Genomic DNA, 1,153,433 nt, shown 5'->3' on the forward strand with positions numbered 1-1,153,433 from the left:
TGTGTCCCTAAGTCTGATAGACAAGGGGCATTAATGCCAGGCTTGGTGCTGGTCTCAAATTTGAGGAGACCCTAAGACATGACTGCCAGTGGGGCTTCTTTCTACAGTGGGTTTCTCTCCTCCTTGCTTTGGTTCATTCACTCACTCAGCAGGCAGAGAGAGAGAGAGAGAGAGAGAGAGAAAGAGAGAGAGAGGGAGAGAGGGTGGTGGTGGTATTGGAGAGGACAGGGCATAGAATCACAGACTCATAGGGCATGCAGAGGTTATTGCTCCTAATAATAATAATATAATAATAATAATTTATTATTTATCCCCCACCCATCTGGCTGGGTTTCCCCAGCCACTCTTGGCGGCTTCCAACAAAACACTAAAATACAATAACCTATTAAACATTAAAAGCTTCCCTAAACAGGACTGCCTTCAGATGTCTTCTAAAGGTTTGGTAGTTATTTTTCTCTTTGACATCTGGTGGGAGGGCGTTCCACAGGGCGGGTGCCACTACCGAGAAGCCCTCTGCCTGGTTCCCTGTAACTTGGCTTCTCGCAGCGAGGGAACCGCCAGAAGGCCCTCATCACTGGACCTCAGTGTCCGGGCAGAACGATGGGGGTGGAGACGCTCCTAAGCCAAGACTGCGCTGAACCTTTGACTATGTTGGGCATAGGGAATGTTGGCCCTCCAGATGTTCCTGAACTATAACTCCCTGGAGCATTTGGTCTGATGGCCAATGTAAGTTCTTATGTACAATACCTTCTTTTTCTAGTAATTCCTCCCTGAAGTGCCATGCTGGAAGTGGGGATAGTTTCCAATGCATTAAATATTGTCTATGGCTCCCCAGCTTCCCAATCGACCCTATGGCTGCGATGGTCACTGGGTCCTTTACTTTTTGCATCCCGTCACAATTGCTTTCAGGAAGGCTATGTTGTGTTGTCACCAATGTTAGAATCATGACTATATCTCACCCCAGGCCTGGATGGAGGAGTTTGCTTTTGCCATTGTGACGGACATAAATCTGGGTAGTCATTGCAATTCTGTAAAGTGCTTGGCTAAGAAAAGGAACTAGGTATAAATCAATAGCCATACCTTGATTCACAACTGGTCCTGTTCACCAAAACATGTCAGCATCTATTACATACAACTGAAGTCTGCATTAATAACAGAATACGTTAAGTCTACTGTCACCTTGACCCGCCTGATGCTATCCTGTTTGTCTTTCACCAGTCTGCATGTTGTCATCATCCAAGACGGACGCTGTTCAGAACAAGGACTGAATCTGCTTGTAAAAACTTTCTATCTGCAATGCAATTTTAATTCCAAAAGACCCCAGTCAACCACGGACCTTGAATTAGAGTCACTCGCTATTGGTTGCTCTGCACACAATAGAATCAGGATGCAGCATTTAGATTGGAAAGATTCAGTCTGTGATGCAAATGGGTCACAATTTTACCTCCAAGACATTCTATTCTCCATGGCAGAGAACCTGTGACCCTTCCTTCAGATATGACAGGAGTACAACTCCCATCATCTCTCATTATTGGCTTGCTAACTGAGGCTGCTGGGAATTAAAGTCCAAGAACACATGGAGGGCCATAGGTTCACCACCCCTGCTCTGTGGATATGTTGTTCTAATAGATACAGAGGCAGATTTCGGGGAGCATGACAGGTTCGGTTGCACCAGGCACAGAGCTGGGGATGACACAGCTATGACTTAGAATGGAGTGTGAGAGGTGGAGGAGTGCTGAATTTTGGCACCACACATGGTGCTGCTGGAATTAGAGACCCCAAGATCTGCCACTGATATGTACCACTAAGATAATGTGCAAATTGTATCTTTCTGTCAGGGACTGGACTGAGGAGGGATGATGGAGACCGCCCCACCTCCTTCCACACTTCCCAGAGAAGAGGGAGACAGTGCAGATTTACAACAGTGGTTTGCAGAAGGTCACAGTTCAGAGGCTGCAGAGGGGAGAAGTTGGGAAATATTGTGAGAGGAGCAGGAAGAAGAAGAAGCACCAGTGTCTTTAGAAAGTGTTCCAGACCCCCCCAGGACCCGGTGGTATTGAAAGTAGGAGAACAGAAAACTCAGAGACAGAAAGCACAGGTCAGTCAACATAGCGATGATGTATAATAGGAGAGACGGAGGAGTTGGGGCTTTACTCTGAGCAATGCCATTATCCAAGAGAGATGGCGCTTCTATGTCTCTCTCTGTGAATACTGAATAAAAGACACTGGTAAGAGCTTCCTGTCTTTCCATTACTGGCAGACTGCCGTGAGGGAGGGGGATCGGATTCCCTGAAGCCTGTCACTTTCTCAACAGGAAGCTGTAGCCAATTGTGACTCCCCAGTGATTATTGGTACATGCCCATTTTACATTTTAAGGCAGGGTTAAATTTAGGGTTGGACTCCAAATCCCATTAGCGCCAGCCAGCATGGACCATGATCAGGGAGTATATTGTTCTATATCACTTAATGCAGGCATAGGCAAACTCGGCCCTCCAGATGTTTTGGGACTATAACTCCCATCATCCCTAGCTAACAGGACCAGTGGTCGGGGATGATGGGAGTTGTAGTCTCAAAACATCTGGAGGGCCAAGTTTGCCTGTGCCTGACTTAACGTCAGAATAAGAGGGTGGCAGCTGTAGTGTGGCAACATTAAAATATAACATCAAAATATAGAACGTGAATAGGACATTTTAAGAGGTACACTTAACAGCACAATCCTATTTGTGTCCACCAAGAAGTAAATCTCACTGAGTTCACTAGGTCTTGGACAGGCATTTAGCTAAAAATGTGGTGGTGAAGGAATAACATGGCCTGTATGTGACTAATTAACATTTCATGCCTCTGTTGTCCTGTTCTATAGCTGCTGGCTCTCCCAGTTTTATCAGTGTATACAGTACAGATGTGCTACACGTTACACCAGTTGTGCTAAATATGCTCGATTCTGGCAGAGGGGCACCGCTTCCAACTGTGAGCTTAACAGATCTATATCACATAAGCTGTAGTTTTTGGAACAAGGTTTCCAGCTAACAGAACGTTCTCAAGGGACAAGAAATCGCACCTGGGACTTCTGGGGGAAATTTCATGTGCACTGCACAAAGCCTGGCTTAAAATATTTTACCTGAGTTTTCCATTGCAGTTACAATATTAAGTACATAAACATTACAAAGTTACACAACTTGGTTATGATTAACTGGTGCTGTGTCGAATGTTTGGGAGGTTTTCTATTTGAAAATTACCATCTGGAGGAGGCAAAAGTGGCCACGACCCCCTTTTCCACTCTTTCACACAATTTTTCCACACCTGCTCTGTCATTGTTTCCCTGATCTGGTGCTGTTTTGGAAATTGTGTGTGTGTGAGAGTGAGAGAAAGAGAAAGAGAGAGAGCGCGATATTTTTCACTGCACAAGCCCAACCAATCAAGGATCATGTCTTGAACATGATAACCTCAGTGGCATGTAGTCTGGAAGATCTGGCAATGTGATAAGGGAAACTGAAGCCCTTTGAATGTGGGGAGGCAAAGGGAACGTATCCCTACAGCTCAGGTCATCATATCAACAATCCCTGTCTTGCCACAGTGCGCCTATCTTTTAACCTGAACATCTAGGAATATGTGGTTTAATAACTCATCCAGTATTTGGAGACCTAAATAGCCCAATCAACAGTATCGGCTCATTTGCTGTGTACAGAATTGAGCAATTCTCAGCCTCATCATTGCTGCCGTATTTGGGAACACACGTCCACATTTTGTGTCTCCTTGGTATAATCCACTGGGAAGTTCTCCTGCACAATCCACACTGGAATGAATGGGTTCTGCATGGATGGAATGGTGATTCTGTTGTGCACCTTTCATTCATTTTAGTGGGACTTGCCAATGCATTGTGTCCCTAGTCGCCTGTGGATGTATATACTAATGAACAAAATATTGTGTGCAGTCCTTCATGCTACGTAAGATACTTCAGTGGAGAAATGTATTTCTGGAGCAACATCTGCAGATCTTTCTCAAAGCAGGAGAAGGGGGGTTTTGAGCAGTAAAATGCTGATCCCAGACAAAACCTTTTGGCCACAAACAGGCTGCTGTAATCTTTCGCTTTTGTTGTTGAATTTTCCTTCTAATGCAAAATGAAGGAGAGCTTGCCACTTTCCTCAAATTTCTCCCATGATTGAGAGATGAGTGAGCCCGGCAACTGCGATATCCGATGGCTTTGGCGATTCAAGGATATGATGACTGAGTAATAATGCCCAATTTTACACACTTCAGATCCATTAGTAGCAATTACCTTCCCCGAGGTGTTTTGAGTTAGTTTTAGTGCAGCATTCTTGCAGTTGGTGGATAATGAGAGTAATAATGTATACAGCATTTTCAAGTCGCTGTGTTTTTAGCTGCAATAATGCCATTAGGATGGCTATTTAACAAATGTGTTTCAGAGTCAAAGTTAAGATTTTTGTTAACAGCTCCCTCTCTCCCCTCCCTTCGCTGTCTCGCCATGTTGTTTCACAACAGCTAGATTTTCTTTTTAAAAAATAAAGTTTGCAGGTAGGGATCAGTGATTTTTACATTTTATTTTATTTGTCCCCATAGGACAAAAAATGAGCCCATTCTCCATCCGAGGGGTAGATTCTGCAGACAGGTGGTTGTGGTGAGTTTTTTCAACCCCCTGGAAACACCAACTGAATATATGTTTATACCGCTGAAACTAAAGTAACAAGCTAGGTAATCACCAGAGCAATTCTAGACTCAGCTGTGTTCAACTGCATAGTTCAACTAGTACTTATAGGATCCCAAATCGCAGTCTAAGAAACCTGGCACAGAGTAGCAGTTGTTGGAAGTGTGGGTCTGGGGAATGCAAATTACGATCACTGCTGATAAGTTCATAAAAAGAAGAAAGTAAGCTGAGGACCAAAGGATTGGCTCAAGAGTCCATCTAGTCCAGCGTTCTGTTTCCAGCAATGTCTCCCGCAATCAAGGCCTGAAGGAAACAGGGTCCTTTGTTGTTTGTCCCTAGCACCTAGTATTCAGCCTCTGATGTAGGGTGGTCACCTAAGCATCACCCAAGAGGAAATGCACCACTTTGAATGGTTCCCAGCAGTGAATCGGCAACTTGTTCTGAAATGGGCGTAATAGGCTCACACACCCATGTTGCTGTGAGCATCCTAGTTGCCATATTCTGTAACCTACTTCACAGAGTTGTTGTGAGACTTAAAAAGGCAGGGGGAGGCATGTCCTTAAAGCCTGACGTTCATACCTAGCATATCAAGACAGCCAGTGTAGCATAGTAGTGGTTAGTATGTTGCCTAAAGAGAGCCAGTTTCACTGGCCCAGCTTACCTCAGTGGGTTAATGTGATGATGAAATGGGGAGAGGAGATGCTATCCTGAGGGCCTTGGATGGATGGTCTGAAATAAACAATAACATAAGGAGGACTGTGCACACCTAGGCCTCAACTCCCCCCACCCTGAGACCTCCCACAGGAAGAAGGGAACACAGAGGTCCCACATCAGTCCCTGTGGTTCACTGCCACCACAAAACCCATGCTATAAATTTCTGCCGCAGGCGTACAGTTCTGTGGTGAGAGCTAGCATTCATTTTTATGAAGGAAACTTGGAACCAAGAGTCCCCCCTCATGTGCTAAATACCACCTTTCACCACAGGAGGGGGCATTCAGATATAATATATACTATGGGACTCTCATGTGGCGAACTTCTCTTGTAATTTTAGCACAAAAAACGAGGGTTCCTCCACACCAGAAAGGCCCTCCTACAAACACCAGCCTCATAGGTACAAGGCCAATGCTCATTAAACACACTGTGTGTGTGTGATTTAAACATGCTAATCCAAAAGTCTATGAAAGCATTTGCTGGCATGGTCTTTGAATCTGCTATGGACAGAAATGTGGGAGAGTTTGTTCACTCGGTGAAGAGGCTGATGCCTTGATTTTCCAATAGGGCTGAAGCCTTTCCTTGGTCACCTCAGGGAATCCACTTATAACTCTATTACCTGGCAAATTAGCGGAGTGATTCAGTCAGGTATATTTATCACGAAGAGAACTGTAGATAATTAATACACTGCATTGAATGCAAATTGCACCCACAGCACTTATCTCATTTTCAATTAGCACAAACGTTACAGCACTGCAGGCTTGTTATAGTTTTTTTTTTTTTAACCAGGAGCTGGGTAATTAATTTCTGTGAGCTACATATCAGACACCTGATAATGTCGTTTATTAATAAATGTCACCCCAGGTATCTGTTAGGAGAGGTAAATAAATTAAATGTTCAGTTGCCTGCCCTGCACAAATCTATTCTTACACCTCATTGCATCTTTCCCCCTGTTTGTTTATCAGGTGGAATGGCTGCAGAGATTATGGTTAAAAACAAAAGCGATATATGTGACCGATGATAATCCGTACGGTTGGTATTTTCCCTGGCAAATCCCAGTGCCTGTAGAGAATCATGTGTTGGACAGAATCCCAACAGGTAGAACTCCCCCTCCTGCCCCCGAAGGAGCGTAAGGTGATGAGGAAATCCTTCACCTGTTGAATTTCTGTTTGCTCGGCAGCTGTTAAATATACTCTACCAGTCTTTCCAAGACCAAATGACAGCTGTAGTAATTGTGCTGAAAATAGCAACTTTTCCAGAAAAATATAATATTTCCAGCCTTGGAACAGGGAGATAACTGGCAAAGGAATGTAAATACACACACCCTCCAGTTGTTCACCAATGGAGAAAGGGACAAATTCAGGGTGATTGTAGGTCCTACTTTGTGAGAAGAGTCCTCTTTTTGAAGTTGTCCTCTCTTTGAAGGGCTCTCTGACCCATGTCTGGTTTAAAGGCAAAGAACTGTGCAGGGAGAGCAGGAGCCCTGGAGTTGCCCATTGGCTGTGAGTGGCTGAACAGCACCCTCAGCTCAGCAGGTCATATAGTCTTCCCCACTTTGGTGAGTTGTGTTATATTTCTGTTTAAGCCAGTAATGCATGGTGGAGTGAGGCAGCAGCTCTCGCCTGACATCTGGTCCGTTGCAGCATTGCTGCTTACTGGGAGATAGAGAGGGATGGACAAGGCAGCAGCGAGGTCAGCACAGTGCAAATGTGCCAGCAGAGTCAACCCAATACTCTGATGCTTTTGCACCACACTGACCTTGCCCAGGAACATGGAGCAGATCACAAGCTTAACATGAGTCAATAGTGTGATGCAGCAGCAGCAGCAGCAAAAAACCAGAAGCATCAACAGAATATAGTGTCCAGATCAAGGAAAGTAATAGTACCACTCTATTCTGCCTTGGTCAGACCACACCTGGAATACTGTGTCCAATTCTGGGTGCCACAATTCAAGAAGGATGTTGATAAGCTGGAACGTGTGCAGAGGAGGGCAACCAAAATAATCAAGGGTCTGGAAACTAAGCCTTTTGAGGAGCACTTGAAGGAGCTGGGTATGTTTAGCCTGGAAAAAGAGGAGACTGAGAGGAGATATGATAGCCATCTTCAAATATCTTAAGGGCTGTCACATGGAGGAGGGAGCAGGCTTGTTTTCTCCTGCTCTGGAAGGTAGGACTCGAACCCATGGCTTCAAGTTGCAAGAAAGGAGATTCCGACTAAACATTCGGAAAAACTTCCTGATGATAAGAGCTGTTCAGCAGTGGAACAAACTCCCACAAGAGGTGTTGAACTCTCCTTCCTTGGAGGTTTATAAACAGAGGTTGGATGGCTGTCTGTCATGGATGCTTTAGCTGAGATCCCTGCATTGCAGGGGGTTGGACAAGATGACCCATGGGTTCCTTCCAGCTCTAAAATTTTATGATTCTATGCAGTGCTTTTTTCGGGGGGGGGGCGCAGGGATGCGCATACTCCTAAACATTTTGTGAATCTAAGTTTGGCCTCATTGAGGGGCAGTACTTCAATATGAGTAGGAAAATGAGAGTACCCCTAAACGTTTTTAATAGAAAAAAACACACACTGATTCTATGATTCTGTGATACAAACCTCATGGCCCGTGGCATCTTTTCCAGGAGAGGCTGTGTGGAAGAGAGCTTCCTCACTGCTTTCTATGATCCCTCTGCTTTCCTTGTGGCAAAGCTTCCTTGCAAAGGAAAGGTGTGGAGGAGACTGGCAGGGAAGTGAGCAAAAGCACGGCTCAACCAAACTGAGTGTTCCTATAAATGCTCCAAAACTCACTCAAGGTTTTTGAGCATTCAACAGCGATGCTCAAAAAGATGATTGGTTTTTAGAGTACACTGGAGGAGACTTACACATCATAAGTTGCTGTATGTATCTGAATCGCAGAGTCAGTTCCCTAAAAAGTGCAATGATCTCCATTGTGACATTCTGTTAAGCGTTTTTAATTATTTTTTTCAAGGAATTTGTGATACTCTGCTGCTTCAGAAGCCAGTCTATTATAGAGTAAATAAATACATCATGTAGGCAAGGAAGAGAATTGGATAGCTCTGGCAAAATGTAATTATTTCCCACCCTGTTTTCTGTGACCTCTGATACCCCCAGTGTGTTCTGGTAAATCATCCAGGAATTATGTGCAGCATACAGTGCTTGGTGGCAAACCCACTATTATATTAGCACCACATTTTAAAAGAACATTTGACTATTTATCATGAAAGAAAAATATGGATGTCACTAAACAACTTGAGTTATCTTTGCAGGCATTGGTTAAAGCATTCTACAGGTGCCTTCAGAAGGTGCAGTGAAAAAGAAAATAATGTATGTATTTACTGTGCACGAAACTGGTGCCTGCTTTTACTGTGTATAAATTAGCTTGCCAACCAACACAATGTCTTTGTGAGAGATATCATAAAACAGACAGAGCAATTAGTCCATTCACGATTTGTGGGGAAGTTCTTGAGGTCTTGTATTTCATTCACTACCAGGGGGCCTATCCATTTTGATAGTCCAAAAATAGGTAGTCCACTTGCACATCACTAAAGATAAAAGAAGAAACATGCCACTTGGACCCCTTCCAATTGGGATTCAGGTCCCATCATGGGGCTGAAACCGCCTTGGTCACGCTGGTTGATGATCTCTGATGGCCTAGGAAAAAGGTGAAAGCTGTTTCCTGGTTCTGCTGGATCCCTCACTGAGACAAGTGAAGTTACAGGGAACCAGGCAGAGGGCCTTCTTGGTATTCATGCCCGCTGTGTGGAACGCCCTTGCGTCAGATGTCAAAGAGATAAACAATTAAAAGACCTTCCGTAGATATCTGACGGCAGCCCTGGATCGGGAAGCTTTTGATGTTTGGTGTTGTATTTTGTTGGGAGCTGCCCAGAGTGTCAGGGGCAAACCAGTCAGATGGGTGAAGTTAAACAAACAAACAAATGAAGACCAAAGAGAACACCAGTTTGCATAAACATTTGCACACACCAATTTCTATGTATGTGTGAATATTGAGAAATCATAGAAACACAATACATCTCATTGTGATTGTGATCAGGTGACCTGGGTGCCTATACGGGGTTACCCTCTAGGTGCTAACTGTTGATGGACAATTTCAAGGCTCCTAAAGGTAGAGACCTTCTTGCCAGTGATGGCTCATTGGGACTGGTAGGGTGGAAAACAAGGAGGCCAACAGTAGGTGGAGCCAGAGCCAAGACAGATAGAGTCACCCTCTTCGTGGTCTAATTATGTGCGCCTTTTCCACGAGGCCTGGTGCATGCCAACAAGAGCCGGTTGTTATTCACCTTAACTGCTCAGTTTGCATTCCTCCTAACATACATATATGTATTTGCAAACCAGGAGCTGCAACTTTATGCATCTGATTAGATGGACCCACCTAGTCGGTCCAAGAAAGCTTACACCATAAAATAATTAGTCTTGAAGGTGCTACCAGAGTCTTCGTTGCTTTTGCTGGGAGAGATTAATATGGTCACCTTTCTGGCAAGAAAAACTGCTTATGTGCACATCAAGGAAGTTATGGTCCGCTGAGGAGTAAGGCATGGCCTGGTGAACATTTTTGAGGCCTTGGGAATCTGATAATGTTGCTTTTAAGTATAGGGCTTTCCTTACATAGATACAGGCAACACTCATGATGTGACTCGCTATTAGGTGGTGCAGGATTATTGCACGCCTCCCTGTAGGGCGTCCTACACGGCCTTCCACATCCTGCTCTCGCAACCTACAAGCTTAGCAAGGCCTGCTTGGCTCCGTATTTGGATATAGGATTTGCAGTTAAGTGCTTCTTTAGAAAGATAAAGTCATTGCTTGAAGGATCAGTTTAAAAAAATGCCTTAGTTGGATTAGTGATCTCTCTCCAGACAAGTCTGCATTCTCAAAGGCCAAATGGCTCGTGAGTATCGGTTAAGAGAGTCGTTTACTTTGTGAAGGATGGTGTGCAAAGCCAGCGTTTAAACGGCAACATGATATCCATGTTAAAAAGATTAGGAAACACGGGTTTTATACGGCTTTCCGCCCCCTCTTCCCTCTCAGGTATACTGGATTCTATGAGTTTGGAGCTCCCCGATGCATAATAGAAGTTATGTGAGTAGCCACAGGCAATTCTCTCTCTCTCCTAATTAGAGACTCGCTAGCAACTGCACATGATATAGGTCTATACCTAGGCTTCCTCCCTGGCACTAGGCCCAGCCATATTTGTATTGGCTCTACTCAAACCCACATTACCAGATCCCCTGCCAACAAGAAAATCTTCACAAGTCACCAAAGAGGCTGTTGCTGAGAAGATCCTTGAGGCTAGTCATGCTGTTGAGGGGTCAATACAATACAATACTGTACAGCCCTGGAACTTGGACATTTTGGCTCCCGAACGCTGCAAACCCAGAAGTGATTGCTCCAGTTTGTTAACGTTCTTTTGGAACCCGAATGTCTGATGGGGCTTCTGCTGCTTCTGATTGGCTGCAGGAGCTTCCTGCAGCCAATCAGAAGCCGCAATTTGGTTTTTGAACGTTTTGGAAGTTGAACGGACTTCTGGAATGGATTCCGTTCAACTTCCAAAGTACAACTGTACTCTACTTATGTATTGCATTTATATCCCCATCTTGCTTCCATCATGGAACTCAAGGTGGTGTGTATTATTGTAACCTATCTATCTATCTATTAAATTTGGATACCACCTTTCATTCAAAGCTCGCAGAACGGTGGTTTCCCATCCAAGCACTGATCACCTTGCTCAACTTCAGCAAGCTGGCCACCTCATATGCCTTTAGACCACCTCTGTTTTTAATATGTATTTTTAATTAATTTATTTTAAAAAGCATTTCCAAAAACCAATCATTAAAAAAATCAATTCTGGACAGTATAGAAAAACAACATAGAAACAACAAAACAGTATAATCAAAACAGTAAAAAAAAGTGTTATAAAGACAGATTGAAAACAGGAAAAAAACGGATTTTAGGAATAATACCATCTGGTCTTATGGGTCAGGTAAAGCCTAAGCAAAAGTATATATCATCACAAATTGTGTCAAGCAGCTAATAAGAGGTGCGGGGAAAATGGCAGAAAATGCCTGTTTGGGGGCTACTGCCCTGTGTTATTCTGTAGGGGTATGTTGCTGTGAGTAAAATTCCTTGACATGAGTGACCTTACAGGTCTATACTGGAGCAGGCAGGATTTCAGGTAATCTGCCCCCATGTTGTTCAAGGCTTTATATGTTATAACTAGACTGGGGATATACATTGATGAGCCTAGTCCAGGGATATTCAATGTGCTGCAGTCTGGTTATTTTGGGTTCCGACTTCAATCACAGAATTGTAGAGCTGGAAGGGACCCCAGGGGTCTTCCATATATACCCCAAGGAATATAGAGTAATAGAGTTGGAAGGAAGTCCCAGTTAGCATGGCAATCGTCAGGGAAGAAGGGTGTTCTAATAAAAACACACCTGGAAATCATCATCTTGGCTGGCCTTGGTCTAATCATTGATTGATTAATTGATGGGGTTTACAGAATGCCCTGTCTCAAGGGCTTGGGGTTGGTACCAGTATATCTGTTTGCCCACCCTATCCCTTCCTTCTTTCTGGATGCTGTAAACCAGTTACAGCACACGCACAGACTGTGCCTTTGGTAAATCTCCATTGACACAGAATTCTAAAGTTGAGAGAATGTTTCTCTCCTCATGATCTTGAGGATCTGATTTGGAGCATGGATGGCAAACTTGAGAGTGTTTTCCGGGTCACTCTTAAATATCATGGAGTATCTTTAAGCTGCCTTTTCCAATTATTTGTCTGCTTCATTGCATTTCTGGTCAGGTGTGTAGTAAGATTCTCCTTATCATGTTGCAGGACAGCACAGAGAGTAGATCGAGTAGTTGTTAGATCTCTAGTCCCTTAACCAGAGCTACATTTTCTAGAGTTCCCTTGAAAGATGGTTAAACCACCCTGGAAATAGTAGCAGCATGAGGCGAAGGGGGTTTCCTAGCCACTCTCAGCACCCTTAACAACTACAGTTCCCAGGATTGTTTGGAGGAATCCATGACTGTTTCAATTTGCAGGATACTGCTTTAAATGCATAGTACAGATGGGGCCTTGGAGTCAGAAGGAATCATGGAGGTCATCTAACACAACTTCCTCCTCAGTGCAAGGTTTGCAATGCAGGAGGCATCTACAGCACCACTGACAGATATCTGTCCAGACACTGTTCAGGAAGGCTATTTAAAACTGATCAGTTTATATAAAACTATATAGCCCTTTGCATTATTTCTGTAGTTATTGGTGTCACTTCCAATTCCCAAGTCAATGCATTTATCTTTTTAAAAAAATAATAATAATGCAAAACCAAATGAAACATTTCAAGTTTTTCCACTATCAACAGATCAGACGTCAGAAACAAGAGTGCTGTGCAATGCAACACAATTCAAAGAAAGTAAGTCCCTCAAAGCTCAACATAACTCTGTCCTTAGTTATCTGTGCATGGGATTGCAGTCTTAATTAGTGCACCTCTATATACTAAACTTCCTGCCAACCTAGCAGTTCAAAAGCACCTCAAAGTGCAAGTAGATAAATAGGTACCACTCCGGTGGGAAGGTAAACGGCGTTTCTGTGCGCTGCTCTGGTTCGCCAGAAGCTGTATGCTGGCTCCCTCGGCCTGTAAAGCGAGATGAGCACCGCAACCCCAGGGTCGGCCACGACTGGACCTAACGGTCAGGGGTCCCTTTACCTTTATATACTGAACTATCATATGCCTTTTTATGTAGAAGAAAGTCCCACTGTGTTACATGGGGCTTATTATAGCCAGGGAAATAGGCACAGGCTGCAGCTGGATAAACGTGGTAAGGCAAGAGGTAACATTTACATGCTTACTACTAAACTGATACAGAATCCAAGATGCTAAATGTTCCAGCGATGTAGGAAACAGCCATAGCAAATTATATCTTTTAGCACATGAAATCAATAGTCCATTGATCATGAATGTCCAAGGAGTTTACTTAAAATCCCGCTAAATCACTACAACAGAGGTGGTTTTTTTTTTGTTTTTTTTTAAGTAAGTCCCTGGTAAATGCTACAAGGACAATTGGCTTCAGTAATAAGAAGTTACCATATTAATGTTTTAGCTATTTATCTCAGTAAATTTTAGGAAGCATTCAAGGTTCTTTTCTTATATACAATCTTAAGAAGTGTTTTGTATTAAGGCAGAAAAGCACGAGAGGGAATTTGCATTAGCAAGTGATCGAAGCATAAAAATGAAAGGTTACCTGTTTGTTTGTCAACAGGATGAAATAAAGAATAGTAAAGGAAAAAAACCTTCCGAGACACCAGTCAAAGGCAATCAAATATGTATTTAATTAAAGCAAACATAAAAATTAAAGTTACATGTTGAATCAATAAACAGCACTTTTTTCTACATGCATTTTGAACAAGACAGATCAGAATCTTGCATGATGAAGACATAACGTGTCATAATAATTAGGAGCACAGACAAAGGAACAGCTAATCAACATGCAAATGTATGCAGTTCTGGCGATTCAGATGAGGCAGATTTCTACTTCTTTTTTTTTTTTTTTTGCTTGATTCATCTTCATTGCTAATCATCTGAAGGCTGCCAAATGTTCACTGACACTAATGTATTATAGGTCAAGAGAGGCAGGTCTTCACCTATTACCCCCACAAACAATATGCTTTCCTACCCTGTTTCCTCTTCAGGATTTTCAGCAATTACTGCCAGATGCAATCAGACTCCTTGAATAGGAGCAACTGGGGCTTGTTTGTGGCTTGGATTCATTAGAATCAGGAGGATGAAGAAAGGAATAAATTACTTAATTGCACAAAAAAGTTGCAGCCAAAGTGATGGCGAGAGAAGCTGATTGTGTGGATGTGTATGAGGCCACTCTTGGAATGGAGGATCTTAGAATAGCTGGTAGTTTGGCCCGGCAGATTCAGACAGACTTGGGTGTCCTCCAAAACAGATGGCTCCACATACCATCTATTCTTCCCTTTGTCAGGTTTTACCATTTATTTGATCTTGTTCATCTATGATGCTGGTTGTATTAGATGTAACTCAAATATGCATTCAGATCATACCCATTTACTCTTGCCTCCCAACTTTCTCCCTCTCTCCCTTTTTTCTTTTTGTCTTTTTTGATGAGATGATCAAGTTGAACAAAGCCCTTGTTGTCCTCTTCTTGAGCGGCGCCCAAAAGAAAGTGCTGTAGAATGGGGCTCTCGCAACCCTTACGCGCAGGCAGATTTACTCCTGGAGTTTAAGGATATGTTTCAATTTTTTCTTATATTATTATTATTATTATTATTTATTATTTATTATTCCTCAGCAGACATCATTTGGACGTGTTCGCAAATGGAGCAATGATCAAACAAAGCAAATAATTATTCCTACAGTTCCGGTGAACATGAAAATTTGCATCTGCCTAGGCAAAAATTGCTTTTCTCTCCCTTCTTCTAAGCAGACCCCTCCTCAAATATTCTCTTCAGGTTCCAGTCCATGTGCGATGCTTGCGGGTGGTCTTAAGATCTTAATAAAACACACACAGACAGGCTGCTCTGTGAAGTTATCTATCCTCGGGTATAATAAGCCTTTTTTTAAAAAAAGAGTGTAGTTACTGTTACAAAACTCCCCTTAGAACTAAGTGCTTAATTTCCCCTTTTCAAGAACGATCGGAACTTTATTTCAAAAACATCAACAGTCAGAGCAATGGCTGAAATCGCCATTTTGTTAATCGAAACAATACTTTGTCCTGCAGTGCCAAATGGAACAATGGGGTTTCAACTTTTGATTCCTGCGTCTGAAATGTATGTATATTGTTGGCAGGGTTGTTGTGGTTGGTGCTAGGCAGTGGGAGGTGAGGTCTCCTCTTATTTATTGATTGTCACCGTTAAATATCATTGCATCGGATGGTGTCCCTTTCTCTTGAGGGACATTGTGCTACTCTCAAATATTAGCTCAGTGGCAGTAGCCCATGTCGCTACTGAACTCGCCTCACATTTTGCGATATTTGCCTGAGATGATATGAAAGGGGAGAGGCCATGGCTGCAGTGGTAGTACATCTGCTTTGCAGGAAAATCATGGGTTCAATTCCCGACACCTCTGGTAAAAGGACAATGGAGCAGATGAGGTGGAAGACTTCTGTCCTGAGACCTTGAGAGGCCCTGCTAGTCAGCATAGACAAAGGGTGGGCAGAAGGGAAATGGGTACATCTCTGGGGGATACGAAGCTGACCAGCTAGTATTTCAAACTCCCAATTCTGTTCACAATGGCAATAACAAAAATGCCTCTCCCCACTCTAAAATATACTGCTAAAATGAAGGAAGGTGAATGGTGGATCGGGAGCAGATAGGAAGGGCTAAAAGTCTCATTCAGGTCTGGTCTTCAAAACAAGCTCATGGGCTCAGAATTCTGTCTTTTATAGCTGTTAAGAATTTCCCACCTGGCTCCACTTAGGGGATCTAAAGGCTCTTTCTAAAACAACAACAAAACTAAACAAAACCACAGGCAGTGGCACAATTGCTCATAGCAAAGAACTTGAAAGGACTTGATCATCTACACATCACACAATGGAAACAGAACATATGGACAATTGCTTTATCTGAGAAGCTAACTAAGAGAGTGAGTGCCCTGAACGATGCAACTGAGAATGTTGATTTTGTAGTACTCTGGCACCCTGCTATAAAGAATTCAAGTGAAAAACCAGAAGACTGGCACCCGCCAACTACACATATAGATTACTGGGAAAATTTGTAGTACGGGCAACCCCCTATTTAAACGCGCATTCAATGTGTGCACGACCGCGCACAGGCACGTCACTCCGAATCGGGAAGTGACCCTAAAAACACCACAAAAACGTTATGAAAAGGGGTGGAATGGGGCAGGGGTGGAAGGGTTTATTTGCAGGCCTTTTTGATGGTGTTCTTCTATGTGTGATTTCACTGACACGTGTGGTGCCTCGGAACATAACCCCGGCATAATTGGGGTGTGTGTGTGTGCCTGCATTAGTCTTCTGTCCTGAGGGAAGGTTAAAATCAATTGTTTTGATAGTGTTATGTGTATGCTTACATCTGTTTCTTGAAAATTAATAGCGTTTATTAAAAAAAAAAAAACAAAGCAAAGCACCTCCTGCAAGCCTGAAGTTCCCGGCCAGTTCTGGCCTGGAATATGCTGTGTTAGATGAACCAATAGCCTGACCTGATATAGCGCAGCTAACTATTTTTTTAGGCACAGCTAACAATCCCCATAGGTTCAGCTGGTCAAGTGATAATTGATTATTGTACAAGTAATAAACTGCATGAGTTTACCCTTCTGTATTCAAAAGCTCAGTGAACCAAAATTATTTGAATGTGGTGAAGTTGAAGGCCACATTTTTAGTACACATAGGTGCAGTGCTTGATTTTACTGGCTCATTGGAACAGACCAACCACTGTGCCGCTGGGTGGACATGAAGACAGTGACATGTTGTGAACGGAGTTTCTACCTTATAGGGGGATCAAGCTGAGTTTTACCGCAAGCTGCAATCTCAGATACTAGGTCAATCTTGGTTGTCTCTTGAGTGTAAATGCAAAAATTTGTTTGTTGTAAAGGTAAAGGTAAAGGTAAAGGGACCCCTGACAATTAAGTCCAGTCATGAATGACTCTGGGGTTGCAGTACTCATCTCACTTTAAAGGCCGAGGGAGCCAGTGTTTGTCTGCTTCCAGACAGTTTTTCCAGGTCATGTGGTCAGCATGACTAAGCCGCTTCTGGTGAAACCAGAGCAGCACACAGAAATGCTGTTTACCTTCCTGCTGGAGCGGTACCTATTTATCTACTCACACTGTGTGCTTTCAAACTGCGAGGCTGACAGGAGCTGGGACCGAACAACGGGGCTCACCCCGTTGCTGGGATTCAAACCGCTGACCTTTCGATTGGCAAGCCCAAGCGGCACAGTGGTTTAACTCACAGCACCACCCGCCTCCCTTGTTTGTTGTAGTGACATGTAAAGAGCCAAAATACAAAATTGGGTTTGAGGGTATAGATCTGTAAATTAATATACAAAGTGTGGAAATGAAAACATACAACTTTAACCTCTCCACAAAACTCAAAAACACAAGATGTTTAAAAAGCCTGAAGTACTAATTTTTAAAACATATTGGTATTTCAGATAATGTAAACATCTCATTTATTTGAGTTCTGTGGAGAGATTTGTATATTTTCATTTACGCACTTCGTTTATTAAATTACAGATCTATATGCTCAAATCCAATTTTGATTCTGTTGCTGAAATTGTTTTTTTGTGTTTTCTTGTTCTCTACCTATTGGACATGCAAGTGTGAAGTGTACTTTTTATGTGTGAAGAGACCTGGTGCCTCTTACAGTCATGAGGAATATATAAAGAATCCTAACCCTGGTCAGGGTTAATTTTTTAAAAGCCTGCACTAGAGCACAATCAGTTGCATCACACCCCCCAAAAGGAAATGCATCACTGAAAAGAAAGAGGATAACATAGGGTCATCCTGCTGCCGTTGGTCCAGTCCTGGATTAAACCCTGTGGAGGCCCCTAGGCAGTTGAAATCTTGTTGCCCCTCCCCTCCCATATTATCTCCTAATACATTTTTCTTTCAAGATCAAATCAATAATATTTTGATCCATTGTCGCAGGGCCCCTAAAAGATGTGGGGCCTATAAGCCAGTGCCTGTTCTGCCTACTTGGTAATCCGGCACTGACTTGGTCACTAAGAGAGAACCAAAGCCCCGTTAAACATATAGATGCATTGCTATATTTCAGTAACAAAGAGAGGTTATAAAGGTCACCCCTCTCCCTGTTGTGTGCTGCTGCTTGCGGCAAACAGCAGACATCACCTCACTCGTCTCTGAAGATTCCTCAGGAACTCAGGCTGATGGGTGAACTTGCTCACCAAAGCTGAGTCTATTACCTCCTTTGTTTTGGCATGTTTTATGTTTCCTGTTATCATGAATCTTCCCCATTTGCTGCATTTTCCTGTAGGTGTTTTGTCTTCCAGATGTCCAGTGGTTGACTATTTTGGTAACTGTTGAGTGTAATATAATATAACCTTTTCTTTTTCAAAAACTGTGATGGAAAACCCCACAGTGGGCAAAGAACATTTGTTCCGCAGGTCACACATTTAAAAACTTGCATTTTAGAACATTATCTTAAATATTATCTTAAATATCATAAAGTGACATTATTGCCTTGAGTAAGCAGAGTCCAATGTATCCAGTGCTGCTTCCAGTCGTGCAACTGGATTTCTCCTCCCTCTCCTCCCTCTTCTTCTGGGGGGTGTCCTCCAGAGCAGAGTTTGGTGGCCCAGTGTCCCTCCAAGTGTCCCTATTTTCTGGGGACAGTCCGGGATTTTCAGAAGCTGTCCCGGTTTCTGATTTGATCCTGGAATGTCCCGCTTTTCCTTAGAAGAAGAAGAGTTTGGATTTGATATCCCACTTTATTACTGTCCTAAGGAGTCTCAAAGTGGCTAACATTTTCCTTTCCCTTCCTCCCCCACAACAAACACTCTGTGAGGTGAGTGAGGCTGAGAGACTTCAGAGAAGTGTGACCAGCCCAAGGTCACCCAGCAGCTGCATGTGGAGGAGCGGAGACGCAAACCCGGTTCACCAGATTACGAGTCCACCGCTCTTAACCACTACACCACATTGGCTGGACATCCCTATTTTCATTGAAGAAATGTTGGAGGGTATGGAGTTATGTGACCCCCTGAGCTAAGGAGATAAGTAACTATACAACCTTTAGAAGACATCTGAAGGCAGCCCTGTATAAGGAAGTTTTAAAAAAATGTTTAATGTTTTATCATGTTTTTATATATGTTGGAAGCCACCCAGAGTGGCTGGGGCAACCCGGTCAGATGGGCAGGGAATGATGATGATGATGGAATAGGGTGTCCTTATTTTCATTGGAGGAATGTTGGCGGGTATGTGATGAGGGAGGAGCTGCAGAATGGGAAAGGAAGTCCTGCGGTTTGAGTCGAAGTCCACTTGCACCATGTTGGATGTAGCCCATGGTGAGTTTCTAAATAAAGGCGGACAGTGCACTTATCCACTCAGGTATATCCATCCAGGATCAGAATCACTACATTCTTTCTCCATGCAGTGGATGGAGGAAGGAAATGGTGACCTTGCTGGAGAAGGGATAGCTGCACTCTTGGAGGATTGCCCAAGTCAATTGGGATAAACTATGGTGTGTTTGTGTGTGTGTGTGTGTCTTACTGTAAGCTTTGCTTTTCTGGATTGTTAACATGTTGCCTTTAAGAGGAATCAAGTTGAATCCTGGGGAAAGCAGACCCCAGGACAGTTATGTTACGACCAAATGGCATGCCACCTTAATGGCATAATGGTGGTGGACTATGGGATCTCAAATTTCTGCTGTGCCCTGTGTGATGCTAAAATTCAGTGCCTCCCGCCTCTCGCACTACAGCATTGCTTTGGTGCCCCCTGAAGCACGGTGCCCAAGTCGACCACCCTTCAATCACCTCTGGCTCTGTCCTTGATTGGAAGTTTTCCTCAACATCTGCATCAAGACCCTTCTACCCTCCTCCACTTGCCGTGTGAATTCAGATCATTGTATTGCAATTCGCGCATTGCCAAACAAGCTCCCTGTCCAGTTCTGTGGGCAACTGCGAGGAGCAGTCAGTGTCCAGTGTCTCAAGTCCAAGTCAAGCAGGGAAGAAGCAGGACCCTGGACAGCTCCAAGGGTCCCTACTAAGGCAGCTTGAAGAGAAGTTGTCTCTGAAGGGAGCTAGAGCCAACTGAAGCTTTGTGCAGGTTCACCAGACCTTGTGCGTTATGCCCCGCCTCACTGGAGGAGCTGGCTGACTGGTTAAAGGGCCCCCACCTTATTTTGTAGCCTGTGTATTCTGTAAACCTGGGGAGACAGCAGTCCAGCAGGATACATCCTCTGAGTCAGAAGACGAAGGCAGGGCTGTGTCCTCTCACTGGAAGGGCCCTGAATAAAGTAGTGGCGGTTCTCTCCCTGACAATCTAGCCTGAACCTTGGCCACATCCAAGACCTCAGGTGCCACATTGCAAAGTCATGACAGCTCCCTTAATTTCAAAGGGACATTTTCTTGCATGCAAACCACAGGGGCAGGAGTTGTGTGAATGAAGTCTGTGCAGGCCTCTCCTGAGTTCTGGGATGTTTTCAACAAGGCATGTTTAGTTTTCTACATTTCCCTAATCTGGAGTATAACATGGGCAGGTAGACCCCCTGCATTCAAACCTACCCAGCTGGCAAAACAGATTCATAACAGCATGGGAATTGCGGCAGGAGTGACCTGCTTATCTTTGGTGATATTATGAGTACAAGTTGAGATGTACCCATCTATACTTAGTTTCCAGCACTCAGAAGGGAAATGATTGCCTAAACTGGGGAAGTGGGGAAATTTCCATTAACAAAATAATGGGTTGTGGGAGAAAACGTTGTCTTGATCCTCCACCAGAACCAACAAACAGCTTCACATTTCCAGTCCGTGCAATACGGTGAGGCCCCAAGTCTACATTTTGCTGCATTGCTTACACATGATGATAAAAATACAAGCTGGGAGATGGAACATATTCCACGACACACCTATGAAATTCTAGGAAGCCTGTCTTTATAAATAGCACTTGTTGTAGCTGATAGTATCATCATAATAAAACTGATGTTTCCACTGCTTATCTGGATTTTAAATGAAATGTAGACAAAGTGGTGGGTTGTTGTTTTATAACCCCCCATCAGATATCTTGTACATCAGATTTCAGGGAACTTGTCACTCTCCAGGTATCATTGTACTCTGATTCCCCTCAACGCCATCCAGGTCAGGAATGGTGAGAATTGTGGTCCTTGCTGCACATTAATATTTAAGGATAAGCCTGCAGAATTTGCACCCCACCGAGCTGAATATAGCCCACCAGCCATGCATTGTGGTCTGCAAGGCACTTGGCATCTTGGCAAGAAATTCCACCCTCAGCTGACAGGCTCCCCTTGGAACACCATGGCCCCATCGTTCCACTTACCTTGCATACACACACATACCTGCCCAAGCTCTTCTCCTCTTCCAGCTGTGCATGCCCACAAGAGTTCTAGGGTGACGACAGCATTACTTTTTATGTGCATAGGAAGATATATTTCCCTTCTTCATTTTGTTCCTTCCCAGTCTCAAATTAATTAAGCAGAAGAAATGGTATGTTTTGCCGTATTCCCTTTTCTTTTCAAATGAAACATTGCAAGAATTTATGATAGTGGATGGGTATAATTGAATGAGATTGATAGTGTATGTTGATGCTACACAAGCCTCCAACCTTAATCCCTATTAAAAATATCCATCTATAAGAACGCTTGTTGCTGAAGGCACAAAGCATGACTGAAAGAAAAATGAATAAATTATTTGCCTGTAGGGTAAGAAGGGAGAAAAGATGGGTCTAAGTGCAATATGTACAATGTTCAGAATTCTCCTATTTCTCCACCACCACTAGTAGCATGTCCCCACCCACAGCCACAGATTACCCTGAGGGGAATGTAATCCATGACAGAAAAAAAGGATGTGCTTCCTTGGCTTACAGCAGGGGTGCCCAAACTTTTTTCAAAGAGGGCCAGATTTGATGAAGTGAACATGCGTGAGGGCCGTCCAAAGTTGTTTGGCCATCCAAAGTTGGGATTTTACCCCAGGACATATACTGCCACAGGGGCCAGATCAAATCAACCGGTGGGCCCCCAAAATGGACTTTGGACATGCTTGGCTTACAGCATCCAAAAAGCCATTTTCTAAACCAGATTTCAGTTCTTATTTAAGTAGAAGTTTTACAGGGGTTTCCCTGTCCATGGGAAGCTTCTCTCTCCTCAGACCAGAGGAAGTGGGTGCCACTTTTAATAATAATAATAATAATAATAATAATAATAATAATAATAAATTTTACCTAATTTTACCTAATTTTACCTAATTTTACCTAAATTTTACCTAATTATTGGCTCCTCCCAGGAAGTGCAACACAAGCAGATTGCCTCTAGTGGTGTTTTGCTATTATTACACTATACAACCTTACTGGCTAACTGATTAGTCAGCTGACTCTGTGGAGCCATGTTGTGATAAGATCCTCCAACAACTGCACTTGTTTGGCAGACAAGGTGCCTTCTGAGAAAGCTTGGTCTCAATTACTAGCTGTGTGTTCTTTCCTGCTTCATCATACCCATGTTTTCCATCCCCTCTCTGAAAGACAATGCTTGTACCTAGGATGCCTTTCATCTCCCCCGAAAGAGCATTTTGTGACTGAGAGTGATAATGAGGCCTACCAAGTTTGTTGCTTTGTTCAAAGAAAGATGTCATCCAGTGCTTGTGGCTGGAGATGGTTGCTCAGGAAGGTTTCTAATTCAGGGGGTCTTAATTTTTGTAAAGCATGAATTACAAGATGTCAAAAGAATGATGCAAAGAGCATTTAATAATGCACATTCACAAAAGAAATGGTGTAACGACATTAATTAGGCAAGTCTTGCGTAAAGATGCAATGTAATTATATATTTGAGACAGTTAATTAGGGAGCTACTTGGAAATTTCAGTGAATATTAAGGTAATTATACATAAATACTATAACCATTAAGACTGCACCCATAATGAAAGCAATAACTAATTACATAAATAACAGCATACTTATGTTTTTACATTACCAACACCTAACAATGCTTCCTCTTTTCCTCTCTTCCCCTTACCACGTAAAGGACAAAACTTCTATTTCTATTTCAGATATTCTTGCAAATCGTTAGAGAAACAATGAACTTTCCTCTTTCTTTCCCCCCTCCTCGAGATACCCCAAACACCTGCAGCTGTGAACACCTCACTGCATAGAAGGAAACATACTCATTTGATAAATGGTGAGATTATCCTAAAAGCATTCATCGCGCAAGACACAGAGACCTCTTGTCCGCATAGGCGCCGACTCCATGGGGCTTGAGGGGGCTTGAGCCCCCTCAAAAATTTTTTTGGGGGGCTCAGCCCCCCCAATAATCTCGGGCGCCCTTGCCGCCGTCCCCCGCCTCCTCCCCACCTGCTCCCTCCCCAGCCAGCCAGCCAGCCGCGCGCCCTAGCTGGAGAGCCCCGGCCGTCCCCCGCGAGAACAGGGGAATCCCCGGGGGCGGGGGCTTCTGCCTCTAGCCCCTGGTTTCCCGCATATCAGCTGTTCCGGAGCTGATTAATAGGCAGCAGCACGCTCTCCCCTATTCGCTCACGAGGGGGCGCCGCCACTTTATTTGCATATTCATGAGCTTATTTGCATATTCATGAGCTTATTTACATTTCACGAGCTTTCCCGGCCCCCCCCAATATTTTTTATAAGTCCGCGTCCCTGCTTGTCCGCCTCCACATGCCCCTTCCACAGTTTAGTGGTCTACAGACCCTTATGCTAGTCTTAAGGTTGTGAAGTATGCAAGTGGCTGTTCTCTGTGAAGAACAAAGACTTCTTGTTAAGGCTAGAGAAGAGATGCCATCTTGGAGAACATTCCAGATTGATCTCCTGCTGCTTCCTGCCCTGTCCATACCCCTTCCTCTAATACAGGGGATGGAGAGCTTGTAGGGCCTAGATGTTGTTGGGCAATGACTTCCATCATCCCTGACCATTGGACATGCTGACTGGGACTGATGGGATTTGGAGTCCGACAGCACCAGGCGGGCCCCAGTAAAAATTGCCGAGCTTAGAGTTAAAAGTTTTTGTGTGGGTTTTTAAAAAACACCTGTGCTTCACTATGTTGTTTCTTCAGCTTAACCAGTAGTGCAATTTAGCTTTGAAAAAAAATCAGTATTGAAGAAACTTGAATGTTCTACCAAATGACAACAGAGATGCATATCTGGAGGGATTTAAGTTTTAAAATGAGTTAAGCCTATCGAAGTATGGTTTACTACAAACACTGAAACCTGGATATGGTATGTTTCATTTGCGAGCCATCAAAACAAAACAGAACAAAACCACCCACATTTTGTTCTTCAGACTGGCAATGTGAGACCACACTGAAGGGCCCAGAGACATGGAGCTATGGAGAAGCAACAACGCTGATTTAAAAAATGGGACTGTATCACACTGTGGGACTGCACCAATGGCTGAAGCCCTTGGGCTAGCTAGACAATGCCATGTACCTGTTTTACATTGATATAATTCCATTAAGTTCTGTGGAGTTACTTTTGATTTACACAGGGATATGCGAAGCTGAAAATTATGGCCATGCCCTTCAGGGGTGATGTATGGGCAATACTTAACAGTGTTCAGGGCTGTTATAAAGAAGTCCAAAGAGGAAAGCCATTCAGACAGGCAACATCCATGCGACGGAATTATTCAAGAGTTGCACCGTGGCTTTTACAATACAGTAAATCAGTTTTAGTCAGCAAGCTGAAGGAAAACAAACTTGGGCCTTTTATTATTTGATGGAGCAATTGATACAGAAGTCTGTGTAGGGAACGGGGACTAAGTTGCTACTTGAGCGCCCTTGAAGCCTGGACACAGTGGCACCCATATTATTTACTGTCTGGATTCAATAATTACCACAAGCAGCCATTGCTTTAGGACACAGGTAGCAAATGTGATACCCTCCAGATGCTGTTGGACTACAACTCCCATCAGCCCCAACCAGTGATCAGGGATGATGGGAGCTGTAGTCCAACAACATCTGAAGGACATTATGTTGGCTACTCCATTTTAGGAAGAATAGTACAAACTATGGGTTGCATTAGACTAAGCTATACAACCGCTGATTTCAGTGGGTCTATTCTGAGTATGACTTAGTTGAATACAACCCGTGAGTTTAGGTTTTAAAGCATTATCACCTCCACCACATTTCCCCTAACTGCTATAAACAGCCCTAGAGGCTGAAAATCTCATCTGCTGAAATAGGACTTTGTTGGATCCCATAAACCATGTTTTCCCCCCAGAGGGTAGGACTCGAACCAATGGATCCAAGTTACAAGAAAGGAGATTCTGACTAAACATCAGGAAGAACTTTCTGACAGTAAGAGCTGTTTGACAGTGGAATGGACTCCCTCGGGATGTTGTGGACTCTCCTTCACTGGAAGTTTTAAATCAGAGGTTGGATGGCCATCTGTCAGGGATGCTTTAAGTTGAGATTCCTGCATTGCAGGGGGTTTGGAGCAGATAACCTTCAGGGTCCCTTCAAACTTTACAGTTGTAAGATTTTATGAACCTATTATCAAACAACCCCCCTTAATGAGGCACCTCTGGTTATGATCTCATGTTGTATCCATTAACCATTTAAGGTTGATTCACACAACAGCTATTTGCACACAGCGTTTTTGCTGCTTTTGCAAACTCAGGTGTGCATCTGCCTCCCAGGGTTTCTAGGAGTAGGTTATAGCAATGCTCCAGCATTTCTGTTATCTGGCTTCTACCTTTCATGTACTTATTTTGAGATATCAAAACCATGTCAAAGTGATTCCTCTTTCCCTCCTTCATTTTCAGCTGATTTGAGAGAAACCTTCTTGATAAATCCATACTGGTGCAAGTGGACTATAATGATAAAAGAGTGATGATATCAGGGACTTATATAACTCCCCAAAAGGAGATCCCCATTGCCTACATGCCCTGCCTATGGACTTCTCAGAGGTATCTTGACAGTGGCTACTGGACTAAATGGACCTTTGGTCTAATCCAGCAGGGCTTTTCTCATGTTTATATAGCAAGAAGTGCCTCCGCATTGGCTGTTGTAGTTCTGTTGTACTGTCATCATAGGAACTAAGGAACTCAGCCTATAGATCTATCTAGGTTATTATTACCTATAGATTCTGGCAGAGACTCTCCAGGGTTTTCCTCCCAGCCCTGCCTGGAGATGCTCAGGATTGAATCTGGGACCAATGTTCGACCACTGAGCTACAATTTTTCATCACTTATTGGGCTCTGTAACAACTGTATTGAATTGGAGATTGAAGATGAGGATTGGTGAATTCCTAAGAATTTGTTTAATGTCTGAAAATTCACTGATTTCTGCAGTTTCTTAACAAGACCTAGCAATTCATTCTGCCAACAGAGGCCAGAGGCCTGTGAAGCAATCTATACGCAGCGGCTGATAATTGAGAGAATTCATAGCGGTGGATAACAATTGGTTTATTAGAGCTGACTGATTGACAGTCCTGTTGACAGCAACCTGAGCCAAAGGTTAACCAGACAGTACGACCTTTCTGAAGTGGGAGGGGATGTTCTTTCTGACCCTATAATATATACTAGTGGTTAATATATCATTAACCTCCAACATGATGATGATGGAATGAAGGCAAAATGAGTTTTATCTTCATATTTTATACTTTTAATGGCAATTAAAAATTGCACAACTGTTTTAGAACTTCTTGATATAATTATAGTTAGCAACCTAACTTAAACCTCCCTAGCAAATAATTGTTTAGGCCTTTGCTCTTCTTAATCTGGGCTGTGCAGCTGTATATTATCAGAATTTTCTTGCTAATACAGCTTTCTGATTTATCAACAAAAGAGCAGGTAAGGCTGTCGGTAAATAAAAATGAAGGGTGTTTCCATAATGGATTCCACCCCCGCCCATTGCTAAGAACAAAATAAATAATAGGTATTACAAAAGAATCATATCAGATTATTTTGTGGTTGGGTTGCAGGTTGTTTTTTTTTTAAGCCTAACTTTCTAAATAGTTTGGAGCCCATTCTTAGTTTCTGGAAATATTTCCCACATTTCAGTTAGTAGTCTTGCAGTGTAATAATTCCCCATAGAACTGTGCCAGCGGAGTGGGGAAATGTGAGCTATAATATGGTAGCACCAATTTGCGTATCAGTTTTGAGGGTTCAGCTGGATGGCCGTCTGTCATGGATGCTTTAGTGGAGATCCCAGCCTTGTAGGGGGTTGGACAAGATGACCCTCAGAATTGCTTCCAGCTCTCTGATTCTGTGTGAGACTAAAAACAGGTCCTCAACCACCCTCTAGGTCAGGGGTCAGCAACCTTTTTCATGGGCCGGTCCACCGTCCCTCAGACCATGTGGTGGGCCAGACTATATTTTGAAAAAAAATAAATGAACAAATTCCTGTGCCCCACAAATAACCCAGAGATGCAATTTAAATAAAAGGACACATTCTACTCATGTAAAAACACGCTGATTCCTGGACCATCTGCACGCCGGATTGAGAAGGTGATTGGGCCGCATCCAGCCCACAGGCCTTAGGTTGCCTACCCCTGCTCTAGGTATTTAGGATGGGATCAGTTACCCTTTTTTATTCCTTTATTGCAGCCCTCCCAGGTGCCATGCTCTTCAGATGTTTTGGGCTCCCAACTCCCACCTACCCCAACCAGCTTGGCCAATGGTTGATAGGAGGTGAAGTCTAGAAGCATCTGGAGATTGTCAGGTTGGGAAAAGCAGTCCCCCCCCTCTTTCTAAGTACACTTTGCCCCAGGTTGTTCCAAGACATTTGCAGCCTGAGGTGGAACAGAAATAAACACCCCGCCCTCCCCAGATCAAATTGCATAGCACCTAGAGAGCCAGCCAAGTTGTTTTGCCACCCGAGTCTGACAATCTCACCAGCTCTTCTCCTCTTCCTCCTCCTTCTCCTCCTCCTCCTCCTCCCTGGTAGTAAAAATATGAAGATAATGCACCCCACAAGAAATTATTTGCTGCTGTTTTGTTAATTTCTAACACTAATTCCAGATGCAGTTTGCCCCTACACTTGGATCATTTTTCTCCTCTGTGTTACTAAGGGCCCCCCCAGTCCTCCACAGCACATTTTGTGAGCATGCCAGGGGGAAGTGTCAGCAGGTGGGGGGAGGAGAAGGGAAGCCCTAAGTCCTACTGCATGATAATTATAATGATAATAATTTATTATTTATACCCCGCCCAACTGGCTGGGTTTCCCCAGCCACTCTGGGCGGCTTCCAACCGAATATTAAAAACAATACAGCGTCAGACATTAAAAACTTCCCTAAACAGGGCTGTCTTTTAAAAGTAAAATAGTTGTTTGTTGCCTTGACATCTGCTGGGAGGGCGTTCCACAGGGCAGGCGCCACCACTAAGAAGGCCCTCTGCCTGGTTCCCTGTAACCTCACTTCTCGCAGCGAGGGAACCGCCAGAAGGCCCTTGGAGCTGGACCTCAGTGTCTGGGCTGGATGATGGGGATGGAGACGCTCCTTCCATGAGTGGATTTCCATTGCACAAGTGGGCAATGGGGAAGGAGAGCAAGGAGAAGTCTTGTTGGATCTCACCCAGGAGCAGCCAGCATTGAGGGTTGCGTTGGATATTGTTCCTGCTAACCAGGCACTGGAAAAGTCAATCTGGTCATCCTGCTGGTGTGCCAGCACAGCTCTGACCTCGCTGTCATCCTGCCGCACCCCCTTAAGAACACAGGAATATGTCTTAATCCGAGTCAGACCAGCTACTGGCAGATGCTCTCCAGGGTTTCAGAAACACAATGTTTCTCCATTGTACCTGGAGTGGATAAGCCATTGGCCTGATCTATCAGGTGCTTCTTATGTTCTTCTATCCTTAGGTATTTGACTTTATGGTTGTGGGTTGTTTTTTTTTAATGTTCGCCACCTTGAAAGAATTACCGGCTGAAAGACAGGATGTAAGTATCTTAACAATTAAATGAAATATAAGTGCAAAGCAGCTGGAGCCATCCGCCTGTGATCTGCCTGTGCTTTTTCATGAATGAGGTTTTTGGAGTTTGGTGGCAGAAAGGGCTAATCGTTTTAAAGCAAAAGCTCCAGGCACAATTTCAGATCCGAATCCCCAGCGAAGACCAATTGCAGTGTGTGCTTCCTGAATGCTAGCAAGAGCACATTCCTTTTCATACACTGATCTTGTAAACAATGTTCAGATGAAAATATGCATTATATGGTATATTACTGAAAGCGTGCCATGGCTGATTTGTATGAATGGCTGTGTTGTATTTGTCCCCCCACAGAACTGTGAAATCTTTAATTATCTAAGTTCTAATTAAGCTTTTATAGCTTCTGAAAACACAAGCTCATTTTTGTGTGTGCTTGCTTCATGCTAAGGTTTCCCAATGCAGTTATCTCATAGGCAACAACATATTAGGCACATAAAGCAAGAATTCGTCGGTGGCTTTCCTTAATTTTTGTGGATCGTGCAGGGTTCTCTCTCTCCCCCAATTTCCTGGGACCTCAACAAACTCTGGTTGTCCTCCTTATGGTTCCTATCCTAAATTCATCTCTGCTGTGTGACTTCATGTAAATGACTGGAGCCAAAGAAAGGATGAATAAAGACTGGCTTATACTAAATTACCTGCCAAGGAAGAAGGTGTGGAGTGAAAGGGAATTATCTACAGTATTGTTTTTTTTCCTGGTGGGATTTTGGCTGGTGATGCTTGCAGAGGTCTACAGACAGATTTCTTGGACAGTGATACTATGGAACAGACTGGATGCTTTGCCAGTCAGAACCCAACCAAGAGTTAGCCACATTCTCTGAATGTTTTGAAAGAGCTGCACAATAAGGCCTTTGGCAGCTTGATGTTCAGATTGTTGCCTTTTGTAAAGGAAAATAAAACAGGCTCCTAAGAGCTCCCCTTCCTTTTGTATTGTAGCGATACAATTTTTGTATTTTCTGTTTTCTGATTAATTTGCTGCCATATTAGAAAGGGCAGTACCGCTGATACATTTCATTATCTGACCCTGGGGGTCCCTTCCATTCCCACAGTTCTTTGATACTATGATTTCATTTTGCTGACTGCACTTCTTGCTTTCCTGCTTTGCTTCTTGAATATTTTGTCAATGGTAGTTTTATCAATTCCTAATTATATGCTGCACTTTAGGTGTGTGCATTTCTATTATGGCACTGTAGTTTTCTCCTGTTCCACAGCATCTTCATCACTCCTCCGAACAGAGAGAGGCAGGTCCGGGAATGAGTAACCCGGCTTCGCGCTAGAATGATGACCCTAGGCAGATCCAAGGTGCTGGGTTGAATGCAAGAGATCTAGTAGATCAACAGTATCACCTGTCATCTAAAGCAGGGGTGGGTACCTGTGTCCTTCCAGATGCTGTTGAATAGCAGTTCCTGACATCTGCAACCATTGACCATGCTGGATGGGGCAGATGGGAGATGGAGTCCAAAAGCATCTGGCAGGAAACAGCTCCACTACTACTGTTCTAGAATTTAAACTACCTGCGATGAAAGAAGAATGGAGGATGAAATTGATGGACTATGCAGAATTAGATAAACTAACAGGAAGGATTCGAAACCTGCGGGATCAGAGATTCTCAGAAGACTGGAGTAAATTTATGGACTATTTGAAAAGTAATTGTGGTGGACAGATTTACGCTAGTAGGTTTGCAAGAAGTTTTGTAAGGTGAATTATTTGAAATATTGCAAAAAAGACAATGAGGATAATTATTAGTTCAAGATAATTAAAGGTAATATGAAATTAAGAAATTAAGAAATGTGTAAAAAGTGATAAGAACGGGAAATCATCAGAGGTGTTGACGGAAGTCCAAAAAATATTGTATAAGATGTGAAGTTCTGTTGTATGAATGTTAATTAATATGTTAAAAACTAATAAAAATGTGTATGTATGTGTATATGTGTGTGTGTGTGTGTGTGTGTGTATTATAATTTAAACTACCTGTTTCTGTCACAGAGGTGTTGCAAACAATGTTGCTGGCCTTTTGGATCAGGTAGAGAAGCTTTGCCAGAGCTCCACTGCTACATCGGAGCAGAGCTTTTTGCAAGAGCTCATTTTCTTTGCATGGCAATCAGTGTTAACGTGATTAACTCACATCAGACAAGCTTTGCAGTCTAAATAGAATGTCTACGATAAATTGTTTTTATTGATTAATTAAACTTCTGTTCTGCCCTTCAAATGAGGATCACAGGTTGGTTTACCGTATAAAGGCATATCATCATAACCAGTGAAACAATAACGCCACCCCCCGACATGTTGGAGGGGAACATTTTTGCCTGGCACCTAAAAGTATGTAACGAAGGCACCAGGTGTGCCTCCCTGGAGAGAGCATTCCACAAATGGGGATCCACCACAGAAAAGGCCTGTTCTCATGTTCATAGAATCACAGAATCGTAGAACTGTAGAGTTGGATGGTACGCCAAGGGTCATCCAGTCAAAGAGTCATCTATCATGGGGGGGGGGCACATGAAGAAGGGCCTCAGATGATGATCACAGAGCCTGGAACAGAACAGAATGCCGAGCCCTCTTTCCTTGAGGACATGAAAAGTGGGACCATGCTAGATGGCTGTGTCCCTTTGTCCTCCATGCCAGTCCCCTCCTTCTTGCATGTGGAGAACGAGACACGGGAGAACGTAAACACAAAGAGGACACTCCCTGCTTCAGAAGCGCCTCTTCTAACAAATACACAGCCATGTCAAGGACGTAACAGAATGATGAGCACCAGTGCTTACGGCCTTCTTTGTCTCCCTCTCACAACGGGAGTCATAGGAGGGATGAACATAGGGAGCTGCCTTATTTCAAGTCAGACTATTGGTTCATCGGCCTCGGTCCAGTATACCTGAAGGAGCGTCTCCACCCCCATCGTTCTGCCCAGACACTGAGGTCCAGCACCGAGGGCCTTCTGGCAGTTTCCTCACTGCGAGAAGCCAAGTTACAGGGAACCAGGTAGAGGGGCTTCTTGGTAGTGGCACCCGCCCTGTGGAACGCCCTCCCACCAGATGTCAAAGAGAACAACAACCACCAGAGTTTTAGAAGACATCTGAAGGCAGCCCTGTTTAGGGAAGCTTTTAATGTTTAACAGACCACTGTATTTTAATACTTTGTTGGAAGCCGCCCAGGGCGGCTGGGGAGACCCAGCCAGATGGGCGGGGTACGTATAAATAAATAAATAAATATATTATTATTATTATTATTATTATATTGTCCATACTGACTTGCAGCAGCTCACAAGGATTTCAGATAGAGGGCACTCTCAGTGCTATCTGAAGACGCCAAGGATTTAACCTGGGACCTGGGATGTTGTACCGCTGAGCCCCGCTGAATGTGGGGCTTCACCATTCAACCCACTTTTAGGAAGCTATATATAATTATTCTTGATTTTCGCATATTTTAATGTGCCGAAATATCAGAACACTTTTATTGGTTTTTACTTTTAGTAAGGGACTGTTAGATTGGATTGGGATGGAACCTAATTCAGCCTTCCAGTTGGTCCTAAACTGGCAGGCACAGAGCCTGTGATTTCCCTACAGAGTTTAAGATAAAGGAGGAGGAGGTGGTGGAGGAAGGCAATCGGATGAGTGTTGGAGCAGAGTTGGACAAGGCTATAGTTTGTCGCACGGATGCATGGAGGAACCGTATTGCTGGCAGGGCTCAATTTGTTGCGGTCTACAGCTGTCTGCCTCCTCCTGCCAAAGCCTGTGCTTTTACAATGGCATGTTCCTGTTTGTTTCTTTCTTTCCCCTCTTGCTGTGGAAAGCCCACACAAACAGGGAAAACTGGCAATATGGGGCGTAGGGGTTGTGAAGAGTCTCGGTGATTATTCACAAAGCATTCAGCCGAGCGAAATGTGTAAACAACACGCCAAAATAGATTCCCCGCTTTCCCTGTCATTTCCTTCAGATGGGTAATCTTGAACGTTTTAAATTTCTGCAAAAGTGGCCCTAAACAGCATTTTGCAGGTTTCATGGAAAGGTAAAGGAATCAAATTCCAGGTCTGCTTTTATGAGGGTATTTGACCAATAGCTGTTGACTTTAAAAATCTAGCAGGTTATGGGCCATGTTACCTTATCCACAAGGGAGGTTTTTTTCAATGGGGACTTCTCACATGTAGCTGATACCAGCGTTCAAAACTCCCCTTGTTCTAGGCGTGTTTTGCAACAAAGAATTTCATTAATGCGAGCAGTTTCTGAGCTCTGGGCACAGCACTGAGCCTAAGATTTCATATTAAAACTGCCACTGCTGGAAGAAAAGGAGGACCTTTTTCTGCCTCCCCACTTCCAGCCAGTGTGGTGTAGTGGTTAAGAGCGGTGGACTCATAATCTGGTGAACCGGGTTTGATTCCCCGCTCCTCCACATGCAGCTGCTGGGTGACCTTGGGCTAGTCACACTTCTTTGAAGTCTCTCAGCCTCACTCACCTCACAGAGTGTTCGTTGTGGGGGAGGAAGGAAAAGGAGAATGTTAGCTGCTTTGAGACTCCTTCGGGTAGTGATAAAGCGGGATATCAAATCCAAACTCCTCCTCCTCCTCCTCCTCCTCCTCCTCCTCCTCCTCCTCTTCTCTCTGAAGACTGGAGAATATGAGGGGGGTGGGAAGGGAAGTCTTCAGATAAGGACTAGACCATGTGAAAAATGAACATAAGATTTTAGCTGCAGTTCATTCATTTTCAGCTTTGTATTCTTGTTATAAAAAAGTGCACCTAGACACTCCACTGTGGTGCCCATAACCTAGGTTTAAGGTGCTATTTGGCTCCTAGCATTCATATCTCAGTTTCTAACACTGGCTGATACAGCCTGCCATTGGGGTCCCAACTGGAAAATGTCCACATCAGCAGTGCTGGGAGACTGAATATTATGAAGGTGATAACATACAAACTTCCCCCCAAAAAACCAAAAATAGAAACAAACCTGTAGCACATAATACAAAGCAGTGTATTAGAGAAACCCACACTTACCCATAATTTTTTTCTTAAGATACTTTAAATGCAAAAACTAGGCATGGATGAATCTGCCAATTTTGGTTTCTCACACTTTCTAATTTTTCCAGTCTGAAGTACAGTTCTCCACATTTCTGAATCAGTGTCTGGTTTTTTTTTAAAAAAAATTGTCTTGAAAATTCTCCAGCATTTCAATGCAATGTTCACCTATTGGACACTTTTTTTTTGCATGCAATTTTCCCTGATATATGGATTTTATACCCCTCCCCACCTATTGCAGAGTCTCTGCGATCTGTTTTAATTGCTTTAGTCTCTTTGACATTTCTGCACTCAAGTCTTGAAACACCTGTGTTTGCTTGTCCTTGTTTTTCACTTCTCTAAGGTTCCCAAAGCTTTGAAGATTTTGTCTTCAGTTTTGTAGCATTCAAGCAGACCCATTATACCTCTCAGGAATTCCACTGACAGTTTAGGGAGACCCTGGACCCTGCGCGCCTGTTCAAAAACATAGGCCGTAATAGGAGTTCCTAACTGTAGAATATTCAGCCATTCTGCCAAGAATTCAGGCATAGCTGTCTTTCCCTCCCATTCCATAATCCCACACCAGAAAATATTTCTATCCTCCTGATCTACTCCAGGTGCTATTTTTAGTGCCTCTAATTTAAGTTGGTTCCAGTTCCAGATTCATTAGCTGTTTTGTAACAGGCACCTCATAATTGCTGAGATTGTAGTTTCAATGGGCTCTAGAGCTGCACTCCAGTCCTTTGACAACACCTTGTGAAACTTATCAATGTAATGTCAGTCTCCTGATGTGTCGCTACATCGGATGGGTGGGGTATACATAAAAATGAATAAATAAATGAAAAACTTGCTGATTTCCCACTTTTCATCGCCTTGCCGCCATTGCGTGCCATGTTGATGCCACTGTTAGAACCTGAGAGCTCTGATTAACTCAGCCAATTATTAGGCTCACCTCGAAGTTTTGGAATGTTGCAGTATTTCACAACATTCATGAGGACATATTCTTTAGATTCATACTATGATTTCTTCAAAAAATTAATTCCCTGTCCCTGTCATCTAGCTAGTTTTGATTCCAATATAGGGAGAACTGAAGAATTATGCCTCCATTTTGCCTGCTGGCAAACCACTCCCCTGCTTCTTGTCTTTTCGATCAATAATGGGTTGTGGTTTTAGGACTTCGCATACCAAGTGGACCATAAGAAGCCACCAGCAGTTACTGCTTTTAATAAAATACTCGAGGTTCACTTTTCTAAGATACGTTGATTGTAGTTAAAGATTAATGTCAACTTTATCAGCACACTGAAGTGAAAATCTCAGTTATATAATTCCTTTTCAACTTTTTCAATTCATTATGAAATGAATAGCAGCAGAAGCATCATTCTAATGCCAGTTACCAAGGAAGCAAGACTATCACAATTAACACATTGTCTGTTGCACGCTAGATTCTGTCTTTATCTGTTGGTCAAATATAATTGGCCAGTAGATATTAAGTTTATGTATCTTCTAAACATGAGCAACAATCAGTTTTGGATTATTTTTTTCCAATGGTGCAAGATGTCTCTCAGTGTGGACAAAAATGTTAAAGAAGCAGTTCTATAATCCAGAACAGAGACGTTAATGAACATTTACCTGCAAGTAAGCCTCACTAAATGCAGAAGGGGTTAACCTTTGAGTAAAAAGCTGTAGGATTGCACTATTACCGTAATATCAATGAAATCTAAAAGCTAATCCATATTACATATCAATAGTCCACATACAACAATAATAAGCTGGATAGAAATTTACCCATGATAATAAATACATTAAAATATGCAAAGAACTAAACCTCTTTCTACTTTGGTACAGTAAACAATGCATATCTTAATTTTCATGTGCATATCCTATTTCTTTACATAATTTTGTCCCATCTATAGCTTGTCCGCAATTTCATAGCTAGTGTCTGCACTTCAAGCTTTTGCATATTTACGCATAGACATATACCCAGCTCCTCACATTTCAGCACGACAAGAATTCCTTACAGCTGTAGTAGATCTCTACTAGAGAGAAGGAAACAGCTTTCATTTGTAATGAGCAATGACTAATTTTTGTTTATGGGAAATGGGAGGCAGGAAGTAAGTATCAGAAGAGCCTAACATACTTCCACTTTGGAAGGACAAACATTTTTCATACAAGACAAGGGGAAGTTATATTAGCTGTTTCAGCCAAACGAAGATAGACTCAGGTTTTTAAAAAGTGATTCAGAATGAACTTAATTTTAACAATGAGTTCCGAGGGCAGTCATAGATTTATTATTTGGCTCACACTTAAACAGCTTCCGGTACCAGGCCGGTAAAGAAGCAAAGTACAACAAATGTCAAATAAATCTAAGTGGTTGGTTATTTATCTCAGTTCCTTACCTCAGAATTAGGGATACACCAATTTTACTTTTTCTGAACTCCCCCCGCCAACCTTAAGGTTACAAACTTTGGGTTGGGCATAGAAAATGAAGGCCTGTGCAGCTCAGGAGGTCAGTTGGAACTTCAAGCCCTGTCATTTCTCAAACAACCCCCATCCCACCCCACCACCCCTGTTTTCCTGACTCCTTCATGAGGGTAGGATTGCTGTTTTTGGTGGCAGTGAACTCTGCCACTGGTCCTAAATTAAGTGGACTTTGAGACAGATTGCCATCTGCTGGGAGGACTGCCTGTTCTGAATCTTCCAGTCTTCCCCACCATCACTATTCTTGAACATTTCCCCATTCTGCTTACTTCAGCAGATTTACTTAGTGATATCACCAAGATGGAGGGTGCATTTGTCTTTCACCAGAGGGATGTGGACATTGTTTCCAGATGGTCAGATCCTATCAGCTTGGTGGCATCTCTAGGATCTCCATGTGGCATAGTGGTTAAGAGCGGTAGACCTGTAATCTGGTGAACCAGGTTCACGTCTCTGCTCCTCCACATGCAGCTGCTGGGTGACCTTGGGCCAGTCACACTTCTTTGAAGTCTCTCACCCTCACTCAGCTCACAGATTGTTTGTTGTGGGGGAGGAAGGGAAAGGAGAATGTTAGCCGCTTTGAGACTCCATAGGGTAGTGATAAAGCAGGATATCAAATCCAAACTCCTCCTCCTCCTCCTCCGCTTCTTCTTCTTCTTCTTTTTCGGCGGATGGTTGTGTGGGTGGGCCCCGGACCGCCTCTGCAAACCAGCCTATTGCAGGTTGGATCATCCTCCTGCTGCCAAATTGGTCAAGGGCGGCAGGAATTAGAGGCCGTTCCCCTGGGGCGGGACCAACTGACCAATAGTGGCACTTGGCCCAGCACCGAGGGCAAAGATAAATTCCTGGCCTGCTGGGCCTTCAGCCACTCTCTTGCCACACTGGGGGAGCCTTAAATTTCAGAATCCATATCAGCAAAAAGGAAAGAACTCACTCTGAATCTCACTTACAGATGGTACCTAACACCACGGAAACTAGCGCTAATACGCCCAGGAACCTCACCAAAATGCTGGAGACGATGCACCTCCACAGGCACATACCTCCACATGTGGCAGGAATGTCCCAAAATCCTAATCTTCTGGACAGCAATCGTATAAGAAATATGCAAAATAACTAAACAAGTATTAGAAGTCATCCCAGAACTGGCCCTACTAAACATCTTCCAAGATAATAATGCCCACTCATACCATAAAGAGCTCATAACCCACCTACTCTCAGCAGCCAGAAACATCATAGCCAGACTCTGGAGAGACCTGTCAGGAGTAAGCATGGACCAATGGTGTCAAACAGTATGGGAAACAGCCTTATTAGAAAAACTAGCCAATAAACTGAAACTGACACGGGGACAAATAGAGGACGACGCCTTCACCCCGGTTTGGTTCCACTTTATCACTTACATAGCCTAACAAGACAACAAGAATCCGCCAAGAGCATAAGAATAAATCTGGCTAACCTGATTCAGAAATACACACTCATACCCCACTCACACACACACAAAAACAACTCTTACTACAGCCAACCAAAGATAACCAAACACACCATAAGTCACCCCCAACCTCTCTCACCACCAAGGAAATACAACAAGTGAATAGTAAGAGAAACCATACAAGTAATGCTGGCACAACCCCTCACAAACACTAAGTAGAATAATAGAAGCATAACCACCCCACCCCACCCCACTTGCCACTCCCCCTCCCCTCCCCTCCCTTTCTCCTCCTCCTCCTCTTCCTCTTCCTCCTCTTCTTCTTCTTCCTAATTGTTTAAACCAATTTATGAACCAAGAACCTGTACACTGACCACTAATAATGAAACATATTTTGTAGATATTTTCCCACATTTATTATGCTATTTTTGTGATATACAAATGACATGAGAAAACTTGGTATAATTGTTTGTATAACATTATTCTTGTTTATAAAACCAAATTAATAATAATAATAATAATAATAATAATAATAATAATAATAGTAATAAGGCTTAGGAGAAGGTAAGGCACCAGCAAGTTGTTCAGCTCAGTCGGTGCCCTTTGGCAGATGCATAAATGCACCACCCTCTCAGTCAAAAAAAGTCCATGTTTGTCTACTTTGGCAGGTGCCCTGCACGGTCTCGCATACCTTTAAGGGAATGGTTGAGCTCGCCAAAAACAACACGCGAAACATGGATGGAAACTTCAGGTGCTCGGATGCTTTATGGTCCATGGTGCTAGGAAGGAAGACCGAATCTGTAACTGTGATTGCGGCAGTTTATTTGTGCCCACGAGGATGGTTTTAAAAGTTAGGGTGAATGCTGAGAAAGCTTTGTTTTCATTATTCTACCTGCCTTGAATGGAGCACAGCATGACAAATTAATTCCTTTTTCTTTTTTAAAAAAGAAATTTTCGTGTGTGTGTGTGTGTGTGTGTGTCACTTACTGAGGCTGGCTAGATGTTCCAGTGCACTGTTTCCTGTTAATCTACTTTGATTCCTATCTTATGATTTAACGGAGTCATGTGCAAGTGAAACAAGTGTGTGTTTGATCTGCTAGGTTATACCTTAAGAGCGCACACACACACACACACACACACACACACACGGAAAGACTGATGAAGGTATCAGCTGGGTACTGCCTACAGTTATGTCAAACAAAGTAAGGCTGGAAGTGCCAACTTTCTTTTTGTGCTATGACACTGAGCACTGCCAAAAGATATTTAAAAAGCTTGCGTGAACTAGGTGATGGCAGCTATAACGGAGCTATTGCCAGGCTGCTGAAAAATGCTTCATTGGTGCTAAGTTTGTGTGTGTAGATAAATATATATAATTCCCCTATTTGTCTGGCCTTTTTAAAGCAACCAAGCCCACCCAAATAGGCTGTGATCGGATTGTGCTCCTACACCATTTGCTACCCCTACAGAGGCAGCAGCTTAGCAGAGGCAGCGGAGGGAGACAGTCTCAGGCAGCAGCTGATGATATAGAAGTCATATTTCTTTTGGATAGGACCCTAATCTGTTTCTCAACCCCCCCATCCCTCCCTCTTATGGGTCATGGTCAATCCAAGAAAACCTTAGACTAGCGGACGGCAAAACGGCAAACGTGCTTGTACACACACGACCAAAAAAAACCAAAAACCCACCCCAAAACAAAACCCACAGCTTTTCTGTGTTCTTTCCATGTTGGCTCCAAATGGACGTCTGCAGTATAGCCAGCTCCTACTAGCCCCTGCCAACCCTACATCTGCTCTCTAAAACCTCCAGCAAATAAGAATTACTGTGGGCTTGTTTAACCAACGCTTACAATATACACACTTTTCATTTTCATTCCCCCCCCCCTCCTGCCGCCTCTATATCTGCACGCCGGTGGCAAAGGTTTGGGAGATAATGGAGAATGATACCTATCAACTCCCCCCCTTTTTTGGTGTTGTGATGCAGGAAGAGGGGGGGGCAAGCGCAAGCTAGCCTTGTCTGCTGGCAAGTGAATCAGAGATATAAAATTTATTTCATTGTCCCAGGCTTTTGGGAAAGGGTCTGCACTGGGCTTGGTGGTTGGCTGTAGCTTTCCTCTTTTTTTTTTTTTTTTGGTAGTCTTCTGTTGAGTTCCCTCTTATTCAGCTGTCTGTTAAATAATTCATACACCTCATGAATGTCGTATTTCTAAGAGGCACTTTTTCCAGTTCGCTATCTTTTTGTTTTCTCGTCTAATCCAACCTTGTGCATTCTTCTTTTTCTTCTTTCTCTTCTTCTTCTTTTTTTTTTACAAAATAAACATAACAGGATAAGGGCATATTGCTTGCCTTGCATTCAGTATTAAATTATTTTCTTCCCCCATATATACGCTAGAATCAAAGAACGTTAATGGAAGATCTGGACTGTTGATCTTCCATTCGGCCTCTTCCCCAGCCAGGCAATCTTGAACAAAATAAAAATAAATCCTAATACTCTTACATTATTTGAGAACAACTAGCTTCAAGACGGCCCCCGTTCCCCAAGAAAAAAGCGTGTCTCAATGCTTATCTAAGACCCCCACCCCCACCTCACTGAGACGCTTAAAGAAGGGCTTTGGGTCTCTCTGGGGTCATTTGTGAAATGCGTGACTGGGAGATACAACACAGAGGAGAAATCAAATGTCCGTTCTTGGCATTGTGTCAGTTTTGCATTCGTACCACAGACCAATTATTTAAGGAAAAGCTGATTTAAGCTGCATGTGTAAAAAAAAAAAAGGGGGGGCGGGAAATAACCCTCTTTGAAAAACAGCAGACTCCAGTTGGGTGGCATTACTCCAAGCTGAGCTGATGTACACTGACCATACATGTCGGGCACATTTACTGAACAGCACTTCCTCCAAACTATGAAGTGAAGGACCCTGTGTGAGAGGCAGGGAAGGAAAGATTTCCCAGGGTGAGAGGCTGGGGGAAGAAAGGGATGCTCCCAGGTGAGAGCCGGGAGGGCTCACCTTTTTCTGTTTGGGACAAAAATTGAGATACACATGTGAGAGAAGACTTTGCATTCTTCTCTCTTTTTCTTAGTCTTTCTGTCTTCTTTTTGCATTTTTTAAAAAACAATTTTGTGCTTAGATTAGTCTCTTTTTTGTATTATGAAAAGTCATAATGAAATTTATTTGAAAACGAACAAACTATTGTTTTTTCAGGGTGCTGGGAATAGTAGCTCTGTGAGGGGGTTAACTACAGTCCCTAGGATTAAAGGTGCTTTAAACGTATGATGTGTATGCAGCCTTCTGCCAAGTTCCTGACCTCCCATTGATTAATGGATTTGTTAGTCTTGTATATTGCTTTATACTAAAAAAAATCTCAAAGTGATTTATATGTAACAAAAGATTATAAAACAATGAACAATCCCAGTGCAGTTACTCTTCTAAAACACACAGATTGGGTAACTGTAACATCAAAATAATTAAAGCAATTATCATTGACTGATAGGGCTGAGATTCCTTCCCCAAACACTTTGTTAGGAAACTGGTTCCTTTGGACTCTGTTTGACTTTCCTTTGAGTAGCCACATTTAGTGTATCCCAATTTTGGTTTGGGCTGCATTTAGACTCCTGCTCGAGGGAAAGTTGGAAGTGTGTGTATTTATTACTATGGCTCCTACTAGGACAACCAGCTATGAAGTCAAATGCTCCTCACACACTACAGAATATAAGGTGCTCAATCTACCACTGGGGGTGGGGGTGGGGGGTGGGAGCCAGGCACCTCTGTTTCACCTCAGGCCAAAGCCTTCACCAGGACTGCTCTGTGTCCTCTTCACGTACTTCTGCCTGGCTGGAATGTGTTCTTGAGCTGTGAAAATGCATCCTGCTTTTCTGGATGGAGAGGCAAGGATGTAGAAAATCTCTGTGGCCACAATATACTCTACTACACAAAGGTAAGAGTCCCATCCATTGCTCCGCTCACTATTGCCCGTGACTCTGCCCCCCATTTGTATGTGGCCCCCTGAAAGTTGCCGAACAGCAAATGTGGCCCCCAGGATGAAAAAGATTCCCTAGCTCTGGCCTAGTACTTACTTTTCAGCCTCATCCTGAAGAAGGAGAGAAAAAACCAACTCTTGGAACATACAAATTTGTGAACTTGTGCTGGTGAACAGGCACACACATACAGAGATTTCACACACCCACACCCACCCACACCCACCCACACTTCCCCCACTGCTCAGTCCCTCTCTTTAGATGATCCATACAGTAATTCACTCTGCCTTGGTCCCATCTCTCCCCACAGCGCCCCCCTTCCTGTTCCCCTGAATTCTACCTGGGGTCCATAATGATAACAGGAGCTGTTGCAGCCTTCATTTGGAAACAGCTGTGGTAAGACCGCTGGGAAGTCTAGTTTATTTGGGATGCACAAGCCCTGGGAAACTAGATATCTCTAGTAAGATAGGAGCTAGGACGACCAAGTTTCAAGGGAAATGGAAGGGGCAGTAATGGAGAAGCTCAAAGAAGGGGGCCCTCCCCTTCTAGGCCTCAGTTTCCCCAACATCCTCGCCAGAAGCCAAATGAGATGTCAGAATGGCAAGCCAATTTGAGCCTGATCTGAACCGAGCACCAATTAGCTCATTTTGGGCAAGCCAGCAGGCTCTGGGGAAGCTGTGGTCATCTGGGTCTTCCCAGATGTTCTAAGACAGACAGACAGCAGCTGAAGAATCCATATCTGAAACTGGTAGTCACTCTTTTGAAGCCTCTGCTGCAATTGCCAACAGCATTGTGCGAAATGAACATTTGTGTACATTGTGACCTGAATTTTCTTGGAAGGCAATCTTCTTTGGAAGGGGAGGGTGGTGAGGTGTTTACATTGGTCCATTATGTTCATCTTCTTAGCGTCACATTACTTTGTCCTAAACAACAATCAGGCGAACAAGAAGAGTCTGAAGGCTGCTGGCATTTGCCAACACAATGCAACCATGCATCACTATCACATCAGGAGAGAAATACATTTTAGTTTGCGTTTCAGTGCTGATGTACTTGTTTCACACTTCCGAAAACAATGCATGATCTGTAACACAGGTATCCTTCCAACTTTGCATCTTTTTGAATTTTGCAATGCAGTTTTCCTTTCCAACTCTCCCCCCTCAACATGTATACATTAGGAGAAAGCGGGCAAAGATACATTGTGTTAAAAAGACGTTGCTTGCAAACTGTGCCACTGTGAGAACAGGATGCTAAAACTAGATGGGCTATTGGCCTCATCCAGCAGGCACGTCTTTTGTTCTTTATAGCATATGCAACAAAAATTGCATACAAAAATGTGTCTCTTGGAAGAGATGAACCCTGAAATGCTGGCCGGTTTTCCCCACGAGGACTTAAAATTGTAAACCGATGCAGAATTGTGGTGAACGGAATTTAAGATTGGTGGGGTTGGGGGGGGGGACAGGGAGAAACGGGGAGAAACTGAAAGTCTCAGCCGTCCCTAATCTCAACGTGAATTCTTGGTTTTCCTTCTCTGAGCAGCTTGCGGATGCCATGCCTCCCCTTTGGCAAGGCAAATGGGTGCGTTGTGTGTGTCATGGAAATGCTGACAGACCTCCACTGTTACGGCACGAACGGCACCAGTGAAATAACAGTGGAACAGATGCTGCCACCATTGCCCCTGGTGGGGGAAACACGATGAAACAGAAGGGCATTAGAGTTGGTAGATGGCAAATTAATCCTATTGTACTAGCAGCTGCAACTAGCAAGACGTTAGCATTCGTGCTTCGGCTCTTCCAGCGCACCAGCTCTGGTAGAGATGGTTGGAAGAGATAAGACAATGAAAGGTCATCAGTTTCAATGGAATAATAATGATGGGGAGGAGGGGGGTGGGGTGGGGAGAGCCACATTCATGGACATGTTCTGTGAATGAGACCCTTTCTTTTTCAATAGATCAAGCCAAGCTGGGCTTCTTAACATGGGCTCAGAATTCTCAGGTATATGCCATTGCCTTATTGGTATGTGTGTGTGTATATATATATATATAACAAGGTTTTTTAAAAAGAAAAGAATTGCCGTCCTTCCTTGTTCTGGCAGCCCAGTGTTTAAACAGATCACAGCACCAGCTCTGATCCGATTGGCAAAAGAGAGAGAAAGAGAAGCCGTCACTCTCCTTGTTCATTTAGGGGAGAAAGAAGGAGCTTGTTCTCATGTTTCCCTAGAATATGGTGATTTTGGCAGTAGATCAGCCCAACAGAAATCTGGTCTTCTGGTTCCAAGCAGTACCTGATTTTCTTTTTCTCATTTTGGCGTGCCAGTGTGAAAACTTGTTGAAGGCGAATGTGCAAACAATGGCTGGTATATGCCAAAAGTTGGCATCCAACGGTTCTTAATGTCTGAATGAGAGCCGCCTCTTTCACCCCCCCTTCCTGAACGAGATATTCTGCCAAGAGAAGAAGGAGCTGCTTTAAGCATTTACAAATGGTAATGCACCAACAGCTGGTCTCAATCCAACTCAGCTATTGTTGGGATTTCCACCCTCCCACCCCCTTAAAAAAAAAAGACAGGCCAGAGTTTGAAATCTACTGCCAAAGTCCTGGGCAGAATTGGGTAACATTTTATTAGAGTAGGAAGGCTGGGAGAGAGAAAGTGGGAAAGCTGATCTTCTGTTTGCTTGTCACTTCAATGCCCAGCGCAAAGTGGTGCTCTTTTCATTTGTGGTGGAAGATGTTGGGCAAGATGTGATTGCTCATTCATTTCTAATTTTACTTGCATGCTGCTTCTGCACAAAAAGAATCAGGTTCAAAGAAAGCAAGAACACATCTCAAGATCAACTGTTGCAAAAATAATTTCATAATAATATAATAAAAAAACAGCAAGGTAACAGCAGATTTAACAACAGACCAAGGATGTTTCTGTACTATAAACAGAGCAAAGACTTCATTGACAATGTTACACCTCCTGGCCACAGCAGAACTAACCAGGGAGGGTGGCAATTTCACCTTGGTCCTAAAAACTCCCCTCACATGATGTTGCTGAGGTAAGCTTCATGATTGCTACCCCATGTTTAAAGATCCTGGTCTGTGCTGTTACCTACATTTTCCAATGGCAATGCATAACCACCTTATGAGGATTTGATTAGGTTTACATTTGTGGTAGCATGCACAGTGCTAGAAAAACAATGGTTCTGGATTGAACATTCAGAACTGGTGCAGCAAACCTTGGGACCTGGGAATAACGGAAAAATGAACATGTCATCTTAAATCACGGAGGAACCCACATGTAACAGGCTCATTTCCAACAACTTGGAAAACGTTTTCTCTTTCATCAGTCAGGAGGCATTAATCAGTTTCATTCAGACAGATATGAGACCTATACAAATTTTCTTTCAAACTTATAACAGCAGACCCAGGTCCGTAAATGGTACTTATAATGGCGGTCCCAATTTTGACCTAAACATTTAAAAAATAAAAAAACTGTAATCAGTAATGAAACACTCTTTCCTCCCCTATATTGGGAATCTGATGGATATTATACATTGCTATATATGGCTAGCTTACGGTGCACATGTTTTAGAAAGTTACTTGTTGTCTCCTTAGAAATAGAAGGCTTATTTTATTTTTTACAAAACAAAATGTCCAGTGCAAGTCTCTCAGAGACCCCAAACCTTGCCTGGCATGCCAGACAGCCACAGATGGCTTGATCTAATCACACATGCATGTGTGAACAACAATACCCATCATCCCACGCTTTCTGGGGCGGATGGGAGTTGTAGTTCAGCAACATCTGGAGAGGGGGAAAGGTTCCCCGACAACTACTCTCATGTTTTTTCTGACATCTCTCCTTTCCCAACATCTGCAGGTGCAAAAGGTTCCCCAACATCTAATGCTTTTCTGACAGCACACCTTCTGCCAGGGAACTCAGGTGATGGGACAGAAATGGAGCCAATGCAGAGATACAGAGAAGCAAAGGGGAACTATCAGCAGGCTTGGGGGGACTCCCAGAGAAGCAAATAAAAGTACCCTGAAGGAGCAGCCCAATCAAAAATAGCCCAATGAGAACAGAGCATGCTCAATAGCTAAGGAATGTTGAGTTTCAGCTTGAAATGGAAAAAAAGGAGGGGGGAATGAGGGAGCAGGAAGGATGGAATGGTCTGCTGGAGTTGGATATGAGCATCTATCTGTCTGCCCGGAACCCTGAATTCCTGTTAGGAGGTGAGAATGTACTGCAACATTTTGTTGTAGTTCCCACTTGTAGAATACAGAACCTTCAAGAATGGATTGCTTCTTTGATTTGATATTGAATAGTTCTTCCCCCCCTTTTTAAAAACTAAAAATTGTGCTGTAGCTGTCAACCAATCAACAGTAATATTGGCGGATGGATCAATGATTTAACTTATTTAAATACATTTTAATAGGTGTCAGTGCAGGTGCTCTTTTAGGTATGGTGTTCACAGACATGTTTTCTCTTCTAAATATTACAAAAGAACACTGCATTTGCTAAATGCGTTGCCTGAGTAAATATAGCCTCTTGACAATAATATTGTGGGCCATGATAAATGTATCCCAAGTAGTATCTCTAACTAAAATCTGAATTGGGTAAAAAAAATCTACATTTTAAAATATTTTAAATTCTTTCCTTCCACCCCCACAGAAACCTGAAAAGTTGCCTGGCCCTACTGCCTGGAAAATCCAAAATCTTATTTTTTATACAGGTATTAGTGGTATAGAAAATTGTCCTCTACCAGTTGCTAATTTGGATGACCATCCTTAAAAATAAAAGTAAAGTATATGGTAACACACAATGGGACTTACTCCTAAGTAAATGAGTATAATATTGCAGCTTAAATATTCTCTCTGATTCACTAGTTTAATGGCTCATCATATGATGTTTGCTGAGACATAGCCACAAAATTTACAGCTGTTTTCCCTGCCCACAATGTTTAAATACCAGTTTTTGCTTTTCAAATTGCTATTTTTAGACAAATATCAATATGACAAATTGCATTTATGTAGACTGCAAAGATGTTGTTTAGAAATTAGGTTTATCTGCATACACAGACAGGTACAATTATTAAAACCTCAGTCAAATTGATCTAAATAGTGCTTTCAGCCGGTTGTATTATCTGTTTTATATATTTCAGTTTCTGTATCTCCATGGATGCAATTGCCCGTACACCATATCACAGTACATCCTACAGAAAACCAATGAGATTTACTCTAGGGCAACAGTGTGGGAAATTATGAACTATCTGTGCAGAATTTTGTATGTATGAGACCCGTGGTTAAGAATAGAAGCTTTCTGAGGAAGGGCTTCTCTTGATCAGGGTTTGCAAAGTAGAAGTTCCTGGAAATCCCCTCGCCTATGACGTTTTGAACCTGGAGAAATCTAGGACGGATATCAATATACCATAGTTTGGAATGAATCAGTGCTTTGGGACAGATTTTGGGTGCTTATCACTGGAAACATTTCAGTGCAGGAGATCATTCAAGCAACGAAAGTTAAAAATGATTACATAACTTGGATCTACCTAAGATTCCAGTCCTTGGGTTGATTTGGAGCAGGTTGCATGAGGTATGTGTTACGCTGCAACATTTTCACATGTACACTTGGGAAATTACTAGTCATCCTATGGATTTATTTGTTAAAAATTCATAAAAATTAAAACACACTAACAGTTCTTATAAATGATAGCAATAATTCTATCCCAGCCAGATAGTAGTAGTAGTAGTAGTAGTAATAGTAGTAGTAGTAATAATAATAATAATAATAATAATAATAATAATAATAATAATATCAGGGCAACATCTGGTTAGATAAATCTTAGGCAATGTGGGGGTTTTGAAAAACCAATCCATCAATTAAATTTGCATGTATTTGTGGGAAAGCAATGTATCCATAACAAGAAGTATACCTTTCTGCTGCTTTTAAGATGATGTGGCTGTGTGTGTTATATTTGGAGGGGCAATTTTCCTGTGTCAGAGAGAAGGCTGTGGGCTGGTTGCAGCACAGCAAATGGGGCACTGCCCCACCAACCTCAGGCTGCCCTCAGCCAGCCTCACCTGCCTGCCTTCTTACTTGAGACTAGTCCAGAAGGTGGGCCTGGTTTCAGCTTCCTCCTCCTTCTCAGTCTCAGTGTTGCCCTTGTAGAGCACACTAGAGAGAAGGATGAGGACAAAACTATAGTTGGTAGGCTCCACCTGCCATTGGCTCTGGTTCTACCAATCATTAGGCTCCCTGCCTCCCACTCCACCAATCAGAACCAGTCCCAGTCACACCTGGCTTGTTGCATCCTCACGCAGGCAGGGCGTGGCTTTCTACGGGAGCTCTTGGTGGTGGATGCTGTTCCCTGCCCTGGACTGCTGCAGCCACAGGGGAGGTGACAATGTGTTTGGATGCCTGGTAAGAAAGTCAGGTTCATGGGCTCTTCTGATGTCCCCATGCATTTCATTAATATAATAGTTAAAACGTGGAAAATGTGGAATTTTCCTCACTCTTCCAAACAACTAGAACAACAACTTCTTCTTCACAGGAAATGTTTTACCCCTTTAAGGCAAAGGGGTGGCTACTGGCATCTACTGGCTAGAGTGCTGCCAAGTATTATTTTTAATTGTGTTTTCTAGTTTTAGATTCCTTTTTTTTAAAAAAAGGTTGTTATTAAATTTGTTTAATTATACATTATTGTGAGTCACCTTCTAAGAAAGCTGAAGCTGAGCATTGGAAGAGCCAGGGCAGGTCTCCCCACAGCACATGGTTTAACTATGGATCGTGTCGCCTCAGGAGAAGGTTGCCACCAACCCAGATGGCTTTAAAAGAGGGTTGAAGGAACTCATGGGGATGAAGGCTATGGATGGCTACTAGCCATTATGGATATCCTGTGCCTGCACAGTTGGAGGTGGCAATGTTTCTCAATGCTCACAGGAAGGGAGAGTGCTCTTGTGTTTGAATCCTGCTTGCAGGTTTCCTGCTGGGGCATCTGGCTGTGAGGACTGGATCCTGGACTAGATGGGACATTGCTGACCTGACCCAAAGGGCTCTTCTGGTGTTCTGGTGCTCTTATAAAAAACCTTGTTTTATAAAAGGTGAGGTGCGCACCTATGAAATCAACAAAAGAGAGTCCCTCTTTTAAGACAATGGTTGCAATCTGCAGTTTTTATATTTTTTTTTGCGTCCATAAATTTTTATTCATATTTGCAGATATATACAGAAAAAACATAAACAAAAAATCCACCACATACCTTATACAAATTATATCCACTTCACAAATCATAAATAAAATACATAACTGAGTTAGTCTCAACTGAGCCTTGGACTTCCCTCCACTCCTTTGGTAAGTATTGAATAAATTATATAGTCGCGTACTTTTTAACTCTTTTACATAGGCCTTTCCCGCTGTTAGAGTTATTTCAACCCCACCAGTGCCACCTGAAATTTAGTGCAATCTGCAGTTTTTAAAGCCATTGAAAACCCTAGGGTATTGTCTGAAGGCGCATGAGGATACCACCTTACTGGTGTAACTAAGCCAGTCTGAGTATAATCAGAGTCTAGATGGGTGACTGTCTGGGAATCACATTGTATACATTGCCTTGGGTTTCAAGAAGGAAAAAAGGCAGGACATAGAGGTAAGGAAATCAATAAGCTGTGGAATTTTTTTGCGGGGTGGGGATGTGTTGCCTAATTAACCGGTGACAACTTTTTAGTTGCTCAAGTGTCTTTGATCAATTAATCCATCATTAATTAATCCACATTTAATCCACAATTAATCCACATGCCATCATGTGCATGTTCACTCAGAAGCCTGACTGAGTTCCGTAGGACTTCCTTCCCAGTAAGAGTTGTAGGATTGCCCCCTTATGAATATAGGCAGTGGAACCCAACCCAACTCCCTCTTTACGTCGGGCTGTGGTGGTGGGGTTGTAATGAGTGCAGGTTTCTCTCCACTCTGCAGTGTTGGCTGAACCAGCTGGTTGCTAGATGTGGGAGTGGAGATGTGGGAGTGGAAAGCCCTAAGACTGGACTTTCAGAGGGGAGAGATGGGCTGAACGGGCCTGGGATTCCGAGCCAGTCTTGCTGCCATTGCGCAGCAGCATTGGGCCTCATCTGGCCCCAATCACTGCACCAGCCTGGAGCTGATGCAGATGTATGGCATGATCGTCTTTCCAACCCCCACTGCCTCTGTGAACGGTGGGGAGTCTCCATTTGCACAGGAACAAGCCCTGTTGGACTCAGTAGAGCTTCCTTCCAAGCAGGCATGTGTGGAGTTGCAACCCTAATGAAAATATGAATCGTTTCAATCACCTGTTTCAGAGGAGCTCTGCAGCATGAGCCATCTTTTTAAATTACTATTAAAGATAGAATTCAAGAGGAGGTCAGTCCCTCTGCATCAAGGACCATCTCTGGTTGTGCAGTTTGCCATTTATACATTAAAAAGAGAGAGAGATGCACTCAGGTTCTCTCTTGTACTCTAGCATACTTTGCACGTATTCTTTTGCCGATTCTAAATCTCCAGGAAATTGTGGAACTAAAAGGATGCTTTATAGCTAATATAATTACTGACGAAGTCTGTTTGTGACCAATGTACTGCAGAGTGAAACAGGAATAACTCTGAACGCCTTTGTTATTAGTATTACAGCTTTTGCATCCCCTTGCTTTCTTTTTCCTGAATGGAAACTAAGCAAACAGGCTCCCCAATACCCCCATTCCAGCCACAAAGATAAACAATAAAATCTGTTGATATGCATTATTTCAACTTGACATCTATGTCAAACATTTTTCCAAGGAGCATTGATTAATTTTAAAAAGTCAAGCGACATGGCGAAAAAGAAAAAGAGAGAGAACAAAGTTAGCCAAATTGTGATCTGTATATAATCTCTGCCAATCCCTGCCTGGCTCAGATACGTATTTGTATTTACAAGATGTTTGCGAAGAGTAGCACTCTGCCCGTCGGCTTGCAATCGTCCCTCACTCCCCCCCCTCGCCACTTCTTTAACAATCGTATGGCTTGATTCCATTTCCCAGATTTTCCCCTTCCAAGAGCTGCTATTTGATTTTTTTTTAAAAATGAAATAAATAAATGTTTGTCTCCATTTCCCTATTAATGGCCTCACTGTAATACAACCTGCTGCAGTTAGAAATGGCAAAACAGATGCCACAATGAAAATTCAAAGTGACGGACACTCAGCTTTGCCTGTAAAAGCTGCTCACAATTTAGAGAGCTGGAGTGGGCTTCTGGAGCTGGGAAGAGGCGCTCCAAAAGCGCCCATGAAAAGGCAAGGCAAAGCGGCTGGTTGTTAACTGGAGGGGCTGTGCTAGGAAAACTACCTTTGCCGGGATGATTCTCTGCCTTCTGAAGTTTGGCCCCAAATACAGGACCGTTTTCAACAGAAAGCTGCTCTTAGAGCTTTTTCCTTTTGGGCTCGTGCCCTTAGCTGGGGCTTCATGTTGCATTTTAAAATGGGTGTGCTTACCTCCCTGATAGGGATGGGCAAATCTGCAAGTTGGGTTTCTCATTTTTCTAGTCCGAAGTTCATTTCTCTGTTAAAAAAACTATTATTCGTAAGATTTGTATCCTGCTTTGACTTCCTATCTTGGGATCCTTAGGTAAATGTGTTTAAATATGGGCTCAGTTCACTGCAGTAACACAGTGTTCACAGTGACTCTGCAATTCAGGAAAAATCATGGGGGAAATGGGTGATCATCAGCCTCCCATTGCTTGTTATATCTGCTAAACATATCCATAGCTGGTAATACGGAAGCCCCGCTTAGACCTGCTGCGCTGATCATCTGGATTGCAGCCAGGACATTAAACACAAAGTGGGAGGAGGAAAATTGATTATTTTTTACCCAGAGATGGTGAAAGAGCTGGAACGCTGCTCTCCCTCCAAACCATAACAATCCTATTGCAACAGAAAATGAGCCGCACAAAAGACAGCATAAGACCACAGCTAAAACAGAAGTCAATTGCATAAGGAAACAGAGGGTTTAAAAAATTAAAAAAACCTGACTTTACCCCTCTCCAAAACAAAAGCAAAAGAAAGATTTATTAAAAGAAAGGAAGCTTATTGCCAGAAAAGCCTGTTATTTTAAGCAGCTGGAGATGGCAGTTCAGAACCAATAAGAAAAATCAAAATTTGCACCAATGGATTTCGAGGTGGAACGTGCTGTTGAGCATTATATGTGTTTGTGTTTCTTGAATCTTCCCCTTAGGATTTCTGACCAATAACTATTGTTGTTTTGTGGATCTCAGTTCGTCTTGACAAAAGAAGGAATTGTTAGAAGCAAAGTTTACCAACCTGTAATGGTCAATATTTTGTTGGAGTTGTACTTAAACTTTGTCCAGTGTGGTGTAGTGGTTAAGAGCGATAGTCTCGTAATTTGGGGAACTGGGTTCGCGTCTCCGCTCCTCCACATGCAGCTGCTGGGTGAACTTGGGCTAGTCACACTTCTTTGAAGTCTCTCAGCCCCACTCACCTCACAGAGTGTTTGTTGTGGGGGAGGAAGGGAAAGGAGAATGTTAGCCGCTTTGAGACTCCCGAAGGGGAGTGAAAGGCGGGATATCAAATCCAAACTCCTCCTCCTCCTCTTCTTCTTCTCCTGAATATCTATCTATCTATCTATCTATCTATCTATCTATCTATCTATCATCACCTATCACCTATGTACAAATTGCAGTCTGGTGGCCTTAGCACCTCTGAGGACACTTGACTAGGGATGTAGAGGATTCTGCCAAACAGAAATGGAAGTGGAAATTGCTGATGTTTGACTGTTTGCCCTATTTGTTTTAACAATTTGGTAAAAGAATAACCGGGGGGGGGGAGGGGGAGGAGTACTATTTGGTGAGAGAGTCCCAGCAGAGATTTAAAATCACAAAACATGCAGCAAAGCAAACTGTTGTTACTTTTAAAATAGGCCCTTATAAGTCACCCACGTCCCTTAGAGTAGAACAAGGCAACACATTTGGTAAGTTAAAACTGCTTTACCTACAAACACTTCAAAGTCAGATTCATGGTCTTTTCCACACAGCAGCAGCAGTAATAATAATAATAATAATAATAATAATAATAATAATAATAATAATAATACGAAAAGACAAGCAGCAAAACTTTGGTTAATTTCAAAGTGGTAAACATTTCTAAATTATTTGTATAGAAACACAAAGGTGGCTTGCTAAAGCCCCACAGTCTAATCTTGGAGCATCCGTCTTAGACACCTGTACTGGTCAGGTTAACATGGCGGAAGAAATGAGAGAACAAAGAATTTGGTAACACTTCCTTCCAAGGTGAGGGGGTGTGACCTAGCTAAGCCTGACAGGACACCTTACTCTATTGTCTTAACTCCTTCATGCATTAATTAGAGTTAAGCATGTTTGTCATATGAGGCTGGGTTTATCCCACAAAGAACAGAAACCAAGCAAGCAAATACAGTCAACATTCACTGTTGTTGCTGTTTTCAGTTTGCTAACGATATGTAATTGATTAAGCCCCCCCCCCCAGTGCATTGCATTTTCTTTGCACTGAACTGAATGGGGTGGAATAATGTAATTAAGTACATAAAGAACGGTGTAAAAACTTAACATAATGGACAGTTAGATGAATGGCACAGTTTTGTCAGAAGATGAACTGTAGCAGAACAGAAGCAGCACTGTATGTGACAAATATGAATACTGATGCTTTCTTCCATTTCTACTCATGACACCACTGCATTTCTTGACATCATTGAACAGGTTTCCTCAACCTCGGCCTTCCAGATGTTTTGAGACTACAGTTCCCATCATCCCTGACCACTGGTCCTGCTAGCTAGGGATCATGGGAGTTGTAGGCCAAAAACATCTGGAGAGCCAAGGTTGAGGAAGCCTGTCGTTGGATCTTAGCAGTGGCTGTGGTCATTTTAATCATTTGTTTCAAAAAACATAACATTCATTCTGTTACTTCATCTCACCATCCATTCCATACAGTCACTATAACCACTCACTACCTCAAGCATTATCTATATCATAGAATCATTGAACTGTAGAGTTGGAAGGGACTCCAAGGGTCATCTAATCCAACTCCTTGCAATGCAGGAATCTCAGCTAAAGCATCCATGACAGGTGGCCACCCAACCTCTGCTTTAAAAAACTCCAATGAAGGAGAGTCCACAACCTTCCAAGGAAGTCCTTTCCACTGTTGAACAGATCTTACCACCAGAAAGTTCTTCCTGATGTTTAGTCGGAATCTTCTTTATTGTAACTTGGAGCCATTGGTTTGGTTCCTATCCTTCAGAACAGGAGAAAACAAGCTTGCTCCATCTTCCATGTGACAGCCCTTTAGATATTTGAAGATGGTTATCATGTCTCCTCTTATCACAGCTAAACATACCCAACTCCCTCAATTGTTCCTCACAAGGCTTGGTTTCCACACCCTTGATCATCTTGGCTGCTCTCCTCTGTACACGTTCCAGCTTGTCAATAGCCTTCTTAAATTGTGGTGCCCAGAACAGGGCGCAGTACTTGAGGTGTGGTCTGACCAAGGCACAATGAAGTGGTGCTATTATTACCGTGGTCCCAGAGCGGCTCTCTTCTGCTCCCCTCTTCCCCTACACCACTGCCAATGCTATGACCTACATTTCATTGTTTTCATTCTTACTCATGGATGTAGGAGAGACTTCAAAAGCAACATTCTGAGCTTACCATTCAGTTGCTGGAAGGTCCAGCTCTGAGGGCCTTCTGGTGGTTCCCTCACTGCAAGAAGTGAGGTTACAGGGAACCAGGCAGATGGTCTCAGTAGTGGCGCCCGCCCTGTGGAACGGCTTCCCATCAGATGTCAAGGAAATAAACAACTATCTGACTTCAGATGTCTTCTAAATCTGAAGGCAGCCATGTTTAGGGAAGTTTTTAATGGTTGATGTCTGATGTTTTATCATGTTTTCAATATATTCTGTTGGAAGCTGCCCAGAGTGGCTGGGGAAACCCAGTCAGATGGGCAAGTTATAAATATATTATTATTATTATTATTACGAATAAGTTATGCTATTTCAGAATGCTCCTTTCTATGGTAACATTAGAACGTTCCTTTCAAAGTCTCTCCTGCATCCATAAGTAACATTCAAAACATCCCGTCCCCTTTCTGAGAGCTGCATCACTTTCATCTCAGCATCTCCAGTACACCCTTTGCAGACAGCTATACTGAAGATCTTAACCAGATAACAATAGTTTGTGTTTGTTTTGCTTAATTGCCTGAAAGTAGCACTGGCATCTCTGTGTCTGTAGAGCTTCAGGTCACTTTGGAAGAATATCTGATTGGTGCCTCAGAACTGAGAAATGTGCAAGCAGATAATGCAGAGGGCAATCCCACTTGTCTTCACAGAGCCAGGGCACATGTTGGAAGAAGTGACTCTGCGAATGACTTGCTTGCAATACAGAGACATCATCCCTCATATAAAACGCTGCTGGGGGGAAGCGGACGAACGGGCAGGCCAAGGTGGCAGATGGCTTTTAGGGGCCTGCTGCTTTCTGTTCTCCTACCTTTTTAGCATTTGTGCAATTGAAGGCTCTTAGTTACTGGGTTTTCATTATTATTTTCTGGGAACTGTTGCTGTCCATTGGCCCTACTGGGAGCTTTTGTTGTCATGAACAAATGCACCATATTTTCAGCGAGAGGCCATGACCGGCCATGCTGAGCTTTGCCTTCTTGGAGGAAGGCAGTACAAAGGAGGCCTCATCCAGAAAGGATCAGAGGAATTTACAGATAATAGCCATCATCGTGTCTCGGAAACATTTAGGCTCTAGTATTTAAATGAGCTGTAGTAAAAGGACCCTGTAGATCAGGAATGGAGCCACATCATTCCCATCTGGGCAAGCTTCCAGGAGGTCACATACCCATGATGGGCGGGGCCAGAAGCAAAAGTGGGTGGAGCATTAAATATCAACATTTGCTATTGCTAATCTATGTAAGAGGGGATCCATGCTACAGTCAAAAATGCTTGAAGCTGTAAATCAGTAGAAATGCTAGCTTTATTGATGAACTTCTGAGTCTGAAATAGGGATGGGCGAGTCTGCCATTTTTGGTCGTCCCCCCCCCCCCGTTTCTCATTTTTCCAATATTAAGTTAATTTCTCTGCATATCCACATTAGTTTAAGATTTTATTTTATTTTTAAAGAAATGAATCTCTATGAAACTTCAGGGGCATTTTAATGTGTTTTGGATTCCAATTGTTTCAAGGAATTTAATGCATTTCTATATGTTATTTTCACTAATATTCATTCATTCATTCATTTATTAAACTTTTTCTACACCTCTTTTTGCAAAAGTGTTTTTAAGAAGTGTACAATAACACTTCACAAAACTACGTAAGAAGAAAACCACACAACACGCTACAAGTTGATGCACATTTCCCCCAATATACACATTTATGTGTACTTTTTTGGTTGAAGTACTGCCTCACAAAATAGGAGGCATATGAATGTTAATGGGTAGCTGCGTTGTGGATCATGTATTGTTTTTGAAAGTGTTTATACATTTATTTGTATTAAACTTCAAATTGAGCAGAGTTTCTTCCTTCTCCCTACCTCAGGCAACAATATGTATTTGGATAGAGAACTCTGGGTACAGCAGATCTGGGAAAGTAGGAATATTTAATGGAAAATTCTCAATATCCTTCTCAAATTATACGTCTCAGGATTCTAGCATGTGTGCATGGGAGCCCCTGATGTTAATCCAGTATAAAACATATAGGTCTCATCCAACACTGCCGTTCCACTCACACGACAGATTTCTGCCTGTACAATGGAACTTCTGCCTCCCCTCCCCTCTGCGTCCTCAAAATCTGTTCCAAAGGGTTGGAGGATCCCCCAAGAGCAGATTTTTTTTTGGGGGGGGGGGTTTGCAAAGAGAAGGAACAGTCTTACAGGGTGAGTGGAACTGTGCTTGTGCAGTGTAGGAGACAAGCCTATACAGTGGTACCTTGGGTTACAGACACTTCAGGTTACAGACTCCGCTAACCCAGAAATAGTACCTCGGGTTAAGAACTTTGCTTCAGGATGAGAATAGAAATCGCACGCCGGCGGCGCAGTGGCAGCGGGAGGCCCCATTAGGTAAAGTGGTACCTCAGGTTAAGAACAGTTTCAGGTTAAGAACAGACCTCCAGAACAAATTAAGTTCTTAACCCGAGGTACCACTGTATGTTTATAGAGCAGGTATTCTCTTGTTTCTGCAATCTTATGATGGTAGATGCTATGCTGTGAGCACTCACCTCCTTCCATCAGGGCTTTGAATCAATCTGGCGATGAGAGCCGAACATCAAGCCCACCAATTGTCCCGTTGATGATACAACCTGTGCTTTTCTCAGTATAGCGGCTTACATTTATGGGATGTGTATTTAGCATTACCTCTAATATCATTGTCACCTTTACTATGGAATCCACATATATTTACATTCGCATGCTTCCATTGCCAAGCCTGGGCCTCTTTGTAATGAAAATCTATGCAGCGTTTGCACAAGCAGAGAAGCTTGCCATCTGATTTCCATTGTGTTTTGGCGCAAACTTTGATCTTCCGACTCTCAGATGCGAGAGTATGTTGATATTCTTTGGCTCATTTGATCTCATCCATGCATCTGGAATGAAGTCTCCTTCTCATATACATTCTTGAGACCAGGTTAGGCATTTATATGGAGAAAAAAATTCAGTTTGGGATTGTTAAGCCTCTTACATTTTTTTATCAGATTCCATGCAGCCAGGATACAAATTTATAGCATGGGTTGCTATTATTATTAATTTCCACCCCCCTCCCTTGTAGGGATTATAGCTGAGCAAGAAGCATGAATTTGATAATGGATTTTTCAGCTCTATTTTTCTGAGGTTGTTTTTATTTGAGTTTATGGATCACACGGTAGCTATAAAAAGTCATATTATATTTTCAAGGTCTGTTTCATTATTTATGATGTGCATGCAGAGTTGTCTAGCTAGCGCCTGGTGGATTGAACAAGAACTGAAAGAGACCTGGGGAGATGCACTTGAGGAGACCATCACCAGGACTGTAGATGAGAAGACACACACTTCCACAAGGATGTGGCAGCAAAGTGTTTTTGTTTAAACCAATAGATATAGGCAGACTATTTTATTTGCTGGCTTCTTGGTTCACATTATTTATTGACGAGTAGGGTTGCCATATTTCAAACAGTGAAAATCCGGACAGAAAAGTTGTTGAGCTTTTGGGGCTAAATTGCTAATAAAATTGCCAATTTTGAGCTATTTGTATGGACTGCCATACGCCCAGATTTTCCCAATTTCCACGTGGACACAGTATTCTGGACATATGGCAACCCACCTTGATGTGCATTTCAATCAGCTCAAACAACAACAGACAATCAACCAACAAAGTAACTAACCCTAACAGCAAAATTGGCTTGTAAGGGCAGGGTGGGGTGCAGTACTGGCTTCCGGGCAGGGGGGGTCACTGTTGCTTATCAAGAGGGAGAGGAAAGTTGAGAAGGAGGTTTGTACTGCACTAATTCCTACCACCTTGTCTCTCCCCCTCTCCCAGCCAGGAAGTGATCATAGAGACTCTCCTTCACCAGGAGAGCCTGAAAGGCAGCAATAGGACAATAATACAAGGCAAATGCCCATCTTGTCCAGCATCCTATTCTCGCAAGGATGGGAAACCTTCTGGTTCATATAAAGAGAGGTCTGGAGGGCCATATTTGGGCCCTGGGCCGGAGGTTCCCCATTCCTCAAGATTGGAAGTCTGGAAGTAGAGACACGATTCCACTTCTGGCAGTATTTCAATGGCTGGGTGCTGCTAAATCATGACTCTCTGGAAACACCCTGTTAATGACTCTGCCCTAGTTTGCCCTGAACTAATAGAAAACTAATTGGGGGCATTTGCTCTTTTCTGTTCAATGATGGCTTAGATAACCATCACTGAACCAACCAAGATAACCAAGAAGATGAGTGTTTAAAGGGTTTTGAAATTGCTCAAGAATTCAAGTTTTGCAGTTCTTTGAAAGAAGCAGCAAGCCTGTGTCAGTGTGTTGATTCCTTTCTTGTAAATGGAACCTTACACGGTTGATTCAGAAGTCCCACTGTATTCAGTGGAGCTTACTCCCAGGTAACTGGGTAAAGACTGTGCAGCCTTACACTGCAGTCCTCAGCATTTGTACTCAAAACTGAGTTCAACAAAATTGACTCTTTGGTATGTCTCTGATCGTTCTCACAGTTCCTCCTCCTCCTGCTATTATTATTATTATTATTATTATTATTATTATTATTATTACGCCTTTTCCCCTGACAGGGACTCAAGGCAGCTTATAGCTACAAATTAATTTCATTCCATTTATCTGTGGAAGGCATTGTACATGATCCTTTCCCTCACACATAGTATCTTTACAACAATCTGTTGAGGTAGGTTAGACAGAGAGGTTGTAATTGGCTCAAGGTGACAGATGTGTACAGTGGTACCTCGGGTTACATACGCTTCAGGTTACATACGCTTCAGGTTACATACGCTTCAGGTTACAGACTCCGCTAACCCAGAAATAGTGCTTCAGGTTAAGAACTTTGCTTCAGGATGAGAATACAAATTGGGCTCCGGCGGCGCAGCAGCGGTAGGAGGCCCCATTAGCTAGAGTGGTGCTTCAGGTTAAGAACAGTTTCAGGTTAAGAACGGACCTCTGGAACGAATTAAATACTTAACCTGAGGTACCACTGTATGTGTATATGCTATCTATGTGTGCCACGAGACCAAACACAGGAGAAGCTTCCTGATGTAGAATAGGTTGTCCCTATTTTCATTGGAGAAATGTTGGAGGGTATGAAAAGGCCATAGAATGTTAATCAGATAAAGGCCTGTTTTCGCCTGGCACCTAAAGGTATGTAATGAAGGAACCCGGCGAGCCTCCCTGGGGAGAGCATCCCACTCTTCAGCCCGTCTCTGCTGCACATTGATAGCACTTGTGTTCAAAATGTTGTCCACCCAGAGCCTAATGTATTAGCCGAACTAGTGAGAAGGCTGGACTGTATTCCATTGAAATTCACAGAGAGATAGGGGGTTCTTAACCACTTTCTGTGTAGAGCTTTTAAAAGTCAAAAATGTTATTTCTTTTCAAACTATGTGTACGAAGAGCATATAGCACCCGAGGGGATCCATTAATAAGCAAAGCAGCGGGGGCGGGGGCAGAGAAGAGATGGGCAGAATTTCACAGCATCCTTTGCAAGATTGTTTGTTGACGGAAACTCAGCTCCTTATTAAGAGCGTTCTAGCATAATTTGACTTTAAAAACAATTCCTCTTTCTCCCCTCAAAAGCCATGGTGTTTTTGCTGCTAGTCTTTCCAACATGTTTGTCTGATGGAAGAGTCCTAAGACGTTTGAGAATCGAAAGCAGGAGATTTTTTTTCTTTTCTTTACTTGACTTTAAAGTGAGTGCAAGAGCAAAGACTTAAGAGCTATTGATGCTTTTTTTTGTTTTGTTAAAAACAGGTCCCTGCATTTAAATTATAACTTAGGAGAAAGGGTGGGTTTTATACCACTGTTTTGATATGAAAACTGGACTCAAAATAATGTGCACTGGTATGGCTGCTCTCAACTGGTTGTTGACTGAAATAAATACTGGTATGACTGCCAACTTATGATTTTTAAAATTCACTTTTAACAAACTACAGTTCCCCAGATTCTTTGTGGGGTGGGGGGTGGGGAGCCATGGCTGTTAAAGTGGTATCACAGTGCTTTACATATATGGGGCAGATGTGGCCTTTTATTCTAGACATAATGGATTTATGAAGGTCCCCTTCATTATATGGCAATGTGTATTACCTCAGCGACTGCAAACTGTGGTAAGCCAGCTCTGGTTATGAACACACAATAACTAACCAAGTCAGCTGAAAAGTTTCAAGTTAGCAGGGATGCCAACTTGAATAAAATATTGGGTGTGTGTGTGGCCCAGGTAAGCCCCACCCTGCCTGATCACACGACATGGCACACCACATCATTGGAAAAGCAATGCCCATCAACTTTGGGGCCCCTGACCCCCTCAAATATTTTAGGGGGTAAAGGCTGCTCTGGTTCACCAGAAGCGGCTGAGTCATACTGGCCACATGACCTGGAAGCTGTCTGCGGACAAACGCCGGCTCCCTCGGCCTATAAAGCGAGATGAGCACCACAACCCCAGAGTTGTCTGCAACTGGACCTAACGCTCAGGGGTACCTTTACCTTTAAAGGGACCTGAACCCCTAGGAGTGGGCTCCTATGGTTGTAAACAAATTAATTGTAAAGAGAATACTTGTGTTGTTCTATTTTATTTTGTTTTTATCCCTCCTTGTGTGGAATTTCATCTTTGTTTCCTGGAATTTGAAGGTCTGTAGATTACCAATAAAGATGGAAAAGTGGAATGTACCTGAGTCAGCAAGCTGGACCTAATGGGCTTCTCTAATGGGTTTGAGGTACTGGGCCCATCAAGAGGAACTGGGAAAATCACATGTTGAACTTCTGGTATTGCTAAAATTCATCAAGTTGAGACAACCACCACTGAAGCTTTACCCAAGTAAAAAGCAGATACATGAAAAGCAGATACATGAACCTCTTCTTATTTCCCCAAAGATTTCCCCAAAGGTTTGATGAAGTCTTGACATAGTCTGCAAAGTGCTTCAGGTTGAAAATGTTTATTTCTGGCTGTGTCCCTTTTGTGGCCTTTTATTCTAGACATAATGGATTTATGAAGGTCCCCTTCATTATATGGCAATGTGTATTACCTCAGCGACTGCAAACTGTGGTAAGCCAGCTCTGGTTATGAACCATTATTCATTAGTCTGTCCCATATTGTTCCTGCAAAAAACTGCATTAACATTTGCATTTAGAAATTGTAGAGCAAAATCTGATGGATAACTATGTTCTGGTCCACACTTCAGTCCTGGTAGCTCAGATCCTGTCAGTTTGCTCTGAATTTCATAATTCCTCAAGCATCCTTAGCTAGGACTAACTGGAAAGCTAACCAACTCAACATAAGTCTTATTACTGGTCTGGAAAAGTAGCCTCTTTTTCTGAAACTTAGTTTGGTCTTTCCTTCTTTCGAATGCTTTCCCCTGTGAGCTGCCCGGACGGCACAGAAAGCAAAGCATATACAAACTTAGATATCTGTACCCAAGTGGAAATAATGTTTTATGAGAAGCAGAGGTAAATCAGTGCAGTTACTGGAGTAAATTGGCCTAGTATAATATAAACTCAGCTATTTATTTTATTTTATTTTGCATTTCTTTCATGCTGCCTTTTATTTGGGGAGGGGCAGTGGCGATCTTGTGAATGAAAAGATGCTTATATATGCAAGAGAGTGGGGGAAAGTGCTTTAGCTTTGTTTCAGTCTATCAAGGGAAAATAGGTACACACACACAAAAGTGCGTATTACCATATTGACCCTATTTATTTTCACAGCAGGTGCAAGATAGCTTGCACTATCAATGACCACTGGAAACAAAGACGGGCAGAAGTGTGAACTTGCTTTCACCTCTTATAATTCCACAGTGGTCTCAGAGGTTAATGCATAAAATAATTCAGGTCACCAAGACTTGAAACCACCAGACCATGGAAGCCTCCTTCAGAGCCAGTCAGGCCTAACGTGCAGTATTTTAGACTGCCTGCGTACTTGTGCCTGGATCAGATATTACTGGTTTTTCAGGAGATCACACGGCAGGGGAATAAATGGCACCTTGCCCAAAAGCACTTGGTGAACTTCATGGTGAGTAAACTGCAACCCTAACCTCTCTTCTGGCTTTCCCATTGGCAGCTTGCTAGTCAATGTGAATCACAGAATCATAGAGTTGACCAAGGGTCATCTAGTCCAACCCCCTGCAATGCAGGAATCTCAGCTAAAGCGTCCATGACAGATGGCCATCTGCTTAAAAACCTCCAAGGAAGGAGAGTCCACAACTTCCTGAGGGAGACTGTTCCACTGCCGAACAGCTCTGACTGTCAGAAACTTTTTCCTGATTAGTCGGAATCTCCTTTCTTGTAACTTGAAGCCATTGGTCTGAATCCTACCCTCCAGAGCAGGAGAAAGCAAGCATGCTCCCTCTTCCATGTGACAGCCCTTAAGATATTTGAAGATGGCTATCATATCTCCTCTCAGTCTCCTCTTCTTTTCCAGGCTCAACAGGCTAAACGTAACATCCTGTGAGGACAGAATACTGGAATAGATGGGCCTTTGCCTGATAGAGCAGGGCTATTCTTGTGTTGATTATTATTATTGTAATTATTGTTGTTGTTGTTATTTCTACTCCACCCATCTGACTGGGTTCCCCAGCCACTCTGGGTGGCTTACACATAAACACACTTGCCGTTTTAAGCTCCCTCCATCCCTCCCTTTCCTACATTTACACCCAACATTTCTACCAAGGATCTCAGAGTGGTGCACATCGTTCTTCTCCCCACTTTATCCGCACAACAACCCTGTGAGGTAGTGTAATGGGTTTGAGTTACTCGTGCGTAAACTGTCCCCGTTAGGGAGCTTAATTGCCTGGGTTAAACCGTCCTGACTGCACAGCCCATCTCAGCGTGGCTGCCTCAGTCGCTAGCATAATCTGTCTGTGGGTGTTTCTTAAACCTTTTCCAGCATAAAAGCTGTTTGACTCCCAGTCGTCTCCGCCTCTCACTGCGCGGTAGTCTTCTGCGCAGGGAGGGCGTGGGCAGTGGAGGACCAGTGCTCTCCTTACTGATGTCCAGGGAAGAATCCCGGAGCTCTGCCTCCGCTTCCCCCATATGCCCTCCTGGATCCCTGGTGTTAATCCGATTTCCTTCCCCCTCTACCAAGCTGCGTCTCCCCCTGGTGTTGGTACCTTCTCCTGCAGAATCGGGGAGCCTCTCCTTCTCCTTTCGCTCTGATGTCAGTTCCCTGACAGGTAGGTTAGGCTGAGAGTGAGTGACTGACCCAAGGCCACCCAGTCAGCTTCATGGCTGAGTGGGGATTCAGACCCTGGTCTCCCTGGTCCTAGTCCAATACACCAACCATTACACCACACCAATGGAACCGCCAGCTGTTTCAGCTAACCGTGCTGGCTGGGGCATGCCCTCCAATACGAAGTGGCCCCAAACTAGGATGCCATTTTCCAGGGCCACACTCCCACATGAGTCACGTGTCCTGTCTGAGACTGCAGCCCCCCCAAAGCACTTTTGTGCATTTTGGGGTGCTGCACAAGATTGCTGCTCCCCCAAGCACTTTTTTCAAGGCAAGAGTGTGGTCTGAAATCGTGTGATATATTGGTGGCCATTTTGGCCGCCATCTTCATGTGAGAAAAAAAATGGGGTGTCCCCCCCCAACACAGTTGACAGGTATGCCAGGGTTTGGGATGGCTGACCTACTTCATGAGCACCTTCCCCTGCCCCAGTGATTTTAGATTTCATTGTGAGTTTGGCTACTGGTGGCACGATCCAAGTCATGCTAACTCCCAGATGTTTCAAGCAGTTACTTATATCTCACCCACTGAAACCAGTAGGACTCCCAAGGGCTTCGCTTTGGCTGGGATGTACCCTGTTTTGTATTCTCTGCAAAGCTGTGCTGCAATATTGTCCTTTCAAATCAGCCATGCCACTTGCTCTGGGACATCCTTACAATGTCCTATGGAAGGACAAACATGCACAGATGTTCTCCACTCTATTCTTTCTCTATCTATCCTGCAGCACTCTTGCCCGATGTGCTCTGAAGCCAGTCACCCCTCCTTTAAAAGGTTTGGCTCAGGGCAAAGCGACAGCAGCTGTGAGGCAGGTGAAGGGTTAACCTAAAGCATGCAGCTGCTAATGTTAGTTTCGGAGGCAGACCCAAGTCTTCGGGGATAATCTATCCAGGCAAGATCTGACATGAGATGTGACATTTACTATCCAGCACAGCTAAGGCCGTCGGGGATGTTATCAGGAGTGACTGAAGACACCTCTTCTTGCCTCTCTTCCTTTATGCCTTCTGTAAATGAAGTTACTTCCTGGTTGTTTTCAAAGCATCCCCAACCATTGGCCCTGCTGGCTAGGGCACAGCATGGTGGGAATCGCAAAACATGCTAATGATTAAGTGGTATGTAAATGCTTATGGCGTGGGTGGCGCTGTGGTCTAAACCACTGAGCCTAGGGCTTGCTGATCAGAAGGTCGGCGGTTCGAATCCCCGCGACGGGGTGAGCTCCCGTTGCTCAGTCCCAGCTCCTGCCAACCTAGCAGTTCGAAAGCACGTCAAAGTGCAAGTAGATAAATAGGTACCACTCTGGTGGGAAGGTAAATGGCGTTTCCATGCGCTGCTCTGGTTTCTCCAGAAGCGGCTTAGTCATGCTGGCCACATGACCTGGAAAAACTGTGGACAAACGTCGGCTCCCTCGGCCAATAAAGCAAGATGAGTGCCGCAACCCCAGAGTTGTTCATGACTGGACTTAACCGTCAGGGGTCCTTTACCTTTACCTTTTAAAAATGCCTTAAATAAACAAATGAACGTCTGGAGGACCACAGGTTTCCTATCTGTGGGTTAGTGTGTACGATGGAGATGGGGAACTGGTGGCCTTTGAGATGTTGCTGGACCACAACTCCCAGCATTCGCTGCCCATTGGGTCATTCTGGCCTGTGGCTGATGGGAATTGGAATTCAACATCTCCTTGAGGGCCATAGGTTCTCCATCCCTGGTGTAGGACTCAAACTGAGGCGATTCAGATTCAGATCCCCACTTTGCCATGAAGCTCACTCGCTAACCTTGGGGCAGTGTTCCTCACTTTTGCCTGCATTGCAGGGTGGCTATGGGGATAGAAGGTGGGAAACTTTGAGCTCTTTAGAGGAAAGGTGGGCTATAACTGAGGGCTCCACATTTCTGATTGTCCTTTGCTTTTTTTAAGGCACAGTTCCAAGAGATGTTTCATTTGCCCCACCACTTTCCCCAGGAAAACTCACTGATTACCACTGAATTGGAACAAATGTCAATCTGCAGAAAACCTGATTGATGAGTGTTTTGATTCAGCAGGACGAAATAAAAACCTCTTGGACATGGAAAGGACAGGACAATTGTGGATGAGCCGGGAGAGAGCACCTCATCTGTTATGTATGCAGGAGGTCACTGCAGTCTGTGAGAGAGGGTCTCATTGAAGAACCAAAGATCTCAGAAGTTTGCTCTATGATAACTCAGAACAGGGTTTGGAATATTATGAAAATTATGAAAAAGAAAAGAAGAACATAGCTTTGAGTTCTGTGAAACAGCCCACTCCCTTCACTTTTTAGAAACGATGGAAAATACCTTTGTTCTGACAGTTTTCCCCAGCTGGATGAATGGGTCTCCCCAATAGGCATCCATTTGGTGGAAACTAAATTTTACTCATAGTGGACCCATTGAAATTAATGGACCTAACTTTGGACTATATGGAACTTGCCGAACTGACCAGAGAGAAGAGACGGTGGAAGAAGATTGGAAGAAGTTTAAAGAAAAAAATATGTTAATATTTAAATCTTAGAATACCTTTGGAAGTGGATATAGGCTGTAGGGTTAGAAGTAGAAGATAGTGTATTTTAAAATAGTATTATTTGTAAGTGATAAAATGTGAAGATTTTAATGGTAAAAGTATGTGTGATAAAGAAACTGTTAAAGATGAGGTAAAATGAAAATCAGATAGGGGGGACTTGGGGAAGTTCACCTAACAATGTTTAGAAAAAATAAGGATAAGAGAACAATTTGTTTGTATTGTTTGTTTTTCTGTTTGTGTTGTTTAGTTGTGTTATAAAATGAATAAATATTTTTTGGGAAAAAAATTAATGGACCTAACTTGGTCATGTTCATTAATTTCAGTGCGTCTGCTCTAAGTAAAACATAGTTTGATCCCACACATAATTTTGCACAACAAGATGAGTTCTGGGTGGAAGGTGAACTGCAGGGGAACAGAAGCACCGCTGTGTGTGATATACTGTATACAGGGCAGAATGGAAAACGTTGCTTTCTTACATCCCTTGCAGGCAATGTTGAATAAATGTGTCAGATGCCTGAATGAAATCCGTTTTTGGAGCCAAATTCCTTTAGTTTTGCATGGCATTCATTTGAGAGGACGGGGGAAGCTGCAAAGTTCTGGAGCAACCAAAGTTGGCTCGCTCTTCCTCCTGATGTGCCTCCTGCGAACTCCTAGAATTGAATTTGTGATGTTACAATAATTTATTTGCCAAGAGAGTGTGCTGAAATAAACAGAGGATTATTGTGACTCCCCTCCCCTTTTAAACCAAGCACACACACGCACACAGAGAGAAAGGAAACGAGGCTGTGAGAAAAGTGGGAAGAAAGCTTACATGCAAAAATTAACACCATCAGTAATTAGCAGAAATAATGAGGGAAGAGAAGGAAAAAGAGCAGGTCAAAGCACTTGCTGTGCAGTTTAAGAATATTTCCCTTCATGTGGCAGTGAGAGACATCTTCCACAGGCACAGTTAATAGGAAGAATCCTCAATGCACATCCTTGAAAATATAGAGCGTGCCACTGCTACCTTCAAGGGAAATTCAGTTGGTCCTCTAATCCAAAAGGTTATTGTATTTTGTCAGCGATTGGTGCTTTGCAACCACAGACAGTATCAGCACCCGAGTTAAACACCAGAGGGACACCAAAGGAAACATTTCCCTGGAACAGCCTTCCCCACACCTGGGGCCACCCAGATGTTTCGGATGAGAACTATCAGCCCCAGCCAACATGGCTAATGGTCAGAGGGATGGTGGGATTTGCACTCCAGCAGCATTTGAGTTGAAGAAGGCTATTCTAGAAGTCTGCAATAGAAACGAAACAGGGCAGTGGACAGTGGGTGGCAGAGGGGAGAGCACTTGCCTTATGCCCTAAGCTGGGCTTCCAGAAGCATCTGGCTATGCATTAGGAGAAATAGGAGAAAGCCTTTGGTCTGACCCAGTAGGATTCTTCTGATATACAGAATATTGCGTGATACATTTTTTTTGCTTCTAGTTTGAAGAACCAAAGAGCAGTCAACACAGTAGCCTTGCTGTATGATGGCAAAGAGAGTTGTAGGACTGGCTGGCTTGACCATCACTTGATCTATGGATGCGCCATCCAGACACACCGACTCCTGTCCCCAGTGTCTTTGTCGCCTCTGACACCTGTGTCACAGGCTGAGCATTGATTAATTGGGATCGCTGCCACAAAGAGGCGGAGAGTGCAGACTCAAATGGAGCCTAAATGGGGCCATGAAGTGAAAAAGAAAGGGCAGCCTTAGCATCCTCCAGAAAATCAGGTTTGTAAAAGTACACATGGACATAAAAAAAGATCTATGGGGCACCCTCCCCCACCAAACATCTTCATAAGGACTGCACATGTTAAGTAACCACAAAATGTTCCACTGGAAAAGAAAAGTGGGGAAAAGTGGTAGGCTGGATGGAACGGAATGGAGTCTCTGGGAGAGGTGCATGTCTGCCTGGCCAACCAGTTCCTTGAAGACCTTTTGTTGCTGGCCTCATTTGTAATGCTCCTACTTATTCTTACTGCCCCAAGGGAAAAGCAGCGGTGCACCTTCTTATCGGTGGCCCATTGGTTCTGAATGTCTGGCTAGGCCTTGCAGGTGTGTCAAGTTTTATCCAACGTATGCTGCCGTCTGCCAGTGATCTGGGGATGGTCCTAAAGAATCAATCGGTTATCAGGCCAAATGGCACGTTTTTCACCACCTTGCAAAAAGAAAAGGCTTTTTTTTTGGGGGGGGGTGTCACAGTTGTTTGAGGCTCCAACTGAAAGCTTTTCTCACTGCTTTCAAAGCACTGAAGCTGTGCTTGTCACCTCTCGCTGCAAATTTGGACGAAGCTAGCCATATGGCAAGTGGAAAGCAGTGCTGGGAAACCTTCCACACGTGATGCTTTTCTGCTAAATGAGGATTTCTTTCGAAGGTACTGATTTCACACACAAGTCTCTGGAGTAATGCGCAATGTTGTCAAGAAAGGCTGGCGATAGCTGCCAACAGCCTGTTCTGAATTCCCAGGAGACGCCTACCTCCACCTCCACCTTGGGGCTACCTGCCTATTTTTCATCCCTCTTTTTCACCCTCTCTTCAAGATGCCGTGCTGGCTGTGTCGAATCCTGAGCCGTCTTGTCAGCAACTGTTCCACCAGGCCGTTCCCCGCAGTGTGGTCTCTCTGGAATTTCCCCTGAATAGTGCTCCAATTTGCTCCTGGAAGCTTCCGATGAAATCTCCCCATTCTCGGAACTTTATTGTGTTCTTGTAAATAGCCTACTGGAGCCAAGATATCTTCCAGAGTGCGATTTTATGGTTGTATAAGCTCCAGTTGTCATTTATATCCGTTGTCTTATGTTACAATGGGAGCTTACCTTCTTGATAGCGAAGTCAAAAAGGATTCTTGAAATCTGCAAGCATTTCTCTGAGTGTGAACAACAAGGCTTGGCTTTATAAGTGCTTTTGTATTTTCACACTTACTCCGTGAGCAACAAGGCACCCAAACATGTTTGTAGAGGTTTAGAAAATTGCAAAAGGCATGGAGGAAAAAGGGAATTATTTCTCCGTCTCTTATTGTACTAAGAAGTCTTCCATTGAATTTGCTTGGATGTGGGAAGAATTGAAGAAGCTCTTCTTGCAGCAAAGAGTCCACTTGTGGAACTTGCTTCAACAAGATGCGCTGATGGCCCTAGATTAGGTGCCTTTCAAAAAGGATTCAACAAATCCTTGGAGAACAGGTCTATTGGTTAAGCAGCTAGAGGTCCAAAAGCAGTATTATTTGGAGATGGATGCTTCGTTTGATCCAGAGTCTCCTTTCATTTTCTGTTTCAGCAAGACCAAGGCTAGACTGGGTGGAAGCTGGCTCTTGGAGCTCACCAGCTCATGAAGATCCCACTGCTGATTACTTTCAGTACTGGGCAATGGGCTGTAGTTGGTGGTGAAACAAGGGTCAAACCATAGAGTTAGGCACTGGGCTGAGGGAATTGGGTGTCACAATTCCTGAGACGAGGTGTACAGGTGATGCCCCTGGTTGCCACAAGATGTACACGCTCAGGTGATGGGACCACCAGGAGGGTCTGGCCTGCATGTCTCAATGAATGGGCAGGCTGGGATGGGAGAAGGTGCTCCCTTAGGGCTTTGGGTCCCTTTTTATGTGAGTTGAAATATTTTGGGTTGGGATATTGTTGAGTGAAATTGGTTTATGTATGAGATCTAGTGGTCTTAGCAAACCACAAGCTCAACATGCGTCAGCAGTATGATGCAACAGCAAAAACAGCTAATACTTTTCTAGGTTGCATAGTCCAGATCAGGGGTCAGCAACCTTTTTCAGCTGTGGGCCGGTCCACTGTCCCTCAGACCATGTGGTGGGCCGGACTATATTTTGAAAAATATGTATGAACGAATTCCTATGCCCCACAAATAACCCAGAGATGCATTTTAAATAAAAGGACACATTCTACTCATGTAAAAACACGCCGATTCCCAGACTGTCTGCGGGCCGGATTTAGAAGGCAGTTGGGCCGGATCCGGCCCCTGGTCCTTAGGCTGCCTACCCCTGGTTCAGATCAAGGAAAGCAATAGTTCAGCTGTATTCTGCCTTGGTCCTGAACCAAGGCTTCAATTTACAAGAAAGGAGACTCCATCTAAACATCAGGAAGAACTTTCTGAGGGTATGAGCTGTTCAACAGTGGAACAGTCTTCCTCGGGAGATTGTGGACTCTCTTCCATTGGAGGTTTTTAAGCAGAGGTTGGATGGCCATCGGTCATGGATGCTTTAGATGAGATTCCTGCATTGCAGAGGATTGAATCCTTGGTCATCCAATTAGGACAGAGCTCTTCACTTTTGGGTCTCCAGACATTGCTGAATTATGGTCAAAATACCATCTCCTTTCTTATATACCAAACCAAACGCTGCATTCTGCAGAGAGGGCATTCTGCAGATACCGTCTTATCAGGAGATCTGTTTTGCATGATGTCGGAGTCGGGACATTTGTGTGGTGGCACCTACCCTGTGGAATTCCCTCCCACCACATCAGACAGTCACTTCTTCTATTGTCTTTTTGGCATATGTTGAACATTTCCCCCTTTCAACAGACCTCCTAATTGGTGCTTTTTAGGCTGGTTGGTATCTATGTTGGACTTGAAACAAGTTTTATATATGTGACTATTTAAAGTGGTTTGATAGTTTTGTTTTTAATATATGCAGTTGCCTGATATGGCATAGTGGAATCACTTTGAGATGCTTCATCGGAAGCAACACATAAATGATGTTGATAATAATAGTAATGATAATATCATTCCCATCCTCCTTGACCATTGGCTAAGCTGGCTGGGGACCCAAGGCTGAAGAAGGCTAATTTTAGGGCTTTATTTGTCAACAATACCACCTTGGAAGTGCTCTGGTTACAATTTTGTGTCTAAAGCAGTTTAGGGTTCCATGCCATATATGTGCAGATGAATTAAATCAGTAAGTGGTTAAGGGAAGGGGAGAGAAAAAGGGTTTAACTTTAATGAAGCTTTATAAGAAATATGTCAAGAGAGGTATATTTTCTTGGATGCAGGTGGATACACGTTTTGTTTCTAGACCAGACTTTTCTGACATGGTGCCCTCTGGTTGTTTTGGGCAGCAACACACACTGGCTGGTGCTGGTCTAGTCCTAGTTAAAAGAGAACAGTAGTGAAGGAGGAAGACAGGGGGAAGGGGCTGGAGGGGAATGAAACAGACTCAGTGAATAACATACTCAAGAGCTCTCCTGCACAATGAGATTAGCATGATGTGATCGTTTTGATGCCAAGGTGCTAACACAATAATACACGCTAGTTTGCCAACTTTTCAAATTGAATGTATTTGATTATTTGCTTTTAATTAGGGTGAGTTTTGGAGTATGTACAGGATTGTTAGAGATCCGTGCAAAGCCTCCTGCAGCAGGACGACGTATTCTCCACAAAGATGGTGCAGCATTGTTCTTTTTGAGCCGTGGAGAATGAGATTTAACAGCAATGCTAAACGTTTTAGCCCCTTCTCTCTTGTGCCTCCGTGTTTTGGCTGACTGGCAGAACCCCCAGCGGACGTGAGAAAATGACAGCAGAAACCTCTACTCGGAAGTAAGCCTTGCTGAGGTCGGTGGGAGTTAGAAGGGAGTTAGAAGTTATATGCTTACTCAATGAACTCAGTGGGGCTTGCTTGTGAGTAGACACACGGAGGATTGTGCTTTCAATCCCTGATCTTATCTGAAAGCCGAGGGCTCCATCACGAGCAAATTTGAACTCTAACTCTGGACTTCTTGAGCACAGAGTGGCTACTTTGGACTTATTCCCATCTTCTGAAATGAAATATTCAGAAGATACTTTAGTTTGAGCTCCCCTGTGTATGATGGATCCACTACTTGCTGTGCTCCATTTCCCTTCCTTTTAAACAGTGGTTGGAGGAAAGGTATTAGAGATAAGCAAGTCACTATCCTAGCCAAGCTCAGCCTGCTACAGGATTGTAACTTGGGGGTCAGATGCTAATGGAAGGCAAATGCCACAGTCCTGCTCAAGCAGTAGACCGTGAGCCTGGGAAACTCCAGTGTTTGTGCATACCTATAGGATAAGGTGCTGCTGGAGGCACCACAGCTTTAGAGCAGCATCTCCCAAAGCAGTGCCTTCTAGAGGTTTTGGACTACAACTCCCATTATCCTTGAGCATTGGCCATGTTGATGGGGGCTGATAGGACTTGTAGTCTAAACCATCTAAAGGGCACCAGGTTTAGGACAGCTGCTTTAGTGTCAAAGGCGGGTGGCGCTGTGGTCTAAACCACTGAGCCTCTTGGGCTTACCAATCAGAAGGTTGGCGGTTCGAATCCCTGCGACGGGGTGAGCTCCGTTGCTCTGTCCCTGCCAAGCTAGCAGTTCGAAAGCATATCAGTGCAAGTAGACAAATAGGTACCACTGTGGCAGGATGGTAAAAGGCGTTTCCATGCGCTCTGGTTTCCGTCACGATGTTCTCATGTGCCAGAAGTGGTTTCGTCATGCTGGCCACATGACCCGGAAAGCTGTCTATGGACAAACGCCTTCTCTCTCGGCCTGAAAGTGAGATGCGCACTGCAACCCCCTTGTCCCCTTTGACTGGACTTAACAGTCCAGGGGTCCTTTACCTTTTTTACCTTACCTTTACTGGCACAGTACATGCAGAAAATAGCAAATTCTATCTCTGCTGGGGTTTTTTTTAGAAGGATCAGATAGCAAGTGAAGCAGTGGCAAAAGTCCCTTGGAGACTATATAGCCCAGGATGTGGAGGTGTATGCCTTTGCAAGGTGTGGGTGCCCAGAACTGGTCTATCCTTGCTGTGAATGACTCTGCTTATGTGACATGGTGTTTTATGGAAGAAGTTGATGTAAGAACATGACAATACCCTGCTAGATCAGGCCAGCAGCTCAGCTAATTCAAAATGCTGCTGGTGACTACCACTGCCACCACTAGTAGCTATTGATAGTCTGATCCTCCAGATATTTGTCAAATCCTCTTTCAAACCATCCAAGTTGGGAGCCATCACTGCCTCCTGTGGAAGTGAGTTCCATCGTTTCAATTATACCCTGCATGAGGACGTTCTTCATCTTGTCTGCCCTCAGTCTTTCAGCACTTAGCTTCATTGGACATTTGGGTTTCAAATGGGGTTCACTCCAATAGGCAAAAGCCAAGCCCTTTTCTCATGTTGGGCTTAGTTCAAGATGGTACCATCTCAACAATAGTGGGCTTGGTGGAAGAATAGGGTCGTATTCAACAAACTCATTGTGTCCGCAGAAGCCAGCACAGGAATTCCCACCAGCGCAATGGGAATGTCACCCTGTTCTTCTCCCTTGCCAGATTTGCTCTGGAGGGGTGGAGGAAACCCCAGAACAGATTTAGAGGGGGAGGGGAGGGGAGGGGGAGAAGGTTCCATTGCTTAAGGAAAATCCTGGCACTGCTGGAACCTTAGCCATAGTGTTACCCTGAGTACAAGCCATAGTCTGAATTGGTATAAATTCAGATTGTTTTTTGAGGACCAACGGAAAGATATGCCTCATTAATTTATGAAAATTCCTTGTTGTAGTGACAAGATGGCTAGTAGCTTGGATATGGTGTGGGGATGCAAGGCCAGTCTGCAACAAGCCACATCCGATGCTACCTTTCCATTCACCTCCTGAGTCACTGGGGCAAGACAGGTTGAGCATATAATGCCAATTCTGGCTCAACTGCACTGGCTGCCAATTAGTTTCTGGGCCCAATTCAAAGTGTTTGTTTTGACCTATGAAGCCTTAAATGGCTCAGGACCACAATGCCTCAATGGCCGCCTCTCCCCATAGGAACCGACCCGAACCCTGCAATCATCCCCAGAGGCCCTTCATCATGTGCCTCCTCAGTGAGCGGTCCAGAGGGCGGCAACACAAGAGCGAGTCTTTTCTGTGGTGGCTCCCCATTTGTGGAATGCTCTCCCCAGCGAAGCTCACCTGGTGCCTTCATTACATATATCTAGGTGCCAGGCAAAAGCATTCCTATTTTCCCAGGGCTTTGGCTAATTAAATAATCTATGGCCTTTTAAACTGCGTGTAAGTTTTTTTTTTAAAAAAATGTTTTTGTTTGTTATTCTGGTATGATTTTTTTTTGTGTTTTCATATTGTAAATCGCCCTGTGATCTTCGTATGAAGGGCAGTATTTGTTGTTGTTTAGCCATTTAGCCGTGTCCGACTCTTTGTGACCCCATGGACCAGAGCACGCCAGGCACTCTATATGCCTGTTGTCTTTGTCCATGGAGTTTTCTTGGCAGGGATACTGGAGTGGCTTGCTGGTTCCTGCTCCAGGTGGATCACGTTTGGTCAAAACTCTCCACTATGACCTGTCCATCTTGGGTGGCCCTGCACGGCATAGCTCATATCTTCTCTGAGTTATTCAAGCCCCTTTGCCATGACAAGGCAGTGATCCATGAAGGAGGAAGGGCAGCATAGAAATTTAAATAATAATAATAATAATAATAATGAAAGAGAGGAACTTCAAGAGTTCCAGATAAATTTTCAATCTTCCCCTCCCTTTGGTCAAAGTATGCAGTGTAAAAGTGCGGTCTGCCATATAGTTGAAAGATCCTTAGGTTTTCAAAAATTAGATGGCCTCCAAATTAAGAAGCTTTATTAAGAAGGCCACAAGTTTCAAACCATCTGCTTTGCATGCAGAAGGTCTCAGGTTCGATCCTGGCATCTCCAGTTAGGGCTGGGAGAAGCCCTTGATTGAAACCTTGAAGAGCCTCTGCCAGCCAGTGTAGACAATTCTGAACTAGATGGACCACTGGCCTGACTGCATATAGCAGCTTCCTGTGTTCTCCATCATGGAATGGCAGAACAAGGTGTGTATTGCATCTGCACAAAACACAAAAGCAATGTTGTTTCTGGACTCAGAGCTTGCAATCGGAGGTAGATAGATGAAAACTGGTGGGCCACACCGCTGCTCTAATACAAACACATCATATCAGTACCCTTCCTTACCAATACTTGATGATAACTGTAACTTACATAGGGAGCAGACTTCCAAGTCAGACTATTGGTCCATCTAGCTGAGTATTATCCAGTGCCTAGCAGTGGCTATAAAAGATTTTAAACTGGGAGTCTTTACCAGACTCCCTGAGGACTGAACTCAGGATCCTTTGCATGCAGAGGAGGTGCTCTGTCACCAAGCGATCCCCGTTTACCTTATTGTAGGAACAGAGCGGTAATCAAAGAAAGCAAAAGGAGACAGCGAGAGAGTGAGCTGTACTAAATCAAATTAAACTGTATGCTATTTACTTTCTTGGTTCCTTTGCAGCTTCAAAGCACTTGGTTCTTCTGCACTCCCTCGAAATCAGGAGGGCGAGACGTACATACATTGTGTGCAACCGCACAGGCTTTTTTACCTACAGACTTTTTCAGATGGACATGTATATTTAAAATCCCCCACCCCCTTAAACAATAGAAAGAAACAAATGGTTGACAATAACAACGGCAGCAGCTCTCCAACAAAAGCATGCAATTATTACAATTATACTATCCTTGATTAGGCTCCCATGCATTGCATTTCAATGTAATTGATGTTGTAGGTTGACACATTGGACACCAAATATTCTCGCCTGTCCCTTCAGTCTTTTGTTTCAGAGCCTGATTTGCATTTTCTATGCTTTTAGTAATGAAGACTTAGCACTTTTCCTCCATTAGAAAGAGAGAGAGAGAGAGACATACACATACACACACACACAGGCACACATACACACACACGCACAATAATCTGCAACTCGGCACTTGTTTAAGGATTCTGACCCCCCAAAATACCACTTTGCTTCACACATTAGCTGCTTACAAAGAAGGGAGCTAATGTATCATCTAATTGGGCAAACCACTGCATCTGATTTCTCTCAATCAGACTATTAGCTTCGTAATTACCCATCTGCCTCATGTGGAAAAACGGCAAGGCGAACACCCAGCTAATAACATTCTCAAGAGCTCTCCAGCACAGTGAGATGAGCACAATGTTGCGAGATATGGTCCCTAACCATTTAAGTGCCAAGGAGGTCTCTCCGCGATGCAGGGGGAGTTTGCCAACCTTCCCAGTTTCAACGCGGTTAATTATTTGTCTTTAATTAGTCTGAGTTTTGCGGGTCTGTTTGGAGTTTTGTGCGTGCGTGTTTCGAGAAACAAATGACAGCGGCGGAAGCCCCTTAAGCATCCTAGCACCGCTTCCAATATCATGGACCCATGTTTGTAGCAGAAGACTGAAACCTCCCGAATAGCTAACATTTCTAGGCTTTTATTTGGTTTTTATATTTTGTCCTTATGTCTTAACTAAGAAGTTAATTGTGCCGGAACTTGGATGTTGCCATTCTATCAAGTTCCAGGTATGATGGAAGATGCATGGCTCATATTAAAAATAGCAGCCCCACCCTCCATTTCTCTATCATGTCGTCAGATGAAATGAGCCATGTGACACCAACATGCTGTAGGTTTCCCACATCCTCCCCCCCAATTAATTTCATTTGCTGCCACTTGTGGGGAAACACACAACATGATGTCTTAATTTGGTTTTATCATGTATTTCAGAGGAAAGAGGAGGCGCTGTAGCTCAGTAGGAAAGCACTTGCTTTTACAAGCTTCCAGGTTCAAGCCTCAGCGTCTCTTGGCAGGCTTGGAAAAAAGTCCTGTGTGAAGCTCTGGAGAACAAACCACTGTCAGTGTTAAAAATACTGGGACCAATGGCCTGACTTAAAAGAAGGCAGATTCCTGTGTTCTTAACATGCAGTTTTGCACTGAAGGTCACTTTCAACAGAATCCGGTGCCAAAGCTTGCCTTGAACCCTGCCATTTCAAACTGCAGGAGGTCCATATGACCGAATGCTTTCCCACAGTAACACACACACACACACACACACACACACACACACACACACACCTCCTTGCATCTACATATCCTGCTGCAGACTGGAGAGCAAAGGGGTGAACTGACTAAGTACGGAAAGCATCTAGGATGGATGGGTGGACCATGGAGAGCTCACTGTGGCTGTCAGGACCATGGAGAGCTCACTGTGGCAGGTGGTGGCAAGGGAACAAGTGTAGTGGCTGGTGTGTTGTTCCAGCAATAGTCTGGTGCAGTGTGGTCAACTGTGAGATTAAGTTCTCCCTCAATAAAGTGCATGTCTCTAGCTCTGTCTCCTCAGAGAAAGATGGCTTGGGCTTAAATGGGTACCTTCTCTGCTGGAGCTAGGAACATGCTAAGTCAGACCACTGGTCAAATTCACTCGGTGTTTTCCTGCATGAGTTGGCAAAGGCTCTCTAGGGTTTCAGATACTTGGAGATGCCCGGGATTGAATGTAGGCCTTTGTGTATGCAAAACATGCGCTCTACCTCTGATCGACAGTCACTGTTGGGTGTGGTGTGGCAGCAGAGGGGGTTCCCTCCTGATCTGGTGAGGCTCTCTGCTGTGGTAGCTCCTGATCATAGAAGCAAAGAATTGTAGAGATGGAAGGGACCACAAGGGTCATCTAGTCCAACCCCCTGCAATGCAGGAATCTTTTGCCCAAGTGGGGCTCAAACCCATGTCTCCGAGATTAAGAGCCTCATGCTCTCCCAGCTGAGCTATCCCAGTGTTTGCTGGTCACTCCTCTAACAGTGGACTGGGAGGGCAGGTTCTGAATATATGATGGAAGCATTTAAAAAATATTTGTCTACTGCCAAATGGTTCCTTATGGTTCCTCCTGTCACAACAGGTCCTATTGTACGCCAGTATTAATCCCATTTTACAGGTGGCAAAATGATACTTGTGCTTTTCTTCCAAGGCAGTAAGAACATTCTCTTTTAAAATAAATAAATAAACAAACTTTATTAAAGCATATATAAATAATGACACAAGATAGCAGAGATACATACATGCAATAAATACTCACATTATAATTATGCTTACTTAATATTTTACCAGATTAAAAAGCTATTATATCCCTCCACATTTATGTTGCATTCATTCTGCATGAATTCAGCAAGAGGGTTCCATTTATCTTTAAAACTGTCTCTTTCTTGTCTGCCTTCTCTCACTCTGCTCAATTCTGGAAGCTTGTACACATCCCTTTCTGTATCTTCCGCCCAGACAAGCAAGAGGCAGAGTTCAAGAATTCATTTTAGCCAAGCAAGTGTAAAAAAAGGTAAAGGGACCCCTGACCATTAGGTCCAGTCGTGACCGACTCTGGTGTTGCGGTGCTCATCTCGCTTTATTGGCCGAGGGAGCCAGTGTACAGCTTCCGGGTGGTGTGGCCAGCATGACTAAGCCGCTTCTGGCGAAGCAGAGCAGCGCACGGAAACGCCGTTTACCTTCCCGCTGGAGTGGTACCTATTTATCTACTTGCACTTTGACGTGCTTTCAAACTGCTAGGTTGGCAGGAGCAGGAACCAAGCAACGGGAGCTCACCCCGTCGTGGGGATTCGAACCGCCGACCTTCTGATCGGCAAGTCCTAGGCTCTGTGGTTTAACCCACAGCGCCACCCGCGTCCCCAGGCAAGTGTACTCAGGGTATAACACAGGACCACTAAGGAGTGTGGCCTGGGGTCAGAGGGGGTGTGGCCAGAGAGAAGAGGTGATGGCCAAATGGAGAGTCCTGGAAGGCTTCATAGAATCATAGAATCATAGAATCATAGAGTTGGAAGAGACCACAAGGGCCATCGAGTCCAACCCCCTGCCAAGCAGGAAACACCATCAGAGCACTCCTGACATATGGTTGTCAGGCCTCTGCTTAAAGACCTCCAAAGTAGGAGACTCCACCACACTCCTTGGCAGCAAATTCCACTGTCGAACAGCTCTTACTGTCAGGAAGTTCTTCCTAATGTTTAGGTGGAATCTTCTTTCTTGTAGTTTGGATCCATTGCTCCGTGTCCGCTTCTCCGGAGCAGCAGAAAACAACCTTTCTCCCTCCTCTTTGTGACATCCTTTTATATATTTGAACATGGCTATCATATCACCCCTTAACCTCCTCTTCTCCAGGCTAAACATGGACCCCAGACCTGATGTTCATCACCCAGCAATAGCAATGGATGAAGTGAAGAAGCTCAAGCCAGGAGCTTGTGTCATCAGCTCCCAAGGGGCCATCAATTAAGATGGGGGACACCTGGCTTGAGAGCAGTACATGTGAAAAGGATCTAGGAGTCTTGGTTGACCACAAACGTGACATGAGCCAACAGTGTGACGCGGCAGCTAAAAAAGCCAATGCAATTCTGGGCTGCATCAATAGGAGTATAGCATCTAGATCAAGGGAAGTAATAGTGCCACTGTATTCTGCTCTGGTCAGACCTCACCTGGAGTACTGTGTCCAGTTCTGGGCACCACAATTCAAGAGGGACACTGACAAACTGGAACGTGTCCAGAGGAGGGCAACCAAAATGGTCAAAGGCCTGGAAACGATGCCTTATGAGGAACGGCTAAGGGAGCTGGGCATGTTTAGCCTGGAGAAGAGGAGGTTAAGGGGTGATATGATAGCCATGTTCAAATATATAAAAGGATGTCATATAGAGGAGGGAGAAAGGTTGTTTTCTGCTGCTCCAGAGAAGCAGACATGGAGCAATGGATCCAAACTACAAGAAAGAAGATTCCACCTAAACATTCGGAAGAACTTCCTGACAGTAAGAGCTGTTCGACAGTGGAATTTGCTGCCAAGGAGTGTGGTGGAGTCTCCTACTTTGGAGGTCTTTAAGCAGAGGCTTGACAACCATATGTCAGGAGTGCTCTGATGGTGTTTCCTGCTTGGCAGGGGGTTGGACTCGATGGCCCTTGTGGTCTCTTCCAACTCTATGATTCTATGATTCTAACAAGCTGAGAGAACTCATGGAGCAGCTCTTCCCTCACCTTCCCAGCAAACCATGAGAGAAGGCTTGTGCTTCGGAAGCTGGCCTATTTTTCTTCTCTTGTATTAAATTATAAACTGCCCTGGCAGAAAGGCAGTGTATGAATGTGATAAGCATGACTTGTCATATCAATGCAGAGTCTTGCCTTCTGTGTTGTGGGCCCAACTCTGTGGAAGTCCTTCCCACAAGAAGTTACGCAGACACCGTCCAGACTGAGTTTCAGGTGCTTGTTCAAAAACTGTTTTACTTCTGGAAGTATTTGCACCCTGAATGCTCTCAGATGTTTTGCATTTTTCTCTTTTAGATTTTAAATTACTAAGGCATAAAATTCAGAGGGTTGGGCTAGCTCCAGAGAGACCCGATTTCAAATCCTTGCGCACTGTGACGCTCCTGAGTGACCTTGGGATTAACCTACTTCGCAGGGCTAGTGCGTGAGAGAGACTGAGGGGGGAGGGAGCCTATATATGCTCTTGTGCTCTTTTGAGGGAGGGTAGAAAATTGGTTTTATTCTTGCAAACCACTTAGAAGCTACCTTGGCAATTAGACAATACGCTGCTGCTTGATGATATGAATGAAACAAATAAAAGGAGATCACCCCTGAATACAACATAGTCGTATGTTGTATTTAGAAATCCGCTTCCCCTTTTAACCTCTGTTAGCAAAGTGTCTGGCACTCTCATAGCCAAGGCTGAATTTTTAGAATAATGAGCCTGTGTAAAATTGTGATTCCCATCTTCCTGTTATTCCTTGCAGCAGGGTCCGGGGTAAGGATGAGTACAGATTTAGTGTTAGCAGGCTGAAGCTCCAAACTTCGTGGAGAAATTAAAGTAGCTGGATTGAAAAGGACTTTAGAAACAGCAGTTTTGATAAACTGTCAATCTTTTTTTTTTTAAAGTGAGCAGAAGATTGCAAACGAGATTAGTGTGCTGCCTTGGGTGCTCTTGTTATCTGTTCCTTCACCAAAACCTTGGTACAGTCTTCATGAGCGTTATAGTATACCTGAAGGAGCGTCTCCACCCCCATCATTCTGCCCGGACACTGAGGTCCAGTGCCGAGGGCCTTCTGGCGGTTCCCTCACTGCGAGAAGCCAAGCTACAGGGAACCAGGCAGAGGGCCTTCTCGGTAGTGGCACCCGGCCTGTGGAACGCCCTTCCAGCAGATGTCAAAGCGATAAACAACTACCTGACATTCAGAAGACATCTTAAGGCAGCCCTGTTCAGGGAAGTTTTTAACGTGTGATATTTTACTGTATTTTTGGTTTTTATGGAAGCCGCCCAGAGTGGCTGGGGAGGCCCAGCCAGATGGGCGGGGTATAAATAATAAATTATTATTATTATTATTATTATTATTATTATTATTATTATTATTGATTCATAAGGGTTACACAGAACACAAGACCATAGACCCTGCCAAGAAGTTAATAATGTCAACTGAAGAAAGCCACAGGATGGCAAAATTATATAATCTAGAGCAAAAACTACTGTATGCCAGGTATGTACCTACACTATGAGGACAAACTGGTTTTAAATGTGTTTAATGGGCATCAGTTTCCATCAATGGTGACTAGACACAATGGCTATGTTCTCCCTACCCTGCCTTTGAATACCAGTTGCTGTAATACCACAGAGTGCTGTTGTGCTCAAGTCCTGCTTGCAGGCTTTCCAGAGGCACCCGGAAGGCCACTGTGAGAACAGGATGCTGGACTAGATTGACCTTTGACCTGATCCAGCAGGTTTCTTCTTGAGGTATCCTGGGATCGGCCATTTTGTGAAAATGCTGCTATTTACCTCATGGTTCCTAGAACAAGAGGCTCTCAAGCTATGGTCTGCAAGCTCCATGCAGGTGATCTGTGCAAACATTGCAGAATAGTTAAGAAAATCTGTGCTTGGTTCTCTTTCTATTCATTTGAATGTGGGGACGATGTATATACTTCTGTAACCCAAGAAAACCTTTAATACAAACATTTATTTTTTTTAAAAAAAATCTGTGCTTGGGCCTGCACATGGCTTATTTCCCCCCGACAACAGAGATCAGGGCTGTTTTGGTGAGGACTGAATAATCAAACGTGCTAACCACCCCTGTGTTTTCAGCCTGTGGATTTCATAATATAGTGTGAGTTTCCTGTTAAAGGAGCCCTTCTCAAAATTTATTATGAGGCATCTTGTTTTTGCTGGTTGAGAGATTGGATAACATTGGATAATGCAGATGTATTGGATTTAGAGGGATTTGACAATAGATTCGGATGGCATGCTTATTTGTGGTACGATAAGGTTAAAATGCATAGAGATTTTTTAAATCACACTATTAGGAAATCATTATACAAGGTTTGGAGTAGATACAAAACATTTTTTTTAATATATTTTTATTCATTTTCCAAACATTTTTATACAATCAATTCACATTTTATCAAACATTCATCAATTTTTTGACTTCCCTCAGTTTCTCTGCCAATCTTCCGTTTAAATTTATATTATTAATGCATTTCTAAACTTAATATTGCCTTTAAATATCACCTTTCCCTTCTTACTCTTTTTTAACAATATTTCTTAATTTTTCACCGAGTCTCTTGAAAACCAACAAGCGTTATCTGTACATCACATATGCTTTTCAGATATTCTGTAAATCTCCCCCAGTCCTCGATAAAATTTTGGTCTCTCTGATATCGAATCTTCCCTGTTACTTTGTCCAATTCTGCGTATTCAGTTAATTTCGTTCTCCATTCTTCCACCGTTGGAATTTCTTCCTGCTTCCATCTTTGCGCCAGAAGTATTCTCGCTGCTGTTACTGCGTATTGGAAAAGTTTACAATCTTTCTTATTAATTTCATTACCTACCAATCCTAGTAAGAAGGCCTCCGGTTTCTTAACAAACGTATATTTCAACATCTTTTTCAATTCATCATATATCATTTCCCAGAAGCCTTTCACCCTTTTACACTCCCACCACATATGATAGAAAGTTCCTTCTTTTTCTTTACATTTCCAACACTTATTGCATGTTTTATACATTTTAGCCAGTTTTACTGGCGTTATATACCATCTGTATACCATTTTCATTATGTTTTCCTTCAACGCAGTACAGGCCGTAAATTTTAACCTTTCATTCCATAATTTCATCCAATCATCATATTGTATATTATACCCAAAATCTCTGGCCCAATGTATCATTACCGATTTGACCTCTTTATCTTTTGTATGCCATTCCAGCAACATTTTATACATTTTTGACAATTTTTTATACTCGTTATTCAGTACCTCTGTTTGAAATTTTGATTCTTTTTCTTCATATCCACACTCTTTACAGTCTTTTAAAAACATTTCATTAACCTGATAATAATGCAACCAATCATAAACAAATTCTTTCACATCTTCATAAGATTTCATTTTCCATTTCCCCCCCTCTCTTACTATCAATTCTCCATATATTATACAAAACATTGTTAGAACGCAAAACTCCGTGGTGGCTTTCTCCATTGGAAGCCTTTGCAGTAAAAAAGAAAAACATGGGAAGTGAATGAGCAACATACAAATACCTGTTAATCGAAGTGGATAATAAACTAAAGGTAAAGCCATTTGAAGAACTGAGAGAAAAACTAACTGATTGGTTGCAGTATCACCAACTGCAGGATGTATTCAGAGAAGATAGCAAAAGAACCGGGTTTGGTAGCACAAAATCAGAAATAGAGACTGAATTGCTGAATAGTAAAAGGAAAATACTGTTGAAAATGTATAAACTATTACTGGAGTGGCACACAAAGGATGAGGAGGTAAAAAGTCTTATGATTAAATGGGCCCAGGATTTGGGACATAATATTGATTTTGAAAAATGGGAAAAATTATGGACCAAAACAATTAAATTTACAGTGTGTATGTCACTCAAAGAAAACTTATTGAAGATGACGCATCGATGGTACATGACACCGGCTAAACCTGCAAAAATGTATAGAAATCAAGATAAAAATTGTTGGAAATGTAAGGAGAAGGAGGGGAATTTCCTCCATATGTGGTGGACGTGTACTAGGGTGAAAACTTATTGGGACATAATTTACAATGAATTAAAAAAGATCTTTAAATATAATTTCTGTAAAAAACCAGAGTTATTTTTGCTAGGTCTATTTGGAGATGATTTTTTTTATAAAAAAAGATGTGAATCTTTTTATGTATGCCACAACGGCCACAAGGATACTTCTGGCTCAGAAATGGAAATCACAGGAAATTCCAACATTGGAAGAATGGCGGAGTAAGATGGTGTAATACGTTGAGTTAGCAAAGCTGATGGGGAAGATATGGAATCAGCGCGACGAACTGTTTCAAAAGGACTGGAGCAAATTTATATTATATATGAAAGAATATTGTAAACATCTGAAAATGTTTGTAGCTTTGAGTTGAAATGTTTTGTAATGACAATATAAGGAACTGATTTACATTTAACAAGGGGAAATATAAAAATAAGGAAGAAGGTAAAAAAGTGGTTATAGAAATTCTAAGATTAAAGTAAATATATATGGAAGTCAGGAAGAGCGAGGTTTGAGTTTATTGATGTATGGATGGATATTGTGATTACAAAATTGAAAATGTAATAAAAAATATTTTTTAAAAAATAAAATAATAATAAAGGAGCCCTTCTGAGAGGCCTGGCTTGGAGGGCTACAATGGTTTGGGTGGTGATGCCAGTATAGAATAAGAAAAAAAAAATATGTTAAAAAGTTTCCGAAAACCCCCTCCCAACAATTTTCAGGTGAGCCACTGTCCTAGAGCATCTTCTCACCAAAATTTGAAATGACAGCACTCAATGAGTGTTGTAGTACACTCTTTGTAAACCTGCTGCTCTCCTGATGTTTCGAACTACAATTCCCATGAGCCCCAGTGAGCATGGCCCAGTCCCAAGCACCCAGTTGGCAAAGGTAGTGTAGCACATGGACTCCAGGCAAGGTATGCAATTAGTTAACTTGTGCTCTGATATTGAATACATCTGCATGAAATTAAATCACAAGGATGTCAAGGAAACATGTTTGTGTTTGAATGCAGCACCCATTGGATGCTCTGATCCTTTTTTTATATATATCTCCCTGATGGGCTTCAGTTTCTTGCTCCTATTGTCCTGTTTCTCTCCTTGAGATGCCCCTGGCTTCTCCTTCAAATCACTGACTTGCACCTTATGCATGAACTCACTCAGAATTGATATATAGCGCTCCTTTCAGAGAAAACAAACAAGCATAACGTAAAACAAAGGCTGGAGCATGGAATGAAAGAAAGGATGAACGAAAAGGTGAATGAAAGGGCAAAAGGCAGTTTCAGTGGAGGAAGAATATAGCAAAATGAATTTTAATTGTGACCAATTAACCCTCCTCTGAACATATAAGAGAATTATAGTAATGTGCCTATACTTGTAAACTCCAACGGGTGGTTCTCACTCCTCCTCTAGATGACTCAATGCCATAACATGACACCTTAGAGATGTATTTTCTGTTTGGTTTATTTACTTAAAGTTCTCAATTTATTTTTTCATGGTGTGCTCTTTGGTGCATTAAATGGTTCCTGCGTATACTCTGATGCAACATAATGTTTTGGACTCTGTAAGACAGGGGTCCTCAAACTTTTTAAAGAGGGGGTCCGTTCACTGTCCCTCAGACACTGTTGGGGGCTGGACTAAAGAAGTGCCAGAAACATGCTCTTTCTCATGTATTTATTATTTTTTTTTAAAAAAAACCTTGCTTCAAAATAATACCCAGAACAGACATACAACAGGCGCTAACAGTAATAATATAAGTTACCTATACCTCACTTTTATACTTCATTTCTTCCGGGTTATTTTTGATGTTGTTGTTTCTCATGCATGTGACATTCTCTGTATTGGAGTTTATTTTAAAACTTGGGGAAGTTTGGGTGGAGAGCTTTATTTTGAAGATTACACTATTTACATGGAGATTCCCTTGTACAATAAACTGTGGTGATTCAGACTTCTCTTCTTGCTAATTCTCTTTGCATATGTTGCCTGTGTTTTTGGTGCTTCCCTAACTTTTAAGGTTGCCAAGGCCGCTGCATGGGACCTGCGTGCAACTTAAGGAGGCAATCGGCCGGCAAGGCGCTGCTCTGGTGGGCATGGAGCCAGCCTGAGGGGAAGAGAGGTGGGTAAGGGCTGGCATGGAAGGGGTTCCTTCACCACTGTCCTGCCCTCCATGTGGTGCCAGTATTGTGTAGTGGTTAAGAGCCATAGACTCGTAAACTGGTGAACCGGGTTCGCGTCTCCGCTCCTCCACTTGCAGCTGCTGGGTGACCTTGGACTAGTCACACTTCTCTCTGAAGTCTCTCAGCCCCACTCACCTCACAGAGTGTTTGTTGTGGGGGAGGAAGGGAAAGGAGAATGTTAGCCGCTTTGAGACTCCTTTGGGTAGTGATAAAGCGGGATATCAAATCCAAACTCCTCCTCCTCCTCCTCCTCCTCCTCCTCCTCTTCTTCTCCTCCTCCAGTGGCTTAAAGGGGCAGCACGCCGTTATCAAGCAGCCAGTGCTGGCGGTGGCAACCGCATTACCAGGGCTTTGTTACACGTGCATGCTTTTACCTCAGGGCTCCTCCCACCTGGCTGCTTCTAAGCCTTGGGCCTTGCAGGGGGTGGGGGTAGGGGTAGGGCTGGGTTCAGGACCCTGGCAGGACCCCTGCTGTAAGAGGTATGGTCAGGGAAAGGGGATTTCATACAGAAAGTGCTTCTTCTGTTGCAATGTTCAGTTATTAGGCTGGAACTGAACATATGATCCTGCTCTATTTCAAATGGGTTAGAGCCACTATAGCACAGTGGTTAAGAGACTAATGTTTGTGGCTCAACTCTCACCTCTGCTGTGAATTCAGAAGGTGTGAGCTGCCTGCTCTTAGCACAGTCTTCCCCAACTCCTGCTCTGTTTTGGCCCGTGTGAGCGGTAGTCTAGTAATCTGGTGAACCGGGTTCGCGTCTCCACTCCTCTACATGCAGCTGCTGGGTGACCTTGGGCTAGTCACACTTCTTTGAAGTCTCTCAGCCCCACTCACCTCACAGAGTGTTTGTTGTGGGGGAGGAAGGGAAAGGAGAATGTTAGCCGCTTTGAGACTCCTTAGGGTAGTGATAAAGCAGGATATCAAATCCAAACTCTTTTTCTTTTCTTATTCTTCAACATCCACCAGCCCTCTACAGAGCTATTTTTCTAGAATAAGAGCTGCAGGAACCTCACCATGAACACCACCCTTATTCTCTTATAATGGCAATGGCACCCACCTGAGAGGTGCAGGAACTGAGTTCTGGTGAGTTCCAGCTGAAAAAGAGAGAGCCCTGCACCTCTATCATGTTTTCTCATAGTCGCCTTTTCATAGTGTCCCGAATGTTGTGACCTTCCCCACAAGCAGTTGCTCCAACCAATGGATTGTTCTGGTTGCCCTTTTCTGAAACCTTTCCCAGCTCTACAATATCCCTTTTGAAGGCCAACAGAATGAGGTGAGCACTTCTGTTGGCAGAAGCTGGGGAGTGGGGAGCAGCTGCCTGCCTCTGAACCTCCTTCAGCCCTGCAATATCCTTTTTTGAGGTAAGGTGACCTCGACAGGAGCTGCAGAGAGCATTTTGAGTGTGGTGGTGCCTCAGATTTTCATGAAGGCATTACTATATTAGCCGTTTTAATTATTATTATTTTTATCCCTCTCCTAATGATCCCCAGCAAGGCATGTTCATCATTTCCACAGCTGCCGCATGCTAGGTCACTATGCACTACCACAGCACCAGCCATCTTTTCTTCATCACTTGCTGTCAGCTCAGGCTTCCATGAAACAAACTAGCCTTGAATTATTCTTCTTTTGTTGCACTTAAGTCACCAGAAGCAAGAACAAAATAAGGCTCTGACTCATCTCTCTCTCCTTTACCAGGTACGATGTGAGATCTTTTCAAAAATATAAAAGGATGAAGATGAAGATGAAGATAAACGAGATGGTTTCAGAAAAAAGGATGTTGAAATAACAATCGCGGGGCTCGAGGAAAAAAAACAAAGGTGGAAAAAGCTTCTAGAAGAGGGTGTCTGTTTTAAAAACATTACGGCTCATGATGTGATAAACATCATTCATAAGCAAACAGAACAGCTGCGAAACACAGTAAAATCACTTGAAAAGTTCATTGATTTTGCAGTAAAACTGTAAGTACTTCACTTTATAAAGCCTGTTCTGCTCATGCTCTCAAATCTTGTACTTGAGCTACAAGTGCATTCAGGTCAGGGTTGCATTAATTTTTTTTTTAAAAAAGGCACCAGAAGATAATAAAGCATGAGTAGAGAGATACTTTAATCATGAGCTACTTTAGAAACCAAAGCAAAACAAAATCATTTGGGTAGAAGATTATTAGAAGATGCTACTTCTTTGCTTACATTATTTCCCTTAGTTCTTTTTTTATTTTTAGGAATGCCCTCTCTTATATTTATAATTGTATTTTATGATTTCACTTACATGGTTGGGTGGGCTTTGACCCACCCCACCCCCACCTCCACTGCTGATTGTGGACAGTGTGTGTGAGCAAATTGAATCTGAATTCCTGGCTCAGTTTTATTTTCATGGAAATGTTATACCGACGTAGCTTAGCAAATGGTGTGGCTTTCTGCAAACGTCTGCTTTGGGTCTGCAGATATATTTAAAGTAAGTGAGCAGCTTTACGAAGGAGGCTCATGTGGGGATGTGGAACCCTGCTAGGCGCAGACTGCCTTGCAAAATCAAGACAGACTTTTTAAAAAAACGGGGAGGGGGGACCCCACTCATTACAAGCCAGTTAAAAGGCATAAGCACGTCTCCTGCATCAAAAAATCCAGATTGAGAGCAAGGAAAAAATCCAGATTGAGAGCTGTTTGTATGGGAGCATTTGCTTCATTTTTTTTTTTTAAAAATGCACATTTTTAAAAAGTGACCTGGGACTATTTTTATCTTTATGAATATTCATAGGAATACGATCACAAGAAATAATGGCATTCTTGCCCAAAATGCTTTTTATAAGAGTGCTTACTGACACCTTAAGTAGAAACACAGAGCAAAACTGTTCGCAGAAAGTGTTGAGCCAAAATTTATTGGAAGGCATTTCCCATACCCCAGAAACATTTCCCTGCTTTTTGTTACCCCCCCCCAAAAAAAGAGAGGCCACAGAATTGTATCAGAATATTCTCCACCATTTTGGGGGGTGGTGATAACCCCCCAAAACCATATCAACACAATGCCCCAGAAAGACACTAGCTCAAGGACTTTGTGGGGGATGAGTAACAGATGCTGATGTGATAAAATAATAATAATGGTATGAAGAAGAAGCAGGAGCAGGAGGAAGGCAGGAAGAAGGAAGGAAGAAGAAATAAGAAACTGTGCCAGGAAGCTCCCCCAAAACTTGCAGGTTTTCTCATCCCCCTGGAGGAATTTGATGAAATGGTAACCCCAATTTCTCTGCTCACTGCAAAAATCATGTGGGGAATCACGTGGTCGTTTGTACACAACTGTTACAAAAATAGTACAACCATCATCCATTTGGTTTGGCAACTTTATGTGCTGCTGGGAAACTCTTGGACAAACCTCTCTTGGAAGCTGCTTGGCCTAATGTAACAAGTGCATTTCTAAATTTCAACCTACCTAATCAGACAAAACCTAATCAGTCCAATGAAGTAACATGTGCAGAGTGGAAGGGCTCTCTAACAGTGCATTGCATGCAAAAATAACCCCAGGTGCCTCTATGTAAGCCTGGGGAAAATCTCTGTGTGAAGGCTGTGGGTCCTTGCTCCAGCAAGTGTGCTATAACATACAGTACAAATATACAAAGAGCCCTGCTGGATCCGACCAGAGACCTATCTACTCCAATGGAGGCCAACCTTTTTTTTGAGTGGACACATTTGGAATAATGAGAAAATGCCATGGGTGCCCATCACAAAATGGCTGCTGTGTAGACCTGGTACAACACAAGAGGGTTGTTGTGAGGATGTACAGCTACCTCTGACCATTAGGTCCAGTCGCGGACAACTCTGGGGTTATGCGCTCATCTTGCTCTATAGGCCGAGGGAGCTGGTGTTTGTCCTCAGACAGCATCTGGGTCATGTGGCCAGCAATGACTAAGTCGCTTCTGGTGAACCAGAGCAGTGCACGGAAATGCCATTTACCTTCCCACCGGAGTGGTACCTATTTATCTACTTGAACTTTGACGTGCTTTTGAATGGCTAGATGGGCAGGAGCTGGGACCGAATAACGGGAGCTCACCCCATTGCGGGGATTCGAACCACCAACCTTCTGATTGACAAGCCCTAGGCTTCAGAGCCAATGTGTTGTAGTGGTTAAGAGCGGTAGACTCGTAATCTGGTGAACTGGGTTCGCTTCCCCGCTCCTCCACATGCAGCTGCTGGGTGACCTTGGGCTAGTCACACTTCTTTGAAGTCTCTCAGCCCCACTCACCTCACAGAGTGTTTGTGGTGGGGAAGGAAGGAAAAGGAGAATGTTAGCCGCTTTGAGACTCCTTCAGGTAGTGATAAAGCAGGATATCAAATCCAAACTCCTCCTCCTCCTCTTCTTCTTCTTCTTCTTCTTCTTCTTCTTCTTCTGTGGTTTAGACATATGAGAGTGCTGGAGGTGAAATAGTTAAACAGGTTACCCAATCAGAACCCAGGGGGGTGGAGTCAGAGGGACTATAAAACCAGCTCTGGGCGGGGCGAAGAGGAGGAGTTCATTGGGAGTTGGGTGGTTGGTTGGAGTGGGAGTAAATTGGGATAGAGTCTGTGAGTAGCTTGAGTTAGTGTAGCAAAATAAGCTGAGTCAGGAACAGTTAGGAGCTAGGAAGACAAGTAAATATCTGAGAGGTGGTTTAGTAAGTGAGAGCAGATAGCGGAAGTTATAGGTCTGGATAGGCACCCCATGATTGTAATTGACTGAGACAGTTTATGAATCCGCACGCTTGTTAAACTGCAATAAATAAACAGAAGTTTATGTTCCAATTTAACCCTGACTGGACTCAGTATTGTACCAGGTAGGGCCTGGGTGGTGGCAGCGAGAAATAAAGTGGTGGCACAGGGATCAATAGACGGTGAAACGTCCGGGGACCCTGTGTGATCGCCACACCCTCTTCTGTTCAAAATGGAAGGGAAGGTGGTTGTTTACTTTTGGCATCCAATGAAATATGGACATGTCTGAGGATGCATGATCGAGGTAGGAGAGACTGAGCCAGTGCAGACAGAAGCTGAGCAGGAAGAGCAAATGGTTTCTTTGTGCATTGTGGTTTTTTGAGGGGCTAATTACTGAGGCCCTTTGAAGGTGGCCTCAGTAGGTATTGGTGGAAGCCACCTACAGGCAACATGTTGACAGCCGGTTATTCACTCCGTCTGTTCCACTATGGCCCCCAGTTGCTTCTGAGAAGTCCACAAGTGTTGATTAATTAACATGTTTATAACCCACCCTATGCCATGCAATTCAATTAAAATAGCAAGCAGCGCATAAAATAACAGCACACGCAATGATAAGGAATAAGCATAGTCTTCAAAAAAAAAAAAAACAAAAAAAACAACACACACAAAAAACAAGAGCTGGTCACAATATTAAGCACCATGCCCAACCTCAGCAAAAAGGCCAGGTGAATAACCAGACCTTCATCTGGAGATGGAACAAAGCCAGTGTTGGTGCCAGGCAGGCCTCATTCCATAAGATGCCATTCCATAAGCAGGGCACTAGAACAGAGAAGGCTGTCTCCATGGCGCAGCTCCCAAGGGGGGGACAGGGACGTTGTGCTTGAAGAAAATAGTCCCTTCACTCTGTTCCTCCACTCCACAGTAACTGGTACTCAGTGGCATATTGCCTCTGTTTGAATATGGAGGTTTGTACAAAATCTGCCCAATTACGTTTTAATAATAATAATAATAATAATAATAATAATAATAATAATAATATTTTTATAGCGCCCTATACCAGTGGGTCTCAGAGCGGTTCACAGAATAAAATCAAGATGTAAAACCACTAAATACCTAATAAAAATTAAAACAACAACTTATAATGTTGTATTTTAAATAGTTGGAACTGCCCATGGGGAAAGGTTGGTTATAAACTTTGATGATGATGGTGATGATGATGATATGGAAACTAAGAGAAAACTAAGGGAACTGCACAGCAAAACCACAGATACGTTTTTCCGGCCTTTCAATTTAACCTACAAAAGAGCAAACTGATTTCAGTTTGCTCATAGGCATATTGTATAACATGAACCAAATAAACAATAAACCAAAACAAAAGGTATTTTATATACTATAGAGAGAGAGAGAAGGGTGGGGAGAGAGAGGGAGAGATGCTTTATATTTGAAGCTTCAAATAAACTGTGCTGATATCACGTTGGAAAGCGATAGACACAAAGTGAAGTACTTTTTTTAAAAAAAATAAAAATGGATACCTCCTGGTAATGTTAGGGTTTCATCTTGGTTTGTCCTTCTTTTATATGGCCTTATTTACGACACTGCGCTGCCTGGTGCTCATGGTGTGATATCTCCTTCTCCACCACCACCCAGGGCAACAATGGTCCGAGACCCCGTACCAGCTGGCTGAACTGTGTTTTCTGGGAAGTCCTCTAGGATTGTCTTCTCCAATTTGTTTTGACTGTTTTTGCTGCTGGGCAGGCCTAGTGATGCGTTGAACTGATGCACCACCTTGAAGAATCTGCCCCCCTCCCCTTCCACCAGCCGCCTAATTAGTGCTTTTGTTGGCTATTCTTGTTTCACTGCACACTCCGCGTCTTTGACTGTGTCCTTTCCCCCTGTGCTCCCGTTTGATTCTTCGAACAGTCTGACGCTGTTCAGTCGGGTGTACTCAGCTGAACTACCATTCAGAGTTGCGCTGAGCAGTTTCTAAGCCTTATCAAGGTTTTCCAGAAGACAGGGCAGCTGTGATGGGGAAGGGCCGTAGCTCAGTGGCAGAGCACCTGCTTTACATCCAGAACGTCCCAGGTTCAGATCTTGGCCTCTCCAGGTAGGGCTGGGAGAGGACACTGCCAAAATTTCAGAGAGCCTCTGTCAATTAATGTAGATCAGGAATGGGAGACCTTTTGTCCTCCAGATGTTGCTGAACTACAATCCCTGTCAGCCTCAGCATGCATGCCCAATGGACAGCTGTGGTGGGAGTTGTAGTGGTAGTAGTAGTAGTAGTAGTAGTAGTAATAATAATAATAATAATAATAATAATAATAATAATAATAATTTATTATTTTTACCCCGCCTATCTGGCTGGACTTCCCCAGCCACTCTGGGTGGCTTCCAACAAAATATTAAAATACAGTAATGCATCAAACATTAAAAGCTTCCCTAAACAGGGCTGCCTTCAGATGTCTGGTAGTGTGGTGTAGTGGTTAAGAGCGGTAGTCACGTAATCTGGGAAACCGGGTTTGCGTCTCCGCTCCTCCACATGCAGCTGCTGGGTGACCTTGGGCCAGTCACACTTCTCTGAAGTCTCTCAGCCCCACTCACCTCACAGAGTGTTTGTTGTGGGGGAGGAAGGGAAAGGAGAATGTTAGCCGCTTTGAGACTCCTGAAGGGGAGTGAAAGGCGGGATATCAAATCCAAACTCTTCTTCTTCTTCTTCTTCTTTGACATTTGGTGGGAGGGCGTTCCACAGGGCGGGTGCCACTACTGAGAAGGCCCTCTGCCTGGTTCCCTGTAACTTGGCTTCTCACAGTGTGGGAACTGCCAGAAGGCCCTTGGCGCTGGACCTCAGTGTCCGGGTAGGACGATACCCAATACTCACAGGCAGTTCAGAAACACCTGGAGTTTTCCCAGATTTTATGTAGACAGTACCAAACTATTGGTGTGACTTTATATTGCTGCTGCTGGCAGTGTGGGTAGCTCAGTTGGTTAGGGTGTGGTGCCGATAACACCAAAGTTGCAGGTTCAATCCCTGCATGGGGCAGCTGCATATTCCTGCACTGCAGGGATCAGACCAGACAATCCTCAGGGTCCCTTCCAGCTCTACACTTCTATGATCCTTCTGTCTTGAGAGACAATGGAGTGTGCCTCTGGGGGTGAAGTCAAACCGCTGCGTTGGCAGCACTGAAGTGACCTTCAGCAGGATGCAAGCCTGCTAGGTATGCAGGCACCTTGTGTTTTGCTTAACTAGATGATCAGTGGTTTGCCTACGTGGTGGTGTTTATATTCTAGTGGCAGTGAGTTCCACGGATGCTGTGCAGATGGTAGCTGGTTTGCTGCAACAGCGGGCTCGCGTCCTGCTCCAGTAATGTGGACCCGGCATTCTGGGAGGAGAATTCCAAGAGAGGGAGCAATTTCCCCTGCGATCCTTCTTCTTAGGCTGATGATGAAGCCCAGAGGTGTGCATCTCTGTTCCCAAAAGGCAGAGTCCGTTTTCTCCCAAAGGGAGAAGGGACGAGGGAAGTCAGAGAGAAAGAGATGGAAAGACAATGTTCTGTGTATCACAAGTTTCCATGTTTGCCTCACCAGGAAGCGGGGGCATGGCAGGGAAGCTAGCAATTCTAAAGTAACAGGAATAGCTGTGAAAAGGTTGCACAAGTGTCTTCATGGTTCTTTGACCATGGGCTGTGAACAGGTGTCTTTGAGGTTCTTTGTAGCCAGGTAGTTGTTCCACGTTGTCAGTGTCAGGACGTTTTACCTGCAACTGTGTGTGCAGTCAGTGGTGTCAAGACTAAGGGAGATAGCTCAGAGCCAATGGATTCTGAGCTGTATCATTCTGGTATTGGAAGTTTGCTGTATATTTCTCAATAAAGTAGACAAGATTAAGTTACTCTGTTAGAATCTTGAGTAGGGTTTGTAAGTACTTGTATTGTAGTAAAAGGTAAAGGTAAAAGACCCCTGGACGGTTAAGTTCAGTCAAAGGCGATTGTATTGTAGTAGCCTGGAGAGGGCTGAAACAAGTTTTTGTTATATGTAGTTGTTGTCTTAAGTGGTCACCCTCAAGACCAGAGGAGCTGAAGTGCTTTGTATATAGTGACTGGTCCAACTTGCCTGACTGAGAGCCAGTGCGGTGTAGTGGTTAAGAGTGGTAGACTCGTAATCTGGTGAACTGGGTTTGCGTCTCCGCTCCTCCACATGCAGCTGCTGGGTGACCTTGGGCTAGTCACACTTCTCTGAAGTCTCTCAGCCCCACTCACCTCTCAGAGTGTTTGTTGTGGGGGAGGAAGGGAAAGGAGAATGTTAGCCGCTTTGAGACACCTTCGGGTAGTGATAAAGTGGGATATCAAATCCAAACGCTTCTTATGGTGTTTCAGTTTGGCGATTTCTTGGTGTGGTAGAAGTCCAGGAAGCAAACTGATTGTTGCTGGTGTGTAACCCAATCTCTTAGTTTTTTTTCAGAGACATGCTCAACTGGTTAAAATGTTGGGGTTTGCAGTGCGTGATATATGAGCATTATGGTCATGGTTCCTACTGTTTCTGTAAAAATGTGAGGGGGTGTTAGATATTCTTTCTCCGTGTGAGAATCATTTGTTCCAGAAACAGAGAACAGAGAAGAAGTTTCAAGAAGCAGCAGAAGGTTGAGATTGTTTTGTCTATGGAAGGATGTTTTCAGTGGGAACTGTTCTTTGAACATGCACAGTGTGGCAGGAAGTACTGATAACAATGGTTCTGTGTAACTTGTTGCAACTTGTTGCGAGTCTCTTGTTTGCGTCTTGCGGTGAGAGTCTTGTTGGATTCTTAGCATGCCTTGGCCACGGCAGTGGTGAATGTCTCTGTATATTTTCTACCAATATGCTTTTATGCCTGTCAAGTAAACACCTCTACACTTGACTGAATCTTTTATGTGTACCTTCAACCACAAAGACGCTTCCAAGGAAGAAGGTAACTTCTGAGTATGGATACTGGAACACACATGCAGAAAAAGTGATCCAGTCCTTCTAAATCATACTTCTGAGGTTGATGGATTGATCCAACAGCATATTCCTGCACTGCCTGGGCAGGGTTTATGGAGGTCCTGAGCTTCCCCAGACGACAAGACCCCCCTCTCCACCTCGCTGAAGTGGTCCAAAGGAAAGCAGAGCAATACGTTTGGCAGCAGCTTGACTGCAGGAGTTGGCGCCATTCAAACATCTTAGGGACCCCACTTTAGATTTGTGTAGGGTTTACTGCTTAGCTTTTTCTTCTCCCAGACCAGATCCAGGCGCTTTTGGAAGAAACTGATTTTCTGGATCCATTTCAACTGGATTTTAGGCCCAGTTTTGGCACAGAAACTGATTTGGTTGCCCTGTATGATGACCTCTGTTGAGAGAGAGTCAAGGGAAACATGTCCCTGTTAATTCTTCTCGGCCTCTCAGCAGCTTTTGATACCATCGGCCATGGTATCCTTCTGGAGTGACTGTCTGAACTAGGAGTGGGTGGCACCGCTTTGCGGTAGTTCCAGTCCTACTTGGATGGTCGTTCCCAGAGGGTGTTGCTTGGGGAATGCTTTTCAGCCCCATGGCACTATCAATTTGGGGTTCCACAGGGCTCAATCCTATCCCCTATGCTGTTTAGCATCTACCTGAAACCGCTGAGTGGGGTTATCTGGAGGTTTGGAATATGTTGTCAACAGTATGCTGTTAACACCCAGCTCTATTTCTTCTTTACATCTGCAAGTGAGGGAGTGGAAGTGCTGGACCAGTGTCTTGCCTTGGTAATGGACTGGATGAGAGCCAACAAACTGAAACTCAATCCAGATAAGACTGAGGCACTGTTAGTAGGTGGTTCCCTAGAACGGGTGGGTGGGAGATCACCTGCTCTTGATAGTGTTACAGTTCTTCTAAATGAGCAGGTTTGTAGCTTGGGGGAGTCCTGGATCCTTTGCTGTTGCACGAGGCTCAGGTGGTCTCAGTGGCCCGGAGTGCCTTCCATCAGCTTTGGCTGGTGGCCCAGCTACGCCCCTATCTGGACAGGGATAGCCTAACTACTGTGGCCTATATTCTGGTAACCTCAAGGTTAGATTACTGCAATGCGTTATACATAGGGCTGCCTCTGAAGATGGTTTGAAAACTGCACCTAGTGCAGAATTCAGCGGCCAGGTTGCTCACCCAAGCAAGATCATTTGAGCATATTACACTGATCCTGGCTGATTGAACTGGCTACCAATTAGTTTCCAGGCCCAATTCAAAGTGCTGGTTTTGACCTATAAAACCTTAAATGTGCCTAGACAGATATAGAGAGATACAGCAACACACCTTCCTGATAGCTATGTCTGAGCATGCTTATGTTTACATCCATCTATATGTAATGCATTTGTGTAGCATGCATGATGATTTGTGAACGTTTTTTGTTTTTTTAGCATAGTACTTATTTTAATCAGTGCTCTGACATTTTAAGTGCAAGGACAATAAGAATAATACAACATATGCCAGAAGCCAGGGAATTGTAATAGTAATTTTCATTTCAAAATCTGTATCATTAAGGAATTCTCCAAGATTACATTGCTAGAAGCCTGAGCTGGGGAGGTGGGGGAGGGGAAGAAATAAAAAAGAGCAACAGCTTTAAGCATTAATGTAGTTAATCCCACCATGTAGCACTTGGTCATAGGAAGGATTTGGAATTAAGACTCAAATGGTGATATTTCAAGGGAAGGTCAGTTAGAATGGATAATAATGCTTTGCATTTCCTCCCTCTAGTGTGTTCCCTTATGGGTCCAAGTAGTGCTGTGGAAATGTGAACAAATGAATGAAAATTTGCAGGACAATCTTGGTAGCTGCACCGTTTGAGGGCATCTATTTTACAGAGGACAAAACACACACATTTTGGGGTGCCATGTGAGATTGCATCTCCCCAAAAGTATTCAGGAAGAGACCTCTGTGCAAAATTGCGCAAGGTCACAGCAACCCAAATGGCCACCATGCTCTCATGGCGAAAAACGGGATTTCCCTGGACACTTGCAGGTATGGATTTGAGCACTCCAGCAGGAAAGTCTGCTTGGCTTTATTGGTACAACCAAACCAGTGTGACCTTGCTGCTGTAGACATTCCCCAGGGGCTGTTCCTGTAGTGCCAGTAGAGATGCTAGTCCCCTTTTTGTGGCCAGTTTTTGTTGTCGCCGTACCTTCCCTCCTGCCCTGCTAACTGACTGCTGCTGAACTCCAAAGATATACAGTGGTACCTCTGGTTACATACGCTTCAGGTTACATACACTTCAGGTTACAGACTCTGCTAACCCAGAACTAGTACCTTGGTTTAAGAACTTTACTTCAGGATGAGAACAGAGATCACATGGCAGCAGCAGGAGGCCCCATTAGCTAAAGTGGTACCTCAGGTTAAGAACAGTTTCAGGTTAAGAACGGACCTCCAGAACGAATTAAGTACGTAACCAGAGGTACCACTGTATATATATAATAAAAAAGTATTGAGCTTGTTGTGCCTAAGGTGCAAATCAAGCTGATAACTGTGCAATTCAAAGTGCCGAAAGCTGCCTCATGGCAGGGAAGGGGGAAAAAAATCTTTTCCATAAGTGGTGAAACAGACTAAAGAATATCACAGTCAGCTTCCCTTGTAGTCAATTGTAAGGAAGGAAAGGGAGGAAGTTTGTATTGTCATAGAATTTAATTGGATTAGACTCTTGGTTTCAGGTTGCACCTACAAAGACAGATCTGAGTTACTGCTAGGTTTTATAGATTAAAACATGGAGGATTAGGTATTATTTGCTCCTTGGTGCCAGCAGTCCTAGGAGCGACGTGGAATTGACACAGCACCTAAGAGAGACTAATCCAATTCAGTCTGCAGTTACTTCCTACGCTCCATCTGAAGATGGGGGCTATGTGTAGACTTTGCGGCTTCGACATCAAGGAAAACATGGGGAGGAAAGGATAGAAAGGAGGGTCATCTCCTCCTTCCATCTCTATTCTCCAGGAGGGCAGATGAGCAGTGAAGTGCGGTACAAACCTGAGGAATGTCAGGAAATGTTGTTTTCCCCAAGATGGCACCCACTATGGATGGAAGGATCTCTCCATTTCTCTCACTGTCTCATTTTTCCGATCGTAAATTTACTTCTCATTTCTGAAACCATTTCTTGATTTTTTAAAAATTATTTTAAAAAATGCATCGTGAAAATTCTTTTGCATTTTAGTGCGAATTTCCCCTACACATTTTTGTATGCCGTTCTGCATAATGTACACATTTTTGCAAGCAATGCCTCCCAATATAATGAAGTTTTATATCTAATTTTCACTAATATATTAATTTTTATGCACACATTCACCTAACGTAGGAATCTTTGTAAGTATATTTTTTTTAGAAAACCGTGTTGCAAAATTCAGGGAAGTGCAAATTTCAAAGGATAGCTGTCTTTCACTTCTCATATTTTTCCGGAAAGTGCAAATGTGACCAATTTGCCTTTCAATGAGAAAAGAGTTGAGTTTCTCTCCCATTCCTAGCAGCCACACTTTGAGATGGTTGGACAGTGTTCTCGAAGCTACTAAAATGAGTTTCACCAAACTGTGGGAGGCAGTGGAAGACAGGAGTGCCTGGAGTGCTCTGGTCCATGGGGTCACGAAGAGTCGGACACGACTAAACAACAAAGCACTGCACATCATGGTGGCTTTCTTCCCCTCTTCTTTTCTCCCCACATGCCTCCTTCTACCACTTATATATTTTACTTCTTTGCCTGAAGATCCTGGATTTCCCCCAATCTTTTTAAATAGCGGGTATGTTATGTACTGTGGACCCCTTTGAGAGCAGTTAGGCTGATGAGCAGGTTAAGAAATCATCAAAACAAAAACGTTGGTACATAATGGAAAACAACAAACAAGATTTAGGGAAAGGCACATGTGTGCATATTCTATCAGTCCTACCAAATACAGCTATGCCCGTGGAAAGGGACTTATGAAGAGCTCAATGAAACCTCTTCCTCACCTTCCATTTCTAGGACTGTAGGGCATGAGCAATCTGTTAGAATTCCTGCTCCATGATTGCAGTCATAGGATTGTTGTCTATCATATGATGGTATGTATTTTGACTCCACAGAGTGGGAAGTGACGGAGACAGGATGTTTGTATTACTGTGTTCCGTGAAGTGGGACTATTGTCCTTTGTTCTTTTTCTCTTTGCTGTCTGATGCTAGAGAGAGAGGGAGCCATGTTGCAGTGCTCCGTGTGTGTTTATATGTAAATAAAGTAGTTTAGCCAAGTGCTGAGTTGCTGAGGTCTGTTACGCAAGGTGTGCAAACTCTGCGGATCCCTAAGTGTGCCAGGGTCGGTTGGCATTGGTCATTGTGATCTTCGGGCTGAAGAAAGCTTTTGAAGCTCCCAAACGATCGACCAGGAGGGAGAGAACAGGCCGTCGGGCATGTGTCTCTGCCAGGGTCCTACTCGGGTGTAGGCTGAACTCCTGACACAATCACCGAGCTGGAGGTCTAGGGGAGAGACGGATCAGTGAATGGTTTTGCAAAAGGCATGTGCTAGGGGTCTATAGCAAATAATGCTGGCATGCTGTGGTGCACAAGTACTTGGGGAAGGGAAAAGGGCTCCATTGAACCTTAGGCCAGCCCCTCCCACAGTGATATGGAGGATCATGCCCAGTGCAAATTTTGAAAATTAAGCAAAATGTAGAACTTATGCAGCTGTAGTCTTTGCCGATCTAAATCAGTGATGGGGAACCTGTGGCCCTCCAGATGGACTACAGTTTTCATTCTCCTTGACCGATGGTCAACAACATCTGGAGGGCCCCAGGTTCCCCATCCAAATGGCTGTTTTCAGTGGAATAAAAATACTTTGCTGGAACAATATGGTACTTACAAAGGTAGGAGACAGAGAATCCGGCCACTTGAGTGCCCTCTCCTTGCCTGTCCTTCCATAAGTCTGGCCCAACATTGTTTCCGCTGTATATCTTACAACAAAAACATACTGTTCAAAGCAAAATGCTATTGAAATCGATTGCTAATTAAATTGACGTCTAAATTAATAAATCACAGCTATTCAGATCGTGTTCCTATGAATAATTTCAATTATGGTGAACATAATTATTAGATTTTGCATTTAATGAACCATATTGTTCAATGCTAGTCTTCTGACAATTGGGACTAATAGAATATGTTAACCTTTATTCTCCTCAGCTTGACACCACATTAGACCATGAATTAATATCTAAGCACTTAGGAGAGTTTCATAATTGAGTAGCCATTGTGCCTCCTTTGGCCTATGGGATGAGTTACGTTCTTCATTAAGTAGAAGCATTTGAAGTAAGCCATAGCAGCCCATACAATCAGAAGAGGGTTTCAGCGCCGGGTGTATCGTGGCTCTATGCAGCTACCTGGTCAGCTGATTTCTGTGTATTTTGCTGGGGCTGAGTTACACAAATCAAGTCATAGATAAAGACACAAAAATATAAGAAGCTCTTTAGAAGAATGATTGCCTCCTGTTGTACATGTCTTGTTAGATGTCACAAGTAGAGATGCAGCCAGACTTTGGCTCAGGTAGTTGCTGCTCACTTGGGATATGAACTCTGAGCTCACAATGTTTGGACATATCCTAAGCTACTGGTGCCCACGCTTTCTGGACTGGATCATGATCCAAGCCAGAGATCCATTTCCCAGTCTTGCCCTGCCTTATTCAGGCACCTCCTGCCTGCTTATATAGCCTGTCATGTCCTGGGGGCAACAGCCAAGATCTGAAAATCTCTGGGAGGCCAACACACCTCCAGTGTGGTGTAGTGGTTAAGAGTGTAGACTCGTAATCTGGTGAACCGGGTTTGCTTCCCCGCTCCTCCACATGCAGCTGCTGGGCGACCTTGGGCTAGTCACACTTCTCTGGAGTCTCTCAGTCCCACTCACCTCACAGAGTGTTTGTTGTGGGGGAGGAAGGGAAAGGAGAATGTTAGCCGCCTTGAGACTCCTTCGGGTAGTGATAAAGCGGGATATCAAATCCAAACTCTACTTCTTCTTCTTCCTGATGCCTTCAACTGTAAGCATGCCAGGACTTGTCAGTGCTTAGATGTATTGAACCTAGAAGTACATGGGCTGACCCTGGCCAGTTTTTTTTTTAAGTCCTCAGGTTTGCCAGGGAAACATGTTGATGGTAACACACGTCTATCAGGAAAACATGGCTTCCTCCAAACTAGCAGTCTACATGATCAGGCCCCAGGGCTAAGTAAGAACAGAAGGCAGCTAGCCTTAGACGAAAGCTGAAGGGCAGCAGGTCTGAGTATATCAGATAATGCATGCACCTAATCATTTCTAAATTTTTATTTATACATACTTGTAGTTGCTCTGCATTATTTTAAAATACTATCTTAGTTGTGCTCACATGTTTTGCATCCACAAGGCCCCAGGTTCTGGGAGAGACTTCGGCCTGCAAGCTTGGAATTTGTCTGACTCTGTATATGGCAACTTATTATGGCAATAACTGTATTACTTTAAATTGCCTCAAGTCATATGTGAAATGATAATGATGATATGCAACCAGGACAACTGAATCACCCATTTGAGAAAAATGTGATTAATAGGCTGGTTTCTAAATGTCTGCTGAACTTAAATGCTAATCCTTAAGGAAACTGAAAAATATTGCAAAGTATAATCAGAAATCTATTCTCAGAGAAAATTGTAGAGCAGATCCTTTCACCATAATCCACTTAAAAAGTGTTGCAAAATATATTGAACATTGTATTTCTTTTTTTTTTAAAAAAACCCTTTATATAAAGCATCTGACAGTTTTCACAACTCTCAGACAACCGTTATTGGGTTTTTTTGATGCAGTTATCAAGCCACTGCTGTATTTTTATTTTATTTTATTAACAACCAGGTTTTAAGCTCCTAATGAAATGAAACTATATAGGGTTCCACAAAAAATGCACCTAGGGCAGGGGTCAGCAAACTTTTTCAGCAGGGGGCTGGGCCACTGTCCCTCAGACCTTGTGGGGGGGCCTATCTATCTATCTATCTATCTATCTATCTATCTATTGGGGGATGAACAAATTCCTATGCCCCACAAATAACCCAGAGATGCAGTTTAAATAAAAGCACACATTCTACTCATGTCAAAACATGCTGATTCCCGGACCTTCTTCGGGCCGGATTTAGAAGTTGATTGGGCCAGATCCGGCCCCCGGGCCTTAGTTTGCCTACCTATGATCTAGGGAAAAGGTTATAGAACACACAGCAGCATTTCTTGTTTATTACACCCCAGTTGCCTCCTTGTGCAAGAACCATAATGAATAAAGTAAAAAAAAAAGCACCCCACAAAAATAACATTAATAAATCAAAATATTCTTAGCATGCTCCACTCTGAATTACTTCAAGAGCCTAGTATTTTATTGGGGGTGGAGTGCCGTCTAGATCTAAACCAAATTAAATGTGCGAGTCCATTCGATTAGGGAACATTCCAGTGCAAGAGGAGGTTTTCTCCACCTCAATTTTGGGAAGTTGCTCCCATTCTCTGGCACATGAGGAGCTGGCCAATGTTGAGACAGGTATGATGGCTTTGCTCCGCCCACTTTTTTGCCTCTGGTCCTGCCCCACACTCACCTTTAACCCCTGGAAGGCTGCTCATGAGGAGATGTGACTCTCAGGCTGAAAAATGCCCCCCGCTCCTGGGTTAGAGGAACAAGTGACAGTCACAGGTTCTCATGTCACTTTCTGTCACATTATTAGGTGAAACTTGGAAAGGGTGACTATATCAGATGTGTGTATGCAAATATCTGTATCATGCAAGTTACCTGTTGAGTCTACACTTGCCATCATGGTCTTTCCATTTTCAGTCCCAATGCTGTTTTCATCTTGTAACAAAAGTTGCCGTGCGTAGGGGGGAAAGCTCTGGTACACCCTATAAATATATGGACCCACCCTATTCCTGTGACTGTAGTTTGTTTTTAACTGTTTTTAATATTATCCTTTAGGTGTAACTCACCCAGGGACCTTATGGTGAATGGTGGGCAAATTATTATAATAATACTCGTGATGAAGTCATTGACATGGAAATGGGTTATTAACATATATTGTCAGAATCTACCTGCAACGATCTGCGAATGACAGGTGATAAACTGCAAGGTGTGTGGCAGAAAGAGCTGGGGATACTCTTCATGTGGATGGGGATGTTATATCACGATTGCAAGTTAGTTTAGTTTATTACAGTATATTTATATATCACTTCACCTATCCATAGGCATCACCCCAAAGCGATTTACAACCGAGTTTGTAACCTCTAAATCTCAAATTAAGCCCTAAAGCCACAGCGGTGGCAACTGAAGACTGAAATCGCAGAGCTTTGCATTTCTACACATATATACTTTTCGACATTTAAATTGCCCTAACCCTTATACCTTTTCGTTTTGCATTCTGTGCAGTTTTTGCCACAGAATTTCTGTATGCTTTGGGAAGTGTCAGGTACTAATTAGGCAGATATACACTATATTTATAAATTTCCAGGTGATGCATACTGCTAATTAGGAAGCAATATTTTGCAATAGAATATGCTGGCAGTTGAGAAATTCCTTTAGCTTCCTGTCCCATTTATCTTCAGGGCAGTAGCTCAGGGGTAGAAAGTTTGTGTTGCATGCGGAAGGTCTCAGGTTCAATCTATGGCATCTTCAGGTAGGGTTGGGCAGGACTCCAGCCTAAAATCCCGGAAAGCGACTGCCAGTCAGTGTAGACTGACTGGACCAATGTTCTGACTCACTATAAGGCCAGCTTCCTAATGTTCCTTGCTGCATTCACCTGCCTTCCACTGCCTCCTGCAAAAGTTCTTTAGGATTCTTCTTTGTAATATATTTACATCTCCCTGTGGTGTGGTGGTTAAGAGTGGTGGACTCGTAATCTGGTGAACTGGGTTCACTTCCCCGCTCCTCCACATGCAGCTGCTTGGTGACCTTAGGCTAGTCACACTTCTCTGAAGTCTCTCAGCCCCACTCACCTCACAGAGTGTTTGTTGTGGGGGAGGAAGGGAAAGGAGAATGTTAGCCGCTTTGAGACTCCTTAGGGTACTGATAAAGCGGGATATCAAATCCAAACTCTTCTTCTTCTTCTTCTTCTTCTTCTTCTTCTTCTTCTTCTTCTTCTTCTTCTTCTTCTTCTTCTCTACAGGTTATCTGTTTCTTTAGAGACTTTCCTTCATGCTACCATAGAAGAATGCTGACCTTTTTTTTTGAATTTTTTTTTATTAGTTTTCAGTTACAATAATAGCCTCATTATAGCAATGCCAAATTATAATACAATACTAATGCCAATAATTCAGATGCAAAATTATATAATTTAGGTGATCCCCTGCATGCTAGAATTGATGGTTTGCTTTATTTCTGCGTTCCAAACTCTTATTAATTTCAATTGCACTCCAGTCAAAATAACAATCCCTCATACAACAACTGCAATATTAACGACTTCCATTTGCATCAATACATTAAATGATTTATAAAGCTACAGGTGAAGCATTCAAACTATATCCTTGTTCTTCTGGGGTGTGGCAATTATTCTGTCCGTGATGCTTCTTCCTGTCCTTGTAAAATACAGTAAATAACCTGTTTTCGCCATTTTCCTCTCAGAAGAATGCTGACCTTGTGAAAAATTGACACAGTCAACCCTCCTTATCCGACCAGCCACCTATTTCTGAAAAAGCCATTCTGGAACTATAATTAAGTTCATTCAAGAAGCTATCGCCCATGTGAGCCAGGTACAAATGAGCCTGAGAGCCAACAGCTCAACACCACACATACAGTGGTACCTCGGGTTACATACGCTTCAGGTTACATACAGACTCCGCTAACCCAGAAATATTACCTTGGTTTAAGAACTTTGCTTCAGGATGAGAACAGAAATCGTGCTCTGGCGGCGTGGAGGCAGCAGGAGGCCCCATTAGCTAAAGTGGTGCTTCAAGTTAAGAACAGTTTCAGGTTAAGAACGGACCTCTGGAACGAATTAAGTACTTAACCTGAGGTACCACTGTACTCTTCTTTTACTTGAGCTCTGTCACCAATGTGAATGGCCCACACCTATGGATTTTAGGTGATGCCAGGAGATATAAGAACTCCTGACCTCACAGTGGCCAACCAGATGCCTGTGGGACACATGTAAGCAGGACCTGGGCACAATATCACTCCTCCTGCAGTTCCCAACAACTGGTGTGCAGAGCTTGGAGCCATCGATACTGTCTCCTCCATGAATGAGTGTGAGGTGAGAGACTCCATCAGGAAGACCTCCTTCCACCTGCCTTGCGCCACCCTCTAGTCTCTGCCTCTCACTTTGTATTGTATTATTTTATGTACTGTGGCTTGCCGTTGTTTTATTGATTATAGTTTAGAAATTATTTATTGTAACTGTTGAGTGGATTTCTGTTTAACTTTTATATGTTATTATTATTTAATACTATTCTAATGATGGTTGAATGTTACTTTTTGATGTAGGTTGCCTATTTAAAAGTTATGTTTTATTATCACATTTTTGTATTGCATTAGATTGTTAAAAGATGTTCATTTTTTGTTTCTTCAGCTTGTAAACCGCTTTGAGTATTGTAAGATAGAAAGATGGTATACAAATTAAAAATGATGATGAAGATGATGAATGTGTCTGATTTTCATTTAAGTCATCCAAGTCTATGGTCTGAGGCTCAACATATGGTCTGAAGCTCAACATCAAAAAAATGAAGATCATAGCCACTGGTCCCATCACCTCCTGGCAAATAGAATCATAGAATCATAGAATTGGAAGAGACCACAAGGGCCATCGAGTCCAACCCCCTGCCAAGCAGGAAACACCATCAGAGCACTCCTGACATATGGTTGCCAAGCCTCTGCTTAAAGACCTCCAAAGTAGGAGACTCCGCCACACTCCTTGGCAGCAAATTCCACTGTCGAACAGCTCTTACTGTCAGGAAGTTCTTCCTAATGTTTAGGTGGAATCTTCTTTCTTGTAGTTTGGATCCATTGCTCCGTGTCTGCTTCTCTGGAGCAGCAGAAAACAACCTTTCTCCCTCCTCTATATGACATCCTTTTATATATTTGAACATGGCTATCATATCACCCCTTAACCTCCTCTTCTCCAGGCTAAATAGAAGGGGAATAAATGGAGGCAGTGAGAGATTTTACTTTTTTGGGCTCCATGATCACTGCAGATGGTGACAGCAGTCACGAAATTAAAAGACGCCTGCTCCTTGGGAGAAAGGCGATGGCAAACCTAGACAGCATTTTAAAAAGCAGAGACATCACCTTGCCAACAAAGGTCCGTATTGTTAAAGCCATGGTTTTCCCAGTAGTGATGTGTGGAAGTGATAGCTGGACCATAAAGAAGGCTGATCGCCGAAGAATTGATGCTTTTGAATTATGGTGCTGGAGGAAACTCTTGAGAGTCCCATGGACTGCAAGAAGATCAAACCTATCCATTATGAAGGAAATCAGCCCTGAGTGCTCACTGGAAGGACAGATCGTGAAGTTGAGGCTCCAATACTTTGGCCACCTCATGAGAATAGAAGACTCCCTGGAAAAGACCCTGATGTTGGGAAAGATGGAGGGCACAAGGAGAAGGGGACGACAGAGGACGAGATGGTTGGACAGTGTTCTCGAAGCTACAAACATGAGCCTGACCAAGCTGCGGGAGGCAGTGGAAGACAGGAGAGCCTGGCGTGCTCTGGTCCATGGGGTCACGAAGAGTCGGACACGACTAAATGACTAAACAACTAAACAACAACAACATCCAAGTCGGTGACTATCACTGCCCCCATGGGAGAGAATTACGTAGTTTAGCTATGCATTGCCTGGAGATGTCTCATCTGTAATGCTTGAACTGTGGTGTTGGTTTCATACATGGCCATTTCTCTTGACCATCCATTGAAAATGGATGTATGAACAGACACTTAGAAAAAGCAGCAAGGGATAGCTGGGCAAAGGTTTCATGTCATGGGACAGAGAGTTCCATTCCATTTTCTTTTCTTTTTTCTTTCTTTTATTAAAGTTTCTTAAACAAGAAAAACTTTAAAATATATACAATACCGACTTACAAACATTCAAGAATGGTAGAGACTGTAAAGAGTATAAGTAGAAAAAAGGAGAAGAAAAAGAGATGAATGTGTGAATAGAAAAAAAACCATGATTATATCTAATGTGGGAATCAGCGAATAAAAGAAACTTCTGACTAAGACCATTGTACTGATTTACAATTAATCTATTATTTACGCAGTTACATAAAGTTGTTTTTCTTTGACTTAATTTGACATTTCCCAACAAATATTTTATATTGCATTCCATTTTATATTGAGTTCCATTCCATTTTCAGTGGAACCAAACGATATAAGAAAAGTTAGAGACTCTCCACCCAACTTTGAAGCATTTGAACTATAGCTTAGACCAGGGGTTGGAAACCCTTTTCAGCTTGAAGACCACATTTGCTGATAGGTGACCTTCCAGGGGTCACATGACAGTGGTGGGAGAGGCCAAAGGCAAAAGTGAGGAGTGCAATAAACGTGACTCTTACCTGTGTAGAGCAGAGCACATAACAGCCGTGCAAACCTACCGGCCATGCATACCTATCTCAGGCCTTCCATTTCCACAATTCTACAATTCAGCCAGCCAAAAGCACTCAAGGAGGGTGTGGTGCAAAGCAACTTTTAAATGCTATTATTTATTTATTTATTTATTTATTTATTTTCTATCCTGCCCTTCCTTCTGAAGGAGCCCAGGGGGCACACATAATCAAAACAATACAATTTAAAATATAAACAAAATCATAAAAAATAGAAACCTTTAAAAACATGCAAAAACAGTCACACATCGTTGCAGCTAATATTTTCAAGGATGCATTAGCAATGCAAAACATTCTCCATGGTTTTTTGGATTTTCTGAGCTGTGATTTTTCCTCACCTAAGTTGAGCATATACTCTCAGTGTATTATATTGCTCTGCCTATGTGTCAATTTTTTAAAAAATAAATGTCTATATGAGCCCCAGAAAAACAAGCATGTAAATACATCTATATGTATGAATATATCTATCTATGTATGCATACATATATATGTGTGTGTGTGTGCGAGCCTCTGTATGACTGAGTGCTGTGCATGCACACACACGCAAACACACACATAAATATACAATTTCCTCTTGCTGCAGGTTGTTGTCTTGCAAGGCTGACAGATCGTCCTTGTCATGTGACCTACTGTCTGATTTCCGACTCAAGCTTTTCATTTCCTAAATGATAATGGATAAAAGATAAAATCTGGCACACACAGGTAATCTTTGCCATCTTAATATTTGTTAAGCTTTTGTGATTTACTGAGACGTTAAAGTCATCGCAGGTCACACAAAACCTGCACATTGGATCTGCTTCATAAAACACTCTGAGTGAATCCTTCAGTCATTTATGTCACTGTCCTTAAACTAATGTAGCTAAATAACTATGTCTTCAATAATTTAGAAGTCTTTCCATTTATTTCTGATCCCGGCTATATAGGATGGGGCCATGGGCAGCTGGTCCTGGTGATTTGTGGGCGGCTGAAGAAGAAACCTAACATATTTCTTGCATAATATAGTCTTGATCCAGATTATGTTTGAATTGAAACATTTGTTCTGGGAATCCTAGGAACACATCTATATCCAAGGTGACCCACGTTTAATCACGGGGGCTCTTTGTGCGGCCCAACCCACACCTGAAGGAGGCTTTTGGAAAGCTTTTGTCCCTTTCCTGTTTGAGCACACTCACAAAAACAGACACACACAGACACATGCAATTCCAAAGGAGTCATGTGATCCAGACCATATGATCTGCAAGAGAATGTGTCAAAGGTGAAACCTAAGCCATGTGGGGGCCTTCAAATACTCCCACCGTTAGGAGAATCTATTGTTGCGACTTCTAGCTGTGAGATGTTCCAAGGCTCTTGGTGCAGCTCAGGTTTCACCTTTGCCAGCTTTTCTATACCCTGAGGATGTGATGAAGGGCAGGAAAAAAGCAATGATGATGGAAGCAATACTTCCAGCGAAGCTGGAGAGAAGGTAAGAAGAGCCTTCCGCAGAGATGTACCGATATCACTGTGTCTAGATCCTAACCGAGGAACAGTGGAGAATTTCTAGCAAGATACACTTAAAACAAATGAATGTAAGTGAGAGCCTATTTCTTGAAGTTCACAGAGGGCGTGGATATTGGGAGCTGAGACATATTGGTTGGAATAGTTATTTAATATTTTGCACTGACAAATAATCAAGAAATGGAGGAGGGAAATTTGACCACCACAATTCTGATCATCCAGTTCTTTTGATAGAAGACAATTATATTTCTCTCACGCTGACTGAAGTGTAGGTGGGTTCCCATGAGGCAAGACACAGTGATAACAGCAAGAACCTTTATTGAACTAACAGAACTGGACAGCAGGGGCAAAGCAACTGCTTATATACATTTCTGAAGGCCTGGGCCACTCCCACTCCTAACGCGATTGGCTGTCTAAACTTTCAAGCTGCGAATCATGACTCAGGGTTTAAGGGCCAATGGCAGAGGCCCAAATCCTGAAATGTTATGTCACTGGATATCATGTATTGAATCAGAACACAGGGGCTCAGAATCCTTAGTCCAGACTCATGCTCAGGCAAACACAGAGCACTGAATATTTAACGCCCACTATCTTTCTCTTTCTCCCTCATCCTGTTTAGTCTCCTATAGACAATGGGCAAGGAGCAACATTTATATTGGCTTGTGAAGATGGGAATTTTCACTGGTGGCACCAGTGTTGTGGAATACTCTCCCTGCTGAGAGAAGAGAGGACCCATCAGTATTGGCATTCTGCCGGCTCTTGAAGACAGTTCTTTAGACCAGTATTTCCTTGATCTCCTGATCTGAACAAACCTTCTTTAACCGCTGTTCAAAACTGTTACACTGTTTTAATGGGCTATTTTATTATACATTTTATCTATGGAGGTTTTGATGAAACGGTTTTACTATTTATGGGTAGCAATATATTTATAATTGGTTTTATACTTGTTATTTTGCTGTTTGCTTTTATTTTTTCGTGAAAGCCTTGGTATTTCTTTTTGAAATGAAAGTTAGTGTATTAATAATAATAATAATAATAATAATAATAATAATAATACTAATAATACTTTTTGTAATGCTGTTGTCTTACATAAACTTACATAAGGTTATGGTGCCTATGTGTCCTAGTATACAGAGGACAGCCCTCTTTTTGGTGCTGGAGGAGACTCTTGAGAGTCCCATGGACTGCAAGAAGATCAAACCTATCCATTCTTAAGGAAATTAGCCCTGAGTACTCACTGGAAGGACAGATCCTGAAGCTGAGGTTCCAATACTTTGGCCACCTCATGAGAAGAGAAGACTCCCTGGAAAAGACCCTGATGTTGGGAAAGACGGAGGGCACAAGGAGAAGGGGACGACAGAAGACGAGATGGTTGGACAGTGTTCTCGAAGCTACCAGCATGAGTTTGACCAAACTGTGGGAGGCAGTGGAAGACAGGAGTGCCTGGTGTGCTCTGGTCCATGGGGTCATGAAGAGTCGGACACAACTAAACAACAACGAAAGGAACAATCCTGCCTTTAAACTGACTGGTCCAAGTCCAGTGTAAAGATTAAGAATGGGGATCAAGGGCCTTGAAGTTTCCCATCAACAATCAAGGCCTAGACAGAAGACTGAGCAGGTAGTTGCAGAGTCATAGTTTCCCTCACTATGGTGAGATGTATTCATTTGCAGAAATGAAATGAATTTAAAATTAGAAACTGAGGGCAGATCCACGCACACTGAAAATACATGACACCTGCCAAGAATCCTTGGAAGTGTAGTTCCTCCCTCACAGAGTTGCAGTTACCATTACCCTTAACAAGCTACAGTTCCAAGCATTATTTGGGGGGAGTCATGTGCTTTAAGTGTGTGTTGGAGGTGCTATAAGTGTATGTTACAGATATTTTTTAAAGAGAAGCTAAAACAGGCAGACTGGCCCATCCCAACTGCATCTAGGAAGCCCTCCCTATCACCAGTTCCTGCCTCCCACCCCTTTTTGCAGAGTGGTCCAAAATTCAGAGTGAAGGGAAGAAGGAGCTCCGCTGTGTCAAGTCCTTCCAAGTTTTGTGAGACAAAACCTGAAAAGTTACCACCCCCAAATCCATTTATTTTATGTGCAATGCTGATCATTTCAACTCAGAAGTAAGTCCTGTTGAATGCAGTGGGGCTTATTCCCAGGTAAGTGAGGTTAGACTTGCAGTCTCTTTTATAGACTGACAGTCATAAACTGCACAATAAACAAAGTAGTAAATTCTCCCAGAATGCTCAGGAAAAATAAATGCATTTGAAGGTGAGCCTGGGGGGAACTTGCCATGACTAACAACCATGAAAGCCTATCTATTTGACCTGACTATATCTGTCCATTGATAAAAAATATTGTACAATGGTACCTCAGGTTAAGTACTTAATTCGTTCCGGAGGTCCGTACTTAACCTGAAACTGTTCTTAACCTGAAGCACCACTTTAGCTAATGGGGCCTCCTGCTGCTGTCCTGCTGCCAGAGCACGATTTCTGTTCTCATCATGAAGCAAAGTGCTTAACCTGAAGCACTATTTCTGGGTTAGCAGTGTCTGTAACCTGAAGCGTATGTAACCCGAGATACATACTTTGGAATGCTCTGCATATAATGTAGGCTGTACGGGTTCTGGCAACAAATTAGCACCGGATGAAGTTACACGCATCTAATATCCTGGATATGTGCATGGGCTGGTCATGGTTGCTTAGGAGTGGGGGGAAATGACAATCATTTTTCAGTTATTAATTAATTGAATTATATTCTACTTTTCCCTTCCAGAAAGGAGTTGCTGAAAGCAGCTTACAAATATAAATGCCACAATGATTGAATCTTTTAAACACAAAGAGCAATATGAATAGTCAAGTGTTCCAACACTTGTTAAGGATTTAGGTGCTAGCCGGATGTCCTGGAACTCTTGAAAGATAGCTGGCCGATGCTAATATGTGCCAGATATAGAGTCAGGACTTCCACACAATGATGGACCACATAGGAATGAGTCTACTGCCCAAGTATGAGGATAATGAACATATTGTCCAATTCATTTGGGTTTCGTATCTATAGATACCTTCCTGCTTCATTTAAAGCAATACATTTGCACAAAGACGTTTTCATTAAGCGTTCAAGTTCTTTGCTCCCTGTATTTGGTTGTAGGTTGTCAACGTTACTATTCATTTGTATTTCAGGTCTCCGAATAAGACATTATCCTCAGGGTTTTGAATTGCTTAGATGCCAGTCTGAAAACATCCGAGCTTGTACCTTCATATTCTATTGTCTTTGATGAGGGATTCTTTACAGCAAAATGCCTCTTCTCATTTGGAAGATATCTCCTTTGCTGACAAAACCTTGAGATGTGGTGATGATTAAGATACATAGCTGTGCTTTAACCCTGTAACTGCCAACCTTAAATAAAAAAATTCCTTCCAGTAGCACCTTAAAGACCAACTAAGTTAGTTCTTGGTATGAGCTTTCGTGTGCATGCACACTTCTTCAGATACACTGAAACAGAAGTTGCCAGACCCTTCTATATAGTGAGAAGGTGGGGAGGGGTATTACTCAGAAGGGTGGTGGGAATGACTATGGCAGACCAACACGGCTACCTATCTGTAACTGCCAACCTTTAAGTTGTCATTGACTATATCACAAAGTCAAAATAAAAAAATTCCTTCCAGTAGCACCTTAAAGACCAACTATGTTAGTTCTTGGTATGAGCTTTCGTGTGCATGCACACTTCTTCAGATATCTTCTTCAGGTATCTGAAGAAGTGTGCATGCACACGAAAGCTCATACCAAGAACTAACTTAGTTGGTCTTTAAGGTGCTACTGGAAGGAATTTTTTTATTTTGACTATGGCAGACCAACACGGCTACCTATCTGTAAATATATCACAAAGGTATCTGAAGACTTCCTCAGGTAAGTTTTCCTCCCACTGAGATGGTTGTTCTACATTTGGTCAGAAAATCACAACTGTGTATGCGTTCTTCCCAAGGGAAGCTGCCTCTTAGCCAACACAATCAGGTGCCAAGAATTAGCACTGCTGATAAGGTAGACCTGTGTACCAAGACCATTTAATATGCTCTTGAAACTTCAAAGCCCTCCCACGTGACTGCGATGTGTTTTGTGGTAGCCCTACCAAACATAAGGCATTTTGAATAAGACGTGACTGTGACCCTCTAGCACCACAGTTCTAAGTGAAGAACATCACCCTGAAGCAATAATGCATGCTGATCTCAATACTGAAATTCAGACTCTATTCACACTCCCCAAGACATGAAGAAAGGCGTTGCCATTATCTATTGGTAAACATGGGAGTTTTTGTTTCCCATGCCTCCCAGGTCAACTAATAAAACTGGAAGGCATAGAGAACTCTGAGTTCCATGCATCTGGATAACAATGAGATACCTGAGCATCCAAACCAGTTAAGGATGAGGCCCATAAAGCCTCTCCTATCTCTAGCAAGTCCTTCCAGTTGCTGCTTTCCCTATCCCCTATTGCAAGGGACTGGATGCTTTAGTTGTGTACATGGGTCAATTTTATGGCTACCCTGTGAGGTGACAAATAATGACTGTTCACACACTACTTTTCATGGGCACGTAGAGATTTGAACCTGGATTTTACGAGTCCTAGTCAGATTTTCTTCACTATAAGGCATGTAACATTGGATACACTCTAGATAACCTGACCCTGCTTTGCAGTGTTGACTGAAAAGCAAATATTTGTATGAAAAATACCACACCTCTTGCTAGGAAATATGACAGCATTGTGAATGGAGGCAGCAGTTAACCATGTGATAAAATGGTTTGCAGAGTGTGAGCTGAAGCCTAGGGCCACATTAAGGACCATGAAATGCAATATCGTTTTATGACAGGCCTAAGTATTTGAAATAACTTGTTACGGATCTCAATTTACTGAGACTAAGGAGAGTTTGGAGGAAAATAAAGCCAATTAACCAGGGAAATCTCAATAGCTGGGATGCTGGGAAACAACCCATTTCCAAATTCTGCTCTTTGCTGGGCGACTCTTAAGGCTCAGCGTAAACTGGCTGAGACACTTTACGACAATCTTCCTCCTGATTCCTCGAAAAAGATATTTCTCCACTTCCTCTGCTAAACATCCCTCTGAACTCTATTTAGTCTCAGTCAATTGAGGTTACAGCCACGTTGCTTCAGTTACTCAGCCCTGCCATTTAAAAGGGAGAGGAAAAAAGGACCCCAAAGGCACATTAGAGGGGAACAGAGTTGCCACATCTCTTTAAACATGCAGTTCCTTGCACATCTTTAGATCACAGTGAAAGATTAAATTGGTAGACGGCCAAATTATTTATTTAGAGTTATAGCCTGACCTGCTTGAATGGCGAAGGGCACATAAGGATAAAGGAGCTATCTCTTCCAAATGCGTGACAACAACCAACTGTGCTTAAAGTGACATCTAGTAGACCAGGGTGCACTCTGAAACTTTTGAATAAAGCAATAGGTCTACTTGCCAGCTACTTGACATATCCATAGTGGAAGTTCCCCTGGAAAACTAAGAATCCTTGGTTGAGAATCCTTATTGATTTTTTGTAAGGGCTTAGAGCAGGCACAGGCAACCTTGGCCCTCCAGATGTTTTGGGACTACAACTCCCATCACCCCTAGCTAACAGGACCAGTGGTCAGGGATGATGGGAATTGTAGTCCAAAAACATCTGGAGGGCCGAGGTTGCCTATGCCTCGCTTAGAGGCTGATGCAAACTATCTTGGTCTATTAGGAACATCAAACTACCTGGAATGTGACACCTGCATTACCTGGTAGTAATAATTTACACTAGCATCTGCATCAGGTAAACTGTTGTTGTTCCTTCTCTTTTTGTTGCTGTTATGTGTTATAATGCCTATGGAGGGGATGGGGAAAGGAAGAATCTGGCCCACCATCCCATCTTGGATCAAATTTAAGTTTCCTTCCTTTGACTCCAGTGTCTCTGGGCTTGCGTTATTATTATTAACAGCTCAAATATATATCTATATCTATCTATCTATCTATCTATCTATCTATCTATCTATCTATCTATCTATGTCTCAATATACTTCCTCTCATTTTCATTCGTTTCAGCATTGAAAGCAAAAGCAGGAGTTTCACTAACTAACCAGTTTCCCTGCAGATAGCTATCGTTATTAATGCCAGTGTGGTGTAGTGGTTAAGAGCGGTAGTCATGTAATCTGGGAAACCGGGTTCGTGTCTCCGCTCCTCCACATGCAGCTGCTGGGTGACCTTGGGCTAGTCACACTTCTTTGAAGTCTCTCAGCCCCACTCACCTCACAGAGTGTTTGTTGTGGGGGAGGAAGGGAAAGGAGAATGTTAGCCGCTTTGAGACTCCTGAAGGGGAGTGAAAGGCGGGATATCAAATCCAAACTCTTCTTCTTCTTCATTATATCCTTTTCTGAGAGATAGGAAGATTTCTGCCGGCTCAGACAGGGAGAAGTTTCATTTTCTTTACTGAGAAGCTCTGGAGTCAAGTGAGGATTCCCAGGTAAGATCCTCCCTCTATTGTGTGGGCAGTTAATCCCTCCCCTACCTGGCCTGGTCTCCTTGGCAACGCTTCCCCCAGGTGGGATTGGACAACTGACTGAGGTAGGCGGAGACCTCCAGGTATCCCACCTGAGGGAAGCCAAACCAAGCCTATGCTGTTGGAGCCGCTCCAGATCTAGGGGCTGCGCGGGTCCACGCAAAGGGCGCCCCCCGTTTTAAGCGGGGAGCGGTCATTATATCCTTTTCTGAGAGATAGGAAGATTTCTGCCGGCTCAGACAGGGAGAAGTTTCATTTTCTTTACTACTGACATCAAAATATTGAGTTGACAGAAAAACAGTTAACTAGGAACAGAGGTTAGTTATGTCACAAGACCGGCTCAAGCTTAAAGTGAGAGGGAATCTACTGTAATTCGCTTTTTGGTATTTTCTCTTAACATCTTCTGAGAGATAGAAGCAACAGTGAGCTTGCAGGCTGCATGTAAAAAGGCAGCAGGTTTGTAAACTACAAGAATCGTACTAAATTTGATTACTTAAACTAAGTAAAAAGGTACCATCGTAAGAATTAGTATGGTTTGCATTTTAATGCAAATTCACACTTCCCAAATGTGAACCAAAAGTGCTCTTCTTTGAAATTCAGAGTTCTCCAAATTTTGCAAAGCAATTTTCCAACTAAAGCATGCATTTGCAAATATGCACATAATAATGAAAAGCTGCTTTAAAATGCATATTCTAGGCAGAACTATGCACAAATTTGGCAAATTAGGAGAAATGTACATGGACATTAGCACAAATTTTAATGTAATTTTTTTTAAATGAAAACTTATGTGGAAATGGGTCAAACTGAATTTAGGATCGGAATGAGAAACAGGGAGAATCTGAGATTGACAGATTTGCCCTCCCTTAGTAAGAGTGCATTAAACAGGAATGTAGATGCTTCTGAGAAAGCAATTCCTCTATGGCAAGGATGTTCAAACTTCAATAGATATTAGGTTGGATCTGGAGCTGCCCTTCTGCATGCAGAAGGGCCTTTTATGACTTTGTGCAAAATCACTGCGTAAGAAGAGAGAACTGTGATTAAGACACGTGCTTGTTAGGTTTCTCATAGAATCATAGAGTTGGAAGAGACCACAAGGGCCATCGAGTCCAACCCCCTGCCAAGCAGGAAACACCATCAGAGCACTCCTGACATATGGTTGTCAAGCCTCTGCTTAAAGACCTCCAAAGTAGGAGACTCCACCACACTCCTTGGCAGCAAATTCCACTGTCAAACAGCTCTTACTGTCAGGAAGTTCTTCCTAATGTTTAGGTGGAATCTTCTTTCTTGTAGTTTGGATCCATTGCTCCGTGTCCGCTTCTCTGGAGCAGCAGAAAACAACCTTTCTCCCTCCTCTATATGACATCCTTTTATATATTTGAACATGGCTATCATATCACCCCTTATCCTCCTCTTCTCCAGACCAAACATGCCCAGCTCCCTTAGCCGTTCCTCATAAGGCATCGTTTCCAGGCCTTTGACCATTTTGGTTGCCCTCCTCTGGACACGTTCCAGTTTGTCAGTGTCCTTCTTGAACTGTGGTGCCCAGAACTGGACACAGTACTCCAGGTGAGGTCTGACCAGAGCAGAAAACAGTGGCACTATTACTTCCCTTGATCTAGATGCTATACTCCTATTGATGCAGCCCAGAATTGCATTGGCTTTTTTAGCTGCCGCGTCACACTGTTGGCTCATGTCAAGTTTGTGGTCAACCAAGACTCCTAGATCTTTTTCACATGTACTGCTCTCAAGCCAGGTGTCACCCATCTTGTACTTGTGCCTCTCATTTTTTTTGCCTAAGTGCAATACTTTATATTTCTCCCTGTTAAAGTTCATCTTGTTTGTTTTGGCCCAGTTCTCTAATCTGTCAAGGTCATTTTGAAGTGTGATCCTGTCCTCTGGGGTGTTAGCCACCCCTCCCAGTTTGGTGTCATCTGCAAATTTGATCAGGATGCCCTTGAGTCCATCATCCAAGTCGTTGATAAAGATGTTGTATAAGACCGGGCCCAAGGCAGAACCCTGTGGCACCCCACTAGTCACTCTTCTGTTATGCCACTGTGCAGTTCTTTGGAGTCACAAGACTCTGTTGACATTCCAGACTGTTGGAAGTCTCACGGGAGATGGGAGACGGATGTTGAAGTTACTGGTTTCCTGTTTCTTTGTTCTGTTGTTTTCTGTCTCTCACAGAGAGCAGACACATATTCTTTTCTGTCCCGCGTAGTGAGAAATAAAGCAGCAATGTAGCATATATTTCTGTCTCCTTCTGCTGTTGGCTGGGTACTCTGCGCAATGGAGAGCGTGCCTGAAGTCCCATTCAAAGGCTTAGGTCGTTAATCACTGTTGGAGGAGAGCCGGAGGAGTAGCCTTCACAGCTCGGTCGTACGGAGGCTCCGACAATGCTTCTGGTTTGTGCACTCCTTAGTGCAACCTCCCAAGGTGCATTTTAGCATGAAGTTATTGATTGATTGATTGATTGATTACATTGATATGCCACCTTTCCCCCAAGGAGCTCAAAGTGGCCTACATAGTTCTCCTCTGTCATTTAATCTCCACAACAACCTTTTGGGGCAGGTTAGGCTGAGAGTGAGTGGCAGGTCCAAGGTCACTCAGGACCTTCATGGCTGAGTGGGGATTTGAACCCTGGTCTACCACATCTTAGCCTAACACTGTAACCACTACACCACATGCTGCCTTCTGGATGCACATATAAAGGTTTAAAAGTCTTCTTTTGTGGGTGGGAATAAATAAGTTTTAATATTAAAGCTGTTGTGTTATCTGTCTGCTTCAACAGAACCATAGCCTTTATCAGTCATTGCTCATGGGAAGTGACAATGTGAAGACAAAGATATTGTGGGTCTAGTTTGACCCCATTGTTGGACAGCTCCTTCTGTCCCCAGGGCAAATAAATGCCTGTAGCAGGGAGTTTGGATATAGAACCTTCATGATCTAGAACCTTGCACAAGCAGGCTTCTAAAGGCTTTGGAAAGCCTACATGAGTACCATAGGCTCTGTGCTACAGATACTTCTTCTGACTGCATGGAAAGCCAGAAGGAACTATGCAATTGGGCTAGGACTAAAGCTACTTTACTGTTGTGAACCACCCTGAGAGCTATGGATGAAAGGCAGTATATAAATTTAATAATAATAATAATAATAATAATAATAATAATAATAATACTTGTGTTGACCCTTCATGTGAGCAATGACTGAACAGGGTTGCTGTGGCACAAGGAAATGAGGGGCACACATACAATGTGAGCATTTGCTCAGATTCTCTTGTTGTTTCATGGATCCCCTCATTTGCGTCTGAAGAATTATCTTTGAAAAAGATTATATTAAAGAGATTACGAACGGTACACAAATTCTGGAGGCAGGGGTAGGGGGGAAAGGAATTCAGAAGAAGAGATTTTCCAGTTAATCTGTCAAATCAAAACTGCTGGAAGACTGAGTAATATATGTTTAAGTGTTTTAAAGCAGTAATCTCCAAAGGGAGACGATTGAAAAATGTCTTTCAAATTATATACAACTTCAGCAAATTTAATAAGAGATGAGATTTAAGAAGATGCCGGATCCAGATTCCCTTGGGAAGGGTATCATGTGGGAGGGGCAATATTTATGCTGGAGCTTCTGTGATGGAGTTGCTCATTGATCCCAGGTTGTACACTGTCTGTCTATCATCTCTACATTGCTATTCTTTGTATTCTATGTCCAGTTTTATGCTTAGTTCTTCAGTGTTCCATTAGCATGCACAAGTTGCAAGGAAATGGAAATCTCTCTTGTTTTGAAACTACAGAAAAAGGAGCAGCTATGACCATCCCGTGAACCAAATCTAACACCATAAGAAACTCACAAAATAATTAATATGTGGAAAAAACACAATGGCTGGAACGTAATGACAATTTACTCTGGCAGTGGTGATGCTGTTCTTTAAGGGTCTATCCATTTCTCAGTTTAATGTGGATTGAGAACCACTCGTGCCTCCTTGTCAGCACAACATTCTCCTCCAACTGCTGCTGTCTCACTCTTTTCCCTCTGGTTGGCCACTGTGAGAACAGGATGATGGACTAGTTGGGCTATTGGCCTGATCTAGCAGGCTCTTCTTGTGTTCATAATAATAATAATAATAATAATAATAATAATAATAATAATAATAATAATTTATTATTTATACCCCACCCATCTGGCTGGGCTTCCCAAGCCACTCTGGGTGGCTTCCAAGAAAATACAGTGGTACCTTGGGTTACATATGCTTCAGGTTAAATACGCTTCAGGTTACAGTCTCCGCTAACCCAGAAATAATACCTCAGGTTAAGAACTTTGATTCAGGATGAGAACAGAAATCGTGCTCCAGCGGCGCGGCAGCAGCAGGAATCCCCATTAACTAAAGTGGTGCTTCAGGTTAAGAACAGTTTCAGGTTAAGAATGGACCTCTGGAACGAATTAAGTACTTAACCTGAGGTACCACTGTATTAAAATACAGTAATCCATCAAACATTAAAAGCTTCCCTAAACAGGGCTGCCTTCAGATGTCTTCTAAAAGTCTGGTAGTTGTTGTTCTCTTTGACATCTGGTGGGAGGGCGTTCCACAGGGCAGGCGCCACTACCGAGAAGGCCCTCTGCCTGGTTCCCTGTAACTTGGCTTCTTGCAGTGAGGGATCCGCCAGAAGGCCCTCGGCACTGGACCTCAGTGTCCGGGTAGAACCATAGCTGTCAAGTGTCCCTTATTTGAAGGGACAGTCCCTTATTCCAGCGCCATGTCCCACTGCTGTCCCTTATTGATGGATGTCCCTTAAATGATGTCCCTTAAATTTCAAAGGAAGCAGCTCCTCTCCTTCCCTCCCTGCTGGCCAGGGAGGAGGGAGGCTCCAACTGTCTTGTTTGACTGTGTTGCTCACCCAATAAGAAGTCTAAGAATGACTGGGGGGTGGAGCTTGCATGCCTTGTGTGTGGCTAGTTAATGCAAGCTGAGGAGGTTTTTGAATGCTGGATGCCATTTTGTTGCACGTACTGCCGCAAACTTTGCAGTGCAAAGCCAGGCTGGGGAGCCATCTTAAGTTGAGGCTGCATAGGCCTTGTGGTGCATGTGATTCAGATTCTATTCAGTTGAACCTCTGGTTACAATGTTGGTTGGACAGTGTTCTCGAAGCTACCAGCATGAGTTTGACCAGACTGCAGGAGGACAGGAAGACTAGAGTGCCTGGAACAGGTGAGGCTGCAGGTCCCTTATTTTCAAGGCTGCTTGTCCCTTATTTTCAAATCTGTAAGTTGACAGCTATGGGTAGAACGATGGGGATGGAGACACTTCTTCAGATATACTGAACCAAGGCCGTTTAGGGCTTTAAAGGTCATCACCAACACTTTGAATTGTGCTCAGAAACGTACTGGGAGCCAATGTAGGTTTTTCAAGACCGGTGTTATGTGGTCTTGGTGGCTGTTCCCAGTCACCAGTCTAGCTGCTGCATTCTGGATTAGTTGTAGTTTCTGGGTCACCTTCAAAGGTAGCCCCACATAAAGTGCATTGCAGTAGTCCAGGCAAGAGATAACCAGAGCACGCACCATTCTGGTGAGACAGTCCGCGGGCAGATAGAGTCTGAGCCTGTGTACCAGATGGATCTGGTAAACAGCTGCCCTGGACACAGAACTGACCTGTGCCTCCATGGGCAGCTGCAAATCCAAAATGACTCCCAGGCTGCGCACCTGGTCCTTCAGGGGCACAGTTACCCCATTCAGGACCAGGGAGTCCTCCACACCAGCCCGCCCCCTGTCCCCCAAGAACAGTACTTCTGTCTTGTCAGGATTCAACTTCAATCTGTTAGCCGCCATCCATCCACCAACTGCCTCCAGGCACTCACACAGGACCTTCACTGGTTCTGATTTGAAAGAGAGGTAGAGCTGGGTATCATCATTCTTAAATCTGGAGATTCCCTATGCAATTGGTATAGTTCTCCGATTCAAATTTAGCCAATCTCTTGATTTAGGGAAGCAAAACTGGATGACACCCAAGTCCAAATCTTTGGATGGCCTTTCCCAGCGGTTTCATGTAGGTGCTGAAAACATGGAGAACCAGATGGAATTCTGTAGTACTCCACATGCCAAAAATCACAAGGCAAAGTCCCCCAGCACCACCTGCTAAGAGCTAGTTTTCCAAAAGTCCCAGAGCTACTGCAAAACAGGACCTCCTAAACTCATCCTTGCAAGATGATGCCGAAACGTAAAGAATGGTAGATGATGTTGGAAATATATACACAATGTAATTCAGTAGATAGGAAGATAGAATAACTTGGTTGGATATGAACTCAGAAGAACGAGTATGTCCTGATCCACCTATAGGCTGCATCCACTCTGATGGCTGCATACCTAGCTAGATGAGGAACTCTAAGCATCATTTGTCCCCCTGATCCATCTTTTGGGGTTATGTGTACAGAGCTATTGCTATTTGGCAAGATCAAGGAATAGAGCTACTAAGCTCTTGTACTATTTTTAAAGAATGCTTGAGATATGTAGCCCCAGCAACTAGACTGGGGAGAGGAACAGGGTGCACAGTAGAGGCATGTGTGCAGAAACCTCCCTCTGTGTTCATATGGCCTTTAGTGGGATCAGTATGAATGAGTCACTCGAGCTCTGTTTAGCCTAGCGATCGTGCCTTTCTACCTATTAATAGTGCATTCTGTCTCCAAACAATTTCCTTGAATACAGTTCTTTAAATTCTTAACACTGTTAGATGATACGGGTCCTTGATAAAAAGGAAAACGCAACAACCGGGCACAGTATATACACAAGACATCACATATTAAATATTTTCATTATAAATTTGTTCCTAAGAAGTCAAACCCTAATCCAGTGTTTATTAAAACTGGACGGGATTTATTAAATTGATTCAAGTTTATCAAATATGAGCAGATCTTTACATATATTACCTTAATTCTCTTTCTAAATATTTGCAAAACGCCTTACAGCTCTTTGAAGGATTTTTGTTTTGTTTTGTTTTAAAATAAAAAAAATTGGGAGGGAAAGGTCCAGTGCCACAATGCTGAAGTTAACTGTGTTCATCAACAATATGCTGTTGTGCCTTTGGATGCTGGCAGAAACAGCAGGAATACAACATCCTCTCCAACAAAATGTGGTTGTGCCTGCTACCTATAGCACCACGGTTAAGACAGATTAGAAGGAACCCTCAGTACTCAAGGGTAGCTGTGAAAAGATCTGTTAGAAACAAGCAGGAATGTACCAAAGATGGGGGCGTGGGCATGACCACAGGAGATTTAACCTCCACACCAGATCTCCCAACCCACCCACCCTCTTTTTATGCTTTTTTTTAATGCTGTGGTCTAAACCACAGAGCCTAGGGCTGGCTGATCAGAAGGTTGGCAGTTTGAATCCCTGTGACAGGGTGAGCTCCCATTGCTCAGTCCCGCCTCCTGCCCACCTAGCAGTTTGAAAGCAGGTCAAAGTGCAAGTAGATAAATAGGTACTGCTCCGTCAGGAAGGTAAACGGCGTTTCTGTGCGCTGATCTGGTTTGCCAGAAGTGGCTTAGTCATGCTTGCCACATAACCGGAAGCTGTCTGCAGACAAACGCCGGCTCCCTTGGACTATAGAGCGAGATGAGCTCACAACCCCAGAGTCGTCCACGACTGGACCTAACAGTCAGGGGTACCTTTACCTATGACACAACCTTGCTATGGACAAATGTCTCTGCCATGTTGTTGGGGCAGAGTGGGAATTTTTCCACTTGGCGTACTGGCACCAACCATTTGGATTTCTCTTGCCTTGTAGCGATCGTCACAACTTTGTAAGGTTAGGCATTGGGTAAGCCTTTGTTTATTGGAGGGGAGGTTGTAGACTCTGCCTGCCCCTCCTCAATAAGGGTATCGTGTTAAAGGGATCCGGGGTTGTGGATCCTGTCCAATGCCCAGACGTGGGCTAAGACCATGCCATGACCCCAACAGGGACACCTTGTGGTGCCCCTATTTGAAGTAAGTCATAGGGTTCCTCCTATTGGTGGTTTACCCTTAGTTGGACTCCTTGCAGACGGGCGGGAGTCGAGATATAGCCTGGTTTTACCCAATGCCCAAACCAAACGGCTCACATCTGTAACCAATAAAGTTGTGGCCTTTATTATCCCATAAAGCAAGCTACTCATGTCCATGTGTTTATTAATCACTAGGGAACTGCAGAGCACAGAGCCTTGGCACACAATTTGGTTTTGGCAGGTTAGTTGCCAGATAGGCCATGACTGCCAGATAGGCTATGACTCAGGAAGAGGGAAAGGTCCTAGAAAGTGCCTAGCGGTGTTTGTTAAAGAGGGGTAGCAATTCTGCAAGTTCTTTCAGTGCCCTCAATGCAACCTATTAGAATTCCCTGGGAAGGGGATCAATTGTTAAACCACTCTGGGAGTTGTAGCCCTGGGAGGGGAACAAGGGTCTCCGAACAACTTCCAGCACCCTTAACAAAATACTTTCTGGGGGAAGCCATGACTGTTTAAAGTGGTATGATACTGAGTTAACTGCACAGTGCAGATGTGGACCAAGTCTATGAGGAGGGTGGGGGGAATCTGTAGCCAGCCAACATGGTTTGTTAGGACCAGACAAAATGTCACAAAATGGTGGCAAGTCTTTGGGTTCCCCAGAATACTTCATCGGGCAAGACGTTACATGAAGTTTGGAGCAGCTGTGGGTTCAAGAGGAGCAGCCAGGCTGGCGTGCTGCACGTAGTCGCCAGTATCTGCTGCCAGAGACAGCAGTCTCACTCTGCCTAATGGTAGGACCAGCCCTGGGCATGATGTGGCCAGTAGGTCAATTTGTTGGAATTGGCTTGCTTCCCGTTTTTGCAACTCTTGTAAGCGGTACTAAATGAGAATGACTTCAGCAATGAAGTTCCACCTCCCATAGCAATGGAAGCCCACAACTTCAAGGGCTTCCTAGATCTCCTTAGCACTGGAGAAGGTATTATGTTGAGCTTAATTCAATACTAAGTGAGAAATAAAAGAGATACATCCGTTTACCTGCTACTGATCGAGTCCATGCGTTTTTATCCTGTTAAACTCTTGAACCCTTCAATAATACAATGAAAATATGTTTTGATGGTTTGCTGAACATGACCTGGCACTTTTTGTGTCCACACACACACACACTGATTTCGATGGATCATTTTGGACTATGAAATGCAGCTTCATTAGTTGTCCTTGACACAATGGCACATTAATAGCAAAGCTTTTTGGTACCTGGGCTTAACCATGAGGGGGGGTGTATCTTAATAGATGGAAGGCTTTGTACTCATAAATTTGTAAGAGCTGCTTACATTATATTTTAAGGCAAAGCGTTGAGGATTCTCCACCTCCCTCTTTTCCCCCTTGTCACAAAAGTGATAAGTGTTTTTGCTCACCTCTAGCTACTTACAAGCCACTGAATATTATTTATTAATATTATATTATATTATTATATTATGTAATATATAATAGCACTTGTTGCATTCAGAAGTCATATTATATGCATTGTGCCTGATTAAAAAAGGAGTTGTTTTTTCTCTGTTGCTGCTATCTCTTGAGATGCTCTCAAAAAATGAGATGTTTTGACCCAAAGCACTTGCCTGAGAAAATAATGTTTTAAAATAATGCCTGGAAGTTTGCAAGTGGAAAGCAAATAGAACTGGATTTCCATCTCTTCTTGTCAGCTGGAAAGAGATGGGAAGAGAGAGCGGAAGAGACTTCTGTGTGGGCAGCAGGCAAAAGTTTTCCTTTAATTTTGAAGGTGATAAAGTCTGTACAGTAGAGAAAAGAGGATGTCCTCTATTCTAGCCAAGTGTGTTAGATTCCAACTCCTGCCATCCCTGACCACAGGCCACAAGATCTCAGAACCCAGGCAGGTTCATAGGAGGACATACAGTCTTTCAGATAGCCTAGACCTAAGCTGTGTAGAGCTTTATCGGTCATAAACAGGACTTTCAATTGTGCCTGGAAACAGTGGAGCTGTTCAAATAAGGGTGTCAAATAGTCCATATAAATAGAACTACTAGCATTACTAATGCCCTGTTTTGCTCCTGTGCTGTTGCATCCCCCTTGTTTGTTTCTTTTTGCTCTAGCATGCATCTTTTAGGATTCCACCGGATCCTGATTTAACCCATAATAGTTCACTAATAGGGCTCAGTGATTGAGCATCTGCTTTACCCTGAGTTCATTCTTTGGCATCTCAGATAGGGCTGGGAATATCTCCTGTCTGAAACCATGGGCAGCCATTGCCTGTCACCACTTATATAAAGTATGAGCACCAAGGCCCATGTTGAAGTAAGGTAGCGAAATCGCAGCTAAGAAACTCAAATCATATATATGACTGGCACCCTTCTTTGGAAATTAAGCCAATGCCCAGAATTTAACATTCAAAAACTTTACTTGCAGAAATTTATAGCTGTGGATGAATCAAAACGTAACATTTACAGTCACGAGCTTATGGGCACACAGTCTACTTCCAAACAACTGTATTTTCAAGTGCTCAGCACTTAATTGATACCATCTGTATCTCAATTAAGCCATGCCTTGCAGCTCCTATGAGAGATTTCCACTTTTACCTTCTCCTGCAGCTCTGTTCTCTTTCTTTCAAGAGAAGGACTCCAACACTCCATTCATCTTAGCAGTGTTCTCAGTGGATTCTAAAACACAGTAATCTTGCTTCACATAAAATGCAGCCTCTCCTTAACTAGATACCAATAATAATAATAATAATAATAATAATAATAATAATAATAATAATAATAAATTATTTATATCCCTCCTCCCCCAGCCAGAGCCAGGCTCAGAGCGGCTAACAACAATAAAAGTAACACAGTTTACATAAAATCACAATCAATTAATTGAAATACATTCTAAAATCAATCCATTCTAGAATCAATTCATTCTAAAATCAATTCAGAATCAAATTAATGGCAACCGTTGGGCTAGAGTTCTATGAGGATTACCAAAGGATGGGGTCAGACCGTGACTTGGCCAAAGGCCTGGTGGAACAGCTCTGTCTTGCAGGCCCTGTGGAAAGATGTCAGGTCCCACAGGGCCCTAGTCTCTTGTGACAGAGCGTTCCACCAGATCAGGGCCACAGCCAAAAAAGCCCTGGCTCTGGTTGAGGCCAGCCTAACCTCCCTGTGGCCCAGGACCTCCAATATGTTTTTGTTTGAAGACCGTAAGGTCCTCTGTGGGGCATACCAATGTTAGCCGATCACATGAGAACTACTAGAGAACTCTCTAGAATTCAGTTATCAATCAATCCAATTTAAGCACATAGTAATGCATACAAGCATATGCAATTTCGGTGAATTAAAGTCCTATACTTAACAGACCAGTGGTCCAACTGGGTATAAAGTTGGCTTCCTCTGTGCCATCATATTGTGCAGGTTCCTTGAAAACATAAAACAAAATCCTAAGCATGTTACTCAGAGATAAAGTCCCATTGTGTTTAGTGGAGATTCTTCCCAGAGATGCTCACATAGGATTGCAGCCTTAGTTTTCACCAACTCACCTTGCAAATCATAGCCAGTTTGCTTTTTTCCCTTCAGCTGTCAATTTTTCTTTTGCCATCAACATGAAGGGAAGGGAAGTTGACAAGGTGCCTTTTCCAGCACAAAGAGAAACTGAGAAAAGCTCATTCACGGTGCTATGAGAGTGAGAGGAGATGAAGAGCGAATGTAAACGCTGATTCTAGTGCTGGTACAAGGACTATCCACATTCAGGGGCAAAATATTGCAGTTGAGGAAATGCAATATTCCTGCAAGGGAAGGCAAAATGTCTAGATGCCCGGCAGGTAATAAATAACAAGTGAAGATCTCTTCCATTGTCAAACACCTATCTGAACAAGGCAATTTCGGACTGGAGATTTTGAGATGTGACATGTTAGGGAAGTAGAGGGGGTTTTCAAAAAAGAAGAACAAACGCATCAGTATTATTATTATTATTACTACTACTACTTTGTAATCACAATTTCAAAGCATTGATATGGATTTTCAATAGTCTCCAATCTGACTGGGTTCAAACAACTTTATATAAGGGCCTAAACTTAAGGAGTCCAAGCCTCCTCAATCACTTTGCCTGGCTGTACATCTTAATTTCCATTAAATAAAATAATGTGAGCAGAAAGGGTAGCTTAAGATAAATAATAAATGAACTGTTATAGTTTATTTGCTCTACAAATTCAGACCTGAGTGCCCATGCCATCAGCTCCTGAAAAAAACCCTTTTTGCTTTGAATTAGAAACGGTTTGAAGTTCTTGGCAGAAAGGGAGTATATTATTGATCAAATCAATTTATCAGTCACTACTGATCCCACTCTTTTCTGATGGTGCAATAAGATGCACTTTTCACTCCATGAAATGGACAGGGCAATGTCACCGTACAGTGATTTACCACACACAAATGTACAGGAGAACTGGAACTCTGCGGTGAAGAATACTTGGTTTGGACCTACAAGCCATGTTGCTCTGGAGTATCACAAATGAATTATAATAGCGTACCACGGGCAATGGGTTACGCTTATGGTGCCCACATCCCTATTTCCCTATTGTGAATTAACTGCAGTGAAAGCTAATGGCTTTCTTAATATTGCCTGTGCCCCAGTGTTCATACAGGTGGCCTCTAACCCCAAGGGCCATAAGCCATTCCAGGCAACCTCCCGAGGGCCACATTCCAATGGATGGAGCAATTTCATGTTACCTTAGCAAGTACAGTGGTACCTCGTGTTACAGACGCTTCAGGTTACAGACTCCGCTAGCCCAGAAATAGTACCTCGGGTTAAGAACTTTGCTTCAGGATGAGAACAGAAATTGTGCGGTGGCGGCGCAGCGGCAGCGGGAGGCCCCATTAGCTAAAGGGGTGCTTCAGGTTAAGAACAGTTTCAGGTTAAGAGCGGACCTCCGGAACAAATTAAGTACGTAACCAGAGGTACCACTGTAGGTTGGTTGCTCAGCACACCTTTCATCCAGACAAGCAAGAGACTGCATTAGAATTCAAGGACACATCCCAGCCAGGCCAGAAAACAAAAATTCAGGATATGAAGCTGGGCCAGTGAGGGCTATGATCTGGGAAGGGGCTGCAGCCTGGGTAGCGTGCTGAGGGCCAGGAAAAGAGGCATGGAGGGCTGCATCACCTGGTTTAGACCATGGACTTTCAAATTATTCCAGTTCTGGGCACCACAGTTCAAGAAGGACACTGACAAACTGGAACGTGTCCAGAGGAGGGCAACCAAAATGGTCAAAGGCCTGGAAACAATGCCTTATGAGGAACAGCTAAGGGAGCTGGGCATGATTAGCCTAGAGAAGAAGAGGTTAAGGGGTGATATGATAGCCATGTTCAAATATATAAAAGGATGTCACATAGAGGAGGGAGAAAGGTTGTTTTCTGCTGCTCCAGAGAAGCGGACATGGAGCAATGGATCCAAACTACAAGAAAGAAGATTCCACCTAAACATTAGGAAGAACTTCCTGACAGTAAGAGCTGTTTGACAGTGGAATTTGCTGCCAAGGAGTGTGGTGGAGTCTCCTACTTTGGAGGTCTTTAAGCAGAGGCTTGACAACCATATGTCAGGAGTGCTCTGATGGTGTTTCCTGCTTGGCAGCGGGTTGGACTTGATAGCCCTTGTGGTCTCTTCCAACTCTATGATTCTATGATTCTATGAAATGGTGCTGCATGGACTTCCCCGTAGACGCCAATGCATATTACTTCACTTCCTTACTCCAAAATGTGGGAAATCATCTCTGCTGCCCTTGGAGGCCCTCTTGTTGACTCCTCATTGAGAATCAGTATGAGGTGTAGTGGTTTGTCTGCCATACCAGGGCCCGGGAGACCAGGGTTCAAATCCTCCCACAGCCTGAGTGAGCATTGGGTCAGTCACTGCCTCTCGGCTTAACTTACCTCACAAGCTTGTTCTGAGGACTAAATGAGGAGACAAGGAACCCTATATGCCACTTTGAGCAACCTAGAGAAAAAGAGTGGGTTTTGAACACGCTGAAAGAATGATAATAAATCACAAAAATAAAATGATAATAAATCGTAGAAGGAAGTTTTTAGTGTTTGATGTCGCATTGTGTTTTTTGTAGTTTCTGTTGCCCAGAGTGGCTGAGGCAACCCTGTCAGATGGCTGGCATATAAATAATAAATTATTATTATTATTATTATTATTATTATTATTATTATTATTATGATGCCCTGTCCTGGCAGCACCTGTTATTGTTCCTCTCCCACAAAAGTCTCTCTGGATCCTGCCTAACAACAACGAAATCCCCACTGCAGCCACTGACATTGATAACAAGGCCTCTGAGTGCATTTTACCCCTGTATTGGAAAAAACCCAAGCCACCTCTTGACTATAAGAAGACAAGAGTTCGGCGCCCAGCTCCACGTGTATTCAAAACACCCCATAGATTCATCCAGTGAACCCACGTCTTGGGTTGGTTGGGGAACAATGCCTGCTTGTGTTTTTTTCAAGAGACAGCCCCAAAGTGTAGCATTGTACCACAAATAAAAGTGGTGCCACAATGCCTGTAAATCAGAGCTTTAAACTATGTTTCAATTATCCTTCTATTATCCAGCTGGTGTTTAAGCATGTTTATTATTCAAATCAGCAGAGAATGTGCGGCTGTTGTGTAAACAACTGTCAATTGCTGAAACAATGATTACAAGGCACCATCTCTTTCAGGTGTACTTAGAGGTACTTATACCTCAGCCACTTGTATTTAAATATCATGCAAACACAATGCTTGAGTGACTACTTTCGCTCCTGCTCCCAGTACCTCTTGCCAATTCTATTACATTAAGCAGGGAAACCTATTACATCTCTCCCCCCCCCATCGCTGCATTTAGATGCGGCCGTCCTCTGTTTTTAACCACTGTATCGCTAAGGCTCGAGTTAATATAATAGATGGACGAAGGGATGCGGCTGGAGGGGGTGGGGGGAGGAGTGGTTTACATACCGTATATTGCAAGTGCCCTGCTCCAGAAGGGGAAACCATTTTGCTTGCACATTATTTCAAGCATTTGAAAGCTTTTTGCTAAAAGACACACACAAAAAAGGGGGAAATGTGTTTTCTGAAAAGGGAATGGAAGATTCAGACACGGAGCTAATAGCTCTTCCGCACTCCCCAAATCATGTACTAATCTCAGGCCAGTGGCGCTTGGAACCTGGTTGCAGAAGCGGATGAGCAGCCTGATCGTGTGCATGTTTGCTGAAAAGCAAGTCCTGCTGGGATGCGCTGGGACTTATTGATCTATTGCTCTGGACCTCAAGCCCCCACCCCCAAAGTGGCAAGATGTTGTACAAATGCAAACGAAACATATGGCGAAAGTATACCCAATCCAAGCAACCCATCCCATCTAATATGAAATCGCAGAATTGCAAAATAGCTATCCGTTGTATGGGATGTGAGTTAGGAATGTTGATTAGCCTTGCATAAAGAAATAGAAAAAAGCACCAGTTAAACCACCCCTGTTGCTCGCCTAGGGTGTATACACTTCCCTACCGTCTCTCTGATGGGGTAGGGGCCAGGTTTCACCAAGAAGCTCTCACCCGGGGAGCAGCAGCACTCTTGTTTCTCCCTGCTGCCAACCAGACCCCAATGGTATGCATTTGGGGATTGGGGCCAGTGGATGCCTCTGCCATTGGTTGGCTGTATGTGTGGAAGGGGACTATAGCAATCAATGAGTGGTGATGGTTTCCAATTTTAAAGGAGGATAAGACAAATTCCTGGAAGATAAGGTTATAATAATAATTTATTATTTATACCCAGCCACTCTGGGCGGCTCCCAAAAGAATATTAAAAACCACAATAAAACACCCAACATTAAAAACTTCCCTAAACAGGGCTGCCTTCAGATGTCTTCTAAAAGTCTGATAGTTGTTTATTTCCTTGACATCTGATGGGAGGGCATTCCACAGGACGGGCGCCACTACCAAGAAAGCCCTCTGCCTGGTTCCTGTAACTTTGCAGTGAGGGAACTGCCAGAAGGCCCTTGGAGCTGGACCTCAGTGTCCAGGCTGAATGATGGGGGTGGAGACACTCCTTCAGGTATACTGGGCCAAGGCCGTTTAGGGCTTTAAAGGTCAGCACCAACACTTTGAATTGTGCTCGGAAACGTACTGGGAGCCAATGTTATGGGACCAGTGTTATGTGGTCTCGGCGGCCACTCCCAGTCACCAGTCTAGCTGCTGCATTCTGGATTAATTGTAGTTTCCGGGTCACCTTCAAAGGTAGCCCCACGTAGAGCACGTTGCAGTAGTCCAAGCGGGAGATAACTAGAGCATGCACCACTCTGGCAAGACAGTCCGCGGGCAGGTAGGATCTCAGTCTATGTGCCAGATGGAGCTGGTAGGCAGCTGCCCTGGACACAGAGTTGACCTATGCCTCCATGGACAGATGTGAGTCCAAATGACTCCCAGGCTGCGCACCTGGTCCTTCAGGGCACAGTTACCCCATTCAAGACCAGGGAGTCCTCCACACCTGCCCACACCCTGTCTCAATGGCCCTCTAGTCTCAATGGCCTTATGTTACTTCCAAGAGAGGGGTACCATGTCTCTGAATACCAATTGCAGAGGAACAGACAAAATATTTCTTAACTCTACAGTGGTACCTCTGGTTGAGAACGGGATCCGTTCTGGAGCCCTGTTCGCAACGTGAGCAGAACACAACCCACGTCAGTCTTTCTGCGCGTGCACGGGTCGCAATTTGCCGCTTCTGTGCGTTCGCATGATGTCATTTTGAGCATCTGCGCATGCGCAAGCAGCTAAACCCAGAAGTAACCCTTTCTGGTACTTCCGGGTCACCATGGGATGCAACCTGAAGAGATTTAACCTGAAGCAAACGTAACAAGAAGTATGACTGTACATTACAATAACCAGAGCCTTGAAGGGGTGAATCCTACAGTCCTGGCATGCAACACTCCCCTCCACTCTCCCATCCAGGATGGGGGCAAGATTCACAGCAGCAGACTCTCACCCTGGAGCATGAAAAAACCCCCACCCATTCTCCCTCTGCTAGTTGAATTCAGTTAAGCATTCTCCCCAGTGGGTTTCGGATAGGAGCCTTATATCCAACCGCCCTTGTGGGCCCCCGCACGCTGCACCTCTGTTTCTGCCCAAAAGTCCTACTCTGATGGCACCCCTGCTCCAATGAAAATGTGAGGGTCAATGCCTCTGAAATGAGAGATTATAAACCGGCTCACTATCCGGAGCCATTATGGGCAAGAATAGAATGAATGAGCTAAAGATGTCCAGTTGGGAGAGGACTGTGTTAGGTCCTGACTAACAAGGAACAACAAAAGGTTCATGTTACATGCATATAAAATACACGGAGTCGGAATTTAAAAGAAGTATGCAAAATAAATAATGGACCGTGCATTAAGGGGGGAGCTGGTACGGTAGTGTTTGTAAAACAACACTCTTTCCCCAGAAATTAATAGAGATGCTTTGACTGCTCCGTAGTCAACAGCGCTGGTCTAATTGGTGACCTTGGCAACAAAACCAGGTCATAGTGAGATCAAGCATATGTAGATCTTCTTGTACAAATATACATTAGAATAAGAATCTTTTGTAAGAGTCCGCTGTGTAAGGCTGAAGATGGATGCTCCCACGCAGACAGCTAACGTTTCTTAGAATTGTTTACCTGTTGGGGAAATGGAAAGGGATGTTTTCCAGAGCCAGGAAGGAAAGGATCTTTCGCAGATCCAAGAAATAAATTAGCGTTGTGTTTTGTTTTGTTCTAAAAGTCACCTAGCCGAGCATTTGCATGTGTGTGGCTTTATAGCGCAGTGTAATGGTTTACTTTGGGCTTCTGATGTGCCTGGCACATATATTTAAATGTAATTAAGTAATCAATGGTGTACATTGTCAAATGAATGTTTAGGCTGCTGAGGGATACATTTCCAGCATAGTCATGGCAGCTGCGCAGTCGTCACTTACTCACCCATTTCTCCACTTTCTCCCATATAATTATGACTCGAGTTATTTACATAGCGATATTTCTTTTTTCTTTTTTCTAAAAAACATCAAAATAAAAAGTACCTGGCAATGACTGGGTGCAGCTATGTAGTAATACCTAATACCGTTATGCCATCTAACACCTATGAACTGTTAATGGATTGCAAGGCTTTTTTTTATGCTGATGGGCCTATGCAGTTGTTTATGATGTTCTGGATCAGTGAGTCATTTTAATGGCTATTTTATATATCTTTTTAAAACATGATGCTTAGTTTTTTTACTGCCTACCTATTGCTGTTTGCTGCCTTGATGTTTTGTGAATTGGCGGCATAGAAGTACTTCAATGAATAAAGATATACTAGGAAGAGAATCCTAAATATATACAGTGGTGCCTCGCAAGACGAAAAGAATCCGTTCTGTGATTCTCTTCGTCTAGCGGTTTTTTCGTCTTGCGAAGCAAGCCCATTGAAGGATTAGAGGATTAGCGCTATTAGCGGCTTTTAGTGGCTTATCTGCTGATCGGATCAGCTGATAAGCGCCTTAGCGGCTTAGAAAAAGGGGGGGGGAGAAAAAAACCCAGTAGGAACTCGCAAGACATTTTTGTCTTGTGAAGCAAGCCCATAGGAGATTCGTTTTGCGAAGCACCTCCAAAACGGAAAACTCTTTCGTCTAGCGAGTTTTCCATCTTGCGAGGCATTCGTCTTGCGGGGCACCACTGTAATTTAGTTAAGGAGGTGGCAATCTTATGCATGCTCATTGGGACTGGGAGCCAGAATTCTTTCAGAATGCTAGGTGAGTTTACAAATGTGCTGGTATTATTCATTGATTTATTGGTTGCCATTGTATCCTGCTTCCCCCCCCCTAAAAACTCAAGGTGACACACATGGATCCCCCTCCTCATTTAATCCTCACAACAACCCCGTGAGGTAAGTTTGGCTGAGAGGCAGTGACTAGTCCAAGGTGCTGGTTCAGTGAGGTTCGTGGCCGAGCGAGGATTTGAACCCTGATCTCCCAGGTCTTAATTCCAACACTCTGCTACACCACACTGGTTGTCAATCTACTGAATCCTTCATTTTTCACCCGAATTATTCTCACGGACACCCTCATCTGCCTAGGCCTCGAGGTGAAGCACAGCAATCACATTCCCTGAATCTCATGTATCTGCTCAGATGTTCCTGCTGGTGAATGACAAAGACATAGCAAAAGGCCCAGAGTTCAGAGGATGAAGAAATTTCATGAAGATGTTCATTACAGGCGATACATTGCCACGGGCCAGAGTCTTCCATATTCCTGATGCCAGGTAGATGGCTGGTGATTAGGAAATGATCGCTCTTGTAAGGTTAATGTCTCCTTTGTTTCCCTTGCTCAAGTATTCCTTCTCCTTTTTTCGTTTTTTGGCATGGAAGTGTCAACAGGTGCGAGCAAGTCTATGGAGACGCAAAGTGCCAATGCTTCATTTCTGGCGGAGGACAGCCTCCATGCACAAGAGAGAGAAATTGCAGAGTTGTGCAGACTGCCCATCAATCCGCATTGTTGCCTGGCACCTATATATCATCCAACATGTGTGTAGGCATCATGCCATCTGAGCAGATGGTAAAGACTGGAAGCAGCCACGCTACTATGTACGGTAGGTGTGCTCAAGTAAAAATAAAAGTGTGGAAGGTGTGATTCCCATCCAAGAATGCTGCGCTTGTTCCCTTTCTCTGGGATTTTGATACCCAGAGTTAAGGGGATGGCTGTCTGTCTAGCTGAGCTCTCATCTGGCTTCTGCCCCCCCCCCTTTGCCTGAAAAGCTCCCACTTTAGTTCTAAGGCGCCGCTGGCCTAGCAGGTGAACTGGGGGAAGTCTTGGGAAGGGACAGCAAAATGCATGTTTTAAACAAGCCCTATCGCATCTGGCTTCCTCCCAGAAGACGTCGCCGATGAGATAAAACAAGCTTCCGTGCACTCATCTGAGATTTATGCAAAATTTGCAGCGAGCCGAAACATTTTTTCCTGTGGTTCTCGACCCCAAACTGAGTTTCAGACAAAACCTTTCAGGAGAAAAACAATTATTGGCAAACTGCTCTCCTTTGAGGAACAAAGGCATTGAAGAAATTGGCCTCTTTAATAAGCAAGGACACAATCCTCTTCCCATGGAGATCAATGGCAACATTTCTGTTGATTTCCAGAGTCAACACTGTGTTGCAAGCAGGCAACTGCACATTATAATACCCAGCCAGAGACTTGCACTTGCACTCTCAGTCTTTCTTGGGTAGGGCAAGCTCTGGATTTTAATCTGAAATGGTAAGAGACAGGGAGTCGTACGGCACAAGATCATGTTCTGAATATATGGGTAGACTTAGCAAAATCTGCATTGTTATTTTCAGAACCATGTTGAGTTCATCTAGGAAGTGTTTAGTGAAGTACCCCAGCCTAACACTACATGGCCCATGATGCATTGCAACTGTTACCAAAATATGCACAGAAAAGAACTCTTGTGCATCCCGAAAACTACATCCACATTCTGACCAGATAGAGGGTTGCTCACCTGTCAATCACATATCATTATCCTGTCAGGTGATGCTGCTCTGCCCTGCTCTTTGAACCTCTGGTTTTCAGAGCTTCAAGAAGCAGTGCAGGCTGTTTGAAAGCCCTTTTGCAAACAACTCCTTGCTGCTCTCGGAGCCCCCAGTTTTCAGATGTTCAAGGAGCAGCTATGGAAGTGCATGTTCAGATGATGGGTGGTGGGAGCACACCTTCCTTCAGCAAAGGAACACTCAAGAGCTCACTTCAAGCTCCTGGTTGTTCCTTTGAAGGCACTTGGTGGGTGTGGCTTGCTCAAAAATCCCTGGTGGGCCAAATGAACCAGATTTGGCCTGCAGGGAAGAGGTTCCACATGCCTGCCGTAGAAGGTGATAGATTCTCCTTTGTTCGAGGTTTCTGAGCAGATGACCACTAACCAGGGGCAAGGTACTAGGGAGTTCCCTGCTTTGGCAGGGAGTTGAATTAGATGACCTTGTATATCCCCTCCAACTGCATGGTACTATGATCACTTTGAGATTTCATTTCACAAGGAAAACCTGCTCTCATCATTTCAGCCTCTCCCCTACCATTTAGTTGGGGGAGTAGTGGGGCAAACCGACATTAAACAAGGGATAAAATGTTTTGTTTTGTTATTTTTAAAAGGCATTTAGTTCTGAACTCTTGCGTCTAAATCCATCTATCAGGGTATATTAAAGGCTGATGGGTTTTTTCACATTGAAGGCTCTCCATTTCAGAATAAGAATGTTGTAAAATAAGTGGAACATGTTCAGCAACTAGCTGGCATCTGGCAGGCTGATGCCCTGTAAATTGTGCTAATGAGATGCAAATAAATTCTGCAAATTAGCTACCGTTCTCATGCTCGTGATGTATTTCTGATGTGGCCCTTAGTGCTGAATGGGTTGCCCAACCCCATCTAATTAGCTGAAATCTTGCAATTTAATTATCAGTTATCAGAAAAGCAACATTCACTTCTGTAGCTTCACCCCCCTGGTGTATATATATATATATATATATATATATATATATATATATATGCTTTCGTAGATTTTCACGGGTACAGGAATGCAGGTTTTGGTGTCTTCGGGTGTCTTCCCGTGTAAGAGTCGGGGTGTCTGTGCGACGTTTCGACGAGGTCTCACTCGTCATCTTCAGGCTGGTGCTATCGGCTTCTTGTTACTGGAACAGAGCAGAGTCTGGTGTTTGAGTTCCTATAAATACTGTTGAGGGGTGTGGTGTATAGCCTCCAACGTTCTGGGCAGAGAGGAATAATCATGGAAGCCATCGAGATAGAGAAACACCCTCACAACATGAACAAGCGTGACGACACGTCCCGCCTGCCAGACATCTGGAAATTAGCCCTCCCCACAAAAACCGACACCAGAACCAGAGGCACACAGAACGCCGTCACCAATCAACCACACCAGACCCAAACCCAGACCCTCTCCACAGACATATTACAGACTCCATCCAGTAGCCAAACTATAGTGGCACCTCCGGATGCTGCACCCCCCTGCAATCCCTACACAGATCTGGCTGGCACAAGGCACAAAACCACAGCTCGCCCCTATACACGAAGCCAAGCCAGAGCACAACTAAATGCAGCACAGCCATCTTCTCAGAAAAACTCTTCACAAGCTCAAGAGGTCAAGACACGAAAGCTTTAGCAACTAATCTACACTTAATGACCCACCCAGTGGTATTCAGAATATCACTCATGAAATCACCCAAGATATCCCTCAAGTAATTAAGGAACAAAAGAAGAAAAGGCACCCTAATCTAGGAACTTCCTCTCTGCCCAGAACGTTGGAGGCTATACACCACACCCCTCAACAGTATTTATAGGAACTCAAACACCAGACTCTGCTCTGTTCCAGTAACAAGAAGCCGATAGCACCAGCCTGAAGATGACGAGTGAGACCTCGTCGAAACGTCGCACAGACACCCCGACTCTTACACGGGAAGACACCCGAAGACACCAAAACCTGCATATATATATATATATATATATATAACCAGTCTGCGCCTTCGTAAAATGTCTACTTGAATTTTAAAGGAGCCAATTACATGAATGTTTGCATGTAAAAATTATACCAACCTGGCAATTATGATGTGTGTGTGGAAGGGATGAAGATGTTGAATTGGATTCAGACCAAAATAGTTGCACTAAGTCCCGAGGAACTTTACATTGATTTTGGTAGGAGCTGAGTGCAACTAACTTAGTCTGAAATGAACCCCAGTGGGCAGCAGTCCTGGTCAACAATGTCCAGATTGGAGTGGGAAATCTCCATATGCATATAGAGCATGTGCAGAGCTTCTCCCCATAGGCATGGAAATATGTCATATTGCTGAGTTGCGTTTACACCTTAGCCAACTTTATTTCCCCCCATAATCTAGCACGTTGCTCCATTCAAGGCCTGGAATGCACTGAACCCTTTTATTCCCACTGCCTCTTCTTCTCTCCAGCAGCTGCTAGGGGCTACCCAGAGGAGGAGGCCAGCAGCAGCAGCAGCCATGGAGATGCCATGGATGCTCAGGACAACACTGGCTCCTCCTCCTCCCTGAGCCTGGTGGTGGCAGCACTGCAAGGGGAAATAAGGACATTCCAGGATCAAATCAGAAGCCGGGATAGCTTTTGCCATTCCCTGACTGTTCCTGGAAAATTGGGACACTTGGAGGGTATCTCCTAGTCTCCTCCCCTTTCCTTTCCTTGAGGATAATCTTAAAAGGGCAGCCCAGCATGCTTTCTCCAGGCTGATGGCCTGCATTGATGGGCCTGCGTGGGAAGCACAGGGGTCCCAGTGGTTCTTTCAGGATGCAGGTCATATATGAGTAAGTTTCTGGCTCAGGCTAAGTCGGGATTCTGGGGCCTTCGTCATATACCAGCATCTTTCCATATGAGCCTACCTGGACCCTGAAATCATCGTCTGAGGCCCTCCTTCGTGTACTTCTTCCTCGAGAGGTCCAGAGGGTGGCAACACAAGAACGGGCCTTCTCTGCAGTGGCTCCTTGTCTGAGGAATGCTCTCCCCAGGGAAGTCCGCCTGGTGGCTTCATTACACACCTTTAGGTGCCAGGCCAAACCACTCCATTTTAACCAGGCCTTGGGTTGACGCGATTTATATCCTATGCCCTTTTAAAATGTGTTTCTGTGTGGAGGGGGTTATTGGGTTGATGTTTTTATTTTTACTAGGTATTTTGTGGTTTCATATCTTGATTTTATTCTGTGAACTATAAATTCAATAAATCATCACCATCACCATCATCATCATCTGGCCAAACACTCCATAGCTGAGCTGGTGCTCAGGATGAAGGCTCTGACATGAAGATAGGTTCCTGAACCAGGGAAACTGTGATCTTGAGGGAAGTCAGCAGAGGTAGAGAGGGAAGAAAGAAATGAGGGGAGAATATGTGTTCATTTCAGTGACATGTACAATGGCTACGCGGTTACGTCATAGGCTTTTTGAAAAAAGTGGGAAGGGATTTGAAGGGAGAGAAGCAGCACCACGAAAATTTTTAGGGTACCAATTTCCCTGACATTACCCTTACATGACATTGTGATTGGGACATGAGAGCCATGGCAATGCAGCCACAGAACGCATTGGGCTCATTCACACAGTTCGAAAGTACTCTGCCCATTGTGGATATCAACAAAGTGGAATGTGTCCTGAGGAAGGCAGTGTAGGTGTTGAGCAGCCTGGAGGTCAAGTCCTATGAGGACAGCAGACTGAAGGAACTGGCTGTCTCTAGCCTGGAGAAGAGACCATTATAGATGATAAGATCACCATCTTCAAATATTTGAAGAGCCATCACATAGATTTGGTTTTCGTTGCTCTGGAAGTTAGGACTTGGACCAACGGGTTATAATGATAAGAAAGGTGATTTTTGGCTAAACATTAGGAGGAACTTCTTGATGGTGCAAATTGCTTGACAGTGGAACTGACTGGCTTGGAAGATGAGGGACTCTCTTCAATAGAGGATTTTAAAGCAGAGACTGTATCATTAATACTAATCTAGTTTAAGCAAATCGTTTCATTTTTGTCATTTTAATAAAAGGTATCCAATATACCACCTTGGCTGATGTGTGGTTTCAGCAGGAACTGTAATTCTGAGAATGTTTGTACTTATTTTGTTTTTCCTGATAGCAATTCCATAAACCTAATGCAAAGAAAGGGTAATTAAAGAGGCAGCCATCTTTTTCTTTCTTTTTCTTTTGGTCGAGTCATTCAACAAGTTCCCATATTTTTATTTGAGACTTCAGGCCTTTTCTATTCTTTCCCCCTTTCCCTTCCTGCCACCCCCTGCCCCAAATCACAGTACAAAGGGCATATCCATAAAAAATGATTAAAGAATGTTACACAATTATCACTTTGGGTATATAAAAAAGGAAGTCCTGTATACAGGAAGTCATTTACCAGGACAACACCTGTTGTCATGCCCATGTTTTTCAAATAAGGAGTTACTCATGTCTCTTGAGAAAGAATGTTTCCTATAACAATGGATGCCTTATTTCCTCCAGGAAATAGATACAGAAATAACCTTCCTCTAATGAAGTTAGGAAGTTCTTCCTGTGAAGAAGCAACAGTGCTCTCTCTATCTCAAAGGGGGATTACAGTTCCAGCTCTCATTCTGCATTTTCACACATTAAAATACATTCAGTTGTCAGTGGTGGCGCCAGATAATTTTTCCCGGGAGGCGGGAGGGCACAGAAGGGGCAATGTATTTCTGGATGGGTGGGTTGTGCCCCACATGTTAAGATATCTGAAAGAAAAATAACAGTATCTGCTAATGGTAGGAGGCAAGCAATGATGGGGCAAACATGGGGTTTTTTTGGGGGGGGGAGTGCTTGCCCCTCTGCACCACCATGCCAGCAGTAAGAAAAGTCTAGAAATCAGAGCAAACCACAGTTTGGTGCTGTTTGAAGAAAAGGTCTTCTGTTCACATGGTCTCTTCCCACCTCAAGGGTGTCCTTCCCTACAGAGGCCAGTCCTCTGTTTGAAGGACTGTCAGAAGGCAGTACTCTGTTTTGAAGAAGCCTTCCGCTTCAAGGGTTGTCAGGTCTCAGCCTAATTTAAGGATAAAGATCCATAAAAACGGACTTGATGGAGTTGCCCATCAAGAGTAAGCATCCATCTTGGGTTTTGCCTTGATCCTTGGTTCTGGTTTCTGGTGAGGCTGCTCCACGATCTGATTCCCAGCTCCTGGCTCCACCTTGACAGTTGTCTTCAACTCATCACTGATAGGGAACAGATGGCCCTTCTGATATAAAGCATGCATTGTTCAAATGAAGATCATTCAACTTATTTATAGCTCATTGTTTAGATCTTGTGTGCTAGCTAGCGAAAAGGTAAGCCTCTTGAGCATGGGTAGGCAAACCAAGGCCTGGGGGCCGGATCTGGCCCAATTGCCTTCTAAATCCGGCCCTCGGATGTTCCAGGAATCAGCGTGTTTTTACATGAGTAGAATGTGTCCTTCTATTTAAAATGCATCTCTGGGTTATTTGTGGGACATAGGAATGCGTTCATTCCCCCCTTCCAAAATATTGTCCGGCCCACCACAAGGTCTGAGGGACAGTGGACTGGCCCCCTGCTGAAAAGGTTTCCTGGCCCCTGCTCTTGAGGAAGAAGCACCTATTGTGTGAAACATACAGGTGGGGGAAGACCTCTCCCTGGTGTATCTGCAAACACCTTCAATGTCTTGAATAGTGCATGGGTAAGTCTTGTTGAGAGGATGCTTTTGGTTGATTGGAAAGCTCATGGTATTGCGCAAACATGCTTAGCACTCTTGCAGTTCAAAGCAAAACTGGGACACATGTCTTTACAGGAATCGTGGGGGATCTTTTTTTGCTTCGTGGACTATATTTTCTTTTGGCCACTCTCTAAGGGCCACATGCCATTCTGTCAATGACATCTTAGAGGAACTCACACATGCTAAGGTACATTTTTGGAAATGTGTTTAATCCTCAGTTGCAGATAGGAGACTGCCTGAACCCTTACACTCCAGCTTACTCACTGAGATAATCTGCAGGAGCACCACTGGTTGTTCCCCAAGCTGGCGAGGCTCATCTGACTTCAGCACTGCTCTTCTGATACAGATTCAGCAGCCCACCTCCATTGTTCAGCCCATACACTGAGATTTAGCTCTGAGGGCCTTCTGGCAGTTCCCTCGCTGCAAGATGGGAAACTACAGGGAACCAGGCAGAGGGCCTTCTCGGTAGTGGCACCCGCCCTGTGGAATACCCAAACAGATAAACAACTATTTGACTTTTACAAGACAACTGAAGGCAGCCCTGTTCAGGGAAGTTTCTAATGGCTGATGTTTAATTGTGTTTTTAATATTTTGTTGGGAGCAGAACAGAGTTGCTGGGGCAAGCCAGTCAGATGGGCAGCATATCAATAATATAATTATGGCATTATTGTTGTTGTTATTATTATTAACTTTCAAATATTTGCTAAAGACTTTTGTTGGCTGTCAGGTTTATGCCACCAGTTAGGAACAAACATTTTCTGTAATGGTCAGCTATTGACCTGTTGCAATTTTTGTATCATTCTTCTCTTTAGTGGTCTTAAACATTGGGGCATAGGAAGTTGCTTTATATTGAGTCCACCTACCTAAGTACTGTTTACACTGACTGGCAGAGGCTCTCCAAGGTGTCCAAAAGAGAGTCTCTCCCAGGCTTACCTGGAGATGCTGGAAATGAACTTGAGACTTTCTGCAATAAAGATAGATGCTCTACTATTGAGTTACAGCCCATCTCCTAAGCCACTATGAAGAAGAAGAAGAGTTTGGATTTGATATCCCGCTTTATGATGATCCGAAGGAGTCTCAAAGTGGCTAACATTCTCCTTTCCCTTCCTCCCCCACAACAAACACTCTGTGAGGTGAGTGGGGCTGAGAGACTTCAAAGGAGTGTGACTGGCCCAAGGTCACCCAGCAGCTGCATGTGGAGGAGCGGCGACGCGAACCCGGTTCCCCAGATTACGAGACTACCGCTCTTAACCACTAGACCACACTGGCTCTCTATGATTTTTTTTTTAAAATGGAATTGTGGTCTGCAAATACAACCAAACAAATGAAAGAAATAAAATAGGAAGGAAGGTCCAAGAGGAGAGATTCAGAGGCAATTCCCAACCAAACCTAAATGGATGGGTTAAAGGACAAGTAATATTATTAACTCAATTTTTTATGACCACTACTACTGTGATAGCATGGAATGCTTTCTGGAGACATACAAATGGCCAGGAGAAAACCACCCAGTCCACCAAAGGCCTGCATCTCTCGATGCTGGAGATACAAATCACTTTCTATGGCAGCTCACCGTCTTAAGCCCAATTATCTTTCCTGCGGCTCACTCCATCTCTCTCCGCTGCCCCAGCTCCCTCTTGAACTGATGTTCGTGGTTTACATCTATTACTGACTCTGGGACACACCCCTTTGCTGCATGACCTGACAGCCTCGCGGAAATATATTCTGCTTGGTTTCCCACCTCCGACATTGTATCACTTCTCCCTCTTCAATGTCAGCTGGGACAAGCTCTTGGTTTCGAGTTGTGGTGCGGAGGAGAGAAACACACAAAACAAAACCCTGTTCAGCAAGAAAATGTTCCTTGCAGGATCCTTTGGTGGCTCAGAATATGCTGCTGAGGCTATTGCACACCTACTATATATATATTTGTGTGTGTGTGCGCGTGCGTGCGTTTGTGTGTGTGTATATGTGTGTGTGTATAGTGTGGAAAAAGGAGGCGAGTCCTTAAGGCAGCAGTCAGAAGTCTTAACAACCATAAAAGTCTGCATGTAAAAACTGTAATGAGTGCCCTGCAGTTTGGGTGCAATGAAATGCAACTCAAAAGGGTAAGTAAATATTCTATCAGTTTATCTAAATCTGGACTGGATATAGGTAATATTGCTGTTTTGCCCTGTCCCATTTTATTATTCCATTTTTAAAAAAATATTAAAGCCCTTTCACTTTTTTCATTTTGGTACATGAAGTCATTTTTGTTGCATCTGTGCATGTACCTTTTCATTATTTATTATTACATTAACAGCCCAGCATTCTCCCAAAGAGCTCAAGGGGGCATACAGATACCTCCCCATTCTCTGTCTCATCTGCTTCTCCACTTTATTCAAATCCCCACCCAGCCATGAAGCTCACCAGGTGACTTTGAGCCAGTCCCTGCCTCTCGGCCTAACCGACCTCACAGGGATGTTGCGGACATGAAATGAGGAGGGGGAAAGAACAAACACTCAGACCTTGGGTTTCCTGGAGAAAAGGATGGGATATAAATGCAACAACCAACCAACCAACCAACCAACCAACCAACCAAACAAACGCTCTTGTCCAGGTCTCGCTCAGGTTTCTGTGGTGGCCAGGAGTGCATTTGCACAGTTAGGACCTGTCAGGGAACTGACATCAGAGCAGAGGGGGGAGGCGAGGCTTCCAGATTCTGCAGGAGAGGGAACGAGTAAGGATAGAGAGAGAACGTCATCTGGGGAAGGAAGTCCAGGTGACACCAGGAAGAAGGCAGAAGCAGAGAGCATCTCGGAGGGGAGGCTCCGAGACTCTTCCAGTGAAGTCAGTGAGGAGGGTGGAGGACCACCACTCGGCACGCCCACTCTGTGCAGAAGGCTTCCGCGCAGAGAGGCGAGGCGAAGGTTGTCCGTTAAGGAATTCTTATGCTGGAGGAAATTTAGGAGACGCCCACTCACGGATTCTGCTAGCGACTGAGCAGCAGCGCCAAGGCTGCTCAGTCAGGGAAAGACACAACCGCCCCTAAGCAGTTTGGAACAGCTGGAGGTTTACACACAAGCAACCCCAATTCCCGTGACAGGACCCATTTGGATTACTGAAATGCGTTCTGCATGGGGCTGCCTTGAAAAGTGCCCAGAAACTTCAACTGGCACAAAGACCTGCGGTCAGATTGCTGACTGGGGCTGGTTAAAGGGAGCTGGTTATAGAACTCCCTTATTAGAAGAGTTCCACTGTCTATAAAGCCCTACACGGCTTAGGTCCAAGCTACCTGAAAGATCGTTTTCCCTCATGTGAACCTGCCCGGGTTTTTAGATCTTCAGGGGAGGCCCTTCTCTTGGTTCCACCACCCTAACAGGTATACTTGGTGGGGATGTAGGTGAAGGCCTTCTCAGTGGCAGCTTCCAGACTCCCTCCCTGAGAAGCTAGACTGGCTCCTTCCCTGTTGTCCTTTTGTTGTCAGGTGAAGACCTTCTCATTCCAACAAGCTTTTGGGAACTGACTGCTTTTAATGACCGGGCTGTTGCCGTGCTGTTTTTATTGTAATTATTTTTATGTTCTAAATAGATTATATATATATATATATATGTATATAGTTTTAACTCTATTAATGTGTAATTGTTTTTGAATGGAACCCCCCCCCCACTATTTTTGTATCTGTAAGCTGCCTGAGTCCCATCAGGGAAAAATGTGGGGTATAAATAAATATATAATAATAACATAATAACCTATTAGTTATGAAATTAATTATAAAATGACCATTTATACAACTGCAGATAAACATATTGGGACCCTAATAGCCTACATTTTTCATAATGGGTGCAGGGGGAGGCTGGATGGAATCCTGTGTTTCTAGAGATTCTTTCTGTGAAGTTGTCTGATAAAAGACTTTAATTGAGATAATTTCAATATGCAAATATAGCCTGGGCCGTCACACAGTTCTAATGCTACGGCTGAAAGTACATATCCCAGCCTAACAGCTGTGCTTCTTCCATGCTTCCAGCTTCCTGCACAGGCAGCTTATCGCAAGCAATTATCTTACCCAAATAAAAATGGAAATGGAAAAGTTAAATAAATAACATAACATTTTGATGGAATCACTGTAATGTACTTCTTGGTTAACAGTACCCCTGACTTTTGGACGGATAGGTTTGTTAATGCACTTGTCCTTTCCTTCTGCATCAATCTCACTAAATCTTCACACACATTGCAATGATGGATGCCCAGCTGTCCCCTTCCTATCTTACAAATAAGCCCTTCAGAAAGCCAGAAGATCAGAAAAGGGATCTGAATCCTCCTCACTCGGCTTCCATCTGCTCCCACCTTTAAAATGCTTGGGAAATGTTTGAACCAGAACCAGTGTTAACGAAAACTAGATGGCACGCTTTGACTACAAGGACGAGCCATTTTACATGCTGTTGTCTTAGTTTACTGTTGCTTAGAAGAGAGGTGGGGAAGTCGTGGCTCCACAAGTGGTGTTGGGCTTCAGCTCCCATCAGCCCCAGCTGTAGTCCAAAAACATCTGGACTGGAGGGTAAGGAAGTAAGACAGGATCATTTTCCATTCTGCCCTGTATTTGAAGAAGAGAAGAAGAAGAGTTTGGATTTGATATCCCGCTTTATCACTACCCGAAGAAGTCTCAAAGCGGCTAACATTCTCCTTTCCCTTCCTTCCCCACAACAAACACTCTGTGGGGTGAGTGGGGCGGAGAGACTTCAGAGAAGTGTGACTGGCCCAAGGTCACCCAGCAGCTGCATGTGGAGGAGTGCAGACATGAACCCGGTTCCCCACATTACGAGACTACCGCTCTTAACCACTACACCACACTGGCTCTCGTGTCCATCATGCTCCAGTTCATCTTCCACCAAATTATGTAACTTACGTTATTTATGTAATTATGCTATTACATAAATGGTCATCACAATATCCCACCCCATTCAATTCCATGCAAAGGAAATAAAATGCAACGGAGGGGACAACACAATCAATTATGTATTGTTAGCAGACTGAAATCAGCAACAACTGAAGGTATTCATTGGATTGATTCCTCTCCCAGACATGGGACAAATAAGTGAACATTGGCAATCTGTTTCTCTCCAGCATGGATGTTCTCCCTGGTAAAAAACAAACTTGAACTGCTGCAGCCAATCAGAAGCTGCACTTTGGTTTCCGAATGTTTTGGAAGTCGAATGGACTTCCGGAATGGATTGTGTTCAACTTCCAAAGTATGATTGTATGACGCTCTCTCTCCCAACCCCCAGTTGCCTATCCTGAAAATATACAACTTATTGAGTTAGCAACAGCAAAGGACCCCAGCAGTAGCAAAACTTTTGTAATATTCACAATGCCCCTACTCTGTATGCTTACAGTGACTAAGTTTCATGTTCATCCATTTATTCAAAACCATCCAAAACAGAGGTTTAGTGTCAATCACATTTACAAACACAACTGTCTCGAATAATTAAAACAAACAAACAACCCCCCCCCTCTGAGTTAATTTCCCACTACACCCAGCCAGTAGGATTTATGCAAACTAACAGAAATCCTTTGCAGTGTAAGGTTTACACTTTCCAATATTTTGCCACACCATTTTTAGTAGGGTGAAAAAATGGAAACCAAGGGTCTTCAGTTTTGGACACCACTTTGTTGTGAACCTTGCACCAAATATCTAACCATTATCTATTACAAGAAGATAAGAAAAGCCCTGCTAGATCAGGACAGTTCCTGGCTGAGAAAAAGCCCAGGTCTGAAGTAAGCGCAAGGACAAAGCATGCCCAGCACCCGAGTAACCTGTTTGCTGATGTGGAACCTGCCCAATATTAGCCCAAACCAAAAGGCTTCCCACCCCTGTTTTAACAAATGAAAAAGTGGGATGTCTGGCAAATGAAGGAAGTGTGATAGTTGCCAGCTATGAGTAGGGCAAAGGTTTCACTCCTGGCTGAAGAGTTCCCTGAAAATCAAGAGGGTGTCTCTGTTTGCAGTCTACAATGAGGGTTGTGAAATTCAGGGGCATTTGGGCTCACTCTCTTGGCAGTGCCGCTCCAAGTTTCTTGCTACATATTGGTTACTGAATATGAGAGGTATTTCTGATGCACTCTTGTGCCATATTGCACACCCTTCTTCTGAGAGACGCATTCCCAAGAATGCCGTCTTGTGTGAGAGGAGCCTGTGGGGTCACATCACGCTCTGCGAGATCAGAGGCTGCCTTTTCTCCTCCCAGTTCAATGGAGCATCTTGAGCTGCGTGTCAACTTTGGCATGCAATCTACCCCATTAACAACTTCAGTAAAGGATCAAAGAGTCAAGTCAAAACTCTGAGGTGGCAGGTGGAGTGAGCACAATGATGGGAACGCAAAGGCACTCACCTGAGATATGGGAGCAATGGGACAAAAGAGAGGAGAGCAATGAACAGATTTAAACGCAGAAAGGGAACACAGAACGGAGCCCCCTTCCCTGCAAAAATAATTAATGAATGGAAGGAAAAGTCGAGGTGAAAGGATAAAAGATGGGAAATAAAAGAAAGAAGGTGGATAATATAACTGGAAAATGTATTTATGTGTGTGTATCTGGGGGGCTCAGATATACTAAGAATATGCATTTTTAAAAAGAACTTGGAGACAGAAGGAAAAGCCACAGGGAAGAAGATGTAATACAGGAGAGAAAAAATCCTTTGTGACTATATAATGGCTAGCATGAAGGGTTATTATTATTTTTAAAAAAATTCCGACCCTACCAACTCAGCTGTGACCATACCTAGGTGGAAGGTTTGAGACACTGTTGGGCAACATCCATGCTGCTTTTGTGTTCCTCTGAAGAGCTTCTTGTGTCCCTGACAACTTGTTCTAATTGCTTAAGTTCAAACACTTCTGATGTTCGATGTGGTTGTGAGCACTTTCGAAAAGGTGGCGGTGGCAAGGCCTTCTCTTTGTGATATCCATTGTCCTTCTGTTGTCAGAAAATGCTAAGGGATGTCTTTTGTATTGTGTGAGGAGAGATTGTCACAGTTTGACTGGAGCAATTTCTAAGCAGAAACAGCATCAGGACGTAGGGATGGAGGGGAAAGGATGATAATTGCAGAGTGGTTTCATTGGCTGTAACCTTTTGCATTGAAGAGAGTGGAAAGCCTGAGCGCGTTAAACCAACACTGTGTCTAATTTGGTACCCTGTCTCTGAATATTTCACCACAGAGATGAGCAACCTGTGGCCCTCTAGATCTTGTTGGACTCAAACTCCCATCAGCCCCAGACAGCATGGCCAACGAGCAGTCTGGCTCCCAGCCCAAACATGCAGACAGAGGTTCTTACTGCAGGAAAGAGATAATTATTTGAGCAAGTAATGGTATAGGTTCCACAGCAGACACGGTGCTCAGCAATGACAATTTAGGACAGGGGTCATCAAACATTTTCTGCAGGAGGCCGGTCCACTGCCCCTCAGACCTTGTGGGGGGCTGGACTATATTTTGAACCCCCCCAGCTCTCCCCTCCCTTCTCCATAGCACTGAACGAGCGCGGTGGCTGCTTACCTGTGTCTTGCGAGCGGCAGGGGCTGGCGGTGGCTGCTTAAAATGGTGCTCAGCCAACCACAGCTTAACAAAGCCCAGCCCCCTTCCTCCTCTAGGCAGGGCAGGGAGAAGCCAGGAGGAGGGAGGGGGCACCGCTGCGGTGTGTGTGAGGGAGAAGAGGGGAATGGCGCAGCCCAAATGATCAGAATCCCCATGCCGATCCACGTGGCGATTCTTGGACCATCCGTGGGCCGGATCCAGAAGGCAATTGGGCTGGATCCAGCCCCAGGTCCTTAGTTTGCCGACCCATGATTTAGGAGTTCAGGACCACGGCAAGAAGTGAACTAACTGGATGGAAGCAACAAAGATGTCCCAATAAGTTCCTCCACTCCTTCTGCCAAGCCTTTAAAGATGAGGCAGAGTGCAATCACTTGCCAGACTCTCTCGCCTTGCAGGAATGTTGAGACTGCAAGAGTGTACTTTGTGGCTGGGTAGGTCCACTCTCTAGGTGACAAAGATGCCACCTCCTGATCAGCCTTCTGCTCTCAACTAATTAAATCCCTTTCTGCTCTGTAGGAAGGTTGGACCGGAGGGCCAGCATCTCTTCCCTCCTTCCAAAGTGGTTGAAGTGGAATGGGGGGGGGGAATTCCCCCTCTTCTAAACCAGGTTTCCACAGTTCAGCACCCCTTCCATTTCCTCCTGCTCCTGCTCTTCCTCCTCTGTCAGTGCCTGCCCATCCAAGACTGATCTCAACTGTTTTGTGTAGCTCATGACAATAAAAAGAGCCTCCTAGATCTGTTTATTGGACCATCTAATCCAGCATCCTGTTTTCAGAGTGGCAAACAAGATGCCTATGGGATGCCTATACAGCGGTACCTCAGGTTACATATACTTCAGGTTACAGACTCCGCTAACCCAGAAATAGTACCTCAGGTTAAGAACTTTGCTTCAGAATGAGAACAGAAACCGTGCTCCGGCGGCGTGGCGGCAGCAGGAGGCCCCATTAGCTAAAGTGGTACCTCAGGTTAAGAACAGTTTCAAGTTAAGAACCGACCTCCAGAACGAATTAAGTTCTTAACCAGAGGTACCACTGCACTGCCCTTCACCCAAGGATCACAGGGCTGTTTACAATATAAAAACACCAGAAATACATACCATAGTAACAAACAAAACAATAGCTCCACAGTTTAAAAGGAGTGTTTTTGCCTGGAGCCTAAAGATATGAAACAAAAATGCCAGGTGAGTCTCCCAGGGCAGAGTATTCTACAAACAGGGACCCATGGCAGAAGAGGCCCTTTCTCGGGTTCACACCCTCCGTGATTGGAGGAGGCACACAAAGATGATTGCTGCATCCTGGTTGCTTCATATGGGGAGAGACACCCATCAAACCCCAGGGCCCAGGAATCCAGAAGATTTCTCGTAACAACAGTATTTCTGAGGGAGGAAGCCCTGCAGTAGAAGCAGGTTGAGGATCTCTGGAGGAATACAACTATTGCTAAACACATAGCATGAGAAGTCCCAGTTTCCAGACAAAATATACAGGGATCATAGTGCCCCTGCTGTAAACAGGTTCCGTTTGAATTGTGTGCCTCCATCACGTTCTCCATTCATACTCTCCTTCTGCATGGAGAACAGCAGGAAACATGGCAGTCCCAGCCCATGTTTTGTGTTTTCCTGCCTATATGCCGAGCACGGCGAGGGGAGGGTTTTGTACTGGAACAACAGCAAGGGGGAGGAAATGATGCTTCCCCCACCTTTCGCTTTCTCTGTGCACCAGCCACTTTCCCTCAAGGGTTTGGAGGCTGAGGGGAAGGGCCTCAGGTAACTCAGTGATAGAGTACAGTGGTACCTTGGGTTAAGAATTTAATTCATTCTGGAGGTCCATTCTTAACCTGAAACTGTTCGTAACAGGTACTATTTCTGGGTTAGGGGAGTCTGTAACCTGAAGCATCTGTAACCCGAGGTACCACTGTATCTGTTTTGTCTGCAAAACATCCCAAGTTCAGTCCCCGGCCAACCATATTTAAAGGGCCAGATTCCCTAGTTGTGCTCTAGCTACTGTCTGCAGCTTTCCCATCCCAACAGCCTCCCCTCAGAAATGACTCATCTTCTTTAAAATGGGAGACAGGCACCACTTATGCCAAGCAGAGGAACACCCCTTCAGGCTATGTGGGCAGCAATGGAGCAGGTGGGAGAGCTGGATGTCTTCTCACAGAAGAGTTCCTGTTTGTCCTTGTTCTTACCTGTTTGAACAGCTTCAGGAAACCTTTATTCTCCCAAAGGGATATTGTAGGCACCGTTTTGTCTATCTAGCTGTCTTTCATGCTCCAATTATTTCTTAAGCATGGTGATCACAAAAGAAGTTTCGTCCACAATGGCAAAAATGATTCTTAACTGAATGGACTATTGTAGGCTGCAAGGGTCAGGCAATGTCAAAAGATGGCTTCTTCGCCGATCCCTCCCTCTTCCAGTGCAAGACATGTGCAGAACCTCATCCTTCCCCTCAGCTAGCTTTTATCTTTGCCAATAAACCTTATAAATATATACAGACAAATTAAATGTTGGGTCTGTACCTGACAGTTATGCAGTAGACTAGGCACTGGAGGCAAAGTCAAATATCTGGATTGCTAGTTTCAGGTATAATAATAATAATAATAATAATAATAATAATAATAATAATATCCTACCCATCTGGCTGGGCTTCCCCAGCCACTCTGACCGGCTTACAGCACACATAAAATGTACAGTATCATGACTGTAGAACAATTATCACTAGCCACCAGCTTTTCACAATGCCATATCATTGTTTAAAAGCTCTGAATGCTCACAAGGAGTGGAAAAAGTGATTGGAAATAAAGGTGAGTCGAGCAGAGCCATCCAGGTTAGCTGCTTCCTAAAAACAGTGATGGCCAATCAGAGTTCCCTGCATTATGGCATCACGGGCAGCAAAGGAAGCCAATTCAGTGTGAAGATAATACCTATTCTGGAAACCAAAACGGCAACAATAGATGTTGTTTCCACTTTGTTCTGCATAATGTGTTTAGGACAGAGGTGGGGATAACTATTGTAAAACGAGAAGAGATAAGGTTTTACAGATATCAATATATGGGGAGCAGAACAGAGAGGAGATGCATAAGTAAATATACAATTGAGCCTGCTCTCACCTACTCATAAACCCCAAAGATACAAACAACAAGCTTTTCGTTCCACCTGTTGGCATATGTTGTAAAAAGGTACAACAAAGAGAACATCCATGGGGCTCCCTGACAGACTGCAGGAGTTGGCAGATGTTTTGCTAATTAAAAAGATTCAGTTAATGAAACGGCACCAACGGCAGACAAAGATGCAGAACTAGCACACACGTGCACACATGCTGTTAACCAGGCAGCACCTGCTTGCTAATTGTTTTAAAGCTGCTGTCAAAGTAAAGTCGAAAACAGAGGAGAGAGTGCAGGTTCTTCTTTCCTGAACAAGTGGAAGTCCCCGGGTATGGTCTGAAGGCATGTGAGGCCAGCACCTTTCTGAAGCTAAGCAGGTTTGGGGCTGGTCAGCGCCTGGATGGGGGACTGCCTAGGGACCACACCTACAACACTGCCTTCAGGGCTAGAACAGGCACCAAATTGGTGCTGCTCCCCTCTTGCTTGCCTTGCTGCTGACCTGGGCCCACTGGAGCCTCATATGGACTGCCGTCGCCTTTGCAAGTCTTCTGCAAGAGGCTCATGAGAACGTAAAAGTCCTGCTGGATTTGGCCAATGAACCATCTAGTCCAGGATCCGGTTCTCACAGTGGCCAACCAGATGCCTGTGGGAAACCCACAAGCAGGAACAGAGTGCAGTACAGTCATACCTCACGCTGCATCTGCTTCCGGTTACATGTTTTCGTGTTGCGTCCCGCGGCAGCCCGGAAATACTGGAATGGGTTACTTCCGGGTTTCGCCACTCGTGCATGCGCAGAAGCGCTAAATCGCGCTGCGTGCATGCGCAGACACAGTGCTTCGGCTTGAGAGCCGGGGTCCATTCTCAGAGCAATGCATTCTGGGTAGGGTGGTCAGAACTTTGCTTTGCCTTAGTGGCCACTTTCTCATAGAACAGCAGGGTGGAGAAGGAGAGTTGCCACCGCTGTGGTGGCAAAAAGAAAGAGAAAAAGAACCTGAGGAGACCCAAGGGACAGGCAGGAGGGAGAAGAATGAGGTGGTGGCAGTGCGTCCCCTTCTTCAGTCAATTCAGCCTCTTGCACTGGCCCTGTTGGATGGAAAAAAGGCTGGATAAAAACATAAGAAAAACAACAAATCAATAAGACTTCCAAACAACTCGTGGGAACCATATTTTACTTCAGGGAGTCTTCAGCTTTTTAATGTGGTCTATATTCTGGCATTTTTAGAACTCCTTTTACTCCCTGTAACAATTTGCATCTGATTTTGTGTTTCCACCGACCATGGCCACGTCTATACTTAGGAGTGAAGAATGATCTAGTTATAATGAGGCAAGCTCGCAGATCACAGAAGTGAGTGCTTGCATGGAGCTTGACCATCCAGCATCTGCCAGAGGATCTCTGCAGGCGATGCCCTTTCAGGGCTGAGTGATCATGCCACTCAGCAGCCAGAGGATTTGTATCGGGGCAGTGAGGCCAAAGGACTGAGGTCACATCCACCCCATACATGACTTCCTCCAAAGAATCTGAGGGTTCCTCCGCCAGCCCACATGATCCACCCCCCTTCTGATCTATCTGTCCATTCCCCAGTCTACTGGCCTCCTTCCCAGCCTCAGACACTTCTTGGGGTCCCATTTGCACTTCCCCCTCCCTCCAGGACCCTGCTTGGGGTCTCCCGTCACCTGATGTCATCATTTTGTCTGGGAGGGGTATGAGAGGTAAGAGAGATAAGAGAGTTCTGTTCTAATAGTTTACCTGCATTTCCCCCATTCCACCCAACAGCAGCCCCAAGGAGGTAGGAGACATTGAGGGGGTGAAGGGCTAAACCTCCTCAATCCCTGGCACTGATACATTTCGAGCACTTTCAGTCACTGTTGAAGTAAAAACAAGAAACACTGTGAGATCAAATCACAGATCTCTCGTGCAATGTGAGGTTTGTTCCTAACATGTCACAGGCTTGTTTCCTCTGCCACAAAGCCGAATATGTTCCCTCATAATTTGCCCTCAAGTTAAATATATATATAAAAATATACAACTATTTGGTAACTAGCTTGCTCCAATGCGTGTTTATCCTCTCTTGACAAGCTCTGATTACAAGGGAGGCCTTAAACCCCCTTATTATGTCTTTTCTCAGTCAGGCCCGTGAAACGTTAAAAAACCCTGCTATTGAATAAGCGTCTCACAAACGAGACATTAATCATGCCATTGTATAAACCAAGCACAGGGGAGGAAGAAATGAAAGTAAAATGCTGAAAACACAACCTTTACACTCTCGCGTACAACCATTTCTGATCACCGAAAGTGACGTTTAACTTCTCCGGCTGTCACTCCTTATTTTTGACAGGGGCTGTAAAACTCTTGCAGCGCTTTTAGAATTAAGGGTTGTTAACACCGAACTCTGCGTGCACAGGGAGCTTCCTAATCTTCTCTCTAGAACAGGAATCCCCAAATTCTGTTCTGTTTGAGAGGGAGCAACTCCCCTAAGTCAGCACATACGGGGTGTTTTCAGAACATTTGCTTATTTTATTTATTGCGCCCCTTTTTGCTCTGAATTTAATTCCCAAAACAACTCTCACTAACTGAGAGGCAGTGGCTGGACCACCATCACCCAGTGAGCTTCATGGCTGAGTAGGCGTTCGGATCCTGGTCTCCCTCAATGTTGGGCCCCCTCAGTGCTGAAGGAAGCTGAGCGTGGAGTCGGGCACAGCCCGGTTCAGTGGCTGACTCCTCCTGAGTGCAAGAGATGAAGCTGTGCTGTGCTGGGGTCCATGCTCTGCCTCCTCTTGATGACACACGCATCATGCATTGCACGCATGACATCACACACACACACATTGCACACCAGGCCCCCTCAATCTTAGGCACAAGACAGCACCTTTGCTACTAGAACAGGTCATTCAGTGTTGGAAGATTCAGGACAACCAAAAGGGGCACCTTGCACATGGTCAAACAATGGAACTCACTACTGCAAGTTGGAAGGATGGACATCCTCTTGGGTGTCTTAAAAGGGGGATTAGGCAAATTCATGATTAGATTATCAATGGCTGCAGGCAGTTCACGATGGCTGTGGACTACCTCCAGTATCAGATGCCATTATGCCTCTGAATACCAGTTGCATGGGAAGATGGATTTGAAGAGTGCTGTTGTTTCTGATAGGCATCTGCTGGGTCACTGTGAGGACAGACGCTGGATTAGATGGGCGTTTGGCCTGATCCAGCTGGGCTCTTCTTATGTTTGCCATATGTTACATTTTTACAGGCAAAAATCGGAAGTTTCTACTTACATGGATGCAGTGCATACATCACAGCTGTTGGAATGTCACCAGCCCCAATCATTTTTACACAAGGAAACACCAGAGCAGTTACTAGCCACAATCGTTTCTGCGGTCTAAGGCAGCAATGATCCCATACAATTGATGTTATGCTTTTAATATAACTCTTCAGCATGCCTTGCAAAGTTTGCATGCACTTAGTAACTGCGGATTGGTTTCCACTCCTGGTGGTGCTATCTTCTGCAGTGGCAGGTTCTGAAAGAGAAACTGACTATTCTGTATTATTGTGACTGTTGAGAATCAGATGCCGTCGGTGCAATTCTTTTACTGCCAGAGACATGAGAAAAAATATCAATAAGACTCACTTTGTCTCTTCTGTGCTGGATCATGAAGTTCAGATTCTTGGTCTTGTGGCTCCTCAGACTACAGTTGATATTTCCTCTTTCCCCTGAAATTGCCATGCTGGCTGGGGCTGATAGATGTCCAACAAGATCTGGATAGCCAAATGTCTGTAATGTTTTGTTTTGTTTTGTTTTGTTTGTACGTAACCTGCTCTGGAACCCATTGTTGAAGGTTTAGAATTTTTACCAATCAACTAAGGAAGAGCTAGATGGTGACTAAGCAAGGACAGGAGATAGCTGTGCAGCTTAGAGCAAAGTATCCTGTTAACACATGTAAATTTCATGGACATGTTTCATATATCTAACTCAAGGGCTTCCCAGCCTATTATCTACCCTCCTAAAGAAAATTAGATAGATAGGAGTGGAGTAAATGTTTGTGGAACTACGCTACTTCAGAATCTCCAAGGCAAAACAACAACAACAAAAAACAAAAAACCAAGTAAAAAGTCTGCTCTAGAACGCTAAGAGAGAACTGCAAGCTAGGAAAGAACTGCAAGCACAATGCTCTGTCAAAGAAACCTAAACTCCATCTTCACTCACAAATCATATGGGAAACAGGAATATAAACATGAAAAATAAATACAGTGGTACCTCAGTTTAAGAACAGTCCAGTTTAAGAACGATTCGGCTTACAAAAGCCACAAAACCGGAAATAGTGTCCTGATTTGAGAACTTTACCTCGGTCTAAGAATGGAATCCGAACGGTGGAAGGGCACCGGCGGTGGGAGGCCTCATTAGGGAAAGTGCACCTCGGTTTTGGTTTAAGAACGGACTTCCGGAACGGATTAAGTTTGTAAACCGAGGTACCACTGTAACTTTACCTAGTGCAAAGGGTCAAAGCTTCTAATGTGCTGCCAAAGCCAAGTCCTTTAGCAATGCATGGATATGCCTGGAGGCATAGCTAAGCAAAACTAACCAAGCTACCATGGCAGAAGAACCATGCTTATGTGGAAGAGAGATCTTTCAGCTCAGCCCTTCACAGCATGTGATCTACAAATGCAGCTGCAATACAAATATTGGTGTCTACCAGGTGCTGGAACTGGAATAAGGAACCTGGGGCTCTCCAGGTGGTGTTGGACCCCCATCTGCCCCAGCGAGGGGATTGAAAAATCTGTCACTTCCAGTCTCCCCAGTTTCTCATTTTTCCAGGCTGAATTTCTGGCACCATGTTACAGCATCAGTTGGCATGGGTTTTAAAAAAAATAAAAAAATTAAGAAAGTTCTCATGAAAAGGTGTGATCATTTTAGCATATATACAGATTTTTTTGTTGGCAATGTTGTATGAGAACTGGGGCCCCTGAGTTCTGAGTGGCTCCAAGACATGAAACTATTTCCTCTATGTGCAAGTCACTATGCTGCTCTTTCCTTGGGCCATACTGTAGATGTATTGTGGGGGGCAAATGTGTAGACGGTTCTGGTATGCAGAGAAAAGGTGAATTTGACAGCCCAAGATGGACCAATGATTGAGAACCCGCAAAACTGACTTAGTCTGATCTGTCCATCCTGGTGCACTGCCAAGCCATCTGCCCAGGCTTGGTATTCCAGAATCTCAATTCCACCCGTATTTCAGCTACAAAGGTACAATTAAAGTGGGAAACACAATATGCTTTGTAGTGTAATCCTGAACATTGTCTTTTGAACTATGCAATCAATTGTTTAATTAGCAACGTCAAATTCCTTTCAGCTGGACCAAAAACTAAGCCTCAGCGCTGAAACCCCTGAAAAATATCAAATGTTAACGTGAGTTTCTCTTGTGCTGTTTCTGTGTTCTTTGAAGGAGCAGCGCCTTTGTTCTAGAAAATAAAGCCATACACTCCATATACAACAACTGAAGTCTTGTATGCCCTACCTTTCAATGAGTAAACCTTGGAGAACAAAGCACAAACCCTTCGTCTTTCATCTGTCATGGGTTCTCAGAGAGAGACCAATGGCTGTCTTCTGTTTTTTTTCTTGAAAAATATTATTAAAGGCAGGCTTTCTGAAGGGTTGTTTCGAGCACATTCCAAGCAACATTTAAAAATTAGCAACTTTTAAATCTTTTAAAAATCCAGTGCATACTTTTCTTTTGGTGAAGCTAGGCCAGAGATGATAACTGTTGTGTAAAGAGGAAGTGTCTGTTAGTAGGATGCAGGGATGGGGAGAAATTCGGTTCACTTCACATTTTAATGTGAACCTACCTTATTTGCATCTCCTGAAACAATCAGCGACCAAAAACACAGCTATCCTTCAAAATTTGTATGTCTCCCAAACTGACAGTGCAGTTCCCCAAACAAAAAGTATACATGTATGGGCACAATAATGCATGTATTTTTGGGGTGTGGGTGTGTGGAAACCGCTACAGTATATTAAGCTAAACTGCGTTATAAAGGGGAGAAATGTGCCCTGAAATGCTAATTAATTTTTAGGAAGTCTTCTAAACAAATGCAAACTGATGCAGAAATGTGCCAATTGGATTTAAGATGGGGGGGGGGACACACACCATGAGGCACTAGGAGAAACCGAAATGGACAGATTTTTATAAATTTACTTATTTTAACAGCAGATTTATAAACTGCTCCACAGCCAAAAGCTACTGAAAGGTATACAAAAAGATAATTGGGCCTAAGTTGTTTAGGACTTTGTACACTAGCTCAAGAACCTTGAATCTGACGTGGCAGCAGAAGAAATGCCAGTACAGGCCTTTTAGCCCCAGCGTCATCTCTTGGCGGTTGTCTGTCCCCACCACCAGGCTGGCTGCTGCACTCTGCACTAGCAGAAGCTTCTGGAACAGACCCACAGCAGGTTGCAATATTCTCTGGACTTTCCCTGCCACTGTTTGCGTTTCTCAGCCTCCAGACGTTTTTTTCCTTTTTCTTTTGAGGGACGAGGAAGAGAACTTTTCTGATTTCAGATGAGAGATACTTCCCTTATCTCTCCCATTTAGCTTATTAGCTTTGGTCTTTGTTTATTCTAAAAACACAGCTCGCTCTTGTGTTGTTTGCAGATGTACAAAGAAAACAGCCAGCCAGCTGTAAGTTTCTTGAATGAGGCGGCCTGGCACCACAGCTTCAGAGCACACTGGGAAACCGCCGATACTAACAGCCCACATGACTGTGAGAAGAGTTTTGTTTCCCTGCATGCCTACTTAAGTTTAATCAGAAGTTCGTAGCTGTTGAGTGGCTGCCTCTGTTTTTCCTTGGGTTGAAAAATGTTTCTCACACCCCTCGCTCCCCCAGCACGGAGTTTATCTGCAAAATGTACTCGAAGCATATATAAATCTGTATCTAAATGTGCTCGGCTCCTTAAGAACTCCTCTTTTCCAGTTCTGCAAAAACCTCCGCCTCCCTCCTCGCCGCCTTCCCCTATACTGGTTTGGCAAATCCAACTGACCTTGGCATGTCTTCTTCCAACACTCGATATCAGGAAGCTTTATAAAACTCATATCTCAGAAGTGTCTGACATTACATTACAAGAGGATCTGTAAACCTCAGCAAGATGACAAATGTCTTTTTTAAACAACAGACCAAGACTTCATTTAAATTAGTAACATGGAGATTAGAGGAGCTCTCTCGGGCTGCGCGGCAGCCACGCCGGGACTCGAGAAATATCAGTCACATGAAAGCTGTTAAATCTGAGATGGAAAATAAATCAAGGAGCCTGTAAAAACTGTCAGCGGGTCAGGGAAGTTTATGAACTCTTGCTGTATCTCGTCGTAAATCATAAGAATAAGCTAAAACTGAGAAGAAAAATGTTCTCTTTTGTAATCTAATGCTGTCTGTTAAGGCAATAAAACTCAAATGAAATGCATGCATTGCAATTTTGAGTTGATACTTTACATTATTACCAAAGTGAAGGGAAGAGTCTCAAAGTTATAAAAGTGAGACGGATGAGAGGTGGGCCTCCAGCTTCCCAAGTCACCAGACCTGGGTCTTCATTAGCATATGCCCAGAAAAAGCCACGGTCATCCTCTACACGTCTCCACTCACCAGTCTCCTCAGCTGTTTCTCTTGATGCTATCCTTTGCTGCTGGGGCTAGCAGGGGAAGTAGAAGCACACCAAGCAGGTCACGTCCAGGCAATGTCAAGGCATATCCCTCTAAGCAGGTCAGGACCCTGGACAACTCCCAATGGGCCCTGCTTGCTGAGCTTTGGAAGGTGTTATCTCAGCCAAGACCTTCAGAAGCCTTGTGTAGGCTGACAGGGCCTATACAGCTCTCGGTCTTGTCTGCTTGAGGAGCCAGCTTTGCTGAAGTTAAAAGGCTCTGCTCAGTTATGTAGGCACTGTGGGAGTGATGGGGAGAATTCACCTCCATGTCTAAGGAAGGTGGGAGAGTTACATCCTGAGGCCTACAGAGGTGCTGGGAGCCCCCACAGAGCTGAGGTCTGTATTTTCTCTACATCTTGGTTTTCCTTAGGCTAATGCAAGGGGTGGGTTCAAGAGTCATGACAGGCACTGGGGCTGAGATGCTTCATCAGCCACACACATGGCTATGTCTGTCTTCACTGCAGAATATGTAGGGGAGCGATCCATGCCTGAACTGACATTTTCAGGAGATGAGTTTGAAGAGCTGAGAGAAATAGTGGTGACAAATAGGCCTTCTTGATAAATAAAAAAATGTACAAACCACCAGCTCCATACAGTAGCCACCTGGGAGTTCTTAAAGAAATTGAAGTCCTTTTATATATTTATTTTACAAGTTTATATACTACTTAATCAACAAAAAACTCCTAAGCTGTTTAACTTGAGATATAAAATATTCATTTAAAATGCTGATGAAATCTTCTAACAAAAGTATGTAACAGATCCCCATGATCAGCGGCCATAACTGAGAACAGATCTAACACCAGTTTTTTTTTTTTAAAAAAGGGATCTGGGTAGTTGCAGACTCATTAGCTTAATGTATGTTCCAAGATAACTGATGGAAGTCTATAATAAAAATAAAGCGACCAAGCATGTAAAAGAAGATGTTTTGCTGAAGAAGAACCGCAAAGGAGAGCACTGTCTATCTAACCTTTTAGAGTTCTTTGAAAATGCCAATAAGCAGGTGGATAGAAAAGATCCAGAAGACACTAACTATAAACTATGTACATACTATACATTTATAGCACATTCAAAACACATTTTTCCCCTCAAGGAATTCTGGGCACTTCTAGTTTTTTCAGGATTTCTGGGAACTGTAACGGTGAGTGCCTGGAATTCTTTGAGGGAAAGAATATGCTTAGAATGTGCTTTAAAGCTGTCGTGCATAGTTTCAAAAAGCTTTGTACATCAAATATATAAAAAACAGATATATTGTAGAGTAGTCAGTGGATAAGCGGACAGGTCCTCTTATGTCTCAGTAACTACTTGCAGTTTGTCATCTAGTGACAAAATGGAAGTGGGACTTCTTTGCAGTGGCAGCAGCCCTCTGGAACACTCTCCCCCATGCAAGATTTTCATTCACCCTGACCTTGTGACCTTAATTTTCTGTTTATATTCTAGCAGGGTGGGATCAAATGGGCTCTGATATCTATCTATCTATCTATCTATCTATCTATCTATCTATCTATCTATCTATCTAGATGGGCCATTGGCTCATCTTGTGCTTTTATGAGTACAGTACGATCACAACTTACACACGTTTAACATGTGTGATTTCAACCTTAGGCAGTTGAAGTCCAGTAGCTTGAAATCACACAAATTAAATGCATGGGTGGCAGAAAGCTATAAAACTATTTTTGCACAGGGATTTCCTAGAATAGAAAGAGGTTTTAAGCTCTCTACTTTGCTTACTGAGCTCTCAAGAGATCTTGCAAGAACTTGGATGGCCCCAAGAGATCTCACAAGAGCATCCTAGAGCCCGGTAAACAAAGATTTGCTTGGGGGGCAAGACCCACTCGGCGCATAGCTCCAGAATAGTAAGGGTGCCTGAGTGGGGATGGTTCAAGGTGGAGGTTTGATTATATACATTTTTTTTGCACATACACACTATCTTCAGAATGTAACCCTACACAAGATGTGATTGTACTGTCTTGGAAACCATCTTGGGCGAACGAGGAAGGCCACTTTGCAACTCCCTCATGGGGTAGGGCTTGATAACAAAGCTGAACCAAAGTGAAATAATTTCCCCTTCGTTTCTCTCAATGTAACCACGAAAATGTTCTCTCTTGCTCTGGAGGGTAGAACTCAAACCAATGGCTTCAAGTTACAATAAATAAGATTCCAACTAAACATCAGGAAGAACTTTCTGACAGTCAGAGCTGTTTGACAGTAGAATGGAGGTTTTTAAGCAGAGGTTGGAAGGACATCTGTCATGGATGCTTTAGCTGAGATTCCTGTATTGCAGGGGGTTGGAATAGATGACCACTGGAGTTCCAACACTAAAATTCTATGATTATATGACACAAAAGTGAAGTTTCTAAAATAATTCCTTTCTTACACATGCAGGTTTCACATACTTTCACACCTCCCACTATCCTCCTGATTATGCTAAATTTCTCTACGTGTGGGAAATGTTCTCTCCCCCCCCCCACTAAAAAAACCATGAAGACTTTTCACTTCAGAACAAGCTTCATGCCTGATTAATCTTCTATGCGAGTTGTCTGGTGAGTACTAATCGCTTATACTTCCTTCTGCAACTTGGAAAAACATGTTTTATACTTGCCCTCTAGACACAGACAGGACATCAGGATTAGAGAAAGGCTATGAAACAGCTCTTCATCAGTTTCTCCTCATTGTTACTCCGGTGCGACCTTCATGACATCACTTCCTCTTTGAGAGGGCCCGTGCAGGCAGGTGCACAGGTGCCTGAGCATTCTGTTTCCTCCAGTCTGCTCATCGCAAACGCTTCCACAACAAACCTAAACTGTTTTCAGAAATCAGACCCTTCAGCTTTTATGATACTGGCTCTCAAGCGAAACATTTAGCAGCCTGAAGCCTGCTACAGCCCCTGCTGCTTCCCGGGCTTTTCTCACTGAATGGACGGAAATGCTTTAAACAAGTTGTAATGATATTGAAGATGAATGGAGAGTATACAGCGTTTAAATCCCTGTCTGCAGTCCTTGTTACGGAACAGTGTGATCTCAACACATTCTTTGCTGATGAAACTGAAAGGGGGGATTTTGACATTTGTTAGCATAGCAGGGAGAAGAGCTGGTCTTTTTGCGGAGAGGAAACTGGGTGTAAGGTAGAAAATGGGACCCACCAAAATGAGTAAAGAGAAGGACAACATTTTACACCTTGGACTAATCTTTGAAAAATCCCAAACATGTCAAACTAGATTTGCTCATGTTTCTTCCCACATTTTCCTTGATCTTCATACTTTTATCATGTTTATCCCAGGCTCGGGTTGCCATATGTCTGGATTTTCCTGGACATATTTGGAATACTGCAGTTGGCAGCAGTGTCCGGGTGGAAATTGGTCTAATGTCTGGGGAAATCCAGACGTATGGCACCCCATGTTGGCAGCGCCGTTTTTGTCGTTTCCCCATAAAAATAGCTCAAAGCTCAGCAACTTTTCTGTCCGGATTTTCACTGTTTGAAATACGGCAATCCTATCCCAGACCCCCTCTTCCTTCCTCACTGTTTAGATTGGCAGCTCCTTGGGGCAGGGAACTGCTTCTGCCATAATTCAATATGCACTTCTCTCCCACAATAACTCTGTGAGGTAGTTTAGGCTGAGAGGCAGTTGCTGCCACAAGGTTACCATGCTGTTTACATGGGTAACAACTCCTGGGGGCCCTGGGAGCCTGGGCACCAACAAAAATTTCACTGTGCATACCCAGCCTCCACCCACCGCTTCAGGTCTTTGGTGCCATGGCAGCAACTGGGCCAAGGCCTCTGCCTCCGTTGTGGGACCTCTGTTGGGGCCTGCTGATGTCGCGGACGTGCACCCACACTGTGCCACCCGACCCCCGTCACCACTGTGAAAGTGGCACCGGAGAGCAGTGGTGGATGGGTGTGGGTGCAACATGATATCGTGACATCATGGTATGATGCGACGTTGTGACATCATGTGGCACACACAGGCTGAAATCAGCATCTCTGGCTGTTTAGGTTGTTGAAGAGAAAATGAATACAGCATGCAGTAGGCGAAAAAGAGCTTTCATAGAATCATAGAGTTGGAAGAGACCACAAGGGCCATCGAGTCCAACCCCCTGCCAAGCAGGAAACACCATCAGAGCACTCCTGACATATGGTTGTCAAGCCTCTGCTTAAAGACCTCCAAAGTAGGAGACTCCACCACACTCCTTGGCAGCAAATTCCACTGTCGAACAGCTCTTACTGTCAGGAAGTTCTTCCTAATGTTTAGGTGGAATCTTCTTTCTTGTAGTTTGGATCCATTGCTCCGTGTCCGCTTCTCTGGAGCAGCAGAAAACAACCTTTCTCCCTCCTCTATGTGACATCCTTTTATATATTTGAACATGGCTATCATATCACCCCTTAACCTCCTCTTCTCCAGGCTAAACATGCCCAGCTCCCTTAGCCATTCCTCATAAGGCATCGTTTCCAGGCCTTTGACCATTTTGGTTGCCCTCCTCTGGACAAGTTCCAGTTTGTCAGTGTCCTTCTTGAACTGTGGTGCACAGAACTGGACACAGTACTCCAGGTGAGGTCTGACCAGAGCAGAATACAGTGGCACTATTACTTCCCTTGATCTAGATGCTATACTCCTATTGATGCAGCCCAGAATTGCATTGGCTTTTTTAGCTGCCGCGTCACACTGTTTCAGCAATGTATAAGGGATAGGGTGAAAATAGGGGCTTTTTATCTGTAAAATGTAGTCAGATATGTATTCCCAGGTGTTCCCTTTGTTTTTCCAGCCACTCCGCTCGTGGGCCTCAAAAATAAAATGTTAACTGTCGATGGTGCATGCCTGTCCTTTTGGGTGATGCATGGAAGGGATTCTTTACGGCAACTTCCACCAACCTGGTGCCCTCAAAGCGCGGAGGGTCTTGTCTGTTTTAAGACATCTCTGGTTATGGATGTGCAGAACCAGCATGGGAGGGAAGATTCATCTAATCCTTATGAGTCCTCATGCTTCAGGGCGTAATAATGTGATCACCAGATGTGCCCAGAAGAAATGTTTCCCTTAGGAATAATAGAGCAAAATTAGGTGCTTTGTAGCAGCCTTTTTATGGATTTCTGTGATTCGCCCAGCCTTGGACGGTGCTGAAAGCAAAAGAACAGTGGCAGTTTAAGAGATGGCTTGCATCTGCACCCAGGAGCCGCTAAAGAGGGGATAGATTGTGGTCAGTGGCCAAGGCAGCAATTTTAGGGCACAGTTATGCACACACAGATCCCAGGGGTTTCTCAAATGGAAAGAGGGGGGGAAATGCTCAGAAATCAGAGGGAAATTTAAGACAAACATTTAAAGGCACATTGCACAAGAATGAGAGGAATTTATTATCTGTTTCAATGGATAATCCTTTCCCCAGTATGAATGCCAAAGGGAGGAAAATATTTATCTCAAGGAGAGTTTTCCCTCCCCATCAGACTCCCCCTGCTCAGTATGAGATCAGCTATTAGAGCCTTGCTGAAGTTGTTAAGCTATTTGGAGGTTGGATTAGTTTCCATATGAAGCAGGGCCTTCTCTGTAGTGGCCCCTCAGAATGTTCTGCCTGGCTTTCTTTCTCTGCATTACTGTTTCACAAATAGGTTATAGAAGAAGAAGAAGAGTTTGGATTTGATATCCCGCCTTTCACTCCCTTTTAAGGAGTCTCAAAGCGGCTAACATTCTCCTTTCCCTTCCTCCCCCACAACAAACACTCTGTGAGGTGAGTGGGTCTGGGAGACTTCAGAGAAGTGTGACTGGCCCAAGGTCACCCAGCAGCTGCATGTGGAGGAGTGGAGACGCGAACCTGGTTCACCAGATTACGAGACTACCACTCTTAACCACTACACCACAGTGCATATATACCAGGTGTCATGTGCATGGCCCAGAAAGGAGTGAGGAGTGCATTGGGAATTGGTGGGAGGGGTGGGTGGGATATGGCAATCTTAAGAGGATCAGATCGAGCCTGCTGGCCACCAACTACCATACCCTACTCTAGACAAAAATTAGGCTCTCACATTCATCTTTATAACACCGCAAGCTTCCCAGTAGATTTCCAGTTGCAAAGCATCTTCCTCCAATGTCAGAGGCAGGAATGCTTCTGAAATCCAGTTGCTGGGAAGTGCACGAGGGGACAGTGCCCATGCGCTCAGGTCTTGCTTGTGGGCTTCCCATAGTTGGCCCCGATGCAAACAGGGTGCAGGATGAGATGGGCCACTGGCCTGATCCAGCAGAGTTCCTATATTCTTATGCTCATCTCAGGCCTTAGAGAAAGCAGAGGCATAGTAGGAGCTGACATGGATGGAAAATGAGGAGCAAACAGTAGTGGAAAGACGCACACGGTATAAAACACCATGGTCATGGGAGAAAGTGGACAGATTACGGAATGCAATGAAAATGATAAGGAAAGCAAAGGCAAAAAATTAAAGGAACTGAGGATTGTGCAAGAGATTAAGGCATATAATAGGCCAATGTTCTGCAAGGACAGAAGGAGCATGAGGTCATTGAAGGAGGAGGAAGGCCGCTCAAGACACAACAGAGGTAACGTGCTGACACAGAAGATGTTTCTGAAACCTGCTTGTCCTGTGTTCTGTGCCTCAAGATGGTCACAAAAGGAAGACAGGGCAGATGCTGGAGACAGACGTACAGTTCCCCAGGGGCAAGGGGGCAGGGGGAGAGTGAAGCTAACACCAGACCACCTTACGACTTCCTAGAACTGGCAAGCAGCATCAGAGAATGGGATATGAATTGAGGAAAACAATGTCTTATCATTATGCCAGCTGAACTAAAAGGCGAAGCTGGGAAAATGCTTTCACTTCAGGCCATTGTTATTAAGCCAGTGAGCAGAGCACCCGGCTGCCTTGCTGGCAGCTAACTGGTGCACAAACTCAGCGGCCTTTTGCCAAATTGACGTGAACGAGAGGCTGCCGCTAACTTCTGGAAAATGCGGTGGTGGTGCGTCGATGTCTATAACGCATCATTTCCCGGCAATCCAGAAAAAAAGGAGGTGGAGGAACGACTCTGAAAGCAATTGCCGCTTAGGTGGAGATTTGTACACGGGCCATTTGTACACAGCTCTAAAATTATGGCATTGGGCATATTGTCACATGTGCAATCTCTCCTCAAGCCCTACCCGAGGTCACTAGTTCAGTGGCAAATTCAGAAGTGCAGGGGAGCCCATTAGTGGTGCACGTGTATTGCATGGAGAAAGTTCCTGGTTCCGTCCATGGCCTCTCCTGTTGAAAGAATCAGCTAAGAGGTAATAAGACAAGACCTCTAACTGAGATGCAGAACAGCCACTGTGGGTCAGAATACCTAATACGGGGCATGGCTGACAAAGTCTGATCTGGTATGAAGCAGCTTTCTACATATGTAGAAGGGAAGATTTAGTGTGCATTCTTTATATCTGTGCAAAGGAAAACGAAAGTCCTAAAACGTATCTTTCGCTCATTTTCTTCTTGAGGTTGTCCAAGGAAGATCACCTCCTGTGTTTGCCTTGATTTTGTGCTACCCACCCCAAATAGATTCAACCGTTTGATTAATGGCATTTTGTGTTTCAAGTTAGAAGTGTCAGCAAGACTTTTGTATGCTGGTATTATTCCCCTCTGGAACAATAGAGTTCAGTGAAGATGCAGGGATTTGTGCCAAGTGTTCTTGAGGACAGGAGGTCATGTGCCACTTTTCTGCTAGGATACAGAGAATATATATATATATATATATATATGCAGAGAGAGAGAGATTTTAGGGTGTTGGAGAAGTGAATGTGTTCTAATAATAAGCAGATCACATGGTGACTAAGTCACCTACAACAAGGCTTAGTTTGTGGAGGTGATTCGGAGTGCTAGGAATTAAGAACTTTTGTAAAAAAGAAAAGAAAAAAAGGAAGTCAGCAACACAATATAGGAACAGATAAAGGTAAATTCATATGCAACGAAGCAAGAATGTCTAAACCAGCATCACTCCAGAATTAGCCATACATTTGTGAGTCCCCTTTAAGCACCCTCTCATCAGGCCACCTAGACAGGCGTGTTCACATGTCCAGAGTCAATAATATCATTAGGCCAACTAGGCAGCCGCTTAGGGCACAGATGTTTGAGGGGCACAGTGTTATACAGATTAATTTTGATCATTTCTCATAAATTTCTGATAATATTTTATTTTTATATTTTGAATGAGGTCTCCCCCACCCCAAAGCTCAGACCTATAAAAACGTACAATGTTGCAAAAGAGACTAGTGAAAATAATAAAATAATAGTTGGCTTGGCAGTGATAAATAAAAAAATAGTTGGCTTGGCAGTGATATCATTTGAACACGCCCAAGCATCAGCACTTGACTTGAAGAAACTGGTGTCCAAAATTGCGAAGGAAAAGGCACACGTCGCAAAATTCGGATGTGCCTGGAATCAAAACTTTGAAGAGACTTGAAATTTTAACATCATAATTCACTAGATTATTCAAAATGAATTTTGTGCTGGAAAAAATTCTTTTCTATTTGAGAAAGATAATCAAAGATGGTTGCATTACTTATTCTTGCAATTTAAAATAAACGGAGCAGTTTCAAGTGTTGTGCTTGTCATTTTCCCTACAAGATGCCTGTTTTTGAAAACTGATGTTAGCAATTTGGCAGTGGGACTGGGGGGGGGCACGTAGTAAGTCTGCTCACCTTTTCCGGTGGGCGGTGTTGCAGCCAGGCATCCGGTGGGGGGTAGAGATTGACACCCCCTCGTGCCATCCCGGCCACATCACCAGCACTGGGTGGGGCCACACCCGGGGTGACCCTGCTGTCCAATCAGTGCCAGTAGGGGGCATGGCCACAGGAAATTTAAACTATGGCACGGCCAAGGAATGCTGCTCTCTTGCCCTTCGCTGGATCTTGCCCTTCCTTGCTGGATCCTATGTGGCGATCATCTTTTGCAGCCTTTGGATTAAGCCTTTTGGTTTTGCCTTGGATCGAGCAGCCCAGTGGATGGGGAGTTCCCTGCCTTCACAGCCTCGCCACTCACTCTCCTGCTTTTAGTATCCGGTCAGTTTCGGTGATATCGAGCTGCACTCATTTGGTGGTTGCTGCCAGTCAATGTAGGCATTATTGAGCATTTTGGCAGCAGGACAGGGAGAGGGCAAGTAGTAAGTAGTTTTCCTGGGGCACAAAATAGCCAGGCGCTGGCATTGCACACACCACATTAAATGAGTGTACAATCTGTGAACACCAGCAATTGAGCTGCACTCTCATGTATTTATTCACCTGTAACCTTCAGCGAGTGTACAGTCTGATGGGTAACAATGATAGACATAAGTACATGGAGCCAGCCAAAGGTGAGCTGAAACAATTCCATATCCACAAACCCTTTCTCAAACTGAATTGAAGCATTCCTTATATCTGTATACTAGTGATAAAGTGGTGGTAAACATCCCAGGTCAGAACGCTGTTACGCAAGCCGCTTGTGGAAGGCCGAAATTGGATTCTCCCCAAGTCCCTCAAAATTCTACAGGTATTTTACCAGAAGGCAACAGACCTTCATATGGGTTCTGTATTATCAAATTCACCTCGGAGTTTTCAGATTCATCTCAGGTAGGAAAAATGCCCTGGAAATTCTGTTCAAGGAGAAATTAGGTGTCACCTTTATTAAAGGACTACTTGATGATTTCTTTTAAAGATTCAGTTTTCATTTGAAATATCAACAACAGACTTATTTTGATGGGTGGGACCATGATTTTCACTGACTCTCCAGCACTTCATTTGGAAAAACTATTTTTATGTTTGTTGAAATTTCTTTAAGTGACTAGTGCTCACTTGTTCACTCTCTTTCCTTCGCACTGTAATACACACAGTGTTCTGTGTTCTTCAGCAACACTGCAAAATGTCACCATCTTGTGGAAGTCCTCTTTGAAAAACGTGTTCTATTTAAAAATCTGAAGCGATGGTTTGGTTTCCCTTTGGTACTACTCAGTACTCAGTACTGTCAGCTTGCATGATGATGGCGCTCAGGGCTCCAAGAGCTGCTGCCTCCCAATGTCTCATTGGTTGGCAGGGATAAATGATGTCAGGGGATATTAGGCAACCAATGAGGGACTGAGCTTGTAATATGAATTTGAGGCCTGGCCTCCTTATGTCACTGAGATGTGGTGGAGAGAAGATGAGAGTCAGTTCAGTGGTGGAGCTTGCAACCTCAGATTTCAGCGGCACCCTGTGTGACACCAAAATTTAGTGCCCCCTGCCTCTCACCTTCCATTTTACATCATAGTTGTGCTGCCTCCCGCAGCACACCTGAAGCTCACCTGTGTGCACCTTGGGTGAGAGATGGAGTGACTTGTTTGATGGTGTTATAGATTTTTTTTTATTTGGAGGAGGGGTCTTGCTTCAGGGTTGATTGATGTTTAATTAATAATAATAATAATAATAATAATAATAATAATAATAATAATAATTTATACCCTGCCCATCTGGTTGAGTCTCCCCAGCCACCTTGGGCAGCTTCCAAGAAAGTATTAAAATACAGTGGTCTGTTAAACTTTAAAAGCTTCCCTAAACGGGGCTGCCTTCAGATGTCTTCTAAAAATCTGGTAGTTGTTCTTCTCTTTGACATCTGGTGGGAGGGTGTTCCACAGGGCGGGTGCCACTACTGAGAAGGCCCTCTGCCTGGTTCCCTGTAACTTGGCTTCTCGCAGTGAGGGAACTGCCAGAAGGTCCTTGGCGCTGGACCTCAGTGTCCGGGCAGAAAGATGGGGGTGGAGACGCTTGATTACGACTGATCTGTTTTGCGTGACCAGGCAGTGACAGCCCCAGCTTCCAGGGATCATAAGTAAGGAATAAAGACTCTGACAAGGTGTTAGGGAATTAAAATTAGGCCACAACTTTATTAAACTTCCGAATGTAGGAAGACCTTGGCTTAGGCCTTGGACATGTACCCCTCCCAGCCCCCCAGCCGGGGGAACTGGGGAACATCAGGGTAAATGGGATATGGGGGTGCACTGTGAGGCGTAAGTGTACGCAGGCAGCCCAGCCCATATCCCCACACGCAGGGTAGTTCACTGACAACCTTTCGGTGTATGGCCAGTGACACCCTTTTGAGAGGGGACCCTGGTATCGCTGCCACAGGTGGATGAGTCACCATTTCACATCCACCCCCCATTACTGGGAAGAAAAGACTAAAGGATTCCACCCAAGGCCATAAACAACCAAAGTTGTGACAAATTGCTACGGGGAAGACAAAACCTGCCAATGCAGGAAAATTTCTTCCCGGTCCTTCAACAGCAACCAGTCAAAGACCTCAGCAGCACCCACTAAAAAGTAAGAAAAAGTTAACCTGCAAACAAGAAAACATTAAACTAAGTGAGGGGAGGGTGGGTGAATCTCCTGAGCTGACTGCCTGGTTACTGTCGGCTCCACTCCCTATATATAAATGGGACTGGCCCCACCTCCCAGAAATGAAACTTGACTACTGAGGCTGGGTGTGAACCTCCAAATAATAACACGGAGAGGCAGGCCTGCCCCTGTTTGCCATTAAGTTCCCTGGGAACTGTAGCGCCGCGTGTGATCCTGCAAAGGGCACCCACAATGTAAAGTGTGTGTGCTCGTTTTGTGATTCATACAGTTTCGATTCATTTATTGTATTTGTCATGCTATCATTTTCAATCCATTTATTATATTTATATATTTATTGTATCCCTCGCAATTAGGAAATATTGCTTTTATTTGTGAATGCTTTATTGCTGGTGTGAGCTGTTTTGACCTCCACTTGCAAAAGATCAAATCAAAATCAAATATGGGGGAAGACAGCAACTCAGGGAAGATGCAAGCAGGAGGTAATGCTAAAATGGCAACCCAATGTCACATGATTTCACTGCCAAGTGATACACTCCAAGTTCAGATGAATATAGATGAAAATGCTAAGTGAGGACCCAACGAAAATTGAAAAATGGGCCACAGGTTGTACAACTTGTCAAAAACAAACACTAAAGAAGGAAGTGGCTTCAAATACACTTTTCTGTGCAACATTGAGATGGAGTATTATTGCCACACTTCTGTTTTTGAGCAAAGTCTTATTTTCCCAAAACATTAACTGAACATTCAGTGCAGCCTGGCCAAGTTGTCTCACCTAGTTCCCTAGCAAAACAGACAGTACTGTGTCACTCTAAGGGGAAGGGAAGTTCCAGAACTAGGAATAAATTCAGTACATAACACCATGGCATTAAATAGGTACAGTTCGAGGGTATGGAACCCTCCCTTTACTTTAAAAAAAAAAGAAAGGAAAAGGGAGCAGGGATACAAAGCTTTCCTATAAAACCTTGCTGAATGAACAAAATAATAATAATAATAATAATAATAATAATAATAATAATAATATTTTATTTATATTCCGCCCTCCCCAGCCGAAGCTGGGCTCAGAGCAGCTAATAACAGTAAAATAATACAGTATTCTAAAATCAATTCATTATTTGGGAGGAATTCAGTTTATGAACCATAATGTTGCTCCCTTCCAAAAGCATTTCTAGTTAGTGGACTTTGCTGGAGACCACCTCAGCAGCCAGTCCAAATATATACAGGTCATTGCTTTGAAATTCTTCTCTTGTTATTTGCACAGGCGAGCAAAGGCCGCCTCTTTTTCGCTTCCCAGGAAATGCTAATTGCCCTGTGTAAAATACTCAACGGACTTCAAGGAAAACTATTCATAAATACCTCGAGCCTGATATAACGGAAGAGCTCTTGATTTCTAAACACCAGGCAACAACATACACCAATCCTCTTTATTTTCGCTATCCCAGTGTGCGTTTCTACATGACTTTATGGGCACAGCCTCTGAGGAAATATCCTCAGAAACTGTAAGCCACTAGAGGCCTCCTGATTACTTTAATTGATTTCATTTCCAGGAAGGCTGCTGTTTCCTAAAAAGTAGATCAGCCTAACAGAAGCAAACAGTTCACAGTCTGCAGTGCCAGGTTGACACAGAGCCCTGGAAGGATAGCTGAAACACGCTGCAGCTAAAATAAAAAGAACAGAAGAGCACTTGGAATTTCAGAGCTTCAGTTTCAAGGGGGGTGGTAAGGAGGAAGTCATGGTGAATTACTCCTTTGAATGTAGCCTGTATTTGTTTGCAGCCTGACAAAAGGAAGAAGCAATGGCTGCATTCCTATACACATATACCTGGGAGGAAGTGCTATTGAACTTAGTGGGGTTTACCTCTGCTTAGGACAAGTGGACTTTCGATTCCATATAATATCGGCAAAGGGCCAATATTCATATTAGTAATTTGAGGGCTAAAGACAATCCTAGCAAAAGACCATAAAACAGCCAATTAATTAGACTTTAAAGACATCAGTTTTTATAATTTTGTGTTATATCCTTTGCCAATCATAGCTCCATCATCATCATCATATTTGCAATGCAATCAGTGAACCCTTCCCTTCCTTGCAAATGTTACTGCTGCCTTTCCCTCTTGCCCTCTCCATCTAGGTTTAGCCCATACCACTACACAGAATTATGGTGCTGGAGGAGACTCTTGAGAATTCCATGGACTGCAAGAAGATCAAACCTCTCCATTCTTAAGGAAATCAGCCCTGAGTGCTCACTGGAAGGACAGATCCTGAAGCTGAGACTACAGTACTTTGGCCACCTCATGAGAAGAGAAGACTCCCTGGAAAAGACCCTGATGTTGGGAAAGATGGAGGGCACAAGGAGAAGGGGACGACAGAGGACAAGATGGATGGACAGTGTTCTCGAAGCTACCAGCATGAGTTTGACCAAACTGCGGGAGGCAGTGGAAGACAGAAGTGCCTGGCGTGCTCTGGTCCATGGGGTCACGAACAGTCGGACACGACTAAACGACTAAACAACAAGAACAACTATACAGAAAAAGTGGGATAACTGAGCAGAAGCCCATGCTCTTTCTTATTGAATTTGTTGCTCCTTGCACAGATGGAAACAGACTCAATAAACACATGTTTATTGCGTTTTAATCTTAGAAACTGTCCTAAGGGAAGATTATCATGGAGATGTTTGGGATGGTTAGATCTGTAATGTAACAAAGAATTTCTATCTGTGCTTTTCTTATAAGGATGCACTTTGATTCTTAAATCATCCACAACAATTTCCAGATGAAGAAAAGGTAAATAATGTGGACTTGATGTCCCTTCAAAGGTCAAGTGTGGATTTACACTGTTGATCCAGCGGTTAAACGGTTCAAAAATATCATCAGAAAATATGAATATCAAATCATCTATATATTGGCCATAAAACAGAATATATTCACTAAATGGATTATTATGAACAATGTGTTCTAAATCAAAATTTCTCATAAAGATGTTGGCCACACTGGGAGCACATTTCGAGCCCAAAGCTACACCTTGTTTTTGAATGAAGTACTTTGAACCAAACCTAAAGAAATTATTCGATGGAACTAAATCTAGAATCTCCATTAAAAAATGGTGGAGAAGACTGATTATGATCAACTAGCAATTCTTGGATTAGAGATTGTACTTGTCTTAGACTCTGTGAAAGGATTCTGTGGAACTGTAGCAACCCTGCATGTGGATTATTGGACTCTAAGAACAGACAGGTGGAATAGATACTTATACATGTATGGGCCTTATGCATGGACTGACTAGAGAATGAACTGATCCACTGGTTCTTCTGCTTTTTTCATTGAACTTTATGAGACTTCCATTGAAATCTACAATTTGATACAATGAATAGTATACCTTATTTATTCAAAAGAACAGCCGGTTACGTCTTGTGTGTTTACTGAGTATGTTTCACGTAACCGTAGGTTTGTTGTTGTTTTGCAGATGGAAACAGAAGCATTGTGCCAAAAGAGAACTGTCATTGGCAGTCATGAGCAGTAGTAGAAGGCTAGAAACCCCACACTAAGGCTTGCACTTGGAATTCCAGTAGCGGCTTAGGGGTGTGGCACAGTTGCAAGGAGTCCTCCAGAGGAGAAGCCAAAACATTTCTGTTTAGGCATAAATTTTCATTCAATTTCACTCGGTGTTGCTTTCTCTTGTTTTCTCCGTTTTCCTATTGTTGAGCCATTTATTTTCAAATATATTTCTTCACATTGCAATGAACGGGTAGTGCATCAGCTACTTTGGGTTGCATATACTTTTTGGAAGAAAAGTGCATTATAAATCCTTAACTACACCCCCCCCCCAGGGTGTTGGGAGGAGGAATCATATTGCAGACATAGAAAAAAAAAGGAATGCAAATTCACATTTTATATGTGCAAGGAAAGGAGGGTTTTAGAAAGGGCGTGGGGTGGGAATGGCCAAAAGCTTCTTAGCTTCCTGAGCAGCTGTGATGATTATTCCAACAGTGGTCAACTGGTAGATGACACAAAAGGAGAACGAACATTTCTTGACCTTTCCACGAGGCTGCATGGGCTATGGGAATAGGCTGCATGTGCAGCTCTTAGCTGGAATTGCTAGCCCAGAAATGGGAGAATATAGGAGTATCTTAAAAATTTCCCAGTGAAATGGGAGGCAAAGTAGTTGTCTCATCTTCAACTTATCCTTCCCATTTGCTGATCTTTCTGTATACCTTCCTCAGCTAAATGCAACAGGGATAACCTGCTCAGCAAAGTAAATGAACAGGTGCATACCGTTCAACATTTCTCTGATAAAATAGAGACATTATTATTATTATTATTATTATTATTATTATTATTATTATCCTGTCCATATGACTGGGTTGCCCCAGCCACTCTAGGCGACTTCCAACATACAGTGGTGCCTCGCAAGACGAAATTAATTCATTCCGCAAGTCTCTTCGTCTTGCGAGTTTTTTGTCTTGCGATGCACGGTTTCCCATAGGAATGCATTGAAAATCAATTAATGTGTTCCTAGGGAAACCACTTTCAGACCAGGTCCGGGGACAGTCTGTCCCCGGACCTCTTCTGAAGGCTGGGGGGGGGACAAGGGCTTTTCTTCCCACCCCCAGCACTTTAAAAAACCCCGGGACAGCGGAGGACTTCTCCGCTGTCCGGGCGATCTTAAAATGCTGGCGGGCGGCATTTTAAAATCGCCCCGGGACAGCGGAGGACTTCTCCGCTGTCCGGGGCAATTTAAAAGCCCCTGGGAAGGCAGGCAGGGGGGACAAAGACTTTCGCCCCCCCGCCCGCCTTCAGAAGGTGTTCCCGCCCCCCCGCCCGGCTTCGGAGCAGCGTTCCGAAGCCCGGAGGCGGGGGCAGGTGTTCCCGCCCCGCCGCCCGGCTACGGAGCATCGTTCCGAAGCCCGTCGGCGGCGGGAGGAGGCATTCCCGCCCCACCGCCCGGCTTCGGAGGAGGTCCGAGGACAGTGGGGAAGACGCGCTGCGCTTCCCCGCTGTCCCTGAGATTTCCCTATGGGCTGTCGTCTTGCGAAGCAAGCCCATAGGGAAATTCATTTTGCGAAGCGCCTCCAAAACGGAAAACCCTTTCGTCTAGCAGGTTTTCCGTCTTGCGAGGCGTTCGTCTTGCGAGGTACCACTGTATATAAAAACACAATAAAACTATAAAGGTCTGCCTTAGATGTTTTCTAGAGTTTGTATAGTTACTTATCTCATTGGTCACCTAACTCCATACCCTCCAATATTTCTCCAATGAAAATAGGGAAATTCTAAGGAAGAGCAGGACATTCTGGGATCAAACCAGAAACCGGGACGGCTTCTGCAAATTCAGGACTCTCCCTGGAAAATAGGGTCACTTGGAGGGTCTATAGGTGTGGTCTCTGGTGTTGTGCCCTGCCAGTCCTGCTCGTAATATATGGTGCTCTGCTCATGTGTATGGACATGGATCCAGCTTCTGGCATGCCCAGGTCACTTTTGAAGTATTGATGTTTGCAGGAGTGAATGATGAAATTCTGCTTGTGGCATGATAATCCACTTGCCTGGGAGCCCGGACCCCGCAGTCCCATCTGCACTATACCTTAAAAGCAACACCACACCATTGCAAGCAGTTGTGCCCCCCCCCGAATCCTGGGAATTGTAGTTTGCTAAGGGTGCTGAGAGTGGTTGGGAGAGCTCTGTTCCCCTCACAGTGCTACAGTGGGATTGAGAGCCAGTGTGGTGTAGTGGTTAAGAGCAGTGGACTCATAATCTGGTGAACCGGGTTCGCTTCCCTGATTCTCCACATGCAGCTGCTGGGTGACCACACACAACTGTGTGTGCAGTCAGTGGTGTCAAGACTAAGGGAGATAGCTCAGAGCCAGTGGATTCTGAGCTGTATCATTCTGGTACTGGAAGTTTGCTGTATATTTCTCAATAAAGTAGACAAGTATGAGTTACTCTGTTAGAATCTTGAGTAGGGTTTGTAAGTACTTGTATTGTAGTAAAAGGTAAAGGTAAAAGACCCCTGGACAGTTAAGTTCAATCAAAGGCAGTGTGGTGTAGTGGTTAAGAGCGGTAGTCACGTAATCTGGGTAACCGGGTTCGCGTCTCCGCTCCTCCACATGCAGCTGCTGGGTGACCTTGGGCCAGTCACACTTCTGTGAAGTCTCTCAGCCCCACTCACCCCACAGAGTGTTTGTTGTGGGGGAGGAAGGGAAAGGAGATTGTTAGCCGCTTTGAGACTCCTGAAGGGGAGTGAAAGGCGGGATATCAAATCCAAACTCTTCTTATTGTAGTAGCCTGGAGAGGGCTGAAACATGTTTTTGTTATATGTAGTTGTTGTCTTAAGTGGTCACCCTCAAGACCAGAGGAGCTGAAGTGCTTTGTATATAGTGACTGGTCCAACTTGCCTGACTGAGAGCTAGTGTGGTGTAGTGGTTAAGAGTGGTAGACTCGTAATCTGGTGAACCGGGTTTGCGTCTCCGCTCCTCCACATGCAGCTGCTGGGTGACCTTGGGCTAGTCACACTTCTCTGAAGTCTCTCAGCCCCACTCACCTCACAGAGTGTTTGTTGTCGGGGAGGAAGGGAAAGGAGATTGTTAGCCGCTTTGAGACTCCTTAGGGTAGTGATAAAGTGGGATATCAAATCCAAACTACTACTACTACTACTACTACTACTACTACTACTACTCTTCTTCTTCTTCTTCTTCTTCTTCTTCTTCTTCTTCTTCTTCTTCTTCTTCTTCTTCTTCTTCTCCTCCTCCTCCTCCTCCTCCTCCTCCTCCTCCTCCTCTCTGTGAGGGCAATAGGGGGTCTCCAAATCACTCTCAACACCCTTCATAAACTACAGTTCCCAGGATACTTTGTGGGGGGGACGACGTAACCCATGACTGTTTGAAGTGGTTTGATATTGCCTTAGATATATGTGCAGATGGGACCGGGGGCTGTTCAAACCTTTCCCCTGTCAAAATCACGAAGCACCCCATGGTTGTACAAGTGGGCCCTGTGCCTATCACTTTAAGGAAAGTTCTGGCAGGTCAGACGTTCCACTCTTGCCTCACTGAGCTCAGAAGTTCAACTTCTTTTTTATCCCCCCTCATCTCCTCCCCTCCTGTCCCTTTTTTGTTTAGTTCGACCTTGGTCACTGATGACAAGGCTGCTTTTCCTGCCAAACCAATCAATAAGCTAAACAGAGAGAAGATGAGTATTTAGAATATGGGAAGCCAAACTCAAACACAGATAGGTTATCAGCCTAGCCCAGAGCAGACTTCTAAGCAAATATTTCATTAACAAATTTTTCATGGCAACTTGCATGTAAAAAAAAAAAGAGGGAAAAAAGATGGCAACGACAGGCGAGAGGGAGAGAGAACAGCAAAAGGGATAAAGTGAAGGGGGGGGGGAGAGACACATGGCAGGAGGCTTAACTGTGGCACAGTTGTCTTTGGTTACAAGTACGACAGGCTTCTATATGCTGCGACTCTCTGGGCAAATGCTAAGCTATCAGGGTAGGAAGACTTTGTGCAAACAGAACGTTGAAAAACCCAGCTGGCTCCAGAAGCATCTTTCTTTGCGTTGCAGGCAAGGAAGGAAAGCAAAAGGGTTAACAGAAATGGTGCTGAATTGTCTTTCTGGGCCAGTTCTGAAGTTTGTGACCATTGAAACCTTGGGTGTCCAGCAAGACATTGTTGATGTCCTGACCGATTGTTATATTCTGTCGTGACTTGGTTGACGGTGATGTGCTATGTAGAACAGAAATCTACTGTGTCACTAGGCTGAGGAGTTGATTGTTATTTTTATCAGTGGTTGTCATAGTGATTTAAGGGACGCAGGTGGCACTGTGGGTTAAACCACAGAGCCTAGGGCTTGCCGATCAGAAGGTCAGCGGTTCGAATCCCCATGACGGGGTGAGCTCCCATTGCTCGGTCCCAGCTCCTGCCAACCTAGCAGTTCGAAAGCATGTCAAAGTGCAAGTAGATAAATAGGTACTGCTCCGGCGGGAAGGTAAATGGCGTTTCTGTGTGCTGCTCTGGTTTGCCAGAAGCGGCTTAGTCATGCTGGCCACATGACCTGGAAGCTGTACACCGGCTCCCTCGGCCTATAGAGCGAGATGAGCGCCGCAACCCCAGAATCGGTCACGACTGGACCTAATGGTCAGGGGTCCCTTTACCTTATCATAGTGATTTAATCCTACATTGCAGGGGGTTGGACTAGATAACCCTTGGGTACCTTCCAACTCTATGATTCTATAGTGTTTGCTGCATTATTAGGTGTTCTTTCATGCAATGTTGGAGGATAAGAGACGGGGTCTGAATGTGCTTACAAACAAGCCTACTGTACATTAGGGGAAACTGCCTTTGGAAAACTGTTGGAATGTGGCCCTCAGAAAGTTACCCAGTAGAGAATGTGGCCCTTAGGCTGAATAGGATTCTGCACCCCTGTCTTATAAGCTGCACATTGCACACCATACATCTTGGTGGGTCACCAGCAGGCCCATACACAAACTGTAATGGACAAAAATAGACAGGAAAGGCCCTAGGCATAAAATTAAGGCCTCTTTGAAATAAACATTAGAAAGATTTTTTCAGTAATGACTTTAAGATCAGATCATAAACATGCTCAGATCTCTAAGATCAGATCATAAACTTTGCCAATAATGCAAGTGTGGACCCACATACACACATCTGTGCACATGTGTAATTTACCAACACCCCACACAGAAATATTGTGTATGTATGTAGGTCAGGAAGCAATGAACTCTATATAAGACAAATAGATCCTTCTGGCTAAGGAAGACTCTGAATCGCCCTCCACCTTTTACTAAAATGAAACCAAAATCCAAATCCAGCATAAAGCATTACAGTTTTAAGTACTGAAAATATTTATTATTTTTATACCAGTAATCCAATAGCATAATCTCAAGAACATCAATGCTCTAGGAATGTCTAGAAACACAATGGATTTGCCTTTATTCCTTTATCCAGATGTTGCATAAAACGCTCTGGATACTAGGAATCTGCAAGGGAATTAAAGATTTATTTATTTTTAATACTTGAAAAAAACTTGAATTTCTAATAACCATGATCCTTTAAAATGTTTTAACTGCAGATGGGCCATTTTCATTTCCTTGACATTTCCTTTATCTTTTTTTTTATTTCCTCTTCCAAAACTTGAGATGAAGCAGTATCAACTGGTAGCTCTTGTGGAGCTGCAAAACTTTTACATTTTTCTCTAGCAGACTTATATGTGGTAATAAAATTAAGAGCTGACTGATACCATCTAATTCCACAGATTCAGATGCAGATTCCCTATGATCTCCATCTCTCTCTGTGGTTGTGTTTGGGTTCTTAGTCCTTGGGATGCTCATGAAACTATTTTGCATCTGTACTTTCATGCATTCATGTGGGGGTTAGATTTTCACCAAAATCCAGTATTTCAAGATTAGTTCCGATACAACCAGCAGACGAAGGCCTTTGAGAGATCCACTGGGTGCAGAATGGCACGTGAAACACAACCCATTGCTAGAGTACATTCTGTGCCGCCAAATTTTGTCCCAAAGATCTCAACAAAAGCTAGTGAGCTTCGAGATGACTCCTTCCCCTTCATAGCCTCACCTCAAATTCTGTATCTTGGTCACACTGGTGCATGTCGAAGAGACAGAACGCTGGTTCTATTCTAATACTGGTGCTGGTTTACAAGGACTCACTTGAAAGCTATAAACAAAATTCAGAAACACATAAAAATCCCAAAGCCTGGATTAGCAATGCTTTGCAAAGTACTAATATCTTGATCTCATCTTCCGTGTAACTAAAAGCAACAGATAACGGGGAAATGCTTTAAGGCATTTCTTTTCTTTGTTGATGCCCTTAGGGCTCAACTCTGAACTTTGTTAACAAAAAGGAATTGCCGGAGGCAAAATGGTAAATTCCTCTTGCTATGAGGACTGTAAAACTTGCACTTCCAATTGTTTCCTTTTTGCTGTGGCTGGGACATTGATCATCCCCACCGCAGGCATGTTTAGTTGCATTTTTTAAAAAACACACACCCAGGCATTACTAATACACATCTTCCCTTTAATTCATGCTACTTTGTGATGCAACAGGCAACTTGCTAAACATAGAGGACCACCATGATGGGCTGACATCTACCCCTACTACAAATCCAATGTGTGTATCTGCTTTACATTGATGCAGGTGACTGGTCCCTTTTAGACCAAACACGGACAATTCCAACCCACAGCGCACTAGACCCTCCAGCAAAGGTCTCTTCCAGCCCAAGAGATCTTTTCGACTGAAGATGCTGCAGACTGAACCTTTGACCTTCTTCACATGAAGCAAATTCAACAAATTAAAAGGAAAATATGGGAGGACTGGCTGAGAAGCAAGAGTGATGGAGAGAAGAGGTGGAAAGCATTCAGAATCTATATTAATAGATGCCCAAAGGTCATTTGACATGCCGCCGATTATATAATTCCCCATTGCCTGGATGGACAAGCTGAAAACTAATCAGGAGTTTAAAAAAGGACACATATGCGAGTTATTATAAACAGGTATAGAGGAGCACACAAAAGATTACCCAACAAAGTAAAGGGAGTATAAAAATGATAAGCTAAGCCAAGCTAGGAAACATGAGGAATTGAAAAGGAGATTGCACAGGAGGTTATGATAAATATTATTGGTCTTTTTCCCCCCTCCCCAAGCACAAAACAGGAGGAGAAGAGGTCAGTGTAGAGGATTGGGAGGCAACTAAGACATGGTCGAGATAATTTATCGGAAGAATAGGTAGGCATTGCGGAAAATATTAAAAGAATTTTGCGCTTTGGTGCTCTCTCCAAGAAGGAAGGTGGGGGACAGATGTTAGAGAAAAGCATACATTTCTCGAGGGAGGAAAAGGAAAGAAGCAGGCAGAAGGAACACAGGGATATGCCAAAAACGGTAATCAAGAAATTAAAATATCAGAGGATCTACTAATCTCATTAATCAGACTGGATGCAAAGTGGCCATTTAGGCTATAATTTTGTGCTCTCAGTAGACATGGGAATACAATATTTAGTACGCAACAGACACTTTCAAAAAATGTTATTCTTCCTACAATGCTTGTCTGTCTGTCTGTCTGTCCTATCTATCTATCTATCTATCATCTATCTATCATCTATCTATCTATCTATCTATCTATCTATCTATCATCTATCTATATCATCTATCATCTATCTATCTTTGTAAGTATAATTGGAAGGGAAATGTGCAAGCCTTTCCTACAGTTAAAAATAAAGTCAAATCCCTCATTCTACATCATGCTTGGCTACGTGGATAGTTTTGAAGCATGTTCTCCACTGAAATAAATGAGACCAGAGAAGGACAGAAAGAATACAGGCCTCCCACCAATGGGGAACACAAGATATAGCCACAGCGAGGATCCACATTTGAGATGCCAAGGAAACTACCATTTCACTACATAGAAAAGTCACCAGAGACGCATTGTATGCAGTGGGAATCAAACACACATTGGAAACTGAATGGGAGGAGTAAAAGCAGTAGAGACTTCACATTTAATGAAAGACACCAGCTGTATCATCAGAGAGGAGGCTGTGCCTAACAAGCTTGCAGGAACTTTTTTTTTTTTGCAAAGTTAAGTTAAAGGTTGAAAGGGGACAGCCATGGATATCATTTCTCTGGACGTTGAGAAACCTTTTGATTCGATATCAGACAAAAGATGACTTCCTAAGGTCAGCAGGGACGGTGCAGGGCTGATCTACCTCCGTAGATGTAAAGAACCAGCTTGGATATCAAAGCCATAAGGAATTCATCAACGGAGGCTGCGGGTCAAATGGAAGAGGGCTGAAGAGTGGTGTTAACATATGGATCCGTGTTGGGTTTGATTTTGTACGCTTTACATAGTCATGAAAGGCTTTGATGGAGAAGTGTGAGGGAATATACTGATGCTATAAAGCTTGCCGGGGTACAAAGGTGGATGAGCTAATAGAAAGGAAGTGGGAGTGGTAGAGGTCAGGCGGGGTCAAGGAACCAACCAACCCCAACTGTGCCAGTCAGTAGGGAAGGAAGAACCTGGAGATGATGTGATTCAAAGCGAAACCTTTGAAAAGGCTTTATGAAGGAAACTGTTCAGAGAATTCATATAGCACAATAACCGCCTCCTCCTCTTCCAGGCCTATCACCACTATCAGGCTTCTAGGAAAAGAGATCGCTTTCCATCAGAAGCATCATTGCAAACGTGAATCCTCATAAAAGGTGGACCTTCTCACTTTCCTTCTTTCCTAGCATTTTGGCTAGGACAATGAGGGCCATTTCAAAATAAGAGGAATGGCATGCCCATCTCCCAAATCCACCACTAAAGAGTTTTCATGTAAGGGAGAGGTTACATGTCTGGGGAAGGGCCACAGCTCAGTGGTAGTGCATTTGTCTTACACAGAAAAGGTCCCAAGTCCAATACCTAGCATCTCCAGGTAAGGTTGGAAAGAACTCCTGCCCCAAATCCTAAAGAGCTGCTGTCAGTCAATGTATATAATTCTGGGCTAGATGGGCCGATGATCTGACTAAGGCAGCTTCCTGTTCATATCTGTGACTATGGATGTTTAGAAAGGGACATTTTTAATGTTTGTATTAATATGCAAGTGGTTGTCTATAAGCACGGCTCCACACAAAGCAGCTTAACTTTTCAGAGTGGAATGTGTCCCAAATTTTTTGGTTTTTTAATTTCTCTGAAGGTACAATGAAGGTGCACGTAAATAGAATATCAAAATTTGACTCACTTTCATAAAGCAACAAAAACCAATGTAGAAAACGAAACAATCAAAGCCACTAGTTGGAAAATCGTCCACCTCATCTCCTAGATGGCCATCAAACTAAAAACATTTTGGCAAGTAAGCGAAAGGTTTAGTTGGAATTTAGTTGGTGGTTCTTCCTGGAGAAGGAGTTTCAAAAGGAGGGGTTGATGTCTATTATAACTACCTGTTAGAGTGGATTTTTGATTTCCACACCAGCCTGATAGATTTCATTATAAAGAAAATGTGTCATGTGTCATCAAGTATCCTAGTCCTTACTCAACTTCCTTGGTTACTGCTTGTGAGGGATTGAGTAAACACCAAGAGTCATTCCCGCATGCTTTCATTTGTCAACTTTAACTAAATGTTACTGGGGAGATGCAATTAAATAGGAGTACTATGCTGGTCGTAAAAAGGTCAGTCTCCTACTTAAGGAATCAGAATCACCTGCACCCCACTGACCTGCTAATTTACTTATTTCATTCTGAACAATCTTCCACAGATGTCAGCTTTGGAAGAGACTACATTCTCAAAGCAGCTAAAAAGACTGGCTTCTGTTCACTAGATATTTTCCCGAGATTTTATTGAAATGTTCAGGCTGTGATCTATATGGAGAAAGAAAACAACATAGGCATAATCTCAGCCTGAAAGCCATTTGACAATTCATCTTTACTTTTATTTAGAATCACAATACAAGTTGCATTGCTCCTTGGAGACGGAGGAATCAAACAGCTGTTACTGCTGTATGAAGAACAGTATAGGAATTTATTAGAATTTTATTGAAGCATCCCACTTAGCCATCCTCTATATCTTTTCAAGTCTGAAAACATAGGAAATTTTATCTCCTCCGTCTTTCCTGAAGTGCAGATTGGTTTAATGCTGTTAATGGAATTTCAGTGGAGACTAGATTCATTGGTTTCTTGAGCTGATTTTTACTAGCTTGGGATCACAACCATTCATTCAAGAAAAGGCTAAGGAGTAAACACTACACAAATCTGAAGTGGAGTCCCTAAGTTGGTTGGATGGCATCTTGTATGCCTCCTTCCAGCACCCCCTGCAGCCAAGCTGGTGCCAAAGGTACTGCTCTGCTTTCCTTTGGATCACATCAATGAGGCTGAGAGAGGGTTCTTGTCATCTGGGCAGTCCATGCACACTGTCCAGGCTTGTACCCCAAGGAGATCATTTTCACACTGCTAACATAGCAAAAACGAATAAACATGGGAGGCAGCAGAATTTTAAAAATTGTTTTTATTCAAGATTTTCTTGGGTTACAAAAGTACATACGGTATATCATCTCTATGTTCAGATCATAAAATCCTTTCTACAGATCAGTTCTATTCGATGTGAGACACTGATGTTGTATACAGTATAAGGTTGTTGCTGGTGGTCAACAAAAGAGGCTCAAAGATTCTCTCAAGGCAAATCTAAAAAAATGCAGTATAAACACCGACAACTGGGAAACATTGGTCTGTGAGTGATCCAATTGGAGAACAGCTTTTACCAAAGGTGTCATGGGTTTTGAAGATGCTCGAACTCAGGGCGAAACGTGCTAAGAGGAAGGCAAGCTTGGAAAACCCTCACCGTGATCAACTCCCGCCCAGAAACCTACGTCCCCACTGTGGAAGGATGTGTGGATCCAGAATTGGCCTCCACAGTTACTTACGGACTCACTTTTAAAACCGTGTTTATGGAAGACAATCTTACTCGGTTACAAGTGACTGCCAAAGAAGGGGAGGAGATGGAGGTAGTAAACTTTTATCCTTTTACATAGTGCATGTGTAGGATTTTGACTCAGAATCATGTGGGTAGGATCTCTTTCTATTCATTTATTAGTTTTCATTGGCAGTGAGAGAGGTTGTGGGGCCCAGGACATGGTTGGTTGCCTTCAGTTGACTGCAGTGAGTTTTGTTGGCATATGTGAGGGGAAGGGGTTGTTGGGTCAAGTTAGCCATATCAGTTTGTATGCTGTTGGTGAGTACTTGTTGTTGTCTTGTTGGGCTGTGTGTGTAATACAGGGGACCTGCACTGGGGTGAAGGCATCTTCTTTTATTTGGACCAAAATGTGGTCTAAACCTCCCTTTAAATCCTTCTCAGCCAAAAGAAGGGAACTCACTTTGAATCTTATCTATAGATGGTACCTAACACCACGGGCATTAGTGTTGAAACACCTAGGAACCTCACCAAAATGCTGGAGAGGTTTTACCTCTACACGCACATGCCTCCACATATGGTGGGATTGCCCCGAAATCCAGCCCTTTTGGACAGCAGTCCTACAAGAAATATGCAAAATAACTAAACAGGTATCAGAGCCTACCCCAGAACTGGCCCTATTGCATATCTTCCAAGACAATAACGTACACTCACATTACAAAGAGCTTGTAAGCCACTTACTCTCAGCAGTCAGAAGCATCATAGCCAGACACTGGAGCGACCTGTCCAAGGGCCTTATCAGTAGTGGCACCCGCCCTGTGGAATGCCCTCCCATCAAAGAAATAAACAACTATCTGACTTTTAGAAGACATCTGAAGGCAACCCTGTTTGGGGAGGTTTTTAATGTTTGGTGTTTTATTGTGTTTTTAATACTCTGTTGGGAGCCACCCAGAGTGGTTGGGGAAACCCAGCCAGATGGGCGGGTATAAATAATAAATGATGATGATGATGATGATGATGATGATGATGATGAACATGGACCACTGGTACCAAACTATATGGAAAACAGCCTTAGTAGAAAAGCTAACCAACAAACTGAAACTAGCATGGGGAGGCAGCAGTTATGAGTTACTGCAGCCATCAAATGATTGCTGGCCACTGCTGTTTCTCCTCCCTTTAAGCTGCCTGACTTACTGGCTGCCACTACTGTGTATCATATGCACCATAGTTTATGTGCTTGCATGAAGAAGTACTTCCTTTTATGTGTCCTGAATTTCTTACCATTCAGCTGTAGGTTCTAATATTATGGCTTCTCTAGAATAATGTAATATTATACTTCTCTAGAACCACTTTCGTTACACCATGCGTAATCTTGCACCTCTGTCATGTCTTCCCCTTATTCATCTACCCTGACAAACCTCGAATGTTGTGACCAAGAGCCTGTGGGATCAGGCAAATGGCCCATGTTCTCAGGTGCCAATCAGATGCTTGTGGGAAATGCTCAAGCAGGACCTGAGCATAAGAACACTCTCCCTTGCCGTTTTCAGGCCCAATGCACCGGTGGCGGGTCTTGGGGTCTCAAATTTCAGCGGCGCCCTGTGCGACACCAAAGTTCGGCACCCCCTGCCTCTCGCGCTCCATTGTAAATCATAGTTGCAGGCCCTCCAAGCGCCCCTCTTTTCCAACGACAGTCCCGGATTTACAGACGCTATCCCAGTTTCTGATTTGATCCTAGAATGCCCCACTTTTCCTTAGGCTGTCCCTATTTTCATTGGGGAAATGTTGGAGGGTATGGAGATAAGTAACTATACAACCTTTAGAAGACATCTGAAGGCAGCCCTTTAATGTTTCATTAAGTTTTTATATATGTTGGAAGCTGTCCATAGTGGCTGAAGCAACCCAGTCAGATGAGCGGGGTATTATTATTATTAATAATAATAATAATAATAATAATATGATGATGATGATGATGGAATAGGACGTCCCCATTTTCATCAGAGAAATGTTGGAGGGTATATGTAGTTGTAGCATCCCCAGTGGTGTCCCTAGGGCTCCAGTGTGACTGAACCGGTCGTGCTCCCCTAAATCTGCCTCTGAACATGCTAACCACTACACCACACAGTGTGCACCAATTGTGTTTTAAGTCTCCTGTTCTTAAGCTGCTCTTAGTGGGCTGGACCCTAGCAGTGCTTCAGTACCATTCCAAACACGTGGCATTATGAAACAGAAATAATAATAATAATAATAATAATAATAATAATAATAATCCAGACATGACCAGAGTTTTTCTGTAAATCAAATATTGAGCTGTGCAACATGCAAACACAAAGATGTCGGTGAAGCACCATTTTACCGGGGATCTGAATGAGAAAGACGTTGTTTGGTAGAGTGGATCTTATGAGCAAAATGGAAAATTGTGTCTGCGTGTGGAGTGGAAAGGATAAACACAGGAGGTGGAGCTAGATAAGGAAAAACGATTAAGTTCTTGCGTGAAAGTCGTTAAGCTGTTGTCTTAAGCTCACTTTATCAGAGTTATTGCTGCTTATTCATAATAGCGCTAAGCAACAGATGTTCACCTGGCCAAACAAGGCTCTTGAAAGGGAGAGAGAGAAAAAAGATCCATATGCTGTAGGGAGTGTGGCGTGATCAGATTCTTAGAAAGAAAGAAAGGTCCTTGTTTCCTTGTATTTGTCAAAGCTTAATCAAAGCAAGCTGGGGGGTTTAATGAAAGAAAGGGAAAGAGGGCAATGAAAAAGAGAAAAAGGCCCGACAATAAACAACTCAGAGTCAAAATGAAATAACAAATGGTTGGAAGAGATTCAAGGACCTTTCTTAAAGAACAGCAAAAAGCAAATGTAAGAGACTTACAAAAGACACTAATGAATGCTAAACACATCCACACACACATCCACACACACAAAAATAGTGCAAGGAATTGCGTCACTATCAGGGGATGTAACTGCATTGTAGGCAAGCTGGTGAAAGTGCCATCCATTTCCCCCAGGGAACTCTGGGAAGTGTAGTTCTGTTAATGGAACTAGTGATCTTTGCCCGAGAAGCCCCACTAGGCTGTTAGATCTACAATTTACACACATGCGCATTTCTTTGACCAGTCCCACAGCCTTTGCTCACTGTGACATTTCCCCCTGATATCCTACAGGTGCATACCTAGTGCATCTAGAGCTGCTAATCATTCTATCCATATTGTCTCCCAGTACCCCCCCCATTCCACCCCATCTCTGAGGCCTCCTTGGTATCCCCACCCCGCAATGTCCCATAATAAATTTATTTAGCAATATTTCTATCCCCCTTTAGAGCCCCGAGAGACTCTCAGAGCAGCTTGGCATAAGATTCTCACAGTAAAACAAAAATCACATTCAACTCTGATAAAAGGAACACAACACAATATCCGTATGGTGTCGGTATGATTCAGGGGCCATGAAATGCCCTCTTCATTGGCCCTTCATGGTGCTGCCTTTCAACAGGAGTGGGGAACATGCTAATGATAAATAGTAAACACTTTGCCTGAATTTAGCTACCCACTTACAACCTGATTTCCCCCATTACCTTTTCCTTCCCCACTAGTCTTTGGCCACATTCACACCCTCTATGATACCACTTTAGACAGTCAAGTCTTCCCTCAGAGAATTCTGAGAGCTTTTGCTTAGGGTGTTGAGAGTTGTTAGGAAATCCTTGTTCCACTTCCAGAGCTACAATTCCCAGAGTTTTCCATGAAGAAGGATTGATTGCTAAATCAGCCTAGGAATTATAGCTCCGGGAGGAAAACCGGGGTGTCCTAACAATTCTCAGTGCCCTTGAAGTGGTGCTATTGTGCTGGAAATGTCTGGTGTGAATGTGACCTTTGACAATCACACAACCAGTATTTTTCTTTCCTGCCTTGCCTATTTCTTCTGTCACAGACCGTGAGATTTCTCTGTTCTGTACAGTGCCAAAGAATACCCACAATGCTAATCGTAGGCACATCTATCAGGGAGTAAGTCCTATATTGTTCAATTCTGAGTAAACATGCCAAGCATATTAACATGTAGTAGCATTCATAGCAGCATGTTAGTAGTCATTATTTTGGTAGCCGTTACTAAGTAATCTTAAAATGGGATGGGAGGGGGGAGGCAGAAAGATGAGTGCAGTACAGGACAAATTAGGAATCTGCCTAAGGCTAGGGTTAAAACAGACACCGCCAGAGACCTTTAAGAACGGCATTCATGAGAAAAGAATAGAAATGAGCCAAGGAGAGCTGGGAACGTGTGGAAAACAGACAAAGGCAGCAAGAAGAGGAGTGAGACGATCTCACTCCCTCATTCCTTAGACAGGGCAGATGGCTGGAGGAAGCCCCTGAGACTTCCCTTCAGAAGAGATGGGATGTGTGTGGAAACTTTTGCTGGGCAACCCTGGCCAATCAGAAGAGTCCAAGCATCTTCTTTTTAAGGCTGAAGCCTTCCCAACTCAGGCTCTTAGGACTAGCACAGAATACCACCCTCCCTCCCATGGACTAATGTGCGATCAGCTTGTAGCCCTGAAAGTGGAGGTTAACAAAGAATGTTTCGGGTGCTCTGTGATTGGCCACTGGGTTATTTCTGTGGAGATGTTAAGGACACAGTGGTACCTTAGGTTAAGTACTTAATTTGTTCCGGAGGTCCGTTCTTAACCTGAAACTGTTCTTAACCTGAAGCACCACTTTAGCTAATGGGGCCTCCTGCTGCTACCGCGCCGCCGGAGCCCGATTTCTATTCTTATCCTGAAGCAAAGTTCTTAACCTGAAGCACTATTTCTGGGTTAGCGGAGTCTGTAACCTGAAGCATATGTAACCTGAAGCATATGTAACCCGAGGTACCACTGTAGTAGGGACGGATATATTGGATAAGTATTATCCTTCCTTCACTCACGCTAGTAAGTGATGTGGCAGAGGAGATTTCCCTCAACATAGCTGGAAGCTAGTTTGCAGATTCGTTTGAATTTCTTAGTTAAGATTATTTCCTGTTGTCCCCTTTAATCCCTCTTAAAAGAATAAAGACACAAGAGTCTTTCTGAGTAAAGTAACAAAAAGTTTGCTCACATTTCAGTTCACGATTTGGTCCCTGAAAGGCAGGCTTTACTTGGTAGTTACACAACAAAGTGTGAGTTCATCTCATATGGAGACTGAACTCATGTGCTGCTGGCTGAGAGCCAGCCGACAGCAAAAATTACATTAAGACAACAAAATGGCTGCAGGAGAGCAGCATGGCAGCAAAAGGGCAGCAACAAGAGATCGGCAAGTGAAGACTAGATTGAGAAAATGGCTGCATGACTCGGCTCTTTTATGGAGTCAGCCAGAGCCACGCCCATCTCCCAGATCACATGCAGGGGTAGAAAGTTCCAGACCAGTGGAACCTAGGGAAAAAAGGAATGTTGCATTTGACTGCACCAATAGATTACATCCCACAATTCCTCCCGCTACTCCACATTTCTCTTTACATTTGGGGCCTGGCTACATGTTATCTTGTCTCTTTGTCACTACTTTTGGGTATGTGGTGTGGGCAGGAAGAAAGATTCAAGCAGGCACCTCTAGTGAGCACTTTTTCAGCGAAGGGTACCTTCCATCATTGCCTGGCTTGTAGAAACTGCATTGGCAAGATGCTCTTGTGTCCTGGTGGATTCACTGTTCCCACCAGCCAACTAGGAAAGCTGGGGCAATAGGTGTCCCCCATCTCTATGGTGAGTTGTCCATTAAAGGTCAGTATCAGTCAACCAATGGGTGCTGGGCTTTGCCCCAGGTTTGTGCCACCGATGTAAGGAGATAGAGAGAACTTCCCTCTGCCATCTCCTTAAGTCAGATATGCAGATAGTAAGTTTCAGGTTATTGTTGGAATTGTTGTAGTTCCTTGATGGGATAGGTCAGGGATAGCCAAAGTGGTACTCTCCAGATCTTGTTGGGACTCCAGCTCCCACTGGTCTCAGCCAGCGTGGTCAGTAATCAGGAATGATGGGACCAGAAATATCTGGATGGCATCACATTGGCCAGCCTTGTGTTAGGTTAATAAAACCTGTGACCACAATAATACATATTCAAATAACATAGTGAGTACAAAAAGGGAGGCAACAATAATACTGCTCCCGTATTTTCATTCCAGGATGTGGGGGCACGTAGTAAGGAATGGACGAGTGAAATTGCAGATGGAAAACAAAGAGTTTAAGGAACAAGAAGGAAGAAATTGTATGGACTAGGCAAACGCTGACTTACATAGGTAGCAGGGTATCACACCATCTAACTGGGTAACCTATATTTGCTCAATGCATTCTTGAAAGAGGAGGTCAGGAAGACTATATTGTTGAGTTATTTCAGCTCTTGCTGAATTGTAGGAGAATTCCAGCACAACCCCATGCATGTCAACTTAGGTCTAAGTCTTGTGAAGTCCAATGGGACTTACGCCCAGGTATAGGACTGCAGTCTTTAAAAGAAAAACCGAAAAAAGAAATCTGGGACTAGCATAAAAGTGGTGTGCCAGAAGACTTCCATAATGTTTGAGCTTTCACTATGTAGTGCATTGTAGTCTTGACACCCAGAGTTTTGCATCAATTTGCCATCAACAGAATTAAAGAGTCATCATCCATACAAAGTTTTCCTGACCAAATAAGACATTAAATTCGAAGGTGATATGTGTCTTTTTAAAATAATAATAATACACAAGGCGAATATAGATAGAAAGCAATTTGAAGCATATTTGCAAGACAGATGTTATCCAGACTAAGAGAATCCCAGCATCAATCTAATACTTATCTCATGTACCAAAATATATTCTCTTAGCCTTAATAATGATATTGCGGTATTTATGTATATCCTGCATTACTTATAGCACAGAGTGGCATGGAGCATATTTCTGTGAGTGATAATCTTTTGCAAGACCCAGCACCAGGCAGAGGACAGAATGTAAGACATTGACAAGTTCAAATTTCAGCACAACTTCTCTATCTCCATCTTCATTTCTCATCTGAAAAACAGGATGAATGATTCCCTGCCTTGGCTCAGTGTTAGAATCAATGAGATTGTATAATAGTTTGCATAGCAGAAGGTATATCATGATGTACAGAAACATCATCACATTCAGAAGCAGAGAGTATAATCTGTCTGGGGCCAATGATCATTCCTTACAGGGCTCTGGAACTGTGCTACTCATTTTGTTTATTTATTTATTTCTAATATTTCAAATCTGCTCTTCAGCTGTAGCTCTCAGAATAGCTTAAAATAAACACATAAAATACAATGGTTTGGACCTTGACTTTGACGATGGTTTGAAACTCTGCTCAGGGAATGTTCCTGCAAGAGATGTCTTGATTAGATTCTCCCTTTTCATTGAAACATCTTTTGCTCTCCCAAAATTTGCTCTGGAGGCCTTCTGAAGCAGTGAGGGAAGTTGTAGGGAAGGGAGAACTTGGCAAAAATCACCTCCCACCTTCTGCCAGCAGGATCAAAAGCTTTCCAAGGATGGAAGAAACCCTTCCATTTGCAGAAGGCTAAGTTTCAATCCAAGTCAATAAAGTCAACATCATCCAAATCACAGCAGGCAGCTAAAACCACTATAAAAATCAATGTTATTCAGAGGCTAACTGCCCCCAAACCCTAAGAATCCTTGGTTAATTCAATTTTCATCTGCTCCTGAAAAGAAGATAGGGATGTTGCCAGGTTAACTCTGTGGCGAGAGAGTTCTACATGATACCCCAATGTGTAATTTGAAAGTCAGTGTTCTGTAGGTAACATGCAGCTCAGCTATAACATCACAACAAACAAACCACTCCCTACCAAGTTGATATTAGAATAATAAGCACATTTGTATACATATTCAGGACAAAATGATGCTAAGCTAATTCATCTCCAGAAGTTGGAGACAAATCACATGATATAACAATCACATCCTGTCTATGAACTCCAAGGGGCAGCTGGTTGGCAGATGAAGCCTAGTCTTATCTAAAGAGTAAAGATAATTTGCTCTTAAATTGCCAGTGTGGTGTAGTGGTTAAGAGCGGTAGTCACGTAATCTGGGAAACCGGGTTCGTGTCTCCGCTCCTCCACATGCAGCTGCTGGGTGACCTTGGACTAGTCACACTTCTCTGAAGTCTCTCAGCCCCACTCACCTCACAGAGTGTTTGTTGTGGGGGAGGAAGGGAAAGGAGAATGTTAGCCGCTTTGAGACTCCTGAAGGGGAGTGAAAGGCGGGATATCAAATCCAAACTCTTCTTCTTCTTCTTCTTCTTCTTATCCTATACCGAAGAGTCAATAGAACTGGTGGCCATCCAAAGGATGTCAAGCATGCCTAAAGCAAATCAGTGATGTTGTTAGGTAATTTTAGACTCTGGCTTTATATGTCTCATGGGGAGTGGGCTTCTTAAATTACTTCACTTGCTTCAAAATGCAGCAACCCAGGCCTGCTTTGTTTGGTGACCCTCTGGCTTATTCTGTTGACTGGGACACTGGCCTTTTGCCCCCAAGTCCTGCCCCGGTGATGCTACTGTTTCAAAGGACCTGAGTTGTGCTTCTGGGATGGTGATTGTGGAGCTGGTTCGTTGTGAGCATATCTCACTCAACATAGTTGCTTTGTTGAGCTATGGTGGCCTTGGCTCAGTGGTAGAGAACATGCATTGCATGCCAAAGGTCCCAGGTTCAATTCCCAGCATCTCCAAGTAGGACTGGAAGAGACCCTTGTCTGAAACCCTTCAGAGCCGCTGCTGGTCAATGTAGGTTTACACCACATATGGGGAACCTTTGGTTCTCAAGAAGCTGCTAAACGACAGCTCCCCTCATCATTGGCCATGCTTGGTGGGGCTGATGGGAGCTGAACTTCAGCAACTTCAGGGAGGGGAATGTCAAAGGTTCTCTACACCTGGTATAGAGAATACCAATATAAGGCAGCTTCCTACGTTCCTATAGCACTTGTTGTGAGGCCACCTTACAGTAAGCATAGCTTAGGTTACATATCTACTCAACCCACTTTCTCACTGTGCCTCTTTGGTAGTATGAATCAGGGCTGAAGCCTATTGGAACCAGACTATGTTCTTCTCAATAATACATCATTACATCTAAGTTTCTCTGGATTATACTTACTTGCATTGCTCCTTCTTCACTAGTAGATTGAGCCAGCAGTGAAGATTTGCACAAGAAGAAGAAGAAGAGTTTGGATTTTATATCCCGCTTTATCACAAAGGAGTCTCAAAGCGGCTAACATTCTCCTTTCCCTTCCTCCCCCACAAAAAAACACTCTGTGAGGTGCATGTGGAGGAGCAGAGACACGAACCCGGTTCCCCAGATTACGAAACTACCGCTCTTAACCACTACACCACACTGGCCCTCTCTACTCTACTCACAATGTTCAGTGTTGTGGATTAAGGGTACCTGGGTTTCTATAGTGTTGATGATATGACAAAAGAGAGTATTCCAGGGCTGGGGGTGGGGATCAATTTCCACTAAAAGAAGAAGCCATTTTTGTCCCAATGCTTTTGGAAGAAATTGAAATAATGTTCTTCTTGGCTATTTGTCTACCTGCCTCCCTGCCTAAATAGGACGCTATTATGGTAGTTGAGCAGACATAATGAAGGAAAGGAACAATTGTAAAAAGCAATAGAAAAAGTCATCTAGAGGCAAAAAACGGAGAGTCTTGTGACTCCTTAAAGATGAACAAGGGGAGTTTTCATTTCCTTCCATAACTAAGGGGTTACAGTGTGCAGCTTTTGAGATGATGGCATCTGGCTGCTTAGTTTTGCCAACCATGCAGACCAGTTGGCCATACGGAGAAAGGAAAATAAAGTCATCACACATTTTGATGGATCCAAACTCAAGGCTCATCACACAGACAAGAATTGTAAATATATTAGGTTTGGTATACAGGCAGGGGAATTATGGGTTTGGTAAAACCACTGTTTCCTTTTATGGCTAAAACCAATCACGAGAGCCTCTCCTATAGCTTCTTCTTTAAGTTGAGCCACAGAAATGGTGGCTGGCAGACAGCAAAGGGGAAGAGAGTGAAAGGATATAACAGGATGCTAAGTGAACAGGATGAGAGGCTTGACAAGTTGTCAGTTTCACTTGAGCAGGATGAAAAGGAAGTGCACAGACAACACCAGGCCTCACTCTTGACGTTTCTCAAGGCATGACAATCCCAGGCTCTGTGTCTGGGCATTTGTTATTCGGGCCCCCTCTCTGTTTTGAGGAGAGAGAGAGAGAGAGAGAGAGAGAGAGGGAGAGAGAGGGAGGAGGCTTGTTTTCTTAAGACTATTAAGACCTTCTAAGTACCACAATCGCCATCCTATGATTGAAAGTGACAAATGTAGGCAACCCTGCTTAAAAACTGCCACTTTGCATTAGCAGAAATATCAGCTCAAGTTTTGCAATATTTTATTGCTCTGGGTTCCTCCCCCCTCCCTGCTCCTTTCTGTCTAGATGCTGTTTTATGTAAGGATGACTGAGTTGATATCAGGGAGACTTAATCTCAGCCAGGAATCCCTCGTTCCCTCCGCCCCATTAGCTACTGTCTTAAAAATGCCAAACAAAACAGAACGTGACAGCAGTGTGGCAGCAGGCACAAGGGCCAAATATCCAAACAGCTGAGCCAGAGCTGTGTCCAGGAAACATGCTGCCCGTGTAAAGAGTTGAACATTAAAGATGCGCAGATGTGCGTATTGACTTAGATCTGAGCAGGCTGTCATTCGAGCTGGGCCTCAGACCTAGAAGCTTCTTGGTGCCAGCAAAAGTCAAATGGAAGAGGGGAAGTTTGCAGCATTAAGGAAGAGGCGTAGCCCAGGGGCAGAGTACATGCCTGGCAGGCTAAAGGTCATGGGTTCAATCCCTGGCAACTCCAGGTACGGTCAAGGAAAGATTGTTGTTGTTGTTGTTGTTTAGTCGTTTAGTCGTGTCCGACTCTTCGTGACCCCATGGACCAGAGCACGCCAGGCACTTCTGTCCTCCACTGCCTCCCGCAGTTTGATCAAACTCATGCTAGTAGCTTCAAGGACACCATCCAACCATCTCATTCTCTGTCGTCCCCTTCTCCTTGTGCCCTCCATCTTTCCCAACATCAGTGTCTTTTCCAGGGAGTCTTCTCTTCTCATGAGGTGGCCAAAGTATTGGAGCCTCAGCTTCACGATCTGTCCTTCCAGTGAGCGCTCAGGGCTGATTTCCTTCAGAATGGAGAGGTTTGATCTTCTTGCAGTCCATGGGACTCTCAAGAGTCTCCTCCAGCACCATAATTCAAAAGCATCAATTCTTCGGCGATCAGCCTTCTTTATGGTCCAGCTCTCACTTCCATACATCACTACTGGGAAAACCATGGCTTTTACTATACGGACCTTTGTTGGCAAGGTGATGTCTCTGCTTTTTAAGATGTTGTCTAGGTTTGCCATCGCCTTTATATGTGCTTGGAATCCTGGAGAGACACTGAAGTAGGTGGGTGAGTGATCTGTCTTAGTAAGGAGGCAGCTTCCTACAGGTTGTATCCAACTAGGCCATACCCAGAGCAAACCCATTGAAATTAATGTACACAGTGGCGTAGCGTGGGGGGTGCAAGGGGGGCAGGCCGCACCGGGCGCAACATCTGGGGGGGGCGCGCTCGCTGCCTCTGGAGTCGCCGAAGAGCCTCGGGCGCAGGCTGTAGCAGAGCCGCATGTCTCGCGGCGCCCGGCTGAAGGCGTCCGGCAGGCAGCGGCTCTCAGCGCTCGCCGCGGAGGACGCGCCAGGCAGCCCCTCCTCACAGCCCCGCCTCTGCCGGTGCTGCTGCAGCTGCTGGGCCGTTGCATTTTCCTCGCCTCTCTGCCCCCCTCCTCCTCCGGGCAAGCGGCGTCGTTTGGGCAGCAGCGCCAGCGGCAACTCGCAGGTTAGGGGGTAGGGGGGGCGCAAATTACATGCCTTGCCCCGGGTTAGGGGGTGCAAATTACTTGCGTTGCCCCGGGTGCTGACAACTCACGCTACGCCGCTGAATGTACATGACATAGGGTTGCCACTTGTCCTGTATAATACATTCTTGTCCTGTATTTCAATGTAAAATGACTCGTCCTGTATTGATACAGTTTTGTCCTGTATTTCTCTCTCTCTCTCTGCCAAGTTAGGGATCCTCTCCAGATGCATGTGTTTGAAAGGGTGTGTGAAAGATCATGCATTTAAGCTCTGGGTATCCAAGCACAGACAGATTTACAGGGGGGGTGTGTGTGTGTGCATGTGTGACAAATTCTAGAGGGGCCAGCCTGTTAGTCTGCAATAGGTTGTAATGGATTGCTCTGAAGTCATTTCAGCAACAGATGTGGAAAAAAATAATCATCCCTCAATCTCCCCTGCCTCACCCTCTCCTGTATTTTGCCAGAACAAAGGTGGCAACCCTAAGATTAAGTCTGTTGTTTCCAGTGGGTCTACTCTAGGTTTGACTTAGTTGGGTGCAACCTTACGTTCCTATGTACAGTGGTACCTCGGGTTACAGACGCTTCAGGTTACAGATTCCGCTAACCCAGAAATAGTACCTCGAGTTAAGAACTTTGCTTCAGGATGAGAACAGAAATCTCATGGTGGCAGTGGGAGGCCCCATTAGCTAAAGTGGTACCTCAGGTTAAGAACAGTTTCAGGTTAAGAACGGACCTCCGGAACGAATTAAGTACTTAACCCGAGGTACCACTGTAATATTAAGAACATAACAGCAGGCCTGTTGGATCAGGCCAAAGACCCACGTAGTCCAGTATCCTGTTCCTACCTGCAAGTAGGACCTGAGCCCAACAAAGTATTCATGACTAGGAGCCATTGTTAGCCTTATGCTCCATGAATTTGGCCACCACTACATCTTTTGATGGTTTAGCTGTGTGCCGTTCTTTGTTCTGAAACTTCCAGCCTTCAGCTTTGTTGGGTGGTCCTCTCTTTTAGTATTATGAGAGATTTTTTTTTTAAGTCTCTATCCACTTCTCCACACCATGCTTAATGTCATACAACAATAACATCCGGTTATTGGCCAGCTCCAAACCTGCTTATCTTCAGAGTTAACACTACAGCCCTTGCCTTCAGACTGCCCTCTGGTTTCTTATGTGCTCTAAGTAATAAAGATATCCCAACCTGCGCTCTACAAATCGAAGAGACCACAGCAGCCCTATTACTCATTGCCCTTTGAAAATTGGCGGCATTGTCGATGCAACCTGGATGAAGGAAATCAAAGGGAGAAGTCAAGGTACAATGAGATGCGTGGCTTGTCTTGTCTTATTTAGAAACCCTTCTCCTATTGTGCAGACAGAGTAAGGAATTTTTGCTTTCAAAACAAAGCTGAATTTGAAATCTTTGATCTTTCCTTTGTAGTCTCTGGTTTGCATAAAGGAAGGCCCAGATAAAGCCATGCCTGTAAAACAGGTTATTTATACGCCAGCTTGAGTATCCATTAAATCTTAAAGGCTTTATGAAACTGACTTTTCAATGCTCGTGGAAAAGAAGCTTTTCTTCTTTCTCACAGATCTTCCAGAGGGCCAGATGAACAAGTTGGCTGTGCGGCAAGCAGCATAAAGAGCAGCTGACATACATTTGCTAGCATCTGGGCAGGGCTTAGTCTTCTGTAGGCCTGATAGTGCTTTTAAAAAAATGCAGGAGAAATAAGAAATGCTCCTATATAGTCAGGATTTTTTTTTTAAAAAAGGAATGACAAAAACAGCCCCTTACAGAACATTTCTGACCTGAGCGATACCACCTTTAACGCATGGGAACATTTATGCTTGTGTGATCCCTGCATGACTAAATATTTTACTGTCCCTATTCTTGTTCTTTAATACTAATACTAATAATTTTATTATTTATACCCCACCCATCTAGCAGGGTTGGCTCAGCCACTTTGGGCGGCTTCCAACACATATAAAAACAGGGAGAAATAAATGGGTGAAGCTTTCTCTGGGATTAGATTTGGCCCCTTCATTTCCTGGCCCTGCTCCTGTGCCCTTTAACAGATGACGTTTTTCCACACTGCTGATCTACGTGCAAGGAAAAGTGATGCAGTCACTAGCAATGTGTCGCTATGGGCCAAATACGCAGAGGGACCCCTGAGCGTTCAACAGAGATTGGACTGCCCCCAGATCATTGCATCAGTGTGACTGTATATAGTCTCCTTTTGCCTTTTCTTGGGAACTGAGGGAATCAGGCAGTCACCCTGCTTATAACACCCTTCCAGCTTATCACAATACAGTGGTACCTCTGGTTAAGAACTTAATTCATTCCGGAGGTCTGTTCTTAACCTGAAACTGTTCTTAACCTGAAGCACCACTTTATTATTTTTTTAATGATATTTATTGAAAAAAGAACTTTAAAAAAAAATTACAAACAAATTACAAAGAAAAAAGACAAAACAGAAAAAGAAAAAGAAAAAAATAAAACCATCATTTTCAAATTCTCCACTTTCATTACCTTCTTTCTATGACCTCCTCCTCCTCCCTTTTCTTGTATCTTGATTAATAGTTGTCACAGCAAATCCTTTCCATAGTTCATAGTATTCTGTCATTACATTACCTTACTCTATTTTCATCTTATCTTATAAAAACCTTTAAGCTTAAGACTTAAATCTTATTTTTACCAAATTCTTATAACCATTACCTTTTTACCTAATTCTTTAAACATTTTTACAAAAGCCAAGTAATTTCATTTCAACATTTTTCTAACATTCATCAATTTTATAAGGCATTCCTAATGATAGAAAAAAGAAATAAACAATCCAATCTTCTTCCAGCGTCCCTTCCTCCTGGTCCCGGCTTTGTCAGTCCTTTTTATCCCATTAGTCTGGCACATTAACCTGGTGATCTTATATCCGAGGCCTTCAAGTCTCTTCCATGTCCCTTCCGCAGCTCTTCTTCATATTTTCCTTTCACTCGTGGGAACTCCAGCTTGGTAGTGTTTTTGACCCTTTTCAACCAATCAGCCCCTTTCCCATAGTCCAGACTAGACCCCATGTGGTATTTTAAGACATGTTTCAAATTCCCTCCAAAATTGGGAGCCCCCACAACTCCAAACATCTGACGGCCGATTGCCAGACTCGGAAAGTCCAAACATCTCTGCATAGGGGGGTCAGTCCAACCCCCCATTTCCAAATCAATCCAAACTTTATCTTTCCAAATCTGGTTTTTTCCAAGTTCATTTGTCCAATCCAAAGGCTCATTTTCCTGCAGGGCCAAAAGTTCCTCCCTTTCTGGCGCCCAAAATTCAGCAACATCCTCTTCTCTCAACTGTTCTGTCATGGCACACTCCTGTTTAAGTTCCTGAGTGGGCTCCACATAGTTTCCCACTACCTGTTCAAATGTTCTGGCCGCATTAGTCATCAAATCCGTCTTCTGACTTAACTGATCCAATAGGGCATTTATTTTACAGAAAGCACCCAACAGTGCTTCTGGAAACATTGTCCTGCAAGGTCACAAGTCCTTTCCCACGGTTGTAATCTGTAGCAGCTGCAAGCTCCCTAGAATTAGTTACAGTTTCACAGTCCCCCTCTAGGGGGGAAACTTCTGGTTGTTCTTTCTTTTAAGGACAATAGCAACAAAGTTTCTTTTTAAAAGATATTTTGTCAATATTTGTTCCTTTAAAATGCGAAAGGAAACAGTGGAATCACAATGTTACTCTTCTTTTAACTGTCTGTCAAAAATATTTGTCTCTGGTCAATGAGCTTCAAACGTCAATTCTGACACCCCGCTCCAGGATCAGGACGGTGGAAAGTTACTTTACTTTAAACTCACTTCTGCAGGTTTAAACAGTCCAAAAAAGATCCCCCTTCTTCTCCTGCTACCGAAGGGGGGTTCAACGATTTTAAATGGTGAAAACCAATCCTTTGAAAGTGATTTTCTAAGCTCTAGTTGACGTTGTCTTTGCTTTCTTCTGACTACAAGGAAACGGAAGGCTGACTTCCTGTTTAGACCTTCCCGTTTCAGTACCAAATTAAGGTAAATTTTTAAATCTAATTCCTTTCTAATCGCCAGTTCTTATTTGAAGTCCAATTGTTCAATGTTTAAGTACTCACGGGTGATTACTTTAGATGCCAAATTGTCCCAGGAAAAAGGCAGCGCTCTCCGGCAACGGCTATGCAGCTTCGCTCCACGGAAATAGCAGTTGACTCACAGCACCGCGCCACTTCCCCCTCTTCGCTTCGGAGCCCGTTAGTGGGTTCCTTTGCGGGTTGGGGGGCGCTAAAGGTGCCCGCCGAGTCCCATGGTCACAGGCTTCATCCACCTGTGATTTCTGAGAGGGTCCCCGCTTCGCCGCAGCGGAAAAGACCCGTTTCGCGCGGAGCTGGTCCCTCCGGTTCAGAGGGAGTCCGCCATTGCCAATGGCGCCACCCCGGAAGCCCTGAAGCACCACTTTAGCTAATGGGGCCTCCTGCTGCTGCTGCAGTGTGATTTCTGCTCTCATCCTGAGGTAAAGTTCTTAACCTGAGGTACTATTTCTGGGTTAGCGGCGTCTGTAACCCAAAGTGTCTGTAACCCGAGGTACCACTGTACCCATTTTTAGCCCTGTATTGTTCATGCCTGTTTTTAGAATCCTGCAAACAGTTTTGTGGCAGTTTTCCTGTCCCAGAAGCTGTGACACTTCCAGTCTAGGCTTTCATACCCTCCAATACGGCCGAAAACTGGGACGCCATCTTCCAGGGCCTCACTCTTGTGCGCATCATGTGACCCATGTAAGATCACACCCTGCCCCCACAAAGAAGCGCTGGCACCTTGAGCTGCTTGGAGAAAAAGGTGGGATATAAATGCAGTGAATAAACATTGTTTTGGTGGGTGTGAATTAGGTAGGCTCGCATTAGACTCCTAAGCAAAGCAAATTGCACCATCACCACCTCATGAACTGACCTTTGAAGGAGCAGGTATATAGCTTGGGGGTTATTCCTTGATCCTTTGCTGTCGCTTGAAGCTCAGGCAAATTTAGTGGCGTGGAGTGTCTTCCGTCAGCCTCAGCTGGTGCCCCAGGTATTAAGGATAGCTTAATTTCTGTCATCTATGCTCTGGTAATGTAGGTTACATTATTGCAACACATTAAAGGTAGGGCTGCCTCTGAAGGCAGTTCAGAAACTTTAGCTGGTGCAGAATTCGGTGGCCAGGTTGCTCACCAGGAGAAGATGGTTTGGGTATATTACATTGAACCTGGTCCAGCTGCACTGGCTGCCAATTAGTTTCTGGGCCCAATTCAAAGTGCTGGTTTTGACCTCAAGACCACAATACCCCAAGGACTTCCTCTTCCCAAATAAACTGCCCCCGACTCTGTGATCATCCTCTGAGGCTCTTCTTCATGTGCCTTCTCCATGAGAGGTCTGGAGGATAAACAACATGAGACAGGCCTTTTCTGCGGTGGATCCCCGTTTGTGGAATGCTTTCCCCAGAGAGGTTTGCCTGCCACTTTCATAATATATCTTTAGGCGCCTTTGGCCGATTGATATCCGCTGCCCTTTTAAAATGTGTTGTGGAATGGGGTATTCTTGTTTGGTTTTGGTTTTGTTCTTGTTTTTATTATGTTCTTTGTGGTTATATTCTGTATTCTATTCGGTGAACTAACAGAATAACTAACAGATCTTCAGATGAAGAGTGTTATACAAATTTAATATATAAATAAATAATGATGTTGAACAGTGAATGTTGTAGTCTTTTGTCTTCTTTAGTCATATCAGTCCTGCAACACCCTGAGTGTAAAAGGACCACCCGTCTAATTTTAAAATAGATATTTCATTCTAAATCTCTAAATCAAGGAAGGGCTGTATTGATAAGGCGTGTCAAATTTTTCAACTTTCATATTCAGAAAATGAGGGGTGCTAGAAATCCGTAACATGACTTGGGAACTTGAAAGATATTTTGGTGAAATTAATATAATTTTGTTTTGCTTGGTATGTAAAATGTGTGTAGAACTGCATAGTAATAATTAAGAATGATTACCAAGTACTTGCAGTTATATATGCATATTATTTCTATTATTTATTATTTTTGTTGTTATTTAGCGTAATGTTACTAGATATTTTTCAGTGGATCCAGGGACATTTTTCAGCTTCAATGGATTTTGTATGGGGACTGATTTGTAAATCCGGGGACTGTCCCCGGGAATCGGGGACGCCTGGTAACCTTAATTTAGCGTTTCCTGACATTTTCAGAAGGTAAGATTAAGATTCTTTGGCTCTCTGAGGGCAGTTTAATTAAGCATAGATTTACCAAGCTAAATGCCCAATCACAAAAATAATAACTGATTTGAATTCCTCACACCCAAAAACATATTTTATAGACCCCTCACTGAATAAATGTCCAAAAATTAAGTTTTATCCCCTAAGATCACAGTGTATTAAGCCTGACTCGGGCAGCACTTTTGCCTCAAAATGGAGCATTGGAAGGAGACAGTGTCTCTCCCCCCACCAATTATATTTGCTGGGCTAGGAGCCACGGACCCAGAATGCCCTCCGCTTCTCCTGTCACTTGGCCCAATGCGTTGTGCTCCATTTGCTTGTTCTGTAGCAACAGTTCCTTAGCAAACACCACTCTCAGTGTCCTGCTGCTATTTAATTGATGAGTCTGGTGCGCAAAGTTGTCTTGGCATAACAAAGCAGCATCTAAGTAGGGGGAGAGAAAGAGGGAGAAAAAAAAATAAACAGTCACATTCATTCCAGCTCATATCAAAACAGGGGGAAATAAATCTATGTTTCTCGCAGGAGGAAAGGGGGGGAATATATGGGGTGGGAGCAGAAAATGTAAATCATAGGAGGACATTGCATCTGGGGATAGTTTTGCGTTTGGATTTTGGTTTGAAAAAGAAAAGAAAATTAGAAGCGTTTGCCCAGTCTCCTAACGCAGATTGCAAGAGTTCTGTTGTCAAAAATTTGGCTGGTTTCATTGAATCAATATGTGTGCTCATGTTCAGGTGGCCGTGTGTCTGGCTTTATGTCCTCTCTGCTATGGTGAGATATACTGCATTTCTGTTTAAACACCCCCACTCTAAATTAACATCTATGCCTGCAAATTTTATGCAAGTCTATGCATTCTCGCTCTCTCTATTTGGCAATGCAAAAGTCACTACAGTGGTACCTCTGGATACGAACAGGAACCGTTCCGGAGCCCCATTCGCATCCTGAAGCAAACACAACCCGCGATTGTGTGTCTGTGCGTATGCAGGTCACAATTTGCCACTTCTGCACATGTGCATGGCGTCATTTTGACAGTCTGCACATGCGCGAGCGTCGAAACCCAGAAGTAATGCGTTCTGTTACTTCCGGGTCACCACGGAGCGCAACCTGAAAGCGCTCAACCTGAAGCAACTTCAGCCCAAGATATGACTGTACACCCAGCTCAGGGCCACACATATCAGTAGGGTGAGGTAGATGTCTTAACTAATGAATACTGGGAGTGGGGAGTGATGGCAATTTGTTGGAGGAGAGAACAGTGTGTGTTGCTTCGGCCTGCTGTGCACCACCTAACCTTACCTGTGGTGGCCGCCTTGCCTGTGGTGATGGATGCTGTCCCACCCCCAGTGCTGAAATAAGATGCAGTTGCCACACTCATCGGTTTCAGTTGTGTCCATTTGGGTGAGACTTGTTATTCCTAAATTTGCATGTGTACATCTAAATGAGGACATGCCAATATTATACAAATCTGTGTCCTCTTTTGGGATGATGGATTTCTTCTTCTTTTTGCCTTGGTAAGTTATCCAGTCTAACCAAGAAAGTCTGCTCACTTCTGTAGTTCTTTGCCTTATGCAACTCTTCCTTCAGTCCAGCCTGTCTCCTTGCAGAGTAATTTTTTCTACTCTTTCCTCTTGTCCAAAAGGCAGCTATTGGAGGGGGGCACTGAAAATGAATAAAGCAAAACTAGGGATGGAGCCAGATTTAAAAGCCCGACACTTGCCTCCTTTCAATTGGGGCGTATTAATAATAATAATAATAATAATAATAATAATAATAATAATAATTCATTATTTATACCCTGCACATCTGGCTGGGTTTCCCCAGCCACTCTGGGTGGCTCCCAACAGAATACTAAAAACACGATAAAACATCAAACATTAAACAGGGCTGCCATCAGACTCCCCATGAGTTCCTCAAAAACTCTTCCTTGGGAGAAACCACTCTGTAAGGGGTGTGCTCCCCCACTCAAGAAGAAACCACTCTCTCTCTCTCTGTGTGTGGGGGGGTGCGCCCCCCACTGAAGAAAGGAAAGGTTTGCATTTAAGGACATCATTAGGACAGGGTCAAAATCTACTGTCCCAGCTGAAATTAAGCTGTGGGGACCTAACCCAATGAAGCTGACTCTAGGTCCCCTCTTTGAATTGAATTTATCATGTGGGATCTGCAGCAAAATGCAGAGGGCTCTAATTCAGGATTTCAGCCAACCACGCCTTCCTTCCAGCATACTCCATTCCATTCCTCCAACTCGGTTTTCCTCCCCAACATTTCATCCGCATTTTCATAGAATCATAGAATCATAGAGTTGGAAGAGACCACAAGGGCCATTGAGTCCAACCCCCTGCCAAGCAGGAAACACCATCAGAGCACTCCTGACATATGGTTGTCAAGCCTCTGCTTAAAGACCTCCAAAGAAGCAGACTCCACCACACTTTTTTTGTGGTCACTGAGTATATCTTCTCTTCCTTTAGGGTTTTTCAGGGTGGGGGCTACTGCTGCAAACCTAGGTACTATTTTGGCTGCATAACGGTCCACACAGAGAATTTGTTTGCTATCAGTATATAGGATTAACATGGGAAATATAAATGAACCAGGATTATACTGAGTTTTTTGCAGTTCCACATTCCCTTGCAATGGACCCCTTGCGCACTCTTAGACTCCTTCACCAAGACATTTCTGCCTATGAGATTGCCAATGTCTGTGGCAAGAAGCAGACCTCTCCTCCAAAGCAGTGCCTAAGGACAGCAGGCCATTTCCTTTGTCCCATTAAACTCAAAGGGTAGCCATGGGCAACCGAGTCAGCCCTTATCTGCTTGGGTCCTCCCTGCTTTCCGTTTTTTGGTTGTGGCACAGTGGGTGGGTGGGTGGAATGCTGGGAATGATATCAACAACCAACTGGCAGTAACAACCCGGGCTATTGACGGCTTCTGCAGCAAAATGATTTCTTTTTTGTTCTGTCCTTGAGCTTTGAATGAACACATTCATCACTTGTGCATATAAAATGAATCTTCAGCTAAGTAAGTAAGGACCCTCAAAGGAGAATTTATACTTTAGAAACTAGGTTAATATTAAGTTAACAGCAGCAAAACAATGCACTTGAAAGTTCAGAACAGTCAGAGATAGTTACCATTCTTCATACATTCTTTTGTGCTTGCATTATGATACCGTATTGTTATATGAGTTTAGGGAAGTAGGCTGTAGGCTGAGATCCTTCTAATGCACGTGTTACCCTTCTAATTCCTGGATTCAGCACAGATACAATTGCTGGAATAGTCAGGCCAACCTTGTAATGGCCCGCTAAGTACATGCACACAAACTTTTTGTTTTTGTTTTCTGTATGCTGCCTTTCCACAGTTCAAATCATGCTCAAAGCAGCTAACAACATGAAAAAAATACATAACTACAACCAGTGGTTTTTTTTGCAACTGGAACACACCAGATTGGAGTTTAGGTATCTTTTAGGTGGGCACCATGGCAGGCTGGCACTCCCCCCCCCCCGCTTCTTGCCTTGATGTACTTCTGAGAAGCCCAAAATGAACATTTCAAGTCAAAACAGAAGCTAGCCAGCATGTGCAAGTCTACACTTTTTGTTAGTTCTATGACTCCACCTAGTTCCTAGCTGCTCCAAGCTGCGATTGGTCAAGCTATAGGGCAGGGCAAATTCGTATTTCCTTTTCTTCAATCCATCTCTCCAGCCAGGCCTCTACCGTTGCACGCACACACGTTTGCGCAAGGTCCCTTCCAAGCTGCCCTAGCTATCTGCCTGAATCTAAGAGAATGAAAAGGGAGGGGCACATTTATTTGACCTGCACTAGAACTAGGGGCATGGGCACGGGCATCTGTTCAGGGCTGCCCCAAGTCACCTGGGGACTTATTGTAAGAATTTCATGGTGAGTTCCAACACCTATTTTTCGTGCAAAAAAGCACTGACTGCAGCATAACAAAAGTAGTCACAAATAATAAATAGAATATTAAATAAATATTTAAAAGTACACAACCAAACTGAACAATTTCCACATAAATCACAAGATCTCTAATAAATAAATGAACTCTGCAAGAGGGGGGTTGCATCACTCTTTTTAGGCTAGCTTCCAAACAGACCTTCGCCATAGCTGGTGAACCAGATTGAGCTGGTAAAAGGTATTCCCATCCACAGAGGGTACTTGGCTCCAGGAATACGTAGGGCTTTCAGCCTTTGTTGGAAAGCTTTCAGATTTTAGGCTGCAATCCTATCAAAACAACTTCCTGTAAATGAACCCCATTGAATACAGTGGACTGTGCTTCCAAGAAAATGGCATAAGCTGGTGCCTTAAGCAGAAAAAAGTCCTGTGAAGAGCTAAAGAAATTAAGAAACTATTGGACAGTGAAAAGAAAACACTGGAGGTACAAATAAATGAGTATAATTCATTCATTTTAAAGAGGCAAAGATGATTCAAGTATCATCTGAAAACGTATTTGGAAACCATTATTACACACTGAATAGCATAAACCCAGCTTGTAAAATATGACATGTATTGTGAACCAGTGACCGAGAAGAATTTTTTTAACACTTCAACCTGCCTTTACAGTGAGACCAGATGGCTGCATGAACTGTAGCACTCTTAGGCACGATCGTCAAGACTAATGAAATAAGATTCACCCCCTTCTTTTGTTTGGTTTGTTGGCTTGGTGTTTTTTTAAGAGGGTTGTAAGCAATGACCACCAAGTCACAAGGGACTTTGTGGGCGGGTGTTAAGTGTGTTAGAGGTGCGCTTTGTCAGAAGGATGCAAGTCATTTTGGAAACATCCTCCACCCACAGCTTTGGAAATAGTTCCCAGTTTGTCCCAAAATTGGTTGTTTGTTTGTGACCCATGTTGGCTCTGATTCTGTGAGAGAAGCACGAACTGCTTGCTGTGCAAAGTTTTGATTTGTTTTTTAAAAGAAATCACATCTAAACTGATACTTGGGGGGGCCTCTCGCACTTTTGCTAGAATGTGCTTGTGTGGGTGTATCACATATATACAAATGCAACTTTGGACAGTGTTGAGAACACTTGCTGTGGGTGCAGAGAGACAAGGGAGATGTCTAATTGCAGTCACTACAGCTCCAAATCCAATGAACTTGACAACAGCATCAACAGCAACTGAGATATATTCAGGCCTTCGTTTTTGAAACCTGTATATCACATTTATGAGCTCTGGCTTTGATATAATGAGGCTTCCCTAGTCATCAGCTCAGTTTCTTGGGTGTTATAGAATGTTGGGTGTTATGAACATTCCAAATGCTGAGATTTGTTTGAAAAAAAACTGCTAACACACAAGGAGAGGGTGGGGCGGGCGGGCTGAATGTTGTTAGAGATAGGGTAGGCATTCATTCACATTTTAATGCATACCTGCCTAATTCACGTTTCTCTAACCAATATGCTAAAGCAGTTATACTTCACTGTTTGCAGTTCTGTGACTTTTGCAATGCAGACTCCCCCATCAAAAATCCATACAAAAAGTGTATATTAGCGGAAAGTGTTCACAAAATTTTTGTATTAGTGAAAATAATGTTCTAAGCACATTATATTAGGGGAAATTGTAAAAAATGCATACATCCGTGCAAAATTGCATACCACATTCATAGATTAGGTGAGATGCACACAAATATGCACACAACTGAGGAATTTTGGAGAACTCCGACATTTTGGTTGGCCTAGTAAAGGCATTGCCCTAATATGGATTTTGGATTTTTTTCCTTACAGCCCAATGTAGCTATCTTTACATTTTCTATGACCTGAAAAATCCACTGGGATCCTAAACTAAAGGAAGAGGATCTTATAGGGCTTTATTCTGAGGGGATCTCCAACTGCTAGGTTAAGTTATCCAATTTGGCTATCCAGTTACTATTTTTACATAGAGCACTGTCTAAAACCAATCTCTCCTTGTGTGAATATAAGGGTTACCTTTAGTTCTGTTCTCCATCTACCAAGAAATGTGTGTGTTTTGCCTAAGGACATGGGCATTTGCAGAGGAGAGGGCAAGGGGAACAGCTGCCCACCACGATGAACGACAATATGCAACCCCCCTTCCTTTTTTAAAGGAGGGTATGTTTCTAGCATTTGTAGAACCTGAGATGTGAGCCAAACTGTACAGGCACTATTCTTATCATTTCTGGCTGTGTGAGAAACTAGCCTGTGCCACACCCCCTCCAACCCCTGCTTTTCAGTTTCTTACATTGCCCTCTCTCCACTTCGGAAAATTCCCATGGACACCCATGCCTAAAAGATGGGAGGCAGAACTGCGTAAGCTAGTTTTTGTTGTATTTCTAAAAATGGCGGGTCTGCCATTATGTATTTCTCCTTTCCAGGGGGCTTTGGTGCGATCCACTACCCACATAGCCCCTCATGTGGATGTCTGAGTCCTCCTTGATGGAGGATCTTCAGACTTGTAGCAGATGCAGACATGGATGTCCTGAAAAATCCAATTCCCCACCCTCTCTTTTCCCCACTCCCTATTTTGTTTACCATCCAGCCCTTGGAGAACTTGAGAGGTTTCCTGATTGTGGGATTTTCCTTAAGGAGCATGTGGACTACCCTGTCCTTTTGAGCTGCTGCATTGCAGAAAAGAAGCAAGACTGATTAAAACAAAACTGATTCTGGAGGAAATGGGCACATGATGCCCTAATGGAAGTTTTCAGCTCAATTTAGCAATTCTTACAGAATGAATACTATCTTGTTGTTCAAGACCCCAGGCAACCAAATGAGTTATGGAGACAAATCCTTATGTGCGGAAATGAAGGATGACACAACACTGAATATATTAAGGAAGCCGCAGATAGCCCTTTTATCTCTTTCTATTCACAATACCATTCTCAGGAGCAAGGGATCACTTTTGTCTGGCAGGGCAGGTCAAAAAGTGGTCACCCCTCCACCAGCCACTTTTCACTGGTGGGCCTCTCTGTGTGCTCCAAATTGTCCCAAAGCTGTGCAGTCTTAATTTAAATTCAGCACCAAATGCATGCCCCACTGCTTTCAACAGGGATCAGATCCATTCAAGAGCTCTGATTGGCTTGCATTCAGGGCCAAATTTAGACTGGAAAATCCCAAATGCAATGGAACATTTAATCTTCCTTGGCAGCCTTCCACAGTTGACATGGTATGGCTTCATATGAATAACAGACATGGCCTGCCAAAAATTGGCCAGCCTGGTGGGTCTAATTTGGCCCATGGGCTAGAAGTTCCCCATCCCCTGCCATAAAAGGTAGCTTTTAAACCAGAGCTAGGGAATCTGTGGTCCTTTAGATGCCGTTGGACTCCAAATCCAACAACAAATCCAACTGACAACATAGTCAGGGTCAGAGTTGATGGGAGTCCAACAACATCTGAAGGGTCCTAGGTTTCCCAACCCTATTTTAAAGAATAGTTTTAATAATGTAAGAAGCATCTGCTGAATCAGGCCAATGACCCACCTAGTCTAGCATCCTGTTCTCACAGATGTCAACCAAATCACTATGGAAAACTCACAAGCAGGACCTCAGTGTAAGAGGACTCTGCCAATTAGTAATTACAAGCAACTGTCTCTCATCATGGAAGTAGCACATAACCTGTGATTTTGAGGAAGTAAAGAAGGCTAGGGAAATCTTTAATGCAGCCCACCCTACAGCTCAGAGGGACAGGAGAAATCCCAGAAGCATAATCATATCCCAGAGAGCATTACTTCCATTCTCAAACTGTATTTGATCGAGCAAAGAAGAACCTGTTCTATGTAGCTGATTGTAGTCTCTGGGAGCTCATGACCAGTACTTGTAAGCAGGAGCATTTGTGATGGCATTTTGAGGAGGAGGCCAAAGTGCTGCCCTATGGTGTACATAGAGCCAAGAGACAGGGAACAGCTACAGTGACCTGTACCACCTCTGCCATGTTTGTCTTCCTGCCTGAGAATGTGCAAAACTACTCCTGAACTAAGTGCAAGCTGGTTGCCTTGCTGAAAGAGAAGGTACAGCAACTATAGGCTTTTCCCACTTTTCCACATTTGAGTTACTGGGCAAAATGAGGAATTTATCAGTAGAGCAGAGTGGACTGTCCTGAAACAGGGACACAGCTGGGGTGCCCCTAGAGAGGAAGAAGAACCCCTGGAGGAATGGGGCACACAGAAGCAGGACTGTCAGGAACCACCACTGGAGCTGCAAAATCGATTCCATGCCCTCACCTCGGAAACCAATTCTGGACCATGGTCTCTGCTTCCTTGAGGAAGTTCTGGAAAAAGATGGGTTGCACCACACACTGGTTGGCAAGAATGTGTTTACTAAGAGTCTTGCAAACCTGATCAGGAGAGCTGTAAACTAGATCCTGTGGTGGAGAGAGACAACATTACAGATGACACAGGAACACCTGGTACTGGGGATACTTTATGTGCAAGAAACTGGAATGGCACTATAGAAACCTGCTAAAGCACAGGAAACTACAAATAGGAAGCAGCTCATGGAAATGACTTGTGGTTTTGGTTGTCTCTACACCAATGCACAGAGTATGGGAAGCAAGCAAGACGAATTTGAATGCTTAACACAGGTTGGCAATATGTCTAAGAAGGTTGCTTACCCATTTTTCTCAGAGCTAATCATGAAAATGGCAACCTATATTTCTGAATGAAAAAGTGAAGAATATCTCCAGTTATAATCCAGAAGAAAACTTTACCTCAAGTGTGAAAAGTTTGATACACTGCTAGGCCTTTCAGGGGCTTATAATATCTTCAGCTACTTGCTGTATGATCATGCGTCATGGTGGTGGTTATTTGTATATAGCTGTAATTTTACAGTTTTATTCTTGAGGTATATTATGCATCTTGTCACAAATTGTAGGTAAAAAGGTAATGGTAAAGGATCCCTGGATGGATAAGTCCAGTCAAAGGGGACTATCGGGTGCGGCACTCATCTCGCTTTAGGCCAAGGGAGCTGGTGTTTGTCCACAGACAGCTTTCCGGGTCATGTGGCTAACATGACTAAACCGCTTCTGGCACAATGGGACACAGTAACTGACACCAGAGTGCATGGAAATGTCGTTTACCTTCTCACTGCAGCGGTACCTATTTATCTAATTGCACTGGTATGCTTTCAAAGTGCTAGGTTGGCCTGGCAAGTCCAAAATGCTCAGTGGTTTAGACCACAGCACCACCCGTGTCCCTTTATTCTTGAGGCATATTCTGTATCTTGTCACAAATTGTATACCCCCCCCCCCCAACGAAGGAACCTCATTTGTAGGGCAGTCTAGAAATGAGACAAATAAATAAAAATAAAATAAATATCCCAAAGCAGATTCACATGCGCGCGTACACACACACAAATCCACAAGCAATTAGTATCTGAGCAGAAAAGTTCAGCTTTGCAAGCTAATATGTAAATTGTTTAAATTGATTTTCTTTGTGTATTTTGATGTGGTTGTTGCCTTCCCTGGGACCTGGCAGTGAAGGGTTGGTAAGAAATTGTGCCCAATAGAGCCATTGCTCCTACTTGTTTGAATATGTTAAGTACTTCATCTTACTAGCAGATATGGGAACTGGTAATAACATTTGCTCACAGCCAGTCGTATAGCAATATGTTATAACTGGGGTGGTGGTGGAGTGAACGGCCATTCCCACATTAGGCGACTGGATAGCAAGAATCTGGGAAACAGGCCATATGGCAAAACCAAGTGATATTATACAAGTGAGGGAAGGCAGACAACTTGATAAGCTATTCACTGAAAAGCGGAGCAGCTTTGTTATGTGTCAGTGTAACAAGACTCAAGAAAATGTCCAACCATATGCACTACCGGAAATGCTTTGAAGCGTAATAACTGGTACGTTTATCCTTAAAATTATACTTATGGGGTTTTTTCTGTTCTAAGATTGGCTTTTAATGTTGTTTGCTTGTTATGTGCATTTTCTCCATCTGAAAATAAAATGAAAACAAACCCTCTTTATAATAATATTCTGCACTGTCACCAATACATAATCTAGCAGGACTGGCATTGGGGGTTTGTATTAATGTTGTTTTTTTGTTATGTACATTTTTAATGTGAAGGAATTGAATTTAAAAAACAAGAAATCCAATAAATTGGTATCATCTGACCAGGGCTGGCATCAGGGGTCAGCACTGTTGACCTCACTCCTTTGCAAGGTCCACACCCTGGTCATCTCCTGGAACCTCCTCACTCTGCTGCAAGTCTTGTCTCTTCTGTCAGTTCTGTTCCCCCCCCTCTCCAAACATGGGGGGGGGCAAGAGTGGGGAGGAGATTGGACTGCTCTCCCCCATGACAGGTGTACAGATGGGCCCAAAAAGATACAGTGGTGCCCCGCAAGACGGAAAACTCGCTAGACGAAAGAGTTTTCCGTTTTGGAGGTGCTTCGCAAAACGAATTTCCTATGGGCTTGCTTCGCAAGACGACAATGTCTTGTGAGTTCCTGCTGGGTTTTTTTCCCTTTCCCCCCTTTTTCTAAGCCACTAAGCTGCTTATCAGCTGATCCGATCAGCAGATAAGCCGCTAAAAGCCGCTAATAGCACTAATAGCGCTAATCCGCTAATCCGTCAATGGGCTTGCTTCGCAAGACGAAAAAACCGCTAGACGAAGAGAGTCACAGAACGGATTCTTTTCGTCTTGCGAGGCACCACTGTATGACAATGGAATGGGTGGCAAAAGATAGTGGCACAGGTGTGAACTGTTCAGAGAGGAGGAGGTCCAAGGCCACCTCACAACCTGAAGGCAGCACTATAACTCATCCCTTATGAATGATGCTCCACTGCCCCATCTTTTCCTCCCTTGAGTTCCTCTGCTCCTTTTTTTCTTTTCTTTTCCACAGCAGGTAGAAAACATGATAATGATGGAATTTAACCAAGATTAGTCCATCATATGCTTCATTCAGTTTGGGGATTTGATAAAAGGTGAGAGAGGGAGGGAGAGAGGGAGACAGGGAGAGAGAGAGAGAATCAAACAGGCAAGATACCAGAGGTTTAAAAACCAATCAGCCACTGTTTATGTAAATGCCTTCCACAAAAATGTCAATGGGATTTATGGAACGGCAATATTGTGCTCACGTGCAGCGGAGAGAAATTGACACCAAACCGTTTTGCTAGTGCTGCGAAGAAGAAGCACACTTGATTTGTTGGGGGTTGTGCTGTTGTTGTTTATTAAGCTGACGCCACTGTCTCTTTGCTGGAAAAGCCCCGAGCCCCGAAAAGTAAGTAAGAAGGGGGATTTATTACTCGGTTCTGAAGAGCAATTTTGAAGTTTCGAAGAGAGGAAACTTGGGGTCCTCAGAGGATTAGAAAGCATTCAGAACCAGCTCAATACACTTTGCCACCAGAGGCAGCCTATCAGAGGCTATTATTATTAAGATTTATTTATTTAAAACCTTCTAAACCACCATCACTTTTATATGCCTGTTGTTTTTGTCCATGGAGTTTTCTTGGCAGGGATACTGGAGTGGCTGGCCGGTTCCTGCTCCAGGTGGATCTGAAGCTCAACATCAAAAAAACTAAGATCATGGCCACTGGTCCCATCACCTCCTGGCAAATAGAAGGGGAAGAAATGGAGCCAGTGAGAGATTTTACTTTCTTGGGCTCCATGATCACTGCAGATGGTGACAGCAGCCGCAAAATTCAAAGATCCCTGCATCTTGGGAGAAAAGCGACGACAAACCTAGACAGCATCTTAAAAAGCAGAGAAATCACCTTGCCGACAAAGGTCTGTATTACTAAAGCTATGGTTTTCCTAGTAGTGATGTATGGAAGTGAGAGCTGGACCATAAAGAAGGCTGATCACCGAAGAATTGATGCTTTTGAATTATGGTGCTGGAGGAGACTCTGGAGAGTCCCATGGACTGCAAGAAGATCAAACCTCTCCATTCGTAAGGAAATCAGCCCTGAGTGCTCACTGGAAGGACAGATCCTGAAGCTGAGGCTCCAATGCTTTGGCCACCTCATGAGAAGAGAAGACTCTCTGGAAAAGATGGAGGGCACAGGGAGAAGGGGACGACAGAGGACGAGATGGTTGGACAGTGTTCTCAAAGCTACCAGCATGAGTTTGACCAAACTGCAGGAGGCAGTGGAAGATAGGAGTGCCTGGTGTGCTCTGGGGTCATGAAGAGTCAGACACAACAACAAAACCACCATCTTAGGGTGATTTAAATATAAAATAATTAAAAATGGTTAAAAACACAAAAACAATACATCTGAAACAAAATTAAAAGTCAAACAAGTGAATACTCATGACAACGACCCCTTTTTCCAGTTGGGGAAGCCTGTTGGAACAAAAATGTCTTCAATTGTTTCCAGAAAGGGTAAATAGTGGGCACCTGTCATATCTTGACAGGCAGGCTGTGCCACAGAACAGGGGCAACCACACTAAAAGCCCTGCTCTGACTGACTGCAGAGTAGGCATTTGAGATCTTTGCAACTTGCAGGGGACGGGAGGAGTTTTACAAGGTGAGATTAGAACAAAGATGCAAATACCTGAATCAATCAATCAATTGAAGATAAGGAGATTTAAACACTAGGGGGGGGGAACAAGGTCAGAGATGTAAATAGGCCTGGCAAATCCATCTGGTTTCAGGACCCCCAGCTTTTCAATGGACCACTGGAGCTGTGTGTTGCTGTTTTAAGACAATAACAACTCCCACCACTGAAGGGTGAACCATTCTTAAGAAGGTCTACAAGACAATGCAAAGCAACACAGAGACTGAAGAGACTTGAAAGCTATTTACATAGGAGGAGGGATAGTTTTCTCTTTGTTTTCTTGCTTATATATAAGGTGTAACTATGTTCCTCTCCGTTCTTGTTCCATATGATGGGGTTTTCTATTATTTGATTACAAGAAGGGCAAAGATGTGTATTTAGCTTTGTGCCAAATGTAAGGAACAACACAAGGCCGACTCAGTTGTATGCTTTGTTTACAGCAGCTGCCAGTCTCCCAGAAGCTTGCAAGCAGGAATGAGAACAACAGCATTCCCTTCTTGATTGTCTCTGGGATTCAAACCTGTGAACATAGAATACCCTCCAACATGCTGAGTCCCCAAACCGGGACGGGTGGCTTCCCATCTGTTCTCCTGCACGAGTCCTGTGACTTACACAAGATCACAGAGTCTAAAATGCACACTGTTGGGGCCCCCGTGTTCTCATGGCACCCGAAACCACATGTTCTGGGGTGCCGTGTGAGATCCCAGCCCCCCAAAAGCACTTGTTGGGGCTAGATATTGGTGCAAAATTTCTCAAGATCACAGTGCCCCAAATGGCTGCCATGCTCTCACTGGGGGGTGGGGGTGGGATACCCTAGTGTCAGGCTTCGGGGGATCAGCTTCCTCTCCTGTGGCAGATCAAGTGAAAGGAAATTGTTACCAGTTAGTTTCTTTAATAAACACGGCGAGAGACAAAAGAAAGTGTCTATCTAGAATAGCGGTGCTCCCAATTAAAGCTCACTCGCCCTCCATCCCTATTAACCTACGCCACTCCTACGTCTTGTAATCTGAGCTTCTACCCTCTGCACTTTCTACCCTCTGAGACTTTCTGAGCTCTTCTTGACCTTGGGAAGGGCGGTGGAGGAATGCTGCCCACCGACTGTAAATCTGTTAACCCTCTCTCCACGTGTTTCTTCTTCTAGCTGTTCTCCATCCAGTATTTCCCAGCTTCTGCCTTCTGAAATATGCCCCTCTGCAAACCACTGTTCCAAATCTGCAATGTCCTCCTGTTCCTGGGAAGATCCAGGATCAGGGGGAGGGGGTGGCTTCCCACCATTCCTCCTCAATGCAGCCCCCCTACACATGGTCCCTAACACCTGGTTTCTTAAGGACACTTGTAGGCTATAACATAGGAGAGATTTCAGGAGGTGGAGATGGGATGCAGAGGAATTTGGGGTGGAGCCAAGAAAAGATGTCATAGGAGTGGCTTCTTAGGCTGGGTGGGGCTTATCACACCTGTCAATCAGGAGCAGCTGTTTCTGTGGCTTACCAAATGGGAGAGGTGAAGAGTGAAGCAGCAGGGAGGTTGGTGCATTTTGGGTCTGGCTAATTAGGCACACCCAGTGATTCATCTGTGCCGACCTCCCTGCCTCCTAGCCTCTCCCACTTTTGGTAAGTTGAAGTGACATCAATGCCAGGAGGCAAGCTCTGCCGTCCCTTCCTGCTGGCTGCTCCTGCTCCCAACTGTAGTGGCGGCTGGTGACTCTAAAACTGGGTTCCTTGTGTAGTTATAACTGGGAATTTCAAAGCGGGCTTCTTAGTTAACTTTGTTGGCTCACTGATATAGCAGTGGAAGGAGGAAGACACCTATGCATATTAAGCATAGGGAGGACACTACTGCCTACCAATGAGATCTGATGTTTCTGCACCACCCCTTTTCTCAATTCCCTGCTTCCATTGTGGAGTGGAGCTGGTCCAGAATTAGGACTTAAGAGGATGTGTCATCAAGCATAACAAAAGCTTCACCCTGATAATTTCTTACGGATCAGTCTGTTGCGACATATAATATTTGAGGCTGTCTCGAATGTCATTCCCGTTCCCCATTCAAACAAAGCACAGCGGCGCTTCCCCTCTGCCTGCAGTTTGTTCCAACGCAGCCACTAGTAGCTACATATTTCCTCTTTCGTGCCAGGCAGAGATGGCACAGAGGCTCTGTGTGCCTACATTGCCAGTTAGTTGTGGCACTCGGAGATTGGACGGTCGAATTGCACAGACAGGTTTATGTGCTGGGGAAGATCAATGGATACGAGAGGTTCATTGATGACAGATGGCTGGTTTCAGGCACTGAAGGAGTAACAGAGGAGGAGGAGAACCAGCTGTGAGCAAGTTGCAGGAGAAGTGCCTTGGATGAGTGTGCAGGGCAAGGGAAACGGCCGTGTTCCAGCAGAAGCAGGAGGATATTAACGGCAGCGGCTGGGTAATTGTGTGAAGGGGTAGTAAAGGAAGGACAAAGTGCAATAAAGGGAGGGAGGGAGGGAGAGAGAGGGCTGAGACATTTTCATCACCATTTTCAACTTTTTCTAACCACAGAATTCAGTAAACAGCATTGCATGTGATATATCCAAAAAAATGGGGCTCTGGCACGTTAGGCCAGAGAAGCGTTAGCAGCAGATGAATGGTCTAAATAGGAGAGTCCCTCTCTGCTCAGACCACCTCCCAATTGCCCTGTTCTAATGTTGCCACTTATAATAATAAATAAATAATAATATAATTTATATGCTGCCCATCTGATGGGGTTACCCCAGCCACTCTGGGCAGCTTCCAGCAAAATATTAAAAACACAATGAAATATCAACCATTAAAAAGTTCCCTGCACAGGGCTGCCTTCAGATGTCTTCTACAAATCATATAGCTATTTATCTCCTTGACACCTGACAGGAGGGTGTTTCACAGGGCGGGTGCCATTATTGAGAAGGCCCTCCACCTGGTTCTCTGTAGATTTACTTACTGTGGCAAGGGAACCGCCAGAAGGCCCTCGGAGCTGGACCTCAACGTCTGGGCTGAATGGCGGGGGTGGAGACGCTCCGTGTAACCAGGTGATTTGTTTACTTGCTCAGCTCACTGAGCAGGTGCAAACTCTTGATGAGCAACTCTAAGGCTCCTTCTCTCCTTTCTTATGGTTCTTTACCTTTAAACTGGACTTCAGCTGGGACAGCCAGTCAAAGTGAGGGCTATTTTCTATATATAAATAATAATAAATATATATGAGGACGCACAGTCATCTCACCCAACATTGCGTTAATAGAACTGGCCTCTGAATCTGTCCATCATGGCATATTTTGAAATCTAATCTTCAGAAGCACATTCATTGATTTGAAAGGTATAATAATAATAATAATAATAATAATAATAATAATAATAATAAATTTTATTTATATCCCACCCTCCCCAGCCAAAGCCGGGCTCAGGGCGGCTAACAGCCGAAAAAGCCCTGGCTCTAGCTGAGGCCAACCTAACTTCTCTGTGGCCTGGGACCTTTAAGATGTTTTTATTTGAAGACCGTAAGTTTCTCTGTGGGACATACCAGGAGAGGCGGTCCCGTAGGTACAAGGGTCCTAGGCCGTATAGGGCTTTAAAGGTTAAAACCAGCACCTTAAACCTGATCCTGTACTCCACTGGGAGCCATTGCAGCTGGTATAGCACCGGGTGAATGTGGTCTCGCAGCGAAGACCCTGTAAGGAGTCTCGCTGCAGCATTCTGCACCCGCTGGAGTTTCTGGGTCAGTCTCAAGGGCAGCCCCACGTAGAGCGAGTTACAATAATCCAGTCTGGAGGTGACCGTCGCGTGGATCACAGTGGCTAGGTCCGGGCGAGAGAGGTAAGGAGCCAACTGCTTAGCTTGGCGGAGATGGAAAAATGCCGCCTTTGTTATAGCTGCAATCTGCGCCTCCATGGAAAGGGAGGTGTCAAAGATTACACCCAAACTCTTAACGGACGGTGCTGGCACTAGTTGCACCCCCGCAAGAGATGGGAGTTGCCCCTCCAATCCCATATCGTCCCGTCCCAGCCACAGGACCACTGTCTTCGAAGGATTTAGCTTCAACCGGCTCCCACGTAACCAGCCACAGCTTCCAAACATCTGGTCAGTGTGTCTGGGGCCGAGTCAGGATGGCCATCCATCAACAGATAGAGTTGGGTGTCATCGGCATACTGATGGCAACCCAGCCCAAAACTCCGGACAAGCTGGGCGAGGGGGCACATAAAGATGTTGAAAAGCATCGGGGAGTGTATCGCACCCTGAGGTACTCCACACACCAAGGAGTGGTGCGATGACAATTCCCCCCCCAAGCACCACCCTCTGTCCCCGACCAGAGAGAAACGAGCGCAGCCATTGAAGGACTGTGCCCTGGATCCCTACGTCGGCAAGGCGGTGGTCCAGGAGTTCGTGATCGACCATGTCAAAAGCTGCTGACAGATCTAGAAGAATCAGCAACCCCGACCCGCCTCAATCCAGCTGTCTATGAAGATTATCTGTTAGGGCAACCAGAGCCGTCTCGGTCCCATGACCAGCGCGGAAGCCGGACTGGAATGGATCCAGAGCCGATGTTTCATCCAGAAACCTACCAAGCTGTTCAGCAACTGCTCTCTCAATCACCTTACCCAGGAACGGAAGATTTGAAACCGGGCGGTAATTGGATAGATCTAAAGGATCTCATGATGTTTTCTTTAAGAGCGGGCGCACCACTGCCTCCTTCAGTTCCCCTGGGAATGTCCCCGTGCCAAGGGACAAATTGATGATATCCCCCAGGGGGCCCCGCACCTTGTCTGGACACGCTCTAATCAGCCAAGACGGGCACGGGTCAAGAGGACAGGTGGTGGGCTTTCCAGCTTGGAGGAATCTGTCCACATCGGCTGGAGATATCCGGTCAAAGTGGTCCAATACTGGACCCGAGGACAGTCGAGGGGCCTCCAGTTCCTTTATTGTATCCAAATTGGCAGGGAGGTCATGGCGGAGCAACAATACCTTCTCCGCAAGAAGAACACAATAAGAGACTGCTAGCCCATCTAGTCCAGCATCCTGTTCTCACAGTGGCCAACCAGATGCCTGTGGGAAACCAGTAAGTAGGACCCAAGTACAAGAGCTCTCTTCCCTTTCAGCAAATGCTATTCAGAAATATTACTGGTTCCAGCCATGGATATAACCATCCTAACACTCAGTGCAGCTTATGACAAGTGTCAGTGTAATAAGGGAGAAAAGATGGGATACAAATGCAATAAATAAATAAATAAATAAATAAATAAATAAATAAATAAATGCAGCAAACAAACAAACCATTTAAACACATTACACACACACACACACACACACACACACACTATAAAAATGAATCAATGCAAGAAACCCCCTAAGATAGGAGTGGGAAATCTATGGCCTTCCAGAAGTTGCTGGACTACAAATTCCATCACCCCTGATAACTGGTCAGCATCAAGATCAACATAAGAAAAGAAAACAAAACAATACAAAAACACCATATGCCCTGGCCAGAACACAAAGAAATATGCTGCAATAATCTTGGTACATATTTGCATATGTGGTGGGGGTGTCTAGTGGTGCAAGAATGTTGGCAATGTATGCAGGGTGAAATTGCAGGAATTACAAGGCAATAAATGTCAATAAACTCGCAGCTAGTATTACTTACTTCATTAGCTGGGCCAAATAAAGGTCTGTTGCTCAGACCTGATCTTTTGGTGGCAGACTTGACGTTGCTAAACATCTGGGCCAGCGTCCTTTGAATTAAGTTGGCCAAGGAAATGGGCATAACTTTGGCCAACTCATGGTTTCTGTCAGAGAAATTAGAAATAATTCAAACAACGTTGCTTTTGATAAAACAGATTTATTAATAGAGGAGGTTCCAGACAATGTCTTCTGCAATCTCATGGATATAACTGGTAAAGTTATTTTGTTTCTTAGTTCAAAGCTGGTCAGATACGATTGAAATTTGGATTTTGAAATTTAATCCAATATGGAATTTTCTGAGTTTCAGCTCTCCCTGCCTCCCTTCGCATACACAGAGAGTTCTCCCAACATGCCCAGAATGAAAAGGAAAAGTTTGAGATTAGCGGACGCACAGGCTATGGATTTTTAATGAGCCTGTTGACAGGTTAAAATTCTTACAGAAGAGCCTATGATAGTTGGAATAAATGAAAGGCTGGGAAAGAGTCCAGGAATGATCGAAAACAAAAGCTTCACAGCCTTTGCCTGAAAATGAGAAGCTGCATAGTAATGCTTTCTAATATGCAAAAAGGTTCTCGTTCCCACAGACAGATTGACTGGTCTTGGGAGGATAGGGAAATAGTTTGGGGGAATCTGAGATGAGGACTTCGATGAGCAGCAGAGCAAAAATGAAGGTGGTCTGATTTAATCCAAACTTTAGAAAAGTAGCTTTGTTGCTGTTAGAAAAAAACAAAGCAGTTCCAAAAGACTAAGGGGGCAGATCTCTTATAGCCTCTTCCGCACCCAACTAGGTCCCTAATTTACAGGGAACAGACCTCTATTTGAAAAGCTGTCTGGTCCGAGTTCAGTTTAAAGATAAACAACTTTTAAGAAGCCAGAGAAGGGATGGGCTTTGAATTTCCCCATCAAAATCAGCCCTTGGACAGCAAACTGAGTAGGCACCCAGGCCCACAATGATGGAAGGCATTGCACCTCAATTTAAATTGCAGCAATTATTTCTTAATTTGCACTTACACACCGGCATGTGCAAATGCTATGCAGCTATGGATCCTCTTTCCTGGTGATTCATTTCCTCTTTCTTGGCAATGCTCACACAGAAGTGGGTAACTTCGTACGGGTGAGGTGGAGAAGGAGCGACGCCAAGGTGCTGGAGCAGAGATGTGTATGAGTTGCATGTCCTGCTCAGCACCTCCTAAGATGCTACTCCAGCTGTGGTGGTTGTCTTACCTGCAGTGAGGAATGTGCTCCCATCACCAGTGTTGAAATAACATTCAATGGCAGGTGTAGAGAGTAGTGAGCTCTATCAGACAGTAAAATGTCTTGGGGTGGCTGTCACCCAGCCCTGTCACGACCTGGAGAACATGTGGTCCTCCAGATGTTGGGGAACCACAACTCTTACCATTTTTACCAATTGCTGGTTAGGGCTGTTGAAAACTGGTGTCCAGTGACTTAGGGCCCTCGTATTTACAGGACCGCCTCTCCTGATATGCCCTGCAGAGGACCTTAAGGTCCATGAATAACCATAGTTTAGAGGTCCCAGGCCCTAAGGAAGTCAGATTATCCTCCACCAGGGCCAGGGCCTTCTCAGTGATGGCTCCAGCCTGGTGGAATGCTCTCTCCCATGAGAGCAGGCCCCTGCAGGATTTAACTTCCTTCAGCAGGGCCTGTAAGACAGAGCTATTCCGCCTGGCTTTCAATTTGACCTTAGCCTGATCTTTTATTCCCCTTCCTTTCCTCCCTCTCCCTTTTTTATGAAGATTACCCGCTCTGGGATCCCACAGCTAATTCTAACCTGGTCTCTTCGCTGGCCCAAATAGGACTAATTTAACCAGCTAGCCCTGGTGATCATCTAATGTTTATTAGATGGATTTCCCCCCTAAATTGATTTTTGAATTCTGAATTTATTGTTATTCACGTTTTATACTGTATTTTATGCTGTTTTTTTGTTGCATCAAATTTGTTGTTAGCTGCCCTGAGCCTGGTTTTCTGAACCGGGAAAGGCAGGGTATAAGTAAAAATTTATTATTATTCATTATTATAAGGAGGGCCATAGCTCCCCCCCCCCATCCCTGACCTTTATGTCTTGCTAGAAGTGCTTTTCAGTCATTTAAAATCCATGAACCATTTTGCCTCCCCCCAAAACTATATGCATTCAGTTTGTTAGGGCCTCTGAAGGTCCTTGCATGTGACCAGTTGAACTTCCTTCCCAATAAGTATGTTTAGGATTGCAGTCTTGAGGGTAAATTAGAATACTCTGTTTTCAAATATATGGAGTGGGGGAGGCGATGCCCCTGGAGCTGGAAGACAACAAGAAGCTCAGTAGTTGGGGACCACAAATGAAGACAGTGGTGTTGCGTCCAGGTCTTCCTTTCAGACTGCCCATAGGCATCTGCTTGGACACTGAGATAATAGGATGCCGTAGATGCCAGATTATATGGCCCTTTGATATGATCCAGCGGGACTTTTCTTATGTTCTTAGTCCTGAGGTGTCAAAATAAGTTAACAGGAGGGGTTCTGGCTTCTGCTGGTTGAGCATCTGCTCAGGGCCCTGATCCTAGTAGGAGAGAGCACTGATAAATAGCCTTCTTGACTTGCCCCTCTTCTTGGATACTGCCACCCGCTTGCTGGGTAACCTTTATATTTTATTAATTAATTATTTGATTGATATACAGTGGTGCCCCGCAAGATGAACACCTCGGAAGACGAAAAACTCGCTAGACGAAGGAGTTTTTCGTCTTCTTAGCCGCTTCGCAAGACGCATTTCCCTATGGGCTTGCTTCGCAAAACAAAGCTTGCCCCGCAAGCTCCGGGGATAGCGGGGAAGCGCAGCGCGCCTTCCCCTCTCTCCCCGGACCCCTTTTGAACCAAGGGGCGGCAACGGGGAGAAGCGATTCTCCCCGCTGCCCCTTCCCTTGCTTTAAACAGGTCCGGGGACAGAGGAGAAGGCACGCGGCGCTTCCCCTCTTTCCCCGCACGGTCTCCATAGGAACGCATTGATTGATTTTAAGTGCATTTCTATGGGAAACCGTGCTTCGCAAGACGAAAAACTTGCAAGAAAAAAAAACTTGCGGAACGAATTAATTTCGTCTTGCGAGGCACCACTGTACTGTCCTTTATGCAAAAAGCCTAGGATGATGTACAACGTTAAGAACATACAGTGGTACCTCGGGTTACAGACGCTTCAGGTTACAGACTCCGCTAACCCAGAAATAGTACCTCGGGTTAAGAACTTTGCTTCAGGATGAGAACAGAAATCGTGCTCTGGCAGCGCGGCAGCAGCAGGAGGCCCCATTAGCTAAAGTGGTGCTTCAGGTTAAGAACAGTTTCAGGTTAAGAATGGACCTCCGGAATGAATTAAGTTCTTAACCCGAGGTGCCACTGTAATTTACTTTCATTCTGGCCCAGACAACAGTGGTGATAACGAGGACCCACAGATGCTACTGCCTGCTTCCTCGTTGGCTCTGGTGGCAATGGTGGCCAAGAGGAAGACTCAACATGGGATGGGGGCCACATAGAGGGCGTCTTGACCCAGTGGTGGACTTTAGGCTCTCAATTTTCAGTGGGGCCTTGTGCAACGCTAACACACACACACACACACACACACACACACACACACACACTCCGCCTCTCACACACTGTCCTTCATCATTGTTGTGGCACTGGTGGCCCAGTGCAGCCGAACTGGTCACAACCCTAAAACCGCCTCTGCGTGACCAAGGGCCCTCCGAAATCTGGGGAGAGAAAATCCTGAGGGAGAGGTTAGAATGATAGACACTCTCTTTACATCAAAATCCTAAGATGAAACAATGGAAATGTGTTTGCCACTAGGACACGAGGCAGTTTGGGTCGGGGCTAAGTAAGGACAATCAATGTAAATGCCTGGATGTTGCTAGAGGTCTCTAGGGCAAACAAAGAGAAAGTAGACCAGGATTTTCTCTCCCCCCCCCCGCCCCCCGCAGATAACAGAAGCCAGTAAAATAGCCTGGAGCATTGATCTCTCTTTTTTTAATTACTCAGCTATTGATTGGGAAAGCGACTATGCAAAAGCAACGAAGACAAATGGGTTTCTAGGAGTAATGCAAGATTGCCATCTTCCATTGTTTGTCAAGCAGCTTCACATACATGATCTGAGGGTATTCAGGTCTGAAGTCTAGGAAATGAGCCAAGTGGGATCAATTAAGCTGAACTTCAGGGGTATTTAGGATACAGTGTCAGCATCTATCATGAGGACTGTAGCTCTTTTAGAAGAGACAACACTAACGCTCTTGTCTTGAAACTTGAAGAAGTGGGAAAACCTCCCCTCACCATGAATTTAAACCCAACATTGGATTGCATCATTTGAGTGTGTTTGTTGTACAGAAAACAAGTTTGTTATCTTTAAAAATATTATTATTATTATTATTCAAAATGGAAGTGTTGTTAGTCCTGAATGCTCATTCCCATCCCCCTCCTTTTTAGCATTTGCAAGCCATTGTGGTTTTTATTTTATGTAATAATTTAATCATACTTCATTTTATTTAAACATATCTTATGAGATAAAAATCAAATCAATATTTATCAGTTACACTTACAATAGCCTGTCTTTCTTTTTCAGGCTAAAAAAGAAGAAGAAATCACTGTGGGCTGTTTCCAGACTGTATTGTTTCCTTCATAAATTGCCAGCAAAGGGCTCTGAACTGGATCAGGACTCTCGTATGTTTGTGTGTTGGGGGGGGGGAGCACTTGCAGAGTATGGGCATCCTGCAATTTGAATAGGGGGGAAATCTTCCACCAAGGAGAGCTTTCTTTTCAGTGTAAACTACAGGTTCGGGGAGTCTTTAGTGATGAAGATAAAGCTCTACTCTGCAGACGGGATCCAGTGCCCCATTGGATTACGCCTGCTTTGTTTGCTTGGCCCTGCTTGCCAGTTTGTTTATGGGCACAATTCAAGATGTCAGTTTAGCCTTTGAACCCCTAAACAGCCTGGGACCTCGGTGTCTTGTGGGCCACCTTCTTCCACATATTCCTTCCTGCCTTGCTTGAGATTCGCTGGCCGTCTGATGTGCAGCAGGAAACGACAAGGTGACCTTCCACCTTGTGAAATTGCCTTCCAGGTGAGACAAGTCAAACCCCAGCATTGCCTGCTTGATTAAAACTTGGCCGCTCAATGTGGGTTCCCTCCCTCTCTCGTGATGTGCTTTATTATTCCTGCTCCCTGTTTGATCGCCATTTTATGATCGTTGGAGCTTGGTTTGTTGATGGTTGGAGCTTGGTTTGCTAATGCTGCTCTTCTGTGACTTTCGGGCGTGTGGGGAAGGGGGAACTGCAGGCTTGGGTACTGAACGTGACCCCCAGATCTTTCTATCTGGCCCTCAGGACTCTTCCCAGGCCACACCTCTCAATAGCCCAGCTGTGCACTCTTTGAATGTTTTTGCCTGGCCAGAATGTATCATTTAACTCTGATAATTATAATTTTTGTTCCTTGCCTAGATAGAGGCCAGAGAGAGACGCGTGAGTGTGTCTAGAATCAAGCCTCCTGAACAATTAACATCCTAGCTCCACCCACTTTTTCTTCTGGTCCCACCCACCACCATTTGATGCCCTGCCCACTTAAAAGTTGCCTGGAAGGGAATGTGGCTTTTGGACTGAGAAAGGTTCCACACCCCAGATAACTTTCTTATTGTAAGCTGCCTCGAGTTCAGTTTGAGAAAGGTGGTGTACAAGTTTTTATACATCAATCCATGCTTGTTCTCCTTTGACAGGCTTAGAGAACATACCAGTCAGAACAAAGACTTTATTGTCTCCCTATCACAAAGACAGAACAGCCACAGAAACTCCCGGCTCCTCCTGGCTCCAGCCATGTCTAGCGCCATCTAGCAACTAACCATTCAACAACACCATCTGCACGAACCTTCAACAACTTCTCCATCGCGACAATCCAGGATGATGCATACATTTAAGCCTCTCTGTACCATCCTAGATCTATAGTGCTGCCTGTTGAATGAAAGGGAAAGCTATGAAAGTTTTTTTTTAAAAAATGGCAAATTAGTGTTCTTTCCCACTTGCTCTTCACTGAAGACATGGTGGGTGGGTGGGTGGGTGGGGGATGCGTTTAGCAAGAAGCTTTATCTCCACTCCACATCTCTTTGTAAATAAATCAAGGTTTGCTGCAACCTTGTATAAGTGCCGAGGAACACTGAAAGTCCTAAATAGTGAAGTGCTTTGAATGGAGGCTCCTAATGGGAGGACTGGAATAATAAAATCGAGCTAATATTAATAAATGTAGAAGGCAAATGGAGCAAAATAAAAGAGTTTTTTTTATTTTACTTTTCTTCTGTGGCACAATCAATAACCTCTCCATAAAAGTAAGCCAAGACCTCCGTTGGAGAGCACCACAGTGGTATTTTTAATCTGCCTCGTTTCTGATCAATGTGTTTCCAAACAAATATTTGTAGCTATATGTAAAACTGTGATTTGAAAAGACTTGGTGGGGTAGTGGAGAATGGGAACAATGAATGTTGAACCATGCAGAAATGAATGACATGAATGTCTCTGCTCCTCTCAGAATGCCCTCACAAAGCAGTAGCTTAACTCTCCTTTATTTCAGTGGGTGTGCTGCGTTGGACCTATTTGTCTCTAATCCTCTCTGGGCTACATCGTTGGACTGGGTGATGTTTTTATTCTTCCATTTATGGTGTGGGTGGCTGGAGCACAGGAAGCCTCATGACACTGAACCAAAATGCACCATCACCAGCCCTCAAACTATGCCATCCTGTGGACAGTCCACTTTTCGTGCACACTTTTCAAAAAGCTTTTCATTTACCCCATCACTTCTGGCCCCCATTTCTTTGATGCTTCCATGCCTTCTAGGTCCTTCCTAATCAAAAGCGTGAGGACAGAGGGAAGGCAGGAAGTGCCCTCACATCTGAAGCCTCTCTGCCCTGAACTGTATTTAAGCCACGCTGGTTAGGCTCTGGATGGGGCCGGCCCATCCATGAGGCAAGGTGCAGCAATGGCCTCTGGAGGCAGGAACCACAGGGGCAACAGATCCAAGGGATGCATCGCCCACTGCCGCCGCCACTGCCACAGATGCAGCAACAGAGGCAGTGTGTTCCTCAGCAGTTGATCTGCTCTCCCCGATGCTGCCTCTACAGCTGCCTCTTGGTGAATAGGAGGGGCAGTTAGTCCCCTCCCACCCTCAGTCAGTAGAGCATGAGACTCTTAATTTCTTGGTCATGGGTTCAAGCCCCACGTTGGGCAAAATATTCCAAAACAAATACAATATAGTCATACCTCATGTTACGTCCGCTTCGTGTTACGTTCTTTCAGGTTACGTCCCATGGCGACCTGGAAGTACCAGGGTTACTTCTGGGTTTCGCCGCTAGTGCATGTGCAGAAGTGCAAAATGACATCACACGCATGTGCAGAAGTGGCGAATTGCAACCCGCGCATGCACAGATGTGCTGCTGCGGGTTGCACGCTTTTCATGTTGTGAACAGTCCTCCGGAATGGATCCCGTTTGAAACCAGAGGTACCACTGTACCTTGTTACGCAGATGCAATAGTTACAACATATAGAGCGCAACAGGCTGAATGGTAATGTTTGTAACAGATTTATTTACTGGTTACTTCCTAACATATGAATCAAGTCCAGGATGTACACCATATACAATCTTTAAGGTATATAACCTATTGAATTAAATCCAATGCATTGGGCAAAAGATTCCAGCATTGCAGGGGGTTGGCCTAGATGACCCTCGCGGTCTCTTCCAGCTCTACAATTCTATGATTCTATGTTCCCACTTCACTGGTGGGGTGAGGGGAGAACCATTTTGTGGTTTACCTCAGGTACCAAAATGTCTTCGGCCAGCCCTGTCTTTGTGGAAATGCAGAAAGACCAACACCAGCCCCTGGGACTTTGTCACCTTGCTAACTTTAGTTTTGCTTTGGGCTGTATTCAACTAACAAAGCTCTCACAGTGACTTGCGGTGGTGCAAGACAGCTTTCTCCCTTCCTCCGCATGTCTCCTGTGGCCCACCAAATTGGTTCGGCCGTGTGTGTCAGTCAGGAGAAACAAGTATTTTAGAATAAGGTACATATAGAAATGTGTCGGTTGAGGTAAATACAATGTGGATTCAAATAAACATGGCTTCCCCCCCAAAGGCACAGATTAACGTGGAAATAGGATGTGATGATAGAGTGCATGTCCATCGGACATGGACCGATCTGTGCATCCCTAACTGGACAACAAAAGTCTTTGGGTTTCAGTGAAGACTTCTGCTCATCATAATCACTCCTTCCTTTTCCTGCTCTAGAAAACGGGCCAACATCAAGGCTTCCTGTTTGCAAGAAGAAACACGGGAGACGCAAGTGTGCAGCATTGCACGGGCCAAAAGGTGTCGACAAAGTAATAAATGCAAATGCGTTTTACAAAGCCCTGAAATTAGTTGACCCAGAAATTGCTTCTCCCTTGACACAGACACAATACGTGCCGTGCACTTTTGTAATGTCACTACAATGAGCGTCGAGACCTCAGGCTGATACCGGGCGCCCGGGTGTTTATTGTTCTATTCAGTGGTGTTTCACACAGCTGTTTTTGTACCTGGGTAGCTTCTGCCACCAAAGAGGCTTTGGACTCCATATGATCATTTGAAATGTGCAACAACAGAGTAGCGAGGATCTGCAGACAAAACCATGAAAGCCCTGAATGGGAGATATTTCTCTCTCTCTCTAAATAGAAAGGAAAAAGAGGACACAGGGACAACATTTGATTTAATGTCGATTAAAAGGATTGCTTAGCAGGGTTCCCCCCCTCTTTTGAAACAGGCAGTGTTTAATGTTATCGGAAGCTGGGGGAAAATATTAAAAGTTCAGGTTGAATTTGCTTCCTCAGGAGTTTTATTTCTCAAATCAAAACACCTCTCTGGTTTGAAGTACCCAAACTCATCGCTGTGAAGAGGAATGTGCTGCCCATTCGTTTATTCCTTTTGGAGGAATCAAAGTAGCCCTGAGTGAGGCCGCAGGAGGGCAAATGAAACCTGCTGATTGTGCTGAATGTTAGCTGCGTGCTTCGAGAAAAATGGACTGGCCTCAGATAATATTGGGACGGGTCGCTGGATGATCTGGGTTCAGCTTACTTGATTCTATTTCTGGTGGTAATAATAATTTACACCTCTTTAGTAGTGATAAAGCGGGATATCAAATCCAAACGCTTCTTCTTCTTCTTTGGGTGAGAAAATCCTGACAATAGGCCGAGATCTACCTGAGCGCAGGCTGCGTCTTCCCAGAAGAGGGTAGGAGCTTGACAGTTCTTCATGCCTGACACTCTTCCATGTAACAACATAATTAAATGTTACCCCCAACTCAGCCCACTAATTTGGGATGAGATCTGGGCCAAGACAGGTAGAGCCCAGGGTGCATTGGCCTGATTGGGGAGACCTGGACCAGGGAAACTGATGGCCTTTAAAGATTATGTGGCCAAGGGTTTCACTTTTTGACAAGGGGATTTAAAAAAGGAGACCCCCTCAGTCCCCTCATATTTATGATAAGCCCACCTGCAACCTCAAAGCTATTTAAATTGGTCTGCCTGTAAAGATTAAATCTGATATTCAGCAGGCGTTTTCACAGCGCCCACTTAAAGTGACAAAAAACTCTGGGCCAAATATTGCAGCCCAGTGCTGAAAACGAGTTTCATAATATTTGCATGCCAAGAGTCACACAGTTAACTGGAAGAAGTTGCGCAATCAGATGTAATGATATCAGTGAGGGCAAGTGAGAGCAACTTAAAAGTGGAACAAGTGAGGGCAATATAGAAAAACAAGACATTTTCCCAGTGATTTACTAAAAAAAAGGTTATCCAAAAGAAGAAAACCCATGAGCGATTACCATTTTGATTTTAGATTTGTTCCCCATTGTCAAAACGTGCCATTTCCCATTCCACTGCTCTATTGGGTTCTCAATAAAAATGAAAAAGAAGGAAAACCTTGGGGGTAAAATGAAAGCCAAGAACTGTGTGGAATAGAAACAGAAGCTTTCTTGGGCTGCAGTGGCTGCGGTTGTATGAAAGTTTTATCTTGACAGCAGCTTCCGATATCAAAACCATTTTCAAAGTTGATTTTGATGTGAATCGCAGGAGGTGGGACTTCTGGGATTTGCATCCAAATAGGAACCCTGCAGACTTCTTCAACTTCTGGTGACAAAAGTGTGACATTTATGATTTGTGACTGTTATTCTGTGTGTTCTGGTTGCCAAAAAAAAAATCATGGATAAAAATGCAAACTTTCATTTTGCCACAACAAAACAACACATTTTGTTTTTGCTGTGTTTTTTTTTTTAAAGAGAGTAAAGGCTGGTGTTTCCATTCTGAACTTTCTAATCCTATAATACATAAGTATTAAAGTGATCAGTCTAGATTCCACACCTCCCACCCAATAAAAGCTCTAGCACATGCATATACCAAAGAAGTAATTCTCTATGCTGTGGTCAAGTTCTGCTCATTTTAACTGAACCCTACACAGGCCACATTGAAATACATGGAAAAAGTACAACAGAGCTCAGTGAAGTATGCCATGGTCCACAAATGCTACCAAGGTTGGGCCAATAAACATCTTCAGTGTTAAACAAAAGGACCTACCTTTTTTGCACTTGTCCATTGATGTTCAGGACACCGATTAGCCGCTTTGGCACCATTTCTACTCCTTCTCTTTCAAATCGATCTTCTGCTTTCCAGCAATGGGGATGTCATCATGTAGCTAGATTTTGCTGCACTGTTGTGGATAAAGTTAATGCAGAGTGAGAGTTTCAAAGCCTTCAAAGGCAGTGTTATCATTCTGCATTCGCTTTGTTTGCTCACAGCACTATCAACATGTGGCAAAATCTGACTGGTTACGTGATGCCAACACCGTTGCTAGAAAAGGCAGTGGTGGAACAAGCCGATCGGGCGCCTGGGGCAGGGCAGGACGCTCCGTAGAGCCTCCGAAGAGTAGAAGAAGAAGAGTTTGGATTTGATATCCCGCTTTATCACTACCTGAAGGAGTCTCAAAGCAGCTAACATTCTCCTTTCCCTTCCTCCCCCACAACAAACACTCTGTGAGGTGAGTGGGGCTGAGAGACTTCAGAGAAGTGTGACTGGCCCAAGGTCACCCAGCGGCTGAATGTGGAGGAGCGGACACGCGAACCCGGTTCACCACATTAGGAGTTTAACCGCTCTTTACCACTACACCAAACTGGCTCCTCACACTCAGACTTCCCACAGCTGAGGAGGAGGAGTGGATGAACCATTTGGGGCAGCGCAGAGCCTGCGGGCGCCCAAACCACCACGTCACTCCCAGGTGAGACGTGTGGCTCGAGTGAGCTGCAGGCCCTGCGGTGAGTGCTGCCCAGCATTTTGTCACCCCCCTTAGTGGTGACACCTGGGGCGGACAGCCCCCACCTCACCCCCTTCCTCTGCCCCTGAGAAAAGGGGAGGCCAGTTTAAAGAGTACCAAAGCTGAAGTCGCACAGGACAGCAAAGAGGTACAAAGGAATACTGCCTAGCTGTCCCATTTTAAGTGGGACAACCACGATCAATAAAAGCCTTCCCGGTTTCCGATCCCATTCCCGGGTGTCTCATTTTGTCTTCTGTGCTCTGGCTGTGCCAGAAGGCAGGACCAAAAGATGGGCATTCTTTTGGTTTCACGAAGGCCAAAAAACAGAAGCCCAAACCTGCCTTGCACCCACACGTCAGTACACTTCTTCCTCCTTTCATCGTGGCACTTCCAGAAGTTATATTCGGAACGGCCACTTTCCAAATACAAGGGCTTCCTGAATGTGTGAAAGCCTTCTGTCTTCAGTGCACCTAATTGAAATCTGCACGCAGATGATCCCAGATTCAGTTCCCAGCCTCTCCCCATAAAAATGTAGTGCCATGAGAGACCGCTGAAGGAGACTCTAGCAAGCAACTGCCAATCAGAGCAGACAGCATTGGGCTAGATAGGGTGGTGCCAAGCAGCCACTTCTTTACCAAGAAAAAATGGAGGCTTGTTAAATGGGGAGAACAACGTGGCTATAGGCACTCCCAAGATTAGGCCTACAGCCCTCATCATCTTCCATGAGAGCTTGTGGATCAGCTCCAGAACATCCCAGCCAGCTTGTACTTTGTGAGAAGCAGATGCAGATGGTGACTGGGAGCGGCCGCCGGGACCACATAACACCAGTCCTGAGAGATCTGCGTTGGCTCCCAGTACATTTCCGAGCACAATTCAAAATGTTGGTGCTGACCTTTAAAGCCCTAAACGGCCTCGGTCCTGTATACCTGAAGGAGAGTCTCCACCCCCATCTTTCTACCCGGACACTGAGATCCGGCACCGAGGGCCTTCTGGCAGTTCCCTCATTGTGAGAAGTGAGGTTATAGGGAACCAGGCACAGGGCCTTCTTGGTAGTGGCACCCACCCTGTGGAATGCCCTCCCATCAGATGTCGAGGAAATAAGCAGCTATCTTATTTTTAAAATGTTCCCTGTTTAGGGAAGTTTTTTAATATTTAATGCTGTATTGTTTTTAATACTTGATTGGGAGCCGCCCAGAGTGGCTGGGGAAACTCAGCCAGATGGGCGGGGTATAAATAATAAATTGTTGTTGTTGTTGTTATGCACTGTAGCCATATTTCTTCAATAGTGAGGGAAAGGTATTTTGTATGCCGGCTGTATTTTACCTCCACTGTTGGAGACAACTGGATACCAGTTGCTGGGGGTCCCCCAAAATGGCCAAGTGCTGTTGGGCTCAGTTCCTGTTTCCAGGCTTCCCATAGACATCTGGTTGGCCCTTGTGAGATCAGGATACTGGGCTACTTCACCGGTGACGATAAAGTGAGGAGGGGGAGAGCCATGGATACCACCTTGAAGAAGGTGGGCTATAAGTGCAATAAAGACTCTCCTCCCTGAAAGAGAGGGGAGTGGTTGTGGGCGGGAGCCCGAGCACCGCCCAGCAGGGGGCGTGGCCCCCTGCCTCCAGCTCACCTGGCTGGCGCTCACGCCCCCCGGTGGCCACCCAACCAGGTGCCGCGGAGGGGGCGTGTTCAGCAGCTGCAGCACCAGCCTCTCCCTGGCCTCATTCCTCGTCGTCGTCCCGTCGCGAGTCACCCACCCTCCACTCCCTTTTAGTTAGGGCTTAGGTCATTAGGTTGGTCGCCCTGGTTGCCCGGGGGGCCTGGTAGGAGTTTTTCCATTTGGCATTAGGCTTTTTGGTTTTTTCGCCTACCTCGTAGCAATCGTCACAACTTTTGTGGTATTGGTGGGTAGGTTAGGCATTGGAATAATGTGTTGTGGTGTGTCGAAGGGCTAGGTGTGGCCATCGCCTATGCCTTCAATTTTTAGGGGTATTCCGTTAAAGGAATCTGGGGGTCATGTATTCCGTCCGATGCCTGCCTGGCAGGAGGCCATGGCACGACCCACTGTAATTTTCTTATCCTCGCCTCCCCCCCTTCTTTCTCTGATCATTTCAAACTACAGGTTTTTCAAATTCAACAACATGTCTTTGGATGTGTGCATTTCGTAAAGTTCCCCACTCACTGTGCTAAACAGGAGGAAGAATCCTCTTTTTCCAGACCCTACCTGTCTCTAAGCTTTAATGCCGTACTGCAGATTAGAAAACAATTTCTAAAACATCTCAAGGATGTTTAGTAAGAAGGTGGGGATGGTAGCTTCTTCATTAGAATGACCCAGCAATGAATGCAGATTATATAAAGCAGCCTTATGCAACGTGGGGCTCTACAGCTGCTTTCGACTATAGCACTTCATTTCTGGGTAAGCACCTTGAGCAGGTCGTCCCCAATCATTTCAAGGAATTATTGGATGAGACTGATCTTCTGGATCCATTTCAACTGGTGTTTTAGCCAATGCCTTAAAGACCACCTTTTCCCAACTGAAATTGGCCAGAACCCTGAGATGGACACCTGAAAGCATTTTCTGTGTGCTACCCCATGCTCACATGTCCCTCTCTACCCTCCGTCTAAGAAAGCAAGATAATAGTTTTCAAGGTTGCATTCTAGCCAGTCAAAAACACATGAGCGGGGTGCAAAACAAGGCCCACGAAGGGCAGGTGGTCCGGGAAGAAGGGCTGTGGCCTGGGGAGAGCCCTGACAGCCAAACAGAGAGGTCCTAGGGATTGCATTTGGTCCTTTTGGTTTGAAGTTCCGCATTCTTGACTTACACATAAGGAATGAGTGCTTCTAATGGTTGGTGCTTGCCTGCTGTAACTTCCATGTCTTTGTATTAAAATTATTGGCCAAATTAACACCAGGGGAAGGGGCACCAATCTGAATAAAATATGAGGGTGGGGGCAGGTAAGCCCTGCCCTACATGACTGATCATATGACACAGTGGCAATGCCCATCAACTTTGGGGGCCCCGCCCCCTCAAATATCATAGTTGGCTTTTATGATCAGGGGCATCTTATAAGTGAATCTCAATGTTTCTGATCAGTTATTCTAACCAATTCAGTGACAAAATGTTATAGGTTTAAAAATCACACACACACACACACACACACACACACACACGTGGAATACGGGTGCCAAGCACAATTGCCACATAAAACATGAACCTGCTTTTGGTATTATTGAGATGGTAGGATACAAAGTTAGAAATCGGAGTGCGAACCATGGATCAATAAACAGAAATGATGGGAGAACTCCAGAACACTGCTATCTAAATTGAACTGTCCCACTTCATCGCAGAATTCTGTCTTGGGCCACATTCCTTTCAATAAGCAGGGACCCAGTTGCTTCCCTCCTCCGCCTCAAGTGCCCAGAAGTTTTCCTTTGTTTGATGGACCCTGGACTGAAGCCAGTTCCACCCAGCTCTGGGTTTCCACACCCTTGGGAGGGGTCACAGGTCAGTCTAGGGAAGTTGCGCTGTTGACGTGGAGTTAAATGAACAGGAAAGACATTAGCGTTTATATGATTTTGGCAATGCTTTCTATTTTCCCCATGCCAGTCTCCCCCTGCTCAGCTAGAGGAAGAAGAAAGAAGGGTGAGGTCAAGGATCAGTGCTGAGCATCAGACGGATTTAAAGTCTAAGGTGCTTCCAACATGACACATTATGTATACTCAAGCTCTGTGAGTATCGAGTGTGCTTCGAGAGAGACGGTTGTGGAATCAAGTTAGTCTTTTAAGGGAGAAAAGAAAAGCCAGATCTCTGTCGCGAAAATTACACGATACCCGGCCTAACCCATAACTACCACTTCTGCTGTCAGCTGCACAGCCACTTTAATCAGGAGGAGATGGAGAGAGGAGGATGAATGATAACTTCCTGTAGGCTTGCCAGACATCCTGTATTTTAACAGATGCTTCACATTTCACAACAGCGCTCAGCTCTCCATTAAGCTCCATTGAAGCTGCACTCCAGATCCCGACTGTCGTAGTGGACGGGCAGTACAGTTCCATACGATCAACATTTTGAGAGCTGGAGTGCGGCAGGTTGCAAAATGCATAGGCTCGCTGCACCCCTAAGAATGCAGCTCATCAAGGCCCACGGTGTTGCTAACATTTACTCTGAAAACAAAGTATTGTGGCACCTTAAGGACTACTAAATTCCTCATGGCACAAGCTTTCATGGACTTAAACCCATCACAAAAGCTTATGCCATGATAAATTTGAAGCCAATTGATTGTTTATCCTGCAAGAGACCAAGACAGCTATACATAACTGCCAGTACAAACAGTAAGTGTGTTAGATTTAATTCAAAACATCCAGAGGCCAAAGTTCCCCCACACTGTACAGTGGAACCTTGGTTGTCGAACGTAATCTGTTCTGGAAGACTGTTTGACTTCCGAAACGTTCGACAACCGAGGCTCAATGGACCGCTCAGCAAAATCCATTGAAAAAATGGAGAAACGCGTCTCAGAAGCTGTTTGACCTCCGAGGTGCATTCAAAAACAGAATTATTCACTTCCGGGTTGTCAGCGTTCAAAAGCCAAAACGTTCGACTTCTGAAGCATTTGACAGCCTAGGTCCCACTGTACTACAATTTGAGTCAAGCCCTGTACAGACAACATAGATGTAACAGTATTAAATGTTAATGTGTACCTTCACACAACAGCTAAGAGTTAAGGCTATGCTTACTATTGACACACGAGAAGAACATAAGAAGAGCTCTGCTGGATCAGGCCAACGGCTCATCTAGACCAGCTTCCTGCTCTCAAAGTTGCCAACCAGACAACTGTTCTGCATAACTGATCCCCATCATTGCTAACAGGATGAATGTCTGACCTAGCCCTAGCTAAACACAACTAGGCTCCTCGATTTCAGTGGCATGCCACTTGCTCATAGCCAAAAAAAGAGGAAGCAAATCGCAAAAAAGGAGCAGAAAAGAGGACACGGATTTGCATAAAAATTGCATGTGTTAATTTTTAAGTGTAGATGCGATCTGAGAAATAACTACTATAACTGAAGTAGAAATACCACCTATCTCATCATGGTGATGAAGACTGCTCATGAAGAGGTGGATTTAGGGGAGCACAACGGGTTCGTTTGCATTGGGTTCCAAGCCAAAAGGGCACCGCAAGGGACAGCACAACGATGTAGAATGGAAGGCAAGGTGTGTGTGTTTGCAGACGCCAAATTTTAGGGTCGCACACTGAAATGGAAAGCCCAAAGTCCATCACTGGCTGGGGTGACCTGTCTGCCCGCACAGCCTATTCTCCGGGTTCTGTTGACTGTTGATGGGCACCTTTGAGATGCCTCCTTGAGATGCCTCTCTGGACTTGAACTAGATAGCAAGAAGGCTGTCCGCCATTAAGTATGACACATGGCCACTCTGGCTGCTGTTTAGCTTTGTTATGTTAATGTAATTGCAATTACCATGTTTTTATGGCTTTGGTATCATATTGTTTTACATTCAGGTAGGTAGCCATGTTGGTCTGACGCAGTCAAAATAAATAGAAAAAATAAAAAAATTGTTCAGTAGCAAAAATTGTTCAGTAGTTAGTTGGTCTCTAAGGTGCTACTGAACAATTTTTTAAAATTATATTAATTATATTAATTATTTTATTATATTATATTATATTATATTATATTATATTATATTATATTATATTATATTATATTATATTATATTATATTATATTATATTAATATTGTTTTACAGATGCTGTGAATGACCTGCAGGGCCTGATGGCACTGGTAGATGGCTTGTAACTAAAAAAATATTAACTCAGACTAATTGAAGGACTGTCCTTCAGTTAAAATAGGTCTTTGAACAGAATAGGGGTGAGGAACCTTCACCTCTCAGGGTCCTCTGATGAATTTCATCCCTCCCTCTGGGGCTTCCTTTCTCCCACAGCTGTTTGGCAGGGAGCAGCTGAGAAGTTCCATCTTCTGGTCTTCTTCAAGAAGATCAAAGCAGAGGAGGAAATGTCTCAGCAGAGGGGTAAACTTGTGTTCCTTGCAAATATGCACAAAGCATCCATGCACTCCCAAATTGCATGCATGCAATGCTCAGAGTGCAGTTGCATTTTGAGATTTTGACCAGCCATGGAAGCAGGGCTCAACAGCTCAGCTGTGCATTGAGATCATGTGAATTCTTATGTTGGGATCAGTGGGTCATTTTGGCCTTTTGCACAGCCAAGACAGACAAAAGCTGAGATATGTAAGGAAGAACAGTTTTCTTTTTCAAATGAACTTGGTTAAAAGAAGTGTGAGAAGTAAATGGAAAACGAAACTTAAGTGTTAAAGATATATGCTTCTTTTTCTAGGGGAAATGCCTTTGAGTCTGATTGCGCGTATCAAGGGTCTGTGATTGTATGCTCACTTTGGTGTCTGACCCCACTCACTGCATGCCTCGTGGTCTTTTCATGGGGTCAATGCAGCTCCCAGCCTAAAAATTCAGTGATACCTCAGGTTAAGTACTTAATTCGTTCCGGAGGTCCGTACTTAACCTGAAACTGTTCTTAACCTGAAGCACCACTTTAGCTAATGAGGCCTCCTGCTGCTGCCGCGCTGACGGAGCACGATTTCTGTTCTCATCCTGAAGCAAAGTTCTTAACCCGAGGTACTATTTCTGGGTTAGCGGAGTCTGTAACCTGAAGCGTATGTAACCTGAAGCGTTATGTAACCTGAAGTACCACTGTATATAGAGAGAGGTTTGTCCTCTGAGAGCCCCTTAAATACAGGGCTAAACTCTGTAAGGTAAGGCACACATAGTCGTCTTGCACAAACCTTCCAGGTCCAAGAACTAGGAAGCAGCATCTCATATCAGTTAGGTCTAAGGCTATGCCTGCTGTTGAAGCTTTTCAGTAGCCATGACCATTCTTTCAGTAGTCACACTCACTTCTGCACAAACTCTTGGAAACATTACCCGTAAAAATGAGAGGCAGATTCCAGATGCGTCTTTTGTTCATGGGATCACAGGTTTCAAGCACTGGTGTGTGGGTGGATGTGTTTTAAAGTTTGCTTTCAATTCCTCTCCTCATCTTGCTTCTTAACAATAAATGGAAGCCAAGAGTAAACATGATTCTGTGCAACCCGTTTCCTGCAGTTGCTACTTCAACAGTCTTTCGAAGCTGGGAGGGGCAGAGAAAGAATAAAAGATTGCTCTGGTGTACATTTCATAATTCATTTCTGTTTTCAAAAGCTTTCCAATTAAGCTCCTTATGTTCCACAAAATAAATATATAAGTGCCGGACGTCTTCCCGGCAGCTGGCTCCAGAGTAAACTTGGAGCACCTGCTTTCTTTCCCTTTTGTTCAGGTTTTTATAAGTATTATTATTATCGCTAAATGTATGACACTCGACGGTAGATAAAGACAAAGAGTGACCATGGCTACGGAAGAGATTCAAAGGCAGCCTCTGCATCGCTGCGAAAGGACCTGACTGCGAGAGCCCAGACGCCGGAGCAGATCGGGAAGAGTTATGCACAATCATTTGGCATTAATTCCCATTGTCTTTTGAGCGACGGAGATGCTTGAATGTCGCTGGGAAATTCTGAAGGAATGGCATCGTCTGGGGTGCCACAATATTCCCTTCCTCTTCTTCTCCTTCTCCTCCTTTTCAAAGGAAGGGGGCATGTGCATTTTAAAGGGGTGGCCAAGGGCCCTCACAGTGCCATCGGTGTCCTTGAAAAAGCTGGCGGAGGAGCTGCAAGAGAGTTGAGCTCATTCTGGCCTCTTCCGCAGCTGGGTTGGTGGTTTTTTGTTTTTTTTTCATAGGGGGAAGGGAGAAGCGTTCTTGAGGTCTTGATTATTTTATTTGTAAATAACCATCTGCTTCTTTCTGATCAAGAGCCAGAGAGGCAAGGTAGGATCTCGGGGGATGGCAGTGATGATACGCCTCCCCCTCAGCTAGCAGGGGGTTCTGCACAAAAGGTAGCGTTAGGCTTGCTTGTGGCCCGCGATGAAAAAGAATAGACTTTCTTTAAAAATGTAAGTGATCTAATTTCATAAAGGGATGCAGGTGGCAGAAAGCATGGCAGAGAGGGGAGCGGGGAGAAACGAGCCATCAAAACCTTTCTCTGCTGTCCCTATTCCCATTCCCGACCTTTCGGCAGCGCTGTAATTTATTTATTTCATTGCCAATCTAAAAGACTGTTTCTCATTTGCGCACCGGCTACAGAAACATGTTTCACTGATGCCCGTGGTTTGAAAACACAGGGACATAGGAAGCTGCCTTAGACTGAATCAAAGCACTCGCCCGTCTCGCTCCGGGTCGTCTGCATTGACTGGTGGTTTTGGGAAGGGCATATTTCCCAGCTCTACTTGCAAATGCCAGGGATTGAACCCAGACCAGATGCTCTGCCATTGAGCTTCAGCCCTTCCCCAACTTATGTCCAGTTCTTCCCTTCCTTTCCACTATGAAGGGGTGTTTTTAAAGCAAAGGTGGCCAGTCCTATGGGCCTCCAAATATTGCTGGAGAAGAACTCCCCTCAGCCCTTGCTGGCTGGGACTGACAGAAAATGAAGACCAACAAGATCAGGAGGACCAAACACGTACCCTCCAAAATCCCTCAGATCCCTCAAAATCCCTTTCCTACCAGACGAAGGTTGAGTGCCGCCATGATGACGACACAAATGGGACACAGCACACACACCTTCCAGCGCCCTGAGAAAACCCCTTAATCCCAATATTATTTTATTTTATTCTTTGGTAGATTTACAAAGAGAAAATGCTCACCAATAAATAAATTTTAGAAAGGGGCAAGATTAGATGTGGACACACACTGCACACACACACACACACACGTTGTTGTTGTTGTTGTTGTTTAGTCGTGTAGTTGTGTCCGACTCTTCGTGACCCCCTGGACCAGAGCACGCCAGGCACTCCTGTCTTCCACTGCCTCCCGCAGTTTGGTCAAACTCATGCTGGTAGCTTCGAGAACACTGTCCAACCATCTCGTCCTCTGTCGTCCCCTTCTCCTTGTGCCCTCAATCTTTCCCAACATCAGGGTCTTTTCCAGGGAATCTTCTCTTCTCATGAGGTGGCCAAAGTATTGGAGCCTCAGCCTCAGGATCTGTCCTTCCAGTGAGCACTCAGGGCTGATTTCCTTAAGAATGGAGAAGTTTGATCTTCTTGCAGTCCATGGGACTCTCAAGAGTCTCCTCCAGCAACATAATTCAAAAGCGTAAATTCTTTGGCAATCAGCCTTCTTTATGGTCCAGCTCTCGCTTCCATACATTAGCCACTCCAATTTAAAACATGCTAGGGTTCTGTCCTTGAAATCTAACTGCCTACACACTGGGCCCCAGAGTCAAGGATGTTATGAACACATGGGGTGGTGTAACCATTTGCACACTTTCTGTGCAATTGGTTTGTTACTAGGCCAAGTTCTAGGTTGCGCTATAAAGCCCTTCACCGCTTTGGACCAGCTTTCTTGAAGGATTGCTTTGTCTGCTCAGCCGCTTCAGTCAGCTGAATTTCTGCTTTTACAAGCCCCATGTAATGCTTGTTTCCCCATCTACTGGATTAGGAGTTGAAATTTCAGTATGGCAGCACCAATGCTTCGGAATTCCCTGCCATTTGACATTAGAGAGTCCCCCTCACTATTACTCTTTTAGACCCCTGCTAAAAACTTTTACAGCATTTTAGCAAGCCTGTCCAGACACACAATGTACTTATGTTTCTTGTTTTTAATATCTGCTGATTTTATCAGTGTCTTAATTGTTTCATATTGTTTTATGTACACCACTTAGAGATCTTCTTTTTTAATTAAGTGGTGTGTGTGTGTATACAGATAAAATAAACATTTTACTGTTGAAAAGGCGCATTCTCTCTTCAATAGGAAGAAGTGTAGCAACTCAGTGGGAGCTTCTTACCTCCCCCCACAAAGCACCACTTGACAACTATGGGGATAGCAAGAGGCTAAGTTACAACTAGGTGACTGCAAACTTAGCTTTCCTCTGCATTTTCCAGGCACATGTTGCGCTTTAAAGCTCCATGTCTGAGCAGGTAAGCCCTTAGATGGCAAGTCACAACTGTTGTCTCCGAAACTGATGTTATTAAAGTTCTTGTACAGTTCTATTACTATCTAGAACCCACTGAAGTAATGGGCAACTGTTCCATATAGAGTAGTACCCCATCTGCTGTTGCAGGACTAGTATTCCCATCATCCCATGCTGGCTGGGACCAATGGGAATGGGAGTCCAACTATAGGAGGACTGTCAGTTCTAATCTAGGGCTAAATTCTCCCCCCTGTACTGTTTATAGGCTATATGTTCAGAGAGTGTGCAACAGCAAGAAGTACATCACAACAAGAAGAAGTGATGGCCACCAAGCTGGATGGCTTCTAAAAACGATGAGACCAATTCATGGAGGATAAGGCTGCCCAAGGCTACTGGCCACAGTGGCTATATTCTACTTCCATTGATGGCAACGCTATGCCTCTGTGTGTCAGTTGTTGGGAATCACAAGTGGGAAGAGTGCAGTTGCTCTCAGGGCCACTGACCTCACCCTGCAGACATTTCTTACGTTCTTAATGCGTGAGTTATCCTCTTTCATCCCCGTGCCATGGTCCACAATCCTGTGATAAATAAAAGCTTGTTCTTAGAGCCAGGGCGCATACATGATCAAGGGAATTTCTTAGTGAAATTGGTCACAAGGAGGGAAGAGGGGATGGGGAGAGACTGCATATCTGAATTAAGGGTGTGCATAGAAAAATAATTTGCTATGAAATCCACTTTGGTGGTTTGGATGCAAGACTGCTTCACTTCCAGCTGGTTTGGACAAGACTTGCTTCACTTCAGATCCGAGGAAGAGGCTCACCTTGGTTCATTTTCTAAAGCTTTGAACATCTCCCCTTTAACTATAATGGAGAAATTATCAAATGATTGTTTGCAGGTATGAAATTGCCCCCCCATTCAGAAAGATAAGTAAAGAGGATGATATTCAATACTAATTCTACACAGAGTAGACCCATTGAAATTAATGGGTATGACTAACTTAGGTTCTTTAACTCCAGAGGGTCTACCCTGAGTATGTCTTAGCTGAATACAACCCAGAGGTGGGTTGCTGGTTTTGTTTTGTTTGGGGGGCTTTTAAAGTTGTTTGTGTTGGGATCATGCCACCACTGCTTTGCCTCGCTCCTTTTTCATCCTGTATGGAGTACATGATACTTTATCAAAATATGAAAGAGTGTCAACAATAAACCTGCATGTTTGCCTGCTAAACACACTACAAAGAACAATATGCTTTCAGCAGATGCATTCTCTCCCTGCATCCCCAACCAAGATGTTTAAAAAATTATATAGCCAGGAAAATAAATAAGTAATAATGATAATGATAATAATAATAATAATGGTAACCAGAGATAAATTCAGTGTTTTTCCACTCTGGTGAGCACAACCTTTGCTTTTATTCTGGTGGAACCAGCTGCAGGTGCCTCAAGTCAGGCAGCTTCCTCTCTCTCCCTCCCTCCCTCCCTCTCTCTCTCTCTCTCTCTCTCTCTCTCTCCCTCTCCCTGCAATGTCATCCATGTTTACTTGCTGCAGTGGACTTTAGATTCTGTCCGGGTGCCAATCCATTGGGCCGCCAGGCACTGCAGCTGACAGTCAAATCTGTAATGCCGAATCCTTCTTCTGGAAAAAAAGGGCTAAAGAGGTTAATACACTCAAGTAAGGATAAACACACCAGCTGTTATAGTTTCTAATATTTAATGTCATTATCAAATAAAATAACTCCTAAGAAATTAAAAACAACAACAACATACACACATTTACATCCAGGTTTCCTCCAAATCACCTACCTTTGTTGGAAAAGCAGCAGTAATGATGTTAAAAGGCTTTGGTATGAAATAATAATAAAAAAATTCAAAAGGAGGCACTTAATTAGAGGGGTATTTACTTTGCTGCTGTGTTGATGTTATACAGGCAGGGCACAATCTACTGGGAAGTTTGCCGGCTCAAGCCTCATTGGAGTGCAGGGGAGCAGAAATAAGAGCCCTAGCCAGTTAAAAGGCAGAAAACTGTTAATTGTGTACTTGATTAGTATATTTAGGGCTCAGCTGAAACTGCTTGCAGTGTTTGCGCAAACACTCTCTGCGAGACTGAAAAACATGTCACCTCCCTTTGTGACGAGTCTTCAGGACTCCACATGAAAATCTACTCCTGTTTCCTTGCTGCCTCGTGCTCTCGCTCTCCATTAAGTAGAGCCAGCCGCATTAAGCCAATGGTTCATCTGGCCCACCATCCTGCTCCCACAATGGCCAACCAGATGTCTGTGGGGTGCACACAAGTAGGATCTCAATGCTACAGCACTTTGTCCACTTGTGATGCTGAGGAACGGGTATTCAGAGGCAGGAGGCAGGGCATAGGCAACATGGCGAGTTGCCATGGAGAAGCCTTGCATAGCTGTCAACTTTTCCCTTTTTAAAAGGGAAATTCCCTTATTCCGAATAGGATTCCTCGCAAGAAAAGGGAAAAGTTGACAGATATGCAGCCTTGTCATCCATGAATTTGTCTAAGACTCTTTTAACACCAGCCAAGTTAGTGGCCACCACCAATTCTTTAAAGCCATCCAAATTGGTGGCCACCACTGCCTGCTCTTCCAGCTATTCACTGCATGAAGAAGGACTTTCCTGAATCTTCCAACATTTTACTTCATTGGATGTCCACAAGTTTAGTGTTATGAGAGGGGAAGAGAACTTTTCCTCTCTCCGTTTCTGCATCCATACTTTTAAGAACTTCTGTCATGTCACCTTATACCTTTCCTCTAACCTAAGATGCTGCAAACAGAAGCATCCAGCCTCTACTTATTTTCTTCACGTTTATGGCTAATCTGCCATGAACTTCACTTCATGCCACAGCAATGAGGACCTATCAATTACCCAAGTGCTCCTGTAGGTGATGTCAACATCCCTGCTCTGGCATGAGTCCTGGAGCTGTGCTCCCCAGAACTCCCTTCCAGTACAGCACTGTCAGGAGTCGGGATCAGGAGTACGTCAGCAATGAAAACACCAGGGTCTGTGAAGTTAACTTTTTATTCAAAAAGCCAAAACAGCTTGGGTCTAGCGATCACAGCAACTTTTCCCAATAGGTCTTGCCCCAACAAGGCAATTGTGAGAACTGATGGTCCCCTCTTTCTCACCACTCTCTAAGGCTGCTCTCCTAGTTCCTTCCGAGGCTCCATTGTCTTGCCTCTCATTTCTCCACCCTCTACATTTCTCTGCATGTTCTGGGAGACCAGGGGGATGGGAGCTGGTTGCAGTGGGAGGGGGAGACCCCCTGGCTTCTTCAGCAGTCTGTCTCATCTTTGTCTCCTGGTCCTTGTCCTCTTCTGTCTGAGTCTAGAGAGTTCCTTTCCTCTTTCTGCTCACTAAACCCTGTTACCTCTTCAGCTCTCAACACCTCCTCCTCCCAGTCTTCTCCCTCTTCTCCCTCTAACCACTCATCGTCATCCCACCACCAATCCACTGGCTCTGAACCTTCTTCCCATGTGCTCCTCTGCATCCAGCCAGTCCATGACAACCACTGACTCTGTTCTGTAGGAACTCATTAGTTCCTTGCTCCTTAACCATTCCACATTCAGCATGCAGAGTGTTTAGTATTGTTACATTCCACCCTCAATCTCCACAGCAGTGTGAAATTCCAGGGGTCTAGGCACTTATCCAGGTTTTCCTTCAGAAATGAGGCACAGCGAAGACCGTGGTGCCTTTATGATATATGGTTTATTTACACATATATACAACTTGACCCAACAATGGAGGAGCTCCCAGCTTTACACTCAAAGAGGGTTCTGCTTCCTCCATTGCTGCAGCCTTAGAAACAAACAGAAATCAAGCAAGCTCCAAAACATAGCCTTGGCCCTCTTTCCAGCTTGCTGACTTTAACAGACTGAAACGATTTTCCTCCAGCTTGCATCAAGCAAAAAACTGTTAACCTGAAACTCTACTACTCGTCTTTTTTCCTTCTAGCTAACTCAGAGTTCAGGGTAGGGACCCACCTGTCTGCATCCAGCACAGAACGTTTGCCTAGTTGATGGCATTATTGACAGGTAATCAACCTGTCTGTGTTTGCTTAACAACTCGGCCATTATCAGGCTGGCCTGGACATGGGAAGCTGAGTTCAGCAATTAATAGTGTGCCTTCCAGTTTAACTCCCCAAGCATTGATTACATTATAACACTAAATCTAGAAATCATGAGTGCCCAACACCCACAAATTGGCACTCCAAACTCATAACAGTATACAGTGGTGCCCCGCAAGACGAAATTAATTCGTTCCGCAATTTTTGTTGCCTAGCGAATTTTTCGTCTTGCGAAGCACGAAATCCCATAGGAATGCATTGAAAATCAATTAATGCGTTCCTATGGTCAAAAAAAGTCCAAACAAAGCCAAATTTGGTACAACAACAGTTTATTAACTGCTCTTTAAAGTCACACATACTGTAAAGAGCAGTTCAAAAATTTAAGGGAAAATAAATTAACTTTATAAACAAAACATGTCTTTGTTTTTAGTCAAGGAAAAAAAGTCGCGAGACGTTTTCGTCTTGCGAAGCAAGCCCATAGGGGAAATTCGTCTTGCGAGGCAAATCGCGAACGGAAAAACCTTTCGTCTAGCGAGTTTTTTGTATTGCGAGGCATTCGTCTTGCGGGGCACCACTGTAATGGCATGCCTTACAATAACATACCATCTCATGTGATATGAACCCAAGGGTGCATTAGCAAAGTCACTTAAATAATGCCGATGGAATCCATAGATGAAAGAAATCCTGATAACACTTTACTGAGGGAGCTGAACAAAACAGTATATAATTTGAGGAGAAAGGAACAGAGTGGCTCTGCTTCCTTACTTCAGGTCTTCTACATAGCAGGGAGATATTCAACCAAAACATACAAGAGAAAACTCCCTCAGAACTACATGCCAATCAGAGCATGTGCTACCTCAGCAAATATCATGTCACTCTAGCTGGTTGCTAGGCAACAGCACCACCACTAAGGACAGAATTAACCCCTTAAATTACAAACAGAATGATCCCTGATGTTGCATTTCTAACAGGGTGGTGCATAGAGAAGGTGGTAAAATGCATGCAGGTCCTAGATGTAATGCTGGGTATTCTCAGTTAAAAGGGATATCAGACGTTAGTTCTAAGAAAGATTTGCACTATGACAAGCTACAGTGCATAGATGGACCAATGGTTTGACTAAATATAAAGTGGTTTCAAACTATTTATTTATTTAATTCCAGTTATGAAACATCTCGATGCTATTAGCAATAATAAACTGCGAGCAGCATTATCCGGCTGCCCAGTTTCAAGTGCATCTCTGCCCATATTTCTTTCCTGACAAAGATCGCCTGCCATGTCACCCTCCTTGGCTAAAACCAAGAATAAACTGATCATGTTATAAAGGCTGAAAATTGCACAGAGAGTTTCAATAGTGGATATTTCACACTCTGCAAACCACAGCCCACAATGAGCTCAGCTCCCAATTTATGGCTTATAATTAAAAGAGGACCTGTTCCTGGTGCTGTACTTAAAGGTCCATGACAAATTCTGTGATAAAACCTGCATTTTAGACTTCATAGCTCTTCCAATTAGAAACTCATTAGCTTGTAGCTTCCTCCTCTCCCCAGCTGTATTCATGCGTGTGTGTGTGTGTTTTAAAAAAAACCTGGACTGAGTTTGATCGAACTAATACTTCTTGGTTATTGTTCACACAGGAATAAAAACCCTCCAGCAAATCCAGCAACTGTTAGTCACAATGAAGTTCCAAAGGAAGCTTACGACATAGTACTTATCTTTGACTAATAGTCTAGCAAACTACATGTTGCACATTATGGAAAGTTTGGGGTCTAACAAAATGCTTGTTTTCTGTTTTCCACAAGACAGACAAAGGTAAACTCTGTTCTTAGGCCTTGAACTATGGAAGCAGAGCATAGTCATGGCTACTAAAATACATGGCTAGTAGCCTAGCTGTCTATGGTCTACCTCCACAGTTGGAAGCAGCAATACTTCTGAATACCAGCTTCAGGAAACCACAGGAGGGGAGGGTGCTCTCCTGTTTGGGTCCTGCTTGTGGATTTAACATGGACATCAGGTTGGCCACTGTGAGAGCAGGACAGTGAACTAGATGATTCAGCAGGCTCTGCTGTTCTTAAAAGGATGGTTCCTCTTTCTGCTGTGGACATTTCCCATTTCTATCCATTGTGCCTACTCAGGACATTTGACATGGCATGGAAGTTGATGGGAAACAGAGGTGGAAGGACAGTTGGACTTCCCAGATGATCATTAAGCCAAGAATCGGACCAGCCCACCCGCTCCAAATTAAGGCCACATTTGTACCATACAGTTAAAGCGTAATCATACAACTGTACACAATTCTGATCAGCCATGGCTCCCCACCATAGCAGCCAACTCCTAGGGGCTGTGAAGCTTCAGGGAATCCAATCCCCTTCCCTCATGGCAGGCTGCCAGCAATGGATAAACAAGAAGCTCTTACCGACATCTTTTGTTTAATATTCACAGAGAGAGGCTTGGAAAAGCTACGCTCGTAGTAATAGTGTTGCTCCACCCCTTTCCCTTCTCACTCATAATAATAATATTATAATAATTTATTATTTATACTCTGCCTATCTGGCTGGGTTTCCCCAGCCACTCTGGGCGGTTTCCAACAAAATGTTAAAATACAGTGGTCTGTTAAACATTAAAAGCGTCCCTAAACAGGACTGCCTTCAGGTGTCTTCTAAAAGACTGGTAGTTGTTCTCCTCTTTGACATCTGGTGGGAGGGCATTCCACAGGGCGGGTGCCACTACTGAGAAGGCCCTCTGCCTGGTTCCCTGTAACTTGGCTTCTTGCAGCGAGGGAGCCATCAGAAGGCCCTTGGTGCTGGACCTCAGTGTCCAAGCAGAATGATGGAGGTGGAGACAACATCAACAACACCACTCTCCTTATGGTGACTGCTTAGGCCTCTTTGCCTGTTTGCCTTTTGCTCTCCTACTTTCAATGCTTGCTGGGTTCTGGGAGAAGGGTCTGGAATGCTTTCTAGTGATAACTAAGCCAGCTGTTCCTGCTCTGCTCCTCCCCTCCTCTTCTCCCATTATTTCCTAGCTTTGTCCTTCTTCTGTCTCTGAACTGTGATGCTCTGCAAACCACCTTTGTAAATCTATACTGTCTCTCTCTTCTCTGGAAGGTACAGGAGGAGGGGGAGGTGGACTCCACCATTCCTCCTCAGACCAGTCCCTGACAGGGGCCAAGGACCCTTCGCCTCCCCCAATGAAATATTTGAGGGAGCTAGCCCCTCCCCCAAGTTGACAGGCATTGCCATTCAAATGGTGTGCATGTTCTGCATCTTGTGAGCGATTATGCGTGGCATGGCTTACCTGCAGCCCCATATTTTATTCAGGTTTTTACCCCTGCTCCCCTCAAAGATCCTGAGAACTCAATATTAATTGTGCTGAAAGTTGTTAGATGGTCCCTATTCCCCTCAGAGAGCTACCATTTCCAGAGTGATTTAAGCAAGCCATCTTTCTTCCCGGGAAACTCTGAGAATGGTAGTTCTCTGATGGGAACAGCAGTGCCCTATCAACTCTCAGCATCCTTAACAAACTACACCTCCCAGTATTTTTGGGGAGAAGCCATAGCTTTTTAAAGTGGTATGTAAATTAAGGTTACCAGACATCCCCGTTTCCCAGGGACAGTCCCCAGATTTACATATCAGTCCCCTGACAAAATCCATCTATTTAGTAGGAAGTTGAAAAGTGTCCCCGGATTCATTGAAAAACATCTGGTAACCTTAATGTAAATACTGTAAATATGTATGTATCTATTAAATTCATATATCACCCTTCAACTGAGGATCACAGGGCAATTTATAGTAATGGGGTAGATGCGGCCAAAATCTGGCTCACCAGTTGCATAAGATTTATATCACCCATGCTGTACATGATGAACTTCCATCAATGTCTCCCCTACAGAGGATATGTGCCATAGTTAAGTTTAAAATGTGGGGATACGTCTCCTTGGCATATTTTATTCACAGAGAGCCACCATTGGCCAACCTTTCTCATAAAGTGCTGAAATTTGCCCTTGAGGCATCAGATGGAGTAGTCAGATTGTCAAATAAGTCTGCTAATTGAAGTTAACACTGGCACAATATTTGCCTTCTAAAAATAAACACAACCAGGGAAGTTTGCAGGTTTACCACACACACTCTCTCTCTCACACACACACACACATACTTTGGCAGGCTTAGAAAGACTTCGTGGAAGTGCATGGTGTATTGGTGGGGGGGAAAGGCACTTTCGCTGGGGAACACAAAGACGTCTGGAAAAATAACCTCCTTCCAGTGGGAAACTAGAGGATTCCACCACAGTCACCAAAGCAACACTCTCCCATTGAGACTCATCAGAGAAGGGTGCTGCAGAGTGGAAGAGACACAAGCGACAAACCAACCAAAATGAGACAAAATTATTTGCATATTTGTATCTTGAGGGAGTCAGGGAGCAGCCGCAAGAAATCAGTAGTTCTTCTTGTGCTTTGTCCAATTAATCAGTAACTTTGTGGCAATGCTTGCATTCATGAAAACACATTGAATGGACATCACATGCATCGCTTAGAAAGAACGACTCATGTGACATTCCAGGTGGATTTGAAAAGATAAGGAACACAGCACTTTCCAAGCATGAATGAGATGCTTAGAAACTCCATGTAAGACGCATACACCGAAAGGGCCCAAGCAGGTGTACACGTTTATTTCCAATGTAATGTTTGCTCTCTTTTGGCATCCAAGTTTCATGCACTGAGGGGGAGAATGGGATGAGTCCCTCTTAGGCGTGGGGTGGCGGATATGATTCAGATTGCATTTAAAGGCAACCTTATAGAATTTGAACTTTCCAAAGCCGTACTTCCATAAGTCCCAGCCAACATGACCAATCGTCAGAGGTAATGGGAGCTGTAGCCCAAAATGTATGGACAGCACCATGTTGGCAAAGGCTGTAGATGATACAGAGGTGGACAAACCAATGGTCTGACTTGGTGTAGGCAGCTTCCTGTGCATCACCCTAAATTCATAGGGCTGTTGTGGTGAGAGAATGTTGAATAACCCCTGCAAGTTACTCCTTTCAAATGTGATAGATTTTCTCCTTCCTGATATGTACTATTGTGCCAGTGTCAATGGAGTCACTGAAGCCATAGCACAGAAACTTGCAGTAGCTAATGAAATTTCCTTGGAGAATTTCATACAAAGTACAATATTTATATTTAAAAATGTGGACAATTTGACATGAGCAAAATAGTACGGCAATACAGTGATGGATAGATAAATAGTCCCTAAAACATACACTCGGCACAATTCCTTTTTTTCTGGCCCTTGTCTCTGATAAATTTCCCTATCTTGTCCCTTATTTCCTCTTTTTTTTTGGCATTTTGGGCAGTAATGTTATCATGGCTGGACTTGAGGAGCAGACGTCCATGGCCCCACTCCACAGAATGAACAGGAGGGTCCCAAACACAGCAGGGTTGACTTACCACATTTTGAAGGGATACACATTACAGTGGTACCTCGGGTTACCTATGCTTCAGGTTACATACGCTTCAGGTTACAGACTCTGCTAACCCGCTTCAGGTTAAGAACTTTGCTTCAGGATGAGAACAGAAATCGGGCTCTGGCGGCACGGCAGCAGTGGGAGGCCTCATTAGCTAAAGTGGTGCTTCAGGTTAAGAACAGTTATAGGTTAAGTACAGACCTCCAGAACGAATTAAGTACTTAACTCGAGGTACCACTGTACTCTCTGAAGAGAAGCCCCACCTCCCCAAATTCCTTAAGTCCAGGGACTTAAAATAACCCAAACCAGATGCCTTCTTAGAACACCTTCCTAGTTTTGCCATTATTCAGGGTTCAACTCCTCCCGCAGCAGTTCTAGAAATGAAAATGCTGAAAGAGTTGAGTGGGTTGTCTTGCCTCTAGCGCAAGAACAGGGAGCTTGTGGGCTTCGACCTGTTGCTGAACTACAACCGCCATAATTCCTGACCTGCAACTCCCATAATTCCAGGCTGCTTGGAGCTGATGGGAGTTAGAGCTCAAAAACACCTGAAAACTACCTCTTATTGGTGTTACTTATTTCATTTATTTCATTTATGAATCACTTCCCATGAAGCATCTTGATGAGATTTATAGATTTAGATTTATAGATATAGATAAATCACATATATAAAAACAACAACAAAAAAACCACCACTGCATATATAAAAAGTAAAAAAAAAAAATGACAGATAATCATTCCAAATCCAATACAGATTTGGGGTTTTTAAAAAAAATCATTTTGGAAGCCTTGTTGAAAGAAGAAATTATTCAACAGTCTTCCAGAGACAACTGGAGGGAGGTCCAAAGGATAGCTGCTGCCACAACAGAGGCCTGATATTTTGCCATTGCCATTTATGCAGAATAGACCTCCTGAGAAGATGGTGGCTGTAGGAGCCAGTGCAGAGGTCAGCTGGGTATTGTCAGGGGCTGGACTGAGAAGGAATGGTGGGGACTGGGTCCCCCCCTTCCTGCACCTTCCCGAGAAGAGGACAGTATAGATTTAGAACAGTGGTTTGCAGAAAGTTCAGAGGCTGCAGAGGGGAGAAGCTGGGAAATAGTGGGAGAGGAGCAGGAGGGAGAAAAAGCACCAGGAGAGAAACAGTTAACAGACTCAGTGTCTCTAGAAAGCATTCCTGACCCACCCCCTCTCCTAGGACTAGGTGTGGCCTGAGAGTAGTAGAACAGTATACAGAAAACTCAGAGGCAGAAAGCACAGATCAGCTGGGACAGAGGTGACGTAGAATAGGAGGAACTGAGGGGGTGGGACTTTACTTGGAGCAAGGCCATTATCTAAGAGAGACCACATTCCTTCGTCTCTCTCTCTCTCTGAATATTGAATAAACTACTTAGTAAGAACTCTTCTTGTTTATCTGTTTCTTGGCATCCCACAGTGGGAGGGATAGGATTCCTTGAAGCCTTGAGAGGTATATCCGGGACACTGCTTTCTCCTGCCCTAAGTTAAAAATGTAGATAAATGCACACATGGTGAACACCAGGATAGGGCACAGACTAGCATTTTGCAACTGAAGTTGCTGAAATATACTTTGGATGGTTGATAACACCAGGGGCAGACTTTCAAATTGCAGTGGCACCCTATGCCAGGGCAAAATCCGGTGTGTGTGTGTCTTGCATTCTGTTCTGCTCAATTCACTACATCCTAGTTACAACATCCTGTGGAGCCCCCTCGGCTCAGCGTCTAGTGGGTGGAACCGGTCACGCTGCCCTAAACCTGTTGCTGATGACGTACTGTGAGACAAGGATGTCTCTTCCTCTGCCTTCCTGCCCCAATATGTCTTAATGTGACCAACAACATGTTATTATGTTTTAAACCAGTGTTCTGCAGAGTATTGCAGGGTAAATCAAAACAGCAGCCAGCAAGTGGTTAAGAGCAGTGCTATTTTTCCAGAAAAAAATGTGCCTGAGCTCACCATGAACGCCTCCCTAGTTCTCTTAGAATGGCAATGGTGCCCACCTGAGAGGTGCTGGAACTCAGTTCTGGTGAGTTCCAGATTTTAAAAAGCCCTGGTTAAGAACCACCAGCAACATGTAATGTTGGAAGGGTACGGCTCACAGAATGAACCGTGGTATGAAAATTACGGGTGTTGCAAGCCTGTCACTATTTTTGTCTGTAAAATGTTGGAAGTGGGAAAAATAACAGCTTTTCCTTCATGACTTATTGTTAAATAGCGGAGAACTTTATTAATAAAAGCGTTAATATGCCCTTGAGGCTTTTCTTTTCTTTCTCTTTTCTTTTCTTTTTTCTTTTTTGCAAGAGGGGGCTGGAGAACGTTTGTCAACTCTTACCTTTTTTGCGCAAAACTTTCTTGAATAGCTCATTTACAGAGAAAACACTTGGAGAGAATATTTGTAAACTCTTTTAATGGAGTAAAGCCATCAAAATGGAAAAATCCAACTTTTCCTTTCTTCTTTTCTCCAAGAGAGCCATTAAGTGTGATTAAACCTTCAAATGGAAGGAACAATGGCTGCAGCCCTGTATTTAGCAATTCCATGTCTTTAATGGCACAAAGATTTCTTTAAAAGCTTGGGCATGAAAGGAGGCCGAGCGCTACAGTATTTACCAAGGGGGAGACGGATCGCTCCCTCACAAATGGAGTGCGGCCCGGACATCGGGACAGCAACAAAAGCGGCAAGGACGGCTTCCTTGCATGGTGTCTCTGAAATAGAGCACTCGAAAGAGGCAGCAATTCTTGACTCAGCTTCGCCTTCCACAATGGGCATGATTACAGAGTAGGAGAGGCTTTCGGCAACGGCAAAACATCTCATTTATAATGGCATTGTAATTAGACAAGAGGTAGATTCCAAATCAAGGAGAGGGATGGATTCTGCCCACAGGATCTCGGAGGGGTGTGCAGATGTGGTGAATGAGAAGGCAAGGCAAGAAGAAGCACCAAGGGTGACTTGCCCGCCTTGGAAAGAGATGACAATCAGAGCTGGCGCACCCATGAGGCAAGGGGCGGTGACTGCCTCAGGTGGCAAAATCCAGCCTCCAAGGAATGCCACATCCTCGGCAGGCCCCCCTCCATGCTGTCTCTACAGTGGCTTCTTGGCAAATAGGCAACTCTTGTTTCCAATAAAGATGTTCCTGATGTAGATCTTCACTCAACCCTTCTTCCCTGGTGGTGGCAGGGGTGGGGCACGCCATTTTGTGATTCACCTAAGGTGCCAAAATGTCTTGGGCTGTCCTTGACGTCACACTTTTTTGGTCCTTCTGGGGTACCTACCCTGGTTCTAGTGCTACTGACTGTCAACACAAGAGCAGGGAACATAGGAAGCATCCTTATCCTGAGAATTTAGGAAGCTGCCTTATCCTGAGTCGGGCCATTTCTACACTGGCTGGAAGTGGCTCTCTCTAGGGTTTGGGGCTGGAGATATTTCCATTCTGACCAGGAGATGCTGGGGATTGAAGCTTTTGCATCCAAAGCTGATGCTCTACTACTGAGCTGTGACCCTTCCCATAAACCAGAAGGACCTCTGAGGAAGACCTATTTCATTTGAAAGGCATCAGGCATTGAAATATGATTTGGGGTGCTTTGTTTTTTTTATGACAAGTGAGATTCAGCATAACATCAGTGCAAGAAGTTTGGGAGCTGATGTTGGCGGCACCCCATTGTACAAGCAGCAGCACAAGAGGTAATGTAAAGCTTGACTGGTAGCTTCCACAACAACTTTTGCAGACCTCAGATTGGATGTGGGTGTTGCATTCCTTCTATGGAATGGCTGTTCCACAGAACAGGCTACCAAATAACCACCCAGTATTTTTTCAACATTTTTAGTCCTTAAGAGGCCACACTATTCTTTTTTTGAGTGTGGTGCGAAGCGTGTTCTCCCTAATATAGAGCACGTGTTGCGGTGGGGTCTAGCAGGCTACTCCACTGTTGCTGGGTGGCTCTGTTTGGATGGCCACAGGCGGTCATTGGGCAGTTGAGTTTCTGGGGAGATTTTCATGTTGCCAATTTGGGGGTGGGACACAAGGGTTTTAAATACAGGTCACGCAGCTTTGGACTTCCTCTTTTGCTGTGTGCACCAGATCACCCACCCACCTTCCCTGAACTGGGGGTTATTTCGCTTGACCTTGCTATGCCTGTCATGGGGTCGCCTGCTTTTGGGGCAGAGGCCTGGTAGGAATTTTGTCCATTTGGCTGATTGGCTGGTGCCATTTGGTTTTTGCCTACTGCATAGCAAATTGTCACAACTTGTAAGGTTGCGGTTAGGCATTGTTTATAAAAATTGGTTGGTGGAGGGGTAAGTGCCTGCCCCTCCAATGCTGGTGCTGCAAGGGAATTCCGTTAAAGGAATCCGGGGACTTGCCATGCCTTCATCCAAATCCCTGGCATCGGGTTTGGGCTGCGCAAGCCCCTGGGAGCATGCGGGGAGAGGTGAGGGTCTGTTGCCCAGCTTCATTGATCCCCAATATTGTTTTCCCTGACTGGCTTCCGCTGGAATCTGGAAGTCAGTTCTGTCCCTGGGGCATGGACAGATAGTCATAACCAATGCCTAAGCAACCACTCACGTTTGTGTATTTAAATAAAGTTGTGACCAAAATTATGCCAAAACCTTAAACAAAAATTTCTGTGTGAAGTGTGAGTTAATTTGGGGTGGCTTGGGGACCTTGACATGCAACAGATTGATTTCAGAACATCAGAATATGATATCCAGCTATTGTTACTCTCAAACTGTTTCTTCTTCAGATCCAAACTTATAGCTGGTCTTTTCCAGCTTGATTCCAGCTTGTTTCCAATGCTGTTGCGTTCATTCTGGAGTTTTAGCAAATTGCTGGTAATTTCTGCTTCCTACCACAATCCCAACTTAATTTTACTTCCAATTTTGAAACAGCAAAGTGTCATCGTTCTCTCAATTCAAACCAATATTTGTTGTGAACTAGTGTCTCTTTTCGCTACCTGCACAGTCTGTGTGGTTGGCATGACAAAGCAGTCTCACCTCAGCATCTTTTCATATGCTCAAATGTTGCTCGCTTTAACCTTTTTGGTACTGATGGAAATAAAAATGTCCCTTGTTTACTCTTGCTCAGGACAATTTTGTCTGGACTCTGACTCTTTGCCAAAGGGATGAATATATTTAAGAGTTTGAATCTGAAACCATGTAACAACCAATAACATTAGAATAATTGTTCATACCCATTTCTGTGAAGACCACATCTCCAAGAAGCACCTTGGTTGTGTACATGTGCAAATAAAATCAGAGATGATTTGAATAATTGTATATAGAAAGCAAAGAACAGTGGCTTTGTAACATGGGATCCATAATTTCAGTGCCAAAATCTGAACAGTAACTGGATCAGTTTGTCCATCGCTAACTTTGACACACAGCTTTGCTGAAAAGGATAACACACAAAACCAGTTTTGTTCCTGTTAATAACACACAAAGCACACTTGTTCATGTTAATGGGTGTTTACCAGGTATATTTTAAAGCACAGATGCCTTCTGTCGAGTTTGCATGTTGAAATGCGAGCTAATAAGGGTATAGTGCAAATGTAGAGAGCTATGATCTGAAATAAAAGCAAATTAAACTATTTTGCAGTGTTGTGGCCATTAATAATGGCTATAAGGCAGGAGAGACACTTATACCGGAGGAAGTATTGTAATTATAGTGCAAAAAGCAAGTCCTTATGGAAAATGAAATTATGAATTGAGCCTTACACCCTCATGCTCCTCGAATTTGTATCATTTTTCCCCGCTGATAGTTTGAGGCCATCAGTCTCTATGGATGAGGCCGGAGCCACTGGTTGTACAATGGCACACACATTAGCAAAACAGATTTGATGTGTTCTGATGCTTCCTTCTGCTAACCTGTGGTGACCAGAAGCCATTATTTCCACGGGACACAATGGGCACCCGAAGCATTAACTTCTACATTATTGGAAGAAAGCAAAATGCATTATCGTGTGACCTCTAAGGAGATAATGTGTGTTATTGCCGTGCGGAGGGAGAGGGGGAGGGAGAGAGAAATGAGTTTTCCATAAAACTGTTTATGTATATGACAGTGATCTTGGTAGTTGTTTGGTTTGACCCCAAAGAGGAATGAGTGGTTCAGAGATACGGTATTTAGGGAGGTGATAACAAGAGCAGTAGCGGAGGCATCTGTCTTGAATAAGTTGAGATGGCACATTGGCACGTGGGGGAAAAATGGGTAATGTGTGTCATTGGGTAAGAGAGACAAAGGATGCCCTGGTCAGATGGGTCTGGCAGGGCATAATGCGGAAAGCAGTGCACATGCCAGGGGAGGCTGACATTGCTACATTGGCTCAATTAATTAAATAAACACATCTGCAACTTGTCTTCCTGTGGACATTTTTGGGATTTTTCGTTTTGGTCAATTCACCTACACACACACCATGGAGAAAGGAAGTCATGTTGTTGTTGATGATGATGATACACACACACACACACACACACACACACATGGACATGGGTGGCGCTGTGGTCTAAATCACTGAGCCTCTTGGGCTTGCCGATCAAAAGGTCAGCAGTTCGAATCCCCACAACGTGGTGAGCTCCCATTGTTCTGTCCCAGCTCCTGCCAACCTAGCAGTTCAAAAGCATACCAATGCAAGTAGATAGACAGGTACCCCTGTGGCAGGAAGGTAAATTGTGTTTCCATGCACTTTGGTTTCCGTCACAGTGTTCCATTGTGCCAGAAGCAGTTTAGTCGTACTGGTCACATGACCCAGAAAGCTCTCTGCGGACAAACGCCGACTCCCTTGGCCTGAAAGTGAGATGAGTGCCGCAATTCCATAGTCGCCTTTGACTGGACTCAACCGTCCAGGGGTCCTTTACCCCCCCCTCTCTCCTTTTTGTGGGATGGGGTCTCAAGGCAGCTCCAACAATTAAAACAGCACAGATAAAATGCAAAATTCTGATTTACTTGGGAGCTTCATGGGATGTTCGGGTTTCAAATGGCTTTTGCTCAAATAGATGAAAACCCTTACTCATATTAGACAATGCTCAAGATTGCCCAATCTAGATATAGTGGGATTGGTGGAGAAATAGAGGAGAAAAAACCTTCTCCCTTTCTCCACAGCATATAAATACTAGACCTCTCTCCCACATTTCAACTCTATACACAAACCTTTGTGCTGCGGTTTTATGAGACAGAAAATGTCCTGATCTCTGCACGTATGTGTTGGAGAGTTCACGGTGAAGCACATGGAGAATACCAGTGCCACCTGGGAAGGAAGACACAATGAGCTGAGGCTTTCTGTTGCACCAACGTAATTGCTCTGTGGCTCAGATTTTAAGGCTTCAATCCATTTTTATCAGATACAGTGGCTTCAACAGAACTACTCACATGCGGTCACCCACTTGGCTACAAACCATCCAAGAAAGATACGCCTTCAAAAAAGGGAAGGAAATTGAGAGCCTCACGAAGACTTCCATACAAACAAACAATACGAAAAATACAATTCTCAAAGTATAAGAGAATTCTGGTTGCACACACACGCACACACACACACACACACACACGGTGTAGTATATAGAAAGCAATGAATATTGATTGGTGCGGAACAAACTAAACAAAACTGTATTGTACGAATGTTCAGGCAGATGGGCTCCTCCTGATGGGTTTCAGCAGGCCTTCCTCTTGTCCTAGAATATCTTATTCTCCTTGCTAAATGGTATTTAAGAGCATAAAATACTTTTTATGAAAATGCTTTTCAAGGCTAAATGACGTTGAAAGCCTTTTCTATAGTCCACATTGCTATTTAGGAGAGCATGTTATTTCTTTTTAATTTGCTCACTCATTCCTGAATAACTTTTCATAGGACTCCAGACACTGCAGTGTGACAGCTAAACCAAGGAGCATCGGATGCAATGGAATTGCTCTACAAGCAACCTTGCCAAAGGCCCTTTTTCGCTGCACAAAGCTGGCTCTATCTTTGTATATTGAGGGAGCTAAATCAATGTTAAATGCTTGGCTCTTTTTACAGGACAATGACCAGGACCTAAGCTGTGTCCTTCCTTTTTTGATTGACACTTGAAACGTTGAGTCGGAATCAGCCAGAGGCGCTGCTACAAGCCTGACGCCTCTGCTGGGGATAACAACTGGTGACATCTGCGGAAAGGCCGACAAAAGGCAGTTGAAAGCCGTGTTTGTTGCTTTCCCCTCTCAGATCTCCTCGCTTTCATGGAGCTCCTTCCTAGCTTTAATATTATGATTCAGCACCTGGCTCTTTTGAACCTTGCTTTAAACTTCAAAAGACGAGGTGGTATTAACAAACATGAAACGGAAAAGTGGCGGTAGTTTGATTTACTGTTGTCGTCTTATCAAGGGGTTTTTTTGTCACCAGCTGCCACTTCCTGTCATCTTTGGAACCATTATCATTTCTCTAAAATCTAAAAGACTCCACTTAATAACAGCTTTGAATGCAGGCAGGATCAGTAACGTAGATGGTGCTGGGGACGAAGGGACCGTCAAGTGAATAGAAAGCTGTTACCATTTTGGGGTTTTTTAAGGAACAAAACAAAAACAAAACAAAAAAAACCCCCAAGCACAAATAATAATAATAAAAAGCCGTAGTACTATTTGTAGTGACCTTGATTACGGCATTAAGCAAATCAAACCCAGGTCTATTGTTCTATCAGTCTCTCATTGTGTGAATTCTGTTTTGCATTTTCCTTGAGACCTTTAGCTTTTTGTTCTAATAAAGGCTAAAGAATTGCAAGGTACAAAATAAGTATAATGCTTTCAGAAGGACTAACTTGTCGCAATTGATCAAGAGGAGGAGACACATCTTAGGGTAAATGTAGGGCAAATCTTAGGAACATAGGCAGGTATCATATACTGAGTCAGGCCACTTGTGTGTCTGGCACAGTATTGTCTACATCTGTGGTTCCCACCATGGGGCACATGCCCTACAGGGGGCAATTTGATTTTTTTTGGGGGGGGCAATGATTCTTCAACATCTACTCTATTCCAAACTTAAAAATGGAAGGCGTAATGCTGGTGGTCAACAAAAGAGGTTTAAAGACTCTCTCAAAGCAAATCTAAAAAAATGTAGTATAAACACCGACAACTGGGAAACACTGGCCTGCGAGCGCTCCAGTCGGAGAACAGCCTTTACCAAAGGTGTCATGGCCTTTGAAAACACTCAAACTCAGGACGAAATGGAGAAATGTGCTAAGAGGAAGCCATGCCTGGCAAACCCTCACTGTGATCAACTCCCACCTGGAAATCAATGTCCCCACTGTGGAAGGACATGTGGATCCAGTATTGGCCTCCACAGTCATTTATGGACACACTGTTAATACTGTGTTTATGGAGACAATCTTACTCGGCTATGAGTGATTGCAGCAGCAGCAGCAGAAGAAGAAGAAGAAGAAGAAGAAGAAGAACAACAACAACAACAACAACAACAAGAAGACGACGACAAATCCCAACATGGGGCACCCCCCCCATGGGGCACCCCCCCCACAGGGGGGCAATTCTATTTTTACGGGGGGGGGGGCAATTCAAGACTGAGTTAGACCAAATTAATGGTATTCCTCCATGTGAATAGGAGGCTCCCTCGGCCAATAAAGCGAGATGAGCGCCGCAACCCCAGAATCGGCCACGACTGGACCTAATGGTCAGAGGTCCCTTTACCTTTACGTGAATAGGAGTTCACCTCTTGAATAATAAGAATTATATGTCTGGGTGGGGGAGCACCAGGATTTTAGAGATGCTTAGGTGGGCCATGGCCTGTCACGGTCCGGTTTACGGGTGGTCAAAGTCCCAGCTGAGGACGTCGGGACCAGGGGCAAGATGGCGGGGTGGGAGCAGGAACAGGAGTCTGGAAGCCAGGAGTCTGGAAGCCAAGGGTCCGAGGGTCAGAGAGCCAGGAGTCAAGAAGCCAAGGGTCTGAGGATCAGGAAGCAAGGAATCAAGAAACCAAATGTAGCAAGGCAGGAAGCGTGTTGCTGTGGCAAAGAGCCAAAGGGAAGTGTTGACCTTATATCCCTTCCCGGTTCTTGCCACCAGGTGCTGTGAGTTACCAATCGGCCTCACCTGTGCAACAAACTTAGGAAAGCCCCAGTCCTGCGAAGCCCTACTGGCACTCCTGACATGGCCACAAAAAGGTTGGGAACCATTGGTCTACATGGACTGGCAACAGCTAGATTGCAGCGCCACCTCAAGATGCTGGGGATTGAACCTGGAACCTCCTGCATGCAAAGCAGAATTTCTACCACTGAGCTACAGTTCCTTCACCATTGCAATCCTAAGGACTGCTTCATCTAGCACTCTTGGCAGCACACCAGAAGTGAGGTCACAGGAGCACTTTGACATCATTTCCCCTAGAAAAGGAAAAGGAAAAGGAAAACACTTCCCATAAGGAACAGCTAGCTAGAGGGAAATTTATAGGAAATTATACAGGCCAATTTCAGAAGCGAATTTAAGAGTGATAACTTTAATGGAAGCTAAAAGGGAAGCTGTATGTATACACTATTTCCAGTGACGAGGCCCTTGCTCCTTCCCCTTTTTATAACTTCCTATGCCTTTTAGTCAAATGGGTTCCACAAGTTTTTGAAACGGGATGAAAACCTGCTAAACTTAAAATAAAAAAAATCCTTCCATTAGCACCTTAAAGACCAACTAAGTTAGTTCTTGGTATGAGCTTTCGTGTGCATGCACACTTCTTCAGATACACTGAAACAGAAGTTGCCAGATCCTTCTATATAGTGAGAAGGTGGGGAGGGGTGTTACTCATCCCTTGCCTTTTCCTGGAAGACCTATTGCAGTCGTTAAGAGTCGTCAACAGGCTCATCTCAGCTATCTGCCAATCTCCCATTCCCACCACCCTTCTGAGTAACACCCCTCCCCACCTTCTCGCTATATAGAAGGATCTGGCAACTTCTGTTTCAGTGTATCTGAAGAAGTGTGCATGCACACGAAAGCTCATACCAAGAACTAACTTAGTTGGTCTTTAAGGTGCTACTGGAAGGAATTTTTTTATTTTGACTATGGCAGACCAACACGGCTACCTACCTGTAACTGCTAAACTTAGTCACTGGAGCTATTAATTAGGGACAGGGTGTGCACTGTGAACAATGATTTCTATGTGACTTTCAGCACTCATCTGTACCCATCTCCAGCCCTTCAGATAGACTGGGTGTAAACCATATAAGATTTTATAGAGCACTTTAAATTGTGCCAGGAAACAGACCAGTAGGCAGTGGAGCTGTTGTAACAAGGGAGTCATGCATATATTCTCCTTATAACCAGCCCCAGTCAACTATCTGGTTAGAGCTCTTCGGGCCAGTTGAAGTTTCCTACAACTTTTCAGAGTGCGTTACAGTAATCCAAACAGTATGTAAGTAAAGCATGCATGTAACTGTGGCCGGATCAGACATCTCCAGGAATGGTCACTATGGCATTAACTCTGCATTTTTATGCTGCTTTATAAATCACTTAGAGACTGTTTTTCTAATAGGCAAGTAATCAGTCAATCAATATAAAAATAATACCTCCTGTGAGCTCAACATTGCGTGGCGAATTCCCCTCTCCCCCCAGTAGGAATAAAGACACATGACACTGTTATTTTCGGTTAATGGGCTAAAATTGGCCACAACTTTATTGGTTACAGGTGGTGAGCAGTATTGGCTTAGGCATTGGTCCTAACTGACTATCCGGCTTCAGCCTGTTTGCATGAAGACTGGGAAGGGTTAACATCAGCAGGGGGAGTCCTGCTGATGCACTTCAACTAGGAACTCCCCCGGGGTCACCGCTCGGGGGGGGGGGTGCCTTAGGCCCTCACCTCCATAGGCTTCGGACAGGGCCACGCCCCCTGGAATCCTTTATCGGACTACCCTTCAATATGTGGGGGAGGTGATGGCGCTTCCTCCCCCCCCCTTCCATCTACATAACAATACCCATACCAATGCCTAACCACCAATGCCGAGGAAGTTGTGACGATTTGCTACGAGGTAGGCGAAAAACCAAGTGGGTGGTGCCAATTTGCCAAGTGGAAAAAATTCCTACCAGGCCCCTTAACGGCAACCAACCGAGGTCCATAGCAAGGTCAGAAGGAAAACCTTGAAGGGTGGGTGGGCAGGAAACCGGAGCAGCTGAGCGGCAAAAGAGGGAGATCCCCGGCCGCGCCTGCATTAAATAACGCAGGCCACACCCTCTGGGCCAGCCGATTGGCTGGCCAGGGGATGACGCAGCCGAGGAGTCCCCTAATCGCACGGAGTCTGAGAGCCAGCCCCCACGCGTAGGGGCGTGAAGCCCGCAACACCACCACCTCCCTAGGTTGGAAATGGCTTTCTGAAGCTCTCTTGACTTACACCATGGCCCTATCTGTATTCCACATTTAAAGAGGAACTGATTGTTAAACCAATCTGAGAACCCTGCGAGAGGAATAGGGGCCTCTTAACAACTCTCAGCACCTTCCCAGGATTCTCTGGGGGAAGCCACAACTGTTTAAAGTGGTATGATATACTGCTTTAAATGTATAGTGCTGATGGGGCCCCTGTCTTCTTCAGTATTCTGGGCAGTTCCAAGCGCCTGTCATTCTTGAAGCAATTAAAGTGATTACAGACTGCAACCTCAGTCTGCCCCGTCTTCTGGGCCAGATTTCCAAGATACACAACAATTCTTTGTGTGTGTGTGTGTGTGTGTGTAATTGTTAGTATTGCTCACCTTTCTACCTTACACGGGGATCCGTGTCTAAAAAAGAAACAAGGTAGGGTGGGGTGGAGGAATCCTTGCCTAGATAAAAGATGTATACATTATTTTATTCTGAACTTTGGCAAGTGCCCCTGTGCAATCACCACAGTCCATGATCTGAAATTTGGGATTGTGATGAGACAGATTGAATCTGGAGATTATGCAAAGCTACTCTCCCTAAAGTGACTGCAGGAGAACTTCCCATCCAGCTTTCTCAATGCCAAGGCTAAACTTCTGACTGGTGGGCTTGGAAGAGGGTGAGAAATTGACCACGATTAGCCAAGCCTGAAATTGAAAGGAGTGTGGGATCCCCCATCTCTTTTTCTCAGGAGTGGCCTCTTAATGATAGGGAATTCCTCCCATGAACACATCATGTGGACACAACCTTTGGCATTTTAAATGGCACTGCTTGCTTCTCCTCTTTAGTGTACTGTGTGGATGGAGTGCTTTCATCTGCATCCCTCTAGCTTTTAAAAGCTGGACAAACAATTCAATTGCCACTGCCATTTTGTTCTCTTGAATGATGCGGCATTTTACCACCTTATACAACGAAACACCTATCTCTTGATTTCTTTCTTTTTGAAGGGGGGGGGAGTTGTAATACATGGGACAAAAAAGCTGTTCCACTGCAAGACTAGCCCCCATCTCTGCTTGACTTGGACATGTCAATTGTTCAGAAAACTGGATAAGTATGATAAATAAGAACTCACAACTATATTAAGAACACAGTAGGAGCTCTGCTGGATCAGGCCAATGGCCCATCTAGTCCAACATCCTGTTTTCACATCCTACAAAGCGTTTTTTCCTTCATGGAGAGCACGTGTTGCAGTGGGGTCTAGCAAGACATCCCACTGTTGCTGGGCGGGTAACTAGTTGGCCACCATTGCGATTGGGATCCTCTTTGTTGTTGGGGAGAATTTAATGTTGCTATTTTGTGATTGACAGCCAAGAAGAGTTATATTCCCTGGTCGCAGCGTTGAGCTTCCTCTTTTCGCTGCGTGCATCGGATCACCCGCCCACTCTCCCTATATTTAGGGTTGTTTGCATTGACCTTGTGATGCCTGTCATGGGATCGTCTGCTTTTGGGGCAGGGGTCTGTTAGGAATTTTGTCCATTTGGCTGATTGGCTGGTGCCATTTGGTTTTTGCCTACTGTGTAGCAAATTGTCACAACTTGTAAGGTTGCAGTTCGGCATTGGTTTTATGAATTGGTTGGTGGAGGAGCATGGATTGGCTGTGCCTGCCCCTCCAATGCTGCTGCTGCAAGGGTATTCCGTTAAAGGAATCCAGGGGCTCGCCATGCTTTTGTCCAAACCCCTGTCAAGGGGCTAGGGCCACGCAAGAGCCCCTGGGAGCATTTGGGGAGAGGTGAGGGCATGGTACCCAGCTCCATTTTCTCCCCAAATTGTTTTTCCTTTCGTAGGCATGCGGATGTTAGTCTGTCCCCGGGCAGGGACAGATAGTAGCAACCAATGCCTAAGCAACCACTCACATTTTTTTGTATTTTAATAAAGCTTTGGCCAAAATTATGCCAAAAACCTTAAACAGAAATTCTGTGTGAATTGTGTTTTATTGGGATGGCTTGGGGACCTCAACACGCAACTCAGATGCTTGTAGGAAACCTGCAAACAGGACCCAGGCACAAGATCACTCTCCCCTCCTGTGGTCTCCATGGAGGAAGAGCATGGCCATCGTGGCTAATAGACATCCTTATCCTCCATTAATTTGTCTAATCCTCTTTTAACCATGATGGAGCATGATACAAGGTCTCTGTTACAACTTTTTGAAATTCACAAAGCCATTGCCACAGGTTATTTTACCCTCATTGGGACCTAAGATAAATTGACCTATAATTATGGTTCTTGCGGAAAATAGATTCATGTAAACAGGTGATGATTCCAAAACCGCCATATGACATAAGAATAATTGCAAATATTATCATATTTGAATGGGCCCTTTATTAATACTAAATACAAAGTGAAGCACAGGTTAAAGCAGTAATGTAGTGCACACAAACATTTTTTTTTTTGGGGGGGAGCATGTTTACCCCCTAGGCTTTAAAGGGAGAGACTTCAATCTATTCCGAAGACACTAAGCCCCCAATGTCCAATCCGGGGGCTGCTGATGGGCAGTAGGTTACTGGAGCCTTGTGAGCAAGCCATGAAGCTGTTGGTGGGTAGATTTTGGTGGATGATAACAGTGAAATGATAGCGAAATCTCAAGCAAAAGCAGGAGGATATCTAGGTCATGGATAGGATGGGATTTTGGGGGGGGGTCCTCTCCAACCAACCCTGCATTGGATCCTACTCCCCTTTCATGACAAGAAAATAAGTTAGGAAGACCCCCTTCCCCAAGGAATACAGGGAAAGGAGGGAAAACGTGTCTGTGAAGTACTTCAGCAGCCCTGGCGGCCATATTACCCATGTAACGAGGCCAAAAGGAAGCTTGAAAAGCTGGTTGAAGCTGACAGGCTGGGTTACATTTCTCAAAAGGAGGTTAATCAAGGATATAGCCAGGATCCAACTGCTTTGAGGCAGGCTTACCAGCAGGAGGCTGATTCAGGCCAGATCCAACCTCTTCGAGGCTGGCTACAGGAAAAGAATAAACGGCAGAGCGTGATCAGTCAACCCAGCTGCAGAACTGGCTGTGGGATTGTGAAGTGGTGCTCTGTCTTGCCTGCTCCATCTCTCTCTCTTTTTTGGAAGCGACGCGCGAAAGGGTTTAGGCAATGATTTCCATGCATATGTGTAGGAAAGTAGGGAAACGACTGACTACTAAGCGATAATTATTGACTATTACAGCCACACTGATCACATCCTTGAACCTCTAGCAGGCCGATAATGTGTGGTTTGTTTGCTGCAAGCTCCCAGCAGATACATACAGGATACAAACACACACACACACACACACACACACACAGATATACTTCTTGTTAAAATGATTTGCTTAAACAAATGCCACTTGTGCTTATCCCAAGCTCCTCTTCCACAACTTCTCCCCTCAGAAAGAGATCCAAAATGGCTCAAAGTCATCTACTGATATTGGCAGTAATTCCCAAAGTGTGCAGCTAAGTACAGTCTGAGGGAGGCCACCAGATGGTTTGGAAAGAACAAAGCAACCGTCTTGGTATGCGCGCACTGCTCAGTGCCAATTGTGCATGTGTGGATCATTGCATTATATTGTTTAGACACTAGGTGGCACTGGACTTAGTTGTATCCAGGAGGAGTCAGGAGTTTCCCGTTACTGTTCTGTTTTAGTTCAAGAGAGACAATAAAGTTCTTGTTTGGCTTATTCTTTGCAAAACACTCATGAGATCCAATAATCAGCTGAGAAGATCTGCAAGAAAGTGCTTTGTTTTGAGGCTTAGTGAGACCCAACAATTGCATTTTAACATAACGTAACAAAGTAATGGGGATGCGGGTGGTGCTGTGGGTTAAACCACAGAGCCTAGGATTTGCCGATTGGAAGGTTGGCGGTTCGAATCCCCACGACGGGGTGAGCTCCCATTGCTCGGTCCCTGCTCCTGCCAACCTAGCAGTTCAAAAGCATGCCAAAAAGTGCAAGTAGATAAATAGGTACCGTTCTGGTGGGAAGGTAAATGGCATTTCCGTGTGCTGCTCTGGTTTGCCAGAAGCGGCTTAGTCATGCTGGCCACATGACCTGGAAGCTGTACGCCGGCTCCCTCGGCCAATAAAGCGAGATGAGCACCACAACCCCAGAGTCGGCCACGACTGGACCTAATGGTCAGGGGTCCCTTTTTCTTTATAACAAAGTAATGAGGCCCTCTGCAGACTGATCCACTGGCCTTGTATTGATTTATTTGCAATGACATCAGCTCAAAGTAGGAAGTAAGAAATATTAGGACTTCCTTGACACAATTTGTGGTGTAGCTGACGTAGGGAGATCCCAGAAAACATTTGCACTACCCAGAAAGTGTGATCCCATCCCTGAGCTCTGCTTGATTAGATTCATAGAATCATCGAATTCTATAGTTGGAAGTGACTCTGAAGATTATCTAGCCCAACTCCCTACAATGCAGGAATATGCAGCTGTTCCTTACTGGAATCAAACCTTGGCGTTATCAGCACCACACTCTAACAAGCTGAGCTACCAGCCTAGTCCTAGAGAAAGGGGAGCACAGCTGTCCCATGAGTAGGATACCATCCCATTACTCTGTACACATTGCTGTTGTTTGCGTCAAGTATGCCTTCAACTTTTCATCAAGATAAGATAGAGGGGGAAAGGAAGACCTCTGCTTTGAGTACTGGCAGACACTTGGGCAGGCTGTAAGTTTCTGCTTCAAATAATTGGTAGCTCTGAAACAATAACACCGAAATTCTGCTCAGCCAACAGGCACATCAGCTTCTGTTTATTTCACTTTCACGATTGATTCAAGTCACAAGATTGATGGGTGCTTTACCTGATTTGGAAGAGAGGTGTTGAAAGGTGTTCAGAATCTGTCCATTTCATAATAATAATAATAATAAATTTTTATTTATATCCCGCCCTCCCCAGCCGAAGCCGGGCTCAGGGCGGCTAACAACACTAAAAAAGTGCAACAATATAAAACATCATAAGAATTAATTAAAATCAAAATTAATGGCAACCATAAACTAAGTATTGTAAAGATTGCTGAAGGAGGGAGTCAGGCTGTGCCCTAACCAAAGGCCTGGTGGAACAGCTCTGTCTTGCAGGCCCTGCGGAAAGATGTCAAGTCCTGCAGGGCCCTTGTCTCTTGTGACAGAGCGTTCCACCAGGTTGGAGCCGCAGCCGAAAAAGCCCTGGCTCTAGTTGAGGCCAGCCTAACCTCTCTGTGGCCTGGGACCTTCAAGATGTTTTTATTAGAGGACCGTAAGTTCCTCTGTGGGGCATACCAGGAGAGGCGGTCCCGTAGATACGAGGGTCCTAGGCCGTATAGGGCTTTAAAGGTTAAAACCAGCACCTTAAACCTGATCCTGTACTCCACTGGGAGCCAGTGCAGCTGGTATAGCACCGGATGAATGTGATCCCGCAGCGAAGACCCCGTAAGGAGTCTCGCTGCGGCATTCTGCACCCGCTGGAGTTTCTGGGTCAGTCTCAAGGGCAGCCCCACGTAGAGCGAGTTACAATAATCCAGTCTGGAGGTGACCGTCGCGTGGATCACAGTGGCTAGGTCAGGGCGAGAGAGGTAAGGGGCCAACTGCTTAGCTTGGCGGAGATGAAAAAATGCCGCCTTTGTTATAGCTGCAATCTGCGCCTCCATAGAGAGGGAGGTATCGAAGATTACACCCAAACTCTTAACGGACGGTGCTGGCACTAATTGCACCCCCGCAAGAGATGGGAGTTGCCCCCTCAATCCCATATCGTCTCGTCCCAGCCAGAGGACCTCTGTCTTCGAAGGATTTAACTTCAACCGGCTCCCACGTAACCATCCAGCCACAGCTTCCAAGCATCTGATCAGTGTGTCTGGGGCCGAGTCAGGATGGCCATCCATCAACAGATAGAGTTGGGTGTCATCGGCATACTGATGGCAGCCCAGCCCAAAACTCCGGACAAGCTGGGCGAGGGGGCGCATAAAGATGTTAAAAAGCATCGGGGAGAGAATCGCACCCTGAGGCACTCCACACACCAAGGAGTGGCGGGGTGACAGTTCCCCCCCAAGCGCCACCCTCTGTCCCCGACCAGAGAGAAACGAGCGCAGCCATTGAAGGACTGCGCCCTGGATCCCCACGTCGGCGAGGCGGTGGTCCAAAAGTTCGTGATCGACCATGTCGAAAGCTGCTGACAGATCTAGAAGAATCAGCAGCCCCGACCCGCCTCGATCCAGCTGTCTACGGAGATCATCTGTTAGGGCGACCAGAGCCGTCTCGGTCCCATGACCAGCGCGGAAGCCGGACTGGAATGGATCCAGAGCCGATGTTTCATCCAGAAACCTACCAAGCTGTTCAGCGACCGCTCTCTCAATCACCTTGCCCAGGAATGGAAGATTCGAAACTGGGCGGTAATTGGATAGATCTAAGGGATCTAATGATGTTTTCTTTAAGAGCGGACGCACCACTGCCTCCTTCAGTTCCCCTGGGAATGTCCCGGTGCCAAGGGACAAATTGATGATATCCCCCAGGGGGGCCCGCACCTCGTCTGGACATGCTCTAATCAGCCAAGACGGGCACGGGTCGAGAGGACAAGTGGTGGGCTTTCCAGCTCGGAGGAGTCTGTCCACATCGGCTGGGGATATCCGGTCAAAGTGGTCCAATACTGGACCCGAGGACAGTCGAGGGGCCTCCAGTTCTTTTATTGTATCCAAATTGGCAGGGAGGTCATGGCGGAGCGACAGGACCTTCTCCGCAAAAAAGCTCGCAAATGCCTCACAGCTATGTGTCGAATTGTTATTTAAATTTGGCTGTCCTTCGAGGGACGTTAAAGACCGAATTATACTAAATAATTGTGCCGGGCGAGAGCTAGCGGATGCAATGGAGGCCGAGAAGTAGGACTTCTTGGCGGCCTTCACTGCCATCTCGTAGGTTTTCATAAAAACCCTATAAGATGTTCTTGAGGCTCCGTCACGGGCACCCCGCCATACTCGCTCTAGCCGTCTGAGGTCCCGCTTCATTTTCCGGAGCTCCTCAGTAAACCAGGGAGCCCGGTTTCTGCGGGGTCGCAGAGGGCGCTTAGGTGCGATCTCATTGATGGCTGCCAGGAGCTGGGTATTCCAGCCCTCAACAAGCTCAGTCAATGAGTCGCCAGGGGGAGAAAGGTCCCGCAAGGCTTGACGGAATCTATCAGGGTCCATCAGCCTCCGCGGGCGAGCCCAAATCGGCTCACCACCTAAGCAGGGTGGGGGTGGAACATCAATCCTGGCTTTCAGAGCATAGTGATCCGACCATGGCACCTTCATCGAAGGAGACAGGATCACATCTATACCGACGCCAAAGATCAGATCCAGCGTGTGGCCTGCTTGATGTGTGGGGCCCGAAACAAACTGGGAGAGCCCTAGTGTCGCCATGGAAGACACCAGGTCCAGAGCCTGTGAGGAGGGAGTGGCATCGGCATGGATGTTGAAGTCCCCCAATACCAATAGGTTAGGGAACTCCAAGGCCCAGCCGGCCACCGCCTCCAGCAGGCCTGACAGGGTGGCTGCTGGTGCGCTAGGTGGCCGGTACACCAGCCACCTCGGAGCCCCACACTAGGCCAACACATTCAATGCCGGGGATCGATGGCGGTGGTAGAGCCCTGAAAGAACAATCTTCCCGGATTAATAATGCCACCCCTCCCCCCCGGCCCACAGTCCGTGACTGGTGGAGGACGGAGAAACCCGGGGGCGCCATCTCTCGTAAGGTAACAGTTACCCCTTCGCGCACCCAGGTCTCCGTCACACAAGCCAAGTCGACCCCCTGCGAGATGATGAAATCTCGCAGGGTGGCGGTTTTGTTGCCTATAGACCTGGCATTGCACAACACCAGTGACGGAGGTGAGTAATCCTTTCTCACCCTACCCTCGTCTCTCGGGATGGGGCGCAGATTGGAAGGGGTACGAGCATATCCGTATCTCGATCCCCTTCGCCTATGCCATCTGCCCCCACCGCCATACCTCCCTCGCCCCTCCACAGTAGGAATCCCAGGCCTCATACTCGCCTCCATTTACAAAGTATAAAAGCAAACAAACAAACAAACAGAAAAAAAGAAAAAAAACAATTACACCAAAGCAAAACCAATCCCCACCCCACTCAACAAACCGTCCCACCCCAACCCAAAATAAAACAAAACAAGTAAGAATACATGGATAAAAAACCACCGTTTCTGGTGGTACAACAAAGTAAAAAATAAAAACACTTTTAAAACACTTTAAAATATATAACACGATTAAACATTTGCTGCCACAGCAGCAGTGTCCTTCGAGTTGTGATGGTGGTGAGTCTGGGGCCCGCCCCCAGGCCCAAGGTGGAGAATGGGCTTGCAGGGGGAGCGGTCCTCCCCAAGACTCACCGGCAGAGCGGCAGCAGCGATGTCCCGAGGCCTCCTTGGGGCCTTATATGCTGAGGTGGAGTCTGGGGCCCACTCCCAGGCCCAAGGTGGAGAATGGGCTTGCAGGGGGAGCGGTCCTCCCCAAGACTCACCGGCAGAGCGGCAGCAGCGATGTCCCGAGGCCTCCTTGGGGCCTTATATGCTGAGGTGGAGTCTGGGGCCCGCCCCCAGGCCCAAGGTGGAGAATGGGCTTGCAGGGGGAGCGGTCCTCCCCAAGACTCACCGGCAGAGCGGCAGCAGCATTCTGCATATGCTCTCCCAGGGCAAATGAAGAGGAAGAAATATCAGGGAAGGGTGAGTGGTTGCTACATCATCATTCCGTACCTAAAGGAAGGAGATCACAGAGAAATTCCTCCCGGACTTCAGTTATGTACAGATAGTTTTAGAACCTGGTCTTAATGGTCCTGTGGAGGGGAATACTCCTTAAATGGCTGTGTGTATATTAAACCACTTCAAAGGGTCTTATGCCCCCTTTTTAGATGGTGATGGGCATTACTTTACTTTAAGATGTGGTCTGGATACATACCATATATTTAAAGCACATTACTTTTCCCAAAAGACCCTAGGAACTGTAGTTTGTTAAGGGTGCTGGGAACTGTAGCTTTGTGAAGGGTTAGCTGCAGGTCCAGGGATTCCTTGGTGCTGGTGGGGAGCTACATGTTTGAAATGTACTTTGAATGTATAGTTTCTATGGAGCTGAGGTGATCCAGTTCTGCTGTGCTCAGGGGCTCTCCTGCTCCTCCTGCTGTGTGGTGCCATGGACTCTTGCCCCAAAGTCCTGCCCTGACGCCACCCTTGGCTTCAAAGGCCATTTCCCCGAGTCTCTTAATAGTTCACAAAACAGGCTCCTTGTCAGGACACGACAGTGCAGTTATTTGATGGATGCAAAAACGCCCCTTTTTCGTGGAAAGCCACTGAGAGGCCTCCAGCTATAACCAAGAGCATGCCACACACCCATCGATTACAGCAAGCCCTGTAATAAGCCGCATTTGCTGAAGGATGTTCACATCTGAAGGGCTTACAGCTTTCTTGAAGCCCCCTCACCCCAGCCGATCACCATGCGGGGGTGTGCCTTTGAAGCAGCCCCCCTCACAGAATATGCATTGCATCAAGCAAGAGCAAGGCGGGGGGAATCAAAAACACCACCGCACAAAAACTCCATTTGCAGAAATCATTTCTCCTGCAGCCTGACAAGTCACTTTGTATTGGCGTTGGTGCTGTTTATCCAGCTTCCTATGGATTTTCCTCTCCTCCCTCCTTGTTAAATGCTGACAAAATCAATGGTTGAGAGGCCAGGCCATTCCCGATCCCTAGCCTTTTGTTTTCTGTTGCTTTGGGTGGACTTAACAAAAAATAATTGACAAGTTCATCAACACACTAATATATATATATATATATATAGAGAGAGAGAGAGAGAGAGAGTTACAAAAGAAAAAAGCAGGCAGTTCTTTCATGCACCAAAGGTGCATTTAATATCTCCTTTATTTACTGCTCTTCAGGCTTGTGTCTCCAGTCATGCTATGATTGTTCCATATCGTGATTCCTGCTTAAATAATTGGGAAACCTCTTACTGATGGGTGTTGCATTTGCCTTTAGTTAGATGAAGCATCAGGTTCTGAATCAAACATACTGACTTCCTCTTCACATACAAGATGGGAAACAAGACATAGCTGAGGTGTAGAGCATCTACTCTGCGTGTCAAAGGTCCCGGGTGTCTCCAGGCTAGGACAACAACTTTGTGAAGCAGGTTAGGCTGTGTCAAAGTCAAACATGGCTGTGTTGAGATTTGAACCCTGGTCTCCCAGGTTCTGCTCCATCTCTGCGACCATTAGAGTCTAACCACTACACCACACTAGAATATGTGATTTATCACACATATATCCAAGGGCTGTGAGTATTATGGTGCTAAGAATCTCACAACTCAGAAATTACACCATGTCTGGGTTTGAACTCTGGACTCCCAGGTCCTAGTCTGTCACTGTAACCACTGAATACCCCTGGTGTATGTGGTATATCACACCTATGTCCAATGGTTGTGAATACTATTGCAGAGCCAACACCTCAGAAATTCCACCATGCCCCTTGCCTCAGCCCTCAGCCCTCAACCCATTCAATCAGGCAACAATTACGAGACTACCAACAGAGATGAAAACTGCAGGAAACCTTTGCAGCAAAACATAATACGTCGGTGACGAATGGACACAAAGCTCTGGAGAACCCCCAGTTCCTGTCACTAAACTGCCCTATAGCAAATGTCAAGCACCTTCTATTCCAAAACAAACCCAGCCTAAATTCCTTTCACCAAAGTAGGATGACTCATGGCAAGTTATTACGGCAGCCCGCTTGGAGCACCTCCTAGGATGTCGGCTTCATTAAAAAAATATTCCATATATTTTAAAAAGAAAAAGAAAAGAAAAGAAAAGGAAGCCCATTATAGGCAGGCCCTTTGACAGACAGGAGATTAGCTCAGTCATAACAACAAACCTGCCTGGATCAAATCCAACACCCAGATCTGTTCCAGTATTGTGGGTTTAACAGCAGCCATCCAGATACCTGCAGAAGCTCACAAGCTGTTTGTTATGGTCACAGCTATCCCCTATGGTTTCTTTCGAAACCTGGTACTCAAAGGCAACACTAACTCAGGACAAGGTACCATTTTGTTACTTGGGGCCAGGAAGGGGTAGAGGACATCTGGCCTCAGAGCTGAATGCAGACCTCCAGGCCTCTCTACGTGGCCCTAGAAGTCTCACTGGGCCACACCCCTTCTCCAGCCACACCCCTCACCTGCCCTCCTTTGCACCCCACATGCTTTTGACTGGTTGTCGTTCACGTGTCCTTGACTTCTAATAACGTTCCTTGCTTATATGGATGGAAGATAGTGAGAGGGTCTAGGAGAAAAATAGCCTACCATACAAAGGCAAAATGTATATTCATTGTTCCAATACTTTTGCCTCTAGTTCTGCCTACCACTCGCATGTGGCCCTTGGAAGATTGCTCGGAAGGTAATGTGGTCCTCAGGCTGGAAGATGTTCCTCACCCTTGCATTAGGCAGCTGTTGCCCATAGGTGAGGAGCAGTGATGAGGTTCTGAGGGACAGAGCTATGTATGCCACATGGCCTGCCCTGCACCCCCTAAGATGTCTCTCATACAATATTCTACTGTCACTCCAGTCAACTTCTCTATGTGAAATGGGAGGAGCATCACCACCTGCAGCTGCTCACAGACCTAGACTGTAAACCTAAACATACTTAGTAAGGGGGCAAAACCCAAAGCAGGGCTTATTTCTGAATGTCACCAGTGTCAAAGCAATGATTCTTCAACATCAACTTTGTTAGACTGGTCATGTGGTTTGGATGCCTGATTATTAAGCAACTACAGTGGACACTCGGGTTGCAAACGTGATCCCTGTGGGAGGCACGTTCGCAACCTGCAGCATTTGCAATCCGCAGTGCCGCGTCTGCGCACACGTGGGTCGCGAGTCAACACTTCTGCACATGTGCAAAGCGCGATTTGATGCTTCTGTGCATGCACGAGCGCCGAAACCCAGAAGTAACCCGTTCCAGTACTTCCGGGTTCAACACGGTGTGCAACCCAACAATGCACAACCCGAAGTGTCTGTAACCTGAGGTATGACTGTACTCTAATCCCAATTTAAGAATGGGAAGCGTAATGCTGGTGGTCAACAAAAGAGGGTTAAAAATGCTCTCAAGGCAAAGCTTTAAAAATGCAGCGTGAGCCCAGAAAACTGGGAAACACTGGCCTGCAAGCGCTCCAATTGGAGAACAGCCTTTACCAAAGGTGTCATGAACTTTGAAGAAGCCCGAACTCAGGATGAAAGGGAGAAACCTGCCAAGAGGAAGGTACGTTTGGCAAATCCTCAATGTGATCAACTCCTGCCTGGAAACCTATGTCCCCACTGTGGAAGGATGCGTTTATCCAGTATTGGCCTCCACAGTCACTTATGGACACACCATTAAGACTGCGTTCATGGAAGACAATCTTACTCGGCCACGAAGAAGAAGATTTCTGAGTAGACTGCTTAGCGTTGTGCTGCTAATGATGAAGAATTCATCTAGTCATGTTTCAGATCTAATCTTGAGTTCGTCATCATGTCTTGATGATAGACAAACCCCGTCTTCCATAAATTGGTATGTGTTTGTGAAGATTTCTGTTCCTCTCTATTCCAAAGGATCTGAAGGAGTAACAAAGACATAAGTACCTAAGGCCAATGGCCCAGCTTGACCAACGTCTTGTTCTTACAGTGGTCCTCCAGAGGTCTGTGGGAAGCCTGAAACCAGGGTCTGAGTACAAGAGCACTCTCAAACCAGCCATTACATAAAACCAATGTATGTCAAAACATATGAAGGTTCTATATACTTGCTTGGCCATTCAGTAAAAGCAAGACTATCTGCTAATTTTTTACTTTTTGAATGTTGTCTAGATTTCTACAACTGATTTAGGGTGTTTTTGCACTGCTGAATCAGGAAATGGCATCCATTTCTCTCCATCAGGTCAGGTTTACTGTAAACTGAATGGTGGGCATTGAAGGTAAGTACACGTAAATTACATGTTGCTTCACCATTTTTCAAACTTCAGGGCTTGAACTTCCGTTTCTTGGAATTCCTGGAATGCTCAGCGGCAGGGAGGTCTCTCTTCAGAGTCCAACAGTAGTCAGCCATCATGACTGCGTCCCAGCGACCCTGATACCTGGTCTCCATCTCTTTCATGTCCTGATGGAATCTCTCCCCCTGCTCATCACTCATTGAACCCAGGTTCTCAGGAAACTGGTCCATATGTGAAAATAGGTAGTGCATCTTGACGCTCATGTTGCAGCCCAGGCTTCTGAAAGCAGTCAGCATGTTGTTGACAAGTTCTGCGTAGTTTCTGGCCTTATTGTTGCCAAGAAAGCTCTTCACTACCAGAACAAATGCCTTCCACACTTCCAGTTACACTTCGTTCATTGAGTTTCCGAACTCTGGATCTCTGATGAGCTGACGGATCTGAGGACCGTCAAAGATGCCAGCTTTCAACTTCTCCATGGTCAATCCTGGAAAAGCCTGGCACAAGTAAGTGAAGCAGTCACCATCCTTGTCCAGAGCCTTGGTGAACTGCTTGATTAAGCTGAGCTTGATGTGCAGCGGTGGGAAGAGTATTCTGTCTCTGTCCACCAGAGGGTCGTTGATGACGTTCGTTTTTTTGCAAGGCACCAATTCCTCCTGCACAGGCCAGTCCTTCTTCGTGTAATGCTGAGCACGGTCCCTACTATCCCACATGCACAGAAAACATGGGTACTTGGTGAAGCCAGACTGTTGTCCCAACAAAAAGTTCACCATCTTCAGGTCAACACAAATAAACCACTTATGCTGATCATAACCAATTTTCTCCAGCACATACTTCACCGCTTCATGACCGAACCCAAAGGGTGACCGAACCCAAAGGGTGCTCATCAATGGTTCCTCTTCATCCTGGAGAAGAGTGACTAGTGGGGTGCCACAGGGTTCTGTCTTGGGCCCGGTCTTATTCAACATCTTTATCAACGACTTGGATGATGGACTCAAGGGCATCCTGATCAAATTTGCAGATGACACCAAACTGGGAGGGGTGGCTAACACCCCAGAGGACAGGATCACACTTCAAAACGACCTTGACAGATTAGAGAACTGGGCCAAAACAAGCAAGATGAATTTTAACAGGGAGAAATGTAAAGTATTGCACTTGGGCAAAAGAAATAAGAGGCACAAATACAAGATGGGTGACACCTGGCTTGAGAGCAGTACATGTGAAAAGGATCTAGGAGTCTTGGTTGACCACAAACTTGACATGAGCCAACAGTGTGACGGGGCAGCTAAAAAAGCCAATGCAATTCTGGGCCTCATCAATAGGAGTAGAGCATCTAGATCAAGGGAAGTAATAGTGCCACTGTATTCTGCTCTGGTCAGACCTCACCTGGAGTACTGTGTCCAGTTCTGGGCACCACAGTTCAAGAAGGACACTGACAAACTGGAACGTGTCCAGAGGAGGGCAACCAAAATGGTCAAAGGCCTGGAAACGATGCCTTATGAGGAATGGCTAAGGGAGCTGGGCATGTTTAGCCTGGAGAAGAGAAGGTTAAGGGGTGATATGATAGCCATGTTCAAATATATAAAAGGATGTCATATAGAGGAGAGAGAAAGGTTGTTTTCTGCTGCTCCAGAGAAGCGGACACGGAGCAATGGATCCAAACTACAAGAAAGAAGATTCCACCTAAACATTAGGAAGAACTTCCTGACAGTAAGAGCTGTTTGACAGTGGAATTTGCTGCCAAGGAGTGTGGTGGAGTCTCCTGTTTTGGAGGTCTTTAAGCAGAGGCTTGACAACCATATGTCAGGAGTGCTCTGATGGTGTTTCCTGCTTGGCAGGGGGTTGGACTCGATGGCCCTTGTGGTCTCTTCCAACTCTATGATTCTATGATTCTATGATTCATAGTTCTCCTTCAGTGTACTCGAGTGAGCCAGGGGTATAGAGGCAAACTGGTTGCCATTGTGTAGCAGAACACATTTCAGTGATCGCTTGCTGCTGTCAATGAACAGTCTCCAATCTTTGGGTTCGTACTGTGCCCCATTAACTTAGTTTTGATCCCCCAACTTTATGCTTTACCGCACCATAATCACCCAGAACTATCGGACCTGAATATTTCTTGTCATTAAAATAATCATTTCCAATCAAAACAATTATTCGACATGGCATTTTACCCCCACCAACTTCTTCTAAAATGCTCCACACAAGTGTACATGTGAACAAAAATGTAAAAAAAATGACATGTGGCCATAGCTCAAAAACTTGACCTGATTGAGCAAAACCAATGTGATTTTTGGATTCAGCGCATCAGATATGTCCTAAATCAACTGAAAAAAACGCAGACAACAAATTTGTTGTTGACCAGTGTAATATTTAGATATAAGGGAATGTCCAGGACACAGAACTTACACTTCAATCTGTTGAACAGACATATAATGTTTATTGCACACTTGCTAACATCTGGATCCATTAATAGTAAAAAGGTAAAGGGACCCCTGACCATTAGGTCCAGTCGCAGATGACTCTGGGGTTGCAGCACTCATCTCACTTTATTGGCCAAGGGAGCATAGCTGTCAACTTTTCCCTTTTCTTGCGAGGAATCCTATTTATAATGAGGGAATTCCCCTTAAAAAAAGGAAAACGTTGACAGCTATGCAAGGGAACCGGCGTACAGCTTCCAGGTCATGTGGCCAGCATGACTAAGCCACTTCTGGCGAACCAGAGCAGCACACGGAAACGCCATTCACCTTCCCGCCAGAGTGGTACCTATTTATTTACTTGCGCTTCGTGCTTTTGAACTGCTAGGTTGGCAGGAGCTGGGACCGAGCAACCAGAGCTCACCCCGTCATGGGGATTCAAACAGCCGACCTTCTGATTGGCAAGCCCTAGGCTCTGTGGTTTAACCCACAGCGCCACCCACGTCCCTCCATTAATAGTGGGTGTGCTGAAATGATTATTTGGTATTCACCGACAGAGGTGCCCAATGGAAGTTTGGTCCCTCCTCACTTTTGGAACAACAGTATCTCCACCTGCATCCTGCCAATGCAACACCACAAAGTATTTTTAAGAGCCCCATTCACTTTCAAATGCAGTTTTAACATGACGTGGAATGAAGCTGTTATGTGAAGAGCAAAAATCCCAACATTCACATGGTGGCCAGAACTTCTCATATCATAGAATCATAGAATCATAGAGTTGGAAGAGACCACAAGGGCCATCGAGTCCAACCCCCTGCCAAGCAGGAAACACCATCAGAGCACTCCGTATATGCTTCCATAGACCCCAGCTGCTATCTAATTTCGAAAAACAAGTACACCAAGCTCCCTCTGTTAAGAACTGTCCTCTAATGAAGTCTTTGCCTGGCCTCCTTTTTGCATTCATTTCCCTCCAAACTGTCAGTCAACGTCAGAAAGGATGTATGAATCAAAACTCCTCTTCTGATGGAATTATAGAAACTTGCAGGGGGGAGGGAGGGAAACCCCCACAGGTGAAATTGTGTCAAATGCAGGTTTAACTACATAAATCCTCCTCCCACCCTCCACTCTTCCTTTTAAATTGAGACATCTGTCTAATCTTGCTACTTTTGGGTAAATGAATATAGGCACCACTGAAGCTTATCTGAGCCCGATGTTAAAGAAAGAAACATTTCAATGGGCATATTTGCACCTGTCAGCATTTACTCTGGAGTTCATTCTCCTATATTAATGCAACTGACATCAAAATGCTTCAAATGAATGTTAATGTCAACTCTACTACAACACTCATTCTTGCCCGTTTTGAAATGGGGATTCTGTCCTTGAACCCAATTGCATGCGGAAATGGTACCAAAGGCTGATAAGATTTGGCAAGCTTGCGCCAGCAATGAGTAGGAAGATGGTCACTTAAGAAGAAGAGGAGTTTGGATTTGATATCCCGCTTTATCACTACCCTAAGGAGTCTCAAAGCGGCTAACATTCTCCTTTCCCTTCCTCCCCCACAACAAACACTCTGTGAGGTGAGTGAGGCTGAGAGACTTCAGAGAAGTGTGACTAGTCCAAGGTCACCCAGCAGCTGCATGTGGAGGAGCAGAGACGTGAACCCAGTTCACCAGACTACGAGTCTACCGCTTTTAACCACCACACCACACTGGCTCTCTTAAGAATAGCACTCCTGAGAAAGGTCCATCTAAGTCCAGCATATTGCAACCATTATTAGTGGAGATAGAACACAACTAGTGTGTCTCGGAGCCCTTGATAGCCTTTTACTTCAAGAAATGGTCTAATCCTCTTCTAAAGCCATCCGAGTTGGTTCCTACCTCTGCCTCCTGTGGGAACAAGGAACAGATTCTCCCCTCAACTATGAGCCCTGTGTCCATTGAGGGACCCTGCCTATTCAAGGGTCTATGGACATGAGCAGGTTTCAGTGGAGGTTGACCCATTAAGGAGAAATGGGGCACTGCCCCCCATCAACCTCCGTCTGACCTCAGCCAAACCCCACCTGCCTGCCTTCTTACCTACCACCAGTTAGGGGGCAGCTCTGGTTATCATTGGCTGTGGCTCCACCTATCACCGGTCACCTTGCCTTTCACCCCACCATTCCCAATCGGCTCCAGCCACCAATGACTGACTCTTTCAACGTTGCGATGAACTTCCATATGGAAAGGGGCTACCAGGCAAAAGTGGGGGGGGGGACCCCATCCCATCTTCTGCACACATTCATAAAAAACATAGAATCATAGAAATAACAACAGCAGCAACAACAACAACAACAACAAACAGTTAATTAAAATACAGCTTAAAATACAGCTTCTTAAGACGGGGCCTTTAATGTTAGAGGGAAGTCTCAACTCTAGTATGAGTTCAAACCCTACTTAAAGGCCACATTCCCAATATATATTTAACACGCTATTAAATTGCAATGGAATTTCCAGAGCTGGTGTTTGCATAGTCCCCTGTGAAGAGGGATTGACTGTTAAACCACTCTGCAGATTGTAGCTCTGTGAGGAAAATAAGAATAAGAAAAATTTATACCCCACCCATCTGGCTGGGTTTCCCCAGCCACTCTGGGCAGCTTCCAAGAAAATATTAAAATACAGTAGTCTGTCAAACATTAAAAGCTTCCCTAAACAGGGCTGCCTTCAGACGTCTTCTAAAAGTCTGGTAGTTCTTGTTCTCTTTGACATCTGAAGGGAGGGTGTTCCACAGGGCAGGTGCCACTACTGAGAAGGCCTCTGCCTGGTTCCCTGTAACTTGGCATCTCGCAGTGTGGGAACCGCCAGAAGGCCCTCAGCGCTGGACCTCAGTGTCCAGGTAGAACGATGGGGGTGGAGACGCTCCTTCAGGTATACTGGACTGAGGCTGTTTAGGACTTTAAAGGTCAGCACCAACACTTTGAATTGTGCTCGGAAACGTACTGGGAGCCAATGTAGGTTTTTCAAGAATAGGGGTCCTCTCGTGACTCTCAGCACCCTGAACAAACTACAGCTCCCAGAATCCTTTGTGGGAAGCCATCGCTGTTTAAAGTGGTATGCTTTAAAGGCAGGGTGTGCAAGCGGCCAAAGACATCTCAACCTTGACTTTCTGTTTTCCTTTCACAAACCCTTCGTTCCTCTCAAAACACTCCTCCCCCCCCTCCACAGACATGCACTCATGAGTGCTCCCACATGAGTCGCAGTTATCAGAATAATAATTAACAGGCTCTCATTAATTTGGGATCAAACAATGGCCCCTAATGAAGGCGAGCACAGCCAATGTGCTCCCTCGAAGGGAGGCTCGAGCTCTCCTTACACCTGGTGGCACATAGTCCACTGCAGCCCACGAGGCGTCGAACTGACCGTAAAGGTCTGTCTAACATTGAGTCAAGGACAGTTAATGGATGCTGGAGCACAAACAAGAGTGCTCCAAGCATGTCAGTCAAGACTAACCTGAGGCGAAAACATCAAAATGCAGGTTTGGAGTTTTGACATTCCTGCAGGCTCTGTACGCCTCGCCAGCGAATTTTTTAAAGTCAATATCCCCCTTCTGCTTGTGAACACTTTCTATCTGATGAGTAGGGGTAATGGGGACCTGATTGAACTGTGACTATAGTCAGACTTAAAAAGACAGCTTTGAATGTGTGTGTGTGTGTGTGTGTGTGTGTGTGTGTGTGGCTCCCCCTTCTCACCCCCTTTCCAAAGGTCTGTGATAACAATAAAGAGAGTTTACACAGATTATCACAGGCTGTGTCTTTAGACTTCAAGGTTATATGATTAGGAAATTAGAAATGAGATGAGATTAGAAAAACCACAGAACAGGGCTTCCCTCCCTCCCTCCCCATCCCCTGTTGTTATTTTATTTTTTTAACAAAAGGAAAGCTTTTCACAAATTATCTGTGTACTGAATTTACACAGAATCTGATAGATAAATCTTCTAATATTTGGAAATGGATAAATGTGGTAATGTAAATAGGAGGAACCAGCTTTAGAGCTTGTGGCTGGCAGAAGTTCAGGAAACATATTAAGTATTCTAATTCGCTTAAAGCTTACTTATAAAAACATGCATACTGTGATCTAATAAAATGTAATGATTCATACGCAGAACAGTAGTGAACAATAATAATTGCTCTCGATGAACGTACTCAGACTGTTATACAGTAGACTCGCTTTGCTTCCAATTTCAGATTAAATTATTGCCTTGCTCGCTCGCTTTGGCCCGGCGGATTGCAGCAATTAGAGCAAAAATGTATATTGCACAAACAATGGTGGAGGGGGTGCAAGTAACAACCCTACAGAGAAAAACATTTTAAAGAGCTCTTTGGTGAGTTTAGAATAGCCATAGAAGATCATAGCTTACGGTTTTGCCTCAAGGTTTTCCCTTCCCCTTAACCCAGAATATAATGTGGTCTCTTTGTTTGGTACAAGTCTTGAATTAATGGCAGGCCTTAAATAAATAAACAGGTGCATATTCTCCAACATTTCTCTGATGAAAATAAGGAAGTCCCATTCCATACTGATAATTTTACTATTTATACCCCACACATCTTATTGGGTTGCCCCAGCCACTCTGGGCAGCTTCCAACATATGTACTAGAAAACCATAATAAAACATTAAACATTTTTTAAAAAAACTTCTCTATACAGTGGTACCTCGGGTTAAGTACTTAATTCGTTCCAGAGGTCCGTTCTTAACCTGAAACTATTCTTAACCTGAAGCACCACTTTAGTTAATGGGGCCTCCTGCTGCCACCGCGCCACCGCCGCATGATTTCTGTTCTCATCCTGAAGCAAAGTTCTTAACCCGAGGTACTATTTCTGGGTTAGCAGAGTCTGTAACCTGAAGCGTATGTAACTAGAAGCGTATGTAACCCGAGGTACCACTGTACAGGATTGTCTTCAGTCAATACCCTCCAACATTTCTCCAATGAAAATAGGGACATCCTAAAGAAAAGTGGGACTTTCCGGTATCAAATCAGAAACCGGGACGGCTTCTCTAAATCAGAAACAGAACAGAATGGACTTAAAGAATGAACAAATGCAGAAGTAGCAGGACCAGAACCAAACTTTCTGTCCACCCCTAATATTTTCACATGTCCAGTTCACACATGAATGAGCTCACATGATCTCTCATTCCTGAACTATTCAGCACTTGATAACTTGCAGTTAGTTGTATGTGTCAACAGCCTCCATTTAAAAGTACTGTACAGTGGTGCCTCACAAGACGAAAAGAATCCGTTCTGTGATTCTCTTCGTCTAGCGGTTTTTTTCGTCTTGCGAAGCAAGACCATTGACGGATTAGCGGATTAGCGCTATTAGTGGCTTTTAGCGACTTATCTGCTGATCGGATCAGCTGATAAGCGGCTTAGCGGCTTAGAAAAGGGGGGGGGAGAAAAAACCAGCAGGAACTCGCAAGACATTGTCGTCTTGCGAAGCAAGCCCATAGGAAATTCGTTTTGCGAAGCACCTCCAAAACGGAAAACTCTTTCGTCTAGCGAGTTTTCCGTCTTGCGAGGCATTCGTCTTGCGGGGCACCACTGTATTTGTGATTATGTGAAACACCAAGGCACAGTCCATGATGTCTTCTGTCCACATAGGCCAGTAATTTTACTAATTCCCCCTCATCAGCTGAAGGATTTCTTTTTGCACTATGGGACTTCCCCTCATCTCATCTGCACATGTGCCCCACACCCTCCCCAAATCTTCTTTAGAGGCTTGGGGGAACACCTAGAACACATATAGTAGGTGCATGGACGATTAAATGTATTGTTGCACAAGCAGAAATTCTTGCACTGGCAAAATGTTCTCCTTAGAGCAATGTTGAGTTCGACCCATACAAATTATGCAGCTGTACTGAACTGCTCTCTCTTTCTCTCTCTCCCACCCTTGTAGGAAATAACCTGATAGGATTGCGAAGTATTCTCCTGTGTGATTCTTCACAGTGCCTCCCCCTTTGAGGGAAGTTGCCGCACAAGGCCAAGCAGTTAGGAAATTAAACAAATCTCCATCACCATCTATTATAGCCATACCTTTGGCTCTTAACATAAAGTAATGATCTTATGTCAATGTCATGAAAACGCCAAAGAGATGAGGCCGTATTAAGATGTCATTATGATGGCAAAATGATGGCAATTCCAGCCTGTAGGGACTGTGTGATGAGACCAGCAAAAACAAACTCAATGCAAATCTATCAGAGCACATTATCATGTCAAGAGAAGGGGGCCCTAATAGGCCTTTTTCTTACTCCACGAGGAGCAATATTAATTGCTGCCTTCGGGAAAACAACCACCACAATAATGTATCAAAGCAACAACCCAAATAATGTCAATAAGCATTAGCTTCCTACCAACTCATTTCCCCCCATTTGACAATACTGTTGCGTGCCACCCCAATCTCTGAGAGGTGAAAGATTCCAGGGGTTTCAGGAGCTTACCCAGGGTTCGTGTTTCCTTTGGGGATGAGGCACAGCTGAGACTGTGGTGTCTTTATGATATATGGTTTATTTACACATATATACAATCTGAGCTTACAGTGAAGGGGTTCACAGCATTAACACCCTAAATGGGTCCTGTTTCTCCCATGGTTGCAGTCTTGAATTCCCACATGGTGTTCTGACTCTCTTTTCAGCTTTCTGCTTTTCTTCTAGGTCACATCACTGCCCCTTTCAGTAATAATAATAATAATAATAATAATAATAATAATAATAAAATAATAATAATAATAATAATAATAATAATAATAATAATAATAATAAAAATTTACAGTGGTACCTTGGGTTACAGATGCTTCAGGTTATAGATGCTTCAGGTAACCCAGAAATAGTACCTCGGGTTAAGAACTTTGCTTCAGGATGAGAACAGAAATTGTGCTTAGGCGGTGTGGCGTCAGTGAGAGGCCCCATTAGCTAAAGTGGTACCTCCGGTTAAGAACAGTTTCAGGTTAAGAAAGGACCTCCAGGACAAATTAAGTTCTTAACCAGAGGTACCACTGTATTACTTATACCCTACCCATTTGGCTGGGTTTCCCCACCCACTCTGGGTGGCTCCCAACAAAATATTAAAAACACAATAAAACATCAAATATTAAAAACTTCCCTAAACAGTGCTGCCTTCAGATGTCTTCTAAAAGCCAGATAGTTGTTTATGTCCTTGACATCTGATGGTAAGGTGTTCCACAGGGTGGGTGCCGCTACCGAGGAGGCCCTCTGCCTTTGTCCTAGCTATTTCTGAGTTGATGGAGGGCCCCAATCCATTTGCCATATCGCACATAGCCCCCTTCCTTTGTTCTGTTAATGGCCCATCACCCAGGGAATCACCTCAACACAGACCTGGCTTATAGTTTAACACCTGCTGAATCCAGGGGTTAGAAAGATCTCACATACGGCCTACTTCCCCCCAAACTCACAACAATACACTTTTTAATAGGTGCATTCTACACCCACCATAGATGCTTACACTGAGTCCACTTGTGCAACATGGTGGCACTCGAACTCCCGGTAACCATCTCTCATCCAACTTACCACCATCTTGCTCCAGAGGTAGTCAGCCCAGATAGTATCTCTGTGTATTGCTTACCTGAGTGAAAGGCTAAAGAAGACTGTGCCTCTAACCCAGAAGATCACTTTTCGTCCCTTTCCTCATTTGTTGATAGTCCAAGGGGGTTACGCTCCCAGCCTCCTTTAAATGGGAAGAAGTCCTGGGACTGGCTGATGCATCTGGAAGATCTGTTCCAGTGAACCAAGTACCATTTTTATCACCCATTTCAATATGAATCCAAGACACATCTAGCATGGCTTTCCCATGATGATGATGATTATTATTATTATTATTAGAGTTTATATATTGCCCTGTACCCGGAGGTCTCAAGGCAGTTCACAGAAAAGATCACAACATATATACAGTGGTATCTCGGGTTAAGTACTTAATTCGTTCCGGAGGTCTGTACTTAACCTGAAACTGTTCTTAACCTGAAGCACCATTTCGGCTAATGGGGCCTCCCTCTGTCGCCGCGCCGCTGGAGCACAATTTCTGTTCTCGTCCTGAAGCACTATTTCTGGATTAGTTGAGGCTGTAACCTGAAGCGTATGTAACCTGAAGTGTATGTAACCCGAGGTACCACTGTAATCAGAATAAAAACAACAACCCAGTAACACCCCCCAGAAAAAGCCACATTTTAAAAGGGTACAGGATGTCGAACAGATCAACCAATGGCCTGGTTAAAAAGGAACGTTTTTGCCTGGTGCCTAAAGGTGTGTAATGAAGGCACCAGGCAAACTTCCCTGGGGAGAGCATTCCACAGATGGAGAGCCACTGCAGAGAAGGCCCTGTTCTCGTGTTGCCACTCTCTGGACCTCTTGAGGAGGAGGCACACAAAGGAGGACCTCAGAAGATGATCTCAGGATCCAGGTAGGTTCATATGGGAAAAGGTCTTGAGGTATTGGGGTCCTGAACTGTTTCAAATTGGTTGAATCAGGATGTTGTAAGTAATGATCTTTCCAAATGTCAAGTAAATTAGAGCAGGGCTTTGAGGCAAAAGTAGGATCAATGGCCAACTTTATTTATTTTATCAATTTCTCAAGCATACTACACAAAATACTGCTAGAGTGGTACGACAAGCAAAAGGCACATTGGCAGAAGGAGGAGGCAGGTTCATGGTTTGCAGGGACATAGTTCATGGTTCATGCCCACCAGATGTTGCTGGATTCCAACTCCCATCAGCCCCAGCCAGGGATGATGGGAATTGGGTGTCCAGGAACAACGTCCAGAGGGCAATGAACCTGCCCTGTGGAACACCCTCCCACCAGATGTCAAAGGGAACAGCAACTACCAGACTTTTAGAAGACATCTGAAGGAAGGCCTGTTCAGGGAAGCTTTTAATGTTTGATGCATTACTGTATTTTAATATTTTGTTGGAAGCTACCCAGAGTGGCTGGGGAAGCCCAGCCAGATGGGTGGGGTATAAATAAATAAATGAAAATTATTATTATTATTATTATTATTATTATTATTATTATTATTCCTGCTCCTCTCCAAGTATATGCTACAACTTCCTGTTTCCAGGACTCTGGCCAATGAGAAGAAACAAACCAGTCAAGAGAAAACTGTTGAGAAAATTGTTGCCAGCGCATGTTGAGAAGGGCTGTAACTCTCTATGAGAACCTATTCTTTGCATGCAAAAGATCTCCTGTTTAATTCCTGGAAACTGCAGGTATGGTTGGGAAAGACTTTGGAAATCCACCGTGGGAAGATCGCAATGGTCCAACTGGGTATAAAGTGGTTCCATATGTAACATGTGGAAAGTGACATTTCAAATATTGCCAACCAAGTTTGATTATTTTTTTTAGTGAAGCACCTACTCCTCACCCCAAACACCTTTTTTCAAAAATAAATAAATAAATAAAAACAACCTATGCTTAGCTTATAAAGATAATTGTGTACAGCCTCTGAGTCCATTACCAGTATATTAATGGTTGGCTTGAACTTTGGAAGCCCTCAGCTCAGCCGTGGAGCCTGAATTCCCAGATGGTCATTAACTGTCTAATGAAAGACCACCATATCTCTCATAATTACTTAACATCTTGTCCATAAAAACACATTACACAAAGTGGGTTTTTTAATATTTAGATCTAAATTACATTAAGTAAATGTTAGTCTTGGTAAATAAATTTGAGAGTGGAAAGGACTGTCTGGAATTTTCCTTAAAAGAAAAAAAAATCATTTTTCACTCTCCTTCCTAGCAGCATTGACAAACAAACCCATACTGTACAGATCATTTGTAAAAGTGACATTTCAAATATGAGTGATTCATTTAAACTCCATGTTGCTATTAAACAAAGGCATTTAAGCTCTGGAAGTAGCAAGCTTTTTAATAATAATAATAATAATACCAACTTCTTCAATTAAAAAGATTATCATAAATGGGTTGGGGGAACATTGATTTACCCATGTTGACATTGGTTGACCTATGCAATAAGGGCAAGAGAGAAAATAGGTTGAATCCAGATCATCGTTGTTATCAATCATATTAATACAGTGGTACCTTGGGTTACATACGCTTCAGGTTACATACGCTTCAGGTTACAGGCTCGCTAACCCAGAAATAGTACCTCAGGTTAAGAACTTTGCTTCAGGATGAGAACAGAAATCGTGCTCCGGCAGCACAGCAGCAGTGGGAGGCCCCATTAGCTAAAGTGGTGCTTCAGGTTAAGAACAGTTTCAGGTTAAGAACGAACCTCCGGAACAAATTAAGTACTTAACCCGAGGTACCACTGTATTGCTATCTCTATATCTACCAGTTAAGAATGGGTTGCCACAACATGCTTGAATTCTGGTGAAAGTCAACATACAAATGTGAATGTTAGCTCTTTTCAAAATTTGGAATGGTTAAGTGAATAGGAGATATGTACCATCAGTTTATGACTGATGTATAGTGTAAAAACCTAAGAAAGTTCTGAGAAGCTGTCGGAAGGGAGGGGAGAGAGAAAACTGGATGGGTGGGCCGAGTGGAATGGAGTATCCTGGAAAAGGGCACATCTGGCTGGCTGGAACCCTCAACCACTCCAGACTTTCAAAGTTGGGTTGTATAGTTCAATAACAGTTTTCAGATGGTGCAATGCCATTCAACTTTACCCACTTGGCACAAATACAGGCAGTGGCCTTGAGTGGAAAAGGTTTATATCCTATTCCCAATCTGCTTGAGCCAGTACGTTCCTCCTGATTGCCTGCTTATTAAATTCCCGTCAGCCTTAACAACAGGATACAGCTCCACCCAACCTATTTTAATAGGCCTCCAATTACTTGATTAAGTTTTGAGGGAGGCAGGAGGGAAATGTGACTGGATTTACTACTCTAAACACCTGATTTCATTAATAAACGAGGTCTCCTGGGTGTCCCCTGAATCTGCCTTGGAAAAAGGCCCATTTGCTGCCATAAGATTTCTTTATTTACTCACCTAAAAGAGACTTCACAGTTGCCACAATCAGTCTGAACTAGGAGCACTGAGAGAGGTAAAGCAAATTAAATGTCTGGACGTGCCATTGAAAATACCCTCCCTATGTTTCAGTGGATCTGCTAGTAATTTCCCATTCAACGGGATGCAGTTGCAATCCAAATCCAAATCTGGAAAACATTCAAAGTGCTAGTCTCATGTGTGTCAATGGGAGACACACAACTTTCACCAGACTGAGCCCCAGAAATTGACAGGTCCATTTTATATGGGTGTTTTCTTTGCTTGCTTTTTCCTAGCCCACTTTTCCTCCAAGAAGGTCACTGAGGAACATAGCTCTCCCTCTCTCCATATTATCCCTACAACAACCCTGTGAGGTATGTTATGTGGAGAGCTAGTAACATGCCCAAGGTTACCCAGTGAGCTTCGCGGCTGAGTGGGGATTTTACTCTCAAACAGAAAACCTCAGTCATTGTCTTACACTATTCTCTAAGCAGAAATGTTGAGGCTTTGAATAACGATATTACCTTAAAAACCTAATTCATATATCTGATAATATTTCCGGTACACTACATGTTTGGAAATATTTTTGGCAATTCCTATGCAATTTAACCTTCACAGATATGGAGGACTTGGCACTTATTTGGGAAGAGGTCTGTAGTTCGGTGGTAGAGAATCTGCTTTCCATGCAGAACATTCCTCATTCAAACTCCAGCATCTCTAAGAAGAGCTGAGAGTGAAGAAAAAGAAGAGGAGGAGGGGGAGTTTGGATTTGATATCCTGCTTTATCACTACCTGAAGGAGTCTCAAAGCAGCTAACATTCTCCCTTCCCTTCCTCCCCCACAACAAACACTCTGTGAGGTGAGTGGGGCTGAGAGACTTCAGAGAAGTGTGACTAGCCCAAGGTCACCCAGCAGCTGCAGGTGGAGGAGCGGAGACGCGAACCCGGTACACCAGATTACGAGTTTGCCACTCTTAACCACTACACCACACTGGCTATATGTTGGAGGTACTGAGTTAGATCAGCCAATGGTCTGACTTGTTATAAGGGCAACTGAAAACAGTTACAGTGCTGCGATGTAAATCTATAAGGGCATTAAAAATACATTTATTTGCAGCTCTTGAAATGGTTTGCGCTTTGCCTTCAGGAGGCAAAAATGACTATTCACTCTTTTCTTTACTTTTGAGTAAAACAACATAAAGAAGAAGAAAAAGAGGTTAACTCCAGACTTTGATCACTCCATCAGACTTTTATTAAAACTATTTTGAGTTGGACACAAATGTAGTGTCGGATAGAGTGGGGAGATAAGTGTATCTCCTGAATAGCTTTAGCATCCGAAGTGGGTGAGAGAGTCCGCAGAGTACTTCCACCGATGAATTTTTCGCATCTCGAAGATTTGCCGCTTACGGCTGATAACCCTTTTCCGGCTTGAAGGGTCAAAAGGTGAAAATGATTGAGGTACCTTTTGCTATGAATATTTTACAAGCTGCCTATCCCCTTTTCACTGAGATCTCGGTGCTGACTGAGGGCTTCTTCAGGATGAGTCCTTAGTTGACTGATGAATACAAAACACCTTTCGAACAAAAGGCATTCAAGATTAGCGGAAGACAAGACAGCCTACTTTAGTTTCTGTGTGCAGTACCTGGAGTATCAATGGAGATTAACACAGAGAGAGACGCACACACACAACACTGAGTGACGGGCAACTGAAATGCGGAATACCACAATATATTGTTCCCTATTGATGGAGGAAATAATGGGAAAGTTAGCAAGTCACGGTAATGTCACAAGCAAATGATGAACTTTGAAGAACTGAAGGACCAAAAAGTAACATGAAACAAGAAGTAAATTGAAGATAATATTTAGTTACAGCACCGTTCTCAAATTGTCCTGAAACACATCCTCTGGCCTTTGAGGCTGCATGGTTTTTAAAATGAAGACAATGGGAAGGAACCAGTGGCTGAAACAATATAGCCATTTTATTTTACGATGGCCAGTAATGTGAACTTCTTGGAAGACATCTTCTTTCAGCACTTGAGTGCAATGGAGCACATTCAGCGGCTATGAATCAAAATGATCTTCGTGCCGACCTGTCTTTGGACCCTATCCTGCAAGGCGCTGGCAGGAGTCAGAAATACACAGTGCTCCCCTTTGATGTGCTGATCATAGCAGGCAAAGAAGACAGACTTTCTCAGACCTATCCTGGGAATGTGTCATGGGGGGGGGGGAGTTCTCCGAAAGGCAAAATAATAATAATACATTTTTCTAAAAGGCCTAGAAATATTATACAGTAATTAGTTTCGCTTTGTTTTAATCTTTAAGTACAAATTATAGATAATTGTTTCTTAAGCAAGGAGCAAGTTTGGCTAGCTCTTCACCTTACACGTTCTAGAAATACGGCAGAAAAAATTATTATCCATCCCCACTCAATCCCTACCACTACAAATGTCTTGTTGCCTAGAATGTCACAGTTTCTGGGACACTTCCCTAAATTCTGTCAAACCATTGTTATTTCTAAATACTGTCACAAGTGGTGGTTGTTGGTTGTTGTTTTTTAAGTACAGCAATATTTATTTCAGTCATTTTCTGAAGTGCCGACAAATATCCCTTCTAAAGATAGGGAAATCAGGTTATAAAATGATTTGCTCAAGGTCACTTCAGGGGAATGGTGGTGGGTTCCAGGTCTTATGCAATGAGCAAGCTTTGTTAACTTTCCAACGCATTCCAGACATGTGGCATTTATTCTCTCTCTCTGTCTCCCCCACCCCCAATGCCTTGCTGCCTAGACTGTCCAATTTCAGGAGTATTCTTTAAATTCTGTCAAAGCGTCACAGAGGAACATAAGAAGCTGCCTTATACCATAATGAGTACCATAATGGAAAACCTCTTCAACTATACCCAGGTCTTTCAACTATTCCTCATCCCGGTTTCCCTCCTCTGCACATGTTCTGGTTTTCCAAAATGCCATTCTTAATATGTGGCACCCAGAACCACTCACAGTAGACCTGATTGGAGAACAGCCTCTCCCAAAGGCATCATGGACTTTGAAGAATCACGACCTCAAGACAAAAGGGAGAAATGAGCTAAGAGGAAGGCACACTTGGCCAAATCCTCACCGTGATCAACTCCCATCCGGAAACCTATGTCCCCACTGTGGAAGGATGTGTGGATCCAGAATTGGCCTCCACCGTCACCTACAGACACACTTTTAAGACCATATTCATGGGAGACAATCTTCCTTGCCTATGAGTGATCGCCAAAGAAGAAGAGACCTGATGTGGTTGGGCTCATGCAGGATGGGGGGGGGGGGAGCCAGTTCACAATGGATCTGGAGACAATGGATCTAGGCTGTTAATGCAGCCTAAAATTGCATTTGCTTTTTAAAACAGCCTTATTGCACTGCTCTCTCTTGATCAGCTCAGACACCCAGTGGTGGTGGACCCTGGGTTTCCAAATTCCAGTGGTGCCCTGTGCAACTCCAAAATTCAGTGCCACCCAGCCTGTTGTTCATCATTGTTGCAGTGCCCCCTGTGGCACCCTCTTGGCTCGGTGCCCAGTGCAGGCGAAACAGTTGCACTCCCCTAAACCCTCCTCTGCACCTAGGTCCTTCTCCCATGCACCCTGAAAGGGCATCGCAAGGGCATCAGTAAGTTCTGCTGTGTGCCAGCTGTTCCATTTCTACCTCTCACTATGCCAGAGTCCTAACTCTGTGCCCATTGTACCTTCACAACAGCTCTACAAGGCAGATCCAAGCCCAGGGTCACTACTGCACTTTGGGAATGAGCAGAAATGTGAACCTGGGTCTCCCCAGAAGTAGCTCTCTCTGTGAGGCTAAGGGATAAAACTAGCTGTCACGGTCACTTACAGGGAGGCAGAGAGGGTGATGCAGCAGGTAAGCTGAGGCTGTGTAGATTTACTGGTGAATCCAGCATACCTGCGGCAGACCCTCCAAGTGTCCCTATTTTCCAGGGACAGTCCCAGATTTACAGAAGCTGTCTCTGTTTCTGATTTGATCCTGGAATGCCCCACTTTTCTTTAGGACGTCCCTATTTTCACTGGAGAAATGTTGAAGTGTATGGAGCTATCCAACCCTGAGCCAAGGAAATAAGTAACTATACAACCTTTAGAAGACACCTGAAGGCAGCCCTGTATGGAGTTGTTTTTTTCTTAATGTTTAATGTTTCATTATGTATTTATGTATGCTGGAAGCTGCCCAGAGCAGCTGGGGCAACCCAATCAGATGCAAGGGGTATAAATGATATTACTACTACTTCTACTACTACTACAACTGCATAGGACTTTGCTATTTTCATCAGAGGAATGCTGGAGGGTATGCTGCTGGTCTGCCCACACAGCCCTCTTCCCACCCACCCCCCATCTGCTATTAGCCATGCCTGCTGGGGCAGATGGGAGCTGAAGTTCAGCATCACGGTGTGGTACGCTGCTTTGGCATCAGCTGATAGGAAGTGCCTACAGAGGGTAGTATCCCAAGATATTATGGGCTGTCCCATGAATCTGCTGGATGAAATAGCGGAAGAACATTGCCTCAAGAGAGTGAGGAATATTCTCAGGGATGATTCACACCCTGGCCGGCACTTTCTTGATCTCCTACCCTCAGGCAGAAGATATAGAAGCATGCTTCTATCCATGGGCTGTTAGGCTGCTGAATGAAAAGATAAGAACAGGGCAACTGACTTTCGGGTTTGGTGGGTGTGCATCAGTAAACGAGGGGAAATAAGACTAAGAGAGCTGAGTGGGGGGTGCTTGTGTAATCTCACTGTATACAAGTTGTACAAGTGACTATAAAGTATTTCAATATATTAAAAAAAAATCCAGTGGGCCAAAGGTTCGCCTCACCAGATTTAGAGAGTAGCTGGGTGTGTTGCAAAACAGAGTGCCAGTGAGACCCCAGCTCCTAGGCAGCTTAAGCCATGGCACAGGTCTGTCTGCCCCAAGTCTTTGAAGGACCCAGCAGTGCCTTCCTGAGCAAAATGTGCAGCTAAGGGTTGAAAAACTCTTCCCGTGAACAGGGCCCAAGTTGATCGATGACACTTTTCTTTTTGTTTATGCACTTCGCTTAGCAGAACAGATGCTCCTTCTTGAGCCAAAGGAAGCTTCCAGAATGGCCTGCTGAGCTGCGTAAAGGTAAAGCGTGTTGCAGCCGAGCCATCCTGCTGTGACCAAAGACTGGTTCGCTGTCGATAGTCCTGCGCCTGAAGGATGGTCCCCTGGCCAGATGGAGGTGGAGGTTGTCTTCCATGAGTCATTCCGAGCTCCCCTTCCTCTCAGTGCTGAGAAGGCTTTCAACTTGCATTTACACTTGAAAGGCTGCTCAGCAGGTGATTTACCTGACAAATTACCCTTCTGAAGTGACAAGGTAAGCTGAAAGAAGCTCTTCTCTTCTCCTCCCTTCCCAAGTTTTAATATTAAAGGGTTTCAAAAATTAAAGACGTCTGAGGAGTAAAATGTAAACGCTATCGGATTTTGCTCCTCAACACACTTTTGTCTCCTCCTTCCTATTGCATCCTCCCCCCCCCCAAAGTAGAGCTATGTGTCGTTTTGTAAAGTTGAGCGAATTAAAGTCTAAGCACCACTTTGTAATTACACAGAGGCAATTCATTGGGGATTATTGCTCCGAGCAGACTAGAGGGAAAGGAAGGGAAGGTTGCTTGACAACATATTGTCAGATTTCTGTTCGGCCAGGCCTCTGAGGGGACCTCCTTAGAGGAAGAGGTGTGGGACTAGGGACAGAGAATAAATTGGTATCTATCTAAAGCAAAACATTAACAAATAATAGAATTGTAGAGTTGGGAGGGATCCCCAGGGGTCTTGCAATACAAGAATCACAGCTCATTTGTACTTCCTGAAACAGCATACTCAGATTGGTGGGCGGGGCGAACCTGTGGCCTGCCAGGTGTTGCTGAACTGCAGCTACCATCGTCTTTGGCCTTTGGCCATGCAGAGCCCAACAAGATCTGGAAAGCTAAAGGTAAGCCCCCCCCCCACGGCAATATGGGAACCTGAACTAAGCTACACTTTGAAATTCATACTCCTCTGAATTTTGTAGTGCCACAATCCGACTCCAAGAGCCATAAAACTCATAACTGGCAAAATTGCATGAAATTCATGATTGGCAAAATTGTGTACAAAAATGTATTTGCTAAGAGAAAGGCTGAAAGAATTCATGTGGGCTTTTAAAAAAAGAAGAAACTGATGTGGAAACTGTTATTGACAAATTCGTCCATCCTGACATAGTGCTTAATGGAGAACCTTGGCACAGCTGGGGACGTGGAAAAATCCACTATAAGCATAGGTAAAGGTAAAGGGACCCCTGACCATTAGGTCCAGTTGTGGCCAACTCTGGGGTTGTAGCGCTCATCTCGCTTTATTGGCCGAGGGAGCTGGCGTACAGCTTCTGGGTCAAGTGGCCAGCATGACTAAGCCGCTTCTGGCGAACCAGAGCAGCGTATGGAAACGCCGTTTACCTTCCCGCCGGAGCGGTATCTATTTATCTACTTGCACTTTGACATGCTTTTGAACGTGGGCAGGAGCAGGGACCGAGCAACGGGAGCTCACCCCCGTCATGGGGATTCAAACCGCCGACCTTCTGATCGGCAAGTCCTAGGCTCTGTGGTTTAACCCACAGCGCCACCCGCATCCCACTATAATCATAAGGCAGTCCAAATTATCTAGCTCCATGGACATGGACATCTCTGCCTGGAGAGGTGCTGCCAATCAGAGCAGACAGTATTGAGCTGGATGGCCCAATGATCTGCCTTGTTATAAGGCGTGTGTTCAGGAGCATTGTGGGAAATTACAATGGTTGGCATCTTCTAGAACACTTGCCTGGCTTGATGTGTGTGGTGGGGGCAAAGCTGGCGGCAGCAGCAGGCCGGGCCATGACATGGAGGCCCTAGCATCTGCCTGAATTTCCCCAGTGCTGACAACAATCCTGCTTGGATGCTAAGAGAATGGCTGCATCAGAGCCCAAGAATTCATAAATGGAGCTAGTCAGTGTGTGTGTTTGTGTGTGTGTCAGAGCAAGAGGAATTGTTTAGCTATTAAACATGAAGGCTATTGAGGCCACCAATTTCTTAATAAAAAAAGGTGATGCGGTAAACAGAAATTAATGACAAATAATCCACTATAAAACAATTTCGCCCTATCCAGGTTTCAGAGTTTATTGAGCTGTAAGTAGATAAACATATCGGCTACAAACCATTCGCTGGCCAGTCTCTGCCCCCATCATTAACAGATAAGAGAAAAGATGGGGAATCTGTGACTTAATGCAGGATATGTATCTCGTGCCATCAGATTACATCAGGTTCATCAAGTCATGCTTATATAACTTGATTTTAATTTATGGGTTTTATGGCTGGCAGTTTTCCGAGATTATGGTTTGATTGAACGTCTGTTGAATGTCTGTAAAGTATCTGTTTGTTTGCAAATGGGCTCTAATGGATTACCCTGCTTGAGTCTTCCTTCACGAAGCTGTTCACCTTTGCATGGTGTAGTAGACAAGCCACATCTTGCTTAGATTGCACACAGCACCAGTTATAATAACAATATGTCAAAGGCTACAGCGTGAACATGCTCTCAGAATGTTTTCCCTGAATATCAGCAGTAACTATTGATTTCAGCATCTTAGAGGTATCTATCCTGGACCGGTAATTTTCTGGCTTTTATTTTCTCGATATCACTTCCATCTTTTATTTTCATTTCCCCACCCCCTCCTTCCAAGGTTACATTATTATTTTTTTATAATCATGTTTATTAAAATTTCCAATAATAACAGAATAAGAAAAATAAAAAAGATAAAGAAAAGAAAGTAAAAGAGAAGCAAATTTAGACCCTTCTTTTCATAGCCTTCTTTCTGGGACTTCCTCCTTCCCCTCCCGACTGTATTCCCCTTTCCCTAAGTTGGTTCCACAAGCTCTCATTCCCAAATTAAACCTAATACATTTTACTCATAAGCCAATTTAAATTTACACAATCTTAACAACATTCCTCATCTTAAAATAGAGCACAATTTTCCCCCCAAGATCAGTTCTCATTTCCTTCCACGAGTTCCCCCTTTCTTAAAAAAAATAAAACAAAAACATGTAAGATCAAAGTTATAAAAGATATAAGATAGAAAATATAGGAAAGTTCAAAAAGTTGATTACATAGCCTTTGGATTCTAAGATTCCCCCTCCCTTCCCCGGTTTAGATTCCCCATGTCCATCTGTCTGTATGTTGTCGGCCTGGAGGTCTTAAGTCCACAGCCAAAATTTGTCTCAATCTATCTTGCCGGTTTTCTTTAGATTTAGTTGTTTTGGTAGTTTTTAACTTCAAAAATCCAGTCTAATAGAGGCCTTTGGTTTTCCTTGATCATTTGTTGCTCCTCCCGTTGTTCTTTCCGTGTCGTAGTTAGTCCTTTGCTCTTTTATTTCTTACTTTCTCAGGTTTCTGTCTTGTTCAGCTGTTAAAACATTCTTGTTCCAAGATTTAGTGTCTCTACAGAGGTTTGTTATTCAGGGACAGAGACTTACGTCCAGTTCCTTTCTTGCTTCAATAGAAGATTCTATTGTATTATGGTCACCTCTGTAGACAAAATAGTATTTCAGTTTTACAGCTTTCCCAGGAGATAAGACCTGTGCACATCCCAGAGTAGTTTTCCACATACGACACTTGTAATGTCCCGAAACACCTCTAGGGGGATTGCAATAACTTTGTATCCTCTAATCCAAAAGTCAATTTGTTGTTTCTTTTTCCCCGACAGTTTATGTCCATATTTATATCAAATTGTAACAAAATTGACCAGCAAAAAACTTGTAACCAAATCCTCTTTATATTCTCTAGCTTTGGCAGCTCCTTTGACAGCTGTCAAATTCTCCATCTCTCTTCGCCAGGCTCTCCGAATCGCCCCGGTTCCCGGGGGGGGGGGTTGCCTTTTTCCTCTCACCCTCCACTCTTCTCCTCCAGCACAATTCTTGTAATTCACATCGTGGAGTTAATCATTTTTGTCATCAATAAACTTCTGAATCGATCTTGGTTTCCCAGTCCTTGTTTTAGCATGTTTACAGTCAGGGGGGGGGGACTGACTTCCTTTTTGGATCCCCCCCGCTCGTGCTGAATCCGAAAAAAAATTCCTTTTTTTTCTCCTTTTGTACCCGGTTACCCGGTTACCCAGTTACTCACGGGTTATCGCCAAATGTCCAAATTTCCAAAGGAAGAAGCCAGCGCTCTCCGTCGAATGGCATGCGGCTGCGCTCGGCAGGGGAAGCGGAGGACTCAAAGCACCACGCCACTCCCCGGCACCCGATCCGTAGCCTTCACAAGTCGGGAGGGCGCTAACGGTGCCAGCCGAGTCACCATGTCCACGGGCTCCGTGCCCGTGGTTTTTAAGGGTCCCCGCGTCGCCGGCGCGGTAGGACCCAGCCCCTGCCGAGCCGACTCCCTCCGGAGCTCGGAGGGAGTCTGCCATTCGGCGATGGCGCCAACCCGGAAGGTTACATTAGAGAGCCTGTGTGATGTAGAATAGATGCTGTGTTTGATTGAGATCTGGGTTGAAATCTCTGCTGAGCCATGAGAAAGCATTGTGTTTAAACACCCACAGTTAGTGCCTGGACTCACCATTTCCATGGTGGAGATGCTGGGGAAATATTGGGGTTCAATGCCTAAACAAATGTCCTGTTTGATTGCCCAGTTGGAGTCTGGATTTTATTGGCCATCCGGACTGAACTCACAGGTTATTGGGTATTAATATTTCCCCAACATACTTACTACTGTACTTATTTTAGTTTATACAACAGCACAAGTACATTGAGACAATTACTCATGTACATGTTTAACTTTCTCCTTTTTTAAAAAATAAAAATGTACACATTTTAAGTATGGCTGCTTCCATACTGAAGGTATATTCCTGAGGTCACAGATGCTAGCCAGTCAGCACTCTCTGCTGCTGAATTTTCTCATAGGAACACTTGAAATTGCCTTACACTGAGTCAAACCTTTGGTCAATCTAGCTCAATATTGCCTACACAGGCTGACAGAAGCTCAGGCAGGAGCCATTATCAGCTCAGCTTGGAAATGCTGAAGAAATGTTCTGCCATTGAGCTATAGGCAGCCCTGTATAAGGAAGCTTTTAATGTTTGGCGTCTGACTGTGTCTGATGTTTTCATTTGTTGGAAGCCGCCCAGAGTGGCTGGGGCAACCCTGCCAGATGAGTGGCATACAAATAATACCAAACGGTATTATGGCATGTTTGGCAAATCCTCACCGTGATCAACTCCTGCCCGAAAACCTATGTCCCCACTGTGGAAGGACATGGGGATCCAGAATTGGCCTCCACAGTCACTTACGGACACACTGTTAAGACTGTGTTCATGGAAGACAATCTTACTTAGCCATGAGTGATCGCCAAAGAAGAAGCTATAAATAATAAATCATATGATTATCAAGAGATACATTGGGACCTTGGTTGTTGAGCGTAATCCATTGAGGGAAACCGTTCGACTTCTGAAACATCCAACAACCGAGGCGGGAAGGTTGGTCGGCAAAGTGAATGGAGAAAAAAGAAGGAAACGCAGCAGACTTCCGTGGCGTGTTCAAAAAATGGAAGCAATTACTTCCGGGTTTTCTGCATTCGGCTTCTGAAATGTTCAGTTTCCGAGACGCTCAAAAACCGAGGTACCACTGTACAATGAATATTTTACAGCTCTGTTCTGGAGGAGTGCACTTGGATTCTCCACACAGACAACAACCCAATTTTGTTATGCCAAACGGAAAGGAGAGCAGAGCTTTATTCTGGTCTTATCACCATCCTTTGCAGTCAACAGCTTTTCAAATTAAAATCACTGTTGTACTTAGGAAACCTATGAAGGAACACATGTACTGGGTGTCTAAATTAGAGAGATTGATTGAGGGGGAGCAAGGGTGAAGGCACATGGGTCCGATCTTGAAACAATCTGCAGAAGTTGCGGAGCTGTGTAGCAGTCAGGTGCAATTGGTGCCAAAGAAATAAACTTGACTCGTTTATATTTATGAAACAGGCATCGTGACCAGCGGGAGATTATGCATTCATCATCTGAGATGCGTATTGGGAAATCGTACTTAAGAATTCTTTTCACGCTCACTCAATAATGAATAGGATGCGCCATAAGATGACACTGCCGACTCTGGAGTAGTCCTACCTGCTTCGGCAAACTTCCTCTGGAGTAAGCGGGTCAAGGATCTGCCCCCTAAATTGCGAAAGGGACTAACCTCCAGGTCACCGATGGAGGGAAAACTCTCAGAGTGTTTAAAGTGAGTCTGTTTTTATTATAATTAAGGTATTAGAGCATAAACAGAGAAATGTACTTCGAGGACTCGTGGCAGGTAATTGCCACTGTTTGAAGCACTTGTTTCACACCCACCAATTATGTTCCCTGGCCTATTAGAATTCCTTCCAGAGTGCCTTGAACGCTCTGAAGAAGGAGATTTCAACAATTGGCTGCTTCTACTTACCTAGCTGCTCCCCGCTATGCCTTCACGTATCCTACGGGATGTGGGCTTTTCAGTGAAGAAATTTCAGTGTCAATTAATCATATCAGTTTTTGCCCATTTCCTGAATGATTAAATCTGCAGAAACCTGCATACTGGAAAAGGAATCATTTGATAGCTCAATGGCAGAGCATTGTTTCTGCAGACAGGAGGTCCCAGGGTTCGAGCCCCAAGATCTCCAGGTGGGGCTGGGCATACCCTGAGTCTGGAACCGGAGAACAGGGAACTGGGTCAAGCCAGCAGGCTAAACCCCTCAACTCCGCTCCCCCTGGGAGTTGACATTGACAGGTGGGCAGAATTACTCACCAGTCAATCGCCTGATGCTGTAATGTCTCTGGCTAGCGTGGGGTTTTGTGTCCCATGTTAGCTGTGCTTCCAAAAGGGATATGGGTTAGGGATCTGTTGGTGCTCCACTGCAAGACAACCTTGGTTTGTCTGTTTCTTTGGTTTATTTATTTGCACACTGCATTTCCCCAGAATTGTGCCCAGAAAAGTGCCTCGGAACATAGGAAAGGAACAATCAGTGTAACAATTCAAAACATTACAGTGGTACTTTGGGTTAAGAACTTAATTCGTTCTGGAGGTTTGTTCTTAACCTGAAACTGTTGTTAACCTGAGGTACCACTTTAGCTAATGGGGCCTCCTGTTGCTGCCACACCGCCACTGCACGATTTCTGTTCTCATCCTGAAGCAAAGTTGTTAACCTGAGGTACTATTTCTGGGTTAGCGGAGTCTGTAATCTGAAGTTTCTGTAACATGAGGTACCTCTGTATTTGAAACAATTGCAAATAATCATCATAGCAATATGTACAAAAAATCATCAGAATAGCCAACATTGTGTAAAATAATACAAATAAGCCAGCAGAATTCAATAATGGAAAATAAACAGAAGAGAAAACTGATACCACTGTAAAACCAGAAGAAGAACATATGGAATGTCACCCTGTTCTAGATGATGCATCTGTATCCATGGTTTGGTTCTAAGTCTCAGTGCAGGACCCAACTAAGTACTGGACACAGGTGACACTGTGGTCTATACCACGGAGCCTCTTGGGCTTGTCGATCAGAAGGTCGGTGGTTCGAATCCCTGGGATGGGCTCCTGTTGCTCTGTCCCAGCTCCTGCCAACCTAGTGGTTTGAAAGCATACAAGTGCAAGTAGATAAATAGGCACCACTGTGGCAGGAAGGTAAACGGCATTTATGTGCACTCTGGTTTCTGTCACGGTGTTCCATTGTGCCAGAAGTGGTTTAGTCATGCCTGGCCGCATGACCTGGAGAGCTGTCCGTGGACAAACGACGGCTTCCTCGGCCTGAAAGTGAGATAAGTGCCGCAACCCGATAGTCGTCTTTGACTGGACTTAACCATCCAGGGGTCCTTTAACTTTACCTTTACCTTACCCAACTAACTGCTTCCACAAGTGCAAAATTTTCCATTTGAACACTAGAGGAAGCACTTCATTGACTTCCAAGCACTTCCAAGACTGCCCTGTGTCTTGGAACCAAACAGCTGAGTACAGGTGTATCATCTGGAACAGAGTGGTGAATTAAAACTGCTTGCAAAACGTGTATATTATGACAATGTACATGAAAATGTTCATTAATTTTCACAAGGACTTAAAAACCAAAACAAAACTGATGCTGATGCAGAAATATAGTGAACTGGAGGTTGGGAAAAATTAAGAAGCTGGATTTGTTCAGCCCTACAGTGTTGTCTGAGCAGCTTACAAATAAGAAAAGGATTCAGTAATAGTCACAGAACAAACTCCATCGTAAAAATTTGGAAAAATATATTTTGGCAGCAGAGGGCAAAATTGGAAAGAGAAAAGCATCAGTCAAAGAATGCAAAAAAATAAAAAAAATTAATTCTAACGTTTAGTGGATTCAAAAAGTTCACAATTTAAATAGCCTTGGGAAATAAAATAAAAAGGGTTCATCTGACAATGGAAATATATTTTGAAAGGGCACCAGGCAAGCCTCTCTGGGGAAGGCATTCCAGAACTGGGGTACTGTGGGTGTATTTGTACCCCAGACCTCGAAGACAACTAGGAGTGGAGTCAGCCAAAGGAAGGCAGAAGTGAAAAGGAAGTACCAGTAGGCGACTGCTTAGGCTGAGTTGCTATACAGTGGTGCCCCGCAAGACGAATGCCTCGCAAGACGAAAAACTCGCTAGACGAAAGGGTTTTGTGTTTTTTGAGCTGCTTCGCAAGACGAATTTCCCTATGGGCTTGCTTCGCAAGACGAAAACGTCTTGCAAGTTTGTTTCCTTTTTCTTAACACCGTTAATACAGTTGCAACTTGACTTCGAGGAGCAGCTCATAGAACGTGGTGTGGTAGCCTTTTTTGAGGTTTTTGGTGATTTTTGAAGCTTTTCCAAAACTTTTCCGACACCGTGCTTCGCAAGACGAAAAATTCGCTAGACGAAAAAACTCACGGAACGAATTAATTTCGTCTTGCGAGGCACCACTGTATCACAGACATAGGCAAACTCAGCCCTCTAGATGTTTTTGGCCTACAACTCCCATGATCCCTAGTTAACAGGACCAGTGGTCAGGGATGATGGGAATTGTAGTCCCAAAACGTCTGGAGGGCCGAGTTTGCCTATGCCTGCTCTATCATATTAGGCTACCTTGCTATTTTAAAAACAGTGTTTTGTGTTTTACTTCTGTCTTTATTAGGTGGTGCAACAGGTGCCATCACCAAGAAGTGGGGTTATTGGTTTGTGGTGTATATTATTATTATTATTATTATTATTATTATTATTATTCTCTATCTTGTATTTTTATGTTGTGAACCAGCCTGAAACCTTTCTCTCTTGCATCACCATCAAACATGCAGCCAAAGGCGCAAAAAGCCAGCTCCAAATCCACTCTCAGAAACAGTGGATCAAACGACGACCATACCACTCTAAATGCGAAATGAAGAAAGGTCCTATGTGCTGTGGGAAGACATATTCTCTTTTGTTTTCACGTTGCATGTGAAGTATTTCCTTTTGTCTCTTTTTGTATTCATATTCCGTAAACTATGTTCTAGGTCCTCCTCTTTGCCAATCAGTTTACCACAAGTGTTATTGTGTGAAGCTGCCTCTGATGTGTTGAAGATGAGTTGCTGTTCAGCGGAAGGTACATTTGTGGCCTAAGAACCATGCACCAAGGTTGTCTAATAGTCAACTGAAAGGCACTGAGAGCCGGGTCATGATTTCAGCCTTTGCGGGTGGAAAATGTTGTTTTTCAAAAACAACAACAAAAACAACAACAGTAACACAAAATGGATTAAGTTAAATTCCCTTGCACACTTTCCTGGTTTGAAAAAAAAAGATAGAGGTTTCAGACCAATTGTTTGCCCAGGCAGGTACATACTTTTAAAGTATGTACGGGAAAACATTTAATTACAAAGTATTTTAAAACAGTTAAAAATATGTAAAAGCCAATAATGCCATTAACTCTGGTTTACTGAACTGGCCAATGATCTCCACACAAGGTTCTTCCTCCTCAGTTAATCCCCACAACAAGCTTGTGAAGTAGCTAAGGCTGAGGCAATGACTGACACAAGGTCAACCAGTGAGCTTCATGGTGGAGTGAGGATTTGAATCTGGGCCTCCCAGGTCCTAGTCTGACACACTAACCACTACACCCCACTGCTTCTATAGTTGCTAAACATGTCACTGGGAAGCATGTCCAAAATCGATGAGAGAGAGAGAGAGAGAGAGAGAGAGAAAGTGATTTTCATTGGGACTACAGCATTTAAAGACAAATGTTCTGATCTTTCTTTTCCAGAAAGAATCACACACACAAAAAATCAGACTTCAAAATTTGTGATGAAATTTAATGCTGCAGAAATCTTTGGCGGGAAAACAAAGATCTGGATCATATGTGCAATCTTTCCTCCATTCCATGAAATGAAACAGGATTTATTTGAAACCAGTCTGAATAAATTGCAAATTTTATAAGAGCACTGAATTCCCTATAAAATATTACTGTTTCACAAAGCTTCACTAACACAGGCTTCCTCCATGTGCTGAAGACGTCCTTCTTTTCCTGGGCTTTTGACAGTTAAGGTATTTTGTTTTGTTGAATCCACAGTTGGAATGTTCTTTCTTGTTTTTACAATTGTATATTGTATTGTTGTAAAGTGCGTAGGGACCTTGTGGTGAATGATAGGTAAGAAATAAATAGCTAAACTAACATAAACTCAAGGAAGGTAACGACGGTATTGGTGCCTTAGCAAATCTGGGTGAAAAAGTGTTCATGGTCTGTAGTAAGAAACCATGTTTAATCAAGTAGATGCTCCTTTGGTCAACAGTGTCTTGGCTTTTTAGAACATTTGCTTCCTACACATTACAAATCTTCCTTTCAGATGCCATAAAAAATATTCTCCTACCAGTGTCCAGCAATAAATTGGGCATGATCTCTGGATTCAACACCTTTAACCAGTAATTTTTAGGTGGCAAGCAAATGAATCTGTCTAATGGGAACCAGAAATGATAATGACTTTCTACCGGCCCAACTAAGGTGTGACATGACCATGGCCTCCCACAGCAGATCTGAATCAAAGCTGGCATATCTTTATTCGAAATTTTCCTTGCTATTTTTGCACGGTTAGTGTTTTATAGAGTGGAAAGCAATTAGTTTTATAACAGGGGAATAGGTTCAAACCCTGTTTAAAAGTCAATGAGTGCCTAATTGTTCCGTTGCTTGGAAATAACACCCAATCATTGCTGTTTATGAATCTTGCCGTTTTGACGAAAGCCTACAGTCAAGAACCTTTCCACCCCATGAACCGTCTTGCCTATCGCTTTTTGCATCAAAGAAAACTTTTGCACAAGTGCTGCATGCAATTAAAGGTGAGTCTCCTGTTGTTGCAGAACCTGCAGTGTAGGAAATGGCAGAGATGAAGGGAAATCCCGCTAGGTTCAAGATTTTTAAAGGAAACAATCTCATTTGTCCCTCCCAGACTAATACACATATCAGCATGTAAGTTATCCATTGAATTTTGCTCTCCTCCAAATTGTGCAATACAGTTTTCCGTTCAAAAAAGTACTAACTTGCATAAGTCATTGGGCATTTTAGGATGAATACATCAAGAAATACATATATAGAGATAAAATATGCATTTAAATACATATTTAAATGTGATTTTTCTTTGGCTTAAAAAAAACCACTACTAATTTGTGCAGAAACAGGATGGAAGGGACTTACGAATGAACACATACAGAATTGACACAGCTTGGAAATAGATTGCTCTGTCTATCACTAGACAAAAAACTGGGTTTTTTTTTAAAATGAGCATTCCTCACAGAGGGACAACACTCAAAAAAGCCCAAAATAGACATGCAGAGTTAGGCCCACACATGTTGCAGAATGAACTGGGAATGGAGCAACAGAGTGGTGAGGGGGGAAGAAGAAGAAGAAGAAGAAGAAGAAGAAGAAGAAGAAGAAGAAGAAGGGGAGCTTGGATTTGATATCCTGCTTTATCACTACCCTAAGGAGTCTCACCCCTTCATGGATCACTGCCTTGCCATGGTGAAGGGGCTTGAATAACTCAGAGAAGCTATGAACTATGCCAAGCAGGGCACCCAAGATGAACAGGTCATAGTGGAGAGTTTTGACCAAACGTGATCCACCTGGAGGAGGAACCGGCAAGCCACTCCAGTATCCCTGCCAAGAAAACTCCATGGACAAAGACAACAGGCATATAAAAGTTATGACACTGGAAGATGAGCCCCTCATTGCCAACAAAGGTCCGTATAGTAAAAGCTATGGTTTCCCCAGTAGTGATGTATGGAAGTGAGAGCTGGACCATAAAGAAGGCTGATCGCCGAAGAATTGATGCTTTTGAATTATGGTGTTGGATGAGACTCTTGAGAGTCCCATGAACTGCAAGAAGATCAAACCTATCCATTCTGAAGGAAATCAGCCCTGAGTGCTCACTGGAAGGACAGATCCTGAAGCTGGGGCTCCAATATTTGGCCACCTCATGAGAAGAGAAGACTCCCTGGAAAAGACCCTGATGTTGGGAAAGATGGAGGGCACAAGGAGAAGGGGATGAGAAGATGGTTGGATAGTGTTCTCGAAGCTACCAGCATGAGTATGACCAAACGGCGGGAGGCAGTGGAAGACAGAAGTGCCTGGCGTGCTCTGGTCCATGGGGTCATGAAGAGTTGGACACGACTAAACGACTAAACAACAACAACAAAGGAGTCTCAAAGCAGCTAACAATTTACTTTCCCTTCCTCCCCCACAACAAACACTCTGTGAGGTGAGTGGGGCTGAGACTTCAGAGAAGTGTGACTAGCCCAAGGTCACCCAACAGCTGCATGTGGAGGAGCAGAGAGGCAAACCCGGTTCCCCAGATTACGAGTCCACCGCTCTGAACCACTACACCACACTGGCTCTCAGGGAGAATGATGCACACTCATTCAGACTGCAGGTGGGAGCGCATTGTTTTTCAATGATCCTAAAATTTTGCTGTATCCAAAAACCTACCACTCCAGGGGAAAGAGCTGGGCTCGAACCTTTGTCACTGACATTCTAGCTTTCTGTTTTCAAAGAGTTGGGTGTGTATTTGTGTTTAAGGTGGAGAAGCATTCAAGGAAAAGAAAAGATGCTCATCTGTAGTGTGAAGCAGTACAGACCATTTAATCCCTCTACTTAGTTCTCCTGCAGGTGCAGATCTTAAGGCCTCTTGTTCAAATGTCTATCATGCCTGGTTTTACTCCAGTTCATAATCAATGTTGGAGCAAGTGCCGCAACAGCAAATTGGACGAGGTGTGTGATAAGTCTGTGTTTTACCACTGGCTGCTGGACCAAGAAGTTACACATTTGCTGCATCACATGGCTGGGTACATTTTCATCCTGTGATTAGCTGTATGAAGAAAGTTTCTTATCTTATTGCAAGCTGAAAAGCAATCTGACAGCATGGCAGATCCATCAGATGACAGTGTGACTTTGCGGCCAGCTGTGCTTCATGGTGAACTCTCTGGCTTGGGTGCATCAGCGCATATTCTTGACTAAACCACAGAAGACCAAGAACAAATCTTCATATATATTTTTTTTCAGCTGTCGGTGTTTTAAGACAGAAATCTGGTGACGGTTAAAAACCGCCCTGTTCTAAATCTCCCAGCAGCAGGGATTCAAAGGGAAAGTTGTGTCCCTCCTTCTCTTTACAGAAACAAAGAATGAATGTCAGCCAACAAACAGGAAAATCAAATTTTCTTTTCTTCTTGTCTTATTTCTCCTGCCCCCCACTTTTGAACAAAGAGATGTCTCTGCTTATCTCCTTTTATTCTTGCCGAATGAAGAAACAGAAAAAAAGCAAAACAACTAAAAAAAATATATATACAACCAGGAATGGGGAGGGGGGAAAAAATCAAACGGGCAACAAATAATTTTACCATTACCAGGTAATATGCGTTAATTGCTCAGTTTATATACTCTGAATGACATACCATTAGAGACTGTGTATGCATTGTAACTAGAGCATTAATAAATTTAAAATGTGCCTATTAGGATGACAGCTTTGGAGGTGCAAAGGAATAACAGTTATCACTTGGCAGAAGCAGAACTCACCCCATCTGCCGAGACTTTGCATACATTTTCAGCTTCCTGAGCAATGATTAGGGCTGTCAGAACCTCTTTAACCTTCTAACTGCTGGTCCCAACTGGCCTTAATTAGAGACTAATGAATTCAGAAGATGCAGGCCGTGAGGAAAACTGCCTTGACAGTTTGTGTACAAATTAAGCACCAATTACTTCATGCATCTTTTGCATTGCTGATACAAGTCTCTGTTATTATTTTTTGAATATGGTCATTTTAGCATAAACCGAGAACTTTGCTAATGTATTTTGTCATTTTTATGGCTCATCATAAGGAAGAGGGGGGAGAGGGGGGAAATACCGGGAGGGTCATGAATATGTGAAATAAGCTACTGCAGATGATAAAAGAAATTCATTTCCCCTTAGGGAATTATCATCCAGTCTTCTCCCCCACCCACCCCCTCCGCCTTCCTTCTTTCCTGTTTTTAAAGGGGGGGGAGACACCCCACCCAGATATATTATTATTATTGTGATTAGGTGCATAATGATCACAGTGTAAGAAGCAGACAGCATCGTGCACTCTGAATATTTTTATTAGCACTGTAAAGGCTGCTATGAACATAGGAAGGAAAACAAACAAAAGGGGGGGAAATGGGAGGGGCTGGTCGAAAACTTTTTTCCACCCAGCTGCATGTATCTTTGGTCCTCTTGTTTGTGCTATAGCTGGCAATATAGACCTTGCAGTAGCTCTTTGATTCTCAGTCATGGGGCTCTTACACCATAAGGCCTCTCTCTCTCTGCCCAAGGGCATCATTAAGCCGAGCCTCTCTCCCAGCTGATTGGACGGGTGGGATGAGAATGCCACCAGTTTCTCAAGGTCCATTCCAAAGTAGTGGGTGCTTTTTGGACTGATTACCCTGAAGGGGGAGAACGTTATCGCCTACTTATGCTCAATCCATCCATGCAACTTTGACTGATCCTCTAAAGGGAGGGCTGACACACATCCAGATTTTCCTGGACGTTACCAAGATTTCAAAGTCGGAATTGACATCCGGGAGGGAGGGGAGATTTCCAAAAGGTGGAGCTTTGTCCTGGATCTTAGGCAGCCCTATCTAAAAGGGTCTTAGCATCTTAGCATTGTGGAGTGGGAAGGGTCACCCAATCCAACTCTTTGCAATGCAGGAATCTTTTGCCTAACGTGACCCTGAGATTAAGGGGATCATGGTTGATGAGGCACCTCAGGCCTGGGGAGAAATGTGGTTCTCCAAGGCTTTTTAGTTCATCCTTGGGACTTTTCCAACATCACAGCCACTGCTCCCCAGCCACTGGGCCTGCTTTGGAGAAAGGCAAGTGTTCCAGATCTAGAAACCATTACAACATCTCCCAACAAGATGTAGTGATAGTATTGGATGATGTTCCAAGAGGATTAGACACATTCCTGGAGGATAAGGCTATCAATGGCTACTGACCATAAGGATTATGTTCTACCTCCACTGTCCGAGGCAGGAGTTGTCCGAATACCATAGAGAAGAGAGTGCTGTGATGCTTGGATCCTGTTTGCAGGCTTCCTACAGGCATCTGCTTGGCCATTGTGAGAACAGGATGATGGCCTTGATGGGCCATTGGGCTGATTCAGCCAGCTCTTCTTATGTTTTTATGTTTTCCCTCCTCCCTCAGGGTCAGCCCAAGACATTTTGCCAGCTGAGGCACAAGACAAGATGTCCCGCCCATTCCATGCACAGAACACAACTGGCCTGACAGTCAAATCTCACTTCAACACAGGTGATTGGGTAGTGTTCACCATACACCTGGAGTAATTTGGACGGTGTGAGACAGGCAAGCTGGCACATAAAACACTGTCCTAACAGAGAGCAATGGCAGGAGGCGGTTACCAGCTTTAACTACCCGCCTCTTCACCTGGCAGAGGTGACCCTCCATTCCCTCCAATTTCCTTTTTCAATCACCTGGGAAGTGTTGTAAGAGGAACAACAACTCATCATTGGTTCTTTTTGATATGCTTCTTTAGAAATCAGCTCAAGATGGAGAGACTTCCTGCTAGATAAGCCATAAGGTAGCGATCTCTCTGGAACCATCTGCAGCAACTGAGTCCATTCTCTACGCCCACCTTGAAAATTATGGCAGACCTATGCTAGCGCACAGGACATCCTTTTGCAAGACTACCATAGTATTAGATCACCCACTATTGCATATATTAATATTGAGCAACTTGAAGCCATAGGATGAATAAAAACTGACTCCTCTTGGAATAAAAATGGCCCAGACCCATAAATGTTATTTCAAAGCTTTGCTCACAGAATTTGTTTCAAACAGATACAAAAACAGGTAACGATACATCCAAACAGTTGTATAATATCATGTGTATGCTCAGCACAGGTTCATCGTCTTACAAATTTGAAAAAACTCCAAACAGACCTAAAACCAAAGGTCTGTCTCTCCCCACAGCCTCCATTAGCCTGGAGCTGTTTTCACTCCAGGAGAGAGCTCATTAGCACACCTTTGACTTGGATGGCTTTCAGAGAAAGACTCAGTGGCAACTCCCTTCAAAATGGAGATTTGCAACTGAATACCTCTCACGTGATCTAAAGTTAAACACCATGTGAGAGCTAGCAGATAACATCCTCAGCTAATTATCAACCCATTTACTGTAGGTGCTCAGAGAGCTCTTCTTAGCCTCAATGGAATTTCCCCAGTTAGCAATACACATATAGGCATATACTGGGTTATTCTCCATTTCAGTGTCCAAATAAACAATTATACTTAACCCCTGCAGTTAAACCAAGACTTACTAGTCCCAACTAAGCTCTGCTTGGAGTAAACCCATTGAAGTTACTGGACCAAAGTGAGTGATGTTCCTTCATTTCAATGATTCTACTCTGAGTATGATTAACTTTGGATCCAGCCCCAACTTGAACAAACTACACAAGTATAGCCTATTCCTGCTTCTAAGGGTCACACACAAAAGCTGCTAAAGAAAGACATCACATTTACAAAATGTTTTATTAGGTTTCGAATGCCACCCATCCTTTTTAAAGCATCCACAGAGAGAGAATTCTGGTTCGTTCAGAGCAGTTGCTGCAATTCCATTCTTTCATACAAGCTGCAAGTGTCTTCTTTACTCTTCTAGATATTCAATTTAATTTTCTTGGGCCAATGACTGTACCAAGAGGGAGGCAACTGGGGAAGGTTCTTGTTTCTATTTGTTATTATAGTCGCACAACTTTCCCCGTAATGAAAATTAATTTAAAAACAAAAGATTAAGGGGCGGGAAAATCAAATGAATCTATTTTACAGCATTTTCTTTAGCTTAATAGCATCAGAAAAGGACTCTCCAGAAAGTGTTAGAGAAGCCAGAGGGAGGGAAGGAAAAAGATCCCTGTAAAGACCAAACCCAGAACCCAAACTACTTTCTGAAGCTAGGGGGGGGGGTGAAGCATCAATACCAGTGCTAATTCTCCGAGGTCAGTGTTGCGGAATCTGAAAATGAGTCCAGGCTCTGCTGGTGGCAAGTCAGGGAGCATTATGTGGCCAGCAGCTGTGGATGTTAAATTTTAGTTAATTAAATCCTAATTAATGCCTTGCATTCAAGCCCATCTTTGTGCTCGTAATGTCACAGGTGACCTCTTGGATCAACCCTTGTCTCAGGCCTGATCTTTCTTTGCACTGCTCCCACGTGCATTTTATCCAACTATTTTTAAACATCTCTAATGATGATGACTCAACTACCTCACTCAGCACTGTAAGCAGTTATTTCCCCTGCCTAATTGCCCTGATCGTTAAGCGCTGATTTCTTACGGCTTACCTAGAGGGTTGTGGGGGTTTTTTTTAATGTTTAATTTTGGACTAATGCAAATCATCCTCATAAACTGCAGTTACAACCTTGTTCTTTCCACTTCTCCCAAACTGTCTGTATATTGATAGCCAGTTTTCTTCCCTAAAGCCAACTTAATTAAACTTAAATTACTGTTTGGGCCATAATAGCAATTACTGTTTCTGCAAAATCCACTGTTGTCCAGTGGATAGTGTACCAGACTTGTCTAATGGAGATCTGGAGAATCATAACTCATGTCCCAATCTCCATCCATGAAATGGGCATTTTAGTAACCTGCACCATAATAATAATAATAATAATAATAATAATAATAATAATAATAATTTATTATTTATACCCCGCCCATCTGGCTGAGTTTCCCCAGCCACTCTGGGCGACTCCCAATCAGTGTTAAAAACAGTACAGCGTTACATATTAAAAACTTCCCTGAACAGGGCTGCCTTAAGATGTCTTCTGAATGTCAGGTAATTATTTATCTCTTTGACATCTGATGGGAGGGCATTCCACAGGGCGGGCGCCACTACCGAGAAGGCCCTTTGTCTAGTTCCCTGTAGCCTCACTTCTCGCAATGAGGGAACCGCCAGAAGGCCCTCGGCGCTGGATCTCAGTGTCCGGGCTGAACGATGGGGGTGGAGACGCTCCTTCAGGTATAAGTCTTTGGGGAAGGTGGGTGACTTAGAGACAGTAACATATGCACTAAGGGCTGGTTTCATATGTCTATCACTACAGTCAGACCTTTTAAGTTTGGTTGTTACCGGTGAACAGGGACTTCTTGGTGGGACCTACCTGCTGCTTACCTGCTGTTTAACCTGCTGCAGGCTTAATCAGTTTTATCTTTGGCACTTAGAATCATAGATTTGTAGAGTTAGAAGGGACCCTGAGAATCATCTAGTCCAGGGGTCAGCAAACTTTTTCAGCAGGGGGCCGGTCCACTGTCCCTCAGGCCTTGTGGAGGGCCGGACTATATTTTGGGAAAAATAAATAAATGAACAAATTCCTATGCCCCCAAAATAACCCAGAGATGCATTTTAAATAAAAGGACACATTCTACTCATGTAAAAACACGCTGATTCCCAGACCGTCTGTGGGCCAATTTTAGAAGGTGATTGGGCTGGATCTGGCCCCCAGGCCTTAGTTTGCCTACCCATGATCCAACTCCCTGCAGTGCAGGAATATGCAGTTGCTCCATATGGGGATCAAACCTGCAACCTTGGCATTATCAGCACCACAATCTGCTTTTATAGTTTTATATTATTGATTTATTTTCTGGTAGGTAATTTTAATTTGCCTTTATTCTGGTTGTATGTTGACTTGAAAACTTGGTTAGAGGGTGGCGGGAAAATGCCTAATATGAACGATTGAGTGAGTAAGTGAAAAAAGGAATGAATGAAGATCTCAGCTGCAACACTTCCCCCAGAATTCAGCACATTTAAATGATAAGTAGTGATCTACTTTCTTACATACCTGTGTTCAGTTGAGGGTCTTTCAAGAGATGAATATGCACTTCTGACAGGTTACAGCACTTCCAGTGTTCTCCAGGAGAGGAGAATATTCTCTAAACTGAAGAGTAACTTCATAGTAGTGCATTTACCACACAAAAAACAAATTGGGGGGGGGATAATAGTTGCACTGAATATTCATTCACATTTGAATGTTATTTGCTGCCCATTTGTTCCCCCTCCCTTCCTAGTTGAAGTCCCCTGAGCTCCCCCACTTCTAAAAAATACTTCAAGTCTGCTGTCTCCCACTTATGCGCAGATAGTGCCATCTTGGTCACTGGAAAATAGCACTCACAGCTTAACCATGGTTTACTTAGTGTTCCAACAAGAAGTACATTTTAAAGAGTCAAGAAAGAGAAATTATTTCAGAAAAACATATAAAATAAAGATATTTTGGGAATGTGTGGTCTTTTTTAACCTTTTGATTTTTGTTGCTTTATCTACTGGAGACCTAGATTGGTTTTCAAATCTAGGGAGAAATTCTAGGAGGGAGGGGGAGGATTTCATTAGCACTGCTAGTGGGAAGCTAGCACCTAAGTAAAAGGGGTGTCTATTGTCCGTGGGGCATGGGTGGCACTGTGGGTTAAACCACAGAGCCTAGGACTTGCCGATCAGAAGGTCGGCGGTTTGAATCCCCGCAACAGGGTGAGCTCCTGTTGCTCGGTCCCTGCTCCTGCCAACCTAGCAGTTCGAAAGCATATCAAGTGCAAGTAGATAAATAGGTATCGCTCCAGCGGGAAGGTAAACGGCGTTTCTGTGCGCTGCTCTGGTTCTCCAGAAGCGGCTTAGTCATGCTGGCCACATGACCCGGAAGCTGTACGCCGGCTCCCTCGGCCAATAAAGCGAGATGAGTGCCGCAACCCCAGAATCGGTCACGACTGGACCTAATGGTCAGGGTCCCTTTACCTTTACCTATTGTCCTTGATATGCTAACTTTCAGTGTGCAGGGTGTTTTTGGCTAAGGAAGCATTCACACATGAAATCCTGCCTCTTTGAAGTCTGAAGTGCTCTGGTCCAGGGAGGAATGTAACATATGTGTGTGCAGTTTGATTTTGTGAATGTGTGGTTTGTTTGTTTGTTTGTTTGTTTGTTTGTTTGCTTGCTTGCTTGCTTGCTTGCTTGTTTTTGCATGTTTGAATTGGCAGCCCTGTGTCTTTATGGTTGGGTTGCATAAAACCACACGCTGGAATCTTAAGGACTTTGTAGAGTGCATGGCAGCCTCTGTTTGCCCTTACTATACGGACGATGCAATGCAGGAATCCTTTGCCGAAGGTGAGACTTGAACCCACAACCCTGATGTGTGCTAAGAAACTAACTTGTGCAGTTCTGTACTTCAACAGGGCTCTGGATTCTCACACAAACCCTCCTTGCGTAATCAGCCACGAATTTTACTGATGTCAGCTGCCTTGGAATTTTTATTTCATTTTAAGGAAAGGAAAGGTATAAATGTAACAAAATAAATAAAATATATTATGGATAGAATAAAGAGAGAGATATATAATTCTTGAAAGGGATGAGGATTAAAAAAAAATACTTCTCAAAGTTGAAGGCCTCGGTTTATGCAGGAATACTCAAGTATGCTAAAAGGATTGGGTTGAAAGAAGGCCACTCCAACACAATTTCAATGAATAAAATTTCAAATAAAAACCCTTATGTGATTCACGCTTGCACAGAATTCCCGATCAATGGTTGGCTGGCTGACGAGTGCTTAAATACAAAGCTGGTGCTATCATTTGCTCCAACTCAGACCACTATGTGCCATATTCAAGCGCTGTTGCTTAAGTAACCAAAATTGTAACACCCGCACATAAGAACTGATGCCTCTCTCTCTTGCAGAAGTACGGGAAAAAAATATTAAGCTGGCACAAACTCTAACAAGCTTGAGTTTGCTTTTTCCCTCCTCCCTCCTCCTCCTCCTTTCTTTGTGTGCAGCAACTTTTAGATTGGGAATCTGAGGGCATGGACTGTTCTCGCCTACTGATCTCCTGCCCACCCCACACTCTGATAAAAATCTGGGTTTAAAAAAAAATCCAAGCTTTGAAATAAATAAATAAAACACCACCCAGAACAGTTAAACAGCACCTCTGTATCATTTCAGGGGCTGCTTCAAAAAAACAAAAACAAAAAAAACACACCCCAGCATTAATGGAGCTCCTTCCTTACTTTATGAGGATAAAACTGGCTGAGGGCTTCGAATCTCCTCTCTGCTTTCAAGCTTTAGTTTTCCATCTGCTAGGACCATTCAGTTAATCTATCCCACCAGGCCAGCTAGAAAGGAGGGGGAGAGGGGGGGTGAATTAAATAAACAGCAAATTAGAAATCATAGGGCAGTTAGTAGCCCTTCTCTCCTATGTCAGATATTTATATTTAACTGCTTTGCATGGCAGCCGATCAGCTCTTTGAGAAAAGAAAGCCCCAACATACTCTACATATAAAAATTTAAAACCACATTGATAACCCATCTGGCATACTCCTAATTATGAATCTCATAGTAGACTAATATTCCCATCAGAAGCAATGCAGTAAATATAACAAGAGGGATGTGATTATTAATTTCATTCCCGCTTTGTCTCTTGAAAGAAGGAGCCATTGGTGTGTTTTCCCACACACAAAAACCCACATAAGACACTTTGCAATAGACTTTTTTTAAAAAAAATAAAATAAATAAATAAAAAGCAGAGGAATGGCATGCTTCTGATTTTAAGAAGAAATTTGCTCTGGTATGAACAACTTAATAAGAGCGTTAAAAAAGCATTGGCATGCTAACTTAATTTCCCCATCTCTCAGTGGAGACCTGCCTTGCCTAATCCTGATTCCAAAGAATACAGCTGTCCTGTAAAATGAACAAGAAATTAAAATTTAAAACCACACACACAGGCACACGCACTTAGTTAGTTATGTGGGAACAGCAAGTGAGGCAGAGCTGGAGTTATCAGCTTTTCTTTGGCTGGGCTCCCAAGCCTTTCCCAGCTGCACGACAGGCAGAAGTTTAACAGGTCCAGCTTTCCCTATCACTCTGTCTCCATAATAGGCAAAGCTGCATCTGATGAATTTCTATCTGCCACGCTGCTGTAAAAAATATCCTTATTGAAAATCTCCCAGGGTGAGCGAAGAAAAAGAAACTCTCAGGGGAGAACTGGGAGCGTCAATCCCCTTTTTGTGAGAGACAAGGTTAAGATCTACTTCTGATAGAGGGCTTTGTGTCCCCCCCCTTCTCTTTCTCTTTTCTCTTTTCTCATTTTTATTTAAATTAGTTTCTTTTTAAATTTTATGTTGAAAAGTTTATATATATATATAAAAATTAAAGTATACAGTACCTGTCAGCGTAAAAGAGCTACAATCCCCAGAGATCCAAGGAAAGAGGGGTTGACTGTTAAACCATGATTAGAACTATAGTTTTGTTGAAGGAAATAGGGGTCACCTAACAAGTCTCTGCACTGTTAAGAAACTATATTTCCATTCATTGAGGGAGGTCATGACTGTTTAAAGTAGTATGATACTGGACTACTGCAATGCACTCTACGCAGGGCTATGGTGACCCAGAAGCTACAACTAATCCAGAATGTGGCAACTAGACTGGTGACTGGGAGCGGCCGCCAAGACCATATAACACCGGTCCTGAAAGACCTACATTGGCTCCCAGTATGTTTCCGAGCACAATTCAAAGTGTTGGTGCTGACCTTGAAAGTCCTAAACAGTCTTGGCTCAGTATACCTGAAGGAGTGTCTCCACCCCCATCATTCAGCCCAGACACTGAGGTGCAGCACTGAGGGCCTTCTGGCAGCTCCCTCACTGCAAGATGTGAGGTTACAGGGAACCAGGCAGAGGACCTTCTTGGTAGTGGCACCAGCCCTGTGGAACACCCTCCCATCAGATGTCAAAGAAATAAACAACTATCTGACTTTTAGAAGACATCTGAAGGCAGTCCTACTTAGAGAAGTTTTTAATGTTTGATGCTTTATCGTGTTTTTAATATTCTGTTGGGAGCTGCCCAGAGTGGCTGGGGAAACCGTAGGAGTATGTATGGATGTATGGATGGATGGATGGATGGATAAATACTGCTTTAAGTGCATATTGGGCAAGTGTAGATGGGGCAATAGAGAACACATAGATTGAGCCCTCCATAGGTAGCTCATGAGCTGCATCAGAACTGCTCAGCCTCTTCAATCAGACCACAGAAATTTAACTAGTCCTTCTCTGATCAATTGATACTGCATTTCCCTCTTATCTCTATTACTACATATGGTCAGGGGCACCCGGGGGTTGTTCCAGGATTTGGGGCAGGCATGCGGTGGTGTCACATGTCCTCCTGTGGGTTTCCTGTCCCTCCTATTCTTTTACACAGGAGCAGTGGCTCCTTTCCATTTAGGAATCCTTACCTTGGACCTTCCTGGCATTATCAGGCACTGTCCCACAACTCTGAGCCCTGGTATCAATTATGCTGGCACTGAGGGGTGGAGGAGAAGCTAACATGTGAATACAAACATACCTGGTTCCTACTTCCTGAAACAATTCATGATTTGAAACACAGCTACCCTTTGAAAATTGCATTTCTCTGAATTTTGCAATGCAATCCTGCAACCAAAATGCACACGCTGAGGGAACTGTGCATAAAATCACATATGTCTGAGAAAGTAACAGAGGGGGAAATGCTCCTTATTAGAGGAAACTACTTGGGGAAATATGAATATTAGGGGAAATTGCATACAAAATACGTATATAATCAGATTACTTTGCACTAAGATGCTGAGGAATTTTCATGAGCACTTTACAAAAAGATTGCAAATTGGTGTGGGAATGTGGTTAGCGCACGACTGGAAAAATGGGAAACAGGGAGAAAATGAAATTGATGGGTTTGTCCATCCCTCTTGGCATGCTAGTACTTAATTTGTTCTGGAGGTCCGTTCTTAACCTGAAACTGTTCTTAACCTGAGGTACCACTTTAGCTAATGGGGCCTCCCGCTGATGCCGTGCTGCCGGTGTGCAATTTCTGTTCTCATCCTGAGGTGAAGTTCTTAACCCAAGGTACTACTTCCGGGTTAGCGGAGTCTGTAACACGAAGTATTTGTAACCCGAGGTGTTTGTAACCTGGGGTACCACTGTATCAGCTGCCACATTTTGTCATTACACTCTGTGCATGCCCTGTTGTAATAATGAAACATGCCAGCCAGGATTGGATCACTGAAAGCCCCTGAGCAGGGAATCATTATAGGGAGCTGTGGAATACAGAAAGGAGAAACTACAGATTGCTTCCCACATTCCAGGACGAAGCCATTGGAAATAGATTCCAGGCTTCAAATTGGCTCCAGGGTGGGATAGTGGTTGGAGTCTTGGACAAGGACCTGGGACCCCAAGGTTCAAGTCATCACTTGGTCATGAAACTCACTGGGTGGGCCAGTCCCTGCTTCTCAGCCTAACCTACCTCAACAGAGTTGTGGTGGGAATTGAGGAGAGAACCATGTGTGTCACCATGAGTTCCTTGGAGAAAAATGGTAGGCCCTAAATTCAAAAAACCCTGCAAAAATAAGATCTCACTTTTTACTATCTAACATGAGATTGTGTACCCACGGACCTGTCATTTCCTTCTCTCTCCTGCCCCTCCAAATCTTGCTATCTACCTCTGCTCTCCCCGCCACCCCCTTGTTCCTCTCTAAATTTGAGAGCTCAACAGACTGAGCTTCCCAATATTGATTACCAGCTTTAAGAAATCTTTTCAGTTCAGTCGTAGGCTTATCTGCTTTCGTTGTCACATGCTTAGGGATGATGGCATCAATACAGATTATGCCCCCGTCTCTGTGTCCTATAAATCTGCAAGTTTCCTCGGCTTCAACCTTAGTACATCCTAAAACCGTCTTAACAAGTTCAGCCGGGAAGCGCGAAAGGTTCAGCATGTGCTAAACAGTTATAATTTAGAGATGTGCAATTGGTGGGAGATGACATAAATCCAAGAGGGCTTTAGTGGGGCTCTTGCTCAGACATCTGCTCCCAGCAAGGGCATCTAGGGATCTGGTATATATTCCTGAGCCCCCACCGCACACTCCTTGAGGATCATCGTCAGGCACTTTGCAACAAATAAAAACGCAAAACACTGTGACAGCCCAGCAAGTCAGGAAATATTAAGGCACTTGTGCTCATCTTTCTGCATCTCCGAGCACAGAGCCCAAAGACAATTTGCCAAAGGGATGGAGATTTCCCCCTCCCACTCTCCCTCTTATCCAATAAAAGAACTGCTGAGAAACACTCCATTAATCAATCCCTAATCCCATGCAATGTGTTGCAATGTAAGTCGTGGATCATTCTGAGCCATCCAGCTCAACTTGCAGTGATCTGCGGTTGTGCGGCAAGACCCTCAAGCTGACCCCCCATTAGGGTAAATAAATTCACACAGACACGGATATTTTGTTTAAGGTTTTGGGGCAAAAATTTGGCCACAAATTTATTGATTACAGGAATGAGAGCGGTATTGGCTGAGGCACTGGCAAAACTATATCTGCCCCCTTTGCAGCCCAAAGCAGGAGCCAAACACATGTTGAGCTGCCGCTTTTATACTTTCCTCCACTATCACCCTTTGACATGATTGGGCAATAGCCCTGGGTGATTATGGTGCCACCCCGGCGTGAGAGCGATAGCTCCACCCACGCCAGGGTGGGGGGAACCAGGTTGAGAGCCTGCCCGCAACCAGGACCGTCTATTAAGATGATCCCATCTGTCTGAACTTGACTCATCTCACACGCAAGTCCCTATGAATTAGCCCAGAACTGAGCTCAATCCTCAGCTCTAGTACATAGAATCATAGAAGTGCAGGATTGAAAGGAACCCAAAGCATCATCTACACCACCTTCAATGCAGGAATCACAGGGAATGAATCCTTGGCAGCTGGCCATCCAACCTCTGCTTAAAAACCTACACTGAGAGTCCACCGCCTTCCAAGAGAGTCCATTCCCCTACCGAACAGCTCTTACTGTCAGACAGTTTTTCCTAATGTTTAGTTGGAATCTCCTTTCTTGTAATTTAAATCCATTGGTTCAGATCCTACCCTTTGGAGCAGCAGAAAACAAGCTTGCTCCATCTTCCATGTGACAGCCCTTTAGATATTTGAAGATGGCTGTCACATCACCTCTCATTCTTCTCTCCTCCAGGCTAAACTTACCCAACTCCCCCAACCGTTCCTCATAAGGCTTGGTTTCCAGACCCTTGATCATCTTGGTCACTCTCCTCTGCCCACTTTCCAGCTTGTCAACATCAAAGTAGGAAATGATTATTCTACAGTAATTTCCTTCATGGCATTCTACCTCTTCCTAGCTCTCATGGACATACAGTCTCCGATGTGCTAGTCAGTCTCCAATGAAACTTGGGACTAGAGCAAAATCTTTTGTAGTGTTACGCAATAAGAGAAAGGATTGTACATACCTCTGATGGCCGACCTGATTTCTTTGTCTTGAGTTCTGTTCTATAAAGAGTTCCCTAAAGCTTATGTCTTCCATTCAAGGATCTGTTTCAGATCCTGAAGCTTTCTTGCACTATTGGAATTTACCACAACCAGGTGTGTTCTGGTCATTTTCAGAGCCAGGAATACCTTTAGCAATGTTGTGAAATGCACAAAACAGGCATAACGGGTCTCTTGTGTGCATCCCTAAAGCCTTCCAAGCTGGAGCCCTTGCAATCCTGACAAATTCCTTGGTATTGGCATGGTCCCATCAGGAACGGAAACAAATCTGCTTCCAGATTCAACAGTGAACTCAAGTGGTGGGTGTCGATGGCAGCGAAACCAAAATGGGGCCAATAAGAAACAAGAGAGATATATCAGCATGCTCATGGGGAACCCAGTGTTTGTAAAAGTCCATAAAATCTTGAAAATCTAGTGAGGCAAATCCCCCTCCCAAACATCCCAATGAGAATAGAGTAGCTGTGGAATGTTTAGTATCAGATAGAAAAGAAAAATAGAAAACTGAAGGCAGATGGTGAGGGGATGTAATGGAATATTCTGAGGAAGGGCATGACTTGATGGTTGGTTGGCTGGCTGAAACTCTGAACTGGAACACTCCTGTTAGGAAGTGAAATGTAAAGGTAAAGGTAAAGTACCCTAGATGGTTAAGTCCTGTCAAATTCAACTATGGGGTGCAGCACTCATATCCACTTTCAGGCCAAGGGAGCCGGCGTTTGTCTGCAGACAGCTTTCCGGGTCATGTGACCAGCATGACTAAACTACTTCTGGTGCAACGGAACACTGTGACAGAAACCAGAGTGCATGGAAACACTGTTTACCTTTCCGCCACAGCAGTACTTATTTATCTACTTGCACTGGTGTGTTTTCAGACTGCTACGTTGGCAGAGGCTGGGAGAGACCAACGGGAGTTCACCCCATTGCGGGGATTCAAACCGCTGACCTTCCAATCGGCAAGCCCAAGAGGCTCAGTGGTTTAGACCACAGCACCACCTGCATCCCTTTAACTAGCCATAACAGTCTTATAAGAACAGACTAGTAACAGCTGGAGTTTGTTGGTAAGATCTAGAACAATAATGCACTTTGGCAAAGTGTTCTCTCTCTCTCTCTCTCTCTCTGTATGTGTGTGTGTGTGTCTTTCTTGCCAATCTTCTCTGAGAAATTCCACCCCAGCCCCCTCTCCCATTTTCTACTTTTCTTTGTACAGGCACTTTGCTAGAAAGAACATATTCACCCCCCCCCATAATGGTTAATTAAAGAAAACTAACACAAATAATCACTTTCTGGTACTTGAAAATATTCTAATTTTTTAATGGAGAAAATGCATTCTTAAATTAAAAATGCATAATAAGTCATGCCAATAATAAGAATAAAGTGGGATTCGGGGTGGATGAATGTAGGTTTGTAAGTAAAATGCATTTGCTGGATATAAAAGCAGCCTTCAGTGCCTAAGATTCAGGGTGGAGGGAGGGGGAGCAAGCCTCATAATGCCTATAAATTGTCCATAATTGTATGGATTTTAAATATAAAAGTTGGCAGTGGCAAAAGCTAAAAGCCATTAGGAGAGGTACTATTGTGCGATGCATCAGTAGGAACAACTCATGATCTTAAAGTGGGAGGGGGGACACCAAAGATGAGTTTTCTAAAATTTTGATAACTACACTTGAGCCATGTCTTAATGTTTACTACAATGCTAGCATTGTTCACAAATGACATGGCCTAATGCATAGATGAATTCTGTTTGAAAAGAGCTACTAATTAACATGAATAGTCTTCTCCTCTGAAGGTCGCCTGATGCAAAGTTCATTTTTCAACCGAGCATCGCTAAAGTAGTCACCCTCGATAACAGCCATTAGATTAAGAGACTTAGGTCTGTTCTCAGCCTGACATTGGGTCACAGTTTTCAAAGGAAGTCTCTCTTCCATGCCAAAAAGCCCTTAAAAATAATACCGGAACACAAAGAGAGCTGATGTAATTACACTGTAAATATTTCTGTACTTATTGTGTTAATGAATTCCATTATCTCCAGAAATACAAAACAAAAAAAGAGAGAGGAAATCACTCAAGTATTTATTTCCTATGAATTTTTATCCCAATCCCCCACTTCTGCTAAAAACTTTTCCTTTTCTCTATCCAAAATGGAAATTATTGTGGTTTTTGTTGTTGTTCTAGAGACACTCTTACAGCCATTCATATCAGAGAATAGGCTGCAGTTTTCTTTGCTGATGGGCGCTAATTTCTTTAGACAAAGTTTAACTGCAGCTACAAGCCACAACTTCAAAAGCCAGTTAATGACATTTTAGTAAAAGTAACTCAACCTTGTTTGTAACTATTTTGAAGTAGCTGTGTAATTTCCAGTACTCCCCCCCCCGCCTTTTCTATTTGCCACACCCACCATCAGGATCGAAAATTAAAACATTTATTTAAGAAAGATAAATAGTCAAAGCCAAGTAGTTTACTAGAGTTTGGAAATGTGAGTCAGGCTGGACATTAAATAATTCCAAACTCAGTTTACCCTGAGATCTGTCTGCACTAACCCTAACCTTAAATAGAACCTAGGCTGCATTCAGATGTGAGGAATGTTGCATCAGTTTCCCTGATTATAATGCTAATGCTTCTGTCCTGTTTTCTAGTGGTCCTTTCACACTGCAGTACCTGTTGCATTATGAAACTATGGCTTATTGACCGAGATACAGGCATGCCATGCTAAATTTCATTCACATCAGTGGGCATGGTGTGACACAGCAACAAAGGTCATTGGACGTCACTGTGGCGCTGTGGTCTAAACCACTGAGCCTCTTGGGCTTGCTGATCAGAAGGTTGGCGGTTCGAATCCCTGCGACGGGGTGAGCTCCCATTACTCTGTCCCAGCTTCTGCCAACCTAGCCGTTTGAAAGCACACCAGTGCAAGTGGATAAATAGGCACCACTGTGGCAGGAAGGTAAACGCCGGATTCCTCGGCCTGAAAGCGAGGTGAGCGCTGCACCTCATACAGTAGTTGCCTTTGACTGGACTTTACCATCCAGGGATCCTTCACCTTTTTTTATATACCTTACCCACCCTTTCCATGTGTGCTTCTGTTTCCCCATGATTCACTAGTGAAGATGGCAGGAAAGGACTGCACACAGCCTTAAAATTTGTCAGTTTACTTCTGAGATTTTCTTGGTTAACTGGGTGGCAAACAGATCTTTTTTCCTGGAAGCAATTAACACAGAAATGAGCACTAAACTTTCACCAGATTTCACTATGTTGGGAACGAAGGGCTTGAAAACACTCCTGCTTGTCCCATCCCTAGAAAGCATGGGTCCCTAGAAAGCATGGGTCCAATAAGTTTTCTGCTTGCCCCATGCTGTCTGGGTGTCCTGCCACTTTCCCTGGGAAAACCCGCTGTTTACAGCTGAATCGGAATAAATGCCAATCCGCAGAAATACTGATTGACATTGGTTACAATTCAGCAGCAAATAGCAGGTTATCCTGGGGGGAAGCAGCAGGTCAAGTGAAGTGTAGACGAGCCCTAACAGTTAGGGAAACATCAGGGAAACAGAATAAACGGGTGTGTGGATGCCACCCTGTGTGTAACACTTCTCCCAGTCCAGTTTAAGGATCACAAACTGAAGACTAGGTCCCCCCCCCCCATGTTGCTAATCAAAATCCCTTTCTTTAATGCAACTGTACAGTTTAATATCAATAAGCCTCTCAGCACTATTTAAGCAGCAGAAAGGCTACAGTTCCATCTCAATGGCTTGTGGAAGAGGATGGCATAGATGGGAAGAGAGTAGGATGGCCTTCAGGGGTGGGGAAGCAAGTCAAGGTGGCGCTGTGGTCTAACCACTGAGCCTCTTAGGCTTGCCGATCAGAAGGTCAGCGGTTCGAATCCCCACGACGGGGTGAGCTCCCGTTGCTCTGTCCCAGCTCCTGCCAACCTAGCAGTTCGAAAGCACATCAAAGTGCAAGTAGATAAATAGGTACTGCTCCGGAGGGAAGGTAAACAGCGTTTCTGTGTGCTGCTCTGGTTTCGCCCGAAGTGGCTTAGTCATGCTGGCCACATGACCCGGAAAAACTGTCTGTGGACAAATGCCGCCCCCCTTGGCCTGTAAAGCGAGATGAGCGCCACAACCCCAGAGTCGTCTGCAACTGGACTTAACTGTCAGGGGTCTTTTACCTTTACCTTTTACACTTTCCAAACCAAAACACAGCCTTCCTTTGAAATTAACACTTATCCAAACTTTGCAATGCAGTTCTCCATAGATTAGAGTAAAATACATCTATTGGTGAAAACATAATACCCAAAATGTGCTTTAATGTTGTGCAAAAAAAATGCACATTGGGCAAAATTGCATACAATGATGTAGGCGAAATTCACACTGAAATGCTGATGGATTTTTATGAAGATTTTTTTTTTTTAATTCACAGGCTGATGTGGAAATGTGGAGAAGACTGGAAAAACAGAAATCTGAAACAGACAGATTTGCCCCTCCCCAGATTACAGCTCATGGTTTGCTGGGATCAAGGCCAATTAAGAGCCTTGGTTCAGAAGTAACACTGAGCCAAACCATGGTTTAGTTTCCAATAGAGCAAAAGCAGCAGGACTTGCTCATTTGTGATAAACCATGGTTTGACTTAACGTTATTTGAAAACTGGGTCATTGCTGCTGAATATAGATAAATATATCTTGTTTGCCCTCCTAACTCTTTCTCCCATCTGATAGTGTAGGCAGTGGGAAGCATCTCAAAGAGATAAAATGCGCCTAACACTCAACATACAAAGTTCACTCAACATACAAAGAAGAAAATAAATCAGGAGCTTTTCACACACAGCATCACAAGTCTGCTCTTCTCTGACATTCTTACTGATACAAGAGGGTTTGTTTTTATACCATCAGCCTCTATTTTAATGAGGCACAGCAAAGTGGGTTCAGAAGAATGAAACAAAAGAATGGGGGGCTGGGAGACCCAACCAAAATCTTATACATGAACCTTTGGCACTGTTTAGGAATCCTTATGCTTTTATGATGAAGTGAAGCATCAAATTGGGCCTGCGATGAAGAAAAAGCAGCTGGTCTATAGTTATTACACAAAATGTTGTCCTTTTAAAAAAATAAAGGGCAAAATCTTTCAGAACTAAAGTTCTGAGCTGTACTGGGTGGATGCTTCTCCTGTTCAAAAGGAAGTCCTATACAGAGAAAGCAAGTTTTACATTGGTGTTTAAAACACGCACCAGAGTAGGCTTATTTTTGTTCCATTTGATAAAAGAAGAGAGAGATTTCCTACCCATGTTTACTCATAAGTAAGCCCCACTGCATTTGATATATTTTATTCCGGAGAAAGGGTATACAGGACTGAGCTTAAAAGATTGTGTCAACTAGCCCACAGGTGTTAAAATGGGTAGAATCTTAGGAAGTTACTTTATAGATCTGGTGGGTCCCAATCAGCTACCAGGTTAAGTTCCAGTTGTTGGTATACAATGTTGTATACAGCTGGGGACCAGGATAACTGAAAGATCATCTCAATATTTATATCGTACACCAGGGCTTTTTTTCCAGCCAGAGCTTACAGGAGCTCAGCTCCATCACCTCTCAGGTGGGAGCCATTGCCATTCTAGGAGAACAAGTGAGAAGTTCATGGTGAGCTTCAGCACCTCTTTTTCAAGAAAAATAGAACTGCTGTACACCTAATAAATCACTGCACTCTGCAAGAGAGAGACTTATCAGGAGGTCCATTTTGATGATGTTGGAATTGAGCGTTCAGCATGGCACTACCTACCCTTCAGAATGCCACCACCCGATACCCATCCATCAGGTGCCATCTCAATTGCCTATTCAGTGTCTGTTGAAGACCTTCCTTTTTCAACCAGACTTTTAGGTGGAGGTCTTTATCCTAATTTCTACCTGCATTGAATTTCAAATTGTTTTACCTATGCAATTGCCTTCTCTTGTTTTTAACTGCTGGTGTTTTTCACCACTTTAAGATGTTTTATGGGAAGGTAAAGGTAACTGACCACGAGGTCCAGTTGTGACTGACTCTGGGGTTGCGGCACTCATCTTGCTTTATTGGTCAAGGGAGCTGGCGTACAGCTTCCGGGTCATGTGGCAAACCAGAGCAGCGCATGGAAATGCTGTTTACCTTCCCACCAGAGTGGTACCTATTTATCTACTTGCACTTTGTGCTTTCAAACTGCTAGGTTGGCAGGAGCAGGGACCAAGAAACGGGAGCTCACCCCGTCACAGGGATTTGAACCACCAACCTTCTGATCGGCAAGTCCTAGGCTCTGTGGCCACGTGATCCATAAATGGAACAAAATGAATAAATAGCATAAGCTTTATTCGGGAAACATTCCTAACCTTACACTAAGATTAATAAGGAAAATAAACAATAAATGACCTTATCTTCCAGAAGCCCAGTCTACTTGACATGGCAGACATGCAACATAATGTCTTTGCTGTTGTGTTTTTCTTTATATTAATCATTGAGAACCAATTTTGACTTCTCCAAATGCCCATTTCCACACTCCTATAGAAACTACCGGCCTCTCTTATCACCAGCCGGTGCTTCTGAACCATGTCCGTTGCTTATTCCTTTGTAAAAGAAATCAGGTTTTCTTTAATATTTGATATGAAGCAAAAGAATGTCCGCAGGTCAAAGCAGGATTGATTTGAAGGAGTTAGATTTTAAAATCCCATTAAACAGCAGGACAAAGGATAGCACATTATTAAAATAAAAATGCTTTAAAAATGAAAAGTATTATGCCACACAGTAGAAAGATCAGATTTTTATTAATGCAAGTTTTAAATGCTGATTAATCCTCTTGAGAATCAGTTTCCAAAAGCTTTGGCTAGCAGTCAAGTCTCTTTCAAAGGGGCACATCACTTCCATTATTCTGAATATTAATTGAGGGATATTATAACTAAGAATACTGAGCAAGATTTAAAACATGATTACAGCTGTCGTTGCTTGTATCTAAACAAGTCATTGGAAATTGGAGGGGGGGGTCAGAACTGTTGTTTCATGGAGAATAAGACTTTCAAAGGGCACTAGTCATGATGGCTATGCATTGCCTCCAGGACCAGAGAAAATATGCCTCTGAATCCCAGTGGCTGGGGGGGGGGGAAAGGGATGAGTGCTACTGTGGTCATGCTCTGCTTACGGGCTTCCTATTGGCATCTGGTGGACCACTGTAAGAACAGGACGCTGGAATAGATGGGCTCTTCTTATGGTAACTGAACAGATACGCTTATCTCCACATGCCCCCATGACCACTTTGGGGAAATGGTTCCAAGCACCTCTCATTCGATCTGCCAACCTCTCTATTCTCAGGGATCATTCGATTTTTGCAGACAGTGGACCAGGACTGCATCAATAGGAGTATAGCATCTAGATCAAGGGAAGTAATAGTGCCACTGTATTCTGCTCTGGTCAGACCTCACCTGGAGTACTGTGTCCAGTTCTGGGCACCACAGTTCAAGAAGGACACTGACAAACTGGAACGTGTCCAGAGGAGGGCAACCAAAATGGTCAAAGGCCTGGAAACGATGCCTTATGAGGAACGGCTAAGGGAGCTGGGCATGTTTAGCCTGGAGAAGAGGAGGTTAAGGGGTGATATGATAGCCATGTTCAAATATATAAAAGGATGTCATATAGAGGAGGGAGAAAGGTTGTTTTCTGCTGCTCCAGAGAAGCGGACACGGAGCAATGGATCCAAACTACAAGAAAGAAGATTCCACCTAAACATTAGGAAGAACTTCCTGACAGTAAGAGCTGTTCGACAGTGGAATTTGCTGCCAAGGAGTGTGGTGGAGTCTCCTACTTTGGAGGTCTTTAAGCAGAGGCTTGACAACCATATGTCAGGAGTGCTCTGATGGTGTTTCCTGCTTGGCAGGGGGTTGGACTCGATGGCCCTTGTGGTCTCTTCCAACTCTATGATTCTAGGATTCTAGGATTCTGTTGCCCCTGTTGTCAACTACCATGATAACGTCTAGCAATAACAGGATCATGATTTTGAAGCAGCTGCAATGTGGATCATTCCAACTACCAGCCAGCCGACTACTGGCTTGGGTCAAACAGTTTGAGCTAGTGATTACCATGCACACTTCAATGACACTGATTATAGGTTTATCTCGGTCTTGCTTTGGCTCTGAAATGGCTTAAGCTCCCCACATGGATGAGTTTTGCTGGGTGAAGACCAGTCGGCTAATTCTCCTGGGCATCCCAGTGGTCTTTGATACAGTTGACCACAGCCACAGCCTTGAATAGGCTTTCTGCTTTGATTTCCAGAAGATGTAATGAATGTTGGACTGTACTGAATCAGACCACTGATCCAGCTAGCTCAAGACTTACCCTCTTGCTATCCCCCAAGGAAAACCACTCTTTACTGCTCAATCAGAGCAAACAGCAATTTGAGTTTTCTCTGGATTGCTGTTTGCTCTGATTTAAGCTAAAGAACAGATTTTCCCTGGAAAACTGCTCAGACTCATGTCTAGAAAGCATGGGTCAAGCAGGAAACCACTTGGACCCATGCTTTCTAGGTACGAAACAAGCAGAAGTGTGTGTGAGCCCTCAGTATTGTCCACACTGACTGGCAGCAGCTCTCCAGAGTTTCCGAAAGGGAAAAATGCCCAGCTCTAAGCTATACGCATGCTTGGGCATGCCAAGCTGTCAAAAGGCAGCCAGGGATCTTGAGTTCCCCCATGGTCTTTAATTGAATGCAAAGTCTCCTGGCCAAGTGAAGCTGTAATTTGTGAGGTGAGGATGGAGTTTGAATTTGGGTGAACTTGGAAATGAACTGAGACCTGGAAGGAAATGGTTCCACTTCTTACCGAGTCAGGCCAATGCTTGCCCTTCTCTACTTGTTACATGGGTCATGGGGACATAGACAGCAGCCTTATATTGAGAGAGAAGGTCAGTGGAAGGTGGTCCATTAGGGCACATGAGGCAGTCAGCTCCCACCTTCCTGCCTCCTTACTTACAGGCAGTTCTGCTTCCATTCTCTCGGCACTGCCCTTGTAGAACTGAGCAAGGAGGAGGATGTGCGCAAGAATCACCTGGCTCCACCTCCCATTGGCTTCAGCTCCACCTATCACTAACTTCCCTGCTCTCCCGCCTCCAGTTCCAAAGAGCACCTGCCACCATTGGCCAGACCATTGGTCCATCTAACTAAGTATTTTCCACACTGACTGGTGGCAACTCTCTAGGATTCTGGGCTCTTCCAACCCTCCATGGAGACACCAGGGGATGAACCTGGAACATGAGTTGCTGCCCTTTTAAGAGTGTAGAATGCTGCTCCTTTGGTTCCAACTTCTCCTGCTGATTAGGCCCGCTGCATTATGAAAAGGCCGTATTAAAAATGTATAGTCCTTGTTTTACTCGCCGCGTTTGTCAGCCACCGAAGAGGGACTCTTACGTAACATTAAAAAAAGGGGATCCAGTCCTAATGATGAAAAAGAAATAATAAAAAAGGATAATGGTGCAATCATAACATCTCTCAGAGTTTGTACATCTCAGTTGCCGTTTGGCACGAGGCGTGGCTTCTCCTTGCCAAGCTGGCACCGAACCGCAATATGTTCACGAGAAAAGGGAGGGCATGGTTTAAGAGGGGGGGTAGGGAGCTAGAAGTGTTATCCATACACTGTCTAATTATACAACCTTACTGTCCCAGAATGCGATTTCTCAAACCATTTCTGACATATGGGAAGAGGGGAGAACAGCTGGTCATTAAGGTTTTCTCAAGACTATTTAGCAACACACTTGAATGTAATTAAAGTGCAACATTAAATACTGCACTTGCGCACAATGTATTTTTAATCTTTATGGTGTGCTGTAAAAGGAAATATATGCAAAGCACTGAAGTTTCTCACTTCATCCTCTTCGCTGTTAAAAGAGAGGCAGCGATTCCCCTTCCTACACTTTTTTGGATTGCCTCAAGGATGATTGGACACTTTTGTTTTGCCTGGCAATCTGCAAATCCCAGTACAAGCAGCAGAAAATGGCTCTGGCCTTACATGGGTGGACTGGATGTTTTTACACTGAAACCTGGTTTAAACGACAATTGCCACATGTTGGTTTTTTTTTTTCTTTTTAACCTTTTATTTCATGTCCTTCCATATTACACTAAGAAAGCCGAACGAGCTCAAATGATGTGATCTTGAACAAATGAGTTATTCCTGCACACATCTCAACAATAAGAAGACCCTCAAATACCCACCTCCAATGAATCACACCACAGATTACAGGTGGGCACACTGTGGCTCTCTGCCTAGTTTTATGTAGCCCTTAACTGAATTTCAAAAACCCTTTGCGAGCAATAAGAGTCTGCCAAGAGTCCTCTTTCCCTTGCCCAGCAGCTTACTGAGCAGGGAAGAATAGGGGCAACAAAGCATGTAGCAGAAAGAGAGTGCTGCTGGCTTCTGCCCTGCTCACAGTCAATATGTTGTTCCCAACAGATAACCACCAAGGGCAAGTAACCCTCTGCAGAAAAGAACTTGCATATACCCAGTGCTTTTTCGGGGGGGGGGGTGGATACACATCCCCCTAAACATTTTTCTAATGGGAGAAGAAACTGCTGCTACCCCCGATGGCAGCCTCTTTTCCTGTCACCGTGTTTCCTGAGTCTCAGACGGAAGCAAGCGTTTAATATGTGAAGGAGGAGTTGGAATCTAGCATGGTGATTGGTCAGTTTTGTTGTTACCACCTGCAATGGCGTCTTCATTTCCTTTACCGGCGTAATTGCATGTTCTTTGTACTTTTGTCCATTTACTGTATTTATTTCTCCCTGATTTGAACTATAAAATGGTGGTTTTCTTGAGTCAAAAGGAGAGTACCCTTAAGCATTTTTTAAGATAAAAAGCACTGCATATATCCCATATATCCATCGCATCCTGGTCACTGTCCCTTCGAGCTTTTGCCGTCGGGACGGAGATACAGGACGATGAAGACAAGAACGAGCCGTCTTAAGAACAGCTTCTTCTCCAGAGCGATCTCGGCCCTGAATGGGAAGCCCGGACTTTGAAAGTCATCGAATCTCCCTTGCTGTATTATACTGTATTGTTTAATTAGTGTTTTTATGGAGCAGTCAAGTAATTTCGTTGTCCCCAAAGGGGGCAATGACAATAAAGATATTATTATTATTATTATTATTATTACCACTGGACTACTGCAATGCACTCTATGTGGGGCTTATCTTTCACTTGACCCACAAACTGGAGCTAGTGCTCTAGGCTGCAGGTGGTTGCCATTGGGACTAAGCCCCTTCCGGCATGCAACATCTTTGCTTAGAGATCTGCACTGGTTGGGATTTGTTGCCGGGCCAAATTCAAGGTGTTAATATTGGTATATAAAGCCCAGAACAGCTTGGGGCTGGTTTACTTGTGGGATCACCTTGCCCCTAAAGTGCCCACTTTACCAGTTGGATCTGCGTAACTGGCAGTGCTACGAGTGCTGCATAATCCTCATTCTGAACTTCTAAGAAATCGCTCTCTCAGTTTGGCAGCACCTATGTTTGGGAACTCTCTGTGGACATCAGGCAGGCCTCTCGGTCGCACCCTTTCCAATGCCTGCTTTAAACATTTTTCTTCAGGCAAGCCTTTGTTTAGACGCTGACGTGCATTTTAATCTGCTTTCAGCTTTCTGGTGATTTTAATTATTTAACTATATATTTTAATTTGTTGAATTCCACTCAGATTTATTTTTTGTCCCCATCCTCCATTTCCTCTGTGTCAAATTATCCATTGTAAGCTTTTATCAGGCAGGGACCTGTTCTTCTGGAAAGTACCAAGCATATCACTGGCATATTCCAAAGAATTAAATACTAATAATTTGTGGGCATTGACATGCCATGTGTCTAGGAATGATTCTAAAGTGGAACCTTGGGCTATGTACCGTCCTCCTTATGCAGACTTTGGGTAACGAGCTCCGCTAACCCGGAAGTAGATGCTCCCGGTTGTGAACTTTCCCTCGGGACGTGAGCGGAAGTCGCGTGGCAGCGGCGCGGCGACGATAGGAGGCCCCATTAGTGAAAGCGCGCCTCATGTTAAGAATGGTTTCAGGTTACAAATGGACCTCTGGAATGAATTAAGTTCATAACCGGAGGTACCAGTGTAGTTTATTGTGCTTTATTCTGCAAACAGTCCAGACATGTTAACGCAGGAGCTTCAGTTGGTGCAACAACTGCATCTGTTCCTGGATCAGGATGGTTTGGCTACAGTAGTCCAGGCATTGGTAATCTTCAGTTTGGATTACAGCAGGCCTGGGTAGCTCAGCTGGTTAGAGCATGGTGCTGATAACGCCAGGGTTGCAAGTTTGATCCCCGTTTTTAGTTATAAGACCTAGTATGTAAGTGGCCTCCCTAACCCTTTCCACCGGCTCATATAAGACCAGCACAAACAGTTAGAATCATAGAATCATAGAGTTGGAAGAGACCACAAGGGCCATCGAGTCCAACCCCCTGCCAAGCCTGGGGAGCACTCAATGTTTCCATCCCCTATAGTTATAATTGGTGGGTTGCCGTCTGGTTTTATTCTGCTCCAAATTTGATTTTAAGCTGTATTTTAATCGATTGTTTATGTCTTTAATGTATCACACTTTGATGTTAGCTGCCCTGAGCCCACTCCTGGCCAAGGAGGACACGGTATAATAATAATAATAATAATAATAATAATAATAATAATAATAATAATTATTATTATTATTATTATTATTATTATTATTATTATTATTATTAGACAGCTGCATATTCCTGCATTGCAGGGGATTGCAGTGGCGTAGCATGGGTTGTCAGCACCCGGGGCAAGGCAAGTAATTTGCGCCCCCTAACCCGTGGATTTGCGCCCCCTAACCCATGGATTTGCGCCCCCTAACCCTAACCCCCAGATGTTGCGCCCGGTGCGGCCGGCCCCCCTGCACCCCCCACGCTACGCCACTGGGGGATTGAGCTAGATGATCATCAGGATCCCTTCCAAATCTACAATTCTATTATTATGTCAGTTCACTCTTGGTGTGGTTTCCCTCAGGTTTGGTTCAGAAGCTGCAGCTAGTGTATAGGTGCCCTATCAACAGTACATGGTACTTATACTGAAAGAGCAGCATTGGCTGCCAATAAGGTCTTGTTATTGGCATGTAAAAAAAGCCCTGAACAACCTGGGACCAGGCTACCTCCTGGAATGACTTGCCTTATCCCTTCCCAGTTAGTAGAGACACGCTTTCTAGTGCCACAGACTCGTGAGGTTCACCTTACATCCATGAAGAGCAGGGCCTTTAGCGTAGTGGCACCCGCCTTTTAAAATGCACTTCAAATAAACATCAGGCAGGAGGCTACAGTATTGGTGTTGGCATTTATGTGCCTGTTTAAATCTCATCTGTTTCCTGAGACTTTTCCTGGGGGGTGATCTAGCTTTGCTGATGTTTTAAGCTGATCCACCGATCTGTGATGTATTTTGTGTTTGTGTTAACAAATGCAGTTTTATTGTTGATTGTATGCTGTTCACCACCATGATATTGAGATATATATATATATATATATATATTTGCTTTCGTAGATTTTCACGGGTACAGGAATGCAGGTTTTGGTGTCTTCGGGTGTCTTCCCGTGTAAGAGTCGGGGTGTCTGGGCGACGTTTCGACGAGGTCTCACTCGTCATCTTCAGGCTGGTGCTTTCGGCTTCTTGTTACTGGAACAGAGCAGAATCTGGTGTTTGAGTTCCTATAAATACTGTTGAGGGGTGTGGTGTATAGCCTCCAACGTTCTGGGCAGAGAGGAAGTTCCTAGATTAGTGTGCCTTTTCTTCTTTTGTTCCTTAATTACTTGAGGGATATCTTGAGTGATTTCATGAGTGATATTCTGAATACCACTGGGTGGGTCATTAAGTGTAGATTAGTTGCTAAAGCTTTCGTGTCTTGACCTCTTGAGCTTGTGAAGAGTTTTTCTGAGAAAGCCATCTTCTCAGAAAAACTCAGCACAGCCATCTTCTCAGAAAAACTCTTCACAAGCTCAAGAGGTCAAGACACGAAAGCTTTAGCAACTAATCTACACTTAATGACCCACCCAGTGGTATTCAGAATATCACTCATGAAATCACTCAAGATATCCCTCAAGTAATTAAGGAACAAAAGAAGAAAAGGCACACTAATCTAGGAACTTCCTCTCTGCCCAGAACGTTGGAGGCTATACACCACACCCCTCAACAGTATTTATAGGAACTCAAACACCAGATTCTGCTCTGTTCCAGTAACAAGAAGCCGAAAGCACCAGCCTGAAGATGACGAGTGAGACCTCGTCGAAACGTCGCCCAGACACCCCGACTCTTACACGGGAAGACACCCGAAGACACCAAAACCTGCATATAAAACCTGCATTCCTGTACCCGTGAAAATCTACGAAAGCATATATATATATATATATAAAAATGTTGGCAATACAGAGATTTTTGCAAATAAATAAAAGGCATCTCCAGTTTGCTCCAGTTTGGATATGCAGTTTTCTCCTTTGAGGTCTGTCACTTGGGCAAGCCATTCATGGACTAATGGCATAACCTTTGATTCCAATTACTCAGCAGCATCATTGAGCAGATGGTGCTGCCCTCATAATTCAGCCATGGAGTCTTGATTGCTAGGGATGGGGAAGGCATTTGGATCAGTTCGCAAAAGAAGACACGAACTGAAAGGCAGATATCCTCTGAATAGCACATTTCTCCGAATTTTGTGGTGCAGTTCTCCAACCTAGAAACGTGTACCAAAAATGTGTGTATTAGAGGAAGGTATACATGGGTAAAATTGTGTGCTAAAATGGGTATTATTAGGGGAAAGTACAATAAATTTGCATGAGAGCGATTTATTATTCATTCATTCATTTATCATTTTTTACGTGTGTCTCAAGGCAATTTACCAACATGCTATGAGAACAGTACAAAACAACCAAAGATAGGAGTTTTGTACTTTTTCTGAATCTAAGGCAGATACATCTTTTCATCCAGCTTTTAAATTTGCAAACATGTTTTGACTGTAAACTGATCTAAACTTAAGAATGAAAAAATGAGAAATGATAGACGATAGGTAGATAAGATTAGATAGATGATAGATAGATAGATAGATGATAGAGACTTTATACTGCCACTCTAAAGGTGGTCTCTCCAGTCTACCCCTTGCATTGTCACTAACTCCTTCATTTTTCTCTTCTGTTCATCGTTTCTATTAAAATTCTATCCCTGGTCCCATCCAGATGTTGTGGACTACAACTCCCATCACCCCATGACCCTCCTCTATGAAATTGTTTGTTCATCTGCATGGTGGGACAAAACAGAAGGCAGCTGGGACTAATTTATCTGCAGCTACCACAAAAGACAGGTGTATAGGACAAGTAACGGCTTTTAGGACTCTGGGCGGCTGGATAGCCAAGTCAATCTGACCATTTTCCGTAGTTGCATCATATTGCACTACATAAATGCTGCTTTGCTCACTGCTTCTGTATCGCTGGGGGCTTGGCATCCAGTGATAAAAAAGATGGGCAGAAATCCTGGCTGATTGTCCATCCAAGAGTGACACATTGTTTGTTGGGTTTGAGAGAAAATCTTGGGAGCAATCTCTCTCTAATTGGTTCCTTCCTAAGCACATGCAAGAGCCGATTTTTGCCCATGAATCCAGTTTCTGGACCAAAGGAAAGAACAGCCTTAAACCGATCCAAGCTAGAAAATGTCTATAATTATGATGAACACAGGCTGCATAGCATGTTCATTTCTGCAAATTATACCGTTCTGATCCTCACCTCTTCCTTGAGTGGCTAATTCCTTTTGTAACTTCGTCACAGCATAGAATTTCACAGGTTTAGCAATTTCAAGTAAATTAAAGGTAAAGGGATAGTTATTTATCTCTCCCATTTAAACTAGCCAAATATAACATGTAAATGAAATGAAAGCAGGCCGTATGATACTAATGCGAGCAGCTCGTTCACTACCCTACACACTCACACACCATATTTAGTGAAACAGACTAATGAAGACTCTGCTAATTTCTCCAAAGTGGAACAAAACATATCGGGTAAATAGCCACCGCAACATTTTCTTCCGTTGTTATCCAACACTGCGTCTAAAGCAACAGCTGCAGAAGGCTATTCATATGAAATATTTCCCCTTGTGTTTAGACTACTAGGAAACTACGACAATCATGTAAAAATGGCCTTGTCCTCGTGAAGGCAAAATGAATCATTTACCCACCCATTCAGCAGCGTCGGTCAGGAATCTATCTGCTCATCCACCCAGAACAGGGTTATTACACACATTTTAGTAAGACTAATGTTCTCAAACCAGCATCTCAGATTGTGGGGATCCTACAGGCCACTGCCCACATTCCTTGTTTCATTAAAACATTTGTAATCTGCCTTTCTATCTAAAAGACTCTCAGGGTGGGAAGCAACAATTCACCACAGAGCCAATGTGGCATACTTCTCCTTTACATTTGCAGGTGAGGCAGTGGAAGTGCTGGTCTTGCCTCAGAAATGGACTGGATGAGAGCCAGCAAATGGAAGCTCAAGCCTGATAGAATTGAGTTACAGATAGGTAGCCGTGTTGGTCTGCCATAGTCAAAATAAAAAAATTCCTTCCAGTAGCACCTTAAAGACCAACTTAGTTAGTTCTTGGTATGAGCTTTCGTGTGCATGCACACTTCTTCAGATACACTGAAACAGAAGTTGCCAGATCCTTCTATATAGTGAGAAGGTGGGGAGGGGTATTACTCAGAAGGGTGTGGGAATGGGAGATTGGCAGATAGCTGAGATGAGCCTGTTGACGACACTTAACGACTGTAATAGGTCTTACAGGAAAAGGCAAGGGGTGAGAAGGTGAAAAATGGCTTAGTCATGTATAATGGGATAAGAATCCAATGTCTTTGTTCAAACCAGGTCTCTCCATGGTTTTGAGTTTGGTAATGAGTTGCAATTCAGCAGCTTCTCTTTCCAGTCTATTTCTGAAATTCCTTTGTAGTAAAACAGCTACTTTGAGATCTTGTATAGAATGTCCTGGGAGATTGAAGTGTTCTCCTACTGGTTTCTCTGTTTTGTGATTCTTGATGTCAGATTTATGTCCATTTATTCTTTGGCGTAAGGTTTGGCCTGTTTGTCCAATATAGAGAGCTGAAGGACACTGTTGGCATTTGATGGCATACACAATGTTAGACGATGAGCAATTGAATAGTCCCGAGATGGTATGTGTGATGTTGTTGGGGCCAGTAATGGTGTTGTCCGGGTGTATGTGGCAGCAAAGTTGGCATCTGGGTTTATTGCAGGCTCTGGTGCAATAAATATGACATAATAGGCATCACTGAAACCTGGTGGGATAAGTCCCACGATTGTAATGTAATAATGGAGGGATACAATCTATTTCAGAGAAACAGACCAGACAAGAAAGGAGGAGGAGTGGCGTTATATGTCAGGGATGTGTATACCTGTGAAGAGATCCAAGATTTAGAACCTCAAAACCAAAGTGAGAACATTTGGGTCAAAATTAAAGGAGAGAAGAATAACAGGGACCTCATTGTGGGAGTTTACTATAGATCCCCAAGCCAAACGGAGGACATAGATGATGCCTTCCTGGAACAGATGGCCAAGCATGCAAAAGGAAGGGAGATAGTAGTAATGGGGGACTTCAATTACCCGGATATTTGTTGGATGTCAAACTCAGCCAAGAGCTTAAGGTCAAACAGATTCCTCACTGGCCTTGCAGACAACTTCATTGTCCAGATCTATAGTAAACTATTTTTCCCTCTCTCCCTGGGCCGCGTCGTTCAACTGGGAGGACAGATGAGATGACAATTTGTGCATTTAGTTGCTTCAATTTCCTGCCGAGAGCCTCGTAGTCTCTTTTGATCTTCTGGAGGCTATTGCTTGCAGTGTCATTGGTTCCCACATGAACCAAGAGGAAGGGGTATTCGTCAGTGGGTTTTATGATTCCTTGCAGTCGTTCAGTTACATCTTGGATCTTAGCCCCGGGGAGACAGCACACTTCCCGAGACATCTTGTCCGGCCCACAGATCACTGCTTCTGTTCCCCTCAGTAGGGAATCCCCTATCACCACTACACGCCTCCTCTTAGGTTTGGTCGGGGTTCTTCCGTGAGCTGTCCATTCCAAGGTCGCCTGCAGATTCCCTGAGGACTGACTTTGCTGCTCGTCTTCATATACCTGATCGACTGTAATGAGGGAGAGATCCTCAAATGGAGTCTGCTCTTCGTCTTCCATGCTAGGGGAGAGGACCTCAAAGCGATTGTGTATTTCTAAACAATCAGAGCGAACCCTGGGCCTCCTACTTCTTTGAGTCACGTTTCTCCATATATCTGGCTCCTGTGTTGGTGAACTAGCCTCCTTCTCAGGGGAGTCCCCTGTCTCCTCCTTGGTGGAGACGGTGTGCTCTGTTGCTTCCAAGAAGAGCTCCAGCTCTCTAATTCTTTGGAGCGTAGCTACACGTTCCTCCAGTTGCTGGACTTTGTCTTTTAAGAGGGCAATCAACATGCAATTGCTGCAGGTAAAGCTGCCTGCAACCTTTGGCAAGATGGCAAACATTGCGCAGGAACCACAGGCGACTGCAGCTGTTCCCTCCCCCTCCATCCTGAGAACGTGTCGTTGGGGGTGAATACAGCGGTCCTCCATCATAAAAAGCGTGAAGACAGGACAAATAACTCCCCCCACAAGAAAAAAACCTAGGTCTCCCCCAACAAACGTTTGAGACTAGCTCCCCTAAATCTAAAAGATGGATCAAACTGTGCTGCCCTGCAAGCTCTGATAAGCTCCTCCCACAGCTAATCCCCTGCCTCAACAGAAACCCTGCCCCCTCTGACCTTTGCACAGGGAGAACAGCTAATCAGCCACAAAGAAACACACACACAGAAGAAAACCTTTTTTGCTCCTTCTTCAACTGCTGCCCTGCTAAGTCAAAATTTGAAAAATTTGTTTTTTGCTATTTCTGCTGGCTAGTCTTGATTTATTTGACTTCAAGTTGTTGAAAATAAAGAAGATACAAAATAAAGTAATCTGACTGTTGGGGGAAAAATACTAAGTAACTAGAATCCCTCTAGAGGGGGTTCTGAGACATTACAATGGCTGCAGATGGAAAAATACAGGCTGAATTGGATAGAATGTTCTTTCTCTTGGGAAAGTTGCAAGATCAGAGTAAAGCTTTGGCTACAGACGTAACGACCTTGAACTTTGAAGTAAATAAACTTGTGGATTGTGCCAAGGACTTGACTCAAGAAAATTCTGCAGCTAAACAGGAGGAGAAATGTGTTGATTTGGAGGAGTGGGAAAGAGGAGCTGAAACGCCGCAGATGAAAAAAGACAACCAGAGGCATGAAAGAATGGATTATAAAAAAAACAAGACCTGGATGAAGAGAATTTGGTTTGAATTTGAGAATGGAGATTGGAGAGATCTTCCTATGGGGAGATTGGAAGACTTGTGGATTACAAACTTGATTAAGACGAAAGTGGGAGCTCTTGGGACATTTGGGACATTTGGACTTAAAAGGAACAAGAATTATGATTTGGGCTCCGACTTTGAATATGGAGGTCTGGTTGGAAGAAACATAAACCCTATTGGGACAGAGCTTCTCCGAGACTTGAAGTCCAACACAAAGGACTACCAACAAAACCGGCAGAGAGGGACTAAGATTTGAGGGCCTCGGATGTGAGAAATCCAGGCTGAGAACTGATAGACTGATGGATATTCTTTGGGGATCGAAACCGGGAAAGGGGGGGGTGAGAGTTTTGGAATCCAAAGGGTGTATAATTATATCATGTTCCATGTTATTTTTGTTTCTTTCTCTTTAATTAATTTAAAAATAGGGAAATTTGTGGAAGGGAAGGTGGGTCGACCTTAGAAAAGGATGTAAATGATGAGCATTGTGGTTTAATTGAGGTTTATAAGTTAAATTTGGTTAATTAAGAAGAATTAAGTAAAATACTAATAAGGTAATAGTTGGAGACAAGAACTTGCTGAGTTAACTATTGGAATTAGGATGCAAGAAGGGGAGGTGTGGGGAAGTTAGGGAAAGTGGTTAAGAAAAAAAGGATTTGAAATTATGCATGTTTGTCTTTGTGTTTGTGTGTTTGTGTTATGTATTGTGTATGTCTATTTAAATTGTGAAAACCCAATAAAATTTTTTATAAAACAATAAATGAAAAAAAAAAGATTTCAGCAAGGCATTCGACAAGGTGCCTCATGATATTCTTGTAAAGAAGCTGGTAAAATGTGGTCTTGACTATGCTACCACTCAGTGGATTTGTAACTGGCTGACTGACCGAACCCAAAGGGTGCTCATGAATGGTTCCTCTTCATCCTGGAGAAGAGTGACTAGTGGGGTGCCACAGGGTTCTGTCTTGGGCCTGGTCTTATTCAACATCTTTATCAACGACTTGGATGATGGACTCAAGGGCATCCTGATCAAATTTGCAGATGACACCAAACTGGGAGGGGTGGCTAACACCCCAGAGGACAGGATCACACTTCAAAATGACCTTGACAGATTAGAGAACTGGGCCAAAACAAACAAGATGAACTTTAACAGGGAGAAATGTAAAGGATTGCACTTGGGCAAAAAAAATGAGAGACACAAATACAAGATGGGTGACACCTGGCTTGAGAGCAGTACATGTGAAAAGGATCTAGGAGTCTTGGTTGACCACAAACTTGACATGAGCCAACTGTGTGACGCGGCAGCTTAAAAAGCCAATGCAATTCTGGGCTGCATCAGTAGGAGTATAGCATCTAGATCAAGGGAAGTAATAGTGCCACTGTATTCTGCTCTGGTCAGACCTCACCTGGAGTACTGTGTCCAGTTCTGGGCACCACAGTTCAAGAAGGACACTGACAAACTGGAACGTGTCCAGAGGAGGGCAACCAAAATGGTCAAAGGCCTGGAAACGATGCCTTATGAGGAACAGCTAAGGGAGCTGGGCATGTTTAGCCTGGAGAAGAGGAGGTTAAGGGGTGATATGATAGCCATGTTCAAATATATAAAAGGATGTCATATAGAGGAGGGAGAAAGGTTGTTTTCTGCTGCTCCAGAGAAGCGGACACGGAGCAATGGATCCAAACTACAAGAAAGAAGATTCCACCTAAACATTAGGAAGAACTTCCTGACAGTAAGAGCTGTTCGACAGTGGAATTTGCTGCCAAGGAGTGTGGTGGAGTCTCCTACTTTGGAGGTCTTTAAGCAGAGGCTTGACAACCATATGTCAGGAGTGCTCTGATGGTCTTTCCTGCTTGGCAGGGGGTTGGACTCGATGGCCCTTGTGGTCTCTTCCAACTCTATGAATCTATGATTATACGATTCTTTGTTATTCGTTGGTGGGAAGTCTCTGTAGGCAGCAAGGTTTTGTCCATGAAAAGAGCCATGGTCTCAGCTGGTAGAGCATGAAACTCTGAATCACAGGACTATGGGATCAAGCCCCACGTTGGGCAAAAGCAGGGACATTTTTCATGAAACTCAGTTCCGGCACCTCTCAGCTGGGCGCCTTTGCCATTCTAAGAGAACAAGAGAGGTGTTCATCGTAAGTTCCAGCTACTCTTTTTCTTGAAAAATAGCACTGGGCAAAAGATTCCTGCATTACAGGGTTTAGGACAAGATCTTCCTCATGGTCCCTTCCAACTCTATGATTCTTTGATTGTTGAACTAGAGACCTGGAAGGAACCAAAGAACATTGTCGAATTCCCTAATCGAGGAAGTGATCTCATCCGTTCCTCATCTCTCTAAAGCTGCTCAGTCTCTAATACGTTTCTGCATGGTTTCAGCTTATTTGGGTAGAATAATTTTTAAAGTTGTTTTTTTAAAGAAACAACAAAAAACTTCATCTCAAATGAGCTGAATCATGCATAAGTGTACCAGCGACTGTGCAACTGTAGAGGAATGAGAATAGATGAGATCACTTCCTTAAACTTGCAGAACAGCAAGTTCATACCCCATGGGAAACAAAACAGAAGCATCCTCATTCAGAAGTGGGGAAACACGCAAAGGGCGGTAGCAGGCAACTTGCCCTTAAAATCAGTGGAGTTGTTTGAAAGCGCTTATCAGAAATGCAAGCTAAGCTTTGATATCTTTCTTTGCAATTGCTGAAGCTCTGTCTTCAGTATTTTCAACTTGTACCACAAATGTATATGTCTGTATAAAAGCAGGATTGCACCCACCCACTTCCCCCATTTGCTGAGGCCCCATTTGCACTATACATTTAAAGCAGTATTTCATACTACTTGAAACCATCATGAATCCTGCGAAGAGTGTAGTTTGCTAAAGGTGCTGAGAGTTGCTAGGAGGCTCCTATTCCCCTCACAGAACTATAATTCTCAGAATGGTCTATCCCTCTTCCCAGGGAACTCTAGGAACTGTAGTTCCATGAGGGGAATAGAGGTCTTCTAGAAACTTTAAACATCCGTAAGAAACTACACTTCCCGTGCCTGGAAAGATCAGAGGGAAAGGTAAGTGTGGATAAGCCGTAATTCAAACCACTGGATGTATCTACCAATAGACCCTGAATGCTGTTTGTGCTGACTGGTAAGAAGAGAGATTAGGGAAGCCAGCAAACCCATCTCCGTCTCTCTGGCCACCTTAAGGCCTATGAGTTTCATCAGGACTGAGAAGAAGAGAGAACTATCAGGTTACTGACTAACTAGAGCTCCCTGTTCAAGGGGTGTTGCCACAAATTACTTCTTGCATGTGTGTGTGGTTTTGCTCTGTTGCATCTTAGGCCCAGGCTCTTCAAAGGAACGTATTCTCCCATACAATCTCGCCCTCTCAAGGCATGTTAAGTGATGATGTGGGAGAGGGCCTTTTCAGTGGCTGCTCCCAGACCAGACTTTGAAACTCCCTTCCTAGAGAGGCTAGACTGGATCCCTCCTTGTTGTCCTTCTGCTGGCAGGTGAAGACTGTTCTGTTGTGACAGGCTTTGGGGAACTGACTGTTTTTAAGGAAAGGGCTTTTAAATAGTGTTGTGCTGTTTTGAATACCTGTACTTTTAATACAGTGGTACCTCAGGTTACAGACACTTCAGGTTACAGATGCTTCAGGTTACAGACTCCACTAACCCAGAAATATTACCTCGGGTTAAGAACTTTGCTTCAGGATGAGAACAGAAATTGCATGGCGGCGGCGGCGTGGCAGCGGCGGGAGGCCCCGTTAGCTAAAGTGGTACCACAGGTTAAGAACAGTTTCAGGTTAAGAACAGACCTCCATAATGAATTAAGTTCTTAACCCGAGGTACCACTGTACATTTGTGTGTGTTTTTAATATTGTTCTGATTCTATTATAGTTTAATTACTTTTTAACAATTCTCTTCATCCACAGGACTTAAGGAGGGAATACATAGTTCTCCTCTCCATTATATCCTCACAACAATCCTGTAAAGTAGGGCCAGATTGAGAAAAGAGTGAGAGGTCCAGTGTCATCTGGTGAGCTTCAAAGCTGAGTGAGGATTTGAACTTGGATCTCCCTGGTCCCAGTCTGACATGCTGTACTGCTACAGTGCACTGAAGTAAAGGGGGGGCGGTAAAGGACCCCTGGACGGTTAAGTTCAGTCAAAGGCGACTATGGGGTGTGACGCTCATCTCGCTTTTAGGGCGAGGGAGCCGGCGTTTGTTCACAGGCAGCTTTCTGGCGCATGTGGCCTGCATGATTAAACCATTTCTGGTGCAATGGAACACCATGACAGAAACCAGAGCACACAGAAACACTGTTTACCTGCCCACCACAGTAGTACCTATTTATCTACTTCCACTGGTGTGCTTTTGAACTGCTAGGTTGGCATAGTATAGTATCGTATACCTCTGGGTATGGGGCCGTAGATAAATTCAATAAATAAATAAATAAATAAATAAATAAACAATAGTAGCTTTAATACTCTTTTTTTTTTTTTCATGTGGACTGAGACACTGAGGTAAAACTTGCCATGAAAGATTTGCCCAGCTTTACCATTGTCTGGCCAGAGTGAGAAGAAGCCCAGTCACGCTCATCCCTAATGCTAGTCTACTTAAGTATTTAGAAGAAAATTATTCTAAAAGGGGAATACAGACACTGAGGGTCAACTTGCACTAGCAAGTCAGCGCATCTATGGCAACACCCTCTTCAGAATACTCAACCAGAAGGACAATCTGTGAAAAGAGAAATGATACAAAGGACAGGTGCATGGAGGAAGATGAGGAACCTGGGAGTGTAGCGGGCAGAGGTGGTCAAGTTCGTGAATCCGGGGTTCAGGCAACACAGACTCAGGGTGAAGTGGGCCTTGACAGCAATTTGGAGCCGTCTCCTCCATGAATTTGTCCAATCCTCTTTTAAAACCATCCAAGTTGGTGGCCATCACTGCCTCCTGTTGGAGAAAGTTCCAGAGTTGAACTATGGGCTGCTTTGTCCTGATTAGAGAGAAAATATTCAAAGAGATAATCTCCACCCTAAGATGTCTGTATGGAACATTGTGGTTTACATAAGGACAGCAAAATGTAGCCAAATTAAGAGTGCAGAAAAACAATGCCGAAGAAACTGTTACGGTGAATTTTATTATGTTTTTATATGTACTGGAAGCCTCCCAGAGTGGCCGGGGAAACCCAGCCAGATGGGTGGGGTATAAGTAGTATAACATTATTAATATTATTAAAATTATGAACCACTTAACACCTAGCTGGAAAAGCTTGTTGACAGTCTCTGATTTGACTTTCATTTGGAATGCACAGATTATATTTTATTGTATATTGACTCTATGACGTGAACTGCTTGGATAGTTCTGTGAGAAAAGCAACATATAAAGTCCTAATAAGAATACCTTATATCTGTGCTTGTTTCAGTTGCATGTGCTCAAACTTAATTACAAGTTGCAGTAAGTCCTGTTTCAGGAATAGCTATAGTACTGTATAGCATTGTTCCTGTTAGTCACTGGATCTAACCCAGGGAGCCAAATCTTCATAAGATAACAACAAGCTTCATTGTGGCGGCAGCAGCCCTCTGAAACTCCTTCCTGTTACATATCAGACAGGCATCATCACTATGGTCTTTTTGAAAACCTTTATTTGTTAAAAAATAAACCTTTTAATTTGATTTTTTTTTATCCTAGTCTGTGCCTGCATTGGCTTTGAAATCATCTTTATGCATGCTTTTATTGCATATGTGCAAATTTTATTGCAAATCGCTTTGGGATATTTTGTGGGAAGTGATCCATAAGTGAAACAGACACCCCAGCACCGTCTTCCTAGGCATTTATTTGCATTGCTTAAAAAAAGAGAATAAGATAATGTTGCAATGAACCACGTAATATGTGCAAAAATGCATATATTAGGGTAAAATGTGCATTAAAATGCATATATTAGAGGAAATAGCATACAAAAAGCATTACATTAGGAAAAATTGCTTTGTAAACATGTGCGTATTAGGTACAATTGCATACGAAAATGTTTATATTAGGAGAAATTCACACTATAATGCTAATGAATGTTCATGAGAATTTTACATTATTGTTACAGACTGATGTGGCAATGTGGAGAACTGAAGACTGGAAAAATTAGAAACTGAGGACACATTTGCCCATCCCTACTGAGGTAGAGTGCCCAAGGGCTTTACGGAAAAGAAGAGACTTGAGTGAAGCAAGAGCATAACTCAGATACCCTGAGAGGCAGCTCCAAGCATCCAGTATCCATCCAGTATAAGTGAAACTGCTGTTTCAGTTTCATTCCCCCTTCAGCTGTGTTACTTGCATTACAGCCTCAACTCGACTTGGAATACAAATAGCCAAGTTAGTAATGAAGGCATGAATTTGGAATTATGTAAATATGTATCAAACAGCACTGTACACATGCCACTTTTGCAAACATTATGCAAATGTTTGTTTTCCTCTCATTGCAGTAATTTCTCTAGGTTGTATACAACTACTAGTACGATTTTAAACTGAATTGTTCAGTGCCAGCGTTGTGGCAGATCACAGGTTCGGAGGAGCACTTAGTATCGGTGGGGTCATGTAAGAGTCACAATGCCCTAACAAAGGCAGAAATTGCTGCCCCTGCTTACAGGGTATATTGCCCTCAGCTATGGAGTCCAAAATACATGTGGATGTGCTTCAACTATGAAGGAGGTGCATACATAAACAGGGCCTGTGACAATTATGGGATGCTGTTTTGGGAGATCCACCTCCTTTTCAGAATTTATACTGTTCTGTTCCATTGGAACAGCTTTACGTGTTTTATAATTGCAATCATTTTATATTTTTCATGATACAGTGGTACCTCAGGTTAAGTACTTAATTCGTTCCGGAGGTCCATACTTAACCTGAAACTGTTCTTAACCTGAAGCACCACTTTAGCTAATGGGGCCTCCTGCTGCTGCTGCGCCGCCAGAGCAGATTTCTGTTCTCATCCTGAAGCAAAGTTCTTAATCTGAGGTAATATTTCTGGGTTAGCAGAGTATGTAACCTGAAGCGTATGTAACCTGAAGCGTATGTAACCCGAGGTACCACTGTACTATACTTTTGAAACAGCCTTGAGACCGTACGGTAAAGGGCAGATAAGAACGGTTATAAACAAACACCACTTTCCCCCTCTAAAATTTACGTGAACGGCAATCTCAGGGCTGTCAGGGAGTAGAGAGGTCACAGAATTGCAACAGGTGATTGGACTAACAACAGAGGCACCAACTAGCAAGGGAGCAAGCCTCTCACTTTGCATAGGAAGACTGGGGCACAGCAGTAAACCAGAGTGGGAGCAAAGCGTGAAGCTGTTTGGCTCCACTTTCAGCCTAGCCTAGTTGACAACACTATGAAGCACAGGTGCATGTTTGCCAGAGGCCCCAGTATAGTTGCAAAGTTTTCCGGGAAGAGGGAATAATAATAATTCTGGGAATTGTAGCTCTGTGAGGGGGATAAGGACCCCCAACAAATCTGATCTCCCTTAACAAACTCCCAGAATGCTTTGAAGGAAGCTGTAACTGTTTAAAGTGGTGTGGTGCTGCTTCATGTAGGGTGTGGATGTGCTCTAAATCAAATGCCTGTCTGCTTGGTTTCTGTACATAAAATGGAGTGGGAAGCCATCTTGTCCACCTCAGGCAGCAAAACATCTTGAGCTGGTCCTATTTACAGTAGTACCTCTGGTTAAGAATTTAATTTGTTCCAGAGGTCCGTTCTTAACCTGAAACTGTTCTTAACCTGAGGTACCACTTTAGCTAATTGGGCCTCCCGCTGCCGCCACGCAATTTCTGTTCTCATCCTGAAGCAAAGTTCTTAACCCAAGGTACTACTTTCTGGCTAGCGGAGTCTATAACCCAAAGTGTTTGTAACCTGACGTACCACTGTACAGATTTGCTTGTTTTGCCTACACAGAACTGCTATTTCCATGAGTAGGGAATCGGTGATATTTATGGTGGCTTTAAGATCTCAGAAATTCTCTGTTTGTAGCATGGAATACATACATCACACCCCCAAGTGGGGGGGGGGAATGGCAAGGAGCCAAGCTATTTCCACTACATTTCAGAAAGGTAAAATGCTGTTGTTTCAAAACAAAACAACAATCTAAGCTGCTCCGCAGAAAGATGCAGTTATGCCTGATGGGAAAATGCTATAGTGTTTGTACAGTGTTTAACCTCTCACTCAAAGCCTTACATCCTCAATGTAACAGCGTGCACACTGGGCTTGAAGTACACATATCTTTTTATGCACTCTATTACCTCATGGGCTATTTTGCTTGTGGGTAATGAATGCTTGTGTTAACAGAACACCATGCTGATGCATTTTTTCCTGCCATTGTATGTAACATATTTTCTAATTCTTCTGCTCTATTCAGCATTTGACCCCAACGATAGGGGATTATGGTATTAACTCTCTACACAGCACACATTCTTTACAGACTTTCACTAAATACTGTAAGCCTGCTGCAGAGCGGAATAAAAGTGAAAGCAGACCGTCTGGTCTTAAGCTGTGCACACAGAGGGTCGTGATCCAATTGGAAGAGAAGCAGAATTTTAAAAAGAAAGAGGTTTGACAAAATTTTAATCCTTGTCATTTTCATTTCTCTTACCCTGTGGATTTGGGTGATTTTATTTACACTGTCAGCTTGAGCCTAGGGATTGGAAATCAGGCTTTTATGGAGATTATTAAAAGTACATACAGTACACTAAAGGTTGGACCACTGGTATATGCTACTAAAAATATGAATATGGAATCACTCAATGTTAGACGCTGAAAACAGAGCAGAGGTTTTTTTTAAGGGTTTTGTTTTGTTGGGGTTTTTTGGTAGCCTATCTTGAAAGGCTTGTGGTAATTGACCATTTTGTGATAAAGGCCTTTATCCCCGAGGATCTTTTTGGGATGGCTTGTGTCTTTTAGGTACAACTTTGATCATGGCCAGCTGAATAAGCTATGATCTTTGCGATGGTCGGGAATGACTCAGCAGTAGGGCTGTTCATTTCTATTTCTGGCAGGGCAGAAATAGTGTGTCAGGCCGAGACTCGACAGGTGTGGTTTCTGCCACAAGGGAGATGGTGGTGGATACAACGTCGCCTGTTGGATTTTTGTCAGTCCTTCAGCTGTTTAACCTGTTGTTGGCCGCCCTGATGGATGACCTCTGCCAGGAGAAAGACAAAAGGAAGTGTGAGCCAGCCCTCGAACCCCTTTGAGGCTTTTGATACCATCAACCATGATATCCTTCTGAATCAATTTTGTGTGCTGAAAACGGGGAGCAAAGTGATATCTACTGGCAGGGATGGTTCCACAGGGTTGTCACGCAGGACTTCAGCCCAGCCCCTTGGCATTTGTGCTACGGCTTCCGCTACCACGCTTTTAAAATTATCTATATGAAGCAACTGGGTGAGACCATCCAGGGATTTGGAGATGGATGCTGTCAGTACGCTAATGACACCCAATTCTATTTTTCCTTCTCAGTCAGGTGAATCCGTGGACCAGACAGTGTATGGAACTGGTAATGGGCTGGCTGAGTGTCAATAGTCAATAGTCAATAATCTGAAGCTCAATCCTGACAAGAGTACAGTGTCCCCCAGGTAAGTGGACAAATAATTGCAGCCTAAGGCACTGATTGAAACTAACCAATCTTACATTACATTAAACCACGTTGATGGACACAGAGGAAATATAATAATAATAATAATAATAATAATAATAATAATAATAATAATAATTTATTATTATACTCCGCCCCCATCCGGCTGGGTTTACCCAGCCACTCTGGGCAGCTTCCAACAAAAGATTAAAAATACATTAAAACATCAGTCATTAAAAACTTCCCTAAACAGGGCTGCCTTCAGAAGTCTTCTAAATGTCAGATTGTTGTTTATTTCCTTTACATCTGATGGGAGGGCATTGCACAGGGTGGGCGCCACTACCGAGAAGGCCCTTTGCCTGGTTCCCTGTAACTTTGCTTCTTGCAGTGAAGGAACCACCAGAAGGCCCTCAGAGCTGGACCTCAGCGTCTGGGTTGGACAATGGGGGTTGAGACGCTCCTTCAGGTATAGCAATCTGTCCAGAATCTGGCATTCATCTTGAGACTTTTCCATCCATTTTATTAAGAACGAAGAAACATAATTTTAGTCTTTCATATTCCTGCACCCGGTTTGAAGTCACTTTCCCCATACACCTATCCTGCCTTGTTTTCCTCACTGAGACACAATCTACATATAATATCACTTGGATGTGCAAAGAAAGCAATTTTTTCAGCACAAGGCGGGCAGGCAGACAAGTGACTTGGACCTATGGGCTGTATTCAACCAACCCCTCTCATCAGCATGAGGATGTTTGCTTGCACAATGGAACTTTTTTGTTCCTTTCCCTCTCGTGTGTACCCCACACCCTCCCCAAATCTGCTCCAGAGGGTTGGGGGAACCCCTTAAACAGATGTGGAGGACGCGGGAGGGAGGAGAGGGAGGCGTTCTGTTGTGCAAGTGTAAATCCTGCCGATGGAACTCATTCGTTGGATACCACCCTATGCTTCCCTCAGAGATAACCACATGCCACATATATGAGCACAGAGGGTTTTTCATTTATTTATTTTTAATGCATTGCTTGTGGGAGAACGAGAAGAAAGGGGTGAAGCATGGCAAATAAGCACTGCAAGTGAATCCATCATGCTGTACCACCTGGCTGCTGTGTGATGCAGACACAGCTAAACACCAGTAGCATATACATGAGGTACAGGGTGGAAATCTGCCCAGCTGTGTACAAGCACTTTCTACTCGCCAGTCCTCAGCTAAGATGTCTAAATTGGCATCTCATAAGAGCTAAGGATGAGACTATTGTCCTTAATATGGGATTCCCTGATTGCGGGGCTCATCCTTCATGGTGCTGAGTGCTTTCACCTCCCATAGACTTTACAGGGAATCTTTCCCTCCAATTCCTATGCTTGTCATCCCACAGGATTGAACCTTTTGTCCTTAATACTATCTCATTCCCATTATGCCTCTATTTTGCCCACAGATAATCCCCTGGCATTATTCTCATTACACCACTTTGCCGTTCCCATTATGCTCTTTATTACTGATCTGCCCATCTTTTCTATTTAATTTCCTTGTTGTTGTTGTTTTAAAAGTATATGAATTTTAATAAACATTTCTGCTGCTGCTTAATGTCAATTCTTGCAAGCTTCTACAACATGCCCTTCTCAGACTTGGAGCCATCTGCTATTACTTTCTTTTGCCCGTGAATCCTTAATATAAAAATAACTGGCATAACCAGGAGAGCAATTGTTGTTTTTATTTATTTGCCACCTATACTCTGTTCTCCTGTCATAAATCACACCCAAAGAGGCTTGCAAAATGCCAAAGCGACAATCAATGGAAGGACTGGGAAATAAAAAAGTGATTTTTTAAAATACGCTTAAAGATTTTTAGAGCCCACTCTAATTGTGATAGTAATTTGTTTCAAGCTGTCTTTAATGCTATATTTTTTATGGCTGTAATGTGCCCACAGACTGTCAAATGAAGGGTGGGTAATAGTAATAACAATAATAATAACAATAACAATAATAATGCAAGATGGGAATAAAGTAGACTTTAATTGTAGAAATGTGTAAAAATACCAGTACACGTTAGAAACTAGGTTTGAGCTAGTAGGTTTACTGAACCCTTCTAAATACAGGAAGAGAGGAGACCTGGCGATCTCTCCAGGAAGGGCTTTGCAAAGTTTTGGTGCTTTCATCACCACCAAAAAGGCCCTGTCTCTTGTAGGTGATCATTATCTCGCACGACAGGACAAAGAGCATGGCTTCTGAAACTGATTTTACAGTAGGGGCTAGTGAATCAGTCTGTTCTGTTCCTCCCTGATTAAACTGTAATTTTCTTTTTAGAAAACCATCTAAAATACATATTTAAATGTGTTGGGGTTTTTTTCTCTCCAAAACTTGCATTTAAATCCATATTTTGGTAGGTTTAAATTGCCAAAAATTGCATCACAACATTTAGAGAAATGTGAAATCCAGGGGGCAGATAAGTTCCAATCTACACAACAGTTCAAGAAGTGCAGTTTCATGCAGGAATTCACAGAGATGAGATTTCTCAGGAATCCCTTTCTCAGGCCCCATCTGCACTATGCATTAAATGCAGTATCAAACCACTTCAACTAAGCATTCATGTCTCCCCCCCATAGAATCCTGGGTGTTTGTTAAGGGTGCTGGGAGTTGATAGGAGACCCCTAATCCTCTCACAGAAACAACAACCCTTCCTAGGAACTCTGGGAATTTGAGCACTGTGAAGGTTCCATATGAACCTACCCAGACCCTGAGATCATCATCTGAGGTCCTTCTTCATGTGCCTCCTCCATGAGAAGTCCAGAGGGTGGCAACATGAGAACGGGCATTTTCTGCTCTCCCTAGGGAGGTCCACCCGGTGCCAGGCGAAAACATTCCTCTTTAACCAGGCCTTTGGCTGAGTGACATCCAACGCCCTTTGCTTTTGTTTTTATTATGTATTTTGTGGTTTTATATTGTGGTTTTAGGTTGTAACCACCCTGAGACCTGCGGGTATAGGGTGGTATTCAAACTGAATAAATACCAGTAATAAAAATATTTGGAGGAAGCACAACTGATTAAAGCGGTGCGATACATTCACAGTGCAGATGCATCGTTAGAGGTAAGACATGTTGATATAGGAGAAGATGACCCTTGAGGTAGGAAGATACAGGTTTTGGTATGAGTGATGTCCCTTTGGAAATTCTGGCATACTCTGCCAGGAGGCAGCATGCAGCTCAGCAGACAGTACTTCTGTATTGCCCCACAGGAAAGCTAGAGAAGGGGGCTGAGCTGCGCTACTCTGCATAATGCAACACTATGCTGACACTCTTACACAAGGACCACTTTGTTGAACATATTGGTAGCAACATTTCGGCATCTCAGCTACATGCTGGAAAGGATTTGAGAGGGGAAATTCTCAGGCAAGATCTGCTAAATAACATGTGTTCACAAATCATAGGACGCTTCCTTATAATGAGTTAGACTGTTGGTTCATCTATCTTCCCTGAAAAGACTGGCAGCGATTCTCTAGGGTCCAGCACAGGCTCAGCATCTTGCAAAATATGAAATAATCCAAACAGACCTAGAAGTAAAGTTCTCTCTCTCTCTCTGCACAGAGAGAGTCTCCAGGCTGTCTCCCTTCAGGAGAGCTTCATTTATATCTTCACTTCTTGGGGTTTGGAAGACAAAGACTCAAAGGCAACTCTCTTCAAAATGGAGATTTTGCAACCCAATACCTCTCACATGATCTCAGGTTACAACACTTACATGCATGTTAGCTACCAGAGAAACAACAATCAGTTAATCATTAACTCTGCAAGAGCTCAGAGTTCTCTTCTTGGCTTTAATATACCCCTATTTGGGGGCGACAGGACCCATGTTAAACCCTTTTCAACATACCTTCAGCCATTTCTCATTTCTGTGTCAATTAAACCATTATACTTAACATTCAAGCAGGGATCTTTCCCAGCCTTATCTTGAGATGCCTGGGATTGAACCTGAAGACTTTGACATGAAAAAACATGTCATTTGTCACTACATTACACCCCTTCCCCAAGAAAAAAAACGTATCACGGGGAAGCTTTTTTGCTACCACTGTGTGTGTTGGGACAGCAGAGGGGGCATGTGAACCTCCAGATGTTGTTGGAGGGTCTCAGTTGGCAAGGCAAATGGCAGGAATGATGGGACTTGTAGTTCGGCAACATTTGGATGGTCATAGCTCTGGATGTTCTGCAGAATAATAGATCTGCACAAACCTTCCTACTGCTCACACATTTTCTCAATTTCACCATTCTTTTTCCAGTCCCATAATGGAAGGACCACCTTTCTGCCACAGGCTGCCATGAAGGCAGCTTGTGTGTAGAAGCTGGAATGGATTTTAACACTTTTTGGCATCCATGTCACGAGCCCATATGGGCCATTGCTTGCAAAATGTTGCTTTTTTCATACCAGGAGAGGAAGGGATCTATTTGACTTCTTTGGTACTGTTTGTAATTGCCAGAGTCCCACCCCACCCCCAATAATGGTGCATATTATCTCATTTGTTTTGAAGCAGAGGTAATATCCAAGTCTTAAGCCTTAAGAAACTTTAGCTTGGTTCTCCTTAATACTCAAACTGAAATTTCTCTCTCTCTTACTCTGTCTCTGTCTTTCTCTCTCTGTGTGTATAAAGCCAATTCATAAAATTAAACTCCACTTTCCAAACATCCTGCCCCACTTTAGTGTGACCAACATACATAATCTAAAGCCTAGCTATGCAGATAGGAGCTGGCTGGATCCGCAATGGTTCCTACTGAGTTCTTTGGAACCAAGTAAGCATGCTATAATTGACAGGAGTTCTTGGTAAGAGACAAGATCTGCTTCCTTGGGTTCACCAGTCTCCCATATGGTCATCATTCACCTATGGAGATAGTAAAATTCTATAGGTTCCAGGGTATGGTGTGAAGGTAGATGAGTCCTCTGGGTTCTCACCAGGGTCCAAACCAACTCTCAGCTCATCCACAAAAGTCTCACAAGTGAGAGAAGTTCCTGGAAACAGCAGACATCGCCCTAGCCCCTCACTCTAGACTTGCTTTTTATGGGGCAGCCCCAAGGTGGATGGTGCTTCCTCAGGCTGCCCACAGCTGTGTCTCATTCAGCTGTACTCATCACACCCAGTACAGCAGGTTTGTTGAGTTTCGGGGGGGGGGGTGTTCCAATGGATGGGGAAAGGGGCCCTTGCCACTCACATCTCTTTCTTCACCTTCTGTCCTCCTCCTCAAACTGCTTTTTTAAATTTTCCTGGCCTTGGAACATTTCTCAGGGCCAAAGAGCAAACTAGAAATGTGTGATATAGATCAAGGCTTGAAAACCTCAGCCCTAAGGGCTGAGAGCCAGTATGGTGTAGTGGTTAAGAGCAATAGACTCGTAATCTGGTGAACTGGGTTTGATTCCCCGCTCCTCCACATGCAGCTGCTGGGTGACCTTGGGCCAGTCACACTTCTCTCTGAAGTCTCTCAGCCTCACTCCCCTCACAGAGTGTTTGTTGTGGGGGAGGAAGGGAAAGGAGAATGTTAGCCGCTTTGAGACTCCTTCGGGTAGTGATAAAGCGGGATATCAAATCCAAGCTCTTCTTCTTCTCTTATCTGTGCAGGCCCTCGGGACTCTCCCCTGGTCCTTTCCCCTCTCCTCAGGCCTGCTCTGTGCCCTCCTTATATGCTTTAGCTTGACTGGAATGTGTCCTTGAGCGGTGATAGCACCTTTGGTCTCCCAGATGAAGGATGGAGAGAGGTGTGTAGAAACCTCTGCTTCTCCTCTGCCTGGAATGCGACCTGCTATACCAATGTAAGCATCACAGCTGTTGCTCCACCCACTTTGGCCTCTGGCCCCACCCACTACCAGCATGCAGCCCACAAAGGTCTGCCCCTCGAGGGAGTGCACCCCTTGGGCTGAAGAAGCTTCCCCACCCCTGACATAGATAGATAGATAGATAGATAGATAGATAGATAGATAGATAGACAGACAGACAGACAGACAGACAGACAGACAGACAGACAGACAAGACAGAAGCATCCCACTTCAAATGCCAAACTATTTAAGACTTTGCAGGACACCGCCAGGAAGTTGAATTGCTGTTCCCTAAGAAAGCTGTGTGGCAGAAAAGACACTTTAAACATATGGAGTGCTTTCTTCTTCTTCTTTTTCCAAGCTCACATTTGATCATTTCTATTGTTGGGTACAATGATAACACGGAGCTTTTCGCTGTTCCATGGGAGTCCGCGTGGCGCTGGAACTGGCACTCAGTGGCCGTGTGTGTTCTGCTTTTCCCATTTCCATGGAAATGGGCGAGCAAGAGCAGAGATAGCAGTTTGAAAGCTTAAAACAATATTTTACCCCCAAGATAGCAGTGATGACGATAACTATGACAAAACTGGCATGTGGAATGTGAAGCGTTTCAAGAGCACCAATTCATTAAGGTGTTGTTGTGTTTTTTTTAATGAACATAAGATTGTACTCATTTTTCATAAAACCATTATGAAGCAAGCTGAGGTATTTTAGGGGGTGGGGGGTTATTGGGTTGCTGTTTTTATTTTCATTATGTATTTTGTGGTTTTATGTTTTGATTTTATTCTGTGAACCGCCCTGAGACCTCCTGGTACAGGGCCATACATAAATTATGTAAACAACAACAACAACAAAAATGTGGGTGCCCTGCTGCCAGAGCATCAGACGTTGGCAGAGGAGGGTCAAAAACACCCAGCCTCTTACTCCCAAGGAGTTGCTGCCTCCTAGTAAACTATTTGCTCTGCTGCTAAGGAAGGAAGGACCAGCTAGTTCACACCAGCTGCCTCTCCTCTCTTGTGATCATCTTCTATGGGCAAGGGGATTAAGGGTTGCTGCTAGTGGGTCATTGCCAGTGGAGAAAACAACAAAGGGCTTTTTACCCTTTGGGTTATCCCATGGGTAGGCAACTAAGGCCCCGGGGCCGGATCAGGCCCAATCGACTTCTAAATCCGGCCCACGGATGGTCTGGGAATCAGTTTATTTTTACATGAGTAGAATGTGTGCTTTTATTTAAAATGCATCTCCGGGTTATTTGTGGGGCATAGGAATTTGTTCATTATTTTTTTCAAAATATAGTCCGGCCCCCTACAAGGTCGGACTCCTGCTGAAAAAGTTTGCTGACCCCTGTGTTATCCCAAGGATGCTATCCTCTTTAGTACTTGTGATTTGAGTTGGTTTGTCATGTGAGAGTGAGCTGTTCCTAGGTAAGAGTCGGGAGCACCCAGTGGTTGGGACTGGGTCTACACTAATGCCCCTTTTGTCTCTGGCCCCACCCACCACAGACTTGCATTCCCTGAAAGACTGCCCAGAAGGAAAAAGGTTTAAGGATAGCCCCACAATGCTACTTTTCGCCAGTCAAAAAGAAAACAAAAAACGCCACACCAGGCCTTTGCTGTCTGCATGTGGCATCCAATCTCACCACCCAAATTTAACATGCACAAGCCTTGAAAGCCAAGAGTACAACATCTGGTTTCTAATGGTTTCCTGTTGCAAACAGCCACTTCAGGTTTCTCTTCAGATGCTCAGACAGCTTTCTGTCTGTAATATGTTTCTCTTCAGCACCAGAGAGAGAGAGGAAAAAAACAACCCTCATAATATTTTTTACCTGGTGAACATCCAACTTGATGAAAGAAGCAGTAAAAACAAACAGGTTGTACTGGTTGTGGCCAATGCTACGTTTGTGTGATCTGCTACTACTGGAAAATTTCAGGCTCAGATAAAAATCATTGGGAATTTCTCTCTCTTTCTCTCCCTTTGCTTTTGAAACGAGGCCTGTTGTAAAGGAAACCTGCAATCATGAGATAGTATGAACGAAAAATAAATATTTCACATGTTTTCATGTGAATCCAAAGGAGCACAAAGTCACCTGCTGAAGCTTTTAACTGTATCATCATTGGAACTGGCTATTTTACTTGTGGTTTTATTTCGACTTGAGAGGGAGAGGTTGGAGGGGCCATTTAGTTATATAATGCATTATTTTCCAGTATGTTTTTGAAGGTGTTCAGAGATTTGACGATGGGGATAATGACAACTACTAGTAATCGTGGCCTTGGCTGCCACTCATAAAGAAGGGCCGTATTGTAGCTCAGGGGTAGTTCATACGCCTTGCATGAGGAAGGCTCAATCCCTGGTGTCTTCAGCAAAGTCCATGGCCTGAAACCCTGGAGAGCAACTGTCAGTCAGTGCCAAACAAATTGTATTACAGTGGTACCTCGGGTTACAGATGCTTCAGGTTACAGACGCTTCAGGTTACAGACTCTGCTAATCCAGAAATAGTACCTCAGGTTAAGAACTTTGCTTCAAGATGAGAACAGAAATTGTGCGGTGGTGGCGCAGCGGCCGTGGGAGGCCCCATTAACTCAAGTGGTACCTCAGGTTAAGAACAGTTTCAGGTTAAGAACGGAACTCCAGAACGAATTAAGTTCTTAACCCGAGGTACCACTGTATTACTATTACTATTGTTGAATTTATTAGTCCCTTTCTCTTGCCAAAGGCAACTCAGAAAGACCTACAGCCAAAAATAAACAAACAAAAACCCTCACAGATACAAAAAAACAACCCCACACCACATTAAAATAATGCATTAAAAATACATTAAAAACATTCCACCCACTCTAAGAGGCCGCAGATAGTTAAAAGACCTGGTTAAAAAGGAAAGCTTTTGCCTGGTGCCTAAACGGTGCCAGGTGAGCCTCCCTGGGGGAGACCATTCCACAAAAGGGGAGCCATCACAGAAAAGGACCATTTTTGTGTTACCACTAAATGTTGGGCTAGATGGATTCGTGGTTTGACACCATAAATGGCAGATTCCTACGTTCTTACTAAAATATTGCCAATGAATATAACATAGGCAAAGAAGATATTGTTTTCAGTCTAAGTGTAGACAGTGGGGAAGAGACAAGCCTGTGGTTAGGTGACCAAAAGTATTATTTATTAGTAGTATTTATGTATTACATTTATACCCCACCTTTCCTCCAATGAGCTCAAGGGGGAATACATACATTTCTCCCTCTCCATAATATAAACATTTTCAGTCTGCTTGTGGGATGTTTTAGTATTCCGTTGGGTGCTGTTGTTTAGTCGTTTAGTCATGTCCAACTCTTCGTGACCCCATGGACCAGAGCACGTCAGGCACTCCTGTCTTCCACTGCCTCCTGCAGTTTGGTCAAACTCATGCTGGTAGCTTCGAGAACACTGTCCAACCATCTCGTCCAGTTGGGTAGAATTCCTCCTGCAGGCTTCCTTTTTTAATATCTCTACAAGAAATGTGGTTTGACTCCAGGCTGCCAGTAATTTGTGGGAGGTAATCAGCCACAAGCTATAAATTAAAGTTTGTGCTCTGGTGCAATTAATCCACTTTTAATTTTTTTAAAAAAGACTTTTGCAGTTAGGAAAGTGACAGGGAAGTGTACTAAATGTTGGAATTCTGCCTGGGTCAGAGGAATGTGCCACAGCATAGGCACCGGCAGATATTCCTGTCGACCTCCCCGCGTCTCCACTCTGCTGATAAGCAGGCGAGGTCCCGGCGATTCATCTCAGATGTGTGAGAGGAACACACCGTTCATCGTCTCTCCCCTTTGGTGTCCCCCAGGAGGGGAAAGAAGCAGACAGAAAACTATTTACATCCTTTATTTCTGTCTCTCATATCAGTACAGAGAAACACGTCTGCACTCGACAACAGCAAGAAGAAACTCCACCCATGTACTTCCAGTACAGGTCATATGACACACACACTGAGCTAACATCTGGTGCTCAGTACAGAATGGACTGCCCCTTTGTTTCCATGGCAACAGTCACAAACATCCTGTCTGGCTTTCCAGCCACAAGCAGCTGACTGAGCTGCTGGAGCCTTTGCTTGCTGCAGCACTGGTGCTTTATGGTAACATACTCCCCCTAAAGTATCAATGCGTGCTGCGAGCAAAGTGTCATCCAGAGAAGAAAACAAACAGTTGTTATACTTATAACATTCCCCTGTTGTTTCAGTTCCACCCTTGGAACTACCCGCCACTGGTTTAACCAATGTACCTCTCTGGTTGTGTGACTTCACATTACCTTGGTTAACAACTCTCTGTTGTGCCTTTGTCTCTGACTCAGACACAGCTTCAATCTGTCCTTGATCGTTTACAACAGCAACATATGCAAGGTTAGCAAACTCCTTTGAATACCTCTTGGGTGGTATACCCTTTGTTGCTCTCTCAGACCTTCGTAAGAGTTGCTGCTCTTCTCTGCTTTCTGGTTCAGCCTCTGAACTCTCTGGAGAACCAGTATTAAGCTTAATCAGTGGTTCATCCTCCTCTTCTGAGGGTCTAGTCATTATTTGAGATTTCCTCTCAATGACTGTGACAACTGAGCTGTCTGAGCTATCGCTGTCATCATCATCAGTACCACTGAACTCACTAAGATCAAACTCATCATCATCATCATCAGAATCATCTGTGGAAAATGTGTGAACAATCACTCTCTCCCGTTCAGGAGCACTCTCTAGAAACTTTGTGAGAATCACCTGACCAGATTCAGACAAAATTACTCTGTAGAGACCTTTTTCATAACCCACAAAGATGCCTCTGGCATTCTTTACCCCACTTGGATCTTCTGTTCTCACATGAGACCCGAAAACCTTAAAATAGGCAACAGAAGGTTTTCTATTAAACAGCTTCTCAAAAGGAGAACATCCCAACTCTGTTGAGACTTTTCTCAACCACACATGAAGATAGGACGCTAAAGATTCGGCCCAATAATCATGTGGTAAATGTGAACTTAGCAATTGCGCATGCATCCCCTTTTGCAATTCTTTGTTCACCCTAACACAGACACATTTCTTCCATGCTTCTTCGGAAGTAGCAAGTTTGTGCTTTATCCCTTTCTCATCCAGGAACCTCTGGAAATCCTGTAAAAGAAAAACTGGCTTGTCATCTGTGAAAAGACAATCAATGTTAGCATCATGCATACTTTTAACCTTGTCACAAAACTCCTGAAACTTTTCTAAAGTTTCCTGCGGTTTCTTCATCAAGTAAACCCAAGAATAATTTGTGTAACAGTCAACACACACAAGGTAATATTTTGCACCGCCTCTAGATGGTTCTAGTGGACCAATCACATCAGCATACACCCGCTGAAAAGCTCTGTGGACCTTCTTGGCCACCTTCTTGGTGCTCACACTGGTCACACCTGCAAGAGAAATTTCGTTAGAATCAGAAGTATTACATTTCATGTAATCACTTTGATCAAAAGTCAACAAATACAGTCCATCTTTCTCTTTGGCAGTAAGAAACAGTTCTCCACCTTTGTAGATCTTGCATCTTTTAGCATCATAGTACAGTTTTAGTCCCTTCTTTGCAATCTGCGAAGCACTCAGCAGACTAAATTTCAGTTCTGGAACCAGGTAAACATCGCTTATAGTCAAGTTCAGACTCTCAAGATACACAGTTCCAATTCCGGTCGCTTCCAGTTCTTGACCGTTGGCTTGTTTCACAGTGAAGCTTTGCTTCCTCAACGTCGAAAACAGTTCTCTGTGTGGGCAGAGATGCTTCGTGGCGCCGGTATCGATTATGAATGCGTTCCCAACATCTGGCGTGGTTCCTTTCGCCATCATTGCCTTTGCAGGTTTCACCTGGCACTTGGTACGGCTTTTGCTTGACCCCTCAGGCTTCGTAGAGCTGTTCTTGGCTCCTTCTGACTGTCGCGGCTTCTTACAGTTACGCTGTAGATGCCCAGTCTGTCCACAATTGTAGCATCGGACGGCACTCAATGCTATGGCATCACCAGCAGTGGGAAGATTTGAACTCTGTTCTTGCCTCCCTCTGTCTTTCACTTCCAGTGCAGCAAGTCTGTCGTGTTCGTTCAGGACGACGGCACACACTCTTTCCGCGGTTAGATCCTGAGCAGGTAGCGAACCAAGCTGACTGGCAACAACCTTGTAGGTGCGATTAAGGCTGTTTATCATCATGAAGCAAAACACTTCCTCCTGTAGACGGAAATTGCGTTCCACCATCTGTTGACGCAGAAACTTCATCTCTGTCAGGTGCGCTTGAACATCTCCATCAGGCGCTAATCTCAGATTGGTCAACTTCTCAAAATACAGCAACGCTGAAGAGCCGGCATCTCTCTGATGCGTTGTACGCAGCGCGTTCCAAACCTCTTGCGCAAATTCCAAATGCTGTATATGCACAAGCTGCTCATCTGAGACACACAGAATTATAGCAGTCCTAGCCTTCACATTCTGTGACACCCAAGCACGCGTTGGTGCTGCAGGGATGGGATTCTCAATCACCCCAAACAGTCTCTGATTTTGCAGCAGGGCCTTCATCTTTACAGACCAAGATGAATAATTGTCATTGGTCAGGAGGGGTGGAGAATGCAAGCCTCCCCCCTTCTTGGCATCCATTTTGAGTCCTTGCATTGACTCTAAAACACAAGCCTCTAAAATCCAATAGCTGGCTTGTTTACTCTCTTGACACCTGGCAACTCTGACACTGGCTGCGTTGGAAAGTCCCTTCCAGCAGTTCGTGAGGACCTAGTCATAACAAACTTTGTTTTCGCCTCTCTGAGGCATAGACTGACTGTCCAGCCCTCTCGAGTAACTTTCCATTTCTCCTCTCTGAGGCACAGCCTTCACAAGGACGTTGCCTAGCAACAGCGCATTCCTTTCCTCGGACAGGAAACCACAAAAATGCCCGGAATGCAGGCCTCTTCTAAGTTGGAGCTGCTTTCCCACACTCGCTCTCCGTGAAGCAGAGAATGAATCATTCTGCATTCACACTTCTAAGCCCTTAAAAGTCTCATACCTTGAGCATCGGCTTGGCTGTCAGCTTCTTCTGGTCAGCTTCTGGCTGCAGAGAATCAGCCTCTCAAATCAGGCTTCCATGGAGCAGAGGAGGACAATACACCAGCCTCTCATCCAGATGTCCGATGGACAGCAACCATCCTCTGCTACCACTGTTGGAATTCTGCCTGGGTCAGAGGAATGTGCCACAGCGTAGGCACCGGCAGATATTCCTGTCGACCTCCCCGCGTCTCCACTCTGCTGATAAGCAGGCGAGGTCCCGGCGATTCATCTCAGATGTGTGAGAGGAACACACCGTTCATCGTCTCTCCCCTTTGGTGTCCCCCAGGAGGGGAAAGAAGCAGACAGAAAACTATTTACATCCTTTATTTCTGTCTCTCATATCAGTACAGAGAAACACGTCTGCACTCGACAACAGCAAGAAGAAACTCCACCCATGTACTTCCAGTACAGGTCATATGACACACACACTGAGCTAACATCTGGTGCTCAGTACAGAATGGACTGCCCCTTTGTTTCCATGGCAACAGTCACAAACATCCTGTCTGGCTTTCCAGCCACAAGCAGCTGACTGAGCTGCTGGAGCCTTTGCTTGCTGCAGCACTGGTGCTTTATGGTAACACTAAATGCACTAAACTGTAAGAGAGAATGATCCATTGTGGGGAAGATGTATACCCTCCACACAAACAAACCAGGATGCATGTTAATTTCCTCTGAGCAAACATAATAAATAATCCTAGTATGGTAAGTGGAGGATTTGATCTTGCATGGTTCCAGTTGCTGCTGCTTCATGAGCAGCTTCCCTGCATGGGACCCCCAGAGCTCAATGGGACTTATTCCATGTATGCATATGTAGGCTTGCACCCTTACTCTCCACTGAGTTCAGTGAGACTTATGCACAGCTAAGTGTATATGGCAGGGATGACTACCTTGTGGGCCATGGGCCTGGTATTGTCCCTAAGAATTTTGTGGTACCCACAAAGACATCCCTCAAATATTTTACAGCAGCAACTACAGTATGAGGCTTTTTCTATTTTTCCTCCATGCCTCCCCCACCTTCCATGTTATTTCCAATATCCCCCCAAAGTAGTACTTTTCTGTTATTTGGGGGGCATTATGATTGTGGTTCCCCTCCCCAAATCAGTGTGCATCACACAGACACCCCAAATTGGCTGAGTTTTGGCACTTCCGTGTTCAGGCAGCTTCAGGATTCCTCGTGAACACTCCTTGCTTGTCTTTAGCAATTTCCATGGCTACCACTTACAATACTTAGTAGTTGGCTGCTATGTTTCAGCTATTAAAGAGAGTCAATCTTGAACGAGAGCTGCCGCAAACATTTCGCATTGCGTTGCAGCATTACTGGAACACAAATCTGAATGTGGAGGGAAAATGGGGTGCATTAAGTTGACTTTTGTATTCAGAAGGTTCCCAGAACTCTCATGAACATGCTTCAATAAAGTTTTGGTCATGAGTTCTTCCAGTCGATTGCTTTTTTCCGGAGGGATTCAGTCGTATACTGGCAAATTCAGGAGGCACAATGAAGCCACTTTCCTAAAAGACTGGGTTTTTTTGCACTACAGGAAGTGATGGAGAATTGTGCTGGAAAGTGTGAGATACCAGTGGAATGACGACCAAGGACGGTGGTGGACTCCTCTTCACTGGAGGTTTTTAAAATGGAGTTTGGATGTCCATCTGTCAGGGATTCTTTAGCTGTGATTTCTCCCTTGCAGGGGGTCAGACCAATGACTCTTGAGTCCTCATTCAACTCTACAATTCTAGAATTCTGTGAACACTTCCTTTGACTCAACGTTGTCTAACCTCCTTGCCAGCAAATCCAAATGCATGGTAATTAAATGGCCAGTGTCGTCTAATCTCCTTGCAAACAAATCAGGATGAATGCTCAAGAAACAGTTCATCTGGAAGCATTCTAAGAGTCGGCGAAGTGCTAAATCTTCAAGATGTTCATATCTCTTCAACACTGGACTTCCCTGCACACCCCTGCCTGAAAATGGTTTTTTGTTTGCCCTTGAATGCGTGTAAGTGTGTTTGCCTTTCCTATGCTGCTCTCTGTTTCCATATCTGATATCCTGTTTGCAAGCTTCCCACAGGCCACTGTGAGAACAGAAGGCTGGAGTAGTTGGACCATTGGCCTGATCCAACTAATTCCCAAAGGGAGTCCATGGCATAATCCTTCGTGAATATTGTCTACTTATCTGATGCACTACATATAATCCTCAGTTGCACAGGGACAGTTTGTCTGGAGAGATTTTTTGGGGGGAAAATAAGTACAAAATCAGGATGAATCGTATGCCCATGGACACCCAGCCTAATTTTGCACTTCTTTTGCTATGTTTCCATGTTCCCACAGCCTCTGTTTCATTTGACATCCAGCCTGATGAAGAAGTCAGGAGTTTGCAGTTATTTTTGTGACATTTTGTTTGGTACTAATAAAGGTGTTGCACAGGTGGGAATTGCTGAAGTTTTCTCTCTCCCTTATGGCTCAACATGGCTTGCTTTGCGTTTTCTCTTCCCGAAGGCAGTATTTTCTGTCTTCTCTATAAAAGTGATTGTTACCACTATATGTAATGCCTAATTACAATAATCACTTAGCTGTGATTATTAATAAAATTCTGTATATTTTACTTATTTATAAGTCCCACTGCCTTCAACTCTTAATTGTGAGAATATGCTCTGATGATAACTGTATCATTTTGTGTGTGTGTGTAGATTTGTAAGCAGTGAATTCTGAGCAAGAATGGGCAAATCTATCTGTTTTGACCTCTCTCCTTTTTCAGACTTAACTTCAGTTCTCCACATTTCCACATCACTTTATAAATTAAAAAATCTTGAAAATTCATCAGTATTTTTGTGTGCATTTATCTCAAGGCATCCATTTTCATATGCATTTTTGCCTATTACATGTCTTTTTTTGCAAATCAATTTCCCCTAATAGAATGCATTTCCGTATGTTATTTTCACAAATATATGGTGTTTTATTCGCACCTTACCTAGTACATCAGGATTTGCCTGAAGAATCGCATTGCAAAATTTGGATAAAGCACATTTTGAAGGACAGCTGTGTTTTGATTCGTGCAACGTTTCAGAAAGTACAAACTGGGCAGGTTTGCCTTCAGCTGTGAACTGAATGGAATTTCTGCCCCATTCCTAGCTCTGCCTATTGTTCTTCCTGCCTCCAACTACCGTTGGCCGCCCTACCCTGTACCCCACCAGCCACAGTAGATGCCAGCCGCCACTGCATGGAAGCTGCATTTGTAAGCCATGAGTTCAGAGGGAAATGAAATGCAAAAAGTACAGACAGTCACAATTCAATTAGAACAAGCATCTATGCACAACAAACACAGCGGCATCGCTTGTCCCTTAAATGCAATAGACATGGGAGAGACTCCACCATCAAATGCACATCCTCCATGCTAAAATAAAGCGTTCAGTGCTCTTCTGGGGACAGCAGTGTAAATGAGAGCGAGCGTCTTAAAGGACAAGCCTAGTCCGTCAGCCTGTGCTGCCATCAACATGATTTCCTATTCCCTGGGGGCAGTTTCACACCACCATCAGCATAACTCTAACTAGTGCCACAGCAAGCCACTCAGACAGCAATAAAGACATTCGAGCAGCCAGCAAAACACTCCGTTGCTTCGACAGGAAAAGTACATTATAAAACCCGGCATCTGTGTCTTGCAGCTGCCAAGTATCCTCCATGTGTTGTTACAGCTGTTGACTCTATTGCGGAGGAAGGCAGAACAGAAGGATGGGAAAGAAGGAGCATTAAGAATATTCCTCTCCTGGACAAGGCTGCCAAGCAGGTAGCTGGAAGCCGTGCCTGAACAAGCCTGGCCTCTCCTAGACACACAAGATCTTCGCTGCTCTCTCTTCGCCGCAGAAAGGTTAGAGGCCATGGCACTTACGAAGGCAGATACTTCGCAGCTAAGCCCAAGTGCAGGATCTGCCCAAAGCAGCAGAAAGCGCAATGATTCATAGCTGTCTGATTTTATTCTCAATCAAGCTGGAAGTGGGGAAGAAGCATTGCTTATGTGGTCAAATGAGAGGGAATAACAGAGTAACATGAAAAAAAGGGGGGAAGAACAGGGCACAATAGAACAGTTTTAAATGGGAATATTTTGAGATTTCATGTTGAATATATGACTAGACAGTGGGTTAGACACACTTGGAGTGTGAGTATGACTTGGTTGGATATCACATGGGGTGAGGGAGAAATTCAATTTTGTTCACATTTTTATTATTATAATCACTGGTTTATTAATTGCCTTCTAATATATGTATAAGGTAGTTAAAAACAGTTAAAAACACATCATCAACAACTACTACTGTGCATTTAAAATAAACATTTAATCTACAACGTTAAAAACACGTTACAGAACATCAAAGATAAAAACATAACAATAATAATAACATACTGACCGCCAGCCAATAATATAACAGTGATCATAATAACAGTTCACACTAGTGCAGAAATATTTCAGGGGGTAGTGGAGTTATTCTCTTGCAGTAAAAAGAATCAGAGTCTTGCGGCATCTTGAAGGCAAATTCATGTATTATGTGGCATAAGCCCACTTGGTCAGCTGCCTGAAGCGATATAATTGTTGTTGTTACACAAATGTATAGACCAGAGTGGTGCACAAGTTAAAACAGAATGAAAAGCAAAGACGCAAGCTATCAAAACAATAAAATCAATTCAAAAAGCCCTAAAGGATTATAAAAGAGAAAATTGCAAGGTTGGTGCTGAAAGGCAACGAGATGCACAAATTACAGCCAGCGATATTTAAAGCTTAACTATATGTTAAATAGGAACACCTTTAACTTCTTAAACTAGTGGGTTGGTGTTAATTGCTGAGATTATTGTGTTACCAAAAATGTAGCAGGTATGGGGAGATTGCTTGCAAGAATGTTTCTATAGGCAAAATTAAAACTGTGTATATTAGGATAAACACACAGTAAAACGCTAATGAATTTTCATGATGTACCCCCTGAACCCCTGCAGACTGATGTAGAACTCTGGTAAACTGAAGAGTTTGGATTTGATATCCCGCTTTATCACTACCGAAGGAGTCTCAAAGCAGCTAACATTCTCCTTTCCCTTCCTCCCCAACAACAAACACTCTGTGAGGTGAGTGGGGCTGAGAGACTTCAAAGAAGTGTCACTAGCCCAAGGTCATCCAGCAGCTGCATGTGGAGGAGCGGAGACACGAACCTGGTTCACCAGATTACGAGACTACCGCTCTTAACCACTACACCACACTGGCTCTTAAGACTGGAATGATTAGCAACTGAGAGAATGAGAAACTGACAGACTCATCCATTCCTCCTTGGGAATAATTCCCATTGCATTCAGTGGTCCTTATCTCTGACTGGTCCCATCTCTGCATTACAAAGATGTCTGCAAACATGACGTGAAGGCTGGCAAGATCAACCCTGCCTTGTGTGAATCCCTTGCAGACGACTGCAGTGCCTGGAGACAGACAGTCAGGTCGTGTATCCACAGCAAGGACCAGAAGAGGAATGATCGCTGGAAGGAGCGCAGAGAGAAGAAAAGCCACGGTGCATTTGCAGTAGCACAACCGGACACTTTCATCTGGCCCAGCTGTGGCAAAACATGTCTCTCCTGTATCGGTCTCTACAGCCATAGCAGGTGCTGTAACTCTCCAATAGTTTGACTTCACCTCAAAGGCGCACTCCTCTATTGTCTCCCAAGACAGCAGATGCCAACAATATCTCTGAGAAGCCATGCATGGTGTTGCACTGCACACCCGCTTAAGACAATGGGACAAATGAATAGCAACAACTACTTTAAGTCCTGTGGTTTCAACAGGACTTGGGGCCCAAAGAGATGCTACAAACAAAGCTAACGCAGTGTTGTGTCTGGAGTGTCATATCAGCACTGAGGAGATCCATGGTCAAGTCTTTCAGCCAAGATGCTCACTTTGGTGCCAGTTGCTGTCTCTCAGCCCAACCAACATCATTGGCTTGGTAGAGGGTAGACCACACCTGCCTCTTGATCTACTGGAAGGAAAGGTGGCCTATAAACAGTAGCAGGTGGTGGGATGGGGTGGCACCACTCAATTGTGTTGTTGCTGTTTACCAGAAGGTAGAGGGGAGGAGTGAGTCAGCGACATGGGTGACGCAGTGCAAACACACTGGCAAAGCCAATCTGGCATTCCTGCTGCTGCATTTGCACCACACCAACATCACCCCTGCCTCGCTCCCCACCCTCTACTTCTCATTAAGCAGCAACTATGCAACCAACCAGAGGTCAGATGAGCAGTGGTACCCCACAATGGCCGTTACTGGTTATACATGTAATAATTAATAGTCCGGTCCTTGGTTGCTGGCTTCAGGCCATAAATACAGTCTTGGAGTGAACTGAGACGTGTGTGTGTGTGTGTGTGTGTGTGTGTGTGTGTGTGTGCAATGTCCACAAGTATGTGGTGAGCTTTGACTGAGTGGCCTATTGTGTTATAAGGAATCACAGCCTAACCCTGGCATCTCTCCTAAAGGGTCTTTGGGGACTGGGAAATGTTTCATTGTGCTAGTCTTAAACTCAAAACATAAATGAGCCAGTTACATTTTATTCAGTGTTAAGAGTCTCCCTGTTTTCTGAAAAGAATTGGGGTTTTTTTTTTAAAGCTAGTGACATCTGTAGATTGAGATGCATGAAGACAGCAGGATTTCAATGCATCTATATCAGAGCAAGAGGTGAGCATCTCCTAAATGTCTGAGTTAATGCCGTAAAATTAAATGGAGGAAAAAATCTTTTCCCCCAGCAAGGCTTGGATCATAAAGAGGATTTGTGGTGCATATCTAATTGTAGGCAAAAAGTAAGGGCTGAAGTTGTAACCACGAGCACTGGAATAAAAAACATGGCTTCCCTTGCCAAATTCCATTATAGGACTTCTGAAAAATGGTGTTGCGACACTTGTAACTTGTCGTAAAAGAAGCTGAGCACCAGGCAGCCATATAGGCCCTGGCAAAGGTGCCTTTCTTTCCTTCTGCTAAACACACCCCCTGCATAGAAGTTCTGCTTCTCATATTATGTAAGTTCCCTGCATCCTTCTGCTTGTGGGTGAGTAAATACCAGTCTTCTGTTACATGATGAGGAAATGGTCAGCCATAGCTGCCTCCATGTCTAATGGGGAATGGGCCCAAGTGGTTGGACCACTCCTATGTGGGTAGCAGCATCCAGCAAAGGCACTCTGATGAGCCTTGGGCAGCCCCCAGTGAAGGCCTGGGATGTGCTATTTTAATTTTCCACACAGCATTGCTCCAAGGTGCTACGGGAAAATAAAATGGTGACTTCTGTGGTACTTAATGTGGGCGACAGGGTGGATCCATCATCTGTGGAGTGCTGGGAGCAGGAAGAAGAAGAAAAGGAAGAGTTTGGACTTGATACCCCACCTTTCACTCCCCTTAAGGAGTCTCAAAGCGGCTAACAATCTCCTTTCCCTTCCTCCCCCACAACAAACACTCTGTGCGGTGAGTGGGGCTGAGAGACTTCAGAGAAGTGTGACTGGCCCAAGGTCACCCAGCAGCTGCATGTGGAGGAGCGGGGAAGCAAACTCGGTTCACCAGATTATGAGTCCACCGCTCTGAACCACTACACCACGCTGGCAGGCAGATGCAGCTTCCCAAAGATGACATGTCTGACACCAGACTTGTAGCTACTACATCTTGAACTGTAAATCCAAACTCTCATTCCCATGGTGCCATGGTAGTTGCTGAAACACTACTTTCCCATAGTCTCTTTAATAATGTGGTGGAGTCCATCTCCTTCTGCAGCTATCGGGCCTAGATTGCTAGCATATTTGAAGGCACATGATGCTGAAGCAAATATGGGTCTGGTCAGGGCCTGGATGGGAGGAGAACCTAGGAGAGGAGGGGATTTAGGGAGCTGTGGGGAGTCTCAGCAACTGCCTCATGGGGGCAAGACCTGCCGGAAATGTGTTGCTCTGCTCATTAGGCCTGACACTCCTGTGCAGATCCTCAAGAGTTAACTCCAACTTGCATGGTGTGATTTACTGCTGGCTCACTCCTGTCAGAAGCCAACCACATGGGAAGACCGCAAGCAGGACGCGAGCGCAACCGTACTCTCCCCAGCTGTGATTCCCAGCAAACGGTGTGGAGATTCACACTGGCGGAGAGAAACCATAGGGGAGGAAGCCTTTACATAGACCCAGAGTAGCAGGGGAACAAGCAGGCCACTTGGGAGTAAATCCAATGCAGCAGCCTTTTCAGTCTGGTGCAAAGCCTCCGCTTCTGCACTTATTGGCTTCCTACTCCCCTTTCTGCTGTGGGTGGGTGCTTAGTTTATGCCACTGCTTCCCTGTTGAACTTCTTCATTTGGCTACAACGTGGCTTACATTGCCTCAGGGCTCTGTTTCCTTGTTTTTCCATGTAGGCCCATTTTCACCGAAAGTATATCTAGTATACTTGCCCAAATCTCTGCAGCAATTACTGGGATGACTGGTCCCAGCCAGAAATCCACCTGTATTAGGCTTGCCATATTTCAAACAGTGAAAATCCAGCAAATTCGCAAAAAAAGCTATTTTTAAGGGAAATTGCAGAAAACGGCACCGACACAGGTTGCTGTACATCCGGATTTTCCAGGACATTTTTTTTTTTTTTTTTTTTTTTGCGATTCCCGCCTGGACACTGCTGCCAGCAGCAGCATTCCAGATATGTCCAAGAAATTCCAGATGTATGGCAACTCTGACCTCTATGTTATGTGTAGCTCTGAAAGCTGTCTAGAGTAAAATATTTTTGAAAGCAGAAGTATAAATTCAATAATAAATCAACATGTAAAGCATTGGGCCTGTGGCAAGGTTGTTCTTGCTAACTTCTTCACTCATTTATCATTTTACATATTTTTTTGTCTTTTATTGATAGGCAATAGGACTATGTTTATTGAATTGCACTTCTAGGAAGGACCATAGCTGTCAACCTTTCCCTTTTCTTGCGAGGAATCCTATTCGGAAAAAGGGAATTTCCCTTTTAAAAAGGGAAACGTTGACAGCTATGGACTAAGGCGTTGTGTGCAGGGTGGTTGGAGGAAGCCAAGGAGCACGGACGGAAGGGGAAACTGTTGGATTTGTGGAAAACTTTTTAATAACAAAAAAAAAAAAGACTGGGGAATTCATTTTATTTCGGCAACATCATTTCTGCAAAAAAAGAGAGGTATTCAAGAACATGAAGGGGCACTGACATTTTGTTAATAGGGTGACCATGCAGATTTTATGAGCTATGAAGCATATTCGAGAAGTCTGTTTGACGTAATCTCTGGAGAAAGATAAATTTGTTGCTCCCGAACTACTAAGACAACTGTTCTCAATATCTGAAGTGCCAGGAACATGGAGAGTATGTGGTGCCTAGCACACAGTGGACTGCAAGCAGATAGGCATGCATGCAATATACCGCTGCTTGATACTCAGAGTTCCCACAGCCCAGTCCACTGGCAAAAACAGTAGCTCAATGGCAGAGCACCTGATTTGCATGAAGAAGGTTCCAGGTTCAATCCCTGCCATCACCAGGTAGGGCCTGGAAGCAGTGCTGTCTGAAACCCTGGAGATGCACTGCCAGTGTAAACAATACACTGAGGATTCAGTGGTCTAAATGTGGTAGCTTCTTTTGATCCTAAACACACAATTCCTCTCCCTGGCTGATTTTCTAACCCCCCCCCCACTAAATTCCCTAGCTGATGCAACACTGGCATACAAGGATTGCTTGGGTAATGCGGACATCCCTCTTATTGATAATACCAGCAATGTTTGCAGTTGTACATGGCATTGGCCCCCAGCAATGGGGCTCTTCTTCTTTCTTTTGTTTGGCGATCACTCGTAGCCAAGTAAAATAGTCTTCCATGAACACGGTCTTAACAGTGAGTCCGTAAGTGAATGTGGAGGCCAATTCTGGATCCACACGTCCTTCCACAGTGGGGACATAGGTTTCCGGGTAGAAGTTGATCATGGTGTGGATTTGCCAAGCGTGCCTTCCTCTTAGCATGTTTCTCCCTTGCGCCCTGCGTTTGAGTGTCTTCGAATTCGATGACACCTTTGGTAAAGGCTGTTTTCCAGTTAGAGTGCTCGCAGGCCAGTGTTTCCCAGTTGTCTGTGTTTATACTACTTTTTTAAGATTTGCCTTGAAAGAGTCTTTAAACCTCTTTTGTTGACCACCAGCATTACGCTTTCCATTTTTAAGTTCGGAATAAGAGTAGTTGCTTTGGAAGACGATAAACAGGCATCCGCACAAGAAGACAAGTCCAACGAAATTGATATTAAAGAATCATTGCTTCAACACTGGTGTTCTTTGCTTCTTCCAGTACACTGGCATTAGTTTGCCTGTCTTCCCAAGTGACATTTTTCGGAGACACCCTAAACACAGCAAATTGCACCAAGAAATGGCAAAGTCTTGTGAGAGATGCACATTAAAAGCCACTTAATGCACAACAGGTATCCTTTAACAGACTTTAGCCACCTGGTGCTTGCTCAGTCAATGGTGGTAAAAAAAAGTTGATGATCTCCCATTCACTTCTAACACAGTCTAACTATTATTATTTAGAATCATAGAATCATAGAGTTGGAAGAGACCACAAGGGCCATCGAGTCCAACCCCCTGCCAAGCAGGAAACACCATCAGAGCACTCCTGACATATGGCTGTCAAGCCTCTGCTTAAAGACCTCCAAAGTAGGAGACTCCACCACACTCCTTGGCAGCAAATTCCACTGTCGAACAGCTCTTACTGTCAGGAAGTTCTTCCTAATGTTTAGGTGGAATCTTCTTTCTTGTAGTTTGGATCCATTGCTCCGTGTCCGCTTCTCTGGAGCAGCAGAAAACAACCTTTCTCCCTCCTCTATGTGAATTTCTATGTAATTTCTATTTCTATTTACAGAAATTAATATGCTGCCTTTCTTCAGTGAAAGTCAAGGCAATGTACCTAGAGCTCTCTGACAGTCTCTCTTCCAAACACTGATCAACTTTGGTGATTGTGCTGCATCATATCTCTTTGGACCACTGCCTGGGAAGAGTAACCTAGGGAGCTTCATTGAACATACTTTTAAAGAACTCTTATGCCATCTTAACAGTCATGGATTCCTCCAAAGAATATTGGGAACTGTAATTTGTTAGGCTAGTGGGAACTGTAGTTCTGTGTGGGGTCTCCTAAGAACTCTTAGGACCCTTCCCAAATGACAGCTCCCAAGAAGACACCACACAGAGCTCCAGCTCAAAGCATCCTTAAGAAATTACGGTTCCCAGGATTCTTTGAGGAAAGCCATGACTGTCAAAAGTGGTATAACAGTGTGTCAAATATATGGCGACGTCTTCTTTAGTGACAGTGGATATATACTCATTGTACTTAGTATTTAGGTTTAGGGTCATGCATTTCGGAAATGAGCTTCACAGAACTGGGAAAATAACAGCCAGTGTGGTGTAGTGGTTAAGAGCGGTGGACTCGTAATCTGGTGAACCGGGTTTGCATCTCCGCTCCTCCACATGCAGTCTCCTCACTCCACAAGGCTGAGTGACCTTGGGCCAGTCACACTTCTCTAAAGTCTCTCAGCCCCACTCACCTCACAGAGTGTTTGTTGTGGGGGAGGAAGGGAAAGGAGAATGTTAGCCGCTTTGAGACTCCTTCGGGTAGTGATAAAGTGGGATATCAAATCCAAAATCTTCTTCTTCTACTTCATGATTATTTTTTTCTTTTGCAAATATTCCTATACCACCAACATAAAAAAGGAAGGTGGTGAACAGCATAAAATCACCAATAAAATCACATCCATTAAATAAAATAAGAAATCAATGTCCACTCCTGCCTGATACCACTGCTCCCCACCCCTATAGCTAAACTAATAAGCCAGCAAAGGTTACTAGCCTGCAAAAAGTATTATTAGCCTGGGATCAAAGGGCATGTGGCTGTTGCATCCTTATCACGCTGCCTTCCCCAAGCTGCTGGGGAATCAGATCAGATCCCAGCTTCACAAAGCAGTGCAGGGCTGGCTCGGGGAGGGTGGTGGGAACGGCGTGCCCCCCAGAAAACTGTACCCGAGGCGATTGCCCCCCAGCCCCCTCCCCACGCTACACCCCTGGAGTACCAGCTGCTGGAAACCAAAGGAGGCAAGAGTGCTTGGATTCTGCTTCTGGGTTTCTTCTGGTTGGCCACTGTGAGAACAGGATGCTGGACTAGATATGGGCCATTGGCCTGATCCAGCACGCTCTTCTTATAATTATTCCTCACACAACAAATACTGCGTCTGTGAGCAGCAAGTGAGCAGCGGGAGAAGCCAGTGGAAAAGCAGCCCAATGTTCTGAAGATGTTTTTAGCGTCTTTATTCCAGCGAAGTCTACTTGTCTGGAGTAAATGGGAAGCCAGACCTTGTGCATTTGTGGCCACAACTACTTTCTTCAGTTTAAAGCCAAGTTCACGAAGGAGCATTGATTTCTTTCTGAGGATCCACAAGGAGTGTTCCTTAAGACCAGGGGTCAGCAACCTAAGGCCCATGGGCCAGAATCAGCCCTCGGAGGTCGTTTGATCGGCCCACGAGCAGCCCCCAAACTGAGCTACCCACTCTCACGCTGCACTAAACCAGCACAGCGCAGCGTGGGGACTCACTTCCGTGGCGCCGAAAATTGCATCTACGCATGTGCAGATGCCGAAAATCACGGGTGCTCGTGATCTGGCCCACGGAGGGATCTCTGCGGGACCGATCCGGCCCAGGCAAGATAAACCTTGCTGACCCCTGCTTAAGACCATCCTTTGAAGCAAAGGAATGTTATGTATTCCATCAAGCCTTCCAGTATTAGGGCATTAAAAAAAAAGTGTTTAGTGATTGAAAGCAAGTACATTAGCTTTTTGACAAAGAAGCTTATGATGACAGTCCTCCATAATAGCTTTTCTATTACTGTAGATCACAATGCTTAAGGTTTGTTTTTTATTAATGCAAATGATATGAATCCCGAATATCAACAGGTCATAGCAAATAGCTTTCCACAGCGTTTGGACACTGAAACAGTTGTAATATATTTTTCTCTCCTGTTTTCATGTAATACTGCTGTAAGACCACAAGAGGAGAGCAATTTTTAATTCACACTTGTGGGTGTTCAAAATCCACTTTAAAAAATAAACACCCCCCCAAAAAAAAATCCCTTTCCCGTTTTAATTTGGTTTCTTTCCTCGGAGATGCCAAGACGTAGACTGTCGTGACAGATGGGTTGAGATCGGAGAGATATGGTACACAACATTTCAGAAGCAGCAAATCACTGCTTCATAATACCTTCTAAATATGCCCACAGACTGCCTGTGATGCTGAATAAAGGCAAACTTATAGAGAATATGGGCAAAACTTTGCTATGTTTCTCCCCCTCAAAAAAATCAGAGGTGGGGGTGGGTGGCGGGATGGTGACACAAACAGATCCACTCAGTGTGATCAAGGATTCATGCAAATGTCTACTGAACATTTTTGGTACAGGAGTGAAAACCCTCTTCCTCTCACCATTGTGAGGTAAGTGGTAAAGAAGGCTAATGTGTGGATGTGACCATTTAGGATGAAGGCAGTGGAGTGACAAATAACACTTTGGAGGTCCCAAGCCAGAAGGTGGTTAGATTGGTCTCAACTAGGGCCAGGGCCTTTTCAGTACTGGCCCCAACTTGGTGGAACAAGAGACAATGGCCCTGCGGGACTTGACATCTTTCCACAGGGCCTGCAAGACAGAGCTGTTCCGCCTGGCCTTTGGTTTGGACTCAGTCTGACCCTTATGTCTTCCCTCCCCTTACGGTTTTGATATATGGGCTACTATTAAAATGAGGCTGCATTTTAAATTGTATTTTAAACCATATTTTAATAAACTGGTTCTCTCCCCCCCATTATGTTTTCTTGTAATTTTATTGCTGTTAGCCTCTCTGAGCCTGGCTCTGGCCGGGGAGGGCGGGGTATAAATAAAAATTTATTATTATATTATTATTATAACTGACAATTAAATGTCATGATGGCTAGTGTCTTTTGAGGCTGGTTGGTGTGGCAAAGGCAGGGAGATCAAGTGGAGCCAATGACAGGCAAAGCCAACTAAGTCTGGTTTTATTCCCGTCGCCTCCCCTGCTAAGTTCTACAAGGAGAATACAACAGAGGAGGTCTCCACTAACAGGTAGTGACACTTTATGGAGTCATTGTAAGTCAGAAAGCAGGAAAGTTGGGGGCTGGCTGACTGCAGAATGAGATGGGCAGGGCAGGGCCCCATTTGCTCAGGTGGACCAGCCACCACCAATTCAATTTTGTGGGTCTTTTCCATTCAACAAATCAATCAAATTTAAAGTACCAAACAGCTTGCCTCTCAGCCCACCTGGCTCTCTGCACTTTTTAACCAGGCAGAGGGCCTTCTCGGTAGTGGCACCCGCCCTGTGGAACGCCCTCCCACCAGATGTCAAAGAGAAAAACAACTACCAGACTTTTAGAAGACATCTGAAGGCAGCCCTGCTTAGGGAAGCTTTTAATGTTCGATGGACTACTGTATTTTAATATTTTGTTGGAAGGCACCCAGAGTGGCTGGGGAAACCCAGCCAGATGGGCGGGGTATAAAATTATTATTATTATTATTATTATTATTATTATTATTATTATTATTAACTTGCTTGGTGAATATGCCCCTCCCTATTGGCGGGGGGAGGGGGAGATGCCTGACCCCTTGAGATGTCCATGGAGGGAGCCATTTTTCTCTGCACAATGCCATAGAAATGATATATCATTCACCATCACATACCATCCATGTCCAGGGAGAGGCATTTTTACCTGCCAAAATTTCAAAGCATGCAGCAACCAGGCAGGCTTGCAGCCAAGTCATGCAGCACTTTTTAAATAATAATAATAATAATAATAATAATAATAATAATATTCTCTCCTCCTTCTCTCCTCCAGATCCCTGGCCAACTGCGCTGCCGAGGGCAGCCCCAGCTCGCTTAAATGCCCAGGGAGCGGACCTGAGGGAAGAATGCATCCCTGAGGTGTAGTTCCCAAGCCCTGGCCTCCAGGTCGCCGCAGATTGGGCAATTTAAACTGGTGGTGCCCTCAATGCTACATGATGGCTGAGAGAGAGCGGAAACAGCCGCGGGGCAAAGGAAAGTGTGTGTGTGTGTGTGTGTGTGTGTGTGAGAGAGAGAGAGAGAGAGAGAGAGAGAGAGAGAGAGAGAACTGTGTGTATATATAACTCATACTTCATGTGTGTGTGTGTCACACACTTTTAAGGTACCACAAGCCCCCCAAACAGCGGTGGATCATATGCCCATGCTGCCCAGGGCGGGCACCCTTCCGAGGAGGGCATGGCGTGCTCCTAAGAGAGGGCATGGTACGGAGGGTGCCCTCCCAGGTGTGGGATAGCCGCTCGGGTGCCCGGAGTGGCACGCACGCCCTGCAGCCGGGCAGAGCAAGCTGCCCACCACGGACATTCAGCCCGCTGCCCACCCGCAACTCCCAAGTCTCCTCCAAGCAGTCAAAATGAAGGGGGAAGTGGGGAATGCTACCAGCAAAGCGGCACAGTTCCCCCCCCCTTACCCCTACGGCTCGGGGTAGGCTTGGGAGTTGCAGGCAGACGGCGCGCCAAATGTCACCCGCCTCCGTGAGGGCACCCGTGGCTGTCTGCCCCCCCTGCCCCCAAAGCCTCAAGTTAGGAATGTGCAGTGGGGGAATACTTTGAGAAATGTTGTCAGTTTTCCCTGGAAATGCCTCAGATGCTTCGCTGGCGTAAGAACTGTGCTTAAAATGTTGCTTTGGGTGAGATCTGATAACAACCTGGCATATGCAGATGACAAGCCCGGCTCCTCCTCCTCCCATTCAGAAATGCCACTAGCCTTGTTGAAATTCTTCCCATCCCTCCAAAATTTCTCTAGAGTGGCTGTCCCTCGCTTTAGAGGCCTGGTGTGACCCCCGAGCAAATCCCACCCCCACCCCCCGCCCAAAGAGCAGCAGCAAAAATAAAATAAAAATAAAGTCAAGGCAGAACTTAGTGCCATAATGGGGAGGCCACTTGCCCCCTTCCCATCGGATTGATAAGTTTCATGAGCAGAGGGTAGCCAGCAATCCTCTCCACACAGATAAACTGAGAAGATAAACTTGTGTGCTGTGTGTGTGAGTTGGCCGCACTTACCCCAACACACACAGCCCTGGTGGCTTGGCCCAAGGTGAAAGTTTAGCCACAGACATCCTCCATCATTTTATTTTTTACTTTTGCACTGAGTGAAATTGCAGTGGTCGGTGCCACCTAAAATTGTGCAGTGGAATGGCTAGAGTGTCGGAATAAGACCTAGGAGACCAGGGTTCAAACGCCCACTCATCCAGGAAGTTCGCTGGGTGACCTTGGGCCAGGCATAGTCACACAGCCTAACTTACCTCACAGGGTTGTTGTGGGGATTAAATAAGGAGGGGGAGAACCATGTGCGTTGATGTGGCATTTGCCCATTCGTTTAGAGCCTGTCTGTACAGGGGGAAATGAAAGAGTTAAAAATGTAGACCAATAGGAAAGCTGGAGGCGGAGCCTACATGTGTATAATAGGGCTTAGCCCGAGGTTTGTTAGAGTTGTTGGTGGGTTGGTTTTAGTGGGTTGGCTGGTTGGGAAAGGCAGTTGGAGAAGCAGTTGGCAGGCAGTTGGAAATAGAGAGACAGGGCAGTGGGTTATTGAGTGAGGAGAGGTAGAAGAGATAGAGAGAGGAAAATAAGACTAAGAAAGTAAAGAGTAACAATGATTGGAATGCCGGGAAAGTTTGTGTCTGAAATAAAATACACTCTTCTTTATTAATCGAGAACCTGACTGAGGCTGAAGTGATTTTACCAGTGAGGACCTGGTTGGTGGCAGCGGATTAGTGGTGTACGGTCAATAGTCCGTGAGACGACCGGGGGCTCTGTACGAACACCACAGTCACCTTGATTAAAAACCCATTAATCGCTAGTTAAGAAAGTCAAAGCCTATGCATATTAGTTTGCACAAGTTTGCATTTCCCGGTATCATTCTCGGGAGGAAGGAGTTTAAGCTTTCCAGCCTTTATTATTGGGCTCCAAAGAAACAGTTCTAGAGTTGAGCCAGGTGTTGAAAGGCACACATACACCCTTGCGTGGTTCTGTCATATTCTTTGGCCATGTGAGAAAATGACCCCCACCGCTGCCATGCTCCCTTTTGGAGTCCATTCAGCTGTCAAATCAATTCCTTTCTCTGCTTTCGTATTGTTAGCCAAGAAGATGAGGATTCCCTCACAATGTAGCTTTTTAAAGTCTGGTCGCTGATTGAGCTTTCATCAAATAAGAGGCCCGAAGAGAGTTAAGAGTTAGATGTTTCGGGGCTTCTCAGGAGAAAGAAAAGGAGGGTGAAGAGAAAGCTGTGGACGGCAGTTACAAAGGTAAAGGTTAACTCCTCTTTTTTTTTTTTTTTTTTTTTTGGTAATTCACTTTGTTTCCCTATCTAAAACTTCATGTGAAAAACAGGTACATCAAGTAACTGTTTTCAATACACATTTTCCCTTGCAAAACTTAAGTTTCTGGCAAAAACACATTTCTCAGTTTGCTTCATGGTCACATCCACACTGTCCATTTAAAGCACTTGCCCAAGGAATCCGGGGAACTATAGTATGCTAAGGGTGCTGGGAATGGCAGCCCCGTTTGGGGTAGTGTACAGTGTTGTAGATACTGGCCTGCAGAATACACTCTCATTGGCATAACTAACCAATGGAGAGACCAGGGTGTTTTTCTTTTCTCAAGACTTAAGCCTGAATCAGCAGGAACCAACTGGGGAAGAGCCACAGCTTAGTGGCAGATCATCTGCTTTGCCTGCCCAAGGTCCCAGGTTCATCTCCAGCTAGGCCTGGGAGAGTCAGGGTAGACAGTGCTAAACTTGGTGGATCATTCTGGTCTGGCTTGCTATAAGGCAACCCCGGATGTTCCTAGACAGAATCCAGCAGAGCTCATGAGATTTTGTAATTAATATTAAATTTCCATGTTCCAACTCTTGTGATTTATTTGTTGCATTTGTATCCCATTTTTCCTCCAAGATGCACAAGGCGGTGAGCAAAAGATGATCCCATTTATACAAAAACCTGCTCTGTAAAGCAAGTTGGATGGAGAGATGCAACATAACCCACAGCCACCCCGGGATTGTTGCGGTGGAGCACAGCAGGAATTTGAACCTGGGTTCAATGTGAATATTTAGGTGGATTTGAAAACATTCCTGTTCACCCAGGCATTTGATGGCTGAAAGATCTTGTTACTGGCAACCTTGAAATTATTTAGTGGTGAGGATATTTGATCGTTCCTAAAAGTTTTTACAATCTTTGTATTGTTTTTCTTGTTTGCTGCCCTATCTCTTTATCTGCTTTTTTTCTGTCCGCTATGACATGCTGTCCTCTACAGATCTGACCACCATTATCCCCCCCCCTTGTTTGCGAATCACCAAGGCTAAGAAACCAGTCCTGTTGAGGTCAACAGATTTCCTTATTATCAAAAAGGAACATAAAGAAGAAATATTAGAGTAAATGATGCTCTGGATCCTGACAAGCTTGACAATGCCTGTCTTTTGACATTTTATTTTTATAGGTCTCTTAATGGTCCCATTGGGCTCTTGATGCTCTTTGCTTCTTCATATATATATATTACGGCAACACACACACACACACACACACACACACACACTTGATTAATATTTTATGGCTACCTGGGTTGCCAGCAGCTCTCATAAATTTCATGGAGGGCTATTTCTGAGGGATATTAATGTGAGAAATCCCTGTTGTTGAGGAACTGTATCAATCACTTAAACATCAATACCTACATGCCAAAAGATGTATCACTACAGCATCTTTAAAGAGTCCTTTACAACTCACGTCTTCCAAGTGCCACTTAGGCTATTGATGAATGATCTTTGAGGTGATCCTTCTCCTTGACCAGCATGGGTTAATATCCATATGAACATTTCTGCATCAACATCCTGAAAGAGACCACCAAGCTGAATGCAGCTCCCCAGTTATGCATAGGGTGAGGTCTGCCAGATGTCTGACATACCCCACCTGCAGCAGCAGACAAGCTGGTTGGGGTGGAGGTGCTTCTCTGACCTCCTGGCAACCCTGCTATGTTTGTTGTTGTTGTTGTTGTTTAGTCATTTAGTCAGGTCCGACTCTTCCTGACCCCATGGACCAGAGCACGCCAGGCACTCCTGTCTTCCACTGCCTCCTGCAGTTTGGTCAAACTGATGCCGGTAGCTTCGAGAACACTGCCCAACCATCTCGTCCTCTGTCGTCCCCTTCTCCTTGTGCCCTCAATCTTTCCCAACATCAGGGTCTTTTCCAGGGAGTCTTCTCTTCTCATGAGGTGGCCAAAGTATTGGACCTTCAGCTTCAGGATCTGTCCTTCCTGTTTACTCCCAGGTAAAGTATAGGGTTGCAGCCTTAGAAATGCAGTCTTGAGGGAAAATAGATTTTGGAATGCATGTTTGGGGAGAAACACATGATCAAAATACTATTATTTTTTAAATGCAGATTTTGCTGGAGGCAGTGGAAGACAGGAGTGCCTGGCGTGCTCTGGTCCTTGGGGTCACGAAGAGTCAGACATGACTAAACGACTAAACAACAACAAAAAGGTGGAAACAGGACAGAAGAGGCTTGTAGGAAATGTCCGCCCCTACATAGTTCACAAGTTGTGCAGGCGCACTGGCTAATGATAATTTCCAGTCGACAACGATGTTGAAAGGCAACCAAATTTCAAATTTCCCTCTCCCTCCATTTTGTCTTCATGGAGCTTTGAGCTTGTGAAAGACGCAAACCAAACTGGGGAGCGAAGATGCAGTGCTTGCTTCTCTGGGGAATTTACCTCAGCGGAAGCAACTAGGGAATTCACAGTTCTCCAATCTGCTGCACCAGCACCGGCTGAGTTGAGCTGAGGAGGAAAAAGGGAAGAGGGGTTCTGTCTCCAAACTATTTCAGTCCTGGCCACCATTCACTTTTGCTGAGCATGCCAAATATGATGGCTGATTGAATCCCTTGGAAGTTACATTGGAGACCACCAAAGACTTGATGAACATCAAATAGCAATTAGGCTGTGAACCTTTGGTTACACTCAAGCTGAGCTGAATTTCAGCCAAAAAACTGAAGGATGGGAAGCTATACGTCCCATTACCCATCTCTGGAGTCATTCAGTTTCCCAAGACAGAGCGCGGGTCTTCTCCACCAAGAGCTAATCATTAGCTCAGTGAGATTCCTTCTGGGATGATAACATAGACAAGTGGTCTTGCAAGTAGTCTCCTTTTTATCCAGTTGCTTATATTGTGGAAGTCTAAAATAATTAGTCTGCTGTAATGAGAGACCTGTCCCTCTTTTTCTCCTTTTTACAATCTTACGTTCACTTCTCCACATTTCCACATCAGTTTGCATTTAAAATCTTCTTAAAAATTCATCAGCAATTTAGCTAAGTATTTTTTGTGTGTGTGCAAGCACTATCTTTCTATTATAATGTATTTTAATAAGCTAGTTTCACATAAGCTAGTTGCACATTTTATCCTAGCATATGCTGCCCATTACATGACTGCGTTGCAAAATATGATGGATATGTTTCAGTTCATGTAATGATTCAGGAAGCGTGGATTTGGTAGGTTCGCCTTCAAATGCAAACAAGAATGAATTTCTCCCCAATTCCTGTCTGCCTGCAACACAGAATACTGCCCAAACTCCCTTCAACTATAATTGCCCTGAGATCATTGGATGAATTTCTGGCCCTTCTGTCGATAACTAAATTCACGCTTAAATTTCACTTCCCAAGATTCATTACTTGAAGGTGTGACTGTTTAAAGTGGTATGGCACACTGCTTTAAAACTATACATTGGTACCTCAGGTTAAGTACTTAATTGGTTCTGGAGGTCTGTTCTTAACCTGAAACTGTTCTTAACCTGAAGCACCACTTTAGCTAATGGAGCCTCCTGCTGCTGCCGCGCCACCGGAGCCCGATTTCTGTTCTTATCCTGAAGCAAAGTTCTTAACCTGAAGCACTATTTCTGGGCTAGCGGAGTGTGTAACCTGAAGCGTATGTAACCTGAAGCGTATGTAACCTGAGGTACCACTGTAGTGTGAATGGGGCCTAGAAAACTAGCAGTCTAGAGCTTGACCTCAGTTTACCTCTCTATGCAGTGTAGTGTTGCCCAGTCAGAAACATCCCAGAAGCTGAGATTTCATGGCCCAAACCTGAGACCTAGGGGTAGCTGCTGGTGATGTTACAGGGGTGGGCTGGAGATGGCAGTTATATAAGAGAGGAAGGCAGGACATACATACATACACACACACACACACACACTTAAAGGGACTATGAAATAATTTAAATTTGGCTCCTGCTGAACCAGAGCTTGCAAGCTGTGTGCGCAATTCTAAAATAATAAAATATTAAGAGTACGCCAGGGGATTCAAGCCCTCCCACTGCCGGCTGGAGGGAACCAGGCAAATCTGGGGACTTCAGGTCAGCCCTGGAGGTCTGGAAACCCAAATCCAGAGGGCACTTCCCCCCGTGTAAAGGAACATTCGATCACGAAAGCTCTTGCAATCTAAAGGAGGCTTGGGCCAGGTTTGCCACCTCTGTAAGAACAGAGCCACTGTTTACACATAACCAGAGCTGCTTCTTTTTTTCCACCTGGAGCTCACCAGAACTTAGGTCCGGCACCTCTCATATGGGCACCATTGCCGTTCTAAGAGAACAAAGGAGGTGTTCATGGTGAGTTCTGGAACCTCTTTTTCTAGAAAAATAGCACTGCACATAACTACCATGACCACAACAGTAATATATACTTCAGTGCAGCAGGGACATGGGTGGTGCTGTGGTCTAAACCACTGAGCCTCTTGGCCTTGCTGATTGGAAGGTCACTGGTTCGAATCCCTGCGACAGAGTGAGCTCCCGCTGCTCTGTCCCAGTTCCTGCCAAACTAGCAGTTCGAAAGCATGCCAGTGCAAGTAGAGAAATAGGTACCACTGTGGCGGGAAGGTAAACGGTTTTTCTGTGTGCTCTGGTTTCCGTCACAGTGTTGCGTTGCACCAGTAGTGGTCTAGTCATGCTGGCCACATGCGCCAGAAAGCTGTCTGTGGACAAACGCCGGCTCCCTCGGCCTGAAAGTGAGATGAGTGGTGCAACCCCATTGTTGCCTTTGACTGGGCTTAACCATCCAGGGGTCCTTTACACACACACCCCTTTATTCCAGTGCAATATAGCAGTACAGCATGTCAGACTGGGACCAGGGAGATCCAAGTTCTAATCCCCACTCAGCCATGAATCTCACTGGATGACACTGGACCTCTCACTCTTTTCTCAACCTGGCCTTCTTCACAGGATTGTTGTGAGGATATAATGGAGAAGAGAACTATGTATCCCTCCCTTAAGCCCTGTGGATGAAAGGTGGGGTAATATACACAACAGAAGCAGTAGTTACAGAAGTAAAATTGCATCCCATGCTCTTGGCTACATGTCTGATTGAGTCCCTTTGGAATTTAATACCCACCGTTATGCAATGCGCAGCTGATCTACATGACATTTCACCTACCCTTTTCCTCCACATGTGCCCAGGCAGCTCAACAAACACAAACGAATTGCAAGCTTTCCTGAACATTTTTCCCGATGATTTCTTTCTGTCTTCGTTTCGTTTTAATGCAAGGGCACGAATCCTAGTTTATGTCATAATAGATGGACAACAATAGTGCAGTTTAATGAAAATAAAACGCTAAACAGTGCTACATGTTGACAGTGTCATGATGGATATAATTTGGAGTGTTTTCGATGGTGTGGATCTTTGAAAAATATCTGGCAAGCGAGCAAAGTGACAAATGTATTTAAGGATCTATGCCATTCAAATGATACCACCACATGTCTGCTTTGGAATTTTCCCTATTAAATGTGGGGGATATGGGCAGGAAAGCACTTGCATATTGTGTTCTTTAAACAACAACAAAAAGTGTTTGCATTGTACAGGGGGATGTCTGTCAATAGCACCCAACATTCAACATCCTCAAAGATATGGCTTTGTAAAGTGCACAGATTGGGCGGCGGGCGGGGGGGGGGAGGAGGGAGGGAGTTGATGGCAGAATGCATCGCTAATGCATCTATGAATCTCTCTTCTAAAAAAAATAATTACCCTATTTCCATACTACAGAGCGACGTGCTTCTGCTCCCCAGCAAAAGTCGTATGCATTTAGCGGTGCTAGGGGGCAATTTCTGATCGCAGCTACCATGATGTAGAAGAAGTCACTCTGCCGATTTCCATGGCTCCGTTCCAGCTTGACATTCACTCCCCAGCAAATCAGAATCCACAAAATAACATGGCTGTTGACTCTTTTCCCTTTCTCTCTGTCACCATAAGCGACCTCCTTGGCTGGTTTTTTAAAATTATTTTTTTCAAATGTTTTCCTGTTCTCCAAGTCCATCTGCTTTAAAAAGTATCCCATCTGAATGGTGACGGAATCATTAGCCACCCTTTTTTTTCCCACCATAAAGAAAGGCGCAGTCCCTCTGTTCTTTAAATTCTTTTTTTTTTTACCCAGTTCAGAAGCTCGCTGGATGCACTAATCTTGCTGAACACTTCAGTTTAGATGGTGTATCAATGAGGCATTCAAACCCAGCAGTTTATACACAAAAAAATTCTGTCTGCTTTGTAAAAGATTATCCTTTTATAAACACTCCACGGAAAACATAAAAGCAAATAGGGGACAGCGCATAGGACAGGAAAGATGTTAGCAGGGAGATTAATGCTGAATGGGTCGAAATGAATGGTGCTTACCCAAACGAGGTCCAGATACTTTGGCTGCAATGAAACATAAATAATGGGAATGACACATCGTTTATTCGGGATAATGAGTTGATCCGAAGTAGGGGCCTAGAACAAGAGATTAAAGATTAAATATCCATCTCCTGATGAATATCAGTAGCAAACTTTAACCTTTTCCTTCCAAAAGCACAATTTCTTTGAACAAATCATGTCAGCACAACACAATGAAGAAATGCACTGAAGCCAACTTAAATAGCCTTCCGACTTTAGTCAGGAGGTGTGGGGGTTAGTGGAAAACGCATCCAGCATTTTCTCTCTTGTTTTAAGAAAAGGATCGCTAAATATGTAGCTATCAACACTTTTGTGAGTGTGCAGAGCTTTCAGAATAATTGCGAAGGAGCCCAAGATAGGGCTTGGTGCATGGGGGGGTTTTTTTCTTTGTGTGAAGGGGTGGGAGAGGAAGACGAAAAGAAGGGGAGAAGAAATTTGGCTTTGCTGCGTTGCTAGTCTGCTAGAATATAATTGCCGAAAGAATTTACCCACTCGGAACATATACTTTGGTCGAGATACAATAACCCCAAGCAGCCTGCTGGAAATAAAAGCTACACAGCACATATCACATGCTAAATCGGAGTCTTGCATTCAAGGAGGGCTTGGAAGATGTCGCAGGCCTCAGATAACAGGGGTGGGAAACGCGGCGTGACAGGGGCAGGCACAGTCTGCTGGGGATAGGGAACGGGCTGCATCAAAACGCTGGCAGTCTTTCCAGACTGGTCAATTAGTGGTCCATCTTGCTCAAGATGCTGTAATGCAACTGAGGCAGAAGACACAGAGGACAAGTGGGAATCTGGATAACGGTGGCTTGCCCAGAACTTGGAACACAGCAGCTGCTGAATCTAGTCAGCCAGCCAAGACTAGCCTTGTGGTTTCGTTGCTTATGGCTGCCTCTTGAAACAATGATTTTTAATAATAATGATGATGGTGATGAAAGCGGGTGGTGGAGGAGGAATATTCTTTCCAAATCACATTCAGCAAACAAGAAGACCACAGCGGGGTGAATCACGTCAGGAAACTTTTCACCTGCTCAGTGGGAAGGAGCTGGATGTGTGTCTAAGCGGCGCTGTTAGATCGTGCACGGTGAATTTGGCCAAACCCACATGCATGGGCAGTTGGCAGGAAAAGACAGGATTTGCTTGGTAAATATTAGTTTGCAAAAACTCTTATTCCAGGGTGGCAGGCATGGATTTCTAAGGCGGCAAAAGGGATGGCCGTGGTTTATTTCTTTGTTTACTAGTTGCTCCACACTTATAGGAATGATACGGCTGTTAATTAAAAATAATTTAGTCGGTCAATTGTATGAGCTTTGGCTCAGTCAACGAATTGCTTAAAATGGCACAAAGTTGCATAAAACTGGTAAGAGCCAGTTTTATGGTGCAGTGATAACATTTGACACCTGGGGCCAGGAAAGACTAGAGACACATCCATGCTCGGTCATGAAAGTCAGGCCTTGGACCAGTCACTTTGTCTCAGCATAACCCCTCTCATAAGCCTGTTGTGAAGCTAAAGGAGCAATTCAGACTCCCCACCCCAGAATTTGGTGGGGCTTCCAGGGAGGTGGGACCACTGCTGCAACCCAGAGGCATAGGAAGGTAAGGTGGTACCCGGTGCGGAAAATTTCTTGTCACCCCCCCACACATTGATTTTTTAATATATATTTTTGCCTGCAAAAATGGTTTTACGTTATTTCATATTTTCTTACAAAGGAATGTGGATTCTGGGCCTCTGATAACAAGTAGGTGACTATGGACAGATACTTAAATCTACAGGATGGATTGTGTTTTGGCTTGTGTTATTTTATTTATGTTTATTTTTTATTTATTTAATAAAATTTATTTTAAAAAACCTGCAAAGTGGTTTACCGAAACAAAACAAAAAAAACAAAAAACACCACAGTAAAATCAAGAAAAATTAACAATCCTACTTTAAAACATACAAAAACTAAAATATTAAGATTAAAATTACTTCAACTTCCTAAGCATCTAGGTATGCTTGCCTAAAGAAGAATGCTTTTATCAGGTGCCCGAAAAGAGTCTAGCAAAGGCACGTGCTTTGTTGCAACAGGTGGGGAGTTCCAAAGTGCAGGTGCTGTCACAGTAAACAATGCAGTACAGATATTACGTGGAACCTGTACTAGTGCTTGAAACTACTGAAGGGGAGGTTTTATTTATCGTGATTTCACCATGCTCTGTATTATCTAATCTACTCGGCCTAGTCTCATTTTCTTCACATAGGCCGACTTTCCAGGACCCGGGAAGCCCAGCGGAGGGTAAGGCAGTAGGGTGGTTCATAAAAAAAAATTAAAATAAAAAAGCCTGCTTCAAAGGTCTTATCTTGCTAAACTAGGGATTATATAGCTATATCTGAAATTTCTTGCATATCAGTTAATATCTTGACCCTGCTCCACTGAATTGAAATTTTGGCCTTCACTACATAGGGAAACGGCCAAGTAAACAGCTACAGTGGTACCTCGGGTTAAGTACTTAATTCGTTCCGGAGGTCCGTTCTTAACCTGAAACTGTTCTTAACCTGATCAGAGTTTGCAGGGCAGCGGCGCAGGGCAGTTATATCCATCTTTTAGATTTAGGGGAGCTAGTCTCAAACGTTTGTTGGCGGAGACCTAGGTTTTTTTGTGGGGGAAGTTATTTGTCCTGTCTTCAAGCTTTTTATGATGGAGGACCTCTGTAGCCACCCCCAACGACACGATCTCAAGATGGAAGGGGAGGGAACAGCTGCAGTCGCCTGCGATTCCTGCGCAATGTTTGCCATCTTGCCAAAGGTTGCAGGCAGCTTTACCTGCAGCAATTGCATGTTGATTGCCCTTTTAAAAGACAAAGTCCAGCAACTGGAGGAACGTGTAGCTACGCTCCAAAGAATTAGAGAGCTGGAGCTCTTCTTGGAAGCAACAGAGCACACTGTCCCCACCAAGGAGGAGAAAGGGGGCTCCCCTGAGAAGGAGGCTAGTTCACCAACACAGGAGCCAGATATATGGAGAAACATGACTCAAAGAAGTAGGAGGCCCAGGGTTCACTCTGATTGTTTAGAAATACACAATCGCTTTGAGGTCCTCTCCCCTAGCATGGAAGACGAAGAGCAGACTCCATTTGAGGATCTCTCCCTTATTACAGTCGATCAGGTATATGAAGACGAGCAGCAAAGTCAGTCCTCAGGGAATGTGCAGGCGACCTTGGAACGGACAGCTCACGGAAGAACCCCGACCAAACCCAAGAGGAGGCGTGTAGTGGTGATAGGGGATTCCCTACTGAGGGGAACAGAAGCAGTGATCTGTGGGCCTGACAAGATGTCTCGGGAAGTGTGCTGTCTCCCCGGGGCTAAGATCCAAGATGTAACTGAACGACTGCAAGGAATCATAAAACCCACTGACAAATACCCCTTCCTCTTGGTTCATGTGGGAACCAATGACACTGCAAGCAATAGCCTCCAGAAGATCAAAAGAGACTACGAGGCTCTCGGCAGGAAATTGAAGCAACTAAATGCACAAATTGTCATCTCGTCTGTCCTCCCAGTTGAACGACGTGGCCCAGGGAGAGAGGGGAAAATAGTGGAAGTGAACAGCTGGCTTCGCAAATGGTGTAAACAGGAACGGCTTGGATCCTTAGATCACGGACTGCAGTTTCTTGAAGATGGACTTCTGGCAAGCGATGGGCTGCACCTCACAACGGTTGGGAGGAATGTTTTTGCCAAAAATCTCAGAAACCTCATCAGGAGGGCTTTAAACTGACTAATGTGGGGGAGGGAGACAGTGCTTCTGAAGGTAGGAGTCTATCAATTGATGAAGATGATCATCCAAATGTCATAGACCAAATGGAGCAAACAGCACGCAGGCCTAGTGGTGGGAGGAAAAATCCTTAAATAAGAGACACGGGGGAATGATTAATGGACTTCAGTGTCTGTACACTAATGCACAAAGCATGGGAAATAAACAAGATGAGCTTGAGCTCTTGGTACAGCAAACTAAATATGACATAATAGGCATCACTGAAACCTGGTGGGATAAGTCCCACGATTGGAATGTAATAATGGGGGGATACAATCTATTTCAGAGAAACAGACCAGACAAGAAAGGAGGAGGAGTGGCGTTATATGTCAGGGATGTGTATACCTGTGAAGAGATCCAAGATTTAGAACCTCAAAGCCAAAGTGAGAGCATTTGGGTCAAAATTAAGGGAGAGAAGAATAACAGAGACCTCATTGTGGGAGTTTACTATAGATCCCCAAGCCAAACGGAGGACATAGATGATGCCTTCCTGGAACAGATGGCCAAGCATGCAAAAGGAAGGGAGATAGTAGTAATGGGGGACTTCAACTACCCGGATATTTGTTGGACGTCAAACTCAGCCAAGAGCATAAGGTCAAACAGATTCCTCACTGGCCTTGCAGACAACTTCATTGTCCAGAAAGTGGGAGAAGCAACAAGAGGAACAGCCATTTTAGATCTGGTCCTAACCAATGTTGATGACCTGGTTAGTGGGGTAGATGTGGATGGATCATTAGGCGCAAGTGATCATGCTCTTCTGAAGTTTACAATACAGCGGAAAGGAGCAGCCAAGCATACTAGGACTCAATTTCTTGACTTTAAGAAAGCTGACTTCATAAAACTTAGGGAAGTGCTGGGTGAGATCCCATGGACAGCAATACTAAAAGGAAAGGGAGTTCATGATGGCTGGGAGTTTGTTAAGAGGGAGATAGTAAAAGCACAATGTCAGGCAATACCAATGAGACGGAAACATGGAAGGTGCCTAAAGAAGCCAGGGTGGCTATCTAAAGAACTTTTAACTGAATTAAGATTAAAAAAGGATGTGTACAAAAAATGGAAAAGGGGGGAAACCACCTAAGAGGAATTCAAACAAATAGCCAGCACGTGTAGACACAAAGTCAGAAAAGCTAAAGCACAGAATGAACTCAGGCTGGCTAGAGAGGTTAAAAGCAACAAAAAAGGCTTTTATGGGTATGTTCGTAGCAAAAGGAAGAACTAAGAAACAGTGGGGTCACTCAGAGGAGAAGATGGTGAAATGCAAACAGGAGACACAGAAAGGGCTGAACTCCTCAATGCCTTCTTTGCCTCAGTCTTCTCCGATAAAGAAAACAATGCCCGACCTGAAGAATTTGGAGCAAATGATTCAGCAAAGGAAACACAGCCCAGAATAACTAAGGAGATAGTACAAGAATATTTGGCTAGTTTAGATGTATTCAAGTCTCCAGGGCCAGATGAACTGCATCCAAGAGTATTAAAAGAACTGGCAGATGTGATCTCAGAACCACTGGCAGTCATCTTTGAGAATTCCTGGAGAACAGGCGAAGTCCCGGCAGACTGGAGGAGGGCAAATGTTGTCCCTATTTTCAAAAAGGGGGAAAGAGAGGACCCAAATAATTACCGCCCAGTCAGTCTGACATCAATAGCAGGGAAGATTCTGGAGCAGATCATTAAGCAAACAGTCTGTGAGCACCTAGAAAGGAATGCTGTGATCACCAATAGTCAGCATGGATTTCTGAAAAATAAGTCATGTCAGACTAACCTGATCTCGTTTTTTGACAGAATTACAAGCCTGGTAGATGAAGGGAACGCAGTGGATGGAGCCTACCTTGATTTCAGCAAGGCATTTGACAAGGTACCCCATGATATTCTTGTAAAGAAGCTGGTAAAATGCGGTCTTGACTATGCTACCACTCAGTGGATTTGTAACTGGCTGACTGACCGAACCCAAAGGGTGCTCATCAATGGTTCCTCTTCATCCTGGAGAAGAGTGACTAGTGGGGTGCCACAGGGTTCTGTCTTGGGCCCGGTCTTATTCAACATCTTTATCAACGACTTGGATGATGGACTCAAGGGCATCCTGATCAAATTTGCAGATGACACCAAACTGGGAGGGGTGGCTAACACCCCAGAGGACAGGATCACACTTCAAAACGACCTTGACAGATTAGAGAACTGGGCAAAAACAAACAAGATGAATTTTAACAGGGAGAAATGTAAAGTATTGCACTTGGGCAAAAAAAATGAGAGGCACAAATACAAGATGGGTGACACCTGGCTTGAGAGCAGTACATGTGAAAAGGATCTAGGAGTCTTGGTTGACTACAAACTTGACATGAGCCAACAGTGTGACGCGGCAGCTAAAAAAGCCAATGCAATTCTGGGCTGCATCAATAGGAGTATAGCATCTAGATCAAGGGAAGTAATAGTGCCACTGTATTCTGCTCTGGTCAGACCTCACCTGGAGTACTGTGTCCAGTTCTGGGCACCACAATTCAAGAAGGACACTGACAAACTGGAACGTGTCCAGAGGAGGGCAACCAAAATGGTCAAAGGCCTGGAAACAATGCCTTATGAGGAACGGCTAAGGGAGCTGGGCATGTTTAGCCTGGAGAAGAGGAGGTTAAGGGGTGATATGATAGCCATGTTCAAATATATAAAAGGATGTCACATAGAGGAGGGAGAAAGGTTGTTTTCTGCTGCTCCAGAGAAGCGGACACGGAGCAATGGATCCAAACTACAAGAAAGAAGATTCCACCTAAACATTAGGAAGAACTTCCTGACAGTAAGAGCTGTTCGACAGTGGAATTTGCTACCAAGGAGTGTGGTGGAGTCTCCTACTTTGGAGGTCTTTAAGCAGAGGCTTGACAACCATATGTCAGGAGTGCTCTGATGGTGTTTCCTGCTTGGCAGGGGGTTGGACTCGATGGCCCTTGTGGTCTCTTCCAACTCTATGATTCTATGATTCTATGATTCTATGAAGCACCACATTAGCTAATGGGACCTCCCGCTGCTGCTACGCGATTTCTGTTCTCATCCTGAAGCAAAGTTCTTAACCCAAGGTACTATTTCTGGGTTAGAAGAGTCTGTAACCTGAAGCGTATGTAACCTGAAGCGTCTGTAACCCGAGGTACCACTGTATTTTCATGGAGGAGGGTCAAGATATTAACTGATATGCATGCAATTTCAGATATAGCTATATAATCCCTAGTGTACTAAGATGCCTTTGGAGCAGGCATTTAAAATAATAATAATAATAATAATAATAATAATAATAATAATAATAATAATAATGAACCGCCCTTGTAGGGCAGTAATTGTTCCTTTATAATTTGTCACACCCCCTCCATGATGGTACCTGGGGCAGCCTCCTCCCCCCGCCTCCCCTTTCCTATTCCCCTGCTGCAACCTCAGCCCCACCACATATGACAACTGGAGCAGAAGATGCAACAGACAGCAAGATCGCTGGCGCCACGATCAACCCTGAATCACACGTGGTTCATGATGCTGGTTCAGTGCTGTGCCCTCCCGCCACCAGAAAGCCCCGTTATGGATCTCAAGGTTCTGGCAAAAAAGAAAAAAAGGAGATCTCACAAGCCTGGTGTCGGCAAGGGAGCTGAGGCACTAGTGATCTTTGCAAGATTGGCTTGAGGCTGAAGATCGGACTGTGATCAGACTGAGTGTGGGGGCAAGGAGAGAATGTTGGGAGGACAAGGGACAAGACTCAAAGAGAAAATAGGCACAGAAAGCTGAATAAGTTTATACTTGGCAATAATTCATGTTAGTACAAAGGACAGCATCTTAAAAAGCAGAGACATCACCTTGCCAACAAAGGTCTGTATTGTTAAAGCTATGGTTTTCCCAGTAGTGATGTATGGAAGTGAGAGCTGGACCATCAAGAAGGCTGATTGCCGAAGAATTGATGCTTTTGAATTATGGTGCTGGAGGAGACTCTTGAGAGTCCCATGGACTGCAAGAAGATCAAACCTCTCCATTCTGAAGGAAATCAGCCCTGAGCGCTCACTGGAAGGACAGATCGTGAAGCTGAGGCTGCAATACTTTGGCCACCTCATGAGAAGAGAAGACTCCCTGGAAAAGACCCTGATATTGGGAAAGATGGAGGGCACAAGGAGAAGGGGACGACAGAGGACGAGATGGCTGGACAGTGTTCTCGAAGCTACCAACATGAGTTTGACCAAACTGTGGGAGGCAGTGGAAGACAGGAGTGCCTAGCGTGCTCTGGTCCATGGGGTCACGAAGAGTCGGACACAACTAAACAACAACAACAAAGGACCAAAGGAGGCTGCCTTCTACTGAGTCAGACCACTGGTCCAACTAGCAGTATATAAATGTAATTAATTAACTAAAACAACAACAACAGCTTGATATTGTCCATACTGACTGGCAGCAGCTCCCCAGGATTTCTGGAAAGTGTCTCTCCTAGCCCCATCAGGAGATGCTGGGGATTGAACCAGGGACCTTCTGCATGCAAAGCAGATGCTCTGCCACTGAGCTACAGCCCTTCCCTGACAGTAAGACTGGGTCTGAGATGTCTAATCAACTCTCTGTTTGCATTCTCCAACCCAGACTGCAGTCCATAAAGGAGTGCAGCGTGGATCATTTCAAAATCCTCCAGCCTACCAAATGTGAATTTGGATTCTGAGATTAGGCCTCGGCATCTGAAATGTGACGAAACTTGAGTGCTTTACACTTCCATGGCAACTGCCAAATCCTGTCAAACATCAACATCTATCAAGGCAAAATATCAAATCCTCAAGATGGGGTTGAAGCATCACTCCTAGCGATTTAAACATTATTTGTAAACATACTTTTCAACAACGGGCTGTTGTTACCTAATTCATTTCTCTTCTATTGCCATTATTAAAAAAATCTTCATAAAACAAATGCCAAAGGAGTTTCCTTTCCGCTTTTCTTTTTTAATGCATTTAAGTCTCCACTGATGAAAGGCTTTGAAGTCCTCACACAGCGGGTTACAAGTATTTTGATACTTCCTCATTAGGGATGGAACAGGAGCCAAAACAAGCCAGCAGGTGCCAATTTTACCCATGACAAATTAAGGCACACGACTGGAAACGGGTGGGCACTTCCTTGTGCCTAATGACCGTTTCCTCCCTGGTCCATATTAACAGGAAGTAGTTGAGATAGGGGGGAAGGCTTTCCTTGAGGACCTGAATTACCAAAAGCTCTGGAGTCGCTACTTCTTGCAAACAAAAACTTGGACGCCGTCTCCGACCCTGTGATTTCGACCTCATTTACGATGACTTCTTTCACCCGCACTGACGGCAGGATGAACAGGATGTTATGATTTATTTAACACTTCGGGCAGGCAGGAGGACAAGGTGGATGGTGCCCTTAGATGTAGTCTTTGCATAATTGATGCCTGCAAGGGCTTAATTTTTCCTCAGGGAAACCTTTTGACGGCAGGACTGCTTTGTAGCATGTTTAAGTGACACAGATTAAGTTGGACCGTTTGCCACAAAATAATAACATGCCGTACAAGAATGCAACCAAATTTCTGCCCAGCTTGCTTCTGTGAAACATGCCCTCCAACATTTCTCTGATGGAAATAGGGACATCCTAAATAACAACAAAGAACAAGAACACAGTGGCACCTCAGAAGTCAAACACCTTGCGAGTCGAACATTTTGGCTCCCAAACACGGCAAACCCAGAAGTGAGTGTTCTGGTTTGCAAACATTCTTTGGAACCCGAACGTCCAACGCAGGTTCTGCAGATTCTGATTGGCTGCCAGATCTTCCTGCACCCAATCAAAAGCTGTGCCTTGGTTTCCGAACGTTTTGGAAGTCAAATGGACTTCCGGAACGGATTCCGTTCAACTTCTGAGGTACGACTGCAATAACTTTACTATTTATACGCCTCCGATCTGACTGGGTTGCCCCAGCCACTCTGGGTGGCTTCCAACATATACCGTATTTTTCCGTGTATAAGACTCCCCCCGTGTATAAGATGACACCTTTTTTAAAAAACCCAAAATTAAGAAATTAAGTTGTTTAGCTTTTTGGGGGGTGGGGGAGGTCACTTCCGCCAATCGCTCACCCACCTGCCTGCCACTGCCAATCATTTGCTGATCACACAGTGGCTGCAGCCGCCAATTGTCTCCCTGCTCACTGCCACCAACAGTCCACCCACCCACTTGCCGCAGGTGCCAATCACCTGCCCAATTGCCACAGCCAATCGCCAGCAGGCCTTGCCGCAGCCACCAATCATCTGCCCACTCACAGCTGCCAATCTCCGGCATGCTGCTGCCATTAATCGCATGTCCCCTCTCTGCATTCACTATCCGTGTATAAGACGACACCCAATTTTTGCCTAATTTCTTTTAGCAAAAAGCATCGTCTTATACAAGGAAAAATACGGTATAAAAACGTAATAAAATATTAAATGTTTTTAAAAACCTCCCTATACAATGCTGCCCTCAGATGGCTTGGGGTCAGATAACTCCATACCCTCCAACATTTCTCCAATGAAAACAGGGACCTCCTAAGAAAAAGTGGGGCATTCCAAGATCAAATCAGAAACCAGGATGTCTTTTGTAAATCTGGGACTGTCCCTAGAAAATGGGGAAACTTGGAGAGTCTGTGGGAAGTGTTCTACGTCAAATGAGGAGTGCCGGTGCGTTTGAAGGCTTTCCTTCCCAACAACGGTCAAAATTAGTCCTGTTCAATGTCATCGACATAAAGCGTGCTGCATTTAGCCTTACGGAGATTGTTAAGAGCTTAAGCCCAAAGAAAGTCAGCTCATACAACACACCACATGACTCCTGGAAGGCCAATAAAGAGCCTGGAATGAGCCAATAAGAAACATGTCAGGAATCATGACCGGAATGAGCAGCAGTGCAAGAAATGTTATGTCCAATTGACTGCAAAGGGGTTGTTGTTGTTGTTGTTTAGTCGTTTAGTCGTGTCCGACTCTTCGTGACCCCATGGACCAGAGCACGCCAGGCACTTCTGTCCTCCACTGCCTCCCGCAGTTTGATCAAACTCATGCTGGTAGCTTCAAGAACACCATCCAACCATCTCATTCTCTGTCGTCCCCTTCTCCTTGTGCCCTCCATCTTTCCCAACATCAGGGTCTTTTCCAGGGAGTCTTCTCTTCTCATGAGGTGGCCAAAGTATTGGAGCCTCAGCTTCACGATCTGTCCTTCCAGTGAGCGCTCAGGGCTGATTTCCTTCAGAATGGAGAGGTTTGATCTTGCAGTCCATGGGACTCTCAAGAGTCTCCTCCAGCACCATAATTCAAAAGCATCAATTCTTCGGCGATCAGCCTTCTTTATGGTCCAGCTCTCACTTCCATACATCACTACTGGGAAAACCATGGCTTTTACTATACGGACCTTTGTTGGCAAGGTGATGTCTCTGCCTTTTAAGATGTTGTCTAGGTTTGCCATCGCTTTTCTCCCAAGGATCAGGCGTCTTTTAATTTCGTGACTGCTGTCACCATCTGCACTGATCATGGAGCCCAAGAAGGTAAAATCTCTCACTGCCTCCATTTCTTCCCCTTCTATTTGCCAGGAGGTGATGGGCCCAGTGGCCATGATCTTCGTTTTTTTGATGTTGAGCTTCAGACCATATTTTGCGCTCTCCTCTTTCACCCTCATTAAAAGGTTCTTTAATTCCTCTTCACTTTCTGCCATCAAGGTTGTGTCATCTGCATATCTGAGGTTGTTGATATTTCTTCCGGCAATCTTAATTCCGGTTTGGGATTCATCCAGCCCAGCCTTTCGCATGATGAATTCTGCATATAAGTTAAATAAGCAGGAAGACAATATACAGCCTTGCCTTACTCCTTTCCCAATTTGGAACCAATCAGTTGTTCCATATCCAGTTCTAACTGTAGCTTCTTGTCCCACATAGAGATTTCTCAGGAGACAGATGAGGTGATCAGGCACTCCCATTTCTTTAAGAACTTGCCATAGTTTGCCGTGGTCAACACAGTCAAAGGCTTTTGCATAGTCAATGAAGCAGAAGTAGATGTCTTTCTGGAACTCTCTAGCTTTCTCCATAATCCAGCGCATGTTTGTCCATGGAGTTTTCTTGGCAGGGATACTGGAGTGGCTTGCCGGTTCCTACTCCAGGTGTAAAAGGGGTATAGATGCTTAATAATGCTGAATGTCTCTGAGCTTCTCGATGTTCTGTGTAACCCTTCCTTATACAATGGTACCTTGGTTTACGAACTTAATCCGTTCTGGAAGTCCGTTCTTAAACCAAAGCGTTCTTAAACCAAGGTGTGCTTTCCCATAGCAGCGGGAGACTCAATTTGCAAATTCACTCAACAGGAAGCGAAACATGTTCTTATTCCAAGGCAAAGTTCACAAACCAAAACACCTACTTCCAGGTTTGCAGCGTTCTTAATCCAAGTTGTTCATAAACTAAGCTGTTCTTAAATCCAAGGTACCACTCTACTGAAAGAAGGGCAGTCTTTCAGAACTTTTAAAATATATATACACCTTCATGCAAATTAATTGAAACAAACAATGTAGTTTATTGTACAAAACTCACATATACATGTACAAAACTCACATACAGTGGTACCTCTGGTTACATACTTAATTTGTTCCAGAGGTCCGTTCTTAACCTGAAAGTGTTCTTAACCTGAAGCACCTCCTGCTGCTGCCGTGCCACCGCCACACGATTTCTGTTCTCATCCTGAAGCAAAGTTCTTAAGGTATTATTTCTGGGTTAGCAGATTCTGTAACCTGAAGCATATGTATCCTGAAGCGTATGTAACCCGAGGTACCACTGTATACGTACTTTACATCCGCTATTTTTAAGCAGCATTTGAACATGGTTTGGCATGGAGTCTACTAATTTTGGACAGTCACTCTTGATTTTCGGATCCCTGTACCACAGTTGAATCAGCGCCCGAATGAGCTTCTCCATAGTCATACAGTCTACAGCACAGAGGCAACTTTTGCATACAGCCCACAAATTCTCAATGGGATTTACATGCAGGGAATTCTCTGGCCAATCAAGTACCTGCATTTGCTGCTCTGTCATGAATTTGTTCAGCACTTTCGATGTGTGACAGGGGGCTAGGTCCTGCTGCAATATCCCAGTACCGTCAGGATACCTCTTTTCCAGTTCTGGAATAACTCTCTTTCATAGAACCTCAATATATTGTGGTGAGCGCATCATTCCTTCTATTGGCTGCAGGCTTCCAACACCATAATGATCAACTGACTTTTCGTGTTTGTTTTGAGTACAGGATTACGAGTAAGATAGAAAACATGCTTGGTTTCAATTAATTTGCATACCTTGCCAACAAAGGTCTGTATAGTTAAAGCTATGGTTTTCCCAGCAGTGATGTATGGAAGTGAGAGCTGGACCATCAAGAAGGCTGATTGCTGAAGAATTGACGCTTTTGAATTATGGTGCTGGAGGAGACTCTTGAGAGTCCCATGGACTGCAAGAAGATCAAGCCTATCCATTCTTAAGGAAATCAGTGCTCACTGGAAGGACAGATCATGAAGCTGGGGCTCCAATACTTTGGCCACCTCATGAGAAGAGAAGACTCCCTGGAAAATACCCTGATGTTGGGAAAGATGGAGGGCACAAGGAGAAGGGGACGACAGAGGACGAGATGGTTGGACAGTGTTTTTGAAGCTAGCAGCATGAGTTTGACCAAACTGCGGGAGGCAGTTGAAGACAGGAGTGCCTGGTGTGCTCTGGTCCATGGGGTCACAAAGAGTCGGACACGACTAAACGACTGAACAACAACAACAATAATGTTGCAGCTACTAATGCCTCAGTGAACTCTTGCCTCCAAGACACGAAAATTTCATGTCCGTTTCATGCCAGACACCGAAAGCCTGGGTAACTTTAACAAGCATCACCTAGAGCAATTCTTGCTCACGTGGGCAACACATTTCATTCTTCATCAACCAGGAAATACAGATTTATTTTTTTACTTTGTTTTTGTTTCGTATAATAGGATGCTAGTCAAGACTATTGGTCCAGCTAGCTAAGAACCAGCTGGCTCTCCGGTTTGGCTGGATATGCCGAAGACTGAAACTGGGACCATCTGCATGCAAAGTATCTCACATCCAAAACCCTAGACCAGAAGTTGGGAGCCTGTGGCTCTGCAGATGGTCGCCTACAACTCCCATCAGCCCCAACCAGTAAGGCTAATGGTCAGGGATGATGGGAATTGTAGTCCAACATCTGGAAGGCCATAAATTCATCACTTCTGCCTTACACTAACAAGCTTGGCACTTTAGCATATGTAGTGCATGTAGTGCATAACGAAGGCTGATCGCTGAAGAACTGATGAAAATTATGGTGAATTATTTTGAATTATGGTGCTGGAGGAGACTCTTGAGAGTCCCATGGACTGCAAGAAGATCAAACCTATCCATTCTTAAGGAAATCAGCCCTGAGTGCTCACTGCAAGGACAGATTGTGAAGCTGAGGCTCCAATACTTTGGCCACCTCATGAGAAAAGAAGACTCCCTGGAAAAGACCCTGATGCTGGGAAAGATGGAGGGCACAAGGAGAAGAGGACGACAGAGGACGAGATGGTTGGACAGTGTTCTCAAAGCTACAAACATGAGTCTGACCAAACTGTGGCAGGCAGTGGAAGACAGAAGTGCCTGGTGTGCTCTGGTCCATGGGGTCACGAAGAGTCGGACACGACTAAACGACTAAACAACAAAAGTGCATATTACCTTAACAATCCTTATGCCAACCCTGCAAGTAAGATAAAAATATTAACTCCCTACTGCATATGAATCTCTCTCTCTCTCTCTCTCTCTCTCTCTCTCTCTCTCTCTCTCTGTGTGTGTGTGTGTGTGTGTGTGTTCTAGGCTATACTTCAGTGGTGATGTTCACCTCACATTTAAGAAACAAAGTTATTTCAATTTTTTTCCGCAAGCTGCATTGAAGCCTTAATATTATTATTTCCATGTGCAATGTGTTAAATGTTGCAAAACTATCAATTCTGTCAAAACCTATCTGAAAGAAAACAAGAGACCCTGCAATCTTAACATCCAAACTGACTGGTGATTATCGGGAATTAAATGTGCAGGAATTCTAAATCTGAGATGTCTAGATGACTTTTGTTTTTCCATAATTGTACGAGGTTTCTACATAGTATTTAAGAATCAATTATATTGCAATTGATGCAATTAACGCTAATAATCCAGTAAAAGTCAGTCGGAGGTCTATTCAAGACAGTAGAAAAGAAGGACTATATGGGTGTTATTAACCTATGCTGAATTTTACCAGACATTTCCTTTCTCGCATAATAAATATACAGTAGTTAGCAAGGCTGTCATTATAATTTTGCAGGGACAATGGCTCATCGTGCTCTTTCCTATGGCGTCCTTAACTAATTCAACATACAGCATGTAAGCAAGATGAATCCTTTTTTAACTGTACTCCGAATCATGTATTACCCATCTATCATTCACTGGATGGACCTCGGTTATTAACATCTATGTTTTCAGAGATGTTAAAGGACAACAGTTGCCAACACACCTTCCCATTCCCATTTCCCTTTTGTGTTCTTGGTTGCTACATGCACTTGTTAATAAATCCCCCTCTTTGGATAAGGTTGTAATGTATTATCACTTTGCTGTTGCAGCTACACTTGACAGTAGCGGCTGGATCCATGAAAATCTGGCTTCTGCTTTGGATATAGCACTGCCATAGGCCTCGTTGCCCTCAGCAGCTATCTGCTTACATCTTCATCACAACTGTGTCCACACCCTCCAAGTGCCTCTATATATTTTTTCAGGGACACTCCCAGAATTACACAAACCATCCCCACTTCGGATTTGAACCCGGAATGTCCCTATTTCCACTGCTACTGCCGCCGCCACTGCAGTCCAGAAGGAGGATGAGCCGGCAAGTCGTCCTGAGTGGTGGTGGCAGTAGCAGCTGTGAGATAATATCCCATGGCCTCTCATTGCCGGCCTCCATCCTTGAGCAACTTGTAGCTGCTGCTGGAGAGTGGGTAAGGAGGAAGAGGAGGAGGAGGAGAGGCTACCACCACTCAGGCCAAGCCCCATGTGACCTGATGGCTCTGAAGTGATAGGCCGAGGACAGGGCTGCCCTGGGTAGAAAAGAAAGGGGGAGCAGGTTAGAGCACAAGGATTTTTGATGTTGTTGGCTTTTAAATGCTTTGTGTGTCTGCGTCTAATATAGACCCTTTCCGAAATTTATTTATTGGTGTGGGGTTTTTTTGTTCTTTTTGTAAATCTATGAAAGAATAAAATAAAATAAAATTGGGATTAAGGGGTTTTCTCGGGACGGTGTATGCTGTGTCCCGCTGCCATAGTAGTGGCGGCACTCGCCTTTCTTCTGATAGAAAATGCTCTTCATGGGAAGGCAAAAAAAGGGGGGACCGAGGAGGGTCAGTTGGGGGGTGAGTGAGAAAAGTTCCTGGTTTAATGTGAGGAATGTTGTAGGGTATGTGTCCCACCTTTTCCTCCAAGCAGCTCAGCTAGTATAGGTTTATTATTATGTCTGCACAACAGCCTGAGTGGTAGATTACGCTGAAGGATAGTTGCTTACTTAGACGAAGGCTGCTGCATTAGCTTTATGGCATTGGATTAAGATTTAATTATGAAAACCCACTGAAATTAGTGGGCTTCCCTGGCCAGGGAGGGCTATAAAAGGCTTCCTGTTTGGGTGGAAACTTTGCCTGAGTCTTGATGATTTCCCTGGCTTGTTGGGTGTGTTTCTCAGCTCTGGTTCCTGGCTTGGTTGTTCACCTCTGACACCATGGTGCAGCTACTGGTTCCTAAAGCTCAGTCCTTACACTCTCTCTCTCTTTCTGTGACACACACAACACAGACAGACAAACAAACAACACCACCCAAACCAATGAAAGAAGCAACAGAATCCCACTTTTGGGGCAATCTTGACCTCAGCAAGTGAAAACCAGTGTGGTTACCATGTCAAACTATGGCCTTGGGAGACCTGGCTTCAAATCCCCACTCAGCCACAAAGCTCTCTGGACCAACGTGGGCCAGTCGTGGTCACCCAGCCCAACCTACCCCCCGCAGGACTGTCGTGATGATAAAACAGAGAAGGGTGGGGCCATGTACACCACATGGAGCTCCTTGGAGGAAAAGCAGGTCATACAAGTAATAAATAAAGAATCGTAATTGAGGTGACAATGTGATGGAGCAACAACAAAAGCCAAACCCTGGTGTCCTGAATATCAGAATCGTGGAATTGTAGCATTGGAAAGGACCCTGAGGATAGCACAGGTCCTGATCCTAAACTTTTCAGTGTTGAATAAACAGGCATTTCTTATAGAACAGGAGATGGACAACCCAGCAGATTTTGAGTCAATGGACTTACCGTAAACTTAGAGAGCAACTGCCTGTTCTGTTGTTGATATTATATTAGACCTGAGGTTTAGCCTAGCTTAGAATTCTCAAGTGTGAATATGAGTCTGTTTCTGTATCTACAACTAATGGTAGGACACACTTTGCACTTACTTTGCACTATTATAAGTGTGAAGCAGAGAGAGCCAGCGCCAGGGCACATGCTACATTTGCTGTGCCAAAAATGCCTGGCCGTAACGCAGATACTTATTTACAGTGAAGTTATGACCTTACAATTTGATTCGCCGTGCCCATGCTAGACAATTTTATTCATTTATTTGCAGTCCACTTCACCACAAAAAAAGAATACTCAAGCAGGTTACCATAAAATACGATTTAAAAATATACAAGAGATTGCAAAGTCAGTACACAAAGATCATAAAACCAGTCCAACAATTATATACTTATTATTAGTGCTTTTCAATTTTTAAGAAAGAAAGGTACTGGTTCTCACCATGAAGTTGTTACAGTACGTGCCGCACACTTTTAACATTTGGAGAGGGGTGGGGGGAGGTGTACCCTTGAGGAGCCCCAGGGGGAAAAAACCACAGGACTTATTTTTTCTTACAGGACAGCCTCTCCTGGTATGTCCCGCAGAGGACCCTAAGGTCCATGAATAATAATAGCTAGAAGAAGAAGAAGAAGAAGAAGAAGAAGAAGAAGAAGAAGAGGAGGAGGAGTAGTTTGGATTTGATATCCCGCCTTTCACTCCCCTTCAGGAGTCTCAAAGCGGCTAACAATCTCCTTTCCCTTCCTCCCCCACAACAAACACTCTGTGAGGCGAGTGGGGCTGAGAGACTTCAAAGAAGTGTGACTGGCCCAAGGTCACCCAGCAGCTGCATGTGGAGGAGCGGAGACACGAACCCGGTTTCCCAGATTACGTGACTACCGCTCTTAACCACTACACCACACTGGCTCTCAAGGTCTTGGCTCTAAGGAAGGTCTTGGGCTCTAAGGAAGCCAGACTATCCTCCACCAGGGCCAGGGCTTTTTCGGTGATGGCTCCAACCTGGTGGAATGCTCTGTCCCACGAGACTAGGGCCCTGCAGGACTTGATCTCCTTCCGCAGGGCCTGTAAGACAGAGCTATTCCACCTGGCCTTCAATTTGAATTAGCCTGATCCTCTATCCCCTTTTCCCCTTTCCTCTTCTATGAAGAAACCCTTTCTGGGACCCCACATTTTAATTCTTCCCTAGTCTCTTTGCTGGCCCCAGTAGGACCAACTTGGCCAGTTAGCCCAGGTGATCATTTGATGTCTACTGAGTGGGGTTCCCCTCCCCCCCCAAAATGACCCCTGAATTTTTTAATTTTATTGAAATTGATGCTGCATTTTATGTTGTATTTTATGCTGTTTTATGCTGTTTTTGAGTCACATTTTAATCAATGTTTTATATTTGCTGTTAGCCGCCCTGAGCCCAGTTTTCAATCCAGGAAGTTTGGGGTATAAATAAAACTATTATTATTATTATTATTATTATTATTATTATTATTATTAAAATGGCTGTGTCACACTTCCAGGGAAATTTTCTTAAACAAAAATGGGAACTGACTAAGCATCAGAACACTAGGCGCTTGTCTGATCTCGATGCAGTAACCGACTTGCCTTGAGAAGGCCTTGAGACTGATTGCCTCTTGAGAGGGCATGTGGAGCTACATAACATCGTGGTGGAACTACACTCCCAAAACAGCTCCATGCATTATAACCATGGGGCAGGTCACTCGCTACACAGAGACTCCCTAAGGTGAACATAAAGTCTGCTCTGCACCCAGGACTCAGAGTATCTCACCACACTACAAGGTTGAAGTGGGTTCAGAATCATTCCCGCTCCTCAGGAAACACTGAGAGATGCACTTCAATCAAGTGGAGTTAAGGTAACTCTTAACAGAAAGTTCTTGACACATTCAACAATGGCAGTCCCCAGAATTTGGGGGGCAGGGGATGAAGCTGTAACAGAGAAGTGTGCAGAGTCTTCAGAGAATTGCTTTGAAAGTTTAACTTGTTGGTCTCTGCAAAGCTACAATTCCCAAAATTCTTACAGTAGGCAGATGATATGAAAGGATGATCATGAGCCAAATTCGTGGCTATGAATGTACAGAGGGGCAGGGCAGGATCATGCCCTCTAGCCCTGTTTACTGACCTCTGTGCATTCATCCAAAACTGTAAATTGGCTCCACACTTCCATTTGTACCGTCATCTGTGTTTGAGCCCTAAGTATGCACAACCTCAGGCAAGGCTCAGTTTTCCTTCTTGTACCTCCCAATTTTGCCCTTCTAAGTTAGAAACTCACCCACGGTACCTAGATGTGCTCCTGAAACGATGGTAAACAGTGTCAAAAATGAGAGACTGTTCAAGAGCAACGTTCCAGCCATTGAAACTTCCCAAACACCCCCTCGTAATTTCATAACCCCGGTTCCTTCACAAGCCACAAATAGGCTTTTACAGAGGTAATTAAGTTACGCTCCACCAGCAGAATGCAAATGAAATAATAAATCAGAACCGTAAGCATCTAGAAATTGTTCTTGGATTTCATGGAAAAATCAGTATTACCTTATCTCTGTGATTTTATTTTTTAAAAAACAGACGCACAAACCCTTTAGGTTACCGCTTTTGGGCGCACTTATGAAAAACAACTAAATATAGCATTAGATGGGAGGGTTGAAAAGCAGGGGAGGTAGGAGCTGATCTCCTGCTGCCGTTACGTCACTCATTATATTATTATTATTATGTGCATTGCCCTCTTGCAACTATATCTGAACACCATTTGAAAATGACACAGATTAATAATAGCAGCTCCGTTTCTTTGATGTCCATATAGGCAATCAGTGATTCCTTCTAGGAAATCTGAAGGGGTGAAATGTCTCTCCCTCTCTTTTAACCAGAAAGGTAGCACAATTAGGCACTAACAACTAGTACTCATGCTGCCATCATGTTGGGTTCAGGATTCCAGAAATCCAGTCACACCCCCTCCCAGGTAAAAGGTAAAGGATCCTGGGACAATTAAGTCCAATCAAGGGTGACATGCCATCACACCCACCCCAGTTAGCATTCTGTGCTCACTGAGCAGGCTCAGCCTTCCTTAGGTTATTTTGAAGAGGTTTGTTGCCCTTAGGGTTTTCCGTTTTTCTCAAACTTTGGGGTCCCCAGAGGCATGCTGATATACACCTCTCTTGTGAAAATATGTTGCCTGCATTGGCTCAGTCAGGTTCCACACTAAGAGAATGAATCGGCTACTACTGTGTTTGTTTGTTTATTGCAAAAGATTTATATACTGCTTGTGTGTAAAACAACAACAGCAACAACCTCAACACAGTTTACTACTAAATGTTTAGTCGTTTAGTCGTGTCCTACTCTTCGTGACCCCATGGACCAGAGCACGCCAGGCACTCCTGTCTTCCACTGCCTCCCGCAGTTTGGTCAAACTCATGATCGTAGCTTCGAGAACACTGTCCAACCATCTCGTCCTCTGTCGTCCCCTTCTCCTTGTGCCCCCAATCTTTCCCAACATCAGGATCTTTTCCAGGGAGTCTTCTCTTCTCATGAGGTGGCCAAAGTATTACTACTACTACTACCACTACTCATCATCATCATCATCATCATCATCATCATTTTATTTATACCCCATCCATCTGGCTTGGTTGCCCCAGCCACACTGGTTTGCCTCAGACACAAAGAGAATAATACTTTTGGACTTTTCTCCAGGTAGCAAAGTGTCTTTGAACTGCAGTGCCATGCTATATACATGAACAAGAAAGATAAAGGAAAAGAAACCAATGTCTTACCAGTTTGGGCGAGCTTTCACAACATAAAGAGGAGCAGCTTTTATTATTAAATATATGTCTTTCTTTCTATGGTAGGGGAGGAAAACCACAGTGGAAAATGAGCTGGAAAATGGGCTTTTCATCTGGCTCTCAGGACACTCCTGAAGCCACACACTAATTCTGTCTCTGTTCTACACTCTCCTAGCTAGAACACATTATTGAACCCTGATAATGCCTCTTGGCTGCCTGGGTCAAAATAGGGGTTTGTGTAAACTCTATTTGTAAGCTCTAACTTTTGTGTCTCTGGAATATAGCCTATTGTACAAAGGTAAAATTTCCATGCATTATTCTTCCCACTTTTCCTTCTGGCTCCACCCACCCCTACAAGGGAATATGTCTCTCAGGAGGAAAAGGTGTCCCAACCCCTGGTTTAGGGAAATAGCACAGTAACAACCAGAACTTCTTGAGGGTGCAGACTTTTCAATGCAACCATTATGGGTGCCTCCTTTCCTCAGCTTCTAAGGGCTGAATATGAGGAAGCAGGCAGTGCAGTAGAAGACATCAGACCAGCAATGAAGGCCTGACTCCATTGAGGAACGGTTCAGATGTGCTGAGACCACAAAGTTTCTACTATAAACCTGGAGGTCACAGACTCCATCCCACTGTCTCAAACACACGTGTGTACGCTTGCCCCACCTGGGAGCTGGGAATCGCGGTGGTCTACCTTTTTACGGTTATTTTAGGACAAACAAGTAAATGGCAGAAGAGCAATTTGCAAAATTAAAAGTGATTTGCAAATGATTGATGACAACAGTTAAGGAAACGATGGAGCAATGGAACTGATTGAGCCTTGACATACCGCCGAGTGACTTAAAGTGAAATATCACAACTATTAGGCCGTAACAGGAGAGTTCAAGATTAAGCTGAGGTTTGAAGGCATGTCACAGAGTTGACATGCAAAGACTGCCGGGCTTGGGTGGTCACTGCTCTTACTAAAACCGGCTGCGGGCCAATCCTTGGAGTGTCACTTACATCAGCTCCAAAGTAATCTGCTATCCTGCCCTTCAAGCCACAGATAAGATGTCACCATCAGTTAATAGGAAGTGGCAAGAAGGAATAACAATAGATTGGGTGGGGAGGGGGGTTTAAATGTACCTTTTTTTTCTCCCTTGACAGCCATGCTGCTAGCTATGGCCTTTCAACAACATCCCCTCATTTCTCCACAAAATTGTTTACGTGCTGACTGGCTCAGATATGGTGAAAATAGCTAGTGGTTTGTGCCTAAAATAATAATAATTACCCTTGAACAGAAAATAACTTTTGTCTAAAAAGACTTCAAGATGACTCCATGGAGTCCGGCTGCACCTTGTCCCATAATAACATGAAAATAATCTGATGGCTGGATCAGGCCAAAGGTCTCTCTAGGCCATCATCCTGTTCTCACAGGGTTGGCATGCAGAACCCCTCCTGCCCATTAACAACAGTAGTAGTAGTAGTAGTAGTAATTATTAGTATTAGTAGTATTATTTTATTATTTGTACCCCACCCATAGAACTGGGTTGCCCCAGCCACTCTGGGCAGTTTCCAACCAATTGCGAAACCACACATCATACATTAAAAACTTCCCTATACAGTCGTATCTCGGAAGTCGAACATAATCCATTCCAGAAGTCTTTTGGACTTCTGAAATGTCCGAAAACCAAAACACAGCTTCTGATTGGCTGCAGGAAGCTCCTGCAGCCAATCAGAGGCCGCGGAAGCCCCATCAGACATTCACCTTCCATAACAACATTCGCAAACCGGAACACTCGCTTCCGGTTTTCAATCGTTCGGGAACCGGAACGTTCAACTCCCAAGGCGTTCTGGAGCCGAGGTACGACTGCACAGGGATGCCTTCAGGTGTCTTCTAAAAGTTGTATAGTTCTTTATCTCCTTGACGTCTGATAGGAGGGCGTTCCACAGGATGGGTGCCACTACGGAGAAGGCCTCTACCTGATTCTCTGTAACTTCACTTCTCACAGTCAGGGAACCGCCAGAAGGCCATCAGAGGAGGACCTCAGTGTCCAGGCTGAATGACGGGGATGGAGACACTCCTTCAGGTATACTGGGCCAAAGCTGTTTAGGGCTTTACAGGTCAGTACTAACACTTTGAATTGTGCTCAGAAACATACTGGGAGCCAGTGTAGTTCCTTATGAGCAGTGTTATATGGTGCCGGTAGCCGTTCCCAGTCACCAGTCTGGCAGCCGCATTCTGGATTAGTTTTAGTTTCTGAGTCACCATCTAAGGGAGCCAGCCCCATGTAGTGGCTTCGGTTTCTTTCAGTTTCTTGAAATAAATAAAAAAAAATTAAAAATTGTCCAGTAGCATCTTAGAGACCAACTAAATTTGTTCTGGGTATAAGCTTTTGTGTGCATGCACACTTCTTCAGATACACTGAAACAGTTTCTCGTTCTTTCATTCTTAAGTTCAGTTCTCCTCATTTCCATATCAGTTAAAAAATCCTTTAAAAATCCATATCCTAAAAATAAAAAAGGCCTATTGACAATTCATCAGCTTTTTGCTGCAACTTTCTCCTAACATACACATATTTGCATGCAATTTTATCTAATATGATGCATTTGTGTGTGTCATAGTCACACTTTATCTCAGTACAGTGGTACCTCGGGTTAAGTACTTAATTTGTTCCGGAGGTCTGTTCTTAACCTGAAACTGTTCTTTACCTGAAGCACCACTTTAGCTAATGGGGCCTCCTGCTGCTGCCGCACTGCGGGAGCACAATTTCTGTTCTCATCCCGAAGCAAAGTTCTTAACCCGAGGTACTATTTCTGGGTTAGCAGAGTCTGTAACCTGAAGCATATGTAACCTGAAGCATATGTAACCCAAGGTACCACTATATAGGCATTTTCATATGCCGGTACTTTATTTGGCTGGAGAATTGCATTTCAAAGGATGGCTGTGTTTCGGTTTTGTGTCTTGTTTTGGACAGTTAAAATCAAGTAGGTTTGCCTATAAAAGCAAACTGAATGGACTTTATGCCCCATCCCTAACGGCTTCCCTCACACATGCAGCTAGCTGCACACTCCCAGTGGTATACAAAGGGGACATTACTGAATTTGGCGTAAAGCATTTGAATAGTTTGTCCATTTTAGTCTTGTCTGTTTTGCTGAGGCTTCACGAAGACTGGGGGTGGGTTGGTTGTGGGGAGGCAATGAAACAGAAGTGGCCCATAGGTTTTAGACAAAGTGGTTGAGAGCCCTTAAAAATAATTATTAGAAACCACAACCAAAGTAATATATAACACAACCATTCTTGACTGCTTATATTAAAGAAGACGCTATCAACCAAGAATCTAAAAACAGGGAAATTAGCATCATGTCAAAGTATGAATGCCTAATTAAAAGTACTTGGATGAAAGAGAATAAAGTTCAAATCAAGGTTACAAAGGGAAGTGATTGAGGAAAGCTGTCATTTTTTGCTCGCAATGCGGAGCTGTTTTAGTGACACCGTTTCCTCTGAATCAGAACCTCACAATGAAAAATTACACTGCCGGGGTTAATAAAGAGGGTGCACATTTGCTAATGCGAACATCTCAATTAAAATGAAAATGCCTAACGTCTTGCTCCAAGGTGAAATGAATGAAAGGAAAATAAACAAACTCTCAAATCGCTGATAATTTATGGGCCAAATTCAGTCCCGCCGTTCCAAGCACAGTGTCTGTTTTAGATCTTCCCCCAGGGAAATCTCACTTTCTTCCTGGGAAGGGCAGTTAGAAATTCCAGACCGAGATCCACAGAAGCGTTGCCAGAAAGGCTGTGTGAAAGAAAGAAAGAAAGAAAGAAAGAAAGAAAGAACGAAAGAAGACAATATGGGAAGGAATCGTGGTTCTAAGTGTATGACTATTGCTAGAAACTTCCCTCTACAGGCTTAGATTCTATCCAAGCACAGGAACGGAACATCTTCACCAAAAGAAATGGTTTCCTATCTTACCCTAAAAAAATGCCTTCCTAATATACTAGCATTACCTTTGATGAATAGCCAATGTGGTGCCACCCAAATGTTACTGAACTACAACTCCCATCAGCCTCAGCAAATACAACCAATGAGAATCATAGACCAGCAACATTTCGAGGGGGGCATGTTGGCTACCCCTGGATTAAAGCATCTATACATTAGCAGATAACGTTTGGTTAGAACCTTCCCTTAGCCCAGATTATAGAAACCGGGGGTGGGGGTGGGGGACTGGATCTGCAACAAAACATTGCAGCGTGGAGAGTTTCTGGCCAGCCAGCAGTGCCTCCTCTAGAATATCCCGTTTTATTAGCCCTGACTTTTTTTTCTGCTACACACACTGGCCATTCCACAGCCACTGAGCACGCGCACTTCTCGTTTGCCTACTTGGAAGTGGCTAAATTGGCTACTTCTGGTGGCTAAATACTTTCTGTACTCTTGAAAACCTTGGGTTTCCCTTGATCCATGTGCTCTTTTCCTTTTATTTCTCAGTAGCTCCTTTTTGGCTATGGCCCTATCAGCACGCACCAGAGAGAATAATTATATGTAAAAGGAGGGCAGTAGAGTATGCAAAAAAGGAGAGCATTTTGAGAAGAAAAAGTGGCGATGAAATAGTTAAACAAAGCCGGCCTCCCCATTCCAAGGAAGCTCCTTTTCATTCATATATATATATATATATATATATATATATATATATATATATATTCATTCGTCGTGGCTCCTTTAAATGCATTTCAGTGTAAAAGTACAGTTTGCCTCTTATTTAGGCCTGGCTTAATTCTGTTACTGGAAAACAGAAACAAAATGGCCGCTGCAGCAGCAAGGTCCCTTCCCGGACCTGGATTCCTCCTTCACTCAGCCAGTGGAAGTGCGCCCCCTGCTGGCCCATGTGGCTAATCTTAAAGAGACAGGACACATTATATTACACAAGGGATGTACTGTAATCGATTTTAACACAGGAGTAAAATCCTGTGCGGCCCACCAAATTGGGCATGGCCAGGCATTGCAAGTTCCTGCTCCCAGTAGTAATTGCATAGTCTCTCTCTCTCTCTCTCTTTCTCTCTCTCTCTCTATATATATATATGTATATATGTATATATGTATATATGTATATATATATATATCTCGAGTAGGAAAAAAGTTTGACTTCTCTTGCATCCTCTCTGGACATACCGTATTTTTCGCTCTATAACACACACCCGACCATAACACGCATGTAGTTTTTAGAGGAGGAAAATCCGTAGGCATGCCACCCGTAGGCATTCCCTCCATAACACGCACAGACATTTCCCCTTACTTTTTAGGAGGAAAAAAGTGAGTGTTATGGTGCAAAAAATACGGTAATTAAAAACTGATAGGAAAGGGAGAGGAAAGTGGAAGCAACTACTTTGCCCCTAAGGCCATATCAGTATAACAATACAGTCCAGTGAGGGAGCATCCCCCAATCCCCAACTGACCACATGAGATAAGCTAAAAGGGGGAGGGAGTTTTATTCAGGCCTTGTGAGCTACCAGTGATAAAGAGTGGAATATCTGGTGCAAAAGATGGTGCTGAAAGCATTGTTTGCTGCATCCCCTTCAGCATCAGGCGGGCAGGAGCCTTTTATAAACAAGCCTGCTTCAAACTCTACTGCCCTCTGCATCCTCTATTCAAAACAGAAACTTTGTACAAACAAATAAAATAATACCAAACAAAAACAGAGAAGCCTAACAATAAAAGTACTTGTCACTGTATCATACAAGGAAACACCAAGCAGAGAGAACAAAAACTGTAAGTTTGCTTCTTCTTTTTTTAAAGGTCCCTGGTGTGTTTTACGTGCAGCAACAAAATATTTAGAAAAATATTTAGAGGTAGATGCCTTCTTCTAATCTGAAAGTTTTAAACAGCCTAGAATGCACCCAACTGTCCTAAGAATTTCTGTAATAATAATAATAATAATAATAATAATAATAATAATAATAATATGGGTGGCTTCCATAGAAACCAAAAATACAGTAAATAACTCATGTCCTTATATGGGGTTCGGTAAAAATCTGATGTGTATCACTATAAAAGGAGCAATATATAAGGACATGAGTTATCGATTCTATGTCTCCAGATTCACAGGGACATTTACGTTGACAATAGGATTTTTTAATTAATTTATTTTTTTAATGTACCAAATGCAATGTTTTTGAATAGAGAGCGCAGGGAACCATCTGCAGAGAGGAGCTTGCCCTTAACTGTGCAGTGATCCCCTGTAACGTGAAACCAGTAAGCCAATGGGGAAGTGATGTAGGAAAGGGCAGCAGGCAGAGCCATGGTCTCACTCACCACCCAAGGTGTGAGGGCAATGCCCAGAGAGGGATACCTTCATACAGAGAAGGGTCCTCAAAAGCTTCACACTAGTCAATCTGAGATGTTGTGGGATATTGTTTTGGTTTCTCTTTCTGAAGGGCGAGGGACTGAATCAGCGTCTGAGTTATATACTCAAAGTGTGTTGGGCAATAACACTGCTTTCTATGTGCTTCGTAGGCCTCTTCCTCCTCTTTCATTTCTGAATAATAATAATAATAATAATAATAATAATAATTTATTTATACCCCTCCCTCCCTGGCCAGGGAGGGTGGCTCAGGGTGGCTAACACCAAATATGAATTACATTCAAACGTAATAGAAAACAACAACAACCAAACAAACAGTTAATTAAATACAGCTTAAAATTCTATATTTACAGCTTAAAATTTCTCTCATTCTTTCCTCCATCAGCCTCATGGTCCTCAGGTTTTGCAGGCCTGCTCTTCAGAGCAGCCACTTAAGCTGAAAGACAAAGTGCATCACCAATGAACACGGAGAAAAGATGGATTTGCATACAATTTTTTATATATACGTTTTATTGGTTTTTGCACATGTTTTCCAAACATAACATCCCATCTTATACAATATAACAAACCTTTGGCTATCACAGCCTAGGACTTCCGTCAATCTCGACTAATGGTTTTCTAACTTTCTTTCTGATTTTGCATTTTATTTTAATAGTTATTGCTATAAAATCGAAATCCTAAATAAACTCCTTCTTAGTCCTTTTTCGCAATAATTCATATAGTTCTCCTTACAAAACTTCTTGCAACCCTACAAGCGATGTCAGTTGATTACAATTGTCTTTCAAATATATCATAAATGTCTTCCAATCTTTCAGGAAAATCTGGTCTTCCTGGTTCTGAATTTTTCCAGTTAATTTTTCCAACTCGGCATAGTCCATCAGTTACATCTGCCACTCTTCTTTTGTTGGTAGTTCTTCTTGCTTCCATCGCTGGGCTAATAGTATTCTTGCTGCAGTTGTAGCATATAAAAACATTTTTTTATCATGCTTGTAAATCTCTGTGCCTACTATACCAAGTAAAAGGGCTTCTGGGGTTTTTTTTGCAAATGTATATTTCAACATTTTTAAAATCTCATTGTAAATCATTTCCCAGAAATCCTTTACTTTCTTGCATTCCCACCACATATGATAAAAAGGTACCTTCTTTTACCTTACATTCCCAGCATTTGTTATTTGTCTTGTACATTTTAGCTAATTTCGCTGGTGTTATATACCATCTGTACATCATTTTCATTATATTTCCCTTTAAAGCGGGATTTGCATACAATTTGTATATGCCATTTCACATAAATAGCTGCAAACTGAGAGATAACCGCTGTAATCTAAATAGTAATAGTAATAGATAACCACTGTAATCTAAATAGTAATACAGCTCTTTATGGGTGATGTCAAAGTCTCTGCTCTCTCTTCTTACAGTTCTGAAATAGAGGACTGTCCTCTGATAGCTCTTCAAGTAGAGGACACCTTCAAATAGAGGCCTGTCCTCTGTTAGTCCTTCAAATAAAGGACTAACCTCTGTCAAGCCTTCATGTACAGAATGCCTTGAAACAGAGGATTGCTCTCTGAAAGCCCTTCAAACACAGAACTGTCCTCTGACAACCTGGCAAAGTAAAGTAGCACACATGGCCAGCCCTAGTCCTCTGTAGTATCATTGTTTCTCTTTCCGATCACCATAGCCTGGTTGTACAGTGGTACCTCAGGTTAAGTACTTAATTTGTTACGGAGGTCCGTACTTAACCTGAAACTGTTCTTAACCTGAAGCACCACTTTAGCTAATGGGGCCTCCTGCTGCCGCTGCGCCACCAGAGCACAATTTCTGTTCTTATCCTGAAGCAAAGTTCTTAACCCGAAGTACTATTTCTGGGTTAACGGAGTCTGTAACCTGAAGCGTATGTAACCCAAGGTACCACTGTACTGTATTTCTAGACTCCTTCAAGGTACAAATGCTGTGTGTGTGTTTTAAAAAAAGAAATGCACACCCAATTTATCTTCCTACACTCCTAGCTCTCCAGATTGGAAGAAAATGCTTCCATTGTGAGCAAGGGGGTGTGAAATGAGACGCGTTGCTAAGCCAATGCTTGGAGGTTTGGCGAACCTAACGGCCACCAGTCACCTCCGTCATTCTTTTCCCACGAAGAGCCCGAACCTTTAGGAAAGCAACTTGATGTGTTAAGGAACTATTAATTGGCTGACAGTTAATTATTGACAGATTTGGACGACTTTATCTCTCAATCAAAAGCTGGAGCTGGACCAAACAGTAGGCAATTTACAGCCAGGAAAGTCAACCTACCCACGTGCCCCTCTCTCTATTTTTTTTAGCCTGAGTTACAAGGCTTCTGTTCCTTTGCCCACCTTCTGCTGCAAACCCGCCAACTCTCTCACACACACTTGCACGGCCTGGTATATTTCTCTGAGGCGGAACCAAGCAGAGTGTCAGACCTTCCGCTGCCATAGAGAGCATCCGAACCCCGACAACAATTGGTGTGCAAAAGGCTCCGTTGCAGGCAATCCCCTCAGATGAAAGGGGAAAACATTACCAAGAAGGGAAAAGAAAGCAAACAGCCAATTCTCTCCGAAGGAGAGTCCCTGATCTCTTGGCAAACTCCAGGCCGCGTCAAGGTGGCTACCCTGCTTAACCCCACTTGGCAAGGAGCAGGAATTACCAAGGGGAGAATCCATCTGGAGCTGCCTGAGATAAGAGGTGTCCAGTGTTAATAAACAGGCTTCCTCTACACCTCAGCAGGTCCTTCCTTTTCTAAACAGTCCTCCTTTAATGTTGTAAAATGTTTTTTTCCATCTATTCAACAATCATGCCTTTGGTGGTAGAAGAGGAGGAAGGAGGGGGTTTGGACAAGGAGCGGGGAATATTTAAAAGAGCAGTGTGTGAGCCTCATCTGCACTATACATGTAAAGCAGAACTTTAAAACAGTCCTGGTTCCCCACAGATAATCCTGAGAGTTCTCAGGAGACCCCTCTTCCCCTCACAAGGCTACAGACCCCAGAGCCCTTCTTCCCAGGGAACTCTGGAAATTGTAGTTCTGTGAGGGGAACAGGAGTCTCCTAACAACTTTCAGCACCCTTAACAAATGCAGTTCCCAAGATTCTTTGCAGGAAGCCACGACTGTTTCAAGCCCTATCCATATTTAAAGCCACTCAAATAGTTATGGGAACTGTGGTTTGTAAAGGGTGCTGAGAACTGTAGCTCTGTGAGGGCTCCCTTGGCAACTCCCAGCACTCTTAACAAACTATGGTCCCCAAGATTCTTTGGCAGGAAGCCATGGCTGTTGAACTTTTATAAAGGTAAAGGGACCCCTGACCATTAGGTCCAGTCGTGGCCGACTCTGGGGTTGCAGCGCTCCTCTTGCTCTATAGGCCGAGGGAGCCGGCATACAGCTTCCGGGTCATGTGGAAAGCATGACTAAACCACTTCTGGCGAACCAGAGCGGCACACGGAAACGCTGTTTACCTTCCCGCCAAAGCGGTACCTATTTATCTACTTGCACTTCATGCTTTCAAACTGCTAGGTTGGCAGGAGCAGGAATTGCGCAAGGGCAGCTCACCCCGTCACGGGGATTCGATCCCGTCACAGGGATCAGCCAACCTTCTGGTCGGCAAGTCCTAGGCTCTGTGGTTTAACCCACAGCACCACCCGCGTCCCTGTTGAACTTTTATAAGAGTGTTTTAACTATATGGTGTGGACTTGACCCATGTTTCCAAAGCTGGTGTTTGCCTGCTGGTTCTTTCCAAATACATTTCCGTTCTCCTCACCATGCTGATGTGTGTGACCTCCTCCACCGTCCACCTCAGTTCTCACTGCCACCCAACACCCAGTGAGGCAAGAAAGGAATCCGAGAAGCACTGTCAACTCTTCGTGCAATATGTGGAAGGACGTACATTTCACGTCCCACCAAAGGGACGCAGCATCCAGCTTCGCTTAATGAATGAGCGAGGTGCCCTTGAAGGTTGCATGTGCCCAACTGAAAGGTCAAGGGACATCTTCAAAACAAAATATTGATTAAAGCAAGTTAAATGTTTTGACTCGAAGGAGACACGAAGGATTAAAAGGAGAAGGAGAAGCCCGAAATGAAGCTGCCCAGATAAGAAAGGGACAGGAAAGGGGGGAGGAATCCACCCACAGACACAAAGGAAATGGTAGAAAACATATCTGAATCAGCTAGTCATCTACTAACAAGCTGTAAAGATTTCCAATGACAAGTTGTCACATTAGTTTAGTGAAACTGAAGCAACACTTATCCCTTTTCCTGTGCTTAATCTCTCCCTGCGGTCCACAGAAACATGCTACTGCGTTTAATAGGATTAGGAGAGTTCACTTTCCCTTCTCCTGAGCTCTTGCCTCTCTTCAACCGCCTCCCCTCCTGCTTTCCATTGGTAATTGTATTTTCACCAGAGCAAGAGTCTTGAATTAAACTGCCTCCTGATAAGCCCCTCCTCTAATTAATCTGTTTCAAGATGCATGCATCCACCTGTAAATTTCTGGGAGGGGAACAATAAAAAAACCAGATATTTATTTGTAAAAAAATAAATCCACAACTTTGGGAGCACAGGAGTTTTACAATCAAGACTAGGTTACATGAAAAGTCACCTGCCCCTGTAGAGATCTGGTAGATCATACAGCAAAATTTCACTCAAGACCCTACAGAATTTCACAGGGTGGTAACCTGAAAATTGAGATTTTCTGCCATTGCCCAAACACAGTGGAATGTATTTCCCCCTGCCATACATAAAGCATCATCTATCATTTGCTTTAGATGTCCTGTGAATATATTGTGGTTGTTTTGTTTTTCTCACCCATGAGATTGAACCTGGCTATTTCTCAATTCCTGTTTTTACCTGTTCCTGTTTTTACCTGGGTTTTCTTTTAAATAATTCTGTTTTACTATTTTTATTACAGTTTTACTGTGTTTACATTATTTTTGTTTTTGTTTTTTTTAATGATATTTATTAAAGTTTCAAAAAAGATTACAAAAAGAAAAAGAAAGAAAAAGAAAAAAGAAAATACAAAATACAGAAAAGTAAAAACAGTTAAAAACAAATCAATCGACTGGTTTCTCTTCAGATCGTATATACTTTGGCTTCTCTTCAGATCGTATAAATCTTTCGCCTTTTACATTATTTTTGTATACTCACTTAGGGATGTGTGTGTGTGTCAAGAAATGCTTTTAAATAAATAAAGATCTATCCACATGTATTTTTTCAACATTAAGGCTGATGATTTGTGCTTGATTCATCATTTGCCTTTTAACTAAATTAAGTACAGTCGTATCTCATGTTACGTTTGCTTCAGGTTGAACGTTTTCAGGTTGCGTCCTGCGTCGGCCCGGAAGTACCGGAAAGGGTTACTTCCGGGTTTTGCCACTTGTGCATGCGCAGATGTGCAAAATGACATCACGCGCATGCGCAGAAGCAGCAAATCGCAACCCGTGCATGCGCAGGCGCAGGTTGCGTTTTGCTCATGTTGCGAATGGGGCTCCGGAACGGATCCCGTTCACAACCAGAGGTACCACTGTAGTCTGTTAAATTTTAACCAACGGCACATGACCAGGAAAACATGTCATTTGCGTAAAGTAGTGTATCATGGCTGGGGCTGAAGGGAGTGGTAGTCCAAAATGTCCAGAATGTGCCAGGTGGCAAAGGTTAGCTTATTGCAACATGTGAACCCATGATCTCATAGCTAACTCCTAGGTGCCACTCCATAACTGCTTGGACCCATGTGTATGGATTACTCATGGCTTGCATTCACACACACAGCTCAACCCAGCATTGTTGATCATCAGCCACTCAAGAAATCTGGGGAATGGTGGCGATACCAAACTTAACTGTGTGATCTGAGGCTGTAGGTTATCTTCCTTTGTAGGTGGCGAGCTTTCATGGGACTACTGAATCCATCCTTTGTGTCCACCTCATGGCAGCCCAACCTTATCTTGCCCAGGGCAACCCAAAGCGACTTACAACCAACAAACCAATGAAATAATAATTGCCAGATAGATACATTAAAACCAAGAGGGAAGAAAAATACATTAAAGGCATCCCACCTACTTCTAAAAGACCACAAATAATTAAAGGCCAAAGGCCTAGTTAAAGAAGAAAGTTTTCACCTAAAGACATTTACTGAAGGCGCCAAGCGAGCCTCCCTGAGGAGAACATTCATAAGGGTGCCATATTTCAAAAAGTAAAAACCAGAACACCCAAAAAGTTGTTTTTTTTCTAGAAAACCGCTGAAATTATTGAGCTGGTTGAGCAGTCCCAGAAAAGACCCGTTCTCGTGTCGCAGCCTCCAGGCTTCTCACAGAAAAGATTATGACCACAGGGTCCAAGTCAGTTCATACAGGGAATTGGCAGTCCTGGAGGTATCGCAGTCCTGAGCCATTTAAGGCTTTATAGGTTAAAACCAGCACTTTGAATTAGGGCACAGAAACTAATTGGCAGCCAGTGCGGTGGGACCAAGCTGGGTGTTATATGCTCAAACCGGTGTCTATTGCCATCACAGAAGAAGACAGCCATTTTGCAACCACATTGCCTCTCGCTCCCTTTTGCCTGTTTCCCCTCTCTTTCCCTCCAATGAGAAACAAGGCCAGATGCAGGATAGCATTCAATTCAAGAGGCCTCCTTTCTAAGTGGCAGGCAGGCTTCCATTATACCTCACCGGTTGTGGCGTTTGCCCTCCTAGGTGTGTGACATCATACTGGGTTCATAAGGAAAGGGTTAATTAATTGTAAAATGACTAACCAATGGGAACCCAAGGGGAGGAGTTAGAGTTAGAGGGGTTGAGAAGTTAGTCTGGAGTTAGAGAAGAAACGGAGAGTGAGAGAATCTGTTAAGATGAGTCAGTCAAACAGTTGAGATAATCAGTCAGAAGGTATTAGGAAGGTATAGGCCGGTAAAGACACTAAAGTTAAGAAAATTGCAATAATATTATCTGAGAAACCATAAACTTGTTAATGCTTATAAAATAAACTTGTTTATTTGGTTCAATTTTAATAACAGTCTGGACTCAGTGTGTACCTGAGAGTAACGGGTTGGTGGCAGCGGGGAAGCGACCACAGTGGTGGCACAGGGATCAATAGACCGTCAAACATCCGGGGACCCTGTGTGATCGCCACACCTCTGTGATGGCCCTGTCCAGGCCACCTCTTCTGTGCTCAGACATTGCAGTGGTGGTGATGGTGGGGCATTGCTGCAGAGAGGTCGCTCCCAGTCCATTGCAAAAGCACGGCAATTTGAAAGCTTCTCCAGAGTGTCCTTGAAAGGCTGGGCGGCTGAGCAGGGGTAGCAGCCACACAAGGAAGGAATTCAAGTGTCTCTCAGCTGCTCAAGCTTCCACGTACACTTCGGCACCCTCATACCTCAGCCCCTGTTAGCACTCCAAGCAATAAGAGGAGACAAAACATGTCATCTCTATGCAGTCTGAGTAGGTGTTTTGAGACGAAACTTCTCTTTGGCTCCCTGGCTGCAGTTGTCCTTTTGCGTTGCAGCGGTCTGTTTTCCAAGGATCCAACCCCCAAGGGCAAGGCTGGGTGATTCTGTCAATTTTGCTTTTCTTTCAGTTTCTCATTTCCCCAATGTTAAATTCAGTTCCCCACATTAGTTTGAGGGGTAGGGGTGGGGAATTCAGATCCCCGTGAAAATTCATCAGTGCTTTAGCACAAATTTCTCATACACATTTTGGTAATAATAATAAATAATAATAATAATAATACCACCGCCTATCTGGCTGGGTTTCCCCAGCTACTCTGGGCGGCTTCCAACAAAATATTAAAATACAATAATTCATCAAATATTAAAAGCTTCCCTAAACATGCAAAATTGCATGGTATGCAATTTTCTCCGATATAATCCATTTCTGCATGCTCTTTTCATGAACATATGTGTTTATATGCACATTTTACCCAACTGTATGTATTTCTGTACACATGACTTGGCTGGAGAACTGACTTGCAGAATTCATTTCAAAGGGCAGCTGTGTTTCCGTTTGCACGGTGTTTCATAATGTGCGAATTAGGTCAGTTCGCCTTTAAATGCGAACTGGATCAAATTTCTCCCCCATACCTTCGGCAGGGAAGCATTTATGTTAATGGTAATGAATAACATATACCTGAGCAACATAATTATTCATTAGACTGTTATGATATACCATTTCCCACCTGTTTTAACACAGGCTTCAGGGGACAATGAATCTGGAATAAGCTTATGTTCCTGTCTATTTGCAGAAATAGGCCTCTCATACTTAAAACAAACAAAAAAATAAAGTGTCCTGGATTTTGCTTCAGGATACTTACATACAGGATGGTGAACCCTCAGTTCAGAGAGGCCTGATCCAGTTCCCCCTAAGCATTTTTTTCTGCACCCCTCCCCATGAGTCAACCAATTTTGGTAGCAATGACAAAAATTAATATAACATTACATATACACATAGTACTGTGTTGAGTAGAGCAATCCACTTGCATCTTGGTCAGTAGATTGCTCATTTGATGAGCGGAGAGGGTGTGATAACCCTCTCCTCTGTTGATCTGCATAGATCAGCTGAGAAGGGGGCGGCTCTCTGCCTGGGGGTGGGCCTGCCTTTGCATATGTGTTTGTGTGCACATATGTGTTTGTGCACACATGCATGCATGAGTATCTGCAAAATGAGGCCTGCTTCATAAACCACCATAGGCTAAAAGAGTGACAGTCCAGAAAGTTGGAGTCAGTTGAGTGACACCATATTGTCCTGCAGTGACCGTGCAGTGTGGCACTTTCCGGATATACTGGTGCCTGTGTTTACTTCTGATTCAGCCTGTGAAGTCAAGAAACTGGACAGATTTGAGCCGTAACATCAAATCACAGCTTCAAATCCATCATCCTATGAAGACAATTGATTGCCATAAAAACCAAAGAGGTCCAAAGAGGAAAAGAGGTGGGGAGGTTAACATTTTTCCTTTGGTCTGTTTTTGCAATCTAAATTGGCTCTGACCCACCCACAAGTGGTGTTGTTAGTTAGTTAGTTAGTTAGTTAGTTAGTTAGTTAGTTAGTTAGTTGGTTGTTGTATTAAATTTATATAGCCATTTGATTTCTCACAAAATGATTGGGTTGAATAAAACCTGCACATTTTGTCTCCTAACTTTTCCTCCTATGAAGGATAAGGGAATGGGGGAAGAACTTGATTTAGTCAACTTTGCCTGTCGTTGTTGGGCTGTTCTTTTCTCCAGCTCCACCTAGTGGTGGCCTCCCAGTCTTCTTCCCTACCAGTTACAACACATGCTAAGAAGTACCGCCCGGTGGGTTTCAGGTTATGAGGTCACACGGGGTTCCATTTTATCTCCCATGCTTTTCAAACATCTTCATGAAACTGCTGAGTGAGATTATTCAGAGGCTTGGGGTGAGTTGCCATTAGTACACTGATGATGCCAAGTTCTCAATTTCCTCAGATTCGAGTCTGAAAGAGGAAGTTCTGATGAGTAATGGACTGTATAAAGGCCAATAACCTGAAGCTCAGTTCAGAAAAGGTGGTGGTTCTGGGTGCCCAAGCAGGAAATATTAAATATATAATAATTAATATTTTTATTTCTGGTGTATTTTATTAATTTTATATGTAAGCAGCCCCAAGAGTTTTAGCTGAAGGGTGGCAAACATTTTTTTCCTAAATAAGTAATAGAAAGTGAAAGGTGCTTCATTGTAATGAGAGACAGGAACTGCTTAACTGTGTATGTGTGTGTGTTTAATTTAGAAGATCTAAAGTCTTAGTACTATGTTGGTTCCCCCAGAACTTTGGAAAATTTACTAAGAATTTGATTATTTATTCTATGGAACTCGAGAGAGTTATGCTAAAGCCCCTCAAATGACTTACCCTCAAGTAATTTTATTGAAGTTACTGATACTACTCTAGAAGAAATAAATATGACACTTGCAGGCTGAACCCATTCTGGATGACACTCTAAACAAACTTACCTTGTTTAAACCTTTACTTTCAAAATGGTTGGAAACCAACAGTGCCTTCAGGACTCGAAAACCTTGCCCAGGTATCCTAGCATGCTGCTCAGTAGTTGCCCGTTGCACAAAGTTATTTTAAATCATTTATTCAATGAGCTGGCAGCTTGCCATTCCTAAACAGCATCTTTCTGTACCATGTGAAACCCAATTGGCAGGGAAATTTAGTGTGTGGCGGACAACTGCGTACGTACTGTACCTGCTGCAATTCTTTTCAAGAAGTAATGTGGGATTCAATACAGCACAACCTTGCTTTAAATACTTTATTTTATTTAGAAGGCAATCTCTCAACTGAATTATGGCTAGCTTGGGGAAAGCCTAGGCAGATAGACAGACTTTCAGACCGTTGCTAGTTTGGGGTGGACTTCAATAGATAAAGGTAAAGGGACCCCTGACAGTTAAGTCCATTCACGAACAACTCTGAGGTTGCAGCACTCATCTCGCTTTACAAGCCAAGGGAGCCGGCGTTTGTACACTTCCGCAGACAGTTTTTCTGGGTCATGTGGCAAGCATGACTAAGCCAGAGTAGCATACGGAAATGCCATTTACCTTCCTGCCTGAGTGGTACCTATTTATCTACTTGCACTGTGTGCTTTCGAACTGCTGGAAGGGAGCAGCTGGGACCAAACAATGGGAGCTCACCCCGTTGTGGGGCCTCAAACCGCTGACCTTCCAATCGGCAAGTGCAAGTGGCAGTGGTTTTAAACCACAGCACCACCCACGTCCCATAACATACCTGCAATTTCAGATTGTTCAGTTGAAGTTTATTTGGCACTCTTGCACAACAATCCCATCCCTAAAATCAGACTTTTTCAGTAAGAACTGTAACAGGGAAATGCACTGTAAAGTGTAAGTTAACAATTGCTTGATAACAACGTTGTATAACCTCACCTGAAACAAGTCTGAATGAATACTCAGTAAAAAGCTGGCATCGTCTAACCTCCCCACAAACTTTGTGCAGAGAAATCAATATCTGGAAATGACAATAGAGAGATAGAGAGACAGAGTCCACCAGACCCAAGTTTAAATCTGTTGTAAAGAGGCATTTCAATAATGGCTTCTGGGAAAGAACATCTGCTACCACAGAATATTCAGCAATACCATATTTGCCTCTTTCTAACATGATGAAGAGAACAGAACACTTGGCCAAATGATGCACAACAGAGTGCCAGTCAATACCCGTAACCATTGCATTTCTCCGGAGAATCTACCTTTCTATGAATGACAGCCTTCAGATTGTGTTGTGCTGCCTTGCTACAGCAGACAAAGCAGATCCCCTCCGAATCTATTAGGAAATCAGGTCTCTCCTCCACCCTCAGAAAAATCAGGGTCAACGGGTGGAGGGAGAGAGAAGTGTGTGGGATTAAATCCGACCGAGAAGCTGAGTCCTGCTACTTATGTTATTAATATGGCACAAATCACACTAGAAATATCTCCACAGAGAGCGTTTTTAAGGCAGGGAGCAGGTATACCAGTAAAAGATGTTTGGGTCACAAGTCAATTGCACCCCATATTTAAGTTCCTTGGGCTCATATTGAGGATCACAGTAAAGGTATATTTGTGAAATCTTAGATTTGCTTCCTGGAGGCACCAGCTATACAATTTCTTCTTCCTTCCTCTCCTCCTCTTCTTTGACATAGTTCACACTTTGATACACGAGATAATCAGCAAGTAGAATCAAGAAAGTAGAATCAAGTAGATCAAGAAGTCTCTTGAGGGAAGATTGACATTATTTTCAAATGTGGGGGAAGGGGACAGGCGTAGGGTAGCCACCAGCACATTGTCGCCGCCGCCACCCAGGAAATAAATAGGCAAAAGAGAGAGCAGAAGAGGGTGCCAATTTATATTCCATTTGCATATGCGAATCTATATGCAGAGGTGCACATTTGGAAATAACTTATCATTTCAGTACAAATTCAGTGCAGTTCACCATAATGGGAAGAGTGTGTCCAGGTGACTTGTGCGTCTTTTCAGTCTGCTGTCCAGTGCTATCTGCAGATGGGCAATTAATTTCAAGTCATATTTGAGAAGCCAACTTATAAGGGTTATTGTTCTGGGTTTTCTTGTTTGTAACTGGTTTTTATTGCTTTACTGGTGTTTTGGCCATTTTGACCAGCATGTGTTCTGAGCTGAAGGTCCTAAAGAGTAGTATACAAGCTTTTAAAATAATAATAAAAGAATAAGAATCTCAAGACCCCTGCTCTTACTTCTTGGGGTTCGTTGACTTTAGACTTGATCCAGACTGACCATCGGTGGTAGACGGGAACCCCTCTTCAGTCAAGCAAAGCTAAAACGTTGCAGTCCTCCCTATTTCAAAGTTTTTTTCTGTTTCAGACTTGCTAGTTCATAGAATCATAGAATTGTGGAGTTGGAAGGGACCCCAAGGATCATCTAGTCCAGCCCCCTGAAATGCAGGAATATGCAGTTGCCCCATATGGGGATCGAACCTGCAACCTTGGCATTACCAGCCCTATGCTCCAACCAACTGAGCTATCCAGTCATTCCACTTTTGGTTCAATTCCCAGATGGGCCCATTCTCCTATAGCAGCGGTTCTCAACCTGTGGGTCCCCAGATGTTGTTGGACTACAACTCCTATCATCCCTGAGCTCTGGCCTCGCTAGCTAGGGGTGATGGGAGTTGTAGTTCAACAACATCTGGGGACCCACAGGTTGAGAAAGGCTGTCCTATAGGGACCATACACAGGAACACAAGACAAGCTGTGCTGGGTTAGGCCAATGGCCCATCTACTCCAGCCTTCTGTTCTCACAGTGGCCAGTGCAACAGCACTCAGCCTACATGATTTCCAGCAATGGGTATTCATTCAGAGGCATAGGGTCTCTGACAGTGGAGGTAGGACATAGTCATCATGTCTAGTAGCTTTTAGGGAAACTCAGTGCTAGAGCACATCCCCCCCCCCACTACAGAATGTAGGCTCAGTCTTTAGCATCTCCAGTTAAAAGGATCAGGGTACCAGAGGATGTGAAAGACCTCTGCCTGAGACCCTGGATAGCTGTCTCCAGGTATTTACTAGATGGGCAGTCTGACTTGACATGTGGAAGCTTCCTATGTTCCTTATAATTGTCATAGAGAAGCCAAAGAGCCAAAGGGCCAAAGATTACCCCCCATACTTCTCTATCAGAACTCTCCTCAACCTGCACTGCCTCCCCAACCACACCTGCTCTCCCCAGACCACATCTTTCTCTCTTTCTCTCACCAACCCCTCTTTGAGAGTGCAAATGGTGTGTGACCACCCCCATGCCACACATGTCCGCGTGGGACTCTTCACTAGGCAGAAAAGAAAACTGAAGTAATTCATTCACAGAACATTAGAAAGCGAAAGCTGGTCTCAGGTACCAACAGAGAGCGAGCTATTTGCAATGTTCTCTCTAAGCTGTATATCCAAAGCAAAGCCTAAAATTAGTGTAATAGTCATTCTTTCTGCACCTACCAAAAGGCTCATGGCAAACCGTAGTTCTGAAAAGGGGTTAGCAGCAATCCCAACGAGAAATTTCTTCGCACCTTTACAAAAATCTAGTTTCTTGGATTCTTTGGGGGAAATCACAACAGCAAAATTGGTTTACAGGTAAAATGCTATTGGTAAAATCTCTACTAGATTATGTGTTAGCCTGCTGGGCAGTACCAATATCTAGTCAGCTTAGTGCCTTTCATATACAGTACAGTAAAATTGTGAACTTTTAACAACTTCCAAGGTAAGCATCATTTAAAGTTCCTCTACAGGTAGTTTTCCTTTTAGGAAGTCTTTTTTTATTCTTCCTTATTCCAGGTGATAATGAAACATGAGAAATAATTTCAATAGAGAAATCAAGTTCAGCTTTATTATTCCAATTCCAAAAGCTTTTCCAGATATGCACTCTGAGGTTCACAATCAGATGGAATAATGAACTAGATGCAGATCAGGTTCAAGCGTTTTTTAACAAATGACATTGAATGCAAAAGTTTGCAAATCATAGATTTGAGGGGTGGTTTTTTTTAAAAAAAAAATCCTTAGGATGCAGCACTTCTGTCCCAGTTCCCAGGCAATATTACCATATTAGAAATAGTATCTATTCATTTCCTGGCCTTTTCCACAGAAGATCCATTTTTTTCTTTTTTAAAAAGGCATTGCTTTTTCTGTATGTAGATAGACCTTTTCTTTTGGTAAAATAAACCGAGATCATTGAGTGTCCTTAATGCCACACAAACACTTGGCGGGCCATCATCCCTCTCAGGAAGCTTCTCCCCCCCCCCCAAAAAAAAAATTGAATTTCTCCAAAAAGAAAAAGATCACGAAGCTGATGAAACAGGAGCAGAAGGGAGATGGATAAAGATGGGCCAAGTGCAGAACTCTTCAGAATACACGGTGTCCTTCTGGGATTCACTCTTTATCGGCTTGAGTGAAATGACTAGATTCTTTCTCAGCAACATCATCTCTCCATGTGGTTGCCACCATCTGTTAATGTCTTGATTTTTGGAAAGTTTGGTTGCCTGAGGCGAAGCCAGTACTGGCGATATCTCGGGTACCAGTCAATTGTGAATTGCTGTTGCATTGTCATGCTCATAAATATTTTTCTCCTTCCACATACACGACCCCACCCAAAGGGCAATGTGTGGCAGGGGGACAAGACCTAGGTTCAAACTGCACTTCAACCAAGGATGTTCTTTGCCATTCATCCCTTAACCAGCCCTCCTTCCTCTCCCCACCCAGCACAGCTCCTGCACCTTTAAAAACTACACAGCAGGCAGAAATCCAACAAATCCAGCCCAAAGTAAAGAATTTCCTAGCAAAGATAGAAAAAAGCCGCACCTGTTGAATGTCAATCAATCATCCCCTGCCATGGGACTGAGTGGGAGAGGTGGTCACTCCAGCATGACCTTGGACAACTCATTCTTTCTCAGTTTTCCCCATCTGTAAAATGGGCAGTACTAATAAACTTAAGTTTGTTGAAGGATCATGGGATAATTATTACTGGGGACCAGATAATGCCCAGAACGATGACTGTGGGGTGGGGGGATATCTTTTCCCCTGTTGTTTAAAAAGGAACAATTGCTACAGAAGTAGAAATGTTGCAATTTTGTCCCATAGGAATGAGAAGTGGGCAACTGCGTCCGGAAGACAAGTGGAGAATTTGCACGGATTTATGTTGCTGTTTTTTAAGTGCGCGCGCGTGGGTATCTTATTTACCGGCTATTGTAAGTTATTGTGGTTTTATTCGGTGGGGAAACGACAGGAGTTTGGGGGTGGGGAGGGGAGGGGGGGTCCGAGGAGAAGCAGGGCAAACTTTTGGTGCGCGGCGCGCAGCGCGGAGGAGCCGAACTTGGCTCGGGAGAAGCGCTCGTTTTATTTCTGTTTAGACTGGAGCCGTCGGTTAAACAAACAGCGCACTTCAGAGGGGTCACAGCAAAGCAGCCGGGTTCCCGTCAGGGAATTCCTCCTCGCAGCTGCCGCTTTTGCATCGCTTCGCCGCGTGGTCTCCATAATTCCGCCGAGGGGGCGAGGGATGCCCCGAGCCGGTCCTCGGTGGGGCAACCGTCGAGTTTGAGGCGGGGGTGGAGGGAGAGAAAAAGAGGGGGAAAGGAAAATAAACTCTGACAGGCTGCGCGTTAAAGCAGGACTGATCGCTTCTCAGTTTGACACAAAGGCCATCAAGCAGCCGCGGGAGTTGGCGCTGACTTTTATGTTGTTTTACAAATAGGATATCTTAAAAAAAAAAATAAACCATCGGGGGTGGGGGTGGCGAGGGGAGACAAAGGGAGCACCTCGAAGCCGTCGCAAGTTATAAAACCGGCGAGGCGCTCATGGGGTCTCCATTACCTGGAGCCACAAGTCCAGGAAGAACTCGAGAGCCGAAGGTAAGGGAATTTCATTTCATTTATTTATTTATTTTAAAGCGGAGAAGCAGAAGTTGCCCTGAGAAGAACTGGCTGCTCGGAGTTCAAGGACTCGGGCCTGTTTTTCCCACCGCAGTTTTATGGTTATGACAGGCTCTCCAAGAGGCACTAAAAACGGTAGTTTCCTCTTTTCTGCAGAAGATAAGGAGACGGGAGGGGCGCGCGGGAGACGCCTCGATGGAAAGAAAAAAAGGGCGCCTTTGCTTCTCCTTCCGCAACCGAGAGGGTTTTCTCCCCCTCGCCTCCTGACTCTTCTGCCTCACCTAACAGATTAGGAAACAGATGGGAGAGTCGCATCAGATATTCAGGAGTTTTTCTCCAGGGAGAAGGGGAGAGAGAGAGAGAGAGAGAGAGAGAGAGAGAGAGAGAGAGAGAGAGAGAGAGATTTGAACAAGTAGATGCAAAGGGCTTTGGGGGGGGGAGGTGGGGAGGAGGACACTTTCCGGGTTTCACTCCAGCTGCAACCCCTGCGTCCCAGATCGAGGTTGTTGTGTGAAATCTTGGGGAAAGAGGGGGGTTAGCCCCCTGGATGAAGGGCCGCGAAATGATAGCCCCCCCGCCCCAGTGGACTACAGCCCAGAAGTCCGCAGTAGGAAGGAAGGAAGGGGGCGTGGACCGTTTCTAAGGGAGAGTTTTTCTTTCTCGCTCACCCCCGCCTCCAAATTTCGCTTCCCTCCCGAATTAAGTGCAGGGGACCCCGGGCGATGGGGCCACGACCCAGCCAGTCCTCCTCCCCGAGAGGGTTGCCTTCAAGAACGACTATTGCACCCCCCCCCCCAAACCCGGCTCTACAGTTTTCTCAAGCGAGAGATGTAGAACAACACAATCTCTCCCTTCTTTCCCCGTCACGCAGTTGCTCTCTGTCCTTTTTCCTTCGCTCGTGTTCTCTCCTTGTTTATTTCTTTTTTTAAAAAAATGTGTTCTCAGATTCGAGTTTCTAATAAGTTTTGGGGGTGTTGCTGCTGTTTTGAATTGTTCCCCCGCTGTTTTCTTTGGGAACCCGTCTCTTATCCACAGCAGTTTTCCAGTTTTTCTGGAGTTGGAATGAGAGAGAGGAAGGGATGGAGAAGGGAATGTTGCACGTGCACGAGAGAGCATATATGCAGAATAAACCCCATGCGCCCTAAAGAAATCCCAGAATTAAAAGTTAGAAAGCGACCAGAAAGAGAGCGCCAAAATCCTCGCAGGCTGCGATCCATTCAAGCAGACTCGGATCTGTGGGCGCGCCAGATTCCTGCGTGTTCTCTGTGTGTGTGTTTTAAAAAAAAGATTACCTGTGCATCGGCATGGGGTTTTTTTCCCGGTTGCCGTAACTAATGCAGACAAGATTAGGATTTTAAAATTATGTGTTTAAAATATTTTGCACAGATACCTGTCCGAAAGAAAGGCAGGGGTGGGATTTTATTATTTTCCCGCGTATAAGATAAGCAGCGCGCCGTCTTTTCTCAAAGCGGTTTAACTTGCCTGCTCTGATTTATTTATTTTTTAATATCCCGATAAAGTTAATTTTTTTGCTTTCCTTGTGGTACCAGGAATAGACATACCTTTAGTATTAATGGTAGTAGCAACAACAATAAGGCAACCTTTGGAAGAGGGAGCTGAATGAGTTGAATAAACTATCAAGAAAAGTGTGGTTTGAGTTCGCGGTGGACATACAGATCGTAAATCTGAACTACCGATAGGAGTTTTCAAACAAACTCGGTGATCTGATTGTGTTCCAGAGTTATTGGAAAGAGTTAGTGGTCTCCACCCCACCCCACCTTCCAGTGACTTAAAGCAGGATTTAATTTAAAGCTCTTGAGTTCATGACCTACACATCATGGATACAGTGAGGCTGATCCGAACTTTGGGTGAACGCTTTTTGTTGCGTCTGCACTAAGGAGCCTCTTCACGACCAACAGAAGATTGTATAGCTACAAGACAGGTTAGGAGCAACCGCCAGGTTTACTTCAAGGCTCCAACGCGACTTCCCTTTCCACTTATTTTGTTGTATCACTCCTGGGAGCGGGAGAGAGAGAGAAACATCGATGAACTTCTTTAAATCAGGAGAAAGTGAATTCGTATTGAAGGCTTTGAAGAGGTTTGCAAAAGTGGGAAAAAGGGAGGGTTGTCCAATTGTTTTAAGTTAGTCACTTGCGCCTTCTGAGTTTTTACGCAGTGCATAGGTTGCTGACACTGGTTTTTGTCTAGATCTAAAGGGCTGTGTGTGTGTGTGTGTGTGTGTGTGTGTGTGAGAGAGAGAGAGAGAGAGAGAGTTTATATATACCGTGATTAAAACTGACCTTTTGATGCCCCTACTTCTATAGTTTTAAGAGTCTGTCAAAGACCGAGAACCATTTCCTGGCCATTGACAACCGTGATTGCCTGGAATGGATGGAATGAGGGCACCTTGGCTTCGTTCAGTGCAGCTTATCCAATGCCACCACCCCCTCCCTCTCTCCCCGTGCCTAAGCAATCACACACAGTCCAACCCACCACCAACTAAACCGAAGTACTGGCAGTGGAAGGAAAGCTTTACTTTTAACGATTTCGCCTTAGCTGTTTTTGCATCGGGCTGTCCACCTACCACAGAGTTGCTCAAAAGGCGACGAAAGCCCCACCAACTTGAAATCTTAACGAGGCTGTAAAGTTTCTTGGGGGGGGGGGTGGTATCCTCGCCACACGTTGACATGCCCCCTTTCCGCTACGCGAGCGCGTCTTTACGCGCGCACCTGCTTTCTGTGCGCGGATGGATGGTTTAATTGTAATTAGTCCGCAATCCTGAGCACTCTTACGTGGGAATGCCCTACAACCCTGCGTGGGACTCCGAGGACTAGCGTCGGGTGCGGGGCTACACCGATTGCACTCCCTACACACCCCGGTTATCTCTGACCACCAGCTATAGAAACGCGCGTGGATATTTATTTCCTCCCACCCACCTCTTCCTTTTGAGTCAGGCGCACCTTTCCACGTTCCTCTCTGCAATGTTGTAGCCATACCCCAAACTAAACTGAACAACCAAAGCCAGTTACGTTCAGTAACTGATCTCCGCACCCGGCAAGGCTGAACTCCGCGCCGGGCACAGACGGCTCGTCCCATGCGCCCTCCTCCAAATTTGGGACGAAAGTCTCCTTCCCATCAGCGACGATGGGGGCCAAGGGGTGGAGAAAGGGGACGGCGAGGTGGGGGCAGCAAGTGGGGGAGACCGATCCCATCCTGTTCCTCCTCCTCCTCCTCCTCCTCCCCCCCAGCATCCCCCCCCCCACGTCTCGCTCTCTTTCCTCCCAAGTTCTCCGCTCGCTATCCCCCTTGAATCCGAAGGAGCCTCCCGATTGGGCGCTGGGCCTGGCGCACGTCACTCAAAGCGTGACGTGTAGTCTTCCTGTTTCCTTCAGCTGTGTCTTAAAGTAAATCTTGTTGTGGTGCGGAGCCCTCAGCTGAGCGAGGCTGCTCTGCTGCCTGCAGAAATAAGAGACAATTGCAGGCTGGGAGAGGAGAGCGGCGCAGAAGAGCAGGGTGCTCCTCCTCCCTCCCTCTCTCTCTGTTCTCCCTCTTGCTTTCTCTCTCTCTCTCTTTCTCTCCTGCACCCTCGCTCATTCTCTCGCTCTCTTTCACACACGCACACTCACACGCATCTACATACACCCTGGCACGCTCACTCTCACCCTCCCTGGGCCAATTACAATATTCATCAGCGGCAAGATAGCAAGGCTGTGTATTTGTGCGGAGCGTGTGCGCGTTCCCTTCTTGCTCGCTCACTCGCTCGCTCTCCGTCTCTCTCTCTCTCTTTCTCTCCTTCTATCTAACCGGCAGGGGGAAAAGAGAGAGAGAGAGAGAGAGAGAGGAGGGGGGGGGCTCAGTTTCATCGCCTTTGCAACTGAGTAAGTATCTGTCTCCCTTCACTTCTTTTCTCTCTTTTTAAATTGGGGGGGGGGGTGGCGGGTAAGAGAGATGGTCTTCTTCGACGCTGGCACGGGCTTGCTCCAAATGCTGGATCAAGTTGTTGGGGGCAGGGGGTGGAGTGCGGTTATTTATTTATTTATCCTTAGGGGAACCTCCCCCCAAAAAACCCCCAGTATGAGGTTAATGACGTTAGAGACTAATAAAACCACACTGATAACGGGGTTTGTTTTTTTTGCTTTTGCTATGCCCCAAACTCTAAAAGCTTCAGTACAGTCATCGCAATAGTTTGCCCAGTTGGAAAGGATAAGGTTTGATGTTGGAAATGTCTCTTCCCCCCCCCCCCTTTCCTGATTGTCTCTCTTCCGTTCTTTCTCCTCTCGACTTTTTTTATCGATGTTTCGTATAAAGGTTTTTTTTTTTTTTAAAAAAAAAGGTTGGGAGTGGGGAATGATTCGGCTTTGTATGAGTGTCTTTCCTGAGGCTGGCTTGCTTCCTTCTTCCACTCCCCCCCCCCCATCGCCCCGCCACCCCTTTCTCTCTCTCCAACTCCTGGTCTGGTCTTTCTTCTTTGTCTTGTTTATTAATCGCTGCCTTTCTTTTTGTCTCCTTCGATTTGCTTATCATTTGCATGCCCCTGACTTCTCATATCTCCCACCCCCACCTGCTGTATTTATAAATACGCGGAGAGAGGATTTGAGCAGGAGGGGTGGGGTGGGGGGGAAATGTATGGGTGTTTGAATACTTCTTTTTTGCGGGGGAGGGAGGACTGAGAAGGACGGGCTGGTGGACGGGAAAGGATGAGCTGGAAGGTTGCTTTAAAAAAACAAACAAACCAAAAACCCAGGGGTCAGGTTTTTAGGGCTAGGTTGCAGTCAGACTCACTTTTCCCTGGAGCTCCCGGATGGGCGTTTTAAGTTAGTTCCGAGGAAATCTATGAAAGGGCTTAATGGGTGGTGGGAAGTTTGATGGGGAGGAGATCCAGAAACGATCAGCGGCACGGTTGCGATCTCCTCCGTGTCTGCTCAAGAGTTCTTGCCTTGCTTGGTTTCTTTTCTCCCTTTCTCTCTCTCGGTGCTGCAAGTTGATCGGCTTGCCTTTGCCCTGCGCGCGTGTGACTTTTCTTTTCGAAAGAACGCTTCATTCTCGAGGAAGAATCTCGCCTCTCCGGAGCGCGCTTTCGCTCTTCCTCTCTCCACTCCCGGCCGGCTTCCTCTAGAGGCGTCGCTCCGCAGCACTTGAGCCGAAGTGCTTCCAAACTCGCGGATCGCGGCGGACTGGGGTTTTTTTTTGGGGGGGGTGCGCGCGCGCGATTTGGAGAGGTGGGGGTGCGGAAGGAGGAGAAATCTTTGCCCCCGTAACGGGACACTTTTCCCTTCCTCGTTTTTTTATTTATTCTTAGCTAGTTGGTGGGATTAGCTTCACTTGGCGCACAAACTCAATATGGCAAAGCTCCTCTACCCCTACCGCACCCCCTTCCCCCCTGCCGTGGTAGCGAAGATCTGGCTACAAACGGTGCCTGTCGGACGACTGTGCAAGTGTGTGCCTGGGTAGGGGGTGTGTGCGCGCGCGTAGGGGGGTACACGTGTATGTCTGGGTGCTTAAGTTTCAGCGTGCGCAAATAAAGGGGAAAGAGGCAAAGAGTTGCAAAGAAAAGTGCCCTCCAGCATGGGAGGCCGTGTCTTAAGAAGAAATAATGCCCGGCAGGTGGAGGGGGCGAGGGGGTTGTCTGGAGATCTGGAGACGGGGACGGGGGGAGCGAAGCGAGTCCCCAGTTGCAAAGCAGCGACCGAGCAGCAGTTTTGGCTCGCAAGCGGTTGTAACAGCCCCCGGTGGCCTCTTCTAACAAGGGCGGGCTGGCGGCGGCGGGAGAGGCTGCTGGTGCGCTTCTCTTTCTTTGCCTCCGCTTTGGCAAAGCTCTTGAAATTGTCCAAGGGGCGCTTCGCTCCAAGTGCGCATGGGCAGTGCCAGACAGGTGTGTTGTGTCAAGAAAGACAGGTGCAAGTTTCTCTCTCCCTCTCCCCCTCTGTTGATCCTCAGCACAACGACTGTTGATGAATTTATGGCGCTTTGTTAGGAGATGGGTCTCGCTGGGTAAGGGAGGGCGGGGGGAGAGAGAGAGAGAGAGAGAGACTTGGACCTCTCCTGACACGCTTGGAGGAGCATGGAAGGGGGAAAGTTGGCATTTGTTTTCATGAACTGGCAGGCTGATGCCATGCCTCTCATCTGCCTGGTTACTTGGAGATTTTATGAGATCACTTGATGGTGCTCCCCGTGGAAACAGAAAGGTCTTCAGTTAGGGAAAGTGCTTGTGAACAGTTTGATCCTGCACATGTCTATTCAGGAATAAATCCCAGTGTTTTCAGTGGGGCTTACTTCCAGGTAAGTGCGTGTAGGATTACGGCCTAAGGCGGCCTCCTTGGTCAGACAGAACCCTTCTAACATATATAGGGAACTCGTAAGTTCCCTAACAACCCATTTCTGGCAACGTTTGCTCAGAAATTAGCCCCACGAAAGTCAGTGAGGCTTACTTGAAAAGCAACTGAATAACTCCCTTTTAAACTACATGGGGCTCACTTCTGAGTGAACACGTTTAAGATTTGGCGGTAGGTCTCAAATCTTGAGGATACCTTTCCCATCTCCATCTGAGGACAGATTAGGTGTCGTTTGAGTCCAGAGCATGGATAAGGAAGGATTGAGCAGGCTTAGAATTCAAATAAAATAGATGGAAGGTAGTTTGAGTATTGGAAGAAGAATTGTGAACAGGCTATTGGATATTACTTTCTAGTACATCAAGTATGAAATGCCGCATATTTGACTTTTATCATTCCTCCCCTAATCTTCCCACAAATGCATGCCTCCAAAGCTGTAGGTTTGTAGCCTGCATTTGAATATACACGTACAAAGGATGGAAGTCTGTATGCATCCATTTGAGAGCCTGTAATTTCTTCCAAGTTAATGTTGTCTGCTAGGTTAGCGGAGGGCCACGTGGAATGAACTGTTAGATTAAAAATGGAGCACATTGTTTGGTCTTGTTTCCATTGCCTTGACAGGTCTGACCACTTTTGAAATGGATCTAGTTGCATTTGTATGTGTCTTTGATTATCATTTCTTTTGCTTAATCTGCTACCATGTATTTCATAGTTTACAACCCTGCAATGCCCTTGTCATTACCCATTTCACCTGCTTTTCCTTCCAAAGCTCATCTCTGGCAAATATAAAAGTTGCCATTTGAGTCCAACTATTGGAAGAACTTGAACTTTTTAAAATGTTGCTCGTAAGCCCATGTGCTTCACAGATTGCTGACAATGGAGATTGCAGACCACACATTCAAAGCAATAATCTAATACAAAACTTTGAACTGCAGTTCAAAATTGAAAGAAGGCCTCTCTGTCACCATTGGGGATTTATTTTAATGATCAGCTCAAAATTAAATTTCGTATATTTCAGATGGTTGGATATTGCTATTGGTGCTTTTTTTTTGCAGCACACTTTCCAAATGCACGAAAGTGTCAGGTGATGGATAACTTAATTGTGCTCTGTTACAAAAGCCTTGAGTGATTTTTTTCTGAGTATGTTTTGTGGGTGATTTGATTCAGTGTTCTGATTGGAGGTTCTATACCTTGATATAACTAAGAAAATCTGGGGTGAAACTACGGTAGGAATAAATGTGCAAGTTTTGATTTCGCTGGTGTGCTCTTTTTTTCTAGTGATTCTTTGAAGCACTGGCTTGTATGGAGAATATGCTGGCATGGCTTTGCCTTTTGTATATTGCTTACCCAAATAGTTTATTCATACGGAGTAACCTTTAGATGCATTTGTATAGGATGGCTCCCACCCTCCCCCCTCAAAAAAGATTTCTAACGCCAACAAAGCAATAAGATAGCAACTCCTTTTCGTCATCAGGACACTTTGTACTTTCTATATTATGTAGGAGTGAGAATGCTAAGCACCTCACAGCAGCTTCTTAATACCTTGCCAGATTGGTCCCCATGTGCCCATGATGCTACACAGTAGTTTCCCTTCCTTCCTTTAACTAAAGATGGGTCCTTAATTTGGTCCTTAATTATAATTTTTTTAACATAATGCCTTAATTTAAATGAAGCAGAAAAGAAGTAATTGATGCTAGAAATAACTATTACTTGTACTTCTAAATTCCTTCACAACATTTTAAAAAGATGGAGTATTGGACAGGAATGTGTCATCTATCTTACAAGTACTGAAAACATTGCCATTGGAAAAATGTTAATGTTGTATATCTCCCCCACCACCACCACCACCTTTTGTACTTCTCAGAAGTACAGTAAGGTGACTTAAAGTGGATCTGTACAATATAATGTTCTGTCGACATTTAACAACTTGCGTGTACCGCTTTCATTGTCTTACGCTCCTTAAACTATTATACCTAAACCCAGTGCAGTAAGGACACTTTCACTATCACATATTTCCCCCTTCAAAACATTTTTTTAGTTACATATGGAATATAATATTTATGGACCGTGGAAGAGAGACAATAACTGAGTTCTGTAAAAAGAACATACAGTTTCAAACTTTGCAGAATGATTTTTTTTCCTTTCAAATTTCTCATTCTCCAGTCTTCACCATCGGCAGCTTTGATTGAGAAACCGCACCAGATAATTCTGCGCTTCTTAAAGCAATTGATTTCTTTTACCAAAGTAAAAATGTTGTTCAACTTTTAGCTGTATCTGCTATTTAAATCATTCCCTTTCCCCCAAATCAATCCACTTTAGCCATATGGGAAAGCAGTTTAGTCTACACTATCTAAGGCGATTACTTTGCAGACAAGTCCATCGACGTTTCTATTTGAGCCATTCTAAACATTTCTGGATTGCACATCTAAGCAAGCTAATGTTTAGGGCTAAGGACTGGGATGCCTTAAGGTTGTATAGTCGACATGGTTTTGGAAAAAAAAAATGTGTTGCACCTTGTGGGCACCTAATCCTCTCCACGGGGTTTTTGTAAACTAAACGCCATGCATTTGCTACACTACACATAATTTCCCAGTATAGCATATTTGAGTGTTTGAGATGATGGTGAAGTGCAGGAGAGGACAGATTATAGATCAGCAAGGTGTGCGCTGCAGCCTGGGACCTCGCTAGAAGAGAACTAAGTCCGGTTTATGATACAGGCCATGGAATTGAGAAAAGGCGCTCTTTGCTTTCCATCTGTGAAAAACAGAGCTCACAATCAAGCCCTACATAATTTGAAGGTTCAGATAACAGAAGCCACACCAGGTCACCAGGTGAAGGGTCACTTGTAATGTATATTGAATTCAAAGTATCGTACTAAGCAACAGCATCTGTGTACATTGCAATCAAATTTAGGATTTCACTGATTTCTAGAATTTCATTGATCGTATATTCCAGAACAGAAATCTGTGAAAATCAAAGCAGTTTCCTTCCTCCCCTTAAAAATGAGAAAGGAGTACAGTCTATAAGTTGACCATCAGTTTGTCCTTCCATATATATATATATATATATATATATATATATATATATGCATGCACATCTTAATAGGAAAGACTTCATCATATCAAATGTGTGCGCTCTTGCTGACTCAGAATCTCACATTCTGCTGTATGCGGTATTCTGTTTCTCTCAGGATGTCAGTTCATGTTGGCATATTTTTTTTTTTGAAACCAAGAGGTTGAGCCACTGGCATTCTTTGGCTGCAGGAAAACACATCTCTCGTCATTTGGGCTGAAAGTTCAAAGCCGGAAATTCTGCTGTCTAAAAGCAGTTGTAGTAAGAGATGGCATCAGCTCAGAGGGTCAATGGGAGCAGAGGGCTAGAGCCCCAGGGAGAGTGGAGGGGGGCTTTGAGGAGAGGACTAATTGTGTCATTCATGAGCAGTCGCTCCTCAGGCTTGCTGTCTATTGAGCCAATGTGGTCTTCCCTTCTGGTGGCAGAACCGTAGGACAGAGCACTAGTCAGTACGCATACAAGAGACGAAAATGGATAGTGGATTCGTGACAGTGACCTTATGATAGCATTTCCTCGGTCAGTGCCATACACATGCACCAGGCCTGTCTGTCTGCTGGCCTCTCTCACACACGCAAATTATCATAGGATGCTGCAGTATACCAATTCAGACCATCGATTCATGGTCTGAATTATCTCCACACGCTAGTAATGGCTGCCCAGGGTTTCAGGCTGCCCTTCTCAGCGCTACCTGGAAACGCCATGGATCGAACCTGGAACCTTTGGCATGCAAAACGTGTCCTCTGCTGCCATGGAACCATGCCTCATCCCCTTGTCCTTGGCAGCAGTGCCGCGAGAAGGAAAAGAAGCGAAGGAAAGCTGGTTCTTCAAAAGGCGTATGTGTGGAGCCCTGTGGTTGGGTTTGTGGGTCAGTAGGAATGGACAGGAATTAAAATATACAAAGTGAAGAAAGACAGAAACCCTCAAATGGCTGCCAAATGGTTTGATTTCAGAGTCAAATGCCACTGCTTTACAGGCGAAGGTAACTACTCTCCCCCCCTCCTGTTGCTGCTACCTTAAGTGAAAACACTTGCAGCAATGTTGCAAATGCTCAGCCCCATTTTACACCTCATAGTATATTCCCTATAGTGAAACCTCTCTTTCATTACAGTGAAGCTCATGTTGATGAAGCACTTGGAGGATAGTCAGCAGCAGCCAGGCATTTTTTATCTGCTGATGCAAATGAGCTGCGGATCCAGTCCCTTCAAAGGACTTTTTCAGCGCTGCACATTTTTGCCCTTTACCTTCATGGAAGTGGTCATTCAGTTCTGCTTAACCTAAGGAGCAAAGGAGGTGTTGAGTTGTTCAGCTGAATCCCCCCCCCCATTAGAATAAACAGAATAGTGAATAAATGAGAGAGGGAGAAATGACACTTGCCAACTCCACAAAAGATTTGATAAGACCATTGCCACTATTATTCCCTGACTTATACCAATTCACAGCGAACTTCCTACATAGAAATAATAACTCTATGTAAACAAGCCTCCTGATTGATACTGATTATCCCAAGCTAAGCTTTGCTTCTTAGGCCTTCAGATAAATCCAGTTCTACCATGCCATCAAATATTAATTTATTTTCACTCATTGGAGAGAGAGAGAAAGAAAAAGAAAAAGAGACACTACTTTTTACTTTTGTTGTATATAAAATGATTGTGGAAAAATAGACTTATTGGTTTACATTCATCCAGCTATGCCAGGTCAATTGTTTATTTAGTTGTTATTATTATTATTATTATTATTATTATTATTATTATTATTACTACTACTACTACTATTACTACTACTACTACTACTACTACTACAGTATTTTGCATCCCTTGTGTGTGTATGTTTAAGTAGAATTTTTGACTAAAATACTAACAATTGTGATTGATTCTAGCTTCACAATTTATCTGAAAGAGAGTCTATATACCATTATCCTCTTTTGGGTGCAAAATGCAAGGAATGCAGACGAGCATCCTGCAGCTCGCGTGAAAGCAAAAATCTTTTAAAGAGTTCTTTTAGTAGGTGCAGAATATTTGGGTTGGGGGCACAGCCTTCAGATGATTAAAAACAAGAGCCATGGTTTTCATTCTTTCAAAAAGATTTTTCATTTTGCTGCTGCTGCTGCTGCTGCACTTACAAGCACTGTCTACACACTTGATTGTACAGATTATTTCATGCTGAAATTATGCTTATTTGCATGGGTAGTCATTCTTTAAAAACTAGCCACAGATGCAGTCCTAGGGAGCACGTAGATGTTTTTACAGGTGAACCGAAACAGATGGGAGCAGCTCCAAAAAGTCTGCGTGCTGCCTTTGGCAAGAGACCCTGTTATTGTGAAGATTGTGCTCTGTTAAGCAAACGTGAAGTTTAATATTAGATAAACACAGTATGGGGGGTGGGGGGGTGGGAATTAATTTTAACTTGGTATAGCTTTCAACATGAAGGCACCGGAAGAAGTCTGTAATGCCTCACATGCAATGTGAGTTTAGCATCACTAGTTAATGTCAAGAGGCATATATATATATATATATATATATATATATATATATATAGCAAGGAAATGTGTTATCTGTCTTCTTTTTTATTCTGTATTCCTAGGAAACAATGGTGGTTCCTATAAAAGAGAAGATATCTTCCTTTCTCATGCTGTTGATTGATGTTGTTTTCTTTCATGTCTCCATATTTTTCTTTCAGTCTTCCTCTCTCTCTGTGTGTGTGTGTTACAGGAAATAAGGTTCTGTGTATGCAAAATGTTGTATGTAAGAATGATTTCACTAGGCACCTGAGATATTATCTTTGGAAGCTGTTCTAAAGGACAGTGTCACAGTGCTGAAAATGCCCTGTTTCTGCTTATGCAAACACCTTGGTGCCATATATCATAGTTTATGAAATGTGAAAATATTCCAGTCATCAAAGGTGACAGGTTCTTTCCCCCTCCCCATTTAGAACAACACATTGGGATGTTTTTTAAAATGACACAATTTTGGTAACTTGTATAGACTAGGAAATATAGTAACCATTTTCTTTATATTAGTAATAGATCTATTTTTTTTTTAAAAAAGAACATTAAAAGCAAAATGTATTTCTCCCCTAAATTGTAGTTCCTATAACCATTTCTGAAATTTTGTGCAACCCAATCACTGTTTACATGCATCAAAATCCTCGTAAAAAAAAATAAATTCCAGTTTTTACTTTAGCCTGAAAACTGCTTTCACCTTCTTGCAATGAAATTGATTTTTCTTTAGTTCAAATTTGATATGGCTGTCTTGTTTAACAATAAGACCTACTTTCATCTTCTTTTGTAACATGTATCTCAATACCCTAAATTTAATCAATTGGTTGTCAGAGCCTGTGTTCTTCTAATCTACTGTTTCTTCTGAAGATAAACAGTATCATTTTAGGCATTTGTGCAAGAGAATCCTATATTACTGGTGCTTAAGCAGTCCCCCCCATCCCTCTCTTTCTCTCTCTCTCTTTTAAAAAAATCTTAATCCATCTTAAACCAGTGGAGCAGAAATATTTAAAATGTTTCATTTCAAGCAGAGTGCATAATAAATTGCAATAATTGTAATGTGCCATAAATCCCAGAGCCTATGCATTTTGCATTTGATTCAGGATTGAGGTCAGGAAATTTGGAGAAATTTAAAGAAAATGATTCATCAGTCCTTTTGTTCTGTTGGCCAGGGTCCCAGGATTCTTGAGCTGTGCCCAGCTGACAAGCTTTTGAAGATGGCACAATAACAGTCCAGTGATGCCTGACCATGACAGCACAGCCCTCTTAAGCAGGCAAACCAAGAGAAGAAGAGTTGACATTGGAGTGAAAAGGACGGTAGGGACAGCATCTGCATTTTTTGCAAAGGCGAGAGCGTCGTTTTTTAGTGCCATGAATCCCCAAGGTTCAGAGCAGGATGTTGAGTATTCAGTGGTGCAGCATGCAGATGGGGAGAAGTCAAATGTGCTCCGCAAGCTGCTGAAGAGGGCGAACTCCTACGAAGATGCCATGATGCCTTTTCCAGGAGCAACCATAATTTCCCAGCTGTTGAAAAATAACATGAACAAAAATGGTGGCACGGAGCCCAGTTTTCAAGCCAGTGGTCTCTCCAGCACAGGCTCAGAAGTGCATCAGGAGGATGTGTGCAGCAACTCTTCAAGAGACAGCCCCCAAGAGTGTCTTTCCCCTTTTGGCAGGCCTACCATGAGCCAGTTTGATATGGATCGGTTATGCGATGAGCACCTGAGAGCTAAGCGTGCCCGGGTTGAGAATATCATTCGGGGGATGAGCCATTCCCCCAGCGTGGCATTACGGGGCAATGAAAACGAAAGAGAGATGGCTCCGCAGTCCGTGAGTCCCCGGGAAAGTTACCGGGAGAATAAACGCAAGCAAAAGCTGCCTCAGCAGCAGCAGCAGAGCTTCCAGCAGCTGGTTTCGGCTCGGAAAGAACAGAAGCGAGAGGAGCGCAGACAGCTGAAACAGCAGCTGGAGGACATGCAGAAACAGCTGCGCCAGCTGCAGGAGAAGTTCTACCAAATCTATGACAGCACAGATTCGGAAAACGATGAAGACGCCGGCAACCTGTCCGAAGACAGCCTGCGCTCGGAAATGCTGGACGCCCGGGCCAGAGATTCGGTGGGCAGGTCAGATCATGAGATGTGCGAGCTGGACCCGGGGCAATTCATCGACCGCGCCCGAGCCCTGATCAGGGAGCAAGAGATAGCAGACAACAAGCCCAGAAAGGAAGGCCCCAAAGAGAAAGAACACGGGCCGCACTCTTTCCACCCGGAAGGCAAGCACCTGGCCGAGACCCTCAAGCAGGAGCTGAACACTGCCATGTCTCAGGTGGTGGACACTGTGGTCAAGGTTTTCTCATCCAAGCCCGCCCGCCAACTTCCTCAGGTCTTCCCGCCTCTCCAGATCCCCCAGGCCAGATTTGCTGTGAATGGGGAGAACCACAACTTCCACACAGCCAACCAGCGCCTCCAGTGCTTTGGTGATGTCATCATTCCAAATCCGCTAGACACCTTTGGCAATGTGCCACTGCCTAATTCCACAGACCAAACGGAAGCGCTGCCCCTAGTTGTCCGCAAGAATTCATCGGACCAGTCGGCCTCTGCCCCTCCTCCCGGCAGCCACCACCCAGCTCTCCATCAATCTCCACTGGCAGCTACCGCAGGCTTCACTTCCTCCTCTTTCCGCCACCCCTTCCCGCTACCCCTTATGGCCTACCCATTTCAGAATCCCTTAGGCGCTCCTTCTGCCTCCTTTCCAGGGAAAGACAGAGCTTCCCCAGAATCCTTAGATTTAACAAGGGAGACCACAAGTCTGAGGACCAAGATGTCATCGCACCACATGAACCACCACCCTTGCTCACCAGCACACCCTCCCAGCTCCGCTGAAAGCCTCTCTATATCTCTCATCAAGTCCGAGTGTGGTGACCTACAAGATATTTCCGAAATCTCACCTTACTCGGGGAGTGCGATATCCTTTACAATGCAAAGCCCACATTTTGCATGATGGGGTTTCTTTCGTTTGGTGGTAAGGGGTTAACTGATGGGCGGGAACAAGGGAAATGCCATGTGCATAAGGCCCTAAATTTCTCACAAAGTGGAGGAAAGGTAAACTATGCTTGTTCCGTTGTGGATCAATTCTGCGCAGTTCCTCACTGGCACAGTTTTAGGAGATAATTTCAATACAGGTGTGGGGAACCTCCAGATGGTACTGAACTACGACTCCCATCAGCCTCAGCTTGCCCGGTCAGGGATGATGGGAACTGTAGTTCAGGAGAATCTGGAGTCTCAAGGGTTCCCCATGCCTGATTTAAATGGGTTGTCTTCTAATGTTTGTCCATTAATCCTGATAGAAAATGATAGATTTCTGGATGTGAACATCTTGGTAATGTATATTGGGGGAGAAACCTCGTTATAACTATAACTGAAGCCATTAAAAAGATCCAAGTTTGGGAGAGAGAGGGCAAGTAGCCCCACTTCCCATTCTTCAATTCCTGACCTGTCAAACTGTACACATGATATCTGAGGCAGATCATAGGCAACTTTAAAAAAAGCAATTTTGAAGGCACTCCCAACCATAGCATTTCGGGCCTAAATTTGACATCTGCATAAGGGAACAAATGCAGGTGGCAGGTGGGGAGGGAGTCGCATTATTAGCCCATGACGAAGCAGAGCATCTACTTGGCTGTGATGTTCAAGCCAGCTTCATTGCTGTCTTTCCCCAATCTGACAGAACTCAGAAGGCAGCAAGGGGCTTTTATCACTTTCACGGGTAGAAGTTTCCCCTCGCGTGAATTCGACTGCTGTCAAAGGGAGGCAAGTTTTCCTGCTGAATAAGCCCAAACTTTTGGTACCCATGTCAGCTGCCTTGTCCAGCAGTGTGGAGCTTTTATTTGCGAGTGGTTCTATAGATATCTAAGTAACCCCTGCGCTAGTTAAAAAGTCGTCACCAAAGGCAGTGATGAGCCGGTAGGGAATTTTCCATAAGACCTGCTACTGTATTGTCCTGTTACCTTACTTTTGCTTTATCTTAAAAATTCAATAAATAAATAATTAAACAATAGCCACCCCCTTACAATCTAGTTCTGGAAGGGTTGTTTTTCCAGTTCCCTTCCTTTCCTATGCCTGCATCAAAATATCCTAGCCACACTGACAGGGATGTTCCTTCTCAAACTGTTTCCAAAGCTCCAGTGTTCACTAGCAGACAAATAACGTCGCTTATGTGTTTATTTTGTTGGCTGGAGTTCTGCAGGCATAGATATGTCATCCCACCCTATACATACTTACCTGGGAGCAGGCCCCATCCAACACAACAAACCTTTCTTCTGAGCAGAAATGTGTAGGATTGCGCTGAGAGGGATGGAGTTTCTTTTCCGGGTAAAACTTCCACATTAAAGCCGAAACGATATTTCCCAATTTCGGGAGGGGAAAAAACCTGGGGAAATTTTCAAATTTGGATGCCAAAACAAGAAAGAAAGAAACAGAAAGAAATTGACTTGTGATACTCAAAACCAGAAGGCTTCTGAGAATCTGATGTGGGGTGGGGGAAAATAATTTCAGATCAAATCCAAACGTCTTATTTTCTTAAGCAATCCTAGTGAGCCTGCATGTTAACAGTACCTTTGCTGCATCTCTCCCAAAGGACAAGTGATGCATTTGTAGATCTCCTAACTTATTTTCTCAAGTGGGTAAACAAAGCAAGCACAAAAGAAGATAGAGATACAGGTACTGCTGTATTTAAGCTAAATCAAGTCCTTCCCCGCCCCCCTTTCCTTCTGATCGGAGTCCCGTTCTCGGCTCTTGTGCAGCTGCCGGGTATGCATGGTTAACCTCTGCTCAGCCATACACAGAAATCTTTTGTCCTAACATACAAAAAGCAAATCATTTGGCAAAGCTTGAGAGTATAATTAGATATAAGACTTCAGCTGGATTAATCTTTTAGGGCATGTCTTCTTCTTTTCCTCCATCCTTAAAAGAAAGAAGAAAGAATCCCCCACAATTTCGAAGCCTTAAATAATATTTAGTTGAGGGGAATGACACTGTTTTCTCTCTTTCCTTTTTAATCTAAGAAAGATGATTATATTTTCATAATGGCTTTCAGTCACTGGCCTACCAATCCTATGCATGTTCACTTAGAAGGAAGATATTTCGAGTTCACTGGGATTTGCTTTCCAGGAACTATGCTAGGATTGTGACTCTGGTTCTATTTAGTTTTTTTATAAAATTGCCCAGTCCCTACCATCAAATGTCTACCTCAGGGTATATAGGGATGTCTTCAGATAAACTGAAATGGGCCATTTTATTGAAGGCCACATAAAATCTGCCCTGTCTTCAACAGAGGACTTGAAATAAAGGCTAAACTGATCATCTGAAATTAGATAGTCCATTGCAGAATACGGCTGACCTAAGTAGGCTTAGCTTCACCTACTTGGAAAGGAAGCTGTTGTAAATAGATAACTGTCTTCACCCTTGTGCAATCATAGCAGTACTGGTATGGTTACTGTCAATTGTCCAAGATGGTGGTGGGATCTGCTGAAAGTCTATACATGTTTTTCTTAAATATACACAAGGTGTTTTTTTATAATTATTATTGCAGAATCATTTGCTTCAGCCAGAATAATTCCAAACGTATTTTGCTTCCAAATTGGTTTAAGCGAAAGTTTTAATGGTCATGAAGAAAATGCTTTTACAATGCTTTGTTCTAGGCAATTGATAGGAGGGATTGAGATCCTGTCCCTACAAACCCTTTCACAAGCCCCACTCACTTAATGTTTCTTCAGCATTGTAGGATTTGGTCTGTGGAAGCTTTCGGCATTAGTGCACTGGCTAAGACTGAACTTTGGATGGCAGTTAAGTGTCTTTGAATGTTATTCTTGGGTAGAGGGGTACGAAGATTGAGCTGGGCTTATTCTGCATTAAGCCTCAAGGGATATGAAGAGAACTGGACTGGGAGTTTCTGATGTTAATTGTGGAGATGGAATAGGAATGTTTAGAATGGCCTTGCCCAACCTGGTGGTTGAGTGAACTGTATAGCCCATGCACTGTTCACACAACACGTTTCCCTGCATTGCTAGTAATAGGGACCCATTCACGGGAGTCATTCTGCTCTGGGAATCAGCCATACATTCCACTGGGAATCAGTGGAAAGAGCCACTGTAGGGAAGGAAGTGAACAGAACCTGAGTGGAAAGAGGGTCTTAGTGGAAAAGAAACCCAGAACACAAGGAGTGATGGATTCACTTCCAACCTCTTTCGGCTGGCTGTTGTAAAATTGTAAAGCAAACATAGCAGGAGCCCATGAAGCAGGTGTCAGAAATAAGCAATAAAATCAAAACTGTGAAAATACAGCCAACTGTGGCCCACCAGTCATCTCTGTTCGGCCCTTGAAAAAACCAGGCCACACCCACAACCAGGCCACACCCCTTACCAGGTGATTCCACATCTCCTTAAGTGCTTTTGCCTGGCTGGGATGTGTTGAGCTGTGATAATGTCTCTGGCTTGCCTGGATGGAGAAGTGTGTGAGGAAAACCCACCTTCTCTGCTGTGAGCGTGCCCCAGTCCTGCCATGCCCATGGCAGCAGTGGTGTGTGCCCATGACAGAGGAGGCAGGGACATGGTTGCTGCGGGGGCATGACAGTGGCAGTGCGTGGTGCACCCCTCAGGCCCAGGTCTGCCACCTGAGGTGGCTGCCCCACATCACCCCATGGGCCCTGCATGTGAGAATGTAGAAACCTCTGTCTTTTGGATAGACTGCTGTACAAGGTAAGAGTCGCATCCTTTGCCATGCCAGCTTTTCTTTCTGGAAGGAAAGTTTCCCACCCATGGTCTAAAATATATAAACTATTAATACAGCATTCTGTGACTCTGCCTTGATGCAGTTCTCCTCATAGTTACTGAAGGTATCTCTTTAATTTACGACTACCAGTTGCTTTCAGTGAGACTCTCCTGATATATGTAGCCCCTTAATTGCTTTCTTCATATTTCTGGAACTACCATTGTGTGTGATTTTTGTTTGTTTTAATCTTTCCTCCTTTCCTGTTATTATTATCATTATTATTATTTATTCCTACGTTTGTATAGTGCTTCCAAGCATTCAGATCACTTCACGTGTATCTTCTAGTTGCAGTCCTCACAACAGCCCTGTGAATTAAGCTAGTATTATTGTTCTCAAACCCGTAAAATGGGGGGTGAGGCAGAGACTTGCCTAAACCCAACTAGCAAGATCACAGGCAGATGCAAACTGAGATCTTCCTGATTCATAGCTTCTCTTATCCACTGTGCTCTGGACAATCTTGACTAGGTTCTTTGCCCTTCTCACATTTTCATAGCTTGGAACTTTTGGAGAAATTGAGATCTTCAGACCCCCTTCCCCACTGACACTGTTACAGCTTGGGGAGTTAATTTGTGAAATCAGATTTTAACTGGGGCTTATCCTTTTCTCCATTGATTGCATCTTTTCTTAGACATCCCAGAAAAAGTCCCATTCACATGATACATCTGGGGATATATCAGATTTGAATCTCTGAAGAGAGTCTGCATGCAGGCAAGCTGTGCAAGCATAAGCTCTGGCCATACATTAAATTCTGTTTCCTCCACCCCATCCCATCCGTGTGCTCATATCCTCAGATATCCTCTATGGACAGCCATAAAGATTGCTTGACTACCCTGCTGCTATTCCAGTCCTAAAGATGTTACTCAAAATGCAGGGGACTTTGTGCACTTGGCTATGAAACTGCAAAGCTTTCATCATAATATTCACCTGGGTCTGGATACCTTCCTCTTTTTGCTGCCTGCCTGGGTCTGCCAGTACGGGGTATTTGACACCTAGTACACCCAACATGCAGCTGATGGACCATATTCATCATGGCAGGTCACCAACAGTGTAGGCCTGCTTGGTGGCTACTGCCTCTGTCAGCCTGACGGCCTCCATGCATTATGGACTACAATTCCCATCAGCCCCAGCTAGCACATCCAATGGGAGCTTGGCAAAGTGTTTCTACTTTCTGTGGTCCCCAGTGGAGGATTCAGTTGGAGCTGCTTACATGGGACTCCCAGTTTCCTCCTGTCCAGGTGCTGATCTTCCCCACTTCACCATGATCACAGGAATTAGCATCACCCAGACCATTAATTTGGCCTGTATGTAAGAGGCATGCCAATCAAACAAACAAACAAAAATGTCAGACGCAGCCCACAGCCCTTGTTCAGTAGAAAATCTTGCACACACACACACACACACCCTGTTGGTGCTGGCTGCAAGTATATTTCAAAAGCTATTGTATTTCCACTGGGGGCCACCACTACATCTAGAATTTGCTGCTCTTCTTATTTTCTCACAGCTGCCTGTTTGTCTATGTTATCTGGAATCCATCGTAGGCAAAACCAAACGGGGGAGAGAGAGAGAGGCATGTGAAGGTCTGTTTGTTCTCGACCAGGTTTTTGTTTTTGTTCCTCTTTATTTCACATGGCTGAATATTCCGATATAAAGAATCTTAAGAGCAGCCGTTCTTCTTCCCTTTGGAACAGAAAGCAACATCTGTTTCCTTGGAGAATCCATCCAGGATAAGAGCACAAGCCTTGCAGATAAGAGCCAAGTTCAGGTTTTGGTAGCGAAAGCCCTTCCTGGTATTTTTGTTTTGTTTTTGCTTTAGTTCCCAAATACATCTCGCTCTTCCCGTAAAAGGCGTCTAACCATTATCCTCCTTGTTTGAGGGCGAAAGGAGAGAGTTAATGTTTGTATGCTGCATTAAACAAGATGAGAAGATGCACCTGCAGCCAGAGTTCCTGCCTTGTTCGCGAATGTATTGTATATCTTTGCAAACTAAATACGTTTAATCAAATATTTTTTCAAGTTTTTATTCAAATTGCAAAAGAAACAGACAGCCAATTGTTTTGCTGCCTGATCTTCCTTGTCAGGCCACCCTCTTTGCATCTCAAGAAAAATAGCCTTGTGCAGCCTCGGGCTATTTGCATAGAGAATATTGAAACACAACATTAGATTGTGGGTTTGGTTTGGTTTTGTTTCTTGTTGTAATGCATGAAGATTATCTTCCCAGGTGAAGGCTGTAATCTTTTTCTCTTCAGAAGGGTTGTCTTCTATAAAATTCACAAGGAGAGGGGGGGGGACTTTTTTTGAAGTAAGACAGACAGTTCTTGTCCAAGCTGTGCAAGGATGCAGTATGGACAAACAATGCTTTATGAATGACAGCATTTTGAGTTATTTTCTCTGGCCAAAGTAAAAACACTTGCAGCAAATTCAAGCCTTCTCTCTCTCTCTCTCTCTCTCTCTCTCTCTCTCTCTCTCTCTCTCACACACACACACACACACACACACACACACAGCTGTTTGATTAAACTGGGGGTAGCTTGAGTTCAATATGGTGTCGCATTATTAAACCCAATAAATATATGCAGCACAATTTCTATTAATCTGGGGATATATGACTGAAAGCAGGAAAGGTGTGTTGGAAGCACCAATCTGCCCATAAGATATATATTCTTTTCATTTGGCAGATACCCTGGGTTATGGTACCGAAAAAACAAAACAAAACCACACAAGAGGCCATAAGAGGATTTCAAAGAGGAAGGGATAAAAATAAAGGCATCTTCATATAATAATTCTGACAATGATGCTTCCAGACCTGATACAATCCAGATGCCAGTCCCCTCTGCTCCCCAGCTCCCCAAAAAGTTTCTCAAATCAAGAGCAACAATCCATATTGTATACCTACAAGGAAAACATGAGCTGGAAAACTGCATACAACAATGCGTCTCTTCCTTTATCGTCTCTCCACTTCCTGCTCCTTACATCTCCTCTTCTGCTGTTGTGTTAAGCAGGCTGCGTTGTGCTTTGTAAATAGATAACACTCGGATTCTCACGTTGTTTGAACACTGTTTTAGGTTCAGCTGCAGTACACAGTTTCTCTGATCTTTTATGTTCCTGAGCAGATGTCTTTCATTAATTTATGGATTTATCATCTTTCCTTTTCTTTTTGCCCCCCCTCCCTCTCTTCTCTCTCTTTCTCTCTCTCTCTCTCTTTTACACCTGGCAGCTGGCTCAAGTTTCAGCAGTTATTGTCTATTTTGCATTACACATAGAACTGAATGTCATCTGTCTTCACAAAGCTATGGCAAAGAGTACGGAGGCAAGCCACATCAGCTGCTGGGGCAGAGCCTGTTTGCGTGTCTCCTCCTCCTCCTCCTCCTCCTCCCCCCCTCTTCTACCTCCCCCTCCCCTTTTTACCTCCTTAATATTTATTTGTGCTCATTTTCTTTCCTGGCCTTGAATGGAGATTAGCTCGTGTTCAGTACAGCTGTATGTTTACTGAATCTATTCCATCATGAGTCATTGTGCGTGTGTAAGTATCCTGGAAACAGCCAGTGCTTTCTTGGAAGAACAGTTGCTTTTCAACACAAGCACTTAAAAAGAAAATTAACCAATTGGTCAGCTCAGATTTAGCAAGGGGGTCATCTCACTACTGGCCCTTTTAGCGTTCCATTGGCTCTTTTTTTAATAGTCACTATTAGGGATGCTTTTTAGCAATAATCTAATCTGTTTGAAACAAAATAGAAACGGTGTATGAGGACTGTATTGTGAACGACAGGCAAGGTTTAGGGGAACAGAAGAAAGGGGCTTCTGGAAATTTACGTTTGAAATAATCAAGCCATATGTGTAAATGGATATTTCTGCCTTGTAAGTACTGAGATGTGGAGGTGGTCTTGTGAACATGTGTTGCGTGTCGAGTTCAAATATACCCTCCCAAGGCAGAATGAAGTGCACTACCTGACCTTGCGTAACTCATCATCTCTCTGCCTAACCTACCTTATATGTTCGTTGTTGAAGATAAAATAGGGAGAGGACTGATGCCCCATTGTGAACTCCTTGGGAGAAGTGCAGCACACAAACCTAATAAAAAATAATAATGCAATAAGCATGATTATAATTGGGGTCCTTTCCTAGCAGTGCTTTTCTAAAATAGAATGAGAGCTCTGCTTTTTCTTGTGTCACTTGTTTCAATGGGACCTGCCTAGGAGAAGTTCCCAAGAAATTGTGTCTTGGGTTAACTGCTTTGGAATTATCCATTACTTAGAGCTTTAATACATTTTTTTTAAAAAAATATATGTTGATGTGTGTGTGTGTGTGTGTGTGTGTGTGTGCAGGCTTCCTCAGGACAATTGCATAATGAAACAGATTTCTATCGGAGAAGTTTTGACTTGTCTGAAACTCTTATTGCTAAGCAATAGGTGACAGCTTGCTACTATTATTTCACTTATGCATTTTGACAGATGGCGGTTCCTAGCGCAATGCTCTTTTAGACTTCTCTATCAGTCTAATGGAGGTAGCTGTAGGTTCTTTCAACTCTTCTCTTGGCACAAGAAGTATGTCAGTCATAAATTATCTTCTTTGTAATCATTAAACATCTGAAGCTAAAAACAAAAAAAAATCTAGTTCAGCCAAGCATGTTGCAGTGCGTGTCACATAAAATTAAGAGCTTTAAACCACAATATTTTCTATATATCCTTTTAGAATTAAAACAAAGCTTTTTTTTTTTTGGCAACATCTTGTGCTTTTAAATAATAATAAACCTTCCTCCATTCTCCTGCGCATCCAGGAGTAAAATTTTAAAATCTACTGTTAGATGCAAGGGCTCTATTTAAAAAGAGGCTTATTAAAAAAAACCCCAAACCATAAACCCTCCAAGAGCAGTATATAATGTGTGTTGTATCACTGAACCTCATGTGTCTTGTCTCCCCATTATGCTGTTAGGAGAAGGTGCTTCAGTTTCTAGATCACGTTGAACTTGTTTGACCTTTCTCTGCCATAACGCATGTTATATTTAATAAGTGACATTTGTGTGCATGTGTGTGTGGTGATTGTCTTTAAAGGAAACAGCCCTCCAAGAAGCTACTGGGAGCATTCTTAATTGACCTTGTGGGGGCCACATTGATTTTGTCACGTGCATCTTCATTTCTGATAAATTATAAAGCCATTAATTTGCAGAGGAAATGGCAGGGCCAGCCTGCCGCACAGATGTGACCAAAACTGTCCTAGCAAACAGTACACAAAAGAGTGCCAAGAAGCCCCGAGAAGGAGGGGTGGCGAAAAAACCCATCCCGAAAGCCTAGATTGTTATGCTTAGTTTCACATTCCCTTGGGAATGCTTTTGGTTATTTCTGTTTACAGGCCTGAAAGGTAATGATGTTTGAAGAATAAATAGGTATCCTTGCAGGGTAAGCAGCCATGGGTCAATCGGCAGTTTTCCACTTCTCGATATTTGCTGGCCCCCAAACACATTTCTGTGCACCTTTAAGGAAAGCTCTTATTTATTTCTAATTGGGAGAAGGGTTCTCTAAACCTTTCCCTGCCCCATTCTCGAGGAGCTAGAGCATCAGAGATATTGGAAAACATGGTGTATACCCAGCGAAAACATTTCTATTTTTACTCTTAGCATAATTTGATGTGAGTGATGTGGTACTCAGGGAAGAAGAATGCATCAAAAGGCAACTGCAAAAATGGAGAGGGGAGTCGTCTTCTTGGAAACACATGCATTGTGTGTTTGTTTCCTTAGCAACAGGTGAGCGCACACCTGGCGTTCAACCTTGCACCCACAAAATTTCCGCCACCATCTCCTAAGAAACAAATGAGGCCCAGTTCAAGATTTGCATGGAAGTAAGTTCTACAAGAATGGTTCCCAAGAAAGCATGTAGGTTTTCTCCCATTCCAGTTTTGACCCTTCTGAGGTGTGTTGCAAATTGAACGTTAATTTGTCGGTCAGTTCCAGGTACGACTCTTCTCCCAAAAGGTCTTATCAGTTTCCAAGCAAAGCGTTTTTCCTTAACTAATTTCATCCTACATGCAGGAAGGTCTGTCTCCCAACCACTTGAAAAAGGCCAAGCTGATGTTTTTTTATACACGCTACCCAAGTTCCAACATGCTGAAAACGTACTTTTCAGATGTAAAGGTAGGAAAAATCCTTTTATTCATTTATTTTTATTTCCTCTTGCTTTTGGTTGCATGTTTTAACCCCCTGAATGCTTTTTTATTAATTTAAATTTGATTTCGCTAATAATATATCTTGGCAAACTGTTGTTATATTTTTTTGCTACTGTTATTATTTTGCTGCTAAGTCATTCTTAAGGTCTGTGTTTATGCTCTCCCTGTTCTCTTTATCTCCTTTACCCTGTTGACATTAAAAAAAACCAAAACCTGTAAATTTGTAATTTTTTTAAGCACCATTGGACAGCACGCTTTTTGCATCCGTGAAATGTCTACTGGTGGCATTAGCCTACTATACAAGAGCATTTTGAAAGTGCTCCTTTAATTGTTCCATTGCAGCCGGGTTCCTCCTATTCCGCTTAGATTAGTGCCCGCTGTAGAGACCCATTTTTCTTTCCGTCAAAAAAGAAAAGCGGGGGAAAAAGAAATACTACATTGAAATTCTCCGTGCAGTAGCTGCTTAAAAACAAAAGTGATGATTGTCTCTTATTTACAACTTAATTTGTTGTTGATGCAGAGTACACTGAGCATAAGGAGGATGAATAAACTGACAGATTCAGGCCACATTATTCAAATGAGGATATGAAAGCTGTCGACGTACAGCTGCATCCTCCCCTCATTTTACAGAATATTAGGACCTCCTGGTTTGTTTTTTTTTTAAGTAATTGTTCTTTCACATCAACTTGATTTTTTTGTGTTATAATCATCTACTTTTTTGTGGGGGGAGAAACAAGTTTGGGTTCCAATTATTATAATGATACACATGGTATCATTTTGTAAGCCTTTAAAAATAAACATCACATTAGTTTAAATTTGCCGTGTTAAAATTCTTCTCTTCTTGCCTTTTCGCTCCCCCCACCCCCCCCAGATTCTACAAAAACTTTAGCCATGATCACCACCTCTCCTCCACTATGGCAAATTTGCCTTCTGTGCTTCAGGGATGTTCTTAAACGGGCCTCCTGTGAAACTGGCCTGCTGTTCACTTAAAAAAAAAAAAAACCCCAAAAAGAAAAAGCTGGGTTTTTGTATTTTGTTAACTACCTTTCACTTTTTGCTTACATTTTTTTTTTAAAAAAGAAACTTGGTCTATCTTGTTTAGTTAATTGGCTTCTATTTAATCAATTTAAGAATTGGGGTGTTTTGAATTGCACACCCTTCCTCCCATTGGTTGCAGCATTTTACTTAGAAATATTTGTGCTTTGTGGGCTGATTTTAATGGGTTCTTCTTTCATTTTTCTTTTTGCATGGCATCCATGTATACGTACATTCAACATATTCTGCCCTGCTAGAGTTTCGGGCCAAACTGGTTTTCTAGGCTGTTTCTTACTTCTGCTTTTTAAAAAAATTTAAGAAGTGCTTTGAAAACCATTTTGTCCAGAAAGTCAAGTAGGGTGTTGGCGAAGAAAACTGAATGTGTGTATTGCTGTTAACGACTGCTCTGTCATAGGCTTTTGCTTTAATAATAATAATAATAATAATAATAATAATAATAATGCGTCATCCATACAGTGCCTATGCCTGGTTAATAACCTGCCATGACTCATCCAATGGGCCAATGAAAATGCTTCTGTGGCAGTATTACCTGCAATGCAACAATGTAAAGAATTCTTGCTCTGGAGACGTTGGAGCCATTGGTGCAGCTTGACCGCAGAATGGCTCGAGGGAATCCTCCTAAAGGCTCTCTCTGATGTTCTCTCTGCTCCAGAGTTTCCCAAACTTGGGTCTCTGGCTGTTTTTGGACTACAACTCCCATCGTCCCTAGCTAGCAGGACCAGTGATCGGGGATGATGGGAATTGTAGTCCAAAAAGAGCTAGAGGCCGAAGTTTGAGAAGCCCTGCTTTGGTGGATGCCGATGTAGGCAGCCCTACAGAAAAGAAAAAAGTCTCGCTAGTATGTAGTGCCTGTTGTCTTTTTTCAGCATGTGACAGCCGAAGTCGGTCTTCTTGCGATGTTGCCGAGTGATATGAAATATTTTGATGTTATGCCACCTTATATTTATATAGCATCATTCATCCAGAAGAAGCCCAAAGTGCTTTACAAACAGCCAATATAGGGATCATTCACCCACCACTGAAAGGCAGCCACTTCCGTGGTGGAAGGCAACAGCCATTCGGGGTCAGCAACACCACACACCAGTAGATGTAAATATTAGATACATTCCTCTTTTCTTGGGGGAGCGGGGTTGGAGGGTGGGTTTCCACGTTTAATATTTTTGGAATGTTTTATTTCATGGTGGGTAAAGTCAGCCTCTCCTTTAACCTGCTCTGTAAATTTGGTTGGGCTGAATGTGTGATCCGGGCTGGGTTAATGTTTATTTTAGGCAAGCTGCGAAGTAGACGCTTGTGGGAATTGTGCACATAATTTTCTCTCTCTCTTTTTGCATTGAGCTCCTTTTTTTAAAAAAAAATAATGTCAGGAGATGGGAAAGGGTTACTTATCTCAAGAAAGGAGATTGGTGTCTTCAGTCTTAGCCAGACAGAATGCTGGTACAGTAGTCTGGTGGAATAAGACCCATACTACTGCTTGCTGAAAATAGGGTGTAAGAAGGCAGTACCCAACCCGGTTCCTTCCAGATGTTGTGGGCTGCAATCCTTTCATTCCTGACCGTTGACCAGGCTGAATGGGTCTTTCTGATGAGTCTAGAACATTTGGAGGCATCAGGTTGGGGAAGGCTAGTGAAAAATATTGACCATTGGCCTTTCTCAGTCAGGCTTGTTCACGTAGACTAGCAACAACACTAGACGCTCATCACAGTCCTTCTGCCTGATGTTCTTCAAATGGCTATTCCAGGAATTGAACCTACTGTGGGCTAGCCATTCAAAGGTGTCATGCACAGGTCAGGAAAATGTGGGTGGGAATGAGGAGAGGCGCTCTGTGGGGAGGGGGGAGGCCTGCAGGCTCCTTATGAGTAGATTCTTTCCATGCGCATGGAGGTAGTTTTATTTATAAAAGAAGAGAAAGGCCCTGTGATAATGGCATGCTTTGGGAGGCATGTTTACTTTCATCTGGAATTGCAAAGGGGCATGGTGTCACCCATAAACTTGTGTCTGGACAGTTGACCCAACTTACTTTAAACCAGTTCTTTTATTTTTTTAAAAAAAATCAGTGTATCCTCCATCTGAAGTCACCTTTTTATAGTATTTAATCAGCCAAACCATGCTAGGCAACAGTAATTCAAAATCAGCTTGGCTAACCTTTAGTGTCAAACTTTTGGTTGGTATTCAACCAACTCTTACTCAGAGTGGGTCCAGTGCTATTAACGAACATGGCTATTAGCCTCAATAGATCTACTCTAAGACATAGATGAACACCACCCTTTAAAAAAGAAAGCTTTAAAAAGATTGCGAACAAACTTTAAACAAACAAACAACCTCTCACAATTTTCACAAGTTCATGCCAGCAGATACAGAACATGTATGAATCACTACTTCAGCAAAACATTATAGATCATAATATGCCAGTCTTACCAGATATCCCTGCTGGAACAATAGGTTGGGGTTTTAGTCCCACTGAACTCCTTGGTGTAAATGATCAATAAATTGACTTCCTAAGTATTTGCTATGTACACAGGCCGCTAGTTAAGACAGGTGAAAGAGAAACCCAATGCAACTTAATGCATGAATTTACATAATGCATTATAGCCAAAAAATCTAGACACAATTAGACTAACATGAGATACCCTGGTCTAACTTAGCTGCATGAGAATGTTGCCCGTACTCTTAAAGACCAAAACCAATGGGTTCAGGCGTGCCAACTTAGCCCCGTGACTGTGTGTGTCTGGGGCCATGGGTGCCATGCCAATGCTCATGGCCCTGGCACTGAAATTTGTGGGTGCTTGGGCACCCAGGGCCTCAGGGAGTTGGCACCTATGGTAGGTTTGATAGTGTAGCTATTCATGTTTCTAGATAAGAAAGAGGTCTTGAAGAAATTTCTGGGTCAGATGCTTTTAGTTAATGTGAAGGAAGAACCAATGGAAGGACTTCATAATGTACGGTGGCAGAATAGGAACTCTTTCTGTTGTATTAGCAGTGCCTATAAAAAACCTCAAGGAACATTCTTTACACTAATGCAATCAGGGAAGAAAGGATGGATGGAGCCCATCCTCCAGGGTCCTTCTTTCCACCACAACCCCATGTGCCCCATTAAAAATCCATTCCAAAAAATCAAGAGATCATTCAGAGTGGCCTCCAGTGCGGCATGTGAATCTATAGTTGGAACAGAATCCCTGGAAAACACACAAGGGCTCTTTGGAACCCAGCCCATGCACTGCAATCTATCCTAATACGTTGTACAATAAATATACAAAGTCCAGTTTAGTGCTCTGTGCTGGTCTTGTATGCAAAGGAGCTTACTCCCCCCCCCCCGAAAAAAAAGCCAATTTAACCAATTTGAAAAGAATAAAATATTTTTCATACACAGATAAGCCCCAAAAATCTTTCGTTTGTAAATAAATCCAAACCGATTTCTGTGGATCAATCTTGCTTACTTAGTTTATTTGAAATTGTCCCATTGATTTTTTTTTTATTTTTCCAATCGCTTATGCATGAATCACCGTACCCAAATTTCACCCTTGATTTTTCTGCTGCTTTACTTAAGGAGCTGCCATTTGTGAGGCTGTATAAGATGCAACCATCTTATAATTTTGTCCCTAAACTGGGGGAAAGGGGAAATCTCCTGAGTCGGTATTGTGGGAACAAAAAAGGATTCTCCTTGTATCATCTTCGTTCGCTCCACTTGATGCCGATTTTAATGTATAAGCTAATAATTCTAAGACTACTAAATACAACAGATTCAGTGTCATTTTAGCTTTGAAGAACAGGCGCTTCCAGGCTTTTCAACCCAGCAGTGTTAAATGATGTATCTCATTCCCTACACCCCTTGAGTCAACTGCTGCTTAGCCAGATTAAGGTGTCAGATTGATTTGTTTTATACATCTTTTGACCATGCTCATTGAATATTTAGGAAGTTTCTTCAGCCCATATTGAGGCTGAGGTATCCCGTGGGAAGCATTAATCAAAGTCACAGAGACTCTTACACTGTGGAAACACAGACTCTTTATTGTAGCGATTAGTTTTTGCAGTAACACATTAACACACTACAGAGCTTTTCTTTTATAGAACAATTGATCCTTTTCTTGTACTCCACTAGAGAAGGGCGGGGGGGAATAATTAACTCTTTAAAGTTTAGCAATTTTAAAAAGACTGATTTATCTACACCAGAATGTTGAGGCGAGAGAGGGCATTTGTCTCTGTGTTTGTGTGTGTGTTGCGCACACATTCGTATGTATGCACAATTAACTCACTCTCCGAATGTTTCTATACTATTCGAGCTGATTAGTTTTGTTCCTTAAGCGCTTATGTCTGTAATTTTTGCATGTCTTACTTTTTTTTTGTCCACTCTAAAAACTTTCTCTGATGTTTCCATGCTGCAGCAATAAGCATCAAATCTCTCTTTCTGTCCTATTGCTAAATAATGACATGCGCACCTACTTTTTGTTGTTGTTGTCCACATTAGGTCATTCATGACCATTCTAGAAAAAGAATCCCCTTTCTATTTTCCTCCCCTTCTACCGTACTCTTGCCCATATGAGACAATGCCTTGTAACAATACAGAGGCCTAATCTCCATGTCAAAGCAATTTTCATTCCCCAGTGCACACCCTGCTATCATTTTGTAATGTTTTGTTTCTTATTCTAAAAGAATTAAAAAGGAACAGTAAGCCGTCACGGGGGCCTGTAGTCCTTATCTCAGTGTCTGGAAATTTGGACAGTGTATTTTACTGCTGAGATAAAATGGAAAGAACTCCAAGTTCAGCAAATCGTAATGGGTTTAAGTTCTATTGAAATCGGTAACCAGAAGATCAGATAACGGGGGTCCTTCAGTTGTCTTTTTAATCAGGTTCCCCGCAAGGGCTGAATAGAGACAGAGCAGACACACAGAGTGAAAATATAATTCTTGGATAGGTTAAGTACATGTTTGAACTCTTGCAAGCAGAAGCGATTTGATGATGACTTAATCATTTTCTGGTCAATTATCTGTAAGGACCCTTGCAACTGCATGGCAATTATGATGCAAGTTGGCCTTTTGGGAGAAACACCAGTCTCCCTGCTTCTGTTTCCTTGTTACTTAGATTCCCTGCCATAAATTTTCATTCGTTTATTATCTTTGCTAGCATGGAAACAACTTTCTGTGTAGTAATTACAGCCCCAATGCACACTTTAGCTGTCATCTTGTTGGAGGCCTGGATGTTCTCATGGCCAGCATTTGATAAGTGTTCTTTGTTGATTTTTGATTAATGCACATCTCTTTCTGGGGGCCGGGGGAAGTGAATGCCTGTGATGACAAAAGGCAGGGGGTAGTATATCAGCCTGCCAGATATATAGCTATGGATTTATTGGTTTTAACTTGGCAAGTTAAGTTGCATCTGTCCTTTAAACGTAGGAAGGGCTGTCAATAAGAAGGGATCAGCTGCAACGCAGTTTAGGTGACATCTTCAGTTCAAAGGTCAGAGGAACAGTAAGGAAACTTGTCCTGAGAGACGTGGGCACTTTTAACCTTGACCTTCTGACTTCTAATAAAGGGATCCAGTGCATTTTCCTCCATCTTACGGATGAGCTGGAAAACTTTAAATTTGCTGGATGGAATGCCTAGGGATTAAAGGAGAATTTGCGGATTTTGATACTCAGGATATGATAAGCATCTACAAGTCACATGCAAATTTATAAATTTATTTTTTGCAAAGTGAGAGCAACCCTATAGGAAGGCCCCATTTTTGTTTAGAGTGTGTGCAATAAAGAGAGAGGGGAATTCTTTTTAGCTTGACATAGAACGAGAAAGGAATTTTGCATCAGATCTATGTGACACACTGAAATGTAACCAACCTCAAGTTACTTATGTCCGTTACACCACCTGCCCATAAATATTTTCTAAATTGATTTCACACTTTTATTTGTGGGGAATAACTGCTACATAACAGGAAACACATTGCAACCCCACCCATCTTATATGTGGCTCCATAAATAATTGCCTTCAATGGGCAAGACATAGTCACATTTTACTGTTTTGGCCACTCATCTCTTATATTGGACAAAATACATCAGCACAAACCTGGAAAGTCCTGGACATCTCCTCCTGTAAGAGCCTAGAAGTTTGCTAGTGGTGACTCGAAATTTGAAAGTGCTTTCTATGTATGATACATAACTTGATAGAACAGCAGTGCTCTTTAGCAACCTTAGGAACGAGATCCAATCCTTTCCGATTTAAAAAATTGGTGCAGCATTTTTCTATCATTTGACTCGACCACTCAAGCCTCTTTACCCCTTGGGTTTAAAAAAGGCTTTTGAAGCTTGGCTACGGGGTGGGTGGAAGAGAAGGGGTGGATGTAAGAAAGGATGTTGTGAAATGGGGAGAAAAGAGAGAACGTGTCAACGCTCTAATCCTTCTTGCTCTTCTGATTTCCACAGTTCAACAGATGTATTACCTCTCAGCTCATCAAGTGGTTTAGCAATTTCCGTGAGTTCTACTACATTCAGATGGAGAAGTACGCACGCCAAGCCATCAACGACGGGGTAACAAGCACTGAAGAGCTGTCCATAACCAGAGACTGTGAGCTGTACAGAGCCCTCAACATGCACTACAATAAGGCAAATGACTTTGAGGTACGCTGTGACATTTCTGGGTTTCTTCCTCTTCTATGCATGCATATAATTGAAATTTTCTTTTCCCCCTCCCTTTTTTATGCATTTTCACTTATTTTGGAAACTGTTTCTTTTACAGTGCCCACCTTGCGAATGATGTTAATGTGTTTTGTTCTATGTTTTGTTAAAAAGGGAAGAAGGTCATTTTTGCCTGCCTTAGCAGAAAGCAGGAAACTTTTCTGTCTCGATAGCAGAGCGCTGCATTTGGGTTGCTTGCGTTTCAGCTACATTTTTGAGAGCTATTTTCTTGAAAAAGCCACCCTACTCGAGATCTTTTGACTGTAGTTAATCGTTTTGCAACCCGGACAGAAAATGCAGCTCGCGAGCGAAACAAAAACAAACAAAAGCACGACTTAGTTGTGTCTCGGTTCCATTGAAATCAACGGGGACTAGGCCTATCTAAATGTCTCTGGATTATACCCCGTGGATTGGCAGCTTTGATTGAAACTCTTCCTTACAGGCCAACAATGAGCGGGTATGAGCCAATCACCGAGGCCTTGGCTCAGCAAGCGATTGTTGCTAACCTGCTGACCTTCCGTAAGCCCCACGGTGGCAAATTCCTTCGTGCTGATGATAAGCATTTTGCACTGTCAGATGCAGGGATGAGGCGAGAGGGGCTTCTGGGAGTTGTCACTCTGTGGCATTGAAGCCTTGTGGCAGTGCGTTGGTATTATCTGCTCAAAGGATGGGCCACATTGTTTGGTATAAGCTGCACAGTGGCGTGGTCAAAAGGGGTGGCAAGGGCTATGGAAGTAGTACTGCGCTAGGTACAAAAACGTGCTCTGAAGCATTTCTAAAGTGATTGCCATCACCATCATCACCACATCTAAGTGATTCAGTTGGAAAGGGACGCAGAAGGTTAGGATGCAGATTTCACTTCTACTCTTACTCATTCACCAGAGCTTTTTATTTCAGTATGTGTTGCCAAAACAAAACAGCCATGGCCCACCAGGCTTATTCTTTATCAAATGTGTGCCCTACCTTGCGGTGGTGGCTAGTGAAGATCCCTCTAGATCAGGGTTTCCCAAACTCGGGTCTCCAGTTGTTTTCGGACTACAACTCCCACCATTCCTAGCTAGCAAGACCAGTGGTCAGGGATGATTGGAATTGTAGTCCAAAAGCAGCTGGAGACCCAAGTTTGGGAAACCCTGTTCTAGATGCTGCTGGACTGTAGCTCCAATTGTCCCTGGCCTTTTATGGGCCATGCTGACTGGGGCTGATGGGAGTTGGAGTCCAGCAACCTCTGGTGGGCCAATGACTACACTACTCTTGGATGGAGCTTCTTCTGAAGAAACCAAGAACAAAAACAAAAGGAAAGTGCATTTGACACCCTCCTAATAACAATTTAGCAGAAGATGAATAAGGGTTATATGTACAATTTCACAATATGAGCCTCTTCTCATAAATCACGTCTCTGTCTGAAAATGTAAAAGCATTAATATGCATTTATATATTGTGTTGCCCTCTTTCTGTCTTTGAGCTACCCATGTGAGTCTTTCTATGTTGCACAGTTTAAAGCATGGAGGAAATGGCTTTTAATTGGGGCAGCCTGAGGCTGCAACATAACACCTATGGTATATTGTTCCCAGTAGTTTGCAATTATCTGATCTGGAGATTGCAGCATAAGTTTTGCCCCCCAATAAGTTAATTTCTTATAACACAGAACCCCTTTCACTTGTGTTCAAATGCATGGCTATGAAATTCCTAATTCATACAAATAGCTGGATGGCAGCTTTAAGACTTCTATCCACAACTCCACGCACTAGGCTGAAAACCTGGACCTGAACAGGCCATTACTGCATATCGTTTAATCTGAAGGTATGCATTCTTGCCTGATCAGCGGCCAGCCCAGGTGACTAGCACTGAAGCAAAAATGACATGTACTGTGGTGTTGAAATTGGATCTGAAGTCCTTGAGCAAATGGAGCATTTTCCATATTTAGCATCATCAGAGTTCCTCCCCTTCATACTTTTATTGCTGATCCTTTAATATAATTGAAGCCTGATATGCCTTTCATCTTAAATAATTTAAATGGATTTTCCTAAACCTTTTCTGCTCGCTTCCTCTTACGGAGTTAACATTCATAACGTATTGAAGAAATGGGGATAAAATCTCATAGAAAAGAAGGGACTCTGGGCGAATTATGGAACCTGTTTTCCTTAAGATCTATTACTCAACATACACCTGCCAGAGCCACAGCACACATGGTGCAAGCGGCATCCCTGTGGACAACACACATGCTTTTTAGACTCATGAATGTCCTTCAGCAGTTCATACGAAACACATCCTCAACCCACTGTGGAGCTGCTAGGGCCTGCCTTTGCTCTAACATACGAGCTGGCTTTTCTGACTTCCTTTCACAATGCCTTGGAGCCGCCAGCAGCTGTTAACAGAACTCAAATAAGATCCTTAACAATCCTCATGCCTCCTTACTTTAGATTTGTCACAATCGCCTCAGGCTCATAGCCAGAGGTAGCTGAAACACCTTGCAGAAGGATTTGGTGACTGAACGAGTAATCTCTCTCTGTTTGCGAGAAGCGTACCAATTTGTTTCTGTGTTTCTGTCATTGGAGGTCAGTTGAAATTGTGAACACATTAGGCTCAGCTGCAACACAAAACTGAACCAAATCATCTTCAGTAGTAAGCAAAACTTACATTCTGATGAATTAAAGATACGCGTGCTGGGGAAGGAGGATTTTCATATGTCCATCCTTGCGCGTTACTGTTTTCACAAATGGTAACTTATAGAGCATCCTACTCCACCGTAATTCATTTATGTTTTCAGCACACATTAAATAGAAGCTCTCCCTCCTAAATAAGCAAAACAAAAAACACCTCAGCGGCTATGTGTGCTGTTTGTGTAATCTCTAGTATGTTTTAAACTCAAGTATCTAAAGACTGCAATTCTAGACACACTTAGAACAAAGCTCCATTGAACTTGCAAGTAGACATCTAGATATGCACTCCAAATGCGATAGAAACATACTTATCCTGGATGGTTTGCAGAGAATATATTAAAGGGATTTCCTGCTTGGCAGGGGGTTGGACTCGATGGCCCTTGTGGTCTCTTCCAACTCTATGATTCTATGATTCTAGAACATGAAAGAGACAGCAGCTTTCTATGGGTTTCTTACATAAGTCACACACACACACATATTATTTGGTTTTAATATTTAATTGTTAGGGTGGATTTAGTTAGCTCTTTGTTCTCCCACCGGCTTTCCCCCAGTTATCTAGTGGTAGTAGCAATGGACCAGTTCCAGTTTATCTTCAACTTCCTTGCCCACCTAAAGATTAGGTAGGCTAGCATATCCAACTTGTGAATGGCCACTGAACATTTTGGGATTTTGCAGAAATCTAATTGCTTGTACGCTGTGAGTGGCAGATCAATTCAACCTAGATGAGGAGCACTTGTTCATATTACACTTTGTTCCGATTGCACTTAGATACAGCTTTCCCCATTGCATTTCATACTTGGGCAAATTTATCTGAGGAGAAAAGAAGTGATTGTGAAATGTACTGGTGGGATTCAACCGAGTTGTTATGTGCATGGAATGAGGTCCACTTGTGAATGAGACCTTTCCCGCTTTGTTCCCCATACCCTTTAAATCTGCTGCAGAGGTTGGGGTGTAAGAGGGGGAAGTCCCATTGCACAAGCAGATCTCATTCTGTGCTGGCATACCCCACTTAGCACTATGTTGAATTCCACCCTATGTACCTGTGTAAATTGCTGTTTCCCCCCTTTAAAACATACAGAATTGGCATTTGGGAAGCAAATTAGCTGCACACCCCCTATCAACATGCATTCCACGCCAGTTGTGGTTCACTGTGAGCTCCTAGATATAAAATAGATACATTGCATAAATACTCATGCATGGATGTGCCTACTTTGCAACTAAAAGTAGCTTTGGGAAGTTGATTTGCATTTGAGAACGGGCATTGAAAACAAGAGTTAAACTCTCCATCCTGCCTTACAAAAATCAGGGCCTTCTGCAGCTGCTTTGAGGAGATAGGAGGAAGGTGTCTGGAAATCCAGTAGCAGAACTCCCATGTCATGTGGCCCTCAGTTATCACGTGCCGTGAGAAGCGTGTAGTTATGCCCATGGTGGGATACAGGAACGAGACTCATGGACTTCCCCTTATGCATATGTTCTGTGTAAATTGGACTTGCTCATGGCAGTCAACCAGCCCTTTTCCATGGTGTGGACCACATCTTCAGAGCCAACCTGCATAGGCACTCTTGCCTGTATACCTGCTTAAAGGCTATACATGCAGTATGGAAGATAAGCCAAAGGCTGACTCATACACCATACAGAGTGTGGAACCTACATATCTGGTACACATGTTGCTGCCTTGTTGTATTTAATTGTTTTGTGGATTAAACGGTATTGGGGATCAACCTGCTAAATGCTATAGCGAACACTATGCTTACAGTAAAGGAAAACAGGTGTGTGAGGAGAGGGGCCATCCCCAGTAGCCCTTCACCCAGACATCGATGCATACAGTGCTCTGCAAACATTTGAAGGAAGGGAACCTTTGCAATCTGGAACCCTGGTTGCTCAAGGTTCCAGATCATGTTCTATATCCCTATAGATGCCTGTTCAGATTTGGCGTGGCCCCACTTCCCCACTTGTGCATGTATTAACTGTATGTAAAACCCCTGAACAAGGCTTGCAGTGTTAATTTTATGGAGAGAGACAGCTGAAAGGTCTCATGAGACATGCTGGAGTATCCTTGGAGCCAAAAGGTAGGCAGCTAAGGATGCTAGTTGTGCAAGCAGCACCTTGTTGCAGTGACTGCCAGTGTGTGCAGGTATTCCTTGCAAAGTCTACCCTCCCCTATTCAATGGAAGTGTCTGCTACATGAGCCCCTAGAAGCTGACAGTTGCATTGAAGCGAGTGGTGGAAGGCTTTCAATGGAGGGGCTTCCTGGTACACTGCTGCACACATGGTGTTTGAAATTAGAAATAAATATATACAATAAGAATGCACGAAATAAAAAGTGGACAGTATAGCCAGTAATATATGCACCTGTTTTATGAGCATGTTTGTTTATAATATGGACATTCGTAGTAGATTTGAATACAATAAATTGTGATATACTTTCATAAATAGTGTTTCAGTCACTGTAATTTCTGACAAGTGGGTAGTCTCTGTTTGCCTTTCATAAGCAATTACTTAGAAATTTAAGCTGAAAAGTCCCTGTGTCATGTGATGGGGAAGAGGTTCACCCCCCTCCGAAAAAAGGGAACTTAAGGAGGAGGTTGAAAGAGGGCCACTCTTTCCCACTTCATTTTCTAGTTGTGTGTGTTTTCCAATGTTCAGATTAGAAGCTGAAAAGGAAGTTGAATGGCCAAGAGAGGAGAAGAGAAATGGGAGCAATATTGGATGCCCAGGCAGGAAAATGGAATAACTAGGGGAGAACCAGAGAGAGAAAAAGTGAGATCTGTAGGGGATGAGGAAAAAGAAATAGAGTGTGTGCGCGCGCACACACACACACACAGATTGGCTGCAGTAAAACAGAGTCTCTTGAAATTGTGTGGTTTTTTCATCCTCCCAATATCACATAACAGAAACATCTGTATCCATTGACTGAAATGAAAAAAAAACCTCATGACTGGTGTTTTCCAGCACTGCCATGACTCAAAAACATGAATACAAGGCATGTATCCTCATAACTTTTACAAGGGTTACTCTGAAAACTACCACCAAATCATTGGTTACCTCTGCATCCAGAGGTGTCCTGTAATTTCTTGGTGCTTTGGTTTTCATCATATGTAAATTTTGTGAAGATCCGTGACAATCTTTGCCTGTAACTTCATCAGTGTTTTTGTAATGCTGGCAAGCACCAGCTCTGTAACTTTTACTGTGGACTGTACCAACACAGACCTTCAGAGCCGACAGGAAAGCCCAGTGTGCGTGCGCTTGCTCTCTGCGTCAGGAAGGGGTGTGTCTGTGTAGAATTACCAAAGGGAGGGGGAAGAGAAGGAAGAGGGTGTGGCACCCTCTCAAAACTTCAAATCTGTCGTGGGCCCCCAAAGGTTGGAAACTTTGGTATAAAGGAATAGATGTAACATTGTGGGCTGGTCATTGTCTAACCAACTACAGTGCGCTATTATTTCTCGGATCTCTCACAATTCTATAATCTTTCAAGTGTATCATTTTCTAAAGTCATGTCTATCGATGCTGATTTAAAATCTTCAAACACGCTCCCCTAATACAATACATGTAACTTAGCATTAACTAAAATGCCAAACTGCTGATTGTTCTACCCATTATATAATGTACGTACTATTTTGCTTTAAGTCTGAAAGTTAACAACAATCCACATACAGACTGCAGAGCATTTCATGCCCCCCTGGCTTTTAGTTTGCTTGGCTAAAGCCTCAGACATATCCCTGTGAAATATGTAAGCGACTTTCACCCTAATGAAACAACGGGTCAAAATTAGCTGAATTTGATTAATTGGTTGTGGTTCTGACTTTCTAACATCCATGGCATGTTTACCAGCAATACTGTTGCAAACATTCTGGAATCAGACTTCAAAAACTATGTAGCACTGTGCATTTAACCTTTGGTACCACCTAGGCTGAGTGCCTGTGCCTTAAAGGATGCCTTAAACCTAGGCTTCACATTTTGAGTGAGAAAGTTCTAACAGGCTACCAGGGCTAAAAATATTATTTTAAAGTATGCAACAAAAAAAGCGGGAGGCATCAGTTTTAAAGAAGTTTGATGCGGCTGTAACAATGATAGGACATTAGTTTGCACTTTGCAATCAGAGTAATAGGACTTCATTTGCACTTTGTTATATATTGAAAATGCCTGGCTACATGTATTCTTCAGACATTTGATAGCAGTCTTAGTTACACGTGCACATTTTTTATTATTATTATTATTATTATTATTATTATTATTATTATTATTATTTCATAATAAGCTCTAATTCCTCTGATGTGCAACAGAAGAATTTGAAACTTAAACATTGGGGTTTGAAAATAATTAAAATATTCCTGCTGGGCTGATTAATTATATCCAAAATCAATGAATGGAAAGATTGCAGAATGGGATTCGTGGCAGAACTTTGTTCCTCTATTTTCCATCAAAAATATAGAGACGTTGTAGCTATCTCGTTGCATCTTAAACAATGTTGATTTTTATTTCTTTAAAAAGTATGAAAACATCCTTCAGGAAGACAGTTTCCCTCAGCTCAGCCAGTATATCTCATTTTATTAAATTCAGTTGCAAAAGTTATGCAAGCATAAAGTGGCGCTGTAACAGGATTGTAAATGCCACTTTTAATTGTCAATGAACCTTGTGTGGACCCCTAATAATAATTATACATTCAATTGTTGTTTCTGGTTCAGCTGAGGAAGTTCTTCCTCAAACAGTATTTAATCAGCTGAACCAGGCATGGCAGTTGAGGGTATATGTAGTTTTTGAGTCAGGAAACTCTCATTTTGTTATTTATCCCCCTTGGATTCAAGGTGTTTGCTGCTACAATGAGATAGGCCTGAAATGATGTGCGGGCTATTTGATTTAATGTCATTAGATTTTCTAGCTCCCTCTGACTATTTTCCCCCATTGGGTTACATTTAAGCACAGCAAGATCAAGTTTTTAAACCTCCTTACTCAACAGCTCTATTAGTTATAATGTACCGTGACCTCTCTCAACATTCTTAAAGAAAAAGATACAGTGTAATGTCACTTTACTTTGCTTATTGTTCTTTGTTGAGGTGAACAAAGCATTTTCTACAGTGGTTATAGCACATAATTATACAGCTTTCAATAGTGGTGTCTTGGCACATATCAAAGTTCAGAAGAGCCTTTAGGAGAGAAAAAAAAGATGTTTTGTGGCAGCCTAGTGAGGGTCTCATCTTTCCTTCAGAAAATAGTTCAAGGCTCTTCTGTCAGGCTTCCTTACTTAGAGCTTTTTCCCCTCCTGCTTCATAAAGTTTAAAGGGGATTCAGTGGAGGTTCTGTGATCTGTTTCCTTTGAAAGATTGTTCCTTTGCACAGAGAGGTCCTTTGACTTCAAGAGTTCACAGATTCATGTCTTTAGGTATCATATGTCTGACCTTATCAGTTACTCTATTTAATGTCGGAGAAAAAGTCTCAAACTCTTTTGTGTTTGTCTGTTTTTCTGCCTCTGTGAAGTGATTTGGCGGAGAGAAGGGGTGGGGGAGAGAGAGAAGGGACCATCCTTTTTAACGCACCACGGCGAGGACGTTTTTTCCTGACTCCAACCTACCCTGTGGCTTTTTTGGCGGGGAAGACGGGGCGCAATTGCCCTTGCCTGCTTTGTGTGTGTGGATAATAGAGCGATACGAGGCCAAGCTTGCGCACACTATATCTAGCTAGGAATCGTCTGCTTTCCTAGCCACCCACCCCTAGATGCAATCTATTGCCTTATTTCTGGTGGCTGCTGCTTTAGCTTTCCAACAGGCTGGGCCATTTAGCAAACACAGAGAGCGAAACGGCTGGAGTTGCTGGGCCAGCAGTAGGCTTTCCCTTTGCTTCGACCTGCCCCAAAGGCTTTGATAATTAATTGTCCTTCAGAGATGAGGAAAGTTCAGAGACAGTGTGTGCAGCAACGTCTATTGTCTGACCTTCAGTTCTCCTCCGTTCGGCTCTTTTCCCTCTCCCCTTCACACCACAAAGGGTTATCAATGGGAGCAGAGAGCAGCCGCTCCTTCTAAGGTCCGCAGGTGGCGGCTGTGGCGCTCTGACAAGAGCCCGGTCATTGTGCTTCCGCCGCCGGCGGATGAAATGGGCTCGGAAAAGTTCTGACAAGCCTTTTCAGAACCCTTTCTCTCTCTCTTCTTTAATGCCATATACATTCTAGCAGAGCTGTTCTGCTAATTCTTTGGGAAATTTAATAGGGTTTCTCCCCACCTCCCTTTCCCCACCCGCCTGCCTGCCTGTCAAAGTGCATGAAAAAAGTTATCATTATGCACATCAGCTGAAATCTTGTATGGCGGCCTAGGCTAACCTGGAGCCCTCTAGGTGTGCTCGGACTACAACTCCCATCAGGCACAGCGGGAGCTGTAGTCCAACAACATCTAGAAGGCATCAGGTTGTTGTAGACTGGTATAGCCATTTAATGCAGGTGGGATTGCTGCTGAATTCAGCATGGCTCCCTTCTGAGCAAGCTTGCATAGATTTGCACCGCGACTTTCATTTTTTAGCCACACACAATTTTAAGAAGGAAGACTGCTATGGATCCATATGCAGAAAACGTGGGTTCATTAGCTGGGTGCGGGAGGAATTGCTAGGTACTTGAACAGCTCAGGGCACATGCATGGAAGTTGTGTATGCTAATTTAGGCACAGATTTAGGTCTCTGGGCAAATTAAGATGGTGGGTGGTGCCTCAACGGCACTGTGCTTTGCTCACAGGTCTGTTGGGCGTTGTTTCTTGGGAAAAAAAAATAAGTTGGGAAGAAAAGGGTAGAATAGACAGGAGACATGGGACTCAGTGCAAAAGGTCCTGTGGAACACCCTCCCATCCTATGTGAAAGAGATAAAGAACTATACAACTTTCAGAAGACAACTGAAGGCAGCCCTGTATTGGGAAGTTTTTAAATTTTATTATGTTTTTATGCATGTTGGAAGCCATTCAGGGTGGCAGGGGTATAAATAAGATGATGATTAGGGCTCAGGGGACCCTGATCCGCCCTGCCCGCCAATAATGCCCCCGTCATTAGGTTGAAGTAAGGGTTGCAGTTACCTATGGGGGGGAAAACTTTTAAGACCCTGCACTGACAAATACGAGAATATTTCCAGTTTAAATTCATTTTTATCTCCACCAGCCAGCAATACACGAAGGGGAAATGTTTAAGGAAAATACTGACGGAATAGTATTGAAAATGTCTAGTTTTTTAAAATAATAATAAAATGTTTGTTTCTGTCTGTGGCAAACCATTGTCCTATATTAAAGATATGTGCACACGCGCACACAGAGAACATCTTTTGCTACCCTTTCAAAATTTGAGTATCCTCAAAATTCTTCAGGTATTTCACCTGAGGAAGAACTCATCATTCAGTGGTGCAACATCTGTTTTGCATGCAGAATGTTCAATCCACAGCATCTGCAGGTAGGGCCAGCAAAGTCACCAGTCTGAAGAACTGGAGAATTGTTGCCGGTCGGTGTCAGCAATACTGAGCTAGATGGACTAATGGCCTGACCCGATATAAAGCAGCATCCTATTTCCCTAGCTCTGAATTCATCACAAATTTGCTTTTGTGAACCTGTAAATGTTATGGTCCTCCATTGAGTTGGCTAGTTGGGAATGTTAAGTGCCTTGGTCAAACCTCATGACCAAGCTAACTTGCACGGAGATGGTGAGTGAAGATGGAAAATCATTTGCTCAATCCATTGCTGTTGTAAATAACTAAACAAATATGGCCTGTCAGTTTTTGGTGACAAAATAGCTAAAGCTATGTTAACTCTGGTATTTCATTAAGGCAGGGAATGCAGTGTGGTTCTCACTAGATGGTGTTGGACTACAACTCCCATCTGCCCCAGCCACTAGTCGAGGATGATGGGAATTGTAGTTCAACATCTAGAGGGAACTACACTGGCTGCCGCTGCCTTAATGATATGGTTTACATAGCTTTATGGTAAATGGTGTGCCACTTCAGGCTCCCTGAGAAATGTGTGCCTAATTAAAATTGTAATAGCCTAATAATATCTATCAAAGAGCAAAGAGGCTGGCGTTTGCCGAGCAGATTATTAATATTGTTTTACCGTCTGTGATTAATTTAGAATCCTCTGTGGCATAATTATTAGGCTCTGTAAAACAAAATGATATACATGTTCTGTTGTTTTCCCTAATGATATAGTAAGCAAAGATTTAGTTAGAAGATGTAGGGAAAGTACACAGAACAGAGCATTGCCTATTTTAATCAAAGTTACAATATAAGGGTGTTCAATACAAAGAAACCGAGGTGGTAGGGAGGGAATATGGCACTAAATTATCTACCGTACAATCTCTCCATTAATTTAATTAACTTTGTATGTCTGTAGAGTTCTAAACACTTGGTTGAAGCTCACATAATCATAATATAAGTGAAGCAGCTGTGAAAAATGTCACTCCCCACATATGTAATCCTCTATTCACTTCCTCAGAAGTAAACTCCATTTAACTCAATGACAATTTTCCTCTGACTAGGATTGTACTGTAAGTAAACCTGGGTTACTCAGGTCCTTGTTATATAATGATTAACTTTCTTATGCAAAAACCTTTTGAAACAAGTTTGTATTATTATCATCATCATCATAATCACCAGTATTATTATTATTATTTTAAAAACAACACCGTAGCAAACTCTCTAACATTTCTCTGATGAAAATAGGGGCATTTTTTTATTATTATTATTATTATTATTATTATTATTATTATTATTATTATACCCCACCCATCTGTCTGGGTTGCCCCAGCCCCTCTGAGTGGCTTCCAACGTATATAAAAATATTGAACATTTAAAAAATCTCCCTATATAGGGCTGCTTTCAGATGTCTTCTAAAGGTTGTATAGTTACTCATCTCCTTTGCTTCGTGGGTCACATAACTCCATACCTTCCAACATTTATCCAATGTAAATAGGGACACGCTAAGGGAAAGCGGGACATTCCAGGATCAAATCAGAAACTGGGATGGCTTTTGTAAATCTAGGACTGTCCCTGGAAAATAGGGACACTTGGAGGGTCTGCTGTAGGTGAAGCAGACACAGCTTACGCAATTAAGGGATCATAAAAATTTAAAGTTAATCTGATGAATTTTTCATTAGACCCAGATGAAAAGGGCCATGTTGAAGCAAACAGCTTCGCTTGGAGTCTCTCCTAGAAGATGCCGACTTGCAGTACTTAACGAACACAAGCAGGTTCTTATTTATTGATTCCCAGTTGTGTAGATAGAGACTGCCACAGCAAACAGTTTGGGAGACAGGGACCATAGGCTGTGCCTCAAGTTAGCACCGGGAGAAAAACTGCTTGCATATTCATAAAGCTGTTGGGATTTCCTTTCTTAGTGCAGAACAGTACCTTGGGAGGAGCTGCTAATAAGTTGTATATTTATAGTAAAGCACTGGAAGTGTTCTGCTCTGTGTAAATACAATGTGCTTCAGATATATTATCCCAGTAGTCATTGAATCAGTGCTGCAGATATTATCCCTACATTACAGATTGGGCTTCGGTGGTGGCTTGCCTCAGGTTCTCCAGTGGTTTATAGAGCTACAATCCCACAAACTCTTAAACTGGGGCAGAAGTACCATTGAAAAACAAAGGGACTTGACTTCTCCGTAAACATGGGACTGCACTGCGAATAACAAGAGATTTGGACTTTGAAACCCTCTAGTCATACTCTTAGCTACTATTACAGTTTTTTGTTGTTGTTTAGTCGTTTAGTCGTGTCCGACTCTTCGTGACCCCATGGACCAGAGCATGCCAGGCACTCCTGTCTTCCACTGCCTCCCGCAGTTTGGTCAAACTCATGTTTGTAGCTTCAAGAACACTGTCCAACCAACTCTTGAAGTAAGAGACAATAGTGATGGGATGGGGAGAGAGAACATTTTGCACATCCAGTCAATATTAGGCACTTTAATTAATTGTACTTCTCACCAGCCATTCAATGAACAGTCCCAAACAGGTTACCAGAAATGTCCCAATTAAAACAAGCGCAATTTACATTGGAACCAGAAACTGAAACCACCAAACAATGGGCGGCAATGAAACAAAACAGTAGCACCGAGGAGCAGTATAGAGCAATGAGGAGGAAGAAAGACATTCTTTGCTGCAGCTCAGTCGGTAGAGCCTAAAATCGTAGAATCATAACATGACACCCTTAATCTCAGTCATGGGTTTGAGCCCTACACTGGACAAAAGTTTCCTGGATTGCAGGGGGTTGTTCTCGTTGGCTCTTGTAGTCCCTTCCAACTCTGCAATTCTATGATTTTATGACTGTGGTTAAATCATTCTTTACTGAAATCAGTGGCCTTGAAAATGTCTTGCTGTGGATGGCTCATGCCCACGTTAAATATATTGAAGTCACAATTTCACAACGTGTACTGAATGGTTGCCATATTTAATGTGCAATCTGGCTTGCATTCCCCTCCCCTGATAATTTCTGAAGAGGAGATAGATAGATAGATAGATAGATAGATAGATAGATAGATAGAGGTATAATTCTTATTTAAATCAATCATTTGAAGATCATTTGAGCAGCTGCAGTCTATAGTGGGTCTTTGATATGTGTTGGACATAGTGGTTATTACCAATACTTTACCCCCCTTTCTTCTTCCCTTCTTCGCCTCTTCTTGCAAAAAGGAGTTTGCCAGACACTGTGGAGCGTTGCTGACATTTCACTTTGCATGCAATGAGGGCAAGGGGAATTAAGAAATTAAGGGGAATTAAGAGGCGGAAGGGGGAGAAACTGCACAGCTAGTTGTGCCGGCTTTGCCCTGCTGAAGATTTCTTTTGCTTGCCTTCTGCATTATGCTCCTGACTTCTTCCAAACTGCCTGGTGGCGGCGACAATAGTGAGGAATGGTTATTCCACCCCCCACTCCCCCATGTGTGTACTAGATGCCTCTAAAGACTCTTATTTATTCCCTCCCATGTCACCTTGTGTACAGTCTGGCCTGTGACACTTATGGTGATTATGTCATTATTTTGCTCTGGGGGCTTTGGCACATCTGCAGAGCTGATGCACATCTTCTTTGTTACACTGGCAAACGTCCCATATTGCAAATGCTTCATTAGCCTTCCTGCCTGCCTGCCTTGCCAGACAAGAATGCCCAAACCCAGGCTTCTTTTCGCTGTGTTCTTTTGTGTACTGTGATGAGCCTTTATTCATCTTCCCAGTTCTTCTCTGTTTTTCCTGAACTCCAGATGTCCTGAGCTCAAGTCTCCCTTAAAAGGATTGTAAGGCAAAGTGGAAGAGGCGGAGCGGATTGTTAACCTCTTCTGACTCAGCCGGAGCTCTCTGCGTCTCCCCACCTTCTACTTTCTTCTTCTTCTGTGTTTTTGGGGTGTGTGCTTTTTTGAGAAAGGAGTGTGCTTCAGTGTGCCTTTATTCACTGAATTTTGCAGCCACCGCTTCCTTGAAAAAAAAATCTAAATTTTCATTTTAAAAACAGGCAAGTTTCTAGTTCTCATGAATGTGGTGGGGAGGTAGGGACTCAGTATGGACTCTTTCTACTAAGTCAGGGATCCCCAAACTTTTTCAGCAGGGGGCTGGTCCCCTGTCCCTCAGACCTTGTGGGGGGCTGGACTATATTTTTTGCGGGGGGGGGGGATGAATGAATTCTTATGCCCCACAAATAACCCAGAGATGCACTTTAAATAAACGGACACATTCTACTCATGTAAAAACACGCTGATTCCCAGACTGTCCACAGGCCGGATTTAGAAGGCAATTGGGCTGGATCCGGCCCCCAGGCCTTAGTTTGCCTACCCATGGACTAAGTGCTTTGAAGCTGAATAGTGTCTGATTAGTGCTTATTACAGGGCAATGGGGGAGGGCTTTAATCATGGCAGGTTGCAATGCTGTTGTGTCCCCATGTATCTGGAGCTGTACAAATGAGATATGAAGAGTGGCAGGTGTCAACGATGCGTGTGAACACAGAAAGCGTGGCTCAAATTGCACTCCCTGTGTTCACACACATACAATTACTGAGGCTTCTAGACTGCCCAGTAAACTCTAGTTCCTTCTCTCACTGCTCCTGCCCGTCTAGTGAAGTCTGAACCACCCTGCTACTACTTAGGGCTTGAATGATAGAGTAGACCCATCCATTAATATTACATCCATGAACAGCATCTTCCCAGTTTTTGTTCCTCTGGCTTCCTCTTCCTGCTCACAAGGATCTTTACCTTTTTGCCCCTTACCTTCTTAGCTCCAAGCAGGGAAAGAAGTGGAAGGAAACACCCAATTTGGGTGGGGGGCGTTGTATGAAAATAAATATGGAAGTAAATCTATGCATGTTTTAATCACTAATTACAATTGACAATTTTTAAATTATAGAATGTGTGGTTTTTTGGCCACAAAATTATATCTGCTCTCCTCTTTATTTTGGTGCTTAGATAATCACTTCCCTGGTTTTATTTTTAAGTACTGGCTTTTGAAAGCATATTTTCCAGTATCTGTTTATTTTTATTATATATAATGCACCACACACACACACACACACACACACACACACACACTGTTTTCATATTTTGCTGATAATGTTTTCTAAAGTGCTGCTTATTGTGAGCAGCATTTTTTTAAATAAAAAATGCTATTCATGCAGTTGCTGATCTGTAAAACTGCAATGTGCTTCTACTTCATTTAAGATTCTAGATATTTGCAGTGTTCCACAGTGTATGAAAATTCAATTCTCATCCTATTTGTATGAACAGGCTGGGGAACATGCTCAACTGTTTACTTCTTGAGTGCTAGCATTCTCTACCCATTAGAGTGGTTGGGGCACCACCATGCTTGTAGCACACCACCCCCCTTGAGTTCTTGAACATTTGAGCCACAAAACTATTCTGGTGGCTGACTGATTTGCAATGAAGCTGTGATCCTGCCACTGCTAACCACACTTGTTGATTCATATAAACCAAATACACAGTTAACATTAAAATGCAATGTTTTCCCCAAGTTGTTTGTTGTACTACAGCTGTAAACTGATTAAAAGAATTGTAGTGAGCTAATGAAACCCATTTTAATGAATTAAATTTGCATGTGATGCAGCAATAGTCTTCAAGAAAAGCAGCACCATTACTTGGGGTTTTTTTAGATGGCATTTTAGAAGAGGCATTCTCTCCTGTTTGAGAGTGAAATGGGAATTTCTCTTCCCAAATTGTGCCTGGTGCTTGCAGTATGCAGAAGCCCTTGTTTTAACTAATTATTTTTAATATATGTGTCACCTAGTTAATCGGGAACACCTTTTTAGTTGATTAAAAAAAAGGATTTTAAACAATTATTCTAATGAATTAATCCATTGTGATCGTGTAGCCTAAGTGTCTTCAGTGAAGAGCCAGTATGTATTTGAACAGGGTTTTTTTTTTACATTTAAAAATGTTATCTGCATTTTAAAGTTTTTGAGAATTTTTCTGAATAAACCGCAACCCATCTAAGATTATTTGCATTTAAACGCTTTAATCCCTTACACAGCAGGGTCCCAGTATAGCTAATTTCTGTGATCAAAACAGCAGACTAAATGATTCAGGTTACAGTCTAATTTTGCTGCTACTGTGTGGTTTCAGTGGCAATTATTTCTCCCAAGCGTTGGGTTCACAAGGCCTGGAAGTGTTGAGCTTCTCAGTGCTCCTATAAATGGGATTAAATCATTGTAGACTGAAGTAGTTTGTTCTAAATAAATAGGTTATGGACTGAGCTGGTAGAAGAGTAAACATTCAACTTAATCCTTGCCCTCCCCCCCTTCTTTTGCTGGTGTTTTTACGAACTGATTCAAACAGGAAATCTATGAAAACTCAATATTAGTATAATGCTGATAAGATCTGGCATATGGTATTTTAAATTGTGAGATCTGTTGGGATTAGAAAATAAGAGTTCTATAAAAGATACTTCTTAGCATGGGTTATCATGCCAGACAAAACTTGAAAGAGAAGTTCAGTCCAGTGGATGATTTGGGACTTTGCTCTGGAGTTGAAAACTACTGGCTACAGATGGTCTTGTGCAAATTATTCTTCCCTTCTTACGTAATGAATAAAATAAAATAAGCCTGGGTGCTTTTTACAGCCACTGCAAACAACTCAGTGAGTAGAATATTAAGATGTAACACGTCTGGAAACATATCATAACATGTATTTCTGAATGATTGATTCTAACTCAAAATAGCTACCAGAACCCCAAAGCACCTTCTACATTGCACCGTGTGAAGAAACATCTTTGTGCAGAAGAGCGCCTAATCTAGTCTGAAGTGGTACAACCTAGAAACATTAGTGAGAATTAGGTATTAAATTAGGCTCAGAGTTTCAGGGAAAGCCTACAAAGTGTGCAAGTCCTTTCTTCTAGTACTCTTGCATCTGGTTGGTTGGTAATGGCTTGGTTTACACATAAAGCTAAACCATGATTCATTAAACTATGGTCTAGTGTTATGTGTGAAACCTCCCAACTTAACTATGGGTAACGATAGCTTGTTAACCATAGTAAAGGTCTATAGTTTGGGTATAAAACTTGAGATGCAGGATGAGACCTAATGACTATAAATTGCAAGGAAGCAGCTTTTGACTAAATATTAGGAGAAACTATCTAGCAACATAAGGGACGCGGGTGGCGCTGTGGGTTAAACCACAGAGTCTAGGGCTTGCCGATCAGAAGGTCGGCGGTTCAAATCCCCACGATGGGGTGAGCTTCCGTTGCTCATTCCCTGCTCCTGCCAACCAACAGTTCGAAAGCACGTCAAAGTGCAAGTAGATAAATAGATACCGCTCCGGCGGGAAGGTAAACGGCGTTTCCGTGCACTGCTCTGGTTTGCCAGAAGAGGCTTAGTCATGCTGGCCACATGACCCGGAAGCTGTACGCTGGCTCCCTCGGCCAATAAAGTGAGATGAGCACCGCAACCCCAGAGTCGGCCACAACTGGACCTAATGGTCAGGGGTCCCTTTACCTTTACTATCTAGCAACAGGAACTGCTTGATAGTGGAAGACTACGTTAGGAGGTGATGGGCTCTTTTTAAGAAGGGACTGGGCAGCTATCTGCCAGGCTTGGGATAGCTGTACCATGCAATCAGTGGCTGCTAACCACTATATTCTACCTCCACGGTTGGAGTTGGCATGCTTCTGAAAACCAGTTGCTAGAAACCAAAGAAGAGAGGCCAGGTCCTGCTTGCGGACTTCCCACAGGCATCTGGTTGGCCACTGTGAGCAAAAGGACGCTGGACTAGGTGGGCCATTGACCTGATCCAGCATTATTTTGCCAGGCTTCCACTGAGCAGTGGGTTGGATTTCGATCGTCTACAATGTTCCTTCCAACTTTGTGATTCAATAACAATGACCCACTTGCAGTTTAGCTTTTAAGTTGGGGCGTTTCGGTCTAGGTCTTAGGAGGTATTTGGCAGAAGATTAGTGAAAGAGCGAGGGTCGATTGTCAAGGGATTTTATCTGTTTCCCCAGGCCATATTGTAAAGCAGAAATCTGGAACAAAAACCAGGGGAACAGGGGTTACCACTGTGGAAATACATCTACGGTGCTTTGGATTTACTTGCTAACTGTAATGTACCGTGTTGCCATATGGGGCACGTAAAGAATACTTCTGCAGATAAAAAGCTTTATTAAAGTTCATAAACATAATCTACTGTAATGCACCATATCCACTTTCACTGTGGGCTTATCTTTTCTGATCGTATCGGGCACTCGCAGACCCTGCCTTTCTCTGTGGGCCAAGTGGCTTTTCTGTTGTGAGAGAAGAGACAGACCCCACAAAAGCAGAATGATCAAGGAACATGCCCGAGTCACGCCACAATGATAATACTAATAATGAATTTATTATTTATACCCAGTCCATCTGGCTGGGTTGCTCCAGCCACTCTGGGCAGCTTCCAACACAAGCAAAAAACATAATATAACATCAAATATTAAAAAATTCCCAATACAGGGCTGCCTTCAGATGTCTTCTAAAAGTTGTGTAGTTCTTTATCTCCTTGACATCTGATGGGAGGGTGTTCCACAGGGAGGGTGCCACTGCCGAGAAGGCCCTCTGCCTGGTTCCCTGAAACTGCACTTCTTGCAGTAGTTCAGTATTGTCTCCACTGACCGGTATCATTCTCAAGGATGGAAAAGCTTTGTCTAGGATCCTCTCCCTGCTGCACCTCTCTTCTGATTTGACTGTGGGCCTGCACTGGTTACCTGCGGGGCCAAGCTGCACATCCTTGTGCATCCGGAAAGCACCTCCACCCATCACAAAGTGTGAAGAGAGACCCACACTCACCAGCCAGGGACACATTCTTTTCATACTTATTAAAATGCCAAGAATTGCTGGCCATTGACCAGCACCGATATTAGAACAGTCAACCGGAACTGGCTACAGCTGCTGTAAATGGTGGATAGAAAAATTCCAGCGAGGCAGGTATGGGAGATAAGAACTGATGGGTTAGAAGCTGTAAGAGCAGGGAACAGGGTAGCTAATCCTTTTAAGGGCGGAAACCCCAACCTTAATAGTTGTTAGGAGATCATTGACAGTTACTACAGTTTTCTCCCAGTTGCTGCTGTAAGTTTTCAGCACCTTATTCCTCTCTCCTGTCCCCACCCATGATGAATATTGTCTCAGGAATGCTGAGTGGGTGGCCAATATTCTCATCCCCATATTGCAAATGGCTGATAAATAATGGCTTGCCTAAGGCTACCCAGTGAGTTACTAGCTCAGCTGAGTTGTTAACTAGAGACTTCCCGCTCATAAGGTATTCTCTTAACGGCAATGTTCCACCATATATATATATATATATATATATATATATATATATATATATGCTTTCGTAGATTTTCACGGGTACAGGAATGCAGGTTTTGGTGTCTTCGGGTGTCTTCCCGTGTAAGAGTCGGGGTGTCTGTGCGACGTTTCGACGAGGTCTCACTCGTCATCTTCAGGCTGGTGCTTTCGGCTTCTTGTTACTGGAACAGAGCAGAATCTGGTGTTTGAGTTTCTATAAATACTGTTGAGGGGTGTGGTGTATAGCCTCCAACGTTCTGGGCAGAGAGGAAGTTCCTAGATTAGTGTGCCTTTTCTTCTTTTGTTCCTTAATTACTTGAGGGATATCTTGAGTGATTTCATGAGTGATATTCTGAATACCACTGGGTGGGTCATTAAGTGTAGATTAGTTGCTAAAGCTTTTGTGTCTTGACCTCTTCACAAGCTCATGAAATCACTCAAGATATCCCTCAAGTAATTAAGGAACAAAAGAAGAAAAGGCACACTAATCTAGGAACTTCCTCTCTGCCCAGAACGTTGGAGGCTATACACCACACCCCTCAACAGTATTTATAGAAACTCAAACACCAGATTCTGCTCTGTTCCAGTAACAAGAAGCCGAAAGCACCAGCCTGAAGATGACGAGTGAGACCTCGTCGAAACGTCGCACAGACACCCCGACTCTTACACGGGAAGACACCCGAAGACACCAAAACCTGCATATATATATATATATATATATATATATATATATATATATATATATATATATATATGCATATGCTTTTCTTTCCTTCTTTTTCCTTTTGCTAAACTCACGATGGTCTTCCATTGCTGTTTCTCCCTGTCATTTTATTTACCCACTTCAAGATCCTAGTCTTTACATGTCAATACCCTTCATCCTTGCTCTGTTATGCCTTGGGACACATCCTCCCCCAGGCTTGTAGTCTAATTCCCTCTCTTTTCCACATAAGAATAGTCAGCTGGATCTAGTTGGTAGCCTATCCAGTCCAGCATCTTGTTCTACAGTGACCAGCCAGATGCTTATGGGAAGCCTCTCTCCCCACTTGTTATCCCCATCAAGTGGTATTTAAAGGCTTTCTGCCTCCAACAGTGAAGGCAGAACACAACTGTCAAGAGTTAGTAACTATGGATAGCCTTCTCCGCCATGAATTTGTCTAACCCTCTTTTAAAGCTGTTCAGGTTGGTGGCCATATCTTCCCAGAAGCCATTTCTTCTGTAAAACTTTCCTGTACCACTATAGGTTCATGTTCAGTTCCAGGGATAAGGAAGCTCAGGCCTGGGAGAGGGGATGCTCTTTAGGCCACACCCCCTCTCCCTAAGCCACACCCCTCACCAGCCCAAATTGAGCAATTTTGCCAAGATGGAGTGTGTCCTTGAACTCTGTTGATAAAATTGCTTGCCTGGATTGGAGGATAAAGAGGGCTGTGTGTAGAAACAAGTGTGCTGTAAAAAAGCCAAATTCACATTTATTGTGCTGCCGACTTATGCCTCTTGGCCCATCCACCACCATTGACATGGGCTCCTAGAACGTTGCTCTGAAAGGAAGGTGACCCTTAGGTGAAAATGGCTCCTCATCCCTGTTCTACCGTTTTCCATTTTTATTTCTTTTAAATTAATCTTCTTGTCCTGCTTACTCACCTCGTCTTTACCATCCTATTTAGAATTTAAGGTTTCAAGATAAGAATGGATTTCTCTTCCCAGGGCATATCCACAACATTTGGCACATTGTTAAAACTTTAGTAGAGGTAATACAGTGGTACCTCAGGTTAAGTACTTAATTCATTCCGGAGGTCTGTACCGAACCTGAAACTGTTCTTAACCTGAAGCACCACTTTAGCTAACGGGGCCTCCTGCTGCTGCCACACCACCAGAGCACAATTTCTCTTCTCATCCTGAAGCAAAGTTCTTAAACTGAAGCACTATTTCTGGGTTAGCGGAGTCTGTAACCTGAAGCGTATGTAACCTGAAGCGTATGTAACCCGAGGTACCACTGTAGTAGTATCTCTCTCACTCACTCCCTTTCTCTCTTTTAAAAAGGGACAAAGCTGGCCCCAGGCCAGTCTGGTGTCCTCTGCATCTCATAAACACAATTGCATCGTGAGTAGGTGGCAAAAAAATTTCCCTGGCCTTTGCAAAACAGTTGTGATAACCTAATGAATAATTTGTTCCAGGTGGAACCCTCTTTTGTCTGTGGAAATGTGGGGGGAACATATGCTGCTGGAAGACCAGCCAAACCTATAGAAGTTTTGCGACAATCAGTGAAGCAGCGCACAAGATGTGCGAAAACGCTCCGACTCTTAAAGGCTTCTAAATAGGATTACTCAATCTTAATCCTACCCAGATCACACTTCATACCTTTTAAAAAGCTTTATATGTCGATACTTTTTGAAACGCTTACAGGCAACAAAAAACCACTCACTACAGCAAATTCTTTCCCTCTTTCACCATGGATTTGGGGTTTTTCTTTTTCTTTTTCTTACTTTCCTCTCCTACCTGTACTAGCTGGGATTCAGTTTTTGCTCGCTACAGGTGATCAAGGGGAGTTGATGTCAGAACTAAGGGAGGCGAAGGCGGGAACTAACAAGCAACAAACTATTGTATGTTCTGGCTACTTTCTGACATTTATTCCCTCTGCAGGGGGAAGCAGTAATGCTTCTGAATACCAGTGGCTGGAAATCTCAGGAAGGGAGAGCGCTCTTGTGTTTGGGTGCTGCTTGAGGGCATCTGGTTGGGGTGCTAGACTGTAGGAACAGGGTGGTAGACTAGATGGGCCATTAGCAATTCTTATCTTCTTAGATGATTTGTAAAATGAAAGAAAAGGCACTTGCACAACCCCCCCGGCCACCTCAAAAGTAAGGCAAGCACAACGAAAACCCTACACGCCACCTTTGAGGGCTTCACCCATTATTCCCTGATTTATTTACTTGGTAAATGTATGGACTGTTTGATAAACAAAAAAAGAAAATCTCTTAAAGCAGTGCGCACATAAAATTATAGATAGATAGCTAATCTTTGATGATTTTTGACTGCAGCTTTTTCTCTCATTAATTTAGAAAATGGAGAATTCTCTCTCTCTCTCTGTGTGTGTGTGTGTGTGTGTGTGTGTGTGTGTGTGTGTGTGTGTCCAGTATAGCCCTGCTTATTTCACACACATTCCTCCCCTCATACGATGATGGGAAGGAGCTGGGTGTATGTTGACTACCTCAAGGCCTTCAAACTACATGAAAAAGTTTTGCTCTCATGTTTTATTTGAATTTAAAAAGAAGCCCCCAAGGCAGCAAGCTTTATCACAGGGACAGAGGGGGAGTGGAGAATACCCTGCAGTAAGGAAATCAGCTTGGGGGCAGCTTTGACTGGGAGGATCACCAGAAGGGAAAGGTGTCAACAGCCGCTTCCATTTGCAGTCTTTTGAGGCCGCTTTTCATTTTTAAACTAGAGAAAGGATACATGCCGTTATATACCATGTCTTCCTGGGCTCTCTGAATGTTCATACTGGATTGTGGAGTAGAACATTCTCATCAGAGCTTTCTCTTGCTTTATTTTTAATCTGTAATGTTTCTAATACCCCCTCCTTTACCCCCCTTTTTATCCAAATTGTGGGGCTCCATATTCCCTCGGAGCTGCTTTACCTTGGAACGCCACCTTCCCTTTCTGCTTGATCTCACACTTTTTTTCCTGCTGCAGAAGTTCCAAGTCAGCTGCCCCTAATGTACCCTTATCTGCGTTAAGAGAAAGCACTATTGCAGCATCCAAGGAGAAGACTGCCAGCCTGCCCTCCCCGCTACCTGTTTACTTCCCGTTGACATGACCTTGTGCGGTTCAGCTCTGCAACGTGAGCAGCTTTCACCAACCAGAGACCTCTGATCTCCAATCCACAAGAGATCTGAGCTTTTCTGTTTGGCAGGACAGTATGTTGCCCACCAGGTGAACATGAATAAAGATGGACCCGTAAACTCTCTGCTGTTAAAAACAAAACGAAAAAGAGGTCTCCTGTTAAAGCGATAAAATCTCAAACCCTGAGCTCTTGAAATTGGTTTGTTGAGAATTGTGATTTGAGAGCAAGTGTGAGAAGCTTCCCAGGCTAACAATTCTACTTTTATATAAAACTGCTAAGCAAACGAATCGTGGCCAGTCTTATCATATTTAAAGTATGTTTGTCCAGCTTTGTAGTAGGAACAAGCAGACTGTTTGAAGGCCACATAGCTTTCAAACCTTGGTTGCGACACGTTAGCCCCATTTTGAAACCATCTTTATCTGGCCGAGAAAACTAAAATCTGTTTGACCAACTAGCTCTCGGGCCAGTTTATCTTGTAATATGCCTTTAGCTCACAGAGCTTATTGATTTCCTTAAATTAATGTTTACAGAATGCTGCTGAATTTTACTCAATGGGACATTGTTCTTTTGAAGCTTTGTAAAATATGAGACAGAGTGTTATTGCTCTTAGTTCTTGTGCTAAGACTGATGAAACATTCCGGGTTTGTTTTTTCAAAGAAAGGCTAGCCTTGAACTATAGCTGTTTCCTACAAGTGTGTTTACCCTGGGTACATTTGTAAGGCAGCACAGCATTAGGCTACACAGTTGTATACTTTGCTTAGTTTTGCTGTTTCTAGAGATTTTCTAACACAGCTCTAAAAATGCTAAAACAAATCATGGTTTGTCAACATGAGCCTTGAGCTTGCACACTTTCTTTGGCAGGTGAGAGTATGAAATTTTAAGCTTCTCAGTGATATCTGGTGTTAGTAAAAATCAACGGACTTAAATTCATTTGTTTGTTACTCTGAATATGAATGGATATCACTCTCTAATCCTGATCTGTTGTAAACCACAGTTCCCAGTTTCATCCCAACTCAGGAAAGTGTGGTTTCCACAAACCATAAGAGCTTAAGACAGTTTCTGTGAGATAAACTGAAAGGCCCATTTAGTCCAGCATTCTGTTTCTAACAGTGGGTAACCAACTAGCCTCCAGAAGCCCACAAGTTGAGAAGTCCACAAGTTGGATAACAAAGCAGGAACCTTATATGTGAAGGGGAGACGGGCGTGCATGTTTGAGGGTTGTGCACAAAACAACAAACTATTTAACATTTCTGCTTCCTCTTGCATAATGTGTTGATCTCATGATGAAACTTTGTGGTGTTCAGGTGTAGGTACCAAAGATTGTGATAGCAAGACCTATTCAATCAGTTGGGCTTCTAGGTGAACAGTTTATATTATCAGCACAATGGACAAATCCTTTTCTAGACTGTGATAGAGAACGGTTGAATTTCCATGACAGAAATCTTTTTACATGCCATGAACAGTGCTAAACTGAACCCTTCTCCCTGATATGTTTTGGATTTTAAGGGATTTTGTTTTGTTTGTTTTTTTCAAATACAGAGGAATATTTACATTCTGCCAATGTCAATGTTTGTGGTTTGAAATTATTTTGTCCAGCTGCAAGGAGAAACCTCTGGCTCTCCTGATGTTGTTGAACTCCACCTCCCATCAGCTCCAGTTAGGGATGATGGGAGTTGTAATCCAGCAACATCCAGAAGGCCATGGGTTCCCCATCCCTGCTATACAGGGAAGGCACTTTAACTTGATGTTGCTAATGAAATCAACTGGTCCTTTGATGCAGGCCTTGCGAACATCCCTGGATGCTCTACCTCAAAAAAAGATAGTTTATTTCTGGTTAAAAGTATACAAAGATGCAGCTGAAATGATCACGGCCGGTTATTTAGGGAGACTAATTTAAAATGTTGATTGGTTTAGGGGGTTGGTTTTTTAAAGTATAGAATGAAGCAATTGCTTCAGATGAGAAGAAAACGAGATGTAGGCTAAATATTAGGAAGAGCATGTATTTCACTGTCTCGCTGAAACCAACAGGGCTTACAAGCTCTTAACAGTTCAGCTTGGTTTAGCAGAGGAACAAATCGTCTAGAAAGGGGGTAGAATTTCCTTTCCAGAAGGTTGTCACAATAAGGCTTGACGTGCATCTGTGCAGGTTTCTTTTTAAGTAAAGTATGTTCTGCCTCAGGGCAGAGGGTTAGACAAGGTAATCCACTGATTCCTTTCCAACTCTGTGATAATATGGGGAAAACAGAGAAATTCTTTAAAAGATTTCTCAGATGGCCATCCGTCATGAGGGCTGCATTCATTGAGGAGCAACCTGCCTAGGACCATATGCTGGGAGCCAGAGGGAGTCAAAGTCAGTGGGAGGTGGGTGTAGGGAGAGCTGAAACTGAATGGGCCACCCTTTGTCTCTCTCTCTCTGCCACCCCATTCTCCATTTTCCCATACTTGCCACCTGCACGATATTAGACTGAAGGCTGCATCCTTGGGCTGCAGGTTGCCTGCCTCCATTCTATATGCTGCTGAGGCAGAGAACTGGGTTTTATTTTAAGAGTCAATTTTACATTTGACACTTAAGTTTTGAACGTCTGCTCAGTTTAGAACAACTGAGCTAAAGGAGTTTGGGGTGAGGGAGCAACTAAACTATTTTTAGTTTGCATCACGCTCTGTCTCCAAGGATCTCAGGAAGCTCTTGTGGGGTTTCTCCTACTGTATCTTCACAACAGCTTTGTGAAGCAGACTTGGTTAAGAAATGGCCACTTGGTCATGCAGCCTCATGTGTAGGGATTTGAACCTAGGTCTCCTTAGACCAAATCCACTACAGTGGTACCTCGGGTTAAGTACTTAATTCGTTCCGGGGGTCCATTCTTAACCTGAAACTGTTCTTAACCTGAAGCACCACTTTAGCTAATGGGGCCTCCTGCTGCTGCCGCGCCGCCGGAGCACGGTTTCTATTCTCAACCTGAAGCAAAGTTCTTAACCTGAAGCACTATTTCTGGGTTAGCAGAGTCTGTAACCTGAAGCGTATGTAACCTGAGGTACGACTGTACAGCATGCTGGATCTCTGAAATAATTGAAATACATTCTGTGGGCTGCTACTGGATCATTTTAGCTGGAAATGCCAGACATGGAACCTGGGGCCTTCTGCTATTGGCTATAGCCCTTCAACTGAGGCTCTTCCTCTATTCTTTCCATCTTTGCCAGTGACAAATCTTGTACAGCAAGTGGGATGCTTTGAGCCGATAATGAAGTTATCTTCTCTGCACTTTGGAGAAATGGAAGCATTAGGTCTGTGCAAATAAGGAGATGTGCAGCAAGGAAGAAAGCACTTCTTCATACATATGGACTTATTCCAACAGGAAGCGTTGATGGCCACCAACATGGATGGCTTTCAAAAAAGATTAGACAAATTCATGGAGGAGGATAAGTGGCTATGAGTCATGATAGCTATGTTCTACCTCCATAGTCAGAAGCAGAAACGCTTCTGGATACCACCCGATGGAGATGGCAGGAGGAAAGAGTGCTCTTGTGCTCAGCTTTTACTTAAGGGTTTCCCCCGGGCATCCGGTTGCCCACTGTGAGAACAGGATACTGGACTAGATGGGCCATTGGCCGGATCCTGCAGGCTCCTCTTAAGAAACGATGTTAGGTCATGAGAAAGGATAGAACAATGAGCGCAACGAGTGCGAATGCTGAAAAGTAAATGACTATTTCTAAAGGGGGAACTATATTTGAATTGTCCAAATCGGGGGTACAGCAGGAATGAAAATGGCTTCAGCTCAGGCCTATGAGATGGGTTCTAAGAGCCTATTTCTCCACTGTGCAATGGAGTTTTGCCCAAGGTGGCATGTTCATCTCATCTTGCTGCTTGAAAGGGACCACCATGTAGGATTCTTCCGCCAAACTTTTTTTTTTTTTTTTTTTAAACCTTGCTGGATTTATGGTAGCCGCAGAATGCATCCCATAATGATGGATCCCTTAAGATTTCAGTCCTTCTGAGGGGATTCCTCTGGAACGCGATTGCAAATAACTGCTTGCATTTAGTTTTTGAAGTGCCGATAAATGGGAATTCCTTTTACGTGGGGCTATGTGGTCACACTGTTTCTTTAAAGCCACGCGGTTCAGCGGGGCAATGAAGAGATTATCTGATAACTGAAGTTCAGGGATTTCAATTCAGTTATTTCTGCTGTGCAGATTTTGTAGTGCCTAAGTGCACACGCATTCAGGAGAGACCATTCACCGCCCCCATCCCTTCGGATAGGAATCCATTACCACTTCAGCGGTAAGAAGGAGGGGGGCACAAGACAAGCCACTTTGAAGCTGAACCGCAGACCAATTAAACTGGCAAACTTGATTTTAAGCTCACCTAATCCCATGCATGGCCTAAATCATCTTAAATCGGAAGACTTTGATTTAGCGGGTTTCTGAATCAGGCTGTTAGGCTTCCAGTTGCATGTAAGAGAGGGCATAGCTCCCCAGGATGTTATGAGCAGAGAAAAATCTCCCCCTTTTCTTGACAATACGCTTGGAAGAAGAAAAGGGGTCCCTCCTCCTGCCTCTTTACCTAACACTCGGGGTTGCTTAAGCTTCCAAGTTTATCTGTTTTAAGTCCACTCTGTCTGTAGTGCAAGTCCCCAGCTTGTGTCACTGCTGTCGGGAGATAGATCTCTCTCCTTGATCAATATTTGCTCAACAAACAGCAGGGATAGGAGAGTTTGTTTAGAAGAATCATGTGCACACAAGGGTGAATGAATGCTCGGTAAAAAGTACTTCAGCTGTTTGCCTCTTTTCCTCGTGCCTCCCCCCCCCACCAAACACACGGTCTTCTCTCTTCATTTCATACCACCCCAGTGTGACTTCACTAAGGTGGTTGGTACTAAAACAGTTTTAATAACCCTCACTGGAGAGGAGCCTGCGTATAATGGCTTGCGTTGAGAAGAGTAGCCAAGAGACTGAGCTATAAACAGGGAAGCTCCCAGTTTGAATCCTGCCTCGGTCATAAAGGGCAGATTCACAGCACATTCAACACACATTTAAAACACACGGCTTTCCCCCCCCCCCAAGGAATCCTGGGAACTGTAGTTCCCCCCTCACAATTACCAGCACCCTCAACAAACCACATTTCACAGAGTTATTTGTGGGAAGCCATGCGCTTTTAAATGTATAGTGTGGATCTGCCCCAAGTCACTAGGCCCTTCTGTATGCTTCTCTCTCTTTTCAGCCGCAGCCCGAGAGACTTACCTCACAGGGTTGTTGTGTCAAGATTACAACTAGATGGTGCCTGGGAAGCACTTTTGATACTTGGAAGTGCTCAGCAGATATTCGGTTATTTTATTATTCATTTGTTTTGAGAACATCAACACTTACCTCTGTCACCCCTTGATGTGCAGATTTTTGGGTTTAATAATACTGACTTATCCTACATGGTTCTCGCTAAGATTTACTGGGACATGGTAGTTTAAAAATACTTTATACATGTTAAATTATTATTCTTAAAAATTAAGTATTTATATTTGAAGGAATGCCCGTTTCCCAGTATTCAAATTTCACTTTCTGGAAACCAGCAACTCATGATGCCTGGCTAAAATAAAATAATGTCTAATTTGTTATTATTTATGGTGAGGCCAACCATGTTCATGTATGTGGAGGCTGTGTATGAAATTGTGCTGGTCATATCTCTGCAGGGTGTCTTAAATGACCTTGCAAATATATAGAGATATAGTCTGGGTTTTGTCCTTTAGAAAAAGATTCTCCAAGGACTCCCATTGATACCTCACACAAACCTTTCTAAAGGACCGGGTGTGTTACTAAGGGAAATGGCTTCCCTAGTTGTGGACCTGGCTTAAACCTTTCCAGCCCCAACATGGCACCTAGACACATGTGCTTCTATGCAAACAGAGGTCACTTCCCAGTAAATGCATTTAAAATGAAGGTGCAACTCCCCTAAATACAGCTGTATCTAATTGCACTATATTTCTTCCATTTTTAAAATAAATTCATTTGCGAAAACACTCTCACACATTCCGAATTAATACTGTGAAACTCAGCCACTCCAACAGGAAAACATTGACACCCCCCCCCCCCAAAGGGACTTGCTTCTAAATAAACATATATAGGATTGGACTGTTAGGCTACAATCCTGTACCTCTCACCTGGGAAGGAAGCCTGGGTGGGACTTGCATTTGAGAAGATTTATGTAGCCTTAGACTGTGAAATGTTGCCTATTTTAGAAAATAAACAAATAAACCGCTTAAATTAAAGAAAGCCAGCCCTCTAAACAGCATACATAAAAACCACATTACCTAGATCTTTTTAAATCTAAAGAGCTGCACTCAAAAGTTAAGGACGGAAAAGAGCAGCTCTTTATTATCTACTCCAAAACAATTGAAGTGGCCACATGCAATTAGCTTTAAGGCATCCAAGTCTAGTTTTGCGTTTGTGTGTGTGTGTGCTTTTTTATTTTGTGAATCAGAGTTGTAAAAGCCATCTGAAATATTCATGCAGAATTGTCTGAGAAGCAGTTTCTGTTTTATTTACTGCACACTAGAACAGCCACAGTGGATTAGTTTGACAATACCCGTAACAAAAGCACAACAGCTGATGCGTGTGATGTTAGGAGGTGACAAAACAGTTAAAGTATGCTGCTGGCTACAGGCAAGCAGTCAGCAGATGCAGACAAAAGGGTTTGTGACAAGAATAACTCTCTCTCCAAGGCGAGCAGTCAAGAGTATCCAAAATACCAATACCCTTTTCTCCTTGACATTGTCTTCTTACAGTCAGCATTTTATTGCCCTTTTATAGTCAAAAAAACAAAATGCAGTTCCCCAGGAGATCAGTTTTGACATGACGACGATCTTCATATCACCCTGACTTTTCCTTTCTTCTGGGTTTAATGACAATTAAATCTAGAGGGCAGCGCTAGTGGTGGTGGTGGTGAGTTTGAAAGTGCAGTGGGAAGGTCTCCTGCTCAAGCAGTCCTCAGAATGCACAGGCACTGCACAATGGCACACTTTCTGTTCCTTTCAGCAGAGGCTGCACACCACAACTTGTCCATAAAAGAGTGACATGTGGGTTTAAAAGAAAAATTGTGGGGGGAAGCATGGTAATAATCTTAAGGAGGCAAGCTCCACCGTTTAGGTGATAAAGCGTGTTAACTTCGTGAAACAAGTTCATTCTCCATAAAATCACAAAATTGCAAGCATCTTGGGGCACCAGTGAAAAGACAATAAAGGCATGAGTGCCTAAAAATAGGCACAGCATCAGCCCCCTTTCACAAAAAGGAAAAGCTTTGTTTGACAGTGAAAAAGTTTTAAGGGACTGAGTAATGATTCCCTGTACAAGCTGATGTTTCTTTCAGGAGAGTGTGAAAAATCAGTTTCCAGAAGGGGGAAAGAAGTGGGGAGCCGGGTGGAGAGGAGAGAGGAGGAAGGAAGGAAGGAAGGAAAGAAAGAAAGAAAGAAAGAAAGAAAGAAAGAAAGAGAAAGAAAGAGAAGACGAGGCTGTCTTCCCTCTAACCTTTGTAATTCCCCTTCTATTCTCTATGACATTCATTCAGCTGCCAAGCATGTTTGGCAAAGGCTTGAGCCAGCCAGCACACTTCCAGTGACCGCTAACCTTGGTATGTCCTGACACTTATGATGAGTATCTGCAGGACACAGAAGGCAGGCAGGCTGCTATGTCAGGCTTTTATTATGTACTGCAGAGGCTGGGGACAGTCAGTTTAATAAAACAAATCATCCTTGAAGGTAAAGCAACTGGGAAGAGGAGAAGGAGGGGGGCAGAGGGGGAGGAGGGGGGAGAAAGTCTTTGCTGCACAGGCAAAAAATAAAAATAAAGAAATAACAAGAAAACAACTGTTGGCAGTGAAGGCTCAGTGCCAGCCTGCGGAACATCATAAGCACACACACACCCCAAACTCTCACCCTGTGTGCCCTAATTTCAAGTAGGAGACACTGTTTATTTTTTGGCAAACCAGGGAAATGTAACCCTTTGCTGCTTGATTCATGTGGGTTCCCCATGTTGAGTATGATGTCAGTGAAATTCTGTGCCAGTCTACACTCTTTGTTCCAAACCTGGTGACTTAAAACGGAAATTCTACTTCAGTTCGATAAATTTAGCAGCGCAGCCACTGGATAAGTGTCTGAGCACATCAAATTGTTGAAGTGAAACCCTTTTTTCCCTCTGGGAAAAAAAAAGGCATTCAGCACATATTTGAAAACTTTTCCTTACAGCGGCTCCAAAGCCCTGTGAGGTTTAAGAGACAGATTGGCTCGAAAAGTTACATTTTGTTAGGAAAAGAAGAACAAGGTAGCTTCAGGCTGATTCATGCAACTAGTTTTAGGAAAAGTGAAAATTACACATTTTCATGATTTTTGACGTTTCTTTATCATTTTTATTTGGCAGCTTATATTCCGCTTCTCTTCGTGAAGCAAAGTCAAAGCAGCTCACACACTATAATATATAAAAACCAGTGTAATATCATATACATGTCTGATACTGTTTTGTTTTTGGTGAGAATGCTTAACACAATGTGATGAGCGGGTCTTGTGAAGCCTCTGGCAAAGTGTTCAGGGAGACAACCTATGACAGTTTCAAATAGTGCAATGAATTTTATACAGGATGTGGCAAGTCAGATTTTGGAGAGACTCTCATATCTTAAAGCCTAGTTGATAACTTTATAAGAAAGTAAAGGTAATGGTAAAGGGACCCCTGACCATTAGGTCCAGTCATGGCCGACTCTGGGGTTGCGGCGCTCATCTCGCTTGATTGGCCGAGGAAGCCGGCGTACAGCTTCCAGGTCATGTGGCCAGCATGACTAAGCCGCTTCTGGCGAACCAGAGCAGCGCAAGGAAACACCGTTTACCTTCCCTCTGCAGTGGTACCTATTTATCTACTTGCACTTTGACGTGCTTTTGAACTGCTAGGTTGGCAGGAGCAGGAACTGAGCAACGGGAGCTCACCCCGTCGTGGGTATTCGAACTGCCGACCTTCTGATCGGGAGAGTCCTAGGCTCTGTGGTTTAACCCACAGCGCCACCCTCGTCCCTTTTATAAGAAAGTAAGAAACGCTTTACTCCTGTTTGTTTGGTTCCATGTAAGGTTGGAAAAAGAAGCTCCATAGCTCATTGGTGGAACATCTGCTTTATATGCAGAAGGTCCCAGGATCAATCCTCAGCCTCTGGACTGCGAGATACTCCTCCCTGCAGTCCTAGGAGAGTGGACAATATGAAGCAATATGAACCGCTGGCCTGACTCAAGAGAAGGCAGCTTTCTAAATTCCTACTCTACCCCCAATTATTAGCAAGTGTTTTCACTCATTTGTTTCAATTGGTTTGCTCTCTGATTGCCTCCATTCGCCCTTCTTGAGGTATGCCATAAGATGACTGACAAGTAGGGATTAAGAGAGCCAGTTTCTCTGCCTTGTAGCAGTGGAGTAGACTGTGTGACACGTAGTCTGAGAGCCCTAGTATTCCATATCAAAATGGTAGAGTCAGATGGGCTTCTTATCCAGCTGCCGATGCAAGCAAGTAGCCTAACCAATAGCCTTATAGGAAATGGCAGGTTCCCATTGTACAGCAAACGGTATATCCAGACTGTGCAATGGAATACAGCTACTCCAAGTATTATTAAGCATTTCTATAGAACACGTGTGTGTTCAAAGCACTTCACTTGCATTATCTTGTTGTAAGCTTGCCTGTAACCCTATAATGTTGATTAGCACTGCTATCTCCATGTTGGCGATTAGGTGGTCTAAGGAAGTGAGAGAGTGTTTCTACCCCACCTTTCCTTGTAGAAGCAAAGGGCAGCCTAACAATAGAAAAATAAAACAGCAATATCAGTATTTATAGTTTAAAAAACATATCAAATCCTATGGTGCTATCTTGCAGCAACAGAGCACTATACCAGAATTGCACTCAGTCCAAAGGTCTGGGTAAATAGAAATGTCAGCTGCCTACCCACAATACTGTACCAGCGCTCATGTCAGGGTGTACCTCTACATTGATTCTGCACATGGAAGGCTAGTTATGCATATGAATCTGGCTTCCTGGATTGTGTTTCCATGGCTGGTTGACATTTCCACCCAAACCATCTATGTGGGTTTTTTTTTTGGATGGCGGAGGGAAAAATAACACTCAGCATTTAAATAATGCTCATGAGATGTGATGAGGAACTGGTGGGCCTCCAGATTTGGTTGGACTTCAACAGCCAGCATGAACCATGGTCAGGGACGATGGGACGTCATCCAATGATATGCAGAAGGCCACAGATTTCCCCTTAAGAGGGTTCAAAGCACTTCATTTTATGAGATGTAATTCCTGTAATAAATGAGCAAGTAAGCAGGGCCTTTACCAGGCAACCCATCTCTTCCCTCCTGGTTAGAAAATAGTGCATCTTAAGTGGGACTTGGGTGATTTGTAAGACTGGATGATAAGCAATTGCTGAACCAGCTCATAGGATCACAGATAACCATTACCGGTATGCACTGACCAGGATGTTCCGTCTTTCACTTATTCAACACTCCCTAAATAATCAGTAGTTTTTCACCAGTACTTTCACTGCTGGTTTCTCTGCCATGTTGTAGACATATATAGCCATTTGTCCCTGGGATCTGCTGGTTACGTGGAGCAATGTGAGGCTTCTTTTCTGAGACAACCGTGTCTAAGTCTGAAGTCCACCACCTAGCTCCCCCCCCCTCAGCATTGTCTTTCCTCCTGGCGAATGTCAAGTATTATTACTTGATTGACTGCAGCCACCTGATGCTAGGAAAATGTTCTGGGTTCATACTAGGGATTGTTGTTGAGTCTATAAAAAGAAATCTGGACGGGGGTCTTATTTGTCACTGAGGCATTGTTTCTGCAGATGTTTCTGCTGGAGAGATGTTCAATCAGTTAGGTGTAAAGACGTACTTAGTAGGTCATCATCACTTAGGGTCAGGCAAAAGCTACCCCCAGACACACGCAATTAGCACAGCTGACTGCTTAATTGCCCACTTGGAGAGAAAAAATATCTATCTAGCCACCCATCCATTTAAACAATTAGATGCTTTGCCTCAGAATGTGCAGTTGTCTTAAGAAAATATTGTACTCTTTGTGATTGGGAATGGGGGGGGTCAGCTACGACTAAGGTGGGAGGAGTGCTTAATTTCAAAAGATAGTCTCTCAGGCTCAAAGCAAGCCTGGGAGCTGCATCTCCTGACCTGGAAATTTTGACATACTGGTTGTGGTTAGTCAGTGGTGAGGGAAAGGCATTCTGCATAGGCCCAGAAGCTCTTTTTTGTTAAAAAGAAATAGCAAAATCCATCTAATTCACATGGTATGGAAAACAGGTCGCAGAGCTTAGCTCTGCTGAGCCCTGGCTCAAGCTAAACCCTGGCTATTAGGATAATATGCAACACAAAGGAATAAGCTAAGGCTCCCTGGCATGAAGAAGCAAGCTGGATGGACAATAAAAATAGACCAGGTCTGGAATGGCTGGAGACTGTTGTAAACCTTTGGAAACATAGGGTAGGCAGCCACTTGTTTTGCATATGTTTCCTCAGAATGAAGGAGGGGAATTTGTAAGGAACTCAGCATTTGGTGTATTTACCTATAAAAGCTGTTACTGTTTGATATTTTCTCAAGCTATTTGAAGTCCCAAGGTACCTCCCTATCTCCCATATATGCATCATATTTTTCAGTCAACTCTGACGTTGTCCTTTCTGCTTTTTATCTGATTTTATTTACAGCAGGAGTGGGGAATAGTTTTCAGCCCCAGGACCATATTCCCTATGGGGCACCCTTCCACTGGCAGGCAGGGCGAAAGGCAAAAGTGGGGGCAGCAATGAATGTAAATTTTATCTTTGCACAGTAGGTTAGTTTTACACACACACACACACACACACACACACACACACCCCTACCTCTCTGTCTTCCATCCAGGCAAGCAGGAGGCGTTACCAGAGTTCAAGGACACTTTCTACCCAGGCAAAAGTACTCAGGGAACATCTGAAGCAAGGCCAGGGAGAGTGAGTGTGTGGCTGGGGAGAATCTCGTGAGGCTTGGAGGGTCACATTTGGCCCCAGACCTGTTCTTTTTACAGCACTGTGTTGTTCTTTTAGAGAGGAAGCAACTCAAGCTGCATAGATGAATCTAAAACTGGGAGTCCCGTAGCAGTCATGAAATCGGGCATCTGATTCTTTCGTGTCGTATGAGTTACTTTGAATTTCATCTGGAGCTTGAAGCTCTTCATCTGTTTCATAGAGAAGCTGTAGGAGCTCTTAATCATCTGCTATAATTGAATAATTTGGGGTCATCTCCAAACCTGGCTACCTTACTGTTCACCTCTCATCAAGTTAACAGTGAGAGTCCGCAGACCCTTGAAGGGCCCTGCTGTTTACACTTCACATAGCATCCATTTATTCCTGCCCTCTGTTTCCTACTGTTCTAGCTGTTCCTGTAAGCAGCAGTGGCCAGCATGCAGGGGAGAGGCGGTGCTTACCTGACCTCCTGACAGCTGAGCTGCTGCTGCTTACCAGGAGGGAGAGGAGCAAGGCGGCAGGGAGGCTGGCACAGTGAAAACCCTCCAGCAGAGTCAATCCAGCCCTGCTGTCAGTGCGTTTGCATCATGCTGACCTCCCCACTGCCTTAGCTCTCCCTTTCTCCCTCCTGGCAAGCACTAGTGACTTGGCTTTTAGGAATTAAAGTGAGCATTGCCACCCACAACACCTTCCACTATAGACTTTATGTAGCCCTGTACCCAATCACTATCACATTTGTTGGTTTGTCACATCCTCTGAATGACCTCTAGTAAACTATTCCTGGCATTGTTTGAATGGATTAATGAATAAAATCTGAATTTTAAATTTGCTTACAAAAATGGTGTGTGTGCACTGAAATATCAAAGTTCTTTAGGAACATTTGGGCAAGTGTTATTTGGCTCTGCAACCTTTGTCACTTCTCTTTCCCATTGTTCCCCTCCAACACGTTCAGTGAAAGTTATTGCAAAGAATCCATTCAGCTTTTCTTCCTTTAGAGCTCTCTCTCTTTTTTTTACACACACATTTGTTCTGTAGGAGTTTTCCTTTGAAATGCCCTGAGACCTGTAGGTTTGGATGCTATGTAAATTCAACAAACAAATTAAATAGGAGTTCCACATATGCTCTGGAATGATGTCCCGCCTCTGTGATACGGGTTTGCTTGTTCATCTGCTTGTCTAGCATGGCCTTCTCCAAGCTACCATATGCTTCAGACTGCGATTCACATCAGCCCAAGCCTTTAGGGCCAGTGGGTTGATGAGAGTTGTAGTCTAGCAACTGCTGGATGGGCACAGGTTGTGGAAGGCTACTGGCAAAGGACTGGGTGCAACAAAGAGCTGTAAGACTCATCACCACACCACAATCCCTGCCAATCAAGACTAGACATTGATGGGCTGGCTTAGTGTAAGGCGGTTTCATACCGCATATGGGGAAGCACCATCACAGCTCAGTGCTAGAGCATCTACTATACCTTGCGTGCAGAAGGTGCCAAGTTCAATCTCTGTTATCTCCAGTTAGAAAATAACCCTGCCTGAAAACCTAGAGAACCACTACCAGTTTGTGTCACCAGTGTTCTTCAACCCTAGGTCCCTGCCCTGATGTTGTTAGACAACATCATCCCATCATCCATGACCATTGACTAGATTGGCTAGGGATTGTGGGAGTTGTAGACCATCAGTATCTGAGGACCCAAGGTTGAAAATCACTGGTGTAGACAACATTGAACTAGATAGACCAACGGTCCAGCTCCGTATAAGGCAGCTTCTTGGAACTGGGATGGGGAATTTGTGACCTCCATATGTTCGACTCCATCTCCCACCAGCCGCAGCCAGAATGGCCAGTAGTTAGGGGTCATGGGAGTTGTAGTTCATCCACATTTGGAGACCACATCTTCTCCATCCCTGCCATAGTAAGTTCCCTTGCCTTTTTATGCCACCCTTGACTCCATTTCTTTTTTTATGAGGGCACTTAAGTTCTCTTTTCTAATCTGTAGCACAACTCTGAAGGGGGAAATGTCTGTTGTTTTTGAATACTTAACCAAACCTACAGAAAAATATTTGACTTTATTTATCAAATATTTGTTATCTTTCCATAACATTTGGCAAATACCTCCCACCCTCCCCTAACTCCCAGCCCTCCATAATCAGATTTGGACAATAACAAGAGCTGTCGTTTTCAAGGGAAGGATTCCTAGAACTATACAGCCTCTGATTATGGACCCCTACAAACACCAGCACCAAATAGTTAGTGCATTTAGTGTTTATATGACTAAAGAGTCAAACACAGCGGTGTGTTGTCGAACTATTTTTCCCTAGAAAAGACGGACATTTTTTTCAATCCTGAATATTGAATGCCCCCCCCCCCCCGTCTCTCTTTGCATATCACGCCTTCAGTATTATGAGTCAATATGCCATTTGCAAATGACACTCAGTGTTTGGGTCCAAATTCCACCCTCTAGCGCATGCAAGCGACTCCCACTGACTTCAGCAGCAGCTGATCACATGTCTGCCTCATGGCAAAACCTGGCTCCTAGATCACTGCTGTGTCATCTGCTACAACGGGCGAGAAAGCTTTCAGTGCTTTGTTACAGGAGGAGACGTTTAAGGTCTTCTGTATGAAGTGTGAAGAAGGTGGATGAACAACTCCTTTAAGAGCAGCTGGGAGGAGAGGGTTTTATTAGCCGGATCTGAAATTACAGATAGTCAGTGGTCCATGCCTTCAGGAAAGTTGTTTGAATGGGATATGCCCCAAAATGCATAGAACAATGCTTGAGCTGAACATAAAAAGTTGGCTTAATCAGGTCAAACTATCCATGTGGCTCATCGACCAGATGACACACCGGCCTGGCAATTGTTTATGCCCCCACCAACCACGCAAGATCTCACCAATTTTGACTAAAGGAAATAAATCTAGATTAGACCCTGATCTAGGGTGGACACAGAGAGGTTTAAGCACCCTAATGAGGATGCAAGTTGTCCCCTCCCAGATGTGTCATCTGCTGAGCAGGGAGGGACAGTACAGTGGTGCCTTGGGGTAAGTACTTAATTCATTCCGGAGGTCCGTTCTTAACCTGAAACTGTTCTTAACCTGAAGCACCACTTTAGCTAATGGGGCCTCCTGCTGCCGCCGCAGCATGATTTCTGCTCTCATCCTGAAGCAAAGTTCTTAACCCAAGGTACTATTTTGGGATAGCGGAGTCTGTAACCTGAAGTGTCTGTAACCTGAAGCGTATGTAACCCGAGGTACCACTGTAATCTCCTTCCTCAGCTCTTTTGCACAGACTATCATCAGAGGAGGGGCGGGGGGCGGGAGCTGTGTGCCTTTGGCCACTCCCACTGCTGGCATGTGCAGTCCCAGGTCTTCAGAATCTCTGCTGACAAGGGTTGGATTGTGAGGGGCCACCCGCATGGGATGGGCATGACAAAGTGGGCTTGAATCTGCAATAAATAATACTGTAAGAGTTTCCTGCGGGGAGTAAGCTCCATGCAACTTGCTTGGCTGCATAGATTCAACTTGCAAAACAAATGAATGAAAAGGAGGTGATTTAGAGGAAGTTGCCTTCATGACAAGGGCACTTGTCTCCAACCCACAGTTGCAGAAGATGCTGGAAGCTGCCCGTCCATGTGCAATGATTTCCAATATGCCAGATAGACTGGGTTGCCATTTAGAAACCTAATGGGTCAGAAAGAACCTGGGTCCCTGGTCACAACACAGACACACACCAAAAGCATAAGGGTGTGTTTTTATCTGAACACTCATGTTGAAGGGGGCTTGTAATGTCTGAGTGCAAGGAAATGTTATGGGAGCACAACAAACAAAGCACCTTCTCAGCCAGGCCATTTGAAGGGGGCTTTACTAGGTGCTCCTAGATACCCTTACTTCTTTGCTGGGCTTTCAGAACTAGCTGGGACCAGAATAATAATAACAATATTTATTTATTTGTACCCATCTGACTACGTTGCCCTAGCCATTCTGGGCAGCTTCCAAATAATATATAGAAAAACAATCACAACAGAGCATCACACATTAAAAGAGTCCCGATACATGGCTGCCTTCAGACGTCTATGGAAGGTCGTATAATTATTTATCTCTCTGCCATCTGATGGGAGGGCGTTCCAGAGGGCAAATAATAATAAAAATATTAATAGAGTATGCTGGAATTAAGAGGCAATGTTCTTTTCAGCACATGCTAAATTCTCAGAGAATAGAGGAAGAAACACATCAATATTTGGGCAAAAAGCCCCTGCAGATCTTCAATAGCTGTGTATTATTGCTCTTTGTATTTTTTATTTTTTTTACTCTTTCCATTGCCTTCCTCTGCTAATTATATCTTATAAATCCAGCACCCACTAAACCCAGATGTTCATATTTTAATACCTACATTCTGTGGTTCAACTTTGCAAAGCTAGCTAACACATGTTTTAAAAGTTATTACTATTGTACTATATATAACAGCCTTGCCTAAGAGAATAGAGGCCTGCCGCATTTAGAAAATGCAGGTGCTATGTAAGCTCCCTTTTGAAAGCAAGAACTTAGCTCAGTTTCCTTTGAAGACCCAGAGACTTGAAACTGAAAACTTTTATTAATGCCATTGTCTCCTTGTATCAGCAGGTTCCAGAGAGATTCCTGGAAGTGGCTCAGATCACATTACGAGAGTTTTTCAATGCCATTATCGCAGGCAAAGATGTTGATCCTTCCTGGAAGAAGGCCATATACAAGGTCATCTGTAAGCTGGACAGTGAAGTTCCTGAGATTTTCAAATCCCCAAACTGCCTCCAAGAGCTTCTCCATGAGTAGAGATTTCAACCACTATTTATGAATGTATAAAAAATTAGCAGACCCCATTTTTGATGCCCATGTTGTGCATGTGAGTGTGTGTGTGTGTACGTGTGTCTATATTAATTTCATTCATATATATATATATATATATATATATATATATATATATATGGAATCAGATAAGAATCCACCATGAGTATTTTTATTTGATAAGTAACAAGTTGATAATTATTTTAACTCCAAGTTTTGTTTTACTTTTGCCCATGATTTTTAATATTTGGAAGGGGAAACAATTGGGTTACTTTTCTTTTTCAGGGAGAAGAATGTTTTGAAGTGTGTGCAAGCCTGTTTTAGTAAGTTTAGGGCATTACATTTTGCTACAAAGTGGCATTTTGTCTTAGACAAATGTCGCATCGCAATCCTACAATGATGTTTTCTTCGTTTGTACGAAGCTCGCGGCTCTAGGGAGGCATTTTACAAGCGTAGAGCTTTCTAAATTTTAGCTCAACTGTTCATTGAAGGCGGTAGATTTTTTGTGTTATAGTTTAGAAGACATATAAACAACCATTTCAGTTACTTAGACGTCAAAAGCAGTATCTATCCACACCAGTCTTCATGCTTTTCTCTTACAAGAACAACATATGCCCCCCCAAATCATTTTGCCCCATTTTCCAGTGCCCCTAGATGCTGCTGTAGCCATGTGCATCTTCTGCCACATACCCTATTGCAATGTTCTTCAACCTTCTGTCCCCAGATAGTGTAAGGTCATAAAACCATAGAATTGGAAGGGACAACATTCATCATTGGACAACAGTTCTCATCAGCCACAGCCATTAGCCAATGGTTAGGGAAGATGGGAGTTGTAGTCCAACAACATCTGGAGACTCAAGATTGAAGAAAACTGCTCTACTGCAGTGATTTCCCCACCTTGCCCATCCCTTCAGTAAGGTTGGGAATGGCGATGAAGAGTTTCTGTGAACCCACTGTAGGCCTGAAAAGGCTCGATTTTGGATTGGACCAAGATTCCAGCAAGGTTCGGGTCCAAACAGATTAGGGAGATGGAGCTAGAACCCCAAATTCCAGTGCCGAGAGTTTCGCTCACTTTTGGGCTTTGCTCCCACCACTGTTCACCTAAATCTTGCCGCCGCCACCACCCAACTGCATTTCAAACAAAGCAATACTGCACAAAACATAAAGTAAATTAAAGCAAGGGGTTTTGGTGTTATCGAAGAGGCTATACACAGCATTCTAGGAGCGATTTTAAGTGTCATAATAATACTGTCAGCTTATAAAAGCAGTAGTATTTCACTCTCCGTAGAGTAAAAAACAAAAACAAACTCTTGCATGGCTCTCAGCCATAGCTGAGCATTTTTAAGTCCCATTATTTCACCAGTAAATATTGTGGTAACTCTCTCCTGTGGGAATCGGTGTGCCTTTAAGGTTACAATCCTATGCACACATACTCGGGGAGGTATGTGCCATGGAACCTAGAACTTACTTCTGAATAGATGTTGTTAGGATTAATCCGCTTTTTTAAGGTGTCCTTTCCCTTTACCACACTGAACAGTCAGGTTTCCCCCACATCCTGGGAGCCATCTTTATCAAAATACGTTCCCCTGTCCCAACCAGACCCTCGAGTGGTGTATATATTTGATATTTCACATTTTTACCTGAAAAGCAATGTTTGAAATTACCCTTTCATCTGAGAAACACTGTAACATACCTTTGCTTTATTCTAAAAATTAATTGCTGAAGAAGCAGAAAAAAGAAAAATGTAAAGCAAAGCAAAAAGCTACGTCAAAGTCCAAGACAGATTGTATTTTTCTGGCTGGGGTTGATGGGAGCTGGCATGTGGAGGGCACCAGATCAGAGAAAGCTGGCACAGAGACATTTAAGACATTTTTTGTTTAAAGGAATAAACACAGCACAATACACAGAGAGAACACAACTCTAGCAAAAATGGGCTATTCCAAGTTTCATTGAACCCAGCAGGAACTTAAGTGGTTAACGGTGCTTTCTCACTTCCTTGGGGTTGAGCAGGCTTCAGTGCCTCTGGGTTTGTAGCCTGTAAATCATGGAGAAACTTTATCCCTGTCTTTTGGGCTAGGGAAGCAGAAGCTAGCCACTTTTATTATTTCCTCAATCGTAAGTGATTCATTAACACGGAAGTAAACCTGATCAAACCACTTCTCTTCTACAACAAAAGTAAGCGGCATAAAATAAAAAAGAGCGTAGTGCTTACCAGAATGGGGCTTACCAGTGCTTTTCTGTCACTTCTCATCAAGAGAACTTTCCCCTTTTTAAAGCCACCTTGCGTTGAAGAGCCACATGGATCAATTCGAGTCCTGGCTGCAGACAAATATGATTTCAGCAAGTACCCAAGGCCAAACAAGACATGATTCTTCCTTGTAATGTCAAATGGAAATGGCCACCATATACACATTCCTGCCCCTCTGTAACATCTACTGTACATCGCTGTATGCAGCCCATAATGTTCTATGCTTGTCCACCTGCATGGTGCAGGAAGATACCACAATAGCCAATTGTGATGAAGTTCTGCTTTATGTTGTTGCTGTGAGGAGATAGACACATGGCGGCCATTTTCAGCGCCGAGTGGATAAAAAATTATGGGTCTGAATATAAGCCGTCCCCAAATCTAGCCACTCCCTATATGGATTTGTTAAATCAAGGTATCTCTAGCTATAAGAGCACAATCGTAGACTGTATTCAGGTTTTATACAAGCCAGATTTTGAGGAGGGGCAGGAGAGTGTGGCCTATATTCAGACCAGTACAGCACTTAGTAGATCTAGTTGGCCCTGATTTTTGACATTTACTGAAACAGAATTCATATTTTAAAGCAGCCGCAGATGGAATTTCTCCACAAGGTGACCAAAATAAGTTTACCTTAGAGTGGAAAATTAGTAATAGGAGTTGAATGAATACAACTGCAGTGAATTGATAAAATAACCAGCTTTTTTCTTAAAAGCTCGCTGTTAGTTTTAAATGCTTTCTTCAGTGGTCTCCCTTTTTCTTTGGGCATTTTTGCAAAGGTGTAGTGTCTAGTAATGTTTTCTTATATTCTATGGCACTATGTATTTGTCGTTTCTCTGTTGTCTTTTGTACAGATGCAGTAAGAATTTATTGTTACCTGGGCTAGCAGTTTTCCTTATACACCCCTTACTGGCAATTTGATACAGATTTGATACCAGTTAGCCAAGGTATCTTTTTTTATAGCTTAGCAATTTAATTTTTTTTAAAGGACGCTACCTTTTACTCCATTTCTTGAACTTTGCTGTTTTTTTCTTATTAAACAATTGTCTTTTGAGTTTGAAGAGTGAAAGTTTACCCCATGCAACATTATATATATTTTGAAAAAGCTGACCTAGTCATTGCAAAGATGCTTCATTTACAAATACTGCTCGAAGAGACAGAAATGGATGAAAGTAGTTGTCGGTGAAAAGCCTTAAAAACCTGCTGATTAAAAACAAACAAACTAGGACACCAGGACCACAATCTAGCGACCCTCTTCCAGATGCAATAACAGAATTTATCCATGCTGAGTACCCATTTTCTTGGTGCAAGACTTTTGCACAATAATACAAGCAAATACATTCAGGCAACATACACTACAAGCAAAGCCCAATGCGTCTTTTCATATGTAACATCCCTGGCCCAGTAAACCATGGTTTTTTAAACTAGGAGCATGGCTCTCCCCTTGCATGTCATCCTTAGCACTTCAATCCTGGTTTGTTTAAAATCTAGTTCCCAATCGTATTCAAACTTGGGAGCTGTGATACCAGTTTATTAACCAGGATCTTAAACTGCAGTTTGATCCACATTCAAGAACCCGGCTAGTAACCTGACATCAAACCACAGTTCCCTGTTTTGGACATGAGCCATAGTTTATACAGACCAGGATATAAGTGCCAAGCAGGTACACAAAGAGAGGAAGCAAGGGCAGAGCTTTCTGGATTGGCACTTGTTCCTAACTTCATAAACTATGGTCTATTGAATGTCTGAACTGCGCCTAATTGTACATAAGCTTCTTTTTTTCACTCGCCACTCTGTGGGTTGCAGCCCCTGCTGTTATTTTCAGATGTGAATTGTGTCTATGCAGTGTAGGTGATTTAGCCAATACCATGGGATAAAGGACCACCAATTAGTTGTAGTACGCTTTGCACTCAAAGCAAGCCATGCTGCTTCCAGACTTCCTCTAAAGTACTTAGTACATTTTTGCTTTTTGCATACGTACAGTTGACAGCATAATTGCCACTCTTTTAATTTGTGCACAATGGGCAGAGCATTAGGACATTTGTATATGTCGGATTTTGCTGACGATCTCCTGCATCCCCACGTTCAGGATATTTGTTCCTGTTCCAAGCACTGCTGGCCTAGATGTGCTTAGTGCTACTGCCATGCCCAAATAATGACTGCAGCTCTAGATTTCTGCACTAGCAAGTACCTCTTGCTTGAAGTACTTACTGCTGCGCTTTCTGCCCTGCTGTGCCATTGCTGCTCAGAACATCTCAATATGCTTCTTCATTGAGTAGTGGGACTATTCCATTTCTGATTTAGGACACATTTCTGCTGAAGCTTTCTGGAAATGTAGAGGAGGCCTTCAAGAGCTATCCCCCCCCCTTATGCTATCACAAGAACAATTTACCATTGGGCTGTGCATATACTTAAATTTATTAATTAGGGAGGGGACCCATTTTTGTAGCGATCGCTTACATACAGAGTCTGCTGTTTGATTGGCCAGTTTCACATGTAGTGCTAAGCTAAACCATGGCTAAGTGTGAACGTGCAAGTGAGGAAAAAGCATAGTCTCTTCACGCCTCTCCTGGTCCTGCTACTGTCATGTTATGACATGGTTTAGTTTTGTGTTATGTCTGAACTCAGGCTAATGGTTTGTCTTGCTCCAGACAAACCACAAGCTGTAGCCATGGTTTGTTCTTGGCTTACGGAGGGAGACTCAGCTTTAGACATAACGTTGAACCAAACCATGTTTTAGTTCTGGGTAGTGCAGGATTGAAGCAGCCACACTTTACATCTGAGTCACACTTTACATCTGAGTACTGACACAATTATTCATTTTTGCTAAGCTATGTTTTGCCATTGCATTATGTGTGAACTCAGCCACCTTGAAACATAAAAAAACCCCAACTACCATACTAAAGCCATACTTCACATATAATATATATTAGATGCACTTCTAGAAATATTTTCCTTATACGTGTTTTTGTTTTCACTGTTAATTGTTAGCATTACTGGTTTTGTGCGATTATCACTACTATAATTATTATTGACTGAAAATGTGATTATTTGAATTTGGTTGAACACTACAGCTTGGGGCATTATTTTATTTATTTATTTATACGTAGCATACATCAAATCACTAGTGAATGACACACAAGAATGCTAAGGAAGGAAATACAGGCAAGTCTTGATCTGATACATTGACATATACAATTCAACTAGATTTATGGTGACTTCATTGCATTATATAGCCATATTGCCTTTGTGCCTTCCAAGGCACATAAAATAAAATAGAAAGCATCAATCTTTGCTGTACTTCAAGTAGTCTTCATCATCATTGCTCTTTAGTATTCCCCATATATATATATATATATATATATATATATATATATATTATCTGACCCTGATCCTACAGATGTCCATTCCCATGGAAGTCTTTTGTGCAGAAGGGGTTTCCCCCTACTGTGCTGCCCATTACAATCCCATTATGAAGAAAGCAAGAATGCTAAGCCTAAAAAAACACACATAGGATTGCAGTTGAGGCAGCTGCCTCTGCCATGCCCCAAATAATGGTTTTGTAGGTGAGCTACTCCTTCTCCAGATATACAGGGTATAGTAGTACTGGCTGGAATATATTCCTGGGGAGCAGACCTGAGTGAAGACCATCACTCACCCCAAAGTCGGTTAAGCTAAGCTTACCAGGGGGGACAGTCCCCGGATTTACAAATCAGTCCCCTGACAAAATCCATCTATTTAGTAGGAAGTTGAAAAGTGTCCCCGGATTTTATTGAAAAAAATCTGGCAACCTTAGGTTAAGTGGCCATGCCCAACCAACCAAGCAACCAATATCCCACCAATAAAAACTGGGAGAATTCAGTTCCCAGTTGCAGGAGAGACATTGCCTTTGCAACCTCTGCAAAACCGACGTGAGCTTGTAGTGCAGATGTGCTTTTGCCATTACGATGTGTCTTTTGCGGCAGCTTTGCCTAGCGATAGCAGTTGCTGGTGTCGTATTGCCATAGCTGTCAACTTTTCCCTTTTTTTAAGGGAAATTCCCTTGTTCTGAATAGGATTCCTCACAAGAAAAGGGAAAAGTTGACAGCTATGCATATTGCTGACCCCGCGCTTCTGAGCCTAGGATGTCAGCAAACTCCCACAGGCGTGGCATGAAGCAGGGCCCACAATAATTACACACACACACCCCTCTCTCACACAGACACCAGCTGCCCTGCTCTTTCTGAGCAAAACTGTGCATCGGATTGGGTCATCAGGCTGCTTTTGTTGTGGTAAAGAAAGGTTTACATGGGGAAAGGAGTTCAAAAATAGCTGAGATCCCACACTGGCCCTTCCACCTCCCCGATCTGACTAGACAAAGGTGAGGTTATAGTGAGTGCCTAGACCTTACATTCACCAGCAGAAGGATTAGGGAACAACAACACGACAAAAATCCTTCAAATCACCAGTTTTTCCTCCCCTTCACAAGTACAGCTGTTCTTGTGCCTTCTGTGGCTTAACAATTTTCATCTTTTTGAACCTTTTCCTGCCCCTTTCCTCACAGCCGCAATAAGCTAGGTTCTTTTCTCCCACCCTCTCCCACCCCGTTTTTTCAGCTGTTTGACATGATGTTGATAGCTATGCATATTTTGTGTCTTTTTAAAGAAAAAAAAATTAAAAAGCAGGAGACTAAGTTTTTGAAGAAGAGAATTTTTAGAACAGTTTGATAATGCAAATTATTTTTTTCTCAGTCCTTTGGGCGGCATTCAATTTTGGAAAAACAACAACAAAATCTTGTAGAAAGCCAACTTTTTTGTAATAGTGGTGCAGATCTTGTGTTTTCTTAGCCTAATAAAAAGTAGTATAGAAGCAATATTTCATACGTAATATATATATGTGTATACATATACATACATATATACCCACATATACATACGATAATATATATATATAGATATATATATATGTATATAAGCTTATACACACACAATATGCGTGTGAAGTGAAAAGCTTACCTTTTTCCAATGTAGATTAAGAACCTATTTTAGACATTTATTATGTTTTGTGAGAAGAATGTTCTATTTGAAACTATGAAACATTTAATTCTTACTGTATCTCTGGTTGTGTAATGGGAGCGCTTCCCATTAAATGGTTTTTAAAAAGTGAAAGATATTAGAATGTAGTAATTATTTAATGAAGTGTTCGCCCATATAATCCTGAGGTTTGCTTTTGTGCCTCTGAGTATTATTTAATTTAAAGTGTTTTAAGTTTGCAGAATCGTTGTTACTGTACCAGGTATGTGGGTGAACATCTATAGCTGAGGGGAACTTTTATAAAGCAATGTATATATTCAGCTTGACGGTTTTTCTCAAATAAAAGGCACATGATTTTAATAACTACACTCTGAGAACATCTGTTAAATTTATAAGAAACGCTGCAGTAACTGTATAGATAGTTGAAAGCATTCTTTAAAACCCAGCTCAATACTTTTTAAAAGAGCGCTCTCTCTCTCTCTCTCTCTCTCTCTCTCTCTCTCATCATGTGTCCAGGACATGAGTGATTCAGTTTCTGTAAAATTACTGAATTTCCCCCCCTTCCCATGTGCACAAAATAATTTATTGGCAAAGGGTTCCCTCCCTCCAGGTTAATAGTAACTAAGAAATAAAAGTGAAGATTTTGTGGCTTTAAATATAGGACTTTCACCAGCAGAACAGAAAGATATAAATATATATAAATATATATAAATAAATAAATATAAATATATATAAGAAGTGGTTTGCAAACCCCCTCAAATGAGCATTGTACATGAAAATGAATCAAAAATTAAAAAAATAAATCCTCCTCTATTTGTCATGTGTATTATATAGTAATTATTGATGTTCTAGTGCAAAGACTTCTTTTGGGTATCTCTTCTGTGTTTTGACATTTTTTGATAAGCATTGTTTTCAAAAAGCTCCCCTTTCAAGAATGTAACTGATTTATATGAGTAAGCAGTTACTGTATTGCACTTAAATGTTCTGTTGAAGGAAATGCAATTTTTGTTTTTCTGTGGAACTGTTGGTTGTAAAAAAAAAAAACACAAAAACAAAAAAAAACCATTGAAAATGCTCATATTTTCAGCTGGGATTAAAAAAAAAGCTGGTGTTTAACTTTTGTGTCTTCTTAGGAATAGGTCTGTTTCGAAGTAGGAAAGGTGGTGATTTCAGGCATCTTTCTTGTTTTCCTTTTGCCATCTGAGACCCTCAGTTTATGCTCTCAGCTGTCATCAGAAATATTAAAAATTGTACAAGATATATACAGTCAAATCTGGATGAGACTCAACCTTGAATTCTAGCCCGAGTATGTATGGCCTGGACTTTCACAAGGCATTAATAACAGTATAACACTGGTAGGTCAGACTTTCTTCAGCCTGGGGTCATTCAGGTACAGATGGACTTCAGTTCCCATCAGCCCCACCAATGGCTAGAAATGATGGGATTTGTAATCCAGTTGCACTTGGAGGGCCCCAAATTGAGGTATGCTGCTGTAGGTTTTGACGCACACACAACCACACGTTCGTTTAGTGAGAAGATATTTGGCCATATAGATCTGAACAAAAGACTCAGAGAAATATATTTATTTATCTGGAAGAATCAAAGGTTAAGGCATAAAATTCTCTTGTCCCAGCTACTTCTCATATGTATATAGTTAGGAAAGTGACAAAAACACTGCCTTTATATTATTTAGCAATATGTTGTAAATAGCATTATTAAACTTTTTTTGTAATAAAGACCCTTTAATTTGAACTTAGTACAATAACTGAATTAATAAAGTCAATTTTTGAATTTTTTTTAAATTTTTTTTTTTAGCTAGAGGCAATTTCAACTGTGGAATTTTCTTTTTGTTTGTTTGTTGATGTTGTTGTCTATTGTTCTGAAGACTTTGCATAATTTATTGGTTTAATTTATCCTAATTTATTTGATGGTGTACAATTTTGTATTGCCAAGGATGTACTGTAATATTAATTGATGATGTGATAAAACATGAAGACTCCCCTGTCTGTATGGAGGGAAAAAAAGGTGCAGTAGACAATTGATTTTGGGGGGCGGGGAATTACAATTCTAGCTTGGCAGCTACTAAATTGAAAAGAAATCAGGAAAAAAATGTTTTTTGGGGTTGGGGGGGTTGGGGTGGGGAGGGAGGGAATCTTATTTTGTGTGTTTTCAGCTTTTGTATACTCTCCAGACCTTTACCTTTTTGCTTTGTACCACTTAAAGGATACAGTAGTTCAATTGCCTTGTGTGCCTTCCATCTTCTCTGAACTGAATGTATGTGCAGTATATATGCAAGCTTGTGCAAAATAAAATATAAATTACAAGCTCATTGCCATGGTTTATATTTCTTTCTAAAAAAGCCTCTCCTCTGGTGCGCCAAAGGCTGAATGGCAAGGTATTCTACAGAACACACACAGCACACTTTTTTTTTCCTGTTGGGGAATCAAAATAGTCCCCCAACATGTCGTTGAGAAGCTTCAGAAACCAGGAGGGTTAGTGGCGATAGGGAAGGGGAAAGTTTGCAACTATCTTACTTTTAAAAGACATCTGAAGGCAGCCCTATTCAGGGAAGTTTTTAATGTTTAATGATGTATTGCGTTTCGGTTGGGAGCTGTCCAGAGTGGCTGGGGAAACCTAGCCAGATGGGCGGGGTATAAATAATAATGTTGTTGTTGTTTAGTCGTTTAGTCGTGTCCGACTCTTCGTGACCCCATGGACTAGAGCACGCCAGGCACTCCTGTCTTCCACTGCCTCCCGCAGTTTGGTCAGACTCATGTTTGTGGCTTCGAGAACACCATCCAACCATCTCGTCCTCTGTTGTCCCCTTCTCCTTGTGCCCTCAATCTTTCCCAACATCAGGGTCTTTTCCAGGGAGTCTTCTCTTCTCATAAGGTGGCCAAAGTATTGGAGTCTCAGCTTCAGGATCTGTCCTTCCAGTGAGTACTCAGGACTGATTCCCTTCAGAATGGAGAGGTTTGATCTTCTTGCAGTCCATGGGACTCTCGAGAGTCTCCTCCAGCACCATAATTCAAAAGCATCAATTCTTCGGCGATCAGCCTTCTTTATGGTCCAGCTCTCACTTCCATACATCACTACTGGGAAAACCATGGCTTTAACTATACGGACCTTATAAATTATTATTATTATTATTATTATTATTATTATTATTATTATTTATTATTATTATTATTATATTCCCTGGACTGTTCAAACCTGTTCAGTCTTGTAGGAGGCTCTGGCTTTCTTCATTCTAACTCTGTCACTACCCATCAGCACTGACTTCATATTCATTATCTCAATAATCCTTATGAACTATCCTGTATGGTGGATCAGTGTTACTATTCTCCTTACTGCAGATTTGGAGCTGGGGGCACAGGTTGCAGTCTCAGAGAATAGTCACTTGCCTGAGAGATTAAAATAGTCGATATTATAATACATTTATACAAATCTATCGTCCCACCAGTTTTGGATTTGTGTACGATTAATTTTTTCAATGTGTTTTGGTGTTGTGTAGTTGCGCCATCGAATAAAGCCGGACGTTGGAAGATCCAGGACAGGCAAACTAAAATACTTCTTCATGTAGCACATAGTTAAACTACAGTGGTACCTCAGGTTAAGGTCTGTTCTTAACCTGAAACTGTTCTTAACCTGAAGCACCACTTTAGCTAATGGGGCCTCCCGCTGCCGCCGCGCCGCTGGAGCACAATTTCTGTTCTCATCCTGAAGCAAAGTTCTTAACCTGAGGTACTATTTCTGGGTTGGCGGAGTCTGTAACCTGAAGCGTCTGTAACCCGAGGTACCACTGTATTGAATTTGCTACCTGAAGCTGGTACAGACATGGATGGATTTAAAAGGGGTTAGACACAATCATGAAGGGTAACGTTATCTATCAGTAGCCACTAGCCATTATGACTGTGTAGCACACAGCATGTGTCCAGTATGAGAGGCAATCTCCCTCTCAATACCAGTTGCTGGGATCCTGCTGGTTGGCCACTGTGAGAGCCAGGATGCTTTTTCTAAATAGGCCTTTGGTCTGATTCAGCCACACAGTTTTTATTTCGCATATCAAGACGTTGCACCACAACACAAGGGAACAATAATTGCTATGCAAATGTTCAGAGTCCCAGTCGTAGGGCATATATTCCTGAAATCTCCCCATACTCCTGATTCATGTAGTATAGAGTCCAAAGTGTATGTGTGGGGAAGGGTATTATTTCTGGGTGTAGCAAAGAGAGATATCATCACACAGAGAGCTTCCTGTGTACTTTGCCAATTTTAATTTATTTTTAAGCAACACAGGCTTCAGCCCCATAGAGTTGGCATGCTTGTTAAGCAATACAGTCATACCTTGGAAGTCGAACGGAATCCATTCCGGAAGTCCATTAGACTTCCAAAACATTTGAAAACCAAAACACGGATTCTGATTGGCTGCAGGAAGCACCTGCAGCCAATCAGAAGCCGCAGACATTTGGCTTCCAAAAATAGTTTGCAAATTGGAACAGTCACTTCTGAGTTTGCGACGTTGGGGAGCCAGAACATTCCGGAACTAAGCTGTTCAACTTCCAAGGTACGACTGTATATTTTTATACAACTGCTCATAGATCTCAACAGTCTTCAGATTTTAAAGGCAACAAAATGTAATGCACACTTCACTAAAAGGTAGAGAGAACACTCCCAAATAACCAGAAAACACAGGAAGCAGAAATCACCTTTGGTTTTTGATGTGCAACCATAATAAACAGGGTAAGCTTTTTTTATATCTGGGGAGACACCAAGGATGGCATGAACTTCCCTTGGAACAGAATTCTGTAGTGTGGGGGCTGAAACAGAGGAGGCCCTGCTCATGGCAGAAACCAGCTTGTCCTTCCTCGTAAGCTGGAGGGGCGGTTGAAACTCATCGGAAGATCTCAAACGCTGGGAAGGCTCTTAAGCACTTTCCATAACACTTTAGACTCCTCGAAGCATTTTCCATCTCCCATCTGCCGTGCGGATTACCATTTGGACAGCGCGGCTGCTATACAGCTTGCGTGCGTTGCCATCAATGCGCAGAGCGAGTGCCTGAAAGGGCTGTGGGGAGGAGACCAAGTGGGGACACTCCTAGTCAAACGGCACACTTCAGATTAGACTTTAGCCCAGATACGTATCCAGACGGCTTGCTCCGAACCGTTAAATGCGACTCGAGGATAGCTCCATTTGTGCTGCCTATTAATTTCGGGAAAGGCAAGCTTGTCCTCAGAAAACATTTACGCTGAAAGAGAGAGCCCTTAATAAAGAGCGGCTGCTCAGTCCAATGCAAATGCCCTGTTTTCCTTTGTAATAGGCACACCAGACAGGCAGCTGGGGGAGGCGACAAGGGAGAGCACTTGATGGGGAAAATCTTGTGGCAACACTGGCCAGTTTCATTATGTCCACTGCCAGACTATGAAACAACTCTCGGGGCCTGAAATCCTATTGCCTATTAAAACTGGGCATGACAGCTCTTTTTTATGCTTCACCAACCAGAGATGGAGCCAGATCCTGGGGGAAATAAGGAAAAATATTTATTACAAGTGTTTAACACCTTTTAGTACAAAACAGCCCTAGTCATCGGCAATTTGTGCCAGCACGATATAAAACCAAAGGGAATCTTTCATAAATCGAATAAACGTCTGGAAGAAGAGAGGGGAGACCTGTCCCCCCTCAAATCCAAAACCTACCAGTCCTGAGATATTTGGGTTCCTTCTCTCACTCTCAGATTTATTTAGAATTGCAAACGGTGTTGCCTGCAAGGCTCAGAATAGGTTAAGGAATGCTTGGGAGAGACGTTTTCCTATTTCTGAAGGTAGGCTTCAAAGGTTCTTCAGCAGTTCCAGTCCATTTCTGAGCCTAATTTGAAGTGTTAGTTTTGTTTTTTAGTTAGGTTGCCTGAAATACCATTTTCTCCCACAACTTGAACTTTAAGATCTTAATTAGAGTCCCTGTGTATCCTGACCAAATGAAGTGAGGCAAGTAACCATGGAGGAGAGGGACTTTTCAGTACTGGCACCAACTAGTTATGGAACTACCTAGACAGGTTTGCCTGGTGCCATCTGTGTGACCTTTTGAGTGCCTGGTGAAGATATCATCATTCACCCAGGCTAACTCCTGCAAGCCACCTCTTATACTTTATTTCTTTGATTGGGAGCCTGTACAGATGTCTGAGATGAGTTTGTCTTCCCTGGGGCAGTTCGGTCCTCAGTACTCCAGTTCACAGCCACATGATGGCTTAGCAAAACTGAGCCAGTGGGGAAATTGTGGTTGCGTTGTTCCTCCCCTGGTCGTCCTCCTACCATGCTACCCAGAGCTAAGACATGGTTTCGCATAGCATGTTGTCCAAAGTCAGGATCGTGGTTTGCCTTGCTTCCAGCAAACCAAGGTTTCTTCTTGGTTCATCGCTTGTGGGAGAAACAAACCAGAAGTCTGGGTTTGCATGCAGTGCTAAGCCAAACCATGGCTTAGCCTTAGTAGCGAGGCAGCAGTAGGAATGGGCAGGGGGAGGAAAGCAGCCATAATTTCTGCTCTGGTACCCACAGGCTTGCTCACTCTCTCTAAGCCATGGTTTGACTCTGCGTTACGTGTGGCTAACAGCATCCTGCAGAGCAGCTAAGGACCTTTTTCTTCTTACTGCACATCACACGATGTATATGTATTTTTAATTATTTTAATTATTTGGCACCCATTGCACACAAAGTGTGTGTTGCGCCCTGCAGAGCAAGGAAGAAATAGACTAGGAAGCAAGCAACACAGAAAAAGAGTCTCCCAATCACAAGAGCACGAAGGTCATAATGGCTCATCACAGAGATTAATGGTTCCTCCTACTTCTCCCCCAGCTTCTGCTAGGTGGCTTCAATGTCAAAAGAGTATCTTCAGGGAGATGAGGGGGAATCATGCGAGCAAAGCTTTTTGCTGCCATACATGGCCGTGGATGGGCATTGCTTTACCCTCACTAAGGCCCAAGCTAGATGTGACTTTAAATGCCCAGATTTTCCAACAAAAGCAAATAGCATCTGCCTGGAAGGGTGATAATGATGATAAGGAAATTCCTTCTCATTCTGTTGAAATGAGGGGAAACGTACCTCTGAAGTTAGTATTTGTTTTTCTTTTTGGGGGGAGGGGAATCCTCTAAATATAAAACAACTACACAAAATAAAAGCTTTGCCAGTTAGGGTTGCCATATTTTGAAGAACAAAAAAGGGGACGCATTTGGTGACTTCTACTTTTAACTATGAATCGCTATGATGACTCCACCCATGAAAAAGAGGACGTGTCCTGGAAAAAGAGGACATATGTCAACCTTATCTTGCATTGCACCCTCACTTATGCTCAGGTCAGGTTGTTCATCGAAAAGCCTAATTATATGCAAAAATATAATTTTATATAGTAGTAACACATGATACATAAATTGCATAGTATTAATGCATAGTTTTTTTTAATGCCACTGTATGTTCTGCTGTACCTGTCTGGTTATGTGCTGGTTACTTTAGGAAATTTTGAATGTCTACATGTGTAATATTACATATATAATAATGCAAAAATAGTTCATATTCTTAGTGGAACTGGTAAAACAACAACAACAACAACAACAACAACAACAACAACAACCCTTCTCATCATGATCAAGGAGTCAGATGGAAATCTGAAAATATCTGTGCAGAGCAGCTCAAAATCAAAATTTGCAGAAAACCTTCTCACTGTTTGTTTGTTTGTAAAAATATTTACATACCACTATATCACAAAAATATATCCAAGCAGTTCAACAATAAAAACAAAACAAAACCATACAATAAAAGCATAAAAGGCTAAAAACCAGTTTTTCAAAAAGTTGAAAACACCCTAACCACCTTGTTAGTGACTGATTCTTCATGGCAAAAATGTTGTGAGAATTACTAGCTCCAATTTCCCCCCAAGGACACGCAAGAGGATGATTTATGCTTATGGTGAATGATTCAGAGAGCCCACCACCCGCAAACTTTGTTCCAAATGTGCAAAGAAAAAGAATAATTTCACCGTGATGCAAAATATCCCAGTAGCTGAAAATAATTTTTTTAAGCCCTAATATTTTGCTTTGGACGCTTGTTGCAAACAAACTGGTTGTGGATACAACCAATAAAAGTGTGTCTTACATAATATTCTTTTGTCCTTCGTGTCCCAAAGGCAGGCGTTTTGTGAAAAGGCCCTGGTGTTAGTAAGCAGGACTGGCAAAACCCTTGTCTGAATCCCTGGGGAGTTGCTGGCAGTCAGGCTAGACCAAGCTTTTCACTGAAACAAAGGACAAGATGGCACTACCACCCTTCGTTTCATGTAGAGAAGCTGATGGGGCTGGAAGTTTGATCTCACATTGACGATGAAAATGCGGCAGCATCGGAAAGCTGCAGCCTGGTTTAGAGCGGGTAGCAGTGGCCCTGTGGCACTCGCAACTTTGCTCTCCAATAAAAGAGATTGGCCTCAGGAGAAATGGGGGCAGGGACTGGAGCAATTGCCTCAGAGTGGACCAATCCGGTACCCTTCAGATGCTCCTGGACTTCAAATCCCAGCCATGGGCCATGCTGGCTGGGGCTGATGGCATTTGCGATCTCACAACTTCTTGAGGGTGCTGCATTGAGTACCCTGGACCAGACAGTATTAAGTTTTGATAGTCCAATTGCCGGGCACAGTATAAGAGTCAGTGTGGTGTAGGTATTAAGAGCGTCGGGCTGGGATGTGCGAGACCAGGGTTCAAATCCCCACTCAGCCATGAAGCTCACTGGGTAACCAGTCACTTGAACAAACCAGAGCTTGTTCAAGTAGGAGTCTAACCTACCTCATAGGTTGTGGGGATTAAATAAGGAGTGTGGGTGAGAACCATGTACACCACCTTGAACCCCTTGGAGGAAGAGGCAGCAAATAAAGAATAAATAAATAGTAAGGCCACTTCATGTGTTCATGTAGAAGGAGGGTTTCCTATCCAGATCACGAAGCTGGGACACCTTCCTCTGTTTCCCCCTCAATGCGCAATAATGGTACAAGTGTACGGTCTGCCCATTTATTTGTCTTGTGCATAATCGAGGTGACCCATGTCTGCCCTCACCAGGTGTAGGAAGTTTGGGAAATGCCTGCTCTGGAAAGAGCTGGGAATTCAGAGAATCGTAGAGTTGGAAGGGATCCTGAGGGTTATCTAGTCCAACCCCCTGCAATGCAGGAATCTCAACTAAATCATCCATGACAGATGGCCGTCCAACCTCTGCTTAAAAACCTCTAGTGAAGAAGAGTCCAGATCCTATGCACAAGATATAGAGGACACCTTCCAGGGCTGACGGGACACCTTTCCCCCCAGCCCATGTGGAGCTACGAACTAGTAATTTCCACATGATCACAAGCATGTATAGCAAGGGGACTGATTTCACAGCACGGCATGGCAGAAGAACTACATGGTGCTTCGTCTCCAGTCACTCTCGCCTGCCACTTCACATCCTTGGACTTGGGACAATGAGAACATGGTCCAGAACTTCCAGGAATTGTGTTAGGACCAGAGCAGCAGTTTCTCCGGACACAGTACTTCATACCAGCATGGTTAGAGATGGGGTGAGGTGGAAGGATGAGTATAATAATTTTGTAATGGTAATGCAGCAAATCAGGACAGCAGTTACCAGAAACATGTCCCATCCGCCCAATGTAAATTAGCTCCCAAGTGTTGCTAATGGTTTGCCATTCAACATTAGGAGGAACCTTTGGAGGGGAAGAGCTGTTTGACAGTGGAACGGACTCCTTTAGAGGCGGTGATCTCTCCTTCCTTGGAGGTTTTTAAGCAGACGTTGGAGGCATCTGTCAAGGATGCTTTAGTTGAGATTCCTGCATTGCAAGACTAGATGAACCTCAAGGTCCCTTCCAGCTCTACAGTCCTACGGTTTTGAACGCCTTAGTGTATGTCCCACTGGCTCCAATGGAATTTGTCTCCAGGTATGTGGAAGGTAAGGCTCCCAGTCGTAATTGGAAAGAGCCATAGCTGAGCTCTGCATGCAAAATCTCTCAGGTTCAGACCTCAGCATCTCCAGGGTTCAGCTGTAACCCTGTAGAACCACTGTCAGTCAGTGTCGACAGTACTAAGCTAGGTGTAACAAGGGTATGACTCAGTATAAGGTAGTTTCCTATGTACCTCTGTGTACCAGTTGCTGGGGATCATGAATGGGTGAGGGCTACTGAATGCAGATCTTGCTCGTAGGCAAGATCCTTCTGGTTGGAGGATGCTAGACTAGGTAGAGCTTTGGTCTGACCCAGCAGAGTTCTGTCGTTCTAATGTATGTCAGACTGCTGTTAAAAATGCCCTTCCTCCCATCACATGGGGTTAAACCCAGGTTTGGCTTGGTGAGGACACTTGGCTCGTGCGTTTGTCACATTCACATATTACATTTTTAGATGCACTTTAAAAACATTCAAGCCGTGTGTAGCAGGGTTCTCTCCATCTTCACTCTGGTATCCCTAAAGAGGAAAAAAAGAAACAGATTTCAGTTAATAATGAAAATGTGTGAGAAATAGAGCAAACCACTGATGTGTAGACTGATAAAATAGTTATCTGCACATAGAAGTAAGCACCCAGATCTAGAGAGCAGGTTTCTTTCCATTGAATAACGCTTGACGCAGTGCTGACTTCCTTTAAAGATGAAGCGCTTGTGTAACCGAACGAGGAATAATAAGGGAAGGGGGAGGAGGTGGGAGAGGGCATTGCCTTTATCAGAAGAAAATTATCCCAATTTCTAATGCTGCTGGCGGGAAAAAATGTTAAAGTTATTGCCACACAAAGAACCTCTTGAACTGCTCCGGCTTCCAAAATTTCTACTGCACTCTCTGCGATTACTTGTGTATGGCAGAAGCAGCATCTTTGTATTATATGAACAGTCTGCTTCATAATCAAATACCATCTGTCGGTACATCTGAACTTGTTTTCAACATCTGTGCGTTCTGGTCTTAACAAAGCTTTAAAAACTAATTCAAAAACTTTCACAGATCACTGGCTAAATATGTACATTTACCATCTTTCGTATTGCTTTAAAATATTTCTTTGCCTTCCCTGCACGCCCGCTGGCTGGGAAACGCGGAAGATGCCTGCCTCTTAGAGGCTTTATTAAGCTTATTTTCTAACGGCCTTGGGTAGCCAAGTGCAGAGAGGGACTCTTGCTCAGGCACCGAAAGGACCCATCACATCCTTTCTTGGTGCCAATAGCAGTCCCTTTCTGCCAATGAGAAACCTGAAAGTTGATCAGCTACCATACCCCAATTACTCAAAATGACACTACAGATAAAACGGCAACCAAGGGGAGAATCAACTCTATGGCTTATATGCTGCTAAAGTGCGTCTGAACAAATGGCGAAGTAAAATCATGAGAGCTCTCCGGAGGATTGGGGGAACGTTGTTACTTTGCACATGCTTCAGAAATGTGAAGTACATCTTTACCGAACTTCGGGCCAACCCACCAGCAGATGTTGACCGGTTTTGCTTATGTATACATCAGTTGCAGAACACTAAAACAGAGATTAGAAATTTTAATTTAGTCAAGGCAGTTGGGCTAAAATGATGGCTTTTGTTGAAACCATTAAATAGAGCTGCCTAATGAAGTACAGTACGGAGCTGGCAGAGGCATTCCTGATGGGAACACGCCTGTCGTTTCCAAATGGCAGCCTTGGAAAAGGGAGAAGGAGGAAGTGTCAGAGTCTTTAGCTGAAGTGGATCAGCGTGGCAGCCCTTGTAAAAGCCGCGTCCGATTTCATGTTGGAGGGCAGGGCGGCACTTGGACGCCATTACCCTGACATTTTAACCATTAGCTGGAAATGTGCCGTCGTGAGGCGTGTGTGTTTTCCCCCCTTCCCCCACCCCCCTTGCCAATCTCCACCCTATATTTCTTATTCCTATTTGTTAGGAAAGGGAGGTGATACAGAAGGTGATGAAACAGCCATAAATTCGTTCTTTCAAAGGTCATTTGGGTTCAGAGCCTAAAGATTGAATATGGCCAATTTCTTAGGCATAAGGAAGGCGGTGGGGGGCGAGGAGGGGGTCATCCCCACTGATGGGTTCAGTGACTGATTTCCCTACACAACAGCATCGGCCATTTAGTTTGGAATAGCTATTACCAGTTCCTTGCCCATTATTCCTCCACTTCTTAGGGTCAGTACATAGAGTTGAGAAAAATATCGCCTTGACGGCAATAAAACACACATTAAGATTACCGGGTGTTCAGCAATTGGAAGGTGCCTTCGTTATTAAGGATATCTAAGTTTAATATCTCTATTGATATATCTGAGGAAGTTCTTTTGACACATTTCAGTTCATCTCATAGTGGTCAAAAGAAGGATACGCGCACGGTGTCGTTGCGGCTTCTAGAATCGGTCTTTTATTGGCCTTTTGGACCATTTAATAATGTGTGTGCTGACACAATCTAGCAGAGCCCATAAAATTTCACATGGATGTTTCTCAGAATCCATGTGTCTAATAATCCATGTGATGTGCTTCTGTTATGTGATTCTTCTGCTGAGGGCTTGCCCTGCACCATGAATGAGCAACCTATGGCCCTCCAAATATTGGTGGACCCCAGGTCATCATTGTATGGGGTGATGGGAAGTGTGGTCCCAAAACCTCTGGAGGACCATGGTTTCACCACTCCTGTCCTTGATCAAATGGCAGCAGACATACGCATCGTTCTTGGATTCTGCCCTGGGCCCATTGTTATTTAATGTCTTTAGAAATGACAGGGGAATTGAGGGGATGCTCATCTTTTGGGAAGGTAGATGTTTTAAATAAATGCATACAAAGGGGATAATTACAGCCCAGTCTGGGACACAGCCTTAGGGTGTTAGAGATCTCCGTCTTCATGGACGGAGATACAGAGGTACCTTGGGTTAAGAACTTAATTCATTCTGGAGGTCCATTCTTAACCTGGAACTGTTTGTAACCTGAGTTACCACTTTAGCTACTGGGGCCTCCCGCTGCCACCGCGCCGCTGCCACACGATTTCTGTTCTCATCCTGAAGCAAAGTTCTTAACCCAAGGTACTATTTCTGGGTTAGCGGAGTCTGTAACCTGAAGCATCTGTAAGCTGAAGCGTCTGTAACCCGAGGTGCCACTGTAGAGTTTTATGAGTGGAGCAGGACGTTCACTCACAGAAGTCAGCTTGTTGCAATGGTATAACAGGCTGCAGCTGCCCATTACTGCTGCCAATGGTCTGACAGCAGCGAGGGCAAAGATGAGACTTTCTGGGGGCATGTCATTGTGGATCAGGGCAATCTGAGTAGATCTCTCTTTCTCCCCCCCCCCCCTTCTCTCTGTGTAAGTGTGTCACCCCTGGAGTTGGCATACACATTTTCTTTCCCATTGGGACCAGTGGGAATATTTTTTTTAATTAAAAAAAAAACCCAGAAAAGGAAGGACGGAGGGAAACACAGCCCTGCTGCCACCTTCTGCTCTGCTGGCACAAGGCCAGCAGGCCTTTACAATTGAAGATTTGTCTGCCACAACCACTCCCTCCTCTGACCTGTTAGGGTTGCTGTGCCAGATATAAAGATGGTAGGAATGAAAGGTCAGCATTTTTCAGACAGTCTTACTTCTGCACGTGTTCACCCAGAAGTCTATTTCCACATTAAGGTGCACCAAAAAAATGCATTAATCTTTATTAAAATAGGGATTGTTTTCAACACATTTCCCCTCAAAATACACATTTCTAAACACATTTTCTCTCAGTCAATGCATTTTTAAACACACATTGGCCTGTGGGTATCTTTGAGCCAAAAACTACATGGCACAACCGTTTGGACTATTGGCATACAGAGTATGCAGAGTGCGGCTTGTGAATTTGGCTAGACTTTACCTGTTGAGAGTCCCACGGACTGCAAGAAGATCAAATCTATCCATTCTGAAATCAGCCCTGAGTGCTTCGTTGGAAGGACAGATCGTGAAGCTGAGGCTCTAATACTTTGGCCACCTCCTGAGAAGAGAAGACTCCCTGGAAAAGACCCTGATGTTGGGAAAGATTGAGGGCACAAGGAGAAGGAGATGACAGAGGATGAGATGGTTGGATAGTGTTCTCGAAGCTACCAGCATGAGTTTGACCAAACTGCAGGAGGCAGTGGAAGACAGGAGGGCCTGGCATGCTCTGGTCCATGGGGTCACGAAGAATTGGACACGGCCAAACAACTAAACAACAACAATTATCTGTTGCAACAGATGTTTGTAGAGTAAGAAAATAAGTTGTTTATTACAGTAAGTACACGACATGGGCAGAAGTGCTACTATTTCTAATTTCTATTTCATGTAGCTAATGTAGAGACGACAAAGGCAGCCTTACTTGCTCCTTTGTTCTCAGAGGGCAGATCCAAGGTGAGCTCTGAGAGTGAAGTGCAAGGAAGAGACACAAGTAGTAGAGAGAATGCAGCCTAAGACATATCAATAAAAACTTCAGAGGATAGAGAGGTTGGCCCAGAGATCAAAGGTTCACCATAACTTCACAACACTCAGAAAAGTGTGAAACACAATAGATAGTTATGTTTTGATCTTCATATCAGTCTGGGAGTTGCAGATCAGTTCAGTAAGTAAAGGGAGAGAGTCTTGCAGCAGAGCACTTGATTTAACTCTGCCAGTGACTCCTGTTAGAGCTTTAAAGCTCTCAACGGCCTTGGCCCAGTATACCTGAAGGAGCATCTCCATCCCCATCGTTCAGCCTGGACACTGAGGTCCAGCACTGAGGGCCTTCTGGCAATTCCTTCCCTGCGAGAAGTGAAGTGAGGTTACAGGGAATCAGGCAGAGGGCCTTCTTGGTGGTTGCACCCACCCTGTGGAACACCCTCCCATCGGATATCAAGGAAATAAACAACTATCTGACTTTTAGAAGACATCTGAAGGCAGCCCTGTTTAAGGAAGTTTTTAATGTTTGATGTTTTATCGTGTCTGGGGAAACCCAGCCAGATGGGCAGGGTATAAATAAGTTGTTGTTGTTGTTGTTGCTGCTGCTGCTGCTGCTGTTAGTCTTCTTCTTCTTCTTCTTCTTCTTCTTCTTCTTCTTCTTCTTCTTCTTCTTCTTCTTCTTCTGCGATCACTCATACCCCAGTAAGCTTGTCTTCCATAAACACGGTTTTAACAATGAGTCCGTAAGTGACTGTGGAAGCCAATTCTGGATCCACATGTCCTTCCACAGTGGAGACATAGGCTTCTGGGCAGGAGCTGATCAGGGTGAGGGTTTGCCAAACATGCCTTCCTCTTAGCACGTTTCATCCTTGCATCCTGAGCACTCCTCACCTCCATGGAGGCACCTGAGGCCAGACCAGATTGTGACCCCCATCTCTGCCCCCATCTCCAAGGACATGGCGACAGTTGTGCCACTACAAGCAGACATAACCTACTCTCAGGAGTGTCCGCCCGATTGCCCAGTCCCATGGCTCAGGACGACAACCGTGTGAATGATTGTGCCTGCCCCACTCTACCAAAGGGAAGCTCAGCGGGGGTGTCAAGTGTTGGGACAAAGTTTTAGCTTATCCCTAGCCATTTACCTCAGAGCTCTGCTATGAACCTTGGAATCGGGTAACCTGTGGCCTGATCTATCATTGGGCATTGCAGTAAATTTTGGAATAAGGCCTTGGGCAACAGCCAAGCTGTGAATTTGAGTGGGGGGCTGGACCATTCCAATATAGCAGCACCTTATTTCTGTTGGCTTGGTTTTAGGCTCCATATTTCCCCCCCCCAAAAAAAAAAAAATCCCTTCAGGAATGTGAAATAAAAGAGAGTGTTCTGTCCCTTCTGACTGTGTGTCTCACCATCTGACAACCACTTGTGTTGTTAGTTTGTTTGGTACAGAAGGAGCCAGCATAGACAGAGGCTTCTTGTTTCGCTCACTCTGTGACTGGTATCTACCACAAGGCCCGGTGCTAAGAAACACATCCATGTGACGGTGGTGTGTGAGAGACAGGACTTCGTTCTCGCCATGTGCACAGAGGTTAAATCAATGTAAACAACGGTTTTTTTATATGCATCTTTAACGAATCTAGAAGCAGAGCCTTTCAGGAAATCCGATACTTGTGAAATTAATGCAATAATTGAGGGCCCCTTTTCCTTGCTGCTGAGAGACCTTTTGATGCTGCAATACTCCTTTGGTGATCTTTTAAAACACCACCAACGCCAGAAAGCAGTTTCCCTCCCTGCCACAACGCCCATACAAGCCAGGCCACAATATTCTACGAAGGGGGGGAAAGGAGAGAGGCACGGCAGAAAGGCACCCCCTTCTGAAATAATGATTAAAAAACTATCAAGCACAGTCAAACTATGAGGGCCACTGCTGAAGTATCTCATGTAGGACTAGAATGAGGTGTTGTCAGGAAAGGCAGCAAATAGACATTTAATATAAATTCTGTTGCAAACCTATACTTATTTACCTAAGAGTAAGCCCCAATGAATCAGTACGCTTACTTCTGAGTAGGCATGAGCAAAGCATAGAGGCTCTGTTAGCGTTTGGGGAATTTATGGGAGCTTTTTTAAAAAAAGAGGAAAACATATTATTATTATTGTTGTTATTGTTAACATTTCTGAGTCCAGGCATACCTTTTCACCTCCCATGACTTTCCATCTAGACCTGCATCCCCAATATATTTAGATATCATTTGATTGTTTATAAGATTAAGTAAGAAATCTTTTCAGAGCAGACCTTGTAGTATTTTATTTGAATTTAATCCACTGAATCCTGGATTTAACTTGTAACTGGGCTTCTATAAAGCCTACTATGGCAAAATATCAGATTTCATCATAGTATTATCATTATTTGTGTCCACATATTCTTTGATTTATAGCCCTACAAAATAAACTTACACCTATCAGTACAGATCAAGCAAATACACACAGAGAGACACACAAAATCACCATCCTAGGGATATTAGTATTCATGCTCCTAATTTATTAAATTTAAATGCTTACTTAAGAGTAAATAAAAGTCATATATTTTGCTTGGTCTGCTGCTATTTGTTTCGTTGAAGGCACATCCCTCCATTCGGCCTGTCATATAACAAAGATGCATAAACGGCAGACTCAGAATTAGAGATGGAAGCTTGAAAAAATGTAAGATTAATTATTTCACTGCTGGTAGTATTTTCTAAACTTGCAGTTGTATAATGTGATATTTCTAATGGGAATATTTTAACATTTATACAAGATGCACAGACAGGGTTGTGGTTCTCTTCATTAGAGCAGAAGACTTGTACATTCACACAGCACTTTGTTTGGAAGCATTGATGTTGGCATGGGATCTGATCCACCTCCAGTCGGTTGTGATGCATGTGATTTGGAATCGACAGCCATCCATCAAGTTCACTAGGGCTCCAAAGAGCATCACAGTGTAGCTCTTCAGCCACAGACACCTCCCTTGCTGTTTAAGAGCATATTTGTATGTCTGTGCATATGGTTGTTTTTCCTCTCCCCGCCCCACTCCTCCCTATTTGCTTTTGCTTCATGTGTTTTAGACTGTAAGTCTGAAGGCAGGGAGACAGGGACTGTCTCCCTTACAATCTGCCTCAGTTGCAGAGATCTTCTGATGGTGAAGGTTTAGCGACCCTCCTCCATGATTGAAGAAAGACACAAAATGGATGCCACATCTAAAAGGAGCAGAAAATCACACCTCCCAAGTGCACTGGGGAAAAGGGACACCCTGTTTTTTCTGTGTGAGATTTTGAGTGCCACAATCTCGCGTGCTCTCATGCCTTGCTCTCAACCCAGCGGGGGAGGCGGCGGCGTTTTCAGGATGAGAGTGAGGTGCAGGTCTCGTGACTCACCCAGGAGTGCATCTCAGAAGACGTGTGTCCCAGTTTGGAGCTTGAAAAAGTTGGATGTATGGAAAAGGGGATCAAAAATATCACGGTTGTGAGCCCCCCCCCCATCAATTGGGGATGGGGGAGAAAGGAACTTTACATCAGCCACCGCTGAGCTTGGCCACAGAGAGGAACCCTGACATGCCCTTTGCATTCTGCAATACCAAAGACCTTGAGCCTCAAGATTCCATCCTCAAGACATATATATACACATATACATATACATATACATACACAAACACACACACACACACACACAAACACACACAAACACACACACACACATTCTCTCTTTAATTCTTGTACAGTGACACTCACTCTCCTTTCAGCCCTTCATTCAAGAGTCCTCAGTTTCTCCATCTGCACAACAGAATGACAATTTTCTTCCTCCGTAAAGGCTCCTTGTGCGACTGCCGAATATTCTCATCCAAAAATACCCCCTTGGCTTTCATCCTAGGCACACCAGCCCCCACCCACCAGGCTTCCGACTGTCGCAACAACCGTACTGCTATCAAGTGTAATTTGAGCGCCACTTGCCTCCAATTCCCCAGTATTTAATTTTTCATAGCGTTCTCAAAACCTTTCACATATTTGTTTTGATTTATTCAATATTGATCCCTTCTCTGACTTTCGACGAGCTATCACCTTCCCCGCCTGTTCTCAAATAAACTGCCAGGCCAGCAGTTTGCGATTTTGTCATAATACATGTGTTTAGATCTCTGAGTGGCTGTCACAAGCTTCTGGATCTCGCAAATGTCACACTCTCTCTTTTTTATTCACACATTTTATTCATACTATGTGATGGCTGTGGAAAGCAAGAGCCCTTTTCTTGTGAAGAGAGACTTAATCCTTCGTTGCAACCGCTTAGTAGCGGTGCTGACTACAGCATCGTGTTATTATTATTATTGCCTTATGGAGGGGGAGCAGGGTGGGTGGTGGGTGGGGGTGACTTTGAGATTGGAATGACTCCTACTGTTAAAGGCTAAAATCATAGAATCATAGAAGAGTTGGAAGAGACCACAAGGGCCATCGAGTCCAACCCCCTGCCAAGCAGGAAGCACCATCAGAGCACTCCTGACATATGGTTGTCAAGCCTCTGCTTAAAGACCTCCAAAGTAGGAGACTCCACCACACTCCTTGGCAGCAAATTCCACTGTCGAACAGCTCTTACTGTCAGGAAGTTTTCCCTAATGTTTAGGTGGAATCTTCTTTCTTGTAGTTTGGATCCGTTGCTCCGTGTCCGCTTCTCTGGAGCAGCAGAAAACAACCTTTCTCCCTCCTCTATATGACATCCTTTTATATATTTGAACATAGCTATCATATCACCCCTTAACCTCCTCTTCTCCAGGCTAAACATGCCCAGCTCCCTTAGCCGTTCCCCATAAGGCATCGTTTCCAGGCCTTTGACCATTTTGGTTGCCCTCCTCTGGACACGTTCCAGTTTGTCAGTGTCCTTCTTGAACTGTGGTGCCCAGAACTGGACACAGTACTCCAGGTGAGGTCTGACCAGAGCAGAATACAGTGGCACTATTACTTCCCTTGATCTAGATGCTATACTCCTATTGATGCAGCCCAGAATTGCATTGGCTTTTTTAGCTGCCGCGTCACACTGTTGGCTCATGTCAAGTTTGTGGTCAACCAAGACTCCTAGATCCTTTTCACATGTACTGCTCTCAAGCCAGGTGTCACCCATCTTGTATTTGTGCCTCTCATTTTTTTTGCCCAAGTGCAATACTTTACATTTATCCCTGTTAAAGTTCATCTTGTTTGTTTTGGCCCAATTCTCTAATCTGTCAAGGTCGTTTTGAAGTGTGATCCTGTCCTCTGGGGTGTTAGCCACCCCTCCCAGTTTGGTGTCATCTGCAAATTTGATCAGGATGCCCTTGAGTCCATCATCCAAGTTGTTGATAAAGATGTTGAATAAGACCGGGCCCAAGACAGAACCCTGTGGCACCCCACTAGTCACTCTTCTCCAGGATGAAGAGGAACCATTGATGAGATAATTTGGGTTTGTTCCCAAAAGAAGCTCAACAATTTTGGTGGGTTTCCAAAAAAACAAAACCCTCAATAATTTTGCAGGTGTCAGGAATTTCGAAATATGGCAACGCTATGTATCACAGGGCTTTGAGAAGGCACCCTTCTTGACTGCATGCCTGGTGCAACCGCACTACCCTAATTCCGCCTCTGCAGTTGTCACAGCGTCTGACCAGATGCCTGTTGGAAACCTGCAAGCTGGGCATGAGCGCAACAGCACTCTGCCCACTTGCAGTTCCCACCAACTGGTATTCAAAGGCATGGTGCCTCTGGCAGAGGAGGGAGAGTGGCTACTGGATGCTGGCTGGTGGCTAGTAGCAAGTGGACGTTGATAGCCTCAACCCCCATGATTTTGTCCAGTCCTCTTTTAAAGCCATCACTGCCTTCGGTGGGAGCAAGTTCCATAGTTTAACTATGCACGGCTTGCAGAAGAATTTCCTTTTTCTCTGCTCTGAATCTTTTGACATTCAGCTTCATTTCATGTCCATGAAGCAAAGCAAGTTAGCTTATACGTGTGTGTGTGTGTGTGTGTGTGTGTGTGTGTGTGTGTGTCTATGATAGGGTGAACGCATTGCCGCAAGTGAACAAAATGTGCTGAGAAATGGGTCAAAAACAAGTTGGCCAAATCCCATACAGGGGTACCTCGGGTTACATACGCTGCAGGTTACATACGCTTCAGGTTACACACTCCACTAACCCAGAAATAGTGCTTCAGGTTAAGATCAGAAATCGTGCTCCGGTGGCGCGGCAGCAGCGGGAGGCCCCATTAGCTAAAGTGGTGCTTCAGGTTAAGAACAGTTTCAGGTTAAGAACAGACCTCCAGAACGAATTAAGTACTTAACCCAAGGTACCATTGTATTAGAAGTGTTCATCACTCTGGCCTGTGCAGATGCAAATAGGGGAAAAAAGAAAAGGAATAAAAATATTGCTAGTATTCATTGAATAAGATCCTGATGAGCATAAATGGCCATGACACAAACAATGCATTCTTGATTCGCAAGGAAGAGAATTTCACTGGCTTTCTGTCTTAATTCTTCACTTTGAAAATATGCCCTTGTGTTGAAAGGGATGGCAGTGCAGTCCTGGACCTGCCTGCTCATAAGTACGTCTTAGTCAAGTCCTTGCAGGCAAGTGAGTATAGGAATGCAACCCTACAGGGAATCCTTCTGACCATCGCAGGATTGAGAGTTGCATTATTATGGATGGTTCCGCATGGATTTGTTGAAAGGGGATTTAACGAACATTCAGATGCACTGCCATTTTTGGTTGCTGTTGCATCAGGTCCGGCAGGGTTGCTGAAGAACTGCTCAGCGTAAACACCTCCTGAGGAACCGTTCCAGAGGGCAATGCCAACCTGGGACAGCTGCTGATTATGAACGATGCCGTCGAGTGCCTGGTGCCCCTTCCTGCCACTCCCCCTTCTTCAACCCCAGTGAAAGAACTCTGAAAAGACGAGGCGCTGGGGTTCAGCCAACAAGAACTAGAGATCTTGCAGCTGGTAGCAGCACCTGGGCCTTGTTGCACTCCAGCCAAAACAACTCCCTCTCTCCTGCTTTCAGGAGTGCCACCCTTGCTCGGCTCATGGGTGAGAGGGAGACAGAGACGGTGCATAATTTCATCATCGGGGCCGCAGGCCAAGAGCGGCAGAAGATCCAAAACCGAGCATTTTGCAGTCTCCAAGTGAAGACTGATCTTAACGATGCCACTGTTTGCAGGCAGTGGTGCAGTTGGGTCATTTTGGAGTCTGGATGGACTTGCAGTCTTACGGGTGTCCTCCTTCCTCAGATGGGAATGTGCATTTCTTCCCTTGCTTCAAGGCTGATTGATTGACAGATTGGTTGGATTCCATTAAAGAATTGCTTCCGGTACATTAAAGGTAAAAGTAAAGGTAAATGACCTCTGGATGGTTAAGTCTAGTCAAAGGTGACTATGGAGTTGCAGCACTCGTCTCGTTTTCTGGCTGAGGGAGCCAGCGTTTGTCCACAAACAGCTTTCCAGGTCATGTGGCCAGCATGACTAAACTGTTTCTGGTGCAATGGAACACTGTGATGGAAACCAGAGCATACGGAAACACCGTTTACCTTTCTGCCACAGAGGTACCTATTTATCTAATTGAACTGGTGTGCTTTTGAACTGCTAGGTTGGCAGGAGCTGGGATAAAGCCACGGGAGCTCACCCTGTTGCATGGATTTGAACCGCCAACCTTCTGATCAGCAAGCCCAAGAGGCTCAGTGGTTTAGACCACAGCACCACCCGCGTCCCCTGTACATTAAAGCCACTGCATGGTAAAGACATCGACAATGAAAACGATTCCATGTATAAAAGCAACCTTCTATGTAAAAGACAAATTTCAGATCTGATACAGAAACAGATTAGAAAATTTCCTGCTTATTTAGTTGAACCAGGCTCTGGAATTCTGCTCCAGAGGCTTACCCTGACTGTAACATTGTGTGCAGACAACTGTCCACAAAGGACCAGGTAAAGGAACACTTAAGTTACAGCAAGTTTAAAAGGCCTATATCCTGAACTGGACCTTGTCGGCTACTGTTGCTGATGTGGACACCTGGCGCCATGCCATTTTGATATAATTTCTGCACAAATGTATAAACACCATGTGACAAACAATTATGGGGCCAGTAAGAATATTTTCTGTTGTAACGAAATGATACCGTCTTGTTTCCTTTATTTGTTTTTTTTAACCTTTATTTGTTTTTTTTAACTAATTATATAAAACTTGAAATTTAGGAAGAGGGTTGTATTTAGAGACCCTGAAATGTAGTTTACTTAGCTCATGTGTAAATCTGCCCCCCTGTCCGTGTTGAGGTGCACACAGTTAACTGAGCAATGCCCACAATAAGTCTTTGCTGCTGCCCAGCTAAATCTATGCCACAATAAATCACTGAGTTCTTTTTAAATAAAAAATATTTTGTAGAGGTCTCAGCCAATCGGAAGCGTTTGTAAAATCGCTGGTTTTCATTACATTTGTGAAATGATCCAGATATGAAATATTTCGTGCTGAGATGCAGCAGGTCAAAATAAGGAGTTTTTATCATTTCCACAAGTTATTTGGGTCCCATCTCATCCATTTTATTAACCAGTAGTGAAGCAAAAATACAGCTTCTGATGAATGAAACATCTGGGTTGGCTTAATGTAATAAATCAATGACAGAAGGACATTGTATATTTGAGTTAGAATGTGCCACACAATTTTAAACATGTCGTTTCCTTGTTTAGAGATTTGTTTTTTAATTTGAAAGTGTTTTAATCCTCCGTGTCAGCTGTTCCTGGTGGGTGATGACATATCTAATGTGTGTGAAACATACTGGTGATATATAGTGTGTTGGAATCAAATGTCATAAGCATAAATATTTAAGCAATAAGACATGACAGGTAGAGCATTTCTTGGCCATTACAGCACACTTCGGATGCTGTTACGATGAGGCATCCATCCAAGGGCCAAGTTACTTTAACCAGCCTAGCAGCATAATTGCCTGGTGAATGCACTTCATGAACTGGCTTATTATGAACATACTTTCTTCCCATTGATGAGTCCTCCACTCCCAAGCTACAGGGTCACCATTTCTTTCCACTTTTGCTATGTTCCTGCCCAATTTCCAGCTGCTTGGCTCATTTGAATTATCCACATAGCTGGATTATCCCCTTAGACAAAGCATTCCTTGGCTTCAAGGACCAGAGATTCTCAAGCTATGTTGTTCTGAGCTCTTATTAAATTGAGTTTCAAGCCCACTCTAAGTGAAGTATGAAACCAATGTACACTTTCCCAAAAGGCATATCTCACAGTTCCTCCAACACACACACACGCAAACACCATTATCCTCACAGAAACTTCCCTCTTTCTCTTAGAGTGGCAATGGCGCCCACCTGAGAGGTGCTAGAACTGAGTTCTGGCGAGTTCCCCCTGAAAAGAAGCCCTGGTGATGATGGTGTGGTATTTACATGTGTATGACGTGTCTCCAACCAAGTTCTGTTGGCAGGCTAAACGAATTTTAAATTACAAAATACAATTCATAATAAAACGCCAAAACCAGGCAAAATAAATCAGAATAGCAAAAAGCTAGAGACTTGCGCATGTGTTTTGTGAGGAAGGGAAGCCTCAGGTATACGCAGACTCCCTCACAGGATCGCAGGGAGCAAGGGGGGGCCTTGTCAGCACCCAGTCCAACTGCCTACTTAGTGCAGGAAATCCTCAACTTGTGTTCCTAATGTTCAGACGAAATCTACTCTCCTGTAACTTAAGCCCATTTGATCAAATCCTGCTCTCTGGGACAGCAGAAAACATATATATTCTCTCTTCTGTCTGCCAGTCCTTCCGATATTTTAAGCCTTTTACCATGTCCCCTTTCAGCTTTCTTGTCTTCCGGCAAAAAACAAACCCCACCCTTTCATCCTATCCCGATAGGACTTGTTTCCCCCTCCTCTGAACCTGTTCCAGTTTTTCTACATCCTCCTCAAAGTGTGTCACCCAGAATTGGACCCTCTCATCCTGAGTCTTATGGAGTTAAACACATGTTTGCGGCCAACTACCTACAGTATGTGGAGCATCCTCCTCTACCAAGCTGAATATCCTTTTGAGTTCATTTCAGCCCCTCTCCCTTTCCCCTCTTTATAGGCCCTGGCATCGCTTCAGCACATTCTGAATTAAGTGGATGCAGAGAAACATGGTGACGAGAAGCTGGTAAATTCCTCCAGCTGGACCCAGCACGTGAACAGGATTCAAGATACAAAGCATTAAAAGCAGCCACTTATCTTCCTGTAGAATTGCCCTCTGCTACTTATCGCCCTTTTCAATTGCTCTGCTTTTATTAGGAGACTGCCTGCATCCAGGACTCGTCGTGTAGCATCTCAGCAATCTGGGTTGCGCTTCTCCAATGTATACTGACTGCTGGAGAGATGTTTAACACTGTGGTCCATCTATCGGTCAACCCTTTTTCAATGAACAATGGGCAAAGAAAACTTCATTCAGGTTCTTCCCACTGGATCTTGTCTCCAGGAGATCATGCGTGGGTATGGAAAGGGCCTCAAAGGTCATGCAAGAAATCTGCTGGTCCAGTATTCCTGATGATGATATTATATTATTATTATTATTATTATTATTATTATTATTATTTAAATACCACCCTATACCTGGGGTCTCAGGGCAGTTCACAGAATAAAATCAAGATATAAAACCACAAAACACATAATAAAAATAAAAACAACAACCCAGTAGCCCACCAGCACACAAAAAACACCAGATTTTAAAAGGGTGTAGGGTGTCAATCAGATCAACCAAAGGCCTGGTTAAAAAGGAGCATTTTTGCCTGGCGCCTAAAGGTGTGTAATGAAGGCACCAGGCAGACCTCCTTGGGGAGAGCATTCCACAAACGGGGAGCCATTGCAGAGAAGGCCCGTTCTCATGTTGCCACTCTCTGGACCTCTTGAGGAGGAGGCACACAAAGGAGGACCTCAGAAGATGATCTCAGGGCCTGTGTAGGTTCAGATGGAAAGAGGCGGTCCTTAAGGTATTGCGGTCCTGAGGCAGCCCTCCGGCTCTCCTTTAAAATATCTATTTTATTTATAAACTACACTTTCACATGAAATATTTCAAGGCACTATACAGCCTAAAAACGAACAAATTCAGTAAACGTGAGTAAAAGCCAGCTGGCAAAGAAACTCACATACAAAAGGCCTGTCTGAATAGTACAGAAGACATCCAAAGATGAGCAAGGATTGTTCCTGCCGAACCTCTATTGGCAAGGAGTTCCACAACACATTTACCTCCAGCCTCCCAATTCTGCCTTTTCTGTGCGACAGCTCATAACATTAGGAAGTTCCTCCTCATGTTTAGGCGAAGTCCGCTCTCCTTGCAATTCCCGATTGATTCTAGTCCTGCCCTCCGGAGCGACAGAGAAGACATCCGCTCCGTCTTCTTGAATTTCACATCCAGAAGCAATTGTAAAGGAGGTGCCGATGCAGACCATTGATGAAAGCAGGGGACCCAGAACTGGAATCTATAATCTGCTTTAGGGCCCCTCCATCCCCATGGAAGCTAAATATCCATTTCACTATCTCGCTGCTCCTTACATAACAGCCCATCGAGAGACAGATAAGTGCCAAGAAGGAAGAGATGGCCGCAAAGTTTTTTTTTGGCGACCGTTGCTTAACACTGTAAGAATTAAATATTAATGGAAGTATGCTCCTTTCATTTTGCAAGCAATTTAATTCAATTAAAAATAAATGGCTCTTCGTGGCTCACTGGATATACTGATATTCCTCCCCGCGCTTAACTTTGCTTCAGTTGCATTTAACTACAAAGTGTCATCGCATAAATATAGCCGCCGGCTAATACCCATAACTCTTTCGCGTCCCCAGTGGCACACTCTCTCTCACCCTCCTCAAATCGACAAGACCACGCTGGGGGAATATCAGCCGCGTGGCTTTGACCTGTGGCGGCTGCCATTCGCGCCCAGTGTGTTAGCTCTGATACCTTGCACTGGGGTCTAGTTTCCCGGGAAGGAAGCCGATTATTGAAAGAGTCCAGCATGCTTCTCAATCTCCTAGCACACAGGGATCTTGCGGAGTAATGCAGTCTTGGAGCTTTCAGAGCAGATCATGTAGAACTATGATTTTACTGCACAGATAAGAGCTGTTTTAGATGCCCTTTGAGGCTGCATCTTTCTGCTATCCAGGCTTTAACACCGAACACGGCTTTTGAGTCTATGATTTTGTCGCAAAACCAGGCACTCTTTGAATCATGGAACTGTAATAAGAATAAGAATAAGAATACAGTGGTACCTCGGGTTAAGAACTTAATTCATTCCAGAGGTCCATTCTTAATCTGAAACTGTTCTTAACCTGAGGTACCACTTTAGCTAATGGGGCCTCCCGCTGCCGCCGCACCACCAGAGCACAATTACTGTTCTCATCCTGAAGCAAAGTTCTTAACCCAAGGTACTATTTCTGGGTTAGCGGAGTCTGTAACCTGAAGCGTCTTTAACCTGGGGGGGGGTATACTGGGCCGATGCCATTTAGGGCTTTTCAAGGTCAACACCAACACTTTGAATTGTGCTCCAATTGTAGAGTTGGAAGGGACCCAAGGGCCATCTAGTCCCCTTAGGGCAGGAATCACAACTAAAGAATTCCTGGGTGCAGCATGTTCCTGCAAATTTGTGCAGCCCCTGCACATGGCCGCCCATCCTGGGTGCTGGTGCAGCATCCATGTCACACTATCCCCATGCTGACCCCATCATCTGCCACTGCTGTCACCTCCATAGGTTTGGGAGCCTCTCAAGGCTGTCAGAGCTTGGAGCTGCACCCCACAGTCCAGCCATAATTGATCTGCTGGGCAGAAGGTTCTAGCTTTCACTCTGAACATCCCTAGCTAAAAGAGGACGAAAATAGGAAAATGGTGATGGGACGGTGCTAAATCTCTAGACAATTATGGGGTGGGCCCCACAACCCTATGGTGCATGCAAGAACAGTCCAAAGGTGATGGGAAACTTTGGGCCCTAAAGAGAGAGAACTTCAATATCAGAGAGGGAGACTCCATATTGGATGCCCCCTCTTTGTCACTGCAACCCTGTCGGTGTCAGAAATCTAATATATGTCGGGCCAAGAACAGGATGTGCCAGAGGTGGCTTGGAGAAAGAGGGTGCCAGGGAAAAGCCTGGCTCCCAAAAAACCCACTACCTTCTCAGACCCCTAAAACTCCCAATAAAAGATAATCACCAAGTGCTAAAATGATTTCCCTCCAATTTTTACCAGGGGGGAGAGACATTTACCAGGGGGAAGAGACATTATTTTTGGCTGTCTTTTTTAAAGAGCCGGGACAGAGGGGCGCAAGAATTTAGTAAAGGTAAAGGTACCCCTGCCCGTACGGGCCAGTCGTGACCGACTCTAGGGTTGCGCGCTCATCTCGCTCAAGAGACCGGCGCCGTCCGAAGACTTCCGGGTCACGTGGCCAGCGTGACAAAGCTGCAATTGGTGAGCCAGCACCAGTGATGCACACGGAAACACTGTTTACCTTCCCGCTATACAGCGGTACCTATTTATCTACTTGCACTTAGGGGTGCTTTCGAACTGCTAGGTGGGCGGGAGCTGGGACCGAACGACGGGAGCTCACCCCGCCACGGGGGTTCAAACCACCGAGCTTACAATCAGCAAGTCCTAGGCACTGAGGTTTTACCCACAGCGCCACCCGCATCCCCTAGCGCCACCTGCGTCCCCTTTTTTAAAGAGCTGGGACAGAGGGGCGCAATAATTTAGTACCTCTTATTATTAAAGGCTGGAGGAGGATTAAAACTTTTCTTCAACATTATTTTCAGTTTCAACCTGGTGATATGCCATCAATAAGCAGAGGCTTTTTTTAAATTATTAACTTGCACATAACATTGAAAAGGTAATCATGTCCTTGTTGAGGATGTAAATATTTCCTCACTGCCATGATGATGAGCAATCTGTGGCACTGAGAGATCTTGGTAGAAGCCTGGTGCAAGGCGGGAGCTGGAAGGAAGGACTGCAGCCTGTAGTGGCTGTTGGAGCTGAAAAAGGTAAAGGTAAAGGTACCCCTGCCCATACGGGACAGTCTTGACAGACTCTAGGGTTGTGCGCTCATCTCACTCTATAGGCCGGGAGCCAGCGCTGTCCGCAGACACTTGCGGGTCATGTGGCCAGCGTGACAAGCTGCATTTGGCGAGCCAGCGCAGCACACGGAATGCTGTTTACCTTCCCACTGGTAAGCGGTCCCTATTTATCTACTTGCACCTGGAGGTGCTTTCAAACTGCTAGGTTGGCAGGCACTGGGGCCGAACGACAGGAGCGCACCCCACCGCGGGGATTCGAACCGCCGACCATGCGATCGGCAAGTCCTAGGCGCTGAGGTTTTACCCACAGCGCCACCCGCGTCCCTGGCTGTTGGAGCTAGTGGCCACTAAAGGTGTTGAGAGGCTTCTGTGTGCAACAGATCTCATTAAGAAGAAAAGTGGGCAGTGATAGAATAAGTTGTTCCTATGGAAATTGCCTCTACTTAAAAAAGAGAGCCCTGTTGTAGATTCCATAGGAAGCACTCTTACAATGAGGCAGACTACTGGTCCCTCTAGCTCAGCCTTGCATACCCTCCAATGCCTCAACGGCAAATTCCAGGACGCAGTCTTCTGGGATGCCATCTTTTCATTTCTTCTTGTGAGAGAACGGCAGCCATTTTGGACACTGTGATCTTGCACAATTCCACACTACAATTCCCTCTCAAAGGTGCTTTTACAGGCATGGTGCCCAAAAAAACAGCTCATGAGATTGTGGCCCTGAAAATAATGGTTTCTGGGGGGTTGGGGGATGAAATCACGTGAGATCACGACATCCAAAATGGCTGCCGTTCTCACAAGAAAAAATGGGTTGTCCCAATTATTCCAGGATGCTTGTGGAGTATGCCATTGTCTACACTGACTGGCAGCTCTCCAGAGTTTTAGGAAAGGGGTCTGTCCCTGCCGTACCTGGAGATGCTCTGGAACATTCTTCAAGCCAAGAAGATGTCCCACCAATGAGCTGCAGCCATTCCCTCATGAAATAGGGCAATCCTGATCGCATACGTCTGGGACTCATGCGATGTTCATGAAGTCTGGCCATATATTTCCTTGCCAGATAGGAGTGGATTTTAGATTGGAAGTTTCCTCTGTTATGTTTGGGTTAGCAATTACCAAGGATGAAAGCCAAGATTTATTAAAGGCAGCATATAGTGAAGAGTTTTGCGGGCTGTGTTGAGCTCTTTATGCCGCAGTGTCAACAAGGGCTGTGTAAGGCAGCTAAATGATTAAAAGATGAGCAATCTGATCACTGCTAGGTGAGAGATGCCTTTTTACCTAAAGGCTCACGTGTTTGGAGACTTCCCAGCTTGTTTTAATCTCTCCAAGCAAATGAGAGCCCTCAAGGCTCATTAGGGCTATTTACACAGTTCTTAACTGGAAAAAATTAGATCTACACAAAAAAATGAATAAATAAGTAAACTAATGTGAAATATGAATTAGCTAATCATGTTTGAAATGGAGTTCCAAGTCGGAGAGATGACAGGCTGCAAAAACTCCAAGCAGCTGAGACCATTTCTTTGACTTGACTTTCCCCTTGCTTATTATCCCGGAGGCCGAAGTGGGGAGGAACGGAAACAAAGAAAGGGGTGGTTATACTCAGGGCTTGGAAAAGGGCTGGGACAAGGGGTGGACATGGAAGGAAGCCCCAAGGCCTGAGCCCAAGTTGGTACCTCAGAAATAGGACCGTTCGCCAGTTAAAAAATGGCATGGAAACGGAGGACATGCAAGCTGCCTTCTCTCCATTCATTGAATAATCACCAGGTTGAGATGGTTCTGCTGGAGCACAGAAATGGTGCGGAATGTAGAATCAGATGCAAAATTCACCTTTCTGATATGATAAAGAGAGGATGGATGAATCCAGATAAATTTCAGATGTACTTATTCATGGGTCAGTTTCCTCCTCTTTCCACATGGAACAGATAATTCCTTCTTGTTACTCCATTCAAAAAAATTCATTTAAATGCACATTTCATCACAAAACACATATTTAGATGCATATTTCGTCTCCAGATGTTGCTCAATCGCCATTCTCCTCAGTTCTGGCAAGCTAATGGCCAGGGATGATGTAAATTGTATTTCAGCTGTTGTGGCTGGGGAAACCAAGTCAGATGGCCAGCATATTGTTATTGTTATTGATGTTATTTATTCAGCAACATCTGGAGGGACAATGTTTTCTCACAACTGGCCCAGGAGTAGTTATTTGTTTTATTTAACACTATTTATATCCTGCTTAATCATTAAAAAACTTTTGTTTACATAAAACCGTATAGATAGAATCTTCTTTTTTAAAAAAAATGCCAATAAAAGCAAATGTTAAAAACATGCAGTGTAACACCCCTACACACACAAATACCAAATTGGCACAAAACTTAAATAAAACCAGAAATTTTGAAACCAGTATGCACCATAAAATCACATGCTAAAAATGATATGTTTGGGAAGGTTTGCCTAAACAGCAACACCAAAAAACGGTTTTTATCAGGTCCTGGCATACACAGGTAGGGAGTTCCAGAGATTAGTCACTGCCACTCTGAAGGATCGATTGCTTGCAAGTGCAGAACATGTGGTACTTGTGGAAGAGTCAGTTCCACAGATCCAGGTGGTCGAATAGGCAGGTATGGGGTAAGTAGTTTTCCCTTACAACAAACTCATATGACTGAAATATGTTGATTGCAGACGTTGTGTGCCACAAATACAGCAATCATAGAATCATGGAGTTGGAAGTTACCATGAGGATCAGTATACCTGAAGGAGTGTATCCACCCCCATCGTTCAGCCCAGAAACTGAGGTCCAGCTCTGAGGGCCTTCTGGTGGTTCCCTGACTGCGAGGTTGCAGGAAACCAGGCAGAGGGCCTTCTCAGTAGTGGCACCCGCCCTGTGGAACGCCCTCCCATCCAATGCCAAGGAAACAAACAACTACAGTGGTACCTCGGGTTAAGTACTTAATTCGTTCCAGAGGTCCGTACTTAACCTAAAACTGTTCTTAACCTGAAGCACCATTTTAGCTAATGGGGCCTCCTGCTGCTGCCGCGCCGCCGGAGCACAATTTCTGTTCTCACCCTGAAGCAAAGTTCTTAACCCGAGATAATATTTCTGGGTTAGCGGACTCTGTAACCTGAAGCGTATGTAACCTGAAGTGTATGTAACCCGAGGGCTGCCTTCAAATGTCTTCTAAAAGTTGGCAGGGGGTTGGACTCGATGGCCCTTGTGGTCTCTTCCAACTCTATGATTCTATGATTCTATGAAAAGTCAAGTACAGTCATACTTCATGTTACATTCGCTTCATGTGACGTTCTTTCAGGTTACGTCCCGCCATAGCTGTCAAGTGTCCCTTATTTGAAGGGTACCGCTGTACTTGACTTTTAGAAGACATCTGAAGGCAGCCCTGTTTAGGGACGTTTTTAATGTTTGATGTTTTAATCACATTTTCAGTATTCTGTTGGGAGTCACCCAGAGTGGCTGGGGAAACTGAGCCAGATGAGCGGGCAGTAGGTAGGTAGGTAGGTAGGTAAATAAATAAATAAATAAATAAATAAATAAATACTATTACTATTACTATTACTATTACTATTACTATTACGTAGTCCAACTCCCTGGAATGCTGGAAAAAATTACCCAACATGGGGCTCAAAACCGTGACCCTGTGATTAAGAGTGTCATGCTCTATCAACTAAGCTAGATGAGGCTTATTAATTTCTTCTCCTCACATCCCTCCTCCTCCTCCTCCTCTCTCTCTCTCTCTCTCTCTCCCCCCCCCACCTTGTGGTGTGTCCTTCTTTAGGGTCACCGCTCTCCTCCCCCTAAGAGCTGGTTGTGGAACCATGTGCTGTTCAAAGTCCTTTTGTCAGAAGCCATCTACTCTTAGGGCGGCCTAGTGAAAGAGTGGCGGCTTGAGGCGTTTTCCCTGCATGTTATGGCTGCGAGCTCAACCCTCTGCCTCCAAATGGTACCAGGGGGATCCAGGACCCTCACCAGAAGAAGGTATATCCTGAGGCCTCCTCGTATTTTAAAGAGCTTTCATTAAAAAATATTTGCAAATTTTCAGTGTCATTAGTATAATAAGATACAAATATCGCAACATAATGCAAGCATTAACTATGAAACATGCCCCGGGGCGTTACCACCTGGGGCTGTGATCTGTGCATCTCTCTGACGCGGAAAGCAAAGCTGGCCCACATCCGCATTTCGATGAGAAGCCTCAAAGCAAAACGGAAGGGCTGCGGGGAGCGATGCTGGCCGTTTAGTTGGTGACACTTTTTTTTTGAGATGTTTATTTCTGACCCATTTGACGTTAATGCGACGCCAGAGATGCCTTTTGGCACAGCTCCGCTTCTGCTAATGATCCCAGAAGCCTCCATGCTGGAAAATTAAGGATACCCATCATGTCTGCGCTTCCTTGCAAAGTATCTCCAGCTTACTTCAATTCCCCTTTGTTGTTTTTTTAAACAGCGCTTCCAGGCTGAGCCTTTCAGATTTTAGCAACAGCTGAAGAGGGGGGGGGGCAGAGAAGATTTGGGGAGGTGACACATGATTCCCCGGCAAGGTTTCCAGACCCTTTGCAGCTGGAGTTTGCACGCCGCTTTCAGAGCCCATCTTTGACGGAAGGAAAGAGTCAAACTAAAGAAGTCGCAAATAAGATTAAAGGGAGGGGAAGCTGTGCGTCTTAAGCACATTTATTGTGGATACTACTTATACCTCACAAGAACTGTCAAAATATTATCAACACAGATGAACAGCCGCTTGAAGCTAGTGTTGTGCCAAACCCTGAATGGTTGTGGGTTGTTCGTTTTTTGCAAATGCATTTGTAAATATATTTGCTTCGTACATCAGGGATAGACCTTTTTTCTGCTTCTTTCACAGGGTCGCCTCAGTTCAGGGATATTGTAGAGTTGGAAAAGGTTCAGAAAAGGGGCAGCTCAAATGATGAAGGGGATGGGGCATCTCCCCTATGAAGAAATCTTGCAGCATTTAGGACTTTTCGGTTTAGAGAAAAGGTGGGTAACTTCACTTCTCCTTCTGCTCTGACCATAAGGTCAAAATGAGGCACCATGATATTAATCACGCAGGACGACATGTTTGTTTCCCTTGGTTATGACTCAGTCACTGATGAATGCCCCTAGAAATGTTTTTAGAATTTGCACTTCTTGAGTTTTATCTTATTTTCATCTTTGTTTAAGCTGCTTTGATGGCCTGAAGCTGTGAAGCATTTTATAAAATTGTAAGAGAAATAAATAACATTCAGACCATTTAAATGTTCAGTGCAATGTCACTTTAAGCAAAGGGGTTATGGTGCCTTTCACAAACATAGCCAGTACAGAGGCTTTTTTTTTTTTTTTTTTGGTAAAAAGTAGGGCTGTAATCGCATCCCCTTCAAAAAGTTTAGTCTGTGCTTCCTGGTTCTCCCAGTCCCATCTCTAGTGTCCACATGCTCAGCACAATGCACAAAGAGGACATCTCCCTTTTATGTATGTTGACACTTCATAATGTAGATCGTGTGTGTAGAGCATGATAACTTTTGAAAATCCTGTACTCATTTTTCCAATATATGGGGGTGAGGCAGAATACCTCAGGTCACTGAGACATCAATGCTGCTGTTGGAGAGACTCGACCAAATATTTAAATTATACACAGTTGTGTGACACATGGTTAATTTGTGTCTTGGAGACATTGTTGTGGACTTTAAAAAATGTTTATTGTAGTAGAAGGAAAAAAGATATATACAAATGCTTTTAAAATAGGCTGGTCGGAGTTGAGGGCCAAAACATCTCGAGGGCACCAGCTGGCAAAGCCTCTGCAATGGTCTTTCATCTGCACATAAATCACACTGAAATATGTGTTTCAGTGCACAGCTGCAAGCATGCACTCTCAAAACACACATTTATAAAGTGTTCTGTGGTGTTTAAACTGCCATAATCTGTGTTGCAAGATTCGCAGATGTGTGAAATCCAGCAGGGTTAAGCTGCTGTCCGCACATTAGTCCATCTTGAAATTCACGAAGACTGAATTCCTCAAGCATCCTCAAGAAAGGGTCAACACTCGGAGATCTTTCCTGAAGACGACAGCGTTACAAGACCCAGGTACAGACGAGTCAATCCTCTTAAGAGTGTAAGAATCAAAGTCTCTATCAGACCCTTGAGGAAATTGCCCGTGTACCTTGACAACAGGGCCATGTGTCACATAGGTAAACAGTCAATGTTTCAAGTCCTCTTCTTCCTGGATACCGCCAAGCAACATTGCAGGGGCTAGTCTTGAACGAAATAATAGGTACTTCAGAGCAGCGTTCGCAAGAGATGACACACTAGAAACCATCTAGAGATCTCGCGCAAAGTAAGATGGAGCCTTCTAAACACGTCACCTTTCCTTGTGTTTGCTGCCAAAGGTAAGAGTCTCAGGTTCAGTTGTTAAGCAGGAGGAAGAGAATGAACGATAAGATCCCAGTGTCAGCCTTGACAAAGCACCTGTTAAAAATTGCAGATAACGGCCACTTCTGCCTGTTCTCCTTTGCTGCCCTTTATACAGGGAACTAGATTCCCCTCAGCATCTACAAGACTTCCTCATTGTCCTTGCCAGCCTCTGCACAACATTAACTCTGCCTTTGCAAAGCTCCCTCTGAAAAAGCTTGGCGAGACTCGTGCTGTTGGCACACAAAGATCATTGTCTTCAAGTAAGCAATGTTTGCGTACTTGTGCTACGCCATCTGTGCGGTTTTTGACATATAGACAATACTTAGGCCCAGTCCCTAAAGGGATCATTGGGATGCAGCTATTATTTCCATGCTGGCGGCAGTGCCAGGAAAACACAGCAACTGCCCTCCTGACATAAAATACCACAAGATGAGAGGAAGGGAGGTGGGAGCTGGAAGGCTGCAGTTTAAGTACCTGCCAGGTTGTTGGAAAGGGTCTAAGAGGCCTGCTGTACCGCACAGTGGGGCCTCTGTGCAGATCCAGCCTGGACCAGACATCAGACTAACTCCATAGTCCGCTCAACATACCTGAGGGACTAGCATCCTTGCAAGACTCAATTAGCATGGTGCTGGAGAACTGCTGGCCTTGCCACCCTCCAGTCACATTCTGCTGGGAGGAGCAGATAACCCAGCTATGCCTCTGCTTCAGATGTTCTTGGGTCCTTCCATTTGATTAAGTTTTCCGAACCACAGAATCTGATCTCACTTACAATGCCTGTCCATTTTTGTTATGCTGCAAGTTGTCAGAGAGAGATGCTGGGGATTATAGCAAAGAGAGGGGGGAGCGGGTGGTTCTGTGGTCTAAACCACTGAGCCTCTTGGGCTTGCTGATCGGAGGGTTGGCGGTTCGAATCCGCGCAACAGGGTGAGCTCCCGTTGCTCTGTCCCAGCTTCTGCCAACCTAGCAGTTGAAAAGCACACCAGTGCAAGTAGATAAATAGGTACCACTGTGGCAGGATGGTAAACAGCATTTCTGTGGGCTCTGGTTTCTGTCACAGTGTCCCGTTTTGCCAGAAGCGGTTTAGTCATGCTGGCCACATGACCCGGAAAGCTGTCTGTGGACAAACGCTGGCTCCCTCAGCCTGAAGCGAGATGAGAGCCACAACCCCAGAGTCGCCTTTGACTGGACTTAACCATCCAGGGATCCTTTACCTTTTTTACCATTTATAGCAAGGAGGGAGTCTGTAAGATTGTTTCCACTTCTCATATCACTAGGAAACACCCTGTCTCGGGCTTCTTTCCTACCCAGAGCTTGGTGGTTTTTAAAGGAGAGGGAAGTGGGAATGTCTCTACCCAGGATTGCCTATGGCAACTTGAAAACATGCAGTATTTCCCATTGCACACATGTTCTTGATGGGGACCATGATTGGGTTAGCTTGGTGTGTGGTTTTATACTGCAGGGTCTTCCTTTGTGTAAGCCGATGAGGCACGTTGAAAATGAGCATACATGTGGTAACCTCCAGACTATAGAGACAGTACTGAAGAAAGTCTCAATGTTGTCACTATTGCTACTTCACACACTATGCCGAGCCTTAACAGGCTCCCCTGTGTGGCTGATAATGGCAGCCTACTGTGGATTAACCACAGAAGATATGGAAAAGGGGACTGCTCCAATCTCCAGCTAACACAGCGTTTTATGCCACTGTTGACGGGTGCGGCACTGCAAACCAGCATGGCAATAGAAATGCTCCAAAACACAATCCACATTACAAAATAAAACAAAGAGGATCACTAATAACGTGGCAGAGCAGATTTAGGGGAATATGAACAGTTCAGAAACGTTGGGCGTGGAGTGTTGGGGCATCACAACTCTGCTTTTGAATGAGGAGTAAGAGGCTGAGGGCACTGAATTTTGGCCTCACACAGGACACCACTGAAATTTGAGACCCTCAGATCTGCCACTGAACATGGTCATGCACTTCTACCTACAAACCATCTCTCTCTCTCTCTCTCTCTCTCTCTCTCTCTCTCTCAGAAAGAGAGACCAAAATAAAATAGGTAGATACACGAAAGAGAACAAATGTGGAAGGATCTAAGCCACTGAACTTGATGCTACAGTTAAACCGTTAGGCTGCCTCCAAGTTGGCGCTCTTTTCGGGGGCAATGCAGTCGTATACCAGCAAATCCAAGAAGTGCAACTGAAGCTCTTGTGCAATAAACCCCCTTCCCCCCAAAGCCTGGGCTTTTTGCAATAAGGGGGAGAGATGGGGGGAGATTGCTCTGCGCTATGTCATCTAACCTCTCCACAAACCAATGGGAATGACTGCTCAATAAATAGTTGGCATCGTCTAATCTCCCTGCAAACAAATCAGGGTGGGTGCTCAACAAACAGGTCACCTGAAAGTGAATTTGTGTCTGTGTGTTTGCGTAAAATCCTAAGAGTGTCAAGTAAGTGGCAAATGGGGCATATGCAAAACATTTCTCCCCGGTTGTGTGAATATTTCCCCAACCTGCTGCTAATATACCAAGGATAGATATCCTTCCTTTAAAAACTAGCTGTGCATACAAGGCAAATTTATCTTTAAAATATCATCTCTGTGCCTCTTATACCTCGTTCATTGGGGAGAAGCCACACTGGGGCTACTCGGGGGGTGGGGAGGGATATTAAGTGCTGACATTTACCAGGTGGCAACAAGGTCACGTCGGGTATTTTGTACCAAGTGTGTGCATGTAATTATCAGGTAGAATTACAGGTAACAGAGGCTCAGCACATTTCAAGGGGCTATTATGAAGTAGCTCTCTTGCTTACCTTAGCACTCCCCTCTTAAAGCAGATAAGGGCCAGGGGGAATTTTGTGCATATGAAAAATATGTGTGCCAATAGGTGCAAACATTGGCCTCAGGGCAAACAAAATAACAGATACAGGAACAGTTTGTGTACTGAACAAAACAGTGCTCGCTACTTGCTACTGTACATCTACCAAAATTTAAGGCCAGAGGAAAATAATATACTGTACCTTAGATGTCCCAAAGCAGTAGGAGATAGCTTCTCCTGTGCATTCATTCCTGGGCCCTGCCATCTACTTTTCATCCATCCTTGCCGTGTAACTTACCAGGTGGGCATATGACGGAGGATTTGGACAAATCCTCAGGCAAATTGAGCCGTTTTCCAAAGTGGTTCTGAACCACCCCTAGTACCTGGAGCCCTGATCAATTACAGCAGGTTGTGGATGGGGTGGGTGATAGTGCTTGGGGATGGGGGACGACAACGACAGGCATCAGAAAGCACAGCTGCCTTATCTCCTGCTGTATGGAGAGATTTAAAGGACTATGGAAATTCTCTTTGAATCTGGCAACCCTACTAACATCTAAAATCCACTAGAAGAAATAGTCTGAGGGGTTTTTTCCCCCTTTTTTAAAAAAAGGAAACTTGCAACCAAACCAGATTTTCTTTTCTGATGTCAGCCAATCAATCCGTATCTTCTTAAAACCTCAAAGGATTTCTGCTTTCAGCTGCTGAAAGGAGGAAAGAAATCTGCCCATTTTCTAGGTTCTTTTCTTCTGCGCCTAGAAGAGAGTCCGACAGAAGTTACTTAAATCAATAAGAAGCTTCGCTTGGGATTAGAGTATCAGGGAGTAGATCTGACAAGAGTGGAGTTAAATTACATTTCAAAACGGCGTTTAAAATAGAACAATCACCCTTTCTGAGTCTTGGGTGCCTGGATTTTAGCTTGTTTGGTTTCCTTTAAAGCGCAAAACCTTCCCGTCGCTGAAGAGTTGCCGTCTTAAGTGTAAATCCAATCTAAGCATCTTCTGGCAGAGAAGAAAAGCCTCCCCCACCCCCCCAAAAAATCTCAATTTGCACTTGAAGCTTTAAAAGAAGCACAGCGGGCCAACTTTGCACCCATATTTTTGCATTTCCCTGGCTAATAATGGGTAATGAAAATCAGATGACTCACTGCCACCTAGTGGTTTCTGGAAAGAGTGCATCAAGCTCTAGGGGATGATATTCAGAGTGTATTCCATAGAAATCTCCGTCATTTTCCGTAACTCTGAAAAGCACACAATTATCAAATGTAGCCTTTCCCGACACAGGATGATGAGCATCCAGGCACCTTGTGTAGCTTAATGTGAGGCACATATATTGCATGCAGAAAGTCCACAGGCTGCTTGGGCTAAAAACTAAAGAAGAATGGCAACTTAAACTGATGGAATATGCACAGCTTGCGGACCTAACATATAGAATAAGAGAACAAGAAGAACATAGATTTAAAGACTAGTAAATGGCCATTGAATAAATGGAGGAAAATTGTGTATATTTGAAAACGTGGCCAGTATTAAGATAAATTCAACAGTGTAAATACGTTTTGATGAATGTAATAATGGAATGCTGAATGATTTAGTTTATATAAAATATGCAGGGATTTATGCCATGCAAAATGAACCATGGAAAGAGAAGAAGGGAAGTCACTGATATTTTAAGGTTGTTTAAATGAATATTCTAAAATGTACAACAGAAAATTTAATAAAAATTATAGGGTGGGGGGAACCATCTCCTGTCTGAAAGCCACTGCCAGTCAGCAAAGACCAGGGATGGCTAAATGTTTTCGATGTTAGGGCCAGATTCACAGTCAGCCAACCCTTTGAGGGCCACATGAAAGTGGTGAGCACGACCACTGTATATGCATACACGCACACATACAATTAAAAAAAATTAGTTTATTTTGCGATACATAATAAACAAAAACTGTTACAAACATCTTGGCTGTCTTTGGATTATTCACAAGAGCATACAAGGTCTTGAGAATGAAAGTAAAATATCATACAAAGAGCATACAATAATACCCTCTAATCCAGGAGATCTCGCCAAAGTCCACCATGCGATTGTGGGAGAGCCCTTGCCTGTTCTTCCTGCCTCATATAAGATATAAACGTTTGTCACGCCATATAGAAAGAAGTGGGGGTTTTCCTTCCTTCTGCCACTTGCATTTGGCATGTTCGTTTTTCTGCTAGTGCTGCTGAGCAGAACCTTTGGTACCACAGTTCCATTGTTGGAATTTCCCATGCTTCCAGGAAGAAATATGTTTGCAGCCCTGCTGATCCAAAATAATCACAGGACAAAATTTGGAGTGGCGTTCCAGCACATACTGCTTTCCATGGGAGAATCATGGGGGAACCGAAGCGAACATGAGCATAAAGGAGACATATCTGGCGACGTCTGTGGTTGTCTCACAACATGCCCACTGGTAGGAAAGAAATTTAGAATGGTCATATACCAATCCAAAAGCAACCATTCCATAATGCAACAGGTAAAAAAAAGGTAAAGGACCCCTGACCGTTAAGTCCAGTCATGAATGACTCTGGGGTTGCCGCACTCATCTCGCTTTACTGGCCAAGGGAGCCGACGTTTGTCTGTAGACAGTTTTTCCGGGTCATGTGGCCAGCATGACTAAGCCAGAGCAGCACACAGAAACACCGTTTACCTTCCCACCAGAGTGGTACCTATTTATCTACTTGCACTTGTTTTCGAACTGCTAGGTTGGCAGGAGCTGGGACCACACAACGGGAGCTCACCCCGTCGTGGGGATGCAACAGGTAATGCAATGTAAAAGGAGCACCAGGAACTGGGAGAGAAATGCTAGCATCATAACCAGGAAAACTAATGCAGTAATCCCCACGTCTGAATTCACCTTCAGATTCAACGGCCTCTCCAGATGGCTTCTGTGAGTGGAACAGGATGGGCATCTTATCCTTCACCTTAGACAGCAATGTATCAGGCCATCCTGGAATGGACATTTCTGCCCCAATCTCATCTGATACAAGAAGGAAAGCAACCGCCACTTTCACAATGTATTGGCCAAACAAGACATCAAACTCATCTCCCATGGAACTTACATGCAGCCTGCCCCACTTGAAACTGCTTCCAGTGGCTTCCAGTCAATCAATCCGTGGCCCGTTTGAGAATGGGCACACCCTGTGCAGCCATTTGGCACAAACCTACACAAGATGTGAAAAATCTGCAACCTTTAGGGATAGAAGTCACCCAAGAATGTCACCTCACCGAAATATTTTTGAGATGATGTTGTTATGATTATGAGCAGGTGGGCCATGATTATTCAAGAGAAGGAGGTTAAATCAGGAATGAGAAGCACGTATAGGAAGGACAGCTGGGTGCTTTAACTATAAGGTTCCTCCTTGATCTCATTTAGCAACCATGCTGTCTGTTATTATAAAGCTCTAATGCCAAATCTTGAGGATCCAGCCTCATATTACACTCTGTGAGATCAGTTTCAATCTCACTTATGTTATCTGAACTCTGCAGGATTTACATATTTATTCATCCATTTATTGCCTGCTGCCCATCCTCAACAGTACACAGGGGTGTTGTTGTTGTTTTACAATATTGTTTATTTTTGTGTTTTCATATTGCAAACTGCCTTGTGGTCCTCGGATGAAGGGTGGCATAGAAATTTAATAAATAATAATAAACAATTCCTCAAATTCCCAGCAGTGTTTTTGAAGGCAAAGCTGCGTCAAGCCCAAACTTTTTCCGCCTCCCCCAACTCTGATTTCAGGAGGATGCTCTCTCATAGTATAAAAATGTGCTGGGGCTTGGGTGTGCAAAGCCAGGTTTACTGGCACCAGTTCTGTTGTCGCCACCTCCTCAGCTTAGCAAATGCCGGCCAAGAAAATCCCACGAAACAAGAGTGTGTTAGTTCAGGGAACAGCCGCAAACCCAAAGTACAGAGAAAGAACGTGAGGAACCGTGGACCCTCCAGATGTTACTGGACTTGCGACATCCATCAGCCTCAGCAGGCATAGCCAATGGCCAGCGAGTCACAGTTCAGACACACCAGGTGGGCCAAAGTTTCCCCACACCTGGCATACAAGAAGTGGTCATAGTCGTGAACTTAGTTGGCTTCAGTTTGTTCTGTGATGCTTCCCCAGTGGAACCACATCACTGAGGTCCAGAGGGGTTTTGTTGCAACAAAAGCAGGACCAACATTTGTGGCATAAAGTTACTGGATTTCAGCACAAAGTTACAAGGCATGTACTGATGGGATATACATGTATATATTGGGAGAAATTCACACTAAAATGCAGGTGAATTTTCATGAGAATACACACACACACACACAGCCCACAGCTTAAAGGTAAAGGTAAAGGGACCCCTGATCATTAGGTCCAGTCGTGACCGAATCTGGGATTGCAGCTTTATTGGCCGAGGGAGCCGGCATACAGCTTCCGGGTCGTGTGGCCTGCATGACTAAGCCGCTTCTGGTGAACCAGAGCAGCACACGGAAACGCCGTTTACCTTCCCGCTGGAGTGGTACCTATTTATCTACTTGCACTTTGATGTGCTTTCGAACTGCTAGGTGGGCAGGAGCAGGGACCAACAACAGGAGCTCACCCCGTTGCAGGGATTCGAACCGCCAACCTTCTGATCGGCAAGCCTTAGGCTCTGTGGTTTAACCCACAGTGCCACCCGCGTCCCACAGCCCACAGCTTATGCACATTTAATTTGTGTACATTCAGCTTTAGGTGCGTGACAAAAATTTAAAAAGTGAGTAGGGTTCCAGGATAAATGACTTTGGCAAACCCACCCGCCATTGAACCCAGTGGATTTTGACTATACACAATTTTGGCTTCAGGCACATTTCCATGTAAGTTTGCAGGCTTAGTGTATATGGAAATATGAAGGACTGAACTTAGGAGTGGAAAAATGAGAAACTGAGAACTGAAATGGACAGATTCGCCCTTCCCTAGTTAAGAGACACATGCTGCTACATGCAGCTGGTTGGCTCAAGCTGCAAATTCAGATCATTTGTGTCATTTTGGAGGTGCAGGTTGAGGAAGTACAGAGCTGGAAGGATGGAAAGAAGGAGCTTGAAGGAGCAGGAGACAGTTAAGCGTACTCTCTGGGATGTGTAGGATAGAGCATGAAAGATCTGCAGATGTTTTAAGGGAACTTTACTGCATGGGATTTGGAAAACTAAATTCCAAGGATTGCAAATGCGTCAGGAAAGACATAGAGCTGCTCCTGAATTCTTTACAGATCACTTTCTGACAAAGAAACAGATTTACAAGCCCTTTCCACATTATGGTTTTAGTTATGGGGACAATCTATGGGGGAAGTCACTCCCCATGGCTGCAAAGAGAGTTGGATGTGGTCCTTCCAATCCATTCTCAGCAAAAAAAAGAAGTTACAAGTCATTTGCTCTTCTCATGATGAGTTGGGAGGAGACATTATTAGAGACAGAAAGTGCTGAGTACAGAACCATTTTTTTCTTCCTTCTGCTCTCCTTTTATCTGATCATCTTCTCATGTTTTTTCCACTCTCTCCCTCTTCTTCCTTCATCCTATAGTGGTGGCTGTGAATGCTAATGAGATGATAAATGGGCCAACCCCAGGCAATCATTTTCGGGTAATTAGTTCAACTACTGAACTTTGAAGAGTCATTTGCTTCCAGCCAGGAAACTTGGGTGGTTAGTTACCTGGTTTCTTGTGATTCTTCAGTGAAGGTGTGGTTTTCTTAAGCACAGGTGTTTCACTTTGCCTTGTGGGCATGTTTTGGTCAGAAGGTGAGGGTATTAATTTTGGGGGTTGGGGAGACATCCAGGATATTCAACTGAACAAAGCCTTTGTCTTGCAACTTTCCTCACTTTTTTTTTTAAAGTTCCTCTACTTAAACCAGACATCAGAACAAAATACATGTAAACTACAAGTTATTTAGCCATCTAAAATAGATGGTCATTCTTAGCAAATTGTAGTTACTCTAAAATGGTAGGTCAGTGCTAAGAATCAGCAGCTGGTAGTCCGCAGGCCAATGCCAGACACTAAAGAGTGTGGCCTAATTGTCTTTCTTTATTTTTCTTATCTATCTATCTATCTGTCTATCTATCCATCATCATCATCATCATCATCATCATTTATATCCCACCTTTCAAGGGGCATAAATAGTTATCCTTGCCATTTTATCACAACAATCCTGTGAGGTAGCTTAGTCTAAGAGGCAATGACTGGCCCAAGGTCACCTAATGGCTGAGTGGGGTTTTGAACCCTGGTCCTATTCAGACATTTTAACCATGGCCCCCCCACTGTCTCTCTTTGCTCCTTCCTGCCTATCACAGGAAATGGCCCATGCAGGCCGGATTGATGAATTTTGGCATCTGAGGCAAATCACAAAACACCCACCAGAAGAAGGGTGAATGAAGATCTGCCTCAGGAACGGGGGCTGGGGATGAGGGAAATATCCTACACTGGGATCTGCTACCCCTGTTGATCCTGCCCCCTGAGGCAGTTGCCTCACCTTGTCTCATGGGTGAGCTGTCCCTGTTCTTATGTAGGAGTGAGGGACAAGAGCTCTGAGAAAGATTTCCTTGAAGCAAACAAAAAAGAGGGTGGCGGTGAAAATAAGCATAGACAGAAAAGAGAAATGGCGGCACAGAGGAAGGACATGGTGTGGTGGTGGGGCTTGCTAATGACTCAAGGTGCTCTAGTGGGTCGTGGGTATCTTGTGGGTAAGCTGTTGGCCTCAAATAAGAAACGAGGTCTACATCAGGGGTTGCCATCTTTTCGGGTCAGCGGACACATATGGAATTTTGAGGAGGTGCCGTGTGGGCCTTGGTCACAAAATGGCTGCTGTGGGGTGCGTAGCACTGCAGAAAATGACTGCCACAAGGGACATGGCAGAACAAAATGGCTGCCATGGTGTTTGTGGCATAACGCAGAAAGGCATCAATAAATCAGCCACCAAGGGCAGGGCTATTCTCTAACTCTTCAATGGTACTCCCCACTTCCAAGCATTTGCTATCTGAGGAAGGGCCTCACTCTGTTTAATGAAAGGGACTGATTTTCACTGAGATAATGACCACGGAGGGAAAAACCACCCCACCCCACTAATAATAGGAAGTGCAGGTTTCCCCACAGTGAGGCCACAGTGAGAACAGACTGCCATTGGCCCAATCTTATTTTATTATGTGCTTCCTAATGACACATCTAGTATCACATCTAGGGATCGACAAATCAATCAATTTCAGTTCATCTCAGTTTTTCATTTTTCCAGTCTCAAATTCATTCATTTCTGCGTTTTTGTGCACACTTTCCCATAATATATGCCTTTTTTTTATTAAAAACAAACAAACAAATTTCCTTCCCACTGGAGAACTGCATCGCAAAATTCAGAGAAATGTGTGTTTCAAAGGAGAATTGGCATTTCGCTTTGTGTCTTGATACAAGAAGTGCGAATGAGGGTGGTTCACGTAAAAATGTGATTGAAATGTGAACTGAACTAATTTCTCCACTATCCCTCGGCACATCTAGTTTGATTCAGAGCTTCTGCCAATTCTCTCCCTTTTATGCACCTCAGCTACTGATTCAGATGCATGAGCCAAGAGGTTGCCAAATGGGAATGTGCAGCTGAGGTACAGGAAGATGAAATTCTGCCAACGCTACCGTTGTGCTCACATTGGAGAAGAAAGGACTAAAAGATCCCTTCCTTGTGTCTTGGCTTGCGCAAAAGAGAGACGGTGGACATGGCCAATGCCGAGGAGCCTTCAGCTCTCACTTGATTCAAAATATGGCCTTTAATATTGATTGATTGATTGATTGATTGATTGATAATTCCCTTTACACCCTGACCTCCGTCCTAAAGGAGCCCATCAGTTCCCCACAGCTGCAACAAACCAAACTCTGGCGTGTACACGAATTTGCAAAAGGAAAACAATTAAACGGGAACAATAAAAAATGTTGTCTGAACAGCTCGTTTCTATATGACAAATGTGCGCTAAAGACTGCTTCCGCAGAAAAACCTGGACGTCGTCCAATTTGAAAGAACGAATGAAAAAGAGAGAAACGCACACCAAATAAGTGAGTTAAGTGTGACCCACCGCATATTATAAATAACTCATAGGAGGAGAACGTTTTAAATCAAATATCTGAACTAATATTTTGCAAGCCATATGATAAAATATTTTTGCTCAAGCCATCTGTTCAGCAATTTGGACAAAAGTAATAATCAGCCCTACAGCTTTCATCTCCTCAACCGCTGGTGTAGAATCTGCATGTGGAGAGATGACCTTTCCTTCTCCGTAGACCCTATGCACACCTATCCACTATGTTGGGCATGGCATAAAGAAATAGGAACTTATGCTTTCTCTCGGGTTCTCTCTGCACAGGTGAACTAAATATGCGTGTACTTGTTTTATATCTTCTACTAAGGTCGGAATGAAATGGGACGCAGGACCACAGAGCCTAGGACCTGCCGATCAGAAGGCCGGCAGTTTGAATCCCCGCAATGGGGTGAGCTCCCATTGCTCGGTCCCTGCTCCTGCCAACCTAGCAGTTGGAAAGCACATCAAAGTGCAAGTAGATAAATAGGTACCGCTCCAGCGGGAAGGTAAACAGCATTTCCGTGCGCTGCTCTGGTTCGCCAGAAGCGGCTTAGTCATGCTGGCCACATGACTCGGAAGCTGTACACCGGCTCCCTCGGCCAATAAAGCGAGATGAGCGCCGCAACCCCAGAGTCGGTCACGACTGGACCTAATGGTCAGGGGTCCCTTTACCTTTACCTTAAGGTCAGAATGAGATATGATGTCAGAACACCTGTGGCCCCATGCTTTTTGAGAAACAGGGCAGGGCAGCTTGGATTGGTGCTGAAGAGATAGGGATTTAACTAGGATGACCACATGCCCTGCTTTACAGTGGAGTGTCCTCTATTTGAAAGGTTGTTATAGGACAGACCTCTATTTGAAGGACTGTCTGGTTCAAGTCTAATTTAAAGATGCAGAACTGTAAGAAAGAAGAGCAGGGGCCTGTTAGCAGACTGAGCAGGTGCACTGATCCTGGCCAGATCCTTGTTCCCCCTTATGGTGAGGGGTTTTGTTTTTCTATATGGTTTTTCATATTTTTGCATCAATACAAATAAAGTAGCACATGCAAATCATGAGGTCCTCTTTTTTGGTGATTCCCTAAGTTACATGCAGCTACATTAGTAGTGAAATAATGATTTGAATGTGCTATAAACATGCAAACCAGATGGTGCCAGAGAGCAGCAAATTTTTATACAAAATTTTCCATACGGGTTTTAAAAATTTCGTTATAACTTCTGACTTATTTATAGCATGTGGTTTTCTGTTGTTGTTTTTTGCTGCGTGTAGATCCTTCCTAGGTTGAATTCCTCTGTCTGACCACTGTGGAAACAGAATTATGGACTTGATGGGTCTTTGGCTTGATACAGCGGGGCTCTTCTTATATAAGGGGGACAGGAGGGGGGCAGGTGTGGAGGACCCCCTGGTCCTGAATGGGGTAACTGTGCCCCTGAAGGACCAGGTGCACAGCCTGGGAGTCATTTTGGACTCACAGCTGTCCATGGAAGTGCAGGTTAATTCTGAGTCCAGGGCAGCTGTTTACCAGCTGCATCTGGTACACAGGCTGAGACCCTACCTGCCTGCGGACTGTCTTGCCAGAGTGGTGCATGCTCTAGTTATCTCTCGCTTGGACTACTACAATGCACTCTATGTGGGGCTACCTTTGAAGGTGACCCGCAAACTACAACTAATCCAGAATGCAGCAGCTAGAGTGGTGACTGGGAGCAGCCACCAAGACCACATAACCTACCAGTACGTTTCCGAGCACAATTCAAAGTGTTAGTACTGACCTTTAAAGCCCTAAACAGCCTTGGTCCAGTATACCTGAAGGAGTGTCTCCACCCCCATTGTTCTGCCCAGACACTGAGGTCCAGCGCTGAGGGCCTTCTAGCGGTTCCCTCACTGCGAGAAGCCAAGACCAGGCAGAGGGCCTTCTCGGTAGTGGCACCCACCCTGTGGAACGCCCTCCCACCAGATGTCAAAGAGAAAAACAACTACTTGACTTTTAGAAGACATCTGAAGGCAGCCCTGTTTAGGGAAGCTTTTAATATTTAATAGACTATTGTATTTTAATATTTTGTTGGAAGCTGCCCAGAGTGGCTGGGGAAACCTAACCAGATGGGCAGGGTATAAATAATTATTATTATATTATATCATATTATATTATATTATATTATATTATATTATATTATATTATATTATATTATATTATATTATATTGCACAGTACCAATCGTGCTAGAAATAATTAAGTATGGGCCTGTAAGATAATAAATATGGCATGCAATTTATCCCAGGAGATCCCTTCATAATGTTACATCCTAATGCTGAGGATGGACATCAGTCTCTGCGGTTCTGCAGACATCTGAAGTCCAGTTACTGGACCGCCAAATAGATGAGATTTTGAGGATTGATTTCCTCATGTCAGATTTTAGGAATGATAATTTTCTGGAGGAATTCTATGCAGTTGGGACTATTTGGATTTGCTTGATGTCCTTGCCACTCAGATCCTCTCAATTCATTTTGGCTCCGGCTTAAAGAAGACACTTCATTGAGTAACATACCAGCTGCTCAAAGAACTTCTGTTGACCTGAGCACAACCACTATCGATCCCATAGCAGGTCACTTTTGGTATTGGGTCAGAAGGTCACTTTAGATGGCCACATGGACACTGAGCGATGCCATCATTGCTCTAGACTCTCGGTGCATAAAGAAGAGATCAGCAGCAGAGGAGTTGCCCATGCTACTAGTTTCGCACGATAACCTTGCTTGTCACATTAATATCTCACCCAGGGAATCTAACCCACAGCAGACCCTCGCACCACAATTGAATTAGCATTGGGCTTGGTCCAAAAGCCGTATGTGGATTCCCTCCCCCTCCCCCACCTTCTGGACCTCCGGCTACCGCATGAGCCACATTGACACCAATACCCACAATCAATTTGTTAATAAGGATCGTGGGGAGATTCTGCAGATGGGAAGAGCGAAGGGGGAGAAAGGAGATCATTATTTTTAATTTAAATAAATCAATGTGTTAATAAGAGATGTGAAACATGATGGGTGGAGGAGGAAGAGGAGGAGGAGGAGGGCAAATGGGAACAGCCTCCTCTCGCTTTGACAGTTGTTCGATGTGTTTCAAACCTAAAAAGATTCTCTACTCCTACCCTTTTTAGTAATAGCAAATAACTAATTATATACTCCTGAGTTTTAGGGGCATGGGCAGTGCTTTCTTTCTTTAACACAAATTAGAGAATAGGGAGGCTTGATTCCCAGAAGGGTTTATTTTCAAGCCGTCTCTGTTCTAATACACATCTAAGAGGACAGAGGAAATATCTTTTATCGTTCAAATCTCCCTGAAATTTAAGAGCAGCTGGGGATTAAAAAAAAAAATACAGATATGATTCATTAAATTCATCTCATTCCAAAGACACCTTCCTGCCAGTTTATCTTTGTAACTACAGTCATCTCTCCAGAAGAGCACCATTTCCTGAATGTTGTCAACCTGAACAGTTGTGTGTGTGTGTGTGTGTGTGTGTGTGTGTGTGTAAGGGACAGCACTTAGTCTATTTTCCCCCCTTCAAAATACAGAACCCCAATCTTTATTCCTCCCCTTTGCTCCTAGCGTGCTCATTTGTAGAACTAATTATTCAAATTAATAGGAACCAAGGAAGTTACCTTATACTGAGTCAGACCACTAGTCTATTGAACTAGTATTGTCTGCACTGACTGGTAGGTTTCAGACGGGTGACATTCCCAGCCCTATCTGGAGACGCTGGGAACTGAACCGGAGGCCTTCTGCATCCAAAGCAGCTGTTCCACCACTGAGCTAGGACCCCTTCCCAATTAAAAAGAACAGAAGAGAAATAGCAATTGGGCTGCTATTTCTCTTTTCCTTTGCAATCAAAAGCATAGCACTTCCTATAGGCCCTACTGGGTGCTAAGATCCACAGAGGGGACCCTCTTCAGCTCACTCAGAAGTTGGGGTGGCGGGGAGAGGGCATTCTCTGTGGCGTTGCAGAATTCCCTCCCTATAGAAGTGCGTCTGGCTGCTTCACTATACAGCTTTCACACCTGAAATGTGTGCTTCCAAGACCCACCCCATTCTTGTAATAATTTTTAACTGATTTTAATTCTGAATTTTATATTGCTGCAACCCCTCTCTGGGACCAGGCAGATGATAAATTTTTCATGAAGAAAAAGAAAAGAGGAAGAGGAAGAGGAAAAGGAGGAGGAGGAGGAGGAGGAGGAGGAGGAGGAAGAAGAAGAAGAAGAAGAGACAGTGGACTCTCCTTCCTTGGAGGTTTTTTAGCAGAGGTTGGATGGCCATCTGTCATTGGATGCTTTAGCTGAGATTGGTCTAGATGGTCCTTGGGATTCCTTCAAACTCTACAATTCTATGATTCAAGAAGAAGAAGAAAGAAGAAGAAGAAGCTCTCAATTCCTTGTATGCCCATGTTAGCAGAGACCACAGGGAAACTGCCCCGGGATCTTTCATACTTTTGAGTTCTGTGATCTCTCCCTACATACCCACACACGCACACCCCTCACACACAATATTTCCCATCGTGAAGGGCATGTAGAAAAACATTAAAATATGAATTTCTAGTGAGATTCACCTCCCTCAAGCATATGCTATAAGAAACTTGTTAGTCTGCAAAATGCCACCAGATTCTTTGTTGTTTTAACAAGATGATGTTGCCAGCCAGCCCAACCATAAAGGCAAACCAGGCAGCTACTTCAGATGCCAAAATTCCAGAGGAGACTGCCTGGGCTTTGTAAATGCCTTGACGGAAAGAGATGGCGCCTGTTCTTTTGGGAATATCCACTTTGCTTACGACTGCGAATAATAATCCGGAGGGGGTTGTATTTAGTTCGGATTAACGAACAGGGAGCACAACAGACTAATAGGTAAGACATACTGAGCATAAACAGTAAAATGAGAAAAGCATATCCTGGTCAGCTCCTGACCGTTATGTGCTATTGCTGTGGCACAACGAGATAAGCCAAACTATGACTTACTGAGATTGTGATTTTCCCATAATTATACACTATTTGTAAATTAAGTAGTGTATAAATCTTCCTAAATAAATAAAACAGAACTGCAGCCCACAGCAAGTGGAAGTTCAACTTTCACAGCCACAAGTTTGTCTCAGTATGACCTTCGGCAGAATCATTTGCCCCAATCCCGGTAGGGGTCATTTGTCCTAGGGAACAGGCATCCCTAAATCGGATTAGGAATCCTGCGCTCGATGGTGTGCTAAGCATACGGTCCCTCTTCTCTCCACCCAAATCCAGCTGCAGCAGAAGTGGATGCAAAACTGAACTAGAAAATCAGCAATTCTTCCATTCTGCTGTTCATTGGAAGGTGGTGAATTTAGTCCTCCCTGTCCCTGCCTCTGCCATTCCTTGCTAAACAGTTAATCTGCACATTTGCTGCTTTTCTAACTGGGATGCAGCCCACAGAACATTAATAACTTACTTTTTTAAGTATTATTATTATTATTAAGCATATTAAATTGGTTAATCTGTGTGATAATGTTCGCAGTGTGGCTTCTGTCTTTGAGGGAAGCCCATTGTTACAGCACCTGACCCTGCCACCTTGTAACCTAAGTGATCAGATTATTTCATTCACCTCTAAATACATATGTACCCTACGCATCCGTATAATATAACTCTGCAAAAAGCATTCAGAATCCTCAAGTTTTAAGTGCTCGATTGTGTGAGAAACCCTCGGGGTCAGGTCCTGTAATTCTATATGAAATAGATTATTAAACATTACATGGGTATCAGGTGCTCTTTGTTCCACAAAGCACTTTAAAAATGTATTACCCATTGAACTTAATTATTGGTGGGGAAAGTCATTTCCACCATCCTGTTAACTAAAACACATACATTGAAATGATTGGCTGCTTGTACGAATCCCCATTATAAAGCCCAGACCAAATCCTTTTGCTTAAAAAATTCAGGGCGGGGGGGGGGAGCGAGGGGGAGAGGAAAAAGAAGGCTAGAGCTTATACCATAAGCACGTTGATAAAAATTTATATATAAGATCGGTTTCGTCCTGAACTGCAAATACCAATCTCCATCTAAAACTGCCTGATTCTAAAATATACTCAGAGCTTGTTCTAATCACAGGATACATATTCTGAATAAAACAGCCCCTCTATCAGCAGCTAAGTCTCTCTAAGTCATCGTTTTCAATGTGTCCGTTTTTTAAAAAAAATTTAATTAATTCCTTTTCAGAAATATTCTCATCTTCTACTAAAAGGAGGGAGGGGGGGAGCATTTTGATGTTGAGTGACAGGATTATGAAGTGACCCTTCAGGTCAGAAGGAGACTTTTTCCTTTTCTCATCAAGGAAATCAATTTCTAAGTCTGAGTCTCTTAAAATAATATATTCTTGTGGCACGCATGCAGCTTCTTTCTCTCCCCCCCCACCCCCTTCCCTGATCTGCTATGAAAAGAATAAGAGGTAAAGAGGATCAGGGGTGGTGCTAGAATATTATAATCTGCCACACTCACACATCAGTCTTTCACTAAGTAATTCCAGATAAATTGAGGATTTACATATTTAAGATTAAATGGGGGGGGGGAGAGAAGCCAAGCATAAATAGAGGACCATGAAGAACCAACTGGAGACGTTAACTCCTAAAACTTATTATATATATATATATTTTAAAAAACCACACACACATACATATCTATTATTACCCTCTGAATGCAATGTTTACGAGGAATCCGGCAGGGTAATCTCGATCAGATCAACGAAGCACAAACAGAGATGCCTCAGGCTTCCACTGCCTCACCTCCTCCCTGCCAGGCCTTCCAGTACTCAGAAATACCAATTACCATGACAGGAAACAGTTAAATGCCTCCAAAGGCTCATACAGGCAGCAGATGGAAAACAGGAGGAAACCAGCTGGAAGTGTGTTTCCCTTAGAACTGATTTTCAACAGCCCGTGCACAAATAACGTCTCACTAATACAGAGATAAAAATAAAACATAAATATTGAAAAGGTGACTGGTCAAAGCAACAAGATGGCACTCGAGAGAGAGAGGTAGCGGCTCCCAATTCCTTTGCCCTCAGAGGCCACCACACTCCTACAAGTGCTTCAGAGAAATCGCACACCTACGCACAAAGCTCCGCTGATGTGACTTTTAATCTCGCAGCTATGGATTCTGGCTAGAACTTGGGGTCATGATCTCTTAAGTCTCAGAGGCTTCCCTCTTTCGTTGCTCATCCCTTACGCCGCTGGGTATTGCCCTCACCTTCCTGAGTTTGAAATAACCCATCTTGGGCTCCATCTTGGACTCCAACTCCAACCAGCCGAATCCAGCATGCCCAATGGTCAGAGAAGTCATAAGTCAGAAGACCCCTTCTGAATCAGGCCAACTGCTCATCTCGTCTAGCATCGTCTTCTCTCCACAGCCAACCAGATGCCTATGGGAAACCCCATAGGTAAGGAGCACTCTCCCCATTTGTGATTCTTAGTCACTGGTTATCAGGAGTGGACAGCCTCTGATATATAGGAAGCCGGTGTAAGCTTTTCAACACTGGGGTTATGTGTTGGCAATAACTGGTAGGGGTGCCAGTATGGCATGCCCTCATATCACCATCATACTTATGCCACACAAAGCCATTTTTACTGTGGTTATACGCAATCCCAGTTTCAGCGCTGTTTGCTCCTGTGGACATTTCAGGGCGGACATACCACTCTTTTTATGCCCCGTAACTTCCTGAAATCCTGTAACTTCTTACTGCGCCATACTTTCTGGTTTATTTTTGGTCCTACTTTGGTTGTGCTATAATACCAGAGTGCCCCTCCAGGTGACAGTAGTGCAACAACATTGGAGAAGCATTGCAGAACATCAAAGGAAGCAGAATGATGTGCAGGTGGTCGAGTATAAATCCCCAACTAATGCGCTACAGTGGTACCTCTGGTTGAGAACGGGATCAGTTCCGGAGGCCCGTTTGCAACATGAAAAGGCCTGGAAATGATGCCTTATGAGGAACGGCTAAGGGAGCTGGGCATGTTTAGCCTGGAGAAGAGGAGGTTAAGGGGTGATATGATAGCCATGTTCAAATATATAAAAGGATGTCACATAGAGGAGGGAGAAAGGTTGTTTTCTGCTGCTCCAGAGAAGCGGACATGGAGCAATGGATCCAAACTACAAGAAAGAAGATTCTACCTAAACATTAGGAAGAACTTCCTGACAGTAAGAGCTGTTCGACAGTGGAATTTGCTGCCAAGGAGTGTGGTAGAGTCTTCTACTTTGGAGGTCTTTAAGCAGAGGCTTGACAACCATATGTCAGGAGTGCTCTGATGGTGTTTCCTGCTTGGCAGGGGGTTGGACTTGATAGCCCTTGTGGTCTCTTCCAACTCTATGATTCTATGATTCTATGAAAAGAACGCAACACACAGTGGCCTGTTTGCGCACGCACGGGTTGCGATTCACCACTTCTGCGCATGCGGGTGATGTCATTTTGTGCGTCTGTGCATGCGTGAGTGGTGAAACCCAGAAGGAACTTCTGGGTCGCCGTGGGATGTAACCTGAAAAAACGTAACATGAAGCAGACGTAACATGAGATATGACTGTATTATTGCATCAATGGCATGTTGCCAAATATATCAAGGAAAAGTTGCAGAATTACACACACACACCATTTTGAAGAGGCCAAAGGAAGAAAACTACTAACTTGTTATTGAAATTGTAGTTACAAAGACACGCTTACCATAATTATTGCAGTAATCCTTTTAGAAGTGTAACACAAAATAAGTGGGGCCATACTTTTCATTAGCCAACTCATTGAGGAGTCAATTGCTGATTGTTGTTTACTAGTGTTAGCACGAGTCATTTACTGTTTAATAAACAAAATTATCTCATTTCATAGTCTCTCTCTCTCCCCCTTTTCACAGGACAGATTGTGGATAACTCTAATCTGAAAAGCAAAGCTCTGAGAGTGTATAACGGGTCTGAGCAGAAGCTACCTGGATCTACTGGGAGTAGGTTCCTTAGCATTTGATCTGCCAGGGTTTCACAACGGCAACAACAAAAAGGCACTTCCCTCTCCACTTAAATTAGGCTGGTGAAGTGAAGAAAGTATGGGGAATGGAATTTGTGTGGGGAATGGAATTTGTGTGTAAAAGGACTGCGAAATTAGTACTACTGGTAATAAGAACAAATTCTTAGCACACAGAAATACACACAGAGGCCCCCTCCTCTTCAGCTGTATCTGTGTGTCTTCTGCACTTGGCAGCAGGTGGTATATCTCAGGGGCCATAGTTTAAAAAACAGCCACAACTAGATCCAACAAGCTTGAAGTGTGCCCACCCTTGGCGTAGCTTATGAGCATGCAGAACTTCCAAGTGTCCCTATTTTCCAGGGACGTCCCTGATTTAGAGAAGCCAACCTGGTTTCTGGTTTGATCCCGGAATGTCCCACTTTTCCTTAGGATGGCCCTATTTTCATTGGAGAAATGTTGGAGGGTATGGAGTTATGTGACCCCCCCCCAAACTGTCTGAAGGCAATCCTATATAGGGAAGGTTGCTTTTTTAATGTTTAATGTTTTTTTATTATGTTTTTATATATGTTGGAAGCCGCCCAGAGTGGCTGGGGCAACCCAATAGGATGGGTGGGGTATAAATAGTAAAATTACCGTATTTTTTGCTCCATAAGATGCACCTGACCATTAGACACACCTAGTTTTTAGAAGGGGAATGCAAGAAAAAAATTTTTTTAAAAAAAAGGGGGAGCGCTGAGCAGAGCCTGTCTGCATCCCAGGTTCTGCTCAGTGCTCCCTTTCATGAGCCGCGTGGAGCGTGTGTGCAGTGCTTGCAGGCTCGTGAAAGGGAGTGTGGCTCTTGGGGGCTGCCCTCTGTCCCTTCCCCCACCTCTCGCAAAAGCCCCCACCTTGTAGAAAGCCTGCAGGAGCCGCGCACCCTTTAAAGAGCGCACGGCTCCTGTGGGCTTTTCTATAAGGAGGGAGAAGGGACTGACGCGGCCAGTCAGTCCCTTCTCCCTCCATGGGGAAAAGCCCCCAAGAGCTCTTTAACAGGTGCGCGGCTCCTGCAGGCTTTTTTATGAGGTGGGGGAATTCCCCCACCTCCCGCAAAAGCTGTGCAGCACTCCTTCTAGCTGTTCTGGCTTTGGGATAGCCCCACGAAGCCTCCGCAGTGCACGGGGATGAAGGCTCCCCGTGCCCTGCGGAGGTTTCGCACGAAGCTAGAACAGCTAGAGGGAGCGCTGCGCAGCTCTCCCTCTAGCTGTTCTGGCTTCTGGGATAGCCGTGCAGCCTGCATTCACTCCACAAGACACACACACATTTCCTCTTACTTTTTAGGAGGGAAAAAGTGTGTCTTATAGAATGAAAAATACGGTATCATTATGGAATGGGGCGCCCCTATTTTCGTCAGCTAAATGTTGGAGAGTATGAGCATGTTTCATTACAGACGTACAGAATTGATGAGGTTGTTTTACATTACATCTTTTTGGGGGCTTTTTTTTCTTCCCCTTTTTGCATCTCATCACCACTGTGTGATTAGCTGGGCCTCAAATGAAAGACGAGGAGCTTGTGGCACGTTTGGCAGGGCTTCACTTGCTTTTGTCACAACATAAAGCTGCATTTGAAACACTATTTGATGTATTTCATTTCCTTGTTAAAGAAAGACAAGAAAATGAAAGGAAGAGGTGTTTCCTCTGATGTTTCTTCACCTCCCTGAATGAATCGGGCCTTTATTTTGTTTTTTATTGTGCGGCTGTATTTATTTCTGCCACCTTCAAATGCATATTATTTTAGAGATCTGATACCATCTACTGTTATTGCAGGCTTTTCACGTCTTCCACTTATCAAACGGCAACAGTCATATACATGTCAAGGTTCACACAGGCACCGCGTCAGTCAAGAAAAAGCCCCTCTCCTCTCTCTCCCACCTCAGTATCTATATCTCCACACCCAATAGCTGGCTGAAATTTATAGTTGATCTAGGAGGTTTACCCTCATTGACTGTCCAGAGATCCACAGTCTATCTGCTCATATACCTGCCATTATCTTTTTACTGGGCTTCCTTCTCTAATTTATTCTGGTCACAGAAGCACAGGGACTTCTGTCGCCAGTAATGCCTGGCAAACTCTCCTCTGTGATTCTTGATCAATTTTATGTCCATGTTCGATCTGTATGAATGAATGAGGGTTTTTCACTGAACGATTAAAGATGGAAGCTCTTTCTACTGAACTTGTTAGTGATTCAGTAACGAAGTATCCCTAAGGAATGGGGAAGAATTTCAATTTAGTTTTCCATTTTAACCTACTCAATCTGCACTTCCCGAAACAATATGTGAACAGAAACACAGTCATTCTCCTTTGAATATTGACATGCAGTTCTCTAGCAAATTAATTTGTACAAAAATGCATATATTGGGGTGGGGATAGAAAAATGCATTATATCATATAAATTGGCTTCTCAAGAATTATTTATATTAGGCATCATCACACTCCCAAGGCAGTTTGGGAATTGTGGTTGGCAAGAACAGCTTCTTGGGGGCTACGCTTTCTGATGAGACCTTGTAAGATAAGTAGCAACTCCCACCTGAAAATTTCAGGACCGCAAGCCTTTGTCCCACAACACTTCACTTCATCCTGCTCCCATGTTTCTATCTGTGCAAGGGTAGAAGGTAGAGAGTGCAGCAATTCAAGCAAGAAATTATATTAAATTATACCAAATATTATAAGACATAGAGGTTGTTAAGAACAAACCATTAATAAACTTTTTGAACAGGTTCAGTGCAGCTGTTGCACTTAAAAAAAAAATAATCCTGACATTTTCAGAATTTGTCTCCTTCCAGCCATTGCAGGTAATGACACTCCCCCACATCCCCTGTTGTGGTATTTTTAGACTAACTTAAACTTATTGGGAAACGCCCACTCAGCTTTCCAAATACTGAAGGCTTGCGGGAAAGAACTTTTGGCAGGAGCAGAAGGGGTAGGAGAAACTTTATCATCTGTAGCCAAGGATAGGGAAGCAAGAAGAAGCCCAAATCTCTGCTCAACAAATATCCAGCATAGGAAGGCACTAAGGAGATTGTATCTAACCAAATTTATTCAGAGTGAGCCTGTTGAAACTCATGCCCATTAATTTAATAAAGTCTACTCTGAGTATGGCATGTATTGGACCCAACCCTACGCACAGAATCTCACTTCTGAGATCACAGCTTCCAAAGAGCATGGCAGAGGCTTTGACACGTAGCAGCAAAGCATTACGACATTAGACGTTCCCTCTGCCATTGCCAGTTCTGGAGCCTACTGTGTCTCATTACTTAACCAAATATGGAGACCAGTAATGCATGTAAAAGCGGATAAAAGAATATCAGCTGGATGGAAAGTTTTAATATTGTTGCATGCCAACCCAATCTCTGAGCAGTGCGAGATTCCAGGGGTTCCAGGCGCTAACCCAGGGCTTGAGTTTCCTTTTGGAAAATGAAGCACAGCAGAGACTGTGGTATCTTTAGGATATGCGGTATAGGTTTATTTACACATATGAGCCTATGAGGGAGGTGTTCACAGCATTAAAGGGTCTTGTTTCTGCCATAGCATCAGCCTTACATTCAAGCAGAAATCAGTCATCTCTCTCTCTCTCCCTTTGCAGCCTGCAATCTTTTTGTATTCAGCTTCTAGCTCGCATAACTCCTTCCCTAACCTCTCGACTCTAAACAGTTGCTTTATCTGCTGAGGGAGGGGGTCCCCATCCATTTACCATCTCACACCAATCCCCCTTGCGCCTTTGTACTCTTAATGGCCCATCACCCAGGCGATCACCTCAACACAGGGAGCTAGCCTGGCTTAATTAGCTTTTAACACTCGCCAAATCCAGGGAGTAGAAGCCTGTCACCCACAAACTCATAAAAAATATGTTTTATGTGCGACATTTATAAATAAATTAGTTGTTCAAAAGGGATGTGTAACCTGTTGGATTATTTTCAACTTGGTTGGTTATTTTTATTTGTAGGCTGCTTTGTGTTTTATAGGATAGTTTTAATTTTTTTATTGTTCACACATGTATTATCTTGTTTATTCAGGTGTGGGATTTTATTGTACCTGTATCTTTTTTTCTTTCTTTCTTGTACAGTGCTTGGGTATTTTTGTTTGAAGATGGTTCATGCAAGAGAGAGAGAAAAAGAAAGAAAGAAAGAAAGAAAGAAAGAAAGAAAGAAAGAAAGAAAGGAAGGAAGGAAGGAAGGAAGGAAGGAAGGAAGGAAGAAAGAAAGAAAGAAAGAAAGAAAGAAAGAAAGAAAGAAAGAAAGAAAGAAAGAAAGCGATGGGTGAATGGGTGAATGGGTGGAGAGCCAATAATGCAAAAAAAAGAAAAGGATAAAGCTCAATCAAAGACCAGGAGTAGAGAAAAGGAGACGGTTGCACTTACTCTCAGAACTTCCTTCGCCTCCTCGGAGAGACTGGACTCTCACTGTTCCTTCATATATTCAAAGCTTCATTTGCATTTGCACTCAGAATTGCCTTTTCTTTTAGCTCCAGACTTCTAACATCCGAGAACATTTAAAATGCATTTTAGTTTTTGTTTTCACCAGTTACAGCTCTTAAAGATTTCCTTATTTTTCCCTCAGAGCTCATTCTCTCACATTAGCAATTAAAACGTGCCAGTACCTTTTAAATCTTCTCCATAATATGTTGTTACTGCTGCATGCCTCGTGCAATATACAGGCAGGCACATCTCGTCCCCTTTTATGCAGCAAGCCTAAGTGATCGAGAGATGTTAGCAATCAGTCTGAATTATTATGAACCTATATTAAAAGCCTGGTTCTCATAAGCAGTTAGCAATGTGTTTTCTGAAATCTCCCGCAAACCCACAGTCCAGATCTTCTTCTTATTCTCTCCCCACCCCCCAATAAATATTTTAATGGGGGCGTGGAATGTGCTTAGTAAACAAATCTTACATGTTTTCTGCTTTGCGGTTCTCCCTCCTCAAATGGCACCTTCCCAGGAGAGTGGCTGCTTAAAAAAACAAATCTAATAGTAAGTCTTGTTTTCCGTAGAAAATCTCCAGATAAGCACAAGGTGAAACATGTTTTATTTTAATCAAAAGCCAGTTCTTAACATTCTTTAACATTGGTATTCTTCTTTTTAAACTGAGAGAGATTCTGCAAACTTCTGAATTCAAAAAGCCTGAAGCATCACTTGGGATCTTTTTGTGGGTGAATTTATAAACGCAACATTCTCCTCAGCTGTGATTTCCAGCAAATGCATACTGATGCCACAGTGAAGGTGGGAGAATATAGGCCTCATGGCTAGTAACCCTGATAGCCATACGCCAATCTAATCCAACATCCTGTTAGCCAACTAAATGATCATGGGAAGCCCACAAGCCATACCCAAGAACAACATTTCTAATTCCCAGCCACTGATATTCAGCAACAAAAATTGTCTTATATCTTTATCTGTGCATTTAAAAGAATTCCTACATGTTCCTGAGGTGTTTTGTGTTCTCTCTGCTTTGCATTCCTATCCACTCTCTATTCACTGTAGCAGGGAATCTAAATACAGCTACAATGTTTTCCTCTTTTGGACAAAGTAGATGAAATTAACAGGCACAAGAGATCCTCCACAGTAGACTAGGCCTGCCAGACTGCAGACAATTACAGTATGTCCAAGGCTTTTTGCAGAAAGAAAGGGGATTCAGTTTCCTCCATCATACATATTCCGGCAGTACATTTGTTAGGCTGATTAAAACTCCAAAGTTCATATTAGTTTCATATTGTTTAAGGGTAGCAGGGACTTGTCTCCTGCTGTTTCTTACTTTAAAATAAGGTGGTCAAGTGGTATATATTGTTACTTGTGAATAATTTATAAAAAGGCAAGAAGGCAAGCTCAATATAAGACATGGTCGTATGCTGGCAATTTTACCAGAGCTGGGCTAGGAAGCCCGTGGACCACCAAATGCTGCTGAACTACAGCTCCCAGCATTCCTGACCATTGACCTTGCTAACTTGGGCCAGTGGAAGTTGGAGTCCAACAACATCTGGAGGACCATAGGTTTCCCAGCCCCTTGCACTAGAGAAAAACTTTGATTTTCAACATCGTTTAAGGGTGAATTGTGAGCATTTTGAAATTATTGAAGGTTCAGTTGATTCTTGTGCAGAGAATTATGCAAGGGCTATTCTTTGACTGTGCATGGAATCAAGCACTGTTGTGCCAGTTTGGTTGAAAGCAAAAAGCCCAGGACACAAATAATAACTGAATAATAATTTTATTATTTGTACCCCAGCCATCCGATTGGGCTGTCCCAGCCACTCTGGGCAGCTAAAATAATTGAGAAGATCCATTTGGGGTTGTCAAATTTTGGTATCACTTAAGGCACCATACCACTCAAGATTACCAGGATCCACCCCTGTTTCTGCTCTCTCGTTCTTCCATAACTCCCACACTCCCAAGGAACCATTCCCAAGAGCTACTTTATACACTAAGCCTGCAACTTACATGCATTTGACTTGTGTGCATTCAGTTTTACGTGCATGGCAAAAAAAATAACAAAAATTACACCGGGGTGGAAAGGGAGCGGGGTTCTGGGAGAAATTACTTTGGCAATCCCTCCCACCATTGAACCCAGTGGGTTTTGACTATACAGTGGTACCTCGGGTTAAGTACTTAATTTGTTCTGGAGGTCAGTTCTTAACCTGAAACTGTTCTTGAAGCACTACTTTAGCTAATGGGGCCTCCTGCTGCCGCCGTGCCGCCGGAGCCCGATTTCTGTTCTTATCCTGAAGCATAGTTCTTAACCTGAAGCACTACTTCTGGGTTAGCGGAGTGTGTAACCTGAAGCGTATGTAACCTGAGGTACCACTGTACACAATTATGGCTCTAGACGTGATCTCCGGAATGTAATGCCCACATAAGTTGCAGGTTTCCTGTATAGCGCTATCATCTTTGTGTAATTTATTGCCCTCAATAAGAATGACTGAAATCTATAAACCTCCAGTGTAAAATTCTGCTGTGGCTTCTTCTGGTTGCTTTGAAGAGTGTGTGTTGCATCACTGGGGCTTTCTTCGAGAGAAGCTGAAGGTAAACTTCACTTATGCCTGACCTCCTTGGCCTTCGCAGCTGGAATGTGTTGGGAATCACTTCTGGCACAGAAAAGGTTAATTGTCTCCTGCTGTGAGGTAGAAGCTGAGCAAAGGATGCCACATTTGGTCAGAATTAGAGTAAATGAGGTTTCCTTTATACCGCTGCTTATTCTCAACATGTTGAAAGGGCATTAGTTCACAGTCACTTTTGCTGGAATTATCAAATCTGCTCAGGAAGCTTCATTAGGATATTAAACAAGACTTAATAAGTGAAAGTGATTTGCATTGCTGATAATCGCGCGCATTAATCAAGGCAGCTTCTGTCCTTCTCCCTCCTCGCGCGGCAATATGCTTCATGCTCTATTGTAAAGCCTCTTTAATTCTGCGTGGCGTCTTAAAAAGGGAAGCGTTTTGTTTTTAGAAAGCCATTTTTATAATGATTTACTTAGCAAAGATCATTATAAATAATGTCCAACTCACTCCTTAGCTTTGCCCATCAATATAATTAATATTGTGTGGGGTTTGTGTCCAGAATATGGACCAGATGTGCTTCCATTTATCAGACGTAGATTGCACTTACTTTAATAAATTCAGACGGAGGAACTTTGGAAGCCAAATGATGACATCTCACACTTTAATCTGAAGTCAAAATGTTAAATTAAAGTACAGATATTTTACGTAGGCTTTGCTGCAATATGTTTTGTCTCACCTCAGTATAAACAGAGAAAGCTAAAGCATGCAGCTAATAACTTCTTGAAATCATTTCAACCATTATTAAATGATGTTGCTTGTGTGGTCATTCCATGGGTTATCTAACCACAAGGCTTTGTTCCATTACTCCTGTACAAAGCGCCTTATATTTCTTATGGCATACACAACAATCTTCCGAGGTGGGCTAGCCTGAGAGATATGGACTTGCGTTCATGGGATCACCTAGGAAATTATATGGGTGGGGCTGAGGTTTTGCTTTGTAAAAACCTTGCAACCTAATGGGCTTTTCCAAATAAACACAAGAGTCCATGTCTGCAAATCTTTAAGAAATGTGTACAAGGTGTCGAGGTCCCCTTTTTGAAGATGGGGACAACATTTGCCCAATTTCAATCTGTAGGGCCCTCACCTGTTCTCCAAAAACAGAGGCTCTGAGATTACATCCAACCATAGCTGTCAACCTTTCCCTTTTCTTGCAAGGAATCCTATTCGGAATAAGGGAATTTCCCTTAAAAAACGGGAAACATTGACAGCTATGCATCCAACTCCCAATATTCCTGACTGTTGCCTATGCTGGCTGGAGATGATGAGATTTGGAGTACAGTAACATCTAGATTGCCCCTGGTTCCCCACTCTTGACCTAGTGGGTGGTCATGTGGTCCAATCACAATCCAGTTATTCTGCTTGGAAAGCTGGCTCCTCTCCGTTATTGTCCAATTAGCTCCCTTTGCGCCCTCCAAACAGGGTATGATCAATCATAGCGAATAAACTCTGGCCCATTGCCCATGGGCTGCTCTTGAAATTGCCCTATACAGTAAACTGACTGGTAATTCCTATAATGATGTGCCAATGGCATTGGGTTGCTGGGTGCCTTGCAGGGAGCCCTTGTACAACGTGTCAGTGTCTGTCATGTCATCATGTCATATCACATTTTGTGTGACATAGCCTTTGGAATTGCATCATTTGAGGTTCATCACCTCCCCCCACCCTCCATCCCCCTTTCTCTAGTGGTCATTGAAGGGTGTTCAGAACAATGCTATCTTTGTCAATAGTTTAGGAGTGAGAACACTCCTCTTGCATTTCCAGGAGAAATCCCTAGGTCAAGGAGACAGTATTCTTCAGTATCATCTATGTAGGCAAGGGGAGCATTAAAAGAAAATATGGACAGGATCTTATCCTTTTATTTCTTGTTATGCAAACAGTTTTCTTGCCCTTACTTGTCTTATCTCCCACTTGTAATAGAGTTTTGCTGGAGTGTTATTCTGGAGGGTGCACTGTGTAAGAGAAAAATATATATATTTGTGGGGGGTAAATAGTTATTTGTTCTATTGTTACTTGATGTATTGCATTCATCAACCTTTGCAATAACAATTACTGACCCAAAAATAACAAATATCTGTACTGCTGAATACATATTTATTATTCTGTACCTAGGTATTATACTTGAAAAGAAATAAAAAATATGCAAAAAATAAAGTATGGACAGATCCACACAACTCAAGCATTTAGTGTCCAACACACATTCAATGTACAAGAGTTTCCCCACAGAATCCTGGGATCTCTGGCTTGTTTAGGGTCCTGTGAATTGTAGCTTTGTGAGTGGGAAACTGAAATTCCCAGGATTCTGTGGGGGGGTGCTTTAAATGTATGGTCTTCTTGGGATTCAAGTAGTACTGCCAGACTACTGTGGGATCAGCATCAGTTGCAGAATCAGGAGGTGAAGAGAAGTGGTTGTCACTTCACAAGTACCTGCCAATCAGTGCTGTGTACAGCTGGCCATCACCATTCCAAACTAACTGTTTGGAAATCTCTGCAGAGATTTATGTTTATGCAGCCAGCAAGATACAAAAAAAGTGTTGGTGCATTTGGAGAGCAAATCAACTCTTCTTTCGATGTCTCTCAGTAAGCAGTCTTCATTTAGCATCCAGCTACAATTCTAGACAATTTGGGTACATCTCAAAAGCACTACTAGAATGTTCCAGCCATCCCTGACTGAAAGCCAACCTAACATTCGACCACATGTAAACACAAAGCTCAAAAGGTCGCTGAACGGAACACCTTCTATTCTGAAACACTTGATCCAGCACATCAAGGGAAATCGCCAGCCAAATTAGTTCTGTGCTGGGGCATTTAGAAAAGCAGCAGTACAGACTCAACATTCATTTGTTTGAGGTTTCCTGCTCACAACTACAATGTCTCCTCCCTCTCCTACAAAAAGAAGTACTCGTCATTCAAAGCTTCTTCTTTTTTTTGAAAAACTCCTCTTTTTTGTTAAAATTCTTCAAATACTTTCCTCTTAAATGAATGCATGAAATGATGGCCTTCCAACATTTCCCCTTTGCCTATGAATCCGAACGATAGGAACCAGGTGCTAAGGCTGAGAGGACATTGTTCCACCAGCAACATCTGGCTCTTTAGGAGGCCATAGGAGAATCTTCAAAGATGCATCTCTGCCTCTCGCATGGTTGGGCTGCCCATTGCCTGTCGCTTTCTCTTCTTGGATGTAATTTTCCCTTTGATTCACCTATAATTCTGAAGGAACTGATGCATTTGTATCCATTTTGAATGCCGTTCTATACAAACGCTCCATTTGATCTCAAGGCAGATCTTTCTCTTTTTTTATTTCCTCTTATATGATCTCAGTGTTAATTTAGGCTTTGGCTCGGGAACTGCACAGATCCACCCTGGGTGATATTATGCATAGACTACCATTTCTTTATCCTGACCTAAAATCACAGCCATGCATTCACCTTGACAAAACTCTTAACGTTTGTTAAGAATTAATAGCTTCTCTTCCAGTGTGTTTCGCAAATCAAGTACAAGTTAAGCTGCAAAACTTTATCATTTCCACAATCACACATTGCAGGTGTCGTGGGTCTGGAATATTATTGTGGACTGGAGTGGAGAACAAACAGCAGAACCTTGACTTCATGGAATATTGCATTGTGATTTGGTATGCCCCCAGTAGAGCTTTGCACCTGTCAGGAAATACAAGATTTTCATATATATATATATTCATATATTTTTATCTATATCTATATCTATATCTATATCTATATCTATATCTATATCTATATCTATATCTATATCTATATCTATATCTATATCTATCTATATCTATCTATCTATCTATCTATCTATCTATCTATCTAATGCTTTTCTTTATCTGAACATTTAAAGTTGTTCCAAAGGGGCATGCAGAAGTGTAAAAATATAGACTTGCTTGTGAATATGTTGTTAGTCCACCCACCGGTATAATCTGCTCTAGCCCTTGCTGTTGGCTTCTGCCAGTCTTGGTGAAGACATACAGGGATTGGAAGGTGTTTAAAGGATACTTGCAAAATCATATTGAAAAATCAGAACTCCTATTAAAATAAACAAGTTCCGTTTTAAATACTGAAATACTAAATAAGATGGATAACAATGTGTAATAGAAAAAGAAGCATGAAATTAGGTCAAAGGTGTGTGAAAGAAAGTAATAGAAGTGGAAAGAAATTGCAATAGAGCAGATTGGAAGTCTAACACAAAGATGGGGTGAGGGGTAGTGGATGGTGATGGGGAAAAGAATTATCTGTGGGACTGAATGTAGGTATGTTTGAATATTTTTAAGGATTGTATGAAATGTATGTTTGTATGCATGTAAAAAAAAGGGGGAGTGAAGTCAAACCAGTGACGAGTTACAGTGCCTGCTGTGGCTGTAGAGACCGATACAGGAGAGACATGTTTTGCTGCAGCTGGGGCAGATGAAAGCATCCAGTTGTGCTACTGCACAGCAGTCATTCCTCCTCTGGTCATTGCTGTGGATACTTGACCTGACTGTCTGTCTCCAGGCACTGTAATTGTCCACATGGCAGGGTTGATATTCCCAGCCTTCTGGCACATCTGCAGCCATCTTTGTAACACAGAGTTGGTCTGCCAATGGGCTTAGTGCCTGAAACAAGCTCCCCACAGAGCTCTGAAGGAGCATATCCATCTCCATCATTCAGCCCGGACACTGAGATCCAACTCCGAGGGCCTTCTGGTGGCTCCCTCACTGCGAGAAGTGAAGCTACAGGGAACCATGTAGAGGGCCTTCTTGGTGGTGGCACCTGCCCGCCCTGTGGAACGCCCTCCCATCCGATGTCAAGGAAATAAACAACTACCTGACTTTTAGAAGACATCTGAAGGCAGCCCTGTTTAGGGAAGTTTTTAATGACTGCTGTTTTAGTGATGATGATGATGATGATGATGATTATTATTATTATTATGTTAGGAGCACCCAGAGTGGCTGGGGAAACCCAGCCAGATGGGTGGGGTATAAATTTGTTGTTGTTGTTGTTTACTTGGGGATCCTGTTCCTGCCATCATCCAACCTCAGATATAGAGGCTGACATTAGAGGGAAGCTACTTGGGGGGGGGGTAGATCAGCAATTTCACATTAGAGTTAAGAACTCTCAGATGGATGCCGTCCAGACCCGGTGATTGCCAGTTTTTATTTTGTTAATAAAGTCTTAGAGCTTCATGTTTTGTCACCATCATTTGCCTTGGTTGCTCAGACTCCCTTTCTGTGAAAGTTCAGGCATAGAGATTTCCCATATATCTTCCACTAGGATGACAGATGTGAAAAATTCATTCCACTTCTCTGCAATCTCCTTATCTTCCTTTATCACACCATTGGCTCCCTTGTCATCCAAAGGCCCAACCGTCTCCCTACCTGGTCTCCTGGTTCTAATATATTTAAATTTTGTTGTTGGTCTTCATGTTTTTAGCAATGTGCTCCTCACACTGTTTTTTAGCATCCCTTATTTTGCCTTTCTTTTACCAATGTGTGTGTTCCTTTTCGTTCTCCTCTTTTGCACAAGACTTCCATTTTCTAAAGGAAGCCTTCTTGTCACTAATAGCTTCTTTGACCTGGAGGTAGCTTTATTGAGCTGCAGTACACACTCTTGATGAACGTCTGATATTGTGGTTTTAAACAACTCTCAAGCATTCGGAACATAGGTGACCTTCTTGATTTTTGCTTTCCAGCCTCCTCAACCAGGGGAGCACCCATGGGGCCATGGAAAATCGTGTCCTCCCTAAAAGAGGGCACGTGTTGTGGTGAGACCTGGAGACTGACCTCCTGGTTGTGGGTGGGTCTATTGGTTAACCACAACACCCGATTGGTAGATCCCTCATTGCCGGGTTTAATCTGGCCAATGGGGTGCAGTCTAAAAGGATCAAGGGACCCATATAAACCCATGCACATGTCCCAGAGCTCCCTCTTTTGGCTCGTGCACTGGAACACCCGCCCACCTCTCCCTACTTTTAGGGCATTGTGCAATTGACCTTGCTATGCCGTCATGTGTCGTTGGGACAGGGGCACGGCAGGAATTTTCCCCACTTGGCTGATTGGCTGTGGCCATTTGGGTTTTGCCTGCCGCATAGCAATTCGTCACAACTTGTAAGGTTGCGGATAGGCACTGGTGCAGGTGATAGGGATGGGAGAACAGTATCGCCATCCCTGTGTGAAGGGTATTCCGTTAAAGGAATCCAGGGACTCAACTTGGTTTGGTCAACCACCGAAAGGGAGTTGTACCCATGCCTGAGTCCAGGGGAGCATCTGGGGAGTGAACAGAGTCTGTTCCCAGGCTTTTTATCTGCCTCAGGTGTTCACCCTTGGCTGACCTATGATAGAGCTGTGGGTCAGCACTACCTGCAAGGGTGTGGGGAGCTAGTCAAATCAGAGCCTATGCAACCACTCACTTTTCTGTAATCAATAAAGTTGTGGCCTAAATTCTGCCAAAAACCCAAACTATAATTTCAGTCAAATGTGTCTTTATTTAGGGGGGAGGTCTCTGAGTTTGAACACACAACTAGCAGTGCTTTTTAAACACTGGAAACAAAGTTTAATGTTGCTGTTTTTTTAAAAAAAATCAACGAGTGGAAATACAAAAATATTCCATCATTATAATAATAAATACATTGCTTCTACAAAGCGCTCAAGATAGACACTTCCAATTTCTTCTAATTCCACCATTATCATCTAATTCTTCTATTTTATCACAAGAATATAATATCAATTCCTATCCCTGAAATTCCTAACTTTTCCTTGATCTGTTAAACCACAGGATCCCAGCTACCTTCCATATCCTCCTCCTGTGTTTTCATCATCACTGATAGTTTAATTATCCCCGACTGCTTCCGTAACTGTCGGATCTGCTCTCTTTAGCAGTCCTCCCTCCTCGACATTTAAATGGTTCTTCTAGCTGCCTCAGTAAGCAATGGCTGCAGTGTAGGCACCATCCTGGTAACTTTACCCAGAAGGTCTCACTCTGAGGAGGCCTTGGCCCTTACATACATACAGATATGCTTCGTTTTATTTGTATGTTGCTTTTCCGTAGTTCAAACCTTGCTCAAGGCGGCTTAAAACACATTTATCAGTTCCATATGATGTGAGACATTAGTGTTGTATACAGAATAAGGTTGGGGAAGAAGAAAAGAGGGGAGGGAGAAGTGGTAAATTTATTTTCCTATACTTAGTGTGTACAGTGGTACCTCTGGTTGCGAATGGGATCCATTCCAGAGGCCCGTTCGCAACGTGAAAAGCCCGCAACCTGAAGCGCCATATCTGTGCAGCTGCGCAGCACAATTTGGTGCTTGTGCACATGCGCAAAGCGCGATTTAGCACTACTGCGCATGCACGAGCAACAAAACCCGGAAGTAACCCTTTCCAGTACTTCCGGGTCACCATGGGATGCAACCTGAAAAAACGTAACATGAAGCAAATGTAACATGAGGTATGACTGTATGTGGGATTTTTATGTCAGCGTCATTTGGGTAGGTTCTTTTTCAACCTGAGAAAAGAGATAATGCACATACTTTTGTAAACCAAGAAAATCTTTAATAAAAAATAAAAATTAAAGGAAAAAAACCACATAATTAACTATCTACAATATATTATAGGGGGAAATCAGAGATATTCAGGCCAAGTTGGGCTGCTTTGTACCTTTTTGTTAAGAATGATCATTATATAAAATTTAAAAATGCACTTATGCTAAAGCAGTGTTTATAGTTATATACCTATACAAAACCCTTCAAAACTACCGATTAAAATTCTGATGAAGGAAAGTGGAAAGACAAGCAAATGCCATATTATACTTTTAATTTATAGTTTGAAATAACTTCTGACCAATTGAATTGGTTCTTTAAGTAAGCAACAGCACAATGTCCTGAAAGATCTGGATACCACCGTATGCTGAAACGCAGAACAGAGTCTGTCTTTTGCTTAAAACAAATGCAAAATTCTAATTTTCAAAAGTATTGACGGAGCGTCCTTAATCCATTGAGATATTGAAAGCAAGTCCTTGGATTTCCATATCTTTTACTTTAAAAAAAAGAAAGAAAGAAAGGTTGTATACCTTTTCATGCAGCTGGACTGACAACTCAAATCATAGCCACTTGGTAGAACATGAATAAGACCAAGAGACAAATCCGTCCCCCAAATTAAGGTTTCGCTTCCCCAGAGAAACACTAATGCAAGGCTACACATTGTGGCCCTAAGTGAAATAGGTGCTGTGCTCTTCTTGATAGGCTCTATTAGAAGTCAGTCGCTGATCATTTATGTATACATGGGAGTGGGGTTCCATTTCTTGTCTCCCTGAGTCAGGGAGAAAATACAAGGAAGCAAATGGGACTAGAGAACAACTGCTTCCAGGCAGAGCAGCAGAGCTCCCTCCTCTTTCGTTTGCATCAAAGGAAGCCCCCTACCATTCAACACCTTGAGCCCACTCAGGGTGACAGTAAAGTACAGCAGATATTTCCGCCCACTTGACCCAGCCTCGTGTGATTTCAAGGAACAGGTCTCCGGGGGGGGGGTGTAAATGTTGCGGGCGTGAAATTCAGACCGCCACCCGTCATTGAAGATACCGAAAGCAAAAACTTGCAGTCACTGAATCACTGGCTGATGTTGACAGACAGAGAAGAGCAAAGCCTGGGCATCCAGGACCACAGAGTCGTGTCTCAGAGGCCATCTAGTTCTCGGTGAAGGATCTGCGATGCAGGACACAACAACATCCACCCTCTGCTTGCTGTGGAGAATAGGCCACCTTCTCCTGGGGCAGCCTGCGCCATTCTTGAGCAGCTCTTAGGAAGAATCTCCTAAGGTTTAGCTGAAATCTGCCTCCATGCAATTTCCCGGAGGTTCTCATCCTGCCCTCCAGCGCAACAGAAAACAAGTACGCTTCATCTTCTGCATGACGGCTCTTCGGATATTCAAAGACCATGAACATGCCTCCCCTTAACGTTCTCTGGATGAAACACCCGCCACTCTTTCGACTGATCCTCATAGGACTTGCTTGGGGCAGAGGGCGAGGAAAAAGAGGTATACTGCAATCCTTTCAGAACACAGAGGATCATAGCTATTCATTTGTACATATTTATGCAGGTAATCCCATAAACCAAAGGCTCAACAACCAGCTAAAACCTCTTCACATGCTGGGCTTCTCAGGTAGACTGGGGTGGGGGCAAGAGTCTTGATTACCTATTTCCTCCCAAGGTAAGCGGAAGTGACCAAGATAAGCCTGCAGGATAACTTACTCTATGGTATTAACCTCTTCATGCATTGATTAGATACGATGGTTATATGAGGCTGGTCATCCCACACTTTGCATCCTGAGAGCATCTCAGATGTCTTATATTTTTATTTTTAAAGACTTTAAAGACATGCCCCACCACTGTCATACATGGATGTTCTTTACAACACCCCTGTGAGGTAGAGTTGCTGGGTGCTTATGATGGCCCAAGAACACCAAGTAAAATTTATGCTCTGAACCTGCTCATAATAATAATAATAATAATAATAATAATAATAATAATAATAATAATAATTTATTATTTATACCCCGCCCATCTGGCTGAGTTTCCCCAGCCACTCTGGGCGGCTCCCAATCAGTGTTAAAAACAGTACAGCGTTACATATTAAAAACTTCCCTGAACAGGGCTGCCTTAAGATGTCTTCTGAATGTCAGGTAATTATCTCTTTGACATCTGATTTGTCGAATCATCAACTCACTACCCTAACGAGTTTTGAAGAGGTGGACTATCTAAGCCATTTGCAACTGACAGGGTATTGTTTTTAATATTAGAGTCAAAAAGCTATGGCGCATTCTGAGGCCTTATGGTCTAAAATCTTAACTTATACATTTTTATTTTAAAAAAGTATGTAACTTTCTCCAAGAAAATTGGCCTGTCGATCCCCCCCCCTTTTCTTTTCAACACACAGATACGGGCACTAGCTGGGTGCACTCTTAATGTTTTCAGCTCACAACTCTGCCATTTTGATGGCTTTCTGTTCCTCCACCACCCCCGCCTGCAATCCTCTGCCTGCATTTCATATTGTTTTCAAAGGGTCTTTTTCTACAGCTTCTTGTCACGCCTGCACCCACTGATTCCTGGACTGCCTCCACAGACGGTGGCAGGTCCTCTTCTCTTCAATCACTTTTGTATGCCATGTACGTGCCTGAATTTCAGCAGTGGTAGACTTATGAAGTCAGGGGACAGTATTCTTTTATTAACTGCTGATAATATTTCCTTTGTCTCCTGTGTTCCTTCCCTCAGAAAAAAAAGCACCTGGGATAAGATAACAGCAATTAGAATTCATTTTCTCTTCATTTAACTTGATATTCTATATAATTTCTTTCTGACACATTCAGTCTCTCTAAGTAGCTTGAGATTAGAAGGGCTACAATGACCTGTGACACATCTACAAAATACCCAGGAGTAATTCTTGGTGTTAACCTTCAATAAACGGATGGATTATATTATAAATAATAAGATAGCTAAATATAGGCACAGCCTATGAATTAAACATGGCCCCAACTTTGCATGATGCTAATTTATTCTGGCACATCTTGATCCTTGTGAGGCAGCTGTGTCCTTCTCAATGTTTTTTAATTGTCCAGTAGTTGTCCTTTATCATCTAGCTGCTGCCTGCTGTACAATGTACAGTAAATCTGTTGCCAACCCCTTTACATCATATATGATCAGAGAGGTAGGCTCAGCTTCCGGTACAACTATGGAAAAATCAGGGAAGAATACAGCTACAATAAATTGGTTGCTGTCTCTAAGATACCCTATTAACAATATAATGCTTAGGCAGAAACAGCATGTAGAATGCTGGCCACAAAACAAACATATTCCTGTGCTTCTGCTAAAACAATAAGTATTTTGGCACCTTCAAGATGTAAGAATGCATCCAACAAAGCGGTCCTTTTCGCACAAGGACTTCTACTTACACTATGGACCTTCCCCTCCCTCTTCTCCTCTGAGTGCCCCCCCCAAAAAAATCTGAGAGTTCATCCACTTCTCCAATTTAGATTTGGGGACATCCATGGGGCATATGGGGAAAGGAGAGGATTGAGAAATTGCATTACGAAAGTCCTTGCATGAACAGGCCAACTTTGTTGGATACAGCCATAACAGATTTCCTAAGGAATAAGTATTTGTGGCCTAGAGTCAACTTCATCAGATCCATGAAGTGTAATCCTAAGTAGGCAGGTATACATATGGGTGTAAAAGGGAAAACGTGTCAACGAAACGATTGATTTAGAGATTAAATGCACACACAAAGTGTTTCTTCACAACGGTTATCAGAGATAACACCAGTTGTTGTTTTTTTCTGGGGGGACACAGGGCGACACATATCCCTAAACATTTTGTGAATCTAAGTTTGGCCTCATTGAGGGGCAGTGTTTCAATACTCATGAGTAGGAAAATGAGAGTATCCCTAAATATTTTTTAAGGAAAAAAAGCACTGGATAACACCATCAGCATCACTGAGTAAATCCACATTTCTTGTGGGGGCAAGAAACCATTGACTTAGACCCCCCAAAATGGAAGTGAACTTCCTGATATGCTGAAATTCAAAAGTTTCATGCTAGAGATTCCCTATGAAGTTCCCTTTCTTCAAGGTTGGTCACTTTAAGGTAAGTAATGGAGAGAGTCCTGCTGTTTTCTTGATATTGCTATTTCAGATATGTGTCCAATGATACTTTTGGATAGAGACCATCCTGTTTTTCCTGCACAAAACACAGAAGCACCAGATTGAGCACAAAATCACTCTGAAAAGTTTCACTAAGCAACAGTGGAATAATGAAATGGTGGTGGTGAAGTAGTGGTTCTTCACCAGCATCACAGTCACAGCTTGGCTCTGTCATGAACTCTCACCTGTGCTTTATGATATTTGCTGCAAGTATTCCACTACCTGTGTTCTGGTCTATGTACCTGACGGCTTCCAAACTCCCAAGTAACCAAATAGTTCTCACTGTTGCTTGCTGGGAAGGAGAGGGGATGGAGTAAGGAGGTTGGTAAGGTGCAAAAGCAGCAGCAGGAGCAGAAGATTGGCTCTTCTGGTGTGTTAGCACTGTGCTGACCTCCAGTAAGCAACACCAATGCACCTGCTGGACAGGTAGCATAGTGACTCTGCCCCACCTTGACAATCTACCACTTCCTAACCATCCAGCTAAGCAGCAATGACGCTTGTGTTTTGCGAGGGTGGCTCCATCCCAACATACATGCCCATTACGGCTTGTGTATGTGGTTGGACTTCCCCTGCAATCAGCTCCAGCCAGCAAGAACAATGGTTAGGGATGATGAGCATTGTAGTCCCATCACAACTGGAGGACCACAGGTTCCCTATCCATGTATCCCAGAATGCTTTTCTGTGGAACAAATTTACACATTTAATTCCTAGTGCTGAATAGCTAACCATTGAGTAATCAGGTGGTGATACATTTTGTGAACCTTTGATGCATGCAAGCCATCCCATCATGTTAGGAGAACGGAAGTCTGAAGAATAACAAACATCAGCCCAGTGGGGCATCTAGGAACGATCAACATACTCCCTATATCTTTAATCTGCTGCTCTTTGAAGACCCCACCTCAACAACCATGCCTCATCCACTTCTTATTTACTCAATTGGCAATCTGAAAAATTCTACATAGACCCACATTTCCTTTAAAACAGAAACCAAAAAAAAGGGAGAGCAAGGAACCAACAGTATATGAAACAATAAATACTGTACCTGCAATTGTATGTTTAATTCATAGAGCAAATTACCAGAGATTACTTGTGCAAGTAGCTACAGTGTCCTTAAAAATATTCTTTAACTGAGAAGTTTTCCGACCTTTGGAGGAAATGCTTGCTTCTAGCTATGAGTAGAAAGCGATTTCCTTCTTTCTCTGTTGTGTTAAGAATCTTTTCTTCTTATAAAGAAGGCACCACAGTGGTTTATAACTGCCATGAAAGCCTGACAGCCTTTTGAGGTTAAGCTACTCAGCAATTCAACTTTTACTACAGAAACTTTGAAATTCAAAAAAGAAAAAAAATAATGTAAGTTTTTGAAGGACATGTGTTGCTGTAGGTGATCCTCTTAATTAAAAGTGATTGCCTGCTAGGAAATCATGCTTTTAAAAGTTTCATGAATTTATTAGAACCCTGAAGGTATCTTTGTATGCATAGGACTTTACATGGCGTTTATGCAATTTTTTTTTGTTTCAGATCTGTTTAAAGCCTCACCAACACTCCCTGAGCAGGGAACAGCTCTGCTGGCGTTTGTATGTATTTTTGGCTAATTGAATTATGTGAAAATACATACTAATGAAGCTTTACTAGTGATGTTTGCCGAGGAGAGCATACGACTCATTTCTTCTAAATTAGGGGATCTCTCCCCTTCCTTCCCTCCTCCCTTTTTAGTAATGAATTAACATTTTTGATAGGCAGATTCCTGCCGAGTTTTGTGACACAGATGACAATTTGTTTTGAAGCATTACACAAGAAAAATTCTTGGGTATATATGCGTGCTGAATTTAAACACACATACGTAATGTATGCAAATATTTAAGCAACAAACAAATGAGGTATAATCTGACAAAGGTTAGTCATGATAGGCAGCAGGATCCTGTGCACGTTTACTCAGAAGTAAGTTCCACATAGTCCAATGTGACTAAGTATAGGAGGGCAACCTCAGGTGCAGTCCTGTGAACATACAGTGGTACCTCGGGTTACATACGCTTCAAGTTATATACGCTTCAGGTTACAGACTACACTAACCCAGAAATAGTACCTCGGGTTAAGAACATTGCTTCAGGATGAGAACAGAAATCATGCTCTGGCGGTGCAGCGGCAGCAGGAGACCCCATTAGCTAAAGTGGTGCTTCAGGTTAAGAAAAGTTTCAGGTTAAGAATGGACCTCCAGAATGAATTAAGTTCAGTGGTACCTCAGGTTACATACACTTCAGGTTACATACACTTCAGGTTACAGACTCTGCTAACCCAGAAATAGTCCGTTTGAAGGACTGTCTGGTCCAGGTCTGGTTTAAAGATAAATAACTATAAGAAGGGAGAGCAGGAGCCTTAAAATTGCACACCAGGAGGTTGCACATGGACAGCCGACTGGTCACAGTACTGCTTCCCACTAGGGAATGCATTGCATGTATTGTAGTCAATGCATTGCATTATACAATGTATTCAGTATACAGTGGTACCTTGGGTTACATACGCTTCAGGTTACATACGCTTCAGGTTACAGACTCTGCTAACCCAGAAATAGTGCTTCAGGTTAAGAACTTTGCTTCAGGATGAGAACAGAAATTGTGCTCCGGCGGCGCAGCAGCAGCAGGAGGCCCCATTAGCTAAAGTGGTGCTTCAAGTTAGGAACTTTGCTTCAGGATGAGAACAGAAATCATGTTCTGGCAGCGCGGCAGCAGCAGGCAGGAGGCCCCATTAGCTAAAGTGGTGCTTCAGGTTAAGAACAGTTTCAGGTTAAGTACTGACCTCCGGAACGAATTAAGTACTTAACCTGAGGTACCACTGTACTTGGAAGGAAGACTCACTCAACAGAGTGAATATATATATTCATGCGGAGGCAAATCCCATATATATATGGGTCATGAACATCCTACTAAATTTATGGGGCACAGCATAGTCTTTTTTAATTGTTGCATTTAAATCCCACCTTTTTTCTCCAAGGAGCTGAAGGTGGTGTTCATGGTTCTCTCCCTCTTCATTTGATCCTCACAACAACGCTGTGAGCTAGCTTAGGCTGAGAGGCAGGGACTGGTCCGTGGTCACCCAGTGTGCTTCATGATGGTGTGGGGATTTGAACCCTGGTCTCTCAGGTCCTCGTTCGGTACTCTAACCAGTGTGCCACACTGGCTGGTGACTTAGCTCCATTCTAATCCAGTGAGGATTAGCAGCGACCCTAATTTATTATAGATTTATAATGCGCCACATCAAACCTCGCCATCTGAAACCCTGGAGACCCACTGCCAGCCAGTGATAGCAATACCGCATTAGCTGGGCCAGCGGTTTGATTCCTATGCTCCCAAGTTGCTTAGGTTGTAATTATTGATGTGGTGTGTTTTAAAACTATAACAGATTGTGGGCACAATTCAACAGAAGAAAAACCCCTCACTTGTGCCCAGTGAAAAAGCAATAGGATGAGACTTTGGCATGACTATGTGGCATCCCATAAATTTAACCGGGATGTGCATACTGATGCACCTAGCTCAGTATTGTCTACACTGGTTTTCATTGGCTCTCCAGGGGACTGTCCTAGCTGGAAATGTTGAAGATTGAACGTGGGACTTTTCTTCATGAAAAGTTCTCTACCATTGAGTCACAGAGTTTCAAAGCTTTGCATCAAACCATGTATCCTATGAGAAGGGAAATCTGTCTTTTGATACTGCCAAACATGAAGGCAAGAATGGGGAACCTCCATACTGCCAAACATGAAGGCAAGAATGGGGAACCTCCAGTCCATAGGCCAATCTTTGACTGCCATGGGGTCCAATTTTATCCACAAGCCATCTCCCCAAAACTATGCCTACCTGGGTGATGTCAGCTGATGGGTGTTGGGTGGGGTTCAATCCTCCTGGGTGATGCTTTGCCATGGTGTTCCCTGTGGAGAACTTGCTAGAGAAGCAGTTGTTGTTGTTTAGTCGTTTAGTCGTGTCCGACTCTTCGCGACCCCATGGACCAGAGCACGCCAGGCACTTCTGTCTTCCACTGTCTCCCGCAGTTTGGTCAGACTCATGTTTGTAGCTTTGAGAACACTGTCCAACCATCTGGTCCTCTGTCGTCCCCATCTCCTTGTGCCCTCCATCTTTCCCAGCATCAGGGTCTTTTCCAGGGAGTCTTCTCTTCTCATGAGGTGGCCAAAGTATTGGAGCCTCAGCTTCATGATCTGTCCTTCCAGTGAGCACTCAGGGCTAATTTCCTTAAGAATGGGTGCGTTTGATCTTCTTGCAGTCCATGGGATTCTCAAGGGTCTCCTCCAGCACCATAATTCAAAAGCATCAATTCTTCGGCGATCAGCCTTCTTTATGGTCCAGCAGACCCTGCAGAGAAGCAAACCCTGTAGTAAAGAGGACTGAACTCTCCACACATCAGCTGCACTAAGCAAGCAGACCTCTCCCCATACTCTGCAGGTTGATGTCGACAAATTGGTCAGGTGGATGGGCCTGCTGTCCCGCCCACTTGTCAGTCACATGGTGACATCTTGACATACAGTATAAGGATCTCACCAGCTGAGCCAAAAAGTTTCTCCACTCCTGCATTGAAGAGTTGAGTGAAAACTGGCCACTAAGAGGATATAGACTCAAACTGCAGAGAGCTAACATTCAGCCTGGCTCAACAACCTTCCAGCTGAACTTTAATCTTCCTGTTGATTCAGATCTGACTTTTATCAGGTCACATACCCAGAATCAGGACTTGATAGCTGCAGGAAAGCTTGTGTAGGCTCACGGCCTCTTTGAGTCTGAGGTCACCCCACTGCCAAGCACATACTACTGCAAATGTTTACATGCCACAGCAGTCCCCGCAGCATGCCAGACTGCCAATCAGCCACCATTGCAGAGATTCAGATAGGAAGGTTGTCAAGTAGTTGGAAATGGTCCTAAGAAAGATAGAAATAGAAAAGATAGAAGGCAGCCACTTCTGCCCTCACCCAGGTTTGCATAACATTGGCAGGTGCTGATTTCTATGTATAGGTGCCAAATACTATCATTTAAATAGGGTTCATTTACATTTGTGAATACTAGGGTGTTATACAAAGGGGTATTACTAGCTAGTTACACCAAAAATAAAATACAATTTTACTACAACAAACACCCATCACACAAAGCAATCAAATAAAACACATTTCAAAATAATTCAAACCACAGAGCCACTAACTGACCCAAACTTAAACGTTTGGACGAATAAACAGGTTTCAGCAATACAGTGGTACCTTGGGTTAATTACTTAATTCGTTCTGGAGGTCCGTACTTAACCTGAAACTGTTCTTAACCTGAAACACCACTTTAGCTAACGGGGCCTCCTGCTGCTGCTGCGCCGCCGGAGCACAATTTCTGTTCTCATCCTGAAGCAAAGTTCTTAACCTGAAGCACTATTTCTGGGTTAGCAGAGTCTGTAACCTGAAGCGTATGTAACCTGAAGCGTATGTAACCCAAGGTACCACTGTATACTGAATACATTGTATAATGCAATGCATTGACTACAATACATGCAATGCATTCCCTAGTGGGAAGCAGTACTGTGACCAGTCGGCTGTCCATGTGCAACCTCCTGGTGTGCAATTTTAAGGCTCCTGCTCTCCCTTCTTATAGTCATTTATCTTTAAACCAGACCTGGACCAGACAGTCCTTCAAACGGGGGGCTGTTCTCTGCAATGCGAGGTGCCAATGGATTTTAAAAGCCTGGGAACAATAAACGGTATTCATAACCAAGGGGCCACCTCCAAAACAGCCCTGTCACCCACCCACAACACTTGACTTTACATGGGCATGTGGAGCAGGGCCTCTGAAGGTGATCTTAGCATTTGGGTAGGTATATATGTGGGAGAAGGTGCTATTTTGGGTAGTCCAAGTGGCAAGCTTTTCCCATGACATGTGACTTGAAGCAGAGAGGAGATATTAATCAGTCCCCGTTGTTCATTATCTGAGAAAACTTTCAATGACTGCAAAATGCTTATGCTTTAGTCGTTTTTCTGTCCCCACAGCAAGGAACAGCTCTCTTAAAAGCCACCCAGCAAATGCTCCACAAAGTCAAAATTTGAAACGAGGCCCCACTTCTGTTTGGCCAGAGTCCAGATGCTACATTCAAGGATTAAGCGGTGGAACGATTCAACAAGTGCATCTCCTTGAACGAGGCGAGAAGTGTCCAAAGGATGACAAGCACATTGTCATGCATTGCGCAAACACCATGTTAAAGGAAACCTTGAAATCAAAACAAAGATTCACTTCTCGTCAACAGGAGATTGCTTAACCTTTGTTATTGTTCAGCTTGTCATATCTATGCCATATCGGAGTATCCACTCGCTACCATCTTGTAGCCTGCACTGCAAGTCAAGGCTAACTCAATGACAGGCTTCCCTGGCACAGCTACATATTCAGAAACTCTCACATGCTGTTTCAGTGCCCCTCACCCTTCTCAGGGTCTCAGTGCCTGGCCTCCCTACCAAATGCTAAGAAACCTCGTTGAGATGCAGGCAATGTCTCCAAGCTCCCATTATGTGTTTTCAGCTCCAAGCTCTGAAAAAGTATTGATAAGGGGCAGCAAATGAAAGAGAGAAGTCACAAGATGCTGGAGAGGGTTAACTCTGCCTGTGAGTCTTCTTTATTAGTCAGTTTAAAACAACACAACCCATTTCGGAGAGGCACAATTGAGGGCTTCACGCTTCGTGTTGATCCTTGATTGTTTTGATCACTTCTTTTTTCTTCAGTGGGAGAGCAAGAGAGAGAGAAAGAGAGAGAAAGATTATGTCTTTTATTTCTGCAGAACTCCAATAATTCACATTTGCTCAGATTCTCTAGTCTCACCAAAATGGTCAGACTATGGTTACAATCACAGCTATTGTAACATTTCACCCTGAATTATATATTTGTTGAGGGAGGCAGCGGGCTTTCTGGCCAAGCCGTTTCCACACTGTCAAGCGTTCCCCTTTATCAAAACAGAGAAAATGTCTGCTTTGATAAAGGGGGATCTCTTGACAATATGGTAAATGGCAATCTAGCAAAACAAAACAATAGTACTCAGAAAGCGCACTGGATTCTTGACAGCCCTTTCTATAACTAGGCGCATGTTTGCTATTAATCCCTAAGAAGTCAGCTTTGGCTCTCTGTTCCTAAAAGTCCTAAAACTGAAGTCACATCCATTTAAAGCACAATGATCCCACTTTAAACAGCCATAGCTTTCTCCCACAGAATGCTGGCAATAGTAGTTTCTAAAAAGTGCTGAGTGTTGTTGGGAGGCACTGATTCCCCTCAGCAGAACTTCACCCTGTCACCTCAGAGTTTGCAGCTACTGTGTCTAAGATATTTTGCTGGGGCACTCCATCTTCCAAAGAGCACCCTGCCCCGCTAGGTGGTCAGAAGACAGACCTTCTGGGTGCTACCTCTCTTTCTCAATTTTTGCAGAATAGCAGCTATTCCTGCCAATTCATAGAGTTAAAGAACCCACATTTGAGTATTATGGGTTCCCAAGGAACACTGGTGTAACGCTGACATATTCATGGCAAATACATACTGTACTTTTCCGTGTATTTGAGGGGAGGGGAATCGTTCACCCGCCTGGCCAGCGCTGCCAATAGCACACGTACCAGAAGCCAAAAATCGCCTGCCCAATTGCCACAACAACAGCCAATCAACAGCACCCCTCGCCGCAGCTACCAATCACCAGAAAAATTGCCGCTGACAATATCCTACTCACGGCAGCAACCAATCACCTGTCCCTACTCTGAACTACCCATGTATAAGACAACCCCAATTTTTGACATTATTTTAATGGAAGAAAACATAGCCTTACACATGGAAAAGTACGGTAAATCATAGAACTGCACCCAATATGCTTAGGAGTTCTGTAAAACAGGGATCAATAAAACAAGGGCAATCCTAGGTATAATCTATTCAGAAGTAAGTCCCACTAAGCCAAATGGGCTTTCTTTCCATGTACAAAGGTACAGGATTACAGCCTTAAGTGTCATTTCTGAAGATGCAGGTAATTTGAATCCATATAACCTCAAACAGGTGTGTGCCCCCCCTTTTGTTGTTTAGTTAGCAAAGCTGGAAGATAAAGCAAATGATGCTAGTGATATTTGTCACTCTGCCTGGAACATAACTGGTCTGCTCTTCAGATCTCCTCCAGTTGAAATGCCCACTAAAACCTTCTGAAATAATGCATGATGTAGCCAGTAGATGTCAGTAAGTGATAATGAAAAACGGATTACATTAAACTCAACCAAAGTATTGCCACAAGTTTCATTTCAAGTATGTACTGCCTGGCTGCAAACCAGTAACCATAACTCTGTGGCACTTTCTGAAGGGCCCAAAATGTCCAAAATGTTTCTTTTCTACATTAATAGACGTGGAACTTTTTTTTAAAAAATCTGTGTTTGCCTGAAATACACAATTTCCCAGATTCTGTCAGCAATGACTGTGGTGAACAATTCCGCAAGGAAGAAGACGCCATGGTGGTATCTGACAAAATTGTATTTCTAACGTGTCCATTTTTCAATCCTCCCTCCAAGCATCTGAATGTCTGAATAATCCACATTGGTGCCATCGAGACTCAACTCCAGCCTTGAGGGAGCAAAAGTGTGTGGACCCCTCCTGTGTCAGAGAGCCTTGGTGGTCTTACCTGGTAACAGTGGGCAGCCTCTGAGCAGTGTCAGGTCACCCAGTATAGCAGCCATTTTGTAAGCTCTATATGACTTGCTCTATATGAAGGCTGCATGGTAAATGCACTGATTGTCTTCACCGCTTGGATGTTTTCATGCCCAGTGCAAATGTCAGAGGCAGTTGGGACACATGGCAAATGCACTAGGTAAAATAAACAAGGTCTGGTGCACACCACAATCTGAATTATGGGTGTTACTGTTTATCCATGGATTATGGGAAGGGTGATAGTTTGCATGCAGACTGCCCATGACTGAGTCACTATCATTTCCAATTAAAAGGTTCAGGTAGCAGGCAACAGGCAACAGGCCAGCTTGGGACCCTAGAGAGCCACGGCTAGTCAGAGGAGACAATATTGGGTTAGATGGACAAGTAGTTTCACCTGGTCACCTTCTTGTGGATAAACATCCTTTAAAGTAGACTGTGTGGTTCTGAGTTCTACAATCACTGCAACACCACAAGCTCCCAGTTTTGCTTTGTTTTTAAATACCCCAAAATTTGCACTATAGTGAGCAAATTGGGACCAAACCTATTAAACAGATATTGCTTTCACAAAGTACATGGCTGAAGGATGTGGGCAAATTGTAATATGCTGCTCCTGAATGTGCTCACTGAGAAGTAAGGTCACTTCCAGATAGGGGTGGGTGAATCTGTCAATTTTGGTTTCTCGCAGTCTTTCATTTTTCCAGTCTTCAGTTCACTTCTGCTTATCTCCGTGTCAGTTTGTGACTTTTCTATTTTTTTAAAATCCATCAGCATTTTAGTGTATGCTTTTCCTGATGACCTCCTGTGTTGTGGGTGGGTTGGATTGGTTAGCCACAACACCCGATTTGGTAGGTCCCTTGATGTTGGGTTCAATCTGGCCAATGGGGCACAGTCTAAACGGATCGAGGGACCTATATATACCCATGCACGTGACCCAGAGCTTCCACATTTGGAGCATTCGGAACACCTGCCCGCCTCTCCCTAATTTTAGGGCATTGTGCAATTGACCTTGCTATGCCGTTGTGCGTCGTCTGTCTTTGGGACAGGGGCACAGCAGGAATTTCCCCACTTGGCTAATTGGCTGTGGTCATTTGGGTTTCGCCTGCCATGTAAGGTTGAAGATAGGGATGGGAGAGCAGTCTTGCCATCCCTATGTGAAGGGTATTCCGTTAAAGGAATCCATGGACTCAACTGGTTTGCTTAACCCCCGAGAGGGGGTTGTGCCCATGCCTGAGTCCAGGGGGGCATCTGGGTGGTGAACATAGTCTGTTCCTGGCTTTTCGGCTACCCAGGTGTTCACCCTTGGCTGACCTATGCTGGTGCCCTGGGTCAACGCTGCCTGCAAGGGTGCAGGGAGCTAGTCGAACCAGAGCCTATGCAACCACTCACCTTCTGTAATCAATAAAGTTGTGGCCTAAATTCTGCCAATAACCAAAACTAAAATTTGAGTCAAGTGTGAATTTATTTAGGGGGGAGGTCTCTGGGTCTGAACATGCAATACCTATTTCCAGATAAACTCTTTGTTGAGTGTTTATCCTAATCTGTTTGCACAATGTTCGCGGGGAGGTTATACAACATCAATTGCTGTCTGTGGTGCATTTCTTCTGCTTGGTTTGCAAGGCAGTTAGATAACATCAGGTCATGCAATTGTTAGCTTCACTTTCCAAGTCATTGACCTGTCACTTTCCTTACTGCAAACAATCCAATTTGGGGGCCAGAGCCTAAACTACCAGAATGCCATTGAAAAACACCTGCAAAGTATCAGGAGTCCAGAAGCGCACTAAGCTCCAGTGAGTTCAAAGGGACTCATTTGCTAGTACAAGCAATTGCAGCTTTACCTACTTTGGGGGTGAGGGGAGCGTGGAATGGCAAACCAATGAGGCAGTGCAATCGCAATTAGCCATATGGATAACACACATACACACACACTCCATGTTAATTCCATTTCCTGCACCTAGAAGAAAGGAATGAAGAAGCTCTTTCTTCTATAACACAGTTATTTTTCAGGATATATTACTGGGTTTTTGTTTCCAGCCACGTATTTCATAACTATTTCCAGCATCTCTTACCAGCTCATCCCCATGTCATGTGCCTTCTCCTTCTCCAAGCAGGAAATGGCCTCTGCCCCTCAGCGGGAAGACGGCTCACTCCATCCGGCTTCTCTTTCCACATGGAAAGCCCAGCACAGTTATAAGAATTCCATTCAAGAGAAAACAGTTCTCTCTCTCTCTCTCTGTTGCTAATTCCTGTTTTTCTCATTCTCTCTTGTGATGTGTAAGTAGGAAGTTCTCTCAGGGGACACTAGAACTGTGCTATACTCAGTTGTAAGTACAACAATTGTAAGTGCTACATAACTTTGATGGGTTGCCACCATCACATCTTGGCGTCAGCAACTTGGCTAGCAGTTCTGCTGGGGACCATCTTAGAAATCTTAACCTTTATCATATTTGAGATAATCTTGAAGGCTGAAAACATGTGTTGTAGAGAAAGCAGATGAAAGGCCTGCTCAAATTGTTACTGTTGCTACCTGGCAATAGTAAATGCACAACAGCCAATTGTAGCTATGGAGACTTCCTTCCTCTCAGGGCCTTCTCAAGACATTTTGCTGCCTGGGGCAAAGGACAAGATGGCGCCCCCTCAACACTCCAAATGCAGAAGCTGACTGGACTGGCAGCTGCATTTTACTTCAGCACTAAGAACACTAAGCTCATTGATGGGGTATATGACAGGCCTGTGGCACACATAGCTCTGAATTCCAAGAGAGAGAAATGGTTGTGTGTGTATGTGCGTTTGTATTGGGATGGCCGCCACTGCTGCCCTCAATCATCTGCTGCCTAGGGTGACTGTCTCACTTTGCCTAATGGTAGGGCCGGCTGGGGTTGGGGGCATCAGAATGCAATCAAAGCCAACAAATGCTTGGAACCCAGAAGCTTGAGACAAAACAGGGTCAATTATTTACCAAGGCTAGGTACAGAAGACAGCAACCGTTTCAGGTAAACAGAGACAGCTAGAGCCTATGAGTTTGTGGATAATAGTATCAAACAGAGGATGATGGCGATGGCAATGCCTATTCTTCTTCTGCGCAACACAGAGGTCACTTTCTTCCCTCCCATCAAAGCATTTTTGCTGTTATTTTTGTTCTGAGATAGCTTGAGTTCCCAAGTCGAAAAGTGGCGCACTTATTCATTTGGCAGGCTTAAGGAACAAAGAACCATCATCTGGTGATCAACAGGAAGAGGAGTGCTCTTGCTATTCTGATATCATCTGCCGGTGTTATTGTTGCTGCTGCTCCAAGTAATAGGATTCTGGAAGCAAGACCATAAATCTTCCATGCTTTGCATTGTCTCATGCTCAGTTGAAGGCCCTTGTTGCTGATTGAGTCATGCATTTTTCATTCGCCTGGCTAACTAACACGCCTCAAGTGAAACAGACAGAAAAGTGCTGAAACTCCACCTCATCTTCTCCTTTCCTTTCGCCTGTGAGCTACAAATAATAAAAAAGAGAGACTCTGTGCTCAGGAAGTGCCGTTGATTGAAAACGTTTTTTGGGGTTTTTTTAAAGTTCAAGAATAATTTTGGTTCAAGAATAATTTCCCTTTTCAGAAAATGGAAAGGTGTTGAGTGCTCTCTACTGGAGGGGGCGGCTCATGTGGAGAAGCCTCTGGGGCTGTTGAAATAAATGAGGCAAAGTCAAGTAGCAAAGCTACATGCTTGAGTTAAGTCCTTAGCTGTTAGCCCTGACTGGCATTAAGTCTCTTGTATTCTTCTAAAGCGGGACGCGGGTGGCGCTGTGGGTTAAACCACAGAGCCTAGGACTTGCCAATCAGAAGGTCAGCAGTTCGAATCCCCGCAACTGGGTGAGTTCCCATTGCTCAGTCCCTGCTCCTGCCAACCTAGCAGTTTGAAAGCATGTCAAAGTGCAAGTAGATAAATAGGTACCACTCCGGCGGGAAGGTAAACGGCTTTTCCGTGTACTGCTCTGGTTCACCAGAAGCGCTTTAGTCATGCTGGCCACATGACCCAGAAGCTGTACGCCGGCTCCCTTGGCCAATAAAGCGAGATGAGCGCCGCAACCCCAGAGTCGGTCACGACTAGACCTAATAGTCAGGGGTTCCTTTACCTTTACTTTATTCTTCTAAAGCAGGTAAGGGGAACTTGAGGCAACTCCAGGTGTCGCTAGACTTCCACTTCCATCAGCCCCAGCCAGCATGGCCAATGGTCAGGGATGATGGGAGATGTAGTCTAGCAGCATGTGGAGGGCCACGCATTAGTCACCCCGTTCAAAATAAAGCCTGCTAAACTGCTACAAAACCCCTAGTGTGCCCCATTCTTGTTGCCGGCATCCGTCTGTTTTGGGAGACAATGGAGGAGTGTGTCTTTGGGAGTGAAGTCAAACTGTTGGTATGTTGCAGAGCCTGCTGTGGCTGTAGAGACTGATATGGGAGAGACATGTTTTGTTGCAGCTGAGGCATATGATGTCATTTGGTTGTGCTGCTGCAGATGCACCATGGTGTTTCTTCTCTTTGCGCTCCACCATTCTTGTTTTCCGATGTATTCAGTCAGGTGTTGAAGGGTACAGATTAGCGGTCAGCACCTTGTGATTCCCAGTAGCTGGCATTCTGAGGCTTACTGCCTCTGACAGTGGAAGGAGGACATAGCCATCTTGGCTGGTAGCCATGCATAGCTTTAGCCTCCACGAATTTCACTTAACCCTATTCAAAGCCATCCAAGCTGGTGGCCATCCCTGCCTCTCATGGGAGCAAATTCCAGAGTTTCGCCATGAGATGAAAGAAGAAGTGTCTCCTTGTGTCCTGAATCAGCTTCAACAAATAGCCACTGTCAGGAGTTCAGCCTTGAGTAGGACCCTGGCAGAGACACATGCCCGACTGGCATGTTCTCTCCCTCCTAGTCAATCGTTCAGGAGCTTTAAAAGCTTTCTTCAGCCCGAACATCACAGTGACCGATGCCAACCGACACTGGCACACTTAGGGATCCGCAGAGTTTGCGCACCTTGCAACTCAGCATTTTGGCTAATCTACTTTATTTACATATAAACATACACGGAGCACTGCAACATGGCTCCCTCTCTCTCTAGCATCAGACAGCAAAGAGAAAAAGAACAAAGGACAATAGTCCCACTTCACAGAACACAGTAACACAAACATTGTGTTTCCGTCACTTCCCACACTGTGGAGTCAAAACATATCATGTCATGTGAAAGACAACAATCCTATGACTGCAATCATAGAGCAGGAATTCTAACAGCCATGGGTTCTAGTCGCATAAGAGAGGGAGTAAAAACTTGCCCTCCACATCATGCATAACATGAAGAAAGGGTGCAGCATTTGATACTTCCCATTTAGAGAAAGAGGTTACATGACAGATATAAAATTATGGACAGCATGGAGAAAGTGGGTAGAGAAATGTGTTTCTGCCTCATAGGGCTAGAACTCACTCAAGATTCAGGGCATGTAAAATTATTTCATGTAGTTCATAGTAGCTACTTCCACAGGAAGCAGTGATGTTCAGCAACTTGGGTGGCTTCGAAAGAGGACTGGACAAATTCATAGCTACCAATGGGTACCAATAGCCACAGTGGCTATTCTCTGCTTTCACAGTTGGAGGCTCTAGTACTTCTGAACACCAGTTGCTAGAAACCTCAAGAGGGGAGAGTGCTCTCATGCTCAGTGTCAGGGACGGGCTGGAGGAAAAGCAGTGGTGGGAGGTGCCAGCTGGAAAACCCCCAGAGGAGGAAGGCTCAGAGCCAGGGGGTTGGTGGTGGTACCCTGAGGAGAAGTCAGAGAGAGAAGATTGGGAGGAGGGACTGGATGCTGAAGGGGCAACAGGGTTTAGTGAGCAGAAAGAGCCTGTGACAGAGAGCAGTTCAGACTCCACAGCTATAGCGAGGGGGGTGCTGAAGGATCCAGGGAGTCTTCCTCTCCTGCTGCAACAAGCTCCCCTCCACCTTGGTTTCCAAGAACGGGCAGAATAATGAGGAGAGCAGAACAAAGGCCAGAGGTGCTCAGACTCAGTGTGAGACTGCCTGGGAAACATTTGGGAGAGGAGGAGTCTTAGAAGGGGTGGAAGGAAGGGACCTTCAGTCCTGGCAACTGCTCCACAGGGGCAAGACCAGTGCTATTTTTCTAGAAAAAGAGGTGTTCTCTTATAAAGGCAATGGCACCCACCTGAGAGGTACCAGAACTGAGTTCTGACGAGTTCCAACTAGAAAAAAAAGCCCCAGGGAAGACCTACTGGGAGGAGTTTCTGGGTTGCATGCCATTTCCTAGAATAAAGAGTTAACTTTATTTGGACCTCTGCTCCTTTTGTGCTGACCTCCCTCTGACTCCAGCCCTGACACTTTGGTCATGGCTGAGTGTTTCCCACAGGGATATAGGCAGCCACTGTGAGGAGAGCATTGGCTGGACTGGATGGGCCATTGACCTGACCCATCAGCCTCATCTTGCATTTTCATATTCTTACACTTCTTTTTCTTTCATGGCTGCCCCTGCATTCCCTATTTATTATTTATTTATCCCTTCCGCTTAACATCCTGCCTCGTGCTTCAAAAGGCCTCGGGCCTGCAATGTCCTCCGTCACCTGCTTGAGTTTCAAGCTGCAGGATATACAGCTTGGCAAGCGCATAACCTGATGAGCCTTGTTCCTATTGAGATTTCCTCATCACTATTAATTTCTCCCCTGCTCCTGACAGATTTGGGAGCCACTTATTGAAATTCTTCCTTCTCCCGCCTTAGCGGAATCCAGCTCAGCCACTGTCAAATCTGCCAACAGACGCAGCAATGCTGCCGTGATAAAATAGGTCCAATTCTCTCCCAATCTTACTTTCCTGGGGAAGAACAGAACTCATTAAATAATTATCAACTGTGACAAGAAAGTCGCCGGCCAAACACTTGCCACTAATCTAGGCATGACAGCAGGACTATACCTTTCAAAGTGGTAATTAGCTAGATTAACAACAACATAAGTACCAGACAATGACATGGAAAGGACTGTCCCTAAAGGAGAGATTCATTATACATAGGGTTTAGTGTTTGCATGACTTATGAATGGTATTTTGCATCACACAATGGCACGCTGTCTTCTTCTTCTCCCCGCTCCATTTCGGCAAAGGAAGAAGGGAAGGAAGCATAGGTATAGGTGAGGCTGAGCGTCATAAGAAGAGACTCTGGTTCATCCGACCTATGATGGGGACAAATGGCCATCGCTGATCACAGAAACACATACAGTCCCGTGCAAAAAAAATGCACCGCTATTTCCAGAATTAGAATCATAGAATCATAGAATCATAGAGTTGGAATAGACCACAAGGGCCATCGAGTCCAACCCCCTGCCAAGCAGGAAACACCATCAGAGCACTCCTGACATATGGTTGTCAAGCCTCTGCTTAAAGACCTCCAAAGAAGGAGACTCCACCACACTCCTTGGCAGCAAATTCCACTGTCAAACAGCTCTTACTGTCAGGAAGTTCTTCCTGATGTTTAGGTGGAATCTTCTTTCTTGTAATTTGGATCCATTGCTCCGTGTCCGCTTCTCTGGAGCAGCAGAAAACAACCTTTCTCCCTCCTCTATGTGACATCCTTTTATATATTTGAACATGGCTATCATATCACCCCTTAACCTCCTCTTCTCCAGGCTAAACATGCCCAGCTCCCTTAGCCGTTCCTCATAAGGCATCGTTTCCAGGCCTTTGACCATTTTGGTTGCCCTCCTCTGGACACGTTCCAGTTTGTCAGTGTCCTTCTTGAATTGTGGTGCCCAGAACTGGACACAGTACTCCAGGTGAGGTCTGACCAGAGCAGAATACAGTGGCACTATTACTTCCCTTGATCTAGATGCTATACTCCTATTGATGTAGCCCAGAATTGCATTGGCTTTTTTAGCTGCTGCGTCACACTGTTGGCTCATGTCAAGTTTGTGATCAACCAAGACTCCTAGATCCTTTTCACATGTACTGCTCTCAAGCCAGGTGTCACCCATCTTGTATTTGTGCCTCTCATTTTTTTTTCTGCCCAAGTGCAATACTTTACATTTCTCCCTGTTAAAGTTCATATTGTTTGTTTTGGCCCAGTTCTCTAATCTGTCAAGGTCGTTTTGAAGTGTGATCCTGTCCTCTGGGGTGTTAGCCACCCCTCCCAGTTTGGTGTCATCTGCAAATTTGATCAGGATGCCCTTGAGTCCATCATCCAAGTCGTTGATAAAGATGTTGAATAAGACCGGGCCCAAGACAGAACCCTGTGGCACCCCACTAGTCACTCTTCTCCAGGATGAAGAGGAACCATTGATGAGCACTCTTTGGGTTCGGTCAGTCAGCCAGTTACAAATCCACTGAGTGGTAGCATAGTCAAGACCGCATTTTACCAGCTTCTTTACAAGAATATCATGGGGCACCTTGTCAAATGCCTTGCTGAAATCAAGGTAGGCTACATCCACTGCGTTCCCTTCATCTACCAGGCTTGTAATTCTGTCAAAAAACGAGATCAGGTTAGTCTGACATGACTTAGTTTTCAGAAATCCATGCTGACTATTGGTGATCACAGCATTCCTTTCTAGGTGCTCACAGACTGTTTGCTTAATGATCTGCTCCAGAATCTTCCCTGGTATTGATGTCAGACTGACTAGGCGATAATTATTTGGGTCCTCTCTTTTCCCCTTTTTGAAAATAGGGACAACATATGCCCTCCTCCAGTCTGCCGGGGCTTCGCCTGTTCTCCAGGAATTCTCAAAGATGACTGCCAGTGGTTCTGAGATCACATCTGCCAGTTCTTTTAATACTCTTGGATGCAGTTCATCTGGCCCTGGAGACTTGAATACATCTAAACTAGCCAAGTATTCTTGTACTATCTCTTTAGTTATTCTGGGCTGTGTTTCCTCTGCTGAATCATTTGCTCCAAATTCTTCAGGTCGGGCATTGTTTTCTTTATCGGAGAAGACTGAGGCAAAGAAGGCATTGAGGAGTTCAGCCCTTTCTGTGTCCCCTGTTTGCATTTCACCATCTTCTCCTCTGAGTGACCCCACTGTTTCTTTGTTTTTCCTTTTGCTACGGACATACCCATAAGGCCTTTTTTGTTTCTTTTAACCTCTCTAGCAAGCCTGAGTTCATTCTGTGCTTTAGCTTTTCTGATTTTGTGTCTACATGTGCTGGCTATTTGTTTGAATTCCTCTTTGGTGGTTTCCCCCCCCCCCCTTTTCTATTTTTTGTACACATCCTTTTTTAATCTTAACTCAGTTAAAAGTTCTTTAGATAGCCACCCTGGCTTCTTTAGGCACCTTCCATGTTTCCGTCTCGTTGGTATTGCCTGAAGTTGTGCTTTTACTATCTCCCTCTTAACAAACTCCCAGCCATCATGAACTCCCTTTCCTTTTAGTATTACTGTCCATGGGATCTCACCCAGCACTTCCCTAAGTTTTATGAAGTCGGCTTTCTTAAAGTCAAGAAATTGAGTCTTAGTATGCTTGGCTGCTCCTTTCCGCTGTATAGTAAACTTCAGAAGAGCATGATCACTCGCGCCTAATGATCCTTCCACTTCTACCCCACTAACCAGGTCATCAACATTGGTTAGGACCAGATCTAAAATGGCTGTTCCTCTTGTTGCTTCTCCCACTTTCTGGACAATGAAGTTGTCTGCAAGGCCAGTGAGGAATCTGTTTGACCTTATGCTCTTGGCTGAGTTTGATATCCAACAAATATCCAGGTAATTGAAGTCCCCCATTACTATTATCTCCCTTCCTTTTGCATGCTTGGCCATCTGTTCCAGGAAGGCGTCATCTATGTCTTCCGTTTGGCTTGGGGATCTATGGTAAACTCCCACAATGAGGTCTCTGTTATTCTTCTCTCCTTTTATTTTGACCCAAATGCTCTCACTTTGGCTTTGAGGTTCTAAATCTTGGATCTCTTCACAGGTATACACATCCCTGACATATAACGCCACTCCTCCTCCTTTCTTGTCTGGTCTGTTTCTCTGAAATAGATTGTATCCCTCTATTATTACATTCCAATCGTGGGACTTATCCCACCAGGTTTCAGTGATGCCTATTATGTCATATTTAGTTTGCGGTACTAAGAGCTCAAGCTCATCTTGTTTATTTCCCATGCTTTGCGCATTAGTGTACAGACATTGAAGTCCATTAATCATTCCCCCGTGTCTCTTATGTTAGGATTTTTTCCTCCCACCACTAGACCTGCATGCTGTTTGCTCCATTTGGTCTATGACATTTGGATGATCATCTTCATCAATTGATAGACTCCTACCTTCAGGAGCACTGTCGCCCTCCCCCACATTAGTCAGTTTAAAGCCCTCCTGATGAGGTTTCTGAGATTTTTGGCTAAAACATTCCTCCCAACCGTTGTGAGGTGCAGCCCATCGCTTGCCAGAAGTCCATCTTCAAGAAGCTGCAGTCCGTGATCTAAGAATCCAAACCTGTTTACACCATTTGCGAAGCCAGCTGTTCACTTCCACTATTTTTCCCTCTCTCCCTGGGCCACGTCGTTCAACTGGGAGGACAGATGAGATGACAATTTGTGCATTTAATTGCTTCAATTTCCTGCCGAGAGCCTCGTAGTCTCTTTTGATCTTCTGGAGGCTATTGCTTGCAGTGGCATTGGTTCCCACATGAACCAAGAGGAAGGGGTATTTGTCAGTGGGTTTTATGATTCCTTGCAGTCGTTCAGTTACATCTTGGATCTTAGCCCCGGGGAGACAGGCCCACAGATCACTGCTTCTGTTCCCCTCAGTAGGGAATCCCCTATCACCACTACATGCCTCCTCTTAGGTTTGGTTGGGGTTCTTCCGTGAGCTGTCCGTTCCAAGGTCGCCTGCGCATTCCCTGAGGACTGACTTTGCTGCTCATCTTCATATACCTGATCGACTGTAATGAGGGAGAGATCCTCAAATGGAGTCTGCTCTTCATCTTCCATGCTAGGGGAGAGGACCTCAAAGCAATTGTGTATTTCTAAACAATCAGAGCGAACCCTGGGCCTCCTACTTCTTTGAGTCACGTTTCTCCATATATCTGGCACCTGTGTTGGTGAACTAGCCTCCTTCTCAGGGGTGTCCCCTGTCTCCTCCTTGGTGGAGATGGTGTTCTCTGTTGCTTCCAAGAAGAGCTCCAGCTCTCTAATTCTTTGGAGCATAGCTACACGTTCCTCCAGTTGCTGGACTTTGTCTTCTAAGAGGGCAATCAACATACAATTGCTGCAGGTAAAGCTGCCTGCAACCTTTGCAGGCAACCAAGATGGCAAACATTGCGCAGGAACCGCAGGCGACTGCAGCTGTTCCCTCACTCACCATCTTGAAAACGTGTTGTTGGGGGTGGCTACAGTGGTCCTCCATCTTAAAAAGCATGAAGACAGGACAAATAACCCCCCAAAAAAAAACCTAGGTCTCCCCCAACAAACGTTTGAGACTAGCTCCCCTAAATCTAAAAGATGGATCAAACTGCGTGCGCCGCTGCCCTGCAAGCTCTGATAAGCTCCTCCCACAGCTAATCACCTGACTCAACAGAAACCCTGCCCCCTCTGACCTTTGCACAGGGAGAGCAGCTAATCAGCCACAAAGAAACACACACACAAGAAAACTATTTTGCTCCTTCTTCAGCTGCTGCCCTGCAAGCTCTGAATTAATTAGTGCAGCAACAAGGGGTTAGACCAAAAACAATGCACCTCTAGAGAAAGCTGGCCAAAGTCCAGAAAAGTGAATGAAGCTATGGTGCTTATTGCCAGCTGAAGTCCCAGCATAATAATTCATATGGTATTTGCTTTCAGCTTGCAGAGGACAAATGTCTATATTATAGGGGTTTGTTTGTGTCCATTCCCTAATGACTCAAGTGGGGTTCGGGGTGGTGGGGTCCCCCATGAAATGAAGCTGAACTTTGACAATTCCAAAAAACTGCAAACACCAGAATGCCAGCTTGCCAGAATGTCAGAGTGCCAAAGCCAGTGTGGTGTAGTGGTTAAGAGCGGTGGACTCGTAATCTGGTGAACCGGGTTCGCGTCCCCACTCCTGCAAGGAACCAAATGTTTTTAAGTGTTTTTGTTGTTTATAATAGAAGAAGAGGTGTAGCTCATTGGTGCAGCATATCTTTTGCATGCAGAAGCTTCCAGATGTGATTCCTGGCATCTCTATAGACCAAAAGTCTGCCTCCATATAAGACAGCTTCCTATGTCCCTGTAGTGATTAAAATTTGCTAAGGCAATCAGGAACCAAGTAAAAGGGGTTTGGGAGCTGAATTTGGCTCGTGTGTCTCTGAGACCTGTCCCAATATATTTTGCTGCTTGAGGCAACAAGATGGCGCATCCGTTCAGTGATAAGTGGAATGGCAGATAAATCTTACTTCAACACTGGTGATGGAATAATGTTCTCTGTTTCACCTGAGGGCAGCAAGCTAGCCTAGCAGTTGCAAGGCAGGTGTTACCTGTAGGGCCAACAGCTTTAACCAAGGTAAAATTTTGGTGGCCCAGGAGGAACAGTTAGGGGATTGCCACTGCTGCCCCCAGCATTTGACATGTGAGATAGCTGCCTCAGATAGGGCTGGTCTAGAGGTCTATCTGCAAGTTACATGTAAATAGTCATGTCTACTTATAATATGGTTACCAGATATTTTTTTCAGTGAATCCAGGGACACTTTGTATGTGTGTGTTTTGAATCTGAGTAGCAACAGGGAGTCAGTAGTGGGGATGGTGAGGCAAAAGACCCAGGGCCCAAGCACACACGCATATTGTATAAAGGTGCAAAGCCCTTCTTTCGCACCCTGTGAAACATAAATGCACAGTTTTTTTAAAAAACTGGGCAACAGTGTGCCACCTACCCGTGACTCCCAAACCTTCCCTGATCTCCTTCCCCCTTCCCCCTTTGTTTTGACAGATCAGCGGAGGCTCGGGAGTCACGGGCGGGCAGCCGTTGCTCAGTTTTTTTAAAAAACTCTGCACATTTATGTTTCACTGGGTGTGAAAGAAGGGCTTTGCACCTTGCCTGGCAGAGAAACCGCACACCTTGAGCCCCTCCTGGGCAACGCCCGTGACTCCTGAGCCTCCCCCGATCTGTCAAAACAAAGGGGGAAGGGGGCAGGAGATCTGTACCACCAGACGTCCCTGGTTCACCTTTGGCAGTGGCGGCAGCAGTGATCAGCAAGCAGATCCTGAAGCCAGCTAGAGCCAATTGCGCTACCAGGCTAGCTCCAGGCTGCTGAGGCTGCCACTGCCACCTTTCCTGGGGACAGATTTGCAAATCTGGGGACTGTCCCCAGGAACCGGGGACGTCTGGTAACCCCAGCTCAAATGCTGAAGTCCCCTTGAGCCCTGCCTCCCCCCCCCCACCTCCCAGGATCCGAGCAATACCTCTGACATCACTCAGGCTATTCACAAAATGAAAATGAAGCGCTGCATAAATATTTGCCTAACTGGAAGAAGCCAGGGGAGTGGGTTGTTTGGAGTGTTTGCGCAAATCCAAGTGGAGATGCATGAGCCGGCGAGATGGCCAAAAGATGTATACAGTTTATCGCACAGCCCTGTTATTTATCACATGATAATCGCAAGCAAATATTTGGTATGGGGATATAGATGCACACATGCACACAGATCCGGACGGAGCCAAAGTTTTCCTGGCGCACGGAGTCCTCGCCGCCTGCGCTGCAAATTGTGAGTCTGCGGCTGCACTTGTTCCAGAATTGCTTCTCAGCTGCCAGCCCACTGAAGCGCCTCCGGCTTCGGCCTCATCCTTTGTTTGCTTGCCCATTAAAGTTCTTATCCCGCACTCCGTTTTGGCAGAAGATCCCATCATCTCTGCCTTGTGCTGGCCTAGGCCTTTCTCCTGCCTCGCTTTCTATTAACCTACAGCAACAATGGCCAGGAGTAAACTGGAGCAGCTGGTTACAGATTCCCACTATCTGACTGTGAAACAGCTGCTTTGCAGAAGGACCACACTGCAAAATGTATACTGTGGAGCTGGGTCATATTTTAAGCCAACAGAGAACAAGAGAATGAAGAGAATGCTCCTTGTGCCTATTTGATGGCTGGGGCAGGGGGAGGAAAATCTGAGTTGCATACATCACTCTTCCTGGGTGCCATGCCCAAGCATCGCCTTCCAGGTATGGCCTTGGCATTATATCATGCCATTATCTATCTCTGCACCGGCGTCCATTGGCCCTCTTTCATCAGTCCGTAAAAAAAAAAAAATGCTTTCTGGATTTTCAGTCAAAATTAATATTTGTCACTTGGCTATTTTTGGCAAGGCATTTAATAGAAATGGCAAGCACGGGAACCAGATTTGAGCCTGTGAACATTTACACTCAAATAACTTCATTTAGATGAGTGGGAGCAAAATGAGAACGATTCGGAGCACTGTGGCTGCTCTTGTATCTTTGAAATGTTTCAGCACAACCTTCGTCTTTCATCCCTTAAGAATTATGCCCCATCTTGCCAGCACATTTTACGTTCCAGAGTGCCCAATAGGCAATGGAACTGGAGCGTACAAGGAAGGACTAGCTGATCAAAACTAGCCTTAAATAAATAATAAAATCAATAGAAGTGCAGCTCTGATGAAAACCTCTGGCTGAATGCAGAGGAGTGGTGAATGTACAGGCTGTGGAACCCGCAAGGGAAGAAGGCTCAGAGCCAGGGGGTTGGTGGTGAGACAACAATGAGAGGTCAGATGGAGAAGAGGTAGAAGATTGGGAGGAGGAAGTGTCGGAAGCTGAAGAGGTAACAGAGCTTAGTGAGAAGGAAGAGTCTGTGACAGAGAGGAGTCCAGAAACAGAGGCAGAAGTGGAAGCAGGAGGGAGGCGAAGAAGCAGAGATGAGCCAGGCTGCTGAAGAAGACAGGGGGTCTCCCTCTCCTGCTGTGACCAGCTCCCATCCCCCTGGTCTCCCAGAATCCGAACAAGTACTAAGGTAAAGGTAAAGGGACCCCTGACCGTTAGGTCCACTCGTGAATGATTCTGGGGTTGCTGCGCTCATCTCGCTTTACTGGGAGCCGGCGTGCAGCTTCCGGGTCATGTGGCCAGCATGATTAAGCCGCTTCTGGCAAACCAGAGCAGCGCACGGAAATGCTGTTTACCTTCCCACCGGAGCGGTACCTATTTATCTACTTGCACTTTGACGTGCTTTCGAACTGCTAGGTTGGCAGAAGCAGGGACCGAGCAACGGGAGCTCACCCCGTTGCGGGGATTCAAACCGCCAACCTTCTGATCGGCAAGCCCTAGGCTCTGTGGTTTAGACCACAGCGCCACCCGCATGCTGAAGAGGTACTAAGAGGGCAGAACAAAGACAGACAAGTCAGAGAACCTGGATGAGGAACTTTAGAGAGCAGTGGGAAAGCGAGAACCTTCAGTCCTCACAACTGCCTCATTGGGGCAAGGCCTACTGGGAAGAGTTGCTGTGTTCATTAGGCCTCTCCTTCTAGGGTGTCTTGTTGCTTTGAATAAAGAACTAACCTCGCTGAAGCCATCTGAGTTCATGCTGACCTGCTCCAGGCACTCTATCCTGACAGGGGTCCCTGTGTAGGAATTTGCAAGCCAGTGAAGAAGAGATCACTTGAGATTCCATTAAATCCCTTCAAACCAGTTTGGCAGTGCTCCTTTATCCTGTATATTGGCATCGCTCAAAACAGAAAGGTAAAATAAATGGGTGCCTTCCCCTTTTCTGCAAATGCAAAAGAAAAGGAAAAGAATATTTCTCGATTTCCTTCCTCGGTAACATTACTTAAAAGCATTACTTACAATTAAAATCTTTAATTAAAATCCTTTCACCAGTTGGGATTCAACTAATGAGTCCTGTCAGTGGAAGCTCAGCAGAAGGACTTCCACTTGCACAATGGGGCTTCTTCCCCCCTCCTCCCCCCATGTGCCCCCAAAATTTGCTCAGTGGGGTTCAAGAGAAACCCCAGATCAGCATGCAGAGGAGGAGAGGAGATTATTCCATCTGGCAAGCTGAAATGCTTGCCCTGACAAGACAATTGCCTTGCACAATTGCCTTGCCATAATGCTGAATTCTTTGCATACCCTTTGTGTACATTTCAGGCTATTGTTACCAAATGTATGAGTATGGAGTTTCCACTGAAATTATGGAGTTAGTAGCACATTCCTTCCAAAATTGATTTTGCTTACTCACAGGATGACTTCATGCCAAGCAAGTATTTGATTAAAACTGTATTTAGTCCTCCTAGAAATGAATTATAGAAATAAAAGGCTGGAAGCCTTTCAGTTCACATTTAAAAGCAAACCTACCAAACAACGCACTTTTCAAAACAATGCAAGAACTGAAATTTGCTCTTCTCTAAATTTTGCACTGTGGTTGTTCTGTCTAGTAATGTGTACAAAAGTGCATACACAAGGGTAAAGTGAGCATAAAAACACACGTATTAATGAAAACAGCATAGACAAATAATTTATATCTCTGAAATTTGCTCTGCACATATGTGTATATTAGGTAAAATTGCATACAAACAGGTATATTGCAAGAAATTCACACTAAAATGCTGGCGAATTTTCATGAGGATTTTAAAAAACATAATTATAATAGTAACCAGAATGTGTGCTGAAATTGATCAGGAATGTCCTTCAAAGCTGCAAGGATGCTGTTTGCCCAAAGTTGGAAAGATGACAAGGTCCCCACCAGAGTGGACTGGCAGACTAAATTATTGGACTATGCAGAGATGACAAGAATGATTGGGAAAATCAGAAACCAGAAGGATCAAAACTTCAACAAAGAATGGGAGAATGTTATATTATATTTGACTGACCACTGTAAACGCTTGAACTCTTCGGCAGGTCTTAAATAACTCTTGTAACGTTACAGAGACCTTGGATATAATGGAGGACTGAAAAATTAGGAGGGTTTATAGTATGCAGTTGAAAAGGTTAACTGAAGAACCCACAGAAGTGAGGAGGGAAGTCTAGAGATTCGGAAGAATCTTGTGCAATTTTTATTATTTGTGATTTTGTGTGTGAATGAATTTGTAAAATCAAATAAAAATCAGAGACAGAGACAGAGACAGAGGCAGAGAAGGGTTTTTCCTCTCATTTTCACAATGCTAGAATTCCTGGACATCCAATGAAGCTGAATGCTAGAAGGTCCATGCTGGTAGGAATCTCCTGAATACCATTTGCTAGAGAGAGGGCTCTTGTGTTTAGCTCCTGCTGGAGGGTTTCCCACAAGGGCTGGATCTAGACACATCTATCTACGGGATAGTATCTATGGGACCGCCTCTCCTGGTATGCCCCGCAGAGGACCTTAAGGTCCATGAATAACCATAGTTTAGAGGTCCCAGACCCTAAGGAAGTCAGACTATCCTCCACCAGGGCCAGGGCCTTTTCAGTGATGGCTCCGACCTGGTGGAATGCTCTGTCCCATGAGACTAGGGCCCTTCAGAATCTAACCTCCTTCCATCGGGCCTGTAAGACAGAGCTATTCCGCCTGGCCTTTAATTTGAATTCAGCCTGATCCTTTATTTCCCTTCCCTTCCTTCCCCCTCTGATCACCTGCTCTGAGACCCCACAGCTAATTCTCCCCTGGCCTCCTCGCTGGCCCAAGTAGGACCAATTCAGCCAGCTAGCCCTGGGGATTATCTAATTAATTCTTGAATTTGATTGTTATTCATGTTTTTATACTGTATTTTATGCTGCTTTTATAATTAAGTGTTTTAAAGTGTTTTAAATTTGTTGTTAGCCTCCCTGAGCCCAGTTTTTGAACTGGGAAGGGTGGGGTATAAATGAATTTTAATTTTAATTTTAATTTTAATTTTAATTTTAATCAAAAATGTGATTCAGTTAAACACATTGTAAACTTCATAAGGGGAAATCCCATTGGCGAAAGTAGGGACTCCACAGCACCATCTGGTGTCACAGTGTTATGATGCATATAAAGCACTTATTTTTGACTAATGCAGCCGAGTCCAAGATTGGCCACTGTGAGAAGAGGAAGTTGGACTAGATGAGCCACCGGCCTGATCCAGCAGGCTCCTCTCATTTGCTTGTGTGCAACATATCTTGTGAACCGCCCTGAGATCCTGTGATGAAGGGCAGTATTATTATTGTTGTTGATGTTGTTTAGTCATTTAGTCATGTCCGACTCTTCGTGACCCCATGGACCAGAGCACACTAGGCACTCCTGTCTTCCACTGCCTCCCACAGTTTGGTCAGACTCATGCTGGTAGATTCGAGAACACTGTCCAACCATCTCGTCCTCTGTCGTCCCCTTCTCCTTGTGCCCTCCATCTTTCCCAACATCAGGGTCTTTTCCAGGGAGTCTTCTCTTCTCATGAGGTGGCCAAAGTATTGAAGCCTCAGCTTTACGATCTGTCCTTCCAGTGAGCACTCAGGGCTGATTTCCTTAAGAATGGATAGGTTTGATCTTCTTGCAGTCCATGGGACTTTCAAGAGTCTCCTCCAGCACCTTAATTCAAAAGCATCAATTCTTTATGGTCCAGCTTTCACTTCCATACATCACTACTGGGAAAACCATAGCTTTAGCTATATGGACCTTTGTTGGGAAGGTGATGTCTCTGCTTTTTAAGATGCTGTCTAGGTTTGTCATTGCTTTCCTCCCAAGAAGCAGGCGTCTTTTAATTTTGTGACTGCTGTCACCATCTGCAGTGATCATGGAGCCCAAGAAAGTAAAATTTCTCACTGCCTCCATTTCTTCCCCATCTATTTGCCAGGAGGTGATGGGACCAGTGGCCATGATCTTTGTTTTTTTGCTGTTGAGCTTCAGACCATATTTTGCACTCTACTCTTTCACCCTCATTAAAGGGTTCTTTAATTCCTCCTCACTTTCTGCCATCAAGGTTGTGTCATCTGCATATCTGAGGTTGTTGATATTTCTTCTAGCAATCTTAATTCCGGCTTGGGATTCATCCAGCCCAACCTTTCGCATGATGAATTCTGCATATAAGTTAAATAAGCAGGGAGACAATATACAGCCTTGTCGTACTCCTTTCCCAATTTTGAACTAATCATTTTTGAACCTATTTTTTTTTTTATTATTATTATTATTATTATTATTATTATTATTGGTAGAAGAGTTGCCCAAAATCCAAAGCCAGAGGAACAAAGGAACTTAATGTGCCCATCTGAATTCTAGCACTTAACTTTCTGCTTCCATAGTTTGGATTCAGATAAAGTGGATGTCTCATCGCCAACAGTTTGACAATGTCCACTAAACAATAATCAGAGAAGTAGCACTTACTTGTAGCCAGGATGATCCTGCAATGTTAGCAATCACAACCACCCTGCTGAACAAAGAGGAGCATTCATGTTAAGTACCTTCATCATGCCCTGCTGGATTAATCACTTAAAAAACTCTTCAGCCATTGCTCGAGTGAAAACGACATAGCAGAGTCATTGATCAGACACAGGAGAGCCAGGGTTTATTCAAATAAATGAATGTGATGCAAACCACATTGTCGTCCATTGGCTCTATTGTGTGGGAGATTTCCAGCAAATATAGGAAAGTACTCTGTGCTGCTTAACTGTACACATTCCATCATTAAAATCATACGGTTTTAGGCAAAATGATTGTTGGCATCCCTCTCTCTTGGGAGACAATGGAGGTGTCCACCTTTGGTGGTCAAGTCAAATTGTTGGAAGGTTACAACATCTGCTGTAGAGACTGATACAGGAGAGACATCGATGTTTATAACCCAAATGACTTCCAATTGTGTTTTAAGGTTCTGCCTTATCTAATTTCATTCTCTCTAATGTGTTTCTTATTATAGTCTGCTGTTTTCTTACACTTCAAACCCCGCTGGGGTCTTTGCATATGGGAAATAACTAGTCTAGAAAGGGGTTTTCTCAGGATGGTGGAGGGTGTATGTTCTGCTGGAGTGGGGGGCAAAAAAAATGGGGGCCGAGGAGGGTCAGTTGTGGGAGGAGTAAGAAATATCCCTATTTTTATGTGAGGAATGTTGGAGGGTATGGGATGATGGACTAGATAAGACTTTGGCCTGTTCCAGAAGAGCTTCTTCTCATGTTCTAAGATTTTGGAATAAGGGCTCTATGACCTGCCCACACCCGTAAGACCATGTAAGGCATTCCACAGATATGCTGAACTTTGGAACCTATGTGCTGGGATTCCCAGCACCTCCCCCGCCCCCAATTTGTCATCTTAAAGGCAGGGGAACCTGGTGAGTGAGCCAAGGCCACCTCACTGAGCTTGTGGCGACACTGATAAATATTCAAGCTCATGTCTTTCAAATGTTATTGTGATTCACCTTCCCCTCCTTCCTTCCCCTGCTCCAGTCATCTTGCTGGCTCAGAATTTTCTACTTTTGTCTCAAACCTCAGCTGCCTTCGGTTTATTGCAGATGACTGCTATTGTCTTTGTCTCTGTCTATCCGCTTCGCTGTGTCTCATTTTCCTAAAGTACCTGGCACCCACTTTCCCGTAACGTTGTTCCTTTGTTTCAGGAAAAGCATAATTTCAGGAGACAGCAGAAATACCGTTCCAAAGGCCAGGGGGTGACATCCTTTCTCACCTGATCTTTATTCATATCTGGGTTTAATTGCATTCTTTTTTATTTTCCATTTCTCAAGCACCTTGCACCTCCCTTCCTCCCTGACAGGAAGATGCATTTTGTTTCTCATAAAAATTGCTTTCCTGCAGCTTTTCCATTCTTCAGAAATGTAAGGACCTTCTGGCATCTGGTGGCGTTTCGCGTGCATTGAAACACACACACACACACACCCCAGCTTGTTGCTTGTATAAGTTACAACATTCTTCTCTTTCTTAAGCTGTGCCGCCCTTACAACCTGGTGTGTGTGTGTATATGCATGTGTGACGTTCATTTGCACTACACACACACACACACCAGATTGTAAGGGCTGCACAGCTTAAGACAAGAATGTCAAAAGTCCCATCCTGCCATTCATTTGCACTTTCATCTGATATTTTCTGTTCCACTGAAATTGGTTCATTTTGCACCAGTGTTCCTTCCTTTCGTTATCTGCAGATGCACATTTTGCATATACATTTTAATGTAATTTTTAAATGTACTTTTTACAAAGACATGCATGCGTCAGCCACCAACAGATACTTACCTTCCCTGTGTGTTTCCTTTGAAAGTTTATGGATTTCCAGAGGGGAAGCCCTGTTAGTCTTTTGCAGCAAGAGGAATTAAGAATCTTGTGGCATTTAAAAGATGAAGTTAATGAAGTGGCTAATGGCCCATCATAAAGCCATCTCTGGCTGCAATCCTCAGGATTTCTACAGTGGTACCTCTAGTTGCGGACACGATCCGTTCTGGGGTGCCGTTCGCACCCCGAAAAGTCTGTAACTAGAGTGGCACTTTTGTGCAAGCACGGAGCTTTATAGAGCACTTCTGCGCATGTGCAAAGCACGCAGAACGCTTCCAGGTTTGCCACATTCGCAAGCTGAAAAGACACAACATGAACCTAATGCAACACAAGGTATGACTGTACTCAGAAATAAGCGCTACAGAATTCAATTGAGATTACTCCCAAGTAAGTGTGCTGAACTCTTCTTGCCAGTTATTATTGCAACCTATCTCACCCATCTTAAAAAACAGAGCCATCACCTTGCCAACAAAGGCCCATATAGTTAAAGCCATGGTTTTCCCAGTAGTGATGTATGGAACTGAGAGCTGGACCATAAAGAAGGCTGATCGCCGAAGAACTGATGCTTTTGAATTATGGTGCTGGAGGAGACTCTTTTTTTTAAAAGATATTTATTGAAGCTTTACAAATTATATCAAACAAAACAATACACACCAACACAAACAAAAAAGAACAAGTATAATTTCAAAACCTTATTTTCTTAAAACTTACTTCACCGACCTCCTCATACCTCCCCTTTCTGCATTCCCATTTCAGATATTTGGTTCAGCAAATCCTCACCCTTAATTTTATCTAATTGTCAGCCTTTCTTTTCTTTTAACTTAATCTTTTCAGCTGTACTCCATTTGATTTCTAAAGCCACATCATTCTAACACACATTAATTTTACAATGTTTCTTAAGATAGTTCTTAAATTTCTTCCAATCTTCTTCCGCTGTCTCTTTTCCCTGGTCCCGTATTCTGCCAGTCATTTCTGCCAATCCCATGTAGTCAATCACCTTCATCTGCCATTCTTCCAAGGTGGGTAGGTCTTGTGTCTTCCAATACTTTGCGATGAGTATTCTTGTTGCTGTTGTAGCATACATAAAGAATGTTCTGTCTTTCTTTGGCACCAATTGGCCGACAATGCCCAGGAGAAGACTTAAGAGTCCCATGGACTGCAAGAAGATCAAACCGATCCATTCTTAAGGAAATCAGCCCTGAGTGCTCACTGGAAGGACAGACCCTGAAGCTGAGGCTCCAATACTTTAGCCACCTCATGAGAAGAGAAGACTCCCTGGAAAAGACCCTGATGCTGGGAAAGATTGGGGGCACAAGAAGAAGGGGATGATAGAGGACGAGATGGCTGGACAGTGTTCTCGAAGCTACCAGCATGAGTTTGACCAAACTGCGGGAGGCAGTGGAAGACAGGAGTGCCTGGCGTGCTCTGGTCCATGGGGTCACGAAGAGTCGGACACGACTAAATGACTAAAGAAGAAGAGAATCTCACCCACTTAACCACATATATGTTCTTTTTTTAAAAAAAAAATGCAACATATTATTTCATAAATGCATATCTTGCTATCATGATTTTATAGTTCAGCATAAACTTAATCCTGTCTCTTTCCCTCACTCAGGTAACAGAGAAAGATATTTTGCTCTTTGTGTCCTGGATTGAGTGAATTCCTATGGGCATTTTCAACATTTCACAGGCACTCTGTGTAATGCACTTATATGAGTCCTTTCTGCAATGCAACACTTTATTTCACAGATGTACATTTTATACAAACAATGTGTCCGCAATTGCTAAAAACTAACACTCAAACTAATTTAAGTTTTAGATGTTTGTAGTAGACATGATTTTGCATTTGTTAGCCTGAAATCCTCAAACTTTTCCTGAGGAGCACTGATAAATACCACTTTTATCAGGGGAAGTAGCAACACATATGCAAATAAAATACATTGCAAAGCAATGCTGTATCTATTTACATATTAACTATGCATTAAGAGGGGGGAAACTTTCAACTAAAGCAAAAAAGCATTCATAGCAAGAGCCCCTGCTGTTGTGGTGGTGGTCGGGTCAAATGGGCAGGTAGAAGGAAATCCACTTCCTAGTTTTCAGTGTATCCCTCCAATACGCTAATGAGAAAAACCTGCTTTGACTTCATCCAATCCGAATGAGACTGTGAGAGTTGTAAAGATGCTCAGAGAGCTGGTGCTAGTCAATACTGGGTTAGGCAAGATCCGACTCAGGATAACGCAGCACTGTATATTCCAATGTATTGAGTGTTAATATCGCATGCTCAGGTATTCGGTGAGCGTAACGGTTCACATCTGCACTAACAGGCCAATGAAATAAGTCCCCAGTTTAAAACTCACCTGTCATGATTTTTCAAGATGGCCTTGGGCAAGCTGGTATCTCTTCATTTCAGCAACCCATCTGTAATGTGAGGATAATACTATGGGCCTCCAAAGAAGGCTTGTTAGCGCAAAGAGAACTTAAGAGGATGCAAGTGAGATACTATGAACACTTCAAAGCACCATATAAATGCCAAGTCTTACTTTATTACTGTCTTTCTTTGTCAAGAATGGGTAAGCCTCAGGTCTAGGGACCAAATGCAAGCCTTTCTGTTTAGCCCTGGTAACACCTCTTACCAGTCCAGTTTCTGCATGCCCCCACTGCCTGTTTGTGGTTTTGCATGGCTGGAATTTGTCCTTGAACTCTGACCATGCTTCTGGTTTGCCTCCATGGAGGACAGAGGGGTGTGTGCAAGTGTGGCTAGAAAATAGCCTACTGTACAAAGGTAAAACTCAACACTTGTTGATCACCTCTCTTTTGCCTCTGGCCTCACCCAACACTGGCATATGCCCAGAAGGGAAAGCAGCACTCAGGCTGGAAAAAGGTTCCTCTCTCCTGGTTACCAGAATGTGGTGTTCCATTTAAGCCTTGGTTTAAAACCTATACCAAGTGTAAGTGGGCCTAGTAAGCAGGTTAACTGCACATTCACCCAGAATCTGTTACATGAAAATGCCTCCCGATTTCCTTGCTAGTGCAGAAGCTCCAGAAATTGTTGAACGGAAGTTCAACAAAAAAATGTAACCTACTGAACAAGCAAATTTCTATTTTAAGGTCAAAATATTGTGTCAAAACGCAGAGAAAAATAGGGTCGGGGAAATGAGGAGAGAGGGATAGAGAATAGCATTTATTTTATTTTTATTTTTTAAAAAAGAATGAAATACTGTAACCAATTGACTTCTCTGCGGTCAAGGCATTCACGCTGATTTGGTTCCTAATAATCTTCTAGTATGTATTGTGCTCTGTTTTATGTGCACTTATGCTAGTTAAGAGGTGGAGTACAGTGGCACCAGCTTTCTATTATGGTTTGACGGGGAAGGTGTATGAATTTGTAATGTAAACAAGAGCATAAATCTCCCTATCCACCGAATATTTAAACAAAAAGATGGCAGCTTTTTTGGCTGGTACTTACTCATAGTCCCACAAATGTTTGCTAAGGTTGTTTAAAAAAAAAAAAATCAAAACACACACACAACAGCATGAAAAGGAATCATGGATGAACAAAACCAGCTGTGATCTAACAGCTGCCCCCTTTAGGAGACCACTCAGGAAAGTGCCAAACATCACTGGTGTGGTGGCTTTGAAAAACCAACAGCTTGTTTTTCAAATGGGTCTGTCCTTGACTAAGACAAAGAGCTGTGTTTAAGGAGTGGCATATTAACCATGACCTCATTCATATCCTTTCAAACCTTTTCTGAAGAACAGCCATATGTGGTGCTAAGTAAAAGCTCTTTGGAGGTATTATGTACTAAGCTTGGATCCTAGAACAATAGGCAGGTAGGATCCTAGAATGCAACAACTGATTGGCTTGCAGGAGAAGACTAATCAGACTCCAGGAGGAAGTTAATCAGCCTATTAGGCTGGTAGGATCGTAGAATGCAACAACTGATTGGCCTGCAGGAGAAGACCAATCAGGCTGCAGGAGGGAAGCAGAATCAGCCAATCAGACGGGACTCATTGTGTAAATAATTAATATAAAGGCCTGAGGTTTGGGGGGGGGGATTCAATCACTGTTTTACAAGCGGCAATAAAGATCATGAAATCACTGCAAGACTCTGAGTAGATTTCAGAGTATCCCACCATTCCGTGCCGTATTCAGATCTATTATAGGGTTTAACAAAAACAAACAGGACCTTTCAGTTGCAGGGTGTGCGGGGGGAAATGTATTACATGAGGACAGTAATAGCAAGAGGTGAGTTGTTTTTATTCTGTTAACTTGATGCCCATGGCATTCCACTCCACAACACGGCAACTTTTGTCATGAACATCCGAGAAAACTCAGATCGTTACGGATAACTAGCGAGTTTGCCACCCAATGGCGGAAATGCATCTAGAAAAGTGGCTGCAAAAGATGGGACACAGCTGAGTGAGCTGAATGCTTATCCCAACTTCCATGTTTCCAGGTGGCTTGACCTCACCTCTCCCCGCCCCCCAAGCATTGGTGCACTTAAATCCATTGCAAGTCATGCGCTTAAGAAAGCCTAAGTGCATAGGGTTGCATGGCAAGACTGCAGTCTTATGCATGTTTTAGGACTAAGTCCCATAGTGCCTGGATCTCAAACTGTGCTGTGCTTTCTGCCTTAGATAGAGCCTTCAAGCTTTCAAATATTACCTGGATTTCTATTTCCCCTTGCCACCAGCTCAAGTTCCTCCCAGACTCTATTTCTTCACCCTTATGCATCCAGTATTTATTCTTTCCTCAGATCCCTGCTTTCCAGTGCTCCACCCACTCTCTTTCTATATCTAGAATATTTTATTCATTTGCAGTAAAACAGCATTGCTCAGTTTCAACACCACCTGCAGTGTTACATCTTTCTATTTATCACATTTAACAAGAAAAATTGAGCAGTGACACTGTCAAATAACTGAACCACCTACTACATTCCCTCAGTCACCCTGACTCTCGGCTAGGCCTGCTTCACACCCATCCAGCACATGCCTTTAGACTCTTTGCCACTTTGCTTCCCGGCCTCCTGTGATTTCCACTCACTCAGCTTCTCAGTCTCTACTGATCTAGCTCCTCCCAGTCCTGGGTCCCTGTGGGCTGACCTATTGCATTCTTCCCAGAAGTTGGACCTTTGTTCTCTCACCCACAGCAGTTGGAATGTTTGGGAGTGGGAAACTTCCATAGCCTTCTTTCGACATGCTCCCTGCCGCATGCAGTGAATGTGTGATGGGAGATCAGGATTGTGCCCGCTGGCCATGCACACTGGTGTTGGCATATCCACTGGTCACAGCCTGTACATTTGGAGTAGCACGGAAGGGGAGCTAGGCTTGCACATTTGTTCACAGAATTTTTCCATGCAAGCAGGGTGTCTCAGCTAAATGCTGCCAGAGGCTTCGCTGCCACCAGAACCCTTAGCAGACTACATAGTTGACAGAACAGCGCGACAGCTGTGGCCTTGCCACGCACACCTTCTATAGGGATGTGGCGTTAGAAGCAAAAGGTGACAAGTGTGACAATATTGGTTTGAATTCCTGCTTCCGCTTGCATGCTCATATGCAGATGAGATGCAGATTTTGCTATTCTTACGAGACTGTTTTCATAGGTTGGTGTTCCGAGAAATCCTTGTGGGCAGCAAGCAAGGCAGGTTACACATATCACGAGCAAATAATATATTTAATTCTAATGAGCTATAAACGCAGCTAATTGTAGCAGATTGGAGCCCCTTTGTTCATCTCGTCTTTTTAGCAAGGTCACATTACTTAGCCCTGCTTATCCACGGCATGGTCCCAATTTCAAATTTATGTCTCTGTCAATTAAAGTCACTGATAGTTTATCAAACTGATGGCCCGGACAATTTGACACGAGTAATATCATTAGTGGTGTTTAAGTTGGTTTAATAGCATTAATGGAAATAGTAAACGTTAACAGAAAAGCAGAATGACCCAATATCTCCCTTCATGCACAAGGTGTTTTTGTTGTTCTACTGTTCTGCTAATGCAGCTTGACAAATCTAATTTGTTTTGGGGGAAAGCCCTACAGACCCAGATGGCAGGGCAAGAGTGAGACCTCCACGTATTTCTCTACCCCCTAGAAATCAGTGCAATCTAGGAAGTTGAATGCCTCATCCCTTGTAGTGATTGCCAGTCACAGGCAAGTGTATCCCAGTACTCAGAAATCCCATTAAATTCAATGGGAACTAGTCAGGAGTGGTTCATGGAGCAGAGCCAACCTCTGGACACTGGTGTCACTGCAGCTCCTCTGAACAGGGATGGAGTAAGGTACAGTGGAGGTGGCCTTGGGGCAGTACCAGTGGGAGTGATAAGAGTGGCTCTGCCAACCCCAAGTTTGCTGTTGCCTGACCCCAACCCCGTCTAGGTAAGTTGCATTGAAGTCAGTGTTGGGGAGGTGGCTCTCCCTCACCACACCAAGAGGAACTGGAGCCAGTCCTAGTTAAGCATGCCTTAAGACTGCAGTCTTGCCACCCAGCCCTATGCGCCTAAGGTCCCTTAAGGCCACAAATTATAATGGATTCAAGTCGGCAAAGGATTGCACTGTTAAATTTCTCTGTCTGTAGGTGCTTTCAAGTCTGGTATGGGCCCACATGAAAGGGATGCGGGTGGCGCTGTGGTCTAAACCACAGAGCCTAGGGTTTGCCAATCAGGTCAGCGGTTCGAATCCCTGCAATGGGGTGAGCTCCTGTTGCTCAGTCCCTGCTCCTGCCAACATAGCAGTTTGAAAGCACATAAAAGTGCAGGTAGATAAATAGGTACTGCTCCGGCAGGAAGGTAAACACCGTTTCCATGCGCTGCACTGGTTCATCAGAAGTGGTTTAGTCATGCTGGCCACATGACCCGGAAGCTGTACACCAGCTCCCTCGGCCAGTAAAGTGAGATGAGCGCCGCAACCCCAGAGTCGTCTGTGACTGGACCTAATGGTCAGGGGTCCGTTTACCTTTACCTTTACGGGCCCAAATATGGCCCTGTCCCTCACTTTTCCTTAAAATAAATTGCACTTAATGTTTTAGCAGGACTGCATGCTGTAACAGTGAACAGCCAAAGTACTCTGCACATGGCGGGCCATGTTGTATTTTTCCCTTCATGGTGCACATTGCACCATGATTCAGGCAACCCGGGTTTGCCACATACACATCACAACCAGGGCCAAGAATGAGGGGGGAAAGCCTGTGGCTGCAGGTGGGATGTTTCCGTGAATTGGCCCATTGTGACACTTCAGAGAAGCTGGAACAGTTTCCGTCTTCATTTAGACTTGCTCTGACAAAGTTTGCGAACCTTCCTTCTGCATTAATGAAAGGAAGATGAGTCAATGATTTTGAGCTGTGCCCTTAGTGTGTCATACTTCAGCAGTACTTATTTAGCAAATCTTTCTTCTCATGCCTCCAGGCTACAGACTGCAGGTGTAGAATGCCCTCTGCTTACAGCCATGAAGGGTTTCTAACATGTTAAGATTTTTTTCTGTGATTCATGTTTCACATTTACCTCCTGGGAATTATATCATTAAAAAAACCAAAAACCTTCAGCTTGATTAAAATCTTAGGTTCTAAAAAGCATGTCCACATTGGAGTTTCAGGGCCTTAGCATATAATAAGAAATTGCAGATGCAATACTAGTAAAATGTATTGTGCTGAATGCGTTTTGGCTTGTGAAACCTTCAGATATTTGTTGGAATCAAACTCCCAGTGCACCCAATGGTCAGGGGTGATGGAAGTTGTAGTCCGCGGACACTTGGCAGTAGCCAGAAATGACTACATCTTTGATAACCTCTTGTGTCTCGAGTCTCCTCTGCCTTGTGGGATCTCTTTGGGAAAAGAAAAAGCTAAGGAGTAAACCGTACAAACAAATCCAGAGTGGAGTCCCTAAGTCAGTTAGATGATGCCTTGTACGCCTCCTTCCAGCAACTCCTGCAGCCAGGTTGGTGTCAAATGTATTGCTCTGCTTATCTTTGGATCACATCAAGGAGGTCGAGGGGGGCGAGTCTTGTCATCTGGGCAGCCCAGGACCTCCATACACACAACCCTGGCTTGCGCCCTGGGGAGGTCACTTCAGTGTTGCCAATGCAGCGGTTTGGCTTCACCTTCGGAGGTGCACTCCATTGTCTCTGGAGACAGATGGATGGAAACAACATTCCCCATGGGGTGCCCTTGTTTCTGGGTAAAACATGCTTAGGACTGGAATTTAAAGACCTTTCATTTGGTACCACATAGCTGTGGGGAGAGGTTTTTAGTTTTAGCCAGGGCTTTTTTTCCCCCAGCTGGGGAGCTCAACTCTCAGGTGGGTGCCATTGCTAGTCTAAGAGAAGTAGTTCAGAGTGAGCTCCTCCGGCACCTCTTTTTCTAGCAAAACAGCACTGGTTTTAGCTTTTAGAATGGTTGTGTGCTAAAAGAATTCTTTCAGCCCAAAAATGGAAACAAGAGGAAGTACTAACGAAAGAAGAGTGGCAGATGAATATGATGGACTTTGCACAACTGGCGAAGCTGACAGGAAATATCTGAAACCAGCATGATCATGTATTCCAAAAGGACTGGAGTAAATTTATACGATACAGTGGTACCTCGGGTTACATACGCTTCAGGTTACATACGCTTCAGATTACAGACTCCGCTAAGCCAGAAATAGTACCTCGGGTTAAGAACTTTGCTTCAGGATGAGAACAGAAATCGCGCTCCGGCGGCAGCAGCAGGAGACCCCATTAGCTAAAGTGGTGCTTCAGGTTAAGAACAGTTTCAAGTTAAGAATGGACCTCTGAAATGAATTAAGTACTTAACCTGAGGTACCACTGTATATGCATAACTAGTTTGCAGGGTGCTTAATTCATTCTGGAGGTCCGTACTTAACCTGAAACTGTTCTTAACCTGAAGCACCACTTTAGCTAATGGGGCCGCCTGCTGCGCGATTTCTATTCTCATCCTGAAGCAAAGTTCTTAACCTGAAGCACCATTTCTGGGTTAGCGGAGTCTGTAACCTGAAGCGTATGTAACCTGAGGTACCACTGTATTTGAAAGATTATTGTAAGCAATTAACATCACTAGCAGGGTTGACCAAATACTTGCAATGGGAAACTTTCTACCTTTCTACCTTTATTTAAATTTTGAGTCATTTTGTAAGGAGCGTAATTAGAATTGGAAAACGTGCCATGATATAAAGGTTAACTTTGACAGCCATGAGGCAACTTAAAAAAAGAGAGAAGAGCTCTTAACCCCTCAACGTCAAATGAAAGACCGTGAGAAGTGGGGGTAGCAGAAGGGAAAGCCTCCAGCTCCAGGGCCCGCCACCCCTCACCTCCGGGGCGCGTACCCGGGGTGCCGCGCGGGCAGGCGGGCCCGCGTTGCCTCTAGGACCCAGCGGGCTCCCGGCGCGCTTTTCCCAGGGAGCCGGCCGCGGCCGCCACTGCTGCTGCTGCTCCGGCTGCCCATGCCCATGTATGTGCTGCGAGCTCTGGCTGGCCGGGGCCGGGCGCTGCGGGTGGCTGCTGCTGCTGCTGCGCGCCATTAATAGCCACGGCACAGGCCTCCGCCGCCACGACGGGGCTTGTGCCAAGAAGGAGGCGGCAGCGGCAGCGGCAGCGCCTGGCAGAGAGGAGCCATGAGCTCGGCGAGGAGTTCCGAGTCTCCGGCGCTGGAGCGTTTCCAGAGCCCGGGCAAAGGCCGGGGGCTGCGGGCGCTTCGCCGCTTCGCCGCCGGGGAGCTGCTCTTCTCGTGCCCGGCCTACACGTGCGTGCTGACCGTCAACGAGAGGGGCAACCACTGCGAGTGCTGCTTCGCCAGGTACCGCCCGGCCGGCCGGCCTGCCTGCCTATACTGCCTGCCCGGCCGCTGCCCTTCGGCGCTCGCCCGTCCCCTGCCGGCGGAAGGGAGGAGGCCGAGCGGGAGGCACGAGAAGCGAATTCCCCGCGGGTCCTAGCACCGGCGGCCCAGGGCGCGCTTCTCTGCGGAAGGGAAGGCCCTTCCCGGGCGGCTGCTGGGAGGAAGAGGGGCCGGGGCTCCTCCGGCCTGCCTGCCTGCCTGCTACCTGGGCCCTCTCTCACATCCAACAGCCTCCTGCCTCAGCCCCCCATGGGGGGCCCTCTTCCGCACCCCGAGACGTCATTCTGACTGCTGCCTGGCTTTGCCGGTAGCCTGAGAGGCAGCAAACCCACAGGTGGAGAAGGATCTCGTCTTCCTGTCTCGGAAGCCACTGCGCCTGTTGGATTTCTGGCTGCCCTTCATCTGTCTCCCAGGGGACTCGAAAGTGGGGTGGGTGGGTGGGTGGGTGGGATTAGAAGAGGCTTTACACGTGTCCAGGGGGTGTCGATGCTCAATAGCTGGACCCAGGGCTAAAAATGAGGTCCAGGACAAAGCTGTGATTCAAAGGAAGCCATGCTTATCCTCAACTGTCCTTCAGAAAGAGCAGGCATCCTCCTTTCTTTGTAGTTTGAGCCGTCAGCTAAAATTTGCAACATCTCTGGACAGTAAAGGAGTAGAGAAAGGATTATCGGGCAGTAGCGCATTTAATCTGGTAAAGTTAGTTGAATTAAGATATTTCCACGCAGTTAGCCTGAGCTTAGTTAGATTTAGGTAGGCCTGACTAAGCCCACTGAAATCAAGCAGTTTAGGGACATCTTGCTCTGCGTATGTTCAGGCGGTTGGTTGCTTCTTAAAACCAATTACGTTCCTTCTTGGCACTGTTAAACTGGCATAAAAAGATGTGGTCTCCTCCAGTGCGATTTATAATTGGCATGGAATATTGTGCAAGTTATCTCTTCCTTGTTAAGAAAAGCAAAACTGAGGCTGAGTTCGGATGGCCCGTGAAGGCTTGAGATCTGTACATGCTATACCTTTAAAGCACATTCGAAACACATTTCTTTCCTCAAAGAGTTCTGGGCACTGTAGTTCATTAGAAGTTGCTGGGAATTGTAACTCTGTGAGGGGCAAACTACAATGTCCAGAATTCTTTGAGAGAAAGAATGCATTTCAAATGTGTTTTAAAAGATATAATGTGTACACAGCCATGGTTTGTGTTACCTCAGAACACAAGGTGCCTACAAGATGCTGTTTGCGACTGACATACCAGGATCTGAAACCACAATTTGGAAGCTTGTTTGCAGATGAGTTTGTGCTAACTGTGGTTCGTGATTATGACTGAATTCATAGAAAAGTAGCAAACCATAGTTGGGGCCATTGGTCCACTTTATGAAATGGCAGTTACATTATGGGAATGAAGTTTTATTTTCCTTGAGAGGCTATCGCACTGTGGGTATGGGACTGAACGTGGAGCTGAGCGAGGAAGGAAAAAGATAGCGAAGAAACACCTCTAAGCATGATTTGTCTGCTATATGTCTCAAAAGATCAAACCATGTTTTGGGTTCTTATCTATAGTTAGCACAAGCCATGGTTTCGTATTACATCTGAATCTAGACTGAGCCTGACCCTAGAGGTGGCTGGTGTATAGAAAGAATAGGCAGTAATCTTGGCAGGCAGAAATACCGCAGTCATCTCATGCAAGCTTACAGCTGTCATGGAATCATGTTGGAGTTTCAAGACCTACAGTTTCAAACAGGTGTATCTCTAAGAGAGATTGCTTGCAGAGGCCTCAATATATTTCATCAGAGTCCTTTGGGTTCTGATACGCTGTAGAGTCTCCTGCAAGCATATTGTGGCACTGTAACTCTTCAAGATCGTTTTACCCCTGGCACTTTATATTACAGTTGTAGTAATAATAAGAACCCACAAACACCCAAGTATGCATTGCAGCAGGCAGACTAGAAGACCCCCGAGGTCCCTTCCAACTCTGCAATTCTATGAGTCTATGGCTCAGTGTCCTGAGGATCCCTAATCATTTAGTGTTAAAGGTAATATCAGAGTTGTGTTATAATGTCCACTTTATAGAGGTCAGAATTAGGAACATCATATTTCATTTTAGAGAGTCTGATACTCAGGTCTTCTGATGGGTCATGTAAGCTCAAATGGAGTACAATTCTATGCTCAGGCACCCTAAACTTGGCACCAAGAAAACAGATTCTGCCATCTGTATAAATTATGCAAAAAAGAGAGAGAAGAAAGCACAATTCTGCCCTTTTCCATAGAATTGTAGAGTTGGAAGGGCCATGGAGTTCAACCCCCTGCAATGCAGAAATCTTTTCCCCAATGTGGGACTCAAACCTCTCATGCTCTACCAACTGAGCTATCCTAAATTCACTCTTTTTTTGTTTTGTTACTTTGCACAAATCATTCTGGTTTTGCCAATCATGGGGTGGATGAAGACACGTGCCAGCTCCAATTCAGCCACATCTCTAGCTTCTCAGATTTCATCAGTGATTGCTCACATGCTTTCAGGAGCAACCGTGTCACCATAAGAGCTGCAAACTTGATTCATTTCATATACCAACTTCATGCCCTCCACCCAAATCATCGAATCTTAGAGTTGGAAGGGACCCTGAGGATCATGTAGCGCAACCTCCTGCAATGCAGGAATATGGAGCAATTCAGGAGTTTGTAGCTGTCCCATACCTATTTATCTATCGGGGGAAATCTTTAGCTTTCCTTCCAAATTGTGCTTAAGAGCTCCCTGAATGAGGGCCCGTTAATCCAGTCTCTTACAGCATTAACATGCTCCTAGGTGGAATTCCCTGTGCCTATGGTTTTGCTATCACTGAGAAAAACTATGCTAATTGGATGCAATGTTTGTAATATTTGTCATGGAATGGTATCATGACTGTTGTCATAAAATGGTAGATTTACAGTGGTGCCTCACAAGACGAAAATAATCCGTTCCACGAGTCTGTTCGTCTAGCGGTTTTTTCGTCTTGCGAAGCAACCCTATTAGCGGATTAGCGCTATTAGTGGTTTAGCGGCTATTAAAGGCTTAGCGGCTTAGCGGCTAAAAGGCTATTAGCGGTTTAGCGGCTTAGAAAAGGGGGGGGAGCGAAAAAAAATCGGTACACTCGCAAGACGTTTTCGTCTTGCAAAGCAAGCCCATAGGGAAAATCGTCTTGCGAAGCAGCTCAAAAACGGAAAACCCTTTCGTCTAGCGGGTTTTCCGTCTTGCGAGGCATTCGTCTTGCGGGGCACCACTGTATCTTTTCCATCTAGGGTAGCGGTTAAATGGTAACAAAATATATGACTTAAAACAAATGTTGCTCCCAATAAACATGCATTCTCTGGAGGGGTTAACTGTATCAAAAGTATACACATAGTATCCTCAAAAGTATTTTGTTAAGCTATTGTTATGGGACACATAATGTGATATTTTATTATACAGCATCTTAGTTATAAAATACTTGAAATGGCTGGGTACTGTACCAAAATAACACCAGTCCTGCCCTCAATATGAGAGTTTTGCAGACACAGTATAAATAGAAAAAGAACCACGGACGAAAAATAATAATAAAAATAATAAAATATTCATATACTGTATAAACTTGTTATTTTGACCCCTAAACATTTTAGGTATTATTATTCTTTGTTGGATTGTAGCCAAATAAAGTTTACTCAGAGTAGAGGCATGTTAATGAACTTAAGTTACTCATGCCCATTGTTTTCACTGGGTCTTCTCAGACTAGGACTAGTGTCGGCTGCATTTTCTTGCTATAAATAATGTACAAATTGTGAGGTATTTGCTGGAGAATTATCAGTTTGACTCATTAAGTCTATAAGAACATATATGCTTCATTTAACCGCCAATTTTCAATGTAAGAGGTGGGGAGGGATTGGCCTTAGAGCTCTTGATGAAAAGAACATCATGAGCTTTTCTCTCATGTTGTAATTATTTGATGGTTTTAATAATAATGTAACATAAAAGGTAAAGGTAAAGGGACCCCTGCCATTAGGTCCAGTCGCAGATGACTCTGGGGTTGTGGCGCTTATCTTGCTTTATTGGCCAAGGGAGCCGGCGTACAGCTTCCGGGTCATGTGGCCAGCATGACTAAGCCGCTTCTGGTGTACCAGAGCAGTGCATGGAAACGCTGTTTACCTTCTTGCCGGAGCGGTACCTATTTATCTACCTGCACTTTGTGCTTTTGAACTGCTAGGTTGGCAGGAGCAGGAACCGAACAATGGAAGCGCACCCCCTCGTGGGGATTCAAACCACCAACCTTCTGATCGGCAAGCCCTAGGCTCTGTTGTTTAACCCACAGCACCACCCGCATCCCTTATAATAATTTTACATACCCCTCCCCAAAAAAACCAAGTAATATTGTTAGAAAGTTCCCCAAGAGGCAAGAAATTCCAGGGCTTGTGCTTACCTGGGTTTAGCTTTCTTTGGAGAAGAGAACACTGGGGACTTCTGATGGTTTTCTAACATCTTCTAATAATTCTAAGATCTACCGTATTTTTCGCTCTATAACACGCACCTGACCATAACACGCACATCGTTTTTAGAGGAGGAAAACAAGGGAAAAAATATTCTGAATGAAACAGTGGACGTATCATTTTTGTGCTTCATGCTGTGGCCACAGACATGTGATCTGATGGTGAATTTGGGGTGACCCAATGCAAAAATCCTGAGAATCCCTGTGGATCCATGCTTTGTAACCACGTTTTTGCACCATTGCAGCCCCAGGCAACAGTGGGTGCGTGATTTTTTTTAGGGGGGACAGGCTGTAGCCATGGACATGCTATGTGCTCAGATGGTGAATTTTGGCTGACCCAATGCAAAGATCCTGAGGATCCATGTGGATCCATGCTTTGTAACCACGTTTTTGCACCATTGCAGCCCCAGGCAACAATGGGTGTGTGATTTTGGGGGGGCAGGCTGTAGCCATGGACATGCTGTGTGCTCTGATGGTGAATTTGGGGTGACCCAATGCAAAGATCCTGAGGATCCATGTGGATCCATGCTTTGTAACCACATTTTAAGTGGGGAGGGAAGGAAAAACACAGAAGGCTAAGAATGCAGGAGAGGGCTATAACGTGAGGAAAGGAAGGCAAAAGTTTCCCCCCACCCACCCACACAAGCCAGCCACTGTTTAAGGATTTCATCCTTTTAAATGGAAGAAAGCATATTTGAATGCTGTGTGTCTCCAAAAACAAAAAGCAGGAAGTCAAATCAGAATTTTAAGCCGAACCTGTAATCTCTCTTCCCTTCACAAACATTGTTCCCTCCGGAGCAGGGAGAGGATAGAAGGACGGACGCTCTGCTTTCCCCTCTACTTGCCTGGAGGGGAGGGGCTTCCCCTGCTCTTTGTTCCGTTTGAGCAAACACAGCAACGAAACAGAGAGGGCGGGCAGTAAGACCCTGAGGCAGAATGCAGGAAAGCAACAGCTTTCTCTCTCACGGAGCTCCCTTCTCCCTGAAGCGCGGTTTGATTTTTGCCTTATTTTTCGGCTCCAGAGACCACACATTCGCTGCATAACACGCACAGACATTTCCCCTTCCTTTTTAGGAGAAAAAATCTGCGTGTTATAGAGCGAAAAATACGGTAATAATTCTATTACCAGCATAAGGAAGTAGTAGAGCATAGTTAGCTAGTAGAGCATAGGCAGTAATATCCCTGAAAATCAATTGCTGGCAATCCCAAATGGGGAGAGTGCTCTTCCTCCATGGACTTTCTATGGGCATCTTGTTGGCCACCTCTAGAGCAAGCCTTTGGCCTGATGCAACAGGCTCTTCTTGTGTTTACAAAATGGCACACTCTCTCTAGGCAGTGTACAGAAAAACACACACCTTAAACTCACCAGTAAAACCAGATGTTAAAAACAAGTTGGCCTACAAATTTTTTAAAATTGAATTAAAATTTACATTATATTAAAATACATGTCATGGGTAGGCTTGTTGAAAGAGAAAGTATGATCAAGATACCTGCCAAACCTTGATGGCTTTGTCATTCACAACTTTCCAGCAGAACTATTAAGAAATCTTATTAATACAGTTGTACCTTGGAAGTCAAATGGAATCCATTTTGGAAGTCCGTTAGACTTCCAAAACGTTCAAAAATCAAAGCGCGGCTTCTGATTGGCTGCAGGAAGCTCCTGCAGGAAGCTCCTGCAGCCAATCAGAAGCCACTGAAGCCCTGTCGGACCTTCAGCTTCCAAAAAGAGTTTGCAAACCAGAACAGTCACATCCGAGGTTGCGACGTTCGGGAGCCAAAACGTTCAGGAACTAAGCTGTTCGAAAACCAAGGTATGACTGTACCCTACTGTGAAATCCCAGACTGTGCTCAGACACTGCTTTTAAGGCAAACTCATAGCGATAGTCCGACCTGCAGTAGCCTAACAGCTGCCTTGCTACAATATCTTAAGTTTAAGTTGAGATGCTTGTGGACAGCGGGAGCGTTGTTTTGTAAATATATCTGGGAGGTTGCTTGGCTGTGACCATAGGGAGATCCCTCTGACGGCACTCAGGTGTAATGTGTTGCATTGCAGTATATAGCACAGTAGGTTTGCTGCAATGCAGCGTGCTCTGGAACTAAGCTCGAGAACTTCCTCCTGCAGCCACTGTGTAGAGGTGTCCCAAAGGGAGATGACGTTTATATGTTTTTTTAAAAAAGCTTCACAGTTTATCCATTGTATAGAAACCTGTGCTCAGAAAGAGGGCCGCTAATTTAGTGCCTTGGTTGCAGAAAACTCAGCATGTTAAATAACTTTCTCTAGCATTTACGGCTTCAGGGACTGGGGTTGTTACAATTGTTTTCTTTTATGTAAGCACGCCCCAGTGTTAAATAGACACACAAAAAAGGGAGCCTTTGAGCTTCTCCGCAAATTAGCAGATTAAACAAAGTATATTACTTTTATTTGCCAAGAAGCAAATTATATCATCGTGCCTGTTAGATTCAGTCATTTGCAGTGTGCACAATGCAATTAAAGTGATAACTGTGAGCTCCAGGGATCGCTCTTTCTTTTTATATGATAGCTTGACAAACCCATGCTCGAAGAGGAGAGGAAAAGGCTGGAGCACAGAACCACTTTTTCATGTTTAGAAGTGAATATAATTGAATCCTCTCCCCTGGTTTACAGGATAATTCCTCTCTCCAGCCCACCCCCCAGTTTAAGAACAGTTATAAGACGCCATCTGAGATCTTGCATGATAGCTCAGTTGGTAGAGCATGAGACTCTTAGCCTCAGGGTCATGGGTTCGAATACCATGTTGAGCAAAAGATTCCTGCATTGCAGGGGGTTGGACTAGATGACCCTTGGGTCCCTTTCAACTCTACAATTCTATGATTCAGTGACCATATGGGTCCCATGCCTATTGACCAGGTCAGCTTCTGCATGCTGGAATGCTAATGGCCATAGTATTTTTATTAAATGATTGTCACCGGAGAGGCATGACAATTGTGTGCGTTGTCTCTTTTTAAGGAAAGAAGGCTTGTCCAGGTGTGGAAGATGCAAGCAGGCTTTTTACTGCAACGTAGAATGCCAGGTGAGTGTCACAGGAACCATGATGGGCAAAAAAGGGCATTGCTTCTATTTTATTCCAAATGTTTTCATATTCAAAAAAATATGTCCAGGGCAGTTTACAACAGGTACCGTATTTTTCGCTCTATAGGACGCACCAGACCACAAGACGCACCTAGTTTTTGGAGGAGGAAAACAAGAAAAAAAATATTCTGAATCTCAGAAGCCAGAACAGCAAGAGGGATCGCTGCGCAGTGAAAGCAGCAATCCCTCTTTCTGTTCTGGCTTCTGGGATAGCTGCACAGCCTGCATTCGCTCCATAAGACGCATACACATTTCCCCCTTAGGAGGGAAAAAGTGAGTCTTATAGAGCAAAAAATACAGTAAATAGCAAGGATTTATGGATTCAAGTGGGTTCTTAGCTGAGAGAGGAAAGGAGTTTGCTGCTGAGGGTCGGTGCCACTGTGGAATCATAGCCGTGGCCTGAATAATTCTAGGAATTTTGAAATTGCCATAATGAGTCACAGAGGATCATCTGTGCTGGGTCATAGTATCGCTGAACCATTAGATTAGTAGACTGCTACATGGCCCTAATTGCTTCAGAAGCTTCTGCCTGCTTTAAACATACCAGATGGCTTAACGTTATTTCACTAAGCTGGTGACGAAGCTTGTGCCTAGCTGAGCAATCAGAAATAAAGGCTGGATTTAGCTTTTGCGGGGAAGGGAAGGAATCTGTTTACAAATGTACAGTCACCGCTGCTGCTAATAATAATAATAGCGTGCTTAGAAACCAACTGTGCTTTCACTTGGTTAGTCATATGCATTCATTACAGGGGCAAAGGAAGCTGCAAGTAGACCCATTTAGAGTAATTAACAGTTACTGGGGGTAAAACTTTAATGCACAAAAGCAAAGGCCTCTAACCTTATTTAGTGTTTCTTTCCCTTGCTACTCTGGCACTTACCCACCTAGGATCATTAATAAAAACCCCAGGGTTGCATTTGCTATTTCTGAAGTGTGTGTTTGGTGCTCTAGTCCTCTGAGTTAATTCAGGGGTGAGGACCCTTTTTTCAGATCAAGGGATATACTTTCTATGGAAACATCTGGTGGGTAGGGAGGGCGTGCAAGCAGCGGGCAGGGCAAGAGGCAAAAGAGGGCCAAACAATGGATGTAAATGCTACTTTTGCACAGTAAACTTCTTTGTCTACATGCTCTCACACACCTCTACTCTCCATCTAGGCAAGCAAGCGGCATTATCTCAGATCAAGGACACATTCAAGCCTAGCGAAAACACTTCATTTTACTTTTTCTTTGTACGGTAGTCTAGGTTCTGCACACGCCCCTCTCTATCCTTCATCCAGACAAGCAAGAGTGATTCTCAAGTTTTCAAGGACACATTCCGGGCGAAAACACTGAAGGAGGTTGTGAGGCAAGGCCGGCGAGGGGCGTGGCCTGGGGTAGAGGGCGTGGCTCAGGAGGGCGGAGTCCCAGGAGCTGGATTAAGATTCCTGTGAGGCCACATTGGAGCCTCAAACTTGAGGCTCTCCACCCCTGAGCAAACCCACACAGCCATTTTTGAGGTTAGAAACATCACCAGTGTAAATTGGTTGTTGGAAGGTGTCGCTATATGAAAAGGTTACGCAGGTGACTTGATAGTGCTCTATCTACCTCAGAAAGGGTTGTCATGTGAACAGTTAGTCATATTTATTTTTGCCAACTCTTCCCCCCCCCCCCATATTATGGCACCGAATTGAATATTTATGACTAATGCAGCATTTTCATCCTGTCTTTTTGGTGCAAAAATGGCAGGTGGCGTCGTCTTTAAAATTACCCATTTGAAACAAAACAAAGAGCTGAAATCATATTCTGTGCTCAGAATATATCCCCCTCCCCCACCCCTTTTTCTGCTGCTGTTTTCCCCACTGTAGATACATTGGCCTTGACATACATATTTGCCCCTTTGCTTTCGATGCAGGAATATGCATTTTGACTGATTTTAACAGCCTCTTCATGGATCAGGTGGGAACTGAAACCCTATTTCCAAGTCCTGCCACGATAGTCAGAATCAGCTAGTTTTAGCAAAGCAGGCATGCTCCTCTCTCCTTAATTTTGTGTGTGTGTGTGTGTGTGTGTGTGTCCCCTGAATGTGTTGCCCATCATTTTCACTAGCTGATCCAAATAATTATTCCTTTTAAGAGAATTGGAGGAGAATGGGAGAGAGGAAGCTGATACTCAGGAATGGAGAAAGAACTTCTTATCCACCGGCCAGATGTGGCCCTCCAGGTCATTCCTTCTGGCCCTCAGGACTTGCCCTAGCTAGGAAATGTGTGGCTATCCCCAATGCTGTGAACTCCCATCAGCTCCAGCCAACATGGCCCAGTGGTCAGAGATGATGGGAGTTGGAGTTCTGGGCCACACATTCCCAAACCCCGAATTACAGATTGTCCTACGTTCCTGCGCTTGCCTGCTCAAGGTGAGCGCTTCCCATGGCGCCTGCAAGGCAGTTGTAACAAAGAAGCCTTCCAAGAATGAAGGGTTCTTCTATCAGGCCCTCTGGACATTAAAAAGTTGCAGGAGAGTTGGGATTTTTATTCAGGTGTTAAGATGTGCAATTATATAATGATTTCATAAAGCCCTTCCTTCGGGTCATCATGTGTGATGTAATGCTTTATTCAATAGGACTTCAAGAGACTTGATCTTTATATTTTGAACATACCGGTATTGATCATGCCTTTTTCATCACACTGTATGAAATGCTTACGGGGTTTTTTTGCTCCTCACTTGGTAGAATGCTTCTCTCCAGCATTTGGGGGCTTCTTCCAAAGTACTGTAAGAACATTGCCAACACCGAATTCTTTTTCAAAGTTACCTTCAAGCATTGTGTTCCTTAGAACCTAGTCTCTGCTGACTGTACGTGCTGCACAGACAATCTATCACATTTTCATCTTTATCTTCTTCAAAGACTTTGGGTGGCGGGGGTTTTTTTTAGGTTTTTTTTTTTTAGTGGCTCAGCAATTTTGTCTTGCAGCCGAGAAGGGCATTGGGGCCTTGATATTGAACTTGTAGGACTCTGTTGTATAGCAAATGTTTCCCTTTCGTACCTCCATGAAAATGCATGCTCTTTGCTTTGGTTTTCTTCACATTACACAGACAACCCTTACATTTTCTCTAAACTAAAACGTCCCAAATGCTGCAACTTTCCCCATCCCCTTGATCATTTTGGTTGAGCTTTCTTTTCTTTTGTTTGGATCGTGGTGGTCTTGATAGGAGAACTAGCTTGATAGCTAGTTGGTTCCATTCTGCCTTTCACAATTGGCGGATCAATCTGGCTAATAACCCCAATTGAATTCAGATAACATGCACAGCTATTTATCTAAAATAGTAACAATAATTTTTGGGTCAAAGGAGCATTAGACGTAGTGCAGTCTTCTTTTTATTCCACCTCAGAAACTGGCTGTTAACAGCACTGTAGATAAGTACTTTGAGAGGGCAGCATTTTACAAGTGTAGCTATGATGAACTAAGTCTTGGGGACACAGGCTGCTTTTTCCTACTATAAAACACCTCTATTCAATTCTTAATAAGTTGAGGTCAGCTAATTATAGTGGATGCAGCCCTTTATTTGTCTTTTTTCTCTTTCAATGTTTGAAGAAGCTCTCAAAAGAAAAGGGAAAATAATGGGAAAGGGGGTGGGAGGTTCCCCCCTTCTTTTCCAACCGTTTTGTGCTTCCACGAATATGCCTGTTAACTTCCTCAAGAGGCCACCTTGACAGATAATGTGGGTAGTTTTGGTTCTTTGTTTTTAAAGAGAATCAAAATATTCAGAAGTGATAATAGAAGCATTCAGTGAATTTGTTTCCTGGCATAGTCATTTACTAAAATGCTTGTGCCTTTGTGTGGCAAATAAAAAGACCCCAGGGTATGACTTACCTTTAAAAATATATATACACAAGTAAATAGGTAAAGGGACCCTTGACCATTAGGTCCAGTCGCGGACGACTCTGGGGTTGTGGCGCTCATCTCACTTTACTGGCTGAGGGAGCCAGCGTACAGTTTCCGGGTCATGTGACCAGCATGACTAAGCCGCTTCTGGTGAATCAGAGCAGCGCACAGAAACGCCGTTGACCTTCCCGCCGGAGCGGCACCTACTTGCACTTTGTGCTTTCGAACTGCTAGGTTGGCAGGAGCTGGGACCGAGCAACGGGAGCTCACCCCGTTGCGGGGATTCGAACCACCGACCTTCTGATCGGCAAGCCTTAGGCTCTGTGGTTTAACCCACATGTATTAAATCCTCATAATATTGATAGACCCTGTAGGAAAGCTTTTAAATGACAGGCCAATCCTGTAGATCAGGGATGTCAAACCTGTAGATGCTGTTGCGCCTCAACTCCCATCAGCCTCAGCAAGCTTGGTAGGGAGGTTTAAAGCAGGTTTTCCAACTATGCAAACTCCTTTTCAGACACACACCCCCGACAAAAAAGCTCCAAATGAACACAAAGCCTGCTTAGCTCCTTGCTTATACAGTGGTACTTCGGTTTTTGAACGTAATACGTTCCAGAAGACCGTTCGGGTTCCGAAACATTTGAAAACCGAGGTGCAAAGGGCAGCCTGCAGTTTCAATGGAGAAAACTGGAAAAAAAATGCAGCAGGAGCCATTCGATTTCTCATGCACATTCAAAAATGGAAGCATTTACTTCCAGGTTTTCGGCTTCTGAAAACCGCAATTTTTGGCTTCCAAGATGCTTGAAAACCAAGGTACCACTGCATTAGTGATGGTTTCTCCATAGCAGTGAGCAGTTCTTATCTACTATACACAGATAATTCACTTATGAATCTGCCTTAGGCATGCACACACACTCAGAGTACTTTGTGTATTTGCAAGGATGTGACAAAGCATTACCTGCCTGGAGATGACGGTGAAGAAGAGGTTCTGCTCAAAAAGGCGGTTTGTTTAAATATGGTTTGGGCAGTTTAAGTATTGAAGCAGAGCACATTATATAATTTGTGTGCATGGTGTCCCTCAGGTATCTGATCTACCTTCCCTATTTTCCAATGGCACATTTTTCAACTGCACAGTTTCCCCTCAACACTACATTTTGCATCCAGTTGCGTAAAAAACCTTGCCAGCAAGCATGGCTGACGGCCAAGGATGATGGGAGTTGTAGTTGTAGTTTTAACACTGATTGGGAGCCGCCCAGAGTGGCTGGGGAAACTCAGCCAGATGGGCGGGGTATAAATAATAATAAATTATTATTATTATTATTATTATTATTATTATTATTATTATTATAGTTCAACAGTGTTGCACGGCCCCAGATTCCCCACCCCTGCTGTAGGTTCAGTTGTGGTGAATAAGTAAGGGCGCATTCAGGTGTGGGGAATCTTGCACTAGTTTTCCTGACTGTAATGCTGGTTCTTTGGTTCCTTTTCTGATGTTCCTTTCGTGCTGTCGAAACAGCTGTGCTATGTGGCTTTTTGACTGATTTGCTATATTTCATCCACACCAGTGAGTGTGATGTGTCACAACAACGAATGGACAGCGTCACTACTCCCCCACTCTTTCCGCACATCTGTGCTTCTGTTCCCTTATGACTCACCCATGAAAATGGCAAAAAAAGGAACTGTTTGCTGGTATACAGCCCCAAATTTACTCCCATGAGTTTTCCAGGTTAAGGGGACAGCAAACTGGGTTTTTTCTGGATTCAAATAACACAGGAATGAGTGCTGAACATGCATTATATTCCATTGGTTTTCTGTGTCGTGTGAAAGCTCATGTGGAAACCAACTCTTAGGGAAACTTTGGGGGGGGGTGGAATAATACAGTGTGAACAAACCTTTCAGAAAGGTGAGAATCACACTTTTCTGTATACATGGCATTCTTCTTATCCACAGGGCTGCAAAGCTAGGGTGCCAACCTACTTTTGAAGAACTAAACAGACAGAAATAAGGAGAATGGCAATCAGAAATGTAAATTCACCTTCCCTCCCCTGGGCCACTATTCTGCTTTTTATATAATGTCAAGGGTTGATTGAGTCTAATTTTTCACACTTGAGAGCACCAGTTTTATGAATAGTGTCCTTGGCTCTGTTATGTGGAATCAAGGATGTTAGGCTCTCCAAATGTGTTTTGGCACCAGTCCAATTTGTGAAAAGAACAATACGAAAATTACATGAGTTTTTTATTCTCTTTTTTAAAAGTGAGAATTTCGCTCGTTCTTTCTAGAAATCTTCCCCTGCCCCTTTGACCTCTCCCCCTTGACTTACTACCTCCATGTAGACATGCCTAGAACACATAGGCTAGCTTTGAGGCCATCTGTGGGAGATTCACCGCCCCAGCCCCACAGATTCATTCGAAGTATTGGCTTCCGGGGACTTTTGTTATTGCATTAGAATACTATAGGCTTCTGGCACATCCGTAGCCGATGGAAACCATTTTGAAGAACCCACTGGAGGTAGCTCATGCTTCCGCTTTGATTTTTATAAAAGCAGGTGCCCTAGCAAACTTGCTTTTCCAGACATTTTCTCATTCTGTCCTTAAATCAGAGAGAAATATTGTCTGCATAGTCCCCACCCCCACCCCCTTGAACCTACAGTGTCGTTAATACAGCACTGGGGAGTTGGCTAGAACAATGCTGCCCGCTACCAGTCAAACGGCTTAGAAAAATTGTGGGAAAGAATGTTAAACGCGGTCCTGCTGTGATCACTAAAAAGGCCGCTGTCACAGTGTTTCCGTGCCAGGTATTACTCAGACACTGCTCCCCTCTTCTGCAATATTCCTGGCTTTTATCTTGTTTTGCACAATTCAGCCATATCTTGTCCCTTTAACCACCTTACTAGTTCACATAACTCAGTCGGATTCTGCCTGAGGAAAAATTTTAATTAACTACGCTTAAAGAATCAAAGGGTCAGGACGGAACATTGGAAGGACATATTGGCATTGTCAGTTTTGTATCTTCCTTAACATTTCTTTCTTTTTCTTTTTTCTTTTTTCGGCGGTACAAACCCAAGTGCGGAATGTGGCATTCTACCCCTTGTGTACCAAAAAGTTAATTGTTTAGTGAAGAATCTAAGCTGCTATTTGACAACTTCCTTTCTGGTCAAGTGTCAGATATTGTGACCATGAAATAAAGCCCTTTTCAGTCACACACACACACACAGAGAGAGAGAGAGAGAGAGAGAGAGAGAGAGAGAGAGAGAGAGCTTTATTATGATTGCTTATTTGGCAAATATAAGTGGAGATTTCTGGGAAATATTTCCCACACAATCAGGTTTCTGAATGGTCACCATCCATTTGCTGGTGGGAAACTGAATGCTGGACTTCACGTAGGCCTTTGGCCTAGTCCAAAAAAGGCTCTTCTTTGGCTCTTATGCTTATTTCTTGACAACTCTTGGTACTTCCAAAATTTGCCCATTTAATTTTTGTGTTTGTTATGTCCATAATACTCTAGGTATAAAGAACTTAATCCAGTGACTTCAACCAAGTCATTGTCATTAGATAGCTCAGTTTGACTGTTGTGGCCTACCCAATAGATACATGTGCTTAGATAGCATTTATTTCAGAAGGACAAGCTCTTAGGACGCTGCCTTATATTGAGCCAGGCCATTGATACATCCAGGTCAGTATTATCTACACTGGGTTGCAGTAGCACTTTAGGGTTTCAGACAGGGGTATTTTCCAGCCCTGCCTGGAGATGCCAAGGTTTGAACCCGACACCTTTGAATGCAGAGTATTTGCCCTGTGGTTGAACTGCAGCATCTCCCCGTTCCCAGGTCCTTGACTAAGGGATGAGCTGCAGCTGCAGGACAGTTGCATTTGTTTTGCATTCTCATTCAGAAGAAAAATGCTAGGTCATCTATAGGTCTCATTGAGTATTTTGTCAGGAGTGTCTATCCTTGGAGAGTTAGTTAGTGGGTGGGTCATGAAATGGAAGCAGAGGCTGTAGAGGATGCGGGGGGCGGGGGGACAAGCAGAGAGCATGCCGAGAGTCCTCTGCACTTTGGCAAGAGATGGGAATGTGGGGAGGCTGAACGGTTTGAGTAGGTAGTGAATCTGACTTGCCCAGGCTCCAGGCCAGCTGGCAGCCAAATCCGCAACACTGCTCTCGATCTGTGACCTTGTAACTAGTAGTGATGGCCACCAACTTAAATGACTTTAAAAGAGGATTGGTCCGATTCATGAAGTATAAAGCTATCAACAGCTACCGGACATGATGGCCATGTTCAGGGTATGCCTCTGAATACCAGTCGCTGGGAATCACAGGCAGGGAGAGGACTCTTGCTTTCATGTCCTGCTTGAAGGGGTGATATGATAGCCATGTTCCAATATATAAAAGGATGTCACATAGAGGAGGGAGAAAGGTTGTTTTCTGCTGCTCCAGAGAAGCGGACACGGAGCAATGGATCCAAACTACAAGAAAGAAGATTCCACCTAAACATTAGGAAGAACTTCCTGACAGTAAGAGCTGTTTGACAGTGGAATTTGCTGCCAAGGAGTGTGGTGGAGTCTCCTACTTTGGAGGTCTTTAAGCAGAGGCTTGACAACCATATGTCAGGAGTGCTCTGATGGTGTTTCCTGCTTGGCAGGGGGTTGAACTCGATGGCCCTTGTGGTCTATTCCAACTCTATGATTCTATGAAGACTTCTCATAAGCCATACAATTCCAGCAAGGTGCTGGAACTGATGAGCCTTAGGCCTGATCTGGTAAGGCTTTCCCTGCGTTCTTAACTAGTCTAGGGTGTGACTTTTATAATATATCGTTTTGGAGCATGTTAAAAACAACCTCATGAAATAGCTCTTTTATCTTCCAATTGGTTCCATCCTTAGCTGACTTTAGCAAGTGTCCTAGAGGAAACACATTTCATTTGACCTCCAGGCCCAGGTGGGGCGCAGGGCATCCTCTTCTCATTTGCAAAGCACAAATCTGCAGTGTTGATTTCTTTTTTAAAAATGCCTGTTTAATCTTCCAGAAACAAGACTGGCCCCTGCACAAGCTGGAATGCTCGGCCATGTGTGTGTTTGGGCAGAACTGGAATCCCTCGGAGACTGTGAGACTCACTGCAAGGATTATTGCCAAACAGGTGAGCAGGACCCAAAGACTTCGGCCAGATTTCTGTTTTGTTTTGTTTGGAGATGGAAAGAGCCAGGGAAGTGACTGTGTGCTCCAGTAGCCTCCGGTGCAAAGTCGCTTCACAACATCTTGTTTGTGTATATGCTGGCAGTTGCTCCTAACATGAGTAGTTGAAGCATCTGCAGTGTTTGTGCTTAAGAACCTCTTGAAGTACTGTGCTCTTGAACCTTTCCCATCTATTAAGTCACCTCCCTCGTTCTTCATTGAATTTCTCCGTCAAACATGCTTTGCACAAAGTCTTTGGAAAGCAAAGCCTTACAAATGTAATAGCACCTTTTATTCCCAATGTCCTCGGGCACAAGACTCGACTGCAAGCAGTTCACACAGTGTTTTTGCATTGCATAACGTTGATGTGAAGCTCAATGAAACAGGGTATATTGGGGGAACTGCACAAACCTCTGTTTCAGATGTTCATTATGGCCGTGTTGCCGTGAATTCCAAATTCTTCTGTCTGTTTTGGCCAGATTCTCCACAGTCCAGCTGTCTGGAGGCTGGTGGTTCCTTCACATATGACATTATATACAGGTGGGCTTCTTGGCAGCTTGACCAGGGCAGTCCTGTTCCCCAGGTTGAAGACTCAACCAGATGCTCCTCTCACTAGGAAATGAAGCCTCTGTGGCAATATGTCCTTCCCAGATGGAAAGGAGACCTTTCAGGGAAGAACGGACCACTTGTACTTAAAAACAGGGAAGGATGCAGAGGAACTGCAAAACCTTAAAGACTGCCTCTCCCCATATAAACCAACCTGGACTCTGTGATCATTCTCTAAATCCCTTCTTTGTGTGCCTCTTCCACAAGAGGTCAGGAGGGCTGCAACACAAGAACAGGCCTTTTCTGCAGTGGCTCCTCATTTGTGGAATGTTCTTCCCAGGGAGGTCCGTCTGATGCCTTCATTATACATCTTTAGGTGCCTTAAAATGTTCCTCTTCTCCCAGTCCCTTGGCTGACGAATATTCTACAGCTTTTTAACTGTGTTGGGGGTGGGTATTCATCTTCTTTTTAAACTATTTATTTTGTGCTGTTATCTTGTGAACTGCCCTGAAGTAGAACCAGAATCTTTGGACGCATATAAATTTAATAATTAATAGATAAAATCCATAGAATCACAATGTTGGAAGGGACCTTTGAAGGCCATCTGTGTGAACTCACTGCTCCATGTCGGATCTGCAATCAACTGCAGCATCACTGGCAGACATTCCGTTCCAATCAATATCTTTTCCCAAGGAACTCTGGGAGTTGTAGTTTGTGGGAAACAGGGGTCTCCTAATGGCTCTCACCATCCTTAACAAAGTACAGTTCCCAGGATCCTCTGGGGGAGCCGTGGCTGCTAAAGTGTGGTATAGTAGTGCTTTAAATGTTCAATATGGATGTGGCCCAGGTCTCTTATAAGTAGGAAGCCCTCTAAGCTGGAGGGAAATCTGACCCTATTTATGGAGGCTCCTCCCAAGGCAAAATGTGGTTTTCTGAAGCATGTTCTCTCTCACTCATAGAGTGTTCGCAGGGAAACAAAGTGGGACCAGTAAGTTTCAAGGTCACAGCTTTGTATGTTGTCATAACGCTCCCAACTTCTCTCCCCCTCTGTAATAATGATTTAAAAAAATCAAACCTCCTAAACAATGGCCTTTGAAGAAATTCTGTACATTTTGAGAACTGCTTCTGTGATAAGGGTGACCCAGATGCAGTGGGGGGGAGAGGACTCTGAAGGCATGCTGGGATGGTAGCTTGCCTGACTCCCCCTGTGCTTCTTTCCTTTCCCTTCCTTTCTTTTTAATTTTTTTTTAAACACACTCTAGTGGTGATCCACAAACAAAATTAGATGTTTAATGATGAAAAGTCATTGGAATAAATTTGTGCTTTTATAGCTTGCAGGGAAGTGGGAGGGAGCCCTACATGCCATATGAAAGCTAAATATGCAAACCATAGTCCCTGAACCTCAGCTGCTGGGCCACCTGCAAACCCATATTTAATGGCCAAGATTACAAAGAAGTGGCCTTAGGCCAACGCTGGAGTGTTGCTTTTGAACTCTGTCAACATTGAGATTATTCACTTTCCTCAAAGCAAAGACTGCCTTCTAATAGCTTGCTGCTGTTAGTTGCTTTCTGCAAATCTGCAGCTAAAAGAAATTACGATTTTTGTTTAAAAATAATAATTAAGAAATACTTGTTCTGTTTGTGCAGGCATTTTCACAGGAGTTTTGGGACATAGTGGCCTAGGGTGTCAGCAGATTTAAACCAGAGTGCAGTTTGTTGACTCATCTGGCCAGTGTGTGTGTGTGTGTGTGTGTGTGTGTGTGTGTGTGTGTGTGTGTTAGAAAGGACAGTTGTGAATAAGCTGATGGAATGTGTGTGGGATTTTTTGAAAATGTCACTTTTCTTTTCTTCATTACTAGAAAACACACCCTGGAAGGACTGAGTCAGAAAAACTCCTTTCTATAACAGAGTTTGAATCCCGTAAGTATAGAAAAACGGAAGACTCCAAGGGTTATTCCATAGGGGGTTCAGAAAGCATTTTGTAGCTGTTCAACAAAACCTGCCTGTGTTTACAAGTCTCTCTCTCTCTCTCTCTGTCTCTTCCTGTAGTATTGAGAATGATATTTATTCATCGCTCTTTAGAAAAAGTCTCAAAGTGACTAACAGTACATCAAAAATACAATGCAATAGGCAAAAACAATAAAAAACAGACACAATACAGTACCAAAAGGTTACATTATCACTTCTGTTATGAATTATCATTATTTATCTTGAATACAGTGAGTTTTCGTGGAAAAGTCACAGGCTATATATACCCTCTTTGGCCTCTCTGTTTGCATTTTGCCTCTATAGCTTTGCATATACTAATTATAGCACAATACACAAACATTTTACACACGTGCATTTCTAGATCTACCTCAACAAGGTGTCCTATTCTCCTCACCCCCCACCCTGCTGCCACCGCCAATGATTCTGTTGTTCCCCTTAACTTGGGATAAAAGTGAATTGAAATTCTGGTCCATTGATTACACTTCTGTCTTGTCAAAACAGCCTTCCTGGCAACTTGGGTGACTTTGGTGGATTGTAATGTGAAATTTTAAAACAGCCAGCATTGTTACCAGGGGGCATCTAGTCAGCGATGGCACAGTTGCTTGATAGTGACAGTGTCTTTGGGGCTAATTGCAGGACCCTCCAGTGTTGAGTTGCATATCTGTCACTGCCAGTCAAATCTGACATGTCCTCGGCGGTTGCCGCATCCCAAATGCTCCAAAGGTGATCTAAGGAGGAGTGAAGGCCTGTGTGTGTGTGTGTGTGTGTGTGTGTGTGAACTTATTTCCCCCGCTCAAGGCAGAGCTCAAAACTGAGCCGCTATTAAGAAGGCTAAGCAAACTGGAATTCCCTGCCAAGCATTCGTAGTGTTGCTCTCTTACTCGGTGCTGACAATAAGTGAGCACAACCATGCACATATTCGAGAACAATAATGTCTTAGATTTGCCTTCTGCTCAGTCGGAGCACCTTGAGATGCGGTCATGAAATGCAGCTATCTCTGGGAAGAAATGTACAACTTTTGTGCATTTGACAAGAATACCACTACATTATATTTATTGCATTTTTAGGAAGACCATTTTTTAAAAAAAACCCACCAACCTTCTGGCTTTAGCATATTAGGTTGTTTAATGTGTTGCTTTTTCAGGCAGCTTGATGCTGAATTGAGCAGAAGTGGGCTGCAAGATCGCATTTTTATGCTGTATGTGGGGGAGGGAGAAGAGTTTGGATTTGATATCCCGCTTTATCACTACCCGAAGGAGTCTCAAAGCGGCTAACATTCTCCTTTCCCTTCCTCCCCCACAACAAACACTCTGTGAGGTGAGTGGGGCTGAGAGACTTCAGAGAAGTGTGACTAGCCCAAGGTCACCCAGCAGCTGCATGTGGAGGAGCAGGGAATCGAACCCGGTTCACCAGATTACAAGTCCACCGCTCTTAACAACTACACCACACTGGATCTTCTCCCCCCCGGCCCCCCCTCCTGCCACACTCACTCTAGGATCTCTATCATTTACTGAAGTCTGGCATGGCATTTATCAATATTTTATTTTCGATTGATTGTTTTTTTAACCAGAGTAAAAACCCAGTTTTGATGTCCTGTGAGGAACTGTTCTTTCCACACAGGAAGACCTTTCATTAGGTGTCATTTAATTCAGTGGGTTCAGTGGCTTACTTGAGCATTCGTTAGTGGTGCATTGACAAATACACAAAAAGATTACACAGTGCGTTTCATAAGCCAATATTATTCCCAGCTAATATATGGGTAGAAATGTGCCAGCTGTTAGATGCTTCCTGGCATTGTTCCCTTCCACAAGGCCTACAAGGAGGAAAATGATACTCCCTGCAGTTCAAAGAAGAGTTCTTGTGACTGATTCTCTTTTCTTCGAGGGCGTCCTGTCTTGAAGCAGATTTCGCTGCACTTCACTGCAAGTAAATTGGTCTTTGTATTGAAAAGGGATTTCTTTTCCTTTGCAGATCTCGATAAGCTCGACAATGAAAAGAGAGAGTTGATTCAGAATGACATCTCGGCTCTCCATCACTTTTATTCAAAGCATATAGAATACCCTGACAATGCAGCTCTTGTGGTCCTTTTTGGTCAAGTAAGATGGATTTTAAAAAGGGGGTAGGGGGTTAGGCTGGATCCAAATGGCACCTTTGGGAGCATGTGATCTTGCACTGAACCAGAAGTACAGGAAGTAAGGTTGAAAAAGAAGCTTAGAATTGTGTGCAATTTTGTGTGATAAATCTCACATTTTGGGCCTTGCCAACCCCACAAAACTCTGTCAGATGGGGCAGGAGGAATGGACTTTGCTTCAAAATTGTTTAAGGGTGTTGCATGCACTAAATTGAATCATCCCCAAAAACCCTCTATTAGAAGCCTCCTAGTGGTTCTGGAAACCAAAGCCTTGGCAAATAATTTTATGCATGTTTGCATATTACATTTCTTCAGTATTTGTCCCAAAAATGTAAAGTGTGGAAGTAATCTATGCAGTTCTCATTTTCCCCCCTTTTGATATAGCCTAGTACTCAGTCCCATTTTCTTTAGCTTTTACCCTTTTAATTTATTGTTGACTTTCTTTAAAAAAGAAACAATAATATGTATCATAGAGTAGATATACAAAATGCAGACCAATACATAAACATACTGAGCACATATTGTAAACATAAACACTATATATTAGGAAATGATTTTTTTTACAAACATCGAGATAGTAATGTTTGATGTTAGTACATGACATGAATGCTGTTGTATACACATTTTAAAAGATGCTGCTGTCTAAATGATGTAATGGAAGGTACGGCTTGGAGCTGAATGTCATTTTGAGACTAAGAATAACACACTCAGCTGCCTTTTCGCCCCACCTGGTTCCAGGATGCTGACACACTTTGCTGCAGCTCAGCCCGGCTGCCGCATCCTTAATCTTCCACTATAAAACTAAATTGCAGGCAAACTCTGACCTCCCTTCTTGTAAAGCTAGTCGCTCAGCAGCAAGACTTGATTAAGAATAAGCAGCATTCTAATCAGATTAATCAGGATGGTGCAGACAAATATGGTCACTTAGGCATGCGATGCTCAACAAGCCAGCGGGTTTTTAATTTCTCTCCGTCTTTCGCTTTCTCTCTCAGGTGAACTGTAACGGCTTCACAATTGAAGATGAAGAACTTTCACACTTGGGATCAGCGATATTCCCTGAGTAAGTGTTTTAGATGCAGTATCTCCCCCAGGGAGGGAAACACACACACACCATTTCTAAGATCTATCAATTAGTTTCCAACAACAACAACAAAATCCCCCAGTGCTGTAAGATATTTGCAAAGCTGAGCAAGGCATTCCTTTCTTAACTCTTGGAGTCCTGCACACGGCTCCCTTCCTCTTTGTGTTCAACATCTGTGCCTGTCTTATGAACCAGGTCCTCACCGTATACCAGGTCTGAGTGGTCCAGGATCTCAAAGGGCCAATACTCGGGCCAATATGGTAGTTCCCTTGAAACTGTTGAGATTTTAAGGTGCTTCGCTGTGGCTATGCTGCAAGCAGCTGTTCCTAGGACTTCACTATTAGAGGTAAATTCTATAAGCTGATAAGACATTTTGTTGTCTTTGAGCTTCATGAACTCGCAACTTTGCCCTGATCATACAGTTGTAATAATAAACTTCATAAAGAGACTTTTGAGCTGCTTTGCACATAACGTGAAATCAAATACAGGCTTGCTGCAAACGCACAGGTTTCCAGAGAGGCGTTTGCGGCTGCTGAGCTACTGCTCTGTTCCTGCTGCTGTTGCACTGCTGTGAGCTAAGTCATGGTTTGCCTTAGTGAGCCATCCAAACCCAAGCTCATGGTTTGTTTCACTCCAAGCAAACCATGGGCTTTAACCAAGGTTTGTCTGGAGGAGACGAGCCTCCACAATGTTAAGCCAAACTGTGGCTTGCTTTCCATGAGTGTAATAGCAGGAGGACTATGGGGAGGACTGCAGGTGCAATCCATTCCCCAGGAGCCCTTGCACTTGCACATCTGCGCTGAGCCATGGTTTGGTTTGGTGTTATGCGCAAACCAGCCCATTCAACACAGGTAATTGTCACAAGTCCTGCTGTATACAGTGCTCTTCCTTGTGGTCTTTAATATTGCTGCTCATGGAACAAATGGATGCCCTTTTGTTTTTGTCAGTGTGGCGCTCATGAACCACAGTTGTTGCCCCAACGTGATTGTCACCTACAAAGGGACGGTGGCTGAAGTCAGAGCTGTGCAGGAGATAGAAGCTGGCGATGAGGTAACTGTGCAGTGAATGCCTGCTTTCAAGGGATGGGGAGGGACTGGTTTGTAAAACACAGGGCCTGCCGTGCACCTGCGGTGTGTCTTTCCACCTGTGTGGTAAACTCATCCTCCACACCCAGTTTGAGGATTCTCCCCTTCATTTCCAAATCCAGTTACGACGATGTGGTCTTTAAACTGTGGGAGCCAGCACCTCCCCGCTCGAAACGGTGACTTCTTTCTCTGACAGAAACCACACCTGACGTTTAAAGGAGGTCTTCTGTCCAAAATGGCAGCCCCCTAATGAGGTCTCCCTTACCTCTCCCCACAAGTATTAGACTTAACCCATGTTTCTTAAGCATGTTGTTTAACCATGTCGTCGTCCTCTGTCTGAGGAATGGGGATTGCATGTAAAATAGGACAGTGCGAAAGGTTAACACAGGCCTGCTGTTTTTCAGCAACAGAGTCACAGGTATTTTCCCCCCTTGGACTCAGGTTTGAAGAGGTCACTTAAATAGGCCAAGGGTAGCTTCAGATACTGCCTGCAACATGTCAGGCCGGTCTGTTTCATAACCTAACCTGCTCCATTAGTCCACCACACACCCTTCCCCACAGATCCATGCTCACCTGATGTTCCTACGAGGGGCCAGGACATCGTTTACTTTTGCTGCATTCCAGAAATCCCAGTTGTGGGATTATTCAGGAAAATATTTACATGTTCCATTTGAATGCCTTATACTTATTCATTTATGTAAAATAAAGACGATTAAACGGAATAACAGCAGTGCCAACGGAAAGAGTGTGTGTTAACAAGTTGGTAGAATATTCCTAATCAAGGGAGTATTGAACTCCTGGAAAAGGTTCTCTGCCATTCAATTAGCGCAGAAGCGCAACAGATTTGTCCTCTGTGGCGTGGCCTGTGCCTCCACCTTCTGGCTCAATGTGGATACTGCATGGGAAACCTGTCAAGATTTCCGTGTGTCTGCGTGTGTGTTTAGATTGGCTCCCATATTTTCTGCCTGGAGAAAAGCAATTGAGATGCACTCACTGTAGGATAAAAACAAGCAACTGCAAACTAAAATCAACTTGCCCTGGGCATGTTGAGAGAAGGTGAAGGACACACATGCACACAAACAAGAGCAGGCTCGATGGAAAACCATGTGTTGGCGCTGGAGCAGATATGTGTTTAGTTTTCCTTGTAGCCTTTTAATTGCATTATATTTTGGGTGAGAAATTTTAAGATCAGCATTTGAAACTTTCTGTCTTATTTTATAACCGGAAGAAAATTCTTTGAGTTTGCGTGTATTTGTGTATTTGGAGTTCTGTTTTCTGCGTCTGCTTTTGCTTCTTCTTCTGGGCAGATAAGATACTTTACTAGCCAAAGCTAACTGAGTGGCTGTTTACTTTTTTGCATCCACAAAGAGGCTTAGAATAAATGTGTCTCTGCCTATATGCCCTTCTGTGTTCAGACTTGCAGCAAAATTCAAAATCCAACAAAAACAAATCTCAAGATTCCGGCCATGATATAGAACCCTGAGGTCATCCAGTCCAACCCCCCTGCAGTGCAGGAATCTCAACTAAAGCATCCATGGCAGATGGCCAGCCAACCTCTGCTTAAAGTACACCACCTTCCAAAGGAGTCTATTCTCCATCTATTAACAAGAGTATTGGTGGTATCGAACAAAACTGATCTGCTGATGCACAAAATTTTGGTTGTGCAGTGGAACTTCCCCTTCCCTCCCCTCCTTTTGGGAGATGGTGGGTCTGGCTCCCCACAAGGTCTGAGGGACGGTGGACTGGCCCTATCCTGACCCCTGGCTTGGAACCTTCTCCAGGGAACATCAGGAACATCAGGTTCCCAACTGCAGGAAGGCCTCTGAGCTGGATGCAGTTAGGCTCCCTCTTCAGAGAGTTAGAAGTGGAGCAGGCATGGACAGGGATGTTGTGTGTGCACCTCCCCACTTTAAGCTGACACGTGTTCAGCCATTGAAACCTTCAGATTCTATCAGTAGTAAACAAACTGAACTTGGGCTGTATTTTCCTGGGACTTAGCCCTGAAACCTGGCGCATTGTGCAAATGCAGCAAGTTTCTGGCCACTCACTGCAACTACTATGTAGATCAGTGTATGTTTATGTATAACCTGTAGCATTTTAATACCTATCTGCTGTTATTATATTACCCGTCTGTCTTTTCCAGATTTTTACCAGTTACATTGACCTGCTATATCCCACAGAAGATAGGAATGATCGATTAAGAGATTCCTATTTCTTCACTTGCGATTGCAGAGAGTGCATTACTAAAAAAAAGGTGATTGTATTTAATAGAGTGCACACGCTTTATTTATTATTAAGATTTATAGCTCGACTTTATAGCAAAGGCAAAGCATTTTTTTTTTGTTTGGGTTCTTTACCTCATCGTCATTTATTACCATCTAATATCTATATTGTGCCTGTAATATGAGGCCTTAAAGCAGATCTGTGACATGGCGTACCTCCTGCTTCCAATTCCCATTGGTGCAGCTGTGTCTGGCTTATTCAAAGTCAGCCATTTAGACTGCGGGAGTAGTGGGCTCCACATTAGTTACTCCCGTTGGGCTCCAGCTCCAGCCATCTCTGACTACTGACCATGTTCCCTGGGGCTGGTGGGAAGAGGAACCCAAGAACCATCAAGTTGGTTACTCTTTGTCAGAGCTGGTTCAGCTGCACATCAGCGCAGAGACTCAGAGGTGAGCAGCAGAGTTGATTCTCTATTCAGGGAAACAGAGTACAGACAGAGAAACCTACGGTCAAGACTGGCCCCCAGTAAATCAGTTGTCTGAATTGACAATCTGGGCCTCCCATTTCTCCCTGAGTCTCCCCTCTGTCTGGCTGTTTTCCCAGCAGACTTAAACTCCCCCTGTGCTCTTTGCTCTGCTACATTCAAGGCCCTCCATGCCCTTGGAGACAAGGGAGGAGGAGGGATGAATATAGTAGGACTGCTGCAATCTATTGCAGCCTCACCTCCTCCCCAGCTGCCTGTCCTATGTCTGCAGTGCTTTCCGTCTCCTCTTCCTCTCTCACTGAAGCCTGTTGCTTGTTCTATGAGTATAGGGCAGTATACAAATTTAATGCATAAGCATCAACATCCAACCCTTCTGGTCTTCCCCCTTCATCCTCTGACCTGTTTTCAGTGTCCCACCGCCACCCCCCAGGCTTCGAGCCTTCCTCTTCTGAGGCTTCCCGAGGGAGTTCTCCATCTGAAGCCTCCCACCACTCCTCATCGTCCAGCCAGTCGCTGACACCCTTGCAGTAGGGCTGTGGCTGAGCGCAGCCTTACCCCCTGTTCCCCCCATATAGCTTTCCCACAGTCTCTCCCTCTCTCCAGAGAGCAGTTGCAGAATTTGGGATGATCAAGACATTAACCTGAGAAATTTGGGGGAGGGTGTGTGTATTAAGGGAACATGTCCCAGAAAGCAACTTGCTGGGGGAGGGGGAATAGCCACCATGTTAGCTCCCCAGAAGGTGGGTCACCGGGAGGGATGTTGCCGCTGTGCAAATGCACCAACGGAGCCAATCTGGTGTTCCTGCTGGTGCATTCGCACTGCACCAACCTCTTCCCCCACCTTGGCCTCCCCATACAAGCAGCAGCAGCCCACCCGCCAGGAATTCAGCACAGTGGCTCTGCCCACTTCTGACAGGCAGCATTTCAGTCTTGTGCCATCCAGGGTCCAAAGCAGCCCCTTTAGTATGTGGCATCTTCAGGCAGTGCTTAAAAAGGCTCCTGCTTAAAGCCCTAGAATGTCGTTGGGTAGAGAATACTGACTCCGTATAATGGAGCTTCCTATCCACCTAACAGCGTGTGGAAGACATGGGTAGGCAACAGGGTGGACTGAAACTCTCATCATCCTTGACCAATTTGGCCATGCTGGCTGATGAGAGTTAGAGTCCACCAACACCAGAGAGCCATCCATTGGCTACCCCAGGAGATAATCAGTCAGGGACCCATGCAGATGCTACAGCTCTACCCTCGTGTCCTCTGTGAGAAACCCTGGTTAAATTTTATCATGGTTTTAAGTTCTCTTCTTTTAACAGATCCCTATAATCTCTCTCTCTTTCTCTCTCTCTCTCTCGCTGTGTGTGTTTTGCACAGCTATTGTTGGTTTCTGTGTGGATCTGCTTTTTGTCTCGGAGCTGGGGGAGGCCTTGTAACTCTCTTGCAACTCTTCCCTCAGGACAAAGATAAACTGGAAATCCGCAAGCTGAACGAGCCTCCATCAGCAGAAGCCGTGCGAGATATGATCAAATATGCCAGAAATGTGATTGAGGAATTCAGGAGGGCCAAACACTACAAATATATCCTTTGGTGTTCTCTTTCTCACTCGCTCTCTTTCTTATCTGTGCTCTCTGTTTAAGCTGAACTTTAGATTCAATTGAGCAGCCTCATTTTGTTGAGGCATGTCCAAAAATGCAATTCCCCAGCGTCAGGCTGCTGTATTCCTCTCTCATCTCCCCCCACCCCACCCCTTGCTTCGTTTCTCAAGCCCAGAGTTTCTTTTCCAGCAAGTAGGTTTGGTTTCCCTTAGAGCTGAGCTTGGCTGCAGTAAAGCAAGGTAAAAAGTGATTTGCAACTGCTCTAGAGTGTAATTTTTTTGACCAACAATGCAAGAAAGCTCTTTAGTCTAACACAGTAGGTGTGTGCGAGACCCTCCACTGATTTAACATGTATTTGGTGTTATTTTACATAATTTTGGGGTGATTCCAGGTGGGTAATGCAATCCTAGCCCAGCCCAAGGATGGTCAAAGCAACAGAGTCACCACCACAAATGGAGCCCCATTGCTTCCTTGCTAGTCAGGGTCGACAGTGTAGAGGGGTTTCCTCTCTAGTAGCTGAACTGGTACAGGATCCAACAAATTTCAGGGTCCTATCCTGGCAGTGGGACGCGGGTAGCGCTGTGGGTTAAACCACAGAGCCTAGGACTTGCCGATCAGAAGGTCAGCGGTTCGAATCCCCGCGATGGAGTGAGCTCCCATTGCTTGGTCCTTTCTCCTGCCAACCTAGCAGTTCGAAAGCACCTCAAAGTGCAAGTCAATAAATAGGTACCGCTCCAGTGGGAAGGTAAACGGTGTTTCCGTGTGCTGCTCTGGTTCATCAGAAGCGGCTTAGTCATGCTGGCCACGTGACCCGGAAGCTGTACGCCAGCTCCCTCGGCCAATAAAGCGAGATGAGCACCGCAACCCCAGAGTCGGTCACGACTGGACCTAATGGTCAGGGGTCCCTTTACCTTTATCCTGGCAGTAGCTTTGTGCTGGAGGTCAGGCCTCCAGTGCAGTGGAGCCCCCTCATTGGAAATCTGTGGGCCTGGGCTTGGAAATGGGTCCATTTTTCATTCTCACTCCCAAGCTCCATATCTGATGCTTCAGAGGGGCATGCAATCCAGTGCAGAGCACGCTGAATACTGCCACCCAACAGTGCCTCTGTCTCGATGGGCTTACATTTCCTCTTGTTTGCCTGCATTGGCTTATCACTGATCCCAGACAGGGGTTCGAAACCTTCCTGGGAGCTGATGAAAATGCTAGAGAGAGACTAAGACTGATAATATTTTTTCCCAATTCCATTGACAGTCTTAGACAGCAGTTTCATGTACATTTTACAACATCATGTGGGAGAAGATGGAATTATGTGCACCTTCAAATGCCTGGGTATAAGAGTCCTGACCGTTGAGCTATCTGAGCTCAGGACCTCCTCCCAAGATAGCTAACAACAATGTTCAGATGCAGTTTGCCTCTGAATGCCATCTGCTAGGAACAAATACTTGAAGGGCTGTCATGGCAAAGATGGGGCAGGCTTATCTTCTGATGCTCCTAGAGAGCCGTGGAAATGGCAAGGAAACAGGTTTTTTAAGCTAAACCTCAGGAGAAAAGTCTATGCAACAGAGGAACAAACTGCCTCCAGATACACTGGGTTTTCTCTGTCTAATCAGAGGCCCAGGAATGTCTTTCTTGCATCCTGCATTGCACTTCTGGAGTGGAGCAGGGACTTGGACCACATGAGCTCTGAAGTCCCTTCCAACTTGTGTGTTTCTACAACGGAGCAGGGCTATACGTTTCTGTATGGAACGCTTGTGATTTTGCTTAAGAAGACTTGGCTTTTAAGGAACAGGTGTTCAGCTGTGTAGCCCTGGAGTCATAACCGGGCAGTCGTTCCCCGCTTACTTTCTGTGCTCCTTAACTTTTGGCTTACCCCCAAGTGAACTGCTCGAGGTTTGCGAGCTTAGCTTGGACAAGATGGGCGCTGTGTTTGTCGAGAGCAATGTTTACATGCTGCACATGATGTACCAGGCTATGGGAGTCTGTCTGTACATGCAAGACTGGGAGGGTGCTTTGCGCTACGGGCAGAAGATTATCAAACCATACAGGTAGCGTTCCTGAATTTTTCTGTGTAATTTGTATGAAGTGTCTCTAAAGAAACACACCCACCCAAACACACCTTCACCTTCCAATTCAATGAACTGATCTCATTAATGACTGTTTCTGTGTGAGCCAAGCCTAGCAGGTAGAAGCAAAACAAGATAATTATGTGCTTGTTATCCCAAGAAACCAACTCCTGAATTATTTACATATTTCGGAAGCGGGGGCTGTCAGCTGATTGAAGAATACTTAGTTGGTTGTGTGAGGTTTAATGTTATTTAAATCTCCATATGAATGAAATGGTAGCTTTGAGGGGGGAAGGGAAGCATTTTGTTGTAACTGAATGGGAGAAGGAACATACAAGTATGTGTTGCAACGGGCATAATCTTGGAGATATTCCTTCCTGTGTGATGGGAAGTGGGAAATCCCCTTAGAATTTTTCTAAAACAGTCCTTGCCAGGTGCAATTTTTATATGAAACATGGTTAGCACTTTTTAAAAGTAGGTTGTCTGGTGATTCAGGAGAATCACCCTAGTTGATAAAATGTCCCCCCCCCCAACAAGGTTAGATTTGATCTACCAAGAGAAATCACTCAGTGGAGGAGGGGTTAAATCTGCATGACAATTTTTATTTAAATACATATCTTTGAACATATTTTATCCAAAATATATGCATATTGGTACTTGATTTCTGCTGGAAAAGGAGAAAAATTGGAGAAGTGCAAAAACTGTACGTTCGTCTAGGAATTGTAAGTGGCTTAGAAACTACAATGAATCCAGAATAGGGTTGCTAGATTAGTGACTTGGAGCAGCTGCCGGGACCATATAACACCAGTCCTAAAAGATCAACACTGGCTCCCAGTTCGTTTCTGAGCACAAATCCAACTGTTGGTGTTGGCCTTCAAAGTCCTAAATGGCTAAACCAAGAAAACTTTAATAAAAAATATTTTTTTAAAAAAAAACCTAAATGGCTTTGTCTCTGTATACCTGAAGCAGCATCTCCACCCTCATCATTCAGCCTGGACACTGAGATCCAGCTCCGAGGGCCTTCTGGCAGTTCCCTCCTTGCGAGAAGTGAAGTTACAGGGAAACAACCAGAGGGCCTTCTCGGTAGTGGCACCCGCCCACCCATCAGATATCAAGGAAATCAATAATTATGACTTTTTGTAGACATTTGAAGGCAGCCCTGTATCGGGAAGCTGTTAATGTTTGAGGTTCTGTTGTGTTCTTTTATATACTGTTGGAAGCATTGCCCTGCAGCCCATGCAGAGAGGAGCACTACCAGCAGCATGTTAAGCCCAGAGACTGTGGTATGGCACACCCTACTGTTGTGTGTGAGCCAGTCACAAGGCTGCTCAACGAATTATCTCGGGGCATAATTTTCTCTCCAGCTGTGGAGTGTAAACGAACATCTCCCTTTGAATCAGATGCCAGTATGAAGTCATAGATCAGCTGGTGGGGAGCGGTGACTGGGAAAACACAATGGCACATTCTTCCCCCAGAGCCTGAATCAGATTTATCACCCCGGTGATTTGCCTAAGTTTTTTGTTTTTTTTGGTGGGGGGACTTGGAGACTGATCTTCTAAGCTGGTTTAGGCTGGCTGCGCAACCAGCGGCATGCTGACATTGCAACTGCGAGATTGCTCTCGGGTTGCCCCTCTGCTCACCTGATCTCTGGTCTAAGTGTGTAGTTTGCCCTGAAAAAGTATGAGCCTCATTTGACCAAAGTCCATTTCATAAGACGATCACAAATTGACCGTGTGTGTATATGTTGGCAACAGCCGGAATGCGTTGGCAAAAAGAAAGAAAAGTGGAGCGCACCAATAATTCCTTCCATTGAAGAGTAAAAGGAAGGGCAAGGTGTGTGTCTTGGCCTGCCGAGCTGTTGCAAACAAATTTTGTAGAACTGAGGTTTCAAGTTCTGGTGAAAGCAGATGTTGTTCCTGTTTTTCTTTTTTTGCAGTAAACATTATCCTTTATATTCCCTCAATGTGGCCTCCATGTGGCTGAAACTGGGGAGACTTTACATGGGCCTGGAAAACAGACCTGCTGGCGTTAAGGCTCTCAAGAAGGTATCCTCACCCACACACACACACCCAGCCCCTTAGATGCTCTTATGACATGCATATAAACGTTTCGCTTGGGTAGAAATTCTGAACTGCCTTTGCATAGCTATAGTACTTAATTTTCCAGCCACCTTCTTCAGCTTCCTGAATTGGCAAAATGAAAGTCCTCCTCCCATTCCAAAATGATTATTTTAGAACTCAAATTTATGGATCGTACTTTTGCTCCTACCTTTGATGCCCCGAATCTCCTTCAATTAAGGTGGCAGCAACCAGCAGTTCAATTTAATTGGTACACACGGTTTTCCCAACAGGATCCGTCACTGAAAAGTCACTCTCAGTTTCTGTGGTTTTGTGTACAATCAAGAGCTGTTCAGAAACTGAATGTTCTTGGCTCTGATGGAAGCTGGCATATGGCACAAAGCAGATTGCATTTCAGTAGCTATCTTGAATGTTAGTGCATATGGTAGTCAAAATATTTTTTCCCCTGTAGCTGGAAAACCGTGTTAGGTGGGGTGGGGGTGCAGGCAGTGTATTGATCGGTTGTGGAGGGCTTTGGTTTGGCCTCCCCTTCCTCACCTTCACCTTGCAAGGACTTTGCTGTGGAGCCCTCTCTATACTGACAGACATGTGAGCATTAGCTGGTAGGGCATCCCTAAGGCAGTGGTTTTCAAACTTCTTGAATTCACGGCTCCCTTGACCAGCTACATTCTTTCTGTGGCACCCCTGTGGGGCTCAGGAGCCCAGTTCTGTCACCCCTTTCCTGCAGAGCTGGCAGCCTCTCACCCTTTTTGAACACCCTTGTGGAGTGTTCCCTCAGCCTCCTCTCATCTCCCCTCTCCTTGGGAGTCCTCTGGACAGCTGTTGCCACCACCCTTGGCTGCCCCTCCCTGCCCCATAGAGAGGTGCCTCCTCACACTGCCCCACAGGGGCCTGGGACTTCTCTGTCCATTCCCAAAAGCAAGGGCTGGTTGGCTGGGCTTCCTTGCCCGCTTGCTTGCTTGCTTGCTTTCTCTGAGGCTGCCTCGGCTTCTGGCAACCAGTACCCCCTGGCCAACCCCAGAGGCACCATTCGCCTGGGGAGCTTGTAGCCAGGGATGCCGCAACAAACAGCTGTGCAAGCCTTTGGGAGGCAGAGACACAAGAGGGCATCAGAGGAGGGAGGGAAGGAAAGAGGGACAGAGACCAGTGTTGCCCACAACACCCCTGACCATCATTCAAGGCAGCCCAGGGTGCCTTGAAACTGGTTGAAAACCACAGCCCTAAAGCAAAGATGGAAAAAACAGCTGGATTTTCTACATCGACCTAGAAATGGTGTTATTGAGCTTCGCCAGTGACTCCTAGGCTTGCTGTGTACAGCTTCCTTAATTTTTTAGTTACCTTAATTCAGTAAGGTAGGGATGGCTAAAGCATGCTTCTTCTGCACAGGTGTGCACCATCAAAAGGAGGATTCAGGTGGACCTTTTTAAAATAGCATGTAAAGTATTAATTTACAGTGCAATCCTGTACATATCTATGTAGAAGTAAATCCCATTAAGTTCATTAGAACTACTCTAGGTAAGTGGGTACAGGCAACGACCCATTTGCACGGGGGTTCTGTTCTTGATCCCCATGCACATTGACGGAGCACGCATAAGCCTGCTCCATTCCGTTTTGCCTCACTCCACCCCCTTTTCCAGCCACTTCCGGGTTGCCGTGATGCATGCAGTCGCAGTTGCATGTCAGTTGGTCGTTGCCTGTATAGGGTTGCAGCCTTGGCTACAAATTTTATTTTGCAGATGAAGACCAAAGTAGTGCAACACAGGCTTGAAATGCAGATCCCAAGAAGTTGCCTCAGTGCCAGTGGTTCCAGGCAACTTGGCAACTAAGCTTCAACTTTTATCTGCAGCATCTGAATGCTGTGGCTGTTGCGTCATAAACTTGGGGGGAAATTGGTTACAGGAGGACTAGCAAGGGGCGACGTTGGAGCTGTTCTAGTCAGAGTAGCAGATACATGGAGGGTTGTGGTCATCCCGGTTAATGGCTAAAGCATCAACCTCTCCCATTGACCATCCAGACTCCATCTTGCTTTCAAGTACAAGCAGGCCCAATTTCTGCTCGAAGCAGCTCTGTCTGAGAGTCATCTTCTGGTTAAGTTTAGAACAGAAAGGCAGATACAATGTCGTTTAACTTTTTGCTTGTCTGTGCCTTTCAAAAGAGTTTGGAGATCTCTTAGGATCAAAAGGTGCTGTGTATATAATAAGGTTTGATTCTTTACAATCAAATGGGCTGTTTTCAGTTGGGTACATTTAAGGGGACAAAAACCAGTCAGAGGTTTCTGACTCTTTGGAATCCCTGACGAGAACATTTCATAAACCAAGGCTGTCTGAATCAATTGTATTTTTTCTCTCCCTCTTTCGCAGGCAATTGCCATCATGGAGATAGCACATGGGAAAGATCATCCATACGTTATAGAGATCAAAAAGGAATTAGAGGCCCACTGAGTCTTTGAATCTATGCAATCCTTCAACCTTTCTTTAAAAGCCTTGCTATGGAAACTTCAGGAGTGCTTTGAAAATTGACATGGGATGAAAGCTTTTCTGTAAAATAATTGGAATGACAAACATGTGGTGCACCCGGGCCTTACCTCTTGCATTCTCTGAGGTTGATGTGAAATATCTTGAGCCTTGATGAATTAATTTTGAATGCTTTTCCCCCACTAAGGAAATGCCACGGTTTCATACAGCTAATGCCTTTGATTGATCATGTGCAGAGATGACCAATTCTTTTCTCTACAGATTTTAATGTACTATGTATCTTAGCCATGCAAAGCAATTAATTAAAATGGGACAGCCTTGCTTGAGCCGGCTTGATTGCTTTCCTTCTTATTGTGACATGAACTTTGTCTTTCAAAAAATGCATTGCAGGCACATTCATTGTAGCTGCAACATTTGTCGTAGCTGCAATATTTGCACTCCAAAATTTTGCTACAAACTTAGCTCTTGCATATATTGACTCGTTATTCATTTCTAACACTGTGTGTCCACGCTTAGGATAACAATGTCAACATGGATAATGGAAACATACTGTTCCCTGCAAATTGTGTATGGATGTATTAGCACAAGTTTCTGGGGTCTTACGTATCTTCAGGAATAAGGAGAGATGTAGGGTTGACTTTACTATTGTTCTTTGGTAAGAACTGGATGCCGTATCACCCAAGAAACTGGTTCCAGTCAATTAGCTTTGCAGCCCAATCTTACAGAATCTTAGCAGCTCCAAAACAATAGGAGAGGAAGATTCCAAAAGGCAGGACTAGAACCAAAGAGTGGAAAATACAGGGAAGCCAATTTGAGCTAAACATTAGGAGAAACTTCTTAAGAACGTAAGAGTCCTGTTCCATCAGGTCAGTGGTCCATCTAGTCTAGCACACTTTTCTCACAGTGGTCAGCCAGATGCCTTTGCAAAGTATGCAAGTAAAACCTGACCTCAACAGCATTCTCCCCAGCTGCAGTTTCCAGCAACTGGTAGTTAGAAGCAGAGAGAAAAGAGAGCAGCTCAGCAGTAGAGCAGATTATTATTATTATTATATTTTATTTTGCTGGAGATATTTAGGCAGAGGCTGAGAAAGCAGTCTGTCATGGATGCTGTCATTTCATCCTCCATTGTTGATCCTGCACTGAGTAGGAGCTTGGATGAAATAAAAGGTCCCTTCCACCTCTGTGATTCTCCATGTGTGTAGAAATTTTCTTTTTCCAGTGTTGCATATTAATCTCTTCTAGTTTCATAGAAGTTCCCTCCATTTAAAACCTGAAACCTTCTGTACTTGGCGATGTTTTCAGAGCAGTTATCTTAAGTGGAACTTACCTGAAAGGATGTGCTTCTATGGAATCTGGATAAACTATAAATGAATGAATGAATGCCAGCAGCATAAATTCTCAGTGAAATCCTGTGCACGTCTACCTCAAAGTAAGTCCCACTCCTTTCAGTGGGGCATATGCCCAGGTGCATGTGCTCAGGATTTCAGCTTTGCTGTTTATGTCTGTTGTGTAGTGGCTATGGATAGGCATGAGGCTCTGTATTTCCCCCTCCTCCCTTAAGAAGGCATTCCTCTTCTGCAGAAAGCAAGCATTATGATGGCGTGCATCAAGATACACCTTAAGGTGCACATGTTTGCCCAGGGCCCTCCACTGAGCAGCTGAAGCTCCACATACAGGATGTGTGTGGAACGGGTCCGTGTGGAAGTTAAATGTTTAGATCTGCCCTATTTGTGCTCCTGAGTAGCAGTATTTAGTGCACAGAGGCAGCACCGACCAACTGCATGCCGTGGACAGAAGTACTGCCCAGGCTTTCCCTCCTCTCTGAAGGTACTGCCATAAACTCTCACACTTCCAAAATATAAGGACGAACAGTTGGAAGCTAACACTTCACAAGTCCATAGAAGGCCCTGAAGCACATGTTTTACAGGAAATGAAATTAGTCAATGAAACATAATTTCCAAGCAGATGGGCCATGTCTTGATACTTTCCGATAGCAGAGTTTTAATCAAATGCTTGCTATGGCTGGGATGCAGCAGTTGATGAAAATCTTTCTGTGAATCGGATTGCTGCTAGCGGATGGGACAGTGTTACCAAACTCCAAACCAAGGGTGCGAACAGTGCAATTCTAAAATGGAAGGCAATTGGAACTAACTCGAGTAATGGCTGTACCTTAGGCACACATGCAAAGGAAAAGCAATAGGATCATCTATTTACTTGCTACCCTTTGCTATCTCATCACATCAAGATGTCTGCTAGATAAGAGATAACTGCTAGATAATTGCTATCAGGGATCAATATACACACTGCTGGATGGCACAGTTAGAGGAGGGTGTCTTTTTATTTTGGACTCTGTTTACAGCCTTGTGATGCTCCTGGGATACTTTGAGACTAGTCACTACTACCATTGTGTGTGAACTGGGAAATAGCATGTGAGCTAAGGACTGTGTGCAGGTCACACAAAATGAAGTTGCAAAGGCACTTTACGTCTTTTAATATTGTAGTAGATAAGCTTAGCAGCCATGGGCTCTTCCCCTACCCATCCTCTGAACATACATCCTACAAACATACAAGCATCACTTACCTCCCAGCATGCAAATTTATTGTGCAAAATTCACTGCACTCATTTATCATCCTGCAAGCACTGTGGCATTGCGATGTAACCTGGGTAATATTGCCTAATCCAGGGGTCAGCAAACTTTTTCAGCAGGGGGCTGGTCCACTGTCCCTCAGACCTTGTGGGGGCCGGACTATATCTTGAAAAAAATAAATAATGAATGAATTCCTATGCCCCACAAATAACCCAGATATGCATTTTAAATAAAAGGACACATTCTACTCATGTAAAAACTGTTGGGATACTGCCAGGGAGACAAAGTCCATCATGGCCCCCAAGGCGGCTGCCGGACGATCCATCGATCTCCCGTACAGTATCAGCAATTAGCGACACGAGTTTCCAGAAATAGCTTGCCACATTCCAGAGCTCATGCACACTCTATCAGCAGATAATTCACAGCAGAAGTTGCACGCAGGAGAGCATTATTTACAAGTTTTATTCAGCGTTGATCAGAACAAAGAAAAACATGACTGCCTGCTTCAGTGTCTCCAGACACAGAGAGAGAACGAAAGCAATAGGAAACATAAACATCCTGTGAACAGGAAATGTGCAGACTCTGTGACTCACAAAGCCTGCTCCCTTTTAAGGTGGAACGGAAATATCCTAACAAAAACATGCTGATTCCCAGACCGTCCGCGGGCCGAATTGAGAAGGTGATTGGGCCCGATCCGGCCCCCAGGCCTTAGTTTGCCTACCCATGGCCTATTCCATCAAGAATGTTGGGAGATACATGGTCTTGCTTTGCACCAAAGTATCAGACCAGGCATTTAAATTGAGATCATTTCCCGTCACTGAGAAAATGCTGTAACACATCCCTTCTTTCACAGGTGCCTAGCAACCCTCCCATTTTTTGCAGTCATATATTATGTTGGCTGGTAGAGATTGACACAGTCCTACTCTATAATGAGGGAAGTTACAATGTTCGATAAATATATCCCATCCGCTGTCTTCAAATCAATAAGATGACCACTAGAATTTTGAGGGCAGAAAGTTTTATTGCATAATATGAAGGCTAAGCATAGTCTCTTACAAAACAAAAGCTTGAGGCAAAACTTTCTTTCGCTGCAAAAGGCAGGTATTTACACAAAGGTAGTGTAAGGAGTAAAAAAAAATATTGCAATTATTAATGCTGAAGAAAACTTTATAAAAACAGGAAGGAAAAGGAAAAAAAGTGCAAAAATACTGTCAAAAGTCAATCGGTTCCATACAAAACAAAACCGACAAGCATAAGCTTATGTTCTGATATGAATATACATTAGGGTACAAAATAGCATGCATGCATAGATTTCTTTTATTTAAAAACAGACTTTCAATAGTACAAAAAGGTGTCTGGCAGTCATACCGGATTAATGGAGATAAAAATAGTTGAACTCAATTGTTTACAAAATTTATACATACAGAAGAACGTAAGTCTTTCTCATAATGGCTCTGGACTCAACAAAGAAAATCCCTGGTGATACACAAAAATACTGCAGTAAAACTAGACTAACAACAATCCAGTGATGTAAAATTGATTTAGTGTGTTAGTCTGTATAACACAAGTCAGATATGATTATACAGGTGCAATACAGAAATAATGCACATGCAACCGTTCTGTAAAACAGATACTCCTGTTTACACAAAGAGAGAGAACGTTCCCATCAGAGGTGATCCCAACAGGCTAATTTTAGTTCCTTGCAGCTTCTATTTTTTTATTATTAATGCCTTTAAAGGCAGCAGCAGATAGCAGCAGAAAAACAAGAGTTTTAGAAGAACAGGGGCTGCGATGAATTAATTTCCAGGCGTTATGTTTTGGGGGAAGGGGGAATTTAGATTCTGAAACTGTTAATGGAACCAGGGTTCATAAAAAGTGTTTCTTATTTTATCTTCTGTGCGTGCCCTACCATGGCATTTAAGCCACTTTGCAAAAATCTGCAGCATACAACTATAAAAACATCTGTAAGGCAGGCAACAAAAGTGGTTAAATACAGATAGGTAAGCCATGACCAGTCTAACAAATTCAACCAACTGACATTAGTCCTCTTCAGGTGTTATTGCCCTCAGATGCAACATAGGTAGAGAGGAGTTGCAGAGACATGGCCTAAGCCAGGGGTCAGCAAACTTTTTCAGCAGGGGGGCAGTCCACTGTCCCTCAGACCTTGTGGGGGGCCAGACTATATTTTTTTTGGGGGGGGGAATATGAACAAACTCCTATGCCCCACAAATAACCCAGAGATGCATTTTAAATAAAAGGACACATTCTACTCATGTAAAAACATGCTGATTCCTGGACTGTCCACGGGCTGGACTGAGAAGGCGATTGGGCCAGATCTGGCCCCTGGGCCTTAGTTTGCCTTCTCCTGGGGCTGTGAAACACCTCCCAGCACCTTGTGTGATCTTCCAAGGTTCTCAAATGCTCTCGGAGCCTCTGCAGATACACAAGGCTCCATGATGCAGAAGTTCACATAAAGCTAGGATGTACAAGGGAGATTTCACCTAGTACCGGAAGATAGCAATGATGATGCCTGGAATATGTCCCTGAGCAGTGCTTCCGTAATCTGGGGACAACCAGATAAAAAGGCCCCCATCTACAATAGCTACCCATTCAACATTAGAAAGCAGGAATGTTCATAAAATAGGAACCAAATATCTATGTTTCTGAGAAGGTTCATATGGAAGAAGAATGTTCTTACAGTGCACCTAGTGGAGGAAGCCAGAGGAGGCCTTTTCAGGAAGATTTTAAACTGTGAGGAGATCCATATAAACGAAAGCAATGCTTCAATAATTTAGGGCTTAAGAGGCCATCACCAGCACTTTGCTTTGGGCCAGGAAAACAACATAGGTGTTTCAGCATCAGCATCATAAGCTCACTATGGTTTTGCTCGACATCTGGACTAGCTGTAATCCCCAATAATAATAGGACAGGTGTGACAGTCGTGACCTAGATATCACTAAAGCAAGAATCATCATGGCCAGTTTGGATTTGCCCAGGGAAGGGCATAAAACTACTGCTGCCATCTTACACACGCTTAAACTGTCAACAAGATTCTCCTAAATCTTTAATAAAAATACATTTTAAAAAACCCAAGACTCTCCTAAAAGTTAACGAAGTATTGGTCATCCAACAAAGCCAGAAAGGTCATGGAGTTTGGGTGCACAGGTCAAATGTCAGGTAGGGCAATTTAGTAAAGCATTAATTTTCTGCAGAAATGGGGTTCCTATAAACATCACTTTTCTTTGTATGCAGATACCTGGTTAATGACAGTTTATATTAATCTCCCAAGTTAAATGAACCTTTGGGACACAACCCAGCTTCCTCAACAAATCTTGCTCACAGGACCCATTCTTGAATAGGCATGTGGTTTTTCAACTAACTTTATCTGGATTACGGACTACTGAGCAGAGACTTGTATTAATAAAAGAAAAAAAGCCAAAGGGCTGCATAATAAAACTATGGCAAAGTAATGGAAAGCAACTCTCTTAAAAGTCCTGCTCTCATTTATTCTGGGGCAAATTCATTCCCAAACTTGAATGCGATCCGAAAAGGAACTTGGGTTTTAAGAAAGCACTTCATTGAAATCACAACCTTAAGTTTTACTTTTGTCAAGTGACCCTACTAAAACCGGGGGGTGGGGGGTGGGGACGGACGACACCAGTATTGATATACTGGTGAGTGTTATAATTAAGGGTAGAGAGGAATAACTGAAGTTATGCAAGGATCTCTTGTTTTGAGTAAGATGTTAAGAAAGTTGTCAAGGTCAAATCTACTGTGAAAAATCACACTAAATTTAACAGGCGTTTTAATTAAAAAAGAAGGAAAGTCACTTTGAACACCATCAGCCATTTTAGGAATAGCATGAAAATTGTTGCTTATTATGTTAGCAACTATTTGGCTCGCTGGTGAGCATTGTTCGCTCATTGCAGAAGGCTTTCCCTTGTAATTTTGTGTGCAAGATGTGTGCACTGTGACAAAAAGCCTTGGCGGCTTTGCATCGACTTCTCCCTTTTAGCATCCATTATGCCTGCTTATTAAATATGGCTCTTTTTTTGTTTGTGCACTTCCAGAAAAGCCAAGAATATACCCATTCCAACCCAGATCTCGTCGTAATCAGACCTCAGAGTGGTTGATTTCCCCCATCTTACTCCCTACCTGTCAGGCCAAATGGAGCAATGGGACTTGACAGCTCTGGGTTCAAACTTAATTCATCATTAGGAAATTATTCAAAAAGCTATAATGAGATAACTAATTTAATACACTTTGCTTCAAGGTTTATTCCTTGGCCGGCTTCCCAGATACAAAGCGTCTCTGTGCAATTATCATGCAGATGCCACTAAAAGACTTTAAATGGTTGCAGCTAATTTAACAAGAGATATGTTGGCATCGGCAAGGAGATGCTGGACTGAAAATTGGAGTTAACTAAGGAAGCAGCAGAATTTCTAAAGGTGCATCAGCAAGAGGCTTTCCCTGTGCTTTCTTCACTTAATCATTTTGGGGGCAACATGGAGTATCTCAATGTGGTCTACCATTTCATTAGGAGGTATAAAGTCTGATTGATTTGTCAATTAAAAACATCACTTTCAGGGAGAAATCCTAAGCTCCCAAGAAGGGCAGTTGGGAGTCCCACTGGAAACTGTGCCTCTCTGCAATCTGAAATGGAAGTCTGTGGCTACAGGCCTCCTGGCACTGAATGAATGTCATTGGTGGCACTGAAATGTCATTGGTGTCTCAAGGGTGAAAGGGTTAAAAAGAAGGTCACATCAGTGGCAGATCCGGATCTAGTAGATTCTAAGCCCCATCACTGCCAAAACTGGCCCCCAGAATTGGAGCATGGGGGAAGGGAGAGAGACTACACGAATGGAGTTATTTTCACTCCCACTGGATTTCCATGGGATTAAAATAACAAAAACCTTTCATTTCTTCCAATGGAAGAGGAAAAGCCTAACAAATAAAAAGTGGGTGGGGGAGAACAATGGAACTCCCTCCATGATGTATTCCTCCACCTCCCTCCATAGATTTGCTCTAAAGGTCAAAGTGTGCAGCTTGATTATGTACCAGTACTTATAAAAGGGTACAGATAGGAAGCCATCACCATCTTAAAATACACATTTCTCCTTTTCTCTTACACAGAAGAGAATGCCTGTTCTAAGATGAGCTCTGCTATGATGTTTGTGTCCATTACCTAAACATAAAGGGAACTCATTTCTAATGCTCTTTGCTTCAGAAATTGAGGGCTGGCTTCAGCTAATCAGCGGTTCTCAACCTGTGGATCCCCAGATGTTGTTGGAGTACAACTCCCATCTTCCCTGACCACTGGTCATGCTGGCTAGGAATGATGGGAGTTGTAGTCCAACAACATCTGGGTACCCACAGGTTGAGAAACACTGAGCTAAGTAGAACCCAGCACAATGAGTTCTGTAGTGCAATTGGACTCCCTGCCCCCCCATTCCTTGTCCTCCCCACACAACACCCCTCATGCCTTCCCACATCTGCTTGGGAAGACTGGGAGAAGCCCCAGTGCTGGCAGAGGAGAAGGGAGATTTAATACAGTAATGTCTGAACTGACGGAACTGTCACCTTTGCACAACATCGAGTTCCACCCAGTGTTTTTTATTCACACTCAACAAATGAAATTAAAATGCATACGACTGATTAGATGAATAAAAACTGGGATTTGTCCCTGCTTTCTTTTGTTATATCCGATGTTGCTCTTGGGGAACAAGGTACCAGCTGCCTGCCAACCGCAGCAATAGCTGCTTAAGCACTATTGCCTGAAATTGACGGCATGCAAAGAAACAAACAAACAGAAGGCCAAAGAACCACGGACAGAACATCATAGATGCATCACTGAAGGAGGGCCATGCACAGCTTAGAAGTGGAAAGCACCCTCTTCCTGCAAACAATTGCATGGCCAATCATCAGGTTTCCCAGTTGAATGGCCATCGGACAGCCACTGCCAGTCTAGACTAGGAGGGCACAGGTCTGACTCAAAATACAAGGCGGCTCCTGATGTTCGAAAGTATTTCTTTACCATAAAAATGTACTCTATGAATCAGAGAGTGGATATTTATGGTACCCACGAGGTCTGTTGAAATGAGTGGGAGCTGTGAAATCTCATGGGCCTGCACAGAAGAACTTCCCAGTGGCTGGTTCCCTGAACAAGGCCTGAGCAGGCTTCCAACTTTCTTTTGTACTAGAACTCTGATATCCACTAAGGGGAGAAAAAAAAGTGGGAAGACAAAGACTAAGAATTAAAGAGAAGGGAGCCTCTGAGAATGTGCTCAGCCAAGGAATTCGTGATCATTACCAGAATTAAATCCACATACTGTTTTCACAGAAAATCAGTTCTGGTTTCAATCCCAAATGTTCCATAAACTCACTGATAGGGCTGGGGTGGGGGTGGGTTTTGCCCTGTCTGCATTTTTTTAAGCAAACAAACCCCATTCTCATTTTCCGGGGACAAAGGCATGGAATGGAAAATCATCACTCTTCAGGTTTTGCACTTTCCCAAATTTTGCTACACGCTAAAGTACCAAAAATTTGTCTGTTTAAAAAAAAGAAATCTGCATTTTACAGTAAAATACATTTAGAAACCCGTACATTTCTTCTGCGATGAGATATGCAGTTAAATACACATTTAGAATATGTATTTAGATTTGTATTTAAATACGAGTTTTCGTACAGAGTTTTACTTTTCTAAAAAAAATAAAAAATAAAAATCAGATTTAATGTGAAAACAAGGTGGAATGTGACTGATAGCCAAAACATGTGACAAACTGACACACAACCAGAAACAGGGCCAGGTGATCCATTTCTACTCACAAGATCCTTTGCTCAGTCAAGTGAAATCGTTTTCCTGAGCCAGGATTCAATACCATTTATGGGAGAAAAAGGAAGCGAAGTGCATCTGGGGTGTTAGAGGATAATGTCAATGACAGATTCTATTTGAACCATTTGAGCTTTTTTTGTGTGGCTACACATACAGAAGTATTGCTTTCAACCATCACCAAGACATTATGAGCATTCCTGCCCAATGCTGCTCACCTGGATGTTAAGAGCTGACTGGAAAATCAGGCTGTTTCCCTGTAAAAAGCTGCATGCATCATCACACAGAGCAACATCTGTTTTAGGCGCATCTGATATGTGTGCGACTGCACACACACACATCACACTGAACGCAGAAGAGACTCGAAAACATCACAATAATGTCACAAAAGAGGGCAGAATAAGGTGGGGGCTGAATGGGGTGTTTGCAGCCTTTTCAATGGTGTTTCAAAATACATGATTTCATTTATATGTGCGGTGCGTTGGAATGTAACCCCTGCGTAAATTGGGAGTTGCCTGTATAGAAAAAGATACTTGCTTTTAGATTCGGACAAAATCCATTATTTTTTAATGTGAGTCACCTCTTCTATGCCCTGAAAATAGGTTGCATCCCTCCAAATTGAAGAATAAAAACAGCCTACCAGGTCGTACAGAAACGCAAAAGTCGAGAGAACGCTGTCAGATAGGAACTGTCAGGTTGTAAAAAGAAGGTCAGCCATATGAAATGTGTTTCCATAATTCCAAAGTCATAACGTGTTTCACAAATTAAGAACATTCACACATCATTGCGAGGAAAAATAATAATAATAAATTATCTCGTATAAAATAATTTGTAGGAAGAACAAGGTCTCCCTACTGTCAATTTTGCGTATTTGTCACAAAATACTGCCAAAAGAACACGCCCCCCCCCCACAACAACATGGAGGGAGGGATTCTCAGCCAGATCCAGAAGGCTGCATGTATGGGAAAACAGCTGGGTCTCTTCTGAGGCTGTTAAATGAGTCTAGAGTTTTGAAGGAAGAGGATGAGGACTTGATAGACAAATTTATACTGAGCGATGGTTTGGATCATGAACATCCTTTGCTCCCTCAGGTGTTGCAGCATCACTGGAACATCCACTCTCTGCAAAATCGAAGGAATATAAATATGTAAAAATAGGTACATGTGCAAATATAAATATGTAAAAAAAAAATGTGACGTGGGGGAAACCGTGAAGCTGGCCATTGCTTCCCTCATGATTCCTGCCGCCCCTGTTGCTCCGTACATTAAAATAGCAAATGTTAATAACATGTTAAAGGTAAGTAAAAGATGTATCCGTTTTAGAACCCTAAAGCAGCAGAGGTTGCCAGGACATCACCCTGTTTGCTTCTACATAGTTCCATCCTTATTTCAGACATCGTGATATATCAGTATAGAGCTATGTTTAGCTGGTGATAGATCATGATGTTGAAAACCAGACATCGCCCAGCCCTTCTCAGTAGCTATCAAAAGTGGTACAGTGAACAAAATTGCAGAAAAGAGAGTGGAGATAGATAATATGGCAAAATTAGAGCAAACTGCAGATGGAGCGGCCATTAAAAGCATTTATTATCGTCTTCATATGAGAAAAAGAGAACAGTAATGACTTCCTAGAAAAGAGGTTGGGAAATCAAAGGACATCTGTCACTGAGCAACAGCCAGCTCTTTCTTCCAGGCCGCAAGCTCCTCACCTGAGAGAATTGCTCGCTCTGCATCAATGGCTCAACAGTCTCCCCTCACTCACCTAGTCACTACAGTCATTAGGGGATTGGCGAATCTCTTGACCCACCAGCCAGGCTTTTCCCACCTTTGTAGAACTAGTATACTTCTCACCTCATCACTTTATCTCACCAATGGCCTTCTTCAACTCTGCCATTACCTTTTTGACTGGAAGAGTCACCCTGTTAGAATTTCACTCCTCTGTTGCTGGATGTGTGATTGTTACATCACATGTCAGTGTTTACTTTCTAGGCTTGGAAAGTGTGAGAACGGAAGTCAGTCTTATCTCTCTTCCGCTGTACTGTACTATTGTACTTTTCTTTCTCTCTCTCTCTTGGAGAAGAAGTGAGAGAACGCCATGATTGCTTTGTCCTGTATATAAGGTAAAGGTAAAGGGACCCCTGACCATTAGGCCCAGTTGTGGCCGACTCTGGGGTTGCGGCGCTCATCTCGCTTTACTGGCCAAGGGAGCCGGCTTCTGGGTCATGTGGCCAGCATGACTAAGCCGCTTCTGGCGAACCAGAGCAGCACAGAGAGACGCCGTTTACCTTCCCGCCAGAGCGGTACCTATTTATCTACTTGCACTTTGACACGTTTTCAAACTGCTAGGTTGGCAGGAGCAGGGACTGAGCAACGGGAGCTCACTCCGTCATGGGGATTCGAACCACCGACCTTCTGATCTGCAAGTCCTAGGCTCGGTGGTAAACCCACAGTGCCCCCTGCATCCCTTGTCTTGTATATTTTGCTTAATAAATCACTTAGAATGCTACACTCATGCTCCACGGTTGTTTCTGCTATACTCTGCTAATTGAGTGTGCACATGTCTTCAGACATGTGTCGCTGGTGCGCAATGGGACTGATTTGTGATCGTCCCGGGCTGCGCTTCATAAGGAAGACGCCCAGAGAGGTCTGTCTCATTCCGGGGGCTGCGTGTGCCCCCCAGGCGTGTTCCGACAACCCTGAGAACAAATGCCTTCTGTCCTTTCCCTCTAAACTAACCTCAGGATTTCACACCACTTTCATTCACCAAACCACATTCCTTTCCAGTGTACAGACAACCTCATTTCTGAAACTTCCCTTTCCACACAAAAAGCGGCTTTCCCAAGCTGGTTCCCTACAGATGTTTGCGGATTGCAGACTCCCACCAGCCCCAGCCGGCTTGGAGTTTGTGATCCAAAACATCTGGAGGAAAGCAGGTTGGGGAAGACTGGCACAGACCATGCCAATGTGGCAAGAGCCTCTTTAGCTCCCTTGCCACGGAAATAAGAGGACTTTGTTTTGATTTCATGCAGGCCGCTCTGGGAGCATTTCTGGCTGAAGAGCGAGGTACAAATGCTCTAAATAAATAATTGCATCTTGCATCACAGGGCTTCTTCAAAAGATGCACTTTGGGAAGTTCTCAAGCTGGTAGTAATCTCCGCTTCTCATGCATTCCTCTCCCTCGCCGTGAGGAGAAAGACCATACAGAGAGCCCTTCTTGATTAGGCCAAAGGCCCATCAAGACCAGCAGTGACCAACCAGATGCCTATGGAAATCTGCAAGTAGGATTCTGAGGCAACAGCACTCTCCCCGTCTGTGATTCCTAGCAACCAATATTCAGAGGCATCGTGCCTGTACAATGGAAGGGGAACACAACCATCGTGGCCAGTAGCCACTCAGCCTTATCTTCCATGAATTAATCATCTGGCCTGTACTAGATTTTGGGGGGTCAGCAGTTCCCCAGCTACCCAAATAAGCTGATGAAACCAGCATTATACTGAGGCAGACAGCTGGCTAGAACTGTCTGTTGCTCTCCAAAGGCCTCAGGCAGAGATCGTGCCCAGCACTGCCACCATGACCTGGTGTTTCAGCTACAGTGAAATCACAACAGACTAGGACAAGAAAGAGCGTATTCTTAGCGGCTGCACCCAGATTATGGAACACCTTGCCCTGTGAAGGTTGCTAGCTCCTTCCCTCACTCATTTTTGCCAGTAATATTGATTTGTACAGCTTTTATATAAGTTTGTATGTATCGTTCATGAGCTATATATTTACAATAAAGCAAAAGCATTGTACGGTTGAATATTGTTCTGGTATTTATCATTCCAAGGCATTGCAAACAAGAGACCCTCTTTCTATAAACTTACTTGGTTCTTCTGTAACATGTTTGGTCATTATTACGATGGTTTGCATTTTAATCAAGCTAATCTGCCAATCCTGGGGTGCCATTCTATTTCCAGTTCTTTGCAATACTTATTTTTGCAGCTGTCAATAACTGAAAGCCTTTTTATTCTAGCAGGCATTTATTTTATGAGGCAGACAATGTACAATCAATCAATCAATGTTTATTATGGCGAATGGTCAGCAATAGAGGCAGACAATGTTCTTAGGGTGTTTTGTTTAAACCGCCACCTGGTCTCTCGGTTTCTCTGGAATTGTTTTGTATTGTTTTCATGAATGGCAATTTTTCATGTAGTTAGCTGCCCTGAGTAGTGTCTTTTAGGTTAGGAGGCTGGGATATAAAAAATTAAATAAAGGAAAATTTAAATAAAGGAGATCTTGTTACATGGGCTAATGTACTAATGAGGGCAATTATTATTATTTTTTTTAAAAAAATAGTACAGTCCAGTTCATGTATTACTTTCTCCCTGAAAAGAATGAGAGTGGGGTACACATACCCAAGTCTAGAACCAGGTAGACAGCACCAACCAGAATGCAAAGCCCGAATAGGACCACATTGACCAGGTTTCCTGATGGAGCAATCCATTTGAGGCACCTCATTCAGGCAGATGCAGGTTAAGAATGCTCTCTATTCTGAAATTTGCTATACTTGCACACTCTTACTAAAGAATGCTGCTGTGCAGAATCTGATAAACAGCTCATGATCTAATTGCTTTGCTAAGCCAGTTAGAACTTAGCTTTGCCTAGGCATGGGGGCAGGGAATGCAGACCAGTTGGGACTTGCACAGCCCAACCCAATAACTGAGCATCTGCCCTATTTCTCTTTCCCCTGCTACCTGATGCAAAAACAAATCAGTTGCTACATCCTTGTTTTCCAAGTCAAGCTTCCTTAATGTTTAGTGATCTGGGAGAAATATTTTATACGTCATGGCATACTTATTGCAACTCTCTAAATGAAAACATTTTCTTTTTTGCACTCAGTATTGCAAAAATGTGTTTTTCATTTTGCCAGCCCATATCCGATTACCTTGGTTGGCCATTTTGTTCCTGAAAAAAGTACCTTAAAGGGGGTGGGTAGGTGGGTGGGTGTGTAGAGGAAGCAGCACTAAGAGCGCAGTTCTTACTTGAAAGAAAGGAATGAACCTTGCTTACCAGTCTTAGGGTCAGGTTATAAAACCTATCTAAAGGGAATCACATAATAATTTGGAAAGGTGTTGTGAACGGACGTTTTGCTTACCTTAAGCTTTGCAAAGAACTGTCAACAGACTACTTCTTGCACCGCTCCATTTTTTCACAACACCTGACAACCACTTTGGGCATCTGCTGAAGCAATTTGCAAAAGCTTCCGCCAGGCTTTTGGGTGTTTGTTGAGACTTAACCTGGTTAACCCTCTGGAATTTGTGGACCTCCTCCCCACATACTTTCACGTTTTGCAGCAGGGCTTGCAGGAACACACCTGTATTTAAGCAAGAAGAGGCCCGCCTTCTGAAAGACACGTTTGCTCACCTCGTTGTGCTCCAAGCAGCCAATCATGAGCTCCGTCAAAATGACGACCCCCGTCCTCCCCACGCCGGCGCTGCAGTGAACAACAATTGGGGGGTTGCAGTTGTTGCTGCTGTCCAGGACACTGTTGGTGTGGCGTCGCACAGATTGGATCTCTTCCAAATAGGCTGCGTGGCGGGAATAAAACGGAAATCACATTCCTGAAATGCTACCCAGCTTCACATAAAAAGAGGACGAATGCATGGAGGAGCAAGCTTCCTTTTAAATTATAATAATTTACCATTCTTAGAAGACACTAATTATTTGGCCTCTGGACAGCAAACAGCACCGAGTTAAGCAAGAAGCAGCAGGGTGTCAATTACTACTTGGGACTTCGGTCCTTTAAATTAAACAGCTCTTTTTTAAAAAAGAAAAAATAACACACACTCTTTCCCCCTCTGCAAATCCCCAAGTCCCTTAAGCAGATGACTGTAGACATTACTTACAGCAATTCCTGCTATTAACAGGCTGGGATCAGAACAGCAGCAAGGTCCCCTTGAAACAAATGCCTGTCAGAGCCAGTATCTAATGGGCAGGGAGCATCCATCTGGCCCTCTCCTTACCTTGCAGAATGTCTCTGAATTTCAAACATGCCTGCTGACTCTCTCTCAAGCAGGCCTGTTTCATGCACAAATTTTCCTACACAGAGAAAGCCCCGTGTAGGGTAACAAAGAAGGAAAGAAAACAGTTGCCTTGCGTGGTAACAGATAGTCCTCTTAACACGGGTTATATGTCACTGAAAGTCGCCCCCAAAAAACCCCTCCTTAGTTAAGTAGACATAGGAAAGGTGTGTGGTGAGCTTACCAGCTTCACGGCTAATACTATCACCCTCCACAAGTGGCAGCCTGGAGATGGAATCTGCAGTACAAGTGGCTCCCTGCTGTAGTCATCCTTCAATTTGTGGAAGCTAACCAGGGTGTGAGTGTGTGTGACAGAGCTAGCATGCTCAGCCCCATTAATCCCACCACTAACTCACATGCTTACTAAACACAGACGTATTTAGGAGTGAAGAGGGCTACTGTCTTTAACAAAACCTAAAGGCTCTGTGGTCTACATGAACCCAACCTTTAAAGAAGAGACATGTTGCGTTGGGCCATAGGCTTCCAAGGTTCATCAGCTAAGAGCAGGGCCTCTATAGTGGTGGCACCTGCCCCTTGGAACGCACTCCCAACGAACATCAGGCGGTTACCTACAGTATTAGCATTCATGGGCCTGCTCATTTATCTGTCACCCATGTTTTCCCTTATGGGGGCTCTGCCTATGTTTATGTATTAACATGATCTACTCATTTGTGATGCATTGTGTGCTTGTTTCACGAACGTAATTTTGCTGTCGTTTTCATGCTGTTCGTCGTCACTATCGTTTCCCCCCAAATTCTGATGATTTTCAAAGTTTGCAAATAAATGCAGGGGTGCCATCAGAGTCTTTGTTGTAACGACATAAGGAAAAGACATTTGTGCAACCATCACACATTTTTAATTTTATTTTAAGGATTTAGGCAAAGTCTGAGTGCTGGCATAATCTAGTTTCTTTTCTTCTTAAAATGAGCAACAGCTCTTGGGCATGATGATTCCCATCTATGTTAGCTGGTAATCCTGGAGATGCCAGGGAATCAATCTGGGGTCTTCTGCATGCAAAGCACATCCTCTTCAACTGAGCAATGGCCTCCTCCTCTGCTCAATAAACACTTTACTCGCAAGGCCACCTTAAGCATGGGGCAATGGGCCATCATCTCAATCCCCATTCCATGGAGTGATCTGCAAGCCGCTTCTGCTGCCATAAACTCCAGGAATTTCACACAGCCTCTAGGCTGGCACATGGGGATATGCAACCCCCAGATTAGACTCAGCTGACTCCAGCTGCTGATCCCTAGCATTCATGCTTTTCTCCTGCCCTAGTAGTGTCAAGGGAAACGAGGCAAAACCCTGGCAAAGTGGAACTCCTACACAAGGCCTAGACACAATTCCACAACAAAGCTATTGACACAGTCGAGAAAATATTTCCCTCCCTTTTTGTTATTAATAGTTTTTCACATATTCTTTTTAACATACAGTTCCAATTTCGGTCCCTCTCCCCAGCCTGCACACATCCAAATATAATAATAACCAGGCAGAGGGCCTTCTCAGTAGTGGTGCCCGCCCTGTGGAACGCCCTCCCATCAGATGTTGAGGAAATAAACAACTATCTGACTTTCAGAAGACAGCCCTGCTTAGGGAAGTTTTTAATGTTTGATATTTTATCATATTATTATTATTATTCTGTTGGAAGCCACTCAGAGTGGGTGGGATATAAATAAATTATTATATTATTAATCTTCCCTACAACTAAAGCTCAACAAATAAACGTCAGTATCATTATATGGCATATATAAATATATATATATATATATATACATATATGCAGGTTTTGGTGTCTTCGGGTGTCTTCCCGTGTAAGAGTCGGGGTGTCTGTGCGACGTTTCGACGAGGTCTCACTCGTCATCTTCAGGCTGGTGCTTTCGGCTTCTTGTTACTGGAACAGAGCAGAATCTGGTGTTTGAGTTCCTATAAATACTGTGGAGGGGTGTGGTGTATAGCCTCCAACGTTCTGGGCAGAGAGGAAAAAACCGACACCAGAACCAGAGGCACACAGAACGCCGTCACCAATCAACCACACCAGACCCAAACCCAGACCCTCTCCACAGACATATTACAGACTCCATCCAGTAGCCAAACTATAGTGGCACCTCCGGATGCTGCACCCCCCTGCAATCCCTACACAGATCTGGCTGGCACAAGGCACAAAACCACAGCTCGCCCCTATACACGAAGCCAAGCCAGAGCACAACTAAATGCAGCACAGCCATCTTCTCAGAAAAACTCTTCACAAGCTCAAGAGGTCAAGACACAAAAGCTTTAGCAACTTATCTACACTTAATGACCCACCCAGTGGTATTCAGAATATCACTCATGAAATCACTCAAGATATCCCTCAAGTAATTAAGGAACAAAAGAAGAAAAGGCACACTAATCTAGGAACTTCCTCTCTGCCCAGAACGTTGGAGGCTATACACCACACCCCTCCACAGTATTTATAGGAACTCAAACACCAGATTCTGCTCTGTTCCAGTAACAAGAAGCCGAAAGCACCAGCCTGAAGATGACGAGTGAGACCTCGTCGAAACGTCGCACAGACACCCCGACTCTTACACGGGAAGACACCCGAAGACACCAAAACCTGCATTCCTGTACCCGTGAAAATCTACGAAAGCAAATATACATATATATATATATAAACACACACAGACAGACACACACCATATATATGTATATATATGTGTGCACATATGTGTGTGTGCATCAGCAAATAGTTCTAAGGACCCACTCCAATATTTAATTCAACTTCACTGATGTCCTCACTCAAAACAAAAAGAAAGCACCCACATTTCACACACACACACACACACACACACACACACAACTTACAGAGAAAGCCTTGTTCTTCTGGGCAACCGTGATCCGGCCAGTCGGTGTACTGCAAATGCCACACCGTTTTCTCCTGCCCTAGCAGAAGGTGCTTGACCTTGAGACCCGTCGTGGCATAGCAACCCGAATCGGTGCGGAATTTGGTGGTCACCTTGAACTTCCCGTAAGTGGCTGAGCTGTGCTTGGAGCCGAGTTTCGGCCAGTAGCGATGGCTCTTGGCTCTTCCTCTTTCCTGTCCCACAGCAAAAGGAAGGAGAAGCAAAAAATCAGCACAGTCCTGTTCTTACAGCCACAAACCACAGTGAACAATGGGTATGCCTAAAAATCAAGTACAGTGCCAGTGTGGTTTAAAGCAAGGGTGGGAAAACTTCAGGAACGCAGGCTAGTTGTGGCCCTCCAGGCCTCAAAACTCTACCTAGGCCTCACCCATCTCTAGCCTTTCATCACCCCCCAGGTGTTTTGCCTGGCTGGAATGTGTCCTTGAAAGTTTTGGCTCAGCAGTCTCCAGTTGCTGATCCCTAGCATAAATGCTTTCCTCCTACCCCAGAAGCTGCTGTAGGGTCAGGGGAAACTGGGCAAAACCCTGGCAAAGTGTAACTTCTACGCAAACTGACCCCTTCTCCCTCAGGGCGCCATGATAAAGCTGGCGCCACCAACCAGTGAAGACTTCACAGCTACAGAACAAGTGAAGTCAAGCACAGTATTACATACCCTTAGGCACACCTGTATGGACTGTACATGCCGCAAGCAAAATCTGAAGACCCATGTAAAGGAATTAAGAGAATGGCTCGAAATAATTGTTCACAGTCCCAAAATGTATGTTGAAACTAATAACGGCACAACAACATGCAGCCTCAAACGATGCTGTGTGCTCCAGACAAAGCATTTCTAGTGTGTGTTTACAGCACTGCACAGAAAATATCACAGATGCGCTTCGTTGTGGGGGATAACAACAAACCCAAAGTTCAAGCAACCACCTCAGGGCATCATGTTAGAGTTTCCCAGAAAATAGCCGAGTGAGGACATCAGAGGAAAATGGGGAGCGGGCAAGGGACTGATCCTATTTGACTGTTTCCCCATGACCATCTCCCTTGCCTCCGTGCATCCTGGGGGTCCAGGAGTGCCCTCTTATCACGGAGTGTGCATTCATACTGCAATTACTGTCTGCAAATTTCCACCGTCTCAGGACAGTGGAGATTCCTCGTTGTTTCCAAGCTTCATAAAAGCCGTAATATGAATGTATGCATATAATCAGAGTTCAGGTCATAAGACAACCCCGTTGCCTGCCGCCGCTTAGAAAGAGGCTTTCTCTGTGGTCAGATTACTCTGTAACTGTGCATTTAATGGACTCTTGCTCCCCCTTCTGAACAGCTGATAGTGCTAAATGTTTAAAATGGGGGAAATCGGGCCACACTATTTAAACAGAACAGCTGTTCCTGTGTGCCTGTAAAGGCAGCAGAGTTCTGAACAGGACGCAGGGCTGGTTACTTGTGTGTGCCAGGTTAATAGCACAACATACAGTTGTGGGATTACAACAGAAATAACTGTTTTGCTTGGCATGGGAATAAAGGCGACTTTCTCTCTCTCTTTTTACTGAATGCTTTAACTGGAACAACAACTTCTGATGTATTCGCAGCTGATAAGGATGCTAGTAATGCAGAGGTGGCCTTGGATGGGTTGAGAATATCATTCTTCTCAAATAAGGGCAGCTTTGTGTTCTCAGAATCCACTGCTTTGTTTGGCATGCAGCAATCTTCTAATGGAGCTAAACTTCCATCATTACACTGTGCGGCCAGCTAGACTGATACAAACAAGGTTGTAAGGGGTTGAGTCATCCCAGGCAAAGGTTCAAAGAAAGTTTGAAAAACAAAACAGCAAACAGGAGAGGACCGGCAGAGAGAAGCAGATTGTCATGGAGAGCACTTCCTAAATCTTCAAAACATGCACGCAACTATTTGAACCTCCCCTAGCGTACACAAGATAAAACATGGTCCAATCTCAAGAGTGGCTCTCGCTCTTATCCTCTAGCACAGGACAAGCGGATCAAAGGGTAGAGAGCAAGCCCACAGAGGCCCAAGGAATGCGTGCTCTCAGGTCTGAACTAGGACTGGGTGGGGAAGAGAAAATGCAAGCAAACAAAACATCTCTGAATGTACTGCCTATATCTGCAGTGTTGGTCGACTTGAGGTCGGTGGCAGGCCCACTTGGATGAATGCCATTCCAAGAGGTTTTCTGAGGGGACAGCTCATTACCACCAGGACTTTGTGGCCGTGATGGTGCAGTGAGCAACTCCCCACCCCCCAGTGGTGGACTCTGGGGCCTCAAATTTCAGTGGCACCCTGTGCAACGTCAAATTCTCCCCCAACTTCCAATCTACACCACAGTTGTGGTGCCCCTGCAGCATGCCAAGGCTTCACTCCCAGTGCCACCAAACCGGTCATGCTCCCCTAAATCCACCTCTGCCCCTCTTCTCCCCCACTTCCAGGCCTGAAGATGGGCCACCAAATTGTGCTGTTCCATCCAAGTATCAGATGCTAGTAACTAAAATGGGGAATGTGTATCACCATCATATTGTGAACCTCACCACACCTTCTGATTGGACACATTTTATAAAAGATATAACGCTGGGACAGACGGAAATCTGCCTTTGTCCACATTCATGTCATATATAAACTGCTATGACAGCAACAGTCATGGCTTCCCCCAAAGTTTGTTAAGGCTGCTGAGAGTTGTTAGGAGGCCCCTATACACCTTACAGAGGTACAATTTGCAGAGTTCCCTGTGAAGAGGACTCTGTAGATTTGTTAGCATGCATACCTCCTCCGCTGTCACCATGGCTATCACATTCACCCCTTCTTCCCACACCATTTGCCAGAAATCATGGCATGTTTGTGGCAAAGGTCCTTGTGTGGCTATGTAGTGCCATTCTTCTCCGCCCACTGTAACCTGAGGTAGAGAGAGAGAAAGAAAGAACAATAGATTACTATAAAATTCATGCCACAGTTGAGCATCTTCACCTCTCTCTTTTTGCATAGCAACTGTGCATAGTTAGAGAAGGGCCTTAGCTCACTGGTAGAGCTTCCGCTTTGCACGCATGAAGTCCAAGGTTCAATCCTTGAATCCCTGACATCCTCAGGTTGGGCTGGTTCAAGACCCTGGAAAATAGCTGCCAGGACACTGGTAAACCTTACTGATGGACCAACGGTCTGACTCAGTACCAGACACCTTCCTATGCTCTTCGTCATGAGCTCATAAAGGTTCATGCTTAACAGCCAGCTTAACCCACTCATCTATCCTTGCTGCTGTTACAGCAACATGGAATTTTCTTACATGCACAAAACATGACCCTCTATTTATATTTTGGCTTTAGGACCTGGTTGGCTTAGCTTCAGAAGGCAATGTTGGAAACAAGGAAGCAACAGAAAATGGCCAGGGCTATGGGGGAAAAACAACAGTCAATGCAGCGTTCAGAATCCCTTTCCATCCCTCCTTTTTCCAGATGAAATACCCGAAAAAACACCCATTCTACAAATTTGTAGGGTGGCGGGGTAGAGGGGAGAAACCTGAATCAGAAGAAGCAGGTCTGCCTCTGGCACATGATGATGACGACGACGATGATAACAACAACAACAACAACAATTTATATGCCGCTCACCCAACTGAGTTGCCCCAGACACTCCGGAGCACTCTGGAAGGCTTCCAACAAATTGAAACATTAAACACAGTAAAACATCCCACATTAACAACTTCCCTATACAGGGCTGCCTTCTAAAAGTCAGATAGTTGTTTATTGCCTTGACATCTGGTGGGAGGGAGTTCCACAGGGTGGGCACCAAGAGAGCTGCCAGAAGGTCATTGGAACTGGACCTTAGTGTCTGGGATGAATGATGGGGGTAGAGACGCTCCTTCAGGTATACAGGGCCAAAGCCATTTAGCGCCATCCCAAGATTCAAGGCCTACATAAACATGCTCCTATCATTATATGGTGTTTGTGTGTGAGAGAGATAGACATGTTTATTTCATCTGAGGTGAGAAACACCAAAGGCTGTTGAAAAACTAGTTAAGAATGATCCCAACAATTTCAGTGAGATTCAGAATCTGGACATAGGAATGTAAGTAGAGCCTTCCTTGACCAGGCCAAAGGCCTGTCTAGTCTAACATCCTGTTCTCATTGTGGACAACCAGATGCCTATGGGAAGCCCACATGCAGGAACTGAGTCCAATGACACTTTCTCCACTTGCAATTTCCAGCAACTGGTATCCAGAAGCATAGCGTGTCTATATTCCAGCAGCTCAAAAGTAAAGAGAAAGTTGTTTGCTGATGTGGAGATATGAGCGCACCCACTGAAAACAGATTTCTTCTTTTTTTTAGCATACACAGACTGAAGGCATGTTAATCTTGACAGCCAGGATCAAAGCAAAAAGGGAAAGGCAGACAGACAACCCTACGGAAGATTGCAAGCTTGGGTCTAGCAGCGTAGGAGTCTGGGGCAAGATCTTATCGTCATGCTACGGGAGTTTTGCTCTGACTGCTCCGCCGTGTCCAACCGCCCAGCCTGCTGGCACAAGGCATGGAGAAAAAACCCACAAATAGTCCAGAGGGAGTGCACAGCCTGGAACGCGGCAGCACTCTGCGGATATTAAAAATTGATAACTGGGTGAAAAACACTTGCTGCGTGGCAGAGGTAAAAATCTGCAGATGCAATTTCACCTTCTGAGCAAAAGAACATCTGCTTGGCTTCTGCAACAGCCCCTTGGAAGAGGGGGAGGGGGGAAGTGCTGGCAACACACAGGGTTGTATACTACTAAGCATCAGCACATGTCGCTACATGCGCTACAGAACAATGTGGGTACGTCCGAGGCTGACACACAAGATGAAATATGAACTCTTAAAGCTGGCTGGGGAGAATTCTTTCTGGGCCCCTGCCACCTGATGGAGCAAAATTATGCTCTCCGAAATGATTTGTCCTCCCCCCACCTCAAATGGATGGGGGGGCGGGAATTCAGATTCCGTAATCAGTCATCCAAGCTGAGGTAGGTTGTGCCAAAAACACACAGTATCTGCTACCCACCAGATCTTTTGGCAGAAATCTGACAGGGTTCTGGTTTTAGAGAGGTGTTTTGACTCAACAAGGGCTTAGCGTTGTAAATTTATGACCAAACCAAGCTTGGAACTTGGTACGGGTGTCTTGCAGCCAAGATATGCTCATAATTTAATACTGTTTTGACCAACGCAGAAAATGTTCATAAAAGCAGATCCGTTCAAGTTTTGTCAAATCACCCTTGACCATTCGGCCTGCTGACCGAGGCTGGTGAGAGTTAAGAGTCCCAACAGCATCTGCAGGGCCGCAGATTCCTCACTCCTGATGCAAAGAGCAAAGAGGTTTGCTTCCAGAGCCACTCTCCTATAGGCCGTACAATTAAAGCGTATTTAAAGCACATTTCCGTCTCCCCTAAGAATTCTAGGAAGTGGAGTTTATCCCTCACAGAGCTACAACTCACAGCAAATTAACCAATTGTAGTTCTCAGGTTTCTTTGATAAATGTACGGTGTGTACGGTAAAAGTAAAGGAAGCGGGTGGCACTGTGGTCTAAACCACTGAGTCTTTGGGCTTGCCGATCAGAAGGTTGGTGGTTCGAATCCGTGTGATGGGGTGGGCTCCCGTTGCTCTGTCCCAGCTTCTGCCAACCTAGCAGTTTGAAAGCATACCAGTGCAAGTAGATGGTGTGTACACAGGCACAGTGGTTAAGAGTCCTGGATGTGGACAGGAGAGACCCAGATGCAAATCCCCACACAGCCATCAAGTCTACTGTATAACCGTGGGCCAGACACTCCCTCTCTTCTTAACCTACCTTGCAGGGTAATTAGGATAAAACAGAAGGGAGAAGGGTCACGAATGCCACCCAAATCTACCTTCCTTTCACTGATTGTTCAGCTTTTCCAAATTCAGGGTACAGAATGTAGGGACGGCATAGGGCCAGGGTCTGAGAAGCAGCAGAGTTCAAAGCAAGGTTCAGCAACGGACTGAGGATGGCACAGATTTTCCTTTGCAGACAGCACCTAGGCTAGAACCCGGGGTGCCTTACTGGGCTCTAGGCAAAAGTCTTTACAGAACCTGCAGCACTCGCACAGCTTCCCAGCCTGTTTTTAACTTTTGTTCCAAGACACTCAGAGTAACAGGAATGAATAACTGATAATACCTGCACTGGTGGAATCTGGGCAACACGCAAATCTATTTGTACCAGGCATCTTTGTGCGTGCTCTGAGTGAATTGCGAAAATCACAATCCACACTGAGGTCCCCCCCCCCCCGACTCACAAAGTGTCCCCAAGGAAGCCTGCTGTCTTCGCTTACAAAAGAGGGACATAACAACATGATCCTACTTACGTTTGCTCAGGGCCACTGGGAGGCTGCCATTCAGAAGAACATCATGGCAAGCTGGAGATCAACCTGGCCCTATTCCCTGGTCACGGAGGGAGAAGCTGCACTTGGCTTTAGCTGACAGTTGCCCCAGGACTGCACAGCTGAAGGGCAGCACACCCTTGCCCCTGGCTTTGACCTTGGGACTCAAGGATCCTGGATCCAGGAAGAACAGTATGGCAATGGGAGACTAATGTGGCCGCATTCATCAGCCAAAGAACAGAGCTTGCTTCTCCCTACCTTCCCTGCCAGAAATAACACTGGTGAACTGGTGCTCCGAGTTTGCTTTTTTCCTCCTCCCTCCCAAGTCCCTTTTCCCTTTGTGCTGTTGCCTCTACATTGTAAGCCTGAGGGAAGGGACTGCCTTATTAATGATTGCTTTCAGTTGCTTTGTGCGGCTGAAGAGAAGGGTAAAAAGAAAAGAAAAAAGAAAAAAAAGCCTTGTGTCAGCCCAAGCCGAGTCACGGAATAAGGTTATTGTGAGGACGAAGAAAGGTTAAGGCGGGAGAGGCACTATTCATGTTTAAAAAATGTTTAACAAATTATAATTATTACAATCCTGTGATGACAGGCATGGATTGTATATAGGTTAATTGAGGCTGACAAGAGTGTCTGGGACTGGCCAGCCTGGTAAGTTCACATCCCAGCACAGTTCACATCTGAACTCTGGCCTCCCAAGTTCAAGCCCAGCCTTCCTACCCACAAAGGCAGTTTCTTTCCGTCCCCCCCAGTCTTTACCTTTATGTGTGAGGCATTGATGTAGCCCGTGTTGTTTTCTTTGGTTGGGACGAGCTCCACGCGGTTCTCCTCATACGGAATAACTTCTCGGACACGGTTACGCTCGGAGTTCTCTGGAAGCGTCGCTGTGGTAAAGACCCCGTCTGCCTTCCTCTTTGGAATCTGCTCATATTCAGTGAACACCATCCCCTCTTCTAGTTTCCTCCTCAGGATTTTGCACTATTTTCAATTTAAAACAAAACAAAACAAAAACACAAAAGAGGGAGTTCTATTCAAAAGTGATTCCTCATATAAAATACAGCCAAACCTCGGGTTACAGATGCTTCAGGTTGCGCGTTTTCAGGTTGCGCACTGTGCCAAACCCGGAAGTACCAGAACGGGTTACTTCTGGGTTTCGGCGCTTGCGCATGTGCAGAAGCACTAAATCATGCTTTGCGCATGCACAGAAGCGCTGAATCGCAACCCGAGTGTGCTCAGACGCGGCGCTGCGGGTTGCGAACGCTGTGGGTTGAGAACATGCCTCCCGCACAGATCACTTTCGCAACCCAAGCGTCTACTGTGCTGCAGTTGCTTGCCTTTCAATGATGAGATAAATCATCCAAGGAGCCCCCCCCCCCAAATAATGCTAAGGGTCATCTATTTCCTCCATCTTGCCTGCATTAAACTCTCTACCAGAGTTACGTTCTCTACAGGGTGGGGTGGGGAGGTATTTTACAGATGACATCATAATCCAAAACTCCTGATAATCTATCCCACCTGTTTCACATAGAAGACAGTTGGAAAGAAGTAGACACTGGAGGCCAAAGGACCATTCAAAGAACGAAGAGGTGAAATAAATAATCACCCCATCCCCAATTACTTTCTCTGACTGTAACATGGGGGAGGAGTGGAACCATTTAAAAAACCCTTTCATTTCCCCGGGGATGAAAAGAAAATTGCATGGTCCACCAGATCAAAATCTGGTGAGAGGTCTAGGAAGACCAGCAGGGCCTAACTGGCTGCGTTGATCTTTAGATGGAAATAGTCTGCAAAGGCTAGAGTCTCAGTCTTACAATGTAAGGACCTTTGGTCATGGAAACAGCCTCGATGAACACCACTATACATTTCAAGCACGTCCGATATCAGCGTGATCACACACAAATGTGCCACACCTGGAAGTGACTCAAAAATGTCACAGAAAAGAGGGGAACAGGGCGGAGCAGGGTGTTTTCAGGTTTTTCCAATTGTGTTTCAAATATACGCAATTTCACTTGAACACGCGGTGCCTGGGAACATAACCCCTGCATAAATTAGGAGTTGCCTGTTTAAATTTCAAGGGAAATGATAGCGCTGAGTGAAAGTCTGTGAAACCATGGTGCACATTTGCACACATGGGTGCGTCCATACTGTGTAAGTGAGAAAACAAAACCACTAACCCACTAACAAGCACTGTGGGTGTGCTGATAACAGCTGCCTAAGTCAGTCCGCATTTATTTTACTTTTATCCTACAGAAACATGCTTATGGAACAACAAATGTCTACAGGTGTGTACATTTCGTTTCCAATACCCTTCGGTGCTTATGGAGACTTCTGTGGGCAGAATACTCTTCTGTTGTGAGGCAGAGGTTTTGCACAAGGGCTCATGGCTGAGGTGAGATTTGCATGAGCCAGATCTGGCCCCAATTACATGCATCCTCATGTTACACCAGCAGTCTTATGCATAGTCGTGATTTCTGCAGCCGTGTGCTAACCGGGGCATTGCAATACATCACCTGGTTTTTAATACTTCAGAAGCCGTTGCTGACAGAAACCAAAATGGCGGCCCTTTGTTTTGCTAGTCCTATTCTTACCCGCTCATCCATTGGCACCTTGACTGCTTCATCCTGGCTGTCCTCAGGCACTGGAACTCGAGCGACTGAGAGACCGTTGAGCGCTGCCAACATCAAGGGCCTCTTCTGGGCCTCCAGGCCTGCCATCTTCTGTTTCTCTAGATACTTTTGGCAAGAAAAGGCATGCTTTCATCTCGGGGTGATTAGAAATAATGCCAGCAGAATGTTGGAATGCCTTTTTAATCTCCCACAAAATCTACAACTCCGGCCGAGGAGTGCAGATGACGGCCATTAGCAGAGCAAATCCAAATGCGTCTCCTAAACTTCCTATTATTTCCCCGGGGGGCCTGTTCCTACATGAGTGCAGAGCTTTAATTTCAAAGGAACAGTCCCACGATACAGGGGACCTGCTATCAAAAACAGGCGTCTCTCTCTCTCTCCCTCCCGCCCCCCTTGCGTGCTGTGCGTGTGTGTGTGTGTAAACGCTAGGCACAGAGTGAGCCGCGTCAAGCAAGCCAAACAAACCACAAAGATGATACATAAGCCCAGACTGGTGGCGGATTTTTAAACAGCATTGTTACATTGAAATTAGTACAATGGGCTCTGTTGAGCGTAAAGTGAATAAATACGGATCCAACACCCACCCCAACTCCAATTCAAGAAAAGGCCAATTGGAAATGCTCCGTTGCCACCAGGTAGAGGTGTTGTGGAAGGGAGCAAAATTGTGACATGTAAAACGAGAACGTTTCAAAGCTCTAAAATGAGTTAAATTATTCTTTTGTTTGTGCGTTTTCCCCTGCCTCTAAATTTACTTCCAAATGTGGGCTCAACATTCAGAAGCACCATCAATTCTCCTAAAACTATGGGCAAACAAAGCACTTTCTTGACCTACATTGTAATTGCTGTGTTTTAAACAGGACTGTTTTACTGCATATTTTAATTATGGTTTTTTTATAATAAAAAAACCAACACGCTTGTGCAATTGGTTTTTATACTTGTAAACCACTTAGAAGCTGGTTTCAGCATTTAGCAGCTTATTAATTTATTATTCTTAAGAAAAATAACAAATTGTTAATTTTCACTGCCTTCCCTCTGAATGGACTCTTCTGTGACCTTTTGAATGGCAAGGGTCACTGCCAATTGGGGAGCACCTAGTGGTGGCTCCACCCATAGTGTGTCCTCTGCCAATCACAGCCCCTTAGATGGTTGATATTGGGGGAAGGCGCTCTTCTCGGCTCTGCAATCGCTCAGTGGGGCTAAGGAATAGCTGCAAGCCAAATCCAGGTGTTTCCAGGAAAGCTGCTCTTACGGCACTCCCCAAGCCTTATCGCCTCATCATCCTCTGTAGTTGGCAGGAGCATATAACTTGGGTGTTTCCAGAACTGTAAGAGGCAATGCATTTCTGTCTAGTTGCTTCTGGCTGACCTGGAAACTGCATAAACTAAGGAATTATGCTCTTGGGAGTGGCTGTGGAAGAAAAGCTTGCCCTAAAATGAATTAATATTCTTCAGTGTGAGTAGCTTTTGATTGTGAGGGGGAAGAGAGAGAGATTGGAAGTGAGATAATGACTTCAGCTATGTTGTATTTTTGTCTGCACAGTGGTGCCTCGCAAGACGAAAAGAATCCGTTCCGCGAGTCTCTTCGTCTTGCGGTTTTTTCGTCTTGCGAAGCAAGCCCATTAGCGGCTTAGCGGGCTTAGCGGATCAGCTGATAAGCGGCTTAGAGGATCAGCTGTTAAGCGGCTTAGCGGATCAGCTGATAAGCGGCTTAGCGGCTTGGGGAAAAGGGGGGGGGAGGAAAAAAACCCCGCTGGAACTCGCAAGACATTTTCGTCTTGCGAAGCAAGCCCATAGGAAATTCGTTTTGCGAAGCACCTCCAAAACGGAAAACCCTTTCGTCTAGCGGGTTTTCCGTCTTGCGAGGCACCACTGTACTTGATGAAAGAGTCCAGGTCTCCTTCTGCTCCAGCCTCTCATTCAGGACAATGGAGTGTGTTAGGTTGAAATAAATAGGAGTTAAAAAGTTATTCAGGGTGGTTGAATCTTTGTTTGCAAAGCCTCCTTACAAAATTACTTGTTCTGCCATTAACTGTATTTGACAGAGGCTGAGTTCAGATGTAAACTGAGCCCATGGTTTGTTTTAATAGCTAGTTTTATACTTCTTTCAATGAACCATCATTTAAACTAACTATAGTTTGTCCTTTTTTGATACAATGGTAAGTTCTGGTCAGTGAAAAACTGTAAAGATGCTTCTATTTCCTCCTTGCAGTTGTGTATAGAGAAGAGAGGATAGGAGGAACATGCAAGCCCAAGGTCCACGTCTGCTCATTCACATAATACTGAACTATGGTTTAGCATCACTCCAGAAACAGGACCAGTGGCTTGGAGCCGACAAACCTGGATCAAGAACCACAGTTTGAAGCTGGTTTGCAAACAAATAATTTGTGCTAATTCTGGTTTGTTGTTGAATTCACAGACTACTGACAAACCACAGCTAGGACCTCAAGAGGTTTCTGCACCATGGAGCTGGGAGTTAACTGATGAAACTGAGTTCTGGGTGGGTGGGAAATGAAAAGCATGCAAGCTCCATGGTGAAAAGCAACCAAGCAGCTCCAAACCATGGCTGCCTATTGTATATTTGGAACCTCAAACTATGGTGTAGCTTAATTATGGCTGGCACGCTGGCACAGTGCCTGAACCTGAGTCATTACACGTGAAGCTCTTATACCTTAGAGGCATGATTAGGAGCTCTGAACCCAGCATGGCAGAACAACAAGAAAAAGGTATGCAACAGAGTCAAATGCCGTGAACAGCACTTCGAGAATCTCAGCACCATTCTTTAAATTAAGTTTCTAGCCAGTATGATTACAATCTCAACTTTTACGAAAGCTAAATTCTTGATCTGACTTCTTGACAGCCAACATGATTAAAGAACGGCGTTGACTTTACCTCTCCTTTTAAGACTGTCTAGCTCAGTGTTTCCCAAACTTGGGTCCCCAGCTGTTTTTGGACTACAATTCCCATCATCCCTGACCACTGGTCCTGCTAGCTAGGGATGATGGGAGTTGTAGTCCAAAACCAGCTGGAGACCCAAGTTTGGGAAACACTGGTCTAGTTTTTCAATGGCTCTGCAATATTTTTTTTTTGAAAAAAAATCTATTGTAGCAGTTCAGTTCAGAGATTCCACCCCACCCCACCTGTGTGCTAATTGAAAATATGCTTACCCTCATCTCTCTTTCTATGATACTGTCTTCAATCGAAAACATTTCCGACACAGGCCTCTCCTTCACTGGCTCTTTCTTGACTCTTTCCTTTACACTTGTGAGGTCCGGTTCGGAGATGGATGGGCCGAGCGAGGACCCATTGACGGACGCCTGATCAGTCCGAGATATGCTGATGGCTTTCGCAGGACCCGGCCTGACAGCCCTGGCTCGAGAGGCAGCCAGCAAAACGTTCGCCTGCTCATTGCTCAGGGCTCCGTTGCTGACGCTTTTCCTGGGGCCCGGATACTCAGGGGGAGGTTTGTTTGGTATCCTAGCCAAGGCGGCCTGCAGCTGAGTGCTGTACTCCACGTTTTCATGGAGCGCCGCCATGGAAGGCACCGATTCCGAAGCTTCTTCGTCCTCTTCGCTTTCGCTGCTGTGTATCAGCATTGTGGCGTCCGAGAAGGTCTTCTTGTGGTGGTAGTGGGGGAGCTGCTGGACCTCGTGAGCCCGGGGCACCACTTCCTCCTGCTGCACCTGCTCACGCAACGTGTTCCTGCGCGGCAAGGGGGCGTTGAGGCTCTTCAAAGCCATCGCTTCTATGCCGCGCACCATGTTGCTGATCACTTCCAAGCTGTGGCGCTTGTTGACGGCCGCGTGGTGCTTGACCGCCATAAGGGGCTCACTAACTTCCTGGAGAGACTGATGAACCACCGGAGAGCTGTCCTCTTGGAAAGTCTTTACCAGGAGCTGCACCTTGCGAGTGACCAGATCGGGGCTGCTGCCGCTGACATACTTGTGGCGGTGACTCGCGAGGTCGGGTGTGCTGGTCGCAGGACGGGGGCGCGGATACGGCGGCGGGGGCCTGAAAAGGTAGTTCTTTAATATGTGCGCTGTGCCGCACCTCTGGTTGTTGGGGACTTGCATGTTGGCCAGTTCCGGGGTGCTGACGGTGTGGGAAATGGAACTGGCCGCTGCTTTCGTCTGCGCAGCGTTGATGGGGTTCACTTGCTCAGATGGCGCGGCGTGTTTTTTGTAAGTGCCCTGAGGCCCGTACGTAATGGCGTAAGGAGGCCTCTCCCGGATCTCCGGTTGACTGTACACAAGGTCTTTGGGTTGGCTGTACGCATGGGTGTTCCCAATGTTGAGGTTCCTCAAGGACTGGCTCTGGCTGTCCGGGTGGACAACCCCCCTCTTCATCTGCCTCATGACCGTCTCGTAGTCTGGCGTCGGCCTATAGGAAGGCACGATGATCGCGCTGTGCCTATGGCTGGGGATGTAGTCCGCTCTCATTATGTCGCTCCCAGGGATGCTGAGGTTGGAGGACACCGGAGAAGCCTGGATGAAGTTCTGCGAGTGGTTGAGAGAGTTCATGCTCTGGGCGCTGCACACGCTGCCATTGGGAACATTGCCGTTCAAGTAGCTGAAGTCCATCGCGCACCTGTCCAAGCTGCTCTGAGATCTACAGTAAAACATATCTTCGTTTCCGTGAAAAATGCTGTCTGTGGGCAGGAGAAAGTGAGAAACGAACAAGAAACATCATGAGCAAACAGGCTAAGGACAGTGGAGTAAGAGATGAGAATGTAAGGCGGGGTTTTTGGTAGCCTGCAAACAGGAATGCAATTCCCAGCAAGTGGTATTCAGAGGCATATTGGGTCTGACAGTGGAGGCAGAACATTGCCATCATGGCAAGTAGGAGAGGTAAAGGTAAAGGGACCCCTGACTCTGGGGTTGCGGCGCTCATCTCGCTTTATTGGCCGAGGGAGCCGGAGTTTGTCCGCAGACAGCTTCCGGGTCATGTGGCCAGCATGACTAAGCCGCTTCTGGCGAACCAGAGCAGTACACGGAAACACTGTTTACCTTCCCGCCAGAGCGGTACCTATTTATCTACTTGCAATTTGTGCTTTCGAACTGCTAGGTTGGCAGGAGCAGGGACCGAACAATGGGAGCTCACCCCGTGGCGGGGATTCGAACCGCCAACCTTCTGATCAGCAAGTCCTAGGCTCTGTGGTTTAACCCACAGCGCCACCTGCGTCCCTTAAGTAGGAGAGAGGGCCTTCCAAAACTCTGATGACGACATCGCCTTCATGCCTGCACAAACAGGGTCTCCCCACTGCTAGCTATGGAAGGGGAAAGGAGCCCAAGGCACGCGTGGGGCCGGCCATAGTCAGGAAGAATGTGACCAGCAGGGATAGAGCTACGAATCACTTCCTCTTCCATTAAGAAAATGCCAGTGCTGTCACAAGCCAGCACACTCTTGCAGGCAAATGACTCCTCATGTGCACACGGATTGCCTATCCCTGCAAAACACCGGGAGACATCCCTCCCAACACAGGAGACTTTCTATAGGCACATCTCCCCAGATGTGTGAAGCAAACTGTCTCACCTCCACCACTACCACCACCTTGTTCATGTAAACAGGAAGCCTGCTTGCTGATCTTAACGCACATGGTGCTGGCACTTAGCCATATTACTGTAATACTGAGTGTAGTGAAATTTGTTGGTGGGGAGAGGATGCAAAACAGAACAAACACTCTTTTCTGAAATCAGCAAAACAGTGGGGTAGAATTAGAAGCTCTCGGCCTCTAGACTAGAGCAGGCAGAAATGACAGTGCAGAAATAGTAATGATCGGGAATGGTCTCTCGCCTAATCCACCCTCTCCTGTCAGACCCCTGCCATTTAAAAATATACTTTCTCTCTCTCTCTCTCTCTCTCTCTCTCTCTCTCTTTGCAGCTTTGGATTTGGACACAATGAGAGAAGTGGGGCCGGGCGGGGGGAGAAATACACTTCTATTTGAAAGGTGTGGTATTTTTTCCCCTGACCATTAAGCCAAAGCTTGGTGAGACAGCACATACTGCTTAAACAGGGGGCCATTTCAGCACAGTAGCCAAGAGTATTGAACTACTAACCAGGAGGTCTCTGTTTTCAATCTCACACCTGCCACAAGCCAAGTTGTTGGCCTTTGAACAGACATGGGGAACTTTTGGCCCTCCAGATGTTGCTGAACTACAACTCCCATCAGCCCCTGGGAGCATGGCTGATGGCCAGGGATGGCAGGGGATGTAGTTTGGAGCAATATTTGGAGAGCCAAGGGTTCTCCACACCAGCCTTATGGCAAGGCACTGTCTCTTGTCCTCATCTCTTTCTTGCAGATGTGTCCTGCCCTGCAGTTTTATTACGCAGGTAAGTGAGATCAACGGCCTCGGTCCAGTATACCTGAAGGAGCGTCTCCACCCCCATCGTTCTGCCCGGACACTGAGGTCCAGCGCCAAGGGCCTTCTGGCGGTTCCCTCATTGCGAGAAGCAAAGCTACAGAGAACCAGGCAGAGGGCCTTCTCGGTAGTGGCGCCTGCCCTGTGGAACGCCCTTCCAGCAGATGTCAAAGCGATAAACAACTACCTGACATTCAGAAGACATCTTAAGGCAGCCCTATTCAGGGAAGTTTTTAACGTGTGATATTTTACTGTATTTTTGGTTTTAATGGAAGCCATCCAGAGTAGCTGGGGAGGCCCAGCCAGATGGGCGGGGTATAAATAAATTATTATTATTATTATTATTAAGTTTGTGAAGTGTTTTGAAAAATCTAGGCAGGCTATACGTGAACAAGTGGGATCTGTAACAAAATGTTGCAGCGTGGAATGCTTCTGTTTAAGGTTCCAGACACTCTTCCCCCCCTTCCACGTTCCATTCCTTCTTCTCTCTACTCCCAGCAGCAGCCTGTCAGCATGACCAGCGCTTGACGACTTAATAGCCCTACCAATGTATTATTTACTATTGCTGTTGTTGTTTTTAGTCATAATATTTGTGATAAATACCTTGTGAATTGTGAGTTTCCGTGTAGTGCTCTCCACACTGGAGGTGCATAGGTGGCATAATAAATGGGTGTTGCCTTGGCTAAAATGCAAAAAGAAAAGAAAATTGCAATTTGACACAGAGTTATAGGAAACAGTCCTCTCATGAATCAGAATTCTTGGTCCAGCTAGGTCAATATTGTCTACACTGACTGGTAGCGGCTTCCCAGGTTTCAGGCAGGGATACTCTCCAAGCCATACCTGGAGCTGCCAGTGTTTGTACCTGGGGCATAGCTCAACCACTGAGCTATGGCCCTTCCCCAAATATTCACATCCCCCCCCCCAAACAAAACATTTAATGACAAGAGTCTTGTACTGACTTTTCAAGTACTCTTTCCACAAAACACTGCTATGCTATAACTATACTATAGATCAGGCGCAGGCAAACTCGGCCCCCCAGATGTTTTTGGGACTACAACTCCCATCATCCCTGACCACTGGTCCTGTTAGTTAGGGATGATGGGAGTTGTAGTCCCAAAACATCTGGAGGGCCGAGTTTGCCTATGCCTGCTATAGATTTCTGTAGTTATAAAAAGAGCTCTAGATTTCTCTCCCCCCCCCCTTCCTTGGTGCTTGTTGTTTAGCTTGTCACTTATCCCAAGATATTTACCAAGGATGATCGACTCCAGGTGGGCCGCCGCCTAATAGGAGGAGGGGAATTTGATTGTCTGTGGGAGGGAAAAAAATGAAGGGGGAATTATTTAAATAAATGTCATTTTGAATAAGAATGTACACATCATACTGTTAACGTCTGGTGTTTCGTATGTGTGGTATTGGGGAGAATCTGGAAAGAGGGACCACAGAAATATGTCCTATGACAGGAACTCTGAATAAATGATATTGGCAAAATACCAGCTAGGTGAAAGGCTTAAATGAGAGGCCTTTGGGTAAGCCAGTGGTAAGCTTAGGATATGTAAAAAAAAAAAAAATTATCCTGAAAATGCAAGGAGGGGAGGAGTGAAAGGGAAAGAACTAAAGCAATTTGAGAAATGAGGACTGGGAACACGAGACAGTTCAACGTGGTTTAGGCAAGGAAGAAAACAAGAATCTGGGAGCAAGCAAGTCACTCAAGAGGCAGTGCACACACACAAGCCAAGAGAGGAAATATTAAATAAGTGCTGGGCATGATGCTAGAATAGCAGGATGCATGGCGGGAAAACTTAAGGAGAAATTATGATAGAATGGAGGAAGAGAGCAAATGAAAGAAAAAAGCATTCACAAGACAGAGCAGGAGTAAAGTGCTTACGTGTAGAGAAGAAAGGCGGAATTTCTCCTCTTACAGTTTCTGATCTGGTGAACGACGTTATGTGCAATTAGAAAATAAGACAGACAAGAAGAAATGCGAACAACAGAGCCATTTTCAAAAAAGCACAGACTAGAGGGGGGGAAAGGTTTTCGGCTAGGAATCACAGGCCTCAAATAGTCTTCTAAGAGAATGATTAAACCCATGTCTTATTTTATTGATTTTTGAAGGCATCGCCCATGCCTTAGGCAAGGCTGCAAAGGCAGTCAGCCACAACCAAAATGGAAATACAGCATAAAACACAACAAAACTAGAAAAAGATGAGAGATACAAAATAATATAACCTGGCAACCGAAGCAGAAGCAGGGCAAAGCCATCTTGCAGCCACCATGAACATTTATAAATGGGAATAGAAGGGGCATGGAACGGCAGCCCAGAGAACATTCTCTGTGGCAACTCCTAAATTGTGGAACTCCCTTGTCACAGAGGCCCATCTAGCAACATCGTTATATGGAGTCCATTGGCTGGCACCTTCTTTGTCTATTTTAGGCAAGAGGCCTAAACATTTTCCTTTTCGCTTGGGCTTTTCGGTCCTTAGCATGAAGGCTTTTAAAGTATTTGTGCCCTCCTTTGGTGATGCATGATCTGCTAGACCTGTCTTTTAGGTTTTCATTTATAGGGTTTATTGCAAAAGGTGTTACTATTTCTGCTGAGTTTGCACATTGCTCTGAGTTATTTTTATAAGTACAGTGGTACCTCGGGTTAAGAACTTAATTCGTTCTGGAGGTCTGTTCTTAATCTGAAACTGGTCTTAACCTGAAGCACCACTTTAGCTAATGAGGCCCCCCACTGTCGCCACTGCACAATTTCTGTTCTCATCCTGAAGCAAAGTTCTTAACCCGAGGTGATATTTCTGGGTTAGCGTATGTAACCTGAAGCGAGGTACCACTGTAACTAAATAATAATAGCAATAATAATAGCTTAGTTTGGTTTTATAAACTGTTTTCCTTCCTTTAACTGTATGATTGTATGGCTACAAACAACCCTGGGTGACACTTGGAGATCTGCACATTGTCACAATGCATTCCTAATTATAAGATTATAATTATATTTTCTTTCTTATATTATAATTACAAGATTATTGTATAATCTTAGAAGGTCGGATAATCTTAGTAGGGGCGTGGCTGTGACAACCACAAAGGGGTCCCTGCACTTCTGAGTATGCCACTAGACCACTGGCAGCCTGTGCTACTGCCCACTTCTGGCCGGACGTTCATCTATCAGAGGTGATTTGGCTGCATCTGATATGGCAGATCCTGCACCTAGGAGAGGGTTGGTCTCCACAGCTTCCCAAGGTCCTTTTTAATTCTCCCATTGCAACCAGTGTGTTTCGGATTGCAGCTACCCTTTCATCCTAAATTGAGCCTCTAAGTTTACAATCGAGAAAGCAAGCATCATTTATGCAAGCCTTATCTTGGATTTCTGAACTAGAGAAATGTTTCCCTTTGCTGTGTTTCTGCAGGTGAGGGTGAGGGAGAAGGCAGGTGGGGAACAAATAATAAAAATGGCCTCCAAAAGCCTAAACCGAAAAGAGGTCGCTTCACATTTCACGAGCAGAAGCCAGAACTGGAAAAGGGGAAAGTACTCACTCTGTGCAGATGTTGTTTTGCTTGTAAAACTTGTGCTTTGCAGCAAACAGCCGTGAAATATACTTGGCATTTTCAAGGTCGTCCTTTAAAAAGTTGAAAGGGTGGAGGGGGCAGGGAGGCAAGGGAATGCAGGAAAAACACTTAATTACACTGTGACTAGCATAGCAAAGGGTTATGTAACGGTGAACGCGCTCCTCTGAAATATTCAGTAGGAATATGCTTTGCTCAGAAACACACATGCACAAATGCCAGCATCCAAGTCCCCATATCATAGGGATACTGGTGCTAATTCAATAGAGATGCTAATGCAAACTAGTCACACCATTGGGGACCAGAGGAGAGAAGTCCAATGGCGAAATGGTGCTATGACAAGTGTCAAACCTAAGGCTTCAAGCCCTGTTTCCTGGAAGCATCTGGCTTGGCATGGTGCAAAGCAAGAGGCTGAGCTACAGCCACCAATGGTTTGATCCAGCAAGGCTTTTCTCGTGAGAAATCAAATGGAGTTTCTTTTAAAAGACCAATATCTGATTTAAAAGGTAAAGGTACCCCTGACCATTAGGTCCAGTCGCGGATGACTCTGGGGTTGCGCGCTCAACTCGCTCTATAGGCCGAGGGAGCCGGCGTTTGTGGCCAGCATGACTAAGCCGCTTCTGGCGAACCAGGGCAGCGCAGGGAAATTCTGTTTACCTTCCTGCTGGAGTGGTACCTATTTATCTACTTGCACTTGACGTGGTTTTGAACTGCTAGGTGGGCAGGAGCTGGGACCAAACAACGGGAGCTCACCCCATTGCGGGGATTCAAACCGCCGACCTTCTGATCGGCAAGCCCTAGGCTCTGTGGTTTAGACCACAGTGCCATCCGCGTCCTTAATATGTGATTTACAGGAGGTTAAAGAGAAGCATCAGGGTACAGCAATGAAGCCCATCCTATGACGTTCCCAAGGCATTTGGCTGCCCACTGGTAAAAATAACATTAAAAAATGGGCTAGATGGATTCTGGACTCAGCCTGCAAGGCAGTTCTTTTGCTGCTACAAAACTGGGTAATACTGGTGGCTAACAATTAGGGCTGTGTACAGCTCCCCTGACCCAATCCAGAACCCTGGATTATTATTATAATTTATTAAAATTTGTTTACCGTCCTTCATCCGACAATCACAAGGCAGTTTCCAATATGAAAACACAATAATACAAACCATAAAGGTAAAGGTAAAGGTACCCCTGCCCGAACGGGCCAGTCTTGACAGACTCTGGGGTTTGTGCGCCCATCTCACATCTATTGGCCGGGGGCCAGCGCTGTCCGCAGACACTTCCGGGTCACGTGGCCAGCGTGACAACGCTGCTCTGGCGAGCCAGAGCCGCACACGGAACGCCGTTTACCTTCCCGCTGGTAAGCGGTACCTATTTATCTACTTGCCCCCGGGGGTGCTTTCGAACTGCTAGGTGGGCAGGCGCTGGGACCGAGCAGCGGGAGCGCACCCCGCCGCGGGGATTCGAACCGCCGACCTTTCGATCGGCAAGCCCTAGGCGCTGAGGCTTTAGCCCACAGCGCCACCCGCGTCATAATCACAAATAATCACAATCACAAATAAAAACAACCTCCCTTGCCCCCCAGTTTAAAAGGCCATAGATCCAAGTTGAACCACCTTGGTTTGGCCCCGAATCAATCCATGGCTGGAGCTCATGTTCAATTATGGTTGGGAGGAGGGGTGGAGGAAGAAGCAGAGACTCCCTCCGAACAGAGAGCAGGAAGGTTCAAGCCTGCTGGGTGCTTCTTTGCACTCACCTTCCGTATGGGAAAGATACTTGCAAAAGTAGCGCAGCCTGCAGGATCAAATCCTCTACTCATCAGCTGGTGAGCAGAGAATTCAATCTGTTTCGCCGACACGTTCCCTTTTGAGAACACACCAGCGAAGCAGACCCCTGAAGTTTTGCCATCTGGTGTTCTGCTTCCTGACAGCCTCGGATCCCCCTGGGCAGCCTGACTTGATCCAAGGCTGTCTCAACCTAACTTTGCCCAAGCCCTGTGCCGGCCAGGCTTGAGCTGAATCCAGTGCCCAGCCCTACTAACAACCTCAGTTATCATTCACTGCAATCCCTTTCCAAGCTCCCGGGGTGGGGTTGATCTCACGGAAGTTAAAATAGCACCCTGGGAAATCATCTGTAAGAATCCATCACACTTAAAATGTATACAATGAAGATCCTGTGGTTGGAAGGGGGGGGGGGAAATAACCCTTAAGGCTGATCTTTTAATGCTTTGCTTACGGTATGAAAGAGCACAGTTTCTTCTTTGTTGAGCAGTTCCACAGCAATGGAAGACTTGTTGTGTGTTATATTCCCGATATCATTCCACCTGCAGAGAAGCAAGTTTGCTGAAACAGACATGCCACTGCCAAACAGCCAGAGTTGTCAAGATTCTTTCAGTACAAGGAGAATGTTCAGTAACTGTTTGGCTCAATCAAGCCTCTCCCTGCTTTTAGCCTGTGAAAATTATTATCAATGACCTGGCTGCATGTACAGAGTAATCACCTAAGAAGCAAATGTAAATGCGTCTTTGCCTCCAACCAAATCATGTTAATGGTTCTGCAGATGGGAAAGCTATGCAGCCAGTGTGGTAAAGTGTTTAGCATGTGGGATGAGGACCTTAGCAGACCAGGGTTCAAGTCCTCATCAGCCACGAAGCTTCCTTTGTAACCCTGACCTGACTACTTCATAGGAGAGCGAGAATCACCTGTACTCCCTTGAACTCTTTGGAGGAAACATAGTATATAAATGCAACAATGAATACAGTGGTGCCCCGCAAGACGAATGCCTCGCAAGACGAAAAACTCGCTAGACGAAAGGGTTTTGCGGTTTTTGAGCTGCTTCGCAAGACGAATTTCCCTATGGGCTTGCTTTGCAAGACGAAAACGTCTTGCGTTTTTTGCAAGTTTTTTTCCTTTTTCTTAACACCGTTAATACAGTTGCGACTTGACTTCGAGGAGCAACTCATAGAATGTGGTGTGGTAGCCTTTTTTGAGGTTTTTGGTGATTTTTGAAGCTTTTCCAAAACTTTTCCGACACCGTGCTTCGCAAGACGAAAAATTCGCTAGACGAAAAACTCATGGAACGAATTAATTTCGTCTTGCGAGGCACCACTGTAAATAGATAAAATAAAACACCTTGTTTTAGGAGGGGAAACAGCTGAAACACAAACAGATGTGTTGCGTTTATCACTTTGAAAAAAATTAATAACCTCCTTTTTTGTGCAAACTCATGGCCTATAACGAAATACAAACAGGGCTGTATCCAACCCTGCTGTTCTGCTAGAGCAGCGAATTAGTCCCACTTAGAGCAAAAAAGAAATATGAGCAGCTCTCAGCCATCACCAAAGGTTTTCCCATATATATTTCAAGGTAACAAAAAAGAACATATAGAAGGAGCTAGTTGGTGTCATCAAAGGAGGACATTCCATAATATCTGTGCCACAACTGAAATGGCCCTATGCTGGACCTCAGTTTATGAAGGCTCCAGAACAGAACCTCAAACTAGGTTTGGGAGCCTCTGGAACAGTGTGGGAGGTAGTACTGGGAACAGGAGCCAGGCAGAGGAACTGGCAAAAGAAATCCTCCCTCTCCATTTCAGTGGAATCTCTTTTGTCAGTGGGATCCCATCATTGGATTAAACTGAATAAAACTGGGTTGGATCCGGTTTTCACCCATCCAGCCAAGTTGATGGAAATCAAGCTAGCTTTGGATCAGTCAGACACAAAGCTTCCTGATCATGTTTTTACCTGTAGATCACTGTGGGCCTTCCCATTCTGTTCTTGACAAAAATCCCCATGCAGTAGATTCCAAGGTGCATGTCATTTCCTTGATTGTCCTACATGAATAATAATAAAAAATGTAAATGTTCAAATTTTAATTATACCAAACCTTGAAATCAGCAGCAATCACAATATAAAGAAAAAAAGGAGAGGAAAACCCAACCCCCAACAAAATCTTATTTCTTATCTAGATGCCTTTTGCATCAGATATTTCGGGCTGAACAAACTTCCCATGAGAAGATCTGCCCCGCTGACGGAATGGACATATATCGCGTATCAAGACTGAATCCACAAGGCCGCTTGCTCCTTTCATATAAAATATTCCAAAGAAATATCACCAGAGGTACAATGGAGCAATATCAGAAGCAAGGACCTCACTGTGCCTCAGGACAAAGCACAATTTGAATAACTTCTAATTGCGTTTTTCTCTGGATCCACCAAAGAAGTGTGGAGTTAGCTCTTAGAGCAATGCTTACTGCGCCCTCTCCAATTTGTGTTTATCTCACTTTGGTGCTTACCAAACACTACAAAAGAGAATGGATTAGAGAATTGATTTGCCGCAGCACAGAACTTTAAACCTTTGATTTCTGTCAGTTGTCCAAAAGGCTTGACATGGAATGCTGCATCAATTTCTGGTTTCCGGTGCAAAAATCAGTAACTTTGATGCAGGCTGTCACAAGATTCAGAACACAAGAGAGGAGCCAAATTGTTTGTTTCCTTCTGTCCCTTCGGGCGAAACAGACAGTTGTCCAGATTCTTCAAATCAGCTGAAGCTGAGACAAGGGCAGATCTTCAGCTGAGATGTGCCTTAGGGTAGAAATCAGATTGCCCCTGGCAGATAAAGCTACAGAATACCTCCACAAACAATGAATGGGTGGGGGGTGGAGCGGGTGGAGGCTGACTTTGAAAGCTAAAAACTGCAATGTTTTGACTTATTCTGCAAGCTGGTTGCAAGCTGTTCAGGACGTTTCATATTTTCCTAATACAATAAAAGGCCTCAGTTGGAAATTAAGTCGGAGTTCCTTACCTTCACAGGGAAACTTTCCTGCCCAAACCCATCTAGTCGTTCTACTTCACTGATGTATAGGAATTCCGCATCCGCTGCAGAGATGCCACTGTAAATCGAGTTAAGAGAAAGATGGGTCAGGATTGCCTAGAGGACCAAAGATTCTAGGTTGAACCCTTGGAATTTGCTAACTTAGAATTATATAGAGGTATTCAACATGTAGAAGGCTAGTTTTGTGTCCTCCATATGCTCTTGAACTACCTTGCCCATCATCCCTGACCATCTGCCATGCTGGGCGGGGTGGGATCCGATGAGAGCTGGAGTCCAGCGACATCAGGAGAATGAAGAAGAAGTTTGGATTTGATATCCCACTTTATCACTACCCGAAGGAGTCTCAAAGCGGCTAACAATCTCCTTTTCCCTTTCTCCCCCACAACAAACACTCTGTGAGGTGAGTGTGGCTGAGAGACTTCAGAGAAGTGTGACTAGCCCAAGGTCACCCAGCTGCTGCATGTGGAGGAGCGGGGAATCAAACCCAGTTCACCAGATTACGAGTCCACTGCTCTTAACCACTACACCACACTGACTCTCACGCTGAATGGTACATTGGGTGCCCTTGATCTAGGACAACGATAACATTCAAAGGCCAAAATAGTTTGGGCAACCCTCCTGTCCCCCAAACTTAAAGCTAGGCTATCCAGATCTCATCAAAAACAGTCTGAAGCTGAAAATGAGCAAAGCCAAAGGAAATTTTATAGTCATGCAAAAATGCTACCACCCAGTCACTATCTGTTGCTAGTATTGGCTTCTGACTGGAATTAAGCTATTCTCTCTCAATCTCAGCGCCCGCTGTCAGTAATAATAATAATAATAATAATAATAATAATAATAATAATAATAATAAATTTTTTTATTTATACCCCACGCTTCCCGGTTCAGAAAACCGGGCTCAGGGCGGCTAACAACAAATTTAAAACACTTAATTGATGCAACAAAAAACAGCAGAAAATACGGTATAAAACGTTAATATCAATAAATTCAGAATTCAAAAATCAATTTAGGGGCGAAATCCATCCAATAAACATTAGATGATCAGCAGGGCTAGCTGGCTAAATTAGTCCTATTTGGGCCAGCGAGGAGATCAGGGGAGAATTAGCTGTGGGATCCCAGAGTGGGTAATCTTCATAAAAAGGGGAGGGAAGGAAGGGGAATAAAAGATCAAGCTAAGTTCAAATTGAAAGCCAGGGGGAACAGCTCTGTCTTACAGGCCCTGTGGAAGGAAGTTAAATCCTTCCCCAGCCTTCACTACAGGCACAAGTGCATTCCAATGCGTGTGCAGCATCACGGTGCTCAAAAATAATTAGCAAGGACTATTTCCTGTATGTAATCATCAAATCATGCTTCCCCACCCACCTGACAGTGGCCACCCAAATGCTTCTGGGAAACTTACAAGGCACTCTTGAAAGCAACAGCGTTTCCTCTGTTGATTATCCCTAGCATCTCCTCATCAGAAGTCCACTGCCTTTGAACTTGCCAGGGCCATTTTGTTTCCCTAAGAGATGTCATTCCCTAAGAGATGTCATTCCAGACCATATCAAAGCCACTGATGAAAGCAGAAACACAGGTTGCAGGAAATAGCACCGCAGGCTAAACCTACTAGAGAAACAGTTGATAGCGAAGGAAGGCATGCTGCCTTCTCTGAGCAACACACTGGCATTTTGGGGTCTCACCTGTGTTTTGTGTGCACCTTGGCTACTTTGTCAGTCAGCTCCTTCAGGGTGGCTTCGTCTTGGATCCAGTCCTAGAGAGACAGAAATAAAACAATGATCAAGAAGTTGGAGCAACTTCCCTAGAGGCAAAGGTTGCCATAGTCAGTGCTTTATTCATTTAGGAAAAAAAGTGAGTACGTGGTAACATGACATAAGTGTGTACAGTTATGCATTGTGTAAAGAAAGTGGGCAAAGGCATTGTCTTCCCTCTCGTATAGAAATATAATGTTATAGATTTGGGTGGACCACCACCATCCCGAACCCTAGAAACCCTGCATTCTGAGGTGGTAGAGTCCTTACAGGACTACAACATCATTCTCTTGTAGATGAAAGCTCAACTTGGAAGCTGCCCAGCACGCAGCCTACAAACCATCTGGTATAACAGAAACTACTGAGCAAAAGAAAGAAAAAAGTGCTTACAGAGCAAACACTTTCATAGAACCCATCCAAGCAAACCATTCGTTTTGCAAGAAAGGGTACAGGTAATTAAACTGACCCATTAAGAACACAGGAAGCTGCCTTATAGCAAGGCACACAATTCCATGCTCTCCCAGGTTTCAGATATGCCTCTTTCCTAGTTCTATTTGGAAACACTGGAAATGGAACCTGGGACTTAAGAGCATAACAAGAGCCCTGCTGGATCAGGCCAAAGACCCCTCTAGTCTAACGTCCTGTTCTCACAGTGGCCAACCAGGAAGCTATGGGAAGCCCAAGCTTAGGACATGAGCACAGCAGTAATATTTCCACTTGGGATTCCTAGCATACTGCCTCTGACAGAGGAGGGAGAACACAACCATTGTGGCTAGTAGCTTATCCTTCTTTTGCATGCAAACCTATCTTTACCACTGAGCCTCAGATCTTCATCAGAGAGGGGGATTCCTCTCCAATATAGACACAATCTCCCTTTCAAATGAAATATACCCTAGGGGTATTCTATTGCACAGAAAAACATAAAATAATATTGAGGGGGAAACAGCTTATTAGCTCCAAAAGGGAATCGCTAAGAAACTCTAAGGAAAATAATGCAGGAAAGAAGAGCTATGTTTATTTCTGCGACGTACTTAGGGTTTTGAGATCAAAAGCTTTGCTGCCGGTTCTGTTTTTTAAAAATATGCAATCCAATACATTTGTGATCTCAACAGTTAGGGGGAGAAAGATGTCTACATTGTAAACACGGTTTGCGTGTGGCACGGGTTATCTTTTAAAATCATCCGGTGCAATAGTACAAAATGGAATCTGCTCATAATTTCAAAGTTGAAAAGAAAAAGAAAAAAAGCCATCAAACTCTGAGTGATTATTTTGGAATGCCTCAAGGCTGTGTGTATGTATACTTAACCAAACTGCCTTAGTCCTTGCTCACTGGGGGCCTCCCCGTAATATTTGTTCCTGACACTGAAAAATGTGAAAGCGGTAGCGTGCTAATGAAAAATGGCATGCTACGTGCCTGTACACAGCTGCACACCTGCAAGGCGTTCTATGTACATAACTTTGTTCTTTTCACTGCTGAAGAAATGCCATTTGACACATATTGTAGCTGCACAAGATCAAACGCAGTCCGAAGGCAGCAACCTTTCACCGGTTCTCAAGTTTGCTATTCCCCCTCCCCCTCCCCACTCGCAAGAAACACCTCACCCGCCAGCAAAGTCTTTGGTCCATTGACTATGCCGTTAATAAGGGCTTACTATTAGCCAATTAAGTAAACTATCCCATGCGGACATCTAACTCTTTCCAGTGGGTGGACACCGTTAAAAAGCCAGGCAGGATGAAGGTACCAATTACAGCGTCGAGTTTGGATGTGGGAAACCTTCCTTCAAATATCCAGTTAGCTATTACATTGAACGACAGATTACACATGCTCATAGCACTATTTTAGCTTCCCAGTACTCCCACAAAGTAGACTTATGTATGCGTAACTCAGAGTAATGAGATGAAGCTCCCTGTCAAGTGTGTGAACAAAAGAAGGGCCCTGCAGGATCAGGCCAAAGGCCCATCTAGTACAAAATGCTGTTTCCACAGTGGTCAGTCAGATGCATATGGAAGGCTGACAAGCAGGACATGAGCACAACATCGTTCTCCTGATCGTGAGCCCCAGCAACTGTTACCTATGAGGCACACTGCGTCTGATACTGGAGGTAATAGAACCATTAGCAGCTACTGACAACCTTATCCTTCATGAATTTGTCTAATCCCCCTTTAAAGTTGGCCATTGGTACGTCCCGGGGAAGCAGATTTCTAGATCCATTTCAATTGGGGTTTAGGCCCAGTTTTGGCACATAAACTGCTTTGGTTGCCCTATATGATGACCTCTCTTGAGGGAGAGACAAGGGAAACATGTCCCTGTTAATTCTTCTTGGCCTCTCAGTGGCTTTCGATACCATCAACCATGGTATCCTTCTGGAGCAACTGTCCGAACTAGGGGTGGGTGGCACCGCTTTGTGGTGGTTCCAGTCCTACTTGGATTGTTGTTCCCAGAGGGTTTTGCTTGGGAATGCCTTTTAGCCCCATGGCACTGTCAATTTGGTGTTCCGCAGGGCTCAATCCTATCCCCCATGTTGTTTAACATCTACATGAAACTGCTGGGTGGGGTTATTCGGAGGTTCGGGGTACGTTGTCAGCAGTATGCTGATGGCACTCAGTTCTATTTCTACTTTACATCTGCAGGTGAGGCAGTGGAAGTACTGGACCAGTGTCTTGTCTCAGTAATGGACTGGATGAGAGCCAACAAACTGAAACTCAATCCAGATAAGACTGAAGCACTAGGGTGGCTCCCTAGACTGGATGGGTGGGAGATTGCCTGCTCTTGATGGGGTTACACTTCCTCTGAAGGAGCAGGTTTGTAGCTTGCGGGTACTCCTAGATCAGGGGTCAGCAAACTTACCGCGCCTTGGGCCGGTGTCTCCAGCGCCGAGCGCGCAGCAGGCCGGAGGCTGGGGGAGCGTGTGCCCATGCGCGTGCGCACACGCTATTTCCGCTGCACTTCTGGGTCGGAGGAACACCGGAAATAGCTTGTGCGCATGTGCATCCTCCGACCTGGATGTACACTGGAAATAACAAGCTATTTCCGGCACTCCTCCGACCCGGAAGTGGGCAGCCACGCAGCGCAGCGCTGGTAAGAGCGGGCGGCGGGGGTCGCCAAGGGCCAGATAAATGAGTCCATCAGCCCTTATCTGGCCTGCAGGCCTTAGTTTGAGGACCCCTGTCCTAGATCCTTTGCTGTCGCTCCAGTATATGAAGTGAAAGGTCAGTTTTTGCTCCTTCTCAGTTGTGTCCCGGGAAGGTCCACTTGACCAGGGAGGAGGCAGTGACTGGTGTACGTGTGCGGGCATGGCTTAGGAGGTAGGGTTTCTGGAAGGGATGGGGTTTTTAGGCTTTTGTGGGAAGTGGCCATCAATATATAGCAAGCCCTCAACTTAGATGGATCTAAGTTGGATGGATCTTAGATGGATCCAGGGATCGCACCTAAAGACAAAATTGTATATAGTAAAAAAAAAAAAAATGGGTGCAACAGTGGGTGGGATTGCCAAAGTCTTTCCCTCCAGATGCCAGCCCCATTTCCATTTTTATTTAATTTGCCAAGTGTGTAAAGTTGAATGCGCACAAATTAAACGTGCGTCAATTGCGAGCTTACTATATTCCAAGGTAGGAAGAGACAACAAGCACTTTACTCCACGGACTTCTTGAAATTTGCTGAAGGTCACGGTGGATCACTTAACGAGCAGAGCTTAGGTGGCCATTTGTCATGTCAGCTTTAGTTGAAATTCCTGCCTTGCTGGTGGTTGCATTAGATAGCCGTCAGGTTCCCTTCCAACTTTACAATTCTATTATTCTATGAAGCAGGAAAAGCCTACATGCAAAAGGTGAAATGAAAGATCAAGGTTTATGAACTCACCATAGGAAACAATACATATTCCCGGAGAAAATCATGAGATGCAAATTGATGGAAGTCTCCAAAATCAGCTGGAGAGGAAAGAGGGAGAGAAAATTAACCCGCAAACCACATTAGCTCAGCGCTCCCTGCACATGAAACTCTGAATCTTGAACAGATACAAAAATGTTTAACATGCAGCGAACTGGGATGTCCAATGCAAATATGAGAGCATGGTGTCAAATCTGTGACTTAGAGGGGAAAATCCCTACCAAAGGAAAGACCTTTTCTCACCAAAGGATATTTTATTCTTTTAGTAAAAAACCACCCTTATTTAACTTAAACACAAATTGCTTGATTCCTCCCAATTAAACACTGCCATGGAATCCATTTGGATGAAAAAGAGTTTAAAACTATTTTAAACAAACTAAAACAAAACATGCATACATGCACACAGGACCAAAAATGTTCTGATTTCATCACTTATATTTCTAAAATGTTGCAAAAAGGAACAGCTTGGGTGTGTTTCCCAATTAGGATGATGTCATCCTCTTGATCACAGATCAACAGATCACAGATTTGAGGTAAGGTTTATGGATTATTTTTATACCTGGCTTCCATTTTCATGAGTGTACCTCCCTCACCTCTCTTTCTCTTACCATCACACATACACACAGAGAGACACCCCCATATTTGTGACCCACCAAGCCAAACACAGTTAATCAGGAGCTTGATAATCTTCCAGATCATTATGTCTTAGAACACATACTATAAATGGGGCTTGCTAAACCACTTGCAGGTTGATGAGACAAATATGATGGTCTGTGTTCAGCTTATGACAAATCTCTTCAGGTCACTATGATATTATGCAAGCCCTCTCTTGCCCTACTCTGAAAAATGGGACGCGGGTGGTGCTGTGGTCTAAATCACTGAGCCTCTTGGCCTTGCCGATCAGAAGGCCAGTGGTTCAAATCCATGTGATGGGATGAGCTCCAATTGCTCTGTCCCAGCTTCTGCCAACCTAGCAGTCTGAATGCATAACAGTGCAAGTAAATAAATAGGTACTGCTGTGGTGGGAAGGTAAATGGCGTTTCTCTGCGCTCTGACACTTGTTACGGTGTTCCGTTGCGCCAGAAGCAGTTTAGTCATGCTGAGCACATGACCTGGAAAGCTGTCTGTGGACAAGCACTAGCTCCCTCTGCCTGAAAGTGAGATGAGCGCCGCAACCCCATGGTTGCCTTTGACTGGACTTAACTGTCCAGGGGTCATTTACCTTTACCCTTTAACTACTCTGAAAAACAATTAAGTTTTCTGAGCATTTCTGTTGAGAAGCCGGCAATGGAAGATTCAGTGCCTATCCTTTTCTAAGGAGGAGATATTTAGTTGTTGGTCTTAATAAGTTCCTTCGCAAAATGGGGACAGACAATTCAAGTGGCTGTGGAAAAGAGAACATGCATTTTTAGACTTCTTCCTTTTTTGAAGTCTCCAACCCTCCTAGGCGAGATGGATGAAAATCCTGCCCGTAAGTCAAAGTTGCAAGGTGAACTCTAGCAGAAATGTTTTTTCTGTAACATCTCGAAGGTTGCAGAATTCTTTTTCTCATTATTTCTAGCAGTTTTGATATCTTTTTAGGAACTTGTGCACAAACTTTTCTTCCAGTCATGAGGCACTGTAGGGCACTGGATTTTAAATTCTGGTTGTGGGTTGCTCTACATATGTGCTTACTCCATTAGGGATGGGAGTGACTGACGGCTTTTTATGTATTCAGCACATAACATCATGCAAATAACTGTATTCATTTTTCAGATGTTTTGGAATCGGGAGAATGAGGGTAGAAGTATTTCCTGAAGGCTATAATACTGTCTGTAAAAGACTCTCCCACCTACCCCGCTTCATTTTAACAGAGAGAAATATTGCCCAAGAGCTCTTGCTTTGTTTTATTTGAATCAGATCAAACACTGCTGAAAAGGTTCTCAAGATGCTGGAAATTCCCCTCGTAAATTACACTAGTCAAATATTCTTGCAAAGCCTTCAAGACAATTTCATATGATTACTGGGTGCCAAAAATGCTGTTTCATTTCATTTCACATTATAAATGTGTGTTTACTTCTAAACTAGAGAACATAAGCAGATAAGAAACTGTGCATGTAACTCTTTTTATTTTTTAAAAAAGATGCACACAAACTTTTTAAAACACACACACACACACATCTAAATGAAGCAGGGGGGAAACCTGTAGGAATTCCCTATGTCACTTTTCAATCAAGGACAATGGGGGGGACAGGGGAAAACTGTAACTGATTGTATGCTTGTTCCTATATTTTAATTTTTTTAAAAAAAAGGTTATGCAGAAAATGAACAATGTGAGCACATAAGGCTTTCTGAATGCCTACAACACTGGAACAATAAAATGCATTCTATCTCAGTCCACAGTAAAGCTTTTGGAGCTATGCCCTGAGAAAAAACTGGCTTAGTTTGGCTGTAATGAGAAACAATGATTTTCTATTATGAGAATGAGCTGTGGTGAACCTTAGTCTCGTGCAGTCATCCTCGCATCTCCTCCCTTCCATTTCTGATTTTTAAACTAACCACAGTTTCCAATTATGTCCTAACTGTGGCTTGTTCAGATGATGATTAATGAGAACAAGTCAGAATCTGGAACCACTTTGATCCTGGTTGGCTATCATTAAAATCACAGATTAAACAAACCAGTTTCCAGAGTCAGACATCTTGGGGAACTCTGGTTAGTTTAAAACAGGGGTGCCTAACCTGTGGTCCTCCAGATGTTGCTGGACTCTAACACCCATCAGCCTCAGCCAACAGGGTCAATAGCCAGGAATGATGGGGTTTCTAATCTAACAACATCTGAAGGGCCACAACTTGGCCAATCATCGTGTAAAACTACTACTCTCCATCCCTGGGTTATGAAACAGAAAAGGGAAAAGAGGAAGCAGTACACTCATTCATTTAGTGGGAAACCATGGTTTACCCACTAAAAGAACTAGACTACTGTTAGCTAGTCACAATCTATAACAGTAGCTGCAGGGTAGAGGGGGTGGATAAGGCCCAAGGGACTTGTTTATCCGGCCGCAGAGACCCCCGCCACCGCCCGCTCTTACTGGCACGGCACAGCGCAGGGACCCACTTCTGGGTCAGAGGAGCACCAGAAATAGCTTGTGTGCATGCGCATGGGCCTCATCCGACCCAGATGTGCACAGGAAATAGCGTTTGCATGTGTGTACGGGTGCGTGCTCCCCTGCCCTCCAGCCCACCGTGCGATCATCGCTCAAGACAGTGGCCCGAGGCAAGGAAAGCTTGGAGACCCCTGGCCTAAGAGCATCAGATGAGGAAGCAAGAGTTAAGGGTTCAAGGCCTGTTCCTAACATGATTTCCCCCTCTGTTTCAACATTTGTTCACTCTCAATATTTCCAGTGTAACTTCCAGCTAATCGGGATGGGCAGCTACATAATGAGAAAGAGAGAGAGACAGACAGACAGACAGACAGACAGACAGAGAAATACAGTGGCTAGAATGTTAAACTGCTCTTTCTAATTTAAATTATGTGTTTCAATCTCATGCAATAGTCCTGGGAATCTCCACCATAGGAAATGTAGCGAAATAAATTTCTAACACTTACAGTTATGCCAGGAATTATTTCTTGGGGGCTGAATTCCATACATATACTATTTCCAAATTATAAAGTGGCACTTTTAAAAATGTCAGTCAGTGGCTGTCATCTGAAATATTTTGAATCAAGCCAGCTACCACGCTGAGCAGGTTGCCACATCTAGTCTACAGTAACTGGAACTTATTCCTGTGGCAGTCAAATAAACAGATAATAAGAGAAAGAGTGAGCAGGTGAGTTTGCCGTACCTTGAACCGCCAAGGCAGCTAACTTGATCCCATGTTCCCGTGAAGATCGCAATCGTCCATCAAGAACATCTTTTTTTACCTGTAGGTAATACTGATACCTGTAAACAGGAGATACAGCAAAATGAAACCAACAGTACCTACGTCTGGGATTCCCCTCACCCCACCCCGAAAGAACAAAGAGATTGCTGGGCAATTACATTTATACCCAGACATTCTACATGGTTTGTTGTGCATTTGAACCAGAGGGCGAGTGCTTCAGCATGGAAGAGAAATACCTATTCTAAATTCCAGGATTCTCAACTGCATGCAGAGCCTACATAGCAGACTCCATGTTTCTGCAAGCTCCCTTGTGGTCAACGGGACTTACTCTTGCCTTTTCCTGCTGTGATATATCAAAATCCAACCAACACAGTGCTCCTCCAGATACAGTCATACCTCGGGTTGAAGCAGCTTCGGGTTGAGCGTTTTCGGATTGCGCTTCGCAGCGACCCGGAAGTTACAGAACGCGTTCCTTCCGGGTTTCGCCACTCACGCATGCACAGATGCTCAAAATGACGTCATGTGCATGCGCGGAAGTGGCGAATTGCGACCCGCGCATGCACAGACGCGGGTTGCGTTCTGCTCTGGATGCAAACGGGGCTGCGGAACGGATCCCATTCGCATCCAGAGGTATCACTGTAGTCTGCTTAATAAGCATTCATCCTGATTTGCTTTCACAAAGGCTTGTGTGGAGGTTGTGCCCACTGTTCACTGAGCATTCATTCTAATACATGTGCATGGGAGTTATATAACAATGAGCATTCATCATTCTCCTCCCTGCTCTGTGTTTACAGCGGTACCTTGGTTCTCAAACTTAATCCGTTCCGGAAGTCGGCAAACCTAAAATTTCCAGTGTGTGCTTGAATCCGTCCCTGAAAATACTGACAGTCTGGAGGCTGCTAATAATAATGATCTATAAAGATGTATTGTAAGAAATCAATGGAACTCTCTAATACGTTTTCAAAACAGTTCCTGTAGCATTTCTGCAAGATGTTAGCTATGAGTCTGGAGCATCTGAAAAATGCCTGCTGAAAAACATTTGTTTATTGATAGGCAAAGCTCTTCTTCTCATTCTCCAGGGCCACGGAAAGATAGAGATTCAGAGGCTGGCCGCTAGACAGCACCAAAGGTCCGACCAAGCCTGAATTCTCCAGCTTGCTGCACAGTTGTGACATTATAATTAAGAATGCACTTCGGAGCCTGGCTGAGCACTGGAAAAGGCCAGGGAGTTTCGCTAGATGCTAAATTTCTGAAGGCCTGTGGGGTTTGTCTAAATTAGGTTGCTTGGAAAGAAAAATAAGCCTGGAGTATGTGAACAGAAGACCTTCCGTTAGCAAAGGGAGCAGAGTTTTCCCTGTTTTGACTGTACATATAATCGCTGCAAGGCTGCCAATCTCATTTCAACGGGTATGCAGGGGAGTGGAAAACAAGTCCAGGCAAAGATGGAACTACAAGATGGTTGTTTCCCTTCAGCAGAAAACGTGAGTTGTAACCTTACGCACCATCAGATGCATATCACGGCATTTACAATAACAGACTAGAGTTGCACTTGGGGAGTAGAACAGGGCAAAAGTTTTAGCCCATCCAAGTGAGAGCAGCAAAGCGGAACCACCTCTTTCTGTCTGAAGCCCTAATAAAAAAATTCCTTCCAGTAGCACCTTAAAGACCAACTAAGTTAGTTCTTGGTATGAGCTTTCGTGTGCATGCACACTTCTTCAGATACACTGAAACAGAAGTTGCCAGATCCTTCTATATAGTGAGAAGGTGGGGAGGGGTATTACTCAGAAGGGTGGTGGGAATGGGAGATTGGCAGATAGCTGAGATGAGCCTGTTGACGACTCTTAACGACTGTAATAGGTCTTACAGGAAAAGGCAAGGGGTGAGAAGGTGAGAAATGGCTTAGTCATGTATAATGAGATAAGAATCCAATGTCTCTGTTCAGACCAGGTCTGAAGCCCTGTCACATTTTTTTAACCTCATTACTGTACCATGGAACACATATTTAAACAGCAGCAGCATCCATTAAGCAGTGACGCTTGAAATGTTGTTCAGTTATTTTTAAGCAAACCGACCAGCGTAACTCTGTTGCCCTGTTCTGTTCATAGACCATGTCCATGTGACTAATACATGAAAGGGGTTAGAGCAGGCATCCTTAACCTCGGCTCTCTAGATGTTTTTGGCCTACAACTCCCATGATCCCTAGCTAGCAGGACCAGTGGTCAGCGATGATGGGAATTGTAGTCTCAAAACATCTGGAGGGCCGAGGTTGAGGAAGCCTAGGTTAGGTCAATCTAGAACAGCCTTTCTCACCTCTGGATGTTGGACTACAACTCCCATCATAACTAGCTAGCAGGACCAGTGGTCAGGGATGATGGGAATTGTAGTCTCAAAACATCTGGAGGGCCTAGGCTGAGGAAGCCTAGGTTAGAGTCATTCTAGAACAGCCTTTCTCACCCCTGGACTACAACACCAACACCATCTGGGGACCCAAGGTTGAGAAAGGCTGCTCTAGAATGCCATGATTGTGGGGTTGTTGTTGTTTTTTTAAAAAAAGAAGCTCGGGCATCAGAGATGGGCCTTGCTGGGCCTCTTTAACTCCACTTTTTAGCTATTCTCAAGGAAGTATGAAGTAAAAAAGCTGAATGCATCTGCAGAAACAAACACCATACAGAAACACTCAGTGAAAGATCTTGGTTTGTTGACATAAGATGGGTGAAACAAAATGGCCTGCACTAATTTCTGTCTCATACCACGGGCTGCATGCTGTTTTTTCACCTGTAAGAACTATAACTGCCAACTGATCGATTGAGCAAGTACAAATTGGGTCAAGCGCAAGCGCAGATCAATGCGATCAAGTATCAGGTGCTCACACCATTCTATCAGGAGTTGTGTACCACACAATGTGGGAAATTGGGCCTTTCGTGTGGTGGTACCTGCCCTCTAGAACTCCCTTCCATCAGTATATGGTCTTTTCAGTGCCTGCTGAAGATGTTCCTCTTTCAAAAGGTCTTCCAAAAATCTTTATCTATGTGCTGTTGCAAACTTCTTTTTCATAATGGTTTATAACTGTTTTTATATATGCAATTGTTTTATCCGTTTGCAACTGTTATATATATGCTTCAGGATGTCTCATGGGAAGTGATTCATAAGTGAGAAGTTTCTAGTGTTTAAACTGATTAAGTTTAGGTACATCTTCATAACATCAAAGTCTCACCAATAATGTATTTTTATTAAGTATATTTTATTTAGATCATTGATATATCAACAATTATTCCAACTAATAGCCTTAAATGAATAACATTACAATCAACTAAAAATAGCATAGGGTTTACCCTGCTACTGAACTTATTATTCCAGAACATCTAAACAAAAACAAAACAAAAAAAACCACACCCCACAATCGCTCTATAAATTTATTGGGTTGATTTACACATATTCTGTTATAGTAGGTATCGTCACTATGGCCCAGATCTTTTTGATTCATTCAAACTCTGTAGCAGGTATGTTCTTATTCTAGTTCTTTACAATCACTACGTTTGCAGCAGTGGTAAGCTTAGTTTCCACTTCTTGATCATTTCTGAGGAAACAGATTTTACGGTAAATAAATATATTTTTAAGATACTAAAGGAAGTGTGTGGAGTAAAGAAACCAATATGTCTTGAGGGGAAAGGCCATTACCTTGCTATAGTAATACGCAAGGATGGAAACAGTTGTCGTCGTCCCTCACAAATAATAATAATAATAATAATAATAATAATAAACACCTGTATGCTTTTAACTTTTAGCTCAATCCATTAAAATTAGCCTCTGCTGAATAATCAATGGAAGCTTTTGTTGATCAAACAACCATTCCAGCTGTCTAAACCTTGCAGCCTTACTGTGACTGTAGGGTGTTTCATCAGCGCAATCAATTCCATTTGCAAAATGGACCTTTCCTCCCCCTCTCCCTGTGTGCACCTCCTGCCTCCCCCAAACCTGCTCTGGAAGGTTGGGGAAAACCCCAGAAAAGATTTAGGGTTTAGGGTGGGAGGAAGAGGGGGTGGGGATTTCTGTTGCACTCGTGCAAATCCTTGCACTGATGGAGCTTGTTTCTTTTCACTACACTGGATGCAACCCACTGTCTAGATACTGGATGTCTCCAAGCTATACTTTCAATTGGGTGTATTTGAAAAAATTAAAGGAACGTGCTTAATAGCAGCTTCTAATATGAAACACGCACCTTGGTTGCCAGCAAGGTACAACTCCTTTTAAATTCCTCTCTATTACGTAATTACTGGATGGACCGGTAGCCTGTTAATTAAACAGCCTAGACCTGTTCCCATCTTCCTGGTAATTTCTCAGGGATTTGAATGGTTTTTATTTTATTTTTTAAAATGAAAACGATGCCGAAGAAATATTGATTCGGTGAATCATAGAACTAATGAACATTTTCTTAAAATGTAGCAAGTTTGGGATGACAGGCATCCCAGTCCCTAGCAGCTTAAAGAGAGCAGTGAATTGCGAAACAGGAACTGGAGTAGGCTGATATGTGTGTTATAAGAGAGGCAGCGTGCTGCAGCAGCGAGAGTGATGGGCTAATACCAGTCCAGAGAGACCCAGGTTCAAATCTCCAGGAAGCCACAAAGCCTGCTGGCTAATCTTGGGTTGCGGACTTGCCCTCTGGGTGGAGAACCATATATGCTTCCCTGAAGCTGTTAAGGCAAAGGGACCCCTGACCATTAGATCCAGTCGTGGCCGACTCTGGGGGTGTGGCGCTCATCTCACTTTATTGGCCGAGGGAGCCGGCGTACAGCTTCCAGGTCGTGTGGCCAGCATGACTAAGCAGCTTCTGGTGAACCAGAGCAGCACACGGAAATGCCGTTTATACCTTCCCGCCGGAGCAGTACCTATTTATCTACTTGCACTTAGACGTGCTTTCGAACTGCTAGGTTGGCAGGAGCAGGGACCAAGCAACGGGACCTCCCCCCGTCACGGGGATTCGAACCGCCGACCTTCTGATCGGCAAGTCCTAGGCTCTGTGGTTTAACCCACAATGCCACACCCACATCCCTAAGAGATGCGGATCCCTAAGGGATTCTCTTAGGGATCCCTAAGAGATCCCTAAGAGATGTTAAGAGATAGGCAGGATAAAACAATAATTGATAAACGGATCAGGTTTAAGGCAGTACCATGGGGGTCTTGGAAAGTGAAACTGATGGATGTGCTCTCGCTTCTACCTGTTTGGCCTACTTCTCACCAAGATAGTAATCCTGAGTCTGCAGACCAGTTCAAAGGACTGTCCATCATGCCAACTGGCAGCAGGGTTTCAGAGATCATCCACTACACATCTTATGGTGTGAAATGGTTGGGGCAATATGTTTTTCGCACCATACCTTCGAGATTTCCTCTCTTCTTTGATTCCGGGCTCGTTTTCTCCTTTCCTACGTTATGGGGGAGGGCGCAGGGTAAGGGTTGGGGACCTGCCATCACCACCTGGGAATTAATGTTCTCCCACAAATCTTACTCATTTTTGTCCTCAACAGATTTCAGGTTTTGGATGTACTAAAATAACCATTTTTTATTAATATTTTTTGAATTGGTTAGTCGCTTGACTTGCCTGGGGCAACCTGAAGTGCCTTGCAAACAAACAAAGAGAAAGACAAGAAAGCCCCCATATAGATACATTAAAACCAAGACAAAAAAGACACTTAAAATAAATGTATTAAGATTAAACCTTTGGGGTGTTTTTTTTAAAGGGGGCAGTAATATAGCCTGTGCTTTTGCAACAAAATGGAAGGCATGTCTCAACCCAGTCCTTAGTGCCTGCCCTTGAACTCTTGAATTAATTAAAGCAAATTACAGGGAGACAAAGTACAATGCATAAGCACACCAAACTCCCTTCACAACCACCTATTAATCAGGGTTAATCCAAAATACCAGGAGATTCAGGACAGTACCAGAAATATGCAGGCTTTGGGTTGTTGGGATTTTTTCCCCCAAACATCATACACACATTTCTGGAATAGCCTCCAATTCTTTACTCCCTTTTCAAAGACATTCTTGAGCATACCTCAGCTGAACTAGGACCATAAATTGTAGCAAATCCAAAACAAGGTGACAGCAATTAAAAAAAAAAAAGCACAGAGGCCCAATGGGATTAACCCAATTTGTCAAGCTTGGAAAGGAACAAGGAAAAGACAATTTAAAAAGAGAAAAGGCAGCTGAAATGAGCAGGGCAGGAAGCAAGCAAGAGGGTGGGGGAAAGAGCATGCTTTCCTTTCCATTTTTTTTTTTAAAAAAGTCCCAGCTGAACACCATGTGCTTCTTATAATTAGAGTGCTGAACAGTTTGCACTGGGCATTGGCTAAGTCAGTGCCTGCCACTCGAAATAATGGGCTGGAATTCTCAGCACCCTGCTTTCCCCTGCCGTGAACACTCTTCCCAGGGTTTTGACTCTTGATCTTTTATTTGTGTTATTATTATTTTTTATTAAGAATTTAAACAAAACATATTTTCTTAATACATATCATCCTTGATTCCCCCCCCATTTTCCCCTTCCCCCCATAAAATAACCCACCCTCCCCCCCAGACTTCCCTCAGCTCCAATCTCTGGTTTCTCTACAGATGCTATTCTCTGCATGTTACATAATTGTATAAATCCTTCATTTGTCTGACTGATTATTGTCAATAAAAAAATTGTGAGTGTTTATTCAAAACCTGCCAAGGAGTCCAGTTCACTTTGTTGTTTCTTTAAGTGCTTTGCAAAAGGTTCCCATTCATCTTTAAAGTCACAGCTATCCTTGTCCCATAGTTTATGAGTCAATTTTGCCTGTTCTGCATAGTCCATCAGTTTCTCTTGTCATAGGTCTTTAGTCGGGGTTTCCTCGTTCTTCCATATTTCTGTTATTTTTAATACAGGAAGAGCCCTGCTGGACCCAGCATGCTGTTCTCAAGGTGACCAACCAGCTGCCTACAAAAAGCCAAGAACATCACCCTCCCCACTTCAGATCCCCAGCAGCAACTGGTATAAACAGGCATAGCTGTGCAGTGAACATAATTACCGGTATATCGCTCTCACAACTAGTTGCCATTGACAGCTTTATCATTCATACATAGCAGCTAAAGGGGGCCCAAGAATTATTTAAGAAAGAAAGGTCAATTTAGCACTACAAGGCAATGTTTTATATGGGGAACTTGAATTGATTCACATGATGGGGGGTCAGGCTATCCCACAGACAACTTCCACGCATGCTAAGGAACACAGCTCACCATAATAGAGTTTAATTGTGCCAAGCAACACCAACTGAATCATCCCCAAATATGCTTCTGCTTGCTCTGAAAGGGACATGCCACTAACATTACAATGTGAGGGAAAGAAGCTTGGGTTACACACTGAAGCAATGTGAGTCAACAGTTTGAAGATTCCTCTGGTATTCAGCCAGGTTAATAGCCAAGTCAGACGATGAGATTCATGCTAAAAGAATCTTAAGGATATGGCGAAGCCAAATGTTAAAAATGAGATGCACTGCAAAGTCTTGTAAAGGAACCATCCTTGGTGGATCGTTCCTTTATATTTATAATTTACTTGTTACCCATGGAGTAACTTACTGCAATCCTTTTGTTCTTTTCCACATTTCAAATATGTGGTCCAGAACAAGTGTGATGCTGAAAACCATGGCATGCCTGATTATTATTCCCATTTTACAGGTCAGGATTTGTTTCAAATATTTCTAAGCTGTCTTTCACGGCCTTCCCAAGACAACTTGCGTTAATAGCAAATGCACAATTTTAACCATAACACTGGAACATATGATTCAATTTATTTTTTTTTAAAAGAGTCAGCTTAAATAAGCCCAATGCAATAAAATTCAATAGCTACCAATAAAAACCCCAGGAGGAGAATGTGCAGTAAAACCTTCAAGTAAAAACCAGGGGAAAGAAATGAGTTTTTAAAACTTTCCTAAAAGACCTGAGCTTAGGCAGCCCATCATATATATCTTAGAAGGGAACTCCACCACTGAAAAGGCCCAATCTCCAATGTATTCCTCATCTCTCATGATGTGATTCCCTGCCTCCTTTCAAAGTTTGGACCAAACCTCTGTTGGCTGTTTTGCATGCACTGGGAAACTATGAGATGCACGATCCTTGCAAAAGTGAAGTGGAATAGCTTTGATTCTGCTTTGGTTCCTTGTATGTAAGGGGAAACCCACCCTCATTTTGAAAGTTCACATAAAACAACAAACGATGGTTTGCCTTGAATGAAGAAAATAGACAGAAGAGAGAAGAGAGGGTAAAAGGAGGAGAAAATGTGAGCCTGAGAGAGATTCTCACAGTGAAGCAACACATTATCTTCCAGGTTGTAAGCAGTTTGTATAGAAATTGGCATGATGATAAGCCTCTTTTAAAGTCACTCTTACTTGGAGGCAAGTCTCACTGTACTGAACATGACTTATTCCTAAGTAGGTACGGTGGTACCTCGGGTTACAGACACTTCAGGTTACAGACTCTTCTAACCCAGAAATAGTACCTCGGGTTAAGAACTTTGCTTCAGGATGAGAACAGAAATCGTGCTCCGGTGGCGTGGCAGCAGCAGGAGGCCCCATTAGCTAAAGTGGTGCTTCAGGTTAAGAACAGTTTCAGGTTAAGAATGGACCTCCAGAACGAATTAAGTTCTTAACCTGAGGTGCCACTGTATGCATGGGCTTCAGCTGTATTTATGTAGAGATGCCCTTTGCAATCCCAAGCCAATGTGGGTCACCTCTCAAGAGGGGTTATGTAAAAGTGACATCCTCGCGCCCAGGTATGTGTTTACAGCTCACTACAGCGCTAAGCTCTGCAAAAACGCCACAGGTCTGGGCAAGCGAATGGAATTCTTTTGTGACTTGTAGGCTCAACAGTGTTGTTAACTAAATCCCAACTTCAGAATCACCTGTGCAACAGGATTGTTTTCAAATTATACATTCGGTTACCCTCCGTCGACCCAATTGCCTTCGGGGTTGGGTACGCTGGCAATGGAGTCTGCAGGCACTGGGGTGTGGTGTGTCATGACCCCGCTAGCACTGTGGGAACTGTAGTTCTGGGAGGGGAACCGGAGCCTCCTAAGAATTCTTGATGGCCTTAACAAACTACAGTTCCCAGGATTCCTTTGGGAAGACGTGACTGTTGAAGTGATGTCACAGTGCTTTCAAGGTACAGTGCGGACGTAGCTTAAAAGTAAACTTGGAAGAAATTCTCCTTCCTTCCACGTGCAACAGGGCAGGGGGGGAGAGCATATGAATGCAATGCTTTGCCTGGGTGTGCATGTAGCACCTGTTGCTTAAGGTTCTGTGCAAACCAGCGACATTGTTATCCGACCTGGGCAAAGACTGAGCAAGTCCTTTTACTGTCAGAGTCAAATGTACACTGGCATTGGGTCTCCTCACTGGTGTAGCTTGATGGTCACACTGAAATGCTGCTGTGCCGATAGAGGCTGTGGAGAGATTGAACATCTCATGAAATTTTGAGGATATATTTATATTTCCCTTCAAATTATTCATCAGCCACTCTCCAGTGAATTATTTGAACGCCCTAGTAGAACAAAGCTGCATTCATTTACATTAGTTACCCATTCACTGACCTCTCACAGTGCATAAATTCCTCACTGTTAACTACATGGGGGTGGGAGAAAGAGTGGGGGGGGAGTTAATCATATTCGGATAATTATCTTTCCCCTCCTTGCACAAGTGGGAACTACCATTTATTTTTCTGCGCAGAAGCATCTGCAGATATGCTTTTCCTATTTTCATTTGAGGAAAAATTACATCCTCATTACAGAGAAATCTACAAATTGTAAAACCCAAAAGGTCAGGGCCACTTTAGTTATTTCAAACAAGTCATGCTGAAAATGCCTCGTACAATTAGTCAGTAAGTTGTCTCGTTTTAATTATTGCTTTCATTTTTTCCCGTAACAAAGAGGGTTAATTGAACTCCGCAAGCACTAAGATGCAAGAAAGGCGCAAAGGAAATTGTGTCACACTTTTCAACTCCCATCTTCTTTCAGGCTCGTTTGCATATTACAATGGTTATGCAAATGCAGCTAATTACATTAAGCTCTCCCTCAACAGTTTATACAAGGTGTGGCCAGCTCTTGAGTTCATGGGAATGACTCTGCAGCCCCGACGGAAACCCGGGGTCCGTACTTTGTTGCAGAACACAATTCTCTAATGGATCATCAACCTCTAAATTCAAACTGATGCTGTCTAAACAGTAATGGATTTACAATTCTGGGGCTTAGGCAGCATAGGAGTCATCACTGGGATGGAATGGTGGCCGAGGTATGCAATACGTGGTTCCAATTTAAATATAACGCAGCCGAGAGGGGGTAGTTCTCAGATACAAGAGTGAACTTCAAGATGCAAAGGGTGCTAAGTGGGGTATGAATGCAAAGAATAAGGTTCCCACGTACAATGGGACTCCCCACCCCTGTGTGCCCCCTAAACCTGTTCTGGGTTTTCTCCCCAACCCTCCAGAGGCAATTTCAGGGGCATATGGGCAGAGGAGTGGGGGAGAAAGTCCTATTGCACAAGTGGACCTCGTTCACGCACACAACAACTTAGTTAAGAACATATGAAACGCCTGCTGGATCAGGCCATCTAGGCTAGCATCCTGTACTCACAGTGGCCAACCAGTAGCCCAAACAGCCTGACCAAATAAAGCAAGCGTGAATTTTTTCTCCAGCAGGGGAAGGGTTAAGTGGCCTATAAATTATTAAATTAAATTAATAAAACATATAAATAAGTATTACCCTATCTTTACATACCGCTACCACCTGATACAGGGAAGGGCTATAGCTCAGTGGTGGAACACCTGCCTTGCATCCAGGGCCAACCCAAGACCTGAGGCGAACAACAAAATGGCGTCCCCACCCCACCAGGGAAGAAAAAGCGAGTGAAGATGTACACCAGGAACAAAGGGTGGGGAGAAATCAAATCAACCTCACATGACGGTTGAAGGCTGCCCTGGGGTGAAAGAGGCCTGCTCTGAATCTGGGTGCAGACTCCAGAGAGCAGGCACCACCATTTTCTCCCTAAGGATGGGCCAACACTGCCTCCGAGGGGCTGCTGCAGACGTGGCATTGTGGGGGCTGTCGAGGAGGTGGAAGATCCAGCCTCGAAAGAGCATGCTGCATTATTATCTTGGGAGATGTTTAGTAAGGCCAATTCTGGGGTGATTTCTAATACTTGCTTGGTTATTTTACTTATTTCTTGTATGGTTGTTGTCCAGAATTGTTGGATTTGGGGGCACTCCCAGCACAGGTGGAAGTATGTGCCTGTGGAGATGCACCCTCTCCAGCATTTTGGTGAGGTTCCTGGGTGTATTATCGCTAGTTTTCCTGGTGTTAGGTACCACCTGTAGGTGAGTTTCAGAGTGAGTTCTTTTCTTTTTGTTGATATGGATTTAAAGGGGGTTTAGACCACAATTTGGTCCATTGAGTGGGGTTAATCTCATAGCCTATGTCATCCTCCCATTGTTTTTTGAGTGCATCTAGGGAGTTCATGGGGAAAAATATGAGAGAGAAACTATGCACACACTTTTGTAAATCAAGAAAATCAATAATAAAAAATGAAAGAGAAGAAGAAGAGTTTGGATTTGATATCCCACTTTATCACTACCCGAAGGGGTCTCAAAGCTGCTAACATTCTCCTTTCCCTTCCTCCCCCACAACAAACACTCTGTGAGGTGAGTGGGGCTGAGAGACTTCAAAGAAGTGTGACTAGCCCAAGGTCAGCCAGCAGCTGCATGTGGAGGAGCAGAGACACAAACCCGGTTCACCAGATTACAAGTCTACCGCTCTTAACCACTACACCACACTGGCTCTCAGCATGCTGCAGCTGCTGCCACAGCAGCAGCGAGCAATGCATTCCTTGGAGGCTGGGTCTGCTGCCTCTCTGGATGCTGCTGTCTGAGGTGGTTGCCTCACCTTGCCACATGGGTTGGCCGGTCCTGATCCTTGGCATCTCCAGGTAGGGCTGGGAGAGACCCCGTCTCAAATCCTGGAGAGCCATTACCTGTCAGAGTAGACAACACTGAACTTGATGGACTTGATGGTCTGACTCAGTATAAGGTAGCTTCCAGTGGAACTATGAATACCAACACCTAGTCTGGTTACATTTGGGCAGGGCCACCTGGTGGAGGCATAATTCAACCCATAATCTGGCACATGAAAAGGTCAAAAGGCCTGCTTGCTTCTCGTGAGCAGCGAGGTGTTTTTGAACGTTTGCAAGCAGAAACCTTCCCCAGCAGGAACCAGGGGAACCAGTGAGCAAGGGCAAAGAATTGCTTGTGCTGAGATTGCAAGCGGGTAGCAAGGAAATGGATTTAAGCAGTCCAACCCCACCAGCAGCATGAGATGCTTAGGTGATGTCACTGTTTGGGCAGAACACTATGAATCATCTTTGTTGCTATATTTATAAAAAGATGCAAAGGGGCACCCTCCTTCTGCAGTGCCAACACACTTCAGCACATCATGGTCTCAACATGCCCAGGACCAAACCCTTCCCAGTGGATTAGCAGATTTCCCCTCCTCCTTGTTGGTGGTTCCTGGTGGTTTCTGCCAGGCAGAGAAAGAGGGATGACCTATCTGCTACAAAGTGATAAACTACTACTAGCAGTGATAAACTACTAAGCTGTACTAAGGTCTTCAAGACTGCTGCGAACACAAAATGTGGTGGTTGATTTGGGGAGATGGCCAAGGCTTACTTACCTAGGAGTAAGTCCCAACCAATTCAACAGGACTTACTTCCAAGTAGCCATGGGTAGGACTGCACTGTAAATGATCAACTTGTCGTGTGAATTCAGGATCTTTGTTCTTGCAGGCAAATTTCAGAAACTTCCCCATTGTCAACTATTTCTATTTCTATGGTCTGATTCAGATGCAAAGCTAAAATGGAGCTTGGCGCTACATGAGTGAACCTGCTTAAACTTCATGCTCACGTTTCCCCCTTTTTCAGCGCATGCCAGAGGAGGAGATGGGGAAAATCTGCTTCAAGTGCAAATTGTGGTTAATTTAAACCATGTTGTACTGAATCAAACCATAGTTCCTGATGCTGGATTTTTCCAATAAACCAAAGGTTAAATACCGTATTTTTCGCCCTATAGGACGTACTTTTCCCCCTCCAAAAATGAAGGGGAAATGTGTGTGCGTCCTATGGGGCGAATGCAGGCTTTCGCTGAAGCCTGGAGAGCGAGGGGGGTCGGTACGCACCGACCACTCTCACTCTCCAGGCTTCAGGAAGCTATCCGCTAGCCGTGATGCACCCAGATGCTTGGGGAGTGCTGAGCTCAACACGCCCCAAGCTTCGGGCTTCACGCAGCGCTCCGCTAGCCGTGGGAGAGCTGTGCGACTTCGTGCAGCTCTCCCACGGCTGGCGGATAGCAGCCTGTTCTGTGGGCTGGGGTCGGGGGAAGCTCGGGCTTCCCCCGTTCCAGCCCCGCACCTGGGGGGGAAATATTTTTTTCCCCTTTATTTCCCCCCCAAAAAACTAGGTGCGTCCTATGGGGCGAAAAATACCGTAATTACTGTTCCTGGTTTGGATATAATAACAAACCTCAGTCGCTTTAAACCCAATACAGTGGTACCTCGGGTTAAGTACTTAATTCGTTCCGGAGGTCTGTTCTTCACCTGAAACTGTTCTTAACCTGAAGCACCACTTTAGCTAATGGGGCCTCCTGCTGCCGCCGCGCTGCCGGAGCCCAATTTCTGTTCTCATCCTGAAGCAAAGTTCTTAACCCGAGGTACTATTTCTGGGTTAGTGGAGTCTGTAACCTGAAGCGTATGTAACCTGAAGCGTATGTAACCCGAGGTACCACTGTAGTGGGTACGGTATTTCCAATTTCTTCTTATGGTGCACACCTGAAGAAGGGACAGGTAAAGTGCTTGCTCTTAAGACACAAGCAGGCTCATTCATTTTAGCTGCCAAATGTACAAGTTGGTCTCTGTGCTTCTACTGAATAGGGTTGTCAACTTTACTAAAACCATGTTTAAAGTTACAATATGCATTTTAATTGGAAACTCACAACCATCTTATGGAAAAGTGTGCTTTGAGGTACAACTCAAATGGAAACTTGCTAATCAGGCATCAAACTCTTTTGTTCCTATTCCTGGGCAATCCCACCCCCTCCTCCCGTAAAATGTACAAATAGAAATACATTTTAGAAAGCAAGAAAAAATATACTTAAATCTGAGCTTCTTCTTGATACTACCACACCTAATTTTAGATCATGCCAAAGCACCGTAATGTTTTTTTCCCTTTCCAGTTCACATTGTAATACTTTTTTTTTTTTTTTAAGGGACTGGGAAAGCAGCAGCAGTTCTGTAGCTGAGAGCCAAAGGAAAAACAGCCCTGTCATTTCCAATATAAATACAGCACATTGCTGAAAGGGCTCAAATGATAAGCAGCTTTCCGGTCTTCCTTGCGTCCTCAAACGAGGTTTGCTCTGATCACTGACTCAGTTGCGTTCCCATGAAGTGCAGAGGAAGGAAACCAGAATACCATGAATTCAGGAAGCTTCTTTTTTCTTACTCTTGTTCAACCAACTAACTAGCCACACTGGGTATGGCTCACATCTCCTGGTGGCAATCAATGAGAGCGAACAGATTTCAGCAAGTTAGATTACAGCGAACTGGCAGTAAAAGGCGCCTGCGGTATGCCCACATTCTAAACGTCCCAAGCCTTGCCCCACCCCTCGTTCATCCTAAAATTAACCGTTAAGTTTTGAGGGTGCTGGGTGCCCATCTTAACACCTGAGAGGGACTGTAGCGAAGGAAATGGTCTTTCAGATATTTGAAGCCTATGCAAGAGAACTGAATCAGCCTCCACAGCATTAAATAATTAAACAAATAGTCCAGTAGCACCTTAGAGACCAACTAAGTTTGTTCTAGGTATAAGCTTTTGTGTGCATGCACACTTCTTCACGAAAACTTATACCTAGAACAAACTTAGTTGGTCTCTAAGGTGCTTTATTTATTTATTTATTTCGACTGCGTGCTACCTACCTAAATCTAGCATTAAATAACGTCAGTTTTGCTTATGGGTACAGGCTGCATCAGTGTAGAAATCAATCAAAGGTTCTCAGACTGCCCATTCCATGGACTCCCCAAGTATTACAAAGGACGAGTTCACACATGTATATTTGGGCCGCTCTGACTTTGCAACGCCATTGCGCAGGTGAAACAGGCAATTGTTTCATACCAAAAACTTTCAGCGAACCTATGTGTACAACCATGAGTCACCGAGAGATATGTCAATGCATACAGTGGTGCCCCGCAAGACGAATGCCTCGCAAGACGGAAAACTCGCTAGATGAAAGAGTTTTCCGTTTTGGAGGTGCTTCGCAAAACGAATCTCCTATGGGCTTGCTTCGCAAGACGAAAATGTCTTCCGAGTTCCTGCTAGTTTTTTTTTCCTTTCCCCCCTTTTTCTAAGCCGCTAAGTCGCTTATCAGCTGATCCGATAAACTGATAAGCCACTAAAAGCCGCTAATAGCGCTAATCCGTCCATGGGCTTGCTTCGCAAGACGAAAAAACCGCTAGACGAAGAGAATCACAGAACGGATTCTTTTCGTCTTGCGAGGCACCACTGTATTACACGTGTGCCTGCTGCCTCAATGATATAAAGCTGCCATCAGAATAATCTGAACACCCCCTAGTCCCGCCCAGGAGAAATGCATTATTCTACAGCAGAAAAGCACATTATACAATCCTATACACGTCGATTTAGAAGTAAGGCCTGTTGCGTCCAATGGGGCTTAATCCCTAGCTGTAAAACTGTTTAGAATTGTGGTCTTTAAGAAGGAAGTTCTAAGCAAACCATCTTGCTTCAAGCGTTTTGATCTTACCACAAAATGTTTTGTTTGCCTCTAAGGTTTTAGTTTCATTTGGCAGAGCCATGCTATATCACTTGCTCCACGTGCCAATAGAAGCCACGAGCCTTTTACACACCCCTTGGCTACACTTTTCAAAGTTCATTCATTTACGAGTCCACTTTATTCTCAAGACGTTTGAAGTACAGTACTAAAGTACTGCTGTTTCCCATGTCGTTCTGAGTGTGTTTGTTGGGGGAAGGAACCCTCAACCTTTCTAAAAATTATTTTAAAATATTTCTTCTTTAGACATGTTTTTTAACAGTTAACGTTTAAAGCGCCAAGATGTGTATATTATTTTTAAAGTTGTTCCCCCCCCCCGAGCAGCCCAGTCTCAATCAAATGTAAAGCAATCACACAAAGCAAGCCGCTCATTCAGGCCATACATACAGACTTGATCTGGAAGGTTTCTGACATAAATGGCATTAACAAAAAAACTGTCAATGTAAGCGGTGAAGAAACTGCATTTATTTAACCCAAAATCTAGGAGGAGTGGGGGATAGGCCAAATCAAACCACAGTTATGAGCTAATCTGAATCTACCCAATCCAGAATCCTCATTCTGACATTAGCCAAATAGGGAAATGTAGATTGGGGAGACAGGTAATTGAAAGTGACTCAGTTGCAGCATCATGTATAATGTTCAGCTGGGACCTGGACAAAGGAACTTTAAGTTAAATAATAAAATACCAAACTCTCCTAACCTTGCACCAGAGTTTGGAGAATCCACCTGCCCAGCCCTTTGTTTCAAATTAACTGCAGCCAAGGTTAACCTCAGTTTGTTCCCACCAACAGTCTCCCCCAAACAGTACCCTTGTTGTGGGTGGACCAGGTGTAGACCATTCAGCCCCTTGAATGGGTGACCATTGGAAGTCCTGCTAGAGAGTAGGACATGACTCGCTGAAGCCCATGCATACAGTGGTACCTCAGGTTAAGAACTTAATTTGTTCTGGAGGTCTGTTCTTAACCTGAAGCTGTTCTTAACCTGAAGCACCACTTTAACTAATGGGGCCTCCTGCTGCCGCTGCGCGGCTGCTGCACGATTTCTGTTCTCATCCTGAAGCAAAGTTCTTAACCCGAGGTACTATTTCTGGGTTAGCGGAGTCTGTAACCTGAAGTGTCTGTAACCTGAAGCGTCTGTAACCCGAGGTACCACTGTACTAATTACCAACATGAAATTGCTCTAATATCTACAGACAGTAAGTTGCAGCTAGATATGTCTGACTTTTCCAAGTTAGGAAATACACATTTCAAATGTTTTCAAATACTGTATGAATATTCTGCCTTCATCTCCCTGACCTACACAGTCTCTCTCTCTCTCCCCCCCCCCCCAATTTTCAAGGCTGAGAGCCTAGCAAAGCCTCAATATGGTCTTGAGATATTTGCCGCAAAGAGTTCAGGCTTCAATACTCAACACAATGGGAACAAGCTCTCCATTCACTGGTGGGAGTCAGCAGGGAGAAGGGTTTGCCATCCTCAGCAAATTATTTTTATAAACAGCGAATTAAAACCATGAAAGCACTCTCATTCCAAAGCCCACAGGAGAAAGTTCTGACCCCTCTAGAAGAATCCCGTGGAATGAAAACAAAGAATCCAAGAACATTAAACTCAACACATGACCATACAAAAACACCCACGATGAAAAAGTCACATAACTTTCAAAAGGTGCCTGGCCTAATCTATTCTGTTCCAGGTTTCGCAACAGGTCTGCAACATTTTACTGATAATATTGAAGGAAAGCACGGCTATTAAAAGTGTGCCAAAATTTGGCCCCCTTTGCAAGATACCTGCAGCCATGCAAGACCTATTTTCCTATGGTGTGCATTGTGAGCATGAATTCTGCAGCCATGTGCATGAGACCAGTGTGGGTACTTGGGGTGAAAAAAAATTGGGAGGGGGATCCACACCCCGGAGCAAAATAATCTGATCAGCAGCCCCCGGTTCAAAGGCAGACTGGTACAGTAGGATACCCAAACTAATCAAGGTAACGAAAAGTGCACTGTTTAGAAACAATAGTTACCTGACCAGAGGATTAATATTTGCACTAAAAATTGCAAAATGGAGGGAAGGCACTTAAAAACAATGTTCTCACACTGCCAACAGTTATAAACATGCAAAAAGAGTTTATTGCAAAGACAGACTGAAATGTTTGAGGAAACTATGAGTGCCTTTTTCCTTGCTGGGAAACAATGGGTGCAGGGAGAGATGGAGGCACAACTGTTTTTTCTTCTTGATTTATAATTCCCCTTGCCATCACAAAACAGATTTTCATCCTGCATCATTTTCCAGGAAAGTTAGAATCACAGGATGAGAAGAACAGGCTGGTAGATAAACAATGACAGAACACTGCTCACATTACGAGTTCCTCACTTTATCTTACTTTGCTTTGGATGCCGAGTCAGAGAAAAAAAGATGTATCTGGGAAAATTGATCCTGGTTAGAATCACGAACTATGAGCCTGGCATGGAAAAGGCAGACAAAATGGAATCCACAAAGACAGATGAGTGAAATTAGTGCAACTCAGTTGGACTTCAAAATACCGCATGATAAGCCAACTTGCTGCCTCTGAATAAACATCTAGTTGCCACTGTGTTTTTGATGTGGGGTCCTTTTGTAAATGTGACCTTCAGTATTTCATACAGATAATTATTTATGGTGTTTTTCTTTCCTCTCAAGCCCTGGAAAATGTCACACCGGTTAGGGAATGGACCTGGTATAAGGAGCCGAGTTCCTGTGGCATTGGACATCTTAAAGGCCCACAGCAGGCTTAAGGATGATTCACATAACCAACCCATGTGAGAAAGGATGCGTGAGGGGGCTCAACCATGCTACAGCCACACCGTTTTAACGTTACTCCTGATTTGTTTCTGTGAAGATGTAACACTACTGCAAAGTTAAAGCAACCCGTAAACGGAGGGGGGAATTCACACCGGAAAACACATGGAAGGTCTGCACCAGGCCTTAAAATTTACTGAAAATGTAAAAAACAAACAACACTGTACTTGTTGAGCTCTGTAGCCTGCTTTCATATTACACTAATTTCAACGCATGTGAATAGGCCTTGGCACATTACAGTTCAATGAGCCTGAGGAGATTCAAATGCCACTCATGTCCTTTCAGGAAGAAGTACAAAACCTGTGTCTATCTAGAAACACTAAAATGGCAGCTCGGGATTTCTGCTGGAATCGTCCACAGTGACCTAGACTGGAGAAAATCTAGAGCCACTGCTGAACTCAACGAGGCATGTTTCTGAGACGACACGAATACGATTGCAGCGTAAGTCAGGTAACACAGCCATATGGTGGATTTTGTCTGTGCAGCTAGAGAGCCGTGTAAACATGGCCGTTTGATCTGCAAGTATTATAAACGGGGATCTATATCAGCAGCAAGGGATGCATTACACTTGAAGAGCCGACTTAAATTAGCAATCCATGCAAATATCTGTCCTTCAGAGGGCCATAAAGACTGCTTTATACCAGGTAACTATTCAAATTGCAGGTGCTTCAGCTACACCAGGCAAGTACTGTACTTCCACCTGCAGACGGCTGGCAATACAGAGAACAGCTGGATGGCCACAAATTTGCTGTTTAACGGGTCTGTAATTAAAGTACCGACTTTTTTTGGGGGGGGGAGAGGAATTGCTCACATTCCTGCCTGATGTTGCTTAAGGCTCCTTATTTATTTATTTAATGTCATTTGTGAATTGCCATGTATGAAGCACTTTGAAGCAATCTTACAATACAATAAAACCACATATAAAACAACTGCATGCATGAAAACAGTCAAAACAATGTTGAATCCAATGCAGACACAGCACTCAGCTACATTGGCAAAGAAAATGAGCCTTATGTGCGTTGTTTATGCTTTCTAACACTGTGACACCAGATGGCACTGCGGAGTTCTGTTTTTGCTTACCCCCTCCCCCGCTGAAAGTCAGCCTAAAATTGCCTCCATATGTAAATCTTATGCAAATTTATGCTACGGACAGGTCCCCAGAGTTTTTTCAGTACAGTGGTACCTCTGGATGCGAACGGGATCCGTTCAGGAGCCCCATTCGCAACATGAGCAGAACGCAACCCGCGTCTGCGCGTGACGTCATTCTGAGCGTCTGCACATGCACGAGCGACAAAACCTGGAAGTAAATTTTAATGTTCTGTTGGAAGCTGCCCAGAGTGGCTGGGGAAACCCAGCCAGATGGGTGGGGTACAAATAAATTATTATTATTATTATTACCCGTTACTTCCGGGGCGCCGCGGGACGCAACCTGAAAAGATTCAACCTGAAGCAAACATAACAAGAGGTATGACTGTACCTAGCAACTCTTCCTGAGATACCCTCCCTGCAAACCATGGTCTCAAAATCGGGAGCAAATGTTAAATTCAGCAGTGGTCAACAGTGCTTACGTCACCTTGTGGTAGGTGAGCCATTGCTGCTGGGTGACCCAGGCAGCAGCCAAGTCAGGATAGTACCACTGCACCAGCGCAGTCAATTTGGCATCACCCCGTTTGGCACCTCACCCCACCTGGTAAGCAGCAGCGACTCACCTGCCAGGAGGCCAGGTAAGCCCCTCCACCCCATTGAGCCGTCTGCTATTGGTGACACCTGCAGCAAGGCAGCGGTCTTAACTACGAAAAGTATATAATGAAACAGAGCTTTGGGTACCTTGTGACTTCTTGCTGTAGTCTGGCAACGCTGGGCACGTAGAACATGACCCCAAAGAACAGCAAAGGCTCGCTGGCAAACTTGTCCAGCTGCTTTTTCAGCGGTTTCTCCAATTCCACCCATCGCACTTGCTGGCTCTTGCTGTGAAACCAAAGGCCAAAATAGTGTGTCTGGAGAGGGGAAGGAAGAGTTTGAAAGCAGTTTATTCGCTGGGCAAGTTTACAAAGAGCAAAAACCCTCTCCCGTTTCCTTCCTCCCATAAATTAAAATCTATGTGTATTAACAGTTACCAAATAATAATAGGTTTCATTTTTAGGAACCTAAGAAGTTACCTCAGACCAAGTCAGAGCTGCAGAACTATCCAGAGCCGCTGGTACAATGTCTGGCATTGAAACCCCAGGGGGACAATTCTCAGCCCTACCTTAAGATGCCAATGATTGAACCAGAGGCCTTCCACATGCAAGGTAAATGCACTACTGCTAAGCTACTGCTTCATTCTTCCATCCTATACTAAATGGCAAAGTATAGGAGTTAGTTCTCCAACTCTGGCCATCCAAGCTTGGGGAATAATTAATGTGACTTTTCACAGTAGCTTAGTGGTGGAATTTCACATGGCATCTGGGCTTGTGAATGGGTTCAAGACATTCTGGGATTCTGGCACCAACATACACCTTGCACTTATGATTTATGATCAAACAAAGAGTAGGAAACAACTGAATTTTTGCCAGTCCTGAGATCAGAATAAATGTAACACTTCCTCATCCTTTGATTAGTCCTAAGGGATCAGGAATAAGGAATTCAAAGTGTTGGTGCTGACTTTTAAAGCCCTAAATGGCCTCGGTCCTGTATACTTGAAGGAGTGTCTCCACCCCCATCATCCAGCCCAGACACTGAGGTCCGGCGCTGAGGGCCTTCTGGTGGTTCCCTCACTGCGAGAAGCAAAGTTACAGAGAACCAGGCAGAGGGCCTTCTCAGTAGTGGCGCCTGCCCTGCCTCCCAGCAGATGTCAAGGCAATAAACAACTATTTTACTTTTAAAAGACAACTGAAGGCAGCCCTGTTTAGGGATGTTTTTAATTTCTGATGCTGTATTGTTTTTAATATTTGGTTGGAAGCCGCCCAGAGTGACTGGGGAAACCCAGCCAGATGGGTGGGGTATAAATAAGAAATTATTATGATTATTATTATATTGCGCCTCTCTCAAACGCAAGTTTCCTCACTCCCTGCGCCCTCCCAAATGGCTTGATATTATAATTGGTTAAAGGAAGAACTATACAGTGGTGCCCCGCAAGACGAATGCCTCACAAGACGGAAAACTCGCTAGACGAAAGAGTTTTCCGTTTTGGAGGTGCTTCGCAAAACGAATCTCCTATGGACTTGCTTCGCAAGACGAAAATGTCTTCCGAGTTCCTGCGGGGTTTTTTTCCCCTCCTCCCCCCCTTTTCTAAGCCGCTAAGCCGCTTATCAGCTGATATGATAAGCCGTTAAAAGCCGCTAATAGCGCTAATCCACTAATCCGTCAATGGGCTTGCTTCGCAAGACGAAAAAACCGCTAGACGAAGAGAATCACAGAACGGATTCTTTTCGTCTTGCGAGGCACCACTGTAACTCAGAATTAGAGAAAATGCTTTGCATGCAGAAGCTCCCAGATGGGGGAGAACTCTACTGGAGACCCTGTAGGGATAGATGAACAAATAGTCTGACTTCATATAAAGACAACTCCCTGAATCACTACGGACATCAACCATGGTTAGCTCTAGTCAGAGCGAGCTCATGAACCAAGGTTTGAAGCCAATTTCAGATCCTGGGTTAGGAACAAAATAACTGCGTGGTTTGTTTCGTTCCTCTGTGTTGTCAGAGCAAGCACCCATTTGTCAGATTTCAGTGTGGATTAAAGTGCAGGCTGGTTCAAGTGACTTGCAGTCTGCCAAGACATTTTATGGGCTCCACATGCAGAAGTTGACTGGCCTGGACGAGTACTCTTACTTCAGCACTGGCTATGGAATAGGATAGCATCCATCAGTATATACTTGATGGCAGCAGGCTAGTTGACCAGCCTGTGACACACACACTGCTTTGCTCTTCAGTGGGCAGGGAATGGTGTGGAAGCTCAGGAGGAAGGCCTGTAGGGGTTGTCATCACTGCCCCACCCCGCAACTCCTGCTGCCTGAGGCCTAATATTTGGGCCGGCCCTGCTGTTTGCTGGTCCTGCCATGAGCTTTGGAAGCCGCAAGGCAGGTAGAGGCAGAAGGCGGATTCACTGCACTGTCTGAACAAGCAAGTCAACCTCTTTCACTGCCTCTTCTCCAGGTATGGGAAGGACATTTTACAGTCTTGTAACTCCAGTACAGACATACAGAAAATAAAGCTAAGTGTCTGTGGAGCAGAGGGATCAATGTTACCGTCTATGACATCCCGGTTGCTTTAAATATCCTTTCACGACCCTTGAAATCAACCAAAGACACGCTTCACTCTCAAAATATAACACTGAACGCAAAGCAAGAAAAAGCAACAACGGAATCAGAGTGATGACCATTATTTCACGTATCAGCATGAATTTGGGTTTCCAGCACTGGTTGTGTTAAAATGAGTGTCTCATGAGTCCAAGCAGTGGGTGTGGTTTAAACTTACATCATTTTGAGGCAATACAGTAGAACAGTACAGCAATTAAAAGCAGCTTCTAACAGAAGCAAGCTTCCAGTGGGATTTAAAAATAAATAAATAGATGTACTACAGTCAGGAAAAGAGGAATAATTCTTCAGAATAGATTCCAGAAACAATGTTATTTATTTATTTATTTTAAAAGGATTATCTGAAGCTCGTCCAACATTCCAAGCAAAAAAAAATGAGCGAGTGCAAATTTCTCTCCTTGGTGCCTGGCAAGCAAGTGCCGGTTTGCACAGAAAGCTGCCCACTGCGTACAGCTCAAGACAGTTATGTGATGACTGGACCAGAGTGAGTGGGGGAGGAACTGGCCTCGATGGAATGCAGCAGGAGCAGGAATGATTTATCCTGCATTAAAAGCACATTGCTTCACTAGCTGAACAATCAGGTTGCATTCGCGAGTTGTGAATTTTGTCAGTAAAATATGGGGGTGGGAAGGGTGCCTTGTAACTATTTTCCAGTGAAATATAGTGGTACCTTGGTTCGAAAACTTAATCCGTTCCAGAAGTCTGTTCAACTCCAGAAATCATTTGAAAACCAAGGCACGGCTTCTGATTGGCTGCAGGAGCTTCCTGCACGCAAGCGGAAGCCACATTGGAGGTTCGGCTTCCGAAAAACACTGGCAAACCGGAACACATACTTCCAGGTTTGTGGTGTTTGGGAGCCGATTTGTTCGGCCACTAAGCTGTTCAAGAACCAAGGTACCACTGTACAGAAATATTCACGGGAGTGGAACTCTGAACATGTTTGATGCCCTGCCTCAAGAGGAAACATTAACACGAAAAGGAGCCTTTTCGCTTATGGAGAAACAGAATGAAGTTCTCTTTCAGGCCACTTAAGAGAGTTAGGACCTGACAGGAAATATCACTGAATCACCATCCAAACCGTAGGTAATGGACTTTTATGTAAGCAGGGTATGTTTGCCAAAGTTCCACTCAGTGATAAGATCAGGCCAGTTCCAAGAATAACATGACTCTAATAAACAGATTCCAAATGACAAACAGCTCGAGCTAAAAATATGCCAAATTGCAGGCGGCAGATGGTCTTTTCCTGGGTTACCCTCACCTCTCGCAATTCCAGCCTCTGAGCCACGGCCTCCAGACATTCCTGCCCGGTGCTCTCCACAGAGAGCGTGCACTCAATTACGTTGTTGTCCAACAAGCGGATCCGTGTCATAAAGCAGTTCTTGCTCCGGACATTGTAGCGCCTGGTCCTTCGCAATTTCAACCCAAACGGCATGGCTGCTGGGGCTTCGCCTTCTCACGCTTTAGATCTTCTTAGCAAGAGAGACTTGAATATCGCTGCTCCAGTGGCTGCTCTTCTCCTCCAGGTTTGGGAAAGGTTGCCCATGCCAAAGGCAGATCCCTGCTGGGGGAAAACACACACACATAAATGGAGAAATGAGGTTTATTTGCTTAAGGTTAAGTGGGGCAGAACATTTGCCTTTATGCCAGTAACGGTCATCGCCTTGCAAGAACAGTTAAAACCAGCTTCCTCCCACCCAGACAGAATTATCTTCATGGCCATCGCTGATTTATTAATCACCTTCCAAGCCACCATCTCAAGGCAATTTACATATAATTAAGAACAATTAAACTTGACACAAGCCAGGAATGACAACTTGCTTTGAAGGAGCATGCTCTGTCCCACATGCGCAAACACAACATTCTCCGCAGTAATGGCATTGCAAAGATACACTGTCCTATTTTAACTCTCTGACCGCATCCACACATCATGTTAAGCCGCAAACCAGGGGTCACCAAACTTCTTAGGCTCATGGGCACTTGGGGATTTTGGAACAAGGGCCATGGGCATCACACTCTGTTGTTTTTCTCCCACTTCTCCAAATTAGCCTCCATCCCCAACAGAAAGTGTACACACACACACTTTGCATTGCCAAGCAATGCGGTTCAATGTCGGATCCAGTAGACTTAATCGGAGTCTTGCAAAGCAGGCAGAGAGCTGAAGTAGTAAACAAGAGAAGGAGTAAACGAGACATCACACTTCCTTCTTCTGTTCTATGAATAAAATTGTCACCACCCTCACCGCCTCATGAGTAAGGGGGCAATGGGGGCAGGGGTATGGATGCCAGGGGAAGACCACATGGACATTATTCGACCCACATGCACCTTGTTGGTGACTCCTGCCATAGACCAGACCATGGCCTACTGGGAACAAGCAACATGGTAGTACATGCTGCTGAATTGCTCCCATGTCGCCCTGCCCTTCCATGAGCCAGAAGAAACAAAACACTTTTTCCCTAGAAACTGTGCGGTGCGGATAGAGAGCCACTTTGGACACACAGGTTCCCCACTCCCCTTCTCCTGAGTGCCTCCTCTACTGCCTTTTTAGTACATACTAAATATGTTCCTCTTTCAACAAGCCTTCTAAAAGTATTTATCCCGGTTGGCCTCTGTGCTGGATCTGAATTGATTTTATGTGTGTGTTGCTTTTTTAAAACAGATTTTAAATTTAGGGGGTTATGGTTATACAGCGGACCCTCGGGTTGCGAAAGTGATCCGTGCGGGATGCAAGTTCACAACCTGCAGCGTTCGCAACCCGCGCCTGTGCATGGGCGGGTTGCGATTCGGTGCTCCTGCACATGCGCAAAGAGCGATTTAGCGCTTCTGCGCATGCACGACTGCCAAAACCTGGAAGTAACCTGTTCTGGTACTTCCGGGTTTTGGCGGTCCATAACCCAAAAAAACGGCACCTGAAGCGGCTGTAACTGTATATGTGTATGTGTGCGCGCGCAATTGTTTTTAACTGTTCTATATATGTAATTTTTACATATGTCACTATATTGTAAATCACTTCAAGATGCCTCAAGGGAAGTGATTCATAAATGAAATTATTATTAATACTAATGGTTATAATAATAATTCTCTCCTTCTTTCCCCCATGACTGTAAACCATGAGTGAGGAACCTGTGGCTCTCTAGCTCTGGTTGAATTCCAACTCCCATCAGTCCCATTGGTCAGGGGTTATTTATTTATTCCCTGCCCTTCATCCCAAGGTCCCTAAGAATGATGGTAGCTGGAGTCTAACAACACCTGAAAGGACACAGGTTTCCCATCCCTAGTGCAAACCATGGTTTAGAGCTACATGTACAGTGGTACCTCGGGTTACATACGCTTCAGGTTACATACGCTTCAGGTTACAGACTCTGCTAACCCAGAAATAGTACCTCAGGTTAAGAACTTTGCTTCAGGATGAGAACAGAAATCGTGCTCCAGCGGCGTGGCAGCAGTGGGAGGCCCCATTAGCTAAAGTGGTGCTTCAGGTTAAGAACAGTTTCAGGTTAAGAACAGATCTCCAGAACGAATTAAGTACTTAACTCGAGGTACCACTGTACAGCAAATGCTAACCCTGTTCCCTCGTAAACCTGAACTGGAAAACATGGCTCCAAGACTAGCAACAGCCATGGTTTGCATCTAACTCTAAACCATGATTAACTCTGACATGAAAGGAATTCACTCTGAAGCAGAGAGCAAAAATTGTATTTGCTCCCAAGGACAACTCGTAATTTGCCACCATGGCTTATGAAAAGCCAAGATGTTGTGTTGGATTAAAAGGCATTCCAAGTATTAAATAAGAATTAAGTTTCTTGGAGGAATAAAACCTCAAGTTTCATATGCCTATAGCTAACGAACATTCTGCACTATGCCCAAGACAATAGCTTGATATGAAGTAGTGGGAAGAATGAAAGGAAACTCAACAAAGGTCACAGAGGATAGGGCTATGTTGTGCCTGAGCTCTGCTTTTGTGGACTTTATCTAAACTTATTGTTTAATTAAAATACATTTCCATTCACTAGAACAGTCACACCCTTAGACTAAATTAACTATTTGATACTTTTCTATTAAGATAAATAAATATAACTTCCATTCTTTTCGGCATTCAGAACTCGGCTGGAAGAGAAAGAAGGAAAACGCAAACTGCAAACACTCTATACAAAATGTAGAAAGAAAATGGATAAATGAAGGCTGCAATCCTATATATCCATATACCTGGGAGTAAGACTCATTGAACTCAATGGGGCTTACCTTCAAGTAGACATGTATAAAATTGCATGGTCAACACTGAGCAAGGAGGAGTCAAGATATCATTTTGCTCCTATTCGGAACTACAAATTCTTAAAAATAAAGAAAGGGGCACTTTTCCTCCTTTGTTCTCTTATGGAATTAAACTCATGTAGCTTATTTATCAGAGAAACCATGAGACATAGTAAACTAGTATTCCAAGAACTTGTTTGATTTCTTGCCATGGAATGTGCTTTACAACTTGTAACACAAAGCAAGTACAATTCGATATAAAGGTTTCTTTTCAAAAAATAAAAAAAATAAGTACATAAATTTATCTTAAACAGGCCTGCCCAAATGCTTTGTGCATCTGTTCACAGTGAAGGCACAAGATGCTATTTTAAAAATGCCGTGAGAAACATTCCCGTGAAACAAGCTGTGCTTGTACAGGATGGAATGTAATACTGATTTTGGTCACCTCCATCAAATAAAACACCCTTCAGATGGTGCCAATCTGTACCTTTAGATCCTGCAAGGGGGAGTGATTTAAAGGGAAAGTGTTGTAAGCATTTTAGACATGCCTTGACTCAGTTACCATATTTTCCGCTCTATAAGACGCACCAGACCACAAGACGCACCTAGTTTTTGGAAGAGGAAAACAAGAAAAAAAATCTTCTGAATCTTAGAAGCCAGAACAGCAAGAGGGATCAATCCGCTGCACAGTGAAAGCAGCAATCCCTCTTGCTGTTCTGGCTTCTGGGATAGCTGCGCAGCCTGCATTCACTCCATAAGACGCACACATATTTCCCCTTACTTTTTAGGAGGGAAAAAGTGAATCTTATAGAGCAAAAAATACAGTACTTTCCCACTCCTAGATCAGGGGTGGGAAGGTTGATCAAGATCCACAGGAGCTAGGAAAGCAGGTAGATCTGTGGGTGCTTTGCAGTGGTCGGGAGAGTAAGTATCTGACTCGCAATTCCTCCGCAAAATCTCTCTCTCCTGTAAACAAAGCTGATGAAAAGAAAGAAAACTTAGCAGGAAACCTGGAATGATCTTTTCGTGTGAAAGGACTGCAAGCTCAGTTCTGTTGAGGACAGAGAAATCCCTGAGCTGAATGTGTGCTCATACACTCCCTACACCTAAAATCTATGTGGACGCCTGCTCTCTTCAGCCACTATCATGCAGCTGACTTTGACTAGTGGACCCTGAGGTTCTACTAAAACAGGGCTGGGAAATATGTGGTCCTCCAAATGTTGCTATACAGTGGTGCCTCGCAAGACGAAAAGAATCCGTTCTGTGATTCTCTTCATCTAGCGGTTTTTTCGTCTTGCGAAGCAAGCCCATTGACGGATTAGCGGATTAGCGCTATTAGCGGCTTTTAGCGGCTTATCTGCTGATCGGATCAGCTGATAAGCGGCTTAGCAGCTTAGAAAAAGGGGGGAGGAAAAAAAACCAGCAGGAACTCGCAAGACATTGTCGTCTTGCGAAGCAAGCCCATAGGAAATTCGTTTTGCGAAGCACCTCCAAAACGGAAAGCTCTTTCGTCTAGCATGTTTTCCGTCTTGCGAGGCATTCGTCTTGCGGGGCACCACTGTACAGTCGTACCTTGGATCCCGAATGCCTTGTGACTCGAACATTTTGGCTCCCGAACGCCGCAAACCCAGAAGTGAGTGTTCCGGTTTGCGAATGTTCTTTGGAACCCGAACGTCCAACGCAGCCTCCAATTGTGTGCAGGAAGCTCCTGCAGCCAATCGGAAGCCGTACCTTGGTTGTTGAATGTTTTTGGAAGTCGAATGGACTTCTGGAATGTATTCTGTTCAACAACCAAGGTACGACCGTACTACAAACCTCCCATCATTCCTGGCTGGGGCTGATAAGAGTTGGGAATCCAAAACTGGAGGGCAAAAGGTTTCCGACTCCTGTACTGAAAGAACAAAGTAGATCTTACAGGCCTAAAAAGTTGAGAGTAAAGTCTCCTTAGGAGAATTTTTAAAAAACCTTTCTGGGAACAGTTCCTGAAAGGCAAGTCAGAACCACAAAGCATGCAAAGCTGAAAACTTTCCTTGCTTTAAATTTGAATAGCGTACGAACTCCTTGGTACATGGTGGCATCGGTTAAAGTTTCATTACCAAACGGTTCCCATGGTGTCTGACTTGCTGCTATCTCAGACCCACATTCTGGATGTAGCAGCTACTAAAATAGTAATGGAAAGCCAGGATTTGGAAGCTGCCTCAAATAAACTTAAAGTAGCTAACATGCACCAGGTAGTTTGCCTGTATTGATTCTCCAGGTGATTCCCTGGCATGCTCTGCCTGCATAAGTTTTGTTTGATCTTATCTTGCACTATCTGAAGGAAATGGTAATATAAGACTGACTGACTAGAACAGTAAACCACTCCACGCTGCAATGTTATCTTGCAATTGTATCATAACTTAGCTGGCATGCCAGTCTTGGAGAAGGCTGGCTTATGAATTCCTTGGTGTGCAGTGGCAACCTGTTTAAAGTTTCTTTTGCATAGCACAGAATAACAGCAAACAAGTCTCACTAAACTCAGCAAGGTGTATTCCCCTATAAATCTGCACTAGGAGGGCAGCTTTGGTAATGCCTTCCATTGTTTCCAGCAGGACTTTGGGTGATTAATTTTCCGTCGTTCAGGTCAACATGTTAAATGGAAGAATAGCCGGCCCAAAAATGGAAGCAAGAAGAATTACCAATGGTGGAAGAATGGAGGATGAAATTAATGGACTACGCAGAACTTGACAAACTAACAGGAAGGATCCGAAACCGGCGGGACCAGAAGTTCACCGAAGGCTGGAGTAAATTTACGGACTATTTGAAGAGTATTTGTGATGACCAGACGATGTTTGTAGGTTTGCAAGAAGTTCTGTGGGGAGTATTAATGGAAATATTGTTAAAACGGAAAAGGAGAGAAGACAGGATATGAGATATAAAGACAGTATTAAGTTAGGAAATGCATAAGAAGTGATGTAAGATGGAGGATTATCAGAGGTGCTGATGGAAGTTCAGTAAGATTGTATTTGTGATAATTTTGTGTGGTACGTTTTATAATTTTGTATGTTAAAAATTAATTTAAAAAATTAAAAAATAAATGAATGGAAGAATAGCCTACGATTATTCCCATCAACCTCCTTTATGTCACAGGCTTATGGCAGCATAGCGTGCCAGGCTGCAAAACACACACGCAAGTTCATCTTAGATACAGACATGCATACATGTTAATATATACTCTTTCCCTTTAAAAAACAAAATATTACTAACAGCCTCTGGAATTCTTCCAGCATTCCGTATATTACAGAACTACAGCACACCTATCTGAACTATGCAGTTCTGGGCATGGCATGGATAAGGGGATAATTAGCACAACTTGCTTGATGAGGTGCAAGCCTGCACTTTTAAGAGAGGGCATTAAAGAAGTGCCAAATTCCAGAGACAGGTCTCATCTGGAAAGATTTGCTTACTTACCTGCTGTTGAATATGTAGCTCCAAGAATAAAAGCAGGTTTTTAAGAGGAACAGTTTTTCAGCTAGCTAGCAGCTTCTAGAGCTTCCCATTTCAAGTTACGGTCGATTTAGCCAGTATTTTTTACCACATACACAAGGCTATGTCCAGCTGTCTGGTCTCAAGTGCTCCAGCAGGGTCCACTGTGGGGAAATTATAATGGCAGGTAGCTCCCAGATCCAGCTGCCACCACCAGATAAGCCCACAGCTGGGGAAGGGACCAGCCAGGCAACAGGATCCCTGGCTACTAGCCATAATGGCTACGCTTTGCCTCCACGGCTGGAAGCAGTAATGCTTTTCTGAATCCCAGTTGTTGGAAACCACTATCCCAATTCAATTCAGGACTTCCCACAGTTTGGGGAGGGGAATGTTAGGAGTTTCAAACTCAGATCTTGTTCAGTTACACATACTTTGGTCCTACCTAAGCCTTTCTTTCTAGTGGAAAGCAGGAAAGATGCTCTCAAATTGCCACAGCTGGCTGTGGCATTCCTTTTTAATGTTGTTGTTTTTTCCTGGCACTTCTCGCTTGTGCTGCTGTAAAAAAGGCTTCCCTCTTGGAAATATCCCTAGTATATTCATTCATTTCAGGAATGCTTTGTTCCTCGTGGTTCCACCCCCAGGGCTGTGGGGAGACAGAGATTATGGAACTCTTAATCAGTACTGAACAGTTAACCATTAAGTCAGCACCCTGGGCTACATGGGCTGCCCAGCAAAAGTTAAGGAACCTCCTCGTCTGAGAGCTGCTTCACGTTTTATTCAGCATTTGGGTTTGCAGTGGGAACACTGTTGACGACACACCTGTTTCCTTTGGCATGGAAAGGGATGTGTGCCATTAAACATCCATTCATCTGGCTGCCCTAATCAGAAAAAGAAATCTTCACGGTCAGAGTACACAGGGATGAAAGATACGTTACCTGTCACAACAGCCACATAAAATGTGGGCTGGAGCTGTTTTGCAATGAAACGGTCTCTGTTTCTTTGTTTGTTTATAAGATTTCTTGATACCCACCCTTCACCATAAGGTCCCAGGTCAGGTTACAGCAGTATACTCATACAATTTAAAAGAATTGACGCAGTAAAGGAGTTTATACGCAGCTGTTAAAAACAAGTAAAACAATTTCAAACGGATAGGTGTAGAAAGCAAAGTTCCCCCAAGGATCAGTACTGGGACCTGCACTTTTTAATTTGTTCAGAAATGACCAGGAGTCAGGGGTGAGCAGTTCGGTGGCCAATTTCCTGACGACACTAAATCATTCAAGTTCGCTGAAACACAAAGGGATTGTGCTGCAAACAGACATCCCCAAACTGAGTTGTGAAACGGCAAATGCAGTTAAATACAAACAAATGTAAAAATGATGCCTCTCAGGTCAAAAAATCTTAACTTCACATATACACTCATGGGGTCTGAACTGGCAGTGACTGAGCAGGAGTGAGACTTGGGGGTAGATGGTAGACAGCTCAATGAAGATGTTGAGCCTGTCTGCACAGCCGCTGTGAAAAAGGCTGGTTTTATGCAAGGGATCATTAGGAAACGAATTGAAAATAAAGCTACTGATATCATAATGCCATTCTAGAATTTTGTGGCACAATTTCATTTGGAATACTGTGTACAGTTTCCATTGGCTCACCTCAAAAAAGGATATTGTAGAGTTGGAAACGGTTCAGAAAAGCACAACCAAAATGATCAAGGGGAAGAAGGACTTCCCTATGAGGAAAGACTGTAGAATTTGGGACTTTATTGTTTTGGGGAAAGGAGAGTTAAGAGGTAACATGATAGAAGTTCATGCAGTTATGCAAGGCATGAAGCAAGTGGATAGAGAAAAGCTTTTTCTCCCCTTGTCATCACACTAGACCTCGTGGATGTCCAATGAAGCTAAATGTTGGAACATTAAGGACAGATAGAAGATTCTTAGTCACAGAGCACATTGTTAAACTATGGAACTCACTCCAACAGGAGGCAGTGTTGGCAAACCGACTTGGATATAAATTTGTGGAGGATAACACTATCAATAGCTACTACCCACAATGGCTATGCTCTGCCTCCACCAGTCAGAGGCAATAACGTTTCTTAATACCAGTCTCTATAACCACAGGAGAGAAGAGTGCTCTTGAGCTTGCGGGTTTCCCACAGGTTTAGGCACTGTGATAATACAATGCTGGAATAGATGGGACACCGGCTTGATCCAACAGACTCTTATGTTCTTTTGAGTTTCATAATTTAGGGGCTGACACAAAGCCCTCTCCCAGACCATCATTCCCCACACTTCTGAGGGTGATGGAACTACCAAGAGATCAATGCAAGTAGATTAAACTGTTCTACTTTAACTAGTGTGTAGGGATGCATAACAGGGTCATGTCTCAGGCCATATTTTTAGCAGAAACTTAAACCTAGTTTACAAGGAATTCCCACACCGTAGGGAACTATCATTCTGCAAAGGATTTCTAACGAAGAATTCTTATTCCTTCACAAAACAATTGCCAGGGTCATTAGGTAGAAGGATATAGCTGTTAAAGTTCTATAAAGCTGATATAATTTTGCAGTATAGATCTGCCCCTAAGCTAATGTAGGTCACTAGAGTGGCATCATCAAGATTTTCCTTGCTGCTTTTTCCTCCCAGAAAGGGAAATGGGTGGGGGCAGAATTAAAAGTAGGTCAAAGAGAGAAGTTGAAAACTACAGAAGGAAGTAGAGGGGTGTACGGAAAGAGAAAAGATATACAGTACAGAAATTAACGGTTGGTCTCCTCTTGCAAATTGGAATTAACAAGTCCTGGGTCTGGAAAAGATCGACTGGAAAAGTATGCCATATATCTTATCAGTCCTAAAGTTCAAACATCAATTTAAAACTCATCATTTTGACTATGGTAAGCAACTCTGTTGTGAACCAAGCCTTAGACATCTTTGTGGGATAACTTCCCAGTGCATCTGATATATGCATAGTGCAATCCTTGGCTACTCAGAAGGAATCCCAATTGACTCCAGTAGGACTTACAGCCAGCTAAATGTACGTACAGTGTAGGATTGCAACCTTACCAACAGGAGAGGAACACTTGAATTCTTTCTTTGCCAAGAAAGTTGGAAGCATATTATCTCCAGTTAAAATTACAGTGTGAGTGAAGTAATGATAACAGTACAGGGTGGCGAACCTTTGGCCCTCCAGATACAATTGGGACTACAACTCCTATCATCCCATGCTGGCTGCGGCTGATAGGAGTTGTGAGTCCAGCAACATATGCAGGACCGCAGCGCAGCCACCCTCCGATTTCTAGAATATTCCCCAGCCTATACACTTACACTGAGGCCTAGCTTGGTTTCAGGCCTCAGAACCACTGTGTAACTTGCAGGTAGCTTCTGCCCCTTTCAGAGCACTGAATAAGGGCAACACTGAATAGAGGATTTTTGTGTGTGTTTTAATTGCTTTAATTGCTTCAAAAGCTGGGACAGGAGAAGCTGCATTTCTACTTGCTTCTCTGTCTCTTGAAGGGCAGAAGTCCATTCCCTTTTCAGAACATGCCTCTCTCCTCCGCTCCCCCAGTTTGTAATTAAATCCTGACCAGTATAAATCTCATAGAAAGCAACCACTAAAACCTTTTCCAAATAACTTCGCTTGCATGCCTGCATGGAATGGCATTCTTAGCATTAATTCACAGTAAGCCTTGATATAAATCACACAGAGCTAACAGCTTATGAATAAGTGTGCTTGTTTCAAAGGCAAACCACACTGCCACCTCCTTTGAAAAGCAAAAGCAACAGTTCAGAAGTGAGCTAATGGCCTTCTCTCCCCGCCTCGGCCCCCCCAAAAGTATTATAGCATTCTTTTTTTTCAATGCATAATGTGTGGGCTTAACTAGCCTGATACAACTAGTATCCTTACAACGAAGATTTATTGCTGGAATAAGAAGGGCAGGGGGCAATCCTTATTTGAAATTACTGCCTGCTGCCAGCGAGCTGGAATGCCTTAGAAAGGGACCCCTTAGTGTTAACACTTCACCCCAATTTGTTGCATGCTTTTTCTCTGAGGAGCTCAAGATGGGGTACATAGCTTCCCCCCCCTCCTTCATTTGCCACAACTACCCTGTGAAGTAAGGTTAGGCTGAGAGGCAGCGACTGGCCAAAGTCACCCACTGAGATGCATGGCTGAGTGGGGATTTGAACCCGGGTCTCCTATGTCCCAGCCTGACACTGTAACCCAGGTTAGTCCATGCGGTCCTCAAGGCCATTTTTGGTGACCCTTGGCTACATTTGAAAACACAACCACTGCATCCCTCACCCTGCCTTCCCCAAAACGGCTAAGTGAACCCCAAAGCCTAGTTAGCCCTTTCCCAGCTTTGGGAAGGAGTGAAGAGGGCTCTAGGACCTGCCAGAGCCTTGCACATCCTTCCCAAAGCCCAATGCCTCACTTAGGTGGGTAGCATGAGGACTGGGGGGGGGGGCGCACATCAAATTTTGGCCTTGCTCCCTCCCTCTGCATGACAAGGCAGTGCATGGCCCACAGTTTCTGTGTCGAAGTACTCTTGCGGCCCACTTGGCGTGAGAAGTTGGACCACCCTGCTCTAACCACTACACCGCACTGCATTTGGATGCCGTAATAATCATATTTGAAAACGAGGTGGGAATTTATGAATACACCGGCTATAAAAATAGAAATTAACAACCGCTTGTGAAGAGGGCAGAAAACTACGTGAAAGAACAGCAAGGGTTCTTTCAGGGAGATGGTCACAATTTATATGAATGACTCAAATAACAGACTTGGGGGGGGGGGCAGGTCTATGATTGTACATCTCAGTGCTGTAAAAGCTTCCAGGGAAAGCGATGCTATTCAGTGAACACATGCGACTCCATGAGGCAACGGAAAACTGCATGGAAACAGCATCCCACACATATGTATTGGGAGGCATGAGGCAAGGGGGATGAAGGGGGAACCCCAGCTTCAGAAACTAGCCCACACACTTGGCACAGCTGCCCAAGGAGGAGGAGGAATAGTTGTCTTGGTTGAGGAACCCTTTCATCAAACAGCAAATTAAATCTGCCAAGTGCTTACAAGAGCACAGTGTCTGTATTTTTGGCACTCTCTTTGCGAATTTCGAAGAAGTGGCTGAAATTTAAAAGCTCCTTTCAGTCACTTACATGGGCCAAATGTAATTGATCGGTAGTCCAGATTTATTTACCTATATCCCTCAAAGAACTCAACGTAGCATAACACAGTTATCCCCTCCAATTCTGTCCTCATGACACTCCTGTGAAGTAGGTTAGCCTGAGAGACGGTGACTGGCCCAGGATCACTCAGTGAGCTTCATGGCTGAGTGAGAATTTGAACCTGGGTCCCCCTGGTCGTAGCATCTGACACCTTAAAACATACTTCCCCAGCATGGTCCCTCCAGCCAGCATGCCCAGTGGTCAGGGATGAAGGGAATTGTAATCCAAAAGGTCTAGATGGCACCAGACTGGGAAAGGCTCCTGTAACCACTGCACAACACTGTCCCTTGGTTGCGGCCAATGGATGTAAAGCACTATAAAGATAAATAACAAGAGCAGTTTGTATGGCACTAGGAAAAGTAATTGTCATCTGTGCTATAGATTCATGTCCTGATAAGAGGGACAGCTGCAATGCGATGGGCTGTCTCTTTCCCTGGCCAATGTTGTGACAAAAGACCTGAAGTTATAAAATCTAAGGATCTATGAGGATTGATCACACAGCACTAAACCAATTAAATTATCGCTTGTCTTTTAACTTACGCTAGGTTAGCCATTTGACAACAATGAAACAGAGCTTCCCATACAAATGTTTTATTTTAATTCGCTTGACAGTTTATTGGCAGTGGGAACTACTCAAGTGTAATAGGACGGCGTTCAAGAAGCATAACTGGAAGAATATCAAATTACCACAAGCAATTCCACTGATGGGTTTCTTTTGGTAACCACAGTTGTTTTGCGTTCTGACATAACATTAAACTGAGGAGGAAAGAGAGAGGGGGAAAGTATGAGCCCAAGACTTACCAAAGCTGATTCACATAATGCTAAATCGTAATTTGGCTTTATCTTCAAATGAGACGTACATGCAACATGCTCCTTTGTTAGGGCCAAATGGCAGGGTAAAGATGTTTTAAATTCAAAAACTGTTTCATTGCCCTCCCCACATTTACAAACAGCCAACTCACTCAAATTATTTTCATTTTAGTGTAATAATTTGCAGTCTGTCAACAAACCTCCTTGATAACTTTCCAAGGAAGGTGGTGCCCACATCTAAACATACTCTTTCTCTTCCAGATATTTAAATAATGTTGTCCCAGTTCATTATACATACACCACTTCCACTTTACGGTTGCTGCCAGCTTGCTGACCTATGATGCCTTATTTTAGCCATCCAACACAAGTGGCATTTTTAAAATAAAAATAAATGGTTGTTTATTACTACAGTGCTGCATATTTGCCTACAATTTATCCTTTCTAAAAAACGAAAACAAAAAAAACCTCATCTTCTCCACCTACACAGAAATATCTCACAAGCGGTTGTTTCTTACCATCGCTTTCTCTCTCTAAATCTGCAACAGGAGGAAGAATTGTTTGCCTTTCTAAATTTAGATATCCATGGATACATACAATATTTTTCTCTGTTTAAGCTTGGCAGCTCAAACTGATATGGAAAACAAAAGTGCATTTCATTACAGGAAGTCTGTGCTCTTGATTTACAGAAGAACAAAACAGTACATGCTATTGCATCAAATCAATATAGGGAGGAAATATTCTCAAAAGAGATTTGCATGGCTTACAAGGGACCAGTATAATTTCATCTTCCTGGCCTCATGTTTTATGAAAAGCTACACTATTTAAGGGAGGAACCCATACTTGGGGTTTTCTTGTCATGTATCCATCCTCCCCGGTGCCAAACACTCCAGCTCCAACATCTGAGAGCCCAATTGAGGTTTGGGATCTTTTCAAGATAAGTACTGGTTAAACCCTATGGAAATGATGGAGAACAAAACCCACAAATTCTCATTGAAAGCCTCAGCAAATGAGATCGAGAGCATCTAGCTTACACATCATTTACACAGGGATAAATGACTGTTGTATGAACACTTTTCTTTTTACAAAGCATGGCAAGCCAAAACGTCACAAGAGTTGTCAGATATAATACACAGTTAACACACACAGACACACACACACATCTATTCCAGTGTCCCATTTGCAATTTAGGTTCCTGTTCTAGAACTCAGGCTTATTTTATGGGGTAAACTTCACAACCTGAGTTTCAGCTGTTGGATATAAAAAATGTACCCCTTTCAGATAAACAGGGTGTCTGGAATATAAGTGCAATTTTTAAAAAAAACTTTCTAACTAGTGCTGAGGTAGCTTAAACTCTTCTGTGCTATACTGTATATCACCCATTTTGAGGAAGATATGTTGGATAGTCTCATTTTAGATTTTAATAACAATCTTGTGTTGTGTGCATTTATTTTGTGAGGACTGGCCTTGGTGGTCACAGGAAAAGCCATCTTTCATCACCTTGCTATCCTTTCCTTATGATTCCTACTTCCAATCTAAGACCAACCATTGGTTACAACCCAATCACCACCATCAGAATTTCAGTCAGAGAGTAAGTATAACTGCAAGTCACATTTTTTCTAAGTGTGGCATTTTAGCACAGAATGCTAGTTTAAGAAAAATAATTTAGCTCTCTTTTTAGCTCTCTTCTTTTACTCCCATTATCCCATCTTCATCCCTCACATTTCTCAGTGCTAACACTGAGACAGACACACAGAAAGAAATCCCATAAAAATATATGAATTTGCCAAAATGGTTAGCAACATATGATCATGATTTGACCTCAGAAAACCCTATTATGTGGTGATCCTCCAAAACTAAGATCAAATTATTCTCTCTGGAGTGAAGATAATTACAGGCTCACAAATGTATGAGACCATACAGTTCTGACACGAAAATTTTCAAATTAGCAAACCACTTATTTGTCTTGGATCTCAGAAATGAATCTAGTACAATCCTACCAGACCATGGTAACACAATGGAACCTCCACCCTCTGTACACGAAAAGGAGAAAAGTCTGTGATGTGAACAATCCCTCTGTACAGAATTTGCATTCCCTTAACTCAGATTGGAATGCTCAAGTGAACCCAAACTTTTGACTACTCATTTTTAACCAGGGTTAGGCGGTGTAAGGCCCAGAAACAGTATCTACTGTACACCACTAAAAGTAGAAGCCAATGAGTATACAGTGATGCCTCAGGTTAAGAACTTAATTCGTTCCGGAGGTCCATTCTTAGCCTGAAACTGTTCTTAACCTGAGGCACCACTTTAGCTAATGGGGCCTCCTGCTGCCGCCGGAACATGATTTCTATTCTCATCCTGAAACAAAGTTCTTAATCCGAGGTACTATTTCTGGAGTTGCGGAGTCTGTAACCTGAAGTGTATTAACCTGAAGTGTATGTAACCCAAGGTACCACTGTACCAGAACTACCCCCTGGAAGCCAAGGACCTACACAGGGGAAAGATGTGGTGTACTGGTTATGCCAAACAGGCATTGCATTGCATACCAAAGATTTGAATACCTTTCAAATTACTTCCCAGGTGAAATAATTCCCTCTAATTACAAGTTTAACCTGTCAGTCGCAACAGAGCTCTTCTTCCATGCCCTCTCCCCATTCTGATGTTGGCTCTCTCTTCTCCCCACCCTGGCATTATAGTAAGCTTAGAGACGTTATGTTTTTCTTCAGAAGACCCCTGTCTTCAGCAGGATTTTAAAACAATATGTCTAGAGTACCAAGGCAGCATTAAGTGCTTCGGGGTTCCCAGTTCCATGCCATTCTTCAGTCAACCTGTTTTGCTCCTGACAGGCCAAAAAAGTCCCTCCAAAACACCTCACTTTGGGATTAATCCAAATCTAGAACGCACAGCGGGATGGCTTATTAGCTTCTCATTTTGCACATGGCATGAAACCATGAGAGAAGTTGGTTGCTTTTGTGCCCCAACTCTTCCAAGTTGCAACCCCCCTCCACCTTTATTCTTTCTATGTTGACAAAACAGATGACCGAAGTTAGTTTTCCCATTTGGCTGGGCTCTGTGCCAATGCCAGAAAACCTCATATGATTGCTCAGTTCAGAACTCGTTCTCAAGACTATGGGGTTATCCAAGTCATTCTTACTTTTGGAAAGATAATTTATTTATTGCAATTATACCTCACGGTTTTCTCCAAGACGCTGATCTATAAAAGTTAAAAATAAAACATTGTTATGACTATTATTAATTACCTGTCCTTCATCCTAAGGTCCCACAGCATTAATATTAAAACTCAACATTTAAAACAGTTTAAAACAACTTAAAATCCCTAGCTGGAAATTTATTTTGGAAAATGACTTCATCTTGTATCTGAAAATGCTCTTTAGTTTAAATTTGTTTCTGTTGCTTACTATGTCAGTATGTCCTGTATTTACCTGAATATCAATAAAATCAAAATCACAGACACACGCAGACTGTCAGGAATTCTGTTCAGAGGTTTGAGACTGTAATTCATTCCCCCTCCTATCACTGTAGAGTTCTGTTTTGATGACTTACCTTTGCCTCAGGCAATTAAAAAAAAAAGGTCGCTGAAAAAGCCACAATAGTTGACAAATCCCAGAGAACCCAATCAGATATATTGCTTCATACTGCGTAAAAGGTACAAGTATTCTTTTCATGCAACATCTCCACTCATGCAAGAGATCTCTTCATCCTCTGATCTCATTTCTAACTCTTAGCTATTAACCTGAAAACTTGGTAAGGAGTATATAAAAAGGTAAAAGTAAAGGACCCCTGACAGTTAAGTCAAGTCGCAAAAGACTCTGGGGTTGCAGCGCTCATCTCGCTTTAGTGGCCAAGGGAGCAGAGGTTTGTCCGCAGACAGTTTTTCCAGGTCATGTGGCCAGCACGACTAAGCCGCTTCTGGCGAAACCAGAGCAACACACGGAAACGCCATTTGCCTTCCTGCCCAAGCAGTACCTATTTATCTACTTGCACTTTGACGTGCTTTCGAACTGCAAGGTTGGCAGGAGCAGGGACCGAGCAACGGGAGCTCACCCCGGCAACCTTAAATTATGCCCCTTCTTCTTTAGTATCCCTTATGCCTGCAACTGCTCCTCTCTTTCCTTCAAATCCCTCATCAAATTTCACTTTTTACATGGTGCTCTTGGTTTACTCCTCAATCCTCATCCCTAACCACAGCTTCTCACATTCATCTTTTGCTACCCTTGTCTCCCCATCCTTCCTTCCTTCCCCACTGTCAATATATGGATTCTAAATTCCTTGAGAGCAAAGACCCATCTTTTTCTTCCTTTTTATTTTTTATTTTTTGTACAAATCTCTATAAAGCATTGTGAACATTGAGGGCATAGTTTAAGTTGGGGGGGGGATTCAAGATAATGACGTGAGCTGCGACCTATACTTTTCACTCTGCTATTTTAAATTTTTTAACTTTTGATGAGCCACTTTATCTGTTTTAGGGTTTGGGGCTTTTGAAAAATAAATTACAGTGGTACCTCAGGTTAAGTACTTAATTCGTTCCGGAGGTCCGTACTTAACCTGAAACTGTTCTTAACCTGAAGCACCACTTTAGCTAATGGGGCCTCCTGCTGCCGCCGCACCGCCAGAGCACGATTTCTGTTCTTATCCTAAAGCAAGGTTCTTAACCTGAGGTAATATTTCTGGGTTAGCGGAGTCTGTAACCTGAAGCGTATATAACTTGAAGCGTATGTAACCTGAGGTACCACTGTAATTAATAATCTGTTATGACAGCCACTTGTGCAAATATGCATATATTTTTGTATTTGACTTGAGTTTGCTCTCGGGAGTCAAGAGGAGATGCAAGAAGCTATTCACAACAGGGAAACTCCGCTGTAGAATAACAAACCTTCCGTGCACCACCAACTTATCAGAGGTTTCAGGTGTAGGTGGTCAGATCAAGATGACAGGATACCTGCAATTTTTGTAACTGTCTGGAAGAGGGAACGCCAACACGTGTTGGTTGCATGACAAGCGACACTTGCTGAAATGCCATCTTCTACAACAGTTAATATCTGCTGAACTTCCCTTGGCCAAGAGGGCAAGGCTCGTGTGCCTTTAATAGTTGTGCTCCTGTTCAACTACTCTTGTCCTCTTTTTTGCCTGGCTATCCTAATACAATCCAACATGAAGCTTTACAGTAAAAGCAAGAGGAATTTTGTGGCAAAAGACATGCTCAGTTGTGCCTTATTTGGGGAATCTTGTCGTGGACTCCTTGAATTCAGCCAGAACTTTCAGGTGGGCTTCCAAACATGATAAAAACAATAAATTACACTTTGCTACGTAAAAATGGTTGGGGAGGAGTAAGTAGCAGCAGTTTTAATAGGCTTGGGAAGAATGAAAAGGTTACTTTCTGGAACCAAAAGTATCAATGGTATTGTGTCAGGCATACCTCTCTGTGGGCAGAATTCCATAACTGGGGCACCACCACCACCGAGAACTCTCCCAGTCACCAGCTGTTTTGTGTAAGAAGAAAAGGTACACAGAAAAGATCTTTGACAAGGACTTCAGCACTGAGGTTGGCTTCCATAGGGCTAGGTCTGTTTCTCCTTGCAGTTTTGTCAAGGAGAAAAAGCACTTTAGAAAACACACCCCGCCACAGTTTTGATACTATTATGCCTAAAACTGAGCATTCCTACACTGAGATTAAGAGATTATAGGTCAAGCATCTCATTCTTCTGCAGGCATGCTTCTCTTTCTCAGTCGATTTGAAAAGCAAGGAGCGGGCAGCGCTGTTCCTGAATTCACAGGTCTCCACAATTCCCCTCGCCAGATTGTCAGGGGCAACAGTTCATCACTCCCTGATGAGGGCCATGTTCAAAGTTACCTATGAAGCCTGCCCCCCACCCCACCAGTGCTCAAATTACACGTGAGTCAGAGGCATGAGGTATAATTTGTCTAAAACTGGAGCAAATCAAGGGATGGGGAGTCAATTGTGCATTTCAAGAGAGACCACCTACTTTACCACTGGAATTCAAACTCTATCCCCTGCCTTCCCCAATTCTGGAAAGCTGAGGCAGGGCCTCCCAAATTACCGTATTTTTCACCCTATAGGATGCACTTTTCCCCCTCCAAAAATGAAGGGGAAATTTGTGTGCGTCCTATGGGGTGAATACAGGCTTTCGCTGAAGCTTGGAGAGCGAGAGGGGTCGGTGCGCACCGACCCCTCTCACTCTCCAGGCTTCAGGAAGCTATCAGCAAGCCTGGGGAGCTCACGGGAGTTCCCGCAGGGCTCCCTAGGCTGCGGATAGCAATTTGCCGCCCAGTGCGTGAGGCACCCTGAAGCAGAGCGCCCCTGGCGCCAGGCAGACATCCGCAGCGTGGGGAGCCCTGCGGGAACTCCCACAGGGCTCCCCGCACTGCAGATAGCAGCCTGCCGACCGGCACGCAAAGTGCCCTGAAGCAGAGCGCCCCTCGCGCCGGGCAGATATCCGCAGCGTGGGGAGCCCTGCGGGAGTTCCTACAGGGCTCCCCATGCTGCGGATAGCAGCCTGCCGCCCGGCGCGCAGGGCACCCTGAAGCAGAGCGCCCCGCGCGCCGGGCAGACATCAGCCAGCCCCACAAGCTCGGGGGACAGCGGGGAGGCGCAGCACCGCCATCCCGCTGTTCCCCGACCTGGTTTTGGGGGGGAAATAAAGGAAATAAATTTTTCCTTTATTTCCCCCCAAAAAAACTAGGTGCGTCCTATGGGACGAAAAATATGGTAGATTTCTTCTCCCTTCTGTTTACTCCAACTCTGGAGAGACAAAGTGAGGTATTTCATTGTACTGACTGAGCTCTGAAGTAGGGAGAACCAAGGGCAATACAAGAGACCTCGCTTCCACCCAGTTCTGGAGCAAGGAGGAGGGTTTTCTCATGTGACACTGAATTTTGGAGAGGTTCATGCTGCTTCTGCCTGATCCCAGAATAACATGAAAGGCCCTCCCTCCCTGAAATTCTCTGACATGTGCAGAGGATTTGAGAGGAGAACATAACCACAAATTATGGCTAGCTAGTAAACGAAACCGAAACACGTAGACCCTCTAGTAATTCTTTAGAAAAAGTTGTATCTAAACCACATGTGACTTTTATTAGTTACAAGAATTCATTTCTATATGTTTCCCTCCCTCGTGTTCAATATGAGAGAAGTGCCATTACATGAGGACTACATGTGCTCTCTATCACTGGTGATACACCCTACTGAGAAGTAAACGTGTTCCTAGCTGCATAGTTCCATCTCTTCATCTGCATAACCCCCTCCTGGGTCATGTTTTTTGCTAGAGTGTGGCGAAAAGATGGGAGCTGTTTTTCACAGGCCTCTCTCTCTCTCTCTCTCTGTCCATCCACACATGCAAGGCAAGCATTTTGTTCCAAACTGCACAGCTATACATTGGAATGCACAGCTGCACAGCTATACATGGGAGCCATCCACTTCTGTCACAGAGAGAAAAGGGCTGCACAGTCATTAAGAATCAACTCCCACTTCTATCTGTGTACTTGTTGTGACCCCTGAATGCAGGAGCAATCTAGGTACAGGGTCAATACCTGCAGAGGAGCTAGCTAAGGAGCCAGACCAGGTGAAGGGCTCTGAGCTCACTGCTGGGAATCAGGGGACCACTGTGCCTGAGGCTGTTGGAGAAAATCCCCAGAAGAACCTCCCGTAACAGGCCAAAGGGTTGGCCACCTAAGGTTCTGGAAGTTCTCCACGATGGGGTGGAGCCTAGAAGAGGCTTTAGAAGACCTAAATCTGCTCTCAACCTCTGTTGGAGTTAAGTGGCTCACTCGGAACTATCCGTGGTCCTGCAACACCTGACCTTCTCCATAAGCCTGGACATCCATCCAGAACGCAACAATATTCCTACCATCAGTTGTGCTTCTTGGTCCCCTTACGGGGATTAAAAAGCTGTAATCGCATTGGAGGCATAGAGCTATGCACACCCAGCCCTGCCCCTTCTCCCTTCTTCCTCACCCAACCCTACCACATTCAGCAGAATCCTGAACAGAGGCACTTCTCACTGCAGCACCCACCTATTATTTAGCAAGAGTTACACACCACCACATAAAATAAAAAGTATGTGTTGACAGGACAGAGTATACCGTATTTTTTTTGCACCATAACACTCACTTTTTCCCTCCTAGAAAGTAAGGGGAAATGTCTGTGCGTCTTATGGAGGGAATGCCTATGGGTGGCGGGGGGGATCTGCTGCAGTCGTGAGCAGAGGATCCATGGTTCCCCTTCCTTCCCTCCTCCGTGGCTCGCTTTGAAACAGCAAAGCGGGAGAAGAGCCGCTGAGTGGGGAGGAGAGAGGGACAGAGAGCCTGCTTCTTTAAAGGAGCAAAGAGGGAGAGGAGAGGAGCTGCTTACACAAGTGTAAGCGGCTCCTGTCCGGTTGGTTCCTTTAAAGCAAGCAGGCTCTCTGTCCCTCTCTCCTCCCCACTCAGCTCGCTAAATAGCAGCAAAGTTTTTCAGCTCGCTAAGCCGGGGATGAGCGGTGAGGAGGGAGAAAAGCAGAGCCTGCTTGCTTTAAAGGAGCAAAGCGGGAGAGGAGAGGAGCCTTCTCCCCTTATACCACTCTTCTTCATTATTAGCAGCATCCTTCTCCACACACCCCACGCGTGCTCCTTGTCCCTTGAGTGCTTTTCCTTCCCTCCCCACTTAAAACGTGGTTACAAAGCATGAATCCACATGGATCCTCAGGATTTTTGCATTGGGCTACTCTAAACTCACTGTCAGATCACATGTCTGTGGCCACAGCATGAACCACAAAAATCATACATCCACTGTTTCATTTAGAATTTTTTTTTCTTGTTTTCCTCCTCTAAAAACTGCGTGCATGTTATGGTCGGGTGCGCATTATAGAGCGAAAAATACGGTAAATCAAATAAATAAATAAATAAATAAATAATAGTATAAAATTGTCACTAAAAATAGCAATAAAAGTAGTAGACGTCACAAAACATATAGATAAAAACAATAGTTTTAAAACCAAATATACATTTTTTTAAGTACAAGTACAAGTATGGTTTTCTAAACAAAAATATTTTTATCAGCTGTCATGTCAAAAACAGTACAAAAAAGCACCTGCCTAATATTATAGGCAAAGAGTAGCAGAGAATATGTTCCACCACACCAAACAATCAATTTCTCACAAGTTAAATGTATAGGTAGATACCGGAGGGGAACACTAAACACACCTTGGGGATCAGTTTTTCAAGCACTGCAATCCCATCTCACACTCCACATTTCTCGTGCTTTCTTAAAACCTGAAACCTTTTTGGTTCTTTTTGCTGATATCTATATCACAACTTTATTCCCTTTATCTACCTAAACCTGTTAGATTAGACTGTGCAGGTTGACCAATAGGAATTTCCCATGGGGATCTCTCTACATGGGAACAGTAAATATATAAAAGTAAATATTTTGTAGGAAGGAATACTTTTGTTATTCTAAAATGCAGTAACTGGTAACCAAAACAGCAACTCCGCATTACTGGAACAAAACAGAGTTTCTGCATGGCTGCTAACACTTTCTTTAATTTTCTAGCCAGATTCCACCCTGAAAAAATTAAGTCACCTACAACAGTATATAGCTGAATTAAAGCTAGTTAACAGCCTTTCATCTGGGGACTGAAGCTCTTTCAGGGGATGGATTTATTTATCTCTTTTACAATTAACCCGGTCATTAACAATCTCTCAGATTAGATAAGGGGCTAATTAGCAACCAAGAGCAGAGGGAGATGGATTCTTTTCCTACCGTTGGATAAATCTTTTCACTTTGCCTTTGGGAGGAATGTTACAGTTCACCACTTTAAAAACCTCAACAACACACACTGCTAATCTTGTTGTTGTTGTTTAGTCGTTTAGTCGTGTCCGACTCTTCGTGACCCCATGGACCAGAGCACGCCAGGCACTTCTGTCCTCCACTGCCTCCCGCAGTTTGATCAAACTCATGCTGGTAGCTTCAAGAACACCATCCAACCATCTCATTCTCTGTCGTCCCCTTCTCCTTGTGCCCTCCATCTTTCCCAACATCAGGGTCTTTTCCAGGGAGTCTTCTCTTCTCATGAGGTGGCCAAAGTATTGGAGCCTCAGCTTCACGATCTGTCCTTCCAGTGAGCGCTCAGGGCTGATTTCCTTCAGAATGGAGAGGTTTGATCTTCTTGCAGTCCATGGGACTCTCAAGAGTCTCCTCCAGCACCATAATTCAAAAGCATCAATTCTTCGGCGATCAGCCTTCTTTATGGTCCAGCTCTCACTTCCATACATCACTACTGGGAAAACCATGGCTTTTACTATACGGACCTTTGTTGGCAAGGTGATGTCTCTGCTTTTTAAGATGTTGTCTAGGTTTGCCATCGCCTTTCTCCCAAGGAGCAGGCGTCTTTTAATTTCGTGACTGCTGTCACCATCTGCACTGATCATGGAGCCCAAGAAAGTAAAATCTCTCACTGCCTCCATTTCTTCCCCTTCTATTTGCCAGGAGGTGATGGGCCCAGTGGCCATGATCTTCGTTTTTTTGATGTTGAGCTTCAGACCATATTTTGCGCTCTCCTCTTTCACCCTCATTAAAAGGTCCTTTAATTCCTCTTCACTTTCTGCCATCAAGGTTGTGTCATCTGCATATCTGAGGTTGTTGATATTTCTTCCGGCAATCTTAATTCCGGCTTGGGATTCATCCAGCCCAGCCTTTCGCATGATGAATTCTGCATATAAGTTAAATAAGCAGGGAGACAATATACAGCCTTGCCGTACTCCTTTCCCAATTTGGAACCAATCAGTTGTTCCATATCCAGTTCTAACTGTAGCTTCTTGTCCTACATAGAGATTTCTCAGGAGACAGATGAGGTGATCAGGCACTCCCATTTCTTTAAGAACTTGCCATAGTTTGCTGTGGTCAACACAGTCAAAGGCTTTTGCATAGTCAATGAAGCAGAAGTAGATGTCTTTCTGGAACTCTCTAGCTTTCTCCATTATCCAGCGCATGTTTGCAATTTGGTCTCTGGTTCCTCTGCCTCATCTAAATCCAGCTTGCACTTCTGGGAGATCTCGGTCCACATACTGCTTGAGCCTTCCTTGTAGAATTTTAAGCATAACCTTGCTAGCGTGTGAAATGAGTGCAATTGTGCGGTAGTTGGAGCATTCTACTGCTAATCTATATGCATTAATTCTCTGAAGTGTGTGAAGATTTGCAACTACCCTCTAGGACTGAGCTAAGAGCCAAAGAGGCAAGGGAGACTGGGCAGTGATAAACTGGGCAGTTGGAAACTTTTCTGTCAACATTTATTTAAGCATTTAAGGAAGGGCCAGTGTTTACATGAGAGGCACAAATACAAGATGGGTGACACCTGGCTTGAGAGCAGTACATGTGAAAAGGATCTAGGAGTCTTGGTTGACCACAAACTTGACATGAGCCAACAGTGTGACGCGGCAGCTAAAAAAGCCAATGCAATTCTGGGCTGCATCAATAGGAGTATAGCATCTAGCTCAAGGGAAGTAATAGTGCCACTCTATTCTGCTCTGGTCAGACCACAACTGGAGTACTGTGTCCAGTTCTGGGCACCACAGTTCAAGAAGGACACTGACAAACTGGAACGTGTCCAGAGGAGGGCAACCAAAATGGTCAAAGGCCTGGAAACGATGCCTTATGAGGAACGGCTAAGGGAGCTGGGCATGTTTAGCCTGGAGAAGAGGAGGTTAAGGGGTGATATGATAGCCATGTTCAAATATATAAAAGGATGTCATATAGAGGAGGGAGAAAGGTTGTTTTCTGCTGCTCCAGAGAAGCGGACACGGAGCAATGGATAAAAACTACAAGAAAGAAGATTCCACCTAAACATTAGGAAGAACTTCCTGACAGTAAGAGCTGTTCGACAGTGGAATTTGCTGCCAAGGAGTGTGGTGGAGTCTCCTTCTTTGGAGGTCTTTAAGCAGAGGCTTGACAACCATATGTCAGGAGTGCTCTGATGGTGTTTCCTGCTTGGCAGGGGGTTGGACTCGATGGCCCTTGTGGTCTCTTCCAACTCTATGATTCTATGATTCTACATGTGGAATAGTGGTGGCTGTCTGGGACTAACAGGAGTTGGTAGTCTGAAACATCTGGAGGGCTCCAGGTGGGGAAAGGCGGAGTTAGTCTAACATAAGGACTAAGAGCTTAAGAACAGAAGAGGAAAGGTCTATTGAGTCCAGCATCCTGTTGTCAGAGGCCAACCAGATGCCTGTGGGAAGCCCCCAAAAGTACCTGAACACAACAGTACTCTCCCCACTTGTGATTCCCAGCAAACAGAATTCAAGGGCATCCTGGCAATAATTTTACCTTCCTGTGCTTTTTTTTCCTGGGGAGACACATAGCCCTAAACAATTTATGGATCTACATTTGGCAGTATTTCAATATGAGTAGGACATCACCTTGCCACCAAAGGTCCGTATAGTTAAAGCTATGGTTTTCCCAATAGTGATGTATGGAAGTGAGAGCTGGACCATCAAGAAGGCTGATCGCCGAAGAATTGATGCTTTTGAATTATGGTGCTGGAGGAGACTCTTGAGAGTCCCATGGACTGCAAGAAGATCAAACCTATCCGTTCTAAAGGAAATCAGCCCTGAATGCTCACTGGAAGGACAGATCCTGAAGCTGAGGCACCAAGACTTTGGCCACCTCATGAGAAGAGAAGACTCCCTGGAAAGGACCCTGATGTTGGGAAAGATTGGGGGCACAAGGAGAAGGGGACGACAGAGGACGAGATGGTTGGACAGTGTTCTCGAAGCTACCAGCATGAGTTTGACCAAACTGCGGGAGACAGTGGAAGGCAGAAGTGCCTGGCGTGCTCTGGTCCATGGGGGTCACGAAGAGTCGGACACGACTAAACGACTAAACAACAACAACAGCAACAACAACAACAGGAAAGTGACAGTAACCCAAACATTTTTTTTAGAAAAAAAGGCACTGAATTTATCTAACCCTCTCTTAAAGCCATTCAAGTCGGTGGTCATCAATATGTCTTGTAGGAGACAATGCCATAGTATAACTATGCGCTTTGTGAAGAAGTGCTTTCTTTTGTCTCTCCTGAATCTCTCATCGGATGGCCCCATGTGTTTTAGTGCTGAGAGGGAGGAAAACTTGTACACCTTTTCTCTAAACTAAAAAGCCCCAAAGCTTTCCATATAAGGGAGATGAGCCAGCCCCTTGATTGCTTTAGTTGCCCTTCACCGGCTTTACAGTCTCCTTTCTGAGGTGAGGTGATCAGAATTGCACACATTATTTCAAGTGCCATCTTCCCCAGACATTAACCAACTTGGTGGTCTTAAGTAAGCCACTCTCTCAGCCTCATACACTATCCCTTTCCCACTTGCAGTGTGTCTCAGTGGGATTCTTTTTGCTACTCAACTTAAGACGAAAAGGGAATGTTAAAGAAATTTGGACGGGTTTGTCCAATAAAAGGCAGGTCTGCGGCTTTTTCAGTCTGCAGCAAATATAAAATGCTTGCAGGTCAATTCTCACAAGCATCCAAAGTGCAATGAGGGCTTCTCTAACAATGTTCAAACCACTTCTAGGAAAGTGAACTATTCCTATAACTCAGAGGTTTTCAACCTTTCTGAGTCCACGGCATTCTTTCTGTGGCACCCCTGTGGGGCTCAGGAGCCGTTATATCACCCCCTTGCTTGCAGAACTGGCAGCTTCTCACACTTTTTCAAGCACCCTCCCTTGTGGAGTATTCCCTCAGCCTCCCCTCCTCTACCCTCACCTTGGGAGTCCTCTGGGTAGCTGCTGCTGCCGCCCCTGGTCTCTGAGCTGCCCCCCCGCCCCATAGAAAGGTGCCTCCTCACACTGCTCCACAGGGGCCTAGGATTTGTTTGTCCATTCCCAACAGCAGGGGCTGGTGGACCGGCTGGCTGGACTCCCTGGCCTGCTTGCTTGCTTACTCTAAGGCCACCTCAGCACCTGGTAACCAGTACCCCCTGACCAGTCCCAGAGGCACCATTCTCCTGGGGAGCTTGTAGTCAGGGCTGCTGCAACAAACAGCTGTGTGAGTCATTGGGAGGCAGAGACACTAGACGGCATCAAAGGAGAGAGTGAAGGAAAGAGGGATAGAGGTCAGTGTTGCTGTGGCACCCATGACCTTTGTTCAAGGCCACCTGGGGTGCCATGGCACACTGGTTGAAAACCACTGATATAACAGAGTTAAGCCAAAGAAAGCCCTTAATATTCAGACCTGCTATTACATGCTTTTCTTGTGTTAGACCATCTGCTTCTGGGTATTAGAACTGGAAAAGAAAGCTGATGGGACTGACCTTGGTAGGGCTTTTTCTTAAGTCGCTTCCGATGATGAAGTGGTGCCATTATTAACTTATTTGCAAAGAGCCTCTTGATTTATAAACTGTGGCCACAGTCCCCATTCCTTATCATTTACCCTCTGTATGGCAATGGCAACATCTGTCTCCACAGATGTGAACCCATGCAAATGAGACATATGGGCTTAGGCTGGCACTGGTTTGATCGCAGGAAGAGCTCCTGGCAGGGGAGCACAATATAAACTGTTCAGCAGTCTGCCCCTCTTAACCTACCGTTGGTTGGAGCCTGGGCACTGTTGGAAACCAGAAGGCTACTTTCTTGGTGGGCCCAGATCCAGCCTAACAGATGGCCAGCCAGGAAGGCGTGCCAGAGAAACCAGAATGTGCATCTAATTTGATAATTAAGGGCTGCATTCCCCTCCAGACACAATGAAATGGAAGGCCACACATGACTTCTGGCTTATAGTGAGGACAACAGCCCTCTAGTTCAAAACTGAGCTACTTTTCAACTTGGGGGAGGGGGAGGGATAAGCAGTTCACTGGTCCCCAAAGAAGAATTATGAAGATTACAGCACTTCAAGAAAGGAATGATGAGTTGGGGTGGAGAGCGTTAAAACATATACTTTATCCAAAAGCCCATTTACCATCTGAGGTACCAGTGGATCTTTGCCAAGACAGTACTGTACGGCGTCTTCACTTAAATTTCATGTTGAATAAAAACATTGGCAAGAACCTAATAAACCTTTTACAGAGATCTAAATTTGGGCTTCCTGTCCAAAAAGTAATAATGCTGCTGGGTTAGAGAGAGAGAACAAGGAAGCTTTAATATCAGGGGGAATTGCACATCAAATATAGTTTTCTAAATGTTTAAAAACAAATGTGCGTCTTTGACTTATGGTTGTAATGGCTAAAAAATCCAAGTACTATGCATTGGCTTAAATAGGTGTTGAGAGAAGATTTCCAGTGTCATATGTGTAGTGCAAATGTGTCATTCCATAGTTAATAAACTTGGGCTCATGCGGTCCCTTTCCCCTCTAACCTTTTCATACCTAACCACAGTGCAGTGTTGCATCTTCACCAGTGTCAGCGCTAACCATGGTTAGTTTCAAAACAGAATTTGAAGTAGGTGCACTGCATGTTCTAGTTAAAGCTAACCATGTTAAATAGTGCAGATGTAACACTGTAACATGGTTAGCCTTAAAAAGGGGAGGAAGAAAATCAGAAGGAAGAGGAACGTGTTAAAGATTAAGAAATCTGGAGTCATTAAGTCTTTATCAGGCCAAAGAGCTTTCCTGCAGCTTAGACTACTTTCCCAGAAGTATGTTTTCAATGTGAAAAAAACCTCTGAGAAATTAAAGATCTTATGTATTCCTGCCAAACGGAAAGTGATTAAAGCAGCCACCTTAGGTTACAGCTTTTGCTCTCTGCAGCCAATGTACAGTTTCTTTATTCCCAAATGAGCTATATGTTACAGTTTTATAGCTCATTGTTCTGAGGACCTCTTTGTAAAATGGCAACTCGTCACTTGCTATTTCTTGGCTATGAAAATATTTACACCATGGAACTCTACAGGCCGCAACAGAATTGCAGCAGGACAGATTCTCATGTTACTTTCAGATATCGTGCAAATCCACGGCAACTACTTTTATCGCATCAGTTTTGGGTAGAATTTCATTTGAATGCGTTCTCCCATGATGACAGCGATTAGGATCACACAATGGCAAACTATTTAAAGCCCGTGTTTGTCCTAAGTGTGGTAAATACCAGCTTTCGTCATTGGAGGGTCTCACAGGTGTGAGCTAGCTACTAAGAAGTGGCATGCTGGAAAAAAGAAGAAGAAGAAGAAGAGTTTGGATTTGATATCCCGCCTTTCACTCCCCTTCAGGAGTCTCAAAGCGGCTAACATTCTCCTTTCCCTTCCTCCCCCACAACAAACACTCTGTGAGGTGAGTGGGGCTGAGAGACTTCACAGAAGTGTGACTGGCCCAAGGTCACCCAGCAGCTGCATGTGGAGGAGCGGAGACGCGAACCCGGTTTCCCAGATTACGTGACTACCGCTCTTAACCACTACACCACACTGGCACATTAAAAAATTAATGTGGTAACTTAATAATAATAATAATGATAATAATTTTTATTTATACCCCACCCTTTGACCATTTCAAAAGCTAATGTAAGAATGAATTTAAAATAAGAAGCAAAACAAGTCATCTCTGAACTCGCCTCAAAGAAATCCATAGCATCTAAGAATTTCTGCTGCTATTCTAATAAAATCCCTGTTTTGTTTAAAAAGTAACAAGTTTATACATTCTGAATCAACAAAGGGAGGAGAAATTAATGGGGGGAAAAATCGGGGTAACACCATTTAGAAGATATAGGTTATGGGAGGAATTCGGCATCACACTAAAACAAACATTCTGTCAGCGCAAGCATTTCTACTTGGCCAATGGAACAACCTAACCTCTCCTCTCCCCGAACAGGGTTCTGTGGGTTCTCCTGACCCCCGCCAGAGCCAAGTGGGTTGGGGGACATGGAAGGAAGGGGGGAGCCACTAAACTACTTACTTGAATCCTGCCCCATTTTTTCTATATAAAAGAGAGAGAGTGTTCAAACGCTGTAGACTAGTACATTTAGATTCCCCCCCCCTCTTTTGTTGGCATGAAGTGTGCCTCTGGGGGTGAAGTCAAATCGCTGGCACCAAGTTGACCTTACTGTGGTGAAAGACTGGGCAGTGTGTATGAAGGCCCTGGGCTCCCCAGACAACAGGACCTCCCTCTTGGCCTTATTGATGTGGTCCGAAGGAAAGCAGAGCAATACGTTTGGCACCAGCTTGGCTGCAGGAGTTGCCAAAAGGAGGCGTACAAGGCACCATTCAACTGTCTTAGGGACCCCACTTTGGATTTGTGTAGGGTTTAGTCCTTAGCCTTTTCTTCTCCCAGAGATATCCTGCAAGGCAGCAGACGTATAACAATAACAAAACAAGCAGCCTTTGAAGTTAGTGTTTTCTGTTTATTCCATCCTGATATTCTAGAGTGACTGGATGTCTTCAGGCGTGTATCTTTGAGGGCCCTTTTGATTGAAAAACGACTCATAAATTTTAATATTACTAGCATACAACAGCAGGCATAGGTGTCACTACCATTTCCATTTTGAAGTCATTACAGAATCTGAATCCAGAAAACCCTCACCTCGTTAGCACCGGGACACAAAATTTCAAAGATCCATTTCAAAGATGAATAGAGAGTCATTTGTTTTTCCCCACAGAAGTTTTTTAAATGGAAAAAGCCATGGTAAATTTCAACCAGGTTGTTTCCCCAACGTAGGTCTTTGTGAAACTGGCTTTCTCTGATAACCTGCCAGGTTTGGATGATCTTGTGGGCATAACATAAGGCTTTCTTTTATTGAAAAAGCTAGCTTTGGAGGACTACAGTCACAGCAAGCATGCTCAGGTGCACAGCTGACACTGGCCGTGTTTCACCAAGCTGCCCATTAGGAAAATCAAATGGCTTGTTTGTTTTTAAATGAGCCCTTTCAAACGGATCATTTATAAGACAAAGAGAGAGAAATCATTAGAGGCTTCAGATAGTCACAAACTAAAACATTTTCTCCTTTCTGGTTTATTTTTTTCTGAGTGGAGGGCTGAATGTGCCTATAGGGAGAATGAATGCTACCTTAACTCAGGAAGCAACAGAAAAGCCGAGAAATCAACATTCTGCAACAAGTAATTTCGTCATCTTAAAATTGTGCATGTGAGGTTGCAGGCACATTAAATCCTACTGAAGTCTGGGAAATGAAGGCTATGATCCACACTCTTCCAGCCTTAAAAATATCCTTATCTATAGGTCAGGGAACAATGAGATTCTAGCTTAGTACATTCAAAAGTAGTGGCAATCCTAATGTTGCTATATATGGAAATGTACCAAGTTGTAAAGGCAGGCATGCATTGAAGCTAGTTAGTCTGAAAAGTTCTTAAGCAATACAACTTCTCATCAAGGGTATCGTAGAGCTTGGAAAAGTACAGAACTAGGACAACCAAACCAAAAAGAGAGAGGCTGGACGGACTATTTTATGAGGAAAGATTGCCCCCGCCCCCCAAAAATATGGGCATACTCAACATATAGGATTCACTGCCACAGGAAGTAGTGAAGGCCACTTGTTTAGATGGCTTTAAAGGGGATTGGACAAACCCATGTAGGATTAGGCGATCAATGGCTACCTGTCCTGATGTCTATAGACGACCTCCTTGCTTGGGTTACAATTCCCAACATCCCAACCACTGGTTACACTGGCTGGAGTGGAAGCATCTGAAGGGCATCATGTTGGAGAATGCTGGCCAATCAGTGCAGCTCACTTGAACCCTGGTTGGTATAGGAAACATTTGAAAGCTTGGTTGGGGTTTTTCATTTCTTGTAATAATTGTCTTTCAGTTGTCAACAACTTTATATGAACAACTTAAGTTAAACATTCCACTAGGCAAGCAAAAGTCCACGACTATTCCTGAAGAAGCTCTTTAGAACCTGACCCTAATTGCCAAGCAATTTAAAATATCAGGCCCAAAATGATGTTTGCTGAAGTGCTTTTGATTTCATTCTTATATTTTGGGTTGCCTTGCCACAGAATGCTAAAAGCAAATACTTTGGGATATTCTACCTCTGAACACATTAATGTATACACTGATGAATTAAGAGTGCTTGTAGATATGAATAACCTTGATTGCCTTTCTCTGATAGGATGCCCACCAGAAACTTTCAATAGAAACTTGCCATTTTGGAACATAAAACATTTCTTCTGATAATGTTTCCCCTCCCTCCCTCCATTTCTTTTTCCCTGGCCCATCCAGTCTGCTAACAGCTTTGCTCTTTATGCCAGCAAAAAACATAATAATGCTTTAAACATATTTGAGATGTACAATTAATATTTTGACACAAGAAAATGCTTTTGTGTTTGTTGACCGTGCAGAACTATGATTATTCTTAATAGTTTTGCATGAATATTCTTCTCACATCGCACCCAAATTTTCAAAGCAGCTTATCCATGCTTGTTCTCAGAAGGCGGTTATGCATTAGTTTGCCTTTTGCATCAGAAATGAACCTCAGAGTTGTCACCAAGCTGATCATTATTCTGTTGTTGTAACTGACAAGGGGTGGAGGTAATTTGCACTGCCTTGTTGGCTTCCGTTATTAATGTTGACCTCTGTTATTGTGAATATATGCAGGATTTCCCTGGCAGACTTGCAAATGGCAATTTTGGATTTTCAGGCTATGGTGTAATTGGCTGCCATGAGTTAACAACTAGCCATGTCACCTGGTGATCCTTGAAGGTTAAGACCTCTTGACAGCTGCTATTCGCTTTGTAAAATTTGCCATTCAGTTGCTTTCACTTGAAGTTTTGAAGGGCCATGGCCAAGGGGTGGGGCACATGCTCTGGATGCAGAAGTTTCAATCCCTGGCATCTCTAGGTAGAACCCTGGAGAGTTGCTGCTAAGCCAGTGTGGACAATGCTGAACCAATGGTCTGTTCTGACGTATGTTTAATGTGATGTGTCAGGTTGCATGGTTGTGCTCAACAGAGCAAGAGATGCTACCTGATGCCACAAGACTGTTGAAGGTGTGGCTAACCAGAGGAAAGTGGGAACCCCAATTTAAAACCAAGATTTAAATGGGGAAAGAAGAAAAATCACACTGAAGACTAAAAACACCTGGGAAATATTATTTACCGAACAGCAATGACAGATGGGAAGAAGCTAAAAGGTGAAGACTCAACAACAGTCATTATACAGGCATGAGAAACAGCCAAGTTTGTTTGGCTGTGTTAGACTAACATGGTCCTCTGATTTTGCTTGGGCCTGTCCAGACCTTTAGTTGAAAATAATCATAATCACTTCAAATTCTGGGCAATTTCCCCCCCACCACAACTCTTGTCTCCATGAAAAGGGGAGTTCTATGATAAGACCTAATCTAAGAAACTTGAAGAATGTCAAGTATTTTCCTTGGTCAAAAACACACACAGACAAGCACACAGTTTAACTGATTGCAGCTGACCTTGCTTTTTTGTGCTAGAGATAGGGTCATCACAGGTTAGAGCCCACAGCCCAATGGATAAGCCTAGGAATTCCGAAGGGGAGACAGAACTAAATGAAAACAAAATGCCTTTCATGTTTTTACAGATACCTGCATCCCCACCCAAATTCTGAAGAATAAGCGAACAACAGCCACAAACTAAGGGCCCAGGTAAATCCCAAGCTATCTTTTCTTTTTGCAAGAAAAGATTAAACTTGTATTCCAAAAAGAAGCAGAATAAGGAAATCCTTAAAAAGGAAAAGTCAAGATCAGGCCACATCTTATTTTCTCCCCGAAACTAAAGTGCTTCCTTAAAACATTACCACATGTAAAGCGAGGAGCAAATATATTAGTTGAATATTTTTGGGACTAGATATGTGAATCTCAGAGTACCATCAAAAGACATGCATGTGCCAAGATCTTCTCAAAGCCAGTTCATCCAAATCTGACGCATCTGTACAGTTCTGCTGATCCCCAGAGAGAACACATGGGGTAGTATTCAACACTGCTGTGGTGAGCTGTCGGGAGACCCTCCAGATTAGAGGTGGGGGCATATGAGGACTGCAGAGGAGGAGAGGAAGAGGAAGTCCTATTACTCAGGTGAAACTCAATGGACAACCACTGGGTCATGTGGACCCAATATCCACAAGAGCTCCTCATTTGTTTTATTCTGCATATGTGAGCTATATGTGTGCTATATTCATGTAAGGTAAAAGGTAAAGGACGCCTGGACGGTTAAGTGCAGTCAAAGCCAGCATTTGTCCAGCTTTGCGGGTCACGTGCCCAGCATGGCTAAACTGCTTCTGGAGCAACGGAACATGATGACAGAAACCAGAGCACATGGAAACACTGTTTACCTTTCTGCCACAGCGGTACCTATTTATCTACTTGCACTGGCATGCTTTCAAACCACTAGGTTGGCAGGAGCTGCCACAGAGCAACAGGAGCTCACCCCATCGCAGGGATTCAAACCACCGACCTTCTGATCAGCAAGTCCAAGAGCCTCAGTGGTTTAGACCACAGTGCCACCCGCGTCCCACACAGAGCAGCCCTCTCTGTTGAAAAGCCTTATGTTATTAGGGGAACCTCAGGAATGCCTTTGAAGCAGACTATAAAGAGTAGGCGTATTCATATAAAGGCCTTCAGGTACCCTAGTCCCAATCCATTTAGGGCTTTGATGGAAGTGATCAGATTACACATAATACAGTAGTTGTTTTTATACTGGAATCTGAAGATTAATTATATAGGATTTGGTCCCAAGAGAGTGAACTTTAAATTAATTTATGCCATGCTCCAATTCCAATTTGGGCAATTCATCCCTTCCCCAACAACTTCCCGTATCTTATCCCACAGGGTTAATGGAGGCCCACCAACCATCCAGAGAGGTTTTTCTGGAGTGCAGGAAGGAAGAAGCAGCAGGAAACTTAAGCCATATTAAAAATAATTTTTAAAAATACCCTTTAGGACTATAGCTTCCATATTACAAAAGGCAGGGAGGGATGGTCCACCCATTTAGATCAGTAATTTAAGGCGTTCTCAAATGTATAGGAAAGAATTAAGCAAAGTTATGGTTCCTTCCCATATGACAATAATTTTCCCAGTGACAGGTCAGATTCCAAAATTAGTCACAATTGTTTTGTGGATGTTCACTTAGCTGCCAAGCATTGCCATAGTGGGCAAAGGCGGGACAAGGAGCTATAGGAACGCGTGTTGAATGGTGAGTCAATGTAATTCTATCTAGAAGCAAACCCTCTCAACTTCAAATTTGAGGGCTGCTATGTAAGTTGAAGGCCAGAATCCTATGCATTCTTTATTTGGCAGGAAACTGAAGTTTCTTCCATGTTTGATCTGCTCTTAATGGTCAAGAAGTTTGGGTTTGGTGACTTGCTAGGCTCTGTTTTCCTGAGGCTTGCATTCATTACTTTTCATCCTTTGAGGGTGCTTATGGCTAGAGCTTAGCAAATTGTGGGCTACCTCTCTTCTTTCCACTGCTGCCCTGAACGTTTTGGAAAGATGGTGGGATTTTTTAAAAATGTAGCAAATTTAAAGAATAGTAATCCCAGCATCTCAAAGCAAAATGCTTTTCTCCAACCATATTCAATCCCATTGCAACTGCCCACAACAGCCCAAGCCTGCTCCTATTTTAAATTAAACCAACAGAGCTCTACAAATAGTAAGCAGGGGAGAATAAAATAAAAGGGGGGCTTTGGGATCTTTCAAATGGGAACCTGTCAACGCTTAACTGATTTTGTAATGCAAAAAAAAAAAAAATACTATGTAAGAAAACCTGACACATCTCTCCCCCAGCATTCATCACATTTTTATATCATTTGTGCTATCCTTTTATTATTTACTACCTACTCTAAAAAAAGAGAGGTCTCTTGCATTTCTCTTTATATCAGAGCTGTTCCAAGTGTTCTCACCATTTTCACTGCCAATCTCTTACAGAGACTTTGCCTTCCCCTCTCCGGCCACATTGACAAGAGGATCCATTACCAAAGAGGTTTTGTTTGTTTGCTTATACCAATCAGTTCATTGCTTGGAGTGCAAATGGCCAGCCTGAGTGATTTCCAGGCATTTCCTGAGTTCTTTTCTTGTGCAGAAACTGCACAATTTGATGCAACAAGCCTGGCAGGAATGTGTCATGTAAGGAAGTGCTCGTAGCCGCTTGCCTACTCACTTAAAGAGCTGGTGTTCTGGCAGAAGGGCAACTGCAGTGAAATTAATTGTGGAAATACTAAAGTCCTAGTTTTGGGGGAGGGGTGGAGAGGGCAGGATTGTGGGCAGGTTGTTGAAGCCAAACACCCCCTTTCACCCTCCCAAGACCCTGCAAGACCTTAAGGTGGCTCTGCTCCTTCGCTCAAGCTTACGGATGATGCACATTTAAAGAGTGCATTCTCGCAAATTAACAGGCAGGGACTTGTAGTTTCTGCAATTCTGTAATCATAGGCATTTTCTCAGTCTTTAGCAGCTGTTGCAGAAGATGCCTTGAGCTCTCAAGTTTCAAGCACCAAGACCCTGCAGGCCAAGCAGTTAGAGATTAATTCATTCCCCTGTTGACAGCAAGCCAGCAGAAGTAACAGCAATCATATAAAAGTCACTTTCTCCAGCCTTCCTCAATTACAAATCCTTTCACCAACGACCTCAATCTAAGCCCGGGTGTTTCAAGCCTGACGACACTTCCAAAGTTCAGAAACAAAAGCAGTTACAGAACTGGTGGCCTTAATCTGTATAGCATGCAAATCTGCATCACGAAGATCAATTTGAATGTTATATTCAGAGCACAGGGTTAGACCTTCCCTACTGCACAATTCTGGAATTCTTCATTGCAGAACTCACCAAGCAAAAATCCCTGGTGTGATCAGCCTGGGATCACCTCTCCGAATTATGTTGTTGTTGTTGTTTAGTCGTTTAGTCGTGTTCAACTCTTCATGACTCCATGGACCAGAGCACACCAGGCACTCCTGTCTTCCACTGCCTCCCACAGTTTGGTCAAACTCATGCTGGTAGCTTCAAGAACACTATCCAACCATCTCGTCCTCTGTCGTCCCCTTCTCCTTGTGCCCTCCATCTTTCCCAACATCAGGGTCTTTTCCATGGAGTCTTCTCTTCTCATGAGGTGGCCAAAGTATTGGAGCCTCAACTTCAGGATCTGTCCTTCCAGTGAGCACTCAGGGCTGATTTCCTTCAGAATGGATAGGTTTGATCTTCTTGCAGTCCATGGGACTCTCCAGAGTCTCCTCCAGCACCATAATTCAAAAGCACTCCAAATTATATACTGTACAACTTTAAATAAATTCAAGACAGGAGCAGAGGAAATGCGTTATCTAGGGCAGACCATTCCCATTTGTGTTAAATATAAATTGCCCTACATAAAACGAAGGACTTCCAATGAGCGCTAAGTTGCTTAGGGCAAGGATGCAAACTTTACCTATGGATCTCAAATGAGCTCTGTATACAGCAGAGAGAAATGAGAAGGTTACCCTGAATTTATGAAATCATGCTCTTTGAGGAAGGGCCATAGCTCCATGGTAGAACAACTGCTTTGCATGCAGAAGGTCCCAGGTGCCATCTCTGGCATCTCCACATAGGCCTGGGAGAGAAATCATGGAGAACCATTGCTGAATGGTCCAGTAGGGTGGACCTCCACGTTTTTATGCACACCATGAAAAGGAGTAAAGGAAGAAAAAGCTAGGAACTCTATCTAACCATTACTTCTTAGCTGGAGATATCATAACACAAGTGTAAAGGTAAAATAACCATGTCCACCGTCTCAGGCTAAAAATGCCCAAGCCATAGAATCATAGAGTTCGACAGGACCATGAAAGTAATGTAGTCCAACCCCTTCAATGCAAGAATATTTTTGCCCAACGTTGGGCTCAAACTCACATCCCTGAGATTGAGTCTTATGCTCCATCAACTGTGCTATGAAAGAAACAAAAGGTCCTTAATGCCAATAGCATTGTTGCATTCATATTGCTTACTTAATCCTGCTACTTCAGATGCACTACTAAATGCAAGTTTGTCACACAATACAATGATATTGTATTCTCACTGTTTGTCAACATCTGCTGTAACTCAAAAGGGGCTAGATGCTCCAGCCACTTCCATCAAGGAACTGTCCCCTTGTATTCGGAAAAGTACTAAAGAAAGTGTGTCTGTGTTGTAGCACAAATGACAGGATCAAATGGGAAGGAAATGGTGTTGCAATTCGAAATGGAAACTTACCCAGCTGCACTGTTTTAAACAAAATAATTTAAGTTGCTCCAGGCTGCCCCAATACAGTTCCAGACACGTTCGACTACAAAAACCAAAGGACATTCTTGGGGAAGAAGAGCCAGAGTTCAGTTGCAGAACACATGCTATAAATGTGTTATTGAGTTCCAATCCTCAGCATCTCCAAGCAGAGCTGAGAAAGACCCCAGTATGAAACCCGGGAAAGCTGCTGCAGTCAATCTAGACAATGATGAGTCAGGTGGACCAACCATTTGATTCAGTAGTAGTGTTTGGATGTCATGCTACACCAGGCACCCCCAAATACGGTCCTTCAGATGTTTTGGGACTACAATTCCCATGATCCCTGACCACTGGTCCTGTTAGCTAGGGATGATGGGAGTTGTAGTCCCAAAAACATCTGAAGGACCAAGTTTGGGGATACCTGTGCTAAACTATAGTTTTTTGTTGTTTAGTCGTGTCCGACTCTTCGTGACCCCATGGACCAGAGCACGCTAGGTGCTCCTGTCTTCCACTGCCTCCCGCAGTTTGGTCAAACTCATGCTGGTAGCTTCGAGAACACTGTCCAGCCATCTCGTCCTCTGTCGTCCCCTTCTCCTTGTGCCCTCCATCTTTCCCAACATCAGGGTCTTTTCCAGGGAGTCTTCTCTTCTCATGAGGTGGCCAAAGTATTGGAGCCTCAGCTTCAGGATCTGTCCTTCCAGTGAGCACTCAGGGCTGATTTCCTTAAGAATAGATAGGTTTGATCTTCTTGCAGTCCATGGGACTCTCAAGAGTCTCCTCCAGCACCATAATTCAAAAGCATATGTAAATGAGCCGACCCTTTCCCCAGGTTTGTGTACCCTGCCCCTCTGGCACAGTCAGGTGAAGGAGTTTGGATGCTTTCCCTTCCACTTTTGATTAACCACGGTTTGCTGCATCATCCAGACCAACAAACTATGACTAAGATGATGTTTAGTGTGTTTCAAACAAAGCTGACTTCAAATAATGGTTGTTGCAGCTGCCTTGATTAAACTGTCACAGTTGCCAATAAGGAACTATAGGATACAGCTATGCGGTTAACCGAATGAATAATAAAACATACCAGGAGGAAAAGGATGTGTGGTTTATGATTACAAAAGGTTCCATGATAGCAAACATGAGTATTAATACTTGACAAGGTAGGCTCTTTGATGCTGGGCCATAGTGAGTCAAAAAGGTAAAAGTAGCTTTTAAACAATTCGCTCTAATTTTCGTTGTTGTGCAAGGATATCTTTCTTCCACCAGCCCAAAAACAGATCTCATTTAATTCCTAAGGTCTTAAAAGGAAGACAGCTAGTCAATCATTTTGAGAAATGTGAAAGCAGCACACAGACTGGTGCCTTCATTAGGAAATGAATCTGGGCCGCACATTGTCTCTCAGGTGGTTCAGTGTGCAGAAAAGTTTGGCAAGAATTTTAAAAATGTAGCGGTTTGAGTAACACTATACCAAGAGACGACCCCAGTTAGTTTCACAGACTGCAGGAGGGACAAAGTGCCCCCTAAAGTATGCAGGCCCAACCCAATTATGAGAAAAATGTGGCCTCCAAACCAGCGTCTGCCATGGGATCAACTTCATGGGCTCGGGTGTATTTCAAACAAGAAAAACACAACTCTGTGGATCACATTTGTGCCACATTATACCAGCCATTCCTGAGTGATGTCAGCTTAGCCAGACTGCACCAGAAAGTACTTGCCAGCCAACTATCAGAGCCAAGTGTCTTTCACAATCTGACTAACCCTACAAAGCCACTGAATCATATTACAACGTAGCACACTGCACAAGTTAAGTTGATTTAATCAACTCCAATCCAACACCGGAGCAAAAGTGTGACAAAACTGGCTTGGGTAAACAAATATACACTCCAAACATGCACTGGCTTCCTAGAAACCATGGTTTGCAGAACAAAACCCAGCATGGTGGACATTTCCCTTTCCCTAACTTCATCTCTTCCAGAGCACCTTCTCATCTGCTCCCTCAGTCCAGAGTTAGGGTTAAACCAGGCATAGGCAAACTCGGCCCTCCAGATGTTTTGGGAATACAATTCCCATCATGCCTGACCACCGGTCCTGTTAGCTAGGGATCATGGGAGACGTAGTCCCAAAACATCTGGAGCACCGAGTTTGCCTATGCCTGGGTTGAACCCATGCTCGCAGGTTCACACATAATAGCAAGTTGAGATTAGGCTCACTCAGGCTCATTTTCACTCAAGCACACTGTGTTAAACCATAGTTTAGCATGATGTGCAAATGCAGCCATTATGTCTGCGATAGGCCAGGGTTTCTCCCACCTGTCATTGGTGCTATTTATTGGTGCCACTGTTTCTCAGAAGCTGCCACACCCTGCTCCACCACCACCACAACCATTTTTTAAATAAAATAAAAACCCCACAGTCCATTCCAATCCAAGCTGGTAATTATAAGAACCTTGCAACGTCAAGAATTTGAGGGCCAAGTTTGTTTTCCTCTTTTGCTTCTGAGCGATGACTTTTTAGGTTCTGTATCTGAGGGCAGGGACTGTCCTGCATTATTTTACTGATTCGTAAGCCACTCTAGAAGCTTTTCCAGCATGGACGCTTTGAACAAACAAACGAAATTCATGCGCATAGTTCCTTTCTGTTTCGGATTTGTCTATGCCTCTTAGTTCTGCCTGGTTTAGACACTTGTGGCTTATGCAACACTGTATATGACCAGATCTGTTTCACAGGAGCCTGTCCCACATTTAAGCAACAACAGTAGAAGAAGCGCATAGCATCTGCTGCCAATTAATGGCCAGCTGAGAAGAGCATTGAGACACATCAACACCAGCTGCCTATTAATTGCTCCCATGAACAATGTTGCACCTAGGCCATCACTGCTACTATACATGATCAATGAAAGATGGCAGAAACAACAGTTTCCTCATTTTAGAATACTTTTTTAATAAAATGAAACCTCATCACAATCATTACTAAGGCTGTCCTCATTTTTCTGGCATGCTTTAATTCCGCAATCAGGCATTTACTGCAGAATCCAATGCATGTTTAAACTTGGAAATAAGTCACACTGTGTTCAATGGAGCTTGCTTCCCGGTAAGTTTACAAAGGATTAAAGCTTTAGCACTGAAGCTCCCACAAGTCTACACAATCTTAAGGATCAGCTCAAATAATAAGATGTCCAGTTAATTAATTTATTAAATTTATATCCTGCCCTTTCTCCCCAAGGAGCCCAGGGTAGCAAACGGAAAGTAATGAAACAATAAGGCTGATTGGACAAGTGAAACCAACCACCTGATTCCTTGATCCTTGCCCATCCTGTCTCATTAAAACAAGCCAGGAAGTGCTGGGTGATGGTTAAAGAAGCAGTTATTGAACTGCTTCTTTAAAAACCATTTTTGGACTTGGCCAATATGGCCAACTATTGCCAAGTCTCAAATCTTCCATTCTTGGGCAAGGTGATTGAGCGGGTGAACAACTCCAGGCATGCCTGGAGGATACGGACCATTTGGATTCAGGCCTCATCATGGGACTGAAACTGCCTTGGTTGTCCTGGTCGATGATCTCCGGCAGACCAGGGACCATGGTGAAAGATGTTCCCTAGTCCTGCTGGATCTCTCAGCGGCCTTTGATACCATCGACAATGACATCCTTCTGGACTGCCTAGAGTAGCTGAGGGCACTGTTATATAGTGATTCTGCTCCTTCCTCCTGGGCTCTGTGCAGAAAGTGGTGTTGGGGGATGAGTGTTCAGACCCCTGGGCTCTCACTTGTGGGGTGCCTCAGGGCTCCGTCTTCTCCCCGATGCTTTTTAACATCTATATGAAGCCGCCGGGAGAGATCATCAGGGAGTTTGGGCTGGGCATTCACCAGTATGTGGATGATACACAGCTCTACCTGTCCTTCAAATCTGAAGCAGTGAAGGCAGTGAAGGTCCTGTGTGAGTGTCTGGAGGCAGTTGGATGATGGATAGCAGATTGAGGTTGAATCCTGACAGGACAGAAGTACTGTTTTGGAGTAAAGGGTGCAGACATGTGTGGGGGATTTCCTGGTGCTGAACTGTGCCCCTGAACTGTGATGCCCTCCCTGTGAAACATCCTCCCTTCAGATGCCAAGGAAATAAACTGACTTTTAGAATACATCTGAAGGCAGCCCTATATCAGGAAGTTTTTCGTGTTTGATGTTTTAGTACGTCCTGATATATGCTGTGAGCCACCCAGAGTGGCTGGGGAAACTCAGCCAGATGAGTGGGGTATAAATAAAAAATTATTATTATTATTATTATTATTATTATTATTATTATTATTATTATACAACAGCTTGCAATGCCAACAGACTGGGAAAGATCTAAAATTAAAGGCTTGGTGGAAGAGGAAGGTCCGAAAAGTAAGGCACCATAAAGGCAACAGAGGCTGCCTCTGACTAATATTCAAGGGGAGGGAATTCCAAAAGGTAGGTGCCACAATACCAAAGCTGCTATTTGGTGATTAGATTATATATCTGGGTTTCTATCACTGCCATCATCCCATGGGTATAAATTTATGTTTAACGACTGCTCTGAAATAGGAGACATGGGCCATAATAGACAAGTCGGAGGAAAATCCTCTTTTATTAGAGCCATCCAGGTTGGCCGCCCTCATCACTGCCTCCGGTGAGAGCAAGTTACACAGTTTAACTATATATGCACTGCACAAAGAAGTACCGGTACTTTATTTTGTCTTCCAACATTCAGCTTCACTGGATGTCCATAAATTTTAGTGCCTTGATATAGAGAAACTTCCCTCTTTCTACTTTCTCCAAACCATACATAATTTGATAAAAACTTGCCTCTCACTCACCTTTTTGCTAAACTGAAAAGTCCCGAACACTGCAAGCTTTCTTCATAGGGAAGGCGTTCCATCCCCTTGATTGTTTTGGCTGCCCTTTTCTGAACCTTCTCCAACTCCATAATATTCTTGTGGATGTGAGATGATGGAACTGTACACAGTTTTCCAAATGCAGTCACACCTTTGCACTTTTGCGGGGGGGGGAGTGGGGGCTTGGATTGGGCGGAAATGTCCTACCACCCAGCCCTGCCCATCTCCATTAGCTGCCCCTCCCAGTTAGGTGTCATCTGCAAATCTGATGAGCAGTCCTTCAATTTGTAACAGAATTTGATGGGAAATTGTGGGAAGAGGGGGTAAATAAACATAAGAGCCAATATGAAGTGAATGGTGTGTGCAAAGTAATTGAAGAAAGAATCTAAGCTGATTTGGATGGAAACATTGTTGGCTTACTCCCCAGCTGTTGTGGGACTACAACTCCCATCATAGAACCTTAACAGTTGGAAGGAACCCAAGGGTCATCTAGTCCAACCCACTGCTATGCAGAAATCTCAGCCAAAGCATCCATGACAGATGGCCATCCAATCTTCTTAAAAACCGCCAAGGGAAGAGAGTCCACAACCTCTCGCAGGAGTCTGTTGTTGGACCACAACTCCCATCATCCCCAACCATTGATCCTGCTAGCTAGGGATGATGGGAGTTGTAGTCCAACAACAGCTGGGGACCGAAGTCTGAGAAACAGTGTTCTAAATTTTATTTAAACACACAGATAAGCATATGCAGATGTTATGCACATTAATGCCCATGGGCCCATTCCCCCAAATCCTTTAAGAGCCAAGCAACTTCTACCCACTAAGTTCAATGGGATTTACTTTTGCATATGTGAGCATCAGATTATTGCCTAATATATATTGAATCCTGTTGATAGGCCTACTTAAAGCCTAATCAAGTATTGCAACTTAATTGGATTGTGAATTGCACTGCCCTCTCTTCTAACACCACTAATTAGCATCCTCATTCAAGTGCTTACTACACAGTGATATCTTCAGATGTTTTGGTCAGGCACTGTATGCTCATTCATGCTCCTCTTGGTATGAAAAGAGCTTCCTCTGCCAGCCACAACCCAGAAGGACGTGGATTTTCCAGCCTCTTCAGAAAATATTTAATTATGTCCATAAAACATGCCTAACCCCGGCCATTTGTTTGTAAGGCCACCAAACCCTGACTTTTCATTTGACCCAAAATTGTATTAACATCACTATCATCATCAACAAAATACTTTTATGCGTCTTGCAAAGTAAATAACGCAATCCATGTTGCCAGAGTTCAGAAAGATTCACAAACTAGACTGCAATCCTAACTCCATTTCCTAGGGAGTAAGTCCCAATGAATAGAACTTACCTCCGAGTAGCATTGCACTATTAAGACTCCCCAAATACACTCGTGGATTAACTGACTTAAATTCATCAGTCTTGCTTGTTTTAAGATGGTTTAGCATTCACTCAGAAGTAAGATCAGTGAGACAAATATTACTTATTAATCATTATGACAAGGATGCCTCTGAGAAGCACAAGTGAGAGAGCGCATTTGCACTTGTGCCATGTTTGTGAGTTTTCCATACGTGTCTGGCTAACAGAAGAACGTAAGAAGGGCCTTCTGGATCAGGCCAGCGGGTGGCCCATTCTGTCCAACATCCTGTTATCACAGTGGCCAACCAGTTGCTTGTGAAAAGCCTGCAAGGAGGGTATTAGCGCAAAAGCACTTTCCCCATGTATGACTCCCAGCAGCTGGTATGCAGGGTCATACAGTACTGCTTCTGACAATGGAGGTAGAATATAGCCATCAGGGTTAGTAGCCTTGGCTGGCCACTGTTGGAAGATGGAATGCGGGACTAGATGGACCTTTGGTCTCATATGGCAGAGCTCGTCTTATGTTCTTAAAGCACACTGGAAAACAACGCTATAAATGGGAGCTGGGAGAAGAAGCTTACAAAGGCACCCAGGCCCTCAACCACCATGCCCACAAGCCAGATCCAAAAATCAGTAACGATGGGCAATATGCTAGGCTTAGTTGCCAGAGACCCCAAAGTTGAGTGATCTGCTTCGGGTAAGTCACCGCCCCCTTGCCCAAGTTACCTCACCACGCAGCTTGTCTGGTTCACACATCCCTGGCTATCATAGGATGACTACAATACCAAGTGGCGCCTGTATGTATGAGCCATCACTATTATGTTGGCCCAGACACACTGCTTTTCACTTAAACCGGTTCACACATTCCGCAGTCAGGCACCTCTTGCACAATTATCAGTCTCAGCAATCCAGTGATCCGCATTTATGTGCAAACCCAAAAAAAGTCCAGATCTAGACATTCTTTGCAAGGCTACTGCTAAGCGCGGCCTGAATACAGAAGATGCACCTCTCATATCCACTGGGAAATCCAGCTGGTGGAGACCACATTATATACATTAGCAACGCAAGTTGTGGACAAAACATTCCAGCACGCAAATATATGAACTGCCAGCATCAAGCAACAAGGGCAGCTACCTTTGTGCCCTACTGTTTTCTCTGATGCAACTAGGTGGCCACAATTGAACTAGGTGGACTCTAGGTTTGATCCACCTTGGCTTTCCTTGCATTCCTAATGGCTAGTGAGCATCTAAGCACGCCAGCTTCGAGCTTGTAAAAGTCCACGCAAGATCCTAATCTACAGTGTAAGAAACCACTTGTGTGCTTTATTTCTAAAATAAACATTGCAAATCTAAAACAGGTCTTCCTATTACATAAACTTGTCAGCATGCACATTTCACAGGAATAAAGACATCACAGGGGGAAATATTTAAAGCAAGACATTCCGTATCTGACACCTTCCCTTCATTATTCGCACCTTTCATTATCCACATTCCAAGAGACTACAAAGAAAGAAACTTGTAATCAAAAGGGCCCTTTTGCCCACAGAGTTCAAAACTAGCAAACCTCATCCCATTTACAATGTTTAAGTGCACACACACAGAGAGAGACCTTATTCTGTGTATATACTGGACTGCCAGTGACTCATCCCTTTAAAGATAGCTTTTAGAAACTTTTTTTTTTTTTAGATTAATAGATTTTGTCAGACAAGGAACACAAGCAGACGCCACCACATTCCTTGTTTCTTGACACCGCAGTTTGCCAGCGCTGGATGACCAGTATAGACTTGACTGGTAACTAACAAAGAGCAAGAAGATAAATTCACCCAGCAGAGAGTGGGAGGGGAGCTGGCTGAAAGTTGAGCAAAAGATCCACGGAGCAGAGAAATTCGTTCATCTGTTTACCGGCTTTAAAACAAACAACAGAAAGGAGCGAAGGAGCGCGATCCCAAACCTGCTTACCTGGGAGCAAGTTCCACTGAACCTAATGAGACTTACTTTCGAGTAGGCATGCACAAGATCGCACTGTAGGTTACAAAAGTAGTGTTTTGTCTAAAAGGCCCTTTTAGTTTCAGGACTCCCTCTAAATGCAAAGCGTGCACATTAGCCAACCCTATTTAAAATCGGGGCGGGGTGGAGGGGGGGGGAGAGTAAAAGAAGTAGAAGCTTGTCTCAGAAACTGCATGCCAACTGCTCCCACATTTTATAGGCAGACTTTTTTCCCCTAACACAAAACACACAGACAGCATCGTCTTATCACAAGATTCCAGCTTCCTGTTTAACGCTAGAAACTGCGTCCAAACTCTTCAATTTGCCCCCCACCCCGCTCCGATCCCTGCATTTACCTGTTTCTTGGGTCACCCAAAAGCAGCTTCTTCTCCCCAACGCGCCTCGTCCGCTGGGATCCCTTCCTTTCTTCGCCCCCAAGAGAAAAAGTAAAGCTTTTATGCAAAGAACACACGCACGCATACAAAACTCCGTGAGGAAGATCCAGCGATGGATGCGCAAAGTTTCCTTCTTCACCAAAAAATATCCATGCAGCAAAGTTTTAAGTTGATCGCTGCAATAATACTAATAATAATAACTGGCGACGCGGGGGGGGGCGGTACTGTGAGAAAGGGGAGAATCTGGATGGTGGCGAAGTTTTGTTGGGGAGCAGCAAACAGGGAGAGAAAGAGAAGGAAAACCGACTCCGCCTTCTCCTCCCCCTTCGCTAAGAAACACACTCGTGCGTCCCAGCGGCGCTGGGGAAAGTTTGGAGAAGTTTGAGAGAGGAGGCATAAAATTCGGGAAGGAGGGCAGGACGGGCGCTGGGACAGGGGGCGGCTAGGGAGCCAGGAGGGTGGGGAAAGGACGTGAGGGAGGGGATTGGAGTCTGGATTATAAAGCGAGGAGGAGCCGGAGTGGCGGTCGGGAAGCGCGCGCGCGCGCACAGCGCTCTTTCTCTGGCGCGTAACGCGGAGCTGCTTGGAGGAGCAGCCGCCGACCTCGGAGTCACGGCCCAGGAATGCCAAGAATGCGGAGCGGCCGCTGCCACGGCAGGGCAGGAGACGTCGGCGGGGACTTGGCTTTCTTTCTTTCTTTCTTTCTTTCTTTCTTTCTTTCTTTCTTTCTTTCTTTCTTTCTTTCTTTCTCACCTCTTTTCCCTCCCCCCTTTTTTTTACACTGCTCACACTGTACATTAATGTATATAGCAAATGAATGGAAGAGAGGAGTGTGGAAAGGGGAAATTAAAAAAAAATAATGGGCTGCTCGTCCAGCCCAAGCCAAGGATGATGCCTTCCAAGTGCGACTCTCTCCCGAGGAGGGCAGAGCAGATGCCAAGGGAGGGAGGAGGAGAAGGTGGATCGCAACGCGGGTGGGGATTGCTCTGCAGGAAGGCGCGCTGCCACCGCTTCGTTTCGCCCATGGCGGGCACCGTGGGGCAGGAAAGGCCCGATCGCTGCCTGGGGTGGAGGGGGGGGGGACACACTTCGGATCTGCAAGGGTCCTCCTGCCGCAAAGCAAAAGAACCGGGAAAGTCGCGCTGTTGCGTTTTGTGTGTGTCGCAGGACATGGGGAGGGAGGCGCTTCCTTGACTCTGAAGGAAGTTTGGGCTTGGAGAAGAGGCGGCCTGGGGAAAAAGAAGCCGAAAGGGAAGGTGGCGGCTTTTCCCCTCCGCGGGTTGGAGCGGAGTTTGAGAGGGGTGGCGGGCCTTGGCGGACGAAGCCAGGCTTCGTCTCGTCCCTTTTATGAAAGAGTTCCTTTGAAAACCGCCTCTCAGGCCCGGTTGCAGGGAAAGGCCTTCCCAGTTCTTAGCCCGCATTTTAAAAAGAGTAGCTTCCAACTCCTGGGAAGGAATTTAAGGCTGCATCTGCACTATGCCTTTAAAGCAGGATCAGGCATGGGTCTTTGTTAAGGGTGCTGGGAGGTGTTAGGAAACTTCCCAATCCCCCCACAGAGCTGCGGACGTGGATCCTTCTTCCCAAGAAATTCGGGGATATTGCCACGTGCCACAAGCTTTTCACAGAAGACATTGGGATATACTTGAAACGCATCAAGTCACATCAAGTGCCACTCCGGCCTTTACCATGTTGTCAAGGTCTGCTCTGCTTCCTATATACCACGTGGTGGACCATCAAAACCACAGGCCTCATCCTGCCCTAGTGGTCTGGTAGCCAACCTGATCCAATTTGGTGGCAGCCGCCACGGGTTAAAAAAAAGTCCTGCCATTTGGACTCTTAATTTCTTCTACTTTAGATAGCCTCAAAAGCTCTTCAGTTGCTTGTTCTTCAGAGGGTTGCAGAGGAAGTTGCATGTTCATTGTTGTTTCCTCGTGAAAATAATTTTTTTTTTAAAGTTTTGTTTTGTTTTGGAGCGCAAAATGCTAGCAGGGATGGAATATTTTTTCATCATCATATTGGATTTTCAACCTCTCTGCCAAGTCCAATGCCGCAATAGGGATTTGAAATTGACCATCCCACATCGATGGTGCTATGTTTATTTGCTTTACATGAGCCTGCCCTCAATTCACTTCAAAGTCAAACACAATGGTATTTGTTGCTAGAGAGAAAAACAATTGTATTACAATATGTTAACAGCTCAAAATATACCCCTGCCTGGCTGTGCATGGTGCTTTAGTGTAGAGTTCACATGTTGATATGCACTTACATCATAGCTGTCAACCTTCCCTTTTTTTGGCGGGAAATTCCCTTATTCCAGCACCGTTTCCCACTGCTATCCCGGATTCTTAGATATCCCGTAGACTGTCCCCAGGACGGGTGAGGGTGCTGATCCCTTATTTACAAATCTGAAAGTTGACAGCTATGACTTAGATACATTTCTACGTATGTGCACTGTGGACAAGATGCATCATACAGTCAGAGAGTTGACTTCTAGAAATTCTGATGAAGGAGATGAACCTTGAATATTGTTTGTGGTCACAGTTTTCAGATGCGATGGTAGGCATACACACATGAAAGAAAGTCCTGCTGGAAGTATCGCTACCAAGGGAATATGGTTAGAACAAGAAGTTAGAATCGATAATAGTAGTGCTTTATAGTTACATTAAAGCTATGATGCAGGGATGAGGAACCACTGGCCCTCCAGATGTTCGGCCACAACTCTGAAATGGTAATGGGGAATGCCTTGGTATTGTGAGAAGCTTGAGGTGTACATGCAGTAATGTTGCCTCATACCCAGACCATTCTTTTGAAGGGGGTCTGGGACCCTTTAGTTAGCCAGCTGCATCTCTTATCATGGGTTTGTACACCTGCTGATAAGGTGGTTAATTTCTTGCCTATCACTTAGTCATGGGCAGCAGGGCTTCAAGATCAGCCACCAGTTAAAGGAACGCTGGTGTCTAGTCACTTGGTCCCAGAGAATGTTTAAATTTGCAAAAAATATAAAAGGGATTTGGAAACTCCATGAATCTTAGCATAGATCAAGACCATGGAAGACGACTATTTCAGGAACCTGCCCATTGTTGTTTTGAGGGCTTCCCAGTGACTAAAGGGATGTACCGTATTTTTCGCTCTATAAGACGCACTTTTCCCCTCCTAAAAAGGGGAAATGTGTGTGCGTCTTATGGAGCGAATGCAGGTGGGAGGCTCTTGCTGCCCTGGCTTCTGGCTTAGCCACACGCAGCCTCTTCTGGGCAGGGGGAGACTTCATCCCGCTGCCTGGGAGAGGCTGCACACGGCTATCCCATAAGCCAGAACAGCAAGAGGCTATCCCAGAAGCCAGATCCCTCTTGCTGTTCTGGCATCTGGGATTCAGAATATTTTTTTTCTTGTTTTCCTCCTCCAAAAACTAGGTGCGTCTTATGGTCTGGTGCGTCTTATAGAGCGAAAAATATGGTGAATTATTAGTTTTTTGCTTTTCCCTTTGTTCCTTGTTTTCACATCCTACCTGTAAATAAAATATTATCAAGGAACAAACCTGGCATGCTTGTTGCCTTGCCCAAATCCAAAAACAATATCTGTTCTTGGCAGAACAAATCCCCATTGACCACTGGCTGGAGCAAATAGGAGCTGGATTCCAACAATTACCAGAGGGCCAAAGGTTCACCACCCCTGCCATAATTCATGAAAGTAGTAAATTGGCCTTTCCAGATGTTGCACCAACCATGTTCTTAGAAAACTCATCCTGTACAGTAGATGGAGAGTAAATGAGAGCCACCATCGAGAAAAAATCACAACTGTACTTTATTTTATTTTTAATAATTTTCATTTCTCAAAATAAATATCCAATATTTTTAAACATACGTTTTCCAATTTCCCCCCTCCCTGTTGACTTCCCTCAACTACCATTTCTGGTTTATTACATGAGATGATACATTCTGCTGTTTATATACAATTTTATGTTATCACATTGTTATACTTCTTGTTCTCTGTAAATAAAATTGTAAATGTTTATTTAAATCCTGCCAGCGAGACAATTTCTGTTGTTTTTGCAAATATATTGTAAAGAGTTCCCATTCTTTTTCAAAGTCACTATTGTTCTTTTCACACAGTTTGTCCATTAACTTTGCTAACTCTGCATAGTTCATCAACTTGTCTTGCCATTGTGCTTTTGATGGTACTTCTCCAGTCTTCCAACTGTACCTTAAAACATACAAAAATTAAAATACCAAGACAAGATTAAAATTAACTCAACTTTCTAAGTATCTGGGTAGGCCACATGTGATAAAATATTTGGCTGTTAACTTATACCCCCTATGGTCACATCCACACTACATTTAAAGCACTTGTATACCACTTTTAACAGTCATGGATTCCCCAAAAGAATCCTGGGAGCTGTAGTTTGTTAAGGGTGCTAGTATTTGTAGCTCTGTGAGGGAGCTACATTGTATGGTGTGGATGTACGTTCCTTACCTTACAAAAACAAATGAATGCTGCTAAAAGCTACAGCAGCTCTGCAGTAATTGTTAGTTGCATACCTGGTATTATGTACTGAGCTGCATCCTAGAACAATAGGATCCAGAATGCAGCAGTCTGATTGGTCTGCAGGAGCCACCCAATCCAGCTCCAGGTGGAAGTGAAACAGCGACCTGATTAGCCTGCTGGAGCAGCCAATCAGGCTCCTGGATGAAGTGACTCAACAACCTGTGGCCTACAGGAGCAGCCCGCAATTAGCCAATCATGTGGGGCCCATTGTGTAAATAATGTATATATTGCTAGACGTTTTGGGGAAAGCTTCATTCATTGCTACTAGGAGCTGAATAAAGAGCATGAAATTCACACTCCACTCTGAGTATATTTCACCTGGAATGTGCTGAAATCTAGAATGGCCACATGCTCTACTCTTTGTAGAGAATCGCTGGAAGGAAGTGTAATTCAGCCACTGCCATGTGTTTAAATGGGCATGTAGAGATTGCCTCCATGGCATTAAATTCTGGATAACCTTCAGTATATGTATTGAAATCTCTCCATGCAGACTGAAAATTTTGAAAAAGGTTCCAAGGTAACATTACCCTGGTTATGCTGTTTGTTGTGCTGCATAGCACAATGCCCTGGGGAATTTTGCATGTCACACCCTGAGTTGGTAAAAGGAAGGAAGGAAAAGAAGAAACATTCCAGATTTGGGCTGGAACTCCTGCAAGGAACACAGATAAGAAGATAAGACCTGGATGAGCAGGTCTAAATGTGTGTGAAGCCATCTATATCTATCTATCTATCATCTATCTATCTATCATCTATCTATCTATCTATCTATCTATCTATCTATCTATCTATCTATTATCATCCATTCCTGATCTTTTTTTAATTCAAAAGCAAAAAAATACAAAATAAAACATAGGAAAGGGAAAACAAAAAAACCAACACAATATAGAAGGCACAGCAAAGAATAAACAGTCCCAGAGTTCAATTTATATACACTGAAGTTGCCAAAAGTCTCTGTGTGTGTTTTTTGTAGGTCTTTGCTGGATGCACATGTAATAAAGTCATGCCAGGTTACGTAAAATTATAGTGGCTTTTCTTTTCCTTGTGAAGCTCAGATATTATCTGTAATTTTCTCCACTATTGCTAAAGTCTAAATCGTTCTGTACTTTGTTGGTAAGTTATGGCTGTCCAGAGTTTTTGCACTGCCAAGTTTTTGCACAACTTGAAAGTGTAAAATTAAGTCCTTAGACTTGATATCCTTATTATGTCCCATAAGCATAGAAAGCAAAAATAATTATAGAGTAAATTCACTATTATCATCTGTAATACTAATCAGTTCATTTTGTACATAAGACCAAGCCCTCATATCAGAGTGCATTCACGCCAGAGGTGATGATATGTAACTTTAATCCCACATCCCCTCCAAAACACAACTGATCATGGAGGTAATAAAAACCTATTCCATGTGTACCCTTTACCACTGATGTAATATTTTTTGAGTGGCCTCTTTAATATTAGCAGAAACCATCTCAGGGTTGCTTGACCTCAATTTGTCCCAATCTTTGTCTTCAATTACGCTTCCCAGATCTTTCCCCCATACTTTTTTTAACCACCATTTTGGATATTTAACAAGATTTTATATAAATCAAAAGCATAATTTGCTCAAGGCTCACCAGTGTTCAAGTGCTCATGTTTTTGTATTGATATCCTTCAGAATATGGGAGAGTTGGTGCGTTTTTCAAAAGGTAATCTTTTTCTAGCTTCACAACAATATGTTCTAGAGAGGTAACTGTGTTATTCTGTTGCAGTGAAAATAACACTTTTGCAGAACCTTAAAGACCAGCCCATTTCTTTATTTATGCTATCATTTACAGTGCTACAAGTATCTTTTTTGTTTTTTGTTTTATCAATATGTGGCATTTCAAATGCCTATGTATCAAATAAAAAGCATAACAATTTGCCTCCGGTTTTGTTTTTTTACTTGATACGCAGGAGTTTGAAATGTCACATGTTGATGCAAAAACAAACAAAATTGGTTTGTAGCACTGTAAATTATGGCATAAGCACTGTAAATTATGGCATACATGGTCTTTTCACTCTGAAATAAAATCTACCATACACACACACACACACACATTCATCTAGCTTTGATTTCCTTAGTAATGGATTGAGAAATGCTGGGATGGGATTTTGAACCAAAACTATTGAATTGTTAAATGAACAGAGCTTGAGAAAGCAAGGGCTACTTAATAACACAATTCCCTTGGCATCTTCTGAAGATGCGCACACTTTTATGAGTTTAGAGTATGCATCTAAAATTGCAAATTGGAAGTGTGTTTCCAATGATGGCTGCAGAACCTATGGGGATATTGGCCATAAAATTACATCGAGATAATTCCTGCATATTTATATTATAGATATGGCTCTTAAAAGTGGTTATTTAATCCTGGTGATGCGTGGAATATATAGTGCTTGAAGTAAACATATGAATTGTATAAATGTACAAGGCCTTTAATAATTAACTTGATTAATAAATAACAGGATCAGGCTTGGGTACTTTGCATCTCAACTTTGGGTGCAGCAAAAGGTCTTAGACCTGAAGTATTTACTAAGGTCTAGTCCACATAGAGTTGCCAGACCCCCCCCCCCAGGTTGAGCAGAAGTTTTCAGGTTTGCCTGGGTGGCAAGGGGAGGGCTTGAATCTCTAGGTGGGTGAGAGCAGCTTCAGTCCCTGCCTCATCCAATGAACTCTTAAATGTCTTTGGGGATTGAAATATACTCGGAGTCGAGAGTGGATTTCATGCTCTTTATTCAGCTCATAGTGGTGAGGAGGAATGGAAGTTCCCCCAGAATGTCTGCTTTATGTACATTATTTACACAATGGGCCTGACGTGATTGGCTAATTCTGGGATGCACCTGTAGGCCAATCGGGTTGCAGATTCACTTCCACCTTGAGCTGGATTGGGGGGCTCCTGTGGACCAATCATACTGCTGCATTCTGGACCCTATTGTTCTAGGACCAATCAGACTGCTGCCTTTTGGATCCTATTCAACTCAGTACATAACAGGGGTTTTTCCGAACAAGCAGTAATGTATTGTGGCACCTTAAAAAGTACCAAATTGCATAATGGCATACGAGCTGGTGAAGAGGAATACAGTGGTAACTCGGGTTACAGACGCTTCAGGTTACAGACGCTTCAGGTTACAGACTCTGCTAACCCAGAAATAGTACCTCGGGTTAAGAACTTTGCTTCAGGATGAGAACAGAAATCGTGCTCCGGCAGCACGGCAGCAGCGGGAGGCCCCATTAGCTAAAGTGGTGCTTCAGGTTAAGAACAGTTTCAGATTAAGAACGGACTTCCGGAATGAATTAAGTACTTAACCCGAGGTACCACTGTATAGAGAGTAAGGTCAGAGGAAATTAAATACACACTTTGGCAATTGCATCATTAATTCACAACAGCAGTTCACAACAAGCATAGGTTGCAAGGTCCTCTGCTCTGCCTTCTCATGTTTTGTACTGCAGTTAATGCTTTAACATGTCATGCTTAATGTCATCAGCAAGTCCCACCCCCTAGGACTTGTGAGGCCCAATGAGATAATGATGTTGCCATTGGCTATGGACCATCTGTGATCACAAAAGTACATGGCAGGTGAGCGGCTATAAAGGTGGGCCTTTTCCTCTTTCCCAACAGAACGTGCCAGGCTACAGTTGTGACCTTTCGCACTGCCCAGTCTTCTACTTGAAGGAGAGGAATTGGCAGATAGACAGAGGCAATCATCTGGCTGTGGAAAGCGACCTGACAAGGTGAAATACAACACATAAAGGCAATTTAAAACCAGAAAAAAGTAAAATGATGAACAGTACAAAATACATAAAATGCTCATCCAGCAACATATTAGTAAAGACAAGGCCTATCCACTAAAAGATGAGTACCACTGCTAATTAACCAAAGGCCTAGAAAGGTATTTGCCTACTGCTGAAATACAAGGATGGTTCCGGGCATATCTCTCTAGGGAGAGCGTTCTGTAGACGTGGGGGAGCCACGGAAAAGGCCTGTTCTCATGCGGCCACCCTCCACATCACTCTCTGGTGAAGCATATGGAAATAGCCTCTGACGAAGAGTACAGACTGGATCATATGGTTCAAACTACAGTGGTACCTTGGGTTACATATGCTTCAGGTTACATACGCTTCAGGTTACAGACTCCGCTAACCCAGAAATAGTACCTCGGGTTAAGAACTTTGCTTCAGGGAGAGAATAGAAATCGTGCTCTGGCGGCGCAGCAGCAGCAGGAGGCCCCATTAGCTAAAGTGGTGCTTCAGGTTAAGAACAGTTTCAGGTTAAGAACGGACCTCCAGAATGAATTAAGTTATAAACCCGAGGTATCCCTGTATATGTGTGGGAAGACATAGAATCTCAAGGCTCACTTCTCATGTACAACCATCTTGTGACCAATGTCATGTGTACAAATTCTGGGTGTTGCACAGGCACCAAATATCCTTTCAGAACTCTTAACACACAACATGTACCTTAGCAGAAGCTACAGCCAATGGCATTCATGCTGCGCAAGACGGTACTTTTTAAATTTCATGATGTGCACCATAATTAATAAGTAAGAGTTTATTTTTCCAGTGTCTGGTGTGCCAACTAATAGTTACATTTAGTAATTGTTCTTTTTTTTTTTGGAAAAGGAATTTGGATTACACAATGCTGGAAAACAAACCTGTTGTCATGGAGCATGAGCTAACATGTTTTAATACTTTATGGCTTACAGTTGCTAAAGCAGCACACTGAGCCAAATAGTTTTCACGAGGTTATCAACCATAAAAATAAAAAAGACATCGAGCAAGATAACAGACTCAAGTTGTAGACTAAAAACACCATTGTTTTTTCTCAACGTTTTGGAATTTTCTCTCTCTTTTATCCCTGGAGACTGAGATGCTGATGTGTTCTTATTTATAGAGCCATGTTTCCTAATTTTGATTATAATTTCCCCAATAATTCAAGAAAAGTGCTCCAGGCGAGAATTCTCAGACTCCATAGCAGCAGGGCAGGGCCATTTTGTGTGTGTGTGTGTGTGTGTGTGTGTGTGTGTGTGTGTGTGTGTGATTTAAATCAAAGTTACTTGGAGTGTAATTCTACACATGCATAATCAGAAGGAAGAACCATTGATTTCCATGGGCTTTATTCTCAGGTAAGTGGGTATAGAGCAGAGATGGAAAATCTCAGGTCCAAGGGGCTAAATGCAGCCTGCAAGCCTCTTTATCTGGTTCTCAAAACTCTGAGCCATGTCCCTTAGGCCACATCTCTCTCTGGCCCTGCTCTGTGCAGTGGTGGACTTTGGGCTCTCAGATTTCAGCAGCGCCCTGTGTGATGCTAGAATCTGGCGCGCCCTACCTCTCTCACTCCATTCCACAGCACTGTTGTGGCGCCCCCTGCAGCACAGCACCCAGTGTGGCTGCACCGGTTGCACTACCCTAAAACCGCCCCTGCTCCGTGGCCTCCTCTAGTGATTTTACCCAGCTAGAATGTGCCCTTGAACTGCGATAACATATATTCCTTGCCTGGATGGAGGTTGGAGAGTGGTGCATGTCTGGCCACACCCACCACTGGAATGTGGCCCCTGGAAGGCTATCCACAAAGGAATGTGGCCCTTAACCTGAAAAAGGTTCCCAGCCCCAGGCAAATGAAACAAAATATCTCACATAATGGTTTCTGATTCTTAGGTGATATAACCCCGCCGCAATCTACACATCCAAAAAAGAAAAAGGCATGAGGTCATTGCTTTTGGAAATTATTGCCTTGTCTAGCTTACAGACTCAGGTCTTTCCTTTATCTGTGCAAGTCGGCACTTAAGAGTGCGAACATAAGCAGTTGCTTTTTCAACAGTGATGGGAATACTGATCTTCTGCCTGAGCTGAAGCCTGTTAAGTTCTGTTTAATATATTTTAATGGGATGCTAGCATGGGTAATGGGGAAAGGGTCAGTGTAAGAGGTCTAAAGGCCAGTCACAAACTGAAGGGTTGAAGGGAAACATAATAACCATTTGCATCTGCCTAAATGTCTATTCAAAAATGAGGGTACGATCACATGAAATGAAAATATGTGTTAAAAAATACGTGTTTGTCAGGGCTGAGGAATGGCCCATGCTTCATCATTAGCATTCTGCTTGCATGAATCCTTTTCCTTCCGCTGAGGTGGATAGGATTGATTAAGTGCAGGAATAAGGATTGTAGACTTATTGCTACACTGATGCCAAAAAGTAAACTATTCCAAACACCATGCTAGTGATGTTGCAGAATGTGGTAATCTTTCAAAACAAGATCTAATATTAGAGTCATCTGACAAACCTGGTGCAGCTAGAGTCCTGGTTATACAGCACTCTTAACATTTTTTATTAAAAAACCCCCCACTGTAGACAGATTTCTGCTTTTCCTGTATAAAAGCAAACAGAATTGTTTTGCCCTTTCCTGTGGAAAAGGGAATCACCTAGTGGCAAGAACAGATAAGGTATTCTGATCTTTGTATGTTAAAAAAACAGGCAAAGCTCATAAACGAAAGGAGCACATTATCAGTTACAGAATAGTCAACATCTTTATTATTGCATACATCCTGGACTTAATTTTAAGTGGAATGACCTGAGAACAGTTGCTTTCAAATATATATGTGCCCCATTCTATTCCACCACCCTGCTCTTGCAGTGGCCAACCAGATGCCTATGTGAAGCCCATAAGAAGGACCAATACCAACAGTAATCTCCTCTTTTCAAGGCACTTATTTCTTCAACATTAACAATCCCATGACAAGCAGTTTTAAATAGGGACTTCATATTTCAATTCTATGCATGTTTACTTTGAAGCAAATCTTCATCCTATGCCAAAACCAAACTTAATTACATGTAACTGAACTGAGCCCATCATCTTCCCATTTGACTCTATATTTATTCATTTCTTATCTACATGTTTCCACTTATTTTACTGTACAGATATGAAGATCCCTTTGGGCCAGCCATTATCTTTCAGCCTAAACAAGCTGTGAGGATAAAAAGTTTCGGGGGTGGGGGTGGGAGAGCCATGCACATCACCTTTAACTAAATCAGGGGTCAGCAACCTTTTTCAGCCGTGGGCCAGTCCACCGTCCCTCAGAACATGTGGCGGGCCAGACTATATTTTGGAAAAAAAGATGAACGAATTCCTAAGTCCCACAAATAACCCAGAGATGCATTTTAAATAAAAGGACACATTCTACTAATGTAAAAACACGCTGATTGCCAGACCGTCCGCGGGCTGGATTTAGAAGGCAATTGGGCCGCGTCCAGCCCCCGAGCTAGGCTGCCTACCCCTGAACTAAATAAAGAAAACAAATCTCTCAGGGTGACACATCACAAAAAAACAACCCTGTGCTCCCTTTGTTCATCAGTCTCCGCTGCTGGTCTCTTCAACAGTGAGGACTGGGCACAGCAGATCCATCCAGGCATAAAGAGCAAACAAAGGGGGTTCCGGATTCCGCACAGCCTTTTGGTTTTTGTTTACACCTTAAATACTAACAAATTTATAATGACATAAGCTTTCATGGGCTATATAGTTCAATTCATTAGACACATAAAGTACTATTATAAGATGGATAGAGCTGAGAGTGGAGCCTTGGCCAGGAAACATGCAATAGGTATTGACTGTGCTTCTGCTCACGGGACGCTGGTGGCACTGTGGGTTAAACCACAGAGCCCAGGACTTGCCGATCAGAAGGTTGGCAGTTCGAATCCCCATGATGGGGTGAGCTCCCATTGCTCGGTCCCTGCTCCTGCCAACCTAGCAGTTTGAAAGCACGTCAAAGTGGCAGTAGATAAATAGGTACCGCTCCGGCGGGAAGGTAAACGGCGTTTCCGTGCGCTGCTCTGGTTCGCCAGAAGTAGCTTAGTCATGCTGGCCACGTGACGCCGGCTCCCTCGGCCAATAAAGCGAGATGAGTGCCACAACCGCAGATTCGGTCACGACTGGACTTAATGGTCGGGGTGTGTGTGTGTGCTTCTGCTCACAAAAATGCATTGTGCACTCCACACCCTGCCGCCTTCTTAACCTAGATGTAACACTAAACATGTATATGAACTCCATGCTTGTCTTTCTCGCACAGCCTTTTTGTGAGTACTGTCTCTAATCCACGAGAGTTCATGCCATTATAAACTAGTTAGTCTTTATTGCTTTATTGCTCATCTCTCACCACGCCTCATCTTGTGGACTACAACTCCCATTACCCATGACCATTCCCCATGCTCGCGGGGGCTGATGGGAGTTGTAGTCCATAAGGTTTGGCGGGAACCTACGAGGCTGGCTACCCTGCTTTACAATAACTCCTTTGTTGCCTTTTGTGACACGACTCTGAAAGGAACTCTAGGCGCGTTCGCTGTTGGATAAAAAGAAAGCGCAACGTCGCCTCCCGCCTTTATTTTCCGCCCTCCCAGCCAATGAGGTTTGAAGAGGAAACCCAAACTCGCCACTCAGAAGCGAGGTATCGTCACACCCGCCGGTGATTCCCTATTGGCTCAACTGAAGAACGCAGGAAAGAGATTGACATTCGGGGCTGGCCAATCGGCGTCCTGGCTTGTCCTCCGCTAACCGCCTGCGTTGGGGAGATGGTGGCAGGTTTGAATCCTCTGTAAGCGCTGAATGAGAAGCGAAGGCGAGATCCTGGGTGTTGCAGCGGGAAACGAAGGTAGGAGAGCGGATCTGGGAGGTGAAGGATGGACTCAGAACAGAATATATGTCTTGCATTATTATTTTTATATTATGCACAGCTTTCGTTGTATAGTTTATGTATCTGTTTATCGTGTGTATGCATGCATGCATGTATGTATGTATGTATAAATAAATAAATAGATATTTATCTATTTGATGTGATGTTCAGAAGTTTAAGCCTCATGAAGTTCCATAGGGCTTACTCTCCCGTAGAAGTGCATACGTTTGCACTGACGTTCTTCAATAGATTTCTAAAAAGAAAGAAAGAGGGTTGCAGGGAAGACTTAACCACGCACTTCAATACATGTCTGCTCATAAGAAACTCTCGTTGCATCCAGTGGGGCTTCCTCTCAAGTAAGCGGGGGAATAGAATTGCAGCCTTACTTCCAGGTAGGTGAATGAATGGAAATTTTGAAGCCATTGAAAACTGCTCCCTGGCCCTCTCCACCTGTCTGGGAAACACAGTTCTTGGAGGGTTCAAAATGTTGCATTTTGCAGGACTTGTGCGTTTTGTTTTGTTTTTTGTAAGTGCTCTTTACATATCAAAAGCCACTTCGTTATTCCAGGAACATAAAACTAGCATCTGGGCCCAATTCAAAGTGCTGGTTTTGACCTATAAGCCTTAAACGGCTCAGGACCGCAATGTCTCTCTTTTTTTTATAAAATATTTATTAAATTTTCACAAATTATATAAACAAACACAACAATTCAAACAAACACACATACAAGAAAAAACAAGCATAATTTCAAATCCTTATTTTCTTAAAACTTACTTCCCCGACCTCATACCTTCCCTTTCTGCATTCCAATTTCAAATATTCAGTTCAGCAAATCCTCACCCTTACTTTTATGTAGTTATTAACCTTTCTTTTCTTTTAACTTAATCTTTACAGCTTTAATCCATTTAATTTCTAAAACCACATCATTGTAACACTCATTGATTTTACAATGTTTCTTAAGATAGTTCTTGAATTTCTTCCAATCTTCTTCCGCCGTCTCCTTTCCCTGGTCTTGGATTCTGCCAGGACCGCAATGTCTCAAGGTCCACCTCTCTCCGTATAAACCGCCCCAGACTCTGCATTCATCATCTGAGGCCCTTCTTCATGTGCCGCCTCCATGAGAGGTTCAGAGGGTGGCAACACAAGAACAGGCCTTCTCTGTAGTGGCTCTCCATCTGTGGCATGCTCTCCCCAGGGAAGTTTGCCTGGTGCCTTCATTATATATTTTTACATTAAGAGTAAAAATGTATCTGTTCTGCCTTCTAATGAACTATTTGGTTGGTTGCCATAGGTTACCAGGAAATTCATGTAGGCAAGTGAGAGCTGGTGGAAAGGGAAACTATCTGTCCAGTCTGTTTAGAGACTGGTGTTGAAAGTCATAGTGCCTCTGATCCTGGGTGAACCGTGTAGACATCATGTCTACTAGAAGCCACTGATAGGCTGATCTCCCATGAATTTGTCAAATCCCCTTTTAGAAGTTGTCTAAGGGACCATCGGTTAGTGGGTCATGCTGCCTTAGTCAGAGCAAAAGAAGCATCGGCTTCTTTTTACAGTGTGTTGAGTCCCTCATGAGGAGAATGGCGCTGGGCACCTTTGGAATGAAGGGCAGGATATAATTGTAATTAATATTAATCATAATACCAAAAAAGATACATTGGCATATATAATCAAAACAATATAAGAGCATAAAAACATAGTGCTTGGCAATGGCATACCTGCATAGTGGATCAGCCAAAAGATGATGGCGATCGACTCACCTAGGTCTGTCTCAGTCATCACAGTCACTGCCTCCTTTGCAAGTTAAGCTGCATCTTAGCTGTTCCTGGCCAGGGGATTGGGGTTGTGAGGAGCAGTGTAAACCTTAATTTTCTGCCCTTCTGTCAATTCGTTCTGGATGAGTGTTAATTATGCCTGCATTTTTGGTGGTGTAAATTACACTGAGCTCTGTGAACGGGGCAAGTGAAATTAAGGGACTTTGGGTGCAGCACAACTTTGTTTATCCCTCCGCTTGCCCCCAACATGCTCACTCCCTGCCTTGACAATCCCCCCTTTTTTGCCCTCTTAATCAGAGGGGCAGCAGAGCTTTCCTTCAGCCGCCATCAGTAGATTTGCCAGGGTAGGTCATCCATGCCAGCTTGAGGCCTCTTCAGCTGGGGAGATACACAACATCATTAATATATATATATTATTAAGATTTTCCTATAATAAAACTGCAACTACAGAAAATGCAAACAGAATAAGTAAAGTATGGAGTGCTCTCTTAAAAGTAATTCACGGCCCTTACCACCCACAGGGGACAATAGTTCTTCCCAGCTCTTACCTGAGATCTTTCCTTCTCCCAGCCTCTCACCCAGGGAGACTAACCTTTCCCTGTTTCTCAATCAGGGTCCTCCATAAACCATCTACTACCTCAGTGATTATGCAGTCTATGGACCTTAATAAAGGCCCCAGATATAGGACTCCAAAGGGAGGAGAAAAACAAAAGAAAGAAGCGGGGGGGGGGGGGGGAGGAAAAAGTGAGATAGAGAAGAATAAAATAAAAAGAAGAAAAGAACAACAACAATTGGCAAAACAATAAAATAAAACACACAACCACATCCTGATCTTACCCATATCGCCCATGTGAAGGTTAGGATTGCAGCATGACTTAAAAATGTTTGCGTACTTGGTTTTTATTTGTATAAACCACTTAAAAATTGGCTTTGACGTTAAGTAGCATATAAATTAGTAATAATAACTGAGGGCTCTATCCACGCACCACCTTTCACCTCATCCTTCGGCTCTGTAGTCTCTGTAGTGAACAAGTAAGACCCCTGCCCCATGTCACCAGCCCACTTTCTTTTACACACACACAAAAAAAATAAAATAAAATAAAATAAAATACGGTATATCACCAGTCAACAGTATAACAAAACAAATAACATACATAAAAGAAAACATTTCTATATGTAAAATATTCCTTCCACCTATAATGACTTCTGCCCACTTTCTAAATTAGTACATAACTGAGGAATAAGACTCATAGACACAAAATCTATCCTTTATTTCAGTCATATGGACCAGCCATATGGTGCCCTTCCAACAATTTGGGCTGATAGGAGTTGTAGTTAGAAACATTTAGAGGGCACCAGCTTGGCAAAGGCTAGCAGAGAAATGTTTGTGGACACTCAGAAGGGCAATGCCTTTAAGGTCATTATTTTTCTTTTCTTTTCTTCCCCCCTCTTTGTGAAGCCTTCTGTTCCTTAAGGGGTTGGAATCTGACGAGATGAGCTGGGCTGTGGAAGAGTGGAAGGAAGGCCTTTCCACAAGAGCCCTTCACAAGATTCAAGAACTTGAAAGTCAACTTGAGAAGCTCAAAAAAGAGCGGCAGCAAAGGCAGTTTCAGCTGGAGTCTCTGGAGGCTGCTTTGCAAAAGCAGAAGCAGAAGGTAGTATAACTATATATAGATATAAATATAGCACCAATTTAGGGGACAATCTGATATTGCTAGTATATTCTCATAATTTTTTCATTGCTTCAATTAAAAAGGAACATACTAGAAATATGTAGTATTTCTGCTTCTAGCAAGTTTTTACTGTTCGACCAGTTTAATGACTAGAAGCTGAGAGGGGAAGAGCCACAGTAGCCAGAATCACCATGAATGTCATATATTATCCTTGGGGGCAACTTAAAAAGGACGACACCATAATTTATGTACAAGGACACTACACTGGCTAGCTTTAGTTTAACACTTAGACTTTTCATATTCCTCTCCAATGTTATGTTGATATCCCATTGAAAAACAGTCCGAATAAAAATAGTAACTCTTCTCCAGAACTGATTGACGAGGTTTTTCACAGAACAGCAGTGAAAATCATCATCTTCATTACTTTTAATTTGTATACCGTCTTTCTAACTTACAATACTCAAGACGGTTTACAAGCTGAAAAAAACAAAGAATGTACACCTTATAACAATCTACTGCAATACAAAAATGTGATAATAAAACATAACTTTTAAATAAGCAACCTACATCAAGTCATACCGGGTGTGGCTGTGTACTCTTCCGATTAGGTGGAAAATGAAAAAAACGAAGGAGCGACGCTGAAGAGAGAAAACCAGAACCTGATGGAACTCTGTGACAGCCTAGAGAAAACCAGGCAGAAACTTTCTCATGAACTTCAGGTGAAAGAAACACAAGTCAGCGTTCAAGAAGGACAACTCCTCTCGAGCAAGAAACAAACTGAAAGGCTTGAACAAGAACTTAAAAGGTGAGGTTCTACGAGCCGAGCTCCTCCCAACCAGGGGTTAGCCATCTTTGCTCTATTAGATGCAAGGTAATTTGCTTCTAAGTGAGTATGTAAGTAAGTTATTTGAGCTTGGATCACAATGAAATCATGGCTAACTTGTCCCAATGATTTTAATGTGACCTAAGTTCAACGGGTGGCGCTGTGGGTAAAAGCCTCAGCGCCTAGGGCTTGCCGATCGAAAGGTCGGCGGTTCGAATCCCCGCGGCGGGGTGCGCTCCCGCTGCTCGGTCCCAGCGCCTGCCAACCTAGCAGTTCGAAAGCACCCCCGGGTGCAAGTAGATAAATAGGTACCGCTTACCAGCGGGAAGGTAAACAGCGTTCCGTGTGCTGCGCTGGCTCGCCAGATGCAGCTTTGTCACGCTGGCCACGTGACCCGGAAGTGTCTCCGGACAGCGCTGGCCCCCGGCCTATAGATGTGAGATGGGCGCACAAACCCCAGAGTCTGTCAAGACTGGCCCGTTCGGGCAGGGGTACCTTTACCTTTACCTTTAAGTTCAACTGATTTAGTCTGAATCCAAACTTACATTTCTTATTATTAAGGTAACTTTCTATGCCTTTATTTATTTTTTTATTAAAAAATAGATACAAATACGAACTAGAAAAAAGCCAGAAAACTTTTGCTGCTGCAGATATATCTTTCAATAGTACACCACAGAAGAACTTTGCTGCTCCTTCAACACCAAGTCACAATGGTATGCTTTGTTTTTATCTTAAGAACTTTATGAATAGAATTCCTAGATGTCTTTTGTACCGGTATGTTTTTAAAAGTCAACAATGGTGCAATCCTGCCCACATGGCCAACTGTCATCCATATTATAGTGGTACCTTGGGTTAGGAACTTAATTCGTTCTGGAGGTCCGTTCTTAACCTGAAACTGTTCTTAACTTGAAGCACCAGTTTAGCTAACGGGGCCTCCTGCTGCCGCTGCACCGCTGGAGCACGATTTCTGGTCTTATCCTGAAGTAAATTTCTTAACCTGAAGCACTATTTCTGGGTTAGTGGAGTCTGTAACCTGAAGCGTTTGTAACCTGAAGTGTATGTAACCCGAGGTACCACTGTATATATTAATTGTGTCGCGTTCACATTGAGGGCAAAGTGCCCAGAGAGTGACTGTGTTCACATGTAGTGGTAAACCGAGGTTCTTAAAAAGCAAACCCTTTATTATTAAAATATATATATAATTGTGCATATAAGCATTTTCAAACTTCCTGGAAAATCAAAAAGCCATTTACAGTAATATTGCGGATTTTATCAAAATGCCACATGAATAAAACCAATCTTATTAATGTAACAAATAATGCTTAAAACTTAGATTTTATCTTTAGTTTCTTCATATCAACATATAATATAATCTATCCCAGTATCTTGTGTTTTGAATGCTCTTTTTATGTACAGCATTTCCCAACCGGCCTCCAGACTCCAGTTTTTCTCTATAATTTCCTTGTTTCCTTAACATTATGTCCAGTTTAACAACTGCTTTTTGCTGTCAAATATTTCCATCTTTCCTCGTTCCCAACTATCCTTCCTCACTTTTGCATGCTTAATTCTGACGATCGTTAAATGTGCAACACTTGGATACCAATGTTCTTTGTTACTCTTTTTCCTTAACACAATTAAACAAACATAAAATTAGTAATCCAGGGCTCTTTGCTCTTTACTGTTTATATGAACCAGCACCATATTGTGCTGGTTCATATAAACAGTTGCCCCTGATTTGTTCCTCCTCTGGTGCAAGTGGATGAACAAGCCAGAAGAGGACAGCTTAGCCTTATGCCTGTGGTACCTTGGGTTAAGAACTTAATTCGTTCTGGAGGTCCGTTCTTAACCTGAAACTGTTCTTAACCTGAGGTACCACTTTAGTTAATGGGGCCTCCTGCTGCCGCCGCACCTCCAGAGCACAATTTCTGTTTGCATCCTGAAGCAAAGTTCTTAACCCGAGGTACTATTTTTGGGTTAGCGGAGTCTGTAACCTGAAGCGTCTGTAACCTGAGGTACCACTTGTTAGCCAGCCTTAACTCATGGTTGGTTTCTTACGGAAAAACAAACCCCAACCCCAGGTTCAGACATAACACTAGACTGTCCTCTACACAGTGGTACATCGAGTTACAAACGCCTCAGGTTACAAACTCCGCTAACCTGGAAGAGTTACCTCGAGTTGAGAACTTTGCCCCAGGATGAGAACGGAAATTGTGTGTCGGCGGTGCAGCAGCAGCAAGAGCCCCCAATACGAAAGCACGCCTCTAGTTAAGAACGGTTTCAGGTTAAGAACAGATTAAGTTCATAACTAGTGGTACTGGAACAAATTAAGTTCATAACTAGAGGTACCACCGGCTTTGTTTACCCTAGGGATGGCGAATCTGCAGCCTTCTAGAAATTGTTTGACTGTACCTTCCATCAGTCCTAGCCAGAATGACCAATGGTCAGGGATGAGAGGAACTGTAGTCCAGCAATATTTGGAGGGCCACACATTCTGAACTTCTGGTTTACAAGATGCCATTCTTCTAGTTGTCAGGAAGCTCTTGCTTTTTGCACGCTCTGGTTTCTTAATCCAAGTACTTTAGCTTGCCTCTGTATGCAGACAGAGCCATTATGTATTGTAAAGGATGCTCCTTACATCAGAATGGCATGATTTGCTAGTATGCCATGTTGAGAAACATCACACTTCAGTATCTTTGTTCTTTTTATAAGGACACACACAGACGTATAACATTTGCTTCACAAGCTTATTGAGATGTTTATATTTTTCACGAACAGATTCAAAATTTGAGGAGCTTCAAGTAAAATACAACAAAGAAACAGAAGAAAGGAGGAGGTTGGAAGCTGAACTGAAGAGCGTGAAGTGTCAAGTAATGGTATGAAACAAGGCTTAGAATGCTGTTAACACAAAGAATTGGTTCAGAATAGGAAAGGTGGAGTTTCTCAACCAAAAGAAAGCTAAACAAAATAGTGAAGCAGCCCACAGTTGACTTTCAGATTGCAAAACTGTCATACAGGTTGAAGAATGATGAATGGGTAGAGGTTTTGATTCTCCTCATAAAGAACAGTATGCTAGAGAGTGACCTCTGTTGTTTGTTCCAGCTCTCAGTAGTCAATTCTTTTTCTCTGAAGAATCTTCTGTATTGAGGCCAGTCCAATTAGGTAAGCATTTTTTCCCTCTCTTCTTTTGTTTTTAAAAGAAAACAATCCCCTCGCATCCTGAAAGTACTATAAGTCGCAGAGAAATTGCCCGGCAACAGGCTTCCTCCTCTGTGTTCTCATGGCAACAAGAGAAAACGCCAAGCCGGCCTTTATCCAGTAGTCAAGAAACTCCTGTGAGCAGCGGGTCAATGCCATCGCATTTTCCTTGGGAATCTGGGACAACTCCTAGTCACAAAGACTGGAGATCGGCAAAGAAAGAGTTCACCAGCAGCGTCTCAGACAGTTGCAAGGACTCTTCATTCATTGACAAGATGAAAATCCAGAACCAAGGTATCTCGCGAATATCGTAACAAACTTGAACTCGTTCTTGAACTTTGTAGTTAGTCTCCTGCAACACAATGCAACTGATGTCCTTGCAATGCTGGCACTACAGGGGCATAGTAGTGCTCATTCCAGATTGCAAATGCTTGCATCAGTGATGGAGAACCTGTGGGCCTCCAGATGTTGGATTCCATTAGCCCTGCCACGAGTTGGGTATGATGGGAGTTGGAGTCCAACGATATCTGGGGATCTATAGGTTCTGCATCCCTGAGTTACATGCTTGCCCAAGAACAGGACATTAAAAGGTGTCCTGCAAACATCATCATCATCATTATTCTATCTAGAGAACTCAAAAGAATTTAAGTATCCCCCCCCCCATTTTATTATAAATATCAATACATTACAAAACAATATACAGTGGTACCTCGGGTTAAGTACTTAATTCGTTCCGGAGGTCCATTCTTAACCTGAAACTGTTCTTAACCTGAAGCACCACTTTAGCTAATGGGGCCTCCTGCTGCTGCTACGGGATTTCTGTTCTCATCCTGAAGCAAAGTTCTTAACCCGAGGTACTATTTCTGGGTTAGCGGAGTCTGTAACCTGAAGCATATGTAACCTGAAGCATATGTAACCTGAGGTACCACTGTATACTTAACATTACCTTACATATATTACATACAAAACATAGAACACATACCTGATCTTCACCTCCCCTTCTACCTACCTACCAACCAAGATGCGAACATACTGTGATTATTGACTTCCAGCCAGTCTCACTGTGTAATTTTGTCACTCATTAAATCTATGCACATTTCATATTGTTTATTTTGTTTTTCTTTTGTAATAATTACATCTTTTCTCTCTAACTTCTCTGTTTATTAGATTTATTTATATATCTGTCAGGAGATTCGTATTTTCTATATAAATTTTGAGATAGTCTTTAAATATCGACCAATCTTTATTGACTCTTTGTATGGTGTTTCCTCTTAATCTCCCAGATAATTTGCAAGCTGTGAGTACTCCATCATTTTTACTAACTAGTCAATTTTCGTGGGAATGCTATTGCTTTTCCAATTTTTGGCTATTAGAATCCTAGCTGCGGTGGTCATGTATATAAATATGGGTTGGGCAGCTTTTGTAATTTCTCATGGCATAATACCAAGTAAAAGAGCTTCAGGTTTTTTGTTAATGGAGAATTTAAACATTTTGTAAAATTTCATTGTAAATAACCTCCCCAAATTCTCTTATTTTCTTGCACTCCCACCACATGTGGATAAATGTTCCTAGTCCTTCTTTACACCTCCAAGACATATTTGTGTTATTTTTATATATCTTTCCCAATTTGACCGGGGTTAAGTGCCACCTGTATTGCATTTTCATTATATTTTCTCTTAAATTACAACATAAAAGTGAACCTAATATCTTTTTTCCCATAATCATTCCCAATCACTCATAGCTATATTATGCCAGAATTTAAGTATGATTTTAAGAGGGTTTCACGGCAGATGTGTTTACAAAGCTAAGCTAACAATGCATTTTACAAACTCGTATGCAGAGATGATTTCGATATCTCCCTGTAGAGAAGCAAGCAAACTCTGTCCAAGGTATATGAAGCAACACTATATTATTCACACTTTTGTGTATATGCAGAGTTAAGATCCAGGATTCAAGAACTGGAACGTAACCTGCAGATTCAAACACAGGATTTGAAATCAACCACGGCTAAACTTCAGGAAACTAAGCTGCAGCTGGAACATATAAAAATGGAGTCAACAGAAAAAGATAAAGCTCTGAACAAGAGTAGAAACGAAGTAACTAGAATTAACGCACAACTTGACCAGACCACGAATCAGGTAAGGTGCTTTCTTAAATCTTAGACTTTTTAAGAGGCATTTCCCACATGCATGCACAACGCTCACTGAATACTTTTGTGGATCTGATATTGGAGAGACATTCATATAATCTTAGAATCATAGAGTTGGAAGAGACCACAAGGGCCATCGAGTCCAACCCCCTGCCAAGCAGGAAACACCATCAGAGCACTCCTGACATATGGTTGTCAAGCCTCTGCTTAAAGACCTCCAAAGTAGGAGAGTCCACCACACTCCTTGGCAGCAAATTCCACTGTCGAACAGCTCTTACTGTCAGGAAGTTCTTCCTAATGTTTAGGTGGAATCTTCTTTCTTGTAGTTTGGATCCATTGCTCCGTGTCCGCTTCTCTGTATGCCTCCCTCCTCTATGTGACATCCTTTTCTATATTTGAACATGACTATCATATCACCCCTTAACCTCCTCTTCTCCAGGCTAAACATGCCCAGCTCCCTTAGCCGTTTCTCATAAGGCATCGTTTCCAGGCCTTTGACAATTTTGGTTGCCCTCCTCTGGACACTTTCCAGTTTGTCAGTGTCCTTCTTGAACTGTGGTGCCCAGAACTGGATATCTGCTGAAGCAATGCTTTTCAGTGGACCTCGGTACTGGTTGTTGTGGAGCAGAACCATGGAACCACCCTCCCGACATTGCCTATGCAAGCCTGATGTGGTGGAATTCAACTTTGTTGTCCAGTCTACCATCTAATTAATCTAGTTTGCTGCCTAATATGATTTTAAATTTGGGATTGACTGGCCAACTCTCTCTCTCTCTCTCTCTCTCTCTCTCTCTCTCTCTCTCTCTCCCCCTCCCCCCAACCAATCAAAAAATAAAATAAAATAAAATCCTGGCCCTAATTTTAAGTCTTCCATTATGCCATATACTGAAATAAGTTATGGCTATATCTGTTGAGTTGTTGTCTTTGCTAGTAAGAACTAGGAAAAAAGCATTTTAACAGCAGCAATCCTACCTGAGCAGGTGAAACGTAGTCTTTCCCATTGCTCTGTGAGGGTGACAGCTTCCTTACCTCATGCTTCACAATTATTCATCTATAAACCATTCATTCTTATTTGTTTTATTCTAAGATACTCTACTGGTTTCCCCCCTTCCAGCTATAATTTAATTCAGTTCATATTAGTTCCAGATATTTCTAACCCTTGTGATATTTAAATTACTCATTTTATAGCATACTGCATCCGAGGAAAAGGTGAAAAGGCTTTCAGAGGAGCTGAACTGCCAGAGACAAAATTTTGAAAGAGCCCAACACTCTTTGCAACAGAAAATGAAAGAGAAGGAGAAAGAGTACCAGGAGGTAAAGCCAGGGAAGGGGGAAATTTTCACAAGTGAAAAGGGGGGTTGGGGGAGCCCATGGGTCCCTGGAAGGATCCTGCTAATGTTCAGTCCTGCATCGCACTTCCATCAGCCCACATCCACAGGTGAACAGCCTTACTTACAGCTGTGGCGTTTGTCCTCCTAGGTGTGTGACATCATCCTGGGTCATAAAGAAAGGGTTAACCAAGTGTAAAATGATTAACCAATAGGAACCCAAGGGGAGGAGCTGAATTAGAGTTGTTAAGAAGTCAATCTGGGGTTAGAGAAGGGAGAGGGAGGATAAGTCTGTGGGTTGGGCAAGTTTTATGTGAGAGAGTGAGAGAATTTGTTAAGAGGAGTCAGTTAAAAAGTTGGGATAATCATTTAGAAGGTATTAGGAAGGTATAGGCCGGTAAAGAAACTAAGGTTAAGAAGCTGACAAGAAAAATTATCTGAAACCATAAACTTGTTAATGCATATAAAATAAACTTATTTGGTTTAATGTTAACAACTGTCTGGACTCAGTGTGTACCCGAGAGAAACGGGTTGGTGGCAGCGGGGAAGCGAGCACAGTGGTGGCACAGGGATCAATAGACCGTCAAACGTCCGGGGACCCTGTGTGATCGCCACCACAGCACAATCCATTTTCATGTCTGCTCAGAAGTAAAGCCCCATTCAGTTGAGTGGGAGTTACTCCCAGGCTGTGTGCACATAAGACTGCAGCTTTTGTAGTGAACATAACTTCTAATGTACTTTGTACAGTTGCAAAGGAAATTGCTTACACAAAGGTCTGGCCAAATTGGTTTAGAAAAATCTTTCCTTTTCTCCTTTGGTAAGGAAAATAAAATGTTTGGGGTTGTTGCTTGATCCTTGGGATGGGATGGGAGACAAAAGGGCGTAATCCAGAGAAGTTGGCATGCAGTGGTGGTCTTTACACATATCACTGGCAATGAATGGAAGCAAGTTCACCGGGCATGATTTCTTGGGCATCTTTCGAAATATGAGGACCATCAAGGTTTAAAGAAGATTTCCATTTCTTTTAAGAATGAAGACCAGCAGTAAATTAAAAAATATATATTCCCATTTCAGTCCATGAAAAAAATGCTTCTTTTTACCTTCTAAATAAGTGCATAGGATTGCAGCTTTAATCTGCCCTGCTCCTTAATATTTCTTTCATTCCAGCCCCAGATTTCCTGCCACAAGTTGCATACCAGCAGATACATTTGATTTCTCTCCTACGTCCTCCAACGTTGCCTACTTAGCCTAGGATCCGCACATCTACTTACGCTAACATGCAGGGTGTGCAATTTCAGTGGAGTTTTTGCCTTTCCCCCTTTTTTTTCCTTTGAACTCCTAACCTTCATGCCATGTCACAAGCTGCTTTTGAAACTCTTCTGGTTTCCAAAGCAATTTGCCATAGGAGGGCAGCTGTTCAAGAAAAACTAAGTCTCTAAAGCCCCACTGGGCTGATGGTACTAGTTTTACAGGCCATAGATGCGATTCAGTGAATTGCATATGCAATTGAATCCTTCCCACCCTTCTTGTCAACAAAATCATTATGAAAAAGACTGAAGTGGAACAGTAGAAAATATCTATATATTCCAATTTCCTCATTGTTCCCTTCTTCGTAAAAGGCTCACCAGCAAAAAGACATGCAGGTCTTCAGGGTGCATAGCAACTGAGAACTTTCACCCATTATTTTTTTCCTTTTCCTTCACCACCTGAGATCAGGTCAGGAATATCTGACAATTTACCACATTCCTGGTTTATAATCATTTTGGTTTTCCCCAACGCCGCTGTTTTAGGAAGCGTCTCTCCAGCTCAATCAGGTGAAAACGAAATTGCAAGGGGAACTGCATCAAGCCAAGAACAACTACAATCTTCTTCAAGCAGAACTCGAGAAAGTAGGTACTTTTTCTGGTAAGGGGGAGGGATCCTAGAGCTTTATAGAGTCGGATGGGATCTTGGAGGTGATCTTGTGCAGCTCCCTCAGCACAAGAATCTTTCAAGTCAATGGCATTTTTTAAAATAAAAACAAAACAAAACAAAATCATCCAGCCGCTGCTGAAATAACTCTCGTAAGGGACAGCTCACCACATCCTGAGGCTGTTTGGTTCACCAAGAGCTCTTTAATTAATTAATTATTTTTAATTTATTTTTATTACATTTATATATCCCACTTTTTCTCCAGGGAGCTCAAGGTGGCGCACATATCACCTTCTGTATTTTTTCCTCACAGCACCCGTGTGAGGTAGACTAGGCTGAGAGATAGTGAGTGGCCTGAGGTGACCCAATGAGCTTTATGGCCAAGTGGGGATTTGAACCCTGGTCTCCCAGGTCCTGGGTACTAGACCACCCTGGCTCTCTTGATTAATATTATTAATATTAATATTAATATTAATATCTTTATTGTCATTGCCCCCTCTCGGGGACAACGAAATTACTTGGCTGCTCCATCCACCCAGGTAGGGCACTCCACACAAAATCAAAACAACTATAAAAACACTAATTAAAACAATACAGTATAATACAGCAAGGAAGATTAGATGACTTTCAAAGTCTGGGCTTCCCATTCAGGGCCGAGATCGCTCTGGAGAAGAAGCTGTTCTTAAGACGGCTTGTTCTTGTCTTCATCGTCCTGTATCTCCGTCCCGACGGCAAGAGCTCGAAGAGACAGTGACCAGGATGCGGTGGATCTTTTACTATGTCCAGTGCCTTCCTATGGCACCTTGTGGCATAGATCTGCTCTAAGGTGGAGAGTGGGCAGCCAACAATGCTCTATGCTACCTTAACAACTCTGCACAACCCCATCCTGTCCCGGGTAGTACAGCTTCCGTACCACACACATAAGCCATAAGTGAGCACGCTCTCAATGGCACAGTGATAGAAGGCAAGCAGCAGATGCTGAGCAGAAATCTGCCTTGGTTCTAGGCCTGCTCTCTGAAGCAACAAGTCAGCTCTGTCTTCTGTCTTCTCCCCTTAGCCTTCTCCAGGCCCAACAAACGTGGCTCTTTCAAATGTTCCTCATAGGTTTCTAGACCCCCTCATCATTCCAGTCACTGACCTCTAAAAATATGCTTCTAAGTGGCCTCTTCTGTGAATCCCCAGCTGCACTGAGAATATTTCCGTATCGTTTAATGTCACACGTGGCTGCAAAGTAAAACTTGCCATCTTTCCCCCTTTAGACCAAGTCTGCAAAGCAGCAATTGGAAAAAAAGGCTGACGATTTTTCACAGAAGTTGAGTCGAGCGGACCAGGCTACTCAGGCAATGCAGCTGAAGGAAAGCGAACTGAAAAAAGCCTGTGAGGTAAACAGAATTACAGGAATAATTGCATATTTACGACCCATGGCCTGGTGTCGCTGAGGTGAATCCCACTTGCCCTTTCAGTTCTGGCAAAGAAGAGATATATTTAGGAGCAGGACACTGCATGACCCATCAACTGCACAGTTAACAATATCACTGTGACCTGGCCCAGAGCAGTCAAAATGGCTGCCAGCCGCGATCTGCAAGCCAGAGAGAGCGCAAGTGTTAGTGGCGAGAGATAAGGGAGGTTTTTGCCTTATGATCGTGTATTGACCATCAGCCGATATATATTTGAACTTGCAATCTGCAGCGAAGGGCCTGGTTAGGTGACGTGTACTGTTCCTGCAAAGTTGAAATTATTTAGCCACTCCCACTGTAGCCCCGTGAAACACAGCCCACAGTTTTCTGTAGGAATCCCCTCCAAATCTCTGGAGAGACTTTTCAAAAGGTGGCATCCAGGAGACTTTTGTGAGGTATCTTCTGCCCTCGTTACTGGTGCATTCAGCCAAACGAGGCAAGCTGCAGATCCGTCTGGAAACGCCTGTGACTGCTTCCCATCCAGTGAAATGCAGCAGACTCGATTGCTGCCGCAGTGCCTCTGGTCCATGCAATGGCCAGGCTCCCAGACTGGCTGAGGTTTTGCCAGACCCCCGGCTACCTAAGCTGTTATTGGGGAGGGGGCGGTGACACTGCAGGGCCCCATCATTAATAAGAGGCTCCTGCAAACGTTAACGGAACCTACAGCTCCTTGCACCTGTCATCTCAAAAGAGTGATATGCATAGCTGTCAACTTTTCCCTTTTCTTGCAAGGAATCCTATTCGGAATAAGGGAATTTCCCTTTTAAAAAGGGAAACGTTGACGGCTATGGCGATGTGCCTGCTGGTAGCACCACTAGGAGAACTGGGATGTGGGAGGAGAAAAGCCAAGCCGGGGGTGGGGATGGAATAAAAGAGTATCTTGTTGCTTCCTTGTGCACAGTTTGATTCTGAAGGCCAGAGCTCGTGTCTTCTGTCAAAGTCCCGTGAGCTTATTGGTCCGGCCCCTAATGATAATCACACAGGATGCAAAGCCCCATTGCTCTCTGCATCCGTTTAAGCCACTTGACCGTGATCGTATTCCAGCAGCGCTTTTTAAATCGCCGGCTAATGGTGCTTATGCTTGTGCTTAAAACTGTTAAGGAGCCTTTAACTGCAGGATGCTCATTATGCGCTGCGCATCCAAAAAAAAAAAAAAGTCAGAAAAACCCTGAGCTTTTGCATTTGGGCACTTGTGTGGGAAACGTTGGCGCTGCAGTTTGCCTCTTCTCTTTCTTATGGGAGCTGAGCGGGGGTTGCGGCACGGGGCGTGCGGGGAGGACGGGCGATGAGCAGAAGCAACAACAAGTTTAATCTTGCTCTCGGGCTGATTTGCTTAAATAGCTGGAAATACAGACCTGCTTTGCCAGCAAATTTCCAGCTTATGCTTCCCATCCTGGTTGTCCCTTCTCTTAAATTTGGCTTTGGTGCGTTTGGTGTCCATCTGCTAGTAGTAACTAGATGGATAATTGAGGGCTCGAGACCAACAAAGCCCTGCCAATGCCATCTGTTATCTTAGCGGCTCAGGAGTGGGTGGTATGTGTTTGTACGTGCCATTTTCTTTAGGAACTGGCTTTTTATTTTTGCTTCCCAAGAGAGAGTGAGTTATGATGACAGGGGCCAGTTCTTTTTTTCTTCTAATGCTTTCAAGGTTCAGTGCAGAGTGCTCCAAATTGTTTCACACTCCTTCCTGGGGAAGAGTTTAGATGCAAGGCGATTGTGTGTTTAGGATCTACTGTGCAGAAGGGCGGCTAGCTTTTGATTTATCTATCCGCAAGATACCTGCTTTCTGCAGAAAAGACCTGGCCCCGAAGCCTCCGTGAGTTCTAACCCCGTCTCTGATAGCAGTTTTAACTCAGAGACCTTTGGCTGCAGACTTTCCCTCTTCCATTAAGCACTAAAGGGGCCGTGATTGGGTTGTGGTTCTCTGATACTCCTCCCCCCCCTTTTTGACCTGCAAAACCCCCTTGTCCTGGCATAATTTATAACAGGCTAGAGGTTTCCTTACTTAGCATATGCCACTTGGCAGCTGCTTAGAGTGCACTGCCTGTCAGCTGTAGCCTGCCAGTGTGATAATATTTCTGCTGCTGTTCTCTTGGTGCATAAGAAATGATAGGGCAGTTGTCAACCGATAACTCACGCTTGATGGAGGAGAAGGTTGTTTGCGTTTGTGGAAAAGTGTGGTGGAATTGGACTACCGGACCAAACATGGCTTCTTTCCGGAAGCCCTCTAAGCCAGAAAGTACATAGCATAAAATGCTTTTTTTGTTTCCCACAGCTGAATTGCTCAGATGTGTGCAGAACATGTCAAGAAGTCTTCATTCTCTTTTGCATCTTTTTTATCTACTTGGTTCAGATAGGGAGAGGGTAAAGGTAAAGGGACCCCTGACAATTAAATCCAGTTGCGAACGACTCTGGGGTTGCAGCTCATCTCGCTTTAAAGGCTGAGGGAGCCGGCGCTTGTCTGCTTCCACAGACAGTTTTTCTGGGTCATGTGCCAGCATGACTAAGCTGCTTCTGGCAAAACCAGAGCAGTGCACGGAAACGCCGTTTACCTTCCTGCTGGAACGGTACCTATTTATCTACTTGCACTTTGATGTTCTCACCCCATCGTGGGGATTCGAACTGCCGACCTTTCAATCAGCAAGCCCAAGCTGCACAGTGGTTTAATCCACAGGGAGAAGCCTTATATTTCAGTGAATACTGTCTTGACTTATTTGTAAAATTATGGTCCCGATGTTGTGCAGTTGACTTTGTATTATATCTGTAACACATTTTTGTGGGTTTTTTCCCCTTCTAAAATAAGCCACATTGAGGACTATAAACCTTTAAATGATTCTAAGCACATTTCAGGGTACTCTCCTCTTTTTTTGGAATACACTGAGAGACATCATTGCATCTGGCAGACATTAGTTGGGATTTGCATTTAGAATGGGTGTTTCTTAAGCAGCTAGTGTAGTTTCAAGTTCCTTTCGCATTTTAGAGACTTTAGCCCTACAGACCACCTTGATACAGTCCAGAGCATATAGACCATGTCTGGACTGGTAAGGCTTTCTCCAATAATTATTTACTTATTATTTAAATAATTTTGTACTGCTTTGTATGTAAAAAAACAAACAAAAAATTCCTCAAAGCGCTCCACAACCTAACTTAAAGCATCAAATGAAGCATTGCAAAAGCATCAACATAAAACCTTACAGATGAAGGTCAAATACAAAATAATGCATTTCAGCCAATGTATTATCAGGAAAAGAAAGCATTTTCTTAAATACAAAAAATACAGGAAGATATCAAATACAAAAATACAGTAAAACTCCACTAAACAGCATCATTGGCAACTAAACGAAATAACTGGAATAGAAGCTGTGCCTAAACTCCTAATCACCCCTCACACGGTGGCAACCTCTCCAAAATACACCCTTAGCAGTTCTCCTAGTCTCACTCCTGCATTCCCATCAGGCATACAGATAACAAAGCTAATTCCCAGCCAACCTTTTATTACAAAGCAAACATCTGGTCTACAAAAATACATAGCAGCATTAAGCATAATTGACAACCAGCTCATTCACCCACCTCAGACTAAGGCCATATATAGTATATAAAGAGCAACATTTCCACCCTCCTTCCTGTCTCTCTCCAATGCAGGGTTCGGTTCAGTCTCTCACGCTGAGAGACTGTATTAAGCAGCTCTGAAATGCACAAGTGCAGGAGAATCGAGACAGTTGCTCGGGGCGGCAAAAATGCAGTTCTAGCTACTGCCCAATAATAATACACCACACACTTCCTCCTACCGGGTAATGCATTCAACAGTTCAAAATTAAAGGGGTTGGCGCCCTCACGGCGATCCCTAAAGGCCTTCATTTCAGCAGCCCTCTTATCTTGGTCTGTGGGCTGGGAGGCAAGTCAATTAGCCACAGCCGTTTCCACTCTTCTCCTGATGATGGGACTGTGTGGGCCAGACAACCTGAAAAGGTATAGCCGGCTAGATAATTGCAATGTTCCTACATGTAAAGTGTCTGAATTATATGTTTGGGCTTGGATGGTAGGCTATACATCCAGAAAGAAAAGAAAGTATGGTTCAAGGTCACTGTTGTGCCTGGAATCACATTGGAGACTTCATCTCCCTTGATATTTTTCCTAGCAAAGCCTTCTCAGCAGTTGTTTTTGTTTTATTTCTTACTGGACCCTCTATTTGCAATTTAAAAGTTCCCTGCAAGCAGTGGCTATACTTTAGCAAGCTGGAGTTGTCTATGCATGCTCTCCTCCTTTTCTCAGCACATTGATCCTACTTCCATTATGTCTGAAAGCAAGGAACTGTGGTTTGAAGGTCAGCTTATTAACCAGGATCTTAAACGATGGGTAGTAAACCGACATTAAACCATAGTCCCCCATTTTGGGCATAATGGGGGAAGTGTGGTTTAAAGCTTCTGAGAACTAGTATGAAAGGAAGGGATTGGCTACCCAAGATTGCTGAGCAAGGGGAGAAGACCCGCTGCTAGTTCCTGGCTTGGTAAACTATGGTTTAGCAAACTCGGAATGTATGTCTCAGCTGGCCCAGTGAGTCAAAGAACCTTAGTCAAAGGTAGCCAATTCTTTAACTGTCACTTGTTTAATTCTTGCTGTCCAAGGAAACAAAGAAGCAAAATGGCCTCCTTCACTGCCAGTCGGCTCAACAGTTGCAAGAAATTTGTCAGTTAAAAGAAGAGCTCTGTGTAACCAAACGACTTCTGCAGCAGAGTCAAAACATCATTGAAGATATGAAAAGTGAGTCACCATTTTTTTTTTTTAGGTTTCCTTCCCATTCCAAACCTTATTCTGTGTTTTGAGGTTCCTCTGTATAGCATATACTGAGTTAAATCTTGTTTAGCATGTTGTAAGCAGCTTGGGCGACCATTGTAGTTTTCGATAACTGGACAAAATATAGCAATAATAATAATAGTAATAGTAATAATTTTTTTTATTTATATCCCGCCCTCCCCAGCCAAAGCCGGGCTCAGAGCGGCTAACAACAATAAAAGTAACACAGTTTACATAAAATCACAATCAATTAATTGAAATGCATTCTAAAGTGAATTCATTCTAAAATCAATTCAAAATCAAATTAATGGCTACCATTGGGCTAGAGTTCTATGCAATATGCATTATGTTTTGCAGTGTACAGGGAAAAAGATAAGATCCAGGTGTGTCTGTGTAAACCTTAAGTTACCAGATGAGAACAAGTGGGATAAAATAGATAAAATAAACGAATAACACTAATAAAGAGAATAAAGGAATCTTACTTTTTGTAAATTAAATACTTCCCCTTTTCTTTCAATCACTTGGATTGCAGATAAAAATTGCTCTCTGGAAAAAGAGTTAAAACTACTTGAAGAGAATTTGAGCAAACAAGAGAATCCTCTCACTTTGGAGAAAATGAAACTTGCTGTTTCTGAATTGGAAAACCAACGAGATTCTCTCCAGCAGCTTCTGAAGCACAAAGAAAACACCATTAAAGAGCTCAGTGTAAAACTGGAGGATCTGGAAGCTTTGCAGAAAGTTCTTACAGAGTGTGAAGGACTTAAAAAAGAGATTGAGGTTCTTTCCCAGTGGAAAAAAGAAAGTGGGCAACTCATAAATGAACTTGTTTTAGAAAAAGAAGATTTGATGAGTAAGATTTGCAGCCTGGAAAGGGCCTTAACGACCGAACAACTTAAAAGTAATGAGAGAGTAAAAGCTTTAGAAGGTATGAATGAAAACCTTTGTGTGGAGATTAGAAATCTCAAAGCTATGGTGGAAGACAAAACAGCAGAGCTAGAAGCAGAAAGAAAAGCCCACAATGACCTTCAGGATAAAACAGCAGCATCTGAGGAAAAACACAGGAAAGAGAGAGAGAACAATTCGCTGAAATTATCTGAGTTCACCAAACAAGTGGATGTTCTACAGAAAAGACTGGAGACGGTAACAGAAGAAATGTTGGAAAAGGACAGATGTATGGCCTCTTTGGAAACATCCTTAGCTTCCCACGTGCAGTTAAAATCCAGCTTCCAGAAACAATGTGAGGAGCTGGTCCAAGCCAGAGATGAGACAGAAAGAAAACTGGCTGCAGCAGAGCAAAGGCATAAAGATTTTGCTAGGGAGAAGGAAAAGCGCGTAGGTGAGTTGGAAGCGGCTGTTTCCGAAAAGCAGGACTTGTTCACTAAGACTTTACAGGCTCTCGAGGAGAAAAACAAGACATTGCAAGCACTGATTGCAGGATCAGAGAGGCAGCAAGCAGAGATTCTGGATTTAAGAAGCAGTAACTCTTTCCTTGAGGATACAGTGCAGCGCCTGAAAGTTACGCCTCAAACAGTTAGCCACAAGGAACCAGATTTGTTGGCACCAATATCCTTAAATAAAAAGCTAATTGAAGGAGTTAGTGATGAAAATCTCGGCTTTAAGATTGATATCAGTGCCATGAAGCAAAGAAATCTAGACTTAATGCAGACAAGCTTCCATCTGCCCAGAAGCCAGAAGGAGAGCGAGGAAAGCCTCTTGGAGCTGTCAGAAAAGCCTAGAGAGAAAAGCTTGTTGCTGTCTAAAGCCGAAGAAGAATCAAAAAGGAAATGTGGATCAGTGGAAGCAGAGAATAAGAACTTAGAATGTCCTTTAAGGGAGCAAGCATGCCATTCTGAAGTGGAGAAAGCCACATTTGAAGAGCGAGAGAAGCAGCTCATGAACGAACACGAGGAGCTGAAGTGTAAGGTCATGACCTTGGAGAAGAAAAATAACACTCTGCTTCAGCAGCTTGAAAAAATGCAGGCAGTACCTGAAGAAACGGAGATTCTAGGACAGGAAAGGGCAGCACTTCATAAAATGCAGCATCATAACGCTGTGTTGCTGCAGGAGAACGAGGAACTTGTCAAGGAACTGGAAATAAGGGACGAACGTGCAGCTGGTGGCTTTACTGTGGAGAAGACTTCGCTGGGACAGCTGAGAGGATCTGTGGAAGAAAAGGAGGAGGAACTGAATAAATATCAGGTTCAGCTAGAGCTGCTTCAGATGGACCTTGAGGATAGAGAGGCCTCAGTAGAGAACTATGCTGATCAAGTTAAGCAGCTGGAGAGTGCTCTGAGAGCTATGGAAATAAAACTGGAAGAAAACGAAACTGAGAGAGAGAGGCTGAACCACGAATTGCAAGCTCTTAAAGATGTGGAAAATCCACATTTAGAGCTTACAGAAGGGGAAGGGAACGACCAATCAGCAGCCCATTTCAATGCTGTTTCCAGGGACAACTTTAGCGGACAGATAGGTGCCAAGTGTTCGTCAGTTCCTCATGATCTGACGCCCAGCCAAAGTGATTATGTCCGATTAGTAGCCTCCCTGCACATGACAATGAGCAAGCTCAATGAGTTGGAGAAGATGTTCGAACACCTGCAGATTGAAAAGTCAACATTAGCATCGCAGCTGAAAGACTCTCAATTGAAATGCATCGCAGGCACAATGGCAGAAAAGCTCATCGGCAGAATTAATAATGTAACAGAAGAGAGCGCTACTTTTTCTGGTGGCTTAATAGATCACAGTAAAATAGCAGCCCAATCTGATATTGAGCAAGTGCCCTTAATAGCTCTGGAATGTTGTGATGGACTTGACTGCAAAGGTTTGAAGCCATCCAGCAAAGAAATTAAAATGCACTTTGACGGAGTCAAGGAAAAAATCTTCTTTTTGACAAATGAATATAACAGCTTGCAAGAGCAGCACTCGGGTATGGCCTCCAAAATATCAGAGCTGCAAAGCTATATTGACATGCTCAAGGAAGAAAATGCTGCACTATCAACCAGCCTCGACCAAGTCACAAATTCTTCCTTCACAACGCAGGTAACCCCTCTTCTAATGAATGAAGAATTTCATTTGGATGGAAAGTTCCCCATGAGATTTTCTTCTTGCAGCAAAATCTCCTCGTGTACAAGTTCAACTCTTATGGAATCTGATATCGACTCTGATCAGTACAGACCGTCAAATGAAATAAGTGACCTAGATAGTAACAAACAAGCTGATCTAGAAAGTACCCCTGAGGAACACGGCCATTTTCTTTCAGAAGGGAATGACAGTGACACATGGGCCTGTATTATGAAGAAGGGGCATGCCATGCCTGAAAGATATCATTTAAAAAAGAGAGTCGAATACCTCCTACGTGAGGCTTATGAGAAGTCCTTCAGAATGCTTGAAGAATCATTTGAGTCGCATAAAAATCTTGAAGATGAAGAGATACAAAAGATCCAAGAGCTGCTCCTTTCTGTAAGGAAGGAAGTTGATGGTCTCCAAAAGCAAAATATATCGGAAAGCAAACAGTGGCAACAAAAACTTAATGATGTGGTCTTGCAGGTGGCATCTAAATTGCCAGCCGAGAAGAAACATCCTGATCTGTTGCCTCAGGAACTAGAGGAACCACTGCAAGGCCTTGATTTAGGTTCTCAGCCTCTGCTTTGTGTTGACACTGAACACGTAAGTGTGCCTAATTTCTTATCATGCAGTTTTGCATGTATGTTCAATAGATTACCCATGTGTACTGTTTTGGGAGGGAAGGGAGGAAGTCTCTAGACTGGGAGCAAAGGCTGTTTAAAAAGCACAGCGGCTAACTTCAGATGTTTTGTTGGACTTCAAATCCCATCATCCCTGACCCTTGGCCACATTGGCTGGGGCTGATGGGAGTTGTAGTTTAACAACATCTGGAGGGCACCATGTTAACTATCCCTGTTTTAAAATTTATTTCTTTCACACACGCACCCATTTTGAAACTATTTTGATAACTTTGAAATGCTGTAGTTCTTATGCTAAGAAATAGTGTGAATCAAGGTACATAAAGATTTGGTTTTGTATATAAATTCTGAAAGAAGAGCTCATAACTTACTCATTTTTAAAGCCTCAATTTATGGCCATTATTGCCATTTAAATTCTGTCCCTCCCTGGCTCCAGCCAAGTAATATGCTCAGAGAGGGAAAAAGAGTATGCTTGATAGCAAAAAAGCTATCTTGTTGAGTATGCCAAGGTTGCTAAATATTAGTATTTCAGTTCCAGGTTCTTTCATTTACAGTAGTACCTCGGGTTACAGACGTTTCAGGTTACAGACTCCGCTAACCCAGAAATAGTACCTCGAGTTAAGAACTTTGCTTCAGGATGAGAACAGAAATCGTGCTCCGGTGGTGTGGCGGCAGCAGGAGGCCCCTTTAGCTAAAGTGGTGCTTTAGGTTAAGAACAGTTTCAGGTTAAGAATGGACCTCTGGAACAAATTAAGTACTTAACCCAAGGTACCACTGTATTAAATCCAGCAACAACAGCTATGTGTGATTATTGCTAGGTAAAGGGACCCCTGACCATTAGGTCCAGTCGTGACCGACTTTGGGGTTGCGGCACTCATCTCGCTTTATTGGCCGAGGGAGCCGGCGTACAGCTTCCGGGTCGTGTGACCAGCATGACTAAGCCGCTTCTGGCAAACCAGAGCAGCACACGGAAACGCTGTTTACCTTCCCGCCAGAGCGGTACCTGTTTATCTACTTGCACTTTGACGTGCTTTCGAACTGCTAGGTTGGCAGGAGCAGGGACCGGGCAACGGGAGCTCACCCTGTTGCGGGAATTCGAACCGCCAACCTTCAGATCGGCAAGTCCCAGGCTCTGTGGTTTAACCCAAAGCGCCACCCGCATCCCAGTTTCAGGTTAAGAACGGACCTCGGGAATAAATCCAGCAACAACAGCTATGTGTGATTATTGCTACAGAGGGCCAATTTATGTAATAGGGAATGACATCAGTAGGTGGGAAGAGCCTGCTTTGATGAAATGTTACATAAGAGATGAGGTGTCTTCAAGCATTCTGAAAATGAGAGCACCAAGTTGTGTAGCCAGTGGGGCCCACATGCAAGTCCTGCCCCCAATGTCATCATGTGCTCTGCCCCCACATGCCCAAACTCCCCAGCCTTCCCTGTGTTGGACTAGGAAGGTCTGTGCAGCAATTACGTTTGCATTTCTCTGAAAGTGAGTAGAGCTCTCCACACAATCAGAGCACCCTGCAGAAAACAATTTTCCCAGGTGATCAACAGGAGGGCCCATATTAGAATATTAAGTGTGTTCTTTACCTACCAAAACATTACATATCGGTTCCCATTTTATTCGGCAGAGGTCATTGGCATTGTTTTTGAAGATGTGTTTATTATTTTTTTGCCAACCTGGACTCCTTTGGGGAGGAAGTATCACAGTTAAATGTAATAAATAAAAGAATAAATATATCAATTTGATAAAAGTGACTTATTAATTAAAATGACTCTCTTTTTTCCATCTACTTCTAGCAAGTCCAGATTCCCAGTAAGCGAGCAATTGATCCCTTGGGTCAACTGGAACTGTATGGCATGTCTAGTGAAAGCACAACATTTGAAGTTGAAAATAGTAAAATATCAGCAAGGGCAGGTGAAGCAAATAGAACAGAAGATGAAGAATCTATTTGCCAAGCAGTCGGCATGAAATTTAGAGAAAGTGGCCTTCTGGACTTAGATACAGAATCCAGAAATGCAACAGATATATCCATAAGTTCTCCAAACTATCCTCCTGAGTTATCGTTTCTTCCTTCTCAAAACACTGATGTGATGTCTGTGAACACCTTGGAAAGCCAAAGGGCCCCTGAAAAGCCTCTTGTAGAAGAAGAGCAGACATGTAATAAAATCTCGAAGCCCTTCCCTGATGTGGAGGAAAGCAGTAAAAGAACTGATATTCTACTAATGGAGATCCAAAACCTAAAGTCAGGTCTGGATTCAAAGGACAAAGAGCTGGCTGCAGAGAGAACTGCTTGTGCAGAGTTGGACAAAACAGTTGTAGCACTCGAAAAAGAAAAAGGAGACTTAAATGAGTCACTTAAGTCTGTTACTTTTGATAACCAACAGTTGTCTTATAGCCTTATGGCTCTTGGAATAGAACTTGAGAAGGTAAAATCTGATATGGAAATGTATAAGGCAAGACTGTCCAATACAACAGAGACTCTGGAAGATTTGGAAATGGACAAGGCCGACTGGACTGAGAGGCTTCTTGAAACTGAAAATGAGCTGAGGAGGATAAAATCTGAGAAAGCAAATATTGAGAACCATGCCTTATCCATGGAGACCGACATCGAGGAGCTTCAGTTAAAGAACGAGCACTTGGAAAAAGAAAACGAAAATAAACTGAAAAGCATTTTTGGCCTTCAAGAGCAGCTTCATATACTCGTCACTGAGAGAAACCAATTTAGTCAAGATCTGAGTGCTTTGTTGAAGGATAAAGAAGAATTGGATCAAATGTGCCAGAAAATGCAAGAGACTATCAAAGAACTTGAGTCAAGTAAAGGGGATTCTGCTGAATTTATCAGGATATTGGAAGCCGAAGCTAATACTCAGGCAAAATTGCTTCAGGCCGCAAAGGCCGATGCTCATCAGTTATCAGCAGAAAAGGACAGACTTCTGCTGCAGTTACAGAATCTGGATCAGGTGATGAGGGCTCTTGTGTTAGAAAAAGAGGCAGCGCAAAGCCAAATAGAGCATCTGAATGAGGAAAAAGAAGTGAGCCTTAGGGAATATGAAACTTTACACAGCAAGTTAAGTATCTCTGAAATGGAATATGCCAAGATATCAAAGTCTCTGGAAGGGTCGCTAATAGAAAAGGGTGAACTTGCAACTAGGCTGAACTCAGCACAGGAGGAGTTGTCTCAGCTGCGACGGGGCATCGAGAAGCTCAAAACAAAAATAGAATCCGACGAAAAGAAAAGGTGTCACCTTGCAGGAAAACTGAAAGAAAGCGAACGGAAAGCTGACTCCCTCGCAGACAGAATTGAGAATCTTGAAAGAGAATTGCAGATGTCGGAGGACAATTTGGAAGATGCAATTCTTCGGGCAGAGACAGCTAAAGCAGAGACAGAAACAGCCACTGCGGAGATAGAAATGATGCGTGCGACTTTGCAAAGCTTGGAATGTGAGGTGAATGCCTTAAAGTTAGAAAAAGGATCTCTAGAGAGAGAGCTGAAAGAAAATCAGGATAAAGTATCTGATTTAGAAGGTCTTAATTCCATGCTTGTGAAGCAGCTGGAAGAAAGGGAGAAGGAGAAGGTGCAAATTAGAGGTGAATTTGAAAACGCACTGGTGTCGATGGAATCCCAGTTGAAACTGGCCCGTGAAGAAGTTAAACTTTCTCATTGGGAAGAAGAGAATTTCAAGACAAAAGAACAGGATCTGATTGATGAAGTTGCTAGTGTCAAAGAAGAGAATGGACGGTTGGCTCATCATCTACAGGAAGCCAAACACAAACATTCTGAAATGGAGCATTTACTAAAGGTCCTTGCCCAGCAATTCCAAGACCTCATACAAAAGCTGGATGACAGCGATCCTTTTCTGGAGCAGTTGCCAAAAAATGAAACTCTGCAGTCTAGTCTTGAGGCTACAGAGGTGGAGTTGGAAGCTGCAACTTCTGAAAAAGCTGCCTTCCTTGAAAAGGTACAGCATATTGTTGACATCATGGGTAGAATATCTTGTAGGTTAATAGGTTCCTTCTGAAATTAAAGGCTGATTTGGGGGGGGTTATATTGGGGGAGTTTTCTAGAATTTACATGTAGAAATTAAATACATTCTACCTGATGCCAAATAACAAAGTAACATTGAGTGACTGCAGATGTGGTTCCCAAAATCAAAATCCACTTTATTTGAGGAAGAAAAGCTGATATTTAAGTTTATAGTTCTATTGCAATCATAACTGTAAAGTATGTTATCTGTAAGTATAACATATATGTAGAGCAGGCATAGGCAAACTCGCCCCTCCAGATGTTTTTGGCCTACAACTCCCCTGATCCCTAGCTAACAGGACCAGTGGTCAGGGATGATGGGAATTGTAGTCCCAAACATCTGGAGGGCCGAGTTTGCCGATGCCTGATGTAGAGCTTAATCTTATGGATTTTTTCTCAGAAATAGTACTCAGTGTTCAGTGGGACTTACTCCTAGGTAAGTGTGCATAGGATAGTAGCCCTAGTCTATTACTGTGCTACTTACAGCGTACATAGTAAAGAGTTGCTGTGATGTGCAACACAGGAGCAGTGTTTGCATATTACGGTAAACCGTAGTAATGCTTTACTGCGAACACACAGAAATCTTCCCTTTTACCCATCTCATCTAGATGGCAGGAAGAACAAACCATGATCCCTGGCTTAGTGTTATGACCGGACTAAGGATTGTGGTTTGTTTCATTCCGAACAAACCGAGGTTTGCTCAAATGGTAGGATTGCATTGGGAGCCTTCTGCATGCTTGCAGTGAACTATTAACTGCATGTGCCAACTGGACTCTGCTTTTGGATCTCTGGCATAGACAGTTAGGGCCTGTCCGGTGCAAACCAAAGGACATCAGTAGATGTTTGTATCGTTTTATGGAATTCATTAGATGCTCTAGTTAACATGTCCTGTTAAGAAATGGCATAGTTGCCCCAACAGTGTGGGTGTTATGGAAGGAATGGAGAACATCAATGCACTTTAAAGGTAAAGGGTAAAGGGACCCCTGACCATTAGGTCCAGTCGTGGCCGACTCTGGGGTTGCGGCGCTCATCTCGCTTTATTGGCCAAGGGAGCCGGCGTACAGCTTCCGGGTCATGTGGCCAGCATGACTAAGCCGCTTCTGGCGAACCAGAGCAGCGCATGGAAGCGCCGTTCACCTTCCCGCCAGAGCGGTACCTATTTATCTACTTGCACTTTGACGTGCTTTCGAACTGCTAGGTTGGTCCATGCACTTTACTTTGAACTAATGAGAAGTCCTGTTTTGCATTTGGCTGGGTAATTATTTCTTCTGCAGCAATAATTGCATGAATGTTTACCGGTTTATTTTTATTTTATTTTGCAGGCAAATAACCACCAGAAAATAGTGCAACTCAAGACAGATTTTGATTCTTTCCATCATAGATTTCAGCATTGGCTGAAAGCCTACACAGAACTAAAGCAGGAGAAAAAGGTGATGGTGAAGCAGATTCATGAACTTGAGATTCAACTGAAGAAGATGGATCCAGGTATGTAGTGCAGGCATCCTGCAGGCAGGCCTCCTCCCTCAACCCTGCCTGGCAACAGCAGAGAGGAGGTCCCCACCTCTCATTTTTCATATGAAGCTTCTGGCAATTTCATAGCAGTTAGGTAGTTGCTAAAATATTTTAACTCATCATTTGGTGCAGATGGCCCACAGCATGCATGCATGGCCCACAAATTACATCTTTTAAAATAAAAATTAAAGCAATTATAGCATTCTCTGAAAAACCACATTGGAAACCGTCAGAGAAACTAAAGACAGGGAATGAAATAGACACCCAGTGGGTGGGAGTTTCACAACATTGGTGCCACTGCAGAAAAGGCCATGCTCCAGGAGGACTGAGGAAGATCTTTAGGTCTTAAGATGAACTACATATCTAAAGGAGTCGATAGTGTTTGGTGTCCACTGCTGCTGAAATGCTCTTTACAATATTTTCAGGGAAAGTATATTGAAAGTCTCTGTTGCTAAGCCTTCATTTATTAATGACTGTTCTTTCATTGCATAGGTTCTGATAGGAATGCCACTGCAGAAGAGATAAGGTTGGAGCTGGAAGAACTGAAGGAACTGGTTGAAGAGAAAACTGCAGAAGCAGATCAAAACCTGGATAAGTACTGTACTCTGATAATTGATTATGATAAATTAGAGGAAGAAAACGAGATGCTAAAGACACAAGTCTCTCTTCTGAACACTCGGCTCAAACAGTCATCAGACTCTTCCAGTTCCCCTCTACAAAGTCCAGGAAGCCAAACAAAAATCACTAATGGGCTGCTTGTGGAAAAGGCCTTATCTGAAGATGTTACTAAGATTCCTGTGAGGAGGCAAAGGCGTCATGAAAACCGAAGCAATGGTGAAAGTGCTACATCTCCTTTTCCAGAGTCTGCCTCAAAACAAACTAAAAGAAGAACCACATTTCAACAGCACAGCCCAAAAGTGCCCCTAGAAAATGCAGAATTTGAGTCAGATGGTTCCACAGAGGTGGGAGGCAAAGGTAATCACTTTCACAACAGTATTGATGCTTGTTTAATAACATTCCTGTTATAGCTTGATACAGAGGGACAATAGAGGTATCTGAATATATCCCCCTATGTTTGCCCTTTACCATTTTGTATTCTCAATATGACCAGTGGAATAAAATTTAAGGCTGCCATTACAGGGCATAAGGGTGTAAAATTCTGCATGTAAAGTGACCATCTTCTTTGGCAATCACTCATAGCCGAGTAAGATTGTCTTCCATGAACATGGTCTTAACACAGTGAGTCTGTAAGTGACTGTGGAAGCCAATTCTGGATCCACACATCCTTCCACAGTAGGGACACAGGTTTCCAGATGGGAGTTGATTATGGTGAGGGTTTGCCAAAGGTGCCTTCCTCTTAGCACGTTTTCCCCTTTCCACTTGAGTTCAAGTGTCTTCAAAGCCCATGACAGCTTTGGTAATGGCTGCTCTCCACTTGTAGCGCTCACAGGCCAGTGTTTCCCAATTGTCGGTGTTTATACTACATTTTTAGAGATTTGTCTTTAAACCTCTTGCGTTGACCACTAGCATTACATTTTCCATTTTTAAGTTTGGAATGGAGTAGTTGCTTTGGAAGATGTTGATCAGGCATCTGAACAACATGACCAGTCCAACAAAGTTGATGTTGAAGAATAATTGCTTTGACACTGGCGATCTTTGCTTCTCCCAGTACACTGGCATTAGTTCACCTGTCTTCCCAAGTGATGTGTAGAATTTTTCAGAGAAACAGTGGATGGAATCGTTCGAGGAGTTGGAGATGGCGTTTGTAAAGTGATGAGAAAGTTGTCTAACGCTATTGCCAAACCTTTACAACCGCAGAAGTGTAATATACCCAAACAAACGGTTGCCTGCAAACTGCTTTTTCCTGCGATCCCTGTAAAGGGAGATGTTCACGTGGAAGGCTTTTCTCCAATCAACATTCTCAGAAAAGGCTCAGCTGGATTTAGGATTGTTGCCAACAACAAGAGTGGGGGCAGCAAGATACAGTGGCCGCATTCTGGTGAGGCTAAGAGAGGCCTTTGTGGCCATTGGAGCTGCAGCTTGCAAACCACTTAACCGCTGATGAAGTTGCTAAGGATATCATGGGACTACTCAAGGGCGCAAGTCCGTGGGCTCAGTTCCATGAATGCTTGACTCCTTAATAGCCTTGGGGTCAGTGGCCTCACATTATGCAGATACTAACTAGCAAAAGGAAGCCATTATCTTTCAAGCCGAAAGCACCCACCTGGGAGACTGCAGAAACACTTTACCTGTAGTACTTGAAATGAAAATAAGTATATGTTCCTGTTGTAAGGATTTGTGTCAGGGAAGGGCTGTGGATCAATGGTAGATCATCCGCTTAGCATGCAGTAGATCCAGGTTCAGTCCTTGGTGTTTCCAGGTAGATCTAGGAGCATCTCCTGTGTGAACCTCCTTGAAGATCCACTGACAGTTCACAGCTAGGTGGACCAATGGTTTGACTGTAGAAGGGAATAATAATAATAATAATAATAATTTATTATTTATACCCCGCCCATCTGGCTGGGCCTCCCCAGCCACTCTGGGCGGCTTCCATAAAACCCAAAAATACAATAAAATATCACACGTTAAAAACTTCCCTGAATGTCTCCTGAATTGCAGGTAGTTGTTTATCGCCTTGACATCTGCTGGAAGGGTGTTCCACAGGGCGGGCGCCACTACCGAGAAGGCCCTCTGCCTGGTTCCCTGTAGCTTTGCTTCTCGCAATGAGGGAACTGCCAGAAGGCCCTCGGCGCTGGACCTCAGCGTCCGGGCAGAATGATGGGGGTGGAGACGCTCCTTCAGGTATACTGGACCGAGGCCGTTTAGGGCTTTAAAGGTCAGCACCAACACTTTGAATTGTGCTCGGAAACGTACTGGGAGCCAATGCAGGTCTTTCAAGACCGGTGTTATATGGTCTCGGCGGCCGCTCCCAGTCACCAGTCTAGCTGCCGCATTCTGGATTAGTTGTAGTTTCCGAGTCACCTTCAAAGGTAGCCCCACGTAGAGTGCATTGCAGTAGTCCAAGCGGGAGATAACCAGAGCATGCACCACTCTGGCGAGACAGTCCGCAGGCAGATAGGGTCTCAGCCTACGTACCAGATGGAGCTGGTAAACAGCTGCCCTGGACACAGATTTGACCTGTGCCTCCATGGACAGCTGTGAGTCCAAAATGACTCCCAGGCTGCGCACCTGGTCCTTCAGGGGCACAGTTACCCCATTCAGGACCAGGGAATCCTCCACACCTGCCCGCCTCCTGTCCCCCAAAAACAGTACTTCTGTCTTGTCAGGATTCAACCTCAATCTATTAGCCGCCATCCATCCTCCAACCGCCTCCAGACACTCACACAGGACCTTCACCGCCTTCACTGGTTCTGATTTAAAAGAGAGGTAGAGCTGGGTATCATCCGCATACTGATGAACACCCAGCCCAAACCTCCTGATGATCTCTCCCAGCGGCCGCATGTAGATGTTGAAAAGCATGGGGGAGAGGACAGAACCCTGAGGCACCCCACAAGTGAGAGCCCAGGGGTCTGAACACTCATCCCCCACCACCACTTTCTGAACACGGCCCAGGAGGAAGGAGCGGAACCACTGTATAACAGTGCCCCCAGCTCCCAGCCCCTCAAGACGGTCCAGAAGGATGCTATGGTCGATGGTATCGAACGCCGCTGAGAGATCCAGCAGAACTAGGAAACAGCTCTCACCTTTGTCCCTAGCCCGCCGGAGATCATCAACCAGTGCGACCAAGGCAGTTTCAGTCCCATGATGAGGCCTGAATCCCGACTGGAAGGGATCCAAATGGTCCGCTTCTTCCAGGCGTGCCTGGAGTTGTTCGGCAACCGCTCGCTCAATCACCTTGCCCAGGAATGGAAGATTTGAGACTGGGCGATAGTTGGCCATCGTGGCCGCATCTAAAGATGGTTTTTTAAGAAGCGGTTTAATAACCGCCTCTTTCAGCGGGTCTGGGAAGGCTCCCTCACGGAGGGAAGCATTCACCACCCCACGAAGCCCATCGCCCAGCCCTTCCCGGCTTGCTTTTATTAGCCAGGATGGGCAAGGATCCAGGAGACAGGTGGTTGGTTTCACTCTTCCAAGCAGCCTGTCCACATCCTCGGAGGTAACAGATTGGAATTGATCCCACTCAACTTGACCAGACAGAACTCTTGCACTCTCCCGCCCCGGCCCTGCTCCCACGGTGGAGTCTACTTCTTCCCGAATCTGAGCGATTTTATCTGCAAAAAACTTTGCAAAATCATTGCAGGAGAACATGTGGCCCGTACTGGGTCCCGATGTTGCAGGTGGTTCCGCTAAATTGTGAACCACCTGAAAAAGTCTCCTGCTGCTGTTTTCTGCAGATGCAATAGAGGCGGTGAAGAAATTCTTCTTCGCCGTCGCTATCGCCACTTGGTAGGCTCGACGTTGAGCTCTAACCTGTGTCCGGTCAGATTCGGAATGAGTTATCCGCCACCGGCGCTCTAGCCGTCTCAACGATTGTTTCATTGCCCTCAGATCCGTGGAAAACCACGGGGCTGTCCGGGCTCCATGCAATCGGAGAGGGCGCTTCGGAGCCAAACAGTCAATAGCCCTGGTTAACTCCACATTCCAGCGGGCCACCAGGGAATCAGCTGAAAGGCCATCAACACGGGATAAAGCATCCCCTACCACTCTCTGGAAACCATTTGGATCCATTAAGTGGCGGGGGCGGACCATCCGAATTGGTCCCACCTCCCTGCAGAGGGGATGGGTCGCAGAGAAGTCCAGTTGCACCAGGAAGTGATCTGACCATGGCACTTCTTTCGTTTCGCTTTTACTTAGTGTCAGATCACCAACATCCATAGAGGTGAATACCAGGTCTAAGGCATGTCCGCGGCTATGGGTTGGGCCAGACTTATTCAGGGACAGCCCCATGGAGGCCATGCTTTCCACGAAGTCCCGAGCGGCCCCTTGTAAGGTCGTGTCGGCATGGATGTTAAAATCCCCTAGGACGACCAAGCTAGGTGTCTCCAGGAGAACATCCGCCACAACCTGAAGCAGCTCGGGCAGGGAATCCTTGGCGCAGCGGGGAGGTCGGTACACCAAAAGGAATCCTGTACTGCCCCTATTGCCCAACTTCCAGAACATGCACTCAGAAAACTGGGTCTTCCCAATAGGACGCCTGGTGCAAACTAATGACTTCCTAAAAATCACTGCAACCCCCCCTCCCCGCCCACATGACCTGGGTTGCTGTGCATAAGAGAAACCTGGTGGGCAAGCGGCAGCAAGGACAGGCCCATCTGCTTCACCCAACCAAGTCTCTGTTACACAAGCCAGGTCCAATCCTCCATCCATGATCAAGTCATGGATGGCAGTGGTCTTATGAATCATTGACCTGGCATTGCACAGCAGCACCTTCAGGCTATGTGGGTATCCCTTGCTGATTCTAGTATCCGTCCGGACAGGACCAAACCCGGAGGCAGGGATAGTCCTCAGACAACGACTAAACCTGCCTCCTCTGTAATGACATGGTCTGGTCTTAGCGTAACTCCTCCTCCTACCCGTGATCACTGAAATCGGTTGTCCCAGTGCATCCCCCCCTGTGGAACATGCCCCAGCCATTTTGTGGGCTGGGGCCCACTCCCCGGCAGCCCTGACCCCTCCCCCTAAAAACAAAATAACACCTTAAACAAACAAGCAAAACCAATAAAACAATACAAACAAAAAATATAAAAATTACAAAAACATCAAAATAAAAAATAATAATTCCCCAAGCCCACCCAAACATCAATCCCACCCCCACCCCCCACATACAAAAAATCCAGAAAATTTTCTTAAAAACATTTTAAAAACACTCTGTGCCTCTCCGGCAGGAACTTCCTATATGGCTCAGTTGTTTAGAGCATGGTGCTGATAATGCCAAGACTGCAGTAGGGAACAGCTGCATATTCCTGCACTGCAGGGGGTTGGACTAGATCAGGGGTCTGCAACCCGTGGCTCCGGAGCCGCATGTGGCTCTTTTACACCTTTGCTGCGGCTCCGGGGTGGATACTAGTGAGGGGAGGAGGCGCATTGTGCGCCCCGACACTCCCCACTCTGGTGGGCGTTGTACTGGCTGTGACGTCACATGGGGGTGGTGCGTGCGTTAGTCACGCACCGTCCTGACGTCACCTTCCCGCCCGCTGTCAGATCGGACATTAAGGTAAGAAACAATATATGCAGTGTCATATTTGTTTTAAATGTCGCAATGGTTTCGCGGCTCCCAGTTGTTTTTTTCCCTTCGGAAACGGGTCCAAGTGGCTCTTTTTGTCTTAAAAGTTGCAGACCCCTGGACTAGATTATCCTCAGGGCCCCATCCAGCTCTACAGTTCTATGAGAAACCTAATTGACAAACAACACACCTCTGTAAAACCTTGCATAGTCTTCAGATGCTGCAGGGCCGGAATGCATACTGTATAGCAACAAACTACCATTGCTATTATTTATTTCTTCTTTTGGGTATCTTACCCATCCTTCAGCACGTTGCAACAATATAAAAACACAAGATTAAAATCAATTTATACAATTTACAGTCAGAAGAATAAGGTAGTATATGGGGCCTAACTTGCTTAGGGATTTAAACACTACAGTGGTACCTCGGGTTAAGAACTTAATTCTTTCCGGAGGTCCGTTCTTAACCTGAAACTGTTCTTGACCTGAAGCACCACTTTAGCTAATGGGGCCTCCAGCTGCTGCTGCGCCGTCGTCGTACGATTTCTGTTCTCATCCTGAAGTAAAGTTCTTAACCTGAGGTACTATTTCTGGGTTAGTGGACTCTGTAACCTGAAGCGTCTGTAACCCGAGGTACCACTGTTATATGAGCACCTTGAATTGGACCCAAAAAGCGAGCTGGCAACCGTTTTTAAAAAGTTGGTTGTTGTTTTCCTTTTTATTTCTTTTTTGTTTTTATTCCTGTCATAGTTTTTAAAATGTAACAAGCAATGATCACCACGCACTTTCCTCCCTCAGGATCTTCTGATGTTCCTCCAGGAAATGGCAGCTCTTGCATTTCCCATGGGGCATATCTAATTCCCAGAGCGAGCCCCTGTCTTGTCCGCCCAAGCTCGAGATCGCCACCGTTTACTGATCACTCCCAAACAACTGAGAGCGACTGCTTGCTTGAAAACCAAAAAGCAACACCAGAGGGCAGCAAACTACAAAAGGTAACTTGCGCGTATTATTAAACATGAGTTTGAACGTACCAAAGCACAAGAAATACAGATTGTGAATGTATCTGAGCAAGTGCTTATGGGAGTGTCACGTTCTACTTATACAAGTTGTGAGCATATCAGTGTGAAGACGGGAAAAGTGAATATAGGAGGAAGTGACCATAAATTAGCAGCAGAGATTTTGTATGCCCCCCCCAACCCCACTTATAAAATCTGAAGAGAACTGTGTTGTGTAGATTTGGCTTACAAATCATGAAACTTGTATGGAATACATAGTACATGTTCAAGAACTTAAAAGGGATGTTTGTGTGTTTTTGTGTCTTCAAAACACTTAACTGAGTACAGTGGTGCCCTGCAAGATGAATGCCTCGCAAGACGGAAAACTCGCTAGACGAAAGAGTTTTCCGTTTTGGAGGTGCTTCGCAAAACGAATCTCCTATGGGCTTGCTTCGCAAGACGAAAATGTCTTGCGAGTTCCTGCGGGTTCCCCCCCTTTTTCTAAGCCGCTAAGCCGCTTATCAGCTGATCCGATAAGCTTAAAAGCCGCTAATAGCGCTAATCCGTCAATGGGCTTGCTTCGCAAGACGAAAAAACCGCTAGACAAAGAGAATCACAGAACGGATTCTTTTCGTCTTGCGAGGCACCACTGTACCTACCTGGAGTGAGTGCTAAATACATAGGTGTATAGTTGCAGGTAGGTAGCTGTGTTGGTCTGCCATAGTCGAAACAAAATAAAAAAAAAATCCTTCCAGTAGCACCTTAGAGACTAACTTATGTTTGTTACAGTGGTACCTCGGGTTAAGAACTTTGCTTCAGGATGAGAACAGAAATCGCGCGGCAGCGGGAGGCTCCATTAGCTAAAGTGGTATCTCAGGTTAAGAACAGTTTCAGGCTCTTAACCTGAGGTACCACTGTATTGGTATGAGCTTTTGTGTGCGTGTACACTTCTTCAGATACCTGGTAAGGTTGATGGACTTCATTTCATGCGGTTCAAAGTGGTGCCTTCCATAGTTCTAGTTACAGGTAGATAGCCGTGTTGGTCTGCCGTAATCGAAACAAAATAAAAAAAATCCTTCCAATAGCACCTTAGTTTGTTATCGGTATGAGCTTTCGTGTGCATGCACACTTCTTCAGATACCTGGTGTATAGTTAAGCTCTAGTTTTCTTGTTCTGAAAGCTTTGGGTCTGACTATAAAATCTACCCAAAAAGCTTATAGAATAACACAGAAAAGAGGCCTGCTGAATCTTGCCAAAGGCCCATCCTTGGCCAATCGCTTACCTGTGAGAAGCCTGCAAGCAGGGTATGAGCACAATAGCACTGTCCTAATTTGCAGTTCTCAACTACTGATTGACAGGTACACTGCTTCTAACACTGGGGATAGTACACATGCCTAGTGGTTTTGATAGCCTTATCCCCCATGAACCGAATCTTACCGTCTGTGCAAAACCCTGCACCTGTCTCATTTCTTGTGGGATTTCTATACCTGTGGTTCCTGGCACTGGGTACCCAAACCAGCTGCTTGGAGCTGTGTATGGAATTTCCAGCACTGGGCATTTGTGCATGCAGTACCCAAAGTGGTGGCTGGTGTTCTCAGTTCTGGTCCGTTTTTGCATGGTGCGGAGTGGAATTGAAGAGCTAAAGCCGGACTCACCCCTTCCCCTTTAGGAATGGGAGTGTTGCATTCATGTCCTCTAGTTATCTCAGAAGTGGAGATTTACTGTTCTCCAAGCTTTCACACCAACTTGGCCTGGGCCTACTGCTGTTTGTAGATCTCTCTGAATCAAGGCTGTTGGTCGCTGTACTGCTTCCAGACTTTGAATCTCCCTTCCTAGAGAATTTAGACTGGCTCCCTCCTTGTTGTCTCTCTGCCATTGGACTTTTTATTCCATCAGGCCTTTGGAAACTGACTTTTTAAGGCAAGGGCAAGTGCTGCAATGGTTTTCTTGTTGTTACAGTATTTTTCATCGATTTCTTTATATTGTTTTCATTCCATTAGTGTTTAGTTAATTGTTAATGGCTAACTTTTCTATGTTTTTTGCTTTTTCTGTTTTGCCTGCTTTTTTGTATTTTTATCTGTAAGCCGCCTTGAGTCTCAATCTGAGAAAAAGGTGGGGTATAAATACTAATAATAATAATAATAATAATAATAATAATAATAATAATAACAATAATTCAGCATAATAACAATGATAATATAATATAGCCACAAAACACAGAATTCTTTGTTTTGTGTGTTTCATCATACATCTAGAAAATTAGGATGCCAAATTCTAAAACCAGCAGTTAAGTTTTGCACTTCATTCTACAAGTTGTTGTTGGCGTCTGTCTCAAGAGACAATGGAGTGTGCCTCTAGGGGTGAAGTCAAACCACTGGAGAATCACAGCGCCTGCTGTGGCTGTAAAGACCGGCAACTTGCAACTGCTGCCTCCCACATTCTACATTCTGACAAAGGTCTTGTTTGAAACATCTCTGCTCATATGACCCGGTGCCTCAGTGCTGGAATAATAACAATAACAAGTCCCTCTTCTCCTTACACCTTTCTCTGTCAAAAAGTGGACTTTGAGCAAGGCCCAGCCAGCTGACCATAAGAGGCAATGCTGAGGCTTATACTGGAACAGAGCAAGGGTTCAGTAGGTCAATCCAATTGACTTTTGAAAAACATGGCTTTCAGCTCCGCTACTAGACTCAGAAATGTGAAAAGTAGTCCTCGCCATTGGAATCAATAAATGTCTTCCTTGCATGGATTGATACACGTATACTTTTTCTGTGTGTTCCCAGGTAAATGATGTGCGGCTACAAGAAATCCTAGCTGCTGGTTCGCCCTTGGATTTTGCTCCCAGGTCTCCCCTTTCAGCTTGCAACCAGTCAGCCCAAGCAGTTGATGGAAGATCTGCTAGGACCCCCAGTGCAATCGAAACGAAAAGCCCTCAAAGTACTGAAGAAAACGAGCTGGACAAAGCCTGCCACGTGCAGTAAATCTGGATTCTGGACTTGAAATGGTGAGAGCAAAGGGTTGTTTAGGAACTGAAAATCCAGAGAGCAGATTTCATTTGGCTGGTTGACATCCGATGCTCTTTTAAATGTGTTGTGGGAGGAGGAGATTACTGGGTTGTTTTTGTTCTTATCTTTATTATGTATTTGCATTTTTTATATTGCAATTTTACATTGTGAACCGCCCTGAGATCTATGGATGAGGGGCAATATACACATTTAATGAATAATAATTTTGTCCATTTAGTTTTTTCATCCACCTCCCCCCTCCCAAAATATAATAAAAACCTAAACAAACTATTGCTTTTGTGTGACTTCTTTCCTGATAGTTTTAGAAACTCAAAAGCTTGTCCCGTTTTTGTGACATTTTGGTTTGTCCCGATAAAGGTATTGCTCTTTTGGAGATTTTCTCCTCTTATGAACCAATACAGTTTGTGTGCGACTTAGAAAATAGTTGTCTTGAAAAGGAAAAGGGGGAAGCAAACTACAAGGAAATGGTTGTGTACAATAGGTCTGCTCTGACATCATTTAAAGTAAACCTTTTTGGAACAGTAATTTTCAAATAGGAACACACTGCCTCAAGGACACTCATGCTCCCATCAAGGTTACAAAGTACCTGAGGGATACAGATTAAAGACTTTAGGGAACAGAAATAGCTTTCTATCTGTAGAATCCTGCTAAGTGGATACCACCCCCTCACCCCTGCTTTTTTTGCCTTTTTAAAAAAAAACACCTGACTTTTCCTGGAATCGGTGCTTCATTTAATAGTGGCGGCACATAACTTTCCAATGCTTTAAATCTGTCAGTGGCTGGGTTTGCACCATTAACAATAGTTTATAAGCCAACTGTGAACCCAGCATGGTTTGGTGGTAGTTAATAAACCATGGTTTAATAAACCATGGTATGGTGGGGTGCGTTGAATTTTTCAAATTTCAAAAATGGGTGCCAAAGTATTATGACATGACTTGGTAATTCTAAAGATATTTTGGCTAAATTAATATAATTCAGTTTCACCCTCTAAAATGGTATGCCCTAATGCAGGGGTCAGCAACCTTTTTCAGCCATGGGCCAGTCCACTGTCCCTCAGACCATGTGATGGGCTGGACTATATTTTTTTTTTGGGGGGGGGGAATGATGATGAATGAATTCCTATGCCCCACAAATAACCCAGAGATGCATTTTAAATAAAAGGACACTTTCTACTCATGTAAATACATGCTGATTCCCAGACTGTCCATGGGTCGGATTGAGAAGGCGATTGGGCCGCATCCGGTTGCCTGCCTTAGGTTGCCTACCCCTGCCCTAATAGTAAAATGTTGCACGTGAACCAGGCCTGTTTCTCCCAAATCTATGCAGACAAGCATGAAAAGAATGGTAAACTCTAGAGTTGCCATTATCCAGAATTTCCCAGACAGCTCTTGTGAACAGCTTTTGGCAAAAATTTTTTTGAGAGAGAATGAGTCAAAAAAGCTCAAAAACCTTTGTCCGGATTTTCACTTTTTGAAATATGGCAACTCTACGGTAAGCAGTTCTGCCAGCCTAGGAGTTCACTTTGGTGTTTCAAACAGCTCCCACACCAAGCGCACACACCGATCCTCCAGCTCATTCTAGAAATCCAGCCCAGTTCATTTTAACCCGTGGAAAGTCGGGTGCACGAAGCTCACACCTCTCTCCCTCTCTGCGTTTTCTCTTTCAAAAGCAGGAGCCAAAGAGGAACAACAGGCATTGCCCACAGCCAGAGGTGCTTTATTCATTTGGGGGGGGGGAGCCTCTTAGCCGGCATTTTGAGCTGTTCCCTCCCTTGTCCAGAAACAGGAGGAGCAGCTTGCAGCGGGAAAAGGCTCTGCAAGAAGTAGGAAATCCTATCACAGAATTGTAGAGTTGGAGGGGGTTCTGAGGGTCATCTGGTCCAACCCCCTGCTATGCAGGAATCGCAACTAAAGCATCCATGGCAGGTGGCTATCCAACTTTCTGTTCAAAAAACCTCCTGGGATGAAGCGTGTGCCCCTTCTTGTGGGAGTCTGTTCCACTGTAGGAACAGCGCTTAGTGTCAGAAAGTTCTTCCTAATAATAATAATAAGACTTCTGGGGAAGTGCCTCCGGCAATGGCTGGATTCCTCTGATCGGGAGGAATCAGCTTTGTGGAAATCTGGGTCTGGCCGCCACGGCGAAGGCGGAGACCCATTAAAAATCACAGGCGGGAGAAGCCTGTGAGCATGGGATTCGGCGGGCACCTTTTGCGCCTCCCCCACTCGTGGGGAAACCCGGTTTCGGGGATCTGGAGCGATGTGGGGTGAGTGGCACAGTGCTTCGAATCATCTGCTTCTTCCACGGAGCGAAGCCGCATAGCTGTTGTCGGAGAGCGCTGACTTTTTCCTGTGGACAATTTGACTAAAGTAACTACCCGTGAGTAGAGCTTAATCGGGAAAATTGGATTTTTAAAACGTCTAATTTGGCATTGAAACGGGGAAGGTTCAATACAGGAAGTCCGCCTTCCCCTTTTGTAAATAGACTGAAGCAATTGAGGCTGCAAGCTGAAGTCTTGGAAAGCTTTTTGTAAAAGACTAAATTTTCATAAGTAAAGAATATAATCCCCCCCCCTTGGAGGCAGGAGAAGAGGGGGGGAGTTGTGGACTGAGTTTGCCTGCGGAAGAGACCAAGAGAGGTAAAATACCGCCGCTCGGAGCCTGGGAACGGGCTGCTAGTAGGTCCAACATTTGGTGGGACGTTTATTGACAGCGTTTGGATCGTTCATTGACAGTTAGCATAAGAGAAGACACATTGTTTCTACTGTCTCCAGCAGTGAAAGTAACTGAAAATTGAAATTAGTTTTGGGTCGTTTGAACTGTGCCTATAAGAGGATATTATTTATCAATACAAAAAGAAACTTGTTTCCCTCTAGTGGAAGTTCTTGAAACTGGCGGCTATATAAGATCTGGGCTGGGAAATTTCCAGCTGTAAGATAAAAACCGTGAGACTGTGAGACTGACCTTGAATCTATTGAGTGTTATGGCAGATGGGAAAGACAGAATATTGCCAGAAGAGGCCTTAGTGGTTGTATTAGTGAAAATAAATGACTTGCTGGAACAGCTTCACAAGAAAACGGATGTGATAAATATGAAAGTGGATGCTGTAAATATTAAAATTGACTTAATGGCAGAAAGTTTAAATAACCTGGGACAAAAGGTGAATACCAATACAGAAACCACCCAGAAATTGATACAGGAATCTACCCTGATACGGCAAATTGCGGATGAAGTTAAGGAGGAAACCCTTGCTGCTGAAGTTAAAGTAATTCAACTGGAGAGAGAGAGAGTCCCATCCATACAAGGACAACTTGATGAATACAAGCTGACACTTGTTATGACTGAACTTAAAGAGAAACAGATGAAATTGAGGAAAAGAAAAGCTTGATAGAGTTTCAGGAGGAGATAGGACTAACATTGGTTGAGAAAGAGAGGTATTTGGGGGTTAGTATGACCGCCAGAAATGTGAATCTATTCAAGGGCAACTGTGAAGGATGTTGGCTTGAAGAGAAGGGGGATTTGGAAATAGGGTTAAATTGGAAGTTGCTATTGTTGGGCTGAGTTGCTGTGGTGGGGACGAGGGTTGCTGTGATGTCGGGGATGTTACTTTTGTTTCAAACATTGCAAGCTTTGGATGGGAGGGATTGTCTCAGGAGGTGGCAGAGGGACGTCTCTAGATTTGGTTGGCAGGGCAGGAAGCCTCGAGTAAAATTTAAGCTATTAACGGATGCTAAAGAAGGAGGTGGACTTGTCCGGCCAGACCCCTAAATTTTGTTGTGAATCATCTGCTTTTTGCTGGCTGAGAGAATCGGCAGAATCTGAGACCAGGGAGAAGAGCTGGTGGAAGAATATTGGAAGTTTAAAGACTATTTATAGAAATATTGCAAAATTAATGAATGTTACAACAAAGTTGGAATGAAGTTATATGGCTTTAGCAGAAATGTTATAAGGAATAAAGTATAAATAGATTAATAGAGCATTAAAGGGAACAAAATAAGGTTAGAATGTATTAAGATAATTATAGGATAGAAAACAGAGGAAGATGGAAAGGAATTGCTGAAATAATTAATTGTGGAATACAAAAAGGGAGGTGTGAGGAAGTCGTGGAAATAAGCGAACGAAAGATATGACATTGAAATTGTTTAATGTGCTTTAAATGGTCTTTGTTTTGTTTTATTTGTCTTATGTGTTAGTGTTTTGTAGTGTTTTTGTATTGTATTGTGTTGTTTTTCGTTTGTTTTTTCTTTTTGCTTTTTGGTTTGTAGTGTTTAAATTTTTGGAAACTCAATAAATATAATAATAATAATAATAATAATAATAATAATAATAATAATAATAATAATAATATTTATACCCCGCCCATCTGGCTGGACTTCCCCAGCCACTCTGGGCGGCTTCCAAAAAAATATAAAAATACTGTAATACATCAAACATTAAAAGCTTCCCTAAACAGGGCTGCCTTCAGATGTCTTCTAAATGTCAGGTAGTTGTTTATCTCTTTGACATCTGGTGGGAGGGCGTTCCACAGGGCGGGCGCCACTACCAAGAAGGCCCTCTGCCTGGTTCCCTGTAGCTTGGCTTCTCGCAGTGAGGGAACCACCAGAAGGCCCTCGGCGCTGGACCTCAGTGTCCGGGCAGAATGATGGAGGTGAAGACGCTCCTTCAGATGTTTCATCAGAATCTCCTTTCTTGGTTTGGTTTGGTTTTTTAATCCTGTGAACCACCCTGAGACCTGCGGGTATAGGGCACTATATGAAATTAATTAATTAATTAATAATAGCCATCGGTTCGGGGGCGGGGCGGCAAAAACGAATGGAGCTTGCCTGCCTCAGCCAATGTTAATATTCAGCCCTGCAAGCTTGGAATTGCCTTTTAAAATACAAGAGTTGGAGCCTGGTGGCCATATTGTACATAAACGTTAAGAGGGCTACACTGTGTTATGCAAACTAAAGTGTTTATTCAGCCTGCTGCCTGACTAGCAATTTGGCCTTACATGATGCTGCATAGTCTACCCATATTGGAGGGGTTCTTGGGACATTTTTGTATGTGGGGGTGGCAGGTTTCTCTGCGATGAAAGGCATAGGGCAACAGTGACATCTGCTGGCAGATTTTGAACTTTAAAAGCCCTATACAGTGGTACCTCGGTTAAGAACTTAATTCATTCTGGAGGTCCGTTCTTAACCTGAAACTGTTCTTAACCTGAGGTACCACTTTAGCTAATGGGGCCTCCCGCTGCTGCTGTGCCGCCACTGTGCAATTTTTGTTCTCATCCTGAAGCAAAGTTCTTAACCCGAGGTACTATTTCTGGGTTAGCGGAGTCTGTAACCTGAAGCGTCTGTAACCTGAAGCGTATGTAACCTGAGGTACCACTGTACCAGGTTAGCGGAGTTTGTAACCTGAAGTGTTTGTAACTTGAGGTACCACTGTGCAATGCTTACTATTTACGGGTTGATGTGCCTGCTGCTGGCGATATTTCCACAAGGAGGAAGACACAGGACACCCCCATTTCATGGGTTGTGCACTTGTTCCTGCCCATGCATTTCACACTCATTGTTTATTAATATATTAATATAAAAATAGAAAGTTGCTGTGAAGGCAGATGTATCATTTTCTTGGAAATGTTATATAGCTTTGGGGATAACCAAGAGTTGGAAAAGTAAAGCGAAGTAAAACTCAATGAGTTTTGTGTAGCCTTGCCATTTCCAACCCGAAACAGAACTGAGCTCAAGGAAAGCACTTTTAAGAGGAAGACTTGACCCCTGCCTTGCAGGCCTTTTTCCACCTGGCCTGGGAGGGCAGGGCCCAGACTGACTCCAGCTGCAAAAGCTGAGGTTGCTGAGCAGACTCGTGGGCTGAGGTGTTTTTTAGGGTTTGTTGTGGGGTGTGTGTGTCAGGCTGTTGCAGTTATTATTTTCTGTTACAGTGGTGCCTTGGTTGTGGAACGTAATCTATTCCGGAAGACCGTTCGACTTCCAAAATGTTCAACAAACGAGGTGCAAAGGGCAGTCTGCTAAGTCAATGGAGAAAATTGGAAAAAAGCGCAGTGGAAGCCATTAAACTTCTGAGGCACATTCGGAAACAGAAGCATGTCTGGGTTTTTGGTGTTAGGAAACTGAAACATTCATCTTCCGAGATGCTCAAAAAAACAAGGCACCACTGTATCTTTATGTGGAAATTGTTTAATTGTATTGTGTACCTTTTGATGTTTTATTAACGGTTTATGACAACTTTTGTTCTGTTAGTAATTATGTAAAAAAAATTAATGTTGCAAGCCGCCTTGAGTATGGTTTGAACTATGGAAATGTAGAATACAATTGAAATCATGTATGTATGTATGTATGTATGTATGTATGTATGTATTCATCCATTCAGTGGTGTTGCTCATTTGATGTTAAAGCTTCAGTCAGTGGAACAGGAAAGGAAGGAAAAGTCCCCCAACCCCTAAATTTACTCAAGGGTTGGGAGATCGTCCAGAGGAGATTTAGGGTGGTAGTTGTTATGTATGCAGGCATTGGAGGCCGAAGTCAGGCTATATGCATTCAATGCAGGCCTAGGCCTTAAGGCCTCCAGGAGCTCCATCTGCATAACAAAAAGCAGAGAGGATTCTAAATGACAATGACATTGACAATGACATTGTTAGGAACTGGCAGGCAGCCAATCCCTGCTGAGATAGGGCCATTGTTGTGATTTGCTAATTGCAGCATTAAAGTGACCTATCACAGACTGGGTGTGTGTTTTGCCTTGGCCGGTTTAAGGGATGTGGGTGGCGCTGTGTTCTAAACCACTGAACCTCTTGGGTTTGCCAATCAGAAGATTGGCAGTTCAAATCCTCGCGATGGGATGAGCTCCCATTGCTCTGTCCCAGCTCCTGACAGCCTAGCAGCTCAAAAGCATATCAGTGCAAGTAGATAAATAGGTACCATTGAGGCAGGAAGGTAAACGGCGTTTCAGTGCGCTCTGGTTTCCATCACGGTGTCTCATTGCACCAGAAGTGGTTTAGTCATGCTGGCTACATGACCCGGAAAGCTGTCTGTGGACAAACCCCGGCTCCTTTGGCCTGAAAGCGAGATGAGCGTTGCACCCCTTAGTTGCCTTTGCAACCCCTTCCAGGGGTCCTTTACCTTTTACCTTTACCTTTAAGGTAAATATACTGGTCTAAGTGCCCCTGTTTGTCAGTCTTGTTCCTGTTGCTGCAACAAATCCTTTTGAGCTGAAATCTGGTCTTGGGTCATCCCTGAACCCACCTACACCTGTGGTCACCAAAAATTGCTTTGCTTCCTATCCTGCAGATGGGAGCTTGCCCATCATCTGAGCAAAGGGGTCAGATATAGCCCATGTCTCGGCTTACTTTCAATCGCTGTTTTTTTTAATGTGTGCAAGCTTTGTACGTGTTATTACCGACTAGTCTTGGCTAGAAATTTATGGACACATTAAGAAGGGAGGATATGGATGGGGGAGGATATTTATTACTTTGTTTTATTGGATTTAACATCAGTATGTAAGCAGAAGCTCTAAAGATGAATGGATGGTCGTTGTCAATGGAAAAGGGATGGTAACAAGAGGCTGGGAGCTTAAACGGGGTCTGCAAAAAGGATTTTGTAAACGGCAGTCGGAGTTTGCTCCCAAGAGGAATGCCCTTGTTAGGCAAATGCAGATCCTTCTTCAGCAGTTGGAAAGCAAGAACATAAGTTGTTGTATGAGGACGTGAATTGCCTGCGTCTTGGAACTAAAACTTGTGCTGGTTTTAATCAGAGTGATTTCATTTGCTTTAATAGAGCTATGCTGATTTATACTGGCAATTATACAGGAGCACCGCACAGTTTTAAATAAATTTATAGTCCTTTTGAAAATAGTCAAGATTAGCTCGTTCCTTTTCTGTCTTTCCTGCGTGGGCTTGGAAAACCCCTGAACGAAGCCAAACAGAGTTGTCTATATGACAGCTCACATTAATGGAATTATAATGATGTCACATATACAAATAATAATCTCTCTTTTTCTCTCTTTTCAACTATATAGATGAGGGTTTTTTTTAGCTGTCTCTGATATATAACAACCAGTTTGGCAGGGAGCAGGGTGTATTCCAGTATTTTGGGGGGTCTGGGGTTAGTGTGGTGTAGTGGTTAAGAGCTGTGGACTCGTAATCTGGGGTTCGCGTCTCCGCTCCTCCACATGCAGCTGCTGGGTGACCTTGGGCTAGTCACACTTCTCTGAAGTCTCCCAGCCCCACTCACCTCACAGAGTGTTTGTTGTGGGGGAGGAAGGGGAACAAGATTGTTAGCAGCTTTGAGACTCCTTAGGGTAGGGATAAAGCAGGATATCAAATCCAAACTCTTCTTCTTCAAAGTGAGCCCAGACATGGGACACTTTCCAGAACAGCCCTTTTGTTCCTCTTTTACATGGGTTGTGCTGCAGCATTCACTAAGTGGCAGCAGTATGTGAGCTTGATGAAATCCTGCAAGATCTCGCGAGATTTCAGTAAGATATTGCCAGTGGTGGGGGACACCTCTTGGGCTTCTGCCACCCAAGGTGGCCGCCTCACCAGGCTTCATGGGCAGGGCAACCCTGATTTTATCACCCTGTTTTAGAATTAGTTGCAGAAAAATGCCAAATGATATGGTCATTTTCACCCCCGGTATGGACTTTTTAATCTATTGCACTCTTTTTGAGATACCTGACACCAAATTGTTGGTACAAGTTAGTACTGTATACTAGTTCAGCTATGCTTTCCAGAAATATGTCTGGTTTCTTTATTTTTATTTTTATTTTGGGGGAGGGATTGTCCCTCAGAGTATGATGGCACTCCACCACACTTGGCACCAAACATCTCTCCACTAAAGGAAAAAAAAACCACACATCTTTTCAGTCGGCACCAGGATCATCCACACGAGCTTTCCATATGCACCAGATGGATAATCTTCCTAAATCAACTCAGGACAGCTGGGGGCAGCAGATAACAGTAGGTCAGTAATATTATATGTGCATCTAAATGGGAAAGGTTCAAGAAAGGCACATTATACATTTTATCTCCGAGGGATATACCATCCTATTTATACTGATTCTAAATGTGCTAGTAAACAGATCTTAAATACAAGAGAAGCACAGTTAAGCACAGCAGAATGCTGAACTTAATGATAAACATTAAATAGTCTGTCTGAACAGATCTTGGGCCTTGAGGCCAATGGCTCATTAAGTCAGGAAAGGCAGAAAGAACTGGGGTAAATCTGACTCTTGCCATAAACATTTAAGCTTTTTAGCCTTCAGCGCCTAAATGTGCTTCTCTTACGTCTTTTTGCAACTGTGGATTGTGTGTGTGTGTGTGTGTGTGTGTGCGTGTGCGCGTGCATGTGTAGTAATAGCTTTGTTCCAACCTCAGTGTTCATCAGTCTAAAACACATTTACAGAAATTTTGCAAGAATTAAATATTCCAGGTGGAGTCCAATGTCACATTCTTAGGAACGTTCTGTCTGCAGAAGCATTTGAGCCTGTCAGGTGGAATGATCCTCCCCCTTGTGCTTTTATGGGGTTTCCCCTGACTCCCCCGAGCCAATTTTGGGGGGCATGTTGTGGGGGAGGAGAGAGGGGAAAGCCCCATGGAATAAGCAGAAGTTTTTGTGTGAGCCTTCTGCTGACAGGGCTCCCTAGGTCAGGCCCTCCAGATGTTTTGGGACTACAATTCCCATCACCCCTGACCACTGGTCCTGTTAGCTAGGGATGATGGGACTTGTAGTCCCAAAACATCTGGAGGGCCGGGTTTGGGGATTCCTGCCCTAGGTAAATCCCATCCATTCACTCACTCACTCACTCACTCACTCACTCCAGTGTTAGAAACTGAGATATGAAAGCTAGGAGCTAAATTGCACTTTGTACCTGGGTTATGAGTGCAACAACGGAATGTCTAGGTACATTTTTTTATAACAAAAATACAAAGCTGAAAATGAATGAACTGCAGCTAAAATCTTACGTTCATTTCCACATGGTCTAGTCCTTTCCCTGCTCACCACCCTAATATTCTTAAGAGGGTCTCTTCTCCAGTCTTCAAAGAATAGCTGGATGTGGGGAGGCAGAGAAAGGTCCCCCTTTCCTTCCATTCTGTAGTTTTAATCTGAATTCTCAGGAGCTGTACTGTACCCAGAGCTCAGAAACTGCTCGCGCCAATGAAATTCCCTGCTGCAAAATGCACCTAGGAGTGTCGAACGCTGATTCACTCACATTACTCAAAGCCCAAACTTTGACTTTTCACCTGCTTCTAGTAGTCAGTGCATTTGGATGGAAATTGATCCTGCATCTTCAGAAGAGGGGTAGGAAGCAGGATGAGATACTTTTAGTACAATCCTATCCATCCTATCCTATCCAGGGATGTGGGTGGCGCTGTGGGTTAAACCACAGAGCCTAGGACTTGCCGATCAGAAGGTCAGCAGTTCGAATCCCCACGACGGGGTGAGCTCCCGTTCCTCGGTCCCTGCTCCTGCCAACCTAGCAGTTCAAAAGCACGTCAAAGTGCAAGTAGATAAATAGCTCTGGCGGGAAGGTAAACGGCGTTTCCGTGCACTGCTCTGCTTCGCCAGAAGCGGCTTAGTCCTGCTGGCCACATGACCCGGAAGCTGTACGCCGGCTCCCTTGGCCACTAAAGCAAGATGAGCACCGCAACCCCAGAGTTGGTCACGACTGGACTTAATGGTCAGGGGTCCCTTTACCTTTACCTTATCCATGTCTATTTAGAAGCAAGTGGACATAGCATTACAGTCCGACTTTGGACTGTATGGTGCCCTAGAAAAAGAAAATATATAAGAAGAGCCTCCTGATTCAAACCAATGGCCTATCTAGACCAGTGTTCTGTTCTCACGGTGGCCACCCAAAGACAGAGACAGAATAAAATCATTTTAATGATAATGACCATTTCATTATACTTAGCTTGAGTTTTAACCACAGTTGGCCGAAACAGTTGCATCCTTCTTTTCGTTTTGTACTGTTCTCCTAATGAACTTTTAAAATGCAGCCAGTTCATTTTCAGCTTCTCCTTGTGCCTCCTGTTCCTTCAATTTATGTCCTTGTTAGCTCATTCACATGACTCTGCTCAGACCAACTTCTTTCAGAACATAAAATTATACTCAGTGACGAGAAGGAAGGAGTGATGTATTCATTGTGTCTGGAAGTAGCCAGTGATGAGTTCCTACATTATTCATTCCAGGAAAAATTAGCACAAAGACTGGATCAGAATTGTTTTTGCTTTCATCTAGAAAATAGAAGTGCTACAGGAAGGAATTTTTTTACATCTGGCAAGTTAATCCTTGGAAGGAGGCTGTTCAGATAGTTGCTGTCCAGTGGCCTCAGGGTGTTTTAGAGTTCCCCCAAGCCTACTGACCACTCCCTTTTGTGTAAGGATGATGCTCTTACCAACAGTCAGAATGAGTTAATTATTAGGACATACAATATAAAAAATGTTTGAAAGGAGAAATCTAGGATTCAACCGCAATTCTCTTCAGATAGTACAATGATTCAAGTTAAGTTTCATTAATGTTTACAGTACTCTGAATGGCTCTCTACATTGTAAATTTCCTTCCTCTCTTATTATAAAGTCTGTTATGCTTGTTTGAGTCCGATGCTTCAGAAGACCATTTGTGACTTAAAAGGTGGTGGCTGTGTTGAGACAGCTTCTCCTGTGCTTCAAGCAAGTGTAACAGACAGGAGAATCTGGCAGATGAGGGCAGATGTTCAAATCATCCTTCAGGGCTTGAAAAATTCTTTGCATTTTTACCTAATTAAAACAAAAAACAAAAAGGGGGTGAAGAGAAAGTTTGTCAGGGCTATAAAAGTGTTGCACACATATATGTACTGTAGTTACATTCCTGTAACTGAACAATGCGGGGCAACAGGAATGTATTCTGTATGGGCCTCATTGCAATTTCAAAGAGCTTTCAGTTGTCAAACTGACTCTAGATATTCTGGAACAGGTACGTATGCCAACACCTACACTATCATCTATCCAAGTGACCAAGGCTGATCTGAACACGTATTGAAATGGGTCTAGATAATCAATGTCATCCATGAATTCCTGTAGCTGCCCCATCATGGCCCACTCCAACCCCTTTCCTAAAAAGGCAGTATTTGTGAGGGGTCAGTAATTAGTCCAGACCAATAGGTCCAGGGGCAGCTTCTTTAAGAGTGGTGGTACCACCATCTCGTTCAAGGCAATAGAGACAATCCCCTTCATTAATGAACTGGTAACCATTGAATGTCCTTCTCCCTGTCACATATGAATCATCTGTTCCTTGATTTAGATGTCTTGTGATTACATATCTTTTTGTCCAGACTTTCCATAAGATTGGACCCTGCTATTTCTGAATTATTGTTTTTGCATGTTTTTATAATGCTGTTTTATGATATTGTTTTATTGTATTCATGTTAGTTTTGTATACTGCTTTTAAATATTCAAAATATTTTTAAATGTTTAAATACTTAAAAGATTTTTAGAAATGCTTTTGAATAAATGAACAAAACATCTGGAGGGCATCAGGTTAGCATAGACAGACCTATGTCTTGCCAGCTTGACTCCCAGAAAGTTCACCTGTCCCCTCACCACATTTCCCTGCATTTTATAGATCCATTTTTGTTGTTTAATATCTGACTTAATGTGCTATTCAAGAATCATAATGCAAATACCTGTCCTTCCTTGTCCTTTCTCAGCCTTGGCTCTTGAATTTAATATCAAGAGCAGTACGCAGCAATCTAAATTTTTACACGATACCCGTAGAAACAATTTATGGGGAAGAAACAAAAAAACAAGAAATCCATCTTTTGTCACAATTGTGGTTGTTTCCTCATTTGCAAGTGTTTCCATTATGTACTTTTGGAGGCCTGAAATTTATTAATGTCACAGAAACAATTGCTCAAATTCAGTTGGCCAAAGAATCTCCCTGAATGGAAGTCGCTTGTGTTGATTGTCAATGTGAGGCAATTCAGGTGCGATCCTGGAAGCAACAAGCTGAGCTGAAATTTCTCAGAAGACTTTTTCCCCCATGAGAAATATTCTGAGGTTTTCCTCTCTCACTCTTCTTTTAGGGAAGAAGGTGAGAATCTTTCAGGACCTTCTCTGAATATTATTCGCTATTGTTTTCTGGCAGGAGACAAACACAAACCCCTCATCCTCCATCCTGGAATGACACTAGGCTCAGTACAGTATGAATGATAGAGAATGATAGCTAGGCTGCCAACACGGTGGCAGCTGTTGTCGCTTGCAGCAGCAGCAAAAATAAAAAGTAAAGAACCTTTTGGTGGAGCAGGGCGGGGGAGAAGGCATGCACAAAAAAGCCCCGCTGGATCAGACCAGTGGCCCATCTAGTCCTGTTCTCATTGACCAATCGGATGCCTGCGGAAAACCTGCAAGGGGGACCTGAGCGCATAAGCAGTCTCCCCTCCTGCAGTTTCTACCATTAGTATTCAGAAGCATACTGCATCCAATCGCAGAGGAAGAAGATAGCCCCCATGGTTTCTGGCCACTGATAGCTTTGTCCTCCACGAACTTGCCTAATCCTCTCTTATAGCCATCCAAGTTGGTGGCCATCGTTGTGGGAGGGAAATGAGCTGCATGAAGGTGTATTCTTTGTATGGGAGACTGAGAATATAAAAAAATGCAATCAATATTAAAATTAGTGAACACAATTGATCTATTTGAAAACAAGCAGGTGAGCACACATCAAAGTAGCCTTACTCTGAGAACAACACTGATGGTTAACACATTACATTTCCGACCCTCACAATTATGCCCAATAATTATGGGCTGTTCGTTGGCCTAGTTTCACACTTCACTAAGTTCTACTTTACTAGGATGGCCATATTTTAAAAAATGTAAAATTCCTGACACCCCAAAGTTGTTGAGCCCCAGAATCTCCAAGAGCTGATTCTTCTTCTTCTTAGAGCAGGGAAGAAAGGGATTCCCCCCCAACTTTTTTTTTAAAGCGTGAAAACCCCCCGGGAGACACCCCCCCCATGAAAATGGCCAGGCCCTATTGCACCCCTTTCTCCAACACGGCCCCCCGCCTTACTTTCCTCTCTACTACTCCCCACCCAGCTGCTCAGGCCCCCAACAGCCCTCAGAAATGTGTAGTGAGGCGCTGCAAACTCACCCACACCAACTTACCACAGATGGTTATGTCCCCCTTCCTCACAGTTTGCTGCCCTCGCTATCCAGGCCTATCCAGGTCTCGTTTAAACTCTTTCCTGCACACGCACACACACACACACACTGTTCCCTGCCCGCCCCCATCTCCGCCTCGACGGTGCTGCAGCTGGAAGTGGATGGTGGCCATGAATGGCTGCAGCCCACTCTGACAACATGAGGATGTGTTTGCTGCCATGTACCTGATGGGTGAGCCGAACCAACACCGCCACCTCAACCCCCTCAGGCGAGGTGGCTGTGCCAGCAGCTCCTGAGTGCCCAGTTGCAGACCCCCTCTCACTGCTTCTGCCACCATGACTCCGCGGGACACCCCTGGCACGGGGTCCCTTTTTAAACCAGCTGGGGCGGCTAGATCGCTGTGTCACCTTCTTCTTTCCACAGTGTCCTCACTCCCCCCCCCAGCTAAGGGAAATGACATTTTGTCACTTCTACTGCTGCTGGGGGGCAGCCTCCCCAGGAAATAAAAAAACAAAAACGGGGAGGGGCAGGTTGCCATACATTCGGGAAATTCCAGAGATTTCTCAACATTTTTCCAGGATGCTATTTTAGGCGTCCAATTTCTGTACAGTGGTACCTCAGGTTAAGAACTTACTTAGTTCTGGAGGTCTGTTCTTAACCTGAAACTATTCTTAACCTGAGGTACCACTTTAGCTAATGGGGCCTCCCACTGCTGCTGTGCCGCTGCTGTGTGATTTCTGTTCTCATCCTGAAGCAAAGTTCTTAACCTGAGGTACTATTTCTGGGTTAGCAGAGTCTGTAACCTGAAGCGTGTGTAACCTGAGGTGTGTGTAACCTGAGGTACCACTGTACATGTCTGAAATGTATGTATGGCAAGCCTAACTTTACTGCTTCCTGTCCAGAGAAACAAACAGTGCTGTATTGTCCCTGTGTGAATTGTAAAACACTTGCAATGTTCAACAGATACTCATTACATAAAACCGACAATCTCAGCTGTAACTATCATTGCCGACTCAGAAGTTAAGCTGTGTCCAGCTGAGCTAATCCATTCTATGTGTGTATATAAAATAAAATAAAATAATATTTATGCACAATGAACAAAAAAATAGCTATTTCTTTTTCACTGGCACTGCAGAAATGTTATTCTCTTTCAGGACTGCATTTAGGCTATATTAATATGCCTGGACTGTCTGACAGGGGGGGAAATGGGTTTATTTTGGGATTTAAATGGACACTTTGCTTTGGTTGCTGTGGAAACCCTAGATTCATTTAGGGACTTTAATAGTCCCTTCCACAGGGTTGCTGTGAGTACTTCTTCACATAATTAATCTGTGGATTCCTAGGATGTTGCGATGACGATGCTTACTAATATAATAGTATATATAGGTAATTGGTTAAAATACATGGAACAGCAGTATAGAAATGACTACAAAGTCATAATACCAAAAGTACATCCTCTATGTTCATAGACAGCACACTAAATTGTTAATAACAATAATTTATTATTTATACCCCAGCCACTCTGGGCGCCTCCTAACAGAATATTAAAAACATGATAAAACATCAAACATTAAAAACTTCTCTAAACAGGACTGCCTTCAGATGTCTTCTAAAAGTCAGATAGTTGTTTATTTCCTTGACATCTGATGGGAGGGCGTTCCACAGGGTGGGCACCACTACCAAGAAGGCCTGGTTCCCTGCAACCTCACTTTTCACAGGGACGGAACCACCAGAAGGCGCTTGGAGCTGGACCTCAGTATCTGGGCTCAATGACGGGGAGGGAGACGCTCCTTCAGGTATACTGGACTGAGGCTGTTTAGGGCTTTAAAGGTCAGCACCAACACTTTGAATTGTGCTTGGAAATGTACTGGGAGCGAATGTAGGTCTCTCAGGACTGGTGTTATATGGTCTCAGCGGCCACTCCCAGTCACCAGTCTAGCTGCTGCATTCTGGATTAATTGTAGTTTCAGAGCTAGTTGGGCTATTGATGATCCAATTTTTATGCTTTCTCGGTTGTTTCCCTTTTTTCCCTTAGCAATGTGGCACATTTGGAAATAGGGAGGCAGCTGACTGGGAACAACGGGAGAAAAGGCATGGCTACTTAGGGTGAAGACATCTCTCTTCCTGAACACTTGAAATATTTTAGTGACTTGTTTAAAATACAGCCACCCTACCTTTCTGTTCTACCCAGCTATTCAAGGTGATCAATATAATAATGAGTTAAAAACAAATCCAATACATCAAACTAAAATCTCAAAAAGAAAACAGCAGAAAAAAATTATGATGCCAGAATTGGAAGATTCCTCAAAAGTCGTCAAATCCAACCCCCAGCCAATGCAGAATATCCATTAGTGGAATTTCTTTACAGTGAATAAATGTGGGACTCCCTTGTCCCCTTGTTTCTTGTAGAGAGAAATGCTGAGCTACGAGATCAGACCACAGAAGCCGTAAAATAACTGCTGTGCCCTCACCTTACTCAGTTATATATAATTTTTGTGCAGTTTTTAGTGAGGGAGCACTTTTGAGATGCTGTATGTTTAAAGCCATTACACAAATAGCAGCAATATGAGGCAACCCTCTCATTTAACTCCACAGCTTTCCCAGAAAGAATTTACTGAGAAAGACACCTCACAGAAAACAAATCAGGATTGCAGCTCTTGAGCTTATTACCATCCATTGCACAAAGTAGTGTGCACTTTACAGATACATCTTGGTGGCTAATTTTTTTTTTTTTAAAAAAAGGGGGGAAGAGCTCTTTCTGCTTTGCTGGATTGTTGGCGTTACTTACCCAGGGAGGCTCAGTAAAGTTCTCAAAAATATTTATCACAGACATATTATGGCCTCTTTGGCTGAAACGTGTTCAAGTCATAGATACTAAGGCTGCAGGTGATAAATGTTCTTTAATGGCTCATTATTCTGCTCTGCAAGTGACTCTTTATGAGGACAATGAAAAGTAGACTTCTACATATATCAGTGTCAAAGCAGAGCAACTTAGATTGTAACCCTAAACACACTTACCCAGGAATAAGGCCTATTGAATACAGCTGGACTTACTTCTGAGTAAGCATGCATAGGGTTGCACTAATATACAACATACAATAGGGGAGTGCAACCAAATAAGAGGATGTTAGACAAAAACGTGTGGATTTTTTGATGAATATTGACAACTGAAGATGTAAAACACAAGAACATATGGAAGGGAACATTCATGGCTTGTGAAGGAAGTAGAAGTATCCTAAATCATCATCATCTTTTAAAAATACCCATTAATTGGATTAAGTTCTAAGGAAGTGCTTAAAATCCTGTCATAAAAAGAACTTACGGTATAAGTGCACCAAATGTCTGGTGTCTGGATTTAAAGTAGTTTTTTGTGGGGCAGGCAGAATATTCTCTAGGAAAAAAGGAATGTTTCAAGAATGTTCACCTTTTGTGTGTTTCCACAACAGGTGTAGCTACAAACACACACAGACACAAAGGGGTTTACACCTGAGTTGAATAGGATTCAGAATGCAGGAGTCTGATTGGTCCTAGAAAAATAGGGTCCAGAATGCAGCAGTCTGATTGGTCCACGGGAGCCACCCAATCCAGCTCCAGGTGGAAGTGAATCTGCAACCTGATTGGCCTACAGGTGAATCCCGGAAGTAGCCAATCATGTGGGGCCTATTGTGTAAACAATGTATATAAAGCAGACATTCCATTCCTCCTCACCACTATGAGCTGAATAAAGAGCATGAAATCCACTCTCTACTCCAAGTATATTTCAATAATGTACAGTGGTACCTCAGTTTTCAAACGTAATCCGTTCTGGAAGACCGTTCGAGTTCTGAAACGTTTGAAAACCAAAAACTCAATATGGAAGCCTCAAAACAGAAAACTCAAAACGGAAAACGGCGTACTGTTTTTAACACTTGTTTGGGAGCTGCCCAGAGTGGCTGGGGAGGCTCAGCCTGATGGGCGGGGTATAAATAATAAATTATTATTATTATTATTATTAGGAAGCAGACTTGAAAGTTTGACTTCCGAGGCACATTCAAAAATGGAAGCATTTATGGTGCTTGAGTTCCGAAACGTTCATCAACAGAGACGTTTTAAAACAGAGGTACCATTGTATATACATAGAAACATAGGAAGCTTCCTTATACCAAGTCAGACTGTTGGTCCATGTAGCTCAGTACTGTCTACACTGACTGGAAACAGCTTTTTTGGATTTCAGGCAGGGCTCTCCACCAGCCCTACCCAGAGCTGCCAGGGATTGAACCTGGGATCATCTGCAAAGCAGATGCTGTATCACTGAGCTGCGGTCCTTCTGCTAACAAATATACAACTTTGGTACAACAAAGAAAGAAGAAAAAACCCACCCAAGTTTCAGAGTATATTGTCAAAGAATTGTATTTGTGTGTAGGACCGACCCAAGGCATTTTGGCACCTGAGGTGAATCACAAAATGGCGCCTCCCCTGCCAGGGAAGAAGGAGTGAGTGAAGAGCTACATCAGGAGCAAGAGGGAATAGGAGCCTATTCTTTTCAGAAACAGTGTGAACCCTGGGGAACGCAAAACAGGAATCCCTCAAGGAATCACAGAGTTCAAAACTCATGCATGTTTAGTCAGAAATAGGTTTCACTGGGATCAAAGGTGCTTGCATTCAAAGACAGGATCCTGCTGTGACATGGCTCAAAGGATAGGAGTCATTCTTGGGTGCCCTGCGGGCAGAGGATTTGCAATGGCAGCTCACGAAGTTTCGGCTGCAAAGATTGACAGAATTTAGTTCACTGCTTGCCAGGAGCAGCCCAAGCCATTTTGCTGCCTATGGTGAATTCGCAGGGATGGTGCATTCCCCATTCTGTGCCCAAAATCTGACTAAACTGGTAGCTGGATCTTACTTCAGCAATGGCGATAAAACAAAGTCTTCCACTGCACTCGAGGGCAGCAAGCTAGCTTAGAAGATGCAGGGCAGATCACATGGCACACATTTCTAGCCAATTTCCGCCCCTCAGAATTTGCCACCTGAGGCAGCTGCCTCACTCTGCCGGCCCTGTTTGTATGTATGTTTGTTTGTGTATGTTTGTGTGTATTACTTGAAGGTCAACATGTTCAAATATCAGATCTTTCAGTGTGATTATATGAAAATGTCTTCATATCACGCAGGATTTGACTTCAAGAGGGATGAATTCAGAACTAACTGCCTAGCCAGTGACAATATAAATCCATTCATTTTGATGAACCATTTTGCGAAGTGCCGTTATCTAAAAAGAAAAATAACCTAAAATTCTTCCCTGATTGTGCTTTAACAGATTTTGTACAGCCCCACTAACTGTTACTCACACTAATGTCTGAACACTACCGTCACCAAAACTACCCATTCCACTTAGAATGACATGAAGCCACTCTACAACCTAATTACTTTGCAATTATCTAGATTACCTCTTAATCGTCCTTTATAGTGAACATAGTTAACTCCCACATAACCTCTTGTTTCAGAGAACACTGTCGAAGAACTCTAGCGCTTAACAACAAGATGAAACAGCCTTGTGGTTTTAGGATATCTAGTGCAATTTGCAGCTGTTTCCTGGTTTGCAAAAAAACACACCAAAACAGCAACAACAAACAAACCCCACCCACACAATCCCAGTTTGTTTTGGCAATTGGGAGTTCTGGTGCTGAGTGATGGCAAACCTGAAATGGGAATGTGATTTTGGGGCTGGCACAAAGAAAATTTACAAGATGGTTCAAGGGGAAGTGGAAGGTTTAGCTTACTCATGTGGTGGCTTCCCTTCCCCCCCTTTTTGTTTTATGTCCATTTTGGGAGGACACTTAGCTGGCCAGCCACTTGCAAGAGTTCTGCTGGCAAGTGGTTTCTGATGGGTAGACAGTGGCGATGAGTTCCAACTGGAACGTCATAGTGGAAACCTACATAGTGCATCTTTTTGGAGCAGGGAACTCATCAGTGCTCCATCAGCAGAGCTTTCATTCTGGCTGGCCAGCTTCCTAATCTCTATTACTCTCCCCCTGCCCCCTGAGACAAGGAATCAGAAGGAATCCACTGCTCCACCATACTACATACATTTTGTTGTTGTTGTCGTTTAGTCGTGTCCGACTCTTCGTGACCCCATGGACCAGAGCATGCCAGGCACTCCTGTCTTCCACTGCCTCCCACAGTTTGGTCAGAACTACATACATACCTAAGGCAAATTCAGTCTTCCCTCCTCTCAGAATTACCTCATCTTCCTGGAGGCAAAATGCTGTTTTTCAACTCACCCTCTATGAGTTGAATTGGGGTATTTGATTGATTGGGGTAGGGAATTTTCTATCAGCCCTAATAAGATCCTTGTGGGCTTCCTGAAAGCATGTGGTTGGTCACTATGAGAATAGAAAACTGGACTAGAAATGTCTTTGGTCTGAACTCAGTAGGCCTCGTCTGATGTTCTCCAGAAGCTGAGAAAATAGTCATTACCCAGTGTCCCATAATTGTGGAATCATTTTAAAACAATAATGACTATACAGGAAATTAGTTTATGTTAGATAAGCATAAACAGGAGGGCAACAACTGCAAACATTTGTGAGGATAGGGTTTGGGGGCAGGGAGACAGAATATTTTCATGAGTGAGCCACCCTGCTCCACACGATGTCAGTAAACTGTAGTGTCGCCTGTCTTAGGAGGGACACTTTGCCATTCTGCCCCACCAAACCAGCCGCTACTGCATGCTGCTCAAAAGTTCCTGCAGTGTTCCTCCCCTGCTAGGGTTGCCATATTTCAAAAAGTAAAAACCAAGACACCCCGAAAGTTGTTGAACTTTTCTTTTTTGCAAATGCAAACACACACACACAAATTTTCTTTGCCAAAGATCCAGGACAAACCACCACCTCCCAAAAATTCCCCCCAGATGTCACTTCCACCTTTCAAATCCCGTAATGTCCAGGAAAATCCAGTCATATGGCAGCCCTATCCCCCACTTCTTCTGTTGCTGCAGCATGGACAGCACAAGCAAGAGTTGGACTTGTTTCACCATCCAGATCTGGGTTCGCTGTTTGTTTCTCTCCAAACGAATAAACCTAGTATTTGAAGATTGTTTCAGGAAACAAACAAGCTGGACTCTGTATTGCTTTGTTTGCCATGCAGCAGGAGCAGGGGAGGAGCACCGCGAGCACTTTTGAGAAGCGTGTACCAGCGCACTGCTCATTCACATCAAACCACTGGTGATGTGTGAACTGGACCAACGAATGCATCTTTAACTGAGATTTGCATTACGGCGAACAGTGCTATGACGTTTTCATTTTGGATTACAAGACTCCCTCCCTGATCCCCCCCATAACATTTTTTATTTTTATTTGAAGATGCAGCCACGCCTGGTGCTGCCTTGTATTTGCCTGGTTCCTCTTAACATGCACTTTGCACCATCAAAGCAGGTTTCGAGGAAGGCCCTTTGAAGCCAAGTGGACTTCAAAGTTGGTGGCAAGGCTTTGTAGTTCAGCTCATGCATCTAACTGACTCGTTTCTAAAACTGGAGGATTACAAATCCTCACTGGCTTTATCTGTTGCTTCAAACAGGAGAAATGCATAGTGGCAGGCTTGCTTTGCAATAAGGGCCTTCCTTCACTTAAAGGAGGACCTGGACAGCTGCATACTTCATCAAATGCTAAGTTACATTATCGGTTTATCGCCAAGGGGAGGGAAGGATGGAGGTTGGGGTTGTTGTTTTTTGCCTGCATCACATATAATCCACTCTGGAGCTGTTAATTCATTCATTAGGCACCTAATTGTATTCTCTTTTTAATTAAAAAGGGTAGCAGCCCAAATGGTATATATTGTTATTCGATCTACGTAGATGCAGGGCTACTGCACTGCTGGTAACAGCACGTTTAATTACACACACAGGGAGACACAAATGTGTGTGTATGCTCACCTCATCAAGGTCATACCTTCTCTTTCTAGTGTGCATCTGAAATACATGGCTCACTGCCCTTAGAAAGAGAATGAAAAATGTACATCAGCAGAGACATGAAAGAGAGCCAAAATAAAGCAATGAAAGCAGCAACAAGAAAAATAGATGCTGGCCTATTTTTCAAAGCAGTCAAGAGAAATCCTGGTTCTACCCTAGGATTTCCACTTTAATGTTATCAAAAAAAAGTAAGGGCCACCGCCATAGAAACAACTTTAAGGTTTTCTTCACATATTATGTTTGTGTAATACATAAGAAGATCTACAGAGCAGTCCTACGGATGTCATTTCAGAAGCAAGTCCCTTTCACTTCAGTGGAGTTTACTCCTGAGTAAGTGTGTACAGGATCGCAGAGACAGCACATGTAGAGCTTTGCACCTAAACATTTTATTTATTAAATGGGGTGTGTGTGCTTTGTGCATGGAAATGATTACTGCCAAGTCATTGACTCTTTTCCTGACGTATCACACTTTGACCAGTTGATTTACATCTTGTGCTATGTTAACTTCTGATGTTGAGATCGAAGAATGTTTGGTAGGCTTTGTTAGTGTTTTGTAGAGAAATATAGAGAAATATATACATGACTTAAAAGAAAAGAAAAAGAAAAAAATGAGCAACACAAAATGGTGAAAAAATGGAAAAACTAGAGGTCGCCTTTATGGCTATCTTGTGGGAACCCATCCTTGAAAGATTCCATGTTGGAAGTGTCAGCCTACAAGAAGAAATGCTAGATATTTGTGCTTGGGCCCATTTGCTGGAGTATTTTACCGCCTACATTGCTACTTTGTGTGAAAGTTTTCAAAGTTTTGAGGAACAAGTATTTGACCTTAGTGATGTCATGAGTAGAAATCATGTCTTCAACAGCAAAAAAACCCCCACTAAACACTTCCACAAGCCCATGTCTGATGAAGCATGAGCGAATAAAGTTGTTTTGGAAGGCTCTCAAAAGTTCAGAGCAGAATCATTTTATCCAATTATTAATAGATTACTCACTTGCATGAAGTTCACATATTAGTGCCTACAAAGTTGCACTCAGCAAGTTTCGATTCCTCAGCAATTTAACTGAGATGTCGAGTGAAAACATCTTCAATGCTGCTACAGATTTACAAGAATGTTACCCCAAAGACCTTGTTAAATCATTTCCTTAAGCATTTTCTTTCCAGTTTAAGTGTTTTGTGAAACCATCATGTTTGCCACTGCCTTCCCTAAACATTATATGAGATAACAAAATGGAGAGCACTTTCCTAAATGTAGATGTTGCCCTCCGAATTTACTTGTGGTTGCCCATCACCAACTTCGGTGCCGAGAGGTGGTTTTCAAAAATGGCACAAAGAAAAAATGAAGGGCAAGCATGCTGAATGCAAGACTAAACACTTTGGTGCTGATGAGTGCAGAAGCAAGTCTTCTGTGCAGCCTAGCGTTTGAGAACATAATCAATGACTTTACAGAAGCAAAGGCAAGAAAAGGTCAACAGTAAGGTAAAGCTTCTTTTCTGTCTAACTCTTCATCATTTCACCTGGTACCAGACAACATATGTGCGCTGTTAATTTTTAGGCACCTAACTCGCAACATTTCTTTTTATACTGCACTTTTCTAGTGCGTTGTCTGCCATTGTTTTATTATTACCGCTGTGTTGCTAGTGGGTTTTGAGTTTTTATACTGCAACAGACATATACACATATCTGAGCAGTGTACAATTCTGAAAACCCATGATTGACTGGGACTGTAGTCCAACAACATTCAGAAGTTCACAGATTAGCCACCCTTGAATTAATTAACGATTAGAAAAAACTGAGTACTCACTCCTTGCGGAAACAGCTTCTCCTCAAAATGTCACTTGCAAGTTCCTGGAGAAACTGAAGGTACTTCAACTCTTCTTCTCTTCATAAGCATGAAACAGAATACCAAGATAAGTAAATTAAAGAAATACTGCTTTTTATGCGTTACCAATTTTGCTAGCAACTTCAACATTAGATGAAAGGCAGATCAATGGGCATGACCTGTCAAATTTAAGCATTTTGCAGACCCACTGATTTGAATGCGACAATAAAGCTAATAGGTGTTACTCTTGCATTTATTTATTTTTAACGTTGTGATTGCTTCAAATACTGTCAGGGAACTGACATCAGAGCGAGAGGCGAAGGGGAGGCTCCCAGATTCTGCGGGCGAAGGACCCAGCACCAGGGGAAGATGCAGCTCGGTAGAGGAGGAAGGAAATCAGCGCAACACCAGGGATAAAGGGGGGCAAATGGGGGAAGCGGAGGGAGAGCTCTGGGATTCTTCTCTGGAGATTAGTGAGGAGAGCACAGGCCCTCCACTACCCACGCCCTCCCTGCGCAGAAGACTCCCGCGCAGTGAGAGAAGGCGGCGACTGGGAGTCAGACAGCTTTTATGCTGGAAAAGGTTTAAGAAACGCCCACAGACAGATTCTGCCAGCGACTGAGACAGCCACACGGAGATGGGCTGTGCAGTCAGAACGGTTTAACCAAGGCAATTAAGCCTAGAGAGGCGGCAGTTTACGCACGAGTAACTCATACCCATTACAAATACCATGAAGCATTTCAGAGGCCCTGGCTTCAACTTATGCCATGTCATGGAGATCCCATTTCACCTCTGGAATTCCAAAAATCTATCTGAGACTCCCCACTTTGCTGTGGGACTCAGGAGTCATCTGAATCCAACACATACCCCTATTAGATATGCCGAACTTGAACATACTAAAAAGGGCCCCATTTGCAATATACATTTAAAGCAGTATCATACCACTTTAAATAGTCATGGCGTCTCCCAAAGAATCCGGGGAACTGTAGTCTGTTAATGGTGTTGAGAGTTTTTAGGAGACCCTCCCCCTAGTCCCCTCACAGAACTATAATTCGCAGAGTGGTTTAACAGTCAATCCCTCTTCCCAGGGAGCCCTGGGAATTGTAGTTATGTAGGATGAATGGAATACAACTCAGTACCCTTAACAAACTACAGTTCCCAGGATTCTGTGCAGGGAGCCATGGCTGTTTAAAGTGGTACATGACTGTTTTAGATGTATCGTGCAGATGGGGCCTAGGGCTATTGGTCCCTTCAGCCAACTTACAGGCTACTTCACAGCCTCATGTAGTTACTGCACTAAAATCCTTTAATTGCCAGTGATAGAACAAGACAGAACCAGTTGCAGGCTAAGTCTGCTCTGTCTCTGAGGCACAAAATGTCACATCAATATGGGAACTAAGTGAGAGAATCAGGAAATAAGGCAGGAGGAGAAAGTCAGTGACACAAAAGAAAAACATAGTTTGAAGGGAACACACCTTCAACCAGCAAGGAAATCAATGCAGAGAGTAAGGAGTTAGAGCAGGAGAGAAGCACAGCAGCAGAAATGATATTTATTTTGAAGAAATAAAGACTTCACTTTTACATAAGTCCAGACTCTTCATTAATAGTAAACTCTTTTAAAAGCACTTATCCAACTTTGACTGTACTGCGGTCTATGAACCAGACACATCCTCCTTCTTTTTCCTTGTACGCCTATATTGTACTGATCACTGACAATAGCTAGCTTCCTGCTAGATGCATTATGTGAACCAACAGTGGTCTAACCACTGTTTTCTTTCTAGAAAAGTACCCTCTTTTAATAGGGAAGCTCATAAGGTACACAGTGTGTACGCATGCACAGAGAAAATATCCCAGAAATCTGTATGAGGAAAGGTATTTGAGAATTGACCATAACTATCTCAGGTGCGGACGCGGGTGGCGCTGTGGGTAAAAGCCTCAGCGCCTAGGGCTTGCCGATCGTAAGGTCGGCGGTTCGAATCCCCGCGGCGGGGTGCGCTCCCGCTGCTCGGTCCCAGCGCCTGCCAACCTAGCAGTTCGAAAGTACCTCCGGGTGCAAGTAGATAAATAGGTACCGCTTACCAGCGGGAAGGTAAACGGCGTTCCGTGTGCTGCGCTGGCTCGCCAGATGCAGCTTTGTCATGCTGGCCACGTGACCCGGAAGTGTCTCCGGACAGCGCTGGCCCCCGGCTTATAGATGTGAGATGGGCGCACAAACCCCAGAGTCTGTCAAGACTGGCCCGTTCGGGCAGGGGTACCTTTACCTTTACCTTTATCTCAGGTGCAGTTCTTACAATATAAACAACACATACACACTCCTTGCATTTATTGGTTTGTTTGTTTTACATGTCAATATTGTTTACAAAAGAAGTGCACTACATATCAAATTTGAGCCTGCTTTCTGCTTGGATGTAGATAATAAAAAATATTTATTATTTTAAATAAAATAGGGCAAATGCTCAGGTACAGGCAGCTCCCATTCTGTGCACATTCAAAGCATGTGCATGCCATTTTCTGACCCGGAAGAGGGCAGGGCATAACAGGGGAAGGGGGGGCTTAATGCAACCCTTGTGCAAGTCAGGGTTTGCCTGTATAAGCTTCAGTGTTTAAAATCTGTGAGTCCCTGATCAAATTTCACAATAGGTTCATAAGGGAGGTGGATGGCGTCCTTCATGCTGTTGGAAAGTTTTTTTTGATCCAGTGGAGACTTTCAGCAGTGGAACAGGGAGGGAAGGGATATTTGCTGATTCTCCCTCCCACTGCAGTCGCCTGACCCCATTCCCCACCCCACAGTCTACTCCAAAGGGTTGAGGGACCCTTCAGAACTTCACAGGAGGTGAGGTGGGGCTGTGGGACAGAGAAAGAATCAGCAAAAATTGCCTTCATCCCTGTTCTGCTGAAAGAAGACTTCACTGAATCAAGGACCTTCTGACAGCATAAGGGTTACAATTGCGCTGTTTCTGATCTTGTGAAAAATAAGTGAAAACCCAGGCAAATTAGTCTCCCAATGGTGCCCTATTGCCCATTGCTTTACCAAAGAGGCAAAACTATGATGTTCATTGTTGAGCCTTGCTTTGAAAGGTGCAAAACAGGTCTGGAAATTTTTGCTTAGGAAGGAATAGGCTAATCACACCATTTTTATACCAGCGTTTGTCTTTTGAAGCTCAGGAAGGCACTTTTGATTATACATGTGCTTTTGTGATATCTTAGGAACATAGGAAGCTGCCTTAAAGTGAGCCCACAACTGGGCCCATCTAACTCAGTATTGTCTACTGACGAGCCCTGGATCCCAAGGGTTTCAGGCAAGGCCTCTCTCCCAGCCTTGCTTGGAAATGTCAGGGTTTGACTCCCTTCTGCATTCCAAGCAGAGGCTCTAACACTGAGCTACAGTCCTTCCCTGCATTCTGAAACTCCTCTTATTTTCCATTTTTAAAAATTTGCATTAATCAGGAATATCCAAAAAGAAAAGTAAAAGGAGAAACTTTATGTTCAGACATTTTTCTTTACTATTTTCTTAAAGGGTAAAATATGGCAAAATGAAAGGATATTGTGTACCTCAAGATCTCTAACTACATTACTTTAACTGAACATATTATTTGTGATTTTATGGTCTCTTTTTTTGCAGGGAGAATACTGGATTGGATGATTCAGCAATTATTGTTGGGTGATTCAGCAGTTATGTTTTTAAACACACATTGTCATATGCTTTAGGGACAGCTCAGTCAGTAGAGCATGAGACTTAGTCTCAGGGCTGTGGGTTTAAGCCCCATGTTGGGCAAATGGATTCTATGATTCTACTGTTTATTTTAAGGCTAGGTCTGTTTTAGATCAAAATACTTGATCTTGAAATACTAGATTTCCCAAGTACAATTTTCAATTACTTTCATACCAGTTAGAGTTAACAGCACCTAATTTCTATTCACTGTTTTTTAAAAAACCTTTAGCCATTCCTGTTTGTAATTGCTTTTTAAAATCACACTATGCTCAAGACCATAATTGCTTATATTTCTGAATATTTCTGCTCGTGTAATTTCATTCAGCACCCAAACAGGGAACAACAACCTTGACTGGATGCCTCACAGAGTAATCTGCATAAGATCTTACACATTCATCTTCCGAAGACCTGAAAAATGAAAAATGAAATGTTGTATAACACTGACAGGCCATGGCTGTGTTTAGCCCACTACATGCAAACTAAGCTGATGAGTGGCCTACCTGTTAAACTTATTTGGTCTTTTGAACGATTGTTGATGAAGCGAGGGACTTTTCTTTCCATGTGGGCCATTATAATACCTGTATTTTGAAAGGTATGGCTTGCTTGCTGTTTTCAAAACTCTGGGAGTAAAAGGCTGCACTGTTTCAGTGAACCACTGTGCATGTCTGTCCAGGAGATCAGCAGCAAAAAAATTCTTCTGACGGATTTGAAGTTTCTTCTTTCTGGCATGGCTCAGAACTGGCAGGCGAGACTTGGTGGATGAAAGAGGATGTTGCGGAAATATACTTCTGCCACTGTTTTGAGTCTGAGATAAAGACCACTGGACAATGTCATGGATGGCCTCCTCTGCTCTCAAAACTGGGGAATGACTACTTGAAAGCATCTTTTTGAAACACGGAGGAGAGTGCTGCTCTGTTTTCAAGGATCGCATTCGTCCACTGGAAGTGTAAGTCGGGCTGCTCTGTAGCCACTGCAGATGGGAGAAAAAACATTTCCTGAATACTTTTGTTACATTGTAGAGAAGGTCTTTTTTTCTGTTGTAAGCCATCTTCAGCATGGTTTGAACTACGGAAAGGCGAAATACATAATTATGTATGTGAGCTTTTGTTCAGGACTGGTTCGGTTCATGGGTCACTGTAAACCACAGTTAATGCTACATGGTGTTATATTGTGACTGCGGTTTGCAGGTTTGCACCTACAAGACATCACTAGTGGGCCATCAGTTGCGTAGACCTGACAAAAACAATTTCTTCACAACATAGAAGTAACCACAATACTTCATCTCTGCAGAGATCTCTAAATTGTATTTGCTTAGATGTTACATGACTTCCTGCTTATAAGTCCAGAGAGAAAGTAGGCCTCTTCAGGCAGGCAGGTGATGGGTTTTGGGAGCAAGTATATTCTGCAACAGGGACACGGGTGGCGCTGTGAGTTAAACCACAGAGCCTAGGACTTGCCAATCAGAAGGTCGGTGGTTCGAATCCCCTCAACGGGGTGAGCTCCCGTTGCTCAGTCCCTGCTCCTGCCAACCTAGCAGTTCCAAAGCACGTCAAAGTGCAAGTAGATAAATAGGCACCACTCTGGCGGGAAGGTAAACAGCATTTCTGTGTGCTGCTAGCGGCTTAGTTATGTTGGCCACATGACCCGGAAGCTATACACTGGCTCCCTTGGCCAATAAAGCAAGATGAGGGCCACATGACCCGGAAGCTATACACTGGCTCCCTTGGCCAATAAAGCAAGATGAGTGCCGCAACCCCAGAGTCGGCCACAACTGGACCTAATGGTCAGGGGTCCCTTTACCTTTACCTATATTCTGCAACATGTCATTGTTGCAATAATGAAGCATTAGTGGTAGATTTATACTGAACCATCCACACATAATTAGCTGCTCAGTGATGCTTCCACCAATGTTACTGCAATATTGCCATCTAAAGGGCCACTCTTGAACTATAGCGACTATTGTTTTCAGCCCAGCCAGCTCTTTGCTCTGCTAGGTTTCTAGTTCCATGGATTCTTTTTCATGCAAGGGAGTATTTTCTAACCACAAGGATTTCCTTCACTTTTTTTAAAAGCATGGGAAATACGCAAAACTCTGCTTACCCAAAGGCTGCAGTGGGGCAACTTGATCACTTCAGAATTCTTACCCCATTATTGTGTGGCATGTTTACAGTTGAGGACTTGGTTGCACATAAAATTTACCTTGCCAGGGTCTGACTTAAAGGTAAAGGTAAAGGGACCCCTGACCATTAGGTCCAGTCGCAGACGACTCTGGGGTTGCAGCGCTCATCTCGCTTTATTGGCCGAGGGAGCCAGCGTAAAGCTTCCGGGTCATGTGGCCAGCATGACTAAGCCGCTTCTGGCGAACCAGAGCAACACACAGAAACGCCACTGGAGAGGTACCTATTTATCTACTTGCACTTTGATGTGCTTTAGAACTGCTAGGTTGGCAGGAGCTGGGACCGAGCAACGGGAGCTCACCCCGTCGCAGGGTTTCGAACCGCCGTCCTTCTGATTGGCAAGCCCTAGGCTCTGTGGTTTAACCCACAGCGCCACCTGTGTCCCTAAGTCAGGGTCTGACTTAGAAGTCCCCAAAATCTGTGGGTTTTTTTAAGGTGGGAGCAGGTTTGCCACGATGGCATCACTGCTCCTTGTTCAGGTGAGGCAAAAACAACAGGATGAAGTGAGTGGCTGGGATACTGAGCAGAAGATGGCATTGAGCACAGCTTAGGTCATCGTGTCAATGTTTATGGCAAATGTCTCCGGCTCACAGGAACATGCCAGATCACATGGGGCATGTGCCAATTAGTTTCAGTTGCAGAGTGGGCGAAACAAATGGTGCTGGGGAAAACAGTTTAAATTAAATACTGACTGCGCAATGCCTGGTTTAATGCTAATGTAATAGTAATAAGAAGTTTAATTAAAACAAAAACAAGCTACGTTGAGTAAGGGGAAGCCAGGGGTCCCAGTGAGCAGCCACCAACCCAAAGGAGTTGTTCAGCACACAGGTCCTCCAACCTGGAAGAAAGCAGATTTAAAGCACATTTGAAAAATCCTGGTAATTTTAGTTTGTTTAGGTTGCTGGCAACTGTGAGGTGCAAACTACAATTCCCAGGATACTTTAGGGGAGGTAACATGGTTTAAATGTGCATTAAATGTATGGTCCCTTCTACAATTCTATGATGCATTCCAAATGCAAGATTATCCTGATTTTCCCCCATGGTCATCACCAGACTATCATATGAAACTATGTCTGGAGATCCATGGAATTTTAAAACAATATAATTCTTTCAATGGTACAGTTAGGTAACTTAGACTCTGGACGTACTGGTCTAAAATGGGGAGGACTTCTTTTAGATGGTAGAGTGTGCTATTTCACGTAATTCATAAATTAAATATTATATAATAAGTTTAAAATGTGGTAAGCCAACCTTGCTGGGCTTCTCATTCTGTTGAGTGGGGCCATGGACCTCTGCCCTCCCCCCAAATCCTACCCTGATGGCATGACTGAGTTCTTATTTTCTTTCCAGCTGCCAGCTTATATTCAAGCATTTATGGACAACCTGGAAGTCTAGAGGCTTGCTTTACTTTTTTAGAGGAGGAAAAAATGGAAAGCTGAGATTGTCAGAATTCTTAATAGGAGCGGAAAGTGCCAGCCAAAAGTTGAGCTAGCTTGGGACGTTGTCCCTTGGGAGCAAACCAGAAAGGCAGCTAATGTTTCAGTGCCTTCAGAAATAAGTCGCATACAGATTGCACAATCAATATCCTCCGCATACTTTACAATTCTCCGTGGAAACACTCCTGGGATGACATGGAGGTCCAGAAGGGATCCGGGACATTTCTTTCTTGTATTTCTCAACTGCTTTAATGAGCGCGTCTCTTTTCTGCTGGTCCTGGTCTGTACACGGGAAAACAGGAAGGGTTTGTAAGCACAAATTAAACGGCATTTCAGCTTCTTGGAGTACAATAAACAAGTACAATGGCATGGACAGAAGCTGGACAAGGAGTGCTCCTGCAATTACATGTATACCTTCACCTAGCTGGGAATGGATGTCTCAAGTCTATTTCTTCTCCAGGTCAGTTCTTCATCCAGCGCATTGCTAAACAAGAAAATTGGTTCCCCCACATAAGAAGCAGTGATGGCCACCACCTTCTACCACATGTGGTGGACATGTAAGGTAACAAAAGCATTATGGGAAATGATATACAGTGGTACCTTGGGTTACATACACTTCAGGTTACATACACTTCAGGTTACAGACTCCACTAACCCAGAAATAGTACCTCGGGTTAAGAACTTTGCTTCAGGATGAGAACAAAAATCATGCTTCGGCAGCGCGGCAGCAGCAGGAGGCCCCATTAGCTAAAGTGGTGCTTCAGGTTAAGAACAGTTTCAGATTAAGAACGGACCTCCGGAACGAATTAAGTATTTAACCCGAGATACCACTGTATAATGAATTGGGGTGTGTGTGTTTAAAATAGCTTTTGTTAAAAGACCAGAAGCTTTTTTATTAGGAATTATAGGTACTGATATTCCAAAGGAGCAGAAAAGACTTTTTATGTATGTGACAACAGCCACACGGATATTACTAGCCCAGAGATGGAAAGAAGACAAAGTCCCTGCCAGACTGGAATGGCAAACTAAGCTGTTGGATTATGCCCAAATGGCAAAAGTGAGTGGAAGGCTCAAGAACCAAGAAGACCAAAACTTCAATAGAGAATGGGGATTTTTTAAAAAAATTATCTTGGAGACCACTGTAGGCAGATGAAAACATTAGCAGGATTGTAATAATACTTGTAATGTAGCAAATATTATGGGCAAAATGGAAAGACATATAAAAGATGGATTATGAAATAATATGCAGTTGAAAAGGTTGACAATAGGACCCATGGACGGAAAGGTGGGTCAGAGAAATCTCTAAATAGAGATGTATTTTGTATTGTTATAATTCTGTATTTGTAAAATCAAATAAAAATTATTTCAAAAAAGAAAAAGAAAAAAAAGAAGCAGGGATGGTCACCAACATGTATGGATTTAAAAGGAGTTTAGCCTTTTACAGGGCGTTTTTTCAGCCGGAACTCTCTGGAACTCAGTTCTGGCATCTCTCAGGTGGGGGCCATTGCCATTATAAGAGAACAAGGTGAGTTCAAGCACCTCCTTTTGTAGAAAAATACCACCGGCCTTATCCTTCACAGATTTATCAACTGATGGCTACTAGCCATGATAGGAATGTTCTGCCTCTACTCTCAGAGGCTGTTTGCCTCTGAACACCACCTGCTTTAAGTCACAAGAAAACACTGTTAGTCTCAGGTCCTTCTTACAAGTTTTCCATAGGTATCTGGTTGATAACTGAGAGAACAGGATGCTGGAACAGATGTGGGAGTTATTGTTTTTGTTTGTTACTATCTTATGTATTTTTGTGATTTCATATTGTGAGCCACCCTGTGATCCCTGGATGAAGGGCGGTATACAAATTGAATAAGTAAGTTCTGGGCACCACAGTTCAAGAAGGACACTGACAAACTGGAACGTGTCCAGAGGAGGGCAACCAAAATGGTCAAAGGCCTGGAAACGATGCCTTATGAGGAACGGCTAAGGGAGCTGGGCATGTTTAGCCTGGAGAAGAGGAGGTTAAGGGGTGATATGATAGCCATGTTCAAATATATAAAAGGATGTCATATAGAGGAGGGAGAAAGGTTGTTTTCTGCTGCTCCAGAGAAGCGGACATGGAGCAATGGATCCAAACTACAAGAAAGAAGATTCCACCTAAACATTAGGAAGAACTTCCTGACAGTAAGAGCTGTTTGTCAGTGGAATTTGCTGCCAAAGAGTGTGGTGGAGTCTCCTTCTTTGGAGGTCTTTAAGCAGAGGCTTGACAACCATATGTCAGGAGTGCTCTGATGGTGTTTCCTGCTTGGCAGGGGGTTGGACTCGATGGCCCTTGTGGTCTATTCCAACTCTACGATTCTATGATTCTATGATAAACAAATAACCTTTGTGTTGCAGCTATAAGGAGTGCCGAAACAGCACTCTTCTCAGCCTCTAAGATCAGAGTCAGTCACTGGTCTTGAGCTTAGGAATGTAGTAAGTTGCCTTACACTGAGTCAGACAATTGGTCCATGCAGCTCAGCACTGTTGGCACTGACTTGGTTTCAGGCAGGGGACCTTCCTAGCCCTATCTGGAGATGCCAGGGATTGAACCTGGAACTGCAAAAGCAGATTCTCTACCAAGGAGATATGACAATTCCCTGCAGCTTGTGAAGAACAAATGGGTTGCAGCGGTGGCACCATGATTCTTTCAAATGCTTTTGAGACAAGTGAAGGAGAAAGGGAAAGGAAGAACAGTAGGCTGTAGGCAGGAAAAACAGAGGAGTATTAAGAGACGCTAAGAGGGAAACAGAAGGGAGGGAAGAAAGAGAGAGGTGGACATCATATGATAAAAATAAAATAAAAGTGGGTCCCATGATATAGGCTGAGTTAAAGTTGGGTCTAAAAATGTTGAAGATAATTAGTCTCGGTGTGCCTTGTAACACTATATCCTCAGAACGATTTGAAGGACATAGTGGTGCCTCCAACTTTGAGATGTTAGAGGTCAATGCAAAAAGTATTGCTCTAAAAGCACATCATCTAACACCCACCATCCTCTGCTCCGAGTAAGGAATCTTGGAAAAAGCATCATCCTATATTACCTGCAACATGACTAGCAGTGTTTTGGGTATTAGCTGGGAAATGCTACATGGCATAAGCCAAGAAAAAGCAATTGTTTGCAGAAAGGAATCCACTCATCTATTTTTCCATCCACAAACAATTGCTTTTCGCAATATTTTCATTAGCATTTTCTTCTGGTCATGGTAATCAGCTGTGTGCATTAGTATCTGGCACCCACTCACATTCAGGAGAAGTCGTGTCTGGCACCGTTGACTTAACAGAATTGATTGCCCATCATCATCACCCTGTTTTCCTTGCTCCTGTTGGCATGGCTATAAGTGACAGCTGTCTTCTCAGTCACCATTATTCTTTTGGGAACATATCCAGGGCACTGTATAACCAATTTGTCGAACTCAGTACAAACAATGTGATAAAACAATTTACTCCATGCTAGAAAGCTAGAAAGCTGGATATGGAACAACTGATTGGTTCAAAATTGGGAAAGGAGTACAACAAGGCTGTATACTGTCTCCCTGCTTATTTAACTTATATGCAGAATTCATCATGTGAAAGGCTGGACTGGATGAATCCCAAGCCAGAATTAAGATTGCTGGAAGAAATACCAACAACCTCAGATATGCAGATGACACAACCTTGATGGCAGAAAGTGAGGAGGAATTAAAGGACCTCTTAATGAGTTTGAAAGAGGAGAGCGCAAAATATGGTCTGAAGCTCAACATAAAAAAACCCTAAGATCATGGCCACTGGTCCCATCATCCCCTGGCAAATAGAAGGGGAAGAAATGGAGGCAGTGAGAGATTTTACTTTCTTGGGCTCCATGATCACTGCAGATGGCGACAGTAGTCACGAAATTAAAAGATACCTGCTTCTTGGGAGAAAAGCGATGACAAACCTAGACAGCATCTTAAAAAGCAGAGACATCACCTTGACAACAAAGGTCCATATAGGTAAAGCCATGGTTTTCCCAGTAGTGATGTATGGAAGTGAGAGCTGGACCATGAAAAAGGCTGATCGCTGGAGAATTTATGCTTTTGAATTATGGTGCTGAAGGAGACTCTTGAGAGTCCCATGAACTGCAAGAAGATCAAACCTATCCATTCTGAAGGAAATCAGCCCTGAGTGCTCACTGGAAGGACAGATCCTGAAGACGGGGCTCCAATACTTTGGCCACCTCATGAGAAGGGAAGAGTCCCTGGAAAAGACCCTGATGCTGGGAAAGATGGAGGGCACAAGGAGAAGGGGACGACAGAGGACAAGATGGTTGGACAGTGTTCTTAAAGCTACCAGCATGAGTTTGACCAAACTGTGGGAGGCAGTAGAAGACAGGAGTGCCTGGTGTGCTCTGGTCCATGGGGTTCACGAAGAGTCGGACATGACTAAATGACTAAACAACAACAAACATCAAGAAAGCTTCAGAAGCAAAACTTGACATCCAGTCTACTCAGGCAAGTACTAGCCCAGTCTTATGGGTGAGTGTTAATACTAGATTGTCGCTGGCTAGGGATGAAGGAGAAATTCAGTTGGTTTCACAGTTTTAATGCAAAGCTACCTAATATGCACTTCCTGAAACAATACACACACCAAGGGGCAGCCATCCTTCAAAATCCCCAATTTTGCAGTGCAGTTCTCCAAATAAAAAATATTTTATTGTGAATCGAGGGAACGATTAGGCTGTATGATACCAGAGTCCCTTCTCGTTCCTGGATCCAGAAAGGGTTAAACACTAATGGAGGATCCCATTGTTGAATTATGGACAAGGGCCATAATGGCCCATAAGTATGGGTCCTATGAGCAAAGAAGTTGCTCTATGCCACAGGGCAAATGGGTGGACCCCCTCCCTCACCTGGCCGATAGTGAGAAAGATAAAAGAGTGTGTGGTTGGGGGGGGGAGCTGGGTGAGAAGCAGGCAGAGGGCGGAGAGTGAGATTTCTGCCACAATCCGAAGCTATGACTATGGGAACTCCTCCATTGTAGGCTCAGGTTGTATATACGTGTAACAAAAGCATATATCATGAAGACACCACAGTTTCCACTGTGCCTCATTCCCCAAAAGAAATCATAAACACTGGGAAAGAACCTGGAACCCCAGGAATCTTGCACTGCTCAGAGATTAGAGTGGTATGCAACAATATCAAAAAATGCATACATTATGTGAAAGCATGCAAAAATGCATTATATTAGGGGAGATTGTTTGCAGAAATGTGTACATTAGTCAAAATGACATCAAAAGGTGTACGATAGCGGGAAAGCACAGTAAAATGCTGATGAATCTTCAGGAGGACTTTTAAAAGAAGAGTTTGCAAACTGAATTTAAGATTACTAAAAATGAGAAGGGACAAAAATTTGGAGATTCATTCATCCCTATTGCTGGGAAATGAATGCCCACAGCTTTTATAAAAGCCACTTCCTGACATTCTGCCACAGTCCAGCATGGCCAAGGAAAGCAACATCAACCCAAGATGGGGCTAGCAAATCTGAACATGCTTGATTATGAATGACTGGGGTCGATGAGACGCCAGGGGCACAGGTTTAACCATAACACTGTCCTTGAGTTCACCCTTTTAAATCACCATTTGCTCCTCCTACAAGGGAAAGGCAGCAGCTACTTTGCTGGGACACAGAAAAATTATGTGATGCTGCCATTATGCCATTGCAGGGATGACACTACTGCTTGAATGCGTTATATCAGTCATAGGCAAACTCTGGCCCTCCAGATGTTTGGGACTACAATTCCCACTAACAGGACCAGTGGTCAGGGATGATGGGAATTGTAGTCCCAAACATTTGGAGGGCTGGAGTTTGCCTATGCCTGAGTTATACGGACACACTGCTTGTGGCTTCACTACCACACAGGCCACATTATTAACCACAAAAAGGTATAAGTGGGTAAGAGACTTACAGAAAAGAAAAAAACGCAGTGCCTTTCAAAGGCACTTCTCACAGCTAGCTTATCTGTTGCATTTATGGGTGCTATAGAGAGTTTATGGCATGTATGTAGATAAAATCATAAATGGGGGAGCTTTTTCAAATAGCTATTTGCTTACATTTCAATAAACAATGAGCGGTACTTGACTTGAGAAAACTCAAATGCAGCATGGTTTGCAGTACCTTTACTTCAGAAAGACAAGGTCCATGGCAATACAGAGGGTGGCAGTGTGTGAAAACAGGCAGGCTATTAAACTGCGAAAGATTGATACAGAGCGGAAGATTGCTATGGAACAAGCTGAGTGATTGGTTTTTTCAATTGGCTGTATAATCCTTTTGCTATCTGAGTAGCATTTAGTACTGTGTCAACATGCTGTTTCCACTAGGCACCTGCTGCAAACCGCTCATCTGTACACACTTGTAATTCTGATCACTTAACCTTAGAATAAATGTATGTCAATTGGTCTTCATAGCTACGCCTTTCGCCCTAATCTACCCAGAGCCAAAACCTTATGCTTAAAAAATAATAATCTCTGCCAAGCAAATCATGCCCAAACATCAAAATACGAAAATGGTTAGCATCTGAAAGTCCTTTAGAACAGTTTCGTATAGTTTTTTTTAATCAGATGTGCAACCCCATGATCAAATTAACCATTTGGAGGCAGGAACTAACCAGAACTCCCATCAATACTGGGAGAGGCAGCAAGATAGTACGGTTAAAAAGTCTGGCCACTTGAGCAGGTAGAATTTGACTAACATTAGGGCATGACCTTAAGCTGAACACTTGAGATTTCAGATTCATAAGTATTAGTATTATTAGGGATGAGTTATGGTTGCTTTTCACCTTGAAAGTAGCAATTTGGGGCAGCTGAAACCCTACCTGAAAACACTTGAATCTTACATTTTTCTGCCACTGTTCCCCTCTTTGTTGTTACTGCTTCATTTGTCATGGAGCAATTTCAATAAATAAAGGGTCACATTCTTGAAGTGATGGCATCATAGTGCTACGCAGCCATCAAGCTGGCTTTGAGTTGACGTCGCTATGGGCAAATGAAGCCAATTTAGAATGAGAGCAATGCTTCCTATATTAAATCACAGGAGCTAATTCTAGCCAATCAGGGATCCTGCTGACTAAAATGATCCTGGGAGAAAAGGAGGGGGGGGATCCCAGGAATGCTCTTTTTTGATGGATTGCAGCCACCAGGGTTGCCATATGTCCAGAATTCGCCAGACACAGTTGGGATTTGGTTGTCAAAAACTATGTTGAAAATTGCTTAAATGTCCAGGAAAATCTGGATGTCTAGCAACCTGGAACCTAGGCCAAAAAAGAAAAAGGGAGCGAGAGCAAGAGCGAGAGATGCTCAACAACTTTGGAGGAAAAAAAAGGCTCAACAACTTTTGTGTCCGTATTTTCACTTTTGGAAATATAGCAACCCTAGCAGCCACCCTTTTAAAGCCTTAAACAATATTGGCAAAGCAAGAGCCTGAGGTTTACTGGCCTATTTGGCATTCTCTCTTTGTTTTCAACATTATATTTCTCTTGAATGGTGAAAGATACTGAAATGAAATTTAAAATGTGTGTTTAGGACACAATTTCATGTTTCAAATTCAAATATTAGACCCCTTTCGATTCATAAGAGAGAGAGTAGGCTAACTATGCGTGTCGCGAAGGATCGTTTCCTTTTGTCTGTCTGTCTCATTGAACATCTTCCTCCGATGACCCAAGGTTCTAGTATTATGAGAGAGGAAGCACAATCTTTTGCGTCGGTTTCCTCACATCACGCATAATTGCCAGAAGGCAACTAGCAACAGCAGCAGTGTGGAGATGGAGAAAGAGAAGCCATCCCCTGAATAGTTATTTGAGCGACTGAACAAGTTGATTCTTCCGAAATGCTATACAATTTCATTAGTTTTGATTAATAGGGAGTAATAATCCTACATGGAAAAGAGCCTTGCTGACTTGCTTGAGTGATGGAGATCATTCATATAGGCTGGATTTCTCTTGTGGCAATTTCACATTCGTTTGTATATTTCTACAATGAAGTAGCAAATAAATAAAGGGCAGAATCCACTTAAAATTAAGTATGCTTTGAATTCAGCGGGAGAGATAAGTTCACGCATAAGCTCTCCCATCTCAATCCAGTAGTGGGTGGCATGATGGGCTGACCTCTGGCCATGTGCATTGCTGCCGCTTACTGGGGGGTAGAAGGAGAGGCGAGAGGCAGGGGGGAAGTTATTGCAGTGCAAACAAACTAGCAGGAGTGCCAGATTGGTTCTGCTGCCGTGTTTGCACCACACTGACCCCACCACCTTGTCCCTTGTCCCTCTACCTCCTAGTACACTGAAATTATGCAAGTGACCAGGAGGTCAAGTGAGTGATAATGTTGCACTACACTGCCCACTATCGAGGACTAATGAGTGCTTAACTTTGGCTGGCTTGTACCCAAATGCCCAGAAATCCACGTAGAAACATTGCTCTGAAATTCTGCAGTCTTAAATCAGCACTGAGCTCCCAAACAATTTACAAACTTAATAAAAAAAGGCAGTGTGCTATTCTAAACTAATTTAATTGACTAATATTTGCCCCACAGAGATTACTGCAGTGAAATAGCAGATAATAATAAGCAAGGTCTCAGCATGCTATGAGCTATAAGCTAAACTGCTAGGCTGACAGAAAAACAATCTGCTACACTAGGTAATTCCCCCCCCTTTCCAAAAATATTGGCTTCACAAAATAGTTCTATATATAACCTAAGCAGGCTGATAACTCATATTTATCTATAGCAGATGATCAGACCTTCTGTGCAGCTTCTAGATATAGATATACACTGGCATAAATATGTTTCCCTTTAGGTATGAGTATTTTTTTTAAGGGAAAAAAATCCTACATACTGTGAGTGGTGATCCTTATGTAGTCAAACTGGAATCATACATACAGAAGAGGGATAAATCAATGGGCTTGGGGAAAGTCCATGGTTTGCAAAGTACCAAAAAACACCCCCCAACCTTATTAAAATCAATAACAACAACAACAACAACAACAACAACAACAACAACAACAACAACAACAACAATAATAATAATAATAATAATAATAATAATAATTTATTATTTCTATCCCACCCATCTGGCTGAGTTTTCCCAGCCAATCTGGGTGGCTCCCAATCAGTGTTAAAAACAGTACAACGTTACATATTAAAAACTTCCCTGAACAGGGTTGCCTTAAGATGTCTTCTGAATGTCAGGTAATTATTTATCTCTTTGACATCTGATGGGAGGGCGTTCCACAGGGTGGGTGCCACTACCGAGAAGGCCCTCTGTCTGGTTCCCTGTAGCCTCACTTCTCGCAATGAAGGAACCGCCAGAAGGCCCTCGGTGCTGGATCTCTCTTGTGGCATGCGGGTGGAGACGCTCCTTCAGGTATACAGGACCGAGGCCGTTTAGGACTTTAAAGGTTAGCACCAACACTTTGAATCATGCTCGGAAACGTACTTGGGAGCCAATGCAGATCTCTCAGAACCGGTGCTATGTGGTCCCGGCGGCCACTCCCAGTCACCAGTCTAGCTGCCGCATTCTGGATTAATTGCAGTTTCCGGGTCACCTTCAAAGGTAGCCCCATGTAGTGCACGTTGCAGTAGTCCAAGCGTGAGATAACTAGAGCATGCACCACTCTGGCGAGACAGTTCGTGCGCAGGTAGGGTCCAGGTGGAGCTGGTAGACAGTTAACCTGCGCCTCCATGGACAGCTGTGAGTCCAAAATGACTCCCAGGCTGCGCACCTGGTCCTTCAGGGGCACAGTTACCCCATTCAAGACCAGGGAATCCCCCACACCAACCCGCTCCCTGTCCCCCCAAAACAGTACTTCAGTCTTGTCAGGATTCAACCTCAATCTGTTAGCCGCCATCCATCCTCCAACCGCCTCCAGGCACTCACACAGGACCTTCACCGCCTTCACTGGTTCTGATTTAAAGGAGAGGTAGAGCTGGGTATCATCCACATACTGATGAACACCCATCCAAACCCCCTGATGATCTCTCCCAGCGGCTTCATATAGATAATAGAAGAAACAACCCAAAACAAGCCAATGAGAGCTAAGCATCCTTTGTAGCCACTGGGAATTTCAATTCAGTTCACATTTGAAGGCGAACGTACATATTTTGCACTTTCTGAAACCCTATGCAAACAGAAACACAGCCAATCCCTTTAAAACTCGCATTTCTCTGAATTTTGCAATGCACTTCTCCAGCTAAGTAACATGGGCAGAAATGCATATACTAGAGTAAAGTTTGCGTATGAATGAACATTAGTGAAAACAGATACAAAATGCATTATATTAAGAGGAATGGCTTTGCAAAATTGCATACAAAAAATGTGTATATTAGAAGTTTGCCCTAAAATAGTAATGAATTTTCTTGAGGTCATTAAAAAAAAAAAGTTAAGGAAAAGTGGAGAACTGAACTTAAAATTGACTGAACTGAAACTGACCAATTTGCCCATCATGGCTTGTGGCATCCTGGGAGTATAAATTGTCCTATAAAGGAGAATACTAAACTTTGCTTTTGTGTTGTGGCTGACCCAAGCTTATTAAGCTTATTAATTTTATGCGTTGCAAGTATTATTTTTAGCCAGTGATCATCTTTATCTGCTATAAACAAACACAGCATGTTATGTTAATTCTGCCAGTATCCACAAGCTGAGTGTAATGCTAATGATGACCCAAGTGCCATTTCATTCAGATTTCCACAATTGCAACAACAATAATAATCATTATAATAGTGAATGAACAACTGTCTGTTAGTACAGAAGAAGTTGAATGCACATTTTTGTCTCATCTGTACTTGCTTTATATCAATTAGTAGAACTCAGTGGAGGCTGGTGCCCATTTGGCACAAAGCAAGGAGGCCAACTCTAGGTGGCGCCAGAGCCAACGACAGGCCGAGCCAACTAATTCTAATTTTGTCCCCATCTTCCTCCCTGCTAAGTTCTACAAGGGGAACAAATAAGACGAAGCTAACAGCTGTTCCCTGGACTGGATGTAAGCATTGCTTGCAGTTTGTCAGGCTGACGATTAAAGAGCCTAAAGGACTCATCTTAGCTCCAAAACAGCTTTTAAAAACAGAATTCAGTTTACCTGAAGAGGCAAAGACTATTATTGGGCAACTGTGGGATGTATACAGGCTAACCCATCTTGGCTAACCCATCCCCTTAGAACTCTTGTGAGATCCTGCATGACCCACAGGAATTTCAGTTTCTAAAATTCTGATGTAAGTCAAGTCCTGAACTAATATGTGGATCAGAATGTAATTATCCATTGGATTCTGCACATTTATGCATTTTGCAGTACAGTTCTTTGTTCAAAAATACATTTAAAAATGTGTTTTGGATATGTTATTACCCCTAGATACCTTGGAATTTACCTCAAGATGGAAAAATGATCCCAGACCCATTTGTGTTACATTTTTTAAGGCATCTTGGTTATTGTTAAATAGATAATGTTCCCGATTTATTGTTATCCTAGCTGCCCTGAGGCCCAGTCTCAGGCGGGGAGGGTGGGATACAAATAAAAGTTGTTGTTTTTTTAATTATTATTATTATTATTATCTACCCTGAATCTGAATTTAGTTGCTGTATGTGAAGGACAGCCAACACAATGTACTCCAGATGTTGTTGGAATCCCACCAGTCCTAGCCAACACGACCAATGAAAACATAAGAGCCCCGCTAGAGCAAGCCAAAGGCCCATCTGTTCTCAAAGTTGCCAGCCAGCTGCTGGTATTGCAGAGGCATCCCAGATGGATCCTGGAAGTTGTACACAGCCATCATGGATCAAGGATGATGGAAGTTATAGTTCAACAAAGCTGAGAGCCAGTGTGGTGTAGTGGTTAAGAGTGGCAGTCTCGTAATCTGGGGAACCGGGTTCGCGTCTCCGCTCCTCCACATGCAGCTGCTGGGTGACCTTGGGCCAGTCACACTTCTCTGAAGTCTCTCAGCCCCACTCACCTCACAGAGTGTTTGTTGTGGGGGAGGAAGGGAAAGGAGAATGTTAGCCGCTTTGAGACTCCTTAAAGGGAGTGAAAGGCGGGATATCAAATCCAAACTCTTCTTCTAGTCCAACCACACTTTGAGGACACATTGGATGGAATTCGACATGGTGCTATTATAAATGCTCCATCTGCACAAGTACATCAATTTGCCAGACGGAACAATCCCCCTCCCTGTGTACTTTTCTGGGGGTTCTCACACACCCACCCCAAGCTAATTACTGGGGGGAGGGGCAATTGTTAGCCACCTATTGTAAGTCATCAACGACGACTGCTATTTTTCTACAAAAAGGGGTGCCAGAACTCTCCATGAATGCCTCCTTTGTTCTCTTATAAAATGGCACCCATCTGAGAGCTGCCGGAACTGAGTTCCAGCTGGGGGGAAAAACCCTGTCAGCTACCATCGAACAATTTATACATTTATCCTTTGTTATTACCTGAATTTATTGTTTTCCATCTGTGGGACAGGTGACGTACATGCTATGCTTTCAAAGAGTGAATGCATCTTTATGAGCTTTCATGGATTAAGGATAAAAATCTGGTGCCATTCAGTATGACGGGTGATTATGTTAAGGCCCTTGTTTATCACGGCACTTGCCATTTTTTGTAACCTTCACGGGTTTTTTAAAAAATGGCTCCATATTTATTCGGTGGTAATGTCGTTAATCAGGGACAAGTCTTCTCCATTATTGTTTTAAAATGTATTAAAGAGGTAACTGCATACCTCACACAATAGAAAATTGACAATGTCCCCACATCACTCTGACATACTCCTTGTTTATCCAGTAGTTTTACAAATGCAAACACTAATCAGGACCTTCTTCTGGTAGATATTAAGTCATTTTATGTCTAAAGAATTGTTTGCTCATTAGGCCTATTAACTCTGTGCCTAGAGCTTACATTGAGTGAGCACCTTACAGTATTTATTTTGAGTGGATGCCTTATTTGAAATGCTACAGTAGAGTCCTATAATGTCCAAATGGATTATAAGTCCCACTGAATTCAGTGGGGCTTACTCCCAGGTAAGTAGGTAGAGAATTGCTGCCTTAGATAAATAAAATGAGTTCATTAGGTCACAAGAGCCACTTCAGTGTGAGCCAGTGTGGTGTAGTGGTGAACCGGGTTCGCGTCTCCGCTCCTCCACATGCAGCTGCTGGGTGACCTTGGGCCAGTCACACTTCTTTGAAGTCTCTCAGCCCCACTCACCTCACAGAGTGTTTGTTGTGGGGGAGGAAGGGAAAGGAGAATGCTAGCCACTTTGAGACTCCTTAAAAAAAAAAAAGGGAGTGAAAGGCAGGATATCAAATCCAAACTCTTCTTCTACAGATCTGACTTACCTGTGGTAGTGAACTGAGCATTTTGGTAAATCAGTAGTTTTTTTCCTTTTTTTCTTTTTTTCAAGGAAACAACAGCAACAACCATGATTGCAAAAGTGAAAGTTAAGACTCAGCTATATTAGTCAAAAAACAGCATTTTGAATGCATTATAAACATGCCACACCAAATAGCGCTGGAGAGCAAAAAAAATTCTATGTGATTTTCCATTGTGTTTTTTTTTCTTTTGTAATGATTTAATTTCTGACTTATTTATAGTGGGGGGCTTTTCTGTGTGTAGATCCACCTTTACTTTTACAGAACTGTAAGTAAGGCTTTAAAAGCACTGGGAATTATCTAGTCCAGTAACAAAAATAGTTTGGAGGAGGGAATCCAAACTCCAACAGGTAACTACTGAGACATATTTAAATTACCTTTCCTTGACATTTGTTCTGTATGTTTTGGAAACTGAGAACATTTTCTCTCCCTCAGCTAGTAGATGTTCTGCCTCATTGTGCTGTTTGTTTTATTCCCCCCTTAGTCTCTGTATTTAGAACTGCTTTAATTTCCCCTCTGTAAATCCATTAGCAACTGATCGCACCTTAGGTTGTCCCGGTGTAGCAATTTAATCCTGTTTAGGTCAGAAGAAGAAAACTGATTTGCAACTGGCCTTGCATTGACCTTTCACCCCATCTCCACCATCTCTTTTATCTCAAGTCAGATTCAGCCTTCCATTATTCCTTATTCTACAGCTGGGTCTTGGATCATCTGCAGATTATTTGCTGTACAGGTTGTGCTCAAGTTACTGTTAAATTATTACAAGTTATCCTGCAGCATGGTTTCTGACAGGATTTCTGACAGGCTGCCAAGTTCAAGGTGTTACTATTGGTATTGAAATCCTTAATGGTGTGGGACCAGTTTAGTTAAGGGATCACTTTACCCCATATACGCCCACTCAGTTGTCTGGATCTGCAGAACTTGCTTGTTTACATGTGGCATGCAATGCCTGCTCTTCACTTGTAAGAAGTCATTCCTTGTACTTTGAAACTCTCTGCCACTTGATATTAGGTAGCATCCCTGTATTCTTTCAGACACCTGCTAAAAACATTTCTGCTTTGTTGGGCCTCTTGAGACACAAGATTTGGTTACACGTTTTACTCTATTTGAACCATTTTTAAAATATGTCTGGTTTTTAATTTTAATTTTGTCGAAGTTATTTCTTGCTCTAGGCTCCTTCTGGAGGAAATGTGGGATATAAGCATGATGTATAAATGAATAAATTGAAGATTGATTTACATGAAAGCGTGGATTGGATGTGAGTTTAGCTGACTGGATATTGACACAGCCCAATGTATGTTGAGACAAAGAACATTATGTCCAAAATGATTCTAAGCGGTTAATCTAGTCATTGTTACATCCCATCCAGATCTTGTCTTCATACTTAGTAGCATCTTCTGTATCTCACAACACTGATTTTCTTTAGCCTAAAAACTCTCTTGACATTACTTCAGTCAATCAAGTGTTCGTTATGGTTGGCCAACCAATAAACAGAGTACAAAATATAAAGTACAAATGCATAACCTCAGCAGAACAAGTTATTAATCACTAGCGTTGACATGCTAGGAATTAACAATCATAGCAAATCTCAGCGATGTGACAACATTCAGATATCTTGCCACCTGTTCAGTAATAGGCCCGTGAAGTAAAATACTCAATGTGGCCTCAAAGGATGAACCAGGAAACACATTGTGAATCACCTAATCCAGTGATTCTCAAAGGATGTGGCACACCACATGGGTGTGGCAGGAGAGGGTGGCAAATGTGTCGGGAAGATTCAAGGACAATCAATATTATATTTTGAAAATGATTCATGTTCTTATGTAGCTGCATTGTTTTATACTTTCTGGCTGTCCCATGATCATATTATAAAGTAGAGTTCTGTGTTAAAAATCCAGCACTGCTAGGAGTTATTTCTTTTTGTTTTCCAATGTATTTCTTATATAAAAAAAATTGTTGTGGGTCAAGCAAATTTTTATTTTGAAAGTGTGGCCCAGATAAAAAAAAAAAGTTTGAGAACCACTGATCTAACTCACTGATAAAATCTACAGCAGAAGAATGGGAGACACCGATTCAAAATCTCAAATGATTACAAGGATAGCACCTATCCTTGAAAGGAACTATGGCAAATCTGCCGCCTAGGATCTTAGAGGGTAAGGGATCAAATCAAAACCCAAGATGTGCTGGGAGGAGGGAGGTTTGGAATAGGCAGATCTCTGGCTGAGCTACACCAGCTAAAGCCAGAGACACTGTAGACCAGTGTAGGACCTCCATTGCAGATGAGCCAGGGCTGAGCTGAAGTCTCAAAAGAGGGGTGTTCTGGGGCTGGGCAGGGGAGACCTATCCCATTCCAGTCCCCTTTCAGCTTGGTCACATGACCTGGCAATCCCACAGTAGTTAACTTGGCAAAAAGAGTGGCGCAAGTCAAACTCTGTTTGAAAGTCTTGCTTCCCGTCTGCCACGTTCAGGCCACCTCAGCCAGCAGTAGCCCTGCTCCTGAAAGGAGTTGGGAACAAGGAAGCTCCACCGGCATAATTTACCTTGGCGTAAATCACTCTGGCTTCCTCTTGCTTGGATTGCTGTGTAAAACATTGACATGGGCCAGCAGAACTGCTCTTCTTAGGTATAGGGAGAAAATTTAGATGTGGTATCCATTGGTTAGAGGTGGACGTAGGGCGGATCTACATTAATGGTTTATAACATTAAGGAAGGGTTAAGGAATAATTTTCATAACATAGATGGACACATTGCATTCTGCTTCTAACAGAGCAACCAGGAGCTGGCAATAGGGAAACTGCATTGTTACGGACACAACAGGGTAAGGAACATTTTAAATTTACCAGTATGCCCTGTGATGTTTCAGAATGATGTATCTAGCATCGTTCTAATAACGATAAAAGGGTCAGTGTAGATCCAGCCCAAGAACATGCTCCATTTGCTCCTGCATCATCTATATCCATAGATTTGGCTTGCAATGGGTGCAATGACAGCAGATAAGACAAACCCACAATATTTCCCCCAATTAACTTGCTTATCCATAGAGACACAACAAGAGTCAAGCAACCCGTGTTCTGCCACAGACGGCGGAGAGGCAGAGGAGCAGATTCAGTGCCATTGACGAACAAGCTACTTAATGAGCTAAGACTAACTTCCAGATTAAGGGCAGAGCTAGCAACACATTTGCTATGTCGTACAATCTTCTCCCTCTCTTCTCAGCCACCTTTTCGCTTTGCTATGCAAGTCCTGCTGTTTCTTTCATAAGAAGGAGGGCTGGGCTTCTTTAATCATTCTAAGGCACTTCTGCAAGGAATGTTGTTTTGGGAGGAATGCTTGCTCAGCAGATAATCTGCCCAGTAATGAGAATGAATGAATCTGGAAGGTAATACGAGGGGTAGCTAATAAAGTCCAGAAGCCAACCCAGAATTCAGTAGTAACTCTGTATGTGGAGTGGGGGGGGGGAGGTCTGCTTGCATGGGACCCATTGTGACATTTGGAGTTTATTCAAACCAGAAAATCTAGAGGGCTGTAGAATTATGGAATGGCTTCCTCTTTCCACTCCCCAGATTTAGGATCATACTCCCAGGGGCCCTTCCACACACCATCCTTTTTCGTGCAAAAAACATTTCATCCATTTCTTATTTGTTGCTTACAATCTGCACATCTTTCTGCAGGCTCTTTATGGAAATAACCAAAAAAATTAAATAATTTTATTCATTTCATTTCTTTTCTCTACCAGCTTTCCTCCCGTGGGAGCTCAGGGCAGTGAACGGCATAAAAACACAATCTATGCAATAAAATATATTTCTAAAACAAAAACAACAAAAAACAACAAAAACGTGCAATGGGATACGAGCTGCCAAAATTTTAGTAAACGTTGATTTTCTCAAAAGCCTGGGTGAGTGGAAATTTTCACAGTTGGTGTCCAAATGTGACCAGTGTATAGGGAACAGGCACACCTCCATATGAAGGGGGTTTGATGAATGAGGTTTTGCCCCATCATGGCGCCAAACGCATTGCTGGCAGCGCCATTATCTAACTAGTCACAAAGGTGACACAATGACCACAGGAAAGTTGATATGTGGACGCATAGTTAACACACACACACACACACACACACACACACACACACACACTTAGATAGGAATAAATCCCCTTGAACCTGAGCCCCTTTCAGGTGTTTGCCCTCACGGGATTAACAATCATGTGCGGGGGGCAGTGAGGCAGCCCTTCCCCCTCATCATCCACACAACTGGAGGCATGGCCTGGAGTAGGCTCCCTGTCCTCTGGTTAGAACCCTGCCTGATTAAGATTCTAAATCACAGAGGGAGCCTATGCACACCTGGGGCAGGTTACACCCTATTGTTAATGGTGGGAGGGCGACTGCCTGAAGACGGCTGCGGTGCCACTGAATCTTAAATAGACATGCATACGATTGTGCTGCTATAGCTGACCTGTGGAACTCTCCCTAGGCCCCTAGGCCATGTTCCTTCTCCCCAGGACATGCCCGTGGCAGTGGCGTAGCGTGGGGGGTGCAGGGGGGGCCAGCCGCACCAGGTGCAACACCTGGGGGTTAGGGTTAGGGGGCGCAAATCCACGGGTTAGGGGACGCAAATCCATGGGTTAGGGGGCGCAAATCCACGGGTTAGGGGGCGCAAATTACTTGCCTTGCCCCAGGTGCTGACAACCCATGCTACGCCACTGGCCCCTGGATGTTTTGGCCTGGCTGGAATGTATCCTTGAACCTCTCACTTGTCTGAATGGAGGATGGAGAGGTGTGAGTGTAACCATTCCTGAATTTTGTGCTATTGAAATATAACATACAAAGGTCAAAGCCATATCCATTGCAACCTTCCCCTGTGCTCCCACCCAGCACCGGAATGTGGCCCCTGGAAATTTATCCGCAACAGAGTGCAGCCCTCATGCTCTAAAAAAGGGTCCCCGCCTCTCTTTTAAAACATGGTGTAAATGCTTTTAAGTCTGGATTTATCTCATTCACCCCAAGAGTGCGAGAGGTTTCAATGCACTTTGAAGCAGTAATCTTGAAATCCGTATTATCTTTTGTATAATCCATGATTATTTTTTTCCAACAGGGAGGTTCAACGTATCTAAACGAATCACTTCCTGCCTATAGGGGGCGTTGGGGTACAAAGGAATGCACCTGTGCTTATAAATGAATGTCTTATAATGGATTGCAGCCTTAAACTTGAAAAATCAGTTTGTGCTTAGACTTTTGGATTTTACCACTATTGTGAGAATCAGATTAAAATACATGTTAGCCGAATACTTTAATGAACTGATACAAATAATTCAGATGCAACAGCACCCTTCCCACACAACACAGACAATACTAAAGTAACGGACAGTGCTATTTTTCTTTGCCAACAGGTCAGTGCTATATGGGATGCTGAAACTATTGTGGTTTGGGGGAAATGGCATGAAGGTTTTAGGAGAGAACGAGAGGGATCATCCAAAGCAAATATTTCCAGACCAAACAATGTGAAGCCAGACGTTATTTTGAAAGCAAAACAAGTTATACTTACATTTAATGCTCGTGTTCAAACTCTTTGGAGCAGATGAATCAACAGCAGCTGAATTAACAAAACAAAACAAAAAGTTGTTTATCTATGTTTTCAGTATTTTGCTTTCAAATTACAGGAAAGAGTAATGAATGACCTGCTTCTAAGCGATAGGGTTGTTGAAAGTCTGGATTCAATTAAAAGCGTGCTCTTAAGTAACCTCCTTCTCTAAACCTTTTATTTAGAAATCTAACCGCAATATGGGATATATAAAAGAGGAAATTATTTGTGGTAGGTTTCTATTTCTTCTTCGTTGATTATGAGGCCAAATCCTCAGCTGTAGCTTAAAATTTTGGTGGTTAAGGCTGCATATGGAGGAACAAATGTGACCTGGGGTGCATAGCATCATGCTCCCTACACAGGTTTAGTTTAATGCTTGAAACAGAGATAGTGTGCTCATGGTTAAGATGTTTGCATGGCTCCATCTCATTACCATGAACAACTGCCGGAGCCCTGCATTTTAAAAGATTAAGCATTGCATGTGACATTGATGTGATAAGGTTATCTTTCAACATCTCAACTCAGCTGTTACCTTCTTCCAAGATAATAATGCCCACTCACATCACAAAGAACTCATAACCCACCTACTCTCAGCAGCCAGAAACATCAAAACCAGACACTGGAGAGACCTGTCAGGAATAAGTATGGACCAATGGTACCAAATAGTACGGTAAACAGCCTTACTAGAAAAATTAACCAATGAACTGAAACTGGTGTGAGGACAAATAGAGGAAGACGCCTTCACCCCCATATGGCTCCCCTTTATCAAATACACAGCCCAACAAGACAATGACAAAAATCCATCAACAACATACAAATCAACCTGATCCAAAACACCCACCCACCCCACTCACACTTGAAAACAAAGATCACCACAGCCAATCACAAACAACCACACCCTAGGCCAACCCCAACTTCTCTCACCACCAAAGGAACACAAGCGAATATCAAAGAGAACCTGCACAAGCGACGCCGATGCAAACCCCCATGCATACGTTAAGTAAAATAGAAACATCGCTACCTGATCCCACCCCCACCCACCATGGCCCCCTCCACCTCTTCCCCCCTTTTCTTCCTAATGTAACACTAATGTCTCAACAAATGAAACTGATCTGTAGAAAACGTAACTTGAAAAAAGAGACATTGCACATACTTTTGTAAGAAATCTTTAATAAAAATACATTTTAAAAAAACCTCCAGCTGTTACCTTAGTAATTAACTGAGTAAATAGTATATCATGCATTAAGGGGGGGAAGACCTTCAATATATTATTTTTAATATAGGACCAAACATCCAAATTAATAACTTCAGCCACAACTTGGCTAGAGCATACAGAAAGTGTATTCAACACATCAGAAAGCCAAAGGGTCAAATCCCTTATATTCTGAATGGCTTTCTTCCTTTGGGTGTGTTTAACACCTCACTGACTGCAAGCAGAATACTTCCTGAGTTTGGGCAATGCAAGGTATTCCGATATCTTTACTCTATTCCTATGAGCAAACAACAGCAGTGGTATGCCTTAGCCAGCTGAAAGAGCAGAAGACTGCCAGCTCCCTGTAGTCACTGGGCTTGTGATTTACACCAGCCGATTATTTTGTTGTACAGTCTGTGCATACTCACTTGAATGTAAGGTCAAGCGAACATCAGAGGGGTTTGCTCTCAATTAAATGTTTCCAGGGCTGCATACAGGGGGTAGAGCAGGGACCCCAGACTCTTCATTTTTAGGTGTGTGTGTGTTTTTAAGTATGTCAGCCAAATATTTCTGAAGAAAGTTAGAACATGTGGAAGCAACTCTGATGCTTTGACACTTGGTAGGCAGCACCACTGCTAAGGATACTTAATCACCGTTGCTAGGCAGACAGTGGAAAAAGTGTTGACCACCACCACCTGGGACACAGAAGGGGGCCACCTTACAGCAGTGGGGAATGTAGGCGAATATGGTGGATAATATTGGGCTATGTTCGTTAAAGCACTTTTCTTGTGTCCACATTATTTCAATCACTCCTCAAGTGTTCCAGCTTTTGCAGATTAAAACACAACTGGCTGGTTTGGGGATGTTTTACTCAGAAGTAACTCCCTTAATACAGGGTTTTTAATTTTTCTTGCATATACTATTTTATCTTTGAGGGTTTTTGTTTTTTTACAATCAAGCAGTGAATAGATTTTATGAAATAAATAAATAACAGGCGAGCATCCTGGGGAGAGCATTCCACAATGAATCAGCAAATACAACCATAAAATAATTAAACACCTTATGTTAAAGTTCTTATAGGCTCTACACAAGGATATACTGCATTTCGTATAGCCTATAAGAATTTTAACATACACATATGAACACACATACATATAGGGAGAATGTTTTGTGTGTACATATGTTTTGCTGAGCGTCGTGAAACTGCACATACTTGTTGTTTGTTGTTGTATATTTGCATCTTGATTTTCCTCCCAGGAGCTCAAGGCTGCATTGTTGAAATATACTCGGAGTTGAGAGTGGATTTCATGCTCTTTATTCAGCTCATAGTGGTGAGGAGGAATGGAAGTTCCCCTAGAATGTCTGCTTTGTATACATTATTTACACAATGGGCCCCACGTGATTCGCTAATTCTGAGATTCTCAGAATCAGGTTGCGGATTCACTTCCACCTAGAGCTGGATTGGGTGGCTCCTGTGGACCAATCAGACTGCTGCATTCTGGATCCTATTGTTCTAGGACCAATCAGACTGCTGCATTCTGGATCCTATTCAACTCAGTACATAACAATTGTCTCCCCCTTCCCCACTTTTATCTTCACAACAGTCCTGTAGGGTAGGCTGTGGGCTGGTAGTTTTAGACACTAAAGTTTTGAAACCACACATACTTAGAATATTGCTAGCTTGTTACTTTTTCAGGGTCGGCAAACTTTTTGTTTGTTTTGATATTCAGCTAGTATGGAACCTCCTGAGATAACAAAATCCCAACCTTCCTCTGCTTCCATTCTAATCAAAGCCTCGCTGTTCTGCCTACAAATTGGCTGCTAAGAGCCCTGAGAAATCAAGAGTACTGTACAGAAGGGTTTATTCTACAGACCTGTTTAGACAAACGGTTCCCAAGCAAACATGGAAACACATGCATGGATGGGAGTCCTCCTCAGTTGCTCCAGCAACAGCCACCTTATCCTTGTCAGAAATCACCAGGTGTTGCTCAAGCCCACCTCAGAACTACTGTTCTTTGGTAGGGTCAGATTAGGTGGATGCATGGAATCTGTTATATATATTTATAATTTAGAAAATTGTTTCAAATTAGCTTTGCATCTCCCGAGTTACACATATATACAACAAGCTATCTGCTTACTAAGGCACACCAGGTGGGCTCTTGGAGTCAAACTTCAGGATAATGTGAAATCCCCAGGATCGAAATAAGACAACCTGACTGGAAGGAAAATGCCTCTCTAATCCAAAATATGTCAGTAAATGAGCTGGGGAGTGAAAGCAAAACCTTTCCATTCAAGATGAATGTTTTCTGTTCTTAGGCATGATACAACTCATAATAAAACCAGAATACCTAAGGGAACAATGAATGTTAGTTTGGCTATTTCAATACCCGCACCTCAGGGATACAATGACATTATTGGGGGGGGGAGTCATAAGCAGTGCACTACCTATATTTTCACATGCAGGGCTTTTATTTAAGCATGCCTGCCATTTTTCTCCATTTCCCCTGTTTAGCCCAGTAGGGAACTGGTGGAAAAGATTTGCAATGCATGAAAAGAAATCCTTCACAGGTTTTAATTTTGTGCTTTGATTCTTTCAAATGACTCTGTGCAGAGTTTAAATGCTCAGAACTGAGCTTTGAGGGAGATTTCTTCTGAATGCCTGAAACCTGGGTCAGATGTAGCTGCGACTTGCCACTCTGTGTAAAAAGGTTTGCAGCTTAAAAAGAGCATGCTAGAGTTTGTTCCAGTGAGCAGTTTCAACGTGGGAGAGAAAGTAAGACTTGAAGTTGATTTGGACAAATGAGATCTTCCATCCGAGGTCCTGGCGTGTGAAGAATTCGTCCCTATAAATTTTGGCTTGGGCTTCAAGGAATGTAATGGACTGAAAGAATTGGCTGAAGGTCATGCGAGTCCTTGAATTAGTTCCTTCATGTTCTGTTGGGAACCTCTTCTCTCTTCACGATGTGGGGGCAGAGAGCAGAGATAAGGTGCTGCTCACCTTTGTTGTTGTTGTTTAGTCATTTAGTCGAGTCTGACTCTTCGTGACCCCATGGACCAGAGCACGCCAAGCAATCCTGTCTTCCACTGCCTCCCACAGTTTGGTCAAACTCATGTTGGTAGCTTCGAGAACACTGTCCAGCCATCTCGTCCTCTGTCGTCCCCTTCTCCTTGTGCCCTCCATCTTTCCCAATATCAGGGTCTTTTCCAGGGAGTCTTCTCTTCTCATGAGGTGGCCAAAGTATTGGAGCCTCAGCTTCAGGATTTGTCATTCCAGTGAGCACTCAGGGCTGATTTCCTTCAGAATGGATAGGCTTGGTCTTCTTGCCGTCCATGGGACTCTCAAGAGTCTCCTCCAGCACCATAATCCAAAAGCATCAATTCTTCGGCAATCAGCCTTCTTTATGGTCCAGTGGTGGACTCGTAATCTGGTTAACCGGGTTCGCTTCCCCCTCCTCCACATGCAGCTGCTGGGTGACCTTGGGCGAGTCACACTTCTCTGAAGTCTCTCAGCCCCACTCACCTCACAGAGTGTTTGTTGTGGGGGAGGAAGGGAAAGGAGATTGTTAGCCGCTTTGAGACTCCTTAGGGTAGTGATAAAGTGGAATATCAAATCCAAACCCTTCTTCTTCACTTCCATACATCACTACTGGGAAAACCATAGCTTTAACTATGCAGACCTTTGTCAGCAAGGTGATGTCTCTGCTTTTTAAGATACTGTCTAGGTTTGTCTTTGCTTTTCTCCCAAGAAGCAGGCGTCTTTTAATTTCGTGACTGCTGTCACCATCTGCAGTGATCATGGAGCACAAGAAAGTAAAATCTCTCACTTAGCAGGTGTGAATTATGGATGCCTCCCCTCACGTAGCTGAGATGCTTCTGAACATTTATGAGCATGAGATTTCCAATGGTGGAAGTTTGGGTGCTTTGCCTGCAATAATCCCAGCTGTTTCTTCTCTGTGTGATTTAAATGCTTTGGGGGCCAAAGGTGGACAAATGTTACTACAGACAGAAAACGGGCAGGGGTACCTATGCATGATGGCATACTAAAAGAGAAAACACACAAACACACCTGTGGTATTTTTGGTAGGTATATTCTGTAACATGTAACTGATGCAATAATAGTGGATTTATACAGGACCGTCCACAAATCATTCTTCTTTATTAGTTCTTCAATACAGTTGTACCTCGGGTTACATACGCTTCAGGTTACAGACTCTGCTAACCCAGAAATAGTGCTTCAGGTCAAGAACTTTGCTTCAGGATGAGAACAGAAATCATGCTCCGGCGGCGCAGCGGCAGCTGGAGACCCCATTAGCTAAAGTGGTGCTTCAGGTTAAGAACAGTTTCAGGTTAAGTATGGACCTCCGGAATGAATTAAGTACTTAACCTTAGTGTCAGGGAACTGACATCAGAGCTAGAGGCGGAGGCAAGGCTCTCAAATGATGCTGGAGAAGGGCCCAGCAGGGAGAGAGGCAGCTCCGCAGATGGGGAAGCAAATCAGCGCAACACCAGGGATATAGAGGGGCTGATGGGGGAATCGGTGAGAGGGCTCCAGGACTCTTCACCGGACACCAGCGGGGAGAGCACGGGTCCTCCGCTACCCACGCCCACCCTGCGCAGAAGACTTCCACACAGAGAGAGTAGGAGGAGACTGGGTGTCAAACAACTTTTATGTTGGAAAAGATTTAAGAAACGCCCACTGACGGATTCTGCTAGCGACTGAGGCAGCCACAAAGTGAAGGGCTGCCCAGACTGAAAGGTTTAGCAAGGCAACAAAGCCTGGACAGGCGGCAACTTACGCACGAGCAACCCATACACATTACACTTAGGTACCACTGTACTTCCCAAATGTTACTGCATTATTGCTATCTGGAAGGGCACTCTTACACTTCAGCGCAACAAAAGTAGGACCAACCTCCCTGGACCCTCCAATATTTGTGATATACACCAGTTGCAGGATTTCAGCAGGAGAACTGTAGGCCCAAGATCTCACCGCATCATGCAAGATAGGTCTCTGGTCTTGGAATCTCAAAGCTTATTTAACATACAAGACCAGACTGTGCTAAGTAGGAAGCATGATGGAATTGCCTTAAGGAACAGAACTGGAATGAACCAGGAATCACTCCACCCACAGGCCCAGGAAATAACTTTGCACAGGCATTAAAGATGCCATGACATAATAAAAAAAAAATCACCATCATCATCACTTTCATCTCTCATTCATGTAGGTGGGATTGCAACACAGATTTTGCTCATGGTCACATGTTTTTTTTCTTCTAAATCAAGGATTGGGGAACCTGTGGACCCCCCCCCCGAAGTTGTTGGACTCCAACTCCCATCATCCCTACCAAGGGACACGGATGGCGCTGCGGTCTAAACCACCAAGTCCCTTGGACTTGCCAATCGGAAGGTCGGCAGTTCAACTCTGTGTGACAGGGTGAGCTCCTGTTGCTCTGTCCCAGCTCCTGCCAACCTAGTAGTATGAAAGCATACCAGTATGAGTTGATAAATAGGTACCTTGACATCTCAAAGTAGCTGTTTTACTACAAAGGAATTTCAGAAATAGACTGGAAAGAGAAGCTGCTGAATTGCAACTCATTACCAAACTTAAAATCATGGAGAGACCTGGTCTGAACAGAGACATTGGATTCTTATCTCATTATACATGACTAAGCCATTTCTCACCTTCTCACCCCTTGCCTTTTCCTGTAAGACCTATTACAGTCGTTAAGAGTCGTCAACAGGCTCATCTCTGCTATCTGCCCATCTCCCATTCCCACCACCCTTCTGAGTAATACCCCTTCCCACCTTCTCACTATATAAAAGGATCTGGCAACTTCTGTTTCAGTGTATCTGAAGAAGTGTGCATGCACACGAAAGCTCATACCAAGAACTAACTTAGTTGGTCCTTAAGGTGCTACTGGAAGGAATTTTTTTATTTTGACTCTGGTTTTGCATTTGAGAAATACTCTCTTAGGCCTAAGTTTTTCTGCCAGTTGCTAAGATGCCAGTCAACCACCAAAGAAACAAGTCCCGTTATGTGATTGTAGCTATCAGCTTGATGGGCACACTTATTATTTGACAGTCCAAATACCTTTGGCAGATAGCAATTTTCTGTAATGTGTAGACATGTGATCTTGAATGATGTACTGGCTTGACAACTTGCATGAAGAACTGGGAGAAAAGGCTAAGAAAACAAAAAACAAAAAGTTTTTTCAGTCAATGGGTTTAAGAAGTATCTTGCACATTCATTTATTTTGAAAGATCTGGATTCTTACACAAAGAAATACACTGTATGAGAAATCTGAAGCAAGATAAGTCATAATTCAGCATAGCTTCTCCACTCCTGTTTGATTACTCAGTCACTACAGTTTACAATAAATAATGCATGAGTTCTCTCTCTGTATTCTTATTAAATCACATTTTTTATGTATCATCTGCCATTGAAGCTCTCATGAGAACATGGTGCTTGCTGTTGTTTAATCTTCAATATCATCTTCATTTGGAAAGATTTAAAAGGGATGGAGGCGGAAAAGCAGAAATAAATGAATGCATGCCTACTTTCACTGCACTACAAATATGCAGCCAGGACTTTGTTTTTTAGATTAAATGAGTAAGTGAGAAACATATAAAAGTTCGGGAAATCTGAATACCTTCTTCCATTACTTCTGCTTTCCAAAGTTGTCACTCTAAAATATTTATCACACGTGATGTCATCATGTAACTGTAACTGTAGTCCTGTAAACAGGGTCATTAGCTGACCATAAACTAAATTAAACTGTAGCTGAGGGTTGCTATGGGGCCAGTTGCATAAAAACAAGTGACAATATTCTTTTTCTCCTTCAGGTTTTGTTTTATCTACCTTGGAGAATTGTGGATCTTCACTGCAGTAAGAGCTTCTCCCCCACTCCCTAAAAATGCAAATACAGTGGTACCTCAGGTTACATAAGCTTCAGGTTACATACGCTTCAGGTTACACACTCCGCTAACCCAGAAATAGTACTTCAGGTTAAGAACTTTGCTTCAGGATAAGAACAGAAATTGGGCTCTGGTGGTGCAGCGGCAGCAGGAGGCCCCATTAGCTAAAGTGGTGCTTCAGGTTAAGAACAGTTTCAGGTTAAGAACGGACCTCCGGAACGAATTAAGTACTTAACACGAGGTACCACTGTAGCAGCTGCAGGGGCATGATCCATATTGGAACCCCGACATGCAATACAGGCAGGCTTTAACCTTATGCCCTCCTCTGAGGTCCAGGTCAGGTCCCTGACGCCTGCATTTAAAAAAATCTCCTGTCAGCCTCCTTGCGTTCTGCCCTACTAGTACCAATGGTCTTCTGCTGGAAACAGAAGTTGGAGAGATGGGAAGCAGAGCTCACCCCACCGGCTCTTCAGTGACAGACCTGCTCCATTAGGCTTCCTCTCCCTCAGCCATCACCTGGGGGCATCCGGCTGGCTTCATGGGAGAGATGGGAAGCAGAGTTCACTCCATTAGCTTTGCTGAAAGACCACCTGTATCAGGAACCTCCTAGCCCTCAGCTGCGCCAACTGGTTATTATAATAACAACTGTTTAATAGTAGGTGCCCAAATTAGATCTGTTCATCTTCCCTCCCTGTCCCTTCTCCCTTGTGTGTTGTGTGTGTGTGTGTGCTTAGATTGTAAGCCTATGGGCAGGGACGGTCTTATTTTAATTGTAGGCAAGCCAATCTTTTTGCCTAAAGGGTAGGTTACAAACTAGGGTTACCAGATGTCCCTGGTTCCTGGGGACAGTCACCAGATTTGCAAATCTGTCCCCGGATAAATTCCGTCCCCAGAATGTCCCCAGATTTGCAAATCTGTCCCTGGGAAACATGGCAGTGGCAGCCTCAGCATCCCAGAGCCAGCGTGCAGCCTAGCTGCCACTGCCGCTGCCACAGCCGAGGGGGAAGAAGGGACATCCGGTGGTACAGATCTCCTGCCCCCTTCTCCCTTTCTTTTGACAGATCGGGGGAGGCTTGGGAGTCATGGCGGGCGGCCGTTGCCCAGGAGGGGCGCAAGGCATGTAGTTTCTCTGTCACGCAAGGTGCAAAGCCCTTCTTTCACACCCTGTGAAACATAAATGCGCAGAGGTTTTTTTTAAAAAAACTGGGCAATGGCCGCCCGCCCGCAACTCCCGAGCCTCCCCCGATCAGTCAAAACAAAGGGGGAAGCGGGCAGGAGATCGGGGGAGGCTCAGAAGTCATGGAAGCTGGCCAGTTTTTGCCCAGTTTTAAAAAAACTCAGAGCTTCACAGGGTGCGAAAGAAGGGCTTTGCACCTTTATACAATATGCATGTGTGCTTGGGCCCAGGGTCTTTTGCCTCAGCATCCCTACTACTGACTCCCTGTTGCTACTCAGCTTCAAAAAAAAAGAAGAAAAAAAGGTGTCTCCGGATTCATTGAAAAAAATTTGGTAGCCATATTACAAACGCTCTACCTAAGTAAGTAAGTAAGTAAGTAAGTGATAAGATAGAGTGATATCCACTGGAAGCGAAAAGAAATTGCAAAGCAATGTTAATGTTAATGTTTATTGATGCTGAAAAGGCCTTTGAAAATATTTCTTGGAGCGAGGGACTAGAGGAAGTCAACCAAGATGTTTAAAAGGTTGGATTTGTAAAGAATTAAGTTTGTTATTATTGTTTATCTGTTTATTGTTCCTTTCCCCCCCTTTTTCGTTCATTGATGTATTTTTCTTCTTTTTTCTGTTTTTGTGTATCATTCTGCTTTGTGGTTTTTGTTATTATTGTGGAAAATCTAATAATTTTTTTTAAAAAAAGATAGAGTGATATCCAACTGTGTGGGTCCATTTGGTTCATGGGCTTCTGTTCATGCCAACAGGACTTTCTTATCCCCCCTGCACCCCCACATGTGCCCCCAATCTGTTCCAGATGGCTGGGTGACCCCCTCCTGGAGAGAATTAGGGGCAGGGGGGCCTGCAAGGGGAAGGCAAGGCCTGTCATGTCTGCTGGTACAACGCTGGCTCTCACCCACAGATATTTCACTGGGTCAGTTACAGCTGGAGCTGTAAAAGTGATTGACTGTTGAATGCTTTGTGCAGCCAAGGGGCAATGTTAATTGTCAGTGTTAGACTCCAGCATTTTTATTTGGTAGGAAGGCAGGGATAAAAGCAATCTGAAGTGGGTGTCCATATGTGATGGGCAGTGTGGGTCACAGTAACCCTTTCCGGCAACTCCAAGTTAAAGTGGTACCATTAAAGTAATTTTCCTGAATGCATTCCCCATTTGCACCGGCACTTGTGGCCACAGCAGTCCAGCCCTGCTGGTTGGAACGGATGAGTAACATATACAGGAAAGCAGGAAACGAGTGGCATTTCTGGAAGCTTGGAGCTGGATTATGGGATGAGTCACTTTGGCTCGTGTTTCATTTGGGAAAGGCCATAGCGTTGCAAAACTCATGCTTTGTATGCAGAAGGTCTCAGGTTCAATCTCTCACATCTCCAGGGGAAAGGTAGGTGTTGAAAACTCTGGAGAAGTGATGCCAGTCAGCTTGGATAATACTGAGGTTGTTGTTGCTGCTGTTGTTAATATCCCAGACAAGGACTCAAGGCGGCTTACGCAAATGAAAACCACACAAATAAAGGACAAAAAGGCTAATAACATATAAAGGATAATTACACCTGCTGAAAGTCTGAGGGTCCTGCTCCTGCCTCTCTCCACCAGGCCCAGGGCAGGGCCTGACAGACTACAAGAGGATTGCTGCTGCCTAGCAGCAGAGTGTACTGTTTACTTTCTTTTAAACTGCTTTTTAATTGTTTTTTATATAAAAATAAATTGTTTTAAACAATTTTAATGTGTTTTGGGGGGGTTATTCGGCTCTTTATATTTTGATTACGTATTTTGTGTTTTTATATTGCAATTTTGCAATTTTGCCTTGTGAACTGCCCTGAAACCTGCGGGTATAGGGTGGTATATTAATAATAATAATAATAACAGTTAAAAAGTAATTGAACTATAATAGAATTAAAACAATATAAAAACAAATCTATTAAACCAAAGATAGTAAAAACTGCACAGCATTATTTAAAAGCCCTTTCCTCAAAAAACAGTTGGTCTCCAAAAGTAAAACAATCTTCACCTGCTGGTGGAAGGACAACACAGGGGGAGCCAGTCCAGCCTCCTTAGGAAGGGAGATTCAAAGTCTGGGAGCAGCCACTGAGAAGGCCCTCTAACTGCCGAAACTAAATTTGCCAATATGTGACTGAATCCCACCCGAAAAATGTCCTGGGTGTCCTGTAAATACTCCCCACTTTGGCTGCATTCACACGGGAGTAAAAGGTCATGAAAACGGAGTAGTTTCCACATTATATTTGAGCATTCACATGATGTAAAAGCCACTTCTGCAACTATAACGGAATACAGTTCAAGTATAACACTCATTTCCGCATTATTTGCAAACAGATTTTTTCTGGAAGCAAATAACATGGGAATGAGCACTAAGGTGTTTTTGAAATAAGACTGTACGTAGCACTTGTTTTTGCTAAGAATGCTTTAGTACTTACAGCTACTTTTGATACTCATATGTCCTCTGAAAGGTCCCATCAAGGAATACTTTGGGATCATGGCTATCTGGGACCCTTGAGGAGAGAGGGAAAAAGTGGGCATAAGTAGTAAATACTTAGAATGACAATTTTTATCGTTTGTCATCAAACAGTGGATGTGAGTAAAGAAAACAGGACAACTCAGTTTGTTTGTTTGCTTATGTTGCTTTGGTTATTTATCAGTAGTATTCAGATACTGCCTCCGAAGCCAGCTTAAAAAAATAATCAAAACCACAAAACAATATTTGAAATACCAGTAAAACTGAAGATTAAAACCCAATTCACGGTACTTTAATACTATGGAAGTTGAAGCCACATATATTTATTTCAAGAGAGACTTTCAGGTCTATTGGGCCACTACTGAAAAGGCCTCACAAGTCTGGTAGATCCTGAATGTCTGCTCAGCAATTGGGACTTCTAAATCTTTAGGTATATAAGATGCCTCATACTGAATCAGAGACCATCGTTGCAGTAGCTCGCTATTGTTTACACTGATAGCTAGTTGCTGTCCGGAGTTTCAGACAAGGATCTTTCCCAGCTTTATCCAGAGATTTGGAAAACAGGCAGAATATTTAAACAGGATAATTGACAGCTCTGCTACAAAATGAGGGGATCCTTTAAGAAACACCTATGGATCTGCAGACATATATTGAGTAGTTAGGGTGGAGTGCACCACCTCTCAGTTTTGGTAAGAAATGCCCCCTCCCCCCAATATTGTAAGATTGGGTCTAAGCTTAATGGGTTTTTGGAGTCTCCTCTATTCCTGTATTGAAGAATTGATGCTGTTGAATTATGGTGCTGGAGGAGACTCTTGAGAGTGTGCAAGAAGATCAAACCTATCCATTCTGAAGGAAATCAGCCCTGAGTGCTCACTGGAAGGACAGATCCTGAAGCTGAGGCTCCAATACTTTGGCCACCTCATGAGAAGAGAAGACTCCCTGGAAAAGACCCTGATGTTGGGAAAGATGGAGGGCACAAGGAGAAGGGGACGACAGAGGATGAGATGGTTGGACAGTGTTCTCGAAGCTACCAGCATGAGTTTGACCAAACTGCGGGAGGCAGTGGAAGACAGGAGTGCCTTGCGGGCTCTGGTCCATGGGGTCACGAAGAGTTGGACACAACTAAACGACTAAACAACAACAACAAAGACTATCTTCTAAATAAAAAAGACACTGCTAAAGAGATGAAATTGGGTGAGGAAGCTTATCCTGCCAGATGCCCTTTGGAGAACGAGTCTTTGCATAAATAAAGAGTAGGCCAAGTACAGGTGATGTGTTGCTAAAGAAACCAAATAGCTGGAAACCCTTCTTTTCCTGGACAAGTCTTTTTCTCTCCCTACTCCTGGCTGGAGATAATGTCATTCAGGTGTCTGCAAGTGAGAATTGTCAGGCAGTTTGGAACTGGGACTGATAACACGGGGGAAACCAATGGTGGGGACCCCTGTAACCCACTGGGAGGAGAAGGAGCATTAGTGCTATGAGCCTTCCATCTCATGCTCAGCCAATACATCTGTGCGCATAAACCTTATATCAAAGAAAACACCACCAATCTCCATCTGTCTTCATTCCAAGAAAACCAGACCCAAGGTTTGTGTTGGGGCCCCCGAAACCTCTTAGCGCTTGGAGAATGGGATGTGTGTAGCCATCTCAAGGGCTTTGGGAGCAATACACAAATACTCACAAATCAGATTTCATAACACACGAGTGCCGGTCCAGCGTATTACTAGGTGGCAGACAGAGAGGATACAGGACCCTTTCATGATTATGCTATACTTCACATGATGATCCAGAAAGGCTATTATATACATCCCCCCCAAAGAGTATGGAGAAATGAGAGATCCATTGTTAATTTATGTGGTTCTGCTGTATCCAAAAGTCCTTGTTTTGGAGCTTATTCTGCCAAAGCTGCAGCGGAAGAGTTCAGTGAGCTATTGCCCTGAGTAAAGTAAGATTGAAAACAGAAAAGAGAGAGAAGACACCACCATGGGGACCCAAGAAAATTAATTAGCTCCCTGCCAGGGCTCTATGATTTTACCTTCAACAAGTAGCAATAAATTGTGAAGCAAGCAAGGAGCTTGATTTGAAAATACAGTCGTCGAATGGAAGAGAGGCTCTAGTAAGCTGTTCAAATTCACAAGCCTTTTCATTTTGTTTGTTCTGTGCTTTTTTCTATTTGCTTAGATCATGGGTAGGCAAACTAAGGCCCGGGGGGGGCCAGATGCGACCCAATCACCTTCTAAATCTGGCCTGCAGATGGTCTGGGAATCAGTGTGTTTTTACATGTATAGAATGTTCCCTTTTATTTAAAATGCATCTCTGGGTTATTTATGGGGCATAGGAATTCATTCATTTTTTCTCTCTTCAAAATATAGTCTGGGCCCCCCACAAGGTCGGAGGGACATTGGGCCGGTCCCCTCCTGGCTTAGATTCTATCAGTTCCTACATTCTCTAATAAAAGAGTGAAAAAAATAGTTTTCCTTCTAGTCCACCATCTTCCTCCTGGGAAGTCCGCTTTCCTTCATGTTTTAGGTGCATACTTAAATACCGTCCCATTTATAATTTAATGCACTGTTCTTATTTCTCACTACAGGAAAACCAGCAGCAGCAACTTAGCTAGCTGCCTGAAGCATCTATGGCATGCAGAGGTGACCAGGGTGATACCAGTGGTGGGGTTGCAGTGTGAGTAGGACACAGCCTGGCATACGTTTGTGCCTTAGGCAGCCTGGTCCACAGCAATCAGCAGGTGAAACTTTGCATGGCACAAAGTTAAAACACCATCAACTCCTAACTTCTACAACACATTGCTGTTAAAGACACAAGAGCTAATGAAAAGGGGAAAGAGTTGTGGCTTCAGTGGGGCACAGACTTGGCTACAGCAGTGTGTTATACTGTAGGTATTGTTCTGCCTTCTGCACCTACAATGTGCAGCCTTTAGCTTCCTGCCTGTTATGTATTGAGTTGAATAGGATCCAAAATGCAGCAGTCTGATTGATCCTAGAACAATAGGATTCAGAATGCAGCAGTCTGATTGGTCCTAGAACAATGCAGCAGTATGATTGGTCCGCAGGAGCCACCCAATCCAGCTCCAGGTGAAAGTGAATCCACAACCTGATTGGCCTACAGGAGAATCCCAGAATTAGCCAATCACGTGCAGCCCATTGTGTAAATAATGTATATAAAGCAGATATTGTGGGGGAACTTCCATTCCTCCTCACCACTATGAGCTGAATAAAGAGCATAAAATCCACTCTCAACTCCGAGTATATTTCACTGCCTAAGTGAGGTAGAGGCAAAACAGCCCAGGGAGGCTGTGTGTGTCGCACTAGTGACTTTCTCTTATTTTTAGAATTGTGGTAGGGTTGCCAAAAATGCTGGCCGTCATTGATACAATGTTTATGGGCGTTTTGAGGGATGAGGAAATGATGACTAGCAAATCCTCTAAAGTAAGTCTAAGCTGCGTTGCAGCTACTATGGTTTCGTTCTTTCAGCTCAACATTATGAAACTGCAGTGGTGTGAAATTGGGATGGCACTAGTTCTGGAAGCATCGCAAAGCAAGTTCTGATACTTATCAAATACAGAAGGTCTTGTACTTTTGAAAGATCTTCTCTAAGAGCAGGCTTGACCCTACTGTGCTTGATAAATAACATAAGTTGCATCATGGTTCTCTTAGAACTGGTTCCATCTATGGAGACATCTGGTTCATCTTCCTGAAGTACAATGACAAGTATGGCTTTTGTTGTTGCTGTTATCTTCTCATCCAGAGCCTGGTTCCTGTATATATATGTGGATGGGACAGGGGTGTGTTTGAACTCTCATGCCTCTTGAGCTTTGAGAGACATGAAAAGTGCTCCCTCAGGAACAGGCAAATAGTATCCATAATGGCGTTAATGGAGGTGGGGATGTTTTAAATTGTGAAATTGTTACATGTAAACTTTTTATTAGTTTAGTTTCATATAAGTTAGTTTGCTTTTAAGGGCAGAGGGTCAAGGCTGCCTTGGGAGTGGGCCTTAGCCAACATAATGGCTGGGGCAGGTACCACTAGGGTGGGTGAAATAGGATACCCAACCTCAGTGATGATGGGCAGGAAGAGGAGTTGCTTGAGGGCCAGATCATGTCATTACCGAGAAGGCAGGTATAGTCACTGTCTGAAGACTATCCCTGCCTTCAGGTCTGGCCTTGGCCAGAGGAATACAGGTATCAACAGGGGCATCCCATATGACCCACAGTGGTGCTGTGTAATGCCAGGTCAATGATTAATAAGACCAGTGCCATCCATGATTTGATCATGGATGAGGGAATTGACCTGGCATATGAGACAGAGACATGGTTGGACACAGCAGCTGGACCTCTTCTTACCTCTTCCTTGCCTACCAGGTTTCTCTTATGCACAGCAACCCAGGTCGTGTGGGGGAGGGGTTTTTGCAGTGATTTTTATGAAGTCTTAATTTTCACCGAGTTCTTATGTCAGAGCCCAGCCACCGTGTGTCCATCTAACCCAGTCTTGCCTTATCTATCTGGCAGGGAACGTAAGAAGAACCTGTTGGGTCAGGCCAATGGTTTGTCTTTCCCAGAATCCCATTCTCACAGTGGCCAACCAGCTGCCTATGGGAAGCCTGTTGGCGCAAGAGGATTGTCCCCTTCTGCATTTTCCAGCAGCTGGTGCTCAGAAGCCTACTGCCTTTGACAGTGGGGGGTCTTTTCTCTTTGAATCTTTTCAATTAAAATGTCAGGGACAGAACCTGACCTTTGGTGCACAAAAGATCTGATGTCGCAATGGTCCTGTGCTTCTTTGGTGATCAAGGGGCTAGTCATTTGTCCCCTCTTATCTTGCAGCTCTCCTTCTTTCTGTCTGAATAGGGATTGCATTTCATAACTTTTTGGCATAATGAAATTTACACTTCTGTCGGGCCCACCGGCAGCACGCAGGCTTTCAGCAGAGGAGAACACACCAGGCAGTCCATTCATCAGCATTTGACCTCCACATGGGGGAAGGACCGGAGAACCTGATTGCTTTCTATTACAGTCAAAGCACCTCTCAGACTAGCAGCCATGCTGTGGGGCTCATTACAGATGTCGCAGAGGAGCGGAATTAAACACCTTTCCCAGTGATGGCAAAAGACATTTTTAGCCCAACGGAGCCAAAGCTTTGTGGAAGCAAAACACTTCTGCTCGTTTCCATTAGCAAGGGGGAGGGGGGATACGATTCTTGTCTCTGGTGCAGATAAGGGGGAGATAGGAAGGCGTGGATGGGCAGGCACGCACTACGAATGAGAGTAGAATAGCTTATCAATGCCATATTAGTAAAATGACTAGCAAAACACCTGCCAAAATCACGGGTGAAGCATGGTTAAAGACACGTCGCTTCGGGAGGACATAAGGCGAGCCTGCAGGATCAGGCCAATGACCCACCTAGTCCAGATCCTGTTCTCACAGTGGCCAACCAGGTGCTTCTGAGGGAAATGCAGAGGGTGAACACAAGCCTTCTCGGTGGTGGCCCCCCATCTATGGAAAACTCTTGCAGGAAGACAAGCATGGTTCTCTCTCTCTAGTCAGTTTTTAGGTGTTGGACTAAGACTTTTCTGATTACCCAGGCCTTTGGTTAATTAATGTTGCCTCCAATAGTGGTGCTCAGCTTTTGGTGGGGTGAGTAGTATTTGGTCCTTACTAAATTATTGCTGCACGAGCATTTTATGCATCTTGTATTAGTGTCTTAATTTGTTCTGGTTTTAAATACGCTGCATTTTATTTTTGCCAGGTTTCTTTGAGACATTTTACTCTAAAAAGTGAATGAAAAATGAAATACGAAATGAAATTTTTGAAAAGCTGTTTTCCCTTTGTATGTTATCGTCACTAATATGTACATCTTTACGCATATTTTTACCCTAGAATATCTAGCATGTTACTTGGCTGGAGAATTGCACTGCAAAATTCAGGGAAGTTCAAATTTCGAGGAATGGCTACAATTCAGTTCACTTACTGGTTCAGTAAGTGTGAATTAGGCAAACTCACCTTGAAATGCAAACTGAATGGTTTCACGTGTGAACCCTCCCAAAATCCAGCTGAATGTTCTCAAGTAAGAAATTTGGCCCAGCGCTAATCTAAAAGCCAACATTTCCTATGCTGTTCAGAATTTGCTCCTGGGTGTTAACCCATCTGCTAGCACAATTTGCCTTATGGAAATTTTGAATTTCACTGCCAGATATTACTACTGTTGCTTGACCTTTTTGGAAAGAGAGAGGCAGTGGTTGCTGCTGCTGCTGCTGCTGCACAAAACTGTTTCCCTTCAGTTATCTATTCTCCTTTTAAAAAGGTATCTTAATGCATTCTCAATCAAACCTCATGTTGAGATTCAGGGTTTGCTGGTATCTGGATGCAATTGCTGCTTTAAAAGCTACCGGTAAATAGAGTTGATTAACCGATTAATGGATTGATTAGAGCTTAAAAATAGAGCAGCAATTAATCAAAGCCAAGTGGCTATTCTTCTGCCATTAGCAGCACACAGATTCAGTGGCAAAAAGCAAAACAAAAAGACCAACCTTCAGTTAAAACACATGGTTAAGACTTCACACACTAAAATGCAAATGTATACAGACTATCCTTTCACCGTTCCAGTTGTGATAAGTTTGTTCAGTAGGTTCTCTCTTAAATATTGTCTCTTTTGCTTCCTCCTGATGTAACTGGCGCACAGGTGCTAATTCTGTGATGGACAGTAAAGGAATGAATTTCTAAATTTTGCATCTTACTGCTTTTTAACATGTGCTAATCTGAAGCTACAACTTTTATTTTTCATGGGAGTTTTTAACCACTTAACTTCACTGTGTCTTCTGTCCTGGAGATAAGTTCAATTTAAGAGCTATTGCTGCATCAGATGATTACATGGACAAAACAGGCATCTTTGGCCAGACAACACAATACACTGACCAGGCTTTGAGTGCAGGATGTTTCTGGCAGAAACAGCCAATGCAAACACCTGATCTGGATTCACACCCTGGCTGAGGGCTGGGAAAACCTGTAGGAGGGTTTTAGCTCTTTGTCTCCTAGTGTTACGCTCCTGGTTTGGAGTCCCTGCACCAGCAATTTTTATTGTATGGGGGTATTCCCGTTTTATTGAATGGGAGTATTTACTAACATGCCATACCCTCCAACACTTCTCCAATGAAAATGGGGATGTCCTAAAGAAGAACGGGAGATTCCAGGATCAAATCATAAACAGGGATCGCTTCTCTAAATAGGGGACACTTGAAGGATCTGCCATGCATATTGCAGGCATGGCTCCCTTTGATACAATGCTGAAATGCATTTATTTGTTGGCCTCCTTTTAGGGGCTAACCCATCCCACAGCAACTTCCAACATATAATATTGAGTTTAAAACCATAAAACTATAATTTATTTAAAATGAACCTCCCAAAGAAGAATGAATTATAATACAGCATTCATCCCTGGAAAAACAGCCCTGTTACTGGCAAACAATTAGTTTGTTCTGTTACCAATGTATTGGCATTAACAGGGATAGTTATAAAAAGAAGGGAAAGAAGGGAAAGAAAGAAATGACTAGGTGAATGTTGTGGTGTTAGTTGCATATGCACATGGGCCAGTAGGTGGCACGATACAGGAAGGTCAGAGTTTGCATCCAGGAAAATAAAGTTTGCTTATGCTTTTCCTCTCCCAAAATGATGTCCTGGCTCCCTATCAATCCTGCAGATGGTACATGCTGTCTATCTAAATCTAGAGTGTCTCTCTTCCTGGCTGTTAGGTGAGAAGTTATTGTGTAAACCTCACATTTTAAAATATAAGGGGTTACACATGGTGGTCCCCACTCTCCTTCTTCCCTTCAGATGGCCATTTGGCAACGCAAAGAGATGTTCTGTGGTGAAATGACTGTTGGAGCAACTAAACCAGTGACAAATCTTGGCCCCTGCTACTTTCACAGCCTGCTATTAAATGATTTGCAGAATTGGGAACACAACCTTCCCATTTCACATACTTAAAGTGTCCTTGCTCCCCGCATCGTATAGCAATACAATTTTATGTTGTCTCGGTGCAGATGTTCGCTCTATTTCCGGGAATCCAATAGGGGGAAAGGAAAGAGGAGTGTCTTTTTTCGGAAGAGAGGCCAATGACTGAGGACACCTCTCGATGGACTGTAGACCTGCTAATTGCTGGCCTTTGCTGTACGTCAACCCAGAAACTAGCAAGGATTAGCTTCGTGAATCAGCAGTATTTGCTTCACAATTTGCTCCACTATTAACACCCGAGGTTCCTACTAATTGTTCCACCGCTGTAAGTTTCAGCACATGAAGGTGCGGGCTTTAATCACAACACCGCCGTTCCAATATTGTGTTAATGAGCCCTGGGCACACAAACACCAGCAGTGAGCACTTTTTAATAAGAGCTACAGAGCAACTCTTATTTTATTAAGCAATGAGACAGCGGCATATTATTGCCCGATGGGCTGGTGCTCAATAAAGTCTCCGTGTGTCAAGGCCTGACACAAATTGACTGCCCATCAGATTCTAAATCACAGCTGTTCTATCCACCAGTGTGGCCGGATGCAGGACGGTTGTGTGTGTGTGTTGTCTGGAGCTCTGCTGCCTCTCCAGATAGAGCCAATCATATCTGATCCCCATTGCTTCCCAGCAGTGAGCAGCGCCGAGCCTGATCTCTTACAAAGGTAACAAAGGAGCCTTTTGTGCAGTACAAGGAGAAGTCACAAAAGAGATGGTTGCAGGGGAGGAGAGAACAGAAGTATCTCTTCCTGGTGCTGGTTCAATAAGGAGGCAACAAAGAACCTGTATCTCATTTTTCTCTCCCCCATTTGTTTTGGATCATGTCCACAAGAGCCTTGCTCTCGGCACTATATTAATATTGTTGGGGATTTTGTAATCGTACCATGTCCTGCCCTGACTGCAGGACCATCAGGAATGCAAATATTCCAATTGTTCAGGGCAGTTTTAATCAACAGGCAGGCAAAATGGCTCATGGAAACACAGCTATGATGTTTCCCAGGCCCTACCAGTTGAAGTAGCCCATTATCCCATTCTGCCTGTCATTTTGCCAGTGTGGCGTAGAAATTAAAACATTGGATTAGGAGCTGGGAGATCAGGGTTCAAATTCCCACTCAGACATGAAGCCACTGTTTCTTAGCCTCACCTACCATATAGGGTTGTTGTGAGTACAAAATGCAGAGAGGGACCTTGAGCTCCTTGAAGGTAAAGTGAGATACAAGTGGAATAGTTAGCAAATAAAACGAACAAGACTGTAGTAGGGCTGTGCCAATGTTATAGAGGGTGGGCCAAGAACGCCAAACTGGACGCCATGCTGGACGCCATGCAAATTAGCAAATCACCATTCATCCTCTGTTAAGGTTCCTTTGCTAATTTGCACCATTAAAAAGAAGAAAAAATGCAACCTTCGAGCTACAACAAATATGTATTTGACTCGCTCTAGTTATGCCTTTTAAAAAGCAATACACAGACTTCACAGGTGAACTGAAAAGTTATACAGTACAGTGGTGCCTCGGGTTACATACGCTTCAGGTTACAGACTCCGCTAACCCAGAAATAGTACCTCAGGTTAAGAACTTTGCTTCAGGATGAGAAGAGAAATCGTGCAGTAGCAGCGCAACGGCAGCGGGAGGCCCCATTAGCTAAAGTGGTGCTTCAGGTTAGGAACAGTTTCAGGTTAAGAACGGACCTCCGGAACAAATTAAGTACTTAACCTGAGGTACCACTGTATGCTGCTATCAATAGTTACTAGCCATGATGGCTATGTATTACTGCCAGGACTAGAGGTGGCATGTCTTTGAATGCTGGCATTCACAAGTGGGCAGAGCGTTCTTGCACTCCTGCTTGCAGGCTTCTCAGAGACATCTGGCTGGCCAGTTTAAGAACAGGATGCTAGACTAGATGTGCCTTTGGTCTGATCCAGGAGCACTCTTATGCTGCTAAATTCTCAAACCTGGAACAAGATACCGGGCCCAGAGTATAATCTCAGATATACTTCTATCTTGGAACGAGAGGCTGCTTGGTAACCCCATGTCAGTGTTCTCTGAGCTCTTTAGCATATGCTGCTAACATTCCGCAGATGAAAACGGGGACACTCTTAAGCACATATAATACCTCTATTCTGACACCAAGTATCACCGCCTACAAACTCCCTCTACAATTATCACACTTCACAGAAGGTTCTTCTCTGCCTGCTGTTCTGCAGCATTCAGTCGCACTGCACAGCCTGTTCTGCGTCTGAAACGGGGTACATTTGTAAAATGACCATTAACAGTTTGCTTTTCATACCTTAATAACCTTTTACAGAATGATTACAGTCCCGGAATGGATCTGGTTGGATCTCGTTGTCACTGGGGAGGGACAGTAATGCATTGACAAGGGTGTGTGGTTGATTAATTGGTTAGAGTAATAGATCTTTCAGACGATTAACTTACTTTTAAAACAGTAAATGAATTGGGCAGATTTTTGTAATGATCTGCGGTGCACACACCTATAAAAACTGCAGAACACAAGCACCATCCATGAAAAAGTATTCTCATTCCGCCCACATGCAGAAGGAAGCCGCCTTTTAAGATGTGTGCATCTGCTAAAAACAAACAAAATACAATTCTTGCCTTTGGAAAAGGTGGTTGTAGCCAGATTTATGTCAATTCACTCAGCTAAAACTCATGCAATTGATTGCTTAAAAGTGTATTAAATTGATTAAAATACTTTAAATCTCTCTTGGGTTCCTCCCCCTCCATTTAAGCTGCCCACCCCCCAGCTGCCTAGATAACTTTATGTTATGGGACAGCATGAAAATGTCATAAAATAGTTAATAAATATTTTGAGGGTAACTTTTGCAAACCTTGGGCATCCCTCTAGCTTGCTGATACCTCCTTCTTGTGTGCAGCTGCTTTATAATATTTACATGCCTATTAAACATGTGTGAGTGACTGGCCCAAGGTCAACCACTGAGTTTTGTGACTGAGCAGGGATTTGAACCCTGCTATCCTAGGTTCATATAGTAAAAGCTATGGTTTTCCCAGTAGTGATGCATGGAAGTGAGAGCTGGACCATAAAGAAAGCTGATTGCCAAAGAATTGATGCTTTTGAATTATGGTGCTGGAGGAGACTCTTGAGAGTTCCATGGACTGCAAGAAGATCAAACCTATCCATTCTGAAAGAAATCAGCCCTGAGTGCTCACTGGAAGGACAAATCCTGAAGCTGAGGCTCCAATACTTTGGCCACCTCATGAGAAGAAAAGACTCCCTGGAAAAGACCCTTATGTTGGGAAAGATGGAGGGCACAAGGAGAAGGGGACGACAGAGGACGAGATGGTTGGACAGGGTTCTCGAAGCTACCAGCATGAGTCTGACCAAACTGTGGGAGGCAGTGGAAGTCAGGAGTCCCTGGCGTGCTCTGGTCCATGGGGTCACGAAGAGTCGGACACGACTAAACGACTAAACAACAACATCCTAGCTTCTAGTCCAACACTCTAACCACTACACCGCACTGACAAATTGGGACAGTTGAGACATGCAAGGAAGGCTAGAGTCCCTATGTAAAGAGAATACAATGCATTTGATGCAAGGGGTGTGGGGTGTGTGAAGCATGACCAGTTTTGCTAATTTTGTGCTGTGAACAACAACAACAAAACCCCACTCAACTCCTGGTGTCCTCAGATCTCCTGTTCTTTTTGAGAGCTACTGCAAAGACTGGAAATAGAACAGAGAGGGAAGAGACATATGCTTCAATTCGAGCTTTTAAAAACAAGATTCTCTCTCTCACACACTCCCTCCCTCCCTGAACAAACAGACTTCTAGTAAAGAGGGAAGTGGGGAAGAAAGATAGAAAAAAAGCCCAGATCCTTTCTTACCCTGCTAAAATGGCTAAAACCGTCTCGTTCTGGGCGCAAAGGGAAGTGAGTGTGTTTCTCAGCGTTCTCTCAGGAAGTCTGCAAAGGCTATAGGAAGGTGTTAGTGAGCAGTGAGATGATTCCCATAACAACAGGAACTACAAACCTGTCACCCAGGGAGCAATGAACAGTTCAGGGCAAACAGGCCTCTACTTGGAAACCTCAGAGCTTGGGTCATTCTAGGCCAGACCGGCTTCTGCACTGAAATGCTTTTATGTCTTTGTGGAATTGTTTTTTTTCTTGAGAGCAAGAGCACACGTGTGGGGAAATGAAGACTTTGGCTCCGTACACACTTTACATTTAAAACTCATGGCTCTCCCACACTGAAAAAATCCTGAAGGCTATAGCTTGTTAAAGGTCCTGGGAAATGTAGTTCTGGGAGGTGCAAACTACAGTTTCCAACATTCTTGGGAGGCAGACATGTGCTTTACATGTGCGGTGTGCATGCAGGCTTTTTTGAAATTATTTGGGAAAAGGTGGGGTGAAGAAAGTAAAACCAATCCTAGAAAAAATTTTGGACTGGCATTTTTGTACACTCTCATTGGGGGCATGACTATAGGAACTGTCACAATGAACTTTTATATTTCAAAATGTGTCGCTATATCCCCGACTCAAGGTGGTAAAGCTGACCATGAGCAACTGCCTTACTACCTTAGTGACATCATTTCTGCGCTGCAGGCAGCACTCCCCAGACAGTTTTTGCTCTGGTTTAGGAGACATTCTCTTCCAAATAAGTGATTTTTGTAATCCCACAGAGTTCTTCATAAAAAATGCATTTTTATTTCAAAGCAGTCACGTTTATTTGGGAGTTTTAAAAGCTGCTTTAATTATCTCTATTTATAGAAACACTTTTTATTTTTAGTCCCAAGTCTCAAGATTCCTGCAATAAAGATTAGAAGCGTATGCCTGTGTGTGTGTGTGTGTGCAGAGAGTTAGAGAGAAATCAATGCGGATTTTCAGGTTTGAGAGAAGACGCAAAGCGCTTGGGATGTGTGATTAACAAGTTGTGCTTGAGAAGAAACATACCCACCCCCGCCCCCAAAAAGCCTTCTGTCAGTGTGTGATCTCTTCTTCACTTGATCCAGCTGATGAAAGTGTTAATGGAATCCATAAAGACTCCCCATGCATAGTAGACCCCTCAGTTTTCATGACTTGGGCATGGATGGAGGGGTGTGTGTGAGTAGACTGTACGGCCCACTACAAGGGGCAGGTTGCTATAGGGGAGAGACTGCTGGAACCCCCAGGGGCAAGCTTTTAAAACTGCCTAGCAACCCCCACCCAGCCTGGGACCCTTTTAAGGAGAAGCTGCTGCCTAAGAATTTACTTCTCTCTGAAATTTTTGTGGGCACTGCCCTTTGCCCAGAGCATCACTGCATTGGGTCATTAATACATACGTTAAGATTTTGCTGCCTTGAATTTTTACAGTTTGCATCGCATTTGAATTTTGCACATGTGAGCCACCTTGGGGGCATTTTTTTGTTTTGTTCTTGCTGAAAGCCAGCATATAAAAAACAATAACATAACACAACACTGCCCCTTCCTGACATGAGTTTAATTAAAACTTGAATGTAGCGTCTGAAGAGGGCTCCAACATCACGGATCGCAGTACACACGTGGAGGCATTGAGACAGCATGAGGCAAAGCGATGGAGCAAAGGCGTTTGCATACCTTCCTTTGCAGTGGTCTCCCATCCATATTATGGAAGTCTGTGACAGACCTAATTGGGGTGTGTGTGTCCTGATGCTTATTATTATTATTATTAGTAGTAGTAGTAGTAGTATTGTATTCCTTTCTTTTTTTTTTAAGAATAAATTTTTATTAACCGACCAATCACATCAAATCAAACCAAATTACATAAATTCCAAATTACACAGCCGAATTTTAAATTATTGTTGGGGGTACCCATATTTCAAGTTCCGAAGGGGATCCAATCAACTTCTTGCTTCTTACTGCTGTTTTAATGTCCACAAATCTAACCTTATGATGTTCACAGTACTATCCAGTCCTTTCTTATTATTTTTCCACATCTCTTGTTGTTATTTTCATATATTTTTCCTTTCTCTTTGTGACCTCTGATAGTCTCCGCAAGCTGGTTAGAACAGTTTGTAATCTTGCGTGGATATTTTTTTTTTAATCCAGTAGCCATATCCAGACGTTTTCCATATAACATCACTTCCATACATCAAAAAGTCTTAGCGTCATTAATCTTCACCAATCTGCCTCCTTTCTCAAAACCTCTGAGGAGATTCACTAGGAATGCAGTCTGAAAACAAGTCCGTTCTTCCTCCCGGCTATAAATCCTTTGGCAAGATGGCGACTCCGAATTAATTGCTGCGCCATTCCCAAAAGCTCTTATTGCTTCTCGGTCTCCATAAAGCATACTTTTGGTTAAAGTTTATCTCCACACAAACCTTAATCATCCTGCTTGGGTCAGTTCAGCCGACGATTCTAATGAGGAGGGGTTCTTGTAAATCACATAGAAGGAAAGTAAAAAAGGTCCCCACCCCCCATTCAGCCCCGTTGTCAACATACCCAGCCTTTGGTGTATCTTCATCGTAAAATATTCCTGTTTCTCCAACCCGTCGTCTTCTTTCGCAGAGGTCACTTAAATTAGCAGACTTCACTCCCCTTCTTCACTTGAAATATGTGCATTTGCTTCTTTTGTAATTAATTATTCTAAATTGCTGCAACTAGTGCACGCTCAGAGACAGCGTCCAGGAGAGCCGAGGTCCACACGGGGGCATTTTGCCTAGGGCCCTCACCCCCTTCTTTCAAATTAGGGGGTGATTTATGGGCACAGCAGGCAAGGGCAGTGTTCCCCATTTCCTTGGGGCAACAAGGGAGGCTGCCTACTCCCATAACAGCCTCTTAATTACCCCGTGTGGGTCAGAGAGATGGTATTGTCGGCCACCTTCCAATGTGCCCCCTAGTGGCCCCCATTATTACAGTATTCCTATATCACCTTTCACCCGAGGATCACAGGGCAGTTTACAATATGAAAACACAAAATACATATCATAATAATAAACAAAGATACCCCCTTCATAGCTACCCCTGATGGGAGGGCGTTCCACAGGGCGGGCGCCACTACCGAGAAGGCCCTCTTTCTGTTTCCCTGTAACTTCTCTTCTCACAGTCATAGAACCACCAGAAGGCCCTCGGAGGAGGACCTCAGTATCCGGGCTGAATGATGGGAGTGGAGATATACAGAACCAAGGCTGTTTAGGGTTTTAAAGGTCAGCACCAACATTTTGAATTGTGCTCGGAAACGTGCTGGCTTTTTCCTCAAGTGGCCTGTTATTTACTATGCTATTTATTGTTGATTACAGATCTGCTAAATTTTGGGGTTGTTTGGATGCTTGTTTGATTAACTGTTATACTGTCTTTACAACTGTAACATTGTATTTTATTGCATTGTGCTGTAAACTGATTGGAAATGAACATAAATATGAAATAGTCCTCATATTGAGGACGACATGGGAGTACGTAATCAGCTTCTATCACTGATTTTTTTAAAAGCCCATCTCCCTTAATTTGTCATTATGTGCTCCGCTAGTTACTATGAATGGGGGGGGGGTTAATGTTAGTTCTACTTAGAGTAAACTCATGGAAGTTAATGGACTTGACTAACTTAGGCTCATTCATTTCAATCTCTACTCTGAGTAGAACTTTTAGCTGAATTGAATTTATAATTTATATACCCAGGGTGGAATGTCAGCTATCAAACATTGCAATATCGTTTCTCTGCTCCTTCTCTACTTAAGAGTCATTTTTCAGGGTAAGGCAAATAAATAAAACAAAAGCTCAGCACATCAAACATAACTGTAGCAACATTTTGGCAGTGCTATTATTTATGGCCATTATTGCCTTTTTATTTTAATATGGCTAAGTGCAGGGGCAGGGGGAGTTTACAAAAGCTCTCTTTTGGTGTGCAACCTTTGCCAAGACCACGCTTAAAAATCTGGCTGCCTGGAAAGGTCTCAGCCAAGGTTTCAGCCTGTCTCCCAGCCAGCCCCATGCTATGATGTGTGCATTCGAATAAGCATATGTATCCTGTGCTTACCTACCCCTCCCTTTCTAGCAGCAATGGAGTCACCTGGTGCTGCAGGAGGAAGAACTCAGCAAGCGACTTGTTTTATGTTCCCTACGGAGCTGATTCCTAGGCAACTGTCCCATCCATTTAAGCAAAAGGACCACCCCTGCCCATTTATCAAGGGAACATTTTCTGTGCAATTTCAGGAAGGTAATGCATGTTTTCAATCAGCTGTTTGGAATTAAAGACCTTAAGCATTTCGCAAAACACATCCCTAGTCAAATTTAGCTTTAGTGGCATTTCCTGTGAAGCCCTCTCTCTGGCTGTACAAACATGGCTGAACTGCAGGACACTAGCTAGTGCAAATTCTTTGCTGGGTGATTCATAAATAAAAACAAACCAAAAGGTGAACATTAATAAGCTTTCGTTCTCTTGCCCCCCTCCTCCCTACTAATTTTTAAAACCACAAGTAGGATCAACACCAAGGAATGCTTTTGAGCAGAACAGCAAGCCAGAGCTTTGAACACAGCTTATACCTATTAGTTTTGGTTTTGCCTGTGTTATCCTGCGCTATGATGACATGGCACATTCAAGAGAATTCTCACAAGGAGAGTCAACAAGAAGATAATCTCCAACCCTGCCCCGCAACCTTAGAGAAGAAATTTCTTCAAAAAGAGAGCACACGCCAGCAGTTTCCCCCACCCCAAAACAAAAATATATTTCAAATGGAAGAATATAATGTATAAGAATAAACACTGCCACTGATCATTCCAAAAGCCAATCAGAACTCCCACCAAGTGTGGATAATGGGTCATAAACCTAGGAGGCAGAATTGGCCAAACACTTAGGGTGGGTCAGAGCTGCTGAGCTGCCTCCCACAAAGGTGGGTGAGATAGTGACCTCAGTGTGGTGCAAACACACCAGTGAAGCCAATCCAGTGCTCCTGCAATTGTGTTTGCACAGTGCCAATCTCCCCACCATGGGAGATTTTGAAATTCCTCGTCCCCCAACAGGTTTCCATTCCTGCCATAAACCTTCACTGCATGCGCACAATTCCCATCGGAGTGATAGGCCATAAACTGGTGACACCATAAAAGCGATGACTTGAAAGTGATTAAGCAACTCTACTCACTTTCATATCATTTCTGCATTTGACACACATACACAGGTTTTTACTGAAGCAACAAGAGCTACCAGTTTGACTGGCACTTGATCTAAAATATCTGTCTGTATCTGTCATCCTGCAGATATAAATAGCACCGCATGCTTCTTGGAATTCTGCAATTTCTTCGCGCAATAAATTACTAAAACATACTGGCCAGGCCTTTCGCCAGGAAGTCTAATTTGTTAATATTTTAACCACCAATTTAAAGTAATGATCTGGAAACCTGGACCAACAGGAAGGATGTGAACGAAAAGAAAAGCCACAAATAGCTTGTTGACCGTGTATATTTAATGTAAATTTCAGTGACAATATCAACCAGCGTGTTGTACAATTTGTCCTGTACCGTGTGATCCTGACCCTCTTGGGATACATCCTGTCTCAATTTTCACAGCTCTACTTGCTATCCCCAGGAAATTATGTGTTAACCTATGAACTATAAACACTGCCGCAGGAGAGTATCGGTGGAGTCGCCCCTGCATCAGAATAGACAGAATTAATGTTTCTAGGTAGAAGGCTGTCTAATCTAACCCTTTGCTGCAAGACAGGATGCTTAATCCACACCACAGAAAATTTAAATCCATCACAGAGGACCATAACAGTTCAAGGTGCTCTGCGTGGGGCTGCCCTTGAATACGCCTCAGAAACTTCAGTTGGTCCAAAATGCACCAGCCAGATTGCTGGCTGGGGTTCCCTTTAGATCTCATATAACCTCCATTTTAAAACAGATGCATTGGTTGCCAGTTTATTTCCAAGCCAAAGTAAGGTTCTCATGATAGTGTTTAAAGCCCTAAATGACATAGGCCCCAAAGACTGTTTCCTTCCCTACAGAACCTTCCGGGTCTTTAGACTTGATAGTTCTGCCGCCGCCGCCTCCAGAAACAGAGGGGTGGGGGTAGCCCAGAAAAGGGCATTATCTGCAGCACCCACTAAGTTGTAGAACTCCCTCCCCACAGAGGTGTGCTTAGGACCTTCACTGTCAAATGCTGAAGGCACAGCTCCCTATTCTGGCATTGTCATGTGAGGTGTATCTTTTCAGAATGCATGCTACATTCCTGATAATAATTTATTTTAAACTTATTTTAATGTTCTTACCCACCCTGGGGACCTTTGGGTGAAGGGCAGATAATAATCTACAACAACAACAACAACAACAACAACAACAACAACATATTCACTGCTCAAGGTTCTGTAATCCCACTTCCCCACACTAATTCTACTATGGGGCCAAGGTCCATAGAGAAGGGGAAATGGGTGAGGAGAATCATGCCATGGCCCTCAAGGACCTGCTAGAAAAAATATTAAAATCGACAACAGATGCTTTGGTACAATTCCAATTTTAAAAAAATCTGGCTGTATGATAAAACCAATCAGGAATAGTTCCAGTTACAGATAGGTAGCCGTGTTGGTCTGCCATAGTCAAAATAAAAAAAATTCCTTCCAGTAGCACCTTAAAGACCAACTAAGTTAGTTCTTGGTATGAGCTTTCGTGTGCATGCACACTTCTTCAGATACACTGAAACAGAAGTTGCCAGATCCTTCTATATAGTGAGAAGGTGGGGAGGGGTATTACTCAGAAGGGTGGTGGGAATGGGAGATTGGCAGATAGCTGAGATGAGCCTGTTGACGACTCTTAACGACTGTAATAGGTCTTACAGGAAAAGGCAAGGGGTGAGAAGGTGAGAAATGGCTTAGTCATGTATAATGAGATAAGAATCCAATGTCTTTGTTCAGACCAGGTCTCTCCATGGTTTTAAGTTTGGTAATGAGTTGCAATTCAGCAGCTTCTCTTTCCAGTCTATTTCTGAAATTCCTTTGTAGTAAAACAGCTACTTTGAGATCTTGTATAGAATGTCCTGGGAGATTGAAGTGTTCTCCTACTGGTTTCTCTGTTTTGTGATTCTTGATGTCAGATTTATGTCCGTTTATTCTTTGGCGTAAGGTTTGGCCTGTTTGTCCAATATAGAGAGCTGAAGGACAGGAATCAGGAATAGTGTTAGACTGTTTGATACTGTCATGAGTGCCCATAGGTGCCGACTCCATGGGGCCTGAGGGGGCTCGAGCCCCCTCAAAAATTCGTTTGGGGGGCTCCGCCCCCCCAATAATCTCGGGTGCCCCTCCAGCAGAGCGCCACCGCCTGTCAGTGACAATTCTGGGTAAAGCCTGAGATGCGCTAAGTTGCCTTCACAGCAGCAGCGGGTTTAGATAATACACCCTCCCCCTGTGTCTCTATTTTAATTAGCACCTGTGGAAGGAGGAGAAAACATAGCCTGGAAAGGCGCTTAGGGATCTCTGTCCCCCTAAGGAAGCTCATACACTGGCAAGCAGGGAGACGCTTCCGTTGCGATCAAACCGATCCACGCAGAGAGGGGGCGGCTGGGTCGGGAGAAAGGCATAGTTTGCAGTGGACTGTATGGTTACAAGTGCTTCTTGGGTGAGAAGAGAAGAGAAGAGAAGAGAGCGCCACCGCCGCCCCTCCCCCAGCCCAAAATGCACAGGGTCGGGCTGCATGCCTCCTGCCCTCCCTCCCGAGCAAAAGCTCCACCCAATTTCCTTCGGAGCTGATTAATAGGCGCAGCACGCTCTCCCCTATTCGCTCACGAGGAGGCGGTGCCACTTTATCTGCATATTCATGAGCTTATTTATTATTCATGAGCTTTCCCGGGCCCCCCCAATATTTTTTATAAGTCCGCGTCCCTGTGAGTGCCACAGTGCCAGTCAGACTTGTTGCCCTCAGTATGAATGGAGAATATATTTATTCTTGTTTTACTCACCGCTGTCAAATGCTGAAATGGGGGGGGTGTTTGAAAGAGGCAGGGCTTCCCTTCCCCACCCCCACCCCACAAAATGCATACCCACAAACCAATGCCTGCATCTTTTCAGGTCAGGGAGTGGTTCCCTGTTCCCTGCTTTATGTAACAGAATTCTGGGGAACTTGAAAGCTTGCCATGGTTTTGTGACATTTTGCTTGACCGTAATAAAAGTATTGGCACATATTCACCATTGTTTGCTTAATTTTATTCAGGTCCATAACGACTCCACAAAATATGGCATTATTGTTGATGATGGGCCAAGAATACGAATGATTTTCATCAGGTCGCTCACACAGTTCATAAATAAAGTGACATCTGAAAAAAGGTCCAAATATCCATTCTTCAGCTACCTCACCACGCTGAGGCTGAGCACACACTAAAGCACATTCAAAGCACATTCTTTCCCTCAAAAAATTCTGGGCACTGTAGTTTGTTAAGGGTTGCTGGGAACTGTGAATATGTCAGGGGTAAACTACAACGCCCAGAATTCTTTGAGGGAAAGAATGCATTTCAAATGAACTTTAAAAGTAAAGTGTGTACGCAGCCAGAATCAAATAATTATGGTACCCGATCTACTAACGCGACTGGAAGCCAGTGGCTGCTACTTAATCGAAAGGTACAAGTACCTGTACCGAGGACAGGAAACATTAAAAATGAAATAAAAAAAATAAATAAAAAATTGTCCAGTAGCACCTTAGAGACCAACTAAGTTTGTTCTGGGTATAAGCTTCCGTGTGCATGCACACTTCGACTCCACACAAAAATGACTACTTGTTTGCCAGTCATGAAGAATCTAGATTTTGCTTTCAGCTGACATCACTACTGGGTTTAGTGGCATCCAGATTGGATCCAACATTTTCACAATCTAGTTTAAAGATAGGATCCAGCTCGAAACCTTGATCGGAACAGCAGGTATCTTAATGGTTCAAGCCAGCTCCCATCTCAGTTCAAAGTGTGTTGTGTGTCCATTTTGCCTCTTTCTTCACTTCGTTTGCTGAACTGCCGCTCACAGCCAGGGGCTCAACACCATGTGGCCTTGATCAAAGCAAGCACATACCAAATCAGCAGCGTGAAACTGGCCGCTTTGCAGAACCCAACAGTTTTATGGAGAGACAAGGTTTCGCTCAGTAAGTGTCATACTTTTGGAAGCAGCCCTTTCTCATTTCCTTGCAGGAAGAGAACTGTTGTCTCATTCCAGTAATTCCTCAACTGCCTAATTCTGTGAAATCAAACAAAAACCTTGGACATGTGCGTAAGACAATCCTTCCAGATTTTAAAGCAGAAAACTGCAATATAAGGTCACACGCCGAAATATGCTTGTTTCAAACTGCAGAGAAATGGTCCTGCTCCTCTAAATTTGTTTGTGCCCCTCCTACAATTGTCCACTTTCTCTTCTCTTCCCATCCCCTGTTCTACGGAAGAGATAAAAGACAGCGCCACATGAGAGATTAGTGGAAGTGGGTGCTGGAGATGAGAGGGAGACTTATCATCTGGAGACTCAGTTTAGTGCATCATGGTTTATCCTATTTGTAAGAGTCGATTCAAACCTAGATAGCATCTTAAAAAGTAGAGACATCCCCTTGCCAACAAAGGTCCGTATAGCAAAAGCTATGGTTTCCCCAGTAGTGATGTATGGAAGTGAGAGCTGGACCATAAAGAAGGCTGATTGCCGAAGAATTGATGCTTTTGAATTATGGTGTTAGAGGAGACTCTTGAGAGTCTCATGGACTGCAAGAAGATCAAACCTATCCATTCTTAAGGAAATCAGCCCTGAGTGCTCACTGGAAGGACAGATCCTGAAGCTGAGGCTCCAATACTTTGGCCACCTCATGAGAAGAGAAGACTCCCTGGAAAAGACCCTTATGCTGGGAAAGATGGAGGGCACAAGGAGAAGAGGACGACAGAGGACGAGATGGTTGGGTAGTGTTCTCGAAGCTACCAGCATGAGTTTGACCAAACTGCGGGAGGCAGTGGAAGACAGGAGTGCCTGGCATGCTCTGGTCCATGGGGTCACGAAGAGTCGGACACGACTAAATGATTAAACAACAACAACAAGAGTCGATTACTTGTTAATTTGCTTTTTTCTTTGCTGTTTGCGATCTTAAATACTTTTCACAGGTTACACTATCCATCCCCAGCTAAGTCAAAGTATCCTATTATATTGCATAACTTTACAATGACAGTAACCTCAAGAACTGCATGCTCTTGGTGAGGAATATCTCTTCTATGTCATCCATATGTATTTAAGATGGAGAAAGCCTGCCATAAGCATTGTCTACTGAGAGTCACAGATAAAGATATTCTTCTGCTCCATTCAGCCTTCCTCAACCTGGTGTTAAAACGCAAGAGCCCTGCTAGATCAGACCACAAACTGGTCCAACATCTAGTCCAGCACCCTGTTCCCACAGTGGCCAACCAGATGTCCATGGGAAGACAGCAAGCAGGACCTCAGCTCAAAAGCACAGCCCCCACTCATGTTCCCCAGCAATTGGTATTTGGAGGCATAGTGTCCCTGATACCGTAGGAAGTCTAGCCATCACAGTTAACATCAGTGGAGAGCCTCGTTGTCCATTAATTTGTTTTATCTCATTTTAAAGCTGTCCATCGCTTGATCTCGTGTTAGTGAATTCTATGTTGTAGGACAGTTTCATCAACCTCAGCCAACATGGCCAATGGGAAGAAATCATGAAAGTTGTACTGCAAAGCATGTAGAGGGCACCAGGTTGGGGATTATAGCTTCAATCAAAACTGGAGGGAAACAAAAATTGAAAATGTATTTTGGATATGGGTGTTTTCTTGTGCATTTTTTGTGTGGAACTGTTAAATTGTTACTTTTCTCAGGTTTGGAGGTGGAGCTAGGCCAGGATAATTTTCCCCATTTTCTCTTCTCTAAATGTTCTCCTCCACTGGACTTTTTTGGTGGCTTAAAAAGAAGTAGAAAAACCTCAATGATTTCTATAATAAAGGAGATTGATGTTGAACTTAGATCCACCTTTGATAAGACATTCTTAAAATGGCTTCTTGGGATGAATTTGCTGAGAGGGTAATTTGACAGAGGGCAGGTGCAAAATGACCTTTCCATTTGCACTTTATCATTCTGCAGCTTTGAAACTGTGGAGCACTCAGACAAAAGTTACATCTAGGTTACAGAGGCTAAGACTGGGAAGCTTATTAATATTGCCCCAGACCCCTTCTTAAATGTCCAAACTTTTAAATAATTACACACGTCGTTCGTAGGGGTTCAAATTCTTGTCAGTGTGAATTGATTTTGCATGAGTGCAAAGTGTGCCTCTAAATCTAAGGCAGCAGGAGAATCAACTTTGGGGGAAAATAAATATTCACCGAGTTAGTTCTCCACTAAATTCAAATGCTGTCATTCAGGTCACTGCCTTGAAAATGGTGTCCAGAGCCCCTGTACTCAATATTAGCATTTGATGAATGGGGATATTTATTTATTTATCTGGACCTTGGAGAAAATGCAGCTATAAGAAGTACAATTGCAAGTACACTATGAGAATATCTGAAAATAATTCAGATTTTTTAACTGGAGCAAAGGGGGGAAACCCAGTTCAATTCAGGCTCCTTTTGCAGTTTTAGGGCATCACCTTCCATATCCAAAAAGGAACATGTTCCTATTCTTTGGTGGTCCATTCTTTATGCCAAAGGGAGTTTATTTTGTTTTGTCAAAATGAGAAACAGGCAATTACACATTAGTGCAGTGGCAAAACATATTAGCTCTTGTTTTGAATACTAAGAGTGGCCAGAATTCCACCCCCAAATTTATTAAGTTATACATCCAAGGAATTTCCTAAATAACTGCATCCCACAACACGTGGCTTGGGCTCATGTATCTGAGCGACCTAACGCAATTTACTGATTTTGTAATGGAGAAGTTGCTATGTTACTATGAAAGTCGTGCTAATTTTCCTGCCTGAGCAGATTTTGTGAGATTTCAACCTTGCCTGCTTCAAACTTAATAGCAAGATGCAAGTAAGTAAACTTGTTTGCAAGATTTCCTATAATGCCATTTCACGCACAGGTTGCAGCACCTACATGTGAATGAACTTATGTGCAGGTAACGCCCTTCCACCTTGCCATTTCAAGCATTCCACCTTCCTGTAAGTAAATCTGTTTCTGGTCAGGCACCCTAGGATGTAAAAGGGAATTATAGTCCAAATCATCTGGAGGTTGGGAAGCCTGCCCTAGTGGCTGGGAACTGCTCTTCTCCATAAAGTTCTCCTGACCTAAATAATAATTGCAAGGCCAAGTCTTTAGTTCATATATCCAAGTGCATTACCCTGAACTGACAGCAGCTGAATACTAACTAGGGATAATTTCATGTACAAGTGGAAGCATAACCTTAACAATAAGGTCTACTCGCAGTACTCAAGATATTCATGAGTGCATTTGAGAAATATCGTTATCTGCTTTATTGGTTGGTATTAAAAAGTCAAATGGCTGACATTATACTTTTCTATATCCCTGGCATTTAATCCGCTGCTGTGCAGTTTGATTATGGGAAAATGGCATTAACGAAGAAAGGGTAATTAGCTCATTTACAATGTGCAAGCTGTCATCGGTGTAGCTTATGGATTACTGTAGGAATATTTTGTTCAGTGCCTTCCCCTTCCATCCTATATCTAAGGCCTGGTTGTCACTGAAGTAGTAAACCTGCCAGGGCTGTACCACTGCTGACTTCAAGCGTTTCTCTGCCTCTTTGCAAGGTAGAAAGCTTCTCCACATAACAAACTAACAGTCTGAGCAACAGTGTAAGGGACTGCTTTTGCAATGGAGCAGCATTTGGACATATAAAGCTATCCCTGCTGTAGGAGATATTATCAAGATGCAATCCAAATAAGTAAGCTTTCTTGCTTACAGTCAAAATCCTTTAGCCAAACCTCAGACTCTTTGTGTGCCTTCTTTATAGCCTCAGTTTAGACATCATGTCAAGCCATGACTAAAGAAACTTGAATACAGTTTGGCATGATTGAAAACCCACGGTTTGTAATTGGCTGGCTAGCCATAATTGGACACCATCATAGTTTGAAATTGGTTCACTGACTCCTCAGTGCAAGAACATGACACGCCCCTCCCTGAATGAGATGCCGAATAAAATGTTATCCCCTGGGAAACAAAGGAATTGAGACAAGATTGCAATAAATGACTGGAGTCCTTGCTGAGTAACAGTGTAAAGAAATAATAATCCCCCTGCCCCCATGCTATAACCTGGAATTGAAAGATATACCTGGATAGAAGATTAACTGAAAATTATCTGAATAATACGCCATGGTATGCTTGTGTCCCCTACTCCCAAGAGAGAAACCTGAAGAAGAACAAGCCCAACATCTGATTCACAGGCTATTTATATTCTTGGACCTCAAGGTTTTTCTTACATAATGTTGTGTGCACCCCAATCTCTGAGCAGCAGTGGAGATTGCCATGGTTTTATTTACACATATATACAGCATCAGCATAGAATGTGAGGGCTGACAGCATCAACACTCCAATAGATCTTGCCTCTCCTTTATTTTGCCATAGAAGCTCCGAACTCAGCTTTGGGTCCAGCGCTGAGCAAGACATGCCTCTGTCTCTCCGGCTTCCAGCAACAGCCAAAACTCACACATACACAGTTTCCATTGGCCTATTGTTCTACATCCCAGGATGAATTTGCACCCAGGTAGGTAAGGGGGTGGAGTGGAGGTATTGCCTAGTCCTCAGAGAGCACCATGGCAACATGACTCACTCTTTGAGATGCTGAGAGCACTTAACTGGCCAGCTAAGGCCATTACCTGAACAAAAGAACTAGACTGACCAGGTTTCCTCTTGTAGATGTTAACCTCACAGTCCCAGGATCACAAGTGTGGAAGGGACCCAGACTGACCCCCCTTCCCTCCTATAATAATAACCAGCAGTGCAAACCTAGCAATGTCTACTCAGAAGTCCAATTAAATTCAGTGGGGTTTACTCCCAGCAAACTAGGGTTTGGATTGCAACTTTGACTCCTAGGTCTTTCACTTTAACACTTCTGTACTTCTTTGACACCTTCCTTTCCCATGTCATTCTCCTCTTTTAGCCCTTTACTTCTCTACAAATTACAGGGTAATTCACTTTCACCATTGCTCTCGCCCGCCCCGCCCCCCGCCACCTCTCCACCATCTGCCATCAGAGGAATCCTCTCCCTTCTTAAAGTATCATAGTGATAGTTTCCAGGAAATGGATCTGTTTTTGCAATGGACTTATATTTGATTTATGGTGAAGGCTTTGTGCATTCCAACTCATGGAAATGCTAGACATTAAAAACTCCGTTCTGCAGTTCTATTCTTTTTACAAAACTCTTGAGTGTTTTATGAATTAGCATGATGCACATCTCTTGGAGACAGATGCTTCTGTTTCTGTAGGGTAAGTACACCACAGGGAATGTTTGAGCCAACCATGGTACAGAATTTCCCCACAAAGGTTATAAGCCACAATGTTCCTGCCTCCCGTTCTCCGGATCATTTGTCCCTTTATTTGCCTGGTTAGGCTTTCTGAGAAGGAAATGATTACTGAAAATCATTTTCTCTAGAATCTCAGGACATAATAATTGCATCAAATCCTGTCATCTTATTTATGCATTTATCATTTGCTCCCTGGGACTTTCAAATTCAATATCCTTGGTCTGTTAGTAACCTTTAATAATGCATTTAAGCCAGGCTTGTTGTTTATTTGCGTACTGAAGAGTAAAAAAAAAGAACGAAAGATGAAATTTCATGACAGCTCAATGCTTCTTGGCTGTTTTTAAGTTATTAAGCAGCAACTTTGTTATTCCTATAGGCATGATGACTTTAGGAAGACTAGCAGAGGCAAGTTCAGGATGCAAAGTAATTTACTAATTTAAGGGCTTTGTTATATGTCAAGCACACAATGACCAGATGCAAAGCAAGACAGGATGTGGATCTCTTCAGCAGTGGTGCAGAAGAGGGAATTTTGCACCAGCAGCTTCTCTCATCCCTGCATGAAAAGCTATGCCTGCCAGCAGTCCCTCTTCATCATTAAATCAGTACAGGCTGCTTAAACAACACTTAGCCAGTGTGGTGTAGTGGTTAAGAGCGATAGACTCGTAATCTGGGGAACCGGGTTCGCGTCTCTGCTCCTCCACATGCAGCTGCTGGGTGACCTTGGGCTAGTCACACTTCTTTGAAGTCTCTCAGCCTCACTCACCTCACAGAGTGTTTGTTGTGGGGGAGGAAGGGAAAGGAGAATGTTAGCTGCTTTGAGACTCCTTCAGGTAGTGATAAAGCGGGATATCAAATCCAAACTCTTCTTAGCTTCCAAAACCCGGGACTCAATAACAGTTTCACTTAGGCCAACACTGGGCCAGCCCTGCCATTAATGAAGGAGCGGGCAACACTTTTCATGTGTGCAATGCCGTGAGGAGCTGGGTGTGTGTGTGGAGCTGATTTCACCCTGAATATTGAGGGGGCTTGGCCCCCCTTAAAATACTTTGGGGGGGCCCAAAACTGCCTCGGCCCCTAGGAGTTGGTGCACCTGGGCTTAAGTGAGCAAGGATAGCCTGTGATGGAGCAGCTCAGACTCAGAGGTTGAAGCAGAGGAGATGTGTGGCAGAGGCTGCAGGAGAATCCCAGGAGTCCGCCTTGTCTATTGTGATAAGCTCCCTCCCCCTTTTACTCCAAGGACAAGCAGGGCGATGCATAGGGAGGAACAGAGATTATCAATGCCTGATGTAGTTTGAGGCTGCTTGGGATACATCTGCCAAGGAAAAAGACCTTGGTCTGCCTTCAGTCAATCCCCACCTGCCTCCCTTCTTTCTCACATCCAACCAGTCCAATAGGTGTTTCTGGAAGTCAGCTTATCCCTCCTCAATCACTGTAGAACTAAACAGAGAGGAGGATGGGGGCAAAACTAGACTTGGTGGGCTCCACCTCTCATTGGCTCTGCCTCTCCTTACTCTTGACCTCCTGCCCTACCATTCTCAATGGGCACCAACCACCAGTGCCTCCAAGTGCTGTTTAATTCCAACTCCCATCAGCCCCAGATAGCATGGCCAATGGGCAGGGGTGGCAGAAGCTGCAGAGACTGTCCCTGTTAAATAGGAATAGTTGGAGTACACGAAAGTATATATTAATTTTCTTCCCCAACATAATAGCACAGGGTGAATCAACAGCGTGTCCTCTTTTACCATAAAGGATACAGAGAACCTGCCTCACATGATAGTGAGCTTGTGAAGAACGTCCTAGGAAATAGTCCACAAACTGCCTTAGCAAAAAACATTTCAAAGGATGGTGCTTGCAGGAAATACTGCTAAATGTTATTGTTCTCCTTGAGAGCAGGTCGTATTTTTACCTAGTGTGAAATTTCATTACTGGAGTTTAAGTGTGTTGAACATTCTACCACATGGGCCAAATCCTGAAGTTATAATTAGACAGAACTTCCATTGACCCCAGTGAAAATGTCACTTGAGTAAAAAGTTGGTTTGATGGCTGAGAAGAATACAATGCAAGGTGGGACCGGCGTATTATGAGCAGGAGGGAACAATTCACCAATTGCACCTCTTGAAGTCCTCCTCTTCTGTGTTGTCCTCACTCCCAGTGCTATCAAAAGGAAACTCCTTGGCCATTTTAGTGCACCTGTCCTGAACAAAGCAAAATACTTTTACTGCAGTAGTTGCAACGTAGAGGGGGCCTGGCCCCTTACCAACAAAGGTTGAGGAGGCCGGAGACACATCGGCCCCCTTGAGTTGATGTGCCTGTTGTAACGTTTTATCACCATTTCATGCATAATATAGTTGTCTTATATATCAGCCATATTAGAGCAAAACCATTTTAGTCCGTGTAAGTAGTCACGTGAATAAACTGCCCACATTGCACCCCAGCTGTTCATGTGCAGCCTGTACCTATGCAGAGTTAACCCACTGAAATCACTCAGATTAGGCATGCCAATCTCTTTTTGTATATGTTGCTATACCTGATAAGTCCACCTGTGAGCCAGGTACCACTGAATCTGAACTTATTTGCCTGATGTTGGAATCACCTGCCCCAATTTGATCAGAAACATCTAGAAGTGAGTGCCTCAATAATGTCACTAATGATTATTTAGGCCACAATCCCATAACCTGGGAGTAAGCTTGATTCAACTCAGTGGTCCATAGCTGAGTGGCTGAACCTCTCCTTTGAATGCAGAAGGACCAGAATCAATCTGCAGCATCTCCAGGTGAGGCTAGGAGAGATACCCCTCCGCCCATCTGATACCCTGCTGCCCGTAAATAATACTGTGCTAGATGGACCAAGGGTCTGACTCGGTATAAGGTGCCTTCCTATGTTCCTACAACAAACTTGAGAAGATATGTAGAGGATTACACTGTTTGTCTCCTGAAATACAATGATCAGGAAGTAGTTCATGTCTTCTTCTTTTAAACCAGCTACCTATACAAAGTCAGAGTTGCTTCAAGTTGCGACTTGAAACTCTGTCCTGCAGCCCCAGGCCACAAACAGTGATCATGTTCTCAGCTTCTTCGGTAATGACCTGCGCTGGCTTTTATTACTCATAGCCAGTGCATTATGATCTTTGCTGAGAGAGAAGTTCATTTGTTTGATTTTCCACTTGCTGGAGTTCCAAGCAATACATCAATCTTTTAGTGCTTTCTCAGCGTGAACTCAGTCACACACAATGAGCAGAAAATAAAGAACCCCAAAGCACAAGAAGAACATTGCTGGGTTAGACCAAAGGGCCTTCTGCTTCTCACATTGGTGAATGAGATGCCCCTAGGAAGTCTGCAAGCAGGATGAGAAAGCCATCTCCATCTCCCTGGTAGCACCCCTTATTTTCTCCAATCCTGTTTCATATTGGTTTGCCTCTTACTCCTGCTTCTCTTCCAGCTGCGCAGTATTGCTATGTGCACCCCTATCTCCTAGTGGTAAGAGATCTTAGGTGTCCCTTGGAATGAAGGTCACTGGAGATGGATGGCGTTTTCCTTGTAAGTTTTATCTATACATATATACAGGCTGAGCATAAGATGGAAGGTGCATAGCATTAACACTCCCAACATATCTTGTATCTCACACAAGCATAACCTTCGGTTTCTAGCAGGGAGGCCTGGGGCCATAGCTTTGGATTCAACTTAGAGACTCCTCTCAGCTCAGTTCAAGACTTCTTCACAAACGCAGACTAGAACCATTAACTTAACAGCCCTATTTTCTTTGAGGAAAATAGAGATATGCACTCATAGGTTTGGAGGCGACCCCAAAGATGACATCTAGATTTTTGTTGTTTAGTCGTTTAGTCGTGTCCAACTGTTCGTGACCCCATGGACCAGAGCACGCCAGGCACTCCTGTCTTCCACTGCCTCTCGCAGTTTGGTCAAACTCATGCTGGTAGCTTTGAGAACATTGTCCAATCATCTCGTCCTCTGTCGTCCCCTTCTCCTTGTGCCCTCCATCTTTCCCAGCATAAGGGTCTTTTCCAGGGAGTCTTCTCTTCTCATGAGGTGGCCAAAGTATTGGAGTCTCAGCTTCAGGATCTGTCCTTCCAGTGAGCACTCAGGGCTGATTTCCTTAAGAATGGATACGTTTGATCTTCGTGCAGTCCATGGGACTCTCAAGAGTCTCCTCCAGCACCATAATTGAAAAGCATCAATTCTTCGGCGATTGGCCTTCTTTATGGTCCAGCTCTCACTTCCATATATCACTACTGGGACATCTAGATTAGTCTCCCCCGAAAAGATATCAATAATCTTTTTGAGATGCAGCAACAATTGTACACAGTATTCCAAGTACGGTCATACCATTAGTTGTTGGTGTCCATCTGTCTCAAGAGACAATGTAATGTGCCCTTGGGGGTGATGTTAAACTGCTGCATTTGTAGCACTGAAGTGAATTCCCTGGGATGCAAGCCTGGGCAGTGTGTATTGTCGTCCTGGGCTGCCCAGATGACAAGACCCCCTCTCGCCTTGCTGATGTGGCCCAAAGGAAAGCAGAACAATACGTTTGGCACCAGCTTAGCTGCAGGAGTTGCCAGATGGAGCTGTACAAGGCACCATCCAACCATCTTGGGGACTCCACTCTGCATTTTGTAGGGTTCTTACTCCTTAGCCTCTTTTGAAGATATCCTGTTTAGGATCAGATTTTTTCCTTCTCCTAGATGGGCTACCTTCCCAGGCTGACAAGCCTCATCACCCTCTACTGTATGTGCAGAAGCCATCTTCATGACCATAGGACTCACTATCAGTCTTGCCTGCTCAATCAGTTGGAGCCTGACTTTGCATTCAGGGAAGACCCCAACCCACCAAGAGTTTGAGATCCCATTGGCTGCCCTCAGCTGGTTTAAATGGTCAATCAAAGCCATTCCCAGGATGTGTCCGCTGTTGCATGCTTCTAGGACCCACAGGTTATACCATAGATCTGTACAAATATGGGAAGGGATCATAGTGCTGATGTGTTGTTGTTTTTTAATGCACCCCCAGTTCATTGCCATGTACATTTTTTATTCTTGGGAAATCCGCCAACCTTTTCCCAACCTTTCAGATCTTATGTATGACTACAGAGAGACTTATAGAACAGTTAAATATGTCTTCCCACAGCTCAGCAAGATGTAAGTGGAAGAAATCCCCCCTTTCCTGCGCTCTTGAGGGGAAAAGAACAAGGAAATCTCCCTCACTCATGTTGGGTCTCTTAGAAAGCAGTAAGACCTCTCATTGCTTGCAGGCTTCTTCATAGCTCAGAGCTGCAGGGTTAAGCTCGTACCTTCTTTCCCTTTTCTAGCATCCAAATGATTTAAACAAAAATACGGCTGCACCTGTGCTTCTGTAGAATGAAGTAGCTTCAGGGCTGGTCCAGGAAAGTTTGCTGCCTGAGGCAAAGGACAAGATACCTACTCCCCCAGTTCCTTGTGCAGAAGTCAACCAGATGGGCAGCTGAACTTTCCTTAAAAACTGAATACAGGACACTTCAGAGGTTTCAGGTAGATGTCCTCCAGCATCCCAACATCTTCTGCCTGGGACAGACGTTTCCCTTTGCCTAATGATAGAGCCGTTCTTGTGTTGTAGTAGTAGTAACAACATACAATCCAGAGTGGCTGCAACTGGAATGGGGACGTGTAATTGTGAAGGGCGTGCAATAGCAGAAATGCAAGCCAGGTTAATCAATAGAGTTCAGTCCATCCACATGTGCTGCTATTCCATTCAAGTTCAGAAAAATCTCTGCAAACCAGGCCTTTTAAAACAACAACAACAACTGCGGGAGAGCAACGATGACAATTCTGGAATGCAATACAGTGGTACCTCGGGTTACATACGCTTCAGGTTACAGATTCTGCTAACCCAGAAATATTACCTCGGGTTAAGAACTTTGCTTCAGGATGAGAACAGAAATCGTGTTCCAGCGGCGCAGCAGCAGCAGGAGACCCCATTAGCTAAAGTGGTGCTTCAAGTTAAGAACAGTTTCAGGTTAAGAGTGGACCTCCGGAACGAATTAAGTACTTAACCTGAGGTACCACTGTAGTTTGATACTATCTAGAATTTTGGAAATAGATGGGTGAATTCATGATGTGAGTATGGGCCGGGGGGGGGGGGGTTCAACAATTTAGCAAGCATATTTATTTAGGTAGGCAGTTATGTTAGAGAGGCATAAACTTTTTTAAAAGGCATCCCCCAGTGGTACCTCGGGTTACATACTCTTCAGGTTACAGACTCCGCTAACCCAGAATTAGTACCTCGGGTTAAGAACTTTGCTTCAGTATGAGAGCAGAAATTGTGCTCTGGTGGCGCAGCGGCAGCAGGAGGCCCCATTAGCTAAAGTGGTGCTTCAGGTTAAGAACAGTTTCAGGTTAAGAACAGACCTCCAGAATGAATCAAGTTCTTAACCTGAGGTACCACTGTATCTCATAGTACTAAATAATGCAACCCTGCCTCCCGTCATAATGTCTACTTTGAAGGGACCACTTTTTGTGGATTAAGCCCTAGCTCCTACGATTTCTTAACAAAGAATTTCTATCTGTATGCTTGCAAATCAACTCCCTGTGGTGCCACTTTAACTCCCAAGCACCTTATTTCCTCATTGACTTCAGTGGGCTTAGAATTTCATGTATATTCTTCAACCTCTCTTAATTGGGATTTCCTGTCAATACCTAAAGCTACACCTTTTCTTCCCCCTTCAATCAGGCTAAAATATGCTTCTTAGTTCCTGTGGGTTTTCCCTGTTCTTTAAATGAAAACAAATGGATCCAGCTGCATAAATAGATTTCTACTTCAGCGAAGTCAAAAGCCGAAGCTGATATAGTTCTTCAGAGGCTGGCAACAGGAAAAGTCAGAGGTGGACAGAAACCATTTGTGGGAGGCATTTCTTTTAGTAAAGTGGGAAAACGTGGATTTGGAAGTGTTGACAAATATATTTAAGCAGTTCCCCTCTCCCCCAACACAGGGATAAATGTAATTTGCAAAGATTGAAAAGGGGAGACTACAGAACTGCATCAAAGGTGGCAATTAAAGAAAAAAAGAGATTATCTTAACATTTCCATCTCTTTAGGAAAATACAATAAACTACTATCTAGAGCTCTGGGCTGAAGTATCACTAGTATGCATGTGATATGCAACCCAACCTCTCTTTTCTATCCTCTGAACCCATGGAAGCAGCAGTAAATCAGTCTGGTGCTTATTCAGGCATGAAGAGGGGCAGAAGTGGTTGGCCGGGCAGGGCGCTTAGCTGGCCTCCCACCACTGGTTTTGCAACAGCTAATTGGGAGGTGGAGGTGGCAGTGAGGTCAATGTGGTGCAAACACAATGGGAAAGCACTGGATCGGCTCACCCAGTGTGTTTGCACCACACTAACCTAAGCTGCAGTGATGCTAGTGACAGATCAGGTAAATTTCAAAAATGGGGAACAGCCATTGCTTCTTTATTCCAGAATCCTAGGTGTGTGATTACACACTGTTTTTGTTCACTTAAATAACTAGCATAAATGGAAACCACTTTGGATAACACTTTGTTGAGCAAACTGAATAATCCCAGTGTATTATTTGAGGAGAGGTTTTGACTTTCTTAGTTTGGGTGTTGTATATTACAGGGAGACATACAACCAAACATACGGAGGAAAACTCTTCAGAACTATACAGCCAATCAGAGCATGTGTTACCTCAGTGAGGATCATGGCACTCTGCCTGGTTGCATTTCCAGCCAGCCCCCTCTTGGCTAGCTGACTTTGTTGTTGTTGTTGTTTAGTCGTTTAGTCGTGTCCGACTCTTCGTGACCCCATGGACCAGAGCACGCCAGGCACTTCTGTCCTCCACTGCCTCCCGCAGTTTGATCAGACTCATGCTAGTGGCTTCAAGAACACCATCCAACCATCTCATTCTCTGTCGTCCCCTTCTCCTTGTGCCCTCCATCTTTCCCAACATCAGGGTCTTTTCCAGGGAGTCCTCTCTTCTCATGAGGTGGCCAAAGTATTGGAGCCTCAGCTTCACGATCTGTCCTTCCAGTGAGCACTCAGGGCTGATTTCCTTCAGAATGGAGAGGTTTGATCTTCTTGCAGTCCATGGGACTCTCAAGAGTCTCCTCCAGCACCATAATTCAAAAGCATCAATTCTTCGGCGATCAGCCTTCTTTATGGTCCAGCTCTCACTTCCATACATCACTACTGGGAAAACCATGGCTTTTACTATACGGACCTTTGTTGGCAAGGTGATGTCTCTGCTTTTTAAGATGTTGTCTAGGCTTGCCATCGCCTTTCTCCCAAGGAGCAGGCGTCTTTTAATTTCGTGACTGCTGTCACCATCTGCACTGATCATGGAGCCCAAGAAAGTAAAATCTCTCACTGCCTCCATTTCTTCCCCATCTATTTGCCAGGAGGTGATGGGCCCCGTGGCCATGATCTTCGTTTTTTTGATGTTGAGCTTCAGACCATATTTTGCGCTCTCCTCTTTCACCCTCATTAAAAGGTTCTTTAATTCCTCTTCACTTTCTGCCATCAAGGTTGTGTCATCTGCATATCTGAGGTTGTTGATATTTCTTCCGGCAATCTTAATTCCGGCTTGGGATTCATCCAGCCCAGCCTTTCGCATGATGAATTCTGCATATAAGTTAAATAAGCAGGGAGACAATATACAGCCTTGCCGTACTCCTTTCCCAATTTGGAACCAATCAGTTGTTCCATATCCAGTTCTAACTGTAGCTTCTTGTCCCACATAGAGATTTCGCAGGAGACAGATGAGGTGATCAGGCACTCCCATTTCTTTAAGAACTTGCCATAGTTTGCTGTGGTCAACACAGTCAAAGGCTTTTGCATAGTCAATGAAGCAGAAGTAGATGTCTTTCTGGAACTCTCTAGCTTTCTCCATAATCCAGCGCATGTTTGCAATTTGGTCTCTGGTTCCTCTGCCTCTTCTAAATCCAGCTTGCACTTCTGGGAGTTCTCGGTCCACATACTGCTTGAGCCTTCCTTGTAGAATTTTAAGCATAACCTTGCTAGCATGTGAAATGAGTGAAATTGTGCGGTAGTTGGAGCATTCTTTGGCACTGCCTTTCTTTGGGATTGGAATGTAGACTGATCTTCTCCAATCCTCTGGCCACTGCTGAGTTTTCCAAACTTGCTGGCATATTGAGTGTAGCACCTTAACAGCATCATCTTTTAAAATTTTAAACAGTTCAGCTGGAATACCATCACTTCCACTGGCCTTGTTATTTGCAGTGCTTTCTAAGGCCCATTTGACTTCACTCTCCAGGATGTCTGGCTCAAGGTCAACAACCACACTACCTGGGGTGTACGAGACATCCATATCTTTCTGGTATAATTCCTCTGTGTATTCTTGCCACCTCTTCTTGATGTCTTCTGCTTCAGTTAGATCTTTACCACTTTTGTCCTTTATTATGGTAATCTTTGTACGAAATGTTCCTTTCATATTTCCGATTTTCTTGAACAGATCTCTGGTTCTTCCCATTCTGTTGCTTTCCTCTATTTCTTTGCATTGCTCGTTTAAGAAGGCCTTCTTGTCTCTCCTTGCTGTTCTTTGGAAATCTGCATTCAATTTCCTGTATCTTTCACTATCTCCCTCGCATTTTGCTTGCCTTCTCTCCCCTGCTATTTGTAAGGCCTCGTTGGACAGCCACTTTGCTTTCTTGCATTTCTTTTTCATTGGGATGGTTTTAGTTGCTGCCTCCTGTATAATGTTGCGAGCCTCCATCCATAGTTCTTCAGGCACTCTGTCCAGCAAATCTAAATCCTTAAACCTGTTCCTCACTTCCACTGTGTATTCATAAGGGATTTGGTTTAGATTGTATCTTACCTGTCCAGTGGTTTTTCCTACTTTCTTCAGTTTAAGCTTGAATTTTGCTATAAGGAGCTGATGATCTGAGCCACAGTCAGCTCCAGGTCTTGTTTTTGCTGACTGTATAGAGCTTCTCCATCTTTGGCTGCAGAGAATATAATCAATCTGATTTCGATGTTGCCCATCTGGGGATGTCCATGTGTAGAGTCGTCTCTTGTGTTGTTGGAAAAGCGTGTTTGTGATGACCAGCTTGTTCTCTTGACAGAACTCTATTAGCCTTTGCCCTGCTTCGTTTTGATCTCCAAGGCCAAACTTGCCAGTTGTTCCTTTTATCTCTTGATTCCCTACTTTAGCATTCCAATCCCCTATAATGAGCAGAACATCCTTCTTTGGTGTCACTTCGATAAGGTTTTGTAAGTCTTCATAGAACTGGTCAATTTCAGTTTCTTCAGCACCAGTAGTTGGTGCATAAACTTGGATTACTGTGATGTTAAAAGGTCTGCCTTGGATTCGTATCGAGATCATTCTATCATTTTTGAGACTGCATCCCAGTACAGCTTTCGCCACTCTTTTTTTGACTATGAGGGCCACTCCATTTCTCTTACGGGTTTCTTGCCCACAGTAGTAGATATGGTAGTCATCCGAACTGAATTCGCCCATTCCCGTCCATTTTAGCTCACTGATGCCCAGGATGTCAATATTTATTCTTGCCATCTCATTTTTGACCACATCCAACTTACCCAGGTTCATGGTTCTTACATTCCAGGTTCCTATGCAATATTTTTCTTTACAGCATTGGACTTTCCTTTCGCTTCCATGCATATCCACAACTGAGCGTCCTTTCGGCTTTGGCCCAGCCGCTTCATCAGCTCTGGATCTACTTGTACTTGTCCTCCGCTCTTCCCCAGTAGCATGTTGGACACCTTCCGACCTGAGGGGCTCATCTTCCAGTGTCATAACTTTTATATGCCTGTTGTCTTTGTCCATGGAGTTTTCTTGGCAGGGATACTGGAGTGGCTTGCCGATTCCTACTCCAGGTGGATCACGTTTGGTCAAAACTCTCCACTATGACCTGTTCATCTTGGGTGCCCTGCTCGGCGTAGTTCATAGCATCTCTGAGTTCTTCAAGCCCCTTCGCCACGGCAAGGCAGTGATCCATGAAGGGGAGCTGACTTTAATATAATGTAATTAACCCTTAAGTTACAAACTAATTGATCCTAGCTGTTGAACTTCCAACAACGACTACAACATCAAATATAGTTTTTGTATACGGACACGGAGCAATGGATCCAAACTACAAGAAAGAAGATTCCACCTAAACATTAGGAAGAACTTCCTGACAGTAAGAGCTGTTCGACAGTGGAATTTGCTGTCAAGGAGTGTGGTGGAGTCTCCTACTTTGGAGGTCTTTAAGCAGAGGCTTGACAACCATATGTCAGGAGTGCTCTGATGGTGTTTCCTGCTTGGCAGGGGGTTGGACTCGATGGCCCTTGTGGTCTCTTCCAACTCTATGATTCTATGATTCTATGATTCTACTTTTTTGTTTCTTGTTTTTCCTTGTTCTCCCCCATCTCCCCCTGTGTTGTATAACATCTTGCCTGATGAGTTCTGGAGGCCTTTGAAAGTTTGCCACCATTCTGTGTTGTTTGGATTGGTCTAGGAAAGGTAGTGCCTGATGGAGAGTTTTGGAGTTTAAAACTAACGAGGCATTTCTATTTAAATAAAATGTCTAGATGCCTTTATTTGTGTGAAATAACAGGAGACGAGCAGTTCTTCAGAGACACACACATCACATTGTGATTTCATTTAGTGACCACGGGATCTTAAAAATAAACTTTGGCCATGTAGATCTTGTTGTCCTTTAAAGAATGGAAAATATTATGTACTTCAAACCCCGCTGAGTCTCTAACAACTCTTTGGATACTATTACAGTAGCAGTGGCATTGCATTCAGCACAGGCACGCCTTATGCGTGAATAATGGTTGGGTAGGAAGTAAAAATAAATATTTTTTCTGATCAACTCATGCACAAGCTCTTGCCTTTTAATCTCCTCTGGAGGATTACCTACTTGTGTTTTTCCCCATTGTCGTAAAGGACACTTATCAAAGGCACCTCCATGAGGAATATTTTGCAGTTAAATCAAGCATCCCTTGTAAAGTGCTGGAAGATGTAAATCATCATGCAAATGTGATAGATTTAACACCACTAATGGCTTATTGACTTGTGGGTGATCGCTTGATTGTTTAGGAAAGGAAATACAAGCACACAAAATTTGCATGCACTTAAGAATGAAACATGCTATTTGAAGGAAATGGCTCAAAGTGAATCACTTTTTGGAGGAATGGGAAGGAAATACAATACTACTTTATCCAAGGAAGGAAAAAAGCATGCTGATTTCTAATTACACCACCAAATGATGAACCTTCAAGCACGGTATCACTTCCATTGTAAGTATCCTTGCTACAAATCAAAATGCAATTATCACAACCATTGTGATGTGTTGGTGATTCAGAATGTCTGAACTCCAGAGTTGGGATTTTGAACTAGAGTAAATAAAACCTACTTTGGAGTTACTGAACATTGATTGTTCCTATGTACCAGCCAATACTTAACCAACAACTCAATTTATTTTGTTTCTATTATTGTGATTTTCAGTTGACAAAAAATGCTACTTTAACTGATGCTGAACCTCATACAATGCATTTCTAAGCCTATTTTCTCACAGCTAAGTTCTTCTGAGTTCTATGGGACTTCCTTGTGAGTAAATGTGTTTAGGACTGCAGCCACTATTTGTTAAAAGTTGAAACATTTGTATGTCTAATTTTTGGAGCCTCTGGATATCATAATATGTAAATGCCAATGTATTAGACTAATTAATCCAAACTCATTATATGGAATGCATTTTTGTTCGTGTTTAGGGATACAATCACATGCCCTCTTATTTGGGAGTAAATCCTTTGAATTCAGTGGGACTTCCTTCCAGGTAGATATGCACAGGATTGTGTTGCACACCAAGTATGTACAGGATTTCAGCTGTAGTCTCCCTTCAGCCTCACCTGTCAGTAAAATACTTTATAGCAATGAATTTTATATCATTGTGTGAGGGTCATTTCATACCAACTTCTCTTTTGTCCCCCATATTTTATCAGAACTTTTTTGGGTACATAACATTCTTTGTCTTTGAAGTCACAGCCCACAATGGAATGTGTTAAGTTACTTACAACTAAAAGTCAATTGCTTGATATGTGCCCATTCAAAGAGATGAAATTTAAGCTAGACTAACTACATGCATCACAAACGTAGGATTTTAACTGTTGTAAACCACTCTGAGCGAAGTAGATGTATTGGAAGAGTGGAGTAAGAATTTCTGTTTAAAGAAAGTAAACAGCTGATTAAAACAGTGAGGCAAGTATGGGAAACTCAAAGCAATAGGAAGGCAATGTTCCATTCTGGCACCCTTCCACTGCCTGATTTATCTTCTCCTTGATTATTTGGCAAATGTAGCAGAATGGACACCTGGTCAAACTAATCTTGACCTGGTGTTAGAAGCTTAGTATCCCAGTAAACCAAACGGTTCAACTGCAAGTTGCGTTAAAAATATTGTCATTGTTCTAGGACAGAATACAAACCAGATTTTTTCAGTTGCAGTGCTACGATAATTTAAAAAATAAAAATAAAAATCTCATCTTTGCCTTCTATACGTAAATAGTCACTGTATTTTGGTCACAGCAGAGTTCAAGCAAGAGGTGGGTGGGACTACCACTGGCATATGCAAATAATAGTGGATTGGTCAATCATCCTGATGACATAATGGTGGAGAGGTAGTGCCTTGGATGAGGACACGAAGAGGTGCATTGAGGAGTGTCATGAGCAGGGCAACAGTAAATCACACTGCATGAAGTTAGCTCTTTATTAAAGGAAACAAGGTCAGCTCAGGAGGCCAAGCCTAGTCAACACAGGAACTCATCCTGGCAGATCTTGTCCCCTATGAGGCAGTTGTGGGGACTGAAGTTCCCCATCTCCTCCTCCCTGGGTTCCTTTCCAAGTCATTGTGTCTGTCTTTGCTCCTCCCTCTTCACACCTCGTCTGTCTCTGGGAGACCAGAAGGGAGGGGAGCTGGTTGCAGCAGGAGCGGGCGACCCCTTGGCTTCTTCACCAGCCTGACTCATCTCTGCCTCTTGGCTCCCCTCCTCGCCAGCTTCCACTTCTGCCTCCGATTCTGGACTGCCCTCTGACACAGCCTCTTTTTTGCTCACTAAACCCTGTTGCTCTTCCAAGACGTCTGTCCCACCACCCTGATTCTGAGCCTTCTTTCCTTGGGGGTTCTCTTGGGGGGTTTCCCAGCTAGTGCCTCCCACCATTCCTCAGCATGCAGCCAGGGCATGACAGGGAGAGGGCTGGTCATGTTGAAATAGAAGGCACCTGCTGAATCTCTAATGGCAGAACATTCCACAGTACAGGGCTGATGAGACTAAAGCAGAACTTTCCAAACTTTTCATGTTGGTGACACACTTTTTAGACATGCATCATTTTGCAACATAGTAATTCAGTTTTAGGGATGCAGGTGGCGCTGTGGGTTAAACCACAGAGCCTAGGGCTTGCCAATTGGAAGGTCGCGGTTCGAATCCCTGCGATGGGGTGAGCTCCCGTTGCTCGGTCTCTGCTCCTGCCAACCTAGCAGTTCGAAAGCATGTCAAAGTGCAAGTAGATAAATAGGTACCGCTCTGGCGGGAAGGTAAACGGCGTTTCTGTGCGCTGCTCTGGTTCACATGCTGGCCACATGATCCGGAAGCTGTACGCCGGCTCCCTCGGCCAATAAAGCGAGATGAGAGCCGCAACCCCATAGTCGGTCATGACTGGACCTAATGGTCAGGGGTCCCTTTACCTTTACCTAATTCAGTTTTACTAGCAAACTGGAGGTGAAACTAACCCCTTTCCAGCCTCGGGAGGAACGCAGGGAGCATTCACACCACACATCCACACACTGCAGCCAACACACTAACATTTGCTGCCAAGGAGTGTGGTGGAGTCTCCTACTTTGGGGGTCTTTAAGCAGAGGCTTGACAACCATATGTCAGGAGTGCTCTGATGGTGTTTCCTGCTTGGCAGGGGGTTGGACTCGATGGCCCTTGTGGTCTCTTCCAACTCTATGATTCTATGATTCTATGTCATGACACACAGTTTGGAAAGCTCTGTACTAAAGATTTAATTTCTAGTTGTTGTCAAATGAGACTTGCCAATTTGAAGAAACAGTGCAATCCTATACATTCCTACAGTGGGGATTACTGTCAGGTAAGTGGGTCCAGGAATGAATGGTGTGCATTGCGGCTTCTCTCAATGAATCCTGGAAGCTGTATTTTGTCAACAGTGCTAAGAATTCTGTTAGCTTGTTGTTATTCATCGGGGGGACCAGGCAGGCAGGAGAGGAAGGAAGGTAAAGTCACACCAACCTCTCCTCCTTGTTCAGTTTGGGCTCGGTAATGAGTGCCTTTGGGAAGACTGAAAGAAGGCGGAATCACACCCATGAATTCCCCCTTCAAAGCAGAATAAGTACATTTCCCTAGAAAATATAGCACTCTGGCGTTTCCCCCCCCCCCTCCACCAGAGTTCCCTGCCTTGACACTAGTTCTTTCTACTTTGAAGTTTGATCTTCCTGAGCACATCTGCAGAATCTGCAGTTTGCAATGAGGGGAGCTTGTTAACTCTTCCTTATCGAAAGTGTTTATCTCTGGGAGTAGAAGCAATACAGGGGAGTGTGCTTCTCCTGGTTCAACAGTTTTAAACCAAAACATCTGATTTGGCTTGTGCTTCAAGACAAGCTTATTGATACTCAATCCTTATCTCGGCACAGGTGCCCCCTTACAGAATGAAGTGACCACAGGTCTCTGAAAATATAGTGTGACATAAAAACAGAATTCCCTGTAGGGAATCCTTGAAATAGATGATTTCACGCTTTCTAGACTTCCCGAGGGGAAAGTAGCCTAAGAAGGCTACCTCTTTTCAAAATTTAGCATTAAAACACCCAAGACAGAGTTTTAATGAGAAATTTTTGAGAGGGGTAGCCCTGTTAATCTAAGGTGATAGTTTAAAGTGTTTTTGTTTTTAATGAGAAATGTGATTTTAAAAAAATATATAGGACTGAAGGGAGGGCTGACAATTTGGTACATGTGGAGGGGCATTTGCATATCCAAAACACACGACTTTCCCTAAATTTTCCCCTCACACAGGGGTGTAGCATGGAGGGGCAGGGGCACCATAGCCCCGGCTGTACAATTTTGAGGGGGTGAAAACTACCCCCCCCCAGAATCCCCCTACTGCCCTGCCTGTTGCTGGGGGTCTCTGGGCTCCGGAGCCTGGCCTGACCTTGCCGACGCAACCCCAGCCCCTTTGCTGAATGACCGCCTGGCTAGTGTTGGGGGGGATGCACCCACTAAGGGGCACATTGGCCAGCCGGACTCCCCCTTGCATGGGTGGGTGGGCAGGTGGTACAGCATGACCCTGTGAACCCTCTGTGCCCCGTGCCTGCCCGGTGACGGCAAGAGCTGGGCTGGCACAGCAGGTTTTGTTCACCCTCCACACCCCGTCCTGCCACAGCTTCTGACACCGCTGCCTTCACAGAGCTACAAGTACCAGCACCCATAACAGACTACAGTTCTTGGGCTTCTTGGGGTGAGGAGTCATGTGCTTTAAATGTGTGCTAGGTGTGCTTTAGATATACAGCAGATCTGCTCATAGAGATGGGGAATCTTTCCCTTTACAGCCCTGAGTGACTCACTGGGTGGGGCAGCAGAATTTAGGTCTGTGGTTTCCTATTTCCATCCCTAGCAATTCCTGAGAATGGTACACATAGGACCTTTTGGCATGATGAGCTACTTTTTCCCGGTATGCTACTTATAATAAGCATTCAGCAGACATTGGGAAAGTCCCCTTGTTGCTTCACTGCATCACCTAAAATCCTGGCATGGATAGCCTTGATGTGGGCAACTGCTTCACTGTGGATTCATTTTCTTATTTCATGCTCAGAAAGCCAAACATCTCAGTTCTGCAGGGTCCCAGGGTATCAGCTGAGATGCTTGTACTAAGAAGGGCTAGCACTTGCAAGTGAGCAAGCCAGCTAAATGGCTCCCTTGATCTGTGTCTTCAGACCACAGCTGCTTCTGGATTTTGTCTCTTTCTCACCCAATGCATATAAAAGATTGAGAAACCAGAGGGTTAATTGGGCTTACAGGTAAATGAAGGGTTTTTTATGCAATGTACCGTATTTTTCGCTCTATAAGACGCACCAGACCACAAGACGCACCTAGTTTTGGGAGGAGGAAAACAAGAAAAAAACTATTCTGAATCTCAGAAGCCAGAACAGCAAGAGGGATCGCTGCGCAGTGAAAGCAGCAATCCCTCTTTCTGTTCTGGCTTCTGGGATAGCTGTGCAGCCTGCATTCGCTCCATAAGATGCACACACATTTCCCCCTACTTTTTAGGAGGGAAAAAGTGAGTCTTATGGAGCAAAAAATACGGTATATATCTAAATATAAGGTTAGCAGCATGACAATTGTTCAGAGAGCATCAATGTGAGTTTGAAGTAGACAGAGGAATCCAAGTTGGACAATATATTCAAAGAAAATATTAGCATAATTCACATATTATCTCTCAATTACCTTCTTGCTTTACCCATGCTGCATATGTGCTGAATATCAATAAAGGTAAAGGGACAGTCCTCAGGGAATGTGCAGGCGACCTTGGAACGGACAGCTCACGGAAGAACCCCGACCAAACCCAAGAGGAGGCGTGTAGTGGTGATAGGGGATTCCCTACTGAGGGGAACAGAAGCAGTGATCTGTGGGCCTGACAAGATGTCTCGGGAAGTGTGCTGTCTCCCCGGGGCTAAGATCCAAGATGTAACTGAACGACTGCAAGGAATCATAAAACCCACTGACAAATACCCCTTCCTCTTGGTTCATGTGGGAACCAATGACACTGCAAGCAATAGCCTCCAGAAGATCAAAAGAGACTATGAGGCTCTCGGCAGGAAATTGAAGCAACTAAATGCACAAATTGTCATCTCATCTGTCCTCCCAGTTGAACGACGTGGCCCAGGGAGAGAGGGGAAAATAGTGGAAGTGAACAGCTGGCTTCGCAAATGGTGTAAACAGGAACGGTTTGGATTCTTAGATCACGGACTGCAGTTTCTTGAAGATGGACTTCTGGCAAGTGATGGGCTGCACCTCACAACGGTTGGGAGAAATGTTTTTGCCAAAAATCTCAGAAACCTCATCAGGAGGGCTTTAAACTGACTAATGTGGGGGAGGGAGACAGTGCTCCTGAAGGTAGGAGCCTATCAATTAATGAAGATGATCATCCAAATGTCATAGACCAAATGGAGAAAACAGCACACGGACCTAGTGGTGGGAGGAAAAAATCCTTAAATAAGAGACACGGGGGAATGATTAATGGACTTCAATGTCTGTACACTAATGCGCAAAGCATGGGAAATAAACAAGATGAGCTTGAGCTCTTGGTACAGCAAACTAAATATGACATAATAGGCATCACTGAAACCTGGTGGGATAAGTCCCACGATTGGAATGTAATAATGGGGGGATACAATCTATTTCAGAGAAACAGACCAGACAAGAAAGGAGGAGGAGTGGCGTTATATGTCAGGGATGTGTATACCTGTGAAGAGATCCAAGATTTAGATCCTCAAAGCCAAAGTGAGAGCATTTGGGTCAAAATTAAGGGAGAGAAGAATAACAGAGACCTCATTGTGGGAGTTTACTATAGATCCCCAAGCCAAACGGAGGACATAGATGATGCCTTCCTGGAACAGATGGCCAAGCATGCAAAAGGAAGGGAGATAGTAGTAATGGGGGACTTCAATTACCCGGATATTTGTTGGACGTCAAACTCAGCCAAGAGCATAAGGTCAAACAGATTCCTCACTGGCCTTGCAGACAACTTCATTGTCCAGAAAGTGGGAGAAGCAACAAGAGGAACAGCCATTTTAGATCTGGTCCTAACCAATGTTGATGACCTGGTTAGTGGGGTAGAAGTGGAAGGATCATTAGGCGCGAGTGATCATGCTCTTCTGAAGTTTACTATACAACGGAAAGGAGCAGCCAAGCATACTAGGACTCAATTTCTTGACTTTAAGAAAGCCGACTTCATAAAACTTAGGGAAGTGCTGGGTGAGATCCCATGGACAACAATACTAAAAGGAAAGGGAGTTCATGATGGCTGGGAGTTTGTTAAGAGGGAGATACTAAAAGCACAACGTCAGGCAATACCAATGAGACGGAAACATGGAAGGTGCCTAAAGAAGCCAGGGTGGCTATCTAAAGAACTTTTAACTGAATTAAGATTAAAAAAGGATGTGTACAAAAAATGGAAAAGGGGGGAAACCACCAAAGAGGAATTCAAACAAATAGCCAGCACGTGTAGACACAAAGTCAGAAAAGCTAAAGCACAGAATGAACTCAGGCTTGCTAGAGAGGTTAAAAGCAACAAAAAAGGCTTTTATGGGTATGTTCGTAGCAAAAGGAAGAACAAAGAAACTGTGGGGTCACTCAGAGGAGAAGATGGTGAAATGCAAACAGGGGACACAGAAAGGGCTGAACTACTCAATGCCTTCTTTGCCTCAGTCTTCTCCGATAAAGAAAACAATGCCCGACCTGAAGAATTTGGAGCAAATGATTCAGCAAAGGAAACACAGCCCAGAATAACTAAGGAGATAGTACAAGAATATTTGGCTAGTTTAGATGTATTCAAGTCTCCAGGGCCAGATGAACTGCATCCAAGAGTATTAAAAGAACTGGCAGATGTGATCTCAGAACCACTGGCAGTCATCTTTGAGAATTCCTGGAGAACAGGCGAAGTCCCGGCAGACTGGAGGAGGGCAAATGTTGTCCCTATTTTCAAAAAGGGGAAAAGAGAGGACCCAAATAATTACCGCCCAGTCAGTCTGACATCAATAGCAGGGAAGATTCTGGAGCAGATCATTAAGCAAACAGTCTGTGAGCACCTAGAAAGGAATGCTGTGATCACCAATAGTCAGCATGGATTTCTGAAAAATAAGTCATGTCAGACTAACCTGATCTCGTTTTTTGACAGAATTACAAGCCTGGTAGATGAAGGGAACGCAGTGGATGTAGCCTACCTTGATTTCAGCAAGGCATTTGACAAGGTGCCCCATGATATTCTTGTAAAGAAGCTGGTAAAATGCGGTCTTGACTATGCTACCACTCAGTGGATTTGTAACTGGCTGACTGACCGAACCCAAAGGGTGCTCATCAATGGTTCCTCTTCATCCTGGAGAAGAGTGACTAGTGGGGTGCCACAGGGTTCTGTCTTGGGCCCGGTCTTATTCAACATCTTTATCAACGACTTGGATGATGGACTCAAGGGCATCCTGATCAAATTTGCAGATGACACCAAACTGGGAGGGGTGGCTGACACCCCAGAGGACAGGATCACACTTCAAAACGACCTTGACAGATTAGAGAACTGGGCAAAAATAAACAAGATGAATTTTAACAGGGAGAAATGTAAAGTATTGCACTTGGGCAAAAAAAATGAGAGGCACAAATACAAGATGGGTGACACCTGGCTTGAGAGCAGTACATGTGAAAAGGATCTAGGAGTCTTGGTTGACCACAAACTTGACATGAGCCAACAGTGTGACGCGGCAGCTAAAAAAGCCAATGCAATTCTGGGCTGCATCAATAGGAGTATAGCATCTAGATCAAGGGAAGTAATAGTGCCACTGTATTCTGCTCTGGTCAGACCACACCTGGAGTACTGTGTCCAGTTCTGGGCACCACAATTCAAGAAGGACACTGACAAACTGGAACGTGTCCAGAGGAGGGCAACCAAAATGGTCAAAGGCCTGGAAACGATGCCTTATGAGGAACGGCTAAGGGAGCTGGGCATGTTTAGCCTGGAGAAGAGGAGGTTAAGGGGTGATATGATAGCCATGTTCAAATATATAAAAGGATGTCACATAGAGGAGGGAGAAAGGTTGTTTTCTGCTGCTCCGGAGAAGCGGACACGGAGCAATGGATCCAAACTACAAGAAAGAAGATTCCACCTAAACATTAGGAAGAACTTCCTGACAGTAAGAGCTGTTCGACAGTGGAATTTGCTGCCAAGGAGTGTGGTGGAGTCTCCTACTTTGGAGGTCTTTAAGCAGAGGCTTGACAACCATATGTCAGGAGTGCTCTGATGGTGTTTCCTGCTTGGCAGGGGGTTGGACTCGATGGCCCTTGTGGTCTCTTCCAACTCTATGATTCTATGATTCTATGATTCTATGATTCTATGACCCCTGACCATTAGGTCCAGTTGTGACCCACTCTGGGGTTGCGATACTCATCTCGCTTTATTGGCCGAGGAAGCCAGCGTACAACTTCCGGGTCATGTGGCCAGCACAACTAAGCCGCTACTGGCGAAACAGAGCAGTGCACAGAAACGTCGTTTACCTTCCTGCCACAGCGGTACTTATTTATCTACTTGCACTTGACGTGCTTTCGAACTGCTAGGTTGGCAGGAGCTGGGACTGAACAACAGGAGCTCACCCCATCACAGGGATTCGAACCACCAACCTTCTGATCAGCAAGTCCTAGGCTCTGTGGTTTAATCCGCAGCGCCACCCGCGCCTCTTTGAATATCAATAGTCAGTGCTAATAGAAGCTCAGGAACCTGCATAAATTATACAAATTAATTCAAACATAGAAGTCTTGAGTTGTTTATTTTGTATACAGTTATTCTGCATCTTTCAATCATAGTGTACAGATACAGAAAATACTTCACACCTTCTGAGAATTCAGCACCACCCAAACATGGTGGTGGAATTCAAGGATTCTGAATTTTGCATGTCCAGTATAGAGATTGTATCCTTAGATTTACCACTGTTCAAGATGGAGTAGAATTTTGATTCCATTCACATTTAAAGGCAAACCTACCTAATTGGTAATTTCTGAAACAACGTGCGATCCAAAACACAGCCATCATGCAGAATTCAAACTTTCACAAATTTTGCAATGCAATTCCCCAGTCAAGTAATGTGTACAAAAATTCATATACTAAAGTGTACATAAAAGTGTATATGTTAGTGAACATAGCATACAAAAATGTTTTATATCAGGGGACATTGCTTTGCAAAACTATGTACATCGGGGACAATTGCATTCGAAAATGTGTATATTAGGAGAAATTTGCGCCAAAATGCCAATAAATGGCCATGAAGACTCTTTAAAAGAAAAATTGCAGACCGATGTGGAAACGTGGAGAACTGAATTTAAGATTGGAAAAATGAGAAACTGAAATCCATCCCTAGGCTCTACACTTCTTCAGCTTTGATCTTTTCACATAGGACATAGATTCAAAACTATGATCATGGCCTCACCTTTCAAGAGGGCTTACTTCACTTCCAACCCATCTTTGCCTGCATTCTAGCACAGAAACCAAAACAAAAGGCTAAGCAAACCCCTGTATCTTTAAAGTGCTAGTTCTGCTAAGCACTGCTATGCCCCATACCCAGAAGAAAAATAGTCAGGTCACTTTTGCATCTAAATTAATTCATAGCAAATTTGAACCATTTGTAATTAAACCATTGCACTGAATTGTACAAAGGCAAGAAGAATTATTGCTGCAACAGCACGCAGTCCTAGTCAGTCACTGCTAAAGTACATGTGATAGTGAAGCAACTGCTTTGACACTCTTATTTACTATGTGATGCATGTCCTGTGGGAGCTAAGTAAAGGCCTGGATTGGTAGTGAAGCAATCGGGATGAACCTTTTGCCATGCAGCTTATTTTAGTAAACCTCAATTTTACCCTCATAGTCCTATCAACAGGGGAATTATACGAATTATCCCCCAACTTGAGAAACTCCAGGTTCAACTAAGTGTTGTAATGCATGCTACACAATACTGTTTTTACAAGAGCAAAATAACATTTGAGATAGATTCCGAACGTTCCTGTGCCAGGGCAGAGAAACCTCTCTGCTGCAGGCTACAGATTTCGAATTGTCAACACTGCGGACACAAAACACACACATACACAAACACACTCTCTCTCTCTGTCACACGCACACACACACAGAAAGAGAAAGAGTGTCTTGGACTATACACTTTTAAAATGCTAAAATGTAAAAACATGCCTTTTGAATGTGGGTGGGTGGGTGTAAGAACAAATAGGGGTAATTTAAAATGCATCCCTCAATTTTGGACAAGAGGTTTCAAAAAAATAAAGAAAAAGTTATAAGCTGCTATTGGAAGCTGAGGGAGCATCCTTGCCTAGAGAACTCCATGCTAAAGATGTCCAATCTCAAGACCCTAAGGATCTAACAGTGCCAGAATTTGGAGCTGGCCTGACTTAGCTGATCTTAATGGGAACTTGTACATAGCAGAAGGAAATCCCTTAATAATGCAGTGCCCAAGCTGTGTTAACAACATCCTGAAAAACTCTTGAAAATGTAGTATGTCTTTCATGCTCAACTAGTCCTAAGCTCCTATAATGGAATGAAAATAATATTTGATACTGGACCTAGACAAGACACTGAGAAGCAACAGTCACTGGCTGCCTGCATGGAGGGCAGTGAACGTAGTTTCTCCTTGCCCATCCAGCATGATGTTCCCACCTCTGCCATCCATGTCTTTTCAAATGCCTGTACAACTCCCATCATATATTCAGAAAGAAATGGGGGAAAGGACTTGAGGTTTCCCAACCCATGAAGAATAAATCCCAATATATTTTCTAAGGCACCTGGGCTCAAACTAGCATAAAAGATGAACAGAGAAATCAAAGTCCTACCAAAGGAGATCAATATTTGTCTGGGAGATTCATAGCTGTCCATTCCTGAAAGGGTGTGCGTTTGTGGTTTTGTTGAAAAGATTTTATTGGAAATACTGTATGTGAAAAGCCTCTCAAGAAGAGCCATGAAAAAAGACGAGAACCATTCATTTCCTGTTTTGGAAAAAGCATTTCATCATAATTGTTAAATGCAGACTCCCTTCCCTGATCCTGTCGTTGCAAACAAAAGGTTAACGATTGATCTGATGCTTATGCGCTAATCTTTCCTTTACTAGTAAATGGGTTTTATAGCTCAGAGATTAATATGGATAGTTGTTGGCAAAGCTGCCCTAACTTGGAGTGTAGCAATCAAAGCATGGAAAGTGGGAAGTTGTCTTCTTTCCTGGTTTTGTGAGCTTTTTATTTCTAGTCTCTGTTCATCTCTTTTTTTGGCCTGTGCTGTATTACAGATTATACAGTAACAGATGCTACTCTTTCATATATATCAAGTTGTCCAAAGGTTTTGTTGCTGTTGTTTTTACAGTAGAGCAGGGGATAGTGGAATTGAGAAAAATGTTCATTGTGTTGCTATCCCATCTCTTGGTATGTGTGTGTTTTCTCTAGGCCAATGGGATGGACCAGTGGGTAACTGATTGTAGCAGCAATATGCAGGAAGGGTTTATTAGTTGCTTTTCAACCCATGGGAGAGGAATATGGATTTTTGGGGGTTCGCTGGTGCTGCCTGTATAAACACATAAATTGGTTTTTGTTGTTATTCAAAGAGATTGAGGTGGTGTACATGGCTCCCCAATTTCCCATTTGTTCCCCTCGCAACAAGCCTGTGAGTTATAAGGGTTATTCATTAAAGATTTCCCCTGACCCACTTCTGGTTATTGTAGGAGGGTGAAATTGCACATGTATAATGATACCTCTCTCCATAGGTAACGTGGTAATTTGTAGCTCTGAGTTCCTAATGGTTTCTCTGTTATGGGTGCTAACATGGAGTAACGTCTGATAATGGAACCAGTTGAATCCAGAGCGGTCATCAGCTTCCTGTACTTGAAAGGGCGCACACCATGGGAAACGTTCAATGAGATGAAAGGGACTATGGAGAGGATGCCCCATCGTAAGACGTAGTCAAGCACTGGCATCGTCAGTTCAAGTGTAGTTGGACTTTGGTGGAAAGGCTCCCATTCCTGGGTGACCACAGTCCACTATTGATGAAGACACCATGTGGCATGTCCGCCATTTTGGAGGATCGCCGCATAACCGTTTCCCAACTAGATGCAGATGTCAAGATCAGTGTGGGCTCTGTAGAAAAAATCATCCATGACCATTTGCACATGAGAAAGGTGTCCGCACTATGGGTTTCCTGGCTGCTGACGCCTTTCCAGAAGCAGGAATGAGTCAAATGCTCATGGGCTTTTTTGGCCATGTGTCATGAAAACCATGATGACCTCTTCGCCAGACTAAGGCCCCATTAGACTCAGGACAAAACATGGGTCCATTGTTATGACTCAGAGACTAAATCACACTTCAAACAATGGAAGCACTCTGCCTCACAACTGCCAAAGTAGGCCCATGTCCAACTGTCAGTGGGCAAGGTCAAGCTCATGGTCTTTTGGGACCAGTGCGAAGTAGTGCTGATGGATTTCCTGGCAAAGGGTACTACAATTACCGAGACATACTACGCTTCACTGCTGCAGAAATTGCGGAAGGCCATCAAAATTGAGAAGCATGGTATACTGACCAAAGGTGTCTGCCTCCTGCAGGATAATGCCTCGATTCACAACTTGCATGTTACTCAGATGGAAGCACGGTCCTGTGGCTATGAAATCCTTCCTCACCCCCCTTATTCTCCTGACCTTGCACCATTGGACTTCCACCTCTTTCCAACCACGGAGTTATTTTTGAAGGGCAAGCTTTTTCCAGACGATGAAATGCTGATGTCTGACAAGTTGTGGCTTCTGAAGCAACCTGCCAACTTCTACAGACAAGGTCTCCACAGCTGCATAAAGCGATGGGACAAGTGTTTGACTCTTGCTGGTAGCTATGTAGAGAAGGACTAGTAACTGTGCCCAGTTTCATTTGTCTCAGTCCATGGGAAGCACGTCAGGGGAAATCTTTAATGAACGCCCCTCGTAGGTTAGGCTGAGAGATGGAGGTTCAGGTCCACAGATAAGTTGTAAGACCCAAGATGCTGCAGACAATTGGCAGTGTACGTTCAAAATTACTGACAGGAATTCTCATCTGCTTCAAGACAGGGAGAGGACGGTGGGGGAAAGGGGATTTTTCTATTAAATACAGAGAGCACCCTAAAATTTTGTCTAGAGATCCTTTAATATTTTGACCATTTGCTCCTCTGTTGGATACCATCAGATTCTCAAAATTTTGCTTAAAGCAGCAAAGCTGTTATATCGGCTCTTGATTCTCCTGCCTCCAAACTTTTGTGGATAACAAAGAGAAGAAGCAAGCAAAACTGCTGAATTGAAAACTTTAAAAACACACTAATCTATCTAGAATGCACTGTGTTCTGGCCCATAGTTTTTTAGGGGAAAGATAAGGATCAACTAGCTCATATTATTCCTCCCACCTAATAAACTATTCTTTCCTTTCTGCCTGCCTACCATGTACTAATACTCAGAATAACTGTTCTATATCTCTATTGCCATAATTTGTTTCCATTGGGAGAACCTCAGCTGTTCTGTGCCGGTGCTGTTTTTAAACACAATTGGGAAAAATTCTTAAGGCAAATGGTCTCCTATAGTCCAATATATAAATTACGTTCATGGGAGTAGGATTAGGAAAGTAACTTGATGGTTGGTCAAATAGCTGGGCCCTTAATTCTTATAGGATTGCAAAGGAAACCATTTTGACTAAACATATGTTGCACCATGAAAATCAAAATCATAATATTCCAGAGGAATAAGGCACCACCTCATTGGGTGGTTTATTTTATTCCAGAGGAAAGAAGCTTGATCAACTGAATATGTTGCACAGTATTTCTGAGTAGAAAAATCAGTGTTTGTTAATTATACATAAACAAGAAGTCCCCAGCAATTTCATGAATATTGCAATGCTACCCCACTGGTGTCTGGAGAGTGGGCCAGAGGCAGAGCTGAAGGACCTGCTGGATCCTAAGTCAAGCCAGTTCCTAGAAAAGAGTCTGATCTGGACCTGGTGCAGCAAAAGCCACAGCTATATCCACCTCCACATTTTGCCCCGGTTGATGTGAGCAGCAGGGCTCAAGATGCCATGGCGGTTCTGCCTCTTCAGTCCCCTGGAGGAAGTTAGATTTGCTCTGCCCATCAACCTAACATTATTTATTTAGCAAAATCTGTATGCCACTTAATCAATCAATCTCTGAGGGGTTTATGCAAGATGTTATAAAATATTCATTTATAATAGCAATAAAACCAACCCATACAGCCTCTCCATCAATGCTGAGCTGGACAAGTGTATTGGCAAGGCTGCTTTGGCAATGGCTCGCTTCTTCAAAAGGGTATGGCAGAATGAGATGTTAGCGACCGATACCAGCATGAAGGTCTACCAGGCTTGCGGTTGAGCATGCTGTTTTATGGTAGTGAGTTGTGGGCAACTGACCACTGCCAGGAGCAACGCTTCGATACCTTCCACATGCACTGTGTCAGGAAGATTTGAGTCATCACATGGCAGGACACGGTCTCAAACAAATATGTGCTCTCCCAAGCTCACATTCCCAGCACGTTCACACTTCTGTCTCAACGATGTCTACACTGGCTTGGTCATTGTGGCGTTTGCCCTCCTAGGTGGGTCATAAGGAAAGGGTTAAATGAGTGTGAAGTGATTGGCCAGTGGGAACCCAAGGGGAGGAGTTAGAGTTAGACTTGGAGTCGTTGGGAAGTCAGTTGGGAGTTGGAGAAGGAAGAGGGAGGATAAGTCTGTGGGTTGGTCTAGTTTTGATGTGAGAGAGTGAGAGAAACTGTTAGGAGGAGTCAGATAGACAGTTGGTATAATCAGTTAGAAGTTATTAGGAAGGTATAGAGTAAGATTAAGAAACTGACAAGAAAAATTATCTGAAACCATAACCTTGTTAATGCTTATAAAATAAACTTGCCTATTTGATTTAATGTTAACAACTGTCTGGACTCCGTGTGTACCCTAGAGAAATGGGTTGGTGGCAGCGGGGCAGCAATCACAGTGGTGGCACAGGGATCAATAGACCGTCAAACGTCCGGGGACCCTGTGTGATCGCCACAGTCATGTCCACAGGAAGATGGCAGGATCCCCAAGGACGAGCTCCATGAGGAGGTAGCTTCAGGCCCCCCATAACTGTTGGAATACCAACTCAGTGTTACAAAGATGTCTGCACATGGTATGAAGGCTGGCAAAATCAACCCCTTTGTGTGGGAATGTCTTGCAGATGATTGCAACAGCTGGAGACAGTAGGTTGTGTATTCACAGCAGTGACCAGAGGAGGAATAACTGCTGGCAGCAGCACAGAAAAAAGAAACGCCACGATGCATCTGCAGCAGCACAATTGGACGCCTTCATCTGGCCCAGCTGCAGCAAAACATGTCTCTCCCATATCGGTTTCTACAGCCAAAGCAGGCAATGTAACTCTCCAATGGTTTGACTTCTCCCCCAAAGGAGCACTCCTTCCCGAGACAGACACAAAAAATGAAGTATTTGAAAGCATTTTCTGCATTTAATTAATGAAGACCATTAGGCAAAGCAGTCCTAAGAGGTAAGTATCCCAAGGCAAAATGAATTAAAACCTAAAAAACAAAACAAAACGGGGAAAGAAACGGGGAATATAATCATAGCATACAAAGCCAAGCCAAGCAATCATAAAAACAAACCTTTTAAACAACCCTGCCAGATGGCACAGTGCATACCAGGGCACATTTACCTTAATTTACAATATCTGAAAAGTCAGGTTTTCATGCTGAAAAACATAGCCTTGCTTCTCCCTCAGAGAGGGCAGTCAGGTGTCTGGCATGCAGCCAGGATAACAGCAAGAAGCTCTGCGAGTCTTTTTCACGTTTTCTGAAAACTGTTCATAATGACCCTTGCAGCTCAGTCCTGTGCATATTTACTTCGATGTAAGTCTCCTGTGTTCAGTTGTGCATACAGGTATATATTATTCTATTTTATTATTGTCATTTAGGTACTGTCTGCTAACAATGTCATCTAGGTGCTCCCCAGAAATTAAAAGAGAAATAACAGAATATATAACATTATATAACAGCATAACATTGTAGCAGCAGATATAACATTAAAGCAGTCAACAACAAGAGTACCCAAAATCAGATCCTTCTAATAGATCTTTTTTTTTAAGCCTGGGGGAAAATGTCAGGTGCACATAAGAGCATCTGCTTGGGAAAAGCACTGCAGAGATTGAGCATCACAGCTTTTGAGAAAACCAAACAGGAGTTTTAAGCAAAGAAGACAGTATCTGAAAGGTACAATACCACAGCTGAAAATCCAAGAGAAGAATCTCATTTAAAAATAAATGCACTTCATAGTTCTGTTATACCCAGCAATATTAAAGTGAACATCCACATTGTGGTGAATGTTTCTGTTGACATTCATGTGCAAATGCTGATCTTCCTGAAGCATTTAGCTGAATGTCTGAAAATAAACATGTATTTCTCCACCCTTTGTCAATATTCACTTCTGTATCAAAAAACAATGGGAGAATGACATAGGCTATGAGATTAACCCCACTCAATGGACCAGAATGTGGTCTAAACCCCCCCTTTAAATCCATATCAGCAAAAAGAAAAGAACTCACTCTGAAACTCACCTACAGGTGGTACCTAACACCAAGAAAACTAGCGCTAATACACCCAGGAACCTCACCAAAATGCTGGAGAGGGTGCACCTCCACAGGCACATACCTCCACATGTGGTGGGAGTGTCCCAAAATCCAACTATTCTGGACAACAGCCATACAAGAAATATGTAAAATAACTAAGCAAGTACTAGACATCACCCCAGAATTGGCCCTACTAAACATCTTCCAAGACAACAATGCCCATTTACACCACAAAGAACTCATAACCCACCTACTTTCAGCAGCCAGAAACACCATAACCAGACACCGGAGAGACCTGTCAGGAGTAAGCATGGACCAATGGTACCAAATAGTATGGTAAACAGCCTTACTAGAAAAATTAACCAATGAACTGAAACTGGTGCGGGGACAAATAGAGGAAGACGCCTTCACCCCAGTATGGATCCCCTTTATCACATACACAGCCCAACAAGACAATGACAATAATCCACCAACAGCATACAAATCAATATGGCTAACCTGATCCAAAACACCCACCTCACTCACACATGAAAACAAAGATCACCACAGCCAATCACAAACAAACAACCACACCCTAGGCCAACCCCAACCTCTCTCACCACCAAAGGAACACAAGTAAACAGCACAAGCAACGCTGACACCAAACCCTACATACATTAAGCATAATAGAAACATCGCCACCCGACCCCACCCCCACCCATCTTCCCTTCCTCCACCCCCTTTTTTTCTTCTCCCCCTAATGTCTCAACAAATGAAACAGATTTATAAAAATGTTACACGGAAAAAATACGAGACATTACACTTACTTATGTAAAACAAGAAAATCTTTAATAAAAAAGAAAAGAAAGAATATTCACTTCTGTATTTTCCAATCACATTTAGTTGATTCTTAATATATAATGACGTATCAATGAATTCTTCAGGCCTACAAAAAGTCTGTGATTCACATGAGTGCTGACATTTATCAGACTTTGGATATTTGCTGGAACATCTATAAATCATACAGATATCAATCAATGTGTTATAGGATATATAACCATATATGGAAAGTTTGGGAATGTGAACCTTCAGCTAATTAATTGCATTTATGAATTGCTTCATAATTGAATAATGTAATACTCTTGACTAAAAACAGCAGTTCTTGGTATTTCTTATTCATGTGTTGGAAAGTTGGCAACCTATAAATAAACTCATTAATGAATGCATTTGCTAGGCAAGGACATTTCATATAATTGCTACATCAGCCTAGCGTTTCCTATCTCCCCTTACTTTACAATTTAATTTTGTCTCTTGCTATAGGCTACTAGACCAAAACCAAATAGTGAAGGTTAAATCACAAAAGCTAATGGAGCAAACCGATTGCACTTCTGCAATGCCATTTAAACAAATGGCAGCTACAGCAACAGATGGCAGCCAAGAAGAGAATTTATGTAGTGCCTCTTTCTAATGTTGCTGTGCAGTTACTGCTTTTCTTTACTCCAAAAGCACTGTAGCATTAACCAAATGTAAGAATGAAGAGGGATGGGTTTATTGAAAATATATACCTCCTCCGCGTACTGTCCGTAGGAGAGCTCTTTTAAGCATTACCAGTACGCTTTAAAGCTCTCTGTTGTTACTTCTTTAACTCAGTGATTCATACTGTTGCATTTGCTCCAGTTTTCCGAGCAGTGAGAAGTTCCGGGGTGCAGTGCCTACTCACATTTGGTGGCTTATTGGCATTTTGCAATATTTGCATTTCTTTACAAATATACAGGTTGATCATGGATGGAGGTGAACAGCTTAAATACTCTTTAACAGGCCCAAATTTGGTTCTTCCACACTGGATCTCTAGGGAGGCAGCCAGCACCTTAAGGGGCTTACAAACCCTGAACTCAGCTCTCTGCATCTCTGTCTTTCTCCCCGTGGGTTGCCGTATGTCCTCTTTTTCCAGGACATGTCCTCTTTTACATGGGTACGTGAAATGAGAATTGTCATAGCAATCCATAATTAAAAGCAGAAGTCGGCAAATGTGTCCTCTTTTTTGCTCTTCAAAATTTGGCAACCCTAAATAACAACAACAACAACAACAACACAGTGGTACCTCAGGTTACATACGCTTCAGGTTACATTCGCTTTAGGTTACAGACTCCGCTAACCCAGAAATAGTACCTCGGGTTAAGAACTTTGCTTCAGGATAAGAACAGAAATCTGGTGGCACGGCAGCTGCAGGAGGCCCCATAAGCTAAAGTGGTGCTTCAGGTTAAGAACAATTTCAGGTTAAGAACGGACCTCCAGAACGAATTAAGTTCTTAACCCGTGGTACCACTGTAATAACAACAACAACAACAACAATATTTATACCCTGCCCATCTGGCTGGGTTTCCCCAGCCACTCTGGGAGGCTCCCAACTGAATATTAAACAGAATAAAACATCAAATATTTAAAACTTCCTTAAACAGGGCTGCCTTCAGATGTCTTCTAAAAGTCAAATAGTTGTTTATTTCCTTGACATCTGATGGGAGGGCATTCCACAGGGGAGGCGCCACCACCGAGAAGGCCCTCTGCCTGGTTCCCTGTGACCTCACTTCTCACTGTGAGGGAACTGCCAGAAGGCCCTCGGTGCTGGACCTCGGTGTCTGGGCTGAACGATGGGGGGTGGAGACGCTCCTTCAGATATACTGGGCCTCTCATATTACATTATCCATCCTCCTATAGTGTGGACAGAGAGACACAACTCAAGAGTTTGGGAAGGGAAGGGACTGTGCTGGCTTATACAACTGAGAGGCAGATATCCAGTTCAAGCCAACCAATTGGTTATTTTATTCCCAGCAGCAAGATTCAGGAGGAAACTACCAGGAGTTTTGTACCTATTGAGAGCTTGGTTTGGGTGTGACAGAAGAATCAAAGAGCCTGGTTTCAAACTCTTCTGCATTATAATAGAAGATATCACAGAAAAGGCCTTGGGGAGTTTGGTACAGACATACCGGGGAAGAAAACCCTCTTTGTCAGTGGGATAGCATCTGGAAAGTTAAACAACTGCTGTCAGTTTCTATGCCCCTCAGAGCAGAGGCGGATTTAAGGAATCACAACTATGATGTACTGAACTAAGTAGAATGGAAGGCAAGAGGGATGGGGGGGCATGTGCCAAATTTTGGCATATTTTTGGGGTAAACAATTGCTAAAACACCAAACAAAATAAATGCTACTTTCACTGTTTGACTCAGTGGTGGGTCGTAATAAGGATTTGATTAGATTCCTGTTAGTTGCTGCCAGACTTATAACACAAGTGTAGAAGAACAATAGGACTCTTGCCATGGATTTCTAGTACAGTACGCTTTGGAAATTTGCCATTGCAGGGAAGCTTACGTATTAAAACCATGTCATCAAGAGACAAACAAAACAGGATGCCTTTTTAGCAGAATGGAGCACATTTATTTTTCATACAAATAACGCTAATAACATTTTCAGCCCATTATGTGACAATTTTGAAAAAATCATTAAGGATTCAAGTTTCTGGGGAATTAGCATCCGTTAATGTTGTTTATAATGTCTTAAGTCACTCTGACGAATATGATTATTTTCTTCTATATTAGACCCATTAAGAGAAATAATATTACATTAGCTCAGCTGTTGGGCCATTATAATTGTGATACCTTTTCTCTGGCCCAGAAATTTATTTGTTCATTGGGTTTTTTCCCTGTTTAATCCATGTAAATAATTGTAATTCGCAATAATTTTGTAAAATAAATAAAATACAGATTATCTGTTTTGATCGTGATCACCTCAAGGAATCACTTGAGCCATCACTGAAAAGTTTTTATCTAAAGGAAGGTATGTCATGCATAACGAAAAATCAAACATTTCAATAGGGGCAGCAGATATTTTTGACAAGAAAATTAAGAATTCATGTAACCCTGTTGGAATCAAGAGACTGTCTACTTTATTGCTAGAGATTAAGTGGCTTCTTTTTGGAATCATTTTCACTAGTCAGCGGATGGGAGGTTTCTTTGATCTTATGTGGCTGAAACTGATTCATCCTGTTAATTGCTGTGTTTGAACTGGGTTAGCAGGAATTTTCTGCAAGTTGCAGTGCAACTATCTTTTTAGCTGAAAGGTTGGTAAACTTCTGTACATCCATTGCAGAGAATCTCAACAGAAACAATAGATCTGCATTAATTTAACACACAGGTATTTCCAGGAAAACTCAGGTTTTCCTAAGCTGAAGGAAGAGAGAATCTCATTTTCACTTACTCATCTTTTCTTTCTTGAGAAAAATGTGCTCTGCATGTTTCAAAGCTGAGCCCTGGTTCCAAAGCAGAATCAGGCTTCAAATTAATTTGGGACTAGGTGAAAATGGAATTCTCAGGTCCTGATCTAATTGCCTGAAGAGCGTGGGGTTCCATGGAGAAGGGGTGGTGGCGGGAAGTGGGGTGTTTGCACCCCAGTCCTAAATATATCTATTTATTTTAATACACACAGTCACATCCACCCATCTAGTCAGCAAGAGTTTTAGAGTGTGTTCTGAGACCTATCCTATTGGTAAAGTTTGTCAACAGCAACTTAATAGGTCATATACAAGAGCTATGGAGGAAAACTAACAGAAACTGTACCCTACAATATCAACAGTTTTGCATTGTGGGTCACATGACCTTGATATTCATGGTGAGACCAGTATCGCAGGAAGACATTTTATTTGAGGCAGGGGATGATTTTTGTTTTATTTTTTAAAAATGACACAGGTAGGAAATGCTAAGCACGCATGTTTAAGAGTGCCCAATGGGTTAACAAGGCTGTGCAACCAATTTTTGAGGGAATATGTTGTTGGGAAGGCTAAGGCTTCCATGAGATTCTCAGTCTTAGAAGATGGAACAGCGGATACTTCTGGCACTGAACAACTGCCTTCAACTTTTATTGCTTGTCTTGTGATCAAATATTCTTTGATTAATGAGCCAGTCTCCCAAACTCTGCAGTCTGTGAGGTTAGATGTGATGGACATGAAAGAATATATAGAGGATTGCTGGAAATACTGGAATACAGAGAATCTAGTGAGGAGACTTTAAGCACTATAACAGAATATAAGACATTGGCAGATGAAGTGGTTTGTAGAGTATTTAGACAAAACCAATCTGCCTTTAATTTGCTATAACTGCATCATACCCTCCAACATTTCCCCAATGAAACTAAGGACATTCTAAGATAAAGTGGGACATTCTAGGATCAAATCAGAAACTGGGACGTCTTCTCTAAATCAGGGACATCCCTGGAAAACAGGGACATTCGAAGGGTCTGCTACAAGCATCTCAGATACACCACATTAAAAACTTTCAAGCCCATGTCAACTTTATTCAGGAATTTTACAGATCGGAAAACATTGGGGATGTATCTGTTGCTTAGTATGAAGAAGAAGAAGAAGAAGAAGAGTTTGGATTTGATATCCCGCCTTTCACTCCCTTTAAGGAGTCTCAAAGCGGCTAACATTCTCCTTTCCCTTCCTCCCCCACAACAAACACTCTGTGAGGTGAGTGGGGCTGAGAGACTTCAAAGAAGCGTGACTGGCCCAAGGTCACCCAGCAGCTGCATGTGGAGGAGCGGAGACGCAAACCCGGTTTGAATTGAGGGCAAAAATACACCCACCATTGCATCATATATGCATGTGCATGTGCAACTCATACATGCTGTCTGTGGTATCCACTTTAAACACCCTAATTGCTCTGGCCAGTGGATATCTTCGGGAGCAAATGCTCCCATAAGAATTTCCCTTCAGTATGAAATCAGTCGAGGTCCTGCCTTAGGCCGTGGTGGACTTTGGGGCCTCAAAATCCCCTCCCCCCGCTCTCACCTTCCATTCTACATAATAGTTTTGGCATCCCTGGTCGCATTTGCATAAATCTGCCTCTGATTTAAGTCCTGTTATGTACTGAAGTTCCCACCCTGGGTCAGCAGGGGGATACTGTAGATAGTTATGCAAATAAGGGATCGAAAGTGACGTTCAGTGATTGGATAGTTTTAGAAAATTGTTGCAGTTACGTTGTACTGGAGCTCTATATAAGCAGGCTGACTGAACCCTTCAGTTCAGTTCTGTTCTGGCCTGTGAATAAACAAGAGCTGTTTGAAGAATCGCTGTGTCGTCTGATATGTCCACTCACAACTTAACAGGTTCCATTGTATCTGGAGGCCAGACTGGCTTCTGCAAGAAGCAGGACTTACTTCATTGTCGCCAAAGAGCTGTAGTATAAACTTCTATGGGGACTTCCCATAAGCATCTCACTGGCACTGCGAGAACAGAATACTGGATTAGATGGGTCTTTGGCCTGATCCAGCAGGGCTCTTTTTACTTTCTTATGGGCTGTGCAATTCACTCCTTCCCTTCTGGCATTCTTCGGGTTGAACTGCATAGCTCTGCGGTTGTTGTTTCATTTAATTTTTTAAGTTTTTGCTTGGTTTGTAATTTTGCTGTTAATGCATTTTTTAAAATTGCTATTGTTGTTTTGACTTACTTTGATGTAAACAGTTTTGAAACCCCTTTAAGATAAATGGTGGCATTTAAAGGGCGGATATAAATTTAGATGCTACTGCATCTGAATTTACAGCAGCAGCAGCACCACCAAAATATTCTAAGCAGGAACCCCCTCCCCATTGTTTAAATGCCGCTTGGCTATGGACTCCCATACATATGATACAAATGCTTAGCCCTAAGCTGCCTTTTAAACAGAGGTGTTTGTTACGCTATTTCTCCATTAAACTGTGAAGCCTTACAATAATTGTTCATGTTAATAACCTTAAAGTGTGAAAGAGAACATAAACTGCCAGAATTTCAGATTCTGTTTCTTTTATGTTTGTTCTTTTTTTGTGTGGGATTATATAGTTAATAAAAAGAGTGCACCTCATTTCATACACACAGGAAGCAAAATATTGATTGTTGGCAAATAAATCTCCCTACAATAAATATTTTGCTATTTTAAATACAGTTCTTAGAGCTTTTGCTTGAGTAACACTCCCCCCCGGCTTTTAAGGCAATTCATTCCAATTTTGAAAGTATCATCTGACTATTTATTTATCATTTAAAGCATTTTTTATTTTTTACCATAATGCTTGCCTTTATGATTTACACAAAGTCAAGGAAAAAAAGGTAGTCCTTGCCTGCAGGCTTACAATTTAAAGTACATGGCACAGAAGGAAAAGGTGGAGAGAAGGGAAGAGGAAGACAAGCATTCACATACCAATTATTAAAGGTACCTAAGCCCTGTTCTAGCAATGACAAACCTAGACAGCATCTTAAAAAGCAGAGACATCACCTTGCCAACAAAGGTCTGTACAGTTAAAGCTATGGTTTTCCCAGTAGTGATGTATGGAAGTGAGAGCTGGACCATAAAGAAGGCTGATCGCTGAAGAATTGATGCTTTTGAATTATGGTGCTGGAGGAGACTCTTGAGAGTCCCATGGACTGCAAGAAGAACAAACCTATCCATTCTTAAGGAAATCAGCCCTGAATGCTCACTGGAAGGACAGATCCTGAAGCTGAGGCTTCAATACTTTGGCCACCTCATGAGAAGAGAAGACTCCCTGGAAAAGACCCTGATGTTGGGAAAGATGGAGGACACAAGGAGAAGGGGACGACAGAGGACGAGATGGTTGGACAGTGTTCTCGAAGCTATCAGCATGAGTTTCACCAAACTGCGGGAGGCAATGGAAGACAGGAGTGCCTGGTGTGCTCTGGTCCATGGGGTCACGAAGAGTCGGGCATGACTAAACGACTAAACAACAACAACAACAAGCCCTGTTCTGGTACTTAGTTTAGGTATTAAAATCGTGGGAGGCCATTCCCCCTGAAAAGTACAAGTACTACACACTATGTAATATGCTGTTTTAATCTTACCGCTGTCAATTCCCTTGAAAACTAGACTCACTGCTTCCTTCCCCAGCTCAATGTCCTCATATTTATGACAAATATGAGCACATGGAAAGAAGCTTAATCTATAGGGGGGATTTTTTTTTGGGGGGGGGGAATATTGCACCACAATATCTATTTTTTGTGAAAAATTACAGGTATTTGTAAAAACTGGAACCAGACTGGAATAGAACTTTAGGCATGCTGGCTGTCAACCTTTTTCTATAAGCTCAGATGACATTAACGAAACACTGAAAAAGGAAGCAGAAAAGTTAATTACAAAAGAACATTAGGACTGCTTTTGGAATTCGGCCAATGCACCGTTAGCACGCTCCCCCCCTTCAAGGAGATAATATTAATTCAAAATAGTAATGAGGTTGTTTTTTTCTTCTTCATCTGCCACACAACTAATCCATAGCAAAAAAGAAACACCAATTAATTCACACTTTTCTCTTAAAGCAGCAGCAAAGGAAGCAAAGTGGTGTGAGGGGGAGGTCAGTCACAGCTAGCTTTATTCAAAAAAATCTCCTGTGTAAACAAATAAATATTAAATAATCGCTTTTATTTCAGTAATATATATTTCATAGAACCATGCAATCATGTTGAGGACAGAGGCCTTAAGGAGGAGCACAAGGCGCTTGCCAAAGTAAAGGCAATTTGCTAAGCACAGCCAATCTCTGGAACCAACTCAGGTGCCCCCTTTGTTGGGACTGAGACATGACTTACAGAGCAATATTTAATCCAAAGAAGGTTCAGTCATTTCATTCCGAACTCTCTGCCAACTATTGCTTCAAAGAGAATTGCATAATATTTGCACAAAAGGCACTGAATAATACCTGCATAGAGCACCACTCATCTCAATGATCTTACAGGTCTATAAAGATGTAGGCGGTCTTTTAGAAAACCTGTTCCTGAGTTGTTCAGGACTTCATATGTTAACAAGAAGACCTTGAACATAGAGTGGTAGGTGATCAGCAGCCAGTGTAGTTCCCTCATTGCATATGGAATATGCGCACATCTAGGGGACAGGGGTGCCAACTTGAATAACATATTGTGGAGGGCCAGGTAAGCCCCAACCCATGTAATCAATCACACCCCATTTGAATGGGAATGCCCATCAACTTTGTGGGTGCCTGGCCCCCTAAAATATTTTATTGTGGAAGCTGAAGCCCTCACAGTCCCTAGACATTGGCTCCTATGCTAGGGGTTGTATGGGGTGTTAGGGTAAGGGTAGTGCTTCTTGAGAGCCAGTGTGGTGTAGTGGTTAAGAGCGATAGACTCGTAATCTGGTGAACCGGGTTCGTGTCTCTGCTCCTCCACATGCAGCTGCTGGGTGACCTTGGGCTAGTCACAGTTCTTTGAAGTATCTCAGCCTCACTCACCTCACAGGGTGTTTGTTGTGGGGGAGGAAGAGAAAGGAGAATGTTAGCCGCTTTGAGACTCCTTCTGGTAGTGATAAAGTGGGATATCAAATCCAAACTACTACTACTACTACTACTACTACTCTTCTTCTTCTTCTTCTTCTTCTTCTTCTTCTTCTTCTTCTTCTTCTTCTTCTTCTTCTTCTGGGACACATCATGCTCCTTCTGGGGTAGTTTGTCCACGCTTGGTCCATACCCTGCACTCAGCTCTCACCTGTGGCTCCTAGAAGCATGTGACAGCAGCCACACAGCTTCAACTTGCTGGCTAAACCAGGTGAGGGTAGCCAATGGGTCTCATACCCTTGGTAAGTTAGGGATGCGAAGACAGGCTCTGGTGGATTGAGCAGACGACACCAATAGTTGATCCAACGGTCAAGGAGATGGTTTCTGCACATGCTGTAGAGGGAACTGAGGGGCTGATGGGGCTCATCAGCCTGGGAAAGTAGCCCATCTAAAGCTCTGCTGCCTTGTGGTATATCTTCAGGAGAAGAAAAGGCTAAGGAGTAAACCCTATACAAATCCAGAGTGGAGTCCCTAGGGTGGTTGGATGGAACCTTGTATGTGTCCTTCTGGCAACACTTGCAGCCAAGCTGGTGGCAAACATACTGCTGTTTTCCTTTGAACCACATCAGCAAAGTTGGGGGGGGTGACTTGTCATCTGGGCAGTCCAGGACCTCCATACACACTGCCCAGTCTTGCACCCCAGCAAAATGCAGCAAAAACAATGTGGGAGGCAGCAGTTACGAGTTTCTGAGTTACCGGTCTCTGGAGCCATAGCAGATGCTGTGATTCTCCAGCAGTTTGACTTTAGTCCTGGCAGCAAACTGCATTGTCTCTTGAGACAGATGGATGCTGACCACAACAACAAGGTGCACACAACAAAGCAATGATATCTGTGCATCATTGACGGTTATGTGATCATCTAAAGCAAATATCCCCACAAAATGTAATGCAAATGAGCAACTGCCGAGTAAGTAAAGGTTTCTTCCACTTTGGCAAAAATCGACCCAATCTAATTGAAAATGTAATAGAATTTGATGGAACTTAAAACTTTTCTGATTTCCCACTGGAAACTCCAATTGCATCATTGGACTAAACTTTTTTTTTTAACCATTATTTACTCTGAGACCCCTTAGTGGTTTTCCCCTGCTGTTTCTTTATTCTGCATACAGAAGGTATCCAGCAGTGGGACAGGAAAAAAGGTAATTTTTGGACAGCTACCATGCTGCCACCAAAACTCTGGAGAATGGGGGTGGGGACCCCCACAAAGCAGATTTTAGCCAAAGCAGATTTTGAAGGGGAAGACAGAATCACTAAAAGAAACCTTGCTTCCTTCCTCATTTCTCACTTGCTGAATTTTGATCATTTTTGCATCGGCTTCTTCGCGTTTTTCATGCGAGCATTCTACTGCTGCTTGTCTGTCTCTTTTGTGTTAATTTAATCAGCTTGTATTTTACCCAATCATTTCTTCTAATTTCAGTGTTCAGTGCCATCACTTAAGTAGCCAAACTGGTACTGTCTGTGCAAAGAGAGAGGTATCGGTAGGCTTGTGAATGCCCCAATGTTTTCAGAAGTACAGAAAATCTGGTGTGTGGGGGAGGAAGCCTAAGCAGTCCAGTGAGGGCTAAGTAGCCATGAAATGTTGGCTCATTGTTGGGGGAATTTGCTTCAGGGGTTAGCATTTCTTATTTCCACCTCTCCTGGCTTATAGACTCTGTCATCCACATTTTTTTAATTTTTATTTTTGCTACATCTTCATACTCAAATGATCCTCAAATCTATTCAGTTCTGATATAATTAGATCACCAGTAATGACCTCGGGTTTAATAATAACATCAGCTTCTCCAGGCCTAGGCTCCATTTTTAATTAAAAGTATTTAGTTATATTACTCTTCATTTTTATTTTTAACACAAATAAGCACAGGAAGTCATGAAGGGAAGGAAAATACTGAAACATTTCCTACATCTTTAACATTTTCCATAATTCAATGAATAATGATGATAAATCAACAAATTCTTCAGATAAATAGGCAATAATTAATGCAGAATCATAATGAATGATGGTTGCATTAAATCATTAATCAAATAATCAGCTTGTCTCGCATTCTACCAATACCTGCCAATAGACCATCAGTAGCATCTAAATAGGCTGACATGAGCTCTATCCAATAACAGATAGGTAGCCGTGTTGGTCTGCCATAGTCAAAATAAAAAGAAATTCCTTCCAGTAGCACCTTAAAGACCAACTAAGTTAGTTCTTGGTATGAGCTTTCGTGTGCATGCACACTTCTTCAGATACACACGAAAGCTCATACCAAGAAGTAACTTAGTTGGTCTTTAAGGTGCTACTGGAAGGAATTTTTTTTTTATTTTGACTATGGCAGACCAACACGGCTATCTATCCAATAGTGACATAGAGAGGTTCTTCTCATACAAGATGAAGCATTCAGTTTCCACAAATCCCATTTACCTGCTGCAGTCTTCTATGTTCTGGGTAGCCACTCAACTTTCCAGGAGGTGGCAAAGACTGCAGTTGTGGGGGGAGGGGGATAGCTGAAAATCAGATGACCTACGTGGTGCAAGCAGAAATGTTTTCCACTAGTACAAAACCACCATTAGGTACAACGCCATGATCTTTCATTTCAAGCTAATCCAAAATCAATCCATGTGATCTGCCAAACCAAGCCAATTAATCTTATCAGTCCATGATTACTTCTAAGTACTTCATCCAGGTGAAAGCTATTAAGAGCTAGTAACGCGACATTGGCAAGAGCAGGAATCCCACAAGGAGACCTGCGAGTTGAGGAAAATATGCCTTGACAATATTAATGATGACAACAAATACACTGTGAATTCTGAAACAACTTCCCACTCTCTGTCCATGAATAAATAAGACAGTTACGAGAGCTGGAAAAAATTACAGCCCAATTAAGAGTGGCAACCAAGCAGTATGAAAATAGATGGGCACATGTGAAAATGTTTCCCCTATAAATTGGTGCGGCATTAGAGAACGATCACATAGATGCCTAACAAATAATTTGTCATGCTGTGATCAAGATATACAAGTGAGTGTGATAATTACTTTGATTGAGATTTTAGTTAATGATACCTAGGAGTCTCTCTCCTCTTTTTAAAAACAAAAAACGCACACAAAAAACAAGCAATTTTTCCTACAGAAAAACACTATGAATAAATACAAGTGTAAACACTTTCGACATTTATTTCTGGAAGAAAACATGGGGAAATTCTTTCTTTCTTTCAGCATAAGCAGCGATTGTGAACAGCTTCGCTTTAAATGTGTTTGACACCACAGCAACATTTCTCCCCCCCCCCCGAAACACTGATAGATTACGGGTTGGATTCTAGCCTCATGTATGTTTAGTGTGGTTACTTTTCATTATTACTACGTGCTTTAAATATTTATCTGTTTCTTATGTAAGTTGCCTTGACACCCTGGACTACAAGGTGGTGCATACTAATACTAATACTAATACTAATACTAATACTAATACTAGATACTACTGCCCAGCCCTGCCAGTGTCACCCTATCAGGCCAGAGCTCCTTGTTTCATGGCTAGGGATGCAGACGCCAAAAAAAAATCTTGTTAACAAGGCATTCTGGGGATGGGATGAGCTGGTCCTGGAACTATTGACAGTGCCCAGCATCACTCTTAGATGGGGGGCCAGATGGTATTTCCTCACTTGATCCATGACACCCGTGGCTATTTTCTCTAGACCTGTGGCATACATTATCAGCCAATCCATCAGCACCTTTTTGAAGATTACAAGTGCAAGCGACACTGAACTCTGTCTTGACACTAGCTGTACTTGTGGAAACAGGATTCAAACATTGTTCTGTATGCGTAACAAAATGTGGACATTAGCTTCAGCCTTCCATTACTGAGGTATTTCAAATGCGTCCATGGGTGCTGAACAGTTTTCCAAGGTGTTCCACCATCATGCAACTGTGTTTCTTCTGTTTATAAACAACGTGGGTGCCATGTACTCTCCCCACAACTTTTAAATATTTTTCTTATGTTGTGCACTGGTGACATCAGTTGCAAAGAATTTGCTAGGAAAACTAGAAAGATATATTGTAACCTCGGCCCTCACTTGATCCTGTCTATGTTTGTCTGCAGTGTGTTTTTTCAGTGTTTGAGCTTGTTTGCTTAATGAAGTTCTGAACCAATGTAGTGCTCAAACTTCAAACTGTTCAGAGGTCACCTCTAAATTGGAAGGGCAAGATGGTCACACACAATATTCCAGTGAGCATTACAACAAAAATATAAGAAGGCTTGATTCTGTGGAACAGACACTGCAAAAATAAAAGGTCCCAAAGAAAATATGGCATGCAACATAGACCTTTTTTGTTGGGCATGAACAAGATGTTGTTCTTTCCCGGATTCAAGATGTCTCTTATTAAAACCATCACATTGAGTAATGTTTCAGCTGAGAAAGCAGCAAGAGTGTCCAATGTTGCAATGAGGCATAAACTTAGAAATAACCAAAAAATAACACGATATAAACAAGAAATGACCTTTTAATACCAAACATTTCTCAGTGGCAAGCAATTATGGTCACTCAAACTTTTTATTACACATTACCTTGCACTTGCTAACTAGACTTGTTTACCTATTATTAAATAGTTTTGTGTGCCAGTATTGCAGTACTGGACTGTAATACAGGTTGATTTTTAGATGCATTGAATAGTTGCTTATTATATGCCTGTATAATGTACAAAGGCTTATGGATGAGAATAAGGTGAAAGGCAAGTTTAAAGCCCATCACAAAATTTACTGCAAAGTACAAACGTGTTAGGACAGAATGGTACCATAAGAATGTTGTAGATGATATAAGAACAGTGGCATAGAAATCTTTTAACAAACATAAAGCAAATGGTTTAGGCTGCAATCCTGTACACCTGGGATAAAGTTTTATTGAACTTAACTGGATTTACTTCTGAATAAACATGCATATCATTGCACAGAAGATGTCATAAAATATGACTTTTCATTGATGTTGCCACACTTTTACTCTGGTGCCACAATCAGACAAGTCAGCACAAATTTTAGGACTGGATTTTAGCTATGGGTTTAGGTCTGTGTTTTAGATATGGCTTCAGAAAACAAAATACCTGTGTCTTATATTTCCAGCACACTGTGGAGCAAAATGCATGACCACTTTTTTTCTTCACTCATGAATCCTGAATCTTTGCTAGCAGTCTTCTTCAGGCTTATGTAGCCAGTAAATTATTGAAGCTGCAGGGAATATGGGGTATCTCTCTCTCACTAGAATTATGAAGTTGGAGAAGGTTCTAGCTAGCTCCTATATTTTTAACAACTATGACAAAAATTGGTTGGGTACGTTGGGGCTGCAGCTATTACTGCTGCAAGTACTCGCTTGTGCTTGTTAGGCTACAGCAAAGAAAATGAAGTAAAAACAAACAAATATAGTCTTTATACCATATAGAGCAGATCCTAAGTTTGGAGGTTGAGCTTCAGATCTGTGCTGATTGATGGGCTCACCCTAGACTTGTTGTCATTTTATAGCAAAAATAGTCTCACTTTTGTAAAGTTGCAAACATTCCCTCAGTTGTATACCACCTTTTGAGGACTATGCCACAAAATGTCAGCTATACAGTATGGACAGTATCCAACTATATAATTATGATAGTGCAACAACATTTAGCTGCACAACATTTAGCTGCACAACATCCTTTCCCTGTGCTCCACTAAATCTCTTCTGCAGGGTTGGAGGAATCCTCACAACAGATTTAGGAGGCACACAAGGAGAGTACAGAGTAGGCAAGTTACATTGTACAACTAAAAATACTGTAGTTGACTAATGTAACTTGTTAGTTATGTATTTATTTGCTGTATTTATATACTGCCCATGCAGAATTAGCTCTGCGCAATTTACAAAACTACTACAAGTATAAAACAGACCAGAATCTAAACAATAAAAATGATTATTAAAAATGCAACAAGCAAAAACCATATAAATTTAAAACCAATGTAAAACTAGCAGGGGACAGTTTGGTGCAGAATCCAAAAGCACCAGGCGAATACTTTAAGTAAATAAACATTTTAAACTTTGGAAGTGCTGCAGAAACGATTGAAATCAATACTGTAGGGTATGACAGTGATAAATATGATTAAGAGAAATGGTTAATTGCTTCTATCAGTAGGATGCTAATGTGATAAAGGCAAAAGCACCTTTTGTTTACTGCTAATCTTTAAAGTTATTTTCCATGAGTAGCAACTAAATAATGAAGGCTGCTACAAGGATCTCATTCTGCTGTCATAATTCTCGGAGCCCAGTTATCTGAGGATGGTGGCCCTTTCTTCTGAAATGTTTCATTAACCATATAGATTGACAGAGGACCCATAGTGTAATATGAAGGCAAATGAAGTCAGGATCAGCCCAGGATACCCGTGAAGATAAAACGAGGTCACCACCTTGCTAAAGCTAAGCGAGTCTGGGACTGGTCAGTGTCTGGATGGGTTTCCACCTGAAAACCATATGCACACTGATTTACTTTCCATGGTGAAAGAAAGGCAAGGATTTTAATGAAAGAAAATAAAAACTGTAAATGCATGTGTTCCATGGAACACAAGCGACAGCATAAGTCCTATGAAACAGGAAATGCTAAAAACAATAAGGCGAGGCTGTTCTACTTAATGCATCTTACAGACAACCCTTAGATAAAATGCCTTATGCCGCTTTTTCCATACAACAGTAGAAGGAACTGTAGGAAGAGAATCTTTTCCCTCATGGGAGGAACAGGCAGTGTTTATACAGGGCCATTGGTAACAAACTTTTCAGGGGGAAAAGGAGCGTGATATTTTATGTACAGTTTTTTTCCAGGCTCTAGCGGAAGAGAATTAGGTCGTGTAAATATGTAGTGATGCCCTTTCTATCTGGAGGCTCCACTACAAATTGTGGAGCTTTACAGATCCTTCCAATAGTAAGTAGTATTTGGGCCAAAGCCTACATCCGAGTTATGGCTACACTCCTAAAACAACTTACTCTAGAGTATTTGCTCTAAGGTATGTTATTGGAAGAGAATGTTCTATGGCATGTTATTGGAAGATAGATGCCTAAATGCACTTATTTTATTTATACTTGTTTCTCTGCATCACAGAGATCAGTCTGCTTGAGAAAAGTGGGGTGTGAAGCTGGCCCTTAAGAATTCACCCCATTGATCTAAATAGATTTAAGAATAAAAGCTTCAATGCACAACTGAATAAATACCATATGTGTGTACAGCACAGATCGTGGTGCAGCCTTTACAACATATTTAATAATACACATTCAAAAATTGGCTTGAAAGTTGAAAGCCTTGTTTACTGGGATTAAGAGAGCCAGTGTGGTATAGTGGGTAAGAGCGGTAGATTCATAATCTGGGGAACCGGGTTCGCATCTCCGCTCCTCCACATGCAGCTGCTGGGTGACCTTGGGCTAGTCACGCTTCTCTGAAGTCTCTCAGCCCCACTCACCTCACAGAGTGTTTGTTGTGGGGGAGGAAGGGAAAGGAAAATGTTAGCCGCTTTGAGACTCCCTCGGGTAGTGATAAAGCGGGATATCAAATCCAATCCAAACTCTTCTTAAGACTAAGCACATGATGTATAACAATATGCTTCCCCCTCATTTGTAACCCACACTCTCAGTACACTTCCATATGGCAGCTTTTGGTGCTGATGGTTTGGGCTATGGTGCATACAGTAATTTGATGGAACACCACCTCTCCTATGCCATGAGTGGAGAACCTTCAGCCCACAGGCCTAATTAGGTTCACCAGCCCACCCCATTTAGCTCACAAAGCCATTTTAGGCAAGCCACACCCATCTGCCCTACCCCCGACATCACATGCCATCGAGTAAGGAGCATGTAAGGTAGAGCTTGGGCAAAAAGGGCTTTGCAGGCACCACTGATCAGGTTTGGAAACGCTGCACAATGTGCTTTGCAAGTGCTGGGCTTAGTGCCTTTTAGTTTTAGGAGGAGTTTCCCGTTATTCAGAGACCTCTAACAACAACAAAAGCTGGTTATGGGTTAAAGGGAGCTTCTTTGAAGGCACACTTCTGCACGGCTCAAAGAGGATTGCTCAAACAGATGATCAGTGATTACAGTGACCTCCTTGGAACTTTGACACCTGTCAGTTACCTGGCCTCATTATGACATTAGGTGATTGATTGATTGATTGATTGGTGGGTGCTCCTGCCTATCTACCAAAATTGGCCCATGGGGGTGTGTGCGATAAGACTCTGACCTGCCATCTGAATCAATTTCCTCATTCCTGTCCCATATTCTAAGGCCATCAAACTGATGCCTTCCTCTAAATATCACTTCTGTTGGAGATGAGGCTTGCAATTATAGGCAGGAATGGCAGATCAGCTAATGGGTGATGCCTACCAACCCGCTTCCAGCTGTGTCATATTTTCTCCTGCCCCATATCATACAGATAATGCCACATATGATTTCGGGTGTAGGACAGGAAAGCATAGCTTGGCCCAAATGGGCTGGAGGTACCCAAATACAGGTTTTCTGGAAGTGGTGTCCTAGCTATGAAATGCCATCTCTGGGGAAGTATGCCCTATGGTCCTTTATGTACTAGGCAAAAAAATTCATCCAGGCATGTAAAAGCTTTTTTAAAAAATAGTTTATTCCCCGAGTATTAATTGTGGCTTTATATGCTGTTTGTTTTATTTGTTTTACTTATTGTTACTTTTATTTTTTTGTAATCTGCCGTGAAATAATTGCTAAAAGTAGCTTTCAGTAAATAATAAAGGGAAAACCTGTACCTGCAATTGACGTTTATGGAGCTAAGCTATATGATTAGTCATGCAGAAGTAAGTAACCTGTGACATGCCAGATGTTGCAGCCCCTGCTATTAGCCATGATTTGGAGTCCAACAACATCTGGAGAGCCACAGGCTTTCCTCTTGTTAACTGCATGACTTCAGGTAGGGGTATTTCATTCCCTATAGCAGGGTTTCCCAAATTTGGGTCTCCAGCTAGTTTTGGACTACAATTCCCATCATCCCTGACAACTGGTCCTGCTAGCTAGGGATGATGGAGACCCAAGTTTGGGAACCCTGCCCTATAATATCCTACATGTAGAAAACAAAAATGTAAGCGAGAACAGCTCTAAGGCTGGTCTCCTCCCTGACTCACAACTTTTATATGCACTCGTTTTCAATGAGGAAGCATAAGCAATATAAGTCCTAACAAGAGTTGCACCAAATAATTCTGTTGATAAATTAGCTAAGCTCTTGGCTGGAGAGGCTGGCAGGGACCGTGGAAGCAACTTGCCAAAGACCAGTTTCTAGAGGGTTAAGTGTAATGAAACTGCACACCTGATCCCTTAAATGAGAGCGACCTGGGCAAACCTTTAGTTAGGCCAATTTCACCTGTGTTGTTTGAACTGGCTTTTCTGCATCTGCAAACTCAATTGGCTTACAAGGTGCATCTGAATTAAAGCCATCTCTCTTTTGCTTTCTATCCAACGCTTGGCAAACCCTCACATGTGTGCTTGTACAAGCAGGATGTGAGAGAGGCTCAAAGGCATTTTAAGTTTTAATGAAAGGTCCCAAGAAGGCTGTCCCCAGTTCACAACAACTTATTAATGTTTATATGTATGGCCCTGACTGAGACTCTGGGCTCATCTGCACTAATTTTCCTCTGTACTTTCCAGGTACTGGGCTGTGCACTTCCATCCTTCCTTTTGCCCCCCTTCTTTCCCTGCAGAAACCCACTCTTTAACGCTCTCCGCAGTCTGCGGAAAACCCCGAATTGCTCTTTGTTCTGAATGAGCATTAGGGAGTGGGTTTTCTTGGGGTAAGTGGTGGGTCAGAAAAAGCACAGACCTGTGCCTAGAAAACGCAGGGCAAAAGGTAAATGTGGATGACTCAGGCCAGATGTCCAAGAGAAGGGGTCATCAAAGGGTCAGGGCAAAGGAATGTGTTTGTATGTTTCTTCCCATTTAACAAGTGCTGCTTCCTCTTTACCTTAGGACTTCCCTCCCTAGCATTGGCTGGCATCTATCACCAATAATAGTTAATAATATATAACCAAAATGGTTGGTTATATATAGGCGGAGCCAGAACCAATGATGGGCAGGACCAGAGCCAAGGCGAGGCAGAGATAACTAATTATAGTTTTGTCCCCCATCAACCCTGCTGAGTTTTACGAAGGACAGCATGGAGACTGAGGCGGAGGAGGAGGAAGATGGACTGGCTGTATAAGAAAGAGAGCAGGTAGAAGCTGTTGCGGGTCGACGGGTGCTGGCAGGGCTCCTGTGGCTGTTGCCCCCTGAGGAGACCAAAGGCTTCAGCTTCCACACACAACTGGCGTTTGGCGGGAAAAGGGCCGATTGGCGAGTATCGGCCGGCCCGTCGTGCCAGGGGCGCGCGCGCATCGAGGTGGGCGGGAAGAAGGGCTGTCAGTCATGCACATCTGGCAGGAGAGTCTCCTCGAAGAGCCCACCCTAGCAGGAAAGCTTGCCCGCAGAGAGGGGTCAGGGCCATAGGTCATGCCTGAGCATCATTTGCCTTTAATGTTATCATTGTATATACAATATATAGGGCTGCCTGTAGCCCCCTCCATTCACAGAGATATGTAGGAAGGGCAGTGGTGGAGGCGCCCGCAGCCGGCAGAGTCGCCTCTTCGAAGCGAGAGGGGTAGGGGGCGGGCGAAGGTACTCGCCCCTCACAAACACCTCAGCAGTCCCACAAAAACTGAACCCCGAGAACTGCGGGAAGGGCTCCGTGGACAGCGCGCCAGAAGACTCCCCCGTCGCTTCCTTTTCGGAGTGCGGAGACCCCCTTTACGTCCAAAAAGGCGCGAGCCGCGCGCTCGGGAAGGTTGGGAGGACGGAGGCGGCCGGGAGAGGTGGGTGGGGAGAGGAGGAGAGCAGCGAGCGGAGGGAGTTTCCACACACACACACACACACACACACACACACACGGAATCATACACACCTTGAGTGGAGCCAGTCGCTTTGCACAGGCACCCAGACACCGCAGGAGACGCACGCACGAGGCGCCTCACACACGCGCATACACACACACACACACAGGCGCGCGCAGGCAGCTCACACCCCGGCGAGAGGGCGCGCGTGGAATCCGAGCTGAGCAGCTTTCTCTTTTTCTTTCTTTCTTTCTTTTTGTATGCCTCCCTGCGTGTGCGTGCGCGCGTGTGCCTGCCCGCCCGCCTGCCTCTCTCCCCCCTTCTCCCTCTCTTTCTATCTCTGTGGTGCCTCTTCCGACCCACGCGCTGCTCCTCTCTCTTTCTTTTCTCTCCCCCCCTTCCCCTCCTCTTTCCTCTCCCACCCCGACCCCCTCGCCACCTCTCTCAGCTCTCAAACTCTGCCTCCCCGAGCCCTGAAAAAATGCCTGGCCGTGAAGCGAGGAGAGGGCACCGGGTCTGTAAATAAGAAGTGAGTACTCGTTACAATGGCGCGTCTCGCTGGCTCGGAGAGAAGGAAAGAAGGAGAGAGATATATATGCCTGGGAAGACAAAAAAAAGAAAAATGCTGCATGCTCCTTTGCTTTTGCCGATGCATCTTCGCTCTAGGGCAGGGGGGGGGGAAGGACTCCCCCCTCCCCACAAAAGAGCCCCACCCCACCCATTTGCAAGAGAGCCCGTTTTGCCCATGCCCACCCACCTGCCTCGCTGTCTTTCTCTGCCTCCATCCCTCCCTCCCCCCCCCCAGCTCTCCATCCTTCTTGCACGAGCTTTCCTTGCTGCATGCAACACCTTGGCTCCTAGGCGCTTCCTTGCACTTGATCTTTGTTCAAGGGGTGTGTGTTGCTTCGACTGGGGACATATGGAAAAGGGAAGGTGGGGGGGATGAAGCCGAAGGTCCGGGAGGTCCATAAAACCCCTCCCGCATCCAGCCCGCTCCCTGCTATCCTTGTGGGCATGGGAAGACGCGCCGTTTGCAAACCATTTCAAGAGCATCTTTTCTCTTTATTTTTAAAGGGGAGAGGAGGAAAATGGGTTGCTTCCCTTTAAAAAAAAGAGAGAGTGGGGGGAGGGGGAGGCATGGGGATGTAATTTATCTCTCGGGATGCTTTTCAGAGTGAAGGTTCCTTATTTACCCTGGGAGCGAGCGGGGTGGTGGTGTTGAATCTTGGCAAGGTGGATGAGCTTCATAAGGGCTAAGCAGGTGGATGGGGATGGATGAGCAGTGAAGGATTGATGGGGAAGGGGGATGCTGAGAGTGGGGATGTCTGCTATATATGCGATCAGCGTTAAGAAGAAGACGCTTTAAGCTCCCATCCCTCCCACCCACCCCTGCTTTGTTAGCTTAGCTGCATACAGCTTCCTAAAGGGGAGTGGATCAAGGGAACTTAGGGACTGCACTTCCCTAGGGGGCCAGGATTTCCTTTGGAGTATGGGCGTGAGTTGTATCTGGGCAGAAGGTGGGAGGCACATAAAATAAGAATAAGAGAACAGAATGTCCTGGTGAATAACAGGAGGGCTGTTGCAACAAACCTGGATTGCCACCATTTTGGGGGTGGGAGAAAGCGATGAAGCAGGGTGACAACACGTTGAGGGGGAAGAAAGATCAAAGTGATAGTGCCAGCATTGAGCAGTGGTGGGATGGGGATTGCCCCACGGATTGTCCTAATTTCCCTGCCCATGGCACATTCCTCAACCTGATCCGCTACCCAGTTAAAGCAAAGTATATTTATCTGTCAATCCAAGGTATCCGTAAAAGTCCACAGGGCTTTAACGCTGGTAGCTGCAGCCCAATCAGCTTGTAGATTGCCCTGCCTTCAAGCCATTACCACCATCAGTCAAAAAGGGAGCTTACATTAAAGGCCCTAGGCAAGCATCATTCAAACCAGTGACTCTGTAATGCTCCCCCTCAAATCAATGGGATTAAGTTCCATCACATCTCTTGCAGCCAGAGTGAGGTGGCTCTAAGACTGCATCTTCAGCCACTTAGAAATATCTGATTGCATCAGTGTAGTTGTTTGGCAGTAAAAGTTGCCAGGCAGCCAGTACAATGAAGGGTCTTAGGCGTGTGAAGGTATTGCCTCAAGTTATGGCTTTCTAGGAGTTGAAAAAGTGTAACTACATGACAGCTCAGTGCAATGAGTCATGACGAATGATCACCTGAAGTTTCTCATCTGTGACAGCTCCTACCTGCTGCCCCTTTTGGGGGGAAGGGGAGCTCACATCTACAGCTATACTAATTAAATTTACTATGCATGCAAGTCTCTCTTGTTCTATGTCTGAAGGTGCTGTGATGCTATATAGTTGAACTTCTTTGCATGGGAAGTATGATACAACATTCTGTCACCCCCCTTTTTCTCCAAAGCATGTCCACCTTTCAGATGATGAAAATGATAAAGGGAAAGAGATTTGCATCTGCTTTTAGGTGTGGGGTTTCCTTAATACCACTGAAAGGAGGACTGTGGTCACTCAGAAGTAAATTAGTAACTGGAGGGAAAAAATACATTAAATATGGCCAATATTCCCATGACCTTATAGAGAAATTTCAAATGTGTTGATGTGGCATATTCTTATTTAACTCTTCAGGAGTTATGGAGGCTATAATTTATTGGCTTCTATATGTAGCTGCTGTAAGAAAAAAGTCTTCTAATATTTGCATGTCATAGAGGTAGCAAAATCCTAGGCTCCCATTCAGCTACAACTTTGGTCCTAGCACTTAAGAACTACTTTAAATTCTACCCACATACATGCATTTTTTCAGCTTAGTACCAGCACTCACATTTCTAATATGGATTTCACTTAACAAATACTTGCTGACTGATGCTACTCATGATTAATTTCCCTAACACTACTGCAAGGAGGATTGTGGTCATTGAAAACAAATTAATAACTGGAGAAAAAAGTACATTGATATAGCCAATATCTCAGTGATCGTACAGGGGAATTTTTGTTGAAAGTTATGCACAAGAGGAAGTGGTTAATAATGCATTTCTCAGCACTGTGTGTAAGATGTGAGAAGAGATTAACTTTTCAGAGCTAAACTTAAAACATAGGTTGGGTATCTCATGTGCAATGCTTAAACCAAAACAAGAAATGTTAAAACCATCAGAAATTATATAAAATGCTATGCACATTTTTGCAATACTTGCACCACTGTTACAGTACTGTCACAACAGGTTGCAGGAACCCCTCAGTCTATATAGTAAACTGTAAATCATGGGGAAGATGGAAATGTTGAGTTCATTCATAATGTCAGCATCTCAGAAGTTAAATTGTTATATGAATTTAAAGCTTCTGTCTTACCCTCTAGCAAAAAGAAATACTGAATAAATATGTGACAAGCCTGGGAAAAAGTAACTTTCTGGTTTTTTTTTTTTTTTGTTTGTTTCTTCTTTCATCAGTGGCGGCACCTGACTTGCTGGATCCCAAATCTGCCACTCAGAACTCAAAGCCCAGGCTTTCATTTTCTACCAAACCCACTGTGCTTGCCTCACGGGAGGAGAGTGATACAACTATTAATGTTATGAAATGGAAGACGGTCTCAACCATTTTTCTGGTGGTGGTTCTGTATTTAATTATTGGAGCTACTGTTTTCAAAGCCCTGGAGCAGCCACATGAAAGTAACCAGAGAACAACCATTGTGCTCCAGAAGCAGGAGTTCGTATCACACCACAACTGTGTGAATGACACAGTACTTGAAGAACTGATTCAGGTAATTCCCTGTAAAGAAGTGTGCTCTTGCCATGTTTTAAAGGAAATGTTACACGGATGCAGCTATACCAGCTACAATGTACCATGGCCTGATATCCATAAGAAATAATGTTTGGCACAAGTAATTTGACTTAAGGCTTTATTGTGCAAAAAATCATTGCTAATTTCATTTTTCATACTAGGCTAATGGAGCAAATCCTTCCATCAAATGCTTCTGTTGTGCTTCTTAAATTGCTGTTTGTTGGCAGATATAATACAGCATTCTCCTCTTACATTCAGGTTGTTATTTACTCATATTGCCTGGCAAAAGAATAAACGGGAGGCTTACTGACTTGTATGAATATTATTTCTGGCCATAATCAAGTATAAGCAGTTCTTTGCAGTGGAGGGTACCAGATACAACATATCACTTTGAACTTTTGAAGCTTACTGTACTTTAATTCCCACTAATACTGCCATTGGCAGGACAAATAGTGGTGAGGAGATTCCGTGGCAGAGCAGCTACTGCATTCGGAGCTCTGCCTGCTGACTTCCCAGGGAGGGAAATGGGAGGGGGTAGCTTTTAAAACCATTTGGTGGGGACATTTTTTGTTTCGTCCCTTTTATTGCAGTCAATGGGAAGGACTTAATTTTGCCAGCACCATGAGCGGTGTGGTTGTTGCCTACTTTGGGGAGCAGGTTAGGGGAATCCTCTTCTAAGTACACTGTGCCCCCAACTCACCCTGATTTGGTTCCTACTGCTGAGGAACTTTCCATGGGCTTACCAAGGAGACAGGATTTCCAGCGGTGTAAGTTTCATCTTATCAATGGGCCTCCCAGCTCCATTTCCACCTGCCCCTCCCCCAGTGAGTCTTCAAATGGCTTTAGGGTCACTCTCTTTACAATACTGTTCTCAGTGCTAGGAGAATAGAGACAAATCAGTATACTAAGACCACAGTAGTCAAAGGGTAGGGCCATGTTTATGCATACATTTTATTAAATAAGTAAATTTATTCTGCCCCTGTTGCTGAAGTGCAGTCTGATTAAACTTACTTATTAAAAAGAATATTTGATTCTACCTATGAAAAGCCCAGACTTTTCAGTGTTTGAATGCACACACATTGTAAATCATTGCAAGATACCTTATATTGGTGTTGCATTTGATCCCTTTCACTCTTGTCAATGTATAGAGCTCTGAATGAAAACAGCTGATGCCCCAGCTAGGTATGGCTGAATCTGCCTATTTTTAGCCTGTGTCACTTTAACATGTTTTTACCCATTATTCCATTCTACAGTGATCTGGTTTTTATAAATATATAAATGATAATTTCAAAAACACTTATTTAAATATGCATTTTAAGATATAATTTAAACATGAATTTTCTCCCCAAATACATATTTAAACACAGTGCTTTTTTCAAAAAGGAAAAAAAATGTTTAGGGGTACTCTCATTTTCATACTCATATTGAAATACTGCCCTTCAATGACTTAGATTCACAAAATATTTAGGGGTATGCACACCCCTGTATCCCTCCAGAAAAAGCACTGTTTAAATGTGTATTTCCTCACAAAGTGTTTACTAAAATGCATATTTTTGGCATGCTTAAGCTGCTGAGGACTATGTCTCAATATTCAGAAAAGTGTTAATCAGGTAGATAGCTCAATTCAGATCTTCTCATTAATTGCTAAAGTGTGGGTCAGGTAATTTTATATAGAAAATCAAAGAAGTACTAAACTCTTCAAGCAGTCCTAATCAAAACTCTTGTGTTCAGATATTTCACAAATGCATACAATAATTTGCAAAGGTTGCATTTCTTAAGCACCCCTAATCCACAAATAGTTGGTTCTGGAGGGCTCCCAAGGTGGTAGTGAGAAAAGTTTGACATAATCCAGCAAACAACTGGTAGGATGGTTTTGATTGTATGTTTGTTTAAAGGGAGCAGTTTTAGCCTGTTTTAATATGCATTGGGTGACAACCTCATCATTTTATTGGACTCACTTTATGACCCGCCCATCTTGAAAAGTTCAGCTTCACCTGAGTTGCAGCCAACATGCTGATTGCCATTCTATAGCACAGTTGCGGGTTATCTAGGGGCCTCCTTATGTTGCTGAACTACAATTCCCATCATCCCTAGTTATTGGCGATGTTTGTTGGGCCTGATGGAAGCTGTGGTTCAGCAACATCTGGAGTGCAAAAGGTTCTCCATACTTTCTATAGCAGGCATAAGCTTTCACTCTTCCTCTTGCTTGGAAGTTTGCCCTCCTCCTGTCATCTTATGTAGTTACTTAATTGCTCTTGAAAATATATTGTGTTGAGCAATGGAGTTCAGTTGCTCATTCATGGTACAATTATAATAACAGTTTTCGCTTCAGTGGGGATTGTTCTCCCATGTGACTGAACACATAAACAGTATTTTAGAACTGAATTTTCTGAAGGATATAAAGATAAACATTATGCAATAGTAGGGTATTAAGATAGCTCTAATGATAGAGTGAGTGTGAAGAAAATTACAGAAATTTATTCACTATAATGTTCTGTTTTCAGACAATAGTTACCTGTTATCTTGTTTCAGGCTAAAATTAAATTCAGCTTCCTATAATTTTTTTTAGTCATTTGTGACTATGGGCAGTTGTAGTATAACAAGGACTTTTTGAAGCAATCCTATGAATGCATGCACATGGGACGTTTATATCACAACTAATTATTGATGAAAGTTTTCTCTACTCACCAGTAGGATTCTTGCTAAGATTTAATTCAATAGCATTTGATCTAAAGTGGAACATCCCTAATTGCTATTAATTTGTGGTAGATAACCTATATGTGCTACTTGTTGTGTACTACATATAATGCGGACGCGGGTGGCGCTGTGGGTAAAACCTCAGCGCCTAGGGCTTGCCGATCGCATGGTCGGCGGTTCGAATCCCCGCGGCGGAGTGAGCTCCTGTCTTCGGTCCCAGCTCCTGCCCACCTAGCAGTTCGAAAGCACTCCTAAGTGCAAGTAGATAAATAGGTACCACTTAATAGCGGGAAGGTAAACAGCGTTTCCGTGTGCTGCGCTGGTGCTGGCTCGCCAGAGCAGCTTCGTCACGCTGGGCCACGTGACCCGGAAGTGTCTCTGGACAGCGCTGGCCCCCGGCCTCTTAAGTGAGATGGGCGCACAACCCTAGAGTCGGACACGACTGGCCCGTACGGGCAGGGGTACCTTTACCTTTAATAGGTGACTTCACAATTGCAATTTCTACATATAAATTACCTTTCTACATATAATATTTCTGTTCACTTTAATCTTTTCCCATAAGCCCTATTTTTATCATATCTATAAAATGAGTAATCTGTGGAAAGTTTAAAAATTGTGTTAATTCCAACAACATAACTATTAAGTAGGTCATTATTATGACCTTTTACTTGGTCACTGGCTAGGATTTGAACCTTAGTATTCTAGTTGTGACAACTTGATAATCTGAAATTTGCAAGGAGGTTTTTCTAATGGGGATTTCAATGCCAACATTTTTGGCTGTTTTTCTTTAAACTTGAATTATCTCCTCCCTCACCACTAAAGCATGATACAGTGGTACTTCGGTTTACAAACTTACCGTAATCTGTTCTGCAAATCCGTTCTTAAACTGAAACTGTTCTTAAACCGAGGTGCACTTTCCCTAATGAGGCCTCCTGCTGCTGGTGCCCATCTACCATCCGGATTCCATTCTTAGACCAAGGTAAAGGTCTCAAACAAAGACACTATTTCCAGTTTTGTGAAGTTTGTAAACCAAATTGTTCTTAAACCGGACTGTTCTTAAACCAAGGTACTACTGTAATTCTCCCTTCCCAAGAGTTTTTACTATCCTAATTTTGCAACTTCCCAAATGTTTTCATTGCCTAAGTGCTTGTGCAGTGGTACCTTAGGTTACAGACGCTTCAGGTTATAAACTCCGCTAATCCAGAAATAGTACCTCAGGTTAAGAACTTTGCTTCAGGGTGAGAACAGAAATCATGCGGTGGTGGTGCGGCAGCAGCGGGAGGCCCCATTAGCTAAAGTGGTACCTCAGGTTAAGCACAGTTTCAGGTTAAGAACGGACCTCCAGAAGGAATTAAGTTCTTAACCCGAGGTACCACTGTATTTCCCACAGTCTTTAAACACTTCTTTTTGACTCAGTCAATATCCTCCATAGTGATAAAAGTCCCTATTTACTATAACTTACCGTAATTTTGTCAACATTTAATTAGTCTTCTTGTCATCTTTATATCTGTTTTTGGGGGGGCTCCATTTCTTGAAAAGTGAAAGTACTTATAAGATACATTTTATAGTGTAAGTCTCTGCGTGTAAACAGAGTTATGTGAGACTTGCTTCTGGATAAGCATGTATAGAATTTCAGCTTTTAAAAGGCACAAAAGAAAACAACAATTGACACCATGGATTCTTACTATTCAACATTTTTTCTTTTGGATAATCATTCAACTCCAGTACCTTAGGCTGAAATGATTATTCTGGTCTAGGGTCAGATCATCATCATAACACGGAGAGATAAAACGCCTAGTAAACTGACTACATGAGAAGAACACACACTTCCAACTGGAGAAACCCAGTAGTCAATGGTATAGTTCATACATTAGCTAGGTGGCATACTTGGCACTTGAAAACCATTCAAGTATGGACTGAATCAATGAAAAGCATTCATTTGTGTCAGAATATTGGTTAATCAGGAAATTTTGTTAACTTTTGAGAAGTCAGCTTCCTCTGAAGTAACTTTTCTAATGATGCAGCAGTGATGTATTATTTGAAAACTGACATCAGGTTTCAAGAACTTGCTGAATAATTATGGAGTTATTAATTAACTTTGAGTGACCACAATCTTCCTTTCAGTGTATTTTATATTTTGGAACCATTATAATCAACTCTAAAGCCAGTAAGCTATAAATTGCACTACACGTATTATTTACTTCAGAGTAGGGTATGTTGAAATCCCAGACACTGTTGATTAGAATTAAGTATAATATGTGTTATGTTGAAGATGTGAGGAAGGCAGATCTAGAGCAAGACCATCATAGCCTTTTCAGAAGGTAAGATAGCATACCCTTCAACATTTCTCCAATGAAATTGGGACATCCCATTCCATAATGATAATTTTACTATTTACACCCCCCCCCCCACATCTTACTGGGTTGCCCCAGCCACTCTGGGCAGCTTCCAACATAAATAAAACATTAAACATTAAAAAACTTCCCTATACAGCCTTCAGATGGCTCAGGGGTCGGATAACTCCATACCTTCCATTTCTCCAATGAAAATAGGGACATTCTAAGGAAATGTGGGACATTCCGGGATCAAATCAGAAACCGGGATGGCTTCTCTAAATCCGGGATGTCGCTGGAATATAGGGACACTTCGAGGGTCTGAGATATTAGAGTTGAATGATTGTTCAATACAGTCATACCTCGGAAGTTGAACAGAATCCATTCCGGAAGTCCGTTCGACTTCCAAAACATTCGACTTCCAAAGCACGGCTTCTGATTGGCTGCAGGAAGCTCCTGCAGCCAATCAGAAGCCGCAGAAGCACAATTGGACTTCCGGCTTCCGAAAGAACGTTCAAAAACTGGAACACTCACTTCCAGTTTTCAATCGTTCAGGAGCCGAAATGTTTGACTCCCAAGGCATTCAGGAGATGAGGTATGACTGTACAGGAAAAGTTGAATTATGATATCCATGGTGTTTATTCAAAGAGGTATTTTCTTTTTCAGGCTGTTTCTGAGACTTAAAAAAGGCTAAAATTTTATACACTTACTTGGAAGTAACTCAGTAGGGATAACTTCTGGGCAGACATGCATATGACAATAATTATAAAAGGTAAATATTTTCACTTTCATTTTAAAAATGAAAGTAGGTTAATGTTTCAGGCAGTATTCAGTAGTCTTAAACACTGGTTTGAGTTTCAAAAAATAGTCAAAGAACTGGGGGAACATGTTCCCACTCAATAAACCCAATTTTTTTCTACACAGTGAAATTATCAGAGACATTTCATAAATTTCTTAGCAGTTGAGCTTTTTTTCTTCGAAAACCCTTCGTGTCTTTCTGTACTTTTCATATAATTGAATATGAATAACTAAATGAATTGTAGAAGTAGCACATAACATGAATGATTGATTTGTCAGTGAAACACACTCACCTTACTTTGTCAAAATGAATACTTGAAGACCCTTTGGTAGTGCACTCATTCACATCTTCTTGCCACTATCAGGAAGATGAACTTAGTGATGTAATATGATCTATTATGACTTTCTCATTTCGTATTTTCATGATTCACACCATTAGCACAGACCTATAGCTTTTAGTTTTGTGTACCACAATAAAAATAATGTTTCAGACAGTGTGCAATAAGGGTAACCTTGAATGCCACTTTTACATTCATAATAATACTAACACAATGCTAACACAAAAGTTAAAAATAATTAAAATAGGATGGGATAGGACCCAACTGGTTCAGAAAGAGGGCCTTTTTGGATAACTAGTTCACTATGCATACTTATAGAGAAAGAAAATGTCAACATACGATGAAAATAAATCCACAATTTTGCGTTTTCTGAATCATCCTATAAAGAGATTTTGCTACAAATAGGCAGTTGTTAAGTTATAGGGAATTCAGACATATTTTCCCAAACTAGTATGTTTGTTGCAAAGAGACCACATTTCCATAGCGGTGAGCCAGCACAACATCTGGGTTCCTCCTGGATCCTACACTGCCTCTGGAGCTTCAGGTAGCCTTGGTGGCCTGGAGGGCCTACTTCCTGCTCTGTCTGGTTCTCCAGTTGTGGTCCTTCTTGGAAGAGATGGCTTGGCCACTGTGCTCCATGCTGTGGTTACCTCCAGACTGGACTGTTTACAGTGCACTCTACATTGGACTGCCCTGAGAGATGATGTGAAAAGGCAAACTGTTCTCAAATGCAGCAACCAGATTATTGGCTGGGGCTCAATTAGAACTCATAGAACCCTGTTTGAAATCAGCTACACTGATTTCCAGTTCATTTCTTGGACCAATTCAGAGTGCTCATGTTAGTGTTTAAAGTCCTAAATGTCTCTGGCATCAAATGTCTGAAGGACTGTCTCCAGGCCTACTGACCTTCTTGATCTTCAGAGGTGACTTTCTTGGTAACCCTGCCCCCTCAGAAGTGTGGGGAGGGGTGGTCTAGGAGAAGGCATTCTCTGTGTTAGTCCCTAAATTGTGGTGATCTCTCTCCACAGATTTCTAGCATATTCATTATACAACATATGTTGAAGACACACATCTTTACCCTGGCCTTTGATAGTTAAGGTATTTTGTTTTGTGGAACCCACCCCATTTGATGAATTTATACTAATTTGTACCATTTGGAAAGGTTTTACTTCTGCTATGATATTAATAAGAAAGTAATATATTGCTGCCTATTGTTGTAACCTGCCCAGGGACCTTATGATGAAGGATATGTAAGCAGTCTTATAAATAAATAAATAGAATAAATATACATAAATGTGACCACTCTCATAAGTCACAATTGTCCCAAGTTTCAGCCTAATTGTACACTTTCACCATCATCTCTATGGTGCAAGCACTGCATGGCTGACATTGGCAATCAGAGTGGCACCCACATTCAGTGTTCTACCAAAAAGTGTTAATTGGGATTTCATTTGTCTATATGGAGCTGCTGGTGGAGAGATGGGATTGCTGTTCTTTCTCATTTCCTTTTGCACTTCCCCTGCATGCAGTAGGCCTTCACTAGGGGAATCTCTTTGGAGTGCACCATATGACTGAATGCCTAGCTCCACTTCCCCCTTGCTTCTCAAATACATCGTTATGAAGCAAATTCCATGCTTTATTTTGTAAAAGAAGTTGTTTGAAGCAAGAGGAAAAACAAGCAAGTAGTAGGCCCCTTGCTTGCAGAAGATGGAGAAATGCCGTTGGGTGGCGGAGAGAAGGCAGAACTGCTTAACAATCTATTTGCCTCTTATTTTCACCCAAATTGAAAGCACAGCCTATTGTTAACAGAATAAACAACGCAAGGGGGAAGCTGAAGCCCAACATAGGAAAAGAGGGGGTAAGGGAACACCTAGCTACTTCAAATGAATTCAAATCTCCAGGGCCTGATGAGCTGCACCCAAGGGTACTAAAGGAGCTTGTGGATGTAATTCTCTGGGAATTATTGGAGAACAAGTGAGATCCTTGCAGACTGGAGACATGCAAATGTTGTCCCAATTTTCAAAAAGGGGACAAAAGAAGACCTGGACGAGATAACTGAAACGAACAAGTACTCATTAACGGTTCATTGTCATCCTGGAAAAAAGTGCCAACAGGGTTGTGTCCTGGGCCTGTTGTTGTTCAACATAAAGGACTTGGATGAATGTATTGAGGGGATGCTAATCAAATTTGCAGATGACACCAAACTGGGAGGGGTAGCCAAGGCCAATGAAGACAATTGGGATTCGAGATAACCTTGGCAGATTAGAGAACTGGGCCAAAACTAACAAAATGAATTTTAATTGGGAAAAGTAGTGAGACTGAAAGGAGATATGATAGCCATCTTCAAATACTTAAGGGCTGTCACATGGAGGATTGAGCAAGATTGTTTTCTCCTGCTCTGGAGGGTAGGACTTGAACCGATGGATTCAAGGTACAAGAAAGGAGATTCCTACTAAACACCAGGAAGAACTTTCTCACAGGAAGAGTTGTTTTACAGTGGAACAGACTCCCATGAGAGATAGTGGATTCTTCTTCCTTGGAGGTTTTAAAGCAGAGGTTGGATGGCCACCTGTCATGTATGATCTAGTTGAGATTCCTGCATTGCAGGGAGTTGGACTTGATGACCCTCAAGGTCACTTCCAACTCTACAGTTCTATGATTCTGGGATTCTTCTCCATTAACATGCTTTTGTCTCTCAACTCCTTCCTCTATAAATATCCAAAACCAGAGATTTAATCAACAATGAGGGACACCTTATTTCCTGTCATGCTTTTTGGTGTACACAAAGGATAATATTTTATACTCCAAATACTGCCTGATTTCTAACTAAAGTAATCTGTTGCACTTTTATAGTACTTACAAGAACACTTTAAAAGGACGCTTTTAAAAACACAGACAATCTGCAGGGTTGCAACATCCAACACCCACAGGTGTGAGCTCTTTATGGGCTTATTCAGATGACTCAAAACTCTGGGCCTCTTTTCAGTATATGTCAACATTTTCTCTCTCTCTCTAAATGTGTGCATAGGTGAACTAGTTTTCTGACAGGTTCAGTTATCAGAAGTCTAGGCCATATGCATTCCTGCAATGAATGAGTTGTTCGTGGAAGTTTTCTTCTTCAGTGGCCTTGTGCTATTAGTTCTACTGCTGTTACTGCTATAAGAAAGATGGTGGACAAGCAAATGGTCAGCCAGTGGGAACAGCCATGCTGGATTTGGTTTCTAAGTAATGGGATTTCACTGTTATAAATGGTTAGAAACTGGAATGTGTTGCACGTAACCGCAGGCTAAATCATCACTTGTAAAATCAAACAGAAATATGCACAGCTTGAGGAACTGACCTTTTATGTCTGTCTTCATTTTAATGTAGTATTTCCCCAGGGAGACTTATTTTAACATGGTGATCCATCACAGCGTCAAATACATCTGAAGTTAAATGATTTAATGGGTTATCAAATTTTATAGGTTCCTGTGGCAACACACACACACACACACACACACACACACACACACACATGATTATGAGTAGTATAGCCAAAGTCGCAAGTGGGGTGGCCACTTTCTTATGGGAAAGCCAGTGAGTTGTTTAAAAATGTGTGGTTTGCATTGTAATGCCTGATAATGCAATAATGTGCCCTGTAAAGTGCTATTGGTTTAATGGTTTGTTGTGTAATCCTACTGAGAATGTTGCAGTTTCTAGGTGGAGGGATTCATGATTAGTCATGATTTTCCACATAGACACGAAATATATCTGTAAGAAACATCTTTAAGGGTGGACTGTAGGCTACCTGTATAAAACCAGGCTGAGGAAAGCCAACACGAGTAGTGGAAATGTAACACAAGTAAAATTTACTGAGACTCCTAGTTAACAAACTATTAGGTAGTCAGGGCCTGCCCTTTAAAATAACTAGGTTGGCTGGGCCTATCTGGTCCCATCCTGAATTCCATCCCTGTGGAGAGCCACAGGTCCCCCATCCCTGCATCAAGTATTGTAAAGGTTCCTCAAGAATACACATGTATCATGTCTCCATACATCCTCTACTTTTCCCATCACATGACAAAATTCCACTTGAGTTTTTGAAAGCCCTACTGTGGTAACAGCCTTGTGAACAAACTGAGTCTGTACACATCTGAATTTGTAGAGTGCAAATAAAAACAAACAAACAAACAAACAAACAGCTGACCACATGTTTGCTAGTGCCCAGTGTGTGTGTATGTGTGTGTGTGTGTGTGTGTATATATATATATATATGCAGGTTTTGGTGTCTTCGGGTGTCTTCCCGTGTAAGAGTCGGGGTGTCTGTGCGACGTTTCGACGAGGTCTCACTCGTCATCTTCAGGCTGGTGCTTTCGGCTTCTTGTTCCAGTAACAAGAAGCCGAAAGCACCAGCCTGAAGATGACGAGTGAGACCTCGTCGAAACATCGCACAGACACCCCGACTCTTACACGGGAAGACACCCGAAGACACCAAAACCTGCATTCCTGTACCCGTGAAAATCTACGAAAGCATATATATATATATATATATATATATATGGTAAAGGTACCCCTGCCCATACGGGCCAGTCGTGTCCGACTCTAGGGTTGCGCGCTCATCTCGCTCAAGAGGCCGGGAGCCAGCGCTGTCCGGAGACACTTCCGGGTCACGTGGCTACGTGACTAAGCTGCATCTGGCGAGCCAGCACCAGCGCAGCACACGGAAACGCCGTTTACCTTCCTGCTATATATATATATATATATATATATATATATATATATATATGCTTTCGTAGATTTTCACGGGTACAGGAATGCAGGTTTTGGTGTCTTCGGGTGTCTTCCCGTGTAAGAGTCGGGGTGTCTGTGCGACGTTTCGACGAGGTCTCACTCGTCATCTTCAGGCTGGTGCTTTCGGCTTCTTGTTGCTGGAACAGAGGGCTCTGTTCCAGCAACAAGAAGCCGAAAGCACCAGCCTGAAGATGACGAGTGAGACCTCGTCGAAACGTCGCACAGACACCCCGACTCTTACACGGGAAGACACCCGAAGACACCAAAACCTGCATATATATATATATATATATATTTTCTTGTTTTTTCCATTGCCTTGGTCAGTTAATATTGGGACACTATTAACAGTATCCTCTGTGATGATAGCAATGCGTAAGTTTGAAAATAAAAATTTAAGAATATACCTTTACTTTAGTTCTTATCTCAATCCAGCTTCAGCCAAAGAAGCAGTTGTGTGGTAGCTGCTTTAAATCAATACCCTGCACAGATGCTTTCCTACTTCTTACAAACCTTCAAAATGAATGGTTCCTGTATTAACCATACACTCATGGATGCTGTAGAAAGGGAAAGGGTAGAGTGTAATGCAGAAGGGACTGTCTTCTGGGTCATTCCTGCTGTTAAGAGCGAAAGCACTCAGTGCAGTGAAGCACAGGTACACCTAGGGCATTAGCTTGATGGTGTGGCTGCAGGGCAGGACAGTGACGAAGTGAGGGTTGAGTGGGCAAGCTAGCACATCCAATCTGGTGCTCCGATCGATATGCCCACACAATCCCGGGTCCACCACCCTGTCGCATACGGTCCAGATAAGTATCACCAATGTCAATATTAAGAGGGCAGTATTAGTGTCACTGTGCTGGCCAACATTCCCTAGTTAACTTTTTACCTGCCTGGGCAGAGTTTTTGATGCTGGTGGCTCTTACAGTAGTGCATGAATGAAAATGTTTTTGTTAGAGAGTGTCAAACATGTGGCTTATTCAAAGGCGGTGAATGGACTGGATTGACCAGAAATCTAAGCTTCATGTCATGAGATGGTTTTTAAACAAGTTATCATCTTGAAAATAAAACAATGGGCTCCACTGTGCCTTTGTAAGCCTTGGGCATGTCTGGAGGAGTTCTCTGTGACTTTGTCCCCCTGGCTTATGCTAGTATTAGTATATAGCCATGCTATGGAACACATGAACAGAATCCTAAGAACTTTTTGAGCTCTTGGACCCCTTCTTTTGGCTATTGCTCCCAACATACCCATATGGTTCAGCTGGGAGAAAAACCTACGTAGATCCAGTTTAGCTAAATAAAATCCCCAAATGCTTGAGTATGTATTGTGGTTATGACTAAGGTTGCCATATTTTTACACCTGAAAACCAGGACATGTCAGGAATTTTCCTGATGAATGGCAAGCCTAGTTATGACGTATCTATTTAAGCATATTGGGATTTTGCTGTTGTCAAGCACTTCAGTGTCCCTTCTTGGTGCTGAAAGGTGGTATAAAATGCTTTGATAACTACAAATAGATATCTCTGCCTGCCAGAATTATGAATGAACTGAATTGTTGTACAAATTGGTTTTTGGAATTGCTATCCGTACTGTTCATTATTATATGACTGTGATACACCAATAGCTCCGTAGCAGAGAAGGGCATACACTTGTTCTCTGCTACCCCAGAGGGCAGTATTAGATCTAATGGACTTTACTCAGAGGAATTTAGATTCAGGAGCATATAAACCTACCTTCTACTTAGTTGGATCTTTAGTGCATCTGGCTCAGTGTTGTCTCAGTAGCTCTCTAGGCTTCTGGACAGGTGGCCTTTCCCAGTCCTACCTGGAGACGATGGGCATTGAACTTGTGGCTTCTGCATGCAGAGCAAATAATCTACCACTGAGCTATGGCCCTTTTAGTCTAACATTCAGTGGAAACCTCTTCACCAGGAATGCCTGGTGTGGTGGGGCAGTGCCACAGAAACACCCTCCAGACACTGACATTGCTGTAGCTTATTCATTGGAGCTGGGACTGGGTGGCTGTGAGGCCAGGGCTGATGGAGCCATTCCATACTTCTACTGGTGCATTCATACAGCGCTGACCTCACTGCTGCACAGCCAGTGTCTGTCCAGGTAAGCTACGGACTGGTGTTGGGAGGGCAGCTCCTCAGCATTGCCCCCACCACACCGGCTGCTCCTGCTCTGTTGGGGATGCTTGAGTGTTGGATTTCCTGCATCAAGCAGGGGATTGGACTACATGGCCTAAAAGAGAACAGATAATAATTGAAATGGGATAAGTAGCTGGGGCAAGCTTTTCAAGTGTTTATAATCTGCTCAGGTTTCTGCTTGGGGGTAGCATCCTTTAATTATTTCGCTAGGAAAAGCTTTCTTTTATTTATTTTTTGTTTCCATATATTCATATCTAGTATCTGTTTGATATTGTTATTTTGAGGACTGATTTATTGTATTTGATTGTAATTTGATTGTATTGATATACTATTTATCGCTTTGGGGGCCTTTGGGTTAAAAAGTTGTGTGCGTGTGCGTGCATGCCATAGCAGTCAACTTTCAGATTTGAAAATAAGGGATCAGCAGCCTCAAAAATAAGGGACCAGCAGCCTCACCTGTCGCGGGGACAGTCTACGGGATATCTAACAATCCGGGATAGCAGTGGGAAGCAGCGGGAAGCAGCGGGAAACGGTGCTGGAATAAGGGAATTTCCTGCAAAAAAAGGGAAGCTTGACAGCTATGGTGCATTCACAGAGAATACACACACACACACACACACACACAGAGAGAGAGAGAATAGAATCATGGAGTATATGCCTTTTGTCTACCCCATGAGCTATCCTGGAAGCACAACTACTCATAGGAAAAGGCATATTAGTGTCCCAATCCGAGGTTGGTGCAAATATGTACCAGAAATAATATTGGAGTTTGTATGCAAGTGAATAAATCCTATTTGTGGTGCTACAACTGAACCTGGTGCATAGGGATGTGATGCTAAGTATGTAGACATAGAAAGGCTTCCTTTTTAACATGGTCCTGGGTAGGCAAGAATTACTCACCCATGCCTAAAATTGTATTTTAAGCTGGGCCCTCAGCTTTTGTATGTGCAGTGGTAGCACACCATTAAAGTATCTGGCTGGGCTGCTAATCCCTGGTATTCTTACAGCGCAGACAGAGGCAAGGCGACATGTTTGTATAAGAAGCAAGGCACATGCGATGTTATATGGGGCGGTTCTTCTTGCTTGCTTTTCATTACATGTAAATTGGACCTGAGCTTTATTGAAATGAGTGGTTCTTACATATGCGTAATGGGTCTGATGGGGATATGTTCCCAGTGTTTCTATGATCGGGGGTGCAAGTCTGTAATTCTAAGCACCCTTGTTTTCAAATGAGTTCCATTAAAACCAGATCAGTGGAACTTAATGCAAAATTTGGAACTGGTGTCTAAAATAGCATTTATCAAGTGTGCAACTACAGATTCAATGAAATAAAGGTTTAGGAACTTTTAGGCCTGTAGAATTTTACCTAAGTTAATAAAGTTAATAATAATAAATAAGTAATAATAAAGTTAATAAAGTTAGCACTCTTTTGCAATACAGCTTTTAAAATCAGTTCTCAATGAAGCAATGAAAAGTAAAGTTCTTTCTTTATTATACTTTCCAGCTGCACTGAACATCAGCTTTATTTCAAACAAATTGTTTTGAGCATGTATTTTTATTTTATCCGAAATCTTAAGTTTTTAATGTTGACATTAATATTCCAGTATTTTCTCCAGAAATGTACAGGACATCCTTACCCATAAAGCAATTTACTTCGGTGCAAGTTAGACAGCTCTCAAGAGTTGTTTTAATCATGAGTAATGAAGCAGGCAAGTGCATAAATACAATTTAGTGTGTAGGACCTCATTGATTTTATTGGCTGTTTCAACATTGAAACCTGTGGTTTCAGAGTTTTTATTCACAGAAGCATAACTCGACCAGGTCTTTCAAAAGGTTAACCCCAAATATGTTCCTAGTGTCAAAATCCCAGATATGCATTTTGCTTGCTTGCTTGCTTATTTATTTATTTGTTTTCAATCCCATCATTCCTCCCAAAGGAGCCTTAGTTGACAAACAATAAAACAGATAGATGATAGATAGATAGATAGATAGATAGATAGGTTTGTGTGTGTGTGACACACAGAGCGAGAGAGAGCGCATTTAAAAGCAATTGAATATGCTAACAGTTAAATAACAAGAAACAGTATATTTTTCTATCAAATGACTTGGTGAACAGGATTGTTTGGATTGCACCTGAATAGTCTAAGCCACTTAAGGCTAGTGCTAACACCTTGCCTTGGACCTGTTAGCTTACTGGCAGCCAATGGGATGCTTTCAGGAATAGGTACACATGGTCACCAACCTGGCAGCCTCATTCTGCACTATGCAGTTTCCTCTTATTGATAAAGAGGATATTGAAGCCTCCCAAGGCTATTCTCATGGGGTTCTCCTACATATCACCAGAACTGCCTCTGCCTGCTCAGTCCGGGAAGAGGTTGTGCAGTGAGGTGGGTGGTAGACTTGTCTTTGCAATACAACACTAAGTACAAACACTTACATCCAGCTCCCAGATGGATTGGTTTCTTGGTGAGAATGATGGAATTTATGTGGATGATTGCCAAGCCTCCCCTCTGGTCTGTACTGTTGCTATACTGAGTACCCAAGCAGGCAAAATCAGGAAGGTCACAAAACCCCTAGCATGCTCACCTAGGTCTCAGTAATCCACACCAGGCCAGCTACCTCATCCAGGATGAAATAATGAACGAGAGTTGCTTTCTTGTGGGCTGACTTGGCATTAAGTAACAGCACCATCAGGTGGCAGGGTGGTATCTAAACATCATGGCTACTCAAGTCTCTACATGTGTGGGTGTGGGTGGGTAGGTGTCTGAGCAGGAACAACCAATGTTAAGTGTCTGCCATCTTCTCTCCTATGATGATACCCTCCATTCCATACCTTCCTCTCCGTAAGAACCTGGAAATATCAGAAGTTCTCCCACTTGCCTCCTCTGACCCAGGCATATGTTTTTGTTTTCACCATCTTCCTTGAAGCAACCACTCAGTAGGAGGGGGAGGTTTACCTGGCACCTGTTGACTTTCTAGAGTGTATCACGCTTCTGTTCAAAGTGCCTTTCATTAGCCACAATAATCAAAGCCAGCCATGGCCTTTGGTGTTAGATCAGAGATGGAAGCTTCAGGCAGTTTGGAGTCCCAGGAACGCAAAACGTGACCAATACAGCAAGAGAGGAGGAAACAAAATGCTATGCTGTTAGATCTCCCAGGCTCTAAGTATATGTTGCATTGTATAATAGCCATTAAATGCCCATGTGATAGTTCTCAGTTAGGATCAAGAGAATTTTCAGGAAACTTGAATTTAGAGGCTTTCTCTGCCCTCTAACATCAACAGTTAGCCTCTGCATTGAACCTCTAGGGACGCAACAATCAAACTCTTGATTTCATAGCAATAGAAGACATGAAGAGTAACCAAGAGATGCAAAAATGAGTAATATTTTGAATTTAATCATATTTCAAGCTTAGGTTAGATGCTGCTAAAAGTGAAGCCAGTTGAATAACGCCATCCAAAATTTCTGTCTGTTTCTCTCTTTCTTTCATTGGCTGACATTTGAGAAGTTATTTTATCTTCACAAGCCATACAAAACACTGTATTCTAACATTCTTGATTATGTTTCATAAATATTGACAAATATTGACAAATATCTCTTTAAACTTGCAGCAAGTAGTGGCAGCAATAAATGCAGGAGTCAATCCTAAAGGAAACACGTCTAACAGTCATTGGGATTTGGGAAGTTCCTTCTTCTTTGCTGGCACTGTTATTACCACCATAGGTAGGATAAAACTTATTATTCTATTTTGAAGAGTGTATTACCTAAAACAAATTTAGTTTACAATATATGTTTTCGTTTGGCAGATTTTGTTTGTCTATTTTAATAGTGTTTTTATATTTTAAGTTCAGATATGTTGGCAAAAACAGTTTTCATTAGACATGCACACTTACATTTATAAGATTCAATAAATGATATAAAAACTTTAATAGAAAGTAGGTTTATATGAAAGGTGCAGTTCATTAGTACACTGTTTACACCAATTATTTGATTATTCATGTTTTAAAACAAGCTTGTGCTTTAAGCTGTTGATTTGGGTCTCTATAAGTGACATAATTCTAGACAATATTGTCTAGAATTAATATATATGTTCAATGTTTTCAACATTCTAAGTAATCAGCCTCTTTGGGAAATGCATTTTTATTATAAAGCTGTAGCAGGCAAACTCAGATTTAACCATAGTGGGTTGTATTAGGCTTTTAGTAGCTTGCAACAGCTCATGACAAATATTCTTCATAACCTTGTTAATGTTGTGCATCCTTCACTTCAGATGCTCAATGGGCAGTAGCACCATGCCAAACTAGACACAATGATGGCAGGTTCATGTGTTTAAATATGCACAGAGAAGGAGGGATGAGGGATGAGGCAGCTCCATATTTGACAGCAAAATGGACACACAGAGGAGGAATGTAGACTCCCCCCCTTCCCGGTGAAGGAGGCAGAAGTTTGCAATGTTATGAATGGCACGAAGAAAGAGAACTGAAAAAAAAAAGATCACTAGAAATATTATTGAACATTAGCTTCTCCAGGGTAACTGATAGGCAGTTGTTTAAGGGCATGCAACCCATGGTAGATGCAGGGACGGCCTGGCCCGTTTTGCCACCTGTGGCAAAATGTGAAAGTGCTGCCCTGTGCATGTGCTGCATGCTTGTGCTACCCACTCCTCTGGTTGCCCCCGCCAAAGCCTCACTTGCCAGGATCATGCGGCTGCAGCTTCCAGGTTCTGGCAAGATCTTGCAAGAGCCCTGTGACATTGACTTGCAGGACTCTCACAAGATTTTGCTAGAAACTGGAAGCTGCCACGGCCACTTCTGTTTGCTTCTCTGGTGGTGGTGCAGGTGCCCCTTGGATTCTGCCACCTGAGGCAGCTTCCTCAGTCTGGGCATACAGTGGTACCTCGCAAGATGAATGCCTCGGAAGACGAAAAACTCGCAAGACGAAAGAGTTTTTCGTTTTTTGAGTTGCTTCGCAAGACGAATTTCCCTATGGGCTTGCTTCGCAGGACGAAAACGTCTTGCAAGTTTGTTTCCTTTTTCTTAAAACCGCTTGAAGAGGTGCAGTTGCGACTTGACCATGCTTCGCAAGACGAAAAATTCGCAAGACGAAAAAACTCGCAGAACGAATTAATTTCGTCTTGCGAGGCGCCACTGTATCGTATTGCCTCTATAACAACCTGCTTTAGAGCTGGCTTGCTTAAACTGTCTTCTGAATGCCCTACAGTCACTAATGGCCTGGTGCACATCAGTTGCTTTGAATATGGAACAAACCGCCTTCAGTATTGAATAGGATAATGTGTGTTTATTGGTAGCTCCTCCTGAGACTTTGCAATAAATTCAAATCCCACACTAGGTGTGACGATCTCCAGCTTTCTTCTGGTCTTTACAATATAAGGTCATGCAAAGCTACTTCAAGTCCTAAAACTAAAAAGATAGCAAGCAATTATTGGCATTCTGGAAGGTATGCCATGGTTGATGGCAGGTTTGAGCTAGCACTTAGCAGACTAAAGTAAATCCTTGAAGATCCACATTTGTGATTAGAGACCTGGTCTACTGAGTTCAAACGAAATTTTATTGTAAATAATGTTTCTCTCTCTAGTCTATGTCCCCTGTGGGCACAAGCATTTCTTCTGAGGTCAGAACATTTTCTATCTTGTTATGTAGTTTATTGATTCAGCTGAACAATGGGGAATTGTACTATTAACCCTCTTCCTGCTGGCAGGGTGGATATGAATATGATGCATTCATATGAAATATGTGCAGAGCTGCAAATTTGAGCTGGGTATCAGTGGTTTGATGTGTGGCCTGTCCTGCTTGCAACTGACCATGCTGTTTGAGGCCCTGAAGCTTCTAGGTCTGCATGTGTACAAACGCTAACAGTTGTAACAGTGTATGTTGCATGTAAACAAAAATGTGGTAATCAGGGCTTGAAGAGCCAGTAGAAGCAAGAACTGTGGTAGCCATGAGAATGGGAATGATGCCAATGGGGAGTTCAAGCATGTGATAGTAGATCATAACATTCCTCTTATTTTCAAATGTTGGAACAATTATATGTAGTAGCTCAGAAGTTTGAGCTGATATGTATTAGCATCAAAAGTTTGATGGAGGTAGAGTTAAGGTTTCTTAGTTGTTGTGAGGTGGGGATGGTGATGTATGTGGATTTTTCTTTCAAATAAACATTTCTAGAGCGCTGGCTGCCTAAGTTTCCTGATCTGAAAAAAACAAAACCCATGGGAGGAGTTGCCTTTTACTGCTCTAACCTTGGTGCCTCTCTCTTCTTTGTCTTGGTAAGGATCTGTGATGCACCAGATCGGAGGTCAAGTCAGCAGCGGTGCCCCATCATGCCATCTGCTGCTGTTTCTCACCTCTTGGATAATTTTGCATTCAAATTCTCTTTTCATTAATTGATGGAGAATGCTAAGTACACTAGCTATGTTCACATAAACTAGCTTATGTACACTTAGCAAATCTTCTAAATTATGCTGATGCAAGTTCCTTTGGTGCATCCTTCTCATTGGTGCAAGGAACAAAAGCTACCTTTAAAAATGCACAAAATGTTGCAACACTATGTTCTCTGGAAGCCAGAATTGGCCTGTTAATGAGAGAAAGAGGAAGAGAGAGCTTACGTTACAGCTTCTCGTTTTGCATATTTTGAGTACCACTTTATTAAGCAAAGTGCCAAGGGAAGGTCTGAATGAACTGTAGTGTTGTGAAATGTTAGGCAAATATTCTTCTTGACCATTTTGAACAAGTGAAAATTCTGCCTGATAAAAGAATCCAGGGAAATAGTTTTCAGATCATGAGTTCTAAGAACCAATTATCACATTATTGAACTGGGAGGACACCAGCTGGAAAACTGACCTTGTTTACGATTCAGCCCCAAGTCACTTTGGCAATGTATTTTGTTTGCTTCAACAATTTATATGCTGCTTAACTGTAGTGCATAACAAGGTTACACAAGGTACGATATAGATAAAATCAGTTAAAACACACATCATCCATGCTCAGAACTTAGAAACGTTAGAAGCTTCCAAATAATAATAATAATAATAATAATAATAATAATAACAACAACAACAACTACTTTATTGTCAATGTACAACCTGTGTACAATGAAATTAAAAGAGCTATTTGAGCATGGAACAGACTGCCTTGGGTGGAGGTGGTGGACTTTTCTTTTGCTGGAGGTATTTAAACCTCACAACAATAAAGCAAGCTTGACTTCACATCCAGTGAAGATCTAACAACAGAATCCCATGCAAATATATACTCAGATGAAAGTCTTGTTGTGTTCAATGGTGCTTACTCCCAAGAAATAAAGTTTGTGTTCAGCTAACTTCCAGGCAAGTGTGCTTAGGATTGTAGCCTTAATCATGTTGCGTTGTGCTAGACATATAGACTGGAGTCACTGTGTGCTATGTTACATCTTTTTATGGTTCAAGTGTTTCATTTGTTGTTGTTTTTTGGAGTATGGTATTTTGAAAACAGTTGTGCAGATCGTTATGAGTTGTAATTGCCTGGAATGAGGCACAAAGGTGGGATAGAAATATTTAAATAAATAAATACCAAATAATTCCTAATCGAGCTTATGGAGATTCTCCCCATCCTTATCTTGACCACTGCACATGTGAGATAAGCAAGTATCCGTTCTATCCAAACAAGACTTGTGGGGTTTTGGTGGTTATGGTGGGGGAGCAGAGTTATACTGATTTGGATAACTTTCTTTCCTTTTCTCTCTCTCCCCGTGCCACTCTTCTTGCAGAAACTGACCAAGTCTGGAATGAAGTCTAGTCTTGGCTAGAGTAGGTTTGAGGGACGGGGGTGTGGGGGTGTACAACAGAGTGGCAGTACAGACAAAATAGTATCTTCAGTTCTGAAGTGTTTTGAAAGCTAGTACGTATTTCTCAAGGGAAACAATGGTTTACCAACAAGTAAAGCAGCTGAGTTTGCTCACTTGCTCAACAGGCTACAACCTTCTGTTATATATAGTGCTTTTTTTCTTAAAAAATGTTTAGGGGTACTCTCATTTTCCTACTCATTGAAATACTGCCCTTCAATGAGGCCAAACTTAGATTCACAAAATGTTTAAGGCTATGTGTACTCCTGCATCTCCCTAGAAAAAAGCACTAATTGTGTGTGTGTGTGTGTGTGTGTGTAGTCACTTTTCCAAGTTGAGGCAATATAACATCTCAAATATGTTAAACAGGGCTAGTCACTGACAAAGATGAAATAATATAGTTAAGAATGAAACCCCAAAGATTATAATCTCTCCTCCTCCTCCTCTTCTTCCTCTTCTTCTTCTTCTTCTTCCTCTTCCTCTTCCTCTTCCTTTTCCTCTTCCTCTTCCTCCTCTTCTTCAGTATTCTTAGTATATCTATGCTGTTTCTCTTTTTATGATTCTCAACTACTCTCCCCTTCCAACATCCCCTTTTCTCCTTGAGTATTGATTCTTTTTGACCTTGCATTCACTGTTTCATGCAGCCAAAGATCACATTCTTCTAACCCCCCCCCAAAAAAAATCTTCCTCAGTGACACATTCCAAGCTGTATTTACAGATTCCAGAAAAAGGCACCCCCACCCCCTCCCAGTAACATATTGGAATGTAAAGGGCTAGCAAGGGTCAAATTAAATATGTCCATTTGGAGAATATATGGGAAGAGGGTGCTCCCTGAGGTTGCATGGCATGCACAAGTAGCAAAAAAATAAGCCTGTGTTGGGATAATTATCTACATTTTTTGGCAAGTGTCAGTTGATAATAGCTCTAGAAGCTCATTATATCATGAAGCTATTACCTACTACAGCAGAGCTGGAATTTTGTCATGCTTAAATTTTGGTTCTAAATATGGGCTTTTGACAGTTGATATGAAAACAAACAAAAAAAAACTCTGAAGCATTTTAATTCTGAAATTGAAATTTAGGAGGTCTTTTTTTAAAAAAATGACCACACCTTTTGAAACATAGTTATTTGCATTTATTTATTCAATATAGTTAAAGCAATAACTTCTGGGGTGGGGGCTTTCTTTAAACTAGCTTACAATGATATATAAATTGAGCATATTTATAACAATATGTAAAAAAAAAATTGACACAAAATAACCATGAGGTGTTTTGCATGATGCAATAAGCTAAATCTTGACATAGTAGTGAGATCGTGTTGTATGGTGTGGTTTATTTATATACTACTTCTCAGCCTAAGGTCCCCAAAGCAGTGAACAATATTAACACAAAATAAATATACAGTAATATTACAATACATAAAATACACCAGTCAAAACAATACAAATAGCAACAGAATTTTCAGTGTCCAACCTTGGAGGTGAGTGGGGGAGAATAGAATAGGTAAGTATAGGTCCAAGGAAGGTAATGCATACCAGAAGCAGCCTCCTAACACTTCCAACTCCAGCAGATGTGGAGAGCCTGTCAAATCCCAGTTGGAACAGATTTCCACAAATGTGGGGGGGGGGGGGCACCACTGAAAAAGTCTTCTCCTTTGTGCCTGCAAGCACGAATGCTTTTACAGGTGGGTATACAAGTTCTTAGAAGTTGATTTCTGCATGCAGGAATGCTGATATGGATGGTGGTCATCTGGTCCAAAACCATTTAGGGCTGTAAGGTTAACACCAGCACCATAAATTGAGCACAGAAATGCACTGGCAACCACTGTAACTGATACAACATAGTTATCATATCATACGTTCTTACCGCCAAGCACCTAGCAGTACCCTGTTGGCTGCATTTTGCATGGATTGAAGTTTCCAAGCCATCATTAAAACTGCATTACACATGGTAGCCTGGGCTGGTGTCGCTAGTGCACGAGTAACTAAAGCATTGCCACAGGGTCACAGTACACCAGAATAAAGTGGTAAAAAGCCCTCCTGGCCACCGCTGTAATCTGAACTTGTCTTGTTAGCACTGGATTTGGTGGAATTCCCAAGCCCAACATTCTGTTTCTAGGGCGGCTCATTGTTCAAGGACATTCGCAAGCAGATGTGATTGTCTTAGCCACCACTAGTATTTGGTGTTCAGAAGCAATATACTTCCCTTTAGGCCTATGAAGCAGCAGCTGAAGGATTTTCTTGAGCAGGCATCTAAGAGAAGCCCTAAAGAATTCATAAAGCTAAATATGCACTGTTTTTAGTGGTGCCATGACTGGTTCTGTCAAGCAGGCTTGTGGTTTTGTTTGAGTATAGCGACAAGTGGTTGTTCACCTAAGATTGGTCTATTTTTGAATTCTGAGACGCAACACATTTTCCAGAAAAGTTCTTATAGTCAGTAACAGCACTTGAACCCTGACTAACTCTTGCATTCTTTCTTTCCTCTTGGATACTTGGGTTCTTGACCAAAGTTTAACAAGACCCTTAAAATCCAACATGGCATGCTTCAAGTATCTCTGGAAGTATCCCAATTCTGTAATGCTGATTTTCCCTGAAATGACTTCTCATATGTATTCTTTTTTTGTTTTCATTTGAAGTCCCAGGTCATATTGGTGTGTTATAGTCCAACACTGAAAAGAGCAAGGATCAATTCACACAAATGATCTAGGTGCTTGAGGCAGAAAATCCAATTAAAGCTTCTGCTTCTCACAAAAAATGTATAACATAATGCAAATTTGGCTACCTCAATCTGCTCACACCTTAAAGCAGAGGTGGGGAGCCTGTGGCTCTCCAGATGTTTCTGGACCACAACTCCAATCATTCCTGACCACTGGTCATACTGGCTAGGGGTGATGGGAGTTGGAGACCAACAAGCTCTGGAAGACCACAGGTTTCCCATAAGCATATGTCATAGTTTCACTATCCTTCTGCAACTATGCTGGAACCGTACTGCAATAAGGGATTTAGCAATCCTGTACTTAAATATATATCTATATTCCAAAAATGAAATACAATTAGTCAAACCTTTTCCGATATATAATTCCCAGATAATCGACTTCCCTTCCACCCTTCCATGGTTTCCTCTAATTATCTATTGCTGCTGCATATTATAGATAATCTATACCTTCTTCCTCCACCTTATTCTCAGAAAAACTTTTACTGCTGAGCTTATTCCAAACCTGCAAGCATCTTAACATGCTTATGATAATTTTAAAAATAATATACAAACATTTTCCAATCCTCCTTGAAGGCTGCCTCGTCTTGTTCTCTAATTTATTTTACTTGTTAAACTTGCTAATTCAGCATATTTCATCAATTTCAACTTACACTCTTCTTTCGTAGGAGCTTCATCCTCCCACCATTTTGGGGCATATAGTACTCTTGCTGTAGTAGTCACATACAGAAACAAACTCCTTTGATTATTTGGTACATCAAGTCCAATTATCCATAGGAAAAAAGTTTCTGGTCTTTTTGGGAGAGACCTCTGAAATATTTTTTTTGCCGTCTCATTATGTATCATCTCCCAAAATCCCTTTGCTACTCTACCACATATGATAAAATGTACCAGCAAATGTACCTATCCTTATTCAGTTCTTAACTCAGGGATAGGATTGCACTGGTCAGAAAAGCTGGGTTAATATTCTTTATATTTTTAGTAACTGAATTTTTGAAACTTGGATATTTTCTCTTGAGTTAATGGTTCAGGACTGTTTTCTTCTGAATCATCATTGCATTTGGGAAGAAATACTTCTCCAAACCCCAGTTAAAGGGCTCTCAAAAACAGTAGTGGCTTTTGTAGGAGAGCTGAAGTAAATCTATCCTTTATTTGCTTGATTCTTGTCATGTTTTCAGAACTAGAACTGCTGGTACCTTCTGTCCCCTATGCTTTATGAAATCACAAATGTGCCAATTCTAATCCTTGCACAGATGTGCCAGCTATAGCCTTTTGTTGATACCTTACAAGTTTACAAAGCTATTCTTAATTTCTGATTTAAACATTTGCATGTTTGCACACCTGTCTTTTTATGCCATCTTAGTGCATGGTTAATGTAACCATTAACTTGCCCCACACACTTTTTTAAAAAATAATAATAAATCTGTCCTGCAGGTGATCAAACTTTTCTAAAAATAGCACACTGGGCTAATTAAAATGGAGTTGTCCCTTTTTATCACATGCTGTGGAAGTCATGAACCCTGAGTGGCAAATATATAATTACAAGGTGCAATATAATAGCTTATAATTCAATTTAGACATCTGTTTAATGAATAGGAAGCAGATAGTGTTGCAGTTTGTCAGTCACATGGATAATTGATCAAAACAAAACATGCCAGACCAAAGGCTCTTTTATTTTTTCATGTGCTAATAGATTGCAGGGGGAAGAGATTTAAGTCCTGCACGCACATGTTCCTTAATTGTGTGCCAGTTTATGCGCCAACTGAGAACTGCATCTGCAGTTTAATCTGGGGACCAATTAACGCGCTGCCCTTGATATGGATGCTCCATGCCAGCTGAGCATGTCCTCATCAGAAAGTGATATTGGTTCTGCAGGACCTCTGAACACCCCATGATTTAAGGTTGATGTAAAGGTTACTGTTATAGCAGTTCTGCCTAGCAGTTACCAATGAAACCATAGATTGCATCTTGAGCTCATCCACACTTACCTTTCTTCAATTCTTTCCAGGTGGTGTCCACTCTTTAAAGTTTTGTGTCCAAGTTCCCTTTATTGCCTTTTTTCTTTGCTCCAGAGCTATCCCTACGAAAACCCGCTTTTTAAAGTTCAACTGGAACAAATGGCAATCTGTGGAGAACCCAAATTGACATTTGCCCCAATTGAGCACTAAAGAATGGATTTTCACAGAGAAAGCTGTGGGGCAAAAGCCTTAAGTGTGGACCTGTGCCTGGAAACAGCAAGGCGAAAGGCAAGTGTGAATAAGCCCTCAGTTGCTGCATTGCTATAGAGTTGAGCAGCTTTTGACTGCCGTGTGCAAGAAACTGCAGCATCCTGTTTAGTTCAGACATAGCAAACAGTGTTTTTTGTTCTAAAACTAGAATATAAAGCCAGGAACAGATCTCCATCCATGAAGATAAAAGCACAAAGGCATATATTGAATCCAGCTCACGCAGACCTCCTTTCACTGCAAATTATTCATTTGAGAATTATAATTTTTTTCAGAGAAGCTTCAGAACTTCCATTGGGGAATGAAAACAAATGCTATAAGTGGGCTGCAAAAGGGAAAACTTACTTCATCATTGTTTTGGAGTTCACTGATGGTGTCAACAAACATGTAGCTTGGGGTGATCTCATAGCTGTTAAATAGCTGGAGTTACAAAAGTATGTTTTAGACTTTGTTCCAGGAAGCTTATCAGAGGAACTATAGTGAAAATATCAATTATGGTGGTCAAACGTCCTTGAAAAAAAGGTGGAGTATGTATCCATGGAGGAGTGTTGGGTATTTTACATTGTGCACTCTCAATCTACTTGTGGTGTTGGTGAGTACCATTGGGTTTAGCTTAAACAGCCCAGAATCCCCTGCAACATGAGGGGAGTCATTGTAGACCAATCAATATGGAAAGTATTCCCTGGTCTTAATGCCACTTAAAAGTCTGTGTTAGCGTATGGATAGCATAATAAATGGTCAAAGATCTGGAAACGATGCCTTATGAGGAACGGCTTAGGGAGCTGGGCATGTTTAGCCTGCAGAAGAGGAGGTTAAGGGGTGATATGATAGCCATGTTCAAATATATAAAAGGATGTCATATAGAGGAGGGAGAAAGGTTGTTTTCTGCTGCTCCAGAGAAGCGGACACGGAGCAATGGATCCAAACTACAAGAAAGAAGATTCCAGCTAAACATTAGGAAGAACTTCCTGACAGTAAGAGCTGTTTGACAGTGGAATTTGCTGCCAAGGAGTGTGGTGGAGTCTCCTTCTTTGGAGGTCTTTAAGCAGAGGCTTGACAACCATACGTCAGGAGTGCTCTGATGGTGTTTCCTGCTTGGCAGGGGGTTGGACTCGATGGCCCTTGTGGTCTCTTCCAACTCTATGATTCTATGATTCTATGATGTACTGTTACAAAAAGAAGTGGGAAGAAAACTTCCAACCTATGCCAAATTTAACTGACAATCATAAAAAGAGGAAACTGCTTTTATGACAGTAAGGCAGCCGTCTGTCTCCTCATCACAGACAAGTCCGGTTAAACATGAGGCAACTTGGCTGCCAAACACCAGGAAAGCAAATGAAGCAGACATGCCAGATTTACAGTGCCTTCCATTATTATTCTACCCTGACCTCTAAAACCAGTTATGGGAATGCTACACATATCTGCAATTTGCAGATTGCATTATCAATATTTATCTGTTTATTTAAAACATTTACAGAGTACCTTGCTGCCTGATGAGAGGTCTCCATGGTAACTTACAATAATACAAGAAACTTCTAGTTTTTGAGGGGTTTTTTCAAGGCAACTATTAAGTTGTGGGTGAACATATCAGATGACATAGCAATTCTTCAGACAGCTCTTGTTTATTCACAGGCCATAACAGAATAGGGCTGAAGGATTCAGCCAACCTGCTTATATAAAGCTCAACTACATGGCAACAGTAACAACTTTCTGTAACTATCCAATCACTGAACGTCACTTTCAATTCCTTATTTGCATATGCGGACCTGAGTGAAAACTATCTACAGTATCCCCCTGCTGGCCCAGGGTGAGAACTTCAGTACATAACAGCAACACTGAGCAGTTGGGAGGTCTCTGTTTCCCCTTTGCCAGTGTACTGTTTCTTCTTGGCACCCAGCACAAAACTGGGCCAGGTACCTGGCGGTCCTTTCAGAAAGGTGTAGCAGATTCAGGGGAGGTAGCTGCCTGAGGTGGTCTGGTCTGTACACCCCAAATCTGCTCTCATAAATGAATTGTCTTTGAGGGGGACCCATTGTGGGTATACAACCTTAGGATTTGTTTATCTTTTGGTGGCAGTAGCTAGATCATTTATAGCCCAACAATGGAAAAACTCAAAGGCTCTGAATGCTGGACTATGGTATTGAAATTTATGGAACATAGTTATAGCTGAAAAACTCACTCACCAAGTAGGACTTCTAAAAGGACCTGAATATCCCAAGTAATTTTACGCAAGAATGGAGTAACTTTATCATACAGTAGTTACAAAATTGTGGTCATCCCTTATTTGCATATTTGGAAATCAGACTGAGAGGCAATAACTGAGTAACTTGAATGATTTTCCTCGTCTTTGTATGGTATATAATTTTTGTATTACATTTTGTAACCGATATTTCTTAAGGAAAAGAGTTGAAAGGTGTATAGCACTCCCCCTCCCTGCAATTGAGCAGACTTGTCCATTCAAGAGAGCAGCTTTTCTGGGTTCCTTATGGCACCCCTGGCTGAAGCAGGCTAGCCTGCAGTTCTGTTGACATTCAAGTATGGGTAGAATGCTGCTCAAAAGATTTCCGAAATTACTACTGAATTCAAAAACCCCATAGTAATCCAAAATTACTTTTAGAATGGTCCTTGGTAGCTTTTATTGTGTCAGAAAGCAATTTTGGAAAACATAGCTCAAGACATTATTTTCCACATCTCATGCTCTGATTCATTTATATTAACATATCTCTGAACAACCAATGGAACGTGAAAGTGCCTCATGCTACTATTGCTGAGGGAGGCAGGGACGAACACAAGATTGCAAAGAGACAAGCCTCTGTCTTGCTCATCCAGGTAAAACTGGTGATGTCAAGAATGTTTCATTCATTCACCAAATCATTAATTTTTCGTTATGTCTTTCAAGGCCTTGACCCTTCAGCCAAGAATGTTGAAATGTGCAAATTTAAGTACGCATCCAAGTGTTTCAAGGGTCACAAAGTTATTGCCTTAATTGAAACCATGTTTAAAAATAGAATGCCTTGCACTTTGCATAAATAAAATATCTATGTGGATCTGGAATACTGAGCAAGCTTGCCACTTTAGGTTGGAGTCCTTCTAAGGAGGGCAGTGGCTCAAAATAGCTGTATTTATTATAGTAGGTCTGGACAGTGCCTGAATATTATGAAAGCTGGATGCTCTTTGTTTCCAGGGCTATAAAGGAAGTAAAACCTCCCCCTTCAGCCACTCCAACGTTGAACGCTTTAGGATAACCCAACTATTTACGCAGCAGCAATGCTCCCTTCCAAGAGAGACATGTTTGTACACCAATTTCTATAACAGCTGGCATTTTCAGACTGAACGTCTTACCTGAACATTAAAAACCAGCTTCTCCTGCTTTATAGTACTGTTTCATGATATATGATTTTTATTGTTTATTGTTGTGAATTGCATGAGAAGGATCATTGCACATGTATGCTTATTATTATTACATACATGCTGGACCTGCAACAAAAAGGTTTATGTTCACCTCAGCAGTGCCTCCCCCCACCCCCGGTCACTCTGCATTCAGTGGCTATTGCATATGTTTGTTTGCTCTGGGACTTTTCTGGATGGTGAGAGGAAGGAGGAAACCCTACCTTTTAAAAATGTGCTTGGTGGTGGGGTTTTTTTTTGGTACTTCTGCAAACCTCAGGGCTTCCCTGAGCAGGGTGATCTCTCTCTCTCTCTTTCTCTCTTGTTTCTTACTGGAAAAATCTACCAGCTATATAACATAAGGCACACAATGTACTTACCAGATAATAAAATACAGCAAATTCTTCATTCAACCATGCCATCTACTCATGATGATTTACCACTCCTTAATAGTGAACTCAGGTGGCGAATGTGGATGAGATTACAGCCAAAGCATGACCACCATTTGGGCTTTCAGTCAAAGGCCCACCTACTCAAGCGTTCTGTTCACATGGCAGCCATGAGAAGCTTGAAAGGTGGGACCTGAGTTCAACAGCACTCTCCCCAGTTGTGATCCCAGCAACTGGTATTCAGAATCATGCCTCCTCCAATAGTGGAGGCAGAGCATAGCCGTCACAGCTCATAGGCACTTGATAAACTTATTGTCCATGAATGTGTCCAATCCTCTTTTAGAGCTGTCTAAGTTGGTAGAGACATCACCTTGCCAACAAAGGTCTGTATAGTAAAACTATGGTTTTCCCAGTAGTGATGTATGGAAGTGAGAGCTGGACCATAAAGAAGGCTGATCGCCGAAGAATTGATGCTTTTGAATTATGGTGCTGGAGAAGACCCTTGAGAGTCCCATGGACTGCAAGAAGAACAAACCTATCCATTCTGAAGGAAATCAGCCCTGAGTGCTCACTGGAAGGACAGATCCTGAAGCTGAGGCTGCAATACTTTGGCCACCTCATGAGAAGAGAAGACTCCCTGGAAAAGACCCTGATGTTGGGAAAGATTGAGGGCTCAAGGAGAAGGGGACGACAGAGGATGAGATGGTTGGATAGTGTTCTCGAAGCTACCAGCATGAGTTTGACCAAACTGTGGGAGGCAGTGGAAGACAGAAGTGCCTGGTGTGCTCTGGTCCATGGGGTCACGAAGAGTCGGACACGACTAAACGACTAAACAACAACAACAAAGTTGGTAGCCATCACTGCTTCTTGCAATAAACTCAACAGTTTATTGCAAGTACTTCCTTTTGTATGACTTAAATCCTCCCAACATTCAGTTTCATTGGCTGCCCATGGGTTTCAGCATTATGACGGGGTGTGTGGTTAACATTTTCTCTTGCTTTTTACTCATAAGTACTATTTTCTCATGCATGCAAACACAAGAACTTCCATTTTAGCAGGGAGGGAACATCTTACTTGACCATTACATGCACTTTTTTCAACTTCACAGGAATCTTGAGCTTTTAAAAAAGAGTCAGCATATATAATTGAGGGTGGTATTTGATGTTAGTCCTACTTAGAGAAGACCCATTGAGGTAAATGGACATGAATAACTTGGGTTTATTAATTTCAGTGGGTTTACTCTGAGTAGGCCTTAGCTGATTGCAACCCAGGGTTTTAAAACATTGCCTGCTATGATTACTGCATGCATAACAGTTGCCACATCTAATTTAGTTACAGATAAGTTCCAATGAGTCTAACAACACTTTAAAGTAAATTTGAATAAGATTGCAGACAAAGCATCTTCCTCTGTTGGTGTTTGCATAGTTAGTTTTTTTATATCAGCAGAAGTCTCACTGTTTCAGAGTCTCTGAATACCAGGCATGTGTAAGTAGATGCTCTGGCAAAGTAGTATATTTCTTCAGTATGTTTGACAACTGAGAGTAATAGATAATGGACAGAAGATAAAAGGCCTTTTCAACCTTGGCTCCCTGTTTGTGGAATGCTCTTTCAGCTGAGGTGATTATGGCACCCTTGGTTCAAGTTTCAAACGGGCTCTGAAAAGTCATTTGTTTAGAGCTGCCTTTCCTTAAAGATACTGTTGTTGATTTAAATGGATGCTGAAATCGTTTTAATATATTGTCACTGAAATTATTTAATATGTTGTTTTTACTGGTTTGCTGCAATATGATGCTAAGATCGTTATTCATATTGCTTATGTCATTGTCATTTGAAGATAGTGCTATTTTAATGATGGTTTGCTTGTGCTTTAGATATTGGGTGTTGTGTTTTTGTTTTTATGGAAGCCACCTTGTAAGGACCATCTGTACCCACTGTTTTGCTCACAGAAGAGCATTTGAGTCAGTTTCTGGTAAGGACAAATGGTGTTGCTGTACTACAGAGATCAAATTCCCATTCTCTTTACAAGAAGTCCCCTTTTAGCATTGGAAAACGAATATGCCTATCTCTTTGTTTGGAGTAATGTAGTAGTGTCAAGTCATTTAACCTCGTGTGATGGATGCTTAGGATGTGCAGTGAAGGAAGCATGTTCTCCTGAGGCCAGCATTCTTGTCACTTTTATTTTATACAGCTATTTGTGGTTCAACCACATGCTGTTGTGCTAGTGGTAGCTAAGAGATAGAATTGTTTTGGAGAATAGCCTTCCTAACTTGCACTGGGGCTGAAATTTACTATCGTGATCATTTTCCAACAGCACCTTTAAAAATTTCCATTTCTTAGCCTGTCTAAGGAGTTCACCTACCTCTTTATCAAATAATTTGTCTACATGACTCAACTAGTATTAATATATTTTGCTGCTGTTCTGGTGCCTGCTGAATTTCCTGTGATTTGTAGTCCTTAATTGTGAGAGCTGCCCTTGTTGTGCTGGTGAATACAATCCATAAACTTTCTATGGCTAAGGGCCAGAAGTATAAAATTATCTCATCAGAATGGCAAGCGCTGCTGTGTGTAGGGATTCCTCATCCATAGATATCACAGCGGTATTGTGAGATCTGGTTAAGCATGGTTGGATATTAAGTGTTAGGGATTGTGAATGGAACAAGCTCCTCCTGGATGTCTCTTGGGGGAAGGGGCTGGTGGTTTTTGCTGTTTGATTGTTTGCTTATTACCCTGCTCTTACCCTAAAGAGCTTAGAGTAGTTTAAGTACAGTTGCCAGGCAATTTACACATGAAAAAAAAAAAACTTGCTTAGTTTCAGCAACAGAACTGCAACATATTCTTTCATACCATTTTTCTGGTAGTCTTAAGTAACATGTTAATCTGCAAGAAAAATAATGCACTTGAAAAGGCCTTGCTTTTGGATGTCTATTTCAAATACCAAAATGTAAATAAAGGGTTCGCCACAATCTGGCTGGTCTTGTGCTCCAGCAAGAAAATCTTGCAACATTGCATGAGTCAATTTCCTTATCTGCAGCTGCTCTCAAGTTTACTCAATGCTAGAGCCTGATAAGATATCGGGTTGGATTGTTAGACATGGGATACCCCAATAAAAGGGTCCAGGAGGGATACGCTTGGTCCACACAGGGATTGATGGGCCATGGTAACCTTCTGAACGTTGGGATTGTTCTACTTGATGTATGACAAGGGGCAACCCTCTACTCAGGGTCGATCCACCTTACTGATCAACCAGCAGGTGGGTTGCTTGAGACCAGATACATACCTGATGCCTTAGCCAAAACTAGCTTACATCAGTAGTCAATAAAGTTGTAGCCAATTTTAATGCAATTCTGACCTTATGTGTCTTATTTATAACCTTAACTTGTCCCAAGATGAGCTCCATGCTTCCTGCACCTGTGTCCTCAAAAATAGGGCATCACCAGCAACATCCTCACCTGTCTTATGAACCACTTTCCTCTCCAGATATCTCAATAGCTTTTTGTCAGTCCACACTGGACAGGCTGGTACTGACATTCATTCATTCATTCATTCATTTGATGATTTTGTATTACATGTCATTAAATATCATGGCGATGAAAATGTCTGCAAATCAAGTCTTCAAAAAGACAGAAGAATGACAAGGGGGAAACACAGCTATGGCCAAGGGGGCTGACTCAGAGGTGTGGCCTGGCTGAAGAAGTTAGTTTCTACTGTATACAGACTTCCAGGCTTCATAAAAAATAAAGTTTAATTTACCATTAATGCAACTTGTAGTGAATTCATCTATAAAAAGCAGAATACCAAACAATGATAACTGAATTAATTATGTCAATTCCAGTGAAAACATGCAGTGTAGAAGCAGTCCCAGTGCCATTTCTGCCCACCCACCCATTCCACAGTATCTCAGACACTGGTCCTTTTTCTCTATAGGGCCAGTGCACCAGATGGTGGTTATGCTGTAATGGCTCATTTTACATTCTGCGTTGACTACATTGCCATGCAGAGCAGCTGTTTGGAAAAAAGTTTGTGATAGTGGCTCATCAACCACCTGTGCTATCCTATTTGATTGCCAGTTTTTTCTGAAAAAATAAGTTTCCGGACAAGGAAGCATATGGTTTTGTTGCCCCTGAGTTCAAATCACATGGACAACATACTTTAGTTACAACTGCATTGTGGGAGAAGTTCAGTGCCTTATACAAATAACATCTATGATACTACCATCTCTCTTGATATGAGAAGGGCTTCCTAGCAGAATGGATGACCCACAACTGCTTAGGTAAACTCCTCTGGAGTTCTTACACCTCAGCATTCCAATTCAGGAATGTTGTATGCAAATGGTAGCTTTCTCTTTCCTCACTTATAACCTATAGTCTTCATACATCTGTCGAAGCTTCTTTTTGTGTAGTCACAGTTTCTCATTACTGGTGTCTTTTCTGCTTGTGGATGCCTTGTATTAAACTATCTCCCATGTGGTACGATAAATGCTTTGCTTAGGAGCATCTGATCCCACAAATCTTTTTGAGGCAATCTTAACTAATTGCAGTAGCTGTTTAGCTCCTGTTGATTTTAACGGCTTTGTTGCATTGGCATGAATTGCATCTCAAGTCATCTCCTGCAAGGCACAATTTCTATCAGCATGAAGAATCCATTTCAGATAGTAGATGGAGAGGAGGAGCCACTAAGATCAATCTCCACCCAGAGGCGGAGCTAGCTGCTCCAGCACCTAGAGTGAGTCACATGCTGTGCACCCGGGGGGCGGGGCTAGCTGCTGCAGGGGTGGAGCAAGCGTCCCAAGGGGGCGTCGCCTGTGGTGAGCAGCCCAGGGGGGTGGCACAGTGATGTTACCCCCCCCAGGGGTGACACCCAGGGCAGACCACCCCCACCACACCCCTTCCTCTGCCAGTGTCTCCACCCTTCCCAGCAAGTAGTCCCCTTCTGACAGCAGCTAGCCACCTGCATCATTTTCTTACTATTCCTTCTATTCCATTTCTCGGCCAGCCAGATCTAGTTCCCAAAGTGGCTCTGAAACACCTATTAAAATCATGATATACAAAACATCAACATACAATAGAACCCCCAGTTAAAACATAGAATTTAATAATATAGTAGCAGGGGCACCTAACTCTTAGCTGGTAGACAGATAGGAATCAAACCTCCTGGCTTGGGGATCTGATCTGCAACTGGTTTTAAAGAGAGAGCTGTGTGAATATGTCTTTTTAAAGCCTCTAGACGGGAACTATTCTGCTGGAGGGATTCAATTGCATACTGGCAAATTTAAGTTTTTGAGAATAACGTGGATTATAAAGCACTCTGGCACTCCTGTGCAACCAGCCTACTCCCCCCCCCCCAAAAAAAAAAAAATATCAGATTTATTTATTATGGTTGGGAAATTGATGGGGAAATGCATTAGAAAGTGTGGGTTCACAATTGATTGGACAGGAAGTCACATAAACTCTGCGCAAACAAATGAGGATGAATACTTAATAAATGGCACACACCATATAACCTCTGTGCAAGCTTTGTGCACACAAATCAGGATAAATACTCAGTAAACTGGTCCTCTGGAGGTAACTTTTCAGAGTCTTTGCTGAGAGCTTAGGATGTCAAAGGCAAGGTTGGGAGGGTGGTAGAATAAGAGATACAATGTTCTATCTGTGGCAGAAGGAAAACTCTGTTGATTCTGTAATTTTATGCAATGTATCTCAATCAGCTGGCTTTGTCCATCTTTAGAAAAGCTGAAGTTTGACTAGAAAATTAGTCAACATAGTAGAGTTGCACTGGATTTATATGAAAACTTTAGGAGCCAAGCTATTCTACTGTATCATGCTACAAAGTTCAGGAACGATTTGCTAGTCTCTGGTGCTTCTTTTTTTGGTCTTTTTGTCCATTTAGCTGCTTGCTTTGCTATGCTTCCTCTTCTAGTATGCATTAAGAATAATACCAGGTGCTGGGAGTCCACTTGTTGAGCACCATTATTCTGTGAACCACCCTGAGACCTCTGGGTATAGGGCAGTATATAAATTCAAATAATAATAATAATAATAATAATAATAATAATAATAATAATAATAATAATAATTACGATGATATATCAAAAAGGAGATTTGATTTCTGAATGCTTTCAGTTTTCACACTGCAGAATAAAAATCATTTTAAAGTGACAAATGCCAACAGATTTTTATTCCCTGAGAGAACAATAAAAATGCAGTCTGTCACCAAACCTGCTTTTAAGGATTAATGGCAGCATGGAGTATAATGTTTATTTCGTTGACTTCTTCTTCTTCTTCTTCTTCTTCTTCTTCTTCTTCTTCTTCTTCTTGACACAATAATGCCATTTGAAGACCATTAAAATGTACTATCACTAGGTCCAATTACTGCTGCTATGTCCCTTATCCTCCTGGGCTTTAATGCTTTCTTTTTTTAAAACAGGAAACAGTGAGACACTTTCATTTATGAAACAATTTCCCTCAACCTTTGGGCAAAGATATGTTCTTCTCAAAGAAACCGATAGGTTGCTGTTTTCAGCTGAGAGTAATAGCAACATGTTTCTGATATCCAGAAAGCAGGGCACAGTCATACTCTACATCATTTGGCTAAGGCTTGTGCAGACATGGGAAATCTGTGGCCCTCCAGATGTTGCTTGACCCTGACACTCATCAGTTGCAGAGAGAGCCTTGGCTTTTGGCAGCTCCAACTTAATCATAAATAAATAGACCTGATAAGCTCGTTTATGTAGGCAAGGTATCAAATGGATCTGAAAGGCTTAAGTATATTGGCTTGGTTCCTGAGATCCAAGCGTCTTCCATTCGCAGAAGGGGACTCTGATATAGCAGGGACCCTTGTTGACGGAACAAGGGGAGGTGATTTTGGCTATTTCCCCATAGTCCTTGGTACATTAAAAAAAAAAAAGCTTCCCCACAGCTACTTTAAAGAATCATGTGAAGTCACACTGATGTCTTTTATCACCTGACAACACCTGAGTGAGTAGCTACCGGTTATCTCCTTCTGGCCTGTAACATTACTTGCAGCCATATGCAGCAGAAAGCAAGACAGCAACTATTTCTTCTAGCAAGGGAATTAAGAATTCAGGCCTGATTGCTTCAGCCTTGATACAGGACACTTGATGTCTTTATTGAAGTCAATAGGACTTCTCTTATTTATATTCAGGACCGGAATGGAAGCCTGTGTGTGATTCAAGGGAACAATACGATCTAGTTGAGATTCCTGCATTACAGGAAGTCAGACTCGATGACCCCCAGGGTTCCCTTCTAGCCCTACAGTCCTGTGCATAGCTGTCAACTTTTCCCTTTTCTTGCGAGGAATCCTTTTCGGAATAAGGGAATTTCCCTTTAAAAAAGGGAAACGTTGGCAGCTATGGTCTTGTGATTCTTCTATAAATTAATGCCTGTAATGGTCACATAATTAAAACTGGTGGAAAAACTGAGGATGGGACAAACGCAGGGTAAATTGCTTATATGTCACTCTTATGCAACCAATGAGTAGCAATGGTTAGCAGCTTGAATAAAGTAATTATAGACATTTCCCCCCTAAATCCAGAGTGCTTTTCTAGGAAGTTAAGTTAATCACAACAGCATGATTTCTAGGAAAGACTTATGCTACTGCACAACCTGCTGATACCATTATTTCTGTATTTTATTAAATCATTATTAATAAGTTTTACACATGGGGTCATCGACAAAAATCGACAAAGAAAAAAGAAAAAAAAACATTTCACACAAGAAGCATTTTAAAAATAATTATACAGATATAATAATTGCCACAGTATATAGTGAAGTCAGGGACTCGGGTGGCGCTGTGGGTTAAACCACAGAGCCTAGGGCTTGCCGATCAGAAGGTCAGCAGTTTGAATCCCCATGACGGGGTGAGCTCCCGTTGCTCGGTCCCTGCTCCTGCCAACCTAGCAGTTCGAAAGCACGTCAAAGTGCAAGTAGATAAATAGGTAGCGCTCCAGTGGGAAGGTAAACGGTGTTTCCGTGCGCTGCTCTGGTTCGCCAGAAGCGGCTTAGTCATGCTGGCCACAAGCTGTACGCCGGCTCCCTCGGCCAGTAAAGCGAGATGAGCGCCGCAACCCCAGAGTTGGTCACGACTGGACCTAATGGTCAGGGGTCCCTTTACCTTTATCTTTATAGTGAAGTCCACCAACTTGGATGACTTTAAAAGAGGAGTAGACAAACTCAGGGAGCGTAAGCCTAGCAATGGCTGCTACCAATGATGGCTATTGTTCAGTCCATGCCCTGGGAAAGCTTTCCCTCCCAAGCATCTTCAGAGCTCTAAGGGTTTTCCTGCCTTCAGGAAAATCCTGGCGAGCTCTTCACATAAATGAGTTTAGAGCTCTTCTGAGATCTCTTTCCGTTAGCAGCCTTGCTTCCCCATTAATCTACCTTTCATCAGGTGTGTAAGTAACCTTGTTCCTATCTTCCTATGAAATTTGCAAACTATAAAATGGCTCGCCTTTCTCCCCTAGGCCTTCTAGTTCCAGTGACCATGTGAAAATACTCAAGTCATAGCATACGATTAGGTACAAAAATTTTGAATATCTAGATACTGCATAAATGTTTTTTCATTTATTTATTTGTTAAAAAAACGATATTCCCCTTTCCACCATGTAGGTCTCAAAGCAGCTTAGAACAATAAAATATATATACAAAAGTTCTGGCACTTCCAGAATTGCCAGCCAATCTTCTATGCAACTTCTAGGACATTTAGCAGATCTCAAAGCACGTTTCCAAGACCCATAATTATGTCATAAGGTACATGGATGAAACAAATTGTATCTGATGGGGAATAGTGTGCCTAATTCCAGGCTCTCCAATATGACTGACTGAGTTGATATTTGCCCCCTTTCTGCTGCCTTCCAAAAATGATGAATGGGGGCCTTAAATTGCATCATAAGGTACAAAGCTGAAATTGATACCAGTTGGCAGATAATACCTTTCTGCATCTTAAAATATCCAGTTTGATTGCTTCAAATCAGTCCATTTATATGGACTGAGCAATATCACTCTTCTCATTGTATTTTGTTGGTACTATGCACATTGGTTCTGAAATTATGAACAGCCTTATAATAAAGTCAGAGAATATAGCTATTTTTTGGCTTTAGGAATAAATACTTTGCATTCTTTTATTTTTACCAGCTATGGAAACATTAGAAAATATAAATATACAACATCAGAAGTCTACAACACAAATTCCTCAAATCCCACTTTTGCTTAAACATCAAGCCCACTCATCAGTTCCCTGTTTTAAGGTAATATGGATATGGTACATGGAATCCACAAAAGCAATACGTAACTGATTCAGCATATATTTCTTCCTCCCCACCGTAAGGTTGGCAGTTTCAGAAGTGCCAAAGCATTTGTAAGATGCCTAGATAGCCAAACCTGTTATACTTTATGATGTAAGCATTTTTGACACAGGCTCTTGGAGTATTCCACAACCTACATCATATGCTAATGCATTTCATAGGCAAATAACATAGGCAGACAAGAGAAAACTCACTGATCCATATTTCAACATGCAGTTTGACTTGGGATGAAAACTATGTGCTATTCCATTACTTTAGAAAACAAAAAGATACTGGGCTTAGTTGGTTTATGAATTATTCCTATGTATCAAGATAATTGATGCTCAGCTTTAATTTTTGTTTAGACTATACAAGTTTTCCTACATTAGGTATCCTCAAGGTTCAACATCTCAAGGTTGTTTCTTTATTTCTCTGGAGTCCAAGTATGGAAAGAATCCAAACTACAATTTGTTGTTTGCTTATTTAACTATTCATTGCACCCAGCTCACCTCCTGCACATTTTCAGCTTAAAAGCCAGTATGGAGAGGTACCATACTAAAATCAGGGGATAACTATGAATATTCTGATTAATCTGAACTTGTGGATGTACATTATCTTGTACATGTGAATAGGAGTGGTTTATAAAGATAGTGTTTTGCCTCCTAGTCTGGGGAATGGCCTTTTCTAGTTTAGAAAAGTATGGGTTTGTTATTTCTTAGAGTGGCTCTGGTTGTCTTGAAGAAGCAAAGAGGGTGAAGTACAGAAAGCTAAGATTCCTATTTCTGCACAGTTTCTTAAAGTACATAAGAAGAGTTCTGCTGTATCAGATTAAAAGCCCACCCAGTCCATATTGCAGATGTTAATGTTACACCGTATGAAGTGACTGGATGCCTAAGAACTGACTCCTTTTGGAAATGAACCCATTAAAAAATCATAGAATCATAGAATCATAGAGTTGGAAGAGACCACAAGGGCCATCGAGTCCAACCCCCTGCCAAGCAGGAAACACCATCAGAGCACTCCTGACATATGGTTGTCAAGCCTCTGCTTAAAGACCTCCAAAGTAGGAGACTCCACCACACTCCTTGGCAGCAAATTCCACTGTCGAACAGCTCTTACTGTCAGGAAGTTCTTCCTAATGTTTAGGTGGAATCTTCTTTCTTGTAGTTTGGATCCATTGCTCCGTGTCCGCTTCTCTGGAGCAGCAGAAAACAACCTTTCTCCCTCCTCTATGTGACATCCTTTTATATATTTGAACATGGCTATCATATCACCCCTTAACCTCCTCTTCTCCAGGCTAAACATGCCCAGCTCCCTTAGCCGTTCCTCATAAGGCATCATTTCCAGGCCTTTGACCATTTTGGTTGCCCTCCTCTGGACACGTTCCAGTTTGTCAGTGTCCTTGAATTGTGGTGCCCAGAACTGGACACAGTACTCCAGGTGAGGTCTGACCAGAGCAGAATACAGTGGCACTATTACTTCCCTTGATCTAGATGCTATACTCCTATTGATGCAGCCCAGAATTGCATTGGCTTTTTTAGCTGCCGCGTCACACTGTTGGCTCATGTCAAGTTTGTGGTCAACCAAGACTCCTAGATCCTTTTCACATGTACTGCTCTCAAGCCAGGTGTCACCCATCTTGTATTTGTGATACAATCATTCATAGTTTACTTGCAGAACTTTTCAAAAACACAACATAAGTATCAAGGATACATCCAAAATGTCCATACAATGGTTTGTACTATCCAGCACAGGCTCAGCCTCTTAAAAATAAAAGATAGCTCTAAAAATCAAAACACTTTCTCTATCACCCATTCCAGCCTGCCTCAGGCTGCCTAAGGCTATACAGCTTCTTGGAGAGCTTCCTTTACATCCTTTTGTTCTCTGTGGCATTCAGAGAAAGACTAAAAGCCACCACCCTTTCAAGATGGTGAATTTGCAACTCACTAGGTTACATTGCTAGAGGGACGCGGGTGGCGCTGTGGGTTAAACCACAGAGCCTAGGACTTGCCCATCAAAAGGTCGGCGGTTCGAATCCCCACAATAGGGTGAGCTCCCGTTGCTCAGTCCCAGCTCCTGCCAACCTAGCAGTTTGAAAGCATGTCAAAGTGCAAGTAGATAAATAGGTACCGCTCCGGCGGGAAGGTAAATGGCATTTCTGGTTTGCCAGAGGCAGCTTAGTCATGCTGGCCACATGACGCCGGCTCCCTCGGCCAATAAAGCGAGGTGAGTGCCGCAACCCCAGAGTTGGTCACAACTGGACTTAATGGTCAGGGGTCCCTTTACCTTTACGTTAGGTTACATTACTAGGTTACAAATGACGGCTCCCTCGGTCTATAGAGCGAGATGAGCGCTGCAAACCCAGAGTCGTCTGTGACTGGACCTAATGCTCAGGGATACCTTTACCTTTACCTTTACCTTTAGGTTACATTCAGTTTAGAGTAACAGAAAACAATCAACAGGTAATCATCAACCCATTTAGGCGCTTAGATTCTCTTAGAAAATTACTGTGGAAAAACCCCAATGTTAGCGCCACACATTTAGCCATTTTCCATATTTTATTTTATTTTTGCCATTTTCCATTTTAAACCTTCATTAATACACATAGGTATTTTCCCATTTCTGTGTGAATTAAACCAATTAAACCCCACTTTCATAGTGGCCAACCAGATGTTGATGGCAAGCCTGCAAATGTGACACACACTTTAGATAGCATCACTATTTGGGACCACTTACTGTGAGGGACGTGGGTGGCACTGTAGTCTAAACCACTGAGCCTAGGGCTTGCCTATCGGAAGGTTGGCAGTTCGAATCCCTTTGATGGGGTGAGCTCCTGTTGCTCAGTCCCAGCTCCTGCCAACCTAACAGTTTGAAAGCACATCAAAGTGCAAGTAGATAAATAGGTACTGCTCCAGCGGGAAGGTAAATGGCGTTTCTGTGCGCTGCTCTGGTTCGCCAGAAGCGGCTTAGTCATGCTGGCCACATGATCTGGAAAAACTGTCTGCAGACAAACGTTAGCTCCCTTGGCCATGAAAGCAAGATGAGCGCTGCAACCCCAGAGTCGTTCACGACTGGACTTAACTCTCAGGGGTCCTTTACCTTTACCACTGTGAGCAGTTCTTCCCAATGTTAACTGATATGAAGAATTTTATCATTCATGACTCATAGAAAAAGGGCTAAAAATTATGTCGTTCTACACTTCAGCCATTCCCACTTTTGACTGAAATTTGGCCATGGGTCCTTTGTCCAAAAAAGAATAGCCACCCCAATTTAAAGATTTTTGGCTCCCTATTCAGCTGAAAGGTTCCCAGAGTAGTTTACAATAATCTGAAATTAGACAATCCCTATCCTCAGGTTTACAATATAAAATACATGACAAAGGGATTGGGAAGGAAGTTCTTAGATTGCATACCCACAACATTTAATTCTAGAGTCAATGGAGAATTGTGTACTAGGTTTTTTCTGCATAGTTCACACAGAATCTAGATATACTGCATATTTTTTGCCCCTGAAAAGTGCTTCTTAAGAAACTGGTTTCATTCTGAATATAAAAGCTCGTTAAATAAAAGGTTGATTCAGTGTTACCCTACAGTGTGTTCATTTGGGAACTGCTGTAAGTGGTTCTGTCAATGGGTTTGTGCGTAACCACACTTGCCTGGTGGCATTGTGGGTGGGTGTATACCAAGATCACAATCTCGACTACCATCTTCATTCACCTGGGGCATGTGCAGAGAAGAAAGGATGTGGATAACCTAATCAGGGGCAAAGTTTTCAAGCATGTATCAAGAAACCACACCCACCTTTGTGGACAGCAGAATCTAGAATCAATCTAAATTGAAAGCAGAAAGTTGAGGATGAGCGTGAATGATTCTGGGTGGAGAAAAGCTATATTTTGGTGCTACAGGTGGGCTAGCGTGCATGCAGACTTAGTTACAAAGTTTTTAAAATGGCTAGCTGAAATGGAAGCAGTTCAAGCAGAAGAGAAGCCCAAAGTTGATGGTCTCTCAGCAGAATCCTGCTTCCCAGCTCTTCTGCAGCAACCTGATGGAGTTGAGGGAAAGAAGGAAGCAGTAACTGACTTCCTAGCAGAGTTGATGGAGTGGCCTTCCTTCCCTTCTTCTGTTGCATCCTGGAGATGGGAAGGTGGAGAGATACGTATATGCCCAAGGCAAGATATATGTTCTTCCTAGCATGGACATAATGTTCATTTCTCTATAACTGATATACCTCTTTCCTTCCCACCACTCATGCCAGGGGGCAGAAGCATGAGTCATTCGCATTTCCCCTCCATGTCTCCTGCAAAGGCATGAAGCGTAACTTTTCTGTAACTTCCCCCCTTGTTTTAAACTTAACATTGTCTGGTTTTAAAATGTGTAATGATTTATATTAAAAGCAAGTAATAGACTGAAAATGAGACAGTTATACTTTGCAAGAAAATTTTCCACACAGTGAGTCTTCAACCCTGTGCCAAAGCATAGCAGCATCCGAATATAGCATACTAAAATTGTTCCAACAGAAGAGAGATGTTACGTGCCAGCTGAGAAATACAGTAGGTTCTGTGAAAGAGGGCAAATCATGATAAAAGCTAAACTATGCTGAGCAACAAGCTGAATTAAAAGGAGGTAATTATGTGACAGTGTTCTCTCTCAACTAAAATTCATCACGGAATTTGCTGCTTAATGCTTCAGCTAACGTAGAATTGATGCTCAAACTCAGTGTCAACAGGTGTTCTCAAGCTGTTAGGTACTCTGGTCCAAAATGTAATGTCTTGTGTATCATCACTGCCATGTCCTCTTTGGCCAGTTATATATGCCACATCTACTGAACAGAATTTTTTTTGCTTAAAAATTAGACAACCCACATTTGTCTTGATTTATTGTTTTGTTTCCATTCTCCTTGAAACACACATATACACACAGAGAAACAATGTGCCTGATTCATGGCTTAAGAAATAGCACAGGTACGTAAGTAGGGCTCTTCTGGATCAGACCAGCGACCCATCTAGTCCAGCATCCTGTTCTGACAGTGGCCAACCAGATGTCTGTTGGAAACCCATAATTTGATTTTAGTACAAACGCGATCTCTCCTCCTATGGTTTCCACAAACTGGTATTCAGGAGCATTACTGCCTCCAGCTGTGGAGGCACAGCATCATGATTAGCAACTGGTGTATACTGCTCAGCTGGTCTTGCTTCACTCTGCCCTGCCTAGAGCCAGGAGACACAAACCATGATACTTCACTTAGCAGTACGTACATGTGAGACAGCATTCATGGTTTGTTTTTCTATAAGCAAACCACAGGAAGACGCCATTACCACTATGGTTTTTCCATTCTAAGTCATAGGTCATTTCTTGCTGTGGCTAACAGGACACGTGAACTAATGTTGTATAGATATAGGTATGGATATACAGTGGTACCTCGTGTTACAGACGCTTCAGGTTACAGACTCCGCTAACCCAGAAATAGTGCTTCAGGTTAAGAACTTTGCTTCAGGATGAGAACAGAAATAGTGCTCCGGCGCGGCGGTGGCAGGAGGTCCCATTAGCTAAAGTGGTACCTCAGGTTAAGAGCAGTTTCAGGTTAAGAACGGACCTCCAGAACGAATTAAGTTCTTAACCCGAGGTACCACTGTAGATATACTCACTCTTTTCTCCTTCTTACTCTCTTTGTACACATTTTTATATTAACGTGCTCCCAACAGAATATTAAAAATAGAATCAAACATTAAAAACTTCGCTAAACAGGGCTGCCTTCAGATGTCTTCTAGAAGTCAGATAGTTGTTTATTTCCTTGACATTGGATGGGAGGGCATTCCACAGGGTGGGCACCGCTACTGAGCAGGCCCTCTGTCTGTTCCCCGTAACTTCACTTCATGCAGTGAGGGAACCGTCAGAAGGCCCTCAGAGCTGGACCTCAGTGTCCAGGTTGAACAATGGGGGTGGAGACGCTCCTTCAAGTACGGTATACTGGTATAACACCATGAAGGTATGCTTCTCAAGCTCTTCTTCAGCAACCTGATGGAGTTGAGGGAAAGGAGGAAGCTATACTTCAAAGCAGCTATGGTAACATGTAAAATATGAACTCACAAGTGACTAGTTTAGAGCTTTCCAAACTTTTCATGTTGGTGACACACTTTTTAGACGTATATCTTTTTGCGACACAGTAATTCATTTTTTCTAGCAAACCGTAGGTTAAACTAACCCCTTTCCAGCCCTGGGAGGAATGGGGGAGCATTCACACAACACACCTACACACTGCAATCAACACACCAACGTGTCACAACGCACAGTTTGGAAAGCTCTGAACTAGTTACTTGTTTTATTCTCAGCACTTTGTTCTTTATCCTGTTTTTATCTTAAATTTTGAGCTTTCCTTCATGCTGCATCACATCTTCTTGTATTACTCTTTCATTGCTTTTAACACATCTTTTTTAAATAATAATTTTGTAAGCCACGCTGAGAAATTTCTGTTATAGGGAGGACTCTAAAAATGACAATAACATAAAAAGTTATATACCAATATTCATATAGCGACATTTACCTAACCACATATTTCATGGATGTGTTGTGGTAGGGCAGAGCTGTGGAGCCACCCTCCTGACACCAGTGTCACTAAAGCTTGGCTGGGCAGAATGGGACAGGGCAGGGCAGGGCAGGGGTGAGGCTGAGATGGTGGATGCACTGATGGAGCCAATCTGGTGCTCCTGATAGTGCATCTGCACAATCCCAACTTTGTCCCAGTCATGCACAGGTAAGATATAGTGATGCCTGCTTTGGGATGGTAGCTCCATGACTCTGCTTCATCGTACCAGCTGCTACTTGTTTCAAGCAATGCAGTGGGGATAGCAGTCAAGCATATTTGGATGCAATTTCTAATGTGGATTTTGATGGGTACCTGATTCCCCCCCCCCTGCAGTTCTTGATACAGCAAGTGGTATACATACAAAAGTCTACTTTCATGCACTGATTTCTTAGCTGGATCAGGACCTGCTTAAATAACATGTTGCAAATCTTGATGAGCTTTGGCATCCAGACCAGACCCCCCCCCAAAAAAGGGGGGGTATAAGAGGTTTTCTCATTATCTTTCATTGGGAAGAAGAGACTTGAACAGAATGCTTAGACATAGATATATGCACGCAGCTGCTAAATGAGCAACTTCTGCCAAGTTTAGAGAGTGGGCAAGGCAGAGGCAAAAACATTTTGTTACAATGTCCAAAGCTATACCATATTAACTTGCTACAGCAATTAAGGAGATGTTGATGCTTTGTCAGTTCACTGATGGATATACATAACTGGAAGGGTCCAACCTTAATATATATAATGTTGGAGATATAGGCTTGGAAGAAAGATTGTTACTCTTTTATAGCAGAGTTAGCACAATGGTGATTGCTCTAAGCATATTAAAACTTGGTTAGATTTGCATCTGCCCTCATCCACCTTTAAACAAATGTTTCCCACAAAAATACTTAGGCTAAAATAAATCACAGTCACTTAGCTTTGCAAATAAGTGGATGTTTTACTCAGAGTTTCTAGAAGTTACAGCCAACAAGTCTTCATCCGTTAGCAGTAAAATGAAGATGAAAAAGTTTTTCTTACAAAAAGGATCATGCAGTCTTTGGGTTAACAAAGATGCAGGCTATAAAATCTCCGTTTTGGAGAGATTTTGTTCACTTGGTGGTTCTTGCAGCTTGGAGCCACTGGCTGCATGGCTCATTGTTTGTTCCAGGAAGCACAAAGGAGGAAAAAAGAATGGGAGGGCGGAAACAAAAGGCTGCAGGAGGCCTGCTAAGTTCCACCTGCATTGGCAACCTGAGCCCAGCTTATACCTTTCATGCACACAAGTGTGAGTCAGTAACTGTATATTACAACATACAATTCACGTGCCACTGAATTAATTATATTTAGCAAAACATGGCATACATTATGTGAACAGTTCAAGTAAAATCTTCAGCTTCAGTAAAGTTGGTGGGGTTTTGTTTCTGTATGGTCTTGAGGGTGTGCAGTGAAAAATAATGAGTTCATATTGTACAAGTAGATTATTTAGTGGCTGTCTATGAATATCTGGTTCTCTCAAAGCACCAGAAAAATCCTCTTTGAAATGAATTTTCCCAAGAAAGCCTCTGTAGTGATATCATTTGTAAAGAGTAACAGAGCTCTTCAGTGGCAGTTTCACTGTGTTAGAAAGACAAATTGTTTCCTTGCAGAACACCCAAGTGCAGTTCAGTTTTAAGTGAGTTTAGCAATCCAATTAGGGTAAGATCTCCATATGAATGTTTTAATGTGATATATACTCCTAGGGAACATTTAAAAAGTGTCCTTATCTGCAGTACAAATTAGATGTGTAATTTAATGCCTTTAACTGATTTATCAACAGCTCAAGTTGTTTGTAATTTAGGATTTGGGAACAGCTCGCCACGTACAAAAGGTGGAAAGATATTCTGCATCATTTATGCCTTACTGGGAATTCCTCTCTTTGGTTTTCTGTTGGCTGGAGTTGGAGATCAACTTGGGACCATATTTGGGAAAGGAATCGCCAAAGTAGAAGACACGTTTGTTGTGAGTATGCTAAACATGTTGTCTTGAACCACAAATAACTTCTGTAACTTACAAAAGCAATAATGTTGTTGTTGTTTAGTCATTTAGTCGTGTCCGACTCTTCGTGACCCCCCTGTTATATGCATATAACCCCCCTGTTATATGCTTTATATTATTATTATTTTATAGGCAACAGGCATATAAAATAATAATAGTATAAAGCGTATAACAGGCTCCACTACAAAACTACAAGATGCAATTAATGCAATTAATCGTTTTACATGGTGGAAAAGCTTTGGAAGTTGTCGAGAGGTAAAGTGTGTACAGCTACATGTAGCACGAACAAGTACATGTTTAGGTTCCCAAAGCAAAGACCATACCTAATGCATTTCTTCTCTGGCCCTTCTGCTGCCCTGCTATCAAGGACTGTGCTATGGGGTGGATTATTTAGAGCAGAGATGTAAAGGTGCACAAAGGGCTAAACATCTCTCGCACTTCTCTGCATCATGATGCCACCTCCCAAAACTACTTTCCCCAATAAAATAATAGTAAGAAAAATGGCCATGAGGTGAATTGTACTACTTTTTCTGCAGTATCTATCTAAGTTGCCTAAGACAATGGTAAAACCCTGGTGCTTATATAAAGCCTTTACCAAAGGGCTTTTGGCCTTGAAAGTTATAAAAACACATTGCACAAGAAAGCAAGGAGGAAAAAGGAAGCTGTGGTGGGAGGAAATGCACAAGAATCATTGCACTCACTTTAATAATAAGAGCATGCCCAGAGCACATGTAAATATTTACTTTAGTTTCACCTGTGGAGTTTATGTATCATGACCACAGACATAAAAGGGTAAGAGTGACATTGAATTCCTGCAGTGACTTTGGTGCCATTTTTTTTTAAACCAACATCACACTATATTATCCTAGGAAATAAATTCCTTGAAGGCAAAATGTGTAGAACCCAAATGAGACTAATTTATACTGTATAACCAAAACAACCTAAGGCATAAGAAAATAAAGCACATCAATTTTACTTTATTTTGCATTTTTTGCAATCATGTATTTCTATTGTCAGCCCACGCTATCTTCTTATGAGACTTGTCTCCTTGGGTCTTGGGGAGACTCACTGCTGAAACTTATTTACCCTGTACCCATGAAAGATTCCCGCCCCCACTGTCAACCTTGTGCTTTTGCTCTTAGTGCTGTTTTGCTGCATGCTTTGTTTTCTTAGAAACTTTTAAACGTTGTGCCTAGAGGTTTTTAGTAAAAACATTAACATTTTATAAACACATACATGCATACATACAAAGCCACTGTTTTACTAATAATGGATTCTTCTCTTCTTCCATCCACCTTTCCCTTTCTTTGTTCTTCCGCCCCTCCCAGAAATGGAATGTGAGTCAGACAAAGATTCGCATCATATCGACAATAATATTCATACTGTTTGGTTGTGTGCTGTTTGTTGCTCTCCCTGCAGTCATATTCAAGCACATAGAAGACTGGGACACACTAGATGCAATATATTTTGTAGTTATCACCCTATCAACGATTGGGTTTGGTGACTACGTTGCAGGTAAGTTTTTAATAATTTTTTTTACTAAAGTCTGCTGTTTCAGTTTTTTAAAAATATACAGAGATGTGTACACTATTTATTTATTTTATTCCTTAAGATTTATATGTTGCTTGTTAGTAAACAACAAACAAACAAACCCAACAACCTCCAAGCAGTTTAGTGTCTTATTTATTTACTAAATTATTATTTCATTTATATACCATTCTTTATATAAAAGAAAAATCAGTGTGATTTACAGATTGTAACATGGAATATACAGCCACAACAACTAAGAAATGTATTTTGTGGTATTATCTTGTATTTTTATGCTGCGAACTGTCCTGAGCTCTATGAATGGAAGGCAGTATACAAATGTAATAAATAAATAGATAAATAAATAAACAAAATAAGAAAAACATTAAAATATTGGATACCAGGCTATCAGCAGCAAAATACAACCAACCAACTGCCTCAATTATCTCTGTAAAACTTTATCAAAAGGACCTGAAAGGCTTTTGAAATATAGACTCTGACATATGAGAATATGTCATAATGTTTTCATCTATATAGGCTCATACTCGACTACTGAAATGTGTATGTTTTAAAATGTGAAAATGTCCTATTGTTGTCATTTTCTTCTTGTATGAAACATGCATGAACAACTTGATTACTTTATCTGCTTCCATATGCATATATTATACAAAAATGACGTTGGGATTCTATTTCCATGCTCAAAAAGCTGTGATTCTCATAGACAAGAATGGACTATGGTATGGTTATGTTGATAAAACCAACATAGAAGGAAGCATAAATAATTCCCAAAGGCATCTATTCTCCTGGCTGGTGTTCTATCAAAACTGGTATATTATTCAAAGCCATAGAACTGGTATTTTTATCTTGCTTTTATACAACGAAATGCTTACCCTGGTTATGTTTACAGTAGGAACATTATGTGCAAAGGCTCACTTAACTGTAGAACATTGACTAGAACATAGAGTATGTTAGTAATTTCTGTTAGTATAATTTTTTTTGCTCATTTTCCATTTCATGGACCACTTGATGCAACATTTTTTCATACAGTTCTAGTGTCATATCAAGACCATTTTTTAAAAAATATCCTGATATACACCTCCGTACATTGGGATTCTCTCTGTAGCTCAGTGGTAGACTATCTGCTTTGCATGTAAAAGCTCCCAGCTTCAATCCCAGGGATCTCCAGAGAGGGCAGAGAGAGATTCCTTGCCTGAAATCCGGTCAGTAAAAACAATGCTGAACTAAATGAACCAATAGCCGTGATTCAGTGGCAGCTTCATATGGATTTTGCTGCTAACTATACTGATATCTGTGGGTTAAACCACAGAGCCTAGGACTTGCCGATCAGAAGGTCGGCGGTTCAAATCCCCTCGATGGGGTGAACTCCCATTGCTCGGTCCCTGCTCCTGCCAACCTAGCAGTTCGAAAGCACGTCAAAGTGCAAGTAGATAAATAGGTACTGCTCCAGCAGGAAGGTAAATGGCGTTTCCGTGCGCTGCTCTGGTTCGCCAGAAGTGGCTTAGTCATGCTGGCCACATGACCTGGAAGCTGTATGCCGGCTCCCTTGGCCAATAAAGCGAGATGAGCGCCGCAACCCCAGAGTCAGACATGACTGGACCTAATGGTCGGAGGTCCCTTTACCTTTACCTTTATACTGCTATCTGCACTGTTGGTTTGACTCTCTACCAAAAAGTAAAATGTGGAGTAAAAAATGGAGGACTTAAAGTAACAACTACAAAGGACCCCTCCTGGCATTTTTTTTTGTGTGCACATGCATCATAGTATGTGCTCATGGGGGCAGTCACATGTGACCCAGTTTTCAATGCACATGCAATGGCTTTGGGGTGGCCACACTGTTTCATTTCCAATCTGTGCATATCCTGTAACTTTCTTTCTGCTGAAATCCCTTAACAGTTACACCGCAAATGCTTTGGTTAATTTTTGTCCCACATTTGCTGCACTGTAGGCCTTCTGGACAGCAATAATGTGGTAGCGTTGGGGAAGCATTGCAGAACAAACTGAAGCAGAGTGCAATCACCACTTCATATTGTATGCTTTAAGAGTATACATTATATCTCTGTGTGTGTCTGTGAGTGAGAGAGTTTGTGGTTTTATGATTTTAATTATACATTATACTTATTTTAATTTTTATATTTTTACAACTTGTCCTAGGTACATTTGGTAAAGTGTGGGCTATAAATGCAAATCATAAATAAACAAACACGAATTGATCAGACCGTTGCCCAGGCTTTTCATAGAAAAGGGACCCAAAGTAATCTTGTCTACTCACTAAGTAATTGATCCACTCACTAATCTTCCATAGGTCACAGTAGACAATCCAGACCAAGGTTTTACTTGGAGGGAGCAGATTTGTGTCTGCATCTCTTGCAAACTTGTGGAAAAGATTTAAGCCATATACAGGTACTGCAGGGAAAGACGAAACTACACACACACACACAAACACACACACACACACACACACACACACACTTCATATGCTTGACTTAATTCTTGCTTTGCTTAATGTGTTTTTGGTGACATTCAAACCAGAAAGCTATGGTCTAGGGGCACTCGCTTCAAACCAGGATCATAAGAAGAACCCTGCTGATTCATTCCAAATGCCAATTTAGTCCACCAGCTTCTATCTCATAGTGATGAACCTGAAGACTGCAAACAGGATATGAGGACAATAGCCCTCTCACTGTTGTTCTCTGGCAACTTATATAAGAAGCATGTTACCTACGATCCTGGAAGGAGCATAAAGCCATCATGACTAGTAGTCTTTGACAGCTTTATCATTCCTCTGCTTGTCCAGTCCATATTTATTTATTAAATTTGTATCCCATCCTTCATCTGTAGATCTCAGGGCAGCTCATAATGTAAAAATACAAGATAAAAACACAAAACACATAATAAAAAGAAGAGCAGAAAAAACAACAGCCCAAACCAATAAACCCCCCTCCCTGCCTCCCTCTTGTCACCACATATATGAAAATAGATTCCATAATTTGAGTATGGGCTGTGGGAAGGAGTACATCGTTTTATTTGTCCTGAGTTTTCCACTACTCCACTTCATTTGATGAGTCTATGTTCTGGTAATTTTATAATAATAATATAATAATAATTTATTATTTATACCCCGCCCATCTGGCTGAGTTTCCCCAGCCACTCTGGGCGGCTTCCAATCAAGTGTTAAAAATAATACAGCATTAAATATTAAAGACTTCCCTAAACAGGGCTGCCTTCAGATGTCTTTTAAAAAGAAGATAGCTGCTTATTTCCTTCACATCTGAAGGGAGGGCGTTCCACAGGGCGGGCGCCAGTACCGAGAAGACCCTCTGTCTATGCATGTCTATCATGCTCTACATCCCCAGTTGCTTTTTTCTAAATGAAATAAGTAGCTGCAAACTTTAGAACCTTTCCTTACAGGAGAGCGGATCCAGCCCTTGGTGATTTTGGTTGCCATTTTCTTCCATTTTCTCAGCTGTACAATATCCTTTTAGAGATGCAGCAACCAGAACTATATACAGTATTCCAAGTATGACACTGGCAGGTTTATTTTTCTTAATAATAATCCCTAACATGAAATTTCAAAAGGTTACCCACCATGGCCCTATGATGTGAGGCTTGTTTTCTCCCCTGCACACGGCCTTACACTTAACTGGATTTGACCATAATGCCCATTCCACAGGTCTTGAAATATTTGGTTGGAGCTCTTCAAAATCCCTTTTTGTTGTTACCACCTGAATAATTTGGTATCATTTGCAAACTTAGCCACCTTGTGACTTGTTTCTAACTCCAGAAAAAGTTATGAAGAAGGGGAATTGCACGAGTCTCACTCCCAATACAGATCCATTGAGAACTTAGCTTCTTACATTCTTTTATTGTGAGAACTTATTTATTCATTCCTATTCCTGATCTTTAACAAGTTGCTGATCAAGAAGAGGACCCACAATCTTATTCCATGACTGCTAAATTTGTTCAGAAGCCTTTTTTGGCGAGAGCCTTTGTCAAAACCCTTTTTCAAAGCCCAGCCACACAAAGTTCACTGGGTCACTTCTGTCTGTATGCTTTCTAATACGCTCAGATAACTCTGAAAGACTAATGAGACTACCGTTTCAGTAGTCATATTGATTCTTCATCAGCAATACATTCTTCTATATTCTTTATATTATCTTTAGAAATGCTTTCCACAAACTTTCCCAGAACTGATTTAAGCTAGCTGGCCTATAATTTTCCTGTTTCATCCTGAATCCCTTCATTAAAAACTTGTGTTACATTGTCTGCTTTCCACTTCTCAGGTGCAGAGGCCAATCATAGGTACAATTTGTATCTTTTTGTTGGCAGTTGAGCAATTTCAATGCAATAGTTGAACTGTTAAGCTTTTTCTTTAACAGCTACTTCTAATGTCATCACTTTTATTATTTTTTATTAAACCAATTTCAAAAGCAGTTTTCCATGCTGCATGTGGTCTCGTATATGAGGAAAACTAATCTAAAGCTCCATATGGTTCAATTTTAATGGCTCTTTAAAAAAATTCTCCATATCAGGTATACAGAAAGATAATTTTATACAAGTTAACATAATAATATGATTGAGATTTGAAGTTCTCTGCTATTAGCTTACTTTGCTTGTTTGAAACATTTATATCCTGTCTTCCCTAAATGTTCAAGCTTGACAGTACAAGGGGGTAATTCGTATAAAATAAAAACTGGAACAATTTTGTACTATAAAACATTAACAATTACAATAAAAGACTAAAAACATAATTCAAAAGAAGAAACAACGCAGTGGAAGACTGGAAGAGCAATCCATAAGAACAGGAATAAAACCAATCAATCAGCTTTTAAGAAAGGCACTAAAAATTGACATTTCTTCCCCAAAAGGAAGGTCAACAATGCACTGTAGTGAAATCCCATCAGGATTAGCAGCATGGTGGACTTTTCTGTACAGGAACTCCAGAGTCTGGACACTATCACCAAAAGAGTCCCCTCCCTGGTCTCAGCTAGACATGATTTGGGGGGGCCTCTGCAGATGAATGTGGGTATGTGATCATTCGATAAGGTGGTCCTTGGTACTATGGGTCCAAGCCATATAGGGCTTCAAAGGTGCATTACTAGTGTTTTGAAGTGAGCCTGGAAATAAACTGGGAGAAATGCAGCTCAGAAATGATGTAATATGCTTCTGATCACAAGCATTCTTCAAAGGCAGCACCACTGCCTTTGATGTACTTCAGATGTGATGTTATTAAGCCAAGTATCACAATGGGCATACTTGAATTAGATTTTACCTGCCTACTGCAGGATTGGAGATAGTTGGTCCACTAGTCTAAGTGAGGTATCAGCACATCTGGTCATAGATGAGCATTCAGGGTCAATACCATATACATAGGCATTCCCAAACTATGAATCTGTGCTTTCCAGAAAATACCACAGGGCTGAGTCCTGATTCCTGGAGTAGCTATTCTGCTGACCAGAATCTCACCTGTCTTCTTTGCATCAAGCCTTATTTTTTAGCCTCCATCATTCCTGGCTCCAGAACTTCAACAGCATTTCTGGAATGTGATGAAAATGAGAGATAAGAGTTGGGCATCATCTCCAAATTGGTGGCATCACAATTCAGATCTCCTGACAAACCCTCACAGTCATTTCACATAGATGTTAAGTAGTATGGGAAAACAGGCTAAGAACCTAAGATAATCCAGATAGGCCAGCAGCCACTGAGTCAACAGGTATCCCATAAGTACCGCCTTCTGAAATTTCCTCTTTGGTGAAGGAATGGAAACATCTAATATAGTTTCCCAAAGCCCCATGTGAGAAGAGCTCCAGAAGAATACCATACGCCACTTGAGATTTCTTGAACAACCAGCAAGGATAACCTTCCCTTGTTCAGGTGTGTGCCTGTGTGGTTTTTATACTTTCCTTCATTCTGCAAACAAAATAAAATAGTGGAGTATGTATCCTGAACAAATAACTTGGCAGAACAAAGCAAATGTAATTGTATAGGTCAGGGCTACTTTAATATGTGAAAAGATTTCTGATGGTGATGAGTCATGCATCTCATTCAAGAACTGGCATTTGAAGACAGCTGTCTGGCTTCTACCTACTCTAGTCAAAAATGCCCAGCCAAAGTTTTATTTATTTTTTGTTAGCGTGTATATTATATCCTCTCCTCTTACAGATGTTAATGTTATTTCGATTCAGCTCTCCATGTTGCCTTTTGATGGCCAAAACATATTAAATCCAAACCCTTTGGCAGTGGACTTTGTAGTGGATGGGCAACAGTTGGATTGGTTAGAAGTTTCCTTCTGCTATTCCTGGCCTTCACCCACAGAGTGATACCAGTGTCACTCCACTAGCATGCAGCTCCCCATTGTACCCACCAAACATACCTTTGCCTGCTGAAATCACTCTGCCAGCTCCTTCTGGTGCAGCAATTTACCTGCCTGCCCTCCTTCTGCCCCAGCATGAGTGTCAAGGCTGTTGTGGTCCCACTGCTTCATTACACCTCACCACTTTTAATCAACCTGCTAGTCACCAGCCAGGTATCCTTGAACATTAAAACATTAAATCCACTATTTGAAAATGTGCTTTGGAAAATTATGTTTCTGAAAGGACTGAACAGGAAGCTTAGAGAATCCTTACAGAGATAAGTGTCAGAAGCATTTGCAAATAGATCAATAAATGAAATAGACCTGGAGAGGTTTTTACCTTTATTAGAAATGCTAGTAGAATCTTTTTTGAAATAACAATAGACGATAAAGAGGTGGAAGATGGATGGTGCTGATAGCAGATTATTCAGCTGCAGGAATATATTTATTCCCACTTTTATTTTTTTTAAGGAATGCTTTCACTTCTTCTCTACAGTCTGTTGCTGAAAGATATCACTTTTTGTACAATAATGAAAATATTTCCACTTGTGTAAAGTATCTCTACTTCTTTCATCCAGCAAGATGCTGTATATAATTGCAGGTGATGTTAAGACTCTTCTTTCTTTCAGCATGTGCTACTGCCAAATGGCAAACTACTCTTTAATCTTGGAGAGTGTAAAAGTAGGTGGACTAGCAAGGAGATTTACTGAAAGAAAAATAATTTAGACAAGTCCCAGAGTATGCACGGTATAACACAACCATTTATGCAATCATCTTAAGATCAGATCTGTATACAATATATCTATGCCTAATGTGTGTGAATGTCTATACACAGATGTGCCAATCCAAAAATCGATGCATGCTCCCATTTTTATATGGCTCTCTTGTGCATGTAGAACACTCCATTCATTTCAGTAGAGGGATTTCTTCATGCAAACAATGGATTATGTATTTGAATATGTTCTCCCTATTTAAATGAATAGACTAACCAGTTCAAGTTATGGGATCCTTTTGCTTTTATGGGATTTGCTTTTATGGCTTTGTATATACTTCATACTTTGCCTGAAAAAAATCTCAGAATCTGAGAGAAAAGGGTAATGCAACAACCAGAGAAATTTGCATTTGGTGAACTGCTTTATGCTGCAATATCTGAACAAACATTTACAGGACAGAATTTCCCAATGAATCTAGATGCTTATGATAAATATTCATTTTTCTTTATACCTGTTTTGAAAACAATTAATCTAATTCAATGATCTATTATTCCTTACATTTCAACTGTGACTTTTGTCACTGAACAGATTATTTACTGCTGGCTTAAAATGTCCATAATTGTAGTAGATGTCTAAATTAATAGTCCACATGAATGAGAAAGAGGTCATTTTTGATGCATTGAAATCTTTATGGTTGCAATTATCATCTGATAAATGAGCTGAGAAAAGCACCTTGAGAAACAATTCACAGCCTTGCTTGAAGAATTAGGGTACAATAAGGTCGCATCCACTCCATACATTTAAAGCATGTGACCTCTGAAAGAATTTTGGGAACTGTAGTTTAAAGGTGCTGGGAACTGTAGCTGTGTGAAGGAGTAAATTACAGAATTCTTTGAGGGAAGCCATGTGTTTTAAATGTATGGTGTGGTTGTGACCTGAGTGTAAATTCTCTTGTGGTTTGAAATGAAACAATTCCATTAACAATTCCAGAAAAATACATTGCTCTGTGAAGGTGAAAAGTTAGAAAGCTTTTCCATGTACATTGTCATCTTCCAACATGATGTCAGAGGTCATGCTAAATATAGTAACAAAGCTAGATGAGACTACGTTATGAGCAGATGAAAACAGAAACATATAAAAGACTATAGAATTAGAGCTAATTCTCTCTGAAGCATAATCTCAAGCAGGCAAAGTGTGGTACAGTTTCGTGTTTAGATGTAGAAGGCAGAGGTTCACATTCCTGTTCTGCCATGAAACCCTCATTGTAGACTTTGACAAGTCATTATCTCAGCCTGATCTGCTTTGCAAGATTATTGCAAGGTAAGAGCTGTGAAAAGTGACATAATGATTAAGAGGTGTCATGGATCGAGGTGTTGTAGAACTCACATGATGAGCAGAGATGTTGCAACAGTGCTCACTAGAAATGGATAAGAAGGGAGTAAGAACGAGAAGAATTAAAGAAACAAGGGTGGGGTTGTAAAAGGGGGGAAATAACAATGAAAATAATGGATAATGTAATGCAAAGGCCGTTTCCTTCTGGCCAGACTGACTGCTGCTGCTGCTTTGCACTATCTGGGCAAACTACAAAGATTCAGTTGACTAGGAAATGAAATGAAATAAAAGGAAGGAAAATAGCAGCTCTTTGGGGCCCAGGGATTCCTAACTCCTGGTGCTGAAACAAATCACTCCTCATTCACAACTCACCTCTCTTGGTTGGCTAAAAAATGCTGAAAGGCAGGAAGTAGTTCATCAGCTACATTATTATTATTATTATTATTATTATTATTATTATTATTATTACCCCACCCTCCCCAGCCAAGGCCGGGCTCAGGGCGGCTAACAAGTAATAATAAAAACAAGTTGAATGAATACTTTGAACGAATGCTTTGCTTCCTAATATTTTTCCTGGAATTCCAACAGACTTGTTCCCCCACCCCCAATGAAAGATGATAGCGTGAACCCCCTTACAGGCAGGACCCTCGTGCAATTGCTCCAACTGCACCATTGATAATCTGGCCTTGCCTAGAATAACAGCAGGTTGACACAGATTCTTAATTTAATTTCTGAGGCTCTTTAGACCTGAGGTTTTGCTTAGTATAAAGTAGTAAAGATCCCTGGGTCCTTCTAAAATTTTAAGTGTTGCAGCCACCCCTAAGTATAGGTTCAGCTTGCTAGGTCTTTACTAAGATTGTTTCCTTAGCAAATGTAGCATTTTAAGGAAAACGTGCAAAGTATTGTACAACAATATATTTTGTTCACTTCTTGAAGGCTAGCTGCAGATCATTTGCCTCTGCTTTAAAGTTCTTCTGCAATGCCTACATTCGGTTGGTGTTGATGATAGAGCTGCCAGCTGGCTGCAGACTACAGCAGTAGCCTAAGAATGTTAAGAGGAAGACTTAAACAATTTCACTAATGTACTGGAGTCAATGAAATTGCTTACCCTGTAATTGAAAGCAGTGTTAAATACTCACGACAGGTTTATCCTCACGTAACCTCAAAATGCCTGGAACATTAAGTGCCTGTCATTGCAGGCAGCTTGGTTTACCACTAGGTGACAATGCTTAACTTAGAAAATATGGAGGTGTGCAAAAATTCACATCAGTCAAAAGTGCAAAACTTGAGGTGAACCTTCTTAGCATTTTTTAAAAGAATTGTATTCAAAGCTTTGCCAGTCCTGGTGTCAAGGTTGGCCGTAGGCATTTCTGACATCCAAAATATTAAAATGGCACCTACCCTTTTATCTGCACTGGATCCTTAGGAAGCCTAGACGAGGCTTCCTTCTCCCTACCCCAGTTTAATTTATGAAACTGTGCCAGCCCTTGTCCTGGTTTTGCCTTCTGTAACTCTTCAGTGAGCCCTTGCCCTCAGAATGGATTCCTGGCGCTCACATACATTTCATCCTGAGCTTTCTGAACTCGCTACCAATACCTGGCCTCCTTTGCTGCCCTTTTGAATAAAACCCTGTATCCTTAGTCAACTTCCTGCTTCTTCTTTGGAATTCCCACCTGGTAAGCATAGCGTTGCCTCCTAGGGTTGGGTAGTGATGAATTCAGACCCAGTGCTAGACTATGACATCATTTCTTCTTATCCCTGGCCATAAATGCTTCAGTCAATATAAAACCCTCACTGAATGGTGATCCTGAATATTGCAAATGTAAAACAGAATTATTAAAATGGGTTATGTATTCCAGAGTAGCGACTATTTAATTCATTCATTCATTCATTCAAACATTTTATATGCCACTTAACTATAATAGTTTTAGGCTGTTTACAAAAGTACAATACAAAGAATAAAAAGAAATGAAAACTATAAGATCAGACTGCCCTGAAGATCTCAAGATTGGGCAGGGATATAAGGGATTAGGCACTTCTTCAGGTAGCCTCCTGCTTATAATATACAAGCCTTAAAACAAACTTCCATTGTCATTTTTTGTTTCACTTTTAATCTGTATACAACAAATGTATACTAGTATACTATACTTTTGAACCATGCTGCATAGTGGATTGATATGTTAGCCCACAGAAATTTCAGGTATTTGCCTTTTATTATTTGCCAGTGGTTCTCAGTTCTTTTAAGCCAAATAGTAGTACTTTAACAACCATTGTCTGCAATATAGAACTGGAGCTTTTTTCTTTTGTTCTTCTTTCTTTTTCTTTTCATTTTTGGTAAAACTGCTTTCCATAGATTTCTAAAGACTGCTGTGATGTGTATGGAATGGGCCAGCATTGAGTAGTTATATCAAGTATTCAGATGTAGCCAAACTGGTTTTTGGAGCAAGCTGAATGTTTGATTCCTTTGTGATTCCAGCTTTTAATTGAGTACTGCTAAAATCCATTGGTTTCAGTGGTAATAAGTGAATGTTAATGGACACATGATTCTGCATGTGGAATATGGAAACTGTTTTTCACATATTTAATACAAAAATAGTCTGAAATCAAATATTTTACAGTACAGTTGTATCACATCTACTCAGAATTTAGTTGCATTAAAGCATAGGATTGCAACCCCAGTTGCACAGTTTACCTATGTTTCTGTGGCCTGCTTAACAAAAGGAGGGGGAGGGAATTGTGGATGCAATCCAGCTATTTTAAAGTTTAATTGACCTTTTTGCTAAATAATAGTTTTGAATTATATGAATGAGGCCTCACAAGACCATCTTGTGGCCAGGAGGAGAATGGAAACCTGCATTTGCACTTTAAAACTAACGACCTCATCATTGTGTAAAACCTCAGGAACACTAGCTAGTTAAAATTGTGGTTGTACAAACAAATTAGGGTCCACCTGTGGTTCATGATTCCAGTGCGTTCACTAACTGGAGTTTAAACTTGGCAGAATTCCCCTGAATCCAGATGAAATTAGGAACTCTTGGTGAGTTTAATATGTTTCTGGTCTTCTCTCAGCCATGCCAAAGCTGGAGGGAGAAAAGGGAGCTTTAAAGCTTACACATGCAATGTTAAGCCATCATTTATTTTATTTTATTTTATTTTATTAAAATGATATTTATTAGTGTTTCACAAACAATAAAAACCAATTCCAACATTTAAACTACAAAAGCAAAACAAAATAAAAAATACACAGTAAAAAAAACAGTTGATAGAAAAAAGAAGAGAAAAATAAAGAATAAAGAGTAAAGACGAAGAGTAAAGACAAAGAAAAATACCAAAGTTGAGGGCTAAAAACAGAAAAGATTAATATTTTCAAATCTTATATTTTCTTCACTAGTTTCTTGACCTCCTCACGCCTCCCATTTTGTATTCCAATTCAAATATTAAATTCAGCAAATCCTTACCCTCTAACATTATCCTTACTCCATATATTAACCTATTATTATAAATATCCATTTCCAATTCTCAATCCCTATTTACATTTTCTTAAGCATCTCTTTACCAATACCACTTATTTTCAATCAAACGTCATTTCAACATTCCTTAATTTTACAGTGCTTCTGCAGGTAATCTTTGAATTTCTTCCAGTCTTCCAATGTTAAGCCATCATTTAGTATTATATTCAAACCAGGCAACTGAGTTCAGTGGGAAAGATTTAAGATTGTGCATGCCATTGTCACAAAAATAAATGAAACTTACAAGTTACCTGCTTTTGGTAAGAAAGTTGGTTGAATTTTGGCCTCATTGGGGCTTTCATCTGTATGCTTCATGGTTGAATTTCTTTCTACCAAAGGTATTGTCCTGCAAAGTTCATGATAAGTTCAGAGAAAAGGAATGGCCAATATTTTTCATGAATTGGAATGAAAAGTAAATAAAGTATGATCAGTATAAATCGGAAAGCTATATTTATGTGCATTTTTTTTTATAAAAAATGAACTTTGTCTTTTCAGGGGGGTCAGATATCGAATATTCTGATGTCTACAAACCAATGGTGTGGTTCTGGATCCTTGTAGGCCTTGCATATTTTGCTGCTGTCCTGAGCATGATCGGTGATTGGCTACGAGTTATATCCAAAAAGACCAAGGAAGAGGTAAGGAACTTGAAGCAGTCTGATTATGACTCAAATATTCTCCATTTTTACAAAGTTTAAGTTTGTAAGCCTAGTTTAAGAATTCTTATTTAGTTAATATCAAACAGTGCTACAAAACACTACTACAAGAATGTAAAAACTGCTCTAGTAACTGCTTGATATTGTTGTCTACAGTTCCATTTCTACAAACCTGATAACAAGTTGTTCTAGCTGCAACATAATAAAACACATTTTAACATCTTAACATTTCTAGAGCTATTTTAGTCTTTGTTTAATAGATTCATATTTAGATATTGGTGCGATTTGTTTTTCTTTTATCAATCATCCCTGCTGGTGTACATTGTTTCAGATTTGTGCATATTTATCTAAATTTTCCACATAGCTTCCAAAATCTTTTCTCCCATACCCCCCCCCCATTTTTGAATGTAATCCGCTTTTATCCTCTTGCTTATATATTATCATTTCGTATATTTGAGACAATGTGGCTGATAAAAATATTAATTTTTCCAAAGAATACATCTGTCTCAATCCACTTTCTTGAGTTCTTAGCCAATTGTTTAGAAAATCTTTTATTTGACAATGTTCAAATAATACGGGCCTTGTATCACTCAGCTTTCCCCTTGGATGACTGAAGAACTTGATCTGGCTATTATTAATCCAATCAACAAATTTGTCAGTATCATTTCCATTTTTGTTAAATTGTGGCTAAAATAGCTGAAAAGTTAAGGGGCATTTTGAAATGCAGAAGTAGTTTTTTTAAAAAATCCCATAAAACAGTGGATAGGGGGCACTACTAATCCTTTTTACTACGTTTCTATTTTTATTTTCCAAAAGCACTTTCTGTCAGCTTCCAACAAAACATTTTACCAAATGATTTCTGAAATTTTTATTTAGTTAAAAATACCAATCTACAATCCTTCCCAAACAATCAACATGATAATTAGCTGGAAATGAACGATCTTCTTCAACCCTGTTGGTGCACATTATTTTACAAAAAATCATTCACAATTCACTGTCATGCTTCCATTTTTAGCTCTCTTTTAGCTATGTGTGTATGCAGCAACAAAAATGTTATTTTATAAAGAATATTAATTTTAATGTTGATATTCTTCCAAAAATAATAAATTTAATAAATCTCCATATTTCCAGCTCTGCTTTCATATTTGCTTCTAACATATCAAAGTTTAATAATTGAAGTTGTCATTTTGTCCTAGGGAAAAAAAGATCCCTATATATTTCAGGTTTTAAAAACAACAGTCTGGATTTTTCTTTTTATTCTCTTAATCTTCTTAATTGTTGTTCTGAAAGCTGAAAGATAACAATTATCTTTACCACATACACACACACCTAATAATTTAAATGTTGCTGGAAACAAGATCTTTCAGTCATCAAGTGCCTGGGTGAACAGGTATATTTAAAAATTCCTCCTGAAGGTTAATGAGAGAGACAGATGCATGTCACTAGAGAGTCTGTACACAAAGGGAGAATCATCCCTGAGAAGGCATCACCGCCATCAGGGTCTCCTCTGCTAATCATAAAGTCTGAATTGTTTAATATTGGAGTTGGTGCTCTCTTAATTAATTAATTATAAGAACCATGGATGGAGATTTGTAACATTATACAGGAGGCAGCAACGAAAACCATCCCAATGGAAAGGAAATGCAAGAAAGCAAAGTGGCTGTCCAACGATGCCTTACAAATAGCGGGGAAGAGAAGGCAAGCACAACGCAAGGGAGATAGTGTAAGATACAGGAAATTGAATGCAGATTTCAAAAATATAGCAAGGAGAGACAAGAGGGCGTTCTTAAACGAGCAATGCAAAGAGAAAAACAATAGAATGGGAAAAACCAGAGATCTGTTCAAGAAAATTGGAGAAATGAAAGAAACATTTCGTACAAAGATTACCATAATAAAGGAGAAAAGTGGTAAGGAACTAACAGAAGCAGAAGACATCAAGAAGAAGAGGTAGCAAGAATACACAGAGGAATTATACCAGAAAGATATGGATGTCTCATACACCCCAGGTAGTGTGGTTGCTGACCTTGAGACAGACATCCTGGAGAGTGAAGTCAAATGGGCCTTAGAAAGCACTGCTAATAACAAGGCCAATGGAAGTGATGATATTCTAGCTGAACTATTTAAAATTTTAAAAGATGATGCTGTTAAGGTGCTACACTCAATATGCCAGCAAGTTTGGAAAACTCAGCAGTGGCCAGAAGATTGGAGATCAGTCTACATCCCAATACCAAAGAAGGGCAGTGCCAAAGAATGCTCCAACTACCGCACAATTGCACTCATTTCACACGCTAGCAAGGTTATGCTTAAAATTCTACAAGGAAGGCTCAAGCAGTATGTGGACTGAGAACTCCCAGAAGTGCAAGCTGGATTTAGATGAGGCAGAGGAACCAGAGACCAAATTGCAAACAGGCACTGGATTATGGAGAAAGCTAGAGAGTTCCAGAAAAACATCTACTTCTACTTCATTGACTACGCAAAAGCATTTGACTGTGTCGACCACAGCAAACTATGGCAAGTTCTTAAAGAAATGGGAGTGCCAGATCACCTCATCTGACTCCTGAGAAATCTCTATGTGGGGCAAGAAGCTACAGTTAGATATGGAACAACTGGATATGGAACAACTGATTGGTTCAAAATTGGGAAAGGAATACAAGGCTGTATATTGTCCCTGTTTATTTAACTTATATGCAGAATTCATCATGCGAAAGGCTGGGCTGGATGAATCCCAAGCTGAAATTAAGATTGCCGGAAGAAGTATCAACAGCCTCAGATATGCAGATGACACAACCTTGATGGCAGAAAGTGAGGAGGAATTAAATAACCTTTTAATGAGGGTGAAAGACAAAGGTGCAAAATATGGTCTGAAGCTCAACATAAAAAAACCTAAGATCATGGCCACTGGTCCCATCACCTCCTGGCAAATAGAAGGGAAGAAATGGAGGCAATGAGAGATTTTACTTTCTTGGGCTCCGTGATCACAGCAGATGATGACAGCAGTCACAAAATTAAAAGACGCCTACTTCTTGAGAGAAAAGCAATGACAAACCTAGACAGCATATTAAAAAGCAGAGACATCATGTTGCCGACAAAGGTCCTTATAGTTAAAGCTATGGTTTTCCCAGTAGTGGTGTATGGAAGTGAGAGCTGGACCGTAAAGAAGAATTGATGCTTTTGAATTATGGTGCTGGAGGAGACTCTTGAGTCCCATGGAAGGCAAGAAGATCAAACCTATCCATTCTTAAGGAAATCAGCCCTGAGTGCTCACTGGAAGGACAGATCCTGAAGCTGAGGCTCCAGTACTTTGGCCACCTCATGAGAAGAGAAGACTCCCTGGAAAAGACCCTGATGATGGGAAAGATTGAGGGCACAAGGAGAAGGGGACAACAGAGGATGAGATGGTTGGACAGGGTTCTCGAAGCTACCAGCATGAGTTTGACCAAAGTGCGGGAGGCAGTGGAAGACTGGAGTGCCTGGTGTGCTCTGGTCCATGGGGTCACGAAGAGTCAGATTTGAACTGATTTTATAATGAAATGATTTTAGAATGTTGTATCATTTTACTGTTGTTAGCTGCTCTGAGCCCAGCTTCAGCTGGGGAGGGCGGGATATAAATAATTTATTATTATTATCATAAACAACTAAACAACAACAACCGCCCAATACCCGCAGGTCTCAGAGTGGTTCAATCAAAACTAGCACTTAACATTAGCACACACAAAAATTGGTCAAACTAATCTTGCTAATCCTGCTGATTTAAAGAAAAGATATTCTAGGTTTAAAGAAATTTTCCTATTCTGTTACTGTAATGATTCTTCTTAGTTATGCAGGAAAACATATAAAAAACAGTCTTCTAAAACAGATAGTCATTAATGAAGAAATAGATATAAAAGTCAATATTAGTAGTTGTTTGTATTTGTAGTGAAGACATGTTCAGAAATGCAAATAGTCCAGAACTGCAGAAGTTATTTGGCCAGATAATTATTTTTGTTATCAGTATTCTGTCCTATGTAAGGTGTCATTGTGTTAGTTCACTAATTCAATAATAAATAAAAAGGTAGCAGAAGTTCAATACAAGATATTAACAGAGGAAAGAAATAGATCATTTCATTTGAAACTGCAAGGTCTGCTTAGCAGTTCATTAGCAGCTGTCACAAAATAAAATATCCCTTAGTGGTGAACAGTAGGAAGGTTGATATCTTCATTGTTTTTCAATATAAGAGTTGTCCTTATCGTGTGAGTTAAAATTGTCCTAAAAGAGGAAGTAGCAGCCTCACATGCTATTCCTTTATCCTCTTGCTACTAGTCCTGTGTGGATCATCGTCAGTGTCCCCTTGGCTCCTCTCCTGTGTGTGACACTGAGTGTGAGCTTTGCACTGCACTTCACAACACCACAGCACAAGCTGCAAATTTTCTTATGGAGGGTGACCTCTCACCAATGTGTTCTCTCTCTTCTACCCTGCCATGACCTGAGCAAGGGCCCTGATCCCACTGGAGGCCAGGAAACAGCAGCAAGTGGTTGAGTAAAAATCCTCTGTCACACTAAATAGTGCTACCCTGATAGAATTTGTTCTTCGGCATTAATTCCCATGTGGCAACACAAGTAGTAAACCTTCTCAGAGACAGTCACTGAAAAAGCAGTAATACAGGGCTCTTATACTTGTATTCAGACCTCTTAAGGGTTCAAGAGGGTAGAAGGGAAAGGTGACATTTTAAACTTTCCACATCCCTAATATCACCCTTCTCTGTGCATAAACCAGAGCATCTCATAGCTATGTAGTGATGTAGAGATGGATTAAATGAACTTCTTTCCTTCCTCTTGAAACATCCCTGTATAATGCAGGGAGGTGATTTACTTTTAACTTCATGGCACACATTCCCAGGTACAATATCCCCCTCCAGGGTGTTTATTATAAGCTTATGTTTTGAGCAGGTGAGACCCTGTTTTCTCTCTCATACACACCTCACCTCTGATCTTCTTCCATGCTCCAACTGAAACCTCAGCGTTCTACATGTCTTGTTAGCTGGCAGCGCCTTGTCAGCACATTGTGAAGGTTTAATTTACATTCTGTTTTTCATTTACAAACCAGTGTACTTCTGTGCACTTAACGAGTCCTCTGGGTATGTAGAAATGTGTGGCTCTCTTCCGCTTCCAAACTAATAAGCACTCACCCACCTGAGTTTGCTATTCATACATGACCAGCAGGACATGTAGAATCCTTTCCTCTAAAAGAAGTTCTCCTGTTTAGGGTCCCAGAGAGCTATTTCACTGTCCCCTGTTTTTCTTTTCCAATTATTACTCTACATTCCATGGCTACTAAGCCTGCTCAGTCCATGCTTGTGAGAGGGTTGCCCCCTTAGGCTTTTAAAAATTATTTCTTTTTTACTTCTGCAAATCTCAGTGTCCCTGCAGATGTGCTGATAACCGCCTCTGGTTGTTTAATGGTCCCATTTTGGCTACAATCCGTCAGCATTCAAAAGCCAAGTTCATGGTTAGGAGTGCTGACGACAACATTAGTACTCAGCAGTAGGATGTAATTTATAATACCTGGACAATTCTTAAAGATTTTTATAACCCCCCCCCCCAATTTCTGCTCCTTTAATTGGAGTGTTTTGTTACTGCATAACTGAATCAAGCAATAGCTGTCAGCAAGTAAAGACATAGCTGTTCAATGCACTGTGTTGTTTTTTTAATTCTGTCTACTTTTAACCAAGTGATAATACTTCAGCCAAACAGTTAGAAAGACATGCTCACTTCGGCAGCACATATACCAGAACAGTTAGACAGAAATACAGAGCGAATGTGATAAGACCCAAAGGTTCAGTTGCGAGTTATATTTTCTACTTATCAATGAAATGCAAAGAGGTTGTAGTGACTGCAGCATGGTAGATTCCCAGAATTATTGGTCCTTTGAGGTTCTCAGCATGTAAATTTCTGAAAGGTTATACCAAATATTAAGATTAGCGATTTGTGAAAGTATGTATTTCCTATAATGTAAGCATTGGCCCACATTTATGGACCATTAATCCATCTTCTGACGTGTCTTCATCTGTTATCATTTTGAGGCAAATGTATTGGTTTCACTGCAGGTGTATTTTATTTTATTTTTTGACATGATAATGTACATCTGTTGGTGATAGTGTGGCTATAAATTATTTTAATTAAAATGTCATTTGAGTTTTCTTGGGCGTTGGATAAGAAAATATTTTATTAGTATATAGATTGTATGAAGAAATCATGTTTTACAAAAAGAGAAACACATTCAGAATATTTTCTGCTAGGGATATCTGCTCATTTGTACTTTCCGGGCACAATTCAAAGTGTTGGTGCTGACCTTTAAAGCCCTAAACAGCCTCAGCCCAGTATACCTGAAGGAGAGTCTCCACCCCCATCATTCTGCCCAGACACTGAGGTCCAGTGCCAAGGGCCTTCTGGCGGTTCCCTCACTGCGAGAAGTGAAGTTACAGGGAACCAGGCAGAGGGTCTTCTCAGTAGTGGTGCCCACCCTGTGGAATGCCCTCCCATCAGAAATAAACAACTATCGGACTTTTAGAAGACATCTGAAGGCAGCCCTGTTTAGGGAAGCTTTTAATACTGGATGAATCATTGTATTTTAATATTCTGCTGGAAACCACCCAGAGAGGCTGGGGAAACCCAGCCAGATGGGTGGGGTATACATTATTATTAATAATAATAATAATAATAATAATAATAATAATAATAATAATTTCCCCAAAACAAAATGCAACCAATCATTTGTTATAGAAGACATATTGTGTCAGCAATCCTCTACATGCCTTCTATGTTCAGTAGTGCTACCTGATCTGGTCTGGTATGAGGGCACTTCAGTATTTCACATCCATTTACTTCCAGGAAAACCTTGCATCCAGCTTGTAATGGCACAGTAAAATGAAGATATTTTTCTAGTAGACAAAAGCATAGTATAACTGCTAGGGAGAAAGGCTGTGAATCTGGGCCCTGATCTGACATATGGCTCAGGGATGTTAAACGCTTGAGTTCCTGTCACTTTGTCTCAAGATACTAGGACAAATCTTCTGTACTTCTGTTATAAAATTAATTGGAGTTCCTTAAAAGGACACCTGTTGTAAAGAGTTATATGGTTACAGTTTTTGGAACTTTTTTATTTTAAAAGGCAATTCAGGGGGGCATACAATTATACAGTGGTGCCTCGCAAGACGAAATTAATCCGTTCCGCGAGTCTCTTCGTCTTGCGGTTTCTTCGTCTTGCGAAGCACAGCTATTAGTGGCTTAGCAGCTATTAACGGCTTAGCGGCTTAGCGGCTATTAACAGCTTAGCGGCTTTAAGAAAAAGGAAACAAACTCGCAAGAAGCAAGCCCATAGGGAAATTCGTCTTGCGGAACGACTCAAAAAACGCAAAACTCTTTCGTCTTACGCGTTTTTCGTCTTGCGAGACATTCATCTTGCGAGTTACCACTGTATATGTATGGAGAAAGTGGACAGAGATAGGTTTGTCTTCCTCTCATAATACCATCTATTGAAGCTGAACAATGGGAGTGTCATGACATACAAAAAAAGGAAAAATACTTCTTCACACAGCTCATAGTTAAATTAGGGGATTAATTTTCACAAAATGTAGGGATGAGTGATGACTTAGGTGGCACTAAAAGTGGACCAGACAAATTGATGAGCGGGTAAGACCCTAGTCATGGTGGCCGGGTAACATGCCCCTGAATAGAATATATTAGTTTTAGGCTTTCTGGATACATCTGGTTGGCCATGTTAGGAAACAGGATACTGTGCCAAATAGGCCTTTTGTCTGGTCCAGCAGCGCTCTCCTTATATTCCGATGATAATAAGAATAATTTATTATTTGTACCCCACCCATCTGACTGGGTTGTCCCAGCCACTCTGGGCGACTTCCAGCATATATAGAGACAGAATAAAACATTAAACCTTAAAAAGCTTCCCTATATAGGGCTGCCTTCTGATGTTTCCTAAATGTTATATAATTACTCATCTCCTTAACATCTGATGGGAGGGCATTCCACAGGGTGGGCACCACTACCAAGAAGGCCCTGTGCTAGATTCCCTATGAGACATTCTTAGAGGCTATTTGGATACTATTTCATTCTCATCATTAAGAAGAAACACTGGGCAATATCTGGTGCTCTTAATCCACTAACGGAAGGATTTATACTTGTGCAATGGAATGTTGTCTCCCCAAATCTGCTCCAGAGGATGGGGTGGTGGTGGACCTAGAACAGATTGGGGGGCAAAGAGGGAGGAAAGGTCAAAAAGTTAGGTTGTGCAAGTGTAAATCGTTGTGCTGATGGAACTTAGTCCTACTTTGGATACAGTCCACTTTTAGGCTATTCTACTCCTTTCGCATCACTTACCTGCTTTCAGTTCTAGATTGATCTTTCTGTCTTAATTCCTTAACCTGGCCTCTGATAATCTGGCAATGCCCCCTATCAGGTTTTTACTCTCAAATCTGTGTCATCATGCTTTGAGAGTATCTTGGTACTTGTATCCTGGAATGGAAATTGATCAAGATTTCAGCTGGTCGCATGGTGTCCACATACCCCACCTCATGAGTAGTAAGCTATACTAAGGCAGAAAGAAAAGAGAGACAAGCGAGTCACAAAAACTACATTGTGTGCACGTGTTTGCATTAAGTTAAATATTTTGCCCTTTAAATGCTATTTTGTATACCACTAAATAACACTGCTGAATAACATATGCTGGGGACAAACAACAAGGAGGGGGTGTTGCTTTCATGAATGGCTTGTTGTGGAGTTCCTGGAAGCATCTGTTTGGCCAGTGTTTAGAAAAGGATTCAGAAGTAGATGGATATAAGAAAGAACTTGAGCAAAACCCTGTTGGATACCTACTCTACTCTAGCATTGTGTTTCAACAGTGGCCAAGCAGATGCTTCTGGGAAGCCCTCTGTCATTGTTTACCTCCCAGCAACTGGCATTCAGAGGCAAATTTCCATTTATTCCATTAGCCTGGAGGCTAATACCCATCAACAGACCTGTCCCCCAGAACTGTATTCAATTCTATAAATTAATTATGTATTCATCCAGCTTAAATATGCTGCCAACCAACTTCATTGGGTAGTGCATGAGTTCTAATCTTATTATACATATTTTTTAATAAAGCTCTAACATAATATTCACAAGCTGTCTTTTTTCTAAAAGTGACACTATGGCATAGAAAAATATATATCCCACCACCTCTCTCTCTCTCATCTGATCCAACTGGACTCTTACACTCCTAAATTATCGCCCCTTTCCTTTAAGGACCCTACGTACAGCTATTTTTCCTTCTATGGTCATTGTTGAATAAGACATAGCATGATATTAATTGTTGCTGGACCAAAAGTTACACTTAACATGGGCAGGCTGCTTGGAATGGGGTGCCATGTTGAGTGCTTTCTGTCAGAGGTTCCGTGCTCCTGGCATAGAAACTCACAGTGTGATAGTAGTGATAAGCAGTTCTTGTTGTTGTTGTTGTTGTTGTTGTTGTTGTTGTTAACATTTATTTATATAGCGCCATCAGCGTACATGGCTACATACACAATTTAAACAAGAAATTCTACCCCAAAGGGCATACAGTCTAAAAACTGTGCTGTCCAGAATGGAGATAAATGTAAACCAGCCACTGTGTTGATTAATATCCTTAGTCAGTTCAATGTGTGCTCTGACCCTTAAAAAGGAAAGAATGTGTTTAGGTACATTAAGTGCTTCAATTACAGTACTTTTCTTTTGTCTACTCAGTGCACTACTACTTGAGAAGGGACTATAACACAAAACTGTGCCAAACCTAGTTTGTTCAGCAACTGTAACAAATGTGTTTTCACATCATTATCTTTCTCACTTTTGCAGTCTAAACAAGTGTATTCACTGTTTTTACAGAAATGAAAAGCATATTGTGCTTTAGTTCATGTTTCCTTGACTAAAGCAAGATACTGTTACATAATGGCTTTCATGTGGACTCCCTCCCCCTTTTATTCCGATTTTATGAAGTTAAGGTACCACAGCAAACTTTTTGCTGTAAATCATATATATCTATTTCCTCTTGAAATGCCTAGACCCATTTGGCATTCTTTTAATCCAGAACACTAGCACTTGCAATAAACGAACCCATTCATCACAATGGTTTTGGAACTATTGTTGGCAGTAAGTACAGAGTAAATTCTATGATTTTTTTGTGTTGCCGGGAAGCTCTAATGCATTGCATTAACATGCTACCTTGGAGGATTTTTTTTTTTAAAGAAGGAAATTACATAAAAGTATTTTGATTTATTTTGTTGGAGCATTTGTATTCTTTTGTAGGCAGAAGCTTTTCTGCCTTGCAAGCTCCCAGACAGCACATAAAACAAGCTCTTTTTATATATATTTCCTATGTGCCCTGCCAATATAGGATTCTTTGTTGCAATTGTGTTTGGCAGTCACTGAAGAATTTACTTTCGCTTTTGGTGAAAGGGGAGTCGATTCTTTATCCTGCAATACTATTAAATATTGCTGGTCCCAAGTCCAAATAGCTTGCAAACATCATCATAGTCTTCATGAGAGCAGCCCCGTGTTCTTTAGTTTCCTGTAGCTAGAAGCAAAAGGTGACTTGGATGAATGTAGAGAAGGAAGAACACAAGACAGGGAGCTTGGCAACAGTGTGTAGCAGTAAAGTTGCTGAGAACAATCATGTTGGAAGTGCAACACCTGAGATCATTTCATGTGCGACTTAAGGGTTAAATTCTGCTATCAAGAAGTCAGTTAACCAAGAAGGGATGGTGGAGCAGCCAAGCAAAGTGGTGCAATTTTTGCTGAGGAAGCACACAACTGGATTGCCTGGGTCGTTCTGAGATTATTTTCCTTTACTGTAAAGCTATTGGAGGGCTCAGCACTGCCAGAAGAGGAGTTCACTCTTGGGTACTCCGGGACCCAGCTTTGCTACTTAGGAAACTGGTGGTGACCACTGTGTATGTGGAGAAGGGCTTTTAACAGTTAGGTCAGCTCTGTTTCCTTCTGAAAATAAAGCGTCTTGCCACTCTCATGTATGTCTTTGAATAAAAGCAAGAAATTTCACACACAGAGAAAGATAGCAATCCAGAAGCAGCTGTGGCCAGACATACGCAGTGGACTCTTTTCCCTGTGAAGGGACAAGCAAATGTTTGGTAGGATTTTAAGCACCATTAAATTTCTGTGGAAGAATGAACTCTTGCCTATGGAAATCACTGAGAGATAAAAGGCTAAGGTTTGGCTGGGAAGTCGGGAATCATGTAAAAACACAAGAGGACACCTGTTGTTTATCTTCATGATTCATTGCTCTGGCATGGTCTCCTTTCAGTCAACCTCAACACGGCACATATAATTCTATTAAGTCTTCATATCCACTGTGACTGGACTGTTCAATCACTCCTAAAGGAGAAATGCACCTCAATTATCCGTTCCTCAGAGGAAGCTGCCTGTCACAAATTTTTAGCTTTAGCTTGCTTGCTTCCAATCATGGTGTAGGCTCCTCTGAGGATGGGTAATATTTACACCTTGTAAAAGTAAACCACCCTAGGTGTAACAGTGAATTGTGCTTTCCATCTCAAAACAGAAAAAGTGTGCCTTGCTTATCAGAAGTCTGAGAAACATTAATATAATCTTCCTTACGTTCACAAGTGCAGAAGAGAGAGGCAAATGAATATATAATAAAACATTTATTGCTTGTAAGACTGTTTGTTACTAAACAACACGAATGTAGTCCATATGTTATGGCAGCCTCATGTCTCTAGCGTTCATTTTTAGCATTACTCCCTCTCAGGGGTTTCATGTTCTTTATTATACTATTCAATTACTCAAGCACCAATTTGCTCTTTTGATATTGTGGCCCATTGGTTTGTTTCAATAGGCGTTGTCCCTTGTAGTTCATTTTCCTGGGCAATCAAGGGCTGTACAACACACATTGGTCACTCAATTGCCTATCAAAAATATGCTAAGATCAAGAAGCTTAATTAGCTGGAATGAGATTTCTGATGAAGCTCAATTTCAGAGGCAGCGGAGTGCCTCATTTCTTAAATATGCAGTTTTCAAATCATGTAGTCCTCCATTTTGTAATACTGTAAAGTAAGTAGCATGGAGATTGGACTTCATTCATTATTATCATTGACAAGGATGATATTATCTTAGGTTAGAAGTAGAGGAACATTGTCTGTTTGAGGGCCACGCTCACTTGTGGACAATCTTTTTTAGGTGTTGGGAGCATAAAGTAGGAAGAGCAACACATGCAAAATTTGCCCTTATACAGTAGGCTACTTTCTGCAGACACTCCTTATTCTCTAGCTAAGTGTTATCAGAGTTCACGGACACAATCCAGCCAAGGAGGTCACGAAGCAGGGTTTGACTTTTTTGCAACTCTGGGTTCTGGGGCAGGCAGAGGGGTTGAATGTGTGTGTGTGTGTGTGTGTGTGTGTGTGTGTGTGTGTGTGTTATATTATATACAGTATATTAATTCCTGAATATGAATTTCTATTCAAAGGCTCTTGCCAAACATAAGACATACTCTGTCTTTTGGTATTTAGTAATAGTGTGTATTGTGTAGCTGGAACATTAAAAGTTATGCTCCTTGATGAAGAATATTGAGCATTTAGGCATCTTTGATGTCTGTATCATATGTGAGATCAGCCACCAACACTATATTAATCTCATAAACAAGTCTGAAGGGAAATAACCCAAATGTCCTTTTTAAAAATAGCCTTTTAAAGAATAATGGGAACAATGTTTTCAAACATTTTACATTTCACTGTTAGAGAAATGCAATGCTGTATGCTTTAAAATTCTTATAACACCACTCCCACACTTCAGTTTATCCATTTTGATATCATTAGTAGTTTAGCCCTGAGAACTTTGTCATTGATTTCAATGAGAGGTGAATTGCACATGAGAGCGCATTTAAAATGCCAAAAAATGCTTTGTGTTAAGAAGGGGTAGTAGTGGTGAATTTTCAGTAATTCCGCATGGGATATGCTGTAGGCTATTGTATTTTTATTCAATGAATTTATACATAGCCTTTACATTTTTTAAAAAATTGTAACTTCTTTAATGCCCCTGGGTGATAGCCAACCATGTATGAATAACATTTGATATCACCCAACTTCATTAAAATACAATACAATTATAATACAATACAATACAATACAATTATTAAATACAATAAAATGCAATACAATACAATTACCAGTTACAATCTCACTAAACCATCAGAACACAATGAATATCTCAAAAGCAGCACTGAAATTCATTACATCAAATAGTTTTAACCTGTCACCTAAAACAATTCAGAATGGGTGCCAGACAAATGTCTCTTGGAAAGGTATTTTGCTACTAGGGTACAGAAAACTCTCTCCAGTTGCCACATGTCTGACTTCTGAAGTTTGGACTCAAGACAAAAGGTATCAAAAGAAGATATTGGTTATTGGACAGATTCATATGGGAGCAGATAATCCTCAGTTACCTAGTTCCCATGTTGACAGGAACACACAAAAGCAAACTGAGTAAGACATTGATGCTCAAGCTACTCTTCACTGGAAAAACAGTTTATTCTCCTTCCCCTCCATATTTATCAAAGAGCTATTCTGGGTGAGTGGGGCTCAGTCCAGGGTTGTTGTTGTTGTTAGAATTTGTGTGCTGTGGGTTAAACCACAGAGCCTAGGACTTGCCGATCAGAAGGTTGGTGGTTCGAATCCCAGTGACGGGGTGAGCTCCCATTGCTCGGTCCTGCTCCTGCCAACCTAGCAGTTTGAAAGCACGTCAAAGTGCAAGTAGATAAATAAGTACTGCTCTGGTGGGAAGGTGAACGGCGTTTCCGTGTGCTGCTCTGGTTCGCCAGAAGCAGCTTAGTCATGCTGGCCACATGACCTGGAAGCTGTACACTGGCTCCCTCGGCCAATAAAGTGAGATGAGCGCTGCAACCCCAGAGTCGGTCACGACAGGACCTTTACCTTTACCTCAGGGGTCCCTTTACCTTTTTTATCTATGCTGAGGTTGCAAAATGCAGTTTACCTCCATGGTGAACCAATGAACTGCATATTGCAGCCATTGCATATGCCATTTAGTAATTTATTTCTGGTACCCCAACCCTCTGACTGGGTTGCCCCAGCCACTTTGGGCAGCTTCCAACAGAGTGGAAAAGAACACGGCACAATATCAAACATTAACAGCTTCCTGAAACAGGGCTGCCTTCACATGTCTCCCAAAAATCACATAATTGTTTATCTCTTTGGCATCTGGCCCTAGGGGAATCCACAGGGTGGGTACAACTACCTGTTAAATTGGAGCTCCAGGAGCTCCTGGTAAGATGGCCCCCAGAGATAGCCTTTTTTAGGGACATCAGATTATGGACTCCAGTACAGAAGAAGAGCCTCCAATCATTGTGAATTTGGCACTAGTAGACCAGATCATCTGAGTTATCTGAAGAGCCAACCTTTCAATTGCCCAAGACTCCATATTCATTTATTCTCTCTTGACTGAGACAACAATAGACTCTCCAGGAGATGACAGAATTCCAGAGGTGTACTAGATTAAAGGCCAGCTGTGGGTTAAACCACAGAGCCTAGGGATTGGCGATCAGAAGGTTTGCAGTTGAAATCCCTGCGACGAGGTGAGCTCCCATTGCTTGGTCCCTGCTCTTGCCAACCTAGCAGTTCGAAAGCACAAAGTGCAAGTAGATAAATAGGTACCGTTCTGGTGGGAAGGTGAATGGCGTTTCCATGTGCTGCTCTGGTTCGCCAGAAGCAGCTTAGTCATTCTGGCCACATGACCCGGAAGCTGTACGCCGGCTCCCTCGGCCAGTAAAGCAAGATGAGCGTTGCAACCCCAGAGTCGTCCGTGACTGGACCTAACAGTCAGGGGTCCCTTTACCTTTATCTTTAAGGGAATGGTATTTTGACATACCACAGGCCTATCCAGAGATTTACAGAACAGGGTGGTGGTTTTTTCCTAATAAGGAGCTGTCCATAGTACTGAAGTTCATTTATCTGGTCAACTTCCTGCCTTACCGCTTCTTTTCCTTGTCATACTTCACCTTTGAGCCAGGTATCTGCTTTCAAGTCACTGCTTATTGCTGCTTCCAGGTGACGTCTATCTCTGCCCAGTCCCTGAGGACTGTGATTAGCAGGAGTGGCTGTTTGTGTACCCCAAATAACCAGGCAACTAGGGTTGATTTGGGGTGGCTTTTCAGGTTATGGAGTCAGATTGTGCCATTAATAAGGCATAGTGAGATGGAGCAGAGACTACCTAATCTTCTCAGTTGCCTCCTTTTTTCATAAGCTTAAATGCAGTCATTTCCCACGACTTTTAATTTTTTTGTGAATCGAAACCAAGTTGACTGGGGAAACACCCAGAGCTCAAGAGCGAAGGGGATGGAGAGGTTTACATACCTTTCATTTTGATGGACTGGTGCCACTTTTAATCACAGTGCACTCCAATCACCATGATTTAGGGAAGAGATGTTGAAGTAAGCATGTGGGTCATTATTCTGCTGCAAGTTTTGGGTGTGAGTGTAGGGTAAGCATTGGAGTTAGATTATTGGGGTGGCCTGCTTCTTCTCCTTTCCTTTCAAACTTGAAGGATTATTCTCCAAATAACAAAAGAAAGAAAGCAGAAATGTGTGGAAGTTTTGGAATTATGGAGTCTGAATCAGCCAGGAAACTGGATGGCTTATTCGTGTATTGAACAAAACCCACAGCCTTTTGTTCATGGTAACCTCATCAGAGGAACAAGAGGGTTCTTGATGGAACATTAGTGTTCAGGGACCTACTTGACCATCAGTAAAGCAATAGATGGTTAGCTTGTGTGTTTGAAATTTATTCCCATCCCCCATAATCACCCAGATGGATTTTAAAAGAAACACAGGTTCCTTTATTTGCTTTCTGAACCATTAGGCCCTATTGAAGTCATAATTTTATGCTTTTGTCTGCAACCAAAAGAGCTGGAAACTTTTAAAAAGACCTTGGAGTGTCCTGCTATTTTCAGTTTTTTCAGAAATTCATCTCGCTGGCAGTCTTCAAAGACAAGTGAACTAAAAGTGGAACAGCTTTCCTAGCCAAACAATAAATTGGCACAAGTACCCCAGCAATCACCCTGCTTTCTAGTGATTCCATCTGAGCCCATCTGTTTTCAGAAACAGAGGCAAACTTAGCAGCTCCTGAGATGTTGAAAAAAGATTTTTGAAAGGAAAGACAAAACATTCTGTACTCTAGTCTTCTGCATGGATAATGTGACACTTAAATTATTCTTTCTAGTTAGACTGCTGTATCCTCAGGAGGTTAATGGGAAGTTTTATTTTTAAATAACTGACAACTACATCAGCAAAAATGATTTCAGAGCTTCAGACAATGCATTAGTCATAATTGTTAGAAATTATAAAAGAGGGAGTTCAGTACACTGAAAGCATCTCAAACTTCACATTGAAAATCATATGCATTTTGTAACAAGGATGTCTTCAGCCTATGAGTTACTTCATTCAGTTGTTCATTTAGGACAGTTTTGTTAGGCACACCAGGCTGTGTGACTAGGCCATGCCTACCGGCCACTCGAGTAATGACATAGGACATCAAGCCCAGGACAGACAACTGCAAAGGAACAGTCAGGCACCTCCTGATTATTCCTTTTCAGATGTGGCTTGCATTCAGCATTTAGCACCAATACAAGTCATACTGCTTGTAACAGACATCAGATCTGCTATGGAAGTTGGATTGGAAGATTTAGCTACTTTTGGATCTGACTCTCTGCCTGAAAGTGGTCTCCCACCTCCCTTATACACTGGACAGGACACAGGGGAGACAATTCCATACGGACAGTAAAGAACATTCTGCTCTTAGATTTTAGAAGGTTAAATCACTTGAAGCATGCCTTGTACTTACATTTGCCCCTGTTATTTACATTTGAAGCCACTTGTACATTATACACTCTCTTTGTTGTTGTTGTTGTTTATTCGTTTAGTCGTGTCCGACTCTTCGTGACCCCATGGACCAGAGCACTCCAGGCACTCCTGTCTTCTACTGCCTCCCGCAGTTTGGTCAGACTCATGTTTGTGGCTTCAAGAACACTGGCTAATATGCTTTCAGAAAGTTCTTCTCACATATGTTTATTTAAATATATATTTCAACTCCAATCATTCATTCCAGTTTTTAGAGAGTAGCAACATGTCTGTAAAGAAAATATTTTCCAGAATAAAGTGTGCGTGTGTGTTTGTATGTGTGGACATAAATAATTTTAGTACCGGATTCTGTATCATTAATAAACCAAAAGAGATTCAGTGAAAGAAGTTAGATTGCCCTTGCTGTTGTATGATACGCATGTACAAATGTTTGGGTCTTCAGTACAAAATCCCAAACAACTGGCATTTCAATCACTTAGCATCAGCTACAGACTGACTTCTACGCTACAAATTAAGGTAAAATTGAGTGTACTATGAGAAAATGTCATACCTCAGGGGGGGGAAGGAAGCTGAACTCTCACCAAAACATTGTTATAAAGAGGAGGAGGAATTTAATTACAAGAGCTTGTTGCTTATGAGCTCTGGCAGTCTGAAAATTGCGCAGCCCTCCATCAGTAACCTTTTGAGCTTATGTCTTTAGCAATACATGGGAAAGCCACTTGTATTTTGAAAAGGTAACATTTTCTTTGAGTGCATTTGAGGGCACAGAAGAATTAGAGTCCAGAGCAATAGTCTTGCTCATTGTTACTTCCAACAACTGTGATGCCAACTTTCTCCAATCAGATGCAATAGAGAAGGATGACACCACTATATATACAAGTAACCCAAGAATCAAAAGGAAATGGGAGTGCCTTAATAGTGTGCTGCACTAAATCCCTATCACCTTTTTATTCTGTGAGTTACTTCTGCCTAAAGGCACCACCAAAAACACCTGAACTCCATTTTATTATAAAAATTACTATTAAAACTTACAGAAGGTAATAAGGAAACAGGCCTCAGAGGTACCTTATGACTAAGAACTTAGATTGCTCGAGATCTGGACCAAGCTACCTGAGAAACCACCTTCCCCTTTATAGACCTTAGATCACCTAGGGAAATTGTGCTTTTGGTACCACACCCTACAGAATTTCCATGTTGAAAGATGACATGGACAAACAGTTTGCAAGGGTGGAGCCCATACACTTTGCTTTGCATGTGATGAGGAGTGCCAGCGCTTTTGGAGTTTTTCAGAGACACATTGAGTGCAAAGCCATCTATACAAATGGTGTGAATATAGATTGTTGAACATGCCCCCTCCTCCAATTGTACAGTAATTTGGGGAGATGTAACTTTCTGTCATCTCCTGGATGTGTGACCAAGCAGTTTGCAGAGTTTGTGAATAGTTCCTGCTGCATAGCCAACTGGTTCTTTAGCAACAACAAAATAAGGGGTCAGTTCAGGATGTTCAGTTCAAGATCTGGCCTGAACTCAGGTATGGGATGGTGACAGAGAAGAAAGGTGGTATCCAAAACAAAGCAAGTCTAATAACATCTCATTCTAAATCCAGGAGGCTTTGCACATTGTCTTGAAATATAACAGTCCAGATTGTCAGTGACATTTTCACATTCCATTATAACAGCATAAGTGGTGGTACTGGGGGAACCCTGAAGGAACAGTTCAGAAATTGGCAAGTATGACTCCATGTCACTAAATTCAAGCTGCATTAAGTGCAGATACTGGCCTCATTAATTTCAAAGGGACTTAATGTGTTTTTAATCTTCTCTAGAGTGTGGCTTTTGACTTCTGTTTGCTTTTATTAGCAACTTTAGTTGTGAAAATGCTTGGCCCCTTTTAAATCAGGAACCATCACAGAAGGAATTTTGTAAATGGAAGGTACATGTTCTCAATTTGCCATCGAGGGGAGACCTGAAAAAGAAACAGTATGACTGCTGATTAATTTTTCATATGATCCTGGATGCTATACAGAATAGAAAATAGGATTTAAAAACACACTGGCATGGATCCAGAGATGTTTTGCAGGAGCGGAAAGGCTCGTTGCTTGCACAAGGCAGCCCTGCTGACTTTCCTCAGCCTACTGCAACCCTTCCATGCCCCATCACACACCATTCCAGAGGGTCCCTTGGCAATATGTGAGTGGCCAATACCAGCTGGTGAGGCTATGTGGGTGCAGCTACATTGCCTCCCTGACTTCCCAATGGTGCACATGGCTGCTACTTACCAAGAGGGGGAAGGGCAAGGAAGTGGGCAGCTTTGTGTGGTGTGGGTGCAACCATGGAGCCAATCCAGTGCTTCCACCTGCTGTGCCCACATCATGCGGAGCTCCCCCACTGCCTTGTCCTTCCTCCTTTTCTTCTTGTTAACTGGTAGCATTGTGCAGCATTGAGAAGCCGGGTCTTCAGCGCAGCCCCATTCACACCACCTCGCTGGCCACTACTGCAAAACACCTTTGGCAAGGTATCTCCACAATAAATTTATTGTAGTTCATCAAAATCTGTAACCCTGATTCTTTCTGTTTAAGGTCAGACAATGCAACTTTGAATAGTGAATGCTTCATAATTCACGTTGCTTTATTTTTTTTATACTTTTGCGAAAGATACATTCTTGCTAATCTCCGCTTCAGCCAATGACTGAAAATTCAACAATTAGGCTAATTTATTTAAGTGCAGTAATTACTATAAAGAGATTCACTTTGAAGTGATTAAAGCAGCAGTCTGACACCTCCTTTCTAAACTTAATGAATCATGAAAATAAATCAAATGGGTTTTAAGTAAAAATGCCCATGCGTTATCTGCTCCCAAATTTAATGGAGTGACCATAAAAATCTATATCTTATTATGAACCAATGCTCATTGGGTACACGAGTGGCTTCATCAAGAGTGTTACTGTGTGTCTTTGTCTACATGTGCATGTGCATGCACAGGTATTCATGTATAATACATGTATTTTCAGGTCTTGAGCTCAGAGTTGCAGCATGCCACAGAACCAAGGAAACTTATAATAGCACTAGTTATCAGGGAATTAGCAAGCAGATAAGAGACAAGTATTAGAATAAAAGAATTAACAAGTTTATTGCAAAAACAGAAAGTGAGAGTGATTGATATGTATGGTGTTAAGAAATAAAAGAATGCAATCATCTGGCACTGGCAACTTTTACTGCAATGCACCCTATATGGATTACTTCACTGAGGTGTCTCTTGTTCTTGGTCTAGGAACTGCAACTAGTGCATTATGCTGCAGCACAATTGCTGACAGGCATGAGACCCCGTCAGCATATTACACCTCTGCTCCATTTGCCTGCACCGGCTGCCAATTTGTTACCAGGCCTGATTTAAAGTGTTGCCATCCATACATAAAGCCCTTAGGAAGAAACCTAGGAAGCTACCTTATACCTTAAATCTAATAGTTGATTGTTGATCCTTTGGCTGTTAAACCTTTGGCAGTTTCAGCCAGTTTTAATCACTGATGGCTTTGATTTGTTGGTAGTGATTGATTGCTGTCATGTTGTTGTTGTTTTACTTTAAATATATTGCATGTTCCTTTCAATTACATTTGGGAAAAAGCAGAATATAAATAAATATATAAAATAATAATATTTCAAATAATAAATGCAAAAAACATCAGCGCAAGTGGCTAGCCGCAAGACCAAGATCATGTGTGTGTGTGTGTGTGTGCGTGTCTGCGTGTGTGTGTGTGTGTGTGTGTGTGTGTGTATCTCCCCACCCACATATAGCAGCCTCAAATTGTACAAAAGAGAAATATTAGCTCACATTACTTTTAGAAATGATTTTCCACACTTATCATTATGCCTGCACCCTGGGATATACATATATGCATGATTTGAAAGTGTTAGTGATCACTTCATTCTACCACTCTTGCAAGTTTCACGTAGTAATCTTATTACTGCAGTGGAGGGAGAGACTGGCAATCATTCTGCTGACTTGACTAAAACTGTCACTTGCATTAATCCTCAGTTTGAACGTGCACTAAAAACAGAACAGCGACAGCTGAAATTTTTCTTTTAAAAGCCCTTTCCATCTAAATTTAGAAACGCCTGTGTCGAGTCTCACAGGGATCATTACACATACTGCCAGGGTGTCCATAAATAACCACGACAGCTCCCCTGGTAACAACACATAACACACGCTCTGGATTGCTGGGAATTCAGTGCTCCCTGTGCAGCTGGGATCCTCTCAGCTGTCGAGGCTTAATTTTTAAAGGCAATTTCACCTCACTGGCCCAGATAAAATTATAAAAAGAGCTGTGAAATGTTTTAGCTGTGGAGGTTTTTTAGCTGTTGCTATGTGTCCTTTTTATTATATCAGGAAGATGGCAGCTAAATTCTTCCACTGAAACAAAATAATGCGAAATCTGGGCATCAATCAAAGGGAGTATTTGTGGGCACAGAGGAAGTGTGCCAATGGGTAGCTGCTCTTTGTCAGCCTATGGTCAACTTTTGTTCCTATGGAGATTTAATAGATGCATGGATTTTTATAGTGCAAAGTGACATTATCTTTCTCCCCTCTCTCCCAATCTTTCTCTCTTTCTATCTCTCCCCCCTCCCCCCTTCTCCCCTCTGTTCTTTAGGTGGGAGAGTTCAGAGCTCATGCAGCTGAATGGACAGCCAATGTCACGGCAGAGTTCAAAGAAACACGTAGACGCCTGAGTGTGGAGATTTACGACAAGTTCCAGCGGGCTACCTCCATCAAAAGGAAGCTCTCTGCAGAAATGGCAGTGAACCACAGCCAAGACCTGACTCCTTGCAAGAGAACCTTGTCTGTCAACCACCTCACCAGCGAGAAAGACCTCTTGCCTGCCATCACAAAGACGGACAGCATTTATATGAATGGCTTGACTCCTCACTGTGCAGCAGAAGAGATTGCTGTCATTGAAAACATTAAGTAGCACTGACTTTGAATCCTGATCTTTTAATAAGAAGAAGCCTACGGTTTAGACTTTACCTTGTAGTTCCTGATATTTCCCCCCCTTGTCCATAACTGATGCTAATAGCATTATTTTTATCATGTGCATGAATTCCAACAGAAATCCACCCACAATAAGGATTCAGAGTCACCATCGTATCTCTTGAAAGACACAAAATGAATGGCACTTCTGTCATTGACAAATGCTGGAACAAGCAATGTTTGATGCCTTTTTTGTGCCCAGACTGTTTCTTCATCTCTCCTAATGTGCCATAAGGCGTTAAGAATGAATACTGCTGGTTTAGGTTAACAATGTAGCTTTGAGGGATCAGTCCTTAAACTTTTCAGGGTCTACCTTACCAAGCCTAGGAACGGACCATGTACGGACTACAATCTATATGTAAATGGCAAGAAAATCTTATGCAGCCTTTTACCTAAGAAATTTTTGTCAGTGCCTTATCTTTTAAAGAAACAGAACCTCTATAACTCTCATAATGGTTTTTTGTTTGTTCGTTTGTTGGTTGGTTCTTGCATGAGTAACATTATCTCATTTTGATATTTCATCTAGACCATAACAATCATGTTTTAAGGGTGTCTAAAGCTGAGGATACCAGCATTAAGAAACTGATGCCAAATCCAAAAACATCAAAGCACCACTTCTAAGTCTAGCTTTAAAGGCACTGCAATTACCAGGGTTGCAAAAGGTGTCTCCCTGCAAGTAGGTTTCTTTTCTTTTTCTATTACTCAGGTGCAGAGTATGTACACTCAACAGACCTGTAGAATTCATGGATCCATTTCAGGTCTCATTACTTAAGCCGTAGTTGGCAGTTCAGTCCCATGCATCATATACCAAAAATCTTCAGTTTTGTATTATTAACCAATTTGATAGGTAAGATTAACTTGGTGCAATCAAAAGACTCATTTTACACAGAATCAACATGAAACAATCCTGAATTATCAGCATTTCTATTAAACACCATGCTGCTGGCAGATAAGGATTTGAAATTTTCATTGTTTTAGCCACGTCATGCCATACGCTATTTTAGCACAGGGATCCCGCCTGCTGATTGCTTTCCTGAATGTTACATCGTACGCTTTTGCCCATTCTGGAGCTGGGATTAAAAGTGGGAATGCAGCTGAAACTGGCATCACTGTGACTTTCTACATCGAGAATATAGACGGTATCTGAACACAAATGCAGGCGTGAAAAACAGTTGACCAATAGCACAATCTGAATATAATTGAATATTTGGGTAGAATAGGCTGATACACAGATCTGAAACCAATCCTTGGGATTTCTTTAATTGTTTTAAAGAGGGGGAAAAACATTAATTTTATAGCCTCTTGTGTCTTTTGTTTCTAAGTGTGTGCAAGATTCAGAAGGAATGCAGGATTTTTAAATAACGGAATGGATTGTCTTTTATTTTTCTTCACCGTTTTATTCTATTTCATCCTGGCTGTATATAAAACAAATATAATACCCCTTAAGAGATTAATAGGCAGCCTGATCCTCAAAGCATAACTATGATGCAAACTTCGTTGAAATCAGAGGCTTGCATCTGTAGAGCTGTTTGAGGCCTGCATTGAGGCTCTGATTATCTAGAGCCAAATGGGACTTCAATTGGACACAATTCAAGTAACAAATCCATTCTGTCTGATTATTGAATAGCATTATGAACTATGAATGTTAAATGTACGGATGCTTCATCTTCTTTTCTAACAAATCTAAGTTATCAATGTAAATAGCAATCAATGAAGAGTTACTGAGAGTGTACATCTCAAATCAGCAAAGTTCCATTAACTATGACCAGGCCAGGATCATCAAAGGAAAGGCCCCTCCCCACCATTTCTCCCAGCACAGTGTTCTGAATGTTGACATGGTGAGAAAGGTCCTCTTGCCATGCATAAACTGTGAATTGTAATGAAAATGAAAATAATAAAGTTTTTAATTAAAACATGCCTTACCGAGTTTCCTGTTTGTCGCCATTAAAACCCTGAGAAATCTGTTGTAAAAGTAGCACAGCGGATTAGGATAGCTTTGCTCCAATTACAGCCTTAATTTTAGCAAACAAAACTAATTATTTTGGTAGATATAAAATAATAGGTCCTCTTAGCAGCAACTTGTTTCTTCTTCAATGAAAAAAATGCACTTGCTGCTATTGCCTTATGTTTGTCTTAAACACATTGGCTATGATATAGTGAGTCCCCTTCAGCTACACCAAAGAGATTGGGTGCATACAGTTGCGCTTTATTTTCCTGTTGCTACATATCAGGCCCAGCTTTGAATTGGTTTTGCAAGCTATTTTTCAGACATGGCCAGCATTTAAATAGCATCCTGAAATTCAGGTTAAAATGCTACTTTTTTTGCGAGTCAGTTGCATTTGTAAATAATCTGTTCACACTTCTTTCAACTGGGGTTCTGATGTGAAAATTGGCCTTAGAAATTAATGGAAATGGCTGCCAAGTAACATCTTAAGTTTTTAGCTGTTAGATTGTTTTGGATTAAGTCCATTTTGAAGTCCATGGGCACTCAAATCCGCATGTGGATCTTTTACAGAAAGTAATGGGAAAGTAGGGTGAGGATAGGGCCATAGCTAAATGGGAGAGCATTTACATTGCCTGCATATGTTTCCAGGCTTGGTCCCTGGCATTTCTAAAATCCTGGAGAACTGACAGTGAATGTACATAATACTGAGCTATATAGACCTGACTCAGTATAAGCTAGCTTCCTGTGTTCCTGTTCTACGCTGCGGGGAACTGTGCACACTTTTGAGCACACTTCATACTCGAAACTGGACACTGGGTTCTTGCAAAGGTGATAAAACTGTGCCTGGGCTGTACCACTTGCACAATGAAATAATTCTCCATACAACAACTTCCATGGACACAGAACAATACCAAGTCAAGGAACCCTTTCTATGCACATTGTAGTTTTTTAATGGAGCATCAGTCCAAAGGCCACAGTCTGTTGTTATATTTGGAGCAGGGTGAGTGTGAGAAAATCAGCGATATGCAATAAACAGCAGGATTTTCAGGCCATGGGACAGCACTTAGAGCAGAATAGCTTAACCCTCACATGCAATATAGGTATAATAATTCCAGCTTGCACGACAGGATTGGTATAATGATGTGATTGTTAGTTGGCTTTCAGGTTGTATAAATTTACAAATTACATTCTCTCTGTTTAAGTATCAAGAGCAATATACCGACCAAATGTGTCTGGCTGGGCTGGGCTGTTGAGGACAACTATTTTCCTAGGCAGGAATGGTTGATGTTCCATGACAAATAATCAGGGGCAAGATTCTCAGGTGTTACTGAAAGGAAGATCAAAGTCTGTGGTTGCAGATTAGCCTTTCCCGCCATGAATAACAATTTGAGCTGGCTTCTTCCTGATTTCCTAGCAGCTCCTACTCTTTGGGAAGTTATGACACCCTTAATCCTGTTCCAAGGCCTGAGCCATGACAGCTCCTTTAGCCAAATAGCTCTGGATACATCCGAAACACGTAAATAACCAGAGCTATGAATATAACTTCACACAGCACTCAAATTACTGGGGAATACAGGGTGGCACAAAAAGTCAGCATAAAATGGTCCCCATCCCTCTGCAACCAGTTTTCTCAATCTCTCCCTCTTTTCCCCTTGTTTTGGTCTCTGTGCACATGGGTTCCACTTTATTGAAGCTCTCACTTTCAGACACAAAGATTGTTGGGGATTATCATGCACATGAATGATTCTCTGGACATGACAACTGTGCTGCTTTCTTCCCTCTCACCCTTGGCAGAACAGCCTGGTCAGATGTGAAGAAAGCAGCTGTATACAGTACCAACAGTGGAGGGAGGTTTATTGTAAGCCAGTGCAAAATCTATGTATTCGTGGGTGCCTTTGCTGTCACAGTGTAGTGATGACTGAGCGTATTCGTCTTTTGCAGTAACCAGAAGTAAAACACCCAATGATCAGTTTATAAAGGGTTTATTTTGTTCCCTAGAAGGGTGATTTTTGGAATTCATAAATGCTAAGCCATCATCCCGCTGACATATTTGGTGCTTCCAGGAAATGCCTACGCTCATATTGTTAATGCAATGTGTTGCTACTGTACCCTAAACTGTAAATAAATTTACTAGACAAGTGGTTCTTGGAATATGAAACAGTAAACCTTATCAAGACAGACAGCAGCCGCAACAACAACAACAACCCACTGAGTGTAAAAAACCCAATATTGATAAAAAGCAAGTCAGATGAGTTGCTGCCACACATACTCCTCTTCAAACCCAGATCAAGTAAACTAAATAGACAAAGCATGAAGAGAGAGGTCCCCAGCAACCTTTCAGATGGGTTCATATATACCATATTTTTCCATGTATAAGACTGGGTTTTTTTCACCAAAAAAATAGGTTTGAAATTGGGGCTTGTCTTATACATGGATGGTGTTAAGGGATGTTTTCTTAATTTGGAGTCCACAAAAACAGGGGGCGCCTTATACATGGGGGCGTCTTATACACGGAAAAATATGGTAATCAGTTTCCTGTTTGCCCTTTCGCCAAGCAAGAATTCCCTCCAGATGACCAGGTAGGAAAGCTTTACAAAAGGTCCTTGGCTTTGTTTTGTTATTAAGCTATAAATGACTGTCGTGGATATTGGTGGTGTGCACTGGCTGTCTGGGAGGAAGGCTGAATAACTAGACAAATGGGGGTGATTTGGATGTCTCCCCCCCAATACTTATTCAAAACCTGTTGTCAATATCTCCTCAAGTCAGCTGAGGCCCCACAGAGCCTTCTGTTCTTTTAGTATTTCTGAACTCTTCTATGTTCTCTGTGTTTGATCTTTCCATCATCCTTGGCTATTGGCCATTCTTGCTGGGGCTAATGGAAGTTGTAGTTCACCAACATCTGGAGGACCAAAGGTTCCCCACACCTGTTCACTGGATTTTCAAGACGTGAGGCTTTCCAAAATGTTGACTAAAGAGCTCCAAATTGTGTGTTTTAAATGAATGAATGAATGAATGCAGCTGAGATTTTTTTAAAAAATAAAAAGTTAGACATTTAATTTAAGACGTGCTCTTTTAAATCCTGCATTGCTCAGCTTTAACACATGCGCACACTCACAAACTAGAGCTGTTCAAAACTCCACAGGTATCATTCTGCACAGTCTCATGCCATAGGCCTATTGGAGGCCAGTAAGGCCTAACGCCTGAAAGGCTGCTGTGAAGGTTTTTAAAATGTGCAAGCAAGCATACACACCACTCAGCCACCTCTTAGGTTTTTTACATTAGCTAAGAAAGACACAAACCCCTGCTCTCCCTCTCAAGAAAAGGAAACTAATGTGAATTATGGAAGAACATGAATTCATTTTACTTCCCCCACAAAAGGCCACTGGACCTATTTGTCTGCAATTTGGCAGTCTTAATCCACTCTGGAGGGGCTCGTTCACTTTGGCCAAAAGAGGAAAATTTTAAAAGGGGGGGGTGTTCCCCGTTATAATTTTGTTAAGTTTTATTTTGTTAAATAAGAAAAATAATGAATGAGGAGCACAGAGTTCTGTTTTGTACAGAGCAGTTTAGAACCCCAAACACAGACTGAAGCAAAGAGAGTATGGAGTGGCTCAGATCATAATTTAAAAAAACAAATTGATACAAGGCAAACCTTGCGGGGAGGACCTGTGCACAACCCTAATAGATATGCCTATGAAAGCAGGTAATTAACAAACACAGTATATTGTGGGCGAGTAATTGTTGCAAAGCTACTTCACTCTGTAGGTGAAGCCCTAGAAAATCAAGATAACTATGAAAAATAACTTGGCCTGGTTAGAAGAGATTGTAATGGTACTTTACAATCTGGCTGGTACTTTACCTCTGACCCAAACAAGGTGCACACTGGCAAGAGAATCTTGTGCTTTCCTATCGATTGTTCACACTTGCCTAAGAAATAATTCATCGTTGGCAGACAGCCATTTCACGTCACTGAAATTTATAATTGCCTGGTTTGTTATATGAACTTATCCAGCTCGTAATGCTTGACTGCAGCATCATTTTTTAGGAAAAATTTTCCAGATTAGATGAATGAGATTCTGAGCATCCACAGTCACTGTGTTCAGCAGACCAGGCATTTGAACAAAAAGAGCTGCTTTGCATCTGCACGTACCTACAAGTGCTAACTCTTTTGATTCTAGAGCAACTCTCACTGAAATTATCACTTACTCTTGTAGTAGCTCCCACTGACAGCTGCTCCAAATTATGTTAGAACCCTTGACCAAACAGCCTTTTGACTGGTAAGTATGTTCTCTTTCTAGGTCAATGTTTTATCTTGATCATACCTTGCAAATGGGTAATGTGGTTGTTGTACCCTTGTTTTATGTTTTATGCAGGGCTTTTCCCCCCAGCTGGAACTTGCCAGTGGGCGCCATTGCCATTCTAAGAGAACGAGGGAGGTGTTCATGGTGAGTTCCAGCATCTCCTTTTCTAGAAAAACAGAACTGGTTTTATGAGATTTTTCTCAACCCTATGTTGAGAAACCCTATGATGCTAAGATATGTTTGGTTGGAGGGAGTGGTTGAGTTCCCACGTGAGTCTCCAACATTCCTGGTACTATGGGACAGATGCAGGAAAGGTGAAACCAGTGGCGTAGCGTGGGTTGTCAGCACATGGGGCAAGGCAAGTAATTTGTGCCCCCTAACCCGTGGATTTGCGCCCCCTAACCCGTGGATTTGCGCCCCCTAACCCTAACCCCCAGATGTTGCGCCCGGTGCGGCCGGCCCCCCCCTGCACCCCCCACGCTACGCCACTGGGTGAAACCGATCTCCAAGTCCACTGGCACAATGTAATAATATATGTGCAGGGCACTATCAGTGAGCATTGATCTGAAGAATGCATTCAGAACCGATAGTTTTTCTGAATGCCCTCTAAGAAAGTTTATAAATAACAAGTCAATTCTGAATCAAACAGAGGGGTTAGGGAACAGTAATGTTAGTAACGGCTTCAACAAACTTGGTAAACAGATTTTACTAGCTTGTAGATAGATTAATCTTGCTGCTTTATTTGGGAAGTACAAAGAGTGCCTGAAAGGTTCTGCAGTACCATTCTACAGCTGGCAGGTTTAGAGCGCCAATGCCTTCAAATAATAAGACTCAGTTCTGTCCCACCACAGAAAACATTATTTTTCTCAAATATTTTTCGAAAAATCAGTTGGTGAAGTAGCTACACAGAACCTTAATTGTGTATGCACAGCTACAGAGAGCCTTGTATTATTTACTTATTTATTATTTTATTTATTGAATTTATATACCGCCCTATACCCGGAGGCAGTGCATTTTTCCTGGGGGGAAAACCCCTAAACATTTTGTGAATCTAAGTTTGGCCTCATTGAGGGGAAGTGTTTCAATATGATTAGGAAAATGAGAGTACAGTGGTACCTCGGGTTAAGTACTCAATTCGTTCCAGAGATTCGTACTTAACCTGAAACTGTTCTTAACCTGAAGCACCACTTTAGCTAATGGGGCCTCCTGCTGCTGCCACACCGCTGGAGCACGATTTCTGTTCTCATCCTGAAGCAAAGTTCTTAACTTGAAGCACTATTCTGGGTTAGTGGAGTCTGTAACCTGAAGCATATGTAACCTGAAGCGTATGTAACCCAAGGTACCACTGTACCCCTAAATATTTTTTTAGAAGGAAAAAAAGCACTGCCTGGAGGTCTCAGGGCAGTTATTCCAAAGCAATAAGATTAGACTTTTGTAGTTTCTGCAGGCAAGATGTCAGCCTCAGTGATGCCCATGGAAAATCAGCAAAAATTACCAAAATCCACTATTCAGAGTCCAAATTGTTGAGTTCACATTGGAATATATTATGTTCTTGCTTTTGTCACATCTGAGTATTAATTGATTAGCTCAATTAATCCTAACACATAGAGGATATACACATTTTGCATTTGCTTGAAAGATTATGTCTGTATCATGTATAACGCCATTGCTAATCCTAAAGGAATGCAATCTTTCCAACACCTAGCTTGTTTGTGACACGTCCTGTAGTCAGAGGTTTGCAAATAGCACCTGCCCAATTACTCCCATTTCATTTGTGGCTCTAGGGACCCAAAAACCTTTCTCACTTCCCACATATAGCCTTTTTCTCTTCAGCCAGTCACACCTCAATAACAGGAGTTTAAAACCCATGCCTACGGACTAAACTACTTTTGCTTTTTGCTTTTATATTTCAATACTTTTTTCTCAGAATCTTCAAAGGCCTTCAAAGATTATCAGCCAGCTTCAACTAGTAATAAATTGTAGGGGGGAGTATAGTATTTGGCCACGATTGCAGCAATGAATGCAAGTTATATGGAAACCTCATTAAGCGGATTTCCAGCTCTTCATGTTTACAGTCTTATAAATGGAATAAGCAGGTCAGTCAAGGTGCATGTCTCATCACACTGTGCTTATGTGTCATACCAGCATAAAAATAACCCTGCAGGATCAGGCCATAGGCATATGTTTTCATGTTTTACTTCTGCTGGTAAATTCTAACACCAGTGAGATATTCCTAAAAAGTGATGAATTTTGCCAGCTCAGTTGTTAATTTGAGCTAATCCCAGAGAACAAATATGTAACTTTCAACTCATCCTCCTATCAGATCTTCCTTTTGTTAAATAGGCAATAACAATTCTTTTATCAGCGATAAATAATATTTTCCGGGGAATGAATTTCAGACTTAAATTACTTTTCTAATTATAAATTAGAATGGTGTTCATGGCTGCATTTTAATTAATGGTAATTAGACATTTCTAAATAGCAAGTCTGAAAATGGTTTCCAAATAGACAGAATATTTAATGACCACAAAATGGAGGTTTCTTCCTATTTTTCCAAATAAATACATTTTGTGGTTTATCAGTAAAGCTGAATTTAATATTAGAAGCTATTATCGTATATTTAAATAGTTAAAGCACCTGCTGTGACTGTAGAGATAGATAAGGGAGAGATATGTTTTGTTGCAGCTGGGGCAGATGAAGGTGTCCAGTTGTGCTGCTGCAGATGCACCACGGTGTTTTTCCCCCTCTGAGCTCCATCAGTCATTCCTCCTGTGTTCACTGCTGTGGATACACAACCTGACTGATGGTCTCCGGGTACTGTGGTCGTCACATCCCAAATAAAGCATAAATCATATAAAATAATGAACAAACCATCAATAAAACAATTGTTGTTGTTTAGTCGTTTAGTCGTGTCCGACTCTTCGTGACCCCCTGGACCAGAGCACGCCAGGCACTCCTGTCTTCCACTGCCTCCCACAGTTTGGTCAGACTCATGCTGGTAGCTTCGAGAACACTATCCAACCATCTCATCCTCTGTCGTCCCCGTCTCCTTGTGCCTCAATCTTTCCCAACATCAGGGTCTTTTCCAGGGAGTCTTCTCTTCTCATGAGGTGGCCAAAGTATTGGAACCTCAGCTTCACGATCTGGCCTTCCAGTGAGCGCTCAGGGCTGATTTCCTTAAGAATGGATAGGTTTGATCTTCTTGCAGTCCATGGGACTCTCAAGAGTCTCCTCCAGCACCATAATTCAAAAGCATCAATTCTTCGGCGATCAGCCTTCTTTATAGTTCAGCTTTCACTTCCATACATCACTACTGGGAAAACCATGGCTTTCACTATACGGACCTTTGTTGGCAAAGTGATGTTTTTAAGATGCTGTCTAGGTTTGTCATTGCTTTTCTCCCAAGAAGCAGGCTGTAAAACTCTATTAAAAAAACCACAACTATAAAAATTAGCTAAACATCACAATTACAGGAAAAATCATATGATTATTATTAACAAATTAATACCTCACGTCCAAACTACGTTTCTTAGTAAAGAGCTCCACGATACATGATAAATTTCCGGAAGTGGTTTTCACATCATGCGATAGCTCAACTATAATGTGCAGATTAGCCGTTGAGGAAACATCAGGGTAAAATAATAAACTGTCATGTGAATGCAGCCCCATTCTTCAGTGGCACAGAATCACTGTGGTTGGTTGTGTGTCTGGATGAGACCTTAGACATCCCAGTTGCAGAGAGCTGAGTGGATGGCCTTTTTCCGGAGCATCATGTGTTATTTGAATCCAACTATTTTTATTAGGCCCTTTGCTGTAAAAAAATGTGTGCGCCTGAAGATATCTCCCAGCTGGCTGCAAGGAAAGAGTTGCTCATTAGATTTTCCATATAGAAGAGGCTTCTTTTCAGTGATCACCTCACCTCCACCCCTCAGGGAGGACTCCAAAGTGGACTTCCCTGTTCCATGCTTCACTTTGCTTCATTGTGATGTTGCTGCTAACTCAAAGAAAGCCATTAAAAATAAATGCCAGGGAAGAAGAAAAGAAAAAGAAATCTCTACCCAAAGCACGGCATAATATCTGGAGAACTGAATAAAGCTCCCCCTGAAAATATGGGGTGGACAGCTGGAAGGAACATAGGCAAGGAAGAGAAGTAACTACAACGCGGTAAAAAGTTAGTAAAAACACTACTGTATTTTTCTGCCTTATCATCCTTCAACTGACCACCGATAAATGTGCTTCTTTTTTGGGTGGGTGGGGGCTGAAAATCAGGTTTGACAAGGCATATCAAGAAGGCTCATGAATTTACTATTTCTGAATCCCTATAGAGATGCACCCTGGCAGCACCAAGACCTCCATGCAGACTGGAAACTTACGTATTGGGAGAGGGATTCACCTAGCGAGCCACATCAGCAGAAGCCCTATGCAAAGACTTATGCTTGTGCAATGGGACTTTTACCTCTCCCCCCACCCCTGTGCACCCATGCAGCCCTATATTAGTGGGGCTGGGGCACTGAGCTATGATGAAGCGAAAATGCTTGCACAAATGGAACATTCATCATAGCTCAGTGCTAAATTCTACCTGTTTTGAGGAGGAAATGAATGGGAGCTAACAGTAGTCCAGAACTAATGGGTCCCATTGATTTTAATGGGACTCAAGTATCATTGATTTACTACGGATGCATCTTTAAAAAAAATCTAAGCAGGGCTTTTGGCTCTGCACTGCTACTTCAGCAAACTGTGTTTTTGCCTTTTTGTTTGCGCTTGGAGTTTATTTTGCTATGGGTTGAATGGTTCTCTGGAGTGGCAGGACATCAATATGGTTAATAAATAATGCATTAAAATAAATACATCTGCCACCTACTATATTACGCGGAAGGCATAATCCAGAAGAAGAAAAACCAACCACCTTCCCATACAATTCCCAGTGAATTTTAACAGTACTATAGAATTTGGGAGTGCCAGTGACTATGGGGCTACAGTGCTGAGAACTTGGTGTGCCATCAAAGCAATGTCCTACTCTGTCAACGCTATTTAGGAATGTGACAGTGCTCTCCATCCTACCCTGATGAAATCAATTGGTTTTTTAAAAAATAATAATACTATTTTTATTTATTTTCATGGTACAGAAAGTTGCTGTGAACCACATTTTAATCTGGGGCCAGCTTGAAGGTTTCTGGACTAGAGATGCCTTGCAAGAACAAAATATGATGGCACAAAAACAACATTTAGAGATTTTAAAAGGGTGCCTCAAAATGAAAGGCAACTGAACCCCTGCTCTTTTTCCCAGTTTGGATCATAAGTGGTTTCTACCAAGGCACCTTCTCTTTACTTGCCTACATAAGAGGAAGGACCAGGAGCAGATGTTTGTTGTGTTTTGCTGTATCTGTGCCTTGCTTATAAAATGGAAGTTACAGGACTGTTGCAAGGAAGGTTAACTAGAAATTGCTTCCTACATTAAGGCTGTAATTCTGTACCCATGTACCTGGAAATAAGCGCCACGGAACTCAATAGGACTTATTTCTGAGTGAGCATGTATAGGATTGCACTGTATTCCCCCCCCATATAATCAGTTATAGTAATGTCATATTGTTTAACAATTTGTTTGCCTACTTTAACTCTGTCATCATACAATTATCTCAGTGTAGAACAGTAATCCAAAACCTTTCCAGATCTCAATCTGCCTTTAACCCTAACCTGCTGCATGACACCCACTTATATTTTCTTTTTTCAACTATATATGCCTACTTTTCTCCCATGCCCCTAGTGCAGCTACACGTGTTCTGCTTTGGGTCATGTTGATTAATGCATGAGACACACAGATTAACTAAGATGGTACACCCTCCTTGGCCAACCTTAAGACATAGAGGAATATATACATGCTGTCAACATACAATGCAAACCTTAAAACTGATGTGGCTGGGGAACAAAACCAAGAGCAGAATTTATCTCTCGGTGTTATGTTCTAAAAACCATCGCCTGCAGTTGAGGTGAAAAGGTTATGAAATATTAACAAGCCAAAAGCAAAGTCGACGAGTTACAGTAGCACACATAGGAGAGAGACATTGAGGTGTCTGGGTAGGACAGCTGTCACTCAAGAGGGACTGCTCACAATTCAAGGGACGCTGTTAGTGACATGAGATAACAAAGACAGGAGCCAGTATTACAAAAATAGAACCTCTGTTTTATTACAGGAGTTCTCAAATATTGTCAAAGTCAAGAAAACAAAGGTTTCTCCAGAAAACAGTCCAGAAAGCAGCTGTTTCAGCTTTCCCAAGTACCATCAAATTATAAAAGTAGATCTTGAACCTGACAGAGCTCATGTTTTCAACAGATCAAAAAGAAGACAATAGGGTACCAATGGACAATTGACATTCCAATACTTGGCAAACTGGCCTTCTTGGGGAAAAAACAAAGCCTCACATAAGCTAAAATTGTTCAGGGACCAAAGTGCCCAATATCACTTATTTGCCATTTGGACTAATTTTATTCATTTACAAACAGAGTGGCTCAGGAGCATCAGGTACCACAAGTCTATGAGAGTATTTAGATTTAGTAAAATTAAAGTTTATCTTCTTTTTTGCAAATGAAAATTTGTAATTGTTTTGATTTAGATGACGGAACCCTTTACAACTATAGACCACACATCCTTTTATTCTTGGTATGCTTTATGATTGACTCAGCAAATTGTATAAGTGTGTCCTATATTTCTTCATTGGAAATTGTTAAAACTTATCTTTAAAGAAAGAATCCTTATTAAAATTCAGTTTAAAATGTTTAAGAAAATGAATAGGTAGAGTGGGAACAGATTTTACATGAGTCCATAATAAGCTTTCCTAGAGAATGTATCCCTTTTACTAACAATTCATCTGAGGAGCTGGGACACAGGAAGCAACTACCTATAGACATTTTAGAACTGGCAATAGGGTTTAGGGCAGGGATGGCGAAACTGAGGCTCTACAGATGTTGCTAGACTCCAATTCCAATCGGCATGGTTAAAGATGACGGGAATTGGATTCCAACAACATTGGAGGACCACAGATACCCCATCCCTGGAGTAGGAAAACATTCCAACACCAGGGAGCCACCTCACCTTCTTTACAGAGGACAGTTCCCCATCTGAAGGGCTTGTCCAGTCGTAAACCAGTTTACAGATAAACAATCATAAGAAAGGTGAGCAGGAGCCTTGAGGGTGCCCATTAATAAATAGCACCTTACTGCTGACAGAGCCAGCATACAGGTCACGTGGCCACAGTCTTGCTTGCTACCATGGTGAGATGTATTTTTATTAAACATATAGTGTGTATTTCTAAATTTGCGTAGACATCAGTTAGGATATTCAGACTTAATGCAAATCTGTGTCCTCTCTTGTTCTCTTTTTTGGGGATGGTTAAGAAGTCAACCTACCCAATGCCCACAGGCCAGGATAATGGGGCAAGATTGAAGAAGAAGAGGACTAAAATGCATTCATCTGAAGGTAGCCCTGTTTAGGGAAGCTTTTAATGTTTAATAGGTTATTATATTTTAGTGTTTTGTTGGAAACAGCCCAGAGTGGCTGGGGAAACCCAGACAGATGGGCGGGGTATAAATAATGAATTATTAATTATTATTATTATATTTAAACCTTCTCTGGTGTAAGGTTGGTGCAGATGTCAAAGCAGAGAACTGTTGTGTCACTCACAATTGTGTGACACATGTCGTCATTGCCTCTTATTGAATGCTACAGCATTTTAGAAGAGGTTAACAAGCGAACTTCACTGCTTTCTGGCAATATTGATTACCATTCTAGAAACTGCATTTAATGTGAATGGATTCCGTCTTCCACTGAGACTGGTCAATAGAAAGTATAGTCAATTGACACGAGTGGAATTATAATACTTTGCATTCATGCAGCACACTGAAACATTCAAAGCCTCTAACACGCACAACTACCTCAGTGTTCCTTACAACAACACTGTAAAGAAGGCCAGTATCATCGTCCCCATCTTACAGAAGGGTGGTTTCAACCTAGTAGGTTTGTTGCTGTCTATTTTTATACTACTTTCCCACAAAACTTCCCCCCTAAATGGCTCACAAAATAATGAATGGGAAGTGTAACAATTAAAAACAGCTTAGAAACAATTATAAATAATCATAACAACAAAAATACCCCAGTACATACAACATTGGGAAAAGCATCTTAAAAAGCAGAGACATCACCTTGCCAACAAAGGTCCGTATAGGTAAAGCTATGGTTTTCCCAGTAGTGATGTATGGAAGTGAGAGCTGGACCATAAAGAAGGCTGGCCACCGAAGAATTGATGCTTTTGAATTATGGTGCTGGAGGAGACTCTTGAGAGTCCCATGGACTGCAAGAAGATCAAACATATCCACTCTTAAGGAAATCAGCCCTGAATGCTCACTGGAAGGACAGATCCTGAAGCTGAGGCTCCAATACTTTGGCCACCTCATGAGAAGAGAAGACTCCCTGGAAAAGACCCTTATGCTGGCAAAGATTGAGGGCACAAGGAGAAGGGGACGACAGAGGACGAGATGGTTGGACAGTGTTCTTGAAGCTACCAGCATGAGTCTGACCAAACTGCAGGAGGCAGTGGAAGACAGGAGTGCCTGGCGTGCTCTAGTCCATGAGGTCACGAAGAGTTGGACACGACTAAACAACTAAACAAATACAAATAAGCTAACCTAATGAACAGCTTAAACACACCAGCAGGTAAGAAACCTAATAAACTAAACAAAACAAAGCAACACTGTATAAAGGAGGGATGGGAGACCTTTTTTTTAGCCAGAGGACCAGATTCCCTCATGGGCAACTTTCCAGGGGCCATATACGAGTGGTGGATGTGGTATAAGGAGATGTGCTGAGACACACACGCCATTTTCCACCCTCTATTCAGGCAAGCTAGAGATAGGATCACAGTTCAAGGATACTTTCTAGCCAAGTAAAATGACTAGAGGAGGGTTAGGGTTTTGTTCTAGGCAATGTTCCATGGTCCCGATAGAGTGCTCCTGTGGGCCACATTCAGCCCTGGGCCTGAGGTTCCCCATCCCTGATATAAACCAATATGACTGAGCTAACATAATTAAATAGAGAAATGAAACAGGGGAAAAAATTATACCGATACGAAAATGGAAGAATATACTACTAAAGCATCACCCTGTCCCAGACGATGATTTGGTTCATGTCTCCCCTCGACACAGGAGGGCTGCAAGATGTTCTTGATTTTATGGGGCATCCTTTATTCTATAATATCAATGTCCAAGACAACCTTTAGAGCTGCATTGGTCATACAATTTTATTAACTAAATATTGGGGTGAAGCCAACTAAACTTCTAAAAAAAATTTCAGTTCTGATTTTCAGGCCACATTTTAAAAATGGAATGGAATTTTCTGCATATATTTAAATAAGATCTCAAAGTTGTTAAAGATATCCTGCTCAGCCTTCAGAGACGTTGAAGCAGATCTTTAAAGACAATTATGTTGTTATAAAGAAAAGGCATAAAAGGAAACAATGCAGGCAAAAAGGCCAGATGGTTTGCATAATAATTAAGGCCTAGAGAGAAGCAGTTTGCAAACATGTCTTCTGGTGACTAATATTAATTTGAACTGGAAATCCAGGCAATGGATTGAATGAAGTTAATGGAGATAAAGAGAAAAGCAGTAGAAATGAAGCACTGACATTTCTGATGGTTTCATTGCGCTCCCTTAGTACTTAGCAAAAAAAGATATTTAGAGTGGAATACAATTTGATCCAGTGAACACCTCAACGAATGGAAAAGGAAAGAAGTAGATTTTGCTCCTCCCCTTGTTGTCCCAGGCACCCTCCAAAAATACTACTTTTAGTTCTTTCCAGTTTTCAAAACCCCTGGTTCCGCCTCCCCTGTCATATATCAAAAGTGCCACAGATCATATTTGTAACCACATATAATTTCTTTTAAGGATGCATATGAAGAGATCTATATCACAAAGCTTTTGATGAAATATTGAGAGAATTTCATTATTATATTTATTTATTTGTGTTTTTATTGGGGCAATATATATTTATATCTAAACAAATCTCTGAGCAGTTTACCTGGGTTAAAACATCAGGAGCAAATACACAGAAATAACCAGGGAATTTCTACTCAATTAATAAACCTAGTAAAAAAAACCTAAATAAGCAGACTATTACAAGTGAAAAGTAACTAAAAAGTATAACCTCAAAAAGTGGCATGTATTGTAATGTACAACTGATTTCTTTTGTATGGTATTAGTTTGTGTTATGATTAGCGTTATGTGTATAATGCATTTATTTTATCATATTGTCCAATTAAAAGGTATGCCAATGTCCATTATCACTTGTGTTTCAGTTTATTTGCTTGTTTTCTTCAGTGCCCTTGATTGGCCTCAGCTGAAATGCAGTTCGGGTTTTTAGTAAGTAAGTATGTGATAAAGATGGGCTTCTTAGTACTATTTTGAAGTTCTTCTTCTTCCTTTGCTTATTTCCCTCTTATCTGAAGTCACTCACTTTGCTGAGAAAATATACAGTGGTACCTCGGGTTACATACGCTTCAGGTTACACACTCCGCTAACCCAGAAATAGTGCTTCAGGTTAAGATCTTTGCTTCAGGATGAGAACAGAAATCGTGCTTTGGCGGCACGGCAGCAGCAGGAGGCCCCATTAGCTAAAGTGGTGCTTCAGGTTAAGAACAGTTTCAGGTTAAGAACAGACCTCCAGAGCAAATTAAGTACTTAACCTGAGGTACCACTGTACTGGAGAAAGTTATTGCATGCTGTATACCAGGGCTGGGGAACCTGTGGATCTCCAGATGTTTCTGAACTACCACTCCCATCATCCCTGACCATTGGCTGGTTGTTGGACCATTGGAGTCCAGCAACATCTGGATAGATCAACAAGAGAGATTAACATCTGAGAACAGCTCTCTGCTTGGTGCCTTCTCCTTTTATCTTTCCAGCCAGTGCCATTTTGGAACGGGAAAGTATTCCCAGAAAATGGGATGGATGAGTGGAATGAATGTGTTGTGTTTGCGTAGTAGCCTCCTCTAAGTAAAGGAATATTAAGGACCCATTTACATGATAACCTTTTGAGATAAATAAAAGGTTTCATGGGGTGCCTCCTTCCCATATTTTAACCCAGGCACCCCCAAACTCGGCCCTCCATGTATTTTTGGGACTACAATTCCCATCGAGAAGCGAAGCTACAGGGAACCAGGCAGAGGGCCTTTTCGGTGGTGGCGCCCGCCCTGTGGAATGCCCTCCCATTGGATGTCAAGGTGATGGACAACTACCTGACATTCAGAAGACATCTTAAGGCGGCCCTATTCAGGGAAGCTTTTAATGTATGATATTTTAGTGTTTTTTGGTTTCTGTGGAAGCTGCCCAGAGTGGCTGGGGAAATCCAGCCAGATGGGCGGGGTACAAATAATAAATTATTATTATTATTATTATTATTATTATTATTATTATTATTATTATCATCATCCCTGACCACTGGTCCTGTTAGCTAGGGATGATGGGAATTGTAGTCCCAAAACATCTGGAGGGCCAAGTTTGGGGGTGCCTGTTTTAACCTGTTACAGATAGGTAGCCGTGTTGGTCTGCCATAGTCAAAATAAAAAAATTCCTTCCAGTAGCACCTTAAAGACCAACTAAGTTAGTTCTTGGTATGAGCTTTCGTGTGCATGCACACTTCTTCAGATACACTGAAACAGAACAGAGACATTGGATTCCTATCTCATTATACATGACTAAGCCATTTCTCACCATCTCACCCCTTGCCTTTTCCTGTAAGACCTATTACAGTCGTTAAGAGTCGTCAACAGGCTCATCTCAGCTATCTGCCAATCTCCCATTCCCACCACCCTTCTGAGTAATACCCCTCCCCACCTTCTCACTATATAGAAGGATCTGGCAACTTCTGTATCAGTGTATCTGAAGAAGTGTGCATGCACACGAAAGCTCATACCAAGAACTAACTTAGTTGGTCTTTAAGGTGCTACTGGAAGGAATTTTTTTGTTTTAACCTGTAAGTGTGACTGCCAAATGATAGAGCCTTTCGATCAAGATCATAAGTAATTCTGAAAAGTGACATTGTCAGATGTGGTTCCTTTTTTAAAAAAACATCTGCACTTTGCATGCAAAAGATCCATTAGCTGGGACCTTGTCAACAGGGGCGGAGGAAGGGGGTGTGGTGGGTGCGGGCTGCCCCAGGTGCCACCACTGAGGGGGTGACAAAATGCCGGGCGTCACTCACCGCAGGGCCTGCAGTGCGCCTCTGCCACGCACCTCTCCTGGCCGTGGCTCGGGTCCGTGCAGACTCCGTGCTGCTCAAATGGTCTGACCGCTGCCTCCCCCCCCCCAGGGTAGGGTGGCTGAGTGGGAGGAGGAAGGCAGACTCCAGAGGCCCCGCGGTGTGCCCCGCCCCTATGCGTGGCTCGCTCCACCCTCACCCCACCTCTATAGGCGGCTTACCCCACGCCTGGGCTCACCGCCCCAGGCGCCCAAGCAGTATCTTCTGCCACTGCTTGTCAAAGAGGTGAAAGAGCCTTCATAAAAAAAGGAAAGAAAAAAAGAATAAAAAGCCTGCACTGAATTCTTTTGTAAGCAATACATTCTTGAAATGTATTCCAGGAATCTGTCATTGGAGTCTTACTCTGAACAGCCCTATTAAAACTCCCGTTCGCTTGTCACACATAGTCTGCAAGTGCTCCAAAATACTGGCCTCAGCTCGTAAGTAGGAGCAAGATTTCCCTTTCCTAGCACACACTGATTCGGAAATATTCCCCAAGGAAACCTCATTATTTTCCTCTTTCCAGAGCTGTCCGTGGAACCTATTGCTCGAATCACAGACACAAATCAAACTAAAGTAGAGCTATGCGAGGTGGAAAATAACTGACTGTATACCAGGCTGTAGTCAATAAACTGGCAACGTGTTCTTTTTAGTGTCAGCCCCCAGAGCCATAACTAAATTATGGCATAACTAGAACTGGCAGCCTTCCTCTTGCCTCTGACGTGCAGAAAGATGGTTGTATTTTTAAAAGATGTTTTCAGCAAATGTTCAGCCTGGCTCACCAGGCCTCCATCACTTCTCACCAGGTCTTCACCCACCCACCCCGCAAGATGTTCTTGATTTTATGAGGCATCCTTTATTCCATAATATCAATGTCCCAGACAACCTTTAGGGCTGCATAGGTCAAAACCAGAACAGTGTTGGCCTGTGGGATATTGGGCGGTTCCATTTTGGGCACTGCTTGTTTTCACCAAATAGAACCTTGGTGAATTTGGAGGTTCTTGCTCAGGGGTCATGCCTATTTGGTGAACAGGTCAATTTTACCTTCCTCTCCCCAAGGTGACCTCCTCATAACAATTCTCCCATCTTTCTCCTAGAACAGGGGAGATACCTGGTGGGCCTCTTGCGCCTCACCTGTGTGACACACTCCCTTCTTTATCTGTGGCAAACCCCACAAGGCAATGGTGCCCTCACCCTCATGTCCCCCCATATTTTACAACTCAAAGGGGGATCTTGTGGTGCTTCCCCTTTGGGCATAGCTGTCAACTTTTCCCTTTTCTTGTGAGGAATCCTATTCGGAATAAGGGGATTTCCCTTAAAAAGGGGGAAACGTTGAAAGCTATGCCTTTGGCGCTGACCCCAAAGGGAACCCACTGCCTTGTGGTGAGCCTCCATGCTCTTCAGTGCCCAGATGCCAGTGAGGCGCAGTCCTGACAACCAGAAGTTCTTAGCAGGGATTGTATGGGAAGACAAAAGATTAAACTGCTAAAGCCACCATGGTTGAGTGCAGGCTTAACTTTGATGCTTAGCTGCTACACTTGCTCTCAGAATATATGGTACAATTTGAATTGCAAATTCCACTCCTGGCTCTACCATAGAGTAGGACAGCTATTAATAATAATAATAATAATAATAATAATAATAATAATAATAATAATAATATATCTTTATTGTCATTGCCCCCTTCGGGGACAACGAAATTACTTGACTGCTCCATAAAAACACTAATTAAACAATACAATATAATACAGCAAGGGAGATTAGATGACTTTCAAAGTCCGGGCTTCCCATTCAGGGCCGAGATCGCTCTGGAGAAGAAGCTGTTCTTAAGACAGCTCGTTCTTGTCTTCATCGTCCTGTATCTCCGTCCCGACGGCAGGAGCTCGAAGAGACAGTGACCAGGATGCGATGGATCTTTTACTATGTCCAGTGCCTTCCTATGGCACCTTGTGGCATAAATCTGCTCTAAGGTGGAGAGTGGGCAGCCAACAATGCTCTCTGCTGCCTTAACAACTCTGCACAACCCCATCCTGTCCTGGGCAGTACAGCTTCCGTACCACACACATAAGCCATAAGTGAGCACGCTCTCAATGGCACAGTGATAGAAGGCAAGCAGCAGTTTCTGCGGAAGATGGTTTTTCCTTAGAATTCTCAAAAAGTACAGTCTCTGCTGTGCCTTCTTCACAAGCCCCCTTGTGTTGACACTCCAGGACAGATCCTCTTGTAATTCAATACCCAAAAATCTGAACGTTGCTACCCTCTCCACACAGACCCCATCAATCAAAAGTGGCTGGACATTGCTCTTCTGTCTCCTGAAGTCCATGCATTGCCAAGAAAGGGGAAAGGCATCACCAAAAGGTGGACACAGATTTGCATGTGCTGATTTATATTCGTAAATGCAAATTAAGAAATTATGAAGTAGAAATGCAATACATCTCACCATAGCAGAGATCAATATTGTGACCGGGTAACCTGTATGCCTGCTCAGCGTACTGTCCAGCTGCTAACTTCAAGTTGATGAGCAACTTCAAGGTTGTCCACTCTGCCTTCTTATCTTCCCCAACCAATTTGCAATCAAGACTTTATCTTGAGCCTGGAATTGGACTGTGTGAGGAAGCCTTTGGTCTTCTGGGGTCCTTTGCTCATGCTTGCTGGGGCTGAAGGGAATTGTAGTTCAGCAATGCCTGGAGGGCCACAGTTCCCCACACCTGAGACAGAGGATGCCCTCAAATAGAGGAGTGTCCTCTATAAAGCAGGACACTACTAATGAGCTATTGTTTTTCCCCAAGCTAGTTTTCTACATGTACAGTTTTTATTTGGTGTGAAATAATAAAGCCCGTACACAGGTTTTACCACCTAAGCGAGAAGTAGGTCCTGGTCTCTGGAGTATTTCTTCAGATGCAAACCTTCCAAACGGTTAGCCTTGTTTGAGACGCATCAGTAGAATTTTTCTTTGAAATCTAAAGCAGTTCAGAAAGTGTAAAAGATGGGTGCTAATGAGCACAGTTTTGATTATGGTTCCAAAGATAGTGCTGATACCTTGCTGATGAAGCAAAAATGCTCACAATCCCTTCAATAAGAACCTCTTAATTAGGCATCGTATTTTCCCCCAGGCTATTCCCCTAGCAAACAATTTGCCAGCTTCGCTACTGACAGCTGAAACGCCGTCTCTCTCTCTCTCTCTCTCTCTCTCTCTCTCTCTCTCTCTCTCTCTGGAGTTCACAATAACTTTTGGCGCGGTTATCCCAGAAGCCAGAACAGCCACACGGTATTCCAGAAGCCAGATCCCTCTTGCTGTTCTGGCTTATGGGATTCAGAATAATTTTTTCTTGTTTTCCTCCTCCCAAAACTAGGTGCACCTTATGGTCTGGTGCATCTTATGGAGCAAAAAATACAGTAATAAAAGGAGTGTTCTCAAATTTGATTATAAATGTATGAGGAGACTAGTATTCAGTTAGTGTGCCTAGGTGGCCTTAAAGAAAACAATAACCGTGAAACCCATTTTTTTCCAATGAAAGGGATTCAGAATGGCATGTGTAGGCAAGATGAGATTGTGATGCTTCTAACATTCATCATCCAATTTGTGTCTGGGACCCAAGGATAGCAACCTCAAAAGACATTCATAAGAGCAGATTGCAGCAAATTCTTTTCTTCTAACTTTACATTCCTTCTCCAAATTCCCTGTATTATGGAAGTATTATGGAACCTTTCTCATCTGGTACATACTGATAATAGATCTGATTTCAGAAGCCCTGAGAAGGCTTAAACCGAAGAACTTAGTTTTGACAAGATTGTACAAGGGGCATTAGACCACATTAGATCTTCTTTGCACATAATTTTAAGCAGTGCTCTTTTTTTCTTAGAAAATGTCTCTCATTTTGACTAAAAAAAAATCACCATTTTATAGTTCAAATTGGGAAAAATACAGTAAAAGGACAAAAGGACAAAGATTCAGAAAATGTTTAGGGGTATGCATACCCCTGTGTATCCCCAGAAAAAAGCACTGATCCTAAGCCATTGTTTGTTAAGCAACCCACAAGTTATCACAAGTTGTCCCATGGATGATCAGATAAACCATGACTTGCTTCATCCAAGTTTTTCTTTTTTTCTTTAAGTGGTCTTGCCATGGTAACCATCTGAGGTGGGGTGGTCAAACAAACCATGGATAAGGAAGGATGTTGTGCTTGCATATAATATCAAGCCATAGTTAAAACAAATGAAGGTCCATAAGCCAATAACAAACCATAGTTTCAGACAGTAGTTTTCTGACAATAAAAAAAACAACACATGGTTAAGGTGCTGGGGAGGATTCACACACAATGCTAAGCCATGATTTAATAAACCATAGTTCAATGGACACAGAGGAGAAACAGAAACCAACAGGCCTTTTCTTGACTCATTTTATGTTTCGGACAGTTTCCCCAAGACAGTATATGAACACCCAGGAATTATTTCTCTGGCAAGATCTTTCATTACACTGGTTCAATACAATCTCTTCCAAAGTGAACACTGCTATCAAAGTGGTTAGAAAACCTCCCTCTTTGTCCTTTGCGGGTGCTGAAGGTCACAGGCTGCTTAAGAATAAAAGAAGAACCATTTCCTGCATTTTTGCTGTGCTCAAAATCCTGCATTCTCTTCATGAGTTTAGTAGAACATTTTGAAGCAAAGAAGCAGAAGATGTTCCTGCCCTTGATTTGTTCCTTTGATTCGTAACAAGAGAGGTTTGTCACTTGCTTCCAGTTCAAGTTGGCTCATACATATTAGAAAACTACTGAGTGATCAGTCGCCACTCATCCAAACATTGGGTGGCTTTCTTTGTGATGATCGCCACTGTTTGCAAATTCATTTTCTGGCTTAGTAGTCTCCTCTTTGCAGCAGCTTTTTCTCCTAGATAGTCTTCTTCCTCTATCACATACTCACAACTTGTTTATTCTTCTCTTTCCTGTTGCTTACAGTCCATTTTCTTTGTAAAGCTCTTTCCACCCAGTGTAGATTGTATACAATCTGTGCCCTTTAGGTAGGGACTGTGCACCTATTCATTTTTCTGCCCCTTTCATAATACTGGAATTGTGGACATCCAATGAAGGGGAATATTGAAAGATTCAGGGTGGATAAAATAAAGGACTTACTCACACAGTACATAATTAAATTATGGAATTTGCTCCTTCAAGATGTTGTGACGGCCCCAACTTGGATGGCTTTAAATGATGGTTAGACAAATTCATGGAGGAAAAGGCTGGCTACCAATGACTATGTTCTAACTTAAACTGTTGTTAGAGACACTATGTTTCTGGGAATTACAAGTGGGGAGAGTTGCCCACAGTGAGAGCAAGATATTCAGCTAGATTGGGCTTTGGATTGATCCTAATATATATTCCTTGCTATTGGTTAAATGGATTCTGTGGTGCTCATTCTAGTGCTTCTAAACCACCACTTTCTATAAGCTTGAAGAATGATGCTCCCCTCTAAAATAGCTCCTTAGATAGGACTCATAATAAGAATTTTGCATCCTTTGTTCAGTGGGTTGATGCCATTTTTGTGACTTGTAGGCAGAGGTTTGGAGGAGTGAGAAAGCATATTGCTCGCCATTTTATTTATGCTGTAGAACAAGAAACTCATCCAAACTAGGTTCCACATTGAGTTCACAAGATTGTATTGTGAACACAGTAGGTCCTGCTTAAAATCAAATGTCTCCTTCTTGATAATACAATAGTTACGAAGGAGGGAGTTATACAATATGCAGTTTTAATATACTTTAATGTGTCGTGTAGCAAAAGTTTACAGTCATTATAGTTGACTTATGTGCAATGTGCCTAGCAGCTCTAGTAGTGAACAGAAAGGTGTAAGACACATCAGCAGTCTGACAACAACTGTTTGCCATACACAGCCATACGAAAAGGGAGGGAAAGGATGTGCTTTGTCACAATTTATCACACTACAAGCTATATATTTGACACTTTTCCTGACTGGGCCAGCTCAAAGGTGCAACAGGCCACCAATGGTAGGCCAGCCTCTATGAATTAACTCTGGACTCTGATGGACTTTAGGGGGTGAGGGCCAGGGGAATGGTGTGTGTGTGTGTGTGTGTGTGTGAGAGAGAGAGAGAGAGAGAGAGGGAGGGTGGGAGGGAGGGAGGAGCTGTGGACTCACAAAGGCAGATGGCAGAGGTTGGATTGCCTTCTGTCAGGGATTACAGTGGTACCTCTGGTTACGAACTTAATTAGTTCCGGAGGTCCATTCTTAACCTGAAACCATTCTTAACCTGAGGTACCACTTTAGCTAATGGGGCCTCCCGCCGTGCCACCGCCGCACAATTTCTGTTCCCATCCTGAGGTAAAGTTCATAACCTGGGGTACTACTTCTGGGTTAGTGGAGTCTGTAACTTGAAGTGTTTGTAACCCGAGGTAACACTGTATTTAACCGTGATTCCTGCATTGCAGACAATTGGATTAGGTGACTCTTGAGTCCTTTTCAACTCTACAACTCCTGTTATTGGAGAGCTGTGGTAAATCTTCTCTTCTGGTTGAAAATGAGACATGTCCATCATGAAAGGCTGTGCCCATCCTCTACATTTGGGGTTGGAGCACAAGAACAAATCAAGACAAGAGATTTCTGCAAGAAAAGTTTCTACAAAGTTAGGGGCATTTTTTGAGATGAGGAGAAAAACATGTTATGTAGGGAGAAAGTAAACCAAAAAGAGGAGGCCCCTCAACAACACAAGCAAAATAACCAGCTCATTTGTTATTCAGCTTTTCTGACACTTAATTTTGTATTCTTCTGTATATTCTCTGATAATGGTTCTTTTACTGTTTAATGGTTGTTAGCCATATCTGCATTATATTATATCACATTAAGCTGGAGGTTTGCATCAATGGCTGTATATGCATTTACACCTATTTATCTCTCCCCCCCCCCCATTTATTGGTCCATGACTTTGTTATTTTGTTTATGTGCTAGGGACAGGGGGCATGGATAGATGAAAATGGGCCAGACTAAAGCTGGAATTGTGCCCAATCAAGTGCTGCAGCAGACATTATGGTCAAGGTTGGCACTAGGGCAATATGTATAAGGAACAAATAAAAGATGGATGGGGTTGCCCATGACATTGGAGATGCTAACGAGAAGGGCCACCACCACTGTTAGCAGTTTTAAATCTCTACTTCCATATTCCCTATATCTCCATTGTTTTCTGTGTGGCCGTGTATCTTGAATAAATCCCATATGCTTTTAGCTTTGAATCTGACTCTGCTTTTCAATTCAGACAGTAGGCAGTATGTCATGGTCCACTTTGTCCTCTGTGGGCAAAGTTTGTAGAACTCATCAATAACTAGGGCCCTGTATGTGCCCATCCACACTCTATATACTCATATGTTCAGGATGACTAAAATACATTCCTATGCTACATTGATGCCTTTTTGGCCGAAGAAAAAGTTCTTTTTATTTCCGCAGGCCATAAAACATTTAATGAGTTTTTACGCACTACTATTTCATTTGCTGCTGTATTGGTTGTTGTTGTTGTTTACTTGGCTTTAATGGTTTTTTGTTTTGTTTTTTTAAATAAACTACCCTGGAATAGGTATCGAAGGATGTCATATAAAAATGTCAAATCAATCATAAAGCAATAAGTTAGAGGCCCATACAGAACTGTTGAAGAACATCACATCAATGACTTAGCCTTCCTTAGTCTTACACTACTGGGGTCATCCTGCCCCATGTTGCTAAAATGCTAAAATGTTTAGTGAAGAACAAAAGTCATAGTTGAGGTGTGTGAGAAGTAAAAGCTGGAAGTAGAGGCTGCAGGCTGAAGCCCGATAGAGAGAGAGAGACATGCTTGATTTCTGCTGAAATCCAAGGCTGTGGCTATGGGAGAAGGAAGACCCTCTTGGGGTGCTAATGCTGTGAGCCCCTCCATAATAGGTCCAGGTTGTATATATGTGTGAATAAATTATATATACTACACACACCACCGTCTCTGCTGCCCCTAAGTAAGTGCTTGCAACCCCTGGAATCTCACCCAGCTCAGAGATTAGGGTGGCATGCAACAATACTCTAGTATTATACTGAATCTACTGTGTTTCAGACATATTTTATTGACATTTACATTTATTTCTTATCAAAGTGGTTTTCTTTTCAGTAAAATCATAGTTTAAAAAGAAGCAAGGGGGTGGAGGGTTGGTTAGTTGTACATCCCCATGAAGTAAAGGCTATGTTCTTAGATTGAAGAAATTTGAATGCAGATGTCAGTGGTGGATCAAACAAGTAAATAGGCGGAGAAAACACCAAATACAGGAACAAAAGAAAGGAATACCTCAAAGCATCACAGAAGACATTATATGGCCCAATGTGAGTATTATAACTCTTTCTTAAGGGTGGCAAGACTCATGTACAACCCATTAGCAATTCATTAACAACCTCAGATATGCAGATGACACAACCTTGATGGCAGAAAGTGAGGAGGAATTAAAGAACCTTTTATTGAGGGTGAAAGAGGAGAACACAAAATATAGTCTGAAGCTCAACATCAAAAAAAACTAAGATCATGGCCACTGGTCCCATCACCTCCTGCCAAATAGAAGTGGAAGAAATGGAGGCAGTGACAGAGTTTACTTTCTTGGGTTCTGTGATCACTGCAGATGGTGACAGCAGCCACGAAATTAAAAGACGCCTGCTTCTTGGGAGAAAAGCAATGACAAACCTAGACAGCATCTGAAAAAGCAGAGACATCACCTTGCCAACAAAGGTCCATATAATTAAAGCTATGGTTTTCCCAGCAGTGATGTATGGAAGTGAAAGCTGGACCATAAAGAAGACTGATCATCGAAGAATTGATGCTTTTGAATTATGGTGCTGGAGGAGACTCTTGAGAGTCCCATGGACTGCAAGAAGATCAAACGCATCCATTCTTAAGGAAATCAGCCCTGAGTGCTCACTGGAAGGACAGATCGTGAAGCTGAGGCTCCAATACTTTGGCCACCTCAAAGAGAAGACTCCCTGGAAAAGACCCTGATGTTGGGAAAGATTGAGGGCACAAGGAGAAGGGGATGACAGAGGACGAGATGGTTGGACAGTGTTCTCGAAGCTACCAGCATGAGTTTGATCAAACTGCAGGAGGCAGTGGAAGACAGGAGTGCCTGGTGTGCTCTGGTCCATGGGGTCACGAAGAGTTGGACATGACTAAACGACTAAACAGCAACAACAAAGGAAAACTAATGTCAAAATGGAGACCTATCATTAAAATGAAATGCATATTACCACATTTATAGCATTATATATATTTAATAATTTTACCAAGTGGCTAAAACTAATAAAATGGTGCAAAGGAACAGTGGGTGGGTGTGTAACTGAGATTCTTTGTGTGTTTTTTTTTAAAAATTAAATCATGAACCTAGGCATAGCTTTCATCTCTAATAAAGTAAAATCAAAACAGATTGTTTGTTTACTGTGTTCTAATTGAAACCAGCTTGAAAATGTATTCAGTTTTCAATTAATACTGACAATGTGCCGCCCCATTGCTTCAAGCCAATTTGAGCATCATTTTCTGAAGTGCATAATTAAACACTTGAAGATATCATGGAAAATGAGCCCCAAAATCTCAGCCTTTTCCTATCTTCTAGCATTGCCCTGTATTTCACCCAAAATATATTTAGTAGCAAATGTGGTCGGTTCTACTCAAGCAAGATGTCTGTGGAAATTTTTAGTGGAGTTACAACTATAGAAATAATATAAATATTTCTAGCTGCAACTGTTAGTAATAATGTTCAATACATCTCTGATTGTACCATATATTTTGTTTCCCATTAAAAAGTTAAGGCTGGTAGATTCAACACCAACACCCCACACGTTCACTGGAGTTTCTCCAGCCAAGTTCTTTCCGAATGCAAACAAAGCATGTATGTCACCCTCTTCCACAATAGCCTGGGAGGCAGCATGATGTGTGTGCAGAAAGCAGATAGACATTTTCCCCTATCCTCATACTGAATTCCCTCTCATCAGGACTGACAAAGGAAGTGCTTTTTCACACAGCACATAATTATGGAATTCACGGGACATAGTGATGGCCACCAACTTGGATGGCTTCAGATAAACAAATTTGTGGAGGAATAAGATCATGATGCCTATATAGCCTCCAAGATCAAAGGCATAAGGCCTGTGGCTATCAGTTGTTGGGCAGCGCAAGTTGGGAGAGGGCTGCTGTGCTCAGATTTTGCTTGCAGGCTTCCCATAGGCAACTGGTTGGCCACTGTGAGAACATGAAACTAGACTAAATGGACCTTTAGTGCAATGTATTTCTTCTTACGTTCTGAGATAACTTTTCCAAGAAGCCCTGTTGCCTAATTCAGTGAAGCCTGTTGCTTAACCTTATTTTCAACTGCAATGAAGCCTAAGCCTGTCTTACCAAACCTGCTCAAATGCATACCTTTAAACCAGTGTTTCCCAAACTTGGGTCTCCAGCAATTTTTGGACTACAGTTCCCATCATCCCTGATCACTGTTCCTGCTAGCTAGGGATGAGTACTCAGCAGATTTTTTTAAATGAGTTCTCACACAATCACAACTCTTTAAAAAGCACAACAGGGTCTCAGGCAACATCGTAGGAGCCCTGACTGTCTGCTCAACTTTGCCTTTAAATTATACACCACTTGTATCTGATAATTATTCACAGAAAAAAGATCCTGGTAGATAAACCGAAGAGCAGAGGTTTAGGCATCTTGAGAATTAAGAAGCACTTAAATTATGATATAAGGCTTCAAGGATGCTAGCCTATAAATTTCTAATTTAATCAAACTTTGATATATGGTGGAGAAACAGAGCAAGGGAAGCCCCAGCTGATGAGAGAGAGAGAGACTGAAGAGAGTCTTTTATGTGCACTTCTTTGACCAAAGTTTAACAATAATGGCACCAATTAAAAGGAACAAGGAATAGCTTGTTTACATTATGAAAACTGAGGCACAATGTTGTGGTACTCTGAAAAAAGCAAAGGACAGGAAAAGTTAATAGAAGCATAAAAAGGGAAACATGATTCTCATCCAGAGTAAGATTCATGCTATAGGTAGAATTATTGCTTTGGAGGTGAAAGGTCACAGGTTCCGTCCATGGCATCTCCCGGTAAGGCTGCCAGAGACTCTTGCCAGAAACTCTAGAGAGCCACTGTCAGTCAATGTAGACAATACTAAGCTGGATGGACCTATGACTCCGTGAAAGGGAGCTTTCTATGTTCCTACTGATTTCGTTAACTCAACGTGTCCTGTCCCCCCTTACACAGTTCAAAGGGTTCAGTGGGAGAAGGGTGCAGCAACCTAACACAACTCCCTTCATCACTAACCATTAGTCGTTCTGTCCACGCTGATGACAGAGCTGGTGACAGATCACGCTGATGATGATAAGGTGTACATTCTTTGTTTCTTCAGCTTGTAAACTGCCTTGAGTATTGTAAGATAGAAAAACGGTATACAAATTAAAAGTGATGGTGATGATGATGATTCATGGAGGCAGTGGCAGAGCTAGCCACTCAGGCACCCAAGAAGCGCACATGCCGTGCACCCGGGGGTGGGACAATCCATCCAGGGGGCGGGACGATCCGCTGGGGGGGGTTGTCACCCCCTCTGGGACGACACCCAGGGTGGCTCGCGTCCACCGCCCCCCCTTCCTATGCCCCTTCAAAGAGGTGGGGTGAGCACTGAGACAGCCAAGTTTGCTGATTACACCAAATTGTTCACCAAATTGATTACCCACCTCCCTATCGCTCCATTCCACACACACCCCAACTCTTCCAGATTATTCTACACCGTCTCTTCTTATTACTGAATCCCTTTCTCCCTTCTGTTCCTTTCTCTGCTTTCCTCTTACTATGAACTTTCCTTGCGGCGGTGGGGTGGTGGGGGAAGGTAGTCACCACCACCATTTTATGATAATGGAGAAATTGAGGAGTAGTGTCAGAGACTTCACAGGTGCCAGGGAAAGTCCTCAAAGCCATATCTGTGTGTCCACAGGCATGATATTGGCATCCCCAGCCACAACACATAATGTTGCCACAAGTCTCCTTGTTGTCATTTAACAGATGTAGCAGGTGTCCACCCCCCCCCCAGATACTTGCATTTGGGGTTTTTGAAAGTCTGTCTGAAAACGGCCTGTGGCCTCAGAGAACGAGTGCAGTTCTTTTATCCTTTTATCCCCAGACCATATTCAGGCTCCAAATGACTTAAAGCTTTATTGAAGAATGGCAGTGGATCTTAGAGATTCTCTGTTTACTTCTGTCTTCATAAAAATCTCCATTATTCTCTTCAGCATCTGAACAGAAAAGCCACTGGAAGCACAATAGGAAAATTGCTGAACTCTAGACCATTTCAATACAATCATTCTAGCTTTCTGTCTCTGTCTATATAGGAGATTTTTAAGGGCCATTGCATGTTTCATGTTTTAGAGTGTATCTGCACTATGAAAAAAATCCCTCATTATATTTTGTTGACCTTCCTCACCCCAATCCCTGCAAATCTGATGTTTCTAATTACCTGCTACCACAGCTTTTTTTTCCCCCTAGAAAAAATAGATTCTGGTACTCACCATGAATTTGTTTCAGTAAGTTCCACACTTTTTGAAAAGAACAAAAAAGAGGTGCTGGTACTGTGTACCCCTGAGTACCCCCTGGGGGAAAAGTGCTGCCTTCTACAGTATTTCTTCCTGCTTGTGCATACCTCGTTTTCAGTATGACTAATTCTCCCCTGAGTGTTGTGAGATTGTTGCCAGCAAGGCAACACAAGGTCCATATTAAAACCAACGTGCACTGTAAGACAGGGAGAAGAGCAAAGACACACACCATGGGACATCTTAGGAGGCGATTGGAGAAAGGCTTCCAACTAGGTCAGCAATAAAGTGGAAGGTAAGTGAGAGGCACAAAGTATAATTATCACATTTCTTTCATCCTGAGCAGAGGGACATGCTTGCCATCTGCTTTCCATTATGAACTGCCTGCTCAGAAAATCATGAGAAGAAGAAAATCACAGGGAACTGGTTGGCCAGAGAACACACTTACAGCACTATTCTGCGCAGGAGTTCAGTGGGACTTACTCCCAAGTAAGTGTTCTTTGGTTTGCAGCCTTATTTCATAGTTTGAAGTGCCGGATTCACCTACATGTGGAAGAAGGAAAGACTCCTCTTGATGACCCACTAGTCTGGGTGAACGCATCTGCTGTGGCTTTTAACATTCACAGTCAAGAATAGGACAAGCAGCTTTCATATTAGTATGAAACTCAGGTCTATCTCAAGTGTGGTGTAGTAGTTATTGTTAAAATGTTGGAGTATGGCGTGCAAATCTCCACTTTAACCATAACTTGAGTTAAGTTGAGGTGCCTAACTTACCTCACTGGGTTCTTGTGAGAGAAAAATGGGAGGAGGAGGCGGAGAAGCAGGTACAACACCCTGAACGCCTTGAAGAAAGGTGCAAATGTAATAAATAAATAATAAAGTATTAAGCCAGTTCTTATTTGCCACAAGTCACTTCCAACTTCCCTTCCCTTCCTTTCCTTTGAATTGCAGTAAGCCCACAACTTACACACATTTAACTTGTTTGCATTCAGCTTTATGCACTTGACAATTTTAATATATATTTTTAAAAGGGGGCAGGGATCCGAGGGAAAAGCCTTTCTTTGGCAATCCCACCCACCACTGCACCCAATGTGTCTTGACTACATGCAACTTTTTCTTTAGGCATGATCCTCAGAATGTAACCCCCATGTAAGTTGCAGGCTTGCTGTATATCACATATGGAAGCTTTGTATGGCAAAACACTATTTTCAGGGTGTTCCTGAATACCCAGGAGAAAATAGAGAACTACTTAACAATTTTGCTCTGTTTTAGGTCCATCTTAAAGTGGCAAAATCACAAGAATACAATACCGCCTTTAATAGTAGTAGTAGCAGTAGTAGTAGTAGTAATTAATAATAATAATAAACCTAAGAGCTGTCAGATCAAATGCTATAAAAAACACGTGTTGCCTTAAAATGAAATTATGGTTTTCTTTTTCATTGTCACAACATCTTAAAGTGAGAGATGCTTACGCCCACAAATGAATTCATTATGAAATGTTATAATTAATTGTAGCAATTAAAGACAGGCTTTTAAAGACAAAAAAAAGCCAACCAATTTTTTTGGGTGTAAGCAGGCATGGAAAATACGACAGAACAAAACCTTATAAGTCTATTACAGGTTTACAAGAAAACTGGGGTTTGTCTTTGTGAAGACAATTTCTAATACCATTTAATGCTCACTGTCATTTACCTATTGTGATAGATTTTCTTTCTGCATTTCTCCTTGTCACCAGGCACCGAAAGAACAAAAGCCAGGGTTCCTCCTACTTGCAGGGCTTCTAATTTCCAGCTATAGAGAAAAGAGGCAACCACTGTGGTGCAGTGATGAGCTTAGGATACACTAGACTGAGGAGCTGTAGCCCACTTTCTGACCAAGTCCACAAAGCAGCTCAAAACATTCAAAGATATTGCTGTTTAAAGGCTGCAATCCTATGCAAACGAACTGTGAAATCCTAACCGTGTCTATTCAGAGCTAAATCCTGCTGAATTCAATTGGGGATTACTCTCAGGTAAATGGGGTTAAGATTGCAGCTTTAGCAGGGAGTAAGATCCATTGAAACTATCAACTTCAAGCTGCTTCATGATCTAATACCTAATCTAGTCATCTAGCTGAGAAAGGGTCTCCTAATCCCTAAAACGGTTATGTTTTAAGTCCATGGCCCTTAGAAGTCATTCCCTCTGCCCAGGAACCCTTACCCAAATCCAGACGGGTGTGATATCATTATATTACTCATCCTTGACTGGAGTAGAATGTTATGGGTTGCATGTATGAATTCGCCATAACAGATTGTCACAGAGATAACTTTCTCTCACTCAATGTCAACTCAAAGCACAGTACTTTTGAATGGAGACAGCTATGCATTTGGCTTACAGCCACCAAGCAATCAAATATTATGTGAATCAACCCTTACCATCACAACAAGAATGTGCACATGTTGCATCAGGCTTTGCCAAACTGCTACCCTCTGAATGTTTTGGACTACAACTCCCATCAGCCTCAGCCAGCAAGGTCACGCCAGCTGGGGCTGATGAAAATTGTAGTCAAAAACTTCTGGAGAGCATCAAGTTGGTAAAGTCTGCATCACATACTCATTATTGTTGCTTCAGATGATCATGCTAACAGAAAGTTGTTCTGGAGCTAAATCCAGATGAATCATCATGTAGTTTTAGCCCTTTCTATGTCAAACAAGAAAGCAAACAACCAGCCAAAGTGCGTAATGCCAAAATGATGGTGGCATCTTCCATTTTGCATGTGTGTAAAAGCGGGTGGCACTGTGGTCTAAACCACTGAGGCTCTTGGGCTTGCCAATGAGAAGGTTGGCGGTTCGAATCCCCACAACGAGGTGAGCTCCCGTTGTTTGGTCCCAGCTCCTGCCAACCTAGCAGTTCGAAAGCACGTCAAAGTTCAAGTAGATAAATAGGTACTGCTCCGGCAGGAAGGTAAACGGCGTTTCTGTGCGCTGCTCTGGTTTCTCCAGAAGCGGCTTAGTCATGCTGGCCACATGACCCAGAAAAACTGTCTGCAGACAAAACGTTGGCTCCCTCGGCCTATAGAGCGAGATGAGCGCCGCAACCCCAGAGTTGTTCACGACTGGACTTAACTGTCAGGGGTCCTTTACCTTTTTAAAAGCTGCCAACCTGGATAGCCAGTCATTGAAGACTAACTAATTTCTATCTTAGCCCTCTGCAAGGATTTGCATCATAAGACAGGTGTTTGTGGGTGTGCTTGGTAAAACAGCTATTTGAAAGAGTGCAGAGTCTCTGGGAGCAAATCATATGCATCCTTGTGTGAGGCAGCCTTTGATAGTTGACGGAAGCTGTGGGTTTGCACCTACTATTCTACCATACCAAAAATGGTTGGTCAGGCAAGTCTGTGAGCTGCTCCAAAGGACAGTTTGGACACACATTACCCACCCAGTGTACATTTATGAAAATTTAGGGTGGTGTTCAATGCTAGCCCTACTCAGAGGAGACCCATTGAAGTTAACGGATGGGATTAATTAAGGTTCATTTATGTCAGTGGGACTACCCTGAGTAGGAGTTGGCTGCCTAGCACCCTTACACAGTGCAGCTCGTAACTGTATGCAGACTTGGGCTTAATTTGTCTTATTGGAGCTACTTCAGTGTAACTACTCTGGCCCTGGTACTAAATGAGCACCCTGAGGATGTGGGGGGGGGGTGATGCAATTGCCTACAGCACCATTGGCATGCCAACAAACTGCCATGAGGCATAAGCATGCCATCCCACCTTTACAAGAATCATAGAGTTGGAAGAGACCACAAGGGCCATCGAGTCCAACCCCCTGCCAAGCAGGAAACACCATCAGAGCACTCCTGACATATGGTTGTCAAGCCTCTGCTTAAAGACCTCCAAAGTAGGAGACTCCACCACACTCCTTGGCAGCAAATTCCACTGTCAAACAGCTCTTACTGTCAGGAAGTTCTTCCTAATGTTTAGGTGGAATCTTCTTTCTTGTAGTTTGGATCCATTGCTCCGTGTCTGCTTCTCCGGAGCAGCAGAAAACAACCTTTCTCCCTCCTCTATGTGACATCCTTTTATATATTTGAACATGGCTATCATATCACCCCTTAACCTCCTCTTCTCCAGGCTAAACATGCCCAGCTCCCTTAGCCGTTCCTCATAAGGCATCGTTTCCAGGCCTTTGACCATTTTGGTTGCCCTCCTCTGGACACGTTCCAGTTTGTCAGTGTCCTTCTTGAATTGTGGTGCCCAAAACTGGACACAGTACTCCAGGTGTGGTCGGACCAGAGCAGAATACAGTGGCACTATTACTTCCCTTGATCTAGATGCTATACTCCTATTGATGCAGCCCAGAATTGCATTGGCTTTTTTAGCTGCCGCGTCACACTGTTGGCTCATGTCAAGTTTGTGGTCAACCAAGACTCCTAGAACCTTTTCACATGTACTGCTCTCAAGCCAGGTGTCCCCCATCTTGTATTTGTGCCTCTCATTTTTTTTTTGATTTTTTTTGCCCAAGTGCAATACTTTACATTTCTCCCTGTTAAAATTCATCTTCTTTGTTTTTGCCCAGTTCTCTAATCTGTCAGGGTCGTTTTGAAGTGTGATCCTGTCCTCTGGGGTGTTAGCCACCCCTCCCAGTTTGGTGTCATCTGCAAATTTGATCAGGATGCCCAAGTGATGTTTCCAGTGGTGGCTGGAGCCTATTGAGAGTGGAAGGAAGGGAAGCCAACAGTAAATGGGCCCAGTGGCAATGAATAGACAGAGCCAACTAATTCTAGCCATGTCCCCATTCTCTTGCCTGTTAGGTTTTACCAGGCCAGTGCTGAGAGGAGGACACTGGCAGGCAATGCCTTCCCTTGGACTGGTTGTCCCTAAGAAGGCAGGTGCATTGGTAGGGGCTGACTGAGGACAGACTGAAGTTGGTGAAGTTTGCCCTAACGGACCAGCCTCCACAGAGTGTTTCTATGCTAATTACCAGAATGGTGAGTCATCAAGCAATGCCAAGGTGGTTCTCTTGCCACACAGGAAGCTGCCTTGTAGCAAGTCAAAGAGCTGGTCCCTTAAGTTCAACATTGTCAACACTGACTGGCATCAGCTCTTCAGGGTTTCAAGTCAGAGTCTTTCCAAACCCTACCTGGAGATGCCAAGGATTGAAATTGGAAACTTTTGTATGCAAAAGGTGGTGCTCTGCCATGAAGGGACAGCCTTCCCACTAGATAACATTTGAACCAGCACATTGCCATCTGTAGCCTCTGGCTGACCACTAACACCCTCACACAATGAATAAGAGGGATTGGTAGTTATGGTGTTAGTGACAGGAGTGCCAAGTTGGCCCCGCAACCGTGGGTGCCCAGGGCCGTGAGTGCCATGCAGCATGCATGGACCTGGCACCGAAATTTGTGGGTGCCCAGCCCCTTCATGGGGAATTTTGTGGGTGCTCTATTGTGGAGGGCCAAATAGAGATTATTGGCTCTTTCAGAGAGTCAGAGCTATTGCATAGAAAGGTGTGTGTGTGTGTGTGTGTGTGTGTATGTACACACACACACACACCACTTGTCAGATATTCAGGGAATAGCAGTACTTTAATGAAATTATATAATAGGCTGTCAGATTTCTGAGCTTCTCCTAAGTTACTGTCCCTTGGAAAAACCTCACTTGTCTGTAATGGTTGCTGGCATTCTTTGCAGAATATTTGATTAAACTAGAAGAGCACTATTTCATTATTCCTTAGCGCCTTCCTTTTCTCAAATGACATGACTGGTGACTGACACATCACCATTTATTATCAAAGGATGCGCAATAATTCAGAGTGTGTAGCACCACTCAAGGCTGAAGATCCATGATGCTGAAGGTTACATGTTCAGCTGCAATCTACTGACCAGATGAAGAGTGGAGTAATTAGATTTTAGGTTTGATTAAATGGATGAAATGCATGGCCTCAAGAGCAGCTGCAACCACTCCCAGTTGTATTGCGGTGCCTCAGGCCATATCAACACTATATACTATACATCTATTATGCTACTTTAACAGCCATGGCTTCCCCCAAAGAATCCTGGGAACTGTAGTTTGTGAAGGGCGCTGAGAGTTATTAGAGACTCCTATTCCCCTCAAAGAACTATAATACCCAGAGTGGTTTTATAATTAATCTGTCTTCCCAGAGAACTCTGGGGATTGTGGCTCTGTGAGGGGAATAGGTGTCTACTAACAACTTTCAATACCCATGACAAACTACAGTTCACAGGATCCTTTGCAGGAATCCCAGGAAAAGTGCACAGGGTGAGGAGACCAGGGGCGGGAATCATGCTATCTGGCTAGTTGAAATGCTTGCCCTGACTAGAGCAATGTTGAATTTCTCTCAGAAGCCTGTTACGTATTCACATCTCTTTGCATATTCAAAACCAATTACGTGAGTGGCGCTGTGGTCTAAACCACTGAGCCTCTTGGGCTTGCTGATCAGAAGGTCGGCAGTTTGAATCCCTGCGATGGGGTGAGCTCCCGTTGTTCTGTCCCAGCTCCTGCCAACCTAGCCGTTTGAAAGCATACCGGTGCGAGTAGATAAATAGGTACTGGTGCGACGGGAAGGTAAAGGGCATTTCCGTGCACTCTGGTTTCTGTCACGGTGTCCCATTGCACCAGAAGTGGCTTAGTGTGGTGTAGTGGTTAAGAGCGGTAGTCACATAATCTGGGTAACCGGGTTCGCGTCTTCGCTCCTCCACATGCAGCTGCTGGGTGACCTTGGGCCAGTCACACTTCTTTGAAGTCTCTCAGCCCCACTCACCTCACAGAGTGTTTGTTGTGGGGAAGGAAGGGAAAGGAGATTGTTAGCCGCTTTGAGACTCCTGAAGGGGAGTGAAAGGCGGGATATCAAATCCAAACTCTTCTTCTTCTTCTTCTAGTCATGCTGGCCACATGACCCGGAAAGCTGTCTGTGGACAAATGCCAGCTCCCTCGGCCTGAAAACAAGAAGAGCGCCGCAACCCCATAGTCGCCTTTGACTGGATTTAACCATCCAGGGGTCCTTTACATTACTTTTACACCCTCCATTGAAACTCAGTGAATGACCAGGAAATGGATGTTGGCATCATAGTGGGAGAGTCAGGGCAAGCAAGAGAAAGTACTTCTTTACACAATGCAGGGTTAATGCCATTTACTAACACAAAATATAGTGATGGCCACCAATTTAGCTTTAAAAAGGGATCTGACAAATTTTATTTATTTATTCAATTTCTATGAGAGCCAGTGTGGTGTAGTGGTTAAGAGTGGTGGACTCATAATCTGATGAACTGGGTTTGCGTCTCCGCTCCTCCACATGCAGCTGCTGGGTGACCTTGGGCCAGTCACACTTCTTTGAAGTCTCTCAGCCTCACTCACCTCACAGAGTGTTTGTTGAGGGGGAGGAAGGGAAAGGAGAATGTTAGCCGCTTTGAGACTCCTTCGGGTAGTGATAAAGTGGGATATCAAATCCAAAATACTGTCCCATACCCGTAGATCTCAGGGCGGTTTGTGATATAAAATTGCAATATAAAAAACAACAGAAAATACATAATAAAAATAAAATCAAAGCCAGCCCATTAATCCCTCTCTTCCACAACACATTTAAAAAAATGTTGAATAGCCAAAGGCCTGTCTAAAGAGGAATGTTTTTGCCTGGCGGCTGAAGGTGTATCATGAAGGCACCAGGCAAAGCTCCCTGGGGAGAGCATTCCACAAATGGGGTGCCACCACAGAAAAGGCCCATTCTCATGTTGTCGCCCTCGGAAGTCCGGACCCCTTGCGGAGGAGGCACACGAAGAAGGATAGAGGATAAAGCTTTCAGTGTCTAATAGTGACAATGGCTATCTGCAGGGGCAGAGACAGTATGAATCTGAATACCAATTGCTGGGGAAAAGCACTGGGAGAACCATATCGTGGTCATGTCAATGTTTTTGAGCTTCCTACCGACATCTGAGTGGCCACTCTGAGAACTAGTTGCTGGACTAGTCTTCTGTTCTGATTTGATTCTATGAATTTTTGTTAGTATTTCAGCACTACTGATTTATTTACTTGCCTTCTTTACATGAAAGTTTACCAGAGAACTTTAACAGCTTTAGCTTTATGCATGAGCATCTGGCTCTTTAAACTAACTGAATGCTCTGCCACGTACATATTAAAATTGCTGCCATTTTTCTTAGGTAATGTAGAAAAAAGGGGGGTGGGGGGAGGTCACATCAGTTCTCACCATACCACAAGAGAATTTAAATCCATGACCTTATGGTGTTTAGTTTAACAGGGCCAGGAGATGAATATTTTATCTGATGTTTTCCAAACAGGAAGGAACCCGTAGATGTTATGCAGTTAAAAAAAAACTCCAACAACCAGAAAAATGTGGGAGTATTTCAATTTGATCTTTGCGCTTGGAATCTCGTTGAACCAGATGGAATTCTTTTCATGTTGGGTCCAACAGCCCTAGTGAACTGTAGCTCAGACATTCTGACTCCCTAGTTGGCAGAGAGACTACGATGGTGCCCATTTAGAAGACATCATTGTAGCCTTCAAATGACATCTTAAAAGTTCAGATGGAATATTGATGCTATGCACATTTTGTGGGGGCTGATTGTATAATTCGTCTGCTCAGAATCCAAGCTTTTTGAGAATTGTGTTTGATTTTTTCCCTGTCAGAACAACATACCCACAAGTTTACTCCTCTTGTGAAAATGGATTACAAGGGTGTTGATCTTTACTCACAATGTTGCTATGGGTGTATTGATCTGTTTAGGAGCATAGAAAGCTGCCTTATTCTGACTCTGACCATTGACGCATCTAGCTTTGTATTCTTTACATTGTTGGCAGTAGCCGCATAGAGCTTCAGCAGGAGCTCTTTCTAGTCCTACCACGAGATACCAATGAGATATGGGAAAACCTGTGCATGTAGAGGATGTTTTCTACTTTTTCAGTAGTGGCACCCTGGCTATGGAACAGCTTCCCCACAGAGACTCACTTGGCACCTTCCAGTGTTCTCAGACTGCAGCATGCAATCTATATTGGTCTATTTTGATACTGTCATCTCCTCTAATCCTATTATATTATGTTTTTCCACAATATGATACTACCAATACATATTGCAAAACACTCACTGGCTATATACTCGGTGAATAATGCAGCCTTAAGATCAGAATTCCCATCACTTTCTCACAGTTCTTTGCTTTCTGTTTTAACAGATTTTGCAGAGGCTCTGCCAGCTGTGTTCCCTGGCCCTTTACTAATGAAAGAGAATGAGGCCTTTTGATATTCACACATCATTTCTTAAAGCAGAATATGAAAGTAAGATGTGATTCCGAACTCCATGTGAAAGAAGGTCAGCTGTTAAACACAATGTTTAATTAATTTGCATAGAAGCCTAATGACCAGTCCTTAGAATATCCATCTTTTCTTAATCAGAATTAACAAGAGGAGAGAAAGGAGGGGCTGTCATAGGGACATGGGAAGTTACCTTATACTTTTGGTGCACCTAGATAAGCATTGTTCACACAGACAGGTAGCAGCTCTCCAGGGTTCCAGGCAGGGACTCTCCCAGCCCTACGTAGACATGGCAGGATTGAACCTGTGACCTTCTGTTTGCACTGAGCTATAGCCCTTCCCCTAAGCCTGTTTTGGAATGTGCTCATAATAATTCTGAGATTGGAGCTGCCAAGGGATGGGGTGAGGACTTCTGTGTGTGCTACTTAGTTCAGCTTCACATGAAGCTGCCTTCTACCAAGTTGGGATAGCTCAGTCGATACAGTAAGGTAAAGGTAAAGGGACCCCTGACCATTAGGTCCAGTCGTGGCCGATTCTGGGGTTGCAGCGCTCATCTCGCTTTATTGGCCAAGGGAGCCGGTGTACAGCTTCCGAGTCATGTGGCCAGCATGACTAAGCCGCTTCTGGTGAACCAGAGCAGTGCATGGAAATGCCGTTTACCTTCCTGCTGGAGTGGTACCTATTTATCTACTTGCACTTTGACGTGCTTTCAAACTGCTAGGTTGGCAGGAGCAGGGACCGAGCAACAGGAGCTCACCCCGTCGCGGGGATTCAAACCACCAACCTTCTGATCGGCAAGTCCTAGGCTCTGTGGTTTAACCCACAGCGCCACCCGCGTCCCTTGAGTCAGTACAGTATGTGACTCTTAATCTCAGGTCATGGGTTCGAACTCCACTTTGGCCAAAAAGAATTCTGCATTACAAGGGGTTGAACTAGATGATCATTTCCCTTCCAGCTCCACAATGCTATGATTCTACGATTTTAAGTCAATACTTTGGCCCACATAGGGCCAGCTCTATTGTTAGGCAAACAGAGGCAGCTGCCTCGGGCAACAGTGTGGTCAAGTCGCTTGGAGATTTTTCAGGCACATTGCCCTCACTTCAGGGGGCTCATTAATGGTGGTGAAGAAATGAACTGCAAGTCTTCCAGGCAGGAACCATAGAACTCTATGTGCCATACAGTGTTATGTAGAATTGCCAGCCCAGCCCAGCCCCTTTCCCCCACCCTGAGATTAGGAGCAGCATTTATGAAGGCCAGTCATGGGACTCTCTCCTTCCCTGTGTTTCAGGCTAAATGTGACAAGGCCTCAAGAGCATGAACTCACAGTCAATTTGTCATTAATAGCTACATTTTTATCTGGCCCCTTCTACCAGGGAGTTCAGTGTTGTAGGCACATGAATGAAAGAAGGTGCCTTATACCAGGTTAGACAATTTGTCTGTGTAGCCCATTATTGTTAAAAATGACAGTAGAGTCTTTCACTTTATCTGCTACCTGGTCCTTCCAACTAGAGGCACTGGGATCTCCCACATGCAAAGCACACACAACCAGTGAACTCAAGTCCCTCCCCTCCATTTTCTCTTCTCGATAACCTGCTGAGGTCGTGCAGTTTGGGCAGCATTGCTTTCCTATGTTCCCGTTTCCTGAGAAGAGTGAGGCACTGGGGAGATCAATGCAGTATGGTGCAGGGTAGTCTTTCCCCCTTTTTCTTAATGACCGTTAATTAACACATGTTTAAAATGAAATAACAACCTTAAGTGCCTTTTTCGCACATTAGATTACCTCCCATGCTGTGCCTCCAAGTCTCCCTTGCCATTTTCTAGGGATTTGGCACCATGCCTAGTCCTGCACACATGTCAGGCAACATCACCACCAATTTGACTGTAGATTGTACACACATCTGTAAGACTGGCTGTGGCTCCCTCTTGACCTTGCAGACCTGGGTTTGCCTCTGCACAATGTGTGAAAAGGCACTTAAGGTTGCTCCTTCTGTAGTTCAGCTCTGTAGGGCTGGGTGTCCACTTGACATATGGCTAAAGCATTTGAGAGCTGCAATGTGCCATGAACCTGCAATGTGTATGCTGCCGGACCTGCTGTGTCAGCTACAGGCTTTTGCCTGCTGTAGCTCTGCATCACTTTTTTCTGAGGAAGTATAACCTGTCACTTGACCTGTCTCTTGAAGAAATATGTATCTACATCCTTGACAGTTGTCAAGAACCTTCATTGAGCTGTATTGGCTCTTCTTAACCCTGTCTGGTGAGCCAGGCTTTGTCTGCAAAGTAATGCAAGACCAGCTGGATTTTCTGTTCATTACTCTTCGAGTTTTCAGCTGTTCTCTTGTATTTTCTATCCCTTAATAAATTTACTCATCTCCTCCATCAGAGGCTGTATGCTATCAGTTGCTGAAACCACAGGAAATGAGAGATGGGTCACTAGCCTAATCCATCAGGCTTTTCTTAGGTTCCTAAATCTAACCACAAGACCCAAGAGAATCCTTTTCTGGCTTGCCCATACACTGAGATCATTAGCTCAGGTCCTCCTGGTTGTCCCTCAGCCTACACAAATCCATCTGGAGACAACCAGAGGAACGACCTTTTTTGTAGTGGCTCCCAGCCTTTAGAATCAGCGCCTATCTAGCTGTGAGATAGGCATCTTGATTGGCTGAAGACCCATTTATTTACTGAAGCATTTACTACTGTTGTCACCTAGCTTTTAGTATTTGTATTTTCCTACTGTTTATATTGTATTTTTTTCCTGATGTTATTGTATTGTTGTTTTATGGAAACCTTAGGGGAATCCACCCTGAAATTTTCAATGAAGGGTGGTGCACAAGCTTCAATCCAAAGCCCCCTTGCACCAGCTTGAGAGGGACTGTATTGGGTGGGAGTTTTTGTTCATCAAGCCCTGCTGACTTCTGCTCACAGAGCGATACCAACACCCCTTCCCACCCACCAAATGGGCAGGTGAGTGGAAGTACTGCTAATGGGATCTCTGCCAGTAGTAGCTTGCAGAATGCTGTTCTGTAGGATGGGCTGAGCCATGCCAGGGATCTGCTGAATCCCAGCTGACTCCACTGCCATCCCTCGACAACACTGGGCTTCGTCCAGGGCCAATGGCTGTACTGTCTCCAGGCTGATGGAGTGATTTGCCTTTCTTCCCCCAGCATACCTTCCCAGGTGTGAGCAACAGGGCTGCAGATATTGTGGTTTCTCCATTTCGCCACACATCCCCACTTCCCAACCAGGGTTTGGATTATCCTACAACAGCTTGAAGAACTAAGTAAATGAATGAATATTCTGAAAACCTTGATAAATGGAAGTACAATTTGCACAGAATGTCATAGCTCGTTCTTCAACCCCACCCACTTGCCTGGAGTAAAGGTATCCAGGCAACTCCCAGCTGTCCTCTGTTCTTTTGCTGGTATATGCAGTCTGAACAGATTTAAAAGGCTTACACTGCGACACAGAAGCAACAAGATGAAACACCCAGGGTGGAAATGTTATCGAGAATCAAGGCTCCCCTCCTGGTCTCTGATCCAATTTCTCTTAAGCCAAAAAGAAGTAATATTTTGTCCTTGGGTCCCATCCAGCAATTTGCTTTGCTCTGCACTAATCTATAATTAAAAAGCAAGAGAGTAATCACAGATGCAAAACAAGATGATAAATAGCATATTTGCAAATGTGTGTAGCATAATGCAGTGAAATGCCAGTTCCCGTCAAAAACAGTCAATGTGCCAGCTTTGCAGTTGGTCTATATCAGTAGCAAGGGAAGTGGGGAACCAACAAGTCCATGAGAGAGATCTGGTAAAATAATTAGCTAGTAACTGCTGTAGTTAAGGCTGAAAGCTAACAGCTGCTTTGAATGTTCATAGGAGGTAGCCAGAGCAGAGTTACAAGGTTTCCCCCCTTCTTTTTCTTGCACTTCCAGGTCTTGTCCAAAGTGGGTAGAGGACCATTTCACAAGATTCATATCTTCCTTCCCTTCCAATGAGACTCAGGTGGGTGGGGACAGGAAGCACAAGTTACTTGTGCTTCCTTTCCATTTATGCATTGCTAAGTAAAATCTTTATTGTTGTGGTCAATGACCAGCAGTGAGAAAACAGAATAAGAAGTACATAATATATATTATCCAAGTGTGTATAATAAAGAGAATAGAATAGAATAAGGTAAATAAAAATTGGCATAGAGTGAAATGAAATGGGCACAAAAAAGCTTAAAAGATGAAATCATGTGACGAACTCCAAAGGGAAAAATTACAGTGTCTGAGCTCAAGTTAATGGTTGACTTTACTTGCTGCAGCACAGTCCTTGGTCATAGTGAGAGTGATATAGATGCACTTTGATCTGAAAGGAGTAAAAGGACACAAAATGCATCTGATCATCCTGACAAGCTTGACAAGAGGGAGCCAATAAAGATTTTGCACAAATCATGGTAGGAGGACATGGGTCTCTTACTTGACCTCTCCAAAGTCACAGGGGCACTTGAATTCATGGTAGGGTTGTGTGTTTGTGTGTGTGTGTGTGTGTGTGTGTACCTTCCCTCCAGAACTGCTGTAGGGAGGACATTTAAGTAGGCTGGGAGTACAGAAAGCTAGCTAGTTTGTTGGACAGGAATTCTCTGTCAATTAGAGTGTGGTTGGAGAATGTGGTTGGATGCATTGCTTGGGAGCATTGCTAAACAAGAGAAAATGCACCAGCAGAAATGAAGGCAAAAGAGGGCTCAATTTTGTATATAATTTGTATCCGCTAATTTATAGGCATAATTATAGATTTATAATTAGTATATTTTTGCATAGTCATGCACCTCATGATTGTGACGAAGGCTATGTGTAGACATGCAGGGAATGAGGTCTACTTGCACAAGGCGACTTCCCCCCTCCTCTCCTTGTGTGTCCCCCCCCATCTAAACCTATGGGGGGTTTCCTTCAAACTTCTAGAGCAGATTTTGAGGGTGCGGGGGGAGGGAGGAAGTCTTTATTTCGTACATAACACAACTTAACAGGGGTGCCAACTTGAATAAAATATTTAGCGGGGGGGGGGGGTAGGTAAGCCCCACCCCACATAATCAACCATGCATGGTGCACACACACCATTTGAATGGCAATGCCAATTAACTTTGAGGGGACCGGCCCCATCAAATATTTTATTAGTGGGGCCAAAAGGTAGGACAGATAGTCACCCTATTTTGAATGCTCAAAGCAGTGACTAAACATATGCCTACTCACCCTTTGATGGTACCAACATCAAGGGATGACTTGTATGATGTATGCCACAACAATCCAATACAGACAGACAGAGCTTTCATATTTCTTCACACCACCCCAAACACGAGATCTTTCAATACAGGGAATAAATTCCTCAGAGCTGTGAATCTTCCAGTGGCATTATCAAAGAACTTTAATATTGCCTTACATCACCAAAACACCTCACACGCACCTGAGATCTTTCAATAGAGGTAATGCTAGAGTTCAGCTGTCAGTCACCATGCGATGCTAACAAGTGGATGCCCAGAAGTCAAATGACAGTTATAGAAAATAAATTGAACAAAACAGCAAACTAAGCAAACTAAGTGTATATTTCCTATACGAAAAGGAAAAAGTCACAAAGAGAGTGGGATAAAGTTAGTCTTGGATGCTAAATGGCCTATGGTCCCACTTTAATATTTCAGAACCACAAATGACAGGGCAATAAGTCTACCCAAAGCAACTTCTGTGAGCTTGGCGGAGCACCAAGGATCCTCCTATCTTGCTACATACAGAATAAAAGGTACCCATTTCCATCAAATCTATTGCACTGCTGCAATCCCTTAAGGACTTGGCCGTGCTGCATTAATCTCTTTGTTAATGTTGTTGTTTAGTCGTGTCCGACTCTTCATGACCCCATGGACCAGAGCACGCCAGGCACTCCTGTCTTCCACTGCCTCCTGCAGTTTGGTCAAACTCATGCTGGTAGCTTCGCGAACACTGTCCAACCATCTCATCCTCTGTCTCCTTCTCCTTGTGCCCTCCATCTTTCCCAACATCAGGGTCTTTTCCAGGGAGTCTTCTCTTCTCATGAGGTGGCCAAAGTATTGGCGCCTCAGCTTCACGATCTGTCCTTCCAGTGAGCACTCAGGGTTGATTTCCTTCAGAATGGATAGGTTTGGTCTTCTTGGAGTCCATGGGATTCTCAAGAGTCTCCTCCAGCACCATAATTCAAAAACATCAATTCTTCGGCAATCAGCCTTCTTTATGGTCCAGCTCTCACTTTCATACATTCTTTGTTAATACCAATGTCCAAACTTTAGTCCACCCCCTAGACATGTTTTCACTACAGTAACTAAGTGGATCAGCCCACTGCCTTCCTCAGGGCTGGCACGTCCCATTTCGCCACTTGGGGTCAAATGGGACATGCCACCCCATTCTGCCACCCCACCCAACCTGCTGCTGGCATTGCCTGCTGAGCCACTTCTGCCACTGGCAGAAAGCAGTGCATACATTGGTGCCAATTTCCGTCAACATCTCGTCAGAAATTGGTGCCAATGCCAGCGCCATTTCTCTGCCAGCATAGCTTCTGAACCTGCACTGTTTCTTTGCCAATTCCACTTGTCTGCCAGTGATGGAGACAGCAGGGCAATTGGAGTACCCATGGGTCTTCTGCCACCTGAGGAAGCTGCTTCACACCACCTAATGAGTGCGCCGGCCCTGGCCTCCCTTCTGGGTTACACCTTGATGTATGTTCCACCTGCCAGCCTAGAACTTCATGGGGAGGGTAACATAATCATTTTTCTTTCCTCGTACTATTAGAATCATAGAATCATAGAATCATAGAATCATAGAATCATAGAGTTGGAAGAGACCACAAGGGCCATCGAGTCCAACCCCCTGCCAAGCAGGAAACACCATCAGAGCACTCCTGACATATGGTTGTCAAGCCTCTGCTTAAAGACCTCCAAAGGAGGAGACTCCACCACACTCCTTGGCAGCAAATTCCACTGTCGAACAGCTCTTACTGTCAGGAAGTTCTTCCTAATGTTTAGGTGGAATCTTCTTTCTTGTAGTTTGGATCCATTGCTCCGTGTCCGCTTCTCTGGAGCAGCAGAAAACAACCTTTCTCCCTCCTCTATGTGACATCCTTTTATATATTTGAACATGGCTATCATATCACCCCTTAACCTCCTCTTCTCCAGGCTAAACATGCCCAGCTCCCTTAGCCGTTCCTCATATTAAATTGATCTACAGATGGAATAAGTGGTTTCTGTGAAAGATCTGTAAATCCAATGATGAGAATATTATCATCATACCAACTTTTCCAGGAAGTGGAAGAAACTCTGCCAGAAAACCAAATGTGGAATATTTCTAAAATTATGTATAACAAAGGTTCCAGTAAACATATTATGGACCCAGTTCCGTTTAGTACCAAACTCAGTTCATTATTCCTTTGGCTCATTTCTCTTACTCAAAGGCTTCTCCATTCATATTGCAACCACACACATCATATTTGACTGCTTTCATGATTAGTTAATCATTAATAGGCCTTCCATCGTAGCCTTCCTCTTGCTCAGTATGTGGCTCTCATTTATTTAAAGAAATCGGCAGTCATTTGTTACAATAAATACCATTAATTGTAATGGATTAACTTTCATTATAATAAAACATACACTCAACAGTAATCAATCTACAGAAACGGGGGCCAAAGATGTAGTGAGCTTTTTGATATTTAAAAGGCCATTTCTTTTCTTTTCTTTTCTTAAGCAACCACTATATCATTTATTACATAATGCGCACCTAATGAGTCCCATACTAGAAATGGAACTTTAATTCATAGAGATATAATGGTACATTTAATCAATGTAGTTTGCGATTTGAGTTTTCTTAAAATAAATGGCATGCTCCTTGTGGGGGGGGGAGCATGCTTTTTAGGAAAAATTATTTGCAAATCAGCATTGTCATGGTGGGTGATGTACATGTCTGCGACTAAAAATTTATTTCTATTTGCTGATTATGTTGCCTCTGACAGTGCTTATTGATAGAATGATCTGGCTCCCCCAAATGCTTCACTTTTCCTCATGTGTGGCAGTGCTTCGCATGAAGGATTACCTCCCAGTGGCCCTTGTGTATGCACTGAGTTGTGAATGCAGTTTTCCTTGCACAGAATCAGATTGCATCATTCTCTTAGCTTTGCTACAGACTATTATAATTTAATGTATTACCCACCCTTCACCATAAGGTCCCAGGGCAAGTCACAAGAATTTAAAATACAACATTTAAAATAGTTTAAAACAAACTGCAATCACAAGAATAGAATGAGTACTAAATTGTGTGTGTGTGGTATCCAGGCAAGAAGGTACACACAATCCGAAAAGGTTGATAGGGATCTTTATTCACGAAATGTCTGCAACCAGATCAAAGTTTTGGCTTTGTTACACACACACACACATACACACACACACACACACACACACACCCTCTGGCCCCAAACTTGGGTACAATTACACTTATGTTCCAGACTGTCCATGTTCTATTCCTCAGTGTAATCTTTTAAGTTGCAAAAAATAAAGTGCAGTTTGAGGTCTTTCAGCAAAACTAAACCCAATTCTGCATGAGGAACGCAACAGACCTCTGATCTGCATCAACAGTTGATGTAATGTGATGCTGTCCGCCCAAATCATTCTTCAAACTGCTACTTGTCACGAAACCTGAGCCACGTCAAGCTCCAAGGGCAATTGCTGTTTTACTGAGCAATGATGTTGATCTCTGAAGTTCCATCTATAGATACTTCATCTGCTGGTATATACAGTTACTATTCAGGGGCATCTGGTTGGCTATTGCACAAAACAGAATGCTAGACTACATGGACCTTTAGTGTGATCTAACAAGACCTTTGCTATATTTGCAGTGCGCCCTGTAAGACTGAACTGGAAGGGAAATTGATGTCTCTGTGACATTATTGCTGGTGTTCAGTCCCACTGAATTTTATTGACTTATTTCAGGGACAGTATTTCAACATCAATGCGTTTCAGGGCAGTATTTTAATCTCAACATGGCTACCACTAAAAATGAAAAAGCTTTGGAAAAAATTAAGTGCAGTGTGGGACTTCTTTCCTTGTGCAATAATCTCTTTATGTTGCATTGGAGAATTATATGGTGATTTTAAATTTTTTTTTAAAAAAAATAGATTTTCTTCTGCTCCTCTTCTGCGTTAGAAAGTCTAGAAGAAAGTAATTAAAGGTCATTTAAGGGACATTGCATCTACTCCAGAGATATCAGTACATTACTCTGAAGTCTCCATGGGCTTCATTCAAAGTGCACTAGAGAAAGTTGTAAAGCATTACATTTCATTGATGGGCATTATGCTGTACATTCTTTAATTTTCAGAAGGCAGAGTTTGTGCATCACTTAAAAGAACCGATTGATCAAATTAGTAAAGAAATCCTGCTTGGGAAAAGATATTATGTTCTATGGTTATTGTAGCTCCGACAATATAAAATATCCTGTATTTGCATCAGATTGCAGAGAAATCCAATCTAGGAGAAAAGCATAACCTACTTTAAATGAATGCTGAAGAATTCATGAAGACGAGGCTTTACCCAGAAATAATAGTTGTGTATCCAGGAAGTAACAGCTTCACTGGTATTTATCTTCCTGGGCCGGATTCTGGCATAATATTTATATTCTTTGGATGATACATAAGATAGTTATTACCTGAATTTATATACCATTCCACATCAAGGCTCTCCGAACGAGTTATATTAAAATGTACATAAAAATAAATAATGAGTGCAAGAAAAACTGAGAGAAATGAAAATGAGTGGATGGATTTGTCCATTCCTACGCCTAAAAGACAGTAGGAAGGCTACCAAGTGGTCCTCCTTGGTAGTATCCTAGCAGGGGCCACCCAGAATCACCAATCCCTTTGTACTGTAAATAAATAAATAAACCTTTATTGTCACTACACCACCTGTGTGCAGTGAAATTAAACGACCCCCCCCCATACACTCAATCTTGTTCACACTCTGTGTGCTTGTCGGAAGTCAATTGCACCAATATTTTTGTTTTCATTTAGCAACCCAACAGCCCACAGATAAAGCCTGTTCTTTAACCTGTTGGTGCGGCTGACTATACTTCTATATCTCCTGCCTGACGGTAGGAGATTAAAGAGGTGCTGGCCGGGGTGTGAGTCGTCCCTAAGAATTTTCCTCGCTCTCCTGAGGCAGTCATCTAGCGAACTCAGGGGACAGCCCATGATATCATGTTCTGCATTCACCACCCTCTGTAGGGACTTCCTGCCCGTGGCTGTCAAACCAGCGTACCACACTGTAATACAGTATGAAAGGACACTTTCTGTTGTGGACCGGTAGAAGGAGATCATCCATTTTTGTTTGACATTGTTCTTTTGCAAGACCCTGAGGAAATGGAGTCTCTGCCGGGCCTTCCTATTGTGCATAATTCCCAAGAAAAGGAAGATATGCATTTTAAAATAAAAGCTTTACAACATACATTTTTTTACCATCACGAGAAAATTATAATAGCAGAAAGGATGCAGGAATACTCCAGCAGAAGCAATGCTCTTTATTTTAAACACACAGATCAATTTAGGTTGTTTTTTAACCAGCCTTACCTTCCAATTGAATTGACTGTTGTAATTAGATTGTTTTGGTTTTCATTACAACTTTGTGCTCTGATTAGAGAGCCGCGAAGTTGTAGAGACTGTGCTTACACTTTTACTGGGCTTCCCATGGTTTTCTACTCAGAAGTAAGCCCCACTGAGTTCAGCGGGACTTACTCCCAGGTAGCTGTGTATAGGATTGCAGCCTGAATCAAAAAGAAAAAGCTTTGGAAAGCAAATCTTTACAAGCTGTGAAGCTGTTGGAGGGCGCAGAGCTCTATTCTTAAGTACCTTTGTGATGGACTAGAGAACCAGTTGCAGCCCTAAGGGCTGTATAAGAATACATCGTGTGAGCATTGGATTTCATATGTGACTAGAGACTTTTCAAAGGACGGTAAGAGAAGAGATAACAAGGAGCAGGAACAAGGTCACTGGTGTCATTCATCCATGTTTGCTTCAAGCTTCAAGTGACAGATCATTCTCTTCTAGGTTGACTGACAGGTTTCTCCCAGTGGATATCAGGTAAGTCTTTGCATTTCTCACTAATTTCCTCCATCTGCTGCATTCTTACTCAACCATTTCCACAGGTGATTAAATCTTTCTTTCCCTGCCACAGGCTCTCCCTAAGTGGACCGGGCCATTCTACTCCTGTCATAGAGGCCACTGATCCCAACTGCCCAGTGAGGAAGAGAAGAAGCTTCTGTCACTGAGGACTCCTATCATCTCCGCTTGCTGCTGGGCACCTCCTCATCCTTCCCATACAGTCTTGGAAACAACTGCCCTGTGGGGTAGAACAAGAGGAACATCTGCTGTAGTGGTGATGGTGCCAAATGGGCAGACACCATCCCTGCTAAGCTTCAGACCCCTGGCTAAAATGATTCTTGTTTTATGAGGCCTTTGTACTTTCAATGCTGTTCCGGTGTTTTAATATCTGGTGTTACGCTTCTGGTTTAAAATAGAATCATTGAATTGTAGAGTTGGGAGGGATCCTGAGGGTCATCTAGTCCAACCCCCTGCAATGCTGGAATCACAACTAAAGCATCCATGGTAGATGGCTGCCCAACCTCTGCTTCAAAACCTCCAAGGAAGAAAAGCCTACCACCTCTCGTGGGAGTCTGTCCCAGTCTCAAACAGGTCTTACTATCAGAAAGTGATTCCTGATGTTTAGTTGGAATCTCCTCTCTTGTAACTTGAAGCCATTGGTTCAGGTCCTAGCCTCTGGAGCAGGGGAAAACAAGCTTGCTCCATCCTCCATGTGACAGCCCTTTAGATATTTGAAGATGGCTATCATATCTCCTCTCAGTCTCCTCTTTTCCAGGCTAAACATACCCAGTTCCCTCAACCATTCCTCATAAGGCTTGGTTTCCAGACCATTGATCATCTTAGTTGCCTTCCTCTGCACACCTTCCAGTTTGTCCCATATTCTTCTTAAACTGTGGTGCTTAGAACTGCATACAGTACTCCAGGTGGGGTCTGACCAAGGCAGGACTATGACATTCCTTGACCAGGACACTAGACTTCTCTTGATGCAGTCTTTTTATTTTTTTCTGTTGCTGCTGTTGATTCAAGTTAGGCTGGTGGTCTGCTATGACCCCTAGATCCTTTCAACATGTACTACTGGCAAGCCAGGTGTCCCTCATCTTATACTGGTGCAGCTGGTCATTCCTGGTTATATCACCAGAGCTCTGGTATACTGTCGTCTACCCAATCTGACACCTTTCACTGCTAACGGGGTAAAAAGCATGGAACATGTGACTGATTCTGGCATGGCTTCACTGAATTAGTTCCAGCACACTTTTTCCCATTTGAAAGGAATACATGTGGAAACTATGACATAATGGAAAATCCACATGGACAGGAAGAAAGATCAACAAACAGAGTCTTACTGTTCCTGTTCATGGATATAATGGGCAGGGAAGAATATATTTTCATCTGTAAGGAATGTTTTCCATGCACACCTCCACACTTATTTGCCTGTGAAGGAAAAACGTTTTCAACATAGCAGTCACACCAACACTGTCTTTTGATATACAAAACCACGAACAGCACAGAGCTGGTGGCAAGGGAGAAAGGGTGGCTTTAATCTGATGATCTGAAGTTCTTCACATTATCTTCCATGCCCCCTTTGGTAGATGCAAAATGCGATGGTGCTATTTTGCCATGAAAGTCTGCCAAAGTCTCTCTCTCTCTCTCTCTCTCTCTCTCTCTCTCTCTCTCTCTCTTTCTCTCTTTTATATTCGCAGGAGTAGAAACATCTGTGGCTATGCCAAAATCCCTTCGTTTTCCTCCAATGCAAATGCAAGAAGCTATTTCTCTACTGCAGGCAAAATATAGTTGAGCAAGATATGCCAGGAATAGTGGGTGATGGTTAAAGAACTGCTTCTAATCTTCTGGGACATGGAAGTGATGGGTTGGCCAAGGATTTGCTGGATCCTAAACTGGTCCGGTGCCTGGAGAGGGGCCTAATCCAGGACTCTCTGTTATGCCACCCTGGAACTGGCACACCCACATCCACAGATATTACGAGGTCCCCCATTTTCTGTCCTGGACAGTACGAGCAGGGCTTTCAATGTGGCAATGATTCTGCCATATTCCTTGACTCCCATGCTCCCTAGCTAGAGATAGGACTGCTATGACTGCCGTCAGTGTTGTCCCCCATACTTGCTCATCTACCTCCTCGTGATCCTTCTCCAGTTGCACACTGCTGCTTCTTCTTGTTAGGGTGGAAGTGGCTGATCCTTTCACTTGGGGGCGGGGAGAGGAAATCCTTATTCCATAAGACACAAAAGATACCTTGTTAACTTCCTAAGGAGGAAGATGCTGTAGTAAACACTTGTGTTTGGTTGGGAATGGCTGAGTGTTTGGTTTGCTGCTCTGCCTGTCTTTTCAGCCTTGCTCAAAGAATGGGCGGGAATAAATTTGGAAAGGAGAGCAGAGAGATACAAGAGGGCATAGCCACAGAAGGCTAATAAATTAAACTTATTCCTCAGCTAAGCAGAATAACAGTATTTCTGAAACTTCAGATAAAGCCAGGATCTTAAATCACCTAACCTTTATGGGATATCTTTATGTGACTTTATTGGAGAAGTCATGCATTTTCTTTCTTTTCATGTGCTGTCGCAGCAAGCTCTATGCTACCACCTTGGTAAATCTGATATATTGTATACTGCATAACTACTTTTTTCTCAGTTCCCTTTTGTAATCATTAAAATAATTAAAGCCATACCCTCCCTATAATGAATAGTATTTGCACTGATCCATTGGCATTAGTTGCTCTGTTCATTTTGGCCAAGGCCAATTTTATTACATTCAAAGAAAATAAATATTTATTGTGTTACATGAAACCCATTTTCTATGTAAAAGTTTCTGGATTCCTGCTTTTATTAAAAGTAAATCTACATTTCAATAAAATTTTACCTTTTTTAAGTATAAGGTTACTTTTCTAATGGGGGTCTTTTAAAAGGCCTCTTATAGTTCTGTCTCTATTCAGCAACCAAAGGTAGTTCACTTGAAAATACTTCAAAGGGATTCCTGTAAAGTGATAGTTACACATTTTTTAAAAAGTGCAGGTTCAACATGTAGAGCCAGGTGTGTGTATCTCTCATTTCCCATGTGCTTGGGACATTTTGCAGGAAAGATCTGTTGTGTGTGAAAAGAGCAATCCACTAGTCTCCCTTACATGTATACATGTATATATGTGTAAATAAACCATATATCATAATGACACTACAGTCACCACTATGCTTCATTTCCAAAAAGGAAGCATGAACCCTGGGTAAGTGTGCCTGGAACCCCGGGAAACATGCAGGGTGGTGTGCAAAAGTACAAAATCTCCAGCTAACTCTGGAAGCATCAGTAATGGGTTAAGTGCTCAGAAGCAAGTCAACAAATCAATGGGGAGTACTCTGCTTGAGGTGGCTGCCTCAAGCCACAGATTCTGGTGAAAGCAGAAGCCCTCATCATTCCTCCAGGTTCTCCTCAACTAGCTCGCTGCCCTCAGATATCGCAAAAGACCAGAGGCAGGGCATCCCATTTAATCACCTGAGGAGAAATGGGAACATACCTGGGAAGCCAAAGAGGTGATACTCTTGCCAGCAGAGGCAGGGCATGAATCCTCTTTTTCTTCCGCTGCCTGAGGCAGCTTTTTCACACCCACCTCATGGGTAGTCCAGCCCTGTGCAGGATGTTGCCTCTTTGTCACTGTTGAAATAGGATTCAACTGTCGGTGTGATCCGTTTCTGTCATTTATCCCTGACTGCTGGCCATGTTGACTGGGACTGATGGGAGTTGGAAAGCCGAGGTTAGCCAATCCTGCTGTATAGGCTGAGTCCAATTCTCACCGAGTGAGCCTCCCTGGCCTTCCCCCATTCTTCCTAACAACTTAATCCTGAACAGCATTCACATCTCTTCTTTTCCCATCTGCTGTTGCTTCACATCAAAATATATTTGGCCATCCCTGCAACTGAAGCAAATGAGGGTCATCTCTTGACACATAATAATAGTTGTTCTGTTATACCACTTCCTTCTGCTTGGATGCAAATGACTTCCAAATTCTACGTATGTCCCTCTTGCAGTTTCCATAAATGGAACTATTCTGTAATGGCTCCCCCCCCCATGCTAGCAAACACGATCCGGGCCAGCATGTTTGTTATGCTTAGACTAAACAGCCGTCTTTGGTACGAAATGACAGGAGATTTTTTTTTTAAAAAAAGCAACAATAAGCAAGGCTCCTTGGATAATGAGTGAAGAGAATTAATTGTCCATCTGTCTTGTATATGAATCTCATGCAGGACCGCCCACGCATGTGCGCATATGCAGGCACACAGAAAAGAGACCTTATCTTGCTTGAAATCTCTGATCTCAGACAATAACAGAAACTGTTGCACAGTAAACTACACTCAAGTGTAACCCCCAAGTGAAAACTCACATGATTATCACCCTCAGCATTGCTTTAGCGCTTCATACATCTCAGAAGAATTCCTCATTATTTTTATTTTATTTTTTGAAATAATTTTTATTAAAAATCTTCATGAACTACAAAGAATGTGCAATGTCTGTTTCTCTCTTTTTTGATCAGACTATAAAGTCTTTTGGTTACATTTTCCATTCCCCTACAAAGGTAGGGGAAGAGGGTAGAGGGTGGGAGGTAAACTTACACACAATCTTGTTTTGTCAACTTGGTGTGTATGTGAGATTTTCAAGTGGGTGTCAATTGAGTAGGTTCTCTTTCTGCATATTTGTTGGTTTATATTGGCAATGAGAGAAAATTTGGGGAGAAATGGCATGTGTGTTTGCCTTTAATTGCCTTTGATTAACCGTAGTGAGATTTGTTTGTGTTTGAGGAAGGGAGGTATGGAATATTGGGTCAAGTTAGCTATATTGATCTGTATGCTAGTGGTAGATCCCTCCTATCATTGCTGTCAGTTTGAGATGTGTGTGTAATAAAAGGGAGCCATACCGGGGTGAATAAGGCCATTTCCCATACAATTTGGCACCAGTGGTCTATGCTTACTCCGGACAAGTCTCTCCAGTATCTAACTATGATGTTTCTGGTCACCAAGAGAAGGTTATAAGCTCTTTATGGTGCAAGTAAGCGTTATTGTCTTGGAAAATATTTAATAGGGCCAATTCTGGGGTGGCTTCCAATACCTATTTAGTTATTTTACATATTTTTTGTAGGACTGCCATCCAAAAGGGTTGTATTTGGGGACATTCCCACCACATGTGAAGGTATGTGCCTATAGAAGTACAGCCTCTCTAGCATTTTGGTAAGGTTCCTGGATGTATTAACACCAATTTCCTCAGCGTCAGATGCCAGTGATAGATACCTTTTAAAGTGAGTTCCCTTCTTTTGGCTGAGATGGATTTAAAGGGAGGTTTGGACCACATTGTAGTCCATTGGGTAGAGTTTATTTCATAACTTATGTCATGTTCCCATTGTTTTTTAATTGTGTTGACTGAGATTGCAGGGTTGTGGAGCAGTATTTTGTATATTGCAGATACCGTCCCCCTACCATGCCATCTGCCAACAAAAGAAGGCTTTCAAAGGTGGTCAATGGTCTAGTGGTTGCTGCTTTTACTGTTGGGTTATTTAGGAAAGCATGTTGGTACATGGGGGGGGAGTACTTGGGGTAACATTGTAAGGGCGAATTCGACAGGTCTGTAGGAAGGGCGAGGGAGGGGAAACGTAGCAGTATCGAAGGTAGGATTTGGTTTAAGGATATAGGTATGGGTGGGAGGGGTCGGCGGATAGGTGGGGAAGGAGCGAGAGGGTCCATCAGTTTGAGTTGTTGTCTAGTTGCCATAGTTGGATGTGATCTCCAGTATGTACTCGGCCTTCAGTGCCTCACTCAGCAAATGCACCAGGCCACCACTCTGCTCTCCCAGGCCCTTATTGCACTCCTACCTGGCTCAGACAGCTTCCGCAATCCCGCCCATTGTTCCTAACACAACAACAACGATGGCAGCGCTGGCAACGAAACAGCAACGGTGCAAACGGTTCCCTGTTCAGCAGGTGATCATCATTTTTGTGGTGGTCGCCATTTTGCTGCACCCCTTATTATTTTTATTTATAGCGTATCCAGGCAATACAATTGTAACTCATCTATGACAAACGTCTCAAGTTGTTTACATATGATCTTACAAGCTCTTTTTCTTAGCAAGTGCATAAATCCAGCACTTGGGAAGATATGTCCTGAATCCTGCCTAGACATTGTTCTGAAGGCAACTATACTCAGACCTCCCTCTACTGCTGTTAAAAGTAGCATGTCAGGACAGGAAGGTCTCATTGGAAGTGAAAAATTCATTATGTTATTATTATTTTAGCTTATTAACTTTACTGGGAAATGTGGAGTTGGAGGGAGAAATTAAATGTGATATTTTTTTTTGTTGGATTCCTTTTCCTGGGGGCTGTTTTTCTTCTCAGAGCCTCTCTCCCTAAGATGCTCTTCTACCAGTAGGAAAATGTACATTATTTTTCCACATCTTCTCATAAGAACAGAAGAGCCTTGCTGGATCAGGCCAATGGCCCATCAAGTCTAGCATCTTCTTCTCACAATGGCCAACCAGATGCCTATGGGAAACCCACAAGCAGGACCTGGGCACAAGTCAGTGCCAACCAGGGAGCACCAGCAGAGTCTTCCCTGTCAACCATAATACCCAAGATGGGGGTTCTTCAACAATTACGTATTATCATCAGCTAGTGGAGGTGAGCTGGGCTGGGATGCTTCTATTTGTTTTGAGATGTTTAGATAATTGAAGCCTAGTATCAGCTAAGTATTGGTATTTTGTATGACTTATAATTGAACGATCGCTCAAATAAAGTCATGCAACTTCTAGTGCTTGGAAATGTCTCCAGCTACATTGTGTTTTCCCTATAGCAGGAGTGGCTTAGCAGTGGCCTCTCCCCGTTGTCCCTGACTGTTGACCATGATGGTTGGGATTGATGGGAGTTGGCGGGCCAGAGGTTAAGCTGATCCTGTTGTATAGGCTGAATTCAATCCTCAGCCCAGCTTTCTTGCCTTTTCTCCTCTGAACCCCAGACCTTAGCACAGGTGGACACATTTGCAAACCAAGGGAACTGTTGTGGGCACTCCACTCACATCACACCACACCCTAGTCTATTTGTAACAACAGAATGTTCATTTCAAGCCTACCTTTATCAGAGGGGAGGGATCTTGTGGGTGCCAGGGAAAGCAGACTGTTAGCCCCTAAGCACCACATTGCTAACCCCTGCCTTAGCATGTTAAACCTCCTGTTGCCCCCCTGCGGGTCTTCTCCTGTGCTACCTTCTGAAAGCAGCCAGCCCTGTCCTCTTTTCAACGGCATCCTTGTTTCCCTTTCTACAAGCATTCAGTGTACATGTTCCAAGTATGAATTGCACACAGCGGAAATCTTTATAATTGTTTCGTGACTAAATCAAGCGCAGATTTGGTAAAATGTGATATTTTCAGTCTCCGCCGTATTAATGAGAAATAAGGGAGGCAATTTTACATTTCATCACCTGCCGTTGAATATGAAAGAGGAGCTTATTAAAGTTTTGCTTATCGTGAGCAGGACTTTGAAATTACGTAATTTTTAAAAACTTGTAGGGGGAACTAATTAAATCCACCCACATTCAGGCAAGCAATCAAGCAAGCACATTCAAGGCTGGGCAGGTAGACACACAGAGAGAAAATCCCTGAGCAAGCACATCTCAATGAGATGTGTTCTGAAATAGATTGTGCCAAAGCACACCTGAAATGTGTTAGGTTTTAGGCACACAGTCTGATCCCTGCTCATCTATATGGCAGGAGGACAGGGGTGAAGGATGCTGCATTGCCAACAATCCCTTGAGCAACAAATTCAGGGCTGTGTGTCTCTTTGAAGCCAGAGCAGTGTAGCAAGCACAAAGATTTGAGAGATTTTTTTGTAAGGTAAGCAGGACGCAGCTGGATGTGGGGTCGTCCCCCTCGTCCCGGGAAAATACAATACAAATTGCTAGATAAGAAGACTGCATTTCTTTCTATAAGAGGGAGGTCAGGGCATAATTTGTATAGCACATAATTTGTACATCTATTCAGAAGTCATACTTTTGAGGTCAGAACCCATTCAGCAGTGCCACTAGTTATGTGAGCCGAAGGAAGCATGGTTTTTCTTTGCCATCAAACACCTGGTCCCTATGCCACATGGCAGACTGCTTTTCAAACTGATGGGAGTTTCAATAGAATAGGGTCTACTTTTCAAGTGGGGGGGGGAGTTTCGCCCAAGTCTTTAGATTCTACTGCAGCTTTTCATTGTAGTAACAAAGCAATCAGAGGCTGATTAAGAGGAGCACAACCAGTTTGGCTGCACTGGGTGCAGAGTCTTAGAGGCCCCATAACAATGATATAGAATGGAATGTTAGAGGCTGGAGCACCAAATTTTGGAGTCACTGAAATCTGAGACCTCAAGGTACATCACTGAGGGAGTCCCAGTGGTGTCTATGGGACTTCTAGGTAAGCATGCTTTGGATTACATCCCTGCAAACATGATCATATTGAGAGGACTAGTTAGTAGTTCCACTACAGCTGAAATCCTAACTATGGAATGATTCTGTAGTCCCAATAAAGCTGCACTTACCTGGGAGCAAGCTTTATTCAATGAGATCTGCTTCTGAGTATGGTTAGGATTGCAGCCTTATTCGCATAAGGGTGCATAGGCACCAGAAAAATAATTGAGTTTTGTGTTACTGTAGATCATATCCTGTGGGAGTAGTTACAAAGAGAAAGGTATGACAAATAGGTTCTTACTGTATGGTGTGCATTTATCTTAATATGTACCTGTATGAATGCACATTTGCCTAATGTACACAATTTTACAAAGCAATTTTGCCTAACATAATGCATTTTTGTATGTTGTTTTCAGAAATATAAGCATTTTTGTAGATACTTTACCCACATATGTGTGTTTTTTTACACATTACTTAGTAGAAGAAGTCAGTGACGTAGCGTGGGGGGTGCAGGGGGGCGGCCGCACCGGGCGCAACATCTGGGGTTTAGGGTTAGGGAGCACAAATCCACGGGTTAGGGGGCGCAAATCCACGGGTTAGGGGGCACAAATTACTTGCCTTGCCCCGGGTGCTGACAACCCACGCTACGCCACTGGAAGAAGTGCAAAATGCAGCGAAGTGGAAATTTCAAAGAATGGCTGTAGCTTGGTTTGCATTTTTGGGAAAATGCAAATTGGGTAGGTTTGCCTTTAAATGCAAACTGAATCAGATTTCTCTATCTTTTCTACCTGGTCTCACTTGCCTTATCCCTCACACACAGCTGAGTCAGTTCTGCATCTATTCGTTCTGTCTTTCTCCATCTTTGGCAGTTATTGCTTGCTTGCTTTCTTGCTTGCTTGACTGCTTGATTAAAGTTATCAATATCACCTAGTGAGCTTCATGGCCAAGAGGGAATTTGAAGCTCAACAGTCCTAGTGTGATTCTGGCCACTATGTGCTCTGACCACTATAGTCATCTCTCTTCTTCCCCAAAAGTGTCAGTGTGGGAGGCATTCAAGAAACAACATTTACAAGGAAGAAGTAGAATAATTGACCAATTGTTCAATAATATGGATGGAAGGAATTTCTTCCAATATGGTCAGCCACTTAAGGAAACTGTTTGAAAATATATTGTAAAAGGACAGCATCTGCAAGTCTTCTTTGATGATCACTCGTAGCCAAGTAAGATTGTCTTCCATGAACATGGTTTTAATAGTGAGTCCATAAGTAACTGTAAAGGCCAATTCCAGATCCACACATCCTTCCAAAGTGGGGGCATAGGTTTCTGGGTGGGAGTTGATCACAATGAGGGTTTGCCAAACATGCCTTCCTCTTAGCACGTTTCTCCCTTTCGTCCTGAGTTCAAGTGTCTTCAGAGACACAGCAACAAAGCTTGGATCTGCTCAGGGAACAAGCTGCTCAGTGAAATGTTTTCAAGTGAATCCCATCTGCATAACATGGGCTCACAAACTAGGTATTTGGTAGGTAAACATTCACTAAGGATGACAGTACGATCTTTTTATTTCTTGTACATTTTTTCGCTAAACAGTGTTTGTTTTCTCTCAGTGACTTTACATGAAAATATGTACTCTTGGAAGACGTGCTTTGCATTAAGTTCACAGTGGGACCTTTACTGACCAAGTAAAGCACACAGATTGGTTTAACTAATGAATTTGGTCTGGCCTTCATAACAAATTACGTTCCTTCCAGGGGTTGGGAGTTCTGTGGTTTTCAATGCCAGTGTTTTCTAAAGGCTGCTTATCTTGCCTGTAGTTGTTCCTTTGTATAGCTTAGATTCTGATCCGAGTTGGGTAGGGGCATATTTTATTCTCAGTTTAGTCATATAACTGCTGAAGAAGAGGCTGAGCATCAGACCAAAGATTGATGGATCTAACTAGATTCCTCTAGGAAATCCACCTAATAACCACTTAATCAGAGAGACATTTTTGTTTCCTTTCCCTTTCATTTTCTCAAGATCATCACAAGGCAAACCTTGGCTCTAATCTAGTATTCTCTTTTGTGATTCTTTCCACCATTTTAGGGCCTTTCCACACTTTAGGACAGGCATTCCCCAAACTTGGCCCTCCAGCTGTTTTGGGACTACAACTCCCATCATCCCTAGCTAACAGGACCAGTGGTCAGGGATGATGGGAATTGTAGTCCCAAAGCAGCTGGAGGGCCAAGTTTGGGCATGCCTGCTTTAGGAGAAACTATGCCACACTGCTCTGGTCCGTCCATCAGCGCCAGCATTTCAGCTTGCCAGATCTTATGATCGTCCCACTTCTTTCCCCACATGCTATTTTTTGGGTTCTCCCACCCCAACTAGAACCAATTTCAGTGAGGAGAGGGTGGAAATCCCCATTGCTCAGGGCTTCTGCTGACAGGAATCTTCACCGTTTATAGTGGCATGGTTGCTGCTTGTATCGGATTTTTGTTGACATGTTGCCACACGATTTCATCATTATTCAGCTTAGGACTCCAGAATAATGCAGTTGAAAACCTGCTTTTTCTTCTTCTGGCTTTTGTGAGAAATCCGTAATGGATTCTCAACATTTCCATTCGTGCAGCATGTGTACAAGCACTGTCCTGGTTTCTGTGGTGAGGGGGTTGGAGTCAGTGGGCATCTGTTTTGCGCCTCTTTCCTCTGACTGGTGTAAGTTGTCAGGTTTTGAGGCTGGGGCAGAGGAGAGCTGTGGCAAATAGAGATGATGGTGCTAAGTCAAAGTACCTCCCGACACAGCAATCATTAGCTGCAGGAAAAACTTCATCTTGGTAACTAGGTTCATTGTAACTCAGGCAGACACACAGGTCCTCTTCTCATCTGTACTCCCACAACCTTAGAATTCTGAAATACTAGGCATTAATTAAAAATAAGTCATGAAAAGGGCTATCTGCGTGCATGCTCATAACTAAGGAGATATGAGGGTCTGTATTGCATCCCTTTGCCGAGTGGCTGAGCTGCAGTTGTGGCAGTAGTTCTGTTGCTCCACACAACCCTGTCAGTGGGGGGATTGGATTGTAGTCGGTGCTTTTTTTCTGGGGGGACGCAGGGGTATGCATACCCCTAAACATTTTGTAAATCTAACGGGAGAAGAAACTTTAAAAAAATATATAGTTTCTTCTCTAGCATGGTGAATCATCAATTCTGTTCTTACCACCTCCAGTGGCAGCCTCATTTCATTTCCCGGTGTAATGTGCGTTCTTTGTACTTTTGTCCACATACTGTATTCATTTTTCCTGATTTGAACTATAAAATGGTGATTTTCTTGAGTCAAAATGAGAGTACCCCAAAACATTTTTAAAGAGAAAAAAGCACTGCCCTTAATTAATAACTTCTTGCCACAGATACTCAACTTATTTTGCTTCTGCTCCTGGGGACACAGGTCCAGGCATGGAGAATTCATTACATTTTAGAGTAAATGACACTAACTGAACTTTCAAATCTCACTGCTTTTCAGTGCCACAGCTTTAAGCAAATACTTAACTAACTGTTGAAATCAACTAGACTTGGCTGGATCCTGCTCCAACTTTTCAAGCTCATGTTATTCATGTTCCATTCTAAAATACAAGCTTTGGGACAAGAGGCAGTGAAATTAGCAAATCTTTAGTGTGGAAACCAAACAGCCTCACTTATTACTGTTGCTTAACAGGCAGCCTTCTTTCAGTTTGACACTTGGTAACCATGGTAACGTTCATGTATTCAGGGTCTGATTCCAAGGGAACTGGGAATGAGAATGACAAAACACTCGTCCTATAATGAGACAAGACGTATTGTGGCCTGGAAAAAAACCCCACCCCACCCCAAGAAATCACAATGAAATCATTTCACTTACAAAAACTTCCCTTACATCAGAGGGGGAGCCACAAACATGGTGGTGTCCTTCAGTTGTTACTGGACTCCAAGCCATCATGGCCAAAAACAAGGGTTGATGGGAGTTGAAGTTCAACATCTCGAAGGTACTGTAGTAGCTCCCCCTGCTATACAGGCTATCGGTCAATGTCTAATTGATGATCTAAGTAATAATAACAATAATTAGTCAATCAAAATGCTGGTATCCAGTTCTGTGCCTGGTTCAGAGCAAAGGCCAATTTGCTGATGGTAGAGTGAGATGCCTGTGGTTTCTGAAAGGTCTAGGACAAAACTGTGCCCTTTTTTGTCACACACTGATTTTTTTAAAAAAAAAATCCCTACTGCCTTATTATTATTATTATTATTATTAAATCAGATTTCTTACTCACCTTTTACCATGAGGTTGCAGGGCAGGTTGCAGCACTTTGAACACTTGAAAGTCGTGTGTGTGTGTGTGTGTTGAGATTATTTTCATACTCATTTGACATAAGGTAGAAGTTAAGCTATATTAGAGAAATAGGAGAAAACTTGTATCGTGGCTGGCTACACTCTGTAAATGACAAATACCTTCTTTTGCCAGTTTTGACAAGCAAACACCTCTCTGGGTGAGAAAATAGAAATCAACAAGAAATGAAAACAAGGCACACATTCATTAAAACATTAATCAAAATAAGGAGAAAGTCATGGGCAGAATAATAGTTTTGGGTTGCCATTGATGGGAGCACTCCAGATGTTGCATTTTGTCTCTACATCTCCTGAACTACAGGCTATCCTTACTGAATTTGAATGAGTCTCAGACTGCTTGGTGTTATTAAGTTATCCACAGTAGCTCAATGGCTTATGAAGCTGCTAAGTTCTTTGAAATCAATGATAAACAAATAAAAGGTTTTGAATGACCTATAGAACCACCACCAAAGGAATGATTATGATTTATTAGCTACTTTCATTTGCTGACTTAGAAGTGTAGTTGCTTCAGGTGCACTTTTATCTGTAATCGTTACCTCCCATGCCACTTTTTCACATCTTCCAATTTAAGGATTATCTTAAATAGTCTAACATAAAATAATCTTCCTTCAATTTAAACCTACTGGTTTGGATTGAGACCAAGCTGCTGAATTTAGCTCCCATGATTGAAATAAATGGGACAAGTTAGTCCTGATTTAAATTACTTGTCATTTATTGCACTATAAATGAGAACTGTAGTCTAAAATCTGAACTCTTGTATGCCTGACTTTTGAATACTGCCTCCAAACTCAGGATAAACTACAGTGGTACCTTGGGTTTAAGAACAGCTTAGTTTATGAACAACTTGGGTTAAAAACGCTGCAAACCTGGAAGTAGGCGTTTTGGTTTGTGAACTTTGCCTTGGAATAAGAACATGTTTCGTTTCCTGTTGAGTGTGTTCCATTTGTAAACTGAGTCCCCTGCTGATGTGGGAAAGCATGCCTTGGTTTAAGAACGTTTTGGTTTAAGAACGGACTGCCGGAATGGATTAAGTTCTTAAACCAAGGTACCACTGTGCTAGTTTTTTATTTTTGTTTTTACACAATCAGAGAAAACAGAAGGGCCCATTCAGGCCATGAAAAGGAATACTTGGGTGTATAAGCTGAAAAACAAGAGGGGAAAGTAAAATTAAATGCATGTGTTCCAAAGGAACCCCTAAATGCATATAGTCTTTTGTTTCCACCTATGGCAAAAGGGCTGCCAACAGCTGCTCACACGGTAGCATCCAGTCCTGAAAATAGCTAATGTGAGCTGGAAAAAGATCACAATCCCGTCTGGAGCAGCAGTGATTGGGACCGTTAGCCTAGGGATGACGTAAATCACATTCCTGCAAAATGCTAGGTACTTTCTGAATAGTTAAGCATGCTTCACCTCCCAGTGTCTTCGGTAGTGCTCAAAAGGGATCGGTAGCTTTAAGAAGCTGAGAGAGCAAGTGAAACAGGTGCCATATATTGGACTCAAAGCATTTAAGCTGCACAGAATCCTCCTTCAAGCTGAGATAGCAAAGAGAATATGGTAATAATAATGAAATGAAATATAATATGATGTACCCGTATTCGTAATGCAGTTGCTAGGGTCGTGCGTCCATTGGTGGACATTAAGAATTATGAAAAAGTTTTAATAAAATATTGTTTTTTTGGGGGGAGAACATAAGAAGGACCTGCTAGATCACACCAGTGGCCCATCTAGTCCGCCATCTTGTTTTCACAGTGTCTCACCAGATGCCCATGAGATACATGCAAGCAGCACAAGAGCATTCCCCATCCCCACAGTTTCCAGCAACTGATATTTGGAAGCCTCAATCTGACTGGCTCAGTCTAAATGGTGAGGCAATGGGAGAACCAACATGGTACCCACACATGGTAGGGCAGACTGCCATTTTGATGCAAGAACACCCAGCGCGTTTCATGCTTGAATCAAGATTTGAACCCTGGTCTCCCAGATCCTAGTCTGGCACTCTAATCACTATACCACACTGGCTCAATATAAATATAGTTATTATCTTGTATGGTACTTTTGGATTTTCTTGGTGGTAACCCCTCCTCCTACCCCCCCCCCAAAGGAAGTAAGTTTGTGGTAGCTGAACCTTAAAATCTCTAGTTTGGTGTACCAGTGATAGTTTTGTCATCCAGCACATTCAGTCCCCTATTCCTTTTGACTGGATGGATTCTTAATAGGTTCATAGACATTCCAGTCAGCTCGGGACCTAGAAAATTTGCTGCAGCTGCTGTGGTGATTTCTGACTCTTCAGTGAATTCAGTCAGAAGTGTTAAATCTTGAAAACTGTTTTAAAGCTTCAAATAGAACGTGGTTGATATCCAAGTGTGAAGATTTTGTTCCAAACTAGGCACCTTAGGGTGTTGAAAGTATCCTCTTATCTGTCCATTTGCTACCTTTAAGCTTTCTATATCAAAACACATACTTTCAAAAAAATACAGATTTGGTTCTAGCACTATGGGGATGGGCGAACAAGTAATTACTGTTTTATAGGACATGTTCCGAAAGACAATCAGTACCTGTAGCTTATCTTCTCAGCAAAGAAGAGTTTGATTTCTTTATTTTAAGCAGGATCTCCCCATTTCCAAGCTCAATTCAAAGTACTGGAGATGACCTTGAATGCCCCGAATGATTTGGGGCCAGGCTATTTGAAGGGCTGCCCTCACCTGTATGCACCTGCCTTCAGCCCCCAAGGCCCTGCTTGTAGAATGGAAAAGACTTTCATTTCTTGAGATTCCTTCACTGTAGGGGCTTGTATTAGATGGTCTCTTGGGGGAACGTTCCTTCTATGATTCTTCCTGTCCTCCAGTCCTTGAACAAGTTGCTACAGTGATTGGGATGGACTAGGAGGGGAAGAAATGGAGGCAGTGAGAGATTTTACTTTCTTGGGCTCCACAATCACTGCAGATGGTGATAGCAGTAACGAAATTAAAAGACGCCTGCTTCTGAGGAGAAAAAACAATGACAAACCTAGACAGCATCTAAAAAAGCAGAGACACCACCTTGCCAACAAAGGTCCGTATAGTTAAAGCTATGGTTTTCCCAGTAGTGATGTATGGAAGTGAGAGCTGGACCATAAAGAAGTCTGATCACCCAAGAATTTATGCTTTTGAATTATGGTGCTGGAGGAGACTCTTGTGAATCCCATGGACTGCAAGAAGATCAAACCTATCCATTCTGAAGGAAATCAGCCCTGAGTGCTCACTGGAAAAACAGATCGTGAAGCTGAGGCTCCAATACTTTGGCCACCTCATGAGAAGACACCCTGGAAAAGACCCTGAAGTTGGAAAAGATTGAGGACACAAGGAGAAGGGGACGGCAGAGGATGAGATGGTTGGATAGTGTTCTCGAAGCTACCAGCATGAGTTTGACCAAACTGTGGGGGGCTGTGGAAGACAGAAGTGCCTGGTCTGCTCTGGTCCGTGGGGTCACGAAGAGTCGGACACAACTAAATGACTAAACAACAACAGGAGGTGGTAAAAGAGGGAGGGAAATAAATACGTGAGGGCAAAAAGAAGCACAGGAAAAGAGGCCCACTTTTCCAGCTACTTGATGGTGCTCAAGGACTATGTGAACTCTGGTGAGCTAAGCTTCCTTGGTTTTACCTGGGCAGCCGTATCAGGTGGCTGAATCTAGTTGCCATTTTGACACCACACAATGTCCTGGAATGATACCATGACAGTTGACAGCTGGGCCATACATTAAACAGCAACAACAACAACAGGGAGCCAAAGAGGGCCCTGCTGGAACCCAAGTCTGGTAGGTACTTACTTACTCCACCTCTGATTTTGCCTGCCCTCCAGATGTTTGGGACTACAATTTCCATTTGGCTCCTGTCCTGGCTGAGGATGTTGGGAGTTGCAGTACAAACATATGAAGGGCACCAGGTTGGGGAAGTCTGTCTTATAGGAGCTTCTAGATAAAGTATTCAATTTTATTTTTTAAGACATTTCTGTCCTTCCTATCAATAAAATATCTGCATAACATTAAAGGGGAAAACAGCAGATGAAATCCAGAGCCAAACAGCTAGCCACTAAAACATGATAAAAGAAATAAAAGAGATGAGCAAAAGCTAAAAATAAATTACCCACAGAAGAGCTTCACAGTACAAAGCTGAGAGGGTCACAAAAACTTCCCACAGCCCAAAGGCCTAAAAATAAGTCTTGAGGCTGCAGTGGAAGACCATTAGAAAGAGCAGGGGAGACTACAGGAACAAATAATTTGCAAGTGCCTTTGAAATTATTTCCATCAAGGCTTAAGAAGCCTATGCAAGAGCAGCTAATTGGTGCTCAAGGGGGGAAAGTATTCCCTGGGAGCCATTTTTCAGGTGAAAATAACATTGGGTATTGTATTGATTGTAAAACATAAAGGTAAAGGGCCCCTGGATGGTTAAATCCAGTCAAAGGAAACTATGGGGTGTGGCACTCATCTCGTTTTCAGGCCGAGGGAGCCAGTGTTTGTCCACAGACAGCTTTCTAGCACATCTAGCCAGTATGACTAAACTGCTTCCGGTGCAACTGAACACCGTGATGGAAGCCAGAGCTCATGGAAACGCCCCTTACCTTCCCGCCACAGTGGTACCTATTTATCTACTTGCACTGGTGTGCTTTTGAACTGCTAGGTTGGCAGAGGCTGGGACAGAGCAACAAGAGCTCACCCAGTCGTATGGATTCAAACCACCGACCTTCTGATCAGCAAGCCCAAGAGGCTCAGTGGTTTAGACCACAGCACCACCCACGTCCTGTGTACCATATTGATCGTACCATAGCTACATTCAGTGCTAAAGCAGTGTAATCAGATGTAACAGACTATGATGTTTTGTAACCCCAGATCTCTGATGCAAATTACATATGATTAATAATACACATTTAGGTTGTCACTTGAAATGTCAAAAATCAGTTATATTGCCCAAGTGTAAAACAGGGGATATGAGGGATTTTGAGCTCTGGCTAATTTGGGACCTCCTGGGCTGGGGTTTCATTGCGGGATTTTGGTGCTGCTATGGTATTAATTTTTTTGTATCTTTTAGATCTTTCAATTTACAATTATTCACTTTGGTTGTGTACTTTTTGATGTGGTTTATTGATTATTTATGACTAGTTTTTATTATGTTTGCAATCATGTTAATCTTTTCATGTTGTAAGCCACCTTGAACTTGGATTTAACAACGGAAAGGTGGCATACAAATAAAATTATGTTGACTGTGATGATGATCAAACAGGAAGGTCTTATGTGTTCTCTATTCATAGGTCCAACTTAACATCTTCTGCTTTAAAAATACCATAATGATCATGCCAGGAGATACTGTACTATATAAGATCAACTTTGTGCTATCTTAGCGATTCAGTGTGATGTAGCAGCCACAGTGCCAGATATTAATTGGAAAACCTGGGTTCAAGTCCTTGGCCAGCCACAATGCTCACTGGGCCAGTCACTAGGTATCAGCCTATCCTTCCTCATACAAAGCTTTATAGAAGTATAAGAAATCTTTGTGTGTGTGTGTGTGACATCCACTCAGTGAAGACTGAGCATGCTCATAGGGCATGGAGTGACTGACTGTTGGGGTGTGGGTGAAAAGAACAGGAAGACGGGGGATGGAATGGAATATCCTGGAAGACAATAGAACAGGCTGTCTGGAACTTTGAACAGGAGCAAACAACTGTTGGGAATTCCATTCCACCCTTTGCTGCAGACATAGTATTGTTACGTGTCACATGTCTGTTAACATTCCAGCACAGATTGCTGGCGTGAGCGGAACTTCTGCTCGGTATTGCTTTTGCTTTTTAGTCTCTCTCCGAGAAGACAGCAAGGAGAGATGCCACGATTTCTTTGTCCTGATTTATGTATAATAAATGCATAGTTTAGTATGTGTCTACAGCCTCAGGCCTCTTCTGTTGCACAGTTTACACTCCTGAGCCTGCAAGCTTGAGTCACTGATCACGTTGGAGCAGAGGTTGAGGGATCCTCAGCGGCAAGGCTGAAGGGAGACGCTCCAGCTGGGGCTGAGCCAGCTGGCCTTTCGACCCCCCGATTCTGACAATAACACCCTGCAACATTTGGTTTCAGATCCCACAACCAACTCCAGTTTGTGTGTCCTAAACCCAGTGGGTTTTTTTGCTGGGGGGGTATGCAGGGGTACGCATACCCCTAAACATTTTGTGAATCTTTGTACCTTTGTCCATTTACTATATTTATTTTTCCCAATTTGAACTATAAAATGGTGGTTTTCTTGAGTCAAAATGAGAGTACCCCAAAACATTTTTATTTTACTTTTTTAGAAAAAAAAGAGCACTGCCTAAATCCATTATAATCACAGGCCTGGAGACAAGTCATTCTGTTTGGCCCTTAGGAGTCACAACTCTCTATCCACACCCCCTATTTCCAGCCCACCCTGCCTGGCTGCGCATCCTCCATTAGTGTCTTTGCCTTGGTGGAAGCCATCATTGAACTCTGATGATGCCTCTTTCTTGCTTGCCTAGATGGAGAGGGGTGTCCATGTGTGTATGTAGAAACAAGCATCCTGTACGGGGTGGGTGGGGGATCACATTTGTTGCTCTGGCTACTTTTGCCTCTGGCCCCAACCCCATAGGCATAAGGCCCCCAGAAAGTTGCCCCCCAAAAGAGTGCTACCCTCGAGCTGAAAAATGGTTCCCTGCCCCTGCATTATAGGACTGACGTTTCACCAGAGGCATCCTTGGCAGAGCACACAATGGCAACTCATTGCATATATCAATACAGATAATTTAACTAATTCCACTGAAGGATTTGTGTGTTTTTGTCTGTAGCAGTCTAATAACGTGCTACATTTCTCTCCCAAAATACCATGTCTTTCTTTTCTCCTTGCAAATGCAAGCATCATGGATTGTTTGTTTTACTGTTTAAAACTGAGCGGAACATTATTCATCCCACGCAGATCAATGCTGGACAGGAGCTAAGCTGCATGTAAAATGTCTCCTCGTCGTTAGGATTTTGTTCTTGTTGACAGCTTGAGACATCCTTTGCTGCTTACCTACACAAGAAGGGAGCAGAAACTGCCAATCAGTTGCTGTTACCCAGAGGAGGGAATGGAAGGCTGCTGTTAACAATGTATTATACCTCTTAATTGACTTCATTTTCAACCAGCTAAGTTTCCACTTAGTTTCAAAGGCACACTGCAGTGATCCAAATGGAGCGGTACAAAGGAATGGGTGATAGTTTCCAGTTCACTGTTCCCTAAGACAGTCATAACCCACTTTGAGAACAGCGAATCAGTTCTTTTCAGTGGCCCTCAAGAGGGTCTGAGCATTCAGAAAAACAACTGTGACTCAAATGCACCAACTCTCTCTGCCACCTCTAACCAACCGAGATACAGTGGTGCCTCGCAAGACGAAAAGAATCCGTTCTGTGATTCTCTTCGTCTAGCTGTTTTTTCGTCTTGCGAAGCAAGCCCATTGACGGATTAGCAGATTAGCGCTATTAGCGGCTTTTAGCTGCTTTTAGTGGCTTATCTGCTGATCGGATCAGCTGATAAGCGGCTTAGCAGCTTAGAAAAAGGGGGGAGGGAAAAAACCCAGCAGGAACTCGCAAAACATTGTCGTCTTGTGAAGCAAGCCCATAGGAGATTTGTTTTGTGCAGCACCTCCAAAACGGAAAACCCTTTCGTCTAGCGGGTTTTCCGTCTTGCGAGGCATTCGTCTTGTGGGGCACCACTGTAACTGCTTCCATATCCTCTACTGCAGGGGTCCCCAAACTAAGGCCCACAAGCCGGATAAGGCCCGAGGAACTCGTTTATCTGGCCCACAGCGACCCCTGCCACCCGCTGCCGCTGCCCGCTCTTACCGGCGCTGCACTGTACGACTGCCCACTTCCGGGTTGGAGGAGCACTGGAAATAGCTTGTGCACGTGCGCAAGTGTTATTTGCACATGTGCAAGCGTTATTTCCGGTGCACATCCAGGTGGGAGGAGGCCCGTGCACATGCGCACAAGCTATTTCCAGCGCTCCTCTGACCTGGAAGTGCGCCGGAAATAGTGTGTTCACACGTGTATGGGCACATGCTTCCCCACCCTCTGGCCTGCCGTGCTATCGGCGCTGGAAACACCGGTCCGAGGTGTGGTAAGTTTGCTGACCCCTGCTCTTCTGAGTCTACTCCAAGGGGGGGGGGAGTAATTAAGCTTGGGAAAGCAGTGGTGGCAAAGTAGCTAGAGGTGATCAAACCAGTCCATTTAAGATTCCCATTTTTCCAGTGTTATGTTCAATTCGCCACATCAGTTCATGGTTTGTCTGGTTTTAAAAAATGAAAATCCATTGGCATTTTAATGTGAGTTTTTCTTACACATTTTTGTATGCACTTTTGCTTAATATACACATCTTTGCAAAGCAACCTCCCCTAATATAAGGCATTTTATTTGTTTAGGGTTTTTTAAAAATATATATAAATATAATATAATATAATAATATAATATAATATAATATAATATAATATAATATAATATAATATAATATAATATAATATAATATAATATAATATAATATAATATAATATAATATAATATAATATAATATAATATAATATAATATAATATAATATAATATGTATACATATACAATATCACATACAGATTGTTACAATAAAAAAGAATCACCACGCCAGTCCTTTCCTTAAAGAAAGCAGCCCCAATATAGAAGAAAATTCCAAACAGCTGACTGTGGCAAGCTGCTAATTCTGTAGGCTCACCCTATCTATACTTAAAAACAGGAAGAATAAAATTACAAGGTAATAAAATAATAATCCTAATAATCATAGAAAGCTTTTAAAAAAATGAACGACATGAAATATATTCCACAGTGGAAAACAAGGATCAGCTTTCTACCAAACATAACAAATATTCATGAATGTTGCCAAATAAACTCATATTTAGAATGTGCCACCCATGAGATTTTTTGGTCATATAAATCACAAATGGCCTCCAAGCAGAAACAAAGTCAGAGGGCTCCGCATCACTCCTGTTGGCATGTATTTTTGAGTCAGTTTTTCAGAAATGGCAACGGACATGGCTTTTTAAAATCATAGAGTAGTAGAATAACAAGATGCATTCTTCCACCCTCGAGAGATCACTAGACAAGCAGCAACCAACAGATACAAAATTAATTGCTGAGAAGTGAAGTCAGCATTGGCACCATCAAAAATGTATAAGCTTAGCATCCACGGTGACCTGTATGCCAACAATAATACCAATCTGCAGTGCTTTTTTATAGGAAAAATGGTGCTGGTACTCACCCAGAGACCTCCCCACTAAATAAAGACACATTTGACTCAAATTTTAGCATAATTTAGGCCACAACTTTATTGATTACAGAAAAGTGAGTGGTTGCATAGGCTCTGATTCGACTAGCTCCCTACACCCTTCCAGGTAGTGCTGACCCAGAGCTCTATCACAGGTCAGCCAAGGGTGAACACCTGAGGCAGGTGAGAAGCCCGGGAACAGACTCTGTTCACTCCCCAGATGCTCCCCTGGACTCAGGCACAGGCACAACCCCTTCTCAGGGGTTGACCAAACCAAGTTGAGTCCCTGGATTCCTTTAACGCAGCCTTTCTCAACATGTGGGTCCCCAGATGTTGTTGAATTACAACTCCCATCACCACTAGCTAGCAAGGCCAGAGCTCAGGGATGACGGGAGTTGTAGTCCAACAACATCTGGGGACCCACAGGTTGAGAACTGCTGCTTTAACGGAATACCCTTCACATAGGGATGGTGAGACCATTCTCCCATCCCTATCACATGAACCAGTGCCTATCCACAACCTTACAAGTTGTGACGAATTGCTACACGGCAGGCGAAACCCAAATGGCAACAGCCAATCAGCCAAGTGGGGAAAATTCCTGCTGTGCCCCTGTCCCAACGACAGACGGCACACGATGGCATAGCAAGGTCAATCACAAAATGCCCTAAAATTAGGCAGAGGTGGGCGGGTGTTCCGATGCACGAGCCGAAAGAGGAAGCTCTGGGACACGTGCATGGGTTTATATAGGTCCCTCAATCCATTTAGACTGCGCCCCATTGGCCAGATTGCACCCAGCAAAGAGGGATCTACCAATTGGGTGTTGTGGCTATCCAATAGACCCACCCACAACCAGGAGGTCAGTCTCCAGGTCTCACCGCAACACGTGCCCTCTTTTAAGGAGGTCACGATTTACAGTAAGTGTCACACTTTTAACATTGGGGGGTGCCGATACTGCATACCCTTGAGTACCCCCAGAAAAAAGCACTGCCAATCTGTATTACCCCCTTCTTCCAGAACTTGTGTACATATTTACATTCCCACCACATATGCCAATATGTTCCTCGTACCTTACAACTCAGCTAGCATAAGGGGGAATCAGATCTTACAATAAGAGCTAGTGGGACTGGGGTTAAAAACCAATGGTGGAGGACCACCTTCAAAGAATTCTCCCTAATGTTAGCAGACATAGACCTAAAGGGCCGAGTGAACCAAATCTTAAGTCACTGAGAATCTTTGAGTTCACCTATTGGGTTCGTCTTCCACACTGATTTAAAAGTAGTAAGTAGACAGATCTGGCATTGTGTATATAACACAAGGAGTATAACAAGGAGTATATATCACAGAGACCCTGATTTCCTGGGTGCTGGCTATGGTTAGATATTCATAAGGGTTCAGGGCTACACCATGCACCACAGGATCTCTGAAGATGATGCTAATCTGGTGGATACAATGCCTGAATCTTTCCAAGTGTTCCAAAAGTTGTGATTCTAGAAGTGGCACATTATTTTCATAACAGCCTCACAGGCGATGCAGTGCCACTTTGGAAAAAATAGTACATATTGATAATTTATCTTGAGCCCGAAATTGTGGTTAATAAGGAAATGGGATTAAGGGTGAGGATGTGGAGACTAGGCTGGAGGTGGAGGGGTCTGCACAGGCAAATGGTGCCAAAGCAGAGGAACACCTTTTTGTCTCTTTTTCCTCCATGGTGTAAAATAGCTTGGACTATGTACAATGAAATAATGAGGTGGGGAGAAGATGTGTCGAGACTGGCTGCGGCTTCCAGAGGCAAAATATTCCCCACTTCCCAAGGCGGTCTCCAAAATGGCTTCCAGTTTCTTATCCTGTGGTGTTTCTGTTTGAGTTATATACTATTCATGGTCAAAAGCTTATTGCTTTTAAAAGGATGCTGTTTAGATTAGTAAGAGGCGGACACAGCTCTTGAGCTGAAGTACCCAGGATAAAAACAGCGCCTATACCAAAACAGATCCAAGGACAGTTGTAGAATGCATTGGGTGGATTGCATAGTGCTTCACTGTTATCGAGTGTTCTGATCTCATTGTCACACTTCCACTAAGGAGAGACTAGTGCTTGCCTTTCAAAACAGATCCAGATAGGAAGGCAGAGATGTACCAGGGGTTGGCTTGCAGCCCACAAAACCTGTCTTCAGAAAGTTGTCCATGTGCTTTGGCTGCAATCTGGAGAGCATGTGCCTTGCTGAGAGTAAGAAACTATCCTAGGTTTGAGGACTGCTGTATTTAATGACGTTCATAATAGTTTCAGTCTCATGTTCTTCATTTACACTTCCAGTGAGCAGGGGAAATGTCAACTTCTCTGAAATGCAATGAATGTTTTTATTTCTACAAAATGAAATACAGCTTGGCATTAGATATAACGTGCATCTCTTATAATTAACACTGTTGTGATTCATTACACATATTCTTGATTCACAGTATGCTCTCACTCCCTGAGTAACAATTTGGTTTTCTCGCAGCCTGGGTGCTTGCAGGCACCTGGTTCTTCTACCAATGACAACATTAAACAGGAAGTGACTCAAATCCATATCAAGTAAGAGGATGAGAGCTATCTATATGGAAATTGGCCAGTACCTATGTGAATTGTAGCTGTCTAGATCCCTGATGATCAGACTTGATACCTGCTAATTCCTCCATTTGAATATACCATTAGAAAGGCACATTGTCCATTAGTCATATGGCAATCTGCTGACTTAAAGAAGTCACATAAAAGAAGCCGCAAATCTATTTAGATTTGCTTATTGTTGTTATTTTAGATACACACCCAAAACAAGACCTGTTAGACCAAAGAAAACACAAAACTCTAATTCTAATTAGTCTAATTATTCTGACCATATTTGTGAAGCATTAATAGGAGGCCATCGTCTGAGAACTGATGCATACATTGGAGACAAAGGCCTTCTGGGAGTCTGGACTACAATTTTCATTTTACGAGTGGAAGTAGTGGTTGCCTGGTTCAGTGCTCCCAAATACCAAATCGGAATTCAGGCAAACAGCACATCAGGGAGAAGGCTAAGCTACAACTTCCTTGACATACTCAGAGAGATTTGTTGGTATTTTTGCTTTGTTATAATGATTTAAAAGACTAAAAGAATTCCCTGGATGCCTAGATCCAAGTTTGGGACAAGTACTCTCTTGGTGAGAGAGCCCCAGCACACATTTAAAATCTCAAAACATGCAGCAAAGTAAAGTGTGGAAATATAGGCTATTGGATCTTTAAAATTAGATCTTTCCAAAGTTCTCCTCTCTTCCCTTCGCATAGAAAAAGAGAGTACGTTTGGTAAGTTAAAAATAGCTTACTTACAAACTCTTCAAAAGTCAGATTCATGTGCTTTTCCAGACAGCAGCAAGAAAACGTGGACAGATTAACTTAGTTTCAAAAAGTGGTACGGGCAATTCCCAATTTACATGGGGTTTACATTCCAAGGCACTGTGCATTTAAGTGAAACTGAGCATAATTGAGCCACCACTGAAAAAGCCTGCATACACCTTGTTCTGCTCTGTTTCACCTCTTTTTGTGATGTTTTCATGACATTTTCGAGTCACTTCCAGGTTTGGCATAATGTGTACATGTGCCATCATGCACTTATCCGATGTGTCTAAACCAGTTGTTGCCTGTAAATGCTTCTAAATTAGGGAGGTTCTCCCGGACTGGAAATGGGGGGGGGGATATATAATGTCCTGTCTCCAAAAATGAAACGGAGGTATGATTCCTGTCCATGAGAAAAGGAGACACTTGTAGGAGTGTGTGAGCTCACATGGAACTCTTGATCATTGAATCAACACTGGGGCAATGGGACCAAATTTACATTGTTTATGCAACTGCCAAATCCACTTGGAGTTCAACTTTAACTGTAAAATATTTTCTGGGCCACAGTGTAGAACTTTTTATATTGATTCCCATGAATGTTGAAGGTGGGTATCTTCTTCCAAGTGATGTTATGATCTGTAATTAACTTGCTCAAGAACAGAATGTCTGCTTCTAAAACAACGGCTCTCTGTTTAGATTGCAATTAAGAACACCACACAGCTACGGTGAAAAAGAAAGGCACACAGACAGCTACTGTAATTGTTACAGATTACTCTAATTATAGTGTGCAAAAATAACTTTCTCAGCCCTCCCCCCTTCCCAATATCTCCTTCTCGCTTCCGTTCTCCATGGGGAATATGTTTTACTTTACTTTTTGCTGATGAGTGCTAAAAATATTTTGGAGGAGGAGAAAAAAATAGAAAAAATGTTTTTGCATTTGTGAATTCCAGGTGATTTTCTTAGCACCTAGTTGTCAAGCAAACTTAAGGTGTTCTGGTGTGAAGGGCTGCCTTGGTTGGATTGGCTGAGGACTTCATGACCACTATAAATCGTGTCCTCCCTAAAAGAGGTTGAGGTTAGACCTGGAGACTGACCACCTGTGTTGTGGGTAGGTAAGATTGGATAGCCACAACACCTGATTGGTAGGTCCCTCAATGCTGGGTTCAATCTGGCCAATTGGGCACAGTCCAAATGGATTGAGGGACCTATATATACCCATGTACGTGACCCAGAGCTTCTCTTTCGGCTCGTGCATTCGGAACACCCACCCACCTCTCCCTACTTTTAGGGCATTGTGTGATTGACCTTGCTATGCCATCGTATGTCGTCTGTCATTGGGATAGGGGCATGGCAGGAATTTCCCCACTTGGCTGATTGGCTGTGGCCATTTGGGTTTCCGCCTGCCGCGTAGCAAATCATCACAACTTGTAAGGTTGCGGATAGGCACTGGTTCAAGTGATAGGGATGGGAGAGTGGTCGTGCCATCCCTATGTGAAGGGTATTCCGTTAAAGGAATCCAGGGACTCAACTGGTTTGATCAGCCCCCAAGAGGGGGTTGTGCCTGTGCCTGAGTCCAGGGGGGCATCTGGGAGGTGAACATAGTCTGTTCCCAGCTTTTCACCTACCCAGGTGTTCACCCTTGGCTGACCTATGCTGGTGCCCTGGGTCAGCGCTACCTGCAAGGGTGCAGGGATCTAGTCAAACCAGAGCCTATGCAACCACTCACCTACTGTAATCAATAAAGTTGTGACCTAAATTCTGCCAATAACCAAAATTAAAATTTGAGTCAAGTGTGACTTTATTTAGGGGGGAGGTCTCTGGGTCTGAACACACAACAAGCAGGCTGTCTTAAAACATCCCTGATCCAACAAATGTTGCAGGCAATACTTTGATCTGATGTTTGCTATAAGATAGATGAGCAGTGATCTGGTGGTGATGGAAGTGAATGGAGAGATCACTCCCAAATAAAGTTTGTATTGCTTGTAGGAGTTTAGGAAGGTGAAAAGGTGGGGTTAGTAGTTGCATGGCTTGCAGAGGGGAAGCTCTGGGAATTAATGTATGTTTCTGAGTACAATTCAAAGTGTTGGTGCTGACCTTTAAAGCCCTAAACAGCCTCAGTCCAGTATACCCGAAGGAGCATCTCCACCCCCATTATTCTGCCCGGACACTGAGGTCCAGCTCCAAGGGCCTTCTGGCAGTTCCCTCACTGCGAGAAGCCAAGTTACAGGGAACCAGGCAGAGGGCCTTCTCAGTAGTGGCACCCACCCTGTGGAACACCCTCCCACCAGATGTCAAAGAGGAAAAACAACTACCAGACTTTTAGAAGACATCTGAAGGCAGCCCTGTTTAGGGAAGCTTCTAATGTTTGACAGACTATTGTATTTTAATATTTTGTTGGAAGCCACCCAGAGTGGCTGGGGAAACCCAGCCAGATGGGCGGGGTATAAATAATAAGAATAAGAATATATTATTGTGTGGGAGGAGCAGAGGGGATTGGTGAGCAATGCTCAAGCCACAGGAAGAAGTTAGCCATACAACTACTGTTCATTCACTTCTGGAACCATCCAGTTATTTACACAGTACTTGAAATATACCACTATTTGCTATATTATCTTTGAAGAGGATATGTGAAATCCCCATACATATGCTCATGGGCTGCAGCTCACCACAACTTCCTAATGTATGTTACACACAACTGCGGATTTGGAGATGTGAGTCTCCCCTTCATGCTCTGCATATTTGCCATGGCAAACACCAATAGGCCTTTATGTATTGTAAAGTGTGGAGCATCTCTTAGGCCAAGAGAATTCCTAATTGAGAATAGCATTGGCAGCCATGCTTGAACTATCTGTTGATGCCATTAATACTTTAGGCCACATTCAGCTTGCTGAATAGCATTAACATTCCTACTAATCTCAAGTAGTATTTTTTCATCCTTCCACATACCAGACTGGGAGACCTCCTGGGAATATATGTGTTGCTGCAAGACATGATTCAGTTAATGATTCAGAATGTGGCATCCCTCCCTCTGAGTTGGTGTTACATTAGGGGGACACAGCTGTTAGAAATGATATCTTGATTTGAAGTACATAGAGTCACAAAGGATTCAAGTGCATGCCCCCTAATTCTCCTTTTCCTTTCTTTTTAAAACTGATATTTTAATGCAACCGTGTTCCAGGTCAATTACTTAATATTCAAAGTACCACATAGCAAGTTAGCAAACAAGTCCTTGTTTTTGTTCGTTTGTAACTAGGAAAATGTCCATCAGTTTGATGAACTGTACTAAGGAGGCTCTTAGTCCCAGGAGAGAAGGAGGAACCTCTGGGAATTCTTGATGCTGGTGGAGACAAGGGATATATGAAGGCATCCTTTTCCATTCTGTATTCATCACGTGCAGTTTCTATTCTGCTGCAGTTCATATTCTACCCCAAACTACCGCTGTGGTGAAATTACATAAATATCTAAGTTACATTTTCTTTATGTTATCCCACCCCATTCGTTTCAGCGCAAAGCAAATGGGAGGAGGTACGGTAATCAGTTGTGTATTGTCTGCAGACTGAAAGCAACAACAACAGCAAATATGGATTGTTTTCACTGGATTGATTTATGTTCAGGGCGTGGGATGAAAAGTGAATACCGGCAATTTCCACTCTCAATTCTGTTTTCTTCAGAATTCTCCAACAATGTTATAGCTGCTAGGTAGCCTACAGATGGCAAAGGCAATTCTCGGAGGTGATCATATTGCAGAGTCAGTCCCAGGAAAAGAAAAAACCAAAGCAAAGGCAACAGCCTTCACTGTATAAAACCCTGTGAGCTCCAGACAACCAAGCAAAAGCAAAAAGCAGGACTCCCACCATCAATAAGATGGTAAGGTAAAAGGTAAAGGACCCCAGGATGATTAAGTCCAGTCAAAGGCGACTGTGGGGTTGTGGCGCTCATCTCACTTTCAGGCCGAGGGAGCCGGCGTTTGTCCACAGACAGCTTTCCGGGTCATGTGGGCAGCATGACTAAACCACTTCTGGCACAACCATTCTGGCTCCTCAGGTTGGGTCAGCCGACAGGGAAGCAGGTCATTCAGGGAGACAGATGCACTTCTGGGAAGTAAGGATGAATGGAGAACAAGACAAATAATAGCAGTTTAGAGCAGGGGTCTGCAAGGTTTACCTTGCCTGGGCTGGTTCACTTCAGCAAAAATCCCTCTGTGGGCTGGATCGCGTGTGTGTGTGCCTGGGCCCGTGATTTCCAGCATCTGTGTCTGCGCAGATGCAATTTTCTGCATCTGCCCAGACGCGATTTCTGGTGCCTCGGATTTCTGGTTCGGGGGTGGCTCGTGGGCTGGTTAAACAACCCCACTGCTGGTTTAGAGTCTCATCACCTACAAGGGCTGAAACATGTGATGCAAAGCTTGCCTGGAATTCCCAGGATCCTTGTTGAATTGTCCCAGTTCCTAGTCATACTGAATTTGGTCAACAATCAAATAATCAAATCAAAGGCCTTGTTTGTGGGTGCTTCCTGTAAGCATCTTGTTGGTCATGGTAAGAATAAGGTGGATCTTTAGCACGATCAAGCAGGGCTTTTCTTATTAGTTTGAAGTGCTAAAACAAGCACAGTCAGAACATGTACAGTGGTACCTCAGGTTACATACGCTTCAGGTTACACACTCCGCTAACCCAGAAATAGTGCTTCAGGGTAAGTACTTTGCTTCAGGATAAGAACAGAAATCGGGCTCCTGCGGCGTGGCGGCGGCAGGAGGCCCCATTAGCTAAAGTGGTGCTTCAGGTTAAGAACAGTTTCAGGTTAAGAACGGACCTCCGTAACAAATTAAGTACTTAACCTGAGGTACCACTGTATTAGCATTGGAGAGTTGGATCAATGTTATGGTAACTGTGAAAGGAGTTGGTGGCATAAGGTCAGCAAGGACAGGATTAGTGGTGCTTTGGTGTCTACTGAAACAAAAAGGCTGCATTGCAAGGGGTGATTAGGAAACTTGTATTTGAGGACAACTATGCTCAGCCGGAGATTCTGAGATCATGGCAGTCATATTGTGGATTTATGAGCTTGCATGGACTCCAGCTGATTTTCAATCTTCTCCTATGGCTAATACTTTATTAGCAGTGTAAATTTGCATATTGAGTAGATTGAAAGGGGTGAAGAAGGAGAAAGGGCTGAAATCTGATACCAATCACATACCATATTTCTCTGACCTTCAGGCACTCTTTCCGAAGATGTCAACCTACCCTGTCAGCATATACGTTCCCAGTGAATTATGTTTCAATCACATATCTGTCTCAACTTAATATTTAAAGGCAATCACTCTGTAAGTGAAGGTTATAAGAGCATACATGAAAGAGAATGCCGATGCAGAAATGAGAACTGCGAAGGAGTAAAAATAAATAAAAAAGAGTTCATGTTTGTTAAATAAATGGGCAACGATTGGAATGGGTTCCAGCAGTTGAAGTATGAATAGATTTTGAAAAATTAGGGAAACTTAAATAAATATAATTTTAAAAAAAATAGAGAAACTTGAACAAGCTTAATTTCTGAAAGCACTCAGACTTTAAAATTTCATTTGGGCCAGTCTATATTCTGCACCTATTTCAGTTTTATAACAGTTTAAACACATGGCTTCCCCTAAAAAACGAACATGCAAACAACCCCTGGGAACTTCTGTTTAGGCTGTGTGTTAAATCAGAGCAAGAATGCCTTCTCCAAAGTTTAGGAGGAGCTTACAATTTGGTGGCAATGGCCATAACTTTTCTTTCATTCACTGGTGGCTGCTATTCTTCTTGAATTCCCCTTGAAACAATGTGATTTAGAGCATTGTTCTGAGGTATTCTTAGGGGAAATGGTGCCTTTTTTGAGGATTTTCTGCTCTTGCTTGTGCTGATGGCCCACCCAAAATGGTCACTGTTCTCAGTTGGTTTAACAACGTTTACAACTTGCACCAGGTCTAGACTTGCCACCCTCTGTCAAGGGCACAGTCATCTAGAGTATCTAGAAATTTACCTCTTTATCATGTTCCAACCATGACTTGAACATGCCTGAAGGTAATTTCCGCCCTCCCTTCCCAACAGGTGGGCGGGGTTTGTGACACCGAGTGGGGCTTACCTGGTTGGGTGCCTCCCACCTGAGTTAGGGTGGCCATCTTCCCGCCCCTGGTCTGGGAGGACAATGGACTGGTGGCTGGGGGTGGGGCAAGTGCCAAGTGAAAAGAGGCTGACCCCTTCAGCCATACCTCACATTGTTTCCTCCTCTTCCACATCCCACCATCAGAGTGGATAAGGCCAGGCTATTCAGGACTGATGGGGTACATTTGACACAAACACCCCGGGTAATGACCTCTGGCGGCACAACTTGCTCCAAGGCCTAAAAGATTGGGTGGACAGCAGGGCCTGACACAGAGCATGGGTGCTTGTTCCTCAGCTGTGGGTTTCTTGGTGGGCCTTGGGTGGCGGTTTTTAGGCCTTGGCAAGCTATCTTTGAGTGGGGTGAAGCATTTCATACAGCCCCCCACGCGGCGACGTTTGCAGGGCCCGTTAAAGGGTTTATTGTGGGAGTCCCTGGCCCTAGAGCGGCGGCATGTAGGTCAAACTCCCAGCCGAGGTAAAGTGGGAGGGCATGCTATGTAAGTTCATGCTTTACAGTCCCCTCCCACTGCACCTCATTGCCCTGCACATCCTCAGTTCCAGCCAGGCTGTGAGGGTTACATGGCTATGCCAAGTTTCCCACATCTGAAGTTCAATAAAGTTGTGGCCAATTTGAACCCGTACTTTAGTCTCTTGACTCATTCTTTGGAGGGGGGGTAGGCTCCACGGACAGGGTTCAGCGCATGTGCTTGCAATTGTGAAGTCACCTATTAAAGGTAAAGGTACCCCTGCCCGTACGGGCCAGTCTTGCCAGACTCTACGGTTGTGCGCCCATCTCACTTAAGAGTCCGGGGGCCAGCGCTGTCCGGAGACACTTCCAGGTCACGTGGCCAGTGTGACGAAGCTGCTCTGGCGAGCCAGCACCAGCGCAGCACATGGAAACGCCGTTTACCTTCCCGCTAGAAAGCGGTCCCTATTTATCTACTTGCACTTAGGGATGCTTTCGAACTGCTAGGTGGGCAGGAGCTGGGACCGAAAGACGGGAGCTCACCCCGCCACGGGGATTTGAACTGCCGACCATGCGATCGGCAAGCCCTAGGCGCTGAGGTTTTACCCACAGCGCCACCCGCGTCCCTGAAGTCACCTATTACTACAGCATTTTCTCTTTTGGATGCCTCCTTGATTTCACTCTGTACCTCAGGAACACACTGGCCAGGGGGGTGTAACATGCCCCCAGTACTAAGTTACGTTTCTGGGTAGCATCCCCTACAGTTGTTCTGTGGACTAACACAATACTGTGGAGAACACTTAGTGAGACATTTCAAGGCTGGCCAACCAGGTGGTACGGTGGCAGAGTTAGGTATTAGGTAAACAGAGCAAACATCCCACCTTGATGCTAACCAAACCAGCCGAAATTCTGTAAATTCACTTATAAATGCCGCTCTGCTCTAACAAGTCTTGTCAATACTTAGAAACTTGCTTAACAAATGTAATTCCTGAAGAAGAAAATCTGAATGTGTGTGTGTGTGGCAAAAAAAAAAAAAAATTACGGGCAGGCAGCTCACTTTAAACTTACTAAATACAGCTTGCAGCTTATTCTAAATGATTTACAACTTTCCTCCCCAACCTTCTTACGACCCCCTTGCTGAAATTATTTCCATGGTTTCTGAGACAAAGGACAAAGAGAGGAATATTTCAGAATTTTATAATATTTTGCATTAAAATATACAAAACTTTTGTATGTTCCCTGCCAACAATCTGGCTGCAGTTCTTTGAACCTGTGGCCCTCCAGATATTGTTGGATTACAACACCCACCAACCCCAGCTAGCATGATTAGTGATCAGGGATGATGGGTATTGCAGTGCAAAAACTTACGAAAAGCAACAGTTTCCCTATTCCATGTGCAGAAAAAGTAGTGAAGTCAGAGAGAAATGAAATACAGAAGTGCTAAGTATTGTAATTATGTTAAAACTTAAAATTCATGTCAATTCGACAGATAGAACACTGACATGTTTTAATCTGCTTCTTAGCTTATCGTTGGTTTGATTTTTTAATAATTTTAGCTAATAATTTTATTTATTCTTTTTGTAAACCACTTTGAGGTTTTTTTATGATCAAGGAGTATATAAATCTTGCAAAATAAAATTAATTCCAATGACAGTTCCCAGAGCAGTGTTGATTTTACTATATCAGCTAATATAAAATATATATTTAAAGCATTTATGTTAAAATGTTTAGTATAGGGATAAAATTCACATACTGTATATGCACAGGCATGTATACATAGATTAACATATATATTTTTAGAAAACTAATAATGAAGGAGTTCATAGTATACAATTAATAAGCCACAAAGTCCTAAAAGGTCTTTAATAACACCCTTTGTTATGAACGTTCACTCAGAATAAAATATTCTATTCCATTAAAAAAAAAATCTATTCCCGCCTGTGTTAAATTCTAAATGGAGCTAGAAATAAATAATGGATTTGGTCTGATGGCAGTGACTACAAAATGCAGTGCATTGCTAATGTTTTATTAATACTGATATTTGCAGGAGCTCTGCACTCATTCTTGAACTTACATAATAATTGTTTATACCACAATTCAGGGTTGTGTTTTAAAGTTATAGGTTTTTCAGCCTAGGGCAAGCTGTATAAAATGTTTCAGTTGGGCAATAGAACAAATTTTGTTTGAGGAAACTCCTTTGGTACCTATGTTACTACCAGTACGACATAGCACTGATATATCACATTACAGTAGTTTGTTAGTCGCTGGGCAAAACACAAAAGTCATGCGATCTCTGATCCGGGGACCTATTTATTTTAAAATATGTGCATGCCTTTCAAAAACACACAAACACACACCCCTACCTGCAATAGAAAACATAAACAGTGGTAAGGTTGCAATCCTATAGCATCTGGGAGGATGCCCTGTGGACCACAAGATACATCAGTTCATCCTCCTTGCTGCCACAGAAACACCCATAGCACTGGCTCCGACCAACGTTGGAGCTAAAAAAAGGGGACTATTTGAAGATGGTTAAGGATGTGTCAAGGGAGAACTGGGAAGGGGCTTGAATCCAAAGGTCCAGAGCATTTTCAGCGACCTGACATGCCTGCAAATTTCCCTTCTGTTATTTCCAACTTTACTTCCCTGGGGCTGGTCAATTAAGGTAAATAGGACACTGCCTCACTGTCCCCCTGCCGCCTGTCAAATTTGCCCTCTATATGAGGGAAGATAAAGGTTCCCTAGCCGTGATTTATATTAAATCCAAGTTGTTTTAGAATTTGTCAGAAGTTGATGTTGAAATACAGCATATCCTTATATAGTGGTACCTTGGGTTAAGTACTTAATTCATTCTGGAGGTCCGTTCTTAATCTGAAACTGTTCTTAACCTGAAGCACCACTTTAGCTAATGGGGCCTCCCACTGCCACCACGCCACTGGAGCACAATTTCTGTTCTCATCCTGAAGCAAAGTTCTTAACCCCAGGTACAGTGGTGCCTCGCAAGACGGAAAACTCGCTAGACGAAAGAGTTTTCCGTTTTGGAGGTGCTTCACAAAACAAATTTCCTATGGGCTTGCTTCGCAAGACGACAATGTCTTGCGAGTTCCTGCTGGTTTTATTCCTCCCCCCCCCTTTTTCTAAGCCGCTAAGCCGCTTATCAGCTGATCCGATCAGCAGATAAGCCACTAAAAGCCGCTAATAGCGCTAGTAGTGCTAATCCGCTAATCCATCAATGGGCTTGCTTCGCAAGACGAAAAAACCGCTAGACGAAGAGAATCACAGAACGGATTCTTTTCGTCTTGCGAGACACCACTGTACTATTTCTGGGTTAGCGGAGGCTGTAACCTGAAACATAAGTAACCTGAAGCGTATGTAACCCGAGGTACCACTGTACAAGCTTTCATTCTTTTTAACAATTAAGTTTTGCATTAATCCTTTTATAAAATCTTAGATATCTCCTATTTGAGAGGGCACCATAAATAACGTGCCCTCGTCTTGAAACTGATGCCTTCCCCCACCTTCAACAGTTCATCTAAATCAACTGGCTGAATATTCTCTGGAAAATATCCATTTTAACTATTTTTCTCTCAGCCTCCCTCGGAGTAATCAGTGGATAAAGGAACATTTCTGTTAATTCAGGTGGTACAACAATATTTTTGGAGATAGCCAAGCAAGATTATTTGAAAGACAACAAAAACCTTCCCTCTTGCTATTTTCTGTTTCTTCTCTTGCTCTTGCTCTCTTTTTCTTCTTTGCAGGAAATGGTGTGATCTTTAAAAAACAGCGAGGCAAAGTTAGAGAATTATTTATTCTGTGTGCAGCTGTATTATAGTCTCATTAAGATACACATTTTTATAGAACGTGCAGTGATGGAAAACAAAACAAAATAATAAAACACAACAGGGCATGTTATAGTGGCTCATTACGTCGACCGTGGGTAGGTGAAAACATGAAGTCTTGGTGCATTAGATGTGTTTAATCTTTCACCAATGGTTACCTGTTGTGTTTTGATGCAATTTCTTGATTCCCTGTATGGTTTTTTTTCCTAATTAACTAGGTGCTATCAAATATATCTGTACCAGAGGAGAACTTCATAGTCTCATATTGTAGCTCCAGTTACCTTTTCAGCCCTCCTTCTAGACCAGTGTTTCCCAACCGGTGTTCCGCGGCACACTAGTGTGCCGCGAGATGTTGCCTGGTGTGCCGCGAGATGTTGCCTGGAGGGAGGCGGGCGAGTCCAAAAAAGGTTGGGAAACACTGCTCTAACACACGCCAGCCGGGGTCTGCCTCCGCGTTGCATCAGCTTCCTCGCTCTCGGCACTCTGCTTGCCAGCCTGGTGGCCTCTGCCCCGCCCCAAGACTGGAAGGGAGGGGCGGGGCTTCCACTGCGGCTGCGTCTCTGGCTCTTTCAACTCATTCCTCCTCTGAGTGGGCTTGAAAGAGCGGCCGATGGATGAATCGGCCGGCGACCCTGAAGCCTTGTGCAAAGTAGAGGAGGCGGAGAAGCGACGGCAGGGAGCTTAGGCGCCGCATCCGGCTCATTGCGGGAAGTCAAGATGGCGGCGGGTAAGTGTGGGAAGCAGCTTTTCCCCTCCGCCGCCCCCCTCTCACCGGGAATAAAGGGGCCCCCGCTGGGGGGTGACGTTGTAGAACGCAGAGTTCTTATTTTGGGAAGGTTTGAGGGGTCGGACTAAGCGGGTTGGGGGGCTGGTCTGGGCTTCCGCTCCCTCCCCTCCCCACGGAGTGTACCTGCGGTGCAAGGAGGCGCTCTGAGCCACTGCTCTGGGAAAGGAAGGAGGGCGAGGCGGCCTGGCCAAGTACAGGGGAGACCCGTAGTGGGGAGCAGGGGGAGGAGGAGGCACCGAGGAATGGAGGCGGGGGAGACTCCCTCGCTTTGCAGAAACTGCAAAAAACGAGGCAGGAATTGGGTTTGTTTTTGTAGCTCAGGACGTGCTTCGCTTCTGGTGTGCCTAAGGCGGCCGCCCCAATTATCCCCTAGCCCGTCTTTCCAGGTGCTGCCCCCCCTCCACAAAGGGCCATAGAACTGTAGAGTTGGCAGGGGTCCCAAGGGTCATCTAGTCTTAAGTTTCTCTTTCAAAAAGGAAACGTGGGTTAAAGCGGCGACGCCGCCCCCAACTCACTTTCCTGCTCTGGCTTCCCTAACAGTTTTCCGAGTTGCGTCACTGGATCCAGCCCCCTTTTCCACAGGTGACACGGGGCTGGAGGGAGGGAAAGAGGGCTTTACGTCGCACACAAAGGCAGCTTCCTAGAAGCGCTCTGGGCCGGCGCTGTTTCGCCGAAGGACCCCCACCCTCAGCTCCTTCAGAAAGGACTGGAGCGGAATAGCCCTTTCTCTTCTTCCCCAACCCTTGTTGTTGGAGGAGTCCCTCAGTCCCTCGCTTTGCTGCCTCCTCCCCCCCCCCAAAGCTTGGAGGTTCCCCGGCAAGGGGGAGGGGAAAAAATTGAAACTTACACTTTCGTGCGTCCCTCCCGGCGTGACGCTGCGCGCTGACGTCACGGGGCTGTAATGGTGGTGTGCCTCGAGATTTTTTTCATCAAACAAGTGTGCCTTTGCCCAAAAAAGGTTGGGAAACACTGTTCTAGACATTAGTTAATTAATCTGTTTGGTACACATCTTGCATGCCCTTCACCCTAGGGTCTCAAGTTGTGGTATAGTTGGTCAAAAAAAAAAAAAAGGTAAAATAACTGAAGTTCAATTGGAAAGTAAACAAAATAATTGGACGTGTGTGGCACTGTGGGTTAAACCACAGAGCCTATGACTTGCCGATCAGAAGGTTGGCAGTTCGAATCCCCACGACGGGGTGAGCTCCCGTTGCTCGGTCCCTGCTCCTGCCAACCTAGCAGTTCAAAAGCACGTCAAAGTGCAAGTAGATAAATAGGTACCGCTCCGGCGGGAAGGTAAACGGCGTTTCTGTGCGCTGCTCTGGTTCGCCAGAAGCGGCTTAGTCATGCTGGCCACATGACCCACTGGCTCACTCGGCCAATAAAGCGAGATGAGCGCTGCAACCCCAGAGTCGGTCATGACTGGTCCTAATGGTCAGGGGTCCCTTTACCTTAAACAAAATAACTGAACAATAGCTGTTTCTGTAACAACACCTAAGTTCCATTTCTCTGCAGGAGGCAGGAACAACCAGATCTAACACAATCCATTCTACCCAATGCCCTGGGCAAAGAGGTATTTCTTGACCTGCCAATGGAAAATGTGCAGTAGTGCCAGACACCTCTGGAAGGAGGAAGTTCCACAGTTTTCTTCTGAATGTAATGTGGGCCAACCCAAAGGATTCTACCAAGTTTTCTCACAACCATTGAGCCAAATGCAATCACACCCTTGGGGGAGATTAATGTGAGTTGTCAACTGCCACGTGTTAGGGTAGGCATGGCCAAACTTGGCCCTCCAGTTGTTTTGGGACTACAACTCCCATCATCCCTAACTAACAGGACCGGTGGTCAGGGATAATGGGAATTGTAGTCCCAAAACATATGGAGGGCCAAGTTTGGCCATGAATGTGTTAGGGCTAAGGCATCAGTATATGACCTAAAATGAAAGGAGGACTGCCAAAGCATCTTTAGTTGGCAATGTTTTGGTCCCTGAATCTTCCTGAATCACTACTATGTTAGTGGTTGAACATTTTCTCAGCTCCCCAATCCAGCCATTTACCAGTCCTTAATAGAGGGGAGTTAGAAAAGAGCCTGCTCTCCTGAAGTGATGGTCCATAGAGAGAGAGAGAGATGTTTTCTAAGGCCAGAACAACATGTGCTTGTCATCAAAAATAGCCCTGTGATTTGTCCTCTTCCATCTTCAATATTCATTCATTCAAGGGCAGGTTACAAGAACAAGATATACCGTTATAATTAGTAATTTGTATTACAGTGGTACCTCGGGTTTCATACACTTCAGGTTATATACGCTTCAGGTTACAGACTCCGCTAACCCAGAAATAGTACCTCGGGTTAAGAACTTTGCTTCAGGATGAGAACAGAAGTTGCGCGGCGGCAGCAGTGGGAGGCCCCATTAGCTAAAGTGGTGCTTCAGGTTAAGAACAGTTTCAGGTTAAGAACGGACCTCCAGAACAAATTAAGTATGTAACCAGAGGTACCACTGTATTTAGTAATACAAAATGTCCCAATCCAGCTCATCTTTTGCCAGCGGGACAGAATAGGGATCATGAGCACTCTTGCACTCCTTCATCTTTTCCCCAGTTTTAATTTTTAATTTTAAATATTTTGAACTATTGGAAACAACAGAAGAGAAATAACTGGGATTAAGCTACACCAGCTCCGCATCTGGTGTAGTTCAAACCCACATGGAAGGTGAGGATCCATCCTTTGGACTGAAGTCTTCCCTTTGGTCTGCTGTTGCATGTCAGCAACACTTCCCCACCCCCAACATGGTCCTACAGAGGTCTGCTTGCCGGTAAGACCAGGAATATAGAAGTTGCTGCTGCAGCAGCAGTGAGGGGTTATCCAACATTGACCTACCTAAGTTCAGAACCCTCAGAGAGGGAGATCCAATGTGTCTTATGGCCCCCAGAAAGTCCTGTCATTACCACTTTGAATCCAGAGGCACATTTCACTTACCTATTCTAAGCAGCAGCAGCAGCAGAAAAGGGAGAAGCAGTCTGGACCAAGGAAGAGAATGAGTAGTGCACTTTTAACATCTATTTATTGCTTTCTCTGCCTGTGGTTTTCAAGCAGGGCCACTAGACTAGTAAGTAGGGCAGCCCAAGGAGACACTGCCTCGCCATTTCTGAAAGCACAGTAGCAGCTGCCAGGGCCAAATTCAAGGTACTAGTGCTAATATATAAAGTCATAAACCATATTAGAGCATCTGCTTGGCAGATGAGGCACAGGGCCTTTGCCATAGTGGTTCCCCATGTGTGGAGTGCCGTCTCTAGTGAGATGTGTCTGTCTCCCTCATTATTGACTTCTGGGAGAAATTTAAAAGCATTCTAGCTTAATCCAGACATTTGATGGTTGAAAGACACTTTTCCTGGGATTACCAGTTGAGATAATCATTTTAACTGTTTTTTAGAATGCTTTATAAAATGTTTTAAAATAATGTTTTCTTCGTTTTATGAGTGCTGTGCCTGCCCCCCTGGGCTTCTTTGGGGATGTGGGAACTGGAAAGCTGGGATATAAAGTAAATGAAGGAATGAATCAGACTCGAAGCAAAGCATGACAGAGATATATGTGCGTATGTGCGTTTATTTGGTTTTTTGCAGTCCATTTCAAATATGAGCTTTTTGATTACGGGTTCGTGATGTGTCTGATATGATTTAACTGTAAAAGTACCTCCGCAATATGACTTCAGGGATTTGAGAGACAGCGCAGTACAAGCAAACCTGTTTGTCAAAGCAAAAATGCTTGACTTATTAAACAAGATGATTACAGAAGAGTCAAACTGTGACAGGCCTTGTTAGACGGAGCAGATGGTCTATTTGTCAGCATGAGGGAGAATGGTGCTTGCAACATAAACTCCACACAGCTTCCACCCTGCCTTGCCTTGACACTTGGCAGTAATTTGTTACCAAGACCAATGGTAAGGAGAGAAAAATGCACACGATTCACCTTGTCTCCGAATCCATTATTTTAAAACTCATTAAATCTGAAAATATGTGGGGTTTACTGTTGGAATTGCTGACAACAGAACACTGTATGCCTCACAGTATGTTAATTGCTTTGTTCTCCTTTTCCTCATTGTTGCTGATGAATTCACTGATATCTGGTAATTATCGATGCTATAATAATAAGCTTTTCCCCAGTGGATGGATAAAAGCAAAAATTAAAAAAAATTAAAAATGCTTTATATCAAAAAGACCACAAGAGGAAATTTCATTTCTTTGTTTTCTTGCAACTACATAGGAGTAGGTGAAGAGCTGTTAAGTTATTCCTGGGTGTTTGCGGAGTTATGTGGTGATTAGAATATTGTCTGACAACTGGGGGAAAGTCTGTGAGTCCAAAATTATGAGTCAGATTTAGCTGCTGTAGCACAAACTAGTAATTTGTACTGCAGAAACAAAAGTCTCAGAATATACCACGAACGGTGTGGAGATAACCTGTTACCACAGTTGAGCCAAAACGTCTCAATTTTTGAACAAATATTTAAAATCTTTTTTAAAAAGAGTTTATCCTGAACTATTGGAGAATTTCTGTCCTCCTCTAGAGAATACCTTGGTAGCAGCCATCTTCAACACCTCATACAGTGCAATGGCAGTTCTTCCCAGTACATTCTAGAGGCATTTGCAGCCTCACTTTTCAATGTACAGAAGCAACTGCAATTGTTAGCTGATGGGGGAAAAAATTAAAATAAATGGCAGGCCTTAGAGTATCTCATAAAAGTGAATGATTCCCATCTTATTTGTTTTGGTTTTTTCAGGGGAACATTTCTTCTTCTTCTTCTTCTTCTTTTAGCAGCACAGAGAATAGGACAAGCTTAAATATGCAGAGTGTGATAGCAGCTTTGAATCAGAATTATACTGTGCCTTAGTTCATCCCTAACCTGGACAGTGAGACAGCTTCATATGTTCAACAAAATCAGAGCTTGGTATTTATCTATTATCAGATTCGGGTGGAAGTTATTTTTTGGAAAATTTACTGGATGGATCTCCAAAACCCTCAGCACAAAGCATACAAGAGGCTTGGGCTCTGGAATCTTGCCTGGAACCTCTATATCTTTTGCTGGAATTATTTATCCCCAGATAATAGGCAGGCTATTTGGATTTTGAGGAGTGATTAATGCTTTCGGATTAGGCAGCTTCGTTTTTTTCTCTCTCCCCGTCCCCGAAGCACATCTTATTAAAACCAAAAGATTTACGGCGGACACGAGTGACTGCTCTGAGCCAAAGACCACAGGTGAAAAACAAAATTGTCTCTCTTCGTACTGGCATCCAGCGCCTGTTGAAGAGATGGAGCAGAAAGCAGTAAATGATTGGCACCACTGTGGAGACATGTCCTGAGAGCGATGGGAACTCAGTGTTCTTACCAGTGGGCATTTGGAAAGGAGCGAAGGAATGTTCCGAATGGGGACATGAGCCCAGGACATCATCCACTTATACTGGCCATGGCTGGACATTCACTTGCACCCTTGCTATGGAAACTGACTCTGTTTCCCCTGTCTTGGCCACTTCCAATGGGCATCTGTTGAGGAGGGTCCTCACTTTCCTTTCTCAGTCATATAGGAACCAGGCCTTGTTAAGTTGTGGGTGAACATATCAGACGACACAGCGATTCTTCAAACAGCTCTTGTTTATTCACAGGCCAGAACAGAACTGAACAGCAAATAGCTCAGCCGGCCTGCTTTTATAGGCAGCCAGTTGTCAACATTGTAGCAACAACAACCCAGGGTTTCCCGCCTAAAGTAAATGATGTGGACCTGAGTG

The 1,153,433-nt window shown here is 43.5% G+C and overlaps 6 protein-coding genes and 5 long non-coding RNA genes across 24 annotated transcripts; 7 read left to right on the forward strand and 4 right to left on the reverse strand.

Moving 5' to 3' along the window:
* Positions 1–30,153: 30,153 nt before the first annotated feature.
* Positions 30,154–790,404, forward strand: LOC309529784. 2 transcript variants are annotated; one of them, XR_014218453.1, is made up of 3 exons: positions 30,154–30,631; positions 588,577–588,603; positions 790,220–790,404. It is a non-coding gene; the product is annotated as an uncharacterized lncRNA (long non-coding RNA). The 2 variants fall into 2 exon arrangements; XR_014218454.1 differs by lacking the exon at positions 790,220–790,404 and adding an exon at positions 738,447–738,956.
* On the forward strand, positions 61,198–65,968 carry LOC309529797. Its single transcript, XR_014218468.1, has 3 exons — positions 61,198–61,335; positions 62,220–62,523; positions 65,646–65,968. It is a non-coding gene; the product is annotated as an uncharacterized lncRNA (long non-coding RNA).
* On the reverse strand, positions 146,969–160,657 carry LOC309528916. The gene is made up of 4 exons (XR_014217981.1): positions 160,404–160,657; positions 156,999–157,142; positions 154,362–154,453; positions 146,969–147,281 (listed from the first exon to the last, which is right to left on the reverse strand). It is a non-coding gene; the product is annotated as an uncharacterized lncRNA (long non-coding RNA).
* LOC309529756 lies at positions 385,509–388,960 on the forward strand. The gene is made up of 2 exons (XR_014218419.1): positions 385,509–385,626; positions 385,738–388,960. It is a non-coding gene; the product is annotated as an uncharacterized lncRNA (long non-coding RNA).
* Positions 436,613–513,465, forward strand: PROX1 (prospero homeobox 1). Of its 2 annotated transcripts, XM_082217507.1 has the most exons (6): positions 436,613–437,061; positions 446,251–448,042; positions 457,922–458,029; positions 460,069–460,206; positions 465,528–465,722; positions 505,646–513,465. In XM_082217507.1, exons 2-6 carry the CDS (start codon positions 446,318–446,320, stop codon positions 505,829–505,831), a joined length of 2,352 nt encoding a protein of 783 aa, XP_082073633.1. In that variant the 5' UTR covers positions 436,613–437,061; positions 446,251–446,317; the 3' UTR covers positions 505,832–513,465. The 2 variants fall into 2 exon arrangements, with proteins under 2 accessions (XP_082073633.1, XP_082073634.1); XM_082217508.1 differs by lacking the exon at positions 460,069–460,206 and having other exon boundaries at positions 436,614–437,061.
* Positions 625,735–660,843, forward strand: SMYD2 (SET and MYND domain containing 2). Its single transcript, XM_082217780.1, has 12 exons — positions 625,735–626,122; positions 633,629–633,692; positions 642,630–642,740; positions 645,180–645,240; positions 647,281–647,405; positions 648,433–648,500; positions 649,469–649,571; positions 651,750–651,860; positions 653,764–653,884; positions 655,773–655,947; positions 657,902–658,010; positions 660,404–660,843. The coding sequence occupies exons 1-12, from the start codon at positions 625,941–625,943 to the stop codon at positions 660,482–660,484; spliced, it is 1,311 nt and encodes a 436-aa protein (XP_082073906.1). The 5' UTR covers positions 625,735–625,940; the 3' UTR covers positions 660,485–660,843.
* Positions 664,107–783,511, reverse strand: PTPN14 (protein tyrosine phosphatase non-receptor type 14). 2 transcript variants are annotated; one of them, XM_082217317.1, is made up of 19 exons: positions 782,517–783,511; positions 736,372–736,671; positions 732,644–732,813; positions 712,065–712,162; positions 708,216–708,283; positions 704,288–704,358; positions 702,579–702,666; positions 701,519–701,607; positions 700,012–700,099; positions 697,750–697,832; positions 695,468–695,525; positions 694,822–694,900; positions 691,026–692,506; positions 687,824–687,967; positions 685,995–686,213; positions 681,654–681,782; positions 678,837–679,068; positions 675,337–675,500; positions 664,107–671,055 (listed from the first exon to the last, which is right to left on the reverse strand). In XM_082217317.1, exons 2-19 carry the CDS (start codon positions 736,543–736,545, stop codon positions 670,927–670,929), a joined length of 3,564 nt encoding a protein of 1,187 aa, XP_082073443.1. In that variant the 5' UTR covers positions 736,546–736,671; positions 782,517–783,511; the 3' UTR covers positions 664,107–670,926. The 2 variants fall into 2 exon arrangements, with proteins under 2 accessions (XP_082073443.1, XP_082073442.1); XM_082217316.1 differs by having other exon boundaries at positions 736,372–736,674.
* A 5,187-nt stretch (positions 790,405–795,591) lies between the features above and the next one.
* On the forward strand, positions 795,592–834,582 carry CENPF (centromere protein F). Of its 2 annotated transcripts, none has more exons than XM_082217177.1 (17): positions 795,592–795,748; positions 799,002–799,197; positions 799,824–800,020; positions 800,642–800,751; positions 802,814–802,911; positions 803,236–803,527; positions 805,169–805,371; positions 806,571–806,696; positions 808,501–808,599; positions 809,881–810,003; positions 814,704–814,839; positions 815,405–818,535; positions 820,371–822,533; positions 823,921–824,083; positions 824,603–825,085; positions 831,092–831,285; positions 834,072–834,582. In XM_082217177.1, the coding sequence occupies exons 2-17, from the start codon at positions 799,036–799,038 to the stop codon at positions 834,267–834,269; spliced, it is 7,878 nt and encodes a 2,625-aa protein (XP_082073303.1). In that variant the 5' UTR covers positions 795,592–795,748; positions 799,002–799,035; the 3' UTR covers positions 834,270–834,582. The 2 variants fall into 2 exon arrangements, with proteins under 2 accessions (XP_082073303.1, XP_082073304.1); XM_082217178.1 differs by having other exon boundaries at positions 799,018–799,197.
* Positions 834,583–845,172: 10,590 nt separating this feature from the next.
* Positions 845,173–858,316, reverse strand: LOC309529716. The gene is made up of 3 exons (XR_014218367.1): positions 858,183–858,316; positions 856,345–856,402; positions 845,173–846,065 (listed from the first exon to the last, which is right to left on the reverse strand). It is a non-coding gene; the product is annotated as an uncharacterized lncRNA (long non-coding RNA).
* Positions 858,317–861,794: 3,478 nt separating this feature from the next.
* On the reverse strand, positions 861,795–908,185 carry LOC309529561 (spermatogenesis-associated protein 7 homolog). Of its 7 annotated transcripts, none has more exons than XM_082217902.1 (8): positions 908,116–908,178; positions 907,902–907,954; positions 896,213–896,287; positions 891,774–891,866; positions 884,455–884,502; positions 865,686–865,807; positions 862,413–862,882; positions 861,797–862,320 (listed from the first exon to the last, which is right to left on the reverse strand). In XM_082217902.1, exons 3-8 carry the CDS (start codon positions 896,271–896,273, stop codon positions 862,230–862,232), a joined length of 885 nt encoding a protein of 294 aa, XP_082074028.1. In that variant the 5' UTR covers positions 896,274–896,287; positions 907,902–907,954; positions 908,116–908,178; the 3' UTR covers positions 861,797–862,229. The 7 variants fall into 7 exon arrangements, with proteins under 7 accessions (XP_082074032.1, XP_082074028.1, XP_082074029.1 ...); XM_082217903.1 differs by lacking the exon at positions 907,902–907,954 and adding an exon at positions 906,545–906,606 and having other exon boundaries at positions 908,116–908,166; XM_082217905.1 differs by having other exon boundaries at positions 907,907–907,954; positions 908,116–908,139.
* A 26,580-nt stretch (positions 908,186–934,765) lies between these two features.
* On the forward strand, positions 934,766–1,061,436 carry KCNK2 (potassium two pore domain channel subfamily K member 2). Of its 4 annotated transcripts, none has more exons than XM_082217785.1 (7): positions 934,766–934,860; positions 975,651–975,961; positions 992,668–992,779; positions 1,023,273–1,023,454; positions 1,024,819–1,025,005; positions 1,037,437–1,037,576; positions 1,059,143–1,061,436. In XM_082217785.1, exons 1-7 carry the CDS (start codon positions 934,827–934,829, stop codon positions 1,059,458–1,059,460), a joined length of 1,284 nt encoding a protein of 427 aa, XP_082073911.1. In that variant the 5' UTR covers positions 934,766–934,826; the 3' UTR covers positions 1,059,461–1,061,436. The 4 variants fall into 4 exon arrangements, with proteins under 4 accessions (XP_082073911.1, XP_082073912.1, XP_082073914.1 ...); XM_082217786.1 differs by having other exon boundaries at positions 934,767–934,860; positions 1,023,294–1,023,454; XM_082217788.1 differs by lacking the exon at positions 934,766–934,860 and adding an exon at positions 971,421–971,540.
* The last annotated feature ends 91,997 nt before the right edge of the window (positions 1,061,437–1,153,433 follow it).

The sequence above is a fragment of the Podarcis vaucheri genome (genome assembly GCF_965113315.1).
Source record: "Podarcis vaucheri genome assembly, chromosome: 3".
NCBI classification, from domain to species: Eukaryota; Metazoa; Chordata; class Lepidosauria; order Squamata; family Lacertidae; genus Podarcis; species Podarcis vaucheri.

Coding starts and splice junctions, on each gene's coding strand:
- LOC309529561 (XM_082217901.1), bottom strand. CDS start 896,273: ATGATCCCAAAGTATTCCTTGATGGGACCTTTCAGAGGACATATGAGT. Junction 884,503..891,773: donor AAAATTGCTATCTGCCAAAG/GTATTTGGACTG, acceptor TTGTTAATTCAG/CTGCTGTTGATTCATCTGCT. Junction 862,321..862,412: donor AGACCAAATAAGTTTAACAG/GTAGGCCACTCA, acceptor TTCATTTTTCAG/GTCTTCGGAAGATGAATGTG.
- PTPN14 (XM_082217317.1), bottom strand. CDS start 736,545: ATGCCGTTTGGGTTGAAATTGCGAAGGACCAGGCGCTACAATGTCCGG. Junction 702,667..704,287: donor AAGGTGCACACAAAACACAG/GTGAGACCCCAA, acceptor CTCGATTTACAG/TGGCATCTCTGCAGCGGATG. Junction 700,100..701,518: donor AGGCCCACAGTGATCTACAG/GTAAAAACATGA, acceptor GCTTCTCTGCAG/GTGGAATGATATCGGGAATA.
- SMYD2 (XM_082217780.1), top strand. CDS start 625,941: ATGAGCTCGGCGAGGAGTTCCGAGTCTCCGGCGCTGGAGCGTTTCCAG. Junction 633,693..642,629: donor ACTGCAACGTAGAATGCCAG/GTGAGTGTCACA, acceptor TTAATCTTCCAG/AAACAAGACTGGCCCCTGCA. Junction 642,741..645,179: donor CAAGGATTATTGCCAAACAG/GTGAGCAGGACC, acceptor CTTCATTACTAG/AAAACACACCCTGGAAGGAC.
- CENPF (XM_082217177.1), top strand. CDS start 799,036: ATGAGCTGGGCTGTGGAAGAGTGGAAGGAAGGCCTTTCCACAAGAGCC. Junction 806,697..808,500: donor AGGAGAAAGAGTACCAGGAG/GTAAAGCCAGGG, acceptor CCGCTGTTTTAG/GAAGCGTCTCTCCAGCTCAA. Junction 825,086..831,091: donor CACAGAGGTGGGAGGCAAAG/GTAATCACTTTC, acceptor TTCCTCCCTCAG/GATCTTCTGATGTTCCTCCA.
- KCNK2 (XM_082217785.1), top strand. CDS start 934,827: ATGATGAACCTTCAAGCACGGTATCACTTCCATT. Junction 1,025,006..1,037,436: donor GTTTGGTGACTACGTTGCAG/GTAAGTTTTTAA, acceptor TTGTCTTTTCAG/GGGGGTCAGATATCGAATAT. Junction 1,037,577..1,059,142: donor CCAAAAAGACCAAGGAAGAG/GTAAGGAACTTG, acceptor TCTGTTCTTTAG/GTGGGAGAGTTCAGAGCTCA.
- PROX1 (XM_082217507.1), top strand. CDS start 446,318: ATGCCTGACCATGACAGCACAGCCCTCTTAAGCAGGCAAACCAAGAGA. Junction 448,043..457,921: donor CACCTTACTCGGGGAGTGCG/ATATCCTTTACA, acceptor ATTTCATCCTAC/ATGCAGGAAGGTCTGTCTCC. Junction 465,723..505,645: donor ATAAGGCAAATGACTTTGAG/GTACGCTGTGAC, acceptor TTGTATCAGCAG/GTTCCAGAGAGATTCCTGGA.